At 44.7% G+C, this 1,066,059-nt stretch overlaps 7 protein-coding genes, 2 long non-coding RNA genes and 1 pseudogene across 24 annotated transcripts; 4 read left to right on the forward strand and 6 right to left on the reverse strand.

The window, feature by feature from the left end:
• Positions 1–7,115: 7,115 nt before the first annotated feature.
• MCM10 (minichromosome maintenance 10 replication initiation factor) lies at positions 7,116–37,431 on the forward strand. Of its 2 annotated transcripts, XM_050936831.1 has the most exons (21): positions 7,116–7,487; positions 10,626–10,684; positions 12,038–12,370; positions 13,450–13,554; positions 14,261–14,398; positions 14,976–15,150; positions 16,245–16,410; positions 17,862–18,029; positions 19,037–19,153; positions 21,274–21,473; positions 22,710–22,810; positions 23,885–23,995; positions 24,082–24,199; positions 24,670–24,889; positions 25,710–25,851; positions 27,900–27,929; positions 28,306–28,424; positions 32,015–32,128; positions 32,997–33,142; positions 33,609–33,651; positions 35,486–37,431. In XM_050936831.1, the coding sequence occupies exons 2-21, from the start codon at positions 10,678–10,680 to the stop codon at positions 35,567–35,569; spliced, it is 2,637 nt and encodes an 878-aa protein (XP_050792788.1). In that variant the 5' UTR covers positions 7,116–7,487; positions 10,626–10,677; the 3' UTR covers positions 35,570–37,431. The 2 variants fall into 2 exon arrangements, with proteins under 2 accessions (XP_050792788.1, XP_050792790.1); XM_050936833.1 differs by lacking the exon at positions 27,900–27,929 and having other exon boundaries at positions 7,117–7,487.
• Positions 37,432–79,104: 41,673 nt separating this feature from the next.
• Positions 79,105–93,701, reverse strand: UCMA (upper zone of growth plate and cartilage matrix associated). Its single transcript, XM_050937033.1, has 5 exons — positions 93,570–93,701; positions 92,972–93,037; positions 92,755–92,850; positions 85,977–86,075; positions 79,105–79,642 (listed from the first exon to the last, which is right to left on the reverse strand). The coding sequence occupies exons 1-5, from the start codon at positions 93,625–93,627 to the stop codon at positions 79,545–79,547; spliced, it is 417 nt and encodes a 138-aa protein (XP_050792990.1). The 5' UTR covers positions 93,628–93,701; the 3' UTR covers positions 79,105–79,544.
• A 27,204-nt stretch (positions 93,702–120,905) lies between these two features.
• PHYH (phytanoyl-CoA 2-hydroxylase) lies at positions 120,906–146,301 on the reverse strand. Of its 2 annotated transcripts, none has more exons than XM_050936983.1 (9): positions 146,168–146,301; positions 139,878–139,933; positions 138,531–138,641; positions 138,150–138,318; positions 137,008–137,089; positions 135,708–135,889; positions 133,662–133,811; positions 131,852–131,986; positions 120,906–122,986 (listed from the first exon to the last, which is right to left on the reverse strand). In XM_050936983.1, exons 1-9 carry the CDS (start codon positions 146,243–146,245, stop codon positions 122,957–122,959), a joined length of 993 nt encoding a protein of 330 aa, XP_050792940.1. In that variant the 5' UTR covers positions 146,246–146,301; the 3' UTR covers positions 120,906–122,956. The 2 variants fall into 2 exon arrangements, with proteins under 2 accessions (XP_050792940.1, XP_050792939.1); XM_050936982.1 differs by lacking the exon at positions 120,906–122,986 and adding an exon at positions 128,868–130,150.
• Positions 146,302–174,736: 28,435 nt separating this feature from the next.
• On the reverse strand, positions 174,737–200,757 carry SEPHS1 (selenophosphate synthetase 1). Of its 3 annotated transcripts, none has more exons than XM_050936956.1 (9): positions 200,677–200,757; positions 197,094–197,351; positions 194,237–194,340; positions 187,983–188,090; positions 186,812–186,966; positions 185,798–185,888; positions 182,799–182,898; positions 180,040–180,252; positions 174,737–176,037 (listed from the first exon to the last, which is right to left on the reverse strand). In XM_050936956.1, exons 2-9 carry the CDS (start codon positions 197,284–197,286, stop codon positions 175,823–175,825), a joined length of 1,179 nt encoding a protein of 392 aa, XP_050792913.1. In that variant the 5' UTR covers positions 197,287–197,351; positions 200,677–200,757; the 3' UTR covers positions 174,737–175,822. The 3 variants fall into 3 exon arrangements, with proteins under 3 accessions (XP_050792913.1, XP_050792912.1, XP_050792914.1); XM_050936955.1 differs by lacking the exon at positions 200,677–200,757 and adding an exon at positions 199,842–200,402; XM_050936957.1 differs by lacking the exon at positions 200,677–200,757 and adding an exon at positions 199,313–199,795.
• Positions 200,758–201,147: 390 nt separating this feature from the next.
• Positions 201,148–240,214, forward strand: LOC127043219 (uncharacterized). Its single transcript, XR_007772183.1, has 3 exons — positions 201,148–201,350; positions 202,001–202,074; positions 239,260–240,214. It is a non-coding gene; the product is annotated as an uncharacterized LOC127043219 (long non-coding RNA).
• Positions 240,215–268,085: 27,871 nt separating this feature from the next.
• Positions 268,086–320,731, reverse strand: BEND7 (BEN domain containing 7). 3 transcript variants are annotated; one of them, XM_050936944.1, is made up of 9 exons: positions 320,371–320,731; positions 316,656–316,739; positions 309,234–309,533; positions 300,981–301,103; positions 297,341–297,606; positions 294,098–294,323; positions 285,003–285,122; positions 275,007–275,054; positions 268,086–270,219 (listed from the first exon to the last, which is right to left on the reverse strand). In XM_050936944.1, exons 1-9 carry the CDS (start codon positions 320,429–320,431, stop codon positions 270,158–270,160), a joined length of 1,290 nt encoding a protein of 429 aa, XP_050792901.1. In that variant the 5' UTR covers positions 320,432–320,731; the 3' UTR covers positions 268,086–270,157. The 3 variants fall into 3 exon arrangements, with proteins under 3 accessions (XP_050792901.1, XP_050792900.1, XP_050792902.1); XM_050936943.1 differs by having other exon boundaries at positions 275,007–275,057; positions 320,371–320,730; XM_050936945.1 differs by lacking the exon at positions 275,007–275,054 and having other exon boundaries at positions 320,371–320,730.
• A 31,863-nt stretch (positions 320,732–352,594) lies between these two features.
• Positions 352,595–379,042, forward strand: PRPF18 (pre-mRNA processing factor 18). Of its 4 annotated transcripts, none has more exons than XM_050936971.1 (11): positions 352,595–352,706; positions 354,641–354,718; positions 354,839–354,865; positions 357,923–358,027; positions 360,037–360,150; positions 365,777–365,923; positions 367,726–367,836; positions 371,336–371,476; positions 372,824–372,895; positions 374,857–375,012; positions 378,413–379,042. In XM_050936971.1, exons 1-11 carry the CDS (start codon positions 352,641–352,643, stop codon positions 378,491–378,493), a joined length of 1,098 nt encoding a protein of 365 aa, XP_050792928.1. In that variant the 5' UTR covers positions 352,595–352,640; the 3' UTR covers positions 378,494–379,042. The 4 variants fall into 4 exon arrangements, with proteins under 4 accessions (XP_050792928.1, XP_050792930.1, XP_050792929.1 ...); XM_050936973.1 differs by having other exon boundaries at positions 367,768–367,836; XM_050936972.1 differs by lacking the exon at positions 354,839–354,865.
• A 14,007-nt stretch (positions 379,043–393,049) lies between these two features.
• On the reverse strand, positions 393,050–947,640 carry FRMD4A (FERM domain containing 4A). 7 transcript variants are annotated; one of them, XM_050936795.1, is made up of 24 exons: positions 947,352–947,640; positions 946,777–946,913; positions 587,974–588,039; positions 527,238–527,332; positions 517,948–518,040; positions 503,046–503,130; positions 494,293–494,349; positions 489,100–489,122; positions 472,901–472,984; positions 464,126–464,191; positions 463,690–463,747; positions 461,279–461,365; positions 444,477–444,553; positions 438,786–438,924; positions 429,539–429,680; positions 418,386–418,519; positions 415,055–415,177; positions 410,556–410,784; positions 409,161–409,217; positions 407,701–407,938; positions 406,994–407,158; positions 404,614–405,473; positions 401,263–401,359; positions 393,050–395,293 (listed from the first exon to the last, which is right to left on the reverse strand). In XM_050936795.1, the coding sequence occupies exons 2-24, from the start codon at positions 946,819–946,821 to the stop codon at positions 395,191–395,193; spliced, it is 3,123 nt and encodes a 1,040-aa protein (XP_050792752.1). In that variant the 5' UTR covers positions 946,822–946,913; positions 947,352–947,640; the 3' UTR covers positions 393,050–395,190. The 7 variants fall into 7 exon arrangements, with proteins under 7 accessions (XP_050792752.1, XP_050792753.1, XP_050792750.1 ...); XM_050936794.1 differs by lacking the exons at positions 946,777–946,913; positions 947,352–947,640 and adding exons at positions 398,886–398,957; positions 706,129–706,221 and having other exon boundaries at positions 395,203–395,293; XM_050936796.1 differs by lacking the exons at positions 946,777–946,913; positions 947,352–947,640 and adding an exon at positions 810,913–811,040.
• On the forward strand, positions 746,538–801,392 carry LOC127043211 (uncharacterized). The gene is made up of 3 exons (XR_007772176.1): positions 746,538–746,752; positions 767,626–767,820; positions 801,115–801,392. It is a non-coding gene; the product is annotated as an uncharacterized LOC127043211 (long non-coding RNA).
• LOC127043183 (5'-deoxynucleotidase HDDC2-like) lies at positions 927,419–928,020 on the reverse strand (annotated as a pseudogene).
• Positions 947,641–1,066,059: the final 118,419 nt, after the last annotated feature.

The following is a 1,066,059-nucleotide window of genomic DNA, read 5'->3' on the forward strand; positions in this document are numbered from 1 at the left end:
ATTGTTCAGTAGTATTAAAGCTTATGTCCCTGTTAGCTGCTGTCATTAGAAAGACTGACTTCACAGGTGCTGAACTTCTGGTGCAGTCAGTGGAAGCTGTGAATACTTGGACCTATGAAAAATGGAGCACACAGGAACATGTACTGCAGTAGGATGACATGCCATCCAGTAGAGAAGGCAGTACTTCTACACCAATGTGAGGAACAATGTGCAAGCAAAGCATATTTTTTATAACTGATACTTTGCACTTGGTGTACGTTTTCATCAGAGGATCCTCAGGATACTTTACCAACACTGAGGCCAAGTCTACGCTACAAAGTTTTTCTGACGCAAGTTACATTGGCATACAGGTGCCACAGTTAGTATATTGCTTGTCATATGCATACTTGGCTCCTTCTGTCGGCGCAGCACTTATTCACCAGAAGTGCATGTGTCAATGCACAGTGTGGTGCACCATGGGTTGGTATCCCATTGTGCAAGCCCCCATCATTCAGCATGCTGTCTTTTGGGTAGTTTTGTCAACGCATGGCGTGGTGGGGCAGAAATGACTTGTGCAGTGGTAACTGGAAGCAAGGGGTTTCATAATGTTCTTCATCTCATAATATTATCTCTATCCCATAATTTTCATGCCTATTTTCAATTTCCCACAAACCCATGTGGGACTTGTCACTGTCCACAGTCTCAGGAGTATGGAGACTGCATAGCTCAGCATTATTGTCGTAAGTGTTGCAAGCATAGGACGCATTGTCCTCCAGTATTCACAGAGCTTCAACAGGAATCATGGGGAACATAATGATTTCCTAGTGATCAGTTTGCTGTGGGACACAGAACCAATTCAAGGTTGTAGGTGACATGCACAGAGCAGCTGCAAATGGTGAAGTGCCACTTCTAGGCTCAAGAAATGAGCACTGACTGGTGGGATCATATTGTAATGCAGATTTGAGATGATGAGCAGTGGCCACAGAACTTCCGTATGCACAAGGCCATATTCTCAGATCTGTGTGCTAAGCTCCCTCAGCCAGCCCACACACCATCCATGCTTCTCCAGTTCCAAGAAGGTGGGATAGCTCAGTGGTTTGAGCATTAGCCTGCTAAACCTAGGGTTGTGAGTTCAATCCTGGAGGGGGGCCATTTAGGGAACTGGGGTAAAAACCTGGGAATTAGTCCCCTTTTGAACAGGGGGTTGGACTAGATGACCTCCTGAGGTCCCTTCCAACCTTGAGATTCTATGAATTACTTTGTGTCAATTTTGCTAATGAGGAAACCCAGGCACTAAGCAATTTAAGTAATGATTCCAGCTGCATTCAAAAGTCATTACTAGAACACAGGACACCTGGCTCTCAATCCCTTTGTTTGGTAGCCAAAGACTATGTTACTTCACTCATATTTCCTCCATAAATGCAGGTTATTCTATTGTTGACCAAAATGTCTCTGAAGGATCATCATAAGCTTGGCCATAACCTTCTCCAAGAATTGCTAGTGCCTTTGGCAGATGCAGATTCTGATAACTTTTGAATTAGTTCTCTGTGACAGTGGTACTTATGGTCTTCCTTCCTTGTCCCCAATTTTATTGTGGTAGCTCTGCAGTTGTTATAGATTCTGCATTGATAGCAATTTGTTTGAAGTACTGTCATTCAGCCTTCTTCTGATAGAATTTTAATGGAGCTGATTTAATAAGAGGAGCATTAATCATATCTGGAACACAGAAAATCAGTGCAAAAGGCCATAGTGAGAATTACCTATTCAACAATCAACCCAATGATGACAATTTTTAAGTGGTTTGAGTTAAGTGGGAAGCGCGGTGTGGAGTGCTTCTGCAACGGCCATGTCTACACAGCAGTAGCATAACTACGGGGCTGTAGCTGTGCTGCTGTAGCACGATAGTGTAGATGCTTCCTATATTGATGGAAAGGGTTTTTCCATCAAGGTAGCTGATCTACCTTTCCAAGAGGTGGAAGCTAGGCTGGTAGGTACCTAGCTATGTGTTCATTGGCAATTAGGTCAGCTTAACTATGTTGCAAACAAACAGTCCAACAACCAACTCAGAGATGGACAAATTGTACCACGCACCAAGTCCTGTTACCTTCAAGTAGAGTCTGCAGCTATGCCCTCTGTTAACTGTGTCTGTTTGCTGCTCTTCTCTGAAACAATTACCCCAAGTTTCTATATTTGAATTACTCCTTGCTTGAACTAGTTTAGCTAGAGTGATAGGTTAAATTTGAATTACAAAATCCTGTCTGTAGAATGTAAGAATGGCCATACTGGGTCAGACCAAAGGTCCATCTAGACCAGTATCCTGTCTCCTGACAGTGGCCAATGCCAGGTCCCCCAGAGGGAATGAACAGAACAGATAATCAAGTGATCCATCCCCTATTGCCCATTCCCAGCTTTTGGCAAACACCACAGTTTTCTCTAGGCTGATTGTGAGGCCAAACAATTTTGATGCTTCAGCGAAGTGATCGACAATGCACTGCAGATCTCCCTCTGTGTGTGCTAGTAGGGCACAATCATCCACAGAGAATGCTTCTCTTATTAGTAGTTCTGTTACTTTTGTCTTTGCTTTAAGCCTTGTAAGATTGAAGACTGAGCTGTCATGTCTGTATCTGATGTATATGCCTCTGTTGAGCCCCATCGGTAGCATGGTTGAGAACTTGGGTGTAGAAGCAATGGAACAGTACAGGGGCAAGGACACAGCCTTGTTTGACTCCATTTGAAATGGGAAAGGAGTCAGTGACCTTGCATTCCCTCATGAAATAAACAAATGATCTTTACCAGTTTTGGTGGGCAACCAAGTTTGCTGAGGATCATCCATAATCCTTCTCTATCCAATGCTTTTGTCAGATTGATGAAAACATTGAACAGATTAATGTTTTGTTCCATACATTTTTCTTGTATTTGCCTGATACTGAAAATCATATCTATGGTGCTATAATGAGGTCTGAATCCGCACTAAGTCTCAGGTAGATTGACTTCTGAGATAGATTAAATCAGTCAGTTCAGGAGGACATGAGCAAAGATTTTTCCAGCGACAGGTAGGAGAAATATCCTGCATTGCAGACCATTTTCCTGTCTTTATTTTTAAATAAAGGAATAATTGTGGCATCTTTAAAGTCTTATGGCATTTCTTCACTGTCCCAGATGTTAGAAAGGATCTTTTGAAGTGTTGTTACCACTTTTGGGCCCACAGATTTATATGTTTCTGCCAGTATTCCATCTCTGCCCAAGGACTTTTCTGAGCGCATCAAACTGATTGCCTTTTCTATTCCTTCAAGTGAGGGTCGTGAGTCAGGATGGTGCTGAATAGGCTTTTGAGGTATCTGGTTAATAGCAGTTGTTTCAGTTGAGGATGGGGTGTTCATTAGTTGGCTGAAATGTTCAGCCCATCTCTGTTACATGTCATGTTTGTCTTTGATGACTGTCCTGCCATCAACCATCATAAGCGAACCTGTGCCCACCTTTAAAGGTCCATAGACTAGCTTCAAGGAATCAAAAAGCTTCTTTGTTTCATTTGTTTCTGCATTCATTTGAGTGTCTTCTGCTACCTTCTCCTAACATTTATCTTGTATCAAGTGTAGTAGTCCTTGTGCCTTGCTTTGCAGGTGTTTAAATCTGTCTCTCTTTGAGGTAGACTGCCAGATTTGGAAAGTCTCTTTTTTTTTCTTTCAAGAGTACTCTGATTTCATCATTTTCATTAAACCAGTCACGGTGAACCCTTTTCTTCCATCCAAGGACATCGGTTGCAGTTTTTTGTACTACGGCTCTGAATTCCTCCCATGAGACAGGGTTGTCACCAAGGTTGGTTTCTACTGCACTTTGTAGCTTGTCTTGATAGGATGCATGGTTTAGTTTAACAATATCAGGAGACATCTTGGTTGTTTTTGGGTGTTTCAGGCATGTGGGTATAATGTGTAGATTCAGTATTGACCTAATCATTCTATGATCCATCCAATATTCTGCCCACACATGGCTCTGGTGATCCTGACGTCCCTTATATCACATAGTCGGACAATGATGTAATCTACTAGATGCCATTGTTTGGATCTGGGCTGCATCCTGTAGTTTTATATTTGTCTGCCTGTCTGAAGATGGTATTTGTAATTGTCAGGCTATGTTCTGCACACTTGCTTAGGATTAGGAGACCATTTTCATTCATTTTTTCCAATGACACCTTGCCAGTTGCTGTTATCTTTACCTTCGCTTGCACTGAAATTTCCTAGGATGATTAGTTTGTCACTTTCTGGTGTTGACTTTATGAGAGAGTCGAGATCAAAGTAGAACTGTTCCTTAGCATCATCAGGGTTTGTTAAGGTGGGCGCATATGCACTGATGGTGGTAGCAAATCATGACTTATTTAGTGGTAATTGGAGTTTCGTGAGTCTTCCGTTAATGCTTATTGGAAAGTCTTCAAGACATTGCAAGAGTTTGGTCTTGATGGCAATTCCCACTCCATGGATTCTATCTTTGTGTGTTTTTTTTCCCTTCCAGACAGTTCTGTAATAATGCTCTCATCTTCCAATCTAGTTTCACTGAGTACTGTAATGTCAATGTCATACTAGGCTAGCTCTTTTGAAAGGAGAGCTGTTCTTCTTTCAAATTGAGAGGTATCGTCTTTGTCTATCATAGTCCTGATGTTCCAAGCAGCAGTCTTTAGTGTTTTTTTAGTTATCTTTGGTTTTCAACCGCATTGAGGATGATCCACCAACTGCGGTAAACTGGCCAGATTTAATTTGGGCAGGCAATGTTTGAGGCACCTTTTCTAGCCCCTGCCCTTACAAAGGGAGGGTAGTGCAATCCTAAAAAGGGCTGCTCTGTCACCTGGGGTGTTGCCGAGCTTTCCTGCTGCCTGTGGATCAGGGATGGGCGACCAATGTCCCAGGCTGCCTGCATGAAGACTTGTGGCTACAACTGCTAGGAATCATCTTCACCTGTCGCTTTACCACTCCCCCCTCGCCACAGGACTTTTGAAGAGAGATGTGCATGAATGACGTGTGTGTGAAGTTGATTAAAATGGGAGAGTTGTTGCACTAGGACAATCCCATTCTCTCAGCTACTGAAGCTTGGCCCCGTGGCACAAAGGCTGTTACAACTGGAGACTTCTTTAGCTTCAGTGGATAGTCAGGACTTCTGTAATGCCCCATCATGACTTTCACCTTCAAAAAACGTTGCTGCACTGCTTTTCAAGCCGTTGGACCAAGATGTGGTCTCTTCTGCCTTGGCTACCAGAACAGTCTTCGTATGCTTGGCAGGGCAATCCCTAAATCACCGTCAGTTTCCACACTTCCGGTTACCCTAACCTGGTTTAGCCCACCTGCTGATGTAGTTTACCAGGGTGTGGCCGCTGTCGCATACTTACAGCTACTTGGAGCCACAGGTGAGAGCTGGGTGTCCAGTGAGGACCAAAAAGGAAAAGAATCACTCCAGGAGTACAGCAGTTTGAATCACTCAAAGGTACTACCTCTCCCATACACCACATTCTGTTCCTTACTGTAGTTTCAACCCATTTGTCTTGTACTGAAGTCAGGATTACTGGCCTGTAATTGCTAGGATCCCCCCTGGAGCCATTTTTACATCACATTAACTAGCCTCCAGTCATTTGGTACAGAATGTGTACCAGAAGTTCCTTCAGAACTCTTGGGTGAATACCATTTGGTCCTGGTGACTTATTACTGTTTAATGTATCAATTTGTTCCAAAACTTCCTCTAACAACACCTCAATCTGTCTTTGTGCAGCAGAACTGCAGTGGTTCTTCTGGCGGACTGAAAGGTGGACATTTGGTGACATAATCTGAACTACCATTTTTGCCACAATGTATTGTTTTTGAGGAAAATGTTGGAACAAACACACTCACCAGTGAGAAAGTGAAATATGTAGCCACACTCATTTGTGTGTTTTGTGCATGGACAAATCCTTGGAGTTATCAACATTGGATTATCAGGAGCATTGTCCATTTGTAAGAAGCATGATCCTGTCTAATATAGATAGGGTTGCCAGGCATCTGGTTTTTGACTGGAATGCCTGGTTGACACCCCAACCCCCTCCCCAGCCTTGAGCCCACTCCTGCACTCTGAACCCCTCAGCCCTGGCCCCACCTCAGAGCCCACACCCCCAGCTGGAGCCCTCACCCCTTCCCAAACCCCAACCCCCAGCTTGAAACCCAGAGCCCATCTGCAACTATAATCCCTCATTTCTGGTCCCACGCTGGAGACCACACCCCCAGCCAGAGCCCTCACCCCCTCCCACACCCCTGCCCCAGCCCAGTGAGTGAGTGAGGACAGCGAGCAACGGATGGAGTGAGTGGGGGCGGGGTCTTGGAGAAGGGGTGGAACAAGGGTAGGGCCTCGGGGAAGGAGCAGGGTGGGGAGTGGGGCAAGGGTGTTTTGTGCAAGGGAGAAATTGACTAAGGCCCCAAATCTGCACACATTCATTGGCACTATTCATGTGTGTGTTTGCAGGATCATGCCTGAGTATACATGGGAAATGTTGAAACAGACTGCACAAAAAATTTCTGGAAAATTCACAATGCAAGCAAATTAGAAAATGAGATTTTTTTTCATTCATTTCAATTACAATAATCCCTTGGTTCTACTTTAAATAGGCACAATGTAATTCTCTCCCTTGGAATTACAGTTGAAGCATAGCAAACTGCTGATGGCTGGCTTGCAGCTGAGCTGATCTGGGTTCCAAAAATTGTATAGAGTTGGGGAGTGCTGATGTAGGTGGATGTAGGGCAGGGGTTTAGGCCAGGTGCCATACAGCTCCTCAAGGGCAGGGGGTATTATGCTAGGGTGTCAAGCAGTTTTCTACTGGGGCACAGGGGTTGGTGTACTAGAGAGCCATGCAGCTGCCCTTGGGGCATGCTGACGTATTGAGATGCTGCAGCACGGCACTGGGCATGGGTTTGACATACATGCAGGCTGTCCCACTGCAGTAGGGTAAGTGTGGCAATCAATATGGCAGCCCTTCTGCGTGGCACCACTGCTACACTTTGTGATGCGGGGCAGTCTGTAGGGTGTCCTATTGGTGTGATGTCATCACCCGGCTTTCTGTGACATCAGCAGGCAGTTTCCCATGACATCATCATTAAGGTCAGCGGCTAGTGTTTTTTGCCCTGGGAGTTTGCGCCAAGGCTTTCAGGGGGAAGAACGGGGAGTTCAAGACAGGCATTTAAGAAACATTAGTACCAAAGAGCCAGCCCTCGAGCAGCATGCATGCCTGCCCCTAAGCAAGATGGCACCAGTGGCTTCACAACGCTACTCTACCATACACAGGACTGAGCCGCCCCTAATAAAGATGGCGCAGATCGCACGGCTTGCCATTCTGCGGGCCAGAGACACATTACGCATGCGCAGAACTCCCGCTTCTGTCCCAGGGCCGGGGACGCGGCAGCCGAGGAAATTGCGCCTGCGTGTGACCCGATAGGCGAGGGGGCGGGGCCTAGTTAGAATTTTGGCGGGTGACCCGGCTGAGGCGAGCGGAGCTGGGCGCTGTAAGTGCGGGGGCCTGCCCGGAGCAGGGCGATCTGGGGGCGGAGAGATCGCGGGGCTTGGGGATCCGTGAGTGTCCCAGGGGCGGACGGGGTCTAAGCGGGGGGAGGGGATCGGAGTTGTGGGTTCCCGGGCAGGGATCTCTGAGGGGCGAGAGGGGGAGTCCACTGGGACACGGGTCTGTGCTGGGGGGAGGGGTCCCGGGTGGGAAGGATCGGGGGTCTCATAGGGGGCGGGATCCCCTTGTCATCTCAGGAGGAGGGTAAGGGGGGTCGCTGAGGGAGGGGTCCCGGGTGGGGAAGGATCGGGGTAGGAGGGGGCTTCAGGAGGAGAGGAGATCAGGGTTGTGGGTTCCCTGGGAGGGAGGTGGGGGGAGTCCAGTGGGGGACAGGTTCTCTGCTGGGAGATGTGGGGGCGGGGTGCGAGCGGGCTCTGGCGGTGCCCAGGGAAGGGAAGAGTTCTGGGAGGTCTCTGTCTGAATGCTCATGAGGCTGGGAACTGGGCCTGGCTCCACTAATTAGCTGCGTGGACCCTGGAGAAGATGCACGTGTAAGATGAGGTGATGGCCTTGGGGGAAACAGGAGGTAGGTGGGAGGGGGCAGTTGGGTGAGAAGAGGGGCTGGGGGGAAATTGGGACGTGCAGGGCCAGAGAAAGAGGTGACTTTCCGCAGCTCCAGGGCTGGGGCTGCCAGGTAGAGACCCCCCTCCTTCCCAGCCACAGCTCAGGGACTGCCGCAGCGGGGCAGAGAGGGAGAGACCCCTCTTCTTCCCAGCCCCAGCTTGGGGGCTGTCGCGGCGGGGGGAGGGCACATCCATCGCATTAGAAAGATAAGACTACTGATATTAAAATATGAGTTATGCGCTTTTATTTGTAGAACAAAAAAGTTAATAATAAAGTTTTTTTTTATGTAGTACTTTTATTCAAAGCACTTTACAATAGTTAGCTAGTGGTACAAACAACATTTGGAAAGATCATTAAGTGTTCTGCAGAGACCCTCAGCAATTTTCAAGTGGTTCGTGGGGGAAAAAAAAAAGTTTGAGAGCCACTACATATTTAGCAGTTCATTATGTTTAAGACCTGAGGCTTGAGGGGGTTTCCCTTCCCAAACTCGTTTGCATTAAGTGTTAGAGCTCTAGGTATTTTGTATCCATATAAATGTTTAATTCCTTTTAAATAATACTAAATTCATCTGAAGAGAACTTTGAAAGTTATAATTTCAAGTGTTTATAATTCCCTTTCCTATGCTACACCAAAAACATTCACCTACCTGTGTGATAATAATAGTGTGTCAGCCACCGTAGTCTCTAAGCATTATTAAGGCTATGTTTTAGTCACAGGTATTTTTAGTAAAAGTCACGGACAGGTCATGGGCAATAAACAAAAATTCATGGCCCGTGACCTGTCCATGACTTTTACTAAAAGTACTAATGAATAAAACTTGAGGGAGGGCCTGACCAATGGTGAAAATTCCACCCCCCTGAGAGATGTACATATACCTACCTAACCCCAGGTGTAGACAACACTAGATTGATGGAAAAAATTTTACATCGACCCTTCTCGGGGAGGTGGATGGAGTACCTACCTTGGCGGACATAGGGAGTGTCTACACTGAAGTGCTACATAATCACATATCTTTGTGTGTGTATAAGAAACTATGCTACTTGATTTTAGTAGCTCTTGTTCTTCCTTCTCCCACTCTGTTTTTGCTGTCCCTTGTATGTTATCTTCTGACTTCAGGAGTTAAACTCTTTGGGGCCTAGGTCCATATCTGTTTTTCTCAGGAATGCTCCTAAGCACACTTTTGGGTGTTGCACCCCATTTTTTTTATCCACTTGACTCTTTAGTGCGGACCAAATGATGTTTTCCCCATTAAATAAACTTTCCAGATTTTTGTTTGTTGATCTCTAAAGCAATGTTCAATGTCTGAAGAAATCTGCTTGTCCAGTAACCTATAATAAGCGATAGGAGAAACTGAGTTTTTCCCACGCACCACCACTTATTTTCTGTCTAATTAATAATAATATCAAAGTTTGGTACTCCAGATTTCTAGGGAAGTGTCCATCTGTTCAAATCCTCATATACTGAAATAAAAACAGGTCCATCTATTTTAATAACTGTGTTGAAAGAAGCATGAGAAACCTAGAAAAAAGAAACAGATTTTTAAGAGTGGGAGTGATTAACCATTAGAACAAACTATCAAAGGAAGTGGTGGATTCTCCATCTCCTGAAGTTTTCAAATCAACATTGGATGCCTTTCTGGAAGATACTCTGTAATCAAACACAAATTATTTGGCTCAATAGAGGAGTAACTGAATGAAACTCTATGGGTTGTATTACACAGGAGGTCCAAATAGGAGAGCCATTGGTCCCTTCAGGCCTTAAAAGCTGTGAATCTATGAATGTGGTTGGGTGGTTTGTTTTTTAAATAAGGAACCTAATATTCTGATACTGTAAAGAGCTCAGCACGGAGCCTAATTGACTTCAGTTATTGACCTTGGGCTTGCATGTAGCTCACTGCAAGATCAGAATCTAAATGCAGAAAAATGAAATGCAACATTGTAGAGATCTTAAACTGAAATTAGAATGGACAAAAATGAGACGAGACACAAAAAGTAAACATAGTGAATAAAGGAACTGGGAGAAGAAACACTTGCTAAAGGGAGGTGGGCATGGTTTCTAAGTTACTTCTGAGTTACTCTGGTATAAATGTGAGCCCGTAATTCAGTGTCTAAAAAGTCACTGTGTATCCCTACAATAAGAAACCAATGTGTGCGTAGTTTATAGACTAAGAAATCATATGTACATGAAAAGTAGAGGAGATAAGCTCCCCATGCTAAGGGAGGCTGTGTCGTCTAATGGTTAAGTCGTGGGATTGGATTCTCATCCCTGCTCTGCCATTAATTTGCTATGTGGTGGTATAGAAGTGTAAATTATTTCAGTTTGAAGCTTTAAGAGGATTATCATCTGTATGTAGGGGCTTGGTGAAATAATGAAGTGGCTGAGACAGCAACCATTGCTGTTTTCAATAGTTAAACACATTAAGAAATCGATGATAATTTGTGTTCCTAGTTTATGCATTGAATCCTTGTTTTATTTATTATGCAAGTTAACAGTATTGCTGCTTTTCTCTCCCTAACAGGTGAGATTCTTCCTTTGGGGACTCTGCTGAAGCAGTCAGTCCTGTTGAAATCATGGATGGTGAGATCTGCAGTTTTCCTTTCCCCAGCCTTTCCTTTTGCATCTAGGGCCAATAAATGAGTATAATGAGTGAGTTAATGAGTTCAGAGAACATGGTTGTAAACTGCATTTAACTAGTGTAAAATTAAATCACAGTAATTGTTTATTAGCAGATGGTTTTGAGGTCCAGAGACTAAGGCTATGTCTACCCTTGCACTTTTGTCATTAAAACATTTTTCGGTCGGGGTGTGGAAAAAACACACCCCTGACTGACAAAAGTTTCACCAACAAAAGTGCTGGTGTGGACAGTGATATGTTGGCGGGAGACACTCTCCCACCAACATAGCAACTGCCACTCTCTTCCGCCAGCATAGAGCGGCTACACAGAAGACTTTATAGCTGTAAGGTCTGTGGTGTAGACTTATCCTAAATCCCCTACCAATCTATGCAAAATGCCTCCATCAAAATCCCCTTCAATTGAGCTGCTTTGGCACATCTTCAGCATCAAAGGCTAAATCACACAATTGTTCTTTCCTCTGAATTTCATCTCCCCTCAACCTGTTTTATTCCTCTCTCTCTACTCATGTTTCTTTATTGCCTGGTCCCTTCTGGCCTTGCACATATTTCCTTGGTGCTTGATTCCCTTCTTCCACAGACATGCTGCCCAGCTGCTTGGTCCCCATGCTCTCCTGAATATGCTCCCCTTCCCCTTTGATCCCATTGATATTTCCCACTGATGACTGACAGTTCCACCTCCACTATTGGCTCTGATCCCTTTGGACAGCTCCTGTTTCTACTTTTTCAGACCTCCAGACTCTTCTTTGTAATGAGGCTGCCAGCAAGGAAATGCTAGCAAAGTGCAGCCTGCCAGTTTTCTGTGGGCCATTGATGGACCACAATTTGGAAGCCTGTGCAATAAACCAAAAATTAACCTGAACCAAAATGATATAGAGCATACCTAACAAGCTGTCGAAATCTGTCATTCCCTATGTTTCTGCCTGCAGCTCCAATCTACCTTTCTTGATCAACATAGCTGACAATTTCTGCTCCTTGCTTCATTGTTTCCCATGTAATTTTTTTTATACATAGCAAATTTTTTAAAGAAATAGTGTCTCAGACACATTGTTTTATGATGGACAAAGAGATTGGAAGCTATTCTGTATTCCATTGTTGTCTTCCTTTATCCAACAGCAGTTTCGCTTGGGGCTAACTTACAGTTTTATAAAAAAAAAAAATCAGTGCTCTGATTACATCTAATTAGCGATCGACTTTTCTTTGTAATTAGATGTGATTGCAATATCTTGGGCACATATTACATTGTAGTTTTACTTTAATTGGGCTGCGGTGACTCTTGGTTTGATTGGTTTGTTCCAGGTGATGATGACTTGGAGCTGTTGGCCTCTCTGTTAGAAGAGAATGAGGCAGCTGAGGACGGGAATACTCCTGAAGACACCACAGCTCACTCAGATGAGTCTGGAGAACCAGATGAGTATAATGAGCTCTTTGACGCAGAGGATGATGCATCCTACACCGAGGAGGTTGATGCTGAGGAGAGTGAAGCCAGTGAGCAAAAGGAAAATGCATCTGCGTTGTTTGGCGATGTGGATGACCTGACAGAGGAGGAGGAAGAGGAAGAAACTGTACAGGAAATACCCTGTTCTCCAGCTCTAAATCAGGAGAAGGAGAAAAACAATCAAGATTTGCAAGGTTTGCTAAACAGCAATTTTTGTCTGATTTGTCATGCCCTTCAAGCTTATGACCTCCAAATATATATTGTCTCTTTACAAGCTGTGGTGATCACTAGAGAGCTGATTGGGGCATACTAGAGGGCTCCCGGGATTGATTAGGGATATAGAGCCCTTCCTCTCAAGGTTTCCAGTTCAACTCCAACCCTGTTGGGAAGTGGTTGAAAGCTGTCATGAAGACTGTTGAGTGGCCTGGGTTAAGTAAGCGTATTGGGGTTAGTCCAGTTTTAAATGTCCACATGGCAAAATTTACCATCCCAAATGCCACCTTTGTCAACAGAGAGACCAAGGACTGAATGAGCCATGGAGACTGAACTACCCCCTCAACCCTACAGATGGTTCTGGTTAGGGCTGAGGTACATTAGCACACCAATACAGGGAAGCTTATGTGACAACTTGTATCCGTTCTATGGATAAAGAGTTCTTCACCCTCTAAGGCTGTCACTGGCATCTTTTACCAGTACAAAAAAAAAAAAAATCACACACTTAAAATTCAACATCAGGCAGTTCATCAGAACTGCGTCTTGTGTGTTTATTGATCTTTAGGGCTGAATCTGATTGGGTTGGTTAAAGTCTTACCATAAAAATCAGCATCAGAGTAACTTAAAGGGGTAATATCAGTGCTATTGTGACTATGCTAAGTTGAGCCATGCGGACACAGACAGGTTACCAATCGCTGGTGTACGATCCAGTGCTGGTATTTTTGGGGCTGGTACTCAGTACTGTCACTTTATCGTTTGTATTGAGAGGAAATATTAATGCACATGGCATAGCATCACCTAAGTAGTGTTGATTGTATGAAGAAATATCTTTGCTAAAGAAAAATTGAGCTCCAGGGGGGCTGTTGGGAAAGTCTGTGCTCCCTATGAGTCTTACAGAACTTGAGCTTTCTTTTTATCATGGCTTCAGCCTTTTTTCTCTCTTCCCTTAGAATCACTTCTAAATTCCCATGATTTAGTAAAGCCACTAAGATTCCAGTAATCTTATAAATCTTAATCTGTGCTGGTTTCCTGCTAGCTTCATTATTTTTTTCTCTCCTAGATGAACTGAGGAAATTGCAAGAGCAGATGAAGAAGTTGCAGGAGCAGTTACAAATGACTGCAATTGGGCAGCCATCCAGCTCAGGCCTTCAGAAAAAAACCCTTGGTAACTAGGTTAATTAAACATTTCTCATGTCTCTGAATCCAGACTTGTATTTATAGTCAAGTCTTGCAGACAACTAGGTATCTAAGCAAAAGGTGTCAACTAGTAGAAGGGGGACATCCCAGTTGAGAGAACACAGGCCTGAATTCTATTCCTTTCTGCTACAAATTTCTTGTGTCACCTTGGGCAAGTCACTAAATCACTGACCCTCAGTTTACCCATATGTAAAATGGGGATGATTCTCTGGAGTGTTGTTCTGACTCACATGTATAAAGCTCTTTGAGGTCCTCTGGAAGGCGCTACATTGGAGCCCATTGTTGGTAGGCAGTGGTACATTTCACACAACGTACAGATCAGATTGTTTTGTGGTGTTACTATGAGTGATACAGCTGTGTGGTGAATGTGGTAGGGATAAAAGGGAAGAGGGTCATATTTGGGGCTAGCAGTGTGTGTTACCAGAGCTCCAGCTTAATACAGCTCAATGGTTCATTTGTACCTGCTGTCTTGAGTCACTGGAGAATGAGTGGCTGGTTTCTAGTCAGCTGTTACATTTCAAATGCAGGCTTCAGGAGCTGGCAGCTATATGGAAAGGCTTCCACATTGATTCCTGTATTTAATTTATACAAGGATGTGTTTAGTTTGGAGCAGTTGTTAGACTTTGTGTCCAGCCAATGAGATCTCATTAATATTCTTTGTTTTTGTTGATCAGGTAAATCGCCATGTATTCCCTTCAAGGAAAGGAAAACTCCAAAACTCCAGGAGTCGCCATGTTTCTCTGCTCAGCTCAACAGCCCTGCTTTATCGATAACCAAACTGGGAGCCCAGAAACCAAAACATTCACCATCAGGTATAGTTCTTAGTAACTAGGTTCTGGTGCAATTAAGCTGCCTTAGCGCTACGCTGCTGTCTGGTAAATATTAGTTTGGGCTGTCATCTGAGAATATGAAAGTTACACTGTAGATCTGAGGCACTGGCTTAGTCTCTTAAAGGAAATCGCATTGCTCGAGTCATTTACAAGTGAACAGGAGCTAGTCCTTGGGATTCCACTACAGGGAACAATCCTGTACTGAGGAGGCAGGGCTGACTAGCTGAATAAGTTTTTTCCATTGCTAATGTGGGTAAAATGTTCTAGATTGGTGTCCCTTGTTAAGTTTAAGTTGCTGTTGTTGTCAGTAGCTACCAGTGTGGTGTCGCCAACTTCTGTGAGCAGCGCCTGCCTCCTCACAGCCCAGCTTTTTCTTAGCAATGCCTGGAAGTATTTTGGTTCAGGCTTCAGGCCTCAGACTGGGCCTCTGACACAAGAGTTTGTTTCAGGGTCTCATCCTACTACAGCTGTATTTTATAACTGAGAATATTGTTTTTCATTCTTCATGCAGATTTTCCTTCTTTCTCTCCACCCCTTCCCCTCCCCCCGTTGTTTACAGAGAATAAGAATCCTCCTCCAAGGCCAATATCAAGTTCATCATTTCAGCCTCTCAGATCTACTCCTGGGAACAGGCCCAAAATGGCCACCAGAGACCGGATGCACCAAGTGCAAGGGAGTTCTAGCATGACTGATCAGCCAGTCTCTGTGGAAACCTTCTCTGGGCTCAGATTAAGGTCAGTGACCCAAAGCTGTTCTGGGTATCGAGGGAAAAATTTTAAATAATAGGAGAGATGTGATCCTTCTAATGGACTGTCCCAAAGGTGCTTCCTATGTCAAATGCGTTGTGAATGTGGATCTCGGGCTGTCAGATCAGGGTGAAATTTTTGGTTGGCTGTATTTTATAAATAGCTTTCCCATCCCAGAATGAATATTGTCTGATCAGGGTGTTAATGTTAATAATCTAGCAGCAGCACTGGTCGGTAATTCAGTAATTAGACAGCAACATCTCTGCTGGCTTATTTACCATTTTTTGTCCTCTTCTACGGATGCTGACCATGCTGTTCTGACCTAGAGTCCATTTTTAACAATGTAGCAGTCATTTTATTAGACAGTGTGCTTAGAACTGCTTCTGTCACAATATGTTCAGAGCTGGTGGGGAGGCAAGGGAGACATGATGGAGCCTGCTCCTGCTCCAATCAAAATGAATAGGTGTCTTGCTATGGACTTCAGTGTAAGCAGGAGGGAACCCTCAAGAGCTGACCCCATATTCCCAATACTTGTGACCACAAAAGGTCTCTTGTTACTTGAAATGGCTTTCCTCATTGGAAAGGGTGGTGAATTTCCAACCTGCACTCATGCTTGGGCAGCAATATTGTTCAGTCCTTGCTGAAATGAATAGAATTAACCACAGATACAAGGTTAACTTGCTGTGTTGGTATTTGGACACAACAATTAAGTATATCAGCAGCCTTCAAATATTTATATATGTTTAACACCAGTAACTGACAGGAATTGTTTCAGGTGATCTAAGGTTGTGCAGCTAGGAGGAATGGGATGAAATCAGGTGCAGAACATACGTTTCGTGGACTTCTATTAGCCTGTGGAGTGATCTGCCAGGGGGGATGCTGAGTTCTTTAAGAACAGAGCACTATATACTACACTCCCAAGAACAGTCCTGCAGTGATGGTAGTTGAGGATGGGATAGACAGTTTAATAGGTCTCTTGATGTAATTTCATGAATATAAAAGCTATTTTGTACATGTTTTTAGTCATCCCTTGTATCGATGCTAATGTTAGTGGTCTCTATATGCCCTGTTTCTTAATGTAGAAAACCCCGCGTGTCATCAGTGGAACTAGACAGGAAAATGGCTGGACGGAAGCTGATCAGACTGTCTCAGCTGCAAGGCAAACTGGCTGGGGGGAATCTGGAGGAAACAGACTGGGTAACATTTGGAGTCATAATAAAGAAAATCACCCCTCAGAGCTCAAATAACGTAAGCAGTTTTGCTCTATTCTCAATTAAATGAGGGTATTATCACTGATAGTCTAATTAGATTTTGCACATTTTGTCAGCCAACTCTACATTCTTGTTTTAATTAAAACAAGCTACTATATTAAATTTGAATATTCTAGGTAGTCTAGGTTAATTCAGTGCTGCTAGTGTCAGCTCTCATATAAGAACTGGATGTACGGCATAAGATTGTCATCTACAGAATGCTGTATAAATCTGCTCATTCTGTGATTATGCATGCGTTCTGTAGGATTATTTCATCTTTATTATGACTTACATTGTTATGAATTGCTAAATTCACTAGCTTTGGCCCCCAGAAGAGCAGCTACCTCTATGAAAGCAGAAGTCACAATATTAAATAGCACCAAAAAAATAAAACCAAACTTCATTTTCATTCTTTATGCTCCAAATTTCAATCACTTGGTCCTGCAGGGGGTCCCAAAAGGTGAGTTGATGTACTAGCTCATGAAATCATGAGACAGAAAAGATCTGTTAAGTCACTTAGTTGTTTTCCTTTCCAATGAAGGATAGTTGCCTATTGTTAGGCTTGGCAGAATTAAATTTTTTATTATTTATAATTTTGACAGGTATCAATGTTTGTTTTTAAGCATTTTTTTCCTATTTTTATCCATTTAAATTTTCATAGTTGCAGGAAATTATGGAGGGGACAAGCAATAACGATTTAATGACAGTAGATGTTGAGATTCAAAAAGTTAAAGGGTTATAACTGTTAAAAAAACAAATTGTCAACATCTCATGTCAAAATATACAAAGTGCATAGCCATAAATCAAACTCTAATAAGTTTTCAAACAAAATTTTCTTTGTGCATTTGTAAATTTCATTTATTATCATTTGAAATATTTTTTGTTAGTTTGCGTGTAAGGTGAAATAGATGTTTGTTGACATTTACCAATTAAAACTCAATCCTTTCAAGCCTACCTATTTTACACTTACTAGGGCTTTGTCCAGTTATGTTCTAAAAGTGCCAAGTCATGGGGCTTCTACCAGTTCCCTTGTGATCATACTACAGGCTAATATTTTGTCCAGCAGAAGTTTAGTGGTTAGACACAGAGCTGAACACAAGGTCTGTGTTCTAGATCCAACTAGGTGGTCTTAGGCAAAACTGCCTCAATTTCATCATCCGTAAAATGGGATTAACACGTACTGTACAGGGTTATTATGGATTAATGAGAGTCTGTGCAAAGTGCTGTATAGCTATTAAGTATTGGTAAGAGGAGCAAGAACAGCGGTCACAATTACATGTACAGTTACCTTTGAAAGTAAATGATGTTGCCACAGTATTCCCTGGCCTATGCTAAGTATAGAGAACAAAGGCAAAATAGTAACAAGTTTCGTGCAGATTGCTGTAAACCTGGACAATATCAGTGGTTTTCTTATTAAGATCTTAAAGGGAGAACCAATGTCTGTTCCAGGGCAAAACTTTCAGTATCTGGCGGCTGAACGACCTGCGTGATCTAAACAGCTGTGTCTCGTTGTTTTTGTTTGGTGATGTCCACAAAGAACACTGGAAGACAGACCAAGGCATGGTCATTGGGCTGCTCAATGCTAATCCCATGAAACCTAAAGAAGGCTCGGATGAGGTAACAATGGGTTTTTTTTTCCTCTCGGACTCATAATTTTATTTGGGCTGTCGCTGGGATATGTTTCAAAACACTTTGCCCAACTGATGTAATTCACAGTGCCCTCAGAAGGAAAAGTGCTTGGAAATTCATATCCCACCCTGCAATGCATTCTATAAAATATCTCCAGCCTTACCACAGCTCCTTCTCTTGTTTCCCTGGAACCCTGAGCATATAAAGCTGGAATTTCCTTTTCCCTCACTTGACAATAAACATTATATGTCAAGAGGGGCTCTCATTTTTCTCCTTTCCTTCCTTTCCTTTTTCCCAATCTGAGTAGAAGACTAGGAGTTTTTACCCCCTTTTCCATTAGGGCCACTGTTTTTCAGTAATTCTCCCTGTACATGATTTATGGGCATATAGTGGTATTTGACCCCTTGTCACGATGACTGCCAATCAACTTCTGAGGAAGGGCAACACCCCTTCTGGTACAGGAGCACTGTGGTGGACAGTGGGCTGGCTTGAACCCTCACTGTACAGTAGGCTAGCCTGATATAAATCTTTCAATTCAAGTGAAGTGTAGAAGGTGCTAACTTCCAGTACTGACGTCTGAAGCCCTCTGTCTATCCACAGAATGCATACAGCATGGTCCATAACAATGCAGCCTAGTCATACCAGTATAGCTAGGCTCTGTTCCAAGGATGACCATGTTCAGGGCTGAGCAGGTATTTGGTCTCCATGCCTGTTCAGTCTTTGGCTTCTCTGTGGAGACTGCCAGCAGCCGGGCCACTTGATGGTGGCTTTTCTCCTACGAACACACGTTCTCTAGAAATTAGGACTGAGGCCATCTACTGGCTTTGCTGTCCTGTGGTAAATTACATTTGGTCACTACCAACCTAGACAGGAGCTGAACCAGTGACCCGGAGATCAAAGGCTCTGTTTCATTGCCATCATTTGACCCATCCAGCCCCTCTCCAAAAATCTGTTTATTGAGCCTTGGGTTTACTCTTTGTGCTGTTTCTTTTTAGATGTGTTTGTCTGTTGATCATCCCCAAAAGATCTTACTCTTGGGTGAAGCTCTGGACCTGGGAACCTGCAAAGCTAGGAAGAAGAATGGTGACCCATGTACCCAGATTGTTAACCTGGTATGTATCTGTTGGTCTCTAGGCTGTCACTGAGTTGTTACTGTTGTGGGTCACTGATTAAGGAAAATCTGGCTGGTGCCTTAGAGCTAGTGCTCTGATTCTGTGCATTATTATTGGATCATAACTTATAACTAATGTGTGTGTATCATTAGTTGTGTCAATGGGCCTGCAGGTGCTCTGCAGGTGGCTTGCCTCAGTTTACCCATCTTTCAGGGCTCTCTCAATCAAATTGCTAAAACTCTTCTCAAGGCCAGAAACGCACCTCCCTGGGGCAGGATTTATTAACAGAATTCAAAATAAAGTTTCTCAAATCCCCATCAAATCTTGACTCCTCATCTTCCTGCTTGGGGTCTCACAGGCCTTCTCCTCCTGTAGCCTTTTCCCTGAAAACTCAAGGTTCTCTGCTGGAGTCTACTTACTATCTGCAGCCATTCCCTGCTGTCTCAGGCCTCTGCTGAAGTATCTTATGCCCAAAGACCCTGCAGTTTCTCTCTCTGTGAGCATCCCTGCTTCTCAGCAGCTTCTTGCTGCTCTTTATAGGAGAATCATAGAATAGTAGGACAGGAAGGGCGCTCAAGAGATCATCTAGTCTAGTCCTCTGCACTCATGGCAGAACTAAGTATTATCTAGACCATCCCTGACAGGTTTTTGTCTTACCTGCTCTTAACCCAGGTGGTTCTACTAACTAAATCCCACACCTCATCTTAGGTGTGGCAGACAGGGCTAAGGATATGAGACTGGCCAGCTCCAGGCCTTTAGGGGTAGGCTACCCCATTAAAAGTGAGAAGGTCAAGAAGGAGGAAATGAAATCTTAATCTAATCTAAATGTCCTTTGGCCATTATATGCTATGTTAAGATGTCAGCTTTGACATCTCTGCAAGGGACCTGTGAGAGTGCATCCCCTCTGATAATCTTTGGCTTCAGGTCTACACAGATATATACACAAGCAAATGCATCTTGAAAACTGTTCCCATGTGACTAAGACTCAGTACGTGCTCACAACTCTGATGTCAAGACCATATATCAAGAGTATAGTGTTGTAAAGAAGGGAGGGTTCTGGTGTGGGGAATATTCTAGTTTCCACTGGCGTCTTAGTTGGTGGTAGTTCATCCAGGCTGAGAGATCAGACAGATGTGGGAATGAGGAGAGAGGGGAATCATCAGAGTAAGAGCAGAGCCAAGCACCCACAGGTAGGTGTAGAAGGAAAAGAGTACAGACTCGGTACAGAACCTTGAAGGATACCAACGGAATGGGGGAGGATTGGAAGTGGGGTAGAAGCATTTGGAGATGGAGGAGGACAGCAATTGTGTAAGACGTTGCAACAACATTGGAACATGCTTACACATCAGCACATGGAGACATGGGTGTGCAGTATCCTAAACCGCAACTGCATCAATAAACATCTAGTACCAGCAATAATGAGCCATGGGGAGGACGTTTCCTGGCAGCTAAACTGGCTGGAGGAGGTGACTGGTTGTTGGCTAACAGGCACAATATACCTGATCTGGAGGTTATTGCTACTGGAAACCCTGTACATAGGACTATATAGAGAATAATGGTGTTTCAGTTTTGATGGAAAGTTAACGAACACTGTGGGTGGAGGGTGCTATTCACAGACAGACTAGGACAATCACTGATTTTAATCTCTGTTCTTTCCTGGATTTATATTGAAACATGTCTGTAAACTTTTTTAAATGGCTGTAGGAAACATCTCATTTTTAGTGTTGCTTTTCTTCCATGTCTGTGCTTGTAAAGAAGCCATGTAACTTTGAAGGTCATGAGCCATGGCCGCATACATACTGATGACCCAGTTGTCTGTGAGGTCAAACCTTGGACCAGTAGACTTGAGAATGAGCTATTCTAATGGAATATGTAAGACATTAGTGTGTGGGATCTTGTGTCCCTCTAGTGACTGATCCCTGCACTATAACAGCCTTCAACGCACAGTGGTAGAGACCTGTGTGTGTGTTGGTCACATTCAGTACTTGCTGGTTACTCATGATGTCTGTACAAGCACAGCTTAGTTACAAAAAAGATATTATTGTTTTTCTCAGGGGAAATGTTATCTATCAATCTCCAGTTAGCTTCAATAACAGAGCTGCCTTATTTCTTTCCTTCAGAATGACTGTGAATATTGTCAATACCACGTACAGTCCCAGTACAAGAGGCTCAGCTCGAAGCGGGCAGATTTACAGTCTAGCTTCTCCAGTGGCCGTGCTCCAAAAAGGATAGCTCGCAAAAATCCCAGCTTGAAGGAGAGGCTCTGTCAGGATGGGTTTTACTATGGAGGTGTTTCTTCGGCAGCCTATGCAGCCTCAGTGTAAGAGAAACTGTTAATTTCCTTGTAACCTTTGGCTCTTTGACCGAATTCCCTTCCTAGCTACTTATAAGTGTGTCTGAAGTTATCTTTATAGAGACCAGCATTCCTTTGGGTTAACTAAAAATTAACCAAACAGGAATCAAACTGCTCTGAGCCACGCCACGTTTGGCAGGGAGCCTGCCTGGCCATCCAAGGTAAGCAGAGGCAGTGCTTGGATGGAAAACATCTTCCTATCCTTGAGGTGGTGTTGATGAGTTGGTATGTGATATGCTTACCTGAAAAGCCTTACTGCACTGTGAGGCTGAGGGTGCTGTGCTGCTCTCTTTCAAAGGAGGGATAAAGCTTAAGTCCTGAGCATTTAAGTCATTAAAGCTCTCTGGGCATTTTTTTAACCACTGTGTCCTGGCCAAATGCTATCTTGGGTAATTACATTCTGATGACACATCCCTGGATCTTGTGTTTTTCACTTTCTAACCTAAATGATAAGATGTTGCTGTGTGTTATTAAATAGCTACTGCCTCGCACCTGGGAGTGGTGGACGAAGTGAGCTGTATGTATCTGTAAAAAGTGACAGAGTCCTGTGGCACCTTCAATACTTCTGTTAGTCTATGAGCAAAAACTTTTGTGGGTGAATACCCACTTCGTCAGATGCATGAGCAGCTTATGCGCCAATACTTCTGTTAGTCTATAAGGCGCCACAGGACACTGTCGCTTTTTACAGATCCAGACTAACACGGCTACCCCTCTTATGTATGTATCTGGTTGCTACGTCACATGAATTCTGAGCCTTAATTGGACCCTTTCTAAATCCCAGTGAAGTCAGCAGTGGAAAGATTCCCATTGACTTGAGTGAAAGCTGGATCATGCCCAATACTTGTAAATCACTTAGGATTCTCCTAACAATGCTACCTGATTACCTCATTAAATGGCATGTGTGGCTGTATGTAGCAATCTCTCTTGTCTTTTTCTGGAGCTAATATTAGCCAGATTTTATCAAAGTCTCTGTGTCTCCTTAATACTCAGAAATGTATATCTAAATCGAGACAGAAATAGAAACCCCAAGTCTTTGAGATACAAAAGATTACAGCACAATGTCCCTACTTGTGAGGGAAGCACCTGCTCAGAGTGAGTGATGGGTAATTGGAGCATTTGGGGAGTTGCTGAGCTGAGACTCAAACTCCAGTACTGCTCCTCACCCTTTACTGCTTCACGTCTTGTGGGGTTTTGTCTCTGTAGTGCAGCAGCTGCAGCCCCTAAGAAGAAGATACAAACCACTCTCACGAATCTGGTCGTAAAAGGAACCGACGTGATTGTACAGGAAACTAGAGAGAAAATAGGTAACTTTCTTTTTTCCCATCACATGCTTTCCGCCTGCAGTGTGACATGTCTGTGGAGCCCAAGATGTGTGAGCTAGTTTAGAGCCTCTGGGAAATTCTGTAGTTACAAAGATGGCCAGTCTGAATTCACTTCCCCAAATGATCGAAACTCCTCCCCTTGGTATCACAGCTGCAGGGAAAAAGCTGCCCAGAGATTGTCCAGCTCTCTTCCGAGTATGTTTTGTACCTCCCTTTTATTATATAACCTCCCACGTGCACATAGCTCTGGAACAGAAAATTACTGGCCAAGTCTGGAACTTGCTCCATCGAGTCCTTGGCTAGCATGAAAAAGTCCCTGCTAGACTGAGGGAGCAGTGGTAGTTCTAAGATCTCCAGTTGTGAATCACTAGGCTGAAAACAAAGGACTTGAACCATTGGAAATAGGGTGTTCATGATTTCTGGGGACATTGAGTATATCCCGAAGAGAGGCATTCTGGGGTGGTCCCTCCACAGTCCTGGGAGGTGAGGACCTCAGAGTTCTAATCTTGGCTCTGAGACACTTCTTCCATGACATTGAGCAAGTCACTTAACCTCTCTGCCGCCATTTCCCTTTCTGTAAATAGGATAGTCCTTGTTGGGCTGCCAGGGGAGAGAGGAAGGCTGGTCTAGTGGTTAGGACACTAGTGTGGGACTTGGAAGACTTGGTTCAATTGCTTGCTCCGGTTGGTGTCTTTCTGTGTGATGCTGGACAAGTCACTTAGTATCCCTCTGCTTCAGTTCCCCCTTTGTAAAACAGGGATAAAAACACGTCCCTACCTCCCAGGGGTGTTGTAAGGATAAATGCATTAAAGATAGTGAAGTGCTCAGATACTAGAGTAATGGGCCCATCTAAGTACCAAAAATAAACAGGTGGCACTTTGGGAAGCTAATTTGTGACCTCTGTTAAAATGAGAGTAATGTGTGAGCACTGAATATTATGTTTCATAGCAATTCTCTTGTTAGAAATGTCTGATGCATTAAGTGTGAGTGCTGAAGCCAGACCTACATTTCCCTTCCTGGTTCTGAGTCTGTTGGGTTTTTTGTGCACTGCTCCAGGTATCTCGAAGAGACCCATGCCATGTACTGATGAGTTCAAAGAATTGTTGGCAATGCCAACCTTTGGAGCACGAAACCTCTGCAAACACTTGGCCAAAGCAGATGCAGCAGGTATGTCCAAGTACTCCCATAATACTCCCCTTTGCAGAGCCTTGGCTCATTCCTTGCAAGTCTCAATGTCTGTATATTTATTTCAGAGGCTCGAGGGAAGCAAGGATCTGCTTTCCAGTCTATCTCCGCTTCAGCATTGCTCAAACAACAGAAGCAGCAAATGCTGGAGGCCAGAAAAAAGCGATCAGAAGATATACAGAAGCGGTAAAACTCTCCAGCATCTGCTGATGTTTTACAGGCAGACTGTCCTGTAGGGTGGGAGGGTTTAAAGTTTTATAAAACCTAATCTAACCAGGAATATCATGAGGCTTATTTCAATGAACAGCCATACGCCTCAGCATTGTGCCTGAGAACCAGAAAGGATAAAGCAGGGAGAATGGGAACTATGATTCCTGGGACCTGCCTACTCTGTGACTGACTTACCTACCTCACAGGGTTGCACTGATCCTTAATGTGTGCAAAGTGGTTTGAGCTCTGATTAAAAGGAAACTGACTGGCCTAACTGTGCTATGCAATTGGGTGACATGCAGAATGCTTTTATAGCAATACAGGCAAGGCCTCTTTCATTGAACAATGGCTTACAACATGTCTTCTAAAGTCAGTTGTACTATTTCGAGCTTTTTGATTTGCTAGGATGACCTATGACTATACTTCAGTATTTTTTCCTCTCTTAGGTTTCTTCAGAATACAACAAAAACCAATAGCTCAGCTTTGCCATCCTCCTCAGGGCTCTGCTCTCCCACCCCAGGGGCTGAATTTCCCAAAGCTGCAAAAATGTCAACCCCTCAAGCACCCAGGCTGGGGATAGGCTTCACTGAGGGCGATGACATCCTCTTCTTTGATGATTCTCCACCTCCAGTACCAAAATTGAATGGTTTAGCAGAAGCTAAAAAGGTAACAATCCCTTGGAACAGTTGGACTTTGAGCTCCTGACATGGGTCATGTTGCAACATGCAGCCTTGACTTCCGAGATCAACCTGTTAAACTCTGTTGTGCCCCACTGTAAGCTTCTAATTCCTATTAGCTGTTAGTTTCCAAGACACATGCTACTAGTATGTCTTTTTATAAGTATTCAAAGTGGTAGGATATCTGCTAAAGAAACTCTCTGTTAGCCAGGATGGGTAAGGAATGGTGTCCCTAGCCTCTGTTTGTCAGAGGGTGGAGATGGATGGCAGGAGAGAGATCACTTGATCATTACCTTTTAGGTTCACTCCCTCTGGGGCACCTGGCATTGGCCACTGTCAGTAGACAGGATACTGGGCTGGATGGACCTTTGGTCTGACCCAGTATGGCCGTTCTTATGTTCTTATCTGCAAGTTTCTTTTAGTGCCCAGTTATTAGAGTGATTTATACAGAAATCTCCAGTGCTGTTTCCTTGCTGCTTTGAAAATGCAGTTTTCTTTGTTCTAGCTCCTCTCTATCTTGTGCAGCATCTTCGTCTGGATCTCAGACATGTAGCCCCGTAATATGCCAATGAGAATTGTCTGCCTCATTTTACAGATTGGGAAACTGAGTCAGAGGTTGGGAGATTTGGCAAAGGCTCCACTACTAGGAAATGGCAGAGTTGGGATTAGAATTTGGTTGGGATGCCCATGCTCAGTCTAGAACACCTTATTGCCTCTTCCAGTTGACATTTTCCCTTCTGCCTTGGAATTAGGAATGTGTGACCTTGGATACGTGTGTTCAGCGTTAACATTTAGTTCCCATTTTCTAGTTGGCTGCTATAAACAGACTGCGAGCAAAAGGCCAAATCCTCAATAAAACCAACCCAAACAGTGTTAAACGGAAACAATCTGATCTTGCCGATGTTCTGGAGATCATGGAGAGAGTTGAGAAAAATATCCCCTCATCACAAGGTATGAAAGTAGAGAACTGACTCTAAAAAGTGAGTGCGTTGTACACACTACCCTCCAAGTATCACCAGGTGCTTTATGACTGACTATGTTCAGCTCAGCAACTGCTGCTGAATTACTTTTGTAACTAAAATCACACACTGGGTCAAAGAGATTTGGAACTAAAACAGGTTTTAAACCTGATTTTAAAAGGCCTAATTCCATGATGGATCTGGTGACAAAGGTTGGGTATCCTGCTGCTATGGAAAGAGACCCTGAAAGCTCTAGGCTTCAATAGCTCCAGCCTCGTATATTCATCATCTATGGTTCCCGTAACCATAGTACCTTAGCACCTCCCAAACATTCATGAATTTATCCTCCCAGCACCCTCCCGAGGGAGGGAAGTCTGACTCAGTTTCACAGATAGGGAACTGAAACTAAAGGACTTGCCCAATATCATGCAATCTAAATAATAATAAAGCAGCAAATTACTGGGCTTCTGTATAAAAGCAGTGCTCTTTTCTTCTGAGTTTGGTTTGCTCATTTTGCATTATGTGGAACAGTAGCTCAGTGATTTCCCTTTTTATCTAATAGTGGAAATTCCACTCGGAGTGGACTATTAAAATAGATATCAATATTATCTTTCCAATTGTCTTGTTGCATTATGAAATGTATCTGAAATGGTATTGGATCACTACCTTTAAATACTCAGCATTCTGTTAGATTTAATCTGTCAGAGATCATGCTCGGAATTTTTAAAAAAATTAAAAATAGTATGAGTGTTATTGGATTACCTTCTGTTGGAAGGAATAGAAACACAAAATTTGTAATTCTGGTTTTAAATCTTTAACCTAGTCATGATTTCTAGTTGTGATTTTTTTTTTAAATGTGTCTAAGTTACTAAGTGCTCCTGGATCATATATGATGCAAGAGCTGAGAGTACTTTAGAAACATCAACATATTTATTCATGAACATATCAAGTATGTTGCAATCATTGGCAGGAAGATGTTCTAGCAGAGCAAAGCATTGTATAATGCCTCACAGTCGTCCCTATTTCCCTGAAGTGCGCACTGCTCCATTTGTCATAATGGAGTGTTAACTCTGAAATCAAGAGATGACAATTTAGGCTGGGAATTCCAAATGTGCCCAACTGATGTAGGAGCAGGAGTCCCACGGACTCTGAGAGGCTTCTTTTCCTAAATCTCCTAATCCCATCCTAAAATGTCATCCTTAGTTTTCGGAGTTAACAGTCCATCATGATGAATGAGGTATGCACAAGTCTCTTTGAAGGGCAAAGGGAATTGTGTTCCTAAGTCAGTTCGGCATTGTTGAAAATCTCACTTGTAAATTATTAGAGGGGTAGCCGTGTTAGTCTGGGTCTGCAAAAGCAGCAAAGAGTCCTGTGGCACCTTATAGACTAACAGACGTATTGGAGCATGAGCTTTCGTGGGTGAATACCCACTTCGTCAGATGCATGTAAATGTCACTATTGCTGACTACTTTGCTGTTGATCATTTTAGCAGAAATACTTCCTGCTGCTTTACTTACCCTACAGCACTGCCCCTGGCTTCTTCAGTATCATATCTGTGTAAGGCTGCCGAAATCTTCAGCTTGCTCCTCACTCTCCCCAAACAACTTCCCCAACGCTGCTGGCTGTCAGCAGTGCAGCATATTGCAAACGTGGGCTTATCATAAACTGACTATCCCAATAGGTAACAGGCACTTTGCTATCCTGATTGATCTTCATAGTTAATTGGTTACAAGCCTCTTCATTTTAATGAGGCTGCTGCAGAATTTCTAGTCTGCTGCACCAATGTTCTGCAGAATCCAGGGATAATACTGCAGAATTTAGGTCCAGCTTGATACAGAATACACTGGGCTTTGATCCTACTCGGGCAAGGAGCCTCACTCTGTGTGTACAATATCTGCTGTTCTAGGCCTGTTTTCCTCCCATTGTGAAAGGTTTTATAGTATTTGTAATTGTACACAAATTGCATACTTGGCTAAATCTCATCAAGGAAAGTGATTTAGTGGTTACAGTGTGAGAGTGATTCCTAGCTTTTCCTTCCAGCTCTACTACTGACATGCTGTGTGAATTCTGGTAAGTCACTTAACCTCTGGTTGAGTTTGCCTCTCTGTATGATGGGAATAATACTAATCTCATAAAAGTGTTGTGAGGCTTAACTGTTTGTAAAGTGCTTTGAGATCCGCAGAAGAGGAAGCTGACATTGTTAGTAGCATTTTATTTTCTCTTGAGATTGGATTGGAAGTTGGCCTAAGATCTGTAGCTCCTGCACTAATTACACATCCTATTGTCATTCACTTCTTCTTTACAAAATGTTATTTCATACAACTTGAGACATCGCTTCGAGTGCTTGTTATTTGTAAAGCACAAAAGGATGGTTATGCTTAGAAAGCAGAGCATGATTTTAAGCTCACCTTGTGGCATAAACAGCAAACCTGTCTTGTTTCTCTAGCTGCCAATGAACTAGAACCTGCCCAAAAGAAACGTCGAGAACAGCTGGCATATCTGGAGTCTGAAGAGTTCCAGAAAATCCTGAATGCCAAGTCCAAGCATGTGGGCGTACTTAAGGAGGTAAGTGCTTTGTACATATACTGGCAATGAGAGTTAAAGTTCAGGATCATTACAAATAATTAGACACTCTAATGTCCAAACCTAGGTGAGGGGTACATGAGCTTTTACAAAATCTACATTGAATAGAAATGTTTACACAATTTAAAAAAATTCCAGTGAAATCTGTTTGTTTGAACTTCCACATTCCCTTGTAGACACTGCAGCATTGTGTGAATATTACTCCTGGGGGAATTCTGTGCCACTGCACAATGCAGAATGTGTGCAGAAATTAATGTTCTGCACAGAATTTTCTTCCCGCCCCACCCTCTACAGAAATGGACTGCAGAGCTGCTGGCTGCCACTAGGAGCTGCTCAACCCAGCAAAGCCCAGCTCACATGCCAGGGGGACAGGGACAGGGAGGGAGCTGGAGGAATCCCAGTAGCTGCAGTTCCTGGCTGAAGGAAAGAGGCCATGGGTAGGAAATGACCCAGCATCAGGTTTTTTCTCCCTCTGGATCCCTGGGCTCTTTGGGGAGGAGTTGTAAGTGTCTGGGCTGGGGCTGGGCTCTGGGGGAGAAGGGTTGCAAATGTCTGGGCTGGGGGCTGCCCTGCTGCTGGGTTCTGGAGGGTAGTGGGTGAAGGTGTCGGAGCTGAGGCTGGACCCTGTGGCTGGGCTCTGGGAGAGGAGGTTCATATGTCGTGGGCTCGGAGGGCGGGGGGGGGAGGCATTGCTCGGCTCTGGGGAAGGAGCGGGGTGGGTGTCTGGGCTGGGGGGCTGTTGCTGGGTTCTGGGGGCAAAGGGGTGTTGAGTGTCTGGGCTGGAGGACGTGCCCTGTGACTGGGCTCTTGGGGGTAGGGGATGAGGGTATCTGGGAGGGTGCTCGCAGCTTGGCTCTGGGGGAAGATGGAGTGCAGGTGTTTGGATTGCGGGGGGCACAGCTGAGTTCTGGGAGAAGGGGTGTGTGAGTGTCTGGGCTTGGGGTGGGGGTTGCAGCTGGGTTTTGGGGGGAGGGAGTGCAAGTGTCTGGGCTCTGGGGGCTGCCCCGCGGCTGTGCATTGGGAGGCCAGGGGGAGGGGGTAGGCGGTACAGGTATCTGGGCTCTGGGGGCTGCCCCGTGGCTGCGCTCTGGGGGGTAGGGGATGCAGATGTCTTGGCTGGGGGGGGTACCCTGCAGCTGGGCTCTGGTGGAGGGTGTGTGGGTGTCTGGTCCCTTGGCTTGGCTCTGGAGGGGAGGGGACAGAGAAACAGGAACTAGGTTGTCATAGAAGTTTCTTTAACTCTCTATTCCTAGGGGATTGATTTTTTTGTGTCTGACATAGTTGCTGATAGGTATTTTGAAATAAATTACCAAAATAATTGAAACTGGTGTGATTATATTGTGTTGTTTTGACAAATAAAATATGCAGAATTTTAAAATATTGTGTGCAGAATTTTTAATATTTTGGTGCAGAATTCCCCCAGGAGTATAATATATGAAAGCTAGGAGGTAAAACGGACTAATCTAGCATCATTGTTCAAGCTGCATGAGGTGCAAAAAGCCAATGAAAACACAGTGCTGGTTGCAATTATGTGATTCTCTGGTGTGGCTGACAAGTCTTTTGAGAGCCCAGGCTGACTTTGCATAGCTCCAAATTCTGTTCTGCTGCTGCTGGTGTAAATCTGGAATATCTCTGCTGAACTTTGGGTCTCCACTGCGGATGTGTCTTCACTGTGGCTGGAGCTATAACTTCCAGCTCAGGTAGACATTCCCCCACAAGTTTTGCTTGAGTTAACATGCTAAAAATAGCAGGGTAGCAGTGGCGGGATGGGCTTGCCACCCCACAGACAGTCCTGTCTGAGACCCTAGGTGTGTACTCAAGCAGCTGGCCCATGCCATGCTGGCTGCACTGCTATGTTTATAGCGCTGACTTGATCAAAGCTAGTGCAGGAGTGTCTGCCTATGCTGGAAATTACACCACTGGCAGCAGCGTAGATTTACCCTGAGAGGAGGATTTGAGCTACTCCTTGTCATTTTACTGCTAAACTGATCAAATTTGATCTGAAGTCAGAGCCAGAGACTTGAAACACCAAAGCTGGACTAGTTCCTGGTACGAGGGCATTTACACTCTGTCAGCCTTGGTCCCTGTTTCCCTTTACTCACTCTTCTGCAGTTAGCTGCCATCTAGCACCCTGTCTGTCCCCACCTGCCTGACATGCACTCTGTGCTAACAGAACATCAGCTTGTGGCCTTCTTCCTCTTCCTCCAGTCTGGCTCTCTCCCCACCCACGCTCCATCCACGTAGCCTCCATCTCTCCCTTTCTATAAACCATAAGGAGATTGAGGTTTCTCTGGAATCTACTTCTCCCCTGTGCACAACTGAGAGTGTCAGTTTTCAGCACCAGGAGCCCCAGTCATGGGATAGGACCCCATTGTGCTAGATGCTGGACAAACAGAACAACAAGATAGTCCCTGTCCCAAAGAGCTTATAATCTAAGCAGTTGTTTTATAGCAGGCCAGCTATTGCAAATATTCATATCTATGGAGTCACTTTGCTCTCCAGAAAATGGACACATGCCTATTTCAATCCACTTCTGTGTTGTAACCATGACTGCGGGCAGAGTGGTTGCAGAGCCCTAGCCTTTGAATAAAATGTGGGCAGTGGTGCAGGTGATCCAGTAGATGGCGCTCTTTCATCTGAGTCAGTATCGTAGAATCAGAGGCCTTGGCTACACTCACACTTTACAGCGCTGCAACTGGGGTGTGAAAAAACACCCCCCTGAGCGCTGCAAGATACAGCACTGTAAAGCGTTAGTGTAATCAGGGCAGCAGCGCTGGGAGCGCGGCTCCCAGCGCTGCACGCTACACCCGTAAGGGATGTGGTTTACATGCAGCGCTGGGAGAGCTCTCTCCCAGCGCTGCCGCTCTGACTACACTCACACTTCAAAGCGCTGCCGCGGCATCGCTTTGAAATTCCAAATGTAGCCATACCCAGAGAAGATTAGGGTTGGAAGAGACCTCAGGAGGTCAGCTAGTCCAACCTCCAGCTCAAACAGGACTGACACCAACTAAATCATCCCAGCCAGGGCTTTGTCAAGCCGGGCCTTAAAAACTCTAGGGATGGATATTCCACCACCTTGCTAGGTAACAGTACCGTAAAAATTTCCCAGGATGGTGTGAGGGGCACTGTGCGGCTTGAGATACTAATCGGTAAAGATCTCACGGCAGTCTTCATAAGAGTCTGAATGCTGACTATGGTGGCCTGGGCAAATTCCAGTTCAGGTCATCCTGCATGCCTCCCTGCACTTTACACTTCAGTACAAAAGTGAGTACTGTACCCAAGTTGTGTGTTAGCTCTTAAACAGCATTTGAGATCTACCTGGGAGATGGCTGAATTTCAGCAGTGGGTGAAGTGCAGCATGTGCATTATATACTGTACTTTTTCAAACAAGGAGCGCACACAAAATGGATTATTCGGAGCTTCTGAACATTCATCTGTCTTTCAGAGATTTCAGTCTCTCCAGGGCAGGATGTAGCCATCCTGGCCAACCCACTAGATGTGGAACTGCTTGCACTGTTTCTAGGTGTTCTGTTTGTATATCAGACGACAGTGCCTCTCTTGTGCTCTGGCAGGCTGAGGCTGAGCTGCAGGAACTTTACTTTGAACCTCTGATGAAAAAAGAACAACTGGAAGAGAAGATGAAGAACATTAAAGAAGTGAAGTGTCGGGTTGTGACGTGTAAAACGGTGAGTGACCCTGGAGTAGGCAGGTGCATGGAGCATGCAGACTGGTTTGAACTGGATTTGAGTGAGGAGTTCAGCTGCTATCTCTGCTGAAGCCTGGATTGGTGATTAGCAAGAAAACCACTTGATCCTTATGAATGTTCTTGATTATACCAGCTGGAGCGGTGAGTGATATTGAGGGAGTTAGAGCTTTGGTGAAATAGCACAGACTTTGGTATTGCATTTGAGATTTCCAGAAGCAAAGTTAAGTGCCCCTTTGTGTGCCAATGGGTTCCCAGCACATGAGTCACTCTGGGGAAGAGCTGCTTCCCAGCAGCTCATTACCAGGTTGTTTCACTTAGATAAGACTTCTTGATAGTCTCTCCTAATTCTTGCCAGTCTGACTTTGTACTGGACTCTGGAGTATTCTAGGGCTGGGTGAAGAATGAGCTCAGGTGCCTTAGAACATAGCAAAAGGCATCCTAATGACTAGATTCTTTAATCTGCATTTCAGTGGCTCCATTTGGAAGGCAGAGGTGGTGTTTTACCATCATTTAAAATGCCGTGGGGCAGGGGGAAGTTTCTTCCTGCCTGAATAGTTTGAACCGCTGACATACTTTCACTGCTATCTGTATTCTGCACTTTGCAGGGAGTTGGGCCAAACGTGACAAAAGGTGATAGTGAAGAAGGGAAAGGGGCAGAAGGGTTTGGAGGCAGTGATGTTATCAAGTGGGCCATTCTCTCTGGGCATGCAAGAACGGGAGGTGGGCAAGGGGGCATCCTGCTGATCCTGAATGAACACTCTCTTTTCCTTGGACAGCAGAATAACACCACTTTCACTTAGTGTCTCTGCTTCTCTCATAGTGTTCTTTCTCTCTCTCTCTCCTTGCAGTGTAAATACACCTATTTCAAGCTCCTAGAGTCGTGTGTGAAGGAGAATCATGAATACCACTGGCATGATGGTGTCAAGCGATTCTTCAAGTGTCCCTGTGGAAACAGAGCCTTATCTCTTGACAGGCTACCGAAAAAGCCCTGCAGGTAGGAGGGGCTTCCTGCAATATGTTGACAGGTTCAGTTGCACCAGCTAATAATCTGAGGATACTTTATCCCAGTAACATTAATATGTGCTAATGCCCAAACTGTCACTCCTTGCTGATAAACATTATGGGAGGGATTTGGGTTAGCTAGAGATCCTCTGTACAGGGCACCAAACTAACCGCAAATCTACATTACAAACTTATATCAGCATAACTAAATTGCTCAGGGGTGTGAAAAATCTACAACTCTGAGCAATGCAGTTATCCCCACCCAACCTCCCGGTGTAGACAGCACTATGGGGGCGGGAAAGCTTCTCCCACCGACATAGCTACCGCCTCTCTTGGAGGTGGATTAACTATGCTGACGGGAGACTCTCCTGTCGGTGTAGTAGCCTTTTTCATTAAATGGCAACAGCTGCACTGCTGTACATGAAGAGAAGTCCTAACACTCCATCTTCCTCTTTCAGCGCCTGTGGCCTCTTCAAATGGGAACGCGATGGAATGCTCAAGGTAAGCCTGGGCCAACGCTTTCTGTTGCACAGTGTAAATCGGGCTGCTTTTGTTAGCAGGCTTTCCCAGGCTTTGCTTTGGCACTAATCGGGGCTCTCTGAGAATGGGACAACTTCTCCATTTAAAAAATAGCCAGGGCCCAGACCACCACACGCTACGGTAAGATGTAAACCTTTCCACTCCTCCAGAAGTATCGGTAGTGCAATGATGTGGAGACTGACTTGTCCATATGTTGAATGGTAAAAGGCCTGTGCCATCACTGTACGCCCCCTTATGGCCAGGTGTGGTGCTGCAGATGTGCCCAGCCTTACTTTCTCCAGTTGGCGTCAGTAAATTCACGGACGAGGGGAAACCAAACACAAACTAACAAAATGGAAGGAGCATTTGTAACAGCAGATCATACTGCCTGCCTCAGGTTGCTGGCTCAGAGCTCCCAAACTGCAAGTCCACAAAGCAGTCTCTGAGCCTGGTCAGGCTGGTCTCCTGGACCCTGAGAGAGAGCACGACCCACCATTGCAGTCTACAATGCTTCTAGTCCCCTCGCCCCGGTTCAGCTCCCTTATCCTGTTTAAAGAGGCCAGCCCTAGGGAAAGCCCCCTTGATTACAGCCAGGCTGCTTTTGTTTGAATTCCTGCCTGTCCCTTAAAGGGGGTAGTACATTCCACGTAAACATTAATGCAAATTTATGATGACAGCTTTGTTTTTCCATGATGTACCTTTAAACCAGTGGTTTTCAACCTTTAGTCATTTGCGGACCCCTAAAACATTTTGAACGGAGGTACAGGTCCCTTTGGAAATTCAACCTGTGGTCCACAGACTCCTAACACAGAAGTCTTAGACTGAAAACCAACTGAACAGAATTCAGTTACAAAAGTTGCATGTACTCAGCACTGCATTTGACATGTCAAAAAGGGCACTAAACTGTGGGCTTCTATGGTAATGGCAACACTTCCAGGTTTTGACCTGTAGATGGGGAATTCACGTACAGTACTTCTGATTGATCCAAAAAATGGAATGCCTTTTCTGGGATCTGAAACTTTATTTTCATAGTCACCTTTCATATGGATCCCTTAGACATAGTCTGCGGAGCCCCAGGGATCCTTGGACCATAGATTGAAAACCACTGACTTAGACCAACAAAAGCCAGAGAATTCCAGGCTCAGATGGCTGTCCTGTAATGGAAGGGTTACTGACTGTTTAAAAATGATACTGTTGTAAACATAAAATTATACTGCTGCCTTGCTTACAAATATCACTTTAGATTTTTAGATACCTAAGATTTTTCTGTTTTAACATTTCACTATGCATGCTGTTTTGGAGAAATGTAAGAAAGGAACAGTTCTGATAGTGAAAACAGACTGGTCAGTTTCACTTTTGTGTTTCACAGCCAGTTTCTAGTCAATTTCATTTTCCAAATTCATTTTTCATGAACTAACATGATGATGTTGTGTTTGGGTTGAAAAAGCAGAAAGAATGTTAACTAGATGGTTTCCCTTCAACTCACACAGTTTTCACTAGGCTTTGTAGTGTGCATGTGTAAAATCCAGGTATGGGACTACCAAACCTCCACTATTATGCCTCAGAATTGTACGTTTCTGTATTTTTTGCCATCCTTAGTTTATTCTTTGCTTTTTGTTGTGTTTGTTCCTTATGTTAATGGGCATGGTGGGAGGTTGCGTTTGCAGGATTGTCTGTAGGAACTCTTGAAACATTATCTACATAAACCATAAAAATTATACTTATTCAGATAATTTAGCCCACCCATGACTCTTTTGATGATGATATATTGCAGCTGACTTAGCTTGGATTTAAATCTTCCTTTGTATGTTTCTAGGAGAAGAAAGGTCCGAAGATTGGTGGAGAAACGCTTTTACCAAGAGGGGAAGAGCAACCCAAATTTCTTAATAGCCTGAAGTAATCCACCAGTGATTTTCACAACACATCCCTCATTTTTTGCCTCCAAATGAATCAGTTGTTTATCATAAAGCAACTAGGTGCTGGGTTTTGCAACAAACAAGCGAGGCAATCAGTTTCTTGGGACAAGGTCTTTCCTCCAGTGTACGGATTGGAATGGCCAGGTTTGAACTTTTTAAACTGATTGAAGAAACCTCACGTGAATTTCTTGTTCATGCCGCATTCTTAGGAAAGTGCTGTTTACATTATTTAATTTAGGGAAGAGACATCTAGTATCATGGAATCTGAACTAAGAAGTGGTTTCCTCTGGATCCTGAAATGTGTATAGAACATTTCATTAGAACTACCCCACCGGACTCGTAAGATGTAAACAATTATGATCTTGGAGGGACTTTTGAAACAGTCTGCAAGTACTTGTAGCATGTCTGTTGTTCATATAGTGGTCCATCATGGGGAACACATCCATCATGGTGTCTTAATTCAGCTATTCCAGTCCTAGGATGTATTACGTCACATTGTTACAGGGTGCATAAGCAGCAGCATATAGCAGGTTGAACTTATAGAGGTACATGATGTGGCATGACACTTTCCATTGTTTCCAGAAATCCACAGGGCAAATTTCAAGCTGTTTGTGTGAGTTCTTAATGTGTAAAGTTTTCAAAAGTGCCTGAGTGGCATAGGCACTTGACTTTCATCTAAGCCATTCAGGTGGTTTTGAAAGTGGCACCCCTGCCTTCCAGCTGATTGCACCACATGTGTCTAGGCTGCCCGGTGTCGACTGATAACATGTTATCTTTACAACTGCACTCCCAGAATGTGCCACTTATAAAATGGTAAATTTTAAATTCTTTTAATGAATCAGCAAATATTTTGTCAGTGGCTTTAATGAGCAGACAAATAACAGATTATTTTAGATAGCTTTTAACCCTTTTTCTAGACTTTTAATATTTTTTTAATGGATACAAATACCACAGTCTTTAGGACCCTCTAGGGCCTGAATGTGTGAAGCAGCCATTTGTGGAATATGATCTGCTTCGCACTGAGCTGCGTGAGCTCACCAGTGCCAGGTCTCCTGCAGAGTTTCCCTAGAAGCACTGGTTGTGTTTGGCAAATGTTACCCTATTTGACAATCTCTTTGGAAGCAGCCATGGTTTGTGGCATCAGGGTCCATCAGGTTCCTAAAACCATGAATATAATTGTAAACGTTCAGACCAAACTCCCAGAGACAACATAAGGTTTGGTTTACACTTAAAAGGTATGTCAGCATAACTACGTTGGTCAGGGGTCCAAAAAAACCATTCCCAGACCAACAGCTGTGTCGATAAACCCCCTAGAGCTGATGCAGCTATGTTAAAGGAAGAGCGCTTCTGTCTATGTAGCTGCTGTTGTTTGGGGAGATGGTGTTCCTTCACCAACAGAAAATCTGTTGATGTAAAAGCTGCATCTACGCTGGGAGCTATACTGACATATCTGTGCCAACATAGGCTCCGTCAGGTAGGCATACCCGAACATGTCCAGTGGACTTCTAGGTTGAAAGCTCTCATATTACCTTTTTTTGCACAAGATATGCAGATGAGGAGTAAGTAACTTGAATTATAAAGACTTATCTGTACACCCTGCAACAATTAGTGTCCCCAGTTGGTGCTGTTGCCTTCTGTCTTGCCCATCCTATGAGGTTCAGAATCATTGCCTTTAATCCATTGTGTGGAACAGCTGACAAGCGGGGGCTGCCATTTATTGACGATTGTAAATATTTAATTGTGACACTTCGGTGTCTCTCGGAATCTTTGTAAATACACTGCACAATAAAGAGCTCCAGGGATTTAAATGTTAGTTTGTATTGCAATAAATGATAACTCCTGAAGAGCTTTTGGTTTTTGATCAATTCTTTTAGGCAGGTTGACAGACACAAGGAGCTAAAGTACTTGGTTTACCCAAGTACATACTTGACTGGTGACTGAGAGGAACTGGCTAGATAATATTCTCTCTTTCAGGCCTGGGCTTAAAATTTAGGTTGACGTAGCCATGAGCTCAGGCATGTGACAAATCCACACCTCTGAGTGCCGTAACGATGCCAACCTTGCCCCCGGTGTAGACATAGCTATGTCAGCAGACTAATGCTTCCATCAGCCTAGCTACAATTGCTCTGGGATGTGGACTTCCTACATCAGCGACAAGCCCTATGTGTAGACATGGCCTCAGACTGGTAGGAGTTCAGTGCCTATGCACAAAATCTATCACTACAGAAATTAACACTAGGCCGTGATCTACAAATGTAGATCTGCCTAGCTGTGTTGCTCGGGGGTATGAAAAATTCACATTCTTCGAGTGCTTGCTCATATTGATTCCAATTAGGTGTGCGTGCGCCACATGCATGTTCGTCGGAAGATTTTTACCCTAGCAACACTTGGTGGATTGGCTGGGTAGCCCCCTGGAGTAGTGCCGGATATATACTGCCAGCCCATCGCCCCTTCAGTTCCTTCTTACCACCCGTGACGGTTGTTGGAACTGTGGAGCACAGCGTAGCTGATCTCCACCTCCCTAGTTTTCCTCGTGTTTTCTTTATAGATAGTTGTAGATAGTTTACTAGTTTTACACTTATAGTTAGTAATTAGTATTTTGTATATAGATAGTGTATATAGTTGTTGGGGAGGAGGGGATTGGGATCATCCCCCTTCCTCCACCCCGGTACTGGGGCCCATGCCCAGGTCACCGGGCTTCAAACCGTGCTTGGCGTGTCTCAAGCCGATGCCAACAGGGGATCCCCACGACTCCTGCTTGAAGTGCCTCGGGGAATCCCACCTACCTGATAAGTGCCGCGTTTGCAAGGCTTTCAAGCCTAGGATGAAGAAGGAGCGGGACTTTTGACTGAAACAGCTCCTAATGGAGGCGGCACTTAGCCCGGTGCCCTCGGTACCAAGTGCAGAACAAGCTCTCTCGGTCCGAAGCACTCCTTCGGCACCAGAACGCTCCAGCACCGTCAAGGAACCTCGGCACCGGCCCTCTCTAGCACCGATACCATCACGGCACCGCTTGCTGTCTCTGAGGCCTAGGAAGCAGCACAAAACACCCACTGCTCCGGCACCGTCCGTGCTGCTGCAGGAGCAACAGCCCAGATCCGATCGCCCGGCCAAGGCATCTGTTGCTGCCCCACAAGTTACAGCACTGTCGATTCCATTTCCACAAGGGCCGTTGTGCGGCCAAGGCATCTGTTGCGGCCCCACAAGTTACAGCACTGTCAATTCCATTTCCACAAGGGCCGTTGTGTCCGGTGCTCCAAAGCTCCCCGGTGCGCACTGTGGTTGAGCTCAGTGTATCGTCCACTCCAGAGACCTTCTCCACCGCACGCGAACTGATTGCACTGACGGAACCTGGACTGCCTCAGCCCCCAGCACCGCTGGTGCGGGTCATCCAGTCAATAGGCAAACCTGCCTTGAGACCTCCCTCCGTGGCAGTAACTGAGAAGCGTCGGTCCTGATCTTGGTCCTGCTGACGATCCCGGTCCCAACGTCAATCCCGGTCTTGGCGCCGCTCTCCATCGTGGCATCAGTCATACTCATGGCACTGCTCTGCCTCTCGTATGCCATCCTGGTACGGTCGGTACCGATCTGGGTCTCGGCACTGTTCCCAGCACCGATCCTCTCACAGCCGATCTCAACGACGTAGATCCTCATCGAGATCCAGGCTGGCCTCCCGGCACCACTATAGTCATCGGTCCCGATCGCGGTACCGCCGAAGGTCCCGGCACCGCTCCCCTGTTCCATTCCACGACGTAACAATTCGGGACGCTGCAGCTCCTCAAGGACTCTCAGCCCCCGCTTGGCCTTCCAGACACAATTCGTTGTCGTCTCAGGCGGGGAGTGGTTATTATGTCCAAGGTTGTGACAAAGAGGCCGCTAGTCAGACCTACGCTGAGAGTCAAGATCCAGATCAGGGTCCACCTCAATGGTCCTTCTGGACACCTTGGGCATACCATCAGGCCCAAAGTGCTCCCTCAGCTGCCCCCAGGTCAGCCCACTCTGACCATTGCATGCCTGAGGCAACCGTGAGCCGTCGTCCTATGGGCACTGATGACTCTGCTGTCCCTCTGACTGACACCCAGGCCCCACCTGTACCTGATTCTGGTCTCCAGGACCCTTCACAGCAGGAGCTCCCCCAGGATCCACTCGTTCCTGGTCTTTCCTCTTCCTCCTCACCTGATGAGGCAGTGGCAGGCACATCCTCCTCTGGCCCTCCACCAATAGACCTGAGGGCTCACCAAGACTGTATGTGCAGGGTGGCGCAGAATATGAACTTGCAGGTGGAGGAGGTCCCAGAGATAGAGGACTCGGTGGTGGACATTTTGTCAGCGGATACGCCTACCAGAGTTGCCCTGCCCTTTATTTGCACCATTCAAGCAAATGCGGATACGATCTGGCAGTCCCCGGCATCTATTCCTCCCACTGCCAGAGGGGTGGAGAGGAAATACATGGTACCTATGAGTATCTTTATGTACATCCTCACACTTGCTCCTTGGTGGTATAATCGGTTAATGAGAGGAAGCATCATGGCCAGCAAGCCCCTACCCCCTAGTCCAAGGAGGCCAGGCACCTAGACTTGTTTGGTCATAAGATTTATTCAGTGGGGGGCCTCCAGCTCAGGTAGCTAATCAACAAGCTCTCCTGAGCTGGTACAATTACATCACCCGGACCTCCATGGGGAAATTTAAAGAACTCGTTCCCCAAGAGTCCCATCAGGAGTTTGCGGCCCTACTGGAAGAGGGAAAAAAGGTGGCAAGAACCTTCCTTCAGGCATCCTTAGATGCAGCGGTCTCTGCAGCCAGAACTCTGGCCTCGGGAGTGGCGATGTGACGCATCTCCTTGCTCCAGGTGTCCGGCCTTCCACCTGAACTGCAGCAGACAATTCAAGACTTGCCCTTTGAAGGCCAGGGGTTATTCTCGACCAAAACTGATCCTAGGCTTCAAAGCCTAAAGGACAATCGAGTAATTATGCGCTCGCTGGGGATGAACACCCCAGTAACCCAGCGCAGGCCCTTCCACCCCCAGCCTCAGCGCACCTACCCCAACCCTCGGCCACGGCAGGACTTCACTAGAAGGCGTGGTCGGGGTAACGGCAGGAGACAATCTGGTCCCCAAGGGGGTCAGAATCAGGGCCCGCCTAAACCACTGGCGGGGCCCAAACGAAACTTTTGAAGGTGCGTTCGAGGACGGAGCACCAGTCTCTTTTCCCAGACCCTTCTTCACCCTTCCGCAACTGCCTCTCCTATTTCCTCCCTGCGCGATCCCGCCTAACCTCAGATCGTTGGGTCCTGTGCACAGTGGAATTGGCATACCATCTTCAGTTTGTTTTTCCACCCCCTCACCTTCCCTCCCTGCCCCTCTTCAGGGATCCCTCTCACGAGCAATTCCTCTTACAGGAGGTTCAGACGCTCCTGACTATCGGAGCTATAGAAGAGGTCCCGAAGGACCTGAGGGGCAAGGGGTTTTATTCCTGCTACTTCCTAATTCCCAAGGCAAAGGGAGGTCTAAGGCCCATCCTAGACCTGTAGGGACTCAACAAATTCATGGTAAAGTTTGAAGTTCCGCATGGTATCCCTGGGAACCATCATCCCTTCCTTGGATCCGGGAGACTGGTATGCCGCCCTTGATATGAAGGATGCGTACTTCCACATAGCGATTTACCCACCGCACAGACGATACCTTCGCTTTGTGGTCAACCAGCAGCACTTTCAATTTGCAGTCCTTCCATTCAGCCTCTCTATGGCCCCAAGAGTTTTTACAAAATGTATGGTCGTAGTTGCGGCCTCACTCCGCCGTCGTCGCGTACAAGTCTTCCCATACCTCGACGATTGGCTCATTCGGGGCCCCTCGGAGATGCAGGTGCGCCATCGTGCATTTCATCAGAGATCTGTTCAGACAACTCGGTCTTATGATCAACATCGAGAAGTTCACTCTGGTACCCACACAGAGAACAGACTTCATTGGGGCGGTCCTGGACTCCAATCTTGCCAGAGCTTGCCTACCACAGCCCTGCTTTCAGGCAATGGTAGTGATAATTCAAGGCCTCCACGACTTTCTGACGTCGTCAGCTCGCTCGTGTCTCGGTCTCCTAGGCCACATGGCCGCCTGCACTTTCGTGACCAGACATGCCAGACTACGCATCTGTCCACTTCAGACCTGGCTCTCCTTAGTGTACCGGCTGGGTCGCGACAGCGTGGATACGATTCTCACTGTTCCCAAGGACATCTTAACCTTCTTAATTTGGTGGTTGAATCCCTCCCTGGTCTGCGCAGGGATGCCATTCCATGCACCGCAACCTTCGATGAGCCTGACCACAGACGGATCATCTCTAGGTTGGGGTGCCCACCTTGTGGGACTCTGCCCACAAGGCCTCTGGTCAGCACAAGAAGTGACCCTGCATATCAATGTGAGGGAGCTGAGGGCGGTTCGTCTGGCATGTCAAGTGTTTCGTGAACATCTCCAAGGCCGTTGTGTTACAGTGTTCACAGACAACACAACAGCCATGTTTTACATAAACAGGCAAGGTGGAGCGTGCTCCTTCCTCCTTTGTCTGGAAGCAATTCACCTCTGGGAGTTTTGTATAGCCCAGTAGATCGCTCTGGTGGTGTCCTTTCTCACAGGAGTTCAGAACTCCCTGGCGGATCACCTCAGCAGGTCCTTCCTAGCCCATGAGTGGTCGATTCGTCCATTCTGTCTTCCAGAAGTGGGGATTTCCCCACATAGATCTCTTCGCCTCTCCCGAAAATTGGAAGTGTCACGTGTTCTGCTCCTTCCAGGGACGCTTCCTGGGCTCCCTCTCGGACGCATTCCTGATATCGTGGAGAGACCATCTGCTCTATGCCTTTCTACCGTTCCCGGTGGTCCACAAGATCCTACTCAAACTTCGCAGAGACAAGGGCCACTTAATCCTGATTGCCCCAGCGTGGCCGAGACAGCACTGGTACACGACATTACTTGACCTGTCAGTGACCGACCCAATTCCCCTACCACTCTGGCTGGATCTCATAACTCAAGAACACGGCAGACTACGCCACCCAGACCTGCAGTCCCTCCATCTCACAGCATGGATGCTGCATGGCTAAATCAATCCGAGCTGCGTTGCTCCGCCTCGGTTCAACAGGTGCTCCTGGGTAGCAGGAAGCCTTCCACTAGGTCGACATACCTGGCCAAGTGGAAGCATTTCTCCTGCTGATGCGCTCAGAACGATACTGCCCCCATGCAGGTACCAGTCCCTACTATCCTGGAATATCTCTGGTCCTTGAAACAACATGGCCTAGCGGTCTCGTCCATAAAGGTACACCTGGCAGCCATCTCAGCTTTCCATCCAGGGGAGAGCGGATGTTCAGTCTTTGCTAACCCGACAGTTACCAGATTCCTTAAGGGCCTAGAGCGCTTGTACCCACAGATTCAACACCTGTCCCTGACTTGGGACCTCAATCTAGTACTTTCCAAGGTCATGGGTGCCCGCTTTGAGCCGCTGGCCACCAGATCGCTGCTGTACCTTTCCTGGAAGACAGCCTTCCTCGCTGCCATTACATCGGCGAGTGTCGGAACTTCGGGCCCTCACAGCGGACTTCCCATATACGATGTTTCATAAGGACAAGGTACAGCTGTGATCACACCCCGCTTTCCTCCCTAAGGCGGTGTCTGCCTTTCATGTCAACCAGGAGATCTTCCTCCCGATTTTCTTCCCGAAACCGCATTCCTCATATTGGGAGCAACAGTTGCAGTCCCTGGATGTTTGTGGGGCTCTCGCCTTTTACATCGAGAGAACAAAGCCCTTTCGAAAGACACCTCAACTCGTCGTAGCGGTAGCAGACTGGATGAAGGGCCTCGCGGTCTCCTCGCAGTGAATTTCATCTTGGGGACGTCTTGCATCTGTGCCTGTTATGACTTGGCTCAAGTTCCAGCTAGCCATCTCGCCGCCCATTCTACTCAGGCTCAAGCTTCATCTGCCGCCTTTGTAGCCCGTGTACCCATCCAGGAGATCTGTAGGGCAGCGACCTGGTCATCCGTACACACCTTCGCTTCACGCTACGCGTTAGTGTAGCAGTCCAGAGATGACACGGCGTTTGTTTCAGCAGTGTTGCATTCTGCGACATCTCACTCCGACCCCACTGCATAGGCAAGGCTTGGGAGTCACCTAATTGGAATCGATATGAGCAAGCACTCGAAGAAGAAAAGACGGTTACTCACCTTTGTAACTGTTATTCTTCGAGATGTGTTGATCATATCCATTCCAAACCCGCCCTCCTTCCCCTCTGTTGGAGTAGCTTGCAAGAAGGAACTGAAGGGGCAATGGGCCAGCAGGGGTATATATCCGGCGCTATAGTGGTGCCACTCCAGCAGGCAACCCAGCTGACCCACCGAGTGTTGCTAGGGTAAAAATCTTCCGATGAACGTGCACATGGCACACGCACACCTAATTGGAATGTATATGAGCAACACATCTCGAAGGACAACAGTTACAAAGGTGAGTAACCATCTTTTCCTGAGCCCCATAGTTAAGGCAACCTAACTCCTGGTGTAGACGTGACTAATTGATGCAAGAATTCTTCTGTTGATCTAGCTACTGCGAGTCAGGGAGGTGGATTACCTACAGTGATGGAAAAACCCTGTCCATTATAGCACCCAATAGTGTAGACATGCCCAGATTCATTAATACCTTCCCTCAGTGTACAGCTAGGGAACTGGAAAGAGGTCTAGACTTTCTTTCTTCAACTAAGGTAAAGCACTGAAGGAGGAAGAGTTGTCTTTGCAAAAATTGTTTCTAACTAAATTCCAAAACCAGAAAGCATTTGCACTGGGCTTCTGATGTTAAAGAGCTTCTCTGGCTTGTCCTTTAAATTCCATCAGTAAGGTTATGATGTGTCATTCCATATTATTTATGAAAATATGCATATGATATGACTGACATAACTGAGAGATACTTTATGCAAGATGGCTCGTGAGATATCATTGGAAAGATTGATTTACTAAATCCGATTATCCTATTTGTAAGCATGTATCATTTCTGTATCTGAAATTAGGAATATTGACTATCTGTATTTCAACTATGCTACTTTGGGTGATGCCTACTGCTAGCACTTCAGGTACAACAACTGAAAAGCCAGACAGGGCGGATGGCCCATCAACAGGAACAAGCTTGGCCTTCCTGTGGATGCTCCATTCTGCCACTGACTCTGTGGTCCGACAGAATCAAGTGATGTTGTCACCTGATAGTAAAACATTACCTGGGACTTCTTGTAACTTTCCACTGTAGGGGTAGGTGGGTCAAGTTTGGGAAACAAAGGATTCCTGCCTTATGTAAATCCTATTTAAGGGTGGGGAGGAAGGCAATCAGGACTCCTCCATGGCCTGTCTGCCCGAGGAAAAAACTGAAGGCAAGGAGGGAGTCCAGACTGAGACGGGTCTAGTCTGAAAAGGAATGTAACTGTAACTCTGAACCACAGAAGCTTTGCAAACTGCCTGTAACAATATCTAGGGTGAGAAATACTATTTGTAACCAATTTCTATAGTAAATCTAGCTTAGTTTGCGTGTTTGATTTCATTTGCTTAGTAATCTGCTTACTTCTGTTTGTTACTCCTTTTACCACTTAAAATCTGCCCCTTATAGTTAATAATATTTGTTTATTATTAAACCCAGGTTCTGTAATTTCTGACTAGGGGGGCAAGAAGTGTGCACACCTCTCTCCACGTGGAGGGAGGGGGCAAATTTCATATAATTTTAGGTTTGTACTCCAAGGGGGGAGGGTGGACATTCAGTTTAAGATACAACTACTAGCTATTTCAGGATTAAAGTAAATCGACTTGACATGTTTGGAGAGAAATACAAGCCTTTTAAAGGTGTCAAGTACATCACAAAAGCAGGAAAATTCCAAGTCCAGACATGAGAAGATGCTCTATTTACCAGAGCAAGTAGCATAGTTGTGTGGAAAGCCCTTTAAGCTGAATCTTCTCAGAGCAGATCTCTGTGTGTCTGCGCAGCTGGGTGTGGCCTTGCCTGTGTACTTGGCTGGAAAAGGCTGGGGAGCCTAGCCCAGCAAGACCAGGTAAAAGGGGATACAGGCTAGCAGAAGTCGGCCTCGGTGGTGTCCCAGCACACCAGGTGTCATCCCAGGGCATCCAGCCTGTCACGAAGGTGTGTGTACTTTTATACTCTTGGGGAAACAGAATTTCTTCTCCAAACTTTTAGTGTTGCTATCACCATGGTAGGCACGTACCTAGGTAGGATAGTTTTAAGAGAGCCAAGAAATGAAATATCTCAGACAGGAGCATTTCATTTCCTCAGTGGTGCTCAGAGCACTAATGTTAATTCCCTGTGTACAAATGTGTTAGGTATGTGGCACAGTGCCATGCTTAGCCTGCAGAAGCAATGGACGAGGCAGGGGGAGGGAAGGATCAGGAGGTCTTAGGCACTGGTTTCAGGGTTTAGGTGATAACATCCCATGTCTCAAGGAAGGGCATCAGACAAGAGGTGCCCTAGAGTCCCAGGACTAGAACCAGTGACTAGACTCTGCCTAGATCCAGTTGGCTTGGAAGCATGTGGGACCCAGCAACTGGGTCCACTCACAACAGGCCATCAACTGGGTTAGTAGGTTGGTTTGTAACAACCCCAATCCTGCGATCCTTTGTGGCTGCAAAGGATTGTGAGTCACAGCAAGAAATGACAACTGTCAATTTGGTCTGGGTGAGAAAGGGATTAGAAAACATTGTTCTAGTGGAGTGAGTGGGGCCTGGCAGGCATGAACTCCTTGGTTCTAGTTCACCTTGCTATGTGGCCAAGTCCAAGTCACTTAACCTCTTTCTTCCCCTCTCTATGGAGGATAACATACCTCAATCATAGAGGTGTGGTAGGGATTAATTAATATCTGCAAGCACAGAGATTTCTTTGTTGGACCATGTTATCAGATATTCAACTGATAAGTCTTGTTAAATCAGCTCGGTAATAATTATAAACATTCATCTAGTGGTATCCTTCAGGGTAAAAGTACTAAGACTCCCATTGACTTCAATGGCCTTTCGATCAGGCCCTAAATGATCTGCGCCAAAAGGGGTAAGAAATGTTTGCTTTTTTTTTTTTTTTGCAACAGTGTTACACTGTTGACTCATCTTTAGCTTGTGATCCACTATGACCCCTCATATCTCTTTCCACAGTACTCCTTCCTAGGCAGCCATTTCTCATTTTGTATGTGTGCAACTGATTGTTCCTTCCTAAGTGAAGTACTTTGTTTTTGTCCTCATTGAATTTCATCCTATTTACTTCAGACCTATTTCTATAGTTTGTCCAGATCAATTTGAATTTTCATCCTATCCTCCAAAGCACTTGCTACCCCTCCCTGCTTGGTATCATCCACAAAACTTTAGAAGTGTACTCTCTATGCCATTATCTAAATCATTGATAACGATATTGAAGAGAACTGGATCCAGAACTGATCCCCGCGGGACCCCACTTCATATGCCCTTCTAGCTTGAGTGTGAACCACGGATGATTACTCTCTGGGAATGGTTTTCCAACCTGTTATGCACCCACCTTATAATAGCTTAATCTAGGTTGTATTTCCTTAGTTTGTTTATGAGAAGGTCATGCGAGACAGTATCAAAAACCTTACTAAAGTCAAGATATGCCACATCTACCGCTTCCCCCTATCCACATGGCTTGTTACCCTGTCAAAGAAAGCTAGGAAATGTTTACCTGGCCATGGGATTGTTCATTTTTTTTCCAGATGCAAACTGCCAAGTATGCTTATCAAAAGGGACGGGAGCAGTTCAAGCCCTTTTATAATACCTCATATCTAATCAAAATGGGCTAAACATTTCTTCCCTTCAAACTTCATCTCCCCTTTGGAGCACTAGTTGAAAAGAAAAACCTGCGTTGCTGAAATGAATCTTCTTACCTTGCCCTTTACAAATGCTTTGAAAAAAATGAAACCTTTCACATTTTACCTTTCTGCTACAATCAGTTCAGTCTCATTAGCTATTCTAGCCAAATGGACAGTATCTCATTTTAGTGCTTGACTGAGGTGGTTTTAGTGATTCATTTCAGTGCAAGGGCTGGAAGGCAGCTCTTTTAACCTGTTTGCAGTGTGGTACCCACACAAAACTTTCCTGAAATAGTGCTGCTGGAGTCATATTCTTTATTTTAAAAGCAGGTGCTCGTTTCCACACACAGGTGGGTGTGGTGGAGGAATGCCCTGGAAAATGCAGTAATACTTGCGCATTGGTATATAATCACTGCACTAACAGTGGAGCAGTGAGTGGCAGTCACGCTGTGTAAACATACAATACTGGATTGCTGCCTGTCAGTGGGAAGTCATTTTGCAGTGGGAAATGCCAGCGTGGGGACAGTTGTCATACAAGTGTGTATGGCCTTTAATTGTCTCCTGCCATGCAGGACTGTGACACTTGGCAGTGTGTAGGATCTAATGGATGGCTTTGCAGCTATGGGGTTCCTGAACTGTGGTGGAGAAACAGACATTATGCACATCCTTGTTTTGGCCCCAGAACACCTTGCCACAGAGTATGTCAACAAAAACGGCTAACTTCCCAAGGTTTCTTGTCTCTTCCCCCACCTATGCTGAAGGCAACAAGAATGCTGGAGCTGAGGAGACTGGTCCCCAGGCTAACAGGGAGATCCTGCGTATGAAGGACTATGACCAACTTGCAGTATCCAGTGGAGTGAGTAAAACTGCTTAGTCTAGATATTGCTTACGGCTGAGAATTTAGACTGCATGCTTATCTCTTATTTTCTTTTGGTAACTATGATTTTTGCATGTCATTTATAATCACTTAAAATCTATCTTATGTAATCAATAAACTTATTCTCATGTTTATTCTTACCAGTGAGTTTGACTGAAGTGCTTGGTAAATCTGCTCAGGTTTCAAAGGTGTGTCCATTTTCCATTGATGAAGCGGTGAACCAATTAATAAATGCGCATTGCTCAAGAAAGGGTCCTGAGCAGTGCAAGATGGTATATTCTGGTAGTATGAGGTTAGGAGCTCGGGGGCTTTGGCTGGTGTCTTTCTGGGTGTGATTTGTGAGTGGCTGGGGGAGCATTCATGCAATCTAGCTGGGTGTGGGGCTCCACATATGATTGTAATGAGTGGTAACAGCACCTGGAGGGGTTTGCTGTTTGTCACCAGTAAGATATTATGAGTGACAATCCAGATTAGTGAGTTAAAGAGGCAAAGTGGTCCCACAGTCCAGGTTGCACCCCGGGGATCCCATCACACCTCCGTTTGCTCAGATTGAATGCAATTAGATCATGATCACTGGTCCTTAGGCAGCCACTAACTTCCAGTCCAGTGATTAATGCATCTTTATCCATCATAATGAAGTGCAAAATGTGATAGCTTTTGTGTTAGAAAATAATCTACAATTTTTAGAAACTCTAATGATGTTTTACTATTGGCTGTATGAGACCTCCAGCAGTTGTCTCTCAAAATGAAGTCCCTCATAAGAACAGTTTTCTCTCCAGAGTACAGAAAGGTCTTTAAAGAGTAACTCATCCTGTTCTCTGGTTTGATTTGGTCATCTGTAACAGACCCCACCACAGTATCCCCTCCAGGGCTTTGTTAGCACATTGATCCATATGCATTTGAGTTCCTGTGGCTCTGTTATCAGTTTTTAAATAAGTAATGGTCTGTTTAATGTAGACTGTCAAACCCACCACCCCTTTCGCCCAAGCTTTCCTTCTTGACTAGGATAGGGGGATTTTTAACATTCCCATTGTGACAGGTTGTACCCCTGGGGTGCAGTCTGGGAGCCGTTGAAACAGCTGTGCCCCCTAACAATTCAGCTGGCTTGGCCACTCTCACACTGCTCTGCTGATGACACACAGCCAGCCTCCCAGGCCCTCTTATCACCCAACATGACACCAGATGGCGCCATACACCCAGCGGAGTCACCTTCATGCTTTACCTAAGCCACTCATGGACTGGCAATGGAGGCTTCAGCCAATTTCCCAGCTCCCCAGCCTGACACCTTTACTGGAGTATAAGCCCAGAATTATGGTATCTGTGTGGTGCAAGCTCATTAATTAATAGGCTTTCCCCTTGATGTGGGGAGGATATGCACCAAGCCTGTGTTAACTGAGCTGATATTTTCCAAACACTTCACTCAAAAACCCACTGGTTACCATAAAACAAGTTTATTAACTACAGAAAGATGCATTTTAAGTGATTATAAGTTATAACAGATCAAAGCAGGTTACCTAAGAAATAAAACAAAATCGCAAACTAAGACTTACACAAACTAGATAGGGTTTGAATCGGCAATAGCTCACACTCACTGATGCTAGAAGCCGACTTACAGATTATTGAGGCCCAGGCTGCATTTGCTGTGCAGCCTGGGTTCCCCTCCCCCATTCCAAGTCCTTTGTCTTCCCGAGGTTCTTTCAGGTGTTGAGTTGTGAGGAAGTGAAGACAAGTTATGATGTCAATCCCCATCTTTTATAGACTCTTCCAGCTTGCTTGAAAGTCCGTAATATGACAAGAGGGGTCCAGCCCCCATTGGCCAAACATTCTCCATTGCCTACATGCTCACTCTGAGGAAACTTGCTTATACAGAGTTCCTGTGTTAGTGGATTCTTCCCTTGATGGGTGTTGATGACAGAAGTTAACACTGTCTGACTACTCCATTGTTGTACCTGGAAGGCTGCTTTTGGGTGTTTTCTGCCTCACATCATACCTTAGTAACTTACACACAGCAAGGTTTCATAACTTCACATGCAATGATAACACATTCAGTTCAACGAAATATTGCTGTTTAGCAGATCAAGACTTTTAGACTGATACCTCACAAGGCATGCTTTGTACAAAACATATCATAATTATATAACAGTGGTAGATCTGGCATTCAACGCACCTGCTTAGCAAGTGCAGTTCAGTTGACGGTAACCAGCACTTAATTTGTAATGAAAGAGGTGCTGGAGCTGACGCAATTAGGTGCCAGGGCTCAAGTAAATTTTTTACTTTCATAACTGATGTGGCAAACCCAGAGCTCCTGCGGCTATGAACTGCCAAGCCTAGATATACTGGGCTCAGCCCTGGTAAGCCCTAGAACAAACTAAGCATTGAGTGTGACCCCCTCAATAAGGACAGGCTAAGTATAGTTCTGCTGCCCTTTACTCATACAATAAGGATAACAACATTTTATTACCCATGCATTACTTTTTGCTATGACCTTTTGAGATCACATTGAGATCATAAGTTAAGCAGGACTGGGTAAGAGCAGTATTTGGATGGAAGCCCTGGTGAGAAGAACCTAAGGTGCTACAATCCTGATGGAAGTGGTGGTGGGTCAGCAGATGACCTTTCCTCTGAGTCTGTAAGGAGCTGAAACACCTTTGCATTACGTTCAGAATAAGATTGTGCTTCTGAAGTTGTTGTCTCTTAAATAAGATTTAAAATGGACCAATTGTAGCTGAGTAGGAGTGTTTGCCCAAATAAAAATTTGTTGAAAACACTAAGTTTATCACAGTCTGCTTACTCTGTCATTTCAATAGAACTAGATACTGTCCACTTCTTATCCAAAAACATACTGTATTGTTAAACAGTCGTGGGGTTTCAAAGGTCTTGCATTTCAGTAGTGGGTGAAATAATTCCTATATTTGTTACTAGTTATTATTCAGATTATAGTAGTTCCTACATGCACTGAACAAGACAAAGGTCCCTTAGTTGTAGATAGTTTACAAACACTTAGACAGAATCCCTTCCTCACAATCTAAAAATAACACAAGACCCAACAAATAAATGTAACAATAAATAGGCTGGAATGGAGGAGAGAAATGGTAATAAAGCCACTCGATAACATAGACCAATGTTGTGATAATACTTTCTATAGCATTTTGGGTTCCCTCTGGATGAAAGAAGCTATGTATATTCTCTCTCCTAGTTTTCCTCAGTGTGAAAATCCCCTGTAAAGATTAGTAATCCTAGAACGTTTTATCCCATTTTTGTTTTTAAGATAATGACATGAACTAATAGTATTTGCAAACAATCAGTTCCATTTTCCTCATGCCCCAGGGGATGCTGTAAGATCTGTAAGTACATTAAGTATAGAGCTGAGCAAATGAGTGATCAAAAGATTTTAACCTCTTTTTCTCTCCATAAATTGTCTCTGAACAGCTCATGATTGTCTGAAATGTATTCATTATTCAGTCGGTAATGTCTGCAAGTGATTCTTGATTCATAGATTGTGCTGGAGTATTGTATCTGATATGGAAAAGTAGAGCTGTGTTGGTTAGGTTTTATTGAGCACATAAGCCAGTTGGTGCGATGCTTTTCCCTTCAGCTCTTAGGCCTATTTTAGCTAACATATGTAAGAGTCTAGTATAGACAAAGTCCACTGCCCTTAACACATGCTAAATTGGTCGAAAGAGCTGAGCCAAATATGGAATTTCGATCCCCTGTGAAATTACCAGATTTCAAAATTTGATTTAGTCCCAAATCAAGATAAAATGTCAAAATGTTTTTATGAAACAAAATATTCCAGAATATTTCACTTCAACCGTATTGAAGCAGTTTGTTTCAACTTTTATGTTAATAAGTCAAACCTGTTAAGTCCAAAGGAAATGTATTGACTTTAGCAAAAAACTGTTCTGACCATATCCAAACTTTAAGAAAATTTCGACGCCATCGTTACATTCCATGTTTCCATTCTGTCAAATTAGCTTTTTCCGATGGAAATGGCTCCTGAAAATATTCTATCAGCTCTCGTGGTTTGAGAACTGCTGAGTTAAAGACCAGGCTAAACTCGATCAATTTAGCATATGTGGAATTTATGCACCTTGTCTACACTAGACTTTTGAAATGTGTTAACTAATGTGTGCAATCATCCTGCCTTAAATCCTACTCGGGACAAGACCTTAGAGTCATGTGTTGTTGTAAATACTTGCCATTATGAATTTGAAATAAGTTGTCTGAAAGTATTCTCCAGTATTGCTTTTTACAATTTTCTGTTTCCATTTCTTTGCTGACCATGAATATTTTAGTGAATCATTTTATTCAAACACAACAGGGATTTAAACATACTAAAACAAATTTGCTAAAAAATCCATCTGAAATGAATATGCATTGAAATTGCATACAGTAGTTACCCAGTTTAATTAGATGGGCTCAAAGCTTCTTTCCTGAAGGTGGCAATCTCTTTTAAACATGTCAGCCCCATTCTAAATGTAGCAAACCATTCCTCGGTGCTTTAAAGAGAGAATTAGACATTCATGATGGTATTCTACTCTCACTTCAGGTCTATCTTACACACTGACTTTAAGGGAGTTACCCTTGTTTTCCATTGGTGTGAGAGAGAGGAAAACTAGCTCACAAATTCTGTAATTTAAGTAAATATTTTAATGCATCACTTAAGAATTTTGCTGCAGAATTAAATACATTTTCAAACACTAACTAATGTGGATAGGCAAGGGGAAAACTGCAACAGAATTAGATCAGAGTCACAAAATCTAAACTTGCATCTGAAATCTATGATAATATTTTAGAGAGATTATTTAACATCCGTAAAATACCAGAGCATTTTACTCTTATTCATTTTGTTGGAACATCAGACTCTGGGCTGGTCTACACTATGGGGGAAAATTGATCTCAGATACACAACTTCAGCTATGTGAATAATGTAGCTGAAGTCGAAGTATCTAAGATCGAATTACTCACCATCCTCCCGGCAAGGGATCGATGTCCGCAGCTCCCCATGTCAACTCTGCAATTCCTTTCGGGTTGGTGGAGTTCCGGAATCGATATAAGCGCATTCGGGGATCGATATATCGCGTCTAGATGAGACGTGATATATCGATCCCGAGCAATCGATTGCTACCTGCCGATACGACGGGTAGTGAAGACGTAGCCTCTGTAACTTGAAAAAGTTTCCTACTTTCCGGAACCCTTGAGTCCTGTTCATTCCAGAGCTATGAATCATCAGGGGATGGAAGAATACTGTGTTTCCCTTCTCCATAATAAGGCAAACCCTGAGAAGGTGCTTATCTTATTCAGAGATTCCATAGTACACCTTATGAAAACCACCTTAGAAACAAACAACAAACTGAATTTACTTCATGGGAGAACTAGCATCCATAAAACCGCTGCTGCATCTCAGCTTTGGAAAACTCTGCACTATTCTATTGCAGGTCTTTGATTGACACTGGAGTTGATGTTCACTAACCAGCTAGGTCTGGGCGTACGTCTACACTATGGGATTATTCTGATTTTACATAAACTGGTTTTGTAAAACAGATTGTATAAAGTTGAGTGCACGCGGCCACACTAAGCACATTAATTCGATGGTGTGCGTCCATGGTCCGAGGCTAGTGTCGATTTCTGAAGCGTTGCACTGTGGGTAGCTATCCCGTAGCTATCTCATCTTTCCCAGAGTCTCCTCCGCCCCTTGGAATTCTGGGTTGAGAGCCCAGTGCCTGATGGGGCAAAAATCATTGTCACGGGTGATTCTGGGTACAGCCTCATCTCTCCGTTCGTGAAAGCAGCAGACAACCATTTCGCGCCTTTTTTCATGGGTGAACTGTGCAAACGCCATAGCACAGCAAGCATGGACCCTACTCAGATCAATACCGCAATAGTGGACATTGTAAATGCCTCGCGTGTTCTCGTGCAGTCTATGCTGAACCGGAACCTGCAAAGCCAGGCGAGGAGGAGGAGGTGGCTACGGCAGCGCGGCGACGAGAGTGATGAGGACATGGACACAGAATTATCTCAACCGCGGGCCCCTGCACTTTGGAGATCCTGCTGGTAATGGGGCAGGTTCTAGCCATTGAACGCCGATTTCGGGCCCGGGAAACAAGCACAAACTGGTGGGACCGCATAGTTTTGCAGGTATGGGATGATTCCCAGTGGCTGCGAACCTTTCTCATGCGTAAGGGCACTTTCATGGAACTTTGTGACTTGTTTTCCCCTGCCCTGAAATGCCTGAATACCAAGATGAGAGCAGCCCTCACAGTGGAGAAGCGAGTGGCAATAGCCCTCTGGAAGCTTGCAACGCCAGACAGCTACCGGTCAGTCGGGAATCAATTTGGAGTGGGCAAATCTACTGTGGGGACTGCTGTGATGCAAGTAGCCAAAGTAATCATTAAGCTGCTGCTATGAAAGGTTGTGACTCTGGGAAACATGCAGGTCATAGTGGATGGCTTTGCTGCAATGGGATTCCCTGACTGTAGGGGGGCGATAGATGGAACCCATATCCCTATCTTGGCACCGTAGCACCAGGGCACCCAGTGCATAAACAGCAAGGGGTACTTTTCAACGGTGCAGCAAGCACTGGTGGATCACAAGGGATGTTTCACCAACATCCACGTGGGATGGCCAGGAAGGGTTCATGACGCTCGCGTCTTCAGAAGCACTTCTCTGTTTAAACTGCTGCAGCAAGGGAATTACTTCCCAGACCAGAAAATAACAGTTGGGGATGTTGAAATGCCTATAGTTATCCTGGGTGACCCAGCCTACCCCTTGATGCCATGGCTCATGAAGCCATACACAGGCAGCCTGGACAGTGGTCAGGAGCTGTTCAACTACAGGCTGAGCAAGTGCAGGATGGTGGTAGAATGTGCATTTGGCCATTTAAAGGCGCGCTGGTGCACATTACTGACTCGCTCAGACCTCAGCCAAACCAATGTCCCCTTTGTTATTGCTGCTTGCTGTGTGCTCCACAATCTCTGTGAGAGTAAGGGGGAGACTTTTATGGCGGGGTGGGAAGCTGAGGCAAATCACCTGGCTGCTGATTACGCGCAGCCAGACACCAGGGCGATTAGAAGAGCACACCACGAAGCGGTGCACATCAGAGAAGCTTTGAAAACGAGTTTCATCAAGGGCCAGGGTACGGTGTGGCTGCTGTGTTTGTTTCCCCTTCATGAACCGCCCCTCCTTTATTGACTCCTTCCCTGTAAGCAACCCACCCCCCCCCTTCAATTACAGATTGCTTAAGGAAATAAAGTCACTATCGTTTTTAAAAATCATATATTCATTATTAACAAGTAATTATAAAAGAGGCAGAGAACTGACAAGGTATCCCGGGTGTGGTTTGGGAGGAGGATAGGAGGGAAGGAAAAGGCCATTAAACATATTTCAATGTAATGACAGCCTTTTGGTTGGATTGTCCACGGTAGTGGAGTGGGTGGGTGCACGAAGCCTTCCCCCATGCTTTCTTACATGTCTGGGTGAGGAAGATATGGAACATGGTGAGTGGTGAAGGTGGTTACACAGGGGCTGCAGCGGCACTCTGTGACCCTGCTGCTCTTCCTGAAGATCCATCAGACGTCGGAGGATATCAGTTTGATCACGTAGCAGCTCCAGCGTTGCATCCCGCCACTGCTGATCTTCCTGCCGCCACCTCTCATCTCGAGCGTCTCTCCTCTCCTCACGTTGGTCCCTGCTGTCCTCACGTTCACTGGCATCTTTCCTATAATTTGATACCACGTCCTTCCACTCATTCAGATGAGCTCTTTCATTGCGGGTTACTTCCATGATTTCCGAGAACATTTTGTCTCACGTCTTTTTTTTTCCTCCGCCTTATCTGAGATAGCCTTCGGGATGGAGTAGGGAGGCTTGAAAAATGTGCAGCTGCATGAGGGAGGGAAAAAAGGGAGAGAAGTATTTAAAAAGGTACATTTTACAGAACAATGGTTCTTCTTCGAGTGATTGCTCATATCCATTCCAGTTAGGTGTGCGCGCCGCGTGTGCACATTCGTTGGAAAACTTTTACCCTAGCAACTCGGTGGGCCGGCAGGTCGCCCCCTAGAGTGGCGCCATCATGGCGCTTGATATATACCCCTGCCGGCCCACCCGCTCCTCAGTTCCTTCTTACCGCCCGTGTCGGTCGTTGGAACAGTGGAGCGCGGCTTAGCTGACCTCCACTTCCCTAGCTACTCGTAGTTCTCGTATATAGTTATGCAGTTATAATCCTTTTATATATATATTTGTATAGTTATACGTTTTTTCTCTGCTAACATATTTAGTTTAGTAATTGTTAGCGGAGTTCAGGAAGTAGCCCCTTCCATGAACCCGGTGCCGGGGCCCATGCACGGCTCACCGGGTTTTAAAATGGGCTCGGCCTGCCAGAAGCCGATGCCGAAGGGAGATCCACACGACTCCTGTTTGAAGTGCCTCAGGGAATCGCACTTGACAGCTAAGTGCCCCATTTGCAAGGCTTTTAAGCCGAGAACAAAAAGGAGCGGGACTTTCACTTACCCCTCCACCTTTGGCGCCGAGCGATGATCAAGCGGCTGGCAGAAGAGCCTCCTCGGCACCGGACCACGCCGGTACTGCCAAGGCCTTTCGGCACCGGCCGTCGCCGGCACCGAAGTCGACTCGGCACCGCTCCCTTCCTCCGAGGTCGAGAGAGCCTACAATTCCTGCTGGTGCCTGACGGCTCCCCGGCACGCGCCGTGGTTGAGCCCCCTGCTCCTGCTGCTTCCGTGCCACCTGCATCGCAGCCAGAGAGCTCGCCTAAGTCGGATTGCCTGGCACCGACACCTGCAGAGGCACCGATGACATCGGCACCGTTGATCCCGGTCCCACAAGGGCCGTAGAATCCGGTGCCTGACGGCTCCCCGGCACGCGCCGTGGTTGAGCTACTGCTCCTGCTGCTTCCGTGCCAACGGCACCGCAGCCAGAGAGCTCGTCTAAGTCGGATCGCCCGGCACCGACACTTGCTGCGGCACCGACGACGTCGGCACCGTCGATCCCGGTCCCACAAGGGCCGTAGAATCCGGTGCCTGACGGCTCCCCGGCACGCGCCGTGGTTGAGCTACTGCTCCTGCTGCTTCCGTGCCAACGGCACCACAGCCAGAGAGCTCGTCTAAGTCGGATTTCCCAGCACCGACGCCTCTGAGGCACCGACAACGTCGGCACCGTCGATTCCAGTCCCATAAGGGCCGTAGAATCCGGTGCCTGACGGCTCCCCGGCGCGCGCCGTGGTTGAGCTTATTGCTCCTGCTGCTTCCGTGCCGACGGCACCGCAGCCAGACAGCTCATCTAACTCGGATCGCCCGGCACCGACGCCTACCGAAGCTTTGACGACCTCGGTACCGTCGATCCCGGTCCCACGAGGGCCGTCGAATCCGGTGCCTGACAGCTCCCCAGTATGCACTGTGGTTGAGCCTGCTGTTCCCTCCACTCTGGAGACATTACCAACGGCGAGGGATCTCATTGCCATGACAGAGTCGATGCTGCCTGACCCCGGCACCGCCGGTGCGGGTGATACAGTCTCTTCATGTGACTGTCCTCTGTCAGCACAGCAGAGCGGCACCGTTCATGATCACGGTCCCGCAGACACTCCAGATCCTGTAGGCACGCCCGACACCACTTGCAGTCCCGGTGCTGTTTTCATCATCGGTACTGGTCGCACTCGCTGCACCGGTCGGTATCCCATTCGCCGACCCGCTATCGGCACCGTTCCGACTCCCGGCACCGCGACAGGTACCTTGACTCCTGTAGCCTCTCCCCGAGCCTTGAGATCTCGGTCGACCTCCAGGCACCATTCTAGTTGCGGGTCTGGATCTCGTTCCAGGTACCGGTACGCCTCCCGGTGCCGGTTCCCGGTGCCGAGTTGGGCAAGGTCCGATAGAGTCAGAGACTCTGCCTGTGCCTTCTTTTAGTACCTCCATGGCCATCCGGACACGCATCCGTGTCATCCCACATATGCAAATCTTATGCTCAGGACCACGATTCTGATATGATGGCCAGCGGGCGCCAGCCCCGAAACCGAAAGAGGCTTGGCGAATGAACCTGTTTCGCCGCCAGGTGTACTCTGCAGAGGCCCTGCAGCTCTGGGTAGCAAAGCAACAAGCCTTGCTTAGCTGCGATAATTATAGCACCTGGGTGAAGGTAGTTTAGTTTATGGAGTTTCTCCCTCAAAACTCCCGCCAAGAGTTCGCTGCCGTCTTGGGGGACGGGGGAAAAAAGGTACCCAGAGCGTCCCTCCAGGCCTCGTTGCTCGCAGCAGACTCTGCAGCCAGAACTCTGGCCTTTGGTGTCGCCATGAGGTGCATCTCATGGCTCCAGGTATCAAACCTCCGGCCGGAGCTGCAGTATGCCATTCAAGATTTACCCTTTGTGAAAAAGGCCTTTCGCGGCAAAGACAGCCCCAGGCTGCCAAGCCTGATGGACAATAGGGTCCTAATGCGCTCTCTCAGCATGCATATGCCAGCGACCAAATGCAGGCCTTTCTGCCCCCAGCCGCCATACTCTGTGCCTAGCCAGAGACAGGACTTTGGCAAACGGCGAGGCCACGGCGGTCACAGACGAACGTCAGGACCCCTAATGAGCCCAGGTCAAGGTCCCTTGCAATTACCACTGGGACCAAAGACGAACCTTCCAAGGTGCGCCTGAGGGCGGTGTACCAGTCACAGGCCGGGATCCCAATCCCGCTTTCTCCTGGCGTGGCCCTAGTTAATTTCAGATCGCTGGATCCTGCGCACGGTGGAGCATAGATACCACCTCTAATTCGTTCCAGCCCTGTTCCCCCCTTCAGGGACCCCTCTCACGAGCAATTCCTCGTACAAGAGGTGCAGACGCCGATGGACGAAAGGGGCAAGGGGTTTTACTCCCGTTATGCCCTAGTCCCCCACTCGAACGCAGGTCTCAGACCTTCCTAGTCCTGCACGGACTCAACCGGTTTAGGATAAGGTTGAAGTTCCGCACGGTATCCCTGGGAACCATTATTCCATCCTTGCCTCCTGGGGGCTACTATGCCGCCCTGGATATGAAGGACGCGTACTTTCGCAACGCCATCTTCCCTCCGCACAGGAGATACCTCCGCTTTCTAGCCAACTGTCAGTACTTCTGGTTTACGGCCATAGTCGCCGCCGACCTTCGCTGATGTCGGATATGCGTTTTTCCGTATCTGGACGATTCGCTTATCCGAGGAGACTCTGAGACACAAACCACTCAGCGCGTGGGCATCGTCACGGTCCTATTCACAGGTCAAGGCCTGATGATTACTATAGAGCAATCCACTCTGGTTCCCACGCAGAGGTTGGACTTCCTAGGAGCTATCTTGGTCTCCTACCTAGCCGGAGCCTGCTTATCACAACTGCGGTTTTTAGGCGATGGCAACAATCATCTGAGGTCTACAGGCTTTCCCAACGACCTCGGCTCGTACTTGTCTCAGTCTCCTGGGTCCATGGTTGCCCGCAAGTTGGTAACCAAACATGCCAAGCTCCGCCTCCGTCCTCTCCAAGTCCGGCTCACCTCGGCGTACCACCCGGACAGGGAGCCAATGGCCATGGTAGCCACCGTTCCCTCGAGCACCTTAGGCTCCCTAGAGTGGTGGCTAACTCCCTCCCTGGTGTGGGCAGGGATGCGGTTTCATCCGCCCCAGCCCTCACTGCCCCTGACGACGGACATGTCATCTCTCTGCTCAAGTGCTCATGGTCACCTCCGAGCTTAAGGCCTTTGGTCTTCTCGGGAGCTGGCATTCCACATCAATGCCCCCAAAATGAGAGTAGTCCGCCTGGCGTGCCAGGGGTTCCAGCGGCAGCTGCGAGGCCGTTGTATCTCGGTGTTTACAGCCAACACAGCGGCCATGTGCTTCATAAATATCCAAGGAGGGACATGGTCCTCCCCCCCCCCTTTTTGTCAGGAGGCCATCCATTTCCGGGACTTTTGCATGGCCCACTCGATGGAGCTGGTGACGTCCTTTCTCCCAGGCGTTCGGAACGTCTTGCCGCTTTCACTCAGCAGGTCTTTCCTGTCTTACGAGTGATCACTCTGCCCCATGTGAGGCGCTCTGCTTTCCAGAAGCGGAGATGTTCCTCACATAGACCTGTTCGCTCACCGAGAGAGCAGAAAATGCCAGATGTTCTGCTCCTTCCAAGGTCTCTCCTCGGGATCGATCTTGGACGCATTCCTGATGCCGTGGAAAGGCCAACTCCATTATGCCTTCCCACTGTTCCCACTGGTTCATTAGGTCCTGCTCAAACTCCGCAGGGGCAGAGCGCGCATCATCATGATCACTCCAGAGTGGTCCAGGCAGCACTGATATACCACGTTGCTCGGCCTGTCAATAACAGACCCAATTACCCTGCCACTCCACCCAGACCTCATCACTCAGGGCAACGACAGGCTTCGTCACTCGGACCTGCAGCCTCTTCGCCTCAAGGTGTGGCTGCTGCGTAACTGAGCCGGGGTGACAGGAAGCCTTCCACCTGGTCAACGTACCGGGCCAGGTGGAAGCGTTTCTTCTACAGCTGCAATACGCTCGATCTTGCTCCTGCTGAGATCTCAATCCCCTCTATTTGGCCTGCCTCTGGCCTTCAGCGGCAGGACCTGGCGGTATCATCGCTGAGGATACACTCAGCAACTATCTCTACCTTCCAGGCAGGCTAAGGTGGACGTTCCGTGTTCTCACGCTCTATGGGTTCGGGATCCCTCAAGGGCTTGGAGAGCTTGCACTCTCGGGTGCGCCGCCCAGCCCCTACCTGGGACCTCAACCTAGTTTTAACCAGACTTATGTCTCCCCCAGTCGAGCCATTCACGACTGGCCCTCTAATATACCTGTCTTGGACGACAGCTTTCCTCGTAGCTGTTACATCGGCCAGACGGGTCTCCGAGCTCAGAGCTCTTACGGGGGTTCCGCCGTACACTAGGTTTCACAAAGACAAGGTGCAGTTATGACCGCACCCGGCTTTCCTCCCTAAGGTGGTTTTGGCCTTTCATGTTACCCACAGCTCAACGCAATGGGCACAACCATTGCACTCCTTGGGCATCTGTGGAGTGCTCGCATTTATATTGCGCTGCCAGAACCATTTCGTAAGGTGGCCCAGCTCTGTCTCGGTAGCGGGCCAAAGGGAGGGCTTGCTTGTTTTCCTCTCAGAGGATCTCATCTCAGGTGATGGCAGACTTCCGCACTTGTTATGATTTGGCTCATATTTCCCCAAGCCACATCATCGTGCAGTTTACCAGGGCTCAGGCTTCATCTGCCGCCTTGCTGGCTCGTGTTCCTACCCACGAGATCTGTCGCGCAGCTCCATTGGTCCTCGGTCCATACCTTTGCTTCGCAGTATGCCCTGGTTCAACAGTCAAGAGATGCTGTAGCCTCTGGCTCAGCAGTTTTCATTCTGCCACATTTCACTCCGACCCCACCACCTACGTAAGGCTTGGGATTCACCTAACTGGAATGGATATGAGCAATCACTCGAAGAAGAAAAGACGGTTACTCACCTTTGTAACTGTTGTTCTTCGAGATGTATTGCTCATATCCATTCCACACCCGCCCTCCTTCCCCACTGTCGGAGTAGCCGGCAAGAAGGAACTGAGGAGCGGGTGGGCCGGCAGGGGTATATATCAAGCGCCATGATGGCGCCACTCTAGGGGGCGACCTGCCGGCCCACCGAGTTGCTAGGGTAAAAGTTTTCCGACGAATGTGCACGCGCGGCGCGCACACCTAACTGGAATGGATATGAGCAACACATCTCGAAGAACAACAGTTACAAAGGTGAGTAACCGTCTTTTATACTCTTTCACAGTGAACAACACTATTCACCTTACATAGCACTTGTGATTTCACTACAACGTCACATTTTGCATCTTAATATTGAGTGCCTGCGGCTCTGGTGTTACAGATCTCACAGATGCAGGCCCGGGCATCAGAATTCAGCTTGCATGCGGCCATGGTAAGCCATTGTCTTTCGGCTTCTCCAGCCTTCATATACACAGTGCCATCTGATGCTTCTTTCCTGTTAACATGCAGCAGCAGAAGCCAACCCCCTCATCCAATTCTCTAGGATGATTGCTTTACCCCTCCCCCCACCGCATGGCTAGTATCATGGAAGATCACTGCTAATCACCTCCCTTTTCCCCACCACCGTGTGGCTGGTAGCTGGAAAAATTCCTGCTAGCCAAACGCAAAAAAGCTCAGCACTGTCCTTCCTCCCCTCCCCCTGCTTGGCTACGTGCAAGGAAGGATTTCTTTTAAGCAACAGCCCAGTAGGAAAATGGCCATCTCTGTCCCCTTAATTAAATTCCGGAATTTCAACCAGGTTACCATGAACGATATCACTCTGCTGAGGATAACAGAGCGAGATAAAGAACGGATGTTTCTTGAATGCCAGCAATCACCAGGACCATACGCAGCTATGGTTTGTCATGCAATGATACCCGATTACTTGCTACATGCATGGCGTGGTAAAGTGTCCTACCATGGTAGACAGAACAAGGCTGCCTTGCCCAGAAACCTTCTGCAAAGGCATTTGGAGTACCTCCAGGAGCGCTTCATGGAGATGTCCCTGGAGGATTTCCGCTCCATCCCCAGACATGTTAACAAACTTTTCCAGTAACTTTACTGGCCACGAATGCATCCCAAGCCCTCATGGCAAATGAATCATTAAAAAACGCTTGCTTTTAAACCATGTTTTATATTTACAAAGGTACACTCACCAGAGGTGGCTTCCATGGCTTCATTGTCTGGGCTAGTGGCTTGGGAGGGCTGGGAGGGTAATTCCATCTGGGTCACAAAAAGCTCCTGGCTGTTGGGGCTACGGAGTGCTGCGTGCTCGCTGCAAGGTCGTCCTCCTCTTCCTCCTCCTCCTCCTCCTCATCTTCCCCCTCCGCAGAATCCTCAGCCATGGTTGAGATTACAACCCCCACCTCGGAATCCACGGACAGGGGTGGGGTAGTGGTGGCGCAGCCCCCTAGAATTGCATGCAGCTCAGCGTAGAAGCGGCACGTTTTTGGCCCTGACCCGGACCTTCCTTTTGCTGCTTTGGTTTTCTGGTAGGCTTGTCTGAGCTCCTTAACTTTCACTCTGCACTGCACTGACTCCCTGGTGTGGCCTTTTTCCATCATAGCCTTGGAAATTTTTTCAAATATTTTTTCATTTCATCTTTTGGAACGGAGTTCTGTTAGCACTGAATCCTCTCCCCATATAGTGATCAGATCCAGTACCTCCCGTGCGGTCCATGCTGGAGCTCTTTTTCGATTCTCAGGAGACTGCATTGCTACCTGTGCTGATGAGCTCTGTGCGGTCACCTATGCTGATCTCCATGCTGGCCAAACAGGAAATGAAATTCAAAAGTTCGCGGGGCTTTTCCTGTGTACCTGGCCAGTGAATCTGAGTTCAGATTGCTGTCCAGAGCGGTCACAGTGGTGCACTGTGGGATACCTCCCGGAGGCCAACACCATCGATTTGCGGCCACACTAACCCTAATCCAATATGGTAATACCGATTTTAGCGCTACTCCTCTTGTCGGGGAGGAGTACAGAAACCAATGTAAAGAGCCCTTTATATTGATATAAAGGGCCTCATAGTGTGGACAGGTGCGGCGTTAAATCAGTTTACCACTGCTAAAATTGGTTTAAACACGTAGTGTAGACCAGGCCTGAGGCTCGCAGCTGAGTGGTAGATCCTATGTATTGCATGTGGTGCTTTGAACACATCCAGGGAGGATGATGACATTATGTGAAAGAGACTTTGTCATTGAAAACTCAAGAATGAAAGTAAGATTCCGTATGAAAATATTCTTAAACCACATTGGATCAAAATCTCCAAACCATCATCTCAAGGCAGGAGGAAACATTGAGTGAGCTCATTGCACACTGCTGTTAAAGCATCTCTTAGGCCATGCTGTGAGAGTTCGCTTGGCAGAGGCACTCAAACTAGAGTTCCTTTCATTAGAAAGAAGCAGGGGCTGCTGGCTGAGCATTTTCCATGAGGGATTTTGGGCACTAGAACAAGCTTCCCTCCACTGATCCAAAATAATCTGTTGACCTCTCTATATAGGAAGGAGAGCTTTGGATGGGCAACACTCCTTGGTTTTTCATATAAATGAATGATTTACAATTGGTCTTTGAGCACATAACCAGAACCAGAGCAAAAACTTTCTCTAACTCCCTGGGGCTGAGACTTAGATTCTTTAGACACACTGGATACAAAAATAGTCTCAAAATAAAACAATTTAGGGATAGCCAGACTGGATCAGATACAAGGTTCATCTAGTCCAATATTCTGCCTCTGACAGTGACCAGAACCAGATCCTTCATTGGAAAGCATAAGAGCTTTCTTCCCTGGACAGGAAAGGTTAGGTGACAGAGGATGGATCACATGACGACTGCTTGTTCTGTTTATTCCCTCTGGGGCACCTGGCATTGGCCACTGTTGGAAGACAGGATACTGGGCTAGATGGAGCTTTGGTCTGACCCAGTATGGCCATTCTTATGTTTTTATGTTCTTAAGGTCCTGACTAACAACAGTGAAGGATTTGCACAACTCGTCTCCAACTTTGTTATGAATAAAAAGAAAACCAACCTCCAAAAAACAAGACTTCATTTAATTTCACAAGCACTTTCTATTCCCACTTGCAATTTTACCTGCCATTCAGGGTATTGGCGCTCTTTCAGAGAACTCTTATGTGTTCCTGGCAATGCACTCAAACAGCCATTACTGCCATCTACGTGCTCCATGGCAGTCCAGGCGCACATGAAGCATTCTTCCGGCCTGATGGGGAAGTACTGTGAATCCTGAGGCAGGGGATGGCGAGAACTCTTAGACTAAAAAGCAGATCAGTCTTACCGCTATGTGAAAGTTTCTTACTGCTCACATCATGAACTTTTGACCAGCTCTAATAGTTACACAAGTTTTTGAGATTTCAAGGCCCGAGCTGACCATTATGATAATCTAGTTTGACCTTTTGCATAACACAGGCCATAGAATTTCACACAGTAATTCCTGCGCCAAGCCCATATCTTATAGTTGAGCTACAGCATAATTTTTAGAAAGACATCCAATCGTGATCAAGTAATCATGAAGCTTCAGTTTTCCCAAAACATCCGTGCAAAAAACACCCCAAAAATTCATATGAGAAAACCCCCAAAAGATTGTAAACACTGCACAAGCTGTGACGCTAGTTCCAATCAGAATTTACCAAATTTGCAGAAAACGTTTTTTCACTTTCTCCCAGCTTGGCCTAATGCCATTATAAACATTTCATTTTTAAAAACAATTCCCCCTGAAAACAGTTTGTGATTTAGATGGAAAGCGTTTCCTGTCCTATTTGCAAGCCTAACATTGTGTCATTGTCTGATAGCCAAGAGTAGAACTTCACCAGCCTGTTTTCATTGCCTGAACTGTATGAAATACAAAATGCAAATACACAGAATAAAAAGTAAATTAGATTCTCAAATTTATTTCACTTTTAACAAACTGGCACATTAATAACATCACACTTTACAGAAGGACATTTGCTTGATTTTCTCACTGCTGTGTGCAAAATTGCACATTTAACCAGCACACGCTATCACCAATTGGAGATTGACTTAATAAACTTAGAAAATAAGGCCATTTCCTTTTAACTTGATAGTGACCTTTTATACAGAACTAAAAGGCTTTTTCCCTCCTGAAACATCTCCTTACCAGAATCGAGAGGTTTATTTATCAGCATTGCATGCAGTGCCATGATGTTTGGCCCTGGGGAGCACTCAACATATGTTAGGATATATGGGAAAAAAAAGTTTTAAAAATCAGGAAGTCAGTGTTGTAACATCCATTGAATCCATTGAAAATGGATTCTCTCTTATAGCGTCTACTGCTTTGAAAATGGCTTAGAGATTTTAACTATAATATTTAAGCATCTTACATCAGGTTAGACTGATGTCAGCACTAGAAGATGTTACACATTTGTTGGTAATTTTCTAAAGTTGACCCCCAGACTTATCCTTACACATACTTAAACTTAACCACTCGAGGAGTGCCATTGCCTTCCGTGGAATTACTTGTGGGAGTAAAATGAAGCATGAGGATAAGCATTTGCAGGGTTGAAGCCTTTGCCCATAAAGTATATATGGTCTACTAAAGTAACATCACCCATACTGTAACTAGCAACGCACGTCCAGCCTGGTTACAGAGAAAGGGGTAAGGAAATGCAGACAACAAGGAGAAAGTGAATGAAGTGGCAGACCAGTGTAGACTCAGGCTAGATTAATTCGAGCTCCCTGGGAAGGAGCTGTTTATTGGTTGCGTATCTGTGCAGCGCCCGGTGCAGTGGAACTCTGGGGCATGATTGGAACCCTTAGGTTCCTATGGCAATACAAATAAATGAATACAGAAATAACAATACATTCAAGGTCTCCTCCTTGAGCCTAATCCCAACAGCTGTCCATGCTCAGACACTAGCTCCGTTTTAGGGATTCCACCACTCTGCAGGCAACTCACCTTTCCCTTGAAGTACTCCCTGGGTTTGTCTTTACAGGCTTGTATGGGAGGTTGGGTTCTTACAGTACTACATTGGTATTTTTGTGTTCATTAATTGTTATTCAGTGCCCCAACCACCTCAGAAACGGGCTGCTTCATAAATAAGCTTATTAACTAACCTATAACAGTGCTTTCTTTCAAAGTTGCTTCCCTTCTGCATGGAAGGATTGGCCAGCAAACTCAGCGCTCGTATTTCTCCCTGTGATTCTTTCCATGGGCAGGTAAAACATGGCTAATATTAGTGTGACCCATGAAGGTTGCTGTAATTAAGGTCATGTGAGTGCTTGTCTAGAAGGCTGTTTATAAACTGGGTATAAAATTTGCTCAAGACTGTCACAGAGCAAAAAGAAGCAAGAAAACCCTGGCTGGGATTTTCAAATGGGCATGCGGGATTTATAGGCCCAAATCGCATTTAATTTAATTGGGAGTCAGGTGCCTAAATCCTTTATGCTCCTTTAAAAATTGCATCCTACAATACCAGCCATTCTTGGGACCGGTATCTGGTCCATGTCTTACCTGCCCATGGAAAGAAAATACTGATCTCAACTCTCCTAGTATTTACCAGGACTAAAATGTTACAGCAATTTACCATCCAATTAGATCAGGTCTAGTCCCACGGGTACTGTGCAGTTCCATCAATTGTTCCTTCAGCTGTGACTCAGATAATGTACTTGATCCCAGGATGTACTTGTGCTGTTTCTAACCCTTCACTAGTGATATCACTGGGGGAGCCAACTGCAGCAGCTACTGACTTTGGAATGGCAATGATTTTCCTCCTTTTTCTGCGCCTGGCCCCAGACGATGTGTGGGCACATGTGTGCGATTTCTCACTCCCACAGCTTTCCCCAGCACAGCAGATCTATCTGCAAAGGGTGCTGTCAGGAGACTCATGCTCAAATCAGAGTCTTCCACTCTTCCTTTCCTATGCACTGCAATATAGTGGGATGGATGGAGCTTTCAGCGCCGTTCTCCCACCACTTTGAGCTCTCCTTTACTAATGCTGTGTACAGAAGTATTTGCTACAGGCTATTTACTTGTATTTCCTTGCTTCAGCTAGACCAATAATGAACATCAGGTGTCCAGTTACAATCCAGTTGATATGGCATGGAAGGATGAAATAAGTAAATAATGCTACCACAACAGTGCAGCATACAGCACTCGTTTATCCATTCTGCATTTCTCTATACATTCCACATCTGTTCTCTTTAGCAGCGTAAGATGACTTGCTGAGAGTGCCAAACATCTGTAGGGTATGTCTTGACGGAAAAAAAGGGTATGTTCTTCACATGTGTTAGTTCAATCAAGTGGCTTTTCCATCACCTTATGTTCTGTTAAGATGCAGGCTAACATATACGGTTCAAAAAAAAAAAAAACTAGATAAATTCACGGAGGATAGGTCTATCAATGGCTATTAGCCAGGATGGGCAGGGATGGTGTCCCTAGCCTCTGTTTGCCAGAAGCTGGGAATGGGCGATGGGATGGATCACTTGATGATTACCTGCTCTGTTCATTCCCTCTGGGGCACCTGGCATTGGCCACTGTTGGTAAACAGGATACTGGGCTGGATGGACCTTTGGTCTGACCCAGTATGGTCATTCTCCTGTTCTTATATTTGAAACTACATTAACTGGCCCAGATCAAGCCTGAGAGGAGCCTAGGCTAGAACAGGGCTTTAAGTATATTAGTGTTAGAGGTGGTTAGAATATTGGGGGAAGGGAGTCAGTGGAAAATTTTGGCTTTTCATTGAAAAACTAAAAGCCCGCACTCCAGAAATTTGTCATTTTTGGTTTTCAGCAGTTGGACAAAAAAATTTTTTCCTGCCAAACAAATCAAATTTCCTACAAAATGCCAGGTTTTTTTTTTTTGAGGAAAGCAGACACTTAGAGAAAAAGTTGTGTTTTCTTCAAAAAAGTAATTTTCCTTTTAAATGAAGCTTTGATATATGTTTTTCAATCAGCCCCAGTTAACTTGCATCCCATTCCAAGCAAGGCTTTTCAGTGGTGTTCAGCTAATTCAGTTGAGCTAATATGACTGGAAATACATATCCTCAAGATGGGGCCTGTCAGCCACAAGGCATCATCTCTCTTTTCGAAACTCCTGGTACACAGGAGCCTAGGAAAGATGAGTGTTAAATAGTAGTACCCATTCCCATGCACTTTGTAAACTGCACAACGTCTGAGAGTGAACTGCAGTAAAATCCAACTAATTACTTTGAGAACTCACATGTATGGATTCCTTTTTCTGAAAACAAAAGCTTCCTAGTAACTAGCCATTTTAAACATATATGCCAATGGTTATTTGTAAAACCAAACCCCACCAGAATGTTGGTTTTTTTGACCTGAGCCAAGGACCAGTATCTGAAGCGCTCTTCATTTTCCTGGACATTCTGAATTTTAATAACCAATTTTTCATCTAAAATGTTGTTTGATTTAGCAGTGTCTCAATCTCCCGATAACATCAGTCTATCTTGCACCTTTGTTGCAGACCTTTATAAACTCAGTTCTGGAGGGTGGAGGAGAAGAAGAAAACACATTAAAACCATTTTAGTTTTCAGGCATTGCCACCTCACTATTTTAAAACATATTACTCCAGATTCTCTGCCTTGGCAGTTTTGTGTTGCCAGAAACAGGTGGAAAGCTGCCCTAACTGGGTAGCAAAGGATGTTCCCTGACACAGGGGACACCTCAACTGTGGTGCCGCCAGTAACTTTAGGTAGGCGTGATGAGCATAAGAATGGCTATACTGGTCAGAGCAATGGTCCATGTAGCTCAGTATCCAGTCTTCCAACAGTGGCCTGTGCCAAGTGCTTCAGAGGGAATGAACAGGAACAAGACAATTATCCAAGTGATTCATCCTCTGTTGTCCTCTCCAAGCTTCTGGCAGCCAGCGGCTAGGGACACGCAGAGTATGGGGTTGCATCCCTGGCCATCTTGGCTAATAGCCATTGATGGACCTAGCAAGGCAAGGTAGCGTGCCAGGGACATGAGGATGTGAAAGATGTGTGGCACTAACAACACTCTGCCCTATCCTCAGCCAGTGCATACTTAGAGCAGCTAAGACCTTGGGTGGCCCAGGATTAGATGAGCAGAGGGTGGCTCAGAGACAGCTTCTTTCCCTTACTCGCAGACCAGAGGAGAAAAGCAGGAGGCCGATAACCTGGGCCATTTGGGTGTCTCAGCTGATTTATACAGTTCGCCCTTCGCAGGGCTGAGGACCTGGCCCACTTTCTTTCTGTTATTTAATTGAAGCAATAAGTCCTTGATTACTGAGATGCTTCTGTCTTGTGACAATCCAGGACAGTCCAAATTAGTTGTGGTCTGAAAGAATCTGATTGGGTTGCTGCAGCTTATCACCCTGTACCTGAAGCAATCAATGTCTTCCTCAGAAACCAGACTCTTAACCATAATGTAACCATTTTCCTCACAAAAGCACCTCTCCTCTAGGATCAGAAGATCATTCTCCAGGCTGCAACTGTGAGGGGAATAAAAAAATCTGCAGGGAACTCATTTAGGCAAGTGATCTGAACAGAATGGTCTAAATCTCTGTAACTTGATACTAGGCCCATTGGAGAATCTTCTGTGAGGTTCAGACAAAAGAGGGATGATGCCATGGAATGGCTGAGCCTGCCTTGTGCACAGTTGGGAGAAGATTCTTGTGCAAAGTCATTTCCTTGGGCAGATCTTGGAAGGATGATGGGCCCGTGAATTCAGAGGGCCAGATTGTCAAAGGAGTCTAAACATGCAGGTAGCCCCTTAGTGGGATTTTCAAAAGCACCTAAGCAGGTTACGTGCCTAACTGCCACTGAGTTAGGGGATTCCTACCTAAGTCTCCTGTTCCTTGTCCCCTAACTGCCCCCTCCTGAAACCCCCTCCCACCCTAACTTCCCCCCCTAGGACCCTATCCCCTACCTGTCCCCTGACAGCCCCAACCCTTATCCACACCCCTGCCCTCAGACAGCTCCCGGGACTCCCACTCCCCATCCAACCACTCCCCGCCCCCTGACAGGACCTCCAGAACTCCTGACCCATCCAACCCTCCCCCTGCTCCCTGACTGGCCCCTGGGACTCCCCTTTACCATGCCCATGCCAGTCAGACGCTGGCTCCACGTGAAGGCAAAACTCCACGTGGAGTGCTCAGGCAGTGGGATGGGGGGAGCTGTGGGAGGGGCAGCAGCGGCTCACACTTCCGGGAGCTGCAGAACGTGAGCACGGTGATGGGGAAGCCGGGGGGCATGCCTGCCACTGGTCTGGGGTCCCAGCTGCTGGCCCCACTCAGCCTCCTGCCGGCCTGGGATTCTGTTCACTCAGCCGGCAGCGGGCTGAGCAGGGCTGGTGGCTGAGACCCCGGATGGCAGCTGCGTGCCAGGTAAAATCAGCTCGCGTGCCACCTTTGGCACACATGCTGTAGGTTGCCGACCCCTGATCTAGACAAGCACACAGACTTCTGGCCTGCTGTGACTCCAGACCTCACCGTGCTTTTTGATCTCCAGTCTCTGACCCGCCCGACTCTGACCCTGACGCTTTCCTCCTGATTCCAGCCCAGTATTACAACTGCTATCAGCTCTCTGATCCCAGCCTGACTCTGTCCTGGTTCTTGTGTATCAATCCTGGCTCTTCTTGCTAGGGAAGAAAGCTGCCAGGTTGTCACCGATCCCTTATATACCAATTATTGCTGTGACCAGTGCAAAGCCCGGCAGCTTGTTTCTATCAAACCTACAATAAGGGCTAGATTTTCAGAAGAGCTCAGCTCCCATTTAGGCACCAACACAGGTGGCCAGATTTTCAAGACCATTCATCACAGTGGGTGCTGAATGCTTTCGAAAACCTGGCCCCAGCTGTGGAAGTACAGAAAGAATTGATGGATTTGAAGGGGCAAGAGTCAAGCTAACTGTAATCCTAACAACATGAGATTTGTAGAAGCGAGGATTGTGTGAGGCAAGTAGGAAAGAACTGTGTGAGAAGTTGTTGTGACCTTGTGTTAGATAAGTATGGACTGTAGACTAGAGTCTAAATAGAGGTGAGAAAAATAAGATATCAGGATGACCCTATGTATAAACAAAATGCAGCTGTTGCTTATTATTGTATGTAATCAAAGGTATAAATGCTTGCTGTAAATGTTTACCTGGAGAGAGACCTGCCTAGGTGAGGGAAACCATGTGTCCAAGTGCACTCTCTGTCCACGTAATTGCTAGAGAATAAAGTATCTGACTTGCAGCACCCAACAAGAGAGTGAGAACTCTGTTTTTCTCTGGCAAAATGCACCCCTAAGTGAGTCATGACTTTTCACTAGTTTATACATGATCTGTTTTACTTAGGTAAAAAGATCCCACTGCTGCCGAGATGTACACCTCTTGTCAGTGGAGACGTGTATTATTATACCATCTTTCCCTCCACCATTCCCTCTCTGCTGCTTGTTACCCCCATGCAATGTGTATTACAATTACATTGAGGTTGGAAGCTCTTTGGAGCAGGGATCACCTCTTCCTAGAACTTTGGCGAAATGCCTCGTATGATTTGGAACCCTACAAAATAACAATGATAATGGCTGGAGACTGGAGCATTTGGCAGTTCTAGGAAGCAAAATTGAGCACAGAGGGTATAGGAAGTGCACAGAGACAAATAACCTTCCCCAAAACAACTCATCTGAAGGGGCAAACTGTGCAGAGTTAGTTTGTGGGAAAGGTGCCAGTCTGGGGGGATGGTAGAGGAGATTAGGTATTTCTTGGGCACCCACGTCACGCTCAGCATGGTACAGATTTATAGGAAGACACAATCCCTGCCCCAAGGGCTCTATTATCTGTACAGAAAAGTCCTGTAGAATTTAGTCAGCATGAAACTTATAGGATTCTATAGATGAATAAAGTTCAGTAAAAATTACTCCAAAACCCAATAGAAGTCCTGGTTTAAACATTCTCTAGAAAGATTGAGTCCAGGACTTTCCCATAAGGGAGGCAGTGCCATCCAGTGGCTAGGACACTGGCTGGGAGTCAGCAAGTCTGAGCACTAACAAGCCTAATCTTGCTTTATAAAGGGCTTTGAGAGCTGCAGATGAAAAGCACCAAAAAGATGCTAGGTATTATGATTAATAAAAAAATAAACAAACCACGGAGACACACCATCTATGAATCCAACTGGGTCAGTGTGTCCTTCCTACCCACCTGACAAGACAGTCAGCGAGAAAATCCTCAACCCAACCTACAAATTTAAAACACACTTTCACCCATTCAGCACTGGACGCAGGTCCACAGCACAGACTTACAAAGGGACAACATCTCTCCGTGGGAGGGATACACAAGTACCAGAAGGGGGAAGAGATTGTTGCTGAGTCCAGAGCTGCCCAGCTCCGCCCCGCCCCTTCTCCCCAAGCCCCTGGCCTTGCTCTGCCCATTCCCCACAAGGCCCAGCCCCCGCACCACCCCTTCTCCCCCCCTCTCCATGCTCTCACAGCCTCTTTCTCCAAGGCTCGCTCCTTCGCTGCTGCTTCCCCACAAGACCCTGACCCCTCTTGCTCCTCTCTTCCCCTTCCTTGTCACTCGCTGTCATGGCCAGTAAAAAGTGGGAGGGCATAACCTGCCTACTTTTAAAAGTCACTTGTCTGTACTGATGCCTTGTGATGGTTTACTTCCCTACCTCAGTGCCAACTGTTAGGAGCTCCATGTGAAGAACTGCACACAAGATTTTACCGGCATCGCACAACAACAACTTTTATAGGTCCTACAAAGTGCAGGAAGCATCCTACATTCTTAATCACTGTCTGCTGCCACCTTGTCTACGAACTTACAGTTCACATAGCTACAGCCATCTCTAGTAACATCAACAGCTCCTGCCAATCTCCCATTAATGCAAATAGGAATGGGCATAGACAAGCAAAAACATTGTTCATTCCATGCAGAATGTTATTGCCTGCTAATGGCTGAAATAAATAAATAAGCCCTACAATTTGTCTGAAACTAATCATAATTTCAGTATGGTAGTGTCATAAACTAGAGGTGACTGCAATATGGCTGAAGTTGCTTTGTTTCTCATGTGGGCGTTACATGACTTTAAGGGGTGTCGAGGAAGGTTTCCTCCAGCTACTTTTCCTATCTACGTATTAATTATTATTATCCAGACAATGGATGCTTATAATTTTTTCTATATATACACAACACCCCCTGTAGAAGGAGAGAACCTGGAGCACAGGGCCTGGTGCAAGACCTGAGGCCTGAACCAACAGTCCAGTGGGCGCTGCTAAAACACTGGTACTCCTAAGTACTAGGTACAGCCTATCCATGTAAACTCTTTCCTGCGAGATGGTACAGGAACACACCAACCCCGAGGAAGACAAAGATGGGAAGATAGAACGAGGGATGGGGATGTTTGGTTAGAATGAGCAGGTACACGGGTTGGTAACTAACCACCTTAGGAGTGTAATACGTAACTGGTTTGTGCCAAAGTATAAAAGAGAAATCATCGGCGGGGCACCTTTGTCCAGCCTAGGGGTCAGCAGAAAGTCCCGCTGTGATTGAGCTGAGTCCATTGTGATGAGCCCACACGTGTTCATGTACCTATCACCATGGAGCCAGGGTGCTAGTACCGTGCTTTGTCGATAATAGACCTGGCAGAGCGCCTTCGCCACCGAACCGAGGCTGTGGTCTTTCTGGGTAGTACTAGTGAGGTCTGCTGAACCAACTATCTACGCAGAGCTAGGACAGCATACGGAGAGAACACAGACACATGCCAAGTGACAACGTCCCCTGAAGTATAAAGAATGACTTCTGCTAATTAATTCCAAAGGAATGATTCTGGGTTAACACAGAGCAGAATTTGGCCTTGTGAGTATTTGAAGGTAGTAGGGAAAATACAATATTTAAGGGCAAACATACGGCTATAAATTCAGGCACTGGGATCAAATTAATATGCAGAAAATGTAAAAAAACAGCCCCTCCTCAAAAAACAAATTCCTGTCAGTGAGATGTATCAGACTATGGAATAGTCTCCCAAAAGAAGTAATGGCGCCTTATTGTTTGAAACATTTAAAACTAGATTTGTCAAAGCCCTAGATAATGTACTTCTCTTAATTAACTACATTAATTAGCAAAACTAGTGTAAGATCTGAGGCCATTTCAGCAGGGACATTAGGCCAGCAGCAGCCATCCTAATGTAATGTGCTGTTAAGTAGGTGTTCCTGTCCTAATAATACCCACCACCGCCGAATAAAGAAAGCGATCTTAAGATGTTTACAGAAAACTTTGATAGCATTGTGTCTGGCAAAGAATCACTTATTGACAACTGTGGTTGTGAAATCTCTACTTCTTTATTGTTTTGCCTTTATGATCCCTATTTCTCTACCATATGCATGGTTTGGAGAGGGGGGGTCCTAAAGGACGTTCTTTTGGCACCAACTCCAAGACACAGCCTGAGATCAGAAATGCTGGACCTGAACACCCTACCAACTATATTGTGCAGAAACTGGAGTCCCCCAGATGACCTGATCCTGGCTGGCCACCAGGAAAAATTCATCTGTCTTATTATGAGTGGGGAGCGTTGTTTGCTTAGCATATGTGCATTCTCTTTTGGTAACTGTTAATAAATAGAGGTTCAGGATATTACTGTGTAAGGCTTTTTCACTGCTAAAAGGTCCCGTAAGCCCACAGAAGGTTGTGCCCTAAGCCCAAGGTAGGGGGTAAGAGGATGCCTAAATTACCTGTGTTATGCCTTGAGCCCAGGGAACTGGGTAAAGGTGGATGCCCTAGTGAGCCTGCCTAGTGCCCATCACGGGAGAGAAGCCGCGGCCCTGCGCCTGCAGGGGACAGAGAACACCAGGGCCCACTGGCTGCGGGGGCCGGTGTTCTCTGTCCCTGGCAGGCGCGAGGCTGCAGCTTCTCTCTAGCTTCAAAGCCGGAGAAAAGCCGCGGCCCCATCCCTGCTGGGGCCAGAGAACTCTGGGGCTGCAGGCTGCAGGCACCGGTGTTCTCTGTTCCTGGCAGGCACGGGCCTGTGGCTTCTCTCCAGCTTCTCTGGGGCTGCAGGCTGTGGGCACCGCCGTTCTCTGTCCCCAGCAGGTGCCAGGATGCGGCATAAGCTGGAGAGAAACCGCAGCCCGGCACCTGCCGGGGACAGAGAACTCTGGGGCTGCAGGCTTCATTCTATGTTAAAGTAAGAATAATAAATATATTTGGACCACCAGTTCAACAATGTTTAACTTTTTAAAAATAAATAAGATGAAAACTGTTTATGATATTTATTTTGTAAAAACTCCTTCATTTTTCTTACAGATAGATTAAAAAAGAGCAAATTCACATGGTAAGGTGAAAGAGTAATTGCCGAATAATTTAATTTAATTAATACCTTTTACATGTAAAATTACCCTTTTTATCTTATGGAGTCATGTATTATGTATATTTAAATATGATTTTTTTGTATTATTTAATGTACAAATACAAAATAAGCCTTGAAAAAATTGTTGGCGCCCACCACACTCTTCTGAAAACATGAATGTGCTACTGGCCACAAAAAGGTTGGGGACCACTGCTCTAGAGCATGTGGGTAACATCAACAGCTTCTCACATAAGCCTTACAGTCCTCAAACGAGTGAGCCGAGTGGTAATGCAAGCGCTGATGGATCACTGGGGATGCTTTACTGACATCAGTGTTGGCTGGTCAGGGAGGGTGCATGATACTTATCTCTTTAAGAACACAACACTGTTCAGAAAGCCGCAAGCAGGGACCTTCTTTTCCAACTGGTGGACTACCACTGGCAATGTTGAAATGCCAGGAGAGATCCCGGGGGATCCTGCCCCCTTATTCTCCTCATGAAGCCGTACATCGACTACCTCAAGAGCACCAAGGAGCGGTTCAGCTACAGGCTTAGCATGCAGAAGTGCTGTGATAGTAACATATACAAGTCTGCCTCCTGCCTTCATAAGATGGCCAAACATTGTGAAAGCTGTGCCCTAATTGTGTCAACCATTTTTCATTTCATGCAATGATGTGATTACCTGATAATTGATCTAATATGAATTAACGGTCCCATTCCAGTTCCCAGTGGCTGAATCCACACTCTATAACCTACTCCTATTAATAGCCCCCCACCCCCCCACTGATCAGTCTCAACTGAAGGAAAGTGAATTACTATCTGATCCCTGCAAGTGATCCTGACTCATCACATTTACCCTACATTGGCAGGTGGTGCAGCCAAGGGTTTAACAGATCTCTGAGTAGAGAGCTCCAGGTACCTTTCCCGGTTCAGTGCATTTGGAAAAGAAAGTAACTAGCTCTTAGCACTAGCAGTTCTGCAGGGATTTTCCTCTTTGGTTAATAGCAGGATAATTAGCCAACGCTTCCAATGGTGCTGTGCTTAGATTTGCAAGCTAGCAACATAGTTAAGTGTTTGATCTTTCCCATTGTGAGATATTACATTTTAAAAATGTGTCCCCTCTGCCTGCCCTTGGTTCGCCACAAAGATATTATTGTGCTGGGGCATCTTTCCATGTGTTCTCCTTTCCTCATTCCTATAAGAATTGCTGGTTTGAGAAGGTTTCCTTGTGAGCGAAAATGTCTCTCTATGCTGCCTTCCCATGAACAACTGCCATAGGCTTTGATTAATGGAAAACCTGCCTTATGAAAGGAGACTCAAAGAGCTTGGCTTGTTTAGTCTAGCCAAAAGAAGGCTGAGGGGGGATATGCTTGCTCTTTATAAATATATCAGAGGAATTAATATTAGGGAGGGAGAGGAATTATTTAAGCTTAGTACCAACGTAGACACAAGAACAAATGGGTATAAACTGGACACTAGGAAGTTTAGACTTGAAATTAGACGAAGGTTTCTAACCATTAACAGCCTTCCAAGGGGAGTAGTGGGGGCAAAATACATATCTGGCTTTAAGACTAAGCTTGATAAGTTTATGGAAGGGATGGTATGATGGGATAGCTTAATCTTGGCAATTGATCTTTGATTATCAGCAGAGTATGCCCAGTGGTCTGTGATGGGATGTTGGATGGGATGGGATCTGAGTTACTGCAGAAAATTCTTTCCTGAGTGCTGGCTGGTGAGGCTTGCCCACATGCTCAGGGTTTAGCTGATTGCCATATTTGGAGTCAGGAAGGAATTTTCCCCCGGGGCAGACTGGCAGAAGCCCTGGAGGTTTTTCGCATTCCTCTGCAGTGTGGCGCATGGGTCACTTGCTGGTGGATTCTCTGCAGCTTGAGGTCTTCAAACCACAATTTGAAGACTTCAATAACTCTGACATAGGTTAAGGGTTTGTTATAGAAGTGGATGGGTAGGGTTCTGTGGCCTGCTTTGTGCAGGAGGTCAGACTAGATGATCATATTGGTCCCTTCTGACCCTAAAGTCTATGAGTCTATAATTTTGCCCCAGTTAACAGAGCTTCTAGTATACAGATAAGAACAAAAGAATGGCTATACTGGGTCAGACTAATAGTCCATCTAGCCAGTATCCTGTCTTCTGACAGTGCCCAATGCCAGGTGCTTCAGAGGGAATTACCAGAACAGGTAATAATCAAGTGATCCATCCTGTTGCCCGTTCCCAGCCAGGGGTGCTGGAACAATTTTTATAGTGGGGGTGCTGAGAGCCATTGAACCAAACTGTAAACCCTGTATATGATGGAAACCACTTCAACCCAGGAGGTGTGGCAGCACCCCCCACACTCCTAGTTCCAGTACCTATGTTCCCAGCTTCTAGCAAACAGAGGCTAGGGTCACCATCCCTGCCCATTCTGGCTAATAGTCATTGATGGGCCTATCCTCCAGATGGAAGATCCCTAGTGTGATCCTAGCTCATACTAGAATGATGGTGGAGCACTATTTCACTAGCAGGGTGGTGAAGCACTGGAATCGGTTACCTAGGGAGGTGATGGAATCTCTATCCTTAGAGGTTTTTAAGGCCTGGCTTGACAAAGTTGGCTTGATTTAGTTGGTGTTGGTCCTGCTTTGAGCGGGGGTTGGACTAGATGACCTCCTGAGGTCTCTTCCAATCCTAATATTCTATGATTCATGGAGCTACGTTTATTGATAAACAGCCATTATAGAAAGTGAAGATAGTTATGTAATGGCTGGCTAGAAAAGGAATAAGGTAGAGGAATGAAAGTCTACGGGTAGTTTCAAACTTTCTTGTTATTATTTTTCCTGCATATAACTTACATCACTAGCTGCTTATGCATCTTGAAGGGACTGATGATAGTTAAAAAGGAAGTTATATTCTTTCAAACATACAGAATTTCCATTATTTATAGATTAGTAAGAAGTAATGAGTGATATTGCAGAAGCTAACACTATTGTTTAATTAAAAACTATTAGAATGTTAATACAGTTCCTTTTTTTAACTTAAAGTAAAACATTACAGAGACCCTGGCATTACAACAAACATAGCTTTTCTTTTCAATGATTCCCAAGATACAGTGATTTTTTTTAAAAAAAAATTCTTATCTGTTTACATGGGACAAATTCTAAACTATCCTGATTTATACATGTCTCAAGGATCTAATTCTGTCTATATTGTTCCACTTTTGTGTTTTAAATCCAGATTTTGTCACACATACAAGCACCTCAAAATACAAAGCAAAGCAGCATTGTATGAGAAGCTCTATCCATTAAGACAGAGACAATGCAAATAATATAGGAGGAGGGCTTGGTGGAGTAGATTGCACAGTGGGATCCATGACATGACCAAGACTTTGGAAATGCGATTGCTTCTTTGGTGTCCTGTGAACGGCTTAATCAGCAAATATTTAACTATTTTTTAGTTCACACTTCTCACATCTAGATGTGGTGACGGTTGTACATGTAAGATGGGTAGAGACCATCGTAGTGATATTGGCGCCATTGCTCGATCTGTTCCCGGCTTCTCTCCTGCTGCTCTGTAAATGGGGGTGGGAGGGCAAAGAACAAGAGACAATGTGAACTGCGATTCATTTTCTGACAGCCAACTAATCTAATGCCAATTCAGCATTGAAATGGTGGCAAGGACTGTTAGCTCTCAAATCTCCAACTGTGCATCCCTGTTTGTCAAACTCTGTGTATCATATCAAGGGAGGTTGTGGGGTAGTTTAGGCCCAATATGCTTCCCTAAAAACTCAGGGTTTGAATGTAGGTGTTTGGCCCATTGTAAGGACAGCTGTCACTTGCAATGTTCAGCTCTGAATCCTCATTTTGTGACTCAGGTCCACCTCTGATCTGGGAGCTTTCCTCAGCCCCATCTTTCAGTTGGGGTTTTAAAAAAACAAAACCAAAGGTCAATGCAAATCTTGGTCAAAAGCACGAGCTTGCACCTATTTTCATGATACATCCAGGTGACGTGGCACTCACACAATTTGGTGGTGGGCGCCAGTGCCAGTATAAGAACCTAGAGAGATTTTTGCAGGATTTCCTTGCAAACCTCAAGCCTGCTCAGTTTTCTTGAAACAGGGTCTAAGATTGCTCAGAAGTTTAATGTTCATGAACATTAGCAAACCTTTCAAAGCGCAGAGTTTCTAGACTGTAACAAAAACAAAAAAACAACAAAAAAAACAACAAAAAAAAAGGTAAAGCACATGGGCCTCTGGGTTTTGTTGTGAATATTTTGCACAGCATGACCCTCTTCCTACCTCCAACGTATACTGGATCCAGGCTTACTGTTTCAGGTTGATCTATCTAGGTACCTACCTGCCCTGTCACTACAGTATCTTCATATTAACCTTGCAAACACACAATTAATGGGAGGGTTTTAATGGTCACTATGAGTGATCTTGGTGAAGTGGCGAAATGTTGCCTTACATTTTATTTATTTCGATGTATGTTCATCAAATCATTCTCGAATTATTCATTGACCCTTTAGCTGCTGGTCCACCATAGGCCATGGTGCCACCATATATGCTACTGAAGTCACCGGAATGATCCTTGCTGGCACATTTGATCGCACAGCAGGATGCATCATCTTGGCGATGCTTTGACCGTTTGGCTCTAGACGAAGTGAGTTACTCTGAATGTCATACAATGGTGTCACTCACATTTGCCAACTGGGCTTTGAGTGTTCCAGGTACATCCCCCGTACGTCTGGATCACACGGCTGTGTGAAGTCCAGATTAACTATCTGATGGATAAGGAATGCTCAAGCTATTGTCAAGTTAGCCTGCACCTGCTATGCTGCTGAATGTAACAGGTGTGTGCTGATCACTCATTAACAAGTTTAAATTCTGGACTTCACATAAACTTTGGATAGGTGCATCTTAATATCCACTCTAAGTACTTATTTGGTTGGACAATGCCGGTGTTCTAAGGTTAATTTCAGTAATATGGCACAGGCCCACAGAAGCACAGTGTGTCCAGCGCCAGGGCTAGCAGGTAAAGGATAAAAATGGTCATCAGCTTTTTAGGCTTAAGGCTACATTTAATTTCCTAAGGGCAGGTCTATACTATGGGGTTAAGTTGACCTAAATTATGCAACTCCAGCTACGTAAATAACATAGCTGGAGTCGAAGCAGCTTAGGTCAACTTATTGTGGTGTCTACACCATGCTGGGTCCATGGTAGAAACTCTCCCATTGACTTATCTTATGCTTCTCATTCTGGTGGAGTAGCAGAGTCAACAGGAGAGTAATCGGCAATTGATTGAGCGAGTCTTCACAAGACCCGCTAAATCGACCCCTGGTGGATCGATTGCCACAGCATCGATCCACAGTAAGTGAAGACAAGCCCTGAGTCTCTTTTTTCTCAAAGGCACAAATTTAGACATTTTCCAAAGCACCATTTTAAAACAGTGTGGATAAAGCACTGGACTGGGACTCAGGAGACCTGGAGTCTATTCCTAGCTGAGCTACTGGCCTGCTGGGTGGCCTTGAGCAAGTCATTTCCCCATTATCTGCCTCAGTTTCCCCATCTGTAAAATGGAGATAATGATAGCGACTGTCTCTGTAAAGTGCTTTGAGATCTACTGATGAAAAGAGCTGTATAAGAGGTGGGTATTATTTATTTTAACTGGAAAGTCAGACTATTTTGTCAATCTTCTCAAACCAATAGACCGTAATATTCTGTACATGTGTCTCCATGAAAGTTCTGGCATAAAACCAAAAATGTAATAAAGATGGGGCTATAAAAATAACTAATGCTTTTGGGTGAGTTCTTACCATCAGAATCATTTTCCTCTTTAAAAAGGATATATAGCAGCACTGCTTAGAATTTCTCTTCGTTAGCCACCTCGATGTGAGGTTTCAGAAATACCTCCATGGAGGTGTTTATTATGCCATCAAGTGAAAACCACTCCCTTCCATTGCTGTCTTTACTTTTGACAACTTCACTGAACCTTCATCCCAAAAATGGTTTTCCCTACTCATTCTCTGGAGGGAACTAGCTGAAATATCTGTAAGGTCACTTGGTCATTTTTGGGAAGGTCTGTTATGGAATGCTTTCTTATTGCAAGTATAGTCTCCACTGTAAAGAAAAAATATGGAGGAGTATCTGAAACACCGTTGTCATAGGGTCATCCCCATCTCATAGTAATGGGAGTGCATCACACAAGAGCACTGGGTTTACTAACTGAATAACTGCGCTGTTAATGTCCCTCATTCGTGCCCTGTCAATGAGGTCTTGGGTCTAAAGTTTATTATGGGAAAAGTGGGAAAAGTATCAAGTGTAGGAAAAAAAATATATACACAAAAAGAAATGCTGCAATGGCTGGAAGAAAGATAACCACGAAGAAAGAAACTGGTTCGTGTTTTATTTAGATGTCTATTTCCAGAAATTTGGAGGAACTATTTAGTTGCATACAACTAGTCTAAAAAGTCAATTTAAAAGTAATTTTGACCTCTTTGTTCTCTTCAAGAACCCCTTCTAGACTGGATTATCTCAATTTTGTTGGATAAATGTACAAAAAATCTGGACATCTTTCCACTTATATCAATACAACGGCTGAGAAGCAAAAATATTTTCATTAGTGACTTGAATAATGGAGTGGAGAGTATGCTTATAATATATGCAGATGATCCCAAGGTAGTAGGTGTTGCAAGTACTTTGGAGGACAAGATTAGAATTCAAAACGACATGGATAAATTGAAGAATTGATCTGAAGTCAAGATGAAATCCAATAACGATAAGTGCAAAGTACTACATTTAGGAAGGAAAAATTAAATGCACAAAATGGGAAATAACTGGCTAGGCAGTAGCACGGCTTAAGAGAATCTAGAAGTTAGAATGGATCCCAAACTGAATGTGAATCAACAATATGTTGCTGTTGAGAAAAAGGCTAATATCATGCTGGGGTGCATTAACAGTAGTGTTGTATGTGAGACATGGGAGATAATAGTCTGCTCAGCTCTAGTGTGGCCTCAGCTGGAATTTGTGTCTTGTTCTAGGAGCCACACTCTAGGAAAGTTGTGGACAAATTGGAGAAAGTCCAGAGAAGCGCAACAAAAATGATCAAAAGGTTTAGAAAATCTGACTAAGAGGAAAGATGGGAAAAATTGGCTTGTTTTGGCTTGAGGAAAGAAGGTTGAGGGGGGACCTGGTAACAGTCACCAAATATGTGAAGGGGTGTTATAAAGAGGACAGTGATCAATTGTTCTCCATGGCCACTGAAGATAGGACAAGAAGCCAGGGAGATTTAGAAGGCTATTAGGAAAAACTTAATAACTCTAAGGGTAGTTAAACTCTGAAATAGGCTTCCAAGGGAGGTTGTGGAATCCCCATCACTGGAGGGTTTTAAGGACAGGTTGAACACCCGCCTGTCAGGGATGGTCTAAGTTTACTTGGTAAACGTGACGGGATGGACTTGATGACCTCTTGAGGTCCCTTCCAGACCTACTTGTCTATGATGGTCTACTTTGCCTTTGTCTAACATTGTTCATTCAGGAATCCAGGAGTGGCGCCAGGGTTTCTGATGCCCTAGGCAGAATTTGGGGGTGGCATTTTGCGTGCTTCCCATGGGGTGCGTGGGAGCTTCCGGTTCTGCTCCCCTCTTGCCGCCAAAGAAGGACCCTCTGCCGAAATGCCGCAGGCAACAGCGGCAGTCATTGCTGAAATGTTGGCGGTAGCTCAATTGCCTGCCGCTGTTTTCCGCGGCACGTCGGCGGAGGGTCCTTCTTCGATGGCATGACAGGAGCAGAACCCGAAGCTCCCACGCACCCTGTGGGGAGCGCGCAAAATGCAGCCCCCTGAATTCTGGCACCCTAGGTGATTGCCTAGGGTCGCCTAATGGAAGCACCGGCCCTGCAGGGATGTGAAAGTGTTTTACAAGCATTAATCAATCAGGCCCCTCAGTTCCTCTCTGATGTAGCCTAACTTTACAGATGGATAAACTAGGCAAGTCACTCCTCAGTGTCACACACCAAGTCACTGGCTCATGTTCTGGGCTTCTGCTCCAATTTTTAGAGCACAGGACTGAATCAGGTGACCTGGGTTCTAGTCCCAGTTCTACTGTTTGACCTTAATCAAAACACTTATCCCCACTGTGTATTGGTTTATCCATGTGCTAATCTTTAACTGATAAATACAGAGAAACTGCTAGTTAAAGGGTATGGCTACACTTACAGTTTTGCAGCGCTGGTAGTTACAGCTGTGTTCGTACAGCTGTGTAGGGCCAGCGCTGCAGTGTGGCCACACTGACAGCTACCAGTGCTGCAGTGTGGCCACATTTGCAGCACTTGCAGCGCTGTTGGGAGTGGTGCATTGTGGGCAGCTATCCCAGCATTCAAGTGGCTGCAACGTGCTTTTCAAAAGAGGGGGGTGGGGTGGAATGTGACAGGGAGCGTGGAGGAGACAGACAGAATGGATTTTTGGAGTTGACACTGTTCTCAGCTCCCTGCCTTGCAAGTTCTAAGGACTGTGCCTACCTTCAATCATTTTAAAAGTTCTAACTCCCTTCCCCCACTCCTCTCTCATTCACTAAATGCAAATTATGTACTGCTAAATACCCGTCAGACCAGATCAGCAACTGCTGAACACGGACTTCCCCCTCCCCCCCGCCGTGTGAGAGTGCTGTTTCTCTCTTCAAGCAAACAGCTGTGAACATTCCAAAGTAATTCCCCTGCCTGCCTCCGCTCGCTCAGCAAACAGGAGCTGTGTTCGTTTTTTAAATAAGTAGTTTGGCTGAACTCCGAGCTCTCCCTTTCTTCCGGTTTGTTGTGGACAGGAATTCTGGGATACCTCCTTATACCCCGGAGGTCAATAAAAGCGCTGGTAGGTGTCCACACTTGCTGACCAGCGCTGGATCACCAGCGCTGGAATCCCTACACCCGAGGCTCGACCGGGTGTACAGCCAGCGCTGCAACCAGGGAGTTGCAGCGCTGGCCATGCTTTGCAAGTGTGGCCACATCCTAAGTTGCAGCGCTGTAACCCCCTCACCAGCGCTGCAACTCTCTAGTGTAGCCAAGCCCAAAGATGCCTCTCACCTCCTTGTTCCATGATATTGCATGCAGCCGGCATTTAAAACTACCCACTCGTCAATCTCCTGCGGTTTTGTATAGTGATTTTATTACTAAACACAGGGTGCTACTGTCATGCACATTCCTCAGATGGAAATGTTACCATGCAGGATGCAAAACCCAATTGAAACCAGAGAGGTTTCAGATATGTGGGATGTGGAATGCCCCCAAATGATGGTCTCCAGGTACAGTGTGTGGCCTGGAGGAGTTGCTGCTCATACTGGTTAGCAGTGACTTTATAAGAGTGGTTGGCTAGCTAGAATGTGTGGAAGCAGTGAGGAAATGCAATCCAAGAGACATTCTCCATTCCTAAATTCCCATCCCAGTAAACGGAAGCCTCATTCCAGCAGCCCCTTTTCATCTTAAGGCAATAAATAAAACCTCATGGAATAGGCTTTCGCAGTGGCAGTGACAATGACGAGACTCCATAGAATCACTCCTAGGAAATGCAGACCTGGAATCCCATTAGATAGTCCTATCTAGAATTAGAGCATCACCAGTAGGTGGGGCTATAAATCATATGGTATAGGACAGAATATTGAGCCTGTGGGACTGAACTATGTGAAACCTCTGTAGAATTTGGCAAGAGTTGCTCTCTCGAGCAAAGAATTTGATTGCAAGTTCTTTAGGGCAGGGGCTGTCATTTATTATACACTTGTACAGCACCTAGCATAACAGGGCCCAACCTCATTGTGGCCCTTAGGTGCTGCTACCATATCAATGTTAAAAAACAGTGATAATAATAACATCCTGCCAGCCTCCATCTAAAGTTTCACAATTTGTTGTTTTGCTGTTCTTACCTTTACGTTCTTCCTTCACAAAATTCTCAAACTCGTTCCTTTGCTCTTCAAAATACTCCCTCCTTTGCTCATCAGCAGTCAGCATTTGCCGGGTCTCCGCTGCATAAGAGATGTTTATCATATTAGCAGCAAGAAAATCTTAAGATGCCAAAGCATAACTTTTGTCCTCAAAATCCAGTGAATCTGATTAGTCTTGTATAGCAGCACCTGTATCCTAGGCTTTCACTGGAGGCCTAGTTGCTAAAATCCTTGTTTACAGCAGGCTTTCTAAGAACTAGACAATCTGTATTTCATCATCCCATTGTGTAGCACAATGAAAAAATACATGCAATAATGCTGGTAGAGAAATTGCTAGCTCCTATGTTATGCCTTTTAAATTCCATAGGTAAAACACAAGTTGTTCTAATATAGTTTGGTGGATTGTAGTTATCATATTTGTCCAATGATTTAAAAACCTGTGACAAATGTCTACTAATTAAAACTTCCAAATTAAAAGTTCACAATGAAAGTGAAATCTTAAGACATTGTAATAATACCCCAAAGCCAGCCAATGTAAAAATGCATACCATGTTTGTTGAAAAGTTCACTACGTTTTCAAATAGAGAGGAGCCCAAACCGAAGCCTCTGACACAGTCAATCTTTAATTTCAGGGTGTGGATTGGAATCAAATCCTCGATTCAGAACTTAATTGTGTTTTGGGATTGTGTTCCCAATCTTTGACCCTGCTCTGTGCCCTTTCAACTGTTCCAAAAGGGGGACAAAGAGTTGGCTTAAACAGCTGGCTGGAGACCTGCCCTTGCACAGGGGAATTCCAGGGTAGCAAAGATGGCATAGCAGGCTCCTCCTCTCATGGCATAGTCATCTCCTCTTCTCTGGGGCATGCTGGGGCAGGAGGTGGTATGGCAAGAGTCCCTTGTGCTCCAGCAATCCTGGTTGACAGAATAGCTCCTAGGGGGCTATAAACAGACAGCATAATTTAGAGTAGCCTTCAAGTCTCTCTAAATTGCACTGGAGGCCAGACTGTCCCCAAGACTGGTGAGGCAGCAAGATGACCTAATACCCTTCTGGATCTTTGGATACAGCCCCAGATGGTGGAAATCTTGTGACTTTTTTCAGTCACACTATTTCTGCCCAAGCTGACAGAAAGTGAACAAGAAAAGCTAATTTTGTGAGATTTCTGCCATTTTGGGTTGAAATCTCATTAAAAGAGCCCTGGTTTGGTCATTTGCACCTTGCCTGGTGATAATTTAGGGTCCAATCTTAGAAGGTGTAGGTCTCTGCCAGAAGATGAATTTTTCTGGAAAATGAGTTTTAGTTGGAATTTGATAAGATTTTTGGCAAGGTATTTTGGTAGGAGATGCAATATACATGCTTATACATATATCTTACATCATTTTCTTTCCCTCTATTTCTTACCTCACTTTCTCTCCTTTTACCTGTTGGCTTGCATGGAAATGCAAAGTAAACAACCAGTTTCTATTTACAGCCATTCTTAAAATATGGCTTTATAAATTAAGGTCTTGCTCAGTGGATGGGCAGACCTAGATAGAATAACTTTGGTTTAGGGACCCAAGAGAATTTTTACCAGCTAGTTTGTTGAATCAATTCCCAAAGAGTTCAAGTGTATTTTCAGGCAATAAGTAACATGAACAAGATAAAAGCTCCCACCACAGATCACACACTTCCCCTGTACTAGTGCTTTGCTGCAGAGGTAGCAACCCACACTTGTGACAAGGAAGGTTGAACTCTCAAGAACCAAGCCTGTCCCGTCTCACTCTATTATCAAATAGGATGCAACCAAAGAAAAGGCTCTCAGACAATTGAATAAATCTCATTGTACACATGGGACTGTGAACTGAACTGAGAGAATCCTGAAGAATGTTATTAGATAACTGAGGGCGCAAGCCAAAGGAGCTTGTTTGAACGACAACAGAGTTGGCTAATCCTGCCCCTTCCAAAGATTGCTGTGAGTCAATATTATCTAGGAGAGATTCTGGGCAGGAACACTTGTAAACAGTGGAAAGCAAGAGCTGTGACCACTTTACAGAAAGCCTTTCCCATACACTTGTATGGTTCCTAGTGTAACACTGACAGACTCTGGTTGTCGGCGGGCGGGATCAAAGCGGGGACCTCTGGAGCTTAGTGCATGAGCCTCGACTGCATGAACTAAAAGCCACATGATTTTTAGCTAAGACTGTAGAGTGGACTCGTTTTCTCTCTCTCTTTAAGTGGCCTCAGTGCCACTAGCTGGGACAGAACACCATGCCCAGGAGGTGTGTGGGTTACACTCGCACAATGGGGCACCAGCTTGAGGGCAATGTAAATGTTAAATACTGATAATCAAGACTAACCCTATAAATAAATGAAACTGTTTGTATTGATGGGCCTACATGTCATTAGTCGAAAGACTATAGGTATTCAAAATAGAGAAGGTCCAACAGGTCTCCTTAGACAATGCAAAAAGAACATGAAAGAACAATATTCCAGTCCATTGCTTCAGAGGCAGAGGAAAGTGAATTTCAGATGAATAGAAAGAAGTGAGGGATGGAAGTGCAGGGATTTAATCCAGGAAGCAAACTTGAGGAGGTGGAAAATTAATGCTTTTCCTTGAGATAGAATAAGCAGGAGTTTATGCAAAAGAGCAGAGCTAAGTTCTGTATCATGCTAGATTTGGCATCAATGGAAGACAATTGCAATGACCTCATTTTCTTTGGGTTTGTTTAAGGTAGAGATATTGATAATAGGTATTAAATCAATTCCCATGTGTAGGTATTTTTAAAAGTAGCTGAACACCTGAAAGGTTGAGAAAACCTGCTTTGTGACATTGGAAAAGAGATGAATGTAAGAATAGCTTTGAGAAAGTGGAATACAAATATATTGGCTTGAAAGAAGAAGGTAACATAACCATTGATTAAAGAACTGTAGGAAGTAGATGAGAATGGCTGAGGAAAATGGAAGAAAACAAGTATTGAGTTAATCTTCTGTTCCAAGATCTATCGTAGTTCTGGATGAGGTATTGACCCCAAGGGAGAGCACTGCACAATTAGTTATATTTGGAAGATGTTGCACCTTCCTCTGAAACCTCCAGTAATATTGGCCACTGTTAGAGACAGATAGGCCTGTGGTCTGCTCCAGTCTGCCAACTGCTTAAGGTCTCGTCTTTCTGAACTCAGCCTAGAATAAACAGTATTTTATGTTCTCCTTCTCAATGGCATCACTTTGAATGTGTACCAATGCTGGGATACAGGTCTTTGCTTGTTGGGGGACGGAGAAAACTGCCCTTACATTTGATTATCTATGTTGGTACTCAGACTCGGTTCAGATGTGGTCTGATTAGACTGGAAGTTTAGCACTCTTCAGTTGGGTTTGGGCAACTGGAAATATCCTTATTTCAGGACAGTGCTGGAGAGACACAGGCTTCTTGCTTTTTTTTTTTTTTTTTTATATGATGAGTGATAGGAAAAAGACTTGATGGGTCAAATTCCTCTTTCACCTACAGCGACATAAATCCAGTGTAACACCACTCAGAGTAACTGGAAGAAAAACATGGGCCAGTGCCTCTTTCTAAAACATCAGGCTACAGAATAAGGAAGATGTACTATAAGCTTCCTGAATGTGCCTCAGTTCTGATCTGCCAGTCAGATCCAGAACATCAGGACATCTCCAAGGTATAATTTTCTGTTCCTGCTAAATATTCCCAGAGGATTAGGACAAAAAGCACCATGCTCCTCTTAACTCATAACATAAGGATGTGATAGGAATTGTGCACTGATGAAAGGCTGTAATGTAACCAACTGTGCCATCTGATGCTAGTGTTGGACAAGAATGAGTTCATCCAAACTATCTTGAGTGGGAGTAAATTGTTCTGGTTCGCATCAGCCAAAGCCTGGCTGTATCTCTATCTGGATGCAACCCTTTATAGAATAAACCAGTACTTGTTTGATGGAGGGTGACTAACCTATTTTTCTGCCATGGTTCAGAGACACTTCTACACCATTTAATAGCAAAGGAAGTGCCTGACAGTTAGCCCTCTGTGTTACAGGACACAAATATCATGAAACTGTTTAATTTATTAAGCACTTTATTGCCAGGCACGTGTGCTGCACACGGTGAGAGGGGAGGCCATGAACAGTAAAATCATAATCTGGGCCTAGTGTCCCAGCTAACGGTCCCCATCACCAGATCAGTAATGCATGGAAGGATGGATGGAAATGGAGGTTCTTGGTTAAACTGAATTAAACAGAAAGGATATACAATGACTCTGTGGACTCTGGCTAGACTTTGTTAGGAAGGGAGTTCTACAGATCAGACCCTACCACTACAAAGCTCTGGATCTCAGCCTGATCCCAGGCTGAACATCAGGAGGTTGATCATGGACAATCCTGCTGCTCAGTTATTTGATGGAACATCATCCACAGGTAATGACCATATAATCTGCACGCCTGTGCATATTTAATAAAACCAGTGGGGCTAAATTTTGCTCTGAATCACAGCAGTGTAAACCCATTCACTTCAGTGGAATTGTGTATTGGAATAGTGACTTTTATTGGGTTTACCCTGATGCAAATGAGAATACATTCTGACCCAATGGCTTTATTAAATGTCTGGGAAAATAGGTTACATGGTGTCACGGTGTTGGGACTTACCACTGCAGCACCTCTCGCTGGTTACCTCCAGAATTAGCTCAGTGCATGGGGAGCACCCTCTGCTGGTGGTGTCCTGTCCATCATCTGTTCCTTGCTGGTGTCTGGACCCACATTGCTCCCTGCTCAGCAGCGTCCTCTTCAGGACGCTTCCCTCCAGCAGTGCTCCCTAGTCCATCCTCACCCCCTTCTGGGGGGGGAGGGGGAGGGAGTGTGGGTAGCAACAGCCTGTGCACTGGCCTCAGTGAGCAACCACAACCTCTAAAGTCTAGCCCCTTGTCTCAAGGGCCAGTTGCAGTTTGTTTCAGCCACCCTACTGCATGGCCAGCTGCAGTACAAGGGAGAAGGGGGGGACCCAGGCCCGCCCACTACTCTGGATCCCAACCCAGGGACCCTTTAGGGGCAGCCTCCCTGCCCTCCTTCTCTCCCCTTGTCCATTTGTCCCTGGGCCACTTCCCCTCTGGCCCCACATACCCTCTAAGCCCTTTCTATGAGGGCCTGCAGTCTGGCAGGCATTGGGCCCTACTATGCTCCCCTTAAGCCTGCCCAGCACTGCGCTGTCTGAAGTGCTGGTCTCCTGCTCTGGGGACAGACCTTCCTCCATGAAAGTCTAAGACAGACTTGCTTGCTGTGCTTCTGGGCAACCTTTATATAGGCCCATGCTGAGCCCTGATTGGCTGTCTCCAATCTCAGCCCTGATTGGCTCTCAGTAAGCCCTTTCCTGATTGACTGCTGGCCTGTGCAGCCTTTCTGGCCTACTCTAGCCCCCTCTCACATGGGGGTGGGGCAGCCACCCCACCACACATGGTATATTGCTTCTGGACAATAGCCCATCAAGTAACTGAGATCAGCAATGGAATGGCAGAAGGTTAATCGTGCTCACTTTATATAACCCTAAAAATTGCACCTCATTAAAATATTACATTTATCGGTTACCTCACTGCAAGTATTGTTTTTATAGACTCTGTTGTAACTTATCTGTAATGTTAGAAGGAACACACACTATCCTCCTCCTCCTATATTTTATAATCCAATTTCATGGACACTACCTGGTAATTACAATGTAATTAAATAGTCAATGGTTAACATACTATTATATAGTAAATACATGATATTTGTGCCCTGTATTTTAAAGTGTTACCAGTTAAATCAGCCCTCCCTTGCTCTTTAACTTTGCTAATTTTCAGATTATTACTGAAAGGTTAACATCTCTCCCAATAACCTAGCGGAAGTTTTGCTGAACCAGAGGACAGATAAATTCACTGACTTGGGACTGTTATCCTCTTCAGTGCTTCAGCAAACAAGCCATGTAAATTCAGATATGTTTTCCATCCCATGTGGAAATAAAACGCTGTTGCAAAAGCCAGGTGCATATTACTTAATGCTACATTTGCACATTTTCCAAGAAGAGCTGAAAACATTTATTCAGCAACGGGCCTGAAACCTGCTTGTTATTTACCAGCTTCCAAAAGATGACAGTGTGAAAGGAGCTGAGGAGAGGAACTAAATAGGCCCCTATATTCACTTCACCGTGCTGTCCTGCACCTCCTACAACAGCCTGCTGAGCTCGGCCTGCCCTGCTATATGTCTCAGCCCTTTGGAAAACCAAAGAATTGGCATCCACTTCAGGTCTATTAGCCAATTTCAAGAGATTTTGTAGATGAAAAATATTTTATTTTCCAAAGATACCTCTTGCCTCATTTAAAAAGATGCCAATGAACAACCCTCATTTTGGAGAATTCAGTAACGACTGATCCCTTACACCCACCCAGAAATGATTCTATATGCCTAAATCTTCCAGACTTGAAGTCTATAAAGTTCATTTTTTGTCCTTCTCTCATATTATTTTTATTCAATTCATAAAAATTACATTTCCACCCACTCTCACTCACACACTAATCCCTCTGGCTTCCCCCACCCCCTCCAATTGCTCTTTGTAGGTACATTCCATAATTTAAAATGTAGATAATTGAGAAGAAACCTATTCTAATCCAAAAGAAACAACAACAACTTTGATCAGTGAATAAATCCTTGTAGAGAGTAGCAGGCAACTTAGAACTGTCTCAAGGGAAGCGGGAGATGAAAGAGGCACAAAGAAAATACAGCTTTCCATTAACACTCCTGAACAGCCTCACCATTGAGCTCATCTCTGGATTTGATGGCTCGCTTGCCACGCTTTTTGAAGAAGTTAGAGGCATCCGATCCTTGTATAAAAATCTTCTTTTTCACACCTGAAAGCAAAGAGAGAGGACTCGATCGGCCATGGATAGTAAACAGGGGCATCAATGTACATTTGAAAGCCATAGGAGCAACTTTTCTCCTCTCCCTCCCAAAATTTGCAGCTCCACTTACTTTCCTTGTCCTCTTCCCCAGCTGCCTTCCTGGTGCCCACAGTAGCGCTGTCGCTTTCCTCAAGAACTGGATGACAACAGCACAAACACAGTATTGAATTTAGTGAAGAAATGCAGCAACCCATAGCAAAATCCTCAAGCAGATGTTGAAAGCTGCTACCTGCTAAAACCCTAAAAATCCTGCAGTCCAATAACAACCTGCCTGGGAAATTCACTTTTACACAGCAAGAGCAACAGTACAATCAGCAGCTATGTAGATATATATTTTTGTGTTCCCAGTTTTTATTTTCGTAGAAAATCATAAAAATAGCAATTAACAAGACCTATAAGGACATTTAGTCCAGTTTATCCCATTATATTAAAAAAATTGTCTGTGTATTCTTAGTGTAATTTGATGCCTTAATCCTTTAGAGATTGTAATAGATTACAGTGGATTAGATTAGATTCTCACATACTCTCATGCTCATTTGACTAGCAATGTGGAAATGACAGTGTTCTTATGTTACCTCAATGACATGAGTTTAGATTTCTATCATTTCTTTCCTTCCTGAAATTCTGTGTTTCCTGTTAGCATTATTATTACTCTGGATCATACATACCAACCAAGAGCACAAAAGTTGCAAGGCAAGAGAGAAAAAGGATTTCTTTCCAGTTCATCTTTGTTGAGCTCCAGTTGACTCCTCAGAAAAATAGTGACTATCACAAGAAGTTTCTTGAGATCTGCTTGCAAATTCCTCCTGTTAGCTGGAAAAGGAAGCAGAGAGCGGGGATGGGGGGGGAGGGAAAGGAGGGGCACTGGATAGCTCTTCAGTTGGCTGCTCCTTTCCAGACCAAAGGCGGTTTCAGGCAATTTGAAAACATTGATATAAGATATATCCTGTGGTCATCAGCATTTTGATGGAAGTCAGAGTTACAAATTGACAGGCAGCTGGGATGGCCTGGCTGGGAGATGACTATTATAAGCAAAAGATTATACAGCATATTATTTTTGTCATCTATTGTATATAGTTTAAAGTGCAATTAAACTCTGGGAATAAAACCCTTTGTACTTGCAGATCTGCCCTCTGCCTGTATCAGAGTGAGTTTAGTGACTATACGAATTTTTAGTGCTTTTTACACTTCCGTTAGCCCTCCAGAGTCAGCACAGCTATGAAAGGAGCCTGATTCTATTGCTGCTACTGCGTTACTAGCAGAATGGTTTATTGTGTTCATTCATTTACACCTGTGCAAGTGCCATTGAAGGCAATGTGACTGCACAAGTGTCACTGAGGACATAAACATTAGGGTCTGAATTCTCAGATGCACAAATGCCCTTTCACATAGCACTGGCAGCATAAAGGGGCCTTAAAATTGGTGTACATTGCATAGTGTCTGGAATTCTATCACTCTGAGCTTCTGGAAAGCCATTAAGTATATGCCCAGAGCTGGGAATATGTAGCAGCAGCACAGTCAAACCTTGTTTATCTTAACAGCATATGGAATATAAAAATAATGTGGATAAGGTTGGGAGGAGTTTGGCTACCTAATGAGTATGGTATCAGACAAAAGCTCATGCTCCAATATGTCTGCTAGTCTATAAGGTGCCACAGGACTCTTTGCTCCTGATGAGTATGATGCAGGTCAAGAGACATGACTTCATTTTAAATAAGAGGAATTTTTGGACAACTGTGGCTCAGGTAACCAAAGTTTTAGTGTAACACCTTGTCTGACGTTTGGATGGCTGTTTGGAGAAATCCAAAAGAACCTGACTATTGCCTAAGGGTTACTTTTGAGCTTCTTATATTATCATATTGCAGGACACTCATCTGTGGAAATGGCTTTCAGAAACTTACATTCTGGAAATAAGACTAACAGATTTTAAGGCCAATAGGAACCGTTACAATCCTCTCTTGCATAGTACAAGCCATAGAATGTCACCCAGTGATTTCTGCATCAAGTCCAACAACTTTAGGCTGAGCTTCAGCATATCTCTTAGGATGACATCCAGTCTTGACTTACAGACTTCAAGCAGTGGAGAATCTATCAAATCACTTGTTGGCTTATTCCAGTGGGTAAGTACCCTCACTTTTAAATATGTACACCTCATTTCCAGGTTGAATTTGTCTAGCTTTGGCTTCCAGACATTGGATCTTGTTATACTTTTGTCTGCTAGATGAAAGCGCCTGCTAGTAACAAATATCTATACTTTCTGCTATATCAGTACAGGACCGTTGGGGTGGGGGCAAGAGGAGTAATTTGCCCCCAGGCCCCGCAGGGGCCCCCACAAGAGTTTTTCGGGGCCCCTGGAGCGGGGTCCTTCACTTGCTCTGGGGGCCCTGGAAAACTCTTGCACGTCCCAGGCCCCCGGAGCTTCTTCCGCTCCTGGTCTTTGCTGGCAGAGGGTCCTTCCACTCCGGGGCAGAAGGACCCCCCAGCCGGCAAATTACTGCCAAAACGGGACCCGCTGCCCAAGTGCAGCTGGGTCTTCTGTGGTAATTCAGTGGGGGGGGGTCCTTCCGTTCTGGGACCCACCACCGAAGTGCCCCAAAGATCCGCGGCGGGGACTCCCTGTCGCCGAATTACCGCCGAAGACCTGGCTGCATTTTGGTGGCGGATCCCGCTTCGGCAGTAATTCGGCCGCGGAGGGCCCCTGCCGCGGGTCTTTGGGGCACTTCAGCGGCCGGTCCCGGAACGGAAGGGCCCCCCACCGCCAAAGACCCCAAGCCCCCGGAATCCTCTGGGCAGCCCTGTATCAGTATATAAATCTGTGCGCATTAGAGAGAAATTGTAAATTCAAGAAAATTAATTATAGGAAGGTAGAGGGGAAAATGGCAACATGCATTAAAGTCAAGAAAGATAGAAATTCAGTTGGTGGCATCAGTTCACATTGCCTGTTATATCAGAAGGGAGCACAGAAACAACCTGAGTGAAGGGAAAGGGGCATTTTACATAGAAAAGGGGGTGATCTCGCTCTTTCAGTGATGATTATTGAGAGGCAAAGATTCACATGCTGGACTGGACATTCCAAGGCTCAGAAAAATTGTGTTGGCAGTACTCAGGTAATGGAATATACATGAGGGTTTGAAAATAAACAATGTGAATGCTAGAGCTGTGCACTTGGCTTTGTAACCTGAGAATTCAGTGAATGTGTGGTTTGTATTCTGAATTCCATGCAGGCCTTGACATTTTGGCACAAGTTGGGTGTCACACTTCTTATGTACAGTATGTGAGACGGGTAAGTCACCAGACCTGTCTGGATCCTGGATCCCGTCTGCTTTTATTAATGATGAATTACCCAGCATAAAAAATAAAAGCAAATATTAGCTTTGTGTTTCCTCAATTAAAATGATGTACTTATTAGCCACTTAAACAATTAATCATATAGAATTATTCCATCGGGACATGTTGGTGGAAACACAATAGCACATGGCACAATTTGCCACATTGGATCACACAAAGCCCAGCATCCTGATTCCAGTAGTGGCCAATACCTGAAGAAGATGAAAAGAGCCAACAATGGAGGCTTGCAAAGTGTGGAAATTCTATTCTCCCACTCCAAAGCATGAGATTTGATTAAACTTATTATTTCATAAAAGAAGTGAAACTAATGAACACAAAGTTAGCCACACAAGGTGGGTGAGGTAATATCTTCATCTCTGTGTGACTCAAAAGCTTGTGTCTGTCATCAACAGAAGCTCATCCAGTAAAGATATTACCTCACCCGCCTTGTCTCTTCTATATCCTGGGACTGACATGGCTACAACTACACTATGTAAAGTTAACAAGTTCTTTTTTTTCCTCCTACTGCAGGGTTGGGCGGCTGCCGGGATCAACAGCTGGATGGGAGTCTTTCAAGGAAAACCCAGGATGCTGGAGGAAGTATTGCTGGTGGGTCATCAGTAGCGGGCACCCTTCCAGCCAACTACTGATCCAACATAGCAGCAGCAGGTTCTGTGCTGCTGAAGATACTTTAGGCTTCTGGTTGCATTATTAAATGAAGATCTTGAATATTTGTGATCCTGAACTATTCCATGGTATTTTTTGCAACAATAAGGAATATTAACCCAGGTTTTTTTTCCACACACTCAGATAAAATGGTGATAAAATACCTGAACAAACAGATTCGATTAAATTAATTACATTCTATTTACATAAAGTCCTCCAATAATTTCAATATTCTTCTTCATCCCTTAAACAGCTGTTGCATCATACCCCAGAGATGGCTTCCTTTCATTGGTGGGTGTGGTGAATCCTATATTATAGAGGTTGCTTGTCTATGACCTTCGTTACAAAGGATGAAACCCATCTTCTGTGATAACTTACTGTTTGCACATGCTCATAATTTTTGAAGTAACTGTTAGGGATAAAATTTTCCATTTTTGCTCTCTGCCTAAAGGGGAGTTTTTTTGGAAGATTCAAGCTAAATTCTCTCTCTTTCTTGTTCAGCACACATGAAAAAAATATTTAACAAAGAAAACTTCTTGTCAACATGATAACAGAAGAAATGGTTGAAGCTTGAAACTTGACCAGGACATAATCCAACTAATGAGGCTGAGGTATAAGATATGATTTTATTTAATTTTAAAAAATTTATGCAATTGCAGTATTGCCAGTCCCAAGTGCCAACCCACACAAATATTGAAATTGGCTTAAAAATAGTGATTTTTTTTTAAAATAATGCTTTTTTTTTTTTTTTGCTTTTAGGGTTTGGGGCCTTTAGGGTGCACTACAGTCATGTTTTCAAGCTTTTCTCCATAACCATGAGGGGCTAGAAGCTTCCTTGAAAGCTGAGATTCTTGTGCAATCACAGGACTCCAGGAGCTGGGATTTAAGACCACCACCAAATATCATGAGATTCAAAATAAAATCATAACTCAGATTATAACCATTTGAAACAAAGAGTAATAATTCAGCACAATACGGAACTGAATTCTATAGTTGAACACTCAGAAAACAAATCCTAAACCTGGTGCCCAGCCCAAGTTGGGCTGGGTGCTAGGCAGATGTGCATGGGAAAAGAATCCTGCGCTGTTGTGTAAAGGCGTGGGTTGTTCCCATACACCCCCTTGGAACTCAGTGTGGTGTTGCAGATATGCTCTGCCTTAATTTCCTCTGATTGGGGCAGCAATAAATTTTCTATAACAGCCCAAGGCAAGGAGAAGCCAACATATCGTAACAAAATAGCACATCCCTGTTTCATAAAGCTTCAGAGCAGAGGAAATTACAATAAACCGTTCATGAGGAGCTTGATTTACTGCTCCCGAATTTAAAGGCTACAAAACCAAGACTGAGTCAGTTTAGGCTGGTCTCTTGTGGGGGGATCCATGAAGGGATTTAGGCATTGTAATTGCTGAGCGTGACTGTCATAAACAGATAGTAGGAGTTAATAAAACAGAAGTACTTTATATCTCTTTTGCCTGTAAAGGGTTAACAAAATCAGTGAGCCTGGCTGTCACCTGACCAGAGGACCAATCAGGGGACAGGATACTTTCAAATCTTGAGGGAGAGAAGTTTTTGTGTGTGCTGTTAGATTTTGGTTGTTGTTCACTCTGGGGACTCAAAGGGACCGGACGTGCAACCAGGTTTCTCTCCAATCTCTCCGATACAGGCTCTTATAAGTTTAAAATAGTGAGTACTAGGTAGATAAAGCGAGTTAGGCTTATGGTTGTTTTCTTTATTTGCAAATGTGTATTTGGCTGGAAGGAGTTCAAATGTGTATTTTGCTGAAAGGATTTTAATTTGTACTTGTATACTTAGGCTGGGAGGGTATTCCCAGTGTCTATAGCTGAAAGACCCTGTACCTATTCCATCTTAAACTTACAAAGATAATTTTTACCTTTGTTCTTTCTTTAATTAAAGCTTTTCTTGTTTAAGAACCTGATTGTTTTTTTATTCTGGTGAGACCCCAGGGGACTGGGTCTGGATTCACCAGGGACTTGGTGGGGAGAAAGGAGGGAAGGGGGAGAGAAAGGTTAATTTTCTCTCTGTGTTAGGATTACTTTCTCTGTCAGGGAGAGTCTGGGAGGGAGAGAGAGAAGGAGGAGGGGAGGTAAATTTTCCTCTCTGTTTAAAGATTCAAGGAGTTTGAATCACACTGATCTTCCAGGGTAACCCAGGGAGGGGAAGTCTGGGAGAGGCAACGGTGAGGGAAAGGGTTTACTTTCCTTGTGTTAAGATCCAGAGGGTCTGGGTCTTGGGGGTCCCCGGGCAAGGTTTTGGGGGGACCAGAGTGTACCAGGCACTGAAATTCCTGGTTGGTGGCAGCGCTACAGGTTCTAAGCTGGTAATTGAGCTTAGAGGAATTCATGCTGGTACCCCATCTTTTGGACCCTAAGGTTCAGAGTGGGGATTATACCATGACAGTGACTTCACCTAACTTTTAGGCACCTAGAAAATCCAGGAACAACCTTGCAATCCACCAGGCCAAGTTACACACCTTGGCTCCTTATACAGTGAATGGGGAGAGAATGGTGCCTGAGAATGGGCTCCACAGCAACCGGCTTGCAAAGCGGGAAGGAATGGGAGGTGCTGACCAGAGGGTTCTGTGCTGAGCCCCACTCCTCTCTTGGTGACAGACCCTTATCCCTGCTGCCCATTCACCAACAGACAATGCTTTGGCGCCGAAGGGGTTCCTTGCGGCAACGAGTTAGGCACCTGCCTCGATCCACACAGAGGAGGTGGAGGGATGGTGGGGCCGTTCCCCTTATACTTTTAGCTCAGTGGTTAGAGCAGGCCAGCCAACAGCAATTCTGGGCCCCAGGGCAGAACAGTCAATGGGCCCCTGAGCTGCTGGCTCTTCCACATACCCGCCCGACTGCCTTCGCCGTCACCTGTACCACCCTGCACACGCCGAGGAGCATAGGCACCGACTTCCAGCATAGGCGATCGATCCCCCCACTCCATCCTAGGCCCCTTCCCCCAATGCTGTTCTGCCCCTGCCCCCAAGGGTGCCCCATATACAACTGGTGCCTCCCCATAGTGGGGGGCACAATCTAAAGGGCAGGTCACTGTCCCACCCCTGCCAGCCTAGGGCCACCGTGCTCTACCCACCTCATGTTACCTGCGGGGGGGGAGCACTTTGTTCTCCTGCTGCATCTGCCCTCCCCCCGCAGCACGTTCTGCTGCTCTCCCCGACACTTGAGCCCGGGCAGGGAGCGGGGACGAGCTGATGAGCAGGGGTTCACTGGGAATCACCATAGAACCAAAAGTAGGACTTAGGCACTTAAACCCTAAGTCTGGGGTTTAGGCCCTAAATACTTTTGTAGATCTCACCTCTAAAGCCTGAGAGAGAAAATAGCTCCCACAGGCTTCTCCCTTGCTCGGCTTCCTGGTTAAATAGCCCAGCCACCCTAAGGCTTCCTTGATTATGCCCCAGGCTGTTCCAGCTGTATGCTCTAGCCTGTCTCTCAAAGAGGTAGTTCACTCCTTCATATATGATCTGGTTTGATTAGCTTCTACTGACCTTTATGTGCCCCTCCCCTACACCCCCCAATAACCCTGCAGGAGGGAGGACCAGCAAATCCATGTAACCCCTGCTTCACCATGTGAATACTGCATGGGAGGTCCCATGGGGGAGCGGAGGGGTGTTCTTGTTGTGATTCCCCCCAAAACCTCCTGCACTTTCACAGTAGAGCCACACCATTTCCTCTGCCTGGGCACCCTCTGCTGCCATGAGGCAGGGGACAAAATGAGCCCCTGTAACAACCATGCACTGTCAGAGATGTGTTACTAATATTTTAACAGGAGCCTCGCACAAAGGTTTCCTTTTCACCTGTGGTAAACCCATGGAGTGGGGCTCATGTACTCAAAGGGGAGAGGAGAGAGAATGGGAAACCTATTCATGCACTTTCCTATTTAAACAGGAACCTTTCCCCTAACCACAACCACAAACAGGGAAGAGGGCAAGAACGCTTGGCAAACACACTTAAGTACTGCGGACAGGTGTTTTGACAAAAATTCCGACTAACCATGTCCATCTGATTCCCAGCTGTGTCCCAGGACTAAGTCTACCTTTCCAGGAGATCATCTCTTCCCCCCTCCCCACACTCGCGCCGTGCTCTGCTTCCTCTGCGTAGGCATTTGCAGTGGCTGCTGCCTCGGCAGGCTTCAGGAATAGAGTCAGGCCAAGCAATGCTAGAGGACCAGGAAAGGATTGTATCTCCTGCTTCAACCCTTAGTGAGTGTCTCTTGTTGGGAAGCTTAGGTGGCTGTAAGGGCAGAGAGCTGTTTCCCTCCTGGCCCACTCTGAGGGATCACCGCTGTCCCCCTTTCCCAGGCAGCAAAGGGGCAGGCAGGATTGAAGATGCTGGCTCTGCTGGGTAAGATGCAGCCTAGGCTGGGAGGGGTCACCTCTGTCCTCTTTCTCCAGGCAGGAAAGAAGGCGAGCAGGATTGGAAAAGACATGGCTCTGGGGCAAACAACTCCCACTTCCCCATCTCTGGGAGGTGTGTAATGGCAGAAGGGCAGAGCACCAGATGGAAGATAGTGCCTAAATCCCTAGAGTCCACACCTCGTCCCCTTTCACTTCCCTGCAGGGTACAAATGGAGGGCATCAGGCACAGCATGGACACTGCTGAGTCTGGACAGTGCATAAGGGGCCTTCAGGGCCAGCTCTGTCCTCATGCTGACCTCTCTATATCAGCCCCCTCTCCCCCCAGCAGATACTTACTCATATCCCAGGCTGACAGCCATCTGGGGGCTTATGTCGATCCCTTGAACTAGAGAGGGGTAGAGCATCTGGAAAGCCCATCCTTGAGTGCCAAGCCAGAACCTTCCTTGAAAGACCCAGAAGGGGCTCATATGCAGGATGGGAGACATAAGCCCACCACTCCCTCACTCAAAAGGGAATTCTTTCTTCGGAGGGGAGGAAGGCTGCAGTAGATTAAAATAGTAAAATATATTAAAGAAGAAGGAGGGGGAGGGGGAAACCCACCAGAGGAGTGACACTTTCCAGCAAAGTCTGGACCAGCGCTACAAGAAGGATGAGACACACTTTGCCAGTTGGCTTCACAGATATTTGCTGACAGCGGAGGAATGGTCAGACTCAGGAATCTTGGGTTCCATCTGAGGTTCGGGAATATTCCCTAGTGGACACAGACTTCTGCCCATTGTCTCACCACCCCTGCTTCACCCCCTCCTGCCCTTCCGACCCGTCCCTGTCAAATCCTGTCTTTTTCCCACCCTGGTTCTTATCACCGTCCCATTCTCCTTTTTGATCCAGTCTCAGTCCCTATCCCTCAGCTGAAAGGACCTCTTTAAGCCAGGAGCTCGAATGCCAGACTGCTGTGAAAGCAGATAGGAGTGGGGACAGGTGTCCCAGCCAGGAGGTGTGGACTCTCCCTAAGAGTCCCCGGTCCGGTTTAACCTGTTCCTCCCCACTGTTCAAAGATAGAGCTAAATAGCCTTCTTTAGGAGCCTCTTTGTTATTTTAAATGCCCAATCAGAGCTGAAATCACTCCTGGTGAAACTGTGTTTCTTCCCAGCCTGCAAAGAGCTGAAAATTACTAAGGGCTTGGCTACACTGGAGAGTTGCGGTGCTGGTCGTGGCTTTACAGCGCTGCAACTCACTCACCGTCCACACTTGCAAGACACATGCAGCGCTGTATCTCCCTGGCTACAGCGCTGGCTGTACCCCACCTCGGCCTGGGGAATAACGACTGCAGCGCTGGTGGTGCAGCGCTGCTCCTCCAGTGTGGCCACCAGCACTGTTATTGGCCACCAGAGGTATTCGGAAGTATCCCAGAATGCCCGTTCAGCCACTCTGCTCATCAGTTCGAATTCTACTGCCCTGGCCTCAGGTGACCCGCCCTTTAAATGCCCCGGGGAATTTAAAAAATCCCCTTCCTGTTTGCTCAGCCAGGTGTGGAGTGCAATCAGTGAATCTTTCCAGGTGACCATGCCTCCACACGCCAAATAAGCCCCAGCATGGAGCAATGGCGAGTTGCTGGACCTCATCAGTGTTTGGGGGGAGGAAGCTGTGCAGTCCCAGCTGCGCTCCAGCTGTAGGAATTACGATACCTTTGGGCAGATATCAAGGGCCATGCTGGAAAGGGGCCATGACCGGAAAGCGTTGCAGTGCAGGGTTAAAGTGAAGGAGCTGCGGAGTGCCTATTGCAAAGCCCGCAAGGGAAACCGCCGCTCCAGTGCTGCTCCCACGACCTGCCGTTTTTACAAAGAACTGAACACGATATTTGGGGGTGACCCCACTGCCAATCTGAGGACCATGATGGACACTTCAGAGTGGGGGGGGAAGAGGAGGAGGGGGGAGAGGAGGAAACCCAGAGTGAGGGTATTGGGGTGAGGGTACACACCCTGGAGTCCCTGGAGGCATGCAGCCAGGAGCTCTTCTCAAGCCAGGAGGAAGGTAGCCAGTCGCAGCAGCCGGTACTTGGTGGAGGACAAACAGAAGAGTGGGTTCCTGGTAAGTGGCTTTTATTTTAGGGATGGAAATTTTTCGGGAGAGGAGGGAGGGTTTTGCATGCATGCATGCCTGCCTAGATGTGGAATAGCAAGGGGTGGGGAGACCATTGCTGCACACAGGCAAGCTGCATAGGGGCCAGGGCGGAATCCACATTGCTGTAGAAAACCCTCTCGCTCTTCCCAGGTGACCCGCAGCAGCGAGATATTTTCCAGGATCAACTCCTGTGGAAAATGTTGGGAGAGTGTTCAGTGTAGGTGCCCTCTGCAGCTGTTTGCTTTCCCCAACGCACAGAAACCCCGAGGACAGTAATCAGTCTGAAGCAATCAGTCCCCCTTACTCACCATTTTGGGGCTCCTGTGGGTTATGTACGTTCTCTTTGGTATGAGAAAATTATGCTATTGTGAAGAATATTACTCCTTCACTGTGTGGGAATAACTGTCTGAGATATAAACAATGCTGCCTCTGTTAACTGTTGCCTTTTTTTGCCTTTCCACAAGCAACCTTGAGTTCTCGACTGCCCGTGTTATCAACAGCTCAAAGACTCCAAAACCTCCGGAAGAAGCAGCGAAAAAGCAAAGACGACCTGCTGCAAGCAGTTATGGATCACTCTGCCACAGAGAATCAAAAAGTGCAGGACTGGAGGCAAAGGGAAAGCAGGATCCGCCAGAAAAACGCAGCGGCCAGGAAGAAAAGCACAAAGCAACTGATAAGCATCCTGGCGCGCCAAGCGGACTCTATCCAGGGGCTCATAGCCATGCAGGCAGAGCACTACCGCACCCGCCCCCACCCCCGGCCCAAAGCTCTTTCCCTTGTGCCCCAATGTCAGCTCAAAACCCCCTTCCCCAGCATCCAGGTTCTTACCACCACCAGCTGCCTCCAACACCCATACGTTCACCAACCAGCCCTGAGAACTACGACCCTTGCCCTCTGCACTCAGCCCCCATCACCATGCAGTATAGGCATCCTGAAGTGCAGCAGTCATTGCACAGCACTCCAGACAGGACAAATTCAAACCTGTGACTGTACAGTTCCCCAACCCACCCCCCTGTCATTTTAGGTTCCAAAAATGTTGTGTGTCTGTCAAGAAAGTTATTTTCTTTTCAATAAATGAATTATTGGCTTTGAAAACAGTCTTTATTATTGCAGAAAGTCAAAAATACCTTAGCCCAAAAAAGAAACAGGCACTGCAAATCAGCTTAGGAAAAACAGATTCCTACTAACATCGTAACCACTGCACTTCACTCCCATGCAAGGCATCAAACATTACTGTTGGTTTTCAGCCTCAAATTCCTCCCTCAAGGCCTCCCTAATCCTTGCAGCCCTGTGCTGGGCCTCTCTAGTAGCCCTGCTCTCTGGCTGTGCAAATTCAGCCTCCAGGCATTGAACCTCAGAGGTCCATGCCTGACTGAATGTTTCACCCTTCCCTTCACAAATATTATAGAGGGATGCGGATATAACTGTGGGGATGCTGCTTTCCCCCAAGTTTAGCTTCCCATATAGAGATCACCAGTGCCCCTTTAAACAGCCAAAAGCACACTCCACAGTCATTCGGCACCGGCTCAGCCTGTAGTTGAACTGGTCCTTGCTCCTGTCAAGCTTCCCTGTATACGGTTTCATGAGCCAAGGCATTATCGGGTAAGCGGTGTCTCCAAGGATCACAATTGGCATTTCAACATCCCCTACTGTGATCTTCCGGTCTGGGAAAAAGTCCCTGCCTGCAGCTTCCTGAACAGGCCAGTGTTCCGAAAGATGCGTGCATCATGCACCTTTCCAGGCCAGCCTGTGTTAATGTCAATGAAACGCCCACGGTGATCCACAAGCGCCTGGAGAACCATAGAGAAATACCCCTTCCGATTAACGTACTTGGATGCTAGGTGGAGTGGTGCCAGAATAGGAATATGCGTCTCATCTATAGCTCCTCCACAGTTAGGGAAACCCATTTGTGCAAAGCCATCCACAATGTCCTGCACGTTCCCCAGAGTCACGGTTCTTCTTAGCAGGATGCTATTAATGGCCCTGCAAACTTGCATCAACACGATTCCAACGGTCAACTTTTCCACTCCAAAACTGGTTCCCAACCGATTGGTAGCTGTCTGGAGTTGCCAGCTTCCAGATTGCAATAGCCACCCGCTTCTCCACCATCAGGGCAGCTCTCAATCTTGTGTCCTTGCTCCACAGGGTGGGAGTGAGCTCAGCACACAGTCCCATGAAAGTGGCTTTTCTCATCCGAGAGTTCTGCAGCCACTGCTCGTCATCCCAGACTTCCATGATGATGTGATTCCACCACTCAGTGCTTGTTTCCCAAGCCCAAGAGCAGCGTTCCACGGTGCTGAGCACTTCCGTGAATGCCAGAAGCAATTTAGTGTCATATGCATCAGGCGACTCGCTATCATCGTCAGACTCCTCATCACTTTGTATCTTAAGGAATAGCTCAACTGCCAAATGTGATGTGCTAGCGAGATTCGTCAGCATACTCCTCAGCAGTTCAGGCTCCATTTCCCACAGAAATCGCGCTGCACAGAAACCGTTGAGAGAGTCAAGATGGCGCCAAACGTGGACGGAAAAACAGGGATTGCTGGGATGTGAAGCGATGCATCACGGGGCATTGGGACAGGAAGCAGAATGACCTGCACCCTCCCTCCCCTTCCCACAACCCACGGCCCCAAAATGGGACGAGGTGCTCTGTGAGATAGCTGCCCATAATGCACCACTCCCAACACCGCTGCAAATGCTGCAAATGTGGCCACACTGCAGCGCTGGTAGCTGTCAGTGTGGCCACACTCCAGCACTTTCCCTACATAGCTGTACGAAGACAGCTTTAACTCCCAGCGCTGCACACCTGCAAGTGTAGCCAAACCCTAACAGACTGATGTGCAGAGGTTACAGCAGAGAGGCAGCAGAAGGTAACTGATAGTCATCCAGTGAATGAGTGGCTGACAAGGCAACGAGCAGCTGGTGAGGAACCGCGGCTGGTGGGATGGCCAGTGGAGAGGAACCACGGCTGATGAGGCGGCCAGGCACTGAGGAACTGTGGCTGGTGAGGCAGCCAGCAGAGAGGAACCAGGGCTGGTGGGGTGGCCAGGCAGTGAAGAACCGCAGCTCAGTGCTCAGATGGCGCCTTCTTCCCTGGGAGGGAGGTGAACTCACACAGATGCACCTCTGAACCCTGGGTCCTCACTGACCAAGAACAACCACTGTGAGTGGGGTATGGTGAGGAAGCAGAGAGCGGCACAGAAAAGGAACTTTTGGTTGCAGAACTCAAGAACATGAGGAAGAATACACTGCCCCATGCACACTGAGGTGGGTATCCTGCTCACAGTTTTTTGATTATGAATCCTGCTTGTGGCATTTTCCCTAATTAATATTGTGTGACTTCCCTCCTTTCATTAAAAGTTTATTTTCCACACTCAGACTTTGTGCTTGCGAGTGGGGGAAGTATTGCCTCTCAGAGGCACCCAGGGGTGGTGTGTAATTTTCCCAGGTTACTGGGTGGGGGCTTGAGCCGGTCCTGTATTGTATTGTTGAAAAAGAACCCCTAGATATTGAACTCGGCCCTGCTTCCTGCCGGCTCCACCTGGCAGAAGGGTTACAGGTACAATAATAAAACATACCTCATATGGAATGTCCACATTTAAAGGATGATTCTGCTTCCCACACTTGAGGTACAATGCTATGAAAATCCCATTGTGCTGGAGCTGTGTGAAGAATAAGAACATTTATCCATGTTCATCTGAAAATTTCCTTGGAGTAATAAGGTCCACAGATCCGGGCCACCCTGCAGACCAGTGGTACCCAACCAGGTTTACGTGTACCCCTCGGGGTACACAGAGGTCTTCCAGGGGTACATCAACCCATCTAGATATTTGCCTAGTTTTACAACAAGCTACATAAAGAGCACTAGACAAGTCAGTACAAACTAAAATTTCATAACACAATGACATGATTATACTGTTCTATCTACTATATTAGGAGTTCTCAAACTGTGGGTGACTTGCTGGGACCCAGGGCAGAAAGCCAAAGCCCGAGTTTTTCAGTGAGGTGAATCTTAGGTACTCAGACAAACCAGACTTCTGAAAGGGGTATGGTAGTCTGGAAAGGTTGAGAACAACTGCTGCAGACAAATGGATCACTTAGAGATGAAAACTGACAATGAAGAATTTGGGTTTGTTGTGGGAGTTTCCTATACTCTGCCACAGACTTCCTGTGTGAGCTTGGGCAAGTCACTTGGTCTGTCTGTGCCTCAATTTCCCATCAGGTAATGGAGATAATAGCACTTCCCTACCGCACAGGGCTGTTGTCAGGATAAGTATGTTAAGGATCATGAAGTGCTCATACACGCCCTTATTTCCATTGATTTCACCTTGAACTGTGGGTGCTCAGCACTTCTGAAAACAGGCCCAAGGTGTTCCAGATTGATACCCAAAATCAGTCAGCACTTTCGGCTTTCATGCCTGCCCAGGATCACACAGGAAGCCTGGGGCAGACATAGGATTAGAAGTTAGAACCCACGATGTCTCCATACTTCCAATTCTGTGCCTTAGGCACAGGTGTATTCCTTCTGTGTATATTGCTCAATGTATGCCATGATTTAACACAGAATATGCAGCAAGGGCAAGTGTCATAAACAGAGTGTTAAGGGTTAATGTCTCTTATACCTGTAAAGAGTTACAAGCAGGAAACTGGACACCTGACCAGAAGACCAATCAGAAGACAAGATACTTTTAAATTTGGGTGGAGGGAAGTTTCGGTGTGAGTTCTTTGTTCTTCTCTCGGAGGGTCTCAGAGAGACCAGACATTACTACAGGCTCTCTAAGTTTCTTTTCATATAGTAAGTAAAACAGGCGGTTTAGGCTTTTTAATTGTTTTATACTATTTGCATTTGTGGATCTGGCTGGTTAACTTTTATATGTGTAGTTGCTGGGAATATTTTGATTTGTATTGGTACTGGTGGGAAAGTCTCTTTCCAGTGTCTGTAAGCTATAAGACCCTGTAATATTTACATCTTGAAGTTACAGAGATAATTCTTTACTTTTTCCTTTCTTTTATTAAAAGATTTCCTTTTAAAAAACCTGATTGTTTTTTCTCTGTTTCCCTTGTTTTATCCCAGGGGATTGGGATAACTCACCAGGACGGGTGGGGAGACGGGAGGGGGAGAGATAAAATCTCTCTCTGTTTTCCTTGAATCTGTTTGCCTCTTTGTGGAAGGGAAGGGAGATGCTTCTCTGTATGGTGATTTAAGAGGTTAGATCAGTATCTCAGGATAGCCCCGGGAGGGAAGTTCTGAGAGGGGGAAGGTGGGGGGATGGTTTATTTCTCCTTGTTTTAAGAACCCAAGGGATCTGGGTTCTTGGAGTCCCCAGGGAAGGTTGGGGAGGTCAGAGTGCCCAAAACACTATATTTTTGGGTGGTGGCAGCCTATCAGATCTAAGCTGGTAATTAAGCTTAGGGAAATTCATGCTAGTATCTCATTCCTGGACTCTAAGGTTCAGATTTGAGAAAGAATGCTATGAAAGCAAGTTCATGTTTTTGTGGAAGCTTCAACTTTTGCATTTCTTGAGAGTTTGGGTTGTAAACCCCACACTCAATACTGCAATAATGCAGGATATCATTTTATTCAGTCATTTAATAAAGCTTGTAAAGACTTCAGGAACAATCTGATCTAGCATCTTTCATCCAATGTAGGTTCATTATTACTACCACTAAATCCAGCCACAGAATTTTTCTCCATGACCTTCAGATGAAGTCAATGGTTAAATACACTCACAATTAACAATCCATGCCTTATTTCTAGTCTGAATTTGTTTAGCATCAACTTCCAGCCATTGTATTGTGCTGTATCATTCTCTGCTAGATTGCAGAACTCAAATTGAATATTTGTTCCCTATGTAGGTACTTATAGCCTGTAATCAAGCCAGGCTTTAATATTCTTTTTGTTAAACCAAATCGATTGAGCTCCTTGAGTCTGTCATTATAAAATAAGCTTTCTAATCCTTTAATCATTTTCATGGCTCATTCTGAATCCTCTCCAATTAATCAACATTTGTCTGGACTTGTGAGCACCAGGATTATACACAGTATTTCAGCAGCAGTTGCATCAGTGCCAATACAGAGGTAAAATAACCTCTTGACTCCTACTTGACTTTTGCCTGTTCACACATCCCAGGATTGCATGAGCTCCCAGTGTGACACTAGCTAAAAGAACTACTGTTCTGCTGATTGTCCACCATAGCCCCCAAATCTCATTCTAGATCACTACTTCCCAGGATAGAGTCTTCCATTCTGTAAGTATGGCCTACATTCTTTGTTCCTAGATGTATACATTACATTTCACTGTATTAAAATGCATATTGTTTGCTTGTGCCCAGTTAACATAATGTCCCAACACACACACACATCATATTACTACCATGCACATAATACCTATTAATGTGGGTATACTGTGCCTAACATATGTATTGGCTAACATACTATACCTCTAAGAAAATCCTGCTCACTTTACTCATGCCAGTAATGCCAGTGAATTCATGGAAGTTCTGTCTACTAAAGTTTTGCAGGATTGGGCATAAAATGGATTAAAAGTTGCTGAGAGTCCACAGATTATTGGTGAATGGGCAGCTTGACACTTTGAAAGAAAGAGAGAGAGGGCAGTTCAAAGCTGTCCCTTTGGACTAGATCGGGGTGGCCAACCTGTGGCTCTTCAGAAGTTAGTATGTGGCTCCTTGTATAGGCACCGACTCTGGGACTGGAGCTACAAGCACCAACTTTCCAATGTGCCGGGGGTGCTCGGTGCTCAACCTCTGGCTCTGTGACAGACTCTGAGCCTGCCCTACCCTCGCTCCTCCCTCTCCCCACCCGAGCTTCCTGAGCACCAGGGAACAGCTGATCAGGTGGTGCAGGGAGGGAGAGGAAGTCGTTGATCTGCTGATGGGTGCGAGGTGCTGGGAGGTGGGCAGGGAGGGAGCTGATGAGGGACTGCTGATATATTACTGTGGCTCTTAGGCAATGTACATTGGTAAATTCTGGCTCCTTCTCAGGCCCAGATTGGCCACCGCTGAGCTAGATCCACACAGGGGATTTAAACTCATGTTGCAATGCCTAACTCCTGCCACCTAGTGCAATCCACACTCCTGAGTAAATATCTAAGAGTGAGATTCGCAGAAGTCAGCAAGCTGAGTTGGGAGTCACCTAAGCTAGCCAATAGGAAATGCTGAGGCAAGGGGTGTGGTCTATACCCCATCCCTCAAACAGACCTCTAACTCAGGGCTGTAGGGGGTGCCTCTCTCTGTTCAGGACTCACAGCTGTGAGCCCTCTGCTGGAGGTAGGTATCTAAGCCCTTTCTCAAAAAATGTGAGACTATGCCTGCTGTTAGCCCAGTGATTAGAGTACTTACCGGGCTGTGCTAGACCTGGGTTCAGATCCCTCTTCTGCCTGATGTGGAGTAGGGATTTGACCCCAGATCTCAGGTGAGTGCCTTAAGCACAGGGCTACGAGACATTTGGGTGGGGGGTCTCTCCGTCTCTCCTGTTGAATCTATTCCCCTTTGCGTAAATATAAATCATTTGGCCACAGAAAACACAAGCTGGACTCCATAGTCCTCTGGTAAGGGCATTCAGCTGGGATGTGGGAGAGCCAAGTACAAGTTCCCCTTCCACTGACTAATTATTTATACAAAATTGGGACAAAGGAGTTGGTGCATGGGTTTTGCATTGTCAAAAAGGCCAGCCAATCTAAATATTCTAATAGTAACCATTCTCATTGCCCTTCTTTGAACCTTGACCATATCATCCCTCTGACTCTCATTAAATCAGGTAACAGTAACCAAAAACAACAGTGCATGCCAGATGAGGGAGTTTAATATTAAGTAAATATCATGTCACTAAGACTATCCATATGACTTTATTCCCCCTTTATGTGTGCACCCTATTTGCTTTCTTTACTGCTGCAGCACACTAGGCAGGTTAGTTTAATTATACCTGTCAGCTCCTTAAGAGTCTGTTTTACATGCTCCACTTTCAAACCCAATCCATTACAGTAGTGTTGTACCTGCAGCCCTACATTTCAGATTGTTGTAAGACACTCCTTTATGTAGCTGGGTAGCATTCTCCATTACAAACAGAAGCACATTGTCACCACCTAAACCAAAAGCACATGTGAGCAGAGTGGTTTAGCTGGCTATTGTTTGGTGAGAGAAAGAGTAGAAAGGACTGAGAAGGAAGTATCAGATGTAGCAACAGAAGCATTAGTAACATGACCTTGAGAAAAAGCTAAATTATAGAGCTTTTGGGCAGAATGCTGGCTGGAAGAGGCTTGGAGTTGCGCGCAAAAGGTCTTGATGCTGTAAGCAAAGTAACTATTTTCTGTTTGATCCCTCCTGTGTTCAGGGAAAGAGGACTTTGTACACTCTAAAAATAAACAGGGTTACATCAAAGACAGCTGACTTCATCATCTATTTATCCTCCTAATGGAATCAATCTGCAGGGCCACAAACTTTAGTTAACTGCTCCGAGTCAAAAATGGGGAACTAAAAGTAATATTTTTGGAGAAGAGAAACAAATTTCCTCTTCAACTGGCTGTTGCATAGTTTTTTACCTCACCATCATTTCCTGTTGTATTGAAATAATCCATCCAGTCAGAGCAGATTTTGCATCTGTTACTAGCCCTCAAAAACCTGCTGTTAGAATGCAAGTTACTTTGTACCCCTAAGCTTGGAACTCGTCATTAATCTGCTATTTGTGGAAGTAAACTGATTGCATGAAAAGACGGTTACTCACCTTTGTAACTGTTGTTCTTCGAGATGTGTTGCTCATATCCATTCCAGTTAGGTGTGTGTGTGCGCTGCGCGTGCACATTCGTCGGAAAACTTTTACCCTAGCAACTCAGTGGGCCGGCAGGTCGCCCCCTAGAGTGGCGCCATCATGGCGCTTGATATATACCCCTGCCGGCCCACCCGCTCCTCAGTTCCTTCTTGCCGGCTACTCCGACAGTGGGGAAGGAGGGCGGGTGTGGAATGGATATGAGCAACACATCTCGAAGAACAACAGTTACAAAGGTGAGTAACCGTCTTTTCTTCTTCGAGTGATTGCTCATATCCATTCCAGTTAGGTGAATCCCAAGCCTTACGTAGGCGGTGGGGTCGGAGTGAAATGTGGCAGAATGAAAACTGCTGAGCCAGAGGCTACAGCATCTCTTGACTGTTGAACCAGGGCATACTGCGAAGCAAAGGTATGGACCGAGGACCAATGGAGCTGCGCGACAGATCTCGTGGGTAGGAACACGAGCCAGCAAGGCAGCAGATGAAGCCTGAGCCCTGGTAGACTGTACGATGATGTGGCTTGGGGAAATATGAGCCAAATCATAACAAGTGCGGAAGTCCGCCATCACCCAAGATGAGATCCTCTGAGAGGAAAACAAGAAAGCCCTCCCTTTGGCCCGCTACCGTGACAGAGCTGGGGCACCTTACGAAATGGTTCTGGCAGCGCAATATAAATGCGAGCACTCCACAGATGTCCAAGGAGTGCAATGGTTGTGCCCATTGCGTTGAGCTGTGGGTAACATGAAAGGCCGAAACCACCTTAGGGAGGAAAGCCGGGTGCGGTCATAACTGCACCTTGTCTTTGTGAACCTAGTGTACGGCGGAACCACCGTAAGAGCTCTGAGCTCGGAGACCCGTCTGGTCGATGTAACAGCTACGAGGAAAGTTGTCGTCCAAGACAGGTATAGCAGAGGGCCAGTCGTGAACGGCTCGACTGGGGGAGACATAAGTCTGGTTAAAACTAGGTTGAGGTCCCAGGTTGGGGCTGGGCGGCGCACCCGAGGGTGCAAGCTCTCCAAGCCCTTGAGGGATCTCGAACCCATAGAGCGTGAGAACACGGAACGTCCACCTTAGCCTGGCTGGAAGGTAGAGATGGCTGCTGAGTGTATCCTCAGCGATGAAACCGCCAGGTCCCGCCGCTGAAGGCCAGAGGCAGGCCAAATAGAGGGGATCGAGACCTCAGCAGGAGCAAGATCGAGCGTATTGCAGCTGTAGAAGAAACGCTTCCACCTGGCCCGGTACGTTGACCAGGTGGAAGGCTTCCTGTCACCCCGGCTCAGTTACGCAGCAGCCACACCGTGAGGCGAAGAGGCTGCAGGTCCGAGTGACGAAGCCTGTCGTTGCCCTGAGTGATGAGGTCTGGGTGGGGTGGCAGGGTAATTGGGTCTGTTATTGACAGGCCGAGCAACGTGGTATATCAGTGCTGCCTGGACCACTCTGGAGTGATCATGATGATGCGCGCTCTGCCCCTGCGGAGTTTGAGCAGGACCTAATGAACCAGTGGGAACAGTGGGAAGGCATAATGGAGTTGGCCTTTCCACGGCATCAGGAATGCGTCCAAGATTGATCCCGAGGAGAGACCTTGAAAGGAGCAGAACATCTGGCATTTTCTGCTCTCGCGGTGAGCGAACAGGTCTATGTGAGGAAACATCTCCGCTTCTGGAAAGCGGAACGCCTCACATGGGGCAGAGTGAACACTCGTAAGACAGGAAAGACCTGCTGAGTCAAAGCGCCAAGACGTTCCGAACGCCTGGGAGAAAGGACGTCACCAGCTCCATCGAGTGGGCCATGCAAAAGTCCCGGAAATGGATGGCCTCCTGACAAAAGGGGGGAGGACCATGTCCCTCCCTGGATATTTATGAAGCACATGGCCGCTGTGTTGGTTGTAAACACCGAGATACAACGGCCTCGCAGCTGCCGCTGGAACCCCTGGCACGCCAGGCGGACTACTCTCATTTTTGGGGCATTGATGTGGAATGCCAGCTCCCGAGAAGACCAAAGGCCTTAAGCTCGGAGGTGACCATGAGCACTTGAGCAGAGAGATGACGCGTCCGTCGTCAGGGGCAGTGAGGGCTGGGGCGGATGAAACCGCATCCCTGTCCACACCAGGGAGGGAGTTAGCCACCACTCTAGGGAGCCTAAGGTGCTCGAGGGAACGGTGACTACCATGACCATTGGCTCCCTGTCCGGGTGGTACGCCGAGGTGAGCCGGACTTGGAGAGGACGGAGGCGGAGCTTGGCGTGTTTGGTTACAAACTTGCGGGCAACCATGGACCCAGGAGACTGAGACAAGTACGAGCCGAGGTCGTTGGGAAAGCCTGCAGACCTCAGATGATTGTTGCCATCGCCTAAAACCGCAGTTGTGATAAGCAGGCTCCGGCTAGGTAGGAGACCAGGATAGCCCCTAGGAAGTCCAACCTCTGCGTGGGAACCAGAGTGGATTGCTCTATAGTAATCATCAGGCCTTGACCTGTGAATAAGACCGTGACGATGCCCACGCGCTGAGTGGTTTGTGTCTCAGAGTCTCCTCGGATAAGCGAATCGTCCAGATACGGAAAAACGCATATCCGACATCAGCGAAGGTAGGCGGAGACTATGGCCGTAAACCAGAAGTACTGACAGTTGGCTAGAAAGCGGAGGTATCTCCTGTGCGGAGGGAAGATGGCGGTGCGAAAGTACGCGTCCTTCATATCCAGGGCGGCATAGTAGCCCCCAGGAGGCAAGGATGGAATAATGGTTCCCAGGGATACCGTGCGGAACTTCAACCTTATCCTAAACCGGTTGAGTCCGTGCAGGACTAGGAAGGTCTGAGACCTGCGTTCGAGTGGGGGACTAGGACATAATGGGAGTAAAACCCCTTGCCCCTTTCGTCCATCGGCGTCTGCACCTCTTGTACGAGGAATTGCTCGTGAGAGGGGTCCCTGAAGGGGGACAGGGCTGGAACAAATTTGAGGTGGTACCTATGCTCCACCGTGCGCAGGATCCAGCGATCTGAAATTAACTGGGGCCACGCCAGGAGAAAGCGGGATTGGGATCGCGGCCTGTGACTGGTACACCGCCCTTAGGCGCACCTTGGAAGGTTCGTCTTTGGTCCCAGTGATAATTGCGAGGGACCTTGACCTTGGCTCTTTAGGGGTCCTGACGTTCGTCTGCGACCACCTTGGCCTCGCCGTTTGCCAAAGTCCTGTCTGTGGCTAGGCACAGAGTATGGCGGCTGGGGACAGAAAGGCCTGCGTTTGGTCGCTGGCATATGCATGCTGAGAGAGCGCATTAGGATCCTATTGTCCATCAGGCTTGGCAGCCTGGGGCTGTCTTTGCCGCGAAAGGCCTTTACCAACAAAGGGTAAATCCTGAATGGAATACTGCAGCTCCGGCCGGAGGTTTGAAACCTGAAGCCATGAGATGCACCTCATGGCGACACCAAAGGCCAGAGTCCTGGCTGCAGAGTCTGCTGCGTCCAACGAGGCCTGGAGGGACGCTCTGGGTACCTTTTTTTTTTTTTTTTTTTTTTTTTTCCCCCCGTCCTCCAAGACGGCAGCGAACTCTTGGCGGGAGTCTTGAGGGAGAAACTCCATAAACTAAACTCACTCAGGTGCTATAATTATCGCAGCTAAGCAAGGCTTGTTGCTTTGCTACCCAGAGCTGCAGGGCCTCTGCAGAGTACACCTGGCAGCCAAACAGGTTCATTCGCCAAGCCTCTTTCGGTTTCGGGGCTGGCGCCCGCTGGCCATCGTATCAGAATCGTGGTCCTGAGCATAAGATCTGCGCATGTGGGATGACACGGATGCGTGTCCGGATGGCCATGGAGGTACTAAAAGAAGGCACAGGCAGAGTCTCTGACTCTGTCGGACCTTGCCCAACTCGGCACCGGGAACCGGCACCGGGAGGCGTACCGGTACCTGGAACGAGATCCAGACCCGCAACCAGAATGGTGCCTGGAGGTCGACCGAGATCTCGAGGCTCGGGGAGAGGCTACAGGAGTCAAGGTACCTGTCGCGGTGCCGGGAATCGGAACGGTGCCGATAGTGGGTCGGCGAACGGGATACCGACCGGTGCAGCGAGTGCGACCAGTACCGATGAGGAAAACAGCACCGGGACTGCAAGTGGTGTCGGGCGTGCCGACAGGATCTGGAGTGTCTGCGGGACCGTGATCATGAACGGTGCCGCTCTGCTGTGCTGACAGAGGACGGTCACATGAAGAGACTGTATTACCCGCACCGGCGGTGCCGGGGTCAGGCAGCATCGACTCTGTCATGGCAATGAGATCCCTCACCGTTGGTAATGTCTCCGGCGTGGAGGGAACAGCAGGCTCAACCACAGTGCATACTGGGGAGCTGTCAGGCACCGGATTCGACGGCCCTCGTGGGACCGGGATTGACGGTACCGAGGTCGTCAGAGCTTCGGTAGGTGTTGGTGCCGGGCGATCCGAGTTAGATGAGCTGTCTGGCTGCGGTGCCGTCGGCACGGAAGCAGCAGGAGCAATAAGCTCGACCACGGCGCACGCCGGGGAGCCGTCAGGCACAGGATTCTACGGCCCTTGTGGGACCGGAATCGACGGTGCCGACGTCGTCGGTGCCGCAGCAGGTGTCGGTGCCGGGCGATCTGACTTAGACGAGCTCTCTGGCTGCGGTGCCGTTGGCACGGAAGCAGCAGGAGCAGTAGCTCAACCACGGCGCGTGCCGGGGAGCCGTCAGGCACCGGATTCTACGGCCCTTGTGGGACCGGGATCGACGGTACCGACGTCGTTGGTGCCGCAGCAGGTGTCGGTGCCAGGCGATCCGACTTAGACGAGCTCTCTGGCTGCGGTGCCGTTGGCACGGAAGCAGCAGGAGCAGTAGCTCAACCACGGCGCGTGCCGGGGAGCCGTCAGGCACCGGATTCTACGGCCCTTGTGGGACCGGGATCGACTGTGCCGACGTCGTCGGTGCCTCAGCAGGTGTCGGTGCCGGGCGATCCGACTTAGACGAGCTCTCTGGCTGCGGTGCAGTTGGCACGGAAGCAGCAGGAGCAGTAAGCTCTACCACGGCGCGTGCCGGGGAGCTGTCAGGCACTGGATTCAATGGCCCTGGGGGACTGGAATCGACAGTGCCGATGTCATCGGTGCCTCTGCAGGTGTCGGTGCCGGGCAATCCGACTTAGACGAGCTCTCTGGCTGCGATGCAGGTGGCACGGAAGCAGCAGGAGCAGGGGGCTCAACCACGGCGCGTGCCGGGGAGCCGTCCGGCACCAGCAGGAATTGTAGGCTCTCTCAACCTCGGAGGAAGGGAGCGGTGCCGAGTCGACTTCGGTGCCGGCGACGTCCGGTGCCGAAAGGCCTTGGCAGTACCGGCGGGGTCCGGTGCCGAGGAGGCGCTTCTGCCAGCCGCTTGATCATCGCTCGGCACCAAAGGTGGAGTGGTAAGTGAAAGTCCCGCTCCTTTTTGTTCTCGGCTTAAAAGCCTTGCAAATGGGGCACTTAGCTGTCAAGTGTGATTCCCTGAGGCACTTCAAACAGGAGTCATGTGGATCTCCCTTCGGCATCGGCTTCTGGCAGGCCGAGCCCATTTTAAAACCCGGTGAGCCATGCATGGGCTCCGGCACCGGGTTCATGGAAGGGGCTACTTCCTGAACCCCGCTAACAATTACTAAACTAACTATGTTAGCAAAGAAAAAACGTATAACTATATAAATATATATATAAAAGGATTATAACTGCATAACTATATATGAGAACTACGAGTAGCTAGGGAAGTGGAGGTCAGCTAAGCCGCGCTCCACTGTTCCAACGACCGACACGGGCGGTAAGAAGGAACTGAGGAGCGGGTGGGCCGGCAGGGGTATATATCAAGCGCCATGATGGCGCCACTCTAGGGGGCGACCTGCCGGCCCACTGAGTTGCTAGGGTAAAAGTTTTCCGAAGAATGTGCACGCGCGTCGCACACACACACCTAACTGGAATGGATATGAGCAATCACTCGAAGAAGAACCTTTTGTTTTGTTGCTTGGCAAAGCTTCTCATTAAAAAAAGCATCAATGGGGGGAAAGTGTGCATAGTCTCTTTCATTACACAGTGAGCTGTCTTTAGCTGTTCAGACTGTTCAGGTGAAAATATACAACAGTCTATTGGGAACAGTCTGTTTTCAACTCAGTATTTATTTACTTGTATTTAATATGTAATCCGTAAATAAATGGTATGGCCTAACCTCTTAACACTGATGCGGTTGCACTGGAGCCAATGCATCAGTTATAGCGTAACTGAGAGAATTTGGTCTTGTAACTTTACTGACAACCCGAAATGGGACTGCATCCAAACTCCATATCTCAACATCCCCAGCCCTTGGCATAGTTCTGATCTGGAACCCAGCTGTTCTATAATGACCTGAACCAAAGCCTGTGATCTGAACAATTCAAGCCATTGAGAAATTCAGCTCCAAACTTTGTGGTTTGGGCTCATTATCTACTGAGAACTAATAAACAAACAATCTTATTTTGTTGTAACCCTTCTGACAGTCACAGCTGACAGCAACAAGGGGCAGGTTCAGTATCTAGGGGTTCCTTTTCAACAATACAACACAAAACCAACTTAAGCTCCCACCCAGTGACCTGGGACAATTACACACCACCCCTGGAAGCCTCTAAGAGGCAATACTTCCCCTCTTGCAAGCACAGTCTGAGTGTAGCAAAAAAAATTTAATAAAAGGAGGGAAGTAACTTGGCATTAATTTGGGAAAACACAGCAAATAGGGTTCATAAACATAAACCATGGGGAAAAGACTCACCCCCAACTAAGTTGGGCAGTGTCCTTTTCCCCTCAGGTTCTGAAGTCCAGCAACCCAAAAATCCCTTTAATGTGCCCGTCTCTTCTCTGTACCCCATTCACAGTTGCTGTCCTGTGTCAGTGCAGATCCAGAATTCAAAGGTGTATCTGCAGAGTTCACTTCCCACCCTGGGGTGGAGGGAGGAGGATAAGGAGGTACCTTACTCACTCTGCTGCTCGGGCACTCGCTCGCCAGCTCTCTCTGCCAGCAGCCCTACCGGCTAATGGCCTCACCTCTCCTCCCAGCCACCCTGCTCACCAAGATGTCTTCAGGGCCTACCTCTTAACACAGCTCTCATTGATTTCAGCTGTTAGTCCAGGGAGACGCTATCCCAAAGCAGGTCTAATACTTAGACCTAGATATCAGTGAGTTTAGCTCTGCTGTGTGTAATGAGACTCTCAGTTGAGTCTAAATTAGCTCTATTACACAGCAGAGAGAATAAAGGTCAAATAGCATCTACAATCTTTAAACAGGATCCACACCACAAAATACAAGTGCATACCTCACCTCCAAGCTTTGGCACTGATGTCCCCTCCCTGGCCTACTGAGTGCCATTTTGGTGAGGGGTGACTCCCTCCATCAGAGCATGCCAGGTACAGTTCTGCTACGCTCGATTCACACAACAAGGATAACAACACTTTATTGTTCCTGCCCCATTAACAAGAAAACTGGGGATCCAACACCAGCCAAAAGAGATCATTTGGGCAAGCAATCCCATCATGCTGAGCACTTAGGCAGGGAGGGTGTGCCCATGCAAACAAGATCAGCTCATGAAGTCCTCTTCCACAGCTCGCCACTAGATGTCAGCAGAGAGCTCATACAGACTCTGCTTACGCTGTCATGATGGCAAAGGTAAACCCCCAGGCCCTTTGATAGCATTTTCCCAGGGTTCTGAAAGTTAGTGATAATGAGAATGACTGACATTCACATAACGATTTTTGACTAAAAGCTCCTGAAGCACTCAACGAAGTTTACCAACCAATTAAAAACTCTGTGGGACTACATCTAGTTATATTGCTCTGCTGGCCTTGGTTGCATCAGTGAGTGTGACTGTAACCCTGCGCCTGTAGGGGCAGCTGTGCCACGTGGCAGATTCACTCCCAGGGATTTCACCAAGCAGGAGCAACTTTAAGTTCCTGGCTGGATTGCTCCAATTTCTGGGCTGCTCTGGCCAGCTCCAGGCTCCCTAGGCAGAGTGAGGGGTTCCAAGTCAGCTTGAACCATTTTGCCCTGGCCCCCTTAGGCAGAGTTTTTTCACCACCAGGCCCACAGTCACCTGTCTATACACTAATGTTAGGAGCCTGGATAATAAGCAAGAGGAATTTTATGAGCATAAACTGGACTTAGTTGGTATTATTGAACTGCGGTGGGAAGATTGGCATGACTGGAATGTTAAAATCACTTGTTCTAAGCTACATACAGAACAGAAATATTTATTAAACACTTGTACTTTTTCTGTATTACTATTGATAATTCTATCATTTACATCTAGTAATGGACCAGTACCATTGTTAAGTATTGTTTTATGAGCATAAACTGGACTTAGTTGGTATTATTGAACTGCGGTGGGAAGATTGGCATGACTGGAATGTTAAAATCACTTGTTCTAAGCTACATACAGAACAGAAATATTTATTAAACACTTGTACTTTTTCTGTATTACTATTGATAATTCTATCATTTACATCTAGTAATGGACCAGTACCATTGTTAAGTATTGTTTTATGAGCATAAACTGGACTTAGTTGGTATTACTGAACTGCGGTGGGAAGATTGGCATGACTGGAATGTTAAAATCACTTGTTCTAAGATACACCTTGAGTTTCCTAACCTAAAAAGTGTTGCTTCCAACTGGGATAATTCTATATTAGCCCCCATCTTGACAGATAAAGATAACTGATCACAGAATTAAAAGCTGATGGTTACTTAGATGGAAATGATTATGACACAGTTATATTTATTATGTACAAACAGAACAAAATCTCAACAAGCTATATATATAGTTGGTGCTTTAAAAAAACCAGTTTCACAAAGCTAATTTTAATAATTCAGCCAAATCAGCTGGGAGAAAGTTTCAATCATCATTCATATTTTTCTGTTTAAATTCTAAGAATATTTTCTGAGATGCCACAATTTGACAGAGAAAGAAAGCTACACTGGTTAAAAAATACAACCTAGCGAAAGTTGATTCAAATGAATATAAATAAGAAACTAGAAGCTGTAGCGCATTAATAAAGAACACAAAAGAACCCAAGGAGAATCGATGGCCAGCAGAGTTAAGGACAATAAGAAGGAGGGTTGTTTTTGTAAGTACATCAGGAACAAAACAATACTTAACAATGGTACTGGTCCATTACTAGATGTAAATGATAGAATTATCAATAGTAACACAGAAAAAGTACAAGTGTTTAATAAATATTTCTGTTCTGTATGTGGGAAAAAGCCAGATGCAATACTCATGTTTGTAAGCTGATGATGAAATACTTAACATTCCAACAGTAACTAAAGAAAATTTTAAACAGCAGCTAGTAAAGCTAGACATCTTCAAATCAGCAGATCTGAATATCTTGCATCCAAGAGCTTTAAAAGAGCTAGCTGAGGAGCTTCCTGGACCACTAATGCAAATTTTTTTTCATTAAGTCTTGGACAACCAGGGAAGTTGCAGAAGACACGAAGAAAGCCAATGTTGTGCCAATATTTAAAAAGCGTAAACAAAATGATCTGAATAATTATAGGTCTGTCAGTGTACTCTCAATCTTCAGCAAAACAACATAGCAGCTGATACTGGACTTGGTTAATCAAGAATTAAAGGAGGGTAATATGGAAAATATTTATGGAGGCTTATGGAAAATAGATCTTGTAAAACTAACTTACCTGTTTCCTGATATTATAACTTTAGTTGATAAAGGTAGTAGTGTTTGTTACCAGAAATTGGGCCAGCTAGTAAGCTTAGGGAGGACTAACGACCCACCAGAGTTTGGCAGAAAGAAGCATGTTTAGTATATTGATAGCTAAGCTCAAAAGAAGCGGGGGGTCACACTCATATTTGCATACTCATGCTCCCAGGACAGGCACGGCACTGGAGATGTCAGGATCCTTCAAGGTAAGTGTCCCACAGCACAGTGATGGATGGTGCGATGAAGGTAAGTCTTGCCGAGGCACGATAGAATGCAATGTGGTGAACCACTGGCCAGGCAGTCTGGGCGAAGGGCCTTCACGGGAGGTACAAGCTTGTGAGTGCACTCCTGAGCACATAGCCTCTTCTCCTTTCAAGGACCTGCTCCTCATGGCCTGCGACTAGAGATGACTTACCCGCATCTGATGGGTCACACTCCATCTCGGCCAGTGTCCATGCAGAGTCCATGCATTGGGTGTGTGAGTGCTGCTTAATTAGATTCCCAGACACCTTGTCTACATGCATCTGATGAAGGGGGTATTCACCCAGGAAAGCTTATGCTCCAATACATTTGTTAGTCTTTAAGGTGCTACAGAACTCTTTATTGCTTTTTACAGATCCAGACTAACACGGCTACCCCTCTGATACTTGTCTACCCGAAAGCTCTTCTGATCTTCCAGCTGTTCAACCAGCCCATTCATCCCACAAGCATTCCAAGAGGAAGGGGCGGGGGGATGGGGAAAGCACTTCACAGGTATTCAGAGAGGAAGCGAAGACAAAAGGGCGGTGGGGGGAAGTACAACAGACCTTTTGAGTATACAGGTTATACATAGCATAGTTATACAGCACATACAGATCACTGCTGCTCCTGCAACACTGTTGATCTAATATAGTTACGTCATCTGCAAGGCATTTGACTGCACAACAATTTGATTAAGAAACTAGAACAATACAAAATGAACATGACACATATTACATGAATTAAAAACTGGCTAACAAGTCTCAAAATGTAATTGTAAATAGGGAATCATCATTGAGGAGGTGTGTTTTTAGTGGAGTCCTATAGGGATTGGTTCTTGGCTCAGTGATATTTAATATCGTCATCAATGACCTGGAAGAAAATATAAAATTATCACTGATAAAATTTGCTTATGACACAAAGATTAGGGACATGGTAACGAACGAAGAAGACAGGTCACTGATATAGACTGATCTGCATTGCTTGGTAAACTAGGCACAAGCACACAATATGCATTTCAGTATGGCCAAATGCAAGAGAAACCAGCCTTGAAAGCTCTCCCTTAGCTGAGCTTTGGACTATGCTCAGTTCTAGTAGGAGGGAAGAACAACATAATGCTCCTCTATAAGTTGCAGTGTGATGCATCTGCCCCCCAACTTGATTGATTTATGTCCCTAATATCTTCTCACACTATGCAAAGGTTTGATCACGGATTTGGAAGGAGTGTTAGTCTTGGGATTTGTTTTCCTTCCAGTAGCATTTGTTATTGAGCTTGACTTCCAGAAAATAATATTTTTGGCCTTGCTATTCTGTACTATTGATAGGCTGAGTCTGATACCATTTAAGTCCCTGTGAGTTTTGCCACTGGGATCAATAGAAATAGGATTTATTCTTTATTGCCACTGAACAAAGCAACCCAAAGGGGAGCACGTGATATAGACTCAGCTGAGCACTGACAAATTCATTGCTGGAAACCATCTGTCTCCCCTGTGTGGTAGTATGGTTAAGACAGGTATTGAACTTATAACAGTGTTCAGTGTTTAAACTTTGACATGCCCGTAAATTGCTGCATGTATTAAGCTCACTGATAATAGCTTTATCACGTTATTACGCTTTTGCTTTATGACTGTACAAAATGTTGTTCTGAAACTGTGAACCCAGTCAAGGTGGAATGCCATCTCCTGCTGATTATAGCTCATCTTAATTAATTAGCCTCTTACAGTTGGTATGGCTACTTCCACTTTTTCATGTTCTGTGTATGTGTATATATATCTTCTTACTATATGTTCCATTCTATGCATCTGATGAAGTGGGCTGTAGCCCACGAAAGCTTATGCTCAAATAAATGTGTTAGTCTCTAAGGTGCCACAAGTACTCCTGTTCTTCTAACCATCAAGAAGGCCTATGAAAACTGAATGGGCCACTGTGAAACATTACAATAAAAATACTTTTAAAATTTCACTTCACACCCATGAAGAGGCTATGTGCAAAAAGGCTCATCCCATCACCCTGAATCCTGGATGAAGGAAATAAAAACAGCTAGCCAGAAAAAAAAAAAAGATGAAAAATTTTCTTTTTGGACTCTGAGCAGAAACAGAGATCTCCAGGGTTAGCCTTAAAATACATTCAGAGCTAACAGATTACTGCAACTGTCACCTTTTAAAAACATAGACTGTAACTCAGGGTTTCTCAAACAGGGGTCGCCGCTTGTGTAGGGAAAGCCCCTGGCGGGCCGGGCCAGTGTGTTTACCTGCCCTGTCCGCAGGTCCGGCCGATCACAGCTCAGTCAGTCAGCATGGATTCACCAAGGGCAAGTCATGCCTGACTAACCTAATTGCCTTCTATGATGAGATAACCAGCTCTGTGGATGATGGAAAAGCAGTGGAGATGTTATTCCTTAACTGTAGCAAAACTTTTGATACTGTCTCCCACAGTATTCTTGCCAGCAAGTTAAAGAAGTATGGGCTGGATGAATGGACTATAAGCTAGATAGGAAGCTGGCTAGATCATCGGATTCAACACGTAGTGATCAATGGCTCCATGTCTAGTTGGCAGCTGGTATCATGCAGAATGCACCAAGGGTCGGTCCTGGGGCTGATTTTGTTCTTCATTAATGCATCTTCATTAATGAGCTAGAGGATGGCATGGACTGCACCCTCAGCAAGTTTGCAGATGACATTAAACTGGGAGGAGTGGTAGATATGCTGGAGGATAGGCAGAGGTGAAAGTAAGCCGGTATGGTCCAGTACAGCATATCGGCAAGAGCCAGTACTCCGTGCCGGACCGCACTGGCTTCCGCAGCAGGGATTTAAAGGGCTCTAGGCTCCCCATGGCTGCAGGCAGCCCAGAGCCCTTTAAATCCCATCCACGGCTCCGGTGGCCGGGCTGGGGACGGATTTAAAGGACAGCTCCCTGCAGCGGCAGGAGCTCCAGGCCCTTTAAATCCCAGCCCCAGCCCAGCAAGGCTCGGGGCGGTGGGGATTTAAAGGGCATGGAGTTCCACGGCAGCTGGAGCCCCAGGCCCTTTAATTTGCCCCTGAGACCCAGGAGCTTCCAGTCACCTCTGCAGCTGAGAGACCCGGGTTGATTTAAAGGCCCAGGGGCTCCCAGCCACAGCCGGTGCACCACGACCTTTAAATCTTGAGAGGCCCTGCCTCTTCTGGATGAGGCCACGCCCCTCTCAGGACTCCGGCAGTAATGGTAAGTCCTGTAAATTACTTTCAACCCTGAGGGTAGGGATAGGATACAGATGGACTTAGACAAATTAGAGGATTGGGCCTGTCATAAACAGATGGTTAAGGGTTAATGCCTCTTTTCCCTTAAAGGGTTAAAAAGTTCACCTAGCCTAGCTAACACCTGACCAGAGGAACCAATGGGGGAACAGGATGTTTCAAAAGGAAGGAGGGAAGTTTTTCCTTTGTTTGAGAGTTTCAGTTTCAGCCGGAGTGAAAAAGATCAAGGAGCCAGCCTCTTGTCAGAGTAGTAAGTTTTAGAAAGGAATAAATGGATTTATGTTTATTTCTTTGTAACCTGTCTTATGCAATTAGAGGTAGAATCAAATTGGGTATTTTTTGTGTAACTAAATTTGTGCCCAGGGGAACATCCTCTGTGTTTTGAATCTGTTATCTGTGAGAGTAGCTGGTATGCTAATCTCTCCCAGAGGGTTTTCTTTTACCTTTCTTTTCTTTAATTAAAAGCCTTTTTCTTAATACCTGATTGATTTTTTCCTTGTTTTTAGATCCAAGGGGGTTGGATCTGGATCCACCAGTAGTTGGTGGGGGAAAGGAGGGGGGATGGTTAATTTCTCCTTGTTTTAAGATCCAAGGGATTGGATCTGGACTCACCAGGGAATTGGTGCAGGAGTCTCCCAAGGCTACCCAGGGAGGGGAAGGTTTTGGGGGGACAGGGAGTGATCCAGACACTGAAAATTCTGGATGGTAGCAGCTATACTAGATCTAAGCTAGTAATTAAGCTTAGAAGTGTCCATGCAGGTCCCCACATCTGTACCCTAAAGTTCAGAGTGGGGAAAGAACCTTGACAGAGCCAAAAGAAACCTGATGAGGTTCAACAAGAACAAGTGCAGAGTCCTGCACTTAGGACAGAAGAATCCCATGCACTGCTACAGACTAGGGACTCAATGGCTAGGCAACAGTGCTGCAGAAAAGGACTTAGGGGTTACAGTGGATGAGGGGAATGGTATGATGGGATAGCCTAATTTTGGCAATTAATTTATCTTTGATGATTAGCAGGTAAATATGCCCATTGGTCTGTGATGGGATGTTACATGGGGTGGGATCTGAGTTACTACAGAGAATTCTTTCCTGGGTGCTTGCTGGCGAGTCTTCCCCACATGCTCAGGGTTTAACTGATCGCCATATTTTGGTTTGGGGAGGAATTTTCCTCCAGGGCAGATTGGCAGAGGTCCTGGAGGTTTTTTGCCTTCCTCTGCATTATGGGGCACGGGTCACTTGCTGGAGGATTGTCTGCACCTTGAGGTCTTTAAACCACGATTTGAGGACTTCAGTAACTCAGACATAGGTTAGGGGTTTGTTACAGGAGTGGGTGGGTGAGATTCTGTGGCCTGCATTGTGCAGGAGGTCAGACTAGATGACCATAATGGTCCCTTCTGACCTTAAGTCTATGAATCTATAAGCTGGATATGAGTCAACAGTGCGCCCTTGTCATCAATAAGGCTAATGGCATTTAGGGCTGTATAAGTAGGGGCATTGCCAGTAGATCGAGAGACGTGATCGTTTCTCTCTATTCAACACTGGTGAGGACTCATCTGGAGTACTGTGTTCAGTTTTGGGCCCCACACTACAAGAAGGATGTGGAAAAATTGGGAAGTCCAGCAGAGGGCAACAAAAATGATTAGGGGGCTGGAGCACAACTTATGAGGAGAGGCTGAGGGAACTGGGATTGTTTAGTCTACAGAAGAGAAGAATTGAGGGAGGATTTTTTGCTGCTTTCAACTATCTGAAAGGGTGTTCCAAAAAGGATGGATCTATACTGTTCTCAGTGGTACCTGATGACAGAACAAGGCGTAATGGTCTCAAGTTGCAGTGGGCGAGGTTTAGGTTGGATATTATGAAAAAGTTTTTCATTAGGGAGGGTGGTGAAGCACTGGAATGGGTTACCTAGGGAGGGAGTGGAATTTCCTTCCTTAGAGATTTTTAAGGTCAGGCTTGACAAAGCCCTGGCTGGGATGATTTAGTTGGGGATTGGTCCTGCTTTGAGCATGGGGTTTGTCAAGGTGACCTCCTGAGATCCCTTCCAACCTTGATATTCTATGAGCTATGGGATATCTCAGTCTTCCCTAATGAAGCTGCTTCACTTTGTATACAATGCTTAATTGGGGACAGGGGTTAGAAAGAGAGAAAATATGACTTCATAGCCCAGCCTGGGGGTAGGGGGTACTCACCTGGGACAGAGTCACTGCTTCAGTGACTAATGGCTAGTCTACACTGGCAGTGCTTTAACATGCTTTGTGTGGTCATGGCACACAATGCAAAAGCACCTTCACGAGGGGTGTAGCTCCCAGCGCTGGTGCACTGTCTACACTGGCACTTTACAGTGCTGAAACTTGCTTTGTTCAGGGGGGTGTTTTTTCACCCCCCTGAGCAAGAAAGTTGCAGCACTGTAAAGTGCCACGCATTTTCTCACTGGCTTCATTCTGGTATTGCGTACACAGCAAATGAGGATGACCTTTCATATGCTATTTTGGTGACCTGACCTACTCCAGACAAGAGTCACAAGGAAACATGGCACCATCTAACTTTTGGGCAACTACAAAAATCACTGGGATTCACGAAGTCTGAGTTAGGTGCCTTGGCTCCCAGCACAACGAATGGGGGGGAAATAAGCATCTGAGGGTGGGATTCACAAAATGGATACTTGCATGACACAGGGATGGTTTAAATGATATAACTGGGTGCAATCCCTGCTGAAGGCTAAATTAGCTTAATGAAACGTTAACTGTTGCAGCCTACAATACCATGTGTGCGCACACAATTCAAGGCTCACACCAGGTCCAATCCAGCTACCACTGAAGTTAATGGGCGTTTTGCCATTTTGTTTAACTCTAGTGGTTCACAGGCAGAAGGGCTGGGTTTAAATATAGGTGACCTCAGCTGTGTCTTTCCATACTCTTTAAGGAATGTAAAAATGTAACTTTGAATTTGCAGCCAAAATGATTTTTACAGAATCCTGTAATGTTTGCTTAAGGGGTTTTTCCTAAAGTGATAAATTTAACTCAAACGTAACTCCATCTTTTAAAAAAAGGTTTGCTAACTGGGAATTTGAGAAAATCTGCAGCTCTTCCATGACCACAGCTCCCTCTGCAGTCAGCTAAGTTACATGCACAAAGCTGTAAAGAATAAGTCTGCTAGTGAATCTGGTCTTTAAGATGTTGCTGTCAGATGTCATCACAAAGATCCCTTGAAGGTATTTGGAAAAGGTCTGAATCCAAAGCCAACTGAAGTTAGAGACTCTCATTAACTGAAAAGGGTTCCACTAGAGAAATTCAGTGGGCTGTGGATCAGGCACAAAGATGCCATAGAAAAATGGTCTCCATGTTTTCAGGTTAAGCATATTTTAACTATGGAATAGTTTTAAGGCTACCTCGTAAAAGGATCATGAAATTGACAGACAGATCAATCACCACATCCCACAATCTTTCTGTCATAAGGGTTTTCTATAGCATTTGTCACTAGATTATCTAATATGTACAAATAATACAATAATGCACCCATACTTGGTTTTTGCTCTAGTTTAATCAGTATTTCAAACATTTTTATTTTTGAAACAAAACAAAGATTTTAAAACAATTGCATTTCAATACACCACAGACGCTATGCCCTGTGATAATTATGACCATCTCCATTCTTCCAATTTTTATTTAATGTTTATTTTCTTTCATTCTGTATAACTTTCCTGCGCTGGACTTAACTACACAGCCTACCCCTACAAATGCCAGCTTCAAAAGAGAAAACCCCTTCTCAGTTGATTAAAAATGAAAAAGGATGCAAGTAAAGTTAAAGATAAGTTACACAACCCCACACAACCAGTTTCAAATGAATTCACTGTCCACAGAGATCATCGCTGGAACAGTGGTTACTATACCATAGTTAAAATTGCTTTGCTCCCGCTCAGAATATTACATGTCTTTTAGGGAAAGGGCCATTTTCCTCCAAACTGTGTTCATTTCAATACAGTACATGCTGATAGTTACTGTGAATTCCATGCACACACTAAGTCTTATTATTTGACGCATAAGTAACAAGGAGAAAATTATTTAGGATGATAGGGAGTAATGGTAGAAAACTGAAGAAGGGAAATGTGGGCTAAATATTAGGAAAGACTTCTTGGCAGTAAGATCTATTAGACTCCACAGTAGCCTCCCAAAGGAACTGGTAAAAGCATAATCACTTCAGACATTTAATAAACTAGACAAAGGACTAGAAAATGCACTGTCATGCTCCAACGATGGGAAAGGGCTAGATGATGCAATTGGTCTTTTCCACCCAGGTTTAGACTCACTAGAGCCATGAGTTAGCATAAGAGTTGCATTAAGAGCAGCCCAAAATTACATCAGGATAGAGACATCTGAATCCAAATTGGTTCTTAAGTAACATAGTGATGAGTATTTAAAGAGCTGATCTGATGGGAGTTCTCATCCATTTAACAAACAGTGGATTTTAAAACAAATGATTTTTAAAATTACAAAAATAGAAGTATTTACTGTAGTGAATAGGTTAAAAATATGCTAAGTATATTAGCTAAATTTTGTTAATCTTCAGTGCATTCATATTATAATATTTTGTTGCAAATGAACATTTGGTGCAATATTTGAATAAATTCAAACAAAAAAGAAAATGAAAATTTGTGAGGATCGTGGTTTCTGATCAGGGAATACAATACTCAGGCACACTTTTTTTTTTTTTTTTTTTTTTTTTTTTAAACTCTGCCATCAAAAAAACTATTCTAAAGATTAGTTCTTTCTCCTTTTACAAGCCGCCCTCGTATCATCCAAGTATCCTAAAAAAAAAAAAAAAAAAGAGCAAAGACAGAAGAGCTTATTACACAAACCAGGACACAATGTTTATTTCTGAAGACAGTAGAAGTTATTTTCTCTACTTACCTACGTATTTTAAACAACAACAAAGTACAGCATCAACAAAATTATTGATCTTCCCTTCAAATCCATAGGCTCTGAAGACATTAATTAAATTATAATGCAATAAATGGTAAAGTCAAACAAAAATATTGAAGATCACCAAAAAGACGAATTCTTCTGTGAGATTTATATGAATTGCATGATGCATAAAAGGCAATCAAGAAAGGCAGCAACAGGAATGTGCAATGGTGAAATGCACAGAACTAATTTAGATGTAAGCACGCAAACTATAGAAACTGCTCTTTTAAACATGCAACTGTTCCTACATTAACACTAAAAATATCAGTGTATAACTAGTAATGCAGGAGTCAAAGGCAAAGCAGACTTATGCTTTGCAGATAAATATTTAAAAAAGTCTGTCCCTAGATACTTATGGGCCTAAAGATGCAGAAAGTCACCTAGTGAGATTTTCAAAAGCGCCATGCTGCCTAACTCCCATTGATTTCCAATAGGAGTTATCTGCTTTTGAAAAGTCCACTATGTGCCTATATATATATATATATATATATATATATATTTATTTTTAAATCTAACCCCTAGATACTATATTGATTGGTGGTTTAGAAATGCAGCAGATCTGAGTTTGGAAGATTAGGTGGCACCAAAACCCAAACAATAGTTGGATTTAACCCACTCCAGTTGTCACCCCAGTGTAGAAACCAGATTTTTGTACTGCGGATTTGAGAAGCACTTGCTGCATTCATTATTTTTGGAATGGATCAGAGCACAAAGGAATGCCTCTCATGCATCCACTCCCTCAAAATACCCCAAATTTAGGTGGTTGCTACTGGATTATATTAAAATGAGTCAATGTTTGCCATCAGATATATGGGTGTAGTAGTGATTTCAAACAGGAATCGCACCCATTACCTAAAGACAGAATTTTGCCCTAATCCTATAACCATGCACTAATCTTATTATTTTTCTGAACATAGTAGCATTCAGCCTATAGCTAACAAGTACAAGAAAATTGCATCTACAAATTAGGAGGGCAAGTACCTTCTAGCTGCTAATGTCCATTCTGTGCAGTCCACATGTAACTGAAAAGAGCTTTTAAAATTTATTTTTAGATATTCACCCACACTGTCAACCTTAGAAGGAGGAGTGTTGCTAGCAATATGAAATCTGTATCCACACTGCCATATACGGGGTCACCTCATTAGCGCGCGCTCTCTCTCTCTCTCTCCCTCCCCAAGGTAGCTCTGCCATTCCACACAAAACAATTTAACCAGTTAGAGAAAGGTGCTTTAATAAAAGGTGTGGTTAACAATAACTAAATCTGCCAGCCACCATAATAACTGTATTCCAAAGGAAAAATCAAGATTTTTTTTTCCCCCCTCAGATAGGTATCTGCTTAGACCCAGGATCAATCCTACATAAACCCGCAGTGTTATATGTGATTGGATGGGTTGATGCAATTAAAACTATTGCTTATGAATTTAAATTAGAAAAAGCACAAGCAGTAAAGAGATACTTATAGAAGTAAAATATAACTAACCCTTTGCTGTGTAAATAGGGTTAGTGTGTAATATACTGTTGTTGCAGGACACTTCTAAGCTTACCTTCAGAGTGATAGGCGTGCTCACACCATATTTTCTTTGTGTAATTTCTACAACTTCTTTCTCAATGTTTTCTTGACTCGTGCCCTTGACTTCAATATAGTGGCAATCTGCACTAGCATAGTGACAAGATATCGCCTGCATGAAGAAAGTCAGGAGTAAATCACAATACAGCTCGTAAGTCAAGAATTGTTGATCAGTGACCTGTATTAACACCCCACTATCTTAAATGCAAGTATCACCATTGTAACCAAATTTGAATATTTTCTCTGTTTCTCAGGCTTTTGGAAATGTTCACTTGGAAAAAAAAAATCTTGCTAGAGATTCACACAGAAAACTTGCACAATAACGTAAGCTTAATGAATCACTTTTTCCATCTTCTCCTCACTCATGCGGTGAGGTCAAAGCACCCATTTTGTGATACTGCACATGATAAAGACATGAGTAGGACTTCTCTGAAAGGGTAAGCTGGACTGGGAGGAGGAAAAAAAAAAAAACAAACACAAAACACACAATCATCAAGGAAAACAAAGCGCACCGGCAAAGTGAACTGCTTTTTCCCCACAGTCACGCAATCTCGTGTGTTGATCTCAACCTTAAACAGAATGGTGTTGGGTGGGTATTTGGATAAGAGACCTCCAAGGAAAACCCAAGTTGCTATACTGCTGACGGAACTGGAATAGTGATAGTAGGCTCAAATGTTTCTCTCTCTCACCAACAGAAGTTGGTTCAATAAAAGAGAGTGCTTCACTCGCCATCTCTCTATTATAAGATCAACAGCTATAACATTGCATATTACTCTTCCTTCTGTAGGAGGCTAATGGAAGGTGTTAAACAAGAACCCTCATAACACTCTAGGTTTTTATTTAAAAAAAACCAAAACCATTTGTAACTATTGCTCCATTTCACTAAAAATGAAGTCAATAGGCCAGATTCTCAGTTAGTGCACACCAGCACAATCCCACTGTCTTCAGCATAGCTATGCCCTTCTTCCTAAGTTTTGTCTGATTCTACTCTCAGTTAGGCCTTGTCTACACTATGGGGGTAAGTTGACCTCATCTTAACATAGATGGAGTCGATGTAGTTTAGGTCTACTGGTGTGTCTATACCACCCTGAGTCTACTGGAGACACTCTCCCATTGACTTCACTGGAATGAGAAGAGTAAGGTGAGTACTGGAGTAGACGGGACAACGATCTGTGGTTGATTTAGCGGGTCTTCACTAGACCCACTAAATCGAGCCCCCGGTGCATCCATCACCACAGCGTTGATCCCTTGTAAGTGTAGACATGCCCTTAGAGTGGAGTGCAGTATAACTCCATTTACTTTTTCAGTAAAGCGCTATGCAGGTATGTAATTCATAATTAAATTATGCTGTTAATAATCAGATTGTAGTGGCCTCCGGTCCTCAGAGAAGAGAATGACAAAAATTCCATTCACAGCTGGTCAGGACTGAGGAAAACACCTTGTGGAGAAGCAAACAAGAAGAATCCAGAACTGTCCACCAACATGTTTTCTAAGGTCCCGATTAAGGAATGCACATGTTTAATCACTTCCCTGAGTCAGAGCTGCAATGTACATTTACCAAGAAATGTAACATAAGGTTACATACTTAGTTTTGGAAAAGTTATCTAAGATTATCATTACAGCAAAATTACACCAAAAATCTATAAAACCAAAACAAAAAATAAGATTACAAAAATCTATTCATATGCAAGAGACTATACAATCTCCATAAATTTGGAGGGGGGCTTAGTGTTATGCAATCTGTTTTAAAACATGTCCAATGGCTGTAACTTGAAATGGTTTCCTACCTTCCGGAAGCCTTGAGTTCTGTTCATTCCAGAGCCATGAATCAACAAGGGATGGAAGAATACTGTGTCTCCCTTCTCCATAACAAGGTGAACCCTGGGAAGGTTTTTGTTGTAATCACGCACTCCATGGTACATCTTGTTAACGCCACCCTAAAAAGCAGAGTTTACATCATGGGATAATTATTAAAACTACTATGTCTTAATGTGGACAAAAATCTGCACTATTCAGCTTTCTTTCAGATAAGAATCCAAAGTATGCAATATGCTTGCCTGAGAGTCTGCTTATTCACCTTTGAATCTTCTCACCCCAAAAGCCCAAATCTAGCTCAGCCGCTAAGGACATGTCTGCACTGCATTTAAAAACCCATGGCTGGCCCATGCCAGCTGACTGGGGCCCCAGGGGCTCGGCCTAATGGGCTGTTCGGATCACAATATCCTAATCTGAATTCCTTGAAAAGATAAATAAGATTCTAGTCTTACATGACATTCACATTCCACTTTCTTCATTTGCTTTCTTTTGACCTATAACAGCTTACCAGTCCCTCTGAAATGTTCACTTCAGACAACTATATTTGATGCCATAATGTTTGTTTTCTTCTTTAAGAGGACAGATTGGAATGAGCGGTCAGTGTGATGGAAAAGGTTTGTTACTTATAACTGAAAGCCATGTCCCCGCACCCCCCTGCCCCCAGCGTGCGTCTGAAATGTAACAATGCACCATGTCAGGAGTACCTGACCCACCACAGAGAACTCTGGTGCATTTATGTTCGAGCTTCCAAAAAGGGTATTGATCCAGAAATGAATGATGTCCAGTACCATAGTCTTGCACTTGGGTAAGGACACTGCTGTTAAGGGAGCACGCTCTCCCAGATTTCAAAGACTATGACTTTGGTTTGAATAAAAGCCATGAAAAATTCCAGCAAAAGGATATTTTGTGTGGAACAGAAAAAGTCTGCTAAAGTTCAGTTGGTCTTTTATTTATACTAAATGAGAAAACAACTTTTTGCTTTGAGAAAATGTTCTGTTCAAGAACATTACTCGGATAAGAAAAAAAAAACCTTAATTTTCAAAAACTTCAGCTTCTACATCACCCTAATGAGGGATGCACACTTTGATAAGATACAAAAATATGACATGCATATGAAATGGATGTGTGATGCTCCCAATTGCCTTAGGAAGATAAACATGTACTTACAAAAGAATCTAGGGCCTAAAAGGTTTTGTATATGCTAGACAAGGTGGGTGAGATAATCCAATAAAATGTATCAACTTTTGTTGGTGGGAGAGACAAGCTTTTGAGCTTGCACTGCTCTGTGTAAGCTCAAAAGCTTGTCTCTCTCACCAACAAAAGTTGATCCAATAAAATGTATTACCTCGCCCACCTTCTCTCTTTAATATCCTGAGACCAACACAGCTACAACACTGCATCCATATCTGCTAAACAGCTTGACAGTGGTTAATGGTCTGTCAAGACATTGTGACAATGGAGTGCTGGGGAGAATATCCTCAATCCTCCAGAGGTAGCTGCATAGCCCATAGAGGGTCAAACTCCTCTCTACCCCCAGGGATAGAATCTCTGACACTTATACACCTAAATGCCATGAAACAACACCAGTGAGTCACTAAGCAATCACAATGCCTTCTCAATATTTGCATATGGGTGGGCTCCTTCCATTGCCCTACTGTTTGCTGGAATGACCTTGGCTAGGCCTACCTAGTGAACAGCTGGCTTGTGCAGCTGCCTACAGTGCATGTGAAGCACACATATTACAATCATTATTACTCTGATTGCAGAAGCACCCACCACAAGCGAGGCACTTTCCAGTTACAGAGGAAGTCAGTCCCTGCCCCAGTAAGCATACACTGTCAAGGTTAGATGTGGAAGTACTTCAGAGATATGAAAAGGTTTTGACCAAGAAAAAGAGAGTATTCATAATTGTAAAACTTGACTACCTTTCACCAACTTTGTTGCAAACCAAAACACAAATCCCCTTGCCTCCACCAACTGCAAAATGCAGACCACATTAATCCCACATGCAGATCTACCTCCCAATCAGGGTAATCGTGTTGCTTCAGGGAACCCTTGTGTGTTCCTGGCAAAACAACCAGGCAGCCATTGCTGCGATCTATCCGCTCCATGGCAGTCCAGGAACACACAATGAGATCTGCAGGCCGGAATGGAAAGTAGTGCAAATCCTGATGCATGGGATGGCGAGAGCTCTTCTTGCCTGGAATAAAAGAGACGAGTTTGAATCAGAAAAAAAATTCAACTGTTTTAAACTAAAACAAAGACTTCTCACCTGTTCAATTCCACTGAGGGGACAGGGCATGCTGCAAGAACTAGTCTTGCTCTGCATTTGATCAGAAGAACAGCTATATTAAGGGGGCAGCAGAACAAACACTGAAATCCACTGTATTTCCAACAGGTTACTTCTGTCTTTGCTGCTTATTTATTTTATTATCTTTTTTTTAATTGTAGTTTGTGCTGTTTAAATAACATTCCACATGGACCAAGGCTATCAACCATTTCCTACTATGTTTCTAAACTCATATTTTGTAGCCCTTCTGTATTTTTTAAACTAGGGTGAGAGGGTTGATGGTATGCATGAACTAAGTACTTAAATTTTTTGACATAATCAATATCTGCTGAAAATACAAAGCAAGATCATTGTGAATAATAAAAGTAGCATATATCTGCATATTATGAACCTATAATAGTGTATCCAGAATAAAAGTATCTTTAGAAACCGTTACTTCATCTAAAGTACTACAAACCTCACTATCTCATACATTTTAATGTAAAGATTTCAAAAACAGGAGCCAAAAGTTAGGCTTCTAAATCCATATTTTGGCACTTAAATAAATGTCCAGAGCACCCAGCAGCTCGTACTGAGGTCAGTATCTACATGTCTAAACTAAATTTGACATATTGTATCTAAACTCTCAGTCCAAAGAGAGTGTATGTCGTATAGATGAAGGACACTCTTCCTCTATTCTGTTCTATTGAGGTCAATGAGAGCTGCTGAGTACTCAGTGCTGTTGAAAGCCAGGCTGCTAAGGGCTAGATCCTAAACACAGAGCCATGCATTCACTACATGAGACTACTGACATGCTTAAAGTTAGGCATGTGTGCATTGCTGAATCGGAGTCTAACAGCCAGACAGTGAAACAGACTAATTGTCAAAATGAACGTTATTCAATTTTCAAAGTTCTTTTGGTTTGAATAAAATAGGGTAACATTTTTAATGGTCTTAGAAATTTGTTTTTTGGTTTTTTTTAAAACTAGATCATGTGCCCTTTATACAAAATAAAAGTCCTTATTCTTCCTCACACAAGTGTCCCTTACCAGAATCTGGAGGTTTATTTATCAACATCGTGTGCATGGCCATGATGTTTGGCCCTGTGAAGCACTCAACGTATTTTAGGATCTAAAGGTGAAGAACATATATTAGGAAAAAAGTTAGATGTTTATACTGCAATATATATTACAACCAAACCAGAACTGACCACCACATCATGTAGGCCAAGTATACACTACAAACTTTTTCCTGAATAACTATATTGCTCAGGGTATGATGAGGTGCGCTTTATGACTGATACAGATGTGCTAGGCAAAAGCCTCTAGTGTAGACAGTTATTCAAGCACAAATGCACTTTTGCTGTTATAGCTTACTTTGCTCAGCTGGGGGTGAGGCGAGAGAAGAGTGTTGGAATAATATGTAAAAGCACAGTTTTGCCACTACAAATTGCATCCACGCTAGGAGCACTTTGCCAAGTCTGGCATACCAGTATAGCTATATCAGCAAAGCATTCCTAGTGTAGACCTAGCTGCATTGTCTGCTGCTATGAAAGTGGTTAAGAAAACGTGAACTCACATATACTTATACCTGGCTAGAGCAATGAGAGAGGAATTATAACATTCTGTGTTTATATCTGTGCTTTTCTAAATTAGTCTGCAAGATAAGTGACCTTCAAAAGCAACATTATCTGGTTTTAGGCTGATATGTGCAATACAATCTGATTACAAAGAGGATTTATTTATACAGCAACTGCACTTCAAGTAGACTTATTTCTTTTCCAAAAATCACTTCCACATGCCATAGGGTGACCAGATGTCCCGATTTCATAGGGACAGTCCCGATTTTTGGGTCTTTTTCTTATATAGGCTCCCACTATCCCCGTCCCGATTTTTCACATTTGCTGTCTGGTCACCATAATACGCCATCATCCATTGTCATACATGTAGAAGAGGAATGTGAGGAATAGCAAAAAACACTCACATTGTACACTTTAGAAAGCTTATGTTAATGCTCAGAGCCTTACGGTAAGCTGCATCTAAATATCGAAACATGAAAATTCCAGTTGGTTATTGTGAGAACTCACACAGATTCCTCCTGTTGTTTTAAGAAAAATTATAGGAAGTGATTTCAGTTATTTTTCATGGACATATACTTAAAACAAACGTACACCAGGATTTTCCCTTTTTACCTGAGGCATGGTACAATATCTGAAGAGCTCTTCATCTTCCTGAAAATCCTGTATTTTAGTAACTGCTTTTTGATCTGGAACAAACTCTGATTTAGCAATGGCCACATCCCTCATTATGATTAAGCCGGGCACTTGTACCTCCTTTTCACAGATCTTTGCAAATTCATTTCTAGAGGAAAAAAAAAAAAAAGTTAAAAAAAATTTCAAACACATATTCTACCATTTTATTATACCAAAACATTTTGTTTAAATGAAGGAATAAGTTATTTGTTAATAAAATGCTTCCATTTTAGGGGAACCCAAATTCATGCTGTTTCAAAAAGCCTCACAGTATTACTAAATATCAATATGATTGTGTCTAGCGAAACAGCTGTTCTGTACCTGAAACGCTCAATGTCTTCACCAGAAACCAGGTTTTTAATGACCAGGTAACCATTTTCTTCATAAAAGTGCCTCTGCTCTGGAGTTAAAAGGTTATTGTCCAGGGTGTAACTACAAAGAAACAAGAGAAATTAGAAGGCTCAACAAAAAGCAATCTGATGAGAATTTTCTCAGCAGCGACCTGAAAGGGAGAGGATCGAAGTTAACAGAATGTATTTAATTTTCTTCTGTCAAAAGTTATCTGCAGACTCTCAGTAGTTAATGTAGATTAGAACAAGCCTCAAAAGATGTAACCAAAACAAAACAAAGAAAAACAAAACAAAACACATACATTGGTCTTACAATCTGCTCTGTGAACATCAAATAGTCAGAAAAATAATTAAAAAATGGAGAGAATTATTCTCTCAACATGAAGTTTATCTCCAGTAGAAAAAATAATTTATACAGTAATTTTTACTACGAGTTAATATTCCAGAGATGTGCGTGACAGTTTATATAGAATACATAGAAATGGCCCAGTCCTCAGAAATTTGCAGTTTTGGGTGGAACAACATGACTAGATGTAGGATAAGGCCACGTCCAGACTAGGTATTAAAATCGATTTTAGATACGCAACTTCAGCTACGGGAATAACGTAGCTGAAGTCGAATTTCTAAAATCGAGGTACTCACCCGTCTGGACGGCGCGGCATCGATGTCCACGGCTCTCCGTGTCGATTCCGGAACTCCGTTCGGATTGATGGAGTTCCGGAATCGATGTAAGCGCGCTCGGGGATCGATACATCGCGTCTAGACTAGACGCGATATATCGATCCCTGAGCAATCGATTTTAACCCGCCGATGCCGCGGGTTAGTCTGGACGTGCGCTGAGATGCACACAATATGCCATGAGGAGACGTGTAGAGGAAATGAGCCCTTTCACAAGATACACTTGTACTTTAATCCTGTTGAGTATATCCAATGCATTACATGATTATTCAGCACAACTGTTTTTCCTATTTGTAAATGTAAAATATTTTGAGGCAAAACATATACCTTGTCAAAAAGAGGGAGTGGAAAGGTGATGTCTGATCTTCAATATTCGTACACATAGAAACAGTACTTATGTAAACAGACCCTTGAAGTCAAACTATTCACATTTTCAAGATCAAGCTCTAAATTACTTTATTAAGCCAAATTAAGCAGCTCAGAAAATATCCTTGCAAGATTTTAAACTAGATGAAGACTTCTAATCAACATATCTTCTATAATTCACAAGAAGAGATATGAAAATAAGAATAAAGATTATATACAGATGAGAAATTAATCTTCAAATGTAATAGTAGAAAGATAGTAAAATGTCACTTACTGAAACTCCATTGGGTGTTTAACAGAAGCAATTTGTGCTGAAGTCGGAAATGTTGTCTAGAGTATAAATTAAGGCAAATAAAGCACAACAACTTGAGTATCAGATCTGAAGTTGGTTTAGAATTCCAGAATCTGACACTTGGTTGTAATCCAGGTTAAATCATTAAAAATGTATTTTGCTTTGGATTGTCGTCCATTTTTTCCCCCCCAAGAATCCACTCTCCCTTCCCACTTTTTACTTTGCTGCAAGATTGTCTACTCAAAATAGAGAACACCTGATCCTGCACATGCCAAAGTCAATGCAAAACTCCCAGTAAGAGCCAGATCAGCCTCTTAGAGCCCCATCCTGAGGTGCTGAGCATTCTCAGCTCCCATTGACTTAAATGAGATGCGGGGGTCTTAGCACCCCACACGACAGGGCCCTCTATGACAGCCCAATGAAGATTAATTGAGGTGAAGTAGATTTGTGATATTTTAACAACTTTAGCTTTAATTAGTTAATACTTTGCGATGGATAACTTAATCTGTAAAACAATTAAGTCTCACATACTACTGAATGAGATTCTATTACAGCCTCATTTCTGCTTATCAGACCACTGCTGAGAGATAGATTGTTCTATTTTTATGCATATTAATGAAGTATGGATTTGGGAAGTTCTGCTGTACCTTGGTTAGGTTTTTAATGCCTCAGGAAGCCATTTATGTGCTCAAAATTATTTATCATGATGGTGCAACTATCTATGAACTGAAATACCAAGAGAAGACCAAATCTTAGGTAATTTCAAGCCTATGCGTGGCTTTGACAAGCCTGTAAAAGACTAATGCAAATAACCCCCAAACCATACCAATTCTAGACCCTGCACATACATTTCACAAACACTAAACCAGAACATAAAGCAGCTACAAATGGTATGTTCATCTTTAATTTGAACAATAGGACCGGGTACATAATACCTTTTTCTCCCCACTTCCCTTCAGGAATATTTTATTCATGGAAAATACATATGTTAAACCGAATAAACAAATATCTAACACCACAGACTCCAATATTTTTGTTTTAATATTTGATGACTGACAGCTTCATAAAACCTTCTCATTCATAGTTCCCCAAGTGATCTTCACTGGCAGCAACATCATTTAGGTTGCCTAACACTTCCCATTGTTATAGAAAATCCTTGAAGCTTTATTTTAGAAGCTCTAACATCTCCATTGTGTGAAGCTGGATTTTGAAATCTGCCAGGGGAAAAGCTCTGCATAGGGACAAAGAGAAGCACCTCTCCTGAAATTCCATTCGGATTAAGCAAAATTATGAACCGTTAAAAATCATCATTTCCCTTTTCTTGTGGAAGGGATTCAGGAAAATGCTGGCTGCATGTCAAAATAATAACCGAACACAAACAGTCAAAGTCCTGGGTCCACACTATCACCAGAAGAGCAGCATATGCCCTACCTGGAGCAGCTGTTGGAGCAGGGGATAACATGGGCCAGGCTGTCCCTCCCCGACAATCACATTCTCCAGACCAAGCACAAGGCATAAGCATCTGAAGCTTCCCTCCACAGGCACTCATGGGGCAATTCAACAAACTACTAGCAAGTGGGTACAGGGCTGGGCTCCCCCTAGTAACCATCCCGAATGTTGGATATGGCCCCAGAAGTCCATCCCTACCTCTGAGAGCACCACATGAGGCAGGAACCTCCCACCTCCTAGGATGGAAAGTCAGGTGAGGAGAGTCAGACCAAGTACGTCTGCAATCCATCTCCCCTTTAAGATAATGGTTTTGTTCTGTTTCTACATCGACAGGACTAACAAGTGGTAGAATTCTATGCTACAGTGCTGACAGTTCAGGCCTCAAACCCTGCTAATAATGCATGATGAGGTTCAGTTGTTTGTGGGTTTTTTGTTTTTGGGGAGGGAGGGGGGAGTTGCACGGTGGCACGAGAGTTCCTCTTTTTACTTTTTTCTTTAATAAAAGATACCAATGAAATTAGACAAAAAAGCCTGCATTTGAAGAAGTTATCCTTGGTTGCAGAGCTATGCACTCATAAGTTAGGAAAGGCCAAATTTATGGTTCCCCGTGCAATCTTACTTCTGCTTCCTTATGCAGTTGCATTATGATGAAGTGAATTATACAATTCACATTTTTTCCACAGAATCCCTGCCTCAGCCAGTGCAAAGGTTGGACACGCAAGGGAGCAGAATTAAAGCTGCATGGGCAGTAGTAAGTGGGCATTTCCTAAATACATTTTCTTTTGTGTAGCTTTTTTGTATGCAAAATTGTACTCCAGCTTCTTAATTCAGGTGCTCGTGAGAAATCTTCTGATGGATCATCTCTATCCTTGAAAACCTCACTCTGGACACTATCAGGATTCAAGGATCACAGTTTGAGAACTACTGTACTATATAAAACCATTTAGGCACATAGAATGTAACATTCAGTGGGAATTTAACCAGGACAATACAGTCTGCCTCTCTACTATGGAGAAAAAAAATGAAGTGGGATTAATTTTAAATAAACACAGCTGGATAGGACCTGAGTTTTACAATGGGGCGGGGGGGAGGAGAGGGACAGACGGACAGCACCTCCTGCAGCATTTGCTCAGAAAAAGCTCAGAGGGAAAAGTGTCACCTTCTAAATCACTAACACCACTTCGAATCATAGAATATCAGAGTTGGAAGGGACCTTAGGAGGTCATCTAGTCCAACCCCCTGCTCAAAGTAGGGCCAATCCCCAGACACATTTTTGCCTCAAATCGCCCCCTCAAGGATTGAACTTTATGCAGCACCGGCATTTTTCATAGTTGTCTGATTCAAGTGCTGACAAGACCAGCTTTGCTTAGCTTATAAAATTTGGCAAGACCAGAGCCTGAAGTGATTTGGCTCCACAAGTATAAACTAGAGGATTATTACACAAAAAAGACATGTGCATACATCTGCATGCCCAACAATACCAGCTCAGAGTTAGGTTAGATGGTCTCAAGGCTGCCTGAATCTTTCATAACCCTGGAGATGTATGATGTCACTAGAGAGAGGCTTTGCCATCTTGAAGGGAATAACAAAAGAGAATGACATTTTCTACAATGAGAAGCAACCTTTTAACTATGTTCAAATCCTCCACAGAAGTTTAAGATGGAAAAGAACTGCATGCACAGCTAATCCCATCCTATTTATTTTCATTAGCCTCAACTTCCCTCAACTGTTCATTTACCTCATACTGGGTCATATCCTTTAGATTCTAAACTCTGGGGCTGACTGTCATTCGTTATATTTCTGTACAATGCCCAGCACAATAGAGGACTCAACCAGGTTTGAGTCTTAGGTGCCACTAAAGTATGTTAAATATAATAATAAAAATGGAAAATACCTACAGCATTAGGTCATCCCATCTATACTCAGCAGATGCAAAACTGTTCCCTACAGTTTGCCTGTCTAGTTTTAGACCTTTCATCGGAAATTTGTTCCTTTCTCACTATCAGAAAGTTTCTTCTGATATGCAGCTTAAATTTCCATCCTTAAGTTAATCAAATTTCTCTCATGCCATCCTAAATAATTACTATCCATCCATGGTGTTTATAACCTTCAGGTATTTGTAGACTTATGACCCTCTCTATCACTATCTCTTCACCAAATTATTACTCAAAAGCATGCTTCTGACCTCCCAACTTTTGCTGTGAATTTAGTTACATATTATAGCTGAACTGCAGCAAAAACAAAGTTTTTTAACCATCGCTGAGTTATATAACTCTTCCGCACCTCAATTTCCATACTTGTAAAACAGAGATAATAATTAATAGCCTTCATGCAGTCCTTTAAGACGCTAGGTTGAAATGTAGCACACACAAGATAAATCACTATAAAAGCTTCCTCTCATCCCATTTCTGCCCTATACCTTATGTTTTTCAACCTTCTAAGTTTCCCATTCACCTCCCAGGACCTTATGTTTTAAAAGACCTTTTCAGAAGTATAGAACATACATAACCAATAACCTTTCTGTGTTTGTCTCCACATGGGGCTGAGCCCATATATCTCAGCATGGTCTGAAATTCACCATGAAATTTGAGTACTACAGAATTTAGCCCCCCACAAACTCTTGGAAACATAGGCAAAAGCTTAACATGTACAAGCCTCCTTTCTTTCCCAGATTTGTGTGCACAAACTAGCATATATGTGAGCAAACCAGGTAGCTGTACACAAAAACAGGAACTTAGGAAAGTGTAACAAAGGCCAACTAGCAGCTAAAGGGTTGGAGTTTTAGGAAGAAAGCATAAGGAAGGAGGAGGTGCATGACAAGGGTAACAAACACCCTGCTCCCTGTAAAATGATTCTCTGAATTAACAAGCAACTGTGGAGAGATGATTGCAGGGCGTTAAGGGCAAAGGTACTAGCCTGCAGTGGGTGGTAGAATCATTGTTATTTACCCAGTCCCACAGCATGCTCAGCACTGTACACAGAAAGAGACAAAACCCCCACCCTGCAGTCTAATAAAATCACAGGGAAAAACAGTGACAGCGTCTGTGTGTCCAGGCAGAAGGTGGGGGAGGCAGCTCTGGCAGAAGGGTGAAGGCAGCCCAGGCAGAAGTGGGGGGGAGACACACGCACACAAGGGGGGAGGCAGCCCAGGCTGAAGAAGGGGTTGGGAGGAAGGACACACACAAGGGGGAAGGCAATCTGGGGAGGGGACGGACAGGAAGGGGGAGGCAGCCCAGGAAGAGGGAGATGGGAAAAGGGAGGCAGCCCAGGCTGAAGAGGGGCTGGAGGTGACACACATAAGGGGGGAGACAGCCCCGGCTAAGGGGGGGTGAGAGGTTGGAAGAGGAGAGGCAACCAAGGGAGGAGGGGAGGGAAGCAGCCCAGGCTGAAGAGGGGGTGGGGGGACACATAAGGGGGGAGGCAGCCCCAGCTGAAGGACGGGGGTGGAAGGTTGGAAGAGGGGAGGCAGCCAAGAGAGGAGGGGAGGGAAGAGGGAGTCAGCCCAGGCTGAAGAAGGGGTTGGGAGGAAGGACACACACAAGGGGGAAGGCAATCTGGGGAGGGGACGGACAGGAACGGGGAAGCAGCCCAGGAAGAGGGAGATGGGAAAAGGGAGGCAGCCCAGGCTGAAGAGGAGGTGGGGGAAACACACATAAGGGGGGAGGCAGCCCCGGCTGAAGGGGGGGGGGGTGGAAGGTTGGAAGAGGGGAGGCAGCCCAGGTTAGAAGGGGTTGGGAAGAAGGACACACACAAGGGGAAGGCAGCCCAGGCAGAAGAAGGGGTGGAGGGCAGGAAGAGGGGAGGCAATTCGGGGAGGACAAACGGGAAGGGGGAGGCAGCCCAGGAAGAGGGAGATGGGAAAAGGGAGGCAGCCCAGGCTGAAGAGGGGCTGGAGGTGACACACATAAGGGGGGAGACAGCCCCGGCTAAGGGGGGGTGAGAGGTTGGAAGAGGAGAGGCAACCAAGGGAGGAGGGGAGGGAAGCAGCCCAGGCTGAAGAGGGGGTGGGGGGACACATAAGGGGGGAGGCAGCCCCAGCTGAAGGACGGGGGTGGAAGGTTGGAAGAGGGGAGGCAGCCAAGAGAGGAGGGGAGGGAAGAGGGAGTCAGCCCAGGCTGAAGAAGGGGTTGGGAGGAAGGACACACACAAGGGGGAAGGCAATCTGGGGAGGGGACGGACAGGAAGGGGGAGGCAGCCCAGGAAGAGGGAGATGGGAAAAGGGAGGCAGCCCAGGCTGAAGAGGAGGTGGGGGGGACACACATAAGGGGGGAGGCAGCCCCGGCTGAAGGGGGGGGGTGGAAGGTTGGAAGAGGGGAGGCAGCCCAGGTTAGAAGGGGTTGGGAAGAAGGACACACACAAGGGGAAGGCAGCCCAGGCAGAAGAAGGGGTGGAGGGCAGGAAGAGGGGAGGCAATTCGGGGAGGACAAACGGGAAGGGGGAGGCAGCCCAGGAAGAGGGAGATGGGAAAGGGAAGGCAGCCCAGGCTGAAGAGGGGCTGGAGGTGACACACATAAGGGGGGAGACAGCCCCGGCTGAAGGGGGGGTGAGAGGTTGGAAGAGGAGAGGCAGCCAAGGGAGGAGGGGAGGGAAGCAGCCCAGGCAGAAGGGGTGGAGGGCAGGAAGAGGGGAGACAATTCGGGGGGGACAAACGGGAAGGGGGAGGCAGCCCAGGGTTCCGCCCCCGCCCCTGACACACACGGGGGAGGCAGGGGTGCAGACTCCACGAGGGGCGAAGGGAGTAACGGGGCAGTCGAGGCTGCCTGGGCCCGCTCTGAAGGTGCCCCCCCGGCTCCCCACCCCGCAGCCCGGCTCGGGAAGGATACGAGGGCGGCAGCGCCCGTCCGGGGACAGAGGTGCCGCAGGATGGTGCCCAGCCGGGCTGCGGCCGCAGCAGCCTCCATCGCGCCTGTGCCTGGCGACCTAACTACCAGCGCCACAAGCCAGGGCTCTGAATGCAACGCCGCGCTGGGCGGGGCGACGCCGGACCCCGCCCACACCAGAGGCGGGGCCCGGCCCGAGCCTCACCCACCACCGGCAATCTCCGAACGGGGAGCGTTACAGATCATCCGAGCCCGGCGGCTCTGCGCATGTGTATACGATCTGAGCATGCTCAGTAAGGTGTGCTGAAGCCGCTGCCCTCAGTCTGCCTGCCCACCCCACTTATCTCATTGCTCTAGAGGACAGGTCAGTAGAGAGGGTGGGCGGAGCTTGTGCGAGGCCAGGTTGTGTGTATGGGCAGGCTCGGGGGGTCAGACAGCTGGAGCAGGGGCGGATAGAGTCAGGGTAGGTTGACCTGATGTCCCGATTTTATAGGGTCTAACACAGCTACCTCTTGATACCTGATTTTGGGGTCTTTTTCTTATATAGGCTCCTATTACCCCCGTCCCGATTTTTCACACTTGCTGTCTGGTCACCCTAAATTAGGGTGAAGATGCAGGAGGCTGGGGTTAGGGACAGGTGAGATGGGCTACCACACAGCAGCAGTGGGATCAAAGTTATCACCCTGGGGGTGAGCCAGCTGCAGGGGTGGCCATATAGGGTGCAGAGACAGTGGGGTGGTTGAAACAGCTCAGCACCCCTTCCACAAGGCTGTTCTTAAAGCAGGCTGTAGCCCACAAATGCCCATTGAAAGCTGCTCTTCTGGGTCAGAAATGATCTTTCACACCCACCACCCTAGAATGGTTTGTACTTATCACACATGGTTTTGGTGTTAAAGTAATTCCTTGTCAGGTGTAACATGTCCGTGTATCACCTCACAGCAGCTCGCACATTTGTCTTACATACTCTTCTGGTTGCCTGAATGGCACTCCATTGCCTGTAAGCCACGGCAAATGTAGTTTCACTCTATTTATTTAAAAGTGGTATTTTTATGACTCATTGTCCTTAGAATACCATAATTTATCTTTGCAGTGTTGTTGTAGCCGTGTTGGTCCCTGGACATTAGAAGGACAAGATGGGTGAGGCAATAATTTTTATTGGGCCAACTTCTGTTGGTGAGAGAGACGAGCTTTCAGAGCTTTTTCCAGTCTGAGAAAAGATACTCAGAGTGTCAGCTAAATACAAGGTGGGACAGGTAGTTTAGCAAAAGTAATTAACACATATTCTGAGGACCATTCAAACTGAAGTGGCCTGTTCATCCTTTCAGTCATAGATCAAAATAGAGGGTTTAGTGGATTACAGATTGTGGTAATAAACTGTAAATTCAAAATCTTTATTCAGACCATGATTTTTAGTTTCTAGCAAAGTTGTGAATTTCAGGTCCCAGGCTCATCTTTTGAAGGTGTTGTGCAGGTTTCCTTTGAGGACAAGAACTGAGAGATAAGATATGCAGTGCTCTTTTGTGACAAGTGTTTAACAGGTGATATGATGTTTGTCTATCATTTTTCTGTGAGTTCATTCAAGTGTAGTGATTGTTTGGTTTCTCCCACCCATAACTGTTACTGGATATTTAGTGCACTGGATGAGGTACACCACATGTGAAAGACATGTGAAAGACCATGAATTTCGAAACATGTGATTTGGGGGGGTATTGTTCATTGTAGCAGTGGAGATATGTCTGGAAGTTTTGTATCGGTTATTCTGACAGCGTCTGATGCCACTTTGAGTTGGTGGATCCTGGTCTATGGGAAGTTTACTTCTGATGATGAGCTTCGTGAGACTGGGAGGTTGTTTGAAGGCCAATACAGGGGTTTCAGGAAAGATATGTTTCATGACATGGTCCCCATTGAGTATGGTTTGTAAATGTTTAATGATACCCTGTATGGATTTCAGTGTGGGGTGGAAGTTGACAACTAGGGGTGTGTGATCAGAGGGTTGGGGTTTTTTATATATTGAAGCAGGTTGTCTCAGAGTATTCAGGTATCCTGTTCCATGATATGATCTGCTTCTCTGGTAGAGTATCCTTGTTTGATGAAGGCAGTTTTAAGGTGTATATCCCAGACTTTCTTCTCAGCATATTCTGTGGTATCTGAGGACCTGGCTGTAGATAAATGTCTTGGTGTATTTGGGATGCGTAATGGGGTTCACTCACCACTGAGGCACCTCCTAATGGCTGTGTCTAGGGTATCAGCTCTCATCTAGTCTGATGCCCCCTTCTATCATTTGCTCACTATGACTGAAAGCACCCCTGTATTCACACCCTACTCATTATTGTAATAATCTTTGTGCAAAATATGCCTAGTGAGATATTGTTTAAAACTAATAACACACTGATCATTAATTTTCTTTTGTAATGTATGTATGAAATGCATATTAAGATGAACATAAACTGAAATTATGATTATAATGGGTTTACCAGGCAAATCTGGGGAGTGGGCAAACTGGTTTGTCAAAGACAAAGGACAGATTGGTACCTCTAGCCAGGTGTCATCAAAATTGATTGGCAATCACCTGTCAAGTGGCCTGTAGCAAGGTGGACTGGCTCCCAGCCGTGCCTGGGAGGGCTGAGCCAGAACAGACGCCGATGTGGGCAGAGCCACTGCCGCCTGTTCCCGGCCCCCGGAAGTCAAGGGGCGGGACAGGAAGTATAAAGGCCCGGCCCCAGCGCTCAGTTGACTGCTGGCCGCTGGAGAGGACAGACGCTGGCGCCCTAGCTCCTGCTGGGCCAAGCCTGCCCTGTGCCCACTACCCTGAGGAGCACTGGCCGAGCCGGCCCCGTGCTCGCTACCCGGAGGAGGACTAGCCGTGCTGGCCCCGTGCTCGCTACCCTGAGGAGGACTGGCCGAGCCTGCCCCATCCTCGCTACCCTGAGGAGGACCGGCCGGGCCTTTCCCTCATCCGGTACCCTGAGGAGCCGCCTGAACCACCCCGCGTCCAGTATCCCGAGGACCAACCCCGCGTACCCAGTGCTCAGTATCCTGAGGAGCCCATGGTGTGGGACGTTACGGAAGATGCAGAGGACACACAGGTACCAACGGGGGGGAGACTGGAAGTGGCCCGGGGGTAGCCAACCCTAGTCTGGCTCCAGGGGACCTGAACCAATGTCAGTGTGTTGCGGCCAGGATCCCCACTGACATAGCAGCAGACTGCCTGCCGCTGTTAGGGCCCCGGGTTGGGACGCAGTGGAGTGGGAGGGCCTGCGTCCCCCCTGCCACTCTTCCAGGGCTGGCAGACTCCCCCTCTTGCTGGCCTGAGGAGGCCTTTCTTCTAGACTTTGAACTGCTCATTGCCCCGCCCTGCCCAAGGGCCTGGGCTTATATACTGCTTGTTTGCTCAGCCCCTGCCTAAGGGCCTGAGCCCTGAACTGCTTATCGCCCTGCCCTGCCCAAGGGCCTGGGCTTATGTACTGTTGTTTGCTCAGCCCCTGCCTGAGGGCCTGAGCGCCTAACTGTTTCCTGCCTCACCCGGCTAGGTCGACAGCTCACCCAAACTCCTGTAGCGAAGTGGACTGGCTCCCAGCTGCGCCTGAGAGGGCCGAGCCCCCACACCGGACCGTTACACATGGTGCCTTCTCTGAGGAGTTCCGCCCAGGATGTCGGCGCGGGCTCTCGACACCGGTGAAAAGGGGGCTGGGGGAGAGAGACTTCCCTCCCGAGAGATGGATCTGTCACAACTCTTTGCTCTTGTGATGGAGAGCCAGGAGCGACAGCAGGCGGTCCAGTTGCGGCAGCAACAGGAGCAGCAGGCCACCCAGCTCCAACAGCAACAGCAGCTCGTTGAGCAGCTAGGAACCCAACAGCACCAGCTGGTTGAGGACCTGGTCACCCAGCACCAGGATTTCCAGCGGCAATGTATCCAGCAGCTCGCGGCGGCGCTGGCCTGACCTGGGGAACCCCAGCCGGGAGGCGCGGCTGGGGCCCCACGGCCCACCCCCCCAATCCGGCTGACGAAGATGGGCCCTGGTGATGACCCCGAAGCCTTTCTCGTCGTGTTCGAGCGGGTGGCCGTCGTCACGGGGTGGGCCCCGGACCAATGGGCTTCCATCCTGACCTCATATTTGACAGGGACTGCTCAAACAGTCTATCGAGGCCTGTCTGTGGAGGCAACCCAGGACTACAGCCAGGTAAAGGCCGCAATTCTGGATGCCCTGGAAGTGAGTCCAGAGACTTTCTGACAGTGGTTGAGAAGCGTGGCCTACCCCCCTCCCCTGGGGCCCAACCTCGGATGGTGGCCCAGGAGCTCCGAGAAACCTGCAAGCGGTGGTTGCAGCCCAAACGCCGAACATTGGAGGAGCTAATGGAGCAGGTGGTACTGGAACAGTTCACCTATGTCCTTCTGCCGTGAGGAAGGGCCTGGGTCATCCGCCATAGGCCCACGACACTGGCCACCGCTGTCACATTGATGGAGGACTTCCTCGTGGCCGAACCGCCGGTGGGCCCGACTGGTCGAGCGGCCCCACCGGAGGCAGAGTGCCCTAACCCCGAAAGGAAGGGGGCGCCCGCCCGGACTGACTTGAGAGTTTCCTCCCGGGGGACAGAGGCCCAGACCCGGACCTCGCCACACATACCAGCTACGACACGAGATTGCTTGTGGCATTCACGGAGGTGCTGACCACAACGGAACGCCACTTTTGGCTTGGGGAAACAAGCACTAAGTGGTGGGATCACATCATGATGCATGTCTGGGATGATGAGCAGTGGCTGCGAAACTTTCGCATGAGGAAAGCCACGTTAATGGGACTGTGTGATGAGCTCTCCCCAGTCCTGCGGTGCAAGGACACGAGAATGAGAGTCGTTGAGAGACTGTCGCTAGAGAAGTGTGTGGCGATTGCACTGTGGAAGCTATCTACTCCTAGGGTGACCAGATGTCCCATTTTTAAAGGGACAATCCCGTTTTTGGGGACTTTTTCTTATATAGGCGCCTATTAGCCCCCACTCCCTGTCCTGTTTTTTCACAGCTGCTATCTGGTCACCCTATCTACTCCAGACTGCTACCGATTGGTCGCTAACCAGTTTGGACTGGGAAAGTCAACTGTTGGAGTCGTGTTGATTGAAGTGTGCAGGGCCATTAATTGCATCCTGCTCCAAAAGACGGTGACTCTGGGCAACATGCGTGACATTGTGGATGGCTTTGCACAAATGGGCTTCCCTAACTGCGGAGGAGTGATAGATGGCATGCACATTCCAATTCTGACACCAGACCACCTAGCCACCGAGTACATTAATCGCAAGGGGTATTTCTCAGTGGTTCTCCAGGTACATGTGACTTACCATGGGCATTTCACAGACATTAACGCAGGCTGGTCTGGAAAGGTGCATGACACATGCATCTTTTGGAACACTGGCCTGTTCAAGAAGCTGCAAGCAGTGACTTTCTTCCCTGACCAGAAGATCACCGTATGTGAAGTGGAAATGCCCATTGTGATCCTGGGAGACCCCACCTACCCCTTAATGTCATGGCTTGTGAAGCCATACACGGGGCAACTTGACAGCAGCAAGGAGCAGTTCAACAAGAGGCTGAGCAAGTGCAGAATGACTGTGGAGTGTGCATTTGGCCATTTAAAAGCCCGCTGGCGATACCTGTATGGGAAGCTGAACGTGGCCGATCACAATATTCCTATGCTCATAGCCATGTGTTGTATGCTCCATAATATTTGTGAAGGGACGGGTGAAAGCTTCACTCAGGGCTGGATCGCAGAGGCTCAGTGCCTGGAGGCTGAGTTTGAACAGCCAGAGACCAGAGCTATTAGAGGGGCACAGCGTGGGGCCATAAGGATCAGGGATGCTTTGAGGCAGCAATTTGAAGCTGAAAGCCACTAATATTTGTTGTTATGGTCGGGATTGCAGTGCTTGTAATGCCAGGAGGTGATAGGTGCACGTGATGCAAGAAGGGGCCTTAACATAATTATACGTTGCTTTGCTGTGCTCTTTTTGCTTTCACTTAATAGAATAAAGATTGCTTTCAAACAAACACAATTCTTTTACTGAAAGACAACAGTGAGCAGGGAGAGGAATGGGGGAAGGGAAGGTCTCAAGAGGAGGAGAGGTCCTGGGATGGCTACAGATTTGTGCATGTTCAGGGATCATACCCAGTGATGAGCTGCCAAAATATTAACAACCAGTTCCCTCCTCCTCACCCCACGAGGGGGTCGTGCCCCCGGGACTCCTGCCCCATCCAACCCCCCACATTCCTTGACAGCCCTCCCCCAGGACCTCTGCCCCATCCACCCCCCTTCCCTTTCCCCTGACTGCCGCCTGCTGCCCCATCCAACCCCTCCTCTCATTCCTGATGTCACCCCGGGACCCCTGCCCCATCCAACCACCCCTTCTCTCTGTCCCCTGACTATCCCTGGAATCCCTACCCCTGACTGCCCCCCACCATCCCATCCAACCCCTGCTCCTTCCTGACTGCCCCCCAGGACCCTTGCCCCCATTCAGTCCCCCCGTTCCCTGCCCTCTGACTGCCCCGACACTAATCCACGGCCCAACTCCCTTGCCCTCTATCCAACACCCTTTCCCTGCCCCCTTACTGCGCTGCCTGGAGGTGGGGGCCAGGCCCGGGGTTGGGACCGAAGCCGCTCAGCTGGAGCCAGGGCGCTTGGCCGGGGCCGGGCCCAGGGTCCGGAGCCGGGGCACCCAGAGCCGAGGTGTCTGGTCGGCTGGGACCAGGGCCGGGCCAGAGCTGCACCAGACCCGGGGGCTGGGTTGGAGCCACGCCACCTGGCCGAGGTCAGGGCCGGGGGGTCAGGCCGGAGCTGCGCCGCCCAGCTGAGGTCGGGGCTGGGGCTGAGCCCGGGCCCGGGCCCGGGGGCCAGGCTGGAGCTGCACCGCCTGGCCAAGGTCGGGGCCAGGCCCGGGGGACAGGCTGGAGCTGCGCCGCCTGGCCGAGGTTGGGGCTGGGCAGGAGCTGCACCGGGGCCTGGCCCGGGGCCAGGCCAGAGCCGCGCCACCCAGTGGAGGTTGGGGCTGGGCCCAGGGGCCAGGCCGGAGCCGCACTGCCCGGCTGGAGCTGCGCCACCCGCAGGATGCAGTCAGAGCTAGGGCCGGACACGCGCTGGCCTGGGTTGGGGTCAGGGTCGGGGGCCAGGCTGGAGCCGTATGGCGCCTGGAGCCCTCCTTCTGCTCACACCCCTGCCCCCCTGCCTCAGCTCATCTGCAGGAAGCCGCTGCTTCTTTCTCAGCCCTCCAAGGCTTCCCACGCGAACAGCTGATTCGTGGGAAGCCAGGGAGGGCGAGGAGAAGCCGGGGGAGGAGGCAGAGGCAGAGTGAAGTGAGCTGGGGCTGGGGCTTTGGGAAGGGCAGGGAGCTGCTGGAGCTTTTGTTAAATTTAAAAACCCTTTTTGAACCAGTTGTCTCTTGCAGGACAACCGGTTCTAAAAGTGCTTCTAAATTTAACAACTGGTTCCCACGAACCAGTAGGAACCAGCTACAGCTCACCACTGATCATACCCAACCTTTTCCTTTGGAGTACAATGAAGCAGGTATTATACTTCAGCAGGGCCAAACTGCAGAGAGATGGGTGTTGAGTACAGTAGGTAGTGGGAATCCACAGTGCTAGACTGTGAGGAAGGAGTGGAATACTGTGGGTAGAGAGTAGAGCCAAGAGTTTGATAAGAGTGTATTGGCGATGTAGGGGGGTCACATGGGAAAGAGTTTTGCAACAGTGGCTGCAGGGGAGGGCAGGCATGGAGCTGCTCGGTTTGAAGAGCTAGTATCACCTGGAGCATGTCCATTTCATCCTCCATAACTGTTAAGAGCTGCTCCGTGGCTTTTTTCTGGTGTGCCATGTTCTCCTTTTGGTCTCTCTTCTGCCTGTTCCGCCACTCCTTCAATTCCTTTTTCTCGGCGGTGGAATGCATCATAACCTCACACATAAAGTCCTCCTTAGTTTTTCTTGGACACTTCCTCATTCTTCGCAACCATTCTGCTACCGATAAGAAAGAGGGAGGCTGTGCTCCCAAGGTCATCTCTGTGAAGTTTAAATGCAACATTTTACAGAAGCAGTATTGTTTGTAACACAGACAACACTGTTTCAGTGCTTTAAAACACAGGCAATACTCACACATCTGTCACTAATTGGCTGACCCCAGACAAGCACACATGAGCCACAAGACCCCCCAAATGGTGAGTAGTCGCAGGGGCAGGGTAAATCACTGTTACCGGACTCTGCTGTACACTGGGCATGTGGCTCTTGGGCACTTGAGGAGAGCCAGCACTCTAGGATGGGCCTGATAATCATTCCTGTCCCCACACATTCCACAGGAGATGATCATTGTGGAAGATATCTCGCTGCTGAGGGTGAGCAGGGAATCAAAGGAATTTCCAAGCCTGCAGCTTCCGCCCTGGTCCCTATGCGGCTAGCCTGTGTGCAGCAATGGTTCCCCCCATCCTCCATCACAGCAAAGTGACGCAGGAAAGTTACCGCTAATGTGGCAAGAAACAAAGCATCTCTGCCGAGGACCCTGCAGCAGCAGATTGCCCAGTATCTCCAGGAGTGTTTCCTGGAGATCTGAGGGAGATTCCTGTGAAGTGATGGAGTGTATCAACAGCCTGTTCCGCTGGTCAGACTAGGCATGTGGTAGGAGACAAGCCTGCTTTCTGCAACCCTTCCACCCCTAAACTCACTTCAGGAATTTCCAAAATCAGATCCACTTACCAGGGGCCTCCTCTCCTGTTTGCGTTTCGTCAAGATCCAACTGCTGTGACTTGCTAGGCTCCTCCGGGCTAGAAAAGAGCTCCTGACTGAATGCATCTCTGGCCTCACAGTCATCTTCTGCCTCTGGATCCCCCTCCTCCTCTTCATCTAAGATTGCTTCCTCCTGGCTCGGTCCACTCTTGACTGGCATGCAAGCCAATGAAGTATCCGCAGGGGCCTTCGCAGTGGAGGTGGGGTTGCCACCGAGTATTGTGTCCAGCTTTTTGTAGAACCGGCAGCTCATGGGCACAGCACCAGAGCAGTGGTTTGCCTCTCGCTCCTTGGGGTAAACATTCCACAGCTCCTTCACTTTGACCCTGCACTGCAATGTGTCCCGGTCATGGCCCTTTTCCGTCATCTAGATCTAGAAATCTGCCCAAAGGTATCATAATTCCGATGGCTGGAACACAGCTGTGACTGCACTGCCTCCTCTCCCCAAATGCTGATGAGGTCCAGCAGCTCGGCCTTGCTCCAAGCAGGGGATTGCCTGGTGCATGGAGTAGGCATGGCCACCTGGAACAATGCGCAGAAAACACTGCACGCATCACCGGGCAAACAGGAAGGGGACTTTCAAATTTGCAAAGGAATGTCTGGGGTGGGGCTGACGGTTGGTCACCTGAGGGTGGGTTGGTCACCTCATGAAGGCCACGACAATAAAAGCCACATTAAAGTTGTCATGGTGTAATTCCCCACTCTGAACCTTAGCTTCCAAAAGATGGGGTACCAGCATGAATTCCTCTAAGCTCAATTACCAGCTTAGTACTTGTAGCGCTGCCACCAGCCAGGAATTCCAGTGCCTGGTACACTCTGGTCCCCCCAAAACCTTGCCCAGGGACCCCCAAGACCCAGACCTTCTGGATCTTAATATAAGGAAAGTAAACCCTTTTCCTCACCATTGCCTCTCCCAGGCTTCCCCTCCCTGGGTTACCCTGGAAGATCACTGTGATTCACACTCCTTGAATCTTAAAACAGAGAGGAAAATCCACCTTCCCCCCTCCTTCTCTCTCCCCCTCCCAGACTCTCCCTGAGAGAGAAAGTAATCCTAACACAGAGAGAAAATTAACCTTTCTCCCCCACCAATTCCCTGGTGGATCCAGACCCCGTCCCCTGGGGTCTCACACCAAAATAAAAAAAACAATCAGGTCCTTAAACAAGAAAAGCTTTTAATTAAAGAAAAATTTACAAAGATAATTTTTACTGTTTTTTCTAAGATGGAATATGTTACAGGGTCTTTCAGCTATAGACACTGGGAATACCCTCCCAGCCCAAGTATACAAGTACAAATTAAAATCCTTCCAGCCAAATACAAATTTGAACTCCTTCCAGCCAAATACACATTTGCAAATAAAGAAAACAAACATAAGCCTAACTCGCCTTATCTACCTAGTACTTACTATTCTGGACATATAAGAGACTGTATCAGAGAGATTGGAGAGAAACCTGGTTGCACGTCTGGTCACTCTCAGAACCCAGAGAGAACAACCAAACATTAACAACACACACAAAATCTTCCCTCCCTCAAGATTTGAAAGTATCCTGTCCCCTGATTGGTCCTCTGGTCAGGTGACGGCCAGGCTCACTGAACTTGTTAACCCTTTATAGGCAAAAGAGACATGAAGTACTCCTGTTCTATTAACCCTTAACTATCTGTTTATGACACGCCCCCCAAATCGCTGACAGTGTGGAACCTCACTGGCGGTGATTTCTCCCTAGAACTTTAGAATAAACAGATTAATAAACACATACACCTTTACATATACTACTAACTATGTAAAACTACAAGATTCTTCACATTGTAAGGACAATTTTTAACCAGTTGATTCTGGGAAACTTTTACGGTATAGTGCATCAACTCCTTGATCTGTTGCCACTGCAGACGTTCCAGGGTTGTGGAGAGGTTCACCTCTTCCACGCCACTGTCACTTTTCCCTTCATAATAGACACCGTCAGGCCACTTAGCGTCATCTTCTCCCTGGGCTGTAAACTGACAAACCTGTATGTCTCTGGAATAAAAGGGCTTGAGAGAATTAACGTGGTACACTCTGGGTTTTAGGGAGGAACTGGGAAATGCTATGAGGTAGTTAACAGCTCCCAGGTGCTCTCGGACTGTGAATGGCCCTTCCCATGATGCTTCCATCTTATGGGCCTGTTGCGCCTTCAAGACCATAACCTGGTCTCCTACCTTGAAGGAACGCTCTCTGGTATGTCTATCATACCAGGCCTTTTGCTCTTTTTGAGCATCCTTTAGGTTTTCTTTAGCGAGGGCTAAAGAGTGTCAAAGGGTGTTTTGTAGGTTGCTTACGAAGTCCAGAATGTTAGTTCCTGGAGAGGGTGTAAACCCCTCCCATTGCTGCTTCACCAACTGTAATGGCCCTTTAACCTCGTGGCCATACACAAGCTCAAACGGTGAAAACCCTAAACTGGGATGTGGTACAGCCCTGTAGGCAAAAAGCAACTGCTGCAACACTAGGTCCCAGTCATTGGAGTGTTCATTCACGAATTTATGTATCATGGCCCCCAAAGTTCCATTAGACCTTTCCACCAGGCCATTGGTTTGATGGTGGTACGGGGTGGCAACCAAGTGATTCACTCCATGAGTCTCCCACAGTTCTTTCATGGTCCCAGCCAGGAAATTAGTCCCTGAATCCGTAAGGATGTCAGAGGGCCAACCTACCCTGGCAAAAATGTCTGTTAGGGCCTAGCACACAGTTTTAGCCCTAGTGTTGCCTAGAGCTACTGCTTCTGGCCATCGGGTAGCAAAGTCCACGAAAGTCAGTATGTATTGCTTTCCTCTGGGGGTCTTTTTTGGGAAAGGACCCAGAATATCCACAGCTACTCGCTGAAATGGGACCTCAATTATGGGGAGTGGCTGGAGAGGGGCCTTGACCTGGTCTTGGGGCTTTCCCACTTTTTGGCACACCTCACAAGACCGAACATACTTGGCAACATCCTTGCCCATCCCCTCCCAGTGGAAGGACTTCCCCAAATGGTCTTTGGTTCTGTTCACCCCAGCATGGCCACTGGGATGATCATGGGCTAAGCTTAAGAGCTTCCCCCGGTATTTAGTTGGAACCACCAACTGTTTTTGTGGATGCCAGTCTTCCCAGTGTCCACCAGAAAGAGTCTCCTTGTATAAAAGCCCTTGGTCTATAACAAACCGGGATCGGTTGGAAGAGCTGAGAGGCGGTGGGGTGCTCCGTGCCGCTGCCCAAGCTTTCTGAAGGCTGTCATCTGCTTCCTGCTCAGTCTGGAACTGTTTCCTGAAGGCTGTAGACACCAGTTCTTCCTGAGACTGTGGACTTGGGCTTGGTCCTTCGGGAAGCGATATAGGTGATGGGGTTGTTTTCATGGCTGGTGAACTGCTCTCCGCTGGTGCACCAGGTGGTATTTCAGGCTCTGGCTGAGCCTCTTGGGTATGGTTGTCTACTGCTTCTGCCAGTTCAGGCCTGGTGGCGCCCTCTGGCATTGGGATTGAAGATGGGTTTGCAAACGCTGGCATCAGTGCTGGCAACGGTTCTGGTGCTGGTTGCTTTGCCAGTTCCAGGTCTGGGACTGGAGGCACTGTGGCTGTTGCCGTCATTGGCAGGGGATCCAGGTCCACTACCTCTGTCTGAGTCTCTGGTAACACAGATGGGGCTCTTGTGAACGGTTCAGGAACAGGAATGGGTCTGGAAGCTTGCCTGGCTTGGCTGCTTATAACCATTCCCATCCTCTTGGCCCGCTTTACCTGGTTGACCAAGTCTTCCCCCAGTAGCATGGGGATGGGATAATTGTCATAGACAACAAAAGTCCACATTCCTGACCAACCTTTGTATTGGACAGGCCGTTCAGCTGTAGGCAAATCTACAGCATTTGACATGAAGGGATAAATTGTCACTTGGGCCTTTGGGTTGATCAGTTTGGGGTCCACTAAGGACTGGTGGATAGCTGACACTTGTGCCCCCGTGTCTCTCCACGCGATAACCTTTTTTCCGCCCACTCTCAAAATTTCCCTTCGCTCCGAGGGTATCTGAGAGACATCTGTGCCTGGGCATCTTTGGTGTGATGGTGGTGTAATGAACTGCACTTGGTTGGGGTTCTTGGGGCAGTTGGCCTTTATATGTCCCAGTTCATTACATTTAAAGCATCTTCCAGCTGACTGGTCAGTGGGCCAAGGTGGGTTACTGGAGACTGGTGAGGTGGGAGAATAAGGAGTCTGGAGGTTTCCTTGGGTTGTAGGTGGGGTCTTGGGTTGCCCTCTGTGATATTCGCTCCCCTTGACAGTAGCTTTTTTCTTTTCTGCCACTTCCACCCATCTGGCTCCAATCTCCCCCGCCTCAGTTACCGTTTTGGGCTTCCCATCTAGGATCTACCTTTCTATTTCCTCAGGGACACCCTCTAAGAACTGCTCCATTTGCATTAGAAAGGACAGCTCTTCCAGAGATTTAACATTGGCTCCTGATATCCAGGCATCGCAATTCTTTCCAATGTGGTAGGTGTGTCGGGTGAATGACACATCTGGTTTCCACCTTAGGGCTCTGAACCTCCGACGGGCATGCTCAGGTGTTAGCCCGATTCTGATTCTGGTTTATAAAGTTTATAATTGTTCATGTGTTCCTTAGGCATTTCAGCCGCCACCTCTGCTAGGGGTACACTGAGCTGTGGCCTCAGCTTTATCATGTACTGGTCTTCAGAGATGCTGTACCCATGACAGGTCCTTTCAAAATTTTCTAAGAAGGTCTCAGTGTCATCACCTGCCTTGTAGGTGGGAAATTTCTTGGGATGTGAAACAATAACTGGAGAAGGGTTGTTAGGATTGGCTGGAACATCTGGCTTATTCTTTGCTAAGTCCAGTTCATGCTTTCTCTCTTTTTCCCTCTCTTTTTCTTTTATCTCCAGCTCCTTTTGTTGCTTTTCCATCTCTCGTTTGTGGGCTGCCTCTTTGGCTTGTTCTTCTCTTTCTCCTAGTTCTATCTCTTGTTGTTTTATCTTCATCTCCTTTCTTTTATTTCTATTTCTTTTTGTTTCTTCTCCATATTTCGCTTATGGTAGGCTTCTTTGATTTGTTCCTCTGTAACCAGTCTTGCCTGTTCCTTGGAACTCATTGCTCCTGCTTTCTTATGCTGGGTGCGCCCTCTGCTGCTCAGTGCCTGGAATGCTGCAGCTCAGGGTTGCTTAGCAACAGAGACTTCTAACCTGTAGAGTTAGAAAGAAAAAAAACAATTGATTTGCAAATGTCTTTTGCTGGTTGTCTGCTGTTCACAGCTGGAGTCCCTTTGTTTAACAAAGATCCTTGTTAAACCCTAATGCCTCTGCCTTCAGGCTGTCTTTCTGAGCCAGAAAGGGGAAGAGGGGGAAAAAATTGTTTTTCTGGCTGTAGTTATAAAAATCCCCCTCCTGCCTGCTTACAAACAGCTAGCAGAGAGAAAAGAAAAAAAAAATCCTACTGGCTTTTGCTTTTAAACTTACTGGCTTTTGGATTCTATCTTTCCCACACGCTGCACACCATGTCAAGGTATGATTCCCCACTCTGAACCTTAGCGTCCAAAAGATGGGGTACCTGCATGAACCCCTCTAAGCTTAATTACTAGCTTAGAAATTATAGCGCTGCCACCACCCGAAAATATAGTGTTTTGGGACACCTTCTGGCCCCCAAACCCTTCCCTGGGGACCCCAAGACCCAAAACCCCTTGGGTCTCACAACAAAGGCAAATAAACCATTCCCCCCTCTATTCTTCCTCCCAGATTCTCCCCTCCCTGGGTAACACTGGGAAATCCCTGTGATTCAACTCCTTGAATCTTAAAACAGAGAGGAAATTCACCTTCTCCCCCTTATCTCCCCCTCCCAGACTCTCCCTGAGAGAGAGACAGTGATCCTAACACAGAGAGAAATCAGGCTTTCCCTCCCCCCTTCTCTCCTTTCTCCCACCAATTCCCTGGTGAGTGTAGACCCTCTCCCCTTGGGTCTTACACAAGAAATAAAAAAAAATATCAATCAGGTTCTTAAAAAGAAAAGCTTTTAATAGAAAGAAAAAAGTAAAAATTGTCTCTGTAAAATCAAGATGGAAAATGTTACAGGGTCTTTCAGCTTATAGACACTAGAGAGAATCCTCCCCCCAGCACAAATACTAGTTGCAGCAGACAGAGATACAATCCTTTCAGCAAAATACACGTTTGCAAGTAAAGAAAACAATCAAAAGACTAAACCGCCTTTCTAACTGGTACTTACTAAATTGAACAGAAGAGGCTGTTTCAGAAAATTGGAGACTCTGTATACATGTCTGGTCCCTCTTAGAACCCAGAGAGAACAAAGAAAAAACCCAAAAAGCACAGACAAAGGCTTCCCTCCACCGAGATTTGAAAGTATCTTGTCTCCTGATTGGTCCTCTGGTCAGGTGTTCCAGGTTTACTGAGCTAGTTAACCCTTTACAGGTAAAGAGACATTAACCCTTAACCATCAGTTTATGACAAACCGGTCCTTCTGTTCACCTCAGAATGACCACTGGGATGATAATGGGATAAGTTCAAGAGCTTTACCCGGTACTTAGTTGGAACTAGCAACTGTCTTTGAGGATTCCAGTCTTCCTGGTGTCCACCAGAAAGAGTCTCCTTGCATAAAAGTCCTTCTTCTACAACAAACCGGGATCAGTTAGAAGAGTTGAGAGGCAGTGGGGTGCTCCGTGCCGCTGCCCAAGCTTTCTGAAGGCTGTCATCTGCTTCCTGCTCAGTCTGGAACTGTTCCCTTGTTGCTGGAGACATCAGTTCCTCCTCAGACTGTGGACTTGGGCTTGGTCCCTCTGGAAGTGATGTAGGTGATGGGGCTGTTTTCGTTGATTGTGAACCGTTCTCCGCTGGTGCATTATGTGATATTTGAGGCTCTGGCTGAGCCTCTTGGGTAGGGTTGTCTGCTGCTTCTGCCAGTTCAGGCCCACTGGTGCCCTCTGGCGTTGGAGTTGTAGATGGGTTTGCAAGCGCTGGAGTCAGTACTGGCAACGGTTCTGGTGCTGGTTGCTTTGCCAGTTCCGGTTCTGGGACTGGATTCACTATGGCTGTAGCATTCATGGGTAGAAGATCCGGTTCCACCACCTCTGTCTGGGTCTCTGGTAACACCGACGGGGCCCTGGTGGACGGCTCAGGAACAGGGATGAGAGTGGAAGCTTGCTTGGCCTGGCTGCGTGTGACCATTCCCACCCTCTTGGCCAGCTTCACATGGTTGGCCAAGTCTTTCCCCAGTAGCATGGGGATGGGATAATTGTCATAGACTGCAAAAGTCCACATTCCTGACCAGCTCTTGTGCTGGACAGGCAACTCAGCTGTAGGCAAGTTTAAAGATTTTGACATGAATGAGTTAATTGTCACTTGGGCCTCTGGGTTGATGAATTTGGGGTCCACTAAGGATTGGTGGATAGCTGACACTTGTTCCCCAGTGTCTTTCCACGCGATAACCTTTCCGCCCACTCTCAAGTTTTCCCTTCGCTCCGAGGGTATTTAAGAGGCATCTCTGCCTGGGGATCTTTGGTGTGATTGTGGTGTAATGAACTGCACTTGGTTGGGGTTCTTGGGGCAGTTGGCCTTTATGTGTCCCAGTTCATTACATTTAAAACATTGCCCAGCTGACTGGTCACTGGGACGAGGTGGGTTGCTGGAGACTGCTGAGGTGGGACAATAAGGTGTCTGGAGCTTTCCTTGGGTTGTAGGTGGGACCTTGGGTTGCCCCCAGTGATAGGGTTTAGTTTCGGTTTGCCCCCTCTGATATTTGCTCCAACTGCTAGTAGTTTTTTTCTTTTCTGCCACTTCCACCCATCTGGCTCCAATCTCCCCCACCTCGGTTACAGTTTTGGGCTTCCCATCTAGGATGTACCTTTCTGTTTCCTCAGGAACACCCTCTAAGAACTGCTCCATTTGCATTAGAAAGGACAGCTCTTCCAGAGATTTAGCACTTGCTCCTGGATATCCAGGCATCCCAATTCTTTCCAATGTGGTAGGCGTGTCGGGTAAATGACACATCTGGTTTCCACCTTAGGGCTCTGAACCTCCGATGGGCATGCTCAAGTGTTAGCCTGATTCTGGCCTTGGTTTGAAAAAGTTTAAAATTGTTCATGTGTTCCTTAGGCATTTCAGCCGCCACCTCTGCTAAGGGTCCACTGAGCTGTGGCCTCAGCTCTATCATGTACTGGTCTGTAGGGATGATGAATCCATGGTAGGCTCTTTCGAAATTTTCTAAGAAGGCCTCAGTATCATCACCTGCCTTGTAGGTGGGGAATTTTCTGGGATGGGAAACAGTACCTGGAGAAGAGTTGTTAGGATTGGCTGGTAACTCCTGCTTAGCCCTTGCTAATTCCAGGGCATGCTTGTGGGCCTCGCTCTGGATCTCCATAGCCCTCCGGTGGTCAGCCTCTTTGGCTTTCTCTTCTCTTTCTCTCTCTTTTTCTTTCTCCTCCATCTCTTTTTTTCTCACCTCCATCTCTCTTTTGTGGGCAGCCTCTTCTCTGACCATCTGTCTGTCATGTTCCTTTTGGCTCTCCTCAGCCTGGAGTTTGGCTAATTCTAGTTGTTGTTGTATGTTTTTTTCTCTTTGCCTGACATTTTTCTCTGCTCTGCCTGAGCTATCTTGGTTTGCGAGGCAAAAAAACAAACAAACAAAAAAACCCCACAGCTTTTAACTGGACTTCTCAGAATCAGAAGAAACAGAAAAACTGGTTTGTAACTTGTCTTTTGCAAACTGTTAATTACCCTCCAGCTAAGACCAGCTGGAAATCCTTTCTAACAAAGCCTTGTTAGAAAAACCTTTATCTGTTTGCCTTCAGGGTATCTCCTTCACTGCTTCCCCAGCATCTCAAAGGAGGGGAAAAAATCTGGCTTTTGGTTCCTAAAAAATCCCTCACCGCTGTTTACCATGTCAAGGTTCCTTCCCCACTCTGAACTTTAGGGTACAGATGTGGGGACCTGCATGGACACTTCTAAGCTTAATTACCAGCTTAGATCTGGTATCGCTGCCACCATCCCCCAAGCACTACTTTTTTCCCTGGGTAGTTTTGAGGGACTTCACCAATTCCCTGGTGAACACAGATCCAAACCCCTTGGATCTTAAAAGAAGGAGAAATTAACCATCCCCCCTCCTTTTCCCCACCAATCCCTGGTGAGTCCAGATCCAATCCCCTTGGAACTAAAAACAAGGAAAAATCAATCAGGTATTAAGAAAAAGCCTTTTAATTAAAGAAAAGAAAGGTAAAAGAAAACCCTCTGGGAGAGATTAGCATACCAGCTACTCTCACAGACAACAGATTCAAAACACAGAGCATGTTCCCCTGGGCACAAATTTAGTTACACAAAAAATACCCAATTTGATTCTACCTCTAATTGCATAAGACAGGTTACAAAGAAATAAACATAAACCTCTTTATCCCTTTCTAAAACTTACTACTCTGATAAGAGGCTGGTTCCTTGATCTTTTTCACTCCAGCTGAAACTGAAAGTCTAAACAAAGGAAAAACTTCCCTCCTTCCTTTTGAAACATCTTGTTCCCCCATTGGTTCCTCTGGTCAGGTGTTAGCTAGGCTAGGTGAACTTTTTAACCCTTTACAGGTAAAAGAGGCACTAACCCCTAACCATCTGTTTATGACACCCATCATATTTGACTTGGCTGTCTGAGTGGGAGCCTAAGGCTGGATTGCTTTAAGGTAACACTGTTTTTGGCTTCTGGGTAACTAGTAAGGTATTGTAGAAACTGTTTTGTTGCTGGCTTGGTGAATCTAATTATTAGAATAATCGCCAGTTTTGGGGATTGTCTGTCCATTAATTGCAGTCATAGGCACCGACTTCTAATGGCACCAGTGGGTGCTTGACCCCCCTCTACCCCCAGCCCCACCCCGACTCCACCCTACTGGAGTTGTTTGGAGAAGTATTTGATTATATCCTTAAATTCCTGGGTGAATTGTGGTGAGGAGTCATCTCTGAATGTGGTGTCAGAGGGTTGTCGGTTGGCCTCACCAATGTAGTCATCATGGTGATACCAGTCAGCTGTGTGTTTTTGGGGAACCAGGCCGCAGTATCTAGCCTGTCTGACTCATGAAAGGCACCGTCCCCCACCACCAGTCTCTCTGTTTGAACCAAAACTGATCAGAGAAAAGGCTTGCAGAGAGCAGTGAAGGGTGTTGAGAGACACAACTAGACCCCTCCTGACAAGGGTGACAAGATTAAGACATCTCCATTAGCATACAGAATGGAGAACAGAGACCATTCCCCTAGCCTCACCTGTATGAAAAATGGGACAGGGAGACATCATCATTAGCATACAGAATAGAGAACAGAGAACCGCACTGAACTCTGGGACCAGAAAAGCAGGGAAGCACTGCATCATGGAGAATCTCTGCTCCAGATGTTAATGAACCTATGCCTGTGCACACCCAGCTCAGCAGTTATCAGACCAATTCTAGTAGTGAATCCTTGATTGATATCCAAAATACTGAAGCAGCTTACTTGCATTGTGAGCTCCCTGGAAGAAAACACCACCCATAGCCAAGAGTGATCAGCTCCTATTGTCTAGCCTAAAGAAAACCGTTGAGTCATCAGTTTACCCATAAACAAATCTGGTGTTCTCCCTTGAACCTTTGTTTCTCTACAAAACCCCCTACGCATGCTCAAGTAAGTGGTGCCTGATCCAAACTCTGATGCCTGGATCCAAACTCTGCATCAGTTCCACTGGGACTCCATCTCCTGACTGATCGTGCTGGGGGATCTGCCTGTCTCCAGCACTCAGGACCCTGAGCTACCACCATTATCTGGGAACCCCGAACAATTCAAGCCTCCTGGAGTGGAACCCCAACCAGGTCAAACCTCTTTCTCTCTTTCTGTTTTCCTTTCTACCTCAGGTGTTAACCTTTAATAATGTAACTGTTATGTTGATTTAGGCTCTCCTCAGGGCCGGCGCTACCATTTAGGCAGCCTAGGCAATCGCCTAGGGCACCAGAATAATTGGTGGGCGTCGTTTTGCCAGAGGGGGCAGCAGGCGGCTCCGGTGGAGCTGCCGCAGTCATGCTTGTGGATGGTCGGCTGCTCGCACGGCTCCGGTGGACCGCCCGCAGGCATGACTGCGGCAGCTTCACCGGAGCCACGGAGCACCGGACCCTCCGCAGGCACCACTGCGGCAGCTCCAGCGGAGCCGCGGGACCAGCGCACGGGGTGGCAAAATTGCCGTCCGCCTAGGGCGCTCAAACCCCTAGCGCCGGTCCTGGCTCTCCTTGTGTAGTTATCACTATTATCCAATAAATAACTTTTATGGTTAAGCTGGTTGCGTCTCTCTCTGAACATTACTCTTTTGTGTTTTTTGTGTCCCCATTTACTTTGTAGCAACGCTCCTCTTACCTAGGCTAAAGATCCCTGTAGCGCCGAAAAATACTGTGGAGTTTGCTCATCAAGTTGGTTACTACCAGTACAGTTGTGATGTGAGAGTGGGGATAGCAATGTGCTGAACCTGTGGCATATAAGGGTGGCAGCTGAAAGTGCTGCGTGGCCCAGCCTATTGAGACTAGGGGCATATAAGGGTGGCAGCTTGAGAGCGCTGATTGACCTGGTCTGATCAGACTTGCTCTGTTAATGTATGTGAGTGTATTCATCCGACTCTGGGTCTGGAGGGACCCAGCCCCAGGGAACCTAGGTCCTGCAGGATAGCTCCATTGGGAAGGGACTTGCATAAGGGAGAAGTAGAGCTCCGTATGAAAACACACTTGCCACAAGCACTACATTGATAGAATTGCAGACACCCCCCAAAAAAGAGTAACTAATAAATGAGCGTATCCCAACATAACAGGCAAATCTGGTAACAGTGGTTGAGAATTATGATGGTACCTCTGTTGTCCGCTAGTTTGATCAGTATCTGGTGGTTGGATTTCATGGATTGTACAGCTGTCCCCTCAGAGATGGAGAGATTGTGGTGGATGGCATTGATGACTCGTACCTACTGATGGCTAGGGGGAGGCAGAGTGAGGGCAGCAGCTTTAGCAGATGTTACTGAGCATACTGGGCAGTGTCACCTAAATTGCTTGATTCATCTACTGCAAAAGACATGTATTTGGCATTTTGTTTTGTTTTTTAATTAGAAAGCAGTGCTGAAAGAATTCTTGTAAATTACCTCCAGTCTTCACAGTACCCTGGAATCAGACAGGGGAACTTGCCTTCACAATGTCATATTTGTTTTCAGCTCCGGCAAAAAGCTCTTCTAGGATTTCCAGTGGGCACTCCTTCACAAGCTTGGCATCCAGGAAAGGCCTTTTCTTTTTAGCTAGAATCGACATTATCTGAAGAGAAGTGGCTGTTTCTTTTTCCTGTACAGTCGCTGATGTTGTGAGAATGACATTTGAAGTGTGATACAAAGACTTCAGATTTTCAATTTTGTCACATTTTGCAACACTGCCAGGAGAATAGGCCCCGTTGAAGTTACTGTGCTTTGATTCAAAGTGGCACCTCATGTTGATCACCTTACACACAGAGAGTGATTTGGCATATTAAACATAAAGGATTTGCCTTTAAATGAGGTGGTATAATAAAAGGAAAATCCATTGTCCAGTTTGGATTAAAAGTTCAGTTTTCACTTTGCAACATTTACTCCTGCTCACATTCATTTTTGGCTCCATTTCCATCACTAATGAAAAAATGGGTGGTGTCCTGTCACTCGTAGCCAATGCTATCATGACAACTTAAGATCAAGTAAGTATTTTTTGCCCCAGCACCTCTAGGCTTGGCAGTTCATAACCCTGGCACCTCTGGGCTCCCAGCCAGCAGCTGATGCCAATCTTACTTCTGCCTTGCGGCTGGCAGTGATGCTGCCTTCAGAGCTGGGTGCTCGATCAGCAGCCACCACTCTCTGGCTGCCAAGTCAGTGCTTAATTTGTGCTGGGGCTGAGCTATGGCACCTTTTTCATTATAAATTAAGCACTGCCAGTAAGTTACTTAGTAAGGAAGTCACAGGCAAATGATAGGCAGCTCATCAATATTCATGAATTTAATTATAAACACAAGCCCACGGGCCGCCTATAGAGTATCACTACCCTAGACCTTCATCATCACCTCCCCCTCCCCCAGGCTTCTCTCCTTTCTGCTCTAGGAAAACACCATTGGTTATGAGTAAGCAGCAGGTTGTTATAGAGACTGAAACCAAGCCATAGCGGCTGACCTGAATACATAAACTAAACCAGGGTAATAAACCTCTGATTATTAAGGCCCAATTACAAGTTAAGAGGATCTGTTTATGATACAACTTTATGTTGTAATGTAGATGGAATCTTAGTTGTGTTCCTGAATGGCAGTGAAGCCTCAAGCCATGTCCAAGAATGAGTAAGGGTCATCTGTAAATGTTTAGCACTGTTTGGGAACACAGTTAAGGTCCCATCTAAACTACAAAATGGAATATATTTTAATTGGAATGAGGGACGACTATTGTATCTGGATCCCTTAATATGCTGCTGTTTGTAGTGTAGATAGATGCTCATGCTGCCTGCATGAATACATTTCCTACTGGCTGCTTACACAGTTTTGTTTGTATAATGGGAAACAATAAGTGAAACAGAGAGAAACTTTTTGATTTAGGGTTTGTCTACATGCAGTTTAGTATTGTTTTATCTCTGTCAGTTTAGAAACTGGTCAAGGAACAAGAGGCTAGAAAATGTACAGAACAAAACAAACATACAAACTAGAATCTTATGGGTTCTGGAATTGTTAATGTCTCCTGACCTCTGGCTGCCCTGTCATGCATAAAGAGCAATAATAATACTGGCTGGTGAAGTGGTTCTTAGCCTTTACCATGCCCTTTAATGTTGTCACAACAGAAAAACAGTTTGGGGACACTACATCTATAAAGCTGCAGTTTCATTGATTCCAAGACCAGAAGGGTCTACTGAGATCATGTAGTCAGGCCTCCGGTATAACACAGGCCAGAGAATGCCCACAAAATAATTCCTGTTTCAAATAGAGTACCTTTTAGACATTATATAAAAAAGGATGGTGATCATCACCATCCCATACCTGGATGTGTCCGTCAGTTTGAGAGAACTTGTGGACTAGTACATTTCATAGCCAATGCACTTTTATACACACTCATTTTTCAATAACAAAAATATAGTATTGATGCCAAACACTGCAGTAACCTGTAGTGCCCTACACCATTTCTGTAGAATAACTAGTACTTTTGATAGATTCTTGCAGCATATGGCATATTCTGATTCTTTAACTATAGGGGAACTGTATAGATTTTTCATTTTATAGCAGCTATATTTATATGGTAGAAGGTTAGGTGATTAATCAGTTCTGACTTTTGAATCTTAGCCTAATAAACAAGACAGGCTGGAGTGAGTTATTTTTATAGCCATGTGACAAGATATACTGATGTTCAGTTTGAACATTCTCAATATAGAAAAAGGAATGTAAGAGAGAAAAAAAAATAGATGAAGGCCACCAGAAGCATTTGATCGAAGTTAATGGCATTTACCAGGGACAGTGGCTTTGGTAAGTATTTTTCCACTGCTGTCTGTCATTTTTCTAGATTTTATAGAACATTTTTATATCGCTGTTTTGCATTTAGCTTTAATGTTTTGTTCATTAAATCACAAAAGTAATAAAAACCGAATGATCAAAATTTCTACAGCAGTGCAGGAATAGGCCTAATGTACAATACTATAATTTAGCAAACATCTTGATTGACTATTAAAATCCACATTAAGATCAGAACTGGAATACAGAAGATGTGGTCTCCTGAAAGCTTCATTTACTACAGTGGAGAGGAAACTGCTGCAACTCAGCAAAATTATTAAACATAAAAATACAAAACACCTTTGCTCTAAAGGTGATAGATCCACACTAAACTAAACATAGGAAGGTTTGTCCTCAACACCAGAGTGAAAATGGTTGGTCATTTTTGCTTTATGAACAAATGGTGACGGGGCCATAGGTAGAGAAATCTAGATGAGTAGAGAAGGTCTGATAAGAAAAAAGTCTTTATCCTTCTATTACCTTAGAAATATTAAATACATTCTTATCTTCCCTGTTTTGGTCTCTTTGAAGGACCAAAGAAGTAGGACGGAAGCATTTCCCCCACACCTACTTGATGGAAATTTAACAACGAGGTCATTCTTCCCAACTGATTGCTAGAGACAACTTAAAAAGCAACTAAACAAAATAAAGTACAGGCAAGTCTCATCTTAGGCGGGGATTTGGTTCTGCGGTTATTGCGTAAAGCGAAAACTGCGTATAGCCAAAATTATATCCCCAAGCCCTTTAAACCTCACCCGCAGGTTCTGCAGTGGGGCCGGGCCGGGGGGGGGGGCTATTTAAAAGGTCCTTTAAATGCTGGCCCCGGCCCCACCACTGGAGCTGGGAACGGGGTTTAAAGAGCTCCGGCGGGCTTCCCGCCGCGATGTGGAGCCCTGAGGAGTCCTTTAAGTCCCGCCTGCAGCTTTGGCAGCCGGGCTGGGGCTGGCATTTAAAGGCCCCGTAGCTCCACGGTGGCTGGAGCCTCGGGCCCTTTAGTTCGCCCCAGGGGCTACCAGCCACCTCTGCAGCTGGAAGCCCCCTGGGTGATTTAAAGGCCCTGGGACTCCCAGCCACAGCTGGTGCCCCAGGACCTTTAAATCTTGAGGCCGCACCCCCCACACTCCGGCCGTACACGTATCGTTGAAATCGTGCATGTTAAATACGCATAAGTTGCGAGAGACCTGTATTCAACGATCTGCCTAAACATGCCTTCCTTTTGCAGTTGCCCAGGTTTCACTTCCTTGGGACTCATGTCATGATCCTAATAGTTTTCAGTTCTTCCAGGAAGAGGGTAACAAGACCTGAATCTAGCAAACAGCAGCAACAGAGCAGAAAAATTATATTGACAAAACCTTTCAACTTCTTTATACATCGTAAAGAAAGAAAAGAACTCCCTTCCCATTTTGGGTCATCTTTACAGCAAAAGGCTCTGGAGACATTGAAAATAAGTTTAAAATGCTAGTTTTTTTTTTTTAACATAATATACTTTGTCTTCCAACTTAATTGCTTTGGTTTGTGATTTCCTTTTATTGCCTAGAAGTTTTCACCCCTTGATTATATTTGTTTGAAGTTTGAATATTTAAAACTGAATGCATTTCTCTCTGCTTGTGTACACCACGTACAAATGGCTTTGTGTACTTGGCTGATGGAATCTAGCTTTCAAAATAATGCATAATCATTCATTATCTTTGGCACCCACAACTGGAAAAAATTGGCCTGAAGCAACTTGCTAAAAACTGCATAGGAAGTTCCTGCCAGAGCAATGATTAGAACTCAGGAGTTGCTGTCTCTTTGTCCTAGGCACACCACCAGAGCATGCCCTGAGTATCTTTTTGTTTTTTTAAATGTCTACAGCCTTCTTGCTTTGTTTGAGTTACAATCTGCATTTACCAAGACAAAACAAAAAAAACCTGTGACATACAAATTACGTGTTTCTAGCAAGGTTAGTTGTAAAGTGCTCTATTACTATCACCTAAATAATCACCCATTTGGAGTTTAGAATGGTTCAATTAGAAATAATATCCATATCAATTCTGACTAAGGATAACACTGCACTTGCACTTCAGAATGTAAATTCAGACATTAGAACAACTTGATTGCTTTGTCAAGCTCTGCAAACTGAGAGAAGGTTTAGAAGACACAAGGCACTGGTAGGAGAAAGTTGCTTCTGTGGAAGGTCAGTAGAAAAAGTTCTCAATGAAAAAGAAGTTAATGTGACTGATTGTTACAGATTTTCATTCACATGTCATCCTTTATTAGTCTTAAATATTCTACCCTTACCTAAGATGTTGATCTCTTCTAACATTCAAGCTATCTTCAAAAAATGTGAAATGTTCCCTTCAAATGACTGGTGTTCAACTAACCAGTGTAACAAGAAATATCCACAAAACAGAGTATTCTTCTGCTCAAGGCCAGTCTCATGTCAATCATTGGTCTGAAATGTGATAGATCTTTATAACAAGTTTTACACTTATAGCATCTCTGAGGAATGCAGAGCGCTTTATAAATATTTATTTAGCCTAAATGAGATGCCTGAGATAATTATTTTACAATTGGTTAAAATGGATACAAAAATAAAATATGCGGTGTAGTTGTAGCTGTACCTCTCCAGGATATTAGAGAGACAAGGTGGGTGAGGTAATAGCTTTTATTGGACCAACTTCTGTTGGCTTGATAGCTTCTCTCTCTCTCTCACCAACAGAAGCTGGTCCAAGGAAAGATATTAACTCACTGCCATTGTCTCACAAAAGTAAAGCATCCTCTCCAAAATCAAAAAGCAAGTTAATGAAAGCCAGACCCTGAGTTCTGAGTCAGTCCCCTCGTGTAGACCACAGAACGTACAGAATGGCCAAAGAGATGTAGATCCAATTTTTTTGCAATGACAATTTGTTTTGGGTGCCCCACTTCAGACCCTCAGCCTCAGTACAAATGAGCATCTGCAGTTGCCACTGGTTTCATCTGAAGTTGTGGGTGGTTAGCACTGCAGAAAATGTTGACTTTGGAGTCAGATTTTGGGTGCCTTGGGTCTGATTTCACAAATGCTGAGCACTCACAGCTCCCATTCACATCAATGGAAGTTATGCTCTTCTTCGGAGGTTGGGGTAGTGGGGGGAACTAAAGTTTTCTGAAGTAGCCACTAAAGGCCTGATCCTGCTACCATTGAAAATCAATGGGATTTGCTAAAGATTCAACGGAAACAAGACCAGACCTTTCAGCATCTGCTGGATGAACAAGCCAGGTTCATCTCTTATGATTATGGTAACTCTTAAGATTCTTAGTTTACAACCCTTGTTATTCTTGAGGGTGGCTCCTGGACACATTTCTTACAATAACAACAATCACCGATTTTCTTCCTTCCCAGCCTGAATTTCAATCAGTTAATGAGACCCAGTGGGTGAGGTAGTACCTTTTGGTCAAATAAAAGATATTACCTCACCCACCTTGTGTATCTAATATCCTGAGACCAACATGGCTACAACACTCCATACAACAATCTGGCAAACACATTTAAAGCAATTGGTTCAGTAAAATACACTGAATTCTATTCAGCAAGAGAGCTGTATAGGGTGCAAATCTCATCTTTTTGGAAGGTGATAGAGCACAGCTAAACTAAGCATATGAAGTATCAGAAGGGTAGCCGTGTTAGTCTGGATCTGTAAAAGCAGCAAAGAATCCTGTGGCACCTTATAGACTAACAGACATTTTGGAGCATGAGCTTTCGTGGGTGAATACCCACTTCGTCAGATGCATGTAGTGGAAATTTCCAGGGGCAGGTACATATATGCAAGCAAGCTAGAGATAATGAGATTAGTTCAATCAGGGAGGATGAGGCCCTGTTCTAGCAGTTGAGGTATGGAAACCAAGGGAGGAGAAATTGATTCTGTAGTTGGCAAGCCATTCACAGTCTTTGTTTAATCCTGAGCTGATGGTGTCAAATTTGCAGATGAACTGAAGCTCAGCAGTTTCTCTTTGAAGTCTGGTCCTGAAGTTTTTTTGCTGCAGGATGGCCACCTTAAGATCTGATATAGTGTGGCCAGGGAGGTTGAAGAGTTCTCCTACAAGTTTTTGTATATTGCCATTCCTGATATCTGATTTGTGTCCCATTTATCCTTTTCTGTAGAGACTGTCCAGTTTGGCCGATGTACATAGCAGAGGGGCATTGCTGGCATATGATAGCATATATTACGTTGGTGGATGTGCAGGTGAATGAACCGGTGATGGTGTGGCTGATCTGGTTAGGTCCTGTGATGGTGTCGCTGGTGTAGATATGTGGGCAGAGCTGGCCTCGAGGTTTGTTGCATGGATTGGTTCTTGAGCTAGAGTTACTATGGTGCGGTGTGCAGTTACTGGTGAGAATATGTTTCAGGTTAGCAGGTTGTCTGTGGGCAAAGACTGGCCTGCCACCCAAGGCCTGTGAAAGTGTGGGATCATTGTCCAGGATGGGTTGTAGATCCCTGATGATGCATTGGAGGGGTTTTAGCTGGGGACTGTATGTGATGGCCAGTGGAGTCCTGTTGGTTTCTTTCTTGGGTTTGTCTTGCAGTAGGAGGCTTCTGGGTACATGTCTGTCTCTGTTGATCTGTTTCCTTATTTCCTCGTGCGAGTATTGTAGTTTTGAGAATGCTTGGCGGAGATTTTGTAGGTGTTGGTCTCTGTCTGAGGGGTTAGAGCAGATGCGGTTGTACCTCAGTGCTTGGTTGTAGACAATGGATCATGTGATGTGCCCGGGATGGAAGCTTGCTTGCATATATATACCTGCCCCTGGAAATTTCCACTACATGCATCTGACGAAGTGGGTATTCACCCATGAAAGCTCATGCTCCAAAACGTCTGTTAGTCTGTAAGGTGCCACAGGATTCTTTGCTGCCTAAGCATATGAAGGGCTTTTCGTCCTGGTATAATTATTAGTAGTGTTCCTTACCCTAGGGTACAATTACACAGCCTAACCCATTGTTGGGGAAGGCAGGTAAGCTTTTAGATAAACAGCATGATGCATTCCTTCCACTGTTAAATGGAATCTCGTTTGAGTGTTTTACAGCACAGAGTTAACTGCTGATTTATGGATAAAAGGATTAAAAAATCATCCCAGAGTTTATGCTTCTTAATAAAAAGAATTAGACACTTTTAGATAATCAACTCATCCCACTACTTTGATATCACAAGAGATGTCAAGCTGGATGGAACAACTATCACAACCTACCTATAAGGGCAAGAACAAGTTTTAATAATTCCACTTTTAAAAAAATGCAGGTAGGATGTTTTCCATCCCCGTAATTTAAGTACAAATCAAAAAACGTCATGCGCTTGTACAAGAGCAATAAAAAAAATTAAATATTTATTTGAATAACAAGCCTAAGTTCAAGCTGCAAAGTTGGCAATGTAGATTTTAAACACAGATCACAGAAGCGTTCACAAAAGGTATTTTGAGCAAAGAACAAAAATACTAAAAATATACTAAACAGCTGCTGATTTTAAAGAAACAAAAAAAGGGCTTGTAATCACTATACAAAATGTAAAATGTATTAAACACTACCATCCACAGAACAGAGGTTTGTTTTTAAAGTGATTATATTTAAAAATTATTTGTGTAGTTAATTATATAGTGAATTGTAAATGAATATTATACAGAAAACTCCTTTTGGTCTGCAATTCCTTTGTTGCACTAGAGCACATCCAATCACATTGCAAAACTGAGCAATTATTATTTTTTCCTTACTATCAATAAAGAAAACAATTATTGATAATACAGTAAATATTGTCAGGTCTACAAATAATGAAATTAAAATTTCTCCTTCAACTATGAAGTGCTTTCCATGCAAAGTTAGCACTTGCTTGTTTAACAGAGTGTGCTACCAAGCAATGTCCAGGGTTGTAGATGCTGTCGAGTAAAACTAAAACTTTACAAATCAAAGATTGAATGTAATCATGCAACCCTCGTACTACTTGAGTATACCCACTGTGTCACCTATCAATTTACTGCCTTTCCAGAATATCGTTCAAGGCATCCAAAATTAGACAATGATAAATATACATATAATGAAAGGACACACATTGCTATTTGACACTACTACTGGTAATGTCTGTGCTACGTGAAAGCACCTTTAAAAAGAGCCTATGCGGCAAGAGATAAGTGTCTAAAGATTCAAAATGAATCAACAGTATTGGATAACAATATAGTTCTCAACTCAGAAGCTGCCTCAAGATTAGGTGCATCTTCAGTTAATGTAACAGGAAAAAAAGGCAATGGATTTTATTTTATTAATTGTATCCACTCAAACTGACCTAAGGCCATCAGATGTGCAGACACAATGAAGTTTTTTTTTTCTTTTTACAGTTCTTTAAATTGTAGGATGATAAAGGAATAGATCTATTTAAAAACAAAACAAATAGCTATTTTATCTAGATTAAGAAGTGGCACCAGGTGTCGGGTTCACATTTTGAGTGGCCACTTGTGGTGCAACTTCAATGATTCGCGGTTTATCTATTATTCTGGCAGTACGATTGCCCTTCTCTACAATCCCAATAATCCATGCTTGGTGACCCTCGCCGTATTTCGGAGATTTGATCTCGGCGCAGAAACGTGCTGCCTGTTCACGTGGTAAACAGATAAGGAGACCTCCTGCAAAGAAAAAGGATCAGCACATTAACTTTTGGTTGCATTTAAACATCAAAACATTTAGAACCTTACGCTGCAGCCCCTATTCAGGCAAACTCTTCTTGGCTTCATAGGTTCTCTGACAGAATAAGGACAGCAGAAGATGATTTGGTGGAGGCCTTTCTGCTGTCACTGTGAAACATGAAGCTTACTATAACCATAAGTTTAACAAATAACGTGTAACCAAATAAGCACTGCAAAAGTTAGTGGAAAAGCAACATGCTAAGGACAACAAGAGATTGACAAAGAGTCCTGTGGCACCTTATAGACTAACAGAAGTATTGGAGCATAATACATGAATTGGAGCATGAATACCCACGAAAGCTTATGCGCCAATACTTCTGTTAGTCTTTAAGGTGCCACAGGACTCTGTCGTTTTTTACAGATCCAGACTAACATGGCTACCCCACTGATAAAAGATATACTGAAACACAACAAAGGCATTGCAAAACTATAGCAAATATTGCAACTCACCCGTACTAAAAATTCACATATAATCATTGTGATGAATAAAGGGCCCTACTCTGATACCCTGACTCCCATGTATATAGCACCTTAATCCTCAAATAGTTCTGAGTTCACTGGAACCTCTCACAGAGTAAGGTGCTGTTCAAGGTGAGTAAATGTGTCAGAATGCGACCCAAAGTTATGTCTAGGTCTGACCCTACAAGTCTTGCTCTAATAGTGTATGTGAAATGATCAGACACTATGGCAATAAGTGCCATAAAAGATCTGTAAATAAGTTGATTTTACTAAGCAAACCTCACAGCACCTGATGGTAGGAAAGAGACATACAGGAACGGATATATTAAAAACCACACAACATTGAATACATAGCAATCTCAAACAACCCTGTGGTACAGAAAATAGATACTCCCTGAAGAATTTAGCCAGGGCACTCCTACTCTTATGAAAAGTGCCACAGTATCTTAAGTGACCAGAAATAGTAAAGACATTGGGTCTTGCATCTAATCTAGGATGGCACATCCAGCAGCACAGTGCCCACTATCATCATAGCAGGTCACTGATTTAGAAGAGACTCTGGGAGAAGAGCACCATCTACTGAATCACCCACAAAAATTCCAGCAGTACACAGGAGTTTCTTTGGGCTCTTGTAAAAAAGTGTGCCAATCCTACTCATCTTGTAAAATCGTATAGATTACAGCTTATAGGGGTATAACTGCAGGCTACTAGCATGCCATGGACTTTAGATTTTTTTTGTGCATACTGAGTATCTTCATATACAACATGCTCTTCCCATATAGGCAAGAAGAGAAAGAAATTGCATGAAACAGAAACTATCTTTAATTTAAGGCTGCAGAAGAAGCAGTTTTTCAACAGTAATGATAGTTACTGTTTATATATATATTATTTTTTGTTTCTAGGTGCTATGTGGACTCACTATGTCTGCTATGCATGAAAACACCAACATCTCCCAGGCATTTGAAGATATTCACTCCCCCGTGAATATCTTTAATCAAAAACAACAAAAGCAGAAAGGCAAAAAACAGCATGATGTGTAAACTACTCCAAACATAATGGGCCAAATTAACCCCTGGGGGAAGCAAGTGCTATTCCCATGGAAGTCTCAGGTTCAAATTCAACAGTGACTTCATTGGTGATGCAAACGGTCAGAGAATAAGTTTAAATAAAACATAACTTGCATTTGGCATTCAGTGAACAACTTGCATACCAATTAAAAGGGAGGAGTGGTGAAAAGTATTGCAGGACAAATGATTAATAAAGGTGCAAGGAAGTAACCTGCACTTATCAATTTTCCCCCTCAGCCCCTCCTGTTAGTTGCCTATCCTGCTATTGTATGCCAATGATAAATCTGCCTTATGATCTTTAGAAACAGAGATATCATAAGTGGAGGCTATTTACAAGTTTCCACTGAAAACAGTTCTCATCTGAACACCACCATCCCAAGTGCTGGCCAGGTATACATCACTAACTCCTAATGTAGAGTCTACTATTTGTTATTAAAGTCTTGTCACCCTGACACTGGTATTGGTGTATTCTCAAGAAACAACAGTTCTGAGTGCTTTCCATCATTTGCTGTACTCTGCTACATAAATCTGTTTGCAAAATATGAAGCTACAGATGTAATATTTCAGGAAATTTAAGAAAACAAGGGGTAACTGCTCCAATTATCCTATAAGCAAATACAGGAAATGCTATAAATATCCATAAAATCCAACTCATGTTCTGTAACGCCTGTCAAATCCAAGTCCATAAATACCTATAAAGCTGGCGAGAGGTATTCAAGCAACATCCATCCACATCTGCACTTATTGTAAATAATCGTGGAGAAGCCAATTGAAAGGAATTCACATAGAGTTTAAAAGACACACCTTCCTTATGAATCATCTAATTTGTTTTCCAGAGTTTCATCTTTTCTAGGAAAAGACAGTGCTGGCCCAAGGTGTGGGATGGACAGCCTTGAGACTGAAGTGCTCTATTCACAGAGCAGGGATAGCGCAAGGGCCAGGATATACCAGTGCAAGTTTCTGTCCAGTGCTATACCACAGCCTCACTCTTTGAGGCACTTCCCTCATGAGTGAAGGGTAGTTCAGTCCCAGGCAGTGTTTGGCCTCTCTGCAACTGCTAACTAAGGTGGCAATTAGTCCCACTTGAGATGGTGGTTGTTACGTAGATATCTGTCCACCAAGAATGGGACTCAGACTAGCAAACACATTCATGTAAGTCCCCAGACAGCCACATGAATATTTTTCCATCTGTACCGACTGGGTCTGAACTCTTGAAAGGGATCACATTCCACATCCTAAGCATCTGAGCCACAGTCTCCCCAGGAGAGAGCTTCTCTTTAATCAATTATGGCTAAAGAACAATTGACCATATTACAGTAAGTTGCATATTCACTAGGGGAAAGTTTAAAACTCTCACTGAGATACCTCTTTCCAGATCTTCAGACTACATTTTGCTTTCAGGGGCTCTCTTTCTGCCGAGAACTTGAATAATGCTTTTGAAGAGAGGAGAGAAAGACAAGAGATGCAGAGGGTGAAGAGGAGAAGAAACAAAAAGTAAAGAGAGTGAGTAAAGAAACAAGGGGAGACCAAGAGGAAAAATGAGGTAGCGAGAGAAACTTCAAGGAGAAGAACAGAGCTCTTATTCTGAGAGGCTGTATGGCCAGGGAATTAACAAGATAGGGAGCTGTTTACCTCCTGGTCTTCAATTCAAATGCACCTCTAGGAGATAGTGAACAGTTGTTGCCACCTGATGGCTGTTTAGAGGCTTATGTGAAATGAATTTGGTTTTATCAGCTTAATTTCTAATAGATGGATGCAAATATGACAAAATAATCACTACAATCCACATCTTACCTGACAGTCTCTAGAGAGACTAAGTACTGAATGGATCTTAGAGACTGAATTCCTTTCTCAATACTAGCAATAGTATCTCCAGGTCAGGTTTGTGACACATTCACAGGACAGTGGGGGAGAAACCTGCACTGTTGATGCTTGTGCTAGATAGAGTGACGGCTTCAGTCTTGGGTTGGCAATCCAGTACTAAAATTCATACACAGATTTATAAAAGAAAAATACAAAATAAATATTTGATGGGCAGTAGCATTGCAGGCAATGTTACTTTTGAGAAAATGCAGTGCTAGCTATGTACATATTCAAATATTCACTGATCTGTAATTAATATGTTAAAAGAAACAAGAATTTAAAGAAATTCAGAACCAATCACTTATTGTAAATGCTCAATGTTTCAGATATTCCTCACAAGAGGTTTTAAAAATACAGTATTTCATAAGGGAGGAGAGAGGCACATTCAAAATAGCTTGGTGGTTTGTTCACAGGCTGAAAAAGTTAATTGTGAGCAGCTATATGGCTAACACTCTTACTAGCCTGGTTACACCATTTAGAACTCAACACATGGTGTCTGTAGCTACACCTTTGGAATTATGTGAAATTCTGAAGGGAAAAATAAGTCACTCACCTGATGTCTCAGGACAGGTCCCATGCATGAGGCCAAACATATTGCCACATGCTTTGCTAACTGCAGCCATCTTGGCTAGGACAGGAAGGTTATGGATAACGAAGGACACCTCATTTCGCTGTTGTTTGGCTAGGTTCTGTGCGTGCCCCAGGATTCCAAATCCTGTGATATCTGTAGCTGCGTGTGCATTGAAAGTGTGCATGAGTCCAGCAGCTTGACAAGAAAAAATAAACAGGGAAAGTAACATTTATAGAGTATGACAGACACAATTAAAATGCTGTTACAGATCTTTAAAATAAATATCTAACCTCCCTGCTCTAACAGAAACCATCAAGCTTCAAATCTTTCAGTGGAAAAGTCAATTAAAACATAGAGACAACAGAAATTCACAGGTACTGAGCAGATTCCCTTTAAATATTTGATTTGACAGTGTTTTTTTTAATGTAATTAAATATAGCAAAATATAATTTTTAATTACATGGTATTTATGAGCATGTTATATAAAATGTGCTAATGGTACCAGATCCAAGTTTCCCCAACGTTCGGGGATGAAGGGTGTTGAGTGCCCCGGGTTTTGGCTTGGCCCATTAGCTGTAAAATTGAGATTCAGATTGAATTGGTTTGTTGGTTTCAAAATTTACTTCATAACTTTTAACAGGAGGCCTGCATGTTGCATTCCGAGGGCTCAGAGAAGAGAGCATGTACAGGTCAGGCAGTAGAGACAGACAAACAGAGCCAACTCCATAACGTTCCAGCCTCCCCACCTAGGCATTCACGGAATCCTTGGGCATTTGTAATTGCCAAGCTCCTGGCCGGTAGAAAGGAACTCCCACATGCAGGACAATAGCTTTAGTTAAGAGCATTTAAATGTTGCTGAAGGTGACCTACAACGGGGAAAAATGTTTTGCCCTTTTTAAGCACTTTCTGATGCATGAACAAGGTTTGAGAGGGGTTTTTTACATTAGAAATCCAGGTCATCTAGTCTATTTTTTCCTGGAATGGGAGAGCAAGTACCAGGGAAGTAAAATCTGAGAAAGTGAGAGGAGAAGAGATTTTTAAGCATTCCAGCATCCTCAACTAAAGCTTAAAAAACTCCCATATTCAGTTCTATCCTCCTCCAAAAAGATGTCCAACAAAAAATAGGGACACGCCGCTTGCTGTTTCTATGGTAAAAAGCAAAAAAAAGCCCCAAACACTAAAGGAAAGAATTGACACACCATTTTTTCCAGCTTGAAAAAGGGAGGGGGAAGGGACGGGGAAGCAAGAAAATGAGAAGGGGGAGAGACGTTGGCACGAGGGAAAAAGATCCTGAAACAAAATTTTGAATTAAAAATAAATGAAAAATATCATTTATTTGAAAAGTTTTTGTGAACAATTAATAATGTAAAGTTTTGACCACCCCTACTTTCAGGGCTTCATTAAGCATCACAGAGGAAAAAAAAATAAAGCAGCAGCAGCACAGACCCCAATTTCCCTTTAAAATATTCTCTAACTCAGAGGTTCTCAATCTTTTTCTTTCTGAGGCCACCCCAATGTTGTACAAACATTCCAGGGCTCAGCCGGTGGTGATAGGGGGAGTGGAAGAGAGACAGAACGGGGGGATGGAGGAGGGGAAGGCGCCTTGTGTAGAAGTATAATTTGACTTCCATATTGCAGGAGCAAGGCCTGGTGGGGCTTGGACCAGCGGTGCCTGGCAGGGCTCGGGGAAGAGAGTGCCACCTCCACCACCTGACTCACCTCAGCAGGCCACCCTGCCTGTCTGGGCTGGGGGAGGGAGGGGATGGGACACAACCAAAAATTATAAACTCGGGGACTCGGAGGGGGGAATGCTAGCTCAAAAACTTTGAAAACAGCTCAGGATGCAGACAGGGAGTAGCCAGGGGCTGTGTGCAATGAGGGCTGTTGGTAGCTAGGAGCTGTATGTGGGCAAGGGGGTAGCTGAAGGTGCAAGAGGAGGGGTAGTTAGGGCTGTGTGCCAGAAGGGCCCCCCCTGCAGTCGCTGCTCCCTAAGAGCTCTGCCAGCCCCGGAGCCAGGTACCCCTGCCTGGGCAGCTCTTACTGGCTGCGTGAATAGTCAAATTGGGCTGGGAGCAGAGGAGCAGCTGCAATCTCAGACACCAGCAGCAGAAGATGGGGGAACACCACGGCTGCCCACTCCATGACTCCAGCCAGAGCAGCAGTTGCCCTGCATTGCTCGGCTCCAGCTTCCAGCCTCCACTCTAGCCATGGGGCGGGGCCTTAGGGGTCTGGGGGACAGGAGGAGGTGGGGGGGGTGGAGCTGACCCCAGGACTGCCCCACTCTGCATAAGGGACTGCAGTTTGGGGAAGCAACACCCCTCGTGCTCCTCCAACTTCGCCCATGGGCTTGGGGTTTCAGCCCTGGGGCAGGGGGGTCACCAGGGCTCCAGGATTCATCCCAGCACCTCTGGGCTTTAGCCCTGTAGGAAGCGCTAGACCTTGGACCCCCTGAAACAGCTCAGGGCCCCCAACAGGACCACAGAACCCCAGTTGAGAACTGCTGCTCTAACTCACATGTTATTTACTTCACTCACCCAGAAAACATTTATCTCAAGCACCATTTGTGCCTTTGCTATATAATTAACAGTGGTCTTTTTAATCTTGCTTCATGAACATTGAAGAGATTAAAGATGAGAGGCTGTGCTGATGTAGCTTATTTCCCCACAGCAGACAGCAGAAATTAAACGTGGAAAGCAAACCCAAAAAACCCCAGACCTCGAGGGCATTCTCATTCTTCATACCTGTTCTGTTGAGCCTTGCCATGTTCATCATTGCCTCCTGGTATGCTAACTCCACATCTTCTTGAGTTACCACTAGCTTTATTTTATTCCATTTTTCTGGCTATTTGGTGGGAGGAGAGACATGATTTATTTAGTTTATTTTCTTAGTTTTGTGGATAAGTGTTTTAAAATGCATTCAAATTTATGCAACTTTAATCCAGGATGTACTTCCACTTCTTGAATGTTTAGTTTAATTTTTAAAGGGCTAATGTTTTAAAGTCAATGATTTTACACTGATATGTCTTTACGTTTGCAGAAATATAAAACAAGTTTCTCCATTTATATTTGATCACTTTGTTGTGCCTAGATATTGCAGTTCATAGGGCATTGCATTTAAAGATTTATTAGATACAACATTTAAGTGCTGTACACATTTTACACTGTGCTCTGTGTGCAGAGGCAGTAGGGTAATCTATCCTCTAAATACCTCCCTCTTACAGAACTCACGCACGATTAAAAGAGATGCACCTTACAACATGCCCCAACGTCTAGCAGACCAAGGCACTTTTGGACAAAGAAAGGGAATAATTCCACAGCTGGGAACTCTCCACCAAGCCTGGGCCACCAGTACCCAAGAGTTCAACCCTCAGGACTGACAGCAAGAGTTTCAAATGATCTTTCCTTGTTCCCTCAGTTCTGAGCACTGTAGGGGAGAGCATGCTCTCATTAAGCAAGCTGGGATCATATCATCCTGTAAGGTTCACTTCCATTTTAAAAAGTTACCTTCCTTTTTCCAAATGTTTTCACAGATTTACTCCACATTCCATCCCTTTCTAACATCATGTGCTAACAACAACTTGTATTTTTATATAGTGCCTTTCATCCCAAACAATCCCAAAACACTTCGTGAAAGGATACTCAATAAACAGAGATAACAATTAATTACTGGAAATAATGCTCCATGTAGATTAACAGTTGATTTGTTTCAAACAGTTCAGAGCAACACTACAAAGATTGGAAGTGAAAAGCGTATGCAATAAAAAACCAAGGGAGAGAATTGGAATAGATGAAAATATAATTATTCAAGCTGGAATCTGGTCAGGACACTGCGATTAACACTCTTATAAGAAGATCTATACAATCATTAATAATCACTAGTGGACATTGGTATTAACCAATATCTGAAGGAGAGTACTTTCAGTAGCACAGTTACCTCTACCATCAGGCTGGAGCACTGGTTTGGTAATGACTCAAGAGAATTCCACCTACCAATATTATCATCATCACCCCTTTCTGTAGCACAGTTTCATTTGTAAGTTCTCCCAATCCGATACTGACCCATCTTAGATATCTGCAAGTCAGAGCAATCTCACTCCATGCTCTTCAGTCTTTGCTCCACTCCCTGCGACTACACAACTGAAGGAGGAAGATGTGAGCTGCAGATCTTCCCTGCATCATTTCCTATCTTCAACTCTCACTAAAATCTTCCTTTTCATTTTTGCCTATGAATGACACAAAGCCCACTCATATTTCCTAATACAGCATCCTTCCACTTCATTATCCCTATAGCCATCGCCTGCAAGAACCTTTCATTACTGCTTTACCACATTTAATGTTTTAGCTCACTTTTTACTCTGTAATCAAGCTCTGTATTCAAGCTTTCCTTTCTTCCCTGTACAAAAGTTGCTGTACCATGCAGTCTCTCTTCAAAGCATTTTCTGGTACAAAGAATCCATTTATATAACAAAGTAATACTCCTTTAGAAGCTTTATATATAGATAAATATGATGGGTAATCTCTGTTTTCTCTTTGCTCACAATTAAAGATACACATTGATTTCCTTTCTGCCTCTGTTTTTCATAGCAGAAAAGTGCTTTGGTTGACAGTCAAGAAAAATTAGAAGTACTTGAAATATGTGGCACTTCAGAATAGCCTTCATTTGTGAGTCTGTACGTCAGTGAAACATGCCAATAAGTGAGATTATGGTCAGAAAAGAGACCATAAAAAGGTCATCTTGCTGTTTCATGTTTATTTCCCAACAATAACTTTCACATTAGGTATTTTCTCTCAGGCCCCCCATCCCGAGATCTGACTGGCACAGGTGGGACTCTGCAGCTACGCAGATTGCAAGATCAGACCTTAGATCTTCTTTTACAAATTTAAAGAGAAAATAAGTGTTTTTTCCAGCTGCCCATTCTTCAGACTCAACCTAGGCTCCCGGGGGGAGGGGGTAGAAAGAAATCAAGCAAGTTTCCCACCCTCCTTTTGCTAACAACAGAGATTTCGGAATTAGAATTCATCTGGCAATTTAGTGGCTGACACCCCAGGCAAATTAGATATCAACTCACTCTTCTTGCAGTCTATTGGCTCTGCAGTCCCCAGAACAGTAACACCACATCTTTTAAAAATGCAAACTAAGCAGTGGTAATTCTGAAGACATACAGTGAGAGCCAAATCACAAACAGATGCCAATTTTACAATCAATTTTCAACTCAGTAGCTACACGTTTGCCTTAAGTAGCACATGGAAATATTTCCATGTACATAGTGCAACTATAGATATTTTCTTAAACTCCAAATGTAAGATATGGACTGTAGAGATATTTCCATGTACCCATATACAGAAAGTCCATGAACACTAGGTGAAATCCTGGCCCTACTGAAGTCAATGGGGCAGTATTTCACCCAGGATGTCAAGTCCTTGCTTTGTTCATTGACAGGTGTCCAGATCCATTTCTTTTTTTTTTTTTTTGTTATTTATCTTGTTTAGTACAGTAGCGCCTAAGGACCAACAAAAAATGGACCCCATTGTGCTAGGCACTGAACAAAGAGTAGCAGACAACCTCTCCCTGGAAGTACTTATAATCTAAACACAAAAGACAGATACAGAGTGTGGGGAAAGGGATAAGACAGCAATCCTCTTAAATACTACTTAAACTAGTGAGCATTCCCATTTCAAAATGTTGTGTCCCTTCACGCAATATCACAGACACTTCACCCCCTTCTAAGCAGTTTACTCACAATATCTAGCCATTGGTGGACAGCTACAGCCACTTGCGTTCCCAAGGGTTTAGTCAACACAAGCACATCTCCTGGCACTGCATTGTCTGGCCTGCGAACAAAGTGTTCCCATATTAATTATGAAGTGAAATGTACACTTGAATAGGAGTATTGGGTTGGAAATATTTTCACAATATCATACATTCCACTGCACTTAAAACTGATATTTTTAGAAGACATACAACTTAGAAAAGCCCCATATAATTACCCCGTGGATTTCATTGTTACAGGATATTATTGAGGCAGAGAGCTTATGAATATATTTAAAAGGAGATAAGATCTTCATATAAAGGACAGTCCCTTCAGTTGCATAAGATCATGCATTTTTCTATTAAGTTGTTGGGTACATTGGACAGAAGAAACAAAGGACATGTTATCAGTCCTCATAATTCAAGGCATACATGAATCACCAGCTGTGGCCAGGGGGAAATTCCTTCTTATGGTATAATACTCCACACAGGGAAGGGTTGATGCCTTTCTCCATAGCATTCAACATTGACTAACATTGAATACGAGGTAACGGATAGCCTGAAAGCTGTAAGCACAGCACTGGTGTGACATTTCTTGTGTTCTTAACTATCATTAATATGGTACTTCAGATACCATTTAAAAAAAAAAAATGAACATCCTAACCAGTTTTTCGAAGCCAGGCTATCCATCCCCAACTATCACTCAGATCTAAAGGTTCCAAAACTTAAATCCGCCTCTTGAAGGAGCATATATGAGCACAATGTTTCATTTCTGATACTGTACACTCTTTTTGAAAAAGCAAACCAGTGCAAGAAAGATGTTAGCAGCAATCTCAGATATCTCTAAGGTATCCATCACAAGGGTACCCAAATGCTGAGAAAATACATCTTTATTCATCAGGAGAAATTAAAATAAAGAACATGATATGTTATTAAAAAGGAAGATACACCTTTATTTAACCCTTTGATATGGCACCATGCGATTTTGTTCAGTGATTTAACTTACATTATAAATTCATTAGGCTGACAGACTGTAGTGGCCACTCCTCCTAAAACAATCCAAGGATTTAACACTGTTTGGCCACCAGTCACAGATGTTCCTGCCTCTTCTGCTGCATCTTTGAAACCCTGGATAATTAGAGGCATCACTTTGTCCCTTTCCTACAGATCAAAGTACAGAGGTCAGAGTTTCATATAAGCAGTGTCTACTCATTTCACAACTGGATCAGGGTATCAGAAACTCAATCCAGCTCCCACTGAAGTCCAGGGCAAGGTTTTCATTCAGCAGAAGCTGGGTAAAGCCCTAAAAACAGTTAGCCTCCAGCAACTGACATTCCATACAGTACTGTGATGGTTTCACAGCTCCTTGTAAAATGTTGAAGGAACATCCCCAAAAGGTCACACAGGAGCTAAAAAAGCTGTGACATGAACCAAGGATTGCATAGATCCAAGTCTCTGCTCCTTATGGACCGAAGAAAATTCTGAAAATTCAGAACATCCTGCTGTTTAATCTGGGGCAGCCCACAGGATGTTAGTGCCACAGGGGAAAGTGGAATTTGGCCCTTGCCCCTGAAAAAGAGATTGCTCTCTATTCTGTTTCCCACTATCCCACTCAGCTGAGCAACCAAGAGGGTCCCAGGTCATTTCTTCCTCCGAGAGAGCAGCTCTTTTTCTGCTCTGCCATCTGCCACAGGTGCTGGTGTTTTCCAAAAATCCACCTCACTTTCTCTGGCACCCGATCAGTAGTGCTTCAAAGGAAGCATTATATCAGCTGGCACAAAAGACCCCAGAGAGTACCTGTACAAGTTCTTATACCACACCTATCAACATGGTATTCAAGAGCTGTCTCAGGCCCCTACTGCGGAGGGCTGAGCAGGAACAGGGACATCATTTGGGAGAAGACAACTAAAGTACTGGCAGAAAAAGCGCAGCCAGAGAAGAGATGTTCAGGGCCAGCCTGTCGGCAAGCAAACACAGAAGTTCTATCAATATGCAAGTGACCAATTCTTAGGTGTAGCATCCTATGAGACCACCCACCCAGCCCCTTTTTTAAAAGGCCCAAAACTTTGAGGAAAAAAACATTAACATGTGTACTGCAAAGCTAAATGATCATTTAGGGTAACACACTATGGGAGGTTTGGGTTCATCTGTTTCACAGTAATCATCATGGACCTTACCCTATCTGTCATTTTATTACTGATCCCAAGGAGCATCAACATGTTGTCGCATTCTGTGACCCCCATAGCATAAAGGTCACTTAGGACATTGGCACAGGCTATACGTCCCTGCAAAGAAACAAAGACAAAAAAATCCAGATCAACATTTCCATATGTTCAGATAATACTTCACATGAACAGGACAGTCCTAGTCTTTAACACGTTTATAGTCTGAGGCTGTAAAACTGGCATGTTCTCACTCCACAGACCTGCCCCCTGCCTCTACTCTAAATCAGAGCTTCTCTCTTTAATGACAATGAGTCCAGTTCCGAACTGACTTAAACCGTACCTCCACTCAAGTCAATGAAGCTATAATATGCCAATTTACATCAGCTGAGGATCTAGCCCCGTAAGTTTATATTGCTTTCCACTTCTGTTAGCCTTCCAGAATCAGCATAGCTATGAGACAACAAGTTGGATTCCAATCCTTATTTTACATTATCTCAGAATTGTTTACTAAGTTCCCATCAGTTATACCTGTGCAAAACTACTGATGGGAATGCAGAGATATCACTCAGGACATAATGCAGTTATGCAGACATAATTGAAGGCCTATTCAGCCTACAAAACAGTTTTTGTCAGACTGTTAAGAGCAGAGAGGAGATAGCAAGCACTCCTTGATGAGGGAACAGAGCTGAAGACACTGAGATCTCTGATGAAGAACATACCCAGTAGGAAGGGATGTCAAAACAAAACCAACCAACCAACCCCACATCATCCTCCAAATTCTGTTCTCAATTATGTTGGTGTAGGTCTGGGGTACTTCCACAGGTTTTAATAAAGTACTTCTGGGGGGATTCTGTGTGACTGTGCACCCACAGAACACAGCACCCCCTAATTCCTGTGATGTTGAGGGGAGGGAATTGCTTCCCCCCAAACAGAGGTGAGGCATGGAGGGGGAGACGACACACGGGGTTACATGCACAGCCATCGCCCCTCCCCCAATTCTGCAAGCGCAGAGCTGCCCACCTGAAGGAGGCTGTCTCTGAGCTCTGCTGACACTGCAGCTGAATGCCGCCTCTTGGGTCTTGTGCTCCCCTTCTGTTTGCTGGGAGCATTCCTGTTTTCTGTGCAACAGTGAGTGTCTGCAGTGGGGCTGGGTAAGGAGTGGGGTGTTGGGGGAAATGAGGAAAGAGGGATGGAACAGGGTAGGGAGAGGGGAATGTGGGAGTGAGGGGAGGGGGATGGAGAAGAAGAAAAGGGGATAGGGAAACCCTCAACCTGACAAGCCCTAACCCCTACACCTGGACCCCTCCCCAGTGAACCCCCTCCACATCCAGACCCACCCCCTGCCAAGTGCCATCTTGCCATACCCAGACCCCTCCTGCTGAATCCCAACCACCTTCAGCTGGATCCCCTGCAGAGTTTCATTGTCTCTGCACTTGGAACCCCCAAGCCCTTGCGCATCCAAATCTCCCTCTGAGCTGCCTGCACCCAGACTGCCCCACACAAAAACCTCTCCCCCCACACCTGGCTCCCCCCCACACTGAGCCCCTCCACACTTGGATTCTGCTTGGCTGAGCCTGCCCACCAACAGCTGGTGCACATGGCACAAAGGGGGAGAGCCCTGGGGTGTTTCTGGGGCAGGCCCAGTTCTTATACTGTGTCAGGTCAGGTGCAGCCTCACTGCTGAGTCCCAGTACCAGGGGAGGTCAGGGCTTCAGGGTGATCTCCCACGTCAATGCAACCAGTGGCCTGTGCTCCCCACTGCCATGCTGGAGCCCCACTTATTGACAAATAAAATTTGCAGAATTTTAATATATTGTGCATATAATTTTTAATTTTTGGCACAGAATTCCCTCAGGAGTAATAAAGTTAATCTGGATTTACATCTATAGAGATGGAACAGAATCTGACCCTATGTTTTTAATAACCATTTTTCTGGAATTTCCCCCAAAACCTTAATATGATAAAATAACTGCTCCACATATTTAAGCACAACAATTTGGGCCAAAGAAAAAAATCCTAGATAGAAAGCAGATAATTTTGCTAGAAGGTGCCCAGCTCATCTTCTGAACATACTGTTCTACAGCATACAATCTGACCACAATGGACCATCATCCAACTTCAGATACACACATAGGGCTCCCCACTGATGTTAGTGGGGCCCTCTGCATATATCTGAAACTGGAATATAATTGAGTATTTTAAATTATTTTAAAAGGCATGCTCATTATGCACAATGAGTGGCTCCAAGGAGACCCACTGCTAGTTTGTGCAGATGATTAAGGAGGCTCAAACATGTCATTTTCCTTTCTGTACTGCAATTATCAAACTATTAAGCACTATCTTCAGTGTTTATCAAGCAAGCTGCTAGTTTATGCTCTCTTAAGAAGTGATAAGGTTTTCAAAACCACAATGACAACAGTTCTCTGGTCTAATGGCAGGAGGTCAATGCAATACGCTACCAATAGGTGAAACCCCCAGGGAGAGACACTCAGGAATTGCAGTTCTCAAGTATGAGAAAACTGAGGTGGAGACAAACTTGGCAACACACTTACTTTGCCTCCAGTATTGGCAAACACCAGAAGGTTCATAATTGTGGATAGCCTAGGTATAGGTGTCCAAGCTCTTGGCTGGTTATCTGGGGCTTCAGCCTGCAAACTTTTAGCCATATGATTAGTCCCATTGAAACAAATGGATCTACTTTTAGGAGTAAGGACAACTCATGAAAACAAAGCTCTCTTCTGCTCCTGTACTTAAAACATGCCTCTTATATTGCATGCGGGGCTTGTAGCACACACCACCTATTAAGGCTCCCCTCAACATGTCCCTTTAGAAGAGCTGTTTTCAACTGCTTAGAACTTTGCCAAACTATAACCATTTGGACTGAAATTCTGCATGTCTTGTATCTGCCTCAGGTTTAATGTTGTTGAAAAATTTCAGCCAAAATGGTTCAGCCATTTCCAAAAATAAGGCTACGAAAAAATGTTTTGTCCATGTTAAAAAATTATTGCAATGTTTACTTAAAAATGATCCAGCATCCCCATGCTTTGAAGCAAGGACTTGAAATCTGGAAGCAGGGGGTGGCCTTTGTGTCAGAGATGAGCCTTTTGCTATCCATGTGAAAAAATCCCAGTTATAAGCTCTTGGAAGAAAGAAAAAAAAAAAAACAAACAAACACTGCTTGCACATGCTCAGTAGAGACTTCCGGGAGCTTATCAATTAAAATGTCCAAAGATTCTGTCCTCTATCCCCTCCCAGTTCCTAATATTACTCAGACTGCACATCATGTGCTATCCTCACAGGCAGAGAGACTGGGACAAGGAGACAGGGAGGGGATGGGAGGAGAAGCAGATTGGAGGAGGAGCCAGGAATAGGAAAACTGGGATTTGCTGGACAAGGATACTGGGACTGGGTGTGGGAAAGGGGAAAGACCGGGAGTCAGGGAGAAAACTGGAACTTAGAGTGTGCTCATAGGGGGAGGCTAGGATGGGCTGAACAAAGAGACCGAGGTGAGATGTCTGAGGAGCGGAGACTTGGACTGGAACAAGGAATTAGGAGTGGAGTGTGACGCTGCAGTCTATATGGTTTTATAAAAATATGCTAATGAGTGAATATAATGCAACTGGAACATGCTTCATGCAAAAGGTCTCTTGTAAGGTATCATTACAAAGCTTATAATCTGCTGAGTATGATCATCCTATTTGTATAAATGTACCACTCTTGTATCTGAAACTAGAAATATGAAATATAACTCTGAGGGCCTATTGTAATCATGCAAAGCATGGGCCATTATTGGTGGTTTTGAATCTTGATGACTCCCATTAACCAGGACAATTGTCTGCAGATGGCTCTGTTTTACCTGTAAGTCTTCCTGTATAAATGTGTGCTGGCAAGCGGGCAATGAAGTCTTGCAGTGACATGTGATCATGTCACCTGAACTGGAATCCATCTTTAACCTGGTGTCTTTCCATTGAGAAGGAGCGGGGTGGGAACCCAGAGAGAGACAGACAAAGGATTCCCGCCTTATGCAAAAGATATATAAAGGGGTGGAACAGAACAAAGTGGGAGGAGCCATCATGAGGAATCCCCCTAGCTACCACCTGAGCTGGAACACGAGCTGTACCAGGGGAAAGAACTGTGCCCAGGCCTGGAAGGTGTCCAGTCTGAGGAAAAAACTTACTGAAGCATCTCTGAGGGTGAGATTATCTGTATTCAGTTTGATTAGACATAGATTTGTGCGTTTTATTTTATTTTATTTTGCTTGGTAATTTACTTTGTTCTGTCAGTTACTATGTGGAACCACTTAAATCCTTAAATATTTAATAAAATCACTTTTTACTTATTAATTAACTCAGAGTATGTATTAATACCTGGGGAGCAAACAACTGTGCATATCTTTCTATCAGTGTTATAGAGGATGAACAATTTATGAGCTTACCCTGCATAAGCTTTATACAGGGTAAAACGGATTTATTTCGGTTTAGACTCCATTGGGAGTTGGGCATCTGAGTGTTAAAGACAAGAACATTTCTGTTAGCTGTTTCAGGGAAACATGCAGCTTTGCTGCAAGTAATTCAGACCCTGGGTTTTTGTTGCTGTAGAAGGGAGCATCTGGCTCAGCAAGACAGGGTGCTGGGGCCCCAAACTGGCAGGGAAGGCAGGGGTAGAAGTAGTCTTGGCACATTGGGTGGCAGCTCCCAAGGGGGGTTCTGTGATCTAACCTGTCACATGGCGAAGAGACAGAACTGGGACAGGTTGGAAAGGATGAGACAGAAGGGGTCAAACTTGGGGGAAATGGTTGGAAGAGTCAGCACCAACATGATACCACCTCCTCTAGGGCTTGAAATGGAACCCAAGATTCCAGAGTCTCACTGTTCCTCTGCTGTCAGCAACTATCTAGGAAATCCACTGACAAAGTATGTCTCACCCCCCTCTAGTGCTGGTCCACACAGAGGTTTGACAACCTACTATTATATCAGTTACTCCATTAGTTCAAGTGGCAGAGGTCTGCATGGTGGATCTAAAAGTTCCAACACTGCTGATGATGCCACATGATGGAATTTGTTTTTTCGGGTATATATTTTTTAAAAACCTAGGAAATCACACACAAACTTCGTTTAAAGAACATTAGCAAGGTTGCAAAGTCAAGCATTCAGAAGTTAGTAAATGTCAAAATTAAGGTTGCCTGAGCTCTGTCCATCCAGTGTACTCAATAAGGCAGAGGTGCTATAGAAAAAATAGTATGTGATCATGTTACTAAAGCTGTAGCATAATGCACATGTGCAAGGGAGCTGTATTAAGGTTGCATAGGCAACCTTAATTCAGGTATTTCTTAACTTTTGAGTGCTTGACTTTGCAAGCTTAATAATGGTCTTTTAAAATATGTTTGGTGTATAATACAGATCACCACCAGTGCACATACCACTGTAAAAACACATGCATCTCTTTTGTGAGAGGCAGTAATATAACCTGAGTACAGAACTGGAAACCAGCCCCGAATCCTAATCCAGTTATTGTTCCTAAGCTTTAATCCTCACTCTGCCACTGACTTGCTATATAACCTTAGACAAGTCATGTAGGCCCAGATCCTCAGCTATTTAGGCACCTAATTCTCATTGAAATGAATGGGAGTCAGGTGCCTAAATTCCCATGAGGATCTGGGCCATAATCTCTTTGAATCTCAGTTTCTCCATCTGCAAGGTAGAGACAATACAAAGAAGTGTTGGAGAGACTAGTGATTTTGCAAAGAGCTCTGAAGTTGAAGAATGCAATATAATTGCTAAGTATTATTATTTAGGCTCATCCAGTCCTACAATTGTATCTAATCATTTGAGAACCCCCAAAACACAAATTTGGTTCCATGAGTAGGTCAGAGGATAAGAAGGGCTTTCTATTAAATCTCAACCAGTTTGCCCAGTACCTCGCAGAGAACCCCATTTCCCTCAGTAGCACTTTCTCAACCAAAGTGACTCACTGAACAGCAGTAGGAGGCAGCTTTGTTTTTAACCTTAGCTGTTCTCCTGACATTCCCCTCTTTAGAAAGCACTGTCGCAACTGCATTGGCAAATGTGGGAATGACACAGGAGTGGAAATATGAAAGAGTTTCTTTGTCTCATACATATCTCTGAGAGAGACGGAACGTGACAAACCAACCAGTGCAATGGCTGATTGTACAAGACAGCAAGTACTCACCAGCATAGACAACTCAGATTAATGAAAGCACAAATCAAAGTCAGCAATACATGTAATTGCAACTTTAGCCAACTTACCATCATATAAGGGTCATCCACAATGGGATAAATGTAATCTGTTGTCTGGACCAAAGACAAACCACCATGTCTTAAAGGAATGACACAAGTGTCCATCCCAATTCCTGCAAGGACAGGAAACCATCAATCAACTGAATAATTTATTCATCCCTTAGATGACTGTAATTCTCAATAAAAGGGAATTTGTAAAACAGGCCTATGAAATACAAGCCACTGCCAAAGGAGCAACGATTATGATTTTGTTCCTTACAGGAGGTATATTGCGCTAAACATCCATGAGTTACAATCTAATGCAATTTAATAAATGTATGGCAAGTTTGATTATGATGGGGTTTTCTTCTTTTTTGAAAATGTTTGCCCTGTACTATGTCATTCTGTGGAGAAACCTGGCAGGTGTACTTCAAGTCTGCTAGGTGGCTGTTCTTGGACCATCTTGCCAAAAACATTGTAACAGTAGTTTTAATCTTCAGTAATAATCTATTACAATCATCATGGCAAATCACAAAGGGATGGAGCCTTCTTGCAGATCAAGCATGGCTCAGATCAGTCTCGCTGGATGTTCAGTCTAAATCTGTTATTGGCAGTCTTACTGTGCCACTGAAGCTTTTGGTACCCACATGATCACCGATTGTGTAGCAACATTCCTTGGTAAACAAGCTTTGTAATCCATTGGTCTTCCATCCTCATAAATCCATACCAAGAAAGATGCTGAAACTAAACCACTCTGATGGAAGTGGTTGGCTATATATCCTCAATATATACTCTCCCCATTTTGGGGAAAAAAAAAAAAAGTGAAATGTGCTACAGCCCACATGTGCTACGGCCCTCATTCTGCAAGCTGGTTCACGCACATGGACCCCTGTAATTGTATGAAGTTCTACTGATCTCAGTGGGGTTTCACAGGTGCAAAAGATTCTGCTATACATAAGAGCTCAGAGGATTAGGGCCTGAGTGCCGAAATCTGCAATCTCTTACTCATGGAAGTATTCTGAACTGCATTTGGGACTACTCGGAGTGAGTCCTAACTACTTGTGGGAGTAGGGCCCAATTCTGAAAAATCCTATTATTGGTATTTTCCTTCCTAACAGCATCTCAGAAGTACCATCCATACACATGGATAAGGAAGTCACAGGCCTTCTTTTAAAGCACAACACATCAAAAGAAATACTGTCAAATGCATTTCTTGATGCATTTGTAAAAGGGATAGTCATCTTAAAGCACATTTTAAAAAGACTTAGTAAGTCTATTAATAAACACAGGTGTAAACACAGGTGAGAAAACTAAGTTTTGAAAATTCCTTCCAGCTTTTAACTTATTTTCTCTCCCCCCATTTATTGTTGTCCATTCAGAAGGCTAAACAATAAAAACTAAACTAGCAGTTTCATTGTTGTTTGGAGCCAGTTTTGCTTTCTAGCTCTCACGGAACAATAGTGAGTTGAAAAAGTGCAGAGAACTAATTAAATCCAATTAAACAAGGCCCCCCCCCCTTTTTTTTTAAACTCATGAAAACATTTCTATTATTTAAACAAAGGTGACACATAAACATTAAATTTTGGGCCAGAACAAGATCAGCGTCCCTTATCATCAGTCCTCTTAAATTATATTGCCACTGAGCCTCACACACAATTACTTCATAGATATATTTCATACAAAGATTGCCCTTGTTTAAGTGGGAACATTGGCTTTCTACTGATTTTCACTGATTCTGCCCTCTTTGGGAAAACCGTGTTGTCACCTGTTAGTCTAATAAGGGTCATCTAGTTACATTAAAATTGTTTAAAGTGAGCTCACTGTATGCCAGATTAAACAACAGTAAAATATTTTCAAAAACAAACAACTTAGTTGGTACGCCTGAAGTGGAAGAATTTCTACAATTTAGTCTGTGGAGAAGAGATTAAATACACAGAGCTAAATAAACAGATGAACTGACTGAAAAAGCTGTCATTAAACATTTTGTCTTGACTAATTTATCTATATCAATATTAGGTACTGTAGCTGGTATCAAAATACCCACATGCACCCTGTTCCCTGTGAAGGTTGCTTCTGCAGGTTACTTTTCTGTTCTCCTTGCACTATGCAAATACCAAAGAGAAAGCAAATCTGGCAAGAGCCATATAGGTCTTGTAGAGACAGCCTTTCCCATAAAACCTCTACAGGGAGAACAGAAAAGTTATAAAGAACACGACACAATGAGAGGACTGAAAGACTGATTTTTTCCCCCCTTCCCTTTTGGCTCACAACAGTGGATTCAATTTAGAAATGAAGGGAGGCTGGACTTGGGAGCTGGATAATTATTTACAGTCAATTCTCAGTTTCACTTTATGTCAGAAAATAAACTGTTCAATATTTTAGGGGAAAACCCCAAAACTATATTGATAATTCTGAAACAGTACTATGACCATTTTTCATTCACTAAGGAAATACTAAAATGGATACATTTGTTTTTAGAAATCAGTTGTTACTATTTTGGTTACTGAACTTCCACATAATTCATGTACAGACTCTATTAGTGAAAAATACTATTGTTCTTCTTATATTATAAGAACTCTCTCTCTCTACTTTTAAGGTCATTTCATAGCTCCTTTTTTCTCCTTCATAGTTAAGTGCTTTGCAGATAGGATATTAATAATTGCAGTACAAAATTATTATTCTTGTACAGCAAGATGACAACTGCAGGTTTATCCTTCACATTTCTGGACACAATCCCTATCTTGTTAATGTATATGAATCGGACAACAGCTTAATTTTAAAATAAATTAGCAAGCTAATAAATTAATAGGCTAACAGCTAACTTGATCTACTGTTTATGAAACAGGGAAACAGCAGTATCACTTGTTACTAGAGAAACAACACTCACCCAACCTGGGCATAACTGCTCCCAGAAACTGTTCATCTTCTTGAAAATGATTTTCTTGTAGGGACTCAAGCAGTTTCTGTAAAACATCCTGAGGCACTTTACAGCCTGTGCCTTTAAGTTCAGTGAATCGAGTCAGACGGAAGCTCTTGTCCAGTTCGTAAGTTTCTGGGTTAAAGGACTCCCGAACAGACATGGTTCTGAGTCCTACCTTCCCCCCCACCTTGAGCAAACGTATCTGTTGGTTCTCTGCTGATCAACCTAGTTAGAAAAATTGGGAACATTAGATAATTCTTAGAACTACAAGACAACAAGTTAGTGTATGTACTGTAAATAATATATATCAAAATATTAATGTAGAGGGTTTTGGGAGGGATCTTTTTGCCATTTTTTCCTCTTTTTTTTTTTTAAATAAGAAAAGTAAAGCAAAGCGTTGAGCAGACATCATCTGTTACAATAGGAGGGCATATCTCACAAGATAAGTTTCTTGAGACTACAGAGGAATGGTTCCTCTTCCATCTTCTGACATTTAAACTATAACACTGTCAAGCCAGTCAGAGGAGTGATATGACTTTTCCCCTAGTTATGCCACACCAGTGTTTAATTAAAAAAAAAAAAAAAAAGTCCACAGACCTCACTTAACAGAGACATATATAAATAAGTGTTACAGTTTTAGTTAGTGGGAACAAACCCCAAGAGGAGAGTTAGGCCTTGATCCGGCAACATACTCAGGTTCGGGGGTCTTTGTACACAATGGAACTTCATCAGCAAAACTTGTGTTGTTTGGGGTGTTTAAAGAAACCAAAACACACACACGCACACTTCAAACAGCAAAAGTTTTACCAATGATAAGCACCGATGTGAACAGCGCTTTGTCAGCAGGAGATAATGCTGCTGACACTTGTTAGGGGAAGTTTTTGTCGGTGGGAGAGCTCTCTCCCGCCGACAAACAGCAGCTACACTGCGCACCTTTTAGCGGCAAGGCATCGCTAAAAGGTGCATAATGTAGACAAAGCTTACGCTCATTGCAAGATCAGAACCTTAGGCAATAGCCTCTTTATTTCAAATGACACCTTTCAAACAATGGGGCAACCTAAATTCTGGTTTAAGAGGGCACAACTCATTTGGAGTCAACAGAAATACACCTGTTCACACCGGTGGTATATTTTCCCTAGGAGACCTATGTGCTAGTAATATAAAGCATTAAGAAAGGAAAACATTTAGTTAGGATATTTCTGCTAAAAGCATATTTTATGATGTTCATACACTAAAGCTGTTCAAAAGAAACAGACTTCATGCCTCTCAGGACTTTCTTTGGAACTGAACATACTTAATCAGATTAAACCACCCATTAGAAAGTTAATGTAAAAAGACACTGATGAAATTTATTTAATAAAATTCTTAACAATGCATGTCTAATTTTAGAACTCTTTTCCCACTGAGTCAGACATACAGCACACTCCAAAACTAATAAGAGGCCTAACTGAAGCGTTTAACTTCTAAACAGGAATGGTGGTGATATGGTGCAATTTGTCTTCCTTGGAGAAAAAGCTTTTCTGGAATTATTTAAAGTGACCTACATACAGTAGTGTCTTAGAAAGCAAATGTCATGCCTATTAAAAGGGTTCAACATGCAGCACTCACTGACTGCTGAGCAGGTTGATACTGGGTTAAGCTGAAAAGTTCAGCACCACAACTGGATATGTTTGATACCATTTAAAAAAAAAAATCTACAGCCCTATGCAAGTGGGTCCCCCAGTATACTGCTTATAAACAGACTGCCTCCTAACAAGTTCCACAAACTCTCAGAGATGTTATTTTATTGACTATGGTATAGAATGGCAATTCAAGTTTTAAAGTCCCTGAAAATGTCTAATTAGGAACTGAATTCCGCTTTACAGTGTTTTCCCTCCTTTCCTGGGAGACGTGTCACTTATTTAAAACAAATCTTCAAAAGCCCAAGCTTGGGCAGTAATCCAAGCACTCATTACAAGAACGTGTCTTGGATGAGCAATAAATCTGGTTTGTAACTTTTATTTTCAATGCAAGGCAATAAGCACTAGACTCAGAGAAGATACTAACTAGGAAACAACCTGTGGAGAGAAGTAGGAGGAAAAAAGTGGCTTTTAATGGAAAGATATTTTTGAACTCATCAGACTACTTCCCGAAAAACTGCAAAAAAATTGTGTTTTCCAAGTGGGGAAACATTTCCCTTCACTTACCCAAACACTGGTGTATTGTTAGCACCCCCTATCCACTTCTATGGGAAAGGATTTAAAGGCCAAAGACAACAGGCAGAACTTTTTGCATAGTCTTGAGTACTAATACACGCACTTAAATATATTCCCTGATTTTAAAAATAAATGTTCAACTAGACAAGTGACAGTTACTTAGTTAAAAACCTCAATAGAGAAAGGAACACAAAAGGCTTCTTGGTGAATATCTGAATGTGCTGCATACAATAATTTCATAATCTACCATGGAAGCAACCTTGCAAGATCCAATTTCATGTGACTTTTGGCACCCTGCATAAACATGCATTTCTAGCATCCAGTGTATTTGCAAAACAAACAACCCTCTCCATTAGAACAAATCACCCCCATACTCCAGATGTTTGTTACTTTAAAACAATGACAAATATTAGAAGATAGAATTTAACCCTTGCCGCTCTACAACCCTGACCATAAATAAAAATATACGTTGGAGGGTGTCGAGGAAAAAAATGACTGCAGAACAGGGCCAGATACCTACCCAAAATAAACCCAAGGACAGGGAATAGCAACACAAGTGAGGTGCATCTACAAGGCAAAGAACTGCACCGAGCATTTCTCCATGGAGTGTAGCGCAGAAGGCTGCGGAGAGACATGGCTCTGGGACACCTTAAATTTCAAGCTGCTGCCTTTAAAGGCAAGCAAGGGCCTCTACTGCTGCTCTTTGTGCAGCCGTGTGGGAGCCTGGCTGGCTGTGCACAGGAAAGAACCGTGCACACAGCAATCCCCTTCTACCCCCCCAAAGGAGGCTCCTACAAACAGATCTTTGCGGGGGGGGGGGGGGCGAGATTGATCTCCCTTACACACGAAATTATTAGCAGCAAAAGTGCGGGGGGAGGCAGGTAAAATGTCAGCAGAAGCAGAGTTAACCCTTCGCTGGAAGCAGAGATGCAGGGGCAGCGTTTAAAGGCGAGGAGCCGCGGCCGCCCCCCATTGCCGCCGCAGCCCCGGAGAGGGCGGGGAGGGGATGGAACGTTCCCCGGGAGCGGCGCGCGCCAGGCTCCCCGGCCAGGGGACTCCGCGGCGCGGGGCCCCAGCGGCAGCAAAAATGTCGGCGGGTGAAAAATTTAACCCATCGCCTGCCGGCCTCACCGCCCGGAGTTTTTTAAAGCGGCCCCGGCGGCGCCTCGCATCCCCTTCCCCCGCCCCCCCGCGGCCGGGCTCAGGGGCTGGGGCCAGGCATGCCCCGTGCGCCCTGGCCAGCCGCCGCAACGCGGGCAGGCCGCCAGCCAGCGCAGGGCCGGGTGTTTAACGGCGGAGGCGGATTCCCCTTTAAATCTCCCCGCTTCCCCCCCCTCCCCAGGTCTCCCTCTTACCGGCTCGCTCCTCGCCCTCCCTCCGCCTCCTCCCGCGAACGGGACTCCCAACCCAGTCCCACAATGCACCGGGCGCGCCGGGCTCCCTCAGCGCCGCCTGAATGGAAATGCCGCCGCCGCCGCCGGGCGGGGAGGATGCCCCCCCCCCCGCCATACACTATCCCCGTCCCGGCTCCGCGCCGCACGGGCCGGGGGTTAACCCCTCTCCGCCCGCGCGCGCACACACACCCCGGGCCCAGCCCCCCCCAACGGGCTCCGCGCGGCACGAGTCGGGGGCTTAACCCCTCCCCCACACATACCACCTCCCGCTAGGAACTGGCCCCCCAACGGGCTCCGCGCGGCACGGGCCGGGGGTTAATCCCCTCCCCCCCCAAGGGGCTCCGCGCGGCACGGGCTGAGGGCTAACCCCCCTCCACGCGGCACAAGTCGGGGGGGTTAATCTCTGCTCCCCCCCCACCCGCTCCGCGCCGCACGCGGGTTAACCCCCTACCCCACACCGCCCCCTGTCGGGCCCTGCCCTCCCCGGGCTCCGCCACGCACTGGGGCCAGAGGCCTTTAACTGCAGCTACCTCCCTTTAAGGGGAGGGAAGAGCCGAGAGGAGCCGAGACTCAGTGCGCTAGAGCGGGAAGGAGCCCGCAACGCGGGAGGCCTCTAACCCCCGAGGGGAATGGAGGTGACCCCCCCGGGGATCCCCGGCCCTGCAACCCGCGAAGGGAACGGGGGTGTAACCCCCGGGGATCCCCGGCCCTGCAACCCACGAAGGGAACGGGGGTGACCCCCCCGGGGATCCCCGGCCCTGCAACCCGCGAAGGGAAGGGGGGTGCAGCCCCCCCAGGGATCCCCAGCCCTGCAACCCACGAAGGGAGCTGGGGTGCAATCCCCCGATTATCCCTGGCCCTGCAACCCGTGAAGGGAACGGGGGTGCAACCCCCTGGGGATCCCCAGCGCTGCAACCCTGGAGGGGAATTGGGGTGCAACCCTGAGGATCCCTGGCCCTGCAGCGCCCTAGGAGAACGGGTGGATGTAAACCCTGTGGTGGGGAGAATTGTAAACTTCACTGGTTTTCTCACGTCTAGTGGGGAGTGGAGTATTCACGATTCGCTTACTTCAGCCATGCACGCGGCCAGGGCCGGCTTTAGGCAGTGCCGGGCCCAATTCAAACATTTTCAGCCGGGCCCTGGCAGGGATGACTAAAAAAAAAAAATAGTAAAAAAAAAGGCTCATTTCTTCCATGTATTATTTACTTTCCATAGCTATATAAATTATATGTTGCATCGTATATGCTGTTGATTGGTTATTAATGACTGCTGTTTCACATGTGAGGGTTCCCCCACCACTCTTTGGGAGCGTGCACATGTGTGGATACCAGCTGCTCCCTGCCTCCCTCATTGAAGCGGGTGTGCATGGTTACTGCCCTGGGAACTGCAGGGCAGCAGTGGACATGGGGCTGGTTGGAGGCAGGGCAGGGGCTGACTGGAGGTAGGGTCTGGCTGCAGGCAGCGCAAAGGGTGCGGGTCTGGCTGGCTTCATGCAGGGCCGCAGGGGGGGTGCAGCGGGTTGGCAGGGCTGCAGACAGAGGAGTGCAGGACTAGCTGGCTTCAGGCAGGGGGGTGCAGCAGGGGCTGGCTGGAGACAGGGCCGGCGATGCAGACAGTGCAGGGCTGGTGCAGGCAGGGATGTGTGTGGGGCTGGTGCAGGCAGGGATGTGTGTGGGGCTGGCTGGCTTTGGGCAGGGCTGCAGGGGTTGGCTGGAGACAGGGCAGAGGGTTTAGCAGGGGCTGACTGTGGGCACGGGGTGCAGAGCTGGCTGCAGGCGGGGGGGCGGGTCTGGCGAGCAGGGCAGGGGGTGCAGCAGAGGCAGCTGGAGCCCCGGCCCTTTAAATAGCCCCCAAGTCCACTGCTATTTCAGGGCTCTGGGGGCTATTTAAAGGGCCTTGGTCTCCCCTGCTTCTACCCCGCCCTGGACCTTTTAAATAGCCGCGGGAGCCCTGGGGAATGCATGGTGGCGGCGGGGCTCCGGCGGCTATTTAAAGGACCGGGGTGGCAGAGGCAGCTGGAGCCCCGGCTCTTCAAATAGCCCTCGGAGCCCCTCGCCACCCCAGGGCTCTGGGGGCTATTTAAAGGGCCCAGAGCTCCAGCCGGGAGAGCGGGGCTGCAGGGTAGGGCTTGCCACGCTCCGGCCGGAGCTCCAGCTGGGAGAGTGGGGCCGCGGGGCTTGCCGCACTCCGGCCAGAGCTCCAACTGGGCGAGCGGGGCTGTGGGGCAGCCCCGCTCCCATCGGTGCTTTGGTCAGGGGAGCAGGGCCATGGAAGACCCCGGAGCAGACCGCAGCCAGGGTAAGTAAAAAAATTAAAAAGGCGCCTAAGGCGCGGGGCCCTCTTAGGTGTGGGGCCCGATTCCCGGGAATCAGGCGAATCGGCCTAAAGCCGGCCCTGCACGCGGCGGGGGATTGAAAGGCAAACTTCTGTGGGCCTCTTGTGTGAAGCTGGGAGAGTGGGGAATCCTAAGCATGCAGGGAGGCTGAGCGTGCAAACTGCACTGTGTTTTGCATGCTCTTTAGCGAATTATTGGAAAGATTTGTAGCACAGTTTTGAGATCACTGTCTGTCTGAACTACTTCAGTTTCAAAGTATGCTCTTCTTTTTCGGGAGAGAACAGTATCATTCACCCTTCGGACATTAATCTCTTTGTAAAAAAAATCTTTAGTTCATACTAACACATAGGGCTTGAAAAAAATCCAAGTAGGTTTTCCTTGGAAAATGTCATTAACATCTACAGAATTTAAGCTTTCATTTACAAAACAAACACCACACAACTAGCTCTTACCGTGCCCAGATAATCCGGTATGGAGGGTCACTAGTGCTGTGCTGCCTTCCTATGGACTTGTGTCTACACAGGGAAACATACCAACATAATTACACCACTTTTACTACCTGTGTGGGCACTCTTTTCCAGTATCTGTTCCAGTTTAGCTTATACCACTTACAGTGTGACAAATCTGCAGGGAGACAGCTCTAGTGGTACAGTTAGCAACAGGGTGTCTTGGATGTGCTGCCTACCCATTTGAGCAGAGAGCCTTTTGGAGGTGTGTCACTAGCTGGAGCATGGGTTCTACTACCCCAAAAGAGGTCTCTGTATAGTGGGGGAGGTAGTTGATGGTACTATTCCATTAGTGGGGGTTGGCTCCTGCTGCCACCAAGCAGAGGGTTTTGGCTAGAGTGGAGGCTGGTCCTAACACCACTTAGGGTTTACAATTTTGGTTGGATGTATTCCTGGAGGTTCATCACATGGCATAATCTTTAATTAAACAATCTTTAGTTTTTGGAGCCTCCAGGACAACCCTGGCGGGTTGGCAACCCTAACACCATTCCAGCAGAGGGTTTTGCAGGATATGAATGTGGACTCCCCATCTGGAACCACCTCTGCTGGCCTGGTAGGAAGCCTGCCCACCCAAGAGCCCTTTGTATGGTGGGGTAATGTTGGCAGGGGACCTGTTACTGCTGGTCTTCAGGATTAGGGTGACCAGACAGCAAGTATGAAAAATCGGTCCAGAGTGTGGGGGGTAATAGGAGCCTACAGAAGAAAACGACCCAAAAATCAGGACTGTCCCTATAAAATTGGGACATCTGGTCACCCTATTCAGGATGGATGTGGCTTCACTGCTCTTCAGCTGCTTCTTCCTGTTTTAGGACAGGGTGGGGGTTAGTCCAGGAGAAGAGAAACATAAGCCCTTACTTCTCACCCCAGAAGAGGACTGTGTATTTGGGGGCTAACACAAATTGATTGGAGGACTCTCCAGGTGGTAACTGATTTGTTGTGGGGGGTGGTGAGGCAGCAGGAATTGGAAGCCCAGGGTCTTGAGCAGGGGTAGGCAACCTATGGCACACATGCTGAAGGCGGCATGCGAGCTGATTTTCAGTGACACTCACACTGCCCGGGGCCTGGCCACCAGTCCGGGGGGCTCTGCATTTTAATTTAATTTTAAATGAAGCTTCTTAAACATTTTAAAAACCTTATTTACTTTACATACAACAATAGTTTAGTTATATATTATAGACTTATAGAAAAAGACCTTCTAAAAATGTATTACTGGCACGCAAAACCTTAAATCAGAGTGAATAAATGAAGACTCAGCACAGCACTTCTGAAAGGTTGCCAACCCCTGGTCTTGAGGCCCAAGCAGTGGACTGACCATCAGGAGACAGAGGATAAGGGAGTGTAGCTTGGGAGGTGCATGGCTCTGCATGGTTATATTTCAGCCTGATGATAAGGCTTAGTTCTTGATCTAATAGGTATCAGAAACATTTTTTTCAAGCTCTCTATATAGGGAAAATATAGGAATATTTCAGTTAAAAATCATTGCTTAAAATAAGTCTATCTCTGTTGCAAATAATACATTAGATTATTAACATCAAGAGAAAATTTAAAAATATTACTTTTAATCCTTTACATTTGTTCACATTTTACATATGGACTGTGATAGACTAGAGTCAGTTTCAGGTGTTTACAGTAACTTTTTTGCTTTCATGTGGTTTGCGTGGGCTGGTCCCATGCGGCAGTGTTTCTATTGCAAATACTGCAAGAGCGTGTTTAAGTACAAATCTGAAAAAATAAAAATGGTGTTTGGTGTTTCAGTAGGTACTTTAATACCACCTTTGACCATGTCTGCATTGGGGGGGAAGTTTTTATTTTTAACGTGTTAAAATCCTAGTGTAGACAATGGAAGTTGGGGTTTCAGTACCTTAAGTAGTAGAGGTAAACCTCAGGGAGAAACCTAAAGTTTATCTCATCCAGATAACATACTAAAACTATAATTTGCTTGTCTACACTAGGATTATAAGATATTTAAAAAAATCTTTTAAATCTATGTTCCTAGCTAAAGCAAGGCTTGAGAGGTTAGTTTCACTGAGCACTCAGAAAGACTCAGTCCATCCCCAAGTGTTTAACTGCTTTTGTCTGTGTCTACACTAGGAAATTTAGATGATGCTTAAGTTTAGGGTCTGAACCTACAAGCCTTACTGGGTTTGCCAACAGTATGATAAGAGGTGTTGTTTTAGATAACATGTAGGGCTGGTTGAAAATGGAATTCCTGTCCCATGGGAAAGTACAATATTTCAACCTTTTGTTTCATCCCAAACTGAGACAGAGAGTAGAAATCTTGGAGTTTTTCATGAAACAAAATATTCTGAAATATTTCAGCTTTAGGAAAATGTTTGTTTTGATTTGGTCAAAATGTTTCAACTTTATCATTTTGATTTTTATGTTATATTCAATAATACAATGTAAACGTTTAAACAGTTTTGTCAGAACAAAATGTTGTGCTAATTTCCCATAGAAAATTTCAATGAAATCAATATGTTCCAGCAAAACGTTTTGATTTTGTCGAATCAGCATTTTCTGATGGAAAAGCCATCCAGCTCTAACACGTTTTAAAATCCTAGCATAGACTGTGCAAATTGTATTTTAACACATTAGCATGTTGTAGCCTAGGCTTCCCCTTATCACACGGTTCACTTTGACCAGCTAACGCATGTTAAAATATTACTTGTCCTGTTGAATGTGTTTTGAAAATACACTCTTTATACCTGGTGTAGACATGCTTACTGAACTAGTATTCGGTGGAACTTCTTGCTTCAGCAATAGTTGCGGGATTTTAGGGTATGTTTTAGCCCAAATGTGGGATTGGGCTCTTAATTTCATTTCAGATGCATGATGTGACCATAAGGTGCTCAGATACTGTGGTGATCACCCTGGCATAAGAACCTAGATAGAATAGAATATCATGCTGCATATTTTTTTAAGATTTCTTTGATGGGTTATTACAAATCAAACATTTCTTCTGTTACTGGCTTTTTTCCCTCGGTGGCAGTATAAAACTCTATCACCATTTATAAGAGTGCCTCCCTCCAATCCCTTACCACCAGCTATTTTAATTAACAAAATCAAAGTTTGGGCACTCCCACTCCTTGACAATATCTCATAGACTCATAGACTCTAGGACTGGAAGGGACCTCGAGAGGTCATCGAGTCCAGTCCCCTGCCCTCATGGCAGGACCAAATACTGTCTAGACCATCCCTACTAGACATTTATCTAACCTACTCTTAAATGTCTCCAGAGATGGAGATTCCACAACTTCCCTAGGCAATCTATTCCAGTGTTTAACTACCCTGACAGTTAGGAACTTTTTCCTAATGTCCAACCTAAATCTCCCTTGCTGCAGTTTAAGCCCATTGTTTCTTGTTCTATCATTGGAGGCTAAGGTGAACAAGTTTTCTCCCTCCTCCTGATGACACCCTTTTTCTCCAACGTACTTGCCCTAAGCCAAAAAGTGAGTCAGTGCAAGACCCAGGAGTTCTTGCTGCCACTTTTAAGGCAGTCTTGCTGTCATCTCTCTTTTTAAAAGAGCTCTTGTGTGTAAATTTGAAAAATCTATTAAAAAAACAAAAGACCTATAAGGAACATAGATGACATTGTCTAGTTCAGGGAGCACACACAAACCTCTCTGTGCTCCTTATGTCCCACTTAATACAGGACCTACATGGGGTGTAAGGCTTGTTATGGCCCTCTGGACTGGAATGTAGTTCACCCAGTAACTGTTCAGGGAGTCTACTGTCATTGCAGCCTCAAGTCGCTGGATGCCCCAAATAAATCAGTAGGGTTGTGCAGTTGTAACAGACGGCAGAATTTGGCCCACATTGTATGTTCTCTTGACATGTTTCAGACACACCATGTTTTATTAAGATAATAGGCCTGATTCTCCTCTCATATCAGTGTAAAATCAGATGTAACTCCAATATGCTGATGTAAGCGAGAAGAGAATTGTGGGTTCTTTTTCTTTGCCTTCTGATATGAGTCTTTTTGGTACTCAAATCTTCAAGCTTTTCTCCACAAGCAGGAGGCTTAGAAACTTACTTTGGAAGAAAGAAAGCTGAGATTCTCAGTTTGTTCCATAAGGGTGCTGGCTTCAATCTGGTCCCAGGTCAGGGGGACTGGCAATGAAATATGGGGCCTTGACTCCTAGACCCCTTACCCACGACTCTGGGAGCTGGGCTTTAAGACAAACACCAAATATCACAAGAGTTGTGATAAACTTCCTTCCTTCTCCACCACTCCTCTGGGTTTACCCTTCCCACAGGATCAGGATCCCAGAGTTTCCACTTTGCTTTCTCCCCACCAGGTTTCCTCCTCGCTTCACTAGCCCCAGAAAGTGACTGCAGACCACCACAAGACAGCCTTCTTCTGCTTTCACTTCCTGGCTTTATACAAGCCCCCAGCTTCTCCTGCCCAGATGGACTCCCTCTTAAATTAGAGCTTGACAGTCACGCCTAAGTCTCACCCTAGTACACTGCACCTGGGGAGTTAACCCCTTCTGAGCCACCTGAACTCCTTCAAAGGTGAAATGGGGTGAACACTCCATCACAATTAGATGAGATGCGTGCTCTCTATACAGGTTTTGGAGGAGTTTCCACTTGCAGTTTCCCTGAATTTTCCCACCAGGGATGAATTTGTAAAATCTCCCCCTCCTAAAGTCATAGATCTCAAGGTAACTGCAGAGGGCAGAGATAGCTGCGTGGGGACGAGCGCTGTTACACTGCTCCCTGGGATCCTCCTTCTTTTGGGGATGACAGCGCAGCAATACAGTACACTTAGGCTGCTAGGCAGCACAGTGATTTCTAATTCTAGCATTCAAAAACCAGTAGGAGAACACTTCAATCTCCCTGGTCACTCAATAACAGACCTAAAAGTGGCAATTCTTCAACAAAAAAACTTCAAAAACAGACTCCAACATGAAACTGCAGAACTGGAATTAATTTGCAAACTGGACACCATCAAATTAGGCCTGAATAAAGACTGGGAGCGGTTGGGTCATTACAAAACCTAAACCTAATTTTCCCCCACAATAATTTCCCCCTACTGCTACTCACACCTTCTTGTCTATTGTTTGAAATGGGCCACTCTCATTACCACTACAAAAGTGATTTTTCCTCCCTTGGTATCCTACTGTAATTGAATTGTCTCATTAGACTGACCTCACACTCGGTAAGGCAAATCACATCTTTTCATGTGCTTTGTATTTATAGCTGCTACTGTATTTTCACTCCATGCATCTGATGAAGTGGGTTCTAGCCCATGAAAGCTTATGCCCAAATAAATGTGTTAGTCTCTAAGGTGCCACAAGGACTCCTTGTTGTTTCAGTCAGTTCAGGCTCTCTAACAATGGGGTCTGTAGTGTGGCTGGTGAGGCCTGAAACTATTGTGTTATGACTATATTTACAACCTTGAAAAGCACATCAGTGCATGGGATTTCTTTCAGATTCTCTACACACTTGTTCCAACTAATGTTTTTCTCCCACTACATTCTCAGCAGGTCTGCAAGGACTGAGTGTAGAGAACTGGCCTCTTATAAGGGGCACATGCCAGGAAATGCAACTGGTTGGTGCAGTCAGAGTGGTCCCTGACCAAGTTAAAGATTTGGTTTGCTAGAACCTCTTGTGTTGCTTCTCTGCAGAGAAGCTTAGCTGCAGACGGTGAAATAGTGAGAAGCTGAGGACTATGGTAATAAGGACTGAGACAGTGCAGACCTTAGCTGCTGATTGTGGAACCTGGAATAGTGGGTGGGCTTAGTTTCCCATACCCACCACTCAATTGGGAAGACTGCCTGGGATAGCACCAGCCAGTGGGTCTAGTAAGACTTTGTTCCCCTGAAAGGGGAAAACTGTCCGGTGATCTGGATGGAGGGCCAAGCCATGACGAGGAGTCATTGTGACTCCTAGAGAGCAAGATGGACTGTGGTCCAAGGGAAGGGGGCATCACACTGGGCAGAAATGATCCCCAGATGCAGCTATGAGGACATAGGCACAGGAACTAGGGACATGGGGAGGTGCTGCACCACCCCAAGGTTTTATGTGGGGCTCCGCTCCTGGCCTGCACATGGGGTCAGGGCTGCCGACCCCGTACTTGGGCTCTGCTCCTGGCCCCACACACAAGGTCCCAGCCTTGCACTCAGGGCTCCATTTCTGGCCCTTCCATGCAGGGTCCTGGCTGCTGGCCCCACATCTGGGGCTCTGCTGCTGGCCCTGCAGTCGAAACTCCACTACTAGCCCTGTGCCAGCCCCCAGCTGTGGCCCCAGCCTCAGCCCCATTATACCTGTCTGGTCCCCCCCACCACCCCAGACATGACCGTGCTTGAGGGGGGCACAGATGAGGAAAGAGGCCTGGCTTTCAGCACCCCCACTATCAAGGTGGATAAAAAGCAATTATTTAAAAAAATGAAAAAAATCAGATTTTTTTATTTAAATTGGATTTTTTGATAAAATGTTTTTTGAGGAAAGCACCTATCTAAAGATAGTTTTAATTAAGATACATTATAACTCAAAGAGCTCTCATCATGGAATAAGGATTATAAATTCTAATTCTATAGTATGAGACAATATATTCACGTAATGTTTAAGAAAAGTTTTGTAAATGTGTTCCAATAGTTCATAGATTAGGGACCCAATCTGATGGGGTTCCAGGGGCTTCTGTATAGACTATTTAGGTTAATATTTCTATCTACCCAATGGGACTCAGTGCTAAGTCTAGAAGATACCATCAGAGATGCTTAGTTTTGCAGTTCTCAAACTGTGGATTTGTGTCTCCGTAGATAACATGCTTGTTAATAGCAAAAATGTGTTTAAATAAATAATATATAGAGATGAGAAATCAGAGACCTCAACCCTATTGTCCCTCTACAAATTTGTGTACACAGAGTCAATCCTTTACCTCTCTCTAAAAGTGAAAAGTTTCAAAAAGTTCAATGAGTAGAAGATTGTTGGGGGCAGAATAGATCTGGACAAGGAGAAGAAGTCTGGAGATAAATGTGAGAAGAGAGAGACAGGCAGTAGAAACAAAAGTGAAACTGTTTGAGCAGCATATTCCAGAAGTCTTGAGATCTTTCTGAGTGTTGTCTTCATTGATTTGAGATTTACCATTCTATTCTCTCACAAGGAGGGAAAACCTATAATGGAAGCAGGCCATAAAAGAGACCCAGTTTGGGAATAAGAAACATTCAAGAAATATATGTTTGCTTATGATGTTTTAAAGAAAGTCACACCAGTGAACTGGTGGAAGTCACTTAAGCACTTGGATTCAGAGATTGTTGAAGTGATAATCTCACTTTTACCAGCAGTAGCCTTTTCTGCCGGTGTAAAAAGAATATTTTCTTCCTTTGGACTAATTCATTCCAAATTGAGAAACTGTTTCGGACCTGAAAAAGCAGGAAAGTTTTTCTTTCCCAGATTATGAACAAACAGGAAAATGAAGGTGAAGACGACTGAGTTAGCTGCAGAAGCCAATATTTTAAGTTTCTCATGTTGACCTGGTTGACATAGTCATTTTAATTTTTGTGATTTTTTAAAAAATATTTTGTTTAACTATTTGAGTTAAAAACAATTTTAACAAAAACAAACCTGATTTTAAAAAATCTTGAATGTTTAACTAAATTCAAAAATTCATATGCTTGTTTTGTTAAAATATTATATGTTTGCTGTTGAAGAAAAAAATCCAGAATATATAACGTTGTTTTAGTTAAATAAAACAATTTAAATGTCTGTCTGGTGATGTTCTCCTCCTAATACAGCGTGGCAATAAAATCCTCCAAATATTAATGATTAACCTGTTCAATTGGAGATAGTTCACCTCCAAATGATTTCATAAATATCTGCTTCAATTACCTTTGGTAAATGAAATAAGCAAACAGTCATGCATTTTCTGATATAGCTGTAAAACTAATCTGAAAAGTTTTCAAAATAAATCATTTAAAAATGTATAGTTTGTACCTTCTAAAAATGAAACCTACATCTATCTCTGAATTGTGAAGAATATGTATTAAGGTTATAACAACCAACAGGAATGCACTTAAGTAGAAATCCATTAAATTGAGTCTTCATGACTAGTTTGATTTAAATCAAATTCACCCTGCCCACTATTAAAAATTCCAGTGCCACTGTATGAGGAGGTGCACCAGTAGTGAGTAAACCCAATGACACTAATATTCCACACAAAATGTGTCAAGAAAACACTAAGACTGCATGGTTAAACTCCTGGCAGTGAGGAAATGCCAGCATTAAGGTTGCATGTGTAATTTAACTGCTTCCTGCATTATCATACAGTTCCTAAGTATAATCTTAGAAATACATACTTTTTTGTGTGGCATTCCCTAGGGTTTTTTAAAGGAATTCTTTCTTAAGGACTTCAGAACTGTCTGGCTTGCAAAAAAACCTGGCCATAGCATGTATAAATTCCATGATCTGGACTACTTGGCCAGATGCCTCTGTAATGCCAATGTCTCTCCACTGCAACCCTTAAGAGCTATATGGCTCCTAAGCTGCATCAAAGCAGGGCTGTCTCCTGTGTACCTTACTAAGCATGCAGCAGCACTCCTTAACCTTGCTATATGTTAAAACAGCCGCAAAAACTGAGTTTCTTACGTCTCTTTCTCTGATGATTCAGTATTATTAGCAGTTAGATTGCTTTTGCCAAAGAGTATATACATAGCCACGTTACATTTAAGCAATGTTGCTTGGTCAGTTTAGCCCCCAAATTTTGGTTAGGTAACTCTGTTCATCACTAAAGAAAAATAATGAATCTATTTCTAACAAAACAAATAAGCATCCTCCTGCAGTGCTTGTAACTAATACATTGTAACAGGCTGCTAACATAGGAGAACTAGAAAATAGAACTGATTAGAACCATAATTGTAAACCGTGAAAGCAATTATGATGGTGTCCTAGTTTAACTTGTGTTGGGGTGATAAGTGATAAAGAAGTATATATTAGGCCCTCATCCTGCAAAGACACCTTCATGTGCTTAGCTTTACAGGCAGAGTAGGACTACTGACTTAAATGAACATACATATGCATAACTCTAAGCACAAGTTTTTGCAGGACTGGGGCCTTATATGTTAAAAAGCCTCATATGTTAGTAAAGAGTTTTCAAAATATGGGATTTTTGAACCCAATTGACATTTTGAAATACTTGATAAATTTAAATGGCCCCTGGGGTTTCTCACACTCTTCCCTAGTGCTTGCTAATAAATGTTATTGTCGATAAGTCACTTTCCACTTCCTCCTGCAAATCATTAATACATAGTAGTAAATAACCATGATTCCAATACTGACCTCTGGTATGGCTCAATATTTACTTCTCTTTACTCAGACAAGCAGATGTTTGTTATGATTTTGTTTTCTGTCACTCATTAAGGACTTTGCCCTTACTGTATGATAAGTTACTTTACTTAATATTTTTTTGAGGGACTTTATCAAAAGCATATGAAAATCCAAGTAAACTATGTTCACCCAGCTCACTGTTATCCACGGTTTTATTACGTTTCCCCCAGATTATTGTAACAGTGTACAGAGTGCAATTTTCCCTTATGGAAGCTGTGCTTACTTATCCAAATGTGCTGCTACCCTCTTTTGCCCCTCCCCCCTTACACACAGAGACATACACACAGACACACGCAATGATGAGAAGGCAAAGTGCATATCTTGCAACTGTCCTAATTTCGCAGCCAGATGTACTTCCATTCCACATAGATCTCTCTCTGATTCAGGCATTTATGTGGCCATCGTTACTGAGGTAACGGGGCACCTATCCATTTTTAATGCATTTATCCTCACAGCACCTGTAGGTAGGGAAGTGCTACTATCCCTAGTTTACAGATGGAAAGTTGAGGCACAGAGATTAAGTGATTGACCCATGGTCTCAGAGGAAGTTTGTAGCAGAGAGGAAACTGAACGTGCGTCTCAAGTCCCAGGTTAGAGCCCTAAATGTTGGACTATTTTTCCTTTCTCCCCCTCCTGCCACCAAAACTAACTGTACATGATTTTAACCCCTTTGTTACTGGAGACTGCTGCTATTCCTGTGCCTCAACATTCTCTGTAGTTCATCAAATGAAATCCATCAACATGGGAGTGTTTAATCCCTTAATGGTATAAGGGCCAGCAGACAGGACATTAGACAGGGACTTAGGTTCTATTCCTGGGTCAGGCACTGACTTGCTGGATAAGTCACTTCTCTCTGTCCCTTAGTTCCCAATCTGTAAATGGGAACAATAATACTCCATCTCACTTCTTGTGTGTTTAGACTGTGAAGTCCTTAGCACAAGGCTCATTGCTCATTCTGTGTTTACACAGTGCCAATTGGATGATGCCTCCAGGTGCTAGTGCAATACTAGATCAAAGTAATGCCAATCCCCGAAACTAAAATTCTGGCATTTCACCGTGTCCATGTGAATGTATCCCACATAACTTCTGTCTTTCTCCTTTGCTAGTCCTGCTGTGAGCCTCACTTTAGGCCTTTTGTCCTGTGTTTGGATAGGCTGAAAACAATAGACTATTCACTTCTTCGCTTTTATGTATTTATTTCCCCACTCATCCCACTGGTTTAATAATGGCTTGTGGCCACACAACTTTGCACGGATCCTGTTGGATCTCACAAGAAAGTTAGCCAGGGTCAGGGCTTCAGTGAGGGAGTGCCAGAGAAAACCCAGCATGCCATAGGAACCTGTGTGGGTGATTCAGGAGGTGGGGTTCTTCCCCACAATTCCTCCAGGATGGTGGGCATGAAGTTTGAAGTTCCAGCCTCTAGATGCAAGTTCCTTCACTTGTGATCTTTCTCACATGTTCAATTGTTCTTACATGGTCCTGTTTTCAAGAGGGGGCAGCTGTTTGGTCTGGTATTTCTCCCTCCCCTCCCAATTTCCTGCCCTAATCAGTTGGGTAATGCTACTGTGCCCTGTTCAATAGCTTCCCCACTTCCATTCCTAGAAATACAATATGGGGAAAGTCTGTAGTAAATGCATATTTTGTCCCAATCCTGCAACTGCATCCAAATGGGCCGGCCTCTGAACCAGCACAGATCCCATTGGCTCTAGTGGGGGCTCTCTGGAGGCTCAGATTGCAAAGATGTGATTGCAGGATTATAAAAAACTGGGTGAAATCCTGACCCCACTTATCCAATGTCTTACAATTCCCAGGTGACATCCACCCCCCAGACCCTCCACCCCAACACACACAACTTTTGTTATTCTGGGAGCTGGGTTAAGCTTTGTTGAAGCTGGTGGATGTCATTGTAGCCCTTCATTCAGGATAATATAAGAAACAAACAAACTTCTTTGTGGAATAGACAGTTGAAACTACAGGAGCCACAGCCTGGAACACAGGCCATAGAGGGCCAGTCAGAAACTCAGGTATGTAGGTGGAGGGGGTTTTCTGGGCATTGTTTGAGGGAGCTGTGTGTGTGAAGATGCAGCCAGAAACACTGCAAACCCACACAAGGAAGCATCAGACAGACACAGCAGCATTAGTAGTATGACCCTGAGGGAAAAGCAGAGCGCTTTTGGGTTAAATGCTGGCCAGAAGAGGGCTTGAAATTGGAGTGGTGTAACAAGGCCCACGCAGATCCTGATACAAGAAAAGGTAAGAGGTTCCCTTCCTGAGTTTGAAATCAGCTCCTCTATAGCCCCTATCCAGTCCCAGAGCCAGCTAACAGCAATCTGCCAGCCTCAGCAACACTTCAGTGTGCCATCCGCCATGCTACTCAAATTTGGCCTGCCTACCTCTCCATCATGACTGAAAGAGGGAGTGGCTGACCAGTCTGAATGAGTGGCATTGCAACCTGGTGCATGGGGTCACAGTGCCACGACAAAGGGTGCAGCTGGCTAGAAATCTGCTGCCCTGAGCAGCTGCCTAGCTTATAGCTTGATAGAGTTGCATCAGCTGCCCCCACCCATCCTAGCTTCCTCCAACCCACCTCGCTCCCTTCCAGTCCCCCTTACTCTCACTCCCCCTCCACCCTCCTCCAGCCAGCCTCCTTCATTCCAGCCCCAGTCAAATCACCCCTCCAGGCACTTAGTTCCCTTCCTCTTCCCCCCACTTCCTTCATTTGCCTTCCCACAGATCCCCCCTTAGCCTCCTCCTGCTCTTCCCACTCCCCCATTCCCCCAGCTCTGATCTAGAGCACCCTGAGCTCTGCTCCAACCCCCACCCTCAACAGCTCCAAGCCAGCCCACGCAGTTCTCTCCACTCCCTGCCCCATGCAAAGGGGCCACTGCTTTTACCTTGCTCTCTATCTCTAAGGTGGTCACATCTCCTACTTTCAGATACCCTTCTTGAACCCTCAAACATCCCCGTCTTCTCCACACATGCTTATTGGCTGCTTATACCCAAAGCCTTGGGTTGTCCTGTGCCTGAGTGGCCCACCATTCCAGCTGCCCCCGTGCCATGGGGGACCAGCAGGTTCCACTGTCCCCTGGCAATGGCAGCCTCAATGGTTGGGCTCCCATAACCTCATGGGCCCTGGTGCAACTGCACCACTTGCATCATTGTAGTTATGCCACTGTGGAATTGTGAACAAACTGTCTCGGTTAGTATTCAGGGAAACAGGGGTTTGCACATTCTTTGTAAATAAACAAGATGCCATCAAAAATACCTGACTAGATCACCAATTTCTCCCCCTAAAGAAAACAACTCACAAGACCCCAAATTTTGGGAAAGGGGTCACTTTTCATGAAAACATAGTGACGTTTATTTTAAAAAGTTTAACTTTTAAACAAAATTGGAAGTTGGAGTTTAAAAAGCAATTTACATGAGGATTTCTACAGCTTCTGACATTTAGATATTCTAGTTTCCAGCTTTCAAACATAACTACAGCATTCTAGTTATGTTTGAAACTTATATCTTATTTACACGACTGACTTAAAGTTTCCTCAGTGTTTTTTAAAAATAGAATAAAAAACCCAAACCTTAAAAAAAAATTATTTTCTGTTTATTCCTTACGCAATTTCTAAAAAAAAAATTGCAAGTCACATTTTGGAGAAGATGGTAGAAAAACCATATTACCCGTTTAAGTCCCAATTCATCAAAGTACTTAAACATGTGCGTAACATTTCAGTTCTAAGGACAGCAGTAAATCCAGTGCTCAGATTACTTTTTTGGCGTGACCAGGCTATTCTCACTGCAGCATGTGAGTCCTGGCCCCCCCTCCCCCGTCATTTTCATTGGTTTTCTACCTGTCTCTGAATTCAAGTTAAGATGTTCTTCCTGATTTTCAGAACATTCCATGGACTTTGTTTGATATATGCAATGTACTCATTACCACAGTCTCTGGAGCATGTAAAAAAAATACAATTCCTTTTTAAACCAAAAGTCATAGAATATCAGTGTTGGAAGGGACCTCAGGAGGTCATCTAGTCCAACCCCCTGCTCAAAACAGGACCAATCCCCAGACAGATTTCTGCCCTAGATCCCTAAATGGCCCCCTCAAGGATTGAACTCACAACCCTGGATTTAAGCAGGCCAATGTTCAAATCACTGAGCTATCCCCCTAATTGCAATGCCCTCCAAACTACCATCCCCATGAGTTTCAAGCCTTATGCCTTGTCTAAAGTAGCTAGTGTAGCTATACTGACAAATCCTCCTAGTATAGCCAGGCACACCTTATGCTGGAAAAGGTTATTTTGCCAGTATAGCTTATACCAGTTTCCAAAACAAAATAAACGATACCAGCAAAAAGAGATATTATTGCATCTGCACTAGGGCTTATACCAGCGTAATTATGTCAGTTTAAAAAAAAATCATACCCCCAACTGACATAGTTCTTCTGGTATAAATTAAGCCAGGATTTAGCTTCCATCTCAGATCTGGGGGACTACTCTCACTTATAACTCTTTATCTACCAGATACTCTGTCCCTCTCCCTTTACAAGTGACTAGAGCATTTTTGTGATACTGAATATTAACCATTGTTGCTCTTTCATTGGTTTTCTCTTTGAAATGCTACAATACCCGGAACATAGATTCCAATCCAAAAGACTTTGGCCAGGTCTACACTAGGAGCACTAGTGTGCTGTACCAACAATGCACTCCTCCTGTGAATGCAGCTTATACTTGCAAAAGTGTAGTCTCGCCAGTATAACTGTAACTACGCCAGGGACTTTTGCTGGCTCTGTTGGTCAGGGATCACACCTCCTCACATCCCTGACCAACACAGGCATGCAGGCAAAAATTTGTGTTGTAGATTTGACCTTTATTTCCTAAATGGCATTGATTGCTGCTTTGCAAACAGGTAAGATGGAAGCTTTGATTTGTATGTTTTTAATCAGTTGCCCCACTGACATCAGTCTCATTTTTCATCGAATGCAGCCAGAACACGCTATATTTTTTCTGTACCAACATTCTCTCTGCATCTGGAATTTGAATAGTCCTAAAGCCTCACCTTCTACCAGAGTTACTGCACCTCCACCATCCCCCTTTGTTTCGAAAAAGGGTGCATAATCATTGTCGCCAGATCTGTAGATACCCGATACGTGGGCTTAACTCTCTTGGGATTCACCCTAAGCCCTAATTTCCTGAATTAGGATCTCCGCTGTGGAACTGAGCAGGCTATCGTATTCCAGCAGCTGGCAGTCGCTAAAACATCTGCCTGGCCTGCATTGTGCACAGCTTCTAGCGAGTCATTTGAGAATATAAACTGAGTTCCTGCAAGTTGGAACCACCTGCTTCAGATAATTTTTTTGGCATATCATTTTAGTAACTCTCAGTCCAGGATTTTTTTATTGGTGCCAAACCCACAGCAGTAGCTCCTGATTTTAGTAACTTCTGCCCTTAAGTTTAGCTATGCACATAGGGTGATTACTCTGCAGGGGCCCAGCACCAGGCCTATGCACCACTTAAATCCCTTTTTACCCTCAAATAGGACTTGCGTGACACAGAGGTGAGAACTCATACTGGTTCGCTGCACAGGGACAAAATTCACCTTTCTATCTTTTATCTTCAGAGCACAGGCCTACAAATCAGGAGAGCTGGGTTCTGTTCCCACCTCTGCCACTGCCCTGCCTTGGTGTATCAGGTTGGGCAAGAAGTCACTTAAACCTAAATTGTCAGAAGTGGCCTCTAATTTTGGGTGCCTAACTTGAGACTGCTTAAAGAGGCTTTCTGGTCAATGGTGCGGTGTTACTGAAGTCAGTGGGAGCTGCAGGTGCTCGAAACCGCAAAGAAACTCAGGTTCTAGGTGCCAAGTTGGGCACCCAAAATTAGAGGCCTCTTGGGAAAATTTGGCCCTTCACCTCTGTAGATCCACTACCTTATCTGGGAAATGGGCACAAGGATACAAACCCCCCTCTGCACGATGCTTTGAGATCTGAAGCTGAAGAGTGTGGTCTAAGTGGCCTTACTTATTAAATGTGGGGCAGTTCCATTGTATGTAAGAGAGCAGTATAGCTCAGTGGTTTGAGCATTGGCCTGCTAAATCCAGGGTTGTGAGTTCAATCCTTGAGGGGGCCATTTGGGGATTGGTCATGCTTTGAGCAGGGGGTTGGACTAGATGATCTTCTGAGGTCCCTAATAATCTATAATTCTAAATGCAATTATTTCCATGTGTACTGCTATTAAGTACAGGCACATTTTTCCTTTCATTGTAGGGACTAAGTCGCTGCCAAACTTTTGCCACAGTAATTTTGCTGAAGTCTGGTCTCTATGAACACAAAAATTCTCATGTCCTATCTGTCAGTCCATCTAGTTTTTGGAGAAACAAGCATTGGCAAACTGAGGACAACATTAGTAACTTTCCAGGAGCCCCTGATGTGCATAAAACATTGTTCAATGGAGACATGTGACCCATGGAGAGGATAGGTCCCAGCATGCAATACTCCATCTAGCTCAGTGGTCCCCAAACTTTTGTGGGTTGTGCCCCCCTTACCCCTGTAATCAGTGGTCCCCAAACTTTTGAGGGTTGTGCCCCCCCTACCCCTGCCCACCCCACTGCCAGAGCTGAGACTGCACCTTGAAAACTGTGTCCAGTTCTGGTTGCCCCATTTCAAAAAGGATATAGTGAACTGGAAAAGGTTCAGAGGAGAGCAACAGAGATGACTGAGTGTATGGAATGGCTTCATATGAGGTTAGACTAAAAAGTTTAGGGCTTGTCAGCTTAGAAAAGAGATGGTTAAGGGAGGGATATGATAGGTTTATAAAATCATGAATGGTGTGGGAAACAATGAACAGAAAAGAGTTATTCACCCATTCCAATAATACAAAAAGCAGAGGTCACCCAATGACATTAATAGACAACAGGTTTAGTACAAACAAGAGACAGTACTTTTTCACACAATGCATAATTAATCTGTGGGCTTGCCAAGGGATGTTGGGATGGCCAAATGGATAACAGGGTCCAAAAAAGAACTAAGTAAGTTCATGGAGGATAGGTTCATCAATGGCTATTAGCCAAGATAGTCAGGGATGCAACCGCATGCTCAGGGCTAACGTAAACCTCTGACTGCCAGAAGCAGGCAGCAAAGACAGGGATGGATCGCTGCAACTGCCCTGTACAATCCACCTGAAGCTCTAGTACTGCTCACTGTCAGAGACAGGATACTGAGCTAGATGTACCATTGGTCTGACCCAGTGTGGCCATTCCTGTGAGTTGCACTGTATGGACTTCATTGGATTCTCTCTGGTATGCAGGCTGTAGCTGGTTCCAATTCCACCCAGATTGGTGGTGACCAAAGGCTATTACAATCGGATAGTAGTGCACCAAATTCGTTTCACACAGGCCATTGGTACTGACCTACTTGAAACTGGACTCAGGCCAATATTATGGATACCATTGCCAGGTATGAACCACCCTCCACCCCAAAGGTGGCCTTCATTCAGGAAAAGCTAGAAGGATACAGATAGGCCAACGTAGAGAGGCTGTATTGGGCTGTGTGTTCTGTGGATATGGAGTGGATCTCATTCTTTAAGGCCACCTTTCACCAGCACTAACAGTCACATGAAAAACAGAAAAGCGCACTGTACCCCCATTGTCTCTTTCCTACTCTCTCTCATTGCTGGGCTCAAAGTCTTTCTTCCTGCACTTTGCCCACATCTGGAACCCCTTCCTCTTTCATTATCAAGTTCTGAGCATTTCCTTATGCTGGAACCTAGGCCTGTCACTGCATAATTGTCTGCTGTGGGGAATCTCCACCTTCCTTTGCAGCATCTAGTGCTGGCCAGATTGAGTGATCGCTGGTCTGACCTGGTGTAGCATTTTTTGTCTCTAATACTGGAGGCAGAGTCCAAGCCACAATGAGCACCGCCTGATTTTCTGGTCCAGGTGAGCTCTCAGTTAAAAAAAGCTTCTCTTGAGTTGACAGCTGGGTGCAGCTGGTCTAGACTCTGCTCATTATAACTACGGGACTCCTCCGCAGTGTTATGCTGATGGAGCCATTTTCCAGAGTAGAGGCTACTGGGATGGGAAAGGGGAGAAGGCTGCAGCTGCAGAAAATGGCCACAGCCTCCCATCTGCTAAGGGAGCAATACCTGCTCAAGGAGCAGACATTGCTGGCCAGGAAGGGGCCATGGCCAAGGCAGCTAGAGGAAGTGCTGATTCAGCAGCCTCCACTGGTTTGGGTCCTGGGCTGCCTCACTGCTGCACACATCCTCTGGCTCTGTGATGGGGGCATGCTGGGTTCCTTCAGCATTAGTGACCTCGTGGGATGGCTTGGCAGGCACGCTACAGCCTGGGCTAAAGATGCCCCCCTCTGGCCCGCTACCGAGGAGCCCAGTTACATGGGCTAAAAAACTTGGTCCCATGTGTGCAGCTAATAGCTTAATTTTCCTCTTGGAAGTCAAATTTCTACTGGGCATGCTCATTCTCACATGTTCAAATCGTCATGACTCGTTCTTTGAGAGACAACATTCCCCCCTGCCCAGGGGTGAAAGTAACTTAAAGGACTTGCCGGTACTCCAGAGTCCTGCAGGGGGGAGGGGCCTCAACTGGAAGAGGCGTGGCCTCTATCAGAAGAGGTGGGGCCTTTAAATCCCAGGGCTTTTAAATCAGGATTTAAAGAGCTCAGGGATTCAGCTGAAGCTAGGAGCTGGGCCCTTTAAATCACTTCTGGGGCTACCAGCTGCAGAGGTGGCTGGGAGCCCTGGGGTTTGGGCAGGGGTGAAAGTAATTTACATTACTTACCCATATGGTCCAATCGCAAGCAACCCACCTCTCCTACGTACTTCATGGATCCCTCCCATTGCATGACATAGACAGAGAAAATAAAGCTACTATTACTACTACCAGTACTGTCTGTAATAAAACTTTACTATTGGAATAAGCCTGAAAAAATGAAAACTCACTGTCACATTTTTCTCCATGTCCTCCCTCCTCCTCCAGCCAGGCTGCCGACACTAGGCTCTGTGCTTTCTCCCTGCCTGGCACTGAGCAGCAGCTGCAGGGGCTTCCCTCTAGCTTGCAGCAGGGAGACTGACTGAGGGAGGGAGAAGCCTGCCTCCTGCATAAGAACAGTTTAAACTCAGCTGTTCCCTGTGCAGTTCAGTAACATTTCAAAGAGGATTTGCAAGCAGTTTGGACATCACAACCATGATCCTCTGCTGGGAAGAGAATGGGATAGATTTGAACTTGGAAATGGTTCCTGATTTTGATTGTGTTTTTTGTGTATAGGAGATTCCCCTCATCCCAGGGGCAGAAAAGAACTGCCCCTGCCATGGTCACACACACCCTCCCCCTCCTCCCCACCACCAACAACTGGGAGTGAAATTAACACGGATGGCAGAAACGTCTTCTAACCCTGGGAGCTGAACTGCGCAGGGAACAGCTGAGTTTAAACTGTTCTTATGCAGGCAGCAACAGCAGGCCTCTCAGCCAGTGTCCCTACTGCAAGCTAGAGCCTAGAGGAGAACCCCTGCTGGGGACGAGGAGGAATGAAGAGCCTTTCCTGCAGCCTGGCTGGAGAAGGGGAGGGAGGAGACAAGAAACTAATGTGACAGTGAGTTTTCCCCTTCCACCTGCTTTTATTAGCTCTGGATTTAAGCTGTGCAGCCAAATGCCTGTATTTGTTGTGTATATTAGTATTGGAGACAAGATGCCCTCATCCCAGGGGCAGACAAGGACTGCCCCTGCCACGGTCAAACACACCCTCCCCAATCCCCCCAGCTACTGTGAGTGAAATTAACAAGGATGCCAGAAACCACTCCTAACTCCCTCCCTCAGGCAGTCTCCTTTTCTTACCAGTCCTCCATACTGGCCCATACCCGCTTACTTTCACCTCTGGCCCTGCTCTGCCCTGCCCCCCACCCCCATTCTATACATCCTGCTCATTAAAATCTGTTTACAGATTCCAGGCTCTGGTCTGCACTACAGACGTAGATCGGTATCACTGCGTTGCTCAAGTGTATGAAAATCCATATCGCTGAGCGATGTAGTTATATCAACCTAATTCCGCCCCCCCCCGCCCCCATTTAGACAGCTCTATGCTGTTGGCAGAATTTCTCCCACCGACATAGCTGACAGGAGAGCTCTCTGATGTCATCTTAGGGCTTGTCTACATCAGAAAGTTGCAGCGCTGGTGAGGGAGTTACAGCGCTGCAACTTAGGAGGTGTACACATCTGCAGGGCACCACCAGCGCTGCAACTCCCTGTTTGCAGCGCTGGCCGTACTCCCATTTTGTCTCGGGTATAGAGGATCCAGCGCTGGTGATCCAGCGCTGGTAATCAAGTATAGACACTTACCAGCGCTTTTCTTGACCTCCGTGGAATAAGCAGGTATCCCAGCATACCTGAGGAAGCCTCTGGTAATCAAGCTGGTCTCCTTCCCCGGCTTGCTCTCGCGTTCCCCGAACCCCGAGCAAGCAGGTCTCCTTCCCTGCGGTTTGCAGGGTGGTTCCGGGAACGCGAGAGCAAACCGGGGAAGGAGACCAGCTTCGCCGCGGTTTGCTCTCGCGTTCCGCGAACCACCCTGCAAACCGCAGGGAAGGAGACCTGCTTGCTCGGCGGTTCGGGGAACGCGAGAGCAAACCGGGGAAGGAGACCAGCTTCGCCGCCGTTTGCTCTCGCGTTCCCCGAACAAGCAGGTCTCCTTCCCTGCGGTTTGCACGGTGGTTCGCGGAACGCGAGAGCAAACCGCGGCGAAGCTGGTCTCCTTTCCCGGTTTGCTCTCGCGTTCCCCGAACCCGAGCAAGCAGGTCTCCTTCCCTGCGGTTTGCAGGGTGGTTCGCGGAACGCGAGAGCAAACCGCGGCGAAGCTGGTCTCCTTTCCCGGTTTGCTCTCGCGTTCCCCGAACCCGAGCAAGCAGGTCTCCTTCCCTGCGGTTTGCAGGGTGGTTCGCGGAACGCGAGAGCAAACCGCGGCGAAGCTGGTCTCCTTTCCCGGTTTGCTCTCACGTTCCCCGAACCCGAGCAAGCAGGTCTCCTTCCCTGCGGTTTGCAGGGTGGTTCGCGGAACGCGAGAGCAAACCGCGGCGAAGCTGGTCTCCTTTCCCGGTTTGCTCTCGCGTTCCCCGAAACCCCTTGAAGCCGCCCAACAGCGCTGCAGTGTGGCCACATCTAACACCACTTGCAGCGCTGGTTGCTGTAAGTGTGGCCACTCTGCAGCGCTGGCCCTATACAGCTGTACTAATACAGCTGTAACAACCAGCGCTGCAAAATTTTAGATGTAGACATGGCCTTAGAGAGTTTTCATTAAAGTGATATAGTGATGCGGCTGTGCAGAGGAAGATTAGGGGTTTGTGGGGCCAGAACAAGTGGGGGCCCCTCCCCCCCTTCCACCTGAAGTCCCCCCCTCTCCTCCAGCCCTCCTGCCGGGGAGCTGGGTCAGGGCACAGGGGCTTCCCCCACTCACACAGTGCTCCTTCAGGGGAGTGGGGTCAGGGTGCAGGGACTTCCCCTGCTCTCTGGCAGGAGTACCAGGTAGATGGAGATGGAGAGAGAGAGGGGCAAGCCCCCATGCCTGACCCAGCTCCCTGGCAGGAGTGCCAGGTGGAGCAGGGCACCCATTTTTTGGGGGTCTGCCAATTGGCCGGGGCCCCTGGCATGGGCCTGTTGGCTCAGTGACTAATCTGTCACTACAGCTGTGGTGATGCAGCATTTTAAGTGTAGACTTGTCCTAGGGAATGACCATGGTGTGCTGCATGCATTCTCCTGATTTCAGGTTCGCTGAGTGCCAGTCCAGTCCCTTGCATAGAATACAGCCTCAAGGCTGCTCTGTCTTATGTCTAGCTGTCCATGGGCCATGCTGGCAGCTAGGAATTGGATGAAGGTCACAACTAAGGCTGGGCAAATAACTGATTTTTTTTTTCAATTTGGTGATCCTACCAAAAGCCTGAAAAAATCACTTAGGATCAACCTGAAACAAAATGTTTCAGTTTCATTTTGGGGCTTTAAAAATGTGTTTAATTTTCTTTTTAAATAAAATGTAGGTAAATTCTGAAAGAAAAAACATCTTTCCAAAATGAAAAGTTGAAGCATCTTGTTTCTGCATTTCTGAAACAACTGTTCTGATATTTTTGAAATTCTTTTTCCCCCCCCAAAACTATTTGCCAAATTTGACCTGAATTTGCAAATAGTTTGGGTCCACTTGAATCCGCATCTTTTGGCTATCAATCTATTTGCACAACAAATTTCACCCACTTCTAGTCAGAATTCCATTCCCCTGGCCACACGCACCAACCCTGCTCTATATCAATGGCTTCAAAAGGGGCGTCTCCAGGAAGCCGGCTAAGCTAGCTGTAAGGATACTTTGACCTGCTCCTAGACCAGCCCTACTGGGTGTAGAATTTAGCCCCATGTTTGCAGCTCTGTAGCCATACATGAGCTAACTCTAGTCTACAGGAATATAAAATGGTCAGAATGCTGTTGATTTTTGAATAGGAAGCATGGTGGAGGTTCATGTGAATGAGAGTATTTCCTCTAACTTAAGCTAACAAAAGTCACCATCTAGCAGACCAGAGACCAAGGAGCAAAGGTGAATGTTGTGGGGAGCTGATAATTTGTAAAGACAGGAGATTTGAATAGAAACTGTTATGCAGCCTTCATTGCTGCAGTCACTGCTAGTGGAGCAATGCCAAGTTTTTTGTCTGACACTTCCCCCCCCCCAATTTTTTTTTTTTTCAGATTTAGATTGACTAGAACATTTCGAGAATTCATGTTGATTTCACCAAATTGTTTTGGTAGAAAAAACCTAGAACAATGCCAGAAAAACAAAACAAAACCCTAAATGTTTTGTTTTGGCTTCCTTTACATGAAACATTTTGAGTTTTTTCAGTTTACTTCAATTTAAAATGTTATTTCTTAAAAAACAACTACTCAGTGTTTCATTTGATACAAACCACATTTTTTAACTTTTTGTCTTGCTGAAATTTTCAAAAAAGTTTTCAGGTTGACACCCCTCCCCAGTTTTTCAAAATGTCCAACAAAACAAAAATTTCACTATTTGCACAGCTCTCACCATGAGTCTGGCCACTCAGATTTCCAGACACACAATTACACCCCATCCAAAAAAACCCCCAACCACCCCTCCTCACCCTCCATAAACAAAATATTGAGTGAAAGATCAACACTGAAACAACGCTAGTGCTCTGAGGACAATAATGGCATTTCAAACAAAAGCTACTGGTCTAAGCCTGATTCTCTTCTCACTTGTAGTGGTGTGAAGCAAGAGTAAAGTCAATAGAATCACAGGGATGCAACACTGGTGCAACTGATGTCAGACTCCAGCCCTCTATCTTCAGCCCACTGTTTGGTTTGTAACCCTTCTACCAGGTGGAGCCAGCGGCAACAAGGGCCGGATTCAGTATCTAGGGGTTCATTTTCAGCAATACAACACAAAACAAGCTCGAGCCCTCACCCAGTGACCTGGGACAATTATACACCACCCTCTGGGTGCCTCTAAGAGGCAAAACTTTCCCACTTACAAGCACAGAGTCTGAGTGTAGCAAAAATGTTTAATAAAAGGAGGGAATTAACTCAGCATCAGTTTGGAAAAACATCACAACTAGGACTCATAAACAGAAACCATGAGCAAAAGACTCACCCCCAAGTAAGTTGGACAGTGTCCTTTTCCCCTCAGGGTATTAAGTCCAGCAACTCAAAAGTCCCTTTAATGTGTCCGTCCCATCTCTGCATCCCACTCACAGTTGCTGTCCTTGGCCACTGCAGCCCCAAAGTTCAGAGGTTCATCATCAGAGTTCATCTCCCACCCTGTGTGGAGGGGCAAGGGTAAGGAGACACCTTGCACACTCCACTGCTTGGGAACTCACCCAACAGCTGATTGCCGTGCCTCTGCGGGGCTCTGTTCTGGCTCTCTCCACCAGTGGCTGGCCACTCACCAAGACACCTTCAGGCTCCCTCACACACATACTCAACACAGCCCTCAGTGATTTCAGCTATTAGTGGGAGAGCCTCACTGCTGGTGTACACTGGGTAGTCTCTTACAATAAAGATATCAAAGTAGGTCTAATATATAGACCTAAGTTCAGTGATTTCTGGTCTATAGTATGTAATAAGATTTTCAATTGACTCTAAATTAGCTCTTTTACAGAGAAAGAAAGAATCAAACTCTGTCTAAAACCCTTAAACAGGACCTACACCAAAGGCTCACATGTTTATCACCTTCTTCTCTTAAGTCATTGAGCTTTGGAACCCATGTGCCCTGCCTAACAAGTGCCATTCAGTTGATGATGAGTCCCTCCATTGGGGTATGCCAGGTAGAGTTCTGCTGCCCTTGTTTCACACAACCCTTTATTACTCCTCCCCCAAAAACAAGGAGACTGGGGATCCAACACCAGCCACAAATGATCATTTGGGCAACTAATCCCATCACGCTGAGCACCTAGGCAGAGGAGGGGTGTGCATGCAAACGAGAACAGCTTCTGAAGCCTTTTTCCACAGTTCACCACTTGATGTCAGGGGAGAGCTCATTCATACCCTGCTTACAGGTTTATATATTACAGCTGTTGGGGCCAAATCTTGTTTATCTCATTATCTAGATCTTTAGATATACTTGTATGGCTCCATTATGAAAATATCTGAACACCTCACAACCTTATTAATGGATTTATTCTCACAACACCACTGTGAGATTGGGCGGTGCTACTGTCCCCATTTTACAGATGGGGAACTTGGGTACCGAGGCTTAGATATAGTTGACACACAGTTTTTGTACAGATGCAACTATGTCAGCTAGGAGTGTGACTATACCAGTGTAAGTGTTTCTTGTGACTTAATCCCCTCTCATATGGTACAGTTAAAGCAATGTAACTTTTGTGGTTAGACACGGCCTAACTGACTTGCCCAAGTCACAGGAGTCTGTGGCTGAGCAAAGAACCTAAGTTAGTGCCCTAACAACTGGGCCATCTTTCCCTTCTGAGTAGCACTTACTTGTGAATGAATTCCATTGAAGATAATGGGCTAGATTCTCAGCTAGTGTAAATCAGTATCATATATTGATGTCAATGGAACTTTTCTAATTTACTCCAGCTGAAGATGTGGAGCTGATGAGATTATTCAGATGAGTAAAGTAAGTAGGATTTGGTCCATCATTTGCACACTCACCCACTGCTGAGAATCCACCTGCAATATCCAGAGTGTGTTGCATTTTCCTATGACGTCTGAATTTCTATGTTTCATTGCTGTGTGATTTGACTATTATTAGAAGCAATGATAGTTTAGAGGCTGTTCCCTTGTATATGCAATGGTGTGATAGTATATTATAGGCCAAAGGTGGCAAAGATCAGGAGAGAAAATTGCTAATAGGTTCTGTCATTTATGGTATCAGAGGTAGTTTTGAGTCTCATACTTACTGAATGTAAGCAAAACCACCTCATCCACCCACAGTCGCTAAATATTTAGTCATTTTTAACAAGTTAAACAAAGCCCTTTGATTGGATTTATGCTAATGGCTCTTCTGTCAGCATTTCTAATTCATTTACATTTCATTATAAAATTGCCTGTGTACATTTCTGATCCTCACTAACACCATTAGCAGAGAAAGGAATGAGTAACAGGTCACAGATGCCACAAGATGGCAATAGTTAAGAGCAATTTGTTTCAGTAAGAAGTGATTGGATTCTCCAGCAAATTTGTGCCTTATTTAGAAGGGCACCATGCTGTAAAGGTCTGATGCATTAACCTTAGCACTAACATCACATTTTTCCTTTGAAAATCTGAAAGTAATGTCTGTAAGGTGAGTCTCATTTTTCTTCCCACTCCTGATAGGGAATCAGAGGCACGGCACAGGTAAGTGAGTTGCCCGAGGTCAGTAGCAGAGCTAGGAATAGAAGCCACCTCTCCTTGCCTTGTGTTTTATCCAACAGACCATGCTGCCAAATCTATGCGGAGGGCTGGTAACTTTGGGACACGAGTGAGTAACATTCAAATGAGCAGCATTAGCACAGCCCATTGCAGCTACCCTCAATGCAGTTACCCAGGGGGTGAATCATGGGTCCTAATTTTCCTAGTCTAGACCTAATTTAAGGGTATGTCCAGATTGGTGGGTAGTGATCGATTTATTGGGGATCGATATATTGCCTCTTGTCTAGATGCAATATATCGATCCCCGAACATACTCCCGTTGACTCTGGAACTCCACCAGGTTGAGCGGTGGTAGCGGAGTTGACGGGGGAAGCCGCGGCGGTCAATCCCACACCGTGAAGACGGGATGTAAGTTGAAATAAGATACGTCGACTTCAGCTGTGCTATGTGCTATTCAACACCCCCCACCCCATCCAGTGTAGACCAGGCCTAAGAAATCATGTACATTTTGGCTTTCCCTGCAGATTATCTGGCTGTAAGCTCACTTGTGCTCCTAACAAGACTCATCTGGTCCAGCTGTGAGGGTGTATCACTCGGAAGAGCTGTACCTTGCTGTGCAGGATCCTAAGTTGACATCAGAGTGAGAAGGCGACAGAAAAGCTCTGCATTTCTGTGCCTGGCCTTTGAACCTGACACACCGTTACAGCAATATCCACATTTATGCAGTGCTTAATTTGTGCTGGACAGGGCCGGCCGTAGGATTTATGGGGCCCTATGCAGTATTATTAAACTGGTGCCCCTATGCCCCATGGCAGCCCAGGCTCGCATGTGTATTTTAGATGAGGGGGGTCTTCTGAAGGATTTATTTGTAAAAAAAACACAATATGTCTGAAGATCCAAGCATTTAAGGCTAAAGATGAATGCTCAGATTGTGCATCTAAAAATCTATGCAAGGATTTTTTAGAGATGTGATTTTGTAAACTTCAGCAACACACTAACGAAATATTTTTAAACAAATTTTAAACTAAGGTCCTGTAGACTAATGTGTTCTGAGTAAATATTACAGTCATGCACAACTGTTTTTATCGGTACACTCAGAAACTGACAGCATATACCTGGGGGTTGGCAAATGCCTGTTAAATGGATTCGTTACCCCTTGAATGGCTCTTGACTAGTTTCAGCGTTGTGCTAATAGGTCTGGCAGGCTGGATGCTTTTTCACTTTTAAGTACTAGATCCCCCCCAGATAGCCAGGGCTCCAGGCACCAGAGCTCCAAGCACTGCCTGGGGCTGCAAGCCATGGGGGGTGGGGGGGGTTGCGCTTCCGGTTCCTGTGAGGGCGGCAGTCAGGCAGCCTTCGGGGGTGCACCTGCAGGAGGTCTGCCGGCCCCACAGATTTAGCGGCAATTTGGCAGTGGGTACGCCGAAGCCGCGGGACCAGCAGACCTCCCGCAGGCAAGCCGCCAAAGGCAGCCTGCCTGCCATGCTTGGGGCTGCAAAAAAGCTAGAGCTGCCCCTGCCTCCAGAGGAAGACTCACCAGGCTGCAGCAGCCAGCTGTGGTGGGAGCCTGCAGGAAGGGTCAGAACAGGGATAGGAAGAAGCAGCAGGGTGGGCACTAAGACCCAGGGGTGCCCCAAATGTTCTAGTGCCCTATGCAGCCTCATATGCCTAAGGATGGCACTGGTACCAGAGCTTGGCAGTTCATTGCCCTGGCACCTCTGGGCTTGCTGCATCAGTTAGGAATGTAAAAAAAATCACTTGAGCCCCAGCCATGGGTGCTGACTCTGTGGGTGCTCCAGGGCTGGAGCACCCATAGAAAAAAATTAGGAGGTGCTTAGCACCCACCCTCAGCCAAACTCCCACCTCTCCCATCTCCCGCCCCCAGTGCTTCTTGCCTGCCACGGGCCTTGCTGATCAACTCCTCCCCCTCCCTGTTCCAAGCCTGTTCCAAGGGATGGGGCACGCTCCGGGGAGGGGGCAGAACTGGGGGGGAAGAGGCAAGGTGGGGGTAGGGCCTTGGACGAAGGGGTGGAATGGGGGCAGGGCCGGGGGGGACAAGGCAGGGTGGGGGTAGGAACTTGAGGGAAAGGGTGGAGTGGGGATCCGGGTGGAGCAGGGGCGGGAAGGGGCAGGATGGAGGCTTGGGGAAGGGGTAGAGTGGCTTGGGGTCTGGGTGAGGGGGTCGAACTGCCTGGGTAGAGAGCAGGACCTGCTCCAGGCACCGGCGCAGCAAGCAGGTGCTTGGGGCAGCACGTCTGGCTCTTTGGTGGCAGGTCCCTCGGTCCCTGTCGGAGGGAAGGACCACTGGGGTGGCAAAAACGCTGGAGCCGGCCCTGGTAGAGAGGAAGTCGGTGCCTGTGGCCCCAGCACCTCTTTCGTTAAAAATTATGCATTGCATTTAAGTGACCCAGGTTTGGAGCCTCCTGGCTTTTGAGTGCCACATAATAGCATGTGATAAGAGTGGAGATGAAAGGAGTGGGGGGAGGGGGATCTATTTCTGGAAAGAGAGCATGGGAATCTAATATAACACTTACAGTTTGTAAAGAGGTCAGTCTTGTCCTGGATATGGGCTAAAGGCTAATTATAGGACATAGCTAAATCAGTGTTAGGTCCTGAGCAGCCTGCACATTGCAACCATGTTGTAGCTGAGGGTCTCTGGCATAGGCGGCAGGTTTGTATAATCTTTGGTGGTGCCCCAAATGGTGGTGCTTGCCCTCCCCCGCTCCCTCCCTGTAAGCCGATATAAAATGAAGCTACATCGCATCGGCACCACAAGATTACAAGGGTCAATTAAAAGTGGAAAGTCAGAAGCAGCACTTGCCTGCTTCAATATACAATATTATATTTTGTTGCACCTGTTGTGACAAAGTGGGAATGTTCTTAATGTTTTCTCTGAATACTGTGGGTGCCTCAGTTTCCCATGCAAGGTGTCAACTGAAGGTGTTGGGGACAAAGAGATCAGGTGGCCCCCTTGTCCAAAAGAGACACAAAGGCTAGAGGAGGGAGTGTCAGTTTGGAGTTGGCTGGGGAAATGGGGAGAGGCCCAGAACTTGGGTCTAGGCTCCCCACCCTCCACGATGGACCTGACTGAGGGGTCCTGTTTTCTGTCCCTACAAGCTCTGTTTTAGACTGTAATCCTGTCGTCTAATAAACCTTCTGTTTTACCAGCTGGCTGAGAGTCACGTCTGACTGCAGAGTTGGGGTGCAGGGACCTGTGGTTGCCCCAGGACTTGCCTGGGCAGACTCGCTGCAGAAAGTGCACAGTGTGGAAGGGCATACTGAATGCTCTGAGGTCAGACCCAGGAAGGTGAAAGCTTCTTGCCCTGCAAACAGTATGCTTAGAGAGAGGAGGCTCCCCCAGAGTCCTGACTGGCTTTGTATGGAGTAGTTCCAAAGCATCCCAGCATCCCCTTCTACACCATGTGCTTCCCGGAAGTTCTCACAGGCACTGACACTCCCTCCTCTGGCCTTTGTCTATTTTCCAGGCATTAGGAAGCCACCTGATCTCTTTGTTCTCCAACACCTTCAGTTGGCACCTTTCAGGAGAGCGGCCCAGGCCATCAGTTGCCTGGAGACAGGGTTTTGGCCATTCTCTGTGCAGGCGGCATCACACTGGCCCTCTAGGGCTCTACAACAATCACACACCCTTATCCCACCATCTAGATCCTTGAGAAATGCATAGGGGAAACTGAGGCACCCACACAGTATTCAGAGAAAACATTAAGAACTTCATAACACCTGTATATGACTAGTTATATACTTTAAAGGGTGTAAAATAATCAAGTATTGTGCTAAACACAATGATACTCCAAACTGACCACCAAATTTAAGTTGCACATTTTTCCCCTCAAGTGAGGGCTCTGGGGTGGGGGTGGGGATGAGGGGTTCACAGTGCAGGAGGGTGCTCAGGGTTGAGGTGCTGGGGGCACAGGCTCTGGGGTGGGGCTGGGCTGGGGATAAGGAACTTGGGATGCAGACAGGCTTCCCCAGGGCTAGGGCCAGAGAGGACTCCTCCTCCTCTTACTGGCAGCAGCAAGCTCCAGGGAAGGGACCCCTTCTCTCCCCCGTCTACCCCTCCGCAGCACACTCACTCTGCACCACAGTCATTGCACATGCTCCTAGAGACTCTCTCAGGTCCAGAAAGCCGACTCGCCTCCTCTATGGTGGGTACCGGGGCAGGGGGGGTTGCCATCATGTGTGGCCTCCCCTGCTGTTGCCCATGGGTATCGGGGGGGTGGGGGAGAGAGCTCCCAAGCCCGTGTGTGCCTCCTTCCCGCTCCCCTCTCCCTCTTCCCCTCCCCCGGTGCTCCAAGAGGCTGCCTGCCCCTGATCTCTATAGCTTTAGGCAGAAGCAGCACAAACAAGGAAGAGAGGCACTGGCTGTTTTCTTTCAGGCAGAGAAGCTCCTAGGCGGGGGCAGGGCCCGCTCCAGGCAGGCCAAGGGAGAAACCCAGCTCCAAATATTGATGGAGCACAGCCCTCAGCCTTGAATATTCCTGGTGCTTGAGCACCTTGAGCCCAAGCCTGCCGCCCCTGGCCTGGACCTAGCTCTGTTTGTGGTGTAGATGGGCCCTTAGTAAAAAAGCACTTTAAAGTGCCACGTGCACCAAATCACTAGCTATTTTACTGATTCATTTGTTTATTTTTTACTGAAATACTCCTGTTTCAAATACAACTGTGACACATCCCAAATATGCAACTCTTTGGCACAAAAGCTGGGCCTGGAACAAAACACTTGGCTGAGTGTCTGTTTCATATCTAAGGGAGGAGAATCCCAAATTCCTCCAGCTTCATTAAAGGCAGCTTACTGTTTAGTAAACAAAATGGCTGAGTGCATCGAGCACTGCCCCGGGGCCTCGGGAGACCTGTGTGTCATTCCTGGCTCTGACACTGCCCTGCTGTGTGCCTTTGGGCAGGTTGCTTCTTCCCCTGGGGCTCAGGTTCCTGATCTCTAAACTGGGGGTATTGACATGGACTCCCTTTGTAAAGTGCTCTGGGATCTATGGAAGGTAACTGCACTATAAAAGTTAGGTTTATACTAGTAGTTTTCAAACTTTTTTTCTGGTGACCCAGTTGAAGAAAATTGTTGATGCCCACAACCCAACAGAGCTGAGGATGAGGGGTTTGGGGTATGGGAGGGGCTCAGGGCTGGGGCAGAGGGTTGGGGTGCAGGGGTGAGGGCTGCAGGGCTGAGGGATTTGGAGTGCAGGAGGGGGCTCCAGGTTTGGGGGGGCTCAGGGCTGGGGCTGGAGGTTGGGGTGCGGGAGTGAGTAAGGGGTCTGGGCTGGGGATGCAGGCTCTTGAGGGGGTCCAGGGAAGAGGGGTTTGGGGTGCAGAAAGAGGCTTTGGGTTTTGGGGGGCTCAGGGATGGGGCAGGGGGATTGGGGCATGGGGTTGGGGCACAGGCTTACTTTGGGCAGCTCCCAGTCAGCAACACAGCAGGGGTGCTAAGGTAGGCTTCCTGCCTGTCCTAGCCCATGGACCGCACTGTGGCCAGCAGCAGGTCTGGCTCCTAGGCAGAGGTACGCAAGTGGCTTTCACCCACAGGCACCACCCCCTCAGTTCCCATTGGCAGAGCCAGTGCTCGGGGTGGGGGGCAGCACACGGTGCCCTGTGGCCCCCTCGTCTAGGAGCCGGACCTGCTGCTGGCCACTTCTGGGGCACAGCATGGTGTCAGAACAGGTAGGAACTAGCCTGCCTGAGCTGAGCACCACCACCGATGGGACTTTTATTGGCCTGGTTGGCGGTGCTGACCAAGGCCGCCATGACCCAGTGCTTTAAATTCCATGACCCAGTACTGGGTCACGACCCGCAGTTTGAAAACCTCTTGTTTTTACATTATAATAGCAACATTTTTTCCTAGCTAGTGCCGTGTTGTGAGTGGAGTTGTCATTGCTGGGCTCTGGCCCTTTGTAGTCTGACTCCAATCACTGACACAGTGGCTTGACAGGAGACAGCGAGCTGGTAAATGCTGGATTTTCAGCCTGAAAACTTGCATGCAGAAGTTATTGGAAGCCTCAGAAGAGTGTTGTCCATCTAGGAACAATTCACTATAGGCCTGACTGTGCAGCCCTTACTCACAATGGTGAGTCTGTAAGTCACATGGATAATCCCATTGACTGGCAGTCTGGTCTCCTTAGGGGGGTGCCAGACTAGTCCAGGAAAGGGGAGAAGCTGAGAAAAGAAGAGGAGTGGGGACAGGGAAAGCTGCAGGACCCAATACACCCTCTCTCAGCTGCAACCATGGAGATCTGCTTCCACTGCTGTGAGTAGTTCCTTGCAAGCTACCCAACTCCCTGCTCCCAGCCCGGCGCTTAATGCAGCCAGCCACAGGATTGGCTCAAATGGACCTTCTCTGCTTGCACAGTGCTCAGGTCAGTCGTAAGTGGTACCAGCCCATGTCCCCCACTCTCATGCTAAGCTGCATGTAACCTGCCAAGCTGGAGGGATGGGAGAAGGGGAGCTGGAGGGACAGGAGCGGGGAAGAGATTAAGTGGCAGAAATATAAAGCCAAAGGGGAGAGGTGTTGACTGTCAGCCAAGGGGATGTGACTAGAATCATAGAATATTAGTGTTGGAAGGGACCTCAAGAGATCATCTAGTCCAACCCTCTGCTGAAAGCAAGACCAATCCCCAAATAGCCCCCTCAAGAATTGAACTCACAACCCTGGGTTTAGCAGGCCAATGCTCAAACCACTGAGCTATCCCTCCCCTCTGGCAGACAAGTATTCAGGAGAAACTGATTCATTCTCTGGCCCCCACCATGTGGTTTGAGTCAGGGCTTCAAAGGTTAATGTCCCTGCCATCTAGGGCCCAGCGAGTCACTGAGTCCAGCTGCTACTGGTATGGGTGCTGCAGCTGAGGCAGTGGTTGAGCCAGGACTCCTGAGGCTGCGCTGTGCTCTAGCTGCCAGATAAGACAACTTCCCCAGGGGACTCTCGAGAAGTTAACTGAAAAGCCCACCGCTATCGATCGCCTTCAGTAAAGGCTGACAGCGAGCACAGTACGGCAATAAATGATCAGTGCAAAATCTGTTAGCGCTCTAGGGTTAGGCACAATTGATGCTATTGAGGTTACGCTGTCAGGAAGGCAATGACTTTAAACACACACAAGCCAGGAAATGAAAATGTTCCCATGGTTACAGTATTGTATGTAGTTTAGGTTAGTTAATGTGCTGACTAGTTAGGCTGTTACTGTGTATCTTCAGAGAGCTCTGCCTGTGCAGTGCAAGTGAGTTACTGTAACTGGGAGAATCATAGCGTTGCACTTTGAGAAGCAAGTGTTTTTCCATCGTGTCTCAGTGATTTCCATCTCAAGTGTCTTTATTTTCCATGCCAAAGACACTGAGCCAGATTCTCAGATGGGTAAATCAGCATAGTTAGATTGAGCTCAATGGAGCTACCCTGATTTACAATAGCTGAGGATCCAGCTGACTTTTTCTATCTGCCAACCCTGCAAACTGTACCTCATCCAGGAAACTCAGCATCAAGCCTATAACGTTTCTCTGAGCTTTAGAATTTCTCTCACTTAGGTAGGGCCGGCTCTACAGTTTTCGCTGCCCCAAGCAGCGCACTGAATTGCCGCCACAGGCGGCGGGGGCAGTCCCAGTGCCCTTAGGGTGGCAGGCACGTTTCCACGGTGCCAGCAATTCGGCAGCAGCTTCTATGTTTAGCTGAAGCCACCGCGGACAGCTAAACATAAAAGCTGCTGCCGAACTGCAGCCACCATGGAAATGCGCCTGCCGCCCTAAGGTCACACGGACTTCCCCCACCACCCGTGGCGGCAATTTGGTACACTGCTTGGGGGCAAAACAACAGGGACTGCCGCCCCTTGCAGATTGCCACCTCAAGCACCAGCTTGGAATGCTGATGCCTGGAGCCAGCCCTGCACTTAGGGCAGGTCTACATTATGGCAGGGATCCACGCTCTGAGATCGATCCATCAGTGTTGCTTTAATGGGTCTAGTAAAGACCCGCCAAATCGACAGCCGATCGCTCTCCGGTAGACCCCTGTACTCTACCCCTGACAAGAAGAGTAAGGTAAGTCAACAGGAGAAAGTGTAGCCCCCGTGGTAACTCGACCTAAGGTACGTCAACTCCAGCTACATCATTCATGTAGCTGGAGTTGCGTAGCATAGGTCAGCTTACCGTGGTAGTGTAGACATAGCCTTAGAAAGAGATCCAGTCTTGATTTAAAGACTTCAAGTGATGGAGAATCCACCACATCCCTGGATAACTACGGCTTATCACCTTGCAGTAAAAATGTGCCCCTTATTTCTAGTCTGAATTTGTCTAGCATCAGCTTCCAACCAGAGCCTCATTATGCCCTTTTCTTCTAGATTGAAGAGCTGTCTGCAGAAACGTCTTCCCCATGTACTTGTAGACTGAGCAAGTCAACTCTTAACATTCTCTTGGATAAACTAAATAGATGGGGCTTTGTAAACCTCTTACTCCAGAGCCTTGTCTACACTGCAAAGTTAGGTCATCTTAACTACATTGCTCAGGGCTGTGAAAAATGCCACACCCTGTGCAACATAGTCAAGCTGCCCTATGCCCTGGTGTACACACTGCTAGGGCAACAGAAGAATTCTTCAGTCAACCTACTACTGCCTTCTGAGTGGTGGATTAACTACAGTGACCGAAGAACCCCTTTGGTCACTATAGTAAGTGATTTAGGCTCCAGTGGTGCAGTTAGAGCATTTCTAGTGTAGACATACTCTGCACCTTGCATCATTACTGTCACACTTTTCTGGACCCTTTCCAATTTGTCAACATCCTTTTTGAAGTGTGAACACCACAACTGGACACAGCATTCCAGCAATGGTCGTACTAATGCTGTATATAATGGTAATACTACTCCCTATTCCTGCTTGATACTCCTCTGTTTACGTGTCCATGGATCTCACTCACCCACTTAGCTACAGCCTCAGCAGAGGAGCTCCTGTTCGTCTCATGATCTACCACGACCCCCAAGTGCTTTCCAGAGTCATTGCTGCTTAGGATATGGTCCCTCCCATCTTCTCAGTGTGGCCCACATCCTTTGTTCTTGACCCTGCCTTTGGCTGTGTTAAAATGCATATTACTCCAATGAGCCCACCTTACCAACCAATCCAGCTCAGCCTGCATAACTGACCTGTCCTCATTATTATTTACCATATGACCTGGTTTTGTGCCAGCTGCGAGTTTTACCAATAACTTTATATGTTCTTACAGATCATTGATAGACATTGACTAGCAGAGGGCCAAGAAGAAATCTGGACCATACCCCTGCTGCCCCCCCATGACGATTCCTTATGTACAATTACTTCTGTGATCTATTAGTTACAGTTTTAAACCCATTGTATAAAGGCTACATTGGCTTTGTGGCATGCTAAGCTGAGAGGCAGGCTAGGCTCTTTCTTTCTCATGCAGCCACGCTAGCACTAAATGTTCTGCAGGCCAAATTATGGCCACAATGTTACATGTGTGCAACCTCAGCAGTTTTAAAATTGCATCCTCAACACCATTACCTTGGGTGGGTGGAATATTATAAGTGCCTTTAGCAAATCCCGCTCCTTACATCAAACCTAGAACTTTTGCATTAAACGTGGGCCCTTTTTTTTTGTCTTTGTAAGCCAGGTGTGATCCTTGGCAGGGAGAATGTGCAGTGCTAGTGATGGGAGGTCCTAATGAAACACAGCGGGACACGCCGTTCAAAACGGCTGCATACGTAGTGGTGGTCCCGTCTAGCTGCAGTATTAGAATACACAGTGTGCTTCAAATGGGAGCTACTGCAAATGCTATGAGAAATGTTAGTAAAGAGGCTGCTGAAGATCCAGTTTACTCTCTGACCAAACTCTAGTAGTACTTACTGTGACATCGTACTGTCAGTGTGTATTAATTATCACACACACACACACACACACACACACTATTAACTTCAATTAGGGAAACTGCCCTCTTCACAATTTCCCTATGGCCCCATTGTGCAGCTCTGGTGAGCACTTACCGACCCAGATAAAACCATTGACATAAATGGGAGTAGTCGCATGCGTGAGTGCTGCCCAGCACAAGCAAGGGGTGCACAACCTGACTCTAAATAAGAGGTTGAACTTTTATTTTCAAAGAGAAACAAAGATTCACCAGTAAAAATACATACAAATCATTATTGCCTTGTTCACAGCAGCGATTGAACACAGGCAATGCCGCTAACGGTTTGCTGTGTTTTTTACTGACACATAGTTTGACATTTGATTTGCCTTATCTTTATTTAGGGCAAGAGAACGTGGGCTATTCTTGTACGCCTCTCACTCAGCATATAGGCTGATCCTGTCCATAATTTTAATATGCTTGCTCAGTTCAGTAGGCCAGGTTCACCTCCAGTGTAACTCCAGGAAAGTCCATTGGGTGTCATCAAGTATAAATTTGGACCATCTTGTTTGCTTCTCTCTATCAACATTCTCTTGTTAATGATGGCTAAGGCCCAATACAGCTTTCTAGAAGACTGATCAAACCCTACGTGGATGTGCTCTGTTTTGTGTATTTCAGAGTTGGCCTCCCCTCATGATTGCTGCTGTTGTCTCATTGTGCATAGGTGCTGGAACTAGAGGTGCTGTTACCTAGCAGCTCTGTGTTCTTGGGGAACCAGGGCACAGTACCCAGCCTGTCTGACTCACAAAAGACCTTCCCCCCTCAGCCTCTGCTTGAACCAAAGACGATCAGAAGACAGACTTACAAAAAGCAATGAAAAGGCAGGGAGAGACCCACCTAAACACCCCCCCCCCACTCCCCAGACAAGGGGAACAGGATTAAGGAACCTCCCCTAACCTCATTTGCATCTATTGCCTCATTAGCATACAGAATGGAGAACAGAGATTCCAAGGTAAGAACGCACGGAACTCTGGGACCGGAAAAGCAGGGAAGCATTGCATGATGGGGAACCTCTGCTCCAGATGTAAATGAACCCACACCTGCATTGTAGTTATCAGACCAATTCTAGTAATAAATCCTTTATTGGTATTCAAAATAGCAAAGGTCCCTAATTGCATTGTGGGCTCCCTCCAAGGAACTCTGCCCAAAGCCAGGAATGATCAGCTCCCATTGTCTAGCCTGAACAAAACAACTTTGGTATGCTCCCTTGAGCCACCAGTTTATCCATAAACAAATCTAGTGTTCTCCCTTGAACTATTATTGTTTCTCTACAAAAAACCTCTACCCATGCTCAAGTAAGTGTTCTGATGCCTGGATCCAAAATCTGCATCAGTTCCATTGGGACTTCATCTTCTGACTGATCATGCTGGGAGCTCTGCCTGTCTCCAGCACTCCGGACCCTCAGCTATCACCACCACCTGGGACCAGCGAACGATTCCAGCTTCACGGAGTGGTGAGAACCCAGCTCTCTCTCTCTCTTGGTATAGCCTTCGGACCCTCATTTGTGTGATCAGTTATAGTTTTCTAAACCTGACTTTTATAATCAAATGTAAGTTAGATTTAATATTATCACGGTTTTTGTTTGTTTGGCACCCCTTGTATGGTTATTACCTGGCAATAAATAACTATCATGGTTAAGCTGGTTGCTTCTTTCTCTCTCTCTGCAGCAACGCTCCTCACACCTAAGCTAAATATCCCTGCAGCGCCCAAAAATCCTGTGGGGTTAGCTCATCAAGTGGGTTACTACTAAAACAATTGTAACATGAAAGTGTGGATAGGGACGTGCACAGCTTGGGATATATGAGGGTGGCAGCTTTGAAGTGCTGCTCGACCCAGTCTGCTGAGTCCAAAGGCATATAAGGGTGGTAGACTGAAAGTGCTGTTCGACTCAGCCTGCTCAGTAATACTCTATTCCGGTGCGGTGCTCATGGTATATGAGGGTGATAGCTTGGAGGTGCTGTTTGACCCAGCCTACTGAGTCCAGGGACATATAAGGGGTCAGCTTGGGAGTGCTGATTGACCCGGCCCTCTCAGACATGCTCTGTTAGTGTTTGTTAGTGTGTGTGTGTGTGTTTGTCTGATTCTGGGGCTGGAAGAACCCAGCCCTGGGGAAGCTAGATCCTGCAGGATAACTCCATGGGGAGGAAACTTGCAGAAGGAGAAGTAGAGCTCCTTATGAGAACACAAGTGACACAAGCAGTACATTGATAGAAGCACAGACTTCCCCTCCCCAAAAGAGTAACCCTAATAAATGAGCGTACTCCAAAGTAACGGGAAAAGCTGGTAACAGTCCTGGGGGTGCTGCCGCACATAGGTGCTGGAACTAGGGGTGCCAGGGGTGCTGCCACACATAGGTGCTGGAACTAGGGGTGCCAGGGGTGCTGCCGCACATAGGTGCTGGAACTAGGGGTGCCAGGGGTGCTGCCGCACATAGGTGCTGGAACTAGGGGTGCTGCTGCACCCCGTAGCTTGAAGTGGTTTCCATCATATACAGGGTTTACAGTTTGGTTCAATAGCTCTCAGCACCCCCACTATAAAGATTGTTCCAGCACCCCATCACTGTATGTTGTCACGTATGAAAATCTCAAGAAAGACAATTCTGAAAAAAGAAAAACTCTTTCCAGTGCTGGTGTTAAAGGTAGAGTGTAAATCATAGGCCGGAGATGGTCTTCTTACGCTTGGAAGCTTGCTCATTTCCTTCTTTGCCCGAGGGTGTTCTTTCCCCATTCCTTTTGCTTATAAAAGAAAATTCATCCTGTCTCGCATCCCTTGCTGCATCCTGTCTTGTTGTAGGGTAAATTAGTAAATCTCACCATGGACATAGACGCTAGTACCGGGACAGGCTCTGTGTCTGGTGATCTCAGCTCCTTACTTTAGTAATAAGCCTCTTTGCTGTCTCTGGGCATCACTGCTGTCTGCCTGCCATTCAAACATGCCTGTTCTTACCAATTATGAAGCTAGAGGCTGCTCTAAACCTATTTTGGGATCTACACTACAAAGTGTGTTCGAGCAAGGACAACAGATTAGAATATGGCAGGGAATAGCTGGGACAGCTGAGATCTTAGTGTGGTAAAGTGCTATAGCTGACTGAAAAGTTTGAGACTCACACATCCTGCAAAGCTCTTACTTAAAGCTGTGCGTAAGGACCTGCAGGATCAGGGCCGAGGATGGCAAATATTATGCAGGCCTGATAATAATTTAGTTGCTGGTCTTTGTGTGTATACACACAGATAGCCCCAAACACACACACACACACACACACCGTATGTATATAACAACACATATGACAAATCATTTCTCATCCTATTAGGAACCTTTAATTGTGCCTGTGTATCATTTTGGTGATTTCTACCACTGTCTTATTCTAGATTCTGTTTTGTCCTCAACATCCTTTATGTTGCTGTTTTTAACACAACTGTTTCGGCTCTTCAGGTGAATGCAAAGTTTCCCCCTCAATTGCGTGGATTTAACATCCTTCCAAACTCTACTACTGATAACTCTAATGTCTTTACATGTAGTCATCACTGCTTCTGTTTTCTTTAATCTTGCAAAAACCTTTGATCCAGTCCTTTCCAGCTCTGGCTGTTGACAATCAGAATGGGGCAGTGCATTGACACTCTTTGGATCTTTACAATAGAGCTGGGAAGCTCAGTGCATGGTAGTGTGAACTGTTTTTGCAGGACCATGCTGGGAATTAAGGGTCAGATCATAGGCAGGGGTAAATGGTAAATTGGCATCGCTCCAGCAACATCAATGGAGCCACACTACAGGCACCAGATGAAGGTATGGCCTTACATTAAATGCCTGATTCTCCACCGCCTTGTGTCACAGGAAGTACCCTTCTGAATCAGAGCTAAGGTCTATCTAGACCAGCAGCCTGTCTGTAAAGAAGTCATCATTTATCCCAGTGAAGTGTGGAAGAAAGAACGGAATGGAAAAAAATCCGGGTAAAAACACTGGCATCTTATGCTCACTCTGCACAGCTACACCTGAAGACATGAGATGAACGAGAGTGGAGAATCAAGTCCTAAAACTCTCTGGGGTTCAGTTTCACATGTATTAAATCAATCTCTTTTTCTATTCCTTTGCTAATAGAAATATCCATATATGGGATCAGTTGCACATTCTTCCAGGGTACTTTTATTACAAGCTGATGATTTTGTACTTGATTGAACTGCATTGATGTGTTCAGACAAACATAAAAATCATTATTTATGATCATTTTAACCAAATGCCTGACAAACAAGGGGGAGAGCAGTCACATGCACCAGGGAAACATGGAACAACATCTCAGTATTAAAGGAGAGACACAAGAATGCAAGTTCTTTGAAACAGGGGCTTCTTTTTGCTGTGGAGATGTATATTGCCTAGCACAATAGGGCTGTGGTCCATGCTTGAGGCTCCTGTGTGCTATGGTAATACAAATTAATGTAACCCTTCTACCCCTCTGAGTTGGCAGCAACAAGGGCCAGGTTCAGTATCCAGGGGTTCCGTTTCAATAACACAACGCAAAACCGGCTCGAGCCCCAACCCAGTGACCTGGGACAATTACATACGACCCCCCCAGGCGCCTCTAGGAGGCAATAGTTCCCCACTCGCAAGCACAGAGTCCAAGTGTAGAAAAATCCTTTTAATAAAGGAGGGAAACAATGCGGCATCACATTAGAGAAACACCGCAGACAGAATTATAACACACACCATAAGCAAAAAACCCACCTCCAAGTATGTTTGGCAATGTCCTTTCCCCCTTAGGGTCTTAAGTCCAATCACCCCAAAGTCGAACAACCCAAAAGTCTCTGTTTCTGGTCAGTGCCATCCCAGAGTTCAAAAGTTTATCTGCAGAGTTTCTCCCCCTACCCCTCCAGCCTGGGTGGAAATGGGGGGGCGTACACAGGGTGTTAAGGGGCACCTTACGTGGGCCAGTGGCCAACTGCTCCACCTCTCCATGGAGTTCTGCTGCAGCCTTCACCATGACCAGCTGCACTCCACTCCACCAGCTGTGCTGCTCCTCCAGCCGACCCATGAGCCACTCCCGCAAACTGCTCTGCTCTGCCAGCCACTTAGCGATAGATCTGCAGGCTCCTCCACTAGTTAACACAGCACTCAGTGATCTCAGCTCAGTAAGCTTAGCTCCTATAGTGATTTCAGCTTGTAGTAGGGGAGCCCCAGTGCTGGTGCACCATTGGCCCAATATGAATTCAGCTCAGCAGCCTCTAGATAGACTCCTAATGGATTCAAAATTAGCTCTGCTCTTCAACAGCAGGGAGAAGGATGTATAATTGGTGTTCCAGGCCCTCAAAAGAGGCACATACCATCAGGAACACACAACCACCCCAACCTCTCTCAATTCACTGGGTTTTGGCACCCATGTCCCTTGTCTAGCAAGTGCCACCCACCTGATGATAAGACATCTCTGTCACAAAGCAGTCCCACAGTTCCTCATCCACACAACCAGGGCGACAACACTCCACTCCTCCTGCCCCAACAACAAAGAAACTGAGGATCCCAGAGCTGTCAAAACAACTATCCCAGGCTGCTGTGGTCCACACCAGGCAGGGTGGGTGTGCCAATGCAAATACCTGAAATTCCCTTCCACACTCCCCACAATTCACCACCAGATATCAGGGCAGAGCTCATCCTGACTCTGCTTATATTAATAATAAATAATTTCTCTGTCTCTGTGTCAAGTCCACTGGCAAAGTTATTTCACTAAGGTCCATGGGATCATTTGGACAGTGTGGCCAATGCATCTGTGTTTTTTCATTTAAACATGATAGGCCGAAGTACGTATTCCCCCAGGTTCCTGCTCCAACTAGCAGAACTTCTGTGTTACTACCAGGGAGCTGCACCCTTGCAAAATGGTGTAACCACAGGCCCATGACCTCCTGATGCTCCCCTGGGGCCAGGCAGACTCAGCACTTGCCAAGTCCTAAAGCCGGGCTTCAGCTCGAGCCCGAATGTCTACACTGCAGTTAAACAGCCCCTTAGCTTGAGCCCCAGCATCAGCTGGCCCGGACCAGCCAGGGTTTTTCATTGCAGTGTAGACATACCCTAAAGAGCACAGACAGAGGAACAGACCATTTTATATTATTGCTTCTAGCAGAGGTTTCCAAGTCATGTTATTACTGCTATTTGAAAATGGGAGGGGGGATTGGAAGAGTTGGTAGAAGGAATCATTTGAGGGGGATGTGGGGTGAATTCTCTTCAATTGCTGGCCTTCTATTTTTAAGTTAAGTCACGGGGGCTGAGAACATGTATCTCAGGCCCCTTTTTAGCATGTCTAGGCAATGAAAGAAATTAAACATTATTTCTTAGTAAAAAGAATGAAGAGTACTTGTGGCACCTTAGAGACTAATACATTTAATTGTGCATAAGCTTTCGTGGGCTAAAGACCACTTCATCAGATGCATGCAGTGGAAAATACAGTAGGAAGATATATATACACAGAGAACATGAAAAAATGGGTGTTGCCACTCTTCTACTGGGTTACCAGTAGCAAAAAGGGTTGGGTTCAATATCTAGAGGTTCCTCTTAAAATTAACAATGTACCAATGGAAAATTTTATTAAGGAGACACAGCATTAATTTGGGACAACCATAGCAACAATAAATCAACAATATTTTTATATGAATAATGAGTAACACACCCACCTCAGTTTCCCCGTATGATGCGGTGACCATCTGATGAACAGATGTGCCTTTAATATACCACTTTCCCTTTTCTCCCCAGCTGCATCCCACTGATGAGATATTGTGAGTGGTTAGCAAAGTCCAGAAGTGCACTCAGGCAGGTCTGGCTCCAGCTCCTAGGAAGAAGTGCTACTTTGATTCTGTGAGGTGCCTGGCTGCTACCTCTAGCTGCAATACTATCTCTGCACCAATTCAGCCCAATAGCTCCATCTCCTAACCCAGCTATAGAGATTACAGCTCTATAGAAGGTGCCTTGCCACACCCTTCGCATCATCTCTTGCCATGCTGCTATCCCTCACTGCAATGTTGCCTCCACACCATCTCTCATCACACTACTATGTCTTATCACAATACCAAGCCTGGGTCTTCAGGCTCTTTCACTTACAGCTACAGTGAATTCACCTCTAGCAGTATATCATTACCAGAGTACAGCAGCATATACAACCTTGAAGCAAAGTCCTTCCTACAAAATAGGACCATCCTCCTTGCCTAGCCAAACTCCAATAGTCAGCCATGCAAGACCAAGAATTTAGTTATGGTGACTCCTCACTCAGGGCATATGAATTACAGCTGTATTCCCCTTTTGTCACATAATAAGAATAACAACATTTAATTACCCCTACAGCCAAAACTTAAAATCACTTTTAAACAAAATGACCAGGATGGTCACATCGGGATGGTAAGTAACCAACATGCAAATAAGGCCTGCTCATTCTTTCTCTTACTCTGGTTCACCAATAGATGGCAACAGAGAGCTCCTTCCCCCTAAAGCTCTCTAATTAGGTAGGTGGTTGCCTAATTCCCATTTACTTTCACACTGATTGCCTTGCCGTTTGTGCTTTTGAAAACCTCCCATGATAGCAGTTCTTTGCCAGTGACTCATTACGAAACTGAGACGCCTGTCCCTCGCCTATCAGGTACCTTGGCTGAGCTCCATTCCCCAAAACTGTGCAAGGAATGTGAGTACGCTAAACTTCATATTTGTGAGAAGAAAAATAATTGTATCTGTGGGATGTAGTGGCAAATGCATCCAAAGCTCTTTCACCTGTGTGGGAAGTTTTGTCTGCCTGCTGCCTTTGGCTCTAGTCCCTTAGACAGCCTATGGGGGTTGGGGGAAATGTTATTTTCTCCTCTTAGATGAAGTGAGACAAGGGGAAACACTTTTAGTCCCAGGCCAGAGCACCAGAAAAAGGTGAATGTATCAATCTATCCAAGAATCTGAAAAGGGCAGTCAGGACCAAGGGTTGGAGGAGGGTCAAACCTGAGGCTGAGAGTACCAGAGAAGTTTGTAGTCAAGTTCTAGACCAGGGTGGATACCAAGGATCAGAGTCCGAGTCAATTTTAAAGTCTGGCTCAGAAGGTGAGATCCAAATCAAGCCCAGATTGAAGCCTGGGGGTGAAGTGCAGGGCTGGTCAGAGCAGTTACAAAAGAGATACATTTTTGCCTGGACACTTCCTGGAACAGCCTTGGGATTATAGAGAGCAAGGAGCCAACCAACAGTCATGAGGCTGCTGCTGTCAGACTCCTTGAGATAGGACTTCCCTTGGTCTGTGTCTGCAGTGTGTCATGGGAAGTGTGGTGCAAGCTGGTTGCAGGTGCTGCTGCGTGGTAGCATGGAGGTGTGTGCTGCTTAGCAGCTCTGCAAGCCTGGGTCTGAGACCCCTTATCCTCACAACACCTCTGTGAGGTGGGTAAGTGCTGTTAAAGTCTCTAGGGTAGGGTCAGTGATTAGATAACATAAATACCTAACTCTTTTATGACTGTTCCTCATGCCACAGGAAGCTGGGGGCAACTCCTGGCCAGGCCAAAACTGTCCATGCTGAATCGAGTCTGTGGAGAAATACGGGGCTGCAGTCTCCAGGGCTGTCAAGCTGGCTCCTCTCACCCATATTACATTATTTTTAGACCCCAGACAGACTCCTGCACTCATTTTGGTCATGCAATGCCTGCAAGGGGGAGTGCAGCCTGAGCTCCAGAGAGTGTCAGTCTCCAAACCTAGAAGCACTTGACTCTTGCTGAATGACGTGAGATGCTCCCTGTCCTGTGGGGCTGAGGTAGCAGGTTCCTCTGAAGAATCCCAGCTCCTAGGGCTCCTGCACACCACCATGGAGAACTAGACTGTTCAACAGTCTCCATTCAGGGCCGCAGAAAGAGTTAAATCTGTCACTGACACAGGCTGGGGCACAGGATGCTGGGAAACGCCATCCCTCTGTGCAGTAAATACATCTGCAAGGGCTGGGTCAGGGGCATGGAAGACAAATCGCACAGACTCATCCTGCATCTGTCATGAAAATGTTGCAGGATGTTAGCTATGCAAGGGAACTGCCGGTATGTAAACCCATTAAGACGAAGTTACAATAGGACGAGACAGAGGGGAAGGCAAAATGACCATTCAATGAGGCATTAAGTGGCTCTCGAGAGGGCATCATGAAGATTATGAACCAGTTGGGCAAGTAACAGGCTCAAGGTAAAGCCAAGAGATTGTCACCTGCCAAACTGGGTCCTGATTGCTGGTAATGCTTTCATCAGAGGGTCGTGTTGCTGTCACGAGTCACTGGTGAGCCAAAGTGGGCGCTTTTTTACATTTCACGCAACGTTTCAGCTTCTGGTTTTTGTTCATCTCTAGCAGCCAGTCTCTAACGCCAGGCGATCCCACTTCATTTCGTTGTTAGCTAGGCCTATGGGGTTCAGTGGGTGTTTGGTGTTGGGGGAGGGGTTGGCTGGAAGTTTGGGGTTGCAGTAAGAGAAGGCTAATTTAAGGTTCACTTTGTTGTTTTTCTATTTGATTATTTCGAGTTTGCATTTTCTTCTTCGCTTTGCCTTGGCACCTAGGGCTGTGATCATTACATCAGCCCGCCCCTTTGGATTGCTGTGGCATCTCTCAGTTCCCCACTTTTGGCTTCACTGAATGCCAACAGCAGACTCTGCCAAGTACAGCGCCCTCATGGAGCTCACAATTTAAATACAAGATTCTGCCCCCAGCTGAGGTGAGGAAGGACCATGTTGCAGATGGAGCTTGTCCAGCGGAATGTCTCCTACGGGACCAGGGTAGGTCACAGTACAGTGATAGGCTCTATCAGCTACATGTGGCAGCTATTTGTTATACCAAACATGACTAGCTCCATGGGCTGAGGTAGTGGCCCTGTCTGCAGCAGCCGTCTCCCTCCCCAAACATTGATCGTGGTACTTTCAAAAGCACTCAGCATTGGCTAACTCTGCTTCCATTAACATCAAGGGAAAACTCCCAATGATTTCACAAAATCACGAAAACACTAGAAGGAAGCAGGGACTATCCTCCCCAGTGAAGTTCCCGCTAGTTTCTTCTAACTAACCATGCACGTCAGATCCGACAAGGCCAGATGCTGAGAGAAATAGGTAGAAGTCAGGAAATTACAAATCAAGCTGTTTCTACAGCTCTTGGAAACACACAAAGCACCTGTGCTGCTGTGTGGGTTTCAGACTGACAAAGCCGCTAAGGCCTCTGCAAAGAAAGGAGCCAGAATAGAAACACAACAGGCTTGTTTCCGAGATTTCTCAGTCTTCCTTAGTTCTAACCATTTTTATAAACAGTTATTGCACTGGCACACAATAACACCTCTACCGAGAGTAAGGCAGTGAAATTATTTCATTTCTTAAAGCACAGAATCAATGTTTACACAGCTGAGCTAAATTATTTATACTTATAATATTATAAGTTTCACATCAGTGGCATTTATTAACATTCAGTGTATGAGAAATCAGACCTGACCTACTTATGAAAAATGATCTAGACTCTCTCTACAAAGATAGGATACACGAGGAAGGGACTAGCAGTGAACCTTCATTCTCTAGCCACCAGAGACAACCCGTACCCAGGGCTGGATTTAGGGGTAGGCGACCCAGGTGACCGCATGGGGTGCCAGGCTTGGGGGGTTCTGGGTTTGGGATGCTGTTTTTGTTGTTAGTGACAAAAGGGAAAATAGAATGTTTGAAGTAACAAGTTTCAGGTACTCTGTATGTGGATTCATTTTTCACTAACCTTCTAGAATGTTCTGGACCTTTGTAGAATTTTGTGGAACCTGCTAGATTTTCTGAAAACTACATTTTCCTCGAACCTCCTAGAATGTTGTCAGTCATGCCTTTATGGGTATATAATTGACGGGGCATCGACAGGTAGTAAGTGAGATATAAGAACGAACTAAAGTGAGAGGAGAGCCCAGCTGCAATGTTGTGAACCTTGTTCTACTGGGTAATTGTGAAAATGTACTTATGTTTTAGATTTGAAGAATGTAAGTACTGACTGATAAAGGACATATTTAATGAAATGCCAGAGATATCTATTGAACCCCTATCTACACAACTATATAAAAGAAATACTGTTACATCTTCTGCCATGCTTAACGTGATGTGGGACTTTCTAAGGCTGTGGAACATAAACTTTTTCTCTCCCTAATACTGTCTATTTTCCCCCTGCAGAAAATAAAAGATGCTCCCAAAGCAGCCTTCAGGAGCTCAGTATAGGTCGCGAAAGCTCAATTGCAATCTAGTTTGCAGCAAGAGGCAAATTTGATGGGAAAATATCTGGAAAAGAACAACATAGACCAGGCTTTAGGCAGTACCAATCATCCCAGTGCAGAAGAAATTGAGAAGCAAAGTATAAATTATGGAAGTCCTATTACTAAGGAATTATCAGATTTATCTGAAGATAAAGAATGGAAATGTGAGGAAAGTGATGGAGAATCGCCCAGTTTTCCTGGTGGTGTTAAGGGGAGTGATGATAAAAAAGAATGTGGCTCACATAAAAAGGAGAGTCATGACGACGGAAAATCTGGTTTACATGAAAAGGAGAGAAACGATAAAGAAGAATCAGCCTCCCATAATGACAGAAGCAGCAGTGAGAAAAATTGCACACCACAAATCGATACATCAGATCCTGTTTTATGGCCAGTGATCCTAAACTCTGCCAGTATTGATTGTGTAATTTTGAATGGGCTGGGAAAAATCGAGGCTATGACTTTTCCAGTAAGTGAGCAGAAGTGACACTTCTCAAAGTCATACTGCAAAAGAGTGACTGAGAATAGTGAGAAACTGAATTGGCAAAGGCTAGTTTATCGAAATCAACTGACAAAGTGTTCTGTTTTTGTTGCAAAATATTTGACAAGAATGCCAAATCGTTGCTTGTGCTGTCCGGGTACAATTACTGGCATAATTTTAGCTGATGCTCTGAAGCAATATGAAAAGTCACTCAGTCATTTTATGGCTTACTCCAAATGGATAGAGTTCAAGCCCAGGCTTAAGCTGAATAAATGCACAGATGCAGAAAACCAGTGCATTATTAATGTAAAAACCCAGCATTGGAAGAACATGCTCAAGTGTCTGATCTCAATTACCCTCTTCCTCGCAAAGAATAATTTGGCTTTCCAGGGCTCATCGCATAAATTGTTCACTGAGCCTAACGGTAATTTCCTTAGTTTGGTAGAGCTCCTTGGGAAATATGAGGATGTCAGGCATGAGAACCTATATTAAGTTCATAAAGAAGCTATGGACCATTACTGCACCAAAACAATTCAAAACAAATTTATTCACCTTGTGGTAAGGAAGGTGCTTGATAACATAGCGATGTGGCTCAGAAAAGCGAAGTAGTACTCCGTAATAATGGACTGCACTCCCGACATTGATCACAGTATAAAGATGTCATTTACAGTAAGGTTTGTTGATGACGAGGATGGTTGTGTCCAAGTAAAGGAATGCTTCATCTGTTTCTGGTCTGTGGACGACTCTACTGGAAAAGGCCTAACAGACTGTTTATGAACGTTTTGAATGAGAATAAAATAAAGCTTCAGGACTGCAATGGCCAAGGCTACGACAACGACATGAACATGAAAGGAAGAAACAATGTCTTCCAGGCAAGGATTCTTACGCTGAATCCAAGAGCTTTCTCTGTGCTTTGTGGTTGTCATTGTGCCTAGTGAACAGGGGACCACAAACAGGGGAGTTTGAGAGGGATCTGTAATATAGTTGCTATGGTTAGGAATGGCCACCTCGCCAGTGCCAATGCTGCTCCTGTCTCCTCCACCTGCACTTGTATCCAGACAACCTGACCATGGATGCCTCTACCCAGATCCTGGTGTGGATTTGCAGAGACTGTGGCCTGCATTTCCCACTCATAGAAAGCCAGGCTGGGGGGACTATACAGAGCAAAAGGTGCCTGCAAGTGGAATTTCTCAGGAAGTAGGTGTGAGAACTACAGGAGGAAGTGGCTAACCTGAGGAACATCCGTGCCCACGAGGAATTCCTCAAGAGTATTCATAGGGAGACATCCAAGGCTGAGGAAGCTATCCAGCTACAGAGGACTGCTGTCACATCTCCAGGAGAGGAGGATATGGCTCTGTCACAAGGAAGACCCTGGCCGCTAGTTACTTCTGGCAGCAGGCAGTGCTCCACCCTTACTCCCAATGTACCCATCATGGTGATGGAAAACTGATATGCTGCCCTGGCAACGAGCAATGAGGAATCATCGCCAAAGGTGGAGGAGGAGAAGCCATGTACCCCCAAGGCTGGGAGGATCACAGCCACCACTCCCAGGAGGAAACGTTGGGTAGTGGTGGCTGGTGACTCTCTTCTGAGGGGGATTGAGGCACCCATCTGTCACCATGACATGGCATCCCAGGAAGTATGCTGCCTGCCAGGGGCCCGTAACTGAGACATTATGGAGGGATTGTCGAGGATCATCCGGCCCTCTGACTACTACCCCATGCTACTCATCCACGTGGGCACTAATGATACTGCAAGGTATGACCCTCAGCAGATCAGAAGTGACTACAGGGCTCTGGGAGTAAGAATGAAGGAGTTCAGAGTGCAGGTGTTGTTCTCTTCTATCCTTCTGGTCAAGAATAGGAGCCCAAGCAGAGACAGATGTCTGGTTGCGAAGATGGTGTCACCAGGAGGGCTTCGGCTTCCTTGACCATGGGATGCTGTTCTAGGAAGAAGGACTGCTAAGCAGAGATGGGGTCCACCTATTGAGGAAGGGGAAGAGCATTTTTGGATACAGACTGGCTAACCTGTGAAAAGGACTTTAAACTAGGTTCGAAGGGGGCAGGTGACCAAAGCCCACAAGTAAGTAAAAAACATGGAAACCTGGGAGAAGGGTTGGAATTTGGGGGGAGCATGGACTGTTATAGGAGGGATAAAGTAGAGACAAGACAGAATTGGTGTGGGGGGGAGAGATAAATCTAATCAGTATCTTAGATGTCTGTATACTAATATGAGAAGTATGGGGAATAAGAACTCGAAATGCTAGTAAATAAACACCACTCTGACATCACAGAGACTTGGAGGGATAATACGCATGATTGGAATATTTGTATAGAGGGGTACAGCTTGCTCAGGAAGGACACGCAGGGAAAAAAGGGAGGAGGTGTTGCTTTATATATTAAAAATGTACACATTTGGACTGAGATTAAGATGGAAATAGGAGACAGACTTGTTGAAAGTCTCTGGGTAAGGATAAAAGTGGTAAAAACAAAGGGTGATGTCATGGTAAGGATCTACTACAGACTGCCTAACCAGGAAGAAGAGGTGAATGAGGCTTTTTTTAAACAACTAACAAAATCATCCAAAGAGCAGGACTTGGTGGTGATGGGGGACTTCAGTTACCCAGACATCTGTTGGGAAAATAACATAGCAGGGCACAGATTATCAATGTATTGGAGACAATTTTTTATTTCAGAAAGAGTAGAATGCTACTAGGGGAGAGGCTGTTCTAGGTTTGATTTTGACAAATAGAGAGGAACTGGTTGAGAATTTGAAAGTGGAAGGCAGCTTGGGTGAAAGTGATCATGAAATGGTAGAATTCATGATTCTAAGGAATGGTGGGAAGGAGAACAGCAAAATAAAGAAAATGGATTTCAAGAAGGCAGACTTTAGCAAACCCACATAGTTTGTAGGTAAGATCCCATAGGAGGGGGAAAAACAATAGGAGACAGCTGGCAGTTTTTCAAAAAGACTATTAAGGGCACAAGAGTAAACTATCCCACTGCGTAGGAAGGATAGAAAGTCTGGCAAGAAACACCCTGGTTTAATCACGAGATCTTCAATGATCTAAAAATAGAAAAAGAGTCCTACAAAAGGTGGAAACTAGGTCAAATTATGAAGGATGAATATAAACAAATAACATAAGTATGTAGGGATAAAATTAGAAAGGCCAAGACAAAATGAAAATCAAACTAGCTAGAGACATAAAGGGTAACAAGAAAATATTCTACAAATACATTAGAAGCAAGAGAAGACCAAGGACAGAGTAGGCCAGTTACCCAATGAGGGGGGAAAAACAATACCAGAAAATGTGGAAAAGGCAGAGGTGCTTAATGACGTCTTTGTTTCAGTTTTCACCAAGAAGGTTGGTTGTGATTGGACGTCTAACATAGTGAATGCCAGTGAAAATGAGGTAGGATCAGAGGCTAAAATAGGAAAAGAACAAGTTAAAAATTACTTAAACAAATTAGATGTCTTCAAGTCACCAGGGGCCTGATGAAATACATCCTAGAATATTCAAGGAGCTGACTGAGGAGATATCTGAGCCATTAGCGATTATCTTTGAAAAGTCATGGAAGATGGAAGAGATTCCAGAAGACTGGAAAAGGTCAAATATAGTGCCCATCTATAAAAAGGGAAATAAGGAGAACCCGGGGAGTTACAGACCAGTCAGCTTAACTTCTGTACCCAGAAAGATAAGGGAGCAAATAATTAAGCAATTTGCAAACACCTAGAAAGTAAGAAGGTGATAAGTAACAGTGAGCATGGATTTGTCAAGAACAAATCATGCCAAACCAACCTGATAGCTTTCTTTGACTGGTTAAGAAGTCTTGTGGATAGAGGGGAAGCGATAGACGGGGTATATCTTGACTTTAGCAAAGCTTTTGATACTGTCTCACATGATCTTCTCACAAAGAAACTAGGGAAATGCAACCTAGATGGAGTTACTATAAGGTGGATGCAAAACTGGTTGGAAAACCATTCCCAGAAAGTAGTTATCAGTGGTTCACAGTCATGATGGAAAGGCATAACGAGTGGGGTCCCACAGGGATCAGTTCTGGGCCCAGTTCTGTTCAATAGTTTCATCAGTCATTTAGATAATGGCATAGAGAGTACACTTATAAAGTTTGTTAATGACACCAAACTGGGAGGTTGACCATCCGCAGGCACAGCCCCCCGCAGCTCCCAATGGCCGTGATTCACCGTTCCCAGCCAATGTGGGCTGCAGGAAGCAGCAGCCAGCACTGCCAGGTTGTGCCTGCAGAGGGTCAATGTAAACAGAACATTTCGCGGCCTGCCAGTGGATTACCCTGATGGTCCGTGAGCCGAAGGTTGCTGACCCCTGGTCTTGAATGATAATATTTAGTCCTGCCACGAGTGCAGGGGACTAGACTAGATGACCTCTTGAGGTCCCTTCCAGTTCTATGATTCTATGATTCCCTCAACGTGTTTCTGTCAGATGCAGCATTGTCTTCTTTAGTTTCAGTATCTCTCTTCAGAGTACTGCAGAGGATACACATCCTGTTTTCAGCATCAACTCTCAGGTGGAAGATTCTCATGGACAATGTTACAAATCCGGCTGTGAAGCTGCTAAGTGACACTCGCTGGGAGAGCTGCATTGACAGACTAAGGCCAGTGAGATCTCAAGCGACTGAGGTTTAGGACACCCTGACGGAACTAGCACAGTCAAGTAAAGCCAAGGCCGGAATCAGACGTGAGGTGCAGAGCAAGGAAACTCATATTCATCAGAAGAAGAGACAGTTTGGTTACAAGGGCAGAGATGAGGTGATGGGAAGCTCAAGAGAGAGTTTTTTTGCTCACTTGTTGAAACTGCTTGAGTGTCCCTCGGTGAAAGGTTTGGACAAATGAAACACCACAAAAAGACCTGATTTTTTTTGTATGACTTGAGTAAGCTGCTGGTGGATAGGAAAATACTCTTGAACAATTGTATGGACCTTCACCAGACGCTGACATATGGAGAATGTTTGGACGTCAGGGATAAACATTGGAATTGGACAACATCTGTCACATTTTGCCAAACAGGAAGCACTCTCCACTTCGAGTTCTCCAGTTCATTCATGATGCAGAGCTGACAGACACTTTTCCTAATGTGTGGTTAGCTTTGAGGATTCTGCTCATGCTCAAGCTCATTAAAACATATATTCGAACTACGATGGCTGATGAGAGGCTGACGTTACTTGCTATTTTATCACTTGAAAATGCCATTGGCCAGCCCTTGGATCTCTCGGACGCTGTGCTTCAGTTCACCAAGGCAAAGGCAAGAAAAACGACCTTTTGAACTAAAGGGCTAGGGTTAACATTCTAGCGCTGTCACCTACTGAAGCACTATTTAATACTGGCCCACCCAATGTTGGGGCACAGTCCAATATCTTGATGTTAGTACATTTCAGTTATTCTTAAAATTAAAAAGTTTCTATAAGCTTAGAGGAAATAACTTTTTTAATTTGCTTATATATGGCATGAATAAATACAGATGTACAAATCCTAGCATCCAAATTTATCATCTTATACGAGAGGGATAAATCATGCATACAAATTGGGCATCAATGTTGTGAAATGGGCTACAAATGCAGTTAAAAATAAACAATTCAAAAGTTTAACGAATTGGGATGGGGGGAAGGTGCTGAAGACGCTCCTCGCCTGGGGTGCTGTTTGGTCCAGGGCTGGCCCTGCCCATACTTGCAGATAGTGGGAGAGCAGAATGAGGGCAGCAGCTTCAGCAGATGTTACTGAGCATGCTCAGTTGGTGTGCACATGCTCAGTACAAGCTAAGCAGCAACTTGGGGGGAGGAGCACCCCCCATGTGTTGCCTCTGCTAGCCACACTGTAAAAGATGACATGTAAGAACGAGCGCCAGGCCAAACGCAAGCCCCATTATTCGCAGACACGTCCCCAGAGTGTGAACTGCCATTTGTCTGGGGTTTGGTGAGCATCTGTGCAGCCAGACTTTGTTTGCACACTCAGTCTCAGCTGCGACAAAACCATCTATTTCCTCAAATAGCTAAGGCTTTGCATGGGGTCAGGGCTGACAGAGCAGGAGTTCAGCATTGCTACAGCTTGGAATTGGCTTGCTCTGGAGCCTTTCATGAAAGAGGGTCTCTCCAATGGCCATCCTGCTGATTGACAGCTCTGCCTTTGTTCCAGTGAATGAAGGAATCTCCTCACCGTCAGAATCCAGTTCTATGGCAATAATCTCTAGTTCTTATAATAACAGCAATATCACCACTTAATGGTCCCATTTAGTGCTTTCCAACTGGAGATCTCACAGCGGTCTGCAAAAGGAAGATAATTATGATGATACCAGGCTGTTCTAGCTAGTGCACTTCTTTGGTAGATCTCAAAGCATTTTACAAGTCAGTATCATTATCCCCAATTTTTTTACAAATGGGGAAACTGAGGCACAAAGCAGAAAATAACTTGCCCAATGTTGCCACAAAAGCAGTGGTAGAGCTGGGACTTGAACCCATTGGGCCAGATGTGGCAATTTCCTGCAATATCCTTGAAAAACCCTTATTGTGTTAAGTTGAAACATTTTAGGGGTCCGTTGTATTTAATGCAAAGGTAATGTATTATTGTGGGTGAGTATTATGTGTCTTTTTATGGGGGAGAGGTGATGTGAACCCAGGGAAGTGTTATGAACTTCAAAGGACTGTACTGAACAATGGGCCAGACAACAATGGACTTCTGGGACACTGTCAAGTGATTTGCCTGGGGAATCTCTAGAGGGAGGTGAATGCAAATTCTCCACCTCCTGTTAAGCAAACCCAACCCCTTTCAGAGCGAGGCCTGGAGAAGAGGACTATAGTCTGATGATTACTTGTTCCCAAAGGCTCAAGATCAGAAAAAGACGGTTACTCACCTTTGTAACTGTTGTTCTTCGAGATGTGTTGCTCATATCCATTCCAGTAGGTGTACGCGCGCCGCGTGCACGTTCGTCAGAGACTTTTACCCTAGCAACACTCGGTGGGCCGGCAGGGCGCCCCCTGGAGTGGCGTCGCTATGGCGCCGGTTATATACCCCTGCCGGCCCACCGCTCCTCAGTTCCTTCTTGCCGGCTACTCCGACAGTGGGGAAGGCGGGCGGGTGTGGAATGGATATGAGCAACACATCTCGAAGAACAACAGTTACAAAGGTGAGTAACCGTCTTTTCTTCTTCGAGTGCTTGCTCATATCCATTCCAGTAGGTGATTCCCAAGCCTTACCTAGGCGGTGGGGTCAGAGTGAGACGCTGCGGAGTGCAGAACCGCTGAGCCAAAGGCGGCATCGTCTCTTGATTGGGCCACGAGTGCATAGTGAGCAGTGAACGTATGCACTGACGACCAGGTAGCTGCGCGGCATATCTCCTGGATGGGGATGTGTGCCAGGAAGGCGGTCGACGAGGCTTGAGCCCGAGTAGAGTGGGCGGTAAGACGGCCAATCGGGACGTGGGCCAAGTCATAGCACGTCCGGATACAGGACGTTACCCATGATGAGAGCCTCTGAGCCGATATAGGCATACCTTTCATACGCTCCACCACCGCTATAAATAACTGGGGCGAGCGCCTGAAGGGCTTTGTCCTCTGGATGTAAAAGGCGAGGGCTCGACGGACATCCAGGGTGTGAAGCTGTTGGTCCCTGCTTGATGCGTGCGGCTTCGGGAAGAAGACCAGTAGGAAGATATCCTGATTAATGTGGAAGGCCGAGATCACCTTGGGGAGGAAAGCTGGATGCGGGTGTAGCTGCACCTTGTCTTTGTGGAAGATTGTATAAGGGGGGTCCGCCATCAAAGCACGGAGCTCCGAAACATGCCTGGCCGAAGTGATAGCCACCAGGAAGGCCGTCTTCCAGGACAGGTACAGCAATGAGCAAGTGGCCAAGGGCTCAAAGGGTGGGGCTGTGAGCCGAGCCAGAACAAGGTTGAGATCCCAGGTAGGGGAAGGAGGCTTAACCGGTGGGTAAAGGCGCTCCAAGCCCTTAAGGAATCTCGAAACCATCGGGTGAGAGAAGGTGGAACTGTTTGCCTCCCTTTGATGGAAGGTGGAGATGGCGGCTAAATGCACCCTTATTGACGAGAGTGCCAAACCTTGTTCCTTGAGGTACCACAAGTATTCCAGGATAAGAGGGATCAAAACGGCCTCTGGAACTAGGGAATGTTGTGCACACCAAAGAGAAAACCGCTTCCACTTGGCGAGGTATGTCGTCCTCGTGGAGGGTTTCCTGCTTCCCAAAAGGACCTGTTGGACCTGGGCAGAGCAGCGGAGCTCGGATTGGTTCAGCCAGACAGTAGCCACGCCGTCAGGTGTAGGGACTGCAGGTCTGGATGGTGAAGCCTGCCGAAGTCCTGCGTTATAAGATCCGGGCAGAGTGGCAGTGGTATCGGGGTCGTTAGGGATAGGTCGAGCAACATGGGATACCAGTGTTGCCTCGGCCATGTGGGGGCTATCAGTATCAGTCTGGCCCTGTCCCTGCGGAGCTTGAGCAGGACTCTGTGCACTAGGGGAAAGGGTGGAAAGGCATAGAGAAGATGTCCCTTCCAGGGGATCAGGAACGCGTTCGAGAGAGAGCCCCGGGAACGGCCTTGAAGGGAGCAGAATACCTGGCATTTCCTGTTTTCCCTGGAGGCAAATAGGTCTATCTGGGGAAAGCCCCACTTCCAGAATACAGAAAGAAGGATGTCCAGACAGATGGACCATTCGTGGGACAGGAAGGATCTGCTCAGGCCATCTGCGAGAGAGTTCTGGACTCCCGGAAAGAAGGAGGCTACGAGGTCTATCGAGTGGGCTATACAGAAGTCCCACAGTTGCATCGCCTCTTGGCAAAGGGGAGAAGACCGTGTGCCCCCCTGTTTGTTTATGTAATACATGGCCGTTGTGTTGTCCATGAAAATCGCAACACAACGGCCCTGTAGATGGTGTTGGAAGGCTTGGCATGCCAAGCAGACCACTCTCAGTTCGCGAACATTGATATGCAGCGCCAGCTCTTGCGAGGACCAAAGGCCTTGGGTGTGAAGGTGCCCTAAGTGTGCACCCCAGCCCAGGGATGAAGCGTCCGTCATTAACGACACCGAAGGCTGTGGTGGGTGGAACGGGCGACCGGCACATACCAGGGAAGGTGTCAGCTACCAGTTGAGGGAGTCCAGGGTTTTTGTTGGGACTGTGACTACCATGTCCAGGGCATCCCTGCGTGGACGATAAACCGAGGCAAGCCAAGTCTGGAGAGGGCGCATGCGTAGTCTTGCGTGCTTTGTCACAAAGTGCACGCTGCCATGTGGCCGAGTAGGATGAGGGTGGTACGGACAGAGGTTTTTGGGAAGGCTTGTAGCCTCTGGATGAGAGAGACGATAGCCTGGAACCTCTGTGGAGGTAGACTGGCCGTTGCCAGATTCGAGTCCAGCATGGCCCCGATGAATTCTATCCTCTGCGTAGGAAGCAGAATGGACTTGTCTAGGGTGAGGATCAGACCTAGATGGGAAAATAGGTCCTTGATGACGCTTACGTGTGCGGCAACCTGAGCCTCGGAGGTCCCTCGAATAAGCCAGTCGTCGAGATATGGGAAAACGTGAACTCGACGGCGGCGGAGGTAGGCGGCGACTAATGCCATACACTTTGTGAATACTCGAGGGGCCGAGGAGAGGCCAAAGGGAAGGACCGCAAATTGGTAGTGGTGGCGGTTTATCACGAAGCGAAGGAACCTTCTGTGTGGGGGGTAAATCGCAATATGAAAATATGCATCCCTCATGTCGAGAGCAGCGTACCAATCTCCGGGATCCAAGGAGGCTATAATGTTTCCCAGGGATACCATGTGGAACTTGAACTTCATGATGAACTTGTTCAGAGCTCGCAGGTCCAGGATGGGCCGGAGGCCCCTTTTTGCCTTGGGAATTAGGAAGTACCTGGAATAGAACCCTCTTCCCCTTAGGTGCTCCGGAACCTCCTCTATAGCTCCCAACGCAAGGAGCTTCGAAACCTCCTGCAGAAGGAGTTGCTCGTGAGAGGGGTCCCTGAAGAGGGACGGGGAGGGAGGGTGGGAAGGAGGGGACGAAATAAACTGAAGGCGGTAACCACACTCGACCGTGCTGAGAACCCATCGGTCCGATGTTATCTGGGACCATGCAGGGAAGAATGCGGCAAGGCGGTTGGTGAAATGAAAAGGATCCTTGGAGGTAATTGGTACAGTGCTCCCGAGCGCACCCTCAAAAGTTTGGCTTTGGTCCCGCTGGTGGTTTGGCGGGTCTGGAGTTGTTACCCCCTTGCGGGCCCGATTGGCGTCTGCGGGAGTTACGGCCTCTCCTTCTGGAGAAGTCCTGTCTTGGCCGAGGCGGGGGATAGTGACGCTGAGGTTGAGGGCGGAAAGGTCGCCTCTGGGTCTGTGGCGTATGCATGCCGAGGGACCGCATGATCACGCGGTTATCCTTCAAACTTTGGAGGCGCGGATCTGTCTTTTGGGAGAACAGGCCCTGACCATCAAATGGTAGGTCCTGTATAGTGTATTGCAGCTCTGGTGGTAGACTGGACGCCTGCAACCACGATATGCGCCTCATGGTGATCCCTGAGGCGACTGTTCTAGCTGCCAAATCAGCGGCATCTAGTGAGGCCTGGAGGGAGGTTCGAGCCACTTTTTTCCCCTCCTCCAGGATAGCCGAGAACTCCTGGCGGGAATCCTGCGGGACTAGTTCTATAAACTTCCCAACTGACTCCCATGTGTTATAATTGTATCTGCTCAGGAGGGCTTGCTGATTCACCACTCTGAGCTGGAGGCCCCCCGCAGAGTAGATCTTCCTTCCCAACAAGTCCATGCGCCTGGCTTCCCTCGATTTAGGCACAGGGGCTTGTTGGCTATGGCGCTCTCGCTAGTTAACAGATTCAACCACTAATGAACAAGGGGGAGGGTGTACGTACAGGCACTCGTACCCCTTGGATGGGACCATATATTTGCGCTCGACCCCTTTGGCTGTAGGTGGAATGGAAGCCGGGGTTTGCCAGATTGTATCCGCTCGAGCCTGTATGGTACGAATAAAGGGGAGGGCAACCCTTGTCGGGGCCTCCGCTGACAGAATGGTGACCACTGGGTCTTCCACCTCAGGAACTTCCTCCACGGGCAGGTTTATATTAAGAGCGACCTGGCGAAGGAGGTCCTGGTGCGAGCAGAGGTCAATTGGTGGCGGTCCAGATGTGGACGTCCCCGCTACTGCCTCGTCTGGTGACGAAGAGGAGGAGACCCCAGGGACCACTGGGTCCTGAAGCGAGTCATGGTCCTGTGGGACGTCCTGGGGTGGGTCTTGCACATCCGAGCCCAGCGCTGGGAGATGTTCTGCATCCTCTGGAGGGGGTCTGCTCACCGTGGCCTCTGGCGCCCTATGTTCAGAGGGCCTCGAGCGCGGCGGTGGATGTGGGGCACCTTGGCTCTGATGGTAAGCCCAAGGAGTCCAAAAGGACCACTGCTGAGGGTCCTGCTGGTTGTCCGAGTCCCCGTACGATGCCGATCCGGCATGAGAGGAGACTGATGGTGGACGAGATGGCCATGGCGGTGCGGAGACCGCGAAGTGATGGTGCCTGCGTCCGCTGGAACCGTCCCCACACGGTGTCGGGGAGCAGTGCCACGACCCTCTACGGTGCCGAGATTGTGATCGGGACCTGCGACCAGCTCGGTGCCGGGAGGTCGACCGGTGCCAGGAGCCGTAGTGTCGAGAACGGCTGCGAGAAGCCCGGTGCCGTGAGTGATGACGGGACCTGGAACGGTGCCGGTAGTGTCCGGACAGCGACCGGGACCTCGAGCGGTACCGTGAGTACGACTGGTACTGCGACGGGGAGCGGTACCGGGACTGCGAGCGGTCGTGTGATTGAGAACGATGGCGGGACCGTGAGCGTCTACGGGACCTGGATCGGGACTGAGAGTGACGAAGTCCCATGGTACCGGGCGAAGAAGGTCTGACAAGGGTCAGCTTGCCTGTGGATTGGAGGACCCGCACCGGCGGTGCCGGGGGTCGAGGCAGCTCAGGCTCCGTTAGTGCGATCAGGTCCCGTGCCGCGGAGAATGCCTCCGGAGTGGAGGGCACGACAAGCTCAACCGCGGCCCGTGCCGGGGAGCTGGTATGCACCAGACTCAACGGCTGTCTGGGGCCGGAGTCAATGGTGCGGCGGAAGTTGATGTCACGGCAGATGGCAGTGCCTGGCAGTCCGGTCTGGCTAAGCGCTCTGACTGCGGTGCAGGCATGGCCGCCGCAGGAGGCTTGTGCTTCTTGCTCGTAGGTGACTTCGAGCGGTGCTGGGTAGAAGCCTGTGCCGGAGAAGGCCGGTGACTCGGAGTCTTCCCTGAGGTCTGCTCCGGTGCCGATGAAGCGGCTGATCTCGGTGCCGGTGCCGGTGCTGAGGAGTGGGGGGTCAGCGCTGCCTCCATCAGCAGCTGGCTGAGGCGAACGTCCCGCTCTTTTTTGGTTCGGGGCTTAAAGGCCTTACAAATCCGGCACTTGTCTGTCAGATGGGCCTCGCCCAAGCACTTAAGGCAGGCTTCGTGCGGGTCACCAGTGGGCATCGGCCCACGACAGACAGCACACGGCTTGAAGCCCGGTGAGCCGGGCATGGGCCCGGCACCGGGGTCAGGGAAGGGGCTAACCCCCAATCCCGTCAAACTATCTACACTACACAAACTGAACTACTAAATACACTAACTACAATTAAACGAACTATATACAATAAGAAAAGATGAGTGAATCGCTAGGGGGGTGGAGAACAGCACGCTGCGCTCCACAGTTCCAACGTCCGACACGGGCGGTAAGAAGGAACTGAGGAGCGGCGGGCCGGCAGGGGTATATAACTGGCGCCATAGCGGCGCCACTCCAGGGGGCGCCCTGCCGGCCCACCGAGTGTTGCTAGGGTAAAAGTCTCCAACGAACGTGCATGCGGCGCGCGCACACCTACTGGAATGGATATGAGCAAGCACTCGAAGAAGAACCAACCTGTACAAAGTAAAAACTGAGCTATTCATGGGGGTAGTTCTGAGCTAAAGCTGGCATGAACTGACCACAGAAAACCCCCTTTGTGGGATTTGAAGGACTGACTCCTATCAGAGCCCTTGTTGGAGATGGGGTGATCTGGTTAGCATATGTATAGGTTCTTTTGTTTTAATATATTTTCTCTGTAATGCTTTCACCTTAAGAATAAATATGCTTGCTTAGAAAGAGCTATGCGATAGCCTGTGACTGCTGGCAATTACACTGTTCAGAGCCTTCTGAGAGAAAGCAAAGCACAGACACTGGCCTCTCTATCAGTCTGACTTGGTGGGAATATCACACTGTAGGCAGAGAACTGCAGCCTGGAAAATACTCGGGTCAGGAGGGAGAGAGAAACAGGTCTCCCCCAAGAGAGGTAATGGCTGGGGAGTCTGAAGCCTGGAGTGGGTTCCCTTGGTGGACCATGGAGGGGAAATGCAGGAGCAGTTAGGGTGACCAGATGTCCCAATTTTATAGGGACAATCCTAATATTTGGGGCTTTTTCTTATATAGGCTTCTATTATCTCCCCATCCCCGTCCTGATTTTTCACACTTGCTATCTGGTCAGCCTAGGTGCAGTTGACCTAATCTGTGACACCCAAGTCTCCTGAATCCCAGTGCAGTGCTTTATCCACTGGACCTCATCACCTCCCTTTCCCAGCTAAATATAAATTCCTTTTCCAATATGAAATCAGCAGTTTTTGGTAGATCTGGTGGGAATTTCTGAACGCCTCTTGCCCCCACAAATTAATTCTATGACATTTACGACTGATGTGTTTTCCTCAGCCAGCTCTCAAGTTGGTCTCAGGTGCTGTGGAGTAGATCCCAAGAGTTTGAAAGTTTAGCTTCATGCAGTTTTTCTAATATCCCAAAGGCTCAGATGGCCTTTTCGTCTGAAACAGCACATCAAAGGCACTTACACTTCAGATGGTTTTCTTCTTGTCTTGCAATTAATACATGTTTAATAAAGCTCAGGCTCCAGTTTCCTTTCATGTTACAAAGAGGATATCCTTTTCCTGTTAAGCTGCACAAGGATTTTTCCCCTAATAATCTCTAGTGTCCTGTAAATAGGTTAGATGAACGTATTAGCCAAACAAGGCACTGGTCACTGATGCTTTAATTGAAGCACAGGTGACTAGCTACATTGTTTGCTAGCACTTACAAAGCTGTCTCAACTGCGTGAAATGGCAGCCCTACAGTAACATTTGATATATATTTTTTCTTTAGTCGATAGCAAGATTAACCATGCATTTGCTTTTGATGGTATAATGACAACACTGCTTATGTAGTTTAAACTCCAGTTTAGGTTTTGTACAAATATTTGTAGAAGTTTACATTTCATATTTAGAGACATGTAAAAACGAAAGATGACAAAGTCAAAACAAAGTCAAATCACACTGAGACAACCTAAGTAGTACAGTAACTCTTCACTTCAAGTCATCCCGGTTAACGTTGTTTCCTTCTTACATTGCTGATCAATTAAGGAACATGCTCGTTTAAAGTTGCACAATGCTCCTGTCATAAACAGATAGTAGGGGTTAATAGAACAGAAGTACTTCATATCTCTTTTGTCTGTAAAGGGTTAACAAGATCAGTGAGCCTGGCTGTCACCTGACCAGAGGACCAATCAGGGGACAGGATACTTTCAAATCTTGAGGGAGGGAAGTTTTTGTGTGTGCTGTTAGTTTTTGGTTGTTGTTCTCTCTTGGGGCTCAGAGGGACCAGACATGCAACCAGGTTTCTCTCCAATCTCTCCGATACAGGCTCTTATAAGTTCAGAATAGTGAGTACTAGGTAGATAAAGCGAGTTAGGCTTATGGTTGTTTTCTTTATTTGCAAATGTGTATTTCATAGAATCATAGACTATTAGGGTTGGAAGGGATCTCAGGAGGTCATCTAGTCCAACCCCCTGCTCCAAGCAGGACCAATCCCCAGATTTTTACCCCAGTTCCCTTAATGGCCCCCTCAGGGATTGAACTCACAACCCTGGGTTTAGTAGGCCAATGCTCAAACCCCTGAGCTATCCCTCCCCCTCCTTTGGCTGGAAGGAGTTCAAATTTGTATTTTGCTGAAAGGATTTTAATTTGTACTTGTATACTTAGGCTGGGAGGGTATTCCCAGTGTCTATAGCTGAAAGACCCTGTAACATATTCCATCTTAAATCTACAAAGATAATTTTTACCGTTTTTTCTTTCTTTAATTAAAAGCTTTTCTTGTTTAACAACCTGATTTTTTTTTATTCTGGTGAGACCCCAGGGGACTGGGTCTGGATTCACCAGGGAATTGGTGGGAAGAAAGGAGGGAAGGGGGAGAGAAGGTTAATTTCTCTCTGTGTTAGGATTACTTTCTCTGTCAGGGAGAGTCTGGGAGGGGGAGAGAGAAGGGGGGGGGAAGGTGAATTGTCCTCTCTGTTTTAAGATTCAAGGAATTTGAATCACAGTGATCTTCCAGGGTAACCCAGGGAGGGGAAGCCTGGGAGAGGCAACAGTGAGGGAAAGGGTTTACTTTCCTTGTGTTAAGATCCAGAGGGACTGGGTCTTGGGGGTCCCCAGGCAAGGTTTTGGGGGGACCAGAGTGTACCAGGCACTGGAATTCCTGGTTGGTGGCAGCGCTACAAGTACTAAGCTGGTAATTAGCTTAGAGGAATTCATGCTGGTACCCCATCTTTTGGACGCTAGGGTTCAGAGTGGGGAATTATACCATGACAGCTCCTTTATAACGTTGTTTGGCAGCTGCCTGCTTTGTCCACTGCTTGCAGGAAGAGCAGCCAGTTGCAGCTAGGTGGTGGGGGCTTGGAATCAGGGTGGACTGGCAGCCCCCCATCAGCTCCCCACCCCCTTAAGTTCCCTATGTGGCAGCCACCCAGCAGGCTATCAATTGCGGGCAGTTCAGCTGTCCCTTCCCCCACTGCCACCTTTTGGAGCTGCTCCCAGGAGCCTCCTGCTTGCTGGGCAGGGGAGAGTGGGGAGGAGAAGGGAGCTAATGTCAGGGTGTCCCCCTCTCTCCTGCTCCTGCACCCTGCTTACCCCATCTTCCATAGAGAAGGGGGAACACACGACAGGGCTTAGCATGCAGAGAGGTTCCTGGCAGCAGCTGCCCTCTCAGCTTGCTGATCTACTTAAAGAGGCAGTGTACTTAGAGTGGGGTCAGTGTACTTAAAGGAGAAATGCTCATCTCTCTCTCACACACACACAGGGTGTGTGTCTCTGTCTCTCTCTGCCATGCTGTCTCCTCTCCCTCCCTTCGTGCTGCCTTGTAGAGTGTGAGGCTACATTAACGACGAGTTAACCCTTGAGGGCTCAGACAATTGCTAGTTCATAATTTAGCAGCAAGGTATTTGCTGGGAAATATCCCACCCTCTGACTTCACCACCTCAACCAAGCTTCACAATCATCGCCACTGTGTACCAGTATTAAATTGTTTGTTTAAAACTGATAGAGTGTGTGTGTGTGTGTGTGTATATAATATTGTCTTTTGTCTGGTGAAAAAAATGTCCCTGGAACCTAACCTCTCCCCCCCTTTACGTTAATTCTTACAGGGAAATTGAATTCACTTAAAGTCACATTTTTCAGGAACATAACTACAATGTTAAGCAAAGGGCAGTTCAGCAAAGTTACTAATGTGTGTGTGATCTGTTTCATCAAGCTAGATCAGCATTAATGGTAGGAGGTATGAAATACATTTGGATCGGAAACCAATTTAATCACTTGGAAGACCGAAGTGAACACAATTAAACAATTTTTAAAAAGATATTTTACACTTAAAAGTCACTTAACTGATTCAAGCTCTGTACAGGTATGCAAGATTTCAGAACCTCAGTGCAACCTCTGAGATCTATAATGTTTTACTATACAATTTCTCACAGGTGCTACTATATAAAACAGACAAGGTGTGTGGCTGGTTGCTCATTCATTTCAATAGGCCACTGTAATTGACTGATTATTACTAAGGAACATGTTTTCACAGGAAACATTTTCTAAGTCTAAACAATGTTTGATGAGGTGTGATACAGTAGAACCTCAGAATTACGAACACCTCAGGAATGGAGACTGTTTGTAACTCTGAACAAAACATTGTGGTCGTTCTTTCAAAAGTTTACTACTGAACATTGACTTAAAACCGCTTTGAAATGTCTACGCAGAAGAAAAATGCTGCTTTTAACCATCTTAATTTAAATGAAAAGATAGAAATTTCCTTGTCAACATTTTTTAAAAAAAACTTTCCCTTTATTTTTTATAAGTTTATATTTAACACAGTACTGTTCTCTACAGTATTTGCTTTTTGGGGAGAGCGTGGGGGGGCTCTGCTGCCTGATTGCATACTTTCAATTCCAAATGAGGTGTGTGGATGACCGGTCAGTGCATAACTCTGGTGTTCTACTGTAATAAGTTATGAAGACACATGTTGTAGCGGCTACTTTTGCATTATGAATACTGGTATGTCTTTTCTTTGTGTTGTTTCCATAGAAGTGGAGTGTAACCTTTTAAGTGAAGATTATAAAGACACCTAATTCAAGTAAAATTAGACTTCAAGCATATCAGCACTTATGAGATTTCATATAGCCATTTTTCTGACTGGCAGGGAAAATAGTTCACAATTCAGATAGTTGGGAAAATCTTATTGCTATGGGTTTTTTCATAAGCTTCCCTGCAAATGCCATTTTTTTATATAAGGCTGTTAAAATGTTAATAAAAATCTTTGAATTACCAGGTACCCCCTTCTGAAATATGGGACATAATACAGAAGACATGTGTTCAATTAAAGCAATTTATTGTGGGTTTTTCTTTTCTGAACTGACAAAGAGGGTTTTCCCAGAGATTGGTAACACAACACAACGTTATACACCACTTCACAACTAGCTCCTTGTTGTTTTATTAAGAACATAGTAATTAAAAAATATCTAAATATTTACATATTAATAAAACATATATACAGAAGACTGAGATGCTTTACCTAAACATGGAATGATTTTTCTAATAAACCCTATAAAAAGATTGCTGAAGAAAGTCTGAACAGTAGTCACAGTAAGTAAACACAAAATGCAATTTTTTAAAATTTACAAAATGTGGATTCCATCAGTTAAGGGTTATGATGTACCTGGCAGATTTGCTGCACAGGCTGTAGATTGCCACAGCCCTGCTCAGAAATCCAGACCATGGGGGAAGCAGTCACATCAGCCTTTAAGGAAATGCTCTTTAAGGTCTGCAGTGCACATTCGATATAGTCCACAATTTTAAAGACAACATCATCACCTTTAATAGTACATTTTTTTTTTTAAAAACAGGGGGGGAAAGATCAAAAGCCTGATTTTCAATGGTGCTGAGAATCAGGAGCTCCTGTTGGCTTCAGTGTTATTTGCAGGCATTCAGCAGTTGTGACAATCAGGTTGCTGGTCTTTATGCTAGTTAATGATCATGACAAATATTTGTGAAAAGCAGCAAAAAACTTCAAATATTTTGAAAACAGGCCCACTCTCTGTAATAGCACTTTTGTTAAAACACTCAATAAAAAAGACCAAATAGTTTCAAGGAGAAAGCATCGTGATTGGCTGAAAATACACAAAGGAAAACGAAACACGATGGCAAAGGCTACTGCACGCTATGGCGTTCCAGGAAACACACACTATTAGTTAACTGGCTGGTGATCAATATATCTCTGTGGGATAAGATACTTTCTATATTTTTTCTCTCTATTTTTTTTTTTAAAGTGAATTTAGTGCTGGTGAAGGTGCAGAGTTAAAGGTGCAGAGGGCAGCAGGAGATGTTGCATAAGAAGCAGCAGTGCAACTTTTCCCACCCTGTCACATCAGTGAGCCTCAGTCCTGATCTGAAGGGACCACTTATAGGGTGAGAGGGTAGTTCAATCTCTTGGTCAATTCACTCATCCTAACTGCTGAGACTGTCAATAGAATGTCAGTAATGACAGTGGTTTGTATAGGTGGACCTATGTCCATAGATCCATATAAGTCCGCAACGGCAGTGGTTTTCAAACCGTAGTGTGTGGATCAGCAAAAATCCATGAACTCTCTCCCTGATGGTCTACAAAATAAAATGTTTTGAGAACCAGGCAGTGGGGGATTCTGAGAGGCTGGAGAGGAGGTGGGGCAGGATGATTTTATGAAGTGAAAATGCTGGAGAACCACTGCACCAGAAACTGGCTGGGAACGCCAACTCATTTCACAAATACATTCTGTATGCCATCCACTGGAAAAACAGACATTATCAGCATGTACCCTGCTCTATGGCCAAATACAGTGTGTGCCTTATTATTTAGACAGTGTAGGACAGGCTGTTTGTACCATCTCTCTTCAAACATAGTCAAATGGTGAGCAAAAAGGAAAAGTGAGTCTTCCGAACAAAAGAGGACTAACCAATCCCCCTAACCAAACATTCTTCTTAGCTTCCTGGGCCCATGAAAGGGAGATAGTCCACCACCTCTCCCTGAGCTGTTTCTTTTACTTCTGTGTACTTGAAGATGAACTAGAGTAAGCATGCATACAGTCATGTGGGAAAATACAATCAGGAAGAAAAACAAAGGCAAGGGAATTTATTCAGTTGCAATGGATACCACAATAATTAGACAATGTACTGGATATTGAAAAAAAAATTCATCTCTAATTATGATGGAAAATCTTGAAAATTTGGTGGCTTTATTATCCCATGTTTCATTAAAAATAGGTGAAACAACTCAAACTTGAAGGGAAAACTGCACGGAACATCCCCCACCTTGAAGTATGCTGAAATGCTTACACAGATCTTGCAGGAATGTCATTCAAACTGAAGGATGTTTATATCTGCTAATGAAACACTGACGTGGAAAGTAAATTTAAGCAGAAAAATCTGGTTTTGAGTCGACCAGCTTATCTGTTGAGATCTCAAGAATGCTACCTGAAGAAAGAGAGGATTTTAATAAATTAGAAAAAATAAATTATACCAGTTTAGTCATTTCCTAAAATTGTGTTCCAAATTAACCTACATGAGTTAAATATTTAGAGACTCAAATGTAGTACTTGTGAGTTTGCTGAATTATCTGTGTGTTTAGATGTCATTGCTGAGTATCAGTTTAATTGTCTAAAAAAGATCCCATTATATATTGAATTTGTGAATAGAGGTTTTGATAGCAAAATGCAGAACACATGAAGTGAGGCATAAAGCGTTAGAACATCGTACAAACTGCACTACAGTGCTTATATCTTTGAAGTTATATGGCTCTAAAGAGGTGAACAAAGCAACGCATGAATTTTAAGCCTACAGTATATACTTTGGGTTATTCTTTGGAAAACTTGAAAAATCATGACACTGTAAATGCATATGGCAGAATAAAAACCAGAGATAAGTTGCATGATTATATCACATCTTTTTTTAAACCACTTTAAAATATATTTTTAAACAGAACAATGGAAGACAGGCAGAAGAATTACAACTATAGAAGAAAGAATACAGAGCATATAGGAGACAGACATCAGTCAGTGTAAGAGGCACATACAACAAGATGAAAAGGGAGGACTTGCAGAATCATGCACTGAAAGGATAAAGATTTATATTACAATAAAGGGTTTATATTTAAGGTTTTGAAGAGGTTTCTAAGGTATCATTTTCTTCACATTGTATTCCAGGAGAAAAGGAGGCAGACCATACAGGATTGGCTCATAGTTATTTCCTTATCTGTTTCTTTAGCAAGAGATTGTTCCCATCTTTTCAAAAAGCTGCATCTCTCTGGGACCCAAAGACTGGCATTTGCTCCTATTAGTGGTCTCAAATTCTTTCACAGCTTGAAATTCACTCCAATGCAGAGGGACCACGCAAACCCATCAGCACTGCTTAAACCTCTCACTCGGGGCTTAAAGAGGACCTTGTAGCATCCCAGGACATACACATCCTTAGTGTTTAATGTTTTGGCTAAAGATATATAACCACCAGTGCTGAGGTTGGATTAGATTTGTTCCCATTTCATATTTTAGGAAAGTGAGTCAGACTGCGTTAATCTTCAGTAATTCCAAATACGCAGTGCAAATCATATGCCAGGATCCGAACTCTTTTGTCATAGCCACGATTCCTTAAGTAGGAAAATTAAAGATCCTAATGGGGTGCCATATATTCATTCTGCTAAATGTTTATCCAACATCTGTCATGGTCTCCACACCACCAATCAGGGTAACTGGCTGCCTGGTCTCCCTCAATACAGGACCCTACAGTCTGGATTTTGGCAGGTCCTAGGCAGTCTTTTGCCAACACTGAAGTGAATATGGGACCGTAACTCTACCAATACTTTCTAGGGGACCCTAAATCACAAAGTTTGAAACAAAACCCAAGTTCTTGATAAGTTAAAATTTAACAGCCATAATTCTTCCAGTTCACTTTAAAGGTCTCCCAATTCACTGAATCCTTTAAGCAGAAGGGAGTAATTAGTATCAAAGATACTTTTTAACCACAATACGATTTGTGCTCCTAAACACAGAAATATGGCTAGGCAAAAAAATCCTTCCTTGGTTTTAGGATTTAAAAATAATGAAACCTTTGGATGTCATATTATCTTAACACAGGAAATCAGAAGTCCAGGATTTCCTTAACTGTAAACACAAAGGCTGAGGGATCTAAACCCCTTTGTATACTGGGATTCCTCAGCCTGTATCCCCCATGTTCAGATTCCCCCTCCCCCCCCACAGGGAAGGAAGGGGTGAATGGGCACCTCTGAGTCATCCCTCTATGCAGCTTAAAGACATCTGATTTTTCCATGTTTATTCAAACTTTATTCAATTCACTTGCTCTGGACTCTCTAGCTTCCCAATTTTATCCAGTTCTTGGATACTCAGGTAATAAGTGTTTTAAATATATACACCATAAATGGATTCAGCATCCCATTCCTGCTCCCAGTCCCACTTCCTGCAGTACTCCCTTCAAGTAATCCCATTCAAACTTTGTGTCAAAAGGTTTTCTCTACATCACGGAGGACTAACATAATCCATTTGCCCTTGACCATTGTTGATTTATTATTTGACTTATGGTACTGCGTGAGGGTTCCCCCACCCCTAGAGATCAAGGCGCCACTGTGCAGAGCACTGAACAAACACACAGTACGGGAGCATCTCTTCCCCAGAGAGCTTGCAATTTAAACACACAAGCCAGCTGAACTGATCACATCTGAGACTTTCTTTAAATGATCCACCAGTGACATCCCTGCAAAAAACAGCTATTGAACAAGGGAATCTAATCAACAGGTGAGGATCGCTATAAAGATTATATCTGCCTCCTTTACCAGCCTCCTTGATGGAAGGCGTCTATTTTGGCTCCCTATGTCAGTAACCTTTATTATAATTACCATAATTATATTGTCTGTATATCACTTAAAATGATTTAATCCCTCGGATGGTATAATTTTAACTATTGATACATTCTATAAAGAGTCACTTGGACATATATAAGAATGTGTGTAATTCAAATGCTTGGCTGAAAGCCTTTGGAGTTCACCTTTTTTCCCACACACACAATCTGAAAAGAAAATGACTATTGCACTGTCAATTTAGGCATCCTCCCACAGATCCCAGGGATATATATTTACTGCAAGACAAATATTAAGCCTTAGAATTGTGCACACATGCATATTTAAGGATATATGGGCATGCAGTTTGCACACATTCAAAAACACACACTGGCAATCTTGCAGAAAAGAGAATAGGATTCCCAGGATGGAAAGCTTGTCTCTTCACTAATGTGGCTGTTTCAATGCATCACATTCATTTTCCCCAATAATGTCAGATGTGAAATACTAAAGAAACTACATTAGGCTCCAATAAAATAATTCTGGTACTGAATACAATTACTGGAGCAATGAAAAGATAACACTGCATAATAACATAACATTTATTAGGGTTCTCCTTTACTAGAATTGCTTCCATCCCTGATAACAGAAACAAACAGGATGTCACTTGAAAGAGACCTTTAAAACCAGAGCTGCCTGCATCTGTTATCAAAATAGCACCATGAAATGCTCAATGGGTAGCCAAGAAAGCAGCACTACAGCTCCTATCAGTTAGCATGTTCTCCCAGCCCCCCACGAACAAGATTATAGCTGCTTCATTGGTCCTACTCTTGAGTAACTCCACATAGTCTGACAATAGGATTTCAACCACCAGTGCCTCCCTGCTAGTTGCTCATGCTCCAACCCATAGCACTTCACAATAAGGATGTCTGAAGACCCATCACAAGCCTTATGTAAGAGTAATTGGGAAGATAGTCTGCTGGGATAAATGTTGCAATACTGCTCTCAGGATCACCAGAGCATTTGTAGGGTATTGTGGGGAGCTGCTGTCAAAGTACTACCCTGGATATAGCAATATGCTAGCAGTAAACAGCCTACACTTTTTACAGATGTTGCGTGACTAATTTCCAAGGAATATTTTTCATTAGTATTCATTGTATTGTACTGAACTGAGAGAGAAACTGTAAACCCAAGGTCCTGATCATTCAAGATTTTTAATCACATTTTTCTTGGGTCTAGAGATCTAAAACTGCAACTTGGTGAAATTTTAAACGCAGGTAATTACTATCTATATGGTCAAGATTTTCAAAAGTGATTAGTTATTCTTCATTCCCAGCTTGGAACACATGATTTTCAGAGGATATGTGCTCAGCACTTTCTAACAATCAGGTCCTGGTAGGGTATCTCAAGTTCAGCACTCAAAATCACTAAAAAAATCTTGGCCTACTTACTTAAATTCCAACTAGACATTTCAATTGCACATGGAAATCTTCATCAGTTCCTGCCCTAGACTGTTGCATAGTACTGCAGTTTTCTGTTAAACAACTGCCATGTTTGACTTGAGGGTGGGTGCATTTTGAGGGAATGGGGGGAGGGGAGGGGTTAAAAGTGATCTTCCATATCAGATAAAGAGCTCTGCAATCCTTTTGTAAACCCAAGATATTATTGCCAGTGGTACACCAATGCAGAACTGAAACACACTATGGATACAAATTACTGTGCCAGTCCTTGGAAGTAAATGTTGTGTCAAGAATTTTGAAAGTACCCAGAAATATCATGAATGAGCACAAGTTGCCATCTGGAGTCATGAAGATCACTCACTTGTTTGTGTCACTTAGCTGTTACTGTCAAACTGGAGGTTTTATGAATAGGAAATCAAGGGAAAAATAGTGAAATTCTCGTGCATGTTCTCTCTGTCTCTTTTTTTTAAACACAAGGCATTCAAAACTTAGACATCTGGGCCTTGTGTGCAGATTACCCAGACTGTATATGCCAGGGATTGGCAACCTGTGGCCTGCGGCCTGCCAGGGAAAGACCCTGGTAGGCCGGGCTGGTTTGTTTACCTGCAGTGTCCACAGACTTAGCCAATTGCAGCTCCCACTGGCCGCGGTTCGCCATTCCAAGCCAATAGGGGCTGTGGGAAGTGACACAGGCCGAGGGATGTGCTGGCTGCTGCTTACCGCACCCGCCATTGGTCTAGAACAGCGAACCACAGCCAGTGGGAGCTGCTATCAGCTGAACCTGAGGACGTGGCAGGTAAACAAACCGGCCTGGCCCACCATAGGCTCTCCCTGGCGGGACAAGTGCCAAAGGTTGCCGATCCCTGATATATGACATATCTAGAATATTGAAATCTGCTTTATGCAAAAATAAAGAAAGAATTGGAACCTGATAAAAAAAACTTAATGCATTTTACCTGTCTGCAGTAGAGAAATGTCCAGTTTCTCATCGCAGTCAGTCGTCTCTGCTGATTACAAATATAAACAAGAAATCTCATTACTTTTACTGAATACAGGAATATGATTAAAAAGCTACAAACTATAGAGTGCTTTTGCCTTTCTCTATCTACTCTTCTCAGCTACAATTTGCTAGCATCTGGTTAAACAGTCACTGCTTGTATGAAAATGTCATATAATAAAAATGCCAACTTAGGAAAGGTAGAATGGGTATTTGTGGTTATGCTTGGCATTGGATTGGAGTAATACACTACTCCCTTGAATAACTCAAACTCCTGCCGATACAGGAATCTTACAATAATTTTGTAAATTTAACTTAACAATTGCCATCCCAGATCAGACCAGTGGTAACACTGAGGCTGGCATTCAGTCTGCAATGGTGGCCAGTAGCAGATGCTTCACAGGAAGATGTGAGAATCCCAAAATGTGACCATTATGTAATAGCCTGCCCAAAAGGGATTTTTTTTTCCTAACCCTAATCAGTTTGGGCCAGATTTACAAAAGGATTTAGGCACCTAAGAATACAGACTGGAACCTAGTTGGGTAGATTAGGCACCTAATTCACATTGAAAGTCAATGGGGGTTAGGTGTCAAATTCACTTGTACACTTTTGTAAAAACCAATAGGTCCTTATTAGAATCTTTAGGCACCTAATTTCTTTTGTAAATATGGCCCTTAGTTGCTGGCTTATGTCCTGAAGAATGAGAATTTCCAAAACTGATCAAAAGCCCACTGAAGCCAAAGGCAGTCTTCTCAGTGACTTCAGTGGGCTAAGGATCAGCCTTTACACCCCTATCTAATGTAACTTCAGATGTCCTCTTTACACACACAAATTTCCACATCTTTTTTGAACACTGCTAAGGTTTTGATCTCTAGTGGCAAGAAGAGTAAGCAGGAGTTCCAATACACCATCTCTGTACTATTATTTCATGTACCACTTCTTATATATTGATATTTATATTTTATTTTAAAGAGGATCATGTTCATAAAGCAATGGGTACATTCCCACTGTAGTGTGCCCCCATCTTTGCAGATGTCAAAAACTGGCCAAAGTAATACAGATATACTGAACAACCAAATTCAGTGCATGTCCTTAACTGGGTTGTTTGTGCTGATTACCCTTAACAGTGTTGTCAAAAAGCTCCAAACTCATTGAAAACAAGAATTAGTTTATTTTTTAAATAGCTGAAGGTCTTAAAGCACTATGACCTGCTCAGAGCCAACGTTAAACAGCCTATTTCAGAGCCCTCATCCAGTGAGCTCCCTTGGCTCCCAACAGAAGATGTTTCAGATGATTATTGCGGAAGCAGGTCAAGCTAAGTTCAAGTTCACAAATAAGCAATAAATACCTTGACCCTATAAATGCTGAGGCAGATCACCCTTCCACATTCCATTCTAATCAGGAAAATGTGGTTTGCCTTCAAACACCACACCCAGCGGCCATGAGCCAAATCGTACTTGTCTCGACTTCAATGGGCCTACCTACATGACAAGGCAAGCAAGATTGGAATTTTGAAACTCTCTTGTATTCTGTGTTTAGAAAAAGAGTTCGGTAACTGTGGTAAACACTCTTGTAGCCATGTCCTTCAGACTTTTTCCAAAATCACTTTGCTGCTGCGAAATGTGCCCGTCTGGCAAATGTGCACCTGCTATTTTGCTGCTTGCACAGAAGCATGTACGTGCAGGAATGAAGAGGTTAATAGAGAGGTTGCCCCTATTAGTTCTGCTGTCTTTATTTTCCTTAATCTAGATAAAATACTGGCCAGGAAAGCATAATGTTACTCCTGTGATTCCCATCCAATACAATATCTGCCCTTGTGTCTGCTGCTAAACATAAATCAGCACTAGCAAGAATCTGCTATCTCACAAGACACATATACCTTGTGTATTAATTACATCATGAAGAGAGGACCAGAGAGAGCAGAGGACTGAGAGAAGGGGCAAAGACACAAACAGAGGGAAAAAGAATACCACAAGAGACATAGGAAGATTTGGTAATGATGGAGTCGAGGTCTCAACAGATGGGTGAGACAGCACAGTACAGCAAGGATTTAATATAAGGATACGTCTACACTACAGGATTATTCTGATTTTACATAAACCGGTTTTGTAAAACAGATTGTATAAAGTCGAGTGCACACAGCCACACAAAGCACAATAATTCAGCGGTGTGCGTCCATGTACCGAGGCTAGCGTTGATTTCTGGAGCATTGCACTGTGGGTAGCTATCCCGTAGTTATCCCATAGTTTCTGCAGTCTCCCCTGCCCATTGGAATTCTGGGTTGAGATCCCAATGCATGATGTTGCAAAAACAGTGTCGCGGGTGATTCTGGGTAAATGTCATCACTCATTCCTCCCTCCCTGAAAGCAACGGCAGACAATCATTTCGCGCCCTTTTTCCCTGGATTGCCCTGGCAGACGCCATAGCATGGCAACCACGGAGCCCGTTTTGCCTTTTGTCACTGTTATTGTATGTGTACTGGATGCTGCTGACAGAGGCAGTACTGCAGTGCTACACAGCAGCATTCATTTGCCTTTGCAAGGTAGCAGAGACGGTTACCATCCCTATTGTACCGTCTTCCATGCCATTGTAAATTGGCGATGAAATGACGGTTATCAGTTGTTCTGTACCATCTGCCATGCCATTGTAAATTGGCGATGAGATGACAGTTATCAGTCATTCTGTACCGTCTGCTGCTGTCATGGGTGCTCCTGGCTGGCCTTTGCTGAGGTCGGCCGGGGGTGCAAAGACAAAAATGGGAATGACTCCCCGGGTCATTCCCTCTAAAAATAGAGTCAGTCCTGCCTAGAATATGGGGCAAGTGTACTAGAGAACCAGTGTACCAAAGAACCAGAGAGCACGGCTGCTCCGTGTCAGATCCCGCAGAAATGATGAGCTGCATGCCATTCTAGAGGGTGCCCCTGCAAAAACCCCACCCGTTGCTTCCCTCCTCCCCCCAACCCTTCTGGGCTACCGTTGCAGTGTTCCCCCATTTGTGTGATGAAGTAATAAAGAATGCAGGAATAAGAAACACTGACTTTTTCGTGAGATAAAATGAGGGGGAGGCAGCTTCCAGCTGCTATGATAGTCCAGGCAGTACAGAATCTTTTCTTTAGACATGAAAGGGGTGTGGGGGGCTGATGGAGCTCAGCCCCCAGTGGCTATGATGAAGACGGCTACCAGCCGTTCTGTACCATCTGCTGGGAATGACTGGGAGTTATTCCTATTTTTACCCAGGCGCCCCCGGTCGACCTCACCGAGGCCAGCCAGGAGCACTCACAGGATGAGGAGGACGGCTACCAGTCCTTCTGCACTATACTGTCTGCCACCAGGGAGGGAAGGGGAGAGGATGCTTCTGTTCAGTGCCGCATCACCGTGTCTACCAGCAGCATGTAGTAGACATACGGTGACACTGAAAAAAGTCAAGAAATGATTTTTTTCCCTTCTCTTTCACGGGAGGGAGGAGGGGTAAATTGACGAGATATACCCTGAACCACCCCGGACAATGTGTTTGACCCTACAGGCATTGGGAGCTCAGCCAAGAATGCAAATGCTTTTCGGAGACTGCAGGGACTGTGGGATAGCTGGAATCCTCAGTACCCCCTCCCTCCCTCCCTCCTTCCCTCCATGAGCGTCCATTTGATTCTTTGGCTTTCCGTTACGCTTGTCACACAGCACTGTGCTGTGGACTCTGTCTATCATAGCCTGGAGATTTTTTCAAATGCTTTGGCATTTCGTCTTCTGTAACGGAGCTCTGATAGAACAGATTTGTCTCCCCATACTGCGATCAGATCCAGTATCTCCCGTACGGTCCATGCGGGAGCTCTTTTTGGATTTGGGACTGCATCGCCACCTGCGCTGATCGGAGCTCCACGTTGGGCAAACAGGAAATGCAATTCAAAAGTTCGCGGGGCTTTTCCTGTCTACCTGGCCAGTGCATCCGAGTTCAGATTGCTTTCCACAGCGGTAACAATGGTGCACTGTGGGATACCACCTCGTGGCCAATACCATCGATTTGCGGCCACACTAACTCTAATCTGACATGGCAATACCGATTTCAGCGCTACTCCTCTCGTCGGGGAGGAGTACAGAAACCGGTTTTAAGAGCCCTTTATATCGATATAAAGGGCCTCTTTGTGTGGACGGGTGCAAGGTTAAATCGGTTTAAAGCTGCTAAATTCGGTTTAAACGCGTAGTGTAGACCGGGCCTAAGTTTTTCTCCTCTGGCCCCCAACATTCTCCATCGTAATCAGGCAGTGTTTAAAATAAACAATAGTACAATGTTGCAACTACTATCATCATGTCAGGTGACAACTTCATATCAGTCAGACCTGAAAAGTCTGAGCACATTTCATAGTGCTGCTTCATTTTCCTTTATTATGTGTGGTATTGAGTTAAGGCTTTCGAGTTACACACAGTAAAATCATATTGCAGGAAGAACTCTTACTCAGTCCGTGCTTTAGGAGCATTTAGTCATACTGTACCAGCATTCCTGTCTATATGGAGGCTTTTAGCAACATACTGCCATTAAAGAATAATGGCTCATATCCTTTTCAAGACTTGAAAAAGGGAGGGAGGACTTATCACAAGAGATGTGTGGCTCATGCCCCATTTTTTATTATTGGAGATAGAGTGGAATAGCCAGAAGGTGTGGATACTAGCTTTGGATGCAGAGATGACGACAACAGCAGGGCTGTTTCCTGCTGAGACTAGCCCATTCATGGCCCTCCTTAAATCACTGTGCCAAAGGCTGTGTCTCTGGCTGTGTTGTTGCTGGCTGGTCCACTGGCCACCTACCCATATTCCCCTTTTGTAGCATGGCAAGACTACACAATAGGAGATACTGCTGATCAGGGCAGCTGTAAATCACAATGCAATTTGCATTGTAATTTACCCTGTTCTTAAAAGGGAAATGTATACATCTGATTTTTCCTCAACCTCATGTCCCTCGCCATATTCCCTTCCTCCCCAGCAGCTGCAGGAAGCTGAGCCTAGATGTTGTGGAGGGGATAGAATTGGCAATATGACCCAATGCCCCAGAATGCATACAAACATGTGGATTTTTTTTTGACTGTGCCAATTGCATGAAGTGGGACCAATAGTCAAAGGTAAAGAATATTATCATCCTATTTTATTTTAATTATAACATCTATTTGTAACATTAACCTCATAGTCTTTTTTCCTCCCTTGTGACAGCCATTTTGTGAAATTTTGAAAAGACTGAACAAGGCCAATAAAAATTTAATGGCAATGACAGCTTTATTCTCAGATCTAGCAAATTAAAAGAAAAAACCCAAGTCTCAGATCTAAGGCAATAATCTAATGGAACGGAGAAAAATCCAGAGCAAAATAAGACTATTTCCAGTTATGAAAAAATGTTATTGCTGATGCTAACCTTAAATTAATTTCTATTTGTATTAAGATAACAACCTTTCAAAACCTACCCAGGGGAAGTTTTTTCTAAAGAGAGAACAGGGTTTTTTTTAAAAGCAGTCTGTTGATTAGCCTTCCCAGTCAGAGACTATTCTGTACCTAATTCTAGGAAATGAGCCAAATATGATAAATAAGGTTGAAGCTGGACAACATCTATGATCCTGTGATCAGAATATCATTTAATTTGAAAATACTCAAGAGGGTAAATACTAAAGAAAGCAGCACTAAAGGCAGATCCTCCCATTCATTTGCTGGAGTTCTCAAGCTATTACTGCCACAGATGGCTAGGGGAATACATTGGCATTTATACCATTAGCTTATCAAATTATCAAACCACAGGATTCAGCACGGAAGATTACTCATGAACATAATTTGTCATCATTTGGGCACGCAAATAGCTACTAGGACTAAATAGAAAACCCAGTCAGGGTGTGGACTGAATGCATCAGAGGGTTGGTAATGCAAGAGAGAGCCTTTCCCTTCCAAGTCAGCAGTTCTAACTCAGCCCAACTCAGTAGGGGCCAAATGGCTTTTGGTGGCATTTGTGAAAAACAAGAGTGGTCTCAAGCCTGTCCACACACAGTTTGTGCACCAATTTAGCTAGAAATTGAATTAGTGAAATTGGTGCAAATCACCAGTGTGAACAGTCTTATATCAGTTTAACAAAGTCTTAAACCAGTTTAGCTTAACTCAATTGCAAGTAAGATCTTTAGGCACCTTGGAACTTAGGGTACATCTCCATGGGCAGTGATTCCAAAATCAGAGCGCCCATACATGGAGTTATTCAGGAATAGCTGTTCTTTAATTACACACACTACCTCAATTTGAATCAATTTTTCTATGTAGACAACCCCTCAGGTCTGATCTACACTGTTTATGCACTGACCTTACTATTTCAATAAGAAGTGTGGTTTTGTATGGAAACAGTTACATCGGTGGGCACAGTTATCCCAATTAAAAAAAGGTGCCTTACACTTTGTTCCTATACATGTATACAGCTATAACTATAGGGTTGTACTAGTGTAACTAAATCTGTTTCGATACCAATGTAGTTGAAGTACTATAAAAACTGTGTAGACCAGAGCTTAAGACTGTCTGCACTAGAAGTTGCATAAATCAACTTAAAACTCAGGTGGGTGAGGTAATATTTTTTATTGGACCAATTTCTGTTGGTGAAAGAACACATGTTGCAAGAAACCAGGGTTTCCTGAACTCCCATTTCTGGCCTTCAGACAACACCCGCAGCCTCACTAAACTTACCATCAGAAGTAAGCTACCCACAGCCATATCTCCACTGCTGTGATGATCAATACTTCCCACAACATGACTTTCCAGATCCATGGTCAGACACATGACTATCACAAGGTGGTGTACTTTAGCCAGTGCATCAAATGCACGAACAACAACTATGGGGGTGAATCTAGACAATCACTGCATCCTTGAATGAACTCACAGAGAAAAATGATAACAGACAAAAGGCACCCTATCCCTGCAGGGGTGAACACTTTATACAAAATGATGGCTCCATATCTGACCTCTCAGTCCTCGTCCTCAAAGGAAAGCTGCACGACACCTTCAAAAGACAAGCCCGGGAGCTCAAATTCATAACTCTGCTAGACACCAAAAATCATGGACTCAACAGAGACACTGTCTCATGACAAGAGTTTGTAACCCACTCTCTCTTTTTTGTCCTATGCTGCAAAGATCTTAATTGCCAACTTCATTTTAAACTTGTGTAAACTCCTTATGCTTAACAATCTGTTCCACCTTATATTTAACTGTGACACTCTGCTTACCTTTGCCAGTACTGAAGAATAGCTCTGTGGAGCTCGAAAGCTTGTCTCTTTCACCAACTGAAGTTGGTCAATAAAAGATATTACCTCATTCACCTTGTCACTCTAATATCCTGGGGCCAACATGGCTACAACACCGTAAATCTAAAAATCACACATTCAAGTAAACTGGTGCAACTGAGGCACACTGAAGTCAAGGGAACTAGTCACCTAAATACCTTTGTGGATATGGGCCTGAGAATTCAGACCAGACTCGTTTGGGTTTTAATGGCAAAGCATCCCCATCACAAGCCATTGCCTTTGGTACTAGGGTAGCAGTCTATATTCTCACTCCTGGAGAGTACAGACTGCTAACCTTGGTCTCTCCAGGGTAGGTGGAGCGTGCGGGAAGCTTGCATGGCCAGCACCAGCCGCAAATCTGTGCTCTCTAATAATGAATTTCAGTCTCAGGTGCTGGTCTGACAAATAGACCAGCACCTTTCCCAGGCACTATATTCATTATGCAAAGTTTTAAAGTAAGAATAAAGAGAACTGGTTTGAAAACATGAAGCAGCATTTTGGAAGCTAGAAAAATATTAGCCCCAAGGTGCTACATCTCTTCTTTGAGAACTCTTTTGTTAGCGTGCTCTGCTAGGAAAATTATTACATTGTTCTGTGATGATGTCAAAACTGAGGACGAAGTAAATAATGAAGAAAAAAAAGCAACCACATACAGAAGATGAAATCCTGGCCTCACTGAAGTCAATGGGAGTTTTGCCATTAACTTGAAAGGGCCCAGAATTTCACATCCCAGCCCACTCTCCGCTCACTTACTCTGCTTCTACTCCATTGACGTCAGTGAAATTATTCCTGATATACCAGTGTAAAGATCTATGCACAGTTTTTAGTTTTAGTACCAGTATATGTCAATTAAGGGTGTAATTTAAAAAAAAAAAAAAAGTTTTACCAGCACAACTCCTAGTAGGGACGTAGTTATACCAGTATATATTATTTCCCTTTCCATATGGGAATAATTAAACTTGTATAAAGCATCGTTATACCAATGTAACTGTATCCACACTGGGGAGACAGTGCCACTTCAACTATACTGGTACAACTTGTGTACAGACAATGCCTAAGTGAGAGGGCAACCAGATCCAGAGAGATTGGGATGTAGGTGAAGGGCCAGTAGAAAAAAATATACTTTAAAATATAAGAAACAATATAAAATAGAATCTTTACAACAATTCAGCTTCTATATATTAACTGGAAAATGGGACTATGGGTTACTGTATTTCTTTTCATTGTCCACACATGCACTGGGTTGATTGGTTCTTCTCTCTTGGCAGGCATAGTTAGTACCCCCACTTAGTTCAGCATACTGGGCTCAGTTTCACTCATCTTTTCACAGGAAGCCTCTTACTGCTAAGGCTGAGATGCAGCATTCTCCAGTTAGGCTCCTCAATATCGGGGAAAGAGCACAGGTGGGAGTGGTTCCTGGTAGCCTCTCTTTAAAAGAAAACCCATACAGTCATTGCTAATTCCCACAGTAGAGCTGCAGCGCTAGCTAACATCCTGGAGAGGCACACCACAAAAAGCAAACAAGAATGTTGGAAAAATATTCAAAACAAACTAAATCAAATTAGGTCAATGGAGTTTTCACAAAAGTTCTTCTGCATCTCTGCAGATACCCCAAGGGCCCCCAGTCTCTCTCCCTCCCCGCCTCAACCACCGCACATATGAATCTGTGAATCTTCATGTCATTGAAGAACTGCATCATAGTACCATTCTTCCAGTCAAGAAGGAATAGGTAGTCTTCTGAAGCCTTCATCAATGGCAGGAGAGAATGCTGCTGTGCAACCACAAGCAATTTGATGATTCTCACTAGCAAGCTCACCTCATAACCTCATATTCAATGGCAGAGTTGGCTTGATAGTCTACGGGATTTGGTAAACTCACCTTTTTTGAAGAGGGGGATTATTGCTAGCAAACGATCTGCCCTTCTTTCCTCCTTTTTGTTTCTATTTCTCCCCCTCCTTTCTTTTACACTCTTACACTTTTCTGTCCATTTCCCATTAGTGTTGACAGAACTGTGAGACAGAAGAATGCCTCAGCTTTTGCATAGTTACCTCAGATACTTGAATGCTACAGACAAAGCTCAAGACTGAAAATGTTGGCTCTTTGGTGCATGGATCCAGCAAATGGCAACAGTTCATTCATCTGCCATGATCTATTTCATACTCTTTGGGTGCATGGGAGTGAGGTTGGGGGGGAATTGTGGGAAGGCACTGGAGGACTCTCATCATTTCAGTAATTTAGCCTGCGTCTTCACTGAGGAGTGGGTATGTTACCAGCCCAAGTGAAAGCAGCCCCTAACCTCTAGTAGTCTGTAGCCCCAGCTGGGAAGCTAGCCTGGGCTTAAAGCACCACTAAACTCAGGTGAGATGATTGTGTGTATGGTGGATAGAAAAGGCTTCGAGGCAACACCTGAGAAAGAGCCTGATTTAACTCTACAGTGAAGACGTACCTTAAGATTATTACCATTCAAAACATATCAAACACTACATTTTGCACTCTAGCGGCAACATGCCAAAAATGCATAGGCTTCATTTTCAGAGGTACTGACCCCCCCCCCTAACTACAACTAAAGTCAATAGGAGCTGTGAGTGCTTAGTGCACCTCTGAAAAAAATCAACATAAGTCTAAAGTCATAGAGCTTAAGTTGTTATTTCTGACATATTCATGCTTACCTGAGCCTCTTTTTAACCGTCTTCTTGCCAGTTTAATTTGATCCTGTAGAATCTGTACCCAGTCTCTGGGGCCAGGAAGTTTATCCACATGATTAGCAGTGCAATATTTTTCTGTGAAGACTAAAATAAAAAGGTAGCTTTTTTTTTTTTTTAAAGTTTTGTCAAAATTGAGAAGGGAAAAACAAAGAAGAGGAGGAGGATTAAAATAAAAACAACAATAACAAAAACTGAAGTTAAAGTGGCCAACACTAGGAGGGCAAGACCAGAGGTCAATTCAATGTTCTAGGTGTTTATCTTTAAATATATTATTTTGTGCCTAGATACTATATTGATTAGCTGTCTATAAACACCTGAGAGAGGGAGAGAATGTCTACATCTCATGTATGTCACATACAGAAAATCTGTATTAAAATGAACTTTGAACTAAGCCTCACAAGTGGTGGATGTTTATAACTGCCTGTTCACCATATGCATTTTGGCATTAGTGGAGAACAGCAGGCCTCCTCCTGGTCCTTCTGGTCTCATGATCTTGTCTGTCAGGCTGCTAGCAAACAGGAGATATGAAGAAGTCCTAAATCTTCAGTGGGCATTTATCATACTGGCAAAACAGAAGAGGACACTGAGCTTTTATAAACACATATAAAACAACTGCTTTAAAGGGGACAAAGTCAATCGGGTCCCAAATTTAGATTTTGTAAAAAAAACAAGCTTTTACAGAGCTTAAAATACTAGATATATTTTCAAAAATTGTTATAATTCCAATGAAAAATAAACAGAAAAAACATTCCTCTGCTGTGTCTGCAACCCTAACACATTGCAACATTGAAAGCAAGAAATGAAAGGGACTATAAACAAAAGTGAAACTGACTAATTGTTTTGATTGTCCACCTGAGAGAAGTGCAAAAGGTAAATCAGAACATAAATAGTCAAAGTATTACTATGATTAACAACGCTATTGCAGTAGTGACCCAAGGTCTCAAAAACTGGAGCATCATTATGCTAGGACAATATACAGGAAGACTTGGTCTCTGGCTCAACGTGCTTACAATCCAAGAGAACTTCATATAGCCAAGTGATAAATAAAGGAGATATATATGTGTGTGTACACACACACACACACACACACTCTTCAAAATATTAATAAATAAGTATAAAAGGTTCAAAAATAATGTATTTTTAAAATTCTTTCAGTTTTAATAATATAAGAAACTATTCACAATACACAGGTTTTTGTTTACAATCCATGGCCCCAATCCTGCAGTCTGATCAATGAGGGCGGGGGGTAGCCCAGCTGGAGTACCACAGATGTCAACAGGGTCTCATACAGGTGAGGTGGTCAGCTTTGCATGAACTGAAAGTTTATTGGGTCAGAGACTGTCTTTTTGTTCTGTGTTTGTACAGTGCCTAGATCAGGGGTCAGCAGCCTTTCAGAAGTGCTGTGCCGAGTCTTCACTTATTAACTCTAATTTAAGGTTTCGCGTGCCAGTAATACATTATAATGTTTTTAGAAGGTCTCTCTCTACAAGTCTATATATTATATAACTAAACTAGTGTTGTATTGTAAAATAAAGAAGGTTTACAAAATGTTTAAGAAGTTTCATTTAAAATGAAATTCAAGTGTTGATCTTAAGCCGCCAGCCCGCTCAGCCCACTGCTGGTCTGGGGTTCTGTTCACCTAGGCCGGCAGCAGGCTGAGCGAGGCCTGCGGCTGGGACCCCAGCTGGGAAGGGTCTGGCAGCCAGAACCTCAGACTGGCAGCACGCAGTGCGGGGCCGGCGGCCGGGACCCCAGACCGGCAGTGGACCGAGTGGCTCAGCCCACTGCCACTCAGCGGTTCCATCTGCTGGCTCCTGCCAGCCGGGATCCCGGCTGCCGGACCTGCTCAGCCTGCTGCCGGTCTGGGGTCCCAGCCCTGCCTACACACAGTGGGTACCTATCTTCTCCCTGGCTCTGGCCCATTCTCTTCCTCTCTCTGCACTGAGCTGAGGGTGGGAGTGCACTGAACACAGGGCTGGGGGTGAAGGGTGGGGCCAAGAGCTAAAATGAGGGAGGGGGCTCAGGGTTGGGGCAGGAGCTTCGGGTGTGGGGCACTTACCTGGGCAGCTCCCATTTGATGCGAGGGGTGCAGGTGGGAATGTGGGGGAGAGGTGCAGGAGTTCCTGTCTGGTGCTCTGGGTGGGGGGTGGGTATGTGGCAGGTGCATGGGGTGGGGTGGGGGCTGGGAATGTGGGGATGTGTGTGCAAGAGTCAGGGCAGAGGGCTGAGGGCAAAGGGCTGGAGTCAGGGCTGGGAGATGGGTATGTGGGGGGGCAGGTGTCAGGGCTGAGGGGTGGCTGAGTATGTGGGGGGGTGAAGGAGTCAAACAGGTGGCTGTGTGTGTATGAGGGAGGTACAGGGCTCAGGGCAGGAGCCTGGGGGTTTTGCGGGGGTGCGGGGCTCTGGGCGGGGTGTGGGAATGTCAGGGCTCAGCGGAGAGGGCTGGGTGATGGCCCCCCTAAGAACTCCCAGCCCCCCCCGCTCCTTGTCCCCTTACTACCCCCTCCGGGGACCCCTGCCCCCAATTGTCCGCCAGGACCCCACCCCGTCTAAGCCTCTCTGTTCCTTGTCCCCTGACTGGACCCTATCTGTCCCCTGACTGCCCCGACCCTTATCCACACCCCTGCCCCCAGACAGACCCCTGGGACTCCCATGCCTATCCAGCCACTCCCCGCCCCTGACAGGACCCCCAGAACTCCAGACTGATCCAACTCCACCCTGCTCCTTGCCAGCCCCAACCCCTCTCCATACCGATTCATACCCCCCCCCAGCTTCTTGTCCTCTGACCACCCCCTCCAGAGACTCCCCCACCCTAACTGCCCTCCCCCAGGACTCTCCTTGCTCCTGGTCCCCTGACTGCCCTGACCCCTATTCACCCCCCGCCTCCTGACTGACCCCAGGACTCCCATGTCCCATCCAACCCGCCCTGCTCCATGACTGCCCCCTCCAGAGACCCCCCGCCCCTAAACACCACCCCCGGGATCCCACCCCCCCATCCAACCCACCCTGCTCCCTATCCCCTGACTGCCCCTACCCCTTATTCAATGCCCCCAGCCCTGGACACCTTACCATGAGGCTCCACGCAGAGCCAGACATACTGCACCACGGGAGAACCTAGCCCTGCCCCTCAGAGCACTGCACGCGCGGCGGCCGAGCTCTGGTTGAGTGGGGAGCGTTTCTTCCTCCCCACGCAGGGAAACACTGCCCTGCGGGAGTGCGCAGCCCTGACCCCCAGAGCACTGCACGTGCGGCAGCAGGGCTCCAGGGGAGGGGCCAGCCAGCTTGCTGCGCTCGGCCCGGCGCTCCAGCCTGGGAGCGCGGACCCTGCGACTTGCCACGCCGGGAGAGTGGGGCCATTTGCCCACCCCATGCGCACGGTTATGCTTCTGCTCCCTGCCCCTGTGGGGGGAACGGAGGGCAGATGAGAGTGGGCTGGGCTGGGCAGGATATTTAATGGCATGCTGGAGTCCCGGCAGGCTCCAGTGTGCCATTAAAAATCGGCTCACGTGCTGTCTTTGGCATGCGTGCCATAGGTTGCTGACCCCTGGCCTAGAACAATGGGGTCCTGGTCCATGACTGTGGATCCATAGGTGCTACAATAATAAAGTAATAATAATCAACTGATTACAACATCAGAGTCTATGATGTGAAAGATTACACTGTCCTTTGAAACAGACATCAACTTGAATTCTAGCAAATTAAAAGTTGATAGTAGTTTCAGCTTCTATTCCTCTGCCAATTTTTGTGATTTTACAATCACATTTGCTTATTTTTAAACAAGATTTCTCCCTCTATGTTGTGTGAAAGACACACAAACAACAGGAGGAAATGACTACTCAGGAAAAACAGTGCAAATGTCGCTACACAAAGTAGAAAGAGAGAATTTCTCCTCTAATCATTTTCAGTTATAAGAATCTTATATAAACTTGTAATGATGGTAGGTAAAATGTTTTCAGACAGAAGGGCAATTTTCAAGTTGACAGTGTCCCCTTAAGTTCTCAGCTAATTTCTCCAATGAATGTGGCTTTTTCTCCATTTCTGCATTCACGTCATGGAAAAGGACAAAAAACATCACTAAACAATATCTGAGAGTTTGGTAGAGTAATGTCTTAATGATAAATGCAAACAACATGATGTTGTTCTCATGGAAATTTCACACTGCCTCAGTCATTACTTGGAATAAATGAACCCACAGTGTCTTACAGCATAGCTCCTCAGGGGAAAACAGTGCTATTGGAGCCAGGCTGAGTAAAGTTCCACACTGTGTCAAGCCGTGGCAACTTGTTGCATTAGCCCCTAGGAAAGACCTCCCCTAATGAAACATGACAAAGGTCACGCACTATCACTTGGTAGATGCTCTAAATGCAGTGAACGCAACCCTCTTATTATAGCAGTGCCTAGTAGTACCACCACAGACACTTTTCTATTTCCATTATAAATTCTATTTTTGAGGGGTGTGTAACACTGGCTTTTTAATTGAAATGTGGCCATTTTTGTTTAACTGCTTATGACTGCTGCTTTCTACAGTGAGGTGAGTTTTGCTATTTCAGTGGTGCTGCCCCACCTACTGGAAATATCTGTCCCTTGTCAGCGGATTTAAACATTCATATTCAAACCTTCCTGTTTTCTCTAATTTATGACTAACTTGCCCTTTAAAGCTTTTTGTGACTTGTATGAAGGATACCATGTAAAAAATAAATTTTCCTTGTATGCTAATGTTTATCACCAATACAGTATTCTGGATGATGGGTCCTACTGGTATCATCCAATCGACCTTTCGGTGCTAACATATTGTCAGTACGTTGGTACACAACAATCAACTATATGTGAATGGAGACACTGAGTCAATGAACATTACATAGAAATTGCCATTCCAGATCAATGGTCCATCTAGTCCAGGATTCTGTCTTTGGCAGAGGCCAGTACCAGATTCTTCAGAAGAGAGTGTGTAAGAAATCTCTCACTGGACAAATTATGAAATAACCCATTTTTTTTTCCTGAGTTAGGAAATCTAAAATCAAGCTTCTAATATAAACCTGGTTGCAGCCACAACCAGGTTCAGAGTCAATACCAGATTTTCTATTAGAAATATAAGTCAGGATTTTGACATGGTCACAATCTCAGAATCAGAGAAGAGTAGGACGGGAAGGGACCTCAAGTGGTCATCTAGTCCAGTCACCTGCACCCAAAGAAAGACTATGTAATAACTAGACCATTCCTGACAGGTGTTTGTCTAACTCATTATTAAAAACTTCCAATGACAGAGATTGCCTACGAAGGTTGTGGAATTTGTTCCAGTGCTTAACTACCCTGACAGTTAGGAAGTTTTTTTTAATGTCCAACCTAAACCTCCCTTGCTGCAATTTAAGCTCATTGCTTCTTGTCCTATCCTCAGAGAGCCAGGGGGATAATTTTTCTGTCTCCTCCTTGTAACAAATTTTTATATACTTGAAAATTCTTATGATGTTCCTCCTTAATCTTCTCTTCTCCAGACTAAACAAACCTATTTTTTTCAATCTTTCCTCATAGCTCATGTCTTTTTAGACTTCAATCATTTTTGTTGCTCTCCTCTGGACTTTCTCCAGTATGTCCACAACTTTCCTGATATGTGGTACCCAGAACTGGACACAATACTCCAGCAGAGGCCTTATCAGCGCAGAGTAGAGTGGAAGAATTTACTTGTCGTGCCTTGCTTGCAACACTCCCGCTAATACATCCCAGAATGATATTTGCTTTTTTTGCAACAGGGTTACACTGCTGACTCATATTTAGCTTTCCACCCACAAAAACCTCTAGAGCCCTTTCTGCAGTACTCCTTCCTAGGCAGTCATTTCCCATTTTGTATGTGGCAGCTGACTGTTCCTTCCTAAGTAGAGTACTTTGCATTTATTCTTATTGAATTTCATCCTATTTACTTCAGACCATTTCTCCAGTTTGTCTAGATCATTTAAAAATTTTAATCCTATCCTCCAAAACAATTGCAACCCTTCCCAGCTTGCTATTGCTTGCAAATTTTATAAGTGTACTCTTTATGCCATTATCTAAATCAATGATGAAGATACTGAACAGAACCGGACCCAGGACCGATCCCTGCCGGACCTCACCCGATATGCCCTTCCAGCTTGACTGTGAACCACTGATTTACATTCTGGGAATGGTTTGCCAACCATTTATGCACCCACCTTATAGTATCTCAATCTAGGTTGCATTTCCCTAGTTTGTTTATGAGTGGGTATTGTGAGACAGTATCAAAAGCCTTACTAAGTTCAAGATATAACATCTACTGCTTCCTCCCCATTCACAAAGTTTCTTACCCTGTCAAAAGAAAGCTATTAGGTTGGTTTGACATGTTTTTTCTTGACAAATCCACGCTAACTGTTACTTATCACCTTATTATCTTCTAGATGTTTGCAAATTGATTACTTAATTATTTGCTTCATTATCTTTCCAGGTACTGAAGTTAAGATGACTGGTCTGTAATTCCCCCAGTTATCCTTATTTCCCTTTTTATAGATTGGCACTGTATTTGCCCTCTTCCAGTCCTCTGGAATTTCTCCTGTCGTCCATGAGCTTTCAAAGATAATCGCTAATGGCTCAGATATCTCAGTCAGCTCCTTGAGTATTCTAGGATGTATTTCATCAGGCCCTAGTGACATGATAACATCTAACTTGTCCTTTCCCTATTTTAGCCCTCAAATTCTACCTCATTTTCCCTGGCATTCACTATGTTTGACTTCCAATCGCTACTATACTTTTTGGTGAAAACTGAAACAAAAAAAAGTCATTTAACACTTTTGCCATTTCTACATTTTCTGTTATTGTCTGTTCCCTTCAGTGAATAATGGGCCTACCCTGTCCTTGGTCTTCCTCTTGTTTCTAATGTATTTGTAGAATGTTTTCTTGTTACCCCTTAGGTTTACAGCTAGTTTTAACTAGTTTTGTGCCCTGCTCTTTCTAATTTTGTCCCTACATACTTGTGTTATTTGTTTATATTCATCCTTTGTAATTTGACCTAGTTGCCACTTTTTGTAGGACTCTTTTTCGAGTTTTTGATCATTGAAGATCTCCTGGCTAAGCCAGGGTGGTCTCTTGCCAGAATTCCTATCTTTCCTGCACAGTGGGATAGTTTGCTCATGTGCCCTTTACAATGTCTCTCTGAAAAACTGCCAACTCTCTCAGACTATTTTTCCCTTGAGAATAGCTTCCCATGGGATCTTACCTACCAATTCTCTGAGTTTGCTCAAGTCTGCCTTTTTGAAATCTATTATCTTTATTGTGCTGTTTTCCCTCTTGCCATTCCTTAGAATCATTAACTCTATCATTTCATGATCACTTTCACCCAGGCTGCCTTCCACTTTCAAATTCTCAACCAGTTCCTCTCTATTTGTCAAAATCATATCTAGAACAGCCTCTCCCCTAGCTGCTTTCTCCACCTTCTGAAATAAAAAATTGTCTTCAATGCATTCCAAGAACTTGTTGGATAATCTGTGCCTTGCTGTGTTATTTTCCCAATAGATGTTTGGGTAGCTGAAGTCCCCCATCACCACCAAGTCCTGTGCTTTGGATGATTTTGTTAATTGCTTAAAAAAAGCTTCATCCTGCCTCTTCTTGGTTAGGCGGTCTGTAGTAGATCCCTACCATGACATCACCCTTCATTTTTACCCCTTTTATCCTTACCCAGAAACTTTCAACAAGTCTGTCTCCTATTTCCATCTCAGTTCAAATGCATATATCTTTGATACACAAGGCAACACCTCCTTCCTTTTCCCTGGCCAGTCCTTCCTCAGCAAGCTGTACCCTTGTATACCAATATTCCTGTCGTGTATTATCCCATCAAGTCTCTGTGATGCAACTGTCATAGTCGTGTTTATTCACTAGCATTTCTAGTTATTCTTGTTTATTCTCCATCCTTCTTGCATTAGTTTATAGACATCTAAAACGCTGACCTGATTTCCCCTCTGTTTCCTCTTGTCTCTCCCTTGCCCCTGCTATAATGGACCATGCTCCCCCCAGATTCCGACCCTTCTCCCAGGTCTCCATAGTCCATATATTCTTAACTTCCAGGTTAGCTCATGGCATCTCATAACTAGGAATGAATTGCATGTACTTTAAAAGCTCCAGATGGTACAAAATGCAGCAGCCTGTCCACGTAACACAGATCACCCCGGAGCTTTCCTTTCTGCACTAGCTTCCTGATTAAGCTGAATACAAAGTCTCTGTCCTAATATTCAAAGTCCTGGAACATAATTTTCTCTAACAGCTATATTCTACTGGTTATCTTGAAACTGTTGATCAATAGGGGAGACAACTCAGAGGTGGACAGAACATTCACAGGAGCTTGACCTAGACTATGGAACTCACTCCCACAAGACAAGCAGGACCACAACCTCACTGACATAAGAATTAGATACAAAACTCAATTCTTTTACTAAATTTTCTTCAATAAGATCTTCCACTTCTCACAGCCAGCCACAAACTACTAATCTAGTTATTCATAGACTAGATATGACGCAGTCAGATGAATGGCAAGTTTTTCCACTCTACCCTGCTGATGTCCCTCAACCCCTGATCTGGAAGGATCAAGACAGAATTATGGCAATCCAGGACCCAAGGTAAAACTCAAGAGAGTTCTCCCATGACTCTGCATCTCCATGGAGTGGCAGCAGGCTCCAATCTAATGAATGAGCAGTGAATTTCTCTAGTGGGAGCAACTGTTTCAGGCTGTCTTCTAAGTCAAACTGGATATCAAGTACTCTCTGGTCACATTTTCAAGTTTTTCTTTACATCCATGAAGGACAGAAAAAAAAAAATGAAGTTGAGATTCTTATCTCATCACATGCCTTCAGGGGCTGGGGACCTAGGCATAAGCCTCTAGCTTAGTCTAGCCTGGAGGGACCACTTCAAAAATTATGGAAAAATTATAAAAAGAAGAATGCACATTTTTCTGAGCCAAACGCCGAGGATTCTAATTTCCTGGCATTATTCAGTTACTAGAACATATTCTCAGCTAAGGATGGAGACACATATATATATATATAGGAAAAAAAGCAGAAACATACCTTTTATTGCACCCACAATATTTTGGTCTAGTCCTTTTCGGTTGTCATTGAGTCCTCTTTTCCTCTTGCCATTGGGTAAAGAGTTAGCCAAGGTCTTGTCATCAAAAAATGCACACACCAGCTTTCTAAACAGCAGGCTTCCTGAGCGAGTATAGTTTGATAATATAGAGTCCAGCTGAGATTTGGGCATAAAGACATCAAAGCCTTCAGCAAGTTGCACTTCTGGCTACCAAAGGAAAACAAATATTTTAATTCAAATAGTGTTCACACATGCTGTTTTACATGCACATCCAGCAAGACTTCAATGTCACTTAGTGATCACATCCATGAAGCTTATCCAGGAGTTATGATAAAAAACGTAAAAGCAGCAAAGAGTCCTGGGGCACCTTATAGACTAACAGACGTATTGGAGCATGAGCTTTCGTGGGTGAATACCCACTTCCTCAGATGCATGTAGTAGAAAGGTATATATATGCAAGCAAGAAGCAGGCTAGAGATAACGAGGTTAGTTCAATCAGGGAGGATGAGAAGGCAACAAGTTTCCAGAGGCTTGCATGGGGGCTTAGAAATTAAAGGCCATGTCTACATGTACAAGCTTACAGCAGCACAGCTGTACTGATGTAGCTGAGCCGCTGTAAGAGCGTGATGCCGATGGGAGAGCGCTCTCCTGTCGACATAATAAAACCAGCTCAACAATCAGCAGTAGCTATAGCACTGTGCACACAAGCGCTTATGCCAGCAAAACTTATGTCGCTCAGTGGGGTGATTTTTTTCAAACTCAGGTGCAACAGAAGTTTTGCCAACGTAAGTGCTAGTGTAGATATGGTCTAACAAGATCCCAGCGTTGTAAGGAGGAAATGCCATAAACAAATCTAATTAATACTGCTGTGAATTACCTGTGAAAAACACCTGTGCGCTGGGGAAGGTTGGAGGGGGAGAACAGAGTTAATGTAATGTTAGTTTACGCTTTTTAAAATAAATTAATCAATTTATGTGGCTGAGGAATAAATTGAAGGTAAAATGCTGATTTATGACTGCATTCCTTTAGTAGCAAATTATTCTTCAATCAAAGGCAATCAGTACTTAATTGAGCTTTCATGGACAACTTTGAATGTAATTTATCAAATGGAATAGCTCTTTAGCAGATAATAATTAGGGTATAAAGAACCAGTGGGTAACTATTCATGTACAGTGTAACAAATTATCTACATTAATAGTAAAGCAAAGACAAGAAAGTTTAACTATAAGCAAGGGATCATTATATTTTAAAAGGGCTAATCAGGTTCATGGGCCAGATTTTGAGCTCTGATCCACTGATGTGACTCCAGGGTACCTCAACTGAAACCTTAACATTGGTTTCAGTGAAGTTATCCTTGATTTACAACTGACGTGGAATGGGGATCACTTTCTAGGCAAAGACGTAGTGAAAATAATATCGGCATTGGTTAGTAATTGTATAAATCAGTACATACAAGGCGCAATTTGTACAATTTTCCAATGAGAGTATTCATATACTGTACTATCAAAATTCCCTTTCAGTTTTCCTAGGCGCTCAGACACAATGGTTGTAAGTACAATAGAAATGCCTATAAATAAATAGAAGGAAAAGATAAAATAATGTCCTCATTCTTTCTTTTTTTTTTAAAGTGATATTATTTAATCCATTCAAAATGTTTAGAGGTTTCATTTTATTTCCACAGGTAAATATATCCACTCCCAAACCTCAACTTTCTTCTTTTGAAAATCAAACCCATATGGTTTAAATAATAATAAAAACATCTTGCTTATTTTCAGAACTGTCCTAAGCTGCTTTGATGGTGGGGAGGGTTCAGATGCTGGAAACATACTGAAACAACAAGTATGGCAAACAGTGCATGTCAGTTCCAAACAATGGAAGGAAGATGTGGCTCAATTTTTAAGCCAAGCTTCCATTTTCAGGGCGCAAAACTGCCACCTAGAAGGAACTGCGGCCAGAATGAATCACCATAGAACTAGCGTGAACGAAATGAACTCACAAAACTTTGGATGAAATTCCATTAAACGCACAAAGCTTCCTGAAAAATTAGAGATCCAACCAAAAAATCAAGCCACAGGCATAGAAGTCTTATAAATGTAAATTGCATATCTGAGGCAGAAGTTACCCAATATCTACTATCGCTTCAAACCTTTCTAACCACAATACTACAACAGAAGAATCTTGGAAAAGCATTGAACTAGTTGCTATATATCATTACACAGACTCTCTTGCATGACACTGTAATCTAATTAGTGGTGTAGCTTGCATCTATATAACTGAATTATCATGACTGCTCTTTTTTATTATTAGTTTGCACTTCTAGAAAGGTACAACATTATCTACAGGATTCTTTTCATTTACGCTCATTGATACAAAATTCAATTATGTTCTTCTAGCTCACTGTACTTAGGAAATTGGAAACTGCCTTCTAAAAATTAAAAATATATTAAAGAAATTAATGATCAGTTTATTCATCAGTGAACTTTTCAGACATCACTCATCTATCTGATCATTAAACAAAGCCAATCAGCTACCCCTATGGTCACTAGATAGACACTTCATTAATCAATGCCACCTGCAGCCTTCCAATGCCCCAGTCATATACTCTCATAGCTGTTAATTCTAATCCTGCAACTAGATCTGCCTGGGCAGCCTCTTGCACTTGTACAGAGCCCCACTGACTTGAACAGCAGGATCAAGGCCTTTACCTGGATACAACAGGGATGAAAGTCAAATACCCCAATCATGCAAAGATTTACACACAAACTTTATTCATGCGAGCAGTCTCCCTGAAGCCAACAGAATTATTCAAGTGTGTAAAATTAAGTAAATAAATATGTTTTTTCAGAAGCAAACCTTAGGTGGGGAATAATTACATTAGTTAAGAAAGGCTAGGGCTGGGAATTCCTTACACAGCTCCTTGCAGGGGCTCCTGGACTTACTTTGGCCCTGGGTAGCATGGCAGATGGGGACAGTAAGTTTATTTTTCAGGGACCAACAGAGCTCCTGATCCCTACAGAGGACCTAAAGAGTGGTTTCTATGAGGTCAGGAAAAGAGAATATATGGTTTTGGAAGCAGCACTCCCCTTTTATGACTCCAAACCCAAATCCCCACTTTTTTTGAGGTAGAAGAAACAATATAGCCTCAAGCAGACTTCAACACTGATCCCTAAGTTATAGTGCTGTAAAGTTCTCTGGCATTTTATGCAACTGAAATATCAACTTACATCTGAGGAAGATGATTCAAGGATGATACCAAATCCTGAAACATGGGTCTCTGGCTTTAGCATATGTTCAGCTGCTTGCAGGCTGGATCTTTCAGAGTTTGCTGACAGTTTCTTTTCCTTCTCTACAGTGCTGGGCTTCTTATTCACAGTAATGGGCTCAAGAGTCTTTTGGGGCAATTTTTTCTTTTTATTTCTCTTTCTTGATATTGTTGACTTCTGTGCACAGATCAGGGGGATCGGAGGCTGCTGTCTGTTTTGGGTGCCAACTGAAGGGGGAAAAAAAAGCTGTGAATATACTTATAGAACACATATACCACTGCAGGTTAAACGTAGTTATTAACTTGCTGTATTCATCCTGTGGCTAAGCAGCACTATTTACAATACAGTTTGTGCATATGAAGCATTCATATTTTCTCAGGTTTGCATAATTAACCCTTAATATTGAAAAAAGGACTTGAACAATGATTACAGTTGTGTAAAATGGTATATCCTCTGACGTTATCAAAGATCTTATGGTCTTTCAATATCTTTTACTGACATAAATAAGAAAACTCTAAATGCATTAGCAATCATGCTCTTTTCTAAAGAAAATTGGCTCAGAAAGAATATTTAAAAACTAGTTTATCAAGAATTAGTAAAAAAATATTTAACAGTTTAATTTCTACATTCTGGGAAAGTTACCTGGACTTCATACCAGTTGTGGGGTTTTTTTGGAAGCCTAATGGGTCTTATTTCTCACAGATATTAATATTTTATATTTATACAGCATCTTTCAAGGACACATAAGTGCTTTACAAATTAAGGCCCTACTCCAGCAATCAGATCTGTCTGGACTGACTTTATGAAGATGTAAAGGTCCAGCCACATGGATCAGATTGCAGAATCAGGGCTAAATAATCGGCATCAAGCAGCTCAGGGCTTGTCTACACTTGAAACGCTACAGCAGCGCAGCTGCAGCAGCACTTCGGTGTATACACTACCTACTCCAATGGGAGGGGTTCTCCCATCTCATAGACTTTAAGGCCAGAAGGAACCACTGTGATCATCTAGTCTGACTTCCTGCATATCACAGGGCACAGAACCTCACACACTCTCTCTTATAATAGACCCAGACCTCTTGGCTGACTTTCTGAAGACTCGAAATCATGATTTAAAGACTTTAAGTTACAGAGAATCCACCATTTACTCTAGTTCAAACCAACAAGTGACCCCGGCCGCACGCTGCAAAGGAAGGTGAAAGCCCCCCAGCATCTCTGCCAATCTGACCTGGGGGAAAATCCTTCCCAACTCCAAATACAGCGATCAGTTTTAGACCCCGAGCAAGCTGGTGGGTCTCACTGACCAGACACCTGGGAAAGAATTCTCTATGGTAACCCAGAGCCCTCCCCATCTAGCGTCCCATCTCCAGCCACTGGAGATACTTGCTACTAGCAGCCACAGATGGGCCACATGCCATTGTAGACAATCTCATACCACCATCCCCTCCATAGACTTATCAAGCTCAGTCTGGAAAGTTCAGTCTGGTTTCCCCCCACCCCCACCCCCCCACTGTATCCCTTGGAAGACTGTCCCAGAACTTCACTCCTCTGATCGTTAGAAACCGTAGTCTAATTTCAACCTTAAACTTGTTGATGACCAGTTTATATCCATTTGTTCTTGAGCCAACACTGGCCCTTAATGGAAACAACTCCTCTCCCTCCCTGGTGTTTATCCCTCTGCTGTCTTTATAGAGAACAATCATGTTTCCTGTCAGCATAGGTAATCCACCTCCCTGAGAGGTGGTAGCTAGGTTGACGGAAGAATTCTTCCATTGATCTAGCACTGTCTACACTGGGTGTTAGATTAGTTTAACTACATCACTCAAGGGTGTGGATTTTTCACACTCCATAGCGACCGAAGTTGTGTCAATGTAACTTTTTAATGTAGAACCTTACTTTTTTCCATGGGCAATTGAAAGCCCCATTGAAAATGCTACAGCTTTCAGGGAACTGCAAACTGCCATCCTCTGCAAAGGTTTCTTTATAGGAACCACATTCACAGTGGTATTTACTTAATGGATTTTGGAGAGGTTTCTGGCAACGATTACAAGGGCTGCAATTTGTATATTGTCATTTAAATAGGAAGGTGCTTAACTATCAGAATAAATCCTTATGTTTTTGTGTACATATTTGTATTTTAGGTGCAATTTTTTTTTCTTTTAAGTAACAAGAGTGTCAAACAAGTGTCTACATACCACAAACTATAAACTATTACCCAAAGCTTTTCATCAAGAGGTCCATTAATTTACGAACTTATTTATGTTACAGATACACAGCATGAAAAGAGAAACACTCCTGTTATCCTAGGTTCCAGTTTTTATTGCAGAAGGTCTAGTCCTGCATTTTGTATCCACAAGTCATCCTTACTGATGCAAATAATTGCCCTGAAATCAATGTAACTACTTGTGTAAAGGGATTTCTCATATGCATCTAGGACCCTCACACTTCTTTGAAACCTAAACATCTTTACTCACAGTAGCTGACACATTACAATACTTGTCTCATCTATCCTTAGCTCGTAGTAACATTTCAAGTATGATACTGTATGAATAGAATCACCTTCTTTTGTCCTTTCAACTTTCACCGTATTTCCATTAAAAGACCCGCCTCCCCACAATTCTAACTGAGGGCTGTCATAGTTCAGGTGACTGCTCCTGTATTTCCCCCTCATAGTTCACCAAGGGCACCCACTTTCAGACTTCTGGTTTCCCAGCTGTCACCTCTCTTGGGCGGAGACCTGCATTTCTCCTCCTCCTGGCTGGGTATTTCTACGCTGCACAGTTCCCTGACTACATTGTGAATTCTCCAGCAAGACAGATAGCCTACACAGGCCTGCTTTGCCTTCTTCTCAGAGATTATGAACAGCGTAACTCCTTAGAGATGGGGAACCTGTTTAAATCCCTTCTCCCCATCAGGCAGACTGGGGAACTGAACCAGGGGCTCCTACATCCCAGATGAATATCTCAACCACTGAGCTAAAAGTTACAAAGGAGCTGCGGTTCCTCCTCCTTCTACCCTTGTTCCAGGGCCATGTTATGTGGCGTTAGGTGCCTACCTCACTTATTCCCATAAGAAATAACTCAAGGTGTCTAAGAAGGGTTTCCATTAGTGGATCACAAGCAGAGAGAGAGGCCTTTCTGCAGCCCAGACTTAGGCACATATCTCCATGAGAGAGGCAGAGTTCAGGACACACCCCTATGATTGGTATCTCCCCACTTAGCATGCGGACTTTTGTGAACTGCAGTCTAAGGTGCCTATCTCTTCCCATTTGTTGTACAGAAAGCCTAGGTGCCTAACTCCGGCTTTGTGGATCACATTGTTGTTCTAGTGATTTTCTAGGCATCTAAAAGTTAGGCATTGCAATGCTTAGCATAGCAACACCTAAGTCCCTTTGTGGATCTAAAGCTTAGGTGCCTAAGGGTCTTAATGGGCTCCTACGGCACCTCGGCACTTTTGAAAAATTGACCCCAAGGAGCAGAGACTTGAATCCTGGTCTCCCCAGCCACTGGACCATTCTTTGTAGTGAAAGCACGTGGAAATATCCTGACTAAAGATATCACACACAGATTAAAGGAGTGTGAGAAAGAGAGAGATCATGGTACCTGCTTGAATCTGCATTAACTTTCTCATGGTCTTCAGCTCTTGGAGAATGGCCTGCAAAGTTGACTGGCAATTACAAGTACAACAATTCGGTCCAACTGATGAACTGACCCCTGGATGTTCTCCTGAAGAAGAAATGAAATAAAATAATGATACAATCAAAAGAGCTGGATGGGATTTTGAAGCTAGCAATGTACGCTATTGGGAAATTGGACCCATGGAAAGCACAGCCAATAATTACCAAAACATTCATTTTTGGGAGGAGGGGGCTATTGGGTTTTATCCAGTTACCAGTATATGTCACATACTCGGGGCGACATGGTGTTATAGGGGTTGGTGAGGACTGCACAAAAGCGTGAACACAATGCGCTCTCACAGCAGGGCTCTCTATCGTCAGGCTAGTTCATCTCAGATAACAATAGCTCCAAATCTCATTATAAATGTACTCACTTTATCATGCACAAAAAAACCCATCTCCTAGAACAGCCCTACAAAGAATGGGTAGCCGTCTGTGTAATAAAGGTTTATATTATACATTAAAAAAGGGCCTACCAATTCTAAAATTGGATGTTACCTACATATGTTGCTTTATAACACGAAGAACTGAGAATGAAAATCAGATCCTCTGGTCACAGAATCACAGAAATTACTGATGGGAAAGAACCATCAGCAAGAAAATCTACATAATCTGCTCCATCCTTCTGACAGTAGAGGTTTGTTTCCTACAGAACATTTTCTCATGCTGTGTCCCAGGAGATAATGTTCGCACAACTCCCCTTGGGAGACAATTCAACAATTCAATAGATTCCTTTGTCCAGAATTTCCTACTGATATTTCAGCCTGATTTTCCTTTTCTTAATTTCATTCTTTTACCTCTAGTTCTACCCCCTGAAAAAACCTTAACTCTGCCTCAGTCTCCAGACTGTTCTTGTCTTTCACATACTTGGAGGTCTTGAAAAGGGGTGACTCCCACAAGCTCAAAGAGCTGGCACCTTCCTCTGCTAGCTGTATCTTGTGCTGCAGAATCTAAAGTTTTTGTTATAAAAGATTTAAGTTTCTAGCCTTTAAAGGTGCAAAGAAAACCTTCAAAATACAAATAGAATATCAACTGCTGCAAAGGTCTGTCTGAACCTCTAACCAGACATGAACTGCCCCTATTCATTTCAATGACCATTAATACTGAAGACTAATGACGATTATTTAAATTGGTAACTATTTTACTGTTTTGCAAAGCACAAAAGAGGGATGATCCTATAATGAAGATCTGAACAACCTAATACAAGCATCAGAGGGCTAGCCGTGTTAGTCTGGATCCGTAAAAGCAGCAAAGAATCCAGACGTTTTGGAGCATGAGCTTTTGTGGGTGAATGCATCTGACGAAGTGGGTATTCACCCACAAAAGCTCATGCTCCAAAACGTCTGTTAGTCTATAAGGTGCCACAGGATTCTTTGCAACCTAATACAAGTCATTTCATTTTTGTATCACAGGTGTGCGAACTTTTGGAGAGTACTATTGTTTATTTTTTCTCCAACTTGACTAGTAGAGTTATCGTTTGCCCTTTAGTTATCACTTAGCAAACTCTAAGGATACGTCTACAGTAGAGAGCTTACAGCAGCACAGCTGTACTGATGCAGCTGTGCCGCTGTAAGATCTCTCGTGTAGCTGCTCTAAGCCAACAGGAAAGACCACTCCTGGTGACATAATGAAACCACTCACAATGAGCAGCGGTAGCTGTGTCAATGAAAGAAGCTTCCCTGCCGACATACCGCTGTCCACACTGGCACTTATGTTAGCGTAACTTATGTTGCTCAGGGGAATGTCTTTTTTTCACACCCCTGAGCGACAAGTTTTGCCAAGTGGAAGTACAGACAAATAATTAACTCATTTAATCTTCTCTCAGAAGTCCCTCCAGCCTCAATTATTTTTGTCGCTCTTCTTAGAACTCCCTCCTATTTGTTAATAACTTTCTAGTTTCAGCTTGTACCTTCTGGAGCAGCTCCTCAGCTAGTGTAAACTGGCACAGCTCCACTGGTTTCAATGGAGTCATGCTAATTTATAGTGAATGAGCATCTTCCACATTTCACCCAATCCCTGGAAAACCATGCCCGATGTGACCCACCATGTTTTACTCCTCTCTTCCTTCACATCTCTCCTAAGAGCATCTTCTTCCAAAAGTCCTGTAAGCACTAGCCCTTCCCACAGAGAAGTATTGGCAAACTAAACAACTGAATCTCCCACTGTCCCACCAAAAAAATCAAAATAAAGACTAGGAATCAAAGATTAATGGAAAATTTAATTCTTCAATCACACTGCTTTATGTGACATCCCCATAGATCAGACTGGGGTGAAAATAAGTAGTGGTAATTCTCCCAAGAGCCTCCCCATTTGTGGTACCAAAGTGGAATGTCATTCACAGTAGATTGCACAGAACTTCACAATATGACCCTTCCTCTCCTTTCTTACATATTTTGATTGCCATCAGCAAAGTAATTAAGAATGCTACAATTTAAAATTCTCTCCCTGGGAATTTACTGTTAACACCACATTGAGATGAATGGGGCACCTCACACTTCTGAGACCTTCTGTTTCAGGCACTCTGTGAATTTAGTGAACACAACTGCACCAGTTACACATGAGTCATATTTTATGGTTTTGTTTGCAATCTTAAAAGGTAGCAACTTGCTTTTTCTTTTTTTTCAAATAAAAAAAAGTGATTCCGAAGACTAGGAAGGCAGTCTCAATTAAAAAACAACAAAACTAACAACAAAAAGGGATTTACTGATCTGGCACAAGCCCAAGTTTGACCCCATCTCTCATCCCTCCTTTGTACATGGCCTATTCAGACTTAGAACTGGTTTACACTACCTGGTTAGGTCGACGTAAACTGCCTTGCATCGATCTAGTTGTGGAAGTGTCTTCACTTAAATCTGGCTCCTTCCAACGTAAGTGCCTCTGCACATCAGGGGTCGGCAACCTTTGGAAAGTGGTGTGCCAAGTCTCCATTAATGTAAGGTTTCGTGTGCCAAAGTGGCAGCACGGGTGGCAGACAGAACCCCAGGACAGAAGTGGGCTGAGCGGGGCTGGCGGCCGGGACCCTGGCTGGCAAGGGGCCGGCAGCCGGAACCCTAGACTTGAAGTTGGCTGAGTAGCTCATCCCGCTACTGGTCTGGGTTCCATAATCCACTAAAACTTTTGACATTCACAGGTGCTTAACCCTCCCCCACGACGAAGACAAAAGTTCTGCCACAGCAAGCAGCAGTGAAAACAGCTCGTTGTCAGCAGGAGCAGTCTCCTGACGACAATGTAAACCCTGCTCGTAGGGAGTGGAATTATTTTGTCAGCAAAAGTGCTGACAAACAGCATTTACACTGCCCAACTTTTAGCGACATGGATGTGTCACTAGAAGCTGTGCAGTGTAGACAAAGCCTTATTGTCAGTAGAAGATTAGGTTCAAGGTAGCTTCCAAATGCGTATGTGCTTGGTATAAAAATTCAGCAGCAACACCACCACTCCCTGCCGCCTCTAGCAAGGCAAATAGCTATACTGAGGCCAGGTCTACACTACGCGTTTAAACCGATTTTAGCAGCGTTAAACCGATTTAACGCTGTACCCGTCCACACTACGAGGCCCTTTATATCGATATAAAGGGCTTTTTAAATCGGTTTCTGTACTCCTCCCCGACGAGAGAAGTAGCGCTAAAATTGGTATTACCATATCGGATTAGGGTTAGTGTGGCCGCAAATCGACGGTATTGGCCTCCGGGCGGTATCCCACAGTGCACCACTGTGACTGCTCTGGACAGCAATCTCAACTCGGATGCAGTGGCCAGGTAAACAGAAAAAGCCCCGCGAAATTTTGATTTTCATTTCCTGTTTGCTCAGCAAGGAGCTCTGATCAGCACGGGTGGCAATGCAGTCCCAAATCCAAAAAGAGCTCCAGCATGGACCGTACGGGAGATACTGGATCTGATCGCTGTATGAGGAAACAAATCTGTTCTATCAGAGCTCCGTTACAGAAGACGAAATGCCAAAGCGTTTGAAAAAAAAAATCTACAGGCTACACAGTGCTGTCTGCGTGACAAGCGTAACGGGAAGCCAGAGACTCAAATGGATGCTCATGGAGGGAGGGAGGGGGACTGAGGACTCCAGCTATCCCACAGTCCCCAGCAGTCTCCGAAAAGTATTTGCATTCTTGGCTGAGCTCCCAGTGCCTGTAGATTCAAACACATTGTCCAGTGTGGTTCAGGGTATAGCTTGCCAATTTACTCCCTCCCCACACCACGTGAAAGAAAAGGGAAAGAAATCGTTTCTTGACTTTTTTCAATGTCACCCTATGTCTACTGAATTCTGGTAGTAGACGCGATGCTGCAGTAGTGAAGAGCAGTATCCGCTCTTCTCCCCTCTCTGGTGGCAGACGGTACAATATGACTGCTATCCGTTGTCACCATCAGCCCGTGCTTGATAACTGCTGAATACCCCTGGCTGGTCTCAGGGGTGCCTGGGTAAAAATAGGAATGATTCCTGGTCATTCCCAGTAGATGGGACAGAACAGCTGGTAACCATCCTCATCATAGCAACTGGGGGCTGAGCTCCATCAGCCCCCTCCCTGTCCTGTGTAAAGAAAAGATTCTGTACTGCCTGGACTATCATAGCAGCGGCATGCTCGGCTCCTCTCCTCCGCACCGCTTAATGTCCTGCCTGGACTGTCATAGCACCGGGAGGCTGCCTCCCCCTCATTTTATCTCACTAACAAGTCACTGTTTGTTATTCCTGCATTCTTTATAACTTCATGACACTAATGGAGGGGACACTGCCATGGTAGCCCAGGAAGGTTGGGGGAGGAGGGAAGCAACGGGTGGGGTTGTTGCAGGGGCACCCCCCATGAATGGCATGTAGCTCATCATTTCTGCGGGATCTGACACAGAGCAGCTGTGCTCTCTGATACACTGCTTCTCTAGTACACTTGCCCCATATTCTAGGCAGGACTGACTCTATTTTTAGAAACCACAGAAGAGGGATTGACTCGGGGAGTCATTCCCAGTTTTGCTTTTGCGCCCCCGGCCGATCTCAGCAAGGGGCACCCATGATAGCAGCAGACAGCACAGAAGGACAGATAACAGTCATCTCATTGCCAAATTACACTGGCAGCAGACGGTACAGAATGACTGGTAACCATCTCTGCTATCATGCAAAAGCTAATGAATGCTGCTGTGTAGCGCTGGAGTATCGCCTCTGTCCGCGGCATCCAGTACACATACGGTGACTGTAAAAAAAAAAAAAAAACTGAATGGGCTCCATGGTTGCTGTGCTATGGCGTCTGCCAGGGCAATCCAGGGAAAAAGGGCGTGAAATGATTGTCTGCCGTTGCTTTCCCGGAGGAAGGAATGACTGACGACATTTACCCAGAACCACCCGCGACAATGATTTTTGCCCCATCGGCCACTGGGCTCTCAACCCAGAATTCTAAGGGACGGGGGAGACTGCGGAAACTATGGGATAGCTACGGAATAGCTACCCACAGTGCAACGCTCCGGAAATCGACGCTAGCCTCGGACCATGGAAGCACACTGCCGAATTAATGTGCTTAGTGTGGCCACGTACACTCGACTTTACACAATCTGTTTTATAAAACCGGTTTATGTAAAATCGGAATAATCCTGTAGTGTAGACGTACCCTGAGTGTCTGACAAAAAGTAAGTCAGTTATATTATCAACAATAACGAAAAAATCCCAGTCACCCCTCCCTCTGGGCTTCTCGAGGTCATCCTATCTGCTCTATCTTTGAACAATAAGCTCCTTGGGACAGGCTCAGTCTTACTTTCTCACTTGTTTGGGCATCCAGCAAATTGCAGGAGCTTAGCAAATAATATTTCAAAGAGCAGATATTTTCAGATTTTGCATATTTGTCTCTAGAACATAGAAACTTTGACTAAGCAAACACTGCCAGTAAATACCTGTTAATCTTTCCTGTTACAGATATAATACATTCTTAATGAAGGCACAGAGGCCCTAACTGAAAACCAAAGGGTCTGTTTTCCCATTGAGGCATGTGGGATTTACATTATAATTCCCATTAGCATTGATAGAAATTACCCATGTAAATCTACCATATGTATTGTAAATGGGAAAAGAGACCACCAGTATTTCAAATCAAAGCAGATTTCTGCCAACTTCATACATATTCATAAAGTGTTTTTATTTTTCTTCCATCATCTCTCTTCCAATCAGTTACAACAGTGGAGTAAGAAACATCTTGTAGAATGGTCTCAATCATTGTTCCAAGCACTACCTTATCATTTTTAGAGGACAAATGCAACTCTTTTCTACTTGTTATAAATAAATTTTTAATTTTAAAAAGAGAGCAGACTTTTTATTTTTATGGAGTAGTCTTTAAAGACCCATCTCCCTCCATTCTGGAGGCAAGCCAGCATGTGAATTTGACACTGGCTTGTATGACGGAAGAGACACAGATACATCGCTTGGTGATTCTCTCTGCATAATCAGCAAGTACCCCAGGATGGTTCTCTATAAATGGATCCGCGGATAGTAAATCATGTTGGTGTAACAACATTACTACACTAACAAATTTATTCTTGAAAAGCACTTAGTACAATTCATCAAAAACAATTTGAGCGTAACCAAAAAGCAATTAAGATGGCACATTGCTGCCAGATCCTCTAAAGATTCAGAGAAATTTAAAAAAAAAAAAAAAAAAAAAAAAAAAAAAAGAAAAATCTCAAAAAAATAATTTTGGCCCAGATTCTGTAAACATTTCACTTACAAGCATAAGTGTTTGCAGGATTGAGATGTTAAACCAGATCCCTGTGCCAGACAGACCTCCACTAAAATCAGTGGGGCACTAACTGAACATAGGAATATGTCCATCCTGGTCCGCTTGTAGGATTAGTGCCTTAAGGCTTTACCTAAGCAAAGCTCCCACTGGCTTCAGTGGTGCAGAATCAGCCCCTTGCTTTACAATTGTCATTATTTCTTTCCTTTGGTTACAATAATTCCTGCACCCACTTCACCTTTTTCTTCCACGCTTGTCTGTGCTGTCTTCTACACTTGGAACTCCCACCCTATCCCCTTGCACTCATCCTCCATTCATTCAAATCTCTCCTTAAAAAACAAAACCCTGTGAGGCCCATAAACCCTAAATTACTCTATCTCTGAAATATACTGTCACACTGAAACAAACAAATCCACAAAACCTGAGTTACTGTAACACCATCCTCTAAATCTCCCAATACATGCGAGTCCAATCATTGTCTATACAGGGACATCGCCAATCCAGGAGGACTGAAACCTAAGCTTCTGAGTGCAGGGATAGTACTTTCTGTTGTACAGCATAGGGAACAACAACAGTAATCATTTCTGCATCTGCTACAAATGATGAATACATGTGCGTCCTTATAAGACACACAGCAGATATCGTTCTATGGCAATTATTAATATCTCTGGGGACAACTGTAATTTAGTTGACAATGTTTTTGGATAGAAGCTCACAACTGCCATTTAAAATTTTGATAAACCAGATATCGGAATTGAGGCAGGTTTTATATTAGAAATTTGGAATTTAGGTTCAATGTCAGGGAAATTTCTCAGACAGAGAGATCTTGCAGATTACGGAAGAATCTTCCAAAGGAGTAGAGAAAGCTATTTGTGATATTTAAAAGCACTGGAACATCCACCTCAGGGAACAAGCCTACATTGGAAGCGGGATGGACAACATGCTCCAGATTCCATTACAATTTATCCCTAACGGTCCTATAAGAACAAAAGCCTACGTGTGCCCTATGTGGAAAAAACTGGCATTTTAGATGACAGCTACAATGGTATTTCATATCTGGATGTACAAAGTAATTTAAGTCCAATTCTGCCACCTGTACTCACGCAGACTTGGATTTTACTCACAAGCAGTCCTCTGACCTCATTGTGCTACTGATTTCATTGTGCTACTCACTGTGAGTATGAGCAACAAAATCTGGCCCTTAAGGCGCTATGAATTCAGTAACAATGGTTTTAATAAGTACAGAAATAAAGTCTACAGAATAAAATATTAATATTATGCACCACCACTAGGAATCCACTTTAAAATTTAAGGCCTATGGGAGCAGCATGCACCAGGCCCACACCCACAGTCTTTCAAGGTGATAACTATAATAACGTATTTATACCTAATAAAATTATCTGAACACAGGTAGATATTTAGTATAGTAAAAAACAGTATTTGGAATAGCTAATTTAGATCATACCATTGGATCCTACGGTTCTTGTTTCATTTTGGAAGCTTTTAGACCGAGTCCCATATTGCCCTGAAAAATGGCTAGCTTGAGATGATACTTCATTCCATGCACCATTCTGAGAAGGATGGAGGCTCGCCTGGGAGTCCGCCAGGGCAGTCAGGCGCTGGGCCCATGCTAGATCTAAATCCTGGGGTTCTTCCTTCAGTTTTTCTCCTTCTTTGCCAACTCGCTGATAGATTCTTCCAGTGCTGTCATTCAGCAATCTTCTCATCCCTGTAATTTGTTTTTTAATTTCCCGGCTTTCATCTCCTAATGAAAACAGAGCCACAGTTATCACTGTAAATTAGCAAAAATGGTAATGGGTAGAGATTAGTGATTTTAGATGCCAATAAGAGTTTCTAGTTGCTGGACTACAAACAACAAGTAAATAAAAATAAAAGACATACTCGAGTGGTAGTTATGTATTCTGCCATGCTTTAATATGGCAGTAGTTGGGATATCCATGGTTAAAAAACCCTCTCATCTTGACTTTCTTAATACTGTTTTTAAAGCTCTTACAAAGACCATACCATGGTTTTTAAAGCTCTTACGTATACCATACCATGGTGTTTGGTCTTTTCTGTTGAAGGGAACAACAATGGGTACAGCTGTTTCAAATACTCTATTATTTTATGAGCCTAATCCTATTCAGACATTGACATCAATGGGAGTTTCACCTGAGTTAAAGGGTGCAGGATCAGACTGTAAAAAGAGGAGCCAGATACCTATTAAGGGACAGACCCAGCTCCCGTTGAAATCAACAACATAGCTCCCATTGACTTTAATTGGAAAAGGATCAGTCCCTTGGTCGTCGGAATTTCATCATAATGGGATACATAGAAATAAATTTAAAAACAGCTAATATATGTACAGCCTTATATAGCCAAACTTCTGGATGCCTTAAAATGCAGATTATATGAGAAAAAAGAAAATATGTACAAGAAAAATGTAAGTGTTTCAAATAAATTCAGTAGATTTAAATAATAACAATTACATACTTAATGCTCTCAGCACCATTTAAGAATTAATTTTCTGTATGAAACTACTGATTGCACAATGAATATATATGTTTTGGGCAGACGGTAGCTATTTTTCTCATTAAAGTAGACACTACATTTCATTAGTAATAAGGAAATATTCATAACTACTTCTGAAATAAGAAGCTTCTATTTTTTACTGGTAATAGAAAAAAAGTCAAATATCACAAGCAAGAGGAATAATGAAGATCAAGAAACTGATTGAATCAATCCTCCTCTTAGAATACATTTAAGACGGTGCTACTTGGCATCATCTGTTCTTCAGAAAAGATTTCAATTTCCATTCTTACATACCACCCCAAAAAAAGGCATTTTAAGGAAAAATAGCTGTACAAAACAGATTTTGGGAAGAAATGTATAATGGATCCAATTCAGCAAGGTCCTTAAACACATGCACAACTTCAGGAACGTGAACAGCCAGTGTCAACAACTTCAGTGAGACTATTCATGAAAATTAGGCTGTTGTGATGCCTAAAATACTTGATAACAGTTAGGCAGTTGAGAACACAGCACATCATGTTGACCAGCGTGGTCTCATTGTTTCCTTGTATTCCTCCGTCTGTACCCATTTGCTGTCTCGTCTTACAGATTGTAAAATCTTTGGGGTAGGAACTGTCTTTTTGTTGTGGCTGTAGAACATATTCTGGGGGGAATTCTGCACCACTGCACAATGCAGAATTTTGCAGAAATTAAACGTTGCGCATGCAGAATTTACTTTTCCCCACAGAAAGGGGTTGCAGTGCTGCTAATGGCCACTAGAGGCTGCTGGACTTGGAAGAGCCCAGCTTGCACATCGAAGACACTGCGGGGGGAGGAGAGGGAGCTAGAGCTAGCTGCAGTTCCCAGCATGCCCTGAGCAGGGTCAGCACAACTCTTTAGGCGACCTAGGCGGTCGCCTAGTGCACTAACATTTTGGGGGGCGGGAGGGTGTCACCATGGCAGCTGGATGTTCGGCCGCTGTGGCAGTTGTCATTATTTCGGGGGCGGGACTTTCCGCAGCCTCTGTCGGGGGCTGGACCTTCTGCCGCCTAGGACGCCAAAAAGGCTGCCGGCGCTCCTGGCCCTGAGGGAAAGGAGAGGACGGCATGCAGGAAACTCTGCAAGCCTGAGACCGAGCATCAGGCAGTTTCTCCCTCTTGGATCCCAGGGCTCTGGAGAGAGGAGGGGGACGGGTGTCTGGGCAAGGGTGGGCCCGCAGCTGGGCTCTGGGGAGAAGGAGGTTCGGGTGTATTGGCAACAGGTGGGCTCTGGGAAGAAGGGGTTGTGGGTGTCTGGTCCCCTGGCTGGGAGGAACGTGACAGAGAAACAGGAACTGGGTTGTCATAGGGGTTTCTTTAACTCTCCACTCCTGGGGGAATTTTTGTGTGTGTCTGTATTGTTACAGACATATTTGCTGATAGGTATTTTGAAATAAATTACCAAAATAATTGACACTGGCATGATTATGTAGTGTTATTTTGACAAACAAAATTTGCAGAATTTTAAAATATTCTGTACAGAATTTAATTTTTTGGCACAGAAATTTTATTTTTTTGGAGCAGATTGCCTCCAGGAGTAACACCACTTAGCGCAATGGGGTCTTGGTCCATGACTGGGGATCCTAGGTGAGCCAACAATGCAAATAATAATAGCTATGTGCTTTGATACCTTGCTGAACTGGATCCTATTTTTTTTAAACTAATATACAATATAGTCTGTAACTGTGCATCCTGCAACCCCAGTGTGCCCATAGACCAGCTATGTTGAAGCAGAGCTTTGGTCATGAGTGGAGAATAAACATGGGAGGACAGCTGCAAAATCTATCTCCAGAGAATCACTGCATCTCCCATCTAACTTAGCTTCAACATTGCCATGTCTGGCTCTGCTCCACCACAGAGTTGTGCGTAGAAGTGGCAAAATCTAGCCCTATTTTAATATATCACAAGCATTTTTCAAGAGAAATGTTCATAACCAAGGTGTATGACAAAACATACTTATTATTTCTTGTTCAACTATAACTCTTCTATGCCAAAGCGTAACTAATTTGTAATTTTCAAGTGGCCTAACTTCAAGGTGTCTTAATAAAGCTCAGATACTACTTATTCTGAGGAATGGATGTGCTCTCTTTAAAATAATGTTGAACTGTTTACTTAATGAGTGAGAATTTATGTACAGAATTTACAATATATTGCTTTGAGAATCATCAAAATACTTCAAATTAAAACAGGTACAAACTGAATTCTCCCACTGACAAATGCATGTGTGCTTCCAGGTGCTAAATATTTAACTGTATTAAGTAAAACAACAGCATATTTATAGCAACTTGAATTAATGAAACACCACTGGTAAAGTTGTAATGTAATGCCTAAACCCCTACTTCACCAGTATGTTTTCACTAGTTTTCTTTATTGTTATACTTTACCTGTATGTAGTATGTTGTCTAAATACAGGTCATTGTGTACTTTTCATATAATTTCACAACCTGTCTTTATCACAGTGGTACATAGAATTACATAATTTTGCTATCTCACGTTGTGAAAAAAATTATATTATACTGTAGTAGCTAAGAAATGGTATGTGATCATGAAATGAAAATCTCTCTTGAAATACAAGCATAGGCTCAAGAGGGAAGAGTTAAAATTACACGTTCATCCTTTGCTTTGGCATTTCCTGATAAGTGCATAAATTAAACAAATAACCTTAATGTTCCCTTAGAGCAGTTTAATTTAACTTCCCATTTTTTATTTTAAATAAAAAGTAGGAAATATTTAAAAAATAAAACTGACTATATCTTTTACTTTACACAGCTTCAAAGTTTTGCTCAATTACAAATAATCGCAAGAGAGCATTCAAGTTCTTCCATTCAGAACATCACCAGAATGTTGTCTTCCTGGACAAAGGCCAGCAAACCCAGCTGCTGTATTTGAAGAATTTACACAGACCAATTCAAAGCACTTCAAGGGACCAGGGAATTTAAAGCACACAACTACACACATGTGCATGCCCAGTGCATCCTTTCTTATGTGCATTGCTAATAAGCCAGCCAAAACTCTCATACGCAGGCTATATGATTTACAAACACTTGGTCAAAAGAAAGTGAATTTCTCCTGGCACAAAAACATGCAACCCTCCTCTGCAAGGACTATTTCCATACCAAAACACAACTTTCAAACTTCAGCTGTTTCTGCTGTAATCCTCTTCAGACGTCACCAAATTATGGTTTTGAAATAGAGACAATTATGAAGGCCAGTCGGTAGAAAAGGTGGGACTAGGACTGCCAGCCTCATCCCTCCCTGCTCTGTGCACATTTCCCTAGATTCAGGAAGTATTTTGGCTGAGAAAATAGAGGCAGGAGGGAGATCCTTTTTATCAGATCAGGTTTTCTAAAACAACGGAAAAGTTGTCCTAGCTACTTTGTAGTTATCTGCTATTAGCCATTTTGCTTTATATCTAAATTATGCACATCTGGTATAGCAACATTCCCTCATTGTACACTTTGGCCCCAATCCTGCAAGGACATGGGACAACCCCATAGCCCATGTGGAACCCCAGTGAAGTTAACAAAGGTCCACATGGGTGCAGACATCCATCTCAGCAGCGCAATTTACAGGATCAGGTTCTTAGGGTCAGATTCTCCATCAGTGGGAGTTTTGCTATTGACTTAAATTGGAGGAGGAGTTAGCCCTGGATGAGCTTAGCAAAGGGTGGGCGGGGGGTGGGGGGAAGCATCCTTTACTGTGTGTGCTTGGTATAAGATTTTCAAAAGTTTATAATCAGTTAGATCAAAAACATTTTCCCCTGGAGCAGGGCTGCTGTACTTTCATGCTTACAACTATTAAACTACAGCTAGATGTTTCAGCTGGAGGGTTGTTCAATATATAGCTAAATTAACAGGGTTGCACGCATTTTTTTAAATGAAGAGTGTACTTCAAATCCACCCCCCACTAGGAATTCTAGGAACCATTAAGAAAAGGAAAGATAATAAGGCAGATAATACCATATTGCCTCTATATAAATCCACGGTATGCCCATATCTTGAATACTGTGTGAAGATGTGGTCGCCCCATCTCAAAAAAGATTTATTTGAATTGGAAAAGGTTCAGAAAAGAGCAACAAAAATGATTGGAGGTATGGAACAGATTCCATATGAGGAGAGATTAATAAGACTGGGACTTTCAGCTTGGAAAAGAGATGATTAAGGAGGGATATGATTGAGGTCTATAAAATCTTGACTAGTGTGGAGAAAGTAAATAAGGAAGTGTTATTTACTCCTTCTCATAAACACAAGAACTAGGGGTTACCAAATGAAATCAAGAGGTAGCAGGTTTAAAACAAACAAAAGGAAGTATTTCTTCATACAACGCACAGTCTGTGGAACCCTTTGCCAGAGGATGTTGTGAAGGCCAAGACCATATCAGAGTTCAAAAAAGAACTAGGTAAGTTTATGTAGGATAGGTTCACCAATGGCTATTAGCCAGGATGCGCAAAGATGGTGTCCCTAGCCTCTGTTTGCCAAAAGCTGGGAATGGACGAGGGGATGGATCACTTGATGATTACCTGTTCTGTTCATTCCCCCTGGGGCACCTGGCATTGGCCACTGTTGGAAGGCAGGATACTGGGCTAGATGGACCTTTGGTCTGACCCAGTACGGTCGTTCTTATTTGAAAACACAGCTATATATAAGAAACCCTTTTGCAAGTTTAACTATAGTAGCTGCTGACAAAAAAATCATACCTGGATATAATTCTATTAAAACTAACAAGTAATTTCACAGACTTATGTAAAGTCAACTTTTTCTGTACGAATAAATTGCGGAGGATATTATTCCTGGAACAGAATATATTCTTGGAATTACTGAGTAATTTATGCACTGTTCCACCGTTCCAAGTACATGTTATTTATTTTATCATGACAAAATAAAGTTATTAATCTGCTGACTTCCATTTTAACAACGTGAAATGCTGTAAAATGCACAGACACTTGCATTACAGTACATTTCAGTTCCACTTTATATCAGCCATAAACATCTCTGTTTTGGACACCTCTTCAAAACAAATGCACACAGCATACTGTATGTGGCATTCGATTTTATGAAACTATAAAAGTTCTTCACTGTTAATTACACAGACAAATGTCTCATCACACATTTGGCTACCAGGATAATAATTAGATTTCCACATTAACCTTTCAAAGACAAAGAATGAATTTCAAGTCAAAAGCACTGTAAAAAGACTCAGATAGGAGGTATCTTACATTATTAACATTTCTGTGAAGATAATAAAATACAAAGACTGAAGAAAACAAATTGTGTATGCAATCAACTTTTTAAAAGACATTGTGTCTATATGTAATAGTATTGTCTGCATGATACAGTGGTACAATCCTCTCATGGACTTGCATGCTCATCTCTGAGCTAACATTTTTGTGCTAAAACAGACATGCTGTCAATATCTGCCAGACAATTATGGGGCTTCACTGATTCAAACATCAGACCCGGAGCCTGAGCCTGACAACCTTTACTCATGTGAATTTAATGGGACTATTCAGGATTAGAGATACTGGATTTGTTTTCAAATCCAACTTGCATTGATGTCAACTGAAAGACTCATGTTGACTTCTCTGGGAGGTGGATCAGGCCTTTAATGAGGTGATGTCTTGAGTAGCTTCGAGTCCATGGGTTAAGACACTTAGCTCTTTTCTGCAGAGGCTCAGAGCCTCTCAAGATCAGACTCTAGATAAGACAGGAGTGAAAATGTAAAAGGAAGACTACACAGCCACAAAAATGACGAGCGGCTCGGTGATAACCGGTTCTATCAAGTTGTAGTTAAAGCCGACTATATATTACATCTCTGTTTTCTTTACACATTTTTGACTGTTGATTTAATTCAATTTTGCGATGGCAGTATTAGCAGCCAGGCTACAGAGGTGAAAGGACATTACATTAAGACATTACATTAATCCTCTGTCCCACCCAGGGCAGAAGCAACACCAAACAAATAGCAGCTTCCTGGAAATTGAATTTCTGTTATCCAGATGTCAAAGATGTAATACCCCAATTACACAAACTATTGCCAGTGAAGCATGCTAGTGAATATGCAATGTAAATGGGGTGAACAGAGAGCTGCAAAAATGCCCAGTCAGCATCTGGCTCTGAGAGTGAGTGATAATTAGCACTCTGTGTAGACTCTAATAAACATGTATGTCTGAAACTACAACTTTTAGCAATGTTAATAAAAGGATACATTAGCAATCTGTAAAATAAAAAGGTCTTGAAGAGAATGTCATATTAAACAATGGCATACAGCTCTTTGCACTGCCCCCTAATTGCAAATGGCTACACTGTGTTGCTCATAAATTAATTGACAAAAGAACATACCTAAAAAAACCGACTGTGTTTCTTTGGTCTCCCCATTAACATCATTGCTGTAGTCAGAGATCTTATATACCTCGTGATGATAATCTGGAATGAAAAAGGATTAAAAAAAAAAGAGAGAGCTCAAGCGATCTGGAAAAAATGAACACTGAAGACATTGCTACGGCTTTACTACATCATTTATCAATATATCTGCAATTTATTCCATGTACATCAAATTAACCACAAAAAATGTGCTCTGTATCAGCACTTCCTAAAAAACTTTGCTCACACTGAAGAGAACTGAAATATTGCACTGATTTTAGGGACAAGCTACGCCTGGCATAAATTACTATGTGCCTTTTCACAGTAAATTATTTCACCAGATGCCTATTACCTGAATTTTTGCCTTACAGATGGAATGCAAATATATAACGTAAATGAAAACTTTACCCTCTTGTAGGCCAAGGGTAACTTTCACACTTTATCTCAAAACAAAATTAATTAGTGATATACATTACGGGATAAATTTTTAGCTCTGGGACCTGATCCTGTGCCGCTGACGTCATTTGGTCATTGAATTCCTATGGGACCAGATTTGGGCGCTCTATATGGATACTGACTCATGGCAATTGATTTCCACAGCCATCATAAAAACACTGGATTTTCTATTTCAAATGAAATGCTACTTGGATAAACAGTCTGAGCTCTGACCACGGGTGTGCATTTAGTAAGAACAACTACATTCTCTACATGCAAATCAGAAGAGAGTAGCATTTACAATGGGAATACTAGGAGACAGCACACCAGGATTCTATTTCTGACTCTGCTACTGACAAACCTGACAGTGACCATGACCTTGGGAAAATCACTTTGGACTGAATAATAAGGTACTAAGCAATTCTTGAAAGATATTGCACGCTCTCAATTCCTGCTGACTTTAACAAGACTTGAGCATGCTCAGCACCTCACCAGAACTGGGTTCTTGAATTCCACGTGTCTCAGTTTCTCGCTCTGTAAAGTGTTTTTGATAACATTCACTTGCTTCATAAAGGTGTTGTGAGACTTCCTTAATTAATGGGTGGGAAAGTGCTTTGAGATAGTCAGAAAAATGGCACAACAGAAGCAAGGAGTATTATGTTCACTCCTTTTATGAGAAAGGCACCTGCCTCTCTGACAGAATAATCAGGTCCAAAATGTAAAGATCCCCTAATATACGGACTTTATTGTTACTTATTATTTGTAAAGCACTATTAGTGTGACCACCTCAAACAAAAAAAAAAAAAAAAAATAAAGACTCTCCAGCAGGAAATCAAAACCACACATAATACAGCAACCTGACAGACAGAAGGGAAGGATGAGGATTGTGAACATAAGGAAGGAAAGGTGAAGAAGTGAGTGATGATAGGTAAGTCAGAAGAAATGAGGTTTGGTTTTGGTTTTTTTGGATAGGGGCAGATAGATGGATGAAGGAGAATTAAGTTGCACAGCACATGGGACCAAAGATAAAGTTCCAGGCACAGAGGTGGGAAAAGTTAAGTCTCTTTTGTTATAAATATAAAAAGAGGATTTACCAGAATCTGATACATTATTCACTTTTTCCTATATTTTGATATCTCCTGGTGAAGATTGTCAAAATCTGGGCAAAAGTGTGTAATAATGTTTAAGAACTATAGTAAGGGGCAGATTCACAATGTTTAGAGAAACAGACTGCATTCTATCTCATCTCCAGTTAGATATGGTACTCTTCACCGTTTCTTAACTGTTGTATGACAGTTACTGCATTTCACCCAGAGATGGCTGCATTCGAGGTATACACAATTTTATGTATACAGTAGTCTGAATTAGTTCATTATGATGATAAAGTGCTTTGAGATTTCTTGGGATGAGACAGGCTATAGTAAACATAACAATAGTTTAGATAATATAAGTCAATATAACAGTGGGTGTCTCCCTTAGTCCTTTCTTCTGCCTGCGATGTTGTAGTCCAGGGCCTATGAAATCCCTATCAATTTCCTCACAGTAAACACTAAACTATGAAATTACTGAATGACTCAAGCAGGAAACACTGGCTGAGTAGCAGGGAGACACCTATTTATACATCATTATCTTGGTAATCAACTTGCATAGGAAATCGCGGGGGTGTACATGAAAGCTGAATCTCACTTGGTTAAAATACAATTTTTATCTTCTCCATTCTCCCAGAATCAAAATACAACTTTTTCAGAAATTGTGTTTAGTGTGGTTGGTCTCTTTAAATTTCTATAACCAGAAGGGTTCTCAGACAAACCAAAAAAACACCCTAAATTTTCACTAGTGAATTCTTAGCTAATCTATGATTTAAAGTTAAAAGTATTATTCAAAAAATTATCTACATTACAAATGACACCTTAAGACTCAATGTTTGTAAAATATTAATTTACTTTTGACTGTGTTATTCGTCACTTCTTAGTTTTCTCAACTTGCAAATACAAACAAACAACTAATCAGTTTCATTTTCAGATCCTCATAATCTAGCACAATTCAGCAATGCTTATATTATAAGCAATGCAAGAGAATATATAATTGTTAATAAAACCTGTTTCCTTTGGATCGTTAAACCCCAGATATTTGGCCAGCAGAAATGTGTTTGCAAATGCTTGTTTTTACAAAACCTACAGTAGGTTTCTGGCCAATTTTGACCTGACAGTATTCTTTTAGATTAAAAAAGTATGTTATGAGCAATGCTCAAGATTCTACTGTAACATTAAAATGAAAATATTTAATTGTTCAATATTTCCTCATAGTGAGGTTATTTTCGTTTTTAAACTCCTGTGCTTCCCGTTTGTTTTACTCTAACGTTGACTGAAGAGGGATGCCTAAATATACTAAGTGCAAACCCGTCACATTACAAAAAAAAGTGTGACATTACACCAAAGAAGTCACTTGCCTTGAACTTAGCATGCAGGACACACACAGCATTCCATGGAGATATTTCAGTTCAATACTTTAAAACACGGAAGTCAAATCAATGAGAGTAAAAGATCTAATCAGCTGGAGTAGCAGTACATAACCCCACCAAACTAAAACACTAAGGCTGTAAAGTCCACCTGTGAAAATGACCAACAGCGACTGTATCTTATTTTTTCAAAGGTCGAAATAGAGAGGTCTGGTTTTTTCCCCGACATAAATCCAAGTATTTTCTTAACCGTCCCTTTTAAAACACCCTCTTCTTTTCGCAAAGCAAACACACCGAGCGAACAAATTACATGCCAGGAATTCTTCCTTACCCATGTACAATTAATTAGCTGCGCTGATTTTTTTTTAAAGCAACCTCTTTTCGGTTTTTCTTTGAAATACGTGTATGTACGCAATCAACAGGGTGGAAAAAAAGCACACAGGAGTTGAATACCGAAAGGGTTCTCTGTTCCCCAAGTACCATTATTTTGATAATTTCCTGACTCGCTTTTTTTGGTTGACTGAGTTTACAAGGAAATTGCGATCCAACTTTATTGCGGATAACATCTGCCTTGAAAACCATGCCCTCGCTGGGGAAGAGGGTTTTCAAAACAAATCCAAGGAGTTAAATAATAAACAAGAGAAGGCAGAAAGACACTGAAGGAGGCAGAGGGAAGGGAGAAGCACACATTTCATAACATCCTGCTCTTCTCCTTTGATACACGTTGAGCCTAAAGTCCTTTCGAGAGACAAATAAGCAAAAAGTCACACACCAAGCCACCCCCCGCCCGCCCCACTTTACCTTGGTTGATCAGTTTAAAGCTTTGGGATTTCCTGCTCCTCTTCCTCTCAGTAAACTCCATGGTGTGGGCAGGAGGAGGAAGAAAGGAAGGAGAAAGGGGATGGCACAGAGCGAGTTGGAGGCTGAACAGCCACAGGACCAAGGTCCGTCCCTTTAATCAGCAAAAATAAACCGGGGCTGGGAGATTTCAGTTCCAACTGCGGATCGGCGGCGATCTGGGACAAGTTGGCTCCGGGCTCCCCCTCGGATCCAACCCCAAACTTTGCGGGGGGCTGCTCGCCCGGCGCCCGGGAAGCCCTGGCTGTGTGCGGGGAGCCGGCCGGGCCGCCTCCGGGGAGCCGCCAAGGGAAGCGCTCCGCGGCTGGCGTGTGTCGCTACCACAGCGGCGCCCGGGACCCCGCTGCCACCTGCTGGGGGAAGCCTGCGCGCACCACAGCGCGCCCCGTGGTGGCTGAGGGAGCCTGGCCCGCAGGCCGCCACCCCGAGGCCGGCCCGCAGCCCCACGCCACGCCGAGGCGGCGGCGGCGGCAGCGGGCCCCAAGGGAGCTGGGAGGGGGAGGAGCGGTTTCAGCCTCATGGTCGTGAAGTAAGAGGGGGGGGGATTCTGCACCTCCCCCTCTTCTGCCGGCCCGGGGGGGTGGGTCGGGGTCTCGTTATGGCAGGGGGAGGGGAACGCAGGGGCGGCGCCATTTTGCGCCCCCCCGTCCCCAGTGCAGTCCCTTCACGCGCTCGGGCTGGCTCCCGCTACCGCCTCCTAGAGCCGCGGGTGCCCCCCGGCTGGGGGCCCCGCAGGGCGCTCGGGGGCAGCCAGCGCCTCTGTTCATCCCGCACTGGGTGACAGCGGGGCAGGCTGGTGGCATTGCCCCCCAGTCCCCAAGGGTGCATCCCCCCAGCCGGGCCTGGAGCGCCAGGGCCACTTTCTCTCCAGTGCAGGGGGTGCTGCTTGCTGGGCACACATGGGGCCACATCCCAGCCTCCTGCCGTGCAAGGGGAGCGCTGGCCTGCAGTGGAGCTCCCAGGGGGGTTGGGCCCAGAGAGGAAGAGGCTGGACTCAGCTCTCAAGCAGCCTTCACTGGGGGTCAGCTCCTGCCTGAGGCTGCCTCCCCCCAGCAGCTCTCCCCCATGCCCAGGGCTCTGCTCAAGGAAGGATTTGTCATGTAAGCAAAGGTCAGGCCCTGGGTCAGACAAAGGCAGCACCTTTCAGACTAGCAGAATACTTGACACCGGCCTTCAATTAAAAGCAAAGAAAAAAGGTGCATGATTCTGCCTGGTTTTCCTTTAGGCCTGGTCTGCACGCAGTGTTTGTACCAAAACAACTGTTTCCGTTAGGGGTGGAATTTTTAACCAGAATATTTATACTGCTACCCTAGTGTGGATACAACTATGCCAGTAGGGAGATGCCTTATGCTGGCATAGCTGGATCCACCCTGGGGGTTAAACGACTTTTAAGTGCGTTAGGCCTGGTTTACACTACAAGGTTAGGATGACATAAGCTGCCTTGCATCAAACTAGCTGTGGAAATGTTCTTCACTTAAATTTGGCTTCTGCTGATGTAAATGCCTCTCTACACCCATTTTGCAGAGGAGTATCTGTGTTAGTCTGTATCCACAAAAACAACAAGGAGTCATGTCACACTTTAAAGACTAACATTTATTTGGGCATAAGCTTTCGGGGGTAAAACCCCGACTTCTTCAGGTGCAAGGAATGAAAATTACAGATGCAGGCATAAATATACTGACACATGAAGAGAAGGAAGTTACCTTATAAGTGGAGAACCAGTGGAGATCCACTTTGTGGACACTACAGTGCAATAAATAATGATCACATAAACACCACCCTATACCGGAAACCTACTGATCACTATACTTACCTGCATGCCTCCAGCTTCCATCCAGGACACCACATGATCCATTGTCTGCAGCCAAGCCCTTAGATACAACCAATTTGCTCCAATCCCTCAGACAGAGATAAACACCTACTTTATCAAGCATTCTTAAAACTACAATACCCACCTGGGGAAGTGAGGAAACAGATTGACAGAGCGAGATGGGTACTCAGAAGTCACCTCCTACAGGACAGGCCCAACAAGGAAAATAACAGAACAACACTGGCCATCACATACAGCCCCCAGTTAAAACCTCTCCAACACATCATCAACGGTCTGCAACCTATCCTGGAAAACGATCCCTCACTCTCACAGACCTTTAGAGGCAGGCCAGTCCTCGCTTACAGAGGGCCCCCCAACCTGAAGCAAATACTCATCAGCAACTACACACCACACCACACCACAGAAACACTAACCCAGGAACCAATCCTTGTAAGAAACCTGTTGCCTACTCTGTCCCCATATCTATTCTAGCAACGCCATCAGAGGAGCCAACCACATGAGGCACTCCATCAGGGGCTCATTCACCTGCACATCTACTAATGTGATATATGCCATCATGTGCCAGCAATACCCCTCTGCCATGTACATTGGTCATACCAGACAGTCTCTATGTAAAAGAATAAAGGGACACAAATCAGACATCAGGAATGGTAACATAGAAAAGCCAGAAGGAGAACACTTCAATCTCCCTGGACATTCTATAACAAATTTAAAAGTAGCCATGCTTCAACAAAAAAACTTCAAAAACAGACTTCAAAAAGAAACTGCAGAGCTACAATTCATTTGCAGATTTAACACTATTAATTTGGGCTTGGATAGGGACTGGGAGTGGCTGGCTCACCATAAAACCAATTTTCCCTCTCTTGGTATTGACACCTCCTCATCAATTATTGAAAGTGGACCACATCCACCCTGATTGAATTGGCCCTGTCAACACTGTTTCTCTGCCTGTAAGGTAACTCCCATCTCTTCATGTGCCAGTATATTTATGCCTGTATCTGTAATTTTCACTCCATGCATCTGAAGAAGTGGGGTGTTTTACCCACGAAAGCTTGTGCCCAAATAAATCTGTTAGTCTTTAAGGTGCCTGTCATGATATAATTCCCCACTCTGAACCTTAGTGTCCAAAAGATGGGGTACCAGCATGAATTCCTCTAAGCTCAATTACCAGCTTAGTACTTGTAGCGCTGCCACCAACCAGGAATTCCAGTGCCTGGTACACTCTGGTCCCCCCAAAACCTTGCCCGGGGACCCCCAAGACCCAGTCCCTCTGGATCTTAACACAAGGAAAGTAAACCCTTTCCCTCACCGTTGCCTCTCCTAGGCTTCCCCTCCCTGGGTTACCCTGGAAGATCACTGTGATTCAAACTCCTTGAATCTTTAAACAGAGAGGATAATTCACCTTCCCCCCTCCTTCCCTCTCCCCATCCCAGACTCTTCCTGAGAGAGAAAGTAATCCTAACACAGAGAGAAATTAACCTTTCTCTCCCCCTTTCCTCCTTTCTCACCACCAAGTCCCTAGTGAATCCAGACCCAGTCCCCTGGGGTTTCACCAGAATAAAAAAGCAATCAGGTTCTTAAACAAGAAAAAGCTTTTAATAAAAGAAAGAAAAAACAGCAAAAATTATCTTTGTAAATTTAAGATGGAATATGTTACAGGGTCTTTCAGCTATAGACACTGGGAATACCCTCCCAGCCTAAGTATACAAGTACAAATTAAAATCCTTTCAGCAAAATACACATTTGAACTCCTTCCAGCCAAATATACATTTGCAAATAAAGAAAACAACCATAAGCCTAACTCGCTTTAGCTACCTAGTACTCACTATTCTGGACATATAAAAACATGTATCAGGGAGATTGGAGAGAAACCTGGTTGCACGTCTGGTCCCTCTGAGCCCCCAGAGTGAACAACAACCAAAAACTAACAGCGCACACAAAAACTTCCCTCCCTCAAGATTTGAAAGTATCCTGTCCCCTGATTGGTCCTCTGGTCAGGTGACAGCCAGGCTCACTGAACTTGTTAACCCTTTACAGGCAAAAGAGATATGAAGCACTTTTGTTCTATTAACTCTTAACTATCCATTTATGACAGTGCCACGGGACTGCTCGTTGTTTTTACACCCATTTAGTAACAGCACCTTCTGGAGCGGCGTACAGACACAGTTGATTTGTCACGGAGTCACCTAGGTGATGCTCTGGAAGTACTCCCTACGAAGCCAGTCAGGACTCTGGGGGAGCATGCCTCCTCTCTCTGAGCATAGTGTCTCCAGGGCAAGAAGTTTACACAGCTTTAACCCTCCTGGGTCTGACCTCAGAGCATTCAGCATCCCCTTCCACACCATGCACTTCCTGCAGCGAGTCCGCCCGGGCGGGCCTCCTGGGGAAGGCAGATGGCCCTGCTCCTCAACTCTGCAGTCAGCAGTGACTCTCAGCCAGACGGTAAAACAGAAGGTCTATTAGTCGACGGGAACACAGCGTAGGGTAGAACTTGTTAGCACAGAAATCAGTGACTTTCAGCCAAGTCCATCTTCAGGGGAGTGGAGCCCAGAGCCAGGGCCCTGGCCCTCCTCCTGTGCCCCAAGCCAGCCGAGACTGACTTACTTCCAGCTGCCTGGCCCCTGCCCTGCCCATTGCTCCTCCTCGGCCTTTGTCTCTCTTCCTGGGCCAGAGGCACCCGGCCACATTCCCCTCCTGGATCTCAGGTTATGAAGGGGCAGCTGTAGCATCTATGCAGGCAGCTGGAGCAGCCTCGGCAAAAGTCACACACACCATTCATGCAAATCAGTAAGACTCACATAGGCTCACATACAAAATAACAAGGGAAAATCCCTACTTCGTCACATCATGTAATTATGTCAACATGTTGCTTATGATGACTGTTACTGGCTTTCAAGAGCCATCCCACAATGCCCCACACTGATAGTACAATCAGTACAAACATTCTTGGTGAGGACACGCATTGCTGACACAAGGAGCCAAGTATGCACACACACAAGTGATTTAGTATCTGCAGTGGCTGTATGCCTCCTTGTGAGGTGAACATAATTTTGTACTGTAGACGTGACCTTACAGAGACAAGGTGAGTAAGGTAGTATCTTTTATTGGACCAACCTCTGATGGAGAGAGACAAGCTTTTGAGCTTACACAGAGCTCTTCTTCAGGAGAGAAGCTCTGCTTTGGTGTACACTACAAACTTACATTGGTATAACTACATCATTCAGCAGTGTGGAAAATCCACACCCTTGAGCTACACAGTTAAACCAACCTAACTCCCAGTGCAGACAGCATTATGTTGATGGGAGGGCTTCTCTCTTCGACATAGGTATCGCCTCTCGGGGAGGTGGGGTACTTACACTGATGGGAGAAACTGTCCTATTGGCATAAGTATTGTCTTCATTAAGCGCTACAGCCCTCTATGTAAGTTCGAAACTTGCCTTTTGCCAACAGAAGTTGGTCCAATAGAGATACTACCTTGTCTGTGTATAGACAAACCCCATTTCTGCATTTGCTGAAATTTAAAACTAAAAGCTAAATGCTCATTTTATCATATTTTTACAATGTACATGTTTAAATTACCTATCAGAATAATATCAAATTTTGGGGGGGAAGCAAACCAAGATCAAAAAAAGTTTTGTACAAGCCTTTGTGAATTAAGGCTGACAAATTTAATGCAGCTTAGTTTAACATGAATACCCAAAGTAAGAGAAAGATAGAGTCTTCTCCTGTGAAGGAACATGTCTTGACTGGATAACCATACTCAGAGAGAAGTTATTATGGGTTCCCAATCCTGCTGGAAAGGTATAACAAGTGGGGTTCCGCAGGGGTCTGTTTTGGGACTGGCTCGGTTCAATATCTTCATCAACGACTTAGATATTGGCATAGAAAGTTTGCTTATTAAGTTTGCAGATGATACCAAACTGAGACAGATTGCAACTGCTTTGGAGGATAGGGTCAAAATGCAAAATGATCTGGACAAATTGGAGAAACGGTCTGAGGTAAACAGGATGAAGTTTAATAAAGACAAATGCAAAGTGCTCCACCTAGGAAGGAACAATCAGTTGCACACATACAGAATGGGAAGAGACTGTCTAGGAAGGAGTATGGCAGAAAGGGATCTAGGGGTTATAGTGGACCACAAGCTAAATATGAGTCAACAGTGTGATGCTGTTGCAAAAAAACCAAACATGATTCTGGGATGCATTAACAGGTGTGTTATGAGCAAGACACAAGAAGTCATTCTTCCGCTCTACTCTGTGCTGGTTAGGCCTCAACTGGAGTACTGTGTCCAGTTCTGGGCACCACGTGTCAGGAAAGATCTAAAGAAACTGGAGAGAATCCAGAGAAGAGCAACAAAAATGATTAAAGGTCTAGAGAACATGACCTATAATGGAAGGCTGAAAGAATTGGGTTTGTTTAGTCTGGAAAAGAGAAGACTAGGAGAGGACATGATAGCCGTTTTCAGGTATCTAAAAGGCTGTCATAAGGAGGAGAGAGAAAACTTGTTCATCTTGGCTTCTAAGGATAGAACAAGAAGCAGTGGGCTTAAACTGCAGCAAAGGAGGTTTAGGCTGGACATTACGAAAAAGTTCCTAACTGTCAGGGTGGTTAAACACTGGAATAAATTGTCTAGGGAGCTTGTGGAATCTCCATCTCTGGAGATATTTAAGAGTAGGTTAAATAAATGTCTATCAGGGATGGTCTAAACAGTATTTGGTCCTGCCATGAGGGCAGGGACCTGGACTCGATGACCTCTCGGGGTCCCTTCCAGTCCTAGAATCTATGAATCTATTGCTGGCAATCTGTGTAATGAATTACAAGAGGCCCAGTTTAATATTTACATGACTGACAGTTGAAATTATTGTTTTAATTTATTCACCACTTGACACCTTCACACATTGCTATTTTACATCTCATGCTGTCTGCTAAAGTAGAAGGGCTAAACTCTTCCCTGGTGTAACTTCTTTGCAGTCAATATGTTAGGGGTACATTTAGGACAAGTGTATTATTTGCAGAGAACAGCCTGGACACACAATCCTGGTCCCAGAGACTCCCAAACTCTGGGGAAGGGCAGATCAGAATCTTGTGGGTCAGACCCATCCCCAGTCACTTGGTGAAATGACAACTAAAGGGGCACACAATAACTTGCCTACAAGTAGGGTTGCCACCTTTCTAATTGCTGGTAACCAGACTCCCAAGGCCATGCCCCCTACCCCGTCTCTTTCCCCAAGGCCCTGCCCCTGTTGCTCGCTCCTCTCCTCTCCCCCATTGCTTGCCTCCATATCCCCACTCCTAGCTCTGCTCCGGGGCTTGGACGAGATCTGCTGCAACCTAACGAGGCTGCCTTCAGGTAGGAGGTGGCCTCGACTGAGCAGAGTCTGGCAGGGTTAATGACCCGGCACCTCCCACTGCCCTGCAGTAACTAGGCTTTTGGTATCTGGTCAGTACATCTGACCAGACACTGCCAGGTCCCATTTTTTATCGGACTTTCCAGTTGAAAACCGGGCACCTGGCAAATCTAAATGGTACTCAGACTCAGAAGCCAAAAAACGGACTGTCCAGGTAAAAGCCGGATGGGTGGCAACCCTACCTACTTGAAGAAAACAGTATCTCTGCTCCCATCAATATCCAGAGGAAAATTCCTATTGATTTCAGTGGTACAGATCAAACCCATATTTAAGAGTAATCATCTGAAATGAATAAAAGAAAAACAGCCTAAATATTACCATTATTATTTTTTATTACAGTTGTGCCCAGAGACTCCAATCAGGTTCCTGTTGTGGTAGGTGATGTACAAACACAAAGTAAAAGACAGTCCCAGGCTCAAATCACAATATCAGGAAATATGCCTAATGGTGAGATTTAATTCTAGAATATTGGACTCCTAAGGGAAGTGATGGAAACCTCATAGTTTGGGCAGGAGTGTCATTTTATATTACATTGCTATGGGGACAATCTCAAAAGGCAATCAGTATGCTACCTTGGGGAATTTTCTAAACGTCAATGATAGACTTTGTCAGAGAAAGTTGGACTTAAATACTGCCTTAAATCCTATATATTTTGGTTGTGGATGCTGAAGCTGTGGTGGTTGATGTATACTGTGTGCTAAATTAAATAGGCCAAAGTAATACCCACTGGAACTTCACTGAAGTCAGGTCTACAGTGCAGTACCTTAATTTTGTTCGCAAAAATCAGATTAACTTTTTAATAATTACTGCTGATTCTATTCTGCTAACCTGCCAAAAGATTTAAAATATTTGGGACTGCTAAGATTAGCACTCATCTTTAATGAGGACAATAGAGGAATTTTATGAGTCCCTCATTCACTGCTAATCTAATCACATGGTAGGACCCTGCAGTGGACCAAGTGATATGCCGTAGGCCAAAGAGATCTTTTCTTGTATTTCTGTGTTCTATATCTTGCATTGTTCATTTCTGTGAAGCATTTGGGGATACACTTTGTGAAAGAGATACACAAGATAAAATTGTATTGATGGTTGTCTTCCCTTTTTGTTCTTTCCCGTTGTTATATATTTTTCCTTGAAGGGACACTGTCAATTTTAAATTTTCTGTCTGAAAATTGTGTAAACACTAGTTACAAATAACACCTAAAGTTATTGTCACAGAAAGTTATCATAAACTGATTTCATTTTTCAGTTTGTTGTAGGGTTGCCAACTCTGACTGAAGCTATTCCAGGAGATATTTTTCCCCAACATGATGTAATGTCACTTTCTTAAAATATCCTATTAAAATCTCCCAGATTGCTTTCGGTAGTCACCAGGAGAGCAATGCTGATTCCGGGAGACTCTAGGCCAATCCTGGAGGGCTGGCAACCCTAGTTTGTTGCCTTTGTGCATATGACAAAACTTAGGGTACAGTCAGTTTCACTCTTTCCCCTGTAAAGTGAGAACCTGATCCTGCAAACATAAACACCACACACGTCAATTTACTCATGTAAGTAGTCCCACTAACTTCACCTAGAGAAGCATTTACTGACTCATACACTTAGGCCCTGATTCTGCAATCTGTGCTGCATGGAAATGAATCAGAAACTAGAAAATTGGACAGCCTTTTAGATCAAAGTCCTTTAGTTATTTATAGAACAGATTTGACACGGGTAGCTACTGAGCACTTGTCCTTCCTACACTGACAATGTGCCTCAGCCATGACCTGATGGGAGCTCCTTGAGAGATCACAGGGTAGTTTGGTCTCCATGTATTCCTGGGCCCATGGGTTGGGACTACATTGGTATTTTTATGCTCTGGACCACTAGGCCTCTTCTACACTTAGAATGTATGTTGAAATAGCTATGGCGCATAGGTTGTGAAAAATCCACATCCTGGAGCACTGTAGCTATGCCATCCTAACCCCAGTGTAGACACAGCTAGCTCAACAGAAGAATGCTTCTGTTGACCTAGCTACCATCGTTCAGGGAGGTGGTTTTACCTACATTGATGGAAAAACCCCTTCTGTTGCTGGCCTAGTTATGGACTTAGACCATCAGCTGATTTGACACAGGCCACCATCAGATTATTCTAACTAGAGACCTACAGATAAAAGTCTTCTTTATTCTGTTACCATGGCTGCCATGTTCTTCCCTACATACTCAGTACCTGCTCTTCTGTGGTGGGCAAGTGACTGTAATAAAGGGAACTGGATCAAAGGGGCAGAAAGCTTTTAATTTCACCTTTTAATTCATTTTAAATCTCAGGGCTGTATGAATATTACATTTTAAGAAACTATTGTTCCTCTTTGGTGGAAACATGGGAGTATTATTTATCCAGTTCTAGTCAGGGTTTATTTGGGAATGTTTTATTTCAAAATAACACTTGAAATTTGTATATATTCACAAATAGTCAAAATTTATTTGCTCAGTTAAAATATTCGTTGAATAATTTGTTTTTTTAAAAGATCATTAAATTAAAAGAAAGCCAAGGCCATATCTCACAACAAGCTCCATGCGGAGGCAGGATCAGTGCCTAAATTGATCAGTTCTATCCCTGACCCAGTCTCTCTCCTTCCTAGTTATTATGGTCTGAGTTACTCTGCCTTCAAAACCAATTTCCTGAATCAATACCGGTCCTTCCGGGTCTGTTGAATCTTATGTCTGCATGCATGTGCGCGCGCACACTCTCTCTCTCTCTCACTCCTGCAAATAGGGATAATGATACAGGTCTCCTTTGAGGACTTTGAGATCAACCAATAAAAAGTGCTGTATAAGAGCTAGGTATTATTACTGCAGTACTAAATAATAATGCTTTCTACATCAGGATGTTCTAGACACTCAGTGCTTCTTTGCTCCAAGGCTTATCCTAAAAACAGGCATGTTCAGCTATTTAAAATATTTAGCTGTGTGTAAACAATTATTATGAAGGCAGGATAGCTCAGGGCAAACAGGAGGAAAGGAGAGTGATGGTACAGGAGTACTATGTTCCCTTAGCCATTTAATTTAAAAATTATACATTAAAAAAAGCCTTGACTTACAAATCTCCAGACTCAGTTCAAAGTATTACATTCACATGTGTAAAGGAATCTGCCAGGCTTGTGCAAGCAGAAGTGGTTGTCATTTGCAATATTAATATTACTTTGCTTGGAGATGGGAAAAGTTCACTGTGAAATGAAAGCCCGAGAGACAGTTGAAGAGGCTGATGAGAGCATCAGGAGTTGCATATAGGTGACTGGTTAGTGGGCTAGCAATTCAGTTTCAGCTATTTGTTTTTAGCTGAATGTATTCGATTATTTATAAGCTGTGATAACAATTTCTCCCTGAAGGTTTCCACTTTTCTGGACACGTTCAGGCAGTCCTTTTTTTAATCTGTTCGCTTGCTAATAGGACACATCTATGCTATACTTACTCCTCAGAGAGTTCTGCACCAAAAAAATAAAAGTTCTGCACACAATATTTTAAAATTCTGCATATTTTATTTGTCAAAATAACACAAAATCTAATCATGTCAATCCCATGCGGCTGGGCTGCCATTATTTTTTCATGCAGAAATCACAAATTCTGCATGAAAAAAAATTCTACAGAAAACATTCATTCTGTGCAAATTCTGCATTGTGCACTGGCACAGAATTCCAGCAGGGATATATCTTGTCTCTCTCATTGCAGAGCATCCCTTACATAGAGCCTGAATGTTAAAACAGCCGGAGACTGGGCCACTGTGGATATGGACATCTGGATGCCATGAAGAAATGCTTCTGAAATTTGTGGTAACCTGTTTTGTGGTCCTCCGCAATTTCTTCCTGAAACACTCTTACAACAGTACTTGAAATCTTACTCTTCCACTGCTGTTATCCTCTTTTTCATTTGAGAGAGTATTTTGAAAATTACTCCTTGTCTTGTTCATTCCCTGAGTTGTTCTCATATAACTAATATTATAAAATAAAAAAAAACCCAAACCACCCAGGGCTGCAAGGGATTGTATTACGTCTTACAACATTTTGCTACCTAACATCTTCTCTTTTCCTCAGTGAGACCTCTTGAGAAGAACCATGAAAAGACAACTGACAAGCCTGTGTCATTCCCAGCTGCCCTTCAGTCTTCTGAGCTAATATTCCACCTGTTCTCATCTGAAAGGGGCATTTCCCAAAACATTCAGTTGCTGTTTTAACAGCAATACATTGTGTAACCTGTTCTCTCGCAGCAGTCCCTTCAGCTTCCATTCCTCAAATACAGTCACAAGAATACACCCATAGTAGAAGTCAATCACTGCAGCTGCCCCCAGAAAAAATATCTGTAATCAGCTGCAGGCCCAATGGCACTTAGCAACACTAGCCACTCCAGCTCCATCGGGTTATAGGAAGCTGTACAATGAACCTCCCCACATCCCCTAACAGCCAGCCTCATATAAGTCCTGACTGAGGCTAGTAATGGAGACATTACTTCATACTATGCCTCCATAGCTCAATCCTATCATTGCTTCCAGCTTGCCATAGGGATCTGCTCCTTGATTCTGTTTTGATCCTTTTCTATTGCTTGCACATTTGCACCGAAATCAATGGGACTTTGCAAACTAAATGTAATGTGTGCTTTGGTATGCTACTAATCCACTTATTTGGATCCTCTTACTGCTCCTTTGGGCTGCCCTGATCTTCTCTATCAGTCCACCCAGCTGCTCTGATCTGCTCTCTAAACTTCCACTGCGGCTATATTAGCATCCCTGTCAACTCACAAGGCCGCTCTGTCAACTCCTCCAATCTTCTCTTCCAATGAGAGACTGACTCTGTACTAAAATATAATGCTTTTAACATAGAACACCGATGTAAGCTAAAATCATGAAAAGTTGCTACAGCACCTACTCAGAAGCTGTATTTCCTCAAATGTTGTTTAAAATTCAGACAACTGAAATGGTTTAGGCCACACTAGGAAATAACAACCTGCTTTTCAGTTCTGAAAATTAAAGCATTTTTGTCCCAGGGAGAATGTGGACCCCCCCGGCCCGTTTCAGAAATAGATTATGTGAATTTCATACCTGTGGGAGATTGACAGCCCTGGAGACCAATATCCTTATTCGTCAAGAGGATTTATGCAGCAGCAGTTTAAACTTCCTTGAACCTACAAACCACTAATATGGCTCTCTCTTGACGTAGAGAAACTGCCTCTGGGGATGAAAGGATAGTTCAAGTCTCCATGACCCATTCCTCTTTGACCCCTCTGCTGAAGCAGATGATAGTGTTAATGGGGGTGAGTTTTTTGGGTGACATGGACAGATTCAGTGGAAATTAACTGACAAAAAACAGACCTGAAAAAAGAGCTCTGTATAAGCTCAAAAGCTTGTCTCTTTCACCAAGAAAAGTTGGTTCAATAAAAAACAAAATACCTCACCTATGTTGTCTCTCTAAAAACCAGCTAGCAATCATTGGGAAACAACTTTCAATAATTACCATCCTGGGCTGCATTTGAATGGATGATTTAGGAATTAAAGGTACAATATCCCCTTTAAAACCACTGAGCCATTCATCTTCAAAGACCATTCCAAGAAATCAAGCTGTAATCACTAGAAGTGCTTTCATAAGGTTTTCTACAGTTTCATTGGAAGATATTTGGCATTTGGGTTACTGTAATCGATGGTGTATTCAACTATAATTTGTCAACTTAAAAAAAATCCTAAAAATCGGGGTTTGCACTCACAGGCTCCCTGAACGTGTCATCTTTCTCTCTTACCCCACCCCGCACCTCCCAGGCCTGTAGTTCTACTAGTTTTTTAAAAAATATATACATTCATTTTTTATTCTTGGAAACCAGTCTGCATTTTCAATTATCAGCCCTTATCTGACACGGCATCTTTCCTTGAAAGAGTTTCTATCAGTAACGACAGCACCATGCTCCTGTTGCACTGAATGGTCACTGCTGGAAGCTATGCCTCCAGCTGTCACCGACACAACATATCACTAGCAAAGCATGGAAACTTCATTGCCTGCAGATGCTCCACTTTGGGCTGTGTGCTTGTTATATCACAATCAGGGTTGGGCTGGGTCAATAGTTGTAGGCTGGAAGCCAAGCTGTGGGGCTGACTCATGTAGGAAGTTCTTATATGTTTTGGATACATTTGTTCAGTATTGTCTGTAATTATATTTTCCCTTGAATTTCTTGTCTTGTGTATGTGTCAGGGGGATAATATTAGTATTGTAACTGTTCAGTGTATAAATGAACTGGTATCTATGTGTATTCTAGCAATAACTTGATTTGCCTGGTGCTACTGAAGCAGTAGAAACAATAAATGTATTGTGACCAAGAAACCAGAGCTAACATCCACTTTCTTGCAAGAAGTTCTATGAGCTTTCTTATGACCACAGGTGGTCAGGGCCTCCATTTTACTTCTCAATCAAAAGAGAGCACACTGTCCCCTGACATACTGGAGTACTGATTCAATAGGGACTCAGATGACAAGAGTGCCACTAATTGAATCATCAATACCATTTCCTAAGGCAACCGGATTTTACTTAGAGATATCCTGTCCGTCCTAAGTAACATGCATCTGAAGAAGTAGGTTTTTTACCCATGAAAGCTTATGCCCAGATAAATCTGCTAGTCTTTAAGGTGTCACCGGACTCCTCATTGTTTCTAAGTAATAGTAACACTTAGCGCTTCATATATTTAGAACACTTTACAGACATTGATGAGTCCTCACAACACTCCTGTAAGTTTGGTAGGTGTTACGTCTTAGTGATGTTATCCAGCACACAGTTTTTCTGGACCATTGAACATCTGTGTCCCCTCAGTTGTCCCACCACTTTTGTCTTTTACACTCCTTTGTTGTTGGAGTTACCACTCCTGGTCTCCTCACACAGCTTCCAGCATGTAACTATAACTCCCAGTTATAGAATATGAGTGCTATGGCCAGCCGCTCTTCAATCACTCTGCAGATGTGTTCAAGTCAGCAAAGCCTGATGAAATACATCCTAGTTATGGGCAGTGGGTATAATAGACCAGGGAAGGCTTAGTCTGCCCTGGCGCTGCTGCCCACCTGCTGCAGAACACTTGGGCTGCAGTGGCCCCGCCCCATCCCTTCCTCGAGGCCCCCACTGCCTGCTGCTGCTGCCTGCCTGCCATGTCTCCTTCACTCCACCCAGCCTCTGGAGGTCCCCGCTGCTCACAGCATCCCTCCTCCTTGGGGATGGGGGTGTGAGAAGGGACACAGAGAGTCAGCTGCGAGTGGGGGAGTGAGGAGGCTCAGCTGGGTGCTGGGGCCCATGGTTCGCACGGTGGGGGCCAGCATTCGGGGGGCCAGACTGACACTGGGGCCGGCTTGGTGCTTGGGGGGGGCTGGTGGCCCAGCGCTGTTGGTGGGGACCAGCAGCTCAGCCGGGGGAGGGCCTTCAGAGGCAGTGGGGCTGGCAGCTTGGCGGCTTGGCTTGGTGCTGGGGCTGGGCTGGCTTAGTGCAGCGCTGGGGCTGGCCAGGCACTGGCAGTGGGGGCCGGCGGCTTGGCTTGGTGCTGGAGCTGGGCTGGCTTAGTGCAGCGCTGGGGCTGGCCAGGCACTGGCAGTGGGGGCCAGCAGCTTGGCCAGTGGCCAGCCTTCAGAGCTGGGGGGGGTCAGCCTTCAGGGGTAGCAAGGCTGGTGGCTCGTCCCGGCACTGGGGCCGGCCTGGCACTGGGGGGGGTGGGGGAGTCAGGGAAGCCAGTTTCGCCTGGTGTGGCTGGCGATTCTCCAGTCATGGAGGGGACCTCAGGGTTCTCTTGGCAGTAATCATTTTGTAAGCACCTAGGGAATAATAAGGTGTTGCAGAGGGGAGAAGGGAGGAGAGGCTCTGGCATGTGGGGGCGGGGCCTTGGGTGGAAGGGATGGGGCTGGTGGGTTAGCCTCCCCAAAGCGGGGGTTCACCTGCTGCCCATGATCCTAGAGTACTTAATGAACTGTCTGACAAGATCTCTAGCCATTAGTGATTATCTATGAGAACTCATGGAGGACAGGAGAGATCTCATTGGAAAAGGGCAAATATAATGCGTATCTACAAAAAGTTGAAATAAGGACAACCCAGGGAATTATAGACCAGGCAGGGTAACTTCAGTACCTGGAAAGATAATGGAGTAAATAATCAAGTAATCATCTTGTAAGCAGTTAGAGGAAATAAGGTGATAAATAACAGTCAACATGGATTTGTTAAGAACAAATCATGTGAAACCAACCTCATATCCTTTGAAAGGATAACGAGCCTTGTGGATGGGGATGGGAAGCAGCTGATGTGATATATCTCAACTTTAATAAGGGCATGTCTACACTACAAAACTAAGTCAATTTAATTTAAGTTGACATACGCCAGTGCAGTAATTAAAGTGGTGTTTCATGTCCACACTATGCTCCTTCTGTTGGCAATGCACATCCTCACCAGGAACATTTCCACCTACTTAACTGTGTGGGGCATTGTGGGGCACTGACAGCTGGACTTCCTCCTGCCCTGGTGCTGACAGCCCAAGCTAGGAACCCCACATTGGTCTGACAGCTCGGGCTGTTAGTCCCAGGGCTGGAGGATTCCAGCTGTGAGCCCTGCATGCGGCTGACAGGCAACAGGTGATGTAAATAACGTGGTGTCTACATGAACATTATGTCGCCCTAAGTACATCGACTTAAGGACTACGTCTCTCGTGGAGGTGGAGTTATTAAGTTGATGTAGTGGGCAACTTACATTGGTGGGACCTACATTTTAGTTTAGACACTTACAGAGTTAGGTTGATGTAAGCTGCCTTATGTCGATCTAACTCTGTAGTGTAGACCAAGCCTTAGGCTTTGGATGGTCTCACATGACCTTCTCATAAACAAACTAGAGAAATATAGCTTAGCCAAACCTACTATGAGATGGATGCACAACTGATTGGGAACCCATACTCAGAAAGGAGTTATCAGTGGTTCACAATCAAGCTGGAAGGGCATATTAAGTGGAGTCCCACAGGGATCTGGCCTGGGTCTGGTTCTATTCAGTATCTTCATAAATGATTTGGATAATAGCATAGATAATACACTTATCAAGTTGGTAGATGATACCATGCTGGGAGGGATTGCAAGTGCTTTAGAGGACAGGATTAGAATTCAAAATGATCTTGACAAACTGGAGAAATGGTTGAAATTCAATAAGGACAAATGCAAAGTTCTGCCCTTAGGAAGGAATAATGAATTGTACAAATACAAAATGAGAACTGACTGGTTAGGAAGGAATACTGCAGAAAAGGATCTGTGGGATCCCAAACTAAATGAGTGAACCATGTTATACTGTTGCAAAAAATGCAAACATCGTTCTAGGATGTATTAGCAAGAGAGTTGGAAGCAAGATACGAGAAGTAATTCTTCCACCCTACTCAGCATCGATAAGGTCTCAGATGGAGTACTGTGTCCAGTTCTGGGCACCACACTTTGGTAAAGATGTGGACAAACTAGAGAAAGTCCAGAGCTGAGCAACATAAATGATTAAAGTTCTAGAAAACATGTCTTATGAGGAAAGATTGAAAAACATGGGTTTGTTTAGTCTGGAGAAGAGAAGACTGATGGAGGACATGATAACAGTCTTTGAGTAAATAGTGACCCCAGACTTGGGTCGTCAGTAGGGTTTTAGATACACAGCACAGATGTCTACTGTGGAACTAGTAGAGTAAATAAGTCATAGTTTTTTAACAGTGAGAGTGACTGGCTAAGCATTGGAACAAACTACCAAGGGAAGTAGATCCCTTTCTAGAAGATAGGCTTTAGTCAAACAAATTATTGGGATCTATGCAGGGGTAACTGGGTGAAATTCTGTGGTCTGGGTTATACAGGTGGTCAGACTAAATGATCCATTCTAGTGGTCCCGGCTGGCCTTAAAATTTATGAATAAATAGTAGCAGTAGTAGGCTGTTATCCTCTAGGGGGACCAGAGTGGAAGGGGGATGAGACACAAATTGTGCTAGTGGGTTTCTCAGCTATTTGTTGATAACAGAGGAATGTAGAGGACTCCTGGTTCAATTCCAGGTTCTGTACAGAATTGTGCTTTAGTGGTTATTGTCCCCTGCAGCCTTATTTTTGTGCCCCTTCTGCTCTATTGATCCTCTCCCACCCTGGCTTCTGCTCCCTATCACTCTGCTCCCATCTAACTCCTCATCTACCCAGCTCCTTCCTCTTTCTCTCACTGGATCCTGGGCCTCTGTCCTCCTACTTCAACTTCCTCCCACCCTCTGAATTCTACAATTCCTCTTCCTGTGTCCCCATCATCATTTCTCACCCTCTGCATTCCAGTCACATTGATGCTTCTTTTTCCTCCTCACTGCCTGGCTGCCAGCCCTGGAACCTTGAAGGCACAGGAGAGACAGCCCCTTGTTCTCATTTATGGTGCCCCCCTAGCAGCCAGGTGGAGCGATTCCAGGGAAAGTCCTGCTCAGCCCCTGCAGCCCTGGAATGGAGCATGCTCATTCACTCTGTGCAGTCCAATCACATAAAGGTGCTATGAGTGGATGGAGCATGCTCAGTGCAGATGGAATGTTAGATAATTTAGCTGTCAAACTGTAACAAGTCTCTAATGAGCATATGGAAACAGATTTTTCGTGAGGGGCTGTGGGAACCGCTGGGCCCCTCTAACCACTCAGTTGTGTTGGTCCTGCTCACACTGCTTGGGAGCCCAGACAATCTTACCCAGACCCTGTTATCACCCAACACAACGACAGGTGATGCCACATGCCCAAACTGAGCTATCTGAGAGAACAGCTTCATCCAAGTCACTCAAATACATGCAGCAGACAGCTTTCCAGACTTATACCCCCCACTGGAATATGAACCCAAAATTATATCATCTTGTGCTGCACAGGGAACTGTACAGAGTAAGCGCATAAAATTCAACCCCTTCCTCAATATGGAGAGGAATATGCAACAGTCTTTGCCCCTGAGTTATGATTCCACACAGTTCACTCCAACTCACTGGTTTAGATAAAGCAAAAACAAGTTTATTAGCTACAAAAGATATAGCAAACAGATCAAAGCAGACTACCTAGCAAATAAACTAAAAATGCAAACTAAGCTTAATATACTAAATAGATTAGATGTGAATAGCAGATTCTCACCCTAGGCGATGATACAAGCAGGCTGCAGATTCTTAAGGGGCAAGCTGCACTTGCTTTACAGCTTGGAATCCCCGGGTGTTTCATTCACAGGCTAGAAATCCCTTTAGGCTGGGCCCAGCACTTCCCCCAGTTCAGTCTTTGTTCCTCAGGTGTTTCGAGGAGTCTTCTTGGGTGGGGAGTGAAGAACACCATATGATGTCACTCCCTGCCTTATATAGCTTTTGTATATGGTGGGAACCCTTTGTTTCAACGCTAGGTTCCCAGACCAGTCTGTGGAAAAATACTGGCATCCCAAGATGGAGTCCAGCATCATGTGGTCTGATCACATATCCTTGGAGAGTCATAGCAGCCATTACTCAGAGGCTGTGTGTAGCATTCTCAGGAAGGCTCCCCAGGTGGGAGATAAGGTTCTCTTAAGGCCTATTGTTTTCTCCTCATGGCCCATTGCCCTGAATAGGCCCTTCCTCACTCACTGTCTAGACTGAGTATCAGAGGGGTAGCCGTGTTAGTCTGGATCTGTAAAAGCAGCAAAGAATCCTGTGCACTTATAGACTAACAGACGTTTTGGAGCATGAGCTTTCGTGGGTGAATACCCACTTCTTCAGATGCATGTGGTGGAAATTTCCAGGGGCAGGTATATATATGCTTGCAAGCAAGCTAGAGATAACGAGGTCAGTTCAATCAGAACCAGTTTCTCCTCTCTTGGTTTTCACACCTCAACTGCTAGAACAGGGCCTCATCCTCCCTGATTGAACTGACCTCGTTATCTCTAGCTTGCTTGCTAGCATATATATACCTGCCCCTGGAAATTTCCACCACATGCATCTGAAGAAGTGGGTATTCACCCACGAAAGCTCATGCTCCAAAACATCTGTTAGTCTATAAGTGCCACAGGATTCTTTGCTGCTTGTCTAGACTGAAAGCATCTTGTCTATGGGGCATTACCAGGTGTAACTACATTTGAAATACAGATACCTAGTCAATATTCATAACTTCAGATAGACAAACGATGCATGCATAGAAATAGGATAATCGTATTAAGCAAATCATAACTTTTCCAATGACACGTCACATGACTTATCTTGCATAAAATACATTATAATTATGTCATAATCATATCATAATATCACTGCAAAGAATATGGGGTGCAGTGTCACAGAAACTTGCTATAGAAATGTTTCTTCCTTCTCCCCCAGATATGAAATCTCATCCAAGTAATGATCATAGAATAGGCAAAATTCAATCATTAGCCAGTTACGTTTCTGTACATAAAAATGTTATCCCTTCATCATGGCCCTGCTGCACTTGAATGAGATGTTTATCCCATTGGAAATAGGAGATTCCAGGTTTTTCATTAGACCCCAGTGCTCACTGCTACTCCACTGAACTTCAAATTATAGATATCTTTGATGGATGAGATTCTTATGGAGAAAGAGAGTTATTCAAAGCCCTGATATAAGAGCTAATTAATATGATTATATCTATCAGCATCACTTGAATCTTGCAGCTGGGATCAGCTTTAACCAACTGCTCTTCATCCAGGTGCAGATTTCTGACAGATATTGAGAAAGCTGGGAAAAGGTGCCGTTACATATGACGTAAAGGTGATGAGGCTGTGGATGTCACCTGTATACTGCTGTCATTTTCAGTTCTCTTTATAGGCATGAATATTACAGGAGAGGGGACTGAGTTTGAGGGGTCAGCAAGTGAGGGCTTTGGAGGTAGAGGAGCAACCTTGTGGGTTCAGTCTGAGCAGAAGGACCTGAGCCAGTTTAGGGCAAAGAGGATCAGCAGGCTGAGCACGGATGTACTCCAATGTTTGTGGCTATCTACCAGAGCAATGAGTACTGTCTTTTTAATGTGCCCTAGCCCAAAGCCTGGCTGAGAGGGATCCAGGTTACTGGCAGCTAACAGACGGTGTTGGAGACTGCAGGATTGGGACCATAGTTTGTAAAGCACTTTGGGATTTTAGGGGTTGAGATTTTTGAGACAAAGTCAGGCATCATGACATTTTAGTGGCATACCACAGCATTGCAATGTGTTAAGGTTTCTTGACATCACAAAAGTAAAATCAGGATTGCGGACGCGAGACTGTCCTGGGGAAACTGGTATTGACCTGAAAGTGCCAGGACAAGTGGAGTATGGGTGCCTGATCTCACCAATTGCAGGAAGAGTTCCTCATCTTAGATGGCTTTTCAAAACAAGAATATTCTTAAAAAGGGACACCATTAGCTTCAAATCTAGTCAAAACTGTTTTACTAAGGCATAGTCACCTTGCCCGCTTTCCATGTTTGTTATACCTCTTTCTATTTGCTTTGTCTATTTGTTTGCCCTGTTTTTACATGGGGAGGTCTTTGGGGAAAGGACCATCCACGCATTCTTTTTGTTTGTCCAGCAGCCAGTATGTTGTGGGTGCAACCTTTTACAATTGCAGTTTCCTATGTTTTCTCTCCCCTGCTGCTGTGTGAAAGACCCACACAGTTAGGAGAAATTGACTAGCTTAGGCCCGGATCCCAGAACCTGCCCACATGATAGGAGCCCTGTGTCTGTGCAGAACAGCTTGCAGAATCAAGCATAATACGAGTGGGGAGACTCTGAAACTGTCTATGAACAATGTTACATCTGCAACTCCATATAAGCCAATCATGCTTTTTTCATTTATGAAACTTTAACTGGATGAACACAACAAGAAATCATAAAAATCATAAAAATGAATCAAGCTAACACAGTGAGTGGATCCTTATTTACAAGGTGTATTGGGCACAATTCATTTCAGAGTTCAGTTTCTGAGTCCAGCTGCAGTTGCCACTACAGGATCCGTTAAATGTTCCATACCTTAAAGATGTAGTAACTGTTTATGCCTGGGAGAATTCTTCACAAAAAAATTTAAAAATTCTGCACACAATATTTTAAAATTCTGCAAAATTTATTTGTCAAAATAAAAACAACATAATCATGCCAATTTCAATTATATTGATAATTTATTTCAAAATACCAGTCAGGAAGTATGCCTGTAACAATACAGACAACAAAAAAGATTACACCAGGAGTAGAATTAAAGAAATTTGTGCCCCCATGGATCCTCACAGCAGGATCAAAGTATAAGTTACCCTAAAGCAGTGGTTCCCAAACTTTAACAACCCGTGATGTCACTATCGGGGAGGGGACGCAGTGCACTCATGCGGGGAGAAGGAGGTGAGGCGAGGGGAGCTTGGCTGCCGCTGAATGCAGAGCATCTGCTAATTTTTCCCCATGGGTGCTCCAGCCCCAGAGGACCCACGGAGTCATCACCTATGGTTGAAAGAATGCATTATCTTAATGGGGTTGATCCCTGGGCTCTTCCCAGGGAGAGGTGAGGTCAGTATTTTTCCCAGAAATTGAAATGCGGGGGTGGGGTGGGGTGATTCAAATGTACAGGGAGGTGAGGGCTGAGGGGTGAGACTGTGAGGGTGAAGGTGGGCTGTATGGCACCACAGTAAAAACTAAAAAAAAATCATTATTAGATTTAAATCATGTTTTAAAATAATCACACAAATTAAAGTTGGCTCCTCAAGCCTTCTGTGAAGCACTACATCTACATCCTTCTTGGTTTCTTGTTGTAATTTTGCACAAGTCTGTTAATGAACTTCTCAAATGCAGTGTGTTCATCTTTGGTAGCTTCTCATGTATCCGGTATGCTGGAAGGGTGTAATGAGTGGAGTCCTGCAGGGATCAGTTCTGGGTCTGGTTCTATTCAATATCTTCATCAGTGAATTAGATAATGGTATAGAGAGTATACTTATAAAGTTTGTGGATGATACGAAGCTGGGAGGGGTTGCAAATGCTTTGGAGGATAGCTTTAAAATTCAAAATGATCTGGACAAACTGGAGAAATGGTCTGAAGTAAATAGGATGAAATTCAATAAGGACAAATGCAAAGTACTCCACTTAGGAAGGAACAATCAGTTGCACACATACAACATGGGAAATGACTGCCTAGGAAGGAGTACTGCGGAAAGGGATCTAGGGGTCATAGTGGACCATAAGCTAAATATGAGTCAACAGTGTAACACTGGTGCAAAAAAAGCGAACATCATTCTGGGATATATTAGCAGGAGTGTTATAATCAAGACACGAGAAGTCATTCTTCTGCCCTACTCCGTGCTGATTAGGCCTCAGCTGGAGTATTGTGTCCAGTTCTGGGCATCACGTTTCAGGAAAGATGGGGACAAATTGGAAAAAGTCCAGAGGAGAGCAACAAAAATGATTAAAAGTCTAGAAAACATGATCTATGAGGGAAGATTGAAAAAATTGGGTGTGTTTAGTCTGGAAAAGAGAAGACTAAGAGGGGACATGATAATAGTTTTTAAGTACATAAAAGGTTGTTACAAGGAGGAGGGAGAAAAATTGTTCGTTATAACCTTTGAGGATAGGACAAGAAACAATGGGTTTAAATGGGAGCAAGGGAGGTTTAGGTTGGACATTAGGAAAAAACTTCCTAACTGTCAGGGTGGTTAAGCACTGGAATAAATTGCCTAGTAAGACTGTGGAATCTCCATTATTTGAGATTTTTAAGAGCAGGTTAGACAAACACCTGTCAGGAATGGTCTACGTAATACTTACTTCTGCCATGAGTACAAGGGACTGGACTAGATGACCTCTCAAGGTCCCTTCCAGTCCTGTGATTCTATACTTCTAGTCCTTCAACTGATATACTCATTAGTTCATTCACATGATCAGGCAGGAGGCAATTGTTTTTAGAGCACAAAATTCTATTATTCAGTGATGAAAAAGAACACTCAACTGTAGCTATTGTGACTGAGAGCAGCAAGAGATGAATTCCTACTTCTGTCATCCCAGGAAACATAGCACCATGATTGGGTTGAACCACTAGTGATGATAAAGAAGAAGTTGAAGTTAAATCTTCATTCATTCATGGTATGACATTCCACGCATTGTTGAAATTCTCTATTCTGTCCTGATCACATGGCAGCCCCACTGTTGGTAGTGCCTCACTCCACTCAACTGTGGATGTTTTATAAGACAGGCCTCTGTAAAAGTTATATAGAGTTGAGTAGAATCCAGAAGTCACTGTTATACATTTGTAAGAATCAAGTCTGTGTACTTTTTCAGCTGGCTTAACAAACACTTCTTGTCCTCTTCACTTAAGGATTCAATATTAGTGCCTTCATCAGTCAACTTCTGAAATAAAATCTTTGCTTCTTCCAGTACATTTTCAATTGACATCTCTCTGATTGATCCAAGTGTATCTTCTATTGCTGAACTAAGATTTACTACTGTTGCAGCAGATGCCTGGACGGCCATTGTTTAATGACCCAAATAATTTCTTGCCAGGGGACATGTTAGTGTGTCTGACTGTGAATGCATGTTATTGTGCCGGGGCGGTGAAGGGGGTTAGTGTATCTGCGTATGTGTGAGCCCGGGGGTGTGTCAGTGTGTGTGAATGTGTGTGCATGTGATTATGCCAGGAGATGCATCAGTATGTCTGAGGATGAGTGTGTGAGAGTGTTCCAGGGGTTGCACTAGTGTGTCTGAGTATAAGCATGTGTGAGTGTGCAGGGGGTAAATTAGTGTATCTGATGGTGAGTGTGCCTGGATGTGGTTGACTGTGACAAGGGTGGGATAGTGTTCAAGAGTGTGACAGCAGAGGTGAGTGTGGATAAAATAATCTCTCCATTCTGCTGTCACAGGTCCAATCACTTCACTAACAGAGATTTTAAAAAAACATGAGGGAGTTTGTAAAGGTCTCATTGATTGCAAGATCCTCCACCAAAGTCAAAGATATGCTGAATTGAAACTGGCAAATTAGAACCCTTGTGGATTCAGCTGAAGGATGTGAATCTCAAACACCTCACTCATGTCACAATATTTTTTTACACAGCAGTTGAAAAAGTGAACAATTGTCTCACCACATTCAAAAAATTTGCATACATGCCTGATAAATACATGAATGCAAATGGGCGTCAAGTATTAAGTCATTATATACGTTATCTTCGTATCAGTGACAGGCCAATACATGCATTTCTAGATGTTCAGGTTATAGAAGACACATTGGCTGCATCTGTGACAACTCACATCTTAGAAGAGTTAAATGCTTGTAAATTGGACCCCAAACAGATGGTTGCTTTTGCATTTGATGGAGCTGCAAACTTCTCTGGAAGATACGATGGAGTACAAGTTTTGCTCAGAGAAAAGTATAATCCTAATCTCTCTTATACACACTGCAGAGGCCATTTTAACTTCAGTGCCTGGAAAGATAATGGAGCAAATAGTTAATCAATCCATTTGCAGACACCTAGAAGATAATAAGTAGATAAGTAACAGCACAGATTTGTCAAGAACAAATCATGTCAAACCAATCTAATGGCTTTCTTTGACAGGGTAACAAGCCTTGTGGATAGAGAGGAAGCAGTAGTTGTGGTATATCTTAGCTTTAGTGAGGCTTTTGATACTGTCCCACATGACCTTTTCTCACACAAACTAGGGAAATACAACCTAGATGGAGTTACTATAAGGTGGGTGCATAACTGGTTGGAAAACCATTCCTAGAGAGTAGTTATCAGAGGTTCATAGTCAAGCTGGAAGGGCATATCGAGTGGGGTTCCGCAGGGATCAGTGCTGATTCTGGTTCTGTACAATATCTTCATCAACAATTTAGCAAATGGCATAGAGAGAACACTTCTGAAGTTTGCAGACGATACCAAGCTGGAAAGGGTTGCAGGTGCTTTGGAGGATAGGATTAAAATTCAAAATGATCTGGACAAACTGGAGAAATGGTCTGAAGCAAATAGGGTGAAATTCAATAAAGATAATGCAAGTACTGCATTTAGAAAGGAATAATCATTTGCATGCATACAAAATGGGAAATGATTGCCTAGGAAGGAATACTGCGGAAAGGGATATAGGGATCACAGTGGATCACAAGCTAAATATGAGTCAACAGTGTAGCACTTGTAACCCTTCTGCCAGGCCGACTTGATAGCAGCAAGGGACGGGTTCAATACATAGGGGTCCCTTCCTACAACGTAATGCAAAACCAGCTCGAGCCCCTGTCATAAACAGATAGCTAAGGGTTAATGTCTCTTTCACCTAAAGCACCTGACCAGAGGACCAATCAGAAAACCGGATTTTTTCAACTCTGGGTGGAAGGAAGTTTGTGTCTGAGTCTTTGTCTGTCTGCCTGCTTTCTCTGAGCTTTGGAGAAGTAGTTTCTGTTTTCTAATCTTCTGTTTCTAAGTGTAAGGACAAAGAGATCAGATAGTAAGTTATATGGTTTCTTTTCTTTGGTATTTGCATGAATATAAGTGCTGGAGTGCTTTGATTTGTATTCTTTTTGAATAAGGCTGTTTATTCAATATTCTTTTAAGCAATTGACCCTGTATTTTGTCACCTTAATACAGAGAGACCATTTGTATGTATTTTTCCTTTCTTTTTTATATAAAGCTTTCTTTTAAGACCTGTTGGAGTTTTCTTTTCTGGGAAATTTCAGGGAAATTGAGTCTGTACTCACCAGGGAATTGGTGGGAGGAAGAAATCAGGGGGAGATCTGTGTGTGTTGAATTTGCTAGCCTGATTTTGCATTTCCTCTGGGTGAAGAGGAAAGTGCTTTTGTTTCCAGGACTGGGAACGGAGAGGGGGAGTCACTCTGTTTGGATTCACAGAGCTTGTGTCTGTGTATCTCTCCAGGAGCACCTGGAGGGGGGAAGGGAGAAAGGATTATTTCCCTTTGTTGTGAGACTCAAGGGATTTGGGTCTTGGGGTCCCCAGGGAAGGTTTTTCAGGGGGACCAGAGTGCCCCAAAACACTCTAATTTTTTGGGTGGTGGCAGCAAGTACCAGGTCCATCTTACACACATCCCTGGGCCCCTCGAAGAGGCAATACTTCCTCTCTCGCAAGCACAGAGTCTCGGTGTAGCAGAAAAGGTTTAATTACATGAGATAAACAAAACAAGCATGAAATTGGGAAAACACCTCAACTAGAGTTCATAGACCAAACCGTGAGCAAAGACCCACCCCACGAAATTGGGCCGTGTCCTTTTCCCTGGGCTCTTGAGTCCAGCAACCCCCAAATCACCCACAGTCCCAAATTCCTTTCCACAATCCAAAAATCTCTGTGCTGGGTCAGTGCAGCCCCAGAGTTCGAGAGTCTATCTGCAGAGGCCAACCCCCACCTCCCAGCCTGGGTAGAAAGGGGCACCTTACGTGGTCTGGGGCCAACTGCCCTGCCTCTCCGTGGGGTTCTGCTTCCGCCTTCTCCACAAACTACTCCGCTCTACCAGCCACTCCACTCTGCTCCTCCAGCCATCCTCACAAACTGCTCCACTCCACTAGTCGCTCTGCTCCACCAGTTGTCCCGTGATCCACTGCAGCTGTCCCCGCAAACTGCTCGGCTCCGCTCGCTCCGTGGGCCACTCCACCCATCCCACAGCTGCTCCGATCTGCCAGCTGCTCTGCTCCACCAGCTGTCCCGTGATCCGCTCCAGCCGTCCCCACAAACTGCTCCACTCCACTCTGCCAGCTACTCCGTTCTGCAGTATAGCTTCAGGCTCCCCCACTAGTTAGCACAGTACTCAGTGCTCTCAGCTCAGTAATTCCAGCTCTTTAGTGATTTCAGCTCTTAGTGATTTCAGCTCATAGTAGGGGAGCCCCAGTGCTAGTGCACCATTAGCCCAAAGTGAGTTCAGCTCAGTAACCTGTATCTAGATTCTTAAGGGAATAAAAAAATCAACTCTGATATTCCACAGTGGAGAGAGGAGTGGGTGGAACTGTGCTTCTGGCTCACACAAGGAGCCTACACCACTAGGCACAGATACCTGTCCCCAGCCTCTCTCAATTCACTGGGTTTTGGAACCCATGTCCCTTGTCTAGCAAGTGTCACTTAATTGATATTGAGACATCTCTGTCATAAATCAGTCTCGTAGTTCCTCATTCACATAATCAGAGTGACAACACTTTACTCCTCGTGCCCCAATAACAAAGAAATTGGGGATCCCAGAGCTGTCAAAATAACCATCCCAGGCTGCCGTGGGCTATGCTAGGTGGGGTGGGTGTGCCAATGCAAATACCTAAAATTCCTTTCCACACTCCCCATAATTCACCACTAGATGTCAGGGTAGGGCTCATCCTGACTCTGCTTACACATTGATGTAAAAAAAGCAAACATAATTCTGGGATGTATTAGCAGGAGTGTTGTAAGCACAAGAAGTAATTCTTCTACTCTACTCTGTGCTGTTTAGGCCTCAACTGGAATATTGTGTCCAGTTCTGGGCACCACATTTCAGGAAAGATGTGGACAAACTGGAGAAGGTCCAGAGGAGAGCAACAAAAATTATTGAAGGTCTAAAAAACATGAGCTATGAGGAAAGATTGAAAGAATTGGCAAAGAGTCCTGTGGCACCTTATAGACTAACAGACATTTTGGAGCATGAGCTTTCGTAGGTGAATACCCCCTTCGTCGGATGCATGTAGAGGAAATTTCCAGGGGCAGGTATATATATGTAAGCAAGAAGCAGGCTAGAGATAACGAGTTTAGTTCAATCAGGGAGGATGAGGCCCTCTTCCAGCAACTGAGGTGTGAAAACCTGTGAGGAGAAACTGGTTTTGTAGTTGGCAAGCCATTCACAGTCTTTGTTTAATCCTGAGCTGATGGTGTCAAATTTGCAGATGAACTGAAGCTCAGCAGTTTCTCTTTGAAGTCTGGTCCTGAAGTTTTTTTGCTGCAGGATGACCACCTTAAGATCTGCTATTGTATGGCCAGGGAGGTTGAAGTGTTCTCCTACAGATTTTTGTATATTGCCATTCCTAATATCTGATTTGTGTCCATTTATCCTTTTCTGTAGAGACTGTCCAGTTTGGCTGATGTACATAGCAGAGGGGCATTGCTGGCATATGATGGCATATATTACATTGGTGGACGTGCAGGTGAATGAACCGGTGATGGTGTGGCTGATGTGGTTAGGTCCTGTGATGGTGTCGCTGGTGTAGATATGTGGGCAGAGCTGGCATCAAGATTTGTCGCATGGATTGGTTCCTGAGTTAGAGCTACTATGGTGCGGTGTGCAGCTACTGATGAGAATATGCTTCAGGTTGGCAGGTTGTCTGTGGGCCTGCCACCCAAGGCCTATGAAAGTGTGAGATCATTGTCTAGGATGGGTTGCAGATCCCTGATGATGCGTTGGAGGGGTTTTAGTTGGGGACTGTATGTGATGGCCAATGGAGTCCTGTTGGTTTCTTTCTTGGATTTGTTTTGCAGTAGGAGGCTTCTGGGTACACGTCTGGCTCTATTGATCTGTTTCCTTATTTCCTCGTGCAGGTATTGTAGTTTTGAGAATGCTTGGTGGAGATTTTGTAGGTGTTGGTCTCTGTCCAAAGGGTTAGAGCAGATGCGGTTGTACCTCAGTGCTTGGCTGTAGACAATGGATCATGCGATGTGCCCAGGATGGAAGCTGGAGGTATGAAGGTAGGCATAGCGGTCAGTAGGTTTTCGGTATAGGGTGGTGTTAATGTGACCATCACTTATTTGCACCCTGGTGTCTAGGAAGTGGACCTCCCATGTAGATTGGTCCAGGCTGAGGTTGATGGTGGGGTGAAAGCTGTTGAAATCGTGGTGGAATTTTTCCAGACTCTCCTTCCCATAGGTCCAGATGATGAAGTTGTCATCAATGTAGCATAGGTAGAGAAGGGGCGTGAGTGGAGGAGAGCTGAGGAAGCTTTGTTCCAGGTCAGCCATAAAAATGTTGGCATATTGTGGGGCCATGCGGGTGCCCATAGCGGTGCCACTGATCTGGAGATATATATTGTCATCAAATTTGAAATAGTAGTGTGTGAGCATAAAGGGACAGAGTTCAGCAACCAGTTGTGCTGTGGCACCATCAGGGATACTGTTCCTGACAGATTGTATTCCATCTGTGTGTGGGATGTTCGTGTAGAGAGCCTCTACATCCATGGTGGCTAGGATGGTGTTCTAGATGGTGGGATCTACAACCCATCCTGGACAATGATCCCACACTTTCACAGGCCTTGGGTGGCAGGCCAGTCCTTGCCCACAGACAACCTGCCAACCTGAAGCATATTCTTACCAGTAACTGCACACCGCACCATAGGAACTCTAACTCAGGAACCAATCCATGCAACAAACCTTGATGCCAATTCTGCCCACATATCTACACCAGCGACACCATCACAGGACCTAACCAGAACAGCCACACCATCACTGGTTCATTCACCTGCACGTCCACCAATGTAATATACGTCATCATATGCCAGCAATGACCCTTTGCTACGTACATCGGCCAAACTGGACAGTCTCTACAGAAAAGGATAAATGGACACAAATCAGATATTAGGAATGGCAATATACAAAAATCTGTAGGAGAACACTTCAACCTCCCTGGCCACACAATAGCAGATCTTAAGGTGGCCATCCTGCAGCAAAAAAACTTCAGGACCAGACTTCAAAGAGAAACTGCTGAGCTTCAGTTCATCTGCAAATTTGACACCATCAGCTCAGGATTAAACAAAGACTGTGAATGGCTTGCCAACTACAAAACCAGTTTCTCCTCCCTTGGTTTTCACATCTCAACTGCTAGAAGAGGGCCTCATCCTCCCTGATTGAATTAACCTCGTTATCTCTAGCCTGCTTCTTGCTTGCATATATATACCTGCCCCTGGAAATTTCCACTACATGCATCCGACGAAGTGAGTATTCACCTACGAAAGCTCATACTCCAAAACGTCTGTTAGTCTATAAAGTGCCACAGGACTCTTTGCTGCTTTTGCAAATCCAGACTAACACGGCTACTCCTCTGATACTTGAAATAATTGGGTTTGTTTAGTCTGGAGAAAGGATGACTAAGGAGGGACACGATAACAGTTTTCAAGTACATAAGGTGTTGTTACAAGGAGGAGGCAGAAAAATTATTCACCTTATCCTCTGAGGATAGAAGCAGCAGCAATGAGCTTAAATTGCAACAAGGGAGGTTTAGGTTGGAAAAAACTTCCTGTCAGGATAGTTAAACACTGGAATAAATTGCCTAGGAAGGTTGTGGTATCTCCATCATTGAAGGTTTTTAAGAGCAGGTTAGACAAACACCTACCAGTAATGGTCTAGATCAGCGGTTCTCAAATGTTAGGAACTCAGGGACCCTCATTTTGATATAAAAAATGTTCACGGACCCCCAAATTCCACGTAAGCCCCAAGCCTCACTCCCAATCCTTCCTCCAACAGCCCGGTCCCACCCCACCTCTTCCCACCCCCACTCCACTGCTGCCCCTCCTCTTCCTAGCATTTTTCTACCCCCTCCCACAAGTGCACCCTGTCCTCACTTCTCCCCATTCTTCCCTCCCAGCGCCTCCTGCATGCCAGGGAACCAGCAGGGAGGGGGAGGAGTTGAGGGAGAGGTTGATCAGTGGGGCCTGTAGAGCCCCTACAGTATCCTCATAGACCAGTTTGAGAAACGCTGGTCTAGACAATACTTAGTCCTGCTAGAGGCACAGGAGACTAGACTAGAAGAGCTCTAAAGGTCCCTTCTAGTTCTATGATTCTATGGTTCTGTGATCTACTCAACTAGCATTAGTACGAGCCGCAGAATCTTCAAAAGACATTTTAAAAAGCCATCAATTGAATGTCTTCATTATACTCTTTTTTTCAACATGAGTCAGAAAAAATGGAAAAAATAGACGTTTTGGTACTGAAGTCCAAATTAGTCCAACCTGGGAAAAGCCACTGGTTTTCCTATGAGCAATCCTTGAATGTTGTCTTACAATTACTGTAACCATTATTACTGATTTTGAAAAGTATCTACCATGATGGGGTGGATCTAAGTAGTGAGGGGGGTGAACTCCTTTTGCTAGCAGGGTGCCACAAGGACTCCTCGTTCTTTTTGCTGATACAGACTAACATAGCTACGACTCTAAATTCTAGCTCTTTTAAGTCTGTTGAATTGGCACACGCACTCACACCCTGAGGCACTCCTGACACATGCACTCACACTCCTGGACACACACTCACACCCTTACGTGCTCCTGGTGCACACACACTCACACCTTGATGCACTCCTGGCACACACACACTCACACCCAGGCACACGCCTGGCACACACATTCACACCCTTACGTGCTCCTGGTGCACACACACTCACACCCAGGCACACTCCTGGCACACACACACCCTTACGTGCTCCTGGTGCACACACACTCACACCCTGATGCACTCCTGGCACACACACACACTCACACCCAGGCACACGCCTGGCACACACATTCACACCCTCACGTGCTCCTGGTGCACACACACTCACACCCAGGCACACTCCTGGCACACACCCACCCTTACGTGCTCCTGGTGCACACACATTCACACCCTGATGCGCTCCTGGCACACACACTCACACCCAGGCACACTCCTGGCACACACTCACCCTTACGTGCTCCTGGTGCACACACATTCACACCCTGATGCGCTCCTGGCACACACACTCACACCCAGGCACACTCCTGGCACGCACACACTCACACTCCTGGCACACACACTCACACCCTTACGTGCTCCTGGTGCACACTCCCTCACACCCTGACGCACTCCTGGCACACGCACTAGTTCACACAGTCATCGATCATACCAAGCACAGTGCACACACTCCCCCTCCCGCCGCCAGCCCAGCCCACCCCGCACGACGTCCAAGGCTCGCTCTCCTCCCGGTTGGTGGGAGTCGGCAGGGGGCGCTGTAGGCGCTCGGCTTCAGGCTCTCTCTCGCGGCCCCACTTCCGCCTAGCGCCCAGCCTGCCCGGACCTGACGTCAGTTGTGTTCCGGCGGCGGTGCCGGGGTGGGAGCCGGGCTGCGGAGCTCGGCGCTGGACATGGACATTCTCAAGGCGGAGATCAGCAGGAAGCGGCAGCTGCTGGAGGAGAAGGAGCTAGTGGGGGTGCGGGGCCGGCTGCGCGGTGGGGGCGGGATCGCGGCGGGGGCCCGGGATCGTTGGCCAGTGGCGGGGAGGGGTCGGCCGGGTCGCGGTGAGGCCCCGGGTGGGTCGCCAGGAGTGTGCGATGGACCCTGGTCCTTGTGGGACGGGGCGGGGGTGGATTTAGTTCCTTTAGCCGTTGCCAGATCAGGGCGCGCAGCCAGTGGCCCGCCCCCATCTCTTCCCCGAGCGATACTCCGACAACCCCTCCTGTGATAGAGACACACACGAGATGCCTTGTTCCCATCGTATTTATCCCCTCCCCCCGCATCTTGGAGTGAAGGAAAATCTGAGCCCCCTTCAGTGAGGGGCACAAACACTCCCCCCCATTCTCAAGCTGTCTGTAATATTCTGCACTGTTAGGAGCAGGGGGAGCAGTGAGGTGGCAAATTGACCCCAAATGATTTCCCAGCACACTGTGTGAAGTCCTCACAGCTGTTACCTGGGGGGTTGGTAGGCTTGTAAAGTTTGGGGTTGCTTCCCATGAAATGGAGACAAAGGGATTTGCCCCAGGTTCTTTCTTCTTTGCCTCCTCAGCCTTCTGCATTTACATCACAGAGTTAAACACATTTCCTTGTTCATCAGTATTTGGGTGACTAAAAAAACCCATAGAGTTTTGTTGGTTACTATGCTAGCTGATATATCAAACTTGGAAAAGAAGCTAACGGTTGCTGCTCAGTTTATCATAATGGTCCCTTCTGACCTGAAAGTCTATGAGTCTATTGCAAATGGTCTCCGGGGGAAGTTGTTTTTGTGAATTCTGCATGAAGCTATAAAATAAAGTCTCTGAGGTGTGATCACGCAGTCTTGAGACTGGCAAAAATCCTCCTTAAAGTCAGTGTGGAGTGTGGCCAGAGTGAGGACAGCAAGATCAGAAACTTTTAATCAAACTTGTTCTGTCACACACAGCTACACAAACCCATCACCTGCACTCTGATCTGGGAATTTTGTTTAGCTGTTGCATGCATCACAACACCCCAACTTTGCTGGCCATCTGATTTATTTAGTTCTTTAGATGATAAGCTTTTATGCTGAAAAATATAGACTTTCATATTATTGCTGTTAGAAGAGCTGAGATTATATAGTAGCTGAGGATACTTTATATTAAGTATTGAGATGAGTATGCCTTAATATCAATTGCCATTAAGGACAGGACATAGTTTACTTCAGAGGATTTGTTGCCTTTTTGTAGGCAGAGAGAGACTTTTGTGCTGGGTTCTATGCACTGGGTGTTTAGGGGTCCTAGAAAGCACTTGTACAATCAAGGCTGCAAGCTGAGCTGTGTTTGGACACGTCCACATGGTCTTGTCAAAAAACAGTTGTTTCTACCTGAATGCACTAAACTGTTTTTAGGAAGAAACACAACAGCTCGCTATTACAGACAAATGATATCCCTGAACAATGTCCCTGTTTAATGTAGATACACTCACTGTCTCAAATGGTTTCAGAAACTTTTAAAAAGTTAGGCCTTCTCCTCAGTAGTGACGCAGCTACACTAGTTGAGACTGATTAAAATGGTTTCTTACACATTCAATTTTGTAGCATAGCTAGGGCCTCATCATGCATAGTAAAGTGTGTATGTGTGGGGGAAAGTTGTATAAACCAGTTTCATGTCCTGATAATATAAAGCAATAATAGATAGAGCAGCTTTTTTTTCAAACCATCTGGGAGTTTTGTAGTGATTGTAGTATACAGTGTACTTACCAGCCAACCAGACTGTCTGATTCTTATTGATATTACTCTGATGTAGTGACTAGCTTGAAATGAAAGTAAATTGGGCGTACCTTTGAGAATATTTTCCTCTGCGTAAGGAAATCTAGTTGGATTTGAGACATTACTGAACAGAGATTGGAATCAAGTTGTATAAAACTGCACAACATTGTTTTCCTCCTCTCTAGGGAAACAGAAAATATTTCAAGCGCAGTGAGCTAGCCAAGAAAGAAGAGACAGCGTACTTTGAAAGATGTGGCTACAAGGTACTGTAATTACTCCTTCATTGGTTTGTGTGTCACTTTGTCTATATTTAATATCAGCATTCTAAATATTGTTGATGATAATTGTTGTTCTTTGTTCAATTTGTCAATGTTATACATTAGCCTGTAAATGAGAAGCCACCTGGAGAGGTATGAGTTTCCTAAAACATTTTTAATGCAGGAAAAAAATGCATGATATATAGCTATTTAAGTTTGTGTTATGGTTTGGCTTTTTTTCTTGTGGAAAGCATGAAGCGGCTTGGGATCAAAGCTTGCCTTTTTCTTTTTAAATTGTGTTTTAGGCATGAATGCTGAGTCTGGTATAGCCACCTTCCCTTATTTAAAAAAAAAAAAAGGCTACCCTGTAGACTAGTTTAAGGTCTTCCTGTTGAAATAGCCCAGAGAGGTCAGCAGAGACAACACTGAGTGGGTGCTTTGGAAAAACCCAGCCAACTTGTTTAGTATGCGAATCGGTTATTGTTTTTCTTGGCCCAAAAGATCCAGTGCTTGAAAGAGTGCAACACAGCACTTACCTTCTTTCAGCAAAAATAATAGAAAGCAATCTCAACTCAGGAGGCATTTTGAAACAAATAAGTGATCTGGAAGGCTTTGTTTATTTCCTCTTGAACAGCATCAGTTAAGTAGTTTGCTGGAATTGACAGCATGGTGGTTTATTTTAGGTGTGTGTGTGTGTGTGTGTGTGTGTGTGAGAGAGAGACTAGGTAGGGAGGTACTCACTTCACTCTAAATTTGGATGCTTTATTTTAGGTGTGTGTGTGAGAGAGAGAGACTAGGTAGGGAGGTACTCACTTCACTCTAAATTTGGATGCTTTAATAGACTCTTATTTAATGTTTGCTAGTCAGAAATAAAAAGCCTTGTTTTTAGTAGACCTTTGCCCAGTTGGTCAGTCAGTCCAACACCCTGCTCAGATACTGTATAATAAGTAAATATGGAGATACACCTATCTCGTAGAACTGGAAGGGACCCTGAAAGGTCATCAAGTCCATCCGCCTGCCTTCACTAGCAGGACCAAGTACTGATTTTTGCCCCAGATCCCTAAGTGGCCCCCTCAAGGATTGAACTCATAACCCTGGATTTAGCAGGCCCATGCTCAAACCACTGAGCTATCCCTCCTCCTATAATGTTTGGTCTTTAAACACATAAACATACATTTTACTGATAAGAAAGAACCACTGTGATCACTACACATGCATCAGAAACTGTTCTGAGAATCTAGTTACTGTACAGTCATTTCAGCTTGGAAGAGAGTAATGCTTTGTACTAGTTGTGTGGAGAATCGTAAGTAAAGACTGTACTAAGGCTAGTGGTTCTAGCATAATTTCAGTCACTTGGGTCCATATATGTGAAAGGGGGGATGCTTGTAGGTTTTTAGGTAACCTGTAAAGGTTTTATTAGTTACTTAAACTGCAGTCATTTCCAGCACCCATGTGTTATTTGAAGCCAGTCCTGCATGTTTCAGATTTGTTATTTAAATGCAGGATGTGGCTAATAGGAGATGCAAACAAAAGTTAAGTTAACCAGGACTGGAGCTGGAATATCTATTTTGCTACAAGAATCTTCTTGAATTAAAACATGACCTTTAGAGAGGTTTTAAATGAGCTTTCTACTTAGCTTAGTGCTTTTCTAGAGCCTCCCAGATTTCTGCATTTGAATTATTTTAATTTATTACTAAGGGGTAGAAAGTAGATTGATTTTTTTTTTGAAGCGGGTGCTTTGCTTTGCTTATACTGCATTAGTAACGTAAGCATTTGACTCACTTGTAAAGAGAAAGCACTAAAGCAAAAATAATTGCAGCAAATTTATTGCTTATAACTTTGAGTCCAGCTGACAGAATGGCTTAAATCTTCCCTCATATGCTGCTAACTGTTTGTTATAAACAAAAAATAAATGATTGTAGCCTGGAGATTGTAGAAATTCTTCTGACATTGAGTTGTATTTCTCTTTATGTGCTTCAACTACTTCCTTTCTTATCTTTACTTACGGAAGTTTCTATTCCCCCCCTTGCAGTGATGAGTTTTATTTTCAGTAAGTATACTGTCCCCCACCCGCCTTTTAGATGCTAGCCATTGGCTTGATCCTCCATTGTTTGCTGGCCCAAAACTCCCATTGATATCAGTGGGTATTTTGGGTGAGTCAGTAATGCAAGATTGGGCCCTGTATTTGCTAGTGTAGCACTAAATACAGATTTGTGCCCTGGTCGTGTAGGTCCAAATAGGTAGACCCTTATGGTCATGCAGAGTCCTTCTAATTTCTCATTACAGCACTAGGGTCTTGGCCAGCAACAATATAAAAGCTTCATTTCTAGTCTGTCTAGGACACCCATCAGATCATTGTTTTAGAGAAAACTGGAACTGGCTTAACATACAGTCAACATGTAGAGATGCCAACAGAATGTCATCTACTGTAGAATAAAATGGAAAATAAAAGTACTCTTTTAAAAGCTAAGAAAGCATCTAGAAAATTTCTACACTGCTCACCCGCATCCTCTGATTTTTTCCCTTTGTTCCAGAAAATTACCAGTATCAATCTGCCCATCTTTTTTTCATTTATTTTCAACAACTTGACATGTGTAACTTATAGCAGAGCTTTTAAAGGATGCTGCATTAACATGAGCTCTATCTGTCTTTAAATATCTTTAATCATAAAAGTTTACAGCACTATGAAAACACCAAGTCATACAAGTAAGAAGTGGTTCCACTTAATTCAAGAACCTCCTTTTCTGATGGAGGGGAACTGCTGATATGATGCTACAGCTATGATGAAGGCATGGCGTGTTTTTATGTTTTTGCAATAAACTATGTTCATTTGACAAGTTCTTCTGAAAAAAGCATTTCCAAAACACAAGAAGTCATTTTGCTGTTTATATTCAAAATCCACTGTGTCTTTGCATTGCCTTAAAAAGGTCTCCTTCCCCATCCCTTAAAAGTGCACTTAGGGAAACACTGATATTTAATATTTAACACTGAATAATAAGCTTAGGTATACTTCCATAGAAGTACGATTCTGTCTGTATCGTTTTACTAGTATTGTGGGTAGGCCTAGAGGCCTGATCGCAAACCCATTGTGCTATACAGTTGCATAGTAAGAATCAGCCCCTGTTCTAGAGAGTTTACAGTCTATGTATACCTTTGAAATGATAGATGTACTTCCCTGGATTTGTTATAATAGATATTGTTGTTATGTAGGTACAGCAGGAGGAGAAGGAGGAGAAACCAGTGACTTCATCAAATCCAGGGTTGGAGCTAGAGCTGGCAGAAGAGAAGTTACCCATGACTCTTTCCAGACAGGAGGTAAAATCAAATATCACAACTAACCTGAGATTACAGCAAATGCATCTAAATTTCCCCATTAGGGTTACATTTCCTAATGATCTATAGCCGTCTATTTCAGGTTGTATCGGTCTTGATGCAGAATAATAGTTTTTAGTTTAAATAATTGTAATCTCAGTGCTTACTGCAATGGTTCTATTTAGTTCTCATACAAGGGCCTTCTTTTGTGATTGTGGAAAACGCTGATGAGAGAGAGCAGTAGCAGTTAAATGCACAGGGACATTGTTCGGTTGAGAGCCTCTTTTCTTCCCCCCAGAATCACTGCATGAGTTCTTGCTTCTACTACCATTCCAGATGATCTTTTGAACTATCTGATGAATAGGGGATTAGAGGATTGAAGGCGGCAGGTTGAATTTTTTCAAGTTCTGTTTTTCCAGCAGCTTGTGTGTCTGTGACTTGTTAGTCCAAGTCCCAATCAAGACACAAACTAGGTTTTAAAAAATCTTTATACATCCTCCCCCAAAAGTTAAGCTAAAGTTACTGATATGCTCTTTCACCCTTTTAAGAGTAAAAGTCTTATAAGATCATTGTTAGTAAAACAAAACCCCTCCCCAAAAAAACAGTAGAGAGCTGGGAAATTCTGAATTAAGTTACATTTACAAAAAACTTAAACATGTGGAAACATGGAAATTCACAGAGCATCTTAGCTGTGCCTCCTTAGCATTGCCAGACACCTGTCTTCTCTTTCTGGAGTGAAGTATCGAAAATGTGCACCATAGGCTGTTGGTTTCATGTTTGGTTTCATACAATTAGTCTAGTATGGAACGTGATGTCCCATCACCATGCATCATAGCTCCACTCATAAGAACTGTAACTTCATCTGAGAGGATTTTGTGTGTCAACATGCTAGCACTGTGTCCACTGATGTTTGACTAGCTGACTGCTACATGGAACCACAGGGCCAGATTTTGCAATGTGTACTGAAAGGTCAGTACCTGTCCAAATATAGGAGTCTGTGCAAAGAACCGTGTTACAGAATGAACATCTCAAACTCTTCCAGCTGCTGCTTTTCCAGACAGTCTGTTGCTATCCTAAAGTGGTGGCAGTGCCAATAGCATGTCCTATCCATCAGTGAGAGTGCTGCTTTGCCTGTGTTAAATGTAAGCGACCAATGGGCCTGTTGTTTGTTTGCACAAAAGGAAACCTAGACCAAGTTAGCAAATTTGCAGTGAAGGTGATGAGGGAGGCTGTGTGATTTAGCAGGTAGTGCATGGAACTGGGATTGTAGTCTTGACCTACCTGTCACTTGGTATGTGACTTTGGGTAAATTAATTTCTCTGCCTTGGTATACCCTTCTTTAAAATGAGGATATGTAAGTACCACATCAGAATATTGAAGCTTAGTATATTAATGTTTGTCAAGTGCTCTGAGATCCATGGATGAAAGGCTTCATGTAAGTCAGCCCTGCAAGCACATCATGACATCTTAACAGCGCAAGCACTAAATCTACTCACCCACACTCATGTTGATGAAAAAGGTTTTTTTTGCCCCAGTCCAATGGCTGAGTAGAATTTTGCAGAGTTTAAAGATACTGGATGGAATTTTCTCAAGCACCAAAATGATTTAGATGCACTGGTACCATGGAGAGCCAATGAGATTTGAGCTCTCAAGTCACTTGGGTGCTTTTAAAAATCCCACCCTTCAATCAAAGGTTTATATTCTTGCATATTAATTCAAAATAAGTCAGTAAGAAACTCCAGGAGTCTGCTTGAGATTCTAAACAAAATTTAGATCAGTAATATTTGAATGACCTTTACCTGAAATGCTTTGGGAATTGTATATTTAAACCACAAAGAGGAACATTTTGCTGTTGCTGCTGTTCAGAATGTACCGTTTCCCTTTCCTCCTGGCTTAGGTTGCTATTTTATGGTAAGTAAATGAAGTGATTTGGATATTCTTTTTATATATATATTTTTTTTTTGCTCTCTCTCCAATTTTGCATAAGGGAACACTTTGTTGACTCTTTGCAGGTGATTAGGAGATTGAGAGAGAGAGGTGAACCAATCAGATTGTTTGGAGAAACAGATTATGATGCATTTCAGCGTTTGAGGAAGATCGAAATTCTTGCACCTGAAGTTAACAAGGTAAGACCAGATAAGTAACAGTTGTATGTATAACTAGTTTTCTCTGAGCACTTACTGCACCTAAGGATTTTCATAAGGATGAAAAATCATAGAGCAATGAAAATTAGCTTCAGTTCCCACCTATAAAGTCTCTGGGAGGATATTTTAAATATGATGTACTTTCTCTTGCCCTATTAAAATGCTCAAATTGGGCATGTTAATTTGAAGAACGTTTTCAGGGCTTTGAGTTGGAAAAGAGATCTCTAGAAGGCAGTGACATCAAAAGCTGTGCTGTTGGTTGCTTTCCAACTTGGGGGAGGGGAGGGAACAGTATAGTCTTTTGTTCTGAAACTTTAACCTGCTATAATTTAGGCATCCCTGTTTGGAGAAGAGTGTTTTGAATAGCTTACCACTGAGCGGAGACAGATTATTAACAGGAGGAGTGCACTGTTTCTGGTATGCAGTTGCATTTTTCCAAATTCCTTCCTTCTAGATTTAAAAAATTAAAACTTTTTTCCAATGTAAAGTACAGTTCAACTCTGAAAAGTGACTTAAGATAGCATCTTAGTTAACAGATATGTTCCTTGTGTGTTAGGGTTGATCTACACGTACAGCGGCATGCAAAGTACAGATAATGCACACCTAGCTAGCCCTAGTATAAATGTCCGTGTAGATAGTGAGGCATGTCTTAGGCAGGTAGAGCAGAATAGAGTGCTCTATATGCCCAAACCTCCAGGGTATATTCCCTGCATGGGCTCTCTACATGCCCAAGCAGTGCCTCCCACCTCTCCACTGCTATTTTTATCTGTATAATGTTCCCTACTGCAGTGAAAGGCTCCAGCAGCAGGAAAAGGCTCTGGGATGGGGGAGGCAGCAGGAAAATCCAGCGGCACCCAGCTGCCGGAGCTTTCCCTGTTCTCTCCCCCTGCCAGTGTCTTTCACTGCCGTGTCTAGCTACACACCACAGTGACAAGTGTGGATGCAGCCTGCCTTTTACTCTGCCATGTAGCTCCATGTGTAGTGCCTGTACTCTGTATGTCTCTGTAGGGGTAGACATAGCCTTAATCAGACATGATCTCTCAAAGGAGGAGCCTGTCTACCTGGGAGTGTGTCAGAGTACACTGCAGAACTTTTAGTGCATGATAGCAAGATGCACACATTGAGTTAGTATGTGGCAGGCTTGTGCACTGTAGATTCACATCCCAGCTTGCAGCACACTGACTCACCGTGTAGACAAGCCCTGAATATTTCCCGGCGTACCTTGTTGGTATCTGCAACACAACTAGAAAGAGTGAGCTTCATTCCGTTCTCTCTCATTCATCATCAGCATTGTTTACTTAGGTACTGTTGACCTGAATTTTTTTGGCTAGTTGACCCACTGACCACATCCAACCAGATGATGTATAGGTTCTTGTCCATTTCAAACTACGGGGTTCAAGAACTCCGAGAGTTCTATATCGGGAGAGGACTCTCGGGGTGCTTAGCAAAAACGCTTGCACTGAGGACAATACCAAATTGATAAAAACTTTATTGAGATTAACAAAAGAATAATAAATTCTATGAAACTTATGACTGCAAAACAGTAAAAGAATTCCAAAACTCCTGGTGGTAACATTCCTATTATAAGTACCTTGACTTAACTTACTCACGCACTTTCTTTGAGGACCCAGTAATAGGAGGTGAAGGACCAGTCTTACTCCTGGCATGCCCAATAACATGATGGTGCTGGCTTCCCGAGTAGTTATACTGTACTGCACAAGCTGAACTGATAGCATGATAGAAGATAGTCTTTGTTCTCCTATATTCTATAGACTAAAGAAGAAGCTGAAGACTAAAAGAAGCACTCAAAGTGCTAAATGAGAGCTCAAAGAAACGCTCCCTATGATATCCTTATAAGATATCTTATAGGATCCTGACGCTATGTACTTAAGGCCCAACCTACTATACCCAAATCTTATTTCTGTAACCTAAGAAATTTATGGGTACCCTTATCCTATGGGCTAGTGGATTATGACACTTACTCTCTATATATTAATAAGGATCATCTCACTCCCAAAACTGCCAACCTAGGCTCTCTTGGCGACTTCTGAGTTGTGGTGTACCCTGCGGTTACCAACTAGTTGTAGATGCTGGATGTAGAACTAGTTGTAGATACACCTGTTCAGTGTTGTATATATTCCTCCCTTTAGTTCCCAAAGTTCGGGGACCAATACTATCTGTGTCAAAGGTTACCTTATGCCTACTTACTCTTAATTGATTATGCTTTTAGCTATTTAGCAGATCTTACCGGATACACGGCGGTAGGCTTCTTGCGTTTCAGCAAAACTTATCCTATGTGTAATTGTTAGGAAACACATATCATATGCCTCAACATATCCTAAATTTGTAAGAATTAATACTGATGAAATATAATAAAAATGGATTAATTCAGAAAGAGAAACATATTATTTGATATGACTGGCTGGATTAGAAGAGTATAATAGCTAGTGAAGTAATCCTATGGGCTACAGTACTTAGGTGTCACTGGTTTGAAAACCCTCTCATGCCTGTCTAAGGTCTCCATCAGGCTGCTAAACAGAGGCCCGCCATAGTCAATCTGGAACCCAGTGGTTTTGTGCAGTACCTGTGCCTTTCTTTTCCTCTTTGAAGACTTAAAGCAGGTTAAACAAGACAAAGGTTTGGAAGAAGTCTTGCCATTAATGGAAGCAGGACTGGGCTGTAAGGCAGTAAATAAAATTCATTCAGGAATTTTTTAACACCTTTCAAGCCTGTGTAGTCGTTTGGCCCCATTTCAGTAGGGTTAAAAGTAGGCTTGACGATTAATCGCAGTTCACTCACCCGATTAACTCAATAAACTGAATCACAATTAATCGCACTGTTAAACATTGGAATACCAATTGAAATTTATTAAATATTTTTGGCTGTTTTTCTTCAAATATATTGATTTTAATTACAACATAGAATACCAAGTGTACAGTGTTCAGTTTATATATTTTGATTGCAAATATTTGCACTGTAAAAATGATAAAAGAAATAGTATTTTTCAGTTCACATCATACAAGTTCTGTAGTGCAAACTCTAGCATGAAAATGCAACTTACAAATGTATTGGGTTTTTTTGTTACATAACTGCACTCATAAGTAAAACAATGTGAAACTTTAGAACCTACAAGTCCACTCAGTCCTACTTCTTGTTCAGCCAATCGCTAAGACAAACAAGTTTGTTTGCACTTAGGGGAGATAATGCTGCCCGCTTCTTAATTGCAATGTCACCTGAAAGTGAGAACAGGTGTTCACATGGCACTGTAGTAGCCAGTGTCGCAAGATATTTACATGCCAAATGCGCTAAAGATTCATATGCCCTTTTCATGCTTCAGCCATCGTGTCAAAGGACATGCTTCCATGCTGATGATGCTTGTTAAAAAAAGAATGCGTTAATTAAATTTGTGACTGAATTCCTTGAGGGGAGAATTATATTTTCCCGGCTCTGCTCTACCTGTATTCTGCCATATGTTTCATGTTATAGCAGTCTCGGATGATGACTAAGCACATTTGTTTGTTTTAAGAACACTTTCACTGCAAATTTGACAAAATGCAAAGAAAATACCAATTTGAAATTTCTCAAGATAGCTACAGCACTTGACCCAAGATTTAAGAATCTGAAGTGCCTTCCAGAATCTGAGAGGGATGAGATGTGGAGCATACTTTCAGGAGTCTTAGGCCATGTCTACATCTAAAATTTTGCAGCGCTGGTTGTTACAGCTGTATTAGTACAGCTGTATAGGGCCAGCGCTGCAGAGTGGCCACACTTACAGCAACCAGCGCTGCAAGTGGTGTTAGATGTGGCCACACTGCAGCGCTGTTGGGCGGCTTCAAGGGGTTTTGGGGAAGGCGAGAGCAAACCGGGGAAGGAGACCAGCTTCGCCGCGGTTTGCTCTCGCGTTCCGCGAACCACCCTGCAAACCGCAGGGAAGGAGACCTGCTTGCTCGGGGGTTGGGCGAACGCGAGAGCAAACCGGGGAAGGAGACCAGCTTCGCCGCGGTTTGCTCTCGCGTTCCGCGAACCACCCTGCAAACCGCAGGGAAGGAGACCTGCTTGCTCGGGGGTTCGGCGAACGCGAGAGCAAACCGGGGAAGGAGACCAGCTTCGCCGCGGTTTGCTCTCGCGTTCCCCGAACAAGCAGGTCTCCTTCCCTGCGGTTTGCAGGGTGGTTCGCGGAACGCGAGAGCAAACCGCGGCGAAGCTGGTCTCCTTTCCCGGTTTGCTCTCGCCTTCCCGGGACCACCCAGCAAACCTCAGGGAAGGAGACCTGCTTGCTCGGGGTTCGCGGAACGCGAGAGCAAACCGCGGCGAAGCTGGTCTCCTTTCCCGGTTTGCTCTCGCCTTCCCGGAACCACCCAGCAAACCTCAGGGAAGGAGACCTGCTTGCTCGGGGTTCGGGGAACGCGAGAGCAAGCCGGGGAAGGAGACCAGCTTGATTACCAGAGGCTTCCTCAGGTATGCTGGGATACCTGCTTATTCCACGGAGGTCAAGAAAAGCGCTGGTAAGTGACTATACTTGATTACCAGCGCTGGATCACCAGCGCTGGATCCTCTACACCCGAGACAAAACGGGAGTACGGCCAGCGCTGCAAACAGGGAGTTGCAGCGCTGGTGGTGCCCTGCAGATGTGTACACCTCCTAAGTTGCAGCGCTGTAACTCCCTCACCAGCGCTGCAACTTTCTGATGTAGACAAGCCCTTAGAAGTGCAACAAAGATGCAGAAACTACAGAACCTAAACCACCAAAAAGAAAATCAACCTTCTGTTGGTGATATCTGACTCAGATAATGAAAATGAACATGCATTGGTCTGGACTGCTTTGGATCATTATCGAGCAGAACCCCTCATAAGCATGGACGCATGTCCTCTGGAATGGTGGTTGAAGCAGCTAGGGGCATATGAATCTTTAGCGCATCTGGCATATGAATATCTTGCGATGCCGGCTACAACAGTGCCACGTGAATGCCTGTTCTCACTTTCAGGTGACATTGTAAACAAGAAGCTGGTAGCATTATCTTCCATAAGTGTAAACAAACTTGTTTGTCTGAGCGATTGGCTGAGCTGACATGTCTGTGGGGATCTGGTGTCATCAGCCGTTAGGCCATGAAGGGAACCCTTGCAGCTCTGCTGTCAAGACCCTGTTCGCTCACTCACCAACCAGGAGTGCGGGAGCCATCCCCAGGCAGAAGCTATTCAGCAGCAGTGTGACTTCTCCTGCAGCTGGGGGCTCATCATTCTCCTTACAGTTCTAGCCAGGGATCTCTGCTCCACTGGCCCAGGACAGCCTCTGCTTCCTTTGCACCCTGGTGTCTTGGACTGCTCGGCCACATAGGGAGCCCCCTGCAGCCCTGCTCTCAGCACTGCCCTAACCTCAATCCCAGTCCTACCCCCACAACTGTAAAAGTAAAAATAGTTAATAATAGAAAAAAATCTTAAAATAAAAAAGATAAAAATAACAAAAAAAAATAAAAAATGAATTCTGCCAACCCTATATTTGTCTCCACAGGATTAGGCCCTTAATGAACAAATGTGGTAAGCTTCCTTTGATTATCAAAAATAAAACAAGATAGTGATTATCTAGTAACAATTTCTTCTCCCTTTCCTAGGGCTTGAGAAATGACCTGAAGGCAGCTTTGGATAAGATTGACCAGCAGTATCTGAATGAAATTGTAGGTGGTCAGGAACCAGGAGAAGAAGACACTCAGAATGATCTGAAAGTCCATGAAGAAAATACTACTATTGAAGAATTGGAGGTATGCAGTGAGGAGATTTTAACTCTGTTTTTCAATACAGTTCTGTGTCATAGAGAAATTTAGGGGCTGGTTTTAAACATAGAGCTTCCCTAGAGCACCAACATCAAAGGGTACCTTTGTGATAGATGGTCTCTTCCACCAAGAGTCACATTAATACTCAGGTTACTCCCTGTCCCAAAGGGTCAGTCACTTACCCCAGTCAGGTGCACCTTGGATCTCACAAAAAAGACAATGCTTGTAGCCAATCCTATAATAAACTATCCAAAGGTTTATTAAATAGGAAAAAGAAATGAGAGTTATCTACAAGATTAAAGCAGATAAACGTATATATAGAAATGAGTTACAGGCTTAAATTTCAAACGATAATAGAAGCTTCTGTAATAAGCAAGCTGGAGATCCCTTGCTTATGCTTAGAAAACCTTGCCTTTGAGTCCAAACAGCATAGAGATACTGTTCCTTCTTGATAGGGATTAGTTAGCTAGTTCCAGTTAGTTTCCTCACTGGAAACTCAGCTGACAGGAGGAATTCACTTGGTTGGCTCATCTTCACAGGCCGGGAAGGGCAAAACAACAGACATTTTTTGTCCTCTTGAATGTTCCACGATAGTCTGGTGTTGATGGACCTTCCTACTTTTATTGGAGACCAGCACTTCACACAGGTGAATGAGTCTTTTCTGTCCCTTACACAGTCAAAGGCTTACAATACAAATGGTCAAATATTACCTTACAATATGGGATATAGATGTTGTAAGTGAGATTAGTGCAGGCAGCAACTCACAAACATTCAATAAAGTCTGTACATATACTTATAATCCTAATACCTATTTTAACAAATCTAGCACACGGGTGAGCCAGACCAGTTATGTATTTGTCCTTCAGTTGAGCGTAGCCATAGCCTAAGGGCTAGTCTATAGTACGGGGAGGGGGGATCGAGCTAAGTTATGCAACTTCAGCTACGAGAATAACATAACTGAAGTCAACGTACTTAAATCTACTCACTGCCTTGTCTTCATTGCAATGTGTCGATGGGAGACACTCTCCCATCAATTCCTCTTGCACTTTTCATTGAGGTGGAGTACCGGAGTTGATGCTAGAGCGATCAGCAGTCGATTTGTCACGTCTATACTAGACACCATAAATCAATCCTTGATGGATCGATTGCTACCCGTCGATCCAGCTGATAGTGTAGACAAACCCTAAAACTTATATCCTTCCAGCTGGATATAACCACAAAACCACAATTTTAGGAAATTGATGAAAATTAAATTAATGAAATAAAAAATGTATATACCTGGGAAAGGGTCTTTTTAAGAATTTCCGTGATAGTGTTAACCACTGTGACATTTCAGCAGGGTAGTAGTGTCTGAGAGCCTGAAAGGGAAGTTGACTATTAAAATAAAAAACAAAATGAAAAACTGACCCTGTTAAGAGAAATGTAAAAAAATAAACAGAAATTGCATAGTGTAAACAGCGGAATAACTTCAAGGTGATTGTAGAGTTTTTGGCAACGTTGAGCATCCACAATTTCCATTGAAATCCATTTGAGTGATGGGTGCTGAGCACCTTTGCAAATCAGGCCAATTATTAATAATCAAGGGATTCTTTTACATTCAAAATCATTATTTAGGTTTCTGAAATGTAAAACTGGTTCTTCGTCACTCAATGTTATCCATAGTTTCATGGATGTTGACGACACGTGCTGGGTTATTGTCACTCTGTTCCCAAAATGTTTTAGACTGATGTATTTCAAAACACTGGTGATTTATCTGACAACTTTCCTTTTTTGACAAATATGTATCACAGAAGGATGAGGAATTGCTTTGGCTTTTCCCCCCCCTCTTTCAGGCTTTGGGAGAATCCTTAGGACAAGGTGATGATCACAAAGACATGGACATCATAACCAAATTCTTGAAGGTAAAGAACTTTAACTTGGTTAAGTAGTTATATTTGAGCAGTAGCAAAGAGTCAGATGTGGCTGAATATACTCAGGATAGAAATGCAGGTTGTGGTTATTCTGCATGTCAGTTTTTATTTCCACACTTAAGGAGAGGGTATGTCTACACTACGGGATTATTCCGATTTTACCGAAACCAGTTTTTTAAAACAGATTGTATAAAGTTGAGTGTACACGGCCACACTAAGCACATTAATTCGGTGGTGTGTGTCCACGTACCAAGGCTAGCGTCGATTTCTGGAGCGTTGCACTGTGGGTAGCTATCCCATAGTTCCCGCAGTCTCTCCCGCCCATTGGAATTCTGGATTGAGATCCCAATGCATGATGGGGCAAAAACAGTGTCGCGGGTGATTCTGGATAAATGTCGTCACTCAATCCTTCCTCCGTGAAAGCAACGGCAGACAATCATTTCGCGCCTTTTTTCCCTGGATTGCCCTGGCAGCTGCCATAGCATGGCAACCATGGAGCCAGTTTAGCGTTTTGTCATTATCACTGTATGTGTACTGGATGCTGCTGACAAATGCAGTACTGCAGTACTACACAGCAGCATTGATTCACCTTTGCAAGGTAGCAGAGACGGTTACCCGCCCTATATCACCGTCTGCAATTGGAAATTGGCAATGACGGTTATCAATCCTTTTGTACCATCTTCTGCTGTCATGGGTGCTCCTGGCTGGCCTCGCTGAGGTCGGCCGGGGACGCATGGACAAAAATGGGAATGACTCCCCAGGTCATTCCCTTCTTTATGTTTTGTCTAAAAATAGAGTCAGTCCTGCCTAGAATATGGGACAAGTGTGCTAGAGAACCAGAGAGCACAGCTGCTCCGGGTCAGAGCCTCAGAGATCCTGCAGAAATGATGAGCTACATGCCATTCTAGAGGGTGCCCCTGCAACAACCCCACCCATTGCTTCCCTCCTCCCACACCCCTCCTGGGCTACCATGGCAGTGTCCCCCCATTTGTGTGTTGAAGTAATAAAGAATGCAGGAATAAGAAACGCTGACTTCTTAGTGAGATAAAATGAGGGGGAGGCAGCTTCCAGCTGCTATGATAGTCCAGGCAGTACAGAATCTTTATTAGACATGAAGGGGGTGAGGCGGGGGGTAAGGCGCTCAGCCTCCAGTTGCTATGATGAGGACGGTTTTCAATCCTTTTGTACTGTCTGCCGGGAATGACAGGGAGTCATTCCCATTTTTGCCCAGGCGCCCCCGGCGAACCTCACCGAGGCCAGCCAGGAGCACTCACGGGATGATGAGGATGGTTTCCAAGCCTTTTGTGACATCTGCCATCAGGAAAGGAAAGGGAGGGGATGCTGCTGTTCAGTGCCGCAGCACCGCGTCTACCAGCAGCATGCAGTAGACATACGGTGACATTGAAAAAAGGCGAGAAACGATTTTTGTCCCATTTCGCGCGTGTGTGTGTGTGTGTGTGTGTAAATTGACGAGATATACCCTAAACCACCTAGGACAATGTTTTTGACCCTTCAGGCATTGGGAGCTCAGCCAAGAATGCAAATGCTTTTCGGAGACTGCAGGGACTGTGGGATAGCTGGAGTCTTCAGTCCCCCCTCCCTCCCTCCATGAGCGTCCATTTGATTCTTTGGCTTTCCGTTACGCTTGTCGCGCAGCACTGTGTTGAATCCCTGCTGTGGCCTCTGTGTGGAGATTTTTTCAAATGCTTTGGCATTTCATCTTCTAGAGCGGAGCTCTGATAGAAGAGATTTGTCTCCCCATAAAGCTATCAGATCCAATATCTCCCGTATAGTCCATGCTGATCTCAGCTCTCCACGCTGGGCAAACGGGAAATGAATTTCAAAAGTTCGTGGGGCTTTTCCTGTCTACCTGGCCAGTGCATCCGACTCCAGATTGCTGTCCAGAGCAGTCACAATGGTGCACTGTGGAATAGCTCCCGGAGGCCAATACCGTCGAATTGCGGCCATACTAACCCTAATCCGAAATGGCAATACCGATTTGAGCGCTACTCCTCTCGTCGGGAAGGAGTACAGATATCGATATTAAGAGCCCTTTATATCAAAATAAAGGCCTTCGTTGTGTGGACGGGTGCAGGGTTAATTTGATTTAACGCTGCTAAATTCGGTATAAATGCGTAGTGTAGACCAGGCCTGAGATTCTCATAAGTGCTCAGTGCCCAGGAGTTTTATTATTTCCAGCAGGAGCTGGTGGGTGCCTTAGCCTTCTGAAGAATAGGTCCTTGTTTTCCAGTCTTCATTAACATGGTTTTGGTTATGCCTTGTCCTGTGACAATGAATTCAGTAGCAATTGTTCTTAAATTCAGAAAGATTAAGCAGGATTATGGTCACTATGTACAAATATGGTGCATAAAAAATTACCGTTTTTTAAAAAGAAAAGCCGTGCATATTGAGAAAATGAAATTCCAATTGTTTTCACCAGATTTAATAAGGGAATTACAGAGAATTCCACTGGCCTCTGCCTACGGCTTCACTAAGGAAACTCATGTTTAGGCAACTAGTGTAAAGTAAACTGCTTTCCTGGCAAGAAACCCACATGGTGTTTCAGTCATATATCTTGGTCCTCAGGTAACTAATTAGATTATCAAAAGTCTCTTGACCTTTGAGCAGTAACTAGTCATGTGAGTTGGTATATTGAGTGTTTTCTGATGGTAACCAGGCAAAAAATGTTAAGGTAACACTGGCTCAGGATTGTTCTCTCTCTGACAGTTCAGTTATTAAGGTGAGGGCAAGTTGGACGTGTTGGCTGAGCTTTTGAGGCCCTATCTTCAATTCAGTGGTGTTTCTATGTTCGTCTGGAATGCGTTAATGATGCAAAATTTCAGGGAATGCTGTATGCAGGTATAGGGGGAACTGAGGGCACGCAGAGCTCCTGCCATTGGGGGGAACGGGTGGAACAGGGTGGGGGCACACGGAACTCATAGTGGTAGGGAGAGGGAAGGGTGGCACACCGCTTCTGGCATGGGAAGAGATTTCAGAGAGTCCCAGAAATAGAGGCAGATGAGAGGGTGGCACCCTGGGTGAGAATAGACAGATGCAGGGAGCCCTTGGTGTGTCAATGAGTTTGACCTGCACAAACTATGAAGCGTTGTGCTCTTAGTCATGTATTCAGCTTCGCATATAATGTGTTTAACATTCATCTGAAGGGAGTGTTGGGCGCATGCCCATTCCAAGTGAGCCTGAGGCTGTTGGCATCTTCCACTTACATCTCTGCTTTCAATTTATAGCCCATCTTGCCTCCATCACTGATGTCCACCTCAGCATCTCCGTAGTTTCCCTCTGCCTCTCCTCTTCGTACCTTGGTACCTGCCACCTCTTATGGCATGTCTGGTTCCTTTCCTCTTTTCATTCAAGTCCTTCCTGAAACCCTGCTTTTTCAGTTCTGACATTTATGCTGCACTTTTATGCAGACGTTTTACTGGTGTAGCCACTAGGTGGCACCATGGCATAAATTTACTCCTTTCTTTTACAGTTTCTTCTGGGCGTGTGGGCAAAGGAGTTGAACGCCAGAGAGGATTACGTGAAACGCGGTGTGCAGGGGAAACTCAACAGCGCTACACAAAAGCAGACAGAATCCTATCTGAGACCTCTCTTCAGAAAACTGCGGAAAAGGGTGAGGGATCTTCAAAATGACAGGGCCCAGCAGGACTTCTCGGAACCTCTGCTTCCTAACTGCATAGTGCTCTGATTAATAATAAGATTGAATCCACTTCCCCATCTATACAATGGAGACAGAGATGCTGAGTGACTTGCTCAAGGTCATTCAGTGACACAGTTGGGAACAGAACCCCGTTCTCTGACTCCCACTCCTGTTTAACCACTGAGTCCTAGTGCCTCCTAAAATAAATGCTCATTGTCTTCCCAAATATCATAATGTGTATCTATGATCCAATGGGTTCCTTATGTGGTCAAGAACCCGGGTTTTATTCACAACTCTGGCACAAGTCACATAGCCTTTGTGTGCCTCAGTTACCTCATTTGTACAAGTGGTTTTCAAACATTTTAGGCTGCATACCCCTTTCCAAATAATGTACTCTACTGCATACCCCCATCTGAGACAGAGTCACAATATACCTATGATTAGATTGCCAAGTGTTACTAAATAAAGTGCGGTGTCTGCCAATACAGGATTTTTCTTGCATGCCCCCTGATGAAAGCTCACTTACCCCAGTTTGAAAACCTCTGAATTATTCTAGGACTGGAAGGGACCTCGAGAGGTCATTGAGTCCAGTCCCCTGCCCTCATGGCAGGGCCAAACACTGTCTAGACCATCCCTGATAGACATTTATCTAACCTACTCTTAAATATCTCCAGAGGTAGAGATTCCATAACCTCCCTAGGCAATTTATTCCAGTGTTTAACCCCCCGGACAATTAGGAACTTTTTCGTAATGTCCAACCTAAACCTTCCTTGCTGCAGTTTAAGCCCATTGCTTCTTTTTCTATCCTTAGAGGCTAAGATGAACAAGTTTTCTCTGTTCTCCTGATGACCCCCTTTTAGATACCTGAAAACAGCTATCATGTCCCCTCTCAGTCTTCTCTTTTCCAAACTAAACAAACCCAATTCTTTCAGCCTTCCTTCATAGGTCATGTTCTGTAGGCCTTTAATCATTCTTGTTGCTCTTCTCTGGACCTTCTCCAATTTCTCCACATCTTTCTTGAAATGCGGTGCCCAGAACTGGACATAATATTCCTGTTGAGGCCTAACCAGCGCAGAGTAGAGCGGAAGAATGACTTCTCGTGTCTTGCTCACAACACACCTGTTAATGCATCCCAGAATCACGTTTGGTTTTTTTGCAACAACTTCACACTGTTGACTCATATTTAGCTTGTGGAGATATTTATCCTCTTTAAAGTGCTTGAGATTTGTGACCGCAAAGCTCTGTGTAAATGCAAAATACGATCGCTTTCTAAAGCTATGTATTGCACAGAAGTAAAACTAATGTTTTTTCCTCTTTCAGACTCTCCCTGCAGACATCAAAGAATCAATAACAGATATTATTAAATTCATGTTGCAAAGGGAATACGTGAAGGTATGCTTGCTTATGAGCATCTAAAGTGTTCAAACCATGTAGTATTAGTTAGATGATATACTGTGAATGTTTCACATTTAGCTTCTCAAAGACATCTCGTTAGAGAGAATACATGTTCAAACAAAACTGACATCAGCCTCTGCTGGTTAGGTGCCAGGTAAAGAGATGTGGGGAATTCACTCTTTGTATAGTTCCTGGAACTGAATGGCAAGTTTCCAGGTTCTGGTATGGTATTTAATTCTCAGGAGAAGAGAGCAGCTTGGAAAGAGTCTTGGATACATCTCCTGCTTTATGGTCAAACCTTGCTTGATTTACAGTCTGAGAGACTGTGTTGAAGTCAGTGCAGTTGCAAGTCCAGGCAGAATCTTGCTGTAAATGATTATATTAACTTGCAGAGGAAACTTGAATGGGAATTTCAACATTATCTCTCAATTAATACCACATTATGTGTCTGAGTGCTGTATGTAAAATATTGAACACACATAAGACCTTGTCCCTCCCTACATCCTATATTGGACATACCCACATCAGTAGTCCTGTACAAGCTTAAAGAGGGGGTGATATTGAGGGTAAATTATTGAAAAGTTTTGTGGACAAAATGTGCTTTGGCAGACAAGAACAATCAAAGTGTTTTGAGTGTTCCGTAGCCACCTCCAGAAATGAAGCTGGAATGTCAATGGTATTTCTATACTAGCTTGTGTGGGTGGCAGGGGAAATGGAGCCCTGTAATTCCCCTCACTTTCCCAGCATTATGATAAGACTTGTGAGGATTTGGGGTAATCTGCCTAATAAACAAGCCTGATTTTTGTCTCTCTGACTTTCTTAAAATTTGCTGGCCTCGGGCAAGTTTAATTCAAGTCACTTTAAGGCTAAAGTGTATTTTTCAGTTATGCTTTGTGTATTCTAAAAGATCCCCTTCCAACTCATTGCTAAGGAAAGCAACAGGCCTGTGGTATATTATGCTGGTGAATCAGCTGTGCCTGTCTGTTTCACAGGTGCATGATTTTATACTCACTAAGTCGACTGAACTGGGCACTTTAAATACACACTTGGAAGCTTTTGTGAGGCTTGGAACTTTAAAAAACACATTGTCTCCTTCCTGATTTTCACGCTGTCTCCCATCTCAGTTCGTAGCAAGAGTTGTCCTTTGTCACGTTCTGCTGTCTTGGATACTCTTTGGTTTGTACAGAATGGTGTACACTATGCATGCTATATATTTAATTACATCCAGATATGTTAAAAGAATGTTAAGGTAGCAAAATCAAGCACTTGAAAATGAGGAAATGCCAGAATTAGGGCAAATGATTAACCTCTGCATCGCATACCTCGCTGTGTCAAAGCAGGAACAGATTCCAGTTCTCCAGAGTCGAGTTCAACTTACTTCCTTAACCAGGAGGCCATCCTTTCTCTGCCTCATTCGTTGCACATCTTCCAACTTCCTCCTTCAAACGTCATCCTTCACTACACAGCCCTGACTCATGCTAGCCTGTGCACTAAATGAGGCAGGAGTCCTGTGGAAAATATAGTATGTGATCATGTAATTCTGGCATTTCCCAACTTTTGATTGTTACAGTTTCAAAATTAAGCATTCTTTGAACATTTTGTATACAATTTCCTAATTTAAAAAAAGCTCCCCTCCCACCCCAATATAAATGTAAAATCATACTGACCCCCCATCATGAGCTGGATATAGATCTTTTGATCTACAGCGCAGACCTCTGTTACTTGACCTCATTGAGTAACTGGTAGCAATAGTAGGCTGTTATCCTCTGGACCAGTCACTAAAGCAGGGGATAAGACTCAGACTTTGCCAGGGGGTTTCACAGCAAGTTGCTGGCAGCAGAGGAATGTAGATTTCCAAGTTCTGCAGGCCAGTGGTGTATTGACTCTAGACCCTGTGCTTTTAGCCTGTCTGTCTGTCTCTGCTTTTCTATGTATTTATAAACTTTTTTTTCCTTCAGGCTAATGACGCCTACCTTCAGATGGCCATTGGAAATGCCCCTTGGCCTATTGGCGTCACTATGGTTGGCATCCATGCCCGAACTGGCCGGGAAAAGATTTTCTCTAAGCATGTGGCCCATGTTTTGAATGATGAGACTCAGAGGAAATATATTCAGGTAAGGGCTTAAGGAATGTTGGACTGGATTCCAGAGGCTTCATGTTAAACGTTAGGAAGACCTTTGAATAGTGCAAATTTTATAAGCACAAATGATATGGCAAAAATAAAAGGTGGTAGGTACGGGCTGTGGCCTTTTGGCTCTGACCAAATGCACGATCAGTTTAATAACCAGGGCATCCTGGACCTGTAGGGCTCTCCTGCTGTGGCTTAGGAATGGAGTCTAATAAGTCTTTTTCCATCACCTATCATGATTCTACATTACGACTGAAATAACTACAAACACATGCCTCAGTCTCCTGGGCTCCATCATTTTCTAACCTGTAGCATTAACATCACATATTGTGTGGAGTTTGATACTGTTGTTGAATTGACTAAACAGTGAAACAAGTTCCCAACTTGGTCTTATATTTCTGCAGCCAGACAAACATGGTGGTTCTCTTAGTGTAACTCTCCTTAAAGGGACATCAGCTCGAAATGGGTACAACATTCCAGGTTCATATAGAGCCTCCTGAGAAATTATGTCCTGAACTTAAAGACTGATTCCTTGAAGAATGGGTGTGTAAGCTTTTCTCTCTCCTGTTGATGTCTGGCAGGGTGTCTCAGCAGGTGGTTTCTGAGAGAATTACCCCTCTCCTGGTCCCATATACATGTTCGGCTGCTGCGGCGGCAGCTGTCCTGAAGTAAAGCTCTCCCACCTTCTCTGTGGGACCTGCAGAAATAGTTCCCTACTAGACAGCGACCTCTACCCTCTGGGCCCTTTTCAGCAGTCCTTCCTGACGCAATACCAAGACTCCCATGGCTTCCAGCTCCTACTACGAACCATGATGCTGTCTCTGCTGTCACATTACCCTGGGGGAAAAAAAGAGTGTCTTTTATCTTGCTGATCATCTGAGGAAATGTCTTCCGAACACTCCCCCTGTTTCAGCTGTTCACAGAAGCCAGTGGTGGCCCTGTAACTAAGGGATGTCACTTAAAGGAAGAGGAAGAGTCACTCAGGTGGCTTTTGGGGGCCCTGACTGGAGGGCGTGTTTGAAGCTCTGTAAAGGGGGTTTTCTGAAATACCTCAAGTTAAGCGTCAGTGTCTTCATGCCATTCTCTCTGAAAATACCGTACTTGGGGGCCTTTAAGCACTCAAGTCAGAGGAGGGTCTTAGCCCTGGGGGATAAAATCTGATCTCTAATGGTGGCTTTAATATAAATTTCCTCTGTAGCCTTGGGAAGTCTCTCCATTTATGTCCCTCCTTCACTAACATGGGGATAATCCGTACTCCAGAGGGCTATATGATATCCTCTTGGAGTAGACTTCTCAAGTTGCAGTGTATTTGAGTGCCTTGCAGAAGTTTCTCTTCCCATTATCTCTAACACAGGCTAAATTCATCTGCCGAGGGGATCCTTGTGTACATCTACCAACTGCAGATTTCTGTACAAATCCGTCCCAATCCTCCTACACTGTGGGAAGAATTTTCAGGTCTATGCTGCTCCACCACATGCCTAACTGTACAGCCATATGCAGGGTCAGCTTTAAGCATGTGGGCGCTTTGTCTTAGCTGCAAACACACAGGATATTCTTTAGTACATGCTGTTTGAATGTGGGTTATGCAATGTCTTTGCTGCTCAGCCCAACAATATCAGGTGCGCTTTGATTTGTTTGCTAGAAGTCCAGGGTTACAGCATCCAAGCCAGAGGGTGATCATTTAGGGCTTCTGATTTTTAGTTTTAACCGATAAACGCCAGTAAAACACCCCTGCTTTAAAATAAAATAAGTGGTGTTTATCCAATAAGCAGTGGGAAAACACCAGGAATGGTTACTTGTCTCTAAGCCCTGGTCTATGTGGAGCAGTAATGTGTCCTCCGGGGGCATGGCTTTTAAAGCGCTTTAACGTATTGCGTGTTAATTGGACCATGCAGACCCTGCTGGTGCGCAGTATAGGTTCCCTGGTGCACTTTAACCTAGTGCTGTTCGAAGCTGTAAAGTGCACTGGTTCTCAACTAGCAGTCCAGGGCCCCTTGGAGGCTCATAATCAGGTTTCAGGGGTCCACCAAGCAGGACCAGTGTTAGACTCACTGGGGCCCAGGGTCGAAAGCTGAAGCCTCCCCGCATGGGGCTGAAGCACAGGGCCCTGAGCACCACCACCCTGAAGCCTGAGCAATGTAGCTTGTGGCGTGGGGCCCCAGGCAGTTGCCCTGCTTGCTACCCCCTAATGCCGGCTCTGGCTTTTATATGCAGAAAATCAGTTACTGTGGCACTGGTGGGCCATGGAATTTGTATAGCATGATGGGGGCAGGGGGGCTCTGGAAGGGAAAAGGTTGAGAACCCCTGCACTAGGGAACATGACAAAGAGTTTCCTCATTATAGTATTTACTACTGTAATGAGTAATGTATGTAATATACATTACAGTATCTAAAAAGAGAGCCCAGAAACATTTTTGGACATCTACATTAAACTCAAAAATTGCTAAAAAAAAAACCAAAAAAACACCCAAACCATGAAATTTCACTCCCCAATGAAATTAATGAACCCCGAAAATCAGAAATCTTTGTGATAATGGACAGCACCAGGCCATTTTCAGAAATCTCACTTACCACAGAAGGCCAGAGCTTCTGCAGTGCCAAGGCTAGACCTTCTGCCAAGTCATGTCTCCTGTCAGCTAGAGGTCACGTTCCAATCTAAAGTAGCAGGGGTTGCAGAATTCGTGGCAGGCATGTGTCACACCTGCCAGCTAGTGGTACCTTGCCATTGCTAGATTGCAGCCTGGCATGCCACAACCAACGCTGGGGTCACTTTGCTCTTCACTCCGTGTGCTGTTCACGTAGGATTTTTTTAGGAGACTGTCCGATAGCTTAAGCACTAGTAGTGTACCCAGGCTATTAGAGAGACAAGGTGGGTGAGGCAGTATCTTTGATTGGACCAGCTTCTGTTGGTGTGAGAGAGATAAGCTTTCGAGCTTACACAGAGCTCTTCTCCAGTCCTTTAATTTTAAACTTGAGTTTAGTATAAGAAGCAAAAAGTCTTAACTGGTGAAAGGAATCATCACAGTTAACCTGATAGTGCCAGTTTCCTCTCCTGGAGGAGGTAACCACTTTCCTAAGGTCTAAAGAGTTAGTGACAGTTAGCGATACGTGTTGTCCCATGAATCTGTTTGAACGATGGACTAAATTAATAAATTATGCCCCACTAGTCCCTCTGCTGTTTGGAGTATTCAGCAAATCCTTTCCCTGCAGTTATCCTGTCCAAGAGACGTGTGTCTCTTGGAAGATGCCTAACACTTTGAAAAACCTGGTTATACTGGTGCGGGTCGCTTCTATGCCCTAAACTCAGAATTGACCGGGAAATGGTTAAGTTGGTTTGATTGCTGCTGGTTTATTACAGACCTCTCCTTGTTTTCTTAACTTTCTAGGGGTTGAAGAGGCTCATGACCATTTGCCAGAAACACTTCCCAACAGACCCATCCAAATGTGTGGAGTACAATGCCTTGTGAGAGCCTCAGCTGCCCACGGCGTAAATCAATTTCTGCTCTCCAAGACCCAGAGAGAGAGGAGAGAACAGTTCAGACTTTGCTTGAAATCGATCAGAAACTTGGGTTGGGCCTGGAGCAATAGCAGAAAGCCAAGGGCTTTGTCTAGAGCTTGATTTCTACAAACCACATCTATTTACATTTCTTTTAAGCACTGTGTACAGTACACTCAACAGATCCTGAATCCATTTGTTTTTTGTTTTTTTCGGGGGAAGGGGTGCGATGGGGTGGTCTTTATTTTAATTATTCTGGAAATCACAGGGGCCGAACATTATTTCTTTTCCCACAGCTCGGAAGCTTAGGTCACAGTCATCTGTTGCTTTTATTGGACTCTTTCCAGTTGAGGTTGGCACGGGCAGATGATTAGAAGGAAACAGTTGAAACCGAATTCTAATTATTTCTGTAAATATGAACATTTCAGTGTCTAATCTTTCATGTGGTATTTATCAGAAAAAAGGCATATATTTTCAGCTGAAAAGTACAGCCAAACTGGTAAAAGTTTTTGATCTTGAATGGATTTGTATGGTTTTTTTTTGTTTTTTTTATCGTGGAGCTTTTAATATGAACCTTGTGAGCTTGGAGTGAGGAATCTTTGGCCCCGTTAGGTTTTTTAAGTTCTGTTTTACACATCTGGAGAAGATTGCAGCCTGCTGGACATTGCAGTTAGAATAATTAGTGGTGGAAACAAGACCTCCCATGGCCAGGTACAGTATTTCAAGCAGGCGCTGACCGTTGCTATCATGCACCCTGAGCAGGGAGGAGTGGGAATGATGCTCCCTCATTTACCTGTACTGCAGAGACAGTAGAATATTGAATGCTTGTTGAAGTCATAGCAATAGTGATTCCTGCTTGCTCAGCAGCCAGGCTGTCCTTCCAGTGTGCCTTAGCCCTGTCCTGGAGAGACATTTCCAGGGTTTGGAGGGTTGCTCACTTTTCTTGCTTATTTAAATCCTTGACCTCTCTGCAGAGGATGCTGATTACTGCCAGTGATGGGAGCGGTTTTTGTGGTAAAGGACAATTGTCCCAGTAGGAACTGGAGTTAGATCACTCACACACAACACAGGCCACCAGAAAGCCTTGACATGGTGACAGCTTTTAGACGTTGCTGACCTGGCTGGATTCAAACTTTTTAGCAATGGGAGAGGCTTTCTTCCCCATTACCAGTCTCATCAGCCATCAGATCTTCTGAACAGTGACATTTTTATGATGTGGACTTGTATGTGCTCAGACTCTGTGGTGATAAGATCTGAATCATTCAGAATCCATCCCTTACAAACTCTTGAAGTACGGCTGAGTTTCATTTAGCAGGTTGGTGCTTATTTGAGTCCTGATCCTCACTGTGAAGGGGGCAAGGGAAATGTGTTGTTAGAAAACAGTTGTTTCCTCCAAATTCATTGTGCTGTGAGGCACTGATCCTTTGTGTCTAGTTCTGCTTTTGGAAAACTTAGCAGAGCCTCTGGAGGAATCTCCTGGCCCTTCTGTAGTCTCTGGAGTTTTAAGTAATTCTTCAGTCTGAAGTATGGGAACCCAAGAGAAAACACAGAGAGCTTTGAGGGTTTAGAAGCAATAAAAGCAAGAGCCAGTGAAAAGAGCTTAGGGAAAGGGCTTTAGAGAACAGATTGGGTTTTGTGGGGAGGAGTTGGGCAGTTGTCAAGAGAGCACACTAGGAAGCCTGGTTAATAACGAGCCTGGTGGGTTTTGTACACACACACACACACACACACACAGCCCGTGGAGAGGGTTTAGTGCAACAGGAAATATTTATAACACCACAACTTTATCCTCCCAAATGGTTTGTTGATCTGTTCCTACCTCTTTAGCTTGACCTTAGTTTTGAACTCTCTAAATAATTTAGGAACATTACAGGCCCTGATAGAAAAGAACTGTACTTTGCCTGGAAAGGTACAGTAAGTAAATAGCCCTGGAAGGATTTAAGGCAGAATGGTGATATTTGCATTAGTGGGAACCAGATTCACTTAGGGATTTATAACACCATTAGCTAGCTCTCCCATCCCATTCAGGAATTACCAGGATTGTTTTAACGTTGCAGCAGCTAATAGTTTAAATGGGGATGTTCCTCCTGGAGGGACCTGGGTTTTGTACGTGACTGCTGCCTTGGTCTAATCAGATTTCAGCAGGAATGTAATTTAAGCAATGTCTCCTTGCTGACAGCCCCAAAAATATGGCCCTCCCAGTCAAACGGATGCCGTGACAGAATATCTTGCGTCCCTTGCAGTTTATGGAAGCTTTCAATATGCACCGTATTGAGAGCCTAGAAACTGAAAAATACTTTCTCATGGCATTTTTATGTAAGAGCTTCCAGCTGTCCCGAGTGTGCGAGCCAGCTTCAGTCCCCTGGAGTGTCACTATGGGAACGCTATTATGGCAACTGCTTTTATCACAGATTTGAGGCTCCTTGCGGCTGGACTGGCCCAAATCACAGCTTCTAGACTGTGTTGAAATAGTTAACGGTATCTCTCTGGAAAAAAAAAAATCCAGGTTAAATAGTTTGAGAGGGTGGATGTAGCCAACAAGAATCAGCAGCCGTTAAGCTGTCCTACAGGTTGGAAGGACACAGTATGTTTGGAGTTAGAGGTCTGAGGTTTTCCTCTGGATTTCGCCAGATGCCTGTATATTTCTAAGATCTTTTTGACCGTTTTTGCATTAGCAGGAAACTCTCTTACTCAGAGGAGGCCTTGATCTTGTAGCCTTAGAGAAGAAAGATGGGCTTGTAGCGAAAGCTCTAGACTGGAGCTCAGATCTGGGTTCAAATCCTGACTTTGCTACCAGGCATCTTGTACTTCAGGCAGATCACTTAATCTCTGTGCCTCATCTACTGTCGGTCAGTCCTGCCTCTTGATTTTATGAACTCTTCGCGGCAGTGACACTCACTATGTTTGTCCAGTGCCTAGCACACTGGGGTTCTCATTTGGTTTGGGGCTTCCGGGCACTACCATAATGTATATAAAGTGTAGTCCTTACACACACACACACACAAGAAACCTGGGTATGAATGCCCCCACTTAAGACAACCTGTTAATCATGGGAGTAAGGGTTGCAGGATAGGGCCTTTAATGTAACCAGGGTATGTTCATACGAATGACTGTGGTCTCTAGGAGCAGGAGGGCTAATGATGAGGCGAGATTCATAACACCAACCGCAAACCTCCACCAGGGCCATACATGACTTTCCATCTCCATCCGTTCCTCTCTACAGACAGAGATGTGTGCAATGCTTTTGGGTGGTGAGAGAAACAACCGTAAGGGCTTAGGAGCAGGGGCATCTGTTACTGGGTTTGGACGGTCACCAGCACAGGAGCAGTTTCCAGCGGCAGGTCATGCGTCTCTGCTTCAGATTTCACTTTGCTTTGAAGCTGCATCCTGCCAGTTGGGTAATTTATACCTCTATTTTCCTATTGGTTTTCCTACTGGTCGGGTAGCTTGGCTCTCTGAGTCCAAGCGCAGAACTGTCCTTCAGCCCTTCCTGGCCTCAGTAGTCTTTCTGACCTAGAATTGCTTATTAATCCTTCATCCCACCCTGGCTACAGCTGTCACCTCTGAGCAGCTTCCTTCCCAGGTCCGTCTCTGCTTTGGCTGTCTCTAAGCCTTGGTCTACACTACGAGTTTAGGTCGAATTTAGCAGCGTTATATCGATTTTACCCTGCACCCGTCCACACGACGCAGCCATTTCTGTCAACTTAAAGGGCTCTTAAAACAGATTTCGGTACTCATACCCGACGAGGGGATTAGAACTGTTTATCACCCTGGAGCCAATACCCTCTCAAACCACCCAAGGCGAGCTCACGGACCTTGAAGGCAACGAAGGCACCTCTGGTGAGTGTACCTTCGTAAATATTGTACATAGTTTAAAAGCAAGTGTGTTTAGTGATTAATTTGCCCTGAAGACTTGGGTTGCATTTGTGGCCAGTACAGCTACTGGAAAAGTCTGTTAATATGTATGGGGATGGAGCGGAAATCCTCCAGGGACATCTCAGTGAAGCTCTCCTGGATGTACTCCCAAAGCATTTGCAAAAGGTTTCTGGGGAGGGCAGCCTTATTCCGTCCTCCATTACCGCCCCAGGCCAGTAGCACGTAGTCTGGAATCATTGCATAGTAAAGCATGGCAGCGTATGGCCCGGTGTTTGCTGGCATTCAAGCAACATCCGTTCTTTCTCTCTCTGTGTTATCCTCAGGAGAGTGACATCATTCATGGTCATCTGGTTGAAATCGGGGAATTTTATCAAGGGGACATTCAGAGGTTGCCGTTCCTGCTGGGCTGTTTGCCTGTGGGTGAACAGAACATTCCCAATGTTAGCCCACGTAGGGGGATGGGTGAAGCGATCATCCCAGAGAATAGAATGGGGTGGAGGGCTTTAGTTGGGTTTGTGCTGTACGTTAACCCGAAAACCTCAGCCCCTCCTTTTAAATGGCCAACCCAACAGGTGCTTGGTATGGGACATGAAGGTGCTGCTGCTTGAAACCATTCCAACATGTTATGAAGGTTAAAGAAGCCAAAAGACTGGCTTACCATGGCTGCCAGCAAGCTGAATTCTGTTGCGCACCGGCCCTGCGTGTCTGATTTCTCACACCAAACCGGCAGACCCTCAATGTAAGAGTCAAAATGCAACCTTGTAAAGAAAGCACACGTGCTATGTAATGTTAACAGCTTGGTTCACTGCGGAAGAGTCTACCCATTGTTCTCTAAAATATGTCTTTTTAAATACTACTCTCCTTTTTTTCCCTCCTGCAGCTGCAAATGTTTCAACGCTCCCCCTATCATCTCCATCCCAGAGGCTAGCGAAGACTAGAAGGTGAAAAAAACGCACTCGCGATGACGTGTTCTCTGAGCTCATGCAGTTCTCCCACACTGAAAGAGCCCAGCAGAATGCATGGAGGCAGACAGTGTTAGAGTGCAGGAAAGCACAAAATGAATGCAAGGACAGGAGGGACCAGTGAGAGGAGATGTGGCGTCAGCGTGATGAAAGGAGGCATGAAGCAATCCTCAGGCTACTCGAGGATCAAACTCGTATTCTCTGGCGTATTGTTGAGCAGGACAGGCAGCAGGAGGAACACAGACCGCTGCTGCAGCCCCTGTGTGACCAACCACCCTTCTCCCCAAGTTCCTTAGCCTCCTCACCCAGATGCCCAAGAACGTGGTGGGGGGGCCTCCAGCCACCCAACCACTCCACCTCAGAGGACTGCCCAAGCAACAGAAAGTTGGCATTCAATAAGTTTTGAAGTGCAGTGTGGCTTTGTCCTTCCTTCCTCCCCTGCTCCACCACCGCACCCGGTGCTTTCCTCCTCCCCAACCCTTCCCGGGCTTCCTTGGCAGTTATCCCCCCATTTGTGTGACAGAGTAATAAAGAATGCATGAATTCTGAACAACAATGACTTTATTGCCTCTGGAAGTGGTGATCAAACAGGGGAGGGAAGAGCGGTTTATTTACAGGGAAGTGGAGTGAACCAAGGGGGCGGGTTTTTATCAAGGAGAAACAAACAGAACTTTCACACCGTAGGCCCTGACCAGTCATAAAACTGGTTTTCAGAGCTTCTCTGATGCGCACTGTACATTGCTGTGGTCTTCTAACTGCCCTGGTGTCTGGCTGCGTGTAATCAGTGGCCAGGCGATTTGTCTCAAACCCCGCCCCCTCCCCGCCATAAACGTCTTTCCCCTTACAGATATTGTGGAACGCACAGCGAGCACTAATAATGATGGGAATATTGGTTTCGCTGAGACCTAACCCGAGTCAGTAAACTGCGCCAGTGCGTTTTTAAACGACCAAATGCACATTCTACCACCATTCTGCACTTGCTCAGCCTGTAGTTGAACAGCTCCTGACTACTGTCCAGGGTGTCTGTGTATGGCTTCATGAGCCATGGCATTAAGAGGTAGGCTGGGTCCCCAAGGATAACTGTAGGCATTTCAACATCCCCAACGGTTATTTTCTGGGCTGGAAAGTAAGTCCCTTGCTCCAGTTGTTGACACAGACCAGAGTTCCTAAAGAGGCGAGCATGTACCTTTCCTGGCCATTCCACATAAATGTTGGTTAAACATCCCTTGTGATCCACCAGTGCTTACAGCACTATTGAAAAGTGCCCTTTGCGGTTTATGTACTCACTGGCTTGGTGCTCTGGTGCCAAGACAGGGATATGTGTTCTGTCTACCGCCCCACCACAGTTAGGGAATCCCATTGCAGCAAAGCCATCCACTATGACCTGCACATTTCCCAGAGTTGCTACCCTTGATAGCAGCAGGTCAAAGATTGCTTTGGCTACTTGCATCACAGCAGCCCCCACAGTAGAGTTGCCCACTCCAAATTGATTCCTGACTGACTGGTAGCTGTCTGGTGTTGAAAGCTTCTGGAGGGTTATCGCCACTCGCTTGTGAACTGTCAGGGCAGCTCTCATTCTGGTAGTCTTGCACTTCAGGGCAGAGGAAAGCAAGTCACAAGGTTCCATGAAAGTTCCCTTACGCATGCGAAAGTTTCGCAGCCACTGGAATCATCCCAGACCTGCAGCACTATGAGGTCCCACCAGTCTGTGCTTGTTTCCTGGGCCCAGAATTGGTGTTCCATGGCAGGAGCCTGCCCCAATGTCACCAGGAGGGACACATTGCCATGGCCTGTGCTTTTAGAGAAGTGTGTGTCCATGTCCGTATCACTCTCGTGACCACCCTGCCGTCACTGCCTCGCCTGCCTTTGCAGGTTCTGATGCTGCATACACTGCAGAATAATGTGTGTGCTGTTTACTGTGCTCGTACCTGCTGCGGCGATCTGAGTGGGCTCCATGCTTACCATGCTATGGCTTCTGTGTGGAAAAAAGGCATGAAACGATTCTCAGCCTTGCTGTCTGTGAGGGAGGCGTAACTGACGACTGCAGCTATCCCACAGTTCCCGCAGTCTCCACCAACCATTTGACTTCTGGGTTGAGCTCCCAATGCCTGATGGGTCAAAAACATTGTCGCGGGTGGTTCTGGGTACATGTCCTCAGCCTCCCTCCCCAGTGAAAGCAACAGGAAAAAAATCATTTCTCGACTTTTTTCACTGTCACCGTATGTGTCCTGGGTGCTGCTGGCAGATGCCGTACTTTAGTGCTACACAGCAGCATCCCCTTCCCTTCCCTTCCCGACAGCAGATGGTGCAGTATGACTTGTAGCCATCATCATCGTCCCATGGGTGCGCCGGGCTGGCTTTGGTGATGTCGGTCGCAGGTGTCTGGGCAGACATGGGTGCTCCTGACTGGCCTTGGTGAGGTCGGTCGAAGGTGCCTGGGCAGACATGGGGGCTCCTGGCCGGCCTTGGTGAGGTTGGTCGAGAGCACCTGGACAAAAATGGGAATGACTTCAGCTCATTCTCTTTAAGTGTTGTGTAATGGAGAGTCAGTCCTGCCTGGAATATCATGCCAGCTGGAGGCTTCTGCCTCAGGCTGGTCTCCCAGGCTGCAGTACCTATCCCAGCCTACCCCTTGCTCCCATGGCTCATGAAGCCTGGGCAGTAGTAAGGAGCAGTCCAACGTTATGCCGAGCAAGTGCAGAATGGTGGTTCACTCTACTTTCCTGTAAGCCAATTGCCCCCCGTATTGTTTCAAATTCATGCATTCTTTATTAATTTGTCACACAAAGGGGGGGCTAATGTCCAAGGTAGCTGGGGGGGGGGGTTAGGAGGGAAGCAATGGATGGGGTTGTTGTAGGGGCACCCCCTAGAATTTTTGCAGGATGTCTGGGGCTCTGACCTGGAGTGGCTGTTTGCCTCTCTGGTTCTTTAGTAGGCTTGCCTGATATTCCAGGCAGGACTGAATCTCCATTAGACAAAACTTAAGCGAATGCTCTGGGGAGTCATTCCCATTTTTGTCCAGGCGCCCCCAACCAACCTCAGTCACTGAGGCCAGCCAGGAGCACCCATGACAGCAGCAGATGGGACAGTATGACCGATAACCCTCTGAGCCAACTTGCTGTGTAGCACTGCAGTACTGCATCTATCAGTAGCGCCCAGGAGACATACGGTGACAGTGAGCTGAGCGGGTTCCATACTTGCCGTGCTATGTCGTCTGCACAGGTGACCCAGGAAAAAAGGTGAGAAATGATATTTTTGCCGTTGCTTTCACGGGGAACTGCGGCCAATGGGAACTTTGGGGGTGATACCCTCAGGCAATGGCAGCGCACAGTGGAGCCGCCTGCTCCCCCTAATGTCCCCAGGAGCCACTGCCAGACATGCTGGCCATTTCCAGGAGTGGTGTGGGACCAGGGCAGGCAGGGAGTCTGTCTTAGCCCTGCTGTGCGCCACTGCCACTCCAGAGCTGCTGAAGGTAAGCGATGCCAGGCCAGAGCCTGCATCCCGGACCGCTCCTGCACCCCGTACCCCAACCCCCTGCCCTGAGCTCCCTAACCCCCTGCCTTGAGCCCCCTGCTGCACCCCAATCATCTGCCCTGAGCCCTCTGCTGCTCCCCACATCCTGCCTGCACCCCAACCCCTTGCCTTGAGCCCCTTCCTGCACACTGCATCCTGTCCCATACCCTGCACTCCCTCCTGCACCCCCAACCCCCTGCCCCAGGCCTGCATTCATGGCTCTGCATACAATTTTCCCACCCAGATGTAGTCCTCGGGCCAAAAAGTTTGCCCACCTCTGACTTAGATGCTCTCCTATTTAGTAATGCACAGTAATTGTGCGCCTTCCTGTCTATGACATCTGTTATGCAAGAGCTCAGGCTAGAATGATCATACCGGTCCCTTTTGCCCTCAAAATCTATCAACAAGGAGTGACATTTACTGATATAACTGTATTATATAACAAGGGTGTGTGCATCAATTATGTAGGAAAAATAAACCAAAATGTCATTTAGCCGCAGCCCACAAAGCAAGCAGACTGTAAATTGGCAATGAACGGATGAAGGGTAACTGGAGCATTTTATGCCACCACCAGGACAACCCCTAGTTTGTTTACATAGCTAAGGCCTGGCTTCCTGAGCTGAATTGGCTGCCTTTACTGAGGGTGATCATGGTGGGCTGTTCCCTTCCCTCGCTCACGTTACTGTTCCTCTAGCTACAGTCGGGCTGGAAGTTGAAGGACACGCTAGGCAGGTTTATTTTCAGAGTGTATGGGTCACTCGGTTTTTGACTGTAGTGAGATGATTGCCATTGACACGTGGCTGACGTGATATAAGGTACTTTATATGGTGCCCTTTGCCACGTTATCTGAGGGTACCTCTCTGTGAGGGGTTGGATCTCAGAAAAACCCCTTGGGAACTGCCAACTGATGTGCTGAGACTACCCTGAGCCTATTTCTCTTGCCAGCTTGGACGTCAGTGCCCTGTCTGGTTTGAGCCAGATATGCCAGCCTGCTACAAACCCAGATCCAGGTCCGAACCACATCCCCTAAAAACTTCAGGTATCATTGAAAACAGCTTCAGAAGTATTCCTGTCTCCAACACGCAGATGCCCAACTCCCTGTAGGGTCCAAACGCCAAGTAAATCCGTTTTTACTCTGTATAAAGAGTATACAGGGTAAACTCATAAATTCTTCACCCTCTATGACACAGATAGAGTGATATGCACAGTTGTTCCCCCCCCCCCCCGTATTAACACATACGCTGAGTTAATAAGTAAAAAGTGATTTTATTAAATACAAAAAGTAGGATTTAAGTGGTTCCAGGTAATAACAGAACAAAGTGAGTTATCAAGCAAAATAAAATAAAACACGCAAGTCTAAGTCTAGTACAGTAAGAAACTGACTACAGATAAAATCTCACCCTCAGATGTGTCAATAAGCTTCTGCCAAAGACTGGACACCTCCCTAGTCTGGGCGCAATCCTTTCCCCTAGTACCGCCCTTGTTCCAGCTCAGGTGGTAGCTAGGGGATTTCTCATGATGGCAGCCTCCTTTGTTCTGTTCTACTCCCTTATATAGCTTTGGCACAAGGCAGGAATCTTTTGTCCCTCTCTGGGGTCCCACGTCTCCTTCTAAATGGAAAAGCAGCAGGTTAAAGAGAGCTTCCAGTTCAGGTGACATGATCACATGTCATTGTAAGACTTCAAGCCTTCATTCCTCCCCAGCCTGACTCACAGGAAGGTCTGCAAGCAAACAGAGCCAGCCACAGTCAATTGGCCTGATTGATGAGAGCCATCAAGCTTCCAACCCACCATTAATGACCCACACTTTGCATAACTACAGTAGGACCTCAGCATTATATTTCATATGTCTAGTTTCAGCTACAAGAGTGATACATTTATACAAACAGGATGGTTACATTCAGTAGATTATAAGCTTTGTAATGATACCTTACAAGAGACCTTTTGCCTGAAGCATATTCCAGTTACATTATATTCACACTTGTTAGTATAGGTTCATAACAGCATATAGAGTGCAACGTCACATTCTCCACAGTGGTTTAAAACCTGCAGCAGTGAGGCTCAGAGCCCAATCTGCAGCCCTGGGCTTTGGAGGCTCATGCTAATGGTGCTAAAACCAGCTGTGCAGACACTCAGGCTCTGAACCCACCTCCACTGGCCAGGCTTCACTGCCTGAGCCTGAAAGGCTATGCAACTATTTTTCAGCACCATAGCAAATCCCCAGCTCCAGAGACTGTGTAGACCTGGGCTCTGAGCTGCTGCTGTGGGTTTCTAAAATGCAGTGTAGACATACCCTGAGTGACTCTGAGTTTAATGAGTTTAGCCTCATACCATGCTCACATTCCCACCCTTGGGGCAGGGAAGTGTTGTACAGATGGAGAGCTGAGGCACTTTGTTTTTAATGCTATTGACAAACCCATTTAAAGTTATTCCAATTTTAGCCCTACGCTGCTAGGAGGATGTTTAAGAGAGTAAATTAATATGTCAAAGAGCGCATCATATTCAGGCTCTCATAGGGCTAGAGCTGCACCCAGAAAACCCACTGGCTGGGGTGAGGGGATAGCAGACTTTACCACATGACGTTTGGTCAACCCCTAACTGTGGGCAGAGGCTATGGCAACAAGCCCCGCCCCATACGGAGCAGCTCACCAGGATCTGCATTTGGAGCCAGCTTATGTGCTGAGCTAGTTTAATGCAAATGATTTGCCTGCTGGCTCAGTTTTCCTATCTGCAAAATGGGCTAATAAAACTCCTACCATGGCTGAATGCTGCTATTGGTACTAAGTATTATGGCTACAAAGATGCTCATTTCAAATCTGGCTGTAAAAAGCCTTCTGACCCAGCCCCCTGGGTGAAGGGTAAAGTCATACAGCTTACGACTCAGTATGGCCAGCATAGTGCTATTGCATGTAACAGGCACTGGCTACAGTTTCAGCTGAGCTGTGGCAAACAAGAAACTGGTCCCTGACCGAACCAGCTTGCACTCTGTAGTCAGAGTGGCTACAAGACACAGGATCACTTTGGACGAACAGTCCTAGAAAGCCCATGTGCTGTGTACACAGCCCGCACACCACAGGGTGTCTGTTGAAAGGTAAGGGACATGGCATCTATTCCCTGGGAGGCTATTCCTAGTGGATGGAGAGGTGAAAAAAACGCTTGGCGTGGGTGAAGGAGCCAAAAGGAACCATCAGGGAAGATGCCCTTATCAGAGCTCAGAGAGCGGGAGTCTAGGTACAAGAGGCAGGCAGAGCGGGTGTTGCAATGGTTACTCATTCATATTTGGACTTGGCGTACAGAGTGTTAGTGGGCAGCTGTCTTTATACCAAGAGCTGGGTTAGACTTATGGGCTGTGAGCAGAGCCGTGCTTTCCCCATCCCAGAAACACCTAACGACTGTAATGTGGCCGACTCTGCCACGGAGTTCCTGGTGGGTTTCTCCCACATTGCGGTGGGAGTCACTAGCTGCCAGTAGTAAGGCCTCTTTATTGGCGCCTTAAAATGTTTAATGGCACATGTGATGTCGTTCCTGGTGCAGCAGGTGTTTGTGGAGTGTGTGGGTGGCCATACGATTTCCTTAGGGAGAGCAGCTGCAAGGGCATGGCCCAGAGGACACCCATAAAGCTGAGACAGGTACTGCTACTTCTGCTGTTTTATTTAATATTTATACAGGGCCAGGGGTGTGTGTAGCACTTCACAGAAATGCACAGAGACAAGGTCTCTGCCTAGAGGATCTCACAATCATGTTAGATCTTGTCTGGGAGCTGGTGAAAATTGCTGGTACTTGTAGTGGTTGCTTGGCAATTTCCAACACAGTACAGAGCCAGCCAATCCCTAAACTGGGCCTATTCCCCTCTGCAAAGAGCATCCCATCAAGGGGGACTGCCTCTGAAAGGTTCTAAGTTGCAATGACTCAGCAGAACTCCCATCCACCCCCAGGCATAGGCAGTGCGGGTGTTTCTTCCAGGGACAATGGGTTTAACCCCAAATCAGAGTACGTTAACATGGGCTTAAAGGGTAACAGAAAACTCTACCAAGCTGGCATGCAGTCCAGCCCCTCTGCCCGGGAGTGAGGAGCCTCCAACAGGCCATCTCCTCTGACTCCCAAGCACCCAATTCATAGTCCTCCCCAAGAGTACCTAAAGGGAGGGAAACAGCTGAAGTTAACAACTCCTTCTTCTCTGGGAACCAGATAATGCTCTTGCACCATGGTAGAGGCCCCATTGGTTGATTATGTATTAAGAATGGAACATTGTTGCAACTAGGTCCTAGGTGATGTCATTAAAATGAGCAATGTAATTTCCCACCACCCAAGATAGCTCCACAGTGACACTTACGTTGTCCTTCCTTTTACAACAAGAGGTTGCAGATATTGGGCAAAACTACAAGCTGAGTTTTCCAACCGCTTTCCCATTAAAGGTCTCAAGATTGGCACAGAAAATCACAGGTTACGTTAGAAAATCTCAGCCACTGTGTCTACAGACTTCGGCTATGGCTGTAGCCGGACGAAGAACGGACCCAAAGAGGAGAGTGTTGTTCAACCTTGTTTAATATCTCAAAGAGCCACTGCAACATTTCATTTTGAAAATGCTTTAATAAGGAAGTGTTGACAACACTGTTTTGCAAAATGTAAAGGTAACTATACAAATTCTTAATACAAAAAGAATAAATTAAAAGCAGATTTTTTTCAAAATTCTGCAACTTTTTCTACAACATACATATTTTCCCCCTGATTACAGGTGAACAGAATCCAGTAAAATCATTTTACATGCTCTAAAGTCAGTTTCAGAGAGACCTATTTTTTTTCTTTTTTAAACTAGAGAGTCCATTTTACACAACTTGTAATAAAACTATTGACATTAATATATATGTAAAACTTTACATCTAGTTAACTAAGCAGTAACTGGTCATCTGATAGCACCTGAATGGGGTTTGCTATGTCCAAAACTAAAACTAATACAGAGGGAAAACAAATTTGACCTTTTCAACATTTTCAACACTTGACTGCATATAGTATTATTTAAAAATAAACCCTGCCTCACAATATGGCCTGGTGTATGCATACACCATGCTTCTGGCTAAACCAAGGGACTTTCATACATAGAGACTAAGAATGCAACAGTGGTTGTATAGCCGAAAAGGGCCTTTATTAAAAAAGAAAAAGAGAGGCTGGTAAGTTGGTAGTCAAGTGCTCGTATATAACAGTTGTGTTTTACCCCTCCATGTTCTACTTAACCATGTTAATCTAATTTGATTAACATTGTATGTACACTTGTGTATAATTGAATTGAGCTAAACAGTAAAACCTGTTTTACTTAATGTCTTTACTACCAGACTGGCTCACGCGTGCCTTGATTGCAAACCAGAAAAGCAGACCACAACGCAAAACCCGATCCACTTCTCAAAAGATTTTTCTCCCCTCGAGCCTGTTGGCAAAGCAGGCTCACCCAATTGTTTGCAATGTGACTTAGAACATCATGAACTTCAGGGCTGCCACCCCCTTGCCCTCTGCAAAACTGCAAGCCTGCTCTGATTCTGGAGCAATTCATTTTGATTAGCAATTTGTATTACAGTAGCGTCCAGAGGTCCAGAGTCCCTGTTGTGCTGCTGGGCTTGAATCTTTTTAAATAAAAGAGGCTACACAGAAAAAGTATTTACTAGGGAAATGAAAATATAGACAGTTGCTCAAAGCCCCATAACTTCTTGGGCTAACTCCTGCCTGGTGATTAACCTGGGCCCTTTGTTTATAGTTAGACTTGAACGGATTAGAGTTTAATCAGCAATGGCTATTCAGCAATGATGTCTTCTCTCCATCCAAAAACAGAAGTGGGGCAGTAAGAACAATCCCTTCATTAGTCATTCATATTTAGAGCAAGGGAAAGTTAAACACATGTGGTATATTGCATTTTTAGATGAACAGGTGCCCTTTCCTGTTTGTCAGATCTGCCTAGTGCTTAGTTAGCAAGATAGATGATCATTGTCAACTATGTTTTTTATTTCTACATATCTAATGATTCTTGACTTCCACAGACATCAGGTTTGGAATGATTAGTACATAAGAACGACTGTACTGGGTCAGACCAAAGCTCCATCTAGCCCAGTATCCTGTCTTCCAACAGTGGCCAATGCCAGGTACTCCAGAGGGAATGAACAGAACAGGTAACCTCAAGTGATCCATCCCCTCTCGCCCATTCCCAGCTTTTGGCAAACAGAGGCTTTAGTGTTTTAAATTTAAATTTCCTGCCAGTGCAAAAATTTGCCAGCTCTGTGGAGAGGTGATTTTTATAACTAATGGCACAGAAGTCAGAGCTGAGTTCTATTTCTTCCTACATGCTCTTGGGCAAGTCAGATAACCGCCCCAGGCCTCACTTGCCCCCCCAGCTACAGCTCCTACAGTGCCTCACAGGAGTATAGGGAGACTGCAGGGTAGCAGGTAAGTGCAGAATATTAAAACAAGTCAATACACGTATAAACGATATAGGAAAAAGCACTCACAGTAACTGCTAACATTCATTTTTAAACAAACACTCCCCCTACTCCTAGTCTTTCCAAGCCTCCTCCAATCTGTGCTCTTGAAAGCTTCTGGTAAAAAAGTTTCCCAGTGATACTATTACAAGAAAAAGGTGTGGCAGCCCTCAAGTTTAGTTTTCAATTTCCTGCCCTCCTTGTCTGGTAGACTAGCATTATTCTTCGAACACACACACACGCACGCACGCAAGCACACTTGATTTCTTTAAACTAAAGCTAACCTCAGTTTCTGCTTTTCACAAAGTAAGCCCCTCCAGCCATTTCTTTAATTGCCTTTCCCATAGGAAATCGTCATCCGCATGCACAAATGGGGCGAGAACCCCACCCCATCTAGAGGCAATAAAAACAGCATAGCACCGTAGCGAAGACGAGACGTGCCAGCTTCAACCCCTACCAAGCTTGTGCACTACTTCAGCACAAAAGTGTCTTTGAGGCCTTTTGCCGTTTGATGGCTTGACATGTGTAAAGCATTGCTCCAAAGTACATGTAAACTTGCAGCTCCTGGTCACGACTCTCTCCTAGGCTTCCTTTTGGTATCCGTAGACAATGAGAGTCTGTGTCAAGTGCATCAAGGTTACTAATTAATTAGCTTTTATTCATTATGGTTCTTTCTTGCAATCTGAAAATTTGCCTAGTCTGCTGGTTCATAGAGAACCCTACTGAACCCTTCCGCTTTATAACATCGTGGGGTCCCTTGGATACCAATAGTTTGGTGATGAGCCCTTTGCTACACTGGCACTTACCAAAAGCATAATAATTGGAACCGTTATGCTAATGTGGCTTGATCACGTCGATTAGCTCGTAATGTGCTTTCCTTTGATTTCATGTTAAACACTTTGTGCATAAATAAGATATCCTTTATTGGTTATTTCTATTCATAGAACGGCTTTTGGCAATTTTCACCTTAATTTATCATAAGCGTTACAAAAAACCCCAAACAAAAACTGCATGTATTGTTGGTTAGCCTGTGCCAGGCAAAGATGCTAAGAGTAGCAGCACTTGCCTCTGCTTTAGATCATACCCTTGTAAACCTTTGTGTCTGTCCAGTTTAAACAGCAGCTTTTCAAGACTGATTTTATGATCCCAGACCAGAGCTCCGGTGTGTCTTCATCCCGATGGGTTTTGGTGGTGGTTGTTTTATTTTTTGGAAGGGCTTAAAGTGAGGAAGGAAGTAAAAACAGTTTCCAAAGTGTAGACTGTCATCTCTGGAAATGGGCACACTTACAGAGACGCTGCCCGTGCTCTCGTCTCGTAGTCATTCTGTGATCTTGGCAGCACTGAACTGATTGCGATATTCTGGCACATTTCTGAAGCAAGAGGAGCTTTTCTTTACTCCAAATAAATACTTCAGGAGTAAGGAATATATTTCACAATTGCTGTTTCTTGCCCCCTTAACTAATGTTCTGTTGGCTTCAGACTGCAAGTTGTAGAAATCTTACTATTTTCCCATGTAGACCTATAAGATTGTATTTATACCTTGAAAGGCTTTCAAAGAAAAAACCCCGCTGCCATCTGGCTGCTAACATAGTTATTCATACTGTCCCCAGTCCCGGCCCTTTGGGCTATAGAAGTTGTATGTCAGTCCGTGGCAACGTGGTTTGAAACACTGCTATCCGTTGGTGGTTGCGGATGCAGTCTGGGGCTAGTATCTGTAATGGCATCTTGAATCGCATTTCGAGAAAAGTGCTTAGCGTTGAAGCTGGTGCCGGGAGACAGTGCATCTGGGTAAGGCAAATGAGAGGCAGTGAGGTGATCTCAGAATGGCATTGATGTGATCGGATTGAGGTCAGGGGTTCACACTAGAGTCCCAGGCTTGGCTTTTTCCTGTCCATACCACTGGACATCTGCTAGTTCTGGATAGAGGGGAGAATCCAGGAAACAGCTATCATTGTAGCTCCTACAGAAGAAAGGAGACTGCCATTAGAATGAATGCTGACGCAAGAGTTCATGCAAAAATTCAACCACAGACACAGCACGTGACAAGAATGGGAAAGGAAAGAAAATGCAGCATGTTCATTGGCACTTTGGGTTGGTTCTCCAGACAATCATGGAGCTGGCAACTGGGGCCGATTCAGCAAGGAGGAGCCACCCAGTAGTCCTCTCCAGAACAGCTCACCTCTGTGGAAGCAGTACTGGGTGAACAGTTCTCGCTCAGATCTCTCCATGCCAGCTTGGGTTAAGCTAATTTCTCTGGACAAAACTGAGTTCAAATGACATTTCCTGGCCCTTCCTCACAAAGGAATTCACAGAATTGTATATCTGTCTCATTGTCCCCATTCAGAGGTCAAGTGAAGCCTCTAGTCAGTAGCACCTGGTCTCATGGGCGCTTTTGATACGACTGATGGCTGAAAAGACAGGTGTCATGTCTAGTGCAAAAGTACATGCACCAATACTTGTTTCTACATGCATTCATCCCTAAATGAGATGGTGGATGAGTGGCTAGAGGAAGAACCCTCTCTACCAGAGCATGAAGTGTGGGTATATTTGTTCAGCTGTATATACGCATGCAACTTTATATGTGCACTGGTTCTCTCTCACATTCTAGCAGCAGCCACTGACTTCTCATCCCTCATAAGTAAAAGGGTTTTCCCTTGGAGTGATTCTCTGTAGGGTGCTTTTCTCCCCTCTGCCTAGGGGCCAGAGTTGGAGGACTGTGTGCTTGGCCACTGAGATGGGGGAATAAAACCTTACTTCTTTTAAGTAACTGACTTGAAGGGGAGTGGAAGGACCTGTGCTGTCATCTCAGCACCTCTCAAGCATAGCTACCGAAATGTGAAAACCTTTGTCAGGGCTGAATCTCTGACTAGGACAAGTGGACCTTGGAAATCATTTGAACAGGACAGGCCAGGAAACTAGTGACCAGACCTCCTGATGGCTTTTTTCCATCAGTGATGTCATGAACAAGAGACTCATGCTAGCATGTAGGATTAAAGACATTAACGTTGTTGTGTGATGACAATGGCTTTTTGGTGACTGAAGGAGGTTCTGATAAAGCATGATGCTGTGGCATCTTGGTGTTGTGATGTTACACAGTTGATGGATGATGCATCACAACATACTGACATAATGCCACCACCACCTCACAATGTAAAGGTCTCATGGTGACATACAGGGGTTGCCCTGTCACACTGACTTTCAAAAGCTTCATAGTGTGTTTCTGTTCAGTTAGCGAATACCTTATATTTGGGGCATGTCTACAGCGGACAAGGAAACTGTTGCTGGTGTACTGATGGCATAAATAGTTTATTGCCTTGCTAAGTCCCCTGTTGCCCATTCCCAGCTTCTGGCAAAGAGAGGCTAGGGACACCATTCCTGCCCATCCTGGCTAATAGCCATTGTTGGACCTATCCTCCATGAACTTACCTAGTTCTTTTTTGAACCCTGTTAGTCTTGGCCTTCACAACACCCTCTGGCAAAGAGTTCCACAGGTTGACACTGCATTGTGTGAAGAAATACTTCCTTTTGTTTGTTTTAAACCTGCTGCCTATTAATTTCATTTGGTAACCCCTAGTTCTTGTGTTATGAAAAGGAGTAAATAACCCTTCCTTATTTACTTTCTCCACATCGTCATGATTTTATAGATCTCTATCAAATCCCCCTGAGTCGTCTTTTTTCCAAGCCGAAAAGTCCCAGTTTTATTAATCTCTCCTCATATGGAAGCTGTTCCAAACCCCTAAACATTTTTGCTGCCCTTTTCTGAACCTTTTCCAAGTCCAATATATCTTTTTTGAGATCGGATAACCACATCTGCACACAGTATTCAAAATGTGGGCGTACCATGGATTTATATAGAGGCAATATATTTTCTGTCTTATTATCTATACTTTTTTTAATGATTCCCAAAATTCTGTTAGCTTTTTTGACTGCCACTGCACATTGAGTGGATATTTTCTGAGAACTGTCCACAATGACTCCAAGATCTCTTTCTTGAGTGGTAATTTAGACCACATGATTTTATATTTTTATAGTTGGGATTATGTTTTCCAATGTGCATTACTTTGCATTTATCAACACTGAATTTCATCTTGTCATTTTGCTGCCCAGTTACATAGTTTTGAGAGATCCTTTTGTAGTGCTTCGCAGTCTGCCTGGGTCTTAACTATCTTTAGTAGTTTTGTATCATCTTCAAATTTTGCCACCTCACTGTTTACCTCCTTTTCAAGATAATTTATGACAATGTTGAACAGTACTGGTCCCAGTACAGACCCCTGGGGGCACCACTATTTATTTCTCTGCATTCTGAAAACTGACCATTTATGCCTACCCTTTGTTTCCTATCTTTTAATGGTTAACCAGTCCATGAGAGCTTATCCCATGACAACTTACTTCGTTTAAGAGCCTTTGGTGAGGGACCTTGTCAAAGGCTTTCTGAAAATATAAGTACACTGTATCCACTGGATTCCCCCTGTCCACATGCCTATGGACCCCCTCAAAGAATTCTAGTAGATTGGTGAGGCATGATTTCCCTTTACAAAAACCATGGTGACTCTTCCTCAACAAATCACGTTGGCCTATGTGTCTGATAATTCGGTTCTTTACTATAGTTTCAACCAGTTTGCCTGGCACTGAAGTTAGGCTTACAGGCCTGTAATTGCTGGGATCTCCTCTGGAGCCTTTTTTAAAAATTGGTGTCACATTAGCTATCCTCCAATCATCTGGTACAGAGGCTGATTTAAATGATAGGTTACATACCACAGTTAGTAGTTCTGCAATTTCACATTTCATAAAGTATCAGGATTGGAAGGGACCTCATCTAGTCCAACCACCTGCTCAAAGCAGGACTAATCCCCAGACAGATTTTTGCCCCAGATCCCTATAATGGCCCCTTCAAGGATTGAACTCACAACCCTGGGTTTAGTAGGCCAATGCTCAAACCGCTGGCCTGAATACCATCTGGTTCTCATGACTTATTCCTGTTTAATTTATCTGTTTGTTCTAAAACCTTTTAGATTTTATCTTCATAGCACTCCTGTGAGCTAGGGCAGAATTATCCCAATTTTATGTATGAGGAATGGAAGCACAGGGCAGATTACAATGACTGGCCTAAGACCGCATAGGAAGCCTGTGGCTGAGACAGGAATTGAACCCAGATCACCTGAGACTTAAGCCACCCTTCCTCTCCACAGAAACATCCCCCAGTACTTTGTCCAGACTGCTCTGAAATGACTCAAGCAAAGGGGTTTCCCTTGCTACCCTTGGCTAGCTGTGCTTATCCACTTGCATTCCCCATCCCAGCTGGCATGAAGCCTTCCTTCATAGGGGAAAACTAAGAGCTACAGTCTTGCTGAAAGGGCCACCCACAGATACCGAGGCTTGCAAATGCTTCCAACGTGCTCTTCCAGGAACTGAGCAGAGCCTTGCTGTCACTATCCAAACGCCCACACAACCCAAATGTCCGCTCCTTATGGATACTGGGATGTCAAAAATCATTTGCAGAGCACACATTACAGGGAAGAAGGATGAAAGAACAAAACATTCCCTTACTATACCTCTATTCATCAGTACTTTGGTGAGTTGGAGACTGAGACTCATCCATAGTGGGTGAGTTGTCTGTTGCTTCTCTGAACAAAGGAGAGCGCCAAGGGAGGAAACAGTAAAGAGGAAATGTTAAAGAAAAGAAGTGACACACATTGTTAAGAGCTTATTAATACAGTGGGAAAACAAGTAGAGTCGCCTTAAGACAAAAGAGTTAGTGACATAAGAAGACATGTCAGGCAGAATTTCAAGCCTTTGATTCATGCTGGGAAATATCAAAGTGTGTTGCTGTGATGACCAAGTCTGCATTCTGCACCTGGTAACAAATTTTAAATTTTGTTTTCCTAATGGTTTTGTCATTTTACTCAGGCATGAAACCAATAATGGATTAATCTGTTTGATTCCTTTTTGCATAGGATGTTGGTCCAGATCCTCAGACTATGTAAATCTCCATAGCTCCATTTCCACCAGCTGAGGATCTGGCCTGTTTTTTTTTTTTTGTGTGAAACTGGGAGGAGAAGTTCTGGTGCATAGAAGATGGAGAGAAAAACTAGGGGAGTTTTCAACTTGTTTCAGATCAGATTACCTGTATTCAGGGTAGGGATGTGCTGAGGAAGATGATTACAATGGGGGCTGAGGCAGAATCAAGGCTACGGCTTGGGCTCAGATCCATACCTTGAATGGGGCAAATCTCAGCTGTTCATTTCTGCCATTTTGGAGTCTTGCAATACTTTGGCTGCCTCTGAACTGGAACCAATAAAAACACTCACTCCAGTTTTGGACTGGTCCCAAACCTACAACTGTTAGTATGGGTTTGGGGGTCAAGAATTTGAATTTGAGCATGCTGAAATGCAGACAAACTTGTTTAAGGATCTGAGGTTCAGTTTTTATCCCCCATCTTTGTTTTAAAGCTCAATTTTCTCTTACTCAATGTTTTCTGGGTTATTGTTGCCATAAAACCAAACGGCAGGTGTGGACATCTTTGTTTATACTAGCGACAAAGAGTCCTGTGGCACCTTATAAACTAACATAAGTACTGGAGCATAAGTTTTCGTGGGTGAATACCCACTTCGTTAGACGCATGTGGTGGAAATTTCCAGAGGCAGGTATAATTCTTGCCTGCATATTTATACCTGCCTCTGGAAATTTCCACCACATGCGTCTGATGAAGTGGGTATTCACCAATGAAAGCTTATGCTCCAGTACTTCTGTTAGTCTATATGATGCCACAGGACTCTTTGTTGCTTTTTACAGATCCACACTAACATGGCTACCCCTCTGATACTTTGTTTATACTGGAGCATCTACAAGCATAGTGACTGTTGATTAAAAAAAAATGTTTTTTACTCTGGTAAAATCAAATATTTGGGTACAAGAGAGTGATACTGAGGTAGACTAGAGTAAGAAATTCAAGACCCACCAGTATTTTTCCTCTGCAATGACCGTGGAATAAGCCCACCACATCTTAGTTCACTGCTCCTAGAGGACCATTACAAATGGCTCAAGGTCTCTGCAACCCTAGGGCAGCAGTTCTCAAACTGTGTTCCCTGAAGCCTCTCCTGGTGGCTTAACAGAACACAACATTCTGAGAATCAAGCACTGGGATATGGGTGCTGTGTAGATCCAGGAAAGGGCCCCCGTTTCACCTAGCTTACAACGCTGGCAGCAGAACAAAAACTCTGAAGAATCAGTGCCCTTGGGGAAGCTTCTTTTCTGATCCTTGAAACATGTGCCTCTGAGCAACCTTTCGGATGTGGTGCAAGAGGTACCATAGACTAGCATCTCACGTTTACACTGCAAGATTCCATTGAGACCTGAGAGAACTTGGACAACCACAATGGCATTCACAAAGAAAATTCAACGTTAGCGCTCCAAACAGCATGGGGAACACAGGTGGTATCTACACACCTTTTGCTGACATTCTCCCACCACTGCTCGGACGCTGGTGCTAGCACTGGTAGCAGACTGTATGCGAATGACAGACTGATGCCAATGTTGAACCAGTCTAAATTAGGGGTTTCCCCATTGCAAGAACTGCACTAATGCTAGACCAATGGTGAGCAAATATCTGAAAATGTTCTGAGTAGATTAGGCCACTGAATACCTGAGAGTGTTCCTGTGCCCAGACCTATCCTCTTTCACCAGTGTCTTCTCCTTGCACTGTATAGCAAGGCACCATACTAGAACTTGTTTTCCGCTTCAAGTGCCTAAACGATTGCGATCATCTACCTAAAGATGAAATCAAATCTACATTTCATACTTTAAGGCAACTCTGGCATGCTGAAGCCTAAAACCTGCTTCAGCATCCAGGACGGTGGTTTTGGAGTGGCTAGAGAAAACTGTGGAAGACCAAGGAATACTAATCCTCTGACTCTGCCTCCCGAGACTCACCCAGTCTGCCATGCTACGATGTGGTGGGGACTGCTTGGTGGTGTAGCTGCTAGTTCACTAGATGGTGTTGAACTCCTCTGGCTGTGAGGTAAGGCAGCTAAAAGTGAGGGAAAAAATAACCAGTTAGACAACGAGAACAGGGTTAAGGAATTCCAAAACTGTCAGCTCATCAGAGAAGAAACGGCAACAGCCCAGGAGTTGGAACATCCCATTTACAAACGGCTCTCGGCACGTACTCTCTGAGCAGCACAGCTGCTGTGCGAATGGCCAGCCAGCAAACTCCTGACTGCGTCTGCTGCTCGCACACATGCCTGGCTCTGCGTTCAGATGCACGGGGACCATTTTATCCCATCCAGCCCCCGACTGTGTGTGATTATATGGGCTGAAGATCCTTCCTCATCTACCAAACTCCCTGCAACCAAGAGTGGGAAATACCCAGTCTCTCAAAACATGAAAACAAATCAATGTTTTGTTGCCATTTGAACCCACAGCACTCTTATGCCATAGCAGTGGCTGGGCACCTGTCTCTCCACATGAGCCAAAATGAAGGAGCAAAGCCAGCCTTGCATCTTTGTTGTCTCATTTCAGAGGCTTCACAGGCAGCTCAGGGACCATAGGAGGAGTGAGTTCTATGCTAGTAGCTGTCAGGCTGCTAGCTGGGAGCTTCCAGGCATATATACCACTTGCTGAACAAAGAACAGCTCCACAGATTGCAACGCTCAAAGAGGTTTTTGGCCATGCACTAGTAGTAAGATTCATTTAAATGTGGCTACCGTGAACTTATCAGCATGAGACAAAAGTGGGCTGATCTTTGTTAATTTTATGTTAATGACAGCATCTACAAAAATGAGACAAACACAGTAATGTAGCAGTAGCGGTTTTACAAGACATTTCTGCTTTAAGGATCTATCTGAGAAACCCCTCTTTTGGTCATTCTATCCCAATGCACAGATCCCTGGAACAGTGACCTCTTCAAATCTGAGATGCTCAGGAGCATAATCATCTTTGAAGGACACTGTGGGTCCGATAGACATTTTAGAGCCACGGCTGATCCGTCAAATGATTGATGCTTCCAACTAACACTCTCCCACAAGCTGTTAAATTCCTTACCTGCGGTTAAATAACACTCAAAAAGAAGACGGATGCAAAGTCTAATCTGTTCCTTACAAGTGAAGGCCCCATGGGCCACTATTATCCCATCATCACAATGGGGACTGGCTTTTAGAACATGACTAGGTCCATACTGGCATGGTCAATGAAAGTGATCTACAGCTGGGGCAACTAACAAAGAGACAAGATTTTTGGTTTCACTACAGACGCCCCCCAGGTTATGCAAACCTGGTTTGCACAAATCTGCACTTATGGAAAGTTTTTTTGTTTTTTTTTTGCGTAATGGTCGAGTATACGTTTCCAACTTACACAAAATTAGTGTTATGCAAGGTGTTCTGAAACGGAATGCTTGCCTAAGTTGGGGAGCGTCTGTACTAGCATTTGCTTTCTTAGGCCTGGTCTACACTGGGGGGGGGGCGGGAATCGATCTAAGATACTCAACTTCAGCTACGAGAATAGCGTAGCTGAAGTTGACATATCTTAGATCAGCTTAGATTGACTTACTTCGCATCCTCACGGCGTGGGATCGACGGCCACTGCTCCCCCGTCGACTCCGCTTCTGCCTCTTGCCCTGGTGGAGTTCCGGAGTCGACGGGGAGCACGTTCGGGGATTGATGTATCGCGTCTACATGAGACGTGATACATTGATCCCCGATAGATCGATCATTACCCGCCGGATCGGCGGGTAGTGTAGACATACTCTTAGATGCCCCAACTATCTGAAATGATAGGATTTCCAAAATGGGCCTCTACAGCTCAGGAGAATAAGCACGTTAATTCAATTTTAGGTACTTCCTGCTTCTGTTTGGAGCAGAAATGCCAAAAGGTCCCCGAACTTCCCGTCAAAAAAGAGATAAAAGAAAGTTTGCAGAGCAAAGAGGACTGGGGTGGTTCAGGTGAGTGGTAATGTACTGTAAAGCCTTTCACCATTAAATCTTCGCCTCAGACAAATCCAGTCTAGGGTCTCTGGTGAATGAACATTCTCAGCTGGTGGCTGTTCAGTAGTCCCTGTGATAGGCTCAGTTCAGCTCTCAATAGGCAAACAGCAACATTTTACAAGCATCACCACTATCAATTGGCATCCTGGCTGGCAATCTCAACAGAGGCTCCCAGGGCGGAGCAGGCCTCAGAAATGGGATCTTTAGAGGTAGTGTCCTCAGAGCAAGGTTGAGGCACATGGGTAGGAGTGAAATGAGGGAAGCTTGTCAAGATGCTGCCCAGGCTGTAGCAGTTCTGTCAATAGAAGCTGTCAATCAATCAACCTTCACTCCCTCACTCTCACGGAGTTGGGTTAGATTCAGGTTTTTTGGCAAAGCCTCAGGTTAGTTTAGCTTGCCCTGCCTTATTCAAGACAGAGACTGATGGCAAATAGGTATCGAATCTTAAACTAGTTCATCTCATTTCAGGGAAACGTAGCACAATCTCTGCAATTTATGAACTGCTGCAAGGTCCTGCTATTATTTAATATGAAAATTAGGGGAAAGGCCAGAGGCCCAAACAGGATGGGGCACCACTGTGTTAAGTTCTGTACAAAGATATGGCCCTACTTTATAGAGCTTACAAGATTACAAGCAAGCACCTCTAGTAGTTGTACTGAAGGTATTGTATGAATCGAGGATCTCAGCCTTCAACCACTCCCCAAGTCTTTTTTAGTGGGGCCACTTGCTCTTTATTTTAAGGAACTGTGCTTTTTTTTGTCATATCAGATAGTCTTATGTTCCTAATGGAACACTGATTAAATGCCTTACTCTTCTATGTATTTACTGGGAAAAATCAACTTCTCTTGAGTTTTGCTACGTTCTTCCTCATTGCTCACTTTAACGGACCCTGCCCACAGCAATAAACCTAATGTGATACTTAGGATCAGCCCCCACAAATGGGCTTTTTCTCTGTTACCACTCTAAAGGCCTGATCCAAGCCTACTGAAGTCAATGGAAACATTCCCATAGATTTCTGGAGGCTCAGGCTCTGGGGATCTTTCTCCGAGCTCTCTGAAGAAGTCATTCAAGATGGATGAGCTCTAGGGGACAAACCCTCAGCTGATGACACTCTCCGATAAAGTAAGTTCACTCAGTGGTAATCCCATCATCCTACATGCCTGTGCTTTGCATTGTGCTATGTTCACAAAAGGACAGGGGACACAGGCTGGTCTGGTTTCATTCATAAATTACCAAAGCGCAATGCAGGCATTAGACAGCTAAGAACAAACTTGGATCTGCTTCCCCTGGGGCCGGCTCTCACCTGATGTTGCTTTACACATTTGAGGCATCCTCGTTACCCTGCTGTGTGCCACAAAGGTGCTTTGAGAAGATGTGCTGTATTGGGAGCTGCTGTCCGAGGAGGTGGAGCTCGTGTGCGACAGGCGGCTGTGCTCCTTGTGGGAGGCTGTGGACCGCTGGTACCACAGCCGGAGTTCATCTGATACTGCAGTCCTGCCTGAGCCCTTCTCATGGCCTTCTCTGCCCAGAGATGGAGTCCTTATGATCTGAGAACGGGAGGGGGTCAGTCTGATTGAGTCCACTTCGTCCCCATGCCAGTTTTCTTTAAACATCCCCCCTGCCGTGTAGGAGTTGGAGGTTTTAAATTGTGCTTTCACGCTGTAGTGTCCCTCCTGGTCATTCTCCAGGCTGCGCACCACCACGGGCGTGGAGCTGCCTTCGATGTACAGGGGGTACTCTTTGATCCTGTACTGAGAGGAAGGCTGGCTCTGGCTATGCAGATAGACCCCCGGGTGCCCGGTTCCGTTCCTTGCTGCCAGGTTGGGCATGCTCCCTGAATTAGAAGAGACCAGGTTTCCCGCAGATTTGTGCCTTTGCCTCTGCCGCTCTCTGGCTTTTGAGGGGGAATCCTCGGCCAGGGTGGAGTAGTTGGGGTTCATCTGAGCAGGGTAGTAGTGCTCAGAGCTGGAATGGCTGGTGCACGAAGAGCAGTCATCCATGGGGTCAGAGCCATTACTGCTACGAGTCCTTGGGGTGTAGAAATCGGGGCTCCCCGTCTCGTTCTCTGACCCAAGGAGCTTGCCTTGTGACTCTAAGCTGGAGCTTCTGTGTCTAAAGTGCTGAGCTAAGCTGTGCAGTCTGGTTGGGCTGATGTCTACTGACCTGCAGGTGTCAGGAAGACAGGTTTTGAGTCTGCTTGGTTAACAAAACACGCGGTCTTTTTCTAGCATTTAAAGCCAAAACAGCATCCGCCAATCAGTGCAAATACAACTCCCCCCTTGCTCCACCAGCCCCAGGCAGGATACGGGGCATACCATGCAGGTATGTTAGTGCAGGAATTGAGGCACATGTACCCATCTGAGGTGAACTTCCCACCTCCCTGCCCAAGCCAGAGCAAGTGGGCTTTATGGAGGGGAACTAAGCAGAGTTATGGGGTTGGACTCCACAGGCAGCTTGTGGGGCTGCAGGGCTGCAGCCCCTGATTGCGGTGGGTTGAAAAAGCAGCCAACTCCCCCTCCACATTCCCTGTGTGCAGATTTGGGGCCACTAGGTCCAAATACTGAGATCCTCTGGCTCCTTCTCAGCCTATTTGGAGCCTGCCTGGCACCCGCTTTCTGCAGCACATGGGGGGGGGGAGGGGCGAGACAGAAGCCTCCCAGCATGGTTGCCCCACTAGCCACCTCCCTGGGCAATCCCCACCATCCCTGCATAAGTGGTGCAGAGGACACTGCCCACGGGTGAGTTTCACCAACACAGCGGCAGGGAACACAGAGTGCGGTGGATCTGTGCAAACCTTTCCTATGGTTTCTGTTTTTGGGATTCCACGCCCCCTCCCCACTGCTTTGCAATGTGGGGGGGCCAACGACCCACAAAGTGCAGCCCCAAAGTGAGGTGCACTTCCTTTGCACTCAGGTAGCTTACAAACACGTTGCAGGCCTTTCCTCACGTTCACAGTGACTCTGGATAGTCAAGGCCAGCTCATGCAGCACCATCCCACAGGGAAGGAATGTTTTTCTGCTCCCACCTCAGAAGAACCACCTCTTTTAGGCAGCTGTGCTTTGCTGGTCTCTTGAGTGGCTTTAGAGCTCAAGACAGTCACAGTGTGACTGTCCTTCATGCAAACGCCCAGATTTGCACGTGCAGAAGGGTGCTGATTCACATCCAAATCTGGGTGGCCTTTATTCATGCTGGATGGGCTCTTCCCCAGTTCATAAAGTTGCAGTCAGCCACTCAAGGAACAGAAATGATACCATGTGACCAGTCAGACCCACCTCTACTTGGTCCCTCAGATGTTTCACTTTAGACAGCCTTTTCGGCATGCCCAGTTCACCGTAGCAGTGGTTTAACACTACCCAACCTTTCGTGTTCCAAAGGAAAGGATAATTCCCTAACCTTGAGCACTGTTATCAACACCTTGTGACTTTCAAAGAGTGGCTTGGAGGTTGTAATGCCCATGAACAGTCAGAACCTTTGGTTACGATCTCACCGAACGACTTGGTCCATTTTAGTTTTTTTTTTATGTGAAGTAAGTTGAGGATTCAAGCCCTGATTCAGGAACGAATCCCCACCGAAGAGAGCGCTTCCTTCCTGAAATGAGGCCTCTTGTCTTTAAAGCGTGAAAACAAAAAATACTATTGCATAACCGAAGGGAGTCGAGTTGTTTTGGGAGCAGCAAGACTTACCTAGTGGAATGGACATAATGCGGACTGCGTACCCGTAGATCTGGTGTAGATGGCATGCTGGACTGGGAATTCCAATGCGGGAGGCTCCTGATGGGGCTATTTTGCAGAGAGCTGCTCCCTCCAGCCTCTGCACAGCTTCCTGTGCTGGGGAACCGCTTATGACTGCTGCAAAGCAAACGCTGCATTTCAGACTTCAGACGGAAACGCTCTACACCTAGGACCTTGAGTCTATGGGCCACATACAGTTTTCAGTTACACACATCCCGCTGAAGCAAATGGAGTTCCACACACATAACTGATCTGAATTGTTTTTTATAGTAACGAAAGTTCAAGCACAAGCTGTTACAAAGATTCAGCAGACGTTTCAGTGAGAGGCTGTTGTCTGTCCTCTCCAACTGGCTTTTAAAATAATAATCAGATACTGACCAGCACTTTGTGTGACTACAGCTGTTACGATCTTCTAGGGCATGATTATTTACCAAAACAGCTAAATATCATTCTAGTGATGTTTCTGCCATGAGATTTGGGAAGAGTTTTCATTATATAGGCTCAGGTTAAAGACAACCTCTCTCTTTCTGTCTCTCTCTCTCTCTCTCTCGCACACACACATAGCATTACCAGAAAGTGTCCGTCATTACCATACCAAACGGACCTCTACAAAAAGGAGGATGTTTATGTAGCTGGCAATCTCTGACTGCCTGACTCACCTGGAATGACTGTGTGAGGAGCATTTCTTGACCTTCTCATAGGGTTCATCCAGGGATGACTCGCTCCACATCTTGGGCTTGATAGGGGACTTGTCATAATCATTCCGGTGGTAGTGCATTTGTCTGAGTCCTTCCAATGACTGTGGAGGAGGTGGTCTGTTATGTAGGGGTGGCCGGGGAGGGAGTCCTTTGTGAGGTGACTGTAAGGGGGATATTGTGCTGATAACCTGAGAATCCTCTGCAAAGAGAAACAAGGAGAGCAGCTGATGGTTTTGAAGGACACTAGGCTGCAGTGTGGCTTTCCCTCAGCATGCCCAAGATTACCGCTTGGATACAGTGCAGCAGACAGAGATGATTTTTCTAAGCATGAATTATATGGTAATGAACTTAGGGCCTGATTTTAAGAAGTGTTCCAGTAGAGGCTTTAGTTCAGTGTTTCTCAGCTGATGGTGGAAAGGTGGTGGTCATGAAAGGCAATTGGGGGGATAATAAACTTTTCAATCTAAAGCAAAGAAAATAAAACTCTTCTAGACCCCTGTGCACCATAGTTCGGGCACTTTCATGTTTGTGCCAGCAACCCTCTCTGATTCTCCCTTCCCCCCACTCTGCACACACCTTTCCCTTTCAAGGTCAAGTATTTGCTGTCAACCTCTTGAAAAGTATATCCCAATAAAATAGGCTTAGCACTGTTCTCATGGACACATTTACTATAAAAGAGTAAAAAATGGAAGAGGGGATGCAAATAGTTTTGGACTCTGACTCAGGAATCACCAACCTGGAAAGGTTGAGCTACATTCCTCTAGTTCAAACACAAGTTATTGGATTTGATATAAGAATCACGGGGTGATCTTCTCCAGCCTGTGTTACGTAGGAGGTCAAACTAGAGCATCCTAATGGTCCCTCTTCTGGGGGAGCTATGAATGCGCAACACTCCTGAAAATCAGGCCCTTAGTGTGAGTCATATGCCCTATTCTGCAAACTAGGAGGTCTTAAGGGGTTGTGGATTTGTTACAATATGTATGAGCCTTTTCCTACAGACTACGTACTTATTTCTATTTCTGTACTTTTTATATATAATTGAAAAAAACCTTCAGGGGGGTTTGATGAAGAGTCGCTATTGTTTGAAATTATCTGCTCTCAAATGGCAAAGACGGGTGGCGTAGCCATTTTGGTCCCAGGATATTAGACAGACATGGTGGATGAGGCAATATCTTTTATTGGACCAACATCCGTTGGTGAGAGAGACGAGCCTCCGAGCATACACAGACGAGCTCTGTTGAAAGCTTGTCTCTCTCACCAACAGAAGTTGGTTCAATAAAAGGTATCACCTACCTCATCTCTGAAATGGCACTGGCATACAGGGGCACAGGCATACAGGGGATTTCCTCCATTTTCAGGGGGATGCAGTCATCTTTCCCTTTACTATGCTAGGTTTCTAGGGTCTGAGATGGACAACATACCGTCCTCAAGAACAAGGGCATCTGAGAGGGAGCTATCTTCACTGGCGATGTTTCCTTCTGAGGAGAAGAAAAAAAACAATCAAAAGACCATTAATATCACTGTGGTTTAACACTGAATTGCAACAGAATCTTCCCCAGTTCATAAAACACAGTCGTACCTTGTTCTCCACACTACCAAGAAGCAATAAGATTTCTATTAATATAGGCCAGTTTACTCAGTCCTTACTCAGGCAGAACTCAGGGCAAAGCCCGAGTAAAAACTCCAGGCCAGCTCCCTTGACATGCTGAGCTCCCTTCTGGGAGTTGCTGAGTGCCTTCAACTCCCACTGATTTCGGTGGATGTTAGGACTGAGTCAAAACTGTGAGCCCAGATCCCCAGAGGGTGTAATGGAGCTACACCAATTTTCACCAGTTGACGACCAGGCCCTCCAGAGCTCAATATTTGACCCCCCCACACACTTATGAAGTTAACATTCATTTGCCAATGAAAAACAAACACAAGGTGCTCTGATTCTAGGACATTCAACAATACTTCCAAGTGCCCTCTGAAGCAACAAAAGAAATAGCACCCAGTCCTTTTGCCAGAAGTGTTCTGACGTACACATCTCCCTGGTGTTTGTGTTTGTTGCTCTGACATATGTACTGTCACAGAGCGGAGAGGAACTAAAAATGCTTTAAGGGCAGCACAACACAGCTGGGTTACAAATAAGGAAGCAAGAGAAGCGGTGATAATTTCAGCTCTGTTTATAAACAGGAAGAGCAACATTTCTGTTTGTCATGTGGAAAGGGACAAAATCAGCAAGAAAAAGCTCTGTTATTTTCAGGCTTTGAAGGAGGTTAATAGAAATTACTTTTAAAAATGGTGTAAACCGTAAAAAGTGTCCTGAGGATTATGCTTTTGTAAACAAATGGGATGATGGTGATGATAATACTTGGATTTTATATGATGCCTCTTGCCCAAGGTTTACTAATAGTAATTAAGCAACATCCTTCTGAAGGAAGTATTACTATACCCATTTTACAGGTGAGTACATTGACTCACAGACAGGTTAAGTGCCTTGCTTAAGCAAACATAGCCTGAAATTTACCCATGTGTTCTGAACCAGCACATCATCTAGGCACCACTCAAGTCCCATGTCAGCTCTCCAACCAGGACAAGGAAGAGATAGAACAATATACAGGGCGAAAAAAAGACTCAGAGTCCATTAGAGGGAGAGGGGCACTATTGGGCTACAAGTTAGAGCAGGGCTTTGGGCACCAGGGCTCAGTTCCTAGCTCTGGCTCGGTGTGGGTGAAATTCACTCCCTGTGCCAAGGCCTCTATTCAAGGCTTATACACCACTCAAGGCCCACTTCAGCCCCTAAAGATATGCCCCAGGCCCTGAACCGTACTTACCATCTATGATCAGGGAGGCTCTCTGTGTTGGCTTCTTTCCAGATTTGATGCGGTACTCATTGATGGAGTTTTCGATCTCCTGCAGTTTCTTTAGGGCATTAAGGTAGGAGGTTTTCCTTTGTTTCTTCAGCTTTTTGCTGACATTGGGGTCACTGGCCAGGCGCCGAGCAGCCTCAGTGATCTGGGACTGAATTGCAAATTCCCTCTCCAGGCGCTCCAGCTCCGCTTCCTGTCAAATTGGGAAGAGATTCTGGCTGTCCTGGCTGCAAGCTGTCGTGGCCAGATACTCAGCTGGTGCAGCTGCATGGTAAAGCTCCCCTGACTTCAACGGGTCTATGTTGCTTTACACCGGCTGAGGATCTGGCCCTAAATGGCGCTTAACAAGAGACGAATCCATCTACCAACCTGCCCCTAGCTCACTCACAAGAGCATTGTTAGGGCTGGCCTGTGCAACTGCTCCTCAAGCTCGTCAGCACTTGCTCACATGAGAGAACTCATGACTTCAAAGGGCTGTGCAAGGTTGCATAATCTAGCCCAGTGGTTCTCACCCTGCCGCTTGCGGGCCGCCCAATCAGCACAGAGCTGTGGCCTATGTGACATCCTCAGGGCATACACAGCCCACAATGGTAAATAGGTTGAGAACCACTGATTGAGCCTTTATTTGGTGAGGATCGTCAATACTAAACTCAGTTCATTCCGGCTGCTGGCCCAATATGGCTGTATCTGCTATTTGTCTTGCAGAACAAACTCATATATCCTTATGTGGTGGTGTCTGAACCCCAACCTCTCTTCCACGCATATTTCTAAGGTGTCTGTCACCATGGTGACCGAGTGCTGTATGAAAATGAAACATCAGGATAATTCCCAGTGCAAAGTCATGACATTTCAACATAATTTTACTGGTTAGCGCTTGTATAGTGCTGATCACCCATTGAACTAATGTGTCAAATTCATCCCAGTTACAATCCAGTCCTACCAAATGTCATTAACGTGAGGCAATGCATAAATGCACTGTGACACAATGTCAGCAAGGGACATCACAGAGGTGATATATAACGAGGCCATGCACAAGGTAGGGACGTGTAATGGTTTTAATACATGGGTGGGCAAACTTTTTGGCCTGAGGGCCACACTGGGGTTGCAAAACTGCATGGGGGGCCAGGTAGGGAAGGCTGTGCCTCCCCCAACAGCCTCGCCCCCGCCCTCTATCCGCCCCCTCCCACTTCCCACCTCCTGACTGCCCCCCTCAGAACCTGCGACCCATCCAACCCCTCCTGCTCCTTGTCCCCTAACTGCCCCGACCTCTAGCCACACCCTCGACCCTTGACAGGCCCACCAGGACCCCACACCTATCCAACTCTCTCTGTTCCCCGTCCCCTGAGCCCTAGCCACACCCCCACCCCCTGACAGGCCCCCTGGAACTCCCACGCTTATCCAACCCCCCCCCCGGTTCCCCGTCCCCTGACCATGCCCCCCCCGAACCTCTGCCCCTTATCCAACCCCCCGGCCCTGGCCCCCTTACCATGCCGCTTAGAGCAGCATGTCTGGCAGCCAGGCTGCCCAGCCAGGGCGACACGCTGCCGCGTTGCTCTGCAGGAGCATGCAACTCTGCCGCCCTGAGTGCTGCCTGCGTGGCAGGATAGCTGCGGGAGAGGGGGAACAGCAGGGGAGGGGCCGGGGGCTAGCCTCCTTGGCCGGGAGCTCAGGGGCCAGGCAGGGCGGTCCCGTGGGCCGGATGTGGCCTATGGGCCATAGTTTGCCCACCTCTATTTTAATAGAAGGCTTTGGCCATGCCAGAGAGCCAAAAAGTTAGACCCTGTTTGGCCATGGCAGAGTTAAACTGTGCTTAAGCAGGGTTAACATGTTAGGGCCAGGTTCTCAGCTGGCGTAACTGGCAGTGATACCTTGACATTAAGTCAATGGAGCTATGCCAGTTTACACCAGCAGAGAATCTGACTCTTTGCTTGTAGCCCAAGAAGATGAGAACATGGGTTGGAATTTTCAGAGGGCTCTGGCTCTCTTACACACCCAAGTCCTATTAACTCTCAATGAGATTTGAGCTGCAAATTAAAACATTAGCTTTGCTAAATGCTCAGTGCTCTGACTGTAAGCACTTTTAGTCACATATTCAGCGAAACCCTATTGTTAGCCATATTCAAAACCTCTCAATGTACCAACATGCATACACAGCGTGGTTGATGCTATAGGAATAACCCCTCGTCAGACGAGAATGGCTCCCTGAAGTTTTCATTTTGGGCATTTTGGCTTCAAAATCTCTGTGCTGTCAGTGGTGAGTCAGCATTGCTTTAAATCTATAATTATAGCTCCTCTCACATTACTGCCAGCTGAAGGCCTGGTTTTGTTTTGTAAAATGAGTTTTGCTTTGAAGATTTCGTAAGCTCTGTCAACACTAAACTTATTAATGGTGCATTCGACACAATGGAGGTTTAAGACGGAGAGCCTGATCTGACTTATTGTGGCAACACGCCCACTGAAAGTAAGCAAGGGAGGATTAAGCACAGTGCTAAGGGTGATTAAAAATAAATCCAGCTAGGGCTCAGCCCTGCAGTCCTTACTCAGACAACACTCCCAGTGAAGAAACTGAGAGCCTGGCTTCAATGGCAGCTTCTGGCCTTAATGGTTTTTTTTCTAAATCACCCTTAACATCGTAAACAGCTGTCTTCATTTGCCTCTCCCCCATTAATCTCTTTTTTGATGGATGCCTTTATGCGTACTGCCTCGGAGCACCAGGGCAGTTATTTGCCTTCAGAGGGAAGGCCAGCTCTCATGCCATTTGATGTTTTACTCAAAGCCCCAGCTCCTGGAATCATGTGATCCTGAGAGAATCTCAACTTTCATTTAAAAAAAAAATTGTAGCCCTCATGGTGCAGATCAAAGCTTGAAAACATGAACCCTAAAGTCTCAAAAATCAGAAGACAAATCAGTCCCAATATTTATCCTTTTAAAAAAGTTCATGATTTTTAAGACAATCTCATGATTTGGGGGGGGGGGAGGGCAGAGTCAGCATTTTTGAATGCTTGAGGTTGGCAATCCTGTTTTATTGAAATGCACATTACTTGCAAAGATGGAGAGTGGCTTTACCCTCTTTCCCTACAGAGAATCATTGTCTTGCATGCACGGACCGTGCATCACTATTAATGGAAGGATTGAGAGGAAAACAGAGTCCATCCAGCGTCCCGGGCCTGGAAGCCATCTCTTAACACTAAGGCTAAGTCTATGCTGGCAGTGGCGTGTCACATACATGTAGTTACATGGCAGGCTGTGTCCACACTGCAGCGTGTAGCTACATGTGTTAGAGAAAAGCTTTGGCAAGGGGAGGCAGTGGGAAAGGCTTCATCAACTCCCTGCTGTCAGAGCCTTTTGCTCAGAGTCTATACTGCCATATACCTGTGCTGGGAGTGGGGCCTACATGCATAGGTACACTACTCGCCGCCGAAAAAGGTGTGCGTTGTAGACGCAACCCCAAGACATGGGAATCTGAAGACACATTGACAACACTGCAGCAAACAGAGTGCACAGCTTTTAGGAGTCAGGGCTTTCCTTGTAAAAGCTAAACAAAACGTGCTAGCTCATGAGTATTTTACTTCAGTGGAATTCCTCTCACTGGCTCCATCAAACACAAACCCTAAGAGTTTTGGTTCTTCGTGGTTTAAGCAGAAAGAAAATGCTAACAATACAATAAAGGGTTAATTCTCCAGCTGACTCCGGCCTTAAACCACAGATTCATTCTCTTCAATTATAAAAATAAAAGGAAACTCAAAACTAGAATATCCACAAGTGTCTTGAGACCAGTCTCCACAGACAATGGCTTTTCTGTGAATTCCGGTCCCGCCTTACAGCTGCTCCAGGGCTGTTTTCACAGCCATGATTCAGGGCACTGACCCAGCCAATTGTGGGAGAGAGAGAGCACAGAACAAACACTCCCCCCAGGCAAACTTACTCAAACACAAGTCAAGCTGCCCTGAGGCAGGGAGGATAGTTCCTTTGTTTAAGAGGAGGAGGAGGAGGAGGTGAGTTTGTCTTGCAATCACAGGAGCAGTCCGAAGAATTGATCTGACACTTCATTAAAGGACTTCGGCGGAAACCAAAAAGATACCAGAAGTGGTTTGAAAGACCAGAGCAACTCAGAACCCAATCCTGCTACCCTTAGTCACATGAGTAATTTAGACCTGCACCAGCAACCGGTGCGATTAAGGGCAGTTTGCATAGCTAACAGGATCAGAGCCATAAGTGACTCACCCAAAGCTACTTCCGTTTGCCTGTGTCAGAGTTGGGACTGGAATTCAGGAGTTCCTGGCTCCCAGTCCTATGCTCAGACCGACATGTTCTCTCACCTCTTCTTTGCCCCAAATACAAGCAAAGATGAGTAAACGAATTAAAAAAAAACAGTTAAATTAAAAATTGTGGTTCCCGAGTAATAGGCTGAGAAATGTCCTAGACATAAGATAGATAGATAGGACTGGAAGGCAAGTCCTCACCTCTCCTTTAGGCAGTATTTTCTGTTCATCCAGTTTAAAGGCAGTCCCTATTCTTCTCCTTACAATAGGTGGCTCCTCTCCTGGATCTAGGGGGTATTCCCTGGGCAGCTTTCCTGTGAGCTCCTGAAAACATAAGATGCTATTAGTGAGGAGGGGAATACGCAAAAGCAAACCCATCCAATGTATCTTTTTAAAGTGCAGTTATACTCTGAAAAATGATTGTAAAAATGGCACGGCCAGGGTTCCATTGTTTATCATCGTTCAGTGACTCCATATCAGATATGCTCAGCTGATAAATATACAGAAGATTTTTTCTAACTTCCAGGCCTGCGAGCTCAGTCTGAGTTCTTTTTTTGGCTTGTGCATCATCAACAGGAATATATACTCTGCAACTAGAAGAAAAATTGACATGATCTGTCTGTCTAGGGTCTTATGTGCTGCCCACCAGCAGGATGTCAGAGCACTCATATTCCTTCAGCCGTGTTGTCTCGATAGAGAAAACAGTTATTTTTGATGGAGAAGCCAGCAGCTCTTACTCTGAATTCAGACACGGAGCAGAGCTGTCGAGTGACACTTTTATAATCATTTTTCTGATCATAACTGCATGTTAAAATACTACAATCTAATTCATGAGCTGTCTGAGACAGCTGCAGTGAAAATGGCAATTTAAAGCAGAGTCTGGTACCTAAGTACCTATATGATAACATTTTATGAATTGAAATCCTTGCCAAACTCCAAGCTATGTCATGTGCAGAGTTGGAGTAATATCAGACTGAAAGGGTCATTTGCAAAGATTAGTTCCAAGTGTGAAGCAGCAGACCCTGCAAACTTTCACAGCCAAGGGATGTACACTGGAATAGATTTGAAGCAGGCAAAGAAGCAAGTGCCAGGATTGATAATAACTCTGTGTTTTTTTCTGGTACGTACAATACATCTCCACCGATCTGAATTAAAGACATTCAAATGCCTGCGGAGAAAGGCAAGAGTGTTGCTACAAGGAACAACTCAGCTTCTTGAGCTGAACAGTCTCTGCAGTGAGGACAAAAGGCTTTTGTGTTCTGCATCACCAGCCTTGAGAGGATCCAGCTGGCAGAAAACTCTAAATCATCTGAATCCTGTATAACAGTGGCTGACCTTAATATGCAGCATGTAGCTCGGCTCTCTGCCTCCCTCATGCCCCCACGACCCATTTCCTAATGGGGGCTTTCTTTCTACTGTTTTCAGGTCACTGGGAAATGAGGCCCTGGCCATTTCAGTCCCTAGCTTAAGAAGTTCCCAACACAATGAATTCCTAACCCAGCACTGCAGTGAAGTGCACAATACCCTTTTTCAAGGTTGTTTAAAGTTTCCCTCTCCAGTTTTAAAGCTTTTTCTGTAACATGTTCATCCTGTCGCACAAAATGGCTAGCTACAAATAGTGCGTTGAGATCCAGATTCTGTGTCTTTCTACTGAGTGGCAGAGGGATCCTTTAAAACCCCAATCTTAACATGACGTGCAGGGGGTGAAGAACGAGTTACAACTTTAATGGCTCCTTTGCCAAGGTTTTGTAAGAACAAAATCAATGCGGGCTACTGTGCTGCCGCCATAAACTGAAACGGATTTACAGGCAGGGGCCTGAAATTTAATCTGAATTAATAAGTAAGTGAAGCAACATGATGCCACTGTTGTGAATGGATTGCGCCATGCTAGTTTGATTAAGCCCAGGCATTAACCCCTTTTTCTTCTCCTTGTCTGTCTCGCCTCATTTCAACTCAACAATTCCCACAGCAAACAAACCGATTCAGGACCCCCCGAGAGGAAATGTTTAAAATAAAAGAGCCAGTGAAACTTTTGACCACTTTCTGCAGCTGATCCAAGCTAAATGGTTTCCGGACACTTGGGGTCTGACCTGATCCTGCAAACCTTCCGCAAAAGAGTAGGCCCGTCGAAGCCAATTGAGACTTCATACATCAGGACTGCTCATGCGAGGAAGGGTTGTGGGACGAGGCCCGCACATATTTCCTCTGACATCCTTTGTTGAAAAGCTGTTTTTCTTCTGCTTATCCCAGCTGGTGTTCAAGTCAGAGCCAAGTCTAAACAAAGCGCAGTGAGATTTTTAAAAAATGGGCAATGGTCTTTTCTGTTTGTTTGTTTTTTAAAGTGATACGCACTTTAAATATAAACAGCAACTTAAAGATCCCAGTACCACTGCCCAGGAGCCAACTCTCCCATTCTCTATTCCTGGCAATGATTTTTAAAGCTGGATTTTTCCAGGCCTGGGAAACAGGTGTTATGTATGCACGTATGATCGAACTGTAAACTTCATATAAGCTGCTGCTAATATTTAGTATGTTTCCAGGCACAAACGCAGTAAGGATCCTAACTTCTCCAGCATTTGAAATGGTTTTACATTCACGCTGACCTGCTTTAAAACAAGTCAGTTTAAATCAACCCCAACAATAATTAAACAGACACATGCTAAGTACAATATGACCTCATCCTATGGCATCCCGTTTGCTCCATGGTGATATTTAGGCCAGAAAGGTGATTTTCTCTTGACAATGTTACCTAACAGTCTCTTCTACTAGTAATACTGATGATGTAGCCAAGGGACCTCCTCAGCATTTGTCATGTTATATACAGCTCAGTGAAGGGAAGACCCCAGCATGCAGCACACAAACTCACCCCAAACTGTGCTCTTTGTATTTGGGCCGGGGGGGGAAACTGTGGTGATTTAACCCTCATGCCAGGCAATGGGACTGCGCTGTGAAATAGCTGGGTGTTGGCAAAGCATGCTGGGAAATGAACATGGAAAGAGTGCACTTGAGGCCATGTCTACACTAGGAAAAGAGGTGAGTTAGTTCACATGTTACAAACACATCTTTCTCCTACCGAAGACGAGGATCAAGTGGCGTATACCAGGCCAGGTGACCACACGATGGCTAGACCAGATGTGCCATCTATAGGCCTGAGCCTATTCCCATTGAAGTCAATGGCAGATTGCCCATTGGGAGCCCTGTTGAAGGATGGTGAGTATCTACTAAGCATCCACCACTCATGATGACTTCAATAGGAGCGGCAGATGCTCAGCACCTTGCTGGATCAGGCCTTATGGGTGCACAACTGGCTTGGCGTGAGTCCAGCTTCTCTAATGTAAAAAAGGCCTTGTGCCGCACTAGACACGAAATGCCTGGGGATCACTCAGTCCTTGGGCACCATACGCTTTGTGAGATATGATTTAGGAAGGCTTTACCTCTCCTTCCGGTCTCCATCCATTTTCACATGAGGCTGTGAGCATATAAAAATACAAGCCATGACATTTTCCAGGGTTATAAAATTTCTATTGCCTACCGCTTCTCGGAGACACAGTTTCTTTAGCTCCTCCAGTCGCTGGCGCAGTGTCTCTTCCAGAGCTTCCTGCCTGGATTTCAACGCAGCCAGCATGTCTTTCTTGGCAGACTGAGAGCTATCTGACTCTTGGGAACCTGTCAATAAACAATGATTTCACTAGGCCAGCTGACAGCAGAACACACATCTGGAGCATTAATGAATTTCACCAAAGCCTACACTTTGGATGGGAGCTTTCCAAAAAAGATTCAGACTATGAAATGAAGCAGGTGTTACACAGTCATGTTTGTTTATGACAAGTTCTTAATACTTAAACTAACAGAATGAGGTCAAACATCTGAGCATAAAGAGATCTGTAATTCTCTCCTCTGTAAATAAAAACAATTAGGTAATTTTTTAAAGCTCCTCTTGAAAATACTACATACAGTTCTTACGAAAGCTCCCAACTACAAACAGAATTTACAAAGCATAGAAAACACATGTTCATAGCTTAAAGGCCAGAAGAGACCATCACAATCATCTATTCTGACCTCCTGTATAGAATTTCACCCAATGACTGCTGCACCTAGCCCAATTACTTGTGGTTAATTCTAACCACACAGAAGAAACATAGTAACTGAAGCTAGATTTTTGCAAAATAGAAATGAAGTTAAAACCCCTCAATAGCTAACAGAAGGCCTTTTCACAGCAGCTGTTGTTTCCCACGAATATATATGCCACGATGTTCAAAACTGGATGCATAAATCCATATTTAAATACCTAAATAAGGGGTCTGATTTCCAAGTGACAAGCACCCAGCAGCTCCCACTGAAGTCAATGACATTACATTGTTGTAAATCCAGAATTAACTGACATCAGAGTCTGGCCTTCAGATTCTGTGTTAATCTGTACTCTGATCCTTTTCAAAACAGGTTTTGATTGATCCCCTTATTTAATTTCACCACTGAATGGTGCACACATCTTTGTTCAGGGCCTCCCTGTTCAAGGGAGTTGTGATTTTGGTTGTATCCATTTTCGGGTGCCCAACTTGAGGCATCTTAAAGGGAATTGCTTTTCAGAAAATGTTGAGCATCCAGCCTCTGAAAATCCTGGCCCTTTAAGGTGTCTCAGGTTGAGCTCCACTTTCAAATCTAGTCCTGTATACACTACGGGACTTAACTGCCATTCTCCTACACCAGTTTTCTGACGCTGCCTCATCCTCTGCAAAGCAATGGAGTGCAGAATCAGGCTCTTATTATCTACCTGAGTCAGATTTTCCAAAAGGCCTTAAGCAAACCTCAGCTAGCACGCCTGTGAGTGTAAGGGTGAAGCATAGCACGCCTGTGAGTGTAAGGGTGAAGCATAGCACGCCTGTGAGTGTAAGGACCTACAGGTGCACTTTCAGCACTGACACCTAAGCATGCAGTCAGCATTCTCAGTCTGGGTTTGTCGGAAGCTTTGCTGAAGTTCTGCAAACTTTTGGAGTCACTCTAGGGGCAAATTTATAGCTTTGCATCAAAACCTGATGAAACTCGTGCTTTCAGCTACAGTTTGAGTTTCTTTGCTGCTACTTTCCTTTCAGATACTTGAAGTGGGAAAAGGGGCTACAAAATAAACTAGAGGGAAACATCCCACACTAGCCCAAAGGGGATGGACGAGAGCTAACGGAGCTTCTCCGTCGCTACTTTCTGTGACTTGTACACCGCAAAACAACATGCGCTTGTCCTGCACAATGAGCCTCTCCTATGCAACGTGAGCGTATTTACAGTGTTTACTGGGATGTGCTGGAAGTGCACAACCAGAATGGAGTTCTCTAGAGATCAGCTGGACTCTAGGACAGGATGTGTGCCCTTTTACAAAGTGTCACCAGCAAAAATCAAGACAACTCGATGGGAACGTGGAGCGCATTTATCCAGACATGAAATTAAGAACATCAAGTGGATTTTTATAGCCTTAACTACAAGTAAGGCCCAAGGTAAGACAAGTTCAAGCGAGGAAATGATCATCACTGCAAGAGCGCAATGGGATCTTCCTAAAGGAATTTCCATTTTGCATTCGAACTGGCAGGGCAAATCCTCTCTAGCACCTCCCTAATAATAACTGCAGCGAGCACTTACTGGCAGCGGGCGAACTGCTGAACTCCTACTCAACTGCTGATCAACTGCTGACCTCCAACAACAAGCTGCTCATGATTCTGGTAGATGTTTCACTCCTTTCTTTTTCTTTTAGAGTAACTGGCTGTAGCCCTTTTTCCTTTTTCCTTCCTCCTTCCGCTCTTCTCCCCACCCAAATTTAATTTATTTTTAAATTTTTTATATATATAAAACCACCTATCACCACAGCAGCTAGACGGATGCTTCCGCTGCAACATTTAAAAACACAAATGATATGCACCACACCCAGCAGTTGGATGCTTGACCTGACACCTCTAATTATGGGTGTGTCTACGTTAGAGAATTAAACTGCTTGTGTAATTGAACTAGTTGTACTGAACTGATTTAAACACAGTTCATTGCATCCACACTAGCTGTGCTGTATCAGTTTAAAAGCCATACTAGCCTTGTTCAAAACCCTTTCAGTTGCAATGCTTTCTGGGTACCCATCTCACAGTTCCTGGAATAGCTCATAGAAACAATGCATTCTGGGAAATTTCAAAAGGCCACTGATACACTGTGGGATAAGTAGGGCAAGAACTAGCGGAACTATTTCAGCCTGTCCACATTCACATTGGCACTAAACCAGTTCAGAATGAAATGGGTTATTAGACTAATCTGCTCCAACTGGGTCTTCAAAGGGTAAAAGTTGTGTAGCACAGACAAGCCTCGTATGACTCAGGACAGGGAGTTCTCAGTTCAGGGCCCTCAATGCTAGACTTTGTTTGGTCTGATAGAGTCCATATCTGTTAATCTCTCAGGCATTTTGCAAGATCTATCTATTACCACAGCCCTTTTCTGAAGAGATGGGATGAGCTGGGCTTTCTGTTTGAGTTCTCTTTCGTAACCCCCACTTTTTTCTTAATGAACATTTGGATTATTTTTGCATTTCCTAGGATTTTGTGAGCCTGATTCTCATCTCACTGGCTGCCAGGGAGAGAACTCACTCAGCTCTGTATTTTTGTCTGCCTAGAGTGTCCACGAGGAGCTCTGTATATACTGAGACAATTACTGATGCTACCAAACCTGTGACCACAGCCCCAAATGTCAGACCAAACGCAAATGAAGAACCCATAATCAGAACAAAGCAAGAGATCATAAAAGGAACAAATACTAAATCAAACCAACCAACTAGATGCTACACAAAATAAATAGATCAGCCTTACTTAATGCCACTGAATTCAGGCCCACTAAGGCCTTCCAAAGAGGACTATTAGCTGAGAAAAGATCACTTGCAAACTAATTTCCACCATTCAAACCAAGAGAAGGTGCTTTCTATTGATCTTACCTGACACGAGGAGCTACACCTTTATGGAACAGTCATATTGAAATTCAATAGAAATCCATAAATGTCCTGTATGGTTTTTGGACCGTCCTATGGAATTTATCAGAAAATTATACAGAATGGTTCAAAAGACCTTTTGAAGGTTAGGACTCACCAAATTCTAAAAGGTTTCTACAGTAATTCCTTTAGAATCCTGTTAAGGCCTTGATTCAGCAAGAGATGTAATCATCAAGTATTCAGCATGGCAATAGCTCTATTAATATGCTTAAATACTTTGCAGAATGGGACTTACATTTAGATACAGACCTATGGTTTAATTCCTATTGAATCCTACATGCCTCTTCTCCCAATTAGATGGTGACCAGCATAAGTCATGGCATTTAGACACACAAGGAATCCCAGACTGGTTCATGTTATGTCTCTTACATCAAACTTTGGGTCAAATTTCTGCTCTCAGTTACCTGATTACTTCTTGTCTCACAGACATCAATGGGAATTACAGCTGCGAAGCTGCGAGGAGAGTTTGGTCCTTTCTGAACAATTTACACCCAATGCATCACTTACACAACCGCTTACATCACTGCTGGACGTTTCCTGTAGCGATTAATGGCTTGATTCAGTTCTTGCTTAGGCAAATCAGGAAAAACTCCAATGGAAAAACCAATGAGAGAGCTGGAACTGTCAGATCCCAAGTGAATTTACCAAGGGTCATGGTGGAGTCTCCATTAGTGGCAATTTTTAAATCAAGCGGAATTTTTTCTAAAAGATCTGCTCTGGAAATTACTTTGGGGAAGTTCTCTGGCCTGTGTGGTACAGGAGGTCAGACTAGATGAACACAATGGTTCCTTCTGGCATTGGAATCTGATCAACGCAACAAATGAGTCAGAGGAAGATTTGCCACCAGAATTCAGGCGCTCCTAGTTCCCAGCCCTGTGCATGTGCCCCACTGCCACTAAGACAGGGTATGCTTAGGTAGTTTGAACAGATATGTTTATTGCTTTCAATATATTATTAATTATTATTATTATTATTTGTATTCCAGTAGCTTCTAAAGGGCCAAACCACGATCAGTGCCCCAGCGAGCCAGGCATGTACACACACAGAAAGCAAGAGACAATCCCTGGCCTGAGGGACTTACAGTTGGATAGACGTCACAGTCAAAGGTGGGAGAGGAAAGGGGGTTAATAAAAAACAAAGTGATGGCTTAGCAATGTCATTTTTCTGAGGGGAGGTACAGGGTTAGTTTAATTTCATTTATTCATTCTCTGCATTAAATATCTGCTAGGCTAGTAGTGGGGACAGGAGGGAAGGCAGGAAGGGCTAATCTCAAAGGAAAGACCAAGGAAGGGAGAGGGGACATTGAGGGGAAAGAGAGAAGGAGGTAGAGGATCATGGAGAGCAGGAGGAGTGAGACTGGTTTAGTGACTGTCAGGGACAGGGCTGGAGCCAGCAGCAGAGGGGGAAGAATGTCCAGAGTAAAAAGCCATGTTTTCATAGGCCAGTGACATCACCTGTGCTCCAGATGTTTGACTGTGGATGGCTCTTTGATGCATTTATTTCTTGCTTTCCACAAGCTTAATGTCACTAGCAAAACAATCTAAGCACGGCCATGATTCATGCTGTATCCTGTGGCCTGGCTGCCAGCTCTAGTCCCCTGGCCCAAAGCAGGCATTTCATCCAAGTCCACGTGGAGCGGGGACTGACAGTGCACAGTACGCTCCCCACGCCACAACATGGCATGATTCATGGCTGCAGGATGTTGAGGAACGATTGAAAGTGACATCAAACAGCCACTATCGCCCAGCGATGACTAACAAATAGGATATCCTTCTTAGCGACGGCCAGAGACCCGCTCCTGGCTTTCCAGTGTCCATCTGGAATTATTCAGAACAGGATGCACCCAGATATCCTGCACAGAGACTGGTTTTCATTAGTCACTTCGCTCATCTGCCTTTCCATAGATGGGACTAGTTGCTGTTTACTAACTAAAACGGTCAGTGCAGAGTAGTAGGAAGTTCACCTCTACGGATGTAGTGGACATGAGGGGTGAATTGCCATACTGGGAAGGAAATATCCATCTGCAGGACTAAGGCATTTTCAAATATAAGCAGGCATATTTACAGGAAACCTACAGTTGCAGAAGTGACCGTGTCTATGCCATGCCATGAGGGAAGGGGATGGGTTATTTTAACAGTTACATGTGCGAAGATAAAGCAAAAGTATACCTCTTCTCTACTCCTACAAGCTCTCCTCAGCTCACCAACCTCCCACTGAAACGAACGAGCCTTCTACAGGTAGAGGGGACTGCAGGATCAGGCCCACACAGATGCATGGTAGCACCCTGACAGGGAGACATGGTCAGAGCAGTGCAAACCTTCACTACAAACCCAAGAATCATGCCATGCTCAGCTGGGTTCATGTTAAACTGCAAACTGTTGAGTTAACCCAGTGACAGACCCAAATCAAAACCCTTGATTTGAAGGTCATGGGCCTTGTCTGATCTCATTTACATGGCTGTATCTCTGTTGACTTCACTGCATTTACTCCTGCTTTAAACCAGAGTGAGATCAGAACCAGACTTCACATCACTACCACTGACAGAACTAACACTTCATATCCCAACAGACCTAAACGTTAGGTTCCAAATCCAGGTCAGACCCTGGCCCAAACTCCAGGGTATTCTGATTAAGCATGATGCGCTGCAGAGAGAGGATTGAGCCCTGAACTCGGCTCTGTTCACTGGTTGGTCTAGGATTTTGGTTGAGGATTTTCTCTTCTCAAAAGATGGGCCAAGGTTCATGGGAGACATTCTAAAGGTGCAGATGGGAGTCAGACATTTAACTTACAGTATCAGAGGGGTAGCCGTGTTAGTCTGGATCTGTAAAAGCAGCAAAGAATCCTGTGGCACCTTATAGACTAACACACATTTTGGAGCATGAGCTTTCGTGGGTGATGCACTACATGCATCTGATGAAGTGGGTATTCACCCATGAAAGCTCATGCTCCAAAATGTCTGTTAATCTATAAGGTGCCACAGGATTCTTTGCTGATTTAACTTACAGTTCTGCAAAAACACAGAAGGAGAGAGGCAGCATGATCTAGTGGATGGGGCACTGGCTGGGAAGTCAGAAGACCCGGGTTCTATTCCTGATGCTGCTGACTTGCCCTCTGTTTCTCCACTCACCCTTTGTCCGTCCTGTTTATTGTGACTGTTCAGGGAGGGAGCGTCTCTCACAATGTCTTTAGATGGTACCTAGCACAATGGGTGCCCCATCTCAGTTGGGACTTTTACGTGTTGCTATAATAAATAATAATAATTTGCAGTTTCATGTGTCTACATAAAAGCAAGGGACACTTGGCAGTGTCAATCTGAGCTTCTCACCATAGTTTTTGGTTTGTTCCTTTAGGAGGAGCCAGCTGAAGAGAGGGAACTTAGGGGAAGACATGAAGAAACTCCAAGGAATAGAGAGAAAAATAAGGATCAGGAAAGATGGCCCAGCAGTGAAAAAGAGAAACATTTTCTATTTTCCCCCTGTGATTCATGATAACTTCATGTATTTATAGTCTGGAAATTTACAGCAGCCGCTTAATCACTCAACTCTCATTCTCTGGAGATCCATAAATGGAAGCCCTCAGCTACAACAATAACACATCATTGTTATGATCATGTATTAATAATTGTCAGCACAAAGGGAGGAAATGCAAAACATTTGGAGGGAGCCCCGGGAATGTGCTAGCTGTGCACCAGGATCTGGTATGCTGAGCATCCATGACCGTTACACTCCCAGTTCTGGTCTGCTCACATTAAGCAATGTTTAGGGGCTTGATCAGTTTGACTCTAAGGAGAGATGAACCCAGCAAAGTTTCTGTGCGTATCAGAAAGTTGAGTAAACCCAAACTTCAGCCTTTGTTAATGAGTGGGCTGTACGGGCACAGAAGGAAGCAACCAGGGGTCTTATCCAGAGCCTGCTGAGGTCAGTGGTGTCTTCACACTCACTACATTGGGTTCTGGATCAAGCCCCAAGCTGCCTGCTCTTCCTGGCAGAGAAGAACGAAGCTCCTGCAGCATGGGGAGTTCTGTGTTTGTACAGGATCTAGCACAATGGGGTCAGGGCCATGAGTAGGTGCTACAGTAATACAAATAATTCTCATGGGTCAGCCATAAGCAGCCAACCTGCTCCTCCCCCCTAGGCAGCAGTTATGGCTTCCCAGCGTGCACGTGGGATCACTGATGGGTTCTTAAGAACCCTGGGCTAGATCATTCTTGGGGACCCAAAGTCCTTTAAAGCACTCCTCCTTCCTACAGATCCCCTTTGTCTCTCCCCTCCTTCATTAGATAAGGCATCACAGCTGCAGCCACCAGACATTAGCAAGCTCCAGAGCCCTCTGATAAATCTGAGACTGTCCTGAATATGAGGGGCTTTTGATCATAGGTTTGGTGGATCCCAAAAGCTGGCTCTGAGTACGGGTCTCTAACAGGGCAGCTGGAAGCTGACGTTCCATCTGGTCACACCGGGAGCACAGTATAAACCTTCACCAAAGCAAATTCACATACGTCTGGGTTTTAGGAGCGCACTCAATTGTGGCTGGATCCATCTGAACCACTGCCCAGCCCCAGGCCATTCAACTCCGCATGCTCTCCGTTACCATGGCAAGCCTACTGAACGTGTAAACCCAACACTCCAAACTTATCCAGGCTGACTGGGTTTTAAGCAGGGTGTAAAAAATAGTGGGCAAAGATCTGCTGTCAGCGGGGTTGCTCTGGGTTTACACTGATGTACTCGAGATCAGGATGTGGCCTCAAGATGTTTTGGGGCTGGATTTTCTCCTGACTTCCACCTGTGAAAATCAGGGCTAACCCAGTGAAGTCAATGGAGTCAGGCTGGTGTGAGCACAGAACTCGGCACTTTGAATTCCTGGGTATGGGGGTGAGGTTGAAAGTCAGCATACTAACACAAACACCGCACTGGTGGCAAATAGCTTTTGGGCATGGGAATGCTGCCAGCAAGGCTGGGATCTCTGCAGGGGCTCTTAGCATTTCCTGGGCTACTTGATGTTGTTTGCTTTCAGCAGTGGGAGAGCCAAATAAACAAAGAACTCCAACAACTCAACATCACACCAGAACTGCCCAGCCACTGCAACTCCCTGAACTGATACTTGGCATAAACAGGGGATTGTGCGCTGCGTCCTGAGGGACAGGAGAAATAGAAAGGCATCTCTGTTCACAGGCTAGGAACAGAATTCCAAAACAAGTTGTTCTTGACTGCAGCCAGCTTAAAACGTAACTCTTATTGCCTGTTTTTGAGGAATTTCAAGCTAGCCACAAAGGATGTACGGCTGCATAGCTGATGTATAGAGTCAGTATGGATTTGGTTTTGTAGCCTGTGGTCCTCAGAGGGTACTTTTCCCTCTGTAATTATGAAAAGATCCTTTTCCTATGTCGCATGTTTCCATTCTTATGGATTTTAATGAGTCTAAGTGATGTCTTCTACACTTCACTTAAATGACCCTTCGCTGTGATGATAATGCTTTACACTCCCAGCGAGCTTTTCTTCTGAGGAGTTTGCAGCCCTTTACAAACCATTAGCCCTCACACCACTCCCAGGAGATACGTGATCACTGCTGTACAGATGGTAAAGTTGAGGCACAGAGAAGTTAAGAGATTTGCCCAGCTCACACAGACAGGAAGTGGTGGAACCAGGAATAGACCCATAGGCAGCAGATGATTAGGGCTAGAGTGGACTCAACCCTCCCAAATCTATTTTTGAGCCACCCTGCTGCCCATGTGCATGTCCAGATAAACAGGGGAAGCCCCATGTCTAGTGGGTCCGGGCAGGATGGGGTGTCATGGGATGTGGGGTCCTGCCTGCTCGCTGGATTCCTGGAAGGTGGAGCTAGATTCCTCAGTCCCCAAGGGGTGCTGGCTCCTGACTGGTGCCTCCAGGGAAGGTTTGATAAGACAAGGCGAGAGTCCCAGGCATGGGGAAGGGATCCGGAGGTGACTGGAGGGGAGAGTCTCAGACCAAAGGACGGGGATACTGAGGCGATGGGGAGAGATCCTGAGGGGATGAGGGAGATCCTGAGGGGATGGTGGGGGGAGGGGAATTCCAGGAGATGGGGGGAGGTCCTGAAGGGATGGGGGGAAAGGGGCATTCCAGGCAGTGGTACTGGAGCAATTTTTATAGTGGGGGTGCTGAAGGCAGAAATGATGTATTTGGTTGTTATTGCTAGTTCTAGCCCGAGGGTGCAGCAGCAACCCAAGTTTCAACACCTATGGTCCCAGGGGAAAGGGGAGATCCTGAGGGAAATGGGGGGAAAGGGGTGTCCCACGAGGAAGGGGTAGATCCTATGGGGATGTGGGAAAAGGAGAATTCTGGAGGAGGGGGGAGATCCTGGTGCTGGTGTGGGAGAAGGAGAGTCCCAGGGGAGGAGGGGAGACCCTGAGGTGATGGGGGGGGTGAGAAGGGGAGTCCCAGAGAAGGGGGGAGATCTGTGGGGAGGAGAAGGGGAGTACAAGGATAGGGGGCAGACCCTGAGGTGATGGAGGGTAGAAGGGGAATCCTGGGGATGGTAGAAATATTGAGGCCCTGTGTCTGTCTGGCAGTGCCAGGGCCAAGAAAGGGGCAGAGTGGGGCATTGCGGATGGAGGATTTTGCTTGAGTGTGGATACATGCCTCAGATGACACTGTGGTGGGCTCCTCTGAACTGCCAAGCAGCGAGGGCCAATGGGCTAGAGCAGGGAGCTGCGTGGAGAGTGCAGGGTGGGCTCTGCTGCCTGCAAAGAATATTTTCACCAGTCGCCTATGAATATACCTCGGGCTCCTGATTCCCAGTCCCCAGTGGTGGAATCCCTTTGACAGGCATCCTTGTTTGGCTTCTGCCATAACTACTGATGATTCCACTTTATAAAGAAGCCAGACTAACGGGTGTCTAATCCCTCCTGCCTCTCATGCCGCTAGATTCCTATTTTGAACCCGCTAACTCGATCAGAGCTAGCACAAGCATGTCTACTTGAGTTGGAAATGACAGCTTCCAGCTCCCCTTCGCCCTCCAGCCTATTACACACTGAACATCTTGACAGAAGCATCTTAAGCATTTTCCACACAAAGAAACCTTATAAAACTTGGGGCACTGGACAGTTTCTAGGTGAATGGTACCTGGAAACTGGCTCTTTCGAGAGCTGAGAGGCCAGATGAGCAGGGAGCACTAGTTGGAAGATGGAGAATGAATTTCAGCCCCTAAGAGACAAGGCAGAATCAGTGCAGAATCTCTAGAGGAGATTCTGCCTTTCTACCCCAGCATGTGCTTCCCAAATGAGCCACAACAGCTGATGGAGGTTGTGAAAGACAGGCTGGGTAGCAGTAGGGAGGTGGGTGCGTGAGTGATTTGGGGGAGCAGGGTGTGGGGATAGGTCAGGTAGCAGCAGGGAGCTGAGAAGACTGGAGATGGCATCCTGGGGAGAAAGAGGAAACTCGTAGTGAGGATGGGAGTGGGGTCACACTGGAGCCTGGATCTCTTGTTGGGTGGTGGTGGTGATGGTGGGGGATGAGAGACAGATATCACATAACCAGAAAGACAGAAGCTGAAAGGAAGAATCTTGTTACTGTCAGATTCATTTCTGAAGGGCCCCATACCTCACCTGGCAGCTCTTACCTAATGCAAAGCTACATCTTCCTCTTTTCTCCAGCAGAGGAGCAGGAACCCATATTTCGCATGCAGTTACAAGGGAAAGGACTTACCTGATGACAAAAGACTGCCACTGCTGCCGCTGATAATTTTGCCTTTGCTTCCCATGTTGGCTAGTTTTGAAGTCTTCAGCGTTCCAGTTTCAGTCAGGTCAATAGCGATTTCACTTAGGCTTCTCGCAGCATGAATCTTGGACTGGGAATAGATACAGAGCTGTGTTTTACAGTCTGGCATTTCTTTAAGTGGCACAGAAGCAAAGAATCCTTTCACCGCAGCAGGAAACAGGCCCTCAAAAGCCAACTCAGATTATTTTCCAAGAATGGAAGGAAACTGGCACCAGAATGCCCACGTTGTCTACTGCCCTTGCTGTGGTTAGAATCTGGGGGCAACTCTGCCATTGCTTCTTTGTTTGTTAATATCTCTGCATTGCCAGGGACTCCCGTCCCCCTTCCTGGCCCTTAAATCAAAGAACCACATCCAGAGAACCTTAATGTTAAGAGCTACAGTAAGAAAACCACCAAAAATGCCAACATAATTAGCATCCTTCTTGCTGGGTAGCCTCAGAGCAGAAGCCATCCAGTGCCACTAAAGTCAACATGACTCTTTCCATTGGCGGCAGTCAGCTTTGTATCTGGGCCTGAATGAGCACAAAGATTTACTTATGCTCCCACACGGTCCCTACATAATAAGTGTTGGGAACATCGGTAGGAAAATGTGGCGCCCATGATGTTAAGAATAGAGGACTTCACCCTGTGGGGCTGTATAAAGCTCTACAACAGAAAGCAATGCAAGGCCTCAGTCCTGTACAATGGCTGTGCAGACTACAGGCTTGTCTTCACTGAAATGGTTAGCTGGAGTCACTCCTCTAGCCCACTTCCGCGGAGAGTGGCCACACTATGAAACAACACATTAGCCACATGGAGGGCTTTGACTAGCAGCACAGCGGGACTGGATCAGCAGAGTCACTGGATTAGCAGCCGATGAGTTTTGCTAACTTGAGTTGCAGCCGGTAGCTGCATCCCCACTGCACTACTAGCTCTGGGGTCAGCAGCACTAGAGCTTTCAACCCGCCCACACCCCGGACGGGCCAGCTAGCTGGAGTGGAAAGCACCACTTAGCTCAAGCTGGAGATATCTGTATGTGGACAGGAGGTGGGTTAGGGCCAACACTTGAAGTATATCATGAGTGATGCTGCAGTGAAGACAAGCCCTAGATACTAGCAGTGTTTTGTATGTAGTGACAATTTTAGTCAATTTCTGTGTCTAGAATACCCACCTCATCTACCTTACAATAGGAACTGCCAGATTGCCAATGGTCAGTCTAGCTACGTATCCTGTCTCTGATAGGGCCCAGCTCCAGATGCTTTGGAGCAGTGGTTCTCAAACTTTAGTAATCCAAGGACCCTCATTTTGATTTAAAATTTTTCATGGACCCCCCAAGCCGGCTTCTAATTTTTCCCAGGGGTGCTCAACCCCGGCTCAGCCCCAGGCCTCGCTCCCATTCCACCCTTTCCCCCAAGGCCCCATCCCCGCCCCACCTCTTTCCACCCCCCACCACTGCCCCACCTCTTTCCGTCCCCTCTCCTGAGCGAACCCCGTCCTGCCCCCCCCCCCCCGCATGCCGCAGAACAGCTGAGAGAGAGAGGTTGATCAGCAGGGCCGGTGGCCCCGGACATGACTTGCGGATTCCCTGGAGTACCCTTGCAGACCCCAGGGGTCCGTGGACCCGTTTGAGAACCGTTGCTTTACAGAAATGTGCAAGAAACCCCGTATTAGGCAGTTATGGAAGAATCAGCCCATGTGGAAAGTTTCTTCCCCCCTTCAATTAAGGACTGGCTTATGCAGGGCCGGATTAATCTTTTGTGGGCCCTGGCGCCCACAGAGTGGCGCCATCCCCACTTGGCCTTTCCCCCCCAAGGTCCTGCCCCCACTCGGCCTGTTCCCTCTGAGGCCCTGTCCCTGCTTAGCTTCTTCCCCCCAAAGGTCCCACCTGCCACTCACACGGGGAGGAGGGGGCGGGGAGGAGTAAGCAGGGGACTGGAGGAGAAGGGAGTGGAGAGGAGTGAGTGGGTCCTGGGAGAAAGAGGTCGAGCAGGGGTGGGGTCTCGTGGGCGGAGTGCAGGGTTCAGGGCCACGGTCTGGGCGTTGGGGCCCCTTGTGACTGTGGGCCCACCACCACGGCGCCATTGTAAATCCAGTATTGGGCTTATGTCTTGAACCCTATTCTGTACGTTGGTTATTAAATCCACTAAATAAACTAAAAAGCCAGGTGAAGCAAACAGAAATTGCTACACCAAAAAGAACCCAATTGGATGTGATTTGAGCATGCTGGACATGGACCTGAGAGCTGACTGCTATTCAGCCTCCGCTATGGAAACTGTTTTTTTCTTTCAGACTACAGAAACTCCTCACTTAAAGTCATCCTGGTTAATGTTGTTTCGTTGTTACGTTGCTGATCAGTTAGGGAACATGCTCGTTTAAAGTTGTGCAATGGTCCCTTATAACGTTGTTTGGCAGCCGCTTGCTTTGTCCACTGCTTGCAGGAAGAGCAGTCCATTGGAGCTAGCTGGTGGGGGCTTGGAACCAGGGTGGACCGGCGGCCCCCCATCAGCTTCCCGCTACCCGAAGTTCCCTGTGCAGCAGCTGCCCAGCAGGCTACCAATTGCCAGCAGTTCATCTGTCCCTCCTTCCACTGCCAAGTGCTGCTCCTGCCCTTGCTGTGTGGGGAGGGAGGGGACTAACGTCAGGGTGTCCCCCTTCCCCCTACCCCTGCCTCCCACTTACTCCTTCTCCATATAGAGCAGGAGGGGAGACACAACAGGGCCCACACAGAGAGAGCTGGCGGCAGCTGCTGTCTCAACTTTCTGATCTTTTTAAAGGCAATGTACTTTGAATGTGGTATCAGCGTACTTAAAGGGGCAATATGCCTCTCGCTCTCTCTCCCACACACATGGTGTGTGTCTCTGTCTCTCTCTGCCATGCTGTCTCCACTCCCTCTATTCGTGCTGCCTTGTAGAGTGTGAGGCTATATTAACAACGTGTTAACCCTTGAAGGCTCAGCAGAATGCTAGTTCATCATTTAGCAGCAAGGCATTCCCTGGGAAATATCCCACCCTCTGACCTCTCCACCTCAACCAAGCTTCACAATCATCATTGCTGTGTACAGTATTAAATTGTTTGTTTAAAACTTATACGCTGTGTGTATGTGTGTGGGTGTATGTATTATATACAATATCATTTTTTGTCTGGTGACAAAAAATTCCCTGAAACCTAACCCTCCCATTTACATTAATTCTTACAGCTAAATCGGATTCGCTTAACACTGTTTCGCTTAAAGTCGCATTTTTTCAGGAACATAACTACAACGTTAAGCGAGGAGTTACTGTAGTTTTGAACCTAATGTGCTTTAACAGCTAACCTCCAGTTTTATAAAGGTCTCGAGGAAGACTTCTTATCTGAACACTTCGTAAAATCCTGGTTTCAGACCTGGGTGTCCAGGCCCAGCTCATAAGAACCTGAGCCTCCATTGCTGTGTGGAGCTTCAAGTAATGCAACCCCAAAGACATGCTGACTTTTGGTTAACCTGGAGTTTCTATTACTCAAAGAAGTGGTGTCACACTGTGCCGAACAATCCAGGATTTGCCACTGGCCTGAAAACCTTCATTTCATGTTTAATTTTTGGGCCCAGTTGTGGAACCTGTACTTCAATTGGTGGGCATGTACATTAGCAGACCCATTTGATGCAATAGGACTACTTGGGTGAGTAATTCCTGCCCCAGGCTAGGAGGGGTACTATAGTTTGGCTTTAATGTTTTCAAGTGGCAACTGTTCACAATGTTTGGAAGTCTGATTTGGACAGGCACCCAAAAGCTAGGCTGCTTATACCCACCGGAATGAAAACAGGGAATAACAGAAATATTGCAAGAAAATGTATTCCTAGGAGATATTCAGCCTTACTTTGCACTCTGAAAAAGTTCAGATAGTTTAGATAGGTGAAGGAAGGAAGCATGGTCTAACACTGGGAAAGGAGAGTTCTGTGCTCCATTCTTGGCTCTTACTAATTTGCCATGTGACCCTGGGCAAGTCACTTAACCTCTCTGCGTCAGTTTCTGCATCTGTGGAATAATAAAGGGGATAAAATGGATTCCTACTTCATGGCGGGTTTTAGGCTTAATTCATGACTATATGTAAACATAGTGCTTTGAGATCCTCAGATGTAAGGTGCTGGAGAAGTATTACTAGTCACACATCCTCTATCTATCTTTATGTGACATTCATTAATGTAATATCTGAGCACCTCACAATTTTTAACATATTTAACTCCATAACACCTCCATAACATCCCTATCTCACAATTTTTAACATATTTAACTCCATAACACAACTTATGGAGTTAAATATGTTAAAAATGTGAGATAGGGAACTGCTATTAACCCCATTTTACAGATGGGGGACCTGAGGCAGAGAGAGATTACGGACTGAAAGCTCAAAAGGAGTTAGGCTCTTTTTGAGCATTCAGCCCTAAGTGACTTGTCAAGGTCACACAAAAACTCTGGAATGGAATTGAACCTAGATCTCTCAGTGCCCAGCCGAGCCTCCTAGCCATTCAGCCTTCCTCTCCAATAGTACCTGCATCACCTCAGGTAAGAAACATGGGGGGTGGGCGGAGCAGTCTTTCAGCATCTTGGCCTGGCTGCTTCTGGTCAAAACCAACAAGTGCTGAGGTGCATGAAACTGAACAATATTTTTAACAACTTTTGAAGGTTCAATTTCAGTTCTAGCTGGTGGGTCAAATCACTTATTTTGTCTGAACTCGCTGTCCAGTTACTGACCATGAGCCTGGGCAGGACCTGCTTGATATTTGGCCATCTACTAGTCTGATTTTCAGGAGCGACAAGTCTCTGATCTATTCACAGACTTAGTGACTTCTTATCCTCATACAGCATTTGCATTACAACTTCAGTGAGATGCAGTGAGGTCCAACCCCACTGATCTCCAGGATGTAAATCAGAATAGAAACTGGGCCCATCTATCAGACTGTGCCCTGGCTAATGTACTTATAGAACAATGGTGAGCAGAGGCAGTAATATTGGACGGTACAGTCCCTTACTGGCACGCAGATCCAGCTAATTGCTGGGAACATGCCCTCCTTTGTATGTGCGTGTGTAAAGTTAGTGCTGATAAAGATCCTGGCCAGAAGTTCCTGGAGCCTGAAGTCCACTACTCATTCAGGCAACAGCAAGGAGAAGTGCAACTGAGAACAGGCAGTGCAAGCTCCCCCAGTGAAAGGCCTGATCCAAAGCCCACTGAAGTCAGAGGAAAGACTCCTGTTAACTTTAACAGGCTTTGGGTAGGACTCAGGTCCACAGTCTCACTAATGTATGTAGAGGGAACACTTTTATAAAGGAGAAGGGGTTAGTTTCTACACTGCTTCTACCCTGGGCCTCTTGGCTGCCTTACAATGAGGATGATTAACTTATGGGTTTTTTGTTGTTTGGAGGGAACAGGACTCAAATCAATTAACTCACTTCACAGAGGCCACTGAACAGTTAGCTATGAGGCCTGGGCTGGATTTGTACAGGCAGCCCAGCAGTTCACGGCTAGACTATATCCCATTACCACTCCCCGGGGCCATTCAGTCCCCCAATTCTGAACATGTTTAATGAATCATTGCACAGACCTGGCAAGTCTCATTTCTTTGGAGGGAGACTTGCTCATTTGGGATTAATTTCAAAGCAGTTTTTAAGATCAGTGATGCCCTTCCAACAAGGTCAGATAGTCTATGGAACCTGCAGTGGCATGAGGGATGGATTGACACCATGGATCAGTTTGGCCTTCTCACTTGTGCTGAAGGATTTTGTGCTGCGTGTGTTTCAACGGGACATTTAGAATCTCCCTCACCTTTTCTGACAATTTAACTCATTTAAGCTCCATGCAACTGGAGAGCCCTATTGCATTCAAGAGCATCTGTGCTATCAGAAAGTCCTACAAAAACAAATCTCTTGAGGCCAATAGGGCAAACGTTTGAGTGACTTAGTGTAGTCACCAGTGCATAGACATGACTCTTTGCCTTGCTGAGTTTGTCTGCTCTGTGCAGAAAAAAGAATGGACAAGAATTTTGTACCCTGAAGAGTTCATTCAGAGTCCTGGAAGTCTTGTAAATTTCCACATTCTGCTTGAATTCCAGAATAGAGCAAACAGAAACAGCAGCAGTAAGAGTTCAGGGGTCTCCATGGACTGGCAAAATGCTCAGTTGTGCATAGGATTGTGAACAAAAAATGTGGATCGGTTTTGCTGCAAGTGGCTCAAAACCAATGCATATTATTTCTTTTGTTCTTTAAATCCAGCAGATTGGCTTTGCAAGCAGAGCTGTGCCAAACATCAGAGCAACATCCGAAAAGATGCAGGACTTGCTTGATTTCAGGTTTTGTTATGAACTCGGAATTCAAGCCCAGTTTGTCAGAATGTATTGTGTCATACAGTGCTGCATCTAATCTCATCTCAATTGCTAGGACCAATCTGGGCCCAGTTTTGAGCAAGTTTCAGCAGGTTTATTGTCTTTTGTCAAAACCACGTGAAATGACAAGTTTGAATGCAAAACCAGGGAGTCCTGTACGTTTTGCTTTCAAGTTGGGATTCATCTAAAGCTGCAACTGAGGGCTTGTCTACACTGCAAAGTTATAGACAAAACTTTTGTCTTTCACGGATACTTAAAAAAGCCCAGCAGCGAAAGGCAAAAGTTTTGCCGACGCAAGTTGCAGTGTGAACGTGGCTTTGTCCTGCTGACAACGCTAACGCCGCTTGCAGTGCTGGAAGTATTTTGACGGCAAAAGTGCCGACAAAGAGCGTTTACACACGATGACTTTTAAAGCTGCGTGGTGTAGACAAGCCCTCAGAGTGAAATTTTAAAGGTGTGCAAACCCATGTGGACAAAAAATATTTGCACAAACCCCTAAGAACTGAAGACATCAAGTATCTCACAGCTCCACTTTGGGGTGTCCATTGCTGGTTTCATAAAACAAACACACCCAGGAACAACACTTGGATCAGCAGGACTAATCAAGCAGATCAGTGAAACTTAAATGGGCCCAGATGAGAAGTTTATACATCCATCTTGGCAATGTCCCTTAAAGATGGGGACAACAGGCTAAAATCCCAACCCTTTAAGAGAAAGGGACAAAAATATTTGTGTGTATTAACATCAAAGCAATAGCATGACAGCTGAGATCATTGTGACAAAGCATTTTGACAAGGTTGCAAACATGACGGATTGACTGATGATGGCTGGTGGGCGGTGTTGCCTGTGGGCCTGAGAGAGAGATCAGATGCGCACTCACAATCTGAAACACAATCTGCTGGCAACAAAAGAAGCTAGCCATGAGAAGTTCCTGACCCTCCCACCAAGAGGAGGGGAATCTGCTTTTGTTTGTTGGTTGCTTCTGATTTTTAAAAAGCCTGGGACATTAGCGCCTGTGGGAACTTTCAAAGAGCTAGGCACTTGAAAGTTCCCACAGGCGCTAATGTCCCAGGCTATATACAGGTTTCTCCTATTCCCAGCTGCATAGGGAGGTGAGGAAAGTGCAGCTGCCCAAGATGTCGGCCTGGAAGGCAAAGCTCTCGTGCTGAAGTGGGGGAAATAAAGCCAGAAGATGAAAGCATTGAGCGCATCTCCCTGGATGTGGCGCAAAGGGTATGAATGTTTGGAACTTCCTGGGGAACGAGGGGAGAGCAGATGAGGATTCAAGAATCTGGTGCCCCCAACTAGACAGTTCCTACAGCGCCTCAAAGCTTTGTTACACCAGCAATGTTCATATTTAACGGGACATCACCCGATTAAAAATCATACGTCTGTCAGAAAGTGATCTCCCTGCTGCTCTTCCAGGATGGGTACACCTAAAATTATAACTGAACGGGATTAGAGGGGGAAAATACACTCTTCTCTGTTTTTTGAGGTTGATTCCACTGTACATTGGCCACCACTTTGTAGGCTATGTCTACACTATAAAGGTTAAGTCGACCTGTGTTAGGTTGACTTACAGCCACCACATTAATTACTGCAGTGGCTGACGTCCTCACCAGAGTGCTTCCACCAACTAAGGAGAGGCAGTGTGGCGGGGCTAAGAGCAAGGGCTGTCAGCTCCAAGCACTGGGAGCCCAGCTGGTCTCACATCTGTCTTTCAGCCAGGAGCTGCAGTGACGACGACACCCTTCCAGTGGGGAGATCCGCATTGGGATCCGCCAGTCAGCTGCCATGCTCCCAGCGGGGAGCAGGGACCCCAGAGGGCAGCAGGGCTCGCAGCAGGGAGCCCTTGCAGCAGCCCAAGCTGGGAGCCTGGTTGGCAGCTGGCTTGGAACAGAGACCAGGCAGCAGCCCAGGGCCTGGCTTTGGAGCCATGGAATTGACAAGAATGACAGCCAACAGCCGAAGTAACAAACACTATGTCTACACAGACACTGCATCGGCCTAACTGCACAAACATAAGCCCTATGTCTCTTGTGGAGGTGGTTTCATTATGTCGGCCTAGCAGGGGAGTTACGTAGGCAGGAGTGTGAAGCATCAGAGGGGAAGCCATGTTAGTCTGTATCCACAAAAACAACAAGGAGTCCAGTGGCACCTTAAAGACTAACAGATTTATTTGGGCATATGCTTTCGTGGGTAAAAAACGAAAGCTTATGCCCAAATAAATCTGTTAGTCTTTACGGTGCCACTGGATTCCTTGTTTTTATTGACAGGAAGAGCATTTCACTGTGTACACCTCCACTGTTCTGTCAACAAAAACTGTGTAGTGTAGAGAAGACCTAAATGTTTCACTTATATTGTCAGTTAGTCAGTTTTTCTCCCTCCTTTTGCAGTGTGAAGGACAAACTATTCCCCTAAGAAAGTGTGATTGTAACACCACAGAACTGGCAGGAGGGGCTGGAGGGTGGGACTCAGAGGCAGATGTAGAACGTGAAAGTACTTTTAACTGATTTATTTGAAATGGATCGGACTTCACGGTGGTATCCCTTTGAGAACTGGCGAATACGCTGAAACAACACGGAGAGGAACTCAGTCACTTCTGGCTCTCCTGGTTTGTTCCAACTAAGCCCCCAGACCCCACCCAACAGGCCTCTAGGGAAATAAATCTCCCTTGTTCTAGCACAAACCAACAATATTTTAAGCCATTCCACCCTCATTTTGTTAGAAGCACAGAATGAGGCAGTCCAGGAGCCACGTTCTGGACTGGAACCCGCAGGTCAAAAATGTGGTGAGTGAGCGGGAGCCATCTACGGCACGCTCCCCTTCCAGTGAGCGTCTTACCTTACTCTGCTTTCGGTCCAGGTAGAACTGGTGCTGGCTAATGGCCATAGCCCAAATGGATTTGATCAATGCAGGACAGGCGTACCACGTGTGCACGGCAATGCCACTGTGCCCAAACGTTCTCCTGGTCACAGAAGCCCTAGACAAGAGGATAGAATGAGCTGTGTTTATGCCAGGGTCTCCTCTGACTCTAAACGGAGAAGGAGAAAAATGATCAAACAGCAGGCTGGGCTGCAGAATAAAACCAAGGACTGTGCCGAAAAAGCTGCTCCCCTTATTATTCTGGGCTAAGGGAAAATCACAGAAGGGAAATGATGGCCACCTACAGTCACTGAGCCTTCATTTTACGTTACACATCGACTTGCAAGCTGCAAAAGCTGAAAAGCACTAATAGCGATTACAACAATATCTCAGGGGTAATATGGCCTAGTGGACAGAGTTTGGATTGGAGTCAGGACTCCTGGGTTCTCTTCCAAGCTCTGCTTTTGATGCACTGCACATCCTTAGGAAGTCACTAAGTCCAAGGCTTTTACAAGGATGCATCTCCATCTTCCCTGGACGTAAGATTTGGATCAAGCCACTAGTGTATGAAGTCCAGCACCCTCCCTGACAAAAAACCCTACTTGTTCAGGTAAAGGGGCCCCCTTACCTGACACTGGCTGGGTGCAGTGGGGGAGGCCAGTATTTCCTCCCTTGGTATGCTGCTGTTAATTGATGTATCTCGTTAGACTGACCTCACACTTGGTAAAGCAACCCTCAACCTTTCATGTATTTATACCTGCTCCTGTATTTTTCACTTCATGCATCGTATGCAGTGGGTTCTAGCCCACAAAAGCTTATGCCCAAATAAATTTGTTAGTCTCTAGGGTGCCTCAAGGACTCCTCGTTGTTTTAGGATAACACAGAAACCTGATACTAATTATCATGGACTTTTGCCTATGGTGTGCGGCTGGGCAATGAAGAGTGGTAGCGAGGTGGTGCAGTAGTGGGAGGTGACAATGCACAGTGCAGGGAGTGGTGAGGTGGTATAGCCGTGCTACACATGGGGTAGTGAAGTGTGCAGGAGCGGGGAGGGCGTGCAGTTGTGCAATGGACAAGTGTGAGCAAGGGGACTTTTCTCTGATGCCCAGAGGTGATACAATTCTTTGCTGAAGCACAGGTTCCCCCACACACATTCTGACTCCCACTCTTCCATCGTCTCTTGGCTATAGCTTTAACTGGCTCTTCAGCATCCTTACTTTCACTTCCAATTAAATCTGTTGGTGTTCGAGTGCTCCTGATTTCATTTCTTTTTGTGTAAGTGGGAGCTTGAGAAATTGGCACAGAAAAAAAAAAGTCAAATTGCAAAGGGAAATTGAAACTAAGCTAAGAACAATTACAGAAAAACAACAACCCCCAAATCCCAAACTCTGCGGATCCAGAACTGAAACTGCCACCCCAGGCTTGGCTTTGGAGAGCACAGCAACTGTTGTGTCTGGGGCCATTTCAGCTACACACTTTTATTACAGAACCAAATCAGAAGCATTAAACAATGCGGGATTAAACGTTTTCCAACTAAATGTGCAGATGAAAAGGCACATGATCGCTGTTAAGAACCCAGTGAAAGGTAATGGGGGGAAGAGGGGTGGAAGACATGAACCAGGAACCAGGTGAAAGGTTGTGACTATTGGTATCATGTTTCGGTGTTATCCTATATTCCAGTGTTCTCAGCCTTTTCCATACTGCCACCGCTTCCCCCACCTCCTGCACAGAGCCAGGAGCTAGCTGGAAATGCCCTCCCACTTAGCAGTGCGGTCACAACTTCTCCCACCAGTTCACGATTACCTGGGAGTTGAAACATCCAGAGTTGAGAGCCCCTCCTCTATTGTTAGTAGCTTTATATTTAAGCTCCTTGGCCCAGACACACTGGCACACTCCAGAGGCTTTGTGCTGGTCTAGTAATGCAAAGCAGCCACAGCGCACTGTGAATTGAGCCCCTTATATACCCAGGGCCTAGGGCCCAGTTCAGCACGTACTTAAGCGTGTGCCTAACTAAGCACTGAGTTGTTCTACTGAGGTCAGATTTAATTATTTGCTTTGACCTCTTGTAAATGTCTTCCTCAGATGATTCTCCTAATCTCTCCCTCCTCTTACTGTAGAGAATAACAGCTTACATTTCTGTAGTGACTTTCATCCAAGGATCTCAAAGCACTCTAGAATTATGAATGAACTAATCCTTTCAATGCTTCTCTTCTTCCCCAATAAATATTATTAGCCCCAATCAACAGATGAGGAAACTGAGGCTATGTCTACACGACAGCCAGATCTTTGCACCAGGGGTCAATTTAGCAGGTCTGGTGAAGACATGCCAAATCGACCACAGATCACTCTGGTCGACTCTGGTTCTCCACCTTGAATGAGAAGAATAAGGTAAATTGATGAGAGAGTATCTCCCATTGACCCAGCACAGTGTAGACACTGCAGTAAATCAACCAAAGCTACACTGACTTCAGTTACTTTACTCACATACCTGGAGTGAAGTAACTGAGGTTGCCTTACTGTGCTAGTGTAGACATAGCCTGGGACCCAGTTACATGACTTGCCCAAAGGAGGAGGTCAGTTGCAGAACAAGGACTAGAACTCATGCCTTCTGACTATCAGTCTTGTGCATTAACCACTCACCCACACACACCCCTCCTTCCTCACTAAGCTGCTTCTGAGTGTGGGTAAGCTGACTCAGACTCTGGTTCGGCTTGACTCAAAAGGAATGCTGAGAGTGCACTGTTCTGGCTATATCCCCACCCCCACTGGCTACGCAACTTAGCATGAAAAAGTCACCCCACCCCACTCCCCCAGCCAGACTAGAATCTGAAATATGTTCCTTCGGGATCCAGGACTCCCAGTTGACAGTGCAATGTGGGCTACTGTTTTACACCAGAAGCGGCAGTTTGATACAAGGCATTAGAATTAAACCTGTGCAGTCTGTCTTTTATATTCAACATGCTTCACAGTGAAAAATGAACAGAGTAAAAATCATTTGCACAATATAGTGCCTAGTCCACATGGAATACAGGACATGGCATTTATGCAGTTCAATAAAGGAAAAAGAATGGGGAGGTTTTCCATGTCAGGGATCCAAACCATCTAAATTCAGATTGCAAGCAGTTTGGGATAGGAGCGGTTCGACTGTGCACAGATACAATGGGTGACCATATTTTCCTGCATGCTGTTGAGTTGCAAATTTAATATTGTCTTCATGTCTCGTAACTACTTGCCTTCCTTTCTGGATTGTTCTTTTAGTAACTCTGATTAGTCCCAACTTAAATGACACAATCTGCCTTAGGGTCTGGAGTGTCTGTGGGTCTTTGATTTGTTTGCGGTATGGGTAAGGTGATCAGACAGCAAGTGTGAAAAATCGGGACAGGGGGTGGGGGGTAATAGAAGCCTATAGAAGAAAAAGCCCCAAATATTGGGATTGTCCCTATCTGGTCACCCTAGGTATGGGCTTCCGCAGGACTCACTGCTGACCAAGGGTCTGACTGGGTAAGGGAATGTAGGGCTCCTAAGCACGTGCCTAACTTTAAACACATTCATAGCTCTGTTGCCTTCAATGGGACTACCCAGGTGCCTAAAGTTAGGCACGTGCTTAAGTACCTAGCTGAACTGGGGCCAGGAACAGGACCAATGGGACAGGACAGTCTGATTTACACACGGTTTTTGTACTGCTTTAACAAATGCACAGAAACAAGCCATACTGCTATAAGCCCCTTTATAAGGGTGGGTGGCTGTACAGATACCTTTGGCACAAAAACTGTATGTAGAGTAGCCCTAAGGGAAATACATCAGAGCTGCCCACCCCTCTAGCTAAGAGCCGGTTGCCTCCGATCCGGAACCATTATTACCCCAAGTGACAGATACAGCACTTTCCTGCAAAATCTTTGGGAGATCTCACTGTATTGCTTATGTCAGTGGTCCCCAACCTTTTCCAGGTGGCGGGCGCCAGATGACGAGCCACCGAGGACCTCATGATGATGCCGCTTTTCGGTGGCATTTCGGTGGATGCTTGTCTGCCGGCCAGTACGCGGGCGCACATAGACGCCCCAGCGGGCACCATGGCACCCGCGGACACCGCATTGGGGACCACTGGCTTATGTTGCAGCATTGTGAGCCAGGGATTGTATATCACTCAATTGCGGAGGGTGACCACAGCTCCTCCAGGAATTGAGAACAGTCGGGGGGGTGATTAAGCAATTTCACAGAGGTTGTGAACAACAGCCAAAGAAAGGAATTTTGGATCAACAACCTGAGTTGAAACTGACTCAGGGCCTGTGTTTTGATCCAGCAAATGGACAGGACCTTCTGTCCAAGGGAGGAACCCCAATCCTGGGAAGGGTCGGAAGGCTTTGGCCTACTGAGTCCCCATAAGACTGCCAGGTGACCTCTGGTCAGCGTTTAGCAGGCATGCATACTTCTCTTGGTTTTTGTTTCCTCTGTAATCTTTCATCTTAAGAATCAATGTGTTTGCTTAGGAAGGGCTGAGTGATAACAATCATGCTGTTCACAGCATTCAAAGAGAAAGTGAAGCACAGACACTGGCCTGCTTAGGCAGTCTGGCTTGCTGGGAATACCATCATGTAGGAACTGTGCAGCCTGGAAAAACCCCTGGTCAGGAGGGGGAGACATAGGTCTCTGCCCAAGAGAGTTAATGGCTGGGAGCCTGAAAGTGGGTGCCCTTGGTGGACCACGGAGGTGGAATACAGGTGCAGTTGCCATTAACTGTGACCCCCCCCCAAACCACATAGGTGGCACAACAGACAGTGATCTTTGTTGTAACATGAACTAGGATTGCAGGCTAACGAGTTGCAAAACATGTTACAGGGCAGCACCTAAAATAAATCTGAGCTGGAAAGACAGGACCAGATTCTTCTACCCTGGCTCTTGCTGAGTAATACCTTGCTTTGCAAGTTGATTTGAACAGAGGCTACTTGTGGAGTTGTGCTACACACAATGGGAAAGTTTCTGCTAATTTCAACGGGCTTTGGATCAGGCATAATGTGGGGCAGACTCTGACCCAGAGTGATTAACAGTGTTACAGTCATCTTAATTTGCAAGCCATCTCCCAAATTGGAGTAAGCAACGAAGAAACGTATCTCATTAAGGAAACCAGGCTTAGATCCAGCTCTCACTTCTACCTGCATTCCCTTACTCCGGAGTCACACGGGGGTACTCCCGTCCTCAATATGCCCCTCAGTCTCTGAAGTGTAAGTACACCGAGATCCTCACATTAGCACATTGTACTGCTAGCAAGATTCTCAAAGGCATAACTGAGATCTGCAGATAACTAACTTTTGCGAGCAATTTGCAGGACGGAGTTAGCTCAGCAGCAGATTGGAAGAAAAGAAAAAAACAGACCGTAGGGGTAAACTATGGGATAGTCTATCGCCCTACATGCGAAGCACATGCTGGAAACTGACAGCAATCGTCAGCCATAAAAATCGCATCCACTGACATTCACCGCCACAACCAACCCAGCACATAGCTCTGCGGCCCGGACTCGGATTTCATTCAGTTCCCCCTAGAACCGTTGCTGGCCACTCCACAGATAGAACGAGCCGCTCCCCTCCCTCCCGTGCGAACGGGCACGACTCCGGATTACACCCAGCACGCGTGGAAACCCGCCTCAGGAAGGCTGGATGGCGCTGGCCGGCTTACCTGCGTGGGTCGTGAACTTCCACGGAAAACTTCTTCTCTCGGAAGTACAGGTTCTCTAGCTGCCTCCATTGGAAGATCTGCCGGGAAAAGGACTCGGGTGAAACGCAGAGCTCATTGCAGCGCCGCGGTAACTCCCTTAGCCAGCCGGCAGCTCCTGCGCTGCTTTGTCGGCTCGCTCCTCGCTCCAAGAGGGGCAAAGCTGCAATCTGTAGCCAGGCAGGGCGCTGCGTGGGTGCGGGTTTCCCTGCCCCCCCCCCCTTTGTTCGCTTTGCACAACCCCCGCCCCGCGCTGCCGCGGGAGCAAGCAGCAGCCAGCGGCGAGTAGTGCTGGACTGCGCTTCCTCCCGCTCCCAGTGCTGAAACGGGCCGGCGCTCAGCCCCCCCGGGACGGCACTTCCTGCCCGCCAGTGCGCGCTGGCCCCTGACTCAGGGCTTGGAGCCGGTCAACCAGCCCCTCTGCATAGGGCGGGGGCGGCTGGGGTGACCCTAATGCAGGGCAGGCAGCTGGAGCTCGCAGCGTAGGCTGGGCTGGCTGCAGACAAAGCAGCCAAGGGCCCTCGCTCTTGGAGCGGCTACGTGCCAGCAAAGTTACAGCCACATGCTCGGCGGGAGGGACAGGCCGGGGCAGCCGCATGGCTCCTACCACACCACGGCTTCCCCCCCTCCCCACTGCAGCGAAAGCCGCTACAGTGCTAGGCCTGGGCAGGGCCAGGGAGGGTCTCTCGGCCCTGAAGGGGAAAGCACAACAGGGAGAGCAAAGAAGGAATCATCGAGGAGCTACATTCCTTCAGCATCAAGACATCCCAGCGGGCTCTGCAGAAATCCTAGCTCACTCTCTCTCTCTCTTTTTTAACACGGCTAAATAAGATAGAAACCCACAAAAGCCACCAAAAGAAAAGCAGGGGCCTTTCCTTTCATCTGCAAAGAATGGCATGCGTTGTAGCATAGCATGCAGCACTACAGCTTGCCATGCTTTCACAGGGAAGAGATTTAAAGGAGCCCAGGTGATATTTTGTTGGCCAGATCCCCAGCGAATATAAATTGCCTGACTGAAGTCACCAGCTGAGGGTTTAGAGATGAGCTTGTATTTCTAGACGAGCTTTCATCTGTGATTAACTCCCAGCTTTTACAAACAGGAACTAAGCCTCACAATTTATTGTTTACGTGTATTATGGTAGTAGGGTGACCAGATAGCATGTGTGAAAAATCAGGACAGGGGATGGGGGATAATTGATGCCTATATAAGACAGAGCCCCAAATATCAGGGCTGTCCCTATAAAATCAAGACATCTGGTCACCCTATATGGTAGTCCCCATTGTGCTAGGCGCTGTACAAATACAGAATGACACAGGCCCTACCCCTAAAGAGTTACAATATACATGGACAAGACAGACAAAAGACAGAAGAGAAGGACAGAACATACAGCAGAAAGAACAATACAATGACTGCAAATGTCATGATGTTTCCAAGGCATCCTCTGATCATGATTATTACAACCATCTTACGAAGAGGTTCATTGACTTGCCTGAGGTCAACATACTGAGCCAGTGACAGCACCAAGAATAAAACCGAGTTCTGGACACTCAGGCTACTTGTTCAAGCCACTAAACAACACTCTTTCTCCCATTTGATTGAGAAAAGGCAGCAGTCACCCGCAACATGAATGGGTATCTTGGATTCCTTCATCTCTTTCGCCAGTTTATCATGGACAAATTGCAAGGCAGCAAGCCCTGCAATGGTTACGTATCTGCCGCTGAACAGAAGCGCCAGATCCCACTCTGTCTAAGCAAACGCTCATAATAAAAGCAGCTTCAGCTGAATTCCTATCTTAAGGAAGAAGCAGTAGCTTGTTACTTTGAGATAAAGCAAAATCACCCACCCCTCAATATCCAAGTTACAAAGATAACTCAGGTTTCAGTTAAACAGAAAATGTGCTTTCATCTTCATTGACTGATCAGCCACAGAGGAGGAGGAAAGTGGAGATCTAAAAACTAAAGCTATCTACAGCATAGATACAAGTATTCTCCCCTCTCACTACTGCAGTGGCGCTGGAATTCAAAACCCGCCAGATGTTTGTGTTGTGAAAGTTTCCAATTAAGAGATCTTTTTTTAATACGGTGGGTGTAGAGAAGGAGGTGGAGGGTGGAGATCACACGCCAGCACCTCCTGACCCCTTGGCAGACAATCACCCTCTCCAGATAAAACTCCAGATGCCTGGAATAGCTGCTGAGGACTTGTCTCACTTTCAGTGCAGCAAAAGCTGCTAAGTTACATTGCACTCTGCAGTTGTCCCCATGATCCAGCTGAGGCTGGCAAAATAATAATAATAAAACAACCCCAAAAGCAAAACCCAGCAGTGCAACATTATCATTATGGAACTGATTTGCTTCCCAGGTGGAAAAATTAATCTCTACACAGAAATGAACTTGCCGCTTCTGAGACATTTTCCTCTTATTAAAATAACCCAGAAATAACATGGGTGCATGGAAGCATCCATGACTTTACGCAGAGGGGAAAGATGGCCTTATGGTGAAAGCACTGGGAGTCAGGTGATCTGAGTTCAGTTCCCCGCTCTGCCAAGGGCTTCTTATGTGACCTCAGTCAAGTCACATAAGAGGCAGATTTCCAAACTCACCAATGGTAGGTAGCCTTTTGTGCCTTGGAAAATTTCCCTCAGTCTCTCTGTGCTTCCAGTTGTCTGTCTGTAAAATGGGGGTATAGTAACCCTACCCAAGTACCCATTCTCACAGGGCAAGGGAAAGGATATATTAGCAATGTTTGGGAGGCACGCACAGAGGGACACATCAATACCTGGATAAACAGAAGCTCACAGCTTTCCAGTGTTTCTCCCACTGTTGACTTATGTGGATAAACAACAGATCCTTCCCTCAGTGCAAATGGGACTTTAAAGCCTCATCTGAGTGTCTGTCAGCAACTGCTCTTTAAGTCTGTTCATATGCAGTCACAGAGCCAACCTGGCTAGAGATAGAAATGTGCATCCGATGAAATCATCCAGTCCATCCCTCTTGACCAGTGCAGAACTGTTCCCTACCACCTATTCCCTTGATGCTTTCTCCAGTCCATTATTGAACAGCTCAAGCAATGGGGCTTGAGTACATTTGCTACAGCTAAATTGCACTATACTCTCCTGTGATTCAGTCTAACCTGTACCACACCCAATCATTGCACTGTGTTTCTATTTTCTCTACTTCCTTTTGGCTGTGCACAGAAAGAGACAAGGCCAGGTCCTTAGGAGGAAGAGGATGAAAGTGATGCTACAATCTGATTTTTAGGGTCTTCTTTGTGTTAGATGCTCATTTCCTGAACTTGTACGTATTTTTCCATTGCTATGACGCTGCTCTCCTTTAAATTCCTAGATGCTATTCAGCCACCTCCCATTTAATGCTCAGTGTTGATCTGAGAGGTTTCACCCTTCCAATAGGGAATGCAATATACAAAAATCTTAATCCTCAGAACTTTCCTGTTGGCTGATCACATACCCAGCAAGAGAAACCATGTCTAATTTCTTTCTTCAACTGGACCCAATGTAATGTAACCAAGACGTTTCCTTCACTTGTTCGCCAGTTTATTATTGTTTCAAATCAATATTGGTTATTCAGTGACATACGCACAGGGTGTCATTAGCCTGACCTTTTAATGGAGAGCATAGCTTTAACCCATCAAGAGCCATTTATCATGTTGCTGTTTAAATCTTCACAGGGGAAGGAGACACAGTAAGAAACCGACCATGTGCTTGACATAATCATGCAGAAATCCAGTCATCACAGGCAGGACTATTTCTTTTTCTCAGTATGATTTTTGGGCCAAGCATAAGTGAGTGCACTGACTTCAGTTATGTGTTTGCCTGGCTTTACACTATCACAGAATTTGGTTCAGCCTTTATTTATAGGCTCGGATCCAATATTCATTGAAGTCAGTGAAAAGACTCCCATGGACATCTGTGGAAGTTGGATTGGGCCCATAGTATATTTAGCAGGCTTGTGAAACTGACAGCCTCGGAGACTGAAAACCTGCATCTATCCATAAACTAGGTACTGCTGGGATTGAGGTAGTGACACACCACCAATATAGCTCAGGAAGAGGGTCATTCTGAAATGTGAGAGGACAGATCAATTTCAATGCCCATTTAACCACAGGCATCACGCTTGAGACTGCCTGCAAGGGTGCCAATTACAGCAATGGTAATTGTGGCAGTGGTTTCTCTGATATGGACACATGTCCATTGGGAACTATGCTGGGGTCACCAGCCTGTTCCTCCTAGCACAGCACTCAGCTGCTTTCAGATGGGAACAATTTTTGGTGAGCACTGAATGTAATGAGATCATCTAGTCTTCCAATGGATACTGAAGGAGGCTCACCAAGTCTGACTTTTCAGCACAGCTGCAATTACGTGGTTAAAAGAGATAGAAAGAAAAGTGGCTACTAAAAAACACCCCCCGAAAACAAAAGAAAACAATAACCTCCCCGCAAAAATCCAAAGCAAAACAACCCTCCTCTCCAAGTATTTATCCTAGTAACCTCAGACACACATTGTGACCTCTGGCTCACTGCTCCAAGACAAGCTGAAACAAAGCAATCAGCCCCAATTTGCAAGATTGCGTGTAAATGATATTAACCTTTAAGAAGAAGTATTTGCATGGTAATAATAAATTGACATCAGGCAGCATGTGCAGTTTGAAACTGGCTAGTGCCTTATTAACGGGTCCACGCTCGGGGGTGGTGGTGGTGGTTCTGGTAAGAAGCTGGTGTTGGAAACGGTACGATGCTTTTCTGCAAAAGTTGGCAGCTTGGACAAGGAGCCGGGAGAGGGATTTCAATGTTGCACAGCACGCCATGGAGCGTTCAGGTGCAAATTAGGAGATTTTTCTCATCGGAAATTGTTCCAAGGAGCAGTCTAACTGACCAGGCACCAGATGTTTGTGACTTGCAACAAAGAGCTGCAGTCAGAGCCTTTCAGTCTCCAGCTCCTTTTGTGAGAACATTTGTGGCTTGGGCTACTCCCTAATTAAGTTGAGCCTGGTGGAGAAGAGGCCCGGCGATCTGCATCCATTTCAGCCATCTAAGTCTGAGCAAATCACTTGACTATGGGCCCGATCCTGGGCGAATCCAAGGGCGTTTTGAATGTCTCAGAAGTGGCAGGCTGGCTTTACTGCACGAAGAGAATGCTGGAAGCTCATGATACGGAAGGAAGGATGGTTTTTGTGGCTAAAGCACAGGACGGGGTGAAAAAACAGGGTCAATTCCTGGCTCTTCCACACACTTCCTGTGTGGTCATGAGCGAAACACTAAGAGCCAAGCTTTCAGGAGTTTGGGCCCACATGGTATGACAGACAGCATGTGAGTCTGCTGAACATGTCCACACAATTCATCATGACGGTGCATGCAACATAATTGCGCACGCACACACACAGAGACAGAGTTATAGTTGCTGTGCATGCAATTGTGCATCCAGTTTTCTGAAAATCTGGCTCTCTGTGCTTCTGATTCCGCATCTACATACTAGGGAGAATGCCTCCTTCCCAGGACTGTCATGAGGCTGAATTAGTTAGGGCTCAATGCTTGCTCTGCTCGGTTTCCTTTGTGCCACTCAGAATGGGAGAGGTGTAGAGACATCATCTGGCTCCAATGCCTCCCTCCCTGCAGACCCCAGTAGAGGCGGTGGCAGACCTATTATGTGGAGCCCCATGGACTCTGACAACCCCCAGCCAGATTATGGTCCCGAGGGAAACAGTCAGTGGACGCAGGTTAGCGCAGTCCCCCGGTTGCTTCTCCTTGAGCCCAAGACTAGACAGTGAATCAGGAGTTCCCTGACAGCCCCTTAACCCTGAGCACAGTAGAGAATCTGTACTTCACATTTGTAAAGTGCGTTGTGATTCTTTGATGGAAGACACTGTGCTCGCACGGTATTAATTATTTTGCTGTAGCGTCTATTAACTGCGGTATCGAGACTCAGTGGAGTGTGGATGGCAATGCTGTCATACCCAGTAAACGCATGGATAGAACTTCCCACCGGCTGGGAAACTCCACTTCATTCTCAGGCAGTTAGAGTCACTATCTGAAATCACAGCACTTGCGGGGAGCGATAATGCCCCCAAATGCACTGACTGCCATAACTGACTGCCTAATGCCAGGGATCCACTCCAGCTACTTCTGCACCACTCACTCGAGTCTAGCTGAAAGCGTCGATGTCTTCTAAGAGCTTTTAAAAACTGTGATGCAGAAGTATAATTCCTCCCACTGCAGGAATCCCGGGGTGAAATTTTATGGGCTATCTTGTGCAGGAGGTCAGAGCATTGGTTATCAATAGGGTCACTTCTGGCCTTAAAAATTAATGAGTGAAATCCTGGCTCCAGTGAAGTCAATGAGAGTTTGGCACCTAAATACTTGTGAGGATCTGGGCCACAGTGTTTAGCACAATGGGGCTCTGCTCCCCAATGAAGGCTCTGCGTGCTACCAAGACACCAATAGTCTTTTGATGTGACAGTGATGGGGCAGGAGTTCCAGGGGGGCCGTCAGCAATGAGAGGAGGGGTTGGATGGGGCAGCAGTCCAGGGCCAGTCAGGGGACAGGGAGCAGGGGTATGTGGATGGGGCAGGGGTCCCAGAGGGGCCATCAGGGATCGGGGGGGATGCTCTGCCCCAGGAGCTGACAGCTCCACCACCCAGAGCATTTTGCCGGCAGTGGAGCAAGTGAGCTGAGGCTGCGGGAGAGGCAGGACAGCAGAGGAGGGGCCAGGAGCTAGCTCCCAGGCCAGGAGCTGGGGGGCCGACAGGACTGGCCCATGGGCCATAGTTTGCCCATCCCTGCTCTATGGCCATCCCACCCTGAACATGCCTGATCACCTCTGATTTCAAAGGCTAAGCAGGGTCAGGCCTGGTTAGTAGGGTCAGGCCTGGTGAGTAGTTGGCGGGGAGACCTCTCTTGGGAATACTAGAGGCTGTAGCTCTGAAAATCAGGCCACGGGGACTTGTAGGCCTGTGTTTCAGGGAGAGGAGGGGCTCACAGGGAATCTACTTGGCTTTAGTGCCAAATCACAAATGCCTGTGGAGGAAATCCTACCGCAGGTCTCCACTCTAACACCAAGGCTCTGATGCCCAATGTGATGTCAAAGTGCTTTTCATCTGTATCTTACTGAGGTTGATACTATGCACCACAGAATCCTTTATGACCTGGCTATTGCATTTGTATATATGGCGACCCTTTAAGACCTGGATTCAGCAAAGCATGTGAGTATTCCCATTTACTTCAATGGGATTGCGCATATGCTTAAAGTTAATCATGTAGTTAAATGCTTCACTGGTTCAGAGCATCATAGGACAGCAATGCTCTACGCTGCGTGAATGCTGAACTCCTGGAGGACGTTATATTAACAGCTCTGGAGACTGAATCCTTGGAGACCATTTATGCACAGATCAGGGGCACAATACAGCTGGCAATGCCAGCTTCCCCAGGGCTCTAGCAATACACCCCAGACTCTGAGCAGCTTTAGGATCTATTCATGTTCTGGGTGATCTGGCTGTGCATTTATCTAGGTTAGGTCAAGGGGCTCTGGTTAGGCTGGGGTTTGCAAACACATTTTAGAGACCTTTTCCCTAGGCTAGACACAGATTAACGCACTTAACCTTGATTTAGCTGGTGGGAGGAGCCTAGGGTTAATTTTTTTAGCTAATCAAGGTGAAAGACTTGGGTGACCAATCCATTAACACATTAACTAATTTTGACCTATACTTAACTTCTTTTCCTAATCCAGACAAACCCTAAAAGAGGGGCCAAGCTTTACCTACCGCTGAATCTAAACGTGAGCGGAACCTTGTCACAGGGCTGAAAGGTTGGCTTTGCTTTTTGAACAGCTGTTCTCATGGAATTTCTGGCCAGACCAGAAGAAGAAAGTCCTGGGTCTCTCCAGACAAAAACTCATTCTCAGGAGATTTCCAGCCTAAATTGAAGAGGTCATGCCAGGAATTATTTTGACCTGGCTGCTCATAACTGAACTAAAAAAGGGCAGCCAATGACACTCTGGCTGCCATTCAAATGACACTAACCCAGAGGGATCTTCCACCTACATTTTGGTGTGTGCGAGAGGTTTAATGTGTTGAAGAGGGTGGGTCTGGGATACACCAAAAGGATAAAAAGAACAACATTGCCAGGAAAATCCGGCTTTACACCTGGTCTGTCTCCTCTCTCCAACACTGAATGTTTTCAAAATTAAAACAAGCAACGAAAAATCTGGTGCATTTTACTAGGCAAAACCTACCATAGCTTGAAAATCAGCCCATGCTATCACCAAAAAGCATAAAGATTCAGCAATGGGAAAAGAAATAAGCACATCTAAGCACCAGAAGTCAGCAGGTAGCCTTTAATAGAGTGTTAAGCGCAATTAATAATTTACTAGAGGAATGCCACTGAGACTTTGCTAGCCTTTCAAAGCCCTTTTAATGAACATGTCCCCCCCACCCCTCCATCACCAGCACACTGGAAAATTTTAATTCCTTCTTGTAATACAAAGATTTTGCAATGATCAGAAAAAACACTGCTATTCCAAGAACAGACCAATTACCCACTGAGGCCAGTATCCTGTCTCTCTGAGAAGCAGCCAGTGTTGGATGCTTTGGAGGAAAAGTACCTAACTGTGCAATATTAGGGCTTTTCTCCACTTACTGGGGGATCGATGCGCAGCAATCAATCCGCCAGGGTCAATTTAGCGGGTCTAGTGAAGACCTGCTAAATCGACTGCCAATTGCTTTCCTGTCAATGCTGGTACTCCACCAAAATGAGAAGTATAAAATAAATCGATGGGAGAATTGCGTAACTTAGGTCGATTTAGCCCCATAGTGTAGACCTGCCCCTATACAGAGTGGAGCATTTTGCGTATCCCATGCCCCTGAAGGTATAAGATAGTGTGTCTCCAGAGAAATTTCCTCCCGACCTTCAAGAGCTAGAGGTTGAAGCATGAGAGTTTACATCCCTTCCCAAACTCTTGTTTATTCTTTCAATATTCATTATGGTAAATATGGATGTTCTTTAATCCATATAAATGTCTAATTCTCTATTCAATCTTGCTTGGTTCTTGGCCTCAGTGACATGGATGAGATGACCTCTTTGAGTCCCTTCGAGCCCTATATTTCTGTGATTCTGTATCATGTGGCAATAAGTTCCACAATCTAATCAGGTTTCAGAGTGGTAGCCTTGTTAGTCTGTATCAGCAAAAACAAAAACAACGAGTAGTACTAGTGGCACATTAGAGACTAACAAATTTATTTGGGCATAAGCTTGCGTGGACTAAAACCCACTTCATCAGATGCATGGAGTGGAAAATACAGTAGGAAGAGATATAACAGTCAACTGTTATATCTTCTTAAAAGATACTAAAATACTGCTAAAAGTATACAAAATACTGAATGGTATGCGGAAGGCAGATCAGGAGCTTCTGTTTACCGTGTGTCAAAATACAAGAACTAGGGGACAGTCAATGGAACTGAAAGGTGGCAAATACTAAATAGACTGTTTTAGACCAGTAAAAACAAAAACAACAAGGAGTAATAGTGGCACCTTAGAGACTAACAAATTTATTTGGGCATGCCACTAGTACTCCTCGTTTTTGTTTTTACAGTCTAATCAGACATTGAGTGAAACGGTGTTTTATTGTATCTATTTACTATTTGCCACCTTTAGGTTCCATTGACTGTCCCCTAGTTCTTGTATTTTGACACTGGGTGAACAGAAGCTCCTGATCTGCATACCATTCAGTATTTTGTATACTTTAAGCAGTATTTTACACTTTGTGTTTGTTTATTTTGAGGGTCTGTCATTCCTTCATCACAGGAAACTCAAGTTTTACCATTTAGTCAATGAACCTACCAACTTGATAATGCTTCTCTATGCCCTAAAGCAAAGAGGATCTTTATTTGTTCTGCAGTAAAAGAGCTCTTAATTAGGCTGTTGTTCCACGCCTGTTAATACCCCATTTTCCCTCTGGATCTAGGGAAGTTCACTCTGCTGCTTGCTGTTCAAATAAGGCCAAGTGAGATCAACAGCAAGGTTGCTCCTTCTAAACAAAGGCTATTTATTGCTTACTAGGATCATACTCTCAGTACACAGGCTAGTTCTCTCTTAGGACACTGGCCAGACTTGACTATTTTGTGACACTCAGTACTACTGATTTCACATTTGCTATATGCTGCTAGGCATTAGGGACCAAATTCTGTTCTCAGTTATACTCGTGTAAATGTAGAATAAGTCTGTTGCAGTTACTCTAGATTTGCACTGGTACTACTCTCAGAATTTGACCCTCAGTTGGGAAGATCCAGTAAAATACATAGAGCTTTGTGGATACCATATGCCAGGAAATGGCAATATTTTAGCAAAATGTCTTATTGCTCAACTTCAGAGAACAGACACAACTGGAAACGCTTTTCTGGCTGTCACAAGGAGAATCTTTGTATCACTACAAACTCAGCTGGGGCTTGGGGAGTTTTCTTTGCGATATTCCACATCTCTACCTTTTATTCTGTCCTCAACATCCTCCAAAGCCTGTATCGCAACTATACTCCTTCTGGTTGAAGAAAGGTTTTGGAGCAAGGAGAAGTGGACGCATCCAGTGTTTTGTTGCCAGTAGACTATCGAGCTAATCCAGAATAGCACTATCTCCTGTTCGGCTGGAGCAAAGCTATACAAAGTCATTCCTTCAAGGCCATTCTGTTTCCAGCTAGCAGTGTCTGTTATTGGGCCATATGGAAACACTTTGCTGACTTTGTTAATCATTCACTCCTCAGCCTTTTTTGAGTTAATTGTTTGCTAAAACTATTAAAATGTATGTATTGAAGGACGCCTTTGGACTCTTAAAACAGTGGGAGCATCTCACTAGAACAACAGAGACATGCCTGTTGTTACTACAGTCACTCAAGCACGCACTATTCATTATCAGACAGCCACAGGCTACACCACTTCTGCTTGATCAAATGCTGTTGGGAGCTCTTAGAACACACTGGAGATACAGCTGACTAAACTGAACAAATGCCACTCACCAACAGGACAGTTTCCAAGTGGCACTGCGGTTACCATGCTCTTCATATTCCAACGGCTATTCAACTTCAGAAAAATGCACAAAACGAAGAACCCCTTCCTAATAACTGGTATAAGTCACCGTAGCGCCACGGACTCCAACACAGCTAGGCTAATTTATACCAGCTGAAGAACTGGCTCAAAATATTTTGCTAGTTTTATCATAAATTCAATGCCAGGGAAAAGTGCCAGCCTATTTAAATCCTGGGATGCTGGGCGGGGCCCATCAAAGCAATGAAAGACCCACTCCCTCAGAAGAGGGAGGGGCCAAAGGAGCTAAAATGGGTAACAAGAAATGAACCAGCAGGAACAGGGGTGCAACGCTGGAGACTGAAGTCTTCTGATTACACACAGAACAGGTACAGCATTGGTTTTGGAAGCGCAAGCTTCCCCAGAGCACTCTGCCTTAGCCCAGGGCTGAAAGAACAGCCTTAAGATGTGACAAGGGCGTGAACTTTCCATGTCCGTTGTGCCCTTGCCCTCTCTGCTGGAAATGCAGACAAGGGTACCAATTAGGGGTAAAAGCAGTGAGGATGGTTGTGATGTAAACACGAGTCAATCAGGAACTGTCTGAGATCACCACATTCATTTCATGCAGATCACTCAACAGTCATCAGGTAAGGATTTTCATTCCTCGCAGACCAGATCTGCATTTGCCCATGTCATTGGGAAGAGACCAGGAACTGGGGCTTTGCCAGGAGTGGTGGAAGTGCCCTAAAAGTGGGCGGACCACAGGCACCCGAATTGTGGCCCCGCCCCCATGCCATGCACCCTCAAGTCCCCGCCCCACCCCTTCTCTCTGAACCCCCACCCTTATGTCGCACATTCCCCCCGAAGCCCCACCCTTGCACTGCCCCTTCTCCCCAAGGCTCCTCCCTCGCACCACCCCTTCTCCAAAGACCCTGCCCACATACCCCCTCTTCCCCTGAGGCCCCACCCCTGGCTCGCTCCTCTAGGTCCCCTCCCCCTACCACTCACCCATACTTGTTCTGGAGCTCCTGGGCACTGCCGGTGCTTAATTTGTACCAGGGCTTGCCAGGGCTGAGCCCCGGCACCTCTGGGCTTGGCAGCTCATAGCCCCGGCACCTCTGGGCTTGGCAGCTCATAGCCCCGGCACCGCTGGGCTTGCCACGTCAGTTATGAAAGTAAAAACATGGCTTGAGCCCCAGCACTTCTTTCATTACAAATGAAGCACAGCCCATTGCCAACCCTCCAGGCCAACTACTTACTCCAAATGTAAGTCAGAAAAACAGAGCGGGGTGGGAGGAAGGAGATTCAGAGTGAATGCTAGTTTAACTGCACTTTGGCATTTCCAGTGATTCAAAGCATAAGCGGGAGGGGTTTAAAAGCATAGCCACATAGTCGTATACAGCTCCACAGGGCACTAAGAGCTGTGTTCCTATTTAATATCCCCGCACCCCCACAATCCATCTGATACTCTGGGCCAGAGACTGAGCTCTGTTGCAACCCCAGTGATGTCAAAGGAGTCACTCCAGATTTAAAATGGTGCATATGAGATCATCCTCTGCATAACTTCGCCTCTCTGACCTCATCAGACCTGCTGACAAACCTAGTTAGGATTCCACAGACATATCGCCGACTTACTCCAGCCATTCACTAAAAAGTTGGTTTTGACTGAATGCTAATGGACTCTCGTGAGATAGGCTCAGCTAGCCAGTGTGGATTACAGTTCTACTTGCGCACACAATAAGCATGGAAAACTATCTCGGATGACATAATAGGAAAACATTACAATCTCTCTTATAAGACAAGCAAGGTTTTTATATGCATTTAATAGACATTTCTTGGTTTCAGCTGGTTCCTCGCCACAATTTTCTGCCTGTGCATTCTCCAGAGAGATTTTTTTTTCCATTGTAATTTTTCAATTTGTTCTTGGTCTTGGTATCACAGAGAAACTGAATAAGATCAAAAAAGCCATAAGATGCAGCCTTCCCTTCCTACATACTTTGCTTAACATTTACAGCTTCTCTGCAAAAAGTTCTACAAAGTGTTTCCCCCACTCCTCCTTCACTTGGAAAGCTTGAGTCAACTTCTGCTGGCACGGAGAGGTGAATCAGATACCACAAGAGACTCCCAGATGCCATGGTGATGGGTGCAACGTAAAAACCTAACTAGGCAGAACAAAAATTGTGCCACATTGAATCAATAGGGGTTGCTCTAACCAGAGAAGTTTTCTGGCTTGGACCTTTTACTGTGCCAGGGAAAGAGAGCTTTAAATAGCATTTGGGGATCCACAATGCATCCTCGGCCCACCTAACCATGCCTTCCTTCTGCCACGCTGCTCGTATTAGGGGCAACAATAGCTGTTTGCATTCCCCCCAGTGGATGGGGTTTGCAAGCACTTTGCAACTCAGCAGCACTGATTCAGACAGGCTTTACACCGGGTTACGCTCTGGGTAGGGTGACCAGATGTCCCGATTTTATAGGGACTGTCTCAATATTTGGGTCTTTGTCTTATATAGGTGCCTATTACCCCCCGATTTTTCACACTTGCTCTCTGGTCACCCTAATTCTGGGTTACGCCTGACAGACTCCACTGAGCAATCATCTAGGCTGCCCATTCCAGACCCCAAGATATGTGATCACTCCCACTACGTCACAGAACTTCCCCCTCATGTTTCTAAGTCAGGCGGTATTACTGTCATTGTCATCATGGATTTCACACAACACACAAAACTGCCCATTTGCCAAAGTAAAAACAACAATCTAAGCAAAAGCAAAGCTGTCATAAACAGATAGCTAAGGGTTAATGTTCTTTTACCTGTAAAGGGTTAACAAAAAGTGACCTGAAACACCTGACCAGAGGACCAATCAGGAAACAAGACTTTTTTAAAATCTGGGTGGAGGGAAGTTTTGGGTGTGAGTCCTTTGTTCTTGGTCTGTTCTCTCTCTCGGCTCTGAGAGTGATCTCTCTATCTCCAGGCTTTCTAATCTTCTGTTTCCAAGTTGTAAGTACAAGGATAGTAAGACAATAGGTTTATATTGTTTTTTTGTATTTACATGTGTGTAGTTGCTGGAATGTTTTAAATTGTATTCTTTTTGAATAAGGCTGTTTATTCATTTTTTCTTTTAAGCAATTGACCCTGTATATTGTCACCTTGATACAGAGACCATTTCTATGTCTTTTTCTTTCTTTTTATATAAAGTTTTGCTTTTGAAGACCTGTTTGTTTCCCCCCCCCTTGTTAAGGCTTGAGGGAATTGAGTCTGTACTTAACAGAAATAGAGAAGAGGGGGGGAAGGGTGGAATCCTTTTGTTTAGATTCACGGAGCTTGAATCTGTATATCTCTCCAGGAACCCAGGGAGGGAACACCTGGAGGGGAGGAGGGGGAAGGGAAATGGTTTATTCCCCTTTGTTGTGAGACTCAAGGAATCTGAGTCTTGGGGTCCCCCAGGGAAGGTTTTGGGGAGACCACAGTGAGCCAGACACTGGAATCTTCTGGCTGGTGGCAGTGATATCAGATCCAAGCTGGTAATTAAGTTTGGAGGTTTCATGCTAGCTTCTTATGTTCTGAACTCTAAGGTTCAGATCTGAGTAGGAAAGTTATGACAAAAGCAAATGCCAAAGTTTTCCTGGCTTACTGCCGCTGCTCTGAGGAAAGGCTGGGAGATACGTGTGACCCAGCTTGCTGCAGTAAGAACGAGAGGACAAGAGGCAAGTAAGGTGAGGGCCATGGCTGAGGCCAGTGCTAACCTACTTTGGGGTTGAGCAGGCAGACAAGACCGCTCAGAGCAGCAGCAGGGAGAGAAGGGAAGATGAAACACGAGAGAGAGAAGGCCTGACTCTCCCAAAGAGAACAGCGCTGTTGCCTCAAATAGAGGCACAGGATCTAGTCTCCTTTCTCTTGGATTCCTCAGGCTGATTCTCCCTATCATCCTTGCTTCTGCTTCAATCCTATCATAGGAAGGGGGCTGCGGCAGGGAGGAGCCCTGGAGGAGCAGTTTCTGCGGCTGACCCTGACTTTTGGAAGCAGATTCTAAGGACATGTCTCTATTGGGGTTTTGGCACCAGTGCAGCCATGTGAGTGCAACTCCCCTAGTGTAGACGCACTGCAAACCATCACTTGCATGAATGTGACTTACCCTGCAATTAACGATTTACCCCAGTGCAATGCATCTGCACTTGGAGTTCATAGGTGCATCTTTGGTGGCATTGTCACTCTCTGCGTGAAAGCCCCCAACAGAGATGAGGCCTTGGTTAACCAATGTATATTCTGATCTCCGCAGCATGAGTTCTATTTTCCACTGTGGACAACATTTCAGTTTATCATAGCTAAAGAACTACATGTGATCACCACCTACCAACTAATTTGCACAAAGAAGAGGAAGGTTGATTCTGCTGAAGCAGGCTGCATGGACAAATGGGTGACTGAGAAAGAGCCATTTGGCACAGAAACAATGCAATAAGAAACGCAGAGCTCTTAATTTAGTGGAAGCATTTACATCTGCTAATGTGCTATTCAATGTTCTGGGAGCTGAGCTGTGCATTGCCCCCTGGAAGCCAGGCTAGAATCTGCTGCTTTCTGATACCTCACTGGTTTCCCAGGTAGGATGAATATTGTTGTTAGCTGATGTTGCGGGCCAGTCTGCGGAGCAAGTTGCACTGCTAAGGAATAAAGACTGGGGCATAACACCAGAAAATGGGACTCTATATCGGAGAATGCGGTCAGGTGACCCAAACATTCCTTCCGAAGAAGTTACAGGATGTTTAAGCTGATTTTATTAAAATTTCTTTGCCTAAATTATCAATGTGACTAGTCATTTTGGGTGCCCCTAGCTTTGGGTGTCCAATTTGAGACACTTCACTCGGGCCTGATTTTCAGAAAGCACGGAGCACCTCTTCCCTCCAAACCAGTCCCCTCTAAGGTGTCTCAAGTCGGGCACCCAAAGAGGAAGTGTCCAGCTTGGCTTGTCACTTTTGAAAATGTAGGCCAAGCTTGTGCTTTAGAATAAAGCTGCTTGCAGGTAATGCCGTAACTTGTGGGGGTTTTCACAGCAGAGTTCTCAAACAAGTTAAAGAGCAAGTGGGAATGCTTTCCTTACCTTTCTTCAGGTGTGTGATAAAGCATTTTTACCATTGTTTGATTGATATGGGCCCTTAACCATTAAAATATCCATTCATCAAAGTTAATCTGGCCCCCTTAAATTTGCCATTTTGCACCTTGAAACATGATACTTTTTGTCCTGAGGGGGAGAAACAAAACCCCAAACTCCACCAACCCCTTCCACTCTCACCCTCATTTATATATCTCCAGCTCTCTTTACTTCTCTGATCATTTATGGCCTGAGCCAAAGCGCCACCGGATCAGGTCCTTAGGGATGATGCCTGTGAACTACCGAGCATCCTCAACTCTACGTGAAACCAATGGGGCTGAAGGTGCTCAGTATCTTGCAGGATAAGGCCATTTATGTCTTTTGAGGAACTGGGCCAAGTCAAGATGAATACAATAGCTTAAGCTGCAGTATTTAACAGTGCTCAATTTTCCCCAACATTACAGCCCTTCAATAAAGTCGGGGTGAGTTCTGCATGCCAACTTTCTGTAGACACTCAGGCAGTGTTGAAAGAAACTCCTTATATCCGCCCCCACCATCAGTGATATGACTCAGTGCCAATGTTCAGCGCCTTTTATGTTGCCACTCAATCTGTAACGCGAGAGGTGAGCACATCTCTGAGCAGCCCGGGAGAGAATACACTTACCTTTCTTGGTTTCACTTTGTCGTGGTAGTCGTACTGAAAAATGCCCTTGTAACTAAGTCCTAACCACCAGGGAATTCCCTGCTTGTCCTAGGAAATAAAATAGAGGGAATGACATTGTATGGGAGGGGGACATTCCAGACACTCCCTGGCAGAAGTGGCAGAAGCTACCTCAAAGTGCGGGGGCCACCGGTGCCCAAACCCTGGCCTCACCCCCGCATTGCACCTTCCTCAGAGGCCCCGCTTCCAGGTTGTCCCTTCTCCCCAGACCCCCACCCTTGCACTGCCCCTTCCCCTAAGGTCCTGCCCCAACGCTGCCCCTTTCCCCAAGGCCCCACCCACATGCTACTTCTTCCCCCCAAGACCCTGCCCCAACTTGCCTCTTCCCCCCAAGAAACCACCCCTGCTCACTCCTCTCTGCCCCCTCTCTCCCATTGCTTGCCCTTACAGCCGGTAAAAAGTGGTGGGGCTAGGACCCCTTGGTCCCCTCTGTTCAGGCGCCCCTGCTCCCTGGCCCAATATTCAAGGGAAGGATTTCTCTGTAAGAGGGATCATCCCGCACCATGCCAGAGGATCCCTGGATCACAAAGATCCCATGAACACGGAGAAGATTCCTGGCACTCTTATGTCAGGCATATAATAGCTTATGAAATGCACCAAATTGCATCAAATTACTAAAAACATCCCCAAGGAAGGATCTCCTTGTCTCCTCCTTATAATGATTCATCCTATCCACTGCCCCCCTTCCTGCAAATGTCTCAGTCTGAACACTGCTCTATCTGGCCTTGGAGATTGGAGGAGGTGAAACCCAATAACCCAGCTGACTTGGATTATGCGTGGGAACCCTGACATCAGTCGATAAAAAGCAGCGCTAATGGGATCTGATGGCTACCAAGCGATAAGGTCTGACAGACTTGGTCTCAAATGCTTTCCATCTGAGTGTGCCAGAAAACTATTTTATGGAGTAAAGGGTGATACTTGATACAAGCTCTGTTTAGATTTAGTGAACTGCAACCCTCAGTGAAACAATTCCAATTTGCCAAAATGCTGGTGAAGGGCAGGGGGGAAAAATAGCAACAACAAAAAACAACTGATGCGTCAAGGTGGAAAATGACTATGCTAAGCAGCAACATCTATGTTGCTCATGAAGGGTGTGATCCAAAGCCCATTGGCTGTGAGCTGTCCCACTGAACTTCTCTGGGCTAGTAAGTGTTTGTTGGATTGGTATGTCTGCGCTGCAGCTGGCAGGTATGAGTCCCAGCATGGGGAGACAGATTCCCACTAGCTCAGCACATGTGACATGCTAAAAATGGCAATGTGGATGTTGTGGCACAGGGCAGCCGTGACTCTGAGCTTGGACTTAGAGGGTCAGGCGGGCTTGGGCGGCTGGGCGGAGCTACCGCCACTGCCGCAGCATCTAATCTGTCTACCCTTGCTGGGAATCATGCCTCCTAGCTGCAGTGTAGCCATACCCTTAGGATCCGATCCAAAGGCCACCCCGTGTAATACTTCCTAGCCAACAACTGACACACACTCACCAATCGAGAGGAGTTCACTGGAACAACCCTCAGTAGTAAGCACAGCAGCAAGTGTTTGAGGGTTTGGGCACCAAAACCCAAATAATTCCCTGCAACTTCCACCCACTGAATTCAATGGAAGCTGGGCGCGCAGGAAGGCTGGGGGACCCTACCCTATGACAAGAGATGGGCAACCATTTCAGGTCAGCAAAAGGTAGCCAACAGAGTCCTACTATCTGAGTTGTGGCTGCCTTTCTCTGAATACAGGGCATTGGGGGTGAGGCGGGCCAGGGAGATCATATTTAGGGTATTTACTGTCAAATTGTTTCTATTGTATCACATGTGTGCAAGACACTCTGCAGATGTACAAGAAAGTAACGTTCTTGTACCTAAAACCATGCAGATCAGTTCAGATAATGATGCGAGCCATCAAAACTCTGTGGGTGATGAAGAGGGGGAAATGCTCCAGGGAGAGCAAAGCTAGCTTCCTTTTTTATGTTTATTGCTATCACTTGTAAAAACCTCCACAGCTGGGCAGGCCTGGAAGTGGTAGAGGCGAGATCATGAGTCCACCGTGGTGGCGGATTGTTAAACAAACGGAGCCCGGAGGAGGGATTTAATGAGAGAATCCCAGCATGAAATCCAATCAGAAGACTGCAAGCTGGAGTCAATTGCTCCAGCCCTCGTGGAGGGGATGCTGGAATTTTATCTTGAAGAACAGGATTTTCCTCTACTGAATTGTATTTACCAAACAGTCACTGAATAGTTGAAACAAAGTTTATCTTAACAAAGGAAGTGAAACAGTACTTTCAGGAAAGTGCAGGGTAAACAGAGGCCAGAATTTTTGTCACCATCATCAATTTAATTCAGTAAATGCCCTTTGTCGGTGGCACATACCTTTACTGCATAATAATGGACTCCATACGTTGGGAGGGATTCTACAATGCTCATGTAACTGCAGAATGAAACAGAAGAAGAATAACATGGATGAGGAGTGGGGTTCTCCTGAAAAAGCATCTGCTTAAAAAAAAGAAGTTACTAGACAGGAGACGGGAGACACAGTTATGCGCAGAATTTACAGTCAGTGTAGAATACACACCTCTACTTCAGTATAACGCGACCCAATATAACATGAATTCGGATGTAACGCGGTAAAGCAGTGCTCCGGGGGGGGGGGGGTGCGCACTCCAGTGGATCAAAGCAAGTTCGATATAACACGGTTTCACCTATAACACGGTAAGATGTTTTGGCTCCCAAGGACAGCGTTATATCGAGGTAGAGGTATATCCTAGCAAACAAAGGTTGCTGCCCAGCGTTGCCCTTCCCAACTTACTTTACAATTGCTTGGCCTCTTGTCTGACCACTCAGTTTCTTGTAATGCTCGATGACTCTGTCCTCGCTGCAAAGGGAGACATAGAATCTTGTTATTTTTTATCTCTGCTCAATAATCAAAGAAGATTTCAATAGGTGACCAGGCATTTCTGTTACCTACGGCTACCAGCCTGGGAAACGAACAGGGTGTGTAACAGACTACTCAGAATGGGACTGTACTCAGCCCCAGAGAAATGGAAGCCAATGCAGAATACAAGATGGGATTGCAAAGAGAAAGGTTTCTGGACGGTGCTAGTTTTGTTAAGGGAAATGGGATCTACTCCCACAGACTTTCTTCTCTGTGCCTCAGTCTCCTTCTCTTTGAGTTTTGTTTTGTTTACGACAATGCAAGTTTTGTCTCTAGACAAACTGCGGCCCTGTGTCCCGCCTTGCAGGCCTGAAGGCGCCTCTTGGCCGGCTGGCACTCACAGCAGGTTGGGTTCTGAGCCTTCAAGAGCACTCCTCAGTCCTCACTGCTACTACACAGAGGACAAAACCATGTATGGGAATCGGCTTCGCTATAGAGAGCAGGCTTGAGGCTTGTTATTACCCAGAGCCAATGTCTTAGCATCCAGAGAGCTACAGAGTAAGCCAGACTTGTAACTCCATCCTTAACTGCCTGCATTGTCCCCCACTAACGAAGTGGATATGGATTGCAGGTCATAGAACCAGGGTGATGTGAGCTATATTATGAGTATGAGCGGTACTCTCAAGGGCACAAAAGGGCAAATTATAGACCACATTTGGATCTCAGTGATATGGGTCTCCTTTGATTTCAATGAAGTCACTCCTGATTTACACTCATGTAACAGAGCAGCCCGATTAGCCTCTCAAACTAGTTTCATATTGGTCTAGCTTCAGTGGGCCAGCCTGATTCTCTCACCTGCATCACTGTAAATCAGGAGCAACGTCAAAGAAGTCAAACCAGTTTCACCAGTGTAAACTGGTCTAAGAGGAGAATCAGGTCCTTCGGTGTAAATTAGAATCTCCTGGCCTTTGTGCCTTTTCACTGAGATGAAGATTCTCTGCTGTGCTTCGGGTGTGTCTACACTGCTGTTGGACACACACAACTGGCTCCTGCCTGACTTCAGCTGGCAGGGCTGAAGATTCACCTCGCAGGCTCCTAGAGCCCAAGCTCCAGCCCGAGCCTGAATCTCTATACTAGGGGTCGGCAGCCTTTCAGAAGTGGTGTGCCGAGTCTTCATTTATTCACTCTGATTTAAGGTTTCACGTGCCAGTAATACATTTTAACGTTTTTAGAAGTTAGACTTCCTATAAGTCTATAATACAAACTATTGTTGTATGTAAAGGAAAAGAGGTTTTTAAAATGTTTAAGAAGCTTCATTTAAAATGCAGAGCCCCCCAGACTGATGGCCAGGACCCGGGCAGTGTGAGTGCCACTGAAAATCGGCATGTGTGCCATAGGTTGCCTACCCCTGGCCTATACCACAATGAAACAGCCCTGCAAGCCAGAGTCAGCTGGCACGGGGCAGATGTGGGGTTTTAATTGCAATGTAGACATACCCTCAGAGGCACAGCCCAGGACTCACAGCCCAGGAGGAGGCTAATGTGTCTTTCAGGCAACTTTGTGCCCTCCCAGTCCTGGGTTGCTCTGGGGGCTACATAAGCCCCTGGAATAACTCAGCCAGCCCTGGGGGCCTGTCTAAGTTATGGCAGCCTCCCTACAGGTCACAGTGCTGTCTGGGAATTCTGCAGAGCTGCATGCTGCGGCCCTGTCCCTAGCACACCCCCTATCTAGAGCTTGCAATAAACTCATAAGGATGCAGCCTTATGGCTGTGCACCCATGAGCAGGGTTGCCATCTTTCTAATGACTGGTAACCAGACCCTCAAGGCCCTGTCCCTGAGGCCCCATCTCTTCCCAGAAGCCCCACCTCTTCCCCCCAAGGCCCGCCTGCTCTGCCTCTCCCCCGAAGGCCCCGCCCCTGTTCTGCCTTCTCCCCCTCAAACCTCGCCTCCATTGCTCACGCCTCTCCCTCACTCCCCCACATTGCTTGCTGCAGGTTGGAGGCAACCTCAGCTGAGCTGGGGCTGGCTTAGGTTAATGTCCCAGTGCCTCCCCCTTCACTGCAGTAATGGGACTTTTGGTTTGGTTGCCATTTAGGGTTGCTAGGTCCCCTTTTTGAATGGACTTTCTGGTCGAAAACCTGGCACGTGGCAACCCTAAATGGCACCTGGACACAGAAACCAAAAACCGGACTGTCTGAGTAAATCCTGGATGGGTGGCAACCCCACAGTGCCTGCCCTGAGGGAATCCTACCCCCAGCAGGAACTGAATCTTCTGAGGCCCCTTTATGCTTCTCCTGTCCTTTTACATGGTGTAACTGGCCAGGCTGGGGTGGGGTGGGTGATGATCTCACCCCAAATGCTTAGAGACCCCGGTCCTGGAGGCTCTGTGAAAACCTTTGCAAAATATTTCACTTAGCAACAGTTCTGCTTACATAACAGTGTCGTCTTCTCTGTATTTCTTTCCCCATGTGTTTATTATTGTGCCAGAACCATGTGCATGGAGACGGGATCTTTGTTGCAAAGGCGCTCACCTACCCCTGCTGTGTAGAGCTCCGCTGAAATCATAACCCCCTGTCTGTGACATCACAATTAGCTGCCACGCAGAGGGTAGATCACTGTGACATCTTAAACAAGTGGGGAATCAGAAGCTTGAACGAAGGAGGTGAAGCTCCTGTTTTCATGCAAAACATCCCCAGTTTGGTCACCCGAGGAGGGCTCCCCCAGCCAGCAAGCCCAGAATCCTTAGGCAGGCTCCCGAACCAGGAATCCGGATGGCTGATGTAATATGGGAACATGTTCCTGGCACTATGCCATAATAGAACATTTTAAAAAAATAATACAAAGGGAAGGTGGAAAAACAAACACAAACAAACAGACAAAGGGTAGGATCATTTCTAAGGAGAAGGGTTTTCAAGTCTCTTTAACATCCCTGCCATTGGTCTGTGTGCAAGTAACTTACTTTCCTCATTTATTCCCTTAGGCTGTGTCTACACTGGCACTTTCATTGCTAAATTTATCGCTCAGGGGTGTGAAAAAAACACCCCCCGAGCAACAAAAGTTTTAGTGATGAAAAGCACCAGTGTGGACTCTGTTGGCAGGAGCCACGCTCCTGTTGACGAAGCTATCATCCCTTGCTGGGGTGGTCTTATTCTGTCGCTGGGAAAGCTCTCTCCTGGCGATAAAGAGCGGTGTGCCATTGTAAGGCACGCTGTGTAGACGTAGCCTTAGGAGTGATTCCTCCACTAATCCTGCCAAAATAACAGGTAAAAAAAGCCTGTAAACGTCAGTCAGCCAATGGGCACAAGGGGGGTGGGTCTCAGAGCCTGGGCTCCAGCCCAATCCCAAACCTCTACACTGCTACTTTTAGCCCCATGACCCCAGCCGCCGCTAGCCCAAGTCAGCAGACCTGGGCCCTGAGACTTGGTACTGTGGTTTTTTTCACTGTAGTGTTGACATACGCAATGTACAAGGCAGTGAGGTCGCCTAGCATACTACTTACTGCAAAGAGTGCTGCTGTTTGGGCAGGGAAAGGAGTGTTTTCGCTTTCCTGACAACTGTCGCAGAGTAAATGTCACATACAGAAAGTGATTGCCTTAGATTCAATAGCCTTAGAGCCAAATTCTGGCCTTGCATTCGTGCAGGTGTCTCCCACTGAAGTCATGTGTGTCATCTGAAGGCAGAGCCTGGCCTTACCGTGTAACAGTCACAGACAAGATTAATGTCTGGAACAATCATTGAGTTACACGACTACACAAATGCTGGATTGTCTCCAGGCTACATCATTCCCACTGATAAAGAAGAACAAAGAGGACTTAGAGTCCTTTGAAATGTCCTTGTAAGCCCAGTATTACTTACAGGCCTGATTTGCCTCTGCTTCAGATAGATCAGGAGTAACTACACAGAAATCAATGGAGTTACCCCAGTGTGTCGCATGAGAGCAGAACCAGCCCGCTGCGTGCTGCTTTCCTTTGGTTTTTGTTCTTTGTCGTTCAAATCCATCCCTGATGTTAACTTCATTCACTTCACTCCCACGGCTGGACATATTCTTCTATCTGTGCATTGCCCTGTGCAATGCCTCTGAGTTTTGTTTGCTTTTGTTACAAATTATTAAAATACATAAAATAACGGAATGTTTCTTACATCATTTCCCCTTGGGCGTGGAAGCTAATCAGTGGCACATTTTCCTGAAAAGCAAAGCCCTGTCTTTAGAGAGCCTCCTCAAAAGGCAGCATGGTCCCTGGCTGGGGCACTAGAGTAGGAGTCAGAAGACCCGCATTCTATTCCTGGCTCTGACTCAGCCTGCTGGGTGAACTCTGCCAAGCCATGTCATCGCCTCATGCCTCAGTTTCCCCATCAGTAAAATGAGCCCATTGTAAAATGCTTGGCGATCTACAGATAAAATGTGACATATAAGAGTATTATTCCTCCTTCCTTCAGTTCTCTCTCTTTTGCACCAGATAATAAAACCTGGATTACACTGACGCCATGAAAGCATACTGCCTTACAGACCCTTCTTTCATGTAACGTATTTTTGTGGTCTTTTTTTCCATTGCCACTGCCATATGCAAGATATCATCAGACACAGAGGCTAATTTCTGTCTCCAGTTTTGCTACAAGGGGGTCACCTCAACACGTGCCAGTGAAAACAAACAAAGTAATTCACTCAACAGGACAAGCCTTAGCAGAGTTAACACAAATTCTCATCTATCCTTTCAGCTGCTCATCTTTTAGCTAACTGTTTCTGACAGCTATACAAGTGCTGGGGCATTGGCTGGGACCACCTGCTGGTATCATGGTTACAGCACTGACTCCAGATTGTCGCCACGTTAGTGACATATAAACTCATACATAGCACATGACAATGACAGAGGCCTCTTAACAAAGTGACTAATGCTTTGGTATTGATGAAATGACACAAAGCTGAAGTCAGCTTGTCAGCGAGTAAACATCCCCTGTGAATGCTACAGAAGAACCATTTATGTAAATGATATCCTGCAGGAAAGAACCCTTGTAAAGATCTTATAAGCGTGAAGATCAAGAATTCCCTCGGCGCCCGCAGTTTATAGAAATAGAAAGTAGGCAACTCGTAAGCAAGCATAGGGCCAGAATTCCAAAATAGCTCGGGGCCAGATTTCCAAGTGCTAAGCTCCCAAAATCAGGGCCAGACTTTCAAAAGTATTCAGCTCCCAACATGCTGAGCTGTTCTTAATAGCTGATCGCCTCTTTCTGGTGCCTTACTGAAAATCTGGCCCATAGTTCTTCCATTGCCATCAGTGCTTTATAGATTTCAACTCTATATCCTGCTGAATACCTGCATTCTGGGCTGGATTCAGGTGGAGGAACTATGAACCCATGTTTAGGGCTCCAGCTTTTGTGGTTGCATGGTGAGACCAGAATCTCCACATTCATTTTAAAAAATCATCTCTCTAGCCCTCATGGATGCAAAGAAAAGCTTGCAAATGTGACCCATAACTGATGCCTTCCTGAGTCTGCAGAGAGCCTGAAACAATAGCTCCAAGAGATGTGAATTGCCCCATTCATCTTTACCTCTGAAGTCTGCTACCACCCCGAGGAGGGGTGGGGACCTGGTGTGGGGGCTGGGCAAGAGCATGAGGACAGTGCCACGAAAGTCTGTGTAGGTTGTGCCTAAGATCCCAGACTGACTTAATTCAGCCCTGCCTACACTTAAATGTCCAGCACTTCTCACACTTGTGTCTCTATACATATTCCAACTTAAATTCAATGAAAGCTGTAGGGGGGTTGCTGGCACTACAGCTGGGAGGTGTGATACCCAGTGCGGGCAGACAAACTCGTGCTAGCTCAAATCGCAATATGGATGCTAAAGCAGAGGTGATGGCTCGGGCTACCCACCCAAGCCCACCTGACTCCCTGGGTCTGAGCTCGGGGGGTTAGCCCCAGCCTCAGCCAATGCCACAACATCCACACTGCTATTTTCAGTGCGCAAGCTCAAGTTGACTTACTGCAACTCCGTCTACGTGTGCTGGGACTCACACCTCCCAATACAGTGCAAACATACCCAAGGTGATCGGCACTTCTCATGGTTCGGTCCATAGGAAGAACGTACATGCACACAACTACTAAAGCAGTGGCAGCTATATAAAAGTGCCAAACTTTTAGTTTCTAATCATACTGAATTGACACGTAGCTGCATTATTATATACGGGTGAAGCTAGAGTGGTCATATAAAAATGGTGAATATACGCACACAACCAACATATCTCGTTTGAGTCTTACCAATGCGGTTACAACTTTATAATCATTTTAGTTCGTTTTTAGGACATTAAAAATAAGTCAACAAAAGCAATTGAAAGAGCATTTTAAACATTCCCTTGTAGTGCTGGAAACGCACACAGCACAGCTCTGTGCTAATGCCAGAGAACGCGAGCATGAAACTGATTGCAAATGGAAAAGGGAAGTGTGAAATCTGCTCTCACCATAAAATCTCAGCGAGACACCAAAAGCCAGGGTGCAGCAGAAATGTCGAAACGTAAATTGGAATTAAAAATTCTTTCCTTTTAGATCATCTGCCGTTTGACCAATATTTCAGAGAAGTGACTGTAGGCCTGATTCCTGTCAGAGGTTACAGTATGTGGGTGAACATTTGGAGGAAGAAAAACTGTCGGTAAAAAAGAATGAACTGTACGTGGGATAAAGTTGTGTAAGAACGTGGTCAGTGAAATGAAACCAGGATCACAAGGGATTCTAATGGCTAAAGTCACTTGGTTTATTACCCTATGGAAAAAAATGAACTTTTTAACCTGGAGCCTGTTCCTGCATCCCTTATTCCTATGACTTTACCTTACTTGTGCGAGGACTCCCATTAACTTACATACAACTATGAGGAAGGATTTGTCTTTTCCCAATTGCTGTAAATCACAGTATTGTAAACAGATTCTCTGGCTTGACCAACGTGACTCAATCCAAGTTCCAGACCAAGGGCATGTGCATAGGAGGAAATAGGTTACCAGGCCTTTGTTGTTAAAGTCTCTTGCACTGAGCCAGGAGTTTGGCCAGATCCAGGGGTGCGTGTTGAGAGCTCAGCAGCTGGCTGCACACACACTGTGTACATGGGAAAAAGCAAAATCCATGGCTGGACCAAAATCCAATGGATTGGGGGAAGCTGAGACCCAGGGCTCTGTGCTGGTGGATTGAGGGACAACGATGATCAGGCTTGGCGAGGATGGGCCATGGATTCTGAGTGGTGAATGAGCTGTCCAGTTTCCTCAGGAAAAGGAAAGAGACCCCAGCAAGAGGCGGAATGTGTGGGTGTATTGGAGGATAGGTCAGGTCTCACCCTGAAGAGACCAAACTCTTGGCCAAATGAAACAGTAGGCTCCTCAGCTGTTCCCTCCCGCACACTTCGCACATGAGCCCAGCCAGCCCATGAAAGAAGTAGTGGGTGGTGGGCATCTTCGGCTACATTTTTCAGGTTTTCAAGCAGGTTCAGTGTGCTGGGTCAGAAACAGAAATACTGGTGATCTGCCTGTGCCCCAACCTAGGATTCTGAATCAGAGTCTGGGACTCTTCAAACCTCTTCCGATGAACTCAGAAAATGTTTAGCAGCTTTGCAGATTAGATCTTGTTCTGCTGTGCATCAGTTACAGCTAATTCTGGTGATGTAGCCCCGCAAAGAGAAATGGCTAGGATTTCCAGGGGGTGGGGTAGGGGGATCACAAATCAGAAAACAAAATCCATATTCTCTGCCATCATCAAATTACCAGGCTGCAGAAACTAAAGGAGTAGCAGATAAGAGAACTATCCTCCCACTGCCAGGCTTGAGGAGCCCAATTCTTTAAAGACAAACATGAAAGAATCACAAGCAGAAAAGCAAATCAATCCCTTGCCCCCTGCTCAAATGGCCTTTCCTCTGACTTATTCCTATCTGCAGTGCTGAAAAGGCTGGGAGAGGCAGACAAATAAGCTATGTTGGCGGGGGGCGAGCGGTAAATGGGGTGCTGCGTCTACTCTGACACACCAACAGATTTTGTTTTCAATGCAATAACATAGGAGGTGGAAAACGTAATGCAGCACTTAGCACCTACATAATGCTGAATATGTTCTGAGCGCTGTACGGGCGCTGGGTCTGAATGTAGCCTCCCACAAATGGACAGCCCCTGCCTATACAGGACGAGAATCAGACCCTTTGGTGTTGGTTATTCCATGCAGACAGGATTTGCAGAATCAGGCCCAACAATTCCTCCTTGCTTATGGGCTCAATCCTGCTCATCTTCCCCGCACCAGCAGTCCCACAGGGCCCCACTCTCCATTGCTTTACACCCTGGATAGCCATTTACACCTGTGCAAAAAGAGTGTAAGGTGGATATAAGATGCTACCGTACCAAACTGGGAGCACTCTACATCCATGTTGCACAGGTGCAAGTAGCTGCATAAGGTAACACATGGAGAATCAGGCCTACTGACTTCAGTGGGACCGACCTGCATGAGTAAGGCAAACAGCATTTGGGGCTCAAACCTCTCCTTCAGGCTGGGGAGTAGTATTGTACCTATCTGACAGATGGGGAAACTGAGGCACAGAGCGGTTAAAGTGACTTGCCCAAGATCACACTGTAAGTCAATGGCAGAGCCAGGACTAGAATTCAGAAGGTCCTGGATTTCAGATCTGCTAGCTGGTAGCTACCCAGGGCTGCCTCACAGTGGATGAGACAATTACATGTATAGATAGGTTACCAGTAAGCAAGGGAGGGGTGCTCCTTCAGGGCTTGCGTTGGAAGGGCTGGAAGCTTCTTCAAGTCAGTCTTTACAATTTCATTGCTGAAAGAGAGAGAGTTGAAAAGGGGATCAGACTACAAGAAAACCACAATATCTGATATGACCCGACCCGGCTGGCTGGCTGCTATGGCTCTGCATCTGTTCCTCCTTAACGACATGCACTGGGCTCTCCTTTCTTCCCTTTCTTTCTTTTAAAGGCAGTGTAGTAATGTTTTCCTCCAATACCACACTCAGAGCAGAGTTGTCCCAGCTGGCTACGTTTATTCGTCTCATATAATCACTTTAAAATATAAATACCCAACAATGGTACAGTTTCACTGAGCAGCCCTGTGGGTAAATGCATATGGAAAGAGGAGCAGGGGGGAGAAATGGCTGCACAAGGCACCGTTGTTTAAACAATTCCCGTCTGGTGCAAAACGTAGCATTTTGTTGTCATAGCAACACAGGTTGCTTGTCCTATTATTCAAAACCCTCACTGAGATTGGACCCAGCCACCTGAGAGATTGGCTTCCCCCTCCATGACCTCCTGTGGTGGCTACGTCCCACTGGGGCAATGAAACTGCAGACCCATGGGGGAGGCGGATGAGCATGGGCGATGAAGTAATCGCAAAACCTGGAGTTCAACTGTGGAACTTACTTTTATAGAATCACAGCAATCCCTCCCCCCAAATAAATGAGAACGTAAAAAATATTCTATAAACCAATCAGGCTGCTTCCGCTTCTCCTACAGGTGGGGAAGGAAAAACAGAGCGAGAGCGTAAACACTTTTTATTTTTATTTCTGTTTTTATATGTAAAAGTCACTCAGATACAATGGCAACAGGGGCAATATAAGACAGTCTGCGTGATGTGGAACGCCAGGGTTAATACGGTCACTGACTTCCCCTCGTAACAGCAATTTTTCCTTCCTCAATAAAATGCAAGTTTGCCATACCCTCTCCCCCCAAAGATCATTTTCTGCATAATTATCTGAAGTCGCTCCTCCTCCTGTTGTGGGTTCTTGACACTCATAGAAACATCTAATACACAGACACTTGCACACAGCAATTTCTTGCTAGCCTGGGCTTTTCTTTTAAGTTAATTGGCAAAGTGTTGAAAGGCGTTGGGCCGACAGCGCTGGAGACTGAAACCCTCAACACCCCTAAACAGGTACAGAGCAGGCAACAGCAGCACAGGCAATGTCATTCACTCCCTGTGGCCCATTCAGTCTTCAGCCTCATTGCTGAGTTGTTATGTGGATGCTCCTCCATTGAGATATGGACTGAAACCACATTTCACTGAAGCTCATTTCAGATAGGCTAAATCATAGCCATTTTGTTGATGATTTTCAGTTCCTATGAAGATGGACCAGGCTCACATCCATGACACAGAGGGGGAAAAAAAACAATCACTAGGACACCAATTGATGGTGAGATAGCAAGAAACCTCCTCTTGAGTAATAACTAGAGATCTTATTCTCCTTCACACTGGTGTAAGTCTGGAGTCTATTTAAGTCAAGACAGTTACACTGGTACAAAACCAGTGTAAATGAGATCAGAATTGGCAAGAAGAAAGATACAGAGAGACATCATCTTCCTTTCCAAATGCAAACAGATGGACATCATACCAAAAAGGACTGAAGGTAAAAAATCCATTACAATCTACATACCACACAGACTATGCTGAGAGATTGTGTCACACACTCTCAAAGAAACTGCTGAACCACCTGATCAACATCCTGTACAGCAAACAGGCAAAGATTACGAATGAGCTCTCAAAACTGGATACTCTCATAAAAAAAACAACAACCCTCCACACAAACTTCCCCGTGGCTGGACTTTACAAAAATTAGACAAGTCATTTACAACACACACTATAGCAGACCTTAAGGTGGCCATCCTGCAGCAAAAAAACTTCAGGACCAGACTTCAAAGAGAAACTGCTGAGCTTCAGTTCATCTGCAAATTTGACACCATCAGCTCAGGATTGAACAAAGACTGTGAATGGCTTGCCAATTACAGAACCAGTTTCTCCTCTCTTGGTTTTCACACCTCAACTGCTAGAACAGGGCCTCATCCTCCCTGATTGAACTGACCTCGTTATCTCTAGCTTGCTTGCTAGCACACATATATATACCTGCCCCTGGATATTTCCATTACATGCATCTGAGGAAGTGGGTATTCACCCACGAAAGCTCATGCTCCAAAACGTCTGTTAGTCTATAAGGTGCCACAGGATTCTTTGCTGCTTTAACACACACTGTGCTTCTCTACAAAGGAAAAAGGACACTAAACTGTCTAAACTACTACATGCCACAACAGTGGTTCCCTTAACTTACTCAACAATATTGTTAATCTATCCAGCTATACCCTTAGCCTGGCAGAAGAATCTGTCCTATCTCGGGGCCTCTCCTTCTGCTCCTCCACCCCCCATGAACATTTTACCATTCTGAGGTGACCTAGAATCCTACTTTCGATGTCTCCGACTCAAGGAATATTTCCAACACCTCTGAACAGCATAGAAACCCACAGAAACCTTCCTACCAACACTACAAAAAGAAGGATTCTGCGTCAACTCCTCCTGAAGGTCAAAACAGACTGGACTGCTACATAAAGTGCTTCCACCGACATGCATGGGCTGAAACTGTGGAAAAGCAGCATCACTTGCCCCATAACCTCAGCTGTGCAGAACACAATGCCATCCACAGCATCCGGAACAACTCTCACACCATAATCAAACAGGCTGACAAAGGAGGTGCTGTTGTCATCACGAATAGGTCGGAATAAGAACAAGAGGCTGCTAGGTAGCTCTCTAACAGCACATTCTACAGTCCATTACCCTCTGATCCCACTGAGGGTTACCAAAAGAAACTAAACCATCTGTTCAAGAAACTCCCTGAAAAAGCACAGGAACAAATCTGCACAGACACACCCCTAGAACCCCGACCAGGGGTATTCTATTTGCTACCCAAGATCCATAAGCCTGGAAATCCTGGACGCCCCATCATCTCAGGCATTGGCACCCTGACAGCAGGATTGTCTGGCTATGTAGACTCTCTCCTCCACATCCTATGCTATCAGCATTCCTAGCTATCTTCGAGACACCACTGACTTCCTGAGAAAACTACAATCCATTGGTGATCTTCCAGAAAACACCATCCTGGCCACTATGAATGTAGAAGCCCTCCACAGCTGACACCAACATTCACACAGAAGATGGACTATAAGCCATCAGGAACAGTATCCCCGATAATGTCGCGGCAAACCTGGTGGCTGAACTTTGTGACTTTGTCATCATCCACAACTATTTCGCATTTGGGGACAATGTATACCTTCAAGTCAACGGCACTGTTATGGATACCCGCATGGCCCCAAAGTATACCAACATCTTTATGGCTGACTTAGAACAATGCTTCTTCAGCTCTTATCCCCTAACGCCCCCACTCTACTTGCACTACATTGATGACATCTTCATCATCTGGACCCATGAAAAAGAAGCCCTTGAGGAACTCCACCATAATTTCAACAATTTCCATCCCACCATCAACCTCAGCCTGGACCAGTCCACACAAGAGATCCACTTCCTGGACACTACAGTGCTAATAAGCGATGGTCACAGACATCACCCTATACCGGAAACCTACTGACCGCTATACTTACCTACATTCTTCCAGCTTTCATCCAGACCACACCACACAATCCATTGTCTACAGCCAAGCTCTAAGATACAACCACATTTGCTCCAATCCCTCAGACAGAGACAAATACCTACAAGATCTCTATCAAGCATTCTTAAAACTACAACACCCACCTGCTGAAGTGAAGAAACAGATTGACAGAGCCAGAAAAGTACCCAGAAGTCACCTACTACAGGACAGGCCCAACAAAGCAAGTAACAGAACGCCACTAGCCGTCACCTTCAGCCCCCAACTAAAACCTCTCCAGTGCATCATCAAGGATCTACAACCTAACCTGAAGTACAGTCCCTCACTCTCACAGACCTTGGGAGACAGGCCAGTCCTCGCTTACAGACAGCCCCCCAACCTGAAGCAAATACTCACCAGCAACTACACACCACACAGCAAAAACACTAACCCAGGAACCTATCCTTGCAACAAAGCCCATTGCCAACTCTGTCCAAACATCTATTCAAGGGACACCATCATAGCACCTAATCACATCAGCCACACCATAAGGGGCTCGTTCACTTGCACATCTACCAATGTGATATATGCCATCATATACCAGCAATGCCCCTCTGCCACGTACATTGGCCAAACCAGACAGCCTCTATGCAAAAGAATAAATGGACACAAATCAGATATCAAGAATTATAACATTCAAAAACCAGCCGGGAAACACTTCAACCTCCCTAGACATTCAATTACTCATAGACTCATAGACTCTAGGACTGGAAGGGACCTCGAGAGGTCATCAAGTCCAGTCTCCTGCCCTCATGGCAGGACCAAATACTATCTAGACCATCCCTAATAGATATTTATCTAACCTACTCTTAAATATCTCCAGAGATTCCACAACTTCCCTAGGCAATCTATTCCAGTGTTTAACTACCCTGACAGTTAGGAACTTTTTCCTAATGTCCAACCTGAATCTCCCTTGCTGCAGTTTAAGTCCATTGCTTCTTGTTCTATCATTGGAGGCTAAGGTGAACAAGTTTTCTCCCTCCTCCTGATGACACCCTTTTAGATACCTGAAAACTGCTATCATGTCCCCTCTCAGTCTTCTCTTTTCCAAACTAAACAAACCCAATTCCTTCAGCCTTCCTTCATAGGTCATGTTCTCAAGACCTTTAATCATTCTTGTTGCTCTTCTCTGGACCCTCTCCAATTTTTCCACATCTTTCTTGAAATGCGGTGCCCAGAACTGGACACAGTACTCCAGTTGAGGCCTAACCAGCGCAGAGTAAAGCAGAAGAATGACTTCTCGTGTCTTGTTTACAACACACCTGTTAATCATCCCAGAATCATGTTTGCTTTTTTTGCAACAGTATCACACTGTTGACTCATATTAAGCTTGTGGTCTACTATGACCCCTAGATCTCTTTCTGCCATACTCCTTCCTAGACAGTCTCTTCCCATTCTGTATGTGTGAAACTGATTGTTCCTTCCTACAGACCTAAAAGTCGCAATTCTTCAACAAAAAAACTTCAAAAACAGACTCCAATGAGAAACTGCAGAATTGGAATTAATTTGCAAACTGGACACCATTAAATTAGACTTGAATAAAGACTGGGACTGGATGGGTCATTACACAAACTAAAAACTATTTTCCCATGCTAATTTTTCCCCCTACTGTTACTTACACCTTCTTGTCAACTGTTTGAAATGGGCCATCCTGATTATCACTACAAAAGTTTTTTTTCTCCTGCTGATAATAGCCCACCTTAACTGATTTGTCTTGTTACAGTTAGTACGGCAACCCGCATCTTTTCATGTTCTCTGTGTATATCTATCTATCTATCTTCCTACTGTATTTTCCACTCCATGCATCTGATGAAGTGGGTTTTAGCCCACGAAAGCTTATGCCCAAGTAAATTTGTTAGTCTCTAAGGTGCCACAAGTTCTCCTCGTTCTTTTTGCTGATACAGACTGACAGGGCTACCACTATGAAATTTGTGATTAGTTAGTAAGGAAAAACTATGGTGATATTTAGAAGCCATTCAGAACAGGCAAGAAACTTCACTCTGGAGCCTGGTGACCATCACAGGTGAAGTGATTTGATAATGAACTATCTCTGGTGAAAGAAGAGATTGTGATGCAACTGACACTGCTTTAGACATGGTTAGCAAGCATTTTCCCACAGCATTTCTCCACTCACATACCACAGTGATAGACATTGCTTAAGAACCTAGATGGGTATATCTAGACTAGAGTTTGTGGTCATGTTTTAACTCATGTTAATTGCTAGGCTGAGCCAGAGGGTGAACCACAAATGTATGTGTCCTGGAACAAACATTTGTGGAGTGTCTAGACTAGCATTTACAATCGAGTTAGTTAACTAGCAATCAATTAACTTGAGTTAAAACAGGACCACAAACTCTACTTGAGAAATGGAGAGCACAGAGTTTCTTACAAAATGGGTTTTAGTTTCTCATCTGAACAAAGATATGCTGGAAAGTACCCACAAGAAATTGTGAGGGCACAAAACCAGTGCAAACTAGTAAATCCTAGAATGCAAATGTACAGTGGCTAAAATATCAATATTTGCCAATATATATATATACAAAACTGTTTCCTATTCTAAGTGTAAAGAAAAACTGTAATATCTCAGATACCAGTGTCAGATGACTTTTGGCAAATGCTGACCTTTTACGGGCTACCATTGTCTTGTACCCCATCATTCAGTTGTCAATCCTTCTTAAGAGCAAATTTTCAAAAATCATTCTGGTTTTTTACTTCTCCAGGAAACACATATCTGCACAAGTTTGAGTTGTTGCTCTATTCAGCATTATCCGCTGATCTGACCTCTATGTTCTGTGGCTGACAGAAGAGACAACCCAGATAACACCACCTTGCCACTTACATAATTCATTGTATTTGCTCAGACAGGTCAGTCTCCTCTACAGCAACTGCGCACTCGACCCTAGCCAACTTTTTTAACATTGTGAAAGACTTGAAAAAGTCAATTCTCCAAGAAGCAGCCAGCACCCATATTGTACATCTGCTTGGGTAAGTTCCATACAAGAAACTTGTCTGAATTCTGCTGTGACATTGCATCCCATAATGCTTTATAGATATATGCTTATGAGTGTAAATATGACATACTGTAACTGGAATATGTTTTAGGCTAGATATGCCATGTATCTTTGCAAAGGTTATGTTCTACTGAATGTATTCATCCTACTCATATGCATGTATCATTTTTATATCTGAAGTTATGAGTATTGGCTCTATGCTTGTATTTAAAGTGTTTGCTGTAGGAAGCACCTAAGGCAGATTTGGTCATCACAGTGTCAAGGGGTTATTCAAGTAATTGGGAGTACTTGGCTAACAATGGACCTCGACAGACGCCAATCCACATCTGAGCTTTCCTGGGAACATTCGGGCTAACATGTGGGCAATGATGTCAGCCTGTAGAGAACTGAGTCATGTATGGACATGCGACTTGTCCATGTGTAGTGAGGCGGACTGGTTCCCAGCCTCTCTGGGGGGGGACGAGCCCCTCCAGACGCCAAAGTGGGCAGAGCCAATGGAGCTTGCGCCTGCCCCCCAGAGGTCAGGGCGCAGGACAGGAACTACAAAAACCCAACCCCAGAACTCACTAGAGGCCCGGCCACCGGAGAAGCCAGATGCCTGTGGCCTAGCTCCCAGCAGGGAGACTCCTGCAGCTTGCAGCTGACCTGAGGATTGGCCAGATGCCGACCAGACCCCGGAAAAGTTGGTAAACCTGCTGCTGGCAAGTTACCCGGAGGAGCTGCCAAGCCTACCTACTGCCTGGGTACTGCCGGGTACCCAGAGGAGCCCATGGTGCTTGACTCAGTGGAAGACTCTGTCCAGACGCAGGTACCTCTGGAGGGGGAGGTAGGAAATACTCGAGGACAGCCGACCCTAGTCTGGCTGCAGCACACCCAGAGTCAATGTCAGTGTGTGTTGAGGCCAGGATCCCCACTGATGCAGCAGTGGGTCATCTATCACTGCTAAGGCCCCAGGCTGGGATGCAGTGGAGTGGGAGGGCCTGCGTCCCCCCGCCACCCAACTCGCAGGTGGCCATCTCCCTCTCTCATCAGGCCCTTCGAAGCCAGGACCTGGGCCTGTTATTGAACTGTTTGCTCAGCCCCTACCTGGGGGCCTGAGGTGCTGTCTGTTTGCCGCCCAGTCAGGCTAATTCCCCCAGTTCACTGGACCTAAGTAGTGAGGCGGCCTGGTTCCCAGCCGCCCCAAAGGGGGGTGAGCCCCGGCGGAACCCCTACACCATATGACTCCAAAACTCCATCTTGTAGCTGTGATTCTACACAGGGGAGAGAGAGGTTTTCACCCATGAGAGAGGCTATATAAGCCCCTGGAAACCCCTCCATTTTGTCTTCAGCTGGTTCAAGAGAGAGTCTCTCCACCCCAAAGAGATGCCTGAAAGAAACTGGAACAAAGGATAGTAACTACAGGGGTGTGAGTGATTGCTGGACCCAGACTAGAAGGAAGTCTAGTCTGTAAAAGAAGCTTATTGGAACATCTCTGAGGGTGAGATTTACCCGCATTCAGTTTCTTACTGTATCAGGCTTAGACTTGCATGTTTTATTTTATTTTGCTTGGTAACTTACTTTGTTCTGTCTGTTATTACTTATCCTACTTTTTATATTTAATAAAACCACTTTTTACTTATTAATTAACCCAGAGCAAGTATTAATACCTGGGGGATCAAACAATTGTTCATATCTCTCTATCAGTGCTATAGAGGGCGAACAATTTATGAGTTTACTGTTATAAGCTTTATACAGAGTAAAACGGATTTATTTGGGGTTTGGCTCCCATTAGGAACTGGGTGTCTGGGTGTTGGAGACAGGAGCACTTCTTAAGCTGTTTTCAGTTAAGCCTGAAGATTTTGGCGGACATGGTTCAGTTCTGGGTCTGCGGTTGTAGCAGGATAGTGTGTCTGGCACAACTAGGCAGGCACTTAAATCTCAAGCTGCCAGGGAAAACAGGCTTAGAGGTATTCTCATCACATCAGGTGGCAGTCCCAAGGGGGTTTCTGTGACTCAACCTGTCACATCTGCCATTAATAAAGAGAAGTCTGAGAAGTTTCCAAAACATATCTGGGAAACAAAGGGAAGTGATTTCCAAAATGGGCCTTTCTAAGACCCAGACAGAAAGTTGTCAAACAGGTGACAAGTCTAATGGTGATGAACTGCCCTTGAGCTGTTGGAGAAATCCCAGAACTGGTAATGCCAGCCTGTGAAAGGATGAACTAATCCGGTGAACTCTGGTGCTTCCCTTGGTAAGGGATATAACTGCACCACAGCAAAAAGTTTTTTAAGGATCAGAGGAAAAGTAGAAGTCGTTCATAGTGGCATTGGATGGGGTGGCCTTCGCGGACAATATCAACATAGTGTGGTCTAAATGTAAATGTTACCTTGGGTGGCAGAGTGTTCCTGTTCCACAGAATGGGTTCATCACCATCAGAAATAGTTCAAGCTCCCTCACACCACCCTGCCAAGTGTAGCTCAAAGGATCACCTCCTGGGCTGAGAAAGCAGTTCAGATTCCATGGCCCATTCAATCGTTAGGGTTCTGCTGAGACTGCCATACTACTGCTTTTTATTGTGATGACACAGAAATAAACTGAGAATCCCAAACAGCTATCATGACTAATACCTGAATAAGGGTGGATTTGAACTTTGTTCACAGATGAGTACATTTACATTTAGCCGTATTAAAATGCATATTGTTTGCTTGCACCCAGCTTACCAACTGAGCCAGATCGCTCTTGTATCACTGACCTATCTTCTTCAGTATTTATCACTCCCCCAATTTTTGTGTCATCTGCAAATATTATCAGTGATGATTTCATGTTTTCTTCCAGGTCATTAAAATAGTGTAGGGCCAAGAACTGATTCCTGTGGAACCCCACTAGAAACATACCTGCCTGGGGAGGGACAGGTCAGTGGTTTGAGCATTGACCTGCTAAACCCAGGGTTGTGAGTTCAAACCTTGAGGGGGAACTGGGGTAAAACTCTGTCTGGGGATTGGTCCTGCTTTGAGCAGAAGATTAGATTAGATTAGATTAGATTAGACTAGATGATATCCAGAGATCTCTTCTAACCCTGATATTCTATGATGATGATTCCTCATTCACAGTTATATTTTGAGACCTATCTCTTAGCCATATTTTAATCCATTTAATGTGTCAAGTTAATTTCATAACATTCTAGTTTTTTAATCAAAATGTCATGCATACCAAGTCAAACACCCTACAGAAGTCTATTACATCAACACTTTTACCTTTATCAACCAAATTTGTAATCTCGTGTAAAAAGATATCAGATCAGTTTGACAAGATCTATTTTTCATAAACTCATGTTGATTGGCATTAATTATATTAACCTCCTTTATTTCTTTATTAATTGAGTCCCATACCATCTGCACCAGTATTTTGCCTGGAATCAATGTCAGACTAACAGGCCTACAATTACCCAGGCCTATAATTACCCAGGTCACACCATTTACCCTTTTAAAATATTGGCACAGCATTAGCTTTCTTCCAGTCTTCTGGAACTACCCCAGCATTTCCCAGTGTCTTACCCAGAGGCGCCAGGAGGGAGGCAGTCTGTGATATTTAGGACTGGGTTTTTCAAAGACTCTAAGCATAGGCACCGAGTTTCCGATCTGCCGGGGGATGCTCCCTCTGGCTCTGCCCACGCCCCGCCCCTTCCAACCCCCACTCTGCCCTTCCCTGCCCAGTTCCACCGCCTCCCCCAAGCATGCTGCGCCTTCGCTCCTCCCCCTCCCCCCCAGCGCCTCCTGATGCCACAAAACAGCTGATCCGGGGCAGGTGGTAGGTGCTGGGAGGGAGGGGAAGGTGCTGATCAGTGGGGCCTGCTGGTGGGCAGGAGGTGCTGGAAGGGGAGGTTCTGATAGGCGGGCTGTCGGTGGGTGCTCATCACCCACCATTTTTTCTCCCATGGGTGCTTCAGCCTCGGAGCACCCATGGAATAGGTGCCTATAGGCAGGTCTTCACTACCCACAAGATCAGCGGGTAGTGATTGATCTATCGGGGATCGATTTATCGCATCTTGTGTAGATGCGATAAAATTGATCCCTGATTGCGCTCCCCATTGACTCTGGAACTCCAGCTCGTGAGAGGCGAAAGCAGAGACGATGGGGGAGTGGCAGCGGTCCACTTGTCGCCGTCCTCATGGCCAGGTAAGTCAACCTAAGATACGCCGACTTCAGCTATGCTATTCGTGTAGCTGAAGTTGGCATATCTTAGGTCGACCCCCCCCCCCCCGCCAGTGTAGACCAGGGCTAAGAGTCTAAGAGAATTCAAGGCCTGAAGTCAATAGGCATCTTGCCATTGACTTCAAAAAGTACAGAATCAAGAGCTAAGTGTCCATCTCCTATTGAAAGTCAATAGGATTTGGGCACCTCATTCCCATAGGCTCCTTTAGAAATCCGAGCCTAAATGTATAATTTTTCAGCCCAAACAATCATATCCTTTGGTTATCCCTCCAAAACGAAGGTGAAAAATCAATTTCCCTTAACATACAAAGGGCTTTAACTTCTTTTTTAAAACCCAGCTGAGTAGTACATCCTCTGCAATTCTGCCTTTAAAGCCATGGGAACTTGTTGGAAAATTCTTGAAACCCAATCAGCAGTAGCATGAAAAACTCCATCTAAAGGGATATTCAGGAAATGACACAATAATGCTCCTATTGACTCCAGAGCTCTTGATAATTACTGTCGAACTCTGCACAGAATCTAAAGAATTGGAGCAGACCGATAATAGCAAACACTGGGCCTTATAAGGCTTATTTTTTTCTGTCTTTCCTGCACCATGGGTTTCCATCCCAGGGTTGCTGATGCCCTGTGTTTTGGCTATGGCTACACTAGAGAGCTTATAGCATGGCACACAAGCATCTTTATGTGTTTCTAATGGGGGAAAACAGGCACCATCTTTGACCATTTACATATTTAATTTTACATTGGGTGATAACCTTTTCTACATTTAGAGTTGGGGAAAAGTTCAGAAGAAGAGTCGGGGAAGTCAGAATCTGAGGGAGTGTGCTGAGGGATGGTGCTGCAGCGTGGCTGCTGTCTTTTGTATAACCACGGTGCTACCGCTGAATGGCAGCTTTTGGTGTATGATATTCTGCTACTGAATAGCCATTGAGCAGGCCCCTGCCCCCAAGCCACACAGAAGTGTAGGCTGACAGAGGAGCAGAGCTTCCTGTCCCTTGAAATTCTTAACAGTTAGGTCACAAAGACTGTCTGTCAGCAAACTTACTATAGTACCAACATTTCCTTCAGTGAAGCCACTCTTACCCATTGCAGACATTGGCTATCTGGCCAGCCCATCAAAGGGCAAATCAGAGTGCATCTCTGCCCCTGGAACCAATTTCCACCCAAGATTTCAATTGGTTCCAGGCTTACGTAGCCATCTGCTTTGCTTTGAATGATGATGGTCGCACATCACCTGTGACTCATTCAGAATGCATCTCAGGCACACACGGCTGCCACCACTCGAATCAAAGGCTGTGTCTACACTACCACTTATGTCGGTATAACTTATGTCTCTTCAGGCATAGGTGCTGACTTTCCTTTTTCCAGGTGGGTGCTCCACCCCACTCTGCCCTGAGGCCCCCCTTTGCTTGCTGTGGGGGGAATCAACAAGGCCTGTCAAAGTATGGCTCGAGCCTGCACTCAAGTGGAGTTGCACATTGTCAATCAGCCCAGGCTCTGGTTCAGGGCTGGGCGGTAAAAAAAGTCGCTCAGCTCCAACCTGCACTCAGGTGGGGCTGCAAGCAGTTAATGAGCTCAGGCTCTGGTTCAGAGCTGGGCAGGAAACAAAGTCACTCAACCTGGGCCTGCAACCAAAGTCAGTTAACTCAGGCTTTCATTCAGCTAGCCTGAGGGAGTGGGAGTCTGTCACGCACCGCTTGGGTGGCAGGGAGGATGCAGGCCCTCCCACTCCACTATGTCCTGGCTCAGGGCCCTAAGGGTAGTGGAGGGGTCTGCCACCGCATCAGTGGGGATCCAAGCTGCAACATACTGACTCATCCTCTGCCAGCGTTGCAGCCAAACAGGGGTCTACTACCCCAGGGTTACTTCCACACTCCCTCTCCAAGGGTACCTGCTGATCCAGTGAGGTAAGATGATCGGCGGGGACCTCAGTTGCCAGCAGTAGCTCTGCCGGGGTTGGGCCAGCTGGTGGTCCGGGACAGTTGTCTGTCTCCTGCACGGTCGAGTCATCCTGAGGTCTGGGTGGGCTGGGCCAGTCATCTGCCAGGTCAGTCCAGGGTCCAGGTTGTCTGGACCAATCATCTGCACTCTGCGGGCCTGCTGCCACCTCCCAGCACGAGAGCTCAGAGGAAGCATTTGTCCCCTCCAGTGGCTAGGCCACGACTGAGCTTCCAGGTCCCGCCTTTATACTTCTGGCCCCGCTGTTGGCATGGAACTAGGGGTAGGGCTCTGCCCACAAGGGTTGGAGCACCCTCTTCCTCTGTGTCTAGGGACAGCCCGTCCACCTCACTACAATCCCCCAGCACCGGACAACTCATCTTCCCCAAGACTTGCAGCAAGAGCACCCATCTTGGGAGAGGTGATAACTGATCAGGTGAGAATGGCAGAAAGTTGCCACCAGAATTTTGTGAGGCCACCTCTGATTTCCACGAGGGTTTGCACATTCCCAAATCACTTTCAGAATGCACAAAAACCTCATCACCATGTGATGTCATCTCTCGGGATGATGAAGTTTTGATGTCATCATGCCTACATCGCACTGTGCTGACACCAAGCTGCAGCGTAACGATCAAATCACCATAGGGCTAGATATATCACACCATGCTAGTCCCGACAGATAGGAATTCTGCAACAAGTGCTTTCGTGGGAATTCTCCCTTCCTTAAAGTTAAGCACCCGCTTAAGTGCTTTGCTGGATTGGGGCCAAAGAGAGACCATTAGTCTCCTGAGTGATAAATCTGACACTGCTTTCAGGCAATAAGTTTGCTGAAATTTTCCATTTTCCTTCTAAACATGCATCTCTTAGATAGTTTTGTTTCTGCAGAAAGCAGAGTTCAATAGTGCAGCCTTCATGAAATGTATGCTGTCATTTACAAGATATAATCTTTAAATCTCAGGAACAAAGACACTTTGTAACTGCAAAGCTTCTCCATATCAGACAATAGCAAAATCTATTAGTAACAACATTTCAACAATGATAAACCTCAAAGGCAGATAGGTAACAACAGGAGCCACCTTCAGCCCTGGCATACATAGGTACAACTCCTATTGTCTACAAACAAAAGTTACTCCTGCTTGCATCTGGATGAATTTATCCCTAAGACTTTAAGTTCATACAACCCGTAAGCACAAATCTCAGTGGGTGAAATGCTGGCTCCAGTGAAGTCAAAGGCAAAACGCTCATTGACTTCAGTAGCGTCAGGATTTCACCCAATAAGTAAACCCTCTCTAGTGAATGTGAAGTGCTCATGAAAGGTGCTGGATGGATGTCCCTGGAGAAAAGGCATAAAGCAGCACAAGCTTCTCCTACCCTGCTCCTACAACATGCCTCAAACCCAGCCTACAGGCATACAGGTCAGTCTCCAAAGCCCATTCATATCTTGGCCTCTGTATCATGAGATCATTAACAGGGTGCCAGTTATAATGCTGGGATTTGGAAAGCAGATATTACATTGAGACCATCAAACTCACAGAGACCACCACGCAATGAAGACTTCCATTCACTTATCAAAATTAGCTGGCTACACAGGGAGGACACCTTGCAGCAGTGTGACCTACTGGATTGTGCACTAGAAATAGACTCAGGAGACCTGGATTCTACTCCTAGCTGTGGCCTACTGGGTTACCTTGAGCAAGTTGTTGCCACACTCTATGCCTCAGTTTCCCCTTCTGTAAAATGGGGATCCTGAGACCCTTTTTAAAGTGCTTTAAGATCTACAGATGAAAAGCACCTTATAAAAACTAGGTATTACTTTCACTCTGACATGGAGGGCCATTTAGCCCCACCTATGGTAGGGTTTTCTGTAATGTTGAAACCTGACCAACTCATTTGACACAGAGCAATGAACAGCCTTCAGTTGGTGAAAACTTTCCACTGCTACTTCCAGCTCTGCACTGGATTGGAATCGGACACCTAAAGGTGAAAGGTTCTACATCCAGTCCCCCGAACCACCCACCTCACCCAATCTGCTCTGTCCTTAACCTTATTTAAGTCTGGCCTGTGCATGTTTTTTTATGTAACATGGATACTCTGCTGTTCATAACCCTGTGTACTGGAGGACATGGTTATCATGGGGTTTGATTGTCAAGGGAGGGACGCTTTCCCAGTTCAACGTGTTTTAAATCAGCCTGAATAATAAAATAGCTGAATGTCTCTCCTAGCTACCTAACTAAATGGCACTGCTGATAACGGTTGGAACTGAGAAATAAAGCAAGATCAGGCTTGTGTCTCCTTGTCACAGACATGTCAGGATTTCACAAGCTGACTGGGACTCTGAAAAATGATAGGGCAGAACCAGATTTTCTTTTTGTTGAGTGTCATCTCGCATTCCTGGCTGTTGCAGGGCGAGGTTACAATGTTTGCAATGCACGTTCCATCTTTCCAGTTTTAAAAAAAAATTAAACTTATGTTAGTGCTGTTTAAAAGTCCTAGCCTGCCAGAGCTGGAGAATGAAGTCTTGTTTTATCTGGTCCTCTGTTTAGTCACAATCTTCTCTTTATCCCTGGTAGCACTGTGAGCATTCTACCAATGCACTTCAGCCGTGACTAGAGGGACCTTGTCTAGGGGCTGCATCCCTGCCCATCCATTCGCTGGCTTTCCTTCTGAGATCAGCTGCAAGGATGATTGATGATGGTTCTCCAGCTGCAGTCAGTTTGAGAGCAGTACAGTGTCATCTATAGTGGGTTTTTTTTTGTAACATGGACCTAGATCTGCTAAGTATACTGAACAGCCATCAGATGATAATGACTTTCGGTCACTACTGACCTGGACCTGATCTGTGCTGGTAACTCAGATGCTGTATATTTCATGAACAATCTCTTGAGCCATCTAACCCCAGCCACCAGTGAATTTTTCAGCACTTCTGAAAATCAGGCTCAAACTCAGAGGTCCCCTCATTCAGAGGCCACCTAATACCAGCTAATGAGAGAATTTTAACATCAAGTCCTGCTGGACATGTGATATTACAACAATGATTGTGGGGGAGTCATTTCCTCAGCCATTTCCTTCTGCAGGCTACCCTGTTTCCTGAACTTCACAAACACATCAAGAAATTCACAAACAATGTAGTCACAAACAATACCATTTTCAATATGTGGTCTGGGCCAGGGCTGCATTTTGGACCTAAGTTATTACAGGAAACATGATGTCTAGGCTAACAACAGTGTGAAGAGTTCCCCATTGAAATATAGTTATAAACTGTCACATCAGTCCCCCAGCAGACGTAATCAATTTCATGGTCAGAACAAATAATGGAACTTCCAACAAACTTACCTTGCAAAATCTCCTTTCCCCTCCTGTAAAAAGATGGAAAAAAAACCAATATTTGTCACTAAAATAGCAACATTTAATTCAGAAAAGATACATTTCTAGATTTGTCACTTACAAATATCGGTCAACAATAGTTTCCTTACTTAACAAATTCCAATGGTATTGTCAGTATCAAGCCTTTAAACTAAGTCGGACTTGCTGTACCGCTTTGGGCTGCGAGCTGGACAGATCTTACAAATCAAATAGGGTTAGGCACAGCAAGTAGGTCAGGCCGACAACTCCCTATGCTGCTAATGGATACCTATGGTAAGTGCTGCAGGAAGTAGTGCTGGTGAATTACTAAGTGTGTTCTTAGCATTAAACCAGTAATCCTGTATGGTTAGGGGGAGTGCATTGCTAGATCTCCAAAGTACAAGGGACTTGTGGTCACCTACCCAGGAAAGTACTTAAGGAAACAATGAACATATATTTTAGATGTTTCATCCATGAAAGCATTGTGATCTATCTATCAACATCAGAGTCAAATCCCACACTGGTGTGTGGCGCTCCACTCCAGTGATGGCATCAGTACCAGAATTTGGTATCTGCTGGAGTCTTGTAGCCTATTTTGATATCTGAAGCATCCTCAAAATTGGTTGTGTCACATTCCCAAAATACACAGTAGTTACCATTGGAAAGTCATTATTTACCAAGAGTTACAAACTTTGCTTTAACACAGTAAAATTTATAGTGTAGACAGAGCAGAGCATTTTAAACATTTAGTTTGCATCTGGCCAGTAGTGGAGCCTCCACAACGGGCATGCCTTCACTGCAGACCTAACCTGAGTGTTGCCCATAATTCCTCTCCCATCCACGGTGCTTTAAACCCGGGCTAGTTAGCCTGGCTGGGTGTGCAGGCTAGAGCTCAGCTGCTGCTTTCATTTGGGTATCCCCACTTACTTTGCAGTGAGGACACAAGCTGAACCACTTGAGTGCTAACAGTCTCCAATGCCTTCTCTCATGTCCCCTTGTGTGTGCAGGATACACACATTCTCTTAAAATTCACTAAGAATGAATCATAGAGTTGCTCAGCCTACGACGTCCTGGCAACACACAAGGGTGTTTGCAGAATCAGTGAGAACACAGCCACTTGGGTTTGACTTTGCAGTATGGCTAACCTGAGCTGACTCTGCAGTGCAGACATTGAATCAAAACAGCCAGCTGAACGATCCACCTTGTTCTCTACTGGAGTGTATCACACACAAAGGTGGTAATAATTGCAACTTGGTCACATATAAAAGTATGGTTTGTGTTGCTTAATTTCATTAAGTCACACTTCAAACTACTCCCGCAACGTGGGTAATATCCTGTGTTTGTTTGTGATGGTAAATACTTCAGATCACAGCAGCCGGGGGCTACAGTGGCATCCTGGCCAGGGCTTACATCTATAGCTACTAATTGCTCAAGTGTTTCATTAGGATGCAGGGACAAACAACAGATTCCTATCCCTAGCACTAACTCTCACAATGAGCCTGCTGTCTGAGATGTGTATTCACCCAGCAGGCCAATACGCAAATGCTGTAATGTGCTTTTAATTGTTTCCCTCTCTCTAATTTTTGCTGTATTACTCTAAAATTGATCTTAATGAAGAATGAAACTCCCCAGCCCTAATTGCTTCCCTAACATGAAAAGTGCTACAGAAGTTACTATTGATTAACATATACTGATGAGATGGCTTGGCTGTTCCATATGGATCTTTTAGGATCAGAGTTTCATGGCTGACTGGAAAGAGACTAAAAACTTCACTAAGAAGAGGAGAAAAAGAAGAAACCTGTTGGCCATTATCTCTGATCTTCTCCCATGACAATTACCGCCCATAAAGAATAAAGTGCCCCCAGACCGCCCACCCTCTGCCTTTATGAATCATTCCTGTCAGGTCACTTGTACTGAACTGCAAACACTACTAAACACAGAGCCGTAACTAGGTATTTTTGCACTCAAGGCAAGAATATAAAACTGCGCCCTCCCCCAGGGCTGGCTCGGCGGCGGCAATTTGGCATCAGATCCCTCAGTCCCTCTCGGAGGGAAGGGCCTGCCACCGAATTGCCGCTGAAGAATGAATGAAGGGGTGGCGGTAGAGCCTGTGATTCTGCGGGGTCTAACTCATGATTTTTGACTGCTGGGCTGGTAATGTTGCTTCCAAGATGGTCTTTAGTTCCAGTCCAGTTCCAATCCAGAAAGGGACTTACAGGTTAAGAGAGAAGGGAGGTACTGGATATCAGCAGTGGCCACTAGGGATCAGCATGTGTCCTGAGAATGCTAGGAGTTCAGGTCTACAGGGCAGGATCAGGGGTGGCAGATTTGTAGAAATTTTGGTGGTGCCGAGAACCCGCCCCCACCCAAACTTCACCCCCCTACCCGCCCAAGGCTCTGGGATGGAGTTTGGGTGAGGGAGGAGGTCTGGGGTGCAGGCACCAGGCTGGGGCAGGGGATTGGGGTGCAGGCTCTGGGAGGGAGTTTGGGGATGGGAGGTGGTATGGAGAGAGGGGGTGCAGGTTCTGGGAGGGAGTTTGGGGATGGGAGGTGGTACGGAGAGAGGGGGTGCAGGTTCTGGTAGGGAGTTTGGGGATGAGAGGGGTGCAGAGAGATGGGGTGCAGGGGTGAGGGCGGTGGGTTGTGGCTGCAGATGAGGGGTTTGGAGTGTGGGAGGGGTTCAGGGCAACAGTAGGGGTGAGGGCTCTGGCTGGGGCTGGGAATGGGAGGTTTGGAGTGTGGGAGGGGCTCAGGGCTGGGGCAGAAGGTTGGGGTGTAGGGGGTGAGGACTCTGGCTGGGACTGGGGATGAGGTGTTTGGGGTGCTGGAGGGGCTCAGGGCTTGGACAGAGGGTTGAGGGTATGGTGAGGGGGTGAAAGCTCTGACTGGGGGTGTGACCTCTGGGGTGGGGCAGGGCTGTGGATGAGTTTGGGGTGCAGGCAGGCTGCTCTGGGACAGGGGCCAGAGAGGAGGACTCCCCTTAGCCCTTTCCCTGCCAGCAGCAACAAGCTCTGGGGGAGGAGCCCCCCTTTCCTGCCCCCCCTAGCAGCACACTCACCCCCACCACTGTCACTGCAGGTGCTCCTAGGGCCCCTCTCAGGTCCAGGAACCTCCCTCACCTCCCCTATGGTGGGTGCCGTGGGGTGCTGCGTGCGCCTCCTCCCCTGCTGTTGCCTGACTGTAGCCTCACTGGGGGTGAGAGATAGGGCTGCCTCCTTGCCCAGCATGGGCAGGAGTGGTGACTGCAGGTGGGGGGGCCCCTGTGCTGCTGGAGGGTCCCATTGAAAAATGAAAGGGTCTGAGGGGAAAGGGCAGGCTCGGAGTCAGTTGAGATGGGGAGCACGAGGACCCTGCGGCAGCAGTTGCTGCAGGGAGGCAATATGGAGCTGCTCTCCTCCTGGTCCTGGAAGGGGTCCGGGGATACTCAGGGGAGGCGCCAGGGGGCCACAGGTGGGGCCAGGGGGGAGATCACCCTGGTTATAAATATCTCTGTGCCAGCGGCTTTTTTTCCCCCTCTCCATCACTGCCTGCGCCCCTCGGCTTTGTGCGCCTGAGGCAAGTGCCTCACCCTTGTTATGGCACTGACTAAACATTCCTGATAATTGCAAAAACAATGAGGGGTCCCTGTGGCACCTTAGAGACTATGCACCTGATGAAGTGGGTTCTTGCCCACGAAAGCTTATGCCCAAATAAATTTGTGAGTCTCTAAGGTGCCACAAGGACTCCTCGTTGTTTTTGCTGATACAGACTGACACAGCCACCACTCTGAAACCTGTCATCTTGATAATTGGTGCATCATCCCCTCCTTCTTCATGAATAAAGAGGTGGTCTCAGTAAAATTATGGGCCCCACTTCAATCTTGGTGTAAGCAGGTGTAACTTCACTGAAGCCAGTGGAGTTGCACCCAACAGGTCTGGATTTGGCCTGTGGATTTGGCCCACTTCAGTTTACCCTGATCTCTAGGTTTTAGGTTACATTCCAGCATCTTGCACCTTGTCAGTCATCTGAATCTGGGCAGAGTGAGTGCAAAATGCTGGCCATTTACATTTGTGTGGGGGAATGGAGGATTCTGATTTGGTAACATTCTGCATGGGTGTGAATGGTACAGGGCAGATAGGGAATCAGTCCTGTTTGAGCAAACTTGTTGCTCACCTGCTGAAGGATTAGGGCTTATCTTAATTGCAGCGTTAACCTGAGTTAAAACAGAGTGCTAAGAACATGGGGTGTGCCACACATGAACAAGGATACAGTACCACCAGTGTGGACACAGCATCTTGAGTGTTATTTCGCAGCTTGGCTGCTTTCATTAGAACGCTGCTAACTTGAGAGGAGTAATTTGAGCGTAGCTAACTTGAGCTAACTGCCGTGAAGACACACCTGTAGACATATTAAATCTTCATTCTCAATTGAACTGGAAGCCTTGGAGAATTTTGTGTTTCCTGCTGGGCAGTATAAAGCTGCCTCTCAACTGCTTTTCTTGTTGTGTGGACAAGGGAATCCCGCCACGCCATATAACTTCCTATCCCCTTTCCAGCTTGTTGAAATGCCCAGGAATAGCTGATCCATTTTGAACTGGAGATTGACTTGAGCTACAAAGTTCAGATCTGGTTCCAGATCCAAATTTTCCAGGGTTTTGGTTTGGGCCAGTTTTTTAATTTGGATAAAATAAGACCTGACAAATCTTTTCTGAAGCCAAATCCTAAGGTGAAAATTTAAGGCTTGATTTTCAGGGGCGCTGATGCTTGCAGCTCCCACTGACTTCAAGTGGAGTTGTGGGTCCTCAACATATCTGAAAATCAGGCACAACTATGGGCCTGATTCTTCTCCCACACCAGTGTCCACCAGGAGCCAGGGGCGGCTCTAGGGATTTTGCTGCCCCAAGCACGGCAGGCAGGCTGCCTCCAGCGGTTTGCCTGCGGAGGGTCTGCCGGTCTCGTGGCTTCGGTGGATCTCTCGCAGGCAGCACGGTAAATCAATGCCCCTCGCTCGGCTGGGACAGCAAGGTTACAATCCAGCACTAAAAGATTCCAGCTTTTTTCCCCTAGCTCGGCAAAATACACCCTATCTTCTCTGTTCCTGTATGCTTGGTGTAACTCCCTAGGAGGGTCTGTGATTTCTGAACCCCCAACAACAGATTTAAGCATCGCAGATACAGAAGGAATAAGAGACAGCTGCTGCCCCTACCTGTAAGATGTATGCGGCCAATTCAAACACCACCTCGCTGTCAACCTCAATGAGTTCCTAGGAAGAAAAGAGAAAGGGGGTAGGGGGAGGAGAGTTACATAAGAACATAAGAATGGCCGTACGGGGTCAGATCACAGGTCCGTCTAGCCCAGTATCCTGTCTACCGACAGTGGCCAATGCCAGGTGCCCCAGAGGGAGTGGACCTAACAGGCAATGACCAAGTGATCTCTCTCCTGCCATCCATCTCCATCCTCTGACAAACAGAGGCTAGGGACATCATTCCTTACCCATCCCGGCTAATAGCCATTTATGGACTTACCACCATGAATTTATCCAGTTCTCTTTTAAACGTTGTTATAGTCCTAGCCTTCACAACCTCCTCAGGTAAGGAGTTCCACAAGTTGACTGTGTGAAGAACTTCCTTTTATTTGTTTTAAATCTGCTGCCCATTAATTTCATTTGGTGACCCCTAGTTCTTGTATTATGAGAATAAATAAATAACTTTTCCTTATCCACTTTCTCCACATCACTCATGATTTTATATACCTCTATCATATCCCCCTTAGTCTCCTCTTTTTCCAAGCTGAAAAGTCCTAACCTCTTTAATCTCTCCTCATATGGGACCCGTTCCAAACCCCTAATCATTTTAGTTGCCCTTTTCTGAACGTTTTCTAGTGCCAGTATATCTTTTCTGAGACGAGACCAAATCTGTATGCAGTATTCGAGATGTGGGCGTAAATTTCACTAAATTTCAGCTCCCCCAAGATGAACCTGCTTGTTACTGCACAGTGAAACGTGCCTTCTCCTCTGGCTTGGCTTCAAAGGGTTCCCATTACTCCTAGAGACCAAATGGACCTGCTCACAGCGATGTGGAGAAAGCAAAATACACAGAACTCTGTCCTGATAAATGAAGCATGACATCAGAACTCAACTAGGGTGGAATGGAGGAGTTGCAGGGGAGGGGGCGCGGGAGGAGGAAAATTCATTCCTTCCCATGTGCTTTTAGGAGAAGGTAAATATGTAATATTTTTCTATTCCCAAAATACCACCCAGGCTTCATGGGAACGTGGCTTTTCCCTCTTCCCCTCAGCAGGGAAAACTGAAGGCCTGTATCCTCTGGAGCAGCATGCTGTGTTTGCAATAAAACCCAGAACCCCACAAAAATGACTGGGCCTCAGGTTTCACAGCCAGTGCTATGCTGAGCCCATGCTAAAGCTGGATTCCAATCTGAGCTCCCGGAGGAGGGTTTTAGACCCAGTGGGTTGGTTACAACCGTTTGTCTTGCACAACTGCCTGGACTGATTTAAAGTTTTGCACTGAAATCATATTCCTGACATTGCATGGTAGTCAAATGTGATCTGTTCTAAGCACTTCCTTGCAATGCTCATCACTGTAGGATCCAGGCACCATGAAAAGCAGCTAAGGAAAACAATGATTTTGGTTTCAGCCACAAGTTCAACTCCCCCACCCCACAATACATGTATCTGGACTTCCCAAGCCACAGGTCTCAGGAAACAGAGGAAGGAGTTAGCACATGTTGCAAGAAATATTCAAAATGAAGTGGGCAATTAACACCCTCTATAATCAAAGGCCAAAGGAGAGTTAGTAGGTTATAGGTTGTAATGAGGCATAAAACTAGTGTCTCTAACAATCTGTTCCACCGCCTATTTAGCTGTGGCACTCTGATTACCTTTCCCAGACCTGAAGAAGAGCTCCATGAAGCTTGAAAGCCTCTCTCTCTAACCAACAGAAGCTGTCCAATAAAAGAAATCGCTTCACCCACCTTGTCTCCCTCAGTTCTCGGGGAAGTCGTATAAACTGTGCTTCTTTCTACTACCACATGATGTAGGCCCTGATCTAGCAATTGCATCTGCATGGGCAGCGCACCGCACTCATGCAAAACTCTGCTGCTATCAATAGGGCTCTGCTGGGGCACCTGGGTTGGAGCCTTACTTTGTCCAAATCACCTTATGGTGGATTCGAACTCTGGAGGTTCCTGCAGGGCTCTCGGAATTTAAGTTCATGTTTGAATTGCTTTACTGTCTCTGGAAAGAAAGGTGGATCCGGTACCTGAGATATAAATTAAGCCGATACACTTCATGCAGGTAATGGACCCACCTCATTTCACAAGCTGTAAAACAAAGGTCTCCAATCTGTAGGGAGCACCACCCTACAGGGGCGCTGAGGAATGTTCAGGAGGGGCATGGGCTGGGGCTTGGGCCAGCCCCCATGGGGGTCGGGGAAGGTGCACCACTCAAGCCAGCCCTGTGCTCAGGGCTCCGCTCCTGGCCCTACACCCGGCATCTTGGCTGCTGGCCCCACGTCTGGGGCTCCACTCCTGGCCCCACTCCAGGGTTTCTGGTTGCCAGCCCCGCACCTGGGGCTCCATGCCCACCCCCAGCTGTGGCCCCAGCCTCAGCCCCCTTACTCCTATCGGCACTCCCCCGCGCGCCCCCCCCCGCACCCGGGGCCGCAGCTCCCAGACGGGGAGAAGCAGAGAAAGGTAAGGGAGGGCATGAGGTAAAAAGTTTGGGGACCATTGCCGTAAGAGCTGTGCTGGCTCTGCCCTGGCAAACAGAGGATAAGACCCAGGTACTCTTGTGTAAGCACTGTCGTTCAGCAGTGCCAGCTTTCTAGAAAAGCAGCTGACCTCGCCTCCTCTCTAATGATCCACTGGGGGTTGGTTGCACTGAGGTGGGAGCAAAGAAAGACTCTGTAGTTTGCAGTGAAGAGGTTTCTCTTGCTTCCCCCCAGATTCAGCTGCTGCGTCAGTGTTTGATGTACTTGGGGTGATTTCATGAATGATAAGTATGCGCCAAGGGAACGCGGTAGGGGAGTTAGTTACATCAGCACAAAGGCAGGGCCCAGTGACGGCATTTGGTCTCAGCCCATGGTAAGGGGTGGTGTGGAGCTGCAGAATCCTAAGGGTGTGTTTGCACCGCATCGGACAGCATGTCTCCTGGCCCGGACAGACAAGCACCTGCTAGTCTGCCCCAGAGAGCGGGTGACTATCTAGGCTGGGAGGCACGTTCCCAGCTGCAGTACAGACATACCCTGAGAGAAGCAGAGGGAGACACACAGCATCAGGAGCCAAAAGGCAGTACATTCTCTCCCACACCCCTTTCAGTGTGCAGCTTACTCTGCAGCCAGCCAGCTCTGCTGGCCAGCGTTGGGGGGGGGGGGGCAGCAGAGCACCCATATCTCCCCGTCCCTTTGGGGCACTGCGCGGCCCCCGGGAAAGCAGGAATGGAGCTTTCCTGGCACTCCACTGAGTGAAGAGATTCTGATTCTGCCTGACCCAGCCGTAAGGACCATGCAGATGGGGGACGGCGCTTCGTGCCTGGTCCCTCTCTGCATAGCCATGGCCGGGGCCAGGCATGACCTGGCCCCAAATGAACATGTTGCCTCACTCCAGTTTTCCAGGAGCCATCTGTGGTGATGGGTAGGTGAGCAGTAGAAGCCCTGCTGTGTAAGAAAGGACCTCAGGCCAATGGGAATGATTATTGCCTATTATTATGGACTATTGGTATAGGACAGATATGCCCAGACACACACACTGTAACAAATCCCCAGAGAGCTCACCTTCTAAGCAGGCACTTATTATCTAAACCCGTACGCTGGCTCTATAGAGTATAGCTAAGCCCCACAGGCCAGTGGGAGTACAGCCCCGTTCCTCAGCACCTAGAAGGCCCCTGGGAATTCCATGCATGGACAGAGTGACAGAGGGGCCCTCCTTCGCACAGTTCAATGGCTGTTTGGTGGCCTCTGCCCAGTTCCCATCCACCACCGCACTGCAGTGTGGCCAAGCACTGTCTACACATGGAGACTGAGCTCCCTTCTGGCTCCCTGGCAGATCCCTCCACAGCATTGCCCCGGCCTGGCCTCCGACTGAGAAGAGCCACTCGCTTTTTCCCAGCATCTTTCAAACGCACTAAAATTCAACACATGTTTTAAAACAAACCAAGATCCGAGCAAGGCAGGAAGTCAGACTGGGAAGGCCCTGGGAGGGACTCTCGCAGTCAGAGAGGGCTATTTTTGTATTCGGAAGACAGTAGGTTTGAATGTGCAAAGTAATGGTTTCAGGAGAGGTCAGACGGAAATAGATCGACCCAGATTTTTAGGCTCCTCCGCCCCACTCCGCTTTCTGTTATTAAGCATCCTCCAGAATAAGAACAGCAGCATAAGCTTTTCCTGGCAATATTCCCAAAGGACAGTCCCTAGGCACCAAAGTGCATTTCGCACAGAGCCTGTGGCGGCTGGAGCAGCCAGTGGGCTGAGTAAGCAGTTTGAACAGTGGCCTCTTTGGAGAGCAGAGCTCTGCAAAGTTACTGCTGGGCTAGGTTCATGGGGCCCTGACCCTCCGCCATCCCTGCAGAGTCCTCGCCACAGCATCACAGATGCAGATGATGGTCTGCTGGCCCAGGACCCCAGTAAGACCTTTGCCAGTGGCAGCAGGATGGGGCCATTAGTTAGCAACCTCTCCAGACACTGTATTTTTTGTATGCAAAGGTCCCTGGGGGGTGGGGATGGGGGTGAGGGGAACCCGGATCTTCCCACCAGGAACCCTCATCCTCATTCCTGCCTGGGATCTAGGAAATCCTGAAGACACATGTTAGCATGTGGCAGGTTGTTTCAGTTTTTTAATTAAAAATATAACACAGTAGGAAGCTTTTGAGACAATGCTAGATGGATTCAAATCACAACCAAGGGACCATGTGGCTGTCCAAAAATCCCATGGGCCTTGTCTCTAACGGGCTTTGAGAGCGTTAGTTGTTGGAGTGTTTCAAAAGCAGCCAGGATTTGGAGTCAGGAGCCAGGATTTCCCACACCTAAGTGAAAGCAAGGATACAAACAAAGGGCATTTTGGTTGGCATTCTCCATCCGCCCCCTGGATTCCATCTGCCTTTAGGGAATGGCAGCTGCGCTTTGCTGCGCCAGAGCATCCAGCTTAGATGGAAGGTTGCATTACTTGTACTGCGGTCCCACCTAAAGGCCCCAACCAAGATTGGGATCTCATCATGCCAGGTGCTGCAAGCAGCTCCAGCTGGAAAAAGCTTACACCCTAACTGACAAGGCAGACAAAGAGGGGGAAGGACTGAGGCACAGACATAGTCACACCTGAAGCTGTGGCAGAGGCAGGATTTGAACCCAGATCTCCAGAATCCCAGGCTAGTGCTTTCACCACAAAACAACCCTCTCTCAACCATATTACTCAACCTTGCATTGACATTTGCACAGTTGAGCATGTAAATGTACAGGTATGCCTAGAGTCAGGGAGTTGGCAGCTAAGCATCTGCTCTGCACACACGAAATCTGAGCGACCAATTGTGAGCCTATTGAAGTCAAAGGGACTACTGCTAGTGAGGATGAGGACATGGCACTGTGGGGTATGCTGTTGTGAAGTGGAGCCAAAAGCCTGTGTAATGTTTCTTACTGAAGAAGTCCCTTTCCTGCTTGGAGCACTGAGACAAGCATAACAACACCCTTGTTCTCAGATCCTAATCCCTCTCAACTTTCTCCAGCTGCTGTTCCCTCTCCGGCAGATGGGAGGTGAGTCACTAGGGATGGTTTCGGCCAGCGAAAGGGGGGTGGAGGTGGACAGGGAATAGTTCCAGACAAGGGCCTAGCCTCCCAGCAATTCCCAGACTAGAGACACCCACCAGGTGCCCCCCCCCCCCCACAGCCTCTTAGAACAACCAGTGTCCAAGCAGGGCTCTCCAGGTTCAGCTCAAGATGCCAAGGCAGCACAGATGCAAGGGGGGTGAAGGGTGTGTGATGGAGCTCCAGGAGCTGTGTGGAGGAACAAGGTCTTTGCAGAGATGACTCTGATCCCCCAAGATCTGCATAGATCCCTGCGAATCTGCAGGTCCAGCCCCATGCCACTCCAAGCACATATGCATCATTTTTTACCCACCAAAGCTTATGCCCAAATAAATCTGTTAGTCTTTAAGGTGCCACCAGACTCCAAGCACATATTACACCAGGACTCTCAGGGTACTCAGATGACTCAGAGCTGCCCCCTTTTCTCTTTTACAAGACAATTTTCTTGGCCACACAGGAGAAAGCAACTGTGTGGCCTATTGCCTCCGGGCAGCGCTTAACTCATCTCAACACTTTTGAGTTCTGAACCAGGAAGCCGCTTATCTATCTCACACTCAATTCTGCGCAAGGGCTAGTTTTGTTTTCAGTAACTAGTGACAACAGGCTGGTGTTTTTTCAATAGTCCTTAAGGCCAGATTATTTTTGGCACAGAAACATTTCACTGTGTACTGGTTTAATTCCTCTCCTCCTTCCCCTCAAATGCGTAGGGGAAGCCGTTCCGGATCCTGACATTTACTTTAGTTACAAGGGCACCCTCTTCTGGTGGATTCTTCTCACTACCACTGCTGGGGTAACCTGCAACATTTACTCATTTCTATTCTTTATGCACAAGCAGAACTTTTTTTTTTAAACAGTCCCTGGGTTCTACTTTCAGTTTCAAGCTCACCTCTGCCTCTGGCACAATTTGATTCAATTTATTTTCAGGTGATTTTTTTTTTATTTTACCTCTAATAGATTCTGTGGAAGGCACTCTGTGAAGTAGGCTAGGCCATAAAAATGTAGGTATGGTGAGAAAAAGAAAGGCAGGAGGCCTGGAGGGGACGGAAGACTGAAGTGAGAGGTTGGGGACTGAGGTGGAAATTAAATGTCACAGTGGAAATATTTTACAATTTTTCTTTTTCAGTCCAAGATGTTTTTGTTTGGATGTGAACACTCCCACACTGTCTGGGAAACTGAAACAGCAGCATCTTCAAAGCACTTTACAAACAGAATTATTTAGCATCACAGCACTCTTGTGAGAGGCACTCGGATGGATATAAAAGGAATGGAAATGCTGCAAGAACTAGCACTATCTAGATTAGATATGTCTGATCAAGTATTACCCCTATTTTACAGCTGCCGAGAAGAAGGCAGGGGGCAAGGTGACTTGTCCATGGCTACAGAGATAGTCATTGTCAGAGTGGTGATGACAACTTAAGAGGAATTCTTGGCATCCAATCATCGGTTCAAGCCCTCATCTGTCTCCTACGGCCTGTGCTCAGGGAATTTGAGTGGATCTAGTCTGCCACACACTTCCTATGTGACCCTGGGCAAATTACTCGATCTCTCTGTGCTTCAGTTCCCCACTTGTAAATTGAAGATAACAATCTACCTCTGAGATAATTAATATCTATAAAACAACTTGACAACCTCACATGAAAGCTCCTGTAGAAATGGGGCGGTTACTATTTGTTCCAGTGCCAGGGATCTTGGAGAGCTAAAAGCATCAGTCTCCAAAGCTTGAACTAAAGATCCAGGCTCTTCAAGCCACGAACTGTAACACACTCATGTCTGTGGATCGGGCCCAGAGGGGGATGTGTAGCATGAACTGCCTGGTGGGTGGCACAAGTGTGACTTACAGAGAGCCTGATGGTGTGCGCTAGGTTCAGTATTGAGGGTGTCCTCTGCATGGGGCAGGCTAGTCACCCACCCCTGCCACAGGAGCCCACAGAGAACTGCAAAGGCTAGACCAGGGGTAGGTAACCTATGGCAAGGGTGTCGAAGGCAGCAAACGAGCTGATTTTCAGTGGCACTCACGCTGCCCGGGTCCTGCCACCGGTCCGGGGGGCTCTGCATTTTCATTTAATTTTAAATGAAGCTTCTTAAACATTTTAAAACCTCATTTACTTTACATACAACAATAGTTTAGTTTATATATTATAGACTTATAGAAAGAGACTTTCTAAAAATGTTAAAATGTATTACTGGCACGCGAAACCTTAAATCAGAGTGAATAAATGAAGACTCAGCACACCACTTCTGAACGGCTGCCGACCCCTGGGCTAGACATTGCAGGAGGGGAGATGGGGGACCAGGCCAGGAGTGCACCATCATACCACTGGCCTACATGCACCATCATACCACGGGCCATATGGAGCTCTCAACAGAAACATGAGCTCTTTGTATGATGTACCTGCACAGCTGTGTACATGATATACCTGCACCACTCAGTTTGTGCCAGGGTTATTTTTTAAGGGCTCTTTTGTTCCCTAGGGACATGGTGCTTGATTCACCTTTCACACTGGTGTAACTCCATTCAAGTTACTTATTATTTTCCACCCTGTAAGGGAGAGGATACTTAAGCCTTCAGTTTATGACAGATACTGTAGCAACTTGTATCGAACATGGAGTGAGGAGCATAGGTTGCAAGAGGGAAGAGTTTGGAAGAGGCACCAGGAATGGAAGTCAGTCTGTGTGCAAAGGGCTGGAATGCTAGCGGCAATTGCAGCACCTCTGTAATAGTTCCCTGAATAAAGTGCCAGTTTAGTTTTACAAGCATGGAGTCCTCTTTTGTTATTACCCAGCATGCAGTACACAAAACAGATAAAACAAATGGCAGATCATAGATGAAAGATCACATATGAGGGTGCTCTGGAAAGGGCTGACATATGGCATAAGCATAGTGAGACAATCCACAGAAGGCAGAGTAAATAGACCAGGAGACTGTTGGAAGGCTAGTAATGCAAGGTCACCCCCATCCAGCTTCTCTTATTCACATGAATTCTCTTATTTCTTTAGAAGCGCTGTGGGCATTTATTTCATTACAACCGGAATCACCGGTAGTGGAAGCAGATTATCTATATTTATGGGCAAATGGAAAACCCTATGTCCAGATGAGAACCCCAGCTTTTCTGAATCCCTCAGTCCCGTCCTTAATTCAAAGGAGTCCTTACCTTGTAAATACAGGACTTTGCATTCAAGAAAAACAACTCGATGGTGGCATTATCCTTTAAATAAGATATGCTCTCAATGTAGAACCTGAAAAGGAAAGGGACAGAGAGATGAGCCACACAGGAAACTTACCATTAGACTTTGATTACATGAAAAATGTGATCAATAAAGACATGAGGACTAAGGAAGTTCCTTTGTTTATAGTGAGGATTCTATGGTTTGGTGAGAGATTTGTGCATCTTTTAAGACCTGATTATTCAGCTTAACTGTATGTATAAATCCTGACCGTGCTGAAAGGAAAAGGATTGCCAAGTGCATTATTTTATTTCGGTGTTGGATTTATAGCTATCTATATTTATACCTATCTAAACTTTCTCTGCAGTCTTGGCTGGTTCATCTTTTTCACTCCCTGCCCTAAGACACTGGGAAGCATTGCTGGGTGCTGTTAAGAAATGGCTCCATTCTAACCCAGAAGTGGTTGCAATTCAGTAATGGGTGAAATGATTCCTGAATATACAGAAGAAACTTGTTTGGCCAAATCCTTACCGCTAACCCCCCCCCAAAATAAATTTGTTAGTCTCTAAGATGCCACAAGTACTCCTGTTCTTTTTGTGGATACAGACTAATGCGGCCGCTACTCTGAAACCCCCCCAAAACACACACACAAACAGATTTTATTTGTAGATACCTGCAAATCCACAGGTATTTGCTTTATATCCATGGACCATGTTTGCGGATCGCAGATTGGATGCAGATACAAATTTTGTATCCGTGCAGGGTTCTATTTACTTGCCATAAATGGAATTCTCCTCTCTATTGTTTTGGGGCCTGAATTCTGTACTATTGAAGTCCACAGGAGCTTTTCCATTGGTTTCAATGGGCACAGGATCTAGCCCTTAATAAGTTGTGTGATGCATTAAAACCCAAAGCTATTTTTGTATAATTATACTGGTACCATATGTGCTTCTAACATTACTAGAAGGAGAGAAAAAATATATATACTCTGGATTCAAATACTGATTAAAGCACATTCTGCATGTATTCCGTATTGTCACAGAAAGGGAAAAAAATCGAATCATACTTCTGTCCATTCTGGTTCACGCTGATTTTTAAGCTGCAGTACAATGGCAGAAACAGCGCCCATCTAAACTATACTACAAACTGCACCAGAGGCAATTACAAGTGGGAAAGTGCCAGAGAAGTGCTGTCTGTATAATCAGGATCTAGCAGAAAAAGAAAGACCCTTTAAAAATGCAGGTTTAAATTCAGTGCTGATTTAAGCAGGTCCAACTTCAGTGAAGTCTTAAACCCCGAACCTCCCAGCTGATCTATGCCTCCGAGGAGCCCCACTGAAGTCCAAGAGGCTACACACAAGGATCTGCCCATGGTAAATAGTTAGCAGGATTGGGGGCCTTAATTTGTAAGCTCTTTGCACGTGGTTATACAGTGCCACTCTAAACCAGAGTGGGGCTCTGACCTTGACTAGGGTGATGGGTACCACTGCAATATGCACATTCGGAAACAGCAGTCCACAATCCTGAGTCTCCTCCGAAGACCCTTCAAAACTGCTTCTCTCTTGCCATATTATACAAACTGTTTTACACATTCAGCTATGTCCTGAAAAGGAACTGAGTAAAACAGGCACCTTCTCATTATGTCTGCTCTCTGCATGCATCTGAAGTCCCAGCTGCGGAAATCACTGACAAAGTGATTGCTGTTGCTGGTGCCAGAGAGCCAATACCATGGAATGGAGACCTAAATTCTACCCCACGCATCATGGCTAAATGCTGACTGTGTGATCTTTCTTACTGGTGCTGAGGTAAGAAGAGGGAAGGACTTGATTTTCAGATCCTTAAAGTGGAGTTTGTAGCACTGCCAGAGATCCTTGTTAGCGTGTTAGCTCAAAAAACAAGAACCTCCCGCTCAACGCTAGGGGTCAGTGTTGCATTTCTTGAAGCTGCAAGGATGTGGGCACATACAAATCCCTTTGCTGAGTAAAAGGGAGTCCCTGTATAATTGAGAGCCCGTACAGGATACTTTAGATGCACAAAGAAAACCCAGTTCTCAAGTGACTTGCCTGGTGTAATGTATTCTGGGAAGGCGCCGGAGCAGACGTACCCCTCGATAATACAATACATGTGCACAGGGAAACTGCTGTTTTTATTTAAAGGAAAATAGATCTGTGCAGAGAACTCATGTGCTCAGAATACCAGAATTGCATCTCATTCCTTTGAATTCACAGCCAGCACTGGAACAAGTAGGGAGGTAGGGGAAGGCACTTTTTTTTTTACGTGCACACTGGTTATGAACCCTTCTTATACCATCCATATTTCCAAATACACGGAAGCAGAATACACTTCACAATGACCGAATCGCTCTGATGAAGCAGGGAGGAAGACTGGCCCTGTGGTTAAAGCACTGAACTAAAACTCTGGTGATCTGGATTCAATTCCTGACTCTGCCACAGGCTTTCTGTATGACTCTGAGCAACTCTTTCTCTCTGTGCTATTTGTCCCAGTCTGTAGAATAGGGATTATATTACTTTTTTCCCCCACCCCTTGTCTATTTAGATTGTAATCTCTTCTGGGCAGGGACTTTTACTGTATCTTCACATATTCATCCATTTTAAATCAGAATGGACCATGCAGATCATCTAGTTGGACTTCCTGCATCACACAGGCCAAGAATATTACCCAGTATGACCCCAGTATTAAGCCCATAACTTCTAGCTGACCTTGAGCATAGCTTTTAGAAAGGCATCTCTTTTTGGATAATGCCTAGCACAATCCGGCCCCCATCTCAGTTGGGGATCTACATGCTACTGTAATACAATCAATAAATAAAACTACATTAGACAGCTAATTCCAGTGTTTCCACTGGCCAGTAAGTGTTTCAAGGGACAGTGTAGTTCCCCACTCTTAGAGCAGGTGGCATGAAATCGCCAAAGGGCTTTTGGGGAGGGGTTTGACTTCACAATCTACATGAAAAAGATCACATGAATTACAATCCTGTTTCTCCCTGTCCCCATTCCCTTGTCACATACTTCACCAAATACATTTTCTAAGCATAAATTAAATGGACCAGTGAATATTGCACTGTGTAATGAACACAAAGAGCTTGCCTTGACTGCTACCTTTCAATGGCAGGAAGATTATAGTGAGTGATGTAATAGATATTGGAGGATTTCTGAATCCACCACATCTGAACCGTTTAAAATTTCAGCAGCACTAAAATCTATTAGTTGAGAGTGCACCTCTGCCTCGGATCAGACCATGCTCATGTTAAACATTAGCAACTCGCACTTAAACAGCAAAGCCTCAGACATGCCACGCAGTGATCAATGGCAATTCGTATCTCAACCAGACAAAACACATTTCTGCTCCAGTGTTTATTACAAGCAACTATAGAAATCTTAAATCTTCAGCAGATGGAAATTGGCATAGCTGCATGGACTTCACTGGAATTATGCAGAGTTATAAGAGCTGAGGATGGGAGGAAGAGAAGACACGCAAAGGCATGAATGGCAATTAGGCATCTAACTCCCACTAACGTTCAAGAGGAGTTAGGTGCCTTTGCAAATCTGCCCCCTGTTCCATTATCTCATCATTAAAGTGCCTGATTTTGCAAGGGGTTGAGTGCCTCCTGAGAGAGCCCCACCTCCCCAGACTCCATTGTCTCTGATTGTTTAGCTGATCCTTTGTTCAACCTTGTATAAAACCCCAACTCTGAGTGTGTGAGTTTTGTACGGGTGCATGGTGCTTGCTTGACAGCCCCAGTGGCTAGAGCTCTATGTCCATGAAGCAAGTACAGCACAGGCAGCAAGCTTCCCATCCAACGAGCCTCAACACCTGCAGAGAAAACCTCTAGGATCGAGAGGGCAATTCTGCCCCCATGGCCCACCTAATTCAGGGTCTTTTTGCTAAAATAGACACTTGACATCACAGGATCCATGTTGGGTTCGACAACCAATCACCAAAAGGTTCTATCAGCTCAAACTAGTAGCTGTCTAGTTACCTACTGTTCATCTGAATGCATTATTCCTAGTGTTTGAGATAGGTGTCTATAACACGATCTGTATCTCTTCACTAGCAGTTTAGGAAGAAATGCCGGTCGGTAATAATGCGTTGCCATGGTATGTGTCCAGGATCTAAATTCAGATATGGAGGAACTTTACGGCATGAGCACACACATTATTTAATATGTGTGTGACTCAGTTTGCCCAAAGGTAGCATGTGTTTAAGAATAACACTTCCCTACTTCTCCGGGTTGTTGTGAAGCTTAACTCATGCTTATGCACAGAGGTGCTCAAAAAAGGTTTATGGGATGAAACTTGGCTTTCTGGACAAAAATGGTACAGATTTTTCCTTTTGTAGTCAACGTTTTTCATTTGCAAGAAAATCTGAAAAGATTTTTTGGGAAAATGATTAAATAGTTTTCAAACACTTTCAAAAGTACTCTGTCCGCTTCGGTGGGGAAAAATAACCCACATACTTTTTCATTTCTTTCCTCCCTTTTTATATTCTTCATTAGGGAGTGAGGGGGAGAGAAATACAGTTGGAGAGAGAGTGCATTCTATTTCCCACTGAAGCAAACAAAAAATTAAGAAAACTGAAAAAAAAAAATCCTGTGAAAAGTTCCAAACAAAAGAACATTTTTTTCCCGTTTCTTTCTAACTTAAATACTTCCCTTCTTTCCATCAGCCCTATTGTGCAGTACATTCAGCTCCTAGGATGGAAGGCACTGGACAAGGGCAAAACACACCCTGCTGGCCTAAAAAAATCTATGAACATTTCTATTCTCCGTGGGATGCAGTGCAAAGGTCTCAAAGAAGCAGAGATGCTCAGGTTTATCAACAAAGTAATGGATAAAATTGGATACAGTGTCCACTTCCTTGAATGGGGAGAGCTACCCATTTGCAGAGCTTTGGATCTGGCCTGTAGTTTCCCTGCCTTGTCATTTAAAACCTCAGTGGATAATATATAGAGAACGGGACGATTTGCTCTCTGCAAAAATAAATTATATGTATGTGCACATCAGATGGAGATGCTGTTATACCTAGCATCTTGTGGTAAATGATTATCTTGGGCTGCTGGGCTGCTTTTATGTTCAAACCCCATGTGTTAATGCTCATGGATGCACACTTTAAGCGTTGACATTTAAAGTACGCGGTGTTCCTTGGGAGGGAAAAATGACCCTGCTGCAGATCTGCTAAGTAATCAGACAGAAACAAATATGAAAATCCAAAGCAGCGAGAGCCCCCTCCATCTCCCCTCTCCGGCAGAACCCTCACAACAATTTTAACACTGAACGCCTCCCTCCTTTGAAGGCTGGGAAAGTGGAGTTCCACCCCCTCACACGGTGCTGTTCTCATTCCAACCCAGATACCAGGGATCAAAGCTAATGATGGGCAATTTGGTATGGGGGAGATGGGGCTCGGGAAGAGGAGCCTTGTCTGCTTTCATTTCCTCACATGGTGGCTGCAACATTCAGTTCTACTCTGAAGGTGAATGCAATCCTACTAAGAGAAATTTGAGCCTAGAAAGCTGGGGCTATTATTTGACCAGAGCTAACGTGTTTTTCCCCCTCCATATCCTCTTCCTGTATCACATGCTACCAAGCTACTGCACATTTTCCATATTTACACCATTTTTGGAGCACTGACAAAAATTCATCTAGTGGCTGGGGCAGACTGTGCTGGGAACTGGGAGCCTTGGGTCTCAGCTTTGTTACTGATGTGCGGGGTGGCTTGGGAATCTCTCTTAATCTCTCTGTGCCACAGTTTAACCATCTGTAAAATGGGAAGATTAATAGGGAACTGACTGGCAGGGGCCTACTTCACTGGGGCAGCATGAGATCTGATTACTTAGGGCCAGACACCCTTTGGAACTGCATGTTGAGGGGGATCTACATAGTCCTGATCCAAAAGCCACTGAAGCCAATGGAACAACCCCCACTGGCTTCAGTGAGCCATATCTACATCTTCCCCTCACCCTGTGGAAGTGTGTGTGTGGGGACGGTGGGGTGGTCAGCCACCTCAGGGGCAGCATTCGCCCCATAGCCTTCCACGGGCCAGGGGAAGGGGTTCTTTGGACCCAGAAACCACAATGGGAGGGGATGGTCTGGGAGGAAGGAACAAGTGGGCCAAGTACCTGTACGGAGGAGTGGGTTAGATATAGCCTCAGGCTGCATATTTCCCAATGGAGCCTCCTCCCAGTTGCGGGAACCCCCCTTAAAGGAGCAGGGCTGCGCTGATAGAGATGATGAGAGGTTCTAGATAAATGTACCATTGTAAAAGCTACAGTTCCATGGCCCGGCGAGAAGGGAGGAATTAGGAGGTGTTTCAGGCAGGTGCTCATTCCACTACAATAGTTAGGTGTGACATCAAGCAGCCTGTGCATAGGCGCTGACTCTAGTGAGTCCCCCAGCTGTGCTGAGCGTAGACCTGCCAGAATCACCTGATGAAAAATGACTAAGCAGCACAAAGTAGCGAGGTGTGTTCTGGCCAGAGGAGATTGTCCCTGAAAGGCATCCTGGAGCCCTGACTCTGCACCTAACTCTGGTGCTGGGGAGTCCCAACGTGTCTGTGCCTGTGGGTGGAGGGAGCAATTGGCTGAGCAGGTACTGAGGACTAGAAGGCAGGGCTAGGGCAAATGATCACCATCCCCATCTTCTCTCCAGTGGCCAATTTACAACAAAATCTAAGTGGAAAAGGAGGGTCTGAATGGGAATTTTCCATGCTGTGTCTTAAACTCCATGGCTCATTGTTTGACTTCCAAGTCAGGTCGTGTTAGTTCTTCCACCAACAGTGACTTCCCAACCACAGAGGTACCTGAGAGGGTGCCCTGTATTTCATAACACCACTGTTTTGCACCTATGGAGCACTTTTCATCTGAAGATCTCAAAGCATTTTAGAAGTTTAATCACTTAAACTTCAGAACATCCCTTTGATATAATTCATGTATTCATTTGACAGATTGGCACACTGACCAGAGATCTCTCAGGTGAAATCCTGGTCCCACTGAAGCCAGCGTCAGCTTTGCCATTTATCTCAATGTGGTCAGGATTTCATCCTTTGAAGCTGGTCTGGTTTAGAGCTCAGAATGTCTGGTTTCTATTCCTGATCATGGGATCAGTGTTTTCAGTGCCTTTCACCTCGTGTAACATGCCTTGAATGAAACACTCTCAAATAAGATCTATCCACTTGCTTTTATGGGTGGTACCATTGCATACCCACTTTGTACAGATATAACTGCACACGGGGTAGGGCAGTGGAGGTGGTAACTGTGTGAGTCTCTGTATAAATGCGTTAGCTTAAGTATTAATTTAGATAAAATAGGTACAAATCTCATACTGACAGCTTGCCCATCTATTGTTTTTGTTTAGTGCCTCTCACTACATTAACTAAAAGCTTCATAAACGCCACACAATCTTGCCAACACTTGAAACTTCAAAAGGTGGCTTATAGGATTGGGTTTTTACATTACTTTTTTTTTTTGCTGAAAGACTCACTGTAAAGGAAAAAGTGAAAACTACTTATCCCTTTTTCTAAACACAGCTCACTTATACAAATGTATTCCCAGTTTAGCAAAAGAGCAGAAATTACATTATGGGACTCTAGAGTGAAACTGCTTTTAAGATATGTGTTTAATGGATGGCTATGCCCAGAACACAGAAATGTGTGTTAAGCAGCAGAGTCTCCGTTAGTTCCTTTGCTCAACCAAAGGTCAGTCCTCACACAAGTAAATCTTCTGGACGGAAGTTTCTCAAGCCTTAAAACAGACTCAGAGGAGTGGAGCTTTCCCACAGGCCATTTATTACACCTTCCCCATGGAGACTAAAACGTGGGGCCATCCTGGGAAGGCAGTGATAAATTGCAGGGTCTTTTTGCTTTCAGCAAGATGCAAACAAAGTCTGAGTTACTGTATTTATACACTGTGGCTAGACAAGCTGTGTATTCACTCGTGTGAGCGCCAGACAGGCCTGGTGCACACTATACAAAGAACCCTGGTTACTTGCAGCTGTGGAAAATCTGGATTATGGCACAGTTTAGCCAGCCTTGTGGAAGAGGCAGGTCCAATCATGGGGAACCTGGGTTGGCAGCTAGGTTGGACCTGGTCATGAATACAGGATTAACAAAGTTTTATTGTTAGTGTTATTTATATTATAGCATCATAGCTGTGCATGGTAGTGTACAGACATAACGAGACATGGGGGTAAAGTCTATTCCTCCCCGCCATGCCCCACCGACCTGAGCAGAAACTGGCTACAGGTCTGGTGCTGTGGATTCCCCATAGGCACAGAGCTGATTAAACTGGCTCCAACACCTTCCCGCCCACAGCTCCAGGTGCAGATAGGATGTTGGGGTATGTTGGGGCAGAGAAAGGGTCACCTCACAGCTCCCAGCACAGGGAGGGGGAATGCCTCCTATGCCTAGTCTGCTGGCTAGTTCCTTAGGGACCTTGCCAGCTGGTGTCAAACATTCCCTTTGTCCTGTCTATTTAGACTAAGCAATCTGGGGCAGGGACTGGCTCTTCCTTTGTGTATGGCCAGAGCCTAGCACAAGGGGGCCTCTGGGTTCTACTGCAATAGGTACAACGGCAGGTGAAGCGTATCTGTGCGTTTCCATTAAAATACAATGGGAAAGCACTGCTCCCTGGATTGTGAAACTGACTTATTTTGATTGCCCCATTTTAACCAATATCTCATATTAGCCGTTTGGTCCCAATCTCTGTGAATGCTGCTTCTTTCTGACCTCTGTGGACATAAGAGAGAGAGACAGGCCCTGAGGGGAGAAGGAACATCTGGCAGTGCAATGGAATGAGGCATTGTACTATAAACCGTCCACGCTCACCTAAACATCGGTTTCCTACCTCCCTTTCTCCAGCTTTACAGCCTCGTCCAGAAATGTATTTGGTGGCTATCATCGCTAATCCCCCTCCCCTCACCCAAAAAAGGGAAAATCTCTGAATGTTACATTCAATTCTTTCCCGTGGCAAACACCTTAGATGGACAAATGGAACCCATTACATGTGAGATGAATAAATTGCTCTGGTTAATTTAGTGTGGTTATATTCACTTCTCTATATTCACAACACAGCAGGCTGCTGTCAGCACCACCCCCAATCTAATTTCTCAAAGACAAGAGAAAGCCAGCAGACGTGAATGACACACATAACAATGATGCGTTGTGATCGCTGCGTAAGTGACTCAAGCAAGGTTGAGGACTCAGACCCCAAGGGAACAATGTCCCATATTTATCCTCTAGCCGGCACTGGGAGCGATGGGGCATTTCGGCAACAAGAGGAAAGGTCTATCTAGCCCTACGGACATTGCATTCATTAGCAGTTCATTCTCACCCTTCTGCAGTGACAGCCATGCCCCGATGGTTTTGATTTTTTTGATATCAGCCCTTTTCTAATGGTGGAATATTGTTTTTAACACTGGACTTGGCAAAGATTGAAAAACTAAAGCAGCCTAAGGCCTTGTCAGCTCTGGATATTTACCCTGATGCCAGACATTCACGGCCAGACAGCCATGCAAGCCCTCACTGTTGACTGGCAAAGCCACTATTAGTACTGGTGGAGCTAACCTGTGCTTGAAACCAGCATATGCGGCATCTTATAGTAGTCTGTCCTGTGTACACTAGGGGTCACCCTGGGGCAGCTACACTGAACCACCAATGGCTGGACTCAGGGCAAATCTCCAGTGTGGACAGAGTACAAGGGAAAGCTAAATTACAGATAGCAACACATCTGAACCTTGTGCTATGGATTTCATTGAGGCATTTTACCGTACACTCAAAGCCATTTTGTTCTACAGTAGCCCTAGTTACCCAGGAGTGCAACCCTCCCTTGCTATGTATAGGGTTTCTTACCTCCCTTCCCATGCTGAGTTAACCCAGCTGGTAACAATCAACCTCCATTGCAGGCTTCATCTGAAATGGACATTCCTTTGGGGGACCACAGCTTTGCCATAGATACGAGCTATTGGCTTCGATGGGGCTGGAGTGTTACTGATTCCTTTGCAGCACCCCAGGTCCTCCCGCAGCAGCAGCACATGCCACAGGGTGAAGATTCTGATTTAGCATAGCTACTTCTGCAGAGAATGATTAATGGCTCCAGCGTAACGAGCAGAGGTACCCCTGGGATGGGTATCCTCACCAAAGGGACATTGCACTGGAGAAAGGAATGAGTTCTACTGACTGTTTCTTCATGTCAATTAATAAAACTGAAATGAATCTCCAAAAGATAAACCATTCACGCAGTATCTATTCCCTGCTCACATATTCCCTGACTAGGAATTATTAACCTCCCATGACATCCAGATAATTGTTTCCGGCTGGGGATTGCAAATCACTTTCTAATGGTCCACTTATCTGGGTCCTGGTCCTCTCTCACCCAGAATACGGTGACCTACTTATCTCCAGGGACCCCATCTCTCAATTCTTCCTCCTGCATCTCCAAGCGAGACCACAGTGCTGCTACATCTTCCTTTCCCTCTGCATAGATCACATCACCCCCTATACTTTTTGAATCCTCCATTCACTCACTGTGTCTTGCCTCTTAATGCCCTCACCTATCTGACGTTGCTGTCTCTTTTTCCTAAACTTAGCTTCATGGCTTCTGACATGCTGCTCTCTGTGTGTGGTACAGTTTGTCTGTCCTCATCTGCCAACCTCTGTCTCTCAAATACTTCCCTAAAATCTACCTCTGCAACCAATCCCTCCTGCCTCTTTCTCCTTATCAATCCTCTCCATACACTCCCTATCCTGGATCTTTGTCCTACATCTCATTTTTTTCTGCCTTATTTGCATTGTAAGATTCTTTGGGACTGGGAAAATGTTTTACCTGTTTGTAAAACACCATGTGGGCTTATGATGCTCTATACATGCATATTAACACACAGCAGCATAACATAATATTGCACAATGATAGCGTGGGGCAGTTCGCATCTGACCAACCAGTCCCCCGCTCTCAGTGCACCGCCCATTCGAAACCTTACTGAGAAGTACTATATAAAAACCTAAGAAAGAGAGAGACACTGACTTCAGTGGGAGTCGCCTAAGTGGGTATGAGGACAAAATTGGGCCCTTGGGAACAAATACACCATTTCTAACCCACTGATTTCCATAGGGAGGCACATCAGAGCAGATTCTTGTAACATAATGGGAAAGTGCAAGAACACAAGGCAAGTCTTAGGAGAAATACTGTGCTGCATAGTGAGGGTGGGGGGCTGTAGCATTATTCCAGAGAGTTTAGATTAATTAAAAGGTAGAGAAATTCTCCGTGACAAAGACGTTACTGTTTTTCACACTCTCACTCTGCAGGGTCTCTTTTCCTCTCCGTCCAAAACTTCTTTTTTAAATCTAAATTTGGAGCAATTTAGACAGTGAAGTGTCTCAGATTGGCACTTGACCCATCAGAACTGCTGCAGGCATTTTAAAGATAACAAAAATGAGGATTTTCACACGAAATACAGGAGTTCTAACTTAGTTTCCCCTTCCCTCAAATTACTATTTTACCGCTCTTTATCCAGGTCTTTACTGGTTTCACATCCTGGGCAAATGACACATTAAAAATATTAGAGGACTAAACACATGCTCCTTAAATACTGGTGTCATAAACAGATAGCTAAGGGTTAATGTCTCTTTCACCTGGAAAGGAGTAACCTGAAACACCTGACCAGAGGACCAATCAGAAAACAAGACTTTTTCAAATCTGGGTGGAGGGAAGTTTGTGTCTGAGTCCTTAGTCTTGTGCCTGTCTCTCTCTCTCGGCTATGAGAGGATTTCTGTCTCTTGCTTTCTAATCTTCTGTTTCCAAGTTGTAAGTATAAATATAGTAAGGCAGTAAGGTTTATATTGTTTTCTTTTGTATTTACATGTGTGTAGTTGCTGGAATGTTTTGAATTGTATTCTTTGTGGATAAGGCTGTTTATTCATATTTCTTTTAAGCAATTGACCCTGTATTTGTCACCTTAATACAGAGAGACCATTTTTATGTATTTTTTCTTTCTTTTTACATAAAGCTTTCTTTTTAAGACCTGTTGGAGTTTTTCTTTAGTGGGGGACTCCAGGGAATTGAGTTGCAGTTCACCAGGGAATTGGTGGGAGGAAGAAGTCAGGGGAAATCTGTGTGTGTTAGATTTACTAGCCTGACTTTGCATTCCCTTTGGGTGAAGGAGGGGGGTGGGGGGGAGCTTGGCTCTCTCTCTCGGTACTTGTGTTTCCAGGACTGGAAACAGGGAAGGTGGCATCCCTCTGTTTAGATTAACGGAGCTTGCTTCTGAGTATCTCTCCAGGAACCCAGGGAGGGAACACCTGGAAGGGAGAAGGGAAGGGAAATGGTTTATTCCCCTTTGTTGTGAGACTCAAGGAATTTGGGTCTTGGGGTCCCCAGGGAAGGTTTTTGGGGGGACCAGAGTGCCCCAAAACACTCTGATTTTTTGGGTGGTGGCAGCTTTACCAAGTCCAAGCTGGTAACTAAGCTTGGAGGTTTTCATGCTAACCCCCATATTTTGGACGCTAAGGTCCAAATCTGGGAATTATGTTATGACAACTGGTAAACAGAATTCTCTGTAATGAAGATCTGGTGCACTGAATTAGTCACGGTGATATCCTGGATTAGGGTCCCCGTGTTAAGCCAGGCTCTCTCCATTGTAAGTATACAGCAGCGATAATACAAGAGACATATTTGCAAGCGCATTCAAGCTTCTACAATGATGGTGTCACTAACACCACAGTAGGTAATGTGCCATATACATTAAGGAGTAACAAAGCTGCAGACACCTAGGGGAAACTTCATGGTTGTCTCTGTATGGCATCCCATGACCAACTGGGACTTGGGAGTGACAGAGGGGATAGAACACAGACCCTAACCACTTGATTAAGGAAGGATCTCCTTTAGCTACTAGCAGCGGAGGGCCAGGTAAACCAACGTACATTCATTAGACGGGGAAGGAAAATTGAAATCCCCAGCTACAAGACTCTTCCAACTCCTTTCTTCAGGGCTCAAAACCAGAACAAACCAACTCAAAAGTACTGGATAACCAATGCTTGGGGCCTTTCCAGCTTCCACCAGCTGGCAGTGGAGAGGACAAACCTTTCTGTCTATTGCCTCCTTTGCAGCAGCCACCCCTTTCTTTCAGCTGGGATCAGCCATGGGATAGGCAGGAATGCAATAACCCTTTGCCTGCTGGAGAGCCTTTACACTTTGCAACAGACCTCTGATGCACAGATGAGCTGCAACTAGATAGTAAAATGAAGGTAAGTAAAACCCATTGCTGTCTCTTGAGTCTGCTGGTATCCCACTACATTTCATGTTATAGCTCAATGTACTCATTATTACCACAGGGGATAGTGGAGCCCACTGCTCAGTGTACATCTCTGGCCTCTGAACACTGACTTTTCACCAGTGGTCACAGAAATACCTGAGGTCCTTCATTTAATGCTGACTTACTGTACTGATCCACAACTCTAAGGATGTTTCTTTCCTCACCTATAGTGAAATGGTCTCTTGGTTACAATACGCTGCCCTTCGACATCAGATGAGGGTTTTCACAAGATCTATAGGGTAACATTTGTTGTTTTTAACATAAGAATGGCCATAGTAGGTCAGACCAAAGGTCCATCTAACCCAGTATCCTGTCTTCTGACAGTGGCCAATGCCAGGTGCCCCAAAGGGAATGAAGAGAACAGGCAACCACCAAGTGATCCATCTCCTGCCACCCAATTGCAGCCTCTGGCAAACAGAGGCTAGGGACACCGTCCCTGCCCATCTTGGCTAATAGCCATTGATGGACCTATCCTCCATGAATTTATCTAGTTGTTTTTTGAACTAACCCTTACAACAAAATTAATACTACAGTAGGTCCATGTGTTTATTATTATTTATTTGTAGCAATGGGCCCAATACACTCTGGGTCCAAAATCCTGAAGTCCTTATTCAGTGTTTGCTGAGGCAAAATTCCCAATTTCTTCAGTGGGATTTTTGCCAAGTAAGAACTTCTGAATTTGGGCCTACAGTAATACTCTTGAACGTTGTAGTATTGGACCATTATCACGAACTATCACTATATATCTTAGATTTTCTACAGGAATTCATTTGTGCATTCATCGTCAGCACCTTTATAGAAACAGCCCAACTGGCTGATTTAGTTCTCAACAGAGGTGGCTCTGCACATAGCTGGGGTTTATGGATCCCAGCCCATCTCTAGTTCTAAGCAGCCAAAGCTGCCACACGTGAAGTAACCTACAAACATAAAAGCCACCAGAACTTCTCTTGAACCATTGGCAGTCATAGCCTTAATTGGACCTAGCATAGTTCTAACATTGAATCTGCAACTTCAGATATCGAGGATATAGAACAATGTCTGCCTTCTCTCCTCTTTCCCTGTAATCAAAGTTTCATGAATGGCAGTGAGTGCATTGAAAAGACAACTTAGGGGTTAAGTTGCCCCACACTGGCAGGTAAATTGGTGCAAGTGCTCCTGGTGAGGACACGCACCTTTGACACAAGGAGTGTAGCGTGGAAGTATAAAACCGATTTAATTACTGCAGGGGCTGTATGGTGGCGTAACTTAGGTTGACTTAATTTTGTAGTGTAGACTGACTTGCCCTTAACATACAAAAGATATACGGCCTGATTTCCCCTCACACTGGATTTCCCTCTGTGTAACTCCACTGACTACAAGGGGATTACTCCTAATTGACACTGGTATGAACAAAAGAAGAATGACATCCAGATCAAAAAGTGCCTCAGTAAACTATTACTGTTATTTTTACATACATCTTTGTGGAGCCTTATGAAAAGCAAAACAAGAACAGAAAGGCCCACTTTGTTGACCTCTAGGAAATGCGTCATTTTAATTGTGTGTCATGGGGCCAGCTGGCAATCAAACACTTACCTGACACAGAAGTACAAAACAACTGGTCCTGACTTTTTGGGGAAGTCATGTTCTAGCACTCTACGGTCCAGCTGAAGCCAGTTTAAATGTCCCCTGACAAGAGAAGAAAAAAAGTACTGAGTTAGTTACATTAGCAACAAGAGACTGCTTATTGCTCACTGTAATAAGGGCTGAGGTGTTAAAACACACACACACACCCACACACACACACAAACTGTAATGCATGCTGCTATTTGCCTTAGGCTGTATTGTACAATATTTGAGGAACCCACATGAAATGTTCAGAGAAAAGAGGTGATATCATCTTGGCAACATTTCAGTCTAAATATTTAACACATAAAGTTAATCTGTCAGGGTGAAAGCTGGTAGCACGGAACAAGAGCACAAGTGACCCAAAAGATAAGAACTTCACCTTTTATTACGGTGCCCCTGGTGTGGCACCATAATTAAAAGCCTGTCAGGATTTCCATTAAAAATCCTTATTGCTAGGAGTTTGCACAATGCCAGTAGTATTTCACTCATGGCTAAACCCAGCCTTACAAAGTCTCAGACATTTTATTTGCCACCCTGTTCGCTTGGAATAGCCTTTCAATCATGCCTGCCAAGCTCTTCTTTTTCCTCCAAAGAGCTCCTGAAAAACACAGCTGTTCCATGGAGCATCCAAGCTCCAATTACCACATGCTGCTTGCTTCTGTCCGGGTGGTACCTGCCTCTATTGTTTTCTCCTCTAATTTATCCATTTGTGCCTTTATGTAATGAGCTTTCCTGGGCTGGAGTACTGTTCTTTGTCATGTTCTTCTACACATTGTGAAGTGCCGTGTACACGTACAGTGTTATAGAAAAATCATTATTTATTGGACAGTGCCACCCAAATGAGAGCAAGGCCTCATCGAGCTAGGCACTGCACAAACACAAGACGAAATGCTGGCCCCAATGAAGTCAATGATTTCAACTGTAGGAATTTTGCCATTGATTTCAGTGGGGCTAGGATTTCACTTGTGGTGAGAAAGCGTCCCAGCCCTGAAGAACTTACAGTCTAAAGAGACAAGAAGAAAGAGAGATGCAGTGGCTTGTCCAAGATCACACACCAAGTCATCAACAGAACTAGGAATAGAGCCCAGGTCTCCTGAATCTCACGCAACTGCTCAGGCCACTGAACCACAGTGACTCTCAGTACTAACTATTCTTCACAATACTATGTGCATTTTACAGATCGGAGTGGCAGACACAGAGGGCCAGATTTATAAAAGTATTCAGGCACCCAAAGATACAGATCAGCACCCAGTTGGATTTACAAAGCACCTAAGAAGGTTAGGCACTTAACTCCTAGTGAAGTACACTGCATTAACCTTCCTCGGCATGAAATATAGAAAATCACTGCTGTAGACTATAGCAATGAAAGAGGAGCCATGGAGGTCATTTGGGTCAATGATTTCACCTCTTTAAAGTCCAGAAATGGGTAGTTACGATCCATGAGGAATTAAAGCAATACAGTCTTTTTGTGCCAATTTCCCTAGAGTTCTACCATTGTTCTCTCTGCCTGTCTCAACTACGGACAGTCTCTGAATTCTGTGAGGTTCATCTTTCTGAACTTTCCCTCTCAGAACTGCAAACCCAGTTCAAGTTCCCAAAGTTTTCTCTGCCTGTGATTTCAGCCTGTGCGTTTTTTCAAAGTTTGTTCAATTTTTAAATAATGTTTCCCCTCCCCAGCGAATGGAAGCTTGTGCGGGGTGTTAGGAATTGAAACACTTACCCAGCCCCTGACTAGCATGAGTGCCTTATACACAGTGTAAACACTATGGCTGAGATCAGAAGTGACTAGTAATTTTGTGGGCCCAGCTCAAGAGCCCTTAAAGAGGCCTGATTTTCAGAGGGCGGGAGTCAGCACCTTCTGAAAAATCAGGTCCCTTTAAGGTGTCTCAAGTTAGGCATGCAAAGCCTGGGGCACCCAAAATCATGAGTCACTTCTGAACACCTTGGACTATATTTATTTTTTTTATGCATATTTCCCCCACCCCCATTCTCTGTTCCTTTTATCTACAGTATCCCTTAAGTGGAACATGAACCCAGTGATGCTAAAACTTAGACTGGACTTCAGAAGCCACATTATATGAGAAGGTTGAAATTAGACAAGCGTATCTATTACTACTTAGACAACTGTTAACAAGCAAGCGTTCAACAAACCAGGGCCCATGTACAAAACACTGTCGTGGTTTGAGCACTGACCTGCTAAACCCAGGGTTATGAGTTCAATCCTTGAAGGGATCACTTGGGATATGGGACAAAAATCTGTCTGGGGATTGGTCCTGCTTTGAGCAGGGGGTTGGACTAGATGACCTCCTGAGGTCCCTTCCAACCCTGATAGTCTATGATTCAAGAGCAAGGAAGAGCAACCCTAAGGCTACCACTCTGTCCACAGCCTCTCCTGTTGCCTCTGTGTTACTAAGTTGGTTGCAGGGTTGGCATTACACACCAGGAGCCAATCTCCCATTGAAGTCAATGTGTTGATGAAGGATTTGCTGTGCAAGTCCTATGGGTTTATTCAAGGGGAAGATCCAAGTTTGTCTTACATGTGCAATGATCCCCAACCACAGTGGAAAGTCCTGAGGGCAGAGAACAGCCATTCACTTTAGGTGATTGCTTCTTTTGGAAAGAAACATTCTGTCTGCATTTTAACTTAAGGAACTGGGTTAATCAGTGCAAAAGAATATACATATTTAATATTGCCTGTGTATTGCTGCTGATATTGCATGAGTAGCAAAGAGGTGGCAAGAAGAAGAGGCAAAGTTCCCCTGAAGGCAGGAGAACCAGCCACAAAGCTAGTGCATCCAGCAATTTTTAAAATGCTCATCTCCCTTGTACCTGAGTGCAAAGAAAACTCTGTTGCTCTTACCACTTAAAAATGTTTCGCAAGGACTGCCTCGTAGCAGCTGTCAGAATCTGCTACTTGCTACCTAGGGGCCAGATTCTGATATTATGCCGCACAGCCCTTTACTGCGCAAGCTGTCTCATTGTGGTACTCATGGAGAAAGATGTTATTCGACGCAAGGGCAGCAGAATCTGGCCTAGATATCTAGCAGTCTTGATGTTTTTTAGGTACCCACTAGGCAGCTTGCACAAAGAACCCCTTGATATGCTCCAGCATGGAGACAATACAATTTATTAAGAGGCAGACGACAGCTTTTGTCTTTATTATCTGCATTGGTTTTTGCACTTAAGAATTTACATCAGTGGAATCACCAGTAATAGTCCAAATTGCACAGGCTCTCCCCCGCCACAGAGGGGCTTGTATATTATTACTTAGTTCGTTCCTTCAGTGAAACCTAGATCATTTTTTGTTGTTGTCTATGGAGGCACTGGAGTTAAATTGTTGATCCAACAACAAATAGAGATGCTTGAGTTAAACTGCTGTGTCAATATGTAATTGCATTTAGCAAACAGAAATAGAGCACATTTATTTTATGGACTGAGCATAGATTTTGGCATGTGGGCTGGGCACTTCCAATTGCATGGAGTAGTTTCCATTTTCTCCCACCAGGGTTTTCCATGGAAAGCAGCATGTCAATGAACACTTTGCCTCAAGGTGGATTCAGTTATAAAGATGTACTGGCTAGTGTCCAGTTTTATAGCGAGTGGATCTACATTTATTAGTGTGCAAAAAGCACTTTGAGATCTGTGGATCACTAGCCTGACCCCTGACCCATCTACCTTCCAAGTCAAACTTCCATTCATTCCAGCAGGGCAGGATTAAGTCCTGGTTGCACTATAGAAATCCTACAGATTATTATTATTACAACTGTAATCAACTACTACAGCAGAACCCTATTAAAATTAAGCCCACGATTTCCCAGAGTTAGGGCTATAGCCTTGTCTTTGATGGAAAACTCAAGGGAGGGGCACGGAGGGTCCAGGAAACTGCTCGGGATTCACGGTGCAGAGTCAGCACAACAGTACAGTCCGTAACATCGAAACTGCCATAATGGCTCAGACTAGTAGGCCATTTCAGAGAGGCTGCATGGTTCATTGGCTGGGCCGCTGAACTAGGCATCAAGAGACTTAGGTCCTCTTCCAGGCTTGGCTGCTGATTCACTGTGTGACCTTCATCAAGTCACTTTATCTCTCTGTGTCTGTGTTTCCTCTCCCATCTTTGATCTGTCTTGTCTAATTAGATTTCAAGCTCTTTGAGGCAGGGACAATTTGCACTATGTCTTTGTACAGTGCCTGGCACAGCCTCTAGCACTACTGAAATACAAATAGTAATCCTAGCCCTGACAGTGGTCAATACCAGATACTTCAGAGGAAATTTCTTCTTCATCCAGGCCAGTTGTTCTCAACCTATTTATCACTGTGGGCCATATATGTAGCCCATAATGTGTTATGTGGGCTGCTGGTTGACAACCACAGTACCCCCTGCTAAAACCCCCCACAATCCCCTATGCCCAGCGCCTAGGGTGACCAGATGTCCCGATTTTACAGGGACAGTCCCGATTTTTGGGTCTTTTTCTTATATAGGCTCCTATTACCCCACCACCCCCTGTCTCAATTTTTCACATTTGCTGTCTGGTCACCCTACCCTGCCCAATGGCAGCCCCGACAGAGTGGGGCCCTGGCAGCCCCCCCTGCCCAATGGCCCCTCCACAGAGCGGGGCCAGGCAGCCGGGACCCCAGATCCTGCCATCTGGGACCCCAGACCCTGCCAAATGTGGGATTGGGCAGTTGGGATCCAGACCCTGGACCTTGCTGTGCATGGGGTCGGGCAGCGAGGACCCAGATTTTTTTTTAAGCACACAGCTGGGCCTCAGCTGTGTACTAATTGGGCGCAGGTTGAGAACCACTGATCCAGGCAATAAGTGATTAGTTTATGCCCTCATACTTGAGGGTTCCATTACACATTTTTATCCTGTGGAATGTGGCTGAGGAGGCTCTCCTTGCTCAGCAGGACCCACTCCGGTAGGAGGTTAGGGGCCTGCTTCAAAACCCGATGACTTCAGTGGGCTTGGGATCAGGGCCTGCAACAGGAAATGGGGACCAGCATGCAGTGGGGAATAATCTGGGGTTTTGCAGGGGCTGAACAACCCCTGATGCAGAACAGGCAGCTTGGCAGACCTGCACCCAGCTCTAAGACTCAAATGTTCCTCGAGAGAAGCTGAATTTTGGTCATTGCAAAGATGATTTTACTTTAATGAATTTTGGAAATGTTGATGTCAAAGGAAGGAGGGTTAGTGGAGAATCACAATCTCAGGAGTTAAAAAAAAAGCCATTTCCCCCCATATCCAGTGCCTTCAGCACAAGACCATCCGTCCTAGCCAATCAGCCAAATCCTTAACTCCACTGCCTTTATCGTCAGGGTTGGCATTTGGCCTCAGGTGTCTGACCTGTCATAAAGATGCCATTGTTTTGACCTTGCTGATATTTAGCTAATGACTAATGCTGAGTGTAAAGCATTTCTATGATCATTAAAATATGAGGCGTATGTCTTTTCCCCATAATAGTCCGACAATCTAATTTCAGTCATGCTGAATGCGGTAATGTCCCTATATTATGAGAAGAAACTATTAAGTCTCCAGCGCAAAGATTGTTCCTATTGATTTTCTTCTCAAGTTGTCATGATATTCCCAGGCCAAATCCTTTCTAAATAACTTACTCTCGTAGAGCTTTATACACTTAAATTAAAGAATTGCTGTAATACTTTGTTGCTTTTTTCCCTTTCTAAAACTGCAGCTAAGCCAACCTCAGAGCATATTTATGAACTAGAACCTATTCTGCCTCAGCCAGCGTAAGCATAAACTCCATGCAAGGAGGTGAACTCCTGGAGTCAGAGAAATTATATGTCAGGGAGGACAACTAGGGACAGCTCCTGGAATCGGTGTAGCAGAAATGTTCAGAATTAAATGATTCCTGTTTTTATTACAGTAGCTGCCCAGGAGCCCCGACCAAGACCAGGGACCCACTGTGCTAGATGTTGCACAAATGTGTAGTGAGAGACAGTCTCTTCCCCTAAGAGATTACAATTTAAACCGATAGAGGGTGGGGGAGAGAATTTAGAAAAACGATCCCCATTTTACAGCTGGAGAAACTGAAGCACAGGGAGATTAAGTGACTTGCCCACAGTCACATACAGGAAGCCTGTGGCAGAGCAAGGAATGAAACCCAGATCTCCCAAGTCACAGCCCAGTGCCTTAATGACACAACTACCTTTTTGGGTGTGTTTGGCCAAAGAAAATCATTATTCCATTTCACTGGCTGTGTGACCGATTGGCAAAAGTCTGTTAATATTGAGGTGGAAAACTATGTATACACTAGTTAAAAAGAAAAGTGCTAATTTCCCCAGTAGGCAAGAAGCCTTGTTGAAATGGTTAGCACTCACTGAGGAGCAGTGACGGTCTGCAGACTAGGCTTTGGCTAAGCCAGGATTTAAGGGTATGTCGCTAAATTGTGTTAGCTCGCTTGATCTCGGGTAGCCCCCAGGCTTTAACTCAGCGTAGCACCTGTTACAGTACATCTTGCTTTATCTCAGTGGTTCTCAAACTTTTGTACTGGGGACCCCTTTCACACAGCAAGCCTCTGAGTGCAACCCCCCCTATAAATTAAAAACACTTTTTAATATATTTAACACCATTATAAATGTTGGAGGTAAAGCAGGGTTTGGGTGGAGGCTGGCAGCACGTGACCCCCCCATGTAATAACCTTGCGATCCCCTGAGGGGTCCCAACCCCCAGTTTGAGAACCCCTGCTTTATCTTGACTAGCTTTTTAGAAGGTGTTAGTACCATCGAGCTAGCAACCGGTATCTAGCATCACACCTTGAAATCCCAGTCTAGACAAAGCACATCAGTGATCACCCGGACAGCATTGTTTCCATCTCAGATGCTCCCCAACGCTCTGAGCACTTTGCTTGACAACCTTTGTCAGTCTCTTGCACTTTCCCCTTCTGTAACCTAGATCTTTGCTCCTACTGGACTTTTTTTAAGCTTAGTTTTCCCAGGTGAGTCTGACATGTCTGCCTGTATATCTAGTTGACACACCACCTCCTCTTTAATATCTGCCCATGCTCCCAGGGAAATCCCACCCCCGCATCACAGTGAGTGTAGACAGTGACCCCCCTGTCCCCACTCGGTGCCTATGAGGCTGGTTAAACATTGTCAATCTCTATCCGTCTTGCCGTCTGTTTTCCCTTTTTAAATAGTGCCACTACGTTTATCCTGAGAATACTGGCAGCAGCTGGTCCTCTCTGACTCTATTTCCCCCTGGGGCAATGCACACAGAATAGCTCACCAGCTCCGGTAAAGGGATTGAGTGCCCCTCAAAACAATACTGAATGAATAGTAAACGAACACTGTCTCCAGCTTCTCTTCTTTTAAGCACAAACTCTGTCAGCTTGCCAAAGTCTGAGAAGATCTCCACCACCTGTGAAATCAATGCCTCAGCAGGGCAGGATTCTGGGCCCACAGACAGCTGATCCTTATTCAGGCCCCAGTCCAGCATGTGTATAACTTTGAGCATGATTATCCCATTGCTACTCACATGCTTGAAGTTACACATGTGAATTAGGGCTTTGCTGGATCATGGCTCCTTTGCAGACTATAGACCTGTACTCCACGGAGGCTCCATAAACCACTTGGGCATGAGGACAGGATAACAATGGCAGATCTACACTGTACTATACACCCCCTTAATATAGCCCCGTGCTGCATGTGCATTATCTTTCCATAGGACCCCTACCTCATTTCATGCACTACCTGTTCTGCTTGCCGTTCATCCAGGAAAGTGAAATTGGGTTGGCTAGTTGCATTTACTAGTGATAGCAGCATCCCCAAACCCAAATGTTCAAAAACTATGAGACTGGCTTAAAAATCATGACGTTTTAAAAATAATTAATCTGGGGGTCCTTTTTATTATTTATTATTTGTATGGTGGTAAAATTTAAGGGGCCCAATCATAGATCAGAGCCTTGCAGTGCTAGGTCCTGTGCAAACATAGAACAAAAAGATAGACCCTGCCCTGAGGACCTTACAATCTAAGTATAAGACATGAACCAACAGGTGGCTACCAAACGGAGAGGGAGCACACTAAGGGTATGTCTACACTACCTGCTGGATCGGTGGGCAGCGATCAATCCAGAGGGGATCGATTTATCGCGTCTAGTCTAGACACGATAAATAGACCCCCTAACCCTCTCTGGTCTACTCCTGTACTCCAGAATCGACGGGGGATCGGCAGCAGTCGACTCACCACAGTGAATACACCACGGTAAGTCGATCTAAGTACGTCAACTTCAGCTACGTTATTCATGTCACTGAAACTGCTAACTTAGATCGATTCCCCCCCACAGTGTAGACCAGGGCTAAGACAGTACCAGTCAGCATGCTAAAGAGTGGCCACAGCACACTAGTTTTCTACCCATTGATGAATATTTATTGGCCTTCTTGCTTTTGAGCTGCTAGAGCTCATGTTTTCAAGCTTTCCTCTAAAACTGTAAGGGCCAGAAATGTCCTTTTTTAAAATGAAAGCTGTGGTTCTGATATCACCACATTACTCCTGGAGCTTGGGCTTCACAAAAAGCACCGAGAGGACAACACTGTGATCCTCAACTTTGTTTTCTGATTCTCTGGCACATTGACAAGCCTGTTGTATTTGGGTTTCATCATAGCTTGGGGAGTTCAATTCTCCAGAGACCTGTTTTCACTGTAATGCTTTATTTTAAACACTCATGAAAACATCTCTATTTAATATTAAAGTTTGCAACCCCTTCGTTTCCCCCTCCACCCACTCCCCTTTTCTTTAAGAAACGCTGATGTGGGCCCTAAAATGACTGGGACAGTGTGATTTCAAAGGATTGTTTCTCTGTCCCTCAGATCATTTATCATTACTGTTAAACCTGCCTGACTGCATAATCCTGTTAACACGTTAATTATACAGTTCAGTTGTAGTGATAACGATTGTGAAGAAGCAACTGAATTTTAAATCCAAGACTGCTTAAGCTGACCGTTTGCCAATGCCAAATGGCAAGAGCTCATTTAACAGTTGACTAGGACGGGATCGTTAATGTCTCCATGAGTCGCAGACAATGATTGATTCACAATAAATGATATTCTCCCCCTTGCCCGGTGCAGTATGAGGCTTATGCACCTCTTAAGTCTCATGTAAGTCCCTAGCCCTGTAGGCCTTGTGCTAAGGGCTTAAGTGGTAAATAGACCTTTGTGCTACCCCTTGTGTAGCGTGTGGGGAAATGACATTTAATTTTCTCGTGATCTAAGAGTTGCTTCCCGGTATTTCCATCGTGGCACTTACGTTTCATCTGTGAAGGCAATTCCAAAGTATTCCTTCTCCTTCAGGTTGAAATGAGATGCCACCAGGTCGAGCAGCTCCTTGGCCAAAAGCTTTGGCTGGAAGGAAGGAAAGAAAGTGATCCGTGAGGTTAGGTTTGATATACTCCCTTGATGCTCCCTAGCACGAGCAGTGAAATCTCTTACGCCCTCACACAGGGACTCACTAAGGGACAGTCCTGTTGAGAGGGGCTGGAATAGAATGCAAGTGTCACCACTTGGTGAGTGTGTGTCACGGGTCTTCCTCTGTGCCTGAATAGGAGTCCGTTCTAGGGATACCTAGGGAGCATTGGCTCTTTAGCTGTAGCAGTTCAGGCTTTTAGCTCTGGAAGCTCCTGGTTCAATCCTCAGTGTGTCAACCAAAATGGTGGCCATGACACAAAAGCCTCATATCTGGAACCAGTAATGAAAATCCTTCTTCAAAGGGCCTGGTTCTATGAGATAATTCACTTCCCAAAAGATTCTGAGCACCCTCAACTTCTGCTGACCTTGTGAAGTGACTGAGAGTCAGTGGGAGTTGAGGCTGGTCAGCACTCACCAGACCATGCCTCTGTAGCACTGGAAGTCAAAATCAAGTAGTCATTTACAGAAAAACAAATTAATTATTATTTGTGTTGCAGTAGTGACTAGAGGCCTCAAGCAGGGATCAGAGCCCCATTGTACTAAGTAACGTACACACGCACAACAAAAAAGTCTCCCAAAGAGATGACAAGTTAAGTATATGAGAAGGAGACACAATAAACAAATGCAGTGCTGCAATGGCGCGTTTGAAGACTAAGGTTCTCTGTTCACATAAAAGTGGGCCCCTTTTGCTAACCTTTGAGTGACTCTGGTTGAGTGTCAGTAGCAAAACCTGAAGTCAGATGACTCACGTCCAGTTTTCAGTGGGCACTACTCTGCTACCAACCTCTGCTCATGATTACTACGCTGGGGCTAGCAGAGCTTAGGAACTCTCAGTGGACATTTACAGAGGGTGGATAGGATCTCTTGCTGGGTCTCTGACTATATCCAGCTGCACTGTAGGGATGATGTATCTATCACTGCTGCCAAACTATCCTGGTCTATAGGTGTGAAGTCAAACCAGAAAATCAATTCCATAGCTTCCCTATGGGATTGCTCCACCCCAGTATTTAAGCAAAGTCTTCTAATTGCAGCAGCTCTTTTACATAAGATTTTCTCCTTGTGGACTAATGAAAATAGTTGGTCCCTGTCGTCTTTACACCTTCCCTTCTTTGATTTGTAGACAGATAACATGCCTTCAATTGGTTGTCCTTACTTCAGACTCACCATGCCCAGCTTTCTTATCCAGCTCTGATAATCATAGTTTCCAGAGCTTTTTTACTGAGTAACCTTTAAAAGCACATTTCTGACACTGTCACATTATCTAGGCTTATAACATTAATAAAAAATGTAGCATCAGGAGATCGGATGTGAGGGATCAAATAAGAAGTACATCACCTGTGGTGACACAGTTGCTTGTTAGGTCCTCTCATTGTTTATGGGTGAGATTGTGTCATCGGGTTTAGGGTCTTGGGAGAAAAGAGTGGAAACAAAGGCATGCTTGCCAACTATCCTTCACAGGAGCATCAAACCCAAATTTACCACTGAGGTTCACCACAGGAGGTGTACATAGCACTCCCAAAGCAATGTGAGGAGACCCTTTTGCATTGTATGCCTTATTCTCCTTGGCAATGTCTAATATTAGTCCTTTCCTCCTAAAATTTCCTACCATAGCAGTGCTAGTGGTGGCAGGAGCTCTAGTGTAGACAAGGCACTGGAAGCTACTAGTGTTTACCACCATGTCACTGTGGTCTTACCTAGACTAGAGCCCCTACTGTTGATAGCACTGGTGGAGCTATGCCAATGGTAGCAATGGTGGGAAATGTGGGTGAAAAAGACTACTGTAGACAAGGCCTGGGGGAGCAAAGTTGTGTTAGTGACAGAAGCATTAAAACATGGTTATGACCAGTGGCTACTAGCACAGTTTCCTTGACCACTGTTGATACGGATTGTGGCCCTGTCTACACTACAAACCCTACTGTTTTGGGGGACCCAGATACAGTACAGCAACTGGCAGGCTTGGTTAACACACTTCACGTCAGCTAAATGTTCGAGTCAACAGAGTTACACCAGGGATGAATCTAGCCTGGAGAGATTGAGTGATTTGATCATGGTTGTATAGGAAATATGTGGCTGAGCTGGGAGAACCTTGGTGTCCTAGTGCCTAGCCCTATGCCTTATCCATAAGAACCTCTCCCATACTCTCCCGCAGCCCACACTAAACAGAGTCCAGTTATTGCTGCATTCATTGAGCTGTTATCTTATCTTCCAAAACACTTACCTTTGCCATGAAGCCCATAGCTCACTGGCATTGGTGAGGCAAGTGACAGCCTAAGACATCTGCTGGTTTGTTTATCTAATTGTAACCTCATCCTACAACAGTTCATCAGTTTTGTCCACCTGTTACATCCTGGCACCTAGAGTAGGGATTACTCATCTGTACAGCGACTAGCACAGTGGGGTCCTGGTCTTTGCCTGTGGTTTTTAGGTCATACCACAACAGAAATAATGAAATAGCAACAGCCATGTTCAGACGTGGTTGCAGCTAAAACAGTTTGTTCCCCACATATGGACAGGGCCTGAATTACCGGACAGGACGGATGGCCTAGTTGATAAGGAAGTGGGATGGGTCTCCAGGGACCTGACTTCAATTCCCGACTCAGAACTTCTTATGCCTTATCTTGGCCAAGTCGCTTTGTCTCCCTGCTCCCCCTCTGTAAAATGGGGGTGATATTTTCCTACTTCAGAGGGGTGCTGTGAGGATAAAATCCATTAATTATTGTCTGATGCTCAGATACCATGGTTTGAATGCTGACAGCCCCTCCCCCCATGTCTGCCTCAACTAAATGGAACCTCCCTTGGTCCTTTTCCATCCCCCTCCCTGCACAGGGGCACACGCAGCAGTCCTCAGAGTCATATGCAGCTAGCTGGCTGGCGGTGAAAGAGGAGAAAGGCTTTTCTGTTTTCCTACGATTCAGTGACAACTTGACAAAGCACGTGCGTGATGACAGCACTGTCTGTGCAGCTACAGCCACTGATGGAGGCCAGGTGAAGCAGGCTCCCCACAATGGCATAGATTGCGGCCCTGAGTTCTGCCCCTGGCCCTGCCTGGCACTTGCCGCTCTGCTACCACAGAGATATTTGATACGAGAGCAATTATGCTGCCGAGCAGAGAAGCCAGACGTCAGCCTCAGCGGCCATGCTCCCTGCCAGGGTGGAAGCAAGTTTGAGATGTGGTGACATGCCACCGCTCTACACCCTAAGGTGGGGAGTAGAGGGGAGGTCAGCTTTGGTGTTTCACTGGGCAAAGAAAATAAAAGGCGTGCTAAATAAATGATCTGATATAGACACACCTGGTCTTGATCCTGCAGGGCATCAAGCGCCTCCTGAACTGCGTGGCAGCAGGCCACAGTCGCTAGCGCTACTACCATTCACCCGTCATCCTCGGGGAGCTCCGCTAATCTGAGTACATGCAAAGTGTTTGCTCATTATTTCCGCAGAGTGGAAGCAGCCGACTGATACAATACATGATGTCGTCCAGTGAGGCATGCCTCCCTCGCTTGCTCCAAGGTTGCACGTTCTGCATTCTTCTGACACAACACCCTTGACAAAACGAAAAGGTCCTTCCTGGCCCCTTGCTGTAGTGGGGCAAGAGGGGCAAGGCAGGGGGGAGGGGAAGTAGAGGGGTGGAGAGGGGGGAAGTAGAGGGGTGGAGAGAGGGGACGCTCTACTTCCAGCACTCCTGCTATTGGGTGGGCCTCTTTAAAAATCTGCTGTATCAGATAAGATGGGCTAACCCTTGTCTTGGCAGATAAGGGAAAAGAACAATAGATGCAGAGATGGCCATGGCTCCAAGCCAGGTTAGTTAATGGCTCAGCATCCCGGCAGCAGCTTAAGACTGACGTTAAGCCCTGCTAGTCCTCTCCAAAATTACTTTCCTCAGTCATCCTAAGCCTTTTCACAGCTGCGCAAGGTTATTGGCCTTTTTAGTGCTATGGAATGAGCCCCTTCCTTCCCTGCACAGAGAGCCCTGGAAGGGTTGGGTGTCAGTGACGCTGATTCTCGGTGGCAGGAACTCACTCATACTAAGGGGACGGCCCACCTGGCTGGGACCCAGGGCAGGAAAATTCTGGCAGAGACAACTGAAGTCGCAGCCTGGATCCCCATCTCAAGACAAGACCTGAGTGCTGAAAGTTAACAGTTAAGCCGATTGCAGTTCAGGATGAGAACGGATGAGTCATGACCTCCTTTCGTGTGAGCTACATAGACAAAGAGTTCATTAGCCATGTCCGCGGCACATTTTAATTCATTATTAATTTCTGGACTTAACCTTCCAGAGGATGCTTGTTTTGCATTAATAAAACCTCTGCTGTAGACACACTGAAGAAAAGCAGGCTAGCCCAATGAAGCAGAGGGGTCTGTGGTGCGACTGGGTATTATTGGGACATTAGGACTTCTCTGCATTAAAATATATCGTCCAGATAAGGTCTGCAGGCTGGATCCTGATATCAGTCCCATAGGTGTAAACGGGGAATACTGGAGTTACTTCTGATTTACAACCATGTAAACATGACCAAAATGTATCCTCAAGTCTGTGCATTAGTGCCCTATGAGGCCAGTATCTGGCACCCCTCTGCATCATCCGGTCTTTGTTTCCTTCCCATCCAGCCTACTCTGCAACCCACACTCTGCCCTGTCCTCAGCTGTCTCCATTTCTGTTCAGTTGATAGCAGCAGCCCCCAGAATCCTTTGTGCTGGCTGTGGCAACATTTCTAAGGGCAGTAAAGGATTATGGGAAATATCCAACACACAGCTGCAGCAGGTGGCTGGGCCAAACCTGGGACAAGGCAGGTGACCAGAAACTGGGCAGCTGGAGCAGCGAGGGCTGAAGGTCAGTGTGTTGGCGAGGGATGTGGTACCAGTGCTTTCTTCCAGTATTTCCTTCCCCAGGGCGCCCTGGTTGGCTGCTTATTTAGCCTACGTCAAAGGCCGCCTCTGCAAAACTGCAAACTAAGAAACAATAATGCAGTGGAACTTCTTTGTTTTCTGGCACAGAAATCACCGCGGCCCAGATCCTGGTCCTACTGCACAGCATGAGCTGGAAGAAAAGAGAGGGGAGAAGGAATCCTTTCTCCAAGCTGCAGCCTTAGGGATGGGACTCCCAGATAGCTGGAGCCCACAATGGCAACTGGTCTCCAATTATTTGGGAGGAAAGGTTGGGGGACCATGTGCTGGTGTTGTGGAGCCCCTTCCTCAGCTGGCACATGCCCTGTCCCCACACCCCTGCTGCATGGCAGCATGTGGAGGAGAGCCCTTCAAGAGCTGGATTCCTGCCTGGCCTCCTCAATTCCTGCGTGGTCTCATTGCACAGCAGAACTGCCAGGACTGCATGGCAGGCAGGGCCCTCGGTGCCTGTGACAGTCAAGGCAGCGGCACCTCTGAATGATACAAGAAGCAAAGCTTTGGTGCATAGATACAGTGGTGATGGGCTCATTAGGAATGGATTGACATCACTGTCTGAATGGGCCATTCAGGTGATTTTTGATGGGTTAATGGTCTGGATATTGAAACCAGATCTGGCAGCTCTGAACAATTGAGGCTTTCCTGCTGCCCCCTTGGGAAGGAAGGTGAACAGATGGGTATTCGTTAGAGGCTGCAAAACCAGCAACCCAAACACCCTGCAGCACGCTCTGGGCAATGTCAGAGGGGTATTTATCTGACACGGCGTTCAATGCACAGCAGCAGCTCGGCTTTTCTGCCTCAACAGCGAGGCACAAAAATCAACACAGGGCTGGGGCTGGATTTCTGCTGCCTAGAAGCAATCAGCTCCCTGTGCAGCGTGGGTCCTGTGAAACTGCTGCTGGGAGCCAACTACTGAAAGAAGGCAGAGAGCGGATGGCCTACAAGGGTGAATGTGCCATTGTGAATCAGAAGACAGTACTAAGCAGTAGCTTGGCAGGGGTGGGGGACTGGATGATCCAACAGGCCTTTGTCAGCTCCTTGCACTGATTAGTAGCAGTCAGGACCGGCGCTAGAGTTTTTCACGCCCTAGGCGCACGGCCATTTCGCCGCCCAGCGCGCCGCTCCCGCGGCTCCGGTGGAGCTGCTGGAGCCATTTCTGTGGAGGGTCCGTTGGTCCGCGGCTCCGGTGGAGCTGCCACAGCCATGCCTGCGGGAGGTCCACCGGAGCTGCGCGGGACCAGCGGACCGTCTGCAGCCGTGCCTGCGGCAGCTCCACCAGAGCCGCGGACCAACGGACCTTCCGCAGGCACGACTGCGGCAGGTCTACTGGAGCTGCCTGCCACCCTCCCTGGCAAAATGCCGCCCCCCGAAAATCCTGGCACCCTAGGCGATTGCCTAGTTTGCCTCAATGGAAGCGCTGGCCCTGGTAGCAGTGCTGAGCAACTGGAGAGCTTGTATGCTCAGCTGGAGTTATGGGTGCTCAGCATTTCGGAAAAGCAAGTCTCTCGATGTCTATGTGCCAAATCCTAAAGTCTTTGCTCAGACAACATTCCCATTGGGCCAGATCCTGAGGGCTGAGTAAAAATTGAACAGGGACGTAAGGATTTGGCCCCATGATTACACAGGAGGCCGTTTCAAATTAAAAATAGGAGGCAATTGCTCCATAATTTGAAATGTCCTGTACCAACCTCTGAAAGGCCTCTGTTTGCTTTGAAGGGCTGGTGAAAACAATGTATATTTGATCACAGAACTACCAGTGCAGTCTTGGCTCTATTCACAGAGCTGGCTTGGCTACACCACTTTCCTTTGCAGCACATGAAAAGAATGCAAATTTGGCTGAGAGAGAACCCATCATAATAACCCTGATGCAGTGGCTGAAGCTGACATATGCTAGTGACAACCCCGGAGAATTGCATGAATAGATCTTTAGTGCATGGCAAATGATATCTACATTTTCTTAGGTCCATTTTAAGGAGCATTCAAAAGTGACAAATTAACACCGGCCTGTGAGGTTCATTCCTCTGTGCACAGCCCTTATCTGTGGATTGATAATATTATACAGGTGTCTCCTTTTAATTGGACTTGCAGGCAACTCACTGATGTAACAATGGCTGCTGAGGAACATGACAAATAGTAAAAGCAAATTGAAAGAGGAAGAGCAGCTCTTCCCGCACACACTGAGGAGGAGTGGGGTGTGGGAACACACTCCTTCCCCCAGGACAGGAAGAGGAGGGATATGCCATCTAGATGAAGGGAATCTGTGCTCCTCTCTGCTCACCCTAACTTCAACCCCTGGGAACTTAAGGTCAGTTAAAAGAAGGAGAGGGGACTGCAAAGGCTGAAGTCATTTTTGCTCTATACGTTTCAAAGGGGAAACATTTTACATGTTTAAATGTTTACATTTTGCCAGGTGTGTGTGTGTGGGGGGGAGAGGATAAATATTTGATCAATGGGAAAAACAAAACAAGAAGCTACAGCTTCTAATTTCATGGGAAATGTGGACAGTGTTGGGTGGGGGAACATTCCTCATGAAAGTTTCCGAGTTTGTTAATAGGCCACTTTTGGATGGAAAAAACGCGGTTTGCCTGATAAAACTTCAGCCAGTTCTAGTGGTAACACGTGTATAAGAGTGAGTGTGGTGCTGATAAGAGGTAGCAGCAGCTCAACAGGCCTAGAGACCAAAGTGCTCTGTCCTCAGAACAGATATTGTTCGGGATGGAGCAGTGCAGACTTCCCCTACCCCAGCAACATGCCTCGCTCCTGACCTTGAGAAATCTCACCCAACAGCGAGGGAGCAGTATCATTACCTGCTCAGTCTCATTCACTTTATACCTATAAATCCAATAGTTTAGCATCTCAGTGGGTACAACTGGAGACTCAGTTAACTGAGCCTGCATTTCTGCAGGCCAGAAGGAGGCCTGGGTTAAAATCAAGGCCTTGAGGTTTTATCTTAGCTTTGGAAATTGGGGAAAGGGTGGTGTGACTAGGGTTGCCAACCCTCCCCAGTTTCTCTGGGAGTCTCCCAGAATCAGGCCCTATGTCTTGGAGGCTACTGAAGCCAAACTGGGAGATTTTAGGTGCTAAAACTCCGGTGACACAACGGGGCTAAGGCAGACTCCCTGCCTGCCCTGGCCCCACGCCACTCCTGGAAGCAGCCGGCACATCCTTGTGGCCCCTGCGGGGGACAGGGGTCTCTGTGTGCTGCCTATGCCCCGAGCCTGATTCTGCCACTCCCATTGGCTGGGAACTGTGGCCAATGGGAGCTGCAAGGGTGGTGCTTGTGGGCGCGGTGCTTGCGGGTGAAGGCAACACGTGGAGCTCCCTGCCCTCCTGTCATAAACAGATAGTTAAGAGTTAATGTCTCTTTTACCTGTAAAGGGTTAACAAACAGGAAACCAAACACCTGACCAGGGGACCAATCAGGAGACAAGATACTTTCAAATCTCGGTGGAGGGAAGCCTTTGTTTGTGTTTTTTGGGTTTTGCTTTGTTCTCTCTGGGTCCTGGAAGGGACTGGACGTGCAACCAGGTTTCTTGCCAATCTCCCTGCTACAGTCTCTTAGCCCACGTCCAGACTAACCCGCGGCATCGGCGGGTTAAAATCGATTGCTCGGGGATCGATATATCGCGTCTAGTCTGGACGCGATGTATCGATCCCCGAGCGCGCTTACATCGATTCCGGAACTCCATCAACCCGAACGGAGTTCCAGAACTGACACGGAGAGCCGCGGACATCGATGCTGCGCTGTCTGGACGGGTGAGTACCTCGATTTTAGAAATTCGACTTCAGCTACGTTATTCACGTAGCTGAAGTTGCGTATCTAAAATCGATTTTAATACCCTAGTCTGGATGTGGCCTTATATATTCAGAATAGTGAGTAATTTAGTAAGAAAGGCAGTTATAGTCTTTTGATTGTTTCTGTATTTGCAAATGTGTAGTAGTTTGCTGGAAGTATTTTAAATTGTATCTTGCTGCGGGGGAGGCTTCTTTCTAGTTTCTATAAGCTGACAGACCCTTTAACTTTTTACCATCTAAATTGCAGAGATAAACTTTTACCTTTTTTTCTTTCTTTTTATTAAAAGTTTTGCTTTTAAGACCTGTCTGATTTTTCCCTCTTGTTGAGGCTCAAGGGAATTGAGTCTGTACTTAACAGGGAGGGAGGGGAGAAGGGGGAATCCCTTTGTTTTAGATTCACGGAGCTTGAATCTGTTTTGCCTCTGGGTGAGGGAGAAAGAGGGGGGAAGGGACATTCCTCCCTGTTTTAAGATTCAAGGAGTTTGAATCACAGTAATCTTCCAGGGTAACCCAGGGAGGGAAATCCTAGGAAAGGCAACGGTGAGGAAAGGGGTTTACTTTCCTTGTGTTAAGATCCAGGGGGTCTGGGTCTTGGGGGTCCCCTGGGAAGGTTTTGGGGGGACCAGAGTGTATCAGGCACTGGAATTCCTGATTGGTGGCAGCTTATCAAATCTAAGCTGGTAATTAAGCTTAGGGGAATTCATGCTAGTACCCATATTTTGGACGCTAAGGTTCAGAATTGGGAATTATACTATGACACCTCCCCTCTAGGGGCCGGACATGGCAGCCGCTTCTGGGAGTGACATGAGGCCATGGTAGGCAGGAAGGCTTCCTTAGCCCCACTGCACTGCCAACTGGGAGCCACCCGAAGTAAGCGCCTCCCGACCAGAGCCTGCACCCCGCATCCCCTCCTGTACCCCAACCCCCTACCCCAGCCCAGAGCCCCCTCCAGCACCAAACTCCCTCCCATAGCTTGCAACCTGCACCTCCTCCTGCAACCCAAGCCCCTGCCCTGTGAAAGTGAGTGAGGATGGGGGAGAGCGAGCAAGGGAGGGAGGGGGGATGGAGAGGGCAGGGCCTCAGAGAAGGGGTGGGGCAGAGGCAGGGCCTCAGGGCAGGGGCAGGGCAAGGGTGTTTGGGTTTGTGTGATTAGACAGTTGGCAACCCATAGGGGATGACACTGGCAGACCAGGTGCCTGTTCATGCCAAGGTCCCCACATCTCAGCTGGACACTGACAACCCAGGGTTGTGAGTTCAATCCTTGAGGGGGCCACTTAGGGATCTGGGGCAAAAATTAGTACTTGGTCCTGCTAGTGAAGGCCAGGCTGGACTCAATGACCTTTCTGGGTCCCTTCCAGTTCTATAAGATAAATATATATATATATATATATATATATATATATACACCTAACTACATTGCTGGTATCGGTCTGGCTCATCTCTGTTTTAGTCTTGTTAAAGCAAACATTAGGATTAAAAGAATGTGTTTAGTGTTTAGACTTTATTGAATGCTTGGGAGTTGTTCCCTGTATTAATCTCTTTTATAGCATCTGTATCCCATATTCTCAGGTAATATTTAAGCATTTGTATTGTAAGACTCTCTGACTGTGTAAATCACCAGACAGGAGAGAGACATTAACTAGTGTTAACGTCTGGCCAACATGAAAGGCCCATGGACACCAGACAGACTATTGTGGAACATTAAAGAGAACAATACATTTTGTTGTTCTGCTCTACGTGGCCTCCACCCTGTGAGGAGGAGACACACCAGTGAATTACTCCCATTAGCTGAGTTCACAGCTCAGAGCACATGGGAGCTGGGAGAGTGGGTGGAAAGGGAATAATAACCATTAACAAGAAGGAACTGTTTCTCTAGGCTGTTTGGACTCTAGAGGGCAAGGCTGTCTAAGCATAAGCAAGAGAACTCCAGCTGCTTAGCCTGGGTTAGCCCTAAAGGATGTATAGAGCTTGCTTACTATAGATGCTTCTATTACCTGTTGAAACTTGAGACTGTAACTCAGTTGTCTACATATGTCTACCTGCTTTAGCCTTGTAAATAACTCGTTTCCTTTTGAACAAATCTACCTATAATTTAATATAGGATTGGCTACAAGCATTGTTTTTGGTGTGAGGTCTAAGGTGCACTTGACCTGGGGTAAGAGACTGGTCCTGGAGTAGGAGTAACATGAATATTGCTGTGGTTGGTGGGCCAAGGCAATGTTTCTCAACCTTTTTGATACTGGGGACCGGCTTGCTGCCTTCCTAAATTGTGTTAGGGAGATCTCAGGGACCACAGACCAGTCATTGAGAAACACTGGTCTAAGGGACCATCTATTACAAAGGCATGCTCACCTGGATGGTGAAACAGATTGGAGTACCCACAGGGACTGTCTGTCATGTTTAGGCTGTTAAAGTACCTGAGGACTTTACACTTGATTGGTGAAATCCAACTATAGAACTCACAGCCTATTTGGGGTTTGTGCCCTGGTTCTTAACCATCTGCCCTGAGGTTGGTACTCATGGTCTTCAGCCACTGCAAGCAGCCTGACAGCTAAGACAAATGATTTACTCCTGGCACCACTGGTCTGGTTTTGCAAGGTGGTCAGAAAGATTTGGTGGTTAGGTGGGCATCCTAATATTAGAGCTTTGCTATGTTCAGTCAAGTATCAGAGGGGTAGCCGTGTTAGTCTGGATCTGTAAAAGCAGCAAAGAATCCTGTGGCACCTTATAGACTAACAGTTGTTTTGGAGCATTTGGCTGAGTGTGTAGTTGGATAGACTGACAATATTGCTGGGTGGGTTAGGGGTACCACGGTTGTGGCCCCATGTGGCAGGTAGGAGTTTAGACAGCTTACAGTCCTTTTTCCTTTGTAGAGAGGTGAAGTGAGTAATGTAGATCTCCTGTCTTATTCTATGCTCCAAAACGTCTGTTAGTCTATAAGGTGCCACAGGATTCTTTGCTGCTATGTTCAGTGTAATTAGATCTGATCTCAATTACACAGGTGTAATTTCAGAGTAAAGCCATTGGGATGAATCCTCTAAGCCACCTAGCAAACAGGATTTCATTGCAATTTAGAACAGCCAAAGGGCTATTCTAACTTACTGTAGCTACAAAACTACGACACCTGCATGAGGAAATAAGGAAACAAATCAACAGAGCCAGAAGTGTACCCAGAAGTCTCCTGCTGCAAGACAAGCCCAAGAAAGAAACCAACAGAACTCCACTGGCCATCACCTACAGTCCTCAGCTAAAACCTCTCCAACGCGTCATCAGTGATCTACATCCCATCCTGGACAACGATCCCTCTCTTTCACAGGCCTTGGGTGGCAGGCCAGTCCTCGCCCACAGACAACCCGCCAACCGTAAGCATATTCTCACTAGCAACCACACACCGCACCACAGTAACTCTAACTCAGGAACCAATCCATGCAACAAACCTCGATGCCAACTCTGCCCACATATCTACACCAGTGAAACCATCACAGGACCTAACCCGATCAGCCACAACATCACTGGTTCATTCACCTGCACGTCCACCAATGTAATATACACCATCATGTGACAACAATGCCCCTCTGCTATGTACATTGGCCAAACCGGACAGTCCCTACGTAAAAGGATAAATGGACACAAGTCAGATATTAGGAATGGCAATATACAAAAACCTGTAGGAGAACACTTCAACCTCCCTGGACACACAATAGCAGATTTAAAGGTAGCCATCCTGCAGCAAAAAAACTTCAGGACCATAACTGACAGTCAAAGAGAAACTGCTGAGCTTCAGTTCATTTGTAAATTTGACACCGTCAGCTCAGGATTAAACAATGACTGTGAATGGCTAGCCAACTACAAAAGCAGTTTCTCCTCCCTTGGTGTTCACACCTCAACTGCTAGAAGAGGGCCTCATCCTCCCTGATTGAATTAACCTCATTATCTCTAGACTGATTCTTGCCTGCATATTTATACCTGCCTCTGGAAATTTCCACTACATGCATCTGACGAAGTGAGTATTCTCCCATGAAAGCTCATGCTCCAAAACGTCTGTTAGTCTATAAGGTGCCATAGGACTCTTTGTCGCTTTTTACAAATCCAGACTAACATGGCTACCCCTCTGATATTTGTAGCTACAGTGTCCTTTAGGGGCCATTTAGCTAGAATACATCACGCTCTGGCTCTGACCACTTCCACTCCTGACATATCTCCTCGCTGCCCTCTCCCTGCCTCAGGGTGTGTGAAGGTGGTGAATAGCCAGCCATGTGAAGGCTGGTTTAAAGGATCCTTTGTGCCATGGGAACATTGCAAAGGAACTTTAGCTAGGACCAGGGATCTGGCCTATTGACTTCAATAGGGTCACTCCAGATTTACATGAGGGAGAGCTCAGAATCTGACTCAGTAAACCAGATTCATAGAGTTTAAGGCCAGAAGGAACTACTAGATCTTCTACCCTGGCCTCCCGTATATCACAAGCCATTCAGTTTCACCCAGTTATCCCTGGATTGAGCCCAATAACTTGTGTTTGACTAAAGCATATCTTCTAGATAGGCATCCACACTTGACTTGAAGACGTCAAGATATGGCAAACTCATCACTTTTCCACTGGCAATTACACTCTATAATCAAATCATTTCTCAATCTTCTTTCTGATAAATGAAACAGATTAAGCTCTTTACATTTCTCAGGGTAATTTCTCCAGTCCCTGAATAATGTTTGTGGTTCTCTCGTTTTTCAACAGTCTTTATAAAATGTGGACTCCAGAAGCATATATAGCATTCCAATAGTGGTCTCATCAATGCCATATATAGAGGTAAAATCACCTCCCTCCTCTTACTCCTGTTTATACACCCAAGATCATATTAGCCCTTTTTACCACAGCATCACACTAGAAGCTCATGTTGTGTTGTTTGTCCACTATGAGACCCCTAGATCCTTTGCAAAACTACTGCTTTCCAGGATACAGTGCCCCCTTCTGTAAGTAAAAAGTATGTATGGAAAAATCAGAGATGGGCCTGAGTCAAACAGTTTAGATCAGGATCTGAACTTTCCCCAGACTTCACAAAAGGGGTTTGGATCTGATTTGCGTTTTGTCCCATGACAGAGAAGCGGCTGGATTCTCCACTTTGTTACCTCAGTTTTATGCTGGTGTTATTCCATTGGAATGTGGGTGGAGAATCAGGCGCAAAGTTTGCATCTGAGTCTGGACTAAAATTTCCCAAAAGCTGGGGTCTGAGCAGATCCATGTGACGATGGATGTGCCTGTCTCTAAACAAACTTCAAACGCTGATAGAATGATCAAAAGAGACACAAAACATCAAATGGATGGATCAAATGGACCAAAAAACAGCAGGCTCCAAAATCCTGGTAACCATCATTGTGGAGACTGATTTTAGATTGTCCTAAATGAAAGCCCCCATCATGAGTGCATATTTCCCCAAAAGCAAGGGCTCAGATATCACAGAGTCAGACTCACCCATCCATTATGGACTTAGCGACCACTGCATGGACCCTCTATCACCCTTTGATTCCCTAAACAGGTTTAGCCGCTGCTGGAAGGACTTCAGAGTTAACCTGTCAGCCTGTTTGAACTCATCTGATTCTATGAGTGGGTTCAACTTCCCAAGTATTAGGGGGGTCACTGCTTGTAAAACACCTCTCCAGTTGTTCACCTGAGATGCAAGAAATTTACAGTCTGGGAGTGCTGTGCAATTGATCCTTCATATACTAGGGAGCTGAGGCAGAAGAGAGGAAGCAATTTGCATTAACACAAAATACATAATGTATCCAAAGCATCACTAACAGGCTCATGAGCTCACAACTTACAGGGCTCCTTGGCTGGAGGAAGGCTCCCTGCTCCGCTAGATCTTGGAGAGTGTTACAGAACAGAAGGATATGAGAAAATGGAAGTTCCACTCTCTCCCTCCCCATTTCTCTAATGAAGTGGAGCTGCACCTGTTTACTGTAAAAATGGTGTGGCTTTTTATATGGCATTACAGGCATAATGATCATCAAAACCATAAACGCTATGTCCATGTAGCGTGGTGATGAGTGCATTAAAAATGCCTAGATAGAGAGAAATGGAAACAGAACACAGGACCTTTGTGCTCCCAGCATACAGGCTAAAGGAACACATTATTCAGAGAAAGGGCTTTTATCTACTAAAAGTCAGCAGTGCACACATATACCCACATGCGTTAGTCAGTACATTACACTCCGATTGCTTATGTACTATAATTATTCTTGCTTCCATAGCCTTTGTGCATGAAATACAGAAATCCTTCATCGAGGGGCCATTTAGCTGTCAGTTATTCACTGTTCTTTCCTTGTCATATTGGTTCTACGAACGGCAGAGGCACCCAATTGTGTAACCCACTTTGTGCACTTAGAATTTAAAAAAAAAAAAAAAAAAAGTTGATCAGGACAAATGTTTTGTAAATACTAAATCACAGTCCTTTCAGCTATCTTTGCATCTCAATGCAATGTAACAACACTGTACAAATCCACTTATGCTGAAGATTTGAGGCCTTAGGGTCTGGAGCTTTGAAATTCCCCTTATGGGCTAGATTTGCCATTCGTTAATTCCATATTAATGTGTTAACCTACGGAGTGTGCATCATCAAAACAGGCTGAGATGTATTTGTGTGAAAAAATATTCATCAAAATGCAAGATGTCTGCAGAGGGAAGGTCTTTTTTTTTAATCATGGAACAGTCGAACTATGTCACTGTTGTGGACAAATGATGGGGGTATTATTCACACTAGTACAGGCAGCGCCTCTTTCAGCGAGTCAGTGTTTGACTCTGAAACCTCTGGCCCCAATTTACATAGAAAAATTAAACAATTTGCCTCCAGCAATCTCCTCAAAAATAGAGGGTGTGTGTGTGTGTGTAATTGACTTCTTTCTTGAAAAATCAGCAACTGCAGGATGTGTGTAACCATTAAGATTTATTAAGGCCAGGAAAAATAGAGAGACAAAATGCCCGATATTTAGAAGAACAAACTTTGGAGAAAGGATTGGATATACCACACTGACAAGTGTGATAGACCCAGGCCAGTTGGGTACAGCAGAATAGCAGAAGGCAGATATACTGGCCACTGGATTAACAATTTTCTGTTCCTTGACTGACCAGAGCAGGGGCTGCTCCAGGCTAATGAGAACACCTGACTCTAATTAACCTGAAAAGAGTCAGGTGAGGCCATTCAGTTAATGTGACCACCTGACTCTAATTAAGGCCCTGCTGATACTATAAAAAGGGCTCACTCCAGTCAGACAGGGAAGAGCCAGGGAGCCAGAGGTGAGGAAGTGTGGCTGAAGGGCTGATTACTGAAGACACACTCAGACCATTGTTAAAGGAGCCCTAAGGTAAGGGTGAAGAAGGGAGAAGCAGGAGAGCTGTGGGGAAGTGGCCCAGGGAAATGTAGCAACTCTGGCAGTGAAAGGTTGGCTGCCAACAACTGCTACCATTAGGGTCCCTGGGCCGGAACCCAGAGTAGAGGGCGGGCCCGGGTTCCCCCAACCCACCACTACAGGAACATCTCCTGGGAGGGGAAGTCAGGCCCCTGTCAGGACAGGAGGCTGAACAGAGACTGTGGGAGTTCTCTCACCAACCTTCTTGCAGGCCTATGATGAAAAGGGCTCAGTAGACTGTAACCCTGGCCCTAGAGGGAGAAGGGCTACATGGAGGATCACAGTGAGCCACTGAGGCTACCATAAACCACCTAGAATCGCAGGACGCACGGGAGCAAGGTCAGAGCTCTGCCACACAAGGCATCTTAAAATAAACCCCAGGTAACTGAGTTGTGGAGTTATGCTAATACTGAATATTTAACATCTTCAAAAATCTTTATGGGCATTAACTAATTCTTCTTTACAGTAACACTGACAAGGAGGTGAGTATTATTTTAGCTAGAGAAACTGAGGCTCAAATCTGTGCCTTGAATCAGTGTCGGAGCCAAGAGTAAGACTCAGCACTGCTTGACTCCCACGTCAGAGCTCGCTTTCCAACGTCACCTTAGTTTTGTGTTTCCAGCAAGGGGTTCAGGTAACGCATAAAGTACAAGAGCAAAGCCAGTGTGCTTTGCTCAATTCCCCGGGCAGTCAGAGGTGGGATAACGGTCCTGAAGTGCAAAATCCTTTCCTCCATGCAAGACACTGCTCCGCAATACAAGACACAGATCCCTAACTTTCCCCCTTCCCTCTTTTCTTCCCCTTCAAATTCCTCTCTTTTCCTCTCCGACCCACTTACTTCCCGCCTCTCTTCTTGGAACTTGCTGCTGGAGCAACTCCACTGCAAATACCTCTTGAAGTAGCTCAGTTTCCCCAGCGTTGCTGAGGGTTTGGGATAGAAGGAGAAGCTGCTTCTTGTTACTGGTGCATTTTCACACTGCGTTTATTCACAGGCCTTAAGCACGAAGCAAATTAAGGGGCTACTTAGAGCACCACATCCTGTGTGGGACTCTGCAAACCCTGGGCCACCTCTCTGGTAGTGAGATCTGAAGAGGCAAAGACATTTTGCCAGGCACAAACAGACTGATTTCCCATCTCGCAGGAGCCTGGGCAACTACGCGTGCTGGGGGCCCCACAAGTCATAAGTGTGATGCTAGCCTGCTTCTTGCTTGCATATATATACACCTGCCCCTGGAAATTTCCACTACATGCATCCGATGAAGTGGGTATTCACTCACGAAAGCTCATGCTCCAATACATCTGTTAGTCTGTAACATGCCACAGGACTCTTTGCTGCTTTTACAGATCCAGACTAACATGGCTACCCCTCTGATACTTCTGACAAGGCTCTATGTGGATTGGAATAATTCATTGGGCTGCCCTTTCCCTTAAATTGCTTCAGGGCAGGGTGTTTTTTGTGTAAATGGCTTAGACAGCGAAGTTCTAATTCACACATGCACACACGTCTCATTTCAACCTCTGCTCCCTGAATTCATACCTGTCACTGGATTGCTAATATTTCTAAAGAACCCCACGCGAACATCTTCTTGCTCTGATCCTCTGTTCTCCTGAAGACCTTTCCTCCTTTTCTGCAGCCCTTTCCATTGGATTGGGATCTTCAGCAGAGCCAAGCAGCATCAGCGACACATCCTCAAAACCCTCCAAAATAGTGGGTTGTACTTGCACAGCTGCACGGATTCTGAAGGGATCTGGCTGGCTATAGACTTTATCACAGATTACAAGTAGGAGCACAGGAATGGCCCCGTTCTTTTTTGGGTGACGTGATAAAGAAAGCGTGGAAGTCCTAATGCTAACTGATATAAAAATTGCTTTTGCAGTGCAGCCCAAAAGTAACTGTCAGCTCAGCTAATCGGCTGTGTAAATGCCAGTGAAGCAAGTTAAAAAATTGCCCCAAGTCAACCTGAGCGTACAACTTTATTATTGGTCTTTATTTAGACTTGCTAGGATTGGCACGTGGGAGCGTGGGAACTTGCACCTTGCCATTGTTTCTCTTTGCCCAGCCTCTCCCCTTTGAAAAGCAGGTCTCGTCTAGAACAGCAAGAGACGTTCATTGTGAAACCCAGCATCACCTCAAACTCACCCCGTTCTTTTCACTGCAGTCTTGAAACCCACCCCTGGTTTGCTGATTGGTTTTGCTAAGCTTCTAAGTGAACTCACGCCATGTTTTCAGCAAATCTCCTCTCCCCTCCATGGCAAGATGAGTGGTTTTGACAGACACCACGTAATGCAGATTCAGATTATTTTGATTAAGAAAAACCATCCCACACATGATAGTTTTGGCTGAGTTTTGCTTTGAATTTCCAAGGAACTTTGAGGTATGAATCCAGAAAGACTGATACACTCACCTTTGTGAACTGAAACAATCCAGTGTCATAAAAACGCAGGCCCATCAAAACAGAAAAATCAACTCCAAAGCCCAGGGCTACTTTTTCTCTTCAGATCTGCACTCTGGAGCTCCTAGCCACATTCAAGATCTATTGCATACCCTCCACCTCATTCTGCACAGAGAGCTCTCCGGGACGGCTATGGAATTTCCACATGCAAATGAGAGCAGAATACACAGCATGCCCGCAGGTCTGAGAAGAGATCCACACGAGGGCAGACAGACATTGCCCTAGTTTGGAGAATAACAGCTTCATGTAAAAAGAATAGGAGTACTTGTGGCACCTTAAATTTATTTGAGCATAAGCTTTTATGGGCTACAGCCCACTTCATCGGATGCACAGATTGGAACATACAGCAAGAAGATATTTATACATACAGAGAACATGAAAAGGTGGAAGTAGCCATATCAACTGTAGGAGGCCAATCAATTGAGATGAGCTATCATCAGCAGGAGAAAGAAACAATTTTTGAAGTGATAATCGAGATGACCCATTGAAGGTGTGAGGATACTTAACATGGGGAAACAGATTCAATTAGGTTCATGTAAGTTAGAGAGAGGAGCTTTGTTACAAAGCAGTAATATACAGCCAAAGTCATTCCTCCCTTTAAGCTACCCATTTCATTTGATCTTCTAAGCCACACAAAGTTGGCCATGGTTAGTACTTGGATAGTAGACTGCTTGGAAATAATATGTTATGTGACCAGAATCGAAAGAGAGAGAGGATATTCTCAAGAATCTGAGCCCAAATTAGCTTGCGGTGTCTGTTTTCAACAAACCTAGCTTGAATTTCAGTCTGGAAACAAAACCCAACCAGGTGACCTGTCATGGATGGTTTCATGTTTTGTAACAAAAGTTTTTTCCACAGTTCCAGGTACATGATATAGTTCAGTCTCACTCAGGACCTAAAGCCCTTTCTGGCTATGCCCTAAAAATACAGTGTAACCCGCAGGCAGAGACCTCAGTACAACACATTCTTGACAGTAACATTGGCAGGCAGAGTGTGGGTCTCTGTTCTCCTCTAGTGGCTAGACCACATAAAGAGGTATACAAGTCAACTACTGCCTCAAGGCTAATGGCCTGGGTCCCTTTGGTCAAGCAGTAGAGACTGGCACTGCTAGAATCAGAGGTTCAGTCCCTACAGATGACTTTTCCCAGGGTGTCATTACAAATATAGACTATTTACAGCTCATCGTCTCTTTCACCTAGTTTGTTTCTATTCTTCATTCCTTTACTACAGCAGTAGCACTACAGTAGAACGTCAGAGTTACGAACACCTCAGGAATGGAGGTTGTTTACAATTCTGAACAAAACATTACAGTTGTTCTTTCAAAAATTTACAGTCAAACATTAACTTAATACACCTTTGAAACTTTACTATGCAGAAGAAAAAATGCTGCTTTCCCTTCATTTTGCTAGTAGTTTATGTTTAACACGGTACTGTACTGTATTTGCTTTTTTTTTTTTTTGTATCTGCTGCTGCCTGTTTGTGTACTTCCAGTTCCAAATGAGGTGTGTGGTGCTGTAACCCTGAGGCTCTAGTGTATCTAATATCAGAAGTAATGAATACAGCCCTGGCTTAGTCCACTGGGAGAATAGGGCCTTGATTCACTTCTCACACTGGTACAACTATACTGACTTTAATGGAGCTACACCTGATTTACACCAGCATAGTGAAAGAAAAATCAGACCGTTAGATTGCACGCTCCCATGCATTAACATTTTTAGGTGCCAGGTGCGTACTCCAACCATTTTTTAAAACCACGCCTTTAAAAAGCCAACCAGGTAAAATTCTCTGATTATGGCTGACATTCAAAGACATGCAACCCGTGGAATTCACTGCTGCAACACACTGAGAAAAAACAGTGCCTGGATTTTTTTTTAAAGAAATATAATTTTATCACAGTTAATAACATTTTGTAGTCAATAACATTTTGTAATCAATTTAAGCGAACTAAGATTATAAGTATACCTAGACTTTAGTAAGGCATTTGATACGGTCTCACATGATATCCTTATCGATAAACTAGGCAAATACAATTTAGATGGGGCTACAATAAGATGGGTGCATAACTGGCTGGATAACTGTACTCAGAGAGTAGTTATTAATGGCTCCCAAACCTGCTGGAAAGGTATAACAAGTGGGGTTCCGCAGGGGTCTGTTTTGGGACCGGCTCTGTTCAATATCTTCATTAACGACTTAGATGTTGGCATAGAAAGTACACTTATTAAGTTTGCAGATGATACCAAACTGGGAGGGATTGCAACTGCTTTGGAGGACAGGATCAAAATTCAAAATGATCTGGACAAATTGGAGAAATGGTCTGAGGTAAACCGGATGAAGTTCAATAAAGACAAATGCAAAGTGCTCCACTTAGGAAGGAACAATCAGTTTCACACATACAGAATGGGAAGAGACTGTCTAGGAAGGAGTATGGCAGAAAGAGATCTTGGGGTCATAGTGGACCACAAGCTAAATATGAGTCAACAGTGTGATACTGTTGCAAAAAAAGCAAACGTGATTCTGGGATGCATTAACAGGTGTATTGTGAGCAAGACATGAGAAGTCATTCTTCCGCTCTACTCTGCGCTGGTTAGGCCTCAACTGGAGTATTGTGTCCAGCTCTGGGCACCGCATTTCAAGAAAGATGTGGAGAAATTGGAGAGGGTCCAGAGAAGAGCAACAAGAATGATTAAAGGTCTTGAGAACATGACCTATGAAGGAAGGCTGAAAGAATTGGGTTTATTTAGTTTGGAAAAGAGAAGACAGAGGGGGACATGATAGCAGTTTTCAGGTATCTAAAAGGTTGTCATCAGGAGAACAGAGAAAACTTGTTCATCTTAGCCTCTAATGATAGAACAAGAAGCAATGGGCTTAAACTGCAGCAAGGGAGATTTAGGTTGGACATTAGGAAAAAGCTCCTAACTGTCAGGGTAGTTAAACACTGGAATAAATTGCCTAGGGAGGTTGTGGAATCTCCATCTCTGGAGATATTTAAGAGTAGGTTAGATAAATGTCTATCAGAGATGGTCTAGACAGTATTTGGTCCTGCCATGAGGGCAGGGGACTGGACTCGATGACCTCTCGAGGTCCCTTCTAGTCCTTGAATCTATGAATCTATGATGAGAATAACCCAATCTATTTCTTCAGGTCGTGGAACTGATTACTGGTGTGAGTCACATGGGATTTTTCACCTTCCTCTGAACATCTGGCATAGCTAGTGATGGATACAGGGTACTGGGTTAGATGGACCAATAGACTTACATAGAGCAGCAAAGCTTATGTTCCTATTCGGCTAGGACCTACTGCTAAAGTGAGATAAGTAAAAATGGCTCAAGGAGTAAAGTTCAGATCTGGATTTCAAATGTCCCAAATTTCAGAATTGTTTTTGGTGCAGGCTCTTATCTAAATCAAATAAAAACACAGTAGCACACAATAGTTTTTTGCACATACTGTGGTCTGTAGTTAAAATGACCCACCTTAAAAAACACTTTTAAAATGTGACAAATTTCTAAAAGTCATTGGTATTCCAGACGGACGACCTAAAATATCCTTGGTAGAACAGTCTTCCCATTTACTTGCTTTAGGGTTTCTGAAGATACATACAATTACCTAGAGGTTAGTCAATTGCTGCAAGTAAATCAATTGTCTTTTAAAACCATCCAGCTGAATCATGCATGGCAAATCAAACTTTGAGCATCAAGTTAGTTTCGGAGCCAACTTCACTTGGCAGGAATACATTCAGGCACACATTCTCTGAACACGGCACAGTAGATGCAAGTAACCAACTGCCACACATAAAAATTTTGCTTTCTCTTGCATCTGTTGGAGTTTTGCAGCATAGGTAGATTTTTGTTTTGTTTTGTTTTTTAATTAAATCTATGCCGACAAGGTCACCAACAGTAAGAGGTCAGCATTTTTATTTTGAAATATTCCATCATAATTCTATCAGCCATTAAAGAAAGGGTTGCTTAGGGCAAATAATTGAATTGGACAGCTCACACAACCCATTTATCTCTTCGACTGTGAACCTCCGAAGCTCTCCAGTTCATTCAGTTTCAAATCAATTGTAGAAATGTCCATCTCCCTTCATCCCAGGCTAAAGAAATTACTACTTGGAAATGCTCTTGATCTCTTATCGCTGATGGGAAAACAAAAAAAAAATCATTTTTTCAGGAGATATTACTCTGGCTCCATTTTTATATTATTATATTTACTTTTAACAATGTAGCCTGCATACAGATGTTTATTTCTGTCTCAAACCAAAGCCACCTCTTCACTGCTGGATACGCTCAAATAGGAATGGTATATTCATTTTGGTAGCATGTACAGGTAGGTTTCCTAAAGCCATTAAAACCATTTACAAAAACATGTATCTACATAACCCGTTTATGTGCAAAGATAAACCGGTTCAAATTTCAGTACATTTAATGGTAATAAATATAAAAGTCAATAAAATCAATAGCAGCATCAGGTCTAATGTGTAGAATTACATCCTCCCATTATATCTCGCCATTTGGACACGATTTGTGAGTGCAGCGAGACTAATTAAATTGAATAATTAGAGTTACAGACTGATGTGCTGAGATTCAGCTGCTCTAGCGGAAACCCCACTGTAGCTTAACAGACACAAAACCTCATGTGTATTATTATTATTAATTATTTGTATGGTGATAGTGCCTAGGAGCCTCAGTCATGGACTAGGACCCCATTGTGCTAGATGCTGTACAAATACGGGACAAAAAGCGAGTCTCTGTGCCAAACTGTCTAAGCAGTCTAAACATGCACTGCTTCATATGCACACTAATTATTAGTTGAATTATTTGCTAAAATATACTACCGTGTTCTCAAGCTACTGGCCCCAAACAGATACTGGAAAAAAAACCCCACCCCAAACCAACCAAAACAAAACATCACATGCTGTACATGCAATTCTCCCTCTGGGAAGGGGAAGAGAGAAAAAACAAACCACAGGTGACAGACGTTAGTCATAGCGCTTCATGCACTATCGGAAAGTGCTCAGATACTATGGTAATGAGGGTGGAATAACAACAACTAGGGAACAGAATAGTAAGCGATTTTTAACCTCAACCCCATAACGACCCAACAAACTACTTAGAGTCAGATCCTCAGTGGGTGTCACAGTGCAACTCCGCTAATGCTAGCAGAGGATCTGGCCCCAAATTTCCTCTGCATGGCCTTGCCCCAGAGCCCACTGAAGTCAGTGGAAGGACTTCTCTTGACTTCAGCTGGCTCTGGATTGGGATCCTGCAACATGCTGACTCCTTTGACTTCCAGTGACTTCAACAGGAGGACATGCACCAGCGCACAGAAGGTGCTGCGCCCTAGACAGGATCAAGCCCCAGATATGACCAATGTTACTTTATGAGCAACTGCTCGAAGATCTGAGAGCAAAAACCCCTCCATACTGGAAATGGATAAACACAAGTACCTTATCTGTATCTCTAAGGCCTTTTATGGCTTAGCACTGTAGCAGTCAGATGCTCTGTTTACTCATCATGGTGTTGACCACTGCTTTCACTAATACAAATGTTATTAATTATTATTAATGTATGGTAGGGCCTACTATGTGCTAGACAATTTCAAGAAATTCACTAAGGAACAGTCACTGCTCTGACGATTTCTTGCACAACCTAGAGACAGACAGATGAATGGATGGAAGTTGGGAGAAATGAGATATATACATATTGTTTCTTTTTACAGAGCAACAAGACTCATTACAGGCAGCAACATTCCCAACCTTTACCACTCCACCACTCAGATTCTCCACCAAGTACTTTTGGGCTTTTACCCAAACTGCCCTTTGTGCATGGGAAAACTTCCCCGGGTGCAGGGAGGGGAATCTGCAAAACTGCCTCCTTATCCTTCAAATCCTTAATCCTCACCTCTGCAGTCATGCCTGCTACCACTTACATGCTGATCAGTGCTGCAGTGTTGCCAGTTTGGTACTAGTCATGGTGGTCGGCAATGTTCCAACCAAACAGACCTCCTTTACTGCTGCCTCTCAGAGAACCCACTGTCTGCAGCCCAAATGGATCCAGCCACAAGACACAGTCCACTACTATGGTGTGGCAAGCTGCGAGTGCGGCTTACTGTGCAAGACTTGTTCATTTCACTGTTACTGCTTCATCTTCCCCCATTTATTGCCTTCACCTGTTCTGTCCAAACCAAACCTGTAAACTCTTTGGGGCAGACACTGTCTTTTTACTGCATGTCCATACAGCGCATGGCACAATTAGGCTTTACTCCCCAAGGGGAGACTTTAGCTGTTGCTAGCCCACACGTTATCCACAGTTACAATAAATCATGATGGAGACTAACAAGATACTGAAAATCAGCCAAGGCTCGTAGGGAAACAGAGAAAAAACAGCAGAAATACTTCCAACCTATGCTTACCAAATGGATTAAGAGGAATAAGACAGACCTATATCCCCTGGTATTTGTGAAAGCAGTATCAGTGAAAAGGTAGGCCTGTTAATAAAAGAGGAGGAGGAGGAAATGAATGACTTCTGTAAAACAGCTGAGATGCTGACTTTTTAAAAAAAATCTATCTCCCATATGAAAAATGAAGAAAATAAGTCTAGACGATTAGGAGGGAACCCAGGCAGCGTCAAAACTGTTAGTGATAAACAGCCAGCCAGGGAATGATTGGAAAACGTAAATGCACACCAATCTGGATGATGGTCTGTAAGCTAGGGCGATGGAGGAATCAGCCAATGAATTTAATGAGCCGTGGAGAGAGAGATTTGAAGACTTTATTGAGGATGGGGGGTGGGGAGCAATTTCTGCAGAAGGGAGGAGGAATGACCCTGGCGAGCACCATCCTGTAAGTAGCTCTTCAGCCCAGAGCCAAACATGAGAAGAAATATTCAAAGACAAAGAGGAAAACATCCCCAGGAACAGCTTAGTTTATCCTACCAGAGAAGCCTGACTGGGGTTGGGGAACAAAATTACAATAGTAGTTGATGAAAAGAGCACAGTAGCTATGTTCAGTTTGGATCCACCCCCTCTCACCGCCCAACCAGGAATGTCCCTGAGGCTCAGGAGCAGGGGCTGAGGACCTACCTGGTTCTACCAGCTTTCCACCACCCAGGCATTTGCTCGAGGTCCGAGGAATCTCTGGCTGCCCCATTAGGGCAGTTTCTGTCCCCTTTGTCGGGTGCAGCTGGAGATCATGTATCTGGCTCTGAGTGTTTCTAACCACTGAGCCTGGACCAGACTTGCAAAGCTGATCAAGCTTCTTAGCTAAAGGTCAGAGGTATTATGTGCCCGCCGTAAGATGAAGAGTACCTGGAATTATGGATATTGATAGAGGAGCTGTGAAATAGGTCAAGTGAGCCCAGTGATAGGACGGGAGCAGGGTCTGAAGGCAAATGGCTGATCTAATTGGGCATTTGGGAACTGGCCAAAAGAGACAACGTACCACCACCACTAGTAAGGGTTTTAAGCTAAGGGGACCTTGGGGCCACCCTGCAAAGCTCATCTTCCACCCCAGGTGATCGAGAAATACATGGGGGAGGTATAAAGGTAGAAGGGAGTGAGAACATTTTTCAATTCACAGTTTGCTGGCCCTGGGTTAAGTTGCCTGATGCTGCTGTAACTTTTGATTATAAAATGTCAAGGGTGCCCAGAGCATATGGACAGATGCCCTTTTTTGTGTTCACTCCAAGTCCTAATACACAGGTATGTTCTGCTGACCATGCCACGGATACCGGTTAAATCAATGGGCACTGCATTCTGGTGTAGGGACTGGCCCTCAAGGTTGGCTCCAGCTGCTTGTTAAGATAAGTTCCTGTCTGCATCCTAAAACTTGCCTATACCGGTATTGCCCTGGCCTCTTCCTTTGTCATTCAGTGTTAAACGCATTCTGAACTATATGCATTTCCTCACCTTTTGGGGGCGAAGCCAGACTTTCAGGCACCTGCTCCCCTACTTGGTGTAAACTTTGCTTGTACCAATCAGAAACGAACACACACAGTTTTTGGGCCCCGTCCCATATGACACTTCTATGATGTCATAGTGGGTATTTTAGGCTGGTCTGCCATGTGCAGGCAGAAGAGGAGAAAGAAAAACGAATCCTGTGTACCTTGTGCACACCCGTAACCGAGCCTGATCACCTCGAAGCCTCTCTCAGCTCACGTGTTTTAAGCAGAGTTTCTACGTTTGCTAGTCGTTATGAGTTGGTTTGTATTCATAAGTATTGGTTATTACTAAATGCTGCATCTGTGTTTATAAATATTGTTTACTGCATCTTTGTTTATAAATATTGTTTGATAGTAAATACTTTAGCCATTGTATGTTTTAAGTTCCATTAACCCTATTAGCTAATCATACGCTGCTCCCCTACCCCTTGTAACTATCCCCAATAAAACTTTTAATTAATTAATTTTTGTTGTGTGTGTGCCTGCAGTTTGCATCGTGACCCATACCCTCCTTGCATCCCTTACCTATACAGTCTATTGCCACGTGCAGCCTGGTAAATAACAGGTCTGCCTTTTTCTTTCGCCCCTAAAAGTACGTGGCAATCTACATGGCGTCACGAACAGGATGCACGGAGGTTGGGCCATGCCCGTGGCACACTGCAGATCGCGCAGATAATGAAACTGAACAGTTCCAACATTTGCAGTTTCACCTTCTTACTAGCCAAAATTCGACTAATCCAAAAATAGAATGGATCTGTTCTCTTGGCTCAGGCAAAACTCTAAATGGTTATACAGTACCATTAACCCTGGCAGATATGGGATGCCTCCTTCGGTGCCACCCGAGCTTTAGGTGTCAGCCAGCCGATTGTTCCCTGCAGCCTCACTGCACGGAGACTGTGGAAAACCTCGGTGCTGCAGATCCCTCTCAACTTTGGAGAGAATGTAGCCGCACTGTTAGAAAATCTGGAGGCACCGTTTCCAAATTAATTCCCCCACCTTGGCTAATACCTGCTGATCCGGCACATAAATTATTATGCCAAATGATAAAAGAATTAAATTTGATTAAGAAAACCAAAAAATTGCGATCCGATGAATATAAATCTGAGGAAGTTTCCACCGTCCTGTTTAGCATGATATGCAAGGCCCTCGATCTGTGTTCTGTCCTCCATGGAGGCACAATGTCTGCAGCTAAACAGGCAGCCCCAGGCTCTCCTAAAGGTAATAATGAGAAGAAGGCAGAAAAGGTAGAGCCCATCACTACCCGCCCCCCAGTCCCTCTCGGAAAATTTTGCCACCCCCATATGAAGCTCCTAAAACTCCTCTGTATCCAGCTCTGCCAACAGCCCCAGAATTTGCAGAATCTGAAACCGTAGCAGAAGCTTTGCCTATTGCAATAACTAAAACTAAAATAGATGCACAAACAGGCAACACCACGCAGGTTACTGAACTGCGAACACGTACTAAGGCCGAACTTAAAGAGTTTTTAAAGGAAACGCAATGAAAAGCCGACGAGGCACCCATGGTTTGGGTTGAGCGGCTAGCCTTAGAACACGGAGCAGAATTGATGAACCGGGAGGAGGCCGGCACCTTAGCCAAAACGGCCAATTGGGCACGAGGCTTCCCGGGTCACGCTTTATTAAATAATCGCATTTGGCCACTTACCACCCCGGCAGCTGCCATTTTAGCAATGAAAGGCAGTTTTAAAGGATTATATATCCCTCCGGGAACTTTAGTTACTCCACACGATCTAATATGGGCAATTGCAGGAGCTTCCATAGCCCTGTGGGATCCAATACAAAATCCACTTAATTTAACTATTCAACAGCAATTGGTGGCCACACCCTTTATACACGTTACTGATCCCACCCAAATTCCTGTCTCAGCAGAGGCAGTTAATTTGGCATTAGAAGCTGCCCCTGGAGCCGACACCGGTGCCATGCTGCACTTGCATGCGGCCGTTCGCAGACCCATCGTAACGTTATTTGAAGTGGTTAGTAAAATTAAGTTGTTACTGCCACCCCCGCCTGTTGTTCTCCCAGTTGATTCACCACCAAAAAACCCTCCAAAAAGTCAGTTTAATCCCCAAAAAAATCCTGAGCGAACTAAAGCTGAACAGGCACTATTTGGCTTCCTTCTTAACAAAGGGATCCTCAAAGAAGCCCTGCGTAAAATGTCAAACCAAGAGCAGTAAAATATAGCCAAACAGCTAGGCTGGAAAAATTGGGAGGACTATGTTAGGACAAAAAACGAATGGGGGCCGGATGCTGCCCGGCCCAAATTAAAGTTCCCACCGATGAACGCCCATACGCCACTCTGTTAGTTAACGGTGACACCCCCACTTCCTTTTTATTAGACACTGGAGCTCAAATTAGCGTTATTGAGCCCAACGTTCCCCACTGTCCTACTGGCTCCTTTATGTTTGTTCAAGGTCTCAATGCAGTACAAGAAAAACCCGTGGTTTGGGTTAAAATTGCCCACAGAAAATATCTAAGAAAAATAAAAGCCTTGTTGAGATCAAAAAATCTGCTAGGTGTCTCAGATATTAAAAAATTTAAACTGCATGATCAAATTCTGCAAGCCCTCCCTATAACCGTAGGCGATCATTCCCCCTATGCCCCCGAAGTAGTTAACTCCCAGCCATGGAAATTTTCCCCTATTCCCACAAAATCCGAAGGGCTTCCCCTTATTGAAGCTTTGCTCACTCAGCTTTTAGAAGAAAAAAAAATAGAAAGGGTCACTGCATCCACCTTTCTGTCCGCGGGTTGGGGTATTCCCAAGCCTGGCAATCCCTCTAAATATCACCTTGTCATTGATTACAGACAAGCTAACAGCTGTGTAAAGCCTATCGCATTTTCCAGCTCTGCCACCATTCCCGAAATACAGCGGCAACTAAGCGATGCAAGTAATCAGTGGGAATGTACTCTTGATTTAAAAGATATGTTTTACCAAATCCCACTCCAGGACACACAAGGAATCTTAAACTTTGCTTTTAAGGGCGTCCAATACAAATGGAAAGTTTGCCCACAGGGGTTCTGTAATTCTCCTGCACTTGCATCGTCCCATCTTAATATCACATTACAAAAGGTAAAACCCCTACAGGATGTGTATGTGCTAACCTATGTAGATGACATTGTCATTTGTGGGCCCAATCCACAAGCTGTTCAAAGTACCACCCAAATGATAATTGATGCATTAGAAGCAGATGGGTGGCAAATTAACAAAACAAAGAGCCACCTGCAGGCCAGCCAGCAATTCTCATTCTTGGGACTCCAATTCACTCCCACCACTCACACCCAAGCCCCAGCCAGTGTATTAGACCCTTGGACAGAAGCCCCTCCACAAAATAAATGAGAGCTTCAGCAGCTATTAGGTCTTCTTAATTATCACCGCCAATATATCCCGGCACAGCTAATTTTTAACCTAGAAATCCTACAAAGCTCTCTCTCTTCTAAATGCTCCCGAGAAGTATGGAACGCATCAGCACAACAAAGCTTAGAGAAACTAGCTGGCTGGTTCGCCTCTAACCCCCACCTCGCCCGTTTTAATTCCCAAGAGCCCCTCAACATCAATTTGTTTATTACAAAACACCACGTAGGGTTCACTGTACTGCAACATGGTAATGCTATTTACAATTGGGCCCATCGCCTGTCTGGACCCCAGTACAACTATGGTCTAGTGGGAAAAATGCTACTGGCTGCATCCAGTGCGCGTCACTGGTCCCAACTCCCTATCCCAGGTACCCTGTCTGGACCATGTGTTCATTTAATCCCATGGCTTACAAGTACCCCTCCACCCGAATTTCATGGCACTACTCGCACCTGGCAGCTTCTATGTTTCCAGGTTGAGGTAGCTTGGCAGGCATGGACCCTAACTCCCAGCAATAACATCTTAGCCCCCCCACACTTCACCAACCGTTATGCATTGAAGTAAAATATGATCCCTGGGTTGTGTCTGACGGGGGCACCTCACCATCCCCTAGGGCAGGAGTTCTTTGTTCCACATGTAATCACTTTAATGTGCAGTTGCTGCCCCCCTCCTGCTCCGCACAAGAATGCGAGGTGCAGGGCGTTCTTTTAGCTGCCCAACATGTTGCGAATGCCCACTCTGCCAACAAGCAAGTTGTTTTAGGTATCGATTCTCAGTTTTGTTTCGACATTTTAATTGAGCAAGCCTCTCCCTCAGCTTTTGTTAAATTGTGGGACCAAATTTTTGCCCTAATTCGTAAATTCTCTCACCCTTGTTTCATTACGCACTGTCCCTCCCATCGACCAGACTCTAACCCCCTGCATTCCAGTCTTGGTCAAAGAATGAGAGAGCTCTCCCAAGTTCATATGGCAAATCCCGCCGTACAGGCAGACCCGCTGTTGCGCTGGCTCCACGAAGAATGGGGACCCTTACCACCCACAAAATTGTACGGCCTGTTATCTAGCTTTTCTAACCAAAAGCCTGACGTTAGCTGCAGTCAGTGCGAGCTCATTGTTCAGTCCTGCTTGCAGTGTGTGCAGGTAAAAACTATGAATCGTCCCCGATATGAGCGCTCTGCATACGCTGCAGAACACTTTGCCCCAGGTAGTACGTGGCAAGTTGACTTAACAGGACCCTTGCCAGGTGCTCGTCGTTTTCCAAAAGCCTTAGTTACTGTCGATCTGGGGTCTCGACAAACCTTTTGTGTTCCTCTTAATGAAACCAACGCTGCTTCTGTCGCTGTGGCTCTTAAGCAAACAGCAGCTGCCTGGGGCACTCCCACTGTAGTCCAAGCAGATGGTGGACCACCCTTTACCAGCAAAAGCATTGAACAGCTCATTTTGGGATGGGGGGCTTCCCTTCACATCCATACTAAATATCACCCTCAACGTAATGGTGTGGTAGAGCGAAAAATCGCAGTCTTTAAAACTATGTTGCGAACAGCAAACCCCAACCCTGATTTTAAAAACTGGAGCTCATTTTTACCCCAGGTACTTATCGCACTCAACAAAAGTTACTCTCGCTGGCCTCACATTTCACCTACACCTAAGCTGCCTTGGTCCCCCATGTTTAACACCGGCCAACTGGTTTGGTTTACAGAACCCCAAGCCTCTGGCCATCGAAAACCTATAAAAACCACCATTCTCTGGGCCGGCAAGTACCCTAACACCTACTTAGTGGCTACAAGTACCCCCGGTAACAAGCTAGTTCATCATAACTGGCTCAGCAAATGTAGTTCTTAATAAACAAACTAATGCCCCTGAGCAGGGCTCCTATTATTCTGTTTTACAGGTTATACTGCCCTTCCTCACAACATCTTTGCCCACAGAACCCTTAGGAGAAGGTGGACTACAAACATGGTTCGCCGCCTACTGGGTGCAGGAGGTCAGCGGAAACCAGTCCCTGTCAGCGCTGAATCCAGAAGATTGTCTTGTTTGCTCTACTCAGTTCTCACCTAAATATCCATTACCCTTTCAATTTGTACCAATAGTTTATAATTTTTCTTCATTTAATTTGTCTAATGTAAATTGTTCTTCCCCCTGTGTGCAGTGGACTGCTTCTACTGTTTGGCATAATTGTTCTTCACAATTTAATTCTTATGTGTTTCCAGTTCTTAATGCTTCAGGTCGAAGTGATCATAGCTTTCCTTTAATTGATAGTATTAGAGTTCCAGCATCTCATTGTTGGGTTTGTTGGTAATAGTTTAACCCCAGCCCCTACTTGGGTGGGTACTTATTCTAATTGTTCTGTGTGGAGTTTCTCTTATGCTAATACCTCCCTAACTAAATCCACTCTTACTTACACCTACCCCCATCCCCTTAATTGTTCTTATTGTCTTAATTATAACATTCTTTTTGGAACCTTTTATACCTCCATAACACATATGTATCTGTTCCATGCCCAGCATATGCATCATGCTGAGGCTGCATGTATCAATCGTGCATCCAGCTTTTTCTCTGTGAATAATAATAGGTGGAGCCATACCACAATTTCTTCCTTAAGACCCGGTCATTTTTGGATTTGCGGTAATGTCGCATTTGCTGTGCTTCCTCCCAACCCCCGGGGTATATGCACCATTGGCACCCTGTATCTACAGGGGGGAGGTATTTATACCTTGCCATCTAGCCACTGACACCATCGTAGTACCCGCTCGTTTTGGACTCTTTTGCAAACAGCAGCTTCCTCCCTCGCCTCCTCTGTTGTTAGTTTTAACCCTGTCGGTTATATGATGTTACGTGATCAAGTGCTGTTTCAATCCCTTGCTATTGAAATGCTTGCTAATACTACGGCCAAAGGCCTCTCCTTAGTTAATCAGCAGTTAAATTCCCTTGTTCAGTATAGTATTCAAAATAGATTAATGATTCAATATTTGTTACAATCTCCCTCATTTTGTACTAAATTTGCTGAAGTATATCCCGAGTTTGCTGATAAATGTTGTGTTTCTTTGCCTTCTATTTCTCCTATTTTGACCTCAATTGTTAAAGACCTGCAAACATTGAGCTCTACTGTCAAAGAGTCACGAGAATCCTTCTAGTTTTGGTCATGGCTCGATTGGTTTGGCCTTGCGCCATACAAATCCTATTTCCAATCCCTGTTTGTGTCCCTTCTGGTTGGGTTCGCTCTTCTCTGTCTCGGATGTGCCTTCATTAAAGCCTGCATTCACAAGTTTGTTGCCTCGGCCTACATCGCTTCCATCCCCGAAGCGCATCCCCTCGTAGGTGGGAATGAGAAGTCGGACTCGGAAGTTTAGGTTTTCGGCCAAACTATTTCGGCTACGGCACGGGGCCATGTTAAGATAAGTTCCTGTCTGCATCCTAAAACTTGCCTATACCGGTATTGCCCTGGCCTCTTTCTTTGTCATTCAGTGTTAAACGCATTCTGAACTATATGCATTTCCTCACCTTTTGGGGGCAAAGCCAGACTTTCAGGCATCTGCTCCCCTACTTGGTGTAAATTTTGCTTGTACCAATCAGAAACGAACACACACAGTTTTTGGGCCCCGTCCCCTATGACACTTCTATGATGTCATAGTGGGTATTTTAGGCTGGTCTGCCATGTGCAGGCAGAAAAGGAGAAAGAAAAACGAATCCTGTGTACCTTGTGCACACCCGTAACCGAGCCTGACACCTCGAAGCCTCTCTCAGCTCACGTGTTTTAAGCAGAGTTTCTACGTTTGCCGGTCGTTATGAGTTGGTTTGTATTCATAAGTATTGGTTATTACTAAATGCTGCATCCGTGTTTATAAATATTGTTTACTGCATCTTTGTTTATAAATATTGTTTGATAGTAAATACTTTAGCCATTGTATGTTTTAAGTTCCATTAACCCTATTAGCTAATCATATGCTGCTCTCCTACCCCTTGTAATTATCCCCAATAAAACTTTTAATTAATTAATTTTAGTTGTGTGCGTGCCTGCAGTTTGCATCGTGACCCATACCCTCCTTGCATCCCTTACCTATACAGTCTATTGCCACGTGCAGCCTGGTAAATAACAGGTCTGCATTTTTCTTTCACCCCTAAAAGTATGTGGCAATCTACACTGCTCAAAAGGCTTCCTTCAGCATGGAGAGAAAATGGAACCGATGGGGAAGATGGCTTTGTGCAACTTAAAGCCGAGCCCAGCAAAAGCGGGATGTTTCAGCCTGCGTCTCTTTGCATAAGGAGACTGCCTGCCCTTCGAGCCTCTAGCCCATCTTACACCGTGCTGGGGGAATGAGCTCCTTCCCCACAGCTGGGTCTAGCCATGCTTCCTTCATGGACAGGTTTCCTGACCAAGCGGCCCAGCTGCTTGCCCTCAAGGGAAGTTGTGGTCTTTCCTCTACTCAGGGACAGAGTTAACTCTCTGCTTGCTGACTCCTGGGTGGCCTCAGCTGTGCACTTTTAAAAAAAACAGCCTAGGGGCTCTATTGCCTCCTACATGGCAAATTAAGTAAATGGGAAAACTCTCACTGGCCTTAATGGGAGCAGGACTGAGCCCTAAAGTAGCAATGGCAGGCAATGCAATTACAGAGAGGAACTTCCTTGTTCCACTCCTAGAGCAAACATTTGAAAAGCTGGGCCAGGTAGGAGATCAGAATCCCTATGGAGCTGCCTACAGATGATGAAATCCTCTGAGCAGCTGGGAGCATCAAGGGACCCAAAGAGAGCTTGACAATGATCCTCAGGGAATTGTTCATGCCTCTCAATGACTAGCTGATGATCACATTGTACAAGTGATGGACTCACCCCCTGCCATTCTGGTGCTTCATTACATAACACTGGAAAACCAAGAAAGGTTCATCACTAAGCAATGAAAACTGCCGGCCTGAGAACTTTTCAGATAAAGAAATATTATGATTTTGAAAATGGCTGCACTTTATACATCAGGGTGAACAAAACAATGATATTAATGTGGCATGTGAAATTTGAGGTGCTTTGATTGGGGGTTTTCTTTTTCCTTTGGTAAAATTAGGGAGCAGGGGATAGACGATCGGTTTATAATAGGGAGTTAATTCTAACCATTGAAGGATTAGTGACCCCCAGTAGTTCAAATTCTCTCATGCCTCCTTATCGCCTACACAATTTGACTGTGTCTTTCTTTTCTCCCTCACATTTAAAGCACAGTCTGGATTGAATGGACATCTGCCCCTGACAAATGTTCATTATTGAAGCAGATAGAATTGCATTTCTATTGATTCTTTTCTTTCCAAATAACTTAAATAGTTGCAGATTAAGTCAAAGCTTTAAAAATCAGGTAAACGGTTGTCTATAGCATGTGCCTGCAGTCTCTCTGAAAGTCAGCACACAGGGGGCAAGGCAGAGGCTCTATCACTCTGATTTAAGGCCGTTGGGGAAGGGAGGGAGGGAGGGAGACAGATCTAGATAGCACAATAGAGATAAAAGATGGGCTCAGAGGAGCCCAGGAAATCACTGCTTGCTGCTCAGGCAAGGAGCATTTGGGCTATTGGCATTATTGAGCCTTGGGGTTTGTGCCTCCCAATGCAAGCAAAGCAAGTATAACCAATCCAATGTACACCACGTCACAGCAGGTCTCCTCTCATGACAAAGGGCCCAATCCTGCACCCACTGAAGTCAATGGGATTTTTGCCACCAACTGAAATGGAAAACCTCGAATTCAACGTTCTGCTCTCCAAAACAATATCTCAAATTGAAAACAGTTTAATATGTGATATAGATTTAGGTCACTGTGCATGTAGGGATGGTCAGCCTGGAACTTGACCTAGATTACCAGGGGCTGACGGAAGTGTCTTGAAAAGACATTTTAGGCTAGACTTGCAGCAAGGACTTGTAGCAGTGACTCTGACCTAGTCTACACTAGAAGGTGTGTGCTAGGATGGTTACACTACGATAACGATACCGGCAAACCATCCCACTGTTGACACTGCTTATACTGGCAAAAAAAAAAAAGGGGGGGGGCTTTTGCCGGTATAGTTTACACACATTCCCCAAGCAAAATAAACTATGCCAGCAAAAGCACATTTATACTGGCACAGCTGCATCTACCCTAGGGCTTTTGCTGGTGTAGAAATGTTACCAAATATCGCACCCGTAACTGACATTACTATCACAGCAAAGCGTTCCAGTGTAGATCTGGCCTGAGAGGTACTAGGACTGATGATCTCCAGGCAGGTAACATACAGGCAGGTACTATACAGACAAAGTAATGTATACTAAGCCCAGATCCTCCCCAGTATAAATGGCTGTCCATTCACTGACATCAATGGGAGTGCACCCGTTTACACTAGCTGAGGCTCTGGCCCACAATACTTTTGCAGATTTGCCAGAATTTTATTAATCCTAGAAGAACAGACATGGATACTTTAATATCAGAGTCTAATTTATTTACACTGCACGTACCCATTCTTTGAACAAGAAGCCCCAGTAGTGTACAATATAATGGACAGGTGACTTAGGGCTTGATTTAAAACTTAATGAAGCCAATCGAAAGACTTCCATTGACTTCAGTGGGCTTATTAAGACAATATAAAAATGAGCTGGCTGGTTAGAGTTTAAAGAAAAATGAAATGGTTTAGATTCTACAGTAAACCAAGACATACGATAATCTCAGCTGAACCTAAACCTCTCTCTGCTGACAAGGCATTCACACATTTCTGAGTTGCTGAAGTTGAACTTGAAAACTAGGAGATTTAAAAAAATGCCTTAAGAGGACTCCCAAAAGGAAAACCGCCGGTGATTTGAAACACAGCTCATTTCCTCTTGGCATGAATCAGGAGATAAGTGTCATGTATGTTTCATTTGGAGGCGGCATATGCTGTTCCTCCATGTATACTCAAGTCCTGTTTCAACTATTTTTCCAGCTGAGAGACAGCGCAGACAGCATGCACCTACATTTACTTTCCCTCGGCCGTCCTTAAATAAATCACATCAGTTACGTGACACGTATGGCCATTGTGATAATCAACCTGAAATTCTCACAGAGCTCGGTGCGGTATAGCCCTTAGAGGGGTACACATGTTCGCTTCCATGAATGCAACTTACTTGTATTCCTCATTGGCCTTAGACACTTAGACTGGACCCAACCCTGCAGTCCACAGTTAAAACTCTGATGGTCATCAGTGGGGATTTTGCCTAAGCAATGACTGCAAGATTGGACCATTATCTACATTCTGAGTCAAGTTTTTTCTTTGACTTTTTTGTTTTCTTGTTTGGTTTGGGAAATGTTTGTTGATTACCAATGTCACTGTTACATATTGTCTTTCAAGACACATTAAAACACTTATTAAATCATTCTCTTGAGTCAAACATTATAAGGCCAAGATGTTATTTCATTTTTTAAATAATCAAATGAAAAACTAAAACTGATACATCAGCTTCCATTTCTGCTGAAGACACAATGTGTCTTTTCAGTATAATGTTTAATAGCAAAATGTAAATGCTTGGAGAATTTATTACCTAATTTTCATTATTTCCATTCGCTTAATACTATTTGAAGCATCTGTCACCACTCAGTTCTCCACACACTGAAAATAAACAATTCATGCTTTGACCCTGCTTTACAAACATTAAGCCGCAGAGCTAGAGCTGTGCAAAATGTTTGCAACAAAATCTGAATCATGGAAAACTCCCCTGAGTTTGATTTTCATTACAAACTTGAAACTTGGAAGAGGGTCTGCTGAACAATGTGAAAAAGATGCACGAAACTTACAAGTGATGGAGTTGAAAACCCTGGAACTTTGGAAAATCCTGGGTGTGGATTAACCACCTGGGCTGATAGATGGTTTCCTGCTGAAACCAGGAAAAACTCCTGTGCTTTACATAAAAACCCGGTGAAACACACTGGTTCTGATAGAACTTTGGTCGCTTGTACTTTTGGCGTCCAGAACTCAAGGAGTGCAAATTCATGACCCCCTGGGAACCAAAAACTGCTGAGTTCTATTCACAACATTTCCATGAAGTAGGCGGGTATTCTCACATTGTGCCAAAGGAGTAATGGGGCACAGACAGATTAAGTCACTTGCCTTCTAGTGGCAGGTTCTCCACAGGCCTTCGCCCCACAAGTGCACCCCTTCTTCATCTTTGCACCATAAATGCTGACTCCGTGGGTGCTCCAGGTGCTGAACACCCATCGGCAGCTCCCCTATCAGCGCCTTCCCCTCCCCCCCAGAGCCTCTCACCTGCCAGTGGCCTCACCGCTCAGCATCTCCCCCTCCCCAGTGCCTCACCCACCGTGGATCAGCTGTTCTGCGTCTTGCAGGAGGCACCGGGAGGAAGGGGAAGGAGCGAGGGCAGAGCACGCTCAGGGGAGGGGGCGGAACAGAGTGGGAAGAGGCAGGGCAGGGATGCGGTCTGGAGGGAGCACCCCCCGGCACATTAGAAAGTCAGCGCCTATGCTTTGCACATTTTTATTCTGAAAAGGACACCAGGTTCTAGGCATATAGGCCCAAGCCTCACTGGGAGATGGAAGGTGTCATGGTGACCTGAATTACACATATAACATTTTTAAAGGGAATGGACACATTTGATCCAATTGTATAAGCTCCCTAGGCTCTGTGGACAGGAATAATAATGGGGAGGGATCCACAGCTTAGAAAGTAAGGAGAGAGTTTAGGCAAAAAGATATTAACATGAGGCATAGTAGCAAAACAGCCACTGAAAGTAAGCATCATAAATTAGCCCAAGGAGCAGCTAGATGGTTTTGCTAAGCACAGAGGAAAACATTCTTCTTAGTTACCATGAGGACCCCCATTGTCACTTTCAGAGCATTCCATTTTTTGTCCCTTCAGCTGTTCCACAGCCCTTTTAAAATCTATTCCCGTGCAACAGCCTGGCTTTTACACATGGCTGAAGAGTGAGTAGAGAAGCTGCAATAATTATTTTCCTTAGCAAAGATCAAATCGTACTCCTGAGGGAATTCTGTGCCAAAAAATGAAAAATTCTGTGCACAATATTTTAAAATTCTGCATATTTTAGTTGCCAAAATAACACAGTACAATCACACCATTTTCAATTATTTGCTGACATGTATTTTGAAATAAATTACCAAAATAATTGAAAATGGTGTGCTTATATTGATATGGTGTAACTGTGTTATTTTGACAACTAAAATATGCAGGACTTTGCAGAATTTTTAAATTTGTAATTTTTGGCACAGAATTCCCTTGAGTACCAGGGTTCTGTGTGGAGCAATCTGGGTGCGTGTGTGTGTGTGTGGGGAATCTGGATGCACAGGGGCTCAGTGCAGGGTTCTGGGTGCAGGGGGAATGGGACTCTGCAGGGGCATCCAGGTGAAGATGGTTAGGGCTTGGGGGAGGGGGGAGTCTAGGGTGAAGGTGTCAGAGTGCAACTGGTTGGGGTTCAGCAGGGTGGGTATTCAGGGACGGGGGGTTTCTGAGTGCAGGGGGCTCCCGATGCAGGGGGCGCAGCTCGGGGAGGTGGGGGTTCTGGGTACAGGAAGGTCTGGGTGCTGGGGCTGATGCAGGGGATAGGGACTTGGGTTTAGGGTGCTTGTGGGGGCGGTTCTGGGTATGGGATGCTCCTGATGTGGGGGGGGGGCTCAGTGTATGGACAGTTTCCAGGTGCACAGGTGGGGGGAGGGGTCTCTGTACCGGGAGCTGATCCTCCTGTCTGCCCAACCCCTGTGCTTATCTGGACTCCCCTGCACCCAAACTCCCCCACTAAGCCTCACTCCCGTGCACCTGGAACCCTCCCCCCTCAGCCTTCTCCACCATGGTGCTGAGCTTCCTGCAGCCCAGAGAAGTTTCTGGAGGTTGATCTGACCCAACCCCAGCTTCTCTGTGCAGGGAAGGGTGAGAGGGAACTCAGTCTCCGGCCATGTCTACATCTAAAGTTTTGCAGCGCTGGTTGTTACAGCTGTATTAGTACAGCTGTATAGGGCCAGCGCTGCAGAGTGGCCACACTTACAGCAACCAGCGCTGCAAGTGGTGTTAGATGTGGCCACACTGCAGCGCTGTTGGGCGGCTTCAAGGGGGGTTCCGGGAACGCGAGAGCAAACCGGGAAAGGAGACCCGCTTCGCCGCGGTTTGCTCTCTCGTTCCCGGAGCCACCCAGCAAACCGCAGGGAAGGAGATCTGCTTGCTCTGGGCTCCGGGAACGAGAGAGCAAACCGGGAAAGGAGACCCGCTTCGCCGCGGTTTGCTCTCGCGTTCCCGGAGCCACCCAGCAAACCGCAGGGAAGGAGACCTGCTTGCTCTGGGCTCTGGGAACGCGAGAGCAAACCGGGAAAGGAGACCCGCTTCGCCGCGGTTTGCTCTCTCGTTCCCGGAGCCACCCAGCAAACCGCAGGGAAGGAGATCTGCTTGCTCTGGGCTCCGGGAACGAGAGAGCAAACCGGGAAAGGAGACCCGCTTCGCCGCGGTTTGCTCTCGCGTTCCCGGAGCCACCCAGCAAACCACAGGGAAGGAGACCTGCTTGCTCTGGGCTCTGGGAACGCGAGAGCAAACCGGGAAAGGAGACCCGCTTCGCCGCGGTTTGCTCTCTCGTTCCCGGAGCCACCCAGCAAACCGCAGGGAAGGAGATCTGCTTGCTCTGGGCTCCGGGAACGCGAGAGCAAACCGGGAAAGGAGACCCGCTTCGCCGCGGTTTGCTCTCTCGTTCCCGGAGCCACCCAGCAAACCGCAGGGAAGGAGACCTGCTTGCTCTGGGCTCTGGGAACGAGAGAGCAAACCGGGAAAGGAGACCCGCTTCGCCGCGGTTTGCTCTCTCGTTCCCGGAGCCACCCAGCAAACCGCAGGGAAGGAGACCTGCTTGCTCGGGGCTCCGGGAACGAGAGAGCAAACCGGGAAAGGAGACCAGCTTGATTACCAGAGGCTTCCTCCTTCCACGGAGGTCAAGAAAAGCGCTGGTAAGTGTCTACATTGGATTACCAGCGCTGGATCACCAGCGCTGGATCCTCTACACCCGAGACAAAACGGGAGTACGGCCAGCGCTGCAAACAGGGAGTTGCAGCGCTGGTGGTGCCCTGCAGATGTGTACACCTTCAAAGTTGCAGCGCTGTAACTCCCTCACCAGCGCTGCAACTTTCTGATGTAGACAAGCCCTCCATCCTCCGCCTCCTCCTACCCCTCTCCCCGCCCAGCCAGAACTAACATTCCTGGGGGGGCCAGGGCATCCCCAGGCCCCCCTCCCACCAGTGATTTACCTCTCCCCTCCCCCCGCTGCCCAAACAGACCTAGTTGAGCTGCCGGGGAGGGGTGAGTGAGCACTGGTGCAGCTTCTCTTTGCTTCCCTGCAGAAACCGTTTTCTGCAGAAAGTAAAGAGAATCTGTGGGGGTGGGGGGCATGTTTCTGCTACAGCACAGAGGCACATAATTCCCCTAGGAGTAAAATAGTCATGAGAAGCATTTGCAACACCACTCCTAGACTGCATCATGAGTCAGACAGAGAATATGCTAGAATGGCTATAATAATAATACCTAGCTCTTATTTAGCATGTTCCAGCCATAGACCTAAAGCACTTTAAAGGTGGTCACCCCATTTTACAGGTAGGGAAACTAAGGCACAGAGAAGAAGCAACTTGCCCAAACTCAGCCAGCAGCAGAGCTGGGACTAAAACACAGGTCTCCTGAGTCCCAGTTTCCTAGGCCACACTGCCTATGGCTGTTCTGTACAGTGCCTGCGATAGGAGAACTCTCGCTTACTGGCTAAGAGAATGTTACAGCAGTATATAAGGACTGCAGTGGAGGAGGGAACTGCAAATTTCAGATCTAGAAGAGGGCGAGGCTCTAACTTTCCCAAAGCTGAAGGACTCTTGGAGATGATGGTTTTGTTGCATCTACCTACAAGCGCTTGGGTTGATCTGTTACAGAGATAGTGTCCAGCTGCAAAGTTGCGCTCAAGCTCCAAACTTCCCCCTAATTCTTGCACCTCTCAGGGTTTAGCCATGAGCCTCTCTCTCATTAAATATGGCCACTTTAATGGCAGAGGTGATTGCATGAGGGATACTGATAGGTGCACAGACATTAGAGTGACAAGCAGAGTCCAAATACAGATATTAGAGAAAGAGATTAGACCCATTCGTGGTAAAATGGGTTCCAGCATGCCTTTCAACTGAACAACTCTCTTATACAGGAGAGGGCAGGAAAGGAATTTGAGAGCAGGATGAACACATGTCCTGTTTCTCACAATGAGGTCATGCAAGATTTTTTTTTTTTAAAGATGACCCAATTCTGAGCCAACAGTCAGCTCCTCTGTCCTGAAAATTAGGAGAGCTATCTTTGGGCATAAAAGCATCATGACATCCCACATCACAACTGACAGAAAAAAATGCCACAGGGGTTGTTTCTATACTTCTAGCAGAAAAGCATGAGGCTGGAAACTGTGTCTGCTCTGCTTGTTCTCTAGGCAGTGAGACCGCTGCAGTCAGCAAGCTAACATGTCCTTGGAGGAAAGGGGAGATTTGGAAAAATACATCACAAAAGAGAAAGACAAATGCATTCAGGCACCAGAACTTCCCAAGTCCTCCTTCTAGTCAACTGTCATGAACAGGCACTTCCCCAAAATGAAGACAAAAGAACGGACAGGCAAGCATGCTAGAAATATTGCATGGGTCCGGCAAACAGAGATTTATGTTGTTAGAGAGACTGTGTGCTTCACTTCGCTTCCTAATAAAATACACCACGCTTTGAGAGAAGCCTTTGATATAATCTCTTGGGTAAACTCAAGGGGTAATTTTCCACCAATAGAAAACAGGGATCATTCAGAGGCAGGGAATATGAAGGAACAGAGGGGTTGTTGATCAGATACAGACCCTCTCTTTTATTGGTTCTAATACAGTTACATTCAGTGATGATCTGTTGGATTACTCTTCTTATGCAAAATGAGTAAATTGATAGTGTACTAGTGCTCACAACTCCAAAAAACCCCACCATCCAACACAACTGGCATCCTTGTTTTTCAATGTCAGGAATGTTCTAGCATGAAATAGATACAAAGGAACTAAATTCTCCACTGTCTTGCACTTGTCCCATCATTTACAGCTGAGCAAACTAAACAACACAGATTGGAAGTGTTTTCTCTCCAATCTGCATAGGTGTAGATATGATACAAGGTGAAAAGCAATGGAGAAGCAGACCCAGACACTGAAATAACCTTTCCCTCCTAGAGCTAAGCCTCTCCACTTCACGGTTAAAACATTCTGGGCCTTGTTTGCACTGGTTAAGCTAAACTGGAGCAAACCCCTCTACAGATACTTATTTCTGTTTAACTGGAACCTGTTCCCAATTGCCATAAGTGGGCAGTGATAAGCCACTCTTAAACTGAAATAAATGTCCACACAGGGAGGGGTGTGCATTGATTTAACTAAACTGGTTTAAATGCACACCTTTAGGTAAATCAGTCAATATTCCACGTAGATAAACCCCAATTCTCCACTGCCTTGAACCTTGCAGAGTCTTTTCCACCAGCATAAAGTGAGGGCACAAAGGTATTTGACAGTATTTGACAGGCACTTTTTTATTGTGGTAGCATGTAGTAGTCCTAGTCATGGACCAAGTCTCCATTGTACTAGGCACCGCACAAATGTAGAACAAAGAGATAGTCTCTGCCCTACAGAGTTTACAGTCTGGCTCTCACATGGCACTGGTGTAAATGACTATTCCAGATGCAGAGCAATCCAGAACCAGCCACAGTCTTGGTATATGCAGGCACTATACTGCATGTTGCATGGAGAATGCCTTTTTGTAGCGCATGTGCAAGGTTGCACCTCATGGGAGGATGCCACTTTGTTTCTGTACGCTGCCCGCAGAGGTGCCGCATAACTACGCAGGCTGCCCACGTCGCTGACAAGATTGGACTACACTGCGAATTTTGCTGTGGTGCTGCCTATACTGTTTCTGCACTGTGGACAAACAGAAGGCTTCAGTCCTCAGAGCTGTCAAACTGGTACCTTTTGTCTAAACTACATTCCCTAGAATTAAAAAGAGAGAGACGAGAGAGCGGAAAACCTTTTTCTCTACACTGGGTAATGTAGTCAGTCTGGCACCTGTCAGTCACATACAACCTACTATTTCCCCCTGTGGAAAATGAAGGATGTAGTAATAGGAAATTCTCCATCATGAAAGAGTGACTCAGATTGGAAGCACAAATTCTATATTTTAGATTGAAACCTAATCTACCATGCTAGTTGATGTCAATTTCATCTGTCTTTCTACAGAGCTGCCCTTTCCTATATTATCCTGTATCTACTGAAAACACTAGCTAATATTTTTAACTCAGTGCCACAGAAAATGTGCTATTTCCACTTTCATTGACTCCCAGCAGGCAGGCTCCCAAGTTGTTGTCCTGTGCTACATTTCCTCACTATTTTTAATGCATTTTTTATCTGATTTTCCTTCAGGGAACCATTGCCTAGCGGTTGGAACAGGAAATGGAGAGTCAGGAAACCCGGTGTCTAGTCCTGTGTCTGCCATGAACTGTGTGGCTGTGGATAAGTCACTTAATCCCTGTGTGCTTCAGCTCTTCCGTTTCTTAAAAAGGGATACGACTTGCCCTCCTTTGTAAAATACAGCAAGATCTTCAGACGAAAAGTAGGTGCAAAGTATTATTGTTATTCAGAAATAATAAGCAGATCCTGATTTCTGTTGAGGGGAATATGAAGAGTTATTAAACAAGACAACTGAATATTGCAACACTCAGTATTTACCTTGAGCGATGATAAATCCTGAAGTTTACTGAAAACATGCAGTCAATATGCTCTGTGTGTTTTTAATCGTACTTACCTTCTGAATGGCTCCAGCCAAAATACTTGGCAATCTCTCCATTACAGCCAGAAATTTCTAAAGGGTAATAACCAACATTCTGAAGGGAGATGAAGTTAGGGTCCTATTTTGATTGGGAGATATTTGGGGGCAAAGTTTTTTAAAAATAAGTGCCTAAAGTTAAGGCTCCTAAGGCCATACTTAGACAATAAGGCTAAAATTTTCAAAACCACCTAAGCGACTTAGGAGTGCAAGTCCCATTTTCAGAAGTAACTATAAGGGCCAGATTTTGAAAGGTATTTAGGTGTCTAAAGGTGCAGACAGGCACTGCTGGGATTTTCTAAAGTTAAATTTGTGGAAATTAGGTGTATAGGAACTTTTGAAAATCTCACTAGCCACCTCCCTGCATCTTCTGCCACTGAAATATCTTTTCAAAACTGGACTTTAGGCACTTAAGAGTTTAAATGGGACTTGTAGATTCCTAAGTCACTTCTGAGAATTTGACCCTAAGGCTATGTTTTGACTTCAGTGGGGATGCTGGGTGCTTAGAACGTCAGTCATTTAGGGGCCTAGAGACAAACTTTGGAGCCTAATTTTAAACACTCAGTTTGGAAAATGTTGACTTTTCTTTTTACTAAAAGTCTATACAGAATTATCCACACCTAGCACGTAGTGCCTCTAAGCCAGTGGTTTCCAACCTTTTTTCATCTGCAGACCCCTAAAACATTTCGAATGGAGGTGTGGACCCCTTTGGAAAACTGAGACATAGTCTACAGACCCCCAGGGGACCACAGACCAGAGGCTGAAAACCCCCACTCTAAGAACTATGGCTGTACAAATAATAAATGATAATAATAGGAAAACCTATTCTTCAGCTCTAGTAAGTCAATCAAATAGGGATTGGCATGTCAGTAGTTCAGACACTGTAGTCTGTGATGCTGCTGGTATCTCAACTATGAAGCATTTGGGTCTTCAGGCAGTGACAAGACCTGCTAATTGTGCCATCATCGTGGTTGAGCCTTTTAGGGTTTCAGGGGCTTTTTTGAATAACTAAAGCAGAAACAATCCTCCACCTCTCTGCTCCCTGGAGGTGGTGTCTTCTGTGTCAGGCATTTCTTTGGTGTAAATTCAGCTGTGATCCCACCTACAAACCACTTTCAGTTGGAGGGGCAGCAAACACTCCAGAGGGCTGATCTGCAAAGTGGCTGAGTTAGACAAGTACTGGGGGCTTCAGGCAAACCAGGCAGAGTTAGTGCTAAGACCTGTAAAGCCCTATATCCAGGAAGTAGAAATAGACATAGAGCAAAATGAGGGACTATAACCAAACCAACCACGGCCTCACACTTTACTGAGTTTGTTTTCATCTTGTCCCCTTGGTACTGTCCTGTTAGTCACTGTAGTTGCCCCAGAAAAGGGTCAGAATTGTGGCTGGGAGTGGAGATGGCCCTCAGATGCCCTGTATCTTGAAACGCATTCAGCCCATAACAATAAAATCTTTAAGAGCCATTGTCATATACTATCAAGTTAGCTCAGGCATGAACAACAGTTTCAATGAGCTCATCTGCAGCTGAGCCGGAGAGCAACAATAGAAAATTCCTGACTCATCATCTGAGTGTTTCCAACCAATCATGAGCCAAGCTGTTTTCTCTCCTATGAAGCAGTGTCCATTAGGTGTTGGGCATGTAATTATTAAAGTCAACTTTGTGTGTGCATATGGGTGTGCCTCAACCATGCCATGTTAATTAGCTGAAACACAACATGATTTGGGGAGCTAACTCATCAACAGATGAATAGCAAATCCTCTGCTTTCCCCTCTCCCCAAAGCTATCAGTTTGGGATAAAATGGTCTCTATTGCCAACACCCCCCCCCCCCCGCGCCAATCCCCATGCTTTTAGCATTGAAAATCAGAAACACAACCAGGTTAGGGAAATCCCAGAGCCTTCCATTTTTGCTCAATAGTAAGGCTGGCTAGAAAATTTCAACAATAAACAACAAACAACAAAATCCACTTAATTTTTTTCTCCATTATTTGACCAGCTCTAAATAATATCCCATCCCTTACATGTATAGTATGAATACAAAAATATCCTCCAGCGTATCTGCCTTACAACAGCTCACAGATAGCTCCAAGGCTATCTTATTTAGAACGCAATTCATTGTGGACAACTGATAATGGGGATATTGATTATGAGGGACCTTTGAAACCACATCTTCATTTCATTCCCCAGGAACAGAATGATTGTTGTCCCCTGACATATTTATTGTTATGAGACTCAGCGGTTATCTATATGGGGCCACTCTCTATAGCTCCTAAACCTTACCGAATTATGATCGTGTCATCCGAAATGCACGCAGTGCTCACTTATAGCAGCTATATGTCAAAACAGGACAAGGCTAACACACATGCGGACTGGGTCTCCATCTCGGTGTAAGGAGCTGCTGCATTAAAAAAAGCATACACTTTGGAAAACTGGGAATGTGTAATATTGAAATGCAGGGAAAGTCTGGTCCATGGGCGTCTGACCCTCTCCAGTTAATGTCCTAAGATACAAACTGATCTCTGTTGTCCATTTCTCTCCGCTGCAAGGTCAGCCTTATACTAGTGGACTCATTGATCAGGGTCACTTGGTCCCCCAAGGGTTATTGCCGCCTACCACCAGTAATTCCTCCTTCTGCTAATTCTCCTCCCATCCCCATGTCCTCCCCCGGCAGTTCATCAACAAGTCTGGAGCAATCAAGTTATTCCTGCTGAGTTTCATTAATTACTAGCTTCCCATTTCTTAGTGTTAGTGGGTTTCATTTTTCTACAGCTGCCTGCCTGGCATGACCTTTGTACGCACACAGATAGTTTGCATGGCTCTTCTGGTAGCTCTCCACTCATTTGTGTCCCCAGCTCATCTACTACCATGGCTCTGTGCCTCACACTTTACACCCTTTTCTAATCTGCCTGTCCACACTTATGTCCCTCTTACCCATTTCTGCCGTGATGCTTACACAGCAAACCTGGGCAACTGGTAGAAAAAGGCCCATCTTGTTCACCTCTCCCTAACTTTGGTTTGTCTGTTTCTGGCCTCAGAGTGTGCGCTCCCCAAGGCAGGGAGGGTCCCTTCTGAGGTGTCTACAAAAGGCCTCGTCCACAGAGGGCCCTGCTACAGACAAACAAGCAAGAGCCATTACCCACAGAAATGCTGGCCTGAAAACCAACCTGCCGCCCCACTGCTGGTGTTCAGGCTTGCGGCACTCTGAAGATCAAGCCTGATCAGGTTTGCTGCCCTATGAATTGCTGTAAGAAATTCCAGGCCTGATCCTCAGATGGGGTAAGTCAGCCTAGTTCCACTGGCTTCACTGGAGTGAGGCCAGGTCACACCAGCCGAGGATGTGGCTCAGAGTCCCTGAGCCCTGTTAGAGATTTCCCCCAAGAGGTTCTCTTTTCTAGTCCCTCCCTGTCCCGAACACCCTGTCAGCTTTATCTTCTCAACCATTTCATTTCTCTCTGAATGGCTGCACTTGCCTGTCTCCTTGCCACAAGCACTTCAGGCTGCCTTTGCACCCTCCCAGCCACTTATCTGAATTGCTCAATCCCATTTTTCACTTCTGCCCTTGCGTCGGTCCTTGGCTCCCTATTCGCCTTCCTCATTGCTTTGGTTTCCCTTTGAATCGTTCCATTCCAGCCACAGCTTCATTCTGCCCTAACATTATTCCACTTCATTTGCCCTTCAGTCACTCTTCTCCCCTCTATCTCAGCCCTGCTGTCTGCGCCACTAGTTCAGCACTCAGCAGTCTCGGTCTTTGCATAGCTTTTGTATTCTAACATGCTGTCACGTGGCTTAATTTCTCTCCCTTTAAGATGTCTCTGACCCTCTTTCTGTCAGAATGCTGCATTTCAAAATCCTCCAGAGCTTTCTCTTTAGGTTTTCAGAGCTCGACTTCAAAATACCAGCAAGGCCCTAAAGTTCAGCCATGTCATTGCTGTCCTTCTGCTTTTGGGTTTTCTCCAAAGATTTTACACATTAAGCCAGCTTAGGAAACTGGCACTGATGTTCTTGCTGCTTCTCCTGAACTGAATACTGGCCCTGCACTGGTACAAAGGGGGAGCAAGAGGATACAAAGATTCCTTCCCTGGTGCTACGAATGCCATTCAAGAGATCAGTCCCTGCTAGTACTCCTGCATTGCGAAGGTGTCTGAAAGGAAAGAAGGGGCAGGGCAGTGACATAGAGGTGGCTAGGTGCAAAGCCAGGAGTATGCTGCATGCTCGTCAAAGGTGGTAGAGACCGCTCTGATGCAAGGATCCTGGGGGTTCCCAGGAAGAACTGTGTCTAACTCAGTTGGTGGGAAGCAGGCTCCAGTGACTGAGAAGACCCTTTGAACACCTCTTCAGATATAGGGTGACCAGACAGCAAGTGTGAAAAATCAGGATGAGAGTGGGGGGTAATTGGAGCCTATATAAGAAAAAGACCCAAAAATCGGGACTGTCCCTATAAAATCGGGACATCTGGTCACCCTATTCAGATAGCTTGAAGGATGCAGAACAGAATCTTGTCCCCAGTTTGGTTTTAAAACAGAGTCATGCAAAATATTCCACAACGAAACTCAAAATCACATGAAACTCGTCCAGTTTGCATTTCATTACAGATCGGAGCCTCAGTCTAGGGTGACTGCACAGGTCTGTGACTCCACACTGGTATATGGTTTCTGATTGGACTGGAATGAACCAAAGTGATGGACCCCAACAACCCTTAATGTGCTGCGTATTCAGCAATCTAGCTCAAATTTTCCAAGTGTCCACTGGGCCTGTTTCTGGTCTCACTGATGTGATGGCCAGAAGCTGGGACTGGAGGACAGGGGATGGATCACTCAATAATTGCCATGTTCTGTTCATTCCCTCTGAAGCGTCTGGCACTGGCCACTGTTGGCAGACAGGATATTGGACTAGATGGACAACTTGTCTCATGCTGCTTCCCCTTTGTACCAGTGCAGGGCCAGTATTCAGTTCAGGAGAAGCAGCATGAGACTGTGGTGTGAATCTGGACTCATTACGGATATCAACAGAGCTACCCCACATCCAAGTGGTGTAGGTGAGCAGAGAATCAGGCTCCTTCTAGCTCTAAAACGGGCCACAGCAAAACCTCAGATTGTCCTTCTGTCCTTTGGGTTTTCCGCAAAGCTTTTACACATTAAACCAACATAGGGAACCAGCGCTCATGTTCTTGCTGCTTCTCCAGAGCTGAATACTGTACCATTGCAGGGCCTGGCCAGACGTTCAGGTGGTCTAGATCCTGAACCGAATTCAGCTTTGGCAGTGTGAGTAATTTCTGCCGAGTGCCAGGATTTCCAAACAGGTCAGTCCGCCTAGGAACAGCATGGCCTCTTTTTCCTCCAGCTCTTCCACTGGTGGGAGATTTTTGGTCCAGTTTGTTTGCACACTGGACACTGAGCTCAGTTTGTTTTAACTGTGGTGTATTCTGCACAGGAACCCAACCGCTGTTGTGAGATGGGTGGGACAGAAACAAATAACCTATAAACCACTGCTAAAGAGTAGCTAGAGCTTCTGCACACACGGTGCCTGCGTTAACAGCTAGCGACACATTCTGGTCACCATTGTGCAGGTGTCCTGGGGTGGGGTTGGAAGACAGATTGCAGGGAGCCTCTTTCTACCACAACTGTGCAGGAGGATGTTGATGCTATTGGGCCATGTGTGCAAGAGGGAGCGGCACACCTAGCAGAGCTCCCTCAACCTGATGATGTGGCCAGATGGTTTGGGGTGTAATCTGGGTTGCATCCCCCTGTGCAACTGCTACCACCTAGAAGCAGCCCCAGGAGAAGCACACACTATGGCAGTAGTAAGGAACAGTGATGTAGTGGTAAAAAAAAAAGAAGTGACTAAACTAACCTAACCTAAACACCCTATTCCCCAAATGCGAAATGGGTAAGCGCTGTTTACCCGGGTTTACCCTTGATTCCCTACTGGTATGGGGTGTTTGTCAGTGCTCTCCTTCTCACACATCCCTGAGGCAATTCATCTGCCACTGCCCTTGGCAGCGAGGCCAGTCACAGCACCGCGTCTTGGGGACAATATGCCTTGTTCTCCTTCCCCATACCCCCTCATGACTTCAGTGGAGCCGCTCCCGATTTACACCTGCGTGATAGAGAGGACACTCAGGCCTTGCATCTCAGCCCCCACCAGGGCTGACCTGGCTGTAACACAAAGTCAGAATTTAGCCCTATATATCTTTGCCCCAGGAGAGTACTGTGTTGACATCAGAGTGAGGGGAGGTGACAGTGGCCACCATGTGCTGGGGAGGGGGACTCCATACTCACATTCTCACTTTCAGATTTCTCAGCTCACACGCCCGTGCTTGGGCCCTGGTAGCTGACTTCTGGAGCATGTAAATCACTGGCCTAGGAACACCGTAGGGACTCACAGTGATTGCTTTGTTGCGTGAGGACAGTTATTGTGACTCATCTTTCCCATTTACAGTCAAGGCAGTAGGGTGCTGAAGTTGCAGCAGCCTCGAAGCCGGTTCCTTTAAAGGGCCACTGACACTTCGACTCAGAACGTAGAATAATACCATAAAAGGGGAAAATAAGTGGGTGTGCATGGGCAAATGCATGAAACTCAATTTAAAGAGAGGAACTGTAGCCCAGGAGACTAGGAACCACTTCTGTTTTATCTGTGAAACTTTGGACAAGTCACTTAACCCATTCTGTGACTCAGTTTACCCCTCTGTGAGGCTAAACTGATGTTTGCAAGGCTCTTAGTGCTCACATGAAAGCCTCTATACACATTGAGACACATTCTGCCCTGAGTAAGGCAGGTGTCATCCTCAGGGACTTAGTGGGTTTGTGCAGTCCAAACTGGTACCAGTCTGGTTAAAGCCTTTGCCAATTTCCCCCCTACAGACCCAGATAAAACTGTTGCTTGTTGAGACATTAACACAGTGCTACAGTCTATCATGAGCTCACACTGGCAAATCCCATTTAATTGGAACTCCATGGCCAGGAGGCAATGCTGAAAGGATTACAGGCAACACAAACATCCTTTGGGAGAAGTTTCATTTGCTGGACGTTTTTTTCTCTCTCTTATCACTGTGAGTGAAGTTAATGCTCACAGAAGATGCCAGATCCACAGCCCTGGAGATTTAAGCCCTCTGTTTATCCACAGAGCACGGCTGGCTGAGTCTAGTTCTGGAGGAACTGTCTGGTGAAATGAAAAGTTAGCTCAGTTTCGCCCTCTCTACCATGGGCCCCGCTCTGCTAGAACTACTGACTGTGGAGGTAGCTTGGTGATGTGGACATTCATCCCATGGAAATAAGCTCTATCCACCTCTCACATCAGAGGGCTCCAACACCCATCCATTGGCTCACAACTTAGAAAGTAGCTGTTGTTTATCTAGCAACAAAAAGTGCTAGACACTTTATAGACAAGCCCAACAGCCCAGAGGATTCCAAATCTAAAGTCAGTGCACAGATGGACAGGATAGTGTGCAAGAGCAAATGGGTTGAGCGGGAAATTTTTGCACACACATTGTTCACTTTGACAGTGCGTGTCCGTGTGTGTCTGTGTTGTTAACACTTCGGTGGAGGGAGGTTAGAAATGAAATGCACCATATATCCCATTATCAAATCTATGAGCCTCCCAGTCCCTGCAGTTTGCATCTGCTGTAAACATTGGCTGAGCTCTGCATCTGGAGGTTTGGAAACTATTCTTCCAAAGAGAAAGAATTAGCTGCTTAACACTTCAAGATGACAATTCTTTGAGCTGAAGTCAGATAACTGGAACAGACATCAATGGCAGAAGTGAAGACAACAGCAGTCAGTACTTGTGATTCAACTCTCACACAAAAAGCTGTATTTATGAACCCAACATGAAAAGAAGCAAAATGCCAATTACGTAAAACCTTAAATAAAGGGAAGCAAATAAAATTTGTGAGGCAAATCTTTCATGTGCAATGGGCAAACGGTACACAGCAGCATGGAAATCGTAAATAAGTAATGCAAAACAAGGCCGAGAAAGGGGAATGATTTGTATAAACCCATTACCCACAAGTAAGAAAGAAGATTCACTCACTGGAAAGGATTAACTGGATAAAGCCAAACATTTCCCTAAAAAACTTGCATTATAAACCACACACACATCAAACAGAAATGGAGCAGTGAGTGAATTCAAATGTAAGGAAGGTCCGAGGAGCCAGGCTCTGCTGCTTCTCAGAAAGAAAACGTGGTCAAAAAAATCTTTTGTAAACTCACTGCATGCAACAGAACAACAACAGGTGTTTATCAAATGAAACACATACCAAATGCAACTCCTTTCCATAATCCCAAATCCAGCAGGCTTTGGATTTCAGAGTCCCAGGAAGAGATTTTCATGCGATGATACTCTGCCTGGTTTATGATTAGAGCTTCTCATTTTTGCTACTTATCTGTCAAAACACTTTTTTTTGGTTTCTTTATCCCCAAAGCCCATTTGTCTGCTTTTTCTTTGTGCTGCTGCAAATAAAGCTCTGTGGCCACTAAAGTTAGGAGAAAACTGCAAAAACAACACAAAAGTACCTCAGGGTCACTGGTTTGAATAAAAACAACACACTGGATATGGTGGTATTTGCAACTGTACTTTGCTTAAGAGCCTTCTTCACACAACGCACAGTCCACCTGTGGAACTCATTGCCAGGGGATGTTGTGAAGGCCAAAAATATAACTGTGTTCAAAAAAGAATTGGATAAGTTCATGGAGGATAGGTCCATCAATGGCTATTAGCCAAGATGGTCAGGGACACAAACCCATGCATTGGGTGTCCTTAACCCTCTGACTGCTAGAACCTGGAACTGGACGACAGAGGATCGATCACTGGATAAATTGTCCTGTTCTGTTAACTCCCTCTGAAGCATCTGGTACCGATCACTGTCGAAAGTGGGCTAGACGGTTCCACTGGTCTGACCCAGTTTGGCTATTCCTATCTTCTTATGTTCTAAACCTCTTGTATTCACTTTCTGCCAACACTGCCACGATTCAATTTTAGTTCACAGGAATGTTTGCAGAATATATTGTGAACATTCTCTTTGGGGAAGGCACCATCTTTGTGGTCTGGGTAACACAAATAATAATCATCTGTATCTGCAAGCATTCTCATATTGGAAATGATCGTGGGGCCATCTTGAGAATTATTTGAGGCTTTGGCAGTCCAATCAGGGTTCTGAAACATCACCACGTGACTTTGGTCAGCTATCACGCACAGCCAAGGTCAATTACTCAAAGCAATAGTTGTGGCAAATTTCTCCCCGCCCTACTTGGGCTGAGGTATAGGCCCATAAACCATGCGTTGACAGACTTTGGACAACTAATTCGTAAGACGCCAAGTCGGATCACAGCTAATTCACAGACATAAAAAGAGGATACATTTGCCCAATAAATTCTTGTAAACAAATAATTCACCCTGCTCTAAAGGCCACCACTGCTTTCAGGCAACCACATGGGCATGGCTTCAGGAACAGACCTCACTTTGGCTCCCAAATGGCACCCAGCTATCCAGTTTCCCAAGTTTGGCTGTAGGCACTTGGACAGCCCTGACATCTATTGAATCCAGCTGGGAAGTAGTACACATCCTCCTAGTCATATCTACCCCATTTCCCTCCCCAGATACATACAGTCTCCCTCCCTTCAAGCTGCAAGTTCCCAAAAGCCTTCTGTAATAAGGGCAAGTGACACAGCTGTGCTGTTAAGAGACTGTTCTTTATTTCCTAGCTCCAGCTATATGACAAAAAGACTAATACCTCCATTGACGTGGCAGAAGTCTCTCTCTCCACTGATTCCAGTGACCACTGTTAGACCATCACACAACAGTGACTGCTTGTCTTACGTAGCAACAATAGTTGCTAGGTAGAGGAAAAGCTTCCATCAGAGCTGGTGTTGCTGTGGAAGGCTTAAATTTCCATACAGGATTCACCATGGTTTGGGCCCCACCAAATTCATGATCCATTTTGGTCAATTTCACAGTCATAGAATTTTAAAAATAATAAATTTCATGATTTCAGCTATTTAAATCTGAATTTCCTGGTGCTGTAATTGTAGGGGTCCTGATCTAAAATGGAGTTGTCTGTGTGTGTGAAGGGGTCGCAAGGTTATTGTAAGGGGAGTTGCAGTACTGCTACCCTTACTTCTACGCTGCTGCTGCTGGTGGCGATGCCTTCAGAGCCAGGAGCTGGAGAGCAGTGGCTGATGGCTGGGATCCCAGCTCTGAAGGCAGAGCTGCCGCCAGCAGCAGCACAGAAATAAGGATGGCATTGTATGGTATTGCCATCCTTACTTCTGCACTGCTGCTGGCGGGGGCGCTGCCTTCAGAACTGGGAGCCTGGCAAATAGGCGCCACTCTCCAGCTGCTCAGCTCCAAAGGCAGCACACAAGTAAGAGTGGCAATATCACGAGCCTCCTAAAATAACCTTGTGAGCCCCCTGCAACTCCCTTTTGGCTAAGGACCCCCAATTTGAGAAACGCTGTTCTCCCCGTGAAGTCTGTATAGTATAGGGTAAAAGCACAGAAAAGGCCACATTTCACGGAGGGAGACCAGATTTCACAGTTTTTCATGGCCGTGAATTTGGTAGGGCCCTAACCGTGGTTAAAGGCAACAGTACTGCCATTCAGGCTGCTAGGTACCAGAGCTGGGGTGGGGTGGATGAGTCTTTTTCATCAGATGCAAACATATAGCAGTTAATCCTCAATTTACACTCTGGCATAGGGTTACCCAGAAGTAAATCTTGCTTCTAAGTGGCATCCAGAAACCTTAGATATGATGCAGAGAGCACTGTATTTAAACATTGTATTGGACACAGCTTTCAGCTCAGCTATGGAATAATAAAAACACTTAGAATTTACACGGTCTTTTTTATCTAAGGATCTCGGAGCAATTGCCAGACGACAAGGGCCAGACTGTGATTCCCTTACTTACACTGAGTACTTTAGTAATCTCACTGGAAACAACGGGACTTCGGAAGGAGCCAGGTGCTACTCAGTCAGAATAAGGGTCTCACAATCTAGCCCCAAATAAATCAAGCCTCAAGACCCCTGTGAGACAGGTGGTATTACCCCCATTTTATAGATAGACAAATGTAAAGGGAAGTCTTGTCCAAGTCTACAAAGAAAGTCAGTGGCAGAGGTAATAATTAATCCCTGCTTCCCAGCTCTTTGCTCTAACTAAAAGCAACCTGTTCTCTACATCCCTTTATAAATATGAGGAGCCAAAGAATCAGTAAAATGCTAGAGAATTGGAAGTAAAGTGGAAGACTCTTTGAGATCTTCAGATGAAAGAGGCTATATAAGCCCCAAAGTGTTATTCACAGAGCTGGGTCAGGGCTGCCCAGAGGGGGGGAGGCAAGTGGGGCAATTTGCCCCAGGCCCTGGGCCCCTCAGGGGCCTCCACAAGAGCTTTTTGGGGCCCCTGGAGCGGGGTCCTTCACTCGCTCCAGGGGCCCCAGAAAACTCTTGCGGGGCCCGGGCCCCTGGAGCTTCTTCCGCTCCTGGTCTTCGCCGGCCTGGGGTCTTTGGCGGCATGGGGCCCCCGCTTTAGCGGTAATTCGGCCGCAGGGGCTCCTTCCATTCTGGGACCCGCTGAACGAAGTGCCCTGAAGACCCACTGCGGGGGCCTCCTGCTACTGAATTACCGCCGAAGACCCGGCTACACTTCCGTGGCGGGTCCCGGAACGGAAGGACCCCCCGCCGCCGAACTACGACCAAAGACCCGGCTGCACTTCGGCGGTGGGTCCCACTTTGGTGGTAATTCGGCGGTGGGGGGGCCCCTGCCGCGGGTCTTCAGGGCACTTCGGTGGCAGGTCCCGGAACGGAGGGACCCCCTGCTGCCGAATTACCGCTGAAGTGGGGGGCCCCCCCTGCCAAAGACCCCAGGCTCCTGAAATCCTGTGGACAGCCCTGAGCTGGGTGAACTACTTGCAAAGATCAGTTATAAAGAAAATGTAATCCCTTTGTTCAGTCATTAACTTTCCATGATAAGACTTCTCACTTTACAAGATGGCATGTTATTTGAAAATATCTAACGGATGGTTTTGCATGGCCCAAGCCCAGCCAATGGGTCACCAGCAAACTATTTACTATGATTTACTGTGTTATTTACATCAGGTTATGATAATTGGTCATTGCCATTCGAACTCTGTGAGCAATCACTTCAGGCATATGGTGGTGGTTCTGCTTTTAGATTCAATGACTCCACAATTCACCAAAAGTTTTAAGATGGCCTCCTGAACAGTCACATATGCTCCGATGGTTATGACAGTTTCTCCTTCCGTAAACTTTCTTGTAAACAAAATGTTGCTGGTAAGTAAGCAAATAAAAAGAGTCGCCAGTACTGCCACAGGAAAACCATCAGTGTGTTCTTCCCTGGTACACTCTGTGTACTTCCTGCAATATGCCTCTAGCTGTAATTATTAAAATTGTGAACAGTGCCTCGTTAGAGCAGCTTGCAATATTCATATAGGTTTGTTAATCTAGAGACTCTGGGTAACATTTCCAGAGGCTCCTGAGGGTAGGTCTACACAGCTTGCTCAGGTTGAAAGACTTGGGTTTGTGGGGCTTGTGCTAGTGCTCTAAAACTAACTGTGTAGACAGCACTTCAGAGGTGTGGATTGGGCTAGAGCTTGGGTTCTGAAGCCCGTCCCTCTCCCTAGGCTTCAGAGCCTGAGCTCAAGCCTGAATCGCAAAGTCAAAGTGCTCTCTACAGAGCTCTTCTTAGAGCACAAGCACAAACCCGCAAACCCACACCTGTCAATCCTGGCTGGGAGGCTTGCTGTCATGGGCCGCCGCAGGCTGTATAAATGTACCCTCAAGTGACTTAGGAACCCAAGTCCCATTTTCACAAGTGACTTAGGTGCTTAGGAGCCCAACTCTCATTGAAAGACATCTACATCCCTTTTGAAAATGGGATTTAGGTGCGTTTGAAAATTTTACCCTTTATTTTTTGTTGCCTACGATTTTTGAACAATCTTCCAGAGTCACCTACAAATCAGTGCTGAAATGCATTTCCTGTGATTCAAACTCCTTCCAAAAGACCCCATTCATCTTCTCCCTGTTTGCTATAGCAAAGCAAACACTCATCCTGCCCACCCCAAGCTTATCAGCTGCCGGATATTAATTTGAGTGCTATGGGAAGTTTCATTTCCTGTTTCTAGTGCTGCTTGTAAGGAGGCTAGTAGCATTTGTAAGAGGAAAGTCATTTTTCTAATTCTTATTATTAACCCTTTGGAGATCTCTGAGAGCCAGGGCAGAATTTCCAGAGGTATCAGCAGTTGCAATCAGGTTCTGATTTTCAAGAAAGCTCAGATACCGATTTAGGCACCTAATAAGTAGCCAGATTTTTCACAAGAACTTAGCACCCAGCAGCTTGCATTGGGAACATTTTTATCAGACTTTTCCAGTTTTGGGATTAAAAAACAGAAAACATTTATAAAAAACCACCACCACCAAAATGGTTTTGAAAAAAACTAACTTCTTTTTTGGTTTCTGATTTTTCAATGGGAAACTAACATTTTCATTGGAAATTTTGATGAAAGCAAGAATGTTTTTAAATTTCCTGTGGAAAATAATTGGCGTTTTCCTACCAGCTTGATTCTTTTGAAAGATCTACTCCTAATTGTGGGTGCTGAACACTTTTGAAACGCTGGTTCAGTTTCTGTCTTTCTCTAGCTATATAGTGGTATAGCTTCCTGTCCAAGAAATGGGCATATTATTGGAAATACGTTACCTTTTATGTTACCTTCTAGTCAATGAATGAATTCTACAAACTGAGCTAGCAGATCTATGGACATTAGGGAAATCCTAGCAGGGTCTGCACTTCATACACCTGTACGCCTGGATATTAAGAGTGTGCAGATGAAGAATATCTTGTCGAGTGTCGATTTGTTATGTGTGCTACTGTACCTTAAAGAGATGCTGCGTTTAGGTACTGATCCTGCCCAGTATAGATGGGGAGCGTTACACATGTAAGTGAAAGGCAAAATAGTGCTAAACAGGAAAGAAAGAGCAGGGGAACCCAGCCCTGTAGTAATGAGAGCTGTGCCGAATGGCTACCGAATTATTCCTGCTGAGCAGCAGGTTCATGGCTAAGCAAGGGGCATGTATCTCAGCCATTCATTATCATGAGGAGGATCAAAGGTAAGCAAAGATTTCCTCAGACATTCCTGTCACTCTCAGCCCACCCCTGGCCAATTTCATTACTCTGGGCAAGAGGACAGGTGTATGAGGAGGTGGGGCTGGAAGCTTACTCCAATTCAGTGTGGAGGCCATATGCCCATGTGTCGCCTCCTCCACTCACACGACCGCTATAGGCCAATCACCTCACCCAGCCTCCCGTGACCTGCTCAAAGACTTGCGGGACCAGGACCTTAGTCAGTAGACAGTGAGCAGAAGGACCCAGAGGGTTTCTGACAGGCGCAGCAATCACTGCAGCAGGTGGGTGCACACATGCTCTGTTAGTAACATCACATCACTTCATTAGCATTAGGATCTAGACCCTGTAGGCTGCTGGCCTGTCCCCTCAGCCCAGCAAGGAGTGACACCATGCCCAGGGTCTGGGTCAGGCCCCTTTCCCAGGATTTCAGCTGTACTTCTTCCACATCAAACTAGCACAGCACATCAATCATCCCTTCCCCGAGCCCAGGGTCTTCTACAGGGGCGTCCATCTGTCTATTCCACTTCACAGGCCATTTGTCTGAGAGTCATGCCATGCTCCAGGGCCTCCTGCAGGAGCCAGCCTGCTTCAGTAGCAGTCTCCCCTTGATCCGAAGGGCCAGCCACCCTGTGACAGGTCAAACCTGGGACCTTACTGTGACGATCAGGAAATGCTCCCTTTCCTATGACAGGTGGCATGAACTGTCAGCTCCTGCTTTTCTAGAAGGAGCTCAATCCTGACTGGTGATGTACCTTCAGAATTCCCAAGCATACAGAGTGAAGCATCTGTACTAAGAACCTACCTCCCATGGGCCCTCACAGGTCTTATGCAATTAAGGCAGGCTAGCCCAGAGATTTCCAACCTACTGCTGAGTGATCTCTCATCAAGCTGCAGGGTTTAGTTTGGGAGTCAGATTATGGGGGGTAGGGGTGATGTTTTTGTATGGTGCTATGTACAATAATGCTCTGATCCTGACTGGGACCTCAGGGTGGTTACTCTACAATAGTACAGAAGAATCAGAAAAAGTACCCAAAGATTTAAAACAGATATCTGGGAGATGTAAGTTCAAACCCCAGCAATCAGAAGAATGCAATAGCTCTAGTTGGATTGCACACATGTTTAAGGCATATTCATGAATCCCAATAGGTATATTCTGAAATATCTCCATAGATAAATCACCTCTTACATTTCCATATGTTGCCTTTTATCCTGAAGCATGTTCTATAAACCTAAACTGACATGCAGAGTACGTACGTGCGGGTCACTTCACCCACGACTGAAGCACTGCCATCTCCGAGAGCAGTTTAACATCACCCAGCGATGATTTAGGAAGTGAAGAACAGTATGCGTGCAATTGACACTGCAGAGGGAATTTTAGGTAGGGAGAATGTTGTTCCTGGAGCTGAAATTTAGCCAGGACTTGATGGTTAATGCCTCAGAAGGTGTCATGGGATTATTAAGGACCACAAGCGGCCCTGACTTTGGTTTTCCATCCCACCCAAAAGACAATGGCTTCAGCATCATTTTGGAGCACTGGTCATGCTCTGACACAGAGCGAAGAGTGCCAGCTAATGAATCACTGCTAGCACTTCCTGCAGCTCCCTGGATGTCTCCCATTCTCTAAAGTCCAGGCCCAGGTTGATGCTGCTTAGCTTGCAAGATTCAAGAGGATCCCAGCACAAAGTAGCCGAATAGCAGGGAGCTTGCTGCAAGCCCAATTTACTTCATATAGCCCAGAATTCAGAGCTGTGGCAAATGCTGCCATCAGTGGAGACAATTTATTACCTGCACGAGAAGTTCCAGCTTCCTGTCATCGAGGAGGTGCACTTGACATCGGCGGCCCTCTGTCATCTGCAAGAGAGAAGCAAAGCACATTTCAGAGTGCTTCATTTTCAGGCTTGGCAAACATCGAGAGCTGCCGCTAAAGCACTGCAGGCAAGCTCACTCGAAGCCCTGTCCCAGCAAAGGGTTTCATTCCCTGGTTTCCCTTCCCTGGCATCAGGAAAAGAAAAAGTTGCATGAGACAAAGAAATAACACCCTATTAACTTTCGCTGAACAGCGCGGCTTTGATTCAGCTACAGAGAGTGGATAGCTCCAGCATGAAAAATGAGGCCAAGGCGTGGAGTGAACAAGACAGGCCGCTAGCCCCGCACAGACTATGGGAGACAGCCCAGACGTTTCATACGTCTGCCCCCTTCTTTGGTGCTTTGCTTGGCCACCAAGCAGTGCCAGAGGAAACTTCTGTACAAGTTACAAGGAAGTGGTCGGTGCATCAAAGCAAAGATTCAACCATAGCTGAAATAGTTTAAATGCTGGCAGATCAAGTTCTTCCATGGTATAACCCTACTGAATTCACTGGCATTACACGAGGGATAAATTTGGCCTGGATCTTTCCCACCTGCGCTCAGCTACACTAGAAAGTTGTACCAGTTTACCTACACTGGTATAATTAAAATACTACTACACCTCCAATGTGGGGACAGCGATATTGATATAAAGGTGCTTTATACAAGTACAGCTATTCACAGACATAATGATACCACTAAAATTTAACTGTAGACTGGGCCTCTTCCAAATTCATGTAGACTGTGGCTGCATTGAAATACATGAGAATACTTCCATGGTGTCAGGGAAGCTTCTCCATGGCCAGTCAGGAATTTTACAGAGTGCCCCTATGGACAAGCCACTATGGCCAAAAGTGTGAGATCTCTATGCACTGTTAGGCATTCAGAATCCAATTCAGCAAAGCACTGAAATACATGCGTAACTTTAGACATGTGAATAGATCTATTGGCCGTTGATGGCACTTGTGCCTAAGTCATGTAGGCGCTTTTGAAACTTCCAGTCCTATATCATACAGACACTCTCAGAGACTAAGGCAGTGGCTTGGCTGCTCCCTTTAAAGTCAATGCAAGTCATGCAGGGAAAGCCTCATAGCAGCACTTTCCAAGTTGACTTGTTAAGGGTAACGCAGAATTAAGAATATTCTTATCTTAAGGCCAAGGCAGATTTCTGTATATTGAGAGGATTCTATATACAATTCAATAATATTTCGTGCCCTGACAAGCTCTGTAGGTGTTGCTGAAACAGAATCCTCAAGTGAGCCCAGAGTGAGCTACAATCTCCGCAGGATGCAATCTTCACAATGCACCTGAGGTCTTATACCTGTAAAGCAGAGACTTCCTCCAGGAGTAGCTCAGCTCTACGTGTGGGAGATAGCAGAGCTTACTCGAAGATCAGAGGTCTGAACCACAGGAACCAGGATACTTGAGCCCGATAGGTTAACCAAGGACAGCTTTGCCTTTAGACCCGTGTTGTCAGGATTCCATGGGCTTAAAACCACACCCTAGTCCAATTTCACAGAGCACTCTGCAACATTCAGCTCCTAAAGGTGAGCTTTATAATCGTCAATATTAGCCAAAGGCACCTTTTCTTTTCAGTTACCACCAACCCATAAGATTTACCACCACAGGCATGTACAAACATCACTGAAAATCCTCCAGGCTTTGTCTGTGTTGCTAGTTATACCAGAATGTCTTTTGAATACCAACAATGCTAACTAATTCCTGTTTCTTAGGCACAATTGGAGCTCTGGCATTCAACAAAGAAAATCCTTTGTAAAACAAGATTTCTCATAAATGTCAATTGGTTACCGCCATGGCTACAAACTGTCTTGCTACAAGATATTTCTCTGGTAAGTAATGGCATGCAAAATATTGCTCTACATTGGTTATGTTGCCTGATGAGTGAGATGTGCTCTACAAACCCTGTTGGTATTTAAATGGCTTTCAACTCAGCTGTAAAGATGTGCTCCAGGCTTGCCATTTAAGGCCTCAGACAAGAAGGAAATGTGTGTGTCCAATAGCACTTCTTCCCCATAGATCTCAGAGTGCCTTATGTAGTATTCCTGAGCAAGCAGGGATTCTCAGGTTTTAGCAAAAGGCTTTCATTTAACTGTTCCATCAGCAACTTAATGGAGAAGATTGGATTCAATGTCTTACTTGGAGAACTCCAAAATAGTCTGTCTCCATGTCTCTCTCTAGCCTATTTCCTGTCCGATACCTGCAGGGTCCACAAGATGGGGCTATGCCACATCTAAAAAAGGTGGAGAAGCACGTATATCCCAGTTTTACCTGTTCAATTAATTGAGGCAGAAAACAGGTAAGGGACTTGCTCAGGGCCACACCTTGAAGCAGTGGCAGAGACGGAAACACAATCAGATTCCCCTGACTCTCCGAGCTGTCTATAATCTACTAGATCACAGCAGCACTTTTTAAAATGAGAGGGGTTTTTGTTTTTTAAATGTGCAGATGTTTTTGGTTTTGCACTATCATAGCTTAAAAAAGGCTGTTTTCAACTGGAACTTTATAGCTTCCTGCTCCTTAATTTTGTAACCTCATAGTAGGTTTTGTTTTAGGTTTAGGTTTTCCCTAACGCAAACAGATGGTCTCCTGGAATTCAAAAATAAGTTAAAGATATTGTGCATGACACAGAATCTCAATTAGGTGCAAAGTGTTGTGCATATTTTGATCACTTGCAGAGATGGGAAAAATGTAGGAAAAGTTAATGTATCTTTGGGTTTTGCAATATTGCTTATCACCAGAGCATCTGAGTAGCTTTCATGTTAGACTGGCAATTGCAAACTACCTAGCAGACTCCAAGGGATATGTAATAGTTTATATATAGTATGATCACATAGTATATATATCAGGGTGGACTGATTTTAAATGAAGGTAATACAAATCACAACTTTAATTATGATTTAAAATTACCCCATGAAAAGCCACTATTTAACTAATTAATTTTAATCAAGTTTTCCTTTTGCACTTCAGTTCTTTTCTAAAGAAAGGTGCATTCTCATTGGTTGATATAATCATTAAAACTTGTTAATTTACAACAAAATAGAGCATTTACACTAGATTTGGCACACCATTTTGCTACCTAAGAAGTATACTATCACTATATTCATTTATATAAGCAAATATGTAGCTCAATATTCTCAGATGCTTATTAAGTGTCCATTTTTAGTATGTTAGAAAATGATGAATGATATATTGCTTATTTACTAGATCAGTGGTCTCCAACGCTGTGCCCGGCGGGTTCCATGGAGCCCGTCGGGGCAGCTATCTGCGCCTGCGTACTGGCCGGCAGACAAGCATCCACCGAAATGCCGCCAAAAAGCAGCAGAGTCCAGAGCTGCTGATTTTCGGCGGCATTTTGGCAGCGACGCCTTCTGACGTTGCCGCTTCTCAGCGGCATTTTGGCAGATGCTGGTCCACCAGCCACAGTCCTTGGTGGCTCGTCGTCCAGCACCCGCCAGACAAAAAAGATTGTGGACCACTGTACTAGATAATCAACTTTTTGCTCCTGCTTTGTGTCAAACTACTGCATTAGGGTGGTACCTGGAATTTAATTGAACACACAAAACAGCATATAAAATGTATTTTTATTAAAGAAAACAACTTGAAGTGTTTTGGATATATAAACTTTTCTTATGAAAACATGTTTCACATTACAACGAAATGATTTATTAAAAAGAGGGATTAACTGTAGTCAGTGAATTATACCGATTATTTCAGGTCAGCCTGGGAAAATTTTCAAATATGCCTAAGTGAAAGTGGCTGGAGCTTAACTTCCTATTTGCCTAAGTCTCTTGAAAATGAGACAGTCTCCGAAGTTACTTAGGCTGACCTCCTGCGCAGTATTTATAAAGCTTGACCTCAAAAGTTAGCTGATTTCTCCCTTGATTCTTTCTTTATATAGAAAATCAGGTTTTAACTCAAAGTCTTTGACAGAGGCTCCTGAATTCAGCATCTTTATTTTTTATTGGAATATTTTAAAGGGATTGTAATAAATTTAGGCCTTCAAGCATTTTGTATTAAATTCAGATTTTAAATATAAACCTGTTTAAAATTAAAAGAAAAAATATAATTTAAATAAAACAAAAAAATCTGATTTTGATTTTGTCAAAAAATTCTCAATTTTTATCCATCCTGACCTGCATGTGAAGAGTTCATGCACAAATTTTATAATGTCAGTAGATTCCTACGCTTCATATCGCCTCTGAGATTGGAATCACAATGTAATGAACTGGCTAATGGGCATGGGTACTGCTGCCCTCTACTGGGCAGAACCAGAACTTTTCAGTTGACTGCCATAGGCCTTTTATTGTGACCGCAAATGGAGATTTTCCTTGAGCTCATAAGGAAAGGAGGATTTGGAGTAGGAGGAGCTGAGTTCTAGTCCTGCTGTTGTCTTGAAATTCAGTGTGGCTGAGATGTGCAGCACTGTGAAGTTGCTACATGCCCAGGGATTTCTTACAGACTTTTTCCTAAAGATCAGGATCCCACGCTAAGTGTATTATGTGGTTTTTCTTTCCTCTGAAACAACAGGTACTGACCAGTGAAAAAGGCAGGACTACCAGACTAGTTATGAGCTAAGACATTATGGCAATGCCCATATTCCTGCTTGTTTCCAATTCCACGAGGGCACCTGCTCACACTGAAAGCTATTTTCCAGCAACAAAGTAAAAGAAGCTCTATTAGTGTGTTGGAGTGAGAAGCAGGAGCATTTCATAGCACTGCAACAGAGAACTGATCCAGCACATTCTGGCTGCACTGAGGCTACTGCGTCTGCCTCTCGCAAAGTTGCAATGCCACAGTGTCTTCTCCATTGGGCTGGTGCCTCCATGGTGTCTCAGGAGATGAACCAAGGAGCAGCTTTGGATTGTCACATAACAAGAGAAGAGAAATCAATGGCAATGCTCAACAGATGGAACCAGGGAGCAGGAGGTCACTAAGCTTTAACAATTGCTCAACAGCAGAGGTGTTTGATGGGAGATCCTGCAAAGAGTGGCACAAGGTCTTTAAACTCCATCAATAAGATCTTGCTACTACGAGAGGGGCACAGGGAGCTCAAAGCAGAAAGGGAGAGTGGGGATTTACATTCTCTTAGCTACTAAAAGCATTTGGGGTATTCCAAGGGGGAAGGGGAAGAAGATTAAGAAAGGGAGGATTATGGGTAGAAGACAAGTATGCTTGATGGTGAAGGAAAACATGTCTGAGCATAAGAAATTGTTCATGAACAGGGATCCTAGAAATCCGTTTGCCACGGAAAAACATCGAATTTGCATTTTTAGAGAATCTTTAGTTTTTACATTTTGTGAAAGAATAAAAACATATATAGTAGAACCCCATTTATCCAAGCTTCGGTTATCCAGCTCTCTGGATTAACCAAACTGGGGCTGACAGCCCGAGCCCTGGGCAGCAGGGCTTGGGGCTTCAGCTGAATTGCAATTCTATTAATTTTATTTTATTATAATGATCGATGGCACTGATAGGCTTCAAATGTGCTTAAAACATTATGTTCAACTGATACCTATATATATATTATGGCTAGGGAAACTAAAGTTCAGCATTTCATTTTAATCATGGGAAAACACAGATTCTTATGGTTTTTTATCAGAGAATTTTGGGGGTTTTTATCATGGAAAACTAGGATCCCTGTTCATGAATACTTCAAAGCTGGACTTTGTTCTGAGCTGGGCAGGAAATTATGCTCCGGAGTGTCATTTAATACTGTAGGATTTATTACTTTCACACTCAGCTCAAGAGTTGTACCTGCTGCTTGCTAGGGAGAGCATCTGTTTGGATTTCGTTAATTTGTGGCAGGGCTTTAGGCTCAGATACTCCGAGGTATTTAGGCTTTTAACTTCCAATGGATGTTGGAAGCCTGAATACTTGGATGATCTGGGCTTTTAGTGCCTATGTATTAGCAGAAGTGTTGTAAGCAAGACCTGAGAAGTAATTCTTCCACTCTACTCAGCACTGATAAGACCTCAGCTGGAATATGGTGTCAAGTTCTGGGCACCACATTTCAGGAAAGATGTGGACAAACTGGAGAAAGGCCACAGGAGAGCAACAAAAATTATTAACGGTCTAGAAAACATGACCTATAAGGGAAAATTGAAAAAAATGAGTTTGTTTAGTCTGGAGAAGAGAAGACTGGGGGCGGGGGGGGAATGGACATGATAACAGTCTTCAAGTACATAAAAGGTTGTTAGAAAGAGGAGGGTGATAAATCATTCTGATTATTCACTGAGGACAGGATGAGAAGTAATGGCCTTAAATTGCAGCAAGTGAGATTTAGATTGGACATTAGGAAAATCTTCCTGTCAAGGTAGTTAAGCACTGGAACAAATTACCTAGGGAGGTTGTAGAATTTCCATTATTGGAGGTTTTTAAGAACAGGTTAGACAAACACCTGTCAGGGATGGTCCAGAACAGTGGTATATAATCTCTGAGGCAGTGTGGTCTAGCGGGTAAAGCATTAGACTGACACCTAGTTCAATTCCTGGCTCTACTGCTGGTAGGCTAGGTGACCACAGATATGTTACCTCACCTCTCTGCCTCAGTTTTGCCATTTGTAAAATGAAGATAACTATACTGACCTCCTTTGCCAAGTGCTTTGAGATCTAGGGATGAAAAGTGCTATGTGAGAACTACACAACATTTGTTCATCCCAGAGTATTTCATCACAGCAGAAAGTAAATTCCTCTTAAAAGTTACTTGCTGACTCTCTTAGATCTTGGCCTTTTGCATTAAAGAAAGATTTTCTAGCTACCTTTGTTTGACATCAACATAAAGCTTTAAATCTTATTTGGCGACGGCTGGCCAAATATTTACATAGTGCATTTCTGAGGAAAGTATTACGTAGAGAGGCTGGTAGTTGTTTTGCACTGTTATGTGAACCATTTTAGCAGCTCACCTCTTTTCCATTCATCTGGACTCTAACGCCAAACACTGGCTCCAAGAGTCCTACAGACTGTCCCCATCATACCCTGGAAGCACACCCGAACGCTCCGTTAAATTCTGGTCACAGGTCAGCCTGCCAGTAAATTACCAAGAGTGTGCAGGGCTCACAGAACTGTTGAATCCAACACAAATAATGTTCTTTAAAAAAAGAAACAGTTGCAAAGTGATCCCCTTTCAGCTGCTCTTCAAAAAGAAAAAAAAATAAAATCCTGTAGGTGAAAACTGCCACACTAAATAACTCAAAGGCACAAAATGCAAATGCTATCTACAGTGGCAGTTCTATAAATATCCCTGGCACATTTCATTAGCAGTTGACTGCAGAAATAAAGAGGATACAGTGTATTCTTCTGTGACTCAAATAAAAATTATAATTGGAAGCAGAATATTTCCTAAATGCTTGCTGCATGTACAGGAGGTAATTACTGTACTGAATACACAAAAACCTGTCACCAGAGCCTGTTGTTTGGACAGATCCATTGAAGGAAAGAGGAAGGAGAGATTGATTCCTTGATTAAAGGGATACTATTGGCTTAAAAATCATGCTCCTGTCTGAAAACTTTTAACTGACTGGTGGTACTGGGACTCCTAAATTGCTAGATCTGGAAGAGATGAGAGAGAAAAAAATATTTTGGTTTACTTTGTGCTTTTACCAGCACTTTGGCCCTAATTCAAGAAAGCACCTCTGTGACAAGATGGGCAGGTGCTCCACACACGCCAGCGTAGAAGAGGTTAACCCAGACCCCTGCTTGTCATATGGCCGACTGGCATAAGGATACAGAAGTAGAAGGGAAGTGATTACCTTGGGGAACAGTGCAACCTTCCCCTCCCAGCTGGGTAAGCCAGAAAAGTCCCAGGCCTTTGAGGTCTATTGTTCTGAGGGACTTGTTTACTTCTGGAATCCTTTGGGTTTTGACTTATTAAAAGAAAGCCCTGAGAAAAAGGACTGAGAGTGATTCATCTTCCCTAGCCGGTGGGTCAGCCCACTGGCCTACAATCCCTATTAGGGAAAACACTTACACATGTGTTTAAAGTGAGGCACGTGTTTACATGCTTTTCAGAATTAGGGCCTTTGTGCATAGTCATTTTCACTGCTTTGTACAGTCTGTTAGTCAGCCATTTGCCCCTGCTGTTTGTATGGATCTTTCATGTAGCACGAAAGGAGAGAAGAAACATTTTCAAGAGAGAGGAAAAAGTGACTGTAGAGCAAAAAAAGTTGGCACAATTGGAAATACTTCTATCACTTAGGGTTTATCGCACTAGAGTTCAAGTAGATGGTGTTTCTCACGTCTGTAAACTGCTCTGAGATTCCCCGGCAGAAAGCAACACAGAAATGCAAAATATTGTTTTCATATTTGTTCTATTATAATAAAATATCTAGGCTCTTTGGTAGAAGAGGCTAACGATGATTAGGAACCGGTGATCTAAATAATATTTTAGCAGCAAGTCCTATGGAGTCCCGGTGCCATTTTGGAGTAAGAACACACTAAACCCAGGGGCACTCTGTGGGTTAATCTTCTTTCATTCACAGCTATTCACAGCTTAAATTGTAGTATTGTTCCTGGTTTTGCAGGCTATATGCAACTTATGTGTAATGCAGACGGCTTCCTTTGTGCAGCTTTTTACATTAGTTCTTAATGGTAAGAAAAAAAAACCCCACACTGAGACCATTACATCCCAGACCAGGGGCGTGACCTCACATTGGTGAAGCTCCAGTTACAGTCCTAGCCCTTTAAAATTCCTCCTCTCCTGCAGGAAGGGCATGGTGGTGGCGTGGCTATAAACAGGCCTTCAGTGTTATTCAGTGGACTTCACCTGGCAGGTCTGCGCACCCTCTGCACAACAGGAAGCATTTTAAAGGGCCGGGAATGCAGACTATTGCAGACATTTCTGTGAACATCAATGCTAAGAAGATAGCAACAAATAAGAGGGAAGAGAGATCTATAACAAAAATGAGTAAGTGATTAGTTAGGAGGATTGACTTCTTGGGAGGAAAGATTAAAACAAAAAATATGTATAGCCTAAGGGGAATAACTTCACTGTCTGCAGGATGGGAGCAGCAACAAGGGGAGAAATTATTAAGGTGTACAAGTGGAGTTAAATAGAAATAATGGGATGAAATTAAACAAAGAGCAAATTTAGACCGAATCCCAGGAGTGATGTGTTCCCTCGCCTGAGCGTTTGAGTGTCCTCTGTCCCCAGCATTTCCTCTCGACACCTCTCCTTACGTTTTGAGCAATACTGCCCCAGGAGCTGCTGAGTTCACTGTTTTACTTTGACAGCTGCCAAAAGAACTCTTGGCCTATGGATGGATCCTTTTCTTCCTAACGCAGGAAGAGCACCATTTGTGCCTATGGGACTCAGGGCGTGTCTCCACAGCAATTGTGAGACACGACTGCAGCACATGTGGGCACCCCCAAGCTAGCCGTGATTGAGCTAGCTCATTAGCAATAGCACGGTAGCCGTGGCAACACGAGTGGCAGGATGAGCTAGCTGCCCAAGTTACAATACTGCCTGGCACCGTGGGTATGTAGGCAAGAGGTTACTCCATGCGGCTGTGGCTATGCTGCTGTGTTTTTAGCAACTAGTTGGATCAAAACTAGCTTGGCAATGCTGTCCCCACAGCAGTGTAGACACACTCAGGGCTCCCAAGGCACTTACAAACTTTTGAGAATCTTCCCCAAGTGATTTTCTGTACAGGTTGTTTCTTCCACCAACACCAAGGGACGTAAAGGCCCAGATTCAACAAAGCACGTGCTTACACCCTTTTGTTTTTGATAGGCCTTGCTGAAATCAGGGCCAAGTGAACTTTCTCCGTCTGTCTCCTTATACCCTTACGTCCATTTACAGTACAAAGCCGAGATTCTCAAATGGGAAGACCCACGTCTAAACTACTTAGTATTTGACCATGTAGTTAGAATAGATTCTTGGTCTGACACTGTACTTTTAGCTAATCAGCATACTACCCAACTGACATCTGGATCAGCTCACCAGTGGTATATGTTTTAGAAACGCTGGCCTCAAGGGCCTACTTTCAGCAGTATCCTGAGATAAGGAATTTCTTTCCTGGACATACCGGTTTCCTCACCAGAATGATTGCTATGTTGTTTTCTGTCACCGATTGCTTTCCTCTCTGAAAATAATAAGTGTCTATATTCTTTTGAAAAACAAAGGAAACCTGGACATTCCACTCCCCTTTCTTCCTTTCATGAATCTGACATTGTGTCAAAGCATCAGGGTATTTCAATATTTGTGTTTTGCCATTTCAATTATTTCAGCCACCCACCCTTCAAACAGAGCCCGCCTAGGAAAACAGGTTGTGTGGCGCATTTTAACAACACCCATTTCCAAACACTAGTATAGCGAGAGTTTAACCCCTTTAAGGCAAGTTAGTTAGTCTAGGTTCCAGGGCTAGGGTGGACCATGAACAGCTAGCATGTTTTTCATCATGACCTATTTTCTTAGTCTGAGACATTGCCAAAGAGTCATCGGTCACAAGGTCAGAAATCTCAAATGCTGCTCAGTTTGCAAAATACTCTGCATTTGGGTGAAAATGCTTCTTCCTTCCCACCTGCATGGCTCCTTACCACATAGGCTTCCATTCAGCAAAGCAGTTAAGCATATGCTTAACTTTAAGCACCCGCTCAAGTTCATCTTGCAAAGTTAAGCATGTGCTGAAGTGCTTATCTGGATCAGGGCCTTGCTGCCCATCCAACTTTCCTTATGGTTGGATCTGGGAAGTGTTTGTTGCTCCTGTCCGACATCTGTACTTTTAATGTAACTGTGATAAACATCTCAAGATGATAAGAGCTATAGAAATGGAATAAATAATAAATAAATGAATGATCTATCCCATCAGGACACCTGCTCCACCCTCTGCCAGCTCAGGATTGTTCCCTGCAGTACATCTTCCTAGTGCTTTGTCCAAATTAGGATAAAATGAGTCAAGTGATGGGGCTTCCATCACTTCCCTTGGGAGACTATTGCACAGGCTAATAGATCTAATAGATCAGTTTCTGCCTAGAGCTGACTGCAACTGCTGCTAATAGAGGGAACCCTGAAGTCACTCAGAATGTTCTGCTCAGCCGCTTGTGACTCCTGACTGCGAGGTTGACATGTTGTGCGTACCGAACGCCGGGAAGTGGCTTTACGTGTCTTGGAAGGCACTTGATCAATGTGCCAGCTTAACACAGAAATGTAAAGAGCAATGCGCTGCTTTCTGCATTCATTGCAAATGGGGTTGGGCAAGGGGAAGACAATCTACTAGCTGTGCCAATGGAAATGACATGAATGGACTTGACAGCGGTATACTGTCCTTACTGCATATGTATGGGCTTCACAATGAATTGTTATTTGGATGACAGTAATGCCCAGAGACTGTAATGAGGGAGTGAGGTGCCATTGTGCTAGGCACTGGACAAACGTAGTTAAAGAGACCTGAAGAGCTTACAATGTACATTAATGACAAGACACAGTGCCTAGCAATGAGGTTCCTAGACACCTCAGCAGAACAAGTAAATAGGAAGTAGTAGTAGAAGAAAGAGGTGAGGGGTTGGGAGGGAGGGAGGATGAGGAGTCTGAGAAAGGAGTATGTTTTTGCAGACATTTGCAGAGCATCCAACATTGGGGTGCTTGGCTGATGGAGTTTCAAGCATCTCTCTCTGTGTTTTGATACCTTCGACCAGACATCACTCCCTGCCCGCCGCTCCCATATTAGTCCCAATTTTTAGTGTGAAAATCCACAGTGACCAAGAGACGGTGTGGTCTAGGGAACAGGAGTGGGAGTCAGAGTTCTAACCTCTGTTCCAGCACTGATCTGCCACATGATCTCAGACGTTGTTATTATTAGTTTATCTGTATTACCATAGAAGCCCTAGTTGTGGACTAGGACCTCACTGTGCTGGGGGCTGTACAAACAGAACACGTGGTGCCTGCCCCAAAGAGCTACAGTTTAAGTCTCAGACAAGAGACAACAGCTGGATACAGACAGATGGGGAAGCACAAGGTGTCAGCACGATAGGCAGTGGTCTCACACCACCAGTTGTCAAGTCACTTCACTTCTTTATGGCCCTTCCCACCCTTTTTCTGGCGTGTCTACTCAGACTGCAAGCTCTCTGGGGTAGGACTGTGTCTCACTACGTGTTTGTACAGTGCCTGGGACAATGATCTTGCTTAGGACATCTAGACACTAATGTAACAGAATTAATAATAAATCCTTTTCTCTGAAGGTGTCTGAGTAGCTCTTGACCTCTTCTATGGCTGACTTAATTCTTTTTAACAAATCATAAAAAAAAATCTAATCTTTTTGAGGTCACCGGCCTTTCACCTCATCATGTTTTCCACAAATGTTTCCAGTAGAATTCCTTTGTGGATGTGGATGTGGATGTGAGTGGTAATTTTTACAAGAGAACAAACCAGCCTAATGAGAAAATGTTTGCAGGAAGTTTGGCTGAATTATACAGGAGAACTGGACAATATTGTGTCCAGTTCTGTGCATCGCATTTCAAGAAAGATATGGAGAAATTGGAGAGGGTCCAGAGAAGAGCAACAAGAATGATTAAAGGTCTAGAGAACATGACCTACGATGGAAGGCTGAAAGAACTGGATTTGTTTAGTTTGGAAAAGAGAAGACTGAGAAGGGACATGATAGTCGTTTTCAGGTATCTAAAAGGGTGTCATCAGGAGGAGGGAGAAAACTTGCTCATCTTAGCCTCTAAGGATAGAACAAGAAGCAATGGGCTTAAACTGCAGCAAGGGAGGTTTGGGTTGGACATTAGGAAAAAGTTCCTAACTGTCAGGGTGGTTAAACACTGGAATAAATTACCTAGGGAGCTTGTGGAATCTCCATCTCTGGAGCTATTTAAGAGTAGGTTAGAGAAATGTCTATCAGCGATGGTCTAGACAGTATTTGGTCCTGCCATGAAGGCAACGGACTGGACTCGACCTCTCGAGGTCCCTTTCAGTCCTAGAATCTATGAATTTATGAATTTCTTTATGGTTGAAACTAATGTGATCTGCAGGGAAAAAAAAATCAGTGTGGGTTCCTAGGAGACTGACCAAACTGACCCAGATGCTGGAAGCAACAGAATGTGTGAATTATTCTTGAAGGGCAAATCAGGACTTAATTCTTAAAATACCCATTTCAGTGCTGTCTGTTGTGCCTATTGTACCGCTTACACATTCACACATTTAGGTGGTGTAGCCGCTTTTATTAGCTGAGTAGGCTGTTTGGGGTTATGCACAATACAGGCTTTCAGTAACCGTACCATATATTTAATTCACAGGGCCAGATCTTCAGCTGGCGTCAGTGGATGCTGTTTCATGGAAGTCAGTGGATCTACACCAGATGATGATATGCATCATAGTCCTGAAACTGTGTATCAAACTGTATTACGAGAAGGACAGGGAAGCATGCAGAGTGTATTGGACTTAAGGATGGGAGACTTACTATCAAAGTCCTACATGCTTTATTAGAGGCAGGGCCAAGCTGCAAACTTCGGCCACAGATTGGAATTTCTACCTGGAAAGATATTGGAACAAATGATTAAACAATCAATTTGTAAGCACCTGGAGGATAACAGGATTATAAGGAATAGCCAGCATAGGTTTGTCAAGAATAAATCATGCCAAACCAAATTAATTTCCTTCTTATACAGGGTTACCAGCCTAGTGGATAGTGGAGAAGCAGGAGACATGATCTATCTTGATTTTAGTAAGGTTTTTGTCACAGCCCCACTTGACATTCTCATAAGCAAACCAGGGAGCTGTGGTCTAGATGAAATTACTATAAGGTAGGTACACCACTTGTTGAAAGACCATCCTCAAAAAGTAGTTAGGAATGGTTCACCGTCAAACTGGAAGTGCGTATCTAGTAGGGTCGTGCAGGGATCAATCCTGGCTCCAGTATTAGTCCACATTTTCATTAATGACTTGGATAATGGAGTGAAGAGCACGCTTATAAAATTTGCAGATAACACCGAACTGGGAGGGGTTGCAAACATTTTGGAGGACAGGATTAGAATGAAAATGACCAAGACGAACTAGAGAATTAGTCTGCATTCAACAAGTTGGCATTCAATAAAGACAAGTGCAAGGTACTACACTTAGGAAGGAAAAATCAAATGCAAATCTACAAAATGGAGAATAACTGGCTAGGTGGTGGCACTGCAGAAAAGGATCTGGAGATTATAGTAGATCACAAATTGAATATGAGTGAACAATGTGATGTAGTCGCAAAAAAGGGCAACTATCATTGTGGTGTGTTTTAACAGGAATGTCTTATGGAAGACCAGGGAGGTAATTTTCCTGCTCTACTCGGCACTGCTGAGGCCTCAGCTGGAGTACTATGACCAATTCTGGTCACTACACTTTAAGAACTTGAATACCTGCTCTGTCCATTCCCTTTGAAGAACCTGGCATTGGTCACTTTTAAAAGACAGGATTCTGGGCTAGAAGGACCTTTGATCTGACCCAGTATAGCCATTCTGATGTTCTTAGGAAAGATGTGGACAAATTGGAGAGCATCTAGGGGGAGAGGAACAAAAATGAGAAACAGTTTAGAAAACCTGACCTACAAGGAAAGGTTTAAAAAACTGGACATGTTTAGTCTTGTGAAAAGAAGACTAAGGGGGGACCTGGTAACAGTCTTCAAACGTGTTAGGGGCTGTTATACAGAGATCTTACTGTGATCAATTGTTCTCCAGGTCCACTGAAGGTAGAACAAGAAGTAATGGGCTTAATCTTCAGCAAGAGAGATTTAGGTTAGATATTAGGAAAAGCATTCAAACCATAAAGGTCGTTAAGCCCTGGAATAGGCTTCCAAAGGAAGTTGTGGAATCCCCATCACTGGAGGTTGGACAAACACCTGTCAGGGCTGGTCCTAGGTTCACTTGATCCTGCCTCAGCACAGGGGGCTGGACTAGGTGATCTCCTGAGGTCTCTTCCAGCCCTGTATTACATGATTCTATTCATTTTTGATCCAGGCATGTCTCCATACTGTGGGCTGGACTGTGCCACTCAGGCTCAGCTCTGAGTTGGGATTGGGGCAAAGCTGCCCCACCCCAGTGGGAGCTTCTGGGACACATTATGACTTTTATATGGGCATGATACCTCCCTAAGGGAACGGTGCAGGGTGTGCTGCCCCTCTGCATACACACAACGCTACTGGCTGGGGAGTGCAGGCTGCGAGATGTGGTCCTGCCTTCTCCCCACTCTCCCTTTGTGAGGGCCAGCTCCCACAGATGCGCTAGTCCCGACTTTCAGGAGGACGGGCAATGACAGGCTGTGCTACTCACTGGCCATGCTGGCTGGGTGTGCAGCCTGGCTCGGGTGGGGACTGCTGGTCCCCTCGGCTGTGCCCTGACTCTGCAGCAGGGGAAGAGAAAGAACTGTTGCCTCATTGAAGGGTATGGGCTGCTGGCCTTCAACTGGGGGCTTGCGTCTCCTGAGGGCTGTATGGCCCCCTGTGTGGGGTCAGCTCCAGCTGTGCTGTGGGGGCATGAAGAGGCGCTTGCCTGTGGGCACAACTTGGCCTGGACTCTGTACTGAGTTGCCCAGCAAAGTGCATCCTCTCCTGGGAGCTCTGCAGAGAGACCAGCCTCACTGCTGCCTTCCGCTGTGCAGGGGATGAGCTGTGCAGAGAGCGCCACAGGCCAATGGGAAGCCCCCAAGCACCGGCTAGCTCAGCTTCTCCCCCGACGCCACACCCTCTTCCTAGCCTGGTGCTTCCAGACACGGGGCTTCACCTGCCGAGGTGGGCATGCACATGGGCTGGCTCAGAAAATGGCAAGGCAGAGCTGCCAGAGCTGAAGAGCAGGCCCATAGCTCCGTCCTGGAGTTCAGGTGCCCAAGTGACGCTCCGGGCCACTGTGGCAGCACTAGACCCCTGCTCAGATTTGGGTGGACCTGGCTATGTCCTTGGTAAAAGCTGCAAGTGGGGGCAGCCCAATAGCAGAGATATGGAGGGGAAGACAGTTTGCTGGACACACAGCCGGTACATCTACAGTCCCTGCTTCCTGCTCCGAGCAATGACAGGCTCTTTTACTTGGGATAGCAGTCACTTTACACACCAGTGACATGCACCCAGCTCTGGAGCGAATCACAGTGGTTAGATAACAGCGCACAGCAACACTACACCAGAGTTTGGGACAGGAAGTGAAGAATATTATGCACTGTTTGAAAGTCACTAGTGCCTAACTTCTGCCACACTGATCCATTCTATGCCTAAGCAGGGAGAGGCAGCACAGAGGCTGCCCCAGAATCTCTAATGATTAAAGAAAGACCATTTCAAGGAGTTTCCTCCTGTTCTCATGCAGCATGTTTGATGCAGGCCGAACTTTCTAATGCTTCCCAGATGCTTCTGGATAGCCTCCAAATCTCCACGGTCTTGCTCAGGTATACATCTCCCCTCCCCCATCCAATTTCATCTTGCTGCATGAGTCCAAGTGGAGGCCTTCTGTTGCCATGTCACCGTTTCCTATAAGGCTATAGAATTTCCCAAGGCATCTAAACCTCTCCAGAGTTTTTTTTTTAAATCCCAACAACTTTAACATCACAAGAGGCTATAGGAGCAGCCTTAGCAATTTGCTTTTCTCCAGCTTGCTTCATCGTTGCATTGTGCATGTGAGTATATAAACCAGGCACCGTATCTTATTACAAATCCCATAAGACACCCTTGTCCTCTACAGCAAATATTTCATTTGAAAATGAAGGGGTCCAATCTCCCCCTTGATACAAAGGCATACGTGGCAGTTGGGTACCATGGTGACGGGCACCCTAGAGAAACCCAACACAGAGTTTCAGCGATGCTAATAAGAGTTACCGTTCATGTATTCATCAAGGGCAAAACAGACCTTTAAAAAACAGAGTGATCTACAGTCTCTCACGGATGGGAGTAAAGTTTCGCTAGCAAATGAATACGGTAAAAACTGGAGAGATTCTCTGTGACATTGCGTAGGGCAGGCGCATGCTGATAATAAAGGGGTGGAGTGATTGTTTGGTTTGAGGATTTGGGAAGCTTAATTGAAAGTGCTGTTGTGAAGATTTTTGACTACAGGATTTTGTGCTGATTCTGAAAACCATTTGCTTGATATGGCAGTTTTCACAGTAGACTCGTCCTATGCAAATGCTGTCTAACAGCATTAGGGTCATGTGTTTTGCTGCTCTGCGATCAGCAGAGCTGTTCCTGACTAGACTGGTGCTTTCAGCACAGACGGACAGGATACCGATGATAGTTCAGAGTGTGTGGTATGGCTCTAGCCACGCTGGAACCCATGTGGCTAGAAAACTAAAACAAGAGTGGATTTATTTTGATTGAGAGATTCTGAACTTCTAAGAAGGAAAAATCTAAACACAGAATCAAAGCCTTGCACATTCGCCAGCACAGCATTCATTGTCTAAAAGCACTCACACACTCCTGCAATAATCACATCGCATAAGGACTTATATGGGACGAAATGGGTTAGCAATTGTTTTGAATCATTTCCAGCGTGTTTCATTTTTACAAATACTGCAGCTTGCCTTCTAGACTAGGTGTGAAGCACTGTAATAGTAATACTTCACTTTTATATAAAGTTCTTTGTTTGGTGATTTCAATGAACTTTACAAACTTCGCTTAATTAAGTCATACAACACCCAGTGAAGCAGGTAAAGGACAAAAGGGTCACTTTATCACCCAGCATATAAAAGGGAGCCACCTCTAGGGTGGAACGCAGCAATCAGCATGAGGCAACATTCCACAACAGCAAAGAAGAAAGCCATATCCAACCAAAAATTGCAGACGGAATTTTCAGCTAACTAGACACTTTCTGCTTTAATGCAATTTGCAACATTCCTACTCTTATGAAAAGCGCAATGGGCTCTTTAAGCACCAAAAGAGGCCAAGACCCTGGGTTCGGTTCTCTCTTGTGTTTTCAGTTCCTCCAGGGATTTAAACAGGAGCCCCCTGGGAATACACCCATTGTACAGGGATACTTTATGGAGCTGTTGGAACATCTCAATGGTTTTAGCATTGGCCTGCTAAACCCAGGGTTGAGAGTTCAATCCTTGAGGGGATTTGGGGATTGGTCCTGCTTTGGGCAGGGGGTTGGACTAGATGACCTACTGAGGTCCCTTCCGACCCTAATAATCTATGATTCTATGATCTCTATGCCAGCCCTGGAATAGGGCGTGTAGCACGGAAATGATCATGACCAGAGCACACCATGCTATAGTGACTCGTCTAGTGAACGGCCCTTAGGGGACTGTTGTAGCCAAAGAAGTAGGTCATCAGGCCCCCAGCTGCCCCATAAGGAGCCAGACTGCAAAGGTGGCTTGGAAGAGAGAATCAAACCTCTAGTGTTCGTAGTTCATCAACATGACAGCGTCCCCCCCACCACCACACGGGAGCCTCTATTCAGTACCGAATCAGGGAGAAGAGTGCTTTGGCAATCAGTTGTGGTCTCTAGTGGATAGATCTCAATACCAGGAAGCTGGGACACCTAAACTCCACTATGAGGCCACAGAGAATTATTTCTCTTCTACATTTTCTCCATCTGTAAAGTGGGTAATACTGATACTCACGGACCTAGCTTGGAACGGGGCTTGGGAGGACTAAGCAACTAGCGCTCATACTTTGCAAAGTGCACGTGCCAAGAGGTTGTTATATACTCAGTCCCCAACACCACTTCCTGCAGCACCAAGGCATTGCCTGGTGGATTGCAATCCACATTTGATCCAATCCAGCCCTTATTAGCCCCAGTGAAAGATCACCGTGTCGCCAGGCAACATCTTCAGGAGATGCTGCTGAATACTGAACCCATCTAACTCTTACATTCCTTTCCTATAAACCAAGACACTTCCATCATCATCCCATTCCTCATTGACCTTGTTCCCTGTCCTCTCCACGGCTGTCTATCACTGGCCTCTTTTCACATCACACCTTGCTCGGTGCGATAGCCTCCTCCATTGCAGCTTCTGCCACAGCTGTCATTGCCACTGCAATGACCCTCCATCTCATTTCAATGGCTCTTTCCTCTCCTGTCTATACCCTGTGGTTTTACTCTCCCTCCGCTGTTATTTAAGCCCCCAGGACTCTCCTGGTATTATACAAATACTAACCAACAGCAATAACCATCATCCTATTTTTCCTCCTTGTTGCGGTCTTTAGGTCTGTAAAATATTTTGGGGTACTGTTTGTATGGAAGATGCTGCACATATAAAGTTGTACTGTCATGCGTCATATCACCTGTAAAGGCTTGATCCAATGGCCACTGAAATCAGTGGCAAGGCTCTCTCTAATTTCAATGGATGAGGCCCTATATGATTTGACAGTCAGCTCACAGGATGTAGTACCTGAAAATTTTCATTCTCCATTAATATATTCAGAATGCCTGGGGAGGAGAGCACTAGAAGATGCCTGTCAGATCAAGAGTGGGTAATAATTCCTCACTAAACCAGTGATCACTCTTGTACCTAGTTACGTTTTCCTAATAGCACAGATACCATAATCCTAGCATGTGTCTTAAAAAACAACTTTACCTAGAGCACAAGGGTTTATTTTACATTTTCACAGGGCTAGGATCCAGCCAGCCTTACTCCTGCTGAGCAGCTGACTCCTCACTTGCAGACCAAGGATCGGGGGAGGTCCCGCATGACTGGAAAAAGGCTAATGTAGTGCTCATCTTTAAAAAAGGAAAGGAGGAGGATCTGGGGAACTACAGGCCAGTCAGCCTCACCTCAGTCCCTGGAAAAATCATGCAGCAGGTCCTCAAGGAATCAATTCTGAATCACTTAGAGGAGAGGAAGGTGATCAGGAACAGTCACATGGATTCACAAAGGGCAAGTCATGTCTGACTAACCTAACTGCCTTCTATGACAAGATAACTGTCTCCGTGGATGAGGGGAAAGCAGTGGACGTGTTATTCCTTGACTTTAGCAAAGCTTTTGATACCGTCTCCCACAGTATTCTTGCCAGAAAGTTATAGAAGTATGGGCTGGATGATTGGACAATAAGGTGGACAGAAAGCTGGCTAGATCATCGGGCTCAGCGGGTAGTGATCAATGGCTCCATGTCTAGTTGGCAGCCGGTAAAAAGCGTAGTGCTCCAAGGGTCGGTCCTGGGGCTGGTTTTGTTCAATATCTTCATTAACGATCTGGAGGATGGCGTGGATTGCACTGGTAGATACGCTGGAGGGTAGGGATAGGATACAGAGGGACCTAGACAAATTAGAGGATTGGGCCATAAGAAATCTGATGAGGTTCAACAAGAACAAGTGCAGAGTCCTGCACTTAGGACAGAAGAATCCCAGGCACTGCTACAGAGTAGGGACCGAATGGCTAGGCAGCAGATCTGCGGGAAAGGACCTAGGGGTTACAGTGGACGAGAAGCTGGGTATGAGTCAACAGTGTGCCCTTGTTGCCAAGAAGGCTAATGGCATTTTGGGCTATATACGTAGGAGCATTGCCAGCAGATTGAGGGACGTATCAGAACGAGGAGTAATGGTCTCAAGTTGCAGTGGGGGAGGTTTAGGTTGGATATTAGGAAAAACTTTTTCACTAGGAGGGTGAAACACTGGAATGAGTTACCTAGGGAGGTGGTGGAATCTCCTTCCTTAGAGGTTTTTAAGGTCAGGCTTGACAAAGCCCTGGCTGGGATGATTTAGTTGCGGTTGATCCTGCTTTGAGCAGGGGTTGGACTAGATGACCTCCTGAGGTCCCTTCCAACCCTGATATTCTATGATTCTATGATACAAACTTATACTGGTGTAACTACGTCATTCCAGGGTGAAAAAAATCCCGGTGTCAATAGTGCTAGGTCGACAGGAGACCTTCTCCTGTCAACATAGCTACCACGTCTCGGGGAGATGGATTAACTATGGTGATGGAGAAATTCTCTCGTCGGTGTAGTAGTGTCTTCACTAAGGTGTGACAGCGGTGCCACTGCAGCACTGTACATGAAGACAAGCCCCCAGGAACTACTAATAGCAATTTCTACCATTTTCCTCCCCTCCTGATTGATCCCTCACTTTGCAGAAAATACAGCTCAGGTTGATGTTGATTCCTATGCATTTCAAAATATTGTCTCTATTAAAGGAAGCAATAGCTATTTAGCCACCAACGGCTTCTGCCACGGTGCCCTCCACACGCTTTGTGCTTAAATAAACTCCATGTTCAATGGCAGAAAATGATCAGACTTGTCTGCTGCTGAAACTGAACCCCACCAGCGGCTTTTCCTGCTACAGCATAAGGCAATTTACAAGCACTCACCAGTTTGGGTTTATTCCAGCACCAGTGAAATCAATGAAAGATTGGAATGGGAGCAGCAGGAGGCCCCCATACACTGCTGTGCACCGGTTGGTTATACTGTTCCTAAAGGTTACATCCCAAACCAAGCTACCATTAAAGGCTGCTTGAAAGAATTGCTTTGCAACCGAACCTTAGTGGTATTAAAAAATATTATGAATGGACCCCAGATTATTGAGAAAGGACAAACCCCAAATAGTTCTGACACATTGGGGCCAGATCCTCAGCTGGTATGAATCAGCATGGCTCTGTTGTGTCTCTTTTCTAAAAATTCCTTGCTGCACATTTTCAGCAGAGGATAAGCTTCTGGTAACTTGTGCCAGAAAGGTTAGAACAAGTAGCTCTGAGCAGCCATCCTGAGCCAAAGCACAGTAACATTGCCAGGGTCAGCAGCAAGCAACGGGTTCAAACAGTGTGCAGTCAGCTATTTACACAGCAGCCCTCCTTGTGGGCCCTCTGCCATCCTCAGAGCGTGAAAGAGAATCAATCTTCTAGTTTAGCACCATCAAGATCTCTCTGATGCCAGGGATTCCGTTTTCGGCAGGGAAGACAGCACGGTCACAGAAACCAGAGCTCCCAGTTCCTTGCAGTATGCACCTCCTCAGGGCTGTTCACAAAATCCAAGTAGTATGAATCCAGAAGAAGTGAGTTGAAGTGAGTGGAGTTACACTGGTATAAAACTGACACAGGGGAAAGCCGAGTAAGGCTCCGTAGCTTTAGAAAAAGGCATGTGCACTTTAACTCTAAGCTCCGTGGTGAGCCATTAAGTGCCACACAGAACATACAAACATACACAATACTCCCCTTGCCATTTAAAAGACATCTGAGTGCAGCTATTTTTACTTTGCTCAGGACAGTGTTTTAAAGGCGGCAGTTCACATCTCTCCACAAACTGGGTTGTCTCCGAGCAAGTATTGCTGGATCACTTGCGCCTGGATGTGTATTATTAAACCAGTGCCAGAGCTATTATTAGAAACAATTGTCTCTCCTGGAAATTTTGCATTAGATGCTCAAATCTACTTTTCTAATTCTCCCCCAGCAGCAAACAGGCTAACAAAGCAGTCAAGAAAACAATCTTACATGTACCCATTTGCAGTGCACATAGATATATGCATGGAGAGATTAGAAACAGGGTCATTTATTTGCCATTTCTAGACTTCATATGTGGCAACTTTTCTGCTGTAATCTAGGAAGAGGAGCATGCTAGAAGTGAACATATTTCTGGGGCTTTGCTTTTGCAACCCCCAGCTCTGCATTTAACTTGCTGCAGCCATTTGGAATGTAGAAAGAACAGTCCATCTTAGCAGTCAATGGAAGCATGCATCCAGATCTGTCTGAATTCAAATATCTCCACCTCCCAAATCCCTGCTCCCCACCCCCAATGAATTCATACTGCTAGCACCTCTGCTTCTTGAACACAACATTTATTCATTTTTACACCCCCCCCAGCCACCCACTCACATACATTTCTGTCTCTCCATTTAAAATCAGTGGGGGAGGGGAAGCCCTTGTATCTTATAGAGAGATTTGTTTTTAATTACACATAATAAGAGATAAAAGATCTATTTTGAGCTGTTCTTCCAACAGCATTTTAAATATGCAGCACAAGCCATGGCCCCACTGAAGTCCCTATCTGAAAACAAAGGCACACGTTACCTTTCTTTTTTTCACCTCAGCGGCAGCAGCAGCACTTCAGATTTCAACCAGATTGTCCACAGAAAAAAGCATCCCATTAAATCCAGATTAAGCAGGCCTATGGCCTAACAAGCAGCATCCATTTCCCTGTCCCTCCTCCTCTGTGTGGCTCGCTAGGAGGCAGGCACAGCCCTTTTCTCCTCTTCTCTCCCCTCCCTCTGTGTGTGTGTCTGCAAGGAGTTCCACAATGCTACCACATCCCATCTCCCGGCTAACGGTCTCTTAGATAGACACTGGCGGCTGTCCAGAGCGAACCACAGCAATCTCCATCCTCAGCAGCTTAGCAAAAGAGAGTGGGGGAGAAGAAAAAAACCAAAACCAAACCCAAACCTGCTTGCAACACTGCAAGATTTCACACATGCAGAACATGCCACCAGAAAAGCATGGGAGCGGCTGCAAACCAATAGCCCTTCAATAACCCTTCTGCCGGCTTTGCTTCCAGCGCTTTTCGGATGAATGGCTCACGTGCAGGCAAAAACACACTTTAAATGAAAGGAGGCTGGCTGGGGGGGGGTGTGAGAGGGAGAGAGGGGGGAAGAGAGGTGGGGGGAAGCATCAGCAACTGACGGTGGGTCATGTGAAACATATGAACCCTTCCAAGCAGCGTGCGAGTATATTCATCTGGTGATCTGCTGAGCTCTGCCTTAACATCTGGGTTTATGACTAATGCCAAACCTGGGAAGGGAGATGAAAGATAGACAGTATGGTGGGGGGGTGGTGTGGATTTCCCTTCAATGCCTAACACACACACACACCTTTAAATAATAATAATCATGAGAAGAAGTGGGGGTGAGGGAAGCAGCCTGGACTTGTTAATCTTTCAATTTCCTTTCCAGCATATGCAGTCACGGCAAAGTTATGTCTTGAATTATGCTAGCAGCAGGAAGGAGCTATGCTGAGTCGGTGAAAATATTCCTAAGGAAAAGGAAGAGGAGCGAACAAATCAAGGAGCACAAGCCCAAAGAAATCCTTCGCTCAGGAGGCCCCGAGTCTGTTGGAAAAGCAGCACCAGCCTGATTCAAAGAGGAAGCAGTGTGAGGCTGTATCCTGTCTAAGGGATTGTCCACACATAGTTTTTGTACCACTTTAACTATCCCGGTATAAAAAGGTACAAGCTCCCTAGTGTGGCTGCAGTGCTTAGACTAGTCTAGCTATTCCTGTATGGGAAGAGGAATAAACTATAACAGGTAAAGGCATCTTTATGCCAGTATAACTGTGCCCACACTAACATACCAGTATAAAATCACACCCCTAATCGAAACAGTTAAATCACTGCAGACACTGTACAGACCAGATCTAAGACAGGGTAACCAGGCAACAAGTGAGAAAAATCAGGATGGAGGGGGAGAGATGAAGGGGATAGTAGGGTCCTATATAAGACAAAACGCCAGTATTGGGATGTCTGGTCACCTTAATCTAAGCCTGAGGTGGGCAAACTACAGCCCGCGGGCCACATCTGGCCTACGGGACCCTCCTGCCCGGCCCCTGAGCTCCTGCCCCCTTCCCCGTTCCCCGCAGCCTCAGTTCACTCCGCTGCCGGTGCAATACTCTGGGTGGCAGGGCTGCGAGCTCCCGGGGCAGTGCAGCTGTAGAGCTGGGGCCTGATGACCCGGTGCTCTGTGCTGCGCTGCGGCGTGGCAGGCTCCAGCCGGGCAGCATGGCTGCCTGTCCCAGTGCTCTGGGCGGCGCGGCTGTAGCGCCGCCAGCCACTGGTGTGCCAGACAGCGCGGTAAGGGGCCAGGGAGTGGGGTGTGTGTGTGTATATAAAGGGCAGGGGAGTTTGGGGTGGTGGTCAGGGGACCAGGGTGTGGATAGGGGTTGCGGCGGTCAGAGGGCAGGGAACAGGGGAGTTGAATGTGGGTAGGGGTCCCCAGGGGCAGTCAGGAAGGAGAGGGGGGGTTGGATGGGGCAGGAGTGCCGGGGGACCATCAGGGGGCAGAAGTGGGGGGGGTCAGATAAGGGGCGAGGGCGGCGCACGCCTGGCTGTTTGGGGAGGTGCAGCCTCTGCTAACTGGCCCTCCATACAATTTTGGAAACCCGATGCGGCCCTCAGGCCAAAAAGTTTGCCCGCCCCAATCTAAGCCCATGTGAAAAGTGGTCCAAACCACTACAGTTTACCTGTAGCGTTTGCAGCGATTGCTGTAAAATACTGGAGGGTGTTTTTCCTTTTCTTAGTAAGGGAGTTTCCACATTTGCTTCTCACCATTTCCCTCTGAGGACTGGAGTTTCTCCTGCAAGGTAACCGCTGCTCTGTAGCTGTTGTCGAGCGTTTCACAGCAGCTCTAGTGGGAAATGCTTTCCAGAAATAGCACTGTTTTGATGTGAGGAAAATATGAGAATCAGGCTTTTACAGAAATTGTCTATTTGTTTTATATTACCGAGGTGCTACCTGCAGCTCAGGCTGAGTTCAGTTTTGCACTTAGAGCAGGGATTCAGTTTTTGTTCTGTAGGAGAAAACACAGTGTCTCCTCCCCAGCATGACCACCCTGGTCCTTTGAATAGTGACTGGGTTTGAACAAAGATTGATTCCTATAGAATCATTCTGATTCCTATAGTGGGACTAGCCAGGAGAACTTGGTTTTATTCCCACCTCTGCTGGGTGACCGGGGTCAAGTCATTTCACCGCTCTGTGCCTCAGATTCCCCATCTGTCCAATGGCAAGAAGAGCGTTGGCCTCCTTTGTAAAGCACCGATAGATCAACGGATGAAAAGTGCTACGGACGAGTATTATCAGAGGTGGCCCATTTTCACGCTCAGAAGGTGCAGCTCAGAGTGGCCAGACTGGTCCATGTTTCCAGGGCTTAGTGGTCTGGGCTTTGTGAAATGGCGGAGCATATCTAGATACAGCCATGCTCGCCGCAGGGTCTCCAAACCCTGCCCCTATCTCTCCGCCCCAGGCTGCTGCTGGCACTGTTTAAATAAGTAGAAAAGTGATTATGGCCTCTGAGTGCTAAGGGCCAACGTGGGGAGGAGGTGGGGGTGAGGAGCAAAAAGCTGCACGTGGGACTGACCTCCCTGCTTTGGACATGGCTCCAGAGGCCAGAGCCCAGAGCGGCAGAGAGAGGGCAGGCAGGCATGCATGTGCAGCCTGGCCCCTTAACACTGCAGTGTGTGAGAGAGCCTTTCTGCTTCCTTCCCCATAGACTTCCTAGCCAGGAGACAGGAGGAGGAGGACACTGCAAGAAGACGGAAAGCGACCCCTGATGAGAGGCAGGAGAAGACAGGCTCTCAGGGGCCAGTTCTTTCCCAGTTCAGCGTGTCCCCCAGGTGCTCCAGCATGTGTTGGACCTACCCACCCAGGGGAATAGAAGCTGCTGCTGAACTCCCCAGGGAGATGGAGCAGTACCGAAGGAGGCTGCTCCGATCATGCTGTTGAGCAGACTGAGAGGAGCAGCTGCAGTGCTTGTGGAACCAGGCACATTGGCGTGTGAAGAGCCAGCGCAGGCAGAGCATCCACAGCAGCACTGGCCACGTGTGGGCAACAGAAGCGGTATTTGCAGGACTGGTCACCTCCTGTTTTATAAGAAGTGCAGCACTTGACCTGCTGGTGCCAACATGCTTTCTTGCTAGATGAGATGGACCTAAATAGTGATGCCAATTAATACAGCGCAGTGGCTCTCAAACTCCACTGCACTTCGAACAACAAAAATTTCTACATGACCCTGGGTGAGGGAAGGAGGGGCAGAGCCTGATCCCCGCTGCCCCGGACTAAAGCACTCAACCTTCAGCTTCAGCCATGGGTCCCAGCGAGTCTAATACTGGCCCTGGCGACCCCATTAAAATGGGGTCATGACCCACTTTGGGGTCTCAACAGCATATAGCCCGGCTTTCTGTTTATGTGGCAACAGCACAAATGCCAGCTGCTTTGGTCACTCGTGCAACTGCTTTGGAAATGGATCTTGCCCATTTTATAGTAATATCTCCAAATTTAGATGAAGCTGGACCAGAACTTTAATCTTATCCTTTCAGGGACGGGTCAGATTCATACCCATCCTCCCACAGTTTTCACCTGGGCTGGCTGAAAGGGAAGATCCTATTTTCTGGATTCTCATTGGCTGCAGCCCAAAATGGCTGAAATCTCACTGGAAAGCTGATCTCAAGAGATTTTTGGTATTTGTGATAGGAGGGGACCAGAAATACAGATGCTGGAAGTAGGGGTTGGGGGTGCTGCTGCACCCCCTGGCTTGAAGTTGTTTCAATCATATGCAGGGTTTACAGTTTGGTTCAATGGCTCTCAGCACCCCTACTAGACAAACTGTTCCAGCGCCCCGACCAGAAATCTTGCTGGAATCGCTCAAGACCTGAACCTCAGCCCTCAGTGGCCTTGAATCTGAATGCCATGCTAAATCTAGTCGAGCGCAGAACAGTAGCACAGCATTCCCAGTCCATCTCGCCTCAAAAATCAGTGGTAAGGAAAGGTAAATCCATCTCACGACATCACTCACCATGCAAGTGTCTGCTCAGGCTTGTTCCAGCACAGGAACATGCCAGGCCAATGCCCTCAGTTAGGCAGCTACTTAAATTAGAAAAGCCCCAAAGTAATATCCCTGACCCATCTCCCTGCATCTCAAACCAGCCTTTGACTGAAAGCCATCCTTTCCTGACAGAGCCACCCTCCACGTACATACGGAACCACACCCTGGTGGTGCATTATTCTGTTCACAGCTTTTGTGTTAAAGAAACAGTAAGAGACAGTGCAAGCCTCTAATTGAAAAGTGATTCACTTCATGTACAGTAACAAAGCTTCACTGGAAGGTGAGGTTCAGTCTGCCCAGAAGTACAGTTCACACATTTCAGTGCAGCGTGGGGGATTTTCATTATCCTCGGCTGCAAATGCCAACTCACAATGGCCAAAATCCTCTCTCCTCTGCACAGGGCCCCAAGTAAATGGGCTGGGCGCTGGCCAGGCATCAAGATGGGAAAGGATCTTTCCCCCTGGCCCACACCAGAAGCGTTTATCGCTAATGCAAGGCCATTCATCTAGCTTAGGTACTTACATGGCCCCCATCTCTACAGCATCTGAGCCCCTCCCAGATATTAATATATCGATCCCCACACTGCCCCTCTGTGGTAGGACAGTGCGATTACCGCCATTCTATAGGTGGGGAACTAAGGCACGAAGAAACCAAGTGACTAGTCTGAGGCAGAGCAAGAAATTGAACCCAGGTCTCTTGAAACCCAGGCTAACAGAATTACCACTGGAGCATCCTTCTTCTCTGGAATACTCCTGCATCATTCCATGCAGGTGCAATGGCTAGCTAGTGCATCCACGTAGATGTGACTCTACTGGCCATGTCACTGCTACCACCTCAGCCCACCCTCTCCTTACAGACATAATACCGCCCCACCCCCACAATCAGCTGAAGCCCAAACGCCGGGGAAAGTCACCTAAAAGAGAGACACAGCAAACATGAATGCAGGAAGCTTTAAGCAATGTGGGACTCAATTCTGAGCCATTTTCTGCATCCTCACTGTCATGATTCAGCATTTGTGCCCTTAAATAACTGTCTAGTCAGAGCAGAGATAACATCAGGTTTGTGCACAAAGGAGAGAACTTTGGGCCTAGAAATGGAGGCTGCTTCTTGCACTGCTGCAAAGGAAGGAACATGCATTGCCTCTGCCATGTGGCAACGAGGAAGGGGTGCAGACCCAGTCGCTTTTTCTGCTAACAATGGACACGGAACTCACTTAGACTAGGAGAGAAGCATTATCCCCAAACCTTCCCTCCTTCACTGCAGAGCTGCTGCCTAGAACCTTCCTCAGCCTGGTCCCAACTGGCTTCATGTTTCAGATTTAAAGAAACAGTCCATGTAACCTCAGAGCCTGCAGGACAGAAAATAGGTTTCCAAGGAAGAACCAGGACCAACGGTTTCACTCATTCTGTTGGCCATTGATTTTGGGTGCCTTGATATTGGCGTGTTATAGGACCCAGAAGCTGTGGATTCAGACCTCTAGAAGAACACTGTTGCGGGGACAGCAGTAAGTGGGAAAGGTGGGGCATACAGAAAGCAGTAAAGCAGTGGGAAATAATTTGTTTTGAGGGTCAGCGTTCTTTCCCGTTTCCCAGTCTCAGACAAATCAATCAGCAGGGATAGTAGAGAATGGTATATAGATTCCCTCACATAAACAGAAACAAGAGTTGTCATTTATGTAGTCCCTTTAAACCAAACACTGCAAAGCACTGCACAATATTGATTAACTACACTTTGCAATACCCCTGAGGGATAGGGAAGTGTTATCCCTATGGGCAAACACAGAGAGGCCTAGAAACTTGCCTAACATTACCCCCTGAGCTAGTAGCAGAGCCAACAATGAAGCCAGGATTCATAACTCTTAATCCCAATGCTGAAACCACTTGTCTCCATCTCTTCTCACGGACATGTGTATTGAAATGCAGTATTACCTAACAATAATTCTTCCAAGTGTGACTATTCGCCTTATGCTCAAACCTCTTTAAATGGCCTAGTGTAATTCAAAAGCAATAGCAACAATATTTTTCTTCAAGTTTCCACAGCTTCACAAGGTCTCCGGGGCCTGTCAGTACCCAAACAATGAAACTACATAACAACCGTTTAGTCTGGACTCGTCTAAGCTACAGTCATCAGGACGATTAGAAGCAGGCCGTAGCTCGTTCTTGCTCCAGCCAGTTTGTATTATGGCAGGACCTGAAAAGGGAACAGCAACCCAAATATTTAACTTTAAAATATGCAGAGGGAAGCATCTAGCAAGCAGATTCCCAGACTCAAAAACAACAACACACCAGTTGCTTGTTATTGCTTTCTGATAATAAAGTTACAAAAACATACAATGGCCTCATGAGAAAGAAAAAAAAGTGTTGACAATCATTTCCATTCTCGTTAGCAAAGATTAAAGCAGCGCCATGCTTTACATGGAATGTGATGCTAGGCCTGTGAGTGCTATCCAAACCTGAAAGCCTCTACATGAGCATTTCTAGTGTTTTCAGAAGTGTATTTCCAGCCTCATAAATATTGCATATGCCAGAACCGCATTAATTAGTACGAAGGGGGTTAGACAAAATGTCACATAATGAAATAATACTTAGAGTGCTTTGCATCCATAGACTTTAAAGGACTTTGCTAAAGAGAATGTCATTATCACAGTGTGACAGATGGTGACACCGAGGCATAAGGAGGTGAAATGTTACTAAGTGATTTAGGAGCCTTTCATTTTTAAAAGAGATGTTCGGAATTTAGAAGCCTAATTCTCATTGAACGTTGATGCTCCCAGGCCCCACATATGCTCAGATATTTAAGTGCCTAACTACCACTGAAATCAACGAGTTAGGCACCTAAATACCTTTGAGGATCTAAGTCACCAAGTTACTTTTGAAAATGGGACTTAGACACTTTTTGAAAAGGCCACAGAGTGAGTCAGTGGCAGAGGTAGGAATGGAACTGGTTTCTGCACTGCCAGGTGTCCACTGGACAATGCTGCTGCTTACCTTTAATGAACGGAATCAGATAGACAGCCCCAGAGAGCAAGGACCACGTTCAGCCCTGGTATCAGTGGAAGCAGCTCCCATTGAAGTCAATGGACATGCACGTGGTTACAGCAGGGCTTAATGTGCTCCTCAGTGCTCGGTTCAAGAATGACAGAACAGGGGTAGTATGGGCAGAGCCAGTACGGGTAGAGACAGTTTCGTTTCATGCCCATATGCCTTGGCCTGTCCATTGAGACTGCCAACAAGTGTCATTGTTGCTACTTGGCAAACCATCCTTTACACTAGGAAACTAGGAACTGGACTGAGATGATCCATTCATTACATACATGCCAACAAGGAGTTCTCAGGTCTGAAGTTCCATCAGCTGTCACTCTTGTGGATCTGGATTTGAGCCAGCGACCAAGAGGTGAAAAGTTCCATACCCTGTTACCAAGCCAGTCCCCTCCTATCTCATTTGTGTTCAGTAATATCCTGGAATGAATTGTCTTTCTGACATGGTTAGATACTGAGAGTCTGAACCAACCACACAGAAACCACAGATGACTCATTCAGAAACGTGAAATGGAATCCGTCATAGACAGCACCTCATTTATGTAGCTAGATATGGACTGGATGGCCTGTAAATGATTCAGGAGATAGAAGCTATAAAATCCTGAGTGCCACAGAGCAGCATATTTCAGGCTGGGACTATCTCCAAATTGGCTGCATTGCCCACAAGATGTTTCCAGTTATCTCTTACCCAGAAATCTTAAACTTCTGAGAAAACGATGCCTCTTTACTTCCATCCCATTCTTCCACTATTTTCCAGGACAATCCCTTAAGTCCTGGGAGTGCAAAGGAGGAAAGTGGGGGAAGAGAGAGAGTTTGGCTTTGGACGAAATATGCCTGCAGGGCATCAGATCAGTTTTCACACAGACTATACAGGACGGATCCCAGGGAGTGAGAGGAGGAAGAAAGCAGAGCTTGACATTTTCAGAAAGTCAGTGTAATAAACTCTCGGTTCATTGGACTATGAAAGTGTATGCCAGCAGGATGCTGAGCGATTACACAGACAAATAAAGCCGAGCTGGGGTAGTGCCCATAACTTAGGCTCTCTGTGAGGTAATGAGAGATGGACTATGAGCACAAGCCAGAATACCAGCTGCTCAGCACTGGGGCTTAAGACTTTAGTCCTGGTCTGTGGCCTTGTGGGGTGCCCAGATCTCATGGTGGCTGGCTGTGTCCCAGATTGACCTACTACAGGTCAGTCTGGGCACCCAGGGGGAAATCAAAGCAAATAGCCCTGCTGCACAGTGGCACTAACAGAGCAGCATGGGAAATGTGGAGCCCATGCCAACAAACGTCCCACCCTCCTGTTGGGACACAAGGGCAGTGGGAGTCACAGCAGTCCTGTGGGAAGAGATGGACCTTGCTTATTTTGAAACTTGATGTGAAGGGTTTGAGCCTGCTCCATCTCATTGGGAGAGAGCAATGGATGGCGAGCTTTGGCCCTAGCTTCCGCTCTCCATGATTGCTGTGCGGTGGAAGGAGTTTTTTGGCCTCTAAAAGGTCCTTCTTCATGCTGAGCAAAGCTCAGGGGTGCTCCTTCAGGGAGAATTGTTCATAGGCCTCACAGTCCCATTAAAGACCTTTGCCAGTCAGCCAGGGTAGCACCAGCCCCTCTCCCCCACCCCCAGGACGCTGAGAGAAGCAAGGAGCATGCTGTGCAGTTCCTCCACCATTAGAATTGGATTGCCTCTATGGCAGGGGTGGTGGAATATCTCTGACTCCACCCTGCGGGGGATGGGAAGGATACAGAATCGTGGCAATGTAGGGCTGGAAGGGACCTCGAGAGGTCTTCCACTCCAGCCCCTGTGCTGAGGCAAGACCAAGTAAACCATAGACTATCCCTGACATGTGTTTGTCTAACCTGGTCTTAAAAACCTCCAGTGACGGGGATTCCACAACCTCCCCTTGGAAGCCTATTCCAGAGCTTAATTATCCTTATAGTTTTTCCTAATATCTAACCTAAATCTCCCTTGCTGCAGATTAATCCCATTACTTCTTGTTCTATCTACAGTGGACATGGAGAACAATCAATCACCAGCCTCTTTATAACAGCCCTTAATATAGTTGAAGACTGGTATCAGGTCCCCCTGGGTCTTCTCTTCTCAAGGCTAAACATGCCCAGTTTTTTAAGCCTTTCCTCATAGTTCAGGTTTTCTAAACCTTTTATTGTTTTTGTTGTTTTCCTCTGGGCTCACTCCAATTTGTCCACCTCTCTCCAAAGGTGTGGTACCCAGAATAGAACGCAGCACTCCAGCTAAGACCTCATCCATGCTGAGTACAGCAGGACAATTACCTCCTGTGTCTTACATATCACTCCTGTAAATACACCCCACAAGGATATTAGCTTTTTTCGCAACTGCATCCCATTGTTGACTCATATTTAGTTTGTGATTCACTATAACCTCCAGATCCTTTTCGGTAGTACTACCGCCTAGCCAGTTATTTCTCATTACGTGCACTTGATTTTTCCTTTCTAGGCGTCGCACTTAATACTTGTCTTTGTTGAATTTCATCTTGTTGATTTCAGGCCAACCCTACAATTTGTCAAGATTATTTTGATTTTTAATCCCATCCTCCAAAATACTAGCAACCCCTTCCAGTTTGGTATCATCTGCAAATTTTATAAGTCTACTCTCCACTCCATTATCCGAGTCGTTAATGAAAATATTCAATAGTACCCGAGCTAGGACTGACCCCTGTGGGATGCCACAAGATACAGCCTCCTTTTGATGGTGAACTGGGAGTGGGCTGCTGCAGCAGAAGACTTCAGGAGGTTGTATGCAAGGAAGAACTTCCCTTTCAGAAAACAGCTTCCTCAGTGGCAGAAGGGCACCTTAAGGATGAATAAAGCCGTTGGAGGGGGCTTTAAACTATTCTTGATAGTTCATCAGTAGGCTGGGCACTTGTCTCCTTTGCTACAGAAAAACTGTGTAGATAGCAAAGGCCTGAGGACAAGCTATAGGCAACTAAGATTGTTGACCTCTTTATGAAGAATCTCAGGGATTACAATTAACCAGTCCCAGTACAGACCACTGAATAGTCTTCTCTGTTAAGGAAAGACAATTGTGAATGAAATAAAATTAACTAGTTGACTGCTCCTGGGTTTGGAGTATTCTTTCTCCTAAGTGACACCCATATGGCACCAAACTGGTACCAGTACTCTGTAGGACTTGCCGCTACATTATTACTTAGGTCAGCAGTGACTAGTGTCACTATAATAATAGTCATTTTTGTTTACTTTGCTTCTTTTTTCCAAAGCGTCCTGTGTATTTTATAACAAACCAGAACAACAGTATTTTGTGTTTCAGCAGTGCCCTTTTATCTCAAAATTAGCATTGGTCAAAGAGCTTTTCCTGTCAAAAATGGTGTGATTTTAAAAACAAATGTTTTTTCACAAACAGCTCTGTGCCTTTCTTTTGATGTTTTTAAAAAAAATCTTGAAAACATAAAATGATATTGAAATAGTCACTGAAATTTTTTTCTGGTAAATAAAAAAATCTCAAAAGCCATTTTGATAATGTTTTAGACAATGTTTCAAAATACAAAGGTTTAAAGCAACTTTTAAAATTAAAAAAAGTTGTATGGCTCCAAACAAACAAACAACAGGTGAGTTTGAAACACTTTGCAATGAAAACAACATCAGCAGTTAACTTACTTTTGCAAAAATATATGATTTTCCAAAACAGGTTACAAACACTAAAAGGGCACAATCAGCTTGAAATCTGGTCAGTTTAAGAAGTGAGTTATATTCAGGCTCAGCTATTGTGGTACTCTCTGAGTCGTCTCACAAATTTCTGTTATTTTACAATCAAGTTTTTTCTACTGTTATATTTTTTCTTTGCCCTGTTGCAATAGGAAAAACCCATCAAACAATAGGGGAAAATGGCTGCGATGATACAGGCCAAATAGATTTATGGTTTTCAAATTGATGTTGTCCCTTTAATTAAGACTCATACTACCTCTATGAGGTGAGATTATTATCCAGATTGAACATATGGGGAAAACTGAGGAACAAAGAGATTAATTTACCTGACTAAGGTCACGTACCAAATCAAACACAGATTGGGGAATAGAACCTGTATCTCATGACTCTGAGCTAGTCCTTTTATTTTAATTCCAAAACCATTCTACCTCCTCACCCTAATTAGTGTTTAACAAAGGCTATTTCACTTCTGATAATTTCTTCTCCAATTTCTACTTCACATCTGGTTTGTTTTTTGGAGTCTTACCAGGCAATCCTTGCACACATAGCAAGTAAACAGCAAATAAACCTTCACAGAATGGAAAGTTCAAGGGAAAGATCTCTTTCTCTGGAAAATAGTTTTCTGACCTATCATGTTTGCATTTAGGCCCAGTCAATCACTTTAGTAAGAAACACCCAAATTACACTTAGTCCAAAAGCATTTAAAGTTTTTTGGTATTTTATAAACAAACATTGCAACAGTCATAATACTGCCCTGCCAAAGCCAAGAGCTGAATGTTACTCAATTTGTTGTATAACTTGAATTCAATTGTTGTGCTTCTTACATCTCCATGAGCATGTGCTGCTAGTGCTGCTCTGAATACAATTTCCTATTAATTAATAAAGCATGTATTTTGGGAAAAAAACAGATGATGATGGTGATAATGATGACGACAACAGTCTTTCGAGTCTTCTAATATCTCTGCAGGCTGTTAAACAGCAGCTGCTAAAGTCAGAACTTTTTTAAAATCAGCAAGTCTAGAAAACTTGTATCCAAGAGTTTAAAAAAGAGCTTTCTGAGGAGCTCGCTCGACTGTTAATGTTGATTTTCAATAATTCTTGGAACCCTGGGGAAGTTCCAGAAGACAGAAAAAGAAGCTAATGTTGTGCTAATATTTAAAAAGGGTAAATGGGATGTCACGGGCAATTATAGGCCTGCCAGTCTGACAGGCAAGATAATGGAGCAGCTAATACAGGATTTGTTTAATAAAGAATTAAAGGAGGGTAATATAATTAATGGCAATCAACCTGAGTTTATGAAAAATGGATCCTGTCAAACTACCTCGATATCTTTTTTTGATTAGATTACAAGTTTGGTTGATAAAGGTAGTAGCGTTGATGTAATATACTTTGACTTGGTACCACATGACATTTTGGTTACAAATCTAGAATGATATAAAATTAACCCGGCACAGATTAAATGGGTTAAACACTCATTAACATGGGTCTCAAAATGTAACTGTAAGCAGGGAACCATCATCAAGTGGGTCTGTTTCCAGTGGGGTCCTGCAGGGATCTGTGGTTGGCCCTAGGCTACTTAACATTTTTATCAATGGCCTGGAAGAAAACATAAAAATCATCTCTGATGAAGTCTGCAGATGACACAAAACCTGGGGGAGTGGGAAATAATGAAAAGGACAATAATACAGCACAATCTGGATCTCTTAGAAAATCGGGTGCAGGCAATTACTATGTGTTTTAATACAGCTAAATGTAAATGTAGACACTTAGGAATAAGGAATGTAGGCCATATTGTCAGGATGGGAGACTCTATCCTGGAAAGCAGTGACACTGAAAGAGATTTGGACAACGGTGGTGGGTAATCAGCTGAACCTATGCTCCCAGGGTAACACTGGAAAGGGGAGCAATCCTGGGATGCATAAACAAGGGAATCTCAAGCAACAGCAACAGTGAAGTTATTTTACTTCTGTATTTGGCACATGTGCAACCACTGTGGAACAGTGTGTCCAGTTCTGGTGTCCGTAGCTCAAGAAGGATGTTGAGAAATTGGAGAGAGAGTGTTCAGAAAAGAGCCATGAGAATGATTAAAGGGTTAGAAACCTGCCTTAGAGTGACAGACTCAAAGAGCTCAATCCATTTAGCTTAACAAAGAGAAAGTTACGGGTGACTTGATTACAGTCCATAAGTACCTACTTGGGGAACAACTATTTAATAACAGGCTCTTCAGTCTCGCAGAGAAAAGTGTAACATAAACCAATGGCTGGAAGTTAAAGCGAGACAAATTCAGACTGGACATAAGGTGTACATTTTTGACAGTGAGGACAATTAACCACTGGAACAATTTACCAAGGGTTGTGGTAGATTCTCCATCAGTATCATTTTTAAATCAACACGGGATATTTTCCTATAAGATCTGCTATAGGAATCATTATGGGGAAGTTCTATGGGGTGTGTTATACAGGAGATCAGACGAGATCATCAGAATGTTCCCTCCTGACCTTAGAATCTGTGAATCAAGCCAGGGATAGAATACGGGTCTCCTGATTCCCAGTCCAGTGCATTAACCACAAGACAATTATTCCTCAGCTATGGGAGGCTGAAGTACTCTACTGATTTATCTAATAAAAGCTTTCCCACCAATGTGCCTCAGTCCTATCTATCCATCTATGAAACTTACCATAGTATCTGAGCACCTTCCAGCCCTTAATGCATTTATCCTCACTACACACCTGTGAAATAGGGCTGTGCTATTATCCCCATTTTACAGATGGGGAGCTGAGGCACAGAGAGACTAAGTGACTTGCACAGGGTCACCCAAGAATTGAACCCAGGGAAATTAAAACCAGGACTCACGTGTCCCAGTCTAGTGCCTTAATCTCTGGACCATCCTTCCTTCAAAGATCACATTTAAGCAGAGCTTAAATTCTCAGAGATTATTCCCAGGAGACCCCCTCCTCATCTCTCCCATTCAGAGCTCTGGGCTTCAGTTGCATGGCGGAGGGTCTCAGGGCTTTAGCCCCACAAGGACAGGCTGGGGCTTGGGGCTTCAGCCCCATGGGCAGGTGTGCAGGGCTTTAGCCCTGTGGTGGGAGAGGCACCAGGACTGAGGGCTTCAGTCCTGTGAGGTGTGCGGGGCTCAGGGCTTCAGCTGCACGGTGTGTGTGTGTGTGTGTACGTACATGAACTGTGGTTTTAGCACTGCAGGGCTTGGGGGTTCAGGCCCGTGGCAGATGCTGGGGCTCCTGTAGGTTTGAAAATATTTACTGAAGGGCTCCAGCTGAATGTAAGCCCTGCTTTTAGGAATGAGGGGGTATTTTACTTTCTAAGATCTAACCTGCCACTTAAGGTATCTTTGTACTGCAATTAGACATCTCTGTCTGGCCCATACCAGCTGTCTTGGGCTTGGGGGGGGTTTAATTGTGACATAAACACTTGGGCTAGATCCTGGGCTGTAGGACCCTGCAAGGTTGGAGGGTCCCAGAGCTTGGGCTGCAGCTCAAGCCTGAATGTCTGCACCACAATTAAACAGCCCCTTAGCCCAAGCCCCATGAGCCTGAGTTAGCTGGCACTGGCCAGCCACGGGTTTCTAACTGCAGTGTAGACATACTTTTAGAGGCATTTACAGGGGTAGTTTCTTTGATCCAGACAGCTGTTCACTAAGAGCAGGCTGAGATACTAGGACATTTTTCAGATCACCAAGCCACCATCTGATCATAATAGCTTTTGATCGCTACCAACCTGAGCTTGGTTCACAGATGTAATCCTTGAGTGAAAGACTCCATTATCCCATAACCAGTCCCTGAGCCATCCAGTCCTACCAATGATAAAACTCTTGACACATTGAATGGATTGACTGGAAAGCTGACCCAGTTGGATTCATAAAGTCTGATAACAGGGCAGACATTCATTACCAGATTTTAAAAATTGGGGTCTAAATTCTGCCCTGAGTCAGCCTCGTGTCACTCCAGAGGAAATGTGCATTGTTTGTTCTGTAGATTAATAGGAAGACTTCAGCTTTCATGCCTTAGGAAAGACAGTCTGTGGTTGATGTTGGAGATCTGAGTTCTGTCCTCAGTTCTGCTACTATGCCTTGTATGGCCTTGGGAAGTTATACAATTGCACATTGTTCTACAAGTGGGGAAACTGAGGCAGACAGAACAGTTCTTCACTGCCTCCCGCGTGTTGTGACGCTTCATTCATTAAATTCTGAGTGGGGAGCAAATACTTCAGTTATAATAAATAAACTAATCACCACTTGCTAGTCTGAGATTTTCCACACGCTGATCAATTTACAAAATGGAAATTATATTCAGACAAGCAATAAAAGCCCATGCTAATGGGGATGTAAGATACACAGCAATTAAACTAAAGCTATACACACATCAAGTAATGTTCGGCCTTTGGCAGAGCAGTATTATGACTGTTGCAATGTTTATTTATAAGATTCTGAGCACATTTAAAATGTTTTCAGAGTAAGTGTAATTTGGGTGTTTGTTATTAAAGCAATTAATTAGGCATAAATGCACACACTGTTGGTCAGAAGAATATTTTCTGGCAAAACAGATCTTTTCATTGAACTTTTAATGGAATGCTGCATGGGCGTGAGTGTGGAAACAAAATTGGTCCCTAATTTTAAACAGCCTGGGTGCACCCGTGCAAATAGCTGATTACATGCACACAGTATCTTTTGTACACACACAGATTGTAACTGAACAAACCAGTGCCATTTAGATCAACAACTCCCTCTTTTAGATATATATATAGAATGCACATTGAACCTCTTCCATGGATTTCAAGGGCTTTGGATTGGCTCCACTGTAAGATTCAAACTGAAAATTACACTCTTTTGTGAGTGCAGTTTAGGCTTTTGTTTTTGAAAATGAGACTCCTAATTTTGAAACAGCAGTTCATTCCCAGCCTGTCACATCTCTCTCATCCTCAGCTTACCAATCGCTTATTCCCTTCCACAACAGTGACCTTGTGCTTTGAAAATGCAGTGTTGCCAACTCTCACAATTTTATTGCAAGTCTTATGATATTTTAGGTTTTTCTTAAAGTCACAGCTCCTGGAATCATACCAGGATGTGATAATCTCACCTTTCATTTTAATAAAGAAAGTTTCTTGCATTCATGGCTGCAGATAAAAAAAACTGAAAAACATGAAACCTAAAGACTCAAACATCAGCTGGCAAATAAGAAGAAATCTAAAATCTATTATTTTTTAAAAGCAATTGCATGATTTCAAACACCCGGGATTGACAATAATCACAGACTCATAGAACTGTAGAATCACTGGACTGGAAGAGACCTTGAGAAGTCATCTAGTCCAGTCCCCTGCACTCATGGCAGGACTACGTATTATCTAGACCATTCCTGACAGGTGTTTGTCTAACCTGCTTTTAAACGTCTCCAACGATGGTGTGATGGAGTAGGGGCTGTCTGTGTGGGGAATGGGAGAGCAGGGCAGGACTTTAGGGGATGGATGATACCGGAGCCTGTAACCTGAGCTAGGTAAGGGAGGGGAAAGGTCAACACCTTTGCCCGGGAAGGGGGACAAAGGAAGGGAGTGGCAGGAGGGAAGCAGTTTGAGTTTGGGCTTGGGGCTGTGTGGGCGGAATTCAGGGAATCCTAGCTAGGATCCAAGCACCCTGAAAGCCCAGAAGGACTCGATGGAGGGGTCCTGACTGTGCCTGCAAGCTCTGCTGTAACCTGTGTTCCTGTTGTCCAATAAACCTTCTGTTTTACTAGCTGGCTGAGAGTCACTGTGGGTCCCAGGAAGAGGGGTGCAGGGCCGGACTCCCCCACACTCCGTGACAGATGGAGATTCCACGACCTCTCTAGGGAATTTATTCCAGTGCTTAACCACTCTGATAGTTAGGAAACTTTTCCTAATGTCCAACTTAAACTGCCCGTGCTGCAATTTAAGCCCATTGCTTCTTGTCCTGTCCTCAGAGAACAATTTTTCTCCCTCCTTCTTGTAAGAACCTTCTCTGTACTTGAAAATGGTTATCACGTCCCCATTCTTCTCTTCTCCAGACTAAACACACACAAGTTTTCCAGTCTTTCCTCACTGGATGCTTTCTAGACCTTTCATCATTTTTGTTGCTCTTCTCTGGACTTTCTCCAGCTTGTCCACATCTTTCCTGAAATGGGGCTCCCAGATCTGGACACAATATGCCAGTTAAGGCCTAATCAGTGCAGAGTAGAGTGGAACAATTTATTTCTTGTGTCTTGCTGAGAACACTCCTGCTAATACATCCCAGAATGTTTGTTTTTTGCAACAGTGTTACACTGAAATGAAAATGGAGCATGTTTTCCTTTGTCACAGATGCTTTACGGTTATTTATCATGTTGCTTTTTAAGCACTTTATTGCCTAGTGCAGTGGTCCCCAACTTTTTTGTGGCCAGTAGCACATACATATTTTCAGAAGAGTGTGGTGGGCGCCAACAATTTTTCAAGGCTTATTTTGCATTTGTACATTAAATAATACAAAAAGCATCATATTTAATATTACATAATATATGAATCCATAAGATAAAAAGGGTAATTTTATATGTAAAAAGTATTAATTAAATTATTTGGCAATTACTCTTTCACCTTACCATCTGAATTTTCTCTTTTTTATCTACCTGTAAGAAAAATTAAGGAGTTTTTACAAAATAAATATCATAAACAGTTTTCATTTTATTTATTTTAAAAAAGTAAAACATTGTTGAACTGTTGGTCCAGATATATTTATTATTCTTACTTTAACATAGATAGCCAGTTATGGTTAATTAAAAATATTCTTTGTATTGTTACTTGTATCTGGATTTCAATAAACAAACAAACAAATATGAAAAAAATTAAACACAAGTTAATCATACACGCTCATCAGCACTTAATGGAAAATAGGTATCATTAATGCATGTGTTTTTTCTAATAAAGTCAGTGTGATTTTTGGCACTGCATTTCTTCAGCCAATTTTTTGTAGTTGGGAGAGTAGGATGATATTCCCGTTCGTAAGCAATCATCAAGATGGGGATCTGTAAGCTGAGATCTGTATTTTGATTTTATGATGTTCATTGTTGAAAACAGAACTTTGCATAGATAAGTGGAACCGAAATAAGATTTTATTTTGTATGCTACATTTTTTAAGGCAGGAAACTTTTTTCAGTCAACCAGATTCCAAAAGTTTTCATCTGTTGTGCAGGATTTTAGAACAATATCATTTTGAAGGTCCAAAATCTCCAATTCCGCTTCTTCTGTTCTTACTTGAATGAGACTCGCAATTGATGTAGCCATTTCTGTTACCTCTATTTGGCAAGTAAAAGGATTCACAAGAAAGGCAACTACAGGCTCAATGATGGTAAACTGTTGAAATCTCTTTTCAAATTGTTCCAGAAGTGATTGAATGTGGATAACAAATGGTGATAGGTTAAAAATCACTGTCACATACCATTTTCTTCATACTTGGGAAATGTATGAGAGACTTCATCTTCATATCTGACATACACAAGACCAGTTTTGCTTTGAATGATTTTACAGAACCTATTGTTTGAGCCACATGTTTGTCTTTTCCCTGGAGCTCAAGATTTAAAATGTTCAATTTGTCAGTGATGTCAGCAAGAAAAGCCAAGTCCATTAAACAGCTGGAGTCTTCTAGTTGCTTGAAGTTCTGAATTGGGGACTTCAGAAATTCTTTGATCTATTCAATTAGGCTTAAAAAACATGCAAGAACTTTACCTTTGCTCAGCCATCGTACTTCTGTGTGCAAGATAAGATCAGATTGTTTATCATCAACATCTTCCAACAGGGCCTTAAAAAGTTGGTGTTGCAAAGGTTTCACTTGAATAGAGTTAATTATTTTAGTAACGACATTCATGACGTGTTGAAGAACTTCGATGCACAAAGCTTCTTGGTGGATAAAGCAATGATAAGACAAAGTTTGGAAAGGATTCATTCCTCTTGCAGAGTGCAATGAATACATTGGCACTGCCCATCATTGCTGGTGCCCCATCAGTAGTGATCACAGACAGCTTGTGTAGTGGCATACTAATTGATGTTGCGTATGATTTGAATAAATTATTGATGTCCTCACCCTTTGTTCACCCTTTCATAGGCAATACTGTTAGTAACTCTTCTTTTACGTTGAAGTCACTAAATACCATCCTCACCATAACTGCCAACAGCGCTGTATCCGATATATCTGTTGACTCATCGAACTGCAGTGAAAACCAGTCACATATTTCCAAGTCATCCTTTAGCTGAGTTTGCATGTCACTTGAAATTGTATGTATCCTCCTTGCAACTGTGTTGTCTAATAACTGCAAGCCTTGTATTGCCGACAAAATCTCACGCTTAGGAAATCCTTGAAACAGGCAATCAGCGCCAGTCAAAAATGCTTCCTTCAACAATTCACCATCTTGAAAGGTTTTTTTACTTCTTTGTGAACAGATGAGCAATTTTAAAGGAAGCAATAGTAGCACTTTTAGACTTTACCACTTGTCGAGTGAAAACAGATTGCTGGGCAGATAGAAGAAAATTAATCAACTCAAATCAAACCCTTCTCAATGCAGATTTAAGTGGATGGCTAATGTCAAAAGAGCCATGATTAGTTTGGAAATGGCGTTTGACATTATGTTTTTTCAGCACTGCAACAGTACCACTGCACAATAAACAAACACATTTCCCTTTATTTTCAATAAAACAATAGGATTCTTCCCACTCTGCATTGAAATAATATGTACGTTGTCTTGTATTTGAACCTCTCATTTGGGGACAAAATGTTAAAAAAAATAATAAATTACAAAGCATGAGAAAACAGCAGTATCAGTGCAGCGGAAGAATACTCACCTAATATACGGAAACACTGGTCATGACATCCCACTGCATGCGCAGGAACAAGCAAAAAAAGAGCGGCGATACACAAGTGACGAGAGGTTGGAACCAACAGCACATGCATGAGACAGCCTACATCTGCACTACCATGATACTACTAAACCTGGTAGGTCGTTCTGACGAACGAAAATGAGACCAGTTTGCGCCGGGTAGCGCGGAGAGAAGCTGGAGAGAAGTCGCGGCCCCGCGCCTGCCAGAGACAGAGAACATCTGTCCCCGGCAGGCGCGGGGCTGTGGCACTACTTTTCACACCTCGTCACTAGGCAGGCACACATACATGCCCCGGCGGGCGCCATGGCACCTGCGGGTACCACGTTGGGAACCACTGGCCTAATGTATAATAATCCAATTTAGAAAGCCCCATGCCAGTGTTCAGCGTTTTCAAAAGACCATTTTATACTAATAGCAATCAGTGCTCAGGTGGTCTTCACAAGTCATAGTTTCATGACACACTAGTGGGTTCAGAAAGTTCAGCTGCCTGACTTTAAATAAAGTGGAGATGGAAAGAAATGGGAAACAAACAAAAGGGAGGTTGATAAAGTCAGCAGTTAATGAGGTGAAAGAGACAGTGGCTGCTTCTCCGCTGGAGAAAAAAGAGTTGTTAAGTAATGCTCTCCCTCCAGATTGTGCCTTGTAAACACAGAAAAAACTATTTCCAGATTGAGAAGCTGGCCTGGGTGGTCCAGTTTCAAAGTGGGACAGCAATTCTGTAAAAGAAAGGCATGTGGTTTTTCCAGGGAGTTTGAAGGAGGAAGAGATAGGGATTGTTCCTGACATACGGGGTGGCATGGAATGAAGTGTGAAAACCAGTGGTAGGAGACAAAGGGGCGGCTAGGCAGAGCGACACAAACATGAAGTGTATTCTCTACAGCTTTGGTCCTACAAATCAGCAGTACTGATATCAATTAGGAGAAAAAGTGGAAAGGCAGCAGGTACATGTGGTATGGAGGCAAATTTAGATCTGAAGTGATGGGCAATCCTAATGAGGGACAGCAGAGAGGTATATGTGTCTCCAACGCTAACGATCCAACGCACGGGCTGAAATCAGTAACAGCACTGTTGTCTGTTGATTAAATTTATAGCGTAAGTGCCTTTTTGCAGCATTTTGAGCAGCAACAGCAACATATTACACTTGTAAAGCACTATTCATGCCAAGTGTCCCAAAGCACTTCACCAACTAATATAATTACAACGCCAATAAATTAACAGGAGCCGCCCGGGGATAAGACAAGAGCAGCGGTGGTTTGCAGTTCATATTCTGGCACTGTCTGGCCATTAGGACTGGATAACAAAGTATGTGTTGTGTCCCACCAGCATCGATGCTCCCAGCCCAGAGAACAAGCCACCCGTAAACACAAACACAACCAAAGCTGAGATTTAAAACAAAAAAGGGTAATTTCCTAGCACAGCCAGGGAGCTCCAGATTGAAGGACTTCAGCAATAGCAGAGCAGTGATTCAGATTAGAGAATTAAGAATACCTGGCTAGATACCCAGCTGGTGTAAAGTCACATAACTCTGAGGTGAACTGAACTGAGTAAACGCTTTGTGCATTAAAATAAATGTGTTTTAAACACAAAGCAAAATGTAAAGGCCCCGATAACTTGGGACATCCTATTTACATACAATTCTTCCCGTAAGTCACAACTGCTGTTTTTCCCCTTTTGTCTTTTTTAAAAAAACTATTTTATGAGATATTTGCATGCAAATACGGTCTGTTTCAACATTAAATAATAAGTTCCAGTTTCATCATCAGATGGCAGCATAGCTTATTGCACACTCGGTGTTTGTCTACACTATACTTTTGGGTCATGTTGTCACTCTAGATAATTGATTTCCAATTCAGTGAAGCTAATTAACACGATTGTAAATCTAACGCAGGCGTCCAGTGGTCGCCATTAAAAAGTCATCTTCCAACAGATGCCACATTGTTGTTATGGGGGAAACGCAGAGTTGCCCTAGACTTAAAGCAGGAAATAACTGTGGTGTCTCTCTAGTGCCCTGGTCTGAGAACAGTTGGCTAATGACTACTTTTTAAATGGTGTGCACTGTACGTGGTGTCTGTGCGTGTTTATTTCCAGCCATCGGCAGTCCAGATACAACAAGCTGTTCTGTAAAGCTTTGTCCACTTCTCCCCTTGGAGATCTTACTCCTGTTCATGACCCGTGGAAGTTATGTCACAAACAAAACATCCACTAAGAGCAAATGGGGCCAGATTCTCAGCTGGTGTATAATCGGTGGAGCTCCATTTATGTCAATGGAGCTATGCTGATTTACACCAGCTGAGAATCTGACCCTTTCGGTTTTTATTGATCAGGCAAAGACACTTTTCCTCTGTGACTTGAACTCTCAAGGCACAATAAAGAATTTTAGTTACTGCCCATACTGGTATATGGTACCTTCCATCTATCTCAAACTACTTTGTACATTGACGAATTAAATCTTACCCCCCCCGCCCCTGAGGGGCCATAAAGTATTAATGTCCCTATTTTATAAAGGGGAAAGGTGAGGCACTGAGAGATAAGTGACTTGCCCAAGGTCATACAAGAAGTTAATGGGGTTGCTTGGACTAGAATCCTGCTCTTCTGACACCCATTCACCTGCTTTAACCTAAGCCATCCATATGGCACATGTCACTAGCAATGCAGAAGCAGGTGAAGCGAAAGACCGATTATCATAACACACCAGGCCATTGGTTTGATGGTGGTATGGGGTGGCAACCAAGTGATTCACCCCATGAGTTTTCCCACAGTTTTTCCATGGTCCCTGCCAGGAAATTAGACCCTGAATCTGTAAGGATGTCAGAGGGCCAACCTACCCTGGCAAAGATGTCTGTTAGGGCCAGGCACACAGTGTTAGCCCTGGTGTTGCCTAGAGCTACTGCTTCTGGCCATCGGGTAGCAAAGTCCACTAAAGTCAGTACGTACTGCTTTCCTCTGGGTGTCTTTTTTGGGAAAGGGCCCAGAATATCCACAGCTACTCGCTGAAATGGGACCTCAATTATGGGGAGTGGCTGGAGAGGGGCCTTGACCTGGTCTTGAGGCTTTCCCACTCTTTGGCATACCTCACAAGACCGGACATACTTGGCAACGTCCTTGCCCATCCCCCTCCCAGTGGAAGGACTTCCCCAACCGGTCCTTGGTTCTGTTCACCCCAGCATGGCCACTGGGATGATCATGGGCTAAGCTTAAGAGCTTCCCCCGGTACTTAGTTGGAACCACCAACTGTTTTTTGCGGCTGCCATTCTTCCCGGTGTCCACCAGAAAGAATTTCCTTGTATAAAAGTCCTTGGTCTATAACAAACCGGGATCAATTAGAAGAGCTGAGAGGCGGTGGGGTGCTCCGTGCCGCCGCCCAAGCTTTCTGAAGGCTGTCATCTGCTTCCTGCTCAGTCTGGAACTGTTCCCTTGAGGCTGGGGTCACCAGTTCTTCCTCAGACTGTGGACTTGGGCTTGGTCCCTCTGGAAGCGATGTAGGTGATGGGGTTGTTTCCGTTGCTGGTGAACCGCTCTCCGCTGGTGCACCTGAGGTATTTCAGGCTCTGGCTGAGCCTTTTGGGTATGGCTGTCCTTTGCTTCTGCCAGTTCTGGCTCGCTGGCGCCCTCTGGCGTTGAGTTTGAAGATGGGGTTGCACTTGCTGGTGCTGGTTGCTGTTCCAGTTCCGGGCCTGGGACTGGAGGTGCTGTGGCTGTTTCAGTGGTAGGCATGGAATCCGGGTCCACTACCTCTGTCTGGGTCTCTGGTAACACAGACGGGGCCTCTGTGGACGGTTCAGGAACAGGAATGGGTCTGGAAGCTTGCCTGGTTTGGCTACGTGTAACCATTCCCACTCTCTTGGCCCGCCTCACCTGGTTGGCCAAGTCTTCCCCCAGTAGCATGGGGATAGGATAATTGTCATAGACTGCAAAAGTCCACATTCCTGACCAGCCTTTGTACTGGACAGGCAGTTGAGCTGTAGGCAAGTCTACAGCTTGTGACATGAAGGGGTAAATTGTAACTTTGGCCTTTGGGTTGATGAATTTGGGGTCAACGAAGGATTGGTGGATAGCTGACACTTGTGCCCCTGTGTCTCTCCACGCAGTAACCTTCTTTCCGCCCACTCTCAAATTTTCCCTTCGCTCCAAGGGTATTTGAGAGGCATCCGGGCCTGGGGATCTTTGGTGTGATGGTGGTGTAATGAATTGCACTCGCATGGTGTTCTTTGGACAGTTGGCCTTGATATGTCCCAGTTCATTACACTTAAAGCATCTTCCATCTGATGGGTCAGTGGGCCGAGGTGAGTTACTGGAGACTGATGAGGTTGAAGGGTAGGGTATGTGTGGCTTTACTTGGGTGGTATGTGGGGTCTTTGGCTGTCCTCGGTTGTAGGGTTTATGGTCTGTGTGCCCCCTGGGGTAATCGTTCCCCTTGACAGTAGCTTTCTTGCTTTCTGCCAGTTCCATCCATTTGGCTCCAATTTCCCCCGCCTCAGCGATATCTTTGGGATTTCCATCTTGTATGTACCGTGTGATGTCTTCAGGAACTCCATCCAAGAACTGCTCCATTTGTATGAGGAGGTGCAGTTCTTCCAAGGTTTGAATGTTGTTTCCTGTTATCCAGGCCTCATAGTTTTTTGCAATGTAGTAGGCGTGTTTGGGAAATGACACCTCTGGTTTCCACTTTTGGGTTCTGAAACGCCGACAGGCATGATCTGGGGTTATCCCCATTCTGTATCTGCCTTGGTTTGAAAAAGTTTATAGTCATTCATTTGCTGCTTAGGCATTTCAGCTGCCACCTCTGCTAAAGGTCCACTGAGCTGTGACCTCAATTCTACCATGTACTGGTCTTCGGGAATGCTGTACCCAAGACAAGCTCTTTCAAAATTTTTCAAGAAGGCCTCGGTGTCATCACCTGCCTTGTAGGTGGGAAATTTCCTGTGCTGTGGAGCAATAATGGGCGCCGGGTTGTTAGGGTTGGCTGGCACATGCAGCCCAGCTTTTGCCAACTCCAGTTCATGTTTTCTCTGTTTTTCCTTCTCTTCATTCTCTTTTGTTGTTTTTCCATTTCTTTTTGTTGTTTTTCCATTTCTCGGTGGTGGGCCGCCTCCTCTTCTTCTTGCTTCCTTCTGTGGGCCAACTCTTCTTCTGCTTGTTTCCTTCGGTAGGCTACCTCTTCTTCTTCTAGTTTTCTTTTGTGTGCTGCCTCTTGGGCTGCCTGTTCTCTTTGGAAGGCTGCCAGTTTGATGCTTTCTTCCTTTTCTTTCATCTCCATCTCTTTTTGTTTTATTTCCAGTTGTCGCCTGTGTTCAGCTTCTTTGAGTTGCTCTTCGGCCTCAATTTTTGCCTTAGAAGTCATGATTCCTGTTTTCTTGTGTTGGGGTGCCCTCCGGTGTTTATCTTCTGAACTGCAGGCTCTCTGTTGCCTCCTGAAGTCTGCCTAGCAACAGTGCCTTTAGCTAATCTTCAATGTTAAGTAAACCTGAAAAACCACTTTATTTGCATGCCTATAGTGCTGGAACTTGCCTCCTAATGGGAGGGCTATTGCATGACAAAAGACCCTTAACAGTCTGGTAATGGCTTCTTGCTTAACATGCAAGCCACAAACTGCCAGAGAGAGCAGAAAAAAAATTCTCTCTGGTTCCCTTTTAAAACCAAACTGTTTCTCTCTCTGCTAAAAAGCCCTTAGCAGAGAAAAGAAAAATATAATATTCCTACTGGCTTCTGGATTCTGTCTATATCCCACCGCTAACACCATATCATAACCTTAGTCCCAGATTTGGACCTTAGCGTCCAAAATATGGGGGTTAGTATGAAAACCTCCAAGCTTAGTTACCAGCTTGGACCTGGTACCTGCTGCCACCACCCAAAAAATTAGAGTGTTTTGGGGCACTCTGGTCCCCCTGAAAAACCTTCCCTGGGGACCCCAAGACCCAAATCCCTTGAGTCTCACAACAAAGGGAAATAATCCTTTTTCCCTTCCCCCCTCCAGGTGCTCCTGGAGAGATACACAGACACAAGCTCTGTGAAACTACACAGAGAGACTCCCCCCTCTCTGTTCCCAATCCTGGAAACAAAAAGTACTTTCCTATTCCCCCAGAGGGAATGCAAAATCAGGCTAGCAATCCAACACACAGATCTCCCCGATTTCTTCCTCCCACCAATTCCCTGGTGAGTACAGACTCAATTTCCCTGAAGTAAAGAAAACTTCAACAGGTCTTAAAAGAAAGCTTTATATAAAAGAAAGAAAAATACATACAAATGTGCTCTCTGTATTAGATGATACAACACAGGGTCAATTGCTTAAAAGAATATTGAATAAACAGCCTTATTCAAAAGAAGACAAATCAAAGCACTCCAGCACTTATATTCATGCAAATACCAAAGAAAGAAACCATAGAACTTACTATCTGATCTCTTTGTCCTTACACTTAGAAACAGAAAATTAGAAAGTAGAACTACTTCTCCAAAGCTCAGAGAAAGCAGGCAGGCAGACAAAAGACTCAGACACACAATTCCCTCCACCCAAAGTTGAAAAAATCCGGTTTCCTGATTGGTCCTCTGGTCAGGTGCTTCAGGTGAAAGAGACATTAACCCTTAGCTATCTGTTTATGACACCGATACTAAGAGTTTTTGCAGAGCAGCAATGGGTTTTCATTTGGGAATCAGCGCAAGGACTGTAGAATGGGTATTAGTGAAGAATTCACTGTGCCGTGGTGCATCCTGTTAGCGGGTCAGCATGCAGCAATGCAGCGTTCTGGGTCCTGCTCCAGAAGCACTGGAGGCCAGGCCACACTCAGTGCCAGCAGGGTGATTTGGGAAGAGGACCAGGCCTATTGGCTGCACCTGCCTCTGCTCCTCAGAAACTGACACTGGAAGGGGAGAACATCTATTGCTCATCTCCTAGAGATGCAGAAGAGGGACAGAGGGCTGCTGGGATCCACCTTAGGAGGCCATAAAAGATAAGGTGGGAAACTAGGTTTTTGAGAGGGGAGCAGAGGAACGGAGGATTGCAGAGCTGGAAGTTGAAAGCTCTAGATATTCCAGATGAGCCTCAAATGAGCATCCAGTGCTGACCAGCATGCAATGAACAGCCCTAAAATAAACTGCTATATACATACGATAGAGGGTAAACTATGCACCAAGGAAGCAGATTTCGGTGTCAGGCTTCCAAGAAACTATTTGTTAGGGCTGTGCTGTGAAATCTGAACATCTAGGAATTCAGGTTGATGCTTTTTTGTTGCTAATTTACTAAGGTTTTCAGGAAAACGAACAAAAACAACCAACCAACAACCTCCCTCCCCCCCACCTCTGCCTCAAACCCTGTGAAACATCCCCAATGCGTTGGGCCCAATTTCCAGACACTTTTTATTCCCTTCTAAACAAAACGATGAAGATCAACTTTGTAAAAAGCAGAAATGTGACTGTTCCACAGACTGTGGGGCAAAATGGATTATTCTAGAAAGCTACTGAAGAAAACTCATTTCTGAGCTGCCAAGTGACTCAGCACAAAGTTATATAAATCGTGGTGAAATGTTTTAAATGTCTGTTTGACTCACTCACTAGCAGCAGCAGTGAATAAGAAGGACTTTTTAACAAGAGTCATTTAACTCTCCATTTGACTGCTACAAGAGCATCGTATTAGCTCAGAGTGCCACATACACAGATATAGTTATGTACATTATTTTTGTTGGGACCGGAGAACCAGCTTGCTGGAGTGCACTCTGAGAGTGACAGCTCTTTGCATGCTAATGCTAAATAAGACGTTATGCATTTGTGTATGCAGCACTTGCTCCTAGACTGATTAAAATGTCCATTAGACATTTTAAAATGATCTTAATGAGCAGTTATGTTTCAAAATGTTCTTTAAAGTAGAAGTAAAAGAGAGTCTGCCAGCCCGCTGTAGGAGAATGCATTTTCAATAGGTTGGTTTACTACGGAGTTTGTTTATATTACAGCAGAGTATCATTTTACTTGTTTGGCTGTTCATACATCCTTGTGCTAATGAGGTAATGAGTAACTAGGTGCCTGTATATTATAAGGTGCAGGCCCTGCTTTATTTCTTGACAATGCAATCTAAATAGATTGAAAAGCAGGTTCTATAAATAAACATCAACAAACAGGAGATGGGGTGGAAATATCGATAGGTGAACAAGGCTGGGCACCAGGAACAACACTGCAAACTTTGCTATAATAAATCTCCCTACACCCCTATGTTAGGAGGTCAGCATCGCTGTGCCCACAAGGGAACAGACACAGAGAAAGTGTGGCAAGGGACTGACTTTCCAGTTTAGGGTTGCCAGGTGTCCAGTTTTCAACTGGAAATTCTGATTGGAAAGGGGACCTGACAGAATCTACTGACCGGACACCCAAGGTCCGGTTACTGTGGGCTGGGAAGGAGAGGAGGTGCTGAGTTATCACCCCCTGGCAGCCCCTACTCAGCTGGGGCCGCCTTCCACCTGCATCAGGCAGCTCCCAGCCCCGGCCTCCCGGGTGGGGTGGGAGAGGGGAAAAGCAGTGAGTGATGGTGAGAGGAGGGAAGAGGAGTGAACAGGGGTGAAGCCTTGAGGAGGGGAAGATGTGGGGTGGGAGAGGTTCCAGCACTCCTGCTGGAATGTCTGTTTTTTAAATATTAGGAAGTTGGCAACCCTCAGTGTGCTAGGTGCCTGCAACTCTGGCTGTCTTCAGACGGATTTGTGGGTGTTCAGCCCTTCTGAAAATCAGGCTGTAAGTTCCTTCCCCTGCAACAAGTCAACAGCAGAAGCAGGAAGAGGACTGGGGAGTCCTGAATGCCATTCTTTGACCACTAACCCATGCTGCGTCACCCTGGAAACAAAAGCAGGTAAGCTCTATTTACCCCTATTGTCTGCACCTGCACAGAGCCCCAGAGACTGCAGAGGTACACCTGCAGGATTGGGGCTAAAAAACCGCCAAGCCCCAATCATTGAGAGTAGGATGGATCCAAAAACAGTTCCTGGTTTGAGGGCAAGGGTCAGGTTTGGTACAGTGGGTGTGAAATGTTAAATACTTCCAGCACACTCATTTGTTTATGACTTCATCAGTCTAGAGTAATGACTAGCAATTAGTAGATTGCACTCTGCATAGCAGGATTGATTTGCTATTTAATAATAAGGCTAATCTGAGCAGGTCCTCCCTTGGTAATGGCATACCTAGATATGAGCAGGTCTGAGGAAAAATGCACTCAGAGCACAATGATAACTGAGAGTAGTCACTCTAGATGTCCCCTATAAGGAATCTAACCCTCACCAGATTCAAATTTTGTGCTAGCAAATATTAAACCACATGCTCCATGGTCTTTTGGACCTCAGAGTATTTACCGTACTTGGCAGGGCTATTACTTAACATGATGACAAAGAGCAGCGAATGTCCCTATTTTTCCACACACACTGTTTTTCTGAAGGTCGTGGCTAACCCTCAGTACAGTCTGAAAAGGCCTTTGGTTGCCTGCAAGTGAAGTGTGGCATTTATATTTAATTACAGATCATTGCTAGGAAGTAAGGTAACCCAAACTCCCTTCCTCTCCTGAAGACAGCAGAGCCCAAAGCAATCGAAATACCACAAATATAAAACATCCCCTGTGAAACACTCTGCAGCCATTCACATGGATGGGTCTGTTTCTCCAAGTTACCTCTTGCCCGAGATACAAGGCATCTCGCAAGCAGCTCAGGCTGCAAGGCTGCAAATTGAGGCTCGTTTACTCTTACCCTGATGCTCAGACACTAAGTGAGGCACCCTGATTCTAACAGTGGCATTTCAGGACATCAGCCTATGGGCTGGAACGGTGGTCACAGCTCCTCTGATCTACTTGGACAAGGCAGTAAGGCCCCTGGACATACATAATGGTAGATCCCATGGCTCTGCCCCACGACTGTTCTCCATGTGGGGCTCTGCCTCTGTTTGGCTAACTCTGAAGGGTGTGCTGCGAAGTGCTGACCCTGTGGAGAGCCTTGGCTGGTGGAGTCCTGCACAGCGCCAGCATAGTGCTTCAGCAGTGTTGAGACAATACAGACCCGTGGGCATCTTGCACTGGGCACTAGGGCCTTGGACACTTTCACTCTGAAGCAGAATTTCAGACCAAGGCTTGGTGGTGAGGTGTGTTCGACTGTGGAATAATATCCCAGCATTGGAGTCATCTAACAAAGCACAAATGGCTGAAGAGAATCTGGCAGTGGCAAGGGGTAGCAGGGATAACCCCCTGGGCCTCTGATTTTGGGAGTAATACTGAGGCAACACACAAACATAGTAAAGGCAAGTCCACTCCAGCTCTACAGCAAGCAGCCAGCAGCAGAGCACCATTCAAATGGCAGGCCAAAACCAGGGGGGAGGGATAGCTCAGTGGTTTGAGCATTGGCCTGCTAAACTCAGGGTTGTGAGCTCAGTCCTTGAGGGAGCCACTTAGGGATCTGGGGTAAAAGTAGTACTTTGTCCTGCTAGTGAAGGCAGGTGACTGGACTGGATGAGCTTTCAAGGTCCCTTCTATTTCTGAGATCGGTATATCTCCATATTAAAATAAACACTCTAAGGAATCCCCAGCCCCATCATTCAGAGCTTTAAAACAAAAGGGCTCAAACCCTTGAAGTCAGAGGCGGAATGTGGCTCACTGAGATGTGCCTTCTCCTCTCTGCTTATCATCCACCTTTCTGCCCTTGCAAATCTGTGTGGCCTCTGGACTATGCAGAAAAAGTGGACGGGGCCAGGAGGAAAGGAACCACACTAAGCAGCGCTCCCTACCAAAAACTACAGAATGCTCTGTAGGGAGCGATGTCCACAGAGGCAGCATTAGCCCTCTGCTCACAGAGCACAGCGTGGGGCAGCCATCCAAAGGCAGTATGGCTACTGGGGCACTGTATGGAAGGCAGGGACTGAAAACCAGCTCAGAGTAGGAAATACTTCTGCAGGGTTCCCTCAGTTTGCATCCCCCTTTTTTTGCCTCTCCCTCCCACTGCTCTGTCTGCCCATAGACTGTTTCAACCTGCACAGAGCTTGGAAGGAAGGAAAACAAGTTTCAGGATGGAAGGGTTTGGGGAGGCACTGGGAAGGCAGTCTGTGTGCACATGGCTGGAATGCTAGCTGCAGTTGCAGGATCTCTGTAAGTTGTTCTCTTGATGAAGAGCCCATTTACTTTTACAAGCACAGAGTCCTCTCATTCTATTACCCAGCATGCAGTACACGAAACACAGACCAAGAGGTGGATGGGGGAGGTGGGGTCCGCTGTGAGCTCTTTATAGGGTGAGATCTGATAGACCAATATCAGGCATGTCAGTCCTGCTAGGCCAGGTGTTGAAAGAGCTGCTTCACACGAAGGTCATTAACAAAGTCTGCTTTGAGAGGCCACCTCCCATTGAAAGATTGTCTGACTTGGATGTACGAATAAGAAAAAAGCCCAGCAGCTGGGGGTTCGCATGCTAAGAGAGCCACAGCAGGATGGGAATGCGAACGCTGCCTACCTCACTAAGCAGTTTTTATAGCAGCTGCCTGCTGCTCTGGGAAGAGTAAAGCCAGAGTCAGTGTAAGAGCCCTCTCCTCTGAAATCTGTGGCGTATTTACTACGCTCCATCTTTCCTCATCCAAAGAATACACTGAGATGATCCAATTTCCTTCGTAATGCGTCGGCCTCAAGGGAGGGGAAAATACGGTTGTATTGTTTACCCGTTAGCCATGTTTCAAACAAACTATTTCAAAGCATCTGTTATCAAATAATGTGCCGGTGGCCAACAGTAATGGTCCAAACATTACAGCTTATATGAGGGTTCGTTACTACAGCGTTACTACTAGAGCTTTTGCTGTTGGACATTGCTGGCATAAGGGATGCAGTCAGAATAATACTGCAGAAGTGACAGCTGATGGAACATTGACACTTTTTTTCGATGATGCTTTTATTTTTTTTAAGGCACCACCGCACCAGCCTCTAGAGACTAGAGATTTATAATTATCCACAGAAGAGTCAGTGAGAGTGTAAAGTAAGACTCCCACTATCTTTGCTGGGCTTTGCATCAGACATAAGGAAGTAAGCCCAATATGCCCTCATTGTAGATTCACTTCGTGGAGTACTCACACACCTTAAGAGCCGTATTGAATATGTACAGGGTCTAATCCTACAGTCAGTTACACTGGTATATTGACTGGCAACCATGTTTACAGGTTCTAACAGTTTGATTCACTCTTAAATCCTGGAATTGTGTGTCTATCCCTTCTGAATGAAATCAAAATCCATAATAATTCCAAATCTAATAATGACTGGCTGCGTAACCTTTGCTTGCCTAGCTCTGTTACAATGTGCCAGCAAACTATAAATCCCAGTCAATGAGAAATCAACCCCTTTGGTTCAAATATTTGAATTGGCACCTTTTCCACTAGGAAAGGGAATTTACTTCTTGGCATAAAACCAAACGTCCTAAATAACAACATTCCTTCCCCCTGCACCCTCCTCCAAGCCCCCTGCCCCCGACATATCAAATAAAAGTAAAGTCTACTGCAAGGAGATTGGCAGTTAGTTCCTCTTTTATAGAAACCTTTTAGGTTTTTTGTTTTGTGGGGTTTTTTTTACATAGCACGTATGGCTAGGGAACATATTTTCCTCTAAGGGTGCATGTGATTTCAACAAGAACTGGTGCACCGAGGCTGTTTTGAAGTACTTTTTTTTAAGGTAATCTTGAAGCTGCCATGTATTATGTTCCATCCCGATTTAACTGGAGCTGATGCTTATGGGACAACTGGAGTTGTTCAGCTGTAACAGACTGTTTTCTCTTTGTTTGAAGTCATGGTTTTTCCCACCCTCGCCTCGCCAGGAGCGGCGGCAGGGTTTTTGGCACCCTAGGTGCAGGGTCATCTAGTCCGGCGGCTCCGGTGGACCTGCCGCAGGCATGCCTGCGGATGCTCCACCAGAGACTTGGGACCAGCGGACCCTCCGCAGGCACGCCTGCGGGAGGTCCACCGGAGCAGTCTCCCGCCCTTCCAAATCCTGGTGCCCTAGGCAATCGCCTAGGTCACTTAAATGGAAACGCCGGCCCTGCGCCTCACCCTCAGAGTTATATGTAAGAGAATAATGAAAAGCATGAAGGAATAGGGGAGAAATAGTCTCTGTCTAGTGCCAGGTGGAATCTGTAATTCAGGACATTTACATCAAAATGAAATGAAGCAGCCCAAGTATCAGAATTTTGTTCCAAAGAGAATTTAGCAAGACACAGGGAGCCTGATTCTACTGTCACACCAGTTTCAATCTGGAGTTACTCTACTGGCTTCGATGGAGTTACACTAGTGAGGGAAGAGAAGGTGGCCAGACTCTGATCTTTCTTATACCAGTGAGACTCCATTAGATTCAGCTGAATTATTCCTGATTTGCACCAGAATAAGTGCCAGTGGATTCTTGTCACTGGACTGGATTCTGGTCTTGGGTATGCTGGGGTATATTTAAATCGTTTAAATCAGTTAGGCTAGATGCACACCAGTATAGTGGAGTTCAGAGGCTTGATTCATGACTGCATTATTCCAGCTCTCCGATACCACAGCCTCATTGATTTCAGCGGCATCACACTGATGTAAAACTGAAGTAACAGTAGTGAATCAGGCCCAGAATCCAGCTCATAGGTTTCTCTCTAAAGGCCTGATTCAAAACTCATTGACCACCTCCCTCTCCCACACCCTTCTCATACTGTCTTCAGCAGGGTTTGGATCAGGTCCTACCTGCCAGCCCCTGACTCTTTGGGTCTCATTGTCCATTCACTTATGTTGACGTAACTACTGAAATCAGTGGAGTCCCACCAACATCAGATAGGTCTAACGGAGCAGTCCATCAGGCCTTGTGTTTTACTTGATTAGGGAGAGAGGTGGCTGAGAGGGAAACTACAAATTATTCACAGAGCGACAGCATGTAGCCAAATAAATAAATAACAACAGGAAAACCAGGTAGTTCTTGACAACCCTAATGCAAATCCCCCTCCAGCACTGACAGCCCTCATGTTTCACAATTTGCTCTCTCAGTTCATTTTCCATATGGAATAATTAGCAGGCAGTCTGGAAGACTTCCTACTGGAATGCCTTGTCTGCATTCTCCCCTCAAGGTTACCCTGCACACCAATTACAGGCATCCTGTCTGCACTCAGTGGGATCCTCACAAAGGGAAGGGTAACCATGATGACTTAGGGATGGTCTGTAGAGGATCGTGTGTTCCAGTCCCCTTATTTTGGAGGAAGTGGATCATATAAGCACAATGTGTAGACGCAGGAAGAGGATAATGGCAGAAGCAGGGTTAAGACTGCTCCCCAAGGAAATGGAACCTTCCTTTGAAGGGAGGGGCAATGGGTAGCAGGCACCCAGGAATCTAGTGTGCCAGGAGAGAAGCACTCAGCACTTTTTGTTTGGTTGGCTCACCAGCACCCAGCTCAGGCTCCTGGAAACATTTAATACCCACTGGTGTTAATACTGAAAGGTGCCAGCATAGTTTCACCCATATTAACATGACATAATCTTGTTTGCAGAGGCGTTCCTATGCAAGTCACACAATAAGGCTCTGGCGTCTAGCTAGCTAGGGGCGCATCAGCACAATGTGCGGTGCTCACAATCTTTTTTATTCTATGAGGTAGGGGAAACCTTATTGCCTCCATTTTAAAGTGGGGGAACTGAGGCACAGAGACACAAAAGTCCCACAGGAAGTAGGTGGCAGTGTGGAGGACTGAACCCACGTCTCATGAATCCTGACCCCACCTACTTCCCTTCTTTCTGCAAACTCATTAGCATGAAGGATTCAGATTTATGACTGAGACACTATCCTTAGCTTACAGCTTTGAAATTACAAGCCTTTCACTTTAAAAAAATGAGATCTCCAGCCACGCAAAGAGCAAGCTCCCACACAGAGATGAAGAAACTAATTTGTGTAAATCTAGTCTAATCTCTTTATTTGGGTATTTTTAACACATCCATCACTGTAGTAAAAGATTCAACCCCATGTTTTCCCCTTCCAGATCAACTGTTTATATTTAAGGCTGTCAATATGACCAGCTGTTGTAAGGAGCCATTATTGGAGCTGCGAAATCTCCAGCTGAACATTTTTCTGTCAGAAAATGCCTTCATTCAAAATCAAAACACGTCCTGAAACTGGGTAAATTTTGTGAAAATTTTGTTTTGGAGGAGGGGAAAAAAGGGAAAAAGGTTTCGCCGGTGTTGACTGGCCCTGGTGAAGCTGGTTGGAAAAATCCCAAAGAAACATTTCTCCTTGGAATTGACCATTTCCTCAGAATAGAAACATTTCCCAGAGACAGGTTGATCCCGACAGAGTTCTGATGGATTCCCGTTAGTGTTCTGGTTGGTTGCCTGCCAGTTCAGTTCCCCCACAGCTTGCCCAGTGGGCTGTTGTGGAGCCCAGAGGTCAAGGCTCCTTGCCGGCCCACATGTGCTGATGGGGAGCCTGAGTCAGAGGGAGTGTCTACATGCAGCTGGGACCCAGCCTGAGTAGACAGATAGGCACCCACAGACAGTGCTGTCTAGATCAACTCCAGCCACCATGTTCACACAAACATAGACCTGAGAAATGGAAAAGACCTTTCAGATTACCTACAATCCTTGAATCATAAAATCATAGAATATCAGAGTTGGAAGGGACCTCAGGGGGTCATCTAGTCCAACCTCCCTGCTCAAAGCAGGACCAATCCCCAACTAAATCATCCCAACCAGGGCTTTCTCAAGCCTGACCTTAAAAACCTCTAAGGAAGGAGATTCCACTACCTCCCTAGTTAACCCATTCCAGTGCTTCACCACCCTCCTAGTGAAAAAGGTTTTTCCTAATATCCAACCTAAACTTCCACCACTGCAACTTGAGACCATTACTCCTTGTTCTGTCATCCAGTGCCACTGAGAACAGTCTAGATCCATCCTCTTTGGAACCCCCTTTGAAGTAGTTGAAAGCAGCTATCAAATCCCCCCTCATTCTTCTCTTCTGAAGACTAAACAATCCCAGTTCCCTCAGCCTCTCCTCATAAGTCATGTGCTCCAGCCCCCTAATCACTGAAGGATTATTATAACAGGCATTCTCAAACTTCATTGCATCACGACCAACTTTTGACAATACAAATGACTACACGACCCCAGGATGGGGGACCGAAGCCTGAGCCTGCTCGAGCCCCAGAGCCTTGGGCAGGGGGGCCAAAGCCAAAACCCGAGCCCCATCACCCAGGCAATGGGGCTCAGGCTTTGACTTGGGCCCTGGGCCCCAGCAAGTTTAATGCCAGCCCCACTCTGGGGTCCCGACCTACAGTTTGAGAACTGCTGATTTATAATCTAGTTTCCAAGGATTTGTCTGCTCTGACTTTAAATGTCTCAAAGACTGAGGCTTCCATAGTTTAATTGCTCTTACTTTGAAGCTGCTGACTTCATACCTCTTTGTACCATACTCAGTAATTTCCCTCCTTCCTTAGAGTTTACTTCCTTCAAAGATTTAGAGAGAGTTAATGTTCTCTCTCTCAGTTCAGCAACATGTCCAGGGCCAAATTCTGCTCTCATTTAACTCCCCTACCTCAGTGGAGTCACTCTGGATTCATATTGGTGTAACTCAGAGTAGAATTTAGTTTTCAGATCCTTCCTCTCAGCTGACTTCACTTTGCTTCCATCTTTCTCCTAGTGTGGTTGCAAGAAGATAAGATATACTGGGTCGGCTCCACACTTAGCACCTTCCCAAGGTTTCCCTTCATTTTTAATTTAACAAAAACAGAACATAAACCTCAGGCCTCTGTTGAGGTTGGCTTTTCCTAGTGTTTTTCCCTGCAGGACCTCTCTGTCTCTGATTCTAGTTTCCTCTGCCTGAGAGACTGACCCTCAGATGTTTGAGTGGAAGAATCCAGGGAACACAAAGTTCATTCTGTTCCTCTGCAAAACACAGAAGTGGAGGAACTATGAGTTGGGGCTGCTATGGGTAAGGGAGTTTAAGCTGGTGTAACTCACATGCCAAAGGCCCAGAAGAAAGGAATGTAGCAGGAAGAGCAACTAGCAGGAGGGTGTATAAAAGTGTAAGTTAAAGTAAGTCACACTCAACTTTAAACATTCATGTTGAGGGGTTAGGAGAGTGCACGTTACACAAGCACAGGGACAGTTAGATTCCATTATCCCCAAGTCAATGTCTAACTCCCCAAAGCTCCTAACATCAGTGCAGGCAGCTTGCCTGATTGTCCTTTCACTCCAGTGTAAATCAGGAGTAATTCCACAGCGGTCATGGGAGTAACACCAGTGTCAAACCAGTGACTAGCCCCGGAACATTCAGCCTATGCTGAACAATCACGAGAAGGGAATGCCAAATCTCTCTCAGTAGACTATGGGCTCTCCCAAGATGATTAAACAATAGAATGGATGGTTCCCAAAGAGAGTCCTCTTCAGTCCCCTTTGCCGGGAGAGATACCAGCTGCTATGGTGAAGTCTTGAGCTTTGGGGTGGCAGTAGAACAGAAAAAAAGTAAGAGGAGATTTTTCTCAGCTCCATCTAGGAGACTGAAGGCCTGTCTATCAGGAACACTATTCTTCAGTGCCCTTTTATGAAATGGCCCTTTGTTATGCCACATTCAAGCTCTACTTTTCTAGTGCAAGAGAGGGACACGCCAGGTAAAGATATTGTGTCCATTCTCAGTAGCTGGCCTTTATCTTGTTTAGATTTTCTTGTGATTATATTGCAAGAGTCCTATTCAGTAAAGCTGTGTTTACCCAGCTGTCTGAACTTCTCATGGACAGGTGCGCAGTGTAGATAGGATGCAGTACCAGGGACTGTGGGAAATATGAAAGGAGCAAGACTTTTTTTTAAATAAACACTTAGTAAATTGAGTAGATCAAGGGAAAGCAGTAAATGGATCATATCTGGGCCTGATCCTAGCTGGCATTAGTTGGAGTAGCTGCACTGAAGTCTGTGGAACTATGCCAATTTACAACAGCAGAGAAATGCTTCAAAGTTGCTGGGATACAAATATTGCCACAGGTATCGAATACGAGCTTGTAAGGATAAATGACAATGCATCAGTTTGAGAGATATTAAAGCACCCCAGGAAGCATTGCACAGATATCCTGTAGCAAAGGAGACTGGGCACTGGATAGGGTATCGGTTAAGTAGGCTTTTATAACAAGATACAATAAAAAAGGCCAGTGCAGATTTCTGCTGCATCTATTGAGATAACACAGAGTGGGAAGGGAGCAAAAACTGTGGGAGGCAATGTGGATAAGACATAGTCTTAGGAGACTCCTGGTTTTGTCATTGACCTGCAGTGCGACCTTGCTCAAATCATTTCACCTTTCTGTGCCTCTGTTTCCCCTGGTGCCTTTTGTCTGTCTGCTCTAGTTAGGGTGTAAGCTGTCTGTGGCAGGAACTGTCTCATTCTATGCATTTGTACAATGTGCAACACAACTGGCCCCTGGTCTGTTGGGTCCTCTAGAGGCTACAATACTAGTAATGTTTGCAGTGCTGTTGTAGCCATGTCAGTCCCAGGATATGACAGAGACAAGGCGAAGCTCGAAAGCCTGTCTCTCTTCCCAACAGAAGTTGGTCCAAAAAATATATTGCCTCCCCCACAACATTAGTAAGGCTGTGTGAGACTCCATGCAGAACACTACAGTCAGCTTTGCTTGTCTCTTTAGAAGGGTGTCAGGTTCCAGGCCCGGCAGAGAGAAGCAGAATTATTTCTACAGACTCTCCTCCATAGCCAGACAAGGGGAGTCATCTGAACTCCGACCCAAGAATTTGCCAGAATAGTATAAAGCAGCCTTACTACAAGGAACAGTCAAACCCAGATAGTGTCAACTGCTCACATTCGGAAGTGTGGTGTGAATAGGTGCTAGTGTTTGTGCTGGAATATGGTGGAAATCACATAGAGATTCCTCCCATTTGAACTCTTCGGGCTCATCTACCCTTAGAAAACTACCATGTCACCGCTGGAGCTGTGCTGTTTTAGCACTTCAGCGTCGACATTAACTATGCCAATGGTAGGGGTTCTCCTGTCGAAATAGGTAATCCACCTCTCTCAGAGGTGGTAGCTAGGTCAACAGAAGAATTCTTCCATCCACCTACCACTGTCTATACAGGGACTTTGGTCGGCTTACCGACGCCACTTGGGAGGGAGGGTGTGTGTGGATTTTTCGTACTTTGGACCAACATAATTTAACTGGCCTAATTTTTTAGTGTAGACCAGGCCTTAGCTTAAAGGCACTTCACTTAACCTCACCTTCAGCCAGAGCTCTGACTAGAATCCAGCCTGAATCCCCCACATTAGTGCAAAGTGCTATTTGGCCAAACCAAAAACGTGTCCTTTGCATGGCACCCATTTCTCTGTTTAAAAAGTCAGAAAGAAAGAGGCATAGTGAAAATAATAATAAAAAGGACAAAGACACACACAGCTTCCAGCGCATATAAACACACAATTTAGTCTTCAATAGGCAGTTCTTTGGAAAGAAATTAGTGGTAAAGGTTACAAGCTTTCACTTGAACAGAGCCCCATCAGAATGCTCTTTGGCATTATTCACACAAATGGAACATGCCCGTGGTATTCTGTTTCACTTAAGATGCCTTCTGAGGGTACATTACTCACTGGATCTTGTGTTTTTCCTTTTCCTTTCTGCACAATGCACTGAGAAATTCCAGGCATATGACTCAGCGGGTGGTTTGTGCAGGAAGCAACCTGCAGCCTGAGTGTAATAAACACATTGCTGCAGAAATACACCCATGATCAGTGTTCCTTCTGCTTTGGCACAACTCAACAATAAAACTATGTATCTTGACTTGAGCACGGAAGAGAAAATACAGCCAGAGAAAGAGCCAATACTTGTAAGATTACACTGTTGCCGAATACGCTAGACAAACATAGTACTACACACGACGCAGCTGGGAACGAGGATTGTAGATCACACATGCAAACAGTTACCACATTGTAGTAATGACTTCTTAAGGTGGAATTGCCCATCGTACTGTAGCGGCACTCTGTCACTAGGTGGTACTGTGTATTACATCTTCATGGCTTGGAAATCTACTTAATTCTAATCCCTCGCTTCTTAAGTGAGTTTGTTGATCCCAATGATTTCTGTATTTAGTTTATTGTAGGATATTTTACTTCTGTATAAAGAATATAGCCCCCAGCTCAACAAGGTACTTCAGCACATGCCTAACTTTAAGCATGTGAGGAACCAAGGCCATAAAATCCTTCTATGCTAGCTGCTGCTGAGCACTGATGCTTGACTTATATCCCTGCTATTAAAACATAAAATATATGAAATAGTGGGTAGCTGAGGGAATTGGTTGTAGTCTTTTCACTCTAGACAATAGAACTGTTAAAGAAAAAAATTGTTAAAAATTTCACAGGAAATTCTCCCCCTCCTTTTTTTTAAAAAAAGCTTTTGATTGTCAAATAGTTTCAACCAGTTCTATAGGTGGTTGTGAAATTTTTACAAAAAATTCCAAGCTTTTCAGGGTTTTCTGGAGTGTATTATAAAAACCAAATGTTGGATGCAAAATCTGATGAAAAAGTCAACATTTGGGTAATTTGGACCAGTTCTAGACAGCTACTATGAAATCGATCAGTTCATTAGTCATCAAATTTATTACTGGATGGGATCTGTTTGGGGGCTTATGGTGGTCATTGTAGGTTCTGAGCCTGTGTCCATTGAAATCAGTGTCAAACCGTCCATCCATTTCTCTGGTTCAAGATCAGGTCCTTAGTCCAGGTCATGGTGCCTGGCCTGCACCCATCCTGATCAATGACACTTTTGCCATTGAGTTGAAAGGTTGCAGTATAGACCCCTAGCCATGCAAATGTCAGCACCACTGAAAACCATTACAAGTGGACCCCTCATCTTAGCACAGAGGCAAAGGATTGACTGAGCATGAAGACTAAGCTACCCTCTCAACCCAGGGGAAAGCTTTTGCTGTCAGTGCTCAGACTGTACATGTTTTATGTATGAAAAATGTCAGTCTCCAAGCCTGATTCTTAGGCATCACAGTCACTTAACAAAGACGTACAAACTAACTCCTCTGCAGCAACTTCACTTTTAATCTATGACATAGACAATGCAATTATTCTGCATAAATTAGTGGACTGCACAATGTCCCATTCAGAAATCTACTCAGTCTGTACATTACAGAAGCACCTAGAAGCTCCCTATTGTGCTAGAAGAACAGGAGTACTTGTGGCACTTTAGAGACTAACAAATTTATTTGAGCATAAACTTTCGTGGGCTAAAGTCCACTTCATCAGATGCATGCAGTGCAAAATACAGTAGGAATATATATATATACAGAGAACATGAAAAAATGGGTGTTGCCATACCAACGTTAATAAGACTAATTGATTAAGGTGGGCTAGTTCATAGACAAGAGACAATACCCCCGAAAACAGCTTTCAGTCTAAATAGATAAAACATGGCAGGGAAAACAGAGGCAGAGAAAGGGGAAGTGACTTGCCCTAGGTCACACAGCAGGTCAGTGACAAGGCTGGGAACAGACCTCAGATCTCCTGAACCCCCCTTTAGTGCACCACCCTCTGTCCTACACTACTTCTTTTATGCAACAAACCAGTGGTGTTGATTTCCCCCCCACAAGCACTCCAAATGAAATAGCTTGCCCAGCACCTCACTAAGCTAAGCTATCGTAAAAAGTGTTCAGGCTATGAACATCAGCTTCAGAATAGAATACGCTGACATCGTAGATCCATAGATCTGTTCAGAGGTCTATCTTTGTCCAAAACATATGCTATTGCTATTCAACTTAGTATTTTAAAACTATGTTCTCTTTACAGTTATAAAACTGTCAAACCCATCAGTGGCCTATGGATTGCTCAAACGTACAAACAGCAAATCAAGTCATTTCTGGTTTTTTAAATGCAGAGCTCCCAGGCAGTTTAATGCAAAAAGAAAGACACAGATTGGTGGGAAATTAAAGTTAAATCTGTGATGGTGACTAAGATAGGAGGCTTCTCCTAATAAATGGCTTCCCACTACCCAGCTGCCAATCTACAATACTCAATCAGTCCGCAGTCATTCACTCACTGTGTGCATGAACCTGCACTGTGCTGCCGAATTCTAAGCAGCATTTGGATTTTGCATCAGATGAGTTAGAAGCGGAATCATCTGCAAGCACTTTAAAAATGAAATTTGCTTTTGAACGGAAGACGAGCACAATTCACAGCCTGTGAAGGAGAGAGACGAATCCCAGGCAAAATGCAAGAAAATCAAGAGAACAAAGAGCAAATGTGGGGGAGGAATGTTTCTGCACATGCTGTGCTGAATCTGCAAGAGAGAGAGACCCTAATGGTACAATATCATTCACTTTTTAAATAGCACCATTCATAAAAGAGTATCCTAGCACAGGAGTTGAGTTGTTCTTTCTGGTATCCTGGCCAAGTCCCCATGTGATTAATCATTTTCTGTCTACCTCAATTTCCCCCTGCAGTTTGCATTGGATATGGTCATATTCTTCACTTCCTGTCCTAAGTTGTTCGGTGGTGTTGCTAGAACTTGAGCTATTGGAAAGGCAATGCTGGAGAGACAGACACCAGACTTCCCAGGTTAGCGTGGAGAACATTTGCACAGTAAGAACAATACGGGTTGAACGTGCCCTGGGAAAAGTGGTCTGACTTTAGCAGAAAGCTTTTGATGCAACCTTTCCTTTGAAAATCTTTTGGGGAAAAATCTCTAGAATGCGTCCACACAAACACACACAAAATTCCCTAGAATGCAGCAAACTTTCAGAACACACCGAAGCAAGTGCTCCATTGAGAAATACTATGTTTATCGCATATTAAGAACAATTAATTTCTAGGGAACAACAACAAAGTGTTTGTAGTGTTATTACAAGAACTTGCATTAGTCGTACGACTATTACAGTCTCGTGAACTGCTTCTGATGTAATTAGTTCTACTGAGAATATGGTTTAAGAAATGAAAAGCAGTAACGTAAACTAGCAAATAACAGGTAGGATAAAATTAGCTTCCATCCCCCTATGGGAATACTGAACTCATTTCCAACAGCATGGCATACATATTCCCTACTGAATTTGGATGATCAGGTTTCATCTACCTCCCAGTCTCTCAAGGCTGATTAAAGAAGGACAGAACATTTTAGGAGTTACCCACTAGACTTTGACTGGGGAGGTGTGCTAACTAACAGAGGAGGCATGGCACCATTAAGTGATTTAACTGAGCCTAATCCAAAGCCCATTAAAGTCAATAGGAGTCTTTCAATGCACTTCAGTTGGCTTCGGATCAATCCTCTAGAGCAGCAGAAAAGAACCCACCCAAGTTTGGTGTTGGTCAGATGTGGGATTTGGGTTGGGTCAAGAGACAGTGCTGCATGAAAGCAGACAATAGTACTTTTAGAAGGCAGCAGAGAGAGACGAGAGCCTCAGGCAGTGGGCTGATCCTGTAATCCCCAGTTCATATAAGCAATCCTTACCGACGTGAGGGATCCCAGGGAAGACAATGAGGCTATATGTGTCTGAAGGGGTTAACAGGATTAGACCTCAAGAAACAATGGCTGAAATCTTGGCTCCATTGACGGTCATTGAGAGTTTTACCGTTGACTTCAGTAGCTTCTTCAGCTCTTTCACATTTTACTTGTCCATAAACCCCTTCACTGGATGTTGTGGGGGGATGAATTAGTTAGCTTGTGTTAGGTACTTTGAGTTTAACAAGTGATCATTTTTACTGTCACTGTTATAAAATTGGGAGCCAGGGGCTTCTCTGTAGAGCCCATAATGAGAATGCTACTCCTTGGATAGCACAGTTCATCTGTGGTATCCTTCAAGCCAAGGTTTATGATTTCCTTTTAGTTAGAGGTTTAGTGAGTTATATATACTTATGCTACATTATTGGGTGGTGCAGCGTTCAATTAAAGCACTCAGCAGGGTTTGCTTCTATGGCCTTCCATACCAAAGTGCAGACAGCTACTGCTTGAGCCCAAGGACCTAGGCACTGAGCCAGAAGTGCATTGAAGCCAGCGGAAAGGCTCTCAGTGCCTTTACTGGGTTTTGGATGAGGTCAAAGATCCATTAGCTGGAAGCAGGAGCAGGTGGTGGTCCTCTATGGAGCTACCACAGAGAGAGAATGCTTAACATATTTACCAAAGGGATTACAATGGGATAGGACATTTCATTAGATGCATGAGCATCTCCCCACTTTCTGTTGCACTGCTTCACCCTGGCCATCACTTACAGAAACACATATCACTTCATAACAATTAAAACAAATCCATATACTATTTTTCCTACTGGGAAGATGAGAAGATTCATTAGAGCACCCTGCATGACAGATGCCAGGAAGGCATGCAGATTCAGTGGTGATAGACACGGTATAAGAACCTAAATAAAACAATAACAACAAAAATATCACCACTTATGGTATTTTAACTTTAAGGCTCTATTAACAATTGATTGAGAGAGATATTATTGATCAAAATTATTTTACCAAAAAGGTATTTTTACAGGGAAATATAGCGGACTGGCTAATGTGTTTGAGTACTATTTTCCTCTAGTGGAGAGAATCAGAACTGCACCAGTGTGTCCTAGCCCCTGAACTGGTAACTTCTAAGGAGAGTCTCCTTTAGCTGAAGTAGTAGGGACCTTGCAGCTTTTGAAGTGGGAGGAGAATTGCTAGCACCAGGATGGTCCCAGTGGCCATTGTATGCACAGTACATTGTATGCACCACTGCATCTTAGGTGGCCCTTTAATTGTTACAACAGACAGTTTTACTTCGCTTCCTTCCCCACTCTCTCTTGTTGCCACCACCTTAGACCTTGGCTTTGTGACATAGGAAATCAGTTCAGTGGGATATTCAGTGGTGGTGTTTTCTAAGCAAGGAGGTGAGGTAACAGAGGCACCCTTTCTATTCAGATGGAATGGCTAAGCAGCAGTTCTGAAGAAAATGATCTAGGGGTTACAGTGGACAAGAAGCTGGATATGAATCAACAGTGTGCCTTTGTTGCCAAGAAGGCTAACAGCATTTTGGGCTGTATAAGTAGGGGCATTGCCAAGAGATCGAGGGATGTGATCATTCCCCTCTATTTGACATTGGTGAGGCCTCATCTGGAGTACTGTGTCCAGTTTTGGGCCCCACACTACAAGAAGGATGTGGAAAAATTGCAAAGAGTCCAGCAGAAGGCAACAAAAATGATTAGGGGGCTGGAGCACATGACTTATGAGGAGAGGCTGAGGGAACTGGGATTGTTTAGTCTGCAGCAGAGAAGAATGAGGGGGGATTTGATAGCTGCTTTCAACTACCTGAAGAGGGGTTCCAGAGAGGATGGATCTAGACTGTTGTCAGTGGTACCAGATGACAGAACAAGGAGTAATGGTCTCAAGTTGCAGTGGGGGAAGTTTAGGTTGGATATTAGGAAAAACTTTTTCACTAGGAGGGTGGTGAAGCACTGGAATGGGTTACCTAGGGAGGTGGTGGAATCTCCTTCCTTAGAGGTTTTAAGGTCAGGCTTGAGAAAGCCCTGGCTGGGATGATTTAGTTGGGGATTGGTCTTGCTTTGAGCAGGGGGTTGGACTAGATGACCTCCTCAGGTCCCTTCCAACCCTGATATTCTATGATTCTATGATAGAGCTGACTATAGCACATCACTTCCCACAGCCAGGGGGCAGCGTGCACTACTGAATAAGTTGCTGTGTCAGAAGACCTGTGTTCTAGGCCCAACTCTGCCACTGACTTACTTGTGTGAGTTTGGGCAAGTCACCTCATCTTTGTTTTCCCTTCCCCTTACCTATTTAGGGCCAGACGATGAACCCATCACTGGGAAGCAGTTACACAGCAGTCAGTAGGACTCCTGCAAATAATGGCTCAGCAGTGGGAGTGAGGGTTTTAAAATGTAGCCTTTAGATTGCAAGTTCATTGGGTCAGGGGGTATTTCTCTCTGTACAGTGCCTAGCACAAGGGGACCCCAATCTCAGCTGAGGGTCTATGAGCTTCTGTAGCTGAAATAATTAATAGAAGATCTCAAGCTGAAAAATCCCCCTCTTCAGTTCCATAGATTGTTTACATTAGTTCCCTTGCAGGAATTCAAGATTTTGGCTGGGCACTATATTTAGCCTGATAAACTGCAGATATTTTTAGGTCATTCGCCCTCTGACACACCAGTATATTTCTCTGAGGAGAAAATTTCAGCTCTCACATAAATGGTGGGAAAATACAACTCCCAGAAACTCTAATGGTTCTAAAATTGGAACCAGGAGTTAAGACCCGACAAGGATAGTTTATAGTATAAATACATTGTGTGTGTTATGCCAAATGCTTAAGGCATCGTGTCAGGGACCCTCCGGTTGAGTTAGCTGGGCTCAACTGTTTTCTGACAGTTAAGACCTCCCACTTATTTACAGTTTAGCTTTTACCATAAGAGGAAAAGCAGTTGCTGAGAACTGATCATCTCAAACAGAACAGAACATGCTGAAAATGTCACATACTTACGTAGTGAAACATTTGCTGAAAAGCAATATCCAGAGTGTTGTGTGTGTGTGTTTTTTTTTAAAAGCCCCTTAAGTTCCCATATCTGAGTCAAGTTACAGGGCTATGATCCAAAGGGGGAATATTTCTCCAAAAAGGGTTTTACATTAAAAAACAAAACCCTTTTTAAGAGGATATGATTGAGGAATTACTGAAATATGTATGAATGAGACAATGGTGGTAATTAAGGAACTTTTCAACTGAGGAATGCTTGACAATATGATGAACTGCTCTAGACCTCTCTCTCAGCGTGAATAGATTCCCAGAATGACCCTCTTCTGACTTGAATTTAAGGCCAGCCCAAGCCACGCTATTTATCCAAATCTCTTATCACCTCTAAATTGCAATGGGTGATCTGATATAGTGGCACCTGGACCCAAACCATCCCTGATTTTGTTTTGTGACACCTCAGCTTGACTGACTGAGATTTTGCAGAACCAAACCTCACCACCAGTCCTATCCATACTCTATATTGTTATGTCAGCTACGGATTTTTAAAGGATCATCCATTTGACTGGGTAGGCACCTATGCCTGAAAGCCTCTCAGAATTCTTACATCACTATTAAAAATAAATCAGTCAATCCAAGTACAGTAACGTGCTTATAAAAATTCCATCCCTACGCCAACAAGATGAGTACAAGCATGGGACTGGCCATACAAATATATTAAGCCTTCGGGTGTGCATGGTTTGAACTAGGTGTTTCCGCAGGCCTGAGCAGACCTCATGCAAGTTAAGCAATGTTAGCTTATAGTTGCAATAGATGGTATATTTGCCACAACTCAAGTTTTTACAAGATCTGCCAGCCTAGGCTATGAAACTCACAGTGGCATCAGCTCTGATGGCAATACCACCACAGGGTTGCATTCACTAACTCTTTGAAAACGCAGCTTTGCAGGGGTTATACATTTATTGTTTGTGACAGAGTTTACAAGTTAAGCAACCAAACAGACATCTTGTAACTTTTGCCAGGTGTCTGCCAGAAGTTAATCCTCCACTGGGGTACCAGATGGGCGTTTACAACACGACGTAATTTGACCTTGGAGAACTTTTCAAATTTGAAACGAAGCATTGTGAAATTGGCCTGATGCATGAGTTCTCCTTGAGGGCTGGTTACCAAGACCAGTTTGAACTACGTAGAGCCAGCTGTTTTGGAGTTACGAGTGGACAAAATGCAGTTAACAGACTTCTCCAAAACAGAAGAAACAACTAACCCCCTCACCGAAAAACCCAAAAGCAAACGTTAAAATCCTATGACAAAAACAAGTGTTGCCGAATAATCTTCAAACTCAGAAAAAATACACTTTTCTGCCTTGAATCTCATCATGAGAAATTTCAGAGTGTCTGGTTGAGGGGTTAAAAAATGAGAGGAAGATCAAAAACAGGGTTGAGATTAAAAAAAATGTATCCTATAACTTTAATCACTAATGTAATGTGGGCGGGACTCACAGAGTGCTGGTAAAAGACCGGGCTGTATTCCCGGCCACCGTCATGTTGCATGAGTCAGGGTTACAAAGGGTTAACTCCCTTGTCATATGACAGTGGGTCAAGTATCCTCAGCTGTAGTGGCTATTGTTATAACTAGCATGACTGCCACCCCAACTTGAGTCCCCTCTTTCCCTTTCACTCCCTCTATCAGAAGACTGATTTTAAGTGTCTAATTTGGGTTTGCTTTGCCCAAACACTCCCAATACCCCAGAGCAAGCTATTTTTCTCCTAACAGTTGGGTGCTGTCTTTTGAATGTGAAGAGTGCTTCTGCACAAGTGCAGATGATTCATCCTAACATATCGGATCTAGCCACAAATAAAATTAGAAAAGGATCTCACTAGACACTAATCAGCTCTACCTTTGTTCCTAGGCATCATCACATCACCACCCACTCCATGGAGTGCCTCTTCACTGCAGTAGAACATCGGATGGCTTTTTTCGCAGAGAGGAAAGCACATTTTCCTATGGATGTTGTCTTTTATGAGGCAAAAGAAACTGATGAGAGCACTCCCAGTCTGGAGGCATCTCGAACCATAGCATTAGCCTAGAGATTAATGTGCATTAATCTTTTGTGAAGAAGAAACCCACCAAGGGCCAAATCGTGCAATACTTACTCAGGCAAAATTCCCCACTGGGTTCAAAAACTTCCAGAATACTGTGCCCCATGCAAGAACATCACTGGGGACAGGCACAGTTTCTTTACCAGGAATGGGCTGCTGGGTGAAGCCATGCTGATCTTTTTATTACAACTTATAAGACCAAGTTATGTGAATTTGAACAGTTGAAGTGAGTGGGTGTTCTGTCTGAGTATGGATTGCAGGATCTGGTCCTAGGCAGTCTACCTATTGGGGAGCTTGGAGTTGGTTTCTACCAATCACAGGGTTTAACAGTATTCCCCTTGGGGTTTATGTGACTGTATTTCTGTTATGCACAGGTCAGAACTCTGGGTGTTCGTCATTTTTGAGGTGGATGTTATTTCTCACTGGGATCATCCCATGTGGGCAGAAGCAAAGATCAGGCATTGGACAGCGCAGGGACTGGGCGATGGAATTCAGAACCTTTAAATTTTGTCATGATTCCAAATTCATTCCAGGCTGGAGTCAGCTGAAAGTTATTAGTATCTGCTGTCTGGTTGGTGGCCCAAGCTGATGTTCTCACTTGACTTCCTACTGGTCAGGAGGTGACAGTGTAAGAGATTACCCCCCCATCCAAAGTCTGTGCCGGCTACCTCTACTCCACAGGAAAGAATGGATCTGAAGGATCCTACAGAGGAGGTCTTTGTAAATCTAGGTTGTAACAGGGCAGTGTAGAAGAAGCTTCCACTGCTGTAAACCATGCTTTGTTTCTTCTGTAGATAAACCCTGCAAAGGGACTCAGTGTCCACACCTGACCATCTGATCCCTTTCCACTAGCACTAAAAATGAACTTTAAAAGGTACAGGTAGGACAATGTGGTTTTTGTTTTAGTTTTTGCTTCCCATGAGAGTTGGGCAATTTGTCACATGATTGTGTGAGTTCTGCAAGGCTGGGTGAGCAAGGAGTTAGTGAACACAGCCCTGCGGTCCTACGTGGTTCTTTATTGGCTCACTCAAGCTGGCGGTAAACCAGCTGGTGGTACAACTTACAGGATCAACTTCAACAAACTTGAGCCTCCAAATGGAGTCCCCCAAGGCAGTCCATTCTCCTCCACTTCCCTACTCCCTACTACTAGCAAGCCCCTGAGTTTCTGGTCCCATCCCAAAGCCTCCTGAAGCTAAGAGGGGTTGTGGGGGGTTGTGGGCCAGTGAGGGAGCCATCTGATGGGAGGGAGAGTTCCTTCTCTCTCAGCCACGCAAACAACCTCAGCTCATATTCACCGAACTTCAGCAAGTGTGGGCTCTTCACCACATTGAAATTGAACTCAAGGTTCAGTCCCAGCTGGTCTGGGGTGCAGTGTAACACTCCCCCCATCTCTTTTGTGCTAGCTTTCCCCGGAACAAGCCACTATTCCCCCATGGAGAGGCTCGGCTGGATGGCAAGGGAGGCCAAGAAGACCCAGTCTGCACATGCCAATTTGGCATCCTGTGCAGGACGATTAGCACTTGACTTTATTTGAATATTTCATGTTATTAAAGTTTCATCTTCTTTCCTGCTGGTACCACTCTGCGGCTGTGTTATGGAGGAAGCAGACAGCGGTGGTGGTGGGGTCTTGCCAAACTGCTGACGACCTTGACAGCTCTAGAAAGGCAGGGAAAGTGATCAGGGAAACTGGGCTGTGAGGAGGAAATATCATACAGAGTGAACTTTCTTTTTAAAATGTCTAGTGAAAATACCTCAGGCCAGGAGCTTATTGAACACCTCTTGTATTGTCTCCAACCAAGCTGCGAACAGGCAGCCAGGTGCAGTCACCGCTCTTTCCCAGACTGGTTTTATTGCCCACTCAGATTAGTTTTCTGGCAAGGATGAATTTGTAACATGTTTGCTTTTTCTCCCCTTCCCTTTCCACCTCTAATGAGAAGGGGGAGTGAAGCTTAAAAACCAGAAATGTCTTGAGTGCTTTATGAAACATGTGGGGATAATTATCCCTTTCTGGGATTCTAGTGTTTTAAGGAAAGCAGTTCAAATCTCATAAATGCTTAAATATGTAGCAGTAAAGGTCTGAGGAGTCTCAGGGGCGGGTAGAGAGTCTGCTGACTTGCTGAGCGAAAGCGCTGGGGAAAAAGCACCGTGAGCGCCTCATAGCTGAGAATTACATGAGCTGCCTCCCTCTGAAGTGCCTGACCCATTTACAATACCACAGGAGACAGCTCCTCTGGGGCCTGATCCTGGGCACCTTCAATTCCCACTGATGTCAGCACCTGACAGGACTGGGCCCTGGCTGAAAAAAGGTTTGTTCATAGAGCCATTGCACAAGGTCTAGGGGCCTGAGTCTGATCCCTCTTACACCAGAATCAGATATATTTAAATCACAAAACAAACAAAACAAATATTGTAGCTATGTCATGATGCTGGCTGCCATCACGTTGTTCATTCCTTCATCCCCCCCCCCTCCCCCCGGCTCTGCCTTATCTGTTTAGACTAAGTTTTCTGGGGCCAGGAATGTCCCTCATTCTGTGTTTGTGCAGTGCCTGGCACAATGGGACCCCATTCTCAGTTGTCCCCTGTGTGTAATAAACACAGTAAGTAAGTGTTGCATAAGTGAAACTCACTAGTGGACAGCTTCCACCCCCACACCATTGCAAATCAGGAGTATCAATGAAGTTAAACTGGCACAAAACTCAGCATGAGAGCAGCATTAGGCTCATTGACTTCAGAGGAGTCAGTCCTGATTTACACTGCTCTGAGAGATCTGAATTAGGCCCCTGATCTCTCTTCAGCTAGATAAATGAGGAACTTATCTGGCTCTATTTTCTTGCTCACCCCACACTCCCACACCCCTAATCCCTTGTTTCCTCAGACCGCCTAGCTCTAGAGCTGACTAGATTAATGTGAAATGCTAATACACCAGAAGAGAAAGGAAAGCAAAGAGCTGACTTGCTTGAATTCCACATTAATCTAGTCAGCTACGAAGCTTTAAATCAAGAGCCCCAAGTTTTACCAGTTTGAAATGATAGGTTTAACATTTCAGCCCTCTCCTTCCTCCCTGCCGCATGTGCCCTGGCTCATCTGGCTGGGTAGAGCCGTATGGCAGGCCCATGAAAGGCAGAACGCCTCATTGTGGTTACACATAATAAAATGTTTTCAGAGAGACTGGAATGCGAAATGACTAAGATGAGGATGGATTTTTCCCATATGCCTCCTGGGGGGTGAAATCCATGTTACCCACATATAGTGCCTGAATGCCTGGACACCACGTGCAGGAATGCCAAGTCCTCGTCTCCCTCAGGCTGAGGACAGGGAGTTGGGTGGAGACACAGCCTCACCATAGCTAGTCTCCAAGTCAAAAGCTGCAGTGATGGCTGCAGTCCCACTGCCACGTGTGGAGGGTGTTAGGGCTGATGTGATCGATGGGCTTGTGGGCCCAGCATCATCTCCTACGGGCCATCCCCAGTGGTCACACCTCATTGGTCAGTGAACAGAGTCTGGCTGCTTTGCTCTTGCCTTCACACCGGGGCTTAAGTGGCTCCAGAACTCTGTGTGAGCCTTCTACACAGAGCTGCTGGAAATAGGGGTGCTGGGGGTGCTGCCGTGCCCCCTGGCTTGAAGTGATTTCTACAGGGCTGGTGCAAGGATGTTTTGCACCCTAGGTGAAACTTCCACCTTGCGCCCTCCCCTGTCTCCGAGCCCCCGCCCTGAGGCACCCCCCGTGGCCGCTCCCCACCCCCCAACCTGAGGCACCCTCCCCACCACAGCTCACCCTTGCTCCACCTCCACCCCAAGCATGCCATCGCTGCTTCACTTCTCCCGCCTCTCAGGCTTGTGGTGCCAATCAGCTTAGGTGCCGCAAGCCTGCGAGGCGGAAGAAGTGAAGCGACCATGGCATGCTCAGGGAGGAGGCAGGGCAAGGGTGAGCTGGGGCGGGGAGGGTGCCTCAGGTTGGGGGGTGGGCAGCGGCCAGGGGTGGGGTGCCTCAGGGCAAAGGGTGGGAGCTCACCTGCATGCCGTCCCCTCGCCCCCTTACTTGCTGCAGGCAGCCTGCCCCACGCACCCCTGCCCCAGCTCCCTCTACCTAAATGCCAGCTGCCGTGGTCACTGCCAAAGAAAATGCCGCCACTCAAATCCTAGTGCCCTAGGCGACCGCCTATGTTGCTTAAATGGTTGCACCTGCCCTGGGTTTCTATTATATAGAGGGTTTACAGTTTGGTTCAATGGCTCTCAGCAGAACCCCCACTATACAAATTGTGCCAGCACCCCTGCTTCTACATCTGGATGAATGCCACCCAAAGCCCAGAAATCCTTGACTCTCACAGCCTCTGCCACATAGGCATCATCCCTTCCCTTTGCAGGTGGGGTAACTGGGTCACAGAGAGGATGAATGGCAAGAAAGGGCCTCCAAGTTCTTTGCCAGCACCATGACACTCATTGTAAGAATTAACCTATTTGAAATAAAATCAACTACTTTGTACAAAGTGTCCGTGACACGCTAAGTCCCAGGCAGAACACACACTGAAGGTGGATTCTTACCCTAAGGGGCTTACAATTTCAGTGCTGCACTTGACAGACAAATGAGGATAAAACATGCACAAAGGACTAAAGGAGGATAAGGGTTACAGAGATAATATTATTTGGTTACTCAGCTGAGCATGTTCATTTAGGGGAGCTGCAGATTTTATTTTCTCTTGTCAAAGCAGAACCCATTCAGATGGTGTTGGTAGCGCCGCAGAGGCAGTGTGCTTGTTAGGACATGCCTGTGAGATACACAAGTTTTACACCTATTTCTCAAATGGTCAACGAAGGCACAGAGAAGCCAAGTGACTTGCTCAGGAGTCCTGGCTCACGGAAGCTTTGAAAGACAGAAGCCACGAATCAGTCTTGTGGTCAAAGCACAGGACTGCACTTTCTCTCAACCCAGCTGCAGTCTGTTCTAAGACTACATACAGGAAGACAGATTTCAGCCTGCATGCAGAAAGGGATCCTGGTCTCCAGAATGAAACTTTCTCTGCTAGTAAACACTGTTAGGGGATGAGTAGAGCTCTTGGTTTTATCAACTGAGAGCTCTGTGGAATAAAGGAAAAGTCTGGGTTTATTATCGTAGAATATCAGGGTTGGAAGGGATCTCAGGAAATCATTTAGTACAATCCCGTGCTCCAAGCAGGACAAATCCCCAGACAGTTTTTTTTTTATACCCCAGTTCCCTAAATGGCCTCCTCAAGGACTGACCTCACAACCCTAGGTTCAGCAGGCCAATGCTCAAACCACTGAGCTATCCCTCCTCCCTTTATTATTAATTATTATTATTATTGAAGCCTTTCAAATGGATCTAGAAGTCTATGGGCTAGATCAGGGCAGGCCATTCAGGAATCACTGTAGCTTCTTACAAGCTATGTCAAGCATTTTCATGTACAAGGGTGTGCTCGATCCTGCCCCACACGTCAATGGGAATTTTGCCTTTGACTTCAATGGGAGCAGGATCTGCGGTCTGGAGTTACCAAAACCACAGAACCCTACAGAAATCACTGGAGCCTGCCTGCAGAAATTCTTCCTCCTAGCTCACATTGCCTTTATCCTCCTCCCACAGCATCCCAAGAGGACTCTTCTTCCCTGCTAATCCCCTCCCTGAACTCCTTCCCCCCCATCTTACCCCTTTTTCTCTAGTTTTGTTTTTACAATCTGTCTTCCCCTCATCTGGATTTCCTTCATCCTCCCTTTGCTCTTTCCCAGCCTGCCAACCAGACAAAGAGCCAAATTCAGCCCTGTGCAACTCCTTCCTTTTCAAAGGGCATTGAAGTTCACTTACACAGGGTCAGCATCTGACTCTTGAGTCTTACAGGCTATAGCCTGGGTCCTTCTCCATGTGTCCACATGTAAACAGAGCTGGATTAAAGAACAGTGAGATCTAGTATATAGGGTATTAGACAGAATACCAAAACCTTGTTTTTATTCCTGGCTCTGCCACTGACTCACTCTGTGGCTTTGGGGAGGTCACATCACCTTTTTGTGCCTCAGTTTCCCCAGCAGTAAAATAAAGACGATGGTAATCTCCTTTGTAAAGTGCTTTGCAATCTAGGGACAAAAAGCACTGTGTAAATGCTCATACTGCTGCTATATATTGTCTGTGAGCAATTAAATGTCTGCAAGGTTTGATAGCACAGCTCCACCCAAAACTGCTCTCTGTCCAATCTCCAGCTTCAGACATGCTAAGAACAGTCAGTTGGATTTTAAACAGACTGTAACCCAAACAGACTGTTACTAACATTATCCCCCTGTCTGCTGAACATTCTGACACTGCACAGACATGGCGAGGAAACTAAAAAAATTGCCTATGGACTCTGAGATTGAATAAATAGTGAAGGAACTTTGAGAGGTAAATGTATGCTGGAGTGGTTTAGAACTGTATTTACCAAAATCTCATTTAATTGCTGGTCAACCCCTCCCCATCCTTGATTTGTGACTATTTCCAGAAATAAATGAACTGTGTTTATTTCAGTATGGTTCATGGGGGTCACATTAGCTATTCATGGTATTCAGACAGCTTCTGGGCACTTGTGAAAATGCCCCAGATCCCGACAGTTCCATGAATTCTAGCACAAGCAAATGTTTCTCTCAAAGCTCTGGAAGTACATTATTTGCTGTTTTCCTTTTTAAATGTGATTCTGCCATCCAGTCTGGGAGCTTACCATGTAATTTAGGTGACCAGTTACAGGATATGAACACAACATAGCAAACAGTAGAAGTGAACAGTTTTTCAAACAACGCATTGGCAAAGAAGTTATTTCATAGATTCGCAGGATTGGAAGGGACTCGAGAGGTCATCTAGTAGCCCAGTCTCCTGCAAACTATTGTCCAAATGATCCAGACAAGTACGTTCCAGCAATTGGCTCCCAAACTGATTCCTGGTGGAAAAAAGGGCCTGAGGTCTATGATTTCAAGGATGACCTCTGAATTCGGGTGCCTTTCATTTGGAGGTGCCTATCTTCCCAAAGAGCACCCGTGGGACCGCTCAAAATCAATTGGCGCTGCAAGTGCTCAGCACCGCCGTTGACTGGTCCAGTTTCAACACACAAAATCAGAGGGTACTTCTAATAATTTCACCCTAAATTTGTAACAAATATTACACGTAACAAACAGCCTGAACCACTCCAGCCATGTTTGCTTGCTAGTTTAGGTTCCAGCTTTAAAGCTAGAGACTGCAATATCTAACGGAAAGGATGCAATTCCTAGCTCAGGCCATACTGCCCAGCATAACTCTGTAGAAACGTTGCTATTCCATCTGGCCTCTGCTAATTCATTGCTGCTATTATAAACACAAGGCTGATGGTATTTCATTTGCTTTCTCAGATCTCACACCAATTGTTGAAAATAAAGGAGGCTGCATTGATTATACTGAGGCCTGCAGTGTCTTTGCTTTGGGCAAACCCATCAAGCTGGCCTTCGCTAGCATTCCTATGTCAATCTTGGAACGATGCCCTTCAGCATAGTGTCAGCTGCAATTCAGCATACACGGGCTTAGCAGAGAATAGTACGAGGGGTTGCACTTCGTGGCTGTGCAGACAATATTTAGATGTGGCTTAAGAAGCAAAAAAAAAACAAACCTGAAAATTATTTGGCCAAGACCCACAAATTGTTTTCAGGGTTTGTGCGGTGAAAACGGCACAGTAACCTCTAAGAAAAAAAGGAACAAGCAAACAAAAAAACTTGCCCTGAACCATCAGTCGAGAACAAAACCAGAGCAAATGCACATCGGTGTTTGCAGGCAAGACTGCCCAAACATTTGGCTATTGCATGCACAATGCATAGAGTTAGACAGAGAAATACCAGTTGGATAGTTGCATTGCTACACACACATTTTTATCCATCCTTGGCCTTAGAACCACATCCTCTGAACAAACAGAAAATCCCTGCCCTAATGTTTTCCTTCCCATCAGATGAGTTGTAGCTCTGACACTGGATAGGAGGCTCCACAGAGCAATGGATCCTTCAGCTCTGTGCACAGCCTGCCCCAGTCCTGCATGTGGCCTTGCAAGAGCTGTCCAGAGCCTATAGCTCCATTTCACGAAAGGGACTGCATCACACACACAGCTCTCGGAGACCCTATACTCCCCTTACCTTGCACAGTGGAGCTGCATTGCTTCTGCTGTGGCAGAGGCAGCATGAAACCCCATAGTGCAATACCAGTGTTCCTAGGGCAATAAGGAGAAAAGAACTCTGCTCTTTTCCAAATTCCCCTGGATGTGCTGCAGAGATGGGGCATTTCTAAGCCTACCCCTACTCCGGCAGAACAATTTGGAAATATTCTTGCATATCCCCATGTAGGACTTTCCCCTCACTCCTGAGCACCCCACATGGACACAAGGAGTGCCATGCCAGGGAAGAACAATGGTCCTTTGAATCCAGTATCCTGATTCCAGCAGCAGATAATGCTGGATACTTCAGAAGAAGATGTAAGAACTCCAGCCTCAGAACATATGAACGGCCCTACTGGGTCAGACCAAGGGACCAGCTAGCCCAATATCCTTTCTTCTGACAGTGGCCAGTGAAAGGTGCCCCAGAGGGAAGGAACAGAACAGGTAATCATCAAGTGATCCATTCCACATTGCCCATTCCAAGCTTCAGGCAAACAGACTAGGGACACCATTCCTGCCCATCCTGGCTAATATCCATTGATGGACCTATCCTCCGTGCACTATCCTCCATGAATTTATCTAGCTCTTTTTAGAACACTGTTATAGTCTTGGCCTTCACAGCATCCTCTGGCAAGGAGTTCCACAGGTTGACTGTGCGTTGTGTGAAGAAATACTTCCTTTTATTTGTTTTAAACCTGCTGTCTATTAATTTCATTTGGTGACCCCTAGTTCTTGTGTTATGAGAAGTAGTAAGCAACACTTCCTTATCTACTTCCTCTATACCAGTCATGATTTTATAGACCTCAATCATATCTCCCTTTAGCAGTCTCTTTTCCAAGCTGGAAGGTCCCAGTCTTATTAATCTCTCCTCATATGGAAGCTGTTCCATACCCCTAATCATTTGTGTTGCCCTTTTCTGAACCTTTTCCAATTCCAATACATCTTTTTTGAGATGGAGTGACCACATCTGCACACAGTATTCAAGATGTGGGCATAGCATGGATTTATATAGAGGCAACATGATATTTTCTATCCTATTATCTATCCCTTTCTTAATTATTCCCAGAATTCTGTTTGCTTTTTTTGACTGCCGCTGCACATTGAATGGATGTTTTCAGAGAACTATCCACAATGACTCCAAGATCTCTTTATTGAGTGGTAACACCTAATTTAGACCCTGTCATTTTATATTATGCTGTCCAATATGCATTGCTTTGCATTTATCAACATTAAATTTCATCTGCCATTTTGTTGCCCAGTCACTCAGTTTTGAGAGATCCTTTTGTAGTGCTTCGCAGTCTGCCTGAGTGTTAACTTTCCTTAGTAATTTTGTATCATCTGCAAATTTTGCCACCTCACTGTTTACTCCTTTTTCCAGATCATTTATGAATATGTTGAATAGGACTGGTCCCAGAACAGACCCCTGGGCGACACTACTATTTACCCCTTCCACTCTGAAGACTGACCATTTATACCTACCCTTTGTTTACTATCTTTTAACCAGTTACCAATCCATTAAAGCACCTTCCCTCTTATCCTGTGGCAGAGAGCCTTTGATGAAAGACTTTGTCAAAAACTTTCTGAAAATCTAAGTACACTATATCCACTGGATCCCCTTGGTCCACATGCTTGTTGACCCCCTCAAAAAATTCTAGTAGATGGATGAGGCATGATTTTCCTTTACTAAAACCATGTTGACTCTTCCTCAACAAATTATGTTCATCTATATGTCTGACAATATCATTCTTTAGTATAGTTTTAGCCAGAAGTCAGTCTTATAGGCCTGTAATTACCGGGATCACCTCTGTAGCCCTTTTTAAAAATTGGCATCACATTAGCTATCCTCCAGTCATCTGGTACAGAAGTTGATTTAAATGATAGGTTACGACTACAGTTAGTAGTTCTGCAATTTCACATTTGAGTTCCTTCAGAACTCTTGGGTGAATACCATCCGGTCCTGGTGACTTATTACAGTTTAATTTATCAATTTGTTCCAAAACCTGCTTTAATGATACCTCAATCTGGGACAGTTTCTCAGATCTGTCACCTAAAAAGAATGGCTTGGGTTTGGGAATGTTCCTAATGCACTCACTGCGCCATAGTAGATAATGGAGGGGTGATTTTTTTTTCAAAGCCCTCATTAAAACTCTCCCTTTCTCATAATATCTTTAAAAACCTGGACAGCGGGTAGCAGCTGGTTGTGCTCTGACCACAGCTTATTGTGTTCACTATAATCACCTCATGGTTTCCTTGTGCTTCCTGGTCCACTGTCTCTTGTCTTAGACATAGATAGTAAGCTGTGTGGGACAGAGACTGTCTTTTTCTGTGCTTGGACAGTGCAATCACTCTTCATGCTACTATAATTCAAATAATTCATTTCTTCCTGACCTCAGCTGGTATTCACCTTATGCCCTACAGCATGAAGACTGATAGACCTTAGGACTGGGGCCTACAGTTTGAAGTAGCCCTAGTGTAGCAGTGAACCACGGAGTGGCAAGCAGGATGCCGCACAGATGGCCGCTCCTTGCTGCTGGGTCAGGAGATAGGGAGGAGAACCATTTGGGCCCAGGCAGTGGCTGGGAGGAACAAGACGGGTTCCTTCACGGAGCTCGGTGGTAGCATTCCGGAGGCACCAAGCCCACTCTAACCTTATTTCATCCTGATAGTCCTTTATGGTTTTTATAAATGATCTGTAGATGCCACATCTGTTGTAGCCACCATCAGTATAAAGAGCTAGATGGGTGCAGTGAGTGCAGACATTAGCCCTTCGCACTCTGGAGAGCACAGCTCATCAATGAAATAGTTTAGGTGGTTTTCCACCAGTACCTCTCAAAGCCACCCACATACAGTAATTCTGCACCATTGGCACGTTGTACCCAGGAGACAGCTGCTACTTGAATGTATTGGGCTGCAGATCAGGAGTGTGTGGGGGCCATGGTGCACTGACAGATCCATATCTGGAAACTTGCGGTATGTCTACACAACAAAATAACACTTGCAGCTGGCCCGGTTCAGCTAACGCAAGTTTGTGGGGCTGGGGCTGTGGGGCAGTTTCATTGTTGTATAGACCTCCAGGCTTGCTCTGGGACCCTCACAACCTGCCACACCTACCTAAGCATGCTCTCAATCTGCGAATGCCCTAGACATTGAAATCTAGCCCCCAGAAATCACGCACATATTTTCCTTCTCCTCTTCCATTCCCACCCACTCTCCAAAACATGATGTGACTCAAGCAGGAAATGCTTCAAACTCTGGCACCCTCAAGCCAATCTCATGATAGGTGAACTGGTAAGTCTCCCACAGCAAGTGCAGTTGTGCCTCTGGGTTATTAGCTCAGCATTGTAACAAAAGGAAGGGAGATTTGAGTGCTGGGCAGAATGTTGTCCCTAATATGCACAGAGCTGTATAATCCTTCTTTTTTAAGGACAGTTTAGTCCTGGGAAAAGGCAGAGATCTCGTGGCTGGTGTGCACAATGCTTTCAAGATGAACTACCAGCAGGGAATTAATATTCTCCAGGCAGACAAAACTGGGGTAATTTGAGGAATTATTTAGATCAGCTCAATAACAAGCAGCTGGAAAAGTCTCAGTCTCAAAGTAGGAAATGATTATGCAGGGAGGCTCTCTGGCTAGTCACAATGTTATTAAAATATCATGTCAATGTTTAGAGATGGTCGGATACCGGGGAAAATTATTCATAGAATACATAAAACCACCGTGTTATGTGTCAGTAAAGGTCAGCCTGTTGTAATACAGCTCAACAGAAAACCTAAGAAGCAAGACAATCAGTATTACATACTCTCTCCTCCTCCACCCAGGGAACTCATCTACCACCAGCACAGCCACAGAGAACACCCCACAACCTTAACTCTGGCCAAGGATGGATGCATGCCTTTCAGCACCTCTTCCACCCAGATTCTAATATTCTCCTCAACTGAAACACACCAGATTTGCCCCCCACCCTTTCTGCAAAGTTATTGGAATGTACACACACAGGTTTAGGGAAGATCAAGTGGTTTTGTGGCCATTTTATAGATGGGGAAATCGAGGCACTAATGTGCAATGCCTTTCCCAAAGTGAAGCAACTTTCTCGAGGCTACAGAATGTGTCATTGCCAGGACTGGGATTGGCTGTGAGGCCTGTTTCCTAAAATCACATGTTTATCTGTACCTGACTTGAACCCTTGATTGTGAAACTAGGCTAGAAATCCCATGAGAACAGACTACTTCACGAGATTTCTGGTACTTTCAGTTCCAGAAATCTTGAGGGCCCAGTTCTGTGAAATGCTGAGCTCCCTCAAGCTCCCCTTTGAAGTCAGTGGAGTTGAGGATGCTCAGCACCTCAACAAATTTACCTCCCCTGGTGCAGTCTCCTGTCAGCATTTTGGCACTTCTGCTTCTGTTCCTTTCTCCAACCAGGCAGTGCAGAAGAGCTTGAAAGTAAGATGTGGTTGACAGCAACAAAATAAGGAGGTGTGGATTGTATTGAAGCTCCGGAAAGGTTCCCAGGTTCAGTCTGAAGAATGGGCAAAGGTCCAGGCCGGTTCTAAATCTATCCAGCCCTGGACAGTCATTCCTAATCAAATGTCAGTTTTTAGAATGCAGGCACCAATGTTTGGCCATGTGATTTCTCTGGCTGTTCTGATGAATGAATGGGGTCCCTGCAATCACTGTACAGTAGAGTTATTGCTTGTGCACATTGTAGAAAAAGCAATTTAGTTGAACATGGTGAGCCAGGTTCACCTCTGACTGCAGGACAAATCCTGCAGTAGAACCATTGACTTCAAAGGAGTTACACCAGGGTTAGATTGGTGGCTTGGATTAAGGACCCATGCAGGGGCATAAAGGAGCCAGCCTAGCTGAGTCATCATGAGGGGGAAGAGCTGGTATAGGCCAGCAGCTAATTACTAGCAACTCCCCACCTCCAGGACTAGGAGTAAGCAAGAAGGGAACTTGCACAATTCCTTCCCTGTGTTGTCTCTGGGGTACTGCAGCCACATTCTATCCCATACACAGAGCATGTGTCAGACTCCATTCTAGAACTGGGGGTTTACACTGGTATAAGGGAGACCAGAACGCAGCCAGAGGGTTTGGCTTTATTCACATGGAGCATGCATCAGTTCATTGCAATAACGTCCATGCAGCTTTCAGAAGCAGTCTCTGACACAAATACAATCAGCAACTACCGGGGTGAGGGGGGTAAGAGGGACTGGGGATTCATTTAGTTATGACTATTCATTGATACCTTCTAGGGCAAACTGATATTTTAAAAATCCAGCTGCCTGTGCCTGCTGAATTCCAAACAATATGCAAATCTGTTGATAATGTTAGGGGAACCAAAGCATTCAAGATTGTTCATAGTGGGAATGAACCAAGGTTTGCTGAAATCCATAGAAAGAATTCCAGAGATTTCAATGGGCTTTAGATCAGATCCATTATGTACAACTATGCTGAACGTGGTGACTTCCAACAAGCAGAGAAGGCACATACTAAGCAAACTAGTTTAGCAAAAAATGCCTTTTCCAAACAAGGTGTGGATCCGTCAAAACCAAGGTCTGATGTTATCTCAGTTATTCAGTCCAAACTGTGACCATCCTAAATGTCCTGACTCAGTTGGTTAGCATTTCCCTTCGTTAAGGAGTACAACCTTGCAAAATTGTCAGGAACATTCACTAGCTCAGGCACAAAATCTATTTACCCACCCATACCATAACGATGAGAAAAAACTCAAATGGTATTTTACACACCAATCCAAGTAAAACCAATATTATTTCAGAGTTTTGCAAGGCTGGATTAATATATAGGACTTCTACAGTTTAATATTGTTACATTTTAAAGCCCACTTTTAATCATTAATCATTATAGCTTTTCAGGGCTAGATTCAGCAGCCTTATTCATGCTGAGTGGCACCCTACTCCTTGTGGAGCCAGTGGGAATACTCAAGGAGTAAGGTGCTACTCAGCATGAGTAATGGTGGCAGAGTCCAGCCCCTGGTAAATAGAGAAAGTTTCACAAGGAGAATTTATGCAGTAGAGTGCAGTCCTGTGATCCCTACTCCAGGTCAGAATTTGCCTCCGTTACGTATACAACAGGGTATCTTAGGGCTTGCAGAACCTGGCCCTCAGTTTTGACTCAGGCAGAACTCCCCTGGATCGCAAACTGTTTTTGTCCATCCCCACATCTCTTCCTATTTGTGCTGAGTAGCCTCAATTCCCATTGACTTTAATGGGGAGCTCACAGTGTTCGGCATTGTGCAGGACTGGGTCTCATCTGACTCGAGTGGGAATTTTCCCAAAGCAGGGACTGAATCAAGGCCTCGAGATTTGGCCCAGGGTTTTTAATCCATTGCTCCCTACCTGGTAAACCGCTCTGGAAATGCACCATGGCTTCAGCATCAGCTGCAGGACCCGCAGATTTCCAAACCGGCACGTCCTCAGAGCCCGTGAAGTCAAGTTCCACACCAGGCTGTCCCAACTGTAGAGCAGATCCTCAAAGCCAAAGAGTACGGCAGCCATGCCAGCTAGTTTCATGAAAGACACAGCACCCCCTATCAAAGGCAGTTAGCTAATTCCTAGACTCCTTATAAAATGCAAGGTTCAAGTGTCACAACGATTTCCATCAAAGGAGAAACAGCTGCAGCCAAAATAAGCCGGTTGGGATGTTTCTGTCCCCTCCTTAAGGAAATTATTTCTTTCAGAGATCCATATGTATCTTCTCAAATCAAATTCCGCTGCCCCCAGGAATCACTAGAGACAAGGTAAAAATATCCGTCCCAGGGTAGGCAGGGAATCAGACATCCCTCTCAAAGGGCTTCTTGGTTACTTTGCATCTCACTTCCCAGCTCTCTGCAGTGGAACCAAGAAACAGACTTAGATCCAAAGTCATCACTTAGCTTTCAAAGTGCTGGGATTCCATCCAGGGCAAAAAAAAAAAAGAAAAAAAAAAGTAGCTCTCACTCCTCTCTGCCAACATTCCCAAGACATTCCGGTTTTAGTCTTAACTCTTTCAAATGTTACAAAAAACAGCCGAGAGGATGGCTTTGCAACATGCAAAATCTTATCCTTTATTTTAACACACTGAATAACCACTGAATATCTGCACCAGAGTCTTTTTACTACAGTGCTGGAGTCTTTATGGTTTTGAGACATATAATGGTACTTAGTACTTATATAACACATGCAACTTAGTCATTAGTTGAGGGCTTGTGACTCCATTAGAAAAGTTGCACGGGTTAAACCAAACTGATTTCAAATCAATCTTGTCAAATTTGTGTAAACCCTTAATGTAGACACATTTAACCCAGTTTGAGAGAGGATTAGCCTAGGTCCATGTATTACCTTATTAAGTGAGGGTGAAATTGACTTAAGTGCGTTTACATTAGGGGTCTGCACTGGTTTAACTAACTCAGTTTAAAATCCAGTTAATTCAACTGATGCACCTAATCTAGAACCAGTCTAACTAAACCTTCTAACACCTGTGGGAGGTCGATAGGTAAATATTAATATCCACATTTTACAGATAGGGACACTAAGGCAGAGTTAAAGTGTCTTGCCCAAGGCGACACAGCAAGCCGGGGCAAAGCTAGAATTAGAACTCAGGCCCATTTGCCTCTCTCTCCATGCTGCTTTCATCCTTCCATTCCATACTGCCTCCTGTAAGGAAAAACTGTAAAAGGAAAACTAACAGGGCCTGATCTTGCAGCTAATGGGTGTTGATAGGTTAGCCCCTCACAGAATCACCCCCAGGGGTAGTTGAGCCCACTCAGTACCTGTAGGAGACAATTTTCGGAGATGCTAACCACCCATAACTCCAGCTAAAGTCAATGGGAGCTGCAGGTGCTCAGCACCTCTGAAAATCAGACACTGGGACCTCACAGGACTAACCACAAGACGATGAAAACTGAGCATTCAGAGGTTCTAAAAGAAGTCTTGACACCCCAGATGGTATCAAGAGAGAGAAGAGTGGGGAGGGGATGTTAATTGTTCATTGATCTTCCACAGGTTATAGAACAGTTACTCTGATCTGTGAGGACTGGAAAGAATAATACAACTGGCACATAATGACAGCAGTACAGCTCTGTATCAGCTCATTCACTAGTTCGGTGTAATGCTAGGACAATATAGCTGCAAAATTTATGTTCTCAGCCTAACTGCTTCTTCAGGTTTTATAGCAGCAGCACAAAAATCATAATATTTCCTTCTGACTTATTAGCTGCTATTCAGTCAGTAGCACATCATTTTTTCTCTCTCTCTTTCTGTAGGTCCGTCTTTCTCTCCTCCTCTCCGTCTCTGAACCTTTCTGCCTGTTTCTGAACCTTCCCATCCGTCCTTATGTCAACTTAAGTCTCTCTCTCTCTCTCTCTCTCTCTGTAACACTCTCCCTGTTCTCAGCAATACAGACAAAGCATTAGCAGCATTTCCATTAGCAAGCTTTATTTGGAGGAGGTTTTTATAACTTGACTAGAAAACATTTGCTCCGGGCTACAGTTGGCATACAAGATCTCTGTCTGGGAGCACTAAAGAGAAAGAAAAAGAAATGTGTTTGATTAACAACAATGAGGAGGAAAGAATTGGAGAAACCAATTGCTCCATAACGTGTTCTAACTGCTTTGGTATTCTGAAAAATGAGGGAGAGAAAAACAGACATGCTGCCATTTTTAAAATTAGCTACTACACATGGGCATTGAGCCTGTCCATATGGCTATGAACACTCCCATCCCAAGTATATAATTACACAGTAGATGGGAATGGTGCTAAAGGAGCCCTTCCGTGTATTGATTACATAATATGACTTTCCAAAAACCGTTTAGCCCTATATTTTTTAATGGATAGACTGGGACAGGCTCTGCAGCAGGCATTTGAATCTACTGGCTACGTAATGAGCATTTTAACGTGCAGATTTATTTGCTCAATTAGAACAATGTGTTCAATTTCCTATGGACCCTTTCTGGCTAATTAGACACAGAATATTATTTTTGGGAGGGATGGGAAGTTTCCTGAATACAGATTTACCAGAGGAAACCAGCTTACAATGAAATTCAAACCATGTGCATTGCTCAGGCAAATATAAGGTAGACCAGGGTTTTCAACCTTTTTCTTTGGGAGGCCCCCTGCCATGCTATAAAAACTCCACAGCCCACCTATGTCACAACAACTGTTTTTCTGCATATAAAAGCCAGGGCCGGCGTTGGGGAGTACCAAGCAGGACAATTGCTCATGGGCCTCAAGCCACGGGAAGCCCCCCGCAAAGCTACATTGCTCAGGCTTTGGCTTCCACACTGGGTGACATGGCTCAGGGCCCCAGGCTTCAGCCCCATGCACTGGGGCTTTGGCTTTCTGCCCTGAGCCATAGCGAGTCTAATGCTGGCCCTGCTTGGTGGACCACCTGAAACCTGCTTACGGTCCCCTAAGAGGCCCCGGGCCCCTGGTTGAGAACCCCTGAGGTAGATCATGCTCTCCTAGCTCTGAGTGGGGTCTTTTCGTGCATGGATCTTCCCCTTCCTGCTTGGGCAGCCACTTCTGTGGCACCACACCTCCTTTTCATGGATTCACACAGGACTCCACATATGGGGAGGGGGCACACAAGTCCTGCAGGAGACTGATACAATAGTTACCATGGTCTGAGGTTGTATTAACTTCTTTGCAGAGCCCTCTACCCTCTCTCACCCCACCCACTCTGGTTGGCTACTTCTCAGGCTGTTGTGCTTGGGGCCCACTCCTGTAGCATAAACATATCCTTTCCCAGAATTCCAGCCCCGTGGGTGTTTTGGGTTTACAATCTGCCTTTTCAGGGCCACATGAGCTTGAAAGTCAACAGACACACAGAGAGACGTGGCACGGGGTTCTAAACACAATTTACCCTTTGCTTGGCAGCATGAGAACTATACAGATTAAGATGAAATATTGAACACACTTCTTTGCCTTTCCCTGCCTCAGTTTCCTCACCACTCTGGAGAGTTCTTTGGGGTTGGGCAGAGCCCTTTGTGGTACCCAGGATCCTTCCCCTTTCAGTATGTGGTGTCGCTTCAGAATCATGGAGCTGCTTTAGATCAGCTAGATTTGTCTGACTTTGGCTGGTTTCCCCTACCATTAAACCGGACCCCTTTGCGGTGAAAGCCTGCCCATCTTCTCCTCTTTCCTGCCCAAAGCATCCTGTGCGTCTCTAGAGTTTCTATGTTCCGCTGCTGCTGATTTCCTACTCTCCACATCACATGCACTCTGCAGAGAAACTTGGGCTCCTCGCTCAGGCAATCTCCTTAGCGTAACCCTTGTTTGGTCAGAGGGCAGTTGTTAATGTTAATGACTGACTATTATCCCTGGCCTGTTAGAGACATACTATAACCAGCAGTGGTGGATTCCACATCCACATAGTGGCAGTTCATCCATGAAACAGCCATTTCATAATAACTCCATAACACTAACCAGAAATTCATAAGTTGTACAGAGACAGACACCTCACTCCACCCAAGTTGTCACATCTGCATAACTTACACCAACAGAGTATTTGCTTTTTGTCTCACTCTAGTGGATAGACTTTGTCTGGAAGCCTATACTCTGGCCTCTGAGCTAACGGAGCTGGGCCTTTAGCTCAAGCAGCAGATATTCATGCTTTTAGATCCAGAGGTGCCAGAGTCAGTCCCATCAGATGACCCCTCCCAGTGTGTTGTTACTGGAGGTGCGGGTGGACAGGAGACTTTGCAGTGGCACAGCAGGACAGATTCCCTTCGTGTGTAAATATAAAATAATTCCTAGTGAAAGAAGCCTATTAAATTTTATAAGAAACAAGCTGTTGACACTGTATATAAATCTATCGATATTTACAGATCTGTCCAAAATAGCCCAATTATTGTGCTGATTATTTCCTGCCACCTCTGAGAAAATGTCAGGCAAAACATTTACTATAAAGCCTCCCATGTTTTACTGACAGGCTAAAGGTTGTTACTAGGATATAAAAATAGCCAGTCACTTTCCACACAAAAATCAAACAAACAAAAGAAAACAAAAACAAACCCATCCACTGTGCCACGGGGTTGCTTCATTTGAATGTCAATGAGCGCTGAAGGTGAAGGGCAGGCTTTCAAACCTGAGCTAAAACAGCAATAAAACTCAGTCCTGTTCAGCACGATGCTGGGAAAGCTGAACTGACAATGCTCTGAACTGCACTAATGTAAGCAGATATTGTCTGCATTCAGGAACTAGAAGTGATGGGGCATCTTTTCGTGTTTTCAAGTCACTCACATTTTCTTGTCCTCGGAAGAACAAACTCTAGCATTTTGGAGCAGTGCTAGGGTGACCAGACAGCAAGTGTGAAAAATTGGGATGGGGGTAGGGGGCTATAGGAGCCTATATAAGAAAAAGCCAAAAATCGGGACTGTCTCTATAAAATCAGGACATCTGGTCACCCTACAAAGTGCACTCAAGTATTCTCTCACTCTTCTTGATCTTCATTTTTCTATAATGTCATGTGAATGAATGTTATTAGATCTTTGGGTCTAATGGTTCATTTCATGCTGTAGCGTCATGTGTTACTCTTTTCAAAAGGACTGCCTGAGATCATCCACTATTCTTATCCACACCCCCTGTCCCCGCTTTAACAGCTCTTCCTTTTTTAAGCTGACCACATTATGAAGGGGACATAGATTTTGAAGGACCTGCTCCCAAGGAGTTGCTACAGTTTTGTATATTCTCTGTCTCTTTTGATAAGGGCCAGTGATGCATTTTTTGTGTGCATATGGAATATGGAATCCATGGCACCAAAAAGCAGAAGCCTTGATTCATAAAGGGATGTAGCATTGCAACACTCAACAATGCAACACCTAGCTTTTAAGCCACCTGAAAAATCGTGGAACTCTACAAAGCCTGGGTTAGGCATCTAGGCTCCCTAAACAACGCATGCAGAGAGATAGACATCTGAGAATGAGATCCACAAAAGCCAGCATGCTAGGTGAGAAGCTATCCAAGCTAGCCAATGGGAGAGGTGTGTTGTAACTCATACTCCTCACAGAACTGGGCACCTATCTCTGCTGGCAACCCACAGCTGGGGACCCCTCTCTTGTGTCTTGGGAGGCTGGCTTAGGAAACTGCCTAACTCCACACAAAATGCCTAGGTGGTAGGGAAGGAGGACCTCCCTGAAAACCTTTGGCTCTGAGGTCAGGGAACTCACCTAGGATGTGGGAGACTCTGGGAGTTCCTCTGTCTGCCCAGGGCCGGCGCAAGGATGTTTCGCGCCCTAAGTGAAACTTCCACCTTGTGCCCTCCCCCATCCCTGAACCCCCGCCCTGAGGCGCCCTCCTGCAGTTCCCCCCTCCGCTCTGAGGCACCCCCCCTGCGGCAGCTCCCCACCCCCCACCCTGAGGCACCCCCACCCCACCTCAGTTCACCCCTGCTCCGCCTCCTCCCCGAGAATGCCATCGCTACTTCACTTTTCCCTCCTCCCAGGCTTGCGGCGCCAATCAGCTTAGGCGCCGCAAGCCTGGGAGGTGGGAGAAGTGAAGCAGCCACAGTGTGGGGGGGAAGTGGGGGAAGGGGTGAGCTGGGGCGGGGAGTTCCCCTGAGTGCCTCCTCTCCTCCCTTACTTGCTGCAGGCGGCCCTCCCCGCGCTCCCCCACCCCAGCTCCCTCCGCCTAAATGCCAGTGGCGACTGGGGTGGCCGAAGATCTGGCCGCTGCGGTTGCTGCCGAAGAAAATGCCGCCTCCAAATCCTAGCACCATAGGTGACCGCCTAGGTCACCTAAATGGTTACACTGGCCCTGTGTCTCCCTGAGAAGAAGGGATCTGAACAGAGGTTCACCACCTCTTGAGTGAATGCCTGCACCACTGGACTACAGAGTGATTCTCGCACTCTGGCCCAATTCGTATTTAATACAAAGTGGAACAGCTTCAAGGAAAGAGATGGAAAGAGCCCCACATCAGAATATCCCATCACCCTGTGGTTAGGGCATTCACCTGTAAAGTGTTCAAATCCCTTCTCATCCAGCAGAAGGGTCTCCCACATCCTGAGTAAGTACCCTAACCTGGACTAAAGGTTATAAGGGAGGCCTCCTCCGCCATCTTGTGTAGCGGTAAGCAGTCTCCACAGGCAAGGAAGGTGGAGAAACACTGATCTCCAGCTGGTTTGAGGATTGCACTGGGACTTAGGTGGGAGGTAGCTGCCCAGGTGTCTGTGTGAGGAAGCAGTGCACATGCCAGGAGGCACAGAGAAAATTCAGGCACCAAGTAAGGTTAGGTACCTAAAGGGTTAGATGGCAGCCGATCAGGGAGTTTGTGGGTCACAACGGTGCCTAAAACTGGGATATATGCAATTAAAATCCCAGATTTAGGAGGTTAAGGCCCTTTGTTAATCTGGTCCTGAGTTCCTTTACTCAGTCTACAAGTACCTACATGGGGAAGAGGGTTCTGTATAAGATGGCTCTTCAGTTTAGGAGAAAGAGGCACAATGTGATCCAAAAGATAGAAAAGATGTAAGACTAGAAGTAAGATGCAAATTTTGACCAGTGAATGTAATTAACCATTGGAACCATTTGCCAGGGATGTGGTGGAGTCTTTAAATCATGACTGGCTGGGCTTCTAAAAGGTGCGCAGTCGCTCAAACAGAAATTACAGACGTGATGCAGGAATTACCAGGGGAGGTTCTACAGACTTATGCAGGAATTCAAATGAGATGATCATAATGGAGCCTTCTGGCCCTAAAATATATCATTATGAACCATCTTTTCAGCACAATACCCCCAGAAAGCATCAGGTACCGAACGTGATGATCTCTCCATCCGGTTTCCATTTCAGTGTCCATGGGCATAATGTACAGAAACGGTACTGGACAAGCAGAGTGTGTCCCAACCAAATGCTTTGAGAACAAGCCAGACCCCTCTGTCTTTCTGTTTTACATACACAGTCTCAGACCTTAGAGGGTGTCCCGGAGACTGGATCTGATCCAGAACATGAAAAGTTGTTGCTCAGTTCATTCAAATAAATTGGAACTTAAACACTGAGTCAAATCCTGAGTGGAGCTTCCTCAGGGCTGGGTCTCATCCTGTGGTAAAAACTGCTGGATGGGGCAGAGTGGGAGGAAATTTCCAGAAGGCTCCTCTCATGGGTTGCTCCCCAGTTGTCATCAGGGGAGGGAGTTGCTCTGTGAGCAGGCCCAGTCTCAAAAACCTGATGGAGCCCCCACAAGGCTGATGTGTACCTCAGTGGATCAGCAGGAAGCCAGAGCTTTTTGCCCCAGCACCCCTTCCCTCCTGGAAGTGCACCTCCAATGAAGCCAGGTTACCAGAGACTTGCTTGCTCCCAGCTGCCCAAAGTGACCACCATAAAGGGGAGGGGCAATCATGGAGGGATAGCCTAGGGAAAGATAACTGTGCTCCATAAGGCTGTGTTACCTTTCCTGGGTATTCTGCACAGGGCCATTGGAGAGGACTATGTGAATATACCCATTCCTGCCCAATGCAGTCCCCCAAATGCAACCCATTCTGCCTTCTCCTACTCCCTCCAATGGGTCTTGGGAAGGGAGAAATACTGCTGTGGAGGTGACTGACCTCTCCTTCCGTTTTGGAGGGGGATAATATATGCATGGATGGTCCCCATGTGCATGCAGATCTTGGGATAACAATATGGAGGTCAATAGAAATTAACAGAGTACAAGAACTGAGTAAGGTCTGAATAAAGACCTCAGGATTTGGCCCATTCAGAGTTTTGATCACGTAAGGTCTGAGGGCCAGTTTCTGATCTCCATTACACCAATGTAAATCCAGAGTAACTCTACGGACATCAGTGGAATTACTCCAGATTTATACTGGTTCAAGATCAAAATCTAGCAGGGCACAATGGCCATAGGATCTGGCTCATAACCCTTACGTTTGTCTCCTAGAGCTAGAATGTTTGGAAATATTCTTGGATTACTGTGTATAAAAGTAGAAAGCAGGCACTGACCCTTCTGATTAATCTCTCCAGAATAACAGGCAAAACAACCATTCCAAGAAACATTTCCCCAAAGATCTGCCAGCCATTATCCAAACTACCCATAATCGCTTAACTATTATGCTATAGATCTCAACTCAGACTTCCTGGTCAATTTCACTGAGGAGTTCTTAAAAATTGATGGCACAACATGGCCCAATATACTCCATAATGGCCTGACATACCACATTACAATAATACTGAATGAAAATGTATTACTATTTGTGTCCTCTATATTGATCAACCTTGAAAAATGCAAAGTACTATAGAAGTGCTATGCAATATCATAGCTATGTGAACCTCAGCTATCTGTGTGCAGGTTTATAAATGCCCATAACTCTTCCTCTTCTACAGGGACATTTGCCTTGTTCTTTGGGACAATACATCATATCCTTAAACTGTATTTTGTTTGTTGAATTAAGCTGTGTTAGTAAGTTAGCGTGATTTAAAGCTGGGTGGAATGCAAAGCGAGGTGAATCCTGAAAAGATTTCTGTACTGGTTCAACTATTCTAATTGTTCACATGAATTTGCTTCCACTATGTAGGTTTGGTATAAAAAAACAGTTTTGATGGTGACGTTCCAGTAAACTCTACTTGTCTGTGAACATTTTAATGAAGAAGGCTGCTGTCAGGGATCTAGCTTGAAACCGGCACATCTTAAGTGTCAGTTGGAGAATATTAATGGAAAATGAATGGTGAGTTCTTAATTGCAAGTATTCACTTTGGAAATCTGATGTTGAGTTACTCTTATCCAGTCCAGGAACGGAAACAAGGCCATGTGACATGGATGCCCAGTATAAAAAGCACCCTTTTTCAAATATACAAACCCAAAAATTATTTGCGAAATCATTTGGCAAATAATCTTAAATGACAAATGAAACTGATAAATTCATGATCTGCTCACAGGTTATTTGTGAACAGAAAGAGCGGCAAAATTAATGCAATAAATTATTCCCTACATAATATTCAGCCACTTCCTATAGCATAGTCTTTGGCCACACTCAGCTTTGTTATCACCATGCTACAAAACTGTGTTTGGACCTCACCAGTCATGTAGTTCTTATGCTTACAATTAGTCCCACTGAAATCTATCCACTTATGTATTTATACTGTGCTCATCCCCATACCAGAGTGTCTTAGGGCTGGTCTACTCTAGGTGGGGAAAATCGATCTAAGATACGCAACTTCAGCTACATGAATAGCGTGGCTGATGTCGAAGTATCTTAGATCGAGTTACCTACCATCCTCACAGCGCGGGATCAAAGTCCGCGGCTCCCCCTGTCAACTCCGCTACCGCCGTTCGTGTTGGTGGAGTTCCGGAGTCGAAAGGAGCTCGTTCGGGGATCGATACATCACGTCTAGATGAGACATGATATATCGATCCTCGAGAAATCGATTGTTACCCGCCGATACGGCCAGTAGTGAAGACGTACCTTTACATAAACCATCAAAAATCAATGGAGCTACCCACATAAATAAGGGCTGTAGGATTGATCCTGCATTTATATTGCAGGTATCTTTGAGTTGACACTACCATATGGTATGGAAAACAAATCTGCGAGCTCATAAAAAAAACCATCTACATTTTTGCCCCATGGCAAGATCGATAATTTAGTGAACAGCTTTCTAGAAGTCTAGATAACACAAGCTTGCATACAGTTGAAGAGCCTGCTTCAGTACAGATATTTCTTGTAACTCATCCTGAAACTATTTTTAAGTATTCTGACAGAATGTGACCCACTCATAATAGTCACTGCATTCAGGGACCAATACAAAGCTCTTTCTGTTCCCAGAAAAGGGTTGAGCAGTACATTAAAAGATATTTTAGAAAATCAACTGATCAGATTTCTCATACGTTTGATCTTGTTCATGTGTTAGCCCCTGTTGGGAAGTCCATTCTTACTTATGCAAAGTTGAAACATTTCATTTTTATGAGGTTCCTTATAAACAGTCATTAAAAATATCCTGATGATCAGGACTTACATTTTCACAGGAAAGAATGAATGGTATGGTGGCTCAATTTTTCCCTTTATCATAGAAAGGAAGGAGGGACTTATTAATAACACGGGATAGAAAGTCATGGGATCGGAGTTATATTCCCAGTTGCACCACAGGTTTCTGGAGTGACCTTCGACAAGTCACTTAAACTTTCTGTGCCTCAATTTCCCCATCTAGAAGACAAGGATAATGATATTCACCTACCTGACTGGATTAATTCATTAATGTTTGTGGAATGCTATGAAATCCTTGGTGCAAAGACTTTATAGTGTAAGGAATATTAAATGGAGGATACATTTAAGTGTTCATCATGTTAGAAAAGCCTAACGGCAAAAGCCCATAATGTAATTGTAATTAGCATTAAATGGTGTGTTTCTAGTGGGGTCCCATAGGGATCCATTCTTGGCCTTATGCTATTTAACATTGTTATTGATGGCTCTGAAGAAAACAAAGTGATCACAGACAAAGTTTGCAGGTGACAACATTTGGAGTGGTAAATAATGAAGAGGACAGGATCCTGCTACAGAGTGGTCTGGATTGCTTGGTAAATTGGGATAAATGTAAACATATCTCTAGGAATAAAAAAAGTCGGCCATACTTCCAGGATGGGGGACTCTCCCATCGGAAGCAGTGACTCTGAAAGAGATTTGGGAGTTTTGGTGAATAATCAGCTGAACATGAGCTCCCAGTGCAATGCTGTGGCCAAAAGAGCTAACGAGATCCTTAGATGCATAAAGAGAGGAATCTCGAGGAGGAGAAGAGAGGTTTTTTTACCCCTACATTTGGGCTCAATAAGGATGCTGATAAATTGGAGACGAGTCAGAGAAGAGCCACGAGAACGCTGAAAGGACTAGAAAACATACCTTATAGTGATAGACTCAAGGAGCTTAATCTATTTGGCTTAACAAAGAGAAGGTTAAGAGGTGACTTGATTACAGGTTTTAAGTACCTACATGTGGAATAAATATTTAATAACAGGCTCTTCAATCTAGCAGACAAAGGCATAACACAGTCCAGTGGCTGGAAGTTGCAGCTAGACGAATTCAGACTGACCACAAAGTATATATTTTTAATGGTGAGAGTAATTAACCAGTGGCACAATTTACCAAGGGTCATGGTAGGTTCTCCATCACTGACAATTTTTAAATAAAGGTTGAATGCTCTTCTAAAGATCTGCTCTAGGAATTATTTTGGGGAAGTTCTCTGGCTTGTGTTATACAGGAGGTCAGACTAGATGATGGTTCCTTCTGGCTTTGAAATCCATTAATTGCTCTCTTAGAATTCTACAGTAAACAGCTGCAGTACTAAAATATAGCTCACATTGACATAACATTTTTTAAACTGAAGGATCCCAAACTGAGGACAGGTCTACACTATAGCCGGGATCAACACTCTGAGATCGATCCACTGGCGGTTGATTTAGTGAGTCTAGTAAAGACCTGCCAAATCAACAGCAGATCACTCTCCATTCGACTCCTGTACTCTACCTCTGATGAGAAGAGTAAGGTAAGTTGATGAGAGATTTTCTCCTGTCGACCCCCCATGGTAACTAAGGCACGTCAACGCCAGCTACATTATTCACGTAGCTGTAGTTGCGTAGTGTAGGTTGACTTACCATTGTAGTGTAGACATAGCCTGATTTAAAAACTGTATATGTAGGGCCCTACCAAATTTATGGTCCATTTTGATAAATTTCATGGTCATAGGACTTAAAAAATCTAAAATTTCATAGAGTCAGATATTTAAATCTGAAATGTCACAGTGTTGTAAACTCCCAACCCAAAAGCAGGTCCTGGGGGGGTTGGAAGTCTATTTAGGAGGGGGTCATGGTATTGGCACCCTTACTTCCGCACTGCTGTTGACTCCCCCTCCATCACATAATATTTGCACGATGTATTGAGTTTCAAGAAGAAGTATAAATAGCAGGAAAGAATCAATTGTGGAGGTGGAGTGAAGTTTCTACACTCCCTTGTGCTCAGCCTTAGAACCCGCTGATTTGCAATGTGATTCTGCAGTGAAACTCAGTCATTTGCTAGGTTGGCTGTGAATACATTCTGAAAAGAGGGGAAAACAAATTGAAAGCAGCCAGACTGAACCCGTGATTCAGTTGCTTCATTGTCTTCACAGACAGCAGATGGAAGCTGTTCAGAAGGTTAAAACCCATAGCCAACAGACAGGATTTATGCCCATGATTTAGAAATGTATGACTCATTCCCATTTTGGTCGTTGTCTCAAAACGGCTGCCATTTCCCTTCCCTCAACTCCATCCATACCATTCATTCTCCTTTTATCCTGATGCACAAAGATTTCAAATGTTTGCTTCTGCTATCTGGAACCTGACTTCCTGCTATTAAGAAGGACATCCTCATATTTAGCAGCACACGACTTTTTTTTTTCTTCCTTTTTTCAAACCAAGCAGAATGTCTAATGATTCTGGGGTTCGCTTCCTGCTCGTAATTAAGTAGGTCACAGCTGTGAAACAAGAGAACAAGAAAATATTCAGATCACACAAAGCCAAGAGTGATCAAATCATTTGCAGCTGAAGGATATGGCAGTGTTTTTAAAGTACTGCAGGAATCTAGAGTCTAAGAAAAACAAATGCTGGAAAATTGGAGAGTTTTAATTCTGCCCAAACACAGAGGTAATATGAAAAGAAGAGTGCTCATGGGCTGGCTAACTGTTAGCCAATTGAACAGCTTTGTACAACACAAATCAGTTGAAATAAAAAAAACGTTCCTCATTTGTTGCTTAGGGGCCATGTTTTCCATTCATGCAATTCCTACTGCACCATGAAGAATATTGCCCTCGCACTTCCATCCATGCAATTCCCATCTGCCATACATGGCACTAACCTCACTACCCTCTTCTGTAGCTCATATACTTCTTCAGGCCAGGAGCACAAATCCCATTGGACCATATCTTTTTCTGACTTCATATGCCTGACTCCAATAAGGTCACAGCACAGCCTCGTTCTAAGCATGAAACTCCCACTGGGCCATATACTTCATTGATCCATGCTTGTAACACAGTGTTATGTTGTCACTATTCTGCTATGAATACATTTCCCAATGGGCCACAGGCTGCTCTTAATCACATACAGCTGTCTTCAATCCACACAAGGAACTCCCCCGGACATCAGCATACAGATCTTGGCAGTGCATGGTCCACTGACCTTAACAAGGGATGTGCACATGGGTTGAGGGCATCATGCTGAACAGCCCAACAAGTGTGGTTTTAACTAGTGATGGGCGAACTTCAAGAGATCAGGAGTTTGGGTCTGGTTCAACAATGCACTGCCATCAGCAAATGAATCTATTCAACAATGCTGTGAGCTGGGGAAAGCTGCCATTAGGGAAAATGAAGCATAGAGGTTAATTGGCTTGGACAATCTAACAAGAGTGTTGGTGGGTTCCCAGGCTACACTGAAGTCAGTGGCAAAGCCAGAATTAGAACTCAGGATCCCCTGGTTCCCAGCCTTATGCTCAGTCACTAGATCAAGCTCTCCCAATTTGCTAAGACTAATTGACTTAGACTAAGACTAAGCTTGATAAATTTATGGAAGGGATGGTATGATGGGATAGCTTAATTTTGGCAATTGATCTTTGATTATCAGCAGATAAGTATGCCCAGTGGTCGGTGATGGGATGTTGGATGGGATGGGGTCTGAGTTACTGCAGAGAATTCTTTCCTGAGTGCTGGCTGGTGAGTCTTGCCCACATGCTCAGGGTTTAGCTGATCGCCATATTTGGGGTCTGGAAGGAATTTTCCTCCAGGGCAGATTGGCAGAGGGCCTGGAGGTTTTTTGCCTTCCTCTGCAGCGTGGGGCATGGGTCACTTGCCGGTGGATTCTCTGCAGCTTGAAGTCTTCAAACCACAATTTGAAGACTTCAATAACTCGGACATAGGTTAGGGGTTTGTTATAGAAGTGGACGGGTAGGGTTCTGTGGCCTGCTTTGTGCAAGAGGTCAGACTAGATGATCACATTGGTCCCTTCTGACCCTAAAGTCTATGAGACTTTCTTTCTCTATAGAGAATTATTCACATTATCCCATTATCCCACCCGTCTGTCCCAAAATGTCTTGTGTCACAGTGACCTTCCTTCAAGCACAGAAAAGCTAAATGGATTCCCTGGGAACCCACCAACACTCTTGTTAGATTGTCCAGAATGGCTAACTGCAGAGCCACACCAAGCACTCCCTTCCCAACTCCTACCATCGGGAGCACATGCAGTCTGTATGCTATTCCTGGCATGGGAAATAAAATCCTGCATCTGTAGATCAAACTCATGCCTCTCACAGGTTAGTGCAGAGCTTTCACCACAAGGGTGGCTCCTATCTGTACATCTGACTACACCAAAAAGAAATCACGCTTTCCTACCGGAGACAACTCTGTTATAAGATCTGTTCTGTAATATGATCTGCAAAACTTCAAACACTAATCAATATAATCTGTATGTGGTAGGTCGGGTGCAGTGCACAGGCTGCATGGTCTGTCAATGGCTATTTGTTGGCATTCTGGCTCAGTGGTAAAACTCCTGTAACAAAAGCAGGACATACATGCAGGTCCTCTTGTTTCAGGAATCACTACAAACCTGCACCACAACCTGAGTTTCTCTGGGGACCTGAGCTCTGTTTTGTGGGAACCTGGGATGACTTATGGTTTCAGGTGGCAAACTTGGGAATATTGGTTAAATTTGCCTAATATTTTGGGGTTCACAAACCAGAAACCCAACGGGGTGTGAACCAAAACAAGATCATTACATTTGTTATTTGTATGGTGGCAGTGTCCCAGAGCCCCAGTCCCAGAACAGGGCTCAACTGTGCTAGGAGCTGTACAATTACAGAACAAGATAACGATCCCTCTGCCACAAATAGCTTACAATCTAATATCAGTTTGTACCAACCCTGGGACTAAAACCACATGGATTTTGACACAGCTGCAATTTATCATGTTGTCCCTGATTCTCTGTCCTGCCCCAGTTCTGCTTAATGCAGGAACGGAGGGGTGGGAGCAACGGTGGCTTTCCGCTGTCTTTGTGGCTCCTTGTATTCTGGGGTGTGTGGGAGCTTGCCTGGCTCTGGGCATTCATTACAGCAGCAACAGTTCCTCTAAGAGTCACTGCATCAGCCAAGACTAGCTGGAGCACAATGGCACTCTGGCCACCCCTAACCTCACAGGCTTGGTCTCCATGTCAGCTCTGTGCCATCTGGGAAAGCTCATAGGCTAGGCTGATTACACCGTGGAGAGGAGATCTGCTATTTTACAGCTCCTTCACACTGCTAAAGTGGCCTAAGGGATTGTAGGGTAACTGAAATCCGACGCAAAGGGTTTCTAATTCTGGCTATAATGATCTCGCCCATTTTTTTGCATGGCGTGAGAGAACAGTGGCAGCCATAACGCTGGCTGAGTGGATTTACATGTAGAGTACAGAAAACTTGATGTCGTCCAGGACAGGCATCTAGTTGGACAAGAGATGATGTTCTGATGGGTAAGTTTCCCCGGGAACCCAGTTGATTGCACGTCTGCCTCTGTGCTTGGGTTTGTCAAAATAGTGGTTAAAGTGCGCCCGGAAGAAAAACATTGGCATTCTCAAAAAAAAATCTGATTAGAGATTAGTTTAAATTATTATACATTGGTAGTGACTTCACGTTCACTCGAGCCAAGTTTGGGAAAGTGTCATGGGAAAAAAAACAAATGCAAGTACATTACATTTTGCTCTTTGTCCTCATCTGACCAGGCTTGATTAGCTCACTCCATGACAAGTGGTTAAGGACAAGAGTCCTCTCTATGCTAGGGCTTCTTGGCCTCGCCTACCAGAGATCAGGAAAGACACTACATGAACAGTCAGTAAGGAACCAGAGCAACAAAAGATCTTCCCAACGTAGCACGACTTCAGGGCCGATCCTGCAGTCCTGGATTGGGCAAAACTCCCATTGACCTCAGTCGGCATTTAAGAGTATGTCTACATGAGAGTTGGACGGTGTAATTTCCAGCTCAAGCAGACATACTCATGCTGGCGTTGATTGAGCTAGTATGCTACAAATACACATTTTGCTGCAGTGACGTGACCGGTAGGACAGGCTAGTTGTCTATGTACATACTTATGGTCTTGGGCAGAATTGCACTTGGGGTGCCTAGCCTGACCTGCCACTCATGCCGCAGCAGTACTTCTCGTTTTAGCAAGTTAGAGTGTGCATGTCTTCTCCAGCTGGAAATGACATCTTCCAGCTCCAATGTTAGACATACCTAAAGTAAATATTACAGGCTGAGGACCTGGGGCCTAATGTGGTCACCCCATCTCAAAAAAGGTGAATTGGAAAAAATTCAGAAAAGGGCAACAAAAATTATTAGGGGTATGAAATAGCTTCCGTAGGAGGAAAGACTCATAAGACTGGAACTTTTCAGCTTGGAAAAGAGACGACTAAGGGGGGATATGATAAAGGTCTATAAAATCATGACTAGTGTGGACAAAATAAATAAGGAAGTGTTATTTACTCCTTCTCATAACACGAGAACTAGGGGTAACTAAACGAAATTAATAGGCAGAAGGTTTAAAACTAACAAAATGAAGTTTTTTTCACACAACGCACAGTCAACCTAGGGACCTCCTTGCCAGAGGATGTTGTGAAGGCCAAGACTATAACAGGGTTCAAAAAAGAACTAGATACATTCACGGAGGATAAGTCCATCAATGGCTGTGGCCAGGGTGGGCAGGGATGGTGTCCCTAGCCTCTGTTTGCCAGAAGCTGGGAATGGCCGACAAGGGATGGATCACTTGATGATTACCTGCTCTGTTCATTCCCTCTGGGGTACCTGGCATTGGCCACTGTTGGGAGACGGGATACTGGGCAAGATGGATCTTTGGTCTGACCCAGTAAGGCCGTTCTTATGTTCTTATGACTAGTGATTTGGAGTACCTCTATTTCTTGATGCTCAGCTTGAGTCACCTGAACAGGTACTCATTTTTTCAGAAAGGGCTGAGCACTCCCCTTCTCAAAACAAGGTCCCCTTGAGGCATCTCAGGGATACTGCCCAAAATTATGCCTATGGATATGGACTTTGCTCACAGAATTCTGGAGAGGGAAAGCAGCTGCAACGGATGCTTTTCAGATAGCTTAGAAATAATAGGTGATGTACGGAGAGTTCAGAGGTCTCATTAGATTCTCTCCACCTCTTTCTTTACAGGTAAAATGGATACAGCCTGTCTACATTACTGATTTTAATTTTTTTGCCCTTTCTCTTCAGACTAACATCAGAAAATAGGCCACAATAAATGTCTTAGGTTATTATTAGCATCACAAAAAGAGAAGTCAAGATGCTTGGGAATGGAACGGATTCAGAGGTTTGTGCCTGCTGCAACACAATGCCTGGCCAGCAGATATTGTGATGCTTTTAAGAAGGTGGAGTCAGATCTGCTGCTGACGCGCCATTCAGTTTATCCTTCCACTGATTTCAACAGTGTGACACCAGTTTAGGGTCTGGCTCAAGACAGTTTAAAAGCGCACTCGAAAACAATTGACTGAATCCACAGGAACTGGGCTATGGATCCAAATCAACATCTTTAAAAATAAAAGAAATAAATGAAAAGAAATCAATGTGCTCTGCCTTTATTGCTGTTCTTGGCAAGGATCCCCCCCGCTTGCAACAGCAGCAAATCATTTCTCCAGGAAGCTGCTGTCACTGGCACATTGGAAAGTTTACAGGAGGACACAGGAATGGCAGGACTACAGCAGAGGCCTCTGGTAAAAAGGGAGGTTTCCAACCATTCTGGTGGAAATACTGAAAAACAGAGACCCTCCCAATCCCGAGTGTCGTTTGCATCAGGAGCCAGGTGGGGAGGCATTCAAGGGTAGGCACTGTGGGGAAGGAGAACAATCCCAGCCCTGGGGAGCCCCTGAATTTTAATCCTGGCTCCAACATGCATAGGCTGTGTGGCCATGGGCAGCTCTCCACGGGACTCTCTCTTTCCTGCCAAATGGGAATGATGATATTTCCTGACTGTCCCTCCCAGGAGTGCGGTGAGGATTAGTGTCTGCAGATCCCCTCAAACGCTGGAAGCTCGATGTATTAGGAGGAACCAAAAGCCTCCCTCCTGCAATGGCCTGTCAATCATTAGGCCAAGAGAGATTTTCTTTCAAAAATTGTTCACTCCAGTCACTGCCCGCTAACACCAGGAGTTGCTCTAAGCCAGGCTGCTCCATAGTTCTGGTAAGAAGATGCTGCTTTTGAAATGCTTGCAACTTGATTTCCCTTATGGGGAAAAAAAATGCATTACACTTCCAACTCCGTGCAAATGTACAAATATATGGGCCCCCCTGATCAATCTGATCTCTCTGGGGTGTTTTATCTCCCCACGATCCATTAATGGAAGACTAGGGAGAAAGCAGCGTGTGATTTTTCTCATCTAACTTCCCAAGTCCTCGCAATGCATGTGTGTATAATACTGTGAGCCTCCATAACTCTCACGGGGACAACACACAACCTCACAGTTAGAGCAGAGACAACACAGCCAAGACATGTGCAGAAGGAAGGCCACCCAATGAAAGATGTTTGCTCAAGGTGACATGGAAATGAGAAGAAAATCTGCCAACTTCTCCACTCCAAAGGGAATGTTCTGAACTTGTGCTGTTTGTCTGAGCCACTCAAAACACTTACAAGTGAATCAGACCCCACAACATCTGTTTGAGGTGGGAGTCAGTAAGGAATCCTTATGTCTGTTTTGTTGCTATAATATACACAGGGAGTTTGAGACTCCAACAGCCACTAATTTGGGGCGCCCAATTCAGGACAGGTCCTGTCCTGATTTTCAGAGGGGCTGAGCACCCAGATCTCCAATGGGAACTGCAAGCTCTCAGCACCTCTAAAAAGCAGGGATCCAAAACTGGAGGCATCCCAAGTAGTGGCCACTTTATAAAAACGCTGGCCAAAGATCACAAAGTGGAAAAGAGAACGCAAGTTCCTTACTCAGATTCTCTATTGCTCCATACCTTGCCTAGTTCTTGTCATCAGTGCAAAATGAGGGCAATGCACTTGGCACTGTGATCTGGCAGCCTTCGACATTCACTTTGCATCGATGTGAATGCCACTACAAGGTGCAAGGCAACCTAGAATTCGGCCCCTTGCACCCTGATCTCTCCATTAGAGACACATTCTCCATGCCATGCTACATTTTACTAGCCCGATAAGCAATAACCTATACGGGATGGGGCACAGAACTCGGCAGGGGTGGTCAGAGAGCTGAACAACGGCTACATTCACTCCCTTGGTTAAAATGATTTGTAGCCTGAGTAGAAATAAAGCCCTGTTGCTGTTAAATCAAGAAACTATAATACAAGGTCATCTTTTGCAGCCATGTGGATTGAGTAGTTCTGAAAGGGGGGCCCTTACTAAGGTATTAATATGAGGCACTGCTTTGGGGAACGCAGACCTAGCGAGGATGTAAACTACACCCCCCTTCCTACTAGAGTTTCTCTTTGCAAAAGTGTAGCTTGTTCTGTACCCCATCAGTGGGCAGGAGGCAGGGAGGGCACTCCCAAACGCTGCAGTCAAGCTGGCAGGAGACAAGAACGTACTTACATAGCAACCACCTGTTCTAAAGAAGATTATACCTAGTTCAAAGTGAAAAGAGTCCTGTGGCACCTTACAGACTAACAGATGTATTGGAGCATAAGCTTTTGTGGGTGAATACCCACTTCGTCAGATGCAAGGGGATATTCACCCACGAAAGCTTATGCTCCAATATGTCTGTTAGTCTGTAACATGCCACAGGACTCTTGTCACTTTTTTACAGATCCAGACGAACACGGCTACCCCTCTGATACTCTATACCTGGTACTTGTGTTGTGTGGAAATCTCAAAGGGTCAGACGCTTCCTCCATATCATAACTGCAATTGCAGGGTCCCTGCCCTTATGTATTGCTTCGCAGGGAGTTTACCTACTATACGATGATGCAAAACTCTGCCGAGAAAATAGACATAGCTTTCCCGGTCCGAATGAAGCCCGAGTTTGCTTTCACAGAATGGCTGTTGGAAACTAAGACAAGGTTAAACTCCATTTAAGAGACTTGCTTGCTTATTTCAAATCTGGCACAACCCTAATTACACCTTCTAAATATACTCCAAAAGTACAGCTGGGTTGCAGAGTGTGTTTGCGTGACTAAATATCATCATCTGTAGCTCATTATCTTTTCAAAAGCTTTTCATCCAATTTCTTTGGGATGCAGAGACTAATTGCATACTTTGCCTGGTGTAAATTAGAGTGTTTGATACACATAGAGGAGGTACAAGCAAGCGTGTGCCTGGAGCGGCAAGTTGCAGGGGGTGTCCTGCCGGTCCCTGCGAGGGTGGCAGTCAGGCAGCCTTCGGCAGCGTGCCTGCGGGAGGTCCGCCAATCCCACGGATTCAGTGGCGGATACGACGAAGTCGCAGGACCAGCGGACCTCCCGCAGGCATGCCACCGAATCCGCGGGACCAGGGACCTCCCGCAGGCAAGCCGCTGAAGGCAACCTGCCTGCCATGCTTAGGGCGGCAAAAAAGCTAGAGCCGCCCCTGCAAGCAAGACAAACTATAGTACAAAAGTTGCACGTTTCCATCTGCCAGTGCAATGTAAAGACCCTCACCATTTCATTATCTGTGTGTTCAGATCCAGGGCCCATTACAGAAGTTTAGAATAGCACTTAACAGGATGGGTGCACTGATTGCATGGTATTATATTTTTGAACGTCCAAAATATATCACTTGGGGACTTGTTTAAATGCATCTCCAGGAAAATTTCAGTCACAGACATTGATATTCTTAAAACTAACTAGCCAACAAGCAAGCAAAGCAAAACAAAATAAAAAACCCCAGATGAAAGAAGAGGCCAAATCTCAGATACCAATGGAAATTGATGAGCTATCTAGCCAGCATAGCCTCTCTCATGGCATCGCTTCTGAGTCCAAAACCAGAGTTGGTGCAAATATCACTAATATAATGAAAGTGCCTCCGCTTACACCAGTCCTGTACTTGGCCAGCAATGCACAAAGATGAAAAATAATGGACCTGTGAGTAAGTCATACATCCTACGAAGTGGGTATTCACCCACGAAAGCTCATGCTTCAAAACTTCTGTTAGTCTTTAAGGTGCCACAGGACTCTTTGCTGCTTCTGATGGAGGGGGAAATAATTAGCCAGACCTTCTTACACCTCAAAAAAAGGCTGAGTGAAGTTTTGGTTTCAGTTCTTATTTTATCCAAGCTTGTATGCCCCTCCTTGGATGCTCATTTAAAAAGATAGGCTATACAGTATCCCAACATGAAGTGAGAAGGATTATCCAAGAAAATAAGTAGAAAAACACTCACACTTGGTTCCTAAATACTACTCATACATTCAAGAGCCATGAAAATCTCTCTCCTATAATGTTTGAAGGTCAGTGTGAACTAGAGTCATCGAGGTGGGGGCTTTCAAAACCTGTCATGGGTTTATGTAATGCATTCACTACAGATGGACCAGGCTTGGTTCTGAATTCAGACTAAAATATAGAGCAGTCTGGAGGCTTGTGAGTAAGTCAGATCTTTTAAATACACAACCCAAAGCACCTCTGTACTGCTCTTCACAATCAACCACTATCCCTACAGGAAGTGCAGTCTTCATATGAAAGAAGACCTCTGGGTGACTTCCTTGACACGTTAGTTTGTGTCTCTGGGGCTCAGGGTGGTACCTGATGGTAGCCAGGTAACGTGCTAGCCAACGGTAATGCCAGAGCATTGTGCTGGTATTGGAGATGTATAAGGAACATGCATGGTAGTATCATATTGATAGCTAGCTCTATGAGCCTTTTCATTAGGTTTATTAGCAGGGATAAACAATTAAGTGCATAAAAAGAAAGAACAAAATTGGGACTCGAAGTACCAAATTGCAATGAGAAAGGCTTTTCATTTGCTGGTCAACATGGAAGTCCCAGAAATTGCACAGAATAGCCTCCTGTCTTGAGGTCTCCAGCCCTGAAAGATTTGGATAATTTAGTTAAATTTCATTGTGGGGAGGCCTATCTCAGCAGAACCCCAATATTGATCTCTGTGAGATTCACCCATCACTGTTTATTAGCTGAATCTGTTCTCTAACCTTCTGCATTATTAACTTGCCTACCTTTAAGGAGGGAAAAAAAGATCAGGAACAGTTCCTGATCTCTTTCACAGAGAAGCCTATTTTGATTTGTTACAGCTCTTGGAAGTGTCACAAAATATTAAGTCTTTCAACTAACCATGAGTGATCCACTCACTTGGATATCTAGGCATAGGTCGAATTAAACCAGTTCTCGTGCACAAGTCAGAAAAAATTAACATCAGATTAAACAGATACAACTGATGCTTCAGCAATCATAAGTGGTGTTCATATCAGTGCACTATACTGGTGACAGTTTTACTAGACTAATCCTCCCCCTCAGCTTCCTTTGATGCACAATTATTTGTTGTCTAATGCTAGTGAATAATTCATTGCAAATAATGCATATCAGAAAATACTGCATTTTTTTGTCTATCCAGGTATTTATACCATACTCCGCACCTTCAGATCTGAGCACCATGCAAGAAAAGACTACTGAAGTTCATGGCCACAAGATTTTCTCTCTTCTTCCAGGCAGCTCCTCCACTGAATTACCCAAAAGATTATAGAATATCAGGGTTGGAAGGGACCTCAGGAGATCATCTACTTCAACCCCCTGCTCAAAGCGGGACCAATCCCCAGACAGATTTTTGCCCTAGATCCCTAAGTAGTCCCCTCAAGGATTGAACTCACAACTCTAGGCTTAGCAGGCTAATGCTCAAACCACTGAGCTGTCCCTCCCCTAATCATTCAGCCTCCACATTATTTGAATAGCTCTATTGCAAAGCAGTACCATTGTCACCCAGGCAGTCTACTGAAGTGGTGAAAATCACAAGAGGAGCATTTTCAAACACACTTCACAGGAGACACTCGGGCAAAGCCCACTAAATAAGCAAAGGGTTTGATGCGTGATGTTTTGAAAGTTTGTGTTTTAGTGACTTCAGCTGTGACCTGGAAGGATCAGCTTCTCTCTAGGGGAACTTGCTTTGTGGTGGAACCTGCTCAGTTGCTGACACCATTACTCACCTCTACAGTATGAAAGACTTTTACAACTGAGCTGCATGGCCCAGCAGGAATTCCACAAAAACCATCCCATCTTTTACACTTGGGAAGACTCTTACTGCCGCTCTTGGTACCAAAGGCTGTATGATGGGGTATCCATCGCGTACAAGGCCTGAAAGGGTAAATCAGGCCAATTAACCTTGGGCTGCACCTGGAGGAAACCCAGGGAGTGCTAGGACTCACTGCTAATGAAGTTCAGCTGAGCGGGGTCTATAAAGAGAGGCTGCAAGGGAGGAAACCCGCAGTCATGCTCCCAGATTCAAGGGGGATGAGCAGGAAGCAGTGCAGGGAAGGAGCAGTAAGGGCTGGGAGAATAAAAGCCCAGAATTTCTGGGTTGAGGGTCCCTGGACGAGAACCCAGTGTAGATGACAGGCCCGGGTTCCCCTACCAGTCACTGCTGAAGTGACACAGTAGGAATAGCCCATTTGGGGATGGTTGGAAGCAGACTTTGATGATACCCTGGAAGAGGGGAGAACTTTAATGTGATTTAGCTGGAGGGCTAAGCCATGAAGAGGAAAGAGCTGCAGCTCCCGACGCATGAATAACTGAGGGAAATGACAGACTGGGTAACTGCAGGAAGGGGTGTCGGACTAGGTGGCAGAGCTAAGTCCCCAGATGAGCCACAAGGCGGCACCACTGAGCTGTTAGTAGAACAGACCCCGTCACAGGTTATCTTTGCTTTGCTCCAGAATCCACGCTGGAAGATATTTAAACAACAAAACAAATGTTGTGATTTAAGTTTTGTCTAGCAGAAAAAAGAAAGAACTGGTCAATGGACCAAGAGAGTAATATTGCCAGTAGATTGTACAACAGCAGCATATATTGGGGACAAGAGCGTATGGCTGCAATCACTTAAAGGAAAATGAGTAATAAATACAACATTCTTTTTCCAAAAGCAAAGGTCACAATAAGCCAGTGGAATAGCGTGGGAAAACCTGCCATGAAGTTAGCCTGTGAAGCGAAGGCTGAATCTCATCTGCCCTGAGCGCTCTCTTCTCAAGAGAAATTTATTTATAGAAGGAACGAGGCCTCCTCCAGACTTCTAATGTATTTGAAGTTTGTGATAACGTGGGAGCTTATACTGACTCGTCTCCACAGTTTCTTTGCTGTCTGCTTTCAACAGTAATAAATATCCACTTAAGGATTTATCTTTGTGTTGTTATGTTTTAATGACGACACATGGATGTACATTTGGAATGGAAGCATCATAGACATCGCACCAACTCCTGCAGTTGGTTACAGAGATGTAAATCTGGAAGGACATCAGTGGAGTTGCTGCCAATTTACATCTGAGTTATTGACAACAGAGTTTTTGCCTGTGGTTCAGCAGCACCTTGCTGCATTCTTAATTCTTAGAATATCCTTCTCAGCAGCTGCAAAATGGAAAGGGTCACGAAATCAGGCTGATAATAGGCAGACCAGAATAAAATGCCAGTAGGGCTAGATCCTCAGCTGGCATAATTCAGCATAGCACTCTTGACTTCCACTGAAATCCGTGGAGCTACATTGATTTACACCAGTTGAGGACCAGGAGCTAAGAAGCATGGATGCAAACTGTCGCATCTCATTTAAAATTACTTTTCCAGCAACGTCTGTGTGATCGACCTTCATTTCTTACAGTTTTGAAATATTTCGTATATGAAACCCTTCATTTAACCTTGAGTCTGCCTTTCCTTTTTTTCATAGCTTCTGCAGCGCCACCCTTCAAGGTCTGAATGGATAGGAGGTGGCAGACTTTGCTATGGATGTGTGCATTGCTTTCTTTGCTGGCTTTCGGTCTTAAGGAACAATGCCTTGTGCATGTGTCGAGCAATATTCCCGCAGCTGGAAAACAGCTGATGAAGCCTTGAAATGAGGAATCAACATGTGCTCTTAAAAAGCTCCTTGCAATGATGGAAACAGAAACTTCATCGCAACAGGCATTTGTCTGTTTAGACATTAACAAACACTCCACAGATCTTCGTCTCGCACCCGGCCCATGTACATAATCTTATATGAATAGTATCCTCTGCCATTAACTATGTATAGTATGTTGTTAACCACTAGATATAAGGCTTATGGGAAAAACAAAGTGCCCAAGATAGGAGTAAAGCATTGGATTGGATTCAGGAGATCTGGATTCGTCTCCCAGCTCTGATACAGACTTCTGCATGACCCTAGGCAAAGTGCTTAGTCTGTCTTTCTCAGATCACCATTAGTAAAGTAGGGCACCATTCTCCCAAACTTAATCTGTTTTATCTATTCAGAGTGTAAAATCTTTGAGGCAGGATCCATCTCTTCTTATGTGTCTGTGCAACACCTAGCACAACGGTGCTTTAATTTTGGTCGGTGGCCTCTGAGAGTTATTGTAACACAGACAACAGTGCTGACTTGAGATGTAGACAGTAGATTAAAGAAGAGGTAAGAGCTGTTACGATCATGTTCCTTCTCAGAATATTCATTTTATTTATACTCCACCTGATCACTAAACAGTATTATGGGTGCAGCTACATCCTTTGATTGAAAAAAACCAAACAAACCAATCTCGGATTACACAGTGAGGATAAACGAAATAAACCATTTTCATTCATTTTAAACGAGGCTGATCCTAAGCTTGTACACAAAGAGAGCCACCAGAAGTCGTATTCCACACTGCTGGTTTCGACACTGCCACTGGTGCTCACTCTTCCTTTACATAAATATATGATGTGGTTTCAGAGAGCTCCTCTCACCCAGCAGACAACCTAAAAAACAGTATTAGCGTTGATGTTGCCTCATACATTCATATTAGTGTCGCTATAGAGAACAGTGAAAGTGAGCTAGGAGAGGAGCTTATATAAGTCATGTCAAGCTGTGCTGCAGATGAGTTATGACCCTCCGCCTCACTTGTGGACAGTTATGATTTATGCACTCCAGAGTGTCTCACTCCCCACCATTATATATATATATTCTCTCATCATGTATGTACACCCATGTGCGAGATATAGTACGGACACATACACGTGTGTAACGTACCCTATGCTGTGAATAGTATGTTCCAGTTGTTACCACATAATTAGCTATTAAGCTCCTTTCACTCACTTTCAAGGCTCCTCGCCACTCTGCTCTGCTCTGCTTGTCTGCTGTTGTTGCTCCCAGCCTTTTCCACTTAGCCAACAATGCTGACCTTTGTCCACCTGTTTGCCAGCTTCTCATGAAGACATCTCTGCCCTTTCTTAAACAATGTCGTTCCACCCAGAGTCCCTGCACTGATCTGTAAGGCCATATCCTCCTTCAGATCCTTCCCTGAGACACAACATGGCCACAAAGCCTAGGAGTCATCAGCCAAGTAATGAGGCTGGGTTCTATGTTTATATATTTAAACGGTATGGGCATGTATATAAATGGCCCATATCTACTGTATCCCTCCACCTTCTTGCCTAGGGCCTTGTCTGTCATAGCCCTTTCTCTGCCACACTGTGGCTGCTTAGATTATGACTCAGGCTGTTGAGAAGAGCAGTGGGTACTTGCCCAATGCTTGTGCTATAGAGTAAGCACTCAAATGCTCCCTACTGTGAGTGGGTAAGGAGGAGGTGGAGAGGGGCAAGGAGTGGGAGGAGCCCTGGCTGATGACTAGTGCTGGAGAGAGGAGCCAGGTGACTCTCCCATCTGGCAGGAGGTTTCTGTTGAGAAATATCTAGGTGCAGAAGTCTTAATGAGCATAAAGGCTTCAGCACAATAAAAAGTCCCAAAAGATAATAAAACAAACAGGCTCAGACGCAATCCTGCACTAAGCCCCAGATCTGCACTGCTATGAACTGCAGTGCTCACGAGAGCAGCCCAGAGGCTGCTCTAACTTTTGGCAGCTGGGTTTGGGCCCATATGCTACCTGAGCGTAGCTGGAGCATACCACACTCTGGCTATACCTCCTCCCTGCACCAGGACTGAGTGTGGCAGTTGATGCAGGGCTGAGTATGTCAGCTCTATATCATCTGAAAGCTTACTCATGCTGGGAGAATTAGCAATTATTTCAAGTGGAAGAGAATTTGAAGGCAGTGCCTCAGTTTTTGGCTTCAGGCAATGCACACGTTGGATTTGGGAAATAAAGTTCATACTCCTGCAAGTCACACCCCACTTATCACAAATCTCAGGAGATGGAGAGTAGGTCTGGTCTGCGAAAAAACCTCTGTGGCTGCAATCTCAGAGCTTGGATCTATAGATTTGGGCTTGCGTGGCTTGAAATAGAAGCTAAGATGTTCCATGGGGCTGGCGAGGGGGGTGGGTCTCAGAGCCCAAGCAGGAATGTCTACTCTGCTACTCTTAGCCCCGGAGCATGAGCCTGAGTCCATAGACCCGGGCTCTAAGACTTGCTGCTGTGGTTGTTGGGGTTTTTTTCACTGTAAATGGTATTTATCCTTGGGAATTTTTCCCTGCTGTTGCTGCCTGAGCCACTTACTGTGGCTCTGATGCTGCAAGGTGATCCATGTAGGTCAGGGGTGGCTAACTTGAGCCTGAGAAGGACCCAGAATTTACCGATGTACATTGCCGAAGAGCCACAGGAATACACCAGCAGCCCCCCCAATCAGCTCCCCATCCCCGCTCCCAGTGCCTCCCACTCACAGGCAGCCCTGCCAATCAGCATCTCCCCCTCCCTCCCCACATCTCCTGATCAGCTGTTTTGTGGCGTGCAGGAGGCTCCGAGGGAGGGGGAGAGGAGAGAGGGCACAGCAGGCTCAGGGGAGCGTGTGGAGCCGGGGCAGGGCCTGTGGCAGAGCCAGGAGTTGAGCAGTGAGCACCCTCCAGCACGTTGGAAAGTTGGTGCCTGTAGCTCCAGCTCCGGAGTTGGCGCCTATACAAGGAGCCACATATTAACTTCTAAAGAGCCACATGTGGCTCCGGAGCCACAGGTTGGCCGCCCTTGATGTTGGTAGACTCTTACCACCTTGCAGAGCCCTAATGAAGCCAAAGAGGGCTGATGAATACACAAGCAACTGTCTGCATAGATTACATTCCAGGATCAGGGCCTATTTCTATGGGTGTATGTATGTACACAGGAATACTCTACATTTTATCCTATAACTACTGTATATAAAGAGGTTATTGGTTTTTATTATGTAGTTATTAATTATTATTTGTAGTACTATAGCAATGGCTTGTAGGAGCCCAAATCATGATTCAGAACCCCTCTGTGCTAGATGCTGTACAAACACAGAACAAAAAGCGACAAAGAGTCCTGTGGCACCTTACAGACTAATGGGCGTATTGGAGCATGAGCTTTCATGGGTGAATACTCACTTCGTCAGATGCATGTAGTGGAAATTTCCAGAGGCAGGTGTAAATATGCAGGCAAGAATCAGTCTAGAGATAATGAGGTTAGTTCAATCAGGGAGGATGAGACCCTCTTCTAGCATCTAATATCTGACTTGTGTCAATTTATCCTTTTATGTAGTGACTGTCCAGTTTGGCCGATGTTGCATGGATTGGTTCCTGAGTTAGAGTTACTATGGTGCAGTGTGTGGTTGCTGGTGAGAATATGCTTAAGGTTGGCAGGTTGTCTGTGGGCGAGGACTGGCCTGCCACCCAATGCCTGTGAAAGTGAGGGATCATTGTCCAGGATGGGTTGTAGATCCCTGATGATGCATTGGAGGGGTTTTAACTGAGGACTGTAGGTGATGGCCAGTGAAGTTCTGTTGGTTTCTTTCTTGGGCTTGTCTTGCAGCAGGAGGCTTCTGGGTACACGTGTACCCAGAGCCAAATGCACACCATAGTAACTCTAGCTCAGAAACCAATCCATGCAACAAACCTCGATGCCAACTCTGCCCACACATCTACTCCACCAACACCATCACAGGACCTAACCAGATCAGCCACACCATCACCGACTCATTCATCTGCACATCCGCCAATGTAATATAAGCCATCATGTGCCAGCAATGCCCCTCTGCTATGTACATTGGCCAAACTGGACAGTCTCTACGGAAAAGGATAAATGGACACAAATCAGATATTAGGAATGGCAATATACAAAAACCTGTAAGAGAACACTTCAGTCTCCCTGGACACACAATAGCAGATTTAAAGGAGCCATCCTGCTGCAAAAAAACTTCAGGACCAGACTCCAAAGAGAAACTGCTGAGCTTCAGTTCATTTGCAAATTTTACACCATCAGCTCAGGATTAAACAAAGACTGTGAATGGCTAGCCAACTACAAAAGCAGTTTTGCCTCCTTTGGTGTTCACACCTGAACTGCTAGAAGAGGTCCTCATCCTCCCTGACTGAACTAACTTTGTTATTTCTAGACTGATTCTTGCCTGCATATTTATACCTGCCTCTGGAAATTTCCACTACATGCATCTGACAAATCATAGAATATCAGAATTGGAAGGGACCTCTTCTAGTTCAACCCCCTGCTTAAAGCAGGACCAATCCCCAATTAAATCATCCAACAGATTTTTGCCCCATATCCCTAAATGGCCCTCTCAAGGATTGAACTTACAACCCTGGGTTCAGTAGGCCAGTGCTCAAACCACTGAGCTATCTCCCCCCATGTAATCACCCATGAAAGCTTATGGTCCAATATGTCTGTTAGTCTATAAGGTGCGACAGGACTCTCTTTAGCTTTTTACAGATCCAGACTAACACGGCTACCCCTCTGATACAGAACAAAAAGACAGTTTCTGCCCCAAAGACAGAGAAGATGTGACTCAGTAATTCTTAGGTGAGTAGTCCTTACTCATACACGTAGGCCCATTGACTCCATTAGGAATTGAGGTCTTTCAGCAATTCTCAGCATCAGGACTTTAATTTGTCAAAGCCAAAATTTACCTAGGATGACCTCTATGAATACATTATAAGGAAACAGGACCAGCTTATCAGGGGACCTTTTCACATTCCGATCATATAGACAAGGCAGATTTATAAAGGCGCTACAATTCATTAATCAGTTATAAATTATGTTCATCTAGTCTTAATCATGCGCCTCTATATCCAGGGCATAAAAAAGCCACGAGTATGCAAAGTGTGCTAGCACACGTTAACTGAGCAACATCTAAGTGCTGTAAGATGTACCCAACTGGGTAGTTATTGTGCACACACCAAGGGTAGTCTCCATCTCCCTCAGGTAACACAGCACTTCCATCTGAACTCCCAAGTCTTCTGGGTTTGGGACAGTTCACAGTGGGGTTAATCCATGATTTAAAGGCAGCCTTTAGTTTTCATTAGCTCTCTCACACACACACACACACACACATCTGTCCTCTTTGGTCTCCACAAGCGCGATGTTATCAGTCAGCTGAGAGGCTTGTTTTTACTACAGCCATTTTATCATCTCTGTCACTCCTCAAAGCTAAGGGGATCTCATTCCCCTGGCTCAAAGCACCACGGCCAACTAGCTGTGCTTTCAGGAAATTAGCAATGCAATTATGATGCTAGCCCAATTGTATTAAAAAAATCGAATGATAGCCAGTGTCTCCAGAGCCATTGAGGCGTGTTGTTAAAACCACCAAAAACACCTTCACTTTTCCATCTTCTAAGTGACACTTTGTCATTCGTGGTCGCAGAGCGAAGCCTCTCTTTCCTGAAGCTAAGAGCATAGGGAGGCTCCGAGAAACAACTTTAGAAGCCTTCCTTAACAAGCACTTGCACGTCTGACACTTTCGCAGTGACCTGCTTCCTCTGCTCCCCACCTCCACCACCACCGCACATTGGAAACAAGAAAGTAACAATGCCTTCTCAAACTTTCCACCCTTGCCATCTGATTTACTCAGGGAGGATCATGTGTGTGTTATCACATAGCCCTCACTAGTACCGATTACTGGAATACCATCATTGGATAGCACATGCTAATGCTGTTTACCAGTGTGCATCATATAACCCCCATGAGTGCTAATTAACTTCTATACATCACCACTAGTGCTGGTTACTACGCTGCATTATCATATAGCATCTGCTCCTATTGATTCCTGCTATACATCATCATACACGTCCAGCTAATACGGATTACTAGACATCCTATAGACCCCACTAGTACTGATTACTATCCTGCATTCTCACAGTCTCTGACAAGTACTGATTACTAGAAATTATCCTATAGATGCCACTAGCATTGATTACTACCATGCATTATCATGAAGTCTGACTAGTATTGATACTACATATTATCCTATAGCTCCTACTAGCACTGATTATCATCATACATTAACATATCGCCTCTGACTCATACTAATTACTATACATCATCAAATAGGTCTTACTACTACCGACTTCTACAAATTATCACATAGCCCCCACTGGTACTTATTACTAATAGTTAAAAGATTATACAATGGGACCATCTCTATTCTCTGGGACAATTACTCAGTACAAAGAAATCATAGCTTACCCTTTCCACACTGCGTCTTCTCAGAGATCCATATGGCATTTTGAACAAAAGTCTTCGGGTCCTACCGGGAGTCACAGCTGTCTGCACTACCATAATGCAGAGGGGTGTGTGTGTGTGTGTGTGTGGAGCAGAGAGAAGCTTCCTTTGAAATAACTTACAGTCTCATGCAGATTTCCCAAATATCAAATAGCTGAGTGGGTTTTTAGTTTAGACCCATGTGAGTCAAGATGTGACTTGTTTTGAAGGAAGGAAAAAAAATATTCCTGCAACCCTAACAACATGTTTTAAGCAGCATATCTTTAGCTTCCTTCTGTTTCTCTCAGTGTAGTTTGCTCAGCTGGATTGCTGTGCCACAGAGGTGGAAGAATTAAGCTTCTGGGGAGAATGTTCCAAAAATGTCAACCTCGTTTCTTGTAGCTACAGATGGTAACCAGGTCAGTTGTCTAATCAAAGCTCTATCAGACTTATTATACATTTCAGCACGTGATGGCAGACCCCTCTGGTTTGCTGTACAGTAGATCACATGTTCACCTTAAAAAGAATATCTGGTTTATCACCATCTGGCGCAGAGATTAATGTTAAATCCTACATTCAGATATTACTCTCTTCTAGACATCGGGGAGCACATACAGAGTAATTGGACTTTAAAGGATTCTCCAGGCTGCTCAGTTAATACCCCCCCACCAGACTGCATATTATATCTAGCACACTATATATTATGGGTAGGCATGCACATTTATGCATACTCACAATACCCCCGCCCCCATAACTATACATGCACACATATACCAGTGGAAACATATAAAGTTATATGCCTATTTTAAAAAGTGTCTGCTACTTTCACCAATACTAAAACAATAAGTTAACTGGACTTTACTGTAACACATTCTGTACAGAATCAGAGTTTTAATGTGTACTTCTGCTTTCTCTTGGAATCCAACTGTACAGTAGAAGACAATCACATTTTCTTTTACAGAAGATAAGAGGTTTGATGATTACCTGTTCTGTTTCTTTCTTCTAGGGCACCTGGTATTAGCCACGGTCGAAAGACAGGATACTGGGCTAGATGGACCTTTGGTCTGACCCAGTATGGCTGTTCTTATGTTGAAACAATATCCATTGTTTTACTGGTACAGAGGCAATTTGAGCTTTGGCAAATTTCTTTCAATTTCTGCAAATGAAATGTCCCAAAGCAAATATATGTGATTTAACGATTGTTTTTAAGGTCTATTCTGTATTTCCATGTTCTGTTACAGGTACTGGGCGGGATCTGAATTAACCTGTGCAAACTGAGAGTCACTTCATCAACTCCATGATGTTTTTCTGATTTCACTTGGTCTAACAGAGCAGAATTTGGCTCGCTGCTCTTTCCTTAAGATCAGTCCAGTTTTGGCCAGATCTCTGATAAGCTTCAGAGATTAATCTCTTCTCCTATGGATAGTGCTCAATTTAATGCCTTACTTCTTTGGTTTGGTTTTTTTGGTTCAAGTCTAAAAGCCCAAAAGGAGGTATTGGGAATGTGGCCTTCAGCACACCATTTATAACAAACAGAAAAGAATATATCTGTCCAGCATATGTGCATGCATTAAAAGGCAGTAAAAAAAGAAAAAGCAGCAGCTTAATGTGGGAAATTCCAAATATTAAAAACAATCGGCCTTTGTTCCTAATTAGTTCCATATGTGTGCTGCCAAACAGAGTGAGAGAGACAGGAAAAGACGGAAATGTCTTAAGCATGGCTGACTGATACAGATTCTTTCTAGAGACTAGGGATAGGGTTACAGATTTTGACTCAACTTTTTTTTTTAAAAAAAGTATTTTTTTCATGACAATCAAAAATCTCTCTCTAATGTTAACCACCTCCCAGTTCGAACCAAACATTAAAAGCCAGATGCTGTTCTTGTTGACACCAAAAACTGGGGAGTCACTCCATTGACATCAATAGAATTTCTTTGGATTTACACCAGTGTAATAAGACTGGCAATCTGGCCCATTGGAAATTGTGTCTGACTCAGGATGAGTCATGTCTGAGCCAGAACCTCAGGCTTTAGACCATTTAATGTACAGCAGGGCTAGCAGAGATCTCTCCAGTAATTTAATTTAAGGACCTGGGTTCTCAGGGTTCCTGCCTACATCATTCCCATTATGCCTTACCCAATTTCTTCTAACATTTCTCAAGTGAGGGTGTAATGATATCCCTGGATGAATCATTTAACATGGTTGGACCCAAGACCTACTCTAAAAGCAAGAGTCTTTATGACATGAGCTGGAGGACCGGCTCCATTAGTTCAGCAGCAGCAGCAGCCTCTCAATGTGGTCTAGCCACTAGGGTCAGAGTCCCACTCAGGACCAGCCTTATGGGTGGGCAACCGCCCAGGGTGCCGTGGTTAGGAGGCAAGGAGTGGGGTGGGCCAGGAATTGAGGCTGTGGAAGTGAGCTGGGGGCAGATAGTGGGGACCAGTGGCAGTGGCAGGGATAGATGACACCCACTACCCTGTAAGCTACTGCAGGGCTGGCACATGCAGGCACCCTGTATGCCCTATGATCATAATGGGCCTGATTCTTCTCCCACTTACAATGCGGCAAATCAGGAGCAGTTCCACTGGTGTCAATGGAGTTACGCTAAATGGGAGGAGAATCTGGCTAGCTGCCTTAATTCCTCTTTTCTCCTTTCCCCGCTGCCCCTGCCTTCCCCATATCTACATTCACGTTGCACCGTCGAACCCACAACAGCAAAGTGGCTTTGAAATTGGGAAAAATGGGTTCTCTCCTACCAAGGGTCAGATCCCCCATCATGGAACAGCCCAGAGCAGATGCCCAGGGGGAGGAGAACTCCATGGGCTCCTCCCCCTCACAGGGGGCAGGGGTTTGTAGCCAAAATGTTGCCGATTTAGGAGAATTTGCCATAGATGCAACGCCCTCAGCATGCCCCATCTCATCTATGTCCCTGGCAGTGGGGTTTTGTGAGCGTAGGCAGATTACATGCTGCATAAGAGACTCTGTTGACAAACAAAGGCACTCTCAGTAGGGTTGATGAGATGGAACTATGCATGTCTCCTCAACCTACCCACTTCTTCCCCGTTGGTTGGGGAATGGTTGACTAGCAGCAGCTGACACCTCTGTAGTGGGAGATCCCCATTCAGAAGCTCCCTCTGACCGCAGATCCATGGGTCAGTCTGATACTTCGCCTAGCACATAGGTAAAGTTGTATCGACTGTTAAAAACCTTTTCCTTCATGTCGCGCCTAAAGCTTAGAGAGAAATCCCCTGCTAAAAGAGAGTGGGACAATCAAATCCAAACTCTACTCCTACCAAGCATCTTGACCTGACTCACCACAAGACCCACAACAGAGACGCGAGGTATTTACTAACTGCTGAAAGGGGAAACTGTTTAATCAGATGGAGGCTCTCCAGCACTAATTACAGGCTGCCAGGAACAGTGGTTTGTGGTAACGACATATCACAGAGAATTACATTCCAATCTATAACTATATCAGACTTGACATCTTTTTATCCTTAATGAAAAGGGGAAAGAAAATAATTTACTGATGCAAAACACATGGGTGTTTGTTACATCTGGAACCTGAGAGTCATATTTCAGGTCAATAAATGCCCAGTGGAGATTAGGAAATGGAAATTAGCAGTGGCACTGGCATAAACTGAAACATAATGTGCTGTGTTGGTGTGCTGTCAGTAACAGCTCCATTTAGTAAAACTATCCAGAGTAAAACAATTAAAAGGCCTGATTTTCAGAAGTGTTACGTACGTGACGGGGCGTTTACCCCAGGTGGGTTATGAAAGGGTTAATCCAGGCTTTAAATTGTAAAAAGGACTGTCCCGGGGCCAGTACACCCCGTCCTCCTGGGGGTGGGGGAAGGGTGGGATAGGATCACAGTTAAAGCCAATAGGACTCCCTGGACTTCAGGGAAGTGTGACCCACTGGCCAGAGTCAATAGGACTCCCCAGGCTGCAGAGAAAAGTGGGCCAATGGTCAGGGTCGGCAGAGGTCCCCCTGGCTGTGGGGAAGCGCAACCTAATGGCCAGAGTCAGTGAGAGGTGGTTCAGTGGGCCACCCTCCAGAGGGGGTGGCCGGGTAGGGGGACCCAGACCCTCGCTGCTCCACTGGGTCCCAGCCCAGAGCCCTGGTAGTGGCAAATAGGTTCTCCACTAAGTCGGCAGACAATCTGCCCGCAACATGCCGACTGCTGCCAGGGCACTGACTAGTCCCTCCCTAGGCTACTTCCTACCATGATTTAAGTTCTGCAGTTGAAGTTGAGGTGTCTTTGGAGTCTCTGGGCTTCTCAGGAGTCAACTGTGATCTCCCTGAGGGGTCCGCAAGTACCTCAGCCCCTGCCTGAGCCTCGGCATCTCCTGCTCCTATGATCTGGGATCCTGGCTGCTCCTTGGCTAGAGGTGCATCCTTCCTCCTGTCTGAGCTAGGCTGCCTACTTTTATACTGCAGCAGCAGTTGGAGCATGCTCAGCAAGGTCGGGGTGTGTGTGGCTTCTGCTGTTAAGAGCGCTGCTTTAGCCCCTTCCACTCCAGTGTGGGGCGAGTACACCCCATCACAAGGGCTCTTAGCCCAGGAGCAAAATCACCAAGGGTCTTATTGCAAATCACACTTCTAACTTTGACTTAGCAGAGGAAAGAAAGTAACTCCCATGCACTTAGCTTTGCCGGTCTTTTATAAGGGGAATATATAATGGCTGCTCTAATTTGGGTGTCATAGGGGGGAAAAGGAGCACCTTTGCCATTGAAATCTCCTGCACGGGAGGCAGCCATGATTTGACTGTCAGGATTGCATGAGTGTAGAGGAGGGGCCTCTGGCTGTGCAGAACGGCCAGAAGGAGGCATTGCTGGGTGGAGTCAGTGTCCTGGCCCCACCCATCTTGGTGGGAACATGTCACATGTAGCATATTTTTTGAGGAGGTGTATAAACTCCCCATAGCACATACAGTGATATTATGCCTGCTCCTACTCTGGGTAAACACGCCGCTGCTGGCTGGGCACTGCCTGCTTGCCCTGTGTGGCTCAGCTTTAGTTGCCCATCAACTTTCCATAGGCAAACAAGTACTGTGGAATAGGCTTTCATTGATTCACATGCTAAGGGAAGAAATTCAGCATGAGAGAATTCTGAAGGCTTACTTTCCATTTACTTTTCCCTGCGACTTGAAAAGCAGAGAGGAAAAGCAGTGTATGTACCTGCCTGACCTGTACTAATATGCAGAGAAAATTCTCCCTTCACCATCCATTTACCTCACCCCTCTCTTGGTTAACCTGGGCAGTCCATGTCCTTCACTTTTAAACGGAACAGCAAGTTAGGATGTACAGACACACTGGCTGTAACAGCCTGGTTAAGTGGCTGCCGGTCAGCATTAATGTGAAGCCCAGCATAGGACATGACTGGAGGCTTTTACTCTGTTAACCACACAGCTTGGGTAACATATCCACTGTGCAAATTGATTGCTGTTACTGATGATTTACATTTCTAATGGCAGCTCCATGTTGCACAACAAAGCATTAACTTTTACTGGCGGAAGTTCATTGGCACATAGGCAGGGCTGGTAGAGGTGGGCCTAATCCAACAATCTGAAATAAAGGATCTCTGAAATCTGGGGAAGTTCAGATCCAGACCTGAAGCATCCTGGGCCGAACCAAAGCCCAGTGCTGCACACTCGAACATCCAGGCTCGTCTGTACGCTAAAGCATTAAGCAGAGGCCCAGATGGGACACAGGACTGGAAAGATCCATGTTAGGACACAGAAAAAAGGGGAAGCAGGCTCTTCTCTACAGGGCTGCGCTGTTATCTGCCATATGCAGGAAGAGAGGAAGGATGGTCCAGTGGTTAGGGCACTAGCTGGAGACCTGGGTTAAAGTCCCTGCTCTGTCACAGGCTTCTGGTATGACCTTGGCCAGGTCACTTGGCCTCTTTGTGCCTCAGTTTCCCACTGGTAACATGGAGGATAACAGCACCTCCTTCCCAAACAGGGGTGTGGTGGTGATAAATGTATTTAAGATTGTGAAGTGCTCAGATATTAGGATGGGGCCTGTATGAGTACATCAGATAGCTCGACTGTACAGAGCGGGAGATGTCTGCGTGCCATGGGCAAGGCAAACTAAGGATGGACACTTTCAGGATCTTTTAGTTGAGTGCTTGAGAGTTTGCAGCTGGGTCGACAGGGTTTCAGTTGCTTTGATGAGAAAGGGGAGGGTAAAAAGAGCATGATCCCCAAATGGAGACCTAAACGGAAACTCTCCTTGCTGCTGGCCCAATCCTGTGAGGTGTGACTTCAGTGGATGCGAGTGCTTGCAAGAGGCATTCACAATGGTACAGGAATAGACCTTACAGAAATGAGCATGGGAAATTCCCCAGAGGGCCTAGCAAGCTAGCCAGGGGCTGTATTTTGGTGAAAGGCCATTGGCCAAACTTCTTTATAGCATAGGAATTAGTGGTTGTCTGTATTCTATCTGAAGAATTTTTCTTGTATATATATATATATATATATATATATATATATATATATATATATATATATATATATATATATATATATATATATAGTTTTCCTTCTGTTTTACTGTCTCTAGGTCAATCTTGGTTCCCCAGTCCCCTAGAGCTTTCTTGTACATACTTAACCCCTGGTTTGTATAATAAAAGTTAAGAATAATTTAGTTTTATTAACTTTCCCACATAAGTCGGAGGGCCAGCAATGAATTAGGGAGGGAAGTTGTCTGGCACAAGTACCTTGGAGACATGCCACTGCCACATCATCGGGGGAACAGGCCTTTGGCCTTTACATAAATTAAAGAGGAGATATTTGGCAGCAATGCTATGTTCCCACATCATGGCCAGGCTGCAGAAGCTGGATGTGACACTTACAGGCGTGGTAATGCATTGATCTGGGCCATCACCGGAGTGTAGTTTTTGTTAGTGGCTAGATGCTGAGCACCCATGACTCCAAGGGGAGATGCAGGTGCTCAGCATTGGATCCAACAGTATTAGGAGGTTGATTCTGCATCGTGCTGACACTCCCATTGACTTCAGCATGAGCTATGAGATGCTGAGCATCCCTAGGAGGTACTCAGAACTTTTCAGGTTTGGGCTCTAAATAGGACTGTACAACAGCTAAGTGACATATGGACTATGTCAAACAACACTGAAGATTTATTTTCTTTCATCCTTCATATGCTTTGTAAGTTTCTTTCTTTCTTCAATTAAAGTAACACCTGTTTGGAAAAAAAAAAGATCTTAAACTGCAGGAAAATAGGGGAGTGAAGTTGCTCAAGAGAAGTCACGTGGTCAGAGGGAAGGCAGCCATGGCAGAAGGTCATTTGAGAGTGCAGAGAAGTAGATGCATCCTGATAGTTTTTAGGAGAATCTAAAAGGGCCCTACCACCTCCACAAAAAATGAGGCTATTCAACGAGATGGTATTTTACTGTTAGGAGCCTGTAAGTAGAGGATGATGGGTACCTTTCTCCTAATAGAGTAAAAACTGGATTTGTAGAAATTTAAAGCGGCATTGTCAACACTGTCAAAATAAAATGAAGATGTGTATTTAATTATGCTTTAACCTTCATAGCTTTTAAAGCCAGAAGAGACCATTATGCTCATCTAGTCTGATCTCCCCCATCACAGGCCAAAGAACCTCCCCTAGTAATTTCTTTGTAAGCCCATCACTTCTATTTGAGCTACAGCATCTCTTTTGGAATGATATCCAGTCTTCATTCCAGTAGACATCAAGCACTGGAGAATCCACCACATCCCTAGTAAGTTCTAGTGGTTAATTACTCTCACTGTTCCTTGTGTTACTAATAGCACCTTAAATCATTAAATACTTTAATCTAATTCACAGCTCTACATTCACATTGTCTACTTCGTGCCTTTCACTCAGCTCAGACAAGTCATCCTAGACTGCACAGTTTCACTTTCTGGTTTTCTTGCAGTAGCACAAGGTTAGTGGTAGGTCAAATTCTGACCTCCATGGTGTAACCTCTCCCAGTGACACCCAATTTGAGCTTGGTCAAACATGGGACTCCCTAGCTGGTCAGATCCAAACTGGCTGAAGGGGAGAAGAACACACTGGAGAACTGACCTGTTTTGGAGTTTCTATCACTGTAGGAAATTTATAAAATAAATCCCCACTGCTCTCTCCTCACCTCTTTTCACTGGCATTTGCTATTTTGCTCTTAAAAATATATATTTTTATTCATAGCAGGTTTTATAAAAGCTCTTTTAAATAATACTTTCCCCCATGCCCCCAAATCTACTTAATAGTATTCCTGAGAACCCAATCCTGCAAGCTGTTGAACACCTGCTCGGAAGTGCTGAGCAATCTCAACTCCCACTGCAATTCAACAACTAAGGGCCTGTTTCTGCTCCCTTTCTGTCCAATGATAAAACTCCCATTGACTTCAACGGCGCAAGGTCAGACCTTAAATGAGTCCTTATTCTGTTGCTTAAAAACCAGGCAGTGGATGCAGAGGGTAAACCAGAGGATGCTGTTAATGCCAAAGGGAATCTCATTAGGGGCTGCTTCAAAGATCTGATTCCTCTGATAAATAAATGAGAATATCAGCTATTTCACAGGGGCTGACGTTAGCAGTTGCTCTCTTACATTATGCATGATTTGTGACTGCTCAAAGTACAAACTAGCTGCTCACTCTTCCATTAGCAAGTCCTGGCAGCTCAGCTAAACCAGGCGATTTGTTGCCGCTACCTAGGTTAATGGATCACTTTACATTTTGATAATGCCTTATTATTGTATTTGTTATTAAGAGCGATGTAATCTCCAGGTAGCAGAGGCTTACTAGCAGGCAAGAGAAAGTTTGTGTGATTAAAGCAGGAAAGAGGCCAACCAGGCATGGAGTTTGCTTTGTGGATTTGTCTTCCATCACAACCTTTTGACAGCCTTCCCCATCTGTGCTGTTGCCGAGTACGGATTTTGATAACTGGTATTGATCGCCTGTGTTTATGAAATGGACAGCGTACAATATAAACTCTGTAATTGCACCGACAATGAGAAAATAAACACTCTTATTTATACTATTGATTGCAAAGATTATCTACTAGATACACTTTGCCGCTGGAACATGGGCTCTATGTGACATGTTGGGGATGCTTTTGCATATGCCCAGGCCAACCATAGTGGCCTAGTGGATACAGCACTGGAGTGGGACTCAGGAGACTTGTGTTTTATGCCTGGCTCAGCCACCAGCCTGTTGGGTGATCTGGAGCAAATCTCTGCCTTGCTTTGTGCCTCAGTTTCTCCATCTGTAAAATGGTACTGAGTCTCTTTGTAAAGCTCTCTGAGATCTGCTGATGAAAAGCACTGTACGAGAGCTAGGTATCATTGTTATAGTTGCCTGGCGTGGACATCTCTATTTTATTAATTAAGTGCCTATTATATTAATTCATTAAGCTTGCTAATTGCTGTAGATGACACAAAAGAGACACTGTCTATGTCTTGGTACTTCAGACTGCAAAGGCTAAAGCATGTAGGTAATGGTGCTGGAATAATTTTTATATTCAGGGTGCTCGGAGCCATTGAACCAAACTGTAAACCCTGTCTATGATGGAAACCACTTCAAGCCAGGAGATGCTGCAGCAACCCCGGCACCCTCCATGTAGGCATTCTCTACAGTTGTGTCAGACTGGCACAGTCCTTTCCCGAGCAGTGCAGCCTGCTCCACCCAGTACTATCCAGCTCACTCCAAGGGACTATATAGACTACAGGGAATCCTATCCTCTTTCCCACAACCCTTTGGTGTACACATCCCCAAAAGGCAGATGGAGAGAGATACCCCAGATCTTCACGGGGTATTGCAGTTGTGGGCAGCTCTTGCATGGACTGGGAGGATATTTTCCAAGTATTTTGGATCAGCAATGGTGAGTGTAAGAAACGATCAGCAGAGTGTGATTTCCCCCCTTCCCCCACCCACACACTCAAAAAGCTCACCACAGCTCCTATCAGTGCAACCAGAGTCAGGCTCCCTTTGGGCTCACTTGGTGCAGTTGCTGCTGATGGACCACAGAGGTACTGGTCCAAGATGGACCTGACCCCAAATTCTAGATCTCAGTTTGTATCTCTGCAATGGACCGATTCCAAACAGCAAATCGACATCCCCTGAAGATTTGGGATTCAGAGGTTGATTTATGGACCCCCCCAATATGTTTGGCTGTCTTACGATTTGGGGGTTGCATCCTGCCTACTATAAAGACAGCAGTTGGAGACCTAATTGGGCATAAGAGTTTGGGTTAGACCCTTTTCTACTAGCTGCTCAGCACCTGAAAGAAGAGTGAATAAGGAACGTAGCCATTTGGTCATAACAGGTAGCCAAGCCTTTATTTCCCCCTACATAAATGCAGGTATTAATAAAGTATATTAAATTTCTTTCCCTTGTTGTTATTATGTTAACTATGTTGGGACCTGGGTATGTGGAACTCTGGAATCAGGCAAGCGCTGCTAATGCTATCCGTTGACTGCTGCTGCTGTCATTACTATATCTGTACTGGGGCAAGGAGCTACAGCTTCCCACTGCCTCCCCGTGTACCAGCAGCCCCATCACTTCTAGCAGAAGGCCTCATTTTATCTTGGGATAGGCTGGCTTGCATCTAGACACAGGGCCCATCATTATTCCCCACCTCGACCCTGATCTTTCTGATATACTTGGTGTACAGGGAGGGAGTGTTAGGGCTGGTGATTTTGGAAAGGTGGCAGTTAGGAAGGGAGATGCACTGTAGATTGGGTAGACGGCTTCATACTTGGCTGATGACTGAGTCCCCCACAAGGCAACACTCTGAGGTTTTATCAGGATTGGGATGGGAATTCAGCATTCTTGGCTCGAGGATCCTTGCTTGGAATAAACCCATCAGAATTCTGCTACACTGCCTTCCAGGCTCGGTACAAAGCCTCATTTCTCAGGCCATTGCATCACTGCCTCTTTTGAACTCCCTTTTCCATCCGAGTTATTCTCTCTCTACTTTCTTTGCTTCTGGTTTTGTTGGAGAAGTTGACATTCAGGGTCAATGGCTCCAATACTAGTGAACAACTGGTTTAAACATGCACAGACCCCAGATACCTAGCAATGAACCACTTAACATGCATTTGTTCCCTGGATATGTTGTGTCACACCACCAGGATTTCTCCCCTGGCCCCCAGACTTCCTGGAACTATTATTAAAGCCTTTGGAAATAGCCAATGACCTGGTCTCTGATTCGTGTCCTTAGTTTTGAACTGTTCCTGTCTGTGAATCATCAGGTTTGGCTTGCAAACACAGCAGAATCTCCTCTCAACAAACAGCTCCTAGGAAGCCCACTGGTGATGACAGCTAATTAGGAAATGTCATGTCTGATGTTTCCCTTTCATCTCCTCTCACAGAAGCCAACAAAGCTCTCCAATGCCCTTTAGTAAGAAGGGAAAGGAAGTGTCCATATGGGAACAGCTGCTTTTGAGATAGTAGAATGACAATGTAACAAATACATTATGTGCTGGGAGAAAGCTGTGGCAAATGTGAGGCGGATGCAAATTTTTAGCCTCTGCAAAAATCTTATTCAAGAGGAATATTAGCTTTATGGGGGAAAATATGAAACACAACTTTTGCCAAATCCTGCCCTGGCTTCTACCCTTAACTCCGTTAAGCCACTCAAGTGAAGTTCCTCCAGATTTACACTGATGTGACTGAGAAGGCCCCAGTTACTCTTATTCAGGACTTTTACTCTGGTGTCCTCAGTGCTATTAATACTGACCTATCAGTTAAAGGGTACTCAAGTGAGAAGAACATGCTTCAAGCTGAGGTGAACTGCCTGGACCAGTAAGTGACAATGGGCCAAATCCTGCAGTCCTTGCTGAAGTCAATCACAGTCAATGGGGAGTTTGCCTGAGCAAGGAGTCGACTCATGTTTAGATCCCCAGAGACTGCTTCTCATTTTCTGTCTGCTGCTCCCTCGTTCCACACTATGATAAAATTGACATGAGCGCTCATTTGTGTGATGAGATATGCAGTCCTGGAGCCTTCAAATTCCACTCTGAGCCCTGTGAGATATGTTTTATTGAAGTGACACCGAGTTCCAGAAAAGAAAAGAAAAAGAAACAAGGACAATCCTTTGACAAAGGAAAGGCAGAATTTTAATGCTCCAGCGTCATACGCTACAATTACCCAGTCTTGTAAGCAACCTTTTGGTTTGGAGCAACGGAGGGCACAAGAGGATTGAAACAGCAGCAGTGATAAATCACCTCGCTCTTGAAGCCATAAAACTGACATTGATAAAGATGTATGGTTTGGAACGTTCTTTAGGATCATTCCCAAGTGGTTCTTTTTACTGGGTGGCAGAACTGTCTGCCTACAGCTCACTTCAGTTACTCTGGTTTGGGCAGTGCTAAGCTGTGTTTTGATTTTCCTGGTAATGGTAAAGTGCTAGGTAATATGCAAATGACTCTATATCAACTTGGCCACTAGAATGATCTATGACAACGGCATGTGCTTCAAAATGAAGCACAGGCAGAACATGAATTTCACGTCAGCTTTTCTGTCCCCTGTCTCAGAGTCTCTTTATACTATCTTTTCATTAGGGGTGATAAAGCAAACAATGACAAGCACAGCCCAAGAGCATGGCAAGCCAGTATAGAAAACGCACGTAGTACATCATTGGAGTTTGGTTAGAAGATTGTGCCTGACCCTAGCAGGCAAAATGACTCCACATTTGTAACATCTAGGCTTAATTATGGCAAGTCTCTATGTCTAGGGATGAAGCTTACAGCTAGTGCAGAACACAACAGCCTTGCTGCTCAAAGGGATTACATGGCCCTGATTTGCCATTTTATGCAGTGGTTCTCCACTGAGCACAGAGTCTAGTTCAGGGTCGCCAGCCTGACTTTCAAAGCAATGTGTTACGCTGGGTGAGTCATCGGCCACAAGGATTGAACCTAGATCCCCACCCCACACACACACACACTTCAGAAAGGATGTAGACAAATTGGAGAGAGTCCGGGGAGGGCAATGATTAGGGGACACATGACTTATGAGGAGAGGCTGAGGGAACCAGGCTTATTTAGTCTGCAGAAGAGAAGAGTGAGGGGGGATTTGACAGCAGCCTTCAACTATCTGAAGGGGGAGTCCAAAGAGGATGGAGCTTGGCTGTTCTCAGTGGTGGCAGATGACAGAACAAGGAGAAATGGTCTCAAGTTTCAGTGGGGGAGGTCCAGGTTGTATATTAGGAAACACTATTTCACTAGGAGGGTGGTGAAGTAGGGAGGTGGTGGAATCTCCAGCCTTAGAGGTTTTTAGGGCCCGGCTTGACAAAGCCCTGGCTGGATGATTTAGTTGAGGTTGGTCCTGCTTTGAGCAGCACTATATGACCTCCTGAGGTCTCTTCCAACTTTAATCTTCTATGATTCCATGACCTCAGGCTTACAAAGCACAAGCCTCTCATGCCTGAGTTAGGGTCTCCACCTCACTTAGCCAGGCCTGTAGAAGGCTCATTATTTTCTATATTGGGCCAATTTACCACCAGAGGAAGAGAGCATGCCATACTGAACTGGTGTGGGTTAAACATACATAGAATTGGTCCTAAGTCTACTTGACAAACCAGCTCTTTGCAACAGGATCTCCATCTGACAGCTACCTTCTACTGGGAGAATGAAAATGTTGACCAATTGAGGTGGGAGGGGGAATCATGAGTATAGAATGCGGAGCCTTCAGAGGGGCCAGACTAAGGCTATAGAATTTACCACCAGAAGGAATAAGAATGAACACTAATCTCATCACACCCAGAGCTAAATACAAAAAACTGCTTATTCACCCAAGTTCTCTCCCAGGACTACCCTTCTTTATAGGGGTGGCAGGTTTGTAGAAATTTTGGTGGTACCCAGAGCCCATCCCCCTAAACTCCACTCCCACCTGCCTAAGGCTTTGGGAGGGAGTTTGGGTGCAGAAGAGGTGAGAGGTTGGCCTCTGGGAGGGAGTTTGGGTGCTCGGTGCAGGCTCCGGGCTGGGTCAGAAGGTGGGGGTGCAAGGTGCAGGCTCTGGGCTGGGGCAAGGGGTGGGAGTGCAGGAGGGGTGCAGGCTCTGGGAGGGAGTTAGGGGGTGGGAGAGGGTGTGGGGTGAAGGATGTGGGGTGTTGGAGAGGCTCAGGGCTAGGGCAGAGGGTTGGGGTGTCGGGGGGCGTGCAGGCTCTGGGTTGGGGATGAGTCTGGGGTGCAGGAAGGCTGCCCCGGGGCTGGGGCCAGAGAGGATGACTGCCGGCAGCCCTCTCCTCACTGATAGCAGTGAGTTCTGAGGGTGGGGCCCCCTCATCCCCCTGTCAGCACACTTACCCCACACCACTCTCACTGCAGGTGCTCCTAGGCTCCCCCTCAGGTCCAGGAAACCCCTAGCCTCCCCTGTTGTGGGTGCCGGGGGGGGGCTGCCATCACATGTACGCCTCCTCCCCTGCTGCTGCCCCTCACTGGGGGTGGGGGATGGGGCTGCCCCTCAGTGTGGGGCAGGAGCGGTGACGGTGGGTGGGGGGGCTGTGCTGGTGGAGGGTCCCACCCAAAAAAAGGAAGGGACCTTCAAGGCAGAAGGGCAGGGGCAAGACAGCTTGCCCTGGCATTAATAGATGGAGGGCATAGGACCCAGCAGCAGCAGTTGATGCAGGGAGCCACAAGAGCGGAGTCAGGGTGGAGCTGCAGGGGAGAGGCAGGGACGAGGACTAGAGGAGATGTACGGGGGCAGCAAGTGGGGGTTGGGGGACATGTAGGGTAGGTGTGGCGGGGTGGGAGGCAGGGACAGGGGAGAGACCCAGCCCCAAACATTGATGGAGCCCGGGCACCACGGGCCCATATAACTTGCCACCCCTGCTTGCCTGCATCAATATTCCTATTCTTTTTCCCCCCCCACATTTATTGACTAGAAAAAAACCCAGAGACTGTCATTTGCTGACAGAGCAGATGATAGACAGATGATGTCACCAGCAAGAGACAGGTGACATCATCAGGTGCCAGCAGAGGTCAATATAAGAATGTAGATAGACTGATGTCTAGATAGAGGATAATCCAGCACTGACTGGGGTGGAGGGACCTTTTGATTTCTAATTTAGAAATGGTTCCCAACCAACCCCCCCATATCAGAACACAAGGGCATTTAGATCCAGATCTGAACTTTGTGGCTAAGACCATCTGTCCATTCTAGGGGTCTTTACCCATAACAGCATCCACTATTACAGTGATTCTGAAAGACAAGTGGAAATGAATATAAAAAGACTTGGACCCAGCATGCCCTTAGGGCCAAGTCCTGCAAGGTGCCAAAAGTTGCTGAGCTCTCTTGACTCCCATTGAGTTCAAGAGGACTGAGGATACTTAGCACCTAACTTGGAAAACTGGCACTTATACACAATCCAAAAAGCTCCATCCCCAATTATATAAATGTAGTTGGGGATTGTGGGGTGTGTGTGTGCACGCATATAAGGGGCTATGCCAATTTACACTTACTATGAATCTGACCCATATTTTATTTGGATTATTTTAATTTTTTTTCCTGCATGTTGTCATAAGAATGCTGCAGAGAGAGACGGGATGGACAAGTGGGTAGAAAACAATGGACAGAGTTCAAGCTAAAAAAGCTGTCACTATGCAGCTAGCAAGATTAGGACTGAATGGGAACAGAGAGTGGATTGCTCTCAGTGCCAGAGGCAAGCTGTTTAGTCAGGGATGAAGCATGGTTGCAGGGTGGCGTAGGAATCTTGCACAGTTGCTCAGGTGTGATTGGACAAACATAGGAATGAAAACTGGACACTCTTTGCAACGGTTAAATTGACCATAGTATTTTCCACTCTAACAACAGGAAATACTGCAAGTACCACAATGTAAAGTACCTCGGTACAGCAAATGTCCATAGAATCATAGGACTTGAAGGGACCTTGAGAGGTCATCTAGTCCAGTCCCCTGCTTTGTTTAATGACACTTGCTCTTCAGGGACTTCAGTCTCCAGGTCAGCCAATCCAGAACCTTTCAGTAGCACTAGAACTAACCTGATTCAATGTTTCAAAATTATGAGTAGGCTGAAATGTATTGTGCCTCCAAATTTTTAAAGTGATTGCAACACTCCAAGGAAAACGACTTGTCCACAACCCCTTCCAGTGCACAGAGACTCCTACCGATTGCTGTTTGCATAGACACAAATGCAGAATTGTCTCCCTTGCACAGCGTTTTACCATCTTAATACACAACAGCTGGAAATGTTACACTTTGCACATTACTCAAAATATGTCACTATTCAGGAAAAGTTGCTCGAAATCTTGTTTAAAATATTTTGTTATTTTTAAAAACTAATTCTTCAAAAAAGATTAAAATCCCATAATGTCAGCTGCTCCAGTGCAGTGATTTTCAACCTTTTTTCATTTGCGGACCCCTAAAAATTTTCAAATGGAGGCACAGGCCCCTTTGGAAATCTTAGCAATATCCTGCAGACCCCCACGGGTCTGTGGACCACAGGTTGAAAACCACTGCATCTAAAATAGCTCCATTACTTTTAGGATAGGAGCCTTGATGATTGCAAGGGAGAAACTCCAGATTTACACCAGCATACAGTAGCAGAGATCAGACACAGGGATCATTTTCTTGAAAACATAATATACTTTGTTGGATCATTCATCTATTTTAGAAATAAAACAAAAACCCAAGATCAAGATCTGTGATTTAATAGCTATCAAAATGCTAAAGAGAAGGGCACTTGATGCTGAGGGGTATGCTGTCTAGATGCTCTGTCACTGTAGTTTTCAATACTCCCATCTACAAAATATTCCTAGAGCTATTAAGTCCAAAGCCATCTCTCAATTGTGCATATTTTACAAAACAAGTGCAAAATATATCCTGCCTCCGAGTCAGACTTTTCTTGTTTTCTATATGATCACTTGGAACAGAAGACATTGCTCTTCCATAACACTCTGGGTATTGCTGGACATACTGTTGATTAGAAAATCTAAAGCGGTTAGGTCAATGAAACACTTTAACGTACTATTAAATTTGATGTCTCTTTCTGGGTTATTAGCCTCTCGCTTTGAATAGGAAATTGTGGTTTACTTACAAACACATCCATTAGCAGGTGCTCCAGCGTAACTTCAATGTCTTCTAGTTTAGCTGCTAAAGTCATTGTGAAGGCAAATGTTAGTTCAGGTCCAGCAAACAGAAGAACCTCAAGAGTCCCAGTTCAAATTGTCTATCACTGAAGCTATTTCTTTAACTGTAACAAACGTGTTATTTCACGTGTTATTTCACTGGTTTTTCTTTACCCGTAAATAAAAAACATAACATCTGAGCTTGGGTAATTCTCAGACTCAGGGCTACCAGACCTAAAACCTGCTCTCCTGCTGCTGACAGAGGGTCCAAGGATTATTCCATATGTGGAAAGTGAAAGTCCAAGCCTAAGTATACGCGCTCTCTTCCTTTTAGAGCTTCACAGTCAGAAGCACAGGGTCGCATCTGGGAGAGCACAACAGAGCGAGACGCCCACACCCACAGAGCAAGAGACAGGGAGCGAGTGGAATAAACTGCCTTTGATTATGACTGATATTTATAGGACTACATGAGTTTGACTCCAGTCCATTTCTCTGTTCATTTCTGACCTTTCACAAATGGCTCAGGACACTGGAGTGTATTGTAAAACGAGGGCAGTAGGTCTCACAGAAGTTGGCTGTGACCAGCGCCAGGCCAATTCACACAAGCACACTATCAATAGTTCTTTGTCAGAGCATATCAAGCTCTTCACTGTAGCTGGGGACAGAGGGGAGCACAGATGCGTAAAAAACAAGGAAACGAAAGTTGTTTGGATACTAGTTTTTTCCTAGGATTATTATTAGATCCCCTTACTCACTCCTAAAAGAATCAAAATAGAGACAAATTCGTGGCCCTTCTTCAAGGTCGGGATGAACCGGAATAACCTAAAACCATGCTGACTACCCTCAACATCTTCTGCAGCCAGTTTGGATCCTGACAGGTTTTGAGGGCCTTCTGTAACGGCCAAAATCCCTTAAGTCCCATGGACTTCATTGGGGAGCTGAGTGCTCAGGGTCCTGCAATACTTGGGCCTGACAGGAGTCCAGGGCTCTGAGCCCTTTCCACGAGCAGAGTCTCATTTTTTATTTTATTTAAAGAACAGAACTAAGTCTGGAGCATGAGCCAAATGACTTGCTACCTCCCTGCTTCCCAGAGTTTACTCCTGCTCTCATTTCAGTCAGTGGTGAAATAATCATAGTTGGTCTCACGTAGCACTTTTCACCTGTAGCTCTCACATTGCTCTTCAAAGGAAGGGAAGTATCAGTGGGCCTGATCCAATGTGCATTCAAGCCAATGGGAGTACTTCTAGTGATTTCAGTGAGTATTGGATTGGACACATTACCCCTATTTTACAGATGAGGAAACTGAGGCACAGACAGATGACATGACCAGCCCACGGTCACTGGTAAAGCCAGGAACAGAACTCAAGTCTCTCAACTCCCAGACGGTGTCCTATTCGCTGAACTATTTTGTTTCCCATTGGCACCAATGGGAGCACGATCAGCCAATGGATTACTCTACCAAAAAGCTTTTTTGTTTTAAATCTACTCAGACTCACTAACATCTTTTGAGTGGTTTTGCATGTGATGTATTTCAGAATAAAAAGAATAAGGGCCTTGACCAAAGAATTCAGGAACAGAAGCTCAATATTATTTATAAAGGTGGGAGATGGATTCAGTCGATGCAGCTCAGCGGAACATTAAATCATAAATTCCATCTAAATGTTCTCAGAGTGATAGCCAAGATCACATTTGCAGACATCTGGGACAGGCATCTGAACAGGACCTGTCTGCGATGGGAGACTTTTACTAGACAGCAGCATGATAGACCATTTGGGGCATGCTGTGATGGATGGTTTCAATATAGTTTCCTGATGGACAAACTCTGATACACACAAGCTCCGATAATCACATAATAGGTTAGCCACTCCAGAAATAGACTCTGTGTCGGAGGGAGAATCTTTAGCACAGCAGCTGCCTTCACCAGCCTGTTCATCCTTCCACTCTTTTGTTAAAACTTTGACGAAGTATGTAACTTCACTGACTTGGACAGAGTAGGTTTCTTAATGAGCACAATTTAATTTTTTTTTTTTTGCAAGGAACAAAACTCTGGAGGGTTATGCATTGGAGACTGCAAAAACTCAAGGAATCACAATTCATAGTACAGACTGCTCACTCAGCCCAGTGTCTGGCCAGAACAAGAAATCTCATAAAAGCTCAATTTTGCAAGCAAAGAGCCAAATCTTACAAATGCTAATGAGCATACTGCTTGCTACCATGAGGAGTCATGTTCACTGTAGTCTGACCACAGTCAAAAGCACTATGCTCAGTAGAAAGTATTTGTAGGAATAAGATCAGGCCCTAAACTTGTTGGATGGCATTTGAATCAAAGACAAATCCCAACCATTTTCTAGCTCACCTATATATATATTTATTTATTTATATGGAGCTATACCTATCTCATAGAACTGGAAGGGACCTTGAAAGATCATCAAGTCCAGCCCCCTGCCTTCACTAGCAGGACTAAGCACTGATTTTGCCCCAGATTCCCTAAGTGGCCCCCTCAAGGATTGAGCTCACAACCCTGGTTTTGGGAGGCCAATGCTTAAACCACTGAGCTATCCCTCTCTCTGTCCCCATCACTACCCAAGAACTAATAATTGTGGAGCAGTTGACCTAGAGAGGAACAGAGTCAGTTCGAAGTCAGAAAACGAACATTGATCTGGTCCAATATGGCAGTCCTTATAGTCTTACTTAGTTTCCCCCTCAAAGCTCTTCTGCAAACACTGACCAATTAATGGCAATTAGACTGACGTGGGGTCAAAATCATCCTTGGTGTAACGTCCCTGGAAACCAGTGACCACCAGGAATGAATCATACATTTGTTCACCTTCAAACTAAATGTGAGTATCTGACTAGACTGGCTAAAAAGAACTTTCATTGCAGTAAAATAAGTGATTTCTTCTATATTTAGCACACAATAGCTATCTGTTAAATACAGAAGTACTAATTTATAGGTTTTTTTCTATAGGATGCCTTGACACGATGGTACAACATCTTGTTCAGGGCAAAATTAGATAGAACATGTAAAAACAGTGTCTTTTCACTCTTCCTATAGCTGTATTATAATATCAGCCAGAGAGATTAAACAACCAGAGATGTCTTTCAGGGCTCAAAATGAATTTTTTATCTGATGAATCACTAAGACAAACACAGGCTCCTTTTTCTATTCACAAAGATGAATTTCAAGATTTCAAAAACTAATAGTGTCAGGCACAAATAAGGGGAAAAAAGGATGACAGGAACCCATTATGATTTCTCTGATTCTCCCTCTGTAGCCACCTGTCACTAACATAGTCACGTGGTCCACCGGTCAGAGCAAGGCAGGGGTGCTGGAACAATTTTTATAGCAGGGGTGCTGAGAGCCATTGAACCAAACTGTAAACCCTGTATATGATGGAAACCACTTCAAGCTATGGGGTGTGGCAGCACCTCCAGTTCCAGCATCTATGCAGCAAAGAGGTATTCAAGGGTGAGCTGACTGATTTACGTGGCCTGTGCCCCCCATTATCACATTCAGAGATACCATGCATCTGACAAAGTGGGTATTCACCCACGAAAGTTCATGCTCTGTTAGTCTATAAGGTGCCACAGGACTCTTTGCTGCTTTTACAAATCCAGACTAACACGGCTACCCCTCTGACATCTTTAATTAAAAAGGTTATAGGTATGTATTAACCCATAACTGGTTGTATTACTGATATATTGGTTGTATAAAGAAGCTCAAAAGCTAGTCCCGTTCCCCAAAAGAAGTTGGTCCAATAAAAGATATTTCCTCACCCTCCCCGTCTCTCTTATATCCTGGGACCAAAACGGCTGCAAAAACACTGCAATATGCATAGATACTCATTATAACTGGATCTGGCATTCTGGTTTCACCCATGATAAAAATATGCCAACTTCTCTGCAAAAATTTGTATCTGATTTCAGGTTCAGATTCTGAACATTCCCATAGTTTAGGAAGATTTGGACTGACCATGGTAATAATGTGGAACTTTAACTATCCAGACATCTGTTGGAAATGTAATATGGCAAAACACATGATTTTCAGTAAGTTCTTGGAATGTGATGGAGACAACTTTTTATTTCAGAAAATGAAGCAAACAGAGGGAGTGCCATTTTAGACTTGATTTGGCAATTTGAGTCAAAGTGATCATGAAATGATGATTTCATGATTCTGAGGAGAGCAAGGAATGAGACAGCAGAATAAGGACAATTAAGCAGACTAACAAACCCAGAGAAGGGATAGGTAAGGTCCCACGGGAAGAAAATCTAAGGGAAATAGGCAGGAGAACTGGCAGTTTCCCATGGAGGCAATATTAAAGATACAACTGAACGTTATCCCAATGCATAGAAAAGATGGAAAGAATAGAAAGAGGCCAATATGGCTCCATCAGGAGCTCTTTAATGAACTGAAATTCAGAAAAAGAGTCCTACTAAAAGTGGAAACATGGATGAATTGTTAAGGAATACAAAAAAGAGTAATACAAGTATGTAGGGACAAAATCAGAAAGGTTAAGGCACAAAGTGAATTACACCTAACAAGGGACATAAAAGGGAATAAGAAGAGGTTTTTTTAAATATATTAGAAGCAAGAAAAAGATAAAGATAAAGATAAAGGAAAATGACAGTCCTTTACTTAGCAGGAAAGGAGAGCTAATAATTGATGACATCAAGAAGGCTGAGGTGTTTAAAGCTTATTTTGCTTCAATCTTCATTAAAAAGATTAATGATGACTCAAACACAATTAATATTAATGCTAAGGGGGAAGGAATGCAAGCCAAAATAGGGAAAGAAGGTTAAAGAATATTTAGATAAAATTATATGTATTCAAGTTGGCAAGGCCGGATGAAATTCATCCTAGGGTACTTGAACTAGCTGAAGCAATCTCAGAACCGTTAGCAATTATCTTTGAGAATTCATGAAGGACGGGTGAGGTCCTAGAAGACTGGAGAACAGCAAACATAGTATTGTACCTATGTTTAAAAAGGGGAACAAATAGTACCTGGGGAATTATAGACCAGTCAGCCTAACTTCAATACCTGGAAAGACACTGGAACAAATTATTAATCAGTTTAAGCACCTAGAGGATAATAGGGTTATAAAAGGAATAGAACAAATGATGCCAAACCATCCTAATTTCCTTCTTAGGAAGGTTTACTAGCCTCAGGGTTAGGGGAGAAGCAGCCGATGGGATATAACTTGATTTTTGTAAGGTTTTTAACACAGTCTTAAATGACAGTCTCATAAACTAGGGAAATGCTATCTAGAAGAAATTACTATAAGGTCTGAATTCAACAAGATAAAATTCAATAAAGACAAGTGCAAAGTACTTCACTTAGGAAGGAAAAAAAATCAAACGCACAACTACAATACGAGGACTAATCATAGTACTGCTGAAAAGGATCTGGGGGTTATAGTGGAACACAAATTGAGTGAGTCAACAATGTGATGCAGTTGTGAAAAAGGCTAATCTTCTGGGATGTATTAACAAGAGAGTGTTGTATCTAAGACACAGGAGACAATTGGTGAGGTTTCAGCTGGAGTATTGTGTCCAATTCTGGGAGAAAAAGAGGTGGACAAATTGGAGACAGTTCAGAAGACAGCAACAAAAATTATACAAGGTTTAGGAAACCTGACCTGTGAGGAAAGGTTAAAATTCTGGGCATGTTTACTCTTGAGAAAAGAAGACAAAGAGGGGACCTGCTAACAATCTTCAGCTACATTAAGGACTGTTATAAAGAGGGCTGTGATAATTGTAGTGGAAAGCAATGGGCTTAATCTGCAGTAAGGGAGATTTTGGTTAAATAGTAGAGAAAAAAACTTTCTAACTACAAGGTGAGTTCTGGTATAGATTTCCAAGGGAGGTTGTGAAATTCCCATCACTGGAAGTTCAAATAGGAATTATTTCAGGGAAGTTCCATGATCACCTAGTCTGACCTCAATGGTCCTGTATGGCCTTAGAATCTATGAATCCCTGTTTAGATATTATGAGCCTGACAGAACACAGATTAGCTCCCACTGTTCTCCACAGGGTATGAGAGAGGAGCCTTGTCCTCAGTCACTCTTAGTGGAAGGTGCTAGGTGATTAACACACTTGAAGAGCTGGCCCTGACCTTCAAAGAGTGACCTCTTTCCAGGAGTGGTCTCAACATCTCTCCACCTCATTTTCTATGCATGTTAGTCAGGCTACTATGGTCTTTGACTATGGTGTGAGTGACTTGTTCTTCCCTGGCTGACTGAATGAGCTGTAGCACAGTGTGAACATGGTTGCTTACTTGGATGGTGGGGGGAAATGGAGCACTCCTTTCTCTCTCTGTGGGAGGGCTCCTTCAACACAGTGGTGGTTGTGATGGGTTTCTCCTGGAGTGCTGCCTGCAACTGGGGTACTGCTGAGCCTTCTGACCTCCCTCTCACACTGTGCTGCTGTGACAAGCTTCAGCCCGCTCTTGGTCTTACGCTCCCACCAGCATATACACAGTAGGGACACACCCAGTTGCAGTTACATGCAGGCTCTCTGACCAGCCACTGCATGTGAACCAACAATAGAGAGGATACAGCCAACATAGCCACCAGCTCAGGACTCCGGAACTGTACCCATCCTGCCCTGGTCAAATTTGTTCAGTATATGAGTTTAACACCCAGTCAGCATCTCTCGCAATGTGAAGAGGACTTGCTGAGATTGGGTAAAAATCCCAACTTGGTCAACACAGACACTTCATTCAAAATGCACTGGTTTAGATAAAATAGAAAACAACGTTTATTAACTACAAAAAGCTAGAGCTTAAGTGATAGCAAACAGATCACAGCAGATTACCTAGGAAATAAATGAAACTGCAAACTAAGCCTAAGATACTAGAAAGACTGGATATGAATAGCAATTTCTCACCTTAACTGGCCAATTCTTAAACGGACAAACTGCATTTGATTTGCGGTTTGCGATCCCCACCCCCCTGTTCCAAGTCCTTTTTCCTCAGAAGCGTGTCTGAGGGCTTGGCTACACTGGAGAGTTGCAGCGCTGGTGGTGGGTTTACAGCGCTGCAACTTAGTAACTGTCCACACCTGCAAGGTACATCTAGCGCTGCAACTCCCTGGCTGCTGCGCTGGCTGTACACCTGGTCTGCTTGGGGTGTAACGATTGCAGCGCTGGTGATACAGCGCTGCTCATCAAGTGTGGCCACCAAAAGCGCTGTTATTGGCCTCCAGGGTATTAGGAGGTATCCCAGAATGCCTGCTCACAACAAACCGGAAGAATGGCTGAACTCCGAGCTCCCCCGAGCTGCTTATCTAAAAAACAAACACAGCTCCTGTTTGCTGGAGCGAGCGGAGGCAGGCAGGGGAATCGCTTTGGAAGGTTCACAGCTGTTTGCTTGAAGAGAGAAGTCACATGGAAGAGGGGGAGGGGGGAGTCCGTGTTGAGCAGCTGCTTATGTGGTCTGAAGGCTATTTAGGAGTGCATAATTTGCATTTAGTGAATAAGGGAGGAGTGGGGGAAGGGCTCGAAACTTTTAAATTGATTGCAGGTTGGTGATGTGTATGTTCCAGTCCTTAGAACTTGCAAGGCAGGGAGCTGACAGATCCAAAAATCCACTCTCTCTCTCTCCCCCACGTTCCCCCTCACCCCCAAGCATGTTGCAGCCACTTGAATGCTGGGATAGCTGCCCACAATTCACCACTCCCAACAGCGCTGCAAATGCTGCAAATGTGGCCACACTGCAGCGCTGGTAGCTGTCAGTGTGGCCACACTGCAGCGCTTTCCCTACACAGCTGTACGAAGACAGCTGTAACTCCCAGCACTGTACAACTGTAAGTGTAGCCATACCCTCAGATGTTGAGGTGTGAAGGAAGTGAAGAACCCCATATGATGTCACTCCCTGCCTTATATAGCTTTAGCACGTGGCAAGAACCCTTTGTTTCAAAAATGGTTCCCAGCTCAGTTTGTGGAAAAATACAGGCATGAAAATGAAGTCCTGAGTCATGTGATCTGGTCTCATGCCCTTGCAATGTCATAATAGCCATTACTTACAGGCTGGCCAAAACGTCCACAGGAAGGCTGAGCTATTCTACAGCCCATTGTCTTTGCAGATAGGCCATCAGCACTGTCTGGCTTCTTCACTGTTGTACCTGAAAGGCTGGCTGTGGGTGTTTTCCAGAGTAAGCTCATTTGAAATACAGACCCATAATCAATATTCATAACTTCAGATACAAAAATGATACATGCATACAAATAGGATAATCATATCATCATAATATTACTATGACAAATCTGGGATGTAGTGGTACAATGCTGTGAAGAGGTGCAGAGTCCTGGGTCCTGTTTGACTTTTTACTAACCTTGGATGACTGGTTAGTATCAGTTTCCAAAACTGCCTTCTTTCACCTTCCTAAGAAACTTCATACCTCTCTCAAGGACAAGGACCTGGCCACAGTAATCCTTGCACATGTCACTACTAGGCTGAATTATTGAAACTCATTGTATTTGAAACTGAGTGTGAAGATATTACAAAGGTTCCAGCTTGTGCAGAATGCAGCTGTCTGCCATATCCATGGCTCAGGCTGCTGTGAACACCTCAAGCTGTTCTCAACCCCCTCCACTTGCTCAAAGTCAGCATCTGATGCCTGTCTAAGGCCTTGGTCTTAATTTTCAAAGCAATTAATGGATTAAGCCCCAGCTATACCAAAGCTCAAACTTTGATCTTTGAACCATCACGACAGCAGCAATTCCCTGTGAGAATGCCCAGGAACAAGTGTATGAGAGCTGGGGGAAAGCATTCTCTAACAAGGGGATCTGGCTATTGAAGAGTCCTCCAGAGGAGATCTGGTCAATCCAGTGTCATCTGACCATCTTTATGTTGCAAAATCTTCCTCGCTGAGAAAGCCTTTCCACCATAAGTGGACATTCACAATTCAAACTCGCCCCACACTCAACCCCTCCCCCTAAAAACAAAAATCTACAGAGTTTGACCCCAAAAAAGGGATCAGTGCCAGAGACCACATGAAGTCCACTAGGTACTACACTATTGCTATTAGTTTTACATAGAAGGCACTTAAACACTATAGTGATAGCATTTCCAAGGCTTCTGCCAACCAGACAAGAGCAGGAACCCAATACTGAACTCCTGCCTAGAGACCATGAGTTGGAAAGGATGGCCTTCTGGAAGGGTATTTGTTTATCTAAAAAAAGTGTGTGTGGGGAAAAGAGAAATAAAGACACATCGGTGTCAGCACTGAGTTCTTTGTTTTATCATTGTCCTACTTACCCTCCCAAGGAACATACAGTAGGAGGCACCTTGATGCATGCTAGTTGCAGTTGAGGAGAAAGATAACCTAGAAGAGGATCTTGATAAATGAAGAGATGTGCTGGAGACACATAGGCTCAAAATAAGCAGAGGAAAATCAGAGCATATGGTATGTGATTTCAATAATGTGAACACTGAAGAATTATCCTTGAAACTAGATGGGCCAACAAAGCCAAAAATGGCAAAGTTTCAGGTATCTGGGTTCCAGAATTCAGGAAAATAGGGAAATTCGGGATGAAATTAGAGCGAGGATAAGAAATGCTTGGCTCAAACGGAGAGAGATAAGTATGTGACAGTAAGATTAAAAGGGAAAGTCTATAAAAGAGCCGTCTGTCCAGTTTTCATGTATGGTGCTGAATGCTGGGCAACAAAGAAGAAATAGGCCTAACTGAAATTTGAATGGTTGAGATGGATGAGTGGCGTAAACAAGAAAGATTACATAAGGAAGCGTGTATGTTCAAGACATGCTCAAAGTAACACTCATACACAAAAAATGAGGGAATGGAGAGTCAGATGGATTGGCCATGTAAAGCGCAGTCCTAACAACTATGTCAGTAAGAGAATCCAGTGGATCAAGGCTGAAAGAAATACAGAGGGTATGTCTACACAGCACCTAGGCACCCACAGCTGGCCGTGCCAGCCAACTTGGGCTCACAGGGCTCGGGTTGCAGGGCTGTTTCATTGCTGTGTAGACTTCTGTGTTTGGGTTAGAGCCTGAGCTCTGGGACCCTCCCACCTTGCAGAGGCCTAAAGCCCAGGCTCCAGGCTGAGCCCGGAAATCTACACTGCAATAAAACAGCCCCGCAGTCAAGGCCAAATCAGCAGGCACAAGCCAGCCCAAGGTTTTTCACTGCAGTGTAGACATACCCAGAGGGACTGGCTCAAACCATGGTGGGCTGTTATAAAGGAAGACATGTTAGTATGTGGCGTGATAGAGGCTATAGCACTGAACAGAGCACTTCGGAAGGAAAGGACTTGTCAAATGGACCCCATTTGATGGGATTAATGCAAGGAAGAAGAAAAAGAAAGACCCATCTGTCTCCCACACCTCCTGATGGACCACACAGAGGGAAAATTACTCTGACCCCAGGAGCATGTCACCTTAGCTCCCGTTGGCTGCATCACCACAGGCATGGGGAGAGGGGGGACAGAAACAGTGCGAATAAGGTTTGGAAGGGGATAAAATCAGTTACATGAGCTCTTCTGCCCCTAGGCAGAAGCTAAAACCCTCCCTCCCACATGGCACAAAAAAGGCTGCAGATACAATGTTTTGTGCTGGACAGGAACTGAAATCTATGATGCATTTGAATTTTACCAGTAGAAAACCCAGTTAAAAAGCCACACAAGTATCAGTCACGGCTCCTGCTGCAGAAAGGCATAACTCTTATTTCACATGCTGCTTGGGTTCACCATGATTGGGATGGCCAATCACAGTACAGTAAATTGAAGAATGAGTGTGGGAGTCCCACTTCTGACCTCTTGCCTGCAGTGGGATTGACATAACTCCATAACAGTGAAAAATGCAGCTTCTACATGACAAGATAAATGTTTTTATACGACTTTTTCCAAATGAGAAGAACTGGCAGGCCCGAGGTATTACAACAAAGAAAAGCAATGACCCAAGCGGCGTTACCCCGTCAAGTTTAGCCACTCAAGCTTTTTACAGCCTTGAAATATATATTTCTCTTCTCTCTCTTATATACTTAGAGCTGGAGAATCTGAGATCCTGTGAGCACCCAGAAAACTGCTCTCTCATAGACACTGCACCCAATCCCACTAGCATGTTTCGTCACTGACCTGGAGAGGCCATTTTTAGGCCTGAGGAGAACATTCCATGTCTTTGCTAAGACTGCCAAAGTGTGTACTAATTGTGAGGGCAATTGTTTTGAGATCTGGATATCCACCTATCTGGGGGAAGGCCTGTCTATCTGTGTAGATGGGTAGTCCATCCCATCATTTCATTTCACTGATAGTACGTCACCGAGCCTAGCTGCCTTCAGAGGTTAACCTGTTTTAAAAGCAGTAAAGAAACCATCACTCCACTGACACTATCTGCCATTTTGGCCCATCTACATCATCAACACCATCCTTTGCCAAGGTACTTTTGGTTGGCTCAACCTTTCAATACTAAAATGCCCCACAGTAACTAGCAATATTTAGTGACACTACACCAGTGGCTCCATCTGTGGGAACAGGCAACTCTGACTTTGATTAAAGTTGTGGGAGCTCAGAACCTTTGAAAACCAAGTCACTTCCTTTGAGGTGTTTAAGTAAGGTCTGAGGTGCCTAATGGTACCAATCCCAAGTATGAAAGCAGTGGCCATCATTTCTACTTTATTTTGACTGGACTCCTATGTCCCCTCGCCTCATGCCCTAGCATAGGTGCTGTCTCTCTTCTCTTCTGTATCTGTTCTTTTTTCTTCTTGTTTTCCTTTACCCTATTTTCCCTCCCTCTCTCTCTGCTTTCCTTTTGCTTTTTTCCTTGCTTCCTGCTCCTGGGGAAGCTCCCCTTCCCATTCTCATACACTCATAGACTTTAAGGCCAGAAGGGACTATCATGATCATCTAGTCTGACCTCCTACACATTGTGGGCCACAGAACCTCATCCACCCACTCCTGTAATAGACTTCTGCCTGAGTTACTAAAGTCCTCAAATGATGGTTTAAAAACTTAAGTCCCTAAAAGACTAAATGCTGTTCAGGATGGAAGATTGAAGAGGCTACAGTGGTGATCGTGTTATCAAGCCATTGATGCTTTCATGGCTAAACTGAGTGTTGCAGGAGCAGCAGATTTCTGGGCTATAAGGCTGTTGTCTTTTGCCCTGTACAGTTGTGCTCTGAATTAAGAGCCACCACAGGAACAGTAAAAGAAAGTGGTGGGGCTTTCAAGAAACCAAATCACAGCTTTACTCTCTACCGAACATAGGCTGGGTGTAGATAGAGTTGCCAATTTTGAACATAAGAATGACCATACTGGGTCAGACCAAAGGTCCATCTGGCCCAGCATCCCATCTTCCGACAGTGGCCAATGCCAGTCTTCCACTGTAGTATACTGATGTTAGTGGCAGGTGGTTCATGTCCATAATTACAACTGAGTGTTGCTCGAGTGAAATTCCCAGGTGTAATAATGTCGAGTTAAACACTGAAAAGCTGCAATGCAGTGATGCAAAGACAAAGCCACTGCATTGTGCAAATGAATGGGATGTTAGTTTGTTCAGGAAATTTGGAGCTCTGTAGTAAGGACAGTCTGAAGTTTGTTTCTATGTGTTGTAGCGGTACACAAAGTCTCCCCTGTGTAGGGTGACCAGATAGCAAGTGTGAACAATCAGGACAGGGTTGGGGTTAACAGGTGCCTATATAAGACAAAAACCCTGAATTTTGGGACTGTCCCTATAAAATTGAGACATCTGGTCACCCTACTTCTGTAGAATAACAAAATACAATATTTGTAATTAACTAGCTATTTTATAGAGCAGATTTGTGTACCAGTACAACACTCAGATATTACTGTCATAGGTAAGGGTATCTGCACCTGTGTTCCATGCTCCACCAAGGACATGGAATCTAGGATCCCAGGTCCCCAGCCACACCTCTCTTGCTTAGAGACCTTCATCTCTCTCTCTCCTGACCAGGGTTTTTTCCAGGCTGCACACTTCTCTGCCTAGACTGTGGCATTCCCAGCCAAGCCAGACTGCCTAACTAGCCCAGCATCTGTGCTTTGCTTTCTCGCTGAAGTCTGTGAACGGTGTGATTGCTAGCAGCTTTCAGTTACCACATAGCCCTTTCTGAGCAAGTAAATTTATTCTTAAATTAAAAGATTACAGAGAAAAACATAGAAGTTCCTGTATGCCTGCTAAAAGCTGACCAGAGGGCACCTGTCAGTCTTATGGTGCCTCAGTAGGCCAAAGCCCTTCCAATCCTTCCCAGGAAGGAGGCTTTGCTTGGACAGAAGGGCCTATCCATTTTCTGGATCACAAAGCAGGCCTTGAGTCAGTTTAAACTCAGGCTGTTTATCCAAAAGTCCTTTCTCTGTCTGTTGGTGTCTGGAGAATCCAGTTTGTTTGAACCAGTATAAGCGAGCCTCTCCAGGTGGTGGTACCTCTCTTGAGGTGTTACAAACTGAGGGAGATTGCCTCATCACCCTTACTGTTCTTAGTTCCTGGAGGAGCTACGGTCACCCTCCCCCATGGAGTGTCATACAATCCCTGGCCCACAATGATACCTGCATTTAATACAGTAAGATCTCCCAGAGATTTTGCAGGAAATTTCCATATCTGTCACAATTACCATCCCTATTTATAGATAGAGAAACTGAGGCAACATAGGGGTTTAATTACTCAAGACCAAATAGCAAATCAGTCTGGAGATGAGGCTCTAACATTAACTTCTGTGCTTTAACCACTAGACATCACTTCCTCCCCAGACCATTCTTCCTCCCCGTTATCCCTTCTATTATAGTTTACTTTGAAAGCTAATCATCCTAATATGAGGGCAGTTCTTGGGGTAGGAAAGATTCCCCCCCCACCCCTGATTGGTCTCATAAGCCTGTGTACTTGTACTGGCTGGTTCTCTCAGTGACACAATAGATTTTTAGCATATGGGGCTTAGCAGCTTTTGAAAAAGGGCTGCCATGATGGGTTGAATTTTAAATCTATTGTGGCAGAGCTCCGACCTCTTCCCCATAGGTCCCACACTTCTAGGTGGTATATGCTAGCCTCAGTGGCTCACTGCAACCCTCCACATAGTCCTTCTCTCTCTAGGGCCAGGGTTACCGTCTCCTGAGCGCTTTTCATCATAAGCCAGCAAGGAGGTTGGTGAGAGAACTCCCACAGTCTCTGTTGTCCCTAGGGGCTTGTTTCAGAACAGTTTAGCCTCCTGTCCTGACAGAGGCCTGACTTCCCCTCCTAGGAGGTGTTCCTGTAGTGGTGGGTTGGGGGAAACCCAGGCCCACCCTCTACTCTGGGTTCCGGCTCAGCGACCCTAATGGTAGCAGCTGTTGGCAACCAACCGTTCACTGCCAGAGTTGCTACATTTCCCTGGGCCTTTTCCTCACAGCTCTCCTGCTTCTCCTTTCTTCACCCTTAGCAATGACTTGAGGGTATCTTCATTGACCAGCCCTTCAGCCACACTTCCTCTCCTCTGGCACCCCAGCTCTCCTCTGCTTGACTGGAGTGAGTCCTTTTATAGTATCAGAGGGGCCTTAAAGTCAGGCGGTCACATTAGCTTTATGGCCTCACCTGAGTCTTTGCAGGTTAATTGGAGTCAGGAGTTCTCATTAGCCTGGAGCAGCTTGCTCTGGTCAGTCAGTGGCCAGTATATCTGCCTTCTGCTACTCTGCTGTACGCAACTGGCCTGGGTCTATCACACTATGTATAAAATAACTTTTAGAGGAAAATAGTTACCAAGCTCAAGTTTGCTTTCTCTTATTCTAGTTTCACACTGGATCAGCTCTACTGTATATAGTGGAGTTAATCTGGAATAAGAAAGATCAGAATAAAGGTTCAAGAGACAAACTTCTCTCTCCCACCCTCTCGCTTGGTTGTATGCACTGAAATTCTGTGAGAAACTACTGCAAAACACTTCTGCTTCTCCAAATAAAACAGAGCTCTTACTGTCCCCCAAAATTCTTCAAAGGGTTTTGTTTATGACAATCTTCTCATACGCTGTACTTCAGAAGTCTGGCTCTGACAAAGGATTTTATTCGCATGCTTGGAAAATCACAGCCCAAATTCTGCGCCAGTGTAAATCCTGAGCTGCTCCACTGATTTCAGTGGAGTTACTTAGGGTTTACACTGGAGTAGGGAGCGCAGAATCTGGGCTTTTGTCTGCAAGATTATTTAGATGCCCCAGGATTTTGGCTAAGGATAAAGCTCCTTTCATAATTTGGAACCAGATGTTGACAGCAGCAATTCAGATATATTCATTTATTAATTCCTGGCTAGATAAGTATAATTTCATCCCAGACAGTCTTTAAAAGTTTCATAAAAACTAGTCTCAGCTACTTAAATTTTAATTTGAAATGACATTACATATATCTGGCCCCAATCCTGCTATGACTGGAGTCAGTAACAGAACGCCCGCTGATGGTTCAATATAAAGTGCTCCAATTCCTTCCCTCTATTATATTTATTCTTTACTGGACTTCTGATCAGTTAGAAAGGACAAAGAATGGCAAGAAGGAGGAGAGCAAAAAGAAACACACAGTATTTTTGGATGTATATGTTCCCATTCTGTGCATGAACACAAACCAGAATAAAGATTGCAGTATTGTCAACCCTAAGCATTCAAAATATCACAAACCACGTATCAAAAAACATTAACTTTACAAAAAACATGGGATTTTGAAAAAATAATAAATGTGGGGGTTTTTCTTTGCCTTCTGGTCTCTGAACCTTTAGGGTACTCTTGGGTCAAGTTTTCAAGCTTTTCTCCCTAATCAGGAGAGCTAGAAGCTTCCCCCCCCCGACCCTTCTTCTAACGAGAGCTGAGACTCTCACATATTCACCTGGCTCCAGGAGCTGAGGTTTTAAGAAAAACAACAAATACACCTCTACCCCAATATAACGCGGGTTCACATACAACGTGGGAAAGCTCTGATACACTGCTCTGAGCAGCATGTTAAGGGTGCTGGGCCGGGGCCAAGGGATTAGATAAGGGGCCGAGGGTCTCGGGGCGGTCAGGGGCTCCCTCACCAGGGTCTAGGAGGGGGAGCTGTGGGAGGGCAATTTTGGGGGCCCCACAGTGGCCTGGGGGATTAGTGGGGGGCTGGGAGCAGCCCACTCTGCTTCCCTTGCTGCAGCCCCAGCCATGTCGCTTGGGAGAGAGGGCTTGGGGGAAGGGATCCCCCCTCACTCACTGGCAGTGGCGGAAGTGGAGAAGCCTGACCCCAGCCCGCTCCACTCTGCCAGCTCCCAGCCGTGGTGCTCTGCTTCCCACCACAGGTGAGTGCGGGACCTTTCCCCAACCCCCACCCCCAGCAACACAGTGAGGCTGGGGCAAGGAAAGCAGAGCAGGCTGGGGCCGCATCCCTCCACTTCCTGCCGCCGGTGGGTGTGTAGGGCGTCCTTTCCCCAACCTCCCAGCACGCACTGGTGGCGGGAAGCGGAGCAGCCTGGCCCCAGCCCGCTCTACTCTGCCAGCTCCCAGCCATGGTGCTCCGCTTCCTGCCACAGGTGAGTATGGGGGGGCGTCCTTTCCCCAACCTCCCCACACTCACTGGTGGCGGGAAGCAAAAGGTCACGGCTGGGAGGTGCTGGAATGGAGTGGGCTGGAGCCACGTTGCTCTGCTTCACGCCATGGGGTTGTAGATAGGGGTTGGAGCAGTCAGGGGACAGGGAGCAGGGGGGTTGGGTAGGGGGTTGGGTCCTGGGGGTGATTAGGGACAGGGGTCTCTGGAAGGGGCAGTCAAAGGGAACAAGGGACAGGGAGGGCCAAAGCAAGTTCGATATAACACGGTCTCACCTATAATGAGGTGAGATTTTTTGTCTCCCAAGGACCGTGTTATATCGGAGTAGAGGTGCAGTGTGAGCCCCATTTTAAACTCATAGTTGGCAACAGTGAGGTATCCAAGAACCAGAAAATGAATTGACTAGAAACAAATGAAAGTGACCAGACTATTTTGATTGACCAAAACTGATAAGATACACCAAAAGTGTAAAGAAATGGTGTATGGACATGGCTATACAGGACTGGTCTCTGACATAGATTGTACCCCCGCCATGTTTTTGAAATGTTCCCTTTACAACCCATCTGGCAGACCATCCTACAGCTGGTTTTCACTTTGTTTTTTAAAAGCATTTTATGTACCATCAATGGCCATCCTTCTCTGAAAATTGCAAGTAGCTTGTGCAGAAAAAGGTAAGGTCTTTCAAAAAGTCACTGTGCGTTAGGAAGGCAAGAGAAGGTATTTCCCCTAGGAACAGCTCATACAGGTTAAAGGGAGAACAAAGATTTTGCTGAGTTCCTGATTTTGCTCATTTCCAGTCTGAGACCTATATGGCTGCAGAGCCTTAGAAGACATGTGGAAAAAGGGAGGGTCCAGTCCTGCTCACCAAACACATGGAAGCAGTCCCCTTGACTACATTGGGAATGCACACCTGAGAGGACTAAAGAGGATTTGGCCCCATCATTCCTATTAGTCATCCTTCTGCAAAAACAGGGCCATGTAGGTCGATACAACAGAAGGGCCCATTCCTGTGATGTGTGAGCACATGATGAGAAATTTATGGCAGTTGAGGGAGATCAGCACCTTGCAGGGCTAAATCCAGAATTAGTAGCACCTTTTTAGCAAGTTGCAGAGAATCCAAGTGAGTAGTATTAGTCAGTTTCCATTGCAAAGAGCATTTGTGTGGGCAGGCTATGTGAAGATTTCTCCACGCATCTAATCGGTACTAGAAAGCTTAGCAGTAATAGAATGAAATTCAATTTTTAGGTTTTGCAAATAATAATGACAACAACCCTAAATAAATGTGTTTCCTCTTAATTGCAACCACAACAAAATCCCAGTTTTTATTCCTCCCTCCTGGCTTGTTGTTCCATCCGGTCATTCAGAGTTTAACACGATGGCTGTCACAAGCCTGTAAGCTACTTTCTACCTCCCCTTCCACCCAGCATCCTATGTGAAAACACTCAGCCATCTGGTACTGTATATTCATGTGCTTGGATCCATTTGCCCAGGCTTTCTGTCCCAATGCCGGGTGCATGCATCCCTGCTTCTTGCCTCATCTTTGTTCTCTTTGAGAGCAAAGTAGTTATGCAAGAAGAGTCTGTGTCCTTTCCTCTCTCTCTCTTCCTCTATGAATTCAATAGGAAAAAAGGAAGGTGCTCGCAGGGATTCTAGAAATAAAAATAATGTTCCCTGTACAGCGTGACAGGGCATTTTATGCTCCCAGGTAGCCTTGACAGATCCATCATAAAGCACTTGGTTATAAAACCCTTAGGCCTCTGTAAGTGAACTCACGTCTCACTACTACATTTATGCTGTTCTGAAAAGTCTAGTTGCTGGGAGTAACAAAGAGCAAAAAGGTAATGAGCCTCTTTGGAGAGGTTTTAGGCACTTACTGGAAGAGCTGGCAGCAGAGGCCTTTAACACTACAACATCTTTTTCTATAGATCAGGCTAGTTATAATTCTGCATTATAGTCAACATTCAGATGCAATTTATATTGCTGCTGAGGCAGGAGGTGCAAGCCAAGAGAACCTGAATTTCTTCAGCAATGAAATACCAATAAAAGATCTACATGTTCTTACATACGGGAAAGCCCAGTAGAAGCTGGTGATCAAACGTCTTTCCCAACCTGCTTCACAAACAAACTCCATCTGCTGCACACCATCAAACTCACAACTCTGACTGAGTCACCAAAGTGAGAAGCGTCAGGGCTTTGAGCACAACCATCTTAATTCTTTCCAGCGAGGCGAACACCAGCTAACAGGATAGCTTCCACAATCGAATGGGGCATCTAGGAGTAGAGCGACTGGAGGCTCTTGTTCAAGCAAGATTCTATTGGCCCTAGTTGGGGGGAGGGGGGTGACATCGCCCACCATGTTCACACCTGCACCAGATGTATCTGACAAAAGACTCTGCTTAAGCAGGCAGCTCCTCTTATCAGTATCACAATTTCGGTACCCATGGAGCTTATCTTTGTGGACTTTCTGTCATTAGAGCCTGACCACCTGGGTATTGCAAATACCTTAATGGTCATTGACCATTTTACTCATTATGCCCAGGCTTATCCCACCAAAGACCAAAAAGCTTCCACGGTTGCTAAGATCCTGTGGGAAAAGTTCTTCATTCACTATGGGTTGCCTGCGAGACTACACTCAGACCAGGGATGGGAATTTGAAAGTAGGTTAAAAGAATGTTGCAAGATCATGGGGACCAAAAAATAAAAAATAAAAATATCATCACACATCACCCATTATCATCCACAAGGGGATCCACTGCCAGAAAGATTCAACCACACGCTACTCAACATGCTGGGAACCTTGGAGCCTCAGCAGAAGAAATACTGGAGCCAGTATGTGGAGCATTTGGTACACGCCTATAACTGCACTCAACACGATGCAACTGGGTACAAATCATACATGCTAATGTTTGGTCAAGAAGCCCACTTGCCGACTGAGCTCTGTTTCGGAGTGTCTTCAGATGGGGCACTCCTGGAAATGTATTTGGGGTATGTGACTCGCCTAAGAGATCAACTGAAGGAGGCACATCGGATAGTGACACAAGCATCTGGTCACCAGAATCAAAAGAATAAAATCCGATATGATCGGTGAGTGAGGCAATGGGCGTTTCAGATGGGTTATCGAGTTTTGGCCCGAAATCTTTGATTACAGGGAAAACACAAAATTGCAGATCGCTGGGACTCACACCCATATATTATAAAGGAAAAACTGGGGGGAATCTATGAGTATATCACATACATCCAGCAGGCAGTCACGACCCCACCAAAACTCTCCACTGGAATCATCTGTTACATGTGGGACAAGTATTGTTTCCCATGAAGATGTTTCCAGAGATTCTGAGCCCCCCAGTCACACAGGTCCCAGTGATGGAGATATACTCAGCCTCTGCGAATGCCCAGCTCCTCAGAGAGTGAGGATGAAATGGGGTTTGGCAAACATCCTGTTTGAGAGGCCCTGACCACAATGGATCCTCTTGTCGTTGCACAGACAGATGGTTAAAGGGAAGAACCCACAATGGGCAGTGATTTCCCTACATCCCCCCCGAATTTCCCCAACACCCCACTCCAGTTTTGTGAGCTAGTTACATACCAATTTAGTGACTGTTTGGAAATCTGAATTTAAACTGAAACATTAATGCACACTTTAAAAGCTTATACAGTGTATGATAAAATACACGTATCTGAAAAAATTTAATAGATTTGAAATGTATGAACATAGACTAGCTTCCTTGCTTCCTTATACAGCTGTTGTTTTTTATGATGTCAGTGCATTCATTTCAATGATGTTGGCCAACCTAATAATTTCAAATGATGATTTGTAAGCAAAGTCTAAAATGAGCTCTCCCTGACAGCTAGTGATGAGCTGGGACTGTGGGGAAAGGCTTCAGGGCCAGATTATATTTACATTCACACCTAATCTACCTAGGTATCCAGCGAACAGATCTGTGTTGTCCAAGTGATAGATTTTGGCTGGGGTTGGGTTACAAACCACTTGAATGTGGGGGGAATAGGGGATGAAATGTTGTTCTTATTGTATGAGTAAAGGGCAGTAGAACTACACTTAGCCTGTGATGATTTGAAGGCATCAAGAGAGAGGGTGGGGATCTGTCCCTCTCCACTGTTTAAAGACAGAGCTGATTAAGCTCCATAGACAGTCTTTTGTTCTGTTAAGTGACCACTGCAGCTGAAATCACTGACAATCAGGTCTAAGTGCTTAGTCCTGTTGTGGGGACAGTGTTGCTGTGGGTAGAGTGTTTTTGTGTAAGAGTCAGCCCAGACTGCACTAACAGCGAGGTTCCCACACTGAGAGTTCAGCTGAAATCACAGAGCTGGTGGAACCTCAAGAGACCAACTCGCAGAGGTCACAGTAGCAGGTGGCAGCAGAAGGTGACTGCGCAGGGCCATTGGCAACAGAGCGGTGGAGTGAACGGTGGTACAACGAACAGCCATGGCCAGAGCGAACAGTGAGCAGGTGGAGGAACAAGCAAGGTGCGTTCTTGTCCCCCACCTGGAAGGTGTACTCACATGAAAGCACCTCTGAACTCTTGAGTCTACTCTCCATTGACCAAGGACAACACCGGTGAGTGGGGTGTGGGGGAGGAAAAAGTTAAATAAACATTTGTTTGTTGGACTACATTTTAGTCACTTTGCTCCAGAATGCTAGATTTGTGGCTGGGAATGGAAACTTATATAAATATGTTTCCTAGTAGGCCAAGATTTTTAAAATGCATTATTTGCCAAGGTTGTTATCTCACATTGTTGCTATCTTGGGAGGTCATTATGTTGGGGATTTCTGTACTAAACATTTTTATTATAATTAATTTTTACATAAGAATGGTCATACTGGGTCAGACCAATGGTCCATATAGCTCAGTATCCTTTCTTCTTACAGTGGTCAATGCCAGGTGCTTCAGAGGGAATGAGCAGAACAGGTAACCATCAAGTGATCCATCCGCTGTTGCCCATTCCCAGCTTCTGGCAAACAGGTTAGGGACACTCAGAGCATGGTGTTGCATCCCTCCCCATCCTGGCTAATAGTCACAGATGGACCTGTTCTCCAGGAATTTATCTAGTTTTTATAATCCTGTTATAGTTTTGGTCTTCACAGCATCCCCTGGCAAAGAGTTCCCTGGGTTGACTTTATATTGTGTGAAGAAGTACTTCCTTTTGTTTTTTAAAAACCTGCTGCCTATTAATTTCGTTGGGTGACTGCTAGTTCTTGTGTTATGTGAAGGATTCGAAAAATTTTCTTATTCACTTTCTTCACACCAGTCAAGATTTTTTAGACCTCTATCATATCCCCATTAGTCATCTCTTTTCTAAGCTGAAAATTCCCAGTCATTTTAATCTCTCCTCCTGTTTCATACCCCTGATTATTTTAGTTGCCCATCTCTGTACTTTTTCCAATTCCAATATATATATTTTTAGGATGGGTGACCAGATCTGCACACACTATTCAAGTTGTGCACGTACCATGGATTTATATAGAGACAATGTGATATTTTCTGTCTTATTATCTATCCCTTTCTTAATGATTCCCAACATTGTTTGCTTTTGTGACTGCTGCTGCACATTGAGTGGATGTTTTCAGAGAACTATCCACAGCGACGTAACTATCCACAGCGATGTAAGATCGCTTTCATGAGTGTTAACAACTAATTCAGATGCCATCATTTTGTATGTATAGTTGAGATTGCTTTCCAATGTGCATTACTTTGCATTTATCAACATTGAATTTCATTTGCCATTTTGTTGCCCAGTCACCCAGTTTTGTGAGATCCCTTTGTAGCTCTTTGCAGTCTGCCTGGGACTTAACTATCTTGAATAGTTCTGTATCATCTGCAAATTTTGCCACCTCACTGTTTACCCATTTTTCCAGATGAATATGTTGAACAGTATTAGTCCCAGTACTGACCCCTCAAGGATACCACTATTTATTGCTCTCCATTCTGAAAACTGATAATTTATTCCTACCCTTCGTTTCCTATCTTTTAACCAGTTACTGATCCATGAGAGGACTGCCCTCTTATCCCATGATGGCTTACTTTTCAAAAGTCAATTTGAATTAAATATATTTTTTTAATTTTTTTTTTTAGCAATCTAGATCTGTTATGTGTTTGCATCTTTTATGTTAAATTTGCATAATTCTAACAAAACATTTACTTTATTCATATCTCTTATTTATCTCATTGGTCCTGACACCCCCCCCCCCCGTAAATTTGAACACCCCCCCCAATTTCAATTTCTGGGGAAACCACTGCACAATGGGCACTCCCGAAGCCCCATTGTCCAAAGCTGTGGTGACCCCCCCCCCCCCAAGAGCCTGATGAGGAAGGTACAGTGCAGGCAGAGAACCCTGTACTGCAAATAGCCACTTTAAACCCAGACACCCTCAATTTTGTGCCTCAAAGATCCATCATCTTGCCTTCATGTTCAGTGGTGTCACCCCAGCCGATGCCAGCCAGCCAAGATGTCCTCCAGGGAAGGGAAGACCAGGTGTGTGCTCACATATGATTGTTTGGGGGAACCCAGTGACCTACAGATCTCTGGAGTGCCACGGGGGCAAGTTGTCTCATGGGAAACCTGTTCCCCCAATGGAGTCCTGTGGATTGGATGATGGGGATGCTCTTGACCAATGGAGGCCCTGGGTCTCTTGCTGGGGTCTATGGCAGAGTTGCCAACCTGCTGGGGACATCAAGGATTATTTCTTTTTTTGGGAGGGAGAGTGTAACTCCCTTGGGGTTCGGAGAGCATGGCCCCTTTAAATATTTTTCGTGTAGGGCCAAGTGCTGATTGTTCAGGGCGGAAGTGCTATTGGTGGGAGGGGGAAAGAGAAGGGAGAGAGCAACAGGGTGTGTGTGTCTCGAGCTCCAGACAGTAGGATCTGCACAGAGAGAAGCAGCCAAGAACCTGCCTGAAACCTGGGAGGGACAGAGCAGCTGATCGGGGACACCCCAGGACAGGAGCCAGGAGGAGCCCTGTTTCAGGGAGGAATTGCCCAAAAAGGACAGACCGGAGCTGGACCCAGTATCACTGCTGTCCAGAGCTGCATGGGGCTGTGAGTACTGGGGCTTGTGACTTTGCACTGGGAACAAGAAGGGAGGCTGTAGCTAGTTAAGTGAGGAGGTGGTCTCTCTGTGTGGCTTTGCAGAGAGTGGCAGAAGAGGGCACCAGAGGGGTTTGTTGAAGGAAGTTTATTGGTGCCGAAGATTATCAGGAGCACCCAAAATTCACTTTGCCCAGGACTCCAGATCTCTGTGTGCAGACACATTGCTCAGCGTCTACCCTTTCAAACTGTGCTACCACTGGGCCTTGAGCTGAATGCAACTCTGGTGTACTGCTTCCCCTATATTTCCTCCCTGTTTTTCTCCTTTCATCCATCTGTAAATAAACATTTCCCTTTCCTATATTCATTGTACTTTTCCCGTGTGTGTGTGTGTGTATGTGTGTGTGTTCGTTCGTTCACTCTGGGGAGGGGAGGGGTTAGAACAGGTGCCATGGGAGTGGAAAGGGCTGTCCCTGCTGCATTCCTGCGTGCGCCAGCGCTGCCTGCAGAGCAGACTCCAGCTTGGCCACAAGGGCACTAAAGTTACATGTGTAACAGGACGGGGGCCTATCTTATCGCACCCTCCTCCTACCAGAGCAGGTTTTGCTCTTGCTGGGTCCGCTCGCTCCTGGGGTAATTCTGTTTGAGCACTCTCAAGGAATCCAGGAGAGCAGTTCCCAGCAGGGTTAGTTGTTTTATTATAAGCCTTCTCAAAAAACAAATCCAGACCTTGCAAACTCTCCTCTCAAACTTTTGTGCAGACTGAGTAGTCCCTTCCTCAAATCTGTCCCTCACACTAGTAATGTCGGTAACCCAAAATTTCCTGGCTCTTACCTCAGAGCCTCAGCAAAAGAGGACTTCACACAGTCACCCTTCTGTCCCTTTGGTTTCTGAAGCAATTCCTCTCTGCAGCAGCTCCGCTAGGAACACAGCCTCTGCCCTTTCAGATTTCTGGAGAGTGTTGCAGTGCCCTCCTTCAGTTCCAGCTGCCCTCTTTTATAAGTATCAGCCAGTGAAGTCCCAGCTCTTTCTCAGATGCAGAAGGTGGAGACAGCCAGCCAGCTACAGGCCCCTGACTCTAGAGGAATGGTGTCCCTCAGATCTTCCCAACGTGGTGGGAGAACTCTGACAGATCGAGAATGCACCAAGCACCAAAGGTGGTACCTGGGGAAGTGACGGAGAGAGAGAACAATGGATAGGACCAATTCCTGGAGCATCCCATGCTCCTTTTGAATCATGTCACATGAACCTGAGAGTGTAGCTGAACAATCTGAAGAATTCAAAAGGACCTCCATTGAACATCCTCTGCCAAGGATTATACCTGCTGTGGTTAAGCAACTTCACCTTTCTCACAGTCACACTGGATTAAATGATACATGAGCTGGCTTCTACCCTGAATTGCTGGCAAGACTGACACATAGGACGCTGCTACTGTTGTCTAATAGCTACAACGTGGGACTGGGAGTCAGGATGTACTATCCACAGTTCCGTTTTTGCCTCACCATTGGAGCTGAGACCAGTCCTCTCTGGGTCTCAATTTCTCTGTACAATACAGAGATTATGGCAGAGACTTTCAAAAGCAAAAGGCAGTTAAACCTCTCAACTCCCATAGAAAGTCACCCATCTGTGCCCTTGAAAAAAATCACCCTATAGCTCATTCCTAGGGACACTGCAAGGCTTAGTCCACTCCTTTTCTAAAGAGTACTTTGAGATTCTCATGTGTAAAGCATTGTGGAGATACAAAATACTAGTTATTGATCAATGGCCCAGGCACTTGTCACTGGTGAAACATGAATTACACATTCTAGCTTTTTTTCGAGTAGGTTAGCAGTAATGATGACTGCGCGTGCTGGTTCAGGGGAAATGACAAGACCCCTCCCACATGTTCACAGGGATTCTTTCAGGAGGACAGGTGGAAACAAATCCCATTTTTTGAGGTTTTTAAATATATATATTCTCACTCCACTTTCCAGCAGAGATGACAAGAGGATATGCAGCAGATCCCATATGAAATCCTGTTCTTCGGAGTTCAGCAGTATCTGAACTTTTGGATACACATCGGAAGCAAACAAACAAAGTGTGAACCTGGTTGCCCATCCTTCGCTATTATGCCTTTAACACTTATAACGGGCCTCATCGTAAAAGGTGCTGAGAACCAACATCTGAGGATGCAATGGAGGTGTAGGTGCTCAGCATAGCATAGAATCAGGCCTTAGCTGTGCAGAGTTGCTACTGGATGCGAGGCTGCTCAGAAACACCTACGTGGCTAGTGCAGCAAATAGTGCTGGAGATTCAGTAGGTGGCACTCTTCCCTCTGAGTCAGTGAACCAGTCCACCCGCAGGATGCCAAGAGGCTTTGTGCTACATGGGGTGCCGTCTTTCAGATGAGACATAAAACTGAGGCTATGCCCACATGTGGTCATTAAAGATCTCATGACACTTTTTTGAAAGTGCTGGAGAGTTAACCTGGACATCCTGGTCAAGTTCTAAGTTGGGCTAATTATATTCTGCCTGCTCACATTTCCCATGCAGTGATAACTGGATACGGTGCTTCTCTTCACTCTCACACCTAACATTTGCCACAGCCTGATGCTATGCACCATAAAACAATCGGTTATGTTTCCCCTCAGAGGTGGCTGCATTTCAATAGTGGGCAAAGAGCCTGATTCTCAAAGGTATATAGGTGCCTAATGATACAGCTAGTGATCACTTTTTATATGAGTGTTGTGAGGTTTGGTTACCATTTATCAAATGCTTTGAGATCCATGGACAAGAGCTAATCTTTATTAAGCACTTTCTAACCATTACTACTACTGAGGATTTTAGAGTCAAGTATCACAGGATATGGAACATATAGATTTGTCCCAGTTTGCAAAAGGAATGCCGTGAATATCCTTTCCCTGGATCAGAGAAAATTGAATCTACAGTAACACACACAATGCACTGCATGGCGCACACATTACTTCCATCAATTTCTTATTTTTAAAACTCGCCCCATCATCACCTTTCAAACCTCACATATGAAAAAATCAAGAAGAGGGGCACAGCCATGCTTGACCGAGCACCTCCTGTGTAACCATGCCAGACTCAGAAAAGAATCATATGCTTTTATAAACGTAAATCAGATCTGTAACCTCAGCCTGCTAGAGGACAAGTGTATTTTATGTACTTGACCTGTAGGCAGTGTTCACTTCAGTGTAGCCCTGGTGTAATTCTGCTCTATCAGCTCGAAAGACAAGTTTGCCGATTCTACATTATGCTCACAATCCAAACACCTCTGAAAAAGGTCTCACTGCAGAAATACAAGAACAGACATTCCAAAAAATCCTCTGTTGAAATGATTGCTTTTCCCCCAAACATTCCCCACACACCCATCTTTTAGAAAGGTCTTTTTTGAATGTCTTTAAGGGTCAAGTATCAGGGGAGTAGCCATGTTAGTCTGGATCTGTATTTTTTAAGGGTGACGTACTGGTGGGAGGAGAAGTGTAGGCCAGGGTGTTCTTTGTACAATATCTTGGTATTCTTAAATTCTGCCTGCTTCCATTTCTATGGTTTTAATCTCCTTGGGAAAGCAAGACAATTCAGCCACTCTTATTTCTGAATCTGCATGACTATTTGTGGAGCCATGTTCAGGAATATGTTATACTGTCAGTAGAGGATACTCACACACTTTGCACAGAGACATACCCCTGTCTGCATTGACCTTGAGATAAGAGTAGTCAAAGCATAGGTCAGGAACTTCGGAATTGCCAGATCAGGATAGGGACCCATCTAGTTCAGTATCTTGTCTGACCGTGGCCTCTAACAGATGGTTGAGAGAATGGTGCAAGAAGCCCTAAAGTGAGCAAGTACAGGACAGCTTGTACACAAGGGCAGTTTCTTCCTAACCCTCATTAGCGAGAGGTTGGCTGATGGCATGAGGGTTTATAGCCCTTCTACAATTTTCTTCTTACATCTAAAAAATTAAAAAAAAAAAAAAACAGTGCACAAGGACTGAGATTACATTGCCTTTTTTAATTCATTTTGGACTCTTGCAGGGAGCTTAACTGACAAATTTGGAGTGAAGTCCTCTGTTTGTTTACAAAATAGGTACAACGCCGACAGTGACACATCACACATCTGCTGCCTTGCCAATGCATCTCAAACCTGCCTTGTAGGGGTAGGATGAGAGACCTGTCTCCATGGCCCATTCAGTCCTTGCTATCTCTTTTGAGGCTACCCCCAATGGGTCCAAGTTTGCTGGTGCTTTTAGAGGCGCAGATACACTTGTGCGTGGAACTGGCCTAACAGTTTCACAGGAAATGGACTGGGTCCACCAACGCAGGCCACTGAACAGACAGGGATTAGTGGACCAGATTCACTGATGCACTCCTTTTGCTCTATGTGTCACGGAGTCACCGGGCGATACTCTGGAACTGCTCCCCACCAAGCCAGTCAGGACTTTGGGGAGCCTCCTCTCCCTTGGAGCAGACTTGTTCAGGGCAAGAAGCTCACACAGCTTCACCTCCTGGGTCTCTCCTTGGAGCATTTAGCATCCTCTGCCCCTCCGTGCGCTTCCCACAGCGAGTCCACCCCAGCGGGGTCCTGGGGAAGCCACCGGGTTCTGCATCCCCACTTTGCAGTCAGACGTGACTCTCAGCCAGCCAGTAAAACAGAGGTTTATTCGATGACAGGAACAGGGTCTAAAACAGAGCTTGTAGATACAGCGAACCGGACCCCTCGGCTGGGTCCATTCTGGGGGGCAGTGTGCCAGACCCCCAGGTCTGCCCTCCGCCCTTGACCCCAGCCAGCTCCAGACTAACAACCCCTCCCAGCCCCTCCTCTCTCCTCAGCCCCTTTCCCGGGCCAGGGGGTCACCTGATCCCTTTGTCTCCAACACCTTCAGCTGGCACCTTTGCAGAGGAGGGGCCCAGGCCATCAGTTGCTAGGAGACAGAGTGTCAGGCATTTAGGTGCACTGGCCCTTTGCTCTGCCAGATACTTAAGAACTGCCATGGGGACACTGAGGCACCAACACAGTATTCAGAGAAAACATTAAGAACTCTCCCAGTTCGTCACACTATGTCACTCTAGCCATTTAGCTGACTGGAGTCTGCAGCTTCTTTTGTGTTGCTGGAGTGGTGCAAAAATGGACTAATTGTGAAGGCAAAATTTGGTTAGTACCATCTGGGATAGGGTTCACATCGGCTACCTACACAGTGGAAACCTCTCTTGTTCCATTACTGATCTAATGAGCCATGTCCCCCAGGATGTCTATAGGAACATTTGTGGACCTGAGAACCTAGGCACCATATTACGACCATGTGGATATCTGGGGAGTGCTTAGAGCTCAATCCTACAGGATAATTAAAGTAAAGTCAGTGTACTCAGCATGTGATTATGTCATTTGCAGCATCAAGGCCAGAGGGCTCAGCCCCATGCAGGATCAAGCTCTTAGAGAATGCAGCAATGCATGCTAAGAAAACCCATGGTCAGAAAGAACGAACCTATATTAGGTGAGGTTCTTTGACCTGTGTTATGCAGGGGGTCAGAGTAGATGTTCAGAATGGTCCCTTGTGTACGAATCAACATAGAAGTGTTAAGATAACAGCGACACAGAAGGTGATACGCTGAACTATCAGGGTCAGCTCTAGCTTTTTTGCAGCTGCAAGTTGCGAAGCGAAAAATAAAGAAAAGAAAGTTGATCGTGCTGCTTCATTGGTCGGCGGCAATTTGGTGGCGGGTCCTTCGCTCTCTCTATTCCTCTTCGGCGGCACTTTAGTGACAGCTCAGAGAGGAACTGAGGCATTCGCCGCCGAAGACCCGGATGTGCCGCCTCTTTCCATTGGCCGCCCCAAGCACCTGCTTCCTTCACTGGTGCCTAGAGCCGGCCCTGTGAACTATATAACTCTACTGAAAAGCAGTCTGCGCTGTGCTCTGCTTCCAAAGTCACTGTCCTCCACACCCAGCGGTTTAACGAAGCCCAGTGCCTTTTGCTCAATGAACGTACGATTTGTGAAGGGAATAGTCCTTTAAGCACCCCAGCAGCAGCAAAGACATCCTGTTAAACTAAAGGCAAAACACTCAAAGCTTCTGGGATGCAGAGATGTTACACTCACCCAGGAGTTTTGCAGAGCTCAAAATCTCTAACCTGATTTAATATATTCATCTGAAAGCTGAAAGATACACAAAGTGGCTGTTTGACAGCAGCAATACAAAGAACATTCTCTCTGGGAGTGGGGAGTTTTCTTTACTGTGTGAAGGAAACAATGTCAATACACCATTTGACTGAGCTTATTCCCTACTGAGAGACTGTATTACTTTGTCCCAGTTTGCTAAATGCCTAGCCTCCAGGTAAAATGGATTGAGGTATACGCCAGTTCAAGTCATATAATATACATCAAGAAAATAGCTTCCCCCCCACCCCCCAACCCCCGATGGCATCCTGTTGTATTTAACATCAGCAGGGAGTTGAGTTCATCTCATAGGGACACTCCAAAGTCCTTGATATATTTTTCCCTATTGAACCCTTGATAGGAAAACAAGGGGTCTAATTAAAAAACAAACCTTTGTCATAATATTATAGCGACGGAATTATGCATAAACAAGGTCATCTCTCAATAGATCATCTGAAGGCTGGTTTGTTAGGAACACAAGGAGCTGCCTCATATACTTGAAGCTTTCCAATCAGCAGATGCAATTCAGTCCCCTACATGTCTCTGAACACCAGACCCATTCCATCACAAACTGCAGCAGCAAATAATCCCGGATCTTCTGAGAGAGGCAAATGAGCAGCCCTTGAATTGCAACATCCACAAGAACCAAGAGAAACAGCACAACCTAGTGTTCCCTTTGCTTCCCTCTAGCTCTCAAGGAAGACAGACAGAAAACTGGCACTTGATTCAAAACGCCCAGATCACAGCACTCATTAGGAGGCAAAGGTTTTATCTATGGCACCATCTCCTCCATTTGAAACTCCTGATACTTTTAACCTCCCTGCAGATTTGCATTTTGATCTGCTTCAGTGACTTTCCTGCACCTCATCTGCTTTTATATTCCAACAAGTAGGATCTTGTGCCCAGAAGGAAATATTTTATTCAACAGGCTCTGGAGAAGGCAAAATCTGTCACTTCGACGCTTAATTCCAGTGATCCAGGCTCCCATGCTTGATTTCAAACTGGTCACTGATATGAGTTTGGGAAAGCATCTTCCTCCAGGGCACATTGGAAGGGATTTCACTAGATTTTCATTTTCCACTGGAGAACCAAGCAGAGGTCATCTGGAAGCAGGGGTGAAAGTAACTTACAGCACTTATCGGTACTGCTGGAGTCCTGAGGGGGGCATGGCCTTAACCAGAAGAGGCAAGGCCTCTCAAGATTTAAAGGCCTTGGGGCACCGGCTGTGGCTGGGAGCCCCAGGGCCTTTAAATCAACCCAGGGCTCCCAGCTACAGAGGTGGCTGGGAGCCCCCGGGGCTCACAGGCAAATTAAAGGGCTCGAGGCTCCAGCCGCCATGGAGCTCTGGGCCCTTTAAATCCGCACCGCAGCTCCAGCTGGGATTTAAAGGGCTCAGGGCTCCCACGGCTGCAGGGAGCCTCGAGCCTTGCCAGGTTGGGGCCAGGATTTAAAGGGCCCGCAGCTCCCGTGGCTGAGGGAAGCTCCGAGCCCTTTAAATCCCAGCCCCAGCCAGGGCTACCCAAAGGATTCAGGGGGCCTGGGGCAAAGCAATTCTGGGGACCCCTTCCATACAAAAAGTTGCAATACTATATTCTTATGGGGGCCCCTGCGGGGCCTAGGCAAATTGCCTCACTTGCCCCCACCTCTGGGCAGCTCTGGCCCCAGCTCAGCTGCCGAAGCTCCGAACCCTTTAAATCCTGGCCCCAGCTCAAACTCTGCATACAAAACCTGCACAACCCATTAGGCAACCTAGGCAGTGGCCTAGGGCACTAACATTTGTGAGGTGGCGACTGGATGTTCGTCCACCGCAGTCATCAGCGGTATTTTGGGGGGCAGGAACTTCCGCCGCCTATGGCGCCAAAAAGGCTGCTGGCGCTCCTGTCTGCATATAAATAAAAACCACAAACAATATTACAATGAGCCAGCTCTGAAAATGTGCCGCATCTTGCCTAGCCATTGCTCCATGCTGAAGGTGGTGCAATGTAAACGCTTCGTAGAGTCTGTCTCTCTCTCACACACCTCCTCCCCTCGCCCCCCCCATCATGTGTTGAAGGGGAGATCTTCATCTTCTACTAAACTGGATGGATGGATGCCCTGGCAACCCATGAACAGCTGGTTCTTTCTCAGGTGCCCACATCATCTAGGAACCTCTCTCCCTGCCCTCCCAACCTCAATTATTTTTACTGCTTGATCTAGAGAGATGCTCAATGCAGAGTCTGCATAACCCATAACTGATCAAGCCCAACACTGTTGCCCTCTAGGGGGCTGCTGACCTCCTGGTGCCATTTTTTTTTATTTCTTTGCTTAGGCACCAACTAAGTGCTCATATGATCCCAGCATATTTCCCCTCCTTATTTCAACCCCCGACTTTGGACCTTCCAATTTTCAGGGGATTATGTGCAAAACAGAAAACCCACTAGCCATGTTCTAATGCTTTCTCCCAGCTCCTCAGTTCCCTGGGGAAATTTCATTTTATCTCAGGTTACCGTGTACAGAAACCAGCAATTTAATATACAGCCCTTTTTGTGTGTGCGCTAATTTCAGATGCTGATTCTTGTTTGATCATATTACACTGCAACTCACTGGAAAAGAATGAAATCACTCCCAGTTTAGAATGCCAATTGCTCACTAAAGCAGATGGTATTTCTTTGCCTGCCCATCCCTTTTTCCGGCAAGGTTCTTTTTCAATAGGAAATCTAGAGGCCTGGCCCCAGTGAAAAAAATATTTCATGCTAACTTATGTACCTATTCCACACAAGACCATGCTTAACTTTAAGCAGATGCTTCAATTTCACTGACTGACTTCAATCTGAGAGAAGATTAAAAGGAGACTTGATCACAGTCTAGAGCTGTCTACAGGAGAAAGATTTCTGAGAGCAGAGAGTTCTTTAATCTGTTGATGCAAGAATTACTGGGTGACGTTCTGGGGTTTGTGTTACACAGGGTCAGCCTAGGTGATCATAATGGTCTCCTCTGGTCTTAAAATCAATGAATGAGATGCTACCCAAGCGCCTTGCTACATCAGGGCCATAGTACTGAAGAACAAAGCAAGTTTGTTAATTACTATTATTACTGGCAAAGCTTTAACTGAATTGAAAATACAGCAGGCAATTTATTTTATATGTAGATTGCATCTATGCTAATGAGATCCAAAAATAGCTACTGAGGTGGTAGAGTTAAACCAGTAGAATGACATTGCACAGACATTTTAAACTGAAAACTTTTCACTATGAAATGTCCATGAGAGTTTAATGTGGCTATTCATTACTTAGCCTAATGGACCAATTTTTGTACCACAGCATTCTTGCATGGAAGATACCTGGGACCTGATTCTCCTCTCGCATCAGTAAATCAGGAATATCTCCTGTGAAGTCAGAAGTGTTATGTAGGTAACCAAGGTTGATTTGAATCAGGCCCTTATTGTTATCTTGATTAAGGGGCTGGATTGGGTCTCAGAATATGTAGGACCAATTCCTACCTCCACCACGTTGGAATCTCTGTCACTGGAGGTTTTTAAGAATGGGTTAGACAGACACCTGTCAGAGATGGTCTAGATAATACTTAGTCCTGCCTCAGGGCAGGGGACTGGACTATATGATCTTTTCAGGTCCCTTCCAGTCCTTCATTTCTATGAGTCTTCCTCTCTGATCCTGGGCAAGTCATGAATTTCTCGGTTCTCTGTTCTCTACTGTAATAGGCTGTATTGTCATCCCCATTTCTCCCAGCTTGTCTCATCAATTTAGACTGTACATTCTTTGACACAATGACTGTCTCACTATGTGTTCTTACAGCCCCTGGCACCACCAGGCCCTGATCTGGAGTGTCTAGACACTATTGTATTAAAAATAATTAATAGCAGCTAGGGTCTTACACTAGGACTGTCAGCACATAGCTGAGTACCCCCGTACCACAGCGTGGGGATATCAGGAACTATCAGGATAATGATCAGGAGCTATTTCTCAGATCTTGAAGTGCTGCTGTTACCTGTGTAATTCAAAATCCTGCTTATGTAGGACCACAAAAGTATTTATATGACATGACCCACCAGTGAAGAACCAGAGCAAGGAGAGATGATTGGTATCTATTACAAATTACAGCTATTGGAGATCCCTCGTTAGATTAAATGGGAGGAGATTGCTTTTCTGTCTGCTGGCAGAGGTCCCCCATGGTCCAAACCTCAGTTTGTTGGAAGGATTCTTTATCAATTGAAAAGACACTTCTTAGATCAAAGAGATGGAAGAATGTTTCCATATCAACCAGTCATATGCAGCCAGGCGACTGTCCCAGTATTTCCTGGGGGATAACTGGGGAAGGTCCAAGAGCTGCTGCATGCAGACTATGAGGCTGCTTTCCCAAGAGGGATGCGGGTGATTTCTGGATGTGCCATCCCCTTGCAGCTTCATTAATATAATTGAAATCAGACTTATTTAGCTTTACTCGAGTCATTGCAAAGGGACTGATTATTCACTACTCTCCTGAGGCACTATTTCAGTCTGGGACTTGACAGGGGAGTATAAATAGCTCTGCAACTGCTCCACAGAGGTACTCCTAAGTTAAAGCCCATATCGAGGTATCTCTAATTGCTCAAATTATTGTTAGTCTTAACAGGGCAGCCAATTACGTCAAGGAACCTTTCAGTTGTTGCTAGAACTAGTGCAGCTAACTATCTATGTCCATAGCATTAACACTGACAAACATTTATACAGGGTAAACATTAATGAAACCTGAAAAGTGGGGATAAATGCCAAATTAAAAACAACCCTGCCTGACATATTGGTTCTGGCAAAATAAAGTGATGCTAAATGAAAAAGGGAAACTTTTTATAGGGGAGTGGAGCAATTCTGCTCAGAGCCATTTTGAACCATGATTTTGGAAACGGAACTGAACATGTTTTCTCCCTGGCTAGTTGCAGTCAGGCTCTGGGACAGCCCCAGTTCAGCTGCATCACCAGCAAGCATCACCACTAGCCACAGCTTATTTTCCTAGGATAGCCAAGACTTATGGCTTCTTGAGAGGTAGAGTCTGAATTATGATCCCAAGATTTCAGCGGAGAAGGCACCCCCAATAGCACAATGAATACCTCTCTCAGCTCCCTTTTGGAGGCACTGCACCAAATTCATCCTTGTTGTAATTTCACTGAATCCGAAAGACAAATGATAATACTTAGCTCTCACACACTGCTTGTCAGCAGGTAATTTCAAACTACTTTACAAAAGGAGACCAGTATCATTATCTGCATTTTACAAATGGGGAAACTGAGGCACAGAGCAGTGAAGTGACTTGGCCTAGGTCACCGAGCAGGCCAGTGGCAGCACCAAGAACCTTGCTCTACTGAGTCCCACTATCCATCAGGCCACATTGCCTCTCACACTTACACAAGTGATACATTTGCCCCAGTATGTCCCCTATAGACATAAAACCAATGCAGTTACGGTGGCTTTACAACAGTGTAAATGAGGCCCAATGCCTCCAGCTTTCATAGATTTTAAGGCCAGACAGGACCATTAGATCATCTAATCTGACTTCAAGAAGCCTGACTTGAATGATGCATCCTGTGCTCCAAGTTCCAGTATATCCTAAGCTCCAAGAACCATAGAAGAGCTCCTGGTTTGCGAGCCAGGGAAAAGGAGTGGCTAAGGCTGTAAGAAAAATCAGACTGATTTTGTTTCAGAACCTGCAACCTGGAACACACACCACAACTTTTGACAGTTGCCCCAAATTTGAATGGCGCTGAGACCTTGTGTGCCAAATCGCAATGCCACTCACTCAGAATACGCTGGAGCTTGTGTGTGGGTGCACCACCTGTTTCTGTTGTTCTGTTCGTTGGGTGTTTTATGGTGTGGGGACTGACCACACCAAAACCACACCTTTAAAAAAAAAAAAAAAGTAGTTGCCACAACTTTTTGAAGCCCCTTGTCCTGCCACAAAAGAATCAGTGTTCTGTCAGCCTTAGGGATGGCATGATTTCTGCAAACACAGATTTCAGAACTGGATTATGTTGCCTCAGTTAGAACAAATGATTGTTAGCGAAAGACCATGTTAAATTCAAGTTACACTATCTTTAGTGTGACCAGATGGCAAGTGTGAAAAATTGGGATGGGGTTGGGGGGTAAATTCTTATTTAAGACAAAGCCCCGAACATCGGGACATCTGGTCACTCTAACCCATCTTCCTCCTGACATTGGTGCCCTTTCTTTTTGCTTATACTTAACCAGCGAACTTTAATGTAAAGCTGTCAAGGCTGAATCCCCACTCAGGCACTTTGAGTGCAGAAGGTGGGGGCCCGCAAAGATTCTAAAAATTAATACTCGTCACTCCAGGCTTGTATTAAACTTCCAAGGTTACAGCTTTTCTCTAACCTTGGTTTGGTAAATGCTGCCACCACTTAAATGCAAACCCGCCCTTGGACCCAGGAAGGAGCACTTGGGAACTCCTCCCTGTGGGGTACCCTCAAGCCCTTTCAGACACCCCCCCCTACCGCGGGGAAGAGCTGAGAAAGAAAACAAAGGAAATTAGCTGTTGCCACCAGCTAATCAAACAGCATAGGCACAAACCTCTTAGGACACAAAACTCCAAATCCTGTTCTTAAAAAAAGGTAAAATTTATTAAAAACAAAAAGGAAGAATACACATCTGGAACTTAGGCTTTTGATAGATTATAAAAGAGCAATTCCAAAAATTAAAACACTCAAAATAGCTTTCTTGGGGGTTCAGCTTAAAGGTTACAAGCAAACAAAAGCATCTGGGGTTAGCACAAAGTAGACCCACAAGTCAAAATAAAGAAATAAACCTGATTGCGTCGACCTAAACAATCCTAGGTATGGAGGATAATTTTTCATATCTAGTTCAAACCTTACCCAGCATTCCTGCTTATAGCATTGCTGTGCTGTGTCCCTGCAGCCCAGCGAGAACAGACAAAGGGAAGTTTTTTCCCCCAATTTTAAAAAAGTTCTAGTCCTCTCATTGGCTCTTTTGGTCAGGTGCCCACTCCTTTTTTGTACCTATGCAGGGAAACTTTTTAACCCTTTACAGGTAAAGCAAGCAGAGAATAGCTGCCAAGAAGGATTTTACAGCTAACTGGCTGGCTGGGTCCATGAAAGGGAGCTACCCTCCCCGCACCCCCCTTCATTTATCACAAAAGCAATCCTTACTTTTCTTCCTATTTTTCTAACAAACACTGGGATTTTCCATATAAGGGAAATTGCTCTAAGCTGATGTGGGCTGCACGTCCAATTGCACTCCTGCTCACTGTTATAAAACTTTCCCCATCACTGTGCTGCCCATGTGGGCTTTCATTCCAGTTGCAGGAGTCAGCATTCTGGTGTCAGACCTGAAGAATCTTGACACAAAATCAGTAAAAACTTTATCTTCTACCCTCCTAAAGAAAATGGAAATCTTCATGCCTTACAGAACACTGGCATGCTGGCAGAAATGCCAGCCCATCTGCAGGCTTTCCGCAAGAATTCACAAACGTCAGTGTTAAAACAATTATCATTGCATAGAGTGTTTCCAAGAGTAATATGAATAAGAACAAGACCAATAATATAATGCATATCTGTCCTGTCTTTCACTTGAGTTCTCATAGGGTTTTGTGTAGATTCATCAATAACCCCTTTTTAGCATTCTAAGTATTGGACAGATCTTGCTCTTTCACTGCATCTTGGTTAGTCACTTACCCCTGAGCAAAGTACGGGTAAAATTTAAGCATTGTGATGTGAGAGTGTGATAGTCTCCACCATTGTCATCACTGGAGATATCACCCAGGACCCTCAGAATGAAAGCATGAGTATCTACAGCTTGAGCTGATGAGTCAGGGTCTGCGGATGAGGGCTGTAACAGAGTCACATCCTCTGTGGATCAGACTCAATGGGTTAGAGTAGCATTTTAAATCCAGTTTGCAGACCATTAAATGACAAGAGGCAAGGCTTTGGAGAAATAGGTCCCAAATCTTCTCCTAAATATTATAATAGGAACAAATAAAGCTCTGAACTTGCAATTGGATCCACACAGACAGACTCTTGTGCCTGCAGAGTCATATTGCATGATCAAAGCCAAAGTCCATGGACCTCTCCTACCAGGCAGCACATGTACTGATTTTGATTGGCCCTAATAGTTTATTATAGTTATTTGTTCTATGCCAGTCTGATCAAACTATGATGTACCAAAAAAAATACAGACACTCCCTGTCCAGAAAAGGCTGCAACCTAAAAGATGGACATATAGAAGATGGGATACACAAGGAAATCCAGAGCTCTGGATTGTTATTTTCCTCATAATTATAAACTCATTTCTCCTAGGCCTTGATGTTTAAGAAGGACTTATCTTAAGAGACTTGAGAGCAGAGGTTTCTGTTTTGATTTATCTAAAAAACATGCTTGCGCTATATAAAAACAGATGAATGCCCATTGGGCATATGCTACCCTAAATCATTCTGCAAAACGATGTAAATGCAAGGAACGAGGGCAGAATAATATTACACTCTAGAGTGTTCACCATTAAAAAGTCAGCTAACAATATTCTGCTATGCATAGAATAGGATAGACCTGTGCTAGTTCACATACCACTGGGTGCTAACTTTGGATAAGAGCTGATTTTTAATGATCATCCTGGTATATTCTTTACGCTCTACAGAGCAGGGATTTTTGGTCTCTCAGGTCAGCATTAGATCCAGTAATCTCATTAACAAATAACAGGATTGATGCATGCTTCCTCCCACGCAGCAATCTGAACATTTACCTCTGTAAGCCTTTGGAAAACAGTTCCATATGGGATGGAACTGCTGAGATAGTCCAAGTCTGTGTAGTGTTTTGATTTTGCACGGATATTTCCCTTTTCGTCTTACATGCCCACCGTACAGCAGGGAAGAAAATCCAGCAAAGCTAGTGTTTGTTTGTTAACTGGTGCATTAAAATGTACTGCATGTACATGTACCCAGCCTCTGCTTCCCTAACCACTGCAATCAAGAGCTGAAACATTACTCACACCAAAGACCAGTGGCTTCAAGATAATTAACAGTAGCATGTCTTGCAGTAAAACACAAGAGTTATCGCTTGCAGTAACCTAGCCTTAATTTATTTAATCTTCTTAGCGAAGTGGAGATTATCTCACCCCAAACCAACCTTGAAAGCTCCTGATCAGCTACATCAATGACATGAACATTGCGAGCATTTCAAACACTTTGGTCCTGCTAAGCTCTGTAGTAGCAAACTAACATTGCACAGTCGGTGCTTTCAAAAGCTTCATGTTCAAAAGTAACCAATACAGATTTCTGGAGCCCCACTGGCAGTGGTCATGAGATGGCTGGTCGTGCCCAGTGCAGGAGAGCCTGATATTATCAGCGTCGGTGTTATCGCTGAAAGTTCATTTCAACTCTGATGTTAAAGAAACCCCAGTGCTGGCATTGCATCGCTTGTTTGCAGTAATTTTATGAGGTTTAGCAGCAATGAGATTGAAAGATTGGTAGAGAGGACTCTTGGGACAACGTCTCATGGTCTAGCAAGTGCTGTGTGTACAGAATTACAGCAACTTCACACCAAGCGGGTGAAGGGGGGCAAAAACATCTCTCATTTCCACTTCTCAATGCTTGTCCTGTGAAAGTCAACAGGAGTTTTACCATCGACTGCTATGGGACCAAGATTTATACCTTACCCTAAAAGGGCCCGGCCCTGCAAGGGTTCCTCATGTTAAATGTCCCATTGAGGTAAACAGCACAAATCCCATTGAAGTAGGGCCGAGTTTGCCTGGACAAGGACGGAAGACCTTATTGTGCTATTCATCTGTATGCAATTTGGTCCAATGGGTCTATTCGGGTGAGTGAGGGTTATAGGATCAGGCCCTGGCCAGCAGAACCAGTATAAATGTGTGAAACTTGCAGCTCCAGGGGACCAGACCTACATTTCCAGGTCACAACAGCCTGATGACATCAGGGTTGGATTGAAATACGGGTAGAATGCTTAGTGCTCTCTCCTCTAGCCCTGCTTGGTGTGGAGTACAAGGTGCTTCCTGCTGGCTGAGAGCTCTGCAGTGACAACAACTTGATGAACCAGGATCTATCTCTATCTCAGACTCAGCTGCATCTCATAGGTTGTTCCTGGTTAACAGGCTGTCTCCATCCATTATCCTCCTACCGCCCTAGATACATGAGTTTATTACTGTCTCTTTGGCCTGAAGTTCAGGGCCTTGCAAGGCAATTTCTGGTAGCAGGAGAGAGCGATATTAAATAGGAATAACCTTGGAGTACTCTTGTTTAGTTAAAGAAACACTGTAGAGACAAACAGCTGGCAGTTTCCTTCTTCTGAAACCCGCAAATCTGCTATTTCAGTGAGGTCTGTGCCCAAGAAGTTCTGTCTCTGCTTTCTCTCAGGTGCAGAACGCCTCTGGCTTTTTTGTTGCACCCAACATACACAATCTGAAACCTGTACCCTAGTCCCTGTATTTGCAACCAAGGAAACCCTGCAGCCTACTTGGCTTAATCTTGACTTGTCGTGTGACTTAATATCTTGGGAGCGAGCCTCATAGCCCCTGGCTGTTTTCACTACATCAATGGGTTGATTACTCCTTTTGTGGAACCCAGAGAGTGCTTGGGGCACCCCTGAGCATTAAAAAGGTCTCTAAGAGTATGTCTACACAGCAACTAGACACCCACAGCTGGCCCATGCCAGCTGACTTGGGGTCATGGGGATCTGGCTGCAGGGCTGTTTCATTGCTATGTAGACACTTGGGCTCAGGCTGGACCCCAGGCTCTAGGACCCAATGAGGTGGAAGGATCCCAGAGCTCAGGCTCCAACTTGAGTCTGAAATTCTACCCAGCAATGAAAACAGCCCCGCAGCCTGAGCACCGTGACCTTGAGTCAGCGGGTGTCTAATTGCTCTGTAGACAAACCCTGATTGTCTACACAGCAAACCCTGCATAGGCAAACCCTGATCGTCTTCAGATCAATGAGTCACCTGCTGGCAGCCATAACACCTTTCAGCATTACGCTATTTGTAGTGGTTTTATTTATCTAAGATACACGGTCACTTAGTTTAATATAGTCTTCACACAAGTCCAAAATGAGGTACAGGGCTAAATAACTGAGGGCTGAGATTTCCACTACATGACTAGAACCGTGTTGGCATTAACAGGGATGCAAGTGAATGTGGGGTAGGCCAGAATTTAGCTCACAGTCACCACCCTAAAATAAAAGGGATTTTGAAGGGCCAAACCCTCACATCCTTACTCATTTTTATTAAGTTAACAAGAGGTTATGAATTAAGAACTAAAGGGCAGGTGCTGAGCCCCTTATAAGTGTGGAGTAGCACCTTACTCCCACTAAAACCAGCAAGGCTACCCGTGGAGTAAGGTACTACTTGTTTTTGGCAAGAGTGGCAGAATCTGGCCCTGGATGAAAACAGAGTAAGGGCCTGAGGGTTTGAACAAGGGGAAGAGAGAAGAATTTAAGAAGTATGACCTCACCCAATTCCCATTTACATCCCTATACAGGAAAGGCAGAAGAGAAGTGTTTAGATGAGATTTCAAAACAGAGTCTGCGCTTTATGATAGATAGGGATTTCAGGAAAGTTCAGTTGAGACTGAATATGAATATACAATTTCAAACTTCCTTCGCTTAGCCCCACCTTTTCAGAAGTAGCCACTTTCTTTGGGTGGCTCTTCCGTTCTGAGACGCCCGACTCACGATACCAAAATTAAAGGCATCATCTTAAAATTCAGATTTTAATTCATTTGGCCATTGTTCACTGCCATCTAGTGAACGTGCCCGGGAGGACAATCACAGAAACAATAAAAAAAAAAAAGAGAGTTTTATTTTAAAGGAATGACTGTTCATGGAAATGGTTAAATGGAGGCAGAGGGAGAATGATATCATGGAAGGAGCAGCTATGTACTTGTGGATCTCATTTCTGAAGGGTTTAATGACTCCGCAAACAAAGATTCCAGACCAAAAGGAAACCCAGGCACGAATCCTGCAAACAAACACTTATGCACATGCTCTACTCCCATAGTTAGTCCTATTGAAGTCAATGGAACTACACATTAGTAATGCTGTAGTTATAAGTCAATTGAACCAGAAGGGAGAGCAGTGAGGAAGGGAGCCCCATTTTCCCAACAGAGAGGGAGGATGGGGGGGGAGTTGGGTTCTCCTCACCCCATTGCTTCAGCCCCTGACTTTATGCAGGTGCATGAATGTGTTGGTAACCATTTTGGCTAGCACACTGGGGATTGAAACTAGGACCTCCAGAGCTGAAAGCATCAGCTGCTACAGCCAGGGCTCTCTAGCTGGAGTTGTAACAAACTCATATTCTCTGCAGACCAACAGTGAGGGGGACCTATAGACACGCACTCACCAATGGGTTGCACAAGTGTTTGTGCAACAGCCATTATCTTGGCTAATATCAGGAACTGAACCAGGGATTTCCAGAGTTGAAAGTAAGAGTCCCTACCACTGGACCTAAAGAGACAGGCTTTCAAGTTCAGAGCATGACAGAGCTCTATCCTCTGTGGAGCTGGTCCAGAGAAGGGCAATACACGCTGACCCTGCCCAATGAGCTACACTTGCAGGATCAAGGACCTGATGACTTCCTTTAAATTAATCAATCTGCAGCTGTTCTAATTATAAGTGAGATATACTTTTTAAAAAGTATATTTGGGTGGTTTTTATTCATGATAGCAAATTACAACAATTAGTTCCTTATAAGAGATTTGCAGGCACTTTTATCTGATTTCCAGGAGGATTATGCCTTTGGCTCTTGTTGAGGTCAATGCAGTTCTGAAATTCAATCCTAGAGCGCCCTGTTCTCCCCACTGTTCAATCCCTTTGAGTTGCACTCTGCATTTGACTGGTTTGGGTATGCAGTATACACAGAAAGGGACAAATTCCATCCTCTCTAGAGATGAGAAAATATATGTCGCATAATTTAGCTGAAAAAAATATAGAAATGTTCTAATTATTCAATAATATTATACAAGCTCCCCTTATCATGGCTCACAAAGCAACTCCACTGAGCTCATTAGGGTCACCTGGCATGTCTCTTAGTACACACAGGATTTGAAAATACAGGGATAGGTAAACTTCATGTAGTCTGAATATCAGCAACCGCACTATGGCCTGACTCTAAGGTCAAAAGGCATTCGGCATCATTCAGGAGGTGCTTAGCACTTCATAGTATCAAGCCCAAACTATTCCGATAGCCCAGGAATACTAGATATGTGGGGTCAGATAAAATGGTAGAGGGTTCTCCAGGAGAAGCGCTCAGATTAGAATCAGCTTCCAGCTCTGAAATAGCCCAGGATTATTGATCTTCAAGGCACATATCAAGGCTCCCCTTTTTGCCTGGGGAACTGAAGAGGGTGGGGAAGAGTTTTGGTGGGAGGGAGAGGGAGGAAGTTCTACCTATTGGCTAGGTGGGGATTTGCTGCTGAGTTTGTTTTGGTAGTACAGTTACTTTAAATAAAGTCAAAAGCTCGCTGAATAAAAGAAAGGAGCCTTATTTATAAATCAAAAGTAGGTAAATACATATATAAATATGGACATTGCAGACTGTTTATTCTGCTGCTGAGCTTCTGCAAACAGGAAAGTCAATACATCTCTAAACTTTGTGTCAAAACAGAACTAGGGGAGACTGCCTTGAATTATTTTTATTGCTGTTACTGTTTATTGCTGTTTTATTGTGGTTTTGCAATTTGTATTTATGCTGACACAAGAGAAAAGAGTTTGCAATAAGGGTCCAGGAATGACAAGATATATGCAATGGCAGCTTGCTCTGCACGGTGCTCTGAGTAAGGCACTAGCTTAGCATAGTGCTGAAGTGCTCAGATCCTGTGAGGTGCTATTTATTAATTTGCCAAGACACCACAGTGCTGCATGCCACTAGAAACCCAGAGACAGATACAATCGATAGTTCCCAGTTGTGGAGCTTTGCTTTGGTAGCCATCTGAACATTTATGATCCAATGCTGCATTAAGATAAACCAGTTAATGTGCATGCAGACAGAATGTGGTATACAATTAAGTATACGTAATGCAGTCTTCAGCATGTTAACCAGTGCTTCAAGACCTTTAATTACACCAGGCTGTCTATCTGTGGTTTAAGATATTGCCCTTTGGCAAGCACTAAGAGCACCAAAGGGAGCTGTAGCAGCCTTTATGCCCCCACCAATCAATAGAGAGGGGAAGGATAACAAGATTACTTGGGGATTAAATTGAAGACAATGGAAATATCAGGATGTATTGGGAATTTGGAGCATTTCATCATGAGAGCACCAGGGAAAACTAATGCAGGAAAATCGTTGTAGAGAATGACTGCATCCTTTTTATTAGCTTTTAAGGGTGTTTTTCATAGATTTTTGTTTTAAGTCCAAAATGGGCCATTCTGATCATCTAGTTGAGCCTATTGCATAACACAGGTCACAGAATTCTACCCAGTAATTTCTGTATCAAGCCAAGTAACTTGAACTACAGCATATCTTTTAGAAAGACTTCCAGTTTTAGGGTAAGATTTTGGCCCTGCTGAAGTCAATGACAAGACTCCTACAGACTACAAAGGGGCCAAGATTTCACCCAGTATTTAAATACTTCAAGTAAGGGAGCCCATCACTTCCCCTTTCCTATTCTCAGACAGCAACCTGCAAGTTTCCTGTAAGTCCTCTCTACTAGAAGCTTTCCATACTGCCTTACCTTCTAGAACTATGAAAGATAAAGCCTTCATGTCCTAACACTCTCTCTTGTAATTTTTTAGTTTATCATCATCATGAATTGAAGGATGAGGACACCAATGAATCCAACACCACCTAGGAATATAAACACAAGTTTCAAGAACTTTGGCTTGTCTGCATGGCATGTTCATACATGGCAAGCCAGCGTATGAATCTACAGTATACGAGTTTGCCAAGCAATAACATCCTGCACGGACACTGCCATGGCACACTGAAAGGTGTGTATATGCCTTGACATACAGCTGTTTGAAATGGGAGTATCTTGAAGTGCACTACAGAACATTTACACTCTGTAGCAGTGTCCACACAGGACATGGCAAGGTACTGCACCGTGGATTCACATCCAGGCTTTCAACACCCCATGTAGACAAGCCGAAGCAGTCACTGTATTCATCACTTGCTTCTTGCATTAAGCCTAGCCCTGAAGAAAATCCATCATTATTCCATACATGTCTTTGGAAAAGTAAAGCATTTTCAATACACTGGGTTAACCCCACATAATTCTTGTAAAGCCATTGGCCATGAGAAAGGACAGGGTAGTAAGGACAGGGTGGTACGGAAGGGTCTCATCAGTGCCATTGTTCTTTTCCATCCTTAGCCAACGGAAACCCCTCTGGGGAAAGATACCATTGGTGGTGAGGGATCCGAAGGTGAGGTGGATCATGGCATCATGCATTGTGACGCATGCCTCCACAGCATCGTACTCGCTCAACATTCTGTGTGGAGATTCCTCATCTATGTTAACGTTGAAAAAGTTTGCTCAGCAAACCCTCAGCCTTCCAATCAAGAACATTCAAAAGACAGACAAAAATCAGCTTGCATTGCCTCTTGCTCTTTTGCCTTCTGAGCAACCCTAAAAATCTATACCCCTCTCCTTATGCCATAACCCAGGGGTCTTCAACTTCACTGCTCTGTGAGCCCCTGTCATAAACAGATAGCTAAGGGTTAATGTTCTTTTACCTGTAAAGGGTTAACACAGGGAACCAAACACCTGACCAGAGGACCAATCAGGAAACAAGACTTTTTCAAATCTGGGTGGAGGGAAGTTTTTGGGTGTGAGTCCTTTGTTCTTGGTCTGTTCCTTTTCTCGTCTCTGAGAGTGATCTTTCTATCTCCTGGCTTTCTAATCTTCTGTTTCCAAGTTGCAAGTACAAGGATAGTAAGACAATAGGTTTATATTGTTTTCTTTTGTATTTACATGTGTGTAGTTGCTGGAATGTGTTAAATTGTATTCTTTTGGAATAAGGCTGTTTATTCACTTTTTTCTTAAGCAATTGACCCTGTATATTGTCACCATTATAGAGAGACTATATTTTATGTCCTTTTTCATTCTTTTTATATAAAGCTCTCTTTTTAAGACCTGTTGGAGTTTCTTTAGTGGGGACTCTAGGGAATTGAGTCTGCAGCTCACCAGGGAACTGGTGGGAGGAAGAAGTCAGGGGGAAAATCTCTTTGTGTTAGATTTACTAAGCCTGACTTTGCATACCCTCTGGGTGAGGGGAAAGAGATATTAGCTCTCTCGGTACTTGTGTTTCCAGGACTTGAAACAGGGAGGGTAGAATCCCTTTGTTTAGATTCACGGAGCTTGCTTCTGTATCTCTCTCCAGGAACCCAGGGTGGGAACACCTGGAGGGGAGGAGGGGGAAGGGAAATGGTTTATTCCCCTTGGTTGTGAGACTCAAGTAATCTGAGTCTTGGGATCCCCCAGGGAAGGTTTTGGGGAGACCACAGTGAGCTAGGCACTGTATAATCCCTAGCTGGTGGCAGCAATTACCAGGTCCAAGCTGGTAACTAAGCTTGGAGGTTTTCATGCTAAACACCCATATTTTGGACGCTAAGGTCCAGATCTGGGAAGAAATGTTATGACAGCCCCTTCTGACTACAATAATTACTGCATGACCCCAGGAGGGAGGACTGAAGCCTGAGCCTGCCCGAGCCTTGCTGTCCTGGGGGGGGGGGGGGGGAAGGGAGGGAAGGGGAAGAAGAGGAAAGACCGAGCCTGAGCCAAAAGCTAAAGCCAAAGCTGCTATAACACGATCCACTTAACCATAAAAACAACTGAACAGCTCTATATTCCCTGACAGCTAAAATTTCCGTTAAACAATATTAATGCATCCTAAGTCTGACTCTACATAGTGCTGAACACTTGCTGCAAATTGCGGATGTCAACTCACCCTGACATCAATGGGGAGTCATGTAGCAGGATTAAATCCCACAACCCTAATAGCACCAAATTTGCAACATAAAATAGAGGAAAGATGCGTAAATTCCTCTATCCTAAAGACTGATTCACATTTTCATTGGAGCTAAACACCATTAAATGAGAATCTTGCGTCCAACAATTCCTCTGGATCCCTCTCTGCAAGGAGTATGCGCCTCCCCACTGCTTTGAGCAGAAGACTCTGCATTGATCATCGGCAAGTTCTGTACAGTGGATAGCTTTAGTCTATCTCAACATCTATCTATGCACATTATGGTCATGAAACCAAATTTTTCCTCATGGTTTCTTTTTACACAAAACTTAATTTTTATGCTAACTGTTGCATATGTAAGAGGCACATTCTTAAATAACAGCAGTGTTTTCGTATTACATGAAGGCTGCCATGATATATGGAATCACAATCCATCTTAAAGCAGGAGGCATTTATTAAAAAAGACAACTATTAGGACAGATAAATAAGTTTTCACATCTTGCATTCCAGCTTTGTCTTTTTTTTAAACCAGGAGCCACCTCCTGTCTGGAATCCTATCCCTCACAGACATCTAGTGGTTGACTAATGTAGTGCAAGAAAATTACATTACAAATTACTTGACATAAATTCTTACACTATCTCCACCACAATCCTTTTTAACTTCTGATCATTCAACAGCAGGAGCTGAAGAATGAATTCTCCCACACCTGCACCAAAGCTGAATCATTCTGACATTTTACTCCCTTTCTCACCTCCTCTATCACTTTAAAAACCACCACCATACAGTTCCCTGAAGATTTAGTTATTCCTAGCAGTTAGGAGCACATCTCAGTAGGCAAGTCTTTCTTCAGTACAGGCCATGAGTTGAGTTGCTCCCAGTCATCCTTGCCATGCTCTGTTCTATTTCATGGAATGCTTTTGTGATCATTCACATGTTGGTTCAGCAACAATACTGAACGGCTTGAACCTCTATTTCTTCTTTGTCCTATGATCTGTCTGCATTTCTGTTTGATCTTGTCATCATGCATCTAGTCTCTCAAGCATTCAGATCCTGAAAAGCATGAACAGCGTGGAGAAAGTGTAATTTACCCCTTCACATAAACACAAGAACCAGGGCTCGCCCAATTAAATTAACAGGCATCAGGTTTAACATAAACAATAAGGAAATACTTCACACAACACAGTCATCTTGTGGAATTCATTATGTTATGAAGGTCAAAAGTATAACTGGGGTCAAAAAAAGAACTAGATAAGTCCATGGAGGTTAGGTTCATCAAAGGCTATTAGCTAAGATGGTCAGGGATGCTGCCCCATGATCTGGGTGTCCCTAAGCCTTGGACTGCCACAAGCCGGGACTGGACAACCAGGGATGGATCACTTGATAATTACCCTGTTCTGTTCATTGCCTTTCCCTCTGAAGCATCTGGCACCAGCCAGTGTTAGATGACAGGATACTGGGCGAGTATCTGGTCTAACCAATAGTCTGACCCAGTATTTCCATTCTTATGTTCTTATCCTTCCGAACTTTGGTTCTGGGTTCTCTGTTCCACTACATGATCTCTCTCCTGACCTTACTTTTGGTTCTATATGTATGCCTCAATACCAGTATAAGCATGTTACAGAAACACTCTATACAATGGTTCCCTGTAAAAGTTTAGTACTCCAATACTATTCTGCTGTTGGTTGAGCAGCATAGAAGTGTCAAGTATCTGGTTAGATCAGTGTGGTTTGGGGTCTTAGTGCTATGGGATTGGAGGGAAGAAATTAATTTCAGTAATAAAACAAAGGTGACAGCTCACCTCGGATTCACTGGTTTGACATGCAAAACAAGGCCCTGAGTCTTGGTACCTATGATCCCATGCTTGGGGGAGCAAAGGGTGACATAAAAGTGCCTTTAAGCACTTATATTCACAGATTCCAAGGCCATTCTCATCATCTAATCTGACCTCCTGTGTGACACAGACAACAGAACTTCCCCAAAGTAATTCCTTTTAAACTATAGCACTTAAAAAATAGTTCTTAAAAAAAACCAAAAAAACCAAAACACCAACAAAAAAAAAAATCTCGTTTTAAAATTGCGAGTGGTGGAGAATCCACAGCCCTTGGTAAAATGCTCCAGCGGTTAACTACCCTTACTGTTAAACATGTACACCTTATTTCCAATCTGAATTTGTCCAGCTTTATCTTCTAGCCATTGGATCATGTTCCAATCTAGCAGACAAACTGTAAGATCTAATTATCAAATATTTGTTCCCCATGTGGGTACTTATAGACCAGTGGTTCCCAAACTTTAACAGCCTGTGAACCCCTTTCACTAGCGCGTCAAGTCTCATGAACCCCCTCTTAAAAATGAATATTTCCAGGGATTTTTTCCTTTACCCGAGTATAAATTATAAAGCCGTGATCTTGGAAATATAAAATTTGTTTTATGACATGATTATGTTATTCATTTTTTATCATTACAGTATTTTTATTACATTGTGAAAACGGCAACAGTCTTCCAAGATCTCACTTTCGTAGCTTGTATCACTTTGAATAAGCCTGTTATAAGACAAGGCTCCTATGTTTCATCAAGGAGTATCAGATGTGAAACATGAAGGTATTTAAGGATACGTCTACACTACGGGATTATTCCAATTTTACATAAACCGGTTTTATAAAACAGATTGTATAAAGTTGAGTGCACGCGGCCACACTAAGCACATTAATTCGGCAGTGTGCGTCCATGGTCCGAGGCTAGCGTCGATTTCCAGAGCGTTGCACTGTGGGTAGCTATTCCATAGCTATCCCATAGTTCCCGCAGTCTCCCCCGCCCCTTACAATTCTGGGTTGAGAGCCCAGTGGCTGATGGGGCAAAAATCATTGTCACGGGTGGTTCTGGGTAAATGTCGTCAGTCATTCCTTCCTCCGGGAAAGCAACGGCAGACAATCGTTTCGTGCCCTTTTTCCCTGGCAGACACCATAGCACGGCAGCCATGGAGCCCGTTCAGCTTTTTTTTTTTTTTTTTAAAACAGTCACCGTAGGTGTACTGGATGCCGCGGACAGAGGCGATACTCCAGCGCTACACAGCAGCATTCATTTGCATTTGCATGATAGCAGAGATGGTTACCAGTCATTCTGTACCGTCTGCTGCCAGTGTAATTTGGCAATGAGATGACTGTTATCTGTCCTTCTGTGCTGTCTACTGCTATCATGGGTGCCCCTGGCTGAGATCGGCCGGGGGCGCAAAAGGAAAACTGGGAACGACTCTCCGAGTCAATCCCTCCTTTATGGTTTCTAAAAATAGAGTCAGTCCTGCCTAGAATATGGGGCAAATGTACTAGAGAAGCAGTGTATCAGAGAGCACAGCTGCTCTGTGTCAGATTCACGCAGAAATGATGAGCTACATGCCATTCCCGGGGGGTGCCCCTGCAACAACCCCACCCGTTGCTTCCGTCCTCCCCCAACCTTCCTGGGCTACCGTGGCAGTGTCCCCTCCATTTGTGTCATGAAGTAATAAAGAATGCAGGAATAAGAAACACTGAGTTTTTAGTGACATAAAATGAGGGGGAGGCAGCCTTCCGGTGCTATGATAGTCCAGGCAGGACATTAAGCAGTGTGGGGGAGAGGAGCCCAGCATCCCACTGCTATGATAGTCCAGGCAGTACAGAATCTTTTCTTTTCACATGAAAGGAAGGGGGCTGATTGAAGCTCAGCCCCCAGTTGCTATGATGAAGACGGTTACCAGCCGTTCTGTACCATCTACTGGGAATGACTGGGAGTCATTCCTATTTTCACCCAGGCGCCCCTGGCCAGCCTCACCTGAAGCCAGCCAGGAGCACTCACGGGTTCATAAGAAGGACGGTTACCAGTCCTACTGCACCGTCTGCCACCACAGAGGGGAGAGGAGCGGATACTGCTCTTCACTGCTGCAGCATCGCGTCTACCAGCAGCATTCAGTAGACATAGGGAACATTGAAAGAAGTCAAGAAACGATTTCTTTCCCTTTTCTTTCACATGGGGGGGAGGAGGGAGTAAATTGACGAGCTATTCCCTGAACCACGCCGGACAATGTGTTTGAACATACAGGCATTGGGAGCTCAGCCAAGAATGCAAATACTTTTCGGAGACTGCTGGGGACTGTGGGATAGCTGGAGTCCTCAGTACCCCCTCCCTCCCTCCATGAGCATCCGTTTGAGTCTCTGGCTTCCCGTTACGCTTGTCACGCAGCACTGTGTAGCCTGTAGATTTTTTTTTTCAAACGCTTTGGCATTTCGTTTTCTGTAACGGAGCTCTGATAGAACAGATTTGTCTCCCCATACAGCGGTCAGATCCAGTATCTCCCGTACGGTCCATGCTGGAGCTCTTTTTGGATTTGGGACTGCATTGCCACCCGTGCTGATCAGAGCTGCATGCTGGGCAAACAGGAAATGAAAATCAAAATTTCGCGGGGCTTTTCCTGTTTACCTGGCCACTGCATCCGAGCTGAGATTGCTGTCCAGATCAGTCACAATGGTGCACTGTGGGATACCGCCCGGAGGCCAATACCATCAATTTGCGGCCACACTAACCCATATCCAATATGGTAATACCGATTTTAGCGCTACTCCTCTCGTCAGGGAGGAGTACAGAAACTGATTTAAAGAGCCCTTTATATCGATATAAAGGGCCTCGTAGTGTGGACGGGTACAGCGTTAAATCGGTTTAAACGCGTAGTGTAGACCAGACCTAAGACGCCAACTCAAAAGAGTTCCTCCTACACAAGCATTCAGGTCTTGAGCAGTCCAGGCAAACAACACACGTTACAACAAAGCTTAAACTTGTTCTTCATAATAATTTAAAAAACAATACTAGCTGCCTATTTAATTTTAACAGCAAAAAAATATTAACCTCCCTTTCCATTTCTTATAACGAGTCTTGAAGTTTAAATCTCCTCAGCGTGATAGATATGCTTGCTTTGATCTACTTAGCTCTTGGAAGTCCAGGGGCTGTGGGCCCCGTGCTGCCAGCGCTGTTCCTAGGGACCGCAGTCTGCCATTAGGGGATTTTTCTCTGAGAACCCCCTGTAACATTTCATGAACCCCAGTTTGGGAACCACTGTTATAGACTGATCAAGTCATCCCTTAACCTTCTCTTTGTTAAGCTAAATAAATAGATTGAGCTTCTTGAATCAAATCACTAGTAACACCATTTTCTAATTCTTTAATCATTCTTATGGCTCTTTTCTGAACCCTCTCCAGTCTATCTACATCCATCCTGAACTGTGGATACAGAACTGGACAGAGTATTCTAGCAGTGGTTGCACCAGCGCCAAATACAGAGGTAAAATAACATCTGTACTCCTATTTGAGATTTCCATCTATGCATCCAAGGATCATGTTAGCTCTTTTGGCCACAGCATCACACCGAGTGCCTGTGTTCAGCTGATTATCTAAATCCTTTTCAGAGTCGTTGCTTCCCAGGATAGAGTCCCCCATCTTGTAAGTATGGCTTGCATTCTTTGTTCCTAGATGAATATAATTAGCTGTATTAAAAACACAGATTGCTTGCTTGTGCTCATCTTACCAAGTGATCCAGGTTGCTCTGTATCTGTCCTCTTCATTATTTACCACTCCTTTGGGTGCCTGCCTATCCCCACTGTAAGCTACAGTAGCATCAGGTCTAGGGTGACCAGATGTTCTGATTTTATAGGGACAGTCCCAATTTTGGGGTCTTTCTTGTATAGGCTCCTATTACCCCCCACACCTTGTCCTGATTTTTTAAATTTGCTGTCTGGTCACCCTAATCAGGTCTGCTCAACTTACACCTTTGCTCACCAGGGTCCAAGGCAAGCAGAGAACAGCCAGAGCTCAGCGCACTTTGGCTATGACCCCACTTCCACGTTGGCCTACCCTCTCTCTTTGCCAGGTTTTGGGAGCCGGCTTGTGTACAGCCCTTATGCCAGCTCTGCACTCGCTTTTCTTGAGCAACTATCATGCAATAACTATTGGTATTTTCCCACAGAGACTTCCCTGTTTCGTTGCTGTTACATAGGCACAAAGCAGAATACAATATATCTGAAAATGTAGAAAAACATCAAAAATATTCATTAAATTTCAATTGGTATTCTATTGTTTAACAGTGAGTAAAACTGCGATTAATTTTTTTAATGGCAAATAATTTTTTTAAGTTAATCATGTGAGTTAACTGTGATAATAGACATCCCTAATATGTATATATAAAAAATTGCTGTGGTACAAACATGTGAGTTACATTAACATAGTTAGAGTGGTATAAATTGTCTTCAGGCCTTCATGGCGTTCAGTACGACCTAATAAAATAGGAATGACAGCCTATGCCAAATATCAGTACAGATTCCAAATCTGTGCCTTATACCAGGAGGGCTTGTCCTGCTCTGTTTTCTGCAAAGCTGACTGGCTGATCTTAACTGCCCTCTTCTGAGTTCAGACTTTCCTAAACTAGCAGACCAGCTTTCCCATTGGTCCCACACCCTGTCCCTCTGAAGCTTTTGTTTGTACCCTAGACTCGGCAGATGAACAGGTTCATGATGGCAATTAAAAATTGCATCTGGTACAACAAGCTGCTTGGGTTTTTTTGTCATTTCATATTTGAAGTAACAAAAATTAGATCCCCAGAAAACGCATTAAAAACACTAAACTACAGCCAGAGTTTGACACACACTTGGTTACTTTGGGGGAACTCATGGATTAACTCCCAGTTAGAAGTACTTTAAAATGCTTCCTTCATAATCTGTAAAGTTAAGTGACTCTGGGCAATGAAGCATGGCTAGCAGGTTTAAAAACCCCAGAAACCCAACTGGAATCTTCAAGCCTTTAACACACAACGAGAAGACTTTTCACACAGACAGCATTTGGCAGCTGAAGATTTCAAAGCTGTGCACAAACAGTAATGAGTTAAGCAACACCTATAGGTTAAGATAAGAGGCGACTACAGGGAGGGCCTATAAGTACGTACACCGAAAGAAGATTTCACAGTAGAAGACACTTTTCAAATAGTAGATAAAGATAACAAAATCTAATGGTTGGACGTTGAACTTAGGCAAATTTGTGACTAGAAATAAGGTACTAATTTTTAAGAGTGAGCAATTAACCTTTGGAACAGCTTGCCTGGAGATGTGGTGGATGCTCTATCACTTGAAGTCTTTAAATCAAGACAGGATATTTCTAAGCAATATGCTCTTGCTCAACCAGAAGTTAAGGGCTTGATGCAGGAATTGTGGGATGAAATTCAAGGGCCTGTGTTGTGCAGATCAGACTAGATGATCATAATGGTTCTTTCTGGCCTCAAAAATCTATTTAAATTGGAGGTAAAAATATTGTTCTCATCTTGCAGGTGAGGAGACAGAGAAGGTAAGACCAACATTTTCAAGACATAAGTGGCCAAAATTAGAACCCTATATCCATATTTACACCCCTAAATAAAAAGGGGCCTGATTTTCAGAGGTTGAGTAGCCACGATTCAGCCTAAACATGGACAAACATTGTCAAAAGTAGCTAGTGATTCTGGAGAACAGATTAAAAGGATCCACACACTGAAAAATCAAGCTCCTTTAATCTACATCAAAATAATTTCTGAAAATGTTAGGCACCCAAGTTTTGAACATTCTGGCCTACATGGCTTGCCCAAGGTCACCCCAAGTCCCATTCAACTTGTCTACCTGCAGAATGGGGACATTCACACCTACCTACTTTACAGGGCGAACTGCCGTTTGTAAAACTAAAAGGACTTTTACTATGAAGAGCCTTCTATAAATGCTAAGAATTATTAATCATTCTATAGACAGGCTTTTGCATTCTGCTCTTTAAGCAGTCTTGTTAGTGGAAAGTGAACTGCTCAAACAGTATAATGATTTGATGAGCATGGAATGGGAAACTAAACAAATAATCCACTAAATTCTAGTCAGTGCCCTGGATTATGTTATCTGGATTCTACTGAAGCATGACTGAGTGAGACTATCTCTGCTCTCCCCCGGGACCCTCTTGGGAGATGCAACTCTCAGGGAACTAACCCAGCAAGTATGATTTTAAGTTCTAGAACCGATGTAGATCAGGGTAGCTGTCTTGACTTCAGTGGAGTTATGCTGATTTGTACTTAGTCCTAATTGTATAAAAAATGAAGGGAAGGAGTATTTTATGGTTAAGGCACAGGAGTTGGAGCCAAGAGATGTGGATTCAGTAGGAAAGACTGGGACTAACTTCCTGTGTGACCTTGGGCAAGTCACTTAATCTCTGTCTCTGTCCTCTTCTCTATGAACTGGAGATAACAATACTGGCTCACCTATATAAGTGTTGTGAAACCAAGTTACTTAATGTTTGTAAAGAAATCTGAAAAAATTGAAGGCACTATAGTATGCAGGGTTTGATACTCATTTACACCAGAGCCTGTTTACATCACTCTGGCAGTGCAATGGCCCATGGAACTTGGTGTAAATAAAATAATGTAACTGAGAATTCAGGCCTTGAAGTTTTATACTGTGAAGTACCACACCTAAGGGTATCTAAAATCCACACTTAGGCACTCTGTCTGTTGCTTTACCCTCTGATTTCTGAGCACGCAGCTTATGAAAACAGAATAAAAAAGGAAACTAAAGAGCAATGGAGGTTAGAGATGTCATATCTTGTTATGGACAACATGCCAAACTATGAAACACATTTGCCTTATTCCCTCAGAAAACACATTTTAACAGATCTCTTCTATTGTGTGCTTAAATGATATTTTCATTGTTAAAGCAAAATCCAGCTAATTAAGTTCTGATACTTGGTGAGGTCACAGTTTAAAGATATTGAAAGATCCACAAACTCTGAAAGACAGCAAGGGCCCAAAACAAATCTGCATCCCAGAATATCCAATGTGTCACAAAAACTATTTGAAAAGAGCCCCCTATCCTCCACATTATGCTATGGTGAGCTATGTTAACTCAATGCAACTCAATATTAAGAGGAGTTGGATTCATTTATACTAGATACAATATCACATTTAGTGATGATGTAATTGTGCACATGTATAAAGACATATGATGCAAAAATACATCAAATTTATGTGTTTTGTAACATTGATGAAATGATTTACAGAAGGTGGAATTCTCAAAAACACTTAACTGACTTCAGAGCATAATTCCCATCATAAGGCAATGGAAGGTGTGCTGTGTGGGATTTAATGAGTCTGGGGACTGGTACTGGACAAGACTGGAAATAATTTACCTTGACACAAGGACTAAGCCTGCTGACGATGGTGAAAAAAGCCCCCCTCCCTCCCTGCCTATTGGTATGTCCCTCTAAGCCAGGGCCTTGAAGCTTAATGGAATGAAACACTTGTGCACCATGGACTGCGTATCCCAATCGTAACATTGGCAGTCAACTTTCTATTGAATACATTTAAGATGTAGGGCCAGATCTTCAGCTGGTGCAAGTCATCGTGGCTCCACTAAAGAAGATTTGCACCAGCTCTCCTCCTTTTTCTACACTGAGATCAATGAAGCAATGTTGATTTCCACCAGCTGAGAATGTGGTCCATTGTTCTCTTCTTCCTATTGTCTCCTTTCTTCTAAGAAGAGTCTCCCACACCTCCAGCCGGAGCCCTCACCGCCTCCTACACCCCAGCCTCCTGAGCCAGTCTGGTGAAAATAAGCCAGTGAGTGATGGTGGGGAGAGCGAGTGACAGGGAGAGGGAGGGAAGCAGGGCCACCGGGGGGTGTAAGCGGGGGCAATTTGCCCCAGGCCCTGGGCCCTGCAGACAGGAGTGAAAGTAACTTAAAGGACTTGCCCCTCCTAAAGACTCCAGAGTACCGGTGGGGCCTCAACCAGAAGAGGTGTGGCTTCTGCTGGAAGAAGTGGGGCCTTTAAATCTCCAGGTGCTTTAAAATCACCCCCAGAGCTACCAGCTGCAGAGACAGCTGGGAGCCCCAGGGCTAGGGGTGATTTAAAGGGCCTGGGGCTCCAGCTGCCCTACCGCAGCAGAGCCCCCAGCCCTTTAAACGGCCATTGGAGCCTGGGGGGCTCTCGGCTGCCATCCTAGGCTCTGGTGGAGCTTTAAAGGGCCCAGGGCTCTGCTGCAGTAGCAGCAGCCAGGAGCCCCATGCCCTTTAAATCACCACTGGAACCCCGCTGCCGCTACCTCAGGGCTCCAGCAGCCAGACCCGGGTGGTGATTTAAAGGGCCCCGGAGGTAGCAGCAGTGGGAGCCCTTTAAATCCTTCCAAAGCCACTGACTGGACAGGATTTTTGCAGTTCTTTCTCAATTGCATGAAACTAGTCCCTAGATTGCTGGGGGCGGGAAGGGGGGGGGTGAAGGACCCAAACACCTATGAAACATTTAAGATTTTCACTCAAAACACATCCCTACAGCTATTGAGAGCAAACACCTTGCACTTTCTAGAGTTCTGAAATTTCCTATATTTCAAATTGCCCTGGGCTGCCCCCTCACCTCCAGCAGTGCCCCACCAGCTGTTTCTCCCCTACCCTGTGCCCTCAGCAGCTGCCTGCCAGCAGCTGGAGCCCTGGCCCTTTAAATAGCCACCAGGGCCCTGCTGCCACCTCACCGGGGATCTGGCAGCAGGGCTCAGGGGACGATTTAAAGGGGCAGGGCTCCAGCTGCTGACGGGAGCTGCTGCGGGCGCAGGGTAGGAGGGGACTGGCTAGCGGGGTGGGGGGGGGGGACCGACCAGCAGGGCGCTGCTGAGGACGTGGGGCAAGGGGGACTGGCAGGCGGGGCAGCACAGGGCAATTTGAAATAGGAAATTTCAGAACTCTAGAAAGTGCAAGGTGTTTGCTCTCAATAGCTATAGGGATGTTTTTTGAGTGAAAACAGTAAGTGTTTCATAGGTGTTTGGGTGGGTGGTTTTTGAGCGATTTAAAGGGCCTGGGGCCCCAAGCCCTTTAAATTGCTGCCTTGGGAAGTTGATCTGCCCCGGTAGAGTGCACCGGCTCTTGCCGGTACTCCGTACCAGAGCGTACTGGCTTACTTTCACCTCTGCCTGCAGGGGCCCCACGAGCCCTGGCCCAGCGGTGGTCCAGGTCTTCGGCGGCATTTCAGTGGCAAGGGACCCTTCAGTGCTGCCAAAGGCACGGAGCAGCTGAAGGGCCCCCTGCTGCCGAAATCCCGGACCGCCGCTGGGTAAGTACAAGCGCCACAGCTCCCCTACTTTGCCCCAGGCCCCCTGAATCCTCTGGGCAGCCCTGTAGGGAAGGGATGGCATGAGAGGGCTCCTAGCCTCAGAGGAGGGCAGGGCAGGGGTGGGGCAATGGTGTTCAGTTTTGTGCAAGCAGAAAGTTGGCAACCCTACCCAGTTGCTGGGAAGGAGAAGGATCAGTTTCTCTCAATGTCTCTCCTCCACTCCGGGGCATCCTGGCTGGTACAGGGGTGTGGGTTTCTGCTAATCTCTCCCCCTCCCTACTCTGAAGGTGTCTGAGCCTACCCCTTCTTCAACTTACTAGCAACTGTGAGGGGGAAAATTCTCCCATATTTTACTCCTTGACAGTCATCCTCCCCAGTGGATTTGTACCATCGTCTTGCACATATCTGTGCAAGCCACCCTTCTCTTCACAGAACATCCTCTCACACCCCTTTATTTTTCTGGGCTTCATCATATTTAATCTAATGCAGCAGGGGATGGGGGCTTTAGGTCTCTACAGCACAATAAATATTTTTATAGTGATGGGCAGGGAGCATCATCCATCCTTCCTTCCATATAGGAAGAGCTGAGGCACTCTGGCAAACTTGTAACGCTGCTGCCAGCACTGTACATTTCCCGTAGTTATCGCCTTTCCGAAGAACTAAAGGCCAGATTGGTAAAGCATCTAAGCCAGTGTTTCTCAAACTGGGGTTGCGCTTGTGTAGGGAAAGCTCCTGGCGGGCCTGGCTAGTTTGTTTACCTGCTCCGTCCGCAGGTCTGGCCGATCACAGCTCCCAGTGGCTGTGGTTTGCCGCTGCAGGCCAATAGGAGCTGCTGGAAGCAGTGGCCAATAAGTCCCTCGCTGTATGCTGCTTCCAGCAGCTCCCATTGGCCTGGAGCAGCGAACCGCAGCCAGTGGGAGCTGTGAGCGGCCGGACCTGCGGACGAGGTAGATAAACAAACCGGCCCGGCCCACCAGGGGCTTTCCCTACACAAGCAGCGACCCCAGTTTGAGAAACACTGATCTAAGCACCCAAAGATGCAGAAAAAAAAAATCCTACTCAGGTGCCTAAAGATGCAGATAGCCACTAAGTATCTTTACAAATCTGGCCCTTAGGCATTGATTTAATGCTCAGGGAACTCAATGAGAGTCTTCTCATTGACTGCAATATGCCCTAACTTCATATGAAAAAGAATGATGAATTTTGTCAGTGTATTCATACTAACTCAGCTCACTCAAATACCTGCAGGTATTTTATTTCAGCTCAGTGGCCTCAATTAAAAAACCCCCAAACACCTAGAGTCCTATTTATCATTCCAATGAGATCAGAGAAAATATTAACACCAGCTTCTTCCCTCTTCATTAGGAAGTTAATGAAATTAGGTGATCCAAGGTTGTCAGTGAAGCACTTGAAAGAGACGGAGGCTGGGAGAAAATGTTTACGCCTAAAGTAAGCTGTAGAGCTGAGCGGATAACACAAAGACGTGATTGCACAGGTTTTTGTGGATAAAAAGCAAGGCACTCAGGCTGCAGGTTATTGGCTGGGGTCAGATTACTTATTGTCCGAGTGCATTTCAATAGCTGACAGCTATTCATGAATGTCCAGGAAATCTGAGCGTTTTCACGAATTTTAGCATGACTGACTCCACGGCATGTGTTAATCAGTCTTTATTACTCTCCCATTCAAAAGGGAGCAGTAAAGAGTATTATGTGGCTCAGGTGGCTAGTGACACACATAGCATGAATTGTGTACAGTCAATGGAGCAGATCCTCCAATGGTGTAAATTGATATCATTCAATTGGTGACAATGGAACCAACTCCAGCTGGCCTGAGGTGTGCGTCTTGGGAAGAATCCCTTGACTAAAGTTTGTTGGCTTCAACTATTTCGTGAATACTTATGTATTAATTAATGTGTTGCTATCGTGAGTCCCAAACTGGTGTATGGACCACATGTGATCCACAGACAACTTGCTGGTGCTCCACAGAGATGATTGGTCACATGGGATAGGCTCCTCCTCCCTATTTCCATCTGATAAAATATATTAAAATAAACTGAAAATACAAGGATGGGATTTTCAAAAGTGCTCAGTGTTGGCCTTGTTCTAATCTACTTGAAGTCAATGGGAGTTTTACAGTGGACTTCAATGAGAGCACAGCTATGGACAACCCTTTTGAAAATCTATCCTAAATACTTTGATGTCACTTTTCCATGTAACCAACTACTGTACTTGCCACAGGACTGGTACACAAATGTTCTGTTAAGAAGTTGTCCAACACCATGTTAGAGAACACTAATAGAAAACCAGATTGGCCCACAAACAACTTGTAAATAGGGAAGGAAAACAACTAAATTTTCAACACATACCTGGAATGAAGACTTTGCCTAGCTCTAAGAAGTTGTGAACTTGATTTGTTAAAAAAAAAAAAAAATTTTTTTTTTTAAACATAAAACTATTCTTGAGAGAAAAGCATCTTTATAATATACTTCTGCTCAGAGCAGGCTTTAGGAACTGCAGGGCCCAATTCAAATACCCAGCAGTGATCTGGGTCTTTGGCAGCACTTCGGCGGTGAGGTGTCCTTCGCTTGCTCCGGACCCCCCACCTCTGAAATGCTGCCGAAGACTTGGAGCGAGTGAAGACCCCTCCACTGTCAAAGTCCCGGACCACTGCCGGGTATGTAAAAAAAAATTAAAAAGGTGTCTAAGGCGTGGGGCCCTCTTTGGTGTGGGTGCAGAGTCCTTGTAAGCGTGGGGCCCAATTCCGGGGAATTGGCCTAAAGCCAGCCTGCTTCTGCTGTCCTCTTTTTTGGATGCCTTTGAGACATCTCCTGTAGCAAGGCTTGCAGAGAAGTCCATAAGGAATTGAAGGCACTGGAGACTAATTTTTTAATGCCTTTAGGCACGAGATACACGCACTGTAGACTTTTACCCTTATCCATAATGGTTTGAGGAGTTCTGTGCCAGAATATATAGTTACAATATGCTGATGTGAGCAGTTCATAAAAACAGAAAAATCCCCACACATTAAAACTAAATATTCTTTTTACAACACTGACATTATAGTTTGACCTCTACAGGCACAAAGAAGAAAATTCAGTCTATGGTCTATTCTTATAGGCCTGATGCAAAGTCCATTAATGTAAATGGGAATCTTTCTACCACCAGGCCTAGGTTTAATTCCTTAGGTAAATTGTGGTGTGATCTGGAGGACAGTGCTCAATGTCACATGGTGCTGAGCACTCCTATGACTCCATTTCCCCTCTTGTTGATTTCCAGAGGCAGTGAAAGCTCCCGACAGATTACAAGATTGCTCAGCACCTTCTAGGATTGTTAGGGTTCAATTGTGATTTATCACCAGCATAGCAGCATTCACTTTTATTGGAGTAGCTCCTGATTTACACTTGTGTCAATGAGATGAAAGATAAATAAATCAGGCCTATTATATTTGAAAGGTTTTATAAAGAACTAGATTTCCCTCTGGGTGTAAACACAAAACAACTGAAATTAGAACCATGACTACCTGTACCTGGAATTCTTTGTGGTTTCAGCCCCAGATTACAGTGAGAAACTATTAAAATCTGTCCCATTCTAAGACACAAGGACATCCTGTTGTATGCTCTGGTTCTGTGTTCAGTCACTGGCTATAATTATAATCATTATGTGAAACTCACAAAGGGGTTATTAAATAGTTGCATTGGTTAAGTGCGCACTAATCATATAATACACAGTACAAGGACAGTGCAGAATGACTCCTAATAAGAATAGCCTGCATGTCTGGCATCCATCTAAATTAAAAACCTTCTCAAAATGATAACCTTAAGTAACTGTGCACTTCAGAGGCTGCTGCAAGAGAGTTAGAACTAAATCAACTAAATTAGGTGTAAATGGCTCTGTTTTTATTAGCAGTCTCAAATGTATACAAATTTCAGAGGTGAAGCAACTACAAATGATTAGCCCATTACCCATTAACATTTTCCTCTGTGTCAAAGCATTTTCCAACCCAAAGATTGACTCGGGGAAGGAAAAAAAGCCTGCTTAAAATGTTGCCATAGAAATGGCTTTTGAAGATAAAAAGATGCACTCTGTATTGAGAGGTTTATAAATGTTTTGGGGAAAAAAGTCATTTTACAAAAAGTATGTTGCAATATTCTGTACACTTTGAATGAGATTTGTAAATATTGTAACAAGGTTTGAATGAAAAATATTAAACAAGACAAAAATCCTTCCTCATCTCCTGCTCTCTTTTTAAATAGGAGCTGTGTGTTTGCTGCTTCTCTGTCTAGGTTAATACCTGGCACCCACAAGTGTTACTTGATTGGACCACCTTTCTGTTGGTGAGAGAAACAAGCTTCTGAGCTTACATTGAGCTCTTCAGGTCTGTGAAAGATACTTCCAGCATCACAGCTAAATGCAAAGTTTAAGGGCTAGTCTACACTAAAAGCACAACATCAGCACAGCTGCACTGGTGCAGCTGCACCTCTGTGGCATGTCTGGTAAAGACGCTCTATGCCACCAGGAGAGAGAGCTCTCCCATTGGCATAATAAAACCACCCCTGTGAGAGACAGTAGCTATGTTGGTAGGAGTTCTCCACACCGGCGCTTCTGCTGGTGTAACTTACGTTGCTTAAGGGTGTGTTTTTTCACACCAAGTGACATAAATTCTGCTGACAAAAAGTGGTTGTGTAGATATGGCCTTTGAGTGTCATCACAGTCAAGACTCAAACCAGCAATCCTTATGGTTAATAAGGGCAAGGGCTTTACTGAGTGAGCCAAAGGGACAACTCCTCCTATAGATAGTAGGGACTGTGCAAAGCTGGACATTGCTCTTTTCAGATTTCATGCACTAAAGACCAAGTTCATTCCTTGGTGGGCCAAGTGTCTCCCCCAAAGAAAGGGAGCAAAATGTGGATTCAACAGCAGAATTTGGTTCCTGATTGCTCGATTGTTATAAGGAATGTTCATTCCAGATGCCAGGGTGATGAGCACATGATAGAGAGAGAGATCTCAGTCCAGCTCCCAAGACACAGGTGGATGCATGACTGAATAAACCCAAATTAGTTGGCAATCACTTGGGTAGTCTCACAAAAGATGCCAGAGATAGAATATGCCATTGATGTCGAACTACTCTTTGTCCATGCTGTCCCTGCTTGATGAATTTCCTGCTCTCATTCCAAGATCCTTCAATCAGCATTACATTTGCATGCAAAATATCAATGCAAAGCAGCTTCTCTCCACAGCTTTCATTGCCCACTAATGTCAATAGGCTGAAGTTTTAGATCCAACCAGCCAAGGAAGAGCCAAAGGAAATTTAAAGAAAAGCTATAATTAAAATCTACTAACCTCAGTGGGCTTGGTATATTACATCGCATACATGCTAAAATTCTTCTTATGTACTATTTGTATGACAGCAATCCTACTGAGATCAGTGCCCCATTGTGGTAGGCGTTCTACAAAACACAAAGCAAGAGTCCCTGCCTCAAAGATGCTACAATCTAAACAAGACAGACAAATGAGTGGGGAAAGAGAAAAATTATTAATATCCCCACTTTACAAATAGGGAACAGAAGGGCAGAGATGAAATAACTTGCCCCTCAAGGACACAAAGGAAGTTTGTGGGAGGGGCAGGAATTAAACCCACCTTCAAGGCCAATCCAGTACCTTCAATCACCAGGCCATCTTTTCCTATTAAATGTACAGACTAAATATGGTGATTTGAATAGAAACGGTCAGAAAGGGGTTTCAGTTGTTAAGAGGCATGGTTTGTAGCCAGAAGTGTTATGTGGTCAGTATTAGGCTTGCTTTAATCTGAATAGCCTTGTTGTAGTTCCACTATTGATTTACTAGTGGATCTAGTGGTGGGTAATCAGTGATTGGAGTTAAATTCAGATGTTTTAAGGGTTTAGTCGAAGGAATGACTGAACTAGCAGGTTTACAAACAATGCTAGGCTGGCAATTTCATGAAAACAGGCTCACTTGCAGATGTGGTACTTCTGGCTGCCTGCTGGGCTGAACACACAGCAAGGGAAATCCCACCCCCCCCCCCCAAACGCCCGCTATCCCATTGCTTTAATTTCCTACACTGTCAAAACCTGAAAGTGACAAGTCAGGCAAAGATAGCAAGCAACAGAAAAAAACCTCATAAACCAGTGTGTTTGACATGGGAGCAGTGTCTGATCTCTAGGCCTTCCAACCCAATTCATCTGTTCTTTAATGTAATGAAACACAAATTAAGGTTATTCTGTGAATGCTTTGTGCAAAGAGCACCCACTGATTTTACTGGGAGTTCCACATGCAGATAATGTACAAGTCTGGGCACAAAACTAACACTCATTACCTTATGGGAAGGGAGCATCATCTAATGGCTAGGACACATCTGTGATAATTAGAGAGTCTGACTATCACTACTGGCTCTGCCAGTGACTCATTATGTAGCCTCAGACTTGACCTCTGTGCTCTAGACTCCCCACCCGTGAAGTGGTGATAATACTGCTTACGGGATTGCTGCAATGCTTAACGAATGCATTTAGAAATTCTATAAATGTTAAGTGATACAATTCCATATTTCTCCCTTGCTTCCCAGCAATTGTTCTATTGATCTAGACTCCTTTATAGGTTCAGAGAAAGTGTTTATTACAATGATAGCTCCAAGCTGGTACATTTCTCTCCTCTCCGCTGGAACCAAGATTGCTCTCATTGATTTTTTCCTTCAGTCAAAAGTTTTGATTCAAATCTACAGAGAGGGGTGTATATATGTAAATAAATAAAAGAGAAAAATGTCATTACTCCACCACGCAAGAGCTTTTCTCCCCCCAAATCAAGATATTTCAATTACAACTGACACATTCATTAGCTTGTCAGTTTCCATTGGGCCTTTCAAGCCAAAGAATGTCAATACAAGATAAATGCTGTTCAGTTAAGGTCTCATCCAAGAACTCATCGAAGTCAATGGGAGTCTTTCCATTTATTACAGTGGGTTTTGCATCAGATACTTAATATTCTGGGCCTGATACTGCCAGACTTATATTCACAAAGACTCCTGACTGATTCCAGTGGGATTCTGGATGCAAAGGTATTTACAAGATCGGGCTTCCTGTGTTGAAACACTTTTAGAAGAGGCAAATTAAATCAAATTCTCTGCAGATGCAGATCATTGTATCAAAGTTAAGGCCAAAATATAAATACAAATACAAATCTACCTTAGAAGTGAAATCATCCAGTCTTCCTCACTGCATTGCACATGCATGCAACACAACAAAACCCGGATCACTCTATTTTCTCCATCTATATATAGATATTCTCATTGATGTCAGATTTCACCCCACCATTTATTACTACATGAGATTATAGAATCTGGAAGGATCTTACACACTTGGGTTTTTTTTTTTTTTAAATCCTCTTTCAATAACACATTCTACATTTTAAATAGTAAGTAGAGACAAGATGATATATTGAAGAGGAAAATGAACAAAAATATGAATATTTATATATCACGCTCTTTCCATAACGTGGTCTAGAGAGCCACCAGCATTGTCACAAGAAATCAAATAAATGTTAACTTGTAATTAGAGTTTTATTGTGAAAAGAAGCTCTCTTGTTTGAAAAAAACATTAACCCAGAAGCACGTTGCAGAAGCACAGAAGGAAGATGCATGGCACCAAATAGCCAGTGACCACAAAAGTGACACTGATGCACATTCATTTTACAGCAGCAGGTTGAGGGTTCAAGCTCCATTGTGCTAGACCAGGGGCGGGCAAATTTTTTGGCCTGAGGGCTACATTGGGGGTTTCTGAAATTGTATGGAGGGCCAGTTTGGGGAGGCACAGCCTCCCCTAACAGTCAGGCATGGCCCAGCCCCTGCCCATCTGACCCCCCTTGCTTCTCATCCCAACAGCCCCCCGCCACCTCATCCAACCCCTCCTCTCATTCCTGACTGCCCCCTCCCCCAGGACCTTTGCCCCCTTGTTCCCCACCCTCTGACTGCCCCAACCCCTATCCACACCCCCACCCCCTGACCACCACTCCAAACTCCCATGCCCTCTATTCAACCCCCCTACCGCGCTGCCGGGAGCACCGGTGGCTGGCGGTGCTACAGCCCTGCTTCCCAGAGCACCAGAACAGGCAGCCGTGCTGCCCGGCTGGAGCCTGCCATGCCACCGTGCAGCACAGAGCACTGGGTCAGGCCGAGTTCTGCAGTTGTGCTGCCGCCCAGAGCATTGCGCCGGCGGTGCAGTGAGCAGAGGCTGTGAGGGGGGAAGGAGCCTGGGGTGAGCCTCCCGGGCCAGGCAGGAGGGTCCCACAGGGCGTAGTTCACCCAGCTCTGTGTTAGACATCAGACACACACACCCACCCACCTCCAAAGAGCTTAAAATTTCAATAGATAAGACAGAGGTGAGTGTATCATGTTCATCAGGGAACTGAGGCAGAGAGAGATTAAGAGGCCTGCGGAAAGATATAGCCAGGAACTGAGCTCACATATCCCTGTCTAGTGCCTTAGATACAAGACCTCCTTTCCTTTTACCTGCTTGTTCTTCATTTAGCAAACACATCTGTACGTTCTGGATGGTGCCTGGTGCACCATGGATGCGATGAGGAAACAAATCAAACATCAGTAAGGTAGGCTGTGACTAGCATCTATTCAATGTCAAGATATGATTTTATTTTTTTTTTTTAAATCTGCCAGAGAGGAGAAAGATAAGGGTAGAAAAGCCACAGAACTAATTTTACAAGAGTCTGTGGTTTACCATTGTCATTTGCTGACATGAACCAGTCACTCTTTGATCATTACTGATCTGAGGACACCTAATAATCTGGAGCTGGACTAATGAAAAGGTGTGATCTCTAACCTGTGTTAGAACTGAGGGAGTCATCTCTGCTCTTACTGATAATCAGAATGTAGCTTCTTAGCTACCAGAGTCAAGCTTGTCCTACAGATGTGTATATGTACAGCAAAAGGCTGTTACTTTGGCACAGGAGATGAGGAAGTGTGTCTTTTTCTATCATAAAACCTTTTGCAAAAGAAAAATTCTTAGTTTAGAGGCCTCTGCACATTCCTCTGAGTGACAAACTTGTTGAAATCTTATCAGCCACAACCTCCCCTTCTAAAAGAAAAAAGAAAATACATAAACGTATCTATTCCATGCTTACTAGCCATTCAGATAAACATTTTCTGAGCAGAAATTGCAATGAAAGAAACTGGCACAAGGTTGACTTCAGGGCAGCACAGGAGCCAAACAAGTGTGCCACTCCCCCCCACCTTTGAATGATTGTAGCAGAATGATACTAAAATTTTACAACACTGTCAACCCTTAGGATGAGTCAGGCTTTCCAAAGGCATGAAATTGGCTTTAAAACCGCCATGCAATTTAAAAAATAAGATGTGAGTTTTTCATTTGCCATCTAGCTCTTGAGACTTTAGATTATGCTTGGGTCACCTCTCTGAAACCATGAGGGCTAGGGTTTACCTTTAAAAAAAAAAAAAAAAAAAAGCAGCTAAGGTTCAGCATTAGTCACATGACTCCAGGAGCTGGGACTTGAGTAAAAATACCAACTAGAAGGAGGCTTATGATAAAATCATGAAAGTTGGCAATCATGGCTTGGTATACTGAGATATTCAAAGTTCAGTTTAGGCAGGAAGTTGAGAGTATAAGGCAGGGAAATGATTTTGGGTCTGATTTAAAAAAGGGACTGAGATGAAGTTGCACCCTTTCTGCACCCTACAGCTCCAGCGAGGGAGTGAGCAAGCAGACAGCCCTGCTTATGCCTGCACCCCTGAGCCAAGGTCTACGGGAGCCTGCACAGGGATATGAAGGATGTTCCTCATCCTTTACTTGGATGGTATAATCCAAGTCACCGTCTAGCCCTTAGTAACAAACATTGAGACATGGCTGATTTATTAATTTCTCTTTATCACAGTGTGTAGGGGAGTAGCCCATTCCTGCATTTCTGGAACACTCCATGGGAGTTTTGCGTAGCAAAAGAACAAAGGATTGGGTCCTAAGGTGGCCAAAGTACACATAGTTCATTTGAAGAAGGGCAATTTCTGGTGCTTCCCATTCAGGAGTTTCATCTCTAAATCAAACCTTGTGCTCTGACAGTGATGTGCTCAGTGATAGATTGTCTGGGATCCAGAGCAGGTCAGCGTATACAGGAGAGGTTACCACAATGCAACACTTTAAATCAACCTGTCTGCCTTCACATTTAAAACTTCCATTGATTAATGGTGCCGAAAGCCTGGTAAATGAGAGATGAAGTCAACTTGTACGTACAGATATTTGGGCAGATGAAATAATTAATCATTTTGTAATTAATAAAGACTGATACTTTTTTTTTTTGAAACATCTCCCTTTGCACAGACTTTCAGATTTTCTTTGACAAACATTTCTACAGACACCAGCAGATAATATTACTATGTGGGGGAGGAGGGACCTGCTGCTTTGCTAATGTAAAAAAATCTGCATATACATATTTGAGCAATAATGAGATCTCCAGGGCGAAATAGGACATCTGCTCCATAACTATAAAATATGGGTTGACACCTCCAAAACCCCTTTAGAAGCCAAGCAGTTTGATTTCCACTTATGGACTTAATGCAGTGATGGGCGACAACCACCCAAGCCAAAAGAGTCTAGTCATTAACTCGCTCCTTTCCAAAGAGGATATCAAAGCACTTTACAAGTGCAGAACCAAATTCACCCCGATGAAGACAACCAGCACAAGATTTATGCACCACTTGATTAATAGCCCTTCAGCTAGCTTTGTGCAAAGGGGTGAATTTCATTCATTAAGGAAATAATCAGAGCTGGGCAAAGCACTGATTTTTCACTTTGGTGGCAGTTCTAAAAAACTGCCAACAAAATTTCTGTTCAACTCAAAGGAAATTTGAAATTTTTCAGAATTTTTGTTGAACTTAAAGAGTCCACTTTGGTTCTGATCCAGAGCACGGATTCAAACCTGGATCCCACATGAGTGCCCACACCACTGGGCTAAAAAGATTATGGGGGAAGTAGGTAAAGGAGTTAAAGCGGCACCACCTCCTCCTCTGACTGCTTTGGGAATGGGCAAAGTTATGTGCGTCAAATTTGCAAATCATTTCAAGTCAACCAAAACTGCATCTTTTGTCAAATAGAATGTGTCCAAATCTTTTTTTTGCCCAGATCTAGAATTAAGCACTCTGATGTATAGTTCCATTATAGAGATGGAGAAACTGAGGCACAAAGAAATTGCAATTGAAAGACTTAGCTCAGTGGTTTGAGCATTGGCCTGCTAAACCCAGGGTTGTGAGCTCAATCACTGAGGGGGTCATTTGGGTGTTGGTCCTGCTTTGAGCAGGGGGTTGGACTAAATGATCTCTTGATGTCCCTTCCAACCTTAATATCTATGACTTGATTAGATCCTTCCTGTATAATCTTAACAGAGTTAGGAATAGAACTGAGGGGTGAAATTCAGGTTTTGTTGGAAGTCAATAGCAAAACTCCAGAGGTTTAATGGAACCAGGATTTCACCCTAGATCTCCCAGCTCCCAATCCTATGCCTTGAGTACATCACCATCCTGCCTCTGTATACCATGACACCTTCAGGCTGGCATTAGTCTGTATATTTCTCCACAAAACATTTTAGCATATCTGTGGCAGGTGCTCCTCTCACTTTCATAACAAGTACAAGCACTGTCTTGCCTTTCCTTTTTTTTAAAAAATGGAAGACAAGAAAGCAAAAGGCTTCAAATCAGTATTTTGCACTGTAATTTCACAGAAATTTGAATTTCTTGAGCTGGGAATGAACTGAAAAATTGGGATCTGAAAATGACAATTTTGGGAAAGGAGATGGATCTGGGATTTTGATTCAGCTACAAAGATATGTACCATTGGCAAAATTCACATTTGGATCTGGGGTTGGATTCCCCCCTCCTCCTCACCCCCCCCCGGTAATTTCAGGGTGTTCTAATTGAGAGATTGATCAGAGCTCCATCTCACACTAGAACTGGGTCTTGAAAACAGTAATGCAATCATTTCAGAATGAGGGTCTTACTCTGAGAAGGATAAATTCAAACTGGAACAGGTTCAGAGACGGGCTACTAGGATGATCCGAGGAATGGAAAAACTACCTTATGAAAGGAGACTCAAAGAGCTTGGCTTGTTTAGCCTGGCCAAAAGAAGGCTGCGGGGGGATATGCTTGCTCTATATAAATATATCAGGGGGGTTAACGTTAGGGAGGGAGAGGAATTATTTAAGTTTAGTACTAATGTAGGCATGAGGACGAATGGGTATAAACTGGATATTAGGAAGTTTAGACTTGAAATTAGATGAAGGTTTCTAACCATTAGGGGAGTGAAGTTCTGGAACAGCCTTCCGAGGGAAGTAGTGGGGGCAAAAGACTTTTCTGGCTTTAAGACAAAGCTTGATAAGTATATGGAGGGGATGTTATGATAGGATCGTTAATTTGGGCAATTGATCTTGGATTACCACCAGATAGGTCTGCTCAATGGTCTGCGGGGAGATGTTGGATGGGATGGGAACTGAGTTACTGCAGAGAATTCCTTCTTGGGTGCTGGCTGGTAAGTCTTGCCCACATGCTCAGGGTTTAGCTGATCACCATATCTGGGGTCGGGAAAGAATTTTCCTCCAGGGCGGATTGGCAGGGGCCCTGGAGGTTTTTCACCTTCCCCTGCAGCGTGGGGCACGGGTCGCTTGCTGGTGGATTCTCTGCAGCTTGAGGTCTTCAAACCAATTTTGAGGATTTCAATAACTCAGTCCTGGGTTAGGGGTTGTTATAAAATTGGATGGGTGGGGTTCTGTGGCCTGCCTTGTGCAGGAGGTCAGACTAGATGATCATATTGGTCCCTTCTGACCTATGAGTCTGTGAGAAGCAACCAGACAGTGTTGTAGACTGGTGGAAACCAGCACTATAACACAGCCATCTAACATATTTGTCTGCATCTTAATGGGACTTTTCAACTATGTTAAACTAATTTAGCTTATCCAAGGGAAGTAGTAGTGACTTGATCATGGTCCACAAGCCCATACATGGAGGAAGAGATTCCTGATAGTAGGCAGCTCTGTAATCTAGCAGAAAGAGGCAGAATAAGATCTAATAGTTGGAAACTGAAGCTAAACACATTCAGACTAGAAATAAGAAGTTGAACTTTTTTTAAAACAGGGAAAGTAATTAACCATGAGAAAAAAAAAAAAACCAAAACACTTTACCTAGGAATGTAGTAAATTCTCCATCACTTGTAGTCTAAGTCAAGGTTAGATCTCTTTCCAAAAGCTATGATCTAGCTCAAACCACAGTTATGGCCTTGGTGCAAAAGTTATTGAGTGAGATTATTTGGCTTGTGTTATGCAAAAGGACAAACTGGGTGATCACAATGGTGAATTCTGACCTCAAAATCCACAAACTCAACTGAGTTAACATGACTGAAAGATACACCAATTTTGTCTAATCTATAATGCCAAAATCTAGCCCTAAGTGACTTGTCTGAGATTTGACAGTGCCACAAATAAAACCCAGGTTTCCTAATTCCTAGCCCTGTTTCTTCACCACAAGAGCATACGTCTTCATAATAAGGTGCTAGGTAGGTCCTAATCAAAATTAAGCATGAGCTTTGTTGAAGCGTATGAATGATCCCAGGAGTGTTGCCACCTCTTGAGATTTTTTATTATAGGCCTTGTGATATCTACTTTCCCCCGCTTTCAAGTCCTGGCAGCTGGAGCCCTATAAATCATGTCAATCTGAGGTTTCATAAAAAGTTTTAACCCTCATGACTCTGGATGAAAGCTTGAAAATGTGAACCTCCAAAGCAGGAGGCAAAAAAGTAGAACCCCATATTTACAGGTTTAAAAAGTAATCATGATTTTTTGGGGGCCTGACTCACAGCAACAGGCAATACTATACCATTGACTTTTGTGGTTAAAGTTATTTACATACTAAGTATTTTGCTAGACTGGAGCCTAAACAATTGTCGTCATCAAGATCAATTATTTCTCCTAGTCCGAAAGCCATGACAGATTATTCTTTTGTTGTTGAGGATGCGTCTGATCTTCAAAATATATATAGCAGAAATGTCTCTGTGTAAACATCCATCCATAATTCCAAAATTTACATTTCAAAAAAAAATATAGGAAGAAAAATGCTTTCATAGGATTCACAGGCTACATAACAGCAGCAGTGTTTACACACTGCAGTTCTGTTGGCTTATATCAAATTTTGGAAAGGATGCATGAGTAAATATGTGCTCCATGTTTTGCATAGCTTATAAAAACAAATGAGATTTTAAAAGTAAAAATTAATGGAGCAACACAGCCACGGTCAGGAATGTAGCATGAAGTAATCAAATAAAAAATTGTCGCTCATAGGACAGTTGCCATGACATTCAAAAGCACTTACTAGGATCAAACTATGAATATTCTGTGAACTGATTGATAGTCTGTTGCTTTACTTTTCTTGTAAGCAAATGTGATGACAATATTGAGCAATTACTGATAATGTCACCCAGCTGCTTCTCTGCTGCCTGTGAGATAATATTCAGAACAGCCAAAGTAATAGTCAATTGTATTAAAGTAGGGTATGTTCTCTCCTCTCACTAGCATTACGCTTTTGACTGGTGGCAGCCCAACAGATTGAAGAAACATCCTCAGTAAATTTTGCTGTGCCAAACACCATAGGGCTTATTTAGCTTTGATTAGATTGATGAGGTAGTCTAAACGCAACAATTAAAAATACAATTAGTGGCAAATGGCAATGTAGTCTGTAATAGAATGTGTGTGTGTCTATGGGGTTAAGGTAGGAATGAACTTTTCCATCTAGGATTCCTCGTTAGTTAATACTTAAAATCAAAGAAGTTTCTGAATTCACATTGTGCATTAGTGTTGGTCAAACATTGTCAATGCAGCAGCTAGGCAATCTGACAAAAGCCAAAGAGCTGTGCTTAATTCATGAGTAACTGAGCAGATTGCAGTCACCTTCTTCTTTACTAGCCATGTGTATCCTGCAGGGACTACAGGTCCCAGCATATGTATCATCTTGAAGCAAGATGAAAGTTGCTTGGTTCAAGGCCGAACAGTGCATGTTGGGACCTGTAGTCTCCAAGAGCTACATTAAGGATTTTGGAGGCTGCAGACCAGGGGTAGGCTTGCAGGTTGTACTTTGGCCACCCATGCTGTACATATGTGCAGTGGTCATCATTAAAATGTCACTGACAGTGATCCAGATCGCTTGGTAAGCTGGGCACAAGTGAACAATATGTGTTTCAATATGGCTATGTGTACGTCTAGGGAACAAAGACCATAGGTCATACTTCCAGGATGTGGGGCTCTTATCCTAGGAAAGAGGGACACTGAAACAGATTTGTGGGTTGTGGTGGATAATCAGCTGAGCTCCCAGTGTTATGTTGTGGACAAAAGGGCTAATGCAATCCTTGAGTGCATAAGCAGTGGAATCTGAAGTACGAGTAGAGAGGTTATTTTACCCCTGAATTTGGCACTGATGCAATTCTGTTGGAATACGGTGTTCAGTTCTGGTGCCTACAATTTAAAGATGGTGAAATATCGGAGAGGGTTCAGAGAAGAGCCAAGAGAATAAGTAAAGAATTAAATAAAAAAAACTTGCCTTATAGTGACTTTGTTCCTCAAGTCTATGTAGCTTAACAAAGAGAAGGTTAAGGGGTGATGTGATTACAGCTGTAAGTATTTACATGAGGAACAAAAATGTAATAATGGGATCTTCAGTCTAGGTGAGAAAACTTCCAGCCATTGGATCATGTTAAAGTAGACAAATTCAGACTGAAAATAATGTGGACATTAATAGAGAATAATTAGCCATTGGAACAAATTACCAAGGGTCATGGTGGATTCTCTATCACTGACAGTTTTAAAAATCAAGAGTGGCTGTTTTGTAAAAGCTCTGCTCTAGGAATTATTCTGGGGATGCTATATGGCTTGTGTTACATAGGAGGTCAGCCTAGATGATCACAATGGTCCCTTCTGGCCTTGGAACCTATGACTTTCTCCAGTTCTTAGTGGGCACGTTGCTATAAAGCATTCCCATCACAAAATCATCAGTACAACAGCAGCCAGGACTCAGTCAGAGAAGCCAGTAACTGAACTGGCCATGAACTACCTTCTCAGTCCAGACCAGGGTAGAAGCATGCATGTTGGTGAGAGATTGAGGTAGTGATATTTGCACTGCCCCCCTAAAACATACTTCTTCCAGAGATGTATTCCTTTTAGAAGGATATTTGGAGAGATGCATTAAAACCCTCTTAGCTAGCAGGGGCAGCTCCAGGCACCAGCACGCCAAGCGTGTGCCTGGAGCAGCAAGCCATGGGGGGCACTCTGCCGGTCACTGTGAGGGCGGCAGGCAGGTTGCCTTCAGCAGCATGCCTGCAGAGGGTCTGCTGTTCCCGTGGCTTCAGCGGACCTCCTGCAGGCATGCCGCCGAATCCGCGGAACCGGAGACCTCCCACAGGCAAGTCGCCGAAGGCAGCCTGCTTGTCGTGCTTGGGGTGTCAAAATACCTAGAGCCGCTCCTGTTAGCCAGTTCAGAATTCCAGTTTAAAGAGGAAAGAAAAATCCCTTCTGAACTCAGTCAAGTCTTGTCCAGCATTAGGATAAAATCTGGACTGGCCCTTAGAGTTTTCTGTGTGACTCGTTCCAAGTGCAATTCAAAGCACAGTGCCCTTTTCATACAGGTGCATTCTGAATGGTAAGCAGAGTTTTGAAAAGGATCAGCTTTCAGCTATGGAAAGCATGTCCCTGGCCCCCAGACAGTGTCTCCCAGAGCCTCAACAAACCCACTACAAAGCAGACCATTCCCATATCAAAGCAGCAAGCATGAAGAAACTTCCTCCACCTCACTCCCCCACACACTTATTAATTTATATGATTTTTATTCATTTTCTTATTTAAGATATCCTAGACATTTATACATTTTTATTATACTACCACCACCTAAGCTCTCAAAAACTCTAATATCCCCATTCAGCAAAACCATCCTTTGCCCCTTCCCCCACCTTTCTGGAAAAAAAATGAGTAACACTTTCACATCGTGTTATTAATTAATCCCTTGGAACAGGCAGATCTGGAGATCACATCATTAGCACTACGCATTCTGCATTAGCATGTCAAGCCAGAAAATCCTAGTGCCAGAGAGTTAATTCCAAATCACAGTAGACTTTCCTATGGAATTACATGTCATATCTATACTAATACCAACTCAGTTCCTGATTAATATGTTCAGCACATATACCAGCAATTGCATTTGGTTTGTCAGTGCACTTATATTGGACAGGAGCCGTATAATTAAGGGAAGGCCCTCAACACCTTTAATTTTTCATTTTATATAAAATACTGTGGGAGACTTCACCAGGAGTGTGTAGTGCATTATCCTTTGCAGTGTATTACTTCAACAGTATTTCGCTTGCAATTCTATGTTCCCTGTGTGCAGGCGAGGAGACCATTAGCATTTCGTCAAGGAATTATTTTAATCAGGAAGATCATTCCTCATTTATGCATATGGACAAGATTCAGAGGTGGGGCTTCATCAACTTCTTAACCCCAATGAAAGCAAAGTGCTTACCAAATGGTCAACTTTTAAGGGCTGATGCATGTCATCATGGCTCATGAGCTTAAAGGGAGCATGGCAATTTTCAACACCTGTGGATCTACCGCTTAATATTCTGAAGGCATTTGTGCACTTCCAAGTGATTAGAAGCTACTACTAGTATGGGGTTCCTTGGTTGAAGCTCTGAGTAGTCACAGAAGTTCTTCTTCCCCTCTATGTAACTATATGTTTTGGAGCAGATCCTCAGCTGGTGCAAATCAGTGTAGCTCAATGGAGGTCAATCCTTATTCCCCACATAAAAGAGGGCTTGGCTATACCTCTGTTGAGGCTGAACTGTATTTGGAATGGGGTGGTTGGGAATGCTGGTGGGAGGAGGCATTACATCCCCATGGTGCTTCTGGGGGATGCAGGGCAAGGTGTCCTTTATTAGATCTGAGGCACCATTGTGGCATGCAAGAAACAGAGCCATAGTCCCACCTACACCCTGCCTAGATGCTCCCCCCCACAAGCCACTAGCAATGCTAATGGCTTCCACCTCCCTTGTGCACCCCAATTCTGGAAGGCAGTTTACACCTCTACTCACTGAATGACTTTACTACAGGGTGTCAGAAGGAAAGCTTGCTGGGCTTCGTCCTGCTCTCACTCCCCACTCCTCAGTACAGAACACCCAAACAGGGGCATAATTTTGCCCAATACCAGATCCTCAGCTGGTGTAAAAATCAGGGTCACTCGATTGACTAATGGAACTACATCCATTTAGAGCAGTGGAAGGGTTTGTCCCAAAGTGAGAGTGTGATCGCTGTAGGGGCTTCAGTAGCAGCGATTACATTAGGAGAGTTGCCATCATGGTAATTAGGCAAAAATCCAGCCTATGTGAAGGTGGCAGAGAACCCTCAGATGAGTAGCAAGATGTGAGAGGTCTGATATTTGTATACTAATGCTCCCCCTCCCAGTAACCTACTCTACTTCTGCCTTCCAGCTGCATGTGTCTCTAAGTATTGCCGGTCTCTGGGAAGAAGCACACATGCTAGACATTTCTGGGGTTGGAGGATAAGTACTGAACTTATCTTTTATGGAGCAGGAGAACAGATAAATTCCATCAAACGTATGTAAATGAACAGAGATAAACCTTCCCAGAAGCAAATCTTAACAGGTAACTCAGTCTTTTCCCAAACATTTCTAAGATTTATAGTTTTTAAAATGTATAATCTTTACCCTGACACATGGCACTTTGGGGTGTTCACTACAGTGTCAGGAACTCAGGAGCCTGTTGTACTCACTACACCTAAAACACTTCTGTTGTAGTATATATCCTACATGGGGCACGTAATGCATCACTGGCAAACTAATAACTCAATGATCATTAATATTCTTATGTGATGTATATACAAAATTATTGATATGGGCTAGAGTTATGCATTGCTTGCCAAACACATTAAGAACATAAGCACAGTGTGCCTTAGACAACTAAATGAGTATTTGCTTTTCTGTGTAACCTGATCATCAGGTAGAGACAATGAAGGGCCATTTATGATTTTACCTACTTTTCTGGGCTTCCACAGTGTTTTAAGGCCACAAATGATCAACAGAATCAATTATATCCTTCTTTGGATTCAGCCAGTCTCTGGCCAAGTTCTCTGCTAGCATAACTCCACTGACTTGAATGGAGTTAAACCAGCAGAGTATCTCAAATGTTCTTTTGTTTTTACCTTCACTTCCTCCTTCCCACTGCCATACCTTGAATAATTCTTAGTTAATTGGTGGTGCTTCTGCTTGTGGTTTCTGAAGCACCAGAACAGAGTTACTATCTGATCAAGAATGCCTTTTAAAAAATCCAACCTATTCCTCTGGGATAAAGCTGTGGACTAAATAAAAAAATATATATTTAGAATGCCAGAAGAGCTCATCATAGATTACAGAACAGTGAATAAAGGTCACGTTTTCTGCTTAGTCTCCTTGACATTTTATCTTGGTAGCAAAATTATGCATGCTACTCAGAAAACTAGCGCTCAAGGTAGTGAATACCACCAGAAAATGCATGAGATTCAGTAAAGACAGAATAAGCAGTCTTGTACAGAGATTAAAATGTCTTTAAAAAACAAATACAATATAAAGCTGTGCCTGTTTTAGAAAGCTTTATCTAGTGTCCCACCAAGTTACTGTAAACAAACTAGTCAGATATAGGCTTTTGTAAGGAACACTGTTGTTTACAAAGAAGTTACCTCAAGCATGGCAGAGCCATTCTGAATACGGAAGGCCACATATGCAAACTCCGCCATAAGCACGTCAGCCATAGTGGGAAAAAAAAAAGCAAGAAATCATTTGATAAAACCACCACATATTTACTTATACTTAAGAAGAACTAGGACCTTTTTTCTTGGATAAAGTTAACACCTGCTCACACATCACTGTCAGGTAGGAAGTATTAGAGGGGTAGAGCCATGTTAGCTTTTTGTCAGGTAGGAGGTACTCACAAAATACAGCTGGGCAAAAATGGCGATTTTGATTTACTGGCAGTTTCAAATCAAAATAAAAAGTTTGATTTCACGTCAAACAGAAAATGAATGATTTTCAAAATTTCCAGCAAATCAAAAAGTTGAAAAAATTTTCAGAATCGTTTTGTAATTTGACGTTTGTTTTGGGGCATTTTAGGCAAAAGCGAAGGAGGACAAGATTAATGAACTGCAGGAAGAGGAGTAGCTTGCCTGTACCCCAGAGATTAAGGTACTCTCTCAGCAGGCAAGAGCAGGGGTTCACTTCCTGCCTTTCTCTGACATGGAGAAGGTGTTTAGAGCTGGGTCTCCCACATTGCAGAAGAGTGCCCTACCTCCTGGGCTATCATGCAACCTCTCCTGTTGAAGCTGCTCCACTTCTTATAAGTGAATAGCCAGTGGAGCAGGAACTTGAACTCGGGACTTCTACATCTGAGGTGCATGCCCTTTGTCTCTATGGCCTGGTGGTCCTCTCTCATGTCCTGGCCCAATGATTACACATTGTTATTCATATTGGCCATTCACGTGCAATCTTAATTTGGTGCCCTTGTGCATACACATTATGATGCAGTCTTTTATTACATTACAGTCTCATACTAGCTTCCAGTTTTGGGTTGAAATTTTTCAATTGTAGCATGTAGTTGAAGTTTTCCAAGGGGAACACTTCCCGTTTTCTAATCGCCACAATCCACCACCAACTCCTACTCACTAAGGGGCCTGGAGATAGCTGGAGAAGATGCAAAAGTGGACAGAGCTGGCAGGAATAGAGTGAGATTAGGGCATTGGGGAGAAATATCCCTTTATCACATCTCCTGGGGAGCTTATGCCTCCTCTGGAACTCTTAATCTCTCCCCTAAACACCAGGTTGATTTCCCATTTGAGTCCATTTCCCCTACCAGGCATGAAGGGACAAAACTGTACTAACAGATATTCTCATACTGATGAGATGTCCTAGTTAAAGCTCTGATCCTGATGCCACTGAGGTAGATCGCAAAGCTCCCACAAACTTCTGTGGGAGCAAGGTAGGGCCTAAGAGATAATCAATTGTGTGCAACTGTTTCCCACAGTACAACTGTTTCAAAGCATAGTCCAAGACTCCTTCTGCCCCTGATAGATGTACAAATGTCAACCACTGATTTTCCTTCTCAGTGGAAAGAGTGTTGTGCTTAAATCACCTGTACATTCACAAAGGAGGGTCACTCCCAACTTATTAATTTTATACTTACAATTGCAGTCCATGTGTAGGAAGTATGATCTAGTGGATAGAACACGGAACTAGGACTTGAGAGACCTGGGTTTAGTTTGTGACTGAGCCAGGAATTAAACCATATACTTTTGTTCCGTATCTGTAAAATGGGGATAATATAGCACTTTCGTACCTGACAGTGGTCATGTGAGGATTAATACTATTACTACAGTGCTAGGGTCTCTCTCTGCCACATGCACCTCCTTGCAGCACAGAGCCCTGACACAACTACTCTGCCTTAGTTTCTCAAGTGTGGTTTCCAGACCAGTCTGGTAGCTTAAGACTTGGTCCTCTGGAAGGTCACTACAAAAGTTCAACCACCCTCTCCCAGCAAAATGAAGTTGCCATCCCCAAAACAAACATGAAATAAAGGAGGTTTTTTATCCCAAGGAGGCTTAGTTCTCAGCCACTATGAGGTTATTCATCTGCTTGTCCTCAGCTCTCAGAGCCCAGCCTTCCCCCATGGGACGGGGTGGGAGGGTACCCTTTTCCTGGCAGGCTAAAACAACCAGTGGGCAAGCCCCTGATAAACCCAGTCTGGCATCAAGGCTGCCTTTCCTTCAGGGAGGCTATGACTGGCTATAATCCTTCTTCGTTCCTGGCTCCAGCTGGGCTTCTCTTCTCAAGAGAGAGCAGTTGATCTGGTCTTCTTCCTGGCCAGCTACAACTGCACCAGCTCTCCTTTTCAGCCCCTTTCCTACAGGCCTGACACCCAGAAGTGTAGCAGGCAGGGCTGATTGCAGTGAGCACAATTCATTAACCTTTTCAGCCTGTGTGGGGTTTGTATAGTTCTATCACAGGGCGATGTAATAAGGTGACAGATAAAATTCAGTGAACTTCTAGGGCTTTTTAACTTTCCACCTCACCTCATCCATTTCCAAGGACCGCAAAACATTACAGGAAAGACTGTCATCCTTACTTACAAAGTATAAGCTTACACCTCAAATACTGCCAGTGGATCAGATCACAGAGCCCTTACTCACCCGAGTAGTCCCAATGGAACCACTGGTAGGGTATTTTTATGGCATTAGACAGGATTCCCCTTATCCAACATGAATTAATCTTTTCTTAATGAAGTTTGCTTTCTTTAAGAACTCACCTCCACAATCTTACTCCAAACCCAGCAATTCAGAGATCCAGCCTTAGATAATCACTAATGATTTCCCTTTTAATTATCTCACCACTTTAAATCACCGGGATTGATTGAGCATGTGATTAGGGAAGATCTACCTGAGAGACTGCCTCTACCTTTATGTAATGCTGTGGCAGATGCAATCCTCCTAAGCACTTGAGCTAACAGCCCCTGGTATAGGAGAGGGGGATGAGATCTGGACCCTCTCAGAGAGAAGACCATGGCTAGAGATCTGGCTTCTTGCCTTGGTTCACTGGAGTTGGGATTTGCTAGCTTATGACCTGCTGCAAAAGCAATCTGTTTTCTCATGCTTTTCCTGGGCAGGAAGACTGAGGGGAAGGAGAGTCAGTAGAAATAGGGGGTGATTATGCTGGAAGCTATGAAGTGAAGTAGTTTTTCATGGCAGCTGGGTTACGTGATTATGCCTGGGCTATGAAGGGGATTATGCTGGGTCTGGCAAGACTTTTGGAAGTTGTTTTTTTAAGAGATATTTTTATTGCAGTTTGTTAAAATGTGGGCCTTAAAATTGTGACATGCTTAGAGATTGTGAAAAATACCATGGAAGTTCAGATTTAGTTATATACCCAGACATGCTCTGGGATGAAAGCCTATAGAACACACACAAATCATAAAAATGTTGAGCTGCTAGAGACCAAGAGGTCAGCTAGTCCAGCACCACTTTCTGCTCCCTCATGCTGAAGCAGGATTAACTATACCTAGACCTTCCTTGACCAATGTGTCTGTGTGTGCGCACACACTCAAAAAGCCAGTGAAACTATTATGAGGCACATTCTCAGACAGCATAAAATCAGTTGAGTGCCCTTGAAATCCCTGGAGCTAAACTGATTTGCACTAGCAAAGGATGGGGCCCACTGTATGTGAAACCGGCATTATGCAAGTACTTTATTGCATGCCAAGTATTCATAAACAACTAGCTTAAGCACACAGCACTGAGACCCGCCAACAATATCCTTCAGCATGACCTTACAGCCCAGAGAGCTTTGCAGCCAGTTGTACTCCATAGTAAAGTACCGATCTATCATCATGAATGGACCATCATTTTTGCAGCATAATCTTCCTCTTAAATTTATTTTACAGCAGTACTGACTTTAAGACCATTCACAACTAATACCTATGTAACCTTATGATTCACGTCTCACAGGGGGAAGAATTTTAATTCTTTATTCGCAGACAGGCAAACATGCTAGCCAACAGACACCCATGGTGAACTGCTTACTGAAATGACTAGGATAGATAGCCATTCAACAAGATCCTTCACCACTTATTGAAAAGCCTTGAAGCCTCTAAATTGTACAGTAAGTTAATTGGATATGCAACCACGTGTCCTACCCTTGTCACTCTTCCTTTTTCATGTTCCATACCCTCTTATTACATCTCGTTCTTATTTAGGGCTAGATGCTATTATTCTCGCTTTAGCTTCATAGTACCTTTAATCCAGTCCTAGTGACTTCAAAGGGACTATTAGTGGAGTAAGGTGCTAGTCAAAGCAAGCAAGGTATCAGATTCTGCAGGGAAATCTGTTCCCATAGAAACCAGTGGCAAAATTCTGGGAGTCAAGATTTCACCCTGTTTTTTAGCTAGAAAGCTCCTTGAGAAAGAGGTTGGTTTGTCATTGGTTTGTCCAGCCTCACACAATGAGTGGGATCTTTTGCAATGTAAACAGCCATCTCTACCAGCAGTACAGCAGCCCAGTTCCCACCCAAGATATGCAACAATGATTTACCATATATTATAAACAATGCACTCTTGCCAACATTGTGCCCAAGTGCAGTATCAGTTCTAACATTCAGACAGAATACTATACCATGCTGCACTGATACAAAGCAGGACTGGGGAGGAAAAACCATGTAATTTGATTTTTTTCATATCTTTTTTAAAATGTGAAGCAAAACCAATCAGATAATACTATATTGTCTATTTCATAACACTTCTTCAGTCACCACTTCCACTTTTTATATTCTACCCATACTTTACATACTCCAACTTTTCTATAGCAAAGAGCTATTCAAATATGAAGCTAAATTCTGCTCTTGGAAACACCCATACAACACCTGCATGTATAAGACTGATTAATAAAGACAGACCTAGATCTTCTTTTTTTTGAATTATACTTTATTATCTACAACCTCAGCACATCTCACACAGCATTATTAACCCCAGAGTGAGAGGCAAAGCCATTCTGCTAAATTGTTACACAGAATACTGTACTACCGTCAGATACTACTGACACTTTGCAGATCACCTACTATATCTTACACAGGGATAACATACCTGATGCCAGGCAGAGGAGTTTAGAGCTTTGGATGCTCAATGCCTATTAGAATTTAGTGGAAGCTAGATATTCAAATCCCTTAGGTGACTGAGAAATTTCCACCCTCTGTACACTAGCAGTGTCCAATTTTCATAGGTAGATATTGAAATAGGACACCCAAATTTAGATGTATAATTGCGCCTTTATTATGCAATTTGAGTTTCCAATGGAGTGATGTGAATGTTCCGTCTGAAAACTGTCCCCACACTGGGTCCTGTCAATGTTAATAAGTTATGCAGAAGTTACATGAAGGATTCCCATATATTGTATCATAACACATGTAATTCTTAAAATGGGGCTAAGCATTTTTATTTTGATACACTAGGGCACTTATGCACATGCTTAACTTTAAACACATGAGCAGTCCCACTGAGGTTAAAGTTAAAAACATGCTCAAGTGATTTGATGGATTGGAGCTTAATAGAATTTTTTTTTTTTGGTCCCAACAAAAAAGCACATCAGACCTTCAGTGTGGTATCTGAAAACTTCACTTTTCATGTCACATCCAGAGGAGACAAAACACACACAAAACAGTAATCAGACATCCCAGATCTCCAACTACTGAACTCTTGTTTAGTGTAAGTCCCCCTCCCAATCCCCTCCATCAATCTCAATAGCCCAGTGTCTTCATCATTCAATGGCTGTCAAAGTAAGGCAGAACATGGACGCAATATCTTCCAGGGCTTATCAACACTGATTTGTAAGTAGTGAACTTATCTATAGAATATAGAAGGGGTAATTCAACCACTCAGAAGAGTGATCGAATGGTTGAAAAATAAAGTCTTTAATGCAGCCACAAGAAAAACGTTCAACAAACAAAAAAACCCTCACAAAACAGTAACACGATGGGAATTTGCTAATCCCAAGAACCTATAATAAACTGATAAAGTTAAGATTCAATAATAAAGCTTTTAAAACACTAATGGGGCTTCTCTATCTAAACATTGCACACAGTATTTATTGAGTTCCCTAGCTGAATTCTCTGTATACAAAACACTAAAAATTCATTATCTCTAGATGCAATGCTTAGTAAATTCAATGGTAATTAATCTCCATTTACCCTCTGTGTACATTTGTGAACAGATGAAAAGTTCACTCAACAGTTCTGCCAGTCGAAAGAAAACATATTGCTTTGATGATTTCCCCCCCACCCCCCTGCAAATCCGTTCTTCCCCAGGAGAAAAAAGGGCACAGTTAGCCAATTTTGCATGGTTCAAGCCAGGTGCTCATTGCAAATTCAGTAGCATACGCTGGCATGTGTTAGCTGTAGAGAAACTTAAATTATTGAAATTCTTATACCAGCATAATTCACTAAAGGCAGTACATTGAGGATTAAGGAGAACTGTGAGTGCTCGAGGATTATCAAACAAATCAAAAGGGAGAGGCTAGTTATATTTATACATTTCTTCCTTCTTTTAAAGGCCAGCTGTATTCCATGAACTTCCTAGTCTTTCAAAGGTGGTATGCTGCATCCTCATATGTGTTCATTTGTTAAGATTTCTATTAATCATAACCATGCTAGGCAGAAGAATCCAATTAATATGTGCTGGTAATATTTAATGTCATAATTAAGTCTGATTATCCCAGAGTGGTATTGCAGCACTCCCTTATTTTAAACCAAGTGAAATGTAACCATCAACACAAGAATGCTGCCAAGGTTCACAGGTGCATTCCACTTAGCTGCCTTAATTTTATTTTACCACCACACTACTCTACTTTGCCTTAACCTTACACATTCATGTGCCATTTAGGCAAATTTTAAGGTATAAATGCATTATGCACCCATGATTTAGTCTGGTGAAGTTTATTACGTGGTATACTGCAATTACTGTTTGATGTCCAATTTATCCTAAATATTTTCTAGTGTTGCTAAGTTATTAAGTAACCATGCTATACAGAAATCTAGCTCGCTTCAGTGACCAAATGGATCAACATTTTATAGAATCTGAAATTCAGATAACTTCCATGCAAAATAACAGATTGAAGTCTCACGTAGGAGCATAGCAGAGAGTATTTCTAATCTTCAAACTGAATCTCATTCACAGTAAGGTCCCTTTTCTTTGCACGGTTAGAAAAAAAGAGTAAGGTGTGAATGCAGTTTACATCACTTTTTGGGCCCTTCACCCTGCTAGAGTACTGTAAAAGGGACTTCATGGATAATTAAAAGCAATGGGCCTGCTTCTTATGTACACGTAGACAAATGAGCATTCTGTGTGTATTTGTTTTAAAATGCCTTCTCTAGATTTGAGCATTTGAAATAGAACTGCATGTGACTTCAGGAACCAGAAGTTAAATTTTAAAAGCAAACATTTGTTTATTTGCACCTCATCATAATGCAATGGAAAAATTCTAGCTATCTGCATTTACAGCAAGATTTTATTTTGTGAGGTTATTGAATTTATGTTCAATTCTCCATTAGGCAAGGACTTCAGAGAGAACATAAAAGTGAATTAAAAATGTTTCTTGAAGTAATTTTCACATTGTTTTTGCATAGAAACTTAAATACAGACTCTGACCTTTGTTACATGATGTAACTCTGGAGTAACTGCATCAGCTTCCATGGAGTTACTCCAAATTTACTCCAAGTTAACCAAGTTCAGAATCTGGTTTTATACCTTCAGTGGAGTTACTCTGGCACCAAACAAAAATAAACCAATAAACAAAATGGGGGTCTGTCTTTTAAGGGGTTACTCTGAATTACACCAAGATTATGGAGATCAGAGTCTGACCCTTAGTATTCCATCAGAACAAAACAGGATCTAGAGGTCTGGATCTAAATCCCCACATAGATTCCTCTGAAGGAGCAATAAATAACCTTGAAGACGCAATTGTCACAATGAAGTCTTATTAACAGTATTACTATTAAATTCCAACTGCATTTATGATGCAAGTTAGATTGACAAGCAGAATATATGGCCAGGGGGCCAGCCCACTAGCATTAAATTTCCACCTCTTTTACTGGATCATTTTTATAGCTGTGTGTGCATTTAACATAAATGATGCTGCAGGTGCTGATATTACTCACACTCAACTGTAATTCCAACATTAGCCTGATAACACACCAAAACCATGCTAGCTTGCCTAAGGCTAGAATTTCAAAAGGGTGGATACAGGAACACACAATGGAAACATCACCCCCAACATTACAGACTTTTCCTCTGTGCAAAGGAAGATGAGAACCGGTTGACAGTCTTTTATATCTTGTTGCAAAAAAAAAAAAAAAAAAAAAAAATCTTAGTTCTTTTAATAAGTGTAATGTGCATATTCCCCTTAAATCATAGTAGGTGCAGATGCATGACCCTAAAGTACCACGTGAATGTTTCATTTTATAAAATGCCATCAGCAACATTGTTTTATAATGCCCAGCAAAGGGCATACATGCTAACGCAGTGTTTCTCAAACTGAGGTTGTCGCGCAGGGAAAGCCCCTGGCGGGCCAGGCCGGTTTGTTTACCTGCTCGGTCTGCAGGTCGCAGCTCCCACTGGCCGCGTTCGCTGCTCCAGGCCAATGGAAGCTGCTGGAAGCCCCCATTGGCCTGCAAATTACATGTAAAGCAAAAAAGGTGCGCGACAGTGATAACCCTGTATCCAAGTGATAATTTTTAAGTTATAGCCCTTTGTTGGCAATATAGGGTTTTTAATAGTAAAAGCTTGGAAACAGAGGTTTAAAAATACTCAGTAACTAAGGTGAGTGTACCAGTGCAGATCTCCAGGTAGCAGAACTGTAAAACACCCAGGCCTGGTCCACACTACAGCGTTAAATTGATTTAAACAGCATTAAATTGATTTAACGCTGTAACCATCCACACTACAAGGCACTTAAAATCGATTTTAAGGGGTCTTAAAATCGATTTCTGTACTCCTGCTCAACGAGAGGAGTAACCCTAAAATCGATATCACTATATCGATTTAGGGTTAGTGTGGACGGAAATCGAAGTTATTGGTCCCATTCTTTTACTGAGCTACCCAGAGTGCACCGCTCCGGAAATCGATGGTAGCCTGGGACCATGGACGCACACCACCGAAGTAATGTGCCCTAGTGTGGACGCGTAAAATTGATTTTATAAAATCTGTTTTATAAAATCGTTTATTAATTTCGATTTTACTCTGTAGTGTGGACGTGGCCCCAGTCTAATAGTTATCTCCCTAGATTATACACCCCCTTAAATGGTTCGCATGTTAGACAGTCTTGCTGCTGCTGAGAACTCTCATTCTGTACCAGTTCTCTCACTGCAAAGCTGCAACCGACTGGAACTGGGCTGCCCAACGGAGCTTCACCTGCTCCAGTATGTGTTGGTAGCGACTGGGTAATGTAGGATGGGATCCACCCGCCCCACTCCCTTGGAATATGCCGAGAGCCCTCAATCTCCTTTGATGTCAGTGGAAGCTAGAAGTGCTCCCTACGCAGGAATACTTAGCACATGGCAGGGTGAAGTCATCAACCACCCTCATGGAATAGCAGGATTGGAAGGGACCTCAGGGGGTCATCTAGTCCAACCCCCCTGCTCAAAGCAAGACCAACACCAACTAAATCGTCCCAGCCAGGGCTTTGTCAATAGCTATATCCCAGACCCTGTTGTGGGATTAAAGGATCAGAGAACACCTTCCTGGCACACCAGATTTTGCAGAACCAAGCCCAGCACTGGGCTTTTCCGCCTCTGACTGTATTTCCTTGGGAGCTCAAAGTCCCCGAATGGAAGAAGGCGAAGGCTGCCCCGCTACGGAGAGTGGGAGAGCGGAGAAGCCGGGGGACCAGTCCACCCACACCTGGAACGTGCAACACTTTTACTCCCTTTCGGAGCGTTCAGGGAAATGCTCCGGTCTGTGTCGCACCCACGCGCCGGTCTGTGCCCAGATGGGCGCTTTTCCTCGCCTGGAAAGTGCGACTCCGGCAGCCGAGAGCAGCCCCACCGCCCCGCGGGTTGTCAGTCACTGGCACAGCGCCCGGGCTGTCTGCACAGCCCGCCCCCCACGGGAGAGGCTCAGCTGGGGAACCCCAATAAAGAGCGCTCAGTCTCCTCCAAAAAACAAACTCAGGTCCCCTCTGGCGAGAGAGAGTGACGGGAGGAGGGGTGACCCCCCCCCCCTTTAAAGCGGCTCCGCTCGCGTCTCCGCAGAGTCGCCTCCCCAAGTGCAGTTGTGCAAGAGCCGGGAGACAAAAGCGGGGAGTCTCCTGTTCGCCCGGACAGCCCCGCGCCACCCCGGGAGGCAGCAGCTTGCCAAGGCATTCCCGGGGCTCCCCCGCCTACCTTGGCTCTCATCGGAGACAGGAGCCCTTCCATTGCGGCGGGAGCCTCATGCCAGTGCGTCCTCCGGGTCAGTCCCTCTTCCCTTCCTCAGTCATTCCCCCAGCACCGGAGTCGGCGTCACCACCAGGGACGCGTCCCTCGCGCCAGATGAGCCACCGAGCCAGCCCGGCGAACTTGCAACCAGCAGCGGTGCGGAGCTCGGTGCCTGGCGGAGCTTTCCTCTCGCCACCCCCTCTCTGCACGAGCCGCCTGTAGCTAGATTGGTACCAGAGCCGCTGACACACGCTCCCTGTCTTACGTAACGCGTTCAGCCCAGGACAAGGGATCTTAGCCCAAGCGCAGGATCACACGGGACAAGTGTGGTGGGTCCGGGACTCCGCATGGCCTGTAGCAGCACGAGGAGGGTTATTAACAGGCAGCATTTTCTAGCCTCCTTTTGTGTGGCTGACAAGTAACCACTCTGGAGTCGCTAAAAAGACTGACAACAAAAGTCTCAATCGCAGGTGTGGCTGAGCAGTAGATTTTCTGGGGTTATTATTAAAACATCATATCCCAGATCCACAGCTTTAAGCAACATGCTTTTCTCAGCTAGCTGTTTGGGGACTGCCTGCAGCGGTGAATAGGTGAGTGAGTATCAACTCCGGAGTGCTTGGGCTGTCAAGGAGGATGCTGAATACACCCACCCTCCTGTCTGTTTCACTCAAGGATGCTGCTCTCAGTTGTAAGTGAAAGACACAGAGGAAAGCGGATGGGATGAAAGGAAGCCAGTGCTCTAAGGTTGGAGAGCAGCAGGCCAGCTGCATTGGCGTTTGCCTGTCCTCACTCCATGGGATCCTGTCCTCTTTAGGGAAAGGAAGGATGATTTTGCAGCTAAGGTGCTGGATTGAGATTCTGCAGAACTGGGTGGAAACCCTGACTGTCACACTCTTCCTGTGTGACCTCGCTCAGGTCACTCACTCGTTGTACCTGCGTTCCCCATCTATAAAACAGCTCTCACCTTATTTTCTTTGTGTATTGGACCTGTGAACTCTTTGGGGCAGGGACTGTGTGTGCATCTACAGTGCTTAGAATTAACATCTTCTCTCAGCTGATGCCACTAGAAACTACAAAAAAAACAAGACACCAAACATAACCCAGGTTATTTACTACTACTATTATAGAAGCACTAAGAGGTCTCATTGCAATGAGCCCTGTACAAGCACATGGTAAATACACAATCTCTGCACTGAACAGCCCTACTAGAAATCCACCAACAATGTCACAGGACAAAGGCCCCTGAAGCATGATCTGGGGTGCTTATGAACAGAGGACTGGAAGGGACCTCCTGCATTGAGTCCAGTGTCTATCACAGGCAATTTGGTCATATAATCCAGTTTCTACATTTCTTATAGATTCTAAAGCCAGAAGGGACCACTGTGATCACTTGACCTCCTGTATAATAGACCATAGAAACAACAAGGAGTCCGGTGGCACCTTAAAGACTAATAGATTTATTTGGGCATAAGCTTTCTTTTTTTGAAAACCCATGAAAGCTTATGCCCAAATAAATCTATTAGTCTTTAAGGTGCCACCAGACTCCTAGTTGGTTTTTGTGCATACAGATTAACACGGCTACCCTCTGATACAGACCATAGAACTTTCACAAAACAGTTCTTCAAGCAGATCTTTTAGAAAAGCATCCAATTAGGATTTTAAAATGGTCAATAATGGAGAATCTACCATGACCAAAGACGGTGGAGTGGAAGAGGTGAACCTCTCAACCACCCTGGAACGTCTGCAGCGGCGACAAATCAAGGAGCTGTGCATTAGCTTCGCCCCATTGTTCTCAGCCACCCCAGGATGGACTGAACGGGCATACCACTCCATTGACACAGATAATGCTCACTCAGTTAAAACCCCACCCTACCGGGTGTCTCCTCATGCCCAAGCTGCTATAGAATGGGAAATCCAGAACATGCTACAGATGGGTATAATCCACTCATCTACCAGTGCATGGGCATCTCCAGTGGTTCTGGTACCCAAACCAGATGGGGAAATATGCTTTTGCATGGACTACCATAAGCTAAATGTGGTAACTTGTCCGGACAACTATCCAATGCCACGCACCGATGAGCTATTGGAGAAGTTGGGACGTGCCCAGTTCATCTCTACAATAGACTTAACCAAGGGGTACTGGCAAGTACCGCTAGATGAACCTGCCAAGGAAAGGTCAGCATTCGTCACCCATGCGGGGGTGTATGAATTTAATGTCCTTCCTTTCGGGCTGCGAAATGCACCCGCCACCTTCCAGAGGCTGGTTGATGGTCTACTAGCAGGACTGGGAGAATATGCAGTTGCCTACCTCGATGATGTGGCCATTTTTTCAGACTCCTGGCCCGAACACCTACTACACCTGGAAAAGGTCTTTGAGTGCATCAGGCAGGCCGGACTAACTGTTAAGGCCAAAAAGTGTCAAATCGGCCAAAACAGAGTAACTTACCTGGGACACCAGGTGGGTCAAGAAACCATAACCCCCTACAGGCCAAGGTGGATGCTATCCAAAAGTGGCCTGTCCCAAGGTCAAAAAAACAGGTCCAATCCCTCTTAGGTTTGGCCGGAAACTACAGGCAATTTGTACCACACTACAGCCAAATTGCTGCCCCACTGACCGACCTAACCAAAAAAACCCAGCCAAATGCAGTTAAGTGAACTAATAAGTGTCAAAAGGCCTTTACCCAACTTAAGGCAACACTCATGTCTGACCCTGTGCTCAGGGCCCCGGACTTTGACAAGCCATTCCTAGTAACCACGGATGCATCTAAGCGTGGTATAGGAGCAGTTCTCATACAGGAAGCAACGAATCACAACTTCCATCCTGTCGTGTTTCTCAGCAAGAAACTGTCTGAGAGGGAAAGTCACTGGTCAGTCAGTGAAAAGGAATGCTATGCCATTGTGTACACCCTAAAAAAGCTACGCCCATATGTTTGGGGACGGCGGTTCCAGCTACAAACTGACCATGCTGCGCTAAAGTGGCTTCATACTGCCAAGGGGAACAACAAGAAACTTCTTTGTTGGAGTTTAGCTCTCCAAGATTTTGATTTTAAAATTCAGCACATCTCAGGAGCTTCTAACAAAGTAGCTGATGCACTCTCCCGTGAGAGTTTCCCAAAATACAGTAGTTAAAAAGTGTTCTTAAAATGTAAGAGTCTGTTAGTATATACTTAGTGGTATATGTAAAGGTGCATGTGTTGTATTAATCTGTTTATTTTACAGTTCTAGAAGGAAATTGCCGCCAGTAAGGTTCCCCACTGTCTGCAATTTGGGGGGGCGTGTCATAAACAGATAGCTAAGGGTTAATGTCTCTTTCACCTGGAAAGGAGTAACCTGAAACACCTGACCAGAGGACCAATCAGGAAACAAGACTTTTTCAAATCTGGGTGGAGGGAAGTGTGTGTGAGTTCTTTGTTTTTTGGTCTTCTGCCTGTCCCTCTCGGCTATGGGAAGGATTTTTCTATCTCCTGTTTTCTAATCTTCTGTTTCCCAGTTGTAAGTACAAAAGATAAGATAGTGATTTATAGGTTTTTTTATTTTGTATTTACATGTGTGTAGTTGCTGGAGTGTTTTGAATTGTGTTCTTTTGAATAGGCTGTTTATTCGTATTTCTTTTAAGCAATTGACCCTGTATTTGTCACCTTAATACAGAGAGACCATTTTTATGTATTTTTTCCTCTCTTTTTACATAAAGCTTTCTTTTTAAGAAAAAAATCTGGGATTATGTTATGACATACTCCCATTGTTAAAAATGTACAGCTGATTTTCAGTCTGAAAATGTCTAGTATTCTTTGGTAGAATTAAGAGCCTATTATTAAATATTTGTTCCCCACATCGGTACATATAGATTGTAATCTTCTTTTTGTTAAGCTACATAGATTGGGCTCCTTGAATCTACCACTATAAGGTATATTTTCTAATCCTTTAGTCATTCTTGTGGCTCTTCTCTGAACCCTCTCCAATTTGTCAACATTCTTCCTGAATTGCAGGCACCAGAATGAAACACAGTATTCCAGCCGCCATCACACTAATGCCAAGTATAGGATAAAATAACCTCTATACTCTTACTTGAGATACCCCTGTTTAGCATCCCAGGGTCACATTAGCTCTTTTGACCAGAGTGTCACACTGGAAGCTTATGTTCAACTGATTATCCACTCTGATCCTCAAATCTTTTCAGACTCCCTGCTTCCCAGAATAGAGTTTCTCATTCCATAGGTATGGCCTACATTCTTTGTTCCTAGATGTATACATTTAGCCACATTAAAATGCATATTGTTTTCTTGTGCCCACTTTACCAAGCAATCCTGATCACTGAGTCAGTGACCTGTCCTCTTCATTATTTACCACTCCCTCAGTTTTTAGGGCTTCTGCAAGTTTTATCCATGTTCTTGTGTTTTCTTTCAGGTCATTGATAAAAGTGTTAAATGGTGTAGGGCCAAGAAAAACACACCCACTTGATGATTCTCCCAGTTACAACCACTTTGAGATCAGCTAGCCAGTTTTTAATCCATTTAATCTGTACCATGTTAATTTTATATTTGTCTAGTCTTCAGATCAAAATGTCATGTGGTAACAAGTCAGACACCTTACAGAAGTCTAAGTATATTATGTCAATACTACCACCTTTATCAACCAAACTTGTAAGCTCAACAATAGAAGATATGAGGTTAGTTTGGCAGGATCTATTTTTCAATCATAGAAGCATCTTAACTTTGATGCTTATTTGAATATCCTCTCTTTTTTTTTTTTTTTTAAAGTTTACTTGCCATTACCAGAGTCAGGCCTGAATGAAGCCCCCCCAAAGATGAACACCCATAAACTTTGGGAAACATAGGATGTGAATCCAGATACTGTTACAAGCTTTGTAGCTGACCCCTAACAGTGGATGAACCAAATCCATAAACTCCAAAACACACACAAGGGCTGGGAAAGTTTAGACCTGGGTCCAACCTCTGTGGCTCTGTCTGGTCTTTAAAAACAGCTTGGTCCTGAAATATGCTGAGAGCTCTCAACCCCCTTTGAGATCAATGGAAGCTAGAAGTGCACTCTACACAGGAATATATAGCACATTGCAGGACAAAGTCCTAAATCACCATCATACCCTTACATAGAATTAAAATGATCAAAGAACACCTTTCTCGTACACCAGTCTTTGCTAGGGGTGTTTAATCAAGAGGTGTATGGTGATCCAGCTGTCTTTATACACCAGTATGTGGTGATAAAATGAGCAAAAGGAGAGAGTCATTACCACTACAGTAACATTTCAGAGACACGGCAATCAGTGATCCTCTTCGGTCTTGTCATGCCTGAAATAAATCTCTGCGAAATTTTCTTACGGTGATCTGTCTATTCACTATGTCACTAAATAGGACAATAAGATCACCTGCTGTGTTACATTGTGTGCACTGCTCGGAGATCATGTGACAAGTCAGATCATCAGCTGAACAAAAGGTAGCATCAAGGTGTTGCCATGGTGACTTCCCAGCAGTCTGAATTGCTATGACATTATAAGGGGAGGGGTGGGGGGGAATCCCAATCATCTACTGTAGCAATGTTGAAACACACCTCATTTTTAGAATGTGCAGCATGTAGAACACTAGTGAATATTTAACACTGTAAAATATTGCTTGCTTTTCTTTTCGTGACTTGTTTGCTATAAGTGCAACATTTGCCTTTAAAAGAGTATGAATTTCATTGCTATTATGCTTTTTCTTTCACAGCTTCTCAATCATCTCCTGCATCTTGTTAGGCTCTTATTAAATAGCAGATGCTAACAAATGGAGGCCAAAGCACTACACCCATAGCATCACCAAAACAAATCCCACATTAGAAGGAAGCAATGTAGTCCTGGGAATACGTCAAGAGAATGGGAAACATGGACCTGGAATCTATTCCAGGCTTCGCTACTGACTTGCTGCAGGATATTAATCAAGTTACTCGAGGCCAAGTTGTGATTTGGAATATAAGTCCACATAACAGACTAAGAGCAGCCCAGATACTCCTGCAGGCCCAATATCCAGATAGCCTGCAAAAGCTTTGTGCACCTGCTTACTGCTAACTAGAGCTGGCCAACATCCTTTCATTATAAAAAAAGGAGTCATGCAAAAAATATTTTGAAACAAATTCAGACAACCCACAAAAATGAAAAATGTACAGATTCTTTCCCCTCATGCCCTCCTTTTTTTCCCAATGGCCAAAAGGGAAAGAGTACAGAACCCAAAACCAAAAGCCTGAACATTTACTATGTTTTCGTGATACATTTTGAATAATGTGGACAGCAGAGTGACATCCATAATGTTGGCTACACTGGCCAGTGAGTGCTGAGGTGGAGCCAAGCTAGTGCATGGGGTGGTAGAATTTGCTACTGATATAGGCCAGTAGACTCCCCCTCCCAATCAAACAAGGAAGTAGTGCGGGTGAGAGCACTGCAACTCAGAGAGGTGTCTTTGAGGTCTAGTGCTACTGGGGATACTCCAAGGGTGATGCAGCTCATGCACTACCCTCTTGATGAAGACTGGGCCTAAAGTCACAATCGAGCCCATAACCTCTGTGCCTCAGTTTCCCCCATCTTTAATATGTGGGATAGGGAGTTCTAGTCCTGTGCATTACTCACAAAACTACTGAAGATAGGTTAGACTGACATATAGAAGATGCTTTGAGTTCCTGTCTCAGCAGAGGATTAATTTTAAGGCAAAGTTATAAATCTCTCCCTCCGCCCCTCAAGTGGCTAGTCGATTCCTTTCTGAACTCCTCTATTACTACACAAAGAAGGATTTTGATCAGAAAGGTAAGTCTAACAATGTTGTGTTTTGGTCTGTGTTTATCCTAGCCTGTTACTCTCAGTCACATTTACAAGTGTTTCATTTACAAGTCATTTGCAGGGTTGTGGGTGTTATTAATTTGAGACTGCCAGCTCTACAAATGCAACCTGGGGCGCCTTAAAGCTAAGGCCAGGTCTACACTACAGACCTATATTGATATAACTACATTGCTGAGGGGTGTGAAAAATCCACCTGGGCTAAGCCACTACTCTGGATTCCAGTCCAGGGACCCTATGTCTAGGAACGACAGTCTGCTTGCTCCCAGACCCTCTGGCTATTTCCCAAGACTCCTTACTTCCTTCTTCTGTCCCCCTGGATTTACTGGTCCAAACTCCTTCCTCACAGGGAGTAACTATAGGCTACTTCCCTGTAACTTCTTGGCAGACTGTCACCCCAAACTCCCCCACTCTGCTCCTGGGGAGTGACTGTAGTCTGCTTCCTCTGTTCTCAGCTTGCTGCTTTACACAAGCTCAACCTGCCCCTAGTCAGCTGGGGTTCCTCATCAACTGGCCTTTAAATCCCTGAGTCTCCCATGAGGTGCTGCCTATCAGGTTAATTGACCTAATTTAACCTGCTCTGCCTTGTGTGGCATGGACAGCCCATCCCGTATGGCACTCAAATAAAAATAACTCGTCTTTATTTGATGGCATCCTTAAGACCTAAATGACCCATTTCTCAGAGTTGTTCCATTCCACCCACAAAGCAGTAGACTATAAGGGTCATAATATTGCTAAGATTTTTTTTAAAGTGAGACAAGTGATTTTGAGTGCCCATGTTGAGATGCTTTAAAGAGCCCTGAGGACGGGTGCTAAGCACTTTCTGACAATCAGGACATTTTAAGTAGGGTTGCCAACCCTCTAGGGTTGGCCTAGAGTCGGCATTGGTCTCCCGGTGACTAGCAATCCAGGAGATCTTAATAGGCTATTTTAAGAAAATATTACATCATGGGGGAGAGGAGGGAATCTCCTGGAATAGCTTAAGTTAGAGCTGGTAACCTTAATTTTAAAATTTCTATAAGTTAGGCACTTAAAAATCACTAGGCACTTTGGAAAAATCTTAGGCTTGATGTTAAGCTACAGGCCAACAAATAAATAGCTTAAACCAAAGTCATTTTAGTAGTTCAGATTTTTAGCACAAAGGCAGCAGAACAATTATTTGTTCTCACATTGGCTCTTCTATCCATTGCCCTCAGAGCAGTTTGATAAAGTTAGTCTCCCAATGCACCAGTGAGATAGGCAAGCATGATTGTCCCCATTTAATAGATGGGGAAACTGAAGAAGAAAAGATAGTCCCTTGGCCACGCAGTCTGGAGCTGAGAATAAACTGTGGGAGTCATCCACATCCTAGATCAGGGAGAGGCAGGATTGCCCAGTGGATAGGGCACCGACTGGGAATCAGGACCCTTTGGTTCTATTTCAGCTCCGCTACTGGCCTGCTTTGCAATCTGGGTGAGTCTCCTACCTCTTTGTCTCAGCTGCTTCTTCTGTAAGATGGGGCTAATGAGACTTACTAGTGTTTTGAGATCTAGAATTTAAAAGTGCTAGATGAGAGAGTCAGTTTTCAGTATAGCAGAGGAGATAGGCCCCAGGTCTCCTAATTTCCAGCTATGTGCTATAACCACAAAGCTACCCACCTACCTAGTCTCCTGATGAAAAGGTTGCATTGTAAATAGGAGTAAAGGTAAACCATAAACGGTAAGTCTCTAAAGTGCCACAAGAATTCCTCATTGTTTTGTGGATACAGACTTACACGGCTACCACTCTGAAACCTGGCACCGTGCAAGGCACTGAATTTAGCTGTATGAAGTGGAAATTCATCAGCTTAATGGAAAACAAACAAACAAAAACCAACTTGTGCAGATACAAACAGAAGCATCTGATGAAGTGGGTTATGCCCAAATAAATTTGTGTCTCTGAGGTGCCACAAGGACTCCTTGTTGTTAGAGCTATTCTGTTTCCCTAAGTACTAGTATAGTTGTGGTCCTGGATGTTATCAAGACATGTGTGAAGCCTTTTATTAGCATACAAATTGTATGAATATATATTTTCAACAGTAAAATGGATGACTCATTCATGCACTTTGCAATCATCTAGACAGGGCATAGTGTTCAGTGCTCTGTATATAGCAACAGACGCTAAGTGTGTTTGCATTGTGCGAATGAATCAACACAATGGGATAAAAGAAACTGTTTTTGCAGCTAGCAATGACAAGGAGGTGGAGTCCTTGACAAGATCTACGTCAAATTAAATGCCAGTTTTTAAAGCTACGTCTCGGGCAAACCACAGCTATTATGTTCTCTGTGAGAACACTACCTCTGACCATTATGTTCTCTGCAAGAACAGTCTCTGATGTAAGGTGACTTCCCACCTATCTCATAAGAAACAATAAATACTCTCACTGCCCCATGCACAATGCTCAGAACGGGAGAGAAAACCTTAGCTCTATACAGGGCAGGCAGGGCATTAAAGAGGAAACCGTTAGTGTCATATGACTTGTTTGCAGGAAAGGCATCTCTCACTGAAACGCTGAATTGTACAGGTAGACCCCTGTCCACCATGTTAGTCAGTGGACACAGCTTCTTTCACTGGCTGCCCCACCCTGATTTGTGGAAAGACCAAGGAGCTTCCCACACAACATAAACCCCTCCACTTTGTGCTTCCTAGGAAAGCCCCCCCTCCACCCTCACTTCCAGTGCTTTCAACAGTTCTTAAGAGAGGCACTGTGTGCAGAATGGATAAAAACCTATGAGCAGATCCCTCCGTTTAACTTCCCTCTCACACATTTGCTCTGACAGAATCAGCATCTCACAATACAAATCAGAACTGAGCAGCAGATTAAGCTTTTAAAGTGTGACTGTACCTGGAAGAGCGACTCTAAAAATACCACAGAGCGCCCAGGATTTATTCTGTCATAGCTCCAACTGTGAGCCCTGCTGTGCAGCCAGATGGGGTGTAGGTCTCTGTGGGGTAGGAATATTGGAGTCTCTACCCACTACTTCTTTGGGTCAGGCCCTAGAATACTGTTGTGTGATCTTTACAGAAGGAGTTTGTTTTTTAAAATCTCCAACAACTCTGGCTTTGAGAAATAATGGTTGAAATATTCACGCATAATTTCCACTGATTTTTAGTTGCTCTATGTCCGAGATAGGGTTTAGGCCCTTTTCCTTGGAATATTATTCTACCCTCTAACAATCACTGTCAGACATTTTTTCCTGATGAGCCTAAGTGTTCCTTTTCATCATTTTAATCCTTCTCATACCACTTTGGTCAACTCTAAACAAGTCCTGCCCCTCTTTCAACCACCACACCCTTCAAACCCTTGGAGAATCATGGCATCACCCTGTGTGATCCTCAGAACTGCTCAATGCCAATTAGGAAAGTGGGATACAAGGATATTCTGATTGTGGTACATACGTTCTGGTTCAACAGTGACTAACACAAGATCTTAAATGAAAGCCAGGATCACACTGTTCATTACTATTATTGTGAAATGTACATACATAACTTTTTTACATAGCACCTGTATGTCTAGTGAAAGCTCCTAAAGTCTGAATCAAGGCAGGGCTGATAAATAGGTTTCTGTCAGACAAAGGATATATATCCACCTGTTTATATGGTTTCACATGTCAATTAAGCATAGTAAGCCAACACAATGGAAGCCCTATTTATATACAAAGTCAACAGGGGGCTGGGAAGTCAACACAGAGACAAGATGCCAGACAGACAAGACACCAGACACTGAACTTCAGAAGGTTGTCCTGTCTCTGGGAAATGTAAGGGGAAGGCAAAAATATACTCCTTTACCCTGCACCTAGAAAGTAAACAGAGAATGCGTTTATATTGATGAAAACGGGATCCCAACCAGCCTCGGTTGGAAATGCTGCAAAAGGCAATGGGTGAGATAAGACTGCTCTAGACAGCAGGTTAGCCTGTCAAGTTTAGTCTCTAGAAAGAATTTATTGATTTTGTTTATAGCTCTTCTGTTTCCATTATCCTTACTCACAATCTCTTCAATCTTGATCTTTGACAATAAACCTATGATTGTTTTCACTATAACTATATCTCAGTGCTGTGGTATTATACAAGATGATGATTCTGAATTGAATCGGTCAAGTTGGTGTGTATAGTGTTCCCTTGGAGACAGCAGACCTGGTATTACTGTGACTGTTCAATGGATAAGAGGCTGAATACTACAGGGGGATGCCTCAAAGCAGCTTGGGGACAGGGGTGCACCTACTGTTCACCTGCAAGGCAAGGTGAGGGCTGGCATAGCCCAGAGCAGATTGTTTGGGTGGCTAACAGATTGAGGGTGTAAGGGAGCTGACATCCAGTTAAGCACAAACAAGTCTTCTTGCTGGAGGTGGGGCAGGGTGGGATAAATAAGGTGACTTATGGTCCTGGGCACCCTGAGAACCATCACACCCTGTCATTGGTTAGTGAAGCAAAATATTTTGTTTTTTTCCAATTTTTACTTCAGCCCCTCGGTCATTTGTCGCTCTTCTCTGAATTTCTTCTACCACCTTAGCAATCTCCTTCTGATAAAGAGCCCAGAACAATACACAGTATTCCAAGCATCATGCCTTACTCTGTGATGTTATCCATCTATCTATAGACTCCTGCTGCTTTGTTACCATCTTGCACCGCAAATTCATATCTAGTTTACTGTGCTCCAAGAGCTCCAAACCTTTCAAAAAAATTCCCTTTTACTGACTCTCTGCAGCCCAGTTTATTCTTTTCCAGATTATTTTTTCCACTTTTGTAGTTTGAGTTTCATTGTATTTAGAGAGAGAGTGTGTGTAGCTAAGGCAACAGACTAAGACTCAAGAGACCTAGCTTCTATCCCAGGCTCTCCCACTGACTTGCTTGGTGAATGTGCGCAAGATATTTCAACTCTCCATGCCTCTGTTTCCAGTCCCACCCCTTCACTGTCCAAACAGGAAGTTATTTGGGACAGAGACTGTCTAGGACTATGGGCCTGTTCGTTCCTTGCCTGGTGGCATCCCACTTTCATTAGGAACCCTCTGTGCGCTATTGTAATAGCAAGACATTTCTGCGCATCTTTCTGACCATCTTAGATCGCTTCTCTGTCTTTATTAGTGCAATGGGTTGTTTGCAACCTCCCTACTCCTTCCAGAATATTAATCAAGATGGAAATTACTGATCCCTCCAACACCCCACTAGACGCATTGATATTTATGTTCACAGACTTCATGTCTGCAGCTCAGACAGTTTCAGTCTAAGCAACTGCCCCCACTTTCTTCAAAGTGAATTTGAGTGAATATTTTAAGTAGGATTTCATGAGGAACAATCATCAAATGCTTTGTTAAAATCTAAGTGCCTGATCTCCTTCCACTGAAGCCAATAGCAAAGCTCACAGAGCAGGATTAGACCCTATTTTACATCTACTGCATCCCTTGCATTCACCGAGTCTGTAATTCTATCAGACACAAGGATGAAGGCTGTATGCTATGAGTCTCATTCATTATCATAAAAGTGTGCTGATTGCTGGTTATTGTTCCTCTTGGCAATAAGAGAACATTGTGATACATGGGTACAATCCAGACTAACAAGTAGCTATGTCACCCCTGCCCTGTAATCTTGGGTGTTCTTTACAATGCTAGTGTAGCCTCCAACAGGGACTGCTCACAAACAGCCTTCAGCATGTAAATCACTCCCAGATACATCTGGGTATGTGCTGCAGCCAGCCACACTTGGGCTCTTAGCAGCCTTAAAGATTACCCCAGGGTGACCCCAGCACACTCCCAGATTTTCCCCTAGAAACCTATGTCTTGTACTGCCTCCAGACACTACAAATATATTAAGGCAGTGATTCCTTTAAGAGAATAATATGCACACAACTTGTTACCCCAAATGGAGTTACCCAGACACTTCAACTGGATTAGATAAAACAATAAAACATGTCTATTAACTACATAGAGATAGATTTCAAGGGAGTACAAGTAATAAGGCATAAAAATCAGAAATGGTTATAAGAAAAATAGGAGGTAAAACACTTACTGGTGCCTAACAAACTATATTAGAGGCAAAGCAAAGTTTTCTCACCCAGTACTTTCAGCAGTTTTACTGACCATGTTTAGTCAGGACCACTTCCCCAGAATCCAAGAACTGCTTCCTGTCTCTTCAGATGCAATGGGCAGGGAGTGATAGGGTAGGGTTTGTCCCTCTGTTTTATAGTTTCAGTCCTCCTCTTGAAAAACATTTCCAGCTGTCACCCAGGAGACAAAGAGTCTATGTCCAAGGGTGCTTTCCCTCCTGACCTGTTTCAACTTCCTTTGTTTTCACTTCCTGCTTATGAGTCTGTTTACTGCTTAAATGCAAATTTAGACAAGCACATATTCCTTTTTTTGGTTAGGACAAACCTGACTTTTTCCTGGGCAGGGCTGAGTGGTTTGAAAGATGTGTTAACAACATTGTACAAGAGAAGCTTATCACTTCAATTACAGTGTTGCCATATATATTTTATCAGGACAATACTAACCAGCAAACAATGAGTTTTCAAATGATACCTTACAAGGCATATTTTGTGCAAAGATTATTACAATAGTGTGCAGGGTGTGAATAGAGGGGTGTATTCCAAATGTATCTGATCAAGATACTTTCACTTAATATCTGTTCCCTATGTTACTTGGGACAAGGTTCAATTAACAAGAAAATCCCTGTTAGATTTATTTTTCCTGTTTTGAAAGTTGGAACCAAGCCAGTTTTTCTCCTCCCCTCCCAGTCTTTTGAAATCTTGTCAGCTGTCCTTTATTTTGCAAAGATAATAGCTAGTGGTTCAATAAGTTAATTAGCTAATTCACTTTACAGTGCTAAATCCATGTATCACCTGTATGTGGGGACTGGTAGGAATCCAATCTCCCAAAGTATTTCCATACCTGCTTTTAATCTACAATTACATGTACAAGTTCTTCATAACTTTTTGACTGTCCATCCCTCTTTCCCTTACTTTGCTTATTAAAAACAATTTCAAACCAGGGGATCATCATCCCCTAACACACAATTCTGAGCCTAAGGTGGGATTAAATAGAATCAAAGTAAGAACACATGTAAGTCGTTTTCTCTCCTATTGATTCAGGGGGGATTTATAGGTTTGCCTTCCACTAGTGCTAATGGGAGTTATGCAACAGTTTCCCACAGTTTAGTGCATGTTACATAGTGAATAAGCCTGCAATAGCTGCTATATAGAGGGGCTACTCTTTTAGGACAAGCACTAGAGATTCTGCTTCAGTACTGGCAGTGCTAGCTTCGCTTTCCACTGAGCAGCCATAATAGAGGATTGTTACACACATTAATTTTTTTAAAGCATTCATAGGCCTAACATAACAGTGCTGCTGTCCAGTTACCAAAGGTATGATTAGTAAAACTAAGAGGTAACCATATGCAGGTGGTTAGGGGATTTATTTGTGAGCAGTTTGTCACTGGTATCCTAGTCTGGTTCACCCAAATACCACTCAAAGCAGTTCTCTGAGTCACAGAGAATCAAGACACACCAAACCCATGGTGAACTTTATCTTTTGTTTGATCAGCTCTTAATTTACGGGCATAGACTAGTTTGGACATCTTGCTGGCTCAGTGGCATGATTTCCTGAAGGAGGGACTGGCTGAGGTTTGCTCTTCCTCACAATCCCTAAATGCATCAAGGTGTATTATGAGGAAAGGATAGCCAGTCTGGTAGTTGAGACGTAGCAATCAGAAGGTGCACCCATATCTACCACATACTTCCTGGGTGATCCTGAATAAGTCACATGGCAAATCCTTCTATATTTAGTTCCATCACTCTGAAAGAGGGGTTGTTACATATCTCACAGGGAAGTTGTGAGGCTAAATTAAGTAATAGAGGTCCTCAGGTGGAAGGTGTTACAGAAATACAAAGTATTATTTATAGAAAGCAATCGTTCCAGACCCAAAAGATACTTAAAAGAAATGCAATGAACTGTTTGCTTGACTGATTTTAGTGTGGAGAAAAAGTGTTGGGCACAAAAACCAACAGCTCCTGTAGCCAATTATACAAAAACTGAGCTGGGCACAACAGCAGAGCAGTTCATTTAAAATGCAATCCTGTAGTCCCTAGCCAAGTAAGAGTCATATTGAAGTAGTGTGACATTGATCTCAACAGACAAAGTATTGCAGGTTTGAGACCAGAACAAGGACGTTCCTTCTGTATGGGTAAGGAAGTACAATTGTTTTGCTTTGTGTACCAGTGATCTCTGCCAAGGTCACCTACTATATTAAAGTGTCCTCTCCCTATTTGGCTCGGTCCCGTCATTATTACTAATCACTTCAATTTTCACTTTCTCAAATGGATCTGCATTATTGGAGCCCAAACTGCGCTTGCATTCCTGCCTTTTCCTGACTCTTCTGCGTGATTAATCTCTCTCCCTGCTTTCCTGGAGTTGTCCTTCACTATTGCTACATCCTTACAAAGCAATCATTCTGCCTTGCACCAAGAGAGCACTACATCTGGTCACAAGGAACCACTGTAAGCTTGGCTCAAAGGCATCGCCTGAATGCATCTCATACTGTCTTTCATTCTCTTGATTATAATGTATTTGCCTATCAGAGGTTGTGACTTACTACGGTATATCTTGGAGATTTCTTTATCTTCTGAAAGGTCTCTCAAAAGAGACCCAGAAACGTTTGAAAGAGGTATCATTTCGCATGTTTTGCTTGCACCTGAGACTCTCAAAAACACTTTCTGTCATTAATGAATTTGTTCTACATCAGTGGATTCATAATTAAGTGGACTTAATTCACAAGTCATTTACAAGGTAGTTTACAAACATTAATGGATTTATTGTCCACCAGTGACAACCACCAGCTGAAGAAGGTGCTGTAAGTATTATCTTCATTTGCCACAGAGGGGAGCTGTGGCACAGACTGATTAAATAACTTGCCAAAGGTCACACAGGAAGTGGAACTGCATTTGAAAACTACATTTTAACATACAACTGCTAGTTTCAGTATCATCTTATCCTCTGAAACAGTGGGGCTGGATACTCAGCCACCAAAATAGCTTTAAGATTCTACAGGATTTCAGCTTTCATTGAGCGGGGGCTAAGAGGTGGGGAAAATAAATTTCTAGCCCGTTTAGTTTCAAAGAAAGTCTTCCTGAAGTGAACAGAGTGTAACTGATGAACAACTGAGGCAGACTTGTCTTTCTGAGTTTACTGACAGCCTAAAACAACAACTTTAAAAAAAATGGAGAAGTTCACAACTTCTAAAGTGGGACATTAAAGTTGGCTCCTCAGGCTGGAATTAAAGGCTTGTCCACATGTTGCTCTAGTCCACACGTTGCTCTAGTCCACACCAGAGGGGAGTAAATGCTACTGTGCACTAGTGTGTCATGCACTAACTGGTCCACATGAACCCTGATGGCATGCACCAGTTGTTTCCCTCATGTGCATACTGTAGTCCTGTTTCAAACAAAAATGACTTTAACGTGTGCTAAGGAACTTCTAGTGCATGCCAGCAAGGTCCATGTGGAACAGTTAGTGCACAACATTCTCATGTGTGGTAGCATTTGCTCCCCTCAGGTGTGGACTAATCATAAGATCCAGATTTTCAATTCATTTTGGTGTAAACTGGGCACTTGATTTGCATAAATACCACATCTGGGTGATCAAAATTACATAACTGCCCAACAAAAGGCAGTAATTATGGTGGTCCTAAGAGCACACCCTGTCATTTTTCTCACTGAGTTACATCAAATACATCAGTAGCTTTACAAACTAAAAGCACAGTTACTGTACAGGGGCCATATTCTACTACAGATACATCAATTTTAACACCAGAAGGGACAATTACAGTCTAGTCTGACCTTCTGCATAGCACAGCCCAGAGGCTTCCCTCTCCCCAATCCCCATTTGGGAGCACATCTTCCTATTTTTATCAGCACAAGATTCCCTGTGGCCGCTGGGGCCACAGTGAGGGTGCTCTGGGCTCCTGTGGGGGAAGAGGGCAAAAGGGGAAGGGTCTTGGGGGGGCAGACTGGGAGAGGAGGGGCCTCGGGCACAGGGGGAGGGGCTGGAGGCTAGCATCCCCCAATGGCTGGATCACCAGCTACCCATGGATCAAAGTTAATATATAGCTACAGCTTTATAGACCTCACCCATCATAATTTAAAATGCTTGGCGCTCTTCAGAAAATGAACTCAACATAGCTTCTTTAGCAAGGGCAGGATGAAATGCTTCCTTCACTGGAAGCATGGGTCCAAGGAAAACCACAAGACTGGCTGCATTCAGAATACACTGAAGACTAACAAAGCTGTCTGACCCTTCCCAGACCCAAACCCCATAGAATAGATGTGGATCCAGCATTATTTTCAAGTGTTTCTAGTTTCCCTTTTCAAGCAGTTGCCTATAAGGGAAACCTTCTCCTACCCAGTTACAGCCCCAGCATCAAAGGCATCACAGGTAACAGACATATTTTCTTGGTATGAATTCATTGTATGTACTTCAATTTGATCTCTCCAGGATACAGAGTATAAAAAAAAATGCAGTTACAGTTCTCGCACCTCTAGAGTTTTCAAAGAATCTTTCATTGAGATATTATCCCCCCATCAGAGTCCTTTTATATTCTACACCTTCTAAGCCCTCTATGTCTCTGCTCCACCTCATCTCTTATCGCTTGTACTACAGCAGCACTTACAGGTCCTCGCCAAGATCTGGACCCCATGGCGGTAGGCGCTGCACATACACATAGGCTGTGCGTACACCAAAAGTGTGATTTTACATTGGCTTAGCTATCTCAATGCAAAATCCTAGTGGAGGCGAGGTACAGATAGATTTTACCTCAGTGTAGCTAGTCGAGGTCAATGCTATACCACCATGACTAGTAAAAACTACCTGTGCCATATTTCCACTAGGAATTTGCATCAAGTGAACCAACAACATAAAAACCACATAATGACACAGGCCTTTGCTTCACTCCAAAAATATGTGCATTCTTAACTTGAGTTAGCTTACTCGAGTGAACACATTTTTTTTCTTTTTCTGGGGTAATGACAAGGCCATAGCCATAGCGAGAGGCAGTCTCTGTCCTGCAGAGCTTGCAATCTAAATAGACAGGGCAGAGACAGCGAGCATCGTCATTGCCATATAACAGATGGGGCATCAAGACACAAAAAAGGTTAAGTGACTTGCCCAAGGTCCCACTGGAGTCCGTAGCCTAAGCCAAAAGACCAGCCTTCCTCTTGTCACATCTTTGCTTCACTCCTCCACCAAAGACACAAGTATTGTTAACCCCACGTTTCCTTCTTGCACAGTGTCTGTGCATTTTTCCGCTGGACCCCTGTGCACGTAATGCCCTTCCCCTCCCTTACCAAGCCCCTGCCAGCTCTAGCTCGGTGACTCTTAAAACCTCACTTTGTCTGAGAGACCCACAAGTAGTGAGTTTACAGTTCAAGAGAATCCTCTTCACCTCTGGATTTTCCAGTGTGCTTCACCTTTCATGCAATTTTCTTTTAGGGTACATCTACGCAGCAAGAGAAAAAGGGTTTTCTTAACTCACATTAGCTAACGCATGTTACAATAGCAGTGAAGACATGGCAACTCTGGTTTTAACTCAGGTTAGCAAAACAAGTTCAACCCCAGGTTCTCCCACACAGGCGTTACCTGAAGCTGGTAACCAGAGTTAAAAGCAGCATCTTCACTGCTATTTTAATGGGAGTTAGCTAAGCTCAGTGAAGAACACACTTTTTTAAAAAAGGGTGGATGTAAGTCCTCAGCCTGTAAGCTTTTTGGGAAAGGAGCTGTCTGTGAGCTGTACGGTATGGAGTACACTGTGAGAGCTAAACAAACAAAAACTGCAAGTGCTGTGATGGAGAATGAAAAAGCCTCCATGAACTATCTTGAGCCAGTCTCTTTCCGGATTAGATCTCAGATAACGAGCCATCGCAGCTGTGGCCTTTTCTCCTTCGGTGGTTGGGAACCACAAATAAGCAGCAGCAGCTGCCGCCACACCACCACGGGTGCGTAAGCCCTGTAGCAAGATTCACAGAGATTTGGGGAGCAACAGTAAAAGTAGATTCCACAGCATCACTATCTGGCTCTGCACCTTGCAAAACATACATGGATGCTGCCACAGAAAGAGGCCTACGAGATTTTACAGTCAATGCCTACAGACCTGGGTGCCTAGACTCCTACATCCAGACTTTAGCAACTTGATTTTCAGAGGTGTCACTGACTTTAACGGGAGCTGGAGCTGCTCAGTACTGCTGAGAGTCAGGCTGCTTCATTTAGGTGCTTAATTATAGATTTAAGAGCCTGACTTTAGGCTCGCAGGTCTCAAAGTCTCCTGGACTCCAAAATTGCCATAGGGAGAGTCAGACCCTGTCCTGAAGAGCTTGCAATCTAGATAGGCAGTGCAGAGAAAGCATTTGTGGTCAAGTCCCTGGGACTCAGGAAAATGGAGGTGTATTCCCAGCTACACCATAGACAGCTGTAGGACCATGGCCTTATCAATTAGGTACCTAACTCCCATTGATTTCAATGAAAGTTAGAAGTCTAAATACCTCTCTTTTTGCATCGGGTATCCATCTGTGGATGGAGATACTGGTTGGACTTCCCTACCTTATAGAGATGTTGCAATACATTAAAGATTGATAGCTGCTGAGATGCTTCCATAATGGGGGCAATATATGTATCTAGATATCTAGAAAGATAGCTCCCTTTCTAGGAACATTCATAAGAACATAAGAATACAAGAATGGCTGTACTGGGTCAGACCAAAGGTCCATCCAGCCCAGTATCCTGTCTACCAACAGTGGCCAATGCCAGGTGCCCCAGAGGGAGTGAACCTAACAAGTAATGATCAAGTGATCTCTTTCCTGCCATTCATCTCCACCCTCTGACAAACAGAGGCTAGGGACACTATTCCTTACCTATCCCAGCTAATACTCATTAATGGACTTAACCTCCATGAATTTATCCAGTTCTTTTTTAAACGCTGTTATAGTCCTAGCCTTCACAACCTCCTCAGGCAAGGAGTTCCACAAGTTGACTGTGCGCTGTGTGAAGAAGAACTTTCTTTTATTTGTTTTAAACCTGCTGCCTATTATTTTCATTTGGTGACCCCTAGTTCTTGTATTATGGGAATAAGTAAATAACTTCTCCTTATCTACTTTCTCCACATCACTCATGATTTTATATACCTCTATCATATCCCCACTTAGTCTTTTCTTTTCCAAGCTGAGGAAGAAAATCCAGTGATTTCAGTTTCATAGTCTGCCCTCATCTCAGATGTTGATGTGCTGGACATCTTATACAATGTTCTCATTTTCTAGTGTTCATATGTACTGACAAAACCTTTTCTTAAGTGAATAATCAGAAGTCTAATCTGTCAAAACTCATTTAGCTGAACCCAATTATCAGAAAAACTCATTAGCCCAAAATGAGGTCATCCCCCCCATGGGTCCAAATACTTTGAAGTGCCCCCACTCATCTGAACTGCTGTATATCTGAACTTCTTCCTTGCTCTTCGATCTCATCTAGATAAATAAGGTTTGACCATAATCACATTTTATAATGGCTTGGAAAAGTCTTCTTTCCAAGAAAATACATCATTAGTGTGTTCACAGCAGGGTTTTATTTTCCCTTGTAATTTAGAGGCAGTATCTTCCCCACTCCCATGATTTTCCTCTACTAGATTTTTTTTAACAAATTAAAATCTGCATTTTTTAATATACAGATATTGTAGAAGCTGTCACACCTAATAAGAACAAGAAAAAGAAAGATGAAAGCATTCTGCTCATTTCTTAGCAGCTGGGAATGGCACTGAGAAAAGCAGAGAAATTGAGATTAGTACAGAGCTTTCACAGGGTAAGAAAACCCAGCTGCTTGAGAAAAAAAATCAGATCTATTGAACATAAAGACTTCATGCAGCAAAAACCATCTTGCTGATAAAGGAAAGTAACAATGTACATGCAGGGCTATATAGTCTTGAATTATATTGGAAAATAAATGGGCAGCTCTCTGTATTTTTTTCTCTTTAGAAAATACACGAGCTATTCCAGATTATGCGCACTCATTGCCTCTTTCCTCATCTCTAAACAATCAACTCCAAGATTTTCAATCTCCAGTAATTTACCCTAGGGTTCAGCAGACAGGGCACTGCACTAAGAATTAGCAAACCTAGGTTCCATTCCCAGCTGTGCTATTGACTGTGTATAAGCCATTTAACTGCTGTGTCTCAGTTTCCCCATTTCGAGGGACATCACTACCTTTGTGAAGCGCTTTGACATCTCTAGATGAAAAAGCACCATTCGAGCACTATGCATTATTACCAATTTTGTACGGCTGACCTACCAGAGTTCAGCATTCAGGACCCATATAGCATACAGAGAGCTGATCCTTTCATGGAAAATTTTGATATTCTATCAAAAAAACACCCCCAAAGATTCAGTTGAAAACAAAGTTTTCAGCCTGAAAGCTTTTGGTTTTCAATGAAAACGCAACATTTTCTGAAGAAAGCAGATGCTTTCCAGGGAAAAATTAGTTCAGCTGAATACCCAGTTTTCCATCCAAAACCAGCTTCCATGAAAAAGCTTCAACCACTTGAATACAGTATGCTGCTTTATGATGAGGTAAGGTTTCAGAGGAATCCAGCTATCACTCAAGTACAGTAGACTTTACTTACAAAAATATTTGGAAGTTCCAAAGACTAAAATGCCTGTAAGCAAGGGAGCCTCCAGAAATCCATCCCCCAGGTATACACTTTCAATCCCTGTGGAGCTAGCCCTGCTGCAGATGCCGGTCTCAGTTCCTTGTCCACCAAATCCGTGCAATGCTCAGCTCCCATCTTCCAGCACTGCCTGCCCAGGTGCAGTGTCACTCCTGATCTCTGAGAAGGGACATGGGCTGCTGGAAGTGGGGTGAGGCCTGGCAGGCTCTCCAAGTGCAGGAGCCAGCCCCATGGCAGTGGAGAGGAGGAACAGGGCTAATCACCCCACTGTCCACTCGGGTTTGGCCCCACAGCCCCTCTGGAGGGCCAAAATTGAGTGAGTGGTGTTGCAACCTCTGTGCACCCTCCTCTCCACATCATGGCAGAGGGCCAGCAGGGCCAAACCTGAGTGGGCAGTGGGGTACCAGTGCTGCACCTTCTCACAACTGCCAGATGCAGTGCACTGTGTGTAAACGTGTGAACAGCTATGGTTGCCCCTGCTTGGAAGTGAAGAACTTAGGGATTTAGCCAATTCATCATTGCCTTTGTTACACACTGTGGCCATGATAATCACACTAGTAAAAGTTTGCAAGATCCAAGCACCTCATCCCATCGCAACACTACTTCGGCCCCCTTCTCTTCCAACTTACACTGCTCATACAAACTGAACTTTGCTTCCAAAAATAGGGGAAAAAAATCCCATTATAAAATCCTGTTATAAAATCCCATACCTATTTAAGGGAACTACTTCCAATACGTTCCTAGTAACCTGACTTTTTTTTTTTAAAGTGCAGTATTTTAGAACAAAGTAACAATTTTTGGATATTAGCTGGATGCCAGAGAAACAACAACAATCTTAGTTCTTTCCAACAAAGTCTCTGACTAGATCTATTAAGCAAAAGGCCTAGTACTGTTTCCCTTTGACACCTCACTGTTAACCTTTTTGTAAAATGTCTGTAGTTTTCTAATCCATGACACAGTACTTTACCTCTCACCAAATGCCTATAGAGTCTCATTAACAGCCTCATATGAGGGATTTTGTCAAAGGCTTTTGCAGGGTTCAAATAAGCTGTGTTAACCCATTCTTCTGCACTCTTTTTGGCGATGCAGAAAGGATTCTAGTAGATTGGAGAGACATGGTTTTTCCTCTACAGAAACCATGTTGGTTTGTCCTCATTGCTTCATACTCGAGCAGAGAGGGCTGTCTAGTTGACAAGTCTATGTACTATGTTCCCAATGGTGAGCAACAGGGGGAGTTTTCCTTCACAGAAAGCTGGTGTGTACGACTGTAGTCAAGCAAGCACACTTTGCTCCTGCTTAGATAGGCAGTAATGTGTGCATTATGCCGCCCTCAGATCACGCTATTGGAACCAACCCTTGCCAGCTGCCTCTACAGTGTTGTTGTTGCCATGTTGGTGCTAGAGAAACAAGGTGGGTGAAGTAATATCTTTTATTGGACCAACTTCTGTTGATTAGAGTGACAAGCTTTCGAGCTTACCGTGGGTTTTTTAATTGCAGTGTAGACATAGCTGGAGACCTCCGTCTGCTTAGAACCATGGCACAGACATCATTAAAAATCCTTTAAACCTTTTATTACAAATATAGGAAGAGAAGAACAGACAGTTAAAGCATTTCAAATGTAAAGTATTACATAAGGCTTTCCTTTTAACAGCATTCCTTGTTCCTTTTCTCTTTAGCTGAAGAGAGTTTTTAGGGAGACAAAACCTTGCTTCATAATTGTCCTTTTTGGCAAAAAGAGAAGTTAGTTGAAAGGGGCTGGATCTGTCATAGTTGCTGTTATTGTTAAGTCTTATCCAGTTTCTGAAGACAAGACAAACATGCACAAGAGGGAGGTAAGAGTAGCAAAGACAGAAAATGCAACTTTTGTCTCTGGTGTTGACTTTTACATACAACCTTATTGCTGCAAAAACCCAGGCACAGAACATGGTCTGATCAGCCATTCTGAGACCTGGCAAACTTGTATTGGCATCGGGCTATTTTTGGGCATTGCTTTTAATTGCCTCTCTGGTGGCAGGCTCATAGCAGTGTTGCAAAATATGCAGCTAAGCCAGGCTCATATTGGACAGATGGCAAAAGGAGGGGGATCGGGGAAAGAAGAAATAAGGGGGGGAAGGAAAAGGACACACTGAGGAGGGATGTGTGACAAAGTCTCACATCCCACATGGTGCTTGGGATTCAGCTGGAGCTGGTGGAGGTGATGATGTCAACTGGCTCCATCTCTCTGGTGCAATCTGGTCAGGACATCACTCAGAATTAGTGTGAAGAAGATCTGGGGTCCTAGAAGATGGTGGGGGTGGCAGCCATGATGATGAAGCTCACTCTAGTAGCCAATTTTTCTCCCAAGGTTATTGTAACATTCCATGAACTTTCACTCATTTCTTATAGTTAAGCTTACAGTTAGGGTAAATTTGTAGGCCTAATTATCACAACACTAGGCCTTGAACATTAGGAGTTCTCCCTTAACTGACATTAGCAGAAGGTCTCTTACCCTCTTGTGGGCCAGCTACTGCTGGTCATTCACCCAGACATGCAATACTGTACATCATAACCTCTGCAATCATCTCTTACCCAGGGATGTTTCTGCCATAGTTAGCTCATACCCTTCAGAGACACAGATCCTGAATCTTACTGTGAAATGATCAACTTTCAAGATCTAAAAAGAGAGCTCTTGAAGTCAGACAGAAATTGAGACTGGCTGCTGGTGATTTCATGTTAAACTGGTTGCCAGGAACACCAGAGCTCTATTCCTGAGTCTAACTCCGACACTGAACATATTGAGCCAGAAAGACGTGTTCAGAAACTTTCACATCTGCCCCTTTCTCCCTCTACTTTTGTTTTCTCACCTGTTAAACAGGAGTGAAAACACTTACTTAGTTCCCAGGTCAATGTAAGGATCAGCTGGTGTTTGGGTAAAGCACTATATAGACAGTAATTAATTAATAATTTAAGGGCTTGATGCTGCCCCTATTGAAGCAGATGGGGAGATTTGCACTAATTATAACGTGGCCATTAAAAACCCAGTTGAGTATCTGCAACATGCAACAGCCATTTTGTTCTATTTGCAGCTCACACACTATTCCAGCCTTCCCGTTCCTAGCTCAGCTTTTGTTATTTCATCATAGTGTATTGGAATACAGGGCTCCCCTATACAAGCCTGGGGAAATAGAAGGACAGTACCCTTTAACTGCTGCCATTGCTTGTGCAGAATAGAGTGGCCACTCAAAATTTCAGCTACTTTAACATCATTGTCATGCTTACCACTATCTGCATGAGTCTTAACAGTCAGCCAGATCATCAGCTGTGAAATACATAACCCATGGATATTTAACAGTGCACAGTCATCACATTTTTACCAAATGGATGAAACACCAAATCATGAGTACATCTCTGTTACTGCCGGAAATGTTAGGTAAATGTGCCACAGGACTCTGTTCCTCCAAGAGCGTTGATAATCTTGAATGTAAGGTGCTATGGATGTGCAATTATATATGGTATAGCACAAAAATTGGTAGGTATAAACCACCTGTGATGGAAAAGTAAAATATAGTATAAAAACAGAGCTACTCTGCTGTCAGTGGGGTTCCACTAATTTACATCCGCTGAGGATCTGGCCCTAGATGTATAGTTAATGGCTCCCATTATTTTAAATTGGGATTGTAATTATTGTGGGAATATATAAATATGTGCGGGACTTTGCGGTGAGTTGCACTGCACGGCAGTAAAGTGCAGTATGATACACTTTGTAAACCCTTCTGCCCTTTACACATCACTGTTGCTCTCAAAACTAGGTGCTATTTATACACTTTCTGGTATATGACTGCCACATTCGTGATAAATTCCACATCCAACACCTTAGCAATGGTGTGGAACGTAATTGTTATAGAGCATCTCAAATTAAGTGGAGGTTAGGTGGTGTAGTAGTTTAACGCCATAGCCTTTGACCTTGAGGTCAAATTCTGCTTCAATTAGAAGTGGAAACAAGTTTGGAGCACACAAGCCAGTACCGTACAGTGGAGTCTCTGCTCAGGAAAGATCCATAATTTTTGTGGAGGTGAGGCCAGGGATGGGACTGAGGTATTATTTTGGGATTGAAAAGAAAGTAATTAAGGAAACTAACCATAGACGTGCTGCTTCTAGAATGCCCAGAGCCAGTCTTTGCTAATAGTTTGATGAGTTTTTAACCTTCCTGGGAAGGCACATACCTCCAACTTAGCACTAACAGGAGTTTTGTGGGGAAAATACACTTCTCTGGCTTTCAGGCACACCGAGAGGAAGATATATGATGAGCAGAGATCTCATCCAGCATGGCGAGCTGCTGTGGAACCATTTGTTGATCACATTACAGTAGTTTGGCTTCACCGTGGTTATTGGGGTACACCGGACAATGAGTAACCCTGGGATAAATCATGTCAACATTCTCTCTGCCTGTATTTTACTATTAGTGAAATGCCCTTGATTACCAAGGGGCAGGAGAGGCTGTTTTCAGTCTAACAGAAGCTTGGCCTTTTCTTTCCCCCAGGGGACCTTGCCTCTTATTTATTTTTATTGACCCAGTCTGCCTTTCCCTTTTGATTTACAATGCCAGGATCACCACTAACTGCACGTTTAGCCATTTTGGGGGTTGCTTGCCCCTTTTTAAAGCAAAGCATTCAGAACTCATTCAAAATCCTTGCAACTTCCCATCCTGTGGCCTTGTTTTCCCTCCACGTTCTGTCAACTTACTAGTCCTTGGCGGAGTAGGTTCACCCAGACTTTCTGCAGTTCATAGAAAATTATTTTCAAACTAGGGTAAAACTGTGGCTCCCATTACGCAAAGGTTGGGGTTGGCAGGAAAAGGTACAAAAAGATTCTTCCTCCCTCATACCCATTCCGTCTCCAGGACGGCACCTCGGGTCACCTACCTAACAGTGCTGGAGGTTCTCTCCTCCACACAAATCCTACGGAGTGCCGGGGATCTGACTGCTTCCTGAGGCATTATAGACTGAGTGCACCTGCTCCACTAATGTGCTCATATAACTAGTCCAGTTTTTGGATTGCACTCTCCTTCGGGGCATTGATCTTGTCATTTTGCTTACCCACGAAACACCATGCCTGCTGCCTCTACTATATAAAAATGACTAATAGTGTGCAATGTGTATTCATTTTCTAGGATTTATTCACCCACAGTCACATCTCCTTAGACTCTGTTGGAAGCAGCAGTCAGCTACAGCTGCAGCCTAATCTAGATTGTCATCTCTCCTTATCAGATAGGAAGTACACTGCCTCAGATGATGGCCCAGGGCTCCTAGCAAACTGTATTTTCATTAATAGTGAAATTGATCCACAGTCCTAATATGGCGAATCATTTACTCCAATCTAAAACCATCAGTACATTAAGCCATCCACCTCTGCTGAAGAAGGACTACATTATTTCTCTGGGTGCAGTGGGGCACCAGCGAAGAGGGGCACCTCTGATGTCCAAACTAGAATGGAAAAAGGACTTTATTATGAAAGTCCCACTGCCTCTGGGGCAAGTGGGGAGGTGCAGTAAGTGGTGGTTCTTGCTGCGCCACCAGGGCATCACTCAGCCTGACCCCAGTGGGTGTGCAGTGAGAAGCGGGCCATTGGCCCGCCTCTGTTCATCTCCCTCTAAACTGGTGAGCATTGCAATAGCAGCAACCCACCTCTTCCTTTGCTCCATGGGTGCAATCTGCGTCAAAAAGGAACAGAGTTCTTGAGCCTTCTCCCCACTCTAGCTCATCACCAAGGATTCTCTACACTCTGAAAACATCTCAAATAACCCAAAGCACACTGACATCTCCTGTTATCCCAAAAGCATTATCTCCAGTGTTGCTAAGAGGACACCCAGGTTTGCTGCCTAACCAAGACCCTTTCGGAGGTGGAGTAACATAATTAACTCCAGCTTATTATAAAGAGACCCCCTCGCCTTGACGTTGCCTATAATTTATTTCTATCAGGGATCTAAACCAGATCACGAAGAATTCTCATAGCAGCAGCCCATTTTCGTGGAGTGACAGCTGAGCGTTGCTGCACACAGGACTGAATCTAGAGTCAAAGCGACTTGGGTTCCCAAAGAGGCATGTTAACTTAATCACTTCCAGTTAATTATTTCAGAGAGATTATAGCAAATGTGATGGGTTTGGGTCACTTAAGCCAGTTAGACTGGAGATTGAGTAGATGTGTAAATAAAGGGCACTAAGTTTGACTGTTTTATTGACCCATAATGGCAGCCAATTAAGGTGGGAAATAGCAGTTTATACCATCAGCGCTTCTTGGCATTAATGTCACTGAGGAAAGTAAGCACATCTCAATGACACCATGCCTATGATAGTATTTGGCATAAAGGGAGGAGAGATAGCTCAGAGGTTTGAGCATTGGGCTGCTAAACCTAGCACTGTGAGTTCAATCCTTGAAGGAACCGTTGGGAATTGGCCCCGTTCTTGAGCAGCGGTTGAACTAGATGACCTCCTGAGGTCCCTTCCAATCCTATAAAAAGGAGTGCTGGAGGACAGAAACAGGGTGATGAAATAATTAACACCATCAATATGCACCCTTTTAAAACCAGAGACTATTTAAGTTTGTGGGAAAACACAGGGTTTAATTCTCCAGTAGGACAACACCACTGGCTTCAATGTAAATTTCATGTATGTGAGATCAAAATTAGGACCACATGGCCAGATCCTAAACTGGTGTAAATCAGCATAATCACACTGAATTCAATGGAGCTATGATGATGGAGAAGAGCTGAGGGTATGGTCCTTAGTGTGCACAGTTCCGTTACATCTGCCTCATGTGTCAAATAGTGCATGGTTATAATTACAATTTAACACCTGAGTTCAAAAGATTTTGATCATAATGACTGCATGCAACACAACACTCAGCATGAAACATCAGACGAGCATTTTCATTTAGATGATGCAAATACTGCAGGCAGAGGAGGGAGTATTTGGGTTTTTTAAAATTATTATTATTATTCTTTCATAAAATAATCCCCCTCTGAATAAAGGTAACAACAAACAAGTGTTGGGAGAAAAGCACCATTTCATGGCAGCACAAAAAACAAGGTGAGTAATGTAATAAATGAAATTCATTGTGCTTTGATTAGTAATTAGAGAGGACCTAAGAGTCAGACACGTGCAAACTTTTATCACAGAGGAGTTACTGCTACTTTGGTGCCTGTACTGGCAAATACAGATGTGTTGAGATTCAGTGCCCAGCGAGCTTTGTATTGATTAAGCAGACATCAAAGGGAGTCTTCAAGTAGGTTGTGGGGGTGGTGATTTCTTTTTCTTGGTAAATCTTCTATTTCAAGAACAGGAGAATACAGGGAAAGGATACACTGTTCGCTGACTGAAGACATTAAGCTGTCATGGTCAGTAAATTCAACCATGTCCAAAAAAGTGAACAGCAAAAGCTCATTGTCAGAAGAAAATCTAAGGGAAAAAGTTATTCGGGAGAGCTGGCAATTTCTCAAGGAGATAATAACTGTCCACATGGTAGTAGTACTACTGAAAAGGATCTGGGGGTTATAGTGAATGACACACGGAATATGAGTTGTCAATGTGATGCATCTGCAAAAAAGGTTAATATGATTCTAGGGGGTATTAACAGGAGTGTTGTACGTAAGACACAAGGGGTAATTGTCCCACTGTACTTGGCATTGGTGAGGCCCCACCTGGAGTACTGTGTCCAACTGAGGGGTCCCCACCATACTTGCTGAGGACCTCACCCTGAAATAAATCTTTCTTGAACCCCATCTTCTGGCCTTCAGACAACCCTCTCTTGACCCCTTCAAGCTCATCATCAGAAGCAACTCTACACCAACTCAAAGCAGCACCAGACCCTGCCAGAACAGATGCAAAACCTGCAGACATATTTCCACTGTTGCACTGACCAACAACCTCCCACAACACATTTTTCAATATCCATGGGTCCTACGCATGCTTATCACAACATGTGGTGTACCTCATCCATGCACTAAATGCCCCAATAACAACTCTGTGGGTGAACACAGACAATCACTATGCTCTCGAATGAACTCACACAGAATAATGATAAAAGACAAAAACACCCTAGCATCTGTGGATGAACACTTTTCACCCACGAAAGCTCATGCTCCAATACGTCTTTTAGTCTATAAGGTGCCACAAGACTCTTTGCTGCTTTTACAGATCCAGACTAATGTGGCTACCCCTCTGATATTTGACACTTTTCACAAAGCAATCACTCTATATATGACCTATTAGTCCTCATCGGAAACCTGCACAACATAAGATGAGCCTATGAGCTTAAATTCATAACTCTGCTAGTCACTAAAAATCATGGACTGAATAGAGACACTAGATTTATGGCTTATTACAACAATTTATAACCCATTAACAACCCCTCCTAGCTGCTTCCCCCTCTTTCTTTCCTCCCTCTGACTGGGAGTGTATTAACAGACCACTTCACTTTGAATGGTCCCTTAAAATATGTGTTAACTACTTATGCTAAACAATCTTGTATTTAGCTGTGACACTCTGATTAAGTTTCCCAGACCTGAAGAAGAGCTCTGTGTAAGATCAAAAGCTTGTCTCTCTCACCAACAGAATTTGGTCCAATAAAAGATATTGCCTCCCCCTCCTTGTCTCCCTAATATTCTGGGACCAACACTGTTACAACAATTGATTTTAGTAAAGGTTTTGTCAAAGTCCCACTTGACATTCTCATAAGCAAACTAGGGAAATGTTGTCTAGATAAAATTACTATAAGGTGAGTGCACAACTGATTGGAAGACCATCCTCAAAGAGTAGTTATAAATGATTCTCTGTCATACTGGGAGGGTGAATCCAATGGGGTTCCACAGGGGTCAGTCCTCGGTCTGGTACTATTCAATATTTTCATTAATGACTTGGATAATGGAGTGGAGAGTATGTGTATAAAATCCGCAGATGACATCAAGGTGGGAGGGGTTGCAAGTACTTTGGAGGACAGGATCAGACTTCAAAAGGACCTTGACAAATTTGAGAAATGGTCTGAATTCAACAAGATGAAATCCCAAGAAAGACAAATGCAAAGCACTTCACGTAGGAAGGAAAAATCAAACACACAGCTACAAAATGGAGTTATAGTAGATCCCAAATTGAATGTGAGTCAACAATGTGATGCAGCTGCAAAAAAGACTAATATCATTCTGTGGCATATTAATAAGAGTGTTGCATGTGAGACACAAGACACAATTTTCCCACTCCATTTGGCACTGGTGAGGCCTCCAGCTGGAGGACTGTGTCCAATTCTGGAAGCCACACTTTAGAAAAGACGTGGACAAATTGAAGACACTTCAGAAGACAGCAACAAAAATGAGAATAGTTTTAGGAATCCTGACCTATAAGGAGAGGTTAAAAAGATATTAGGAAAACCTGTTTAATTATAAGGGTCGTTGAGATCTGAAATGGATTTCCAAGGGAGTTTATGGAATCCTCATCACTGGAGGTTTTTAAGACCTCTGGAGGTCCCTTCCAGCCATGTGAAAGTGAGCCGGTATGGGCCAGTACTCCGTACCGGCAAGAACCCGCACCGGCCCATACCCAGTCCACATTAAAGAGCTGCCACTTTTGTCCCTGCCCCTTTTGCCTTCCCTGTCGGGGGCCCTGCTGATTGGGTCCGTACTGGCAGGGGCGCCGACGGGGGAGGGGGAAGGGGCAGCAACATTAAAGCGCTGCCATGCATCACTTTAACATTGCTGCCCCTTCCCCCCACGCCACCACCCCTGTCAGCGTCCCTGCTGGTAGGGTCCATACTGGCAGAGCAGCCAACAGGGGAGGCAAAAGGAGCAGGGACATTAAAGTGCTGCCATGGCAATGCTTTAAAGATGGTCCTTTGCCGCGGCAGCGCTTTAATGTTGCTGCGCACCCCACCCGTTGGCGGCAAAGGATCCTACAGTGCTTTAATGTCCCTGCCCCTTTTGCCCCCCCCCCCTGCTGCTGACAGGCTGAGGGTGGGGGCAAAGGGAGCAGCTGGCAATTTTAAAGTGCCCGGGGCTCTGGGCCCTTTAAATCAACAAGAGAGCCCCAGGTGGCGCGGGCCAAGGGCTGGCTGGGGGATGCTGACTCCCAGCCCTGCCCCGTCCACCTGAGGACATGCCCCTTCCCCCTGCCCCCCCGTAGCTGAAAGTGTCCTCAGTTACTTTCACCCCTGCTTCCAGCCCTAAATTTCTATAATCCTATGATTTTACAACCATTGATATCTTCACACAAAATAGAGCACATATGCAAAGTTGTTATAGAGTATGTTGTTTTCAGAACTTTTGAAAAACAAGCACTTTGGATAGTAGAGAAAATGTGTATTTTTGTGTAATATAATCTGATTTGTGTCAATCTGGCCTGCTAGTTGGCAACACTTTCCAGCATTTACCAGGGGCCACTTAACAACCACACTGTGCCAAAAGTTCCCCAAAATCAACACCAATTCACCCACACAAAACTACTTAAACAAACAGCATTATGAGCTTGATCTGGGGCCCTGCACTGCTGCATGGCTTGTGAGGACAATTATATAATAAAATAAATAATAATGTTACATTAACATAATAGCTTTAGTCATGTAGGATCCTGAACATCAGAGATCAGCCTCATTAAGACTGCCTTGAACTCTTATCAGCTGCACAAAACAGCTTTGAAGCTGGTTTAGCTGGCCAGTTGGGAATTCCCCGTTCCTGGGGAATGTTTACAAAGTACAGAGCTGTCCTTGAGGCGCCTACCCTACTTCCTCAAAACAGAGGAGGGAAAGGGGAGTCACCGGCGAAACCCTGCATTCCAGTCATCCCAGCTGGCAGAATAATGTCTGTGGACCACTGGCAGCTGGTGGAATTGACAGCAGCCCCCTGAGGCTGATCCATGTTATTCCTCAGGGCAGGCCGCAGAAGGACCTGGCCCTCCAGGTCAAATTCTCCTGATACATGCTTGAAGTCAACGGAGGTACCCAAAATTTAAGTGAGGGGACAACTTAGCTTTCTATCTCTCTTTGGATCACTCATCTCCCAGTTAAATGCAACCCACTCTGGGGTAGTAGGTAGCAGCCATCTGTACAATCAACATCATGCAGAAGGGGAGTAAAGAATAGGCTTTCCAGCTGAAACCTCAGGTATGACTGTAGGTAGACAGAACGCACAGTAATTAAACATCATTTCTTGTGAGAAATTTCAAAGACAACCCAGGCAGATTTCTACATATGACAATTCTCACTCCTCTATACACCACATACTTGCTATAATACTCTAGTGACTAATTATAAATAATGATGGATGAACATCGAATTGTTCAGAGGGTTTGGTTGGAGAGCCAACCAGAAATCTGGCTGCTTATACAAATCCTGTTTAAAAATATCTGAATTTACTGGGTCTACTTAGAGCTAAAGTTTGATTTGCATGTGCAATACCAAGAACAAAAAAGTGTCAATGCAATGCTGGAAAGGCTCAGACCCTCATCACAGATCAGACTTTGCTTGAACGGAGAGTGCACTAGGATGAATTACAAGGAAGATGGAATGGAACCAAACTAGAATCAGTTCCTCCAGTGTTGCCAATGCTCATGATTTTCTCATGAGTCTTGTAGCATGTGGTGTTTCCTTAAAGATCCAGCAATTCCTGGAGTCAACTGATTAAATGTGAATCAAAATTCTCATATGAAACAAAAAAGTTTCTAGCCCTCATTGCTATGGGGGAAAACACTCAAATGTGACACTAAAGGCTTAAATACTGGAAGGCGAACAAAAAAAGCCCCAAAATATATTATTACTTTTTTTTTTTTTAGAGTATCATGATTTTGAACATTTGGGATTGTCAGGTTAAAATATATACCAGTGAGTTAGAATGTTTGCTTAGGACTCTGTGGAAAGAGTTTGGATTTTTGTCAAATGAAAGAATTTAAGCCTTTTAAATATACAAAAGGAACAATGTTTGAGACAATGTTTTGTTAGCTTGGCTAAGATGCCAAAGAACACAAGCAAAACCAATTGACTGAAGTCCAGCTCTTCAGCCATAAAGGAAGCAGGCCCTAAAACTGCCAAAACAAAGAAAAAGAACCATTTTTTATTAAAAAAAATACCATTACATATAAACACAGACAGAAATATTTTCATGATTCTCAACACTATGCTCAGGATTCAGGCTGAAATGTTATTGAAAATGCTGCAATCAGAATACTGGAGATGTAAGGTGCGTGAGATAATATCTATCTTTTACTGGACCAGCTTCTCCTAGTGAGAGACAAACTTTTGAGCTAACACAGGGCTCTTCACCTTGTCGCTCTAATATCTTGGGACCAACCGCACCACAAACAGCAATCAGAGTAGTTCATTAATTTTGGGTGAACAACTTCAGACACCCACAACCTGATTTTCAGGAGGTGCTGAACACCCCATCTCCAAATACTTGTCTCTAGCTGCACTCAGAATCCCAAATAAACCCACAGCCTCAAAACTGCTAGATTCTTTCCCCCTAAAAGATTGACAGACCTACAGTTAAAAGTGTCACTAGGGTTCAGAGTTAAAAACTCATTATGTTGAAAGGGGTCATCCCACCCCCTTTCTCTTTCTCTCTCCAGATGTAGCAATACAACATTAAGTCATTTTCAGAAGGCTTTCTTCACAAGAGACAGAAACAATTTTTTTAATAGGTTAAGTTCCTCAGAAACTGATGAGTTCACCAGAGAAATGCTGACAGAGTGTCACCAAAGGCCAGTTCAATCTGACCCTGGATTATATTTAGACTACAGTGGTATTGTTTTGTAAATGTGGATTGAGGAGGTCATGATCTGTAGTCCTCATGCTGGTGATGACTGTGAGGTCTGTGAATCTATGGGGCTGCATGGATAACTTGTGATTGGTGGTGAAAGTCATCATTTGTGATTGAACATATATCTGCAATAGGAACCTCAGACAGCAAAACGACTATTGGATAAAACTTAAGAAAATCAACTAAAGATGGAGCTTTTCTCTTGTTTCACTCTGGCAGGACTTATGCAAAGCAGAAGTTTATATTGTGTCTAACAATATTTCATTTCATTTCATTTCATTTTTTGATTAATTATGTGGAGTATATTGGCTTGCTTTCATTTATGTTGCTTGGAGCAATTTTGCCGCAGCGGTGGCGAGACTGTAACTGAACTGTACTTTAATGGCTGTGTTAATAAACAGCCTAGGAGCTGGATATGTTGAGCACGTGCCTTGAAGTCTAAAGGCCCAGTCTGTAAATTTCAGGGTCTAAAATTAATTGCCTGTTTAGCTGCTCAGGAGCCTAACTTCACTCATAAAATACTTATCAATTATATTAGTCTTCTCACCTCTTGAGTACCTTACACACATGAAAACTGGGCCCATACACTGGCATCATGTTCCACAATGGGAATTTGGCCATGACTTTCGTAGGTGAGGATCTGTCTCTGGGTGGCCTTGTCCCCGTTCTCAGGGAAAATTACTGCAGAATTTTTCAATGTTTATTTCACATTATCCTAAGCTTTGCCTGCTATCCTGCAGCATACGTCTGAGTTAGTCTGCAAGCTATGGTTATTATACGACAGCCTTTGAAATTTGTATTTTTTAAATAGAACACAGACAAAGCACTTTCATGGTTAACTTATAGCGTGGTCAGGAGAAGTAGCATTGGAAACAGACCACTGTTTTTGTGGGCAAGCTCATAAACACACTTACTTCCTCCAGCCCTACCAGGTGCATATGACACAAGTGCAAAAATAAAGAAAATCTCGCACCCCACGACACGTCTCCCTCTCTAAAGAAATTTTTATAGTGACCATCGCTCCTGCCTAAAACTGCAAAGCAGTGCAGAAACCAGTATATTGAGCCACAGAGGAATTAATCCAGTAGGGGACATGACTGGTGCAAAGCAGGGCATAGCCCGTGGCTTTCTCATGCCCAGCTAATCCTCTGCTGCAGTTCCAATGATTTGGGATTGTTGGCAGCCAGCATAATGTAAAGCAGCCTTCATACATCCAGCCCAGGATGAGCTTTATACCCCTTTGTGCCCTGTCACAGTCCATGCAGTACACTCCTTTGCTGAAACAGAGGACTCTAGTTCTCAGTCTTTGCCCAGAGCAGGGACAGCTAACAGGTACGTCTTCTGCAATCTTCCCATTTCTCTGTACAGCCATTCTTGTTTACCTGCCTACTTCACCCCATTACACATGCTTCCAAATCTAGTCCTTGTGAACTTCAGTTCAACAATTGTATTCTAACTGAGATTTACAAGGCTCCCTGGGTGTGTGCGAAGAGCCGCAACTCGGATACACAAATGCATGAACACCCCAGGCAGCTCAGCAAAAAAATTTCAGCTTCCAAAATCAACTTGGGGACCCAACAGTAGAGGGACTGCCAAATGAAATGAGCACATTTTGGCAGATCCTCCTTGGCGCACAGATGCATAGCTACTCTTCTCTGCCAATATCCAACCACTATGTTCCCTGCATTAAGGCATCAAATTCTTTGACTGCGTACTATGAAACCAGTAATTTGTCTCGAGATAATATAATGGACTGCACTGTGTATTCAGCAGTTTGTTTCCTGCAGAGATATGGGAACCATACCCCTGGCTCTAAACATTCAGATCAAAGTTCTCAAGGACTCCACACTAAATTTGGATGCCCTCAAGCTTTAGGTGGCCAACTTTAGACAATTAAACATCTCAGGTTGGTCATCCAAAAACTGAAGCACCGGACACTTTTGAAAGCACTGGCCTTGCCCTCAGTAACTTTGCAACCAGGGAGCACATAGTATTACACAGAGGAAGGTGGGCTTGCTGATTAAACGACTGACCTGGGACTCATTGGTGAGAAGAGCAGTGCTTGCATCAGAGCACCCTACCTGGATATTACAGCTCCATATGCCCTTCTATTGCACACCACAGAGAAGCAAGGACAGAACGTGGCATTTCAGTCTGTGCATGGGGTCAAAGTGCCTTCACTGCCACACTGTACTGCAATATGGTAGCATGTGCCATTGTGTTACACACCCTTCCCCAACCCCAGTGGGAGCTCACCATCTTTTCAAGCAGGACTTTCAGCTTTGTAGCACTTGCTTATCTTGTTTTCTTAGAGCCTCAGCTTCTGGAGTCATGGGATTATCAGAGAAGCTCAGTTTTCATTGGAAAAAACCCTAAAGTTTCTAGCCTTCTTGGTTACAGAGAAAGGTTTGAAAAGGTGAACCCTAAAGGCTGAAAAATCAGAAGGAAAGATAAAAAAGTAAAACATTTATTATTTGTAATACCTCATGATTTTTAAGCCAATCTCATGATTCGAGGTGGGGGCGAGGGAGAGAAGAGAGGACACTCATCAGAATGCACGAGGTTGGCAGTTCTGTAACACATTAAACAGGCCCTTTTTTGAACTGTATTTCATCCACATCGAAACAGAAGTGTATATACTGTTCATCCTGTTAAATCTTGCTTCCATTTAGTAACATCAAGACTAATGCACAATAAAGATCATCCAAGAGAGGGGGAGTTCAGAGAATAAATTCAATTTCACTCATAGGCTGTGGTTGAAATCTGACCCAAGGTGTAAACAGGGCTACATAACAAAAACCCACTACACTGCATGAGAAATTCTCTAGCCAGAGGGAAGCCCACAGCAGAGACAGATTGGAAAATTAATTCCATTTCGCCTCTAAAAAGGGGCTGATGTCACCAGGTTAAGAATCACATTTCATAAACACAAAAGAGGTCATGAATTGAGGTCTGCTTACACAATGCCTGACCAATGCACAAGACACAGCTCAGACATGGAAGCACCCAGACCTTTCCCGTTTATCCCTTTGCATAAGGAAAAAAATAGAATAAAAATTTTAAGAGCACCTTGCATGTATTATAGGCCTATCATTAAGGTTGACCAACACTTCCCATTATAAGCCTCTCTTGACATGCATCCAATGAAGTGAGCTGTAGCCCATGAAAGCTTATGCTACAATAAATTTGTTAATCTCTAAGGTGCCACAAGTACTCCTATTCTTTTCAGTTGGTTATAGCTGCCAGACTCCAAGAAGTCTACTGACCACATTCAAACTGAGACTTTTCACAGACTTTTAATGTGGCCAAATTTTCACAGGAACAGCAAAAAGTACGCACCTGACACCAGGGGATCCCATGCCCTGTGAAATTTCAAGCCCTTGCTTTGGGATGACATTTTCAATGCTAGCCATCTGCCTCCATTTGATCTTTTTTTAAAAAAAGCTTCAGCAAAAACCATTCAGCCATTTCAGAAAACAAGGTTAAGAAAAAAAATGCTGTTTTGCCTATGTTAGAAAAAATCTTACAACTGTGTAGCTGAGGAACTCTAGCACCTCCATGCTTTGGAGCAAGGGTTTGAAACTTCGCAGAGCATGGGATGCCCTGGAATCAGGGCTTTATCTTTTGTTGTTCCTGTGAAAAGTTGGCCAAGTCTGTGAAGTCTCAGTTGGAACATGGTCAGTAGAGACTTCTTGGAGTCTGGCAGCTAAATTCCCTAAAGGTTCTGTCTGCAATGCTCCATCCACTCACAGCTACTACATGTGTCTGGACTCTGAAGAGGCCATTGGGCACAGGAACGGAGAGCAGGGAGACTGTCTTTTCCGTGCATATATTGGTCTCCAGGCAGCATGGAGGAGGAAGTTGCCTGAAACTAATGCAGAGGGGACAAGAGCTGGACCTGGGTGGAGGGGGAGTGAAAGGAGTGGGTTGGGGCAAAGACTCTAGAGAGGAGATTGAGACTGGAAGCTGGGATAAGGGGAGAGAAGAGCTGAGTTTGGATAAGGAGACTGGGGCTATCTGGGTAAGGAGACCGGAATGAGGAGGCATGATGGGGACTCAGACAGGGAGCCCATGGGGGAGAGTGAGATGGGGAGTGATACAGGACACGGTCAGGCTGGAAGGGATAGAGGGAGAAGTGATCAGGGCTTGAGGATTAAGGGGAACAGAGACAGAACTGTGGACTAGAGTACACTCCCTTCCAGAGCCTGGAATGGAACCCAAAAATCCTGAGTCTTGACATTCCTCTGCTGTCAGCAAATATCTCTGAAAACCACTGGCCAAGCATCCCTTCCCCTCTAGTGCTGCTCACCAAAGAGGATGACAACTGCTACTGCTATCAGGTATTCCATTAGCTAAAGTGTTCATTCATAAATGGTTACTTGTATTTAAGGGATTATCTACACAGCGCAAGTAATGAGGATTACAGGGGTGTAAATTCTAAAGCACATTAATGTGCTGCCTATTAATTGGTCTATGTGGACCCTGCTGGTGTGCACTAAACGTTCCCCAGTGTCAGGGGTGGCTCCAGGCACCAGCATGCCAAGCGTGTGCCTGGAGCAGCAAGCCGCGATGGGCACTCTGCCAGTAGCCACGAGAGCGGCAGGCAGGCTGCCTTCGGTGGCACCCCTGCGGAGGGTCAGGTGGTCCCCCGGCTTTGGCGGACCTCCCGCAGCACAGGCAAGCCATTGAAAGCAGCCTGCCTGCCATGCTTGGGGTGGCAAAATACCTAGAGCCGCCCTTGCCCTGTGTGCTTTAATATGCTGAAACAGCACTACATTATAGCACACTAGGGAACATTACAAAGAGATCACTCATTGCAGAATAGACAAAGAGAAAGCCCTAAAAGCCCCATATTTTTGGACATCTACATAGACCGCAAACACTGATAAAAATAAACCTTGAAAAACAGATGCCCAGCACATAATGAACTTTAGTGTTTTTTGTTTGCTTTAAACAAAGATAATTATCCACAAAAATACATTTAAAGAGTGTTAAGGTTGCAAAGCCAAGCATTCAAATGTTAGGAAAGGCCAGAATTAAAGTTGCCTGTGCAGTCGTAAATTGGTCCCCTGGTGCATTTGCAGTGTACTACAGTCCTTAATTACATGAACAAATGCTATTTTTTCCACAGGAACCCTGCCTCATTCAGCGTACAGGATGGAGGAGGGTTGCACGATGAAGGAGACTGTTTTCTGCAGGACTCAGGCTTCATCTGTTGCTCAGGATGGAAGGTTTCTAGTGCACGAGACAGGGGACTGCCGGAAGAGCGAGCACAAATTCACAGTCAGGGCACTTAGATGTACAGCTGTACGGGATATGGCATTTCCTTCCCATGAGAGTTGAGACTGGGACGGCTCTAGGCACCAGCAAACCAAGCACGTGCTTGGGGCGGCACATTTTCAGGGACAGCATTCTGGCCATCTTTTTTTTTTTTTTGCTTCAGGCCTCAAAAGCCTAGAGCCAGCCCTGGCAGCAGCAGCACGTCGTGCGCCGGGGGTGCCGTGGGGCTGCTGCTGTTCGCGCCAAGGCAGAGCAGCGCCCGTACCTTGTGGCTGGGCCGGGCAGGCTCCGAGTGGTGGACACTCGGGCTGAGGGCCACCCCGCGGGGCACACGGAGCCGCCTGCAGGTGCCACAGGGTGGCCACCCCCCAGCGCCGCAGCCGGGGCTGGGTGAAGCAGCCCAAGCCACCCAGGGACCGCAGCAGGGCGGCCAGAAGCAGCAGCAACAGCAACAGTGGGGCCATAGAGGGCAGGGCGCTGCTGTGCGGGGCCCGTATCCCGCTCGCCAGGATTCTGTTCTTTCTGGCGCTGCCCTGCCCCAGCTCCTCAGCCCCTGCCAGGGCAGTCCCCCAGCTCTGCCCTCCCAGGTCCCGGACGGTCCTGGAGGCAGGAGCCCTGGCTGGAAGGACCCTGGGCTGAGGGTTTACCCAGACCCTGCCAGCACCGGACCAGCTGGAGGCGAGGGGATAGCAGGCTGAGTCAGCACTAGTAGGGGGGAGCCCAGTGCTGGGATGGCAGGGGGTGCAGGTGGGGGGAAAGACAGAGCCCAGGGCTGGGGCAGCAGAGAGTGCGGGTGGGGGAGGACAATAGTGGTGAGGAGGGGTAAGAGCCCAGGGCTGCGGTTGGGAGCAACCAAAAATCTTTTTGCTTGGGGCGGCAAAAAAACAAGAGCCGGCTCTGAGTTGAGATTTTGAAATTATTCCCATCCCAAACCAAGATGAAAAGTCAAAAATCTTCACAAATTGATAATCCAAAAAAGTTAAAGAGATGAGGTGGTGAGGTAAAATTGTTGATGAAAGAAACAAGCTTTCCAGCTGCAGAGGGCTCTTCTTCGGGTCAACTGAAATGTTTCCTTTATTTCAAAATGTTTTGTTTCAATTTTTTGTTATTTAAGAATGAACTAGAATTTAAAAATGAAAAGTCATTTTGAACCAGAAAACAAAACTGTTTTGAAAATGTTGAAATGAGATAATTTGACAATTTGACCACAAAAATGTTCAAATTGGGAGATTAATCAAAGACAGCTGTTTCCAAAAAATGGTTTCAATTTTTCTGACCCCCTCCAAAAAAAAGTTTAGTCAGAAAATTCCCAACCAGCTCTAGTTAAATGCCACCCTGGAGAACTGGTTTCTATCCCTGCCTTAGCTCCATGGCTCCTATGTGATGCAGGACAAGTCATTTGAACCAAACTTTTCACAGGTCACTAATTGCAGTGTTCCTCATTTTCTGGATGCCCAACTTGAGATCCTGGAATCTTATATGCAGAAGTGCCAAGCACCCACATTAAAAGGAGCTGTGCTTTAAATGTAAGTGCTATATAATTCTAAGTACTCTGAAAAAAATAGGCCATTGGTGTCTGAAATAGAGCACCCCAAAATAGTGGACATTTTTTACCTTAATCTCTTTGTGCCTTCAGTTCCTCATCTGTAAAATGGGGAAAATCTGACCCTCCCCTCTCACAGGGGTGTTGTGAAATAAATTAGTGCTTACCATAGCGATGGGAATAATAAAAATGCCTATGAGGAAATAAATAATTCTGTATTCAGAATAGGGTTTGAATAGTGAACAGAAATAATGAGAGATTCTTTTAAGATATTTTTGGGGATATGATTTAAATTCAGTATTTCAGTCAACCAGCAAAGTTTTTTTTTAAATGACATTTTCGATATTCAAATGAGAATCAATCTAGCAAAGAAAATTACATGATGCTAATTAAGCTTTGTGCATATAAATCAGCTGTGAAATCATTTGAAACTCTTGTGTGTTTGGGATCTTTATCAATGAGGCAGAATAATCATCAACAAAGCTCAGTTAAGCCACGCTTTAAAAAGGTCTCATTATTGAATATGAATTCAGTTCTGCACTTCAAAGTCAAAGCTGTTCCCCAGTGGACCAGGCAGATATCTAAGCTTGCATTCACCATTGTTCACATCTGAAAAACTTAAATTATAATTATTTTTATGTTAAAAATAGGAATCCACCCTCTTCTTTCCCCCTTATCCTTTTATTATGGCAACTACTGGCGCCTATTGTGACCTAGAAACAAAGTGACGCTTGGTCAAATGTAATGCCGCTGTGCTGAATAACCAATCTAAATACATGCTAATACCTAATCTAAATGCACGCTAATACATATATGACAAGCACTGAAACAATTTCCAATAATGTAGAGCACATTAATAAACACGGAGCATTTTTGTATTCTAAAGTGCCAATTTGTGTACAGATCAAGCTATAAAAAGCATCGGTTTCAATCTCAGATCAGGTCTACTAAAGATAATAGATTTTTCTAAGACAGTCTCAAAAATGCAGTGTGTTATTTAACCTGAGTAGTGAAATATTAAAATAAAAGTTCCTCTAAACAGCCTCCAAGGTAAACAAGTACATTTTTCACATAGCACTTCCTCAGTAGAGCTCAAAGCACTTTACAGAGGCAGCCAGTATCATTTTATAAATGTTGAAACTAAGACTCATCCAAAGTCACCCAGCAGCAGAGCCATGACTAGAACACAGGTCTCCTGAGTCCCAGGCCAGTGGGCTTTCCACTAGGTCACACTGCTTCCCAAATAGCTTGCTGCATTCAGTAAAATTGTTCTACCGAGTCAATCCACAGTGCTCAGCACTTTAAGGAAGTGAAACGAGAGTGTGAGTCACCTCCTGGGAGGAGGGGAGAAAGACAGACTACCTGACAGTGCCCTAGACTAGGAAAGGGTGCAGTGGGTTATCAGCAAAGAGCCTATGAGTTCTAAATTCCAACTCTACTCCAGATGTCTTATATCTGTGTATTTCACAATCCTTGATTAGCCAAAGCCTCATACTCCTACCTTAGGATGAAATTCATCACTTTTAACAGAGATTGCATAAGGTAACTACAGGTAACTCTGGGCCCAGAAGGCCCTGCCCAGCTACACCTGCACGGCATGGTCAAATTGGTGTCTGGGCTCAAAAAGGAGCAGCTCAGCTCAGTCTGGGTGGACAGAGAAGCGGAGCAGCTGTGTGCTGCAGAGAAGCTGCTGGGGCTCCATGTGGCCGAGACCAGGCCCCACTGCCAAGCTGCCATAGACCCTTCATCTCATAGAGGCTGGTAATGACGGGCCGCAGCTGATAGAGTAACTCCAGAGTGTGATCAGAGGGAATCCAGAAACTGACCAATGGAGGAACCAAAGCTGGGGTAGGAAGTGGCCCAGGGAGCAGGTGAAAGGTTGCCTGACCATGGGCCACACATTTAAGCTATTATTCACAGGGCCCTGAGTTGGAGCCCAGTGGAGCAGGGGGGATCCAGATTCCCCTATCCACAGCCACTGACTCTCCCCACTGGGCGATATGGTCCAGATCACTGCCACTAGGTAGCACTACCTGGTTTGGGCTCCAACCTCCCAACACAGGGTGGAGAATGCAGGCAGTTAAAAGGACAGCAGGTATAATAGTTAACCCAACCCCAAAGAAGCCATGGATACAGAAAAATTACTGAAATGGACCGTGAAGAGCTAGCGACAGCTGAGAGCTGCTTTGTTCAATTGCATCACAACAAATTGATGGGCAGGTAGTGGTGGTGGGGGCTCCCACTGACAAACAGGAAGTAGAGAGGGATGGACCATAGCTCCATCCCCTTTTACTCTGGGTAACTCAGTTAACCCCATGATGATCCCTTTGCTACTATTTCCATCCATTTCTTCAGGCATCCAGCCCTTTCTTTGCAATGAAGAGTCTGGTTTGGATGTCTGTAGGAAGAGATGGGCAGATGTGTAGGAGGGGCCATCATCATGTGCCTGGCCAGCTGTCTCTGAGCAGTAACAAGTGTTTTGTAGATGAGATTTCGAGAATCACTGATCTAGAACTGGGAAAAGCAGCAGGATAGAAAGCAGCAGGCTAGCAGCATGTATGCTTTGTATCTGATGGGGAAAGTGCTTAAGAAACTCTCCTCAAAGCATTCAGAAGAGTCATGTCTTTGGCTTAGGGTGGGCACTTGTGCATTTGCAGAACATCAGACATTCCAGCACTTCTGGGAATAGCATGGGCCCTCCCCCGACCTGTGTGACCCCAACTCCACTGGTGGGAGCTCTCCCCCAACCATGCATGAGAAGTCATATCGCATGGAAAATGCCATTTCGAAGAGCGCACTGCCTTGCCCCTATTGGCAGAGCAAGTGAGGTCACTTGGTGGGGACATGGTGGACGAGGGCACTCTTTAAAATGACGTCCCCACATCCAGTGCCAGACAAAATCACATCTGGTTTTGTCTCAGTACCAGACAGGGGACAAACCTTAGAAGAGGAGGACTGCCTGGCTTAAAACCAGACAAATGTTCTGGTTCATCTTATTTTTTAAAAGAAACTTGTAAAAAAAAAATCATTCAGTTTTTAAAAGCAATGTTGTAGCTCAAACAGAAGTGATGGGCATGATTCAGAAGTTTTTGGCTTATGTTCTGCACAGGATCAGATTACATGACCATACTGGTCCCTTCTGGCCCTTATTCAGCACAGCTGCCTTTCACCGACACTAAATCCACACCCTATTTCTCAAAGTTAACCTGTATATGCAAATTAATTGCAGATATTGAAATTCGCTCATTAAATAATCTGCATGAAATGCCACACACGGAGCAGCACAGAACTTGGCAGGTGTGACCTGCTCCCAAATGAATAATTAAAAGCAGAGAGTCTCATTGTGGTTGCAGTCTCTGGCAGAAGGACAGTCCTCCTTAGTTCAGAGCAGGCAGTTAATTCCTCCAATTACTCCTTCCCCCTATCCTGAGTCTGGATCGGGAGCTTTCGAAATTAGGGGGAACAGGACAGCAGCTCCTCTCCTCTGCTATGAGCCCCCTTTCTTTTCCTATCCCTCTCAGCCCTCCCTTTTTTTTGGGGGGTGTCCGTTCACAGCGGAGGCACAGCAGTCAGATTCACCTCCCAGAAGCGTAATGAGCTGCAGGTTGCAGCAGCTAGAATTTTGCACCAGGCCTGGCAGCTCAGGCAGTCTCTAAGGGTCAGTTTCTCCCTTCTGCTAGGTGAATGGGCGTAACCCTTTTCTGGTTTATACATGCATGGGACACATAAGCCCCCCCTCACAGGAAGCAACAATGAAACTCATGTCCCAGTGCAAGGAGCCCCATCAAAAAGAACCGGAAACGTGCCAATATTTGGGAATCTGTCAGCCATTACTGCATGCCACAACGAAAGGGAACACAGAGCTTAGTAATCACATTGTGTTATAACCTTATTCGTCTCTCCTTTTCTCTCTGATTGTCTCTTACCTTTACTCCTTGTGGTGTCTCTATAATTAGGCTCTAATTCTACAACTGACAGCATGCAGACACACCGTCAATAGCAAGATCTGGGCCTTGGACTGGAAACTCTTCGGGGGCAGAGACGGTCTCTTTGTATTTGTGCTCTAAGGTGCCTAGCACACCTATACATATTACTACTGCTTATGGGTCAGTTGGAAATGGCAGCCGTGAAGGCCGTTCCTGACTAGAACTGGCTGGAAATTGCAGTCGTGGGGGAGTGGCAGGATTGTGAACATTCAGATCCAAATTGGTTTCTGTTTTTTTTTTTTAACTGAACATTTCTGAGCAGTTCAGTTTCTGGCAATGCAGTTGTCATGGAGTTTCCAGCCAGAGCACAGTTCTTACACAAAACTCCCATTGCTGTAGAAAATATTACTTCACTAAAGGAGGAAGAAGAATAGTAGTAGTGACAAATGCAGGTAGCTTTGGCTGAAAGTTTGCTCTAATAGCCATGTTCTCTTAGCGTTTGTAAAGGATAATTAACTGGTTTTAAACTCCAGAGGACAAGTTACTTATTTGTTCTGCAGTAGCATCTGGATGAGATTGGGGCTATATTGAGCAAGGTATAGTGCAAACATGTGGTAAGAGACAGTCCCTGCCCTGAAGAGCTTACCACATAAAAAGAAAGGGGAATGATACCCTCTTACCTTACCACATAAAAAGAAAGGGGAATGATAGATGGGGAAATTGAGGCACAGAGACTAAGTGACTTGCCCAAGGTCACATAGGAAGTCTGTGGCAGACCATGTGAATTGAACTTGGAGCTCCTGAGTCCCATTCCAGTGCCTTAGCTGCAAGCACTTGTTAAATTCACTTTTAAAATAGCTAGCTCCCCTTGGAAGAAATCAGACCCAGCTGGGTAGTTAAATGATATATTGGGCCAGATTCATAGGGATAAAAAGCACTCGGGTCCTCCCCAACTTGCCCATTGTGTTTAACCCAGGATTTTTTTCAATTAATATTTTATTGAAATGTATCAGAAGCGCATACAAAAGGAGGTCAGCTGTGCAAAAGAGGATGTCAGCAACAATCTGCTGACAGTCCAGGAGAGTTAAAGCACCATGAAAAAACTCTAAGCTAGTGCATCCACTCTGCCTTTTTGCATAGCTCAACAGTTCTAGGGGTCTAAGCCTCATGCTATGAAGAATGCTATGAATTATATCATGTCCTGGCATAGGCAGGTGGATAAATGAAATTAATATCTTTGTTTGGACTCTAGAGACCAAGGCTCAGAAGACAAGGACCTAATGCATTGATTCTCTATTCTGTAGGACCTCAGGGAAACGACTTGGTAATGATTGTATCAACACAAATTACTTTAGTATCCCGCAGTTTATTTCTGGGTTGTGATTTTGACCTTTAAAAGGGGAAAAAATCGTACATTTTTAACTTGCTTTTGAGATTCTCGCCAAAGAAAGGTATGTAAATCTTATGTACTCAGGAACACCGCAAAATGGATGGGGTCAAATTCTTCCAACCATCTCCCATCAACATATATTATTATCATTAATTACTTGTATTACCCTAGGGCCCAGGAACCCTCGCCAAGGGCCAGGACCCTGTTGTGCTAGGTGCTGTGCAAAGACAGATTGGCGTTCCAGTATTGCAGTAAGCAACAAGAGCAGAATATGGGCCGTCATCTTTAGATCTACTCAGTGTACCTGTATTAAGAGATTACAAATTTTATCATGATCTTCTTAGATGCATTAGTCAGTTATGGTACCTACTCATGTTTAGATAAAGTCTCTTTCCTTCTGTAAAAGCAGCAAAGAATCCTGTGGCACCTTACAGACTAACAGACGTTTTGGAGCATGAGCTTTCATGGGTGAATACCCACTTCGTCACATGCATCCGACAAAGTGGGTATTCACCCACGAAAGCTCATGCTCCAAAATGTCTGTTAGTCTATAAGGTGCCACAGGATTTTTTGCTGCTTTTACAGATCCAGACTAAGACGCCTACCCCTCTGATACTTTCCTTCTGTATTCATTTTCAAAGAGCTAAATTTGTTACATTGCTTTCTTTCCCATAATAATAATGTTTAGCACTTATTCTCACAAGACCCCTGAGTAGATAAGTAAATAGTGTCATTCTCCTTTTACAGATGGAGAAACAGAAGCAGAAACTGTAAGTATCTGCCCAGGTTCACACAACAAATCATTGTCAGAGCCAGGATTAGAACTCAGGTTCGGTAAACTCAGACCTATCTATGACAACAGAGTGAGTAGATGTTTTAGTTTTGTTTTAAAAAAAAAACCCAACTCCATCAAAACTCTTTTTTGACACAAAATACCTATTTGACCACAATGAAAATGTCCACCAAAAAGTTTTCTTCGTTTCAGTACAAGTTTTCAACAATTTTTTTTAAATGTACAACTTTGTTTCATTTCAATAGGGAAAAACACTCCTTTTAAATAATCCCTTCCTGAATGTTTCATTGGCTTTTTTAAAAAGTTTTTTTTAAAAAGCCTTTTTCCTTCACCAAAATGGATTTTTTTTAAATTAAAGTAACATTTCCCAGACAATCTTGAATGAAACAAATCTGTTAATTTCTTTTATCATTTTTTACAAATCTTTTCCCAAGATCTGGATTCTAAGTTTAACTCTATTGTAGACTCACCATATGAGCTTGGACCACATGGTATCCATAATATCTTCCTGCTTCACTTCTACCCTTTAGTATTAAGAGAGATTTTATATTTGCTCATCATGCATCGTGCTGGAGGAGGCTGACTGAATGTCTGCAAAGCACATTGAGGAAGGTGCTATCCAAGTGTAAAATGATATTATTTAAAACTGGAGTGTCATTTCACTGAAGGATCGAGCAGAGGCAACTCTGGGAAGAGAACAAAGTTTGGGGGTAACAATTTCAATAGATTCATAGGTTCCAAGGCCAGAAGGGACTCATGATCATCTAGTCAGACCTCCTGTACAACATTAGGTGCTGTACAAGTACAGGAAAGGCACTAAAATGGGACTCATGAGATCTGAGTTCAGTTGCCAGCTTTGCCACAAACTCCCTGTGAGATCCTGAGCAAGTTACTCTGTGCCTCACATCCCTGCAGGGATAATAATGCTTCTCTGCTTTGCAAGCGTGCGTATACTATAGAGAGCTGGACTATACAAGTTCCCCAATGTGGAGAAAAACATAGGGGCCTCAAAATTCAAAAGTGATTTTTGGGGCCCAATTTGAGTGCTCAACACTCTCTGAAACTCAGATCCCTTTAAAATGTTACAGATTGGGCACCACAAATCAGTAGTCACTTTTAACATCTGAGGCTGGAAAACCCCAAGGAAGATGTAGTAAATTTATTGGCAATGACTTAAAGTGCATGGACTGTCCATTTGTCTATTTCAGTCTAAGATCAGGGCTAAACAGCAGACGCACCACTGTTGATTTGTATTACATTTTCCCAGATTTACTCATTGTTCTCATATTTCTTCCACCTACTTTCTGCTGCAGCTTTCTTTTTGCTTTCCTGGGTACTAATTGGTGCCACACACTGAGGTGGATATTGGAGCCTCACAAAATAAGCCAGCTCTGTTGTTCTGAACTGCTGGTGCCATCGTTGTTCCAGCCATGAAAAGCCTCTGTGTGATAGAGACTGATCATGCTCTCACATCATTATCATCAGCTGTCCGATGCTGTTGAATGGGGCGCTTCTTAGTGCCGCTGCTGAAACCAATTGCTATCATTCACACATTGGTGGTGCTGGGACATTACCGTGCATGTAATATCCAGACATGAACGGTACAAGGAAAACATACTGGAAAATTATTTGGTAAATGGTTATAGGATTCTAGCCAGACAGAACATTTATTACACCAGGAAAACTGTCGAGGCCAAGGAAGAGGATAAAACACTGCTGCTTTGTTAGCCCGCTTCTGGCAAATGCAGAGACCATGTCATAAACGTTCCCCACGACTGTGGCTATGAATGGGCCCTGCAGAGCCTTTCCACCACTATGTCTCCCAAGCTCAGCTATTGCCTAACCCTGTGGACACCTGCCATCCCTAGGTGCCTATGTTTCTGCCAATAGAGTTCCCTTGGTGCCTAAAAATTGCCAGTGGGCATGAGTGTAGCCTCCTAAGTTCCTCATTCAGGCTCTTAGCTCCAGGCTAAGCCTCAGTGGGTTTCCTAAATTAGGCATTTCCCTGGGGGACCCAATCCAGTAGCATTCTCAGAGGCTGCCTTAGAGCAAGTCGACTGGATCAGGGCCTGCACAAAATGGTAGCAGTGGTGATGGCATGACTACCCTCCTTTATAACCTTTAGTCCAGAAGTTAAAGTATTCACCCAGCATGTGGGAGACCAGATTCCATCTCTGCTCTGCCTGATTTGGAGCCTTCCATCCCTTCTCAGGAGGGGAGCCCAACCACTAGGCTTTGGGATGTTCTTGGGTGGGTCTTTTTGTGTCCCCTGTGAAGCTGTCCCACTTTGTATAAGTAACTAAATTGTTCTTGGGCTAGAGAATGAGAATGACTCTATAGTGGTTAGGATCCTCCCCTGGGATGTAGAAGACTCAAGTTCCTGTTCTAGTGACTTAAGAGTTTTGCCATTTACTTCAATGGGCAAGGATTTCACCCCTTTGATGCAAAAATTGCATTCTTTTTATTCAAAGATTACAAACAGCAGGGAAGTCAGAAGTTGCTGATCCCTGGTCTGCCCTAAACTTCAAGGCCTCAACTTCCAATGTGGAGTGACCTCTGCAGCCACGCCCCAAATCCTTGCACAACGACATCTGTTCCACACAACGCCATTGGCCCACAGCGCCAGATCAGAGGAGCGGAAAAATAGTTTAGAACCAACTTCCCTGCCCCTGCTCTTTACAGCTACTAGATCCACTTCTCCCCTGGCTCGCTCAGCTACTCCACGTCCTCCATCAAGCACGTTCAGCCGCAACAGGGATCTGGTGCTCAGTAAAGCAAGACTCTAGCTGAGCCTCCTTTCTGCTGATCAGCGTGTTCCATAGCCCCAGGAGTGCTGTCTCGTGCCCTGAAAGAGATCCACCAATTACAGTGCCCTCATCTGAACGCAGCTGACATTTAAAGGAGCCCATGTTGGGAAATTGGGCTTTTTACGGGTTTTTCTTTTTAATTTAATTTTATTTAACATACAACTCAAACATCTTTACAGCTGCTTGCTGACTTACAAAAATGTGACAGTGCATCCTTGCCGTGAAGAAAATGGCGAGGCAGGTATGCCATTTCACCCTGAAGCAGCTAAGGTAGCTTTAATGATCTTGTCTACAGGAAAAATTGCCCTGAGATACCTATTCACTACTTAATTTACTCACAACTGGCCACGAACACCTGCGCCCCCCCAACACACACAACAAAATGAAGCAGCAGCAGCACAACTTGGCGCTCAGTTCCTGAAACCCAAAGACTGTTGGAGGTGCTTAACAGCTTCACTAGCAACAACCATAGGAGAATTAATTAGGTTGCACTGTCTTTTCCATTGCACAGGCATTTTTCACCAAGAAGGCTCCTTACCAAAAAATTATAAAAAACTAAACAAATGGTCAATAATGTTTTTCTGAACTTGAATTAACCTGCGATCTAAGATGCCATATGAATGCTGAGATTATGTTGATAAACCAAATTGGAAAGGGTGATAGGGAAAGAGAATTTAATGTTCAGGCAGTAGCTAAAGTGAAGGAGCAATAGGAAAAAGCAGAGATGTACTCTTCCCCCCCCCCAATTACATTTTGCTAATCCGTTCAATTAACGTTGATGAATTTTATGATGAAAAGCATAATGAACCCATTAAACGCAAAACAAGTATTGGCATAAACTCTTTTCACCCCAGGAAGTGAATTATATCAGAAAGACTGTGGTAATTTACTAATAAAGTGATCTAATGAAAAGAAGCCATTCATTCTGTGGCCTGTTAGAGACAGATTTGAGGAAGCTAGATTCTGCTCTTACTGTACACCAGGGTAAAGCCTTAGTAAATGCACTGGAATTAATAGGAACCACTCCTTTTTTATACCACTGTAACAGAGTAGAATTAGGCCCAGAACATATGTAGCTTGTTACTACCCAATAATAATATGTAACACTGAGGTCAGTATTTCTCTCCCACTTCCAAAATGCACTTCCATAAAAAGTAGATTTCTTAAGCAGTTAATCGCTGTCTTATAGACTCTCCTGGAAGTTTTAACCAGAAACCACAAAAGCAGTGACAGATAAGTACAAACGGAGACAACTATTCATGATTCACAAATATTCCTCCTATAATACAATTTCCTCTCGCAATGTATGCATGACATTTCTATCATGTGCACACTAAATTTATATGTCATGCATTTCCTTAACAAGACTATTCGTACAACTATGATAAATAGGCCCATAATCTGCAGCAATTTCAATCCTTCTGCATGCCAGCAACTGTCGCTTAGCAACGGTTGTTATGGGCAACACCAGCATCTTTCGCCGAATTCAGTGGCAACCAAGCTACTACAGGCTTACAACTGAGGCTTATACCTTAGAGAATATAGAGTCCCTTCCCCCCACAAATCCATATTAGTTATAATCTCCCTTTGCACAATGTATAAGGCTCAGCAATTATTAATAATTAGCAATTTAGTAAGATCAAAACTGCCATCCTGGAGATGATGCATGTACCTCTTTCTATTGCACTGAAGAGCCATTAACTGATATTGCAACAGTGTGACAGCTTGCCCTCTCCCCAGGCTACTTAACATTCACAACATCATCTTTAAAATGAGTTGGGGACCTATGTAGAGAGAGGTATAAAGAAACCCCTTTACTAACCTCCTGCTGAGATGCCTAGCTTTAATGCACTTCCAGACTTTTAAAACAATGTGCACATTAGTATATTACAGGCATGCTCTTGATGCTTCTTTATTTCTGGGTCCTGACCATCACCTAATGATTACATCTAATTGTTTAGTGTTTCACATAGGAGGAGCTGTTCCAAATTTATCCTCTGAGAGCTAACTCAGGATGTCATTTTTTTCAATGAGAACTCCGTCTTGTGCTAAGATCCAGGGCTCTCCAGATCCTGTAAAATATCTGAAGAACCTTTGGAGCTAGAGAAAAAAGCCAACCAGAAAAGTGACAGGTGATCCTGTGCCATTCAAAAACTAAGTGCACATTAAGCAATGCTGGCTTTAATGAGGACAGCTGCGATATGGGTTAAGAAAGGTATCACGCTGCCTGATCACAGGGGAATATGAATATTTTATCTCAAATCAATTACATAGTTGCTATTCCCACTGCTGTCCTTAAGGCTATCAACCTGCCCACTAGAAAATCCCTCTTCAGAGCGGGTTGACATCGCGTCCTTAAAAAACACCATCATGGGAGCTGAAACTTGGCATCAGTGGGCTTAATCTGGAATCATTTAAAAAATATGTTTTGCTAAATTGCAAGTTTTCTTTTTTTTTTTTAAGCAGCAATTTTCACATACCTTCATATAATTTGCATTTAAATTACCTCATTAGCTGGCATGGCATATTATCTGTATGTTATTTGTCCTCTGTGAAAGAGTTCCCTCTTTAAAGAAGCGAACGCTGAAAGTTAAACTCAAGCTCTGCATTTGAGTCATTATTAAGATTGTAACCAACAAGAGCAAGACATGTCAAAATTATGGGTGACAGTCCATTGTAAGCAATTACCAGGCTGTCAGATCAGTACATGAGATAAAGTATTATTTGCCATAATACCTTGGTACTGCTGGTTGATTTATGGATTGTGTGTCAGACTCTGATTTGAATTTCCTCGCTTATCCTACGGTTGAGTCCTTCCATGAGTGCTAAGAGGGTACACTGAGTGCAGCTGCTGTTTGCCAGAGAGGATCCCATCCTACTCTCTCTGAAGTCAAACTTTCAGAATGGAACACTGAACCTAATGTAATCAGTTCCTCTTCAAAACCTTTGGGCTCTTTACAGTTGAGAGGAAGTATAGTCTTCTGGTTAGGCACCTTGATTGGACCTCAAAGAATCTGCATTCAGATCCACTTTTTCCATAGTCGTCTTCTGTGACCTTGAGCAAATGACTTTATATTCCTATGTTCCCCATTCAAACATGGGGACAATACTTCATTTCTCTCTGACATGTCCATTTAGATTGAAAACTCTTCAGGGCAGAGACTATTCTCTTATTGCTGTATATATTTGTACAGTGACTAGCACAATGAGGTCTCAGTCTTGGTTGGGACATCCAGGTGTTATAGTAATATAAATTATAGTAATATCACTATATTTAATCCCATATTCTCATAGATTCATAGGGTTTAAGGCCATAAGGGACCATTATATTATCTGATATGACGTCTTGCATATCACAGGCCATTACATTTTACCAAGCTATTAAGCCCAACACCTTGTGTTTGGCCAAAACATACCTTCTAGAAAGGTATCCAGTATGGATAGGAAGACATCAAGAGATGGAGAATCCACCACTTCTCTTGGTAGTTTGTTCCAATGGTTAATCACCTTCATGGTAAAAAGTTTGAACCTTATGTCTAATTTAAATTTGTCTGATTTCAGCTTCCAGTCATTGGTTTTTGTTATTCCTTGATAAGCTATCCACAAGTTCTCTTTCTTGCATGGTAACAGCTAATTTAGACCCTATCATTTTACATGTATAGTTGGGATTATGTTTTCCAATGTACATTACTTTGCATTTATCAACATTGAATTTCATCTGCCATTTGGTTGCCCAGCCACCCAGTTTAGTGAGTTCCCTTTGAAACTCTTTGCGGTTAGCTTAGGACTTAACTATCTTGAGTAATTTTGTATTGCCTCCAACCTTTGCCACCTCTCTGTTTACCCTCTTTTCCAGATTATTTATGAGTATGTTGAATAGCAAAGGTCCAGTATGGATCACTAGGGGACCGTGCTGTTTACCTCTCTCATTGTGAAAACTGACCCTTTCTTGTGCCTCTTCTGTAGAAAGAGAGCTTCAGGCTCCACAGGTATCAGTCTGACACCGTTCATTCCACAGCCCACCAGGGACATCAAGATGCTAAAGGAGCACCCTTTGTTTCCCATCTTTTTACCCAGTTACTGATCCATGAGAGAACCTTCCCTCTTATCCCATGACTGCTTAGCTTGCTTAAGAACCTTTGGTGTGGGACCTTGTCAAAGACTTTCTGAAACTTCAAGTACACCATATCTCTGCCTCTCCCTTGTCCAGATGCTTATTGACTCCCTGAAAGAATTCTAATGTATTGGTCAGGCCTGATTTCCCTTTACAGAAGCTAAGCTGACTCTTCCCCAACAAATTGTTTTCCTCTATGCGTCTGATAATTCTGCTCTTTACTACAGTTTCAAACAAACAATTTGCCCAGTACTGAATTTAGGCTTACTGGCCTGTAACTCCTAGAATCACCTCTGCAGCCCTTTTAAAAAATTGGCATTACATTAAGTATCCCACCTATCATTTGATACAGAGGCTGTTTTAAGTAACAGGTTACATACAACAGTAAGTACTTCTGCAATTTCATATTTTAAGTTTGTTCAGAACTCTTCAGTGAATGACATCTACTCCTGGTGACTTATTACTGTTTAATTTGTCAATTTATTTTAAAACCTCTATTGACACCTCAATCTAGGACAGTTCCTCAGATGTGTCACCGAAAAAGAATGGCTCACATGTGAGAATCTCCCTCACATCCTTTGCTGTGAATACCCATGCAAAGAATACACTTAGCTTTTTCTCTATGGCCTTGTCTTCTCTGAGTGCTCCTTTAGCATCTTGATCATCCAGTGATGTACTTAAAAAAGGTGCAATTAGTTTTTGTGTTTTTTGCTAGTTGCTCTTCAAATTATTTTTTTGGCCTGCTTAATTATATTCTTACACTTTACCTGTCAGAGTTTACGTTCCTTTCTATTTTACTCAGTAGGATTTGACTTCCAATTTTTAAAGGATGCCTTTTTGCTTGTAACCGCCTCTTTTACATTGCTGTTTAGCTGGGGGGGGGCATTTTTTGGCCCTCATTGTTTTTTTTGTTTTTGTTTTTGCTTTGGGGTATACATTTAGTCTGAGCATCTATGATGGTGTTTTTAAATAGCTTTCAGGCAGCTTGCAGGCATTTCACTTTTGCCACTGTTACTTTTGCTTTCCATTTAACTGGCTTCCTCGTTTTTGGTGTAGTTCCCTTTTTTGAAGTTAATGCTAATATGGGGGTTTCTTTGGTATTTTCATCCCTACAGGGATGTTTACATTTACTTTGCTATTACCGAGCAGTTCAGCTATATTCACCTCTTGGACCAGATCCTGTGTTCCACTTAGGACCAGGGCTGACTCTGGCTTTTTTTGCCGCCCCAAGCAAAAAAACAAAACCAAAAACAATAAAGCCTGCAGGGCGGCCGGAGCGGCGAAGCAAAAAAACCAAACAACAACAACAAAACCCATGCAGGGCGGCCGGAGCCAGGGTGCAAACTTTCGGTGCCACTCCCCCTGTCGCGCTAGCTAGCGAGACTCCCTGTGCTGCAGATATGTCCCGGGCAGCGGAGTGCACACCCTGGCTAGTGGCGGGGACGGGGAAGGAGCGGGGGAGAGAGAGAGAAGGGGGGCTGGCTCCACGCTGCTCCCGCCTGCAGGTGAATTGAAGGTTGGCAGAGAGGGAAGGATGCGGGCTTGCTGCAGACCTGGCACCAGCTGGGGCAGATGGAGCACACAGCCTGCTCCTAGCAGGGCTCGCCCCTCCTCTATGCCGCTGCCCCCTACAGCGCGGCAGGAGCAGCGAACCAAAAAAGGAAAAAAAGGGCAGTGGTTGCAACTAGGATTGGGTGGAATGCCGCTCCCTAGAATCTGCTGCCCCAAGCACAAGCTTGCTCGGCTGGTGCCTGGAGCTGGCCCTGCTTAGGACTAAATCAAGAATTGCCATTGTCATTTCTGTGGTGGGACTCCAGAGGTGAAGTAGCCAGGCACCCAGAGCCATCCCTTGGGAAGGGCAAATCAGGGCCCCGCACTTTGGGGGACCCCGTGGGCTGGTGCACGGTCAGTCCCAGAAGACGAATCCATCACTTCTGCAGGACCCGCCATCTTGTTGGCAGTTAGCAGAGACAGCGCCCGGCTCAGCCGCCGACATTTTGATGCAGCAAGTCTCCCACCCTGGCCGGAACCCTGAATCGCCATGGCGCTATGGTCAACAATAGCACCGTGCTTGGGGCGACCAATGGAAAGGGGCGGCATGTCTGGGTGTTTGGTGGCAATTTGGCCGTGGGTCCCTCAGTCCCTCTTGGAGTGAAGGACCCACCATCGAATTGCCACCGAAGAACGAAGAGGCGTGGTAGCGTAGCAGGTGGCCCAGTACCAGGCTGGATCTGTCCTGCCAGCCCAGCCGCCGATGCAGAGTGAGGCCCCCAAGCCATTGGGGGCTGATTTATCCTGGGCCCTGCACCCCCCCAGGCACTGCCCTGCTGGCACCTTTCACTAGCACCTCACTCAGTTAGAAATCCTGAAAGAACCATACATTGCAAAGAAACAGTTGCACTGAAAAGCATGGTCAGATAGTGAAGATATTAAGGACCAGATCCTCGGCTGGCATCCTTGACCTCAGTGGAGCAATGCTGATTTACACCTGCTGAAGATCTGTCCCTCAGTTCTTTGCACCTAGAGACAAAATAGGAGACTGTTGCCTTTTTAAGCAAACACCAGAGCTCCAGGTTTCTGGGGAACTAAAAATTTGTCTAATGAAATGAAGGCTCTGTTAGATTTCAGCAATGTAGTTTTGCCACATTTCCCTGTTTGAAATTGCCGGCTCCTGGGTTAGTTTGAGGGAAGAGAAGTAACAGTGGCATTTACTAATATCATCAGGGCTGACTGGTGCAGCGTCTGTGATATCTATAAAAGAGGAGGATGTGTGAAGTACTCAGGGCTGCTCCCAGAAGTATTTGAGTTTCTGCATTTTACAGGAAAACCAGTCTGCAGGGAAATGTTTGCTGTAGGTTTGCATTAGTTATATAGGAGACGCAATTTCTTTGTGATTGGAACTAATGCAATCTGTAAGAAAATCAATGAAGGTTCACATGAAATTCACACACATTTCTGGGAGCACAGTGCAGTCTGTCTAACAGAACCATGCTCTGCTAACACAGAAAAATGGTCAATAGCCATGCATTTGATCTCGCTTCTTCCACATTACCTCAAGCCTTCCAGACAACAAAAGACATCTTCGCACAGCTTCCTTCTGCTTCAGAATCTATTTCAGACTGGGCAACCATCTGCTCTGATCTTGCATTATAAAGACCAGCCTGATTATGTTGAAGCAGGATCCAGAGGCTCAAAGGCTCTTCCCACAGCTGTGGCATAACCAGGCTGGGGGGGGGGCGGGGCGGAAATCCTATTGCACAGAAGCCAGAAATGAGTAAAAGTTGCAAAAGGGGAGGATGGTCACGGGTAACGCAGGAAGGAGGAAAGGCTGAGTGACATAATTTGACACACATTTGCTGAATAGTTTCACCCAGAATTGGTTTTTCCCCCTACCTACAGTCACAAAATGGTGGCTTATAGGAGGTAGTGCTCGTCTCATAGCTGGTTTTTAGTCCAGTGAGGATCTGAGATGCCCAGGTTATAATCCCTGCTCTTGTGCAAGGATTTGAACATAGATGAGTGCCCTAACCACCAGGCTATATTGATTTTCATGCTTACCTTTTGACCTAATAACTAGTCAGGTAGTTTATACACAGTTCAGCAGGTGAGACTGAAAGATGCTTCCTTCAGAATACACTTTGGACTGGTAATTGGGGCTTTAATTTAGGAGTAGGGGGTTCAAACCTAGGTTTCCCACATTCCAGCTGAGTACCACTTCCTTCTCCAGCCATCTTGTGAATCTGGTCCTTTAAAAATGGCCCAGGAATAAAACATTTGGGGTTGAACTATGGGCTGGTCTACACTGGGGGGTGAGTATCGATCTAAGATACGCAACTTCAGCTATGTGAACAGCGTAGCTGAAGTCGAAGTATCTTAGATCGATTTACCTTGGGTCCTCACGCGCGGGATCGACATCCACAGCTCCTCATGTCGACTCTGCTACCGCCGCTCGCTCCGGTGGAGTTCCGGAGTCAACGGGAGCATGTTCGGGGATTGACATACCGTGTCTAAATGAGACGCAAAATATCGATCCCCGAAAAATTGATTGCTACCTGCTGATATGGCGGGTAGTCTGGATGTATGTGTTTTGTTTGACCCTAAAATGGATTCTTTTGATTTGCCAAAGTTTTTTGGAATTTTTTGTTTATTTGATTTGACCTAAACTGAGAATTATTATTAATTATTATTATTTTATTATTTGGAACTGCCAGCAAACAACAAAAATCAGTTATTTGCCTAGCTTTAATTCCTAGACAGGGTGACAGTTTGAGAAGTCAGCAACAGCAGAGGCAACACCAGACATGTAATATTTTGTATGATCTGATCTGGATTTCAAATGAGTTTTATTACAGTTTTTACTTAAATTAGAAACAAAATGATTATATAGCCTGATTTTTCATTCATAGTCTCAGGCCAAATGTAAACACAGAACTAAACATAAGACCAAGGAAAGGTGTAGAGAGACACTAAAAATGGAAGAATAAAAAGAGAAACCCTGGCATAATAGTCAAAAACTGAGCAGAGAGAATGCAGACACAGATACCTCTAGGCAGTTACAGGAGCAGCAATATTTCAGTTAAATTTATTTGAGAGATTGAAACCACAATCTGAAAATTGGGACAACCACTTTGTTTGTTTGTTTCTCCAGAACAACCAGACTTTAAATCTTTATTCACAAACAGCTAAGAGATCAGATTTTTTTTCTTTCAGCCTCTGATCCAGCATCTCCACACCCTCACTGAGAGATGTGCTTGGGTATCTTACTTTAGTGGAGTGACTTCTTAGATGGTGAAGCTATGGAGCAGCCCCTAAGTGGCTACCCTTGTAAGTTACGCCCCAGCCCTCTATCCTCTATCTGTCTTGTCTGTTTAGATTGTAAACTCTTTTCTGTCTCCAGTACTTATCAAAGCAGCTGAGGTCTTCTGTCAAAAGAACTAAAAGCCTCTAGTGCAATCCAAGGTGATTTGCATCCCTGATTAGATTACTAGGATTGTAAAGGGAAGTGCAGAAATTAGCCCTGAAGTTATTTAATTAAATCACAGACATATTACAACAAGGATCCATGGGTCCCTTCTGTTGAGGTTTATTACCAGGGTTCTATATAGTGCCAGCTGTAGTGATGGCTTGCATGTCATGGATGATTGTCCACTAGGATCTGTATTGAGACCACCAGCTTACTTCACACAGACCCACCATAACTAGTTCACAACTTTTCAAGGAAGGGTAGAACTTTTTAGTTATGTTAGGTGCTGTTTTCTGTACTATGGACTTTAATTAAACCAGTCGTGTGTGGCTCACCGGTTTGACCAGCTGGAAGAATTCATTTAAAAAAGCAAGTCACCCTATCGGAAGGTTTTTTTTATCTAGCAGACAAAGTTGCAACAAGATCTAATAGCTGGAAGTTGAAGTCCACCACAGTTCAAATAGGAAATAAGATGTAAATAAGTGAGTGTATCTAACTGCTGGAACTGATTACCAAAGGATGTGGTAAATTCTGTCACTTGGAGTATTTAAATAAAGACTGGATGTCTTTCTAAAAGTTATTCTCTAGGTCAGTTTCAAATTGTTGAACTAGATGTAGGAATCACAGGGTGAAATGTATGGCTTGCGCTATGCAGGAGGTCAGACTAGATCATAATGGTCCCTTCTGCTCTAAGAATCTATTCAGCATAGGTGGTGTTTCTCCCAAGCTCTCCCAATTCCTAGCTTTTATAGTCTGATTTCCAAAACCCAATATTCCAGTCCTCTTGTTTTTGCAAACAAAACTGCTTTTATCATGTTTTAAATGAAAGGGATAGGTTGAATGGGCACCATGCAAGATATTCACAGCTGTATAAACTGACAGAAGAAGATGATGAAGATATGTATTAGCAGGAAAACATAAGCTATGTGAGCATGGCTTATACTTCCATTGCTTTGTTATTTTGTTGTAACTCATGTAGGACCCCTAGTATACCAGGTAATTAGGCAGATAGTGTATTACAGGCAAATAAATGCCAATGGTTCCCTTGTTTGTGGGAAGGTTGTAACTTGTTGTTTATTTCATTATTATAACACAAGTCCTCCTACAATGGCTGCAATGCTATGATAAAGCTATTATAGAGACATTAAAAAACAAAGCTCCTTTTGAGAAGACCTTTGGAAGAAATCTCTGTTTAAAATACAAGGTTGTTTTACATTCAGAGTTTTAGATACTGGCAAATCAAGAAAAACAAAACCTGAAATAGAAAAACAGACTAACCTGACTATCATTAACACAGGTTCATCATTTTTGAGGATATTGCTGTCAATTAAAATGCGACAGAAAAAATATCACTACAAAAGTTTTTTTTTTCTGCTGATAATAGCTCATCTTAATTAATTAGCCTCTTAGGGTTGGTATGGCAACTTCCTCCTTTTCATGTTCTGTATGTATATATATCTTCTTACTATATGTTACATTCTATGCATCTGATGAAGTGGGCTGTAGCCCACGGAAACTTATGCTCAAATAAATTTGTTAGTCTCTAAGGTACCACAAGGACTCCTGTTCTTTGTGCGGATACAGACTAACATGGCTGCTACTCTGAAACATGCAACATGGAAAATCATGCTTGTGGAAAGGCCTTTCAAGGGAACTGTGAACTTTTTGTGCTCCAGGGTTCAAGAGTGCAAATCAGGGGCCATGCTGTGACTTCAGATTCTCACTTGCAGATCTAGTAATTACACTTACAAAGAATGTTTGAAATTTGGATCCGGTATCCTGGGATAAACTCTGCCCTATATTATGCCCCTGAAATTACATTACGATCAATGGGGATGCACAGCCATGGCTGATGGCAGAATTGAGACCAATATCTTAAAATTGGTTTTATTCTAAAAACTTTAAACCACTACTCAGGAGATCAATAAATGCCAGGAAGTGAGGCCCTGGCCCTGCAATGAGCTCTGTGGGAACAGAGTACCCTTGATTTCACTGGGGTTCCACATATGCTAAAGGACTATAGGGCAAGAAGGGATCGTTATGATCATCTAGGCTGGCCTCCGGCGTCTCACAGGTCAGAGAATTTCACCCAGTGATATCTGCATCAAGCCTCTGACTGCTGGTTGAGCTAGAGCCTTTCTCTTAGAAAGACAGTCAGTCTTGATTTAAAGTCTTCAGATAAAAAAGAATCTACCACACCCAAGGCCAGCTCCAGGCACCAGCGAAGGAAGCAGGTGCTTGGGGCGGCCAATGGAAAGGGGCGGCACATCTGGGTCTTTGGCAGCAATTCAGCGGCGGGTACCTCAGTCCCTCTCTTCCTCTTTGAGCTGCCGCCGAAGTGCCGCTGAAGAGGAAGACAGGGAGCGAAGGACCCGCCACTGAATTGCTGCAGAAGAATGAAGCGATGCAATTGAGTTGCCGCCGAAGTGCCGCCAATCGGCTTTATCTTTTTTTTTTTTTTTTTTCCGTTTTGCCGCTTGGGGAGGCAAAAAAGCTGGAGCCGGCCCTGACCACACCTCTAGGTTAGTTGTTCCCATGATTAACTCAGCTCTCTGAAGGATTAGGACCTAAATCTCTCCAGCCCATCAGTGCCTGTGATGCAAGTATACCATCCACTTTCATAGCGCCTTTCATTCCAGGAGCTCAATGTGCCTGAAAACAGAAACAGCCTCACAACATCCTTGTTAAGGGCAGAGGCATGATCCCCCATTAATTTTTACATATACAGATAAGGAAACTAAGGGAGATTTAAGGGGTACATTTTCAAAGGGCTGAATCCAGGATTTCCTTCTGGAGGGGAACAGCATGTGCTCACATTTTGCTTACAGGTGCAAAATTCAGGTGTAAGTTTTGCAGGTGAAGTTGCACCCACCAAGAGGAGATCACTGTTTTGAAATGCAATGCCAGGTGACTTCTTTAAGGTCTCACAAGGGGTCAGTGGCACTCCTATTCAACCTTCACCACCACGCCATTCATCCTTCCTTCTTAGAGTCTCTCATTCTACAATATACTGACCTCTATTACACTACAGCAAGGATCAGCAACCTTTGGCATGCAGCCCATCAGGGAAATCCACTGGTGGGCTGGGATGGTTTGTTTACTTGCAGAGTCCACAGGTTCAGCCAATCGCTGGTCACACTGGCCGTGGTTTGCTGTTCCAGGCCAATGGGGGCTGTGGGAAGTGAAGGCCAGCACACCCCTTGACCCACGCTGCTTTCCTCAGCCCCAATTGGCCTGGGATGGCAAACCGCCACCAATGGGAGCTGCAATCAGCCAAACCTGCAGACGCTGCAGGTAAACAAACCAGCCCGGCCAGCCAATGGATTTCCCTGATGGGCTGCGTGCCAAAGGTTGCCGATCTCTGAAATACAGTATTGTCTCCTCACAGTAAAAAAAAACCCCATTATTTGTCTTCTTTTACTTCTTGTAATTGTGTTGGTAAACAACCAAGACACTGGCTGAAGACCAGGAGCGTGCACAAGTGGGGGACAAGGAGGGGCACAGGCTACCCTCACCCTGCCCAGTAATCATCAGGGGCACAGAATTTCTCTAGCCCCGAGGTCACAGAGGCAGAAAAGAGTGAGCTCCTGCCAGAGTGTGTGTGTGTGTCGGGGGTGGGAGAGCAAGCTCCTGTTGGGGCCAGGGCAGTGGGGGCAGAAAGCTTTTCCTAGGGCTCAGTGGGGAGGGAGCAGAGCAAGCTCCTGGAGGGTGAGCACAGAATGTCTGCCTCCAAAAGGGGTCAAATTTAAATTTCTGCTCCCACCCAGCTTAAGACAGACAAGCAATTTTTGCTCTCATTTATACTCATTAAAATCCACAATGATTCCAGACTTAAGTTACTCCATTTATTAATTATTATTAATTATTATTAATTTGCATTATAGTGTGACCACATTGTTCTAGGCACTGAACAAACACAGGATAAAATGACAGTCCCTCCCCCAAAGAGCTCACAGTCTAAGTATAGGACAAGAGGTGGATGCAGACAGAGTGGGGGAGCACAAGGAAACAATGAAACAAAAATACTCCACATTTCCAACAGTGTACCATCAAGTAGAATTTAGCCTGCATTCCTTCTCACACAGGAAAGACAAACTCTCCATTTAATACAGCACTTCTGGGCAAGAAACCTAAGGATGTAAGTGTTTCAAGGTGGCAAAAAGTCAGTCGATAGAAAAGCTGCACTGCCTGTGTACTGATTCGCTTTCAACCAGACCTAATTATTCATTTACTTGTAACCCTTCTGTCCCTCTGAGTTGGCAGCAACAAGGGCCGGGTTCAGTATACAGGGGTTCCGTTTCAATAACGGAATGCAAAACCGGCTCGAGTCCCCACCCAGTGACCTGGGACAATTATATATCAACCCCCCAGGAGCCTCTAGGAGGCAATACTTCCCCTCTCGCAAGCACAGAGTCTGAATGTAGCAAAATCCTTTTAAAAAAGGAGGGAAACAATGTGGCATCATATTTGGGAAACACCACAAACAGGATTCATAACATAAACCATGAGCAAAAGACCCACCAAGTAAGTTTTGGCAATGTCCTTTTCCCCTTAGGGTTTTAAGTCCGATCACCCCAAAGTCCAACAACCCAAAAGTCTTTGTCCCTGGTCAGTGCCGCCCCAGAGTTCAAAAGTTTATCTGCAGAGTTTTACCCCTCTAGCCTGGGTGGAAATTGGGGGGGGGCACACAGGGTGTTAAGGGGCATCTTACGTGGGCTGGAGCCGACTGCCCTGCCTCTCTGTAGAGTTCTGCTGCAACCTTCACCACAAAAGGCTCCACTCCACCAGCTGTGCCACCCCTCCAGCCGACCTGTGAGCCACTTCAGCCATCCACTCCGCTCCGCTCGTTGGTCCGTGGACTGCGTCAACCATCCCACAAACCGCTCCGCTCTGCTCCGCTCACTGTTCCGTGGGCCGCTCCAACCGTCCTGCACACTGCTCAGCTCGGCTCCACTCTGCTCCACTCACTGTTCTATGGGCTGCTCCAACCGTGCTGCAAACTGCTCTGCTCTACCAGCCGCCTAGCGATAGATCTTCAGGCTCCCCCACTAGTTAACACAGCACTCAGTGATCTCAGCTCAGTAAGTTCAGCTCTTTTAGTGATGTCAGCTTGTAGTAGGGGAGCCCTAGTGCTGATGCACCATTGGCCCAAAGTGAATTCAGCTCCGCAGCCTCTAGATGGACTCCTAATGGAATCAAAATTGGCTCTGCTCTTCAACAGTGGAAAGAGAAGGAGATGCAATTCGTGTTCCAAACCCTCAAAAGGGGCCCATCCCATCAGGTACACACACCAATTCCCAGCCTCACTCAATTCACTGGGTTTTGGCACACATATCCCTTGTCTAGCGAGTGCTACTTAGTTGATGGTGAGATCCTCTGTCATAAAACAGGCTCATAGTCTCTCATTCACATAATCAGGGTAACAACACTTTATTCCTCCTGCCCCAATAACAGAGAAATTGGGGATCCCACAGCTGTCAAAGTGACCATTTTAGGCTGTCATGGGCTATGCTAGGCGGGGTGAGTGTGCCTATGCAAACAAGATCAGCTCTTGAAATTCTTTTCCACACTCACCATATTTCACCACCAGATGTCAGGGTAGAGCTCATCCTGACTCTGCTTACATACTACTAAATAATGTACAAACACCTATGGCTTTTCCCAAAAAATAAGAACATATGAAAGGTGCCAGACTGATAGCCCTAAAGACCTTAGTTTCTCCAATCAAGAGGTTCAGAACAGGGACTAGTGGTATTCAAGATTATCCACACTGCCCTGCCATTGTGCCTCAAACCTGACCTCCCAGGGTATGTCTACACAGCAATTAAACACCTGAGGATGATCTGTGTCAGATGATTCAGGCTTGCAAGACTCAGGCTATGTCTACATTACCACAGTAAGTCAACCTATGCTACACAACTCTAGCTATGTGAATAACATACCTGGAGTCGATGTATCTTAGGTCGAGTTACTGTGGGGTCTACACCGAGGGGGGAGGTGTTGATGGGAGAAAATCTCCTGCTGACTTACCTTACTCTTCTCATTGGGAGTAGAGTACAGGGATCAACTGGAGAGCGATCTGCAGTCGATTTAACAGATCTTCACTAGACTTTCTAAATCAACCATCAGTGGATCGATCTCAGAGCATTGATCCTGGCTGTAGTGTAGACATAGCCTCAGGCTGAAGGGATATAAAATTGTGGTGTAGACATTCAGGCTTGGGCTGGAGCCTGAGCTGTGGGACCTTCTACCCTTCATCTAAAGGTATGTTTACACTGCAATGTGAGCCCAGGGTTAGTAGAATTCGAATTTTGGGACCCAGGATTTTTTAACCTAGAACTTGAGAGTCTACACTCATTTGTAACTCCAGGTTATGAACAGTTGAACTCTGAGTCCCAACCTGGGGCTCCAGTGTTTACACTGCATTATAATGAGTCCAAGCACCCATATTCTAGTGCCCTCCCAAAACGTGGCTGCTCTAGCCCTTTGTCTGTGGTGCAGTGTGAGAAAACTTGATCATCCACCAAACTTGACTGTTCAAAGGACAAAGAAAGTCAGCCGGTGGATTGTGGGATAGCAAAGCAATAGCACTTGAACCTGGGTCCTGGCTTGACTCAGGCTTGGACCCTCCACCTCTGTGGGATCTTGGGACCAAGCCCTGCGTTAACACAATTTGTGTGTAGACAGGTGGGGGTTAGGCTTGAGCCTGAGTTCAAACCCTAGGCTTACACTGCAGTGTAGACATATCCTAAGGGCATGTGTATTCTGCAAAAAAACTCTTATGATGGCAGCGAGCCTCAGAGCCTGAGTAAACTGACCCCGGCTCACGAGGCATGTGCTACAGGGCTAAAAATAGCGGCGTAGATGATTGGGCTAGGGCTGGAGCCCAGGTTCTGAAACCAATGAGGGGGTGGATCTCAGAGGCCAGGCTTCAGTCCAAGTGGGAATGTCTACGCTGCTATTTTTAGCCCCATAATGTGAGCCCGAACCAGTTGACCGAGGCACTAAGACTCACTGCCGAGTCTTTTCTTTTTCTTTTGCTGTGCAGACTTACACTAAGGCTTCACCAGTTGTCAGAGCATAGTCCTGTTTCTGTGGCCCATTCACTCCATGGCCCATTCGCTCTTTATGTTGTGTAGAAAGACTATGCAAAAGAGGGTCAACTCATGCCAGCGTGGTGGATATTTTGTATTGTGGACTATCTGAAGAGATGGTTTTAATATCTCTTTTCTTCTTGCCTTAGGAAATAAGCGAGATACAGGGATCACTTTTATTGGTGCGCCAAATACATTATCACCTACAAGCTCAGAGACCAAAGAGATATAGGTAATTATAACAGTTGGTTGAATGAAGAGCCGTCACACACAGCTTACTAAGCTTATTCTTTACAAGAAAGATTCTTGGCCATAGCAAGGTATTTTCATTTTCAAAGCCTTGCCATTGCAGAATTGCTAATCATTTTCCTGACCGATAAACTGCCACTGCAATTTACTCCATACCCTATCATTGTCAACTTCTTTATCCATTATTGTTGCATACAGGAAGTCAAACAGTGAGAACAACCTTTCTTTAAAAGAACACCATGTAAAGGGCCTGACTGAAAGCCCAGTAAAGTCAATGGGAGGCTTTGGATAAGGCCCATACGTGGACAACTAGATCACAATTTCATCAGTATTTCCAGGATGGTCAGACAATTTCATTTCAATGATTCTTCCACTTTCCCTTCTGACAGCCACATCAACCTGAGTTCTCAACAGGGTTGTATTTGGGGCCCTGAGTCAACTAATAAGGAAGAGTTTTAGTCTATATAACAGAGCAATTTGGCAGCAGGAGACTGTCCAGGTTTTGCTGACAGATGCAAATATTTACAGCAGACAGCGAACGTGTCATGAGGTCAAGCAGCAGAGCAGCTGCAGCAACAGCGTAAAGCCACATAATGTTCTCTTTGGCTCCATGTTCACATAATTGATTGAATCACTAGGTAATCAGTTATACTAAACATTCATTAAAATATCTTGTTGCCAGGAAGGAAGCCACTTCTTTTATAGAAAGATATCAAATAGATGAGCTAAGGTCATTTTTAACACCCCACCCAAAGTAGAACAATGGGTATTTAAGATTTGCAATGTGCACTTTTATACTTGCCATCTTGGCCTATGACTTTTTCTACCCCTAGTGAAATGTAAGTACACACAGCACAGCTTGGTTTTCCTCTTTAGTTGCCAGGTATAATATTACACAGACTAAAGAAAACTTCTGTGCAATATCTGAGTAGGACAGATCAGGGATATCTCAAAGGGAACACACCCTTCAAATTAAAGATTTGCAAAGCAATAGCAAAAAATAAAAATTAAATGAAAAATCATTCGGCTCTGAGTTTTATTATGAATATAAAGACTTTGTCTATATAAATCCATTTCTCCTTACTGATCTCCTTGTCAAACTTCATGTGACCCTCCACCCTGCCAAATTTTGTACTCTCATCCATTCACCTGTCAGTTTCTGAAACAATTGCCTTTGTGACTTCTCCCATGTAGTCTCCTATACATGATATGGCCTCCCTGAATTCATTTGAAAGACATTTACCATCTCACTTAAGCCTCTTTTAAAGCACCACTTTTACCATGCTTTCTTGTTGGTTTGTATAGAAAATCACTTTTCTTTTTTTCCCTTTCTTGACCTCTGCCAACTTGTCTGTCCTTAAACTGTGAGTTTCTTGGAGCAATGACCATTCCTTCTTGGATGCCTGGAAGACAAGTTTCACCCCGTGTGTGCTATGTGTCACACCAATAATAAATAGAGCTAAGTTTATTGCAATGTTCATGTTCCTGGGCCAATATATGGTTGAACATTGTATCCACTTGAAATTCACAGTTTCAGTGTGAGACCCAATGATTTAGTTTTGCTTTCGTTTGGGGGCTTAGCTTTGGGGTGTTCACCAAGTCAAATGCTCACAGGAAACTTTGAGAAGCAAAGCTCATATGATTCTGATGGCTGTCAGGGAAATGCAGTATTCACCACTGATTAGTGCACAAAGTTATTTTTCATCTCTTGGATTTCTCAAGAGAAGCCACTGCTCTAACCTGATTGTTATAAAATGCAGCACAAAAAAGTAATACAAAATGAATAGACAAGGTTTGTTTCTGTGATGGAAAGGCAGAGGTGAGAGACATTATGGATTTCCACTCACTGCATTCAAGTCAAGTTATGGGAGATCCTCACCATACTTTGACTTTGCCTAAGGATCAGATCACTTACATGCATGTAAAGCCACTTGATTATACTGAGTAGCCTCTCTTTCCACTCTCATGTCTTCCATTCTTTTTCCCCTTTCATTTTCAGTTGGGTCTATTGAGCTCAACCTGCCTTGGTACAGACAGATTATTTCCTGAAACTGGTATCAAAATCATGACCCACGCTGAGTGGTGGTGCAAGGGGGTGAGGAAAAGCAGAAGCTGAGAATTTCCCCCATTACCAATTGAGAGGGAAAAGGAATCTTCAGATTGCTTTTGAACTCAGATTTGCCTCTTTTGCATTAGCTGATAACTTCACCTTGGCATCGATGAGTAAGTTCCAACATCAGCTCAGAGCTTTTCAATGATGTGGGGACGGACTGATTTTCTGAGGCATCCAAGAAGTGCTTTGCAGGATGCTGTTTTCCTTTACTGTACGAGAGCCTGGCCATTATCGAAGAATGTTCCTTGACAGTGAAAGGAAAAAAGGAAACCCAAACCATATAGCATCTTTATCACATGCCATGGGGTTGGGGGCAGGGCTAGGGTTACCATGCATCTGGGTTTTCCCAGATGTTGCCCCTTTTATGATGCTCTGCCTTCTGTCTGGGTGGATTTTTCAAACAACAGGCAATGTCCAAGATTTTTGCAGAGCAGTCGTTGCAGCTCAGAAAGACCCTTGATTGGTCTGCTTCCCAATTGGTCCCTCCCTGCATCCGCAGCTGATTGGTCCATTCCCCTGAAGCTACAGCTGCCGGATCTCACCCAGCCAGGCCTCGGCTCCCAGCCCTGGGGAGGAGATGCACACAGGGAGGCGCTAACTGATGGCTGTTGCTGTGACAGGGAACAGCATTGCCTCTTACCTCCAGTGAGTACCCCCACTGCAGGTACCCCTCCAGGGCCTCCAAATACCCCTCCCAGGACACACAAACCCCTCCTACATCCCTGGTAACCTCTCCAGTACCCTCAACTGTACTCCCCCCCTCACTGTCCCCCTGGCAGTGTCTTCTTTTTGGGAACCTGAAATATGGCAATGCTAGCTGGGGGTTCTCACATGATAATGCCCCACAGCATTTTCCCTCTGCTGACAAATCATTTGGACATCTTCTCCGGGAACAACAGTGTTTGGGACATAATGTTAAAAAAACACCCACAAAACCCTAGAGTTTAAATATGTGGCACAACATAAATAAGTCATGAGCAGGGCAACATGTTTTAAATTTGTACAGAGACAAATGAAAGCAAAGCAAAGAAAAGAAAGATAGCTCGTTTAAATAAGCTCCGTGGGACGCATCCATCTCTGATGTAAACACCTATTGGAATTACACCAGGGATGTAGTTGATTCCAGTGCTTTTGCTTTGAAGGTTTCATCTTCTCCAAAAGCCATAGGCTTGCTCTGAAAAAATGATAATTCAAGTGCTCTTCTCGGGGGGGAGAGTGTACCTCTGCTGTTTGAATTTAATACAAAAAAATACAAACACCACTAACAAACATCTCCATATTACTGCAGAGTAACATGGTATGTGCCAGAAACATCCCCCTCATTTTGTGAGAGCAGTTTTGCACTTGCAATTAGTTGTGGCCACATATTATAGAATTTGAACATCTAAGCAGGTGATTGACAGGTGCAGGCCCCAGGGGAGGGGTGGTGGATTCAGGAAGTGGCCCTTGTGAGACAAGGGCTGGGAGAGGTGGCAAGCCTGCCAGGGGGAAGAAAGGTGCCACTGCTGTAGCAGAGGTTGGGGTCACCTGAAATTGGGAGGGAAATCTGACAGAGCATTGCTACATTCTCTGGTTCATGTCTCTGTCACCATTCATCTGTTCTCCTTTTTTGTCTCACCATATTGAGCTAACATTCTTGTATGGCCCCCATCTCCGCAGTGTCTCAGCACCTCACGGTCTTTAACATATTTTTCCCCAGAGCACCCTTGTAAGGTAGGCAAGTACTATTATCCGCATTTTACAGATGCACAGAAAGACAAAGTGATTTGCCCAAGGTTGCAAAGGAAGCCTGTAGCAGAGCAGAGAATCAAATCCAGGCATGGCTGGCTCCATGCACCGGCGTAGGAAGCAGGTGCTTGGGGTGACCAAGTCAAAGGGGCAGCATTCCATCCAGTATCCGAGTGGAACGTCCAGGTCTTCGGCGGCAATTCGGCAGCAGTCTCTCATTCCCTCTCTTCCTCTTTGAGCTGCCGCTGAAGAGAGGGAGGACCCACTGCCGCAGAAGAAGAAGCGGAGCGATTTAGCTGCTGCCGAAGTGCCGCCACTCGTCCTTTTTTTTGTTTGTTTGTTTTGGGATTTTTTTGTGCCGCCTGGGGTGCCAGAAAAGCTGGAGCCGGCCCTGAATCCAGGACTCATATCCTAGGCTAGTCTTCTACTCATTGGTCCATCCTTCCTCTCTACTGGCTGTGTACAAACTAGGGCTCCACCCTGCCTATTCTGGAACTAAGTCTATGTCTTTGTCCACTACAGAACCCTTTTAGACAGGAAGGTAATTTTTAAGCTGTGCAAAGCTCAGCAGTTTCACTTCTCAGGGTTTCAGGAGAACTTTGACTTCAGCTTCAATCCATGAGGGCTTGGAGTTTTAGGTGCAAATGACTAAAACACTTACAGTGAAATAATAATAATTTTGACTTTATTATTTGTATTCTGGTAATGCCCAGAGGAGTTTGAGGCTTCACTGTGTACACACATACACGCGCAGACACACACACAAACCATTCTCCAAAAAGCTCACAATCTGCATAGACAATGACAGACAAGAGGTGAAAGAAAGAAAGTAACTGAGGTAAAGCGCGATTATGTGAGTTGCCCAAGGTCACAGGTAGTCTGTGGCAGAGCTAGGAAGTGAATTCTCCTGACTTCCAGCCTAGTACTTTAGCCACAAGACCTTCATCTTCCTGGAAGGACTGTCAGACATCATATAAGGGATTTCTGCTAACAGCTGAAATCCTGTCAATTACTGGGGTTTTGACCTGACACCAAGTGAGTATGAACAGGTGTGTGGCTCTGAAAAAAATCTTCCAATGACCCTAGGCCTAAATTGCTATCTAACAACAGTAGATCAAACCAAGCAAGACTTGCATGGCTTTGGTTTCATAACAAAAGATTTACACCCCTCTCAAAAATCTCCTCTGATGATCTCAAACAATAGACACATCTTTCCTCCCGGGGAAGCTATTATTAAACCTGGGCACTGTGGACAAATCCATAGCTACTGCATTTCAATGAGAAGTCGAAGAGGTTGACCGCAGGGCTTTGTTTCTGTAGAAACCAAGCAGAGTAAAGTTAAGTGCCTGGTCGACTGTCTAACCCAGCTTGTCTTATTTTACTTGACCTGTTATGATACAATATGCTCCCATTTAAAGGAATGTCAGACCTTGAACATAGCACAAAGCCATAGGCTAGAGACAAAAAGGACTGGGAATCTACAGGGTGCCAACTCCTACAGTACAGGATAAGCTGATGAAAATATAGCAGCTTGAATGGCCTTTAGCACTGCAACTGTAAAGAACTCTTTCTATACACGCAGAAGTCATACCTCGTTAACTACACCAGTATAATTAAAGCAGTGCAACTCTCCTAGTTTGGATGAGGTTATATTGGTATACAGGTGCTTTTATCAGACCAGCTATTCCTTATGGGAAGGGGAATAATCTATACTGGTAGAAGGCACCTTTTACACCAGTACAGTTGTGTCCATGCTAGAGGTTGCCCTGGTTTATTTAGGTGAAAATATCATACTCCTAAAATGAAATAGTTATATTTGTACAAAAGTTCTGCATAGATCAGGCCTCTCATAACACAAGAACTAGGGGTCACTAAATGAAATGAATAGGCGGCAGGTTTAAAACAAACAAAAGGAAGTATTTCTTCCCACAACACAGTCAGCCTGTGGAACTCTTTGCCAGGGGATGTTGTGAAGGCCAAGACTATAACAGGGTTCAAAAAAGAACTAGATAAACCCAGGGCCGTCCCTAGCCATTTGGGTGCCCTACAAGGCTCTGGGAGGCACGAGCTGTTGGGGGGCCACTTCTGTGGGCCCCACAGGCCCAGAGTGGCCCTGGAGATTAATGGGGGGCTGGGAGCAGCCCGTTCCACTTCCCTCACCCCGGCCACAGCTGTGTCGCTCGAGGGAGGAGGTTTGGGGGAAGGGATTCCCCCCCCACCACCAGCAGCGGTGGGAAGCCGAGCAGCCCAGCCCCAGCCTGCTCTACTCTACCAGCTCCCAGCCGCGGCGCTCCACTTGCCGCCATCGGTGAGAGCTGGGGCCATCCTTTCCCCAACCCACACAACATGGCTGGGGCTGGGGCAAGGGAAGCGGAGCATGCTGGGGCCATGTCTCTCTGCTTTCCACCGCCGGTGAGTGCAGGGGGCTGTGGCTGGGAGCTGGCAGAGTAGAGCGGGCTGGGCCTGGTTGCTCTGCTTCCCGCGGCTGCTGGTGAGCTTGGGCTCACTGGGGGAAGAGGTGGAATGAGGGCGGGCTGGGGATGAAGCAGGGGGAAGAGTAAGAGGCAGGGCAGAGGGAGTTATCTGGGGCCCCACACACCCCTAGGGATGGCCCTGACCCTTGCAGGGGGGGCTGGACAAGGGATAGGGCTGGTCGCCGGGGCTGGTGCTGCTGTGTACGCAGCATGCAGCTGCCTAGGGCACCAAGAAATTTGGGGTAATTTGGTGCCCTAAATGTCATGGTGCCCTAGTCAGCTGTGTATGCTACTTATTCCTAAGGACGGCCCTGGATAAATTCATGGAGGTAGGTCCATCAATGGCTATTCGCCAGGATGGGCAGTGATGGTGTCCCTAGCCTCTATTTGCCAAAAGCCGGAAATGGGCGACAGGGGATGGATCACTTGAGATTACCTGTTCTGTTCATTCCCTCTGGGGCACCTGGCATTGGCCACTGTTGGAAGACAGGATACTGGGCTAGATGGACCTTTGGTCTGACCCAGTATAGCCGTTCTCATGTTCTAGACCTAAGGTAATGATTTTTAAAAGTGCCTAATGATTAACTGGCTCAGTTTCTAGATGCCCAGGTTCAGACTCCTCCAAGAGTTTAATTTAAGAAGGTAGATGCTTTGTCCCTTTAAGGTGTGTGAAGCTGAACATTCAAAAATCATGATCACTTTCAAAAAATCTTATTCATATCGCCCTATCCTGGAACTCTTTCTCATGTAACTGCAATGTGACTTCCAGCATAAGTGTGACAGAGAGACCCCAGGACAAAGTGTCTCCTTTCTTTGCAAACATCTCTCATCCCTGACAAACTCACTACACCAAATAAACATTAAAAAAAGTATTTCACTACAGCAGTGGTTCGCAACCTTTCCAGACTACTGTACCCCTTTCAGACATCTGATTTGTCTTGAGTACCTGAAGTTTCATCTCACTTTAAAACTACTTGCACTACTTGTAGATGGTATAGTGCTTAGAAAAGCTTTTTTCATTTTAAGCTAGCAAGTCTGGAACTCAGAAAACTTTCTCTGAAAAAATTCTACTGGCTTACCCACATGTGCAGGGTGTTTGGTCTTCAAACATCATTGCAAATGTGCCACCTTCGTATTGTTATTTGATAGAGTTTCTCCGCAAAGGAAACACAAAGCTTGAGGTCGATCGTTATGTGCAGATGTCAAGCCAAAAGCAATATATTCCTCGCAGAACTGATAATGGGTGTTTTATTTAGTTGTTTTCAATTTCTCACAATTTTCACTGTCACCACTACCAGTGCTTCCAACTCCTTGTTTAAAAAATCTATCCAGTTTTGCATCACATCCGCATGCAGACCATGACAACTTCAACCTCATTAATGTACTTGTATGCATCAGTAAATGACATAAAACGCACATCTAATACAGTGTGTATGCGCATGTTACATTACCATCTAGTATATAAAGCAGTAAAAACAAGTCATTGTCTATACAAAATTTTAGTGTGTACTGATTTCCCTAGTGCTTTTTATGTAGCCTGTTGTAAAACTAGGCACATACCTAGATGAGTTGATGTACCCCCTGGAAGTCCTCTGCGTACCCCTAAGGATACACACACTCCTGGTTGAGAACCACTGCACTACACCATACACGTGTTATGGGATAATAAAGAGTAACATGTAAGGCTTCTACAGAAAGCTCATAACTTGTCAAGATTCATAATCATTGTGAGATGTATTCATAGGTAATATTTAAGGAATAATGTATTTATACTGAAAGCATGGTTTATGGATTTGAAGTAAAAATTAGTCACCAGGAGACAAAGGGTCTCTGTGATGAGCCATTCGGGCAAGGGGGAATTGTCACCCTGCCCTGTTTGGCTGGTGATGCAATGTCAGGCCCACTTGTTCAGCCTTGTTCAATCCTAAGACTTTCAATGGGAAACCATCAGAGGCAACAATAATCAAAACCATTTAAAGATTACAAAAAAAGAGAGAGAGAAACTTTGCAACAAGGCAGGGGTTCGCCCTGTCTGTGAATAGAAACAAAAGGCTGTTCTCAGTGAAACACAGAGGAGGGAGAAGCACTGAGGAAAACCTATTATGAAGCAGGGATACTTTAATGAACATATAGAACCTGGTTCTTGAGAAACCAGCCAGCTCTGCAAGAGTCTGAATTTTGGTGGGAAAATCGACTTTATGGGATAGGAAAGGTAACTCTTGATCAGAGTAGACCCCGGTTCGCTTTTTAGGATTCTGTTTTATATTGTAACCATTTGTTTCCATTACTGCTCTTGTTTCTGGTTGAATCCTTATTTTTTCTTAAATAAATTCTTCTTTTGTGTTTTAGTATAAGTGCTCTCAGGTGCTGTGTGGCGGTTTCAGGTTAAACTGGGGATCACTGCACCTTTGGGGGCAGAGGAGCTGGAATTTCTGTGGTGAGTCAGCATCAGAAGGTGGATATCATAGCGGAACGCTTCACAAGGATTCGGGGAGTGGATGCACCTATTGTTAACTCGCAAGGTGCAGACAGAGACAGCATAACGTAGAGGAGGGTGCATGAGTGGCTGAAAGGCTGGGAGGGTTAGGGAGCCCACACTACAAGAAAGACCCCTCTTGCTGGAAGCAGGGGGTAACAAGGTGCCCAAGAACCGTCCCAATAAGTAAAAGCTATTTGCATGAGTAAGGTCTGCGGAACCAGGCCTTTGGACATTTATTATTGAGATTAGTGCTTCATGCAGCAAATTATCTTTGAGACTTGAAGACATAGAATTAATAACATATCTCTGTACCAAAATGTCATGTGCAGCCCACAAACCACTAATTTCATAAAGACTCTCAATAAGATTATACCATGCATGGTTCAGAAGAGCCCCAGGGTCTCTTCTTTACACATAAATAAATCAGATAAATATGTCATGCCACACTTCAATTCAGAGGGGGAATCGGGGGCAGACGGTAAACAGAAGGAAATTGCAAAAAGGCAAATAAAACCCAATTCTGATCTCATACTGCCAGCCGGATGAGGCAACTGGGATAAATAAAGTCACACGATTCTTCCACATTTATGATTCCTTCTTATCATTGCTTAGCTCTCCCCAGAACAAACACGAGAAATGGGTAGCCATATGGCTGTGAGTCGGTTCAGTTGTTGAAGTCAGGAAATTAATCTGCAGATTTATTAGAGATGGCAAAAGTAACCCAGTGGCATCACCTCTTTCGTTTTCTGCCAACAAATGCTCTGTGCTGTGGAGCTTTACCTTGAACAGCAATCTCTTGGTAGGCATATGGGCTTTATTCCTGCAAATGGCAATGGAGGTTAGTATTTGCAAATCAACTTGGAGCTCTCTTCCTCCTTCAGCCCTAGTTTCCTAGGCAGGCTTCACTCCTGTTAGGAAGAGCCTGGATTTCTGCCCCTTTTCTCTAACGTACTTGCTCTGTTGATTTAAGATACCTTTCTGGTGTGGCACTGTAGCAGGAAGAATGAGGTGACCATTTAAATGTCACTGACCAAATAAAGGTTAGTCCAATAAAGTGCTTCAATTACTGGCTCAATGCCTAAGCCTGGATCCACAAAGAGACTTAGACTCAAATTCTCACTCAATCGCTGGTCCAATTCATATTTAATTAAAGTGGAATAACTTCAACAAGAGAGACTCAGGCTAGAATATCCATTAGCCCAGTGGCTGGGATATTTGCCAGAGAGGTCCCTCTTCAAATCCCTGCTCCTCAATAGACAGGAGGAGGACCTGAATCAGGGTCTCCCACAACTCAGGCAAGGGCTTTCACACAGTGGCTCTCAACCTATTTACCATTGTAGGCCCTATATGCAGCTCTCTATGTGTTATGTGGGTCGCATCCACACAATATACATACAACCTGCATGGCCCTGAGGATGTCACATGGGTTGCAACTGTGTGCTGATTGGGCAGCAAGCAGCCACGGGTTGAGAACCACTGCTCTAACTAAAGGTTATAAGGGAAGCTGCTGCCGCCTCTTCCCTGCACAGTCATTTTGTGTGAAGTTATGTTTTTTGAGCATGCCTACCAGATCGAGCCTCGCAAAGAAAATAGGTGAAGGAACGCCTATCCTCACGTGGTTTGAGGATCACACTGGGGCTCAGCCATAGGTTAGGCATCCAGATGCTTGTCCGAGGCAATAGTATGCATGCTCTGAGGTAGAAACTTAGGAACCTAATGAGTTTCTACTGTGAAAATTTGGATGCTGAGTGAGTTTAGGCACCTATAAGGTTAGGTGATAGCCAAGTGGGAGGGGTGGGGGGAAGAAGGGGGCAAGGTTTATGGATCAGAATGTTGCCTTGAATGGGGGCTTAGATGTCTAAAACTGGGATTCAGGCACCTAAATCCCTTTGTAGATGTGGGTCATTGTGCCCAATTGCTAGAAGACCTTCAAGAATCATTACCATGAAATGCTTGGTGTTCTTATTTTTCCTGAAAAGGTCCTCCCAGCATGGACAATGGCAAATTAGGGTCTAATCTATTTAGTGCACACAATCAGCTGCTAAAGCTTTTTCTTTTTTGGTATGAAGTAGAATCAACATTCCCAACACTCCCTTGGGCATACTCAGAGAGCGATATCAAAGGGTTCTCTTCTAAAGAGAGAGGGGTCTAGAAAGAGTCTTAGAAGCGCAAGTGCAAACATGATTAGAATTTGGACGCAGCTCAGTTCAGCTGTAGAACATACAACGCCAACATATGGGGTCTTCAGGCAGGCACTGGAAATCTCAGGAAGAGAATTATTAAAATAAAACTAACTTTATTTCAAAGGTTTCTCCTGAGTTAATGACACACAACTCTGAGAAGATTCAGCAGCAATAGCAGAAGACATCATGTAACTAATAGCACTTCTCAAGGGAGTTACTACTGAAATTAACATGTATGTTATTTTACAGTAATATGAATCACAATTGTCCTTTCTACAGCAAAAAGTAGGAGTATATATAGGCACATCAGAAATAATAAGAATACTTGACCCTTAGATAATGTTTTTCATCAGTAGATCGCAAAGGACTTCACATAGTCTGTAATACATTTATCCTCACAACACCCTTGTGACAGGAAAGTGCTGTTATCCCCATTTTTACAGATGGGGAACTGAGGCACAGAAAGGCCAAGGCCCAGATTTTTAAAGGTATTTAGATATTCCTGCACTCAGCATTGCAATGCCTAACTTGATTTAGGAGCCTAAATCTCATTTTCACAAGGGATCACGGCACTTGGTAGTCTAAGTCCCATCAACAGCCAACAGGATTTAGACTCTTAATTCCTTCTCAAGATGAGATAGGCTCCTAAATCAGTTCACCATTGTGATGTAGTGCAGCAATGCCTAGATACCTTAGTGACTTATCTAGGTTCACAGAGAAAGTCTGGAGCAGAGAAGAGACCTGAACCTAGATCTCTCAAGTCTCAGGCTAGTGCCCAAACTACTGGATCATTCATGCTGTAGCTCTACCTGCTTAGCCCAATGATCCAGCTAGTCCAGTGTCATGTCTTCAGACTAGGTCAGCGCCAGATGCTTTAGAGAAAGATGCCACGTATGGACAATTCTGTAATTCTGTGACTCCCCTGCTGCCCAGTTCTCAATGGTACATGCCAAGCTGGTGAGTCAAAGAACTGAAGTAGCTCGTGGAATAAGACAATCCCATCAAATCTTGTTGTAGATCTAAAATAGATAATGATGAATAAGGGGAACGAGCCTTTGTGTGTTTAAAAGCTAATATTTTAAGAGTACCCTTGTCATAAACAGATAGCTAAGGGTTAATGTCTCTTACACCTGGAAAGAGGTAACCTGAAGCACTTGACCAGAGGACCAATCAGGAAACCAGGCTTTTTCAGGTCTGGGTGGAGGGAAGTTTGTGCTGAGTTCTTTGTCTTCTGCCTCTCTCTCTCTCGGCTATGGGAGGATTTCTGTTCATATCATAACCTAGTACCAGATTTGGACCTTAGCGTCCAAAATATGGGGGTTAGCATGAAAACCTCCAAGCTTAGTTACCAGCTTGGACCTGGTAAAGCTGCCACCACCCAAAAAATTAGAGTGTTGCCGCCGCCCACGCTTTCTGAAGGCTGTCATCTGCTTCCTGCTCAGTCTGGAACTGTTCCCTTGAGGCTGGGGTCACCAGTTCTTCCTCAGACTGGGGCCTTGGGCTTGGTCCCTCTGGAAGCGATGTAGGTGATGGGGTTGTTTCCGTTGCTGGTGAACCGCTCTCCGCTGGTGCACCTGAGGGTATTTCAGGCTCTGGCTGAGCCTTTTGGGTATGGCTGTCTGTTGCTTCTGCCAGTTTTGGCTCGCTGGCACCCACTGGCGTTGAGTTTGAATATGTGGTTGCAATTGCTGGTGCTGGTTGCTGTTCCAGTTCCGGGCCTGGGACTGGAGATGCTGTTGCTGTTTCAGTGGTTGGCATGGAATCCGGGTCCACTACCTCTGTCTGGGTCTCTGGTAACACAGACGGGGCGTCTGTGGACGGCTCAGGAACAGGAATGGGTCTGGAAGCTTGCCTGGTTTGGCTACGTGTAACCATTCCCACTCGCTTGGCCCGCTTCACCTGGTTGGCCAAGTCTTCCCCCAGTAGCATGGGGATAGGATAATTGTCATAGACTGCAAACATCCACATTCCTGACCAGCCTTTGTACTGGACAGGCAGTTCAGCTGTAGGCAAGTCTACAGCTTGTGACATGAAGGGGTAAATTGTCACTTGGGTCTTTGGGTTGATGAATTTGGGGTCTATGAAGGATTGGTGGATAGCTGACACTTGTGTCCCCGTGTCTCTCCACGCCATAACCTTCTTTCCACCCACTCTCAAATTTTCCCTTTGCTCCAAGGGTATTTGAGAGGCATCTGGGCCTGGGGATCTTGTGGGTGATGGTGGTGTAATGAACTGCACTCAGATGGCGTTCTTTGGACAGTTGGCCGTGATATGTCCCAGTTCATTACACTTAAAGCATCTTCCATCTGATGGGTCACTGGGTCGAGGTGAGTTACTGGAGACTGGTGAGCTGGAAGAATAGGGCGTCTGGGGCTTTACTTGGGTTGTATGTGGGGTCTTTGGCTGTCCTCGGTTGTAGGGTTTATGGTCAGTGTGCCCCCTGGGGTATTCATTCCCCTTGACAGTAGCTTTCTTGCTTTCTGCCACTTCCATCCATCTGGCTCCAATCTCCCCCGCCTCGGTGAGATTTTTGGGTTTTCCATCTTGTATGTACCATGTTATGTCCTCAGGAACACCATCCAGGAACTGCTCCATTTGTATGAGGAGGTGCAGTTCTTCCAAGGATTTAACATTGTGTCCTGATATCCAGGCCTCATAATTTTTTGCAACGTAGTAGGCGTGTTTGGGAAATGACACATCTGGTTTCCACTTTTGGGTTCTGAAACGCCGACGGGCATGATCTAGGGTGATCCCCATTCTGTATCTGGCCTTGGTTTGAAAAAGTTTATAGTCGTTCATGTTCTCCTTAGGCATTTCAGCTGCCACCTCTGCTAAAGGTCCACTGAGCTGTGGCCTCAATTCTACCATGTACTGGTTTTCAGGGATGCTGTACCCAAGACAGGCTCTTTCAAAATTTTCCAAGAAGGCCTCGGTGTCATCACCTGCCTTGTAGGTGGGAAATTTCCTGGGATGTGGAACCATAATTGGCGAAGGGTTGTCAGGATTGGCTGGAGCCTGTTGCTTAGCCTTTTCTAATTCCATGGCCTGTCAGTGGGCCTCCCTCTGTTTTTCCAACTCTCGTTGGTGGGCTGCATTGTTGGCTTCTTCTTGTTTTTGTAGCCTTTCCATCTCTTGTTTGTGAGTTGCCTCTCTTTCTCTTTCTCTCAGCTCCATCTCTTTTTGTTTTATTTCTAGTTCCTGTATTTTTTTTCCATATCTCGCCTGTGCTCGGCGTCTTTGATTGTTCTTCGGCCTCCATTTTTGTCTTGTTAGGCATGGTTCCTGTTTTCTTGTGTTGGGGTGCCCTCTGGTGTTTATTGTCCGAACTGCAGGCTCTGTTGCCTCCTGGGGTCTGCCTAGCAACAGTGCCTTTTTCCCTTTCTTCCTCTAGCTAATCTTTTCAATGTAAAGTAAACCAGAAAAACCACTTTATTTGCATGTGTATTGCTGGATACTTGTCTCACAATGGGAGTGCTATTGTGTGACAAAAGACCCGTAATAGTCCCTTAATGGTTCCTTGCTTAATATGCAAGCCAAAAACTGCAAGAGAGAGCAGAGAAAAAAAAATTCTCTCTGGTTCCTTTTAAAACCAAACTTTTTCTCTCTGCTTAAAAGCCCCTAGCAGAGAAAAGAAAAATATAATATTCCTACTGGCTTCTGGATTCTATCTTTCCCACAAACGCTGCCACCATATCATAACCTAGTCCCAGATTTGGACCTTAGCATCCAAAATATGGGGGTTAGCATGAAAACCTCCAAGCTTAGTTACCAGCTTGGACCTGGTAAAGCTGCCACCACCCAAAAAATTAGAGTGTTTTGGGGCACTCTGGTCCCCCCAAAAACCTTCCCTGGGGACCCCAAGACCCAAATTCCTTGAGTCTCACAACAAAGGGGAATAAACCATTTCCCTTCCCTTCTCCCTTCCAGGTATTCCCTCCCTGGGTTCCTGGAGAGATAAACAGAAGCAAGCTCCGTGAATCTAAACAGAGGGATTCCACCCTCCCCGTTTCCAGCCTTGGAAAACAGAAGTACCAAGAGCTAATCTCTCTTCCCCCCTCACCCAGAGGGAATGCAAAGTCAGGCTAGAAAAATCTAACACACACAGATTACCCCCTGACTTCTTCCTCCCACCAACTCCCTGGTGAGCACAGACTCAATTCCCTGGAGTTCCCCACTAAAGAAAAACTCCAACAGGTCTTAAAAAGAAAGCTTTATATAAAAAGAAGAAAAATACATTAAAATGGTCTCTCTGTATTAAGGTGACAAATACAGGGTCAATTGCTTAAAAGAAATATGAATAAACAGCCTTATTCAAAAGAATACAATTTAACACATTCCAGCAACTATACCATGTAAATACAAAAGAAAAAAACAATAACCCCTATTGTATTATGATCTCTGTACTCACAACTTGGAAACAGAAGATTAGAAAGCGGGAAACAGAAATCCTCCCATAGCCGAGAGAGAGAGAGGCAGAAGACAAAGAACTCAGACACAAACTTCCCTCCACCCAGACCTGAAAAAGTCTGGTTTCCTGATTGGTCCTCTGGTCAAGTGCTTCAGGTTACCTCTTTCCAGGTGTAAGAGACATTAACCCTTAGCTATCTGTTTATGACAACCCTCTGTCTGAGATCTTTTGTCTATAAAATTCAGGGCTTGTCGACAGTTAGTACATGGAAAGCCAGGGTGTAAATCTGCAGTGCACTAGCTTGATGTGCACTAACTGGCTGCGCGGATCCTGCTACTGCGCACTAAAAGTTCCATTATGCACTTTGATCTTTTGCTGTTTCAAACTTCTCCCCTAGATGGTTTCAAACTGTAGCAGGTGAAAGCACTCTATGGAACTTTTAATGCCTGGTTTGCTAACATGGCACATGGGCACTTAGTGTCACAGCAGGCTACAGTGCTGCACATTCAGCCCCTAGCTTGCTGCCCACTAACTCTATGGGAGGACAAGCCCTTAGTAAAGCTCTGACCACAAAATTATTATTGAAAAATCACATATCTCCTGAAGAATGTGTTAAAACTGTAGACTAAATCCAAATAATTAAAGCCTGAAATAGAGAGATTGAAGTCCCACTTTAAGCGCAAGTCTCAACACAGCCTAAAGCTCTGGGCCCTCTATAATGAGAACTTTCTGAGGTTCATTCATCTGTGCTGTAACCTTACTTTGACTGCTCACCTGGCACCTGCAGTACAGCAGTGTCTCCATCATTCTCTTCCACAAATAACTATAGCATTCACAGTTTCCTCACCCATGCCTCCAAACCGCTCTTATTTACCATAGGAAAGAGAATAAAAATGGTTTGTTAAAAGTAATCACAAAGGAATGAAAACTACAAAGGAGCCTGAACCAGGAACCTGGACTAAAGCAACCCAAAACATCAGGGTTTAATTGGGAATGAAGGGGCGTATAGCCTATCTGGCTGTCTGCACAGGGATCAATTTCATGCAATGTCTGTAACAATACATGTGTTGGGGCAGTTTTAGTTACCATAAAACCTCATTTTAATGAAGCAACGTTACATGTGGGTAGCCAAGAGCAGTATCAAAGCTTCACGTTTCAGTGAATATTGAGCTAAATAGTGACCATCAGGTTAAAAGTTGTTGATGTTCACTTACACAGAAGTCAATTCCTGCATAGATTGTGAAAGGGAGCGTGTGAGGGTGCAGCCACATTTTCATATCTGAAAAATCCCATTAATTATATGGACATACACATCAGTTTGTTTCTTCTGCTGCCGACAGGAAGAGACAATAGTGTATGTATGCAAAATTTAATTACACGGGAATAATTTCATATTTTACTACTTTAACTTATCACTCTGATACAGGAGGCAGTAAAATGCATCATTTTGAAGTAAGTATCTACACGAGCACACACAAATGCATTAGTCCACATATTTGCATCACTGAACTAATATATATAAAAAGAAACATTTCAATCATCCACATCATGAAATTAATGCTTCCTGTGATCATATAAATCCGTGGTCTCTGAAGAGGTGAATTTTAGAAGCAACTAACCTTTAAAATATTAAACAGTATAAATCTGTGTGTTTGCCTCTGGCCATTTGGAGAAAAATTATCTCGTTAAATATAACACTGTGTATTTGTTTGTAATGGAAAAGATTAATTTACATCTGAATCACGGAACCTTAAAGCAGCACATGGACAAAATCTGACCCACAGAACGGGGCCACCCAGAGGATTCAGGGGGCCTGGGGTCTTCCCCGTGCTGTCAAATTGCCACCGAAGACCTGGCACTTTGGCGGCGGGTCCTGAGGCTGAAGGCTCCCTGCCACGGGTCTTCGGGGCACTTCAGCAGCGGGTCCTGGAGCGGAAGGACCCCCCGCCACCGAATTGCCGCTGAATATCTGGACCAGAAGAAACTCCGGGGAACCGGGCCCTGTGAGAGTTTTCCAGGGCCCCCAGAGCATGTGAAGGACCCTGCTCCAGGGCCCCCGAAAAACTCTCATGGGGTCCCCTGTGGGGCCCGGGGCCTGGGGCAAATTGCCCCACTTGCTCTCCCCCTCTAGGAGGCCCTGCTACAGAATCCCAAAATGTCACTTGTGTTCACTCTGTCCCCATAACTGGAGGATGAGGATAGTGTTTGATCTGCTGGGGAACTCTCACAATGAGGTACACCCATTCACCAGCCAAAGAAGATACAAGAGAAAACACATATCAGGGATGGGTGCCTTGAATTTTTTATTTTATAGATGATGTAAATGGACATTCAATCTTCAGGTTCCTGACCAGTTGTTAATGTGAATCGCCCTATTGAACCGTGATGCAAAGAAAGGTGTATTTAGAGATCAGAATGAGACCTAATGTGCAGGGCTGTGTCAGAGACAGGATTTTATTCTGTGTTTGTACACCACCTAGCACAATAGGATGCTGGTCCATGATTAGGACTCCTAGTTGCTATGGTAACACAAATAATAAAATAAAATGTAAAAATAATAATAAATAATAACAACAACAACACTGGACTAGATGGACAGGCCAAATTTCAGATCAGATTAAAATAGATTGAAATTTTTATTTAGGGTCAAGTTCCGCCACCTTTACTCACACTGAGTCATGATTTTAATGGGACTACTTGCAGACTAAGGTGCTACTCAAGGGATTCAGTGTGGCAGAATCAGGCCCTTAGACTTACACACATACACATACTCTGGGATCTGTGTATAACTAAGCAAGAGAATAAAGTGTCCCGAACCTCTCAGCCAACCTCTCCTGCAGATACAGACTCTAATCTCATGAGGGCTTCAATGAGACACATGTGTGAGTAAACTGCTCTGATGGATCATGCCCACAGCACTTCCTTAAAATGGATGCCGTGTGCAGGGGTGGCAAGCTGTATGAGCCCATGGTGCTTGTGCTCCAGGAATAGTCAGAGCATGGGTGCCCGGCTTCAGCACTGTTCGGTGCCAGGTCTCTCCCCTGGCCCTGCCTGCTGCCCCCACGCACCTCCCCCATAGCATCTTCTTGCCCCGCCTGCTGCTCTCAGGCAATTTAAAAGAGCCTGGGGGCCCCCTCTGCCACCACCAGCAGTGCAGCGGGGCTAAAGTGGCTTCTTGCCCATCCTTGCACCGCACAGCGCACCATACTCGGAAGTGGCCAACACATCCTTGAAGTCCATGGGGGTGGTGTGTGTGTCTTCATACACTGTCCCTGCCCCGAGCACCAACTCTGCCATTGGAGTTGCGGCCAATGGGAGCTGCAGGGGCGGTGCCTGTGGGCAGCAGTGCACAGAGACCCCTGGTTCCTCCACCTAGGAGCTGCTGCCAGAGGGGTGTGCAGGTCACTTTCAGGAGCTGCTCAAGGTAAGCGCTGCACCCCTCATCCCCTCCCTCACCCCAACCCCCTGCCCCAGCCCAGAGCTCGCACCTACACTGCCTCCTAGATCCTAATCCCTCACCTCCTCCTGCACCCAAACTCCCTCCCAGAGCCTGACCTCTTACCCTTCATGCACCCCAACCCCCTCCCCCAGCCCAGAGCCTGCACCCAGCACCCAAACTCCCTTCCAGAGCCCTCACCCAAACTCCCTCCCAGAGCCTTAGGCAGGTGTGGGAGGGAAGGCAGGACTTGGACCCGTCTTGGGCACCACCAAAAATTATGCAAACCTGCTGCCCCAGCTGTGTGTCACATGTTCTGGTTCAGAAATGTAACATGTCTGACAGGCAGCACACTGCAGGGGATGAGGCAAATCTAGGTGATGTGAATCACTTTCCTGGTTCAACCACCGTGTGACCTGAGACTTTGGGGCAAAGGTTGTCTCTTACTATGCATACATCAGAATAGATCTCAGCTGGAACCTCTAAATGCCACCACGAGCATAAGGAGTCTGTTCTCATCAGCAATGTGACCCTGGTGGATTTCAATATGGAATGTTGAGTAATGCTGAATTATGACAATACATGTTATATAGGTTGCCATGACAGAGCATCACATAGCGTAATGTATTGCAAATGGCACAGCATAATAATCAGAGCCTCTAGAACTGCTGTAATTAAAAGTGTATGTTCCATTTTCAGTTAGAAACATGAAGTATATCTATTGCAAGTATTATAGTACTCAGTTGGCTTTGAAGTATAAAACAGCAAAGTTTAGAGATACCATGTAAACGGACACTGTTTAAAACAAAGTTTGCTTCAAATTGAAAATTACTCCTCCCATCACTTCCTCTGTGCTTAGAAACAAGCAGCTTAACTCAGTCTACAAATCATCAGTAAAAAAAGGCCATTTCTTGCAGTACGCTCCAAAGGCTCCTTCCACTGCTACCTGGTAATCCATAATCAAAATGAATGACAGATCACACGGTGCGATTTCTGTTTGTAGATCTCTGAAGTCGAATCAATGAACACATCTTAACGCCCCTCATCTATACTACTTGAGCCCTAGAGCTATTTATTTTCCACAAATAGGTCTGAACACTCCAATTTAATAGATTGCTGGGCCTTCCTGTTCATTTCTTTGTTCATTAATCTTCATAAAGAATTATGGCAATGCTGTAGCTCCCCCTGCACTACCTGTTTCTCTGTGGACTCCAGTGAATAAATGAACAGTAGTACGTGGAGAGACAGTTGTAAGTCTGGAATTTTTTTTACATTTCCCGCTCCCTATGGAAACGTAAAGCTTTGTATAGATTAATTTGTGATGCTGTGCACATATGATAGGGCACTCTGAACTGATGTTCTAACAAGAGTTAAAACAATAGAGTAAGTTGCAGGCAACTTAGTGCTTCCTGGTATGGATGAGTCAGCTTAGGCCAGGCAATGAAATTTTACTTTTTCTGGGCAATGGTCACATTTCGTACTTTTTCTGAAATACTTCTGAAGGTAAAAATTATTTAAAGCACATTCGTGCAATAAAGCAAACATATTATTTTTCAAATATCAAGGGCAATTTTTTTTAAATGGCCACCCTGCCTGCAAAATCTGTGTGCACCCACATTTGCACATGCAGAATGGACACCTAAATGCTTTAGGAGCTACAGCCATAGATTTTAAGGCCAGAATGAACCATTAGATCATGTAGAGTGTCCTCATGTATAATACAGGGCAAAACATCCAGGAGGAATCACTAATGAATGCAGACAGAGCACAGCGAATGCACACAGAACGTTCACAGAAAGCTGCAAGGACAGGACTTGAAGACCCAGTAGGTAGTGCTCCCGTTTAGTGGCCTAAGCATGTCACAGTGAACCATCCATTTATTCTGCAGTGGGATACCTTACAGTGGCAGTCAGTCAGTTATTTTTTGTTAAGGTTCAAATTTCTAGGTCAAACTATAGTCAAGGTCCAGAGCCCCTGGGGGAAAATAATACCCCCCTCTCCCAACAATAATGATAATAATAAGTAAATAAAAAGATTTCAGGGTCTGTTGTTCTGAATTTGGCCCACAGTGTGCCTCTTGATTTCACCTATTGACTACTTAAATCATTCCAGAGTAGTATCTTGCCCATGAATGGTCCCATTGAAAACAACATGACTATTTGTGGAGTAAGATACCACTCACCTTGTGTCATACAATGTAGCTGCATTGGCTTCAATGAAGCTATGCCAGTTGACACCAGATGAGGAGCAGGTCCAGTAATTTTCTCTGTAGATATAGAATATCAGGGTTGGAAGGGACCTCAGAAGGTCATCTAGTCCAAACCCCTGCTTAAAGCAGGACCAATCCCCAGTCAGATTTTTACCCCAGTTCCCTAAATGGCCCCCTCAAGGATTGAACTCATAACCCTGGGTTTAACAGGCCAATGCTCAAACCACTGAGCTATCCCTCCCCCCCCCCCAATATGTAATATGTAATATGTAGTTACCTATTTTGGGCCTGATCTTACACAACACAGTTGCATGTAGAAATACAAGATTCAAAGCCAGTGGGTGCAGGCAATTGGATTCTGCATTAAAGCAAGTGCTATAGCGTGGCCCCCAGGTTCCTGTGGCTAGCATCAAGCCTGAGAGCGGGAATAGCTAAGCACCTCATTAGCATGAAGATCACCACATTCAAATCTGTCTCTCTTCAGCATGCCCATTCTCAAGTCCACCACACTTGTGAGTGAAACAGCAGGTGCACAAGTATGAAACTCACTACTGCTCATTGGGAATGATTATGCATAGTGTTGAACCTTACTTGTACCTATGCGTAACCTAGCCAGCAGCCCAGCAGTGCTGCCCACTGTGCAGAGTCTCGGAGGATCAAGGCTGAAATATGGGCTTTGCCTACTAGTCTTCTGCAGAATTTCCTGTGTTAATATATGCTTGATATGACAGGAACAACCAATCTTCCACTTTATTTGCCCCCACCCAGCTCCAACCTGCATTTGCTTGACACTTTCCTCCAGAGATGCAAGGCTTGTTTGAATAAATTTAGTTATCAAATGTCCATAAATAAGCATCCCCTCACTGAAACAACACATATGTGGTTGCCATGCAGCATCTCCGTGCTAAAGATGGAAGGGAGGAAAACCACATTTTCTCCGTAGAATGAATATTAACAATATTTGTCAGCTGAGTGACGTTGGCTGCATTTGAATGATCGACTAGTTGAGTGATTGTTCCTGCAGTGCTGCTGCCAGTAGCAAGGAATCCACAACGAGGAGTATGAGAGTTCTGCCTGGTTGTTGAATTTGAAATGCATCAGCTGGCCAGGCATTCCTGTCCATATCTTCACCCACGTAGGTAGAATGAAAGGAAGAGCCACTCCTTCAGCATTCCTTGCCCTTCAACTCTTTGGAGAAGAACCTCCATGTTTTTCCCTATCCCTAGGCTTCCCTGAGAGGAGGGAAAAGAATATCTAGCTCTGCCTATGCTCCGTGAAGAAGAGACCAAAAAGGGCCACACCCCATGGGCAGTCCGGTGCTTCTACATCCTCACCATCATGCACTCACCTAGGTTTTCCGGGATGGTTAAGGAAATTTCCAGAAGCCCTAGGCAGCCCATGGGATGGGTAGGTTTGGATTCAGCTCATCTGATTAAATCCAGGTATTATCCAGGTCCGAATACATTATTTGGCCAGATCTCTCCATCATGCTGAGGATTTGACCCTACATATTTGCATTGATTTAATTTAAAAATATTGCAGACCATAGCACAATAAACAGGCACTTTTAACAGCCTTAATTGCAGCAAAGACAGGATTAGAGAGAGAGGCTGGGTGAGTTGAATATAGGCCTAAAGTGTCTTCAGTGTTGTATAGTGAGTAGCATGCTACAGAGTTTTTGCAGAAGTACAGTACTCCCAGGGCCGGCACTTCCATTTAGGCGACCTAGGGTGCCAGGATTTGGGAGGGCGGCGTTTTGCGGCCCTTGGCGGCAATTCAGAGGCAGGGGATCCTTCCGCGCTCCGGGTCTTCGGCGGCAATTCTGCGGCGGGTCCTTCACCGGGAGCGCGGAAGGACCTCCCCCACCGCAGAATTGCCGCCGACCGGGAGCACTGAAGGACCCCTGCCTAGGGCGCCAAAAACCCTGGTGCCGCTCCTGAGTACTCCAGCTAGTCGTGTTTCCTCTTCAAAAACAACTTCACGCTGTGAGAAGTGCCCTGTGAGCTGTTGCATGGGCAAAAAAGTCATTGTTAAACAAAAACCATTAGTCCCGTCCATGTAGGTTTGCACCGCTCTGACATCCAATAGTTACATAGATAATTGTTACTGAGAAGCAGTGAGAATGAAATACATGGAGCTGTAGCCCCAAGAGACAGAGCTTCAGATCATGTGGAAGGAGGATCTGAGTCCCTTTTTGTATAAGGGTTTGAACTAGCTAATGTTTGATACATTTTCCTGCAGGCTTGAAAGCATAGGTCTGTCTCAAAGGTGACCTTGACATTTGTCAGTAACCTTTAATTTCATCCGTACTCCTAGAGACAGTAACTGAAGCAGCAGGAGTGGAACTTCCTCTTCCCAATAACCTGCTGCCTCATTCTGCATTAGCTCCATACCCCAGATCAGCCGTTTAGTTAGAGGTGGATTTACACTGCAAAAATTAGCCTCAAGATTTTACACTCTCCCCTCCACAACCTCTGTTTTCAGATCTTGGATTTAGGACTGGGCAATTGAGGGATAAAGGCCAACTGCAAATTTCAGATCTGGATCTAGATTTGAGTTACAAATACCCCTGGCCCTCAAGACTCAGGAGTGTTAAAATAAAAGGTGTGGGGCCCAAGCCCCTCTTTGGGAAACAGCCCTCTGATGCTTCATTACTGAAATGTCTCAGACTATGTGGACACAGCAACCAACGGGGTGTCATTTGCAGTTTGTGTAGACAGACCTGTGCTGGCGTTAATCTAGCCAGCGCGCTAGAAATAGCAGTGAAGACAGAGCAGCACAGTTTCAGAGCAGGATGCACAAACCCAATTGGCCAGCATAAGCACACAGGCCATGTTGCTAGCCGGCACTAAAGCCCATGTTGCCTTGTCTTCACTGCTATTATTAGTGAGCTGGCTAGATTAGAGCTAGTGCAGGTCTGTCTACATGAGCTGCAAATTACACCCCCAGATGCAGTGTAAACATAGCCACAGACAAGCAGGATATGCCCATCCATGGAGTGAGAGGAAGGGATACGGCTGAGAGGGTGAAAACCTGCTTGGATTGTGCCTGACAACCCATTCTCTAATGTCAGGCCTACCCAGTGGCCAGGCTCAACTTACATTCACACTTCAGCAGTTCCCTTAGTTAATGATAATGCTTTTTTAATTCTTCTCAGCTGCTATATGCTGTTGTCGATCTCCACACCTGGAACCACCTTTCATAACAGCCAGGGGTGCAGATCAAGTGTTAGTCATGTCATGTGACAGTGGGCCAATAAACTTTGTGAGAATAAGAAAACAGAATCAACTTCAGTCTGCTTTGGGACGCAGAGATAAAGTTTCCAGCTAGTCCTGGAACTCACAAGAGGAGAGGCAATTCTCAATTTACTTCTAAGTGGAGAATGGGATCTGGTCAAAGAGGTGAATATAGCTGAACCGCTTGGTAATAGTGACCATAACATAATAAAATTTAACATCCTTTTGGGGCAGGGGAACACCGAAGAAGCCCATCACAGTAGCATTTAATTTCAGAAAGGATAACTAAACAAAAATGAGGGCGATAGTTAAACAGAAATTAAAAGGTACAGTGCCAAAAGCGAAATCCCTGCAAACTGCATGGAAACTTTTTAAAGACACCATAATAGAGGCTCCAGTTAAATATATATCCCAAATTAAAAAGCATAGTAAGAGGACCAAAAAAGTGCCACCATAGCTAAACAACAAAGTAAAAGAGGCAGTTATAGGCAAAAAGGCATCCTTTAAAAAGTGGAAGTTAAATCCTAATGAGGAAAATAGAAAGGAGCATAAACTCTGGAAAGTGAAGTAAAAAATATAATTAGGAAGGCCAAAAAAGAATTTGAAGAACAGCTAGCCAAAGAGTCAAAAAGTAACAGCAAAATATTTTTAAGTTCATCAGAAGCAGGAAGCCTGCTGAACAACCAGTGGGGCCACTGGATGATCGAGATGCTAAAGGAGCACTCAAGGAAGATAAGGCCATTGCAGAGAAACTAAATGAATTCTTTGCATCGGTCTTCACAGCTGAGGATGTGAGGGAGATTCCCAAACTTGAGCCATTCTTTTTAGGTGACAAATCTGAGGGACTGTTCCAGATTGAGGGGTCATTAGAAGAGGTTTTGGAACAAATTGATAAATTAAACAGTAATAAGCCAGATGGTATTAAGCCAAGAGTTCTGAAGAAACTCAAAATGTGAAACTGCAGAACTACTAACTGTGGTATATAACCTATCATTTAAATTGGCTTTTGTACCAAATGATTGGAGGATAGCTAATGTGATGCCAATTTTTAAAAAAGGCTCCGGAAGCGATCCTGGCAATTACAGGCCGGTAAGCCTAACTTCAGTATGAGGCAAATTGGTTGAAACTGTAGTAAAGAACAGAATGGTCAGACACATAGATGAACACAATTTGTTGGGGAAGAGTCAACATGGTTTTTGTAAAGGGAAATTGTGCCTCACCAATCTACTAGAATTCTATGAGGAGGTCAACAAGCATGTGGACAAGGATGAGCCATTTGAAATAGTGTTCTGGGACTTTCAGAAAGCCTTGGACAAGGTCCCTTACCAAAAGCTCTTAAGCAAAGTAAGCCATCATGGGATAAGAGGAAAGGTCCTCTCATTGATCAATAACTGGTTAAAAGATAGGAAACAAAGGGTAGAAACAAATGGCCAATTTTCAGAATGGAGAGAGGTAAACAGTGGTGTCCCCAGGGGTCTGTACTGGGATCAGTCCTATTCAACATATTTATAAATGATCTGGAAAAACGGGTAAACCGCGAGGTGGCAAAGTTTGTACAAGATACAAAACTACTCAAGACAGTTAAGTCCAAAGCAGACTGAGAAGAATTAGAAAAAGATCTCACAAAACTGGGTGACTGGGCAACAAATGGCAGATGAAATTCAATACTGATAAATGCAAAGTAATGCATATCGGAAAACATAATCCTAACTATACATATAAAATGATGGGGTCTAAATTAGCAGTTACCACTCAAAAAAGAAATCTTGGAGTCATTGCGTATAGCTCTCTGAAAACATCCACTCAATGTGCAGCGCCAGTCAAAAAAGCTAACAATGTTGGGACTTATTAGGAAAGGGATAGATAATAAGACAGGAAATATCATGTTGCCTTTCTATAAATCCATGGTACGCCCACATCTTGAATACTCCATGAAGATATGGTTGCCCGATCTCAACAAAGATATATTGGAATTGGAAAATGTACAGAAAAGGGCAATACAAGTGATTTGGGGTAAGGAATGGCTTCCATATGAGGAGAGATTAAAACGACTGTGACTGTTCCGCTTAGAAAAGACTCAGGGGGTATAGGACAGAGGTTTATAAAATCATGAATGGTATGGGGAAAGTGAATAGGGAAGTGTTATATACCCCTAGATATAACACAAGAGCCAGGGTTCACACAATGAAATTAATAGGCAGCAGGTTTAAAGCAAACATAAGGAAGTACTTCTTCACATGATGCACAGCCAATCTATGGAACTCATTGGCAGGGGATGCTGTGAAAGCTAAAATTATAACTGGGTTCAAAAAAGAATTAGATAAGTTCCTGGAGGATAGGTCCAGCAATGCCTATTAGCCAAGATGGTCAAGGATGCAAACCCATATTCTGGATTTCCCTAAACCTCTTGACTGCCAGAAGCTGGGACTGGACAACACGGGATGGATCACTTGATAACTACCCTGTTCTGTTCATACCCTCTGAAGCATCTGGCACTGGCCACTGTCGGAACATGGGATACTGAGCAAGATGATCTATTGTTTTAACCCAGTATGGCCATTCTTATGTTCTTATGACCCCCTTGGAAACATCACCCCTCAGTGACAATTCTGCATTTACAATTACATTTTGAGGCCTATCAGTTAGTCAGTTTTCAATCTATTTAATGTATGCCATGTTGATTTTATATTATTCTAATTTTTTAATCAAACTGTCTCACGTTCCAAAGTCAAAAGCCTTATAGAAGTCTAACAATATTACGTCAGTGCTATAACCTTTATCAACCAAACTTGTAATCTCATAAAAACAGAAATTAAGTTAGTCTGATAGGATCTATCCTCCATAAACCCATGTTGATTTGCATTAATTACATTACCCTCCTTTAGTTCTTTATTAATTGAGTCCTGTGTCAGCTGCTCCATTATCTTGCTTGGGATCAATGTCAGGCAGACAGGTCTATAATTGGAGAGACAAGGTGGATGAGGTAATATCTTGTATTGGACCAACTTCTGCTGGTGAGTGAGACAAGCTTTTGAGTTTACACAGAGCTCTTCTTCTGTGTATGCTGAAAAGCTTGTCTTGCTCATGACTGGTTCAGTAAAAGACATTACATCACCCACCTTGTCTCTCTAATATCGTGGGACCAACACAGCTACAGCATTGCATGCAGGCCATAATTACGTTGGTCATTTGGTTTACCCTTTTTAAACATTGGCTCAACATTAGCTTTCTTCTAGTCTTCTGGAACTTCTGCAGTGGTCCAAGGCATATTGAACATTAATATTACTATATCCCTTACCTAAGCTGCATAAGAACCTATGACATTTCTCTCTAAATTTTCACATCCCTATTGGTTATAATTTGAATATTTTATCCCAAGTCAAATTCATATGTTGTACAAGAACTGAGCTCTAAACATGAGAGCCAAATAAGTAGGTTCAGAAATCACAGCCAAATTAAACAATTTTATTAGGGCTAGCCAAACAGTTTTTGTTAGAACTTTGATACAAAATTGTGTTTTTGTCTAAAGGAAATTTTTCACAAATGTTTGATTTCTTTAGAAAAGATTGACTTTTTGTTGAGAAACTAAACACTCCTAAACCAAAAACTGCAAATTATCTGTTGAATCGTTTTTTAAAGGATTTTTAAAAAAATTCGTTAAAAAAGTTAGTAGAAAAATATTTTCTAATCAGCTCTAAATTTTACGCACACTGGGCCTGATCATCAGGTAATGTAAATCAGCATAGCCTCATGCAAATCAATTGGCTAATGTTGATTTACTCCTTCTGAGACTGTAGCTCAGATTCTTTAAGGTAACTTCACTTTAAATTACTACAGACCATTTTCAAACCTCTGGTAAATTATGATTGTGACATTCCCTAGGATACAATCTGGACTTGAACAGCTGTGTCCCCTCAATTCTCAACCTGGAGTGCCTTTTACACTGCTTTGCTGTGAGAGCAGCTACTCCTGGCCTCTCTAGCATGCAAAATCACTCCCAGCTGAATGATATGAGTGCTTCTAGCCAGCCACTCCTGAATTATATTGCAGAATGACACCAGCAAATTCACAGTCCCAGATTTGTTCCCAGAAATGTGCATCTTGTACTGCCCAGCTCTTTCCTTCTGTGCAGTACAAGCTCATGGAAAGGCCATCATTTTATTAATAGTCAATTATATGCACAAATGCTGTTATCCCAAATGGAGGTTCCCAAATACTTCAATCCAAACACACACTGGTTTATATAAAACAATAGAACAAGTTTATTAAGTATAGAAAGATAGATTTTAAGTGATTACAAGTAATGAGGCATAAAAGTCAGAATTGGTTGAAAAGAAATAAATATAAAACACAAACTAATACCTAACTTAACAAGCTATATGTATTCAAAGCAAAGGGTTTTCTCACCACGTGCTTTTACTGCCTGAACTCCTTCAGTCAGGACCCTTCCTCCACTTTAGTGTTTTTTTGGGTGTCATTGATGCCATGAGCAGAAAGGGAGAAGTGTTTTGGGGCTTCTCTTCTTATTTCTTATAGTTCTCTTTTCCCTTTGAAGCTCATCTCCAGATGGGGTTCAGGTAACAGTAAGTCTCTCAAGATGTGTATGTCTGATTTACACTGCTCTTTCCTGCCGAAGAATGACCACTTAACCCAATAATCGCCCACTTGATTATGTCGACACTCGGCTGAGGTGCTGGCTAACCTTTTGTCTCTGAGGAACTGATTTGGGATGCTTTTCTAAACTTGGAGCATGTGCCAGCAAAGTCGTACAGTAGAATCTTATAACCTTACATATAATGTTGCCTACACACATTTTACCAGGACAATAATGTTCAGCATATTATGAGTTTTCAAATGATACCTCAGAAGCCATTCTTTGTAAAAAAGGTACCATGGTCTTGTAAAAGTGATGAACATAGGAGCACAGTCAATCACAGTGATTTTTTCCATTAATCACTAACAGAACTGACCATTTAATGTTAACAATTAGGGGAGAAGAACAGCAGAGGTGTGAAGGTAGATGAATCAGGCCACTGCTGAACCAGGAATCTCTTTTTTAGCCCTAACCCACAGATACTATGAAGAGCAATTTTCCCCCCGGCCTTTAGACTTGAACAGATTGCTCCAAATAATACTTGGGGTGAAGGGTGGAAGAGGACCAGTTCCCCCACAAGGGAGTTTAGCCCAAATCCTCATATAAAAGGCAAAATCCTGTCTCCATTGAAGTCAATGGCAAAACTCCCATCAACTTCAATGGAACTAGGATTGCATTATTCAGTTGTATTTAATGACTTTTTACAATGGATTTTTTACAATCCATTAGACCAGACACTGAACAGATTTTTCAAGGGGCACATCAATCCTTCCAGTGTTGAATAATTTAGAAAAACAAGGGGAATGTGCTCTGTTACCCCAGTTCAGGCTCCTCAGGTAGGCTCTCCATATCTTTACTAGAGTATGATCTTTGTGCCTTCCTGTAAATAGATTGTGAACACATTGCTGCTTGTCTGCTTGGCCTAGATATCACTGCTTTCTCACACCAGCACATGCCCGTGGACCATCTGCTACCATAACACACAATTACTGTAGCCAGATAAAATTCTGCATTTACAGCTGAGGGTTTGTCTACATGGGATGCTCAGGAAAGTTAGTCCAAATTAATTTATAAAGTGATTCAGTTAAACCACATTAAACGCTGGTATGAACACTTTTATTCAGAGCTAAAGTGGCCTTACTTTGGATTAAAGATAAATAAGCTAAACTGGACTAAGGCTGCTTTAATTCTGAATAAAAGTATTCTGTGTAGGTTTAATGCTGTTGAACCAATCCACTTTAAATTCACACATTTAGTTAATTCAGATTAATTTTCCTGAGTGTCCTTATGTTGACAAACGCATAGACAATGGCTCTGAATTAGTGGGTCACATCACTCTGATTTTAAAACCAGAAGGGACCAATATGATCATCTAGTTTGATCTATATAACACTGGCCTTAGAATTCCACCCAGTGATTCCTGCACTGAATGGAAATATTCTTCCCTTCGACATAAGTGAAGACTATGTATGTCCAAGCATCAATGCAGAGATGTCCACAGACTACCTTGAGCTGTTCAGAGGAACCTAACCACTTCTCACCTAATGCAGCTTCGCAATGGTGTAATACTGAACATGAAGGGGGGAAATCTTTCCTGACCACTGTGGAGACAGCCATTTATAGGTTACATCATTGCCATCAAGGACTTAACAGTGTCTTTTTAAAACATAGTTTACCATTCTATAGATGTGGCAAGCCTATAGAAGGATCTTCTCATGTCTTCAGGCCAACTAAGTTACCGTCAGTGCATTGAGTCTATGTCCCCTGTTACCAAAGTATTTGAACACCTCATACTCTTTAATGTATCACAAAACCCCTGTGACCTAGGGAAATGCTATTATCTTCATATTATAGATGGGGAACTAAAGCCCAGATGTTCATATTTTTAAAGGTACACCTCTACCCCAATATAACGCTGTCCTCGGGAGCCAAAAAATCTTACCACGTTATAGGTGAAACCACATTGTATCGAACTTGCTTTGATTCGTCGGAGCGTGCAGCCCCGTCCCTCCGGAGTGCTGCTTTACAGCGTTATATCCGAATTCGTGTTATATCGGGTCACATTATATTGGGGTAGAGGTGTATTTAGACAGTGCTGCATTCAACATTGCAATGCCTGATGTCGCTTGTCTATGGGATTTAGACTCCTAAGTACCTAAACCCCTTTTGAAAATCATAGAATCATAGAATTGTAGGACTGGAAGGGACCTCGACAGATCATCCAGTCCAGTCCCCTGCAATGATAGAATCCTAATTCAGTTAGGCATTGTGACACAATGCAGCAGTGCCTAAGTATCTTTAAAGATGTGACTTATCTAAGAGCCAAAATACCATTGACATTCGATAGGATTTGAGTGCCTAAGCCACTTCTAAGCTTCTAAATCAGTTAGGAACTGCAATGCTGAGTTCAGGAACAGCTAAATTCCTTTACAAATCTGGGCCTAAGAGACTTGCCAAATGGCACACAAGAAATCTGTAGCAGAGAAGGGAATTGAATACAGGTTTCCCAAGCCAAAGACTAGTGCCATAAAACCAGCTTGCTTTCCGCAAATTCCTGGAAATCAGATAGACCCAGTCTTGCAGCTATGACTCAAGTTAGCAGCCCTTAATCAGATGATTAGCCCCTCCATATCAGACTGATGAATACAATGTAAAGAAATGTAACCTGGCAACTTGTATGCACAGGCAGAGTCTATGGAAATACCCTGAAATCTGTATACAAATCCACAAAAGTTAAGGGCACAGCACAAAGTGTTACTTGAACACTCTCTTTAAAATCAGATCATCAAAGCCTTTCACACTCTCAGTATGACTGGCCGAGGGGTTTTGTTTGGTTTGAGCTCCTGACGAATACAGTTTTTGTGAAAGACGACAAGAGATGTAGAAAGATAATAAAAAACCATGAATAAAGCACATCTTGTAAAAATGATCATGATATTATATGAAAGATGCACAGTATTTTTACAAAGGCGCTTTTAATTCCATCCCTCAGCCAAACAGCACTCGTTTTTCTGTCAACGTTACAGATTTTAATCTATTTTGAAACCACTAGAAGAAAAAGAAGAAAAAAAAAAATCAGAACGTAACCAGATACCTCTTCAAGTGTCCTCACAGGTAAGGTTACAATCTTTCTCTCATGAGTGTGATGCGCTGTGGCTGAAAGGGTTAATGCAGTTCTGGGATGCATAAACAGTAAGAATAGAGAGGTTATTTTCTTTCTATATTTGGCACTGGTGCAAACTCTTCTGGAGTCCTGTGTCCAGTTCTGGTGCCTATAAGTCAAGGAGGACTCAGGTCCTATGGAGAGGTTTCAGAGCAGAGCCATGAAAATGATTAAAGGGTTAGAAAACCTGCCTTATAGTGATAGTCTCAAGGAGCTCAATCTACTTAGTTTAACAAAGAGACAGTTAAGGGGTGACTTAACTCTGGACGGGGAGCAAAATATTTAATAAAGGGCTCTTCAGTCTAGCACAGAAAGGTATAACAAGGCTGCAAGCTGAAGATAGACAAATTCCAACTGGAAAGATGGTGTACATTTTTGACAGTGAGTAATTAACCACTGGAACATTTTAGCAAGGGTCACGGTAGATTCTCCATCACTGACAATCTTAAAATCAAGACTGGATGTTTTTCTACAGGATTTGCTTTAGGAATTATTTAGGAAAGTTCTGTGGCCCACGCTAAACAGGAGATCAGACTAGACGATCACAATGGTCCCTTCTGGCTTTGGAATCTATGAGTCTATGAAAAGTAATGTATGGTATAGACCCTATCCTCTGACATCAATTATACATCAGTGTGACTCTACTGACTTCAGTGGAGCTATTCCAGTGGAGCTATTCCAGGGTAAGTAAAAGGAGAATCAAGTCTTTCCATGGTGTAAAATTTTCAAAGGTTCCTTTCAAAGTTGCTTAGGCACTTGAGTCTCATTGTCAAAAGTGACATAGGTCCTTAAAAACTTAAGTCTCATTGAAGTCAATGGAATTTAGGTTCCTAAGTGCCTAAAGCACTTTTGAAAATGGGACTTAGGCGCTTCTGAAATTTTTTTCCTTTTTTTTTTGTTATTCTTTTGATTGGGAGAATGAGGAAAAAGGCTGGGGGCTCATGTTCTGGCTACTCCAAGATCTGACAGGGAGTATAACAGGGCACGAGTGAGCAGTCAGTGGGCATGGTCTGTATGCCTGTGCCTGTGCATTCTCATAGACTCTTAGACTCTAGGACTGGAAGGGACCTCAAGAGGTCATCGAGTCCAGTCCCCTGCCCTCATGGCAGGACCAAATACTGTCTAGACCATCCCTAATAGACATTTATCTAACCTACTCTTAAATATCTCCAGAGATGGAGATTCCACAACTTCCCTAGGCAATCTATTCCAGTGTTTAACTACCCTGACAGTTAGGAACTTTTTCCTAATGTCCAGCCTAAATCTCCCTTGCTGCAGGGTGAGCCCATTGCTCAATTGCCCTATCATGGTCTCTATTTAGCAAGCCCCTTACTCTCCCTAATTGGAGTCACCTGAGTTATTCTGTGACTTAGCAGTGGCCTTTGCAAACAGGATAAGGATTAGGAAACTGGCTGTCTTTCACAGTAGATCCAGCCCCAACCACCAACTGATTACTCCTAATTCCAGCAGGTACAGAATGGGTAAGGGGCTGGTCTCTACAAGAATGCAGACACATACTCATGATAAATGGGCTCAGTAGTTGAGTGGGAGGATTCCATTGAGAATGTAAAGCTCGCTGAACATGGTGTTAGCAATTTAGTAGGTTCCCTCTGGTGACTCAGCCCCTTAATGTTATACAGACCAGTGCTGCTGGAGGTGTCACCTTCCAGAGCAAGCATTAACTCATGGCCCTGACCATGATCCTGTTCTCTCTCACACACATTATAAGGGTGCTAAACTCAGTGCCTTTGCAAGATCCCAGGTTCATTCTACCTACGGTCACTATGTTTCCCTGGTAGTTTCAGTGGGCTAGGTTACTGCTCACTTCCTATCCTGACCTGCTTGATACCTCTGCTCTGCAGCTAAACAGTTGCCATGCTTCATCCCATATACGGAAGAAAAGATGCCAATGAGCAATTCTGCTTGTGGTAGGGCCATGGTCTAAGTAGCTGAAGAGACAGTTCAGAAGTGGCTCGGTTTTAAACACCCCACCCCAATCCTTCCTTGAGTTTTCCATTCTGGCCAAAACAAAACTATACAAATGGGTAGGTCCCTGATCACGTGCCTTCCATGCAGCAATACAATACTCTGTAAATGCCAAAAGCAATAAAGAATCAAAGCAACAACACAACAAAAACAGAGCAGCCTTCCAGTTTCCCCATACTTCCCTATCGTGGTCTCTATTTAGCAAGCCCCTTACTCTTCCTAATTGGAGTCACCTGAGTTATCTTTAAGGTGCTGAGTTTAATTAGATTCAGCTGCACCTAATTAGTTCCAAGCTGGGAATGCCTCCCTGAGGTGACTCCAAAGCCTTGCTGGGAGTTCAGCCACCCAAAGAAACAGTTCTAGCTGTTGTCAGGAAGGCTGGAGGGCAATTGAAAAGACCCCTACACCTCGTCACAACATTTCATAAATGGAAGATGTTTAAATGGGGTGGGCAAGGGATTAAGGTTTACAGTCTTCCCAAGGATCTCAAAGACCTAGGGCCTGATGTATTGGTGTAAATCAGAAATAAGTCTAAGTCTGTAAGGGGTTATACTGGCCCTTTGAGAGTAGAGGGGGGCAGAAGACCGACTCCCAGGGAGTTGGAATGAACAAAGGGGCAGGAAATGGCTTGGTAGTGGAAGAGAGGAAGTGGTCCTGGGAAATTAGGAGTTGGATAGGGGAAAACTGAAGGGCATCATTCCTTTAAGGGACAGGGATCAGAGCTCCTAGAGCAGGGGTCCCCAACGCGGTGCCCGCAGGCGCCATGGTGCCCACAGGGGCATCTAAATGCACCTGCCTCCTGACCGGTGGTCGAGCATCCGCCGAAATGCTGCCGAAATTCAGCAGCATTTTGGTGGCGATGCCTCTGGATGACGCTGCTTGCCACTGATAAGCGACATCATCCAGAGGCATCGCCGTCTAAATGCCACCGAATTTCGGCAGCATTTCGGTGGATGCTCGACCGCCGCCACGGTCCTTCGTCTGGCGCCTGCCAGACGAAAAGGTTGGTGACCACTGCCCTAGATTAAGGTGGGGCAGAGTTCCCTTCTCTTTTAGCCAGTTGTGAGGTGCTCTCTGGAAGAGGCAGTATATAGACTGTCCTCACCCTCAGAACAGGGGAGACACTGGCCAGAGAAAGAAGCCAGAGCCAAAAGGCTAAACTCCACGGAGAGACAGCTATGAGACGTGACACTGGGAAAAGCAGGCTCTGGCAGGAGAAGATCTCTGTGGAGCTGACAGATGAGACCAAGGTAAGTGTGAACCTTTAGATTGCAGTGTTGGACTTCATTGGTGGGACTGTTTGGAATGGTAACAGAGGGATGATAGGTCTGTGGTGAGACCATAAGGGGCCTGAAAAGGGAGAACAGAGGGAGGCCACTCAAAGGGAAATCTGGCCACAAAGGACTGCTCAGGAAGCAGCAGCCCTGTTACAAAGTCAATGGAAGTTGGTGTAAAATCAGTGAGAGGGGAAAATTAGGCCTCTAGGCCTAATATGCAGAAACACATTACCTTGGATCTTGGCAAATCCATCATTTCTCTTGCACTCACATGCCTAGCAGAGAGTTTGCTGGTAAACGCGTGCTGGCCTGAAGAAAAGCTCCGTGGGGCTCGGAAGTTTGTCTCTTTCACCAACAGAAGTTGATCCAATAAAACATATTACTTCACCCTCCGTGCACACAGACTGGGATTTGTGAGGTTAAAATTGAGTCCCATTTGCTGGAGGTATCTATTTTCTCTAAATCAGGCACACTATCTGGTTGATACTCAGTACTTGATCAGATGTCGAATTCAAGTTGATTAGCTTAGCAGCCATATCTAGGCGAGCGAGAAGTAGCCTGGCTGAGTAAGCGGCGATCATAAAATTAGTGACCTGTTGGTGCCAGCTCTGCTGCCTTAAAACTGCATTAGCATTACCCTACTGAAATATTGAAGAAAACAGTTACCATTCTAACACAAGATACCATTACAAGATGATTCAGAGGATGAAAGCATAACTAATTTTAGACTGAATTTTGCAGGAGATGTGTTGTTAGGACTGCAGACAATATTTAACGGCATGTGTGGGCAGTTACAAACTACTTCCAGAAATCTAAACACAGACATTTGCTGATTATAAAATTGGTAAATCTTTGAAGAGAAGAAGTAACATGTTAGCCATGTCCTTTCCTCCAGTGACATGATTACACTGTCACTCTTAGCTGCTAATAGGATTCCAGATACAAAGCACTTTAATCCATCGCTAACGCCCAACATAAGATAAATTCTGGGTCTTGGAGCAGCTATAGTGAAGTGGTGCCCTGCTAGAACTGCTGTTGTGGTGGGCTGTTTTCAGTTAGTGCCATTTGATCTCTCTATAGCTATAGAGATACATACTGGAGAGAGTTATAATATCTATAAAATGACTGTTTCCCCACTCCAAGCACAGAGTTTCTTTTAAGGGTATAAAATTCTGTTACAGACTATGTTGATGACTTTTCCTATAACGAATCATTTTTGTTTACAAAGTTAATATAAGGCAAAAATAATCATGTTAATTAAGGCAAAGGAGATGACAGTGGAGATCACTTGCATTCATTAGCAGGGGACAGAATGAGCTATTAGGACCAGTTCTGCATAGGGACTGACATGCAGCTGCATCATTCTAGGAGGAGCCCTAGAGGGAATTGTGGCTCAGGGTATGTCTACACTGCAAGTAAAAACCCGCAGCTGGCCTGTGCAGGCTGACTCGGGCTTGTGCAGCTCAGGCTAAGGAGCTGTTTAACTGCAGTGTAGACGTTCAGGCTTGGGCTGCAGCCTGAGCCCTGGGAACTTCCTGCTACACAGGGTCCTAAAACCTCGGCTCCAGCCCATACCCACCATCTATGCTACAATTTACCAGCTCCTTAGCCCAAGCCTTGTCAGCTGGCATGGGCCAGCCATGGTTGCCTAATTTCAGTATAGACCAGGGATCGGCAATCTTTGGCATGTGGCCCATCAGGGAAATCCGCTGGCGGGCTGGGACTGTTTGTTTACCTGCAGTGTCTGCAGGATTGGCCAATTGCAGCTCCCATTGGCCGGGGTTCACAATTCCAGACCAATGGGGGCTGTGGGAAGCGGCAGCCAGCACATCCCTCGGCCCACATCACTTCCTTCAGCCCCGATTGGCCTGGAACGGTGAACCGTGGCCAGTGGGAGCCACGATCGGCCGAACCTGTGGATGCTGCAGGTAAACAAACCGTCTCAGCCCACCAGTGGATTTCCCTGACGGGCCGCATGCCAAAGGTTGCCGATCCCTGGTATAAACATACCTCAGAGTCACCACACCTACATTGCTTCCCCCTCTTGGATATAAGTTGCAACACTTGACTTCCCCAGTTCTGGGCAGTTCTGCCCACCCAGGGGCAGGAGGGTAGATCAGGCATCCATACAGCTCCTGCCTCCCTCCACACTTGAGCTGGGATGCAGATAGATCCAGTGTGACTGCATAGGATCAGGACATAATTTTGCCCTCTATTATGATTAACACAAAGCCATAGACGTAGAGCTAGACAACGTTTTTCAACCAAAGCTCATTTTTAGTGAAAAATGCAGAGTTGGCGACACTGAAACATTTAATAAATTTGTGCCAGTTTCACTGAATTGTTTAGGCAAATTAACCCCCCCCATAACATTTTGTTTCAACATTCTTGAAACAAAATATTTCTATTCGAAACTTATTGTTTTCAAAATTTCTTTTAATTTTAAAAATGTCCAAAATGAAACATTTCCCTTCAGGTCAAACAAAATGTTTGTTTAACCCAAAAGATTTTTTTTTTTACTTTTTAATACAACAAAAAATTCTAAAAGTTTTGTTTTTAATTTGACATGAAAGAAATCGCTTTTTTTTTTCCAGAATTTCCAGCCAACCAAAAAAAAAATCTGTTATTGGTAAAGCTCTACACAGATGTGCATGATGCTTATCTGATCAGTGATACAGCTATTTAGAAGTGATAAAGTACACACCGTTTCTGTTTTTTTCAGTGTTTGTGTTAATTTTGATTTGGGGAGTTTATTTTTAGACAAATTCTATGCCTTATTGATTAAATATTTCTCACATTGTATGCAGTCTCTCTCTCTGCCCTGTGCTCCTGGAGGTTGAGATCTTATCTACTGTGACCACTGCTAACCTCGCTTTGCAAACAAACATTCAACACGACAATGCTTGTTAATTTCAGAGATTTTCCAGTGGCAAAACTAAACTTTTCCTACTAAGTATGTCAGCAGTTGTAAAATACAAATAAGGTTTCAACTCGTTCCGGAAGTGGCCATGATTTCCACTTTTTAACCATATATATGAAAATGGTGTTTATAAACAAACAAAAATTCACCTGCAGTTCAGTAAAGGCCTGGTCCAAAGCCCATTGAAGCCAATTGAAAGGTTCCTATTGGCCTCAGTAGGCTATGGATCAGGCCCCTATTGCATAGAGCATTCTTATTGGTCAACCACTTTTGATAATATGTCTCTTAGGTTATTTTCCACTGTAATTGACAGACTCTCTGCATGCTGAGTGACACTGAACACAATTACTGATAATGTGAAGACAAGATGGCCTGATATGAAAGATTAGAAAAGACCTTTTGATTGTTCTGCAGATTCATAGGTTAAAATTTTCATTATTCATCCCAAAGTTGGATACTTTAGTCTTATTCAAGGTTTATCTTAATTTACCTAAATGTCTTTGGAATCTAGAAATCCATTTGGATATCTCCATAAAAAAGGCTTCTGTGAGATTTTTTTTTTTAAAAGACTTCCTTTGTTTTTAGGCCCTGAGGGTGATACAATGAGAATAACTTTTCTAATGGTATTTCCAATCGTTACTTACAGCTTCCCCAAACACCACTAAATCTAACATAATTTCCTTCTAAGGCATCTATTAGTATAATAGCTACACATACCACACAACAAAATACTAACCCAGGAACCTATCCTTGCAACAAAGCCCAGTGTCAACTCTATCCACATATCTATTCAAGTGACATCATCATTGGACCTAATCACATCAGCCACACCATCAGGGGCTCATTCACCTGCACATCTACCAATGTGATATATGCCATCATGTGCCAGCAATGCCCCCCTGCCATGTACATTGGCCAAACCGGACAGTCTCTATGCAAAAGAATAAATGGACACAAATCTGACATCAGGAATCATAACATTCAAAAACCAGTAGGAGATCACTTCAATCTCTCTGGTCACTTAGTGACAGACTTAAAGGTGACAGTTTTGCAACAGAAAAGCTCTAATGAGAAACTGCTGAACTTGAATTAATATGCAAACTAGATACCAATAACTTTGGCTTGAATAGAGACTGGGAGTGGCTGGGTTATTACACAAATTGAATCTATTTCCCCACGTTAAGTATCCTCACATCTTTTTGTCAACTGTCTAAAATGGGCCATCTTGATTATCACTACACAAGTTTTTTTCCCTCCTGCTGATAATAGCTCATTTTAATTAATTAGCCTCTTAGAGATCGTATGGCAACTTACACCTTTTCATATTCTCTGTATGTATATATATCTTCTTACTATATGTTCCATTCTATGCACCTGATGAAGTGGGCTGTAGCCCACAAAAGCTTATGCTCAAATGAATTTGTTAGTCTCTAAGGTGCCACAAGTACTCCTGTTTTTTTGTGTGGATGCAGACTAACATGGCTGCTACTCTGAAACATGAAACATGGAGAATCATGCTTGTTGAAAGGCCTTTCAACGGAACTGTGAACTTTTTGTGCTCCAGGGTTCAAGAGTGCAAATCAGGGGCCATGCTGTCACTTCAGATTCTCACTTGCAGTTCCTGTTGGCCCTTATCTAATCCCACAACATAGTCCTAAAGTGCAGCCACCATCCTGAGCTCCACTGGCTCAGAGGTCCCTTTGATACTTCTGAACCAGTGCAGGTCCTCTGAACAAGTCAGCCAGATGGAATAAAGATTAAGATGCACAGTGTAGGGGAATGGCAGCATACTGCAGTATTTTGGAACAGGTGTTTGGATATTGTGCTAAACCGATGGTTTCTCCAGCTATAGGAAATTTGCTATTGCCATGACAACAACAATAACTTTCATGTGGCCTGAACAGATAACTTGGTGACTCATAGACTAATCTGGAAGCTTAACACAGCTGCCTTTGAAGCAAGACTTTTAGCATTTTTAAAATAGGGATTCTGCTTCAGGCAACTGAGAAATGCAATTATGAATGCCTTGTTTACATTTTTTGTATTATTTATTTGTTCTCTCTATATTTGGCAGAATAGGTTTAAAAAAATCAAATCAAATCTCTCCTTCTGGTATTCTCTTTCAACAGTCACCTACATTGCTGTTTAATTTTGGTCAGAAGAAATTTTAAGAGGCACATTTCTCAGTGGCATTGTCTAAGATTCAAAGCAAGCAATCCTCCATTAGTTGGCTGTTTGCTGTGGCAACTTCTCGGATCCAGATTGCATTTATTAATATTCACTGCTGTGGTTCTCAAGCCTCTGCTTGGAAAAAAAAGTGTTAGAGAGAGGTTGAAAGTGTTATGAGAGACAAAAGCTACATAATGCTGGCCAAAACTGCTCTAAACTACCAGCCAAATGTTCTCTGTAACAGCAAAGGACTGACACAGTTGTATTTTCCATGTAAAACCTTCACAGACTCAAGTACTATCATTTCATTTCAGTTGCAGCAAGTGGTTAGTAGAAACTCTGAACAGGACAAAGCTTTTGCTTTGGCTGGTAGTGTAAATTTTGACAAATAGGGGAAGAGGCTCCGAGATGGACCACTTAAGTCTGCCTTCTTATCAGAATTTCCACTGCCAAGCACATACAGGGCTGGTCTACACTAGGGTAGGGGGTCGATCTAAGATCACGTAGCTGAAGTTGCGTATCTTAGATCGAGTTACCTACTGTCCTCACGGCGCGGGATCGACGTCCGCGGCTCCCCTTGTCGATTCTGCTACCGCAATTCGCGTTGATGGAGTTCCGGAGTCGACAGGAGCGCGTTCGGGGATCGATACATCGCGTCTAGAGACGCGATATATCAATCCCTGAGAAATCGATTGCTACCCACCAATACGGCCGGTAGTGAAGACGTACCCTCAGAGAAGACTTCAGTGTTACATGTACGGAAGGTATTTTATTCTTCCATGTTCTATCATTCACATGATTGATCTTACTCATATGTCTTTCCTTTCCCTCAACTCACTGTCACCATCATCTTTGGATCCAGGGGCATGGTTTCCAGAAGACCGTAGATCAAATCAAGATTGATATATTTCTAGAAGATATCTGTTGCTCAAGAAGAAGTTAATAGGCATGAAGCAGGAATTACTGGTAAAGTTCTGTAGCATGGTGTGACAAAGTTCCTCCTCTACCTTGGTGGGTCCTGTGCTTATTGGCAGATTTGCTCACCTCAGTGATCTTCTCCACAGTCTCGATCAACTTCTCCTGTGTCTGATCAGGAATGGGGAGGTTTGGGGGGAACCCGGGCCCACCCTCTACTCTGGGTTCCAGCCCAGGGCCCTGTGGATTGCAGCTGTCTATAGTGCCTCCTGTAATAGCTGCATGACAGCTACAACTCCCTGGGCTACTTCCCCATGGCCTCCTCTAAACGCCTTCTTTATCCTCACCACTGGACCTTCCTCCTGGTGTCTGATAATGCTTGTACTCCTTAGTCCTCCAGCAGCACACCTTCTCACTCTCAGCTCCTTGCACCTTTTGCTCCCAGCTCCTCTCACACACTTCCTTTCCTCTGGTCCTCCCTCCCTGACTGGAGTGAGCTCCTTTTTAAACCCAGGTGCCCTGATTAGCCTGCCTTGATTGGCTGCAGGTGTTCTAATCAGCCTGTCTGTCTTAACTGGTTCTAGCAGTTCCTGATTACTGTAGTGCGGCCCCTGCTCTGGTCACTCAGGGAACAGAAGACTAGTCATCCACTGACCAGTATATTTGCCCTCTACCAGACTCCTGTACCCCACTGCCCTGGGTCTGTCACACATGGGTTTATGCAGGAGGTCAGATGATCATAATGGTGTCTTCTGGTCTTAAACTCTAGGAATAGATATTGGAGGTGGGTTTTATAGTCACGTAATCTTGTTACTAACATAAGATTATTCCCTCTGCCAATACAAGATTATTACTCTCCATTGCTTCTGTCCATTAAAGGCCAGGCAGCATACCCAGAAGTACCCTGGTGCGTCTAGGACACATGCTCTACCAAAAAGGAACCAAGGTGATACTTACAACAAATTTTTGGTCAGCAAGTTAGTTTTGTTCTCTGTTTCCCTGTGAACCTTGGCACCAATGGCGAGATTTTCAAAAGACCTGCGCTCCTAGTTAGGCACCTCAGTAAAATGGGATGATTTTCAAAAGTTGAGAGCACCCAAAAACTCCCACAGAGAAGAACAGGAGCAGCCGAAAACTGAGCTCTTTTAAAAATCTGGCCATCAATGGCAAGGTAACCAAATATGTTACAAGGATGAGTCACAGCAGACTTGATACATCTTATGATGTACTTCACACTAAAAGAGTCCATAGGCAAATCCTTTGCAGAGAACTCTTTTGCTACGAACATGAATAGACCCATTAGAGGTGCAATGAATAATCTTAAAAACCCAAATCTGATTGCAATGGGAGTCTGGAGCAATCTTTAAGAGGAGCCTGGGGCAGAAGTCCAGGCCTACAGGCCTGTGTGATAGAGGGAGAAAAGAGAGTTTACATAGACTTTTAACTCATTTCAAAATCAAAACAGCCTTAAATAGCTAGGAAAAAAGTCATACTCTAACCTATCCCAGTCGTTGAGCCCTAACATATTTAGATAGGGGGCACCATCCAGAAACACAGGCCTTTATCATCACAATGGTATTTAATATGATACATGAAATATTTTCTTTGCCCTAGAAAAGCTTCCGTTCAGTTTCCAGCCTGATAAGCAAACAAAAAGGTTCCAGTAAGTAACAGCTTTACACATCTGACCCAAAGCTCTGAACTTTGAAGATCTGCACATCATCAAGAAGAAGCCTGGCAGATTTTGGTCTTGTCTACGCGAGACCTTGATTTTTAGACTTCGGCACCATCGCTACCAGGTTGTAACTCCATTGGTTGTAGCAATGGTGGGAATTTCAGTGTACACTAAGCAGCCACTGGGATTTTAGCCACTGTGTTGCCTAATGCCTGCTCTGAGCAAGGGTTAGATGACATGGTTAAAAAGCCAAGCAACTGGTTTGTACTATCTGTGTAGCTACCTATGATACCTGTAAGGCCCCCATTATTGTAGTCCTGAGTGCCTCACTATCTTTAATGTACTTATCCCCCAAAAAACCCTGTGAGATAGGGCAGTGCTATGATCTCCATTTTACAGAGAGGGAAATCTGGCAAAGTAAGGCTAAGTGACTTGCCCCAAATTACACAGAAAGTCTGTGGCAGAGCAAGGACTTAAAGTCAGGTGTCCGAAATCTAAGGTTAGCACCTTAACCACAAGAAAACCCCTCTTCTCTATTAGCAGAGTCGTTGTTGCTACTACAGGCAGACTACGGTGATGCTAGCAACAGTGGAAAATGTTAAGAAAAATAATGCTGTGTAAACACAATCTTTGAGAACTTCAGGCGCTAAATCAAACAAAACCAGCTTATTCACCTAGGTGGGTTTCCCCTCTTCTCTTTAGCTCTGAATTTCATGAGACACATGATTATTCCCTTCATGTCAATGTAGTGCAATAATCAAGAGAGTGACATGCAGGAAACTGACAAGTGAGGAAGAAATCTGGAACCATTTGATTAAAAACAATCAATAACACAGTCAGACAGAACCTAGTAGGTGGGAAGCATAGATGGCTTAGGGTGGAATAATGAAAAAGACCAGATAAACAAAAGCAGAATAGTCATCCTTCCCCTCTCACATGGCTGGAGGCAGAGAGAATAATCAGGACATGACTGTGGTTTCAAAGTAAATGCAATAACTCTGCCGAATATTGCAATCCATAGCTCGCTGACCCCTGACTCTGTACTGATAACCATGCTCCTCTCCTGTGTATAGTAATCTTCTGCCCCTGATTCAGTGGGATTCAAAGAGGCAATACAGTGAAACTGAACCCTTTAGCCCAGCTCAGAAAAACTAATAAAGAGGTAATTTTATTTATTTATTTATTTATTTACAGGAGTAAATGCATTCTGCCTCACGTTAACTTGCTGACACCTTTTGTTAAGGGATAGGAAGGTCAGGGTATCCTAAATCCTTTCACATGATTTGTTTCTGCAAGTCATCTTGAAAATACTGGGGCGACATTGCATTACTGGGTCACAGATCCCTTACTGGTTAGGTGCAAAAATGCATGTGCCAAGGATATTGAGCAATCACATCCGTTATTTAATACACATGAGGCTGATTCTTAAATCCAAGTTCGTATCTAGCTATCATAGTAGCCACCTCCCTAATTCACTGGCTCTGAAATGTCTATACAGGAACATGTCGTTAATATCTTAGGCCTTGTCAACACTAAAAAGTAGCTTTTAACTATACTGACCTGAGGAAGAGCTCTGTGGACCTCAAAAGCTTGTGTCTCTCACCAAGAGAAGTTTGTCCAAAGAAAGATATTACCTCCCCCTCCTTGTCTCCTTAACTATACCAGTATAGTTAAGTGACACAGCTCCCCAGGTGCAGATGCAGTTATATCAGTTAAAAGATGCTTTATACTGGAATAGCTATTCCCAGTATAAGGAGAAAAATCTACAAAGGTACATGGCACATTTATACTGGTATAACCATGTCTGCACTGGGGTTTGTACTGATACCTATACTGGCAAAAAAAATCACACCCTTAAGTGACATAGTTATACTGGTACTACTTTCAAGTGGCGTGGGCTTTATCTATTGCAAGGGTAGGCAACCTATGGCACGCGTGCCGAAGACAGCACGCGAGCTGATTTTCAGTGTCACTCATGCTGCCCGGGTCCTGGCCATCGGTCTGGGGGGCTCTGCATTTTAATTTAATTTTAAATGAAGCTTTGTAAACATTTTAAAAACCTTATTTACTTTATATACAACAATACTTTAGTTATATATTATAGTCTTACAGAAAGAGACCTTCTAAAAATGTTAAAATGTATGACTGGAATGTGAAACCTTAAATTAGAGTGAATAAATGAAGACTCAGTGCACCACTTCTGAAAGGTTGCCGACCCTTGATCTATTGGAAGGCTGCTTTAAGACATTGGCTTAGTTCTGCCTTAACCATTTGACTGAGGGGTTTAAGGAATTCAGCAAGGTAACAACCACATGCCTAACTTTAAGCACATGAATAGTTCTTCAAACTTATTAGACATGTGCCTAAGTACCTTGCTGAATTGGGGCCTAAATGAGAATGTGAAGTAAAGCTGACTGCTTGCTGGTTTTTCTAGACCCTAAGGCCTAGTCTACACTAAAAAGGGTTTGCCAGTATAGCTATACCGGAAAACCCTCCTAATGGAGACATGGCTTATGCAGGGCCGGCTCTAGGCAGCAGCATTCCAAGCATGTGCTTGGGGCAGCTCTTTTCAAGGGGCGGCACGCCGGCTTTATTTATTTGCTTCTGTGGCAAAACACCTGGAGCCTGCCCTGGGCTTATGCCAGCAGAAAAATGTTTTTTCTGGTAAAGCTTATACCGATTACCTGAGCAAAATAAACTATATCAGCAAAAGCACTTTTATGCCAGTATGACTGCAGTTACACTAGGGCTTTTGCCAGTAGAGAAATGGTGTAAAACAAAAACCACGCCCCTAACCGACATTACTAGACCGGCAAAAGTTTCTACAGTGTAGACCTGGCCTAACTCCTTGATCACGCTGTGCTAGAAATAGACACACACACAATGCCCAACATCATGTTGCCATGTAAGAAATTTCTACAGGCAGCAAAGCAGCAATCCATCAACTGGTCAGGTCCTGTCCACATCAGTCCCACAAATCAAATCTTCCCACATCCACACCAAGGACAAGCTACAGATCCGCCAACATCCTCTGAGTCCATTTTACCCCAAAGATGTGCTATAACCCTGCACCATCTGCTAAAAATTACATGTGCCTTCATCACATAGGGCGTATGATTCAGAGACAGTTTATTAATTGGTTTTACTATTTTCCCAACAGTCACTAAAGTTTCCCCATTGTTTCTACCGTAAGCCAGATGAATTTTAACTGAATTCAGCCACACACATATTCCTCCAACTGCCCGTGACAAAAGAGAAGCTAACTCAACTTTTATGAATCCCCAATACAGCCACATACCAGAGAGACATAAAAACCTCTGACACAGTATGAAACATATAGGAACCCTTTTAATGCAGGATGCATCGCAGCAAACCCTTGATTTGACTAACTGTTTGATATTTTCATGTAGCCATTACAGCTAACTGGATTCATAAGTCACATTCTCTTCGTGTCTGTAGCTTTAAAAGAGGTGCATTCACATTGCAGCTAAACTGTTAGTAAAAATTTCTCTAGAGGAAAATCTTTGACGAAAGGAATCAGGAATGCTTCACAAACCAGGGAAAGAAGAGTGAACTAAGTACCTCCAAATTCAGGTGTTGATGATGGACAAGATTTGCACTCAAGGATAGAGAGGCATTTAAGTTTTTTGTTCTGTGTTTGTACCATGCCTAATCCATGAGTAAGGCTCTTAGGCACTATAGTAATACAAATAAAGGATTAAACTAGGAGTAATAGGATAAAATTGAGAAGATATAGGCTGAATGTTAAGGAAAGCTTTCTGCCCATGAGCATTATTAGGCTAGAGTTACCCAAATGTTTGAAAGTTGAGCTTCTACTTAAGAAAATGATATCAATCCAGTCCTCCACCACTGCAGCCTCATCATGTATTGTTAAAAGCCTACTCAGATTATACAGTTTTATGGAATCATAGAATATCAGGGTTAGAAGGGATCTCAGGAGATCATCCAGTCCAACCCTCTGCTCAAAGAAGGAGCAATCCCCAGGCAGATTTTTGCCCCAAATGGCCTCCTCAAGGATTGAGCTCACAACCCTGGGTTTACCAGGCCAATTCTCAAAACACTGAGCTTTCTCTCCTTCCTGGAAGAGCTATATACACAAAGGTGGCACAAGTACTTCTCATTCTTTTTGCTGCTTCAGCCTAACACAGCTACCACTCTCAAATCTATATGGAGTCTCAGAATCATAGAATATCAGGGTAGGTAGGGACCTCAGGAGGTCATCCAGTCCAACCTCCTGTGATACTTCATCATGTGATACTTCTCCTTTCTTACATGCTTGGATGAGCTGCGACGTAGTTAACAAAATGTTGACATTTAAAATATCATCACTGGCATCTCAGTTGGCATCCATTGAAATGAATGAGGCAGTGCATACCATAGATCTGTTGTCTCAGGCTCTCTGCAAATTCAGGCAGATATTAGTGTTTTGGCTAAACTTTGGTCACAGTTTGAAGGTTTTTGCCATAACTATTGCAGCTAGAGACATACTTAAAGAACAAGAGAAAGCTGAGACCCTGGAGCACAATGAAGAGATCTATCCATGTTCCCTATCTTCCACCCCTCTGTAAGTCCTTCATCCTTTTCAGGGAGAGGCACATCCCACACACTGGGAAACACCACATCAGGTTGTGGAAATGGAATATCTCCCAGAGAAAGTAATGGGAGCCCCAACTCTCAGTTCATTTAGTATTAGTTGATAGACTAGACTATAAAAGTTATCATACAGAATAAACCCCACCTTGATAAGGGTGTGGACTTCATAATCTAACATGTCTTTTTCATCTTGCTAACTTCTCTTGTATGACAGACTCTGCAGAACAGTGATATGGAATACAGAAACGTTGAAGTCCACACCCATATCAAGCTTGCATGCCAATAAGACCCCTTTGTATATTTTAATGATAGCAATAACATAACACATTTTCTAATCAAGGTTGCCTTGAATGCCAGGTATTCCATTCTGGAGTGTACTCTGTGATTTCTTGTACTCTGGTGCCTCCATAAATACCTCAGCTCATAACCGCCACATATGGATCTACACAATAAAAATTAAGACACTTTATGTGAAGCTTTGAAAGCTTTTCCTACGGGGAATTTTATTCCTATTTAGACTGGCAGAACTAGAATTAAAACTAGCAAAGCTCAAGTAGAATGAAAGATGGAGGCAAGTGAAGAAAGGAAAAAATACATTTTACAACAGAGAGGCCTGTCTGATCTGCTGTCAAGAGAAAAAGGGGAAAAATGGTTCTGGGCCATTAGGATTCTTCCAGCCACATCTTCTTGGAGATCAAATGGGGATCACAAGTTGTCATTCATTAATGTACAAAATAAAGCAAACAGCACTGCAAACAGAGAAGTAAAAAAGAGGACTAACATGGCCTGAAAATAGATAAAAGAAGCTATTTGATGGCCGTTCCCTAAATGTGATGAGTGTATAACTAGAACTGGGTGAAATGTTGTTCGGTGAAAAATGTAGATTCACCGACACTGAACTGCTTCACAGATTCATGCTACTTGGCTGAATTATTAGAGTTGAAACCAATAGAAATTCAATAATCAACATTTCATTTGGAATTTTTTGAAACTAAAGGTTTCAATTTTTTTGGTTTGAAATAACTTTCTGGTTGCAAATTTTCCTTTAATTGTATTTTTTTTAAATTAAAAAACAATGAAAAATGGATGAAATCAGAATATGTCATTCAGCCCGAAATGAATTTTTTTTTAAGTTCACTTGGCTGCCATTTGTGAAAACTTTCATTTTTGGTCTTACCCAAGACAATTTTTATGTTTTGCTTATCAAAACAGTCAAAGAACCAAAAAACTAGGTATCTGCATAACTCTATGTATAACCACCTGTGTACTGCACCTTTAAAATATTGAGGCATTTCCTGCTTGCTGCAAGTGCAGCTGTAGGGAAGCTTCTATTTCCTGTTTAACATAAGAATGGCCATACTGGGTCAGACCAAAGGTCCATCTAGCTGAAAAGTCCTACCTTTTTTAATCTCTCCTCATATAGGACCTGTTCTAAACCACTAATCATTTTAGTTGCCCTTCTCTGAACCTTTTCTAATGCCACTTTCATTTCACAGGCACAGCACTGCAGAGTAAACCATTCTCTCCAGTGAGACTTTATATTCGTTCGTTCTTTCTTTGTTGTTTTCCTTAAACTGAAATAAGAATAACCTGGATTAAGAACTATAGGGTAAATTGGAAATTGTGTTAAAATTACCAGCTATCACTGTAAATTAGAAGGGCATTCCTAGTCCCTTTTGCATGCTAATGGGGGAAGCAGAGAAGTGTGCAATCTAAGGGCATATCTTAAGGCCACGTCCAGACTAGGGGAGGAAAATCGATCTTAGATACGCAACTTCAGCTACGTGAATAACGTAGCTGAAGTCGAATTTCTAAGATCGAGTTACTCACCCGTCCAGACGGCGCGGGATGGATATCCGCAGCTCTCCGTGTCGATTCCGGAACTCCGTTCGGGTTGATGGAGTTCTGGAATCGATGTAAGCGCGCTCAGGGATCGATACATCGCGTCCAGACTAGACGTGATATATCGATCCCCGAGCAATCAATTTTAACCCGCCGATACAGCGGGTTAGTCTGGACGTGGGCTTCTCTAGAATTGCTACAGCAACACAGCTGCAGCTGCTGCTGCAGTGCTGTATTGTAAACACTACAACAATGGAAAAGGTTTTTCTGTCGCGGCAGGAAATCTGCATCTCTCGGAGGTGGTACCTAGGTCACGGAAGAATTCTTCCGTCACCCTAGTGGTGTCTATGCTGGAGCTTCAGTTGGCTTAATTAAATCACACAGGGCTTGACATTTTTCACAGCCCTAAGCGATGTAATTAAGCTCTCCTAACTTTGTAGTGTGGACTAGCCTTAGGTCTTGAGCATCACTCTGGAGTGTGATGAGTTGAGATGTGCCTCTCTGCTTTAGGGGGCGGTCTGCTCTCTCTTTCTCTGCAATTGGCTGGTTTTTGTTTTTTTAAATAAATATTTTATTTTAGCTACGGAAGTGTTAAAATGCCTCAAGAGCGTGGCTCGCTTGCTGTAGCAGCTATTTTTGTATTTCTTTCTATATTAATGGAAGACACAAGTTGGACTACTTCTGAGAGTTAAATTTTCCTGAAGTTGAATCATAAAAGTACTGCTGTCTTCCAGGCATTTTTTCCAACTCTTCATACGCAGACGCTTGGAGTATCATCTCACGCTGATCCAGCTCTTCTACAAATCTGGCTTCTGCTGTAGACTGATGTTCATAGTCTTCTCAGAGTTCATAGGTTTCTTTTCTCAGGTCTTCTGATAGCAGCCAGGTCAAATGTTTCATAGTTGCCTCCTCTCGCTGATGTTTCTCCTCTTTGGAGATGTTATCTGCAGGTGCTATATCTCCAACAGTGCATTCAGCCGTATCATGAACCAGAGCTAGTTGTACCCATCTGTCTTTATTAAGTTGTTTATCTTCAGTAACCAAAGCAACGACTGCTATCTTGTACATGTGATCCTATATACTCTCTGGCTTCTCTACATTCCTGTACACCCAGCCTGTTCGTGGTACTCTCTTGAGTTGCCTCACCAGCCTCAGGAACTGCAGCAGGCTCCCAGTGGCGGCGCCCAGCGGGCCCACGACCATGGGGCTGCTGCAGAGTGGGCCAAGAAAGAAGCAGCAGGGTGTGCTAGATTTCTGGATTCCAAGAAATAAAGCAGTGTTATGTTTGGTTTGTCATTCGCTTCCTGAGTGCTGCGTTATTTATTCAGTTTATTTATTTAATTTTTTTAAAACCTCTTGCTATTTTCAAAGGCTGAGATGTGTTTATTATTGAAGAGCTACATGTTCTAATGCGTCCATTGACACCAGTGGAAAAAGCGAATGCAGCACACAATCCACAGGGCAGCATTCAAAAGCTGAGCACAGTGAAGTTATGTTAACAGCCAATTTAGGAGCAAGGAAAGTGTCAGAGAGACAACTGTGGTATTCAGCTAGCTGGTTTTCCCTATAGGCAGACAGCATCTGTATTGCTCAGTCTACTCCTTCCTCTTCCAAAGCAACTCCACTTCCAAGACTTGGGATCCCAGCTCCATGCTGTCCCTGTGTCTGTGCTGGTGTGTACTCCCTCCCCATATCCTCTTTCCATACCCATTTCAAATCTCCATCCCCTCTGCATTTCTCTCCCTACCCAACAGTCTCCCACTCTCCTCATCTACTCCTGCCTTCCACTCCCAACACACTTCTGGCTCAGCCCTGCTGCTAAAACACCACAGCCTGGAGCCTGCAGCATGTTAGTTCATGGGCTAGATTCTGAGCTGGTGTACACTGACTTCAAAATGATTCCTTATCCTAGAAAGAGAAGCAAAAGCTCGCTACAGGCCCAAGAAGATTAGAGCTCTCCTTTGCCACAAAGCCTACAAACCACTTGACAAAGGCTAGGCAGCTGGTGTGCTGAGACCATAGCCTGTTCTGATGACCAATATTGTCTCATTGTTTCCTTGTATTCCCCCATCTGTCAGTATCCATCAGTTGTCCCTTTTCTTGTCTTTGATTGCATGTTCTTTTGTGAAGGTGCTGTTTTTGCTGTTCTCTGTTTGTATAACACTTAGCACAATGGAGTCCTTGTCCATGACTAGGGCTCCAGTAATACAGAATATTGTACATGTATAGGTTCTCTTTCATCCAAAGATGTCAAAGCACTATAAAAATGTTATAAAACCAGGTAGAACCCTGCAAAGAGAAATTATATGGATAGTGTTAACTTAAAAAAAAATCACATTGGTCTGAAAAATATTTATTACAAAGGGTGCGTCTACACTGAAAACAGGATGTGTGATTGAGGCATATTTAGACATACACAAGCTAGTTCGAGTAACAATAGCAACTGCAGCAGTTTGGGTGTCTTCACTGACTAGCCCCATCCAGACCCTGGCTATATACTTAAGCAGCTGCCGCCCATCCAGCCATGGCTTCACTGCTATTGTTACTCAAGCTAGCTTTGATCTAGATAGATAGATCAAAACTAGCTCAGCTATGTCTATACTTGCTGCAACCACGCCTCTCTATTCAGTGTAAACATACCCTTACTGTTGTTACATGTAACATCTAGCATGACTGTAACAGAGAGATTAAAGAAAAACAATTTTCTCTGTTTACTTTCAATACTTGACAGCACTAGTAGCTAGTCAGTGCCACAGTTTCCTATGTATTGACACTAGGGCTGGCCAGAAAACAAGATTTCCATTTCATGAAAAATTTCAAAGTTTTGGAATTTGTTTTTGTTCCTTAGCAAGACAAAACTGAGACCTCTCAAAAAATGTTGCAAAAAATAGAGGTGATCTTTTCATACAGCAACAGGGAAGAGAAAAAACATCTAAAAGAAACATAGGGAAATGTGATTTTAAAACTAAAAAATTAGGAGGACTCGAGTACAGGCTATACCTGAAACTTTTAATTCTTTATTTTAAAACTGACAACATTTCAAGCTAAGGGAGGTGTCTTTTTAAAGCAAAACAGATCAGTCAATAATTTGGTTAAAAAAAACAACCACCAATAGATGAGTTTTATTTTCGGGAAGAATGAAAATAGATTAGAGATGTTTCCGGTACCTCTCACACTTTTATCTGAAGGCTCATGATATTTGATGCTTTCACTAAGGCCCAAGTTCCAGTTATGAAATTACCAAAGAATCTCCACTTTCAATGCAATAAATACATAAATAAAACAAACTAAAACCACAAAATCAAAAATATATGCTTCTTTATAGCTCTGGAGACAAGCGTGAAAATGTGACATGAGTGGAATGTAAAGGCTGAAAAACCAGAAGGCAAAGAAAAAAAAAGAAAAAGCACTCAAATTTTAGACTTTGTAAAATAGTCTCATGATTTCTAATCCAATCTCATTATTTTTGACATTTCACTCATGATTGTTTAATACTTGGAGCTGGTAATACTGAGAGCTGCAAGTTCAAATCTGGATGCTTAGATCTATTCAAGGATGCTCAGATCGATCTGGGCTTTTGATTTAGCCCATTATTAATAAGGGATTAAATTGGGAACTCATTTGCAATACTGCAATTCTGCAGTAAATCTAATGAAGTCAGTGAAGTTACTGTAGTTACCTCACGGTGACAAACCAGAATGTGACTCAGGGTCAGGTCACAACATTCAGAACTGTTCAGATCAAGGATTTTTGGTTCAGGCCAATCTCTATAATGAGGAGAGAGAGAGGCCTCACCTATTCTGGTGGGAGCGTGTAGGGCGTATGTAGCTACATGCCGCAGGCTGCATCCGCTCAGTGGCATGTGGCTACATGTGGCAGTGAAAGGCTTTAGTTGGGGAGGCAATTAGGAAAGGCTCTGGCAGCTTTTGGCTGGAGAGCTGCCAGAACCTGTCCCCGCTGCCAGTCTTTTGCTGTGATGGGGAAAGGCTCCAGCAATGGGGAGGCAGCAGGACACTACAGGGCTAAATATAGAAAGGTGGACATGGGAAACATGACTTGGGCTTGTAGAGAACTGTGCAGGTTCTGGCGTATCTTTACTCTACTTGCCTAGGTAATCAAAGAAATCATCTGCAAACACTTGGAAGGTGGTAAGGTGATAGGGAATAGCCAGCATGGATTTGTAAAGAACAAATCGTGTCAAACTAATCTGATAGCGTTCTTTGATAGGATAACGAGCCTTGTGGATAAGGGAGAAGCGGTGGATGTGATATACCTAGACTTTAGTAAGGCATTTGATACAGTCTCGCATGATATTCTTATAGATAAACTAGGAAAGTACAATTTAGATGGGGCTACTATAAGGTGGGTGCATAACTGGCTGGATAACCGTACTCAGAGAGTAGTTGTTAATGGCTCCCAATCCTGCTGGAAAGGTATAACAAGTGGGGTTCCGCAGGGGTCTGTTTTGGGACCGGTTCTGTTCAATATCTTCATCAACGATTTAGATGTTGGCATAGAAAGTATGCTTATTAAGTTTGCGGACGATACCAAACTGGGAGGGATTGCAACTGCTTTGGAGGACAGGGTCAAAATTCAAAATGATCTGGACAAATTGGAGAAATGGTCTGAGGTAAACAGGATGAAGTTCAATAAAGATAAATGCAAAGTGCTCCACTTAGGAAGGAACAATCAGTTTCACACATACAGAATGGGAAGAGACTGTCTAGGAAGGAGTATGGCAGAAAGAGATCTAGGGGTCATAGTAGACCACAAGCTTAATATGAGTCAACAGTGTGATACTGTTGCAAAAAAAGCAAACGTGATTCTGGGATGTATTAACAGGTGTGTTGTAAACAAGACACGAGAAGTCATTCTTCTGCTTTACTCTGCGCTGGTTAGGCCTCAACTGGAGTATTGAGTCCAGTTCTGGGCACCGCATTTCAAGAAAGATGTGGAGAAATTGGAGAGGGTCCAGAGAAGAGCAACAAGAATGACTAAAGGTCTTGAGAACATGACCTATGAAGGAAGGCTGAAGGAATTGGGTTTGTTTAGTTGGAAAAGAGAAGACTGAGAGGGGATATGATAGCAGTTTTCAGGTATCTAAAAGGGTGTCATCAGGAGGAGGGAGAAAACTTGTTCACCTTAGCCTCCAATGATAGAACAAGAAGCAATGGGCTTAAACTGCAGCAAGGGAGATTTAGGTTGGACATTAGGAAAAAGTTCCTAACTGTCAGAGTAGTTAAACACTGGAATAGATTGCCTAGGGAAGTTGTGGAATCTCCATCTCTGGAGATATTTAAGAGTAGGTTAGATAAATGTCTATTAGGGATGGTCTAGACAGTATTTGGTCCTGCCATGAGGGCAGGGGACTGGACTCGATGACCTCTCGAGGTCCCTTCCAGTCCTAGAGTCTATGAGTGTTGCTGTTACATATAGTCTTTCAAGTTCAGCCTTGGGAAGACGTGTATTGTTAGTTTAGGGTTATGTGAGGTTCTGTGTAGATGCAGTCGTCTTTGGAACAGGAATCATGTGACCTGCAGGAGAGTTTGCTTACTGCCTTGGTCTCTGATTACAGTCAATTCTTGAGGCAGAGTTGTGCTTTCGGACCTGGGCAGTGATACTGGGTTGAGATTCCTGGAAAAAAAGAGTTGCCTGCTTGCTCTTTGAGCACCTCTTTTCCAGGACTGGGATATGTGCATAAATAAGGCAAGTTACACTTAGAATATACCCAGATTCTCCATTACTGATTTCTTGTCCACTGACAAGCCAATGTACAAGGCCCTGTACATGCACTACCACTCAGCCAAGGTGCAAACCGGATGCCAGAATAGGACACTGGTATCAGAAGAGGTGGCAACAAATTTAAAACCTGCTTCCGTTGATACCAATGACAAAATTCCTTTAATTCTGATGGGAGAAAATTAAGGCCCACTGTTTTTCCTGGAAGGATTCCCTTGTAGAAAACAAGATGATTAAACAGTGACAAAAGAAAGACACATACCCCTGTTCTTCTACAGTGTTTGGACTTTCTGTGGGTAAACTCACTGTTTGTTAGGGACCTGCTATGGGTTTCAATCTGATCATCATCAGCTGTGCAGTTCTTCCAGTGAAGAAAGCTTTTCTTTCATTTTCAGTTGGTCTTCTGATTTCCCAAAACCTAAACATTTCTGCTGTTGGAATGTTCATATTTTCAAATGGGAGATCTATATTTCCACATAAAAGCAAATACCTCTCCCTCTTTATAATCCCAGTTATAAGACATGGATCCTAATTAGTGCAGAAAATGTGTTTATTTCTGGGAGTAACATTTTAACTTTTCTAACGAGCATTTCTGGCTAAAATTGTGATTTTACAGGAGTGAACAGCTCTTTGAAATTGATAAAATGTCAAGCAGCTTCTTATCTATTTACATCCTAGTACTGTAACATTTTGGCTTGGTTTATTGCAAATTATCTTTTAATACTTCTGCCTTCCAAGTGCTAGGAAAGATAGTTACACTTCTGGTAGGGAACAAGTGAAGAAGAGAATTCTCACATGGGTATTTAGAATCCCACTGTATAAACTATTATAGCATTTAATATCTGCAAAAATCAAGTGGCAAATCAGCAGTGAATATCAATTATACATCTGCTACATTTCAGAGGCAGATGGTACTTTAATTATATATCTAAAATGTTATGGACAATTTTCACCACCCCAGCTTCATTGAAATGGTGGCTTTAGCACCTAAAAATATCAATGCAAGGTACATATTTGATGACGCATCATTACTAAGAAGTCACCCTTTTTTGAACAGGAATATTCCACCAATAAGCCAATAATAACCGCAAAACCAAACAACCCACATACTCACAGTCCTGTTACCCTCATCCACATGAGAAATTTTTACTGATTGAAACCATAGGACTACAGTGTGAAGAAAAGTTGGACTGAGTTTTGTGTGTTGTAGTTTCTGAAAACTATATTAGGCATAAGACAAGAGCTGACATTTGCTCTTGATTATACTAGTTTAAATCAGAATGAACTTTACTGGGGAAAATGAAGTTACTCTGAATCTATTCTCATGTAGCCAAAACCAGAATTTATCCCCAAGTGAATTAGGATCCAAACATGTTCCCATTGAAGTATATGGCAAAAATCCCACTGAAATCAACAGACCCAGCACTGCAACCATCAATCAAAGAGTAGTCAATTGATATGGGACTACTGATGTAAGTAAATACCGCTCGGTTTGATTAAAGGCTGCAGGAATGGGGCCAATGATGGCAAGATGACCCCCTCACTGTCGCTAAGAAATAAATTCTCAACATTCTGTACACATACATTCTACTCACAGATAATAGAATTTGAGTACCACTTGGAAAATATCCTCGATTGCCCTCTTAGTAAGAGGTTAGTCATTAAATAAGACAGAAAGTATGTATTTTACATATATGGACTTTGGCAATAAAATTATTATTACCGATCAATGAGTCAATAATGAAAACACATCTAGGATTTGATTGTATTCTTCAATTCCTTTATATAACAACCGCCCTGTTTTCAGTCAGTCAGTATGACCCATGCACAGTTCTGCACATGTCCAAACTAGGTCTCAAAAGTGTCCTGTGCACACACTTCGGGTGTGCAGTTTGGCAGTGCTTAACTACAAAGACATCATTTTTGACAAATCTGAGGCTAGACATGAAAAATGTCATGTGCCAAGTGTGGATGTGCACAGGTGTGCACACGCACAGGTGTAGAAAGTTCAAAACTGCAACTTGTGTTTGAAAGTGGCTTCTTCAAACTTAACCACAGGACCACTGTTAACAATGCTGTAATGAGTGGCAACCCAAAGCTGGAGTGTTTGGAAGTGGATCCAAACCCAAATTTCCCCCATGTTCAGAGATGTCAGGATCTGGGACTTGGCTTTGGGCCATCTCTAATTAACGTTCTTTTGCTGATCTTCCCTACAGCTTTGATGCACGACATGCTAAATAATGAGTGGTCCCTAATGGAATTTAAATACTGCATCCAAAGGCAAGAAGCCTCTTATTCTAACTGAGAACTATTTCCCAGGAAAAAGCTGAATGTAGATCCAGCTAGGCTGACAACAGAGCTATTAAAAATGTGTTCATCCTATAAGAAGCACAGGCCTTCCAAAACAGAGACAATTAATTAAATTACATGCATGTCCTATCACAAGGCATGAGAAAGCAAACAGAACACATCAGCTACTGGATATACAAAGAAAATGAGAAATAAACATGAGAGACCTTTACCTTCACTGAATCAGTGAGCATACAAGTGTTTGCAAGGTATGCTTTGATATGGATGCAGGAAGTGATATTGGCTCCATTCAACATGAAATCAACTTATGCTGTTTGATTAAGTTGCCTTTTTTAATCAGCACCTGACTCCAAAAAAATAACTTCAGAGGGGAAAAAAATCTTAGCACTAATAAGTTGTGCAACAGACTTCAGCGCAATCACTGCTTGTGTATTCTGTTGCTTTCCCCATCCTGGTCCCTATTTTGGCTGTTTCGGGATAGCTGTAATCCACTAGTGCCCCTGTGCAGTCCCATTGCAAGAGCAGGGCCTTAGAATAAGACAATTCTCTGCCCTAAAGAGCTCAGGGCTAGATTTTTAAAGGTATTTAGGTGCCTAACTTCCATGGGGCTATGCTCTTTTGAGCAGGAAGCCATCTTATTCTATGGGAGTTGCTTAGCACACTTTTGTACACTCGATGAACACAACCAAACAAGATACATCATCATTATTGTTCTGTGTCTAATTCAATAAATATGTAAAACCTTGGCCACCAGTGAACATGACTATCACCATTTTTTAAAGAAAGACGTTACTGTAATACAAGTTATCCTTGCTCGATAGTTCTTATTGCAATTATTTTCCATTTTTTAAAAAAAATAATTCTTAGTAATTACAGTGACTCTCAGGTTTCTTTTCAAGATATTATTCATCATCCTTCTTTCAGTGAGTTTAGGTTTGGTGAGAACCAGCTGGACAACCCTGGGTACTGTTTTATCCTCACAACAGGTGGAGCATGAGAAACAGTAGGATATGCTCCCACAAAGCATTAATGTGCCTCAGCTCTTAGCCAGAGGGAAAATGTTTAGTGATTGTAGAATGATAGTTGGAACTGGAGAAAAGGTCAGGTTTCATGAGGGATCCTGTTTATTGTGACACCAAGGTCTCAGGAATTCAAGCTGAGGCCAGGCTGCGTGCTCTCTCTCTCTCTCTCTCTCTCTCACACACACACACACACACACACACACACACACACACACTACATTTTCAGCATGTAAGACTGGCCACTCAGAATGCTTAATAAAGACTTGTTTCCTACAAAACTGTCTGTCGAATGCCGTGTTTATTGCTAATGAAACAGGCATGAGACAACAGTTCAGTGTCCCAGGGCCACTCATTCCTCGGCCTACTGCTGAAAAGCTAACAAGAGCACGCCTTGTGGTAGTTGTTTTAAAAATTTAAATTAAATAATTATGTTATTCATCTGATGCCACTGCCCATTGTAGTTCGAGGCAAATGTTCTTTGTGTCTCATCTCATTCCAATTCTTAGTGGATAAGTGTCCACAACCCAAAAACAACAGGCCAAGTTCTGCTCAGATTGATATCTGTATAAATGCTGAGTAAATCCATTAAAGTCATTATAAATCCAGAGTAATTGAGAGCACAATTTGCCCTGTATCGCTAAAGACGGAAGAGAGTGGGGAAAAAGGTTTTAATACAGCTAATTTTCATGCTTTCCTATTATAGTAGCCTGTGGTATAGTAGTAATAATGACCTTGACTAGGCATGTCCCTGGCTACTAATGACCAAGGGTTAATGGCCCACGATATAATTTTAGGTTATCAACCATCAACGATCATGGCCAGTAATTAATTACCCGGAAATACATTGTCCTTTGACCATTAAGGTTCAATTATGTTATTATTCAGAATGAAAAATATTTCAACCATGTTTATTGCAAAACTCTGTCTCTGGCTTTACTTTAATACATTAGTTGCAAAAATCAAACGTATATTAGTCTGAACATATGTTATACAACATTTCTGCATTAACTTTACCCAAGTTACTGGTAACTAAACTGGAGAGTCTTCAAGTCTTAGGATCACAGGCTGCTCACAGATGGCGAATATGCTCAAAATGGATTTGATGTCTGTATTACTGGAGCATCCCATAAAGGAGTTACTTTTTAGATATTTAAAGGTTTGAAACTGGTTGGATGTGTTGGGAGGGGAGCAAGGGAGAACTCATTGCAGGGAACAATCCTTCACTGGCAGAGAGAAAGAGTAGTTTAGTTTTGGTAGATCTAGCTGAGCACTAGATAAGGTAATTATACAGTTGTCCTTAATGGATTTTGTTCTTTGCCTTTCCTGCATTTGGCAGCTTTGTACTGTCTTGGAAATTGCAATTCTTTGGGCTGGTCTACACTGGTGGGGGGAGGTCGATGGAAGATACGTAACTTCAGCTACAAGAATAGCGTAGCTGAAGCTGACGTATCTTATTTCGACTTACCTCCCGTCCTCACGGCGCGAGATCAACAGCCCCAGCTCCCCCGTCGACTCCGCTTCCACCTCTTGCCCTAGTGGAGTTCCAGAGTTAATGGGGAGTGCGGCGGGGATCAATTTATCGCATCTAGAAGAGATGCAATAAATCGATCTCTGATAGATCGATCGCTATCCGCCGATCCGGCGGGTAGTGTGAACGTACCCTTTGTCTTCAGTTATCAAAGGAAGGCTTTTGAAAACAGGTGGGTTTTGTAACACACTCTGAAAAGAATAAAGCTTGGGCTCAATCTTATCTTCTCTGGTTGATTGTTGGCATCATTCAAGGAAGCTTTGTCCCCAGCTCTTCTAGGGCCTTAAAGATTAGGACCAGGGACTGGAACTGGCACTGGAAGTGATCTACAATCCTTTCACCACTGCCTTTTATTTCTTTGAACTGTAGCCAAATTGCCATTTCTCATAACCTCATCAGCTTCTTGGGCTTCACTGCTGAATGCCCTACCTTAATACCTTACACTGCAATCATCTTTCAGTAATGTTTAAGGAACATTAATTGGGTGCATTCATATCTGAGCCTCTTGGAGCACGAGATGCCCATACATATTTAGAGTGACCAGATGGCCCGATTTTATAGGGACAGTCCCGATTTTTGGGTCTTTTTTTATTAATATAGGTCTCACCTCACCTCTGTCCTGATTTTTCACATTTGCTGTCTGGTCACCCTATCCATATTGCTCAGGACAAGTGCATGCTATTATTTAACAGTTGGTTTGCCCCCAAAAGGCCATGCTGACACGACAATTAGTGCAGGAAGCATCTGCTCAGTTCCAAGTGACAAGGGAATGGTATGAACACCTTATTTTATCTATTCTGAAAGCACAAATCATGGACTGGTTTTTAAATTCATTCTTCTTTCTAAAAAAAACCCCAAATAACTTTGATTCTATGCTTCTTAGTGACCCTTTAAAGCATATTCTGTGCCATATACTGAGATCTGTTTATTCACATTTGTCTGTTTCAAGGGTCATTACAATCTTGTTGGAGCAAGAGATTTCAACCTGCAAAACTTTTCTTCTGAGAAATATACAGTATACAGCTTAGTCAGTCTGTTAACATGCTATGGGATAGTAAAAAAAAATCTTTTAAAAAGAGAAATAAGTTTAAACTTTTATTTATTTCTTTTTTGGTATTATTTTGTCGTCTTATTCTTTGAAGCTTCTTTGAAGCTGAGGCAGCCATTTTTGTTGCTGGTTAACTTCTTTAAAATGCAGCACAGGTGGATTGATTTAAATCAATGTGATTTAAATCACTCCATGAACAGACTCAATTTAATTCATCGATTGTAATCAACTTGTCCATTTGTACTTCAGCTATTTTCCCATTGGTTGATATAACTATTCCAACATCTTGATTTACAACCAAACAGAACCTTTTATATCAGATTTAGTACATCTTTTTTTCTACCCTGGAGGATGCAACTATAATTATATATATGTATTTAATCCATTATATAGCTTAATATTTTCAGATTCTAATTAATTAATTGTATATTTTATTAAGTTAGGAAATGGTAAATGGTATATTGCTTATTTACTAGATAATTAATGTTCTGCTCACAATTTATGTCAAGCTGCCTTAGGATCGTTAGGATGGTAACTGGAATTTAATTAAACACACAAAACAGAATATAAAATGTATTTTTATTCAACAAAACAAGTCCTTAATACAATACATGCTCTATCGTGCCACATTTATAAAGCTTGACCTCAAAAGTTAGATATTTCTCCCTTAATTTTTTCTTTATATAGAAAAGCAGCCTTTAACTCAAAGATTTTGATGGAGACTCATGGATTCAGCATTGTTATTTTTTATATAAGTGTTTTAAGAGATTAGAATAAGTCTAGGCCTTAACATATTTTGTAATAAATTAATTGGTTTTATTTTTAAAAAGAAAAACACTGTCATTTACATCATAAAATCAAAATAATCTGATTTAAATTTTTAAAATCTGTTAATTTTTTCCAAAAAATAAACCACATTTTTATTCACCCTAAAGTCAATATAAGTGTCTGAAATATAGTTGCCAGATTACAGAGACTTGCACATTCACGGTATTTATTGAGAAGTAACCATACAGAAATCTTACAACTCCCTATACTGTAACTGGTTGATATCATTAGCCATGTGGAATAAAAGCTTTTCATTGTATGGAGAAATAAGTGTAGAGTGACTATGGGTATGCCTTCACTACCTGCCAGATCAGTGGGTAGCGGTTGATCCAATGGGGGATCAATTTAGTCTAGACACAATAAATTGACCCCCGAGCACTCTTCCATTGACTCCTATACTCCAGCGCCGCAAGAGGCACAAGCAGACTCAACAGGGGAGAGGCAGCAGTTGACTCACTGTGGTGAAGACACCAGGGTAAGTCGATCTAAGTACGTCAACTTCAGCTATGTTATTCACGTAGCTGAAGTTGCGTAACTTAGATCAATCCTCTCCCCAGTGTAGACCAGGGCTATGGAAATAAAAGCTTGTCTACACTTACCAGAGGATCAATGCTTTAGCTATCGATGCATCAGCAGTTGATTTAGTGATCTAATGAAGACCCACTAAATCAACCTGCCGCTCTCCTGTCAACTCCTGTACTCCACCTGATTGAAAAGAGTAAGGGAAGTTGATGGGAGAGTGTCTCCCGTTGACATCACGTAGTGCGGACCTCACGGTAAGTACAGCTAAGCTACGTCGATTTGAGTTACGCTATTTATGTAACTCAAATTGTGTAGCTTAAATTGACTTTTTCCTTTAGTGTAGACAAGGCCTAAGACTTGCATAGCCAGAGTTCAGGGAATTGAATAACTACAGTAAGTAAAGACTAGACAGTTACACATGTGAAACTAAAATATTTTGGATGAAACAATATAATTACAGAATAATCTATTATTAATTTTGGCTTGGGGATAAATCAACACTGTCAAATGAACAAATCAATTTTTGTTTAAAAAATATACTCTGAGAACTTTCATTGTCAATACACCAAGTGATCCATCCACGATGCTAATTGACCACTTGTCTCTTAATTGTATAGAACCTCACATTAATCATATTGAAAGCCTACTCAAATGCCCACTAACTCACTCCCAGAAACATCCAAATTCTATAATCTCATACAAAATCGATGACTATGTCTTGGACAAAAAAAAAAAATAATAATAAAAAAAAAAATCTTCCCAGTCATTCTGAATGAGTGGTTAAAAAAATGTTCCTGAAATGAAAAACCTTAGTAAACAACATCAAATTAAAATCCTGTTTTGTGCCTGGATTTGAGAGTGGTAATAAAGGGGAAAAGTCAGACATGGAAACATTGCCATCTGCTCATTCACACTTTAAAAAAACACGTGTACAAAAAAGAAAGAAAAGGAAATCAATCACGTGCTGTAACAGAATTACAACAGTAATAATTTCATCATTCTCCAGCTAAAAGAGCACAGGTATCACAATACAGATCTCATCACAAAGAGGCTAATAGCAATCCAAGGACTCAACTTGACTGAGCTGAATTAAGTGGCTTCTGTATTTGTAATATTAACATCCTGGCCTCCTTCTCTCATCAGTTTACAGTGAGAATGGCGCTTCAGTATCATTGTGGTGATGTTTCAGAATTACACAAAAATAAATGAGGGCCAGAGTCCAGGTCTGGAGGAGTAAGTAGGAGCTAGCGTTACAGAGTTTAAGGATGGAAGGGACTACCAGATCATCTAGTCAGGCCTCCTGTTTATCACAGGCCACCAACACCACCTAGCACCCGCACACTAAACCCAACAACCAAAATTAGACCAAAGTCTTATATAAAAATGCTGTGCATTGGCCACTCCCACCACCTCCCTGAGCAGATATTTGGCTCATCCACCCCCGTCCTCCAACACAACAACCAGCAGAGCTGGCCTGTAGGGAGGGTAGTTCTTTTCTCCTGTTAAGGATTGTGTTCCTCTGAAGCATCAATCCCTTCCCTTGGGTGATCTTGGAACTGTGCAGCTACACATCAGCTCGTGCTCAAGGCTTGTGGTAAAAACACAAATTAGTCTATTTAGCAAAAGTACATGCAAGAAGAGGGGTCTTGTTGCATGACTGGGGCTCTTAGATGCTAGGATTATAATAAGGACTATGTGATCGCCTGGTCTGGTGACTTCATTTCATCCTTTCAGATTTAAATTTGAAATAGTAGCCAGAGAGGGTGAAAGGACAGCTGCTGGCCTGATTCTAGGCAATCTTGCACTACCCATTTCTAAGCAATGGAGTGTTCTGCTTACAAACTGATGGCACAGTATGGTCCTCCAACAAGTGCGGAATACCCCCTGAAGTCAAATGAGGGCTGCAGGTGCTTCTCCATGAAGCCCTGTGTAGAAACAGCTGTGTGCTTTTCACTTGCTGGAAAGGAATGAAGCAGCTAAGATCTACATCCCAGGGGCTGAGGTCACTTAATTAGTAGGTAGAGGTCAGAGCCACAAGGTTAAAATGTCACATGCTTGTTACATATCCTGAGGGAGGGTAGTAAACAGTGAGACAATTTCAACCTGAGAAGTGACATTTACAGTTAGATAGTGAATGAGCTCACCCTTCTTTTGTAACACTGCTTCTCCCAAAGGCATCAGTATGATCCTCCAAACCAAACTCTCTTGCCATAGATGTAACGGGCACAGTTTGAATAGCACAGAACACATTTCCTTCTGTTCCAGGATCTACATTTGGGCTCTGTGTATTCCAGGGTCTGCATGCTCAAAACTTGCATTGCACATGGAAGCTGGGTAGGCTGCTAACTACCCAGTTGGTGGATGAAAATTTAGCTGTCCATCCGTACCCTATGTTCTGGAGAGTCAAAGCTGTTATCGAGACCAATACCCCTAAAGCCAGCAAAAGCAGGCATTGTATTTTATACGTTTGGTAGCAATAATAAGCACTACTACTCCTACAGAAGGGCCTTTCAGCACGAGGGCCTGGCCTTGAGCTTTGAGCCTTTGACCTCCAACAGAAGTAAGATCAGGGCCTAACATTCTGAAGTGTTTGAGAGACTCTGAAGAGTTCAGTCTAACTTCTGAGAGGGAAGTATTATGATTCCCTTTTTAAAAAGGGGGAAGTTGAGGCACAGAGAAACAGGCTCTGGGATTTTCAGTGGACCCTAAGGGGGTTGGAACTGAGCACCCATTGATTTAGTGCAATTCAGGCCCCTAATTGCATTCAGCTCCTTTGAAATATCCTATCCTAAGTAGGAAATTCACAAAGCAAGACACAGGAGTGGAACTCAGGTATCCTGAATCCCACCTTTAGCCAAAGCATCCTCTGCTTATAACTGGATATTATAGATAGGTGTTATCAGTGTTATTTTTATTTCATATTGTTAATGATGCCAACTAATTTCATATGGGAAGAAAATAAAAAAGTTACACGGTGCTGAGCTGAAGGTGGGATCCAGAAGAACCAAGCCTGTCCATCAAAACTTGTAAGGAGATTGGCACTAAAAGAGGTATCCAGGCAGATAGGGATGCTACATTAACTAGATCGGAGGCAGTGAAGACAATGCTAGGGGAAGCAGGAGATGAAAGCTCAGACGTGAACGGAAGCAGGGCCCACCATGCCCTTGCTGAGGAGAAAGAGAAGCTTCACCGTGAGGTACAGGGAAAGCAGAGCCAATGGCTTCACTGGAACCAGTGAGTGACATGACAGGAGGAGATCATTTTGTGCAGCAGCATTTAGGCTTAACTGCTGAGGACAGCTGTGGTTGATGCCTTCCCATTCTCAAACTCTGCAGTCAATTAGTGCATATTAAAAGGCATTTTAACCTATGGTACTCTAAAAGGTCACATCCCTGAGAACTAATTGTATTAAATGCTGTGATGCCCTCTCAGCAGAAACCAGGTAACATAACTTACTATGCAATTAAACCCCCCATGATCAATACATGGCTGCAGCTTTAAAACATTGCAGCAGACTGATCAGATGAACATAAAGTGTGTACTGTTATTGTATCAGCGCTAAAGATCCTAACATAGAAAATGCAATGGCTTGTCTGGGATGAGGATACACTTGCTATTACACTCTTATTATGCTCACTCCTCCTAAAGCACAGCGGCTGATGCAACCTTGATGCTAGTGATCAGGTGATCCTACAGATAAAATTGCTTATGTTCTGTAGCAGGCTACTTCCTCAGTTCCAGCTGAAGTGACACTGCTTGTCTGTTGCAATCTGTGCAGTATGTTAGAGCTTGGTAACATTAATTCTGCAAAGCAAGGCACTGCCCAGACTCAAGTCATTTCTAATATGAAGGATCACTGCCAAAAAATAGAGATTCACATTTAAACTTTTCAGTTCGTTACCATTTGTATTAAATGTAACATCTCTACAACAGGAAAAACCCAATTTGGATTTGTGTAAAAAAGCCCCGTCATTGGGCCTATTCCCTGACTTCTGTTTACAGGGGAAAGTTGCACCAGTTGAACTTGAATCTGTTTTTAAACCAATTTATTTAAGCTAGTTCTAGCCTGTGTGGACATGATTATTTTTGATGTCAGAGCAGACAAAAAGACAGTCCCTATGGGAAAAGTGCTGTCTTTTTGCTCTGTGTTTGTACAGGCCCTAGCGCAATGGGAGTCCTAGGTCTATCACTGGAGCTGCCAGGCACTAGTGCAATACAAATAAGTAAATAAAAATAATACACTGAAATAAGACTGTCCACACACAGGGGTTTGCTCTGATTTAACTAGATCACACCATTAGATAATAAACCCTGTGCAGACCAGGCCTGCCTACCTGTCTTTCCTTAATCTGTGAGCTCCTTGGGGCATACTCAGCAGGTACATATGGGAAGTGCCTAGTATGTTGTGGACACTCCCACAAATGATAATTTGCCATTACAATTGTCAGTGGCATTTGGGAAAGCAGTATGGTCCAGTGTTTGGGTCATCTACATTCCCATATCTGCCACTGTCTTACTCTATGTATGAGCTTGGGCATGCCCATTAACTGTCTTGATTTCCCTATCTGCAAAATAGGGATAACATCACCACCCCATGTAAACGCCTGGAGATCTCCAGGTGGAAGAACCATGTAAATGCTAAGCAATAATAGTCTTATAGCATGTACAGAAAAGTAACCCATCCCCAACACCATTGCCATTGTGTCCTGAAAAAACGGATGATGGAACCCTTGAGGCACACATTACTGATGGAAAAAGTGTGGTACTGAAAATGTTTAAAAAAGGTTCCCTTGATGTGGATAGCCCACCATAGCATGAAAAGCTATTTCCTGAAGGTTAAGGGTTTAATCCTTTAATCCCTGTAGTGTAGGGGAATTTGGAGAAAAGGTTCCATTACAGCAGGATGAATGATGTAGGTATTTGTCACTGACCCAAGGGCAGGCTGCTCAAGCATGCATTTTAAATAGAGGCGGGGGTGGGAATTCTGATTGGTGGCTACGTCTTGTCATATAGCAGAAAACAAAACAAAAACAGCAGAGGCAAAGGGGCAGTGGGATTTTTTTAGCTACAAATCTTCATCCCGTTCAAAACTAGAGAGAAGCCAGAACACCTCTTTGCACAGATGCCCCAGAGACACATTTAAACCTAGAAGGTTGGGACATTTGTTACTGAGTTTCAATGCATATTTCCCTGCCCCAGCAATGATGCATCAACCCTCTACACAGATTGCCAGAAGGGTTAGAAACCAGGACTTTCAGATCCATGGTACACAACCCTACCACTTGAGCTAAAGGAGTAGCTCCAGTAGCTGGTAGCAGTATTGGGCAGTTATGCACTAATGAAGTAGCCTAAGGGGATCTACAACACAAACTTTGCTGATATGTTACATATGGGTGTATGAGAATTGAGATAACAGAAGCTGCAGGATATTTAGAGATTAGATACACAGTAAACTGCAGAAAACAGTACTGCAAGTTAGAATACAGGATACAAACACATGTGGGAATGCCTTGTTGTGCACAGAGCCATAGAAACTCAGATTTTTGAGGGCACATTTTTCAGGCAGCTTTGCACAGTGACAGAATTTCACCCAACATACAGAACTGGCTAAAAGAAATAAAACAAGGCAGGGGGTAAATTGGAAGCATAAAAATAGAGGCTGAGAATTAAGACAGAAGTAAGACAAAATAAATAATTCCTCCTCTTCCTATTTGCACTGACTGCTTTAGAAACTGGGGAGCTTTTTGTACACCTGTGAAAGGTCAGAGGCAAGGGAAAGGAAGAGACCATTTAAAAAACCTGGAAGGGATGGGAGAAAGAAAGGGCAGCCTGTATAGCATTTTACTCTACAACACATATAAAAATAAACCATCAGTATATTTAATAGCATATTTAGAGTTTCAAGCAACAGACATAAAATTTGCCCTTTTCAGCTTGACCTTTGTTAACAACTTAAGACACTACAGACCTATTATTCTACAGCATCCCCTTGACAAACTCATCATGTTTGCAAATGCTATGTTCCAGGAGACCATTCCCTTTCTCAGTCAGAAAGCAAAGATCAATATATATATATATTGCACTTGCTCTTTGCTTGTAAAAAGCCTCCAGTGGAAATGTTAGAGACACATTTGGACACAAACAAATCCAGCAGAGATCTTACACTAAAATTCCTTCTTATGCTGCAGCATAGAAAATGGCAACACAAATTATTTAAAAAGAGAGAGAGAGATTGAAATAGAAATAAAGCTTTATGTCCATCTCTGATGCCATCAAAGGTTTATTTTAATTGCAGCAAGATATCATTATTTTCCTGGACTCAGCCTCCATGTTTTATGCTAAATAATCCTCTCTGAAATATTATAAATCTGCAGAACTTTGAAAAGTAGGTCAGTAGTGCAACACGTAGTAAATGTCTCATATAAACACTAGCCATTTTTCTCTACAGGTCACAGTCAATATCACATCCAGCATACTCATTAGCTAGTCAAGTGACTATTCACTGGTTTACCAAATGATGATAACAGTATCATCTCTAAGCATCCATTCATTGTTAACGACATATATACGTGGACTGATGGGGAAAAAGACTCCTTGGCATTTAGCTGTCTTGCAATTAGCAAGGATAAAATGAGAGAAAGCAGAAGGAAGAAGAGAGATTTTAGATTCTCATATGATGAACTATGTGGTAGTCTCTACAGGTTGGGATAAACCAGGATGCAAATATACCTGTATATTAAAGGCATTTCAAAATATGAACATTATTAGTGGTGAATATGCTTAAAACCACCATTAGAGGAACGTTTCTACATATGCTCCAAATGAACTCATTTTCAAAGTTCTCCAGGACCTGTTAAAGAAAAGCATTTAGTCAACATGGTCTCTCAATGATTTTCTGTTCAGGATCCATGCACTCTCCCCACTAGCCTCTCAATAAGCTCCACATTTCAGCAAGAACTTACCATCAACAAGCTAAGAGCAGATTCTGGAGCACGCTGAACAGCCATAACCTTCTCTTCCTACATACAAATCCTCCCTCGGATTTGGTCAGCCTTCGGCCCTGGTTCACAGCAAAGCATCCAGCAGCACCTACAGCAAACTACAAAAATAGAAATCCAGAATCAGGGTCAGATAGCATTTTCCTAGAGGTGGAGGAGGAAGAAAAAAACACAGCCCCTCCTCAATCCAGGAAAAAAGCTGTAGCTAGGCCAAATTTTACACTAGAGGGAGGAGAGAAATGGAATGGAGAGACTGCTGGAGGAATGAGATATTGGAAACTGCAGGATATTTAAAGATTAGATGTACATAGCTACAGTAAGCTGCAGGAACACAAGACTAATATCAAACACCTACGTGAGAGGTTAGAATACAGGATACAACCCTCCCCTTCCCCCACACACCCACAATACTGAATAGGATTAATTGATCTAATCGTCACTATCTTTATTGTGGATATAGCAGCAATGTCCCAGACTCTTTGCTCCTTCCTCCCTGCAGTACTGATGCAGAAACAATGCTAATAAACATCACAACATACCGCTTCCAAAATGGTCAATTTTCTTCTCTCTTCTCATAAAAACCTGCTCCTCTCTTTGGAAAGCAGACGTCTGCATAATACAGACATGAGCAATGAACGAGAGGAGCAGAATCAGGAAGTGCCAGGCATTCACTTGAGAGCAACAATTACCTTTATCGTATTCGAATGAGAACTGGGTTATGCACTGACCCTTTTCACGTTACCCAAAAAAATAAAATCTATTTCTCCTCCTCTCCAAAAGGACTCAGCTCCCTGTGGAGCTAACACACTTACTACAGACATGTAATTACACAGCCTGCTCTGTTAGCTCTCTGATCACACTGGCTGTACCACATGCAAACAGCTGAGCCAGGAATCTTCACCCGCCCCGCCTCTCCAGACCCTCCATAAGGCTACATGTTATGATCCCCTGTGGAGCGTCTACAGCTCAGGCAGATGTAGAAGGCTAATTGTGTGGATGGAGACTGTTAAGACACAAGACAAATTAGCCTGAGAAGAAGCCACTTGTTTAAATATCGGATGTAAGTGAAGGAGATTGGTTTTCTCAGAGCTTTAGAAAATAAAGCATCCTATTGTGAAGGCCACCAGCTTAGTCTTTTTTTTTTTTAACGTATCAGCATATCTAGGTAATTATCAGAACTTCCCCCACGGATAACTCTATCTAAGGCACTCGTAAGGCACCCAAGTCCATCGTACTTGAGCTCCTCTTTAATGTTTTTATCCTCACAACTCCCCTCAAGGGATCATTTCCACTTTTTTTTTTTAAGCAGGTGGGAAACTGAGACACAGAATGGTCACACAGAAAGCCTATGGATGGAGCAAGGAATTGAAGTAAAATCTTCCCACCCCAAGGATCTCACCCTAACCACCAGGCTACCATCTCTCTCCCCATGGGGCTATTCTCCCTCTCCTTCCAGCATGGGATGTTACAAGTTGTTACACCCCTGGGCCCCACCAAAAACAAGCAAACAAAACACTCTTCTCTGAAGAGAAGCAGGAGGTTGAAGCAAGGAAGACAGAGACAAATTCCTTAAATAACTCGAGACAGAGAAATTGGGAGGGGAGGGGGGAAGATGAAAGCAACCTTTTGAAAAATGTCTAAGGGCATCAAAATATAAAATATGTAACAAAAGATTTTAAACATCAACAGTAAATACCCACAGGCTACAGCTGTTCAAGTTTTCCCTGTACTAACCCACATGCGGAACTGTACAGCTCTGTATTTGTGTCATTACAAGGATAACACAGCCGCGTAAACAGTGAGCTCCGCAACTCTAGGGTCTGCCTGACAAATGTGAGATGCTTTCCCAGTTCCCAGGCAAGTACTTTTAGAGTTGGAGGGGTTGTTTGGTTTTTGGAACCACTCGTTATAATTTTCCAGCAATGGCAAGATAATAAATTGATCCCAGAGGTCTCTTCAGTCTCCAGCTTCTATGAAGAGTACAGCTGTAGGGTGAACTCCTAACCAAAGACTGGTTTGTGGCAGCCTTAACCAAAACATTGCTGTGTGAAATCAATACAGAAGAAGGCCAGAAGTCTGAGATCTATCAGTTGCAGGGTATCGATCACATGGAGTGAGTCAACTGTGTCTGGATATATGACGTAGAGTGCTGAGTTAAATTTGCAAACTTACCTATGCATTCCCACTCTATACATTTTATCTGGATATGTTGCCAGTTAGGATTAGGGAAACAAATACACCTCATTGACTCTTGCTCAGCTTGGAGAAATCAGCAATTTACCACACTAACTAAAGCTCATTTCAAAAGTTAGAGAGACAAGGTGGGTGATGTAATATCTTTGACTGGTCCAATAAAAGATATTACCTCACCCACCTTGTCTCTCTAATAAGTTGAGATTGACACAGCTACAATACTGCATCTCAAAGGTTGTTATCTGGAAAACTGTTGACTGACAACTGTACATGCAAGGAGGAGGACATGAGAATTTTTCCTTGTGCCACAAATTTTAAGAGACTCATTTGGAAATGTATCTATAAAAGAGAACATTGGCTAATATCCATGTATGTTTAGGGACAAAAGAAGAACCACTAAAACAGATAAAACTGATCAAACACAGCTGGTTAAATTTTAAATTTCAATATTTTGATTATGTTTCAAGATTCAAAATTCTGATTTTTTAAAAAAGTAGGGGAAATTTTTAATAAAATTTTCATATTTTTTGCCCTGGATTTTAATCAGCTGTACAAGAAATGTGTTTTGTCTTACAATTTACAAGCAGTTCTATCATAAAAAGAAAAAACCATATTGGTTGACTCTGGACTAATGGACAAGGTAATCTTCAAAACTTAACTAAGGAACTCTTGAAAACCAGTCTATAAGAAAAGGAAGTCTCTCTGATGACAGACACACATGTGCACTCTGGATCATGTGACAGACAGTGGGTGAGCAGAATCAGACATCTCTGGCCTCTGTGAGAACAAGGACTTTTCTACAAAGAGGTAAAATCCTTGCCATGTTTGAACCTCAGACAAGTTAAGTTTTCTGTAGGAAGCAACTGGGGTATATTTTTTTTGTGCCTGTCTCTTACTTGGTCATTTTCTCTGTATTTCTGTGAAGTTGCCAATAAACCATGCTGTTTGTAACAACCTGATCTGGGTCGCCGAACTGTTATAGCTGGAGCAGTTATCAACAGGCACTTCAGTAACTGAGCTCTTGTCACAGGGGAGGCAGATCCTGGAGTAAGCAATGGCTTGGCTCAAAGGTGCTGACTTATTTTTCCCTGTGGGTGCTCCACCCCTGCATCTTTAAATGGGATGAGGAAATAGTTTTGCATCCAGCTATATTCGCCATCCCCAAGTCCCTGGTAGTATGTCATGGGGCTGAGGGGAAAATGTTTTCCTAGCTGGAAACTAGGCAAACAATTTAACCGTCAACTTGAGCACAAACCAGGCTGTGTTTAGAGGGATTTGTACCCATACAGTTATTGCTGCTGAATATTGAGCACTTCTGAAAACCTGATCATTATTTTGGTACCTAACTGGTATTTGGTATATGGAAAATCTTACCCCTAACGGTCAGAATTTTAGTCCTCTAGGATGTTAACAAGAACTGAAAACGAAAGAGAATACAACAATTACCCTCCCCCCCCATACATGAATTTCAGATCCTACTGTCAAAGGAAACTTTCTCAGCAGGACACAAGCCATACTGCCAGAAAGTCATAGATGTTAAGGCCAGAAGGGACCATGATAGTCATCTAGTCTGACTTCTTCTATAACACGGCCTAGTGAGCCTCACCCAGTAATTCCTGCATCAAGCCCATCTCTTCTATTTGAGCTATAACATATTGATTGGGAAGGCATCCAGCCTTGATTTAAAGTCCAACTCCTACCCAAGATCCTAATAAAAATCACAAGGGCAAATCCAGAATTTCACAAGAAAAACTGAGCTGCAGCCAACAAACAGTAGCAGAAGAATTAGTGGAGATAAAAGGAATGTGTTCAAATGAAATTAGAGGTAACAAGTCTTTAAAAGCATGAAAAGTAAAGAACCTTACAAAATTACCACAATACCGCTTCTCCCACCTGTAGTACAGCCACCACTTTATGGGTCTAGGATTTCCTAATCGTTGGTGATGGAGTGTGGTGGAAAAATATTCTACTAAGGGCTTGTCTGTATGATGGGTAATGAACCCTATGGGGGTCTGATTTCTAAAGAACACCAACATGTTGCAAAATTAATTGGTTTTGTAGACCTTGGTGTCCTCTAAAAATTCCGTTGAATAATTTAAGCTAGTACAGTTTAAAACAGCACTACATTAAAGAGCACTAAAGAAACATTAGTGCTCACCAGCAAGGTCTACATGTACCAATTACTATGCAACACATTAGTGTGCTTTAGAAATCACCCCCCCAAAGGATGCATTATCCCACTGTAGGGTTGACAACCTTCTAATAGCACAAAATCGAACACCCCTGCACCATCCCCTTCCCTACGCCTTCCCTTAGGCCCCGCCCCACCCTGTCCCTTCTCCAAGGCCCCGCACCCAGTCACTTCATCCCCCCCTCACTCATAACTCACTCTCCCCTACCCTCACTCACTTTAACCAGGTTGGGGTAGGGGCTTGGGTTGCAGGAGGCAGGTGAGGGCTCCAGGGTGGGGTGGGGGATGAGGGGTTTGGAGTGTGGGAGGGGGCTCTGGGCTGGGGCAGGGGGTTGGCATGTGGGGAAATTATGGGCTCTGGGCTGGGGGTGTGGGCTTTGTGCGGGGCTAGAAATGAGGGATTCAGGGTGAGGGAGGGTCTCCTTGCTGGGGCAGGGGGTTCGGCGTGCAGGAGGGGGTGGGGGCTCCAGCTGGGGGTATGGGCTTTGGGGTGGAGCGCAGGACAGGGCTCAGGGCTGGAACAGGGGATTGGGATATTGGTGTGGGGTCTGCAGGCACTGCCCCTGCAGCTTCCATTGGTCATGGTTCCCGGCCACTGGGAGCTGTGGAGCCACACTTGGGGCAGGGGCAGTGCATGGAGCCTCCCTGGCTGCTCATGTGCCATGGAGCTGCAGGGACATGGCAGCTGCTTCCAGAAGCCGTGCAGAGCTAGGGCAGGCAGGGAGCCTGACTTAGCCTTGGGCCCCTGCTGCTCCATCGACTGGACTTTTAACAGCCCAGTCAGTGGTGCCGACCAGAGCTGTCAGGGTCCCTTTTTGACCGGGTGTTCTGGTCGAAAACTGGTCTGGCAACCCTATCCCACTGGGTAAATAAGCACTGAATCTATACTAGAGTGATCCCTTGTGGGCAAAGAAGAGCAGAGAGAAACCTTCTCTCCTGTCTATCATAGAATGACTTTTGGATGTATGAATAGTGTTGAATAGAAAATAGTGCAGTATGTGAGCCTGTGGAACAGGGAATGAATATAGTAGTTAAGGGGCTATTATTCAGGTAGTAGGGAGATGATATTACTGACTAATATAGGGAATTTTCATTATTACTTTAATTACTAAAAGGCAGTAGGAAACAAAGGGTAGGAATAAATGGTCAGTTTTCAGCATTGAGAAGGGTAAATAGTGGTGTCCCCAAGGGGTCATTACTGGGCCCAGTCCCATTCAACATATTCATAAATGATCTGGAAAAAGGGGTAAACAGTGAGGTGGCAAAATTTGCAGATGACAAAAAACTTCTCAAGATAGTTAAGTCCCAGGGAGACTGCAAAGAGCTACAAAGAGATCTCTCAACACTGGGTGACTGGGCAACAAAATGACAGATGAAATTCAATGTTGAGAAATGCAAAGTAATGCACATTGGAAAACATAATCCCAACTATACATATAAAATGATGGGCTCTAAATTAGCTGCTACCACTCAAGAAAGAGATCTTGGAATCATTGCATAAAGTTCTCTGAAAATATCCACCCAATGTGCAGCGGGAGTCAAAAAAGCAAACAGAATGTTGTGAATCATAAAGAAAGGGATAGATAATAAGACAGAAAATATCATATTGCTCTTATATAAATCCATGGTATGCCCACATCTGGAATACTGTATGCAGCTGTGGTCACCCCATCAAAAAAAACACATTGGAATTGGAAAAGGTTCAGAAAAGGTTGACAAAAATGATTAGGGGCTTGGAACAGCTTCTGTATGAGAAGAGATTAAGAAGATTGGGACTTTTCAGCTTGTAAAAGAGATGACTAAGGGGGGATATGATTGAGGTCTATAAAATCATGACAGGTTTGGAGAAAGTAAATAAGGAAGTGTTATTTACTCCTCATCACACAAGAACTAGGGGTCACCAAATGAAATTAATAGGCAGCAGGTTTAAAACAAACAAAAGGAAGTATTTTTTCACACAATGCACAGTCAACCTGTAGAACTCTTTGCCAGACGATGTTGTGAAGGCCAAGGCTGTAAAAGGGTTTTAAAAAAGAACTAGATAAGTTCATGGAGAATAAGTCCATCAATGGCTATTAGCCAGGATGGGCAGGGATGGTGTCCCTAGCCTCTGTTTGCCAAAAGCTGGGAATGGGCGACTGGGCATGGATCACCTGATGATTACCTGTTCTGTTCATTCCCTCTGGGGCACCTGCCATTGGTCACTGTCGGCAGACAAGATACTGGGCTAGATGGATCTTTTGTATGGCTGCTCTTCTGTTCTCAAAAGGCAGTATTCTCCAACCCTTACTCATGTTGAGCTGTACTTATGCACATGAGTAGTACTATTTACATTGTATAAGTAAGTGCTGCTCAAAATGAGTAAGGATTATGGAATCAGGCGCTTAATTGGGACCTGATCTAACTCCTCATGAATCAATTATAATCTTACCATTTTTAGTTTAACATTGAGAAACAAGCCCAAATCCAAGCCCAACATCCAAATTTCTGTAAATCATTGACGTGTTCAGAATCCAGATCTGAATGTTGACGTTTAAACTCTGCTCCAGTGTTAGTGATACAGACTAGAATGAAGCTCTGTTCAATAATGCTTGCACCCTTGTATGTGTTTTCTTCCTACCTATCTTCAAGTGAGCAAGTTAAACTGGATGTTCATTCTCAAAAAACAAATCCTATGATTTGCAAATGCCAATACACATACCAGAAGTGCACTGCGTTCATCCAGAGTACAGAAATCATTCCATGTGACAATCTGACAAATTGCAACAAAGAGATGCAGCTTGAATTTCTGACAGTCATAACCAAGCTGCAGAGAAACACATTTAAAATCACAAACTTGAACAGGCAAATCTGAGGACTTCTCAATTTACTCATAGAATATCCTCAAGCAAGGAAAGAGGCTGACTCTAGCAAATAATTTATCCTTTGTGAATTATTCATTCAGCTGTAATAAAGCAATAGAAAGAGATTTATCCCATTATCTCTTCTCCTTCCTACAATCCCCTCCACAAACCCAATTGCTCAAAAATAATTAATCATGCCCTCTGAACAGATCCCTTGTTTCTTTCAAGAATCCTCTCAGAAGCTCCTGGCAAATATGGTTATGGGTCAGAGGATTCTCTTACCAAAATTTAGAGAGTACTGGATGATCCTGGGGCCTGCAGGCTGTCAACAGAAAAGGCCAACACTGGAGCCCTGAGGGAGAAGGGAAGTCTGTGGTTATTCCATCATTCTCTCCTGCTAGCTGGCCTGGAACACCGGAGGCAGCTGAAGAAGCAACCATTTGTTGTCCCAAGTGAGAATTATAACAGGGAAAAATAAAATTAGAAAATCAGCCAGTCTCAGTATAGGGCCAATTTTAGACACTGAGAACCACATTTAAGGAGTGCTGTGAAGAACAAGTCAATGGCTTGGCCCTAATTCAAAGCAGGGTACTTGCTATGGGTGTATTTTTTCTCCCTTACTCACTTTCAGTAATACCTTATCTGGTGATTACAGGGCCGGTGCAAGGATCTTTCGTGTCCTAGGAGAAACTTCCACCTTGCCCCCCACCCTGCGGCAGCTCCCCTCCTCCGCCCTGAGGTACCTCTCCACCCACGGCAGCTTGCCCCCCTTGCAGCAGCTCCCCACCCCCCACCCTGAGGCACCCCCCCAGCTCACCCCTGCTATGAGTACGAGCACCCCGAGCATGCCACTGCTGCTTCACTTCTCCTGCCTCCCAGGCTTGTGGCGCCTAAGCTGATTGGTGCTGCAAGCCTTGGAGGTGGGAGAAGTGAAGCAGCTCACCCCTGCCCCACCTCCTCCCCGAGCATACCGTCGTTGCTTCACTTCTCCCGTCTCCCAGGCTTGCGGCGCCAATCAGCTTAGGCGCCACAAGCCTGGGAGGTGGAAGAAGTGAAGCAGCCATGGCGTGCTCAGGGAGGAGGCGGGGCAGGGGGTGAGCTGGCGCGGGGACTTCACCTGCGTGCCGCCCCCCACTTCCCTGACTTGCTGCAGGCAGCCCTACCCATGCTCCCCTGCTTCAGCTCCCTCCACCTAAATGCCGGCGGCGACTGGGGCAGCCAAACATCCGGCCGCTGCGGTCACTGTTGAAGAAAATGGCACCCCCCAAATCCCAGTGCCCTAGGCAAGGACACTCACAAGACTGAAGACTCCAACAGAGGAGACTGGCGCAGTTCAAACCTGTGTTCTCTGAACTGCAGTATCCAGTGGGGTGAGAAAAACTACTTAATCTAAATGTTGCCCAGTCTAACAGGGTTGAGAGTTTTGACTGTGTGCTTATATTTCATTTTCTTTTGCTAACCTCTCTTTTTGCCTATCACTTATTGTAGTCAATAAATATAATTGTTTATCTTTACCAGTGAGTTTTTCTAAAGTAAGGGTAAGGGTGTTTGCTCAGGTTTACAAAGGCTAGTGTACGTCACTTTCCATTGATGAATGGAAAATAAATTTGAACTGCTCGTCAACGGTACAAGTCTGAGAGCTGGGGGGGATTTGGCTGGTGCCTTTCTCTGTGTGATTCATGAGTGGCTCTGGGACCATTCATGCAATCTAGCTGGGTGTGGGGCTCCACATGCGGTTGTGCTGAGTGATAACAGCGCCTGGAGGGGTTTGCTGCTTGTCATTAGCAAAGTGTTCTGAGAGATAGCCCAGGCTGGAGAATTAAGGGGAAACAGCAGTCCCACGGTCCCAGGCTGCACCTTGGGGATCCTGTCACAGTCCCATTCACTTCAGTGGGACAATTAGACAAGTAAGACAAGAAGGAGGTACCTGGCATTATGTGCTATCTAGCCAGCTGGAGTCCTTCTCGTCACCAAACTCCAAAGCTGTGGACACAACCATCAGGACGTCTATGGCTGGCCAGGAGGGTGCGGTCCCCAGAGAAAAATTCTTCTTAAGGGACCAAGAGATAGACTGTCCTGGATAAGTAAAATCACAGGAAACCTATTCTAAACTCACTCATACCAAATTTACACTGGTGTAACTTCACTAATTTCAGTGAAGTTATTTCAGATTAAGGGTTTGTCTACATAGGATATTTTTCCAGTTGTACCAGTATAATTATACTGATATGTAAGGGTATGTCTACACTACCCACCAGATTGGCGGCTATTGATCGATCTATCGAGGATCGATGTATCATATCTTGTCTAGACGCGATATATCAATCCCCGAACGCATTCCCTGCTGACTCCGGAACTCCACCAGGGCGAGAGGTGGAAGCGGAGTCGACAGGGGAGCGGCAGCCATCAATCCCGCACCACGAGGACGTGAAGTAAGTCAATCTAAGTCGATCTAAGATACGTAACTTCAGCTATGAGAATAGCGTGGCTGAAGTCGACTTATCTTAGATCGATCCCCCCCTAATGTAGACCAGGCCTAAATCCCCCATGTGGATATTCTTATTCTGGTATAACAGTGGCTGGGGGCGGGGTGTTATTTTATACTACGTCCAAAGTGACATAAACAAACCTGGAATAGGCATTCATCCTTATACCAGAATAAGAGTGGCCACACAGAGTTATACTAGTGTAACTACAGTGGCTTAAATTCACACCTTACCTTATACCTATGAAGATACGGTTTTAATCTGGTGTAAGGGCTGATTCAAAGTCCATTTAAGTCAGTGGGAATCTCTCCATTGACTTCAACAGGCTTTGGATCAGGCACTATGTAAGGTCAGTAAACACAGTGGATATTGACATCAATGTTGCTACAGAGCAATACCCTATTTTAACCTTTACCTATGAAGCCAACCTCTCGCTCGCACTCCTGGGGTCTTCACATCTTTATTATTGATAGTCGTCAGGCTAATGTTCTCAAGAGCACAGTTAAGTTAAATAGAATAATTATTGCATGCTAGTGCAATACTAAAATATTTTAATTAGTATTTGAGGCTAATGGCTGGGCAATAAACATATTATATAGCAGTTAATCACAAAGAATATCTTAATGATGACACGATAATTAATTAACATTCTATAACTGTCTTACTCAATTAAAAGCCTCAGATTTTATATGATGGCTGGTTTGTACTGATCTGAGGTTTATAAGATGATAACCCAGATAGGCTCATTCAGTGTTAATTAGAAAGGCTGGACTTATTAAGGCCCCACATAGCGCTTGGAGGGCCTTTAAAATACAGTAGCTACACAAACTTAAGTGTCCTGAAAAGCCTAATCACTGACATTTTAAGTGACCTCTTAGGCTACATGTGTGCCGACTGACCTACTTTTCAGAGGCATAAAAGCACTTGGAATCCCCAAGAGCTCTCAAAAAAATATTTAAACAACAACAACAGCAGCTCGTCTTCTGGACACAACTGCATAAAAGTTAAATGCCCATCAGCCTTCCCCACAGCTAGATTTGCATATTGGGTCATGCAAGAATTTTACTTCCAGCAGCAGTACTAAGACATCAATTGATAAGAAGAAGTAAAAGGTAGAGGGAAGGAACTTTGCACTGTAGAATCATTTAATTCCACTGGGACCTTGTTTCCCACCTCTCTGCATTATGGAAGGGTCAGTTTCCCAATTTTTAATCCATTGTTAGTAGCTGGATGTCTGTTTTAGTGCTAGATTGAGACTTTACTCCCAGCCCTGAGTGAGGGGCAGTGTGTATTTGCTTCATCCCATTAGCAGCCTAAGGAAGGACAGAATCTCAGAACTCTCACCCTTGCAACAGGAAGGAAGTTACTTCAGTCTGTGAACATGAAATTAATGCAATCTACTTCCATCCACCGCACAACTGGCTGGCTATTCTGGTCAGCTAGGGGAGAGATGTAGCTAGGGTGACCAGAGCAAATGTGAAAAATCAGGACAGGGGATAGGGGGGTAATAGGTGCCTATATAAGAAAAAGACCCAAAAATTGGGACTGTACCTATATAATTGGGACATCTGGTCACCCTAGATGTAGCGAGGAAGCGGACTTGGAGGGAATGCCCCAAGCCACTTGGTGGGCAGAACCTGGAAGCAGAGGGGTAGGAAAGGACAAGGAAGTAGAAAAGGCCAGCCAAGCAGCTCAGTTGAGAAAGAGCTGCCAAGGGAGACAGACTCTCCTTCCCCGTTGCTGGAGCAGAATGCCCAGGAGAATCGCTGCTGCCCCGAGGACCTGCACAAGCTTCCAGAGAGCCCTGACCCAAGGAGCTGCTCCCATTACCCTTGGTGGTATATCCCTGGAAGACTGATGATGACCCCTGGATGCAGGTACACCTGAGGGGGAGAGTAGGAAGCAGCCAAGGGGAACCAGATTACAGTCTGGCTGTGCTGCCACCAGAAACATAGTCAGTGTTGTGGGTGGATTCCCCACTGACCCAGAGGCAGACCACCCTGCCACTGTTAGGGCCCTGGGCTGGGACACAGTGGAGTTGGGTAGGCCCTTGTTGCCCTGCCGTCCTACTCCTAAAGTGGCAGTACTCCCCCTCTGTAGGCCAAGAGGCCCTACATTTGTCTGTTGTCCACCAGACTCAGGACAACAGACCGTGCTTGGTGCTCATCCCCAGCCTGAGCCCCACAGACTGTGCTTGGGGCTACAGCTCTGCCTGACTGCAGGCCAGAGCTCTGGCTGTTTGCTGCTCCATCCTTCTTGAAGTTGGGCGTATATACTGCTTCAGCTCTGCCTGACTGCAGGCCAGGATCCTGATTGTTTGCTGCCCTGCCCTATTTGAAGGCCAGGACCTACTGAGTACCACTCATGCCCGTTTTTCTTGGTTGTGAGAGAACTCTAGCAGACCTGACTGCAAAGAGGCATGACCTCCCTCAGAGGAGGACTAGGAGGTGTGGCCACACCAGCTTACAAAGGGGTAGAGCCAAAGCCACTTCTACTCCCTGCCTCTTGTCATCAATTTGCAGCAAGGAGGTCTAACTGGATATGATGGGCTGTGCTCTACACCAGATCCAGACCCAAAGATCAGGGGATGGTGAGCAAAGGAGTAGGGTGGAAGGTCTTAGGGCTTGTCTACACTGGCAAGTTTCTGCGCAGTAAAGCAGCTTTTTGTGCTCAAACTGCAGCCGTGCACACACTGCCAAGCCACTTTGTGTGCAGAAACTCCTCAGTTGCAGCACTGCAAAAAAACCTGCCTTGACGAGCGTCGTAAGGCTATTTGTGCAGAGGCCCCAGCACTCGATTGCCAGTGTAGACACGTGATTGCTTTCTGTGCTGTAATTGCCCTCCAGAGCTGTCTCATAATGCCTCAAGTGACCGTTCTGCTCATTGTTTTGAACTCGGCTGCCCTGGAAACATGCACCCCTCCCCTTTCAAAGCACCATTTCTGGCAGCCCTTGCCTGCTGCACTGATCTGCTCCAGGACAGAAAGCAAACCATCAGTGTGGAATGCTTGTGCTGTTGAACAAAGGTGTGTGTGTGTATGAGTGAGTGAGAGAGAGAGGGGCAGGGGGCTGATGTTGGGGTTTCCCCCTCCCTCTGGACTGGTTGCTTCCTGCTGCTGTCTGAACTTACAAGACAGCATGCTGACACACTCTGTCCCCCAGAACACACTGTCTCTCTCACCCTCACCCTCATACACACACACACACACTCCCGGTCATACACTCTTCCCCCGCCCCCTTCAGTTGAAAAGCAGCTGGCAATGTAGTAGGTTGCCCATGGAACAATGGGATTGGGAAACCTGCATCATGTGATGCTGTGCCTACCCCATGAGACATTGCAAACCCTTCCTAAAGCATTCTGTGGTCAGTTGCACAATGGGATAGCAACCACAATGCACTGCTGTCTCTGCTGTTGCAAGATCTGCTAATGTGGATGTGCTCCAGCGTCACAAGGACCACAGTGTGGACGCGCAACAGCAGTTTAATTCCAACATTTTAATAAAAGTAGTATAACTTGTGGCACAGAAACTTTCCAGTGTAGATATACCCTTAGATTCCTACCTAGATAAGTAAGACAAGGGCACAGTCTGATTCTTTGCCATCACTGCAGATATGCACGGCTAACCTAAAACATTGCCTGATGGCTTATTCCGTTTTCAAATCATACTCAAAGTTTTCTTACCTCTTTCCTCTGCGGCAGTTTATGTACATTACACCTTCGTTTTGTCCTTACTGAGCAGCCACAATATTTGATCCCTTTCCTTTTAAAATATCTCCTATTGCCTATTTGTAAATATCAATTGTCAAGTCACCTGTTCACTCATCTTAACTCCTTCACTTAACTTCTCCAGTCACTTTAACCTTTCCTCTTATGTTACATTTCCAAAGCATTTCCTCTTGTTACTTTCCAGCAAGCTCTTTCGGGTTTTATTTCTTTATTTGTAACACAATGCTCAGAAGCAAAAGCAACACTCCACCTGAGGCCTAGCAGGGGCCAATCAGAACAAAATCACCAGCATGGCTGGTTTAAAGATGAGATCTGGGTTTCTCTATTGTACCATGGGAGGGGGATGGATGGTGCCTCCTATCATTATGAAATGAAATTATAGAGATGCTCTCTGTCTCTAGGAAGGTGAAGTGGAAGTTGGCTTTGCATTTTTCTTTGAAGGGCTGAGGTTCGAGGTGGTGCTGATCAGATTTGCAGGTCTTGGCCAAGAGGTTGGTCTGCCGCACAAAGGAGCCTCCTCGTGAAGGCTGACAGTTCCACTGTTCCAGGGGAACACAGCTGTTGTGGATGGGGTCACGATCACCCAGGACGAGGCACTTTCCCTCAGATAACTTGGGCCAGTGTAGTGGAGCGCAGGAAAGATGAGGAATGGAACCTCGCACGTGGCCTGCTATTCAGTGAGAAGGCTGCAGAGCAGGGCACTGAGGGGCAGTGCTCAAAGTGCATCTTTCTGAGCAAACTCTCTGAGTCGCATTCTGAACCAACTGTAGCCTGATGGTCGGCAATTTCATATCTATGTTCAGGGTTACAATAATCAGACCTGGGATTCACATGTCTGTGAAGCCACGTCTTGGCTAAGTCTGAATTCAGTAAAAGGGAATGCAGTCTTCTTTTCCCATCTCTGATTGGTAGGACATTATTTGCCACTGTCTGTCACTATTTGACTGGAAGACCACTGAGGCTGAAGATTGCCTTGATGATGTGAGGTCAGATGCCCTCAGTGGAGGATGAAGTTAGTGATGAGATGAATTCTTCAAAGTGCTTCCCCTTCCTCGACCACCATCACCCAGAACAAAGTGAACATAGGCAACAGGCTCTGGCTACAGAATGAATTCCCAGAGCTGCTCAAACAAATATAGCAAAGAATCCTGTGGCACCTTATAGACTAACAGACTATTAGGTGCCACAGGATTCTTTGCTGCTTTTACAGATCCAGACTAACACGGCTACCACTCTGATACTCAAACAAATATGGAGCTCAAGAACTTCTAGGACATATCTATATTAACATTAAGATACTATCCATGTCCTCACAATCTTGATTAGCATTTATTATTTGTATTATCGTAGCACCCAGGAGTACCAGTCATGGACTGGACCCAATTGTGCTAAGTGCTGTACAGACACAGAACAAGAAGTCAGCAAACTCTCACCACACCACTGCGAGGCAGGGAATTACTGTTACCCCATTTTACAGATAGGCACTGAAGACACAGAGACGCACTGAAATCAGTGACAGTTAAGCATCCAAATACCGCTAAAGATGTGGTCCTAAGTGATTTGTCCAAGGTCACACAGAAAGTCTGTGGTGGAACAAGGAACTGAGTTCTAGTTTCTGGAAGTAGCTCTCTAACCACGGGGCCCTTAGGAAGTTACATACACCAGGATCTCCCTCTTTAAGAATATCAGAGGGGTAGCCGTGTTAGTCTGGATCTGTAAAAGCAGCAAAGAGTTCTGTGGCACCTTATAGCCTGACAAACGTATTGGAGCATGAGCTTTCATGGGTGAATACCCACTTCGTTGGATGCAGACGTGTCACCCACGAAAGCTCATGCTCCAATACGTGTGTTAGTCTATAAGGTGCCACAGGACTCTTTGCCGCTCTTTAAGAATGTCACCACAACATGAGACAGAGCTTCAAAAAACAACAATACATAGTGGTTTAAATATAAATAATATTTAAATGTTGATAGGTATGTTCAATGAAGAGCAGTCTGCTTATCCACTAAGGAACTCGCTCCGCAGATTTAGTTTACATGGGAAGTGCCTGGAGTACTTAAGAGACTAGTGCTATACAATACCCTAAGACACATTGGAGTTAGGATGAACAACGTTCATGTTCATCTCTCCCCTTAGAATCCCTTATTAATTATACTATTGTAATGCCTAGAGAACCCAACTGAAATACAGTCCCTATTGTGCTGGGCACTTCCAAACAGAGTAACAGACGGTCTCTGCTTTGAAGAGCTTAAAATCGACATAGTCAAGCCAAAGGATGTGAGAATGCTGGTTTAAAAGGAAAAGCTTTTCCACTGTTGAAATTAATAGCCATAATGGTAAGATGTGCAGACATTTCTGATGAAGTCATTCAGAATGTATATAGCAATGCATATGTTAATAAATAGCCGTGTTTGCCAAAGCACGTTACCAAAGCTTTAAAAACTGCACACTTAATTGTGGTTTCAAAATATACTTAGGATACTGGTGTCATACTTAACATAGAAATCTATTTGAAAATGGAAAAATGGAATTCACACAGCTATTTATAACAATAATGCAAAGTTTAAAGTAGTATTAATAAAACAGATCGTTGTTGGCCAGGCACCATCTATAGTTATGGAAACATTTGTGAATATTAAATACTTTAAAAGTGAATGTGCTATTTTAATTCCTCACTTATTTTAGTTTAGTAATATGTTCTGTGGAAAACTCACATAAAAGAATGAGAGACAGCAGTTCAGTGTAGGTTTGCACTGGTAATTGGCCTAAATATTGTGGCTGGTAATTTGCAAATTTCATTATAAAACTCATTGAATAGAAACCGATGCTATGATTAATTGCCTTTGCATTCTCAGTGGGTAGTTTGCAAGACAATTACTGTATTTTATATATTAATTGTACTAGACATTTAACAGTGATTTCACACTAATGCACTTTCATAGTGAATATTATTCTTTATGAATCTGAAGTCCAGTTCAATTCTCATTAATATTTATTCTGAAATATGCTTACAGATGATACAGATCAAGTTATTTGAGTAGCAGTTATCTAGTCAAAGCCCTATCCGGCTCCCACTGAAGTTACAAACCATAAGCCCCAATCTTGCAAAGCAACCCATGTCCATGAACCCTGGCATCTATGTGAAGTCCCACTAATTTCAATGTCTAAAAATGCTCATATGGTCTTCCCACTTTAGTGTCTGAACACCTCATCATCTAACATTTATCCTCACAACACTCCATTTTTATGGTTGGGAAACTGATGCACAGAGAAATTAAATGACTTCCTTGGAGTGACACAGGAAATCTGGGGAAGAACAGGGAATCAAACACTGGTCTCCATCGAGTTAGCACCCTAGCCACTGGACCATCCTTCCTCCTGATGGGATTCCATCCAGCCATAAGGTCCAACTGGATGAATTGTTTGCAGGGTCAGGGTCACAAACAAGAATACTTTAATTTGGCTAGCAATTATTTTTATATTTAAAGTAAGTAGGCCAGACCCCCCTACCTGGCTTAAATCAGAGTATGCTTATTTACACTGGCTGAGGAACTGAGCCAGTGTCTATATTATCTTGGGAACTATCGTAATCTGCACCTATCTGTCCCAGATGGCAAACCTCACCATAGAGTTCACAGGAATGACTTTGCAATAGCAGCAGAATACAGAAGACAGAGTTGAGTTTCACCCCTGAAAGGGATTAATGGACTGTGAAATGCATGATTCAGAGAGAGAGAGAGAGAGATATCTGTATGCACTGCAGTGAAGATATTGGAAACAAATTCCTCAACAATATTACCCCAACAGCTCCACACAGTTACACTTCTGAGACATTTAATATGGTGGTTCTGATGTCATTCTTCTTGTTTTCCTTTTTTTTTTTTTTTTTTTTTTTTTTTGATTTTTAACTAGCCATTACTGATTGGCATTTTTCAGCATGACAATTCTTTGCATACCTGGTTTTACAGTACAATGGTCTGCATCAGCAGTAAAGGCATGCAACTTAAACCATACAAGTGAAGTGGGCCATTAACACCACTGCAGTCATAGGAGAAAATGGTCCAAAGATGTCACCTTGAATAGTCTCTTAGAATGTGTGTTAACTACTTATGCTAAACAATATCTTCCACCTTGTATTTGGTGCATCTGAGTACCTTTCCCTGAAGAAGAGTTCTGTTTAAGCTTGGAAGCTTGTCTCTCTCACCAACAAAAGTTGGTCCAATGAAAGATATTACCTCACCCACCATGTCTCTTTAATATCCTTGTAGCAACACCGGAAATCTAAATGGATTGCACTTTTGAATAGATAAAGAACAGAACCAGTGTGTTTTTATTGCTTTACTAACTGACATGAATTTTGGTTTAGGAATCTAACATTTCACAAGAGTGTCAAGAATGTGCACAGCAGAAGAGCCTATGGGTTTCCCTTATAGAAAAACCCTAGCCAGTGTAATAGAGAATGAGATCCTTTCTACAGAATTACATATAATTCTCTATTTCTACAGGGTTCTATAAAATTATTCTATAGAATTTAATGGATAATCATGTCGCTGCTATAGAACTTCATTGATTGGTTTAGAAATTCTGTAGAAATTATCTCAATTCTCTATTAAATTCTGTAGGTTTTTAGAGTAATTGCAATAAATTGCTACTGCTTTCATCCCTATATATTTCTATATGGCTTCTTCACCCAAGGCTCTGCACCCAGTGTATGAGTCTATCAAAATCCAACTTGACCAAGCCACTGAAGCTGCATTTCTTATGTTCCCCATGAAAGATGAACAGTAAGGACACAAGAAGTCTGCTTGATTTTGAGAGGTGATGAGCTCCCCCTGAGATCTATCTAGGTACTAACATGTCCTCCATCTCCATAGTAACTAAGGACCTCTCAAGTATTTAAAAATAGAAATGACAACCACCACCTGCTGATGACAGAGATTGATTAGTTTATAATAGGGGAGGCTGTTTAGTTTGGGCTATGCTTGTGTGGTTGAGGCGAAGGGCTGTACATGCTATAATTAATGAGGGAAAGCCAAGCTGAATAAAGGAGTTTTGCATTTGGTTTGAAGGTGATGAGGATCATGGTCACTCTTAACTCTTCTGGGAGTCAATCCCAAAGTCTAGAACCAGTACCTGTGAAATTTCACATCTCCTGCACTCCCAAACCACTCCCCACTGGGCGACCATTTCATTGTTCTGGTGGGATGCAGCTCTCATTGGGGGTCACAGAGGAAAAGGTGGTCGCTGAGCTTGAGAGGGCCAGTCCCATGAGCAGTTTTGAATATCAGGGCAGAGAACTTGAACTGAAGCCTGCATGCAAGGGTGAACCAGTGCAGACAGCAAAACTCCACAGTGATATGTTCACAGTAACAATGTTGCTGAGTCAATGGGCTGATGCATCTTGTACCAGCTTTTGCAGGGTGAAATTCAAAGACGTAGGTATGCAACTTTGGCAGGGTTTGCACATTTATCTTGCACTGCACACTGATAAAAGAATAGAAGAATGAGGGGAAAAAGTAAAGCAAAACAGTGGAACTCCTCTCCCAAAATCCCCCCTTCTAAATGTCATCTATTTTATTGCCGATAGTAGGGGGAAAGGTAGGGGGGCGAGATTAAAAAAGAGAAACAGTCTAAATGTTTTTTTAAAAATTCGTGAAAAATTGTTGTTTTGAATGGAAGCAACTTCAAAAGTTTCAATTTCTCACCATTTTCCAATCAGTTCAACTTATAATTGATTGTGGCACAAATCTGCTTTAGATTTAGTGGACAGTAGTCAAGCTTTGAGTGGCATTATATTAATTTATGTTTAGGCACCTATATATGCAGTGATGGGGGCACTTAGTAAATAATACACAGTAGGAGATCAACCATGTGTGATGTACCTACATGACCCTAACAGGTGATCCCCAGGGGAAGCTGAAAAATCACCAAGTTCAGCCTGGTCCATATACTTTTGTTGAGATTCCTTTTCCACCACATGTGTGGCAATCAGTTCTAGCCTGTGTCTGTGAGCAAGCATCAAGTTCCATTTATAACCCAGCTTGATCTATTTCTCAGTTTACATATGCTGCCATTATAGGAAAAAACCTTGACGGGTATAAAACCCTGCTTTGATAGAATTATGATTTATACTGGAAAGTTACAGTTTTAAAAGCAGGAGAAGGCGCCATTTTCTGTGCTAAAAACAAGAAGTTAATAAAATGGGGCAGATGCAGTAAGTTTTCAAAGCTGCATGTGGGAGTCACACATTCAAATCCCATTAATGAAAGTGGAATTTGTGGACCTGACTCCCATACACGGTGCTTTGAAAACAACAGACTTCACAGTTCAATGGATTCACTCGTTTCTTATGTGTCAGTAAGGTCACTTAAACTTCTTTCTAAGGGCTTGTCTACACAGTGCTTTAGCCCACACCAAAGGGGTGTAAATTCTAGTGCATAATAGTGTGTCACACATTAACTGGCCAATGGTATCCTGACTGGTACACACTAAAAATTCCCTAGTCTACATTAAGTTTGTTCATGTCAAACAATATCACACTAATAGCAGCAAAGAGTCCTGTGGCACCTTATAGACTAATAGAAGTTTTGGAGAATGAGCTTTCGTGGGTGAATACCCACTTCGTCGGATGCATGCTACACTAATGTACACTAGGGAGTTTTTAGCGTGTACCAGCAAGGTCCACATGGGGCAGTTAGCGTACAACATGCTACTATGCACTAGAATTTACACTCCTCTGGTGCAGACTAAGGCACCATGTAGACAAGACCTAATGTGCAGATGGTTAAGCAATGGGAAAAAGGAAAGTGCATTTTTATAGGAAGGTCAGGCCTCTTTATTCACTGAACAGGACTAATCAGGAGACATGAAGATATAAAGTATAGTAACTGCTTTCTGTGATGTGAAGCACAGAAGCCTGTTCAATATTTTAGTAAATCATACGGCCAAATCCTGCAAACACTGAGTAGTCCTACTTTGGTTAAAGGGATTGTGAGGAAGTGTTTGCAGAACCAGTCTCCTAGACATCAGAACAAATATGGACCACTGTGATCATTAAGTCAGACCTCCCCTAGTTTAGAAGAGCTGTTTAAGACCAGCACTTCCCTGCAAACGCTTATTCACATGAGTTGGCTCAGCCTCCTCATTTGGGAGTGTCATCCCCTACCTCACTATAAAGGATGGTTTTCTAATATGTTGCCTAAACATCCCCTTCTATAACTTCAGGCAAAAAAAAATGTGCATCCTATCATTGGTGATTAAATAATTCCCAATAATAAAAGTCACATTTCTACCGTGGGTATAAAATACCTATGGGCTGATCATATTATGTATTGTTTGTATTGTGTTAACTCCCACGAGCCCTAGTCACGGACCAGGACTCTTTTGTGCTAAGTGATGTATAAACACAAGAAAAAGACAGTCCCTTCTCCGAAGAGCTTATAATCACATTGCCTCCAAATCTTCTCTTTTATGGACCTATTTAGTTCTCTTTAAAGTTTTGCAATTAGTATGATGCACTATATGGTGCTTATTCCACTTGTAGTCTGAAATACTGTTCCTTTAAAGCACCCTTTAAACTGAGACCCATTCATTAAATTAATTTGGATTTATTTAGAACACAGACTAGGGACTGGCTGAATAGACTAGGTGGAATTCTGAGCTGTCCTTGACTAAGTCCACCTAACCCACCCAAATATTGCAGGTCCTGTCATCAGACAGCATGTTGCAAACATCAGATTTTAAGCCCAGAAGAAGCCAGGATCTCTAAACCCATTCCTGGAGCATGGATGCCAGGAGACACTGCAAGCAGAGTAAACAGCTGGACAAGAACAGTTCCAGGAGCCTAGCTCTGGAGTAAGGAAGAAGGTTTCTTCTCCATGTGGCTGCCATACTTCCTCCTTACCCTCTCTAGGGCTCTTTTAGACTGAAGTAGTGATGCAAAAATATTTGCACACCAATACAAGCACCACCACATTGTAATATAGCTCCAGTCCCAGGTGCCAAACTTTGTGGCTACATAACTTCTGCCATGCTCACTCCAATCACAACCAATAGGACATGATGGTTTCCATGAGCAGATTTATCTGTCTTCCCTTAACTAGATGATCAGTGCCTGCTGGCAAACCTGTCAATTTCAACCATCATCAATTACCTCCTTCACAGTGCAGCAGCTCTTTCTGTGTCACACTTTGTATTAGAGGGAAAAGAGGCCCTTTGAAATCTAGCTCAGTTGACATGTCTCAAACCAAACCAAGAAAGCTCAGTGTTGCCCTGTTTATTTACAAGTCTTTAAGCAGCAATCAGAGACCTCCCTAACCAGGAAGTTGCTACATTTATTAATCTCCCTGCTACAACACATCCTGGTCCTCTCTGGTAACTCAGGAACTCTATAACCACTCCACATCTCCCTTTCTTTATAATAAAAGAGTAAAAAACTTACGTTATAAACAAATGTATATACACAAACAGTTCAAAATAACCTTTGAATTCCTTAAAACTATGTACACTGCTACATCCCTTAACAATTGCATTTAAATAGTCCTGAGCAGTATTCTAAAGATCTAGTCTTTCAATGGGCCTGATCAGTCTTCCAGACCACGTTCTCATGTCTGTTGAGTTTGTGCATGGAGATCCCTGGAGAGGTGGCTCACTTCCTAACAGAGTACCTGCAGGTCTAAGATACACTCTTCATTGTGTTAGGAAATACTGAAGATTAACCCAACTCCTCTGGAGAAGTCTTTCTTGTAGTCTCCACCAGATTGAATCTGGGCATTTCTGTTAAGTTCTGAATAGTTGCAAATGTCTGGGAGCTTTTGAGCCAAACTTTGCTTTCTGGTCTCAGTCCAGGAAGTGATTTTGTTCTTGTCATGAAGAGTAGGGGAGTCTTTAGCAGTCAGCTCCTCCCTGCGGTGAGGCAAGGAGATACACAAATTCTGCTCCTCCACCCATGTACTGTCACACCTGACTTTGCTTTGTTAAGTCCTGGTCAAGGATTGGACTCTGCTGAGTAAGTCCACAATAATCTGTTCCCCTTTGAGGCAATGGGGAAATGAAAGTTCTGGGTCTGTCAGGGGTCAATTGGTCCTAATTCTCTTCTTTTCTGAGAGTGTCTGGCTGGGGAACTGAGGCCCACCCACTCTGCTGTGTTCCAGCTCAGGGCCCTTGCTGGGGAACAGCCAGAAATCAATCGTTCACTCTTCTCTGAGCTACTTCCTAACCTGGCAGTCTTCCTCAGCTTCTCTCATTGCTTGTCCCTCTTCATTGAGTAGCTATCTTTGGCAGCTCCTCCCCAGTCTGCTGGAGGGATGCTCTGGCGAAGATCCCTCAGTCTGTTTGGTAGTCACCTCACCCTCCTGCCTCTCAGCTGCAGGGAGGCCGAGAATCAGCCTTGGCTAGGCCTGCAGGCAGTTGCTTTGTTTAACCCTTTGGCTGTTCAGCCTCTATGGGGTATATAGACTCCATGCCAGTTCTGTGCTAAACACTGAAGTTTTGTTGTTGCCAAATTTATATTTTGGCATCGCATTTTCAAAATTCCTTCAGGTTGAGCTTCTTAGGTTTAAGTTGTACTGGTGCCACAGGTAAAGGCATCCTTTACTCATCTTCCCATCAGAACTTCTGATGGAGATAGTCCAGACGTAAGCACTGCTGACCAGTGTGTCAGGAGTGCTTTACATGGGTTCATTTTCAGATGTCTGTTTAAAGTTTTCTCTGCTCTCTCTACCTCCCCATTGCTCTGGGGATAAGGCAATGTTCAAAATCAAAGTCCTGTGCAAATGCTAGGAATGTTTCAGAAGTAAATTGAGGTCCATTATCCGTTATTAGGACTTCAGGAACACCAGGTCTTGCAAATACTCACTTCAGTTTCTGGATAATTTGTACCAATGAAGTTGGTGTAAGAATAGCCACGTCAGTCAATATATCTGGAGAAGTAGTTGACTACAATAATGTATGTGTGTCCTTTCCAGAAAAATAAATCTGTGGCTATATGCTGCCAAGATCCATCAGGTAGCTTTGCAGAGATTTTTTTTTTTCTTGTTACATATCCAGCAGCTCTCTACTAAGGTCAGAATTTGCCTATTTAGACTGGGCCACGGTACGGATTGTTGTGCTTATACCTCAGGCTTGTTTATACCTTGGTGTGCCTAATGGATTTTGAAAAGCATCTCTTCCTGAAGTACTGTCAAAGAATGTGCCTTCCTGTCAGAAGCAGGACATCGGCCTATTGGGCACGTGAAGGTCATTTTTGTTCTGCCACTATGGTACTAGGTCTATTGGAAATTGACTCCTTTGACTCCACCCTTTTTGACAACGCTGAGTCAGTTTCTGGCAAGTCTCGTCTTTTAGTAAGTTCATCTCCAGTTTGCTGAAGTCAGCTGGCAGATGGTGGAATTACTGCCAGAACAAGGTCAATGAAGCCAGTGATGTCTTTCTCTAAGACCTTTTCTTCTTCCATTGGTGGCTGCTCAACTGGAGCTCTAGAAAAAGTGTCTGCTGCTATGAGTGCTTTCCTGGTATGTGTTCAGTTTTGAAAGGAAACTGTATAAGCTGTAGTTAAAAATCTTTGAATTCTAATTGGAAAGTCATCCAGAGGTTCTGAAACTCATAATGCCACTAAGGGCTTGTGTTCTGTTTCTCTATTATAATTCAAGCCAAACAGATGTGCACTGAGCCATTCACAGGCTCAAGTAACTGCTTCTCTTTCCATTTGAGAATATTGTTGTTCAGTTTCAGTGAGGCTTCTTAATATGAAAGTAACAGTTCTCTGGTCTCTTTCTGGTGGCTTTTGAGTGAGCTCTGCTCCTAACTCACATGAAGATGTATCCGTTGCTACTGTTGTTGGATAGTTTTCTCGAATACTGTGCCAAATCAAGTGGGATAATGTCAGCAGTTTTTATTTTTTATGAAATTCACATATTGTGACCATTCAGGAGATCTCTTAAGGGTTTGTTAGATGAGTTAAGTTTGGTAAGATGTGTCATGCTTAGGAATCTTCTTAGAGCAGAAACATCTTTGGGTTCAGATAAGGTGAGTGATGCCTTCAGTTTGTCTGAATCTAGTTAATTTCCCTGTTCGCTAATTATGTGCTGTCATAAACAGATAGCTAAGGGTTAATGTCTCTTTTACCTGAAGCACCTGACCAGAGGACCAATCAGGAAACCGGATTTTTTCAACTTTGGGTGGAGGGAAGTTTGTGTCTGAGTCTTTGTTTTCTGTCTGCTGCTGTCTCTGAGCTTTGGAGAAGTAGTTTTACTTTCTAATCTTCTGTTTTTAAGTGTAAGGACAAAGAGATCAAATAGTAAGTTATATGGTTTCTTTTCTTTGGTATTTGCATGAATATAAGTGCTGGAGTGCTTTGATTTGTATTTTTTTTGAATAAGGCTGTTTATTCAATATTTTTTTAAGCAATTGACCCTGTATTTCGTTACCTTAATACAGAGAGACCATTTGTATGTATTTTTTTTTCTTTTTATATAAAGCTTTCTTTTAAGACCTGTTGGAGTTTTTCTTTACTTCAGGGAAATTGAGTCTGTACTCACCAGGGAATTGGTGGGAGGAAGAAATCAGGGGAGATCTGTGTGTGTTGGATTTGTTAGCCTGATTTTGCATTCCCTCTGGGTGAAGAGGAAAGTGCTTTTTGTTTCCAGGACTGGGAACGGAGAGGGGGAGTCACTCTGTTTGGATTCACAGAGCTTGTGTCTGTGTATCTCTCCAGGAGCATCTGGAGGGGGGAAGGGAAAAAGGATTATTTCCCTTGGTTGTGAGACTCAAGGGATTTGGGTCTTGGGGTCCCCAGGGAAGGTTTTTCAGGGGGACCAGAGTGCCCCAAAACACTCTAATTTTTTGGGTGGTGGCAGCAAGTACCAGGTCCAAGCTGGTAACTAAGCTTGAAGGTTTTCATGCTAACCCCCATATTTTGGACGCTAAGGTCCAAATCTGGGACTAAGGTTATGACATGTGCTCTACACATTTTATCTGCTCCTTGCCAAATTCCCATTTCTCATTCAGAATCAGGTCAGCTCATTGGAAGTGTCTCAAGACTACACATATTCATTCACGGTGTTCATTTTAATCTCTGACATATACCAACATATGACACAGGACACCAGGCAAAACCAACGTGATCTTGGAAATGTTCTGGTGTTGAAGATGTGTCGAATGGAAGCAGGGACGGCTCCAGGCACCAGAGCTCCAAGCGCATGCCTGGGGCGGGAAGCCGCGGCGGGCACTCTGCCGGTCGCCGCTAGGGCAAGAGGCAGGGTGCCTTCGGTGGCTTGCCTGCGGAGGGTCCACTGGTCCCGCGGCTTCGGTGGACCTCTCGCAGACGAGCCACGGACCAGAGGACCCTCTATGCTTGGGGTGGCAAAATGTCTAGAGCTGTCCCTGAGTGGAAGATGATAGAAACAGTACCTTCTAAATAGAGTGACGAATGTAGTAAATGGTACAGATTATTTAGCAAGGGGGATTTGCCAGAAGCCTGCTGTAGCATCTAACTTTAATATTTTGGCTTCTGATAACTGAGCTAATGTCTGGTCCCACTGCAGGAAGCATGTGTTTTTCTTTGCACACACTTTTATTAAGTTGTATAAGGGGGACATAAATCTGGATTTTGCCATTGGGCTTTGGTACAACTATCCCCGCACACCAGTCGTTGGGTTTTTCTATTTCTGGGAAATAACCTGCCATATCTTCCATTTTCTTTAATTCTTCTTTGCCTTTCCCTAGCAAGGGTGTAGGGATACAGCTTGGAGCTGTGAAAGCAAAGGGAATTGCTGATGGCATCAGTTTCATTTTGCTCTCCCCCTGACAGCTTTCCTAGCCCTGTGAAGACATGTGGAAACATCTGCGGGATAGTTTGTTTTTGCCAGTTTCTCTATTAGGTGCAATCCTTGTATTGGAGGCAGTTTTGGTAGGCATTGTCCTTGTGTATATATATATTGGATATAATCAGTCCTGGGCTGGAGATCTGCAAAGACCAAATAATATTCTACGTGGGACTAGTGGGATGTTTGTGGCCAAATCCTTGGGAAACTGGAGAAAGTTCTTCTGCCCGCCCACTGCAATCAGAGTTTCGTGGCGTGCAGGAGGATGGGAAGGAGGGGGGAGGAGTGAGGATACAATGTGCTCCAGGGAGGGGGCGGAATTGGGTGGAAGAGGCGGGGGTGGCGTGGGGATGGAAGAGGCGGGGTGGGGACAGGGCAGGAACAGGTCGGGCATGGGTAGGACCTTGGGGCAAATGGTGGAGTAGGGGCAGGGCCTGGGGCAGAGCAAGGGGTCGAGCACCCCCTGGCACTTTGGAAAGTTGGTGTCTGTGCCTAATCCAGCAAGGCCCGCTGCCTGGGTGCCAAAAATCAAACTTCTCTAACAGAGGGATTTGTGCTATGGGTTCCATTGCTGTATAGAGACAGGGCTTTGTCTCCTTCCTGCTCCAGCTTTCACAGGCGGTCTCCAATTTTCCACGTTCCACTCTCAACTCTGGAAATTTTGGGGTCTCTTTCCTTTTCTCCTTCTTTTGGCTATGTCTACACTACAAGCGAGGGGTGTTGTCATAAACAGATAGCTAAGGGTTAATGTCTCTTTCACCTGAAGCACCTGACCAGAGGACCAATCAGGAAACCGGATTTTTTCAACTCTGGGTGGAGGGAAGTTTGTGTCTGAGTCTTTGTTTTCTGTCTGCCTGCTTTCTCTGAGCTTTGGAGAAGTAGTTTCTACTTTCTAGTCTTCTGTTTCTAAGTGTAAGGACAAAGAGATCAGATAGTAAGTTATATGGTTTCTTTTCTTTGGTATTTGCATGAATATAAGTGCTGGAGTGCTTTGATTTGTATTCTTTTTGAATAAGGCTGTTTATTCAATATTCTTTTAAGCAATCGACCCTGTATTTTGTCACCTTAATACAGAGAGACCATTTGTATGTATTTTTCCTTTCTTTTTATATAAAGCTTTCTTTTAAGACCTGTTGAAGTTTTCTTTACTGGGAAATTTCAGGGAAATTGAGTCTGTACTCACCAGGGAATTGGTGGGAGGAAGAAATCAGGGGGAGATCTGTGTGTGTTGGATTTGCTAGCCTGATTTTGCATTCCCTCTGGGGGAATAGGAAAGTGCTTTTGGTTTCCAGGACTGGGAACGGAGAGGGGGAGTCACTCTGTTTGGATTCACAGAGCTTGTGTCTGTGTATCTCTCCAGGAGCACCTGGAGGGGGGAAGGGAAAAAGGATTATTTCCCTTGGTTGTGAGACTCAAGGGATTTGGGTCTTGGGGTCCCCAGGGAAGGTTTTTCAGGGGGACCAGAGTGCCCCAAAACACTCTAATTTTTTGGGTGGTGGCAGCAAGTACCAGGTCCAAGCTGGTAACTAAGCTTGGAGGTTTTCATGCTAACCCCCATATTTTGGACGCTAAGGTCCAAATCTGGGACTAAGGTTATGATATGGTGTGCAGTGGTGGGATAGACAAAATCCAGAAGACAGTAGGAATATTATTTTTTTTCTTTTATCTGCTAAGGGCTTTTTAGCAGAGAGAAACAGTTTGGTTTTAAAAGGGAACCAGAGAGAATTTTTTTTTCTGCTCTCTCTGGCAGTTTGTGGCTTGCATGTTAAGCAAGAAGCCATTAAGGAGCTGTTACAGGTCTTTTGTCATGCAATAGCACTCCCATTGAGAGTCATTACCAGCACTATATATATGCAAATAAAGTGGTTTTTCAGGTTTACTTAACATTGAAGATTAGCTAAAGGCACTGTTGCTAGGCAGACTCCAGGAGGCAACAGAGCCTGCAGTTCAGAAGATAAACACCAGAGGGCACCCCAACACAAGAAAACAGGAATCATGACCTCTAAGGCAAAAATTGAGGCCGAAGAGCAATTCAAAGAAGCTGAACACAGGCGACAAATGGAGATGAAAGAAAGAGAAGAACAGATCAGAGAGGCAGCCTACCAAAGAGAACAGGCAGCCTACCAAAGAGAACAGGCAGCCAAAGAGGCAGCACACAAAAGAAAACTAGAAGAAGAAGAGGTGGCCTACCGAAGGAAACAAGCAGAAGAAGAGTTGGCCCACAGAAGGAAGCAAGAAGAAGAAGAGGCGGCCCACCGCCGAGACATGGAAAAACAACAAAAAGAAATGGAAAAACAACAAAAAGAGAATGAAGAGAAGGAAAAACAGAGAAAACATGAACTGGACTTGGCAAAAGCTGAGCTGCATGTGCCAGCCAACCCTAACAACCCGGCGCCAATTATTGCTCCACAGCACAGGAAATTTCCCACCTACAAGGCAGGGGATGACACCGAGGCCTTCTTGGAAAATTTTGAAAGAGCCTGTCTTGGGTACAGCATCCCTGAAGACCAGTACATGGTAGAATTAAGGTCACAGCTCAGTGGACCTTTAGCAGAGGTGGCAGCTGAAATGCCTAAGCAGCAAATGAATGACTATAAACTTTTTCAAACCAAGGCCAGATACCAAATGGGGATGACCCCAGATCATGCCCGTCGGCGCTTCAGAACCCAAAAGTGGAAACCAGAGGTGTCATTTCCCAAACACGCCTACTACATTGCAAAAAACTATGAGGCCTGGATAACAGGAAACAACGTTCAAACCTTGGAAGAACTGCACCTCCTCATACAAATGGAGCAGTTCTTGGATGGTGTTCCTGAAGACATCACACGGTACATACAAGATGGAAAACCCAAAGATCTCGCTGAGGCGGGGGAGATTGGAGCCAAATGGATGGAACTGGCAGAAAGCAAGAAAGCTACTGTCAAGGGGAACGATTACCCCAGGGGGCACACAGACCATAAACCCTATAACCGAGGACAGCCAAAGACCCCACATACCACCCAAGTAAAGCCACAGACACCCTACCCTTCCACCTCACCAGTCTCCAGTAACTCACCTCGGCCCAGTGACCCATCAGATGGAAGATGCTTTAAGTGTAATGAACTGGGACATATCAAGGCCAACTGTCCAAAGAACACCATGCGAGTGCAATTCATTACACCACCATCACACCAAAGATCCCCAGGCCCGGGTGCCTCTCAAATACCCTTGGAGCGAAGGGAAAATTTGAGAGTGGGCGGAAAGAAGGTTACTGCGTGGAGAGACACGGGGGCACAAGTGTCAGCTATCCACCAATCCTTCGTTGACCCCAAATTCATCAACCCAAAGGCCAAAGTTACAATTTACCCCTTCATGTCACAAGCTGTAGACTTGCCTACAGCTCAACTGCCTGTCCAGTACAAAGGCTGGTCAGGAATGTGGACTTTTGCAGTCTATGACAATTATCCTATCCCCATGCTACTGGGGGAAGACTTGGCCAACCAGGTGAGGCGGGCCAAGAGAGTGGGAATGGTTACACGTAGCCAAACCAGGCAAGCTTCCAGACCCATTCCTGTTCCTGAACCATCCACAGACGCCCCGTCTGGGTTACCAGAGACCCAGACAGAGGTAGTGGATCCAGATTCCATGCCAACCACTGAAACAGCCACAGCACCTCCAGTCCCAGGCCCGGAACTGGAACAGCAACCAGCACCAGCGATTGCAACCCCATCTTCAAACTCAACGCCAGTGGGCGCCAGCGAGCCACAACTGGCAGAAGCAACAGACAGCCATACCCAAAAGGCTCAGCCAGAGCCTGAAATACCCTCAGGTGCACCAGCGGAGAGCGGTTCACCAGCAACGGAAACAACCCCATCACCTACATCGCTTCCAGAGGGACCAAGCCCAAGTACACAGTCTGAGGAAGAACTGGTGACCCCAGCCTCAAGGGAACAGTTCCAGACTGAGCAGGAAGCAGATGACAGCCTTCAGAAAGCGTGGGCGGCGGCACGGAGCACCCCACCGCCTCTCAGCTCTTCTAATCGATCCCGGTTTGTTATAGACCAAGGACTTTAATACAAGGAAATTCTTTCTGGTGGACACCGGGAAGAATGGCAGCCGCAAAAACAGTTGGTTGTTCCAACTAAGTACCGGGGGAAGCTCTTAAGCTTAGCCCATGATCATCCCAGTGGCCATGCTGGGGTGAACAGAACCAAAGACCGGTTGGGGAAGTCCTTCCACTGGGAGGGGATGGGCAAGGACGTTGCCAAGTATGTCCGGTCTTGTGAGGTATGCCAAAGAGTGGGAAAGCCTCAAGACCAGGTCAAGGCCCCTCTCCAGCCACTCCCCATAATTGAGGTCCCATTTCAGCGAGTAGCTGTGGATATTCTGGGCCCTTTCCCAAAAAAGACGCCCAGAGGAAAGCAGTACGTACTGACTTTAGTGGACTTTGCTACCCGATGGCCGGAAGCAGTAGCTCTAGGCAACACCAGGGCTAACACTGTGTGCCTGGCCTTAACAGACATCTTTGCCAGGGTAGGTTGGCCCTCCGACATCCTTACAGATTCAGGGTCTAATTTCCTGGCAGGGACCATGGAAAAACTGTGGGAAACTCATGGGGTGAATCACTTGGTTGCCACCCCATACCACCATCAAACCAATGGCCTGGTGGAAAGGTTCAATGGAACTTTGGGGGCCATGATACGAAAATTCATCAACGAATTCTCCAATAATTTGGACCTAGTGTTGCAGCAGTTGCTGTTTGCCTACAGGGCTGTACCACATCCCAGTTTAGGGTTTTCACCATTTGAACTTGTGTATGGTTACGAGGTTAAGGGACCATTACAGTTGGTGAAGCAGCAATGGGAGGGGTTTACGCCTTCTCCAGGAACTAACATTCTGGACTTTGTAAGCAACCTACAAAGCACCCTCCGACACTCTTTAGCCCTTGCTAGAGAGAACCTAAAGGATGCTCAAGAAGAGCAAAAGGCCTGGTATGACAGACATGCCAGAGAACGTTCCTTCGAGGTAGGAGACCAGGTTATGGTCTTGAAGGCGCAACAGGCCCATAAGATGGAAGCATCATGGGAAGGGCCATTCATGGTCCAAGAGCACCTGGGAGCTGTAAACTACCTCATAGCATTTCCCAATTCCTCACTAAAGCCTAAAGTGTACCATGTTAATTCTCTCAAGCCTTTCTATTCCAGAGACTTACAGGTTTGTCAGTTTACAGTCCAGGGAGATGATGCTCAGTGGCCTGACGGAGTCTACTACGACGGGAAAAAAGACGGTGGTGTGGAAGAGGTGAACCTCTCAACCACCCTGGAACGTCTGCAGCGGCGACAAATCAAGGAGCTGTGCACTAGCTTCGCCCCATTGTTCTCAGCCACCCCAGGACGGACTGAACGGGCATACCACTCCATTGATACAGGTAATGCTCACCCAATCAGAACCCCACCCTACCGGGTGTCTTCTCATGCCCAAGCTGCTATAGATCGGGAGATCCAGAACATGCTACAGATGGGTATAATCCACCCATCTACCAGTGCATGGGCATCTCCAGTGGTTCTGGTACCCAAACCAGATGGGGAAATACGCTTTTGCGTGGACTACTGTAAGCTAAATGCTGTAACTTGTCCGGACAACTATCCAATGCCACGTACCGATGAGCTATTGGAGAAGTTGGGACGTGCCCAGTTCATCTCTACAATAGACTTAACCAAGGGGTACTGGCAAGTACCGCTAGATGAACCTGCCAAGGAGAGGTCAGCATTCGTCACCCATGCGGGGGTGTATGAATTCAATGTCCTTCCTTTCGGCCTTCGAAATGCACCCGCCACCTTCCAGAGGCTGGTAGATGGTCTACTAGCTGGACTGGGAGAATTTGCAGTTGCCTACCTCGATGATGTGGCCATTTTTTCAGACTCCTGGCCCGAACACCTACTACACCTGGAAAAGGTCTTTGAGCGCATCAGGCAGGCAGGACAACTGTTAAGGCCAAAAAGTGTCAAATAGGCCAAAACAGAGTGACTTACCTGGGGCACCAGGTGGGTCGAGGAACCATAAACCCCCTACAGGCCAAGGTGGATGCTATCCAAAAGTGGCCTGTCCCACGGTCCAAGAAGCAGGTCCAATCCTTCTTAGGCTTGGCCGGATACTACAGGCGATTTGTACCACACTACAGCCAAATCGCTGCCCCATTGACCGACCTGACCAAGAAGACCCAGCCAGATGCCGTTAAGTGGACTGATGAGTGTCAAAAGGCCTTTACCCAGCTTAAGGCGATGCTCATGTCTGACCCTGTGCTCAGGGCCCCGGACTTTGACAAGCCATTCCTAGTAACCACAGATGCATCTGAGCGTGGTATAGGAGCAGTGCTCATGCAGGAAGCAACAGATCACAACTTCCATCCTGTCGTGTTTCTCAGCAAGAAACTGTCTGAGAGGGAAAGTCACTGGTCAGTCAGTGAAAAGGAATGCTATGCCATTGTGTACGCCCTGGAAAAGCTACGCCCATATGTTTGGGGACGGCGGTTCCAACTACAAACTGATCATGCTGCACTAAAGTGGCTTCATACTGCCAAGGGGAACAACAAGAAACTTCTTCGTTGGCGTTTAGCTCTCCAAGATTTTGATTTTGAAATTCAACACATCACAGGAGCTTCTAATAAAGTTGCTGATGCACTCTCCCGTGAGAGTTTCCCAGAATTCAGTAGTTAAAAAGTGTTCTTAAAATGTAGAAGTCTGTTAGTTATATACTTAGTAGTATATGTAAAGGTGCATGTGTTGTAGTAATCTGTTTATTTTAAAGTTCTAGAAGGAAATCGCCGCCAGTGAGCTTCCCCACTGTCTGCAATTTGGGGGGCGTGTCATAAACAGATAGCTAAGGGTTAATGTCTCTTTCACCTGAAGCACCTGACCAGAGGACCAATCAGAAAACCGGATTTTTTCAACTCTGGGTGGAGGGAAGTTTGTGTCTGAGTCTTTTGTCTGTCTGCCTGCTTTCTCTGAGCTTTGGAGAAGTAGTTTCTACTTTCTAGTCTTCTGTTTCTAAGTGTAAGGACAAAGAGATCAGATAGTAAGTTATATGGTTTCTTTTCTTTGGTATTTGCATGAATATAAGTGCTGGAGTGCTTTGATTTGTATTCTTTTTGAATAAGGCTGTTTATTCAATATTCTTTTAAGCAATCGACCCTGTATTTTGTCACCTTAATACAGAGAGACCATTTGTATGTATTTTTCCTTTCTTTTTATATAAAGCTTTCTTTTAAGACCTGTTGAAGTTTTCTTTACCGGGAAATTTCAGGGAAATTGAGTCTGTACTCACCAGGGAATTGGTGGGAGGAAGAAATCAAGGGGAGATCTGTGTGTTGGATTTGCTAGCCTGATTTTGCATTCCCTCTGGGGGAATAGGAAAGTGCTTTTGGTTTCCAGGACTGGGAACGGAGAGGGGGAGTCACTCTGTTTGGATTCACAGAGCTTGCGTCTGTGTATCTCTCCAGGAGCACCTGGAGGGGGGAAGGGAAAAAGGATTATTTCCCTTGGTTGTGAGACTCAAGGGATTTGGGTTTTGGGGTCCCCAGGGAAGGTTTTTCAGGGGGACCAGAGTGCCCCAAAACACTCTAATTTTTTGGGTGGTGGCAGCAAGTACCAGGTCCAAGCTGGTAACTAAGCTTGGAGGTTTTCATGCTAACCCCCATATTTTGGACGCTAAGGTCCAAATCTGGGACTAAGGTTATGATAGGTGTGAACCCACTGCTCATATACACATGCTCACACTAGCTCTCATCAAGCTAGTGCACATATAAATAGAGGTGTAGATGTGGTAGCATCGGTTGCAAGAGAGGAGGCATGATGGTTTGTGTGTGCCGAGTGCAAACCTGCCTGAAACTGGTGGGTACATACTCAGCCCAGCTAAGCTGCTGCCACTACCTGTACTATCACTGCTACACTGCTATTGATATTTGCATGAGCTTGATGTGAGCAGAGAATCACACTCCTTGCTCTTAATCTAGATTTAGCCTTAGAAAGAGAGATTCACTTACTTCTGATACCATGTAGTGTGAGGGGAAAATCAAACCATTCATGCTTTAAGCAGCAACTAGAGAACTCCCTAACCAGGAATTTCCTATTGCAACACATTGTGGTTCTCTGTTGACTGTGGAGGACTGGGAACTCTATAACCACTCCACAGTCTCTGAAGCTCTGGTTGAGGAAATATATCATGCAAGTATGAAATAAACAAGAGGCTCTATTGACACTGGAATTCTTCCCCATGCATGTAGCATGCAGGTAATTGGAAGGTTCGTCTCAGAAATAGAATACTGGAAGTCATGTAATTTTTTTCTCCATGTTCCCTCAAAACTTTGCTCTGCTTCTAGGATTGTTTTCTCTCAGAGTTTGGAGATTAAACAAACAAAACCTTTATAAAATGATGATGATGATGAAGTGAAAAATATCAGCAAAGATAAAATAAGCCCCAGAAAATTGTAAAACAATTCACCCCACCATGAGGAAGAAGGTAACATGGTAACCATGTTACCAGCCAGAATCTTAATACTTCCAAAAATGATTCCTGAAGCTTGGGAAGAACAGAACAAGCACATCCTACAAGTATGAGCAAGACAGAGCCTTGGGTTTCAGGAACCAATTCGTGGAAAATAAGATGACAGGGGCAATTCTATCCTATGCACTTGCACAGAAGGCAACCTATCCTCAGACCACAAGATGACAGGGCTTTCACTTTCCTAATCTGTCCACTTAGCAAAACCTATCTTCCACATACAACAGGAAAGTGACAATTTTTCCCCACACATTTTAGGCTGACAGGGTGTTTCCTGGTAAAGAAGTCCAACCACTTGCCATGCAACCAGTCACAGGAAGCCCTGCATTCCAGAATCATATCCCCAGAGCAAAGAGAGGCCAATCTAGGAGCATCGTGTTCTGTGAAGGACAAAGGAGGACTGGGTGTCTCCAATCCCAGAACATAGGACAGTGAATCTGCCATTTCCCATGTAGTGCCAGTGTAACACCAACAAACCCTGGTTGTCAGCAGGCAGGATTGAACCTGGGACCTCTGGAGCTTAATGTATGAGCCTCTACTGCATGAGCTAAAAGCCAACTGGCCGTTAGCTAAGACTGTAGAGAAAACTCATTAATTTCTCTCTCTCTAGGTGGTCTCAGTGCCACTAGATGGGACAAAACACCACACTCAGAAGGGTGGACCAACATCTACATCACAAAAACCCACCACAGTGGCTACCTACCCTCGTTGGCAGCCCCAGCTCAGACGCCAAGTCTGAGCAGACAAAGACAGACAAATTACCCTTTTCACCCCAATGGTGGTGTCTCTAGATCAGAGGTAAGGCAGATTGGCAGGGGTAGTCTCTGCTCTGTGGATATCCGGCAGGGTTCATACTATCGGGCTGGCAAACTGCTTACATAAAAAAATTAAAAAGAAAACAAAGCCTTATTCAGGAGCTCATCTGTTGGATAAAAGCACTAGACTGGGACTCAAAAGACCTGGTTTTTATCTGCCACTGACATTCTGAGTGACCTTGGGCACACCATTTCACCTTTGTGCCTCAGTTTCTCCTCTGTAAAATGGGGACAATGATACTGAGTCTCCTTTTGTAAAGATCTTTGACATCTACTGATGACATACACTATATAGGAGCTAGGTATTATTATAATTCCTCTTATGAAGTCCTAATCTATGCAGATCCTGCCTTCATTCAATTATCTTTCATAATAAAGAAAATCTCAATTATCAAATATAATTGCATAGAAATGCATTTCATGATCGAATATCAAAGTTGGCTATGAAGCATCAATGGCTCTTTAACATACAGTTTTCCTGCTCATTAATTTCCTTCTCTGTGTGTTTGTGGGTTCTTTATGATAGTAGCAACGGTTATGTTTTGCCACATGCAATCATGAGCTACCAGGTACTTTCTGTCCAAATAACCTTTAATTTCGTATTAGGAGAACAATATAAAAATGGAGCAAAAGGGAAGTCTGCAAAAGACTGCTTAGAATGTGTGTCTTCCATAACATGCTGCCTCTATCCTGGATACAAAACAACAGCTACCTCCAACACAACAGTTGACTTCTAGAAATTTAAAGGTACAGTGCCCAAGAATAGATACATTGCTTGTATGCTAATCAAACAATGATTGATGTGACATCAGGATATAATTTCATGCAAAAAATGCAGGGCTTCACTGTTCAGGTAATAAAAAGTATAAATCAGAAATCTTTCAAAATCACATCAATCCCCAGAGAGGTGAATGCTCTTCTTAGTTACATAAAAGTAAATCAAAACCTGAGCTTCAAATATCCACCAGATTTTGGGGTGTTCAAATGCCAAACCCCAGCCTGGTGTTGAATTTTGCACACGGCACTGTGACAAGTTTCCTGCAATATCACTGAAAAACCTTACTGAATTAAGTTTAAGTATCTATGGGGTCCATTGTATTAAATGCTAAATGTATGTATTATTGTGAACTGGGATTGTATGTAACCTCTCTAGGGGAGGTGATATGAGGCCTGGGAGTTCAAAGGACTATGTTGAAAATGTGCCAGGCAAGAATGGACTTTTGAGACAATAAGTATTAAATGAACTTCCTGGGGAATACATAAGGTGAGTTTAATGCAAATTCCCCTCCTCTCGTTATGCAGAAATCCTGCCTGTTGAAGCTACACTCTGTTTGGAGGCGTGGGAAGTGACCTCTGGAAAGCTTTTTAACATGTGTATGGGATCTTTTGTTGTTTTTAATACATTTTCTCTATAATGCTTTCACCTTAAGAATAAATGTGCTTGCTTAGAAAGGTCTGCATGGTGACTTGTAACTATTGGCAATTGCACTATTCAGAGCCTTTTGGAGAGAAATTGAAGTGTAAATGCTAGTCTGTTTAAGCAGTCTGGCTTCCTGGGAATATTACAGTATAAGGCAGGGAACCGTGCAGCCTTAAAACCCCCCAGTTGGGGGCACAGGGGGAAGAGGAGAGACAGAGTGAGAGAGATGGCTGGGAGCTGGAAACTTTTAAGTGGGTACCATTGGTGGAGTGCCAAGGGGGAATACAGATGTAGTTACCCAGAAACTGTGGCAGATACTATCTTCATAAATGTGCTGATTCAAAACCCAAGAGCCAAACAACCCCATACTTTGGAAGGTCTGAATTCTGAGGCATGAGCCCATCTCTCATTACATGGTATCTCTTCCTGCTTTAGGAGATTACAAAGAAGGGACTCCCATGTTTATAGTCAATGTCTTCTGCTTTGTACAGAGCAGAGGGATACCACCTGACTGAAACCACCTAGCCAGCTCTCCATTCTCCATTTAAAATTAAATGTATCTGTAATATTATTCTGCATGTCAACAGTTCAGCCAAATTGATGGATTCTAGTTTAGCTATTTAGCTCTGCCAGGGGTAATATGTTCAATCATGCATTAAATTAAAAATGACACTTGAAAATATGTATATTATGGACCAAATACAGCACACAAATCAAGGGAAAAATTTAAAATGCTGTCTAGTGGAGGATTACCAGTCAAAAAGGTATGAATCTCATTACCCAGAATCACACTGAATACATTCATAAAGCCCCTTGCATTTAGATGCTTTTCCAGTGGCCAAACGAGGGCTATTCATTTGGACAAACATACCTATTTATTTTTCCATCATGGAAGGGCTTGCTGTTGCCTGAGTTAAAAGAGCTGTCAAGCACTGTGTTAGGGTCGACAAACTCTTGCAAAGTCAGGCTGTGAATGCATTCCTAAAAACAATTTAGGCCAGATAACTACATGCCCCATCAATTTTGCATTGCTGCATGATCCATTTGGGACACCATCCTTCCCTCGCTATTGCTGCACCACAGCCTGAAAAAGAGCAGTGCCTCTCTGGAACCAGTCACTTAAGATGATAGCAGACGCAATAATAGTGATATATATGAACTTTAAATTTACTATTATTTCTTTCATCCAGAAAGATCCCAATTTTCTTTACAAACGATGAGTTACAACAGCCCTGAGTTATGCCAGCTTTTGCCATCATAACCCAGGATCTCCATGTAACATACCCACCTAGTGTGCAGTCTCAGTAGTTGTAACATTTTCTTCACTTCAGTCTTCTTTTCAGACACTCACCTCTGCCCTTCTCACTGATGGTTTGTTTTTGCAGCAGCAGCAACCACCACCCACATGGGCTTAACCTATGTAAGAGATATTTAGGTTTGGCAGCCAGTCATGCTGAAGAATAGTTTCCATTGCTAAACTACAATCCATTGCTAGGTATTTGTTTAGTTATTCCTTGGAGTGAAAAGACCCCTCCAGTGGCAGGCATTTGAGGTTGGTTGTGAGTCTGAAGAGCAATTTGAGTTTGGAGTCAGTTCTGTTGGGGGTGTCTGAGTCTGTGAAAAAATGGCAGTAAAATTACACGGTACAAGCTATTCACTTTTCTTGGAGTTGCTGCTAGCTTCATAGCTGCACTCTCTTCCTTTATGGGAAAGTCCTAAGGCGGATAATCTCTTTGCACATTTTTAATCAAACCTCTATAGGAACTGCCTATTAAATTCCATACATTGGGTTTAAAAATTCTATGGAAAGGATATCCACTAATAAATACCGGCAGTTTTAGGACAAGACTCCTACTGGTTTCATCCCCATTAAATTCTGTAGGACATTGCTGTAACGGTTGCACTGAAGAAAGGGCACCTTAGTAAAAGCAGCTATCAACTATTACAATCTCATTGATGCCACAAGGAGACATCTTATCCGACTTGTAGCCATTGATCCAAAGGCCAGTGAAGTTAATGGAAAGCCTCCCATTGACTTTAGTGAGTCTAATGATCAAATCTCTAATCCCAAACAGCTGTGCCAGAATGATCACAGCATTCATCTCTAGGGAGAGCAAAGACACTCTTATGCATTAGTAGAAAGAGTTTGTCAAACCAAATCTGAACTTCTGGCTATTCTTATAATTAGTGTGAAGCTTAAAAGGTTTGGAAATCCAGTTCAGACAAACAGCCAAAAGTTGGGATTGTTTCTCCAGATCTCTTGGGGTCTACACACTGGAGCCTGAATTACCTTGAATGAGACTACCCCCCATACACCAGAAAGTGATGGTACACTGAAAAGGAGAACACTTAGAGGGAAAAAACAACAAAATAAAGTTAACCATCCATATTCAAATCTCCAAGAAGGTTCAGTTCAGGCTTGGTTTTATTCACACTGGTTCATTCAAATCCTACTAATAATGGATGAAACCAGTAAGTACAACTTAAAGAGAGTGGGGAAGAGTAAGAGAAATGCCTAACTGACCCCGTTCATTTTGAACAACAATTTCTTTCACTCAGAGACAGGGGAATGTTTACCCAAAATGTGGCTCCCACTACCAATGTTTGGATGATTTTAAATTCACCAGGCTGATTCCCAAATATTCGCATACACTGCACATCTGCCATGTGGGTAATTTAGGGACCAATCGTGCAAACACTTGTGCAAGTGTCCTACTGAACTACTCACAGGTGTAATGTTATACATGTGCTTCAGTGCTGGTTGCCATCCTGGCTAACACAAGGGAAGAGCTAAACACATGAGCTGCTACAAACTGAGCCAATGATCTGTAGCTGGGGCTGTAACAGATTCTGATGATCTGGGTGGGGTGCGGGGGGATGACCTGTAGCACACACCAATGGGTTATGCTTTCAGGACCAGAGGTCTTAAAATGGCTTCCCTAAAGCCCTGGGTGAAAATTTGAAAAGGAAGGTAGGTCTATTTCACTCCTTTGAGGTCTTTTAATGGACATTGTAACAGAAGAGACTGAAGTCAGTGGACACTGACCCCTATCACGTGAAAGAGCAATAAACTTTTGTAACCCTAACCCACGTAAAGTGACTGAGGCCAAGAAATTAAAAAATCACTCTTCCAAGCACTCCTGAGTGCCATGTCTTAGTTTACTGCTGCCAAGCTGTGCTTTCCTAGAACAATGCCTTAGGTAGAAACAAAATTCTCAGAAAACCTTTACTGGTGTTCTCATCAATCATTCATATTCATTAGGGTTTATCAGCATGCACACCCATCCACATTAATTAAATCCTTTTTTGGCATTTGGGAATTGATGGTTTAGGTTTGTTTATAAAGGAATAATCTTACTTTACATAACTTACTTTACGATCTTTACCTGAGTGCTTCTGAGAAAGACATGACCAGAAGCAAGTATGGCAAGATATATTCATAAAGATAAAAAGAGCATATGAATCACAACTGAATTCACTCACAAAATTCCTAGCAGCACTTTTCAAACATTAATTATTAAAGGAGGCAAAAAGGAGAAATAGAAAAATATTTCCTCCCTTATTGGTTTTCTTTTAAGTAATAATTCCCCACCTGAATCAAAATCAGTCGCCTTCATTACCAGATTAACGCATTTAACTGTAACTATTTCCAGTCCTCAAAAAGCTATTCATTTACAACATTAACACCTGCAAAAATTAACAGCCTTACAGTTAAGGATATAACTCTATATAGATGCATGATAGACATATTATAGTAGACCGAGACAGACAAATCTAAGAGCTCCTCACACCTGGTTGTGAGTAGTTACGACACCTAGTGGCTTAAATGGAGAAAGGCACTAAGTAAAGTAAGTGCGTGGTGGGGTTGGAGGTGGACATTACAAACATGGAAGGAGTCCTCACTGGACTTAGAACAAGACATGTGAGGAGCAAAGGTGAGAGGCAGAAAACACGGTTCTGTTAAGAATTTGAATAAAGATGTTTCATTGAGAGTAACAAGTGTTTTATTACTGAGATCAACAGAACCATGACTTCCAACTAAGGGTACATCCAGACTTCCCGCCAGATCGGCGGGTAGCGATCGATTTATTGGGGACTGAGATATATCGCGTCTCACCAAGAGGTGATATATCGATCCCCGAACGTGCTCCTTGTTGACTCTGGAACTCCATCAGAGCGAGCGGCGGTAGCGGAGTCAAGGGGGGATCCGCAGTCGTCGATCCTGCGCCGTGAGGACGGGAGGTAAATCGAAATAAGATACTTCGACTTCAGCTACAGTATTCCTGTAGCTGAAGTTGCGTATCTTACATTGATATCCCCCGCCCACTCCAGTGTAGAGGAGGCCTAAGGCAACTACCTGTCTCTCTATTAAGTCATCATCTAGAATGTTTTTGTGCCTTGTTTCAATATTCATCCTGCAAGGATTGGAGATGGGCAATTTTTTTTAAAAAAATGGCAAATGTTATTTGAAAACTGTTGTAAAATTCCTAAACATTCTTGAACATTAATGGTTTGTTTGTTCATGAAAATCAACTGTCATTTGAAAAAACTGCAAAATTTGTAAATTTTATTAATTAATGTTACTTAATCAGCCCCAGAAAGGAGAATGCACAGTGACAACGTATGTATCATTATGTATTGGGTACAACATTGTACCACAAATAGAATGTTATGGGGTGCTTCCTCCCCCTAAATATAAGCTTGATCCCATATTTACCATTTCTCTCAACCTTTAAATCTCTCGCCCTAGTCAGTGCTAGGTCTCTGCATACAAGGAAGATGTTGAGATAGGACACAGATGATTTGAGATATGGTTTGAGGGTAATGGCTGAAATGACAAGATAACATTAAAAAGGTTTCCAACTGTTTCTGGGCAGAGCGTTCATGCTGTATCTTGTGATAGATGAAGAAGCTGGATGAGAGAGAACTAAAACCTACCAGATTTCTTCATTTAACAGAAAGGAACTGTGGAGATGTGGTCAGGAATTGGTCCTTGGGCCATTACAACTTTTTTCTTAGCTTTTCCATTCACGTCCATGCCCTCCACAGACTCTAAATTGAGCTGTGATTGAACCCACAAGACTGACTTATGAATAGACATGATCCCTGAATCACACATGTAAACACTAATCTGAGTTAATACTAATAGCACAAGTGGCACTCAAGACAATCAAGCTGCTAGCTCAGTCTCTAAAAGGCTTCGAATTCGAGAATGTGAGCCATTATTTAGACCATAAGAGATACAGAAAGTTTAGACATACATTCATAATGAGCCAAATCCTGCAGGAAAATTTGCAAGAGTATAGAGCAGGGGTCAGCAACCTTTCAGAAGTGGTGTGCCGAGTCTTCATTTATTCACTCTAGTTTAAGCTTTTGTGTGCCAGTAATACATGTTAATGTTTTTAGAAGGTCTCTTTCTCTAAGTCTATAATATATAACTAAACTATTGTTGTATGGAAAGTAAATAAGGTTTTTAAAATGTTTAAGAATCAAATTAATTAAATGTTTAAAATTAAATTAAAATGCAGAGCCCCACAGACCAGTGGCCAGGACCTGGGCAGTGAGTGCCACTGAAAATAAGCTTGCATGCCGCCTTCAGCACACATGCCATACGTTGCCTACCCCTGGTATAGAATAACTAAAACCCAGCAGATTTGGCCCTAGCAGAGGAGAATTTTTCTTAAATATTTATCGATTAAACCTACAGTGGGAGCATGGAGATACAGCACAATACACTTTATGCTAACAATGTAATAATTATCCAGTGGATTCACTCAGAACAATAGTAACTCCACGGTAACACTATTGCTGTTTAATTATTCTAGAATCTACAACAGAGCCAAGTCTATGTTATGGGCAGTGATGCTACACATGTACAGTAATTGAATCCGATTAGGGTCCCTTTGTTCTGAGTGGGAGGCAAGTAGCTTGAAAACATGCTTCTCACTGGTAACTTGAACCACTAATTGTTTGCAGAAATTTCCATTAGGAATTAACCAAACCCAGTGAAAAGCAAGTTGGGAAAATGGAATAATGATTTTTCTGAAGGTGAGTCACGGCCTTCTCTTTTGATTATGTTTCTAATACAATGAAAATTTTGACACAAACCTTTCCTGGCTTTGACATGTGTGTCCTTGTAATTCAGGTGAGAAGTGTGATATTGTAGAAAAGGAAGGTGACCATATTTACATGATCATCATCACCACTATTGCACAATTGCAATAAATCTTGTACAAAGTATGCCTCGCAAGCTATCATTGAAAAAGTTATAATCTGCTAATCATTAGTATCTTGTTGAAATGTGTATATACAATATCACCACCATCGGGTATGAAGTGATGAAATTTTACTGCATGCTTGTTACTAAACATGTTGTATTACTGGGTAACAATCCGAAAGACAGATTTATGTCAAGACCAGCCAGCCATGTGGTCATGGGCCCTTAAGGAGAATCAACTTTTCCAGTGGGCCCCTCCCAAGGATGCCTCAGAGAGCATACAGACTATGGATGCCCATGATTCAGCAGGGCATGTAGAACATATGATGCATGGCTCCATGTTTGAGCTGGTATTTTTCCATGAATATGGGCTGACATCACCTCCTTGCTTCATTCCTGCCCTAAGTCTCTGGGCTGTGGTTTCTAACAAGGCGAGCTTTGAACAATGGACTGAGGACCCTCAATCTTTTGGGTGAACCAGAGAGACTTTTTGGAAGCTAGCAGTTTTAACATCACTGCTATTATCCTGATCTAGAGACTCTGAAATCAACTGTAATGTATCTGATTCACTCTAACCATTTAATAACTTTCTTTCTTTGTATGTTAATAAACCCTTAGTTCTAGTATATTAAAGGATTGGCTACGAGCATGAATTTGGGGTGACATCCTGAAGTATATTTTGACCTGGGGTAAGTGGCTGGCTCTCTGGAGCTGGAAGAACCTAATATACATGATTTCTGGTTTTAATAATCATGTGTCAGAGAAGTCTGGTTTGCCTGGGTGGTGCATGAATGGCTAGAGGGCCTGAAGGGGATTGTCTGTGGCTCCATAATAACTAGTACAATATTTCAGAAGCACATATCTGTTACTGGCTTGGTGAAGCCTTATGATAGAATACACCATGAGCCTGAAGTATATGACCTGTATTCTGGCAGTCTGACCTGAAATTGGCACTTTTAGCTGTAACCTACTCTAGGAAGCATGAAAAATAGCTTATTCAGAATGCCTCATGTCTGTACAAGAAGTTCAGCAGATGACAAGAGACATACATTCTGGGTGCACAAGTCCTTGCAAAATGTAACTGTACAAACCCTCTTTCATGCAAGTTTTAACATTCTGTTGTAAATGTCATGAGTTTTAACAGGGTGAAAACGGCAAGTAAACTTATCTATCCAAATAAGATACAGTAATCACAAATAATAATATAAAGTATAATTTCTTGATAGGGCTTTCAAATTCATTTCTCAATGAGAATACCTAAATAAATTTTACAAATACTATAATCGGTATTATTCAGCCTTTACTATAAATTGATTGCTTCATGAGAGGATTAATTTATCAAAATTACCAGGTCCTATAACAGACCACAGGGAAAGTTACTTCCCGCTGTAGATATCAGCAATGGTAATAAACTCAGAAGTAGGTACATTTCCAGATGAGGATGGTATGCCAGACGTATTACATAAATCTTATGACGACTGTTTAACCTTGATAGTGTGGTGGCGGCAGTTGCTATAAGCTGAGTAAAGGGGCATATTTATCCCTCAATTTCTTTAGTGCTCAAGAAATGTAGGGATGTGCTAGTGTGTTGGTACTAAACTACCAACTAAAACTAAACATCAAAACTAAATGTAGAGGTAAAGATCTAGGTCAAAGTCTTAGTGTCTGGAAAGATCTAGGTCAGGGATCAGCAACCTTTGGCACGCAGCCCATCAGAGAAATCCACTAGCAGGCTGGGACAGTTTGTTTACCTGCAGCATCTGCAGGTTCGGCTGATTGTAGCTCCCACTGGCTGTGGTTCACCATTCCAGGCCAATGGGGCTGCGGGAAGTGATGGCCAGCACATCCCTTGGCCCACAACGAGTGACATACAAAGACCCTGTGCAGGAGGGTGTTCAACGACTGTTAATCAGAAGGGGAGTTGTAATCTGAGGATGGATCTAGACTGTTCTCTATGGTATCAGATGACAGAACAAGGAGTAATGGTCTCAAGTTGCAGTAGGGGAAGTTTAGGTTGGATATTAGGAAAAACTTTTTCACTAGGAGGGTGGTGAAGCAATGGAATGGGTTAATTAGGGAGGTGGTGGAATCTCTTTCCTTAGAGGTTTTTAATGTCGGGCTTGACAAAGCCCTGGCTGGGATGATGTAGTTGGGAATTGGCCCTGCTTTGAGCAGGCGGTTGGACTAGATGACTTCCTGAGGTCCCTTCCAACCCTGATATTCTATGATTCTATGATCAAGGGATTTATAATTCAAAAAGGGCTGCCCAACTCTATGCACAAGACCACACTAGGGGGATTAGTCAATCCAGTGACTCAGCAAAGCCCACCAGGACATGTCTGGGCAAATGTCTTCTAAGCACATGGACAAAGGCTATAAAATAGGGAACAGTGGTCACATGCCTTTTCCTTTCTCCTCCCCCACCTACGCTGGAAGCAATAAGAACACTGAGAAGATGAAAACTTCAGCTGAGGAAACTGGTCCAGGTTTAAGAGGGAAGCCTGTGTATTATGAACTGTAACAAACAGTGGGATGAGAAAATGGCTTGATCTAAATACTGCCTACTGTAATAAGATTTAGATTGTATGTTTATCTTTCATTTTCTTTGGTAACTATCCCTGATATTTTATGCCTACCACTTATAATCACTTAAAATCTATCTTTCTGTAGTTAATAAATCTGTTTTATACTTTACTTAAACACTGCGCTGTGGTTGAAGTGCTTGGGAAATCTCAGCTCAGTTTACAAAAGCTGGTACAGACCTCTTCACTCTGAGGGAGGGGTGGACTGGGTAATAAATGTACACTGGTCAGACTTCTGACCAGGGCAAAAATGGTACAGCTGTGGGGTGTAAGGCTGGGAAGCTGGGGGAAACTAGAGGACGCCTTTCTCTGGGTAATTCATGAGTGGCTTTGGGATCATTCATGCAATCTGGCTGCATGTGGGGCTCCCCATGCTGTTGTGCTGAGTGATAACAGTGCCTGGAGGGGTTTGTCGCTTGTCACTAGCAAAGCAGTATGAGAGACAGCCCAGGCTGAAGAGTTAAGGGAGTAGATCCGTACCCCAGTTCCAGGTTGCACCCAGGGATACTATCACACATACTATGTATTGTATTGTTTTATCACATACTATGCAAAGGATACCTCTCACCTTTGCTGAATCAGGGCCCAGCTGAGTAGAGAATCTGAACTACTTTCACAATCTCTCAGGTGAAGGGGTGTGAAAGTAGTTCAGGATTGAAATACATTGACAGAATCATGTTCGGGTTAATTTACATAGTCACTGACACTCCTTTACCTATTCTGTAGATGAAAAGAGGGCATCAGACATGCTTGAGTGCAAATGAGCCCTTTTCATAAACCTTATTTTTTAAAGATGTTTAAATGTGACTAATCATTCACTGCCTGTAGCTTAAATAAAAAACGTGCTTTATTTTTTTTCTAACCTTAAAACACAGTCCTTTAATTTCTAAATCCTTAAACAGTAAATTACTTTGGGGATCTGGATGGGGCCCCCTGATCCAGAAGATAAGGAAGGATTTGACCTTCTTGCACATTTATAGAGTATGCTTTATTGTCAAGCTGAGTGCTGTATGAATTCAATAAACCTTGCAACTATTAATCAAGATGGAAAGGAAATTAATACAGAGATAACTTGTTTTTGCAATATGATAGGTATGTCTGTACACTATCACCTGATAGCCTCGCTCTCATCTTGTTTGTTTGGCTTAGCTATAATGCAACTGTCTGAAGTTAAGATACATCATAAAATCAGAGGTGAGCTTCAAGAAACCTCAGAGCTTTGATGGTTACTTGGGAGTGAGCAATGCATCCAAGAAGCTACTTCCTTCATTCTTCTGCCCAAAGTGGCAATATTCACCCATTATAGCTAACACTACAAGAAATACACCTCTACTCCAATATTACGTGACCCGATAGAACATGAATTTGGATATAACACAATAAAGCAGCGCTCAGGGAGGGCAGGGCTGCGCACTCCGGAAGATCAAAGCAAGTTTGATATAACGCAGTTTCATCTATAACGCAGTAAGATTTTTTGGCTCCCGAGGACAGCGTTATATCAGGGTAGAGGTGTATGGCAGATACAGGTTATTTGCTCAATCAGTCAATGCCCAAGAGAATCCCCAAAGTGCCTGAATACCCGCAGTGATGTTAGCTGTCCAATTTTTCGCTGTTTGCAGGGAAGCCCCTACATAGGCAGTTGTCTAATAAAAACCAATGGAAGGGGACAGCCACATGGCATTACTCAGAGTTACACTCCTCAACAAGTATCAGAAGGGTAGCCGTGTTAGTCTGGATCTATAAAAGGAGCAAAGAATCCTGTGGCACCTTATAGACTAACAGAAGTTTTGGAGCATGAGCTTTCATGGGTGAATACCCACTTTGTCAGATGCATGTAGTGGAAATTTCCAGGGGCAGGTATATATATGCAGGCAAGCTAGAGATAATGAGGTAGGTTCAATCAGGGAGGATGAGGCCCTGTTCTAGCAGTTGAGGTGTGAAAACCAAGGGAGGAGAAACTGGTTTTGTAGTTGGCAAAGTAACTCTTAAAGTAACTCCTCAACAAGTTACTTTAAGAATGGATGTCGTCAGTGCCAGCCAATCATGATACAGCACTGTCAGGACAGCACCAATATCATGGGCAATACTTTCAAGAATTCCATCTGGGAAAATGGCAAAACGCCACTTTATGGAGTACTGCTGGCTCACTTATATCGATGGCTTCCCAGATGATGCTCTTCCTGTGATTGTTTCCTAATCCCCAGCCTAAGAATCAGGGAGTCTGAGTTAGAGAACAATCTAGTTAGACAGATGTAAAAGAGGAACATTTTGTTTCAGCTCCATATCTTTAAAATCTCTCTCTATTTTTTTGGTTTTGCTTTGGGTTTTGCAAATTAATCTATGCATGTTTTGAGTCTATATTCCTAGCCTTAATACCGAAGGATTTGTTTTTTGTTAATTTCATGTTTGTATTATTCATAGTGTTTAAATTAGGAGATTATAGCAGAGGTCCAATCCTGCAAACATTTACATGTATGATTAATTTTATTCCCATAAACAGACCAAGTGAAATCAAAGTTACTCAGGTATGCAAGTGTTGACAAGGCTGATCTCCTATTTTGTTAGTTTCAATTTTGTATTACGAATAGTATAGACATTATAATAAGGTTGCCATGCAATTTTTATATATAACACTGGTCTACAATTTTTGAGAAGTCGTCTGCTTCAGAGATAAAATGTGATATTTATTATGTATTTTGATGTGCTGAATTCAAATATGACAATTAAAACAACTGATTGGTTACTGTTTCTAAGATATTTAAGTTTTTACATTTTATGTCTATGTATATTGTGTAGATAGTAGAGTTTTAATCATAAATTGTAAACCTAGGTCTTTTCATGTGTTTATGGTTGCTTTACATGATAATATTTCACCTGTCCTGTTTATGTAACACTTTAAAAATCAGCAAAAGGATTATATAAATAAAATGTATTATGAAACAAAAGGCAAAAAACTATTATGTACATAGTTTAGTCCTCTTCAGTATCTACTCGGCACTTCTTGGCTTGTCTCTTGTATTCATTAAATGGAGCATCTCTTGTCCAGCAATAGTCTGCAAGCATTGATGGGCTCCATTTGCCCTGATAGCCTGCCAGGAGATTCTACTGCTGTAGTCTGGAGCCCAACAGCTCTGCCTTACTCTTGAGTAGTTCCAAATCCCTGACGAGGTCATTCAGTTCACCTTGTGTTATGAGGTGTGGTTCAGAGGAGGAGGATGGGAGAAAATGTGGGTCCTGTGACATTGATGGTTCAGGACCAGAAGTTTCATCCTCTTCCTCTTCCTTGTCTGACTCAAGTGAAAATGATTCTGGTGCATCAGGAACCGGCAGTCCTTCTCCGTGGGGTACTGGGCGTATAGCTGATGGAATGTTTGGATAATGCACAGTCCACTTTTGTCATAAAAACTTAGCTAAGGGTTAATGTCTCTTTCACCTGTAAAGGGTTAACACAAGGAACCAAACACCTGACCAGAGGACCAATCAGGAAACAAGACCTTTTCAAATCTGGGTGGAGGGAAGTTTTGGGGTGTGAGTTCTTTGTTCTTTGTCTTGGGTCTGACCCTCTCGGCTCTGAGAGTGATCTTTCTGTCTCCTGGCTTTCTAATCTTCTGTTTCCAAGCTGTAAGTACAAGGATAGTAAGACAATAAGTTTATATTGTTTTTTTGTATTTACATGTGTGTAGTTGCTGAAATGTGTTAAATTGTATTCTTTTGGAATAAGGCGTTTATTCACTTTTTTTTTCTTAAGCAATTGACCCTGTAGATTGTCACCTTATACAGAGACTATTTTTAATGTACTTTTCTGTCTTTTTATAAAGCTTTCTTTTTAAGACCTGTTGGAGTTTTTCTTTAGTGGGGACTCCAGGGAATTGAGTCTGCAGCTCACCAGGGAATTGGTGGGAGGAAGAAGTCAGGGGGAAAATCTCTTTGTGTTAGATTTACTAAGCCTGACTTTGCATATCCTCTGGGTGATGGGGGCGGAGAAAGATTAGCTCTCTGGGTACTTGTGTTTCCAGGACTGGAAGCAGGGAATCTCCTAGGGTCGTCCAGGGAGGGGAGCCTGGGAGGAAGTAACCAGGAAACAAGGGGAGGGAGTTATTTCCCTTTGTTGTAGGACTCAAGGCATCTGAGTCTGGGGGTCCCCCAGGGAAGGTTTTGGTGAGACCACAGTGAGCTAGGCACTGTATAATTCCTGGCTGGTGGCAGCTTTACCAGGTCCAAGCTGGTAACTAAGCTTGGAGGTTTTCATGCTAACACCCATATTTTGGACGCTAAGGTCCAGATCTGGGAAAAAATGTTATGACAACTTTTTCTCCTTTGACACACCTTTCCCAACTGGAGGCACCATGCAGAAGTAACAATTGCTGGTATGATCGGTTGGCTCTCTCCAAATCATTGGCACTGCAAAAGGCATGGATTTCCTTTTCCTGTTCAACCACTGGCCAAGATTTGTTGCACAAGTGTTGCAGCATATGTATGGTGCCCACCTCTTGTCCTGATCTCCAATTTTGCAGCCAAAATAAAGGTGATAGGCTTTCTTAACCATAGTGCTTATACTGCGCTTTTGTGATGCAAAAGTCACTTCACCACAAACATAGCAGAAGTTATCTGCACTGTTCACACAAGTACGAGGCATCTCTGCTCACTTTGGCTAAACAGAAATGTGTCCCTTTGCAAAATCAAACACTGACAAATAAGAGAGCACAACACTGTATGATTTCTAGAGCTAATATAGGGCAATTTGTTCAGCAGAGTGATGTAAGCTTCGTTATGATTGCATCATCCATGACTTCTAGGAATAACATGATGCAATTCATATCATGTATGATGCAATACCAGCTTCAGATTGCATCATTCTCTTTTTTGCCTAAAAAGCAAGTACTGTCCAAACCCAGTCATAGATTTATTCATAGATCCAGTCAAAGATGTATTTTAGTCATTTCTGGTTTAAATTGAGATCCCTTCCCTTTATAACTCACTTATCCTCCACCATTCCCAAGTCAAGGGTCGTATATACTGACCCAATAGCATATCTTGAAAACTAGAGCCAATCAACAATGTTAAGCATCATTTTTGTTCTCAGTGACCCAGAATTAGTAAAGTTGGACTACATTTATTTCAGAAGCATTTTGGCTGTAGAGCAGTGTAATTATACTTCTCTCATAATCCAGTACCAGGCATGTCAAGGAAGATCCTACATAATAATAAAGTTGAGATGTTTTTTGTAAAAACCTTACCACTGAGCATCAGTGAATTTTACAGCCCTAGTAAATCTGTAGACTGATTTGAGCAGTGAGTGAGGAGCAGCTTCTTTGGAGTTGCACGGCAGGATGAAAACATTAAAAAACATTCAGGTGGCCTGCTGGGTATATATTGTTGCTAATCTGCACCTCTCCATCTAGTCATGAATAAGGCTACGTTTTACTCATGGGTATTTTTAATAAAAGTCATTGACAGGCCTGTGACCTGTCCATGACTTGTACTGTATACCCTTGATTAAATCTTGGTGAGGGGCGCAGCTTGTCAGTGCCATGGGTGCTCAGGGGGATGGCCTGGGGGGCACCGTGGGTGCTCAATGGGGGCAGCCTGGGGGCGCTGCAGGTGCTGGGGGACATCCCCATGGCACCACAAGTGCTTAAGAGGAGCAGGCAATGGCCTGTGAACTGGGACCCCTGCTGTGTTGAGTGGGGGTTGGCGGGGCTGGCAGGTTCTCTACCTGCCTCTGCACCTCCCTAGAAGCAGCGACATCCCTCAGCTCCTAAGCAGAGGCGCAGCCAGGCAGCTCTGTGCACTGCCTCCTCCCTAAGCACCCACTCTGCAGCTCGCATTGGCTGGCAACCATGGCCAATGGGAGCTTTGGGGGCAGTGCCTGCAGGCGGAGGCAGCACACAAACCCCCCTGGCCATGCCTCTGCCTAGAAGCCGAGGGACGTTGCCGCTTCCAGGGAGCCCCAGGAAGGTAAGCACTGTCCAGAGTCCTCATTCCTTTCTGTGTCCCAACTCCCAGCTCCCTCCTATATCCAAACTCCTGCTGTTTGGGGGCAGGAGTGGGCAGTGGCCCGAGACTACCCCAGCAGTGGCCAGTGCAGCTGGCCAGGGGGCTGTCTGAGCAGCTCTGGCAGCCCCAGGGCCAGCCATACCTGCCACTGCAGAAGTCATGGAGGTCCCAGAAAGTCACGGAATCCATGACTTCCATGACCTCCATGAGAAACTGGCAGCCTTAGTCATGAACTATCATCAAGTTTGTTGACACTTTGAATACCACTGGGCAGAAAAATCCAAAAGTTCTGCACATATTTTTAGGATTTTATGTTGGTAACCTGGCAGCAAACAATATTTTCTAATATATTAGTCTACAGTGCCTTCATTTCTGGATGGTATCAGACACACCCCAAAAATAGTGAAAAAATGCACTAAAAAGCAGCTATTGCACCAGTACTACTTTGTTTGGTTTTGTTTTGACTTTTGCTAGCATGTATTTAAAGTTGTGACAAAGACAAGGTGAGTCCAACAGCTTTTATTGCACCATCTGTTGATAAGAGAGACAAGCTTTCAAGTTACACAGATCTCTTCTTCAGGACCTACTGCAATAGGTGCTTCCGGACCTGAAGAAGAGTGCTGTGTAGCTTGAAAACTTCTCTTTCAGCAATAGAAATTGGTCCAATAAAAGATATTATCACACCTACCTTGTTTCTCTAATATCTTGGGACCAGCATGGCTGCAACAACACTGCAAACAATGGTTTAAAGCTGTGAAATACTATGTGCTAGACAGAGCTGGTAGGTACATCCAATCAAGGGTGAGCATGTAGGGCACCATCCAAGAAGAAGTACCACCACAAGAAAGGAATTCTGACTCAGAGGCACAATTCCTTACATTCTCCCCTTTTGCTGTATAGAGAAAGAGGTCTTGAAAGTGTGCAGTCTACCCCAAGGATCTTCCCAATCCCAGAAGCATCTTACATTCACTTTACACAGGACTACACTAGGGTTACTCCCGGTGGGTATTTGGCTGGCCTGGCTATTTTTTCAATAGGTTTGCCAGTTGCCAGAAAAATAATTCAATCTGCCGGTTTGTTTGTTTTTTTAACGTGGGTCTAAAGATTTGCAGCAGCATCACAATATATTGGGATATCTAATGTTAAAAGCTTGCATCCAGCTAAAGATGCTACGATGTTACCATTAAAAATAAGAAATGGCTGAAAAAGGCAAAATCAAACAGCAAGCACAAATTCAAGAAATAGACTCAATGGATGTTATTAATGTATAAAATTCCAAACTGTTCACATTCAAGCATATAGTTAAAATATAGAACCAATGCAGTTTAGGAAAAATTAATCTCAGTGAAAATGGACACAAACAAAGCCACTTGGAGAAACACGACCATGGTAAGATAATGAGGTTATCAATCTTATCTATATGTGTTCTCTCTCTAGATACTATATGTGGCTGTTGAAGGGGGAGGGTTGCGGAGTAGCCTTGTGATTGGCTTGTCTTGTAGGGGGGACTTCTGGGTTTTTGGTTTTTTTGTATTTCAAAGGTGGTAACTCTAGACCACACAAAGTGCTAGAAAGTGAAGGATCGAGGCCTGAATCATTCTGTGCTGGTAATTCCTAGTCACATCATTTGTTTCAAACTTTAATCTTTTCAAAACAGCTTTTTATGGCTTCAGAGGGACACGTCTGCATGGCCTTAATAGGCTGTCACTGTTTCTCTAATGCTGGCTGGTGACAGGGAGAGTTGGGTGTCTGAATCATGGACAAGGCTCTAATTCCACTTCTAATTACTATTGTCGGGCAGACAGCAGCCCTGATTCGCCTCACACGCCAGTATCTCATGCCGTGGTTATTCCTGATGTAAGCAAGAGGGAGAATGAGGCCCAGTGATTTGATTACCTGTAAACCTTTTCTAGACAGAGAACTACCAATTTATTCCTTTGAGAATAGTGGATGTCTGGCTGTTACCTTGTTTTTCAAATCCTGCTGTCTCAGAACACAAAGCTCCCATTAGCTTCAATTGTATTCTGAATGAAATCACATTTGGGAGCAATGCGTGTATTATATGATGTACAGCATGCCAGAGAGAGACATCCTTTACTAGCAAACCTACACAATAAATATCATACAATTAAAGGCCATGTTTCATCAGTAATAAGCGATGCACAAGGCAAGCAGAATTGTAAAACACAGAGCTTCCTTAAGCACGCTGCATGGCCAGTGTTACATGCTGAGGCTCCACCATGTGAGAGAGAGCAGCTGGGCCGCTCCTTGCAGTAGAGATCCCCCCGAAACCTGACCCTTTTTCTCCAGTTCTAATCATACTGTAACCATTATCTGGAGCTAAGTGAATAATGTGTCTGAGATTTTGTCTGGTATCAGAGATTGAGTGTTCAGCAACAGGGGGCCCAAAGCCTGCATCTCAAAATTTCAAGGTGGGGAATGTGTTCAGAAACCAAACCTAGATGCACACTTGAATTTATAATCTGTCCTTATATCAATAACAGGGTAAAAGAAAGTCCCAAATCTTAACACCCCAAACTATAGGGCTCTGATGTTGAAATGCAAATCCAGAATAGAACCCATATTTTCAAAACTCAGGAATGCCTCTAAATTATACTGGGTCAGATCATTCCCTAACTGGAGTATTCTTGGAAATTTGTCTCATGCTTTCCAGATAATATTTGCTTTGGGATGGGAAAGTGGGAGTTTTAGCCATTATAAAATAGCGGATTCTGCTCAAGGAAGCTGTGGATATACTGAGATCTATCAAGTAGTACTATGCACTCAGACTATTTCCACCCATTAGCTCTATGGCAGACGACCCTGCAATTTTAACTCACACGCTTTGATTTCATAGTTTTTAACTGTACATCCTAAATGGTACTTATATAGTAGCTCATAAAATGATCGAATTTTCTTTAATATATTGTGTAACATAAAGCATGTGTCACTACAGAATGCATTTTCATGATAAAATATATGTGTTTCATTATATGGGCTACATGATGTTTTGTCCCACTGTGGAATCTCACTGTGTGTTACTACCTTAGATTAAATTTCTCATGAGACTAATTTGCCTTTCACATGACTTTTATGGTATGTTTTAATTTAAGTGGCCTTAAAAGACATACATGTATTTGTTACAAGTCCGAAAAAGAAGTACAGATCCTACATTGCAGGCTTTTGTTTATTCGAGCATACATTGCAGTCATTACTCACAGAGAAACATTATTAGTTATTTTTAAGAAGATCCTTAATTTTGTCAATGGACAAATTCCTCATCTGCACCACAATTTTGATTTTTGGTGGTAGTGTGTGTGTGTGGGGGGGGTCAGTAATAATATGGGAAAACAGTAGAGGAAAAGGGGCCTGATACTCCATTGCCCCATGTAGTCATTTACACCAGTTCAAAGAGTGCAAAACATTACCAACGCAGATTTCTCCTGTTGCTTGCACTGGTGGTAACATTATACACCGACTGATTCAGATCCTCAGCTGGTGAAAATTAGCATAGCTCAGATGATGTAAGTAAGCTGAGGATCTGACCCACTTTAATTAACCTTCCTCAAAACACCGAGCTAATGATGTATAGACAGTGCTTTGAAGGTATAGGGCCTTATTCACAACTGCTTCATCCACTTTTACATGGCTGTAAATTAACTGCATTGAAATGAATGCCACCAAAAAAACAGCAACACGAAGGGCTTAGTATTAGAACTAAGGGGAATGCACCCAATTATCTTTGATTGTAAACAGAAGAGTGAATTTCTGCCTTCACATACATTGGCTAGATTGCATGGGCACATGTGGAGACAGAATACTAACCCTAATTTTAACTCCACTGTTAATGATTTATTAATTATAAGGACATAATTTACCAATGCCTGTTATTAAGAATGCCCAAGAATTTTTGTACTAAGGGATCTTTTTAAGTTGCTAGTAACTTTAGCAGTTTTTTTTTTCTGGATGAAATTTGGCAAGTTTGTTTCCAATTTAGGAAGGAATTTTTCTGGAACATTTGAGTCAAAATAGTACGTTTATTTTCAAGAACCAAGATTATAAAAGAATACACTTTTCCCATTGTAAAAATGTATTTTTTTTAAAAGAAAAAAACCAAACAGTTCTGGCAGATCAGTGGTAGAAATTTGGAATTGTGCAGGAAGATCGTCCCAAGGTCACAGCTGTCTCTTTTGGCAGTCTGGTGAAAATTGGTTGTTACTTGCCTAAGTCAGAAGGATTTAAATAACGTACTTTGCACATGCACGCTGGCTTTTGTAATACTATCAGTTAATGGTCTGCCAATGTTCTGCTGAGCCCATCCATGCATATTTAGCTTAAGAATGTTTGTTGGCAGTGACTACCTTTTTCTGATATGTGAGTTTATGTATGGAAGGAAGAGTCTCTTTCATTCAGTAAGTGAGGCTGCATATGGAAGGAGGAGAGGCTGCAAAACTCATGTCAACCCATATGCAGTATGACACACGATGATTATTATTCTACTACAATAACGATCCAGAGGCCTCAGCCAAGGTCAGGGTCCGAATGTGCGAAGCACTGTGCATAGTAAGAGACCGATCCTGCCATGATGAGTTATACAAGACAAAGGTATGGGAAAATAAAGTTATAATGCCACTTTGCAGAGAGATTAAGTGACTGGCCCAAGATCACACTGGCAGTGTGTGGCAGAGGTGAGAACTGAGCCAACTCTGATGAATCCTAGTCCAGGCTTGAATCACGTAACAATCCTCTCTCAATATGAGAACTGCTTCTTCCTTAGGATTCCTACTTTATTCAGTATACAGCAGGGCCAGAGAATGAAGCAGATTTGTGTCACGAATTGGTCTGTCCTACTGTATGGTATGTATTCTTTGCATCGGTTTTCATGGCTGAGAATGTGAGGGAGAATCCCAAACCTGAGCCATTCTTTTTAGGTGACAAATCTCAGGAACTGTCCCAGATTGAGATGTCATTACAGGTTTTGGAATACACTGATAAATGAATCAGTAACAAGCCACCAGGACCAGATGGAATTCACACACGAGTTCTGAAGGAACTCAAATGTGAAAATTGCAGAACTAACAACTGTGGAATGTAACCTATCATTTAAATCAACTTCTGTCCAGATGACTGGAGGATAGTTAATGTGACACTAGTTTCAAAAAAATATATATTGGAATTGGAAAAGGGCAACAAAAATTAGGGGTATGGAACAGCTTCCATATGAGGAGAGATTAATAAGACTGGGACTCTTCATCTTGGATATGAGATGAGTAAGGGGGGGATATGATAGCGATCCATAAAATCATGACTGGTGTGAAGAAAGCAAGCAAGGAAGTGTAAACACAAGAACTAGGGTTTACCAAATGAAGTGATAGGCGGCAGGTTCAAAACAAACAAAAGGAAGTATTTCTTCACACAACACACAGTCAAACTGTGGAACTCTTTGCCAAAGGATGTTGTGAAGGCCAAGACTATAACAGGATTCAAAAAAGAACCAGATAAGTTCATGGAGAATAGGTCCATCAATGGTTATTAGCCAGGATGGGCAGGGATGCAAAACCATGTTCTGAAGTGTCCCTAGCTTCTGTTTGCCAGAAGCTGGAAATGGGCAACAGGAGATGGATCACTTGATGATTATCGGTTCTGTTTGTTCCCTCTGAAGCACCTGGCACTGGCCACCACTGTCGAAAGACAGGATACTGGGCTAGATGGACCATTGGTCTGACCCAGTATGGCTGTTCTTATGTTCTTAATGATTGAGGCAGGGATCCATGGGAAGAGGAAGAATGGTCTGTGGTTAAAGTACTCAACTGAGAGGCAAGATATTTGATTTTATTTTTGCCTCTGTCACAGGTTTTCTATGTGACCTTACACAAGTCATTTTATCTCCCTTTGCCTCAGTTCCCCATCTATAACATTTCCCAATCTCACAAGGGTGCTGTTAAGATAACTTAATTCATGTTTGTAAACGTCTCAAACACACTGATAAGCACCTTTGAAGACTTTATGGGCACGTTTACACTAGGAAACAAAAATAAAACCCTGAAGCAGTGAGTCTCAGAACCAGGTCAATAGACTTGGGTTCCTGGGGCTTGTGCTACAGGGTTAAAAAGAGCTATGTAGACATTTGGATACAAGCAGGAGCCAAGGCTCTGAAGCTTGGTGAGGGAGGAGGGTCCCAGAGCCCAAGCTCCAGCCTGAGCAGAATTGTCTACACAATTTTAGCCCCATGGCATTTCAAGCCGCACAGCCCCTACATGTTAAGACTTGGGACTTTGTTTTACCCAGTTATTGATCTACGGACAGGTTGTTAATTCACAGTTAATCAGATAGAATGAGGGAAGAACAAGCCCCTCAAGTCTACGAATTAACCCAATTCCAATAGGAGATGACTTCACCTCAAAGCAGAAGTAATGATGAGAAAATGTGCCATGCCCAAGTTACTTCAAAGCTTTTTTCTGCAAAGTCAGTTGTGCAAGCATTACCCAGAGGTTTCAGGAACCTACAACAGTGGCAACTTAATTGTTTCTCCCCAGGCACTGTCAGGAATAAATCAGTGGGGGCACAGCTCATCCATCTGATCAATAATTGATACAAACCAGAGTACTTTCACCTAAAACACATTTTTTTATTATCAAGCACAGGCACGCTCTCGCAATAGGGTTAGAGTATTTTAAAACATTTATATTTACCTAAAGTCAAGAAATGGTTTCAAGGGATCAGCAGCAGGCTTCAGAGGGGCCCTGCCTTCCATCTAGCTGCTGGGGACCTTAGCTGTCAGATCCTTGCCCAAAGAAAGTTTCCTTGGACTGCTCCAAAGCAAATTCTTTCACCTCATCTTTTATAGCTAACTTCAAACAAAGCACATAAGCTATAGTGACTCCTAATGGGTCACCAATTCTCCTAATTTCAACAAAAACTACTCATTATATCTTTTCAAAACATTTCTAGTCGTAACAATAATTAAACTTAAATCTTAATGATGTCAGAGGCGGTCCAAGACCAAGGTCGGCCATCCAAACATTCCTTCTATTCTCACAATATAGTCACTTCTTATCCCATCCTCCCATTTTGATAGCAGAGGTAAAAACATGCAGGTATTTGGCCTGGTCTCTCAGGGCCTAAGATTTTCCTAGCTATGTGATGTTTGGTCTTCAGCTGGCAATGACTGAACATACAAAACTGCTGACTGCAGTACTATCAAATTCTAGGGCACACGCAGGAATGTCAAATTCTGGGGTAACAAAAAGAGCAACTTAGAATTGCTCTGATAAAGCAATTAAACATATACTTAGCCTTGAGCATATGCTCAAGGCTATCTCTAAGGCCATGTCTATATGTACGGCTGCTGCATATGTGGTGAAGATGCTCAGTGCTGACGGGAGAGTGCTCTCCAGTCTGCATACAAAAACCACCTCTGCGAGCCGCATAAGCTATGTCATGGGAGAAGCTATCCTGCCAACATAGTGCTGTGTATATGAACACTTAAGTTAGTGTAACTTATGTTGTTTGGAGAGTGTGTGTGTGTGTGTAATATTCACACCCCTGAGCAACATAAGTTTTGCCAACATAGGCTATAGTGTAGACGTAGCCTCAGGTGAGTTTTGAGAAACTGATTCTCACTCTGCACTTCTTTCTCCTCCCAGACTTTGGAGAAATATGCCAAAATTGTTTGCTGCATCAGTGACTTAGTGCACATTGCCATGTGCTTAAATGCTTTGTGGAATTGGAGCACTAGGGTGTGATGGGTTGGATCACAGAAACCCCCTTGGGACTGCCATCTGATGTGCTGAGGCTACCTCTGAGCGCATTTTCCCTGGCAGCTTGGGACTTCAGTGCCCTGCCTGGTTTGAGCCAGACATGTTAGCCTGCTACAAACACAGACCCAGGTCTGAATGATGTCCCCAAAAAGCTGCAGGCGTAACTGAAAACAGCTTAAGAAGTGCTCCTGTCTTGAACACCCATATGCACAGTTCCCAATGGGGCCCAAACCCCAAATAAATCTGTTTTACCCTGTATAAAGCTTATACAGTGTAAACTCAAATTGTTCACCCTCTATAACACTGATAGAGAGATATGCATAGTTGTTGCCCCCCTCCCAGGTATTAATACATACTCTGGGTTAATTAATAAGTAAAAAGTGATTTTATTAATACAAAAAGCAACATTTAAGTGGTTCCAAGTAATAACAGACAGAACAAAGTGAATTACCAAGCAAAATAAAATAAAACACATGTCTAAGCCTAGTACAGTAAGAAAACTGAATACAGATAAAATCTCACCCTCAGAGATGTTTCAATAAGCTTCTATCACAGACTGGACACCTTTCTAGTTTGGGCACAATCCTTTCCCCTGGTACTGCCCTTGTTCCAGCTCAGGTGGTAGCTAGGGGATTTCTCATGACTGCAGCCCCCTTTGTTCTGTTCCACCCCCTTATATAGCTTTTGCACAAGGCAGAAATCCTTTGTTCCTCTCTGAGTTCCCACCCCTCCTTCTAAATGGAAAAGCACCAGGTTAAAGATAGATTCCAGTTCAGGTGACGTCACTGTAAAAATTCATTACCCACTTGCCAGCACATAGGTATACAGGAAGACTTACAAGTAAACAGAGCCATCTACAGTCAGTTGTCTGGGTTAATGGGAGCCATCGAGATTCCAAACCACCATTAATGGCCCACACTGCATGATTACAATAGGCCCTCAGAGTTATATTTCATATTTCTAGTTTCAGATACAAGAGTGGTACATTTATACAAATAGGATGATCACACTCAGTAGATTATAAGCTTTGTAAAGATACCTTACAAGAGACCTTTTGTAGGGGGCAAATTCCAGTTATATTATTCACACTCATTAGCATATTTTCATAAAATCACATATAGTGCAACATGAAGGGAACCCACAAAGAAAATCCACATACCGCAGAGTGCTGGTGATTCAGTAAGCAACACTCTCACCTTTGAGCCTCTATTGAACAAGCACCCCAGCATGGTGCTAGAACTTTGGAGGAAAGCTAAAACCAAGTCCTGATCGCTAGTGGGTTATTCAAAATCCTGTAGCACTTTTTGGAAAGTTGAGGCTTGGGAGGGTGCGGGGGCGGGGGGGGGGGAGAGGGAGTGTAATTCCAATGTCTGTTAAATGCTTATGAAGATAATAAATAGCCTTCTTTCCTTCTTCGCCTTCCAGTTTCAAATGAATAAGGTAGATTTAATTTTCTGTTACAACCTGATGTGAAATGGCGGTCTGCTCTGAAAAAAACACTTGCCACGTTTCACCCCACAAACAGTGATATTTCAGTGGTGGATTAAATGGTCTCTATATAGACTGATTATCAGTTTATTAACCTTCAGTGTCTTGGGATCATTACACACTAGAACAGAACATTTTGCACTACATGAGCATCTTCCACTGATGGATTGCAAAGCACTATGCACACACTGAAGCTGATTAAGACCAAAATTGCTAAGTTTGGAAAAGTACAGTTCAGTACTTAAACGTATATTTAAGGCACCTAAATAAAAGTAAACACTCACTGAACCGAAGTTTTAACCCAAAGGACTTAGCTAAGGTCACACATGAAGTATTTGTCTAGAAAGAACTGCAGGTCCCCTTAATGCCTAGTCCTATGCTTTAACTACTGAGCTATGGTGACCCTCTCAAAAACACAACTTGTAAAGGGCCTTACTTTCCGTTGCCTTGCCCTTTGGATAGCCATTTATGTGTGTGCAAAGTGGGTGTAAAACAGTCATTCCTATAGAATTTTACACTCAGTTTGCGCTCTCTTCACACATCTGTAAATGACTACCAAGGTGGAGAATCAGGCCCATACTTCTTATAATACAAGGGTAGAATACAGAGCTGCTGGAAGATGCTTGCACCAAGTCTGAATTTAGCCCTAAATATCATTTGTAAGCAAAAACTGAAAGCGCAATGAAGTTCAGGGCTATGCTGCTGAATAGGCGTTTGAGCCTGTTAGGTATTTACAACCCCCTTCACCCTGCTGGATAGTGTTTGTCTGTAACAGATTACGAAGATGAGTAATAGTGTTTCATTATTAATTGTAATTATGTTCCCAAGCTGTTAAATCTCTTGGTCCAATAATCATGCTTGATCCCACATATGGAGGTATATATAGTTTAGTTATAGTGTGAGGGAGGGTACACTCAAGAGGGCAGATTTTCAAGGGAACTCAACTTATTGAATATTGACCTTTATTGAAAACCTGACCCTTATTTAGGGTGTCTAAATAGGACCTGAACTCTTCTTTCAAAATACAGCATTGACTGTAGGATGCTGACTACGTGGAAAATTTGGCACAAGGTGTCTGAACCCAGATTTATCCTTTGCTCCACCTTGAACAGACTTATTCCCTTTGGTATGGCTGCGCCTGTTATTGTAAACCGATATCCACTGAAAACAGAGACAACGAAACTCTAATTGCAGTGATGTAGCATGAACATCACCGCGTAACGCACAGTAATGTGCAATTGCAACTCAGGCTGCGGGGGACTTCTGCTGCCAGTGTGAGGCTGTTCTGCGAATTAAGTGACTCGCTATAAAAACATTCTACTGTACTTGGGCCATAATAGGCTCCTTCCAATGAGGCTGTTCAGTCATTTGGCCAAATTCTCCACCCCAAGCCTTCCTATGGCAAGCTCTGCCCAGACCTTTAACACTGCTCTGAACTGGAAGCTGAATCCTCACTCCGCGTAATGAGCAATGCAGATTTCATCCTCCCTCCACCTTCTCTCTGTCCTCCCCCTCAGCTCCCCCTCCTCCCCCCCCCACCCCCCCAAAAAAGATATTAGCATCCTATCTTTAGTGACACTGCCAGGAGGGAATGGAACCCAGCTATCCATGTGGCCAGGCAACACTCTACCCATTGAACCATCAAATCATTTTTGCTTGTGATATGTAAGCATCAGTAGTGTGGATTTATACTCTTAGCAAGTGCAATGCATAAAGTCAGTGCTAATTTTTATAGCTGCACTACTGTAGAGGAGGGGCATCCATGATTTTCTTTTTTCTTATAATGTGCCAAATCCTTAGCTGGGATAAATCAGGCAACTCCTTGGCGGTGAAGCCGTGCCAATTTACACTCTCTAAGAGTCTGTCCCTCTATCCTGTCTCTTTTCAGATTGTTCACTGTGGTATTCAGGGGCAGCTCCAAGCACCAGCTCACCAAGCATGTGCCTAGGGCGGCAAGCCACGGGGGCCGCCTACCAGTCGCCGTGAGGGTGGCAGTCAGGCTGCCTTCGGTGGCATGCCTGCGGGAGGTCCACTGGTCCCGCGGTTTGGGTGGCAATTCAGTGGTGGGTACACTGAAGGTATGGGACCGGCGGACCTCCCGCAGGCATGCCGCCGAATCCGCACTGTCAGTGGACCTCCTGCAGGCATACTGCCGAAAGCCGCCTGACTGCCGTGCTTGGGGCAGCAAAATACATAGAGCCGCCCCTGCTGGTATTTGATCAAAAGAACTGACATATTTCCCCCTCTTGATTTTGTCTGTCTCCCCAGCTCCTGCTGATTAAACACTGTGGGCTAAATTCCACCCATCTCCAGCCACATTGATTTCAACATAGCTGCACAGATGTAGAAGAGGGCTGGCACAATTAGTAGTTAAGTGTTGCATCCTAATACAGTATTTTACACCATAGAAGCTGAATTTCCCCAAGTCATTAGGAAGTGGGCTAAGGAAAAACTTGAACTGCTCACATCAAAAGTCATTCTATCAATCTACACAGAGTTATATTGGCATCCACTAGCGTAACATATCTGAGCACCTTGCTAGCCTCTGAGCCTTCAATCAGCAAGCCTCAGTTATGCTGCCTATGCCTCAGGTGTGTGTATAAAAATATACTTGTATCTGCATGCTGTGTTCATACAAACATTGAGTGAAAATAAACTGCCTACAGTCTGGGACTTTAAAAAGCTTTAGTTTAGTTTAAATTGGGATTTTTTTCCCTCACGCTCTTTTCCCTGCCATATGCATTTCTATCTGAGCGATGATTTAGTAAACGTCAGTTTTATCCGTTGTTACTTTTCTCAGTTTAATAAATCTCTGTGTGTCACATTCCCTGGGGTAATATTATTAGGAAGTGTTTGTTGTGGTTGAAAAAATAGTGATTGTGTGGACACATGACTAATTTACCAGGCATGAGAGAGTATATTGAATGAGGCTAACTAGCAGGATTTACACTCCCCATAAATTTATATGGTGCCCTAAGGGCCTAGAGTGACTCACAAACAGCTTGGGTTTAGTTACCAACTAGAGCACAATGAGTTAAGTCCTGGACCCTGCTTAGGTGGCTGCAAGAAGAGCATAAACCACAGAGAATGTTGTCATCTAGTTTTGCACTGGCCAGACCAAAGGAACCAATGAGTACTCCATGACAATGAGGCACAGAGCTATGGAGGGGGAGGGCTGGAAGCAGGAACTTCTTGTTCTCTGCTTGCCTAAGTAGCCCATCATTGATCCTGCTTCTTCCTTGTTTCCACTCTAGCTAGGTACTGACTTGACCCCATCACTGAGCTGTCGGATTTCCTTAGACATATCACTAAGACAAAAAACCCAGGCGAGAGAGGAAGGATTATTTTTCCCATTTTATGCAGAATGACAGAAATTAAGGGCCAGATTTTTAAAGGTGCAGACAGACAGGGGCTTATTGAGGTTTTGGATAGTTTAAGCACTTGACTCCCATTGATTTCAATGGGATTTAGGCACCCACCAGGCACACCTACCGATCTGTACCTTTAGGAGCCTAAATACATCTGAAAATCCAGACCAGTGTAACTTGCCTAGATGCACGTGCAAAGAGTGTGGCAGAACTGCAGTTTGAACCTAGAGCTCCTGAATGCCAGCCCCTCACCACAATGCTCAGCCCTCAAGTTCCAAGCTAGTTTCCAATAGAATTTTCTTAATATCACTTGTAAAGACAGGACAAAAATACAGTTTTACCTGAGCAAGGCCTCATGCCAGACAGGATAAATGCAGATTAGCAAAATATATATGAGAGGACTAACACATTCCCCTTTCTAGGCATATGCAATTTCCTCAGCAACAAGAAAGGGAAAACATACCAGTTATTTATCAGCTTGACCAGGAATGGATGAAGCCAAGCAGCTAACAATTGCAAAATGGCTGCTTAGGGCTGTAGCTTTTCAGTTTTGCCAGATTTAAAGTGCATGTCACAACAAGGCATGCTGAGAAATGTTCCTATCACAGGGCAATTCTGCACCAGAGTTAATTAGGGTCAGGGGGTTGCTATCACCATGGTATCACACCACCGGCCTGAAGGCATATGTGATCCTGCTAATAAATTGCAGAGCCATGTGATCAATTATGGATAGTTTGACTTCTTCACTTGCACTTTGCCCACAAATCCATCTACCCTGTGACTGTGTTTAACATTCCAAACCTCTGAGTGGCTACAAATAGTCATTGCTCTATTTGCTGTGAGTTTCCCCCAAAAATATGAATGTCCCAACACTGAGTTGAAAAGATGAGGGAGAGGCAATACCCATCCATAGCTCAGTCATGCTCATCCATAGCCCAGTCATGGGATGGGTTAGGTGCACCAATCTTAGGGATAGAAAACCTCTGTTCAAGTCCCTGCTCTAATACGGACTTTCAGTATGACCTTGGGTAAATCACTTAACCCCAGATCCTCAAAGGTATTTAGGTGCCAAACTTCTATTGATTTTAATGGGAATTAGGTGCCTCAATAACTTTGAAGATCAGCATCTTAATTTCTCAGTGCTTCATGTGTAAAATAGGGACAACAGACCTTCCCTACCTCACAGGGGTGTCGAGGGCTGTGTGAAATATTGTGAGGCACTCACATACTATGATAACAGGGGTCATATAAGTACCTTAGCACTTACAACCCTTCAGAACTAGAAACAGGAGCATTATACCTCAGATCAGACGAGATTTCAAACTTACCACAAAATACAAGGTTTCTAGCCCTGCTCAAGCAATCAGACTTCAGCACTTCCACATAGTTAAACATGGGAAAGCTTGTTCAGGTGATTTTTATAGGTTCTAAAATGTGTACGTTGTGTATTTTTCTCTTTCAAACTCCTAAATTCATGTTAACTAATGACAGCTGGCTTTATAGATGGATGAATGCTGAAAATACTCCCAATATATTGGTTTATTCATTTGCAAAATAGTTTTTCTGTAAAACTTGTAGTGCAGACTGACTATTATTACTTATGTTATGGTTCCAACTGAGACTGATGCCCTATTGTGATAGCTGCTGTGCGTATACATGGGAAGAAACAATCCCTGATCCAAAGAACGAACAATCTGAACTGATACAACAGACAGAGGGTAGGAGGAGAAACAGAAAAGTGATTTGTCCTGCAGATCACCAGAAAAGCCAAAAGTCAAACTTAGAACTTCTGAGTTTTAGTCTGGTGCTCTTCCTCTCAGTAACACTGCCTCCTAGCCACATCTGCTTGCATGCTGTTGTATAAAGATTTTTTTCTGTTTTTTTGTTTGTTTGTTTGGTGGGTGGCCCTGTATAACTGACTTCAGACTTCATAAGCCTCATGAAAAAACTCATATCAATAAAACCTTTATACCACCTCTCGTTGTATATTCTCTCCCACTATTGTACATATGTTTGCACAAGCATTGATTGCCTGGCCATACATTATGCTATATCATCATGCCATATAAGGTATGCTATCCCAGTTTCATACATTTGCTTTTGGATTCATCCCACATGTTGAAAGAAGGCCATTTGCTGACCCTCAAAATGGAGCTTTCCATTGTTAGAATGAAATGGACTTAAGGATTCAACAAACAAATATTAGCACCAAAACCCATAAAGTTGCTGGAGACTTTTCTGCTTCTCTCTTTAGCAGTTATATACTCTGCAGCCATGTTAAACAAAGCAAGGAGTACAGGAAGAAGGGTAGACTGGATGTGCAGCAGCCTCATGCAGAGTCTCTGGGTCTCAATAATGACTCTTTCTGTGGCTCTCCCATGAGCCTATATAAATGATAAATCATTCAGGCTTTCCTGTGGCATTTTCAGGAAGCCTGCTATTTGTAGTGCTATATTCTCCCCTATCCCATTAAAACCTTCCACCTCCCCAAAAGGTCTGACAGTACTTCTAATGAAACTGCAAATGATCGCTGCAATTTTTTCCTCATATAGGGGCATCAAAATTTAGTTCATTGCTCATATTTATATTGCCTGCTGCTGGTCCAAGTATTGTGCATTAGTACGTTTCTTTTACCCCATTGGTCCCCTGCCATTCAGCCTCCACATATATTCGAGAGCATTGCAATCTCTGTGCACAGAGCGTTGGAAGATCTTGTTTGCACATTGATGGCTAATTGCCAGGCACCAGCATAATGCGAACCCTGAAATAATTTGAGAAGTAGTTTCAGACCTTCTAAGCTAGCAGTTCACTTAAATAACTGACAGGCAGGGAGCAGTTTGGTATACTTAATTTAATGTCACTTTTCAATCTGTGGTTGTTAAGCCTGAAGCACAACTATTTTAAAAGGAACATGTGTCATTGGGAGAGCAAACAGGGACCAACGAAACAAATCTTGTTAATACACAAAAAAGCTTTTGACATTGCGAAGCCAAATGGATTATCCTGTAGAGTGTGCTGAAAGAAAGAGAGCTGCTTCCCATCCAATATTTATGTGGCCCTAGCTAATACCCTTCACTGAGATGAGCCGGTCAGAGTTATAGAGCTCAGTGTCCTTTGACAGTTAGTTTCTCTTTTTTATGTCTAACAATAAACTGTGCTGATGCTATATATTAGAACATACACAGTAATTGGATTCCACATGAAGCCCAGAATACAGGTGGGTGACATCTCTGATCCCAAAAATGACTATCATTTACAGGGCTTTGACAAACTATATAAATGTATCAAGAAAATATTGGATTCTTTCCACGCTTTCTTTACAGATTTGACATCTGCACTTAAGGCTCCATATAAATGAATCATAACAATAATAATAATGACTCAGTTCCCATGCAGCTTTCTGTCCTCACCTTCAAGGTTCCGCACACTCATCCAACCTACATCTCTGTTCTAATTTCCTCATGCTTCACTTTCCTTTATTATTATTTATGTTGCAGTAGCTCCAGAGGCACCAATCAGGAGTACAGCCCGATTGTGAAGATCAGGGTCCCTTTGCGCTGGGACAATCACGCAGGAAGGAATAATCCCTACCCTGAAGAGTTTACAAAAGAATTTGCACTATGACACAGTTAGTGAGTGCAACAGCTGCAACAAGTGAACATCTACTGCCTCATCTAAATGCCCTACCTCTCCCACTCTGGTTTCCTTGCCTTGCTTGGAATGTTCCCCCATTTTTGTGCACAAGGTTCTCACCCTCCTAATTTGAATTCCTCCTGAAAACACATTTCTCCTGCTACGCTCCATGGCTATAATCCATCCACAGAAGAACTCATGCATACAAGTGACTTAAAACCAAGATTTGGAATTCTGTTCTTTAGTGAACATGGAGCCAGTGAAGTTCTGGGGGGAGGGAATTGCACCTACCTTTGTTGCTGCACCAGTTTCAGCCTGATGTGACGGTTTTGTTCAGGCACAGATTCATTTGCCCAGCAAACGTACCCTAATACTGACTAGTAATGTAGATAAGATGGACCATGTAGCATCCTTCTTCTTCAAAAGGTGTGGGGCAGGTGAGCAATTGTAAGTTTCATTGGTGCAAACTTTCATGAGTCTTGTGAAGTTTGCTGTTTTTCTTAAAGTCGTGGCTCTAGGAAGCCTGTGATTAGTTGAGAATCTCAGCTTTCATTTTAAAAAGAGTAATTTATGAGCCCTCATGGTTGCAGAAGAAAGCTTGAAAATGCAACTTGAGTCGTGACGTAAGAGTCAAAAAGCAAAAGAAAAAGGAAAATCCCCCGAAAGATGTTATTTTTATTAACTCTCATCATTTTGGAGGGGCCTGACTCGTGATTTTTTAAATGCTTTGGTTTGGTAATACAAGGTTCAGATGCTTGGTGAGACTTCCTTGGGCTGGAACTTGGGACGGGCTTCTTACAAGACAAAGGCCTGGTCTACACTATGCGTTTATATCGAATTTAGCAGTGTTAAACTGAATTAACCCTGCACCCGTCCACACAACAAAGCCCTCAATATCGATATAAAGGGCTCTTAATACCGATATCTGTAATCCTCCCCGACAAGGGGAGTAGCGCTGAAATCGGTATTGCCATGTCGGATTAGGGTTAGTGTGGCCGCAATTTGACAGTATTGGCCTCCGGGCGCTATCCCACAGTGCACCATTGTGACCGCTCTGGACAACAATCTGAACTCAGATGCACTGGCCAGGTAGACAGGAAAAGCCCTGCAAACTTTTGCATTTAATTTCCTGTTTGCCCAGCGTGGAGAGTTGATCAGCACAGGTAACCACGCAATGCTCATCAGCGCAGGTAAACATGCAGTCTGAGAATCGAAAAAGAGCTCCAGCATGGACCGTGTGGGAGGTACTGGACCTGATCGCTATATGGGGAGATGATCGCGTGCTAACAGAACTCCGTTCCAAAAGACGAAATGAAGAAACATTTGAAAAAATCTCCAAGGCCATGATGGAGAGAGGCCACACCAGCGATTCAGTACAGTGCCATGTGAAAGTTAAGGAGCTCAGACAAGCCTACCAGAAAACCAAAGAAGCAAACGGAAGGTCCAGGGCAGGGCCGCAGACATGCTGCTTCTACGCTGAGCTGCATGCAATTCTAAGGGGGTCCGCCACCACTACCGCACCCCTGACTGTGGATTCCGAGGCAGGGGTAATCTTAGCTATGCCTGAGGATTCTGCGGACAGATGAGGAGGAGGAAGAGGAGGACAAGCTTGCAGAGAGCACACAGCACTCCGTTCTCCTCAACAGCCAAGACCTTTTTCTGAGCCTGACGGAATTACCCTCCCAGCCTTCCTAAGCCACTATCCCAGACAATGAAGCCATGGAAGGGACCTCTGATGAGTGTACCTTTGTAAATATAAAACATGGTTTAAAAGTAAGCGTTTTTTAATGATTAATTTGCCCTGAGGACTTGGGATGCATTCACGGCCAGTACAGCTACTGGAAAAGTCTGTTAACGCGTCTGGGGATGGAGCGCAAATCCTCCAGGGACATCTCCATGAAGCTTTTCTGCAGAGTACTCCAAAAGCCTTTGCAGAAGGTTTCTGGGCAGCGCAGCTTTATTCCGTCCTCCATGGTAGGACACTTGACCACGCCATGCATGTAGCAAAAGCAGCAAGGAATTCTGTGGCACCTTATAGACTAACAGACGTTTTGGAGCATGAGCTTTCGTGGGTGAATACTCACTTCGTCAGATGCATGTAGTGGAAATTTCCAGGGGGAGGTATATATATGCAGGCAAGCTAGAGATAATGAGGTTAGTTCAATCAGGGAGAATGAGGCCCTGTTCTAGCAGTTGAGGTGTGAAAACCAAGGGAGGAGAAACTGGTTTTGTAGTTGGCAAGCCATTCACAGTCTTTGTTTAATCCTGAGCTGATGGTGTCAAATTTGCAGATGAACTGAAGCTCAGCAGTTTCTCTTTGAAGTCTGGTCCTGAAGTTTTTTTGCTGCAGGATGACCACCTTAAGGTCTGCTATACCTGATATACAGGTACCCTCCCACCAACACTACAAGAAGAAGAACTCCACATGGACTCCTCTTGAGGGTTGAAATGACAGTCTGGACCTATACATTGAATGCTTCTGCCGATGTGCACAGCCAGAAATTGTGGAAAAACAACATCGCTTGCCTCATAACCTAAGTCGTGCAGAACGCAATGCCATCCACAGCCTCAGAAACCACCCTGACATTATCATCAAAGAGGCTGATAAAGGAGGTGCTGTTGTCATCATGAACAGATCTGACTACCAAAAGGAGGCCGCCAGACAACTCTCCAACACCAAATTCTACAGGCCACTTCCCTCAGATCCCACTGAGGAATATACTAAGAAACTGCAACATCTACTCAGGACACTCTCTACACTAACACCAGAACAAATCAATATACCCTTAGAGCCCCGACCAGGGTTATTCTATCTACTACCCAAGATCCACAAACCCGGAAATCCTGGACACCCCATCATCTCAGGAATTGGCACTCTCACTGAAGGACTGTCTGGATATGTGGACACTCTACTCAGAACCTATGCCATCAGCACTCCCAGCTATCTCCGTGACACCACTGATTTCCTGAGGAAACTACAATGCATTGGTGACCTTCCAGAAAACACCATCCTAGCCACAATGGATGTAGCCACCATGGCTCTCTACACGAACATCCCACACACAGATGGAATACAAGCTGTCAGGAACAGTATCCCTGATGATGCCACAGCACAACTGGCTGCTGAGCTCTGTGCCTTTATCCTCACACACAACTATTTCAAATTTGATGACAATATATATCTCCAGATCAGTGGCACCGCTATGGGCACCCACATGGCCCCACAATATGCCAATATTTTTATGGCCGACCTAGAACAACGCTTCCTCGGCTCTCGTCCACTCATGCCCCTTTACCTATGCTACATTGACGACATCTTCATCATCTGGACCCATGGGAAGGAGACTCTGGAAAAATTCTACCACGATTTCAACAGCTTCCACCCCACCATCAACCTCAGCCTGGACCAACCTACACAGGAAGTCCACTTCCTAGACACCACGGTGCAAATAAGTGATGGTCACATTAACACCACCCTATACCGAAAACCTACTGACCGCTATGCCTACCTTCATGCCTCCAACTTCCATCCCAGGCACATCACACGATCCATTGTCTACAGCCAAGCACTGAGGACAATCGCATCTGCTCTAACCCCTCAGACAGAGACCAACACCTACAAAATCTCCACCAAGCATTCTCAAAACTACAATAGCCGCACGAGGAAATAAGGAAACAGATCAACAGAGCCAGACGTGTACCCAGAAGCCTCCTACTGCAAGACAAACCCAAGAAAGAAACCAACAGGACTCCACTGGCCATCACATACAGTCCCCAGCTAAAACCCCTCCAACGCATCATCAAGGATCTACAACCCATCCTGGACAACGATCCCTCACTTTCACAGGCCTTGGGTGGCAGGCCGGTCCTCGCCCACAGGCAACCTGCCAACCTGAAACATATTCTCACCAGTAACTGCACACCGCACTATAGTAACTCTAGCTCAGGAACTAATCCATGCAACAAACCTCGATGCCAACTCTGCCCACATATCTACACCAGCGACACCATCACAGGACCTAACCAGATCAGCCACACCATCAGCGGTTCATTCACCTGCACGTCCACCAATGTAATATATGCCATCATATGCCAGCAATGCCCCTCTGCTATGTACATCGGCCAAACTGGACAGTCGCTACGGAAAAGGATAAACGGACACAAATCAGATATTAGGAATGACAATATACAAAAACCTGTAGGAGAACACTTCAACCTCCCTGGCCACACTATAGCAGACCTTAAGGTGGCCATCCTGCAGCAAAAAAACTTCAGGACCAGACTTCAAAGAGAAACTGCTGAGCTTTAGTTCATCTGCAAATTTGACACCATCAGCTCAGGATTAAACAAAGACTGTGAATGGCTTGCCAACTACAAAACCAGTTTCTCCTCCCTTGGTTTTCACACCTCAACTGCTAGAACAGGGCCTCATCCTCCTTGACTGAACTAACCTCATTATCTCTAGCTTGCCTGCATACATATACTTGCCCCTGGAAATTTCCACTACATGCATCTGATGAAGTGGGTATTCACCCACAAAAGCTCATGCTCCAAAACGTCTGTTAGTCTATAAAGTGCCACAGGATTCTTTGCTGCTTTTACAGATCCAGACTAACACCACTACCCCTCTCATACTTGATGCATGTAGGAAGTAATCTGGTATCATTGCATGACAAAGCCTGGCAGCATATGGTCCTGGTGTTTGCTGGCATTCAAGCAACATCCGTTCATTATCTCGCTGTGTTATCCTCAGGAGAGTGATATTGTTCATGGTAACCTGGTTGAAAGACAGGAATTTAATGAAAGGGACAGAGGTGGCCTTTCCTACTGGACTGTTTGCCTGTGGCTGAAAAAAAATCCTTTCCCGCAGTTAGCCAAGCGGCGAGAGGAGGGTGGGGGGCGACTGATGCTGAGCTTTTTCACATTTGGCTAGCAGGGATCTTCCCTGATACCAGCCACGCGGTAGGGGGAGGCATAATGCGATCATCTCAGAGAATTGGATGGGGTGGGGGGATTGGTTTCTGCTGCTGCACGTTAACAGGAAAGATGCAGCACTCAATGGGCTTTGCTTGGTATTTGGGAAAGGAGGGCACTGGATATATGAAGGCTGCAGAAGCCGAAAGACAGTGGCTTACCATGGCTGCATGCAAGCCAAATTCTGTTGCCCAGACCTGCGTTTGTGATCTCTAACACCAAAGCCGCAAGCACTCAATATTAAGATGCAAAATGCAACCTTGTACTGAAATCACATGTGGAATGTAATGTGAATAGTGTTGTTCACCGTGAAAGAGTATGACCATTGTTCTGTAAAATGTGTCTTTTAAAATACTTTTCTACCTTTATTCCCTCCCTCCTGCAGCTGCAAATTTTTCAAGCCTCCCTACTCCGTCCCGAAGGCTATCTCAGATAAGGCGGTGGAAAAAAACGACGGGAGACGAAATGTTCTCGGAAATCATGGAAGTGACCTGCAGTGAAAGAGCTCATCTGAATGAGTGTAAGGACGTGGTATCAAATTACAGGAAAGATGCCAGCAAACGTGAGGACAAGAGGGACGCTCAAAATGAGAGATGGTGGCAAGAAGATCAGAGGTGTTGGCAGGAAGATCAGTGGTGGTGGGATGCAACGCTGGGGCTGCTGCATGATCAAACTGACATGCTCTGGCATCTGGTGGAGCTTCAGGAACGGCAGCAGGATCACAGAATGCCGCTGCAGCCCCTGTATAACCACCCTCCCCGCTCACCATGTTCCATAGCCTCTTCACTCAGACATGTAAGAACGTGTGGGGGGAGGCTCCGTGCACCCGCCCACTCCACCCCAGTGGACAGCCCAACCTAAAGGCTGTCATTATTTTGAAAAAATTTTAGTGGCTTTTTCCTTCCCTCCTATCCTCCTCCCAAACCCCACTCGGGCTACTTTGTCAGTTCTCTCCCTCTTTTTATAATGAATTAATAAAGACTACATGATTTTTAAACGATAGTGACTTTATTTCCTTAAGTGTAACCCTTCTGTCCCTCTGAGTTGGCAGCAACAAGAGCCAGGTTCAGTATCCAGGGGTTCCGTTTCAATAACACAATGCAAAACCGGCTTGAGCCCCAACCCAGGGACCTGAGACAATTACATACCACCCCTGCCTCCGGGCTTCTCTAGGAGGCAATACTTCCCCTCTCGCAAGCACGGAGTCTGAGTGTAGCAAAATCCTTTTAATAAAGGAGGGAAACAATGCGGCATCACTTTGGAGAAATACCACAAACAGAATTATAACACAAGCCATAAGCAAAAAAACCCACCTCCAAGAACGTTTGGCAATGTCCTTTCCCCCTTAGGGTCTTAAGTCCAATCACCACAAAGTCCAACAACCCGAAAGTCTCTGGTCAGTGCCACCCCAGAGCTCAAAAGTTTATCTGCAGAGTTTTACCCCCCCCCCCCCCCCGCAGCCTTTGTGGAAATCGGGGGGGCACCTTACGTGGGCCAGGGCCAACTGCTCCGCCTCTCCGTGGAGTTCTGCTGCAGCCTTCACCGCAACCAGCTCCACTATACCCACTGTGCTGCTCCTCCAGCCAACCCATGAGCCACTCAAGCCGTCCCCACAAACCGCTCCACTCCACTCACTGTTCCATGGGCTGCTCCAACATGCTGCTAACTGCTCCGCTCTACCAGTCGCTTAGCGATAGATCTTCAGGCTCCCCCACTAGTTAACACAGCACTCAGTGATCTCAGCTCAGTAAGCTTAGCTCCTATAGTGACTTCAGCTGTTAGTGATTTCAGCTTGTATTAGGGGAGCCCCAGTGCTGATGCACCATTGGCTCAACGTGAATTCAGCTCAGCAGCCTCTAGATGGACTCCTAATGGAATCAAAATTAGCTCTACTCTTCAACAGTGGAGAGAGGAGGATGTGCAACTGGTGTTCCAGGCCCTCAAAAGGGGCTCATACCCTCAGGTACACACACCAGTCCCCAACCTCTCTCATTTCAATGGGTTTTGGCACCCATGTCCCTTGTCTAGCAAGTGCTACTTAATTGATATTGAGACATCTCTGTCATAAAGCTGTCTCATAGTTCCTCATTCACATAATCAGAGTGACAACACTTTATTCCTCCTGCCCCAATAACAAAGAAATTGGGGATCCCAAAGCTGTCAAAATAACCATCACAGGCTGCCGTGGGCTATGCTAGGTGGGGTGGGTGTGCCAATGCAAAAACCTAAAATTCCTTTCCACACTCCCCATAATTCAGCACCAGATGACAGGGTAGAGCTCATCCTGATGCTGCTTACATAAGCAAGGTGTAATCGAAGGGGGAGGGTGGGTTGCTTACAGGGAATGAGTCAATCAAGGGGGCAGGTTTTCATCAAGATGAAACGAACACAACAGTCACACCATACCCTGGCCCGTGATGAAACTGGTTTTCAAAGCTTTTCTGATGTGCACTGCTTTCTGGTGTGCTCTTCTAATCGCCCTGGTGTCTGGCTGTGTGAAATCAGCGGCCAGGTGATTTGCCTCAGCTCCTCATAAAGGTCTCCCTCTTACTCTCACAGAGATTGTGGAGCACACAGCAAGCAGCATAACAATGGGGATACTGATTTGGCTGAGGTCTGAGCGAGTCAGTAATGTGTGCCAGCGCACCTTTAAACGGCCAAATGCACATTCTACCACCATTCTGCACTTGCTCAGCCTGTAGTTGAAGAGCTCCTGACTACTGTCCAGGCTGACCATGTATGACTTCATGAGCCATGGCATCAAGGGGTAGGCTGGGTAGGCCGGGTCCCCCAGGATAACTACAGGCATTTCAACACCCCCAACTGTTATTTTCTGGTCTGGGAAGTAATTCCCTTGCTGCAGCCATTTAAACAGAGTAGTGTTCCTGAAGACGTGAACGTCATGAACCCTTCTCGGCCATCCAACGTTAATGTTGGTGAAATGTACCTTGTGATCCACCAGTGCTTGCAGCAGCATGGAAAAGTACCCCTTGCGGTTTATGTACTGGGTACCCCGGTGCTCCAGTGCCAAGATAGGGATATCGGTTCCATCTATCACCCCACCACAGTTAGGGAATCCCATGCAGCAAAGCCATCCACTATGACCTGCACATTTCCCAGAGTCCCATTTACCTTTCGTAGCAGCAGCTTAGTGATTGCTTTGGCTACTTGCATTACAGCAGCCTCCACAGTAGATTTGCCCACTCCAAATTGATTCCCGACTGACCGGTAGCTGTCTGGCATTGCAAGCTTCCAGAAGGCTATCTCCATTCGCTTCTCAACTGTGAGGGCTGTTCTCATCTTGGTATTCTGGTATTTCAGGGCAGGGGAAAGCACGTCACAAAGTTCCATGAAAGTGCCCTTAAGCATGTGAAAGTTTCTCAGCCACTGGGAATCGTCCCACACCTGCAACACTATGCAGTCCCACCAATCTGTGCTTGTTTCCTGGGCCCAAAATCGGCGTTCAATGGCTAGAACCTGCCCCATCACCAGCTTGATCTCCAAAGAGCAGGGGCCTACGGTTTGAGAGAATTCTGTGTCCATGTCCTCATCACTCTTGTCGCTGTGTTGCCATAGCCACCTCCTCCTCACCTGGTTTTGCAGGTCCTGGTGCAGCATAGATTGCATGAGAATGCGCGAGGTGTTTACAATGTCCATGACTGCTATCTTGAGCTGAGCAGGCTCCAGGCTCCCCGTGGTATGGCGTCTGCACAGTTCATCCAGAAAAAAAGGCGTGAAACGGTTGTCTGCTGCTGCTTTCACGGAGGGAGGGGTGAGACTGTACCCAGAACCACCCACGACAATGTTTTTTGCCCCATCAGGTACTGGGATCTCAACCCTGAATTCCAATGGGCAGGGAAGACTGTGGGAACTATGGGATAGCTATGGGATAGCTACCCACAGTGCAATGCTCTGGAAATCGACGCTAAGCTCGGTACATGGACCCACACCCGTCGAATTAATGTGCTTAGTGTGGCCGCGTGCACTCGACTTTATACAATCTGTTCCCAAAAACCGGTTTCTGTAAAATCGGAATAGCCAACATACCCAAAGCTTCCTCGTGCTCCATGTTAGGCCAGAGCCTGCATAAAAACAATCACTATTGCGGCATTTCTGTGCTCCCTATTACAGCTGCCATGTGGGAAAACCACAGGAATCCTAACCCTTGTTTTTAAAGAGACATTAACCAAGCTTTTTCAACTCATATATAAGTGCAAACAAGCTCAGGGAGACTGGAATGAAGATTTTATGCCAAAAATTAAAGTCTCATATTTTTAAAAAGAGATTTTTAGTGATTTGGAAATTAACAGGTTTTCAAAATCAGAGGCACCATGCTAGTGAAGCTTGGCTGAACTGGAAAGCGATTTTATTCAGACTTTTTTAAAAACTGTGTGTGAAATTCTGACCCCATTGAAAGCAATGGAAGTTTTGTCATTGGCTTCAGTGGAGTCAGGATTTTTTGTTAATTCAAAGTCCATAACTCAAATACCTGTGAAAGACTTGGGAGAAAATACGTCCTTGTTTGCATTCAGCCTCTCTCCAAGCTTTCAAATACAGGCTGGAAAAAGTTTACAATTCGACACCTTTTGAATCCTCCACCAAAACCAAAGAAGACCAGGAATACATTCCTGATATACTTAAGATAAAAAACAAAACAAAGCAGGTGGTTTAAAGAAAAACATACAACAACTTTTGTACATTGCAAAGAAGTAAAAAGGGCAGAACCCTAATTATTTTTTATTTTAACTCATTTTTGAGTATTGCAAATTAGAATTACTGGGCCTTGTTGGTGCTCTTTCTATTGTTAGTCGGTGATCCTCAGAGCTTTCGATGATGCTCAGAGCTGATGCTAAGATTTCCCTAGTAGTAATCTCTTAGCAAGGAGGAAAAAAGCAGCATCTCGTGATAATAGCATGTCCCAGTAGTCACTCCATTTGGGTTCTATTCTTGGTTCTGTCACTGATGTACCAGAGCCCAGATCCTCAAAGGCATTTAAGGACTTAATTCCCTTTGAGGATCTGAGCCTGGATGTCTGGGCCTTAAATCATGCCTCGTTTTCCTCTTCAGTAATAAAGAACAAATGATTTTTATCAATTTCACCCAGGGGCTGGGACGATTATTTGTAAAGTACCTCGAGCGCTTCTGATGCAATATTAGGTAATTATTGTTAGATTATATTTTTGGGGAGCATCTGAGAATGTCTCTAATTTTAAATTATAGTTTTTAAAGAGCAAGAGAGTGTGTGTTAAAGACAAGGAAACTGACCGACAGGTGAATAACACAACTTGCAGCAACAGACTTCATACTGTTTCTTTTACTACTTCCAGGGCTGGCTCCAGGCACTAGCCAAACAAGCTCACGTATGGGGCAGCAGATTCTAAGGGGCAGCATTCCATCCATTCCTAGGGTGGCATGGCTGCCCTTTTTTTTTTTTGTTTGCCGCGGCGCGGAGAAGGGGAGTGCCCTGATGGGAGCTGGCTGCGTGCTCCATCTGCCCCAGCTGGTGCCAGGTCTGCAGCAAGCCTGGCAACCTGCATCCTTCCCTCCTCGCTGACCTGAGCAGCATAGAGCCCTCCTGGCAGGTGGCGCAGCGGGAGGGGCTGAGTGGTGAGCGCCCTGGCTGACGGAAGCCCTGGCTGCCCCGTTTCTCCCCCGCCAGCTCCCTCCCCCTCCCCACTACTAACTGGGGCACGCACTCCACTGCCTGGGAAAGTTTGCACCCTGGCTCTGGCTGCCCTGCAGGGTTTTTTTTGTTTGTTTGGGGGTTTTTTTTGCTTGGGGCCGCAAAAATGCCAGAGCCGGCCCTGACTACATCAAACCATTTTGGAAATTTTTGATGGATCAGCGCTATCCACTGGCACTTTGAAAGGGTTCTAACTGAATTCAACTTCTGTTCCGTCTGTCAACACATATATCAACAACTTTTTAGCATGCCTGACATATTAGAAATACTTGGCTGTGGAATCAAACCACATCAGAGCTAAGAAACTTCTGACACTAGGTATTTAGACTGAAGGGTTTTATTTCTTATCCTCAGAGGAATCCCAGTCTTGGTTTTTTTAGAGATGGTCAAAAAAAATCCAGTATTTTCCTTTGTTGCCTTTTTTTATTATTAAACTAAAGTACATAGTTAATCTTCTTACCGGGCCTGTAGATGTTTTGATGTCCTGTTCAAAAACTTTCAATCAAAATTGTTTTTCAGTGGAAAATTGGATTTTCATCTAGACAAACATTGTCTGTTTTTTTTGTGGAGAATTTTGACATTTTTGTTGAAAAAGTTAATACCAAATACTTTTTGGCCCCAAACCAAAATCTTTTCAACAGAAAACCAGAAAGTTTTCAGGTTTTTGATTTTTCAGAAAAACCATGCAACCCTCAATCCCTTGCTCTCCCCTTCCCCATTTTCCAACCAGCTCTCTAAAATAAGTTTGGTTGTCTCATAATGTCAATACTGCATTAAAAGTACTTTTTCTTTGTAACATGAGCTGTTGTGAATATAGCCAACAATCACACACTATTCTAGCAGAGAACTCCTCAGCTTGACATCTTACAAGACTGCCCAGTGTTTACCTATGGGGATATCTGTACTCAGTATCTTAAGCTTAGATCAGGAAAAAGATCTTGTACAGCCTCACCCTTACTTTAGCCCTCGTTGAGTCCAAGTACTGTTTACTAAGTGCTCAGGAGGGAGATTGGCTGGAGAGAAGGCACAGCACTTTAAATTACACGAGCATTCACCTAAGGCCTTGTCTACACTACACAGTTTTGTTGACAAAACAGTGGAGGTGTACACACTACAATGCTCCTCCCCGCCCCGATGAAACTCCCCTGCTATGGGAACATAATAAAACCACCTCAACAAGCAGCACTGGGCTTTTTTTGATGTAGTTAGAGCAACGCAGCATCACTGCAATTGCTTATGACACTCTAATTGGCCGCCAGGAGGTGTCCCATAATGCCCATCCTAACCGCTCTGGTCAGCAGTTTGAACTCCGCTGCCATGCACTCAGGTAAACAGGTATGTTCCCTGCCCCCATTTAAAAGCCTGGGAATTTTTGAAATTCCTCTTCCTGTTTGCTCGGCCTGCACAATTCACACAGCATCTTCCCAGCTGACCATGCCAGCTTAGAGAGACTTAGAGGTAGGTCTGCATTTAAAACACTACAGTGGTGCAGCTGCACCACTGGAGCACTTCAGTGAAGAGGCCACTATGGTATGGGAGAGCTTCTCCCCTCGGCATTGTTAATCCACCTCTGCAAGAGGCGGTAGCTATGTTGACAGGAGAAGCCTTCCTGTCAACATAGCTCTGTCTACGCCAGGGGTTAGGTCAGTATAACTGTGTTGATTGGGGCAATATAGTTATACTGATGTGAATTTGCAGTGTAGACCTGGCCTTAGGCACATATAATCCAGCTCCTCAAAGATATTTAGGCCATGTCTACACTAGCACGTATGTCGTGAAAAAAAACACACACAGCCAGAGCGACATAAGTTTTGCTGGCACAAGCACTCATGTGTCCAGTGCTATGTCAGTGGGAGATTCTCTTCCACCGGCATAGCTACCACTGCTCGTTGAGCTGGTTTTATTATGTCGATAGGAGATCTCTCTCCCATCGGCATAATGCGGCTACATGAGCGCTCTGACAGCGGCACAGCGCTGTAAATGGATAAATGTAGACATGGCCTTAGACACCTATGGGAGTTAGGCTCCTATGGCCCAGATCGTCACAGATATTTAGGCCCCTTTCTCCTATCCTTTATTTAGATTGCAAGTTTTATGAGACAGGGCTGTTTCTTACAATGTGGAGTGTTGATGTTGCAATCTGTAGGCACCACTGTAATACTACTACTACAATAGGGAAGTGTTGGAGAAATGGTTCCTGACTCTCCAGGGAACTTTAGCTTTTGTATGTCATAGTCAGTTTGACAAATGAATGGAATGCAGTCATAAGCCTCAATCCTGCACTGAGCTTTCTGGGTCAATGGGGCTCTTGTGAGTATCAGCCTTGTGCCGGTGTGGAGCTCAGTACAAGATTGAGGGCTTATTGTGTTGCTCTGTGTATTGATTTTGCTGCTGCTTTTATGGCTTGGGAAGACATAATTCATCTCTGAATGAGACTTTTTCCACAATTCCCCCAAAAGCAAATGGCAAGAAGGAACAGCTCTAAAGGTCATGACTGCGGGGCAGAAGAGAAGGAATCTCTGACATAACATCTCTAAGCAGCAGGGTTAGGTACAGTCCGTTACTAAGGCTGAAGCATTATGTTTTTACCAAGCTAAATTGTGTCTGTTTTTACCAGCTGTCCCAGAGATGGTTATCAAAGAAGAATGAAATCATTTGTACCGGGTGTTGTTAATATTCTCCCGTGCAAACATCTGGATCTTCTTATTATGTGTTTTCTCTTTATTCACAAAGGGACCTTCTTCTGTTGCCCTGTATGAGGAGGAGTGAAAGCAGGACAGCTGCAGAGGAAAGGCAAGCATGCAATAGTTGTGCTGTTTAAAGGGTACTGATCTCATGGCTGCAGCCTTGTTAAATAGTTTTTGAAAGAAATAAATTGGAAAGAGGGTAATTCTTGCAGAATCCTGTCTCTAGGAGTCAGGAGAACCCTTTCTTTTCCCAAATCTGCTGTTGATCCACTGGTAACCTTGGGCAAGTCGCAACGAAGACTTGTCACTTCTACAAGGAGCTGGATGCCATCCTCAGCAGCGACCCCATCTCCACCATTAAGAGCCCCATGGATACTTTGGTGGGGCTGAAGACAGTGGGGTTGAAGACAGTGGCCAGTGGACTCAACCCTGAGGCTGAAGTGATGGATGATGATGTGGAGTTGGAGGCTGGGGTGGGAGAGGTGACAGGGCTATCTGGTAGCATGGCAAGCCAGGACCTCTTCGACTCCAGAGGGTTCAAGCCAGGCCCAGAAGCCCAGCTCTGGTTCTCATGATACAGGGGAGGGGAGCTCTCACTGAGCTGTATCAAATCAAAGTGACATAAGGTAGCGCTGTCTTTTGTTTCATTATATGTTAGAAGTGGGTTAAGGGATAGAAATGTACAAGACTGGCCATGTTTGCATCTGCTTCCCCTTCTCCTGCACAGCTATGCAGTGGGGGCTCTGTGGAAAGGTTTGTTAATACACACTGAGATTTCATGGGAATCCTTAGTGGAGATCTCTAGGAAACTTTCCTGGAGGTACTTGGCATCCTCTGCTGAAGGTTCCTTGGCAGAGCTGCGTTGTTTCTTTCCCCGCTGTAGGAAATTTTGCCATGCCAATTGGCAACCACTTCTGCAGAGAGCAAAGCAACACACAGGTGTGCAGCATATGGACCCCCTCTGAAGGCGCAGGAGTACAGGACACGCACCCTTGCATCTTCGGTTAGTTTCAGGAATGAGATATCAGCTTCAATCACCCCCTCCTGTGGAAAATGGTGGCAGAATTTACAATAGTGTCGCTAGGTGCTTTCAGTGATCCCCTTAAAAAACCACCTAGACCCTTTGTGCCATCTTGGACTTCCCTAACCCCTGCAACCTCAGGCTGAACTCACCATGTTTAGGGCACTTGCCAAGCAGTCTGCCTGTCATGGGAGAGTGGGAAAGAGGTGTATTTAACTATTAATCAATGCTGAGAGTGCACTCACAATACTACCTCTATTTATTGTTTCTTGTGCTTCTGCAGCTGTGCCCTTGAAGAACACCAGCTGAGTGCCTCCCTCAGATAAGGAGGCAAACCAGGAGGAGTAAGGAGGACATGTTTAGGGAGAAGCTCCAATCCTCTAATGCCAAAGAACATGATGACAGGGTGTGGGGAGAGACAATTAATGAAAAATTGAAAATAGATAGCCTAGAGAGGAAGCAGGGCCAGGAGCTGATGGAGGACCAAACAGATTCTGACGCCCTGATTGCACTGCAGTTAGAACACATGGTGCTCGCCTCCCCTTGCAGCCTGTATGGAACTGCATGCCATGCCCTCCCCAAACTCCCCCTCACATTCCTTGCATATTCCCAGCCCGTCGCAGTATGCCTTTCACTCCACCCCTCCGGACAGGTCCCCTAATGACAGCTGGACTTACACACAGCTATGAGAGCCTCCATTAAGAACGTGCTCCTCAGTGTCATGTCCTTTGCAAGAAATCAAATTCTGTATATTGATTATTTCTGTTTAATAAAAATGTAGTCTTTATTTTTCTCCTAGACATGGTGGTTGCTGCTGGAATTCATACACAGTGGCAATTGGCAGTGTTTCAGACTACAAGTCACACTTGGGAAGCAATCATTACAAGGGTCCTTTCAGGCAGCAAGTAAACAAAGCCTGGCTGAATGCATTACAGAAACCCACATTACTGGAGCTCATTGTGCTTCAAAACCTCCCTGATTTGAATAGCCATCCCCATTGAGCCCTTTTAATAGCCCTGATATCTGGCTACTCAAAATCAGCCACTAGGCAATCCACCTCAACCCTCCACCGCTGGGGAAACTTTTCCCTCTTGGCTTCACAAATGTTATGCAGAGCACAGCAGGCTGCTATGACCATAGGAATATTTTCCTAACTGAGGTCTAAGCTGCCAAAAAGGCATCACCAGCGAGCCTTTATTTTGTCACATGCACATTCACCAATCATTCTGCGCATGCTGAGCCTGTTGTTGAAGTGCTCCTTGCTGCTGTCATATTTCCAGTGTCAGGTTCATGAACCACAGGATCAAGGGGTAGGCTGGGTCTCCCTGGATCATTAAGGGCATTTTAACATCTGCCATTGGAATCTTTTGGTCTGGAAAGAAAGTCCCTGCGTTCAGCTTTCTGTACATGCCAGTGTTCCTGAAGATGCATGCATCATGCACTTTCCCTGACTACCCCATGTTGATATCAATGAAACAGCCCCAGTAATGCACCAGTACCTGCAATACCATAGAGAAGTAGCCCTTTCTACTGATGTACTCTGTCGCAAGATGGTCTGGGGCCAAAATTGCAATGTGTGTGCCATCTACCACCATGCTGCAGTTAGGGAATACCATTGCATCAAAGCCATCCACTATTTCACACACATTTCCAAAAGTCATGGTCCTTCATAGCAGGATGTGATTAATGATCCTGCACACTTGAATTGAGGGGAGTTTGGTGGGGAAAGAACTGATGGGGCACTGTGGGACAGGATTAATTGCTGGGCAGGAGATGGGCCGATGTGAGTGTGAGAGGTCATGCAGCAGGGGCCAAAAAAAATCCCCTTATCCAATACATGCGGGAGAGTGGGCAACACCAATTATCACATGCACATGCCCTGGGGGTGGGCAGGGGGAGTTCAAAAATCAAGAGCATGGCCTAAAAAAAAACAAAAAACACACATCTTTTTTAAGATGTCATTCATAAGACTGGCCCATGTTACTTTCTAGACCACTTCGCTCTCCGTGACCATGATCTCTCAGGACACCTATGTATCTATGGAACTACAGAAATGTCATCAGGGACCAGGCTTTCCCAGAAACTGTGACAAGATTCTGGAACTTGTTTCTAGGGAAGATTAGACATATCATGAAGCTTGCTGCCTTCAGTGCAAAATACAAATCCCATTTCTTTGATTTACCTTTCCCACTGGAGTATTTATTAAAAAAAAATCCCCCTAGGTATGGAGGAAAGAGAGATCGATCATATTAATTGTGACAAGGTTCCTCCTCTACCTTGGTGGGTCCTGCACTTATTGGCGAATTTGCTGGCCTCACAGATTCCTTCAGCCCAGAGACCTTCCCCTCTGGTAGAAGCCACAGTCCAGGTCAGTTCCTCCTGTATTTGATCAGGAGTTGGGAGGTTTGGGGGGAACCCAAGCCCACCCTCTACTCTGGGTTCCAGCCCAGGGCCCTGTGACTGCAGCTGTCTAAAGTGCCTCCTGGTACAATTGTGCGACAGCTACAACTCCCTGGGCTACTTCCCCATGGCCTCCTTCCAACACCTTCTTTGTCCTCACCACCAGACCTTCCTCCTGATGTCTGATAACGCTTGTACTTCTCAGTCCTCCAGCAATATGCCTGCTCACTCTCAGCTTCTTGCACACCTCTTGCTTCCAGTTCCTCGCACGCACGCACTCTCTCCCCTCTCGCTCCCTAGCATCCTCTGGCCTGACTGGAGTGAGCCCTTTTATAGCATCAGAGGGGTCTTAATTAGAGTCAGGTGCTTAACTGCCTCATCTGACTCTTAGCAGGTTAATTGGAGTCAGGTGTTCTCATTATCCTGGAGCAGCCCCTGCTCTGGTCACTTAGGGAACAGAAAACTGCTTATACAGTGGCCAGTATATCTCCCTTCGACTACTCTGCTGTTCCCAACTGGCCTGGGTCTATCACACAATATAATGTTTTAAATGCCTTGCTAGGTACTCAGTGATGACTGCAGCATCAAAACCTAGAGAGACACAGTTAATATAGGCAGATAGAATGGATTTACAGATGAAGCAAAGGATTTTTTTAGGAATAGGGATGCACAGATGAAAAAAGAGCAAGACTTTGGTTTTCAGTGATAATGCTGCATGTAGAGAAAACAGGGAGAATTATCCAGACAACAGGCACACTAACCTATGAGATGTGGTGGGTGCTACAATACGTTGCCATCCAAAAGGGGCTTTCAAGCTGTGGTAATGTTTTGTAGTTGTGGAGGTGTGTAGAGCCTTCCCCCAAAAGCCATTATTGACTTGGAACAGGGAGGGCCTCCTTTTGTGGGAGATGACCTGGGGGCAAGAGATCAACTAAGAGGCCCCTGACTTTAATCCAAGGAAGGAGTCTCCCCTCAATAATGAAAACAGGCAGTTGATTGCAAGTAAGCTGAGTTGCACTGGTGGGAAGGGATGTCCTTGCAAAACAAAGAGTGGGAATTGGCTATAGGTCACCTCCTTGATGCTGGGCTACTCAGCTGGCCCAAGGCTGGGAGGCTGGAAAAAAGCTACTGTGGCTACCTCCGTTTTCACTTCATGCTGGGAGAGTCGAAAAAAGGAGAGTAGAGAGAAATACAGCTGTAACGGGGCTGTTGACCCCATATTGAAACTTAGTGGGCTTTTGGTTGTCCCTCTCCCAAAAGCAAGAGAGAGGGGGAGGGCAGTAGAGGAATCAGGATCCTGCAACAGACAGTCCCCGGAGCTAATGGGGAGAGGCCAGAGCTCCAAGTCAGCTGGGTTGACAGGGCAGGCAGGCCAATGAGGGAGTCAAGAGCCCAGGGCTTGTTGTTCATGTGAGCTGGGGCTGCCTGGGCAGAGTAAGGGAGAGCCTAGGAGAGAGCAGCAGCCAGAGCCAGAGAAGCAGCCCAGAGGCAGAGCTGAGCTGTGGAAATGAGCCCCACCAATGGGGAGCCAGGGCAGAGCTGCAGTGGGAACCACAGAACCAGAGCCAGGGTAGCAGATGCTGGCAATGACACACATAACACTGGAGCTGAGTGTGGCAAGTGGCTTGGGAGAGCGAGGTGGAGGTCTGGGCAGACATAGGCAGGAAGGCATCGCCAGACAACGGCCTTGCAGACTGGATGCAAGGCAGGATGCAAATCTGACAGGAGGGCTGATACTGGGGAGAAGAGTCCCATCACCGAGAGCCTGAGGGTGGTGTTGCTGCCTCCATAGTAGGGGCCTCCGGGCTGGAAAGAGCTAATTCCCGAGACGACCAGCAGGAGGCGCCACGCTGGTGAGTCTTTGCCCCGCCACAGGGCTTAATTAGATGCATGTAACCTAGGATTTGGGAATTACTCTGCCAACCCTACACCCACCTGGCAGTTTTATGGCCACAGCATGGGAGAAAGGTCTAAGTTGCTCGTCCATGAGAGTAGGTTTGTTCATTTTGAAGGCAAACACTAAATCCAATCTTCGTTCTGAGATTTCACTCATGTCTCTTTGAATTTTCTTGTTTCTTGCAAGCATCACTGTTTGGACATGTGTCTAATCAAGTGCAACAGAACTAGTAGGCAAGGATGACAGATATCCCTAAATTTCACTTCACCTTTCCAAGTTCATTTGGCTAATGAAATACACAACTCAGAGACAGGAAGGACTGAGCTTATATGCAATTGAATGATTGTTCACAAAAAGCGATGGTGAAATGGACACTGACAACCCCTGGGTATAAAAGGTAAGGGAATAGTCACCGAAAGCTTTTCCAGAGTTCACCCTGGTCTAATATACTTATGACAGTGTTTGTATTACATGCAGAAAGCTATGTTAAAAGAACACTGCTGAGGTTGCAAAGTCAAGCACTTAAAATTTAGGAAATGCCGGAATTAAGATCGCCTGTGCAACCTTAATTTGGCTCTCTGGTGTGCATCCATTATGATATAGTCTTTAATTATAGGATTACAAACTACTTTTTCCACCGAACCCCTGCCTCGTTCAGTGTACATGATGGCTGGTGTTCACTGACTGAACAGCTATTCAATATTTTGTTTTATGCTCACTGTTTAATGTGTCCCTAGACTGTATTGACTGCATGCTAGTCAAATTCTGCTATGAAGACATAATTATGAATTTCCCCCTGGGCTTTTCTATGAGGCTCATCACTAGAGTTACCTGAGTGCTTTGCAAACCTTAATTTATACATGCAAGCTGGCTCAGACTCACCCGGCGGCGCCTCCTGCTGGTCAGCCTCAGGAATTAGCTCTTCAACCCAGGAGCGCCCTCTGCAGGCTGGTGATTCACTTGCCATTGGCCCCCCATGTCCCTCCCAGGACCCCGGTGCCTTTATCCCAGGGTTCTGCCTCCTGCAGTACCCCACAGTCTTACTGGGTTTCCCCAGCCCAGGGGAACCCCCACTCCCTATTCTCACATCACCTCAGTCATGGCTACTGCTAGTCTCTCTTTAGCCCCAGCACCCTGGGGCAGACTGCAGTCTATCAGCCAATCATCACAGGCAACAAGGGGTTTAGACTGGCTGCCTTTACCCACCCTCCGGCTGCCCCTCTGCAAGCCCAATACCTAGGGGGCCTAGAACTAGGCCCTGCAGCCTGGGGAGTTGCTGGCCTAGGGCTTCCCAGCTCTAAGGCCTTTCCCCAGCCCTGCCTCCCTCTAGGTCCCCTGGGTGAGTTCCCCAGCAGCCAGCCCGGCCGGCTGGCCGGGCGGCCTGCCTGCCTCTCAAGTCAGAGTGAGACTGCTCCCTTTGGCTTCCCTGGCCTTCTTATAAGGCCCTGTTGCTCAGTTTGGGGCGTGGTCCCAGCTGCAGCCACTTCCCCCAATCAGCCATAGTTTTACTTTGCCCAGCACCAGCCCTCTTCAGGGCTTTTTCAACCCCTTCCAGGCTGGAGTGGATGGTCACCCCGCTACAATACTCAACACATGTATGAGGGGAGGGCTGGTATTATCTCCATTTTACAGATCGGGAGGTGAAGCACAGCGAAATTCAGCTCAGAAGTGTCTACTAATTCTGGATGCCCAATTTGAAACCCCTCTGGTCTGACTTTTCAGAGTACTTAACATTATATAGCACTTCGTATGTTCAAAGCTCAGCTCCTGTTGACTTCAGTTGCAGTTATGAGTGCTCAGCACTTCCACACATCAGATCCCACGGTTTCGGGTTCGGCACCCAGAAAATGAGGCACACATAATTAGGGACCACTTTGGTTTAAGTGATTTGCCCAGAATCACATAAGAATTCTGTGGCAGGGGCCGGGATCAAAGCCAGTTCCCTACGGCAGCACTTGACTGCCTTAATTCTGAGGTCATCCTGTCTCTTCCAGCCACCAGCCTCCCTCATTCACTGCACACGTTCCAACTTCTGCAGCACTTGAGGCAGAAGACGTACAGCCATCAGCCTCTTTCACTACACAGCCCTGATTCATTTCCAGTGCATGTTGCCTTTGTGCACTGAATGAGATGTGGAAAAAATAGTATGTGATCATGCAATTAAAGACTATATCACAATGTATATGCACAAGGGGGATAGATTAAGACTGCACAGGCAACCTTAATTCTGGCATGTCCTAACAGCTGAGTACTTGACTTTGCAACTTTAATAATGTTCTTTTAATGCAGTTTTTTAGATGTAAGATATATTGGGTGCATGCATATGTATCGTGTGTATGGCTCTATAAAATATACACTTACTCTATACATCTATAATGTGTGTGTCTGTTCTTTGCATAAGCCAAGCACATAAATCAGTTCTAGATTAAAAAGATGCAGCACACAAGGTCCTACCCTCCACCCTTTGGGGAAATCTGTCTCTCAGTGCTCAAGGACAGATCATGGGGGACCTAGCTAAAGCTGAAAAGTGGTGTGCAGTCCGACACTGAGACCTGGTCTACACTGGGGGATGGGGCTGGATCTAAGATACTCAACTTCAGCTATGAGAATATCATAGCTGAAGTCGACATATCTTAGATTAAATTAAAATTACTTACTTCGCGTCCTTGTGGCACGGGATTGACGGCCGCCGCCCTCCCGTCAACTTTGCTTCCGCCTCTCGCCGAGCTGGGGTTCAGCAATCGATGGGAGAGCGATCGGGGATCGATTTATTGTGTCTACACTACACACGATAAATTGATCCTTGATAGCTCGATCTCTAGCCACCGATCCAGTGGGTAGTGTAGATGTACCCTGAGACAGATCTGACAATACTTCTGGAGAGTAAGAAGTTTGTGAATGCTGAATGAAGAAAACTGTGACCTTTGTACCCACTTCACTCACCCTGGCCCCTTTCACTCTTCAGACAAATGTGATCTCCCTCCACTGCGTTCTGTGTTGTCTCACTTTCTCAGTTATTAGTGGGGCCTTTTATTTAACACTGAGGTTTTGATTATCTGATTCACCTAAGTCTTTTTTTAAAGCTTCCTTCCCCTGGCCCCCCACTCCTGGCTATCTTTATTCCCTCTGAAAATTTCACATCCATGTTGCTACCTCCTATTATGCAGCATTTAGCCTGTTTTTGATAACACTGGGGCCACGTCCAGACTACCCGCCGTATCGGCTGGTTAAAATCGATTGCTCGGGGATCGATATATCGCGTCTAATCTAGACGCGATATATCGATCCCCGAGCGCGCTTATATCGATTCCGGAACTCCATCAACCCCAATGGAGTTCCAGAACTGACATGGAGAGCTGCGAACATCGATCCCGCACGGTGTGGACGGGTGAGTAATCTGATCTTAGATATTCGACTTCAGCTACGTTATTTACGTAGCTGAAGTTGCGTATCTAAGATCGATTTCCGCCCCCCCTAGTGTGGACCAGCCCTGGCTCAGGTGAGCAAGGCAGGCATGAGATTTCTTCAAGTGAACATGTAGCTGGAGCCTCTTCTAATGGAGAAAAGTGAAGCTTGCTGGAAAATAATGAGAGCTGGCAGGTCTGATCTAAAGCTAAGAAACATATGCCTGGGCTGTCTCTTTTATCTCTGTAATTGAGTTTTTCCACTCCCGTCAATTGGGTTTTTTTTTTCCTGCCCCCACCGCTCCTCAGTGTTTCTATTTTCAGAGAGTGCCACATGGATAAATTTGGTTGGATCTTAAGGAATGCTGACAGGTAGCTAGGCTGCAACAATGTACAGATGAGGGATTGTAGGGGATCACTTTGCTAAAACTCCACCGTTAATTTGCGTCAAATATCAGAGGGGTAGCCGTGTTAGTCTGAATCTCTAAAAGTGGCAAAGAGTTCTGTGGTACCTTATAGACCAACAAACATATTGGAGCATGAGCTTTCATGGGTGAATACCCACTTCATTGGATGCATGTAGTGAAAATTTCCAGAGGCAGGTATAATATGCTGGCAAGAATCAGTCTAGGGATAACGAGATTAGTTCAATCAGGGAGGATGAGGCCCTCTTCTCGCAGCTGAGGTGTGACATCAGGTCACTTCCCTCCTTTCATTAAAAGTTTCTTTTCTACACTCTGACTCTGTGCTTGTGAGTGGGGAAGTATTGTCTCTCAGAGACGCCCAGGGGTGGTGTGTAACTTTCCCAGGTTACTGGGTGGGGGCTTGAGCTGGTTCTGTGTTGTATTGTTGAAATCCCTAGATATTGAACCCAGCCCTGCTTGCTGCTGGCTCCACCTGGCAGAAGGGTTGAACATATAAGGAACTTGGGAAGTGTACAACACATGCAATAGGGCATGCAGATCCGAAGAAGAGAATATTGCCTTCTTTGGGTGAAATCCTGCCCCCAGTTAAGTCAATGGAAATGCTCCCACTGACAATGGAGCAGGAGCCAAATGTGCTTTGCATAATACATAACAAACTTTGACATGCATGCCTTTATGAAACACATATGAGCTACAAGTGTGATTGAGGAGAGGTAGATAAGAATTGATACAGTATAAGTCTCTCTGTCTAATGAGGCAAAACACTTAAATAACTGAGCTAGTAATATTGTCTTTTACACATTGCTGGTATTTGTACCAGAAAATAAGTTTCCTAAGTAACCAGCAGCATACCAGAGATCTGACAACCCACTGGAGATAGCTGTAGACCAGCTGAACAGTAAAACTCAGCTGGGATCAGGAACCAAAAATTATTTAACAGACCTTTGACATCAGGCAACCTCTTGTTTCAATATACCTCTTCAAGTAACAATATATCATAGGGACTTAACATGGAAAACAAGAAATCTGAACCTGCACGGTTCACTTCCTCTCTGTATGAATGACTTTTTCCAAAAGTTCCTAATTGTCACAAGCAGCAGGGGTTATAAGTCAACAGAACAACATCATTATATTCCAAGGATTTTAGTACTGAATGCACTTTTCTGAAAACTGTGGGACTCCTCATTCGGATATTTTCAGGAGTTCATTAAACATTTTCTAGCAGCCAATTCTCACTTAATCATTTGCTTTCATAGGAATTGTGAATAGAAGATATAATTTGTAGGTGATGAAAAAGGTGCTTCGTGGAATCCCCCACTGTTCTAATCAAGGGTTTTGAAGAATAAACTCTGAGGATCTGGGGATTGGGACTGGAGAAGCTCTGACATATATTTATTTAATCATTGTAATAGATCCACACAGATTGTGTATTATAAAGAATATTTACCCAATTCCTTTCTTAGATATTCTGAATTTAACCCAGTGTAACTCCACTGACTTCAGTGGAGTTACTCCAGATCGGAAACCCAGTACTGTACTTTAGCATGCTGAGAACTGCCTGTGCGGTTCTGAATCCTCAACTCCCAGGAGGCTCTCATCATCTCCCCGGAACAAGCCCTTGCACTCATCAAAATGAAATTAGAATTTGATATGGTGGGTCAGATCCTCACTTAGTGTAAATCAATGTAGTTCCACTGACGTCAATGAAGTTATGTCAGCATAGACCAGCTAAGGATCTGGCCCTATATCCAGCATTGCCAACCTCAAGAGATCAAAAATCATGACTTAGATCCCCCAAAGTCATAAGATTGTCCCCACACATCATGAGATTTTAAATTTGATGGGTTTTTTAGACTGACTTTTGACTTTTTAATTCCCCTCTACTCCTGTGGCTATTTAAATGTGATCCTTTCAGGTGGAAAAATCAACCTTCAATGCACACAACAATGCATACCTCTCCCTGGCTGCTCAGATGAAGATTCCACTTCCCCTATTTTAGGGGTGAGGAGAGGGTTGCCATTCCTGCCCCTGCATTGCCTCACTCGCTACCCCCTGCGATTCTTCCCCCTTCGTTGGACCTTTCAGCACCAACTTCCTGACTCGTCCTGGGCTGCTTCTTTCCCCAGATCCCAAGTGGAGAGTTCCCAAGGTATCAGGAGGAGGGAATTTTTGCTGCTAGACTCGAGGCCCTAGACTGTGTCCTCAGCCCCAAGGCTCTCACACAGAGCTGTGCCCAGCCCTGAAAATCATGGGATTGGAGGAGCTTCTTGCATCATCATAACAGCTCCTCCTGCAGGTGCAAAATTCCACGATTTGTGAGAGTTGACATTACTGCAACACTGCTTCGCACCGGCTGCTAGAATGGGGCACCCCTGACTCACCACCCTCACCCTCAAGACTGAGGAGATGCCATTTTATCCCTTCCATCTCCTGCCCCATCATCATCCTCTGCACCCTCCTTGTTCTCACCTGTCCCCACATCCCCCTACAGCCCTCAGGACCCCCTTTGCCCCCTAGCTTCCAGCTCCCATGAGTGCCTTGCTCCCCCTCACTCTCCTACTCCACTTCTCATAATGTGTCTGCTGCTCCTCACAGTCCGAGTGCCCTGTCCGGCCCCCTGAACCATAGAGTGGCAGCCATGTTGCCTGTGGGCATAGCTTTAGTTTCACTGAAGACAGTGGGAGGTGGCAGCCACACGTATTAAGGGTAGCCTCACTCTCACATGCAGATCAACTGTAGTGAAATGGCAGCTATATCGGCTTTAGGAACATTTAAATGCACATGTCAGATGTGATTTTCAAAGCAGCCTGAGCAAGTTGGGTGCTAAAATCCCAGCTATAATTTTCAGCCTTTCACTTGTTGTCCCTAGCCACTAACATCTGTCTCACCTGAATTGAGGCTCACCAGCCAGCTCATTCAACCATCTTTCACCCACAGCCCAGTCTCCACCTGGCACTGGAAAAGGCACTCACCTGTGCCAGCTGAATCAGAAGAGACAAAGACATAATTCTGGGAGTCATTCTGCTAATGAAGATGCATAATCCAGGTTTCCATACTAATCCAGCCAGCAGTCTCACGTGCAGATTGAACAAAGAGGTGAACTAGACGAAATTCTGTAGAACTCCCCAAGAGTGTACCAGCATAGAGATCACTATCCTCTGGGACCGCGATAAAAACTAAGCTCCACAGCACCCCATTCACATCAAACCCCTCTTTGTCGTCATGCACAACATAAAGGGCATCTAGCAGATCTAATCCTATCAACACAGGTATTTAGGTGAAATCCTGACCCCACTGAAGTCAATGAGAGTTTTGCTATTGACTTCAGTGAGTCCAGAATTTCACCCTTGGTTTTCTTCAACCACTATTAAGAAATCACCAACCACTATGACTGCTGCAGTAGCTCCTGCATAAACAGATGGTATCCAGATTGACAGAGACGAAGGAACTCCATGACATCTCACTATGATGAGTGTTGAGGAGAGGCAAGAAACTGGGGAGAGCAGACACAGGATAATAGTTGACCAGTTTGTTGGCGTCCCTTGCTAGTTTCTTGCCTTTTCCTTCAGGAAGGTAATGACAATCTCACACTCCCCACTGGCATTCACCAGCCAGGAAGAATGTGGCTCCAGACTACAAAGATCCTCCACCATCTTCAGTACCTCAGAGAATGCAGGGCCGTGCTAAAGGGATGCAGCTGCAAATAAGGACCCCACCTAGCAAGCTACAACAGTAGTCACTCCAACTCAGAACTGGCCCTAATGCCTGCATCCCCTATGAAAACATCTCACTTCAAAACAATATAAACAGGAGCTCCCTGAACTCAAATCCCATGAGCTTTCCATACCCAGAGAGACCGACCTAGAATAAGCTTTTTGTCAATGTAGCTCTGTGACACTCTGTACCTCAAAGTAGCACCCTGGAACCCCTATACTCCCCACTGTCATACAATTATGACATGTTTTGTATGAAGTATGCCTTGTGAGGTATCATTTTAAAAGTCTTGATCCATTGAACATTAATATCCTGTTGGATTGTAGGTTCTATCACTGTACGTGAAGTTATGAAGTTTTGCTTTGTGTGTGTTACTGAAATATATTGTGAGGTTGGGAACACCCACAACCTGCCTTTCAGGTACAACAAAGGACCAGCCAGATGCACTGATGGCCCATTAAAGGGAATCCACTCCCAACGGCCATCCCAAAAGTCTTCTCAGAGAGAACATGTAGAAAATGGAGACTGCTTGACCAATGGGGACTGACTGATCCCTATATCTAAAAATCTTTCTGGCAAGCTGGAAGAAACTATAAAAAAGTGAGTTGGCCTCACTCCCCTCACAACTCAACACCTACAAACACATCTGTAGGACAAAGACTTTGAACTGGGGAGGGTGATCCCAGGCTGGAAAAAAGAGTTCCAGCCTGTGTACTGAGGAACTATGCCATCTGTCAGGCTGAGACACTGCTTGATTCAAATCCTGTTTAGTTTGTAGAGCTCAGACTGTGACTTTACTTTTATTTTCTAGGTAACCAACTTTGATCTCTATGCTTGCTACTTACAATCACTTAAAATCTATCTTTCTGTAGTTAATAAATCTATTTTATATTTTACCTAAAACAGTGAGTTTTGGTTGAAGTGCTTGAGAAATCTCAGCTCAGTTTACAAAAGTTATCGTGTGTCCTCTTCACACTGAGGGAGGGGCAGACTGGGTAATGAACTTTCACTGGTCAGGCTTCTGACCAGTGAGAGAAAATACAGTTCTAGGGTGCGAGATGGGAAATGCAGAGAATTGGCTGGAGTGGCTCTATTGTTGGTTCATGAGTGGCTGGGGAAAGCATCCACATAACTCAGCTGGGTGTGTCCTTGCCTGTGGATGTCTGTGTAAGTGCAGCACCTGCCAGAGGTTTATAGCTGTGTAACAGTAGGAGAGGCAGCCCAGGTTGGTGGGACAGAGGGCTCAGTGGTCCCACAGTCCAGGTTGTTCCTCAGGAAAACCTGTCACAAGCTCCCCCACACACCATTCTCACCCGCCTCCTCGCAAGGCTGCCACCTACAAACGGGGGTGGGTATTACCCCATTTCATAGCTTTCTCGCCCTTCTGCTGCTCCTGCCTGCCCTCCCCAGTGATATCCAATCCCCGCCCACCCCCCACAATGCAGGTGAAATGTCTCAATGGCTCCCCACAGGCAGAATGCAGAGCTCAGCAGCACTCATGCTTCTTTGAAAAAACAAATGTGAGTTCCCCTATCTCTGAACATATCTTCAATCACAAACAGATGCACATGGAAAGGAGGGTCCCAGGCTATTCTCACAGCTCAGGGAGAAGGGAGGAGTAGCTTCAGCTGGTCAGGATGCCTAGATCTGATCTGAACATCGATCAGAACGGTATTCTTTGCCTCCTGTAGGGGTAGGAGTGTCGTTCTTCACTTTATCTTCCCAGGTGATTCTTCTCATCCCAAAGCAACTTTACAGTACAGCATTGCTGGCTTCAACTATAACAGCTCATTCCTTCATTAAGCCCAGCCAGGTCACGTCCCTGTGTACAATGTCCCACCATCTAATTGGTGGCCAGTCTCTCAGTCAGATTGATCTTGGTTGTCTCCGCATTATTTTCTTGAGCATCCTATTATCTGTTTCTCTTGAGTAGCTTTCCTACCACTGTAATCGGTTTGACTCTAGTCAGTCCCTCACACACCCTGATTTCACATCCTGCTCTCTTTCTAACGTCTTCATTTTTCTTAAAATCATTCCACTTTACACCTATCATCTTCCGAAGAGCTCATCTCTACTGCCTCCAGCATTCTGATGTCTGGTTCAATTAATGCAACTGCTTCCAGACCGTAAAGTAGGACAGTTAACACACTGAAAATTTGTCAAACCACTTTAGCACTAAAGCACATCATCACCTTTTAACCTCATCCTTAATGGAACCATTGGCACTGATCAAGCTTCCAAGGCAGAGGTAAGATTTTACATCAATGAACTCTGGATCAGGATCTTGAAGATCTAATTTACATCTGTTTGTCTACTGTCCCTGTAATGGGGTGGCCACCCCACTCCTGCAGAATAGGGGTTAAAAGCAGCCCTGGAGAGGGCTGTGGCTGAAAAAAACAGTGAAAACAGCTGAGGGAGTGGCTGCCACAGGTGTGGCCGGCTAATTAGGGCTCAACTGGCCCTGATAAGAGTCTGTCGGCCAGGAGCTGTGAGGAGTCTTTCTCTAGCCGTGGAGAGAGAAGGACCTGGCTGCCTGGAAGCTCAAGTACCGGGAGTGGAGCAGGGCTGGGGAAAGGCAAGAGGAGCTGGGGAGCTCCAGCCTGGCATATTCTCAGGCTGCAGGCTTTGCTAAAGGCCAAAGAAGATACAGGGGTTGCAGAGGTGCAGCCTGAGGTTAGGCAGAGGCAGCTGGTCCCATCTCATTGCCTATGATGAGTGGCCTTTACAGACTGGAGTCTGCCCCAGTGAGTGGGGGCTAGATGACAACTGGCAGTGGCCACCGAGGCAAGGTGGAGATAGAGGGGTAGTGGTTCCTCTAGGAGGGGAGACCCAGAGAGTGGGGGTACTCCTGGGGACAGACCTCTGAGTAAAGGGCACTGGGGTCCAGGAAGGACATGGGGCCAGCGGCGGATGAACCACTGGCCTGCAGAAGGCACTCTGGGCTGGAATCGAGCTAATTCCCAGGATAACCAGCATGAGGCGCTGGGCCAATGAGTCATCGCTTCGCTACAGTCCCTTTTCCAAGATGCAACCACTGTGTCTTCTTGGCATTTATTGTAAGTCCTAGTCAACTATACCAATTTTCAAAGAGTATCATATCAATTCAAACATGTCTGCCAACTGGATGGTCATCCGCATGAACTACAGAGCTTAAACTCTAGATCACCCAATGTCTTGCCCTCCAACTCCTCTAACATTCTTAATATCCAGTGTAAGAACATGATCAAGAAGAGCAATGGTGATCCCATACTCCTTTGTTTTACACCAAACTTTGACGTGAACCAGTTGCTTAACTTTCCACCATTTCTTATGGCACTACAGGAGGCCTTGTACATGTTTTTTAAATTGCAATGATTTTATCTAGAAGTCCATATGATTTTACTACTTTCCATAATGCTTTCCTCCAAACTGAATCAAATGCCTTTGTGAAGTCAAGAAAAACAGCAAACATCTTTAATCTCCATTCTTGCTTCTTTCCCAACCCCACTCCTTATTAACTGTCAGTGCATGAATATCTGATCAATGCAGCTTCAGCCTGGTCTGAAGGTGCACTATTTTTCACCTACTACTTCCTCTAAAATTGGCCTTAATCATGATTTTTTCCTAGTACTGATAAGCTTATACCTCTATAAATATTGACAACTGGCACAACTATTGCCTTTAGCCTAATCTGTATATTTTTCCTAATGCTTTCATAGCAATTGTCCCACAGGTTCTTAGAAGCTCGGCTGTTGTATTGTCTGTTACTGCAGCTTTCCCATTTTTAACTGCTTCACTGCTCATTCTATTTCTTCTGATGGCTCACTGCCAATATCCATTGTGCCTTGCAAGCTTCCCCATTCAGCTAGCACATCTAAAATGCTTTCATCTGCCTGACCTAGAAGGTTCAGCACTTTGTCAAAATGCTCCTTCAATAGTAGCAGCACCTCCTTGGCATTTGGTGTCAGTTCCCTGGTAGCCTTTCTTACTGCTTGCACATGCTGCAGTGTATTTTATTATGTATTTGGTTAAGTATGTGATCTCAAATAGGCCTTGTCTACAGTAGTGTATGTGTAGCTACACACTGCAGTGAAAAGCAGGCTGCATCCACTCTGCACTGTGTAGTGATTAGAAGGAGGCACTAGACAAGTAGTGAGTCGAACACCTTGTGACAGCACCTCAGTTGCACTATCTTCCCCATTATATGTATTGAGGAACTGAGGCACAGAGAAATTAAGTGATTTGCCCAAGGTCACACAGAAAGTCTGTGGCAGAGCAGGGACTCAAACCCAAGTCCTTATTTATACTGCTGTAGCCCCTAGTCATGGATCAGCACCTCAGTGTGCTAGGCTCTGTACAAACGAACAGGCTCCCAAGTCCCTGCTTAGTACCTAATCACTGGATCCTCTCTTGAAGTCTATGGAGAGAATTTGGCCCTATGTTTTTCCTAGGAATTCTCTTCCATAAATCAGCATTCTGCCATAACCCTGCAATAAGAAACGGTTTAGTTACTGATCGCAATGTTCACTGAAGTAATTCAGTACTTCTATTTGAATAAGATCAGGTAGCCTTGGGCTTTAGTAAAACCATTACCAAACCAATGCAAATGTCTTCTTTGTCATTTCCGCCATAAATACACAAGCCACAGACCCAATCCTGACAGGAGCCGAGTAATCTCAGCATCATGCTAACTGGATGAGTGCTCAGAATAAGTAATGAAATTAGTCACATCATTATGCACACAGTGAGAACATTTTACCAGACTTACTCAGTTATATAAGGAGTGATTAGGTCTTGAAGCCACTGCTAACAGGTATCATGATACGCAACAGGGAAAATAGAGAATATAATTGTTACCGAAATATCGGGTCTGCCAGCTGAGAGCCAATAACAGTCTGACAGGGATAAGGAAAATATGCTTTATTCTGCAGAAGAAAGGAAAGCCCTGGACCTTGGTACAAAAGACTCTGTCTCATACAAATTTCACAAACTTTTTATACACATTCAGACAAAGACCCTGGCCGTGTTAACATTGATTGGTGGTTGTCAAACCTCACGCTTCTGTTATTTGTTCAGTAAAAACTGGTTTGAAGCAAGTTTTCTCCGCTTTGAGGCAGAGGAGAAAAGATAGTTCAAAAGTTCAGGTTACTGTGTACGTGAGGCTTCTGCTTCCCCCTACTGGCTGCTTGTACGCTGTTAAGGGGGCCTACCAGTAACTTTCACATAATCACTACTTAAAACACATCCAAGATTTAACTCAGAATTCCCTTTCTGGTATTTTATCCCTGTGGTGATAGCAGTGTAAGACTTGATCTCCCATCATCCCTTCTTTGAGATACGGTTGCATTTTTACCATCCAGAATAATTGCTTGAAGGTCATGCTTTGCTAGTGGGCGTAAAGTTAATAAAGCACTAGCATTTCATAACTATGAAATGCTTTTAATAGAAGCCAGCCAGGAGTAAACAGCTCTGAAGTTTAGCTACCATGAATTTTTCCTTCTATTTCTCCTTCTGGTTCTTGTTATTCCTAGTTTCCCCCCACCATCCCTTTTTTTTTTTAATGATTGCATAAATATATGAGGAGGAGCTAGGAGAGGACTCACCACAGCATAGGAAGATTTGCCTTGTTGGCACTGATATGGCAAGTAACAGAGCAAAGGAGGCAGTTCATAACAACATTTCACATTTGCACAAAGTGCCTTGCATTGTTAGTCACTCAATGAACCGTCATTTGTAATAAAGAAGGGCCTGAGCGGTTACATTTACATGCTCGGGGCATATATCTGTGCTGAGCACTCGATTATTTGCTGTTTAGTTTGCCATTTAGATCTTTTCTAATTGGGGCTCTCCTGAAGATCGGGGGTCACAAGGAGGAATTTAAAATAAAAAAGAAAGAAAGAAAGAAAAGCGTCACAGTCATTGGAGATAGAAATTAGATCTTCAAGGTTCTGATCCAAAGCTCACTGAAGTTAATGACAGTCTCTGACATCAATAAGTTTTGGATTAGGCAACATACTTATCCTCCCGCAAGATCTGGTGTCCCTCTGGCTGATGCTGTGCGGTAGCTTGTAAGCCATCAAAAAAGAATAGGGAATACAGGTACTGGGAGAGAAGGGGCTCCTGCTCCACATGCAAGCAATGTGTTATTACCGCAGCTAACAGTATTTAAAGGGGACAATGATTTTTAAATAGTCTTCAACAGCATTTTATTCAATCACAGCAAGCTCTGAAGATAAATGGAATTATCAACAAAATACAGTAAAATGGAAGGTTTCAGAGTAGCAGCCATGTTAGTCTGTATCTGCAAAAAGAACAGGAGTACTTGTGGCACCTTAGAAACTCATAAATTTATTTGAGCATAAGCTTTCGTGGGCTAAAACCAACTTCAGCGGACACATGCAGTGGAAAATACAGTAGGAAGTTTATATATATATAAAAGCAGCAAAGAGTCCTGTGGCACCTTATAGACTAACAGACGTTTTGGAGCATGAGCTTTCGTGGGTGAATACAAGCTCATGCTCCAAAACGTCTGTTAGTCTATAAGGTGCCACAGGACTCTTTGCTGCTTTTACAGATCCAGACTAACACAGCTACTCATCTGATATACACACACACACACACACACACACACACACACACAGAGAGAGAACATGAAACAATGGGTGTTACCATACACACTATAATGAGAGTGATCAATTAAGGTGAGCTATTACCAGCAGGAGAGGAAAAAAGACTTTTTGAAGTGGTAAATCAAAATGGCCCATTTCCACAAGTTGCCTACTTTAACTTTTGGTATCTGGCAATATTTTCTAGGCACCAGGAGCCAGCTGTGGATATTTGGAGTGCACTGCACTCCAGCTACTTCCCTTCCCTGGCACCTATGCCAGGGAACGAGGGGAGGGAGGCATAAAAACCTGTTTTATCAGCACTAGAGACTTCCCTCCCATTCTGGGAGAGTCACCAGCAGCAGATTTGCAGAACAGTTCCATTTGTTCTAGGCTAAGGATTAAGCCATATTCAGTACCAGGTCGAGAGGAAAACATTTTCAGCCAAAATTCAATTCAGTGATTATGTCGAATGTGATCTGATCCCGTTTACACTAGCAGTCAGCTGAGAAGACTGTAGAGCAGGGACAGTCCACGATCACTGTCAATGATAGGTCACTTTCCAGATGTAGATGGCCTCATAGCGGTAGGCTTTTCCAATGGGAATAGCCTTAGGCCCATGCGTTCCGTGCTCTCCGCTACTGGGAGACATTATCACTGGAGTAGAGCTCATTGAAACTCAGGATTTTCAGTTCATGAGAAGTTTTGATGTTTCAGAATTTGGGTTAATTTCAGTTTGGACCAAAACCAAATGTTTTGAAGTTTCTCAGAAACCAGAAATTTTCACTTGAAACTGACATTCTTGTCAATTTCACACAGCAGTGCCAGCTCCAAGTCAGGATTCTCAGAACTTCCAGGTTCCCTGCTACCAAGTCAGGAGCCTAGAACCAGGGCCGCCAGTCTCTCAGCTCCCTGGCAGCGATCCAGGAAACACTGAATGTCCCAGATCCACAGACCCTACCAGCCCCTGGTTCCTGGGAAAGTCCACATTACAGGGCTGCCCTGGTGCTGCAGACATAGAAATGGAGGGTCCCCAGGGCATGCCAGGCAAGCTAGCAGGAAAGCAGGCAGGTTTCTGATGGAATCCTGCCGATGATTTGGCAAAAGTTCATCAAACCAGACTTGTTTTCCAGAGACATTTTGGGTTCAACCAGTTGGATTTTCTGGCCAGCTCTAAATGAGATTGCAAGTATTTTCTTAGGTCATTTTTGAAATACCAAAACCTTTCTTTACATAGATTGCCTCCTCCCTTTTGGATGCCAATCATCTTTAACAACAGTTTGTCTGGAGAAAAATTCCTTACATTCCTGCCCAAGGCAGTGCTTTATTTTTGTGCCAGTTATTTTGTGCCTTCTGAAATGGCTTATGTATCAGCTTTTTTATGGAGATAATATGAAAATATTTTAAGTACAATGAAGCTACCTTCTCATTCCTTATTTCCATTTTTCTTTGCTAGCTCTACAAATTAGGAACTCTTAAAATGGTTGTTCAATGGCTTAAACTGTTGAATGAGACAGTCTTTGCAAAATTCACCAGTGCATCAGTTAAGCATCTGTAAGAGAATAAATTGTCATCAACAGCGATAGATTACCCCACCAGTCGGCCCCAGGCAAATTCAGAGTAGGGGAGCGAGTGCCAATCTGAGCAACACTGCGATTCCATGCTCTGGGTCATAATGCCACTCTTTCAAATTTGGCCCGCCTGCCCCATCATCACTACAGAGGGGTGGCTGGGCCAAATCCAAGGGAGTGACATTGTGACTTGGCACATGGGGTCACAGTGCCCATCAGGCTTTTCCCGGCCACCCCTCTGTCAAGGAGGAGGGCCGGCCACACCAAGTTTCAGTGAGTGGCAGTGTAACCTGGTGCCCAAAGTCACAGCGCTGCTCAGGCTGGGCACCCTCCCATGAATTTAGGATATAGGCACATTCCTGGTTTGCCTACGTATTAATCCATCCCTCGTCATGAATAAGCTACTTCTTTACAGACCTCTAACAATCTCTCCTCCCCCACCCCTCATCCCCAAAGAGTTTAAAGAAATGCTTAGGGTTAGTCATGTGCTTATAAGATTTAGGCATTTAACTCCCCTTGATTTCAACAAGAGTTAGGTACCTAAACACCTTTCAGGATGTGAGGCTAAATGTTGTGCTGAAGGGAGCCTCAGTATCCACTTTACCAAACATTTCCAAGCACAGCTCTCAATCATTTTTGCACTACAACAGAAACAGTTTGACTGTAGTCTCTTTGTCCAGTGTCAAGGTTATTGTCAGTGCTAAGTGGATAGTAAATAACAACAATAGGACCAAAGACTGCAAAAGCACTGTTCAAAAGCAGGCAAGTATTATGAGAGCCATTACAAAATAATAATAATAATAATAATAAAAAGTCATGGTATGCAAGCTAAATGCCACCATTAAGTCACTTTGCTCTGTGTTGCCACCTCCATTCTGTCTGTACATCAACCGCTTACATGTAAGTCCTCCAAGGCAATGGACTTGTCTTTTTTATATTTGTCTCTAAGTAGATAAAATAATCAATCTATGGTACTTATATGGCCTATTAATAGGATGAGCACTTTATGATCTTTAATGTATATATCATCACAACACCTGTGAAGTAGGAAAGTGCTATTATCCCCATTTTACAGATGAGAAACTGAGGCACACAGAGACTAAGTGACTTTGCCAGATTATCTGTGGCAGAGCAGGAATTAAACCTGGCCTAGCATCCTAATTAATGTACCATCTACTCCTCATGGAATTCTGCACCGCTGCTCATGTGCAGAATTCACATCTGGAGCAGAATTTTTTTTTCCCCACAGAAAATACATTCTGCCTAAGAAGTGCTGCAGTTCTGCGTTACACCAACTAGAGGCCACTGTGACACCAGAACTGCCAGGAGCGTTCATCACAGCACCCTCCCCGCAGATCCAGATTAGGACAGACAAATCAGGGCACACGGGGATGCTGGGGGAAAGGGGGTCACAGATTGGGGTTCAGAAGTGGTAGTGGGGGGACAGACTTGGAGGCAGGCTCAGGAGCTAATGGTGTGAAAGTATTGGCCCAGGGGCTGAATGGGAGGGGTGCTGCAGGGCCACGTGAGGATGGGAGATTGAGGGGTTTGGGGCCCCATGGGAACAGGGGTAAGGGGCTGCAGGGATACCTGGGGAAGAGGGGCAGTTGTCCCTAACTGAATGGAAGAGGCTCAGTTCAGCCAAGATTTGCATGGGGGAGGCTTCCCAACTCCCTAACAATCACTCCCCCCACAAAAGAAACTGTTTCATACTTCCCCTACCCACACCCAGCAATCCACCTTCCCTCTCCCTCAACTCCTCCCTGACTCCCCCAAGCCTTTGCACTGCTTCTGAGGGATGCGTGAAATACATTTATGTAAATGAATTACTCAGAGTTCTGTATTAATATGCCTAGTGAAGGTGTGACATACTATACCTTTGGGAGAGTGTCTTGTAACCCCTATATTTTTCATCTGTATATAATTGTGATATGACATATAAAGCATGTTTTGGGGGAAAGATTATGATCTGTTGAAAGTTATTTTTCTAGCCATATATGTATATCATTAATGCATATGAAGTTATGAAAATTGTGTTGTATGGTTGTCACTAAAACATGCAGTAAATTGGGGAATCAGCCAGATATTAGCTCCTCAGAAGCAACAGCAAGGAAAATAACCAACATCTGGGTGGGGTATCAAACAACCCCTCAACAGCTATTGTCCAGCAAGGGAGCTACAATTCAAATGATTTATCTGCATGAGGCCACACCAGTGGAATTGCTCTACCTTGCCTGGAGACTCAGCAATGACCCCAGACATGCCTGGACTTGTGCTCCCCAAGCACAGGGGACTGAGGTTATAAAACAGACACAGTGGCCACATGCTGGGCCTCTCTCCTTCACCACCCTACGCTGCAAGCAACAAGGACACTCTGAAGACTGAGGAGTCTGGCCCAGATTTAAGGGACAATATCTGTATATTAAGGACTTCAGTATCCAGTGAGGTGAGAAAAACTGCTTAGTCTAGTTGTTGCCCAGTCTAATAGGGCTGAGAGCAGTGGTGGACAACCTGTAGCCCACCAGGGTTCTATGTGTGGCCCATGAGATATTTGACATCCAATCAAAGAGCTGCTATGGTTCCATCGGCATACCCCACAACCTCTAAGTATGCAAGCGCAGTTAGCAAAACTACCCTGTCCTGGGAGATTGTCTTGGTTATGACATTGGTGGATGTGGGAGATTGCACTTTTTTATGTTACTGTTGCTGGTAATTTAATTTGCTCCTAATTATATAATGGATCACTTTGTGTTGAAAAGGCATAATAAAGGAGGAGAATCAAGTGCAAAATCAAAAAGTACAGAGGAAGAAGTAGCAGTCAAAAAGAGGAAAATCGGTGATGAGGGCAGAATGGTAAAAGAGAGTTGGGAGCTGGATTATTTTTTTGTTGAACAGAAATGGAGGCCATTTTGCTTAATTTGCAACCCGGTGATATCAGTTCCAAAAAAATACAATGTTATGAGACATGAAATATGCCATTCCTCTCGCCTCTCACTCAGCAAAATTTCCAGTAGTTCTGCCCAATGTGCTCGACAGCTTTCAAATCTGAAGGAAGCTGTGGAAATGCAGAAGAAGGTACTTAAGACGAGCATTAAATGAGAGAGACGCAGTGACCTTGGCTAGCTTTTGTTTTGCTTGGATGGGCAAAAAATGGAAAGCCATGCTCAGATGGTGAATTAGTGAAACAATGCATCATCAAATCCTTAGATGCTTCATTTGACGGGTTTAAAAACCAAGTGGAAATTATTAAATGTGTTAAATGTCTACAAGTCAGCAGGCATACTGTGCATCGCAAAGTGCAAGATATAGCTGCCAATCTGGCAGAGCAGCTTTTCAGAACTGTACGTCCAAGTGTGGCTATCAGTATTGCACTAGATGAATGCAAAGATATTAATGACATTACTCAGCTCTGCATATGGGTTCATTGTGTTGACAGTAATCTGAATGTGACAGAAGAATTTTTAGATCTCTTGGGAATACACAGGCGAGCACAGGGCTCGGTATTTTTTGAGGCATTTACTGATTTTTTTCAAGGAGCATGAGTTACAATTTTTTCCAAAAGTATCAGTTACAACAGATGGGTGCTCCTCCATGACAGGAACACGCCATGGATTTGTGGCTTTGTTGAAAGCTTGTGTACCTGACATAGTTGGTGTACATTGCATAATACACCAAGAAGTGCTCTGCGCTAAACTTGACAAGGAAGACAAACTGAAAGCTGTAATGGACAAAGTAGTACAGAGTGTTAACTTCATACACATTTGCCCCCTGCATCACCGTCAGTTTGTGGAACTTGTGGACCAAATTGAAACAGAATATGGAGACCTTGTCATGCACACTGAAGTACGTGGGTTAAGCCGTGGTAAAGTGCTCAGAAAGTTCTTGCTCAGAAATCTCAAATGTACCCAGAGTTAGAAGATAAAAACTGGATTTTGGATGTGGCTTTTCTCGTCGACATAACTGGTCACCTGAAAGTGTTTAACGAGTCGTTGCAGGGGGAAAAATCACACACTAATTGTAGTGTCAGAAAATTCATGGTACACCTGCAGTTTATATCAACTCAGTTAGCCTCATGTGACTACATTCACTTCCAAAATCTGAAAAAAATGCTGCACAAACACTCTGATCAAGGAAATGAATATGATCCGTCAGTTCACATACAAGTGCTTTCTACACTGGCAGAGCATTTCAAGAACCACTTTTCTTCTCTGAGATACCTGAAGCCCTTCCCCTTATTGCTCTCAAATCCATTTGAATTTGATCTGAGCCAATGTGGAGTAGTATGTTAAAGGCTTAGGGTTGATAAAAGGAAGTTTGAGGAGGAATTAATTCATGTTCGTGCCCTGGATGAAGACTAAATTAAGCTAAAAAGGAAAGGTATACAAGAACTTTGGTTGAATACCCCTGGTCTAGTTCTCCAGCATTGTGTTGCAAAGCTGATGTCAATCTTCGGATCAACATACACATGTGAGCAGACCTTTTCTGCTGTGGGACACATCAAATGCAACAGACTAATGGATAGAAACCTCAGTGCTGAATTGTGAAGTGTCTGCACAACCCTTACTCCTAATCTAAGAAAGCTTGTGGAGGACAGATCCAACCGGAAGTCGCACTGAGTATGATGTAGGTAAGCGTAAATATTTATTTTCTTACTGTTTGAAGTTGGTGACAGTTCTATTAATATATGAATGATTGAGCATTTCTCTAACTTGTTATGAAATATTCAACATGTAGTAAATGTATTTAATCTTATTCATGGGGTCATGGTTAGTGCACATGCCCAATTTCAATCTTGCAGCCCACTAAGATGAAGGAGGGCCACTCATGTGGCCCACTCACTAGCCTAGGTTGCCCGTCACTGGTTGAGAGTGTAGACTATATGCTTCTATTTTATTTCTTTTGATAACTAACTCTGACTTTTTGCTTGTCACTTAAAATCTATCTTTTGTAGTCAATAAATTTGTTTTACTGTTTATCTTTACCAGTGAGTTTGTATGAAGTGTGTGGCAAATCTGTTCAGGTTTGCAAAGGCTGGTGTATATCCACTTTCCATTGATGAAGTGGTGAATCAATTAATAAATCTGCATTGCTCATCTTGAGCAGTATAAGAAGATATACTTCTTACAGTGCTGGGAACTGGGGGGGATTTGGCTCTGGTGCATTTTTCTGTGTGATTCATGAGTGGCTCTGGGCATATTCGTGTAATCTATCTGGGCATTGGGTCTCCACATGTGGTTGTGCTGAGTGATAACAGTGCCTGGAGGGGTTTGCTGCTGGCCTGGGGTTTTCAAGGCGCTGTGAGAGACAGCTCAAGCTGGAGAGAGTTCAGGGGGCACAGTGGTCCCACAGTCCCAGGCTGCACCCTGGGGATCCCATCACATAAGGAATAGATTTGTTTAAAAAATAAATCTATATTTGTTGTCTGTATTGTTACAGATATACTTGCTAACATGTATTTTGAAATAAATTACCAAAATAATTAAAACTGATGTGATTACCTTGTGTTATTTTGACAAATAAAAGGTGCAAAATTTGGCAGAATTTTAAAATATTATGCACAGAATTTTAAATGTTTTTGGCATAGAATTGCCCCAGGAGTAACCATTATATCTATGCATTTCTTCTGCTTGTATATACCATGATACAGAACATAATCCACAGACATCAGTTTGAATCTTGTCCTTTTAAAATTGGGCTCTACAGCAACATGTTTGATAATGACACCATTTTGATTCTGGGGTTTGGTTTGGTTTTAAACCAGGCTTCAGTTAAAATCCTTGAGCTGCTAACACATAACAGCTGGTCAGAACTGGAATCTGCTACACATCTTTCAATGGAGCTCACTAGCTGTCAAGGGCATGTTCCTTCCTGTAGTTCTTTCAAATGTAATAAGAAGACAACAAGGAGTTTATATTGAGTCTAAACACATCCAATCTTAGTGCTTGCAGTGCTGTAGGATTTAGCAGAGCTAGGCATCCTGTGCTTTCCTGGCTCATCTGGTATTGTCATCCCTTCTCTTCTTATTTACATCAGAAGTAACCAGAAAATAGGTCAGAAGTTTTCAGTGACTTTAGAAAGGATCAGTCTTTTTGCACATGTATATTTGGCAGCAACTGGGAGCTCAATCCTGCAATTGCTTATGTAAGCCATCCCACCGACATGAACAGAGCAGACTACTCATTAGCATAAAGGTTTCCAGGATTGAACTCCAAATTTCTCGAAGTTTTGGGTCCACACAGCAGCATTGATCAGGCGCTGTATATCTCTGGAGGAAGCTTTCATTGACTGGGTCTCTAAAACTGGACCTTCAAGGATCTGTCTGTAGGAAGCAAGCTAAACAATATGCCATTGCCATCTTACATTGCCAAAGAGCCAAAGAGTGTGGGCAGGAGACTTGGATACTAAAGACAGGTCCTAAGTACCATCAATCCAGTTAAGTCCAGTATTGTCCACAGTCGAAGTCAAAGTTGACTAATCTGGCACTGGGCTGCTGACCAGTTGCTTGTGGGAAAGCCATTATCTCACTCTATCCAACTACTCACAGAGACTCATTGATGGTCACTGGCAACTCCATTGACTCCAATACCACAGAGAAACATAGGGTGGGATTTTCGAAAGCCCTCGGCATTGCTCTAACTCTGCTCTGATTGAAATTAACAGGAGTTTTACTTCAGTGGGACCATGAGTTACACCAATGCTGAGCACTTACAAAAATCCCACTCGGAGTGACTCCTACTGGTTCTCCCTTCCATAGAGAAGGAGAGTAAAAACTAGTTACAGGTATCCCTGTTTTCATCACAGACACCACATTGCAGGTCAAGAAATTGCACTTGAGGAAAAGTTATGAGCTTTAAAAAAAAGTGCTGCCCAGCTAGAAGAAGAGACGTTGATTCCCTGTCTAAACAGTTTAAACAATTTTCATTTCACCTGGGTTCACAGTTCTTTTGTCTTGTTTTCTACAGATATTGTAGCAAACGAGTTTACAGACCAGAATGTTCACTAAAATTTAAAAAAAAAAAAAAAAGCAAATATTGCAGAATATTCACCAACAGTGAATTTCGGGTTTGTAATGACAAGTATTAGTATTTGTGCCTGGAAGCTATGAATTTTAAGCATCCAGTCAAGAATTTACTTTCCATATGATCAAGCAAAACAGCTCATGTTTTGCATAGGAACTGCTTGCAACCAGCTGCTGGCAAAGAATTGTTTCCAAAAGCTCCTTAGCAAATAATTTCAAATAGTTCAAGAAAACCAAGATGTGTTTGTAGACGCTCTACAGACTGAGAAGTGAGTCCATTCAATTAATTATTGGTTATGGATTTTTCATGCAACTCTAGTTGCAATGTTTCTTAAGGAAAACATTAAAAGAAATATTTAAATATTGGACTTTGTATTGCCTGAAAAACTTAATTGTTGCTTATCCCACAGCCCAACTGTGTAAATGCAGCCAAGAAATAAATTTGACTAACAGAGCTGCATTTTGTTTTTTGGTAGAATATCTTTGTTATAAATCCAAAGACACTGCAAATGGTAGGACCTTGCAGATGTGCAGAGGGACTCTAATGGAACGAAGGACTTCTTGTGTTCAGCTAGTTTGCTCTCATATTGGAGTGAACTCATTATTTTTCAGTGTCGTCTTTCTGAAGAGAACTTTATTTAAAATTCTGTTTGTATGTTTCTTTTCTTTAGCGCCTCTGGGGCTTTAGAACTTTGGAAGCTTAAAAATGAAGAACTCTAATGAGCATATTTAGAAAATCTTCAATACTCTAGAGCCTCTTTTAAGACCCAGGTGCAATATGGTGTCTGATTACGGATACATCCCATTCAATCAGTGGGTTTGTTAAACCTTTTCATTTGCACACTACAGGGTGAAAGATTCCCTATCCAGCTGCTGCCTTAAGAAGCATAAAAATGTTTTGAGCCTGCTGAATCCTCAGTTTTGTCAACTCACTGTTGCACTAATATGTTGGTGTCTCTATGGAGCTGAATCTTTAGTATTATCAAAATCCTATCTTCATTTATAGCATGTAGGAAACAGAACACAACCTTCAGCTTATCATTCCATACTGTGCGGCTGGAGATGCCACCTCTCAGTTGAGCTGGAAATCCAAGACTCTGTCATAGAAAATAGTGGGCATATAAAATTCCTAGCACTTGTTGTAAGTTAGTTAGTTATTCCTGATCTGGTCAGATTACATTATATCTAGTTAAATGCCTCCTACAGTTTCATTTAGATACAGTGGGCCAGACACCTTGCACTGGTAAAAATCAGCAAAGTTCCATTAATGGAGCTACGCCAATTTATACCTCTCGAGGACTGGGCAGAGTCTTTGTCACATCCTTTTCTAAAGTGTTGTGGGCACTAAGCTGTGTGCTCATAAGCAGGCACAGTACAGAGCATGGAAGTGAGAGCTACTTTCTCTTCAGTCTCACATCTCATAAATTAGTGCTGATCAAAAAGTTTCCACCAAGTTTTTTTTAAAACTGTAAGTTGAGTTTTCAGCTGAATGAAAATGTCCATGGAAAGTGACTGCTGTCCTCAATTTTTAGATTTTTCATGGAAAAAACTAAGAAAACCCAAACTTTTCCATTTTCAGCCATAAACATTTCTACTTAAGGCTTTTAGGGTTTTTTTGTTTGTTTGTTTTTGTTTGGTGTGTTTGTTTGTTTGTTTTAAATGAAAAGTTGAAATTTTCCACTGATTTTTACAAAACTATATTGTGTCATCTATATCTTCCATGGGAATTTTTTCTCCCAGCCAGCTCTATAATGAACTATCAAAAAGTGACTAGTGCTTTTGGGTGCTTGAACGGGGACACCTTTCAACAGTCTCTTTTACTGAGTGTGGATCCACTCTGAAAATTAGACCCTCATGATATTTCAGGGTCGGCACTCAAAACTGAAGGCACCCAGAGTTGCTAGTCGCTTTTGAAAACCTTGACCACAATTATTAACTGAATTCCACTGGCAGAATCTGGATTGTAATACTCAGGGTAATGCATAAGCCAGAAAAACCTTAGCTCGACTTTCAGATCCCAGGGTAAGTTGGTTGCGCTTGAAGTTAGAAAAATGATCTATCAACCAAGCAAATTGAATCTGGAACACAGAACCCTATAATGCCATTTTTATAGATAAAATGCAGTTACACTCTGAAAATTAAGAACATGCATATTTACTGGATTTTTATTGGTGAAGGCATATAAATAATCCACATCACATATACAGTCTTATTCCTTTTAAAGTGGCCACTATATTTCTCCAAAAGCATTCTCTGAAACTTGGAAATATACCAAGGCAACCTCCCAAATATCAGAGCTCAGGCACATTGAGCACCATTTACTTCATGCCAGCTTACCTAGCCAATTTTAATCATGAGGCGGTACATTTTCAAAGTAGCACTTAGGGTTTAGATGCACACAAATCCTGTTACTTTTTAACAGGATTTCTGTCTCTAAATCCCTATGCACAACTTTGAACTGTTGCCTCGAGGGGCCTGTCATAAACAGATAGCTAAGGGTTAATGTCTCTTTCACCTGAAGCACCTGACCAGAGGACCAATCAGGAAACCGGATTTTTTCAACTTTGGGTGGAGGGAATTGAGTGTCTAAGGTCTTTGTTTTCCGTCTGCCTGCCTGCCTGCTTTCTCTGAGCTTTGGAGAAGTAGTTCTACTTTCTAGTCTTCTGTTTCTAAGTGTAAGGACAAAGAGATCAGATAGTAAGTTCTATGGTTTTTTTTCTTTGGTATTTGCATGAATATAAGTGCTGGAGTGCTTTGATTTGTATTCTTTTGGAATAAGGCTGTTTATTCAATATTCTTTTAAGCAATTGACCCTGTGTTGTATTATCTCAATACAGAGAGAACATTTGTACTTATTTTTCTTTCTTTTTATATAAAGCTTTCTTTTAAGACCTGTTGGAGTTTTTCTTTACTTCAGGGAAATTGAGTCTGTACTCACCAGGGAAGTGGTGGGAGGAAGAAATCAAGGGGAGATTTGTGGGTTGGATTGCTAGCCTGACCCTGCATTCCCTCTGGGGGAATAGGAAAGTACTTTTTGTTTCCAGGATTGGGAACAGAGAGGGAGATTCACTCTGTTTGGGTTCACAGAGCTTGTGTCTGTGTATCTCTCCAGGAGCACCTGGAGGGGGGAAGGGAAAAAGGATTATTTCCCTTTGTTGTGAGACTCAAGGGATTTGGGTCTTGGGGTCCCCAGGGAAGGTTTTTCAGGGGGACCAGAGTGCCCCAAAACACTCTAATTTTTTGGGTGGTGGCAGCAGGTACCAGGTCCAAGCTGGTAACTAAGCTTGGAGGTTTTCATGCTAACCCCCATATTTTGGACGCTAAGGTCCAAATCTGGGACTAAGGTTATTATAGGGCCCTAGTTTTCTGCCTAGGCCTAAATCCAAGATACTAAGGAAGGTACAACCCTGAGAGAGTAGGTCTGTGAGAGAAGGAGCTGGTCTGAAGTTTTCTACTTAGGGAACCAACTTTCTTTGCATGTGTTTAGGAAATATCATAGACTCTTGAAGATACAAGAGCACTTAATAATAATACCTATCTTTTATATAGCACTTTTCATCAGTAGATCTCAAAGCACTTTACAAAAGAAAGTCAGTATTGTTATCCCTATTATACAGATGGGGAAACTAAGGCACAGAGATGGTGGAGCTGGGAATAGAAGCCAGTTCTCCAGGTCCTAATCTAGTGCACTGTCCATGAGGTCATACAGCATCCCCCATCATGCTCAGTGCTTCCTGGAGGATGTTCACCTGTGCACACAGGGCCAGCACAAGGCCTATGTGTAACCCATCAGTGAGAGTGTGTTACAAGTTTCCCCACTGTGCCAATCCAAAGAGCATGAGTTGTTATGGCTCCCAGCTACAACGTCTTTAACTGACGCTGTAGCAGCTCCTGCTCTTAACTTTGGACATCCCCATGTGTCACATGCACCACCTAAGTCTTCAAAACAAGATGGCAGCTTAACTCGTGCCCAAGCCTTGTCCTGAGTCTCTGCACAGGGCTGAATTGAATCTGACATTTTCAAAGCACTGAGCAAGATAATGAAAGAAGCTCCACAGCACTCACGAAAGGTAGGTAAATACTTAAGCCCCAGCTAAAGAGGGGGAAATTCTACGTCCCATTAGGGAGGTGTATGAAGGATATACCTGCTTCACCTCAGGCTTTTGGCCTGACACTTGCTGTAAGAAGGCAACCACCCCGGAGTGTTCTCCTGCAGCAGACCATGGCATAAAAGGCCCCACTGCCTCAGTTTCCCCTCTCAGAGTCCCCAGAACTCCACGTCAGGCTCTCTTGGTTAAACAATTCCCCTCCTTGGGACTGGTTTATTCCCAAATCACAGTTCATTGAATCCCATGCAAAAGTCCCAAACATTGGCCATTTCCCCCACCCAGTGTGTATAGTCCTTAAAACCCCACTCTTCCCAGCAGGCATCCCTATCAGCCTCTCTGCTAAGAGCCTTTCCATACCGTACTCCAGAGTCTTCCACCACACTTGGGCTCTTTGTTGGTCCTCTTTCATCTCTCTGCAGCACATCTGGAGTTCAACCCCACTCTTCCCTCTCTGCTGGGAGATCATCATTACCATGGTAGCATCCTCCACTCCTCTTGGCTCCTCACTGTTTCCCTGGGCCAGGCCTCCAGTGTGGAGATGTCAGCAGGTAAGCCTCTCCTCTACTCTCTTGCCTTCAGCCCTCTCTCACTCTTGGGTCTCCAGCTCTCTGGCTTACAGACAGCAGGCAACTTCCTCCTCAGGCCTCTCCCAGGAACCACTACTCTAAAGCAACCCCCACTCACTGCGCCTCTGCCCTCTCCAGGGTTCAGGTGCCCGCTTTAAATCCCAAAAGGGGCTGAACTGATGAGGCACGGGTGTTGTCCCTGCTCCCTCAAAGGGCCACAGTCACCCAGTGACACTTACTCTTTTGGGAGGACATTGGCAATACAAGGAGAAATAGAGTGATGGGCATCTGCAGACAACAAAGATGATCATCCTTGACCTCAACATTGTTCGAGTTCATTTACAGTGGGGATTATTGTATTTTCTGGATTTAGCTGCATTAATTCCCTTGAACCAATTTTCTGTTGCAAAAGGTGAAGAAGAACAGGAAAATCTCAGGCATTTCATTGCCGGCGGATCTGACTTTAAGCCAATATTGAGGTTAGTACTAAACTTAAATGCCTAGGCCAATATGTTAGAATTAGAGCCACAGTTAAAATGCAGGAGTTTTGGGTTCCTAGAAATTCATTCAGTCCACAAGATCAGGCTGCCTTTCTCTCTCTCTCTCTCTCTCTCTCTCTCTCCCCCCCACCCCGCCCCATATTGCACATAAGAGCAATAAATAAAACTAGGGGAAAATATGGGGGAGGTTCACCTAGGCTACCATTTTTGTAGGCACATTTTTGCAGTCACAATACATTTTGTCTTCTTACAAGCTGTACATTCAAATAATTCTTTTGGGCACTAAACTGTGAATGCAATTCATTCCAGGCAAAAATTTGTGCTGTATGAACAGAAGCTTAGATCAAAAAGTAAGCTCTAAAAATTGCACAATATATCATTTCAATACTGTTTGGAAGGGCGAGGGGGGCAGCATGCCATTAATTGGAATCACAGAGACTTGGTGAGTTAAGTAGTATGATTGGAATATCAATACAAGTGGCATAGCTTGTTCAGAAAGGACAGGAAGGGTAAAAAGGGAGGAGGTGTTGAATTTTACATCAATAATACGTACATTTGTTCTGAGGTCCAGAATGAGGTGTGAGGCAGACCAGCTGAGAACCTCTGGACAAAGATAAGATGGGTAAAAAATAGAGGTGACACCATGGCAGGGTCTACTTTAGATCACTAACTCAGGAAGAGAAAGTGGACGGGGCATCTCTATAACAAATAACATAAATATCCAAAACACAAGACCTGGCAGTAAATGGGGACTTTACCTACTCAGACATCTGTTGGAAAAGTAGTATGGCAAAACACAAAATTTACAAGAAGTTCTTGGAATGTATTGGGGACAACTTTTTGTTCCAGAAGGTGGAGGAAGTAACTATTTCAGGCTTGGATCTGACTTACAGGGAGGAATTGGCAGCTAATCTGAAGGTGGAAGGCAATTTGAGGGAAAGTAATCATGACATGACAGGTTTCATGATTCTAAGGGAAGGAAGGAGTGAAAGCAGCAGAATAAGGACAATGGACTTGTAAAAAGCAGACTTTAACAAACTCAGAGAGTTTGCAGGTAAGGTCCCAAGGGAAGAAAATCTAAGAGAAAAAGGAGTCCAGGAGAGCTGGCAGTTTCTCAAGGAGACAATACTAAAGGCACAACTGCAAATTATCCCAATGTGAAGGAAAGATAAAAATAATAGGAAAAGGCCATTATGAATCCATCAGAAGCTCTTTAATGGCCTGAAAATCAAAAAGGAATCCTATAAAAAGTGGAAACGTGGACAAATTGCTAAGGAAGAGTGCAAAAGAATAGCACAAGAAAGTAGGGACAAAATTAGAAAGGCTAAGGAACAAAATGAGTTACACCTAGCAAAGGACATTAAAAGGCAATAAAAAGAGGTTCTTTAAATACATTAAGAGCAAAAGAAAGAAAAAGTAAAGTGTAGGTTCTCTACTTAGTGGGGAAGGAGAGCTAATAATGGATGACATCAAGAAAGCTGAGGTGTTTAATGCCTATTTTGCTTCAGTCTTCACTAACAAGATTGATGACCAGATACTCAACACAACACAAAGGGGGAAGGAATGCAAGCCAAAATAGGGAAAGAACAGGTTAAAGAATATTTAGATAAGTTAAATGTTGTATTCAAGTTGGCAGGACCTGATGAAATTCATCCTAGGGTACTTATGGAACTAGCTGGAGCAATCTCAGAACCGTTAGCAATTATCTTTGAGAACTCATGACGGACGGGTGAGGTCCCAGAAGACTGGAGAACAGCAAACATGGTCTCTATCTTTAAAAAGGGGAACAAATAGGACCTGGGGAATTATAGCCCAGTCAGCCTAACTTCAATACCTGAAAAGATACTGGAACAAATTATTAAACAATCAATTTGTAAGCACCTGGAGAATAATAGGATTATAATGAATAGCCAGCATGGATTTTTCAAGAACAAATAATTCCAAACAAACCTAATGTCCTTCTTTGACAGGATCACTGGCCTAGTGGGTAGGGGAAGAGCTGTAGATGGGATATATCTTTATTTTTTTAAGGCTTTTGAGACAATCCCACTTGACATTCTTATAAGAAATAGGGAAATGTTGACTAAATGAAATTACTATAAAGTGGGTGCAAAACAGGTTGAAAGACCATATTAAAATAGTTATCAGTAGTTTGCTGTCAAGCTGGGAGGGCATATCTAGTGAGGAGCCATAGTCCTCGGTTTGGTACTGTTCAGTATTTTCATTAATGACTTGGATAATGGAGTGGAGAGTATGCTTATAAAATGTGCAGATGACACCATCCTGGGCGGGGTTGCAAGCACTTTGGAGGATAAGATTAGAATTCAAAATGACCTTGACAAATTGAAGAATTGGTCTGAATTCAACAAGATGAAATTTCAATAAAGGTAAGTGCACAGCACTTCATTTAGAAAGGAAAAATCAAACGCACAACTACAAAATAGGGAATAACTGGCTAGGTGGTAGTGCTGCTGAAAAGGATCAGGGGGTGATAGAGCCAGCAATGTCACGTAACCACAAAAAAGACTAATTTGCATTAACAGGAGTGTCATATGTAAGACACAGGAGGTAAGCAGTCCTGTTCTACTAAGCACTGGTGAAGCCTCAGCTAGAGTATTGTGTCCAATTCTGGGTGCCACACTTCAGGAAAGACGTGGACAAATTGAAGATAGTCCAGAAAAGAGCAAGAAAAATGATAAAAGGTTTAGAAAATCTGACCTATGTCGAAAGGTTAAAAAAACTGTTCATATTTTATCCTGAGAAACCTGATCATCTTCAAATATGTCAAGGGCTGTTATGAAGAAGATGATGAGCAATTGTTCTCCGTGTCCACTGAAGGTAGAACAAGAAGTAATGGGGGTAATCTGCAGCATGAGAGATTTAGGTTAGTTATTAGGTAAAACTTTCTAACTAAACAGGTAATTAAATTCTGGAATAGGCTTCCTAGACAAGTTGTGGAATCCCATCACTGAATATTTTTAAAAACATGTTGGACAAACACCTGTCGGGGTGGCCTAGGTTTTCCTTGGTCTTGCCACTGTACAGGGGCTGGACTTGATGATTTTTTGAGGTCCTTTCCAGTCCTACATTTCTATAATTCTAATACTTTGAATGTGGGTATTACATTTGTTGCACTCACTACAAGAGAAAAGAAGCTGCACACAGAGAGCTGGTAACACACAACTACCCACTTCCTTTTTCTGGGACCTTGTTACCTTTAAAGAGACCCTGTCAGATAACGCCAACCATTCATTAAGACCAAGATTTCATGAAGTGATTAGTGGGTTTGGGTGCCTCAATATTTGGGTGTCCATGCTGAGATGTCTTAAAGGGGCCTTTTCAGAGAGCTGATGCTCAGTGCTTTCTCAAAATCCAGTGCCTAAAGTTGGGCATTGAAAATCAGTAGTCACTTTTGAAAATCTTGGCCTATGCTATCAAACACTGAAGTAGCCCTTTCGCCTTGGTAACCAGGAGCAGCCACCATTCCTCTTGCCACTAATTAAAAGAAACAACCTTTACATCTTTCCTTCTGTTTCATGGCACCCCACACAGCAACACTACACAAGACAGAAAATGAATAAGATGATAGCATCCAGTTGAAACTTCAGGGGGGATTTAGCTAGTTCAAATGGAATTAAGAGTTGGATTTAGGCTGGTACTCTTGTGCTAACCCTGGCACTTTCACAAGTGCCAGAGAATTTTTAATGACTACGATGGCGGCACAGAATTTATATTATACAGCTCGTTCCAAAGATGGCAGGTCTAGCAGCATCCTGGGCCACTTATTTTGTGCCGATTAAGAGGGAAAAGTGTCATTCACTGAATTACCAACAGTAATTCTTGCAATGCCTTCAGCAGATGTTCTACAGAGGGCTCCCATTCTAGTATTAACCCTGTTTTACCCAGCTTTGCTTGTGAGAGCTGAGTTCTAGGTGCCACAGTTGTAGGAAGAATAAACCTAGTGCTTGGTGGTCAGTAGCCAAGCTGAGTTAAGGGACGACATTGTGGGCCAGATTCTCCGCTGGTGCCAATTAGCCTTGCTCCACTGACTTAGGACATAGCTACACTTGCAGATGTAGAGCGCTGTGAGTTAAACCTGCCTTCAGAGAGTGCAGTAGGGAAAGCGCTCCAGTCTGTCCACACTGACAGTTGCTTGTGCACTGGCGTGGCCACATTTGCGGCACTTGCAGTGGCATTGGGAGCGGTGCATTATGAGTAGCTATCCCAGCATGCAAGTGACTGCAACATGCTTTTCAAATGCGGGGGGGGGGGGGTTGGGGTGTGACAGGGAGTGTATTGTGTGTATGTGGGGAGGGGAGAGAGAGTGAGTTTTGAGGGGGCTGAGAGCATGTCAGAATGCTGTCTTGTAAATTCAGACAGCAGCAGACCCTCCCTCCCCTCCCGCCTCTCTCTCATACACAGCATTCCACAGTAACGGCTTGGATGCCAGCTGTTAGAAATGGAGTTTTGAAAGTGCATTTCCACATTTCTACAGGAGTTCAAAACAATGACAAGAGTCGCCACTTGACTTAAGGGGATTATGGGACATTTCCGGAGGCTGATCAGAGCGCAGTAACCCAACACCTCGTTCACACTGGTGCCCGAGTGTTGTAGCC

Source organism: Gopherus flavomarginatus, chromosome 1 (genome assembly GCF_025201925.1).
Source record: "Gopherus flavomarginatus isolate rGopFla2 chromosome 1, rGopFla2.mat.asm, whole genome shotgun sequence".
Classification (NCBI taxonomy): domain Eukaryota; kingdom Metazoa; phylum Chordata; order Testudines; family Testudinidae; genus Gopherus; species Gopherus flavomarginatus.

Coding starts and splice junctions, on each gene's coding strand:
- PRPF18 (XM_050936971.1), top strand. CDS start 352,641: ATGGACATTCTCAAGGCGGAGATCAGCAGGAAGCGGCAGCTGCTGGAG. Junction 354,719..354,838: donor TTGAAAGATGTGGCTACAAG/GTACTGTAATTA, acceptor GTTATACATTAG/CCTGTAAATGAGAAGCCACC. Junction 365,924..367,725: donor CTACTATTGAAGAATTGGAG/GTATGCAGTGAG, acceptor TATGTATCACAG/AAGGATGAGGAATTGCTTTG.
- FRMD4A (XM_050936791.1), bottom strand. CDS start 674,224: ATGAAACTAGCTGGCATGGCTGCCGTACTCTTTGGCTTTGAGGATCTG. Junction 463,748..464,125: donor AGAGGCCAAGCAATTGTAAA/GTAAGTTGGGAA, acceptor TTCATTCTGCAG/TTACATGAGCATTGTAGAAT. Junction 395,294..401,262: donor ATCGTAGCATGGCAGACTGG/GTGAGTCTCGGG, acceptor TTTCTTCTGTAG/GAGCTACAATGATAGCTGTT.
- BEND7 (XM_050936943.1), bottom strand. CDS start 320,431: ATGGAGTTTACTGAGAGGAAGAGGAGCAGGAAATCCCAAAGCTTTAAA. Junction 297,607..300,980: donor GTTAATGCAGATTCAAGCAG/GTACCATGATCT, acceptor TTCCCCCTTCAG/TTGGCACCCAAAACAGACAG. Junction 294,324..297,340: donor TTGAATCATCTTCCTCAGAT/GTAAGTTGATAT, acceptor TTCCTTTGGTAG/CCAGAAGTGCAACTTGCTGA.
- SEPHS1 (XM_050936956.1), bottom strand. CDS start 197,286: ATGTCTGTTCGGGAGTCCTTTAACCCAGAAACTTACGAACTGGACAAG. Junction 194,341..197,093: donor AGCAGTTATGCCCAGGTTGG/GTGAGTGTTGTT, acceptor CTGTCCTTGCAG/GAATTGGGATGGACACTTGT. Junction 188,091..194,236: donor TGGATGACCCTTATATGATG/GTAAGTTGGCTA, acceptor GTTTCTTTGCAG/GGACGTATAGCCTGTGCCAA.
- PHYH (XM_050936982.1), bottom strand. CDS start 146,245: ATGGAGGCTGCTGCGGCCGCAGCCCGGCTGGGCACCATCCTGCGGCAC. Junction 137,090..138,149: donor GATATTGTACCATGCCTCAG/GTAAAAAGGGAA, acceptor CTTCACCTTTAG/ATCCTAAAATACGTTGAGTG. Junction 131,987..133,661: donor GAACTCAAGGCTTCCGGAAG/GTAGGAAACCAT, acceptor TTCTTCATGCAG/GCGATATCTTGTCACTATGC.
- MCM10 (XM_050936831.1), top strand. Junction 18,030..19,036: donor CTAAAGAAGGCTCGGATGAG/GTAACAATGGGT, acceptor GTTTCTTTTTAG/ATGTGTTTGTCTGTTGATCA. Junction 21,474..22,709: donor GCAGCCTATGCAGCCTCAGT/GTAAGAGAAACT, acceptor TTGTCTCTGTAG/TGCAGCAGCTGCAGCCCCTA.
- UCMA (XM_050937033.1), bottom strand. CDS start 93,627: ATGAACTGGAAAGAAATCCTTTTTCTCTCTTGCCTTGCAACTTTTGTG. Junction 93,038..93,569: donor AACTTTTGTGCTCTTGGTTG/GTATGTATGATC, acceptor GTTGTCATCCAG/TTCTTGAGGAAAGCGACAGC. Junction 92,851..92,971: donor TGGGGAAGAGGACAAGGAAA/GTAAGTGGAGCT, acceptor CTTTGCTTTCAG/GTGTGAAAAAGAAGATTTTT.